This window comes from Bos indicus, chromosome 12, assembly GCF_029378745.1.
Source record: "Bos indicus isolate NIAB-ARS_2022 breed Sahiwal x Tharparkar chromosome 12, NIAB-ARS_B.indTharparkar_mat_pri_1.0, whole genome shotgun sequence".
Lineage (NCBI taxonomy): Eukaryota > Metazoa > Chordata > Mammalia > Artiodactyla > Bovidae > Bos > Bos indicus.
In genome coordinates, this window is record NC_091771.1 from 80,768,077 (window position 1) to 81,837,178 (window position 1,069,102).

General features: G+C 41.6%; 4 protein-coding genes, 1 long non-coding RNA gene, 1 other non-coding gene and 1 pseudogene across 17 annotated transcripts; 4 read left to right on the plus strand and 3 right to left on the minus strand.

Moving 5' to 3' along the window:
- Nucleotides 1-13,614: 13,614 nt before the first annotated feature.
- On the plus strand, nt 13,615-249,641 carry ITGBL1 (integrin subunit beta like 1). 2 transcript variants are annotated; one of them, XM_070800449.1, is made up of 11 exons: nt 13,615-13,951; nt 14,908-15,128; nt 121,465-121,611; nt 127,950-128,072; nt 132,988-133,128; nt 135,696-135,836; nt 144,097-144,243; nt 220,781-220,897; nt 241,520-241,666; nt 247,641-247,754; nt 248,751-249,641. In XM_070800449.1, exons 1-11 carry the CDS (start codon nt 13,851-13,853, stop codon nt 248,840-248,842), a joined length of 1,491 nt encoding a protein of 496 aa, XP_070656550.1. In that variant the 5' UTR covers nt 13,615-13,850; the 3' UTR covers nt 248,843-249,641. The 2 variants fall into 2 exon arrangements, with proteins under 2 accessions (XP_070656550.1, XP_070656551.1); XM_070800450.1 differs by lacking the exons at nt 13,615-13,951; nt 14,908-15,128 and adding an exon at nt 64,686-64,707.
- Nucleotides 226,405-226,523, plus strand: LOC139186292 (5S ribosomal RNA; annotated as a pseudogene).
- A 4,237-nt stretch (nt 249,642-253,878) lies between the features above and the next one.
- Nucleotides 253,879-888,095, minus strand: FGF14 (fibroblast growth factor 14). 3 transcript variants are annotated; one of them, XM_070800451.1, is made up of 5 exons: nt 887,102-888,095; nt 367,881-367,991; nt 360,369-360,472; nt 257,155-257,353; nt 253,879-255,960 (listed from the first exon to the last, which is right to left on the minus strand). In XM_070800451.1, the coding sequence occupies exons 1-5, from the start codon at nt 887,307-887,309 to the stop codon at nt 255,824-255,826; spliced, it is 759 nt and encodes a 252-aa protein (XP_070656552.1). In that variant the 5' UTR covers nt 887,310-888,095; the 3' UTR covers nt 253,879-255,823. The 3 variants fall into 3 exon arrangements, with proteins under 3 accessions (XP_070656552.1, XP_070656553.1, XP_070656554.1); XM_070800452.1 differs by lacking the exon at nt 887,102-888,095 and adding an exon at nt 415,396-415,855; XM_070800453.1 differs by lacking the exon at nt 887,102-888,095 and adding an exon at nt 405,911-406,109.
- LOC109566936 (uncharacterized) lies at nt 415,007-418,324 on the plus strand. Of its 4 annotated transcripts, XR_011569808.1 has the most exons (4): nt 416,301-417,093; nt 417,298-417,374; nt 417,488-417,703; nt 418,021-418,324. It is a non-coding gene; the product is annotated as an uncharacterized lncRNA (long non-coding RNA). The 4 variants fall into 4 exon arrangements; XR_011569807.1 differs by lacking the exons at nt 416,301-417,093; nt 418,021-418,324 and adding an exon at nt 415,007-415,459 and having other exon boundaries at nt 417,488-417,792; XR_011569806.1 differs by lacking the exons at nt 416,301-417,093; nt 418,021-418,324 and adding an exon at nt 415,892-416,114 and having other exon boundaries at nt 417,488-417,792.
- Nucleotides 888,096-949,513: 61,418 nt separating the features above from the next.
- TRNAC-GCA (transfer RNA cysteine (anticodon GCA)) lies at nt 949,514-949,586 on the minus strand. The gene has a single exon. It is a non-coding gene; the product is annotated as a tRNA-Cys (tRNA).
- Nucleotides 949,587-979,718: 30,132 nt separating this feature from the next.
- TPP2 (tripeptidyl peptidase 2) lies at nt 979,719-1,039,051 on the plus strand. Of its 6 annotated transcripts, XM_070800454.1 has the most exons (31): nt 979,719-979,983; nt 987,211-987,339; nt 992,996-993,091; nt 994,654-994,758; nt 995,743-995,799; nt 997,721-997,845; nt 998,539-998,702; nt 1,000,413-1,000,567; nt 1,001,225-1,001,301; nt 1,004,579-1,004,706; nt 1,007,126-1,007,225; nt 1,007,497-1,007,645; nt 1,009,326-1,009,441; nt 1,009,958-1,010,126; nt 1,010,832-1,010,989; nt 1,011,276-1,011,352; nt 1,013,281-1,013,387; nt 1,014,100-1,014,254; nt 1,017,233-1,017,349; nt 1,017,588-1,017,688; nt 1,018,263-1,018,359; nt 1,019,198-1,019,335; nt 1,020,651-1,020,895; nt 1,021,152-1,021,230; nt 1,023,099-1,023,137; nt 1,028,181-1,028,332; nt 1,029,412-1,029,508; nt 1,030,430-1,030,560; nt 1,033,752-1,033,959; nt 1,035,685-1,035,804; nt 1,038,112-1,039,051. In XM_070800454.1, exons 1-31 carry the CDS (start codon nt 979,819-979,821, stop codon nt 1,038,199-1,038,201), a joined length of 3,846 nt encoding a protein of 1,281 aa, XP_070656555.1. In that variant the 5' UTR covers nt 979,719-979,818; the 3' UTR covers nt 1,038,202-1,039,051. The 6 variants fall into 6 exon arrangements, 5 of the variants coding, with proteins under 5 accessions (XP_070656555.1, XP_070656557.1, XP_070656556.1 ...); XR_011569810.1 differs by lacking the exon at nt 1,038,112-1,039,051 and having other exon boundaries at nt 1,030,430-1,030,571; XM_070800455.1 differs by lacking the exon at nt 1,023,099-1,023,137 and having other exon boundaries at nt 979,720-979,983.
- Nucleotides 1,039,052-1,041,015: 1,964 nt separating this feature from the next.
- Nucleotides 1,041,016-1,052,404, minus strand: METTL21C (methyltransferase 21C, AARS1 lysine). The gene is made up of 4 exons (XM_019971683.2): nt 1,052,074-1,052,404; nt 1,048,035-1,048,186; nt 1,045,665-1,045,782; nt 1,041,016-1,044,089 (listed from the first exon to the last, which is right to left on the minus strand). The coding sequence occupies exons 1-4, from the start codon at nt 1,052,180-1,052,182 to the stop codon at nt 1,043,695-1,043,697; spliced, it is 774 nt and encodes a 257-aa protein (XP_019827242.1). The 5' UTR covers nt 1,052,183-1,052,404; the 3' UTR covers nt 1,041,016-1,043,694.
- Nucleotides 1,052,405-1,069,102: the final 16,698 nt, after the last annotated feature.

Genomic DNA, 1,069,102 nt, shown 5'->3' on the forward strand with positions numbered 1-1,069,102 from the left:
TGTCGTCACCTCACTAATTCTCCTCTTATGCATTGCAAGAAATTGGGACCAACCAGGATTCGAGCACAACCATGCCTGCATGGAATAAACGCAATGTGAGAAGCAGGTAGATCTGAGTAGCCAGGAGAGGCAAGGGGTGGATGGCATTGGGTTCTGTTGAAGCCACACCCAGAGCCTCTTTGACCAGGTCAAGGCACCCATCCCCAGCTGCCATGAGGAATGGTGCTAACTTCTCAGCGCTGTCCCCGTTCTGCAGAGAATGGCCCTCGTTAGAAGATAGGACCTGTTCCCGACCCTGAGGGCAATCAGAACCCAATGATGAATAGGCATGTATGTACAGAAAACTGACCCCCTAACTCAAAATGGATCAACTCTCCCTTTCTCCTGAAGGTACTTGAATAAATCATGTGTCCCTAAATCCCTGTTTCAGACCCTGCTTCTAGGAAGCTAATTGAGGATGACTTCCAATTCTAAAGGCTATTTTAATAAGAGTTAGTAAATTGCACTCTCTTCCTAGTTGTTTTTTGAGCCCAGAAATCTTGCAATACTTTAGTCCTGAAAATTCCAAAAATTTAATGTAGCTGTTTTTTTAAAAGATTTTCTACACGCAAAATTATTTTGTCTCTGGAAAGTGACTGTTTTTCTTCCCTTTCCAAATTTATATATTTTATTTCTTTTCCTGCTTTCTGTGCTGGTCACCTTGAAGATATTGGACACAGAGGTTATTTTGCATCTCAAAGGGACAGCTTTCATTGACTTGATTAAGCAGTATGTAGGATATTTTCTATGTGTTTTTTGGTTGATAACATTTTAGGTAAGGTTATTTCTATTCTTAGTTTACTAAAAGTTTTTTTTTTTTTTTTTTTACCTTGAATGACTTTTGTTCTCTTAAAAAAAACTTATTCCACATCTATTGAGTTAAACATATATTTTTCCTTCAATCTGTTATTGCTATGAATGACAAATTCAAAAGATCTTTAATGTTATCTTACATTATGATCTCCAATGAAAGCACAAACAAAAAATGAGAGCAAACAGACAATTAGGAAAAAGAGTTTTATTTACAATCACCAGCTACTTTGTATCTGGACCAAATCAAGATGCTACATCTTTTCTCATTGGTGTCAACTCCTTTGGTTAGAGGATGGTGATAATTACCTATCATCAGGTAAAATAATGTCTGACACATGTCTTCATACTTGTGGAAAACATTTAAAACTACACAGTTGTCTTCTGCATCACTTTCCAGCCACCATGTCATTACAGCTTAAAATCGATACTTTACAGAAACCTGGAATCTCCATCACAGAATATGCAATAATACAATATTGTCAAGTCAAGTACCATAGTAGCAAGGCTTCTTATGAAAGTTTATTGATTTTGTGCGTTTGTGCTAAGTTGATTCAGTCGTGTCTGACTCTTTGCAACCCTATGGGCTATAGCCCACCGGCCTTCTCTGTCCCTGGGGTTCTCCAAGCAAGAATACTGGGGTGGGTTACCATGCTCTCCTCCAGGGCATCTTCACGACCCAGGGATTGAACCCACGACTCTTATGTCTCCTGCATTGGCAGGTGGGTTCTTTACCACTAGTGCCACATGGGAAACCCTCTTTGATTTCACATCACATTATTTCTGCAGATATTACAATATATGCACCTATTTGGGCCAAAAAAATAAACATATTATCTAATATATTAAATATTATAAATTATAAAATATACATATGGGCTATATATATATATATAATATATATATATAAATATATACACATATAATTTGGGCTTCCCAGATGGCACTAGTGGTAAAGAACCTGCCAGACAATGCAGGAGACAGAAGAGATGTGGGTTTGATCCCTGGGTCAGGAAGATTCCCTGGAGAAGGAAATGACAACCCACTCCTGTATGCTTGCCTGGAGAATCCCATGGACAGTGGAGCCTGGTGGGCTACAGTCCGTAGGGTCACAAAGAGTTCGTCATGATTGAAGCCACTTAGCATGCATGCATATATAATTTAAGAAGATATAGTCAGATTTATTCTACTTTATAAAGTTAATGAATCTTGTGCTAACAGGTTTTTTTTTTAATTCAATAGCATTTCTGTTCATGGAAGACATCTATAGAGAGAAAAGAGAAATGAGAAAATATACTATCGAGGAGGGGAAAAAGGAAGCTCTTTGGACAATTATCAAGTGAATAAAAGGACTCTTTAAGAAATATGCATTGTGGTTTCTCTCCAAAATTATTCAACCTCATTAACTCCGGTGGTAACCTGCAAAGTTGATTTTGAGGTGTTTTCAGCTGGAATCTATCAAAACATATCTATTTCTTAAAGAATACAAGTATTTGAGGGAAATTTCTAAAAGATGTGAGAAATAAATTCACTTTCTGTATTATTTTACATTAACAGTCTCCAGTGGATAGATTTGTCCTATTCTTGCTTTCATACTGTCTTTTATGGTAATAATTATTTATGAAGATGTGTCTGCTTATTCAGACTCTAACCCAACCTTATAAGTCTTTGCATCCCAATTTTGCTTTGTCTAGTACTTTTTTTTTTTTAATCCAGGGAGGTGCTCAATCAATATTTGTTTAATGAATTAACTAAATACCAATTGGTCCACAAATTTAATTGCTTGAGATTAAGTGCTTTGTGCAAATAATTTTCCCTTTGATGCAATAGGTATTTTTAGTGAGGCCGTCAAATATTTTTATATTAGGAATGGAAAATTTTCCATTCCCCGACCAGAAAGCAATCTCAAAACACAGCCGTGATAATGTCTAATTACTAAACCACCAGGGAACGGAAGCTCCCTACTTTAGTGTGAAAATAAAATAGAGGCTGATGTCCTCATTAGTCTTTGAAACATCCTCACACTGTAAGACTGGAAGCGCCTTCAGAGGCCATTGGATTCATCCTAGGCAGGATGATAACTCAATTATGCAAAAAATATTGTTGCCTCTCTTACATAAGAATCTTCAGTGAAAAAACTTAGAAAATTGTTTAAGTGATAAGTTTTCATGACACTACATAACAAGATAAAAATTATAGACATGACCTGGCTGTTATGTTTATATATCATTAAGCCGTTGAATGTAATGGGTCTTTTTAACTAAAATTGTTCACTCCAGAAATTATTTTCTTGTTATTAAAACCCTTCCAGTGACCAAGAGTATATTTATTTTCCAAACAGTCACCGGAAATCTGCTTCTTTGATTTAAGCCTATTGCCTGCTCTTGGCACATTATTCATGAATATATTAATAAAATGGTTGCTTATTGCAAATTCTATCAGGTATTTGTGTATATACTTACATGCTGTTGCTATTATTATTATACGAATTTTTTAAAATTCACAGAGACAATGGCTAAATCTAGCCTAATCTTTTTCTCCAAATTAAGTAATCAATTACCTCTTGATCGGTCATTCAATATTGAGCCATAACTATTAGATCACTAGAAATGATCAACTTTATTGTCATAAACAGTTGATAGCAACAGTTGCTTATGGATTAAACTAAGATATCCCATATAACATCAGGTGTTACATGTAGTACACAGAAGATAGATGTTTGTTATCTTAATTTGAGTTTCCTAGAAGCAGACATTGGGATGAATACGTGCATGTTAAGCTGCTTCAGTCGTGTCCAGCTCTTTGCATCCCTATGCACTGTAGCCCGCCAGGCTCGCCTGTGCATGGGATTTTCCAGGCAAGAATACTGGAGTGGGTTGCTGTGCCCTCCTCAAGGGCTCTTCCAGATCCGGGGATCAAACCTGCATCTCCTGCATTGCAGGCAGATTCTTTACTGCTGAGCAATCAGGGAAGCCCATTATAATGAATGTGTGTGCAATTATTTTTAAAAGAAGTGCTCCCAAGGAAGATCAAGACGGAAGCAAGACAGGGAGAGGAAAAAGCAGTGATCTGAGGCATAAGACCCACTCACAGAGAGTAGGATTTATCGTGGCTAGTAGTACTCTTGCCTGGAAAATCCCATAGATGGAGGAGCCTGGTAGGCTGCAGTCCATGGGGTCGCTAAGAGTCGGACACGACTGAGCGACTTCACTTTCACTTTTCACTCTCATGCATTGGAGAAGGAAATGGCAACCCACTCCAGTGTTCTTGCCTGGAGAATCCCAGGGATGGGGGCGCCTCGTGGGCTGCCGTCTCTGGGGTCACACAGAGTCGGACACGACTGAAGCGACTTAGCAGCAGTAGGGGAATGCTAGATTATAACTGACATCTCAGAGATGTCTAAAGCCAGACAAATCTGCTGGGCTTTCAACAGTTATTGCTTGGTGGCTTCAGGAAGGTAAGTGAGGGAGGGTAAGGGTATAAAAAGAAACACCCAGGCACTTCTGACTCTGCAATTACTGACAAAGTGGCCCCACAGCCTGAAGGCAGTGCCCGGAAGATCTGTGGTGCTGGCCTTTGAAAGTAGGTCAAAAGGGTACGACCTACACCAAACTTGTGAATCTGAGGTGGCCTGGGCAGGGAACCAACAATGTCTGCCACCTCCAGTTGGTGCCTTCACGGTGCTGAGAAAATGCAACTAGCACATTTAAGGGCTGATGTAGTACAGTGCAGGGATTAGTAAAAGAACTATCACTGTAAATCCAACATAAGCTGAGGCTGTCAAACTTATCCACATCGGCTGGAGGGGGGCTGAAGAGACTTGTGAAAGGCTTTGAACTAAAGTCAGCCTCTAAAACATGGAAGACTTAATTGCATGGAAGAGAAGAGAGGACATTTTAAGTGGATGCAAAAGCAAAATGTTGTAGACTGGGAAGCAAACGTGGAGAAGGATTTAGGACTGCAGAAGATTTGGGAGGAATAATGCCTGGGGCAGAAGATTTGGGAGGAATAATGCCTGGGGAAGGGAAAGGAGGAAGCAGGATTGGGGAGGGGGAGCCATGGACTCCTCTGCCAGCTGACATGGCCCGGGGTCAGCCCCGAGGACTCTCCCTTAGTGACACCACATTGAGCACAAAGGGCTGGACTCTCACTACCGCCTTATCCAGTCAGTGATGAGTCATTCCAAGAAGAGTCGTGCCCTTGGCTGGAAAGCTGAGGTAGTCTCTAGAAGGATAATTGATTTCACCTCGGCTTTCTCTTTGATTTATAAACTAGAAAGATATGATGAAAAATAAATGTAAATAAGCATAAAAGAGCTCTTTCAGTCAGTATGAAATAAAACATATACCGGAGAAGAATACATCACAGTGTAGTTGGCCATATTTTCTCTTTCTCAACGGTGCATAAAACAATATTGAATCTTACATTGGATGAAATATGCCACAGAACCTGGCTGACACATCACAGGTTCTCAATGAAAGTGAATGGACTTGATTTTTCAATTATTTGTAAAGTTGTCAATCTTAAAGGACTTAGGCATTTAAGTCATTCCAGTAATGCTTTGGAAAATGAACACAATGGAAAGTAAAAACTAATCATTTAATTACTATCTTTTTAATGTATTTAGAGTTTTATCATTGACTGGAAGAAGTAAATGTCATCTCTCTTTCTAACCACGCTTATATCCAATCAGTTGTAATAGTCCTAGGAAGAGAGTTAATTAAAAATATGACAATAACAAAACAATGAACTCAATTTTCCCATTGTTTCAAATATCTTCTCAGCACACCAGGACAATCTTAAAGATATTTAAGTTTTCAAGAATTGTTGAGATTGAAGCTTCACTTGTATCTGAAATGCCAAAGCAACTGATTTAGGAGCAGAATTAACTAAAAGAGTGAATTGTTTGACCATTTCAGCCAGAGCTCGAAAGGCAAGTACAATTTATGGTGTCTCCATGGTCAAGAGAAAAGCAGAAGAAATCAACTGAGTTACTCAAAGATAAGACCATGAGCTTCTGTCTCCTCCAAAACTGCCTTTATCATCCCAGCTCTTTCTCAGCTCCTCTGTTATTCTTCTTTGGGGTTATTGGCCTCATTTCATCCCTCTCCTTTTTCCTAAATCAATTTAATTTTCACCCCATTTGCAGTAATTTATATAGACTGATTATCAGGCTTCTAGCAAATGAAATTTCTGTAAAACTGAATTTCGTCATTATTCATGCATATATGAAAGTTGCTAACAATTTTCCTCACAATAAGAAAGTGCTTATGAGCTGCTGAGTCACGCATACTACATCAAAATTCATATAATTTTTTTCATACTTGTGATTTCAGTTTGTAAGTTGCATATTATTATGGGAAAATGTTCATCTCTGATATGGTCTTTTATACACTGTTATTATTATTTTTCCCCAAATGCTTATCAATGGGTCAGACAATGCATTCAGTACCCCAGACTCAGAGCTAGTAGGCAACGTGCGGAGAATCTGTCTTAACTTACGCAGAATGCCTTCAGGCTTCACAGGTGGCCCTAGTGGTAAAGAACCTGCCTGCTGATCCAGAAGACACAAGAGACGACAGGGGTTCCATCCCTGGGTCGGGAAGATTCCCTGGAGGAGGGCACGGTAACTCACTCCAGTATTCTTGCCTGGAGAATCCCCATGGACAGAGGAGCCTGGCAGGCTACAGTCCATGGGGTCCCAAAGAGTTGGATGTGCCTGAAGCAACTTAGAATGCAGGCAATGTGCCTTTAGTTTGCTTATTTTTTTCTGATTTATGTAGAATGGATCCTATTCTTGTTGGAATAATATTGAAAATAATGGAAACAGTAGTATACATAAAAGCTTTGAAACATACACCAGTGTATGGTGTGGTAGTAGTAAGGTAGCATTAGTCACTCAGTTGTGTCCAACTCTTTGTGACCCTGTGGACTGGAGCTTGCTAGACTCCTCTGTCCATGGGATTCCCCAGGCACGAATACTGGAGTGGACTTTCTCCAAGTGATCTTCCCTACCTAAGGATCGAACCTGGGTCTCCTGCACTGCAGGCAGAGTAAAAATCCTAGCAATGATGACGAAGAGAGAGCTGAGGGGCCGAGTCACTGACCAGCCTGCACAGTGAGAAAGGCAACAACCAGTCAGGAGTCCGAACATGAGTTTGAACAAACTCTAGGATATGGTGAAGGGCAAGTTAAGTCTGGCGTGCTGAGTCCATGGGGTGGCAGGGAGTTTGACACGACTAAGTGACTGAACAAGAAGGACAGATTTCAAATAAAAATGCATATAAATTAAATATATTTTTAACTTCTGGAAATATATGTTACATAATCTAGCTCCATATAAATGCCCATCACCAGAAGACTAAATGCGAGTTTCCATCATTTCCATCTCTAATAGATGTGTGCATGTAAGTGAATATGTATATTCGTTTATATTCACTTGCAAGAATATATATTCCTATTCCCTCTTTGTTACTGGAAGACTTTGAACAAATATATAAAGAAAATATAATCACAGAAATTCAGAATTGGGGAAAACCAACATTCTCTTCACCTGTGCCATTTGGGAAACTGAAATTCCTCAGGTTAAAGAAACCCGCCAAGACCTGGCAGTTGGTGGATGGCAAAGCCAGCGTCAGAAACCCTTTTCTGAACAAACAGTTCAGTGTTCTCTCCACTGGCCGGCTCCTGGTTTTATCCCCTCATTGCTTATTCATTTGATCAACAGTCGAGTGTGACTTTAAGAATTAAGAGTCGGGATAACATAATATTAAAGTGATAAGTCTTTTTCCCCTGAAGTCAATGAAAACAGCCTCCATATATTTCGCTTTTCCTAAAATTTCCCTCCTGCATCAACCAGAACTGTGAAAATACTCAGAAGACTGGAAGATTATTTCTTATCCCTGAAGCGCCTAATATTTCCAGGTGTTTTCACTATGTGGGAGGAAAAAAAAAGCTCCTGGTTTTGCTCTGATGTCTGGAAAAGATGTTAACTAGACACCTTTTTATTCCACAGCTCTGGCCCAGATGAAAAGTTCTTTTTCTTGGAAATTGAAGCTTATTTTTTATTGCTGCCCGGGAATACTGAAGCTTCCTGAAAGCTTCGGAGTACCTTTAACTTTTTGGAAACCCAGATGCCTCCTTTCTGCTGAAATTATTACCCCAGTGGATTTTGAGTGAAATTGAGATTTTTAAAAAAAAACTTCAAACTTGATGCTAAGTGATTGAACAATTAGTGTGGCTCATATATGTGGACAGATGAGTAAGAGCTGTTGATTATCTGACTCTAGATTAGCTTTCTGGATTTTTTTTTTTTGGTGAAACATATTTTCTTGCTGATTTTTATATTTTAATGGCCTTAATGTAGCACATAATGGTGTGTTAATTCTTTCCTTCCATTAAACCTGAAATACCATACTTTGGGCTTCTCAGGCGGCAGCGCTAGTGATTAAAAACCTGCCTGCCTATGCAGGAGACATAAGAGATGGGGGTTCAATCCGTGGGTTGGGAAGATCCCCTGGAAGAGGGCATGGCAACCGCTCCAGTATTTTTACCTGGAGAATACCATGGACAGAGGAGTCTAGTGGGCTATGATCCATAGGGTCACAAAGAGTCCGATAGGACTGAAGCAACTTAGCATGCGTGCGCCATACTTTAGTTCAAACTGTTGAATCTAATCAAACTGCCAAAAAGGCATTCATTTATTCATTCATTTAATCATTCTCTAGGCAAATATTTGCTGAAATATTACTATTCTGTGCCAGGCACTGGAGTGACAGTAAGGAATGATCAAGCAGAAGTCCCTGCATTCATGGAACCTGCATTTAACTGGGAAGAGGTAGATAATACACAGTAGGTGAACAAAAGATGTGAAACCCTGGGCAAGGCTTCAAAAAAAAAAAAAAAGCCAGAAGAAAAGGTTCTTGGTCTGGGAGGCAGATTTAGACAGAGCAAAGAAGGAGGGGGAGCAGAAAGGGGAGAAAGATGAGATGGAAGGAGGAAGGGAATAGTAAATTAACAAATAAATGAGGCTTCTCTGATGGCTCAGCAGAAAAATCAGGCTTCTCTGATGGCTCAGGAAAACAATCTGCCTACAATGCGGGAGACACAGGAGACTAGGTTTGATCCCTGGCTTGGGAAGATCCCCTGGAAGAGGAAAAGGCAACCCACTCCAGTAATCTTGCCTGGGAAACCCCACGGACAGAGGAGCCTGGTGGGCTACAGTCCATGGGGTCGTAAAGAGTCTGAAGCGACTGAGCCCACATGCACAAGCGAATAAATACTTCTGAAAAATCTTGCTCAGCCTCACATCTCACACATCTAGTTATCTTCAGTTTTTGAGTCTTTCCTGCCTTGTCAACATGAATCACAGTGATGGACCTGCCCGTCTCTACAATTTCTATATGGGAGGGGCATCAGGAGGTCTATAATGTTTCAAATGGGCATTAGGGAGGGCCATCTGGGATCTGAGCAGTCAGCCCTGGGAGAGGCTGTTCCCAAGGCACAGGGCAATGTCCATCGAGGGATGCAGCTGTGAGCCATCAGCCATCAGGCAAGGGATGGGTACAGGAGCCTTGATGAGGGGATCTGGATGAGCACCCACCATCGAGACCAACATAAAGTGTCTTTCATGAAATGACAGAGTATTGAGCTTTATGCAATCAACAGTGTACAGAGCTACAATAGGGAGTGAATGTGCTGAAAACCGTAGGTTAGAAAGAACTCCCCGGGGAGCAGGATAAGGACAGAGACAAAAGTCAGAGGCTGGATACAGTGGGGCCAGTTTGGAGGCTGTGGCAGTGGTGGGCAAAATAGAAGTAAAAGATGTTGAAGAGGGATGCTGGATTACTAAATGGTGGAATCAACCTGATTCAGTGACTTACTGGACAATCCAGGTAAACTGTAGAGAGGAATAAAAGATAGCTCTCAGAAAAGGGGCTATTGAATTCAGTAAAATGATATACTTAATTGTTGTTGTTCAGACGCTAAGTCCTATCTGACTCTTTGCGACCCCATGGACTGCAGCAGCCAGGCTTCCCTGTCCTTCACCATCTCCTAGAGCTTGCTCAAACTCATGTCCATTGAGTCGGTGATGCCATCCAACCATCTCATCCTCTGTCACCCCCTTCTCCTCCCGCCCTCAATCTTTCCCAGCAGTTCAGGGTCTTTTCCAATGGATCAGCTCTTCACATCAGGGGGCCAAATTATTGGAGCTTCAGCTTCAGCGCTTTTAAAATATTTCTTGAACCCCAGATTCTATGATTTTGTGACCTGATGACTCAGAACTATGTTTAAGGACTGAGATGCTTTTCAGTCCCTTTGAGTTTGGTTTCAGGCACTAGGGAGACTAGGCCTTTCTCTCAGAGCTGTCAGGGGGTCTTTGGGGTCAGTGAGAAGCTCAGAACCTTCCACACAGCAACTGGGTCCTTCCTACCTCTGCTCTCAAGAGGTGATGTCCTTGTGTTTTCTGCAAACTGGGAGAGGGAAGAAAGTAGGTCGTTCCAGGCATTTAGTACTTTGGCAGGAAAAAAAAAGTATATCAAAGTTTGCTAAAAAGAGAAAATGTTATTTTCTTTTATTTTGACAGAGTTTGTGTGGAGGATCTAAGACTTTCTACTGAGTCACCAACTCAGCCGCAATATAACTATTTCAGCTTCCTGGGAATACTATTTCTGAATCACAGTGATATAATGATCTGAACATTTCAATGCTTTCAGGAACCTAGAACATACCATCTTTGCTTCACAGCTGCACATGGTCCTTATGGTAATATTCGTCATTGCATGGTGCCCTATATGAAAATACCACAGAATAAAAGAAATGTTTTAATTCCTGAAAGAAATGTTCAAACAGCAATCCCCTATTCCACAAGTCTCTTTTTCCCTCAGAAAATATGCAAAAAGCAATACATGAGTCATTTGTTAAAAGTTCCATGTTTTCATTGCAAATTCCTAGTCAGGCTTTGGAATTGATGCTTCTCTTCTACGATTCCCATATTCTCTGAGTCACCAAAGTTTTTGGATGTTGGCAGGAGAGTCTGTTCCTACAATGTCCTCACAGAGTTATACGTGGCCAGGAAGGAGCAGGGTGCCAGGATTTGAACTAGGAGTGAGGGTGGGTATCATTCTTCCATCCAGGCATCCATGACCCCAGTCCTGGGCGCTGTGGTTCCCAAAGCTTCCCCCTATGATGTGCAAATAGAACTCTCAGCAATACTGTTAAAGTGTAGCCAGTGATTCCATAGGTCTGGGGCCGGCGAGCTGAGAACTTGCATTTGTAACAAGTCCCCAGGTGCTGAGGATGCCTGTTCAGGAAATGACTGGTTTAGGGATTCCCTCTGTCTCTCCTCCAGATATGCCCTACTTGCACAGGATGATCACGTGATCCAGGGCATCTAGTAACATGAGATTTGGCTGCTGCTGCTAAGTCGCTTCAGTCGTGTCTGACTCTGTGCGACCCCATAGATGGCAGCCCACCAGGCTCCCCTGTCCCTGGGATTCTCCAGGCAAGAACACTGGAGTAGGTTGCCATTTCCTTCTCCAATGCATGAGAGTGAAAAGTGAAAATGAAGTCGCTCAGTCGCGTCCGACTCTTCGAGACCCCATGGACTGCAGCCTACCAGGCTCCTCTGTCCATGGGATTTTCCAGGCAAGAGTAAGGCTTCTTCTAAACCACACTGTGGCTACCCAGGACTCTGGAATTTCCCGCCCAGACAGCTCCCTGTTGTGTACACACATCTCCCCAATCTGTCCTTCCCCCGGCCCCTCCCACCACCAGTGCGAACATGGCGTGGTTCAGTAGGGGTTGGCAAAGGGTCAGCCTTTGGAGAAGAGAGAGAGAAGCGGGTGGCCCTCTGTTCAGGGACCTCCATTTGCCTTTTTGCCCCAGCAGGTAAATGTTAGAGGTGGTCTTTTTTTTTTTTTTAACTTTTTATTTTGTATTGTACTATAACCAATTGATGAACAATGCTGTGATGGTTTCAGGTGAACAGCAACGGGACTCAGTCACACACACACATATATCCATTCTCCAAACTCCCCTCCCATCCAGGCTGCCGCATAACACTGAGAAGAGCTCCCCATGCTCTATAGTAGGTCCTTGTTGGTGATCCACTTTAAATACAGCCGCGTGCACCTGTCCATCCCACACTTCCTAACTATCCCTTCCCCCTATGCTTCCTCCTACCAATCCTAAGTTCCTTCTCAAGATTTTTTGATGTGGACCATCTTTAAAGTCTGTATTGAATTTGTAACAACATTTCTTCTGTTCTCCCATTTAGGTTTTTTGGCCGCTATCTTAGCTCCCCAACCAGGGATCGAATCCGAACCCGCGCTGCATTGGAAGGCAAGGTTTTAGGACCAATCCCTGGGCGTGGTCTTACATGTGTTCGCGTGAATGACAGGAAGAGATTCCATCCGGAAATGTTTTCCCTGATTTTAAAGCCAGGGCACAGTTTGGATGGTTCTGTTTCATGAGAACCTACTGCCTCTAAAGGTCTTCTTAGAACAGTGGGAGAATGTTTCTTCCCTTCCATAGAAGGGTCCACACCTTTCCCAGGTGACTGTGCCATGTAGGGGACAGTGCCGGCTTTGGGAGCTCATAGCTTTCAGCTGAAGTCCAACTTCCTGTGTGAATTTGAGTAAGTCCATCACTTTTGAGCAGGAAGGCATGCTTTGGTCTCAGTTTCTTGATCTTTATAATGGGAATACTACCCTACTCTCTGCCACATCTTCCCCATTTCCAGCCAACTTCCCTTCATCCTTTGGCCTTTAGCTCAAATGCCATCATTTTTTTTTTCCATTGAGAACATTTTTATTGAAATATATTTGACGTATAATATTGTGTGAGTTCCACATGGGCAACACGTCAATTTGATACTTTTTTATATTGGAGCGTCTTAACTAGATCAGATGCTTGGAGCTAAGATGGGAGTAACTGGCAGCCTTTCCTCTTTTCATGCTCCTGAGTTTGCTTTATGTCTGCTAGCCCAGTGGATTCCTAGAGCAGGGATCATGTCTCCTTAATTGTCTGCTGCGTCTTCTTTACTGGCACAGAGCCTGACACCTAATGGATGCTCAACCTGTGTTTGCTAAATGAGGAAATGAATGTGTGGCTATTGCTACAATTGCAGAGAGAATTTCCTAAGTGACTGGCACTGAGTAGGTGCTTTGCAAGTGATACCCATGATTTTTCAGTGCCGTTGACACTGGAATCACATGTTGTATCTTCTCATACTCAATCCATGCGGGAGAACGGGGTGAACTTGGAACAACTACAGTCTGAACTGTCCAAGTCAAGAAAAAAATGTGGTGTGATAAACTACTGGCCCGAACAACTAGAAGCATGACACACTTTTTAAAGGCTTAAGGAAACGAGAGATCCATAATTTAAAACGCAGGATCAAAAGTGCAAAAAAGCGGTCCTTAACTCATTTTGCTTGCCCCTCACAACTCACACCACAGGCAGTCCAAGAGCACACATTCTTGAAGAGCAAGGGGTGAAAAGGAATTCCCTCCTGACATCACCTAACTCCCCCCTTCCTCTCCTCATCTCTGGGGATTATCTTATCTGTCCCTTTAATGTCAGCCAGCCCAAATAGCCTCTTGTCAAATATTTCTGGGGCCTGTACTTGAAGAAAGGAACAATTCTCTCAAATCTTTGAACAGGACATTTTTCTTTCTTTCTTTTTTTTTTTTTTATGTCAAAATAAACCATCTGCTTGTACAACTGTTTCTAATTACTTCCCTGCCTAGACTCTCCACTTGAGGGGTTTGGTACCAGCACCCCGCCCAGAGTGCTGCCGCCCAAACCCTCGCAGGCAGCTCATCCACGCCCTCGCAGCTCCGGGTAGAGCCCGGGTCCTGCACGCCTGGGTGTTTGCGGGTCCCTCTGCCCGGTCGTCTGCTGGGGGCACGTCTCTCCCCTCGGTCTCCCCGCCCCCCTGCCCCCGGGAGCCCCACCTCGCAGCCACGCTCCTTGCTTCTGCAGCCTGGAAACTCAGCATGCGTCCCGCAGGCTTGGCGAGCGTCTTGCTGCTGGTGTCCTCCCTTCTCCTGCCGGGGGGGCTGTCAGCTGTTCCACAGAGCTTTTCGCCGTCTCTGAGGTAAGTCTGGTTTGTTTTTCTTGAAGACAGACCTGCCCTGCCTTGCGTGCGGGACTCAAAGCTCCGGGATGGCTGCCCCAAGCCAAGGGCAGTTAGGAAGTTGGACGCCAAATCAACTGTTTTTCAACCTGTTCCGATGATTCTTCTTCCATCTACACTGTGTATTACCTTACCCCTGTTCATTTGCCCTTCCTTGGGAAAAATACAATCATTGAATACATTTATCATTTCCTCCTACTCCAATACGTATCAGGAAGAATTTTCTGCCATGCCAGGTGTACCTTTGTGCTCTCACCACGTAGAAGGCAGAGCTATTGCGTGGGGCTCGCATTAACATTTTGCATGACATTTTCAAAGAGGATTGGAGGCACATCGCGATAACTAAACTTGTATGCTTTGAAAGTATAGTTTCTAAGTATCGCTTCTTGCAACTTGAAAAAGCCTTATGTCTTCTGTTATCATAACCTGTATGGTTCTTTCTATATAATCATCTCTCCTTTTTCATAAAACAACTGCTCCTGACCATCAGCTAGCAACAGGACTTTTGAAAGAGAACTGAAAAGTCAGCCAAGAGTCAGACTTTGGATTAATTTGCATTTAATCTAAATGCGCTGTGTAAGGTTCAGTGGCGGAACTCCAAGGGGCAGGCCCGGATCCTCCAGTTCACCTGGAAGACGGTCCTCTTCTTCGGTGGGGCAGGTCACCACTTAGACATCTGTGGTCATTTCTCCGGTGATGACCAGTGGATAGCATCAGCTTGGTTCTCGGAGAAACGGGGGAGGAGGGGGTGCCCAGGCTAACGATCCCCAGGGGGTTGGCGTTCGGTCTCCAGTTCGGGATCTGGGTGGACCCTGGGAGGCCGCGGCGGCGGGGCGGGTTGGGGGCGGGTGCTCGGAGCAGAAGGAGCAGTGCCTGGACGTGATCGTGGCCCCCGCTGTGGTCTGTCGCCCCTGCAGGAGCGGCCCGGGCGCCGCCGCGTGCAGGCTGTCCCGGGCCGAGTCGGAGCGCAGGTGCCGCGCGCCCGGGCAGCCCCCAGGGGGCGCTCTGTGCCACGGCCGCGGCCGCTGCGATTGCGGGGTGTGCATCTGTCACGTGAGCGAGCCCGGCGTGTACTTCGGGCCCCTGTGCGAGTGCCACGAGTGGGTGTGCGAGACCTACGACGGCAGCACCTGTGCAGGTAAGGGGGCGCGGCGCCAGGCCCTCCGCACGCGCTCCCCAGGGGGCTTCGGCCCCTTGGGGGAAGCGGAGGCTGGGGACCATCCCATCAGCATCCTAGAAGCCACCACGGGGAGCGGGCGACGGGGGGAGGGCCCTGCCTTCCGCCAGTGGGTTCTGGAATCACCTCTCTTAACCCCGACCTCTGCCCTAGGGCCCAGACTTCAGTGGAAATAATATTTGCTAAGGTTCCCTCGCTCGATTACAAATCTCAGCTTCTACTGTTGCTTCCTCATTACAGACCAATCCTCCCCACTTCCCCGTAAATGGAGTTATTTCGCTGGGCTCTCCACCCTGATCACGCATGTTAATCATCATATTTGCAGAGTGGAAGCCCCTCCACCCTGGTCACGCATGTTAATCATCATATTTGCAGAGTGGAAGCCCCTATTTGTTTTATGTCTTAATTGAAGGGTAGCTGATCGACAGTGTGGCTTTAGTTTCTGACCCCTGTTTTCTTTCTTTACCAAGGAAGTACAGGAGAATGTGATTTTCCTAAATTCCAGGGAAGCCCACTGTGTTTTTGAATGTGGATTTGCCCTCTCGTAGGTAGCATGTAGTTGACACGTAGTGGCCTATATCAGAAAACCGTACACCAACACGAGCAGGCCCCTGTTTTCTTGGGAGCGATGGCTTTTGTATTGTTTTTGCTGCTCCCGTTTTTTGGCTTCAATGCAGCTTGGTGTTTTGTAAGGGTGGAGTGAAAATACATTCATTTCCTTTGCACATTTTAAAGGAGTGATTTGGGTTCTCATACTGGAAGGGGTCAAGCTATTTCTTCGAAGAGAACACCCCTCACGTCTATAACCAGTTTCTCATAACAGCACCATTTGCTTGGAGCCAAGAACCTCAATCAGGTCATTGTGAATGATCCAGGCCCTCGGTCAGTAAAAGTGCATCCTCAGTGCACTTTTGTGGGAATACACACAGTGCGTTCCCACCAGTGTTTGGCAGACTCGTAGGAAAAAAAAAAAATCCACTTATTTTACCCACAGTGTACTGAGAATAAGAGTCCAACACTAACAGAGAGATCAAGCATGAGTTTATAGAAAAATGTTTTTTTTTTTTCTCCTGTGGCATTTGGGCCTAGAAGCACAGGGAGGGTACGTAATATGTGGGCTGTTTGACAATGAAAAAAAAAAGTCATATAAGTAATTTGGAGGGCCACAGGTGCTCCTGTGTGTTTGTGTAGCCTTGGAGGCTGCGGTTCAACCCTTTAAAAGTATTGAATGCCACAACTTATTTTAGCTTGTCAGTCCCACATGCTTCAGCGCTATTAAGGGCAGCCCTTTGGAATGAAAGCTAAGTATTGTCTAATATTTCTCTCCAAATTCAACTGTTACCTGGCTTCTCTGGCTTTGATTGCCTCTGGCAAGGCCTCCTCAATATCGTGAGTTCTGGACACATTTTTCAGGGCATTTTGCATTGTTCTTGGATTGGAAACATCAGAAGCAGAATGCAGTTTTTTAGCCAGTAAGCTAGTTCTGGTTACCAGTAGCTTGAACTCCCCTTTTAAAGAAGCTGATCGGTTTCCTTTCTGTTAGTTAAAGGGTAGCTGTGGTATGTATATGTACTCTGATTATCTCCCATGGAAAATGACTTTTTGTTTCATCCTGACATCTTTGTCACTACATTCCTTCCATCCTGGTGCAAAATGCAGCCCTGAGTCATGCATGGTTTTGTTTGCTTGTGTGTACATTCCTGCTTCTCTATATTTAAGACCGAATGAAAGAACTGCGTTTGTTTCCAGTCCTCATCTTTCTGACTGTTGCCCATTGATGCCGGCTCGCTGGGCCTGGTGTAGAATCTGCGCCTGCAAATGCACTGGCTACATTTGCCAGGTCAGTGAGGACAGCCTTACACACAGTCTATCTGGTTATCTTGCCAGCTTGCCCGCTTATTCTGTGCTTCAAGTTTAGCTACTCCATTCTGTCTGCAAGAAATAATTCCTATATTATGGCCAGTAAGATAGAAACATGGGCTTCCCCAGTGGCTCAGCAGTAAAAAGAATCTGCCTGCAATACAGGAGACACAGGGGACATGGGTTCGATCCCTGGGTCAGGAAGATCCCCTGGAGAAGGAAATGGCAACCCACTCCGGTATTCTTGCCTGGGAAATCTCATGGACAGAGGAGCCTCCTGGGCTACAGTCCATGGGGTTGCAAAGAGTCGAACACAACTGAGCACTCACTCAAGATAGAAACAGCAGGTTGTCTTTTATGTTTTATGTGCTTCTGGGCCTTGGTCTCTGTGATGAGCTCCTATAGATGATTTTCAAAAATAGAGTAACTTCCAGAGACTTTCCCCACCTCTGTGAAGAAAACACAGTTCTGCTCTGGCAGGGTATCATAGAGTGGTTAAGACTGTGGGCTCTGGGAGAAGTTTTCCAGGATTTGAATCCTACACTTAACATCTGTCTGAACTTGGGCAGTTACTTAACATTCCTGAGCCTTGATTTCTTCTTCTGTAAAATGGGAATAATAAAGTAGCTATCTTATGGGATTTTTGTGAGGTTTAACAGATGCAGGAGACTTAGAATAGTGTTTTGCATAAAGTCAGTACTCAGTACAGATGAATATGCTTGTATATGTCTATATAACATTATTTTGGGATGCGCAAAAGGTGAGCTAGGATGAATGGATAGAAAGAGATAGACAGATAAAGAGCCTGGCTTTGTGTTTGTTAGTCAGTTGATATTGTGAAAGCAATTTAGTTTCATTAATGTCTTGGGGGTGGGGGGGACCTGTTATTGATCCAAAGTTCAAAAGGTCAAGCCAGGACAGCAATTTTGGCTCAACGGGAGAGCAGCTGTAGGAGATACACTGTGCTCTTTTCAAGTTAAGTCCACTGGGATTCTTACACCGTGACTCATAGGAGACATACTTACTTTAGATGAGCTGGTTGAAAGTGATGACGTTTACACACGATCACAAGTGGTCTCTCTCTCCCAGTCTCCACTGGCTCCTGGCACATGGATCTTCCTCCAAATTCTATAGCATAAAGATCTGACCCAGCGATTATTCATGTGGATGTGATGGTCTAATGAGGAGGAAACTCATTTTAGTGAAATATTTCTTTAAGAACAGTCAAATGTTTGATTCTATAAAAACAAATATTTGGTTTGGAATTCAGGATATCCTGAATAACCCCCTGGGTACCTGTGATTACACTTAAAGTATTGGTTTCTTAAACATTTTTCCAATCACTTTTTGAAATACATCACTTAAAAGAGTTTCAGTTTTAGGAACTTGGAAAAGCTAATTGAATCCACTGTAGCCAGTTCTCTAAAGTGCTATTGGAGAAGGGAATGGCAACCCACTCCAGTGTTCTTGCCTGGAGAATTCCATGGACAGAGGAACTTGGCAAGCTACATACAGTCCATGGGGTCACAAAGAGTCAGACACGACTGAGCAACTAACACACACACACATACACACACACACACATACATAAAGTGCTATATGGCCTTCCCTGATGGCTCATTGGGTACAGAATATGCCTGCAGTGTGGGAGATGAAGGAGACTTGGGTTTGATCCCCGGGTCAAGAAGATCCAGGGATCAAACCCATGAATCACATGGGCAGAGGAGCCTAGAGGGTTACAATCCAAAGGGCTGCAAAGAGTTGGACACGACTGAGTGACTAAGCACTCACACTTGCACACACTAAGTGCTGTATATTTGCTAGACTCTGTTTACTGTTAAAGATGTTGTGCTATTAAAGATGTGGTGTAGTTGCTTAGTCATGTCTGACTCTTTGCAACCCCATGGACTGTAGTTCACCAGGCTCCTCTGTCCCTGGGATTTCCCAGGCAAAAATACTGGAGTGGGTTGCCATTTCATTCTCCAGAGGATCTTTCTGACCCAGGGATTAAACCTGTGTCTCCTGCGTCGGTGGGCGGATTCTTTACCACTGAGCCACCAGGGAAGCCCCGTAAGATGTTGTAAACACATGCATATGTATAACTGAATCACTTTGCTGTATACCTGGAACTAATTCGACATTTTCATCAACTGTATTCCCATATAAAAGGAAAAGTTAAAAAATAATAAAATGAAGGTCAGTTAACTCCAGTAATCCCACTGCTGGGCATACACACTGAGGAAACCAGAAGGGAAAGAGACACATGTACCCCAATGTTCATCGCAGCACTGTTTATAATAGCCAGGACATGGAAGCAACCTAGATGCCCATCAGCAGATGAATGGATAAGAAAGCTGTGGTACATATACCCAATGGAGTATTACTCAGCCATTAAAAAGAATACATTTGAATCAGTTCTAATGAGATGGATGAAACTGGAACCTATTATACAGAGTGAAGTAAGCCAGAAAGAAAAACACCAATACAGTATACTAACACATATATATGGAATTTAGAAAGATGGTAACAATAACCCTGTGTACGAGACAGCAAAAGAGACACTGATGTATAGATCAGTCTTATGGACTCAGTGGGAGAGGGAGAGGGTGGGGAGATTTGGGAGAATGGCATTGAAACATGTATAATATCATGTAAGAAATGAGTCGCCAGTCCAGGTTCGATGCACGATACTGGATGCTTGGGGCTGGTGCACTGGGACGACCCAGAGGGATGGTATGAGGAGGGAGGTGGGAGGAGGGTTCAGGATGGGGAACACAGGTATACCTGTGGCAGATTCATTTCGGTATTTGGCAAAACTAATACAATATTGTAAAGTTTAAAAATAAAATAAAATACAGGTGCTACAAAAGATGAGGAATACATGACAGGTTCCCGCTGAGTAGGGAGGTTCAGAGAAATACCAAATGCCTATAAGGCAAAGAAGAATATAATTTCTATGTATTTCTATGAGGGTTCCATTAAGGTAGGAATTAAATATTGTGATGTAAATTCTGGAAAAATTGTAGCATTTGACATAAGTCTTTTAGTATAAGGAGGTTTTTATTCCAAAGGGTGGACAGTTGGAATTCTGAGTGAAGAAAAATGGAAGAAATGGTTTAGAGGCAGAAAAACATGTGGGTGTGTTTGGAGAAGAGTGAAGGGTTCTGGGGCTGGCTTCACTGGAAATTAGGGCTGTGGGAAGCCTAGTGGAAGATATGTTGAGAGCTGCAGCTCTCATCTGGCAGAGAGCTCTGAACCTCAAGGTGAAAGTGAAAAGTGAAAGTCGCTCAGTCGTGTCTAACTCTTTCTCGACCCCATGGACTACACAATCCATGGAATTCTCCAGGCCAGAATGCTGGAGTGGGTAGCCCTTCCCTTCTCCAGGGGATCTTCCCAACCCAGGGATCGAACCCAGGTCTCCTGCAGAAGAACTGCAGGCAGATTCTTTACCAGCTGAGCCACAAGGGAAGCACGCTGAATGTGAAGCCTGTGCTCAGTTAAACAGTATATAGGAACCATGAAGCAGTTTGAACATGGGAGTTTGAACATAATTGATGGTCAGTGATTCATGGAAATAATATGGTGCCTGGGGGCCCAGCAGGTTGGGATTGACACTTGATGGGGAGGAACTCAGGTTAGATCATGTTTAAATACTAGTTCCCAGGGAAGCGAATAAGGATAGAATTATGAGGCATTTTAAAGACTGCTGGAAGATAGAATCATATGCTTCAGTACTCAGGGATGAGTAAGATGGTGTCAGTGATAGAACTGATGGAAGAAAGTCAGGAGAAAGAATCAGAAAACTCATCAATGGTGAGAAGGCCCTGCTAAATTAAAAACTCTTATTTTTATCTGGAATTGCTGTGAAATGAAGAATGATCGCTTATAGAATGAGTCTGGACTTTATGGCACTTCTGGGCTTAGATAGGAATCTTGTCTGAATTGTTAACTGGAGTTAACTTGTTTCTGTCATTCATCCCTGAGACAGTCATTTGATTTCTCTGAAAGTTAGTTTCTTTTTCTGGAACATCTTTATGGATATAAAGAACTTGACATTCTTCAGGATATTATTCAGAATAATTTTTATGTATAAATACATTTAATATGTATATAATTTAAAGATTAATTTATTCAGTTCAGTCGCTTAGTCATGTCCAACTCTTTGTGACCCCATGGACTGCAGCACTCCAGGCCTCCCTGTCCATCACCAACTCCTGGAGTTTACTCAAACTCATGACCATTGAGTCGGTGATGGCATCCGGTGATCTCATCCTCTGTCGTCCCCTTCTCCTCCTGCCCTTAATCTTTCCCAGCATCAGGGTCTTTTCAAATGAGTCAGCTCTTTGCATCAGGTGGCCAAAGTATTGGAGTTTCAGCTTCAACATCAGTCCCTCCAATGAACACCCAGGACTGATTTCCTTTAGGATGGACTGGTTGGTTCTCCTTGCAGTCCAAGGGACTCTCAAAAGTCTTCTCCAACACCACAGTTCAAAAGCATCAATTCTTTGACGCTCAGCTTTCTTTATAGACCAACTCTCACATCCATACATGACTACCGGAAAAACCACAGCCTTGACTAGATGGACCTTTGTTGGCAAAGTAATGTTCCTGTTTTTTAATATGCTATCTAGGTTGGTCATAACTTTCTTTCCAAGGAGCAATCATCTTTTAATTTCGTGGCTGCAATCACCATTTGCAGTGATTTTGGAGCCCAAAAAAGATTAATAGATTTAATTTATTCAGACTATGAAACATCCTTATAAGCATTGATTTAAACACACATGGTATGAAAATACTTAAAATACATGGAAATACCCCTAATATGGAAGTATTGGTAATTTTTTTTCTGGCAGCTATTTCTGACATCTACACTGTTAAGTAGTATGAGAACTGTGTATGATTATTCATGAGAGCTGGATTTTCTGAATCCTTATAGTCTGTCCTAGAACTGTTGGACCTACTTGCTCCTCACAGTTGCATTTTACTTAAAATTTTTTTCAAAACTGGAGTATAGTTGTTTTACAATGTTTCTACTTTACAGCACTGTGAAGTAGCTATGGTGTGCATATATCCCCTCCCTCTTGGACCTCCCTTCCATCCTCCCATCTCACCCCTCCAGGCCGTCACAGAGCGCCGAGTTGAGCTCTCTGTTATACAGCTGCTTCCTACTAGCTATCTGTCTAACATGTGGTAGTGTATACATGTCCGTGCTACTTTCTCAATTCATCTCCCTCATCTCACATGCCTCCACCCCATGTTCACAGGTCCATTCCCTACGCCTGCGTCTCTGTCTCTGCCCTGAAGATAGGTTCATCAGGACCATTTTCCTAGATTCCACATACATGCATTAATATACAGTCTCTCTTTTTCTGTTTCTGACCTATTCACTGTGTATGACAGATTCTAGATTTGTCCACATCTCTACAAATGACCCAATTTTGTTCCTTTTTATGGCTGAATAATATTCCATTGTATATTTGCATTACATCTTTATCCACTCCTCTGCTGACGGACGTTTAAGTTGCGTTCATGTCCTGGCTACTGTAAAGAACGCTGTGATGAACACTGGGGTACATGTGTCTTTGGAATTAGGTTGCATTTTTCTTTGAATAACTGTCTCCAAACCTATTTTGTGGAATCACTCGTCAGTTTTTCTTTCTTAGTGGTCTTCTGTTTTCCACCTTGCCCCCCCACACCTCCCTTAGCTGCAGTTCTGTATCCAAAGATTCAACCTACCTTGGATCATGGAGTACTGGGGTACATGTTTATTGTAACACATCCACATTGTAAGTGGCATTGTGCAGTTCAAACCTGTGTAGTTCAAAGGTCAGCTGATTTAGTGAAACATTAGTACAGGTCCTAGAGACATCAGGGGTGGGCTTGTTTAATCACAGGAATGTAAACCAACTTAAGACTGAATAGTAATCATTCTAGTTCTTGAAACTCTCTGATTTCCAGTCCTGTACTTGAGTCCTCTCCCTGCTCTCCAAACTTTTCTTTCTCTCACTATTCATCATGTTTACTTCATTTCCAAATTCTGCTCATTTGGGGCAAGGAGTTCAGCTATTATTTCTATTATCTTGTTTCTTGGTCATCCACAGTCTTTGAAGTCTTGGTGTCTATTCTAAGAGTTGATGTCTTTAGGTATTAATGTTATATATATATTCACTTTTTTCAAATCTTGCTTTATCATGTATGCTACTGCTCTAAGTCGCTTCAGTCATGTCCGACTCTGTGCGACCCCATAGATGGCAGCCCACCAGGCTCCCCCGTCCCTGGGATTCTCCAGGCAAGAACACTGGAGTAGGTTGCCATTTCCTTCTCCAATGCATGAAGATGAAAAGTGAAAGTGAAGTCGCTCAGTCGTGTCTGATCCTCAGCGACCGCATGGACTGCAGCCCTCCAGACTCCTCTGTCCATGGGATTTTCCAGGCAAGAGTACTGGAGTTGGCTGCCATTGCCTTCTCCGTTATCATGTATATGTACTTATAAATAATATAAATACCAAGGCCTGGGGAAGTTCTCTTTATGCATATATATTCTGGTTGCCAGTTAAAGCATATATGCTGCTGCTGCTGCTGCTAAGTCACTTCAGTCCTGTCCGACTCTGTGCGACCCCATAGATGGCAGCCCACCAGGCTCCCCCGTCCCTGGGATTCTCCAGGCAAGAACACTGGAGTGGGTTGCCATTTCCTTCTCCAATGCGTGAAAGTGAAAAGTGAAAGTGAAGTCGAGCAGTCGTGTATGACTCTTCTCAACCCCATGGACTACAGCCTACCAGGCTCCTCTGTCCATGGGATTTTCCAGGAAAGAGTACTGGAGTGGGGTGCCATTGCCTTCTCCGTAAAGCATATATATGTGTATGCAAATATGTATTTGCTACCTTAAATTTATACACATATGTTATATACATCTGAATACATAAATATGTCTTCAGACATATGTTTGCATGTATATGTGTTTATGGCATGTATGTGGGTATTAATATATGAGTATATGCACAATTGCATTTACCTATGTGTGTTTAGGTATGTGTGTAAATCTATATGTACCACAAAGACACACCCAGGTAACCCCTCTTTCTGAAAGACTGCTGTCTGCAGAGGGGAGTCCATTCCATTTTCAAATCTTTGCAATGCTAATACTTCTGATACAAAAGGCACCTTGGGTTGTTATCACATTTGTAAACCTACTACAAACCAACAGCTTATTGGGGAATACTTTGGGTGATTGCCTCTTCAAAACATCTCATGAAGACAGTGGGAAGTTACTTGGTTGGCTCCTAATTTGGTTGTCTTTTTCACTGTTCAGTCAATTAGGCTGCTGAAGTCACATTTGAATTACGATTCGTATTTGGTAAGAATGAATGAATGAAAGTTGCTCAGTAGTGTCTGACTCTTTTTGACCTCATGGGCTGTAGCCCACCAGGCTCATCTGGCCATGGGATTCTCCAGGCAAGAGTACTGAAGTGGGTTGCCATTCTCTCCTCCATAGGATCTTCCCAACCCAGGGACTGAACCTGGGTCTCCTGCACTGCAGGCAGATTCGTTATTGATGGAGCCACCAGAGAAGCCCCATATTTGGTAAAGAAGTTCTCTAATTCTAATACTAAAACTTTGTTCATAGACAGGAATGAAAAATGACTCCCTTTCCTACTTTTTAAGTGAAAAATAGTACTGCTTTTGTCACTAACATATTTTTATTCTGCATACATTTTATGGAGAATCTGAAAATTCCTTAAGGCCCCCTGTTCCATGCTGAAGCTTTGAATCCAGGGTTAGATGCAAAATCACTGAGGATTCTTCTTACAGCTCGCAGTCCTAAAACTATAAACCAAATCATAAATTTTCTCTATCCTCAAGGCAATAATATTTTCTTGTCTGGTTTTGCCTATAACAATAAATTCTACTATTACAGAAATTTGATTTCCTGGTTAGTTCATCTGAATTTTCTAATCATACCTCAGCAGGGAGAAAAAAGGAAATAAGTAAAATGAGATAAATCAACTTTTATGTCTAACTGGACTGGGCTTCCTGGATGGCTCAACAGTAAAGAATCTTACCTGTAACAGGAGACACAGGAGATGTGGGTTTAGTCCCTGGGTTGGGAAGATCCCCTGGAGGAGGAAATGGCAACCCTCTCCAGTATTCCTGCCTGGGAAATCCCATGGACAGAGGAGCCTGGCGGACTACAGGGATCACAGAGTCAGACATGACTGAGCACAGGCGCGAACTTCAGGAGAAGACAACTGGATTAGGAGACAGAAGAAACAGTTGGAGGTGTGGTGGGGGACTGAAAGGGAGCTATCTTGTAGGAGGAATTTGGTTGAGCTTTCTACCTTTCTTTCTGCCTAGAATGTATGTGGAGTTCCAGAAGTCTGTCTTTAAAATTGAAGTGTAGTTAATTTACGACATTGTGTTCATTTCAGGCATGCAGCACAGTGGCGTTCAGATGTCAGTGTGTGTGTGTGTGTGTGCGCACGTGCATGTGTGAGTGTATGTTTTTTTTTTCTGTTCTTTTCCATGGTAGGTTAATCTAAGTTATTGAATATACCTCCCTGTTTCGTACAGTAGGACCTTGCTCTTTATTTGATATATAGTAGTCTGTATCTGTTAATCCTATACTCCTGTTTTATCTTTCCCCTTTGGTAACCATAACTTTGTTTTCTATGTCTGTGGATCTATTTCTGTCTTGTAAATAAATTTGTTTGTGTTATTTTTAGTTTGCGCATGTAAGTGAGATGTAATATTTGTCTTTCTCTGTCTGACTTACTTCACTCCATAGGATAATGTCTAGGTCCATTCACGTTGCTGCAAATGGCATTATTTCATTCCTTTTTATAGCAGATATTTCATGTTGTGTGTGTATATTTATATATTATTGCACCTCCTTTGGGCTTCCATTATAGCTCAGTCGATAAAGAATCCACCTGCAATGCAGGAGGCCCAGTTCAATTCCTGGGTCGGGAAAATCCACTGGAGAAGGGATAGACTACCCACTCCAGTATTCTTGGGCTTCCCCTGTGGCTCAGCTGGTAAAGAATCCACCTGCAATGTGGGAGACTGGGTTCGATCCCTGGGTTGGGAAGATCCTCTGGAGAAGGGAAGGGCTATGAACTGTAAAGTCCATGGAGTCACAAAGACTCGGACACGCCTGAGTGAGTTGCACTCACTTACTACCTCCTTTTATTGACATATATACCTTAAGTGCCTCAGCACATAGAATGAAATTCAAGTAAGTTAAATATGTATGTGCTGTGTCTCCCCTTCAGTCTTATTGTTAATTAAGGCCTCTTATTAATGTTAAATTTAGGGTGTATACATCCCTCTTTTCCCATGATTATATAAATATGTGTTATGAACACATATAGATAGGTTGTTTCCATTCATTTTTCTTGCTTTTTTTCTTTAAGAATAGATCATGGCCCACAGTCTAGTTTTTACATATATGATTAAGAATTTTCATAAGTATATGATGTGCTATAGTATGAATGTATTACGTCGTTAGACTGTCTGCCTATTAGTGAACACTCTGGTTGTTTGAAGTTTTTGTTATTTTTGTGTTTTTTGATATAGAGACTTTAAAGAGCATTCGATTTAAAATTGCTCACACATGCTCACACTCATACACTCACACAGCTCTCTAGCACTCTGGCTCTTGCACAAGCAAGTACACACTAGAGTGAGTTGGGTTCTGAGACACTTAAGAGGGCATCTCCAGGCAACAGAAGTGTGAATAAAAGTGTCTTCCTGTGTTGAGAATCTTGGCAAACGGAAACTTCAAACAGGGTGGAACCGGGAGATATGAAGCTTTTGTCCTTTGGGAAATTTTGATTCCAAGCCTGATCTGGGATTCAAGGTCGTGAGTCACATCTGAGAAGGAGGAGGAGTATAGTACTGCTGGGTAGAGAGGACCACAGGGGATGGGCCAGGGCATTCTCAGAGCCCCACATGGGTAAATTCTCAAGCTATTTCCCATTAACTCTTAAATTGATAAAGATTGAGAGCTGCAAGAAGGTTGCAAATCTCATTTTCTTTGGAAAAGAGTGCTTTGTCTTTTCAAGGATCACATTTCCTGGCAAATAAGAAACTCTATTTGGTAATAGAACTCATTCTTCTGTCTACTCTAAATCATCTTATTTAAGGCTGGCTAGAATGATGGCTTTGTAAAGGGAAAAGAAAAATAAGACCTTGATAAGAGTGCTCACTGGTCTGACCTTGTGTCACCTCAGTCTTAATTTATGTGGTGGGACAGGCTTCTGTGCCAAAGTGCCTATCCTCCTAATTGTACGTGATCGCTTGTTCGAACATCAAATTGTTCCAAGTCAATAGTGACCCACTCCAGTTTCCTGATTTATTATTTCATCTGGATATTTCCTAGGAAAAGGCGGGCTAAATTTTTTTCTGAAAAGAGGCCAGTGAGTTAGGTATTGCTTAGAAGCTTCTCTTACAGCAATGCATGAATGTAAATTTGTGATTTAGCCAATGAGAACAAGGAAGCCCAAATCAAGAAATCAAAAAGCACGGTCAATGTATTTCCTAATTGGTCATTACTGCTCTTTCAAAGCTGTCATTTTCTGCTGTGCACAACAGTTAGACAAAACTAGTTATTTCTCTAAACAAAATGACTTGGCCATTTAATTAAACCCTTTCTTCTCCAAAATACAGAAGACAAGTTATAAACTTTTTTTTTCTTTCTTGATCAACACCATTATTTGTATAAGTTCTAAAAGCAGTATTGATGTGAAAATAACTCATCTTTAAGAAAGAAAGGACATTTTTAAGAAACTAAGAAAACATTTTTTTGAGAAAGAAAGCAAATAATTGATTTGTTAGCTGTGTACTGGATAGACTTCTTTAGATTCCTTCCTTGGGCTTCCCTGGTGGCTCAGATGGTAAAGCATCTGCCTGCAGTGCAGGAGACCCGGGTTCAATCCCTGGGTTGGGAAGATCCCCTGGAGAAGGAAATGGCAACCCACTCCAGTACTCTTGCCTGGAAAATTCCATGGACTGAGTAGCCTGGTAGGCTACAGTCCATGGGATTGCAAAGAGTCAGACATGACTGAGCAACTTCAGTTTGAATAGACTTGAGCCCTAAAATTAGTGTTGTGTTAGTAATACAAAAGAATAATAGAAAAATATCTACTTACTTTTGAGCATGCTTTGATGGAAAATATTTTCATACGTATGAATTCATTCACTTTGCTGACAAAAGTCTGTATAGTCAAAGCTATGGTTTTTTCCAGTAGTCATGTGCAGATATGAGAGTTGGACGATAAAGAAGGCTGAGTGCTGAAAAATTGATGCTTTTGAATTGTGGTGCTGGAGAAGACTCTTCAGAGTCCCTTGGACTGCAAGGAGATCAAACCAGTCCATCCTAAAGGAGATCAACCCTGAATATTCATTGGAAGGACTGATGCTGAAGCTCAAATACTTTGGCCACTTGATGTGAAGAGCTGACCCATTTAAAAATACCCTAATGCTGGGGAAGACTGAGGATAGGAGGAGAAGGGGGTGACAGAGAGTGAGATGGTTGGATGGCACCACTGGCTCAATGGACATGAATTTGAGCAAACTTTGGGAGATAGTGAAGGACAGGGAAGCCTGGCTTGCTACAGTCCATGGGGTCGCAGAGTCAGATATGACTGAAAGATTGAACAACAATGAATTCATTCACTTCTTCTATAACTTGAAAGAGGTGGTCAAAATTATTCTTCAGGGACTTCCCTGGTGGTCCAGTGGTTAAGACTCTGTGCTTCCAATGCAGGGGGTACAGGTTCAACCCCTGACTGAGGAGCTAACATCCCACATGCAACACTGCACAGTCAAAAAGTTATATATATATATCAGAGAAGGCAATGGCACCCCACTCCAGTACTCTTGCCTGGAAAATCCCATGGATGGAGGAGCCTGGTAGGCTGCAGTCCATGGGGTCGCTAAGAGTTGGACACAACTGAGCGACTTCACTTTCACTTTTCACTCTCACGCATTGGAGAAGGAAATGGCAACCCACTCCAATGTTCTTGCCTGGAGAATCCCAGGGATGGGGGAGCCTGGTGGGCTGCCGTCTATGGGGTCTCACAGAATTGGACATGACTGAAGCGACTTAGCAGCATATATATATATATATATATACACATATATATATAAAACATTTATATATATATACATATATATATATAAAACATTTATATATATATAAAATTCTCTATCATACTGAGTAACCCAAGAAGAAATACGTCCCCCAAATCAATAGGTAGCTTCTCTTCAAGCATATTAAAATTATCCTGAGACAACATATTTAGGGGAAATTGTTCAGTTGCTGAGTCTTGTCCAACTCTTTGCAACCCCATGGACTACAGCACTCCAGGCCTCCCTGTCCATTACCAACTTCCAGAGCTTGCTCAAACTCATGTCCATCGAGTCGGTGATGCCATCCAACCATCTTATTCTCTGTCATCCCCTTCTCCTGCCTTCAGTCTTTCACAGCATCGGGGTCTTTTCTAATGAGTCAGTTATTTCCAACAAGTGGCCAAAGTATTGGAGCTTCAGCTTCAGCATCAGTCCTTCCAATGAATAGTCAGGGTTGACTTCCTTTAGGATGGACTGGTTGGATATCCTTGCTGTCCAAGGGACTCTCAAGTCTTCTCCAGCACCACAGTTCAAAAATATCAATTCTTGGGCACTCAGCCTTCTTTATGTTATAATATTTAGGGGAAATATTTTCATGAGTTTGGAGTCTTGAAATGAGAACCTCATTATTCAGGAGCCTCATTTTTCCATTGAAAATATATCTTGATTTTTTTCCTTTTTTTGTGGAGAAGCAGATTGTGCCTCTCCTTTCTGTCGTATGTCAGAGATAGTGCACATAATAGCTCAAATATTGGGCAGGAGAAAGAACACCTCATTCATTAACATCAAAAGAAGTCCAGGTAACAGAAATCACTGAGGCTAAATTACTCGTACCAACAAAGAGCTTTTCTCTCAGCTGTAACTGAAATTCTTAGAGTGATTGCATTTAGCACTAAATAAGGATTCACTGGAGTCAGCAATAGGGGAAACTCTTTCACAACCTTTGGTTTTCCTTTTCCATAAAATCAAAAGAAAACGTAGGTAGGAGAGTTGAATACATATTTCTTATTTTCATGGACGTGAACTAGTATTATTTTGTGTATTACCCATTTTGGATAGTATGACTAAATCAACTTAGATATTATTTTTGCTCTTATAAAATTAAAGTGTTTATAATATAAAATCCAGAAGTTCAAATACACGCGCTTAAAAATGTATGTATGGCGTTTTTTAGAACAAAGAGATGTGAATTGATGGCAGTGCACCAGGAAAGAAGAAAAGTGTGCAGAGAAAACTGAACAATTTTGATTAGGTCATCATGAGCGTTACCTTTGTGCCCTGAAGGTGGGCATGTCAACCTTTGCATCTTGATATTCGGGTTCTGGGGACATGCTACATCTATCACTCATCCATCTGCCTGGCATGTAACGTTTTTGAATGCTTCTATCTCAGACAGCCCTGCTTAAATGCTGCTGCTGCTAAGTCGCTTCAGTCGTGTCCGACTCTGTGCAACCCCATAGACGGCAGCCCACCAGGCTCCCCTGTCCCTGGGATTCTCCAGGCAAGAACACTGGAGTGGGTTGCCATTGCCTTCTCCAATCCATGAAAGTGAAAAGTGAAAGTGAAGTAGCTCAGTTGTGTCAGACTCTTAGCGACCCCATCGACTGCAGCTTACCAAGCTCCTCCATCCATGGGATTTTCTAGGCAAGAGTACTGGAGTGGGATGCCGTTGCCTTCTCCATGCTTAAATGCTAGATGAAGAATTTTAAGGCTTTTGAGGGATAGCACACTGATTTGTTATTCATAAAGCCTTTCTGTGCGTGCATATACATGCGTGCTCAGTCATGTCTGACTCTTTGCCCGCCAGGCTCCTCTGTTCATGGGATTTCCCAGGCAAGAATACTAGAATGGGTTGCCATTTCCTTTTTCAGGGGATCTTCCTGACCCAAGGATTGAACCTGAGTCTCCTGAGTCTCCTGCGTTGGTAAGAGGATTCTTTACCACTGCGCCACCTGGGAATCCCAATAAAGCCTTCATTGAATTTAATAATCTGCCCTTTAGGAGAGCTGAGTGAGAATGTTTGGACAGGATGGAAATGCAGAGGCAGACTGCTCTAGAAAATGCCTGGGAATTGGAATTAAAAAAACAAAGCAAGCTCCTTGTTCTTTCTCCAATATTGTTGTTCACTGTGTGTCCTTGTGAAAGTCACTTAACTTCTCTGAGCCTCAGTGAAATTAACTTTCACAAGCATTTGTTAAATATCTCCACAAGAATGTCTAGAGAGGTCGCTCTGCTCTTTCTTCGAGGTGGGTAGGTAGGTGGGAGTTGAGGAGCTGAGGGCAATTATTTTCTCAGCCATAGGATTTAACATAAATATTTGAATACAGTGGTTCCTCAGTGGAATTAATGGATTGATGTGATTGTGACAATCTGATATTTAGATCTAATTTGGGGGTCATTATGTTTCCTTTTGAGGTGTAACCGTGTTAAGTTGATTACATCGAAGATTATATTGGCATCTTGAGGATTTTTATGAAGGGATGAGAAAATTTTTAAGGAAAAGCAAAAATGTGTCTAGAAACTAATAGTCAAGAAGGGATTCATATCATTTTCGTAAAAAGGAATTCCTTAATTGTAAACATAATTTTTCTGTGTGTCAGAGGGGAAGAGTTCCTTTCCACTGTACTTAAATATATAAAATCTGTTGTTTTATGGCATCTTCCAGCTGATCTTTGTATAAATGCATGCTCCAAAGGCCATGGTGGTGGTGGTTTAGTCGCTAAGTCACGTCTGAACCTTGTGACCCCTGGACTGTAGCCCGCCAGGCTCCTCTGTCCATAAGATTTCCCAAGCAAGAGTAGTGGAGTGGGGTGCCATTTCCTTCTCCAGGGGACCTTCCCATCCTAGGGATTAAACCCTCATCTCCTGCATTGCAGGTGAATTCTTTACCACTGAGCCACCAGGGAAGCCCCCTGACGCCGTAAAATACAGCAATTTAATGAAAACCAAACTATTGACCCATGTCACCACATAAGCAAATAGGCTCAGTGGCTGGCTGTTTCCATGCGCGTGTTCAGTAAGCCATTTATCTACTTTTAAATTAAATTACTGTCTTTAATTTTCATACCTGTTCTGCCTTAGAAGAGTATTTTATGTAGCATGATGTGTTTGGTTTTTGGATGAGCTCTTTTGGGACTTTCTTTTATGTCCTGAGAACTTCTAAAAAGCATTGTAATAAGTCTGTGTGTTTGGTATTATCCAGATTTCTGTTCTTCAGATTTTAAACAATGGAGCTCAATTTGTTTAAGAGGAAGAAGAGTGTAAACAGTTGTAAATTGTGTGAGAGGTCAGTGCCCCCAGTGGCTGGCCAGTGAACCATTGTAAAGTCATTGGCACCACTGTTACGCATGTAGCTCAGTAATTTAATGCAGAATGTATTTCTTGTTTCTAGTGAAGAACTGTAGGTCCTTTAGGGACTAATTTCTCCATGAAGTTTGATTGATTCTGAAATGCAAAATACTTACAGTTTTATTGGAAGTCAGTATGAGTATAAATATTTTTGACAAAAATGTGTGTAATTAGTATTTCTAATAAGTGAGTTGGTATAAATTAGTCACCAACATTAAAAGCTGAAACTGAAAATGGACCACTTTTTCATATTTAAAAAGGAGAAGGCAATGGCAACCCACTCCAGTATTCTTGCCTGGAAAATCCCATGGATGGAGGAGCCTGGCAGGCTGTAGTCCATGGGGTCACAAAGAGTCAGACACGACTGAGTGACTTCACTCACTTTTCATATTTAAAGACTTATACAGATATAAAATTTAGAGATACTGTAATCACTATGCCATTTATTGGTTCAGTTACCAGCTATTTATGGAGAACTATGTGGTTAGTTGGTGGTGTTTTTTTTCAGTCCCTTGGTCGTGTCCAACTGTTTGTGACCCCATGGACTGCAGCACGCCAGGCTTCCCTGTCCTTCACTATCTCCTGGAATTTGCTCAAACTCATGTCCATTGAGTCAGTGATGTCTTCCAACCATCTTGTCCTCTGTCGTCCCCTTCTCCTCCTGCCTTCAATTTTTCCCAGCATCAGGGTCTTTTCCAATGAGTCAGTTCTTCGCATCAGGTGGCCAAAGTATTGGAGCTTCAGCTTCAGCATCAGTCCTTCCAATGAATACTTAGGACTGATTTCCTTTGATTGACTGGTTTGATCTCCTTGCCATCCAAGGGACTCTTAAGAGTCTTCTCAACACCGTAGTTCAAAAGCGTCAGTTCTTCGGCACTCAACTTCTTTATGGTCCAACCCTCACCTCCATACATGACTACTGTAAAAACCGTAGGTTTGACTAGATGGACCTTTGTTGGCAAAGTAATGTCTCTGCTTTTTAATGTGTTGTCTAGGTTTGTCATAGCTTTTCTTCCAAGGAGCAAGTGTCTTTTAATTTCATGGCTGCAGCGATTTTGAAGCCCAAGAAAATAAAATCTGTCACTGTTTCCATTGCTTCCCCATCTCTTTGCCATGAAGTGACATGACCAAATGCCATGATCTTCGTTTTTTGAATATTGAGTTTTAAGCCAGCTTTTTCTCTTTCCTCTTTCACCTTCATCAAGAGGCTCTTTAGTTCCTCTTCAGTTTCTGCCATAAGGGTGGTGTCATCTCTGTATCTGAGGCTATTGATATTTCTCCTGCCAATCTTGATTCCAGCTTGTGCTTCGTCCAGCCCGGCATTTCTCATGATGTTCTCTGAATAAAAGTTAAATAAGCAAGGTGACAGTATACAGACTTGACTTACTCCTTTCCCAATTTTGAACCAGTCCATTGTTCCATGTCTGGTTCTGTTGCTTCTTGACCTGCATACAGGTTTCTCAGGAGGCAGGTAAGGTGGTTTGGTATTCCCATCTCTTTAAGAATTTTCCACAGTTTGTTATTATCCATACAGTCAAAGGCTTTAGTGTAGTCAATGAAGCAGAATTAGATGTTTTTCTGGATTGCCAGTTTATTATCTGATGGATTGTGTTAGGAGCCAGAAGACTGAACAGTTATACTCTTGAGCTCAACTCATTTTCTCTACAATATTGCATCCAGAGAAGCTTCTAGTTATTGAAACGTGTATTTTGATTTGTGTTTATACTCTTTAAATACAGGTTACCATTTCATTAGGATTGTGAAAGATGAATGAGAAATAAAATGATAGGTTGTATGTTAAACAAATGCTAGTTACAAATCTTGTTATTTTTACTATATTCAAAGTAAAATAAGATCTTTCTTTTTCATTATATTCCTTATGTACACATAATTTCCATTTAAATTAATCAAAAATAATATTCCACATGAAAATATCATGAACTTCCTATTATAAGAAAAAGAAATCTAAGTATTAAATAATTTTTGAGTGTACCTCCAATATTTGATTATAAGATGTGATGAAATTTAATTGTAGCACAGTATGATGTAGGAATAAACCCTGAATATACTATGAAATCAGTGTTGTTCTGTATAATAATTTCTTCATGACTTCCCTTCATATATTTTTCAGTGTATGAATACTTAAATAAGATGGAATAATTCAGGCTTGTATGGAGTGAAGGGGATGTCTTTCAGATGTACTGTTGTGTCTGACTCTTTGGGATCCCATGGATTGTAGCCCGCCAGGTTCTTCTGTGCATAGAAATCTCCAGGCAAGAATACTGGAGTGGGTTTCTATTCCCTTCTGTAGAGGATCTTCCCGACCCAGGGATCAAACCCTGGTCTCCTGCGTCACCTGAATTGACAGGTGGATTCTTTACCACTAGCGCTACCTGGGAAGCCTGTCATTCAGATACTCATTGGTTTATAAGATCGAACAGTTTTCTTGGGTCCAAATAATAGAAAACCCAACTCAAATATGCTTAAGGAAAAAAAAAAAGTTTGCTGGCCTACTTAATTGAAATATTTAGGAAATGGTTCTCAAAGTGTGGTTCAACTGGGAACTTGTTAGAAATGCAGATTCTGAGGCCCCTCCCCAGATTTACCTGCTCAAAAGCTCTCACTGTGGGGCTTGGCCATCTGCTTAAACAAGGTCATCATGTTGTCCTGATAACATAGTAAAATTTGAGAGCCACTGGTCCAGGATGGAATCTGTCTTCAGGTGCAACTCAATTTCTTGCTCAAGGGATTGTACTAGGATCTAAATGTGGGTTGTGGACCCCAGGGACAGCCCCATCTCCAAGCTTCACATGGTAGCCAGTGGCAGCTTAAGATACCAGTCTTCATAGCGTGTCATCCAGTGGACAAGAGAAATGATTTTACCTTCACAGTCTTCAGTACCAGATGGAAACCTGTGTCCACTTGAAGAATGAAGAGAACTAGAAATGGAAACTGTATAGATCAACATATGCAATATGTTTTTCCTTTATGTAAGTCTCTTTAAAAGAAGAGAGTCAGAGGGAGAAAATATGACTGCAATAAAGACAAAAAGATGAGCTACTGGAGAAACAACAGGAGATGAGGTGGCTGGGGATATGAAGGCTATTTGAGGAATCGGAGGAAATGGTAAATAATATAAATCTGCAACATGGGGTTCATATTTTAGAAGTCTAGACCCCTTGCAGCTTTAAAACTTCATAAGCTATTCAAGTGTCATGTTTAATATTGTAAAATAATGATAATTTTAATCATTCATGCCACTGCTATTCTCAGTGGCTACATTACTATTCATTTATTCAGTCAATGCATGTTTAGCACTCTGAGGGCAGTAAACACACAGCCAGCATTGTTCACTTTACTTAGGTTAGTTTTACACAAAAATATGACTATACTGTACCTGTCAAGTGTCACCTTTTTAAAAAATGTTTTCTAAGTTGCATCAACCAACTGGTAAAACAAAATCTAAAAATATGTAAAGAACTACTAAAACACACTCTTAGGGTCAATACTTTATAATAAAACTTTCTTTATTATATTTCTTCATAAACCTCGAGTTTGTTTTATGGCTTCTAGGTTTTTCCAGTGATTTTGATGACCTGTCTTATTTTTTTGTTTGTATATCTTCCTTAGATGAGAACAAATCAGATTTAGCATATTACTCAAGCGCATTAAATTTCACAAGAGAAATGTGTGGTTATAGCTGTAAGGCAGGTGTTATGATCCTGTCAAATTGCTCGTGCTAATTTCGAGCCATGTCAGGGAGGTTGCTGGGAGACGTAAGAGGAGCACAGGAAATTACAGGGAGCCTGTTGATAACAACATGTCCTTGTACCGTCACCTAAGATAATCCCTAACCTGTCACATTACCAATGCTCTGGTTAAAACAGAAGGCCTCTATTGCAGGTTTGAAACTTCCCAGGTGGCGCTAGTGGTAAAGAACCCACCCGCCAATGCAGGAGACACAAGGGACTTGGATTCAACCCCTGGGTCAGGAAGATTCCCTGGACGTGGGAATAGCAACCCAGTCCAGTATTCTTGCCTGGAGAGTCCCATGGACAGAGGAGCCTGGTGGGCTATGATCCACAGGGTCCCAAAGAGTTGGACTTGACTGAAATGACTTGGCATGCATGCATGTGTTGGAGGTTTACACCAATATCACTGAGAAAAGAAAATTAGGACGATTCTGAAAATATGGTTGTTATTATTGAAAGTTTAGCAGTGAAAATATGGATAAAATTGGCATTTTTAATTGTGATGGCAAAAAAACATTATTTTTAAAATAAATATATTTGATTATAGTTAAATTACTTTGGTTGTGTTTTGTCAACTTGGTGACCATAAGAATTCAGTTCAGTTCAGTTGCTTAGTTGTGTCTGACTCTGAGATCCTATGGACTGCAGCATGCCAGGCTTCCCTGTCCATCACCAGCTCTCAGAGCTTGCTCAAACTCATGTCCATCAAGTTGGTGATGCTATCTGACAATCTCATCCTCTGTCATTGCCTTCTCCTCCTCCCTTTAATCCTTCCCAGCATCAGGGTCTTTTCCAGTGTTCTTTGTATCAGGTGGCCAAAGTATTGGAGATTTAGCTTCAGCATCAGTCCTTCCAATGAATATTCAGGACTGATTTCCTTTAGGATGGACTGGTTGGATCTCCTTGCAGTCCAAGGGACTCTCAAGAGTCTTCTCCAAAACCACGGTTCAAAAGCATCAGTTCTTCAGCTCTCAACTTTCTTTATGGTCCAACTCTCACATCCATTCAAGACTACTGGAAAAACCATAGCTTTGACTTAGATGGACTTTTGCTTGCCAAGTAATGTCTCTGTTTTTTAATATGTTGTCTAGGTTGGTCATAGCTTTTCTTCCAAGGAGCAAGCATCTTTTAAGCATCTGCAGCATCTGCAGTCACTATCTGCAGAATTAGCTGTGATGTTTTCTGTCATTGGCTTCCTAAGGCCGTCTTCTAGGGAAATGCATTTTCTAGGTGTGTGTCTTTAATCAGTGCCCTGGGTAATTATCAAGCTCAGATATATTGGCAAAGTGCTGGCCTAAAGTAAGAGTTTCATTTACTTTTCAAGAAAAGGAATACAGGGAGCTCGTAGACATATATCCAGTCTCAGCTTGTGAATTTTATTTTGTTGCTGATCATTCAGTGTCAGAAAGAAGGTTTAACCTCCCTCCCTCACCCGGTGCCGAGGAAGACAGGTGAAAGGTTAACCAGGTGTGTGTTCGGTGTGTGGTTGGCACAGAAGGAGAGGAGCATAGAGCCATGCAGAAAGGTTGGCGCCCAGGAGGTGGTAATGAAAGAAATCTTGGGATTCAAAGGAGGAGACCAAGGGGATCTTCACTGTGATGGGAGAGGGGTCACAGAGGAGGAAATTGGGGCCCCAGTAAGTGGAGATACTGATGTCTGTGTTTCCCAAAAGATGTTTAGATGAAGCAAGTCTTGCCTCTCAACCCAAGGAACCAGCCCTTGGACTGGCATTCGGGGGAGTATAAGGCTGTAGACACATGCACAGTGGCTTGTCTAGTTGGAAGACGTGGTCTTTTCAGAACAATCTGCTCACCCTGTATTTTCTTTTTAAAGGTAGTGTTTATGTTGTTGTTGTTCCGTCACTCAGTCGTGTCTGACTCTTTGCAACCCCAAGGACTGCAGCACAGCAGGCTTCCTTGTCCCTCACTATCTCCCAGAGTTTGCTCAGATGCATGTCTATTGAGTCAATGATGCTATCTAACCTCTCAACCTCTGCCGACCCCTTTTCCTCTTGTCTTCAATCTTTTCATCATCAGGGTCTGTTTTTAGCTTGACATATACATTGAATTGATTCTATATCTTGACTTAAAAGAGTGACATTTCAGAGTTCATTCCTTTACTTTTAAGTAAGTAAAGGACATATGGCTGCTTCGTTTTCCCCCCACTGGTTGTAGAACTGGGAGGGATGGCTTTAGGAATGGACATGGGAGGAGATTCCAGGTCACAGGCTGGTATTCTTGAGCTGTGGAGAAGGCAATGGCAAGCCACTCCAGTACTCTTGCCTAGAAAATCCCATGGATGGAGGAGCCTGGTAGGCTGCAGTCCATGGGGTCGCTACGAGTCGGACACGACTGAGCGACTTCACTTTCATTTTTCACTTTCACTTTTAACTGTCACACAATGGAGAAGGCAATGGCAATCCACTCCAGTGTTCTTGCCTGGAGAATCCCAGGGACGGCAGAGCCTGGTGGGCTGCCGTCTATGGGGTCTCACAGAGTCGGACACGACTGAAGCGACTTAGCAGCAGCAGCAGCAGCGGCATTCTTGAGCTGACTCTTAACTCTGCCTTGTGTGAGCTGTGTCAGGATGTGAACGCTGCTAAACCTGTCCAATAACTTTCTTGTCTGTGACCTGAAGAATAGGACAGCTTGATAGAGAGTACTACTCACTCAGCATAAACTGTGTGCCCAGGCACTGTGCTAGGTATCCTATATATTATTCATGGGATTCTCAGTTCAACTTTGTGAGAATAGCACTGTTGTGTTCTGACAACAGCAATAACTATTAATCTGCCTTACAGGATTTTGAGAGGGTAATCAATGAGGTTAGAGACATTCAACAAGCAAAAATCATATTCCAAAGTATGGATAAAATTCTGCTTCTTTTGAGACATAAACTATATACAGCTTTGCAAGATAGTTTCTGCACCCCCCCTCCACAACTCCTACCCATTAAATTTTTATGGAACCCCTCATCTGTTTGCACATGGCATATAGGGAGTACAAATAGGTGGCACTAGAAGTCAAGAACCTGCCTGCCAATGCAGGAGACATAAGAGATGCGGGTTCAATCCCTGGGTCGGGAAGATCCCCTGGAATAGGGCATGGTAACCCACTTCGCTATTCTTGCCTGGAGAATCCCGTGGATAGAGGAGCCTGGTGGGCTACAGGCCACAGGCTCACAGAGAGTTGGACATGATTGAAGCAACTTAACACGGCAATATATTTTGGTTTCCCATCTGTGCTTTGAAAAACCAGATAATATAGATGAATATGTATGGAATTCAGGGTTAAAAATATTGGCCAGATAGAATCTTGTCTGTCTTGATTTGGCTGTGTGACACCTAACAGGTTATTTCACTTCTTCTGAGTCTATTTCATTGGAAGAGTGAGAATCATCTCTCTTATGAAGCTTAAATGAGACCATGGAAGATGACCTATTGCAGGGATTGACAAAAATTGGATCACATTTAAATGAAGTGTCATGGTTGAATGAGAGTTTGCAGAATAATTCTTTATAAATGCAAGTCAACGCCATCAAATCTAATGACAGAATGATTCTTGTCTGAAAAGTGTGAAGGTAAATAATGTTAGAGTAACATTTGGTAAGATCGCTTCAGAAGGAAGAGAGTTAGTAAACTTGTATTCTCTCTTGCGCCAGAGGAAAAAGCCTAAATATACTGCCAGAGATGAGGTCGCTGACATCAAAGGACGCCTGAGTACGGATGCATGCTGATAAAATGGCTTCAGTTTGTCTGACTCACTGGTGAAAAAATAGAAACCATTGAGAGGTGGACTAAAGGTCCTGGTGTGAGGATTGCTAGCTTTCAGAATAAGTGAAAAACAAAATGCTCTTCATCTTGGACTTTGTTTCAAGCTTACTTGCAGCGATGGAAACATTCAATAAGGGTAACAGAACTTTGTGATGGACTGAAAGTTTGTGCGTCCTCCCCCCGCCCCCATCACGTGTTGAAGCCCTCCCTGCCTCTCATATGGTGTGTATTAGGAAGCAGGACCTTTGGGAAGTGACTCGGTTTTTTCCAGTAGTCATGTACCGATGGGATGGTTAGACCATAAAGAAGGCAGAGCGCCAAAGAATTGATGTTTTCTAATTATGGTGCTGGAGAAGACTCTTGAAAGTCCCTTGGACAGCAAGGAGATCAAACCAGTCAATCCTAAAGGAAATCAACCCTGAATATTCATTGAAAGGACTGATGCTGAAGCTGAAACTCCAATCCTTTGGCCACCTGATGCAAAGAGCCGACTGATGGGAAAAGACCCTGATGCTGGGAAAGATTGCAGGCAGGAGAGGGGAACAATGGAGGGTGAGATGGTTGGATGGCACCACGGACTCAATGAACATGAATTTGAGCAAACTCCGGGAGATAGTGAAGGACAGAGGAGCCTGTCATGCCGTGGTCCGTGGTGTTGCAAAGAGTCAGACACGACTGAGCGTCTGAACAGCAACAACATAGGTTTAGATGAGGTCATGGCAAGTTCCCCCATGATAGGATTAGTGCTCTTATAAGAAGAGGAAGAGACAGCAGAGCTCTTGTCTTTCTCCACCATGCGAGAATGTAGTGAGAAGGCAGCAGTTTGCAAGCCAGGAGGAGGAGCCTCCCTAAGAAACAAATATCCCAGCACCTTGATCTTGGACTTCCCAGCCTCCAGAACTATGAGAAATCACAGTGTCATTTGAGGCTCCTGGTATATGGTGTTGTGTTATAGCCACCTGCGCTAAGACACTCTTAATGGGCAGCTATTACTTAAGCACAGGGTTCTCTTAGGCAAAAATGAATAGTCCAACCCTGAAACCAGTGAAACCAAGACTGGTTAAAATAATGTAAACACAGTGTGAGAAGCCTTGAATTCTGCCTGGGATTGTCACTTGGGAAGTACCCTTTGAGCAGGGCCTGGAAGAAGGAGAGGGATTTGTATCCTTGGGGTATGATAGCATCAGAGAGGTGAGACATTCATCGCAAATGAGCACAGAGAAGAGGCTGAACTGCAAATCACTGTGTTGACAAAATATGCCAAGTCTGACAAATGGAGGCCAAGTCAAAAGTGGCAGCCTTGGGTCTGTTCATCTTCTCTCTTCAGAGTTTAGTCTGACAGATTTGCAGAGAGAGGGAGCAGAGTTTCTTGGTCATTAGAGAAATCATCACCGAAGGATGCACTTTTCTGTTGATGAACTAGGAGCCCCTTAGTATTCCCCGCATCAGAGTTGCCCCAAAGCCAGACATTTACTGACATTTAGTAAAGACCTCTCAGATTTCTTCTTCGCGCTGGCTCCATGTTAATAAGTGGTATACTGGAGTGTTGCACACCTGAGATCTCTCTGCTTCTGGGCAAACTGTTTGCCTGAAAATTCTATAAAGTGAGTTTTTGAAGGTCTGTTGACTTTTCTACTCTTTCAAATGCTTCTGTACCTCCAACTTCTTATTCTGGAAATCACGGTGAGTTAAGTGTGTCTGAATTTTGTCATTAAGGAAATGGCCTGGTTCTCTGTCTCTGATGAAAGATGGAGGAATCAAGTGTGTGGGGCTCCTTTTCAGCATTTTTCTCCTCTCCCAGGTCAGCAGATGGCAGAGCTGGTTGGGGCCAAGGTCTCCTTCTGACCGCCCTCTTAAATCATCTTCGCATCCTGGTCATGGCAACCATTTGTCTTATAAAGCTCACAGCATCCAAATTAACCCACTTTGGGGATTTCTCATAAAGAGAAGGTTTATATAAACAGGGATAAGCTGTGCAGTTGAATTTGGATTGTTACTGTTGGAAGGGATTGTGAGATCAGGTGGCAGGGGGTTCATGTCTCCAGACAGATTCTGACAACTTTTTCTCCATTATCCGTGTGCCATTTTCTTCTGCTGCACGTCCCTTTGAGGATTTTAAATATTCTTCTTGGTTTTCAGCTGAATCAGAGGATGGTGAAGTCTTGAGTCCCCTGGATGAACATTTTCTTACGCGAGAATCTGGATTGTGAACAGCACCTTCTTTGTCAAGTTTAGCGGCTTCAGATACTGAGCTGTATTTGTGGTCATGCTTGACTGTTATTCAGTTAGGAGGTGATTTTGCTATTTTGGGAGATGAGGGAAATGGAAATAAATGGGGTTGCTTTTTGAGTCCAGAAATCCATTTGGCGCAATGGAGCTGACACACTTTATTGCCATTTTTAGGGTCTCCTTCTAATTTGCAGTGGATACCGATTCCCTGCTTAGATTTCCTAAGGCCACTTCTGTTAGTCAGAAAGGAGACTGGGGTAGCCAGAATTCCCTGTACAGATCTCTCTCCTCTGCTTTCTTTTCTCTGATCCCTCCTTTATTTTTCTTTCCCCAGAATCCCTTAGAGCTTGGTGAGCTTTTCCTTTCCTTCCCCTTCTGTGCTCCTAGGAAATCCATTTTGTAAAGCACCCAGATTTAATTCAGCAGCCCCAGAGGGTGATAGGTTCAAATGTAGCCACCACAGGAATTTTGAAAATCTCTTCAAAGAGCCCGGCTTTTGAGTGTATTGTCTTGTGGTACAATCCTCTTTTGAATTTCAGAAGCCTGATGTTGATTCTTCCTTTCTCTTTGCATTGCTTTTCTAAAAATTCTTAAATTCCCCACTCCCCTTCATCCTCCAAAGTCAAATGGAGATGGGTCAAGCTACCTAGGGTATAAATGCATTGAACAGCATTATTTAACAATAATCTCTCTAGGTAGGCATTTGCTAGGAGTGAATCCCAAGGTTTCTGAGATTACTTAGCACATAGTAGATGCACAAATAAGTAAATAAATAAGTAGGTGAATGGATGGCAGGGAGATGGAAATGACAGATTTTGTTGAATGAGCAGATTTCATGTCATCCTCAGTTCAGTTCAGTTCAGTTGCTCAGTCGTGTCCGACTCTTTGCGACCCCATGAATCACAGCACGCCAGGCCTCCCTGTCCATCACCAACTCCTGGAGTTCATTCAGACTCACGTCCATCGAGTCAGTGATGCCATCCAGCCATCTCATCCTCTGTCATCCCCTTCTCCTCCTGCCCCCAATCCCTCCCAGCATCAGAGTCTTTTCCAATGAGTCAACTCTTCCATGAGGTGGCCAAAGTACTGGAGTTTCAGCTTTAGCACCATTCCTTCCGAAGAAATCCCAGGACTGATCTCCTTCAGAATGGACTGGTTGGATTTCCTTGCAGTCCAAGGGACTCTCAAGAGTCTTCTCCAACAGGCGCTCAGCCTTCTTCACAGTCCAACTCTCACATCCATACATGACCACAGGAAAAACCATAGCCTGGACTAGACGAAACTTTGTGGGCAAAGTAATGTCTCTGCTTTTGAATATGCTATCTAGGTTGGTCATAACTTTCCTTCCAAGGAGTAAGCGTCTTTTAATTTCATGGCTGCAATCACCATCTGCAGTGATTTTGGAGCCCCCCAAAATAAAGTCTGACACTGTTTCCACTGTTTCCCCATCTATTTCCCATGAAGTGATGGGACCAGATGCCATAATCTTCATGTCATCCTAAGCGTCTTCAAAATTTGGCTCATTGGAGGTGCCATCTAGAGCTAAGAAAGCCTCTTGTTGTTGTTCAGCCCCTTAGTCGTGTCTGACTCTTCTCAACCCCATGGACTGTAGCCCACCAGGCTCCTCTGTCCATGGCATTCTCCAGGCAAGAATACTGGGGTGGGTTGCCATTTCCTTCTCCAGGGGATCTTCCCGATCCAGGGATCGAACCCACGTCTCCTGCATTGGCAAGTGAATTCTTTACTGCTGAGCCACCAGGAAAGCCAAGAAAGCCTCTAGTAGTTTGAAGGAAAAGGCTGTTTTAATTTTCTGGCTTCCTTCCTTAGCAAGAACGGAACTCTTGCCTTTTGAGCTTTTACCCTCCCTCCCCATGAAGGATGGGGAGGATAATGAAGGTTGATGATCCTGATGAAGGCTTTCTTTAACAAGACACTGACTTTTTGAAAAACAAACAAACCAACATGAGGCTGCAGTATTTCCCATTAAATCACTTTAATATGCCCGGTGTCCTGTCCTGTTTATTATGATTCTCAGTGTTGCCAGTAAATTGTGTCCTGAATGTCCTTGATTGAAATGTACATTCCGCATTTGGGTATGTGGACCAGTGTGACTCCTTTCTGTGGGTGTGAAATGACATCTGCGTTCCGGACAGGCTTCAACCACCCGACAACTGTTCTCCCGAGTGATCTGTGAGCTGGGCCTTCGTCACCTGTTCAGTTTGCCAATATATTTTCCACATCTGTCCTCCCAGTCGCCCCAAGATTTATTTTGCTTGCCTGACGGCAAAATGTCCTTGTACCTGAGGGACTGAGGCCAGGGAAACATCGATCTCTTCTTTCTTTGACACGAGTCCATTAGCTTCATCTGTCTTGAGGACAAACCCGGCTAAGAGCCTATCTGATTTTTCTTCTTTGGGGACCTTTCAGAGTTTCAAGGTTACAGAGAAATTGGCTTTGTGCAAAGCCTGTTGCCATCTGTTGCTGGTTTCTAACCTCAGAGCCATTTAAGAGATGTGCCACGTTAGATTCACGCAGACATTTTAACTAATTATATGTCCTCGTACTTAACCCAAGAGCAAATATTAAGGTTTGTCCTATCTGGCCATTTATCTAAATATCCCCCTATTCAGCCTGTTTTTGGCTTTTTTTGACATAGTGTTTATCTGTGATAAGATGTCATCTTCAGCGGCAGCGTGTGTATTCTGGATGATCATAAAATAATAATGCATGTGAATGGAGAGCCAAAAAGCAAGCAGGGGATTTGGAGATTCCTGTTTTGTTTTAATTGAGAAAACTGAAACCCAGAGAGCTTATGTGGCTTTCTGTCAAAGTCTCAAAATTAGCTCATGTTTCAGGTGAAATTTGCTTTTGGATTTTAAACAGATGATAACACTGAACTTTTGGTGACTGTTTGCTTATTTCTCAGTGTTCTTAGATTTCTTAACTAAGAAATGACTATTTTTTAAGGTATAAATATTATTTTCTAGTAAAAATTTGGAAGGGGCTAAAAAGTAGAAGCTTCAGTCAGAATATGCAACTATACAGCTCTTTCTCTCTATATATACACATATATATGGGCTTCCCTGGTGGCTCAGTTGGTAAAGAATCTGCCTGCAATGCAGGAGACCTGGGTTCAATCCCTGGGTTGGGAAAATGCCCTGGAGGAGGGCATGGCAACCCATGCCAGTATTCTGGCCTGGAGAATCCCATGGACAGAGGAGCCTGGCGGGCTGCAGTCCATGGGGTCACAAGGAGTAGGACACAGTTGATCGACTATGCACAGCATATATATATATATATACACACACTTCTATACAAATAAATATGATAATTATATTAATATTTTATGCTAGATTTTCTTTTATTATATTACATATGCCTCATATTCACTTCCTCACATATAAAGTTCTAATCTTAGAGCTTTTTTAAGGAAACGTGTGCTAAGGAAATAAGGAGAGGAAGGAATATGCTATATGCATGAAGATGCATTTTGCACTGATGCCTATAAAAGCAAAAAGTCATCGGCAGATTGTTTATCCAATAGTAGAAACTGCATCATAGCACAGTAAATTAACATGATAATTTGCAGTCATTGGAATGATAAGTACGAAGATTTTGTCTGTGGACATAGGTTGTAAAATCAGATTTTAAAAACCACAACTACTGTTGTTCTGCCTCCTCTACTATCAGTTGTGGGAAGGGTATGTACGCATACAGACAAATATGAAAAATTCTGTGAAAAGCTAACTGGTGTTGGTGTGATTGTCACTGCTTTTTTTTCCTTTGCTTTAAAGTTCTTCTGTGGTTTCATATGGGTTCATACAGCGTGATTACAATCGTGTGATATGTTATGTCAGGAAACGGAAACGCACTAGGTGAAAAGGATGGCAGTGACATGACAAGTACTGAACGTCGTGTGTAAATGTGACAGATATTTCCAATTGGCCAGGGAGGGTTTTGAATGCTCAGTTGTGCCTTGGGAACCATAAATTGAATAAGACCATATGAAAGGTGCTGGTTATTTCCAATTCCCAGCCCTATATTTCCAATAAATTAATGTTTTAGAAAGACCATTGGCTTCAAAAGGCTCCAAAATATGTAAGTAGCAGGAATGAAGACTGAGCCCCAAATCCCTGGTGTCCATTCTTTACAAATGTGTGATACCGAAGTGGTGAGGATATTAGGGACTGAGCTTGCTCTTGGCATAACCTTGAAATAGTCCACCTTTGTTTCCGGCTGCCACAAGGATGACGCCCCATCTCTCTCCCAACTGACATGAGCATGGATCCCTCTTCCCCAGGCTTGATTTTCTTTTCCCATCCCAGAGTCTCTCGTCCACCTGCCACCCTCTCAAGGATGCTCAGGACTTAGTCTGGTTTTGGAGTGCTGCTTCCTCCATGGTGCTGTGTATAGGGGTCTTCTGGGAGCAGAAATTAACAGAGGGTAAATTGTTTTTTCGAGCTGATAGTGTTTGGTACTTCTCAAACCATACTGTAGGAGGGGCCTGCCTCACGTAGGGTGAGTCCAAGTCAGGGAGGCAGAAGAGGGTTGAAAAGATCTTGACTCAGAGCTACTGGGGAGATGTAGGGGGTGTCCTGGCATCTGTCTGGGACATTCCCCAGTGGCTCAGAGGTAAAGAATCAACCTTCAATGCAGGAGCCACAGGAGACTCAGGTTTGATGCTTGTTTTGGGAAGATCCTCTGGAAAAGGGCATGACAACCCACACTAGTGTTCTTGCCTGGAGAATCCCATGGAAAGAGGAGCCTGGTGGGCTACAATCCTTGGGGTCACAAAGAGTCAGACATGAGTAAGGCAATTTAACATGTTAGCATGTCTGGGACATAATTAGGAAGGAGATTTTCTATTTAAGGTAGGGGGTGGTGGTGGTGTAAACTTACATGGTTCACATAACCTGCATAGCTTCCCTTTATCTTGAGACAAGGATTCTAGTAAAAGGATTCATTGAGCTAAAAATTAACATCTTATAGCTTACAGTGTGTATTTCATAATTTCTTGTTGTTTAGTCTGACTCTTGGCAACCCCATGGACAGCAGCACGCCAGGCTTCTCTGTCCTTCACTATCTCTTGGAATTTGCTCAAACTCACGTCCATTGAGTCGGTGATGCCATCCAACCATCTCATCCTCTGCTGCCCCCTTCTCCTCCTGTCCTCAATCTTTCCTGCATCAGGATCTTTTCCAATGAGTTGGCTCTTCACATCAGGTAGCCAAAGTATTGGAACTTCAGCATCAGTCTTTCCAATGAATATTCAGGGTTGTTTTCCTTTATGATTGACTAGTTTGATTTCCTTGCAGTCCAAGGAAATCTCAAGAGTCTTCTCCAACATCACAGTTCCAAAGCATCAATTCTTTAGCGTTCAGCCTTCTTTATGGTACAACTCTCACATCCATACATGACTACTGGAAAAACCATAGCTTTGACTATACAGACCTTTGTCAGCAAAGTGATATCTCTCTTCTTAATATGCTGTCTAGGTTTGTCATAGCTTTTCTTCCAAGGAGCAAGCATCTTTTAATTTCATGGCTGCAGTCACCATCCACAGTGATTTGGGAGCCCAAGGAAATAAAGTCTGTCACTGTTCCCATTGTTTCCCCATCTATTTGCCATGACGTGATGGGACCAGATGCCATGATCTTTGTTTTTTGATTGTTGAGTTTTAAGCCAGCTTTTTCACTCTCCTCTTTCACTTTCATCAGAGGCTCTTTAGTTACTTTTCACTTTCTGCATTAAGAAAGGATGGGGTATTTTCAAAAGCTTTATTGTCCTATGTTGATTTTCTTAATACTCTTTAATTTCCCCACCAGCCTGTTCCCACAACTTGTTTACATGCTGACCCTCCCCTTCAATCTATATTTCCTGTCTGTATTACTCCAGGGTCACTATTTTTTCATAGAATATTTCTACTTGAGTGATTTACTGATATCTGAAAATTAACATATTGAAGCCAAGGTTCAAAATCATTTCCTGTTGCAAGACAACAGATAGTACTCAGTATCGAATTTCTCACTGTAATCAAATTCCACTTACTCCAAAGGTAGATAAGCTCCCAGGGAGGCCGGGGGGCCAGCAGGGATCAAGTCCAAGGCTGGGAACCAGGAAACTGGGGCTGAGCTTCCTTCTGTCAGTGCACAGCTCTGTGATCATGTAAATCATTTAACTTCTCCCACTTCACACCAGGGGTGGCTTGACCTACTTAATCTGCAGAGCTTCTTCAGCCTTAAAAAATTCTTGTTCTCTTCCCTGATTTTAATATTTAATGATATGCATAGTTGTCCTTTTGCTGCATGAGAATTAGGCATGAATGATAAATGGCTCACAATGAATGGCTCTAATTAGTTATAACCTAGAGAAAACACATCCATTTTTAAGTCTTTCCTCTTCTCATTTTATTGGGTTTTCCAGTGTCAGTAGTTAGTATCAGTGGCATTTCATTTTCCCTGGGAACCTTGCATCCTTTTATTATTGCATCCTCAACCTCTTCTCTCTGTTGTTTTCATCACAGTGGCTGTGGACACATACGTTAAAGACTATTGTAATGTGTCCTCAGTCGCTCAGTCGTGTCCAGCTCTTTCTGATCCCATGGACTGTAGCCCATTAGTCTCCTCTGTCCATGGACTTTTTAAGGCAAGAATTCTGGAGTGGGTTGCCATTTCCTTCTCCAGGAGATCTTCCTGATCTAACCCAGGTCTCCTGCATTACAGGCAGGTTCTTTACCACTAGTGCCAACCGGGGAACCCAAAGACTGTTAAGCTGGATATTATTTCCCAAATCACTAGTTGCTCCCTGTTGTAATTCTATGGTACTGTGTTTCTTTCCTCTGTCATTCCCTCTCATCCAGGGAAGATCCTTTGTTGGCAGCTTCTTGCCTATCCTGAACAAAGGTTAAAAACCTAGAGATGAGCATGGAGAAATTAAGAAACAGGGTCTATGCTACAAGAGTTAACAGTCTAGGGAGTTGAATTATTGAGCTGCTTGATCACCTTGGGTAGGGTCTGGAGAACCAAGGCAGCTGAAGGAACATGGCATAGGGCAACACCCACCATGGGAAAGACCCTGGAGCTCACCTTCCCAGCTGGTGGGGGTCTGACATGGTGAGAGAAGAAAGAGGGGGACTTGACATTACAGGATGCAGGGAGCTAGAATGGAGGCTGTCTGATAAAGTGGTCTTCTAGGCTCTGTAAGTTAACTTTACCTGATAAACATCATATTCATTATTATAACTATATTAATTGACCACTGTGAATGGGTTTCCCTAGTGGCTCAGATGGTTAAGGATCTGCCTGAGGTGCAGAAGACCTGGGTTCGATTCCTGGGTGGGGAAGATCCCCTGGAGAAAAAAATGGCAACCCAGTCCAATATTCCTGCCTGGAGAATCCCCATGGACAAAGGAACCTGGCAGGCTACAGTCCGTTGGGTCACAAAGAGTCGGACACAACTGAGTGACTAACACTACATGAATGTAAAAGGCACTATGATAAATCCTATAAGAGTGCCATTTTATTCCTCACATTATCCCTTTCAGGTACATGCTTTTTTAAATTTTTTATTTATTTTATCTTTATTATTATTATTTTTGATATGGACCATTGATAAGTCTTTACTGAATTTATTACAGTATCGTTTCTGTTTTATCTTTTGGGCTTTTGGCTACAAGGCATGTGGAAGCTTAATTCCCAGACCAGGGATGGAACCCACACCCCTGCATTGGATAAATCATGGGTCAGGAGTCTAAAGCATAGCAATCTGGGGAAGCTTGGGTTCAGTCACGTGGGTAGCAGTTGCTGGAGCCAGCTTCTGGAATGTCTTTTTAAGGCATGAGGAGAAGACATTTGCTTTCCCCTTATGCTTACCTGACATGACATCCCCAAAGCATGTAATTGCCGTATCTGTGTTTTCCTGTTGAGATGGACCCAGACACTTAAACCAGGAAGGCATCAAGACTCTGAAAGTTCTATGTCATTGAGCAAGCTAGTCATAAAATGAAGCTGGAAAGGAAAGAAAACCTTTGATTCCCTTGGTATCTTCTAATCGAAATTGGCCACATGGAAGTCCTGAGCAAAGATGCTCTTGACCCAAGCGGCCTGGTACTTCTCTTCCTGAGCTGGAAGCACATCACGTCCCTGGCCCCATGTGGCCCTGTAGCACCTCTTAAGGGCTGTTCCTTTGGACGACAGCCAAGTGGTCTCTAGAGAAATTATCTGGAAATTGATTCTGATGCTAAGGAGTCCTTGAGAGAAATAGCATCTGTCTCTTGTTTCAGAGTAATTCAGCCGATAGATATTTTCTTTTTAGGCAGGTACAAAATTCCATGCTGCTCAAAGATGAGTGTTCCTTATGTAGGCTTTAATACTTGGACAGTTCCAGTAGAGGTGGGGGAGATTTTGATGCCAATCTCTGATTGGAATGTTTTTCCAGTAGTAGCATGTGGTTCTGTGGTAGGATTTCAGTCAAGTTTTCCGCTCAGTCATATGATTTGGTGCTTCTGGTATTTATGTTCTCATTTAGTATAGATGACCCGTCACTGAACATTTTTGTCGTGCCTTTTTTCCTTTTAATTTAATAGCAAAAAAATAAAAAGAAGAGTTCTCTGTGTGAGACCTCATATGACTTCCATTGGGAGCTGTGTCCACTTTCAACTTCCATTTCCTTTTAAATTCCGCTGGCTGGCCTTAGTTTCCACATGTGCAGCTGGGAAGGCTCTTGTGTGAAGCCTGGTCATCATATTTCCTTTGCAGATCTGAGTGCTTTTTTTTTTTTAATTTCTCAAATATGATGCAAAATCAAGACTGTTGAAATAATTTGTAATGGTGTGGCCAAAGGTGGAAATATGAGGCATACATTTCTATAGAGATATATATTATAATCATCCTTTTGTATATCATTTCATACCTGTGAAACACCTTTATGAATTGTTATGCTTCCTCAGGTCATTTGGGAAGGGCTGGTGTTTGCACTGACTTATGTCTAGAGATCTACAGTGAGATGTTTAGTGAGATTCATTTAGGGTTTTACAGAAATAAAAGAATCAAGCAATTTTGACTCATCAAGCCTTTAGGATTTTACAAAAATAAAGGAGTTATAGTGATTGTAAAATTCCTAGAAGAAAGCATAGGCGAAACATTCTCTTAGGTCAGTCTCTCCAGTTAATGGAAATAAAAATGAAAATAAATAAATGGGACCTAATCAAACTCATAAGCTTTTGCAATGCAAAGTAAATATAAAAAAATGAAAAGACAACCTGTGGAATGGGAGAAATTATTTACAGATGATGCCACAAACAAGGGCTTAATCTCCAAAATACAGAAACAGATCATACCACTCAACAGCCAGAAAACAAACAACCCAATTGAAAAATGAGCAGAAGACCTTAATAGACCTTTCTCCAAAGAAGACATACAGATGGCCAGTGAGCACATGAAAATATGCTCAACATCACAAATTATTAGAAACACGCAAATCAAAACAACAGTGAGGTCCCACCTCATAACTGTCAGAATGGCCATCATTAAAAGTCTCCAAATAACAGATGCTGGAGAGAGTGTGGAGAAAAGGGTCCCCTCTGACACTCTTGGTGGGACTGTAAGTTGGTGCAGCCTATGGACATCAGTGTGGAGGATCCTCAAGAAAACTAAACAGAACTCCCACATGATCCAGCAATCCCACTCCTGGGCATATAACCAGATGAAACTATAATTCAAAAAGATACATCACCCCTATGCTCATAGCAGCACTGTTCTCAATAACCAAGACAAGGAAGCAACCTAAATGTCCATTGACAGGTGAATGGATAAAGAAGATATGGTACATATATACAACAGAATACTACTTAGCCATAAAAACAACAAAATAATGCCATTTGCAGCAGCATGGATGCAACCAGAGATTATCATACTAAGTAAATTAGAAGGAGAAAGGCAAATACTGTATGATATCACTGATATGTGAAATCTAAAATAGGGCACAAATGAAGTTATCTGCAAAACAGAAGCAGACTTACAGACATGGAGAACTGACTTGTGGTTGCCAAGGGCAATGGGGACAGGGAGAGGCTTGAACTGGTAATTTAGGCTTGGTAGATACAAACTGTTATATATAATGGGTGAACAACAAAGTCCTACTGTATAGCACAGGCAGCTATATCCAATATCCTGGGATAAACCATAATGGAAAAAAACTAGTTGTGTAAAACTGAGTCACTTTGCTGTCAGCAGAGATTGGCGAAACGTTGTAAATCAACCCTGCTTCAATAAAACAAAAAGTTATGATGGCTGAAAACTAGAGTTTTGGTGATGATCACACTGCAGTGTATACAGAAGTTGAATTATAATGTTGTACACTTGAAATGTATCTAATGTTATAAACAAATGTTCCTGCAGTTGAAAAAAGGGATTAGTTTACAAGATGGGAAATGTCTTTGAATTTAAAATATATACAGATGGTCCCAATCATTTGTTCAGATGGATATTTGCATGCACGGTTGTGGTATACCTGGCAGCTGATTAACCTGCCAGTGGGGCCGCCTCCAGCCTACTAGTGTAAATGGCCTCCTGGTTCCCAAATGTTCATTATCAGAACAGTCTTGCTTTGTTTTTGCATTGTGTCTTTAATCACATACTGAGAAAAGAAAGAAAAGTGCTTCCCTCATAGCTCAGTCAGTAAAGAATCTGCCCACAGTGCAGAACACCTGGGTTCAATCCCTGGGTTGGGAAGATCCCCTGGAGAAGGAAATGGCAACCCACTCCAATATCCTTGCCTGGAGAATCCCATGGACAGAGGATCCTAGTGGGCTGCAGTCCATGGGGTCGCAAAGAGTTGGGCATGACAGTCTTGCTTTGTTTTTGCATTGTGACTTTAATCACATACTAGTCATATCCTGCTTATTTGCAAAAAAGAATTTCAGACTTCATCTGTGTTTACTCCATATCCTTTTGTTATACTGTATGACTTCTACACGACATATTGGTTCTTACTTTAATTCCTATTAACTCTATCAACTCCTACCTCAGATCTTTGCATGTAGAATTACACAGAGGTACTTGTCACAAAATTTGTTGAATCAACAGTGTAGAAGGCTACAGTAATTTGCTTTACCATGGAAGGTTATACAGGTTTTAACGGATTTATCTGGAGAAAGAAAGCAGACCGTTTTCTCACAAGAAAATGTTCTTTTCTTTATGTTCTTTGTGTTCGTATTTTCTCTGTGACTTTCACTGTAAAATGCCCTCCCTCAGTTTTGAAATTAGATCAGCAAGAACAAGGACAGTGGTCAAAAGTTGCCGCTTCTGGCTCGGACAAGAAATTTCGCATGTTGCTTCCATCCTCTTAATGTGAATTGCCTGTAAATAGACTTTAGCAATTGATTTTACTTTTTGTAATCAGCTGCCCCCAGAGGGATCATAATGGATGGCCTTGAAAAAAGGAAGAAATTTCTATGTGTTTGACATGCTTTCATTACAGTAATTGGGGAAAAAGAGAAGAAACAGGATGTGACTCAGGGCTTGGGGGTCTCTGTGCCCTAGTTTGCTTCTCAGATGGAACTCAGTGCCTGAAACACATTCCTGCCTTCTGCTGCTGGCTCCGCTTGGCTTTCCGTGTGGCCATCAGCTGACCTTGGTCTCCCTGTCCCTGCTCCGTCCCCTGAGGCCATCCCCTGCTGCCCCTGTGGGCCACAGGTGTCTCCCACCATGCCATCCCACCTACCAAATGTAGTCCCCTAGGTACGCCCATTCTAGGTGCTCTCTCAGGATAAAGCCATCAGGATGAAGATTGAATTCAAGATCGCCTTTATTTGGTTGATCATGGTTAGAATCGTCTTTGATCATTGCCTGCAAGCTTCAACGCACTAGCAGAGAGAGTCCAATAAAATGTATCATGCAGTATCTCTTTATAAATTGTTTTCTTTAAGAGGTATGAACAGGACTTCCCTGGTGGTCCAGTGATAAAGAATCCTCCTGCCGATGCAGGGGACACGGGTTTGATCCCTGGTCTGGGAAGATACTACATGCTGTGGAGTAACTAAGTCCTTTACCACAACCACCAAGCCCGTGTGCCTGGAGTCTATGCTCCACGGCAAGAGAAGTCACCATGATGGGAAACCCAAGCACCACAATGAAAAGTAGCCCCCACTCACTGCAATGAGAGAAAAGCCTGCACAACAACAACAAAAGTTAAACAAAAAGCAAGAACTAAAGAGCCTCTTGATGAAAGTAAAAGTGGAGAGTGAAAAAGTTGGCTTAAAGCTCAACATTCAGAAAACTAAGATCATGGCATCTGGTCCCATCACTTCATGGCAAATAGATGGGGAAACAGTGGAAATAGTGGCTGACTTTATTTTTCTGAGCTCCAAAATCACTGCAGGTGAGGATTGCAGCCATGCAATTAAAAGATGCTTACTCCTTGGAAGGAAAGTTATGACCAACCTAGACAGCATATTCAAAAGCGGAGACATTACTTTGTCAACAAAGGTCTGTCTAGTCAAGGTTATGGTTTGTCCAGTGGTCATGTATGGATGTGAGAGTTGGTCTATAAAGAAAGCTGAGCGCTGAAGAATTGATGCTTTTGAACTGTGGTATTGGAGAAGACTCCTGAGAGTCCCTTGGACTGCAAGGAGATCCAACCAGTCCATCGTAAAGGAGATCAGTCCCATGTGTTCATTGGAAGGACTGATGTTGAAGCTGAAATTCCAATACTTTGGCCACCTGATGAGAAGAGCTGACTCATTTGAAAAGACCCTGAAGCTGGGAAAGATTGAGAGCGGGTGGAGAAGGGGACGACAGAGGATGAGATCACTGGATGGCATCACAGACTCAATGGACGTGAGTTTGGGTAAACTCAGGACTTGGTGATAGACAGGGAGGCCTGGCGTGCTGCGGTTCATGGGGTCACAAAGAGTCAGACACGACTGAGAGACTGAATTGAACTGAAACAAAAAATAGTTACGAACAGAGCCCACAAGGTTCCTCTTTATAACAATGAGTTTAATATAGTGATATTCCTGCTGACCGATCTTGGAAATGAAAGTTTCATTCACAAGGATGAAATTAAAGCACTATCAAGTTTAAAATGTCACGCAGGTCTTTGTCAGTGAGGTTCATTATGCTGTATTATTATATTCGTACAATTTCTGTCTTCTAAGGAGCTTAATGTTCTCACTGAATGTTAAACAACTGCCACAAAATTCTTGTGAGATTATTATTTTTCCCAATGACATAAAATTTCAAAATTATTTACTAATTAATCCTTTTGAATTTCTCCAAAGTAGGGCAAATTCGAACAGTCAGGAGCCCCCTCCTCTCCAAAGCTGGGTTGGTTATTGCATCTCCCATCCTTCACTTTCACGTAAATGATCCTTAGATGCACAAGAGGCATTCTTCTGGGAAATGACATTTTGTAGCCTTTCAAACAGCTTCTTTAAAACAAAAGAGAATAAAAACTGGACACATGTGTAAATCTTCTGGGAACCCTGTGTCTAGAAGAGGAATTTGAGTCAACTCCAATATCCAGTCTGGAAGTGCCTTGGAGTTTTCCAGGACAAAAGCAAATACAACTTGGAATCCTACCCAGTCTGTTACCAGTTGAAGTCACTCACAGTTTGTCTAACCCTAGTTGTTCTTGCTCCTTCCTCTTGACAGTAAATAGAATAATAACTAAAAGTTATTTGTTTTAGACATAGGAAGCAAACTTATGCTTACCAAATGGGAAAGGGGAGGAGGAGGGATAAATCAGGAGTATGGGATTAATAGATACCCACCACTATGTTTTGGGACTTCCCAGGTGATGCAGTGGTTGAAGAATCCGCCTGCCCATAAAGGAGACACAAGAGATGCAGGTTCAATCCCTGGGTGGGGAAGATCCCCTGGAGGAGAAAACGGCAACCTGCCCCAGTATTCTTGCCTGGGAAATTCCATGGACAGAGGAGCCTGGTAGACTACAGTCTGTCTGTCTGTCTTTTCCCATGGGGTTGGAAAGAGTCAGACATGACTATGCGCATGCATACACACACAATGTATAAAATAGATAAACAGCAAGGGTTTACTGTATATATGGCACGTGGACCATATTCAGTATCTTGCAGTAACCTATAATGGAAAAGAATCTGAAGCTGTGCGCCTGCAACGAACACAGTGTTATAAATCCACTACAGTTTAATAAACATTTTTACAGTTACTTTTAAACAGCACAGTGGTATAGATCTCAATAGTTGTTATTCTGATTATTAATTTTATTGTGCACCTCCTGTTCGGTTTTGTGGTGGAGGTGGCGTTTGGCTTGACTGAGACTCACCTCTTGGCTCTTGCTGTTTGCCTTGATGACTTTGGCTTGTGTTGCCTGGCCTGTATTGTAGGTTCTGGAATCTGTTCTAGGGAGAACTCAAGTGGCTTGGATCTGATTCTTAGGAGGAAAAAGGGATAGGCAGGAAGGTGGTAGGAAGTCCTTTCCTAATTCCAGTCTTTCCGTGACAGCCCAACCTTCTGGAAACGTCTGAGTTATACTCCTCTGCTGGACACTCGCAGCCATGGTTGACCCCGGCATGGGGAGCTGTCCGAGGTTCCAGCCACCGGCAGCAGGTGCCACCAGCCCATCCTCTCGTTCTCAGAGTCTAGATGGGGTGTGGCTCTTGTGTGTGCGGGCCTTGTCACTCTTGCAGTGGTTCAGTTTCCAGGCAAAAGCAAGGAAGAGCTTTCCCATAGAGGGTCCAGCTATCTAACACTGATATCCTCACTTGAAATACAACAATTGGGGGAGTTTCCTGGTGGTCCCGTGGTTAAGACTTCAGCTTCCAGCACAAGGGGTTCAGGTTCAACCCCTGTTGTTGTTCAGTCGCTCCATTGTGTCCGACTCTTTGCAACCCCGTGGACTGTCCCTTTTCCCTGTCCTTCTCTGTCTCCCAGAGTTTGCTCAAACTCATGTCCATTGAGTGGGTGATGCCATCCAACTATCTCATCCTCTGTCACTCTCTTCTCCTCCTGCCTTCAATCTTTCCCAGCATCAGGATCTTTTCCAATGAATCAGTTCTTCACATCAGGTGGCCAAAGTATTGGAGCTTCAGCTTCAGCATCAGTCCTTCTAATGTATATTCGGGGTTGATTTCCTTTAGGATGGACTGGTGTGATCCCTGGTCAGGGAGTGAAGATCCCACATGCCTTGTGGGCCAAAATCCAAAACGTAAAACAGAAGCAATATGGTAACAGATTCAAGAAAGACTTTAAAAATGGTCCACATTAAAAAAAAATCTTTAGAAAAATACATTGATTGCAGGAGACCAGAAAGAAATCTTATGAAAAGGCAAGTTACTTTTAGATATTATCCAGCAGGAAAGCAGAGTGTTCCAGAGAATCAGAACGCCCTCCAGTAACCCTTAATTTCACTCCCCACTTAGGATATGTGATTGAAAGATCTGTAAATGCTGTGTGACCTTAAGCTCTACCCTTCAGTGGGGTCAGTCTCTTCTTGTACTGCTTATTGTTGGACTCCCATGAAGCCAAGTTTTCTCCAAGGTGTATTCCATGGATACACTTTTGGACGAGTGATGAGCAAACTATAGTCTGGGGTTTGGGGTGGGGCTCACACACTGCCTAATGTGCTTGCTGAAGTCCCTTATGATCTAATGTTTGGGAATCCCTCATCACAAAGATGGAGGATGTGAGGACTGGAGGATGCAGTGTAAGCCAGCTGCATCCTGCTTCCTCTGCAGTCCTTTTCCCCACGGGCTCCAGTGGTGTGCCTGACCTCCAATGGATGGGTTAGATTAACCCCATTCGCGGAAGCAAAGGGATGCAGGCAAAACAAAGTGAGAATTTACACTGCCCCAAGGGAAATACCCTCATTTAAAGGTGGAGGGGATTTCATAGGCTTAAGTGCACACTTAGAACACCAAAACGGATTCTCTTAAATAGGTGCCCTTCTGAGAGTGAGAGAAACACATTAAGCACTTAACAGTCTTTAATTTTTATGTAAATCGGTATTTTTATTCTCCAATTTAAAAAGTGTGGTGTTAAATAAAACACAGATGAAGAAAACCACACACAACCATGCATAGCTTAAGAAAACATTAGACGATTGAATTCTCAGGACAAGTAATTGAAATCTGCAGTCATGCCAGAAGCCACGTGTCCCATCCCAAGTTTGACCTGACTCTCTGCCTTCGAAAGTGACCACTGACCGGGGCCCGGGTCCTTTACTCATTTATTCACTATCTGATAGGCATTGATAGAGTATGAGGCACTTACATCAGCCTTTCCTCTTCCATCTGAAGCATTTAGAATGACATGTCAGATATCTAAGACATAGTTCTAAATAAACCTGATTCTCCTGATCAGACATGGTTTGATCCCTGGGTTGGGAGGATCCCTGGAGAAGGGCATGGCAACCCACTCTAGTGTTCTTGCCTGGAGAATCCCATGGACAGAGGAGCCTGACCAGCTACAGTCCATGGGCTTGCAAAAATTCAGACACGGCTGAGCACACACACAGAATTTAAGATTCAGCACCTTGTTGGTAATGATGAGAGAAACAGATATGATTAAGTCACAATTTTGTTTGTTTCTATAGGACTTAAACTCTAAGAGCAGCAGACATTGCAAAGGAAATATTAGTAGTCAAAATGTCAGTGACTTTTTCCCCCTAAGTTCTCATATGCCTGGTTATAGTTTTTGAGATGGGAGGAAAGAGAAAAATGCATTTAGAATGTTTGTTTTCTCCACCAGTCTTTTCCTGGGAGAGAAGAAAGAATGAGGCAAAATGAATTCTCTTTCCCCATTTATCTCTCCATCTAGAGATTCCATCCTCTAACAGTTTCCTTCCTCTGATTTAAATGCGATGCTCCTGGAACATGTTTTACGTAGACCCAATAAAACAGGATTAGTCTGATAGCGGTGTGTTCAAATTGGCACAAAATTTGGAGCAAGTGCTATTTCCTACCTGCCAGATGTTGTATCTGGTCAAAGAAACGTGGGATAATCTATGTTACAATCTCCTGGGCCTTGGTATATTGTGAAATTTAGGGAAGGAACAAAATCAGGATTCAGGCAGAAGGATCTAGAACATGAGAAGAAAGGAAATTGTGTGCTTACCCGTGGGGCTTCCCAGGTGGGACCGGTGGTAAAGAACCTGCCTGCCTGTGCAGGAGATCTAAGAGATGGGGGCTCAATCCCTGGATTGGGAAGATTCTCCTGGAGGAGGGGATGGCTACCCACTCCAGCATTCTTGCCTAAAGAATCCCATGGACAGACAAGCCTGGTAAGCTTCAGTCCATAGGGTTGCAGAAGAGTTGGACACAATTGAAGTGACTTAACATGCACACACACAGCTGCTTACCTACGTGTACATTTTTCTAAATATGTGAACCCACTATTTTAAGGCTACTTTTAGTCAGGATCGGGGTGAGGTTCTCAGGGGCATGACTGCTTCAGACAGTGGGATATCGCAGGGTTTCACTCTCCAGAAGGAACTGCTGGACCTGTGAGGAAATGGTGATAGGAGTTTGAACTGATCATCAAGCCTTAGAGGATGGAAAGTACTATCCTGAAATAATGAAGGAAAACACAGCACGTTCCTTCCATGGTGGCTAGGATCAAGGAAAGAGCTCCAGGAGTGTCCAGAATTCACCCCTTTGCTGCATGGATGCAGTGTCTTTGTTCATGATTAGCAGAGAGCATGCCTTTGCATGTGACACTGCTGGGTGGCTCTGAAATGACCTCCCACATGGCCCCTGGAGGATGCCCTTGAAATTTTTCAAAAAAGCAAGAAACCATAGAAATTCAAAGAACTTATCTTCTTTGGGGAGGGGTTCATTCCTGGAGGGGGTCATTTCCCCCTTGGCCTCACCATGTAAAACCATGGGGAGGTAACAAGTACCAGTGCTGAGAACTGAGACTGCCTTCTTTTGCTGTTAAAGATGACAGAGTCGAGCTTTGGGACATCAGGACATCCGAGCAAACAGTAACTAAACAAGCAGCACATCCTGTACCGTGATGAACAGTCATGTTGAAGAGCAGGAGTATTCAAGACTGGGTGTCCATAAATCCTGAAGTCACTACTCTAACCTTGATGGTCATCTTAGGCTAATGTGACTTGGTAAGGAAAAGCTGACTCACTGGAAAAGACCCTGCTGCTGGGAAAGATTGAGGGCAGCAGGAGAAGAGGGTGACAGAGGATGAGATGGTTGGATGGCATCACCAACTCAATAGACATGAGTTTGAGCAAACTCTGGGAGACAGTGAAGGACAAGGAAGCCTGGTGTGCTCCCGTCCGTGGGGTCAGAAAGAGTCAGACATGACTTAGCGAGTGAACAAGAACAAAGTGAGGATTATGTGAAAAATTCAGAGTGTAGCTGAAATATGGGCATATCTTTCAATCTGCAAAGACAAAAGACAATTAAAAAAACACCTGATTTTAAAAGTAAACATTTTTTTCTGAATGTTGAAATAATTATTGAAAATATTTTGCATTTTGTGAAGTTTATAAAGATGTATTCCCAGGGGAGCTGTCAAAAGTACCATGGTTAGGATAGATCCATTTTAGAAAATTGAAATATTTTTGTTATAAAACTGCTCATTCCTTAGTAGTTGATGTCTCCATCAAGCAGTTGGTTTCCAGGTGGATACAAAAGTAGATGGAAGGGAATGGAGTCCTCTGATAAAGTCAATCCAGTGAGAATTTGGACATGACAATATGATTGCCACGCCCAGTAACTTAGTTGCTATTTATACTACATTTGAGATTTGTTTTGAAGGTTAAATAAAATAATAAGAGTGCTTTGTAACAATATATGCAAGCAAAATGCCACTACTAAAGCAAGTGTTCTGTGTATGTCTTTAAATATCTCTTTCTAAGTAATCATCAAGAACATAAAAATGCTACCATCCTTACATTGCATTCACTATTCTGACAAATTCATTCTAGTTATGCAAATCTAAATATGTCCTGTGTATACATTTTCCATGAGAGGAGATATTAAAAACTAAATACTGAATGCAGAAATGTTGCATGAACATTTCACCTTCGCACCTATTTTGCAGGAAAATAGTTTAAAGAAGCCACAGTAGCATGAGCCAAATGACTGCCAACTGGCTGATTCCTTGCTTTAACTTGCTCTGATAGCTGCTGCTCCTGCCTTGAATGTGTTTAAGGGGAACATTTTACCTGGCAAATTTCTCTACTGTGCATTCCACTGTGCTTGGAGAAAACGACATCTTCACATCATGTCAGAGAAAAAACAGCATCCCGCAACCTATTTGTACAATTAGGGATAATTCTATGTAAGTGGAAGCCGATGAGGGCAGAATAGAGTGGTCAGCAGGTCATCTCTCCATGCAGTGTTAATACGGAGACATTCTGGGTGTCCATGCTGTGTTTTAAGCTCTTACCAACTCTCAAGCTTGCCTACTTATTTATTATAAACATTAAAAGCAGAGACCTTCACAAAAGGGCAAAATTAACAGTGAGTGCATTCACACAAAGAAAATGTATTTGAATGAGGTGTCTCTGCTGTTACAGGGATTGTCAGTGGGGTTGTCTCAAAGGGTGTTTGTGCTTTTCTCTAAATGGTTTGACTTTGACAATCAAGAGCATGTAGATTACCTGTACCAGGAGTATGCACATAAGTGGCATTTTTTTTTTGTTGTTTTAATTTTTACCAATTCCATGAATACTTTTTTTGAGTGCCTACTATGTACTGGGGCTTCTCTGGTAGCTCAATTGGTAAAGAATCTGCCTGCAACGCAGGATACCAGGGTTCAACTTCTGTGTTGGGAAGATCCTCTGGAGAAGGAAATAGCAACCCACTCCAGTATTCTTGACTGGAAAATCTCATGGACAGAGAGAGGAGCCTGGCAGGCTACAGTCCGTGAGGTCACAAGGATTGTACATGACTTAGCAACAAAGCCACTCCTATATACTAGATGTGAATGTCTTTGAAGGACTCAGAGTCTAGCAGAAGATATAAATAAATGAATAACTAGAAATGCTGTATTTGGTGCTGGGAATACACTGGTGGCAAAACATATCAGTGTCAAGAACAGAAAGGATCTGAGACCCTTACTCTCTTTGCGAGCTAACAGGTTAGCCTGGCGATGTCATGAATGGTACCAGAAGACAAAAAATTCTGGTTCAGAGACAAAGGACTATATTTGTTACTCATATCAGGACAGAGAGCATAAATCTCATGTTCATATCAGTTCTTCTTGCTCTCCAAATCTTATGGGAAATTGCAGTGAATGTCCACATGAACACCATGTACACAATAGTGAATTTATAGTTTCTACTTCATGAGTGAATCTTACTAATCTATACTTTGTCTCAAAATCACTTATTATTAATACATTCAAATTTTCAAATGTATTACTATTTATGTTTGTATTACCATTTATCATTGCAATGATAATGACAGTTATCATATAACTCTGTATTATTAGTGGAAAAAATTTTTAACTTTTATTTATGTATTTATAGCTGGGCTGGGTCTTTGTTGCTGTGTGGCTTTTCTCTAGGTGTGGCGAGCAGGGGCTAGCCCTCATTGCAGTGCTGGGGCTTCTCACTGCAGTGGCTTCTCTTGTTATGGAGGATGGGCTCTGGGGCCCACGGGCTCAGTAGCTGTGGCTCCCGGGCTCTGGAGCACAGGCTCAACAGTTGTGATGAATGGGCTTAGTTGCTCTGCGGCCTGTGGAGACTTCCTGGACCAGGGATCGAACCCGTGTCTCCTACATTGGCAGTTGAATTCTTTACCACTGAGCAACCAGGGAAGCCCAGTGGAAAATGTTTTAATCTGTATTTACTTTTTATTTTCAACAAGAATTTTCTTATTTCATATGACCTTCGATTTTTTTTTTCTTGATAAATATCTGAGCTTTACCTTTCCTTTTGTTGGATTTTAAATACCTAATAGAATTCAAATAACTTCTTGATCAATTTTACTAATTTTTATCACTTTATTTACTATATATTTATGTATTCTTCCTCTGCTGTTATTAAGGCTTTGTGTTATTCTTTTTAATTCTTTCTAAATTTAGCACTTATTTTCTGTACTTTTGCTTTTAACTTGTAATTGCTTAACACTGTGGATCTCATCATATACTGATCTGTTACAGTGTGTATAGTAGGTCACAAGGGGTGTATGGAGTACATGGCAGACACCTATGTACTCAAACAGAATTTACACCTTCCCGTACCTACGATGACATTTCTCTCCTGCTCTTTGCTGTGAGGAGTTGACTTTTGTGATCAGGGAAATGACCTACTTCTTTGCACTTTACTGATTCTCATTAAAAGATGATAAAAAAGAGTATAATAATACATTGAAAAAAATATGGTGCATGAAATATTTTTATTCTTTTATTTAAAAAATTGCAACACTAATGTGTGTGTGTGTGCTCAGTCGTGTCTGACTCTTTGTGACCCTGTGGACTGTAGCCCTCCAGGCTCCTCCATCCGTGGGGTTCTCCAGGCACGAATACTGGAGTGGGTTGCCATTTCCTGCCCTGGGGGATCTTCCTGATTCAGGGATCGAGCCCGAGTCTCCTGTATTGGGAGTTAGATTCTTTACCACTGCGCCACCTAGAGCGCCCCACAACACTAATAGATCATTCTTATAAAGTAGAAATGCAGTAGAATATAAAGGAAAAAACAAAAAGAACTGAGTGTCTCCCTGTCCCCTCATTGACAATACTAAACTGTATGTTTTAAGAGAATTATTTATTTTTTTAATTAAAAGTATGTTTTAAACTTTTTATTTTCTATTGGGGTATAGCCGATTAACAATGCTGTGATAGTTTCAGGTGAACAGTGAAGGGACTCAGCCCTACATATGCATGTATCCATTCTCCCCCAAACTCGCCTCCCATCCAGGCTGCCACAGAACATGGAGCAGAGTTCCCTGAGCTGTATGGTAGGTCCTTGCTGGTGATCCATTTCAAATAGAGCAGTGCGTACCTGTCCCTCCCACACTCCCTAATTATCCCTTCCTCCCATCTTTTCTTTCCCCCCAGCAATCCTAAGTTTGTTCCCTAAGCACATGTATCTCTTTCTGGTAAACCATGTTCTTAATTCCCTGTCCCCTCCCGTGACCTTCTGTGATTTGGACAAGAGGTCCTACCTCAGGGCTTTTTCTCAACCTGAAGGACGATCCGTAACTGACTTTCCCGTCCTCTTTCTGCTTGCTAACACCCACAGAAGCAATTATACCAAGGCTTTACCCAAGCACTGAACAAGGGCAGCTTGGGGCGGCAGCTTTCCAGGTCTTCAGAAACTTGTCAAGCTAACAACAGAAAAGAGACTGGCCGTGCTGGATCCAGGTCTGTAGATCTGAGAGTTGTTTGGGCAGCAGAACGCCCACATCTGTTCTCTTTCCTGGCTCTGTGTCAGTCCTGGGATGGCCGTGCAGTAGTGACGTTAGGGGGTGCTTTGCCCAGAGGCCCCGCTGCTTTTGAAAGGTGGGTTTTCCTACCAAGTGAATATTCTTTTGGTGGTGGGTCAACTGCGACATGCAGTGAACTAACCCGAGGACATTTGAGTGAACTTCAGATGTCCTAAACTGTGATCATGTCCTGCTGAGCAAAATAAGACGATGGGGTGTGTTTTCCTCTTCAGTTTGATTCGGGACGAATTACCAGGGGGCATAACTTTCTACTTTTATGTAGCACCTGTGACATTGCAGATAGAAGACATTTGCACTTTTTGATTGTGAAAGACAAAACCACAACCCTGTAGTTTCTTCATCATGTTTCTTTGGGGATACACTTCCTGTGTCATGTGTCAGGAGAGCAATGGTGTTTTGACGAGAGGCATTGGGCTTCCATTGTGTGGCGCAGCTGGTAAAGAGTCCGCCTGCAATGCGGGAGACCTGAGTTCAATCCCTGGGTTGGGAAGATCCCCTGGAGAAGGGAAAGGCTACCCACTCCAGTATTCTGGCCTGGAGAATTCCACGGGCTGTATAATCAGTCCGTGGGGTCGCAAATTGTCAGACACGACTGAGCAACTTTCACTTTCATCATTGTCCATAGCAACCATAAAGAGCACGTTATCAGGTTGTTAAGATACTTTAGAGATGAGCCAGGTATTGAAGGTGAAGTAACAGGTGCATAAAAGGGGAAGCAGGGAGGGCTTGTTGGCAGTGCTGGGCATGGAGTGGCTCCATCTTCATGCCATCTGCCTGCCCTCTGCATTCACCCAGTGGCTCCAGACCTGGAGGCATTCGCAACTCAACAGGAAACACAAGAGACTCATTAACTGAGATAAAATCGTCTTCAGGTTTCGTGTCTCCTTTGTTGTGGGCTCTGATTTGCATGTGATTTCTGATTTCCTTTGACTTGTGTGACATGTCGGAGTCTTGTCTCCTGAGATCTCTCTCTTGACTCTGAACTGATTACCCAGGGTGACATTGAAAACATGAGAGGCTTCCAGTTTCTAAGGATTGTGGATTTTAAAGACAGGCATTTGTTTGTTCAGTAGAGATGGTGGTCTTGAAGGTGTAATTGGGAGAACTAAGGCTTTTTGTACAAGGAAAGAAAAAATAGAGACACTGGGGAAGATCTGGGGGAGGGGGGCGTTGCTGGGTTTGGGGAAGAGGAAGTAAAGGAAATCTGGTAGCTAAAGGGTGTATCTGAAGAGTATTTCCTCTCTGAGCCCCAGTAGGGGACTTCCTTGGTGGCTCAGTGGTAAAGAATCTGCCTGCCAGTGCAAGAGGCATGGGTTCAACTCCTGGGTCAGAAAGATCCCCTGGAGAAGGCAACCCACTCCAGTATTCCTGCCTGGAGAATTCTGTGGACAGAGCTGCCTGCTGGACTACAGTCCATGGAATCGCAAAGAGTTGGACACGACTGAGTGACTAAACAACAAATGCTCCGGTTGGCATCCCACGATAATACAGTAGCCCTTCATGTCCACGGGTTCTGCACCCATGAATTCAGAACCCACAGATACGGAGTGCCACAGTCCTGCACCATTTAATATTAATTACTTAGGCACTGCAGATGTTGGTATCCGTGGGGTCTTCTGGAACCAATCCCCTGCAGATATTCAGCGACCACTGTATGCAGCGTAAACCCTTTTCCTTCTATCCTCGTGCAAAAATTTCTGAAGACATTGCTTTCTCATGGGTCTGTGCTGTGTGTGGGTGCTCAGTCGCTTCAATCATGTCCAACTCTTCGTGACTGCATGGAGTGTAGCCCACCAGGCTCCTCTGTCCAGGGATTCTCCAGGCAGGAATACTGGAGTGGGTTGCCATGCCCTCCTCCAGGAGATCTTCCCAGCCCGGGGGTGGAACCCGAGTCTCTTGTATCTCCTGCACTGGCAGGTGGACTCTTTACTGTTTAACCACCAGGAAAGCCCCCATTTGTCTGTGGTGAAGTCAGATCTGTTTATTTTCTGCATTTTCCACCAGAAGTTCCATAAGGGAAGAAGGACAGCCTTTTCTGTTCTTGGCTTCAGCTCCAACAGCAAGGACAAGTGCTTGGTACAGAGTGCTCCAGTACTTACTGAACAAATGACATTTATTTAGAAATAAATTATTATTTTTATGATTGTATTGACAGATAAATGATTTTTTCCTTATTTTTCATCCCACTTCAAATGCTATCTATTTCTAGCATATGTGGTTTTTAATTTTTTTTCTTATGATAAAAAAATATAATTTCCTTAATGTTTTTAAAATACAGAAAAATGTGGGGCAGGGAAAGCACAATTTCATCTGCCATAGGAAACCATTAGCTCTTTTACATTCTTCTAGTCATCTTGTGTGTTTTTATATAGCTGAAGTTAACTATAGCATCATTCTGATAATTAATTCTAGCTTATGTTTTAAGGAAACACAGATATAGCAAGCTCATAGAACCACGACACAACTAAGCTTTTGGAAATAATATCCCATTGATCCTATTTTCTTTCCACATCTGCTTGATGAAACTTAGAGCTTGGGGAGGCATTGCTTGCAAGGGAGTCTGGGGAATGGAGTTGTAGCACACCAGACTTATTCTTGAGTATTATTTCTTATATTTTTATTTCCTTTATCTAGAATGCTTTTCTTGCTGCTGTTCACAAAAGTGATCCATTGACATATTTTAAGTTGCAATTCAAAAGTCACCTCTGCAAAGAAACCTCACCTGCTCAGTGACCCCCACATGGCCCTTTCTGAGTAAAACCCACCAGGCAGTTCATTTCCTCTGTAGTGTTTCTGACCATCTGTAATTACTGTGTCTCTTGACTCTCTAATCCCCTAGAATATAAGCTCCAGGAGGGCAGGAACTTTGTTTTATTCTGTACTGTATCCAGGACCTAGCATTTGGCCAGGACTTTACATATTTTATCCACATTTGTTTCTGATGGATTCACCAAGATTGTAACTTTAGACTTTTTCCAGCTTACCACCTTAAGAACTGCAGCAATGGGCATCTTTGCACAAAACTGTCTACGTTTCTGACAGTTTTCTTGGTTTAAGAAAAGATGAGCTATTGGATAATCAGGTTGGGAACATTTGCATTTGCAGAACTGTTTTATAAGAATACTGTTTCAGTTCAGTTTCCTGCCAGCAATGTGTGAAAGCTTCCATCTTATCTCATCACCACTGGAACTGAATATTTTCATGTTTAAATTCTTGCTAATTTTTTTTCTCATGGAAGTGCAGAGGTTTTTTTTTATAATTATAAACATTTTTCAAGTTTTAGAATATTATGAATATTCATTCTTGGTCATATTTTTAAAAACAAAATTTACATCGTTTTGTTTTATGCTAGAAGTTTTCAACGCCTATGTAGTCAAAGCCATTGATTCTTTCCTTTGTGACTTCTTTTATTGAAAGAAAGTTTTATCCAGACAGCAGGAGAATATTCAGTCTTTAATTCTTTGATGTTTTCAATATTTCAGTTCTTTGAGATACTTTCTGTATCAAATTTATATTCATGAATTATATTTTAGGGGCTTTTAAAGTTATCTTCTTTATCAAATTTGAAACTGGCTTATATTAGTAGGAAATGAAAAAACATCGGTTTAGAAAGTAAACAGAACACAGACAAAAAGGAAAGACCATAAAACTAAAATGTTTTTATATCTTACGTATTTGTCTGTTCTTGTTCCAGCATCGAGCAAGTCTGAAAATCACATTTGAACACTCCCCCCACATTTTAACTGTATTTGCAACATAAATTATTATAATGTTCATGCTCTAAGTGGAATAATGCCAGCAAACCTGGTTTGCTTAGCACAATGTTGTGATTACCTCAGTATCAATTTATTGGATAATATTATTGTTATCCAGTACTCTTGCCTGGAAAATCTCATGGATGGAGGAGCCTGGTAGGCTGCAGTCCATGGGGTCGTGAAGAGTCGGACACAACTGAGCGACTTCACTTTCACTTTTCACTTTCATGCATTGGAGAAGGAAATGGCAACCCACTCCAGTGTTCTTGCCTGGAGAATCCCAGGGACGGGGGAGCCTGGTGGGCTGCCGTCTATGGGGTCCCACAGAGTTGGACACGACTGAAGCGACTTAGCAGCAGCAGCAGCATTATTGTTATTGGAGGGTGAGGTTGGAACATGGACCTAACTGCATCCTTGAAACTGATCACAGTGACTTCCAATAATTGAGGAGGAATGCGGGGAGGAATTTGATTTTAGCCATACAGCATGCCAGTCATCCTTAATGCCTGACTCTAGAGTGAATGGAAATAATATGCCCTCCTGTGAGTCCTTTAAGTGCTAACGTATCAGCTGAAACCCTTAGACGAATCTCTTTGAAAAGCAGTGTTCTCCAATTTCCTGTTGCTGCCTTCAGGTTGAAATTAAAATCACCAATATTTTATAACTGTGAATAGTTACTGTAATAATTGATTTAATTTAATTTAACAATGTGCCTGCTAAGGCATAGATTATGCAGTGACCTTGAAAGAATGAAGAATATTAGAGGAATTAAATATGCCCTATGCTGATTTCTTAGTTTTCCTAATTTATTGGCTTTTCTTGGAATAGTCATTCTCTTCTCCTCTATTTTGGAAAAAAACAGAGCCCCAGGAATAGAATAGAAGATGATTTTAATTTGAAGAAACTATGGGTTTATCTGTTTAGGTATTATACATGAGAACTGTGAAAGGAAGTTCAGAATTGAGCATGCAGAGAAAGTAATTGAGTGTCTGATTGTGTGGCAGACAAAACCCTAAGGTCACATCCTTGGATAGTCCGTTCCCTATTGAGTGGAACCTGTGAGTTGCCTGTAACCAGTAGAATATGGCAAAAGTGATGAATCTTACGGACAGAGGAGCCTGCCAGGCTACAGTGCGTGGGGCTGCAAAGAGTTGGACACATCTGAGTGACTGAACACTGTTTCTTATGGGTTACTGGAAAAGGGAGATTATACTAAGACCTTGTCAAGTCCTTGAAAGGAAGATTCAGGCCTTCTCTGAAGTTAGAGAGTCAAAGCATCAGATCTTCCCCACTCCCCCACATTCCCCATGGCTTTGAAGAAGCAGGATGTCATAAATCTTACAGCCACCAGGAAAGGAATTTTACCAATAACCAGAGGGAGCTGGCAGGTGGACCTTTCCCTATTTGAGCCACCAGATGAGAACACAGCCAAACCTACACCTTCATGACAGCCTTCTGAAGCTCTGATCAGAAAGCCTAGCTAAGCTGCATCCAGAATTCTGATCTGCAGAAGCTGTGAGATAAGGAATGGGATAGGCTTTCAGTTCGTGGTCATTTGTTGTGCTGTCAGAGATAATTAAAACAAGCAATCCCCAGGATGGCATCAGCTAAGGCAGGGAGAATTCACTTCTCTGACACAAGATGTGAAGTTCCTTTCACTCTCAGTTTGCAGATTAATTTGAATGGTGTTGTTCTAATTTGAAATTATGCTCATGTCTAAAGAATGATCCGGTCTGATACTCCTTCTATTTCTTTCCTTGTGAACATTTTTTTTTTTTTTTTTTTTTGAGGATTATGTTTTGTTTGATGGAAGTTACTGAAGGCTTAAGCCTGGACAACAGTCTCTTAAGATAGCTCTCCTGTGGACAATTTTTATTAAGAGAGACTGATAAAGATATCAAAAGGATTATTCTTGAAAGAATACCCCCTCTGACTAATAGTTGTACTTACTTCTCTGAGTTTTGAACTTCTTTACGATTCTACTACTCTTTTACTTTTTGTCTATTCTCATTTAAGCCATTTTGCCTCCGAGCTCAAGCTTTCCAGTTGTCTTTGTGTTTGGCGACCTGATCTCCTTTTCCCCTTGTCATTTGTCCCTGGTCTTTGCTGGATGATGCTGAGTTTCCCCTTCAAGTCTACGTGCTCAGGGTGCTTATTTCAGTTTGTATCCTCTTTCCATTCTCGTTCTGGGTTCACTCTTAACCCTGCCTCGTTGCGTCTTCCCCATGCCACTCAGCATTCGAGAAATTTCTGTCTCCTTCCCTCTTTAAAATTTATCTCCACTGTAGAATTTCATTTTCTGCTTGGCAAAGTTCAAATTTAGATATGTGGAGCTTAGGCCTGTTCCTTTGTGGGATTCAAGTTTTGTGTTTACTCTCTTCAAGAAGTGAACAAATCGATATGCAGCTTTGAGTGAGCACAGGATTTCTCATCATCATTGGATGGAAGATCACATATGAGCATCTCACCTGAGCTCTAGGATTGTGGACAGTGAATTATAGATTGTAAGTGAGCATGAAGACCATTCCCAGTATAGGTATGGTCCTTTGGAATCAGAAGCATTGCAGGGGAACTTGGTTTTTCTTTGATCAGAGGACATCTGCTATAGATTAAATATTTGTGTCCCCCTTCCCCCAGATTCACATTTTGAAATCCTAATCCCCCAGGTGATAGTACTAGGAGGTGGTGCCTTTGGAGGTGATAGATCAGGAGGGTGGACCCCTCATGAATAGGATTAGTGCCCTTATAAAAGAGGCCCTAGAGCAAACATGCTCCTCTCACCACATATTGTTGTGTTCAACTCCTTGTGACCCCATGCCAGGCTTCCCTGTCCTTTACTAACTCCCAGGGTTTGCTTAAACTCATGTTCTTTGATTCAGTGATGCTATCTAACCATCTCATGCTCTGCTGCACTCTTCTCCCTTTGCCTTCAATCTTTCCTGACATCAGGGTCTCTTTCCAGTGAGTTGGCTTTTCACATCAGGTGGCCAAAGTATTGGAGCTTCAGCCTCAGCATCAGTCCTTCCAATGAATATTCAGAACTGATTTCCTTTAGGATGGACTGATTGGATCTCCTTGCAGTCCAAGGGACTCTCAAGAGTCTTCTCCAGCACCACAATTCCAAAGCAGCAATTCTTTGGTGCTCAGCCTCCTTTATGGCCCAACTCTCACATCTGTACATGACTACTGGAAAAACATAGGTTTGACTAGATGGACCTTTGTCGGCAAAGTGATGTTTCTGCTTTTTAAGATGCTGTCTAGGTTTGTCACAGCTTTACTTCCAAAAAGCAAGCATCCAAATCTGTCGACATCATGATCTTCGAATATCCAACTGGCAGAACTATAGGAAATACATTTTTATTCTTTGTAAGCCACTCAATCTGTAGTTTTCTGTTACAGCAGCCTGAACTGATAAGACAGTCTTCTTTCTGGAGTCTGTTTCTCCTCTATGATTACCTTCCCTTCAGTCCCTCTGTGTGCCAAGGTCTCCTCTAGTTCTTGCATCTGTGCTTCATCCTCCAAATCTGGGACTCGGAATATATTATAATAGACATTATAAGAATTGCTTGGGTGTTTCCTGTACCAGGACATAGCGGTGGCTTGGTGTCCTGCCCATTTGTGGGGCAGGAAATACTTTTATTTGTGCTGGTGAATTCATTTTGTCTGGGTTGTCTTTCTTTACTAAAAATCTTGCATTCTTTTTCATAACAAACATTTAGTGACTAATTATGTTTTTCCAGGCAGTTTACAGAGGGCTGTGGAGAGTTTAAAGATGAATAAGAGTTGCCTTTCTCCTCCCAGATGTAGTAAATGTGAGACCTACTGGGAAGGTGACATTGATGTTTGGTGGGTACACATCTGCTGTGGCATAAGGTCAGTACTTGGCTAGACATACTAAAAATGAGAATTTTGGGCTTTCGAGCTTGAGACACAAAAAAGACTTGTGTGTGATTCTTGTGCAAAAGAAAAGTTTAATGAAATTATTACTTGGTGACAAAATAACATTATTGTTATCATGATGATAAAGATAAGATGTAACACCAGAAATTCTCCCAATTTCTTGTTATGTCTTTGCTGCTGCTAAGTCACTTCAGTCGTGTCCGACTCTGTGCAACCCCAGAGACGGCAGCCCACCAGGCTCCCCCATCCCTGGGATTCTCCAGGCAAGAACACTGGAGTGGGTTGCCACTGCCTTCTCCAATTCATGAAAGTGAAAAGTGAAAGTGAAGTCGCTCAGTTGTGTCCAACCTTTAGCGACCCCATGGACTGCAGCCTACCAGGCTCCTCTATCCTTGGGATTTTCCAGGCAAGAGTACTGGAGTGGGGTGCCATTGCCTTCTCCGGTTATATCTTTAAGAGAGTATTATAATTTTAAAAGAAGAGAGTATTTTAATTTTAAAAGAGAAATCATATGCTCTTTAAAATTATTTTCATTAATCAAAAAATTAGTATCTGTTTTAAGATTAGAATTCTTGTGCTTTTGTAATTCTCTCATACTTGTAAGTCTGAAGCTTTTAATATGGTCTTTCATAATTATACTTGAGATTAATTGAGAACCATTGACCCAGTGAAATCAAGTTCTGAAATTGACTTACCAGTAATGAATTCTTGATAAGGATGTATTATTCATATCTGCGGTAATTATTTTGGACTAACGATATTCTAGATTAAATTGATCTTGGAAAATACCTTACATGCAATACTTCCTGATCTCAAGACACAACTCAGTAATGAGTAATATAGAGTAAATTTTATATTCTTGCAATAACTGGGAATGAGGTGCTGCCCTGAGTGTGTATAGAAATACATATACAGCATTCATTTGTCTAATATTTGAATTTATTTGTATGTAATTAGTACCCTAAATTGTAATACCTTCTGCATTGCTAACCATTATTTTGTGTCATGAGATTTTAAACATATCTCATGTTTAACATACGTTCTTTGTTTTCATGTGATGATGGGTAAGTGAGGACACATTCTAAAATAGCAAAAGCAAAATAGCTTATATGGAAATATTCCATTCTGTGCATCCCCATCTTTTTGCATGGTATAAAGTGTATTGATTGGTTTATGGAAACTTTATAACTAAATATATATTTATTGCTGGATTAAAGATAAAAGTGGTCAAGATGTTGGCCTCTGTTAAAAACCTGCTAATTTTCATCATTGGAATTATTATGACTTTATATCCTTCAGTAAATAGAATAAAAGTCTCCCTTGGAAAAAATAAGTTACTCAAAGCAAATTAATTCTTCCTGGTCAGCAAGGTGCTATTCCATGAATCCTGTCTAATTAGTTTAATTTTTTTAGTTAGGAATCATTTTTAGGAGTTCATTTTCTGAAAGTGTCTCATTTCTCTTTTTTATATCATTTGTGTAGTGAGAGGAATATATTTATAAGTGATGATAAATGTTAAAACAGATTACTTATCTCTAGTAATACACCTGTTAATATATGAAATTTTAATTTTCCTTCTAACTGTTCAAAATCACTTGCATTTAACATCTGAATTTCAATTCCTTTTATATCCCTTTTATGTGAAAGTGTAACCTTGAATCTAAAACGACCACTGAAAACACCGCCTTAAAAACTCAAGAACTTGAAGATACGTGGCTGTGGCGTGTGCACACCCTCACGTACCTGAACTTGGGTGACTTTAGTTCCTTCCATCTTTGCCTCTGATGCCCCTGGCCTAGAGGAGCCTGAACTCATATTATCAGGCGCTTTAACACTGGCCGCCAGAGGGCTCCCATATTCCTTCCATCTTAGTATAAAAATACAAAGTGCAACAGCTCATGAAATTCTCCATCAAACAAAAAGTGTTGTAGTATTTATGATAAAGTTATCTTTGGGAGGAAAATGTTCCAAACTCACTGTGTTCTTACAAAATGACTTCAAGGAACAAACTTGAGAAATTCACATTTTCATGAAAGCAAAGCGATGATTTTGTGTGGTTGGTTTTGTTTTTGTTTTTGGAGACCGTGGAACAGACTGACAATTCTAAAGACAGTACTCAGCAACTCCATTGAAAAAAATATTGACATTAGCTATTATGTGCATAAAACCGTTATATATTTATAAATGATATAAAATATGATTCTAGTCATTGGAGTACAGTACAAGTAGACTTGTAGATTATCCTGAAATGGAACTCTGGGTATTTTTGTTAGCCTAGCTTTTGGTATTTCATGCAAGGGTGGGATTTCTTTGGGTGGTCGTTGTGGTAAGAGGAATAATGTCACAAGTAATGTATGTTTCAACTGGAGAGGAAGGAAAGGGTTGCTTTCTTTGTGGCTCTTTCCTCTGGTTCTTTCTGTGCTAACTGAAAACCAGTCCCTGGGGCTGAGACTTTGCCAGATAACTCAAAGGGTTTCTAAAAAGCAGCTAATGCATTTGTCATTCTCCTGTTTTCTTTAAATTGAGATTTAATTTATTTTTATTTGTTATTAATTTTTAATTTAATTTTTTGGCCATTGGGCTTCCCAGGTGGCACTAGTGGTAAAGAAGCCGCCTGCCAATGCATGAGACATAAGAGACTAGGGTTTGATCCCTGGGTTGGGAAGATCCCCTGAAGGAGGAAATGCAACCCGCTCCAGTATTCTTGCCTGGAGAGTCCAATGGACAGAGGAGCCTGGCTGGCTACAGTCCATGGGGTTGCAAAGAGTCAGACACCCCTGAAGCGACTTGGCATACACAAAGCCTGTGGGATCTTAGTTACCCGACCAGGGATAGAACCCACCCCTTCCTGCATTGAAAGCCCAGAGTCTTAACCACTGGACCACCAGGGAAGTCCCCTATTTTTTTTTTTTTTTTTGCGATCACTTGTCTGCCTCTGACAATCCAGGCGCTATCCCCAGAGTTTATGTCTGCAGGCATATTTCTGCCATGAGGTGGACAGTAGGGTTAGCATTTAAAGGGAAGGTTGTAATTCACAGCAAAACAAACTTTGAAAACAAGAATGTAAAGAAATTCTTTGAATTCAGGTGAAACACTTCAAATGAGTCTCTAGATTGATCTTATTCCGTGATGTTTTTAAACTTCAATTTATCATCAGTCACTGAAAATGTGATCTAACTATTCTACCTCTTTCAATTACTTTTCTCGAATACATCAGTCATTATTTCTGCACTTAAATGTGCATCAAGGAGAATAACAACATGGAGGGCCTGCATAGCTCAATTATACACCCACACCTCCATGCGTCTTTTCGACTGTGAGACTGCAATATTGTCTTACAGAAGAAAATAAAACAATCTGTTCCCCCTTTCATCCATTATGTTCTTCTGGTCTAAGGATTATTTTGTGTTTTCTCTAGAGAAAGATAATTTAAAAATAGAGCTAATTTTGTTTTATCTTGTACTTATCAAAATCGTTTTAAAGCAGCATTATGAATTCTGTTTTAATCTGTGCTTTTGAAATGATATTTCACGATGCACACTTTTTCTGAAGCCTCGTCTGTTCCAATGGTTCCCGTCTGCCCATAAGATGAAAGGAAAAGTGAAAGTTGCTCAGTCTTACCTGACTCTCTGTGACCCCATGGACTATACAGTCCATGGAATTCTCTAGGCCAGAATACTGGAGTGGGTCGCCTTTCGCTTCTCCACGGGATCTTCTGAACACAGGGATTGAACCCAGGTCTCCTGCTTTGCAGGTGGATTCTTAACTGGCTGAGCCCCCAGGGAAGCCCTCTCCGCACGATATTGGTGATTGAAAAACACCACAGTCCTTAGGCTTAGATTACCACATCTCCTTGAAAGGTGCTTAGAAATGATCAGAGGGTAAAATTTAGTTTGGAAGTTCAGGTAGAGTCAGTTATGGTTACAACCAGGTAGTAGCCAATCTAGAGCCGCTCAGCCCGGTGATTCACTGGCTTGTGTTTGGTGCCACTCTTGCTCAAGGAAACCCAAACTGTTGCAAGTGGTAATTAACTGCATTTGAAACCATTGTTTATCTCTAGCTCAAAATATGTGTCAGCAAAAGAAAAGATAAAAAAGATTGATAGCAACTACATATCGCTCGAGCCCACAAATTATTAAAATTCTCTTGTGCTTTATATTCCCTGTGGAAGCCTTTGAATTAAAAATGAAGGACAGTCTTTTTAGTGAGATAGGTTTTGCTTAGCCAAGTCTGCTCCTTGTCCTACCATTTCTAAGTTCCTCTTATTTAGAAATGAAAATACCTGGAAGTGTTTTCATTAATATAGCCAAGCAGTTTTACATAAAGCAATTGGTTCCTGCCTTTCCTGAATCATTACTTCAGTTCTGAAATTCAGTATGTTTCGATGCTGCTCCAGATGTATGTATTTACCATTTAGAAAAGAAAGTGTGTCCCTCTCTAGACTCCATGAAATCAAATTGGCATGAAATGAACTTTGGCTCCAAAGCTTCTGCTGACATTTATTTGCAAAGGTTTCTGTGGCCAATATTCCTGCTGCCGAGGTGACATTAAACCTGGCTGGTCACCAGGGAGAACTGTGGCTTTTCTCTTCACTCATTCCGGGTGTGAGAAAAAAGGAACTACTTCAGGATATGCCAACCTTGTTTGATTTGGCTTTTTCTGCCCCAAGCAATCCTTGATATTTACATTTCAGCAAAAGACCAAAAAAACTAAAATAAAATAAAAAACTGAATTCCCAGCACCAGGGAGACAATAATCAGGGGGAGAACTTAACACTGCCTGGCTTTTTCTTAAAATGTATGTTAAGTCCCTCTTCCTAAAGCCTCTGATGGTACATAGATACCTTGTGTGCTGGGGCTGTTGATGTCGATCATTTTTATCCCTGGATTTGGGGTATCTTTAACATAAACTATAAACATTTATCTTAGAATTCTGGTTCCCAATCTTGACTGGGAATGCTTTTTAATTCCTAATGCTCAGGCTGCATCACAGACCAGCTGATCAAAATGTCTGTGGTTGGAACCAGGAGTCCAGTTTTTTAAACCTCCTAGGTGCCTACAGTATGGAGCCAAGTTCAAGAGTCACTGTCTCATAAACCCACATCCCCAAGTGATGTCATCCGTCTTAATGTGTGTAGCAGATGAGGACCCTAGGCTACAGGTCTAGATGTTCTGGAAATGCATGGTGTTTTCTTATAACTTGATTTAATCTTAATAACAAGTTGCACACTCCAACCTGTGTAATTCGGCCACTGTGGGGGGAAGTTGATCTTAGCTAATTTAGGTTTCTTTCTTTCCCTAGGATTGCAAGTGAGTTTCAAGGGAATTGAAACTAGCTGGAGAGGGTGCTAGTCCAGGCTGCTTCTTAACCCCTTGAGCTGGCCTTAGCCAAAAGGACATCAGTGTATCTGTCCAGCGATGGGTCTGTGGTCCACCGGGTCTCCTAAGCACTTCCCCTCCGCCTTGCTCCATCCCACATGAAGGGCTCTCTTTCTCCCATGCCGGGTGGTGTGTGAGGCATTGAGGTGAACTGGCTGAATCTGCCCTGAAGCCCCATCCAACATTTTTCTCTTCCGCATCTTCTCCACACTTGCAAAGTGGCTCCCACGAGGTTTGCTGTTTCAGACAGAATGAGAGAGATATTGAATGAAAATATTAAGAAAGGAACCAGAATTAAACTGGAGCTTCTGGTTAGCAAAACCAGAGTCTCCTCTTCGTCTTTAGACAAAAGCTGTACATTCCTTTTTAGTTGAAAAGAAACCATAAAAAGAAGCCTCTTGTCTTGAAGCAGTTTTTTCACATGGGAATGTTTGATTGAAAATTATCATTGATAAGTATATTACTATCAAAGTTCAACTTCACATTTTTTGCTGCTGCTGCTGCTGCTAAGTCGCTTCAGTCGTGTCCGACTCTGTGTGACCCCATAGACGGCAGCCCACCAGGCTCCCTCGTCCCTGGGATTCTCCAGGCAAGAACACTGGAGTGGGTTGCCATTTCCTCCTCCACGTTTTTTTGCTAGACACGTCTAATTTGTCTCTGTTTCCTCAGGTACCTTTGTCATTTGTCTGCACAAGATGAATCACCTTTAAAACTGTATCAACTGGTGCCACCTCCACTGGATCAGGCAGACTTGTGTTAATCCCATTGGTGCTTCCTCTCTTGTCATTGAGAAATTCTCCCTAATTATTGATGTGGATGAATTACTTCATTTTAGAGAATGTTTGAAGCTGATTTATTGATGATTTCTTAATTAGTATCTTTACTGAGTACGCCTCAGCTTGTCTAACTCAGTTCTGCATAACCTTGGCCTTCAGAAAATATGATTCTCCCTTACAAAGTCCAAGTTAAATATGCATAGCTTTTATGTTTCTATTGTTGTAACCACAATATCCACTAATCATGTGCCTGTTATGTACCAGACACCATGTTCCTACCTTATAAAGATTGTCTTGTTTAGTTTGACAGTCTCCATTTTACTGTCAGATGAGGAAACTGCTCAAAACACTTGTCCAGGTTTATTCAGCTTGATAATCACAGTTAGGACCTGCTTCACACTCTTAACTATTAGACTTAGACATACAAATTAAGGCAGTTCTTGATGTTTGAAATGTTATTGTACACATATGCATGTGTGTGTGTGTGTGTGTGTGTGTGTGTGTTCAGTCATGTCCGACTCTTTGTGACCCCATGGACTGCAACACACCAGTTTCCTCTGTCCTTCACTGCTCCCAGAGTTTGTTCAAATTCATGTCCATTGAGTTGGTGATGTCATCCAACCATCTCATCCTCTGTCACCACCTTCTCCTCCTGCCTGCAGTCCTTCCCAGTATCAGGGTCTTTTCCAATGAGTCAGCTCTTCGCATCAGGTTCTAAAAATTAAATATGTTCAAATTCATAATGGAATTTCAAGAGAAGCTTGGAAATGTTTTGGAAATAAACCCTTTGGAGGTAATGTGATCGGTACTATCGAGACTTCCACAGAAAGTGTCTTGATCCTGTGTCTGATATGGGGGATTGTGCTTAGGGCACCTTGGTCTAACCCAGAGCTGCCCGATGGAACAGGAAGCTTGATGGAGCCTTCTTTCTCTGCACTGACCAGCATGGTACCCTCTTTGCCTCTTTTCTTTTCTGTTGGCCGCTCTGCATGTGGAATCTTAGTTCCCCAGCCTCTACTGCAGGAGGATGGAACCCAACTCTCCTGCAGTGGAACCTTGGAGTCTTAACTACTGGACCACCAGGAGAGTCCCATATTTTCTTCTTCTCTTCTTTTCTTTTTTCTTATCATTTTTCTTCCTTTTCCTCTTTTTGTTGAATAAAGCAAATAAACACAAGCTTTGGCATCAGACAATGTTTAATTCCTAATAATAATAATCTGAGTAAATAACTGAGTTTTTCCTTTCTAAATGCAAGTAAATAGTAGCACCTACTTGTATGGTTATTTTTAGGATTAATGGGATGATCCTGTAGAGTTACTGCTATACATCATCTGTTCATGGTGATTTGATCGTGGTGATGGTCCTACTTCCCCAGTGCAATGGTAAAGAATCCACCTGCAATGCAGGAGACACAGGAGATGTGGGTTCAATACCCGGGTTGGCAAGATTCCCTGGAGAAGAGAATGGCAACCTACTCCAGTATTCTTGCCTGGAGAATCCCATGGACGTAGAAGCCTGGCCAGCTACGGTGCATAGGGTCGTAAAGAGTTGGACATGACTGAAGCAACTTAGCATGCCTGTATGCTTGCACTAGTGGTAACATTAAAAACTGGTAAGAGAAAGGTTTGCTACAGATTTCAAAGAACTTGTACTCAAATTCCCATCTTCTGTTTTCATTTGCTTTTCTTTCTGCACTATCGTTTTGCATCCTAAAAATAAATAAAAGGCTCCAATTATAAATGTGGGGCTTCATTAATAAAACTTCCCACTACAAAAGAAAACAATAACATACCAGAATCAGTGATTTAGTATGACCAAAATTCCAGAAATTGATTTTTCAGTAGTCTGCTCTGTTTTGTTTTTTTTTTTTTAAACAGACCCTTAGCAGTGCTTTTTAGAGGGCAGCATTTGTTTTGTGTTATCTGCAATTGGAAAGTTTCAGCCCAAGCCCCAGAAACGAGTGCAGAAGGGGCGAGTGATAGAGGAAACCTGGTATTGTTTAGGGAACATAAACTAAAGCAGTCATCTCTTGGCCAGGACACATGCCAAGTCACGAATCAACTTCCACCTTCCACTGTGTCAAAGCTCCGTGGAGGAGATGGCATCTAGTCACACTCCCAAAAAATAATCATCACTGTGTTCAGGGTGTCCTGCTGACTCCACGGGGCTGGTGGCAGGATGCTAGAGACATTGCAAAGCTGACTCACTGCAACCAAGGGACTTAGCACATGGCAGGAAAGGAGAGCAAGTTTAAGCTGAGAGTACACGTGATTTGCTAAGATTCCAAAGCAAGAAGAGTGGAACCAGAGCGTTGCTGGGCACATCACTCGTCTGTGGGGCTAGAGAAGGAATACAGGATACCAGCAGCCAAGACGGGCTTCCAGGCAAACAGGTTGGTGTCTCGGTCTTGAGAAGGAGATGGAAACGAACAACAGTCAGGCTGAAAAAGTGGCCAACTCACTGCCTTCTGTCTGCTCTGGTACAGTCCTTTTGGATCTGACTCCTGTCTTAAATAAAAATGCTACTCGAGAGATACGATTTTGGTAGAAATTAAAGAAGAAAGGACTACCAAATGAAGGAATGATAAGAAATTCTGCAGTGGAAGAATATTTACAAACTCTGGGTGGACCCAGACCAACAGACCTTTGCTAATATGGGAGCCGTGTTTGGTGACATATGGCTTGGGGTAATATTGGAAAGTTATTCCATATTCATTAGTTCATTCGAGGCTTCCATGGTGGCTCAGCGGGTAAAGCATCCACCTGCGATACAGGAGATGCAGGAGATGTGGGTTCAGTCCTTGGGTCAGGAAGATCCCCCGGGGGAGGAAATGACAACCTACTCCAGTATTCTTGCCTGGGAAAGTCTATGAACAGAGGAGCTTGGTGGGCTACTGTCTGTAAGATTGCAGAGATTTGGACACGATGGAGCACGCATGCATGTTATCTAAGAGTACTAAAAAGAAAAAAAGCTCATCAACTCATTAGTTCATTTGTTCTTGTACTTACTCATTTTTTAGGCACTGTGGTAGAAGTGGGAGACCTAGCAGGAAATAAAACTGGGTAAAATTCTCTGCTCATTTTTAGCTTTCATTGTAATATGGGAAACAGACCGTAAGCTAGAAAATAAGCAAAAATAAAGTATGTTAGATGGTGATAAATCCTACAGAAAATTGAACAGGCAGGGGGATTAGGGATTGATGGGCTGAGGAGGACCGTGGTGTTACATAGGGTGGCCAGGAAGGACTGACAGTTGCCAATGACCTTCCTTTGTATTCAAGGACAAGAAGGCGGCAGTGTGGCTGGGATGCAGGGAATGAGGGGCAGGGGCTGGAGCTGATGTTGGAGGAGCAGTGGGTGGGGCCAGGGACACGGTAGAGTCTGATGGAGACACAGCAGAGACCTGGACCTGGATGAGGGCCCTGGCAACTATGAAAGAAAGTGAAAGTGAAGGTCACTCAGTCATGTCCGGCTCTTTGTGACCCCATGGACTGTAACCTTCTAGGCCCCTCTGTCCATGGGGATTCTCCAGGCCAGAAGTCTGGAGGGGGTGGCCATTCCCTTCTCCAGGGGATCTTCGCAACCTAGGGATTGAACCCAGGTCTCCCGAGTTGCAGGCAGATTCTTTCTCTCTCAGCCACCAGGGGAGCCTGAAGGCATCGACAAAGTCTTCATGCCCTCAGGGATGCTGAAGGGCTTCCCGGCCCCCTTTCCTGACAGATTATTCATCTACAATGAGCTCAAGTAAAATCGTGATCAAAACTCTATGCTGATTATGTCTGTCCCTCTAGCCTAGTTATTTTTCATCTGGAAAACTACACTAAAAAAAAAATGTAAAAGATGAGACTCCTATTATTCCATCCAGTTTTTACTTCTATTGTCCTAGCCCTGGAGCTTATGATTTCTGTGACTCATAAGGCATATCATGGAGGAATCTGAGTCCAACTGGAGACGCCAATAAAGTGCTCTCAAAAGTGACATATATATACTACCACGTGAGAAATGGGCTTCCACTGTGGCTCAGTGGTAAAGAACCTGCCTGCCACGGAGACATAAGAGACATGGGTTCAATCCCTGGGACAGGAAGATTCCCTGGAGGCGGGCACAGCAAAGCACTCCAGTATTCTTGCCTGGAGAATCCCAAGGACAGAGGGGCCTGGTGGGCTACCGTCCATGGGGTCGCAAAGAGTCGGACATGACTGAAGAAACTTAGCACACACACACGTGTGTGGAAAATAGATAGCTCATGGGAAGCATCTGTAGAGCACAGGGATCTCAGCTCAGTCCTCTGTGAGGACCTAGAGGGGTTCGATGGGAGAGTGGGAGCAGGGCTCAGGAGGGAGGTCATACATGTATTCTTACAGCTGATTCACATTGTTGTACAGCAGAAACTAACACAACTTTGTAAAGCAACTCTATTCCAATTAAAAAATATTGAAAAGAGATAAAACTTCCCTAGAAGCATGGTTTTCGAAGAATGATATGGATGACTGCCTTGTGGGAGGCATGGAGGTTAGGAGTGAGAGACCAGTTGACCAGCCTTTCCACTGATGGAAGAAAAATGTGGTGAGGTTCGTAAGTGCAATGCTGAGGGAGGTTCATCCACTCAGCAGAATTTATTGAGCATCTACTGTGTTCTAAAATGTCCCATGTATAGGGTTCTGGGCTTCCCAGAAGCTTCCCAGAATTCTTTAGTGGTAAAGAATCTGCCTGCCACTGTAGGAGATGCAAGAAACATGAGTTCCATCCCTGGGTCGGGAAGATCCCCTGGAGAAGGGAATGGCAACCCACTCCAGTATTTGTGCCTGGAGAATCCCATGGACAGAGGAAACTGGCAGACCACAGTCCACAGGGTCGAAAAGAGTTGGACACGACTGAGTGACTGAGCATAGGGTTCTAGGTACTAGAACAAGTCAGGGCTCCTTGCACTCATGATATTTACCTTCAATGAAAATAAAGAAAAGTCAGATTTGAGGAGCCTTAAACCAGACACTGGAGAAGGAAATGGCAACCCATTCCAATATTCTTGCCTGGAAAATCCCATAGACAAAGCAACTTGGCAGGCTAATTGTTCATGCGGTCACAAAGAGTTGGGCACGACTAAAGCGATTTAGCACAAACCCAGACACAGGAACACATTTTATTAATCCAGGCAGAAAAAAAGCAAAGAACACGAACAAAGATTAGCAATTGCATACAGCCTTAGAGTTAGGAAGATGAAGCCGCGTCTTCAAAGGAAAAGAGACTGGTTGATCCAGCTGCAGGCGAAATAGTGCTGGTGGACACAATACAGGTTCATTGCTCAGCCAAAGACCTCATCTCAGGTCAGGCAGGGATTGCTTTCCTTTTGTGTAAATTCAAAATGTAAACTAAATGGAAATAATGCTCCCGCTCAGTCGTGTCTGACTCTTTGTGACCCTATGGTTTGTACTCTGCCAGGCTCCTCTGTCCATGGGATTCTTCAGGCAAGAATACTGGAGTGGGTAACTGTTCCCTTCTCTAGGGGCTCTTCCCGAGCCAGGGATCAAACCCAAGTTTCCTGCATTCCAGGCAGATTCTTTACCATGTGAGCCGCCACTCTTTAGCTCCCTTTCCTGGAGCTTATCTGTTCTATCAGACAAAAATGATCGCCTATCTGAGATGAAATAAATATGGTGCCAGATCCAAGATTTCTTAGAAAATAAATTGATTGCTGGAAGTGTTTCCGCAGTCTGTGAATGACCCTACATTAACTGTTGACAAGAGAAGTGGGGTTGGGTGTAAACAGTTGCCTTCCGTTCTTCAAACGATTTCCCCTTCAAGCCTCTTTGTGAGAACCCAGCGCTCTGCCTTTCCGGCCAGCAGAGTTGGCTTAGAATACATTCTGGAGTGTGTAGGTTACCACTCGGCGTATTGGAAACCGGAAGTGTTTTTGCTAACTAAATGTCGAATAGATGAAACTTTACTCTCGAGACAGAATATTTTGACAAAAACACCATGTACCTTTATTGACAGGGTGCCTTCTGCTTTGGATTCATGCTCATCTAAGGCTGTTTGTTTCTCGTGTCAGACATCCATTGACTTGTGATGAATGCAGGTGACTTCCAAATGTCAAAGCCTGAACACTTTGCTTGTTCACTCAAGGAGCATGTGTTGTTCAAATTCAGGGTCGCATCTTGTTTTTCTCTTGACAACACTTTGATCTTAAAATCTGGAAATGCATCGGACCCTTGATAGCGTGTCTGTGGCTGTGAAAAGAAAATAAACCCATGTGCTCCTGAGGGGCTCCATCCTAGTAATCTTCAGTCCTTCCAGAAACAGCATGCATCACTTCCAGTGATTCAGGGCCAGCTTGTGGGAGTGACAGCCACTCCACACTGCCATGAGCAGTCGCTGCATGGACCATGATGACTTGCCCCAGAGCTTTATTTCTCAGACCAGGTCTGTTGTGGTAGGGGTGAAATGTGATGGTTGAGAATTATGGATTGTGGCCAACTGAGTTGTCACTCTTTGGTCTAATGTGGGTGAGAAAGAGAAGGTGACAGAACCATTTTTTACTGCAGTTAAGTGTGATTAATCTTTGTCTTCCTAACGCAATTAAAAGAAAAAAAAAAAAAAAAAACCCAGTATTTTTTTTCTTTTTTCACCACCTCTCCTCTACACTGCAAGTTAAAGTATTCTATACAAGTGAACAGGAGGGAACAATTGCTGCCTTGCTGGAAATTCTCCCAGTTAAAAGCATGAAAGTGTTAGTCGCTCAATTGTGTCCAACTCTTTGTGACCCCGTGGACTGTAGCCCACCAGGCTCCTCTGTCCACGGAATTCTCCAGGCAACAGTATTAGCCATGCCCTCCTCCAGAGGATCTTCCTGACCCAGGGATTGAACCCAGGTCTCCCACATTGCAGGCAGATTCTTTACCATCTGAGCCACCAGCAAAGCCCAATTAGAGCCTGTCTTTATTTCTTTTTTCTCTTTTTTATTTTTTTAAATTCTGAAAACGTGAAAACATATTTAGAGGAAACTTGGAAAATACAGAACAAAGTTACATATAGTTCCATTATATATTATACAATCATTTTTAAGTAGATAAGTGAAGATTTTTAGTTGGAGTTTCAATATCAAACTCAAAAATTAATAGAATGAATATACAGAGAAATAGAAAGATGTAGTAGACCTGAAAAACACTATTAACTAAATTGATGTAATTAAGCTTTATACAGTTTTCACATAACGGTATGATACAAATTCTATTCAAGTTCTCATAGACTCTAAACCAGTAGACACTGGAACATATCCAGGGACATAAGACCAGGTGCAAAAATTTCATGGTCTAAAGGTATTGAAATCATACAGAGTCTGTTCTCTTATCATATATCTCTTATGATAGCCTGTCTTTGAAAAACAAAAACAATGAATATGGTTGATGATACACTTCAGAGTATATATAAGCTGCTCACGTTGTCCAGGTTGTGGTTTATTTTATAGAGGAAATAGTTCAGTACTTTTTATTAGTGAAAGATAGATTGGAAAGCTCAATCTTTCTCATTCATTCTTTTTGCCATTATTCATAAATCAAAAGTTAAAATATGACACTTGATTTCTAAAGTAGGGGATATTAAAAAAAAAAGTGAATCCATCTAAGTTTGGGAAGGATTTAGATGGTCATTAGGTTGAGTTATTTTAATAGCTTTCTCCACTGATGTGATTTTATATGTGTTTGTGTGATTATTTGAGCTGTCTCCTGTGCTAGAGTCTAAGGCGTATGGAGGCAGGGGCTCAGTGTGTGGGCTGACCGCTCCCCGCAGAGAACCAGTCATGGACCATGACCTGGAGTCAATCAGCTCTAGCTGGAATGTTTATTGATATAAAGACTGAGTGATTGAACTACCTACCTATAACTAGTGTTTTGTGCAGTTTCTGTTTAAGGGGGTTGTCTAAAATTTTTTTGAATACTTCTATCAAAGAGGAAGTAAAGTTCCATATAATTTACATGTTTACATGTTTGAAAGTTGTTGTTCAGTTGCAAAGTCATGTCTGACTTTTTGCGACCCCATGGACAGCAGTACTCCAGGCTTCCCTGTCCTTCAACATCTTCTAGAGTTTGCTCAAACTCATGTTCATTGAATCAGTGATGCCATCTCATTCTATTGTTCCCTTCTTCTCCCACCTTCAATTTTTCCCATCATCAAGGTCTCTTCTAATGAGTTGGTTCTGTGCATTAGGTGGCCAAAGTATTGGAGCTTCAGCTTCAGCATCAGTCCTCAGTACTGAACTGATTTCCTTTAGGATGGACTTGTTTGATCTCCTTGCAGTCCAAGGGACTCTCAAGAGTCTTATCCAACACCACAGATCAAAAGCATCCATCTGCTTTATGGTCCAACTCTCACATCCATACATGACTACTGGAAAAACCATAGCCTTGACTATATGAACCTTTGTTGGCAAGGTGATGTCTTTACTTTTTAATATGCTGTCTCAGTCTTAAAGTACCTTGAGCCTTTTTTTTTTTTTTTTTTAAGTAGTGGGACTGTTAGAACTGTTCCAGTTCATTTTAGGAAGATATCTTACAAGACAATCCTGTTGACTTTGAAAACCTTTGGAGGTGTGTGAGACAAACTTTAAATGATGGCTGAGTTCATAAAGTTCAACTAAAGTATTTAAACTATAAGCTTTAATTGTTATTTTTGAAACTATTATGCTAGTTGGTTCAAATCAGAGGTCTTCAGTATTATTTCATGTAATTAAAATGTGACTAAAAAGTCACTAAGTATTAATAGGAATCATTAAGAGTTCCTTACAAGATCAGATGGTAGGACTCTCATGGTTCCACCATCACTGCACTGAAATTCTTTCTTGTAGCTTCAAGTTTCTCTTCAAGCTTTTTGTTATCATTAGCATTTATTCACTTATTCAGGTGTTAAGTACTAATTCATGTCCTACTATTTTCCCTGGCTTAGATATCATGCTTTTTTAAAGCAATAAAAGGAATAAAATTAGGCATTAAAGGGATCAGATCAGATCAGTCGCTCAGTCGTGTCCGACTCTTTGCGACCCCATGAATCACAGCACGCCAGGCCTCCCTGTCCATCACCAACTCCCGGAGTTCACCCAGACTCATGTCCATCGAGTCAGTGATGCCATCCAGCCATATCATCCTCTGTCGTCCCCTTCTCCTCTTGCCTCCAATCCCTCCCAGCATCAGAGTCTTTTCCAGTGAGTCAACTCTTCGCATGAGGTGGTCAAAGTACTGGAGTTTCAGGACAAACAAAATGTTGTATATACACACAAAAAAATAAGAGTCAAAAAAAGGAGTGGACATAGGTGAAACATACCATGCACATTTCATAGATTTTCATGCCATTTTCATAGATTTTCATTCCATGCACATTTCATAGGCAAAGGGATAAAATTTAGCAATTAGATATTTCATATAAGTGGAGAAAAATATTTCTCCTTTTGTGTTTAGTTCATTTGGCATAATGTTTTCATTACAATCTATGAAATGTGCCTATGAAATGTGCATGGAATGAAAATCTATGAAAATGGCATGAAAATCTATGAAATGTGCATGGTATGTTTCACCTATGTCCACTCCTTTTTTTGACTCTTATTTTTTTGTGCATATATACAACATTTTGTTTGTCCATTCATCTGTTGATGGACATTGTTTCTGCCCTTTGGCTGTTGTGGATGGTGCTGCAAAGAACATTGGCGTACACTTTAAAAAACAAGAATACAATAGTTTTTGAAGTCAAGTTCATTGGGAAGGTTTTCACGAATTTGAAAGAGTGACAGATACTGGAAAGATGTCATGTCCACTTGCTTCATGCTTTTGTTGAGAATCTACCTTATCCATTAAGTAATTTAGGTAATTTATTGGTGATTTTGTGCTTTTCTTGAAGGTTTCATACTTTTTAATTTGCTCTCCAAGAGTCAAGATAAATGTGTACATCTTAAAATAAACATACACCCTATTTAAAGAACGAATCTTTCCAAATGATTCCTTAGAAGGAAACTGTTTATTTGAAGAGACATTAATTTAAAAAAAAAAGTGATTTGGGTACTACTAAGTGCATTTTAAAAAACAAAAAGTAGCTCAGGATGGCCAGAGGAATAGGGCATTGGGGAAAATTTCTCAAAACCTGGGTTTAAGGAATCCTGTTTCCTGAATCCCCAGAAGAATGAGGATCCACAGTCTAAAATAGGTTTCTTTGTGCAAAATAAAAACTCACTCTTATTTTTTTAACTTCTTAAAAATAAAAAATAAAAAACAAAAAGTAAATATGCACTAAAATCATTTGCAGTATTTTTCTACTTATCTAAGAAGCTAATTTCTATTTTAAGAGCATATCTAGAGAGGATCAATATTCAGTACATTATCTAACAAGCAGTGTGGTTGTTCATCTCAAATTAAAAATCAAGTTCATAGGGCAACAGTGGAGAAACAGACATAGAGAATCGACTTATGGACAAGGGGAGAGGGCAGGAGAGGGTGAGATGTATGGAGGGAGTAACATGGAAACTTATATTACCATATGTAAAATAGATAGCCAATGGGAATTTGCTGTATGGCTCAGGAAATTCAAACGGGCTCTGTACCAACCTAGAGGGGTGGGATGGGGAGGGAGATGGGAGGGAGTTTCAAAAGGGAGGGGATAAAAAAATCAAGTTCCCAATTGTTCTGCTTAATAGATGCTTAAGTATATTTTAGCAGAGTCAAAATATAAATGACTGTATTTTTAGAATTCAGTATCAGTGTATTTAGATGCCAGTTGCATGTTAATCGGTCTTCCTGTCAAAATCTAAGCTCCATAGATCATAAACAGCATCTTTATAGCAGATTTTCTAAACATTGTGTCACCTGATAAAGTCCTCTTCACTTCCTAGCACTTAAGATTAAGATGAGGGAAGGAAAGCTATTGAAATATGAAATTCTTCTTTGAATATGAAATTATAAAGTGAGAATGTACAAATGCAGAATAGCTTTAAACTGTTACCTTGCAAAATGTTTTGTTTTCCATAACACTAGCGTGATAAAGTAAAAAAAGATTGATCAAAATAATGAGTCTAAATAATAGCCTTTCACTATCATGAAGATGATTATAGTTATCAGTAGACGCCTAGAAGCACTATGTCCCAACTCCTAACATTAGGTCCAGTTTTTATTGCATGGTTACTTAAAGCCATGTAATTAAACTAACCGAGGGTTATTTAGAATAGAAAAATTTTAAAATCCTGTTTAAGCGATATTAACAATAGATAATTAAGGTACCTTCTTCCCAATGGCTGGATGTTAATATCAACATTCAACTGAATTTAAGCCAGTGCTGAATACCATCATCTAGAGCAAACTTCTAGAACGACAAGAATATATCTGAAGATTGACTACTCATTTCATGCTTATTCATTTTATCATTGAAAGGTTTTGTGGTCACATTTCAAAAGACATGCTGGCTAGACTAACCCAGTTGGAACTTTTATTATTTTCATTCAAAGTATCTTTGAATCCCTCTAAAAATCATGAATGGAGAAATTTCTCTAAACTTCCTCTGATTTGCTGGAATCTAGACTGCCTTGGCAGAGAAGGCAATGGCACCCCACTCCAGTACTCTTGCCTGGAAAATCCCATGGATGGAGGAGCCTGGAAGGCTGCAGTCCATGGGGTTGCTGAGGGTCGGACACGACTGAGCAACTTCATTTTCACTTTTCACTTTCATGCATTGGAGAAGGAAATGGCACCCCACTCCAGTGTTCTGGCCTGGAGAGTCCCAGGGACGGGGGAGCCTGGTGGGCTGCTGTCAATGGGGTTGTGCAGAGTCGGACACGACCAAAGCGACTTAGCAGCAGACTGCCTTGGTGCATGTTTCTGTGGAAAAGTAAGCTTTTGGTCCAGAGTCATTTCTTAAGGATAAGTTGAGGGTTTGCCCAAGAATCTGAGATCAATCTAGAAGTGAAAACAAGTTGACACAAATTGTCATTATCTTCACAAACAACCACAAAAAATGTCCCAAGCTGTCTTTAAGCTCTCAGAAGAAAATTTCATTCCTAAAAACGTTGATGGAGAGAGTTACCAAAACATTTTGCTTGCAAGATTTGCCAATTCAAAGACTTTGTTCATCATCATTTTCTACGGAAAGTTCCAGCTGAACATTTCTCGTGTTACCCTGAGGAACTGTATCAAACATTGACAACAAGCTTAATTTTTGTTATAAAGAAGTTTAGAAAATATATTTCCTATGGCTCTCTAGTTTAGCTTCTTGACATACATTTTGTATTCGATCCTTAGTTTATTTTATTTTCTTGTTCTTAAATATGGGTGCCTGGGGAAGGTTGGTGGTCCTATAGTTAAAAGGACTCTGCCTGGCAAATAATCAGAAGACAAGGCTATACTTATTTCTTCCAAGAGCAAAACTAACTGCCTTTCTCTCCCCCAAATCAGGCTTACTGCTAGAACAATGTTGCATTTTTTTAATTTCTAGAAGCATTTAGTTTCCAGAAGAGAAAATACATAAGACAGCATCCACTTTCTCTAGCATCAGATCAGATCAGATCAGATCAGTCACTCAGTCGTGTCCGACTCTCTGTGACCCCATGAATCACAGCACACCAGGCCTCCCTGTCCATCACCAATTCCCGGAGTTCACTCAAACTCATGTCCATCGAGTCAGTGATGCCATCCAGCCATCTCATCCTCTGTCGTCCCCTTCTCCTCCTGCCCACAATCCCTCCCAGCATCAGAGTCTTTTCCAATGAGTCAACTCTTCCAATGAGGTGGCCAAAGTACTGGAGTTTCAGCTTTAGCATCATTCCTTCCAAAGAAATCCCAGGGCTGATCTCCTTCAGAATGGACTGGTTGGATCTCCTTGCAGTCCAAGGGACTCTCAAGAGTCTTCTCCAACACCACAGTTCAAAAGCATCAATTCTTCAGCACTCAGCCTTCTTCACAGTCCAACTCTCACATCCATACATGACCACTGGAAAAACCATAGCCTTGACTAGACGGACCTTTGTTGGCAAAGTAATGTTTCTGCTTTTGAATATGCTATCTAGGTTGGTCATAACTTTCCTTCCAAGGAGTAAGCTTTTAATTTGATGGCTGCAGTCACTAGCTGCAGGGATTTTGGAGCCCAAAAAAATAGTCTGACACTGTTTCCACTGTTTCCCCATCTATTTCCCATGAAGTGATGGGACCGGATGCCATGATCTGCATTTTCTGAATGTTGAGCTTTAAGCCAACTTTTTCACTCTCTGCTTTAACTTTCATCAAGAGACTTTTTAGTTTCTCTTCACTTTCTGCCATAAGGGTGGTGTCATCTGCATATCTGAGGTTATTGATATTTCTCCTGGCAATCTTGATTCCAGCTTGTGTTTCTTCCAGTCCAGCATTTCTCATGATGTACTCTGCATATAAGTTAAATAAACAGGGTGACAATATACAGCCTTGACATACTCCTTTTCCTATTTGGAACCAGTCTGTTGTTCCATGTCCAGTTCTAACTGTTGCTTCCTGACCTGCATACAAATTTCTCAAGAGACAGATCAGGGGGAGGAGCCAAGATGGCAGAGGAGTAGGATGGGGAGAACACTTTCTCCCCCACAAATTCATCAAAAGAGCATTTAAACGTCGAGTAAATTCCACAAAACAACTTCTGAATGCCAGCAGAGGACATCAGGCACCCAGAAAAGCAACCCAAGTCTTCGAAAGGAGGTAGGAAAAAATATAAAAGACAAAAAAAGAGACAAAAGAGGGAGGGACGGAGTTCCGTCCCGGGAAGGGAGTCTTAAAAAGTGAGAAGTTTCCAAACACCAGGAAACCTTCTCACTGCCAAATCTGTGCCAAGCTTTGGAAGCACAGAGGGCAACATACCAGGGAGAAAAAATAAATAAACAATTAAAACCCGCAGATTGCGAGCCCTACGGTAACTCCCCCAGCGGAGAAGCAGCACAGATGCCTGGACACGCCATTAGCAAGCGGGGGCTGGGCAGGGAGGCGCGGCGCGGGCTGCATCGCTTAGAGTAAGAACCTGGCCTGAATACCCTGAGCACTATCTGAGCGAAATAATTTGGGCTAGCAAACCAGACTGTGGGATATCTACCACGCGAAAAGCCAGCCCTAACCTATGACACCGCCAGGCCCACGCACGGAACAAAGGACTGAACAGAGATAGCCGGCTGCAGACCTTCCCCCTCTGGTGACAGGCAGCCAGAGCCGGAAGGGGGCAATTGCAGTCCCAGAGAGACATTATCTATAAAACTGTAAGCAGGCGTCTTTGCTAACTAAAACTTCTTGGTCTGGACGGTCAACATCTGCCTGAGAAGGTGCGCCGGTTGTACACCCAGAAAACCGAGTGGCGGGGTGCATGAACCTGAGCTGCTTGGACCTGGGAGGTGCATGCAGCTCAGGGCCAGCCTCGGATGGTTCCCGGTGGAACAACCTAGAGCCCGAGCAGTGTGGGCAGGGAGGCTACACGCACCGTGAGCGGGGGCAGACCCAGTGTGGCTGAGGCACTGTGAGCGCACGCCAGTATTATTTGTTTGCAGCATCCCTCCCTCCTTCCCCACAGTGCGACTGAACAAGTGAGACTAAAAAAAAAAAAAAAGTGTCCTCCACCGTTCCCTTTGGGTCCGGACGGAAACCAGACACTGAAGAGACCAGCAAACAGAAGAAGCTATAACAGAGGGAAACGCCTTGGAAGCTACAGGCAATAGATTAAAACCCTGTGGTTACTACGGACTACATGGGAAGGGGCCTATAGATCTTGAGAAATATAAGTTGGACCAAGGAACTAGCCAAAAATGAACTGAACCCACAATACTCACAACAAAACCAGAGAAAGTCCTAGATATATTTTTACTATTTTTATGATCATTCTTTCTTTCTTTTTTAATTAAAAAAAAATTAAGTCATCTATTGTTCCTCTAATTTTCACTTTTATAACCTATTACTTTGCAAAAAAGAAAAAAAAAAGACCCTATTTTTTTCTTCTTCAGTAAACTTCATAAATATATTTTTTATAATTTTTTGACCTTGTTTTTTTTTTTCTTCTTCGTTTCTTTAACATTGTATTTTTGAAATTCCAAACTCTACTCTAGATTTTTAATTTTAGCTTTTTGGTATATGTTATCAATTTTGTACCTATAGTTTTTTTTTTATAATTTCTGTGACTTTTTTTCCCCCCTCTGTTTCTTTCTCTTCTTCTTTTATATAATATTCTATATCTGAAATCCCAAACTCTACTCTAGATTTTTAACTTTTGCTTTTTGGTATTAGTTATCAATTTTGTACCTATATTTTCTTTATAATTTTCGTGACCTTGTTTGTTTTTGTTTGTTCGTTTTTTCTCTCTTTCTTTTCCTTCTTTTCTTTAACATCGTATTTTTGAAATTCCAAACTCTACTCTAGATTTTTAATTTTTGCTTTTATGTATTTGTTACCAATTTTGTACCTTTAAGAACTCAATCTTCAGTACCCATTTTTCACTAGGGAGTGAGATTACTGGCTTGACTGTTGTCTCTCCCTTTGGACTCTCCTTTTTCTCCACCAGGTCGCCTGTGTCTCCTCCCTAACCCCTCTGTACTCTACCCAACTCTGTGAATTTCTGTGTGTTCCAGAGGGTGGAGAACACTTAAGGAACTGATTACTGGCTGGATCTGTCTCCCTCCTTTTCATTTCCCCCTTTTATCCTTCTGGCCACCTCTGTCTTCTTCCTCCTTCTTCTCTTCTCTGTATAACTCCGTGAACATCTCTGAGCGGTCCAGTTGTGGAGTGCACATAAGGAAGTGATTACTGGCTAGCCCACTCTCCCCACTATTGATTCCACCTCATCTCATTTGGGTCACCTCTAACTCCCTCCTCCCTCTTCTCTTCTCCATGTAACGCTGTGAACCTCTCTGAGTGACCCTCATGGTAGAGAAACTTTTCATCTTTAACGTAGATGTTTTATCAGTGGTGCAGTATAGAAGGAGAAGTTTTGAAACTACTGTAAAAATAAGACCAATAACTGGAAGCAGGAGGCTTAAGTCCAAACCCCAACTCCAGGGAACTCCTGACTCCAAGGAACATTAATTGACAGGAGCTCATCAAACACCTCCATACCGACACTGAAACCAAGCACCACCCAAGGGCCAACAAGTTCCAGGGCAAGACATACCAAGCAAATTCTCCAGCAACAAAGGAACACAGCCCTGAGCTTCAAGACACAGGCTGCCCAAAGTCACCCCAAAACCATAGACATCTCATAACTCATTACTGGACATTTCAGTGCACTCCAGAGAGAAGAAATACAGCTCCACCCACCAGAACACCAACACAAGCTTCCCTAACCAGGAAACCTTGACAAGCCACCTGTACAAACCCACACACAGTGAGGAAATGCCACAATAAAGAGAACTCCACGAACTGCCAGAATACAGAAAGGACACCCCAAACTCAGCAATTTAAACAAGATGAAGAGACAGAGGAATACTCAGCAGATAAAGGAACAGGATAAATGCCCACCAAACCAAACCAAAGAGGAAGAGATAGGGAATCTACCTGATAAAGAATTCCGAATAATGATAGTGAAATTGATCCAAAATCTTGAAATTAAAATGGAATCACAGATAAATAGCCTGGAGACAAGGATTGAGAAGATGCAAGAAAGGTTTAACAAGGACCTAAAAGAAATAAAAAAGAGTCAATATATAATGAATAATGTAATAAATGAAATTAAAAACACTCTGGAGGCAACAAATAGTAGAATAACAGAGGCAGAAGATAGGATTAGTGAATTAGAAGATAGAATGGTAGAAATAAATGAATCAGAGAGGATAAAAGAAAAACGAATTAAAAGAAATGAGGACAATCTCAGAGACCTCCAGGACAATATTAAATGCTACAACATTCGAATCATAGGGGTCCCAGAAGAAGAAGACAGAAAAACCATGAGAAAATACTTGAGGAGATAATAATTGAAAACTTCCCTAAAATGGGGAAGGAAATAATCACCCAAGTCCAAGAACCCAGAGAATCCCAAACAGGATAAACCCAAGGCGAAACACCCCAAGACACATATTAATCAAATTAACAAAGATCAAACACAAAGAACAAATATTAAAAGCAGCAAGGGAAAAACAACAAATAACACACAAGGGAATTCCCATAAGGATAACAGCTGATCTTTTAATAGAAACTCTTCAAGCCAGGAGGGAATGGCAAGACATACTTAAAATGATGAAAGAAAATAACCTACAGCCCAGATTATTGTATCCAGCAAGGATCTCATTCAAGTATGAAGGAGAAATCAAAAGCTTTTCAGACAAGCAAAAGCTGAGAGAATTCTGCACCACCAAACCAGCTCTCCAACAAATACTAAAGGATATTCTCTAGACAGGAAACACAAAAACGGTGTATAAACTCGAACCCAAAACAATAAAGTAAATGGCAATGGGATCATACTTATCAGTAATTACCTTAAATGTAAATGGGTTGAATGCCCGAACCAAAAGACAAAGACTGGCTGAATGGATACAAAAACAAGACCCCTACATATGCTGTCTACAAGAGACCCACCTCAAAACAGGGGACACATACAGACTGAAAGTGAAGGGCTGGAAAAAGATTTTCCATGCAAATAGGGACCAAAAGAAAGCAGGAGTAGCAATACCCATATCAGATAAAATAGACTTTAAAACAAAGGCTGTGAAAAGAGACAAAGAAGGTCACTACATAATGATCAAAGGATCAATCCAAGAAGAAGATATAACAATTATAAATATATACGCACCCAACACGGGAGCACCGCAGTATGTAAGAAAAATGCTAACAAGTATGAAAGGAGAAATTAACAATAACACAATAATAGTGGGAGACTTTAATACCCCACTCACACCTATGGATAGATCAACTAAACAGAAAATTAACAAGGAAACACAAACTTTAAATGATACAATAGACCAGTTAGACCTAATTGATATCTATAGGACATTTCATCCCAAAACAATGAATTTCACCTTTTTCTCAAGCGCACATGGAACCCTCTCCAGGATAGATCACATCCTGGGCCATAAAGCTAGCCTTGGTAAATTCACAAAAATAGAAATCATTCCAAGAATGTTTTCTGACCACAATGCAGTAAAATTAGATCTCAATTACAGGAGAAAAACTATTAAAAATTCCAACATCTGGAGGCTGAACAACACGCTGCTGAATAACCAACAAATCACAGAAGAAATCAAAAAAGAAATCAAAATTTGCATAGAAACGAATGAAAATGAAAACACAACAACCCAAAACCTGTGGGACATGGTAAAAGCAGTCCTAAGGGGAAAGTTCATAGCAATACAGGCATACCTCAAGAAACAAGAAAAAAGTCAAATAAATAACCTAACTCTACACCTAAAGCAACTAGAAAAGGAAGAAATGAAGAACCCCAGGGTTAGTAGAAGGAAATAAATCTGAAAAATTAGAGCAGAAATAAATGCAAAAGAAACAAAAGAGACCATAGCAAAAATCAACAAAGCCAAAAGCTGGTTCTTTGAAAAGATAAATAAAATTGACAAACCATTAGCCAGACTCATCAAGAAACAAAGGGAGAAAAATCAAATCAATAAAATTAGAAATGAAAATGGAGAGATCACAACAGACAACACAGAAATACAAAGGATCATAAGAGACTACTATCAACAATTATATGCCAATAAAATGGACAACGTGGAAGAAATGGACAAATTCTTAGAAAAGTACAACTTTCCAAAACTGGACCAGGAAGAAATAGAAAATCTTAACAGACCCATCACAAGCACGGAAATTCAAACTGTAATCAAAAATCTTCCAGCAAACAAAAGCCCAGGTCCAGATGGCTTCACAGCTGAACTCTACCAAAAACTTAGAGAAGAGCTAACACCTATCCTGCTCAAACTCTTCCAGCAAATGAAGCAACTGACAAACAACTAATCTCAAAAATATACAAGCAACTCCTACAGCTCAAATTGCAGAGGAAGGTAAACTTCCAAACTCATTCTATGAGGCCACCATCACCCTAATACCAAAACCTGACAAAGATCCCACAAAAAAAGAAAACTACAGGCCAATATCACTGATGAACATAGATGCAAAAATCCTTAACAAAATTCTAGCAATCAGAATCCAACAACACATTAAAAAGATCATACACCATGACCAAGTGGGCTTTATCCCAGGGATGCAAGGGTTCCTCAATATCCACAAATCAATCAATGTAATACACCACATTAACAAATTGAAAAATAAAAACCATATGATTATCTCAATAGATGCAGAGAAAGCCTTTGACAAAATTCAACATCCATTTATGATAAAAACTCTCCAGAAAGCAGGACTAGAAGGAACATACCTCAACATAATAAAAGCTATATATGACAAACCCACAGCACACATTATCCTCAATGGTGAAAAATTGAAAGCATTTCCTCTAAAGTCAGGAACAAGACAAGGGTGCCCACTTTCACCATTACTATTCAACATAGTTTTGGCCACAGCAATCAGAGCAGAAAAAGAAATAAAAGGAATCCAAATTGGAAAAGAAGAAGTAAAACTCTCACTATTTGCAGATGACATGATCCTCTACATAGAAAACCCTAATGACTCCACCGGAAAATTACTAGAACTAATCAATGACTATAGTAAAGTTGCAGTATATAAAATCAACACACAGAAATCCCTTGCATTCCTATACACTAATAATGAGAAAACAGAAAGAGAAATTAAGGAAACAATTCCATTCACCATTGCAACGGAAAGAATAAAATACTTAGGAATATATCTACCTAAAGAAACTAAAGACCTATATATAGAAAACCATAAAACACTGGTGAAAGAAATCAAAGAGGACACTAATAGATGGAGAAATATACCATGTTCATGGATTGGAAGAATCAATATAGTGAAAATGAGTATACTACCCAAAGCAATTTATAGATTCAATGCAATCCCTATCAAGCTACAAATGGTATTCTTCACAGAGCTAGAACAAATAATTTCACAATTTGTATGGAAAAACAAAAAACCTCAAATAGCCAAGTGATCTTGAGAACGAAGAATGGAACTGGAGGAATCAACCTACCTGACTTCAGGCTCTACTACAAAGCCACAGTTATCAAGACAGTATGGTACTGGCACAAAGAGAGAAATATAGATCAATGGAACAAAATAGAAAGCCCAGAGATAAATCCACGCACATATGGACACCTTATCTTTGACAAAGGAGGCAAGAATATACAATGGATTAAAGACAATCTCTTTAACAAGTGGTGCTGGGAAATCTGGTCAACCACTTGTAAAAGAATGAAACTAGAACACTTTCTAACACCATACACAAAAATAAACTCAAAATGGATTAAAGATCTAAACGTAAGACCAGAAACTATAAAACTCCTAGAGGAGAACATAGGCAAAACACTCTCTGACATACATCACAGCAGGATCCTCTATGACCCACCTCCCAGAATATTGGAAATAAAAACAAAAATAAACAAATGGGACCTAATTAACCTTAAAAGCTTCTGCACATCAAAGGAAACTATTAGCAAGGTGAAAAGACAGCCTTCAGAATGGGAGAAAATAATAGCAAATGAAGCAACTGACAAACAACTAATCTCAAAAATATACAAGCAACTCCTACAGCTCAACTCCAGAAAAATAAATGACCCAATCAAAAAATGGGCCAAAGAACTAAATAGACATTTCTCCAAAGAAGACATACAGATGGCTAACAAACACATGAAAAGATGCTCAACATCACTCATTATCAGAGAAATGCAAATCAAAACCACTATGAGGTACCATTTCACACCAGTCAGAATGGCTGCGATCCAAAAGTCTACAAGCAATAAATGTTGGAGAGGGTGTGGAGAAAAGGGAACCCTCTTACACTGTTGGTGGGAATGCAAACTAGTACAGCCACTATGGAGAACAGTCTGGAGATTCCTGAAAAAACTGGAAATAGAACTGCCTTATGATCCAGCAATCCCACTGCTGGGCATATACACTGAGGAAACAGAAGGGAAAGAGACACGTGTACCCCAATGTTCATTGCAGCACTGTTTATAATATCCAGGACATGGAAGCAACCTAGATGTCCATCAGCAGATGAATGGATAAGCAAGCTGTGGTACATATACACAATGGAGTATTACTCAGCCATTAAAAAGAATACATTTGAATCAGTTCTAATGAGGTGGATGAAACTGGAGCCTATTATACAGAGTGAAGTAAGCCAGAAAGAAAAACACCAATACAGTATACTAACACATATATATGGAATTTAGAAAGATGGTAACAATAACCCTGTGTACGAGAGAGCAAAAGAGACACTGATGTATAGAACAGTCTTATGGACTCAGTGGGAGAGGGAGAGGGTGGGGAGATTTGGGAGAATGGCATTGAAACATGTAAAATATCATGTATGAAACAAGTTGCCAGTCCAGGTTCAATGCATGATACTGGATGCTTGGGGCTAATGCACTAGGACGACACAGAGGGATGGTATGGGGAGGGAGGAGGGAGGAGGGTTCAGGATGGGGAACACATGTATACCTGTGGTGGATTCATTTTGATACTTGGCAAAACTAATACAATTTTGTAAAGTTTAAAAAAAAAAAAAAGAGGCAGATCAGATGGTCTGGTATTCCCATGTCTTTCAGAATTTTCCACAGTTTATTGTGATCCACACAGTCAAAGGCTTTGGCATAGTCAATAAAGCAGAAATAGATGTTTTTCTGGAACTCTCTTGCTTTTTCGATGATCCAGCAGATGTTGGCAATTTGATCTCTGGTTCCTCTGCCTTTTTGAAAACCAGCTTGAACATCAGGAAGTTCATGGTTCACATATTGCTGAAGCCTGGCTTGGAGAATTTTGAGCATTACTTTACTAGCATGTGAGATGAGTGCAATTGTGCAGTAGTTTGAGCATTCTCTGGCATTGCCTTTCTTTGGGATTGGAATGAAAACTGACTTTTTCCAGTCCTGTGGCCACTGCTGAGTTTTCCAAATTTGCTGGCATATTGAGTGCAGCACTTTCACAGCATCATCTTTCAGGATTTGAAAAGCTCAACTGGAATTCCATCACCTCCACTAGCTTTGTTCGTAGTGATGCTTTCTAAGGCCCACTTGACTTCACATTCCAGGATGTCTGGCTCTAGGTCAGTGATCACACCATCGTGATTATCTGGGTCGTGAAGCTCTTTTTTGTACAGTTCTTCTATGTATTCTTGTGATCTCTTCTTAATATCTTCTGCTTCTGTTAGGTCCATACCATTTCTGTCCTTTATCGAGCCCATCTTTGCACGAAATGTTCCTTTGGTATCTCTGATTTTCTTGAAGAGATCTCTAGTCTTTCCCATTCTGTTGTTTTCCTCTGTTTCTTTGCATTGATCACTGAAGAAGTCTTTCTTATCTCTTCTTGCTCTTCTTTGGAACTCTGCATTCAGATGTTTATATCTTTCTTTTTCTCCTTTGCTTTTCTCTTCTCTTCTTTTCACAGCTATTTCTCTAGCATAATCGATCTAAATAAGATTATATAACATGCTTTCTTAAGTCATTATTCTAAAATACTGAACCATGGAGCCAGGTGTGTTCCTGAAAGTTACGTTGGAAGTAGGAAAAATTGAGAGTGAGAGTTGAAACTGAGAAGTGAGGTGGGAAACACAAGTTCATGGGTACTGGATTTGAATCAGATTTTATGATTTGAGACAAGCCAGTTGCTCTCTCTGGGCCTACATGTTGACTTTCTGATTCTAAACTCATAAGGGTTTGGTCAATAACCTACTGCTAATGAACATAAAGTACCCAGCATAGGATCTAACATAAGTACTCAGTGAAAGTTAATTTCTTCCTTTCTTACTCTCATTTTTACTTTATCTTAATGAAAGTTTTTGAGTCAGTTGGTGCAAAACCTCTATTAATTTTCCTGTGATCACCTCAATAGCAAATATTGCCTTATCACAGAGGATGATTTCTGGTCAGATTAACTTATTTTAATCACATGTTAATAATTGGTCCCTCAGAAAATACTGAGGGCCAATGATACTTGTGCATATTCAAGAAACCAATGGTATTTAGGTATTGAAGCCAATGGCATTTAATAAACGTTTACTACATAGTCTTTCTTTGCTTATCTCTGTATTGAAGTAGACCCTTTTTTATTTCTATGGTGAACATGATCTACATTGTGAATAAATTATTTCCTAGACCTCTTCTGGCATCCAGTGTTCCTCTCCCTCATTGTGATCACACATTTTATAAGAACCGTGAGCATATAGAGACGACCATGTTAAAGTGATACATCCTGCTGCATTCCATGATGAGTCTATTGAAATATGTGAATTCATAATATTTTAATCAAGTTGATTATTACAGCCCTGACTACAGAAAAATTATATCAGCTCTGACTGCCAGAAAGTACGTCTTGGTAATCAGAGGATTGCATCTCCAGGACCTTCTCTCTCTCTCTCTCTTTTTTTTTTTTGATGACCACCCAGGACTAAAACAAGTTTTGGCCTAGTAATTTAGACAGTATTTAAAATAGGATATATATCTTAAGTGAGTAAAATCGATTAATATAATTTCATATACAATTTAGTCTTTAGAGATACAGATCATTTCAAAGAAAGGCTTTTTTTTCCCAAAGATTTTTTTTTTTAAGAGGACCATTTTTAAAGCCTTTATTGAATTTGTTACAATATTTTCTGGTTTTTGTTTATGTTCTTTTTCTTGGCTTTGAGTCATGTGGAATCTTAATTCCCTGACCAAGGATCAAACCCACATCCCTTGCATTGGAAGGCAAAATCTTCACCACTGGGCCAACAGGGAAGTCCCCAAAGAAGGGCTTCAAGTTCAACCATTCAGACTGAAAAAATGTGGCAGTTTGAGGATGCTGTTGCCTGTGGTGTTGCTTTGGCAAAAGTTAAGTTGAAAGTATAAATTTTGACAACTGGGCAATTAATTTTATTAACATACAGCACAATGGTAATCACAGTGAATTTCCTAGATTTAAGAATCCTAATTAAATAAAATTATTCATTTAAAAACATACACATTTTTCACATAAAACAAAAATGTTCCTCTCCTCTCTTAGCTAGATAATTAAAGTTGTCTTATGGATCAAACCTATTAAATTACTATAATCCACTCCCAGGTATTTTCACCTCAGAATGGACTCTAAATATTGTCTATATCTTATCTGAAAAAGAAGAGATTCTCTAAGAGTGTTTGCATTAGAAGCAGTTGAGTTTTAGTCATAATTATCTGTAGTTGGTTAGTTGCAGCTTAATCAAAAAAAGAATTACACAATGAGGGTTTATTAATCCTATGTCAAACTTTGGTTACATAGATGGAAACTATATTTGAACCAAGCTTTAAAATCTCATATGAATTAAAGCTTATTATTAATGTCTGTGCAAACCATACACCATAATTTTGCCAGTATTAGAATGAATAAGAGTCATTTGCAAGTCATTTGAAGGATAATTATAATTCCAAATATATAAAACAGGTTTTTGACCTAGGCTTGAGTCCTTTAATTTATATTCATGTAAATGTGGAAATTTATACAAATGTATGAAAAATATGATTTGCAGGAAGAAAATGCTGGATTCATCACTACTTTTATTATTTACCAGTAGTGTGCCCCTGGACAGTAATTTTATGCCTTCTTCATCATCTATGTATGCATCAAACTTTTTTTTTTTGGCAATTACTGTGTGCCAGAAAATTGGATAGGAACCAAGGATATAAAATTAAGATGGCACATAGCCTAAAGAAGGTAACCGTTTAATAGAGAAGAAAGCCATATCAAGAGATAATTATGGGTTAGTGAAGTAATAGATATGTACATAGTATTATGGAGCCTGGAAAAGATTTCTTTTCCAGTTGAGTGTGGGAGGGCATTTCAAGAAGAAGAGAAAACATTAACAATGAACTGACTTACAGTCCTCGGTGGAAATGAAAGTCATTTACAGCCATTTTAGAAAACATTATGGACATATCTATTAAACTTACATATTCATATAACATTTAATTCATCAACTTTACCTTCAGAAATTAATAATAAACTATTTGCATGTATGGGCAAACCAATATTCATGGAGAAGTTCACTTATCTGATTCCTTTCCACAATATCCTTTCAAAAATAATTGTCCCAGGAAAAAAAAATCCCTCTCTTCAGTGATTAATAATAAATAAGAAATTAGTATGAGACCTGTAAAAGTAATATAAGAAATACAGAACATAAATAATAATCAAAACTCAGATAATAAGTCAACATCTGAAAGACTGTACTGTGAAGCTAAAAATAAATTATGAATGACTTATGTTATGAAATTAAAAAGAAAGGATTATTTTTAATAGATAAATTGCTTCTCAGCAATGAACTTAAAAAGAAGATGCAGGTACTCAAGGAGAAAATTATACAAGACAGAAAAAAATTTTAAGGATTTAATAAATACTTACATAATGGTTATTATGTGACAGTCACTATCTTAAGCACTTTACAATTGTCATCTGACTTAATCCTTATAATAACTATAATACAAATACTACTGTTGTTCCCATTTTACAGACATGAATTCTGGGATATATAGAAAGATTAAATAACTTGCTGAAGTTCACACAGCAAAGATATATGGTGAGGGTACTTATAAATTAAAAAAAATTCCTCTTAAAATTCTTGCAAAAGAAAAATAAACCCAAACTGCAGCCTACCAAATATGATGTCATAAAAATTTGCAATATAATGACAGAAAAGAGACTAAATCCTTTAACTTCTAAAATCCACTGCTCATAAAAATCATGAAAATGTCCAACAACCAATAGAAAAGTTGGCAAAATATATAAGCAGAAAATTGTAAGGAAATGAGACAAAGAATGATTTTGTTTATAAAATAAAAATGATTTATAAACCAAAGAAAACATGTTGAATCTCATCCATAGTTGACACATGTCAGCAAAATGATCCAATGTAATTTTTGATGCTCAGATCAACTCAGTTTCCTTGGTGATATTCCATGTTATGTGTTGGCAAGTGAATCCTCACACGTTGTTGGTGAGAGTGTACTTAGTATCATTTTGGAAAAAAATCTTTTATGATGTGTATGCCCTTTTATCCCTAAACTTCCCTTGTAATAATTTACCCCACAGATCTTTTCAGACTTTTGCTTAAAGATGCCTGTTTAAGGAAGAACCCCTATGACAACACTGTTTGCAGTGGTAAAAGATTAAAACTAGTTAAGTGAAATCATTAAAAGGGGTGGCTACATGGTTGTGGTGTATAGACAGTGGAATATTATGCCTCTGTTAGAGTGAGTAAAGCAGATCTCTATAGGCTAAGATGTTGACATGAATAGGGGTTGGGAGACAATTCTCCATGGGTCTCTTATGTTTCTGTCCTTTTTTTCATCACATGCACTGATTGCTTTCATTCCAGAATATCATTTCATGTATGTTTGTACAGTCTTGCAAGACACAGCCAGTGTCTCTTTCTGAAGCAAGGAGGGTCTATTTATAACCTAGTGTAATAAAATAGCACACTCTTCTTTGGCACAGATTCTGGCATGCTTTGTTATTATTCAGTCGCTCAGTTGTGTCTGATTCTTTGTGACCCCATGGACTGTAGCATGGCAGCCTTTCCTATCCTCCACTCCCTCCCGGAGTTTGCTCACAGATTCATGTCCATTGAGTCGGTGATGCTACCCAGCCATCTCATCCTCTGCTGCCCTCTTCTGCTTTTAACTTCAGTCTTTCCCAGCATTAGCGTCTTTTCCAACGAGTTGGCTCTTCACATCAGGTGGCCAAAGTACTGGGGCTTCAGCTTCAGCATCAGTCCTTCCAGTGAATGTTCAGGGTTGATTTCCTTTAGGATGGATTGGTTGGATCTCCTTGTAGTCCTGGGGACTCTCAACAGGCATGCTTACTCCACATATATTATAAGAAACAGGATCCCCACCCAGGAGATTTCTCTCCCATAAACCTGCCACATGTGTAGGAATCACCCGCTCCTCCTTGTGTTGTTCTGTGGGGACTGGAGCTTGGGTTACTGACAGAAATCAAGATTTCAGTTACTGCTATTGATGTGAGTAATACAGTCCTTAGACTCTGAACCCAGAGTCTCATGTCTTCTGCCAGAGTCCATGAAATGGTGCAGGCTTATTTGTTCTTACTAGTTTCAAATAGAGGAAAATCAAATCTCAGCCCTTTCTTTGTATTTTTTCTTTACTTGTCATGTTATAAACATACAGAATACCTAATATTACAGTGTCTTGAAATTAAGCATGCTTTTGTTGAACAAATATTAAAAGCATAGGTGATCATCTTCTGTTTTTAGGTATATCCATTTTGTGTGACACAGAAGCAAGGGTATTACTTTCTTTATGATTTCTCTACTTGTTAACAGTAGGACGAAGAATGGTGTTCAGTTTGAAAGCCAGTGTTTTCAGAAACAGAATTTGAGTATAAATACACATGGTAAAGTAATTAGCCTCCAATTAAAATTAATTAATTTAAAAAATACATGTGGTGGTTGTTTCAGATGTGCTCCTGTACCTGTAACTCATCTGTTTGTGAAAACTTTTTTTTTTTTAATTATTAACTTTTATTGGAGTATAGTTGCTTTACAATGCTGTGGTAGTTTCTACTGTGCAGCAAACTGAATCAGATATAGCCCCTCTTTTTTGGACTTTCTTCCTATTTAGAGTACTGAATAGCGTTCCCTGTGCCATACAGTAGGTATAATTATTTTATACACAGTATCAGTAGTGTGTGTGTGTACACACACACACACACACACACACACACACACACACACACATATCAGTTCCAGTTCTTCTCACCCCCCTTCCCCTTTGGTACTCATATGTTCTCTGTGTCTCTATTTCTGCTTTGCAAATAAGATCATCTATACTGTTTGTCTAGATTCCACAGATATGCGTTAATATACGCCTTCACAGTTCTTTACAAAATCTCTCCAAGATATATTTTAGGTAGAAAAATAACATCAAAGCTAAGAACAAAGTCTGTTGCTAATTTTAAGAAAACTGATAAGTGAGTATATGTGAGGATTTAACTTTATTTAACTTGAAGCTTGCATATTTGGCTAAGCAAAGGAAATACTGCTTTTAATTCCTTTTCAAATTTTCTCTGATACTTGCTGTGAGTTTTCCTCTTATTTTCCAACTGTTCACTGAATGCCAGTGAAAAAAGTAAAATAATTAAACATGACTTAGTTCAAGCTTGCTTAAAACTTAGTGTGATTCAGTGGTGTAATGATGAGCTTAGGTTTAATTAACTCTCTTCAGAATAAATATTCCAGTCTCTTTTTATTCCTTTTACTTTCCTTAGATTGTCTAAGATACACTGGGAAATATGGATTTTACTGATGCTATGTGTTCAGGCAGGATGGAGGAGGGTGAGGAGGCAGAGAAGGACAAATGGCAGGGTGGGAGAAAGAGGGGAAGGTGCCAAAGGATTGAGAAACAACTGATAAGATAAGGACTTAAATGTCAATTGAATTAAGGAATAAAAAGCATATTAAATTTTCTAATGTCAGTAGAATGGTGGGACTGAAATCGGAATGTAGATAAAAGGTGAGACTGGGAGTGGAACACTACCTACCTGGAGCTTTAAATAAGGAATGGAGCATTGATTTGGAATAGAGACTAAGAATAGGGACTTGGGTTTAATAGAGGGGGTGTTGATTACCTTTAGTAGAGACCAGGAGATGATGAATTTCACGGTGTAAGAGAAAGGTGCTAACAACAAAGCTGAGGTTGAATCACAGGAGAAAGAAGAAGCAGGGTTTCCAAAAAACCATATGGCAAAGAAATCCTTGAAAAGAATGGACCTCGACACAGCCTCTGGGGCTCAGGAAGGAGGCAACGTGGATGAGGGTTCCTTAAGAGGGAGAAAGGATAGAAAGCTGGGGGATTTCATTCCTGGTCACCCTTGTGGGTACCCAAGCTGAGTAGGAGACTGGACAGCTTCGTTGAAAGTTTAGAGGAATTGTTTAAAGGCATTAACTGAGAATTTTCGCTTCAGTAGGTGAGGATGGTAATACTGGTTTTCTGTTTTTTCATGTCATTTTGATAACCAAATAATACGAATTAAAGTGATTTGTAATTCAGAATTTTAATATGTTTTTTTATTTTTCGGTGTTCTATTATGGTTTGGTCAGAGAAGGCAATGGCACCCCACTCCAGTACTCTTGCCTGGAAAATCCCATGGGCAGAGGAGCCTGGTAGGCTGCAGTCCATGGGGTTGCTAGGAGTTGGACACGACTGAGCAACTTCACTTTCACTTTTCACTTTCATGCATTGGAGAAGGAAATGGCAACCCACTCCAGTGTTCTTGCCTGGAAAATCCCAGGGACGGGGGAGCCTGGTGGGCTGCCGTCTATGGGGTTGCACAGAGTCGGACACGACTGAAGTGACTTAGCAGTAGCAGCAGCGTATGGTTTGGTAAAGCTATTTTCCAGAGTAAATATCTCTATACCAATGTAAAAAGAAATGGAAGATACATTATCTAGAATGATTAAAAAGGGATATTTTGAAATTGAATGGTAGGTGAAACTTATCTATCATGGATTATGATGATAACTATAACTTTTCAGAGACATAACTCATGACTCAGTCACAGAGAGTGCATCCTGGGGGTTGGTAAGTTTAGAATTGTTTGTATTTTTTGTTTTAACTTTCTTTTCTTTTTTTTTTTTCTAATTTTATTTTATTTTTAAACTTTACATAATTGTATTAGTTTTGCCAAATATCAAAATGAATCCGCCACAGGTATACATGTGTTCCCCATCCCGAACCCTCCTCCCTCCTCCCTCCCCATACCATCCCTCTGGGCCGTCCCAGTGCACCAGCCCCAAGCATCCAGCATCGTGCATCGAACCTGGACTGGCAACTCGTTTCCTACATGATATTTTACATGTTTCATTGCCATTCTCCCAAATCTTCCCACCCTCTCCTTCTCCCACAGAGTCCATAAGACTGTTCTATACATCAGTGTCTCTTTTGCTGTCTCGTATATAGAGTTATTGTTACCATCTTTCTAAATTCCATATATATGCGTTAGTATACTGTATTTATGTTTTTCCTTCTGGCTTACTTCACTCTGTATAATAGGCTCCAGTTTCATCCACTGCCGGGGACCAGCCCCGGCTGATCCAGGGTATTCAAAGCGGGGACGGCGTCGGCGAGGATCAGGAAACAACTGCTTAATTAAACGTTAATTAAGGATATAAAGAGTAATAGAATAAGGATAGCTCAGTGAGGAAATTCAGTGGAGAAAAGAGGCTGAATAATTCAGCCAGAAGGTAAGAGAAAGAACGACATGGTGAGACCAAGTTTCGGTGAACAAGGCCCGCACTTTATTTTCCAAAGTAGTTTTTGTACCTTAAGTTATGCATAGAGGATAATGGGGGAAGGGGTAGAGTCATGCAGTAAGCCAGGCTTTCTTCCTGCAAACTTATCATATGCAAAAGCTTAGGTGATTTGCATCATCTTCTGGCCCGCAGGCCTGTTAACATTTTAAGACCTTTTCTTCAGAAAACTTATTTTTCTCTAAAGGTGATTGGTCAGGAGCCACCCTCCAAAAGCATTAGATAAAGTTGCATTCCTACAGAGCAAAGGTGTGGTGGGCTATAACAAGAAAAAGAATTAACTCAAGGGTCCCAGGTTACAAACATTAAAGCTACTATTTACACCAACTATATTAATCAATACACTGCCAGGGACACAGCAGGTAAGGGATATGGAAACTTAGCAGCAAACACTGGCCCAACAAGTGAAAATCCCTTCACCAATGCAATTTCTAATCAATCTTTTAACTACTCAAAAGAATCTGTGTTTACACAGTTTAGAACATCTCCTGCCTCTCACAGTTGGGAGGCTCTGAACAATCACATGTGGCCGGAAAAATTTATTCAGGCAGGCTAGAGGATTTCCAAAGGAGTTTGTAGGTTAAACACTGTCACACCCAGGAATTATTAACTGGAACTGTAAGCTAACTCTTTTTTCAGAGAGGTAGTGGGGGACAGCCCCCCCGTAAAGTCAGAGGTGTAGGTGAAAGCACAAAGCAGAAAGTAGGCAGACTCTGGTTTTGGGGGTAGATTGCTTGAGAATTTCCAGGGAGACTCCTGAGGCTTGATCCCGCCTTTGCGTATGCCAAGCCTCCTTCCTCATGACCTTTGCCAGGGGCGGAGCTCGCTCCCCGCAATCCACCTCATTAGAACTGATTCAAATGTATTCTTTTTAATGGCTGAGTAATACTCCATTGTGTATATGTACCACAGCTTTCTTATCCATTCATCTGCTGATGGACATCTAGGTTGCTTCCATGTCTTGGCTATTATAAACAGTGCTGCGATGAACATTGGGGTACACGTGTCTCTTTCCCTTCTGGTTTCCTCAGTGTGTATGCCCAGCAGTGGGATTGCTGGATCATAAGGCAGCACATAGGCAAAACACTCTCCGACATACATCACAGCAGGATCCTCTATGACCCACCTCCCAGCATATTGGAAATAAAAGCAAAAATAAACAAATGGGACCTAATTAACCTTAAAAGCTTCTGCACATCAAAGGAAACTATTAGCAAGGTGAAAAGACAGCCTTCAGAATGGGAGAAAATAATAGCAAATGAAGCAACCGACAAACAACTAATCTCAAAAATATACAAGCAACTCCTACAGCTCAACTCCAGAAAAATAAATGACCCAATAAAAAATGGGCCAAAGAACTAAATAGACATTTCTCCAAAGAAGACATACAGATGGCTAACAAACACATGAAAAGATGCTCAACATCACTCATTATCAGAGAAATGCAAATCAAAACCACTATGAGGTACCATTTCACACCAGTCAGAATGGCTGCGATCCAAAAGTCTACAAATAATAAATGCTGGAGAGGGTGTGGACAAAAGGGAACCCTCTTACACTGTTGGTGGGAATGCAAACTAGTACAGCCACTATGGAGAACAGTGTGGAGATTCCTTAAAAAACTGGAAATAGAACTGCCTTACCTTTCATGTATTTATTCATTATTTTTGGCTGTGCTGGGTCTCATTGCTGTGCAGGCTTTTCTCTAGTTGTGGCGAGTGGGAGCTGTTCTCTAGTCGTGGTGCACAGACTTCCCATTGCAGTGGATTCTCTTGCTGCAAAGCATGGGCTCTAGGGCACTCGAGCTTCGGTAGTTGCAGCTCACGGGCCCCGTAGTTGTGACTCCCAGGCTCTTGAGCACCAGGCCCAATACTTGTGGGGCAAGGGCTTAGTTGCTCCAAGCCAGGTGGGATCTTCCCAGATCAGGGATCAAACCCATGTCTCCTGCATTGGCGGGAGGATTCTCTACCACCGAGGAAGCTCCCAAACTGTTTATATTTTCATATGAAGATATTCCTTCTCTTTGGAGCTCAGGCTAATACCACTGTTGTCATACTCTTTTCCTATTCTCAAAACACCTTGAGTTTAATGGCTTCAAAACAAGCGAGCATGCTGGCTATTATGGCAAACTTTCCTTTCTTTCTTTCTGTTTTTCTTTTTTTTTTTTTTTTTAAACTTCAAACAGCAATAGTTTATTTGTGCTCACATGTCCATGGTTTGAGTGGGAGGGTGTGCTCAGTTGTGCTTGACTCTTTGCAACCCCGTGGACGGTAGCCCACCAGGTTCTTGGTCCATGGGATTTGCTAGGCAGAATACTAGAGCGGATTGCTATTCCCTTCTCCAGGAGATCTTTCCCCACACAGGGATTGAACCTGCTTCACCTGCAATGCCTGCATCAGCAGATGAATTCTTTACCACTGAGCCACCTGGGAAACCTTTGGGTGGGAGTTGGTTGACATAAACTAGTCACACGTTTGGTTCAGATCTGCTCCACAAGTCTTGTCAATTGATGATAAAAGAGAAGAAGTCAAGCCCCAGCTGTACAAAGCATATTTCAAGCCTCTGCATAAAGATCCACTAGCATCCCATAGACCAAGTGAGTTGTGTGTCCAAGCCAATTTCCTTTCCTTTCAATCCTCTAAACATACTGCTCAGTTAAGTTTGCCTCTCCTCTTCCAATATATATGGTTTCTATAAGAACTACTTGTGAATGAACTGTGTGTAGTTTTTATTTCTCCTGAAATGAGTAGGGATGTCAGAATAATGTAACAGTATTATATCCTAAAAAGCAACTTTGCCCTCTGATTTTATTTCCAATTTAATTTTTCTGTCTACTGATCTAGATTTTAATTTTTTAAAAAGGGAGCCAACAGTGACAACTTATTTAAAAAATTTTTACCTTGTCCATGAGTTGCTTTCTTTCTAATTTTCTAAATGACTTCTTGAGTTCCTAAAAAGTTTTAAAAATGAATACTAATGAGCTCAATTTAGTCTCCATGCCAACTACTGATAAGTATTTTTTTTCTGCTGACTGATCTTTGTATTGTAGAAAATGTCTTGACTTAAAGTGCTTTACTTGCTTTCAAGAGAGTAGTTTCATTTTTTTCCAATCAAGTGAACCAAACTGTCAACAACTTTTATTCAGTACCTGCTTTTATGAACAGCTTAGAGAAGAGGTACCTTAGGGGGTTATTGAATTAATAGAAAAGTCCTTGCTATTAGAAGATTTACATTAAAGTTGGACTGAACATATAAATGTTTATTAATTTTTGAAGTAAGTGAGAAGGAAATAAAATAATAAATTGCTACCATCTGCTCCTTTTTAGTTGGTTGAGGATAAAATACCTCAAGAATCTCTTGATCGTAATGCTTGAAGACCTTGAGGTGATCATAGCTTTGTTTTAGTCATTGCACAGACTTCTTTAAGGAGCAATAGGAGAGGTCTCTCTTAAAAAATAGATTTTTTTAAAAGGTAGATTATTAAAAGTCCATGTTTTTGGTAGTGTCCACTTCTGGGCATATTAGAAGCTCTGTATGGGGAAACTTTCCACAGCCCACTGGAATTTAGGAGTTGCAACAGGGCCAACAGGAAAGGCCCGGTATTTTTTTCAAACAAATAAAGTGGTTTTATTTTCTAGAAAATAGGGTTTGGGGAATGGAGGCGTCCTAGGCAGAATGACTAGAAAGATAAGTCATGGAGAATCATTTTATCTGTTTCCCAATGACTGCCCAGGCAGTGTGCTTTGTTATACGGGGGATTTCTATTGGATTTTTTTCCTACTGACTTTTTAAGATTTGTTTTTATTGGCATGCAGTTGATTTACAATGTTGCATTAGTTTCTGCTGTACAGCAAAGTGAGTCAGTTATGCATGAGTGAGCTACCCAAGAGTGTATATATAGACATATATAAACATGTATGTATGTACATATATGTGGCCTTTGTCATGTGCTTGCCCGTTCACAGCTGTTTCACCTATATATACATATATACGTATATGTATCTCCATTGAGGCCCATATATACATATCTCCATTGACCCGATTCCTTGACACATATGTTTATCTAAATGAGAAGGAGGTGGGTGATGGTAAGCATGGAGCTTCATTTTGTTCCTAGTAAAACTAGGGAGATGTCACTCATTCCCGGTTTCCTAGTCTGGTTACAGTGTTCTGAGATTCTTAGATTCCAGTTTGACTAAGTTCATTTCCATCAACTAAGAAATACTGTTGGTGGATAGTGAGAAATGGCAACCCACTCCAGTATTCTTGCCTGGAAAATTCCACGGACAGAGGAGCCTGGCGGGCTACAGTCCATGGGGTTGCAAAGAGCAGGACCCGACTGGGCGACTTTCACAAGACTTGAGTGGCTTCTATCATTTGGAGTATTTGAGATGAAGAGACGCTCTTGAATAAAATACCCCTACACAGAACAACAAGCCAAGGAAGAAACTAAAGGAGCTGAGGGTACATTTTATTTTTTTTAATTACAGAAGAAAATGAGGGAATCTTGGTAAAGGTTTCTGATGAAAAACCTCTTAGAACTGGAGCTAGAGGAACAGAGAACTGAAAGTTTCTATCATCTGGTCCAGTAATCTTTCTTTCTCTTTCCCTTCTCAAGACACCTGAGAAATACAGTACATCCTCTAATGATGGGGTAGGGTGGGAACACCAGCTTCTTGATAAACGTGGATAAAACAGAGCAGGGAAAACAATTCTAATACTTCCCCGTTAAAGACACTTGGGCTTCTCTGTTGGCTCAACTGAAACTGCCTGCAATGCAGGAGACCCTGGTTCGGTTCCTGGGCTGGGAAGATCCCCTGGAGAAGGGATAGGCTACCCACTCCAGTATTCTTGGGCTTCCCTGGTGGCTCAGCTGGTAAGAAATCCACCTGCAATGCAGGAGACCTGGATTTGATCCCTGGGTTGGAAAGATCCCCTGGAGAAGGGAACAACTACCCACTCCAGTATTCTGGCCTGGAGAATCCCACGGACTGTATTGTCTATGGGTCACAAAGAGTCAGACACGACTGGACTGAGCGACTTTCACTCTAAAGACACATGCCCTGCATCCCTTGAGAAATACTGTATCTATGTACGTGTTTAAGTTGTCAGACCAAAAAGAACAAATGATTCCTGAAATGTTAGAATATTAACTCACCTGGTGAGGATCAGAAGACCAACTATGGCAGAATATATACGAGCACCTGGATTTCCCGAATTTCCAAGCTAGGGCTTGTGTCTGAGTGTCTTGTATAATTTTTGACTATGATGTATAATTATATGTTTGTGAAATTTACTACTCAAGATTCAGCCAAAACATTGTGTATTGTTTGCTATAGTTTATATTTTATGTTTTACAATTTGTAATTATTTCAGGTTACCAGAATTCTAATGTTAAATCCCTGAATCTTAGCAGTATTCAACCCAAACCCACTTTAAAAATGAACCTATCAGGATAATGTACAGTATTCTAGTGGGTGCTTTGAGTAACAAGTAGGATTTTGTTTCATGATATTGTCAGTAGCAAATAGATTTGGTAACAATATCCACCACCACCCCCCTGATTTAATATGTTGAATGTGCTGTTTGAAGGGACTACCTTGGTTTATTGTACAAAAACAAGATAACTGAGGCTGTAGTATGGAGTTTTCAAGGTGAAAGGAAGCTTGGGGGTGATTCAGTCCAATCTCTTAACTTTGCAGATCAGCACAGTGACGTCTAGAGAAATCAGATAACTAGACTCCTGAATTCTTTAATCCTCCAACTTTAGCATTATTTAATTTTCAATAGTAAAGTCTGATGATTTTGCTGTTAGGATTCTTTCAACAAGTATTGAGTAATCCACTTCTGAGCATGTGAGTAACAAAAGGAAACATAAAAAGCTAAACTGGTGTCATCAAGCCGCCAGTCTTCACTGACACCACTTTTCCTGGAGCAAAAAGGTGCTCTCGTGTTTGTTGCTGTTCTGTTGCTCAGTCACGTCTGACTGTGACTCCATGAACTGCAGCACGCCAGGCTTCCCTGTCCTTCACTATCTCCCTGAGTTTGCTCAAACTCCTGTCCAGTGAGTCAGTGTTGCCATGCAACCACCTCATCCTCTGAGCCCCCTTCTCCTCTTGCCCTCAGTCTTCCCCAGCATCAGAGTCTTTTACAGTGAGTCAGTTCTTCGCATCAGGTGGTCAAAGTCTTGGCATTTCAGCTTCAGCACCGGTCCTTCCAATGAGTAATCAGAGTTGATTTCCTTTAGGATTGACTGGTTTGACCTCTCATGTTTACCGCATTGCAACTAAATGGATAATGTTGATTGTAATAGGAAAAACACAACTTTTCAGCTAAGTGAGCTAATTATACTTTGTTCCTCTTATTTGTAAAACAAGGAAACAAAATCTATCTCACTGGCTCCTTACGGAAGCCAAAGAGACTTGCCTGCATAGAGTACTTATCACTCTACCCGGCAACCAATACTTATTAGTTTTCCTTTCCTCTCCTCTTTTCCACTTTCCTGATCCAGGTCACATGTGGATTAGTGTCCAGGCAAGACCAGAGAGCAGATCTTTCCATTTCTGGGCCAAAATTCCCTTCTGCACAGAATCCTTCCATCCTTCACATAAAAGTGGGAAGTAACTATCTAAGAAGTCTTTTTTTAAAATAAAGAAACAGGGAGGGACTGGTGCCCCTGTCTTAAAAATAGTCATTTCTATTACAAACCATGAAATAATTGTCAAATTAGCCAAGGGGTCCTCTTCTTAGAATTTAGATGTGACATTGTTCTTTTGTTTCTCATACCTAGAGAGGCTGGGAGAACTATAGTGGCTTAGAAAGAACAGGAGAAAAATTGAGTGTGTCCATTATTAAATGAGCTTGTTTGAATCCATCGGACATTAGGATACAATGCTGGTCTTGGAAGTTTACCTTTTTGACCAAAGCAAGTAGATCTGTGGGCTTCCCAGGTGGCTCAGTATAGAGAGTCTGCCTGCCAATGCAGGAGATGACAGGTCGATCCCTGGGTTGAGAAGATCTCCTGGAGAAGGAAATGGCAACCTACTCCAGTATTCTTGCCTGGGAAATCCCATGGACAGAGGAACCTAGTGGGCTATGGTCCATGAGGTTGCAAAGAGTCAGACACAACTTGGCAACTAAGCAACAAGAAGTTAGATTTGCAGGGCCAACTGAGTTCTCAGATTAAAACCATCGATTTCAAGGTCACTGGGTGGCTTTAACAGTGTATCTGACATGCACAGACAATAATTTTTTAACATCTATCCTCCTATAGATGAAAAATTATTTTCAGTGGTAATGATGGGGTAGTAATTAATAATCAAGATTTATTTCCAGCTTTATTAAGATACAGTTGACATGGCATTATGTAAGCTTAAGGTGTGCAGCATAATAATTTACATATAAATAATAGCCGCAATAACTTTGGTTAACATCTGTCATCTCATAGAAATACAAAGAAAGAAGAGAATGTTGTTTTCTCTTTGTCATGAGAACTCTTAGGATTGACTTCCTTAACTTTTGAATATACTGTACTTCAGGGTCCCCAACCTCCAGAATTTAATGCTTGATAATCTTAAGTTGACCTGATGTAATAATAATAGAAATAAAGTGCACAATAAATGTAATAATCTTGAATTATCCTGAAAACACTCCCTGCCCTGGTCAGTGGAAAAATTGTCTTCCACAAAATTGGTACCTAGTGCCAGAAAGGTTGAGGACCACTGCTTCATTGCGTGTGTGTGTGTGCACACGCTTAGTCACTCAGTCGTGTCCGACTCTTTGCAACCCCGTGGACTGTAGCCACCAGGCTCCTCTGTCCATGGGGATTCTCTAGGCAAGAATACTGGAGGGGGTTTCCGTTCCCTTCTCCAGGGGATCTTCACAACCCAGGGATTGAACCTGGGTCTCCTGCACTGGAGGCAGATTCTTTACCATCTGAGCCACCAGGGAAGCCCAGTGTATATTAACTATGGTCATCGTGTTGTATGTGACACACTGGTGCTTATTCATCATACAACTGGAAGTCTGTACCTTTTGGCCACCTTCATCCAATTCTCTGTCCCTGCCCTGTTAAGTACAAACCTCTTTTTTTATGAGTTTGGTTTTTGGCTTGTTTGTTTGCTTGGCTGGTTATTTTCAGGTTCCATGTGTAAGTGAAATTATGCACTATTTCTCTTTCTCCATCTGACTTATTTCACTTTGCATTTTGCCCTCAGGTCCCTTCATGTTGTTCCAAATGCCAGGATCACCTTCTTTCTCATGGCTGAGTAGTAGTCCATTCCACCACTGCCCCCTAGCCCAAGGAGACTGGGACCTGGCCCTGCTATCACAAAGATCTTCACATGGCTTCCAGAGCCTGCTGTGGCTTTCCGCCCAGTCTGGGGTGGTGCAGATGTCCTGGGACTGGGGGTGATCAGGGACCTCGACTGTGGGAGGAGTGGGGGAGAAGAGGGGCTAGCAGAGCTGTGGAAGCGCATGTGGACCTGGGCCAGGCGGTCGGTGGGAATTCTCAGGCCCTCCTAGTGTAGCACAGAAATGGGGACGGGGGAGCTGCTCTCGGCTCTAGCCATTTATTTTCATATCTAAGAGGGAATAAAAAGACCACATCTTATGTGTGAATATTTTTCCCAGTATCAGGATCTTTTCCAGTGAGTCAGTTCTTTGCATCAGGTGGTCAAACTATTGGAGCTTCAGCTTCAGCACCAGTCCTTCCAATGAATATTCAGGGCTAATTTCTGTTAGGATTTATGGTTTGATCTCCTTGCAGTCCAAGGGACTCTCAAGAGTCTTCTCCAGCACCACGGTTTGAAAGATAAACTCTTTTGCACTCAGCCTTCTTTATGGTCCAACTCTCACAACCTTATGTGACTATTACAGAAACCATAGCTTTAACTTTATGGACCTTTACTGGCAAAGTGATGTCTCTGCTTTTAAATATTCCATCTAGGTAGGAAAGAGGGTAATCAGGATCTATTACTTGCAGCTCTTGAGGATTAAATTATGCCCCACTAAAGGATGGGTGAAATCCCTCCATCCGGTGCCTTGAATGTGACATTTGGGAAGACAGTCTTTGAAGATGTAATTAAGATGTGGTCCTCCAGAAGTCTGAGGGACTCTAAATCCAGTGACCTGTGCACTTATAAGGAGAAAGATTTGAAGACACAGACACACAGAGGAAAAACCACATGAAGACAGAAGCAGAGCAAGGAAAGCTTGCTCAGACAAGGAGCACCAGGACGGCAGGCAGCCACCAGTAGATGGGAGACAGGAATGGGAGCATGTCTCTGGCAGATCCTCTAGAAGGATTCAGACCGTTGGCATCTTGATGTCAGTTTGGGGGCACTAGAGCTGGGAGTGAGGAAATTTTTGTTGTTTTAAGCCTTTCAGTTTATGGTACTTTGGATGACAGCTGCAGCAAACTAGTACACAGTGGATAAAGTGTTTTGCCAAACGGGATGTTCGGCAAAGCCACGTTGTTGACACTACAGTGGCGATGACCTTGCTTCGATAATACAGCAGCCTCATTCCCTGAGGTTGGCCAAAGTTCTTTGTAACCTTGGGTAAAGAGGATCTTCCCTGGTGGCTCAGACGGTGAAGAATCTGCCTGCAACACAGGAGACCCAGGTTTGATTCCTGGGTCGGGAAGATCCCCCGGAGAAGGAAATGGTTACCCACTTCAGTATTCTTGCCTGGAGAACTCCAGGGACAGAGAGCCTACTGGGCTACAGTCCAAGGGGTCGGAAAGAGTCGGACATGACTGAGTGACACTTTCCCTTTCAAAGAGTAGGACTTATTTAAAGATTCTTTTCTTTCTAAAAACATTGTGTACTTATCTCCTGATAAAGTTATATAGGCTATTCCTTGGTAATTTTTGACAGTAAAAAAAAGTCTACTCCCATGTGCTTTCCTAAATGGAGGAAAGAGAATCAAGAAGACCCTACCGGGCATGAAGTTTAGATAAAAAATAAAAGCAGATGACCCTATCCTACCTTGGCTGTCATCTTTGCCTGCAGTCAGATGCTTAAGGAAAAGCTGAAAACACATTACCTGGCAGCGTGTGCCTAAGATGTTAACATAAGATGTGAGGAAAAGGGGCCTCCTAATAAAAAAAATTGTGTATTCTAAATAAAGTTAAATAGCTTTTTCTTGAAAGGACTGCTGGTGGGCTTCAGTGTGCTGGTATATATCATGACTCGCTAAGAGAAGAATACAGCATGTCTCTTTCCATGTTTACTTTATCATAGAGCCTTTTATGGAAGAAGTTTCTGAAACTGCACCTCCATGTACTAATAACTCTGGGGTATAAGCACCTAAAATATAGCTTCTACTGATGCTTTATGGAGTCATTGTGAGATGAATGAGCCTTTTAGTATCATCTGTACATTGTGCTTATTTTTCCTCTATTTTTCCAAATCTCCATTTTAAAAAGTCTGTAACCTTTGACCCACAAACCATTACCCACCTCTGTATATATACCTTAGTTTGGAGTTTAAGATCTTCCATCCAATATAAGAGATGTATTCTTTTTCTAGATACTTCCTTGTCTCCTAAATCATTCTTATTTTCTTCATAGTTGATATTGGGCTTTCGTTATTGGGATGAACCATAAGAAATAGCTGGCATTTAACTTATAGAAGTGGCTGTTTCTTTGCTGTATGACACAGGGAGCTCAAACCTGTTGCTCTGTGACAACCTAGAGGGGTGGGATGGGGTGAGAGGGAGATTCTAGAGAGAGGGGATGTATGTTTACCTATGACTGATCCATGTTGGTATACGGCAGAAAGCAACACAATATTGTAAAGCATTTATCTGTCAATTAAAAATAAATAAATTTATTTTAAAAGTGGCTATTTCACATTGTTTAACCTAATACACTAATATTATTAAAGAATCATTACAGTGACCGATATTCTTAATTCACCAAAAGAGGTTTAGCCACTTTAAGAATTTGGCTCAATACGTTCATAAATAGACTGGCAGGAGAGATCACTTATGCTTGTCAGTGATACCCAGCTGGCTGAGATTGACAGGATCGTGTAGGACCAGACAGGGATGCAAGATGATACGATCAGTTTGACAAAGTAACATGCTCTGGATAAAATGAATTGCAATTAGGGTGCAGGCAAGGTGTTGTTGTTTGTGAAACAGAATAATTAATTCAAAAAATTCAACAGGAATAGAAACCCTTATGTGGACTGGGCCACATGCAGAGGAGTTTTAAAGTCAGAGCCGATCAGAGACCCAGGCTCTGCCCGACATGCCCGCGTGGCATGCCTTTGAGCCATCCACTCGGACCGACCATCTGGACCTCATCGTGTGGATTTTGGCCTCCACCTCGAATGACTGTTGGCCCCAGATCAATGATTCCGCTTCATTGTGGCCTATGAGAAATTCATAGTGCCTGAAATAGGCACTAAGACATGGCATTGTCATCTTGAATAATATACGAATACTCTCTCCCTGGTGGCTCAGATGGTAAAGAGTCTGCCTGCAGTGCAGGAGACCAGGGTTCGATCCCTGGGTCAGGAAGATCCCCTGGAGAAGGAAATGGCAACCCACTTCAGCATTCTTGCCTGAAGAATTCCATGGACAGAGGAGCCTGGTGGGCTACAGTCCATGGGGTCACAAAGAGTTGGACAAGACTGAGTGACTAGCACCTTCTTCTTCATTCTCCCTGCAACCCATTCAAACTCTGCTCACCTTTCAAAGCCCAGTTAAAGGTCAAAGAAGTCCAGAAAATCTTTCTCCTCTTCTGTAGGTTGTAGACTACATCCTTCAACTTCATACAACATACAACAAATGGTTCTGGCTGAACATAACACAATCCTCTTTGCATATTAGCCTTGACTTTGCAGTTTGTAAATCCCTTGAGGACAAAGACCAAGGATTGTATGTGTTTTGCACTTCTGTCTAATATGCAATCAATGAAGACATTAGCTGGCTTCTTCAAACAAGACTTGATAAAATTAATGACCGCAAAAATAAAAACAGCAAAATGTTGATTTGAGAAAATGAAAGGTTGAGAAACTTTTGTGAAGGTGGATGGCTATGACTCTTATCCTTTTGACTCCTGAACCAAATTTTCCCATCAGGAAACAAAATGTATACTTATTTTTCATGTTAATCTTATCCCAAAGTGGGAAAATTATAAATATATAGAGATATATATTTAATATATCTATACAATTTATTGCATATGAAATTCAAATAAACATAAGGCCAATGTTTAGTAGAATTTTATCTAAGATTCCTTACTTAGAGTTTGTGATCTTATGTGTTATAAAATGCAGCTAAATGGAAACAATTTTTATTGGGTTTTGGTGTCTTAAATGTGCAAGTGCCTGGCGGACTTTTTTAGTGCTAAATTTTCTGATCATGTGTTTTTTAGACCTCTGGTTAATTATCTAGCCTAATGTCTCTATGAGTTAATGTTTTTAGCATGAGTTATCAAAGGTGATTTTGGAAATAAAGCCCACATAGTCCATTGTATGGAGTATAAATAGTGCCCCCCCACCCCGCCAGCTGCTGCCATATACTTGTGTTTGAATTTATTATGGTTCATTCCTGAGCCAGCATCAGTCTTAAGATTCTTTGAAGAACAATCTAAGTCTAACTGGATGTTGTTAAATTCTCAGGCCACGGTAAGTGTGACTGTGGCAGATGCAAATGTGATGAAGGATGGTTTGGTGACGCTTGCCAGTACCCAACCAACTGTGACCTGACCAAGAAAAAGAGTAACCAAATGTGCAAGAATTCTCAAGACATCATCTGCTCTAATGCAGGTAAGAATTCTGTCCCCAAAGCATCCTCAAATGAAATAATCAAAGTTGGGTTCTTAATGGAAATATGTAGGCATTGAGAAATGTTGAACCTCGGAGTGAGACTGCTTTTGAGTGTATTTTTTTTTTTTAATGAAATTCAGATAAATCAATTGGGGAAAATGTCATCTTGCTGAGACTGGCAAGTCTGATGCTCTCCAGCTGTTCCACATGCCTCCTTCAAGCAGGATATTTTCTGGAATAAAAACCCCTGACAGCATTTTATGTCAACTGTGAGCCATGTTTTCAAATGCTGGATTAATTCTCTTAAAAAGGATTTGTATGAACTGAATTAATTGTTCTCTGTTACAGATCAAGGGGGCTTTGAATTCATATGTTACCATCATATAGAATTAAACTTTTCAAATTTGACAGAGGTTTCAGGTGCCCTGGATGTGAAACCCATTGAAGAAGATAGTGACAGCAAGAGTTTTATTTAACTGAAATATTTTTCTATCTTGTAGATTTCATTTAAAATTATTTTCTTAGAAATGTACAGAGGAGCTGTTAAAATTAATTACCCAAATCATATAAAATGCAACAACTATGGTTTGGGTTTTAATGGTGTTTAGCCAATATTACTATACTTAAATATTCTTTTGACAGTTGAGCACACAGAAGCTCAAAGTCAGTTTATATTCTCAACCCCGGTTGAAACTGGGAATGCTCCTGTCCTCACTGGAGGCTCTGATTTCATTGCTTTGGTGTCTGATATGAACTGTAGTGGGTTTTTAAAGTTCTCTGGGTAGTTCTTCAGCACAGTGGTCCCTAATCTTTTTGTCACCATGTACCAGTTTCATGGAAAAATTTTTCCAAGGACTGAGAGTGGGATGGATGGTTTAGGGATGATTCAAGGGCATTGCATTTATTGTGCATTTTATTTCTATTATTATTACATCAGCTGCATCTCAGATCATCAGACATTAGATCCTGGAGATTGGGCACCGCCTTGTTAAGTAGATCTGGGGGTATGAGTTTTTGCTTTGTGTGCTCCAGGCCAGGGTTTGACGACACATGAATACCTGCCCTCCTGAAGTTCCTGTGGTTGGGGGACTCCTTTTACAATCAGAGCTGGGACCTTTCCATAGCCTTTGAGAGGAATTGCTCTGTGAAGATTCAGAGCAGTAGGCTATTTTGTTAGTAGTAATCGGGGCTATTTCCAAGGCAAGTTGTGACTGGTGCAACCTGGAACCATGATGGAAGTCCTGACAGTCAGATGTTAACTGTCACTCTCCTGGCTTCTCTCCAGCACTTCCTTCTTTTCTTTCTTCTTAGTAAAATCTTTCTACTTCTGGTTCACAATACCCACCCTCCAAACACATACGTGCACACACACACACACGCACACACACTCTCCCTCTCTCTCAACTTCATGCTTTCTAAACTTCTTTCAGTAATAAGTTTTGAAATCGATTTCAGTTCTGTTTCTTTGTAGTCTATTTTTGGATTGATTGATTTTCAAATCCAGTTTTTCTTTCTTTTTAATAATAATAATACATTTAATAATTATTAAAAATTTAATAATACGTTTTAACCACCTAAGAATTAGTTTAACTGTGTCTTTTAACTAAGAATTATTTAGCTATTTAATACTTTAAAATGTATAACTATCATGGAATCTAAACGTGTGATTCACTACATCATCATCTCAACACGTCCAAAAGGAGGAAATTTACAGAATTGTTTTAGTAGATGATGAAACACGTAGGATAAGGTATAAGATGCATTTCTAAGATATTTTTACCTCTATTTTTTAACATGGATGTAGTATTTTTATGTAATCTACTGTGCCTATTCCAGCTTTGCCAACAATGCCTTTTATAGCATCGCCCCCACCTCTGTTCCAGTCTAGGGGCAGTGTTACGTCTGGTTGTCATAAATCTTCAGACTCCTTTAATGTGTCTTTAGACAATTTTCACAGACAACACAATCTTTTTTACTCTCCTCTCAGTTTCTTAGCCTTTCAAGTTTACTTTGGGGATCTTGTCCTCACATGTCTTTCTTTAATGCCTACTTCTCCCAGCCTAGTTCAGGCCCACTGCCCACATGTTGTGTTAGTCTGAGTCCCTTGGACAACAAGGAGATCACACAAGTCAATTGTAGAGGAAATAAACCCTGACTATTCATTGGAAGGACTGATGCTGAAGCTGAAGCTCTAATACTTTGGCCACCTGATGGGAAGAGCTAACTCATTGGAAAAGACCCCGATGCTGGGAAAGGTTGAAGGCAAAAGGAAAAGGGAGCAGCAGAGGATGAGATGGTTGGATGGCATCACTGACTCAATGGACTTGAATTTGAGTAAATGCTGGGAAATAGTGAAGAACAGAAGAGCCTGGTGTGCTGCAGTCTATGGTGTGCTACAGTCCATTGGGGTTGCAAAGAGTTGGACACGACTGAGTGACTGAACTGAACTGAAGATGTTGCTAAGAGTAGGATACGACTTAGCAACAGACAACAGCAACAACTGAGTTGTTATTACTGATCTTTCCCCTTCATACAGCAGTGTGGTTTTCAGGAAGCAGCTTGGAGCAGAAAGCGAAGAGGAGCTGTATGGAGTGGGGAAGAAGACCAAAGGGCAGGGGGAGAGGGAGATGGAGCTGGGGACCAAAGGAGTCCCAGAAGGTGGCTCCAGAGGGGCACAGAATGGCCAGGCATAGTCTGCAGAGCTGAGTCAGAGCAAAGCGAGTCTCCTGCACCATCGCATCAAGGATATAGGCCGGTGTTCAAGACAGGGAGTCATCCTAGAAAGAGCCAGCTATATTAGGCAGAACGAAAAGTCAGAACTAAAATAATCCAGCAGGAGACAGAAGACCAATTCTAGAGACTGAGCTAATTGGCAACCAAGAAAGAGCCACGGTTTGACACAGCATGAACGCGCGAGTCTGGCGCGTCTGCTGGGGCTTCCATATGCTGTTTCTTGGAGCCTCAGTTGTGAATTCCACTTGATGAGTAAGACAGGAAGGCTCTGAACTGTTGTAAACTTCCCGCGTCACCCAGGGATGGTTCAGATGTGTGGATTGCAGGGAGCCAGCCTGTGGGGGACGTCAGGGAGGAGTTGTAGAATTGAGAGCAGAGACTATGCCTTCTCATCTTCCCTGAAAACAATGATGGCGTCATAATCCTCATGATGGTACACCTCTCTCCCTAACCGGGAAGTGCTCCTGGTATTCCAACAGATACATTCTAAAATCCTTGACCAATATTCTGGATCCCGTACTTTCTGCCTGCAGCAGACACTTTTCTCCAAACTCAAGTCAGAGTCTTCACTGTTGTTTAATTCTTCATCCTTATTCGTTAGCTCAGACTCTGTCTTCAGCATCACAAGGCTTTTCTCCATCTCCTTTTCTTGAAATTCTATCTGTATACCAAGTGCCAACTCAAAACTTACTCCTTTGCTGTGCATTTCCTCCTTCACAGAGCCAGCCTGAGGTTCATGCTATCTTTATAGCTTTTGTCACAAATCTGTTGCAAATGCCTTTGTGGCATCTGGTTTCATATCTCCATTGTGTACTAAGTATCAATCATCCAGCACATTCTTCTTGATCTATAATTTACTTGGTTTTAATTTTATTCCTCTTATTATCTCCTATAGCACCTACAACTTCACCAGTGATATAATAAGCAACGAGAAAATGTAATGAATAGAGATGTGACTGGTTGAAAGACAACATAAATAAATGTGAAAATGAAAAAGATGGGTGATAATTAGGGGAAAAAAAAGAGATGAGGCAATCCCATGAATCGTAGCATAGATTCAAAATGAACTTTTATAAATCAAAATAGTTTCCAGGGGAAAAAAAAAAAACAAGAAAATGAAATGTAATAAAAGTAAAATTCACACAGGCATTCTCAAGGAAGAAAAATAACAAGCTCAGGTTCTGTGAAATCACCATTTATTTGTGACTGTGAGAGAAAGAAGTGACCCATGTAACAGAATCACACAGAGGGTTGGAAATCAGGAAACAGTGGGATCCATAAATATAAAATGTGTCTGGAGAAAATATTTGGGAATATGACTAATGTACTCGAAGTCTTAATGGGAGAAGACAAGGAACCCAGCATTTTCTGGAAGTCTATAATGTGCTAGATACAATAGAGTTTTTAGAAAGATGACAGGGTGATATATTTATCACTTGTTCTTCAGAGTAGCTCTATGAAGTAGACATTATTTGCAGATCAGGAATTTGAGAGTTAGAGATAAAAAACAATGACCTCAAAAGTGTACAGCTAGAGGGGATTAAGACCTGGATTTAGCTTCAGAGCTTCCTTAGTCCTAAATCCATACTCTGTCTGGTTCAACACATAGAGGATTTCCAATATTCAGTAGCTCAATTCAAATTTCAATATCTTTAGTTCTTTTCCATCCTTTACCTCTCAAAACCAGTCACTGAGTCATCTTTTCTTTCTCCTGAAAATATCCCCATGTGTATTTCCTTTTTTCTAAACTCATGACCGTAACGCGGGTCAGCCTCTATCTTCTTTCCTGCAGACTAATGAACCAACATTCCTTCAAATCCACTTTGCCTCATTTCAATGCATTCGCCATGTGACAACCAGAATAACCTGGTGGAAGTAAATGCCTGATCACATGACTCCCTTGTTGAAATATTTCAGTGGCTTCTCGTTATTCTTGGATGAAAGTTGGAAATCTTTAATGTGACCTCTTTGTTGTTGTTCAGTTGCTAAATCGTGTCTGACTCCTCGCAACCCCATGGACTGCAGCAGACTAGGCTCCCCTGTCCTTCACTATCTCCTGGAGTTGGCTCAAATTCATGTCCATTGAGTTGGTGACAGTATCTAACCATCTCATCCTCTGCCACCCCCTTCTCCTTTTGCTTTCAGTCTTTCCTGCATCAGGGTCTTTTCCAATGAGTCGGCTCTTCCCATCAGGTGGCCAAAGTATTGGAGCTTCAGTATCAGTCCTTCCAATGAACACTCAGAGTTGATTTCCTTTAGGATTGACTGATTTGATCTCCTTGCAGTCTAAGGGACTCTCAAGAGTCTTCTCCAGTACCACAGTTTGAAAGCATCAATTCTTCAGTGCTCAGCCTTTTAGATTTCCATAAACTTCACCATTAGTTGCCTTTTTTTCCTTTCATGACACCCTCGGCTTTATTTTCCACTGTACACCAGCTATTTTCCCCTCTTATTTCCTCTTTTACTGCAGAGCGTTTGCTTGGTCTCTTGCTGGAAGTGGGCTTCTTCACCATCTCACTTCTCTTTGCTGTTATTTTTTCTTGGCTTTCAGTTCTCAGTTTAAGAGCCATTCCCCATTCCCCAGCCATTCCTCTTTGACCACCAGGTCTCAGATAAATCCCTTTACTGTGTGTTTCTGCAACATTGTGCACTTCTCCATTTATTTTATCACTTTGGTTTTTACTCCTATAAAACTTTAAGAGGAGGTTATGGCTGAATTGATCACCTGTTGCATTTCCAGAGTCTAGGATGAGATCTAGCGAATGCCAAAGTCTCAGTTACTCTGTGGTGATGGATGTGATGATCAATTAAAGATTAAAAAATAAGCATTAAAAAGGAAGCTACTCAAATGGACAATCTACTTCTCAGTATCTTTTGAATGCTGTTTTATTGTCAGTGAACTCACTCTCAGGGGTTGTAGTCAAATCCTTTTACACTTGACAGGGTATGTGGAGAGCAGTAGACCAGATGGCTGTGGTGCCTCTGTTTCACTCTGAGCTGCCCTGAGAGTCTGGTGAGGTTCTAGGACTCCATGCATAAGGAAAACCCACTCTGGGCCCTTTGTCACAGGGACATGGGTATCACTTTAACACTACAGATATGAAGTTTTTAGGAACATTTGAGTTTTTCATTTATTTAAATTTGATAATGAAGCCACAAATATTTATTATATAAATAATAAGCTCAAATATTGCACAAAGCATTGAATAAATAGCTGGTGAGGAAGATAAGCAAGGTTACTTTTCTCACAAAGCTTAGCATTTTCTGCTTTAGTTCACTCAGACCCAGGTGTAATCAGAAGATATTCATTCATGCATTGATTGGATGGACATTTATAATGTAACTCTGCTCTTGGGGAGTTCAGATTTACATTCATGAAACTATTAGAGGTCAATCATAATAGCTGTGTGCTATAAAATGTAACTAATGGGCTACAATAATCTCAAAAAAAGAATGTCATTATCCATCTCATCATACCCAGTAAAACCTAATTGGAACATAAAATTGATTGGAATTGTCTTTATCCATGAAAGAGAGGTTAAAATTCATTAATTATGATTTATATGCATTTAATAAATAATTTTTGCTTTGTTTTAATGGTTTAGGTACATGTCACTGTGGCAGGTGTAAATGTGATAATTCAGATGGAAATGGACTTGTCTATGGTAAATTTTGTGAGTGTGATGACAGAGAATGCATAGATGATGAAACAGAAGAAATATGTGGAGGTATGTATATTAACTTTGCAGAAAACAACATAAGTACTTGATTTTGTCACCTGTTTCATTGAACTTCTATCTCTATGAGTTTATATACTGGGTTTACTCATTTAAGCTGAACCTATGTTTATTTGGAAAATACTTCATATAAGGAGATATAGACTAAGGCATTCAGAGCAGATTAATAAACCTTTGTTGTTGTCGTTCAGTCACTCAGTTGTGTCTGACTCTTTGCAACCCCATGGACTGCAGCATGCCAGGCTTCCCTGTCCTTCACCATCTCCTGGAGTTTGCTCAAACTCATGTCCATTGAGTCGGTGATGCCATCCAACCATCTCATCCTCTGTCATCCCCTTCTCCTCCTGCCTTGAATCTTTCCAGGCATCAGGGTCTTTTCCAGTGAAAAATTGTTTATACTTTTTATTTTGTAACCATTTTATTGAAGTATTATTTACAGTGTTGTGTTAGTTTTAAGCGTACAGCATAGTGATTCAGATGATATATTTGTGCATATATGTATATTCTTTTTCAGATTCTTTTCCATTATAGGTTATTATAAGATATTGAATATAGTTTCCTGTCTTATGCAGTAGGTCCTTGTTGTTTATTTTATATAGAGTAGTGTGTATCTGTTAATCCTAAACTCCAAATTTATCCTAATTTATCCCTAACCCCGGTATCCCCTTTGGTAACAGTGTGTGTTTTCTATGTCTGTGCATCTATTTCTGTTTTGTAAATAAATTCATTTGTATCATTTTTTTAGATTCCATTTACAAGTGATATCATATGATACTTAGAGCAGACTAGTATTTTTTGAGTTTTTCTCTTTAATTTTTTATTATTTTTTAATTGAAGGATAATTGCTTTACAGAATTTTGTTGTTGTTTTCTAGTACTTTTTAAATGCAGAATCACATTGTTCCCAGAGAAGAGCCCGATCATTATGGCAACAGGCCAGTTGCCTGGTTCTGAAGTAGTCCTAGTTGGACTCTATCTTCTTTGCTCAGCTTTTATTTTGCCTCTTTTCTCCCAGTCTCTCTATTGCATGTTTTAATTTCATTTTCTTTCCCATTTTGAACCATAACCCTGTAAATACTCTCATGTGCTATTGGGGACATTGAAGACCAATTGGATTATTAGCCTGGAATCTATCCCTCCCCACACACTTAGATAACTTTTTTCATGATTGTTTCTATGGACAACCATTACTCAATCATTTTTCTGTTGTATCAATTATTGCAGGCTTGCTAATGTCAAGAGCTGCAATGAGTACTTCTTATTCAATAGGTAACTTACCAGGATCCGAAATGACTTGGCAGGGTTAAATGGAATTTAGACTCCTGTCTATCTCATGCCTGGCTTCCCTGATGGCTCAGTGGGTAAAGAACCTGCCTCAATGCAGGAGATGCAGGTTTGATCCCTGGGTCAGGAAGATCCCCTAGAGCAGAAAATGGCAACCCACTCCAGTATTCTTGCCTGAAAAATCCCATGGACAGAGGAGCCTGGAAGGCTACAGCCCAAAGGGTTGCAAAGAGTTGGACACGACTGAGTGACTATGCACACACACGTACTGTCTGATGCCAAAGACTGTGCTATTGATTGCTCCCCATAGAGACCTGCCCTGGAGTTTGGAGCTCCACAAGGAAAGCCCTTCTTACCACTTGTACTATATTAATAGTTCCCTTCTCTTCTGCTTCCCTCTCTGCAACTCTGTGCCCAGGGTTTCAACCAAGACTGGCACAGGGCAGGAAAGTAAACAGCAGTGAGAATCACTTCAGTTTGGGAACACTCTTCTCTGCTGTTATGAAACATTTTAACCTGCTTACCTCTGGCCTAATCTCTCTATCCATAAGTAATTAATTCTTTCATTGAAATCTGAAGAGACTCTGTCCACAGAATCCTATCCTGCATACCAAATGGGTGATTTCAGAGGAGTATTTGCCCTGAAAGGATCAGGAGCCAGCGGGGTGGGGAGGAACCAGAAGGCCATCAAGTGTCACTAAGCTGCTGCTTTGCTTACAAAACAAATTGAGGCTTCAATTCCTGCGGTCATCCAGATGCTCTTGTTTTAGGTCAGCTCGGAGCTCTCTCTCTGGTGTCCTAGCTGTTCCACCAACCAGGATAAAACAGAAAGAGAAGAACCTTCATTTTTTCCTCCCAGTGACCGAAGCTCGATGCTGCTCAGACAGTTCTGCTAAAGGGCTTGTTCCAAAATGATTAGAAATTAGATAAAGCTACCCACACATGTGATGTGTTTGTCTTCCTGGTATTTCATTTGCAGTTATCACAGATCAAAAAACAGGAAGGGAACGTGTGGAGCCAGTGTTTTCTGATACACACTGCCAAAGCAAAGTCTATTTGCGTGTGTAAATATAAACATTGACCTGGAAAGAACAGGAAATGTTTAATGCTCAACCTTTCCACTCATTATTGCTGTTGGTTTGAGGCTAAAGCAATTTCATGGTGCAAACTCTCTGACCACAGATAACCAACATTCCCGTAAAATCCTCTGGCGATGGCACTGTGTAGGATTCTAGATTTTTCCATGTATCATTCACATGAAAACAGTCTGTTGAGAGGTGATTCTACAGCCCAATAGGGAAGCAATTCAAAAAGAGATTTTCTTACTCCATCAGTTTGCACAAAGCCAAGAATGATGTTCATTGCCTGGGCTGTGTATTGTCCTAAGGCTTATATTTTATCTCGGTTATCCAACTATGTCTTATTACAGTACTTTCACTTGAATTATGAAGATATCTGCTTAATTTTCCATATCTGCATATGGTATAGCTTTACATGATTTATTCTAATAATCCTGTTCACCTCTATCTCAATGATTTTTTAGTATAACCTTATCAGTACTGAATTTTATAAGCATACAAAGAATTTGGGTGTGAGGAATGAAGATTTATGATCATTTATTAATCTCATGGTAAGCCTTACATGAGATTAACGAACTGCTGCATGTTACATAAATTTCTTATAATGACAGAGGAAATAAACTTTGAAGATTTCTGAGATTATACTACTTTAAGTATAATCTACTTAAAGGAAATTCTACTTTAAGAAGTTAATCAAGCCTTTAAAAAAAAAAAAAAAACTGACTCCTAGGAAAAGGAAAATTGCTTTTAGTAAGCAATTGTCTTGTTTTCTTTCAGTGTAACCCTCAGGTTCCTGAGGCTTGTGATATAACACTGGCTCATGATATTTTTGTGTGCATACATATAGAGATAGTTTTAAGTCCATGAATAAAATGTATAGCTTTTATATTTTACTACTGATGAAATCATTTGATGGTCTTTATGTCAGCTTAAGTGAAAAAGTTAAAATTTGCTGTAGAAATGATCCTTGTCTATTAGCTTATGTGCTTAGTCACTCAATCGTGTCCTACTCTTTGCAACCTCATGGACTGTAGCCTGCCAGGCTCCTCTGTCTATGGGATTCTCCAGGCAAGAATACTGGAGTGGGTAGCCATTCCCTTTTCCAGGGGATCTTCCTAACCCAGGGATCGAACCCAGGTCTCCTGCATTGCAGCTGGCTTCTTTACCATCTGAGCCACTAGGGAAGCCCCATCTCCAGCTTAAGAAGAGATTTTCTGTAGATACTCCAATTGCAGCTCATTTAGACAGAAAACATGACATTATACACTGGGTCCTTGTCTTTTTCTCTATATTTCACTCTAGCACTTTCTCTTCATCTCTGACTCTCTCTGTCTCTCTGATACATATCTACATGAAGGAAGTCTCATCTGAGAGGCAAAAATAGCATGAGACCAGCATATTTTATCGTATTTTCCCCTTCATATGTGTGTGTACCAGGCCCTACTGACACTCCCGCTGTTGGCCAGAAATGCCAGAATGTGTTTAGAAAGAAAAATAGCCTTGCTATTAGTTTCCCATGGAGGCTCTGGGATGATGGCTGATGGAGAAGAGAGAGGCAAGAGCAGACTTTAGCCATAGACTGATAAAGCATAAATTCATGTACAGCAGAAAGAATAGACTAAAAACGAAAATGGTGCTGTTTTTCATCATAGGTGCAAGAACACACGTTCATGGTTGTTGACATAACTACAGAAAAAAAGAGGATATACAAGGAGATTTGGGGCGAAAAAGACTTGTCATCTTTTGGGAATTTGTAGGGTTGCTGGACATGGGCACAGAAAGTGATGAGGTGACATCATTACAGATTGCATGGACATAAGTATGAACAAGCAGAGTAATAGTTTATGGAGCAATGGGAGCTGCAGTGGTGTGGGGGCAGCTAGAGACAAAATGATGGGCTGTCCTTACCCAGCACTTGTATCCTCTTGACAGATAGGAAGGGGATTTGACTTTAATACCAAGGGTCCATGCTGTTTTATTTGTAGTTAGTAGTTTAAGTACTACTAAAAGTTGATTTAGCTGAAACCCTCTGCCACATGGTAAAACACAATAGCTTGTTGGATACTGTTGAATGAAAAGATAAAATGTTTCCTCTGGCTAAAGAAATGGCTCAGTCATTAATACTGTGCATCCAAGGAAGTATGCACCATTGGTTTCTCATGGTTAATTTCAAATGACTCAAGAAATGCTCTCAGAGTGAATGCTTATATACATTTGAGTTTGATGTACACATTTGTGACTGGAGGCCTGGTAGACTTTCTCTGTCTTTCATGCAGTTTCTTGAACACTCTGTCATTTTCCTCAGCCATCTGGCTAGGACAAATCAGAGGACACCTTGACTTGCTTTATGTGTGTGATGATGTAGATGTGGGCACACCTATGATGTTTTGGTGGCACGCTATATAATTTGATTATTTTAAGCAAGAACCATGGAGCAGGTTGATTATTTCCAAAGGCAGAAGTGATCACCAAGAGGTAGAAAGTTAATTCTGCTTTTGAAAGCTGCTTTTTTTCCTCACTGTGTAAAATTCATTTTGGGTAAAGGCCACGGAAAGTGTTACTGTGGAAACTGTTACTGCCAGGCTGGTTGGCATGGAGATAAATGCGAATTCCAGTGTGACATCACCCCCTGGGAGAGCAAGCGAAGATGTACATCTCCAGATGGCAAAGTCTGCAGCAACAGAGGTGTGTCTTTCATATTCATTACCACGTAATTGGGGAAAAAACAAAGCTCTTTAATTATTACTTCACCTTTCCTGTGTATTTCCTTCCATTTGGAAGTCATCTTTTATAGGCTTTGACTTTAATGTAAATCAACATTTCCCATACCAACAAGCGTCCCTTTCTTATTTTTTTTTTTTACTGGGCAGAAGGCAGAAAGATAAGAAAGTTGCTGTCATACTTGCAGCTTCACTGAACAAATAGTTAACTCAGGGCCTGTAATTTCTTTGGCAGCCCTCCAGAAATGACATGGTAGAGCAAAAAGGCGATTCTGGTAGATACTTCTGTTAAATGTCTCTTGACTAACAGAACCAGCTACAGCGTGACCATCTCATTATTCAGAGGGTATTCCAGAAAAAACTTGTCTTAATTAAGTCAATCAAAGGCTTGGTTACAATACTGAATTGATATGGAGTCATTTAACTTTGATACACAACAATAAAAATATGATAGTGAATAAAATATAGCCATGTGAGATTGAGATTGACCTTAGGCAGGAATTTAAAAAATATATTAGTATTGCTATCGTGTAATTTAAAGTGAGTTAACTAAGTGTTGATATCAAATCAACTAGTATTAAACACTTGGAAGAAAATTCTTGAAAATACGTGTTCTTTTTCCCTTTGTCAGCTGTCCTGGTAGATAAATAGCCATGTTGGGCTTTTCTGACTACTTGAAGTTATCAGTAAGTAGTCAGTTTCCTTCTATAAACAAGTTAAAATCTAGAAAGCTGGAAAATTATTTTTTTGCATTTCTATAAATGAATGACACATTTTAATAGGTAATGCTTACATGGAAAGCCTAAACACACTACCAGTTTTATCTTTTTAAAGGTTGACACAGAAAAGTAAAATATGCCCAATTTCTGTACATAGAGAAAGGGAAGCAAAAGGCCTGAACTTGGGACAAAAATTATAAGGAAAAGTCCTCTCTTTAATTTATGCAGAGCAGGTCTGATTATTTATCATACTCACTCACTTATATTTTCATTTATTATATAAGCTATGTAGGAAGCATCGCTTCACGAATGCCCTATTGATGGACATTTAAATCACCAGTGGTTTTTCAATGACATGATACCACCATATTTAATGTTCCTATACATGTGCTTTTCAGTTCTTTTCCTTGCCTCTACATACGTGAATTGAAGTGAGCTGTTATACGTAACATACATCTAAAGAGTCTATGTTGGGAAACTGCCATCTGGAAAGTTGTGCATTTTATACTCTGCACCTGCACAAACTCTTGATCCTAAAACAATCTTCTTTTTCATTTCTGTCTATCTGATGTCTGAAATAATTCTAACTCGCTGTTGTTTAAAGTTCTCTTAACCCTTAATCATTACAGGTTGAGTGGTAAGCATTTTTTACATTTATGTATCGTCATTATTTCTCTCGACAAAACTTCCAATTAGTGTCCTTTGTCTATTTTTCTGTAGGCATATTTGTCCTTGGATAATTCATTCATAAGAATTGCTTATGTTTGTGAAAGTAGCTTTGTCTTTTAAATACATATGACTACATGTTTCAGCTGTTTTTATCTTTTAGTTCGTTTTTGGTGTCTTGCCCTCAGCCAGAATTTTAGATTTTTATGTCGTTAATTCTTTTATTTTTTTTTTCTTTAAATAATTTGCTTTGACGTTTTTGAATAAAAATGAGTTTTATTTTACATTTTATGGTTTTATATCCTTAAATCTTTAGCTGGAATTGACTTTGATGTAAGAGGTAAGAAAGGGATTTAACTTTGTTCCTTTCACAAATGATCTAAAGATCCTTGCCCTAAAGATGATTATTAATAGTTCACACAGAATTATATGATTTACAACTTAACACTTCTCTATATGAATCTCCAAAAAGCCAGAGTCCTCGCTCTCTGCCTATGCCAGTGTCGTCTATAGCCTGGGCTCGTCTGACCCAGCCATGCCTGCTTTTCAGTCTTTCTGGATATGCTCCTTCTGCTCCAGTAGGTCAGGTCTGCTGAGGATCCCATGTCCATCCCCACCTTCCTTGGCTCACTCTTGCTTTCTTGACCTCCCTTGAATTGTTCTACCTCCAGACCTCCTAAAACATTTCCCCTTCTCTCTTCTTATCCAGACCATCTACCTTAATTACTTCTGCTCACATTGACTTCCACTTGCCCAACTTTTAGAGTATTTATGTCCTTGTTTACAAAATGTTAGTGCTTCACGTGCTAGTTTTTTTATTAGCCTTTTTTTTTTTTTTTGGTCAAATAAATTGTAAACCTCTTGAGAGCAAGGGTGACATTTTTTGTTAATTGTGTTGGTATTATCTCTGAGTCCTACCAGCACGGTGTTCCTGACACATCCTGGAATCCCACAGAAGTATCGGCATGGATAATAACTTTTGTTTATGAAGGATCTCTGCTGTCCACTCTAGATGGTGTTTCATAATTCCCAAACACATATATTTTCCAAATATAAAGTGAACAACAGAAGAAAGAGCAATGTGTAAGATGCTTTCTTTCATGATTTTTCTTCATTCGACCCATACAAAATTATTTTTCCCCTCTAGGGATTTGTGTGTGTGGTGAATGTTCTTGCCACGATGTGGACCCCACTGGAGACTGGGGGGATATTCATGGGGACACCTGTGAGTGTGACGAGAGGGACTGCCGGGCTGTCTATGACAGATATTCTGATGACTTCTGTTCTGGTAAGTGCTTTTCTAACTCCTGTTTTTATTTTTTTTATTATTATTATTCTTTTAAAAAAAGATTTATTTATTTCTTTTATTTGGTGGTGTTGGGTCTTAGCTGTGGCCTATAGGATCTACTTCCCTGATCAGGGATCGAACCTGAGCCCCCTGCACTGGGAACTCAGAGTCTTTACCACTGGACCAGCAGGGAGGTCCCTAATTCCTGTTTTTAAATAAGAAAGTGTTCATTTCCCTCTTTTCAAGATTTATTCTGCTTCTCCAAGAAACTGTGAAAGAACTGAATGTGCCTTCTGAAGAATTTGAGACCCATTGAGACTCCTAATATCAACCCGAAAACCCTTTAGAGAATTTGCCACAATGGGCAAAGATTGGAGATGCAAACACACCCACTCTCTGAAAAGCAGTCTAGTCTTTCACCAAAAAGAACTATTACCTCCACGTATCTAATACTTAGCAGTGAGAACACGAAGCTAGCAGACCTGACCATGAACAGGAGAGGTACCGTTAAGGCAACTGTTATTAACACAGCACAAAACGAAAGACAATGTGGTTCTCGTAGGAATTTATTGCATTGCTTCTTCGGTATAATTTATATACTAAAAGTTGTTCTGCATTAAGTCTACAATTGAATATCAATTAGTAGATTCAAAAATTCTATGTGGACCAGCTACTCTTTGCCAGCATCTGTGCTGCATCCGGGCCACTGGTTCCAGCAACGAAGGAGACAAAGATAATCCTTGACAGGGAGCCTGTAGTCTAAATGCAAGGGGCTTCCCTGGTAGCTCAGCTGGTAAAGAATCCGCCTGCATTGCAGGAGACCCTGGTTCCATTCCTGGATTGGGAAGATCCCCTGGAGAAGGGATAGGCTACCCAGACCAGTATTCTTGGGCTTCCCTGGTGGCTCAGTCTGTAAAGAATCCGCCTGCAACATGGGAGACCTGAGTTTGATCCCTGGGTTGGGAAGATCCCCTGGAGGAGGGTATGACAACCCACTCCAGTATTCTTGCCTGGAGAATCCCATGGACAGAGGAGCCTGGCGGGCTTCAGTCCATGGGGTCGCAAAGAGTCGGACATGACTGAGCGACTAAGCACACACAATCTAAATGAAAGGGAAAAAAAAAAAAAAAAAAAAACACCCTGCCAGAATTTCTAATAGTGCAAAGGAAAACAATAAGCAGTCAGATTTATCTTAAAAAATGTCACTCAACAAAAATGAAGTAATAGATTTTATTACATGGGACAATCCAGGAGGCATAGACACATCTTCATGCTTGATTGCTTGGTTTGTGTAAGGAAATAGATGGGGAACTCTGTCTCCAGAAAAAGTTTGCCAGCAAAGGCAGATAAAAGAGCTACCCTTTTTAATTACGATGATGCAACTGCAAAGACTTCTCTGGCCTGGCCCAGGGGAGCTGGCTCCTGTAGCTTCCCCCTGCAGAAGAATTGCCCTGTTCTGATGATCCCTCGGGCTTGGGAGAATTTCCTGAATGGGCTCACAGAGGTGATGGGGTCATAGGCTGAGATTTGAACAATAAGACATCAGGCTGTGATTGTGATTTTATTATTCCTTTGTTGAAGTGAGCTGAATGTGGCCAGTTCTCCACAGTCTGCCTCCCACACCTAACATGAGAAATATAAGCAAGAGGAATCTCATTATCAGAGATCCTACGCTGAGAGATACCTGTCAAGTTCGTTCACACACCTCATTCCATTTTATGTTCGCACTGACTCAGACAGGGATACATTATCATCTACGTGTAAGAGGGAATGTTCAAAGAAATTAGCGACTTGACAAGTTCACACCGCCCTTAAATGTCACCTGAAAACAACTTTAGCTGAAGTGCTCATGTCATTTAATCTCCAAATGATGCACAGAAGATGCTTCAATTTTACTTTGTTTTGGTAAGGAAGAGATGTCCTTTGAATGCTTAAAATTCTTATAAAACTAAGCTTCTCTGAACATTGTTTTGATCTGGGGTGGGCATCAATGTCTGGAGTATTTCTTCATGCTTATTAAATCTTTAGAATTCTATATACAGTGCTTAGCAAATTACTAGTCTTCACAATTTTCCCAATTGCCCAGAGTTGCACCATGAGAAGGGAGCCATGCAATTGACTATTGAGTGTGGAAGTACCTTAGTGTTAGGAGATAGAATATCCACATCCACCCCAAGGACGTGGATATTCTCTAGTGATGTATGCCAGGCTGGAGTGGAATAAGACTCAGATAAAATGAAGCTTTATTTTTAGCTCCCATTCCAGCCACCCTGAGAGTTTTGAGCTTATTTAAGTCCAAGAGAAATCTCTCATTGGATTATAGTTGGCTCATCTAATTGACCTTCTAATTTTATTTATTTATTCCCACTCTTTCCATTCATGTATTCAATAATGCACTTAAATGTAAATATTTTGTGCCTGATCCATCATGGGTACAGGAGACATGATACAAATTTTAAAATATGATCCCTGCTCCCAAATAAATCAGTTGTATTTATTTGTTCTTTCACTCCTAAAGTGTATTTATCACTTCTTTCACACTTCTTTCACTCCTGTTCACTGATACATGAATTCATCCATATACAAATATGACTCATGTACCCACAAAGATACACACGCATGTTCATGCCTCAAAGAGGATACTCTAGACAAATTTTGAGTGTGACTGAAATGACAAGGGCATGACCAGCCATCCTGAAGTATATCAGCTGCTCTGTTATTCCAGTTCTATGAACTGCTCCCCTGAACTGACTTTCTGATTCTGAAATAACTCCTTTCTTCCTGATGACTGCTTACCAATCTGATCCATTTTGCCAAATTCCCAAATAGGAAAAAATATGCTGCAGTGTGACTTTCCACTTTTTCAGCTTGCTCCTGCCTAGCAAAATGATGAAAATATAAGGTTAGTTTTGGCCTGGAGTTCCCTTAGTTTGGAAAGTAGACTCATTTGGTAGAACCGTATTATGGGAGGAAACTTGTCTTTGTGGATTAACAAAGAGTTAAGGGAAGAAATGGAAGGAAATGGTTACATACATTCAGTTTACATTGTCTTGAAAGGGAAAAATAATATATTAAATGACAACTGCTAGTTAGATTGAATTCATTTCCCCCAATGTTTTCTCTCCATGGTCTTCATATTTCCTTGTGAGAAGCAACTTGTAAATATCAGATTCCAGTTCATGAGCATTTTTTTGTTCATTTTCAAGGAAAGAAATAGCCTCTGTGGAAGAAGAGCATTCTGGAATGGATGGAATTACATATGTCCTGGATTGATGTTTCTGAGGTTAGATAGCTTAACACAAAAGAGTGCAATGATCACACACACAAAAAAGCTTTGGTGTCAGCAACCTCTTCTATAATTTCTTGAGAGCCTTTAAAGCTCAGTGTTTTGATTTTTTAAGTAAGTTTTTTTTTTAAAGAATGTTTTTGGCTGTGCTGGGTCTTTGTCGCTGAGCGGGCTGGGCAGGGACTACTCTCCCTTTGAGTGCGTGGGCTTGTCACCGCGAGGTCTTCCCTTATTTAGGAGCACGGGCTCTAGGGCGCTCAGACTTCAGTAGATGTGGCGCATGGCCCCAGTAATTGCAGCTTCTGGACTCTAGGATGCATGGGCTTCAGCAGTTGTGGTTCCCAGGCTCTGGAGCACAGGTTCAGCAGTTGCAGTGCACGGGCTTAGTTGCTCCAGAGCTTATGGGTCTTCCTGGACCAGGGATCGAACACACGTCTCTTGCCCTGGCAGGTGGATTCTTCACCACCGAGCCATTAGGGAAGCCCCTAACGCTCAGCGTTGCCATGATGCTCTTTGATGATGTCTCTTGCTGCCAGCTCCCCACCCTGTGATGCAGTTCTGGCTGTGATCCTGTTTACATGCCAACATTAGACACTGTTGTTTTCCCCTTGTCATGAATGTGTGTGTGTGTGTGTGTCTAAGGAGTGTTCATAGGTCTTTGAAAGCAATTCTCTAATGTACATTCCATGTATTTAATATCTGCGATAAAACAATACATTCTATATCTTTCATCTCTATTTTGTTGATTCCCTTGTCTACAGAGTTTAAAAGAATCTTTGTTAGAATCAATGAAATGAACTTCTGAAGGCCAAATATATGTGGATACATACACACCTAGATTTGACACACTAGCATTGAAACATGATGTTTCAGATCAGGGTGGTAGAATTCACTTCTTCTAGTTCTCTCATTTTAAAGATAAAGTGAGATGGAGCCCAGAAAGGTGAACCAGTGACTCATTTAGATGGAGGACACAGATCTCCTAACTTCTTCACTTTTCCTTTTTTCTCTATTTGTTTTTGAAAGACTCTGATATAGTATGTTATGACAGTCTAAAGGATTTTCATGATAAATAGATCTTATCATTTCTAAACTTATAAATCAAAAGCAAGCATTTTCATCATCTTCATTTTATCGCTATAAAATTGAGAAATAGTAACCTCAGAAGAGAAATTGCAATTTCAAGTTTTGATTTCCTGTCTTTTCTGAAAAGCTAAATACCTGCTTCAGAATCTGGTATTGATACCTTGCATTTCTAACTGGTTTCCTAAACCCACTGATGAAATACCATAAAGAATTTTAGTAGAAAAAGGTACAGTTTCCTTTAGAATGGAATCCATAACTTATTTTTGGCTGCATGTGACTTTAAGTTATTGAAGAATATATAATATAACTTTTACAACTGTGAAAGTGTAGTTTTGTTTATTTTTTCACTCGTCAAGTTCATCTCTGGTCAACATTTAGGTTAGCATTACCACTGTCAATACTATTCTTCACGCTGCTAGACTAGAGTTACATTCAAGCCTTTTCTCTATTACTTTTACATTTGCTTCTTCTGTGATATTCATCGGGGTATTGGATTTAGGTATACCTACTTTTCCCCAAACAATGAAACCTTCAGAAACATTCTGTATGCCACTATTTCCTCATTTAAACTGGTTGCCATATACTCACTGACTCTCAGGAATTACTTTCACTGTGAACGTTTTACTCAAGTCATTCATTTTTTTCATAACCCTTCTTCCCCCAGCGTGAACTTGTTCACTGGATGTTGGCTTCTGGTGGCAAAGTGTAGAGGGCACAGCCATGGATGATTTGAGGAGGCCAGGGCCCATCCTGAACTAGGCAGTGTTCTCCCACTTTGATCCTTTCCTAGTTAGAGGCCAGACCTTTCAGCCCGGCCAGTCGCAGCAATGACAGCATCCCATCAGTTCTTTCCAGTGCGTACACAATCGACCACAGCTGTTTCTGAGAGTGCCTTTTGCTCAGCTGAGGCAGGGGCTGGGTCCAAGCCTGAGGCCACACACAGAAGCTTAAGGATCATCACACATACCGTTTTTGTTTGGAGTTGGCGATGCCTAGAGATGACGCATAAACTCAGAGTAGTAATCCTTGAGAAGGTCCATGATGCTGCATTAAATGCACAGGAAATAGAGGTGAAGACCTTATGGACCACGTTTCCTCTAGAACTTGTAGAAATGCTCAGAAATAGCAGAAGGACAGAAAAGTGAAGCCGCATAACATTAGGGGGAGAAGCACAGAGAGTAAGGACTCAGCGAGGCAAATAGAACAAAAACAGAAGGGAGTGGATATGAGGGCAACAAGGGGAAGACTTGCAGAGATTTCTTCTAGGTCTAGTGCATCTGTACATTTTTTTAACATTTGTTAAAGCACCCACAATTAATCTGACTTCTTAAGATACTAACTAGACCAGATTTTAATTTCAAGAATCTCTATTGTCTGTCCATCTTCATGAATTTGTTTTATGCTACTGAAATTTTTTTTTTAATGTTGACATGTGAATGAACCTCAGACAGAAAGTAATGGCTATTCTTTTTTAAAAAAATGGTTACTTATTTTAAAATTACTTATTATTAATTTATTGATTTATTAATTTATCATTTATTTGCATTCACTGGCTCTTATTTGCCATGCCTAGGATCTTCGTGGTGGCGTGCTGTAGGATCCTTAGTTGCAACATGTGGGATCTAGTTCCCTGACGAGGAATCCAACCTGGGCCATTGCATTGGGAGCCTGGAGTCTTAGCCACTGACCACCAGGGAAGTCCCTGTAATGGCTGCTCTTAAGCCAACTATGGAACTTCAGAGTATCCTCCCATCAGTCCCCATCTTCTTCCACACAGACTCTGACTTTATTCCACGTGCCAAGGGATCAGGATGCTCACTGCCCATGAATTCCAAGCACCTGCAGTAGTAGGTGGCCTTCTCCTGAGTACTTAGGAATTCCCTGGCCTCCTCACCTACTGGATGCTTTGTTCTAACTTCCACAGCTATTTTAAACTTTCAAGAGGAAAGCTTTTTTTCCCCCCTTTCAATCTAACTGTGTTTTTCAGTTTTATTGTTGAAGTGTCAGCTCGTCTTCCGCAAATGGCAGCATGTTCTGTACTTTGTCCAGCATCCTCCTGGCACATTCAAGTGCCCTACAAATGATGCTGCTTGTCTCCCAGAATTTCAAAGTCACTGGCTCTCATAGAACAGCAGAATTGATTGTACTTTAAATGTTAAAGATTTTGTTTTAAAATCTGTTTTTTATCTATGCATTTGCAATACAGCTCTGTTTGCAAATTTTGCTCTAAAAATTATATGAGGACAGGGAAGATGGGGAGGAACTTTGTAAGCTAGGATAAATGGCTAGAATCTAGGGAACCCAATAACCTCAGAGCTATAAGTGTTAGTAAGTTAAATTTTTATAATAAAAATTCCTGTGTTTGAAGGTCTAAATGATCATAGTCACATGTCGTATGTATCTATTAGTAATCAAAAATTTTTCCTTTAAAATTATGAGCTCTAAGACAAAGTGTTAGTATCAATAGCAATTTGTTCCATAGATTCTGTTACATAGCAGGTGCTCAATAAACTTGTTGAATGGAATTTAGTGTAAATGAGAGATTTGGGTTCCGTAGTCCCTAATAGCTCATCCTATTCTGACTGTGATTTTATGACTTATTCCATGAAGAAGCCTGTTTATGATGAAAAGCTTCCTGATAGACGGATGCTTCAAACTTGACAGATGGACATCTGCCCACAGACCTCATGAGATACTGATAAAACAGGCCAGTCTTCACTGAAGGCCAGTTTTCATACTCTGTGATATATATTAATATCAATGGACATGAGTTTGAGTAAGCTCTGGGAGTTGATGATGGACAGGGAAGCCTGGCCTGCTGCAGTCCATGGGGTCACAAAGAGTTGGATACGACTAAGCAACTGAACTGAACTGAATACAAAATAGCATGGATTTTTAATCCATTAGCAACATACTTGATTTACTTAAGGAAAGTATGATTCCACTTCCTTTAAAATCCTTCATGCATTTTTGGAGGAATTATTGAAATCTACTTTACTTTGCATTTGTAATAATGAGTTTCAGAACGGTTATGAAGAGTTAGAAAAACTCAGCTAAGTTATTCATTCCTTTTGGTTCCTACTTGGTTAGATGTGTGGGCTCAAATGAATAAAAATAACAATAGCTCATTTTTATGTAGCATTTTAAGATACATTATATACTTCTTGATAAATGTGGATAGATAATGCGGTTTAGAATGAAGAACCTAAATGTCAAAGAGGGTGTCATTTGACCAGCTGTATTCTGTAGGGAGCAGGGTCAGGATTTGAACCTACTTATGTGATTGATAACCTGGTCTATTTTCTGCTATACCATATCACCACTTATCACAGTTTTTTGAAGGCTCTGTGTCCATGTGTAAATAAATTAATTTCTTTCCTGACCTCTTTTGTGTGTATGAAATTAGTCTTCAAGGGTTGTGGGTAGTAAAAAGGTCATGAAAATAAAGTCTGGGAGACTCCAGGAGCTGAGACCCTGTTTCAAAAACAAATTGCTTTCCATTTCCTATGGCTCTCCTCCATATGAATTAATCTCCAGACCCATTAAACCCTCCATTTGGGCCCCAGCAGGCTAATTCAATCTCATGCACTTGGATTTTGAAAGATTCAAGTTGATAGCCCTCCAAACCTGTTTATCTGATCTGGAGTTGTTGCTTTTCTTTACTCTTCACGATCAATCAATACAGCTCGGGTATTTAAGAACGTTGTTGAAAAATGGACTTTTGCCTTAATGTTTTCTATGAGATCCTGAGTTCTTTGTCACACTCACTGTTTGGAAACTAATTCTGACTTCAGTATGTTTTTCTCATATACATGTGTATGTGTATATATATATAATACATTTTTACATACACTAATATACATGTATACTCTTACTCTCATTGTGAAGGTCACGGGCAGTGTAACTGTGGCCGATGTGACTGCAAAGTAGGCTGGTATGGGAAGAAGTGTGAACACCCACGTTCCTGCCCGCTGTCAACGGAGGAGAGCATCAGAAAGTGCCAGGGAAGTGCCACTCTGCCATGCTCAGGAAGGGGTAAGTGAGGGTCTCAGGCCTTGCCACCCCCCACTTCTAACCCTGTGAGTCTAGTGAATTCACTTTACACGTATCTTATTTAAAAGGTAGCTGAGATTCCTGAATGAGGAACAATTTGCCTTTTCAGAATAATGACTCCAGTATCCACGAGTGAAAATACGGAGAACTATAATCTCTCTCTTTCTTCCTCTCTGTCATAACCGCCCCCACACACACTCACTCACTCACTCAGTCTACTTTAGCTCTGAGATTTGTTCAATTTCCATCTATTTCAATGCTGCATTAAAAGAAGAAAAGAAAAAGTTTGAATATTTGCTCAGAGCTTTGTCAATAAAACCATCTAATTGTCCACTGACATTTCTGAAACTTAATAACATCCTACTGAATTGTAGTGTTGGCTTTTGAGAAAGCATCGTATAAACAGCTTGGAATAAGCTTTCCTGGTCTTGGATGGCATGTAGCCTCAGGTGTATTCTTGGTACCAGATCAGTACACACAGGAGGAGAAGGAAGGATTCATCTAGGGGAAAGCTGGTTTCATTGTTTTTGATTTATCAAAATAAGAAATACAATTTCACCTTTCATGCGAAAAATGGTAAAGTTAAGGCGAAATATGCTTTTGGAGGAACTGGTAATTGAAGTTATTACAAATTTTATTCATGAAAAAGGAAAATGAGAAAGATTTCCCTTATGTGAATGTTAGATCAGAACCACCACAATATTGTAAAGTAATTAGCCTTCAATTAAATAAATTTAAAAAATTAATTTTATGTTGCAGGGCTTTTTATTTTCTTTTTGAAAAATGAATTTTTGAGATTGAATTCAAGTGTCATAAAATTTGTGCTTATAAAGTATACAACTTAGAGGGTTTTTTTGTTTTACTTTTTACTGTATTCATAGAATTATCTGACCTTCACCACTGACTTGTTCCAGAACATTTTCATCACCACAAAAAGAAACTTGGTACCCCTTCCTGGTCACTCTCCATATTCTCCCCACTCAGCCCCTGGAAACCATTAATCTTCTTCCTGTCTCTGTACTTTTGCCTGATCTGGATATTGCATCTAAATAGGAACTGTGTTCTTTTGCGTCTGGCTTTTCTCACTTAGCTTAATGTTTTCAACATTGTAATGTGTCAGTACCTCGTTTTATGGCTGCATAATATTCATCTGTATGGATATACCACGTTTGTTCATCCACCCATCTGTCAATCAACATTTGAGTTGTTTATTCTTTTTGGCCATTATGAATACTGTTCTATGAATATTTATTTACAAGTTTTGTGCAGAGAATTTTTTTTTTTTCATTTCTCTTAGATATCTGCCCATGAGTTGGAATCGCTGTGTCATATGGAGTTCTATGGTTAGGTTCTTGACATACCGTAACACTGGCTTTAAAGTGACTGTACTATTTTAGTTTTCCTTCAGAAGTGTATGAAGCTTCCAATTTCTCCACATCCCCACTGTTATTTATTATCATATGTCATCTTTTCTCTATTATTATTTTTTTGAGGGGTGGGTAGAAAACCCTCCCAAGTCTCCAAGATTATTTGTAACATACTGTTTTCCTGTACTCTGGTATTTATCCCTAATGATTATAAGAAAGAGGATAAAATATGGATAGAAGGAATTTTTAATTTCAGAAGCATTTCGGATTTGCCCCATCCTTCACTAATAACCCCAGACAGGAACCACTGTTATACCAGCATTAGTAAAATATTGTGATTCTAGTGCTTCAGCAAGCCTATTATGCTCTTAAAATAACAAAGACTAAAAAATCAGTTTTTCTTGGACTATTGTTATTTATTGCTAAGAATAGCAAGCTATATAATAGAAAAATAAGAAAAGCATATAAAATATCTTAAACATAGAAAATGACTTTAAGTATGTGTGTATATATATATATCTGCCAAAGTTTTCCATTTGTCTTGAATTTTTATATGATGTTAGTGCAAGAGAATTATTTATGGACTTCATATATCAATGTTTAATAAACTCTGACAAACATATTTGTCTCCTACCTTTATGAATAATCTTTATTTAGTTCCTATTTTTCAGGACTAGAGTATATTTAAAGTTTATTGTACCAAAAAGGTGTTAATATGTAGAGAATTATACTTTTTATTTTTTTTGAAATTCATTCAAGCCTTTTGATGCTCTTTACCAATTGTAAGCTTCTCTAGTTTCCTCACAAGGAAACAGAGATATTGATGAGTGAAGAGGTTTTCCAGGGAACTGTAACAAAATGTAAGAATTTTGAGAATGAAGACCAAGGATTTATGACAGGCAGGCCAGTGCTCGGACCAATGGTCAGAGACTTCGTTTTTCATAGGGCTACATCTGCAAACTCATGAGCACTGGAGGTTTTAAAGCAAATGGCCAAGATGGAAACTTCCAAAGGATTAGTTTTGCGGTTTATGAATGACAACTGCAGCTGTGGTTACATGAGTGAAGAAAGCAATTACAAGGCCCATCGGTTCTCCAGCCGGAGAGCCTCAGCAGCTCACCAGCTGGGGCCAAGGGGAAAAAAAAAAAGCAATTCTCCTGGTAGAATTAAATTAGATTACTTGCTTGTGCCAGTGATGACTATGTGTGATCATTATGTCTTAAAGGCAGGGGAATAATTTAGAGGATGTCTTAAATTCTTGGTTAATCCTGTAATTCCTTGATTTCTATTCCTTCATTTAGTTAGATGATTCTCCTGGAGCCAGTGTGGATATCCAGTGATTCATCCTAATTTCTGCTCCTGGGGTTGGGGGGTGGGGTGCAACTTTCTCGACTTTCCTATCAGTGTTCCGCTCTAAGGGCAAAAGAGCCGGACACGACCGAGCACACAGACACGGGCAATGTCTACACATTGGTTTTCAACTCTTCTTGGTTAAAAATACACTTTTATTGTTATTGAGGTTCTCCTGGGTACGTGGTCTGGCTTTGGCCAGAAAATATGAGCAAAAGGGATGTTATCACTTCCAAGTGGAGGATGCGGAGGCAGTGAGAGATTGTTGTGCTGTCGTGTTCCCTGGCATGGGGATTTGCAGTGTTTAAGATGGTAACTGATCTAAATAAGGAGATGTCTGCTGACCCACCAAAGGTCTATAACACAAGTGAGAAATAAACCTTTGTTGTTTCAAGTGGCTGAGACATTGGGGTTGTTTGTTATGGCCACAGAACTCCTGATCATACTCTCTTCTGCATGCAGAATTAGGGAACACAGCCAAAGCAACACAACCAAGCTAGCAAATGCAGCAAAAATCACACTTAAATCCAAAGAGGTAGGTATAAAAAAGTTGAGGTTTATTATTGTATATATATTGAATGTATCATATCAGCATGGGTATCTAAATCAGCATAAATAGGGACTTCAATGGCAGTCCAGTGGTTAGAAATCCATGCTTCTGCTGCAAGAGACATGGGTTCAATCTCTGGTCGGGGAACTAAGATGCCATATGCTCCATGATATGGCAAAATCAAACATAAATATATGTATATTTTATAAGTGATATATTTATATTATTCTGTTAATATCAGTAGCATTTATGGGCACAATAAAATGCTAAGAGCATTAAATGCATTACCTTTTTTAATATTCCCAAAACACAATGAGGTAGGAAGAAATATAATTCTTCTACTTTTCACAAAAGAAGAAACTGGAACAATCTGTCATCTTACCTGGTAGGTGCAGGAGGTACAAGTTTTCATAGAAATTTTAATCCAGGCCCTTCAATGCAACAGCTGTCATTTAAGATAATTTACTAACATTCTAATTTGTTAATGTGTTCTTATAACAATTTTCTGAACAACTTGCAGTGAATATATTTTCGTATTATAAGTATTCTTCTGAAAAATTATTGATATGGCTACATAGCATTCCATAATATGGTTGTATCCATAGCAAAATAATTTAATCAACCCTCTTTTATTAGAAATCTAAATTGTCTCTTATTTTATTCAAGTGCAAATGTCATACTTTATACTCTTATAGAAGAACATTTGCATAAACCCTAAGTATTATTCTTAGCTGTGGATTTGTTGTTGTTCAGTGGCTCAGTCATATCTGACTCTTTGCAATCCTATGGACAGCAGCAGGCCAGATTCCTCTGTCCTCCACTATCTCCCGGAGCTTTCTCAAACTCATATCCTTTGAGTCCATGATGCTATCTAACCATCTCATCCTCTGCTGCCCCCTTCTCCTTTTGCCTTCAATCTTTCCCAGATCCAGGGTCTTTTCCAGTAATTTGGCTCTCTGCATCAGGTGGCCAAAATATTGGAGTTTCAGCTTCAGCATCATTCCTTTCAATGTATATTCAGAGTTGATTTCCTTTAGGATTGACTGGTTAGATCTTGCTGTCCAGGGGACTCTTGAGAGTCTTCTCCAGCATCACAGTTGAAAAGCATCAGTTCTTTGGCTCTCAGCCTTCTTTATGGTCCAACTCTCACACCCATCCATACACAATAGCTTTGACTCTGTGGACCTATTCAGCAAAGTGATTTTTCTGCTTTTTAATATGCCGTCTAGGTTTGTCACAGCTTTCCTTCCAAGGAGCAAGGATCTTTTAACTTCATGGCTGTGGTCACTGTCCGCAGTGGTTTGGGAGCCCAAGAAAATAAAATAGGTCACTGATTCCGCTTTTTCCCTTTCTATTTGCCATGAAGTGATGGGACTAGATACCATGATCTTTGTTTTTCAAATGTTGAGTTTCAAGCCAGCTTTTCACTCTCCTCTTTCACCTTCTTCAACGGACTCTTTAGTTCCTCTTCACTTTCTGCCATTACAGTGGTATCATCTGCATGTCTGAGGTTGTTGATATTTCTCTCAGCAGTCTTGATTCCAGCTTGTGATTCATCTAGCCCAGCATTTCTCATGATGTTCTTTGTATATAAGTTAAATAAGCAGGGTGACAATTTACAGTCTTGTCTTACTCCTTTCCTGATTTGGAACCAGTCCATTGTTCCATGTCTGGTTCTACCTGTTGCTTCTTTGATCCACATATACAGGTTTCTCAGGACACAGGTAAGATGGTCAGGTATTCCCATATCTTTAAGAATTTTCCACAGTTTGTTGTGATCAACACAGTCAAAGGCTTTAGCATAGTCAATGAAGAAGAAGTAGATGTTTTTGTAGAATTTTCTAGCTTTCTCCATGTTCCAAGCAGTGCTGGCAATTTGATCTCTGATTCCGCTGCCTTTTTAAAAGCCAGCTTGTACATCTGGAAGTTCTTGGTTCACAGTACTACTGAAGCTTAGCTTGAAGGATTTTGAGCATAACCTTGCTAGCATGTGAAATGAGTGCAATTGTATGGTAGTTTGAACGTTCCTTGGTGTTGCCCTTCTTTGAGATTGGAATGAATACTGACCTTTTCCAGTCCTGTGACTACTGTTGAGTTTTCCAAATTTGCTGACATATTGAGTGCAACATTTTAACAGCATCATATTTTAGGATTTAAAATAGCTCAGCTGGAGTTCTGTCACCTGCACTAGCTTTGTTCATAATAAGGCTTCCTCAGGCCCACTTGACTTCATACTCCAGGATGTCTGACTTTAGGTGAGTAGCCATACCATTGTGATTCCAGGTCGTTAAGACCTGTTTTGTATAGTTCTTCTGTGTATTCTTGCCACCTTTTCTTAATCTCTTCTGCTTGCTTTCCTTGTGGTTCAGCTGGTAAAGAATCCACCTGCAATGTGGGAGACCTGGGTTTGATCCCTAGGTTGGGAAGATCTCCTGGAAAAGGGTACAGCTACCCACTCGAGTGTTCTGGCTTGGAGAATTCCATGGACTATACAGTCCATGGGGTCTCAAAGAGTTGGATATGACTGAGCCACTTTCATTTTCACTTTTTCTGTTAGGTCCTTACCATTTCTGACCTTATCATGCCCATTCAAGGGCATGAAATATACCCTTGAAACCTCCAATTTTCTTGAAGAGATCTCTAGTCTTTCCCATTCTATTGTTTTCCTCTATTTCTTTGCACTGTTCTTTTAAGATGGCCTTCTTATCTCTCCTTCCTATTCTCTGGAACTCACTTGGGTGTATCTTTCCCTTTTTGCTTCCCTTCTTCCTCATCTTTTTGTAAGGCCTCCTCAGACAACCACTTTGTTTTCTTGCATTTCTTTTTCTTGGAGGTGGTGTTGGTCACTGACTCCTATGCAGTGTTATAGATCTCTGTCCATAGTTCTTCAGGTACTCTATCAGATCTGATCTCTTGAATCTATTTATCACTTCCACTTTTTAATCATAAGGTATTTGATTTAGGTCATGCCTGAATGGTCTAGTGATTTTTCTTACTTTTTTCAATTTAAGCCTGAATTTTGCAATAAGGAGCTCATGATTGAAGCCACAGTCAACTCTAGGCTTTGTTTTTGCTGAAAGTATAGAACTTCTCCTTCTTCAACTGCAAAGAATACAATCAGTCTGATTTTTATATCACCCATCTGCTGATGTCCATGTGTAGAGTCATCTCCTGGGTTGTTGGAAAAAGATGTTTGTTATGACGACCATGTTCTCTTGACGGAACTATGTTAGCCTCTGCCCTGCTTCATTTTGTACTCTAAGGCCCAAACTTGCCTGTTATTCTGAGTATCTCTTGACTTCCTACTTTTGCATTCCAATCCCCTATGATGCAAAGTACATCTTTTGAAACAAACCGAGATCATTCAGTCATTTTTGAAACTGCACCCAAGTACTGCATTTCAGATTCTTCTGTTGACTTTGAGGACTACTCCATTTATTCTAAGGGATTCTTGCCCACAGTAGTAAATATAATGGTCATCTGAATCAAATCTGCCCGTTCCTGTCCATTTTAGCTCATTGATTCCTAAGATGTCAATGTTCAATCTTGCCATCTCCTGCTTGATCACATCCAATTTGCCTTGATTAATGGACCTAACATTCCAGACTTTTAGGCAGTATCATTCTTTATAGATGGAACTTTACTTTCACCACCAGACATATACATAACTGAGTGTTGCTTCTGCTTTGGCCCAGCCTCTTCATTCTTTCTGGAGCTATTATTGCCTTCTGCTCTTCCACAGTAGCATATTGGACACCTTCTGACCTGGAGGGCTGAACTTCTGCTTTCATATCTTCTGCCTTTTCATACTGTTCATGGGATTCTCGAGGCAAGAATACTGGTGTGGGTTCCATTTCATCCTCCAGTGGGCCATAGAACTCGTCAGTATGACTGGTCCATCTTGGGTGACCCTGAATGGTGTGGCTCATAGATTCCTTGAGTTACACAGCCCACTTTGTCATGATAAGGCTGTGATCCATGAAGGAGTGGATGTGGATTGAAAACATTTAAATGCATAAAAATATAACTTCTTAATAAATGTTCCCAAACAATTTATATTCTCTAGAATAATTGTATCGGGGTGGAAGAGGGTTTCCCTCTGCCTACCAGTAGTGATAATTTAAATAATTCGCTTTCCATGGGGTGGTTTCTGTTTGTGTTGAAACTTTTACCATTTATCAAACTCCTTTCACTGACTTCTGTAATCATCAAAACGAACAGTTTATCTGCAGGCATTAGTACTCAGCAGCTCGTGTTTGCAGCGTTTGCCCTCTTTGGTCATCATTCGTCCTTGTGTCTAAGTCGTTGCCTTGTTTGGTGCCGCAGTCCCGTGTTTGTTGTCTGTCCCCTGTTCCCTTTAGGTTTCTTTGATCAGACTTGTTGCACATACTTGTTGCACGTGTTTTGGCCCTTCAACACACATACCCATACACCCCCACAAGGGGAGGCGTGAGGTGGGAGGAGAATGACAAATGGAAGCTAATTATTGAATATCATAGCTTCTAGAAAATAGGAACTGTGTCCTCATTTTTATCAATTAGTATGCCTTAATTAATGAATTAAGCAAGTTGGTTCAGTTTCCTCACCTAGGAACATAATTTGAAAGAAGGATAGCATGCCAAATTTGCACCAGGTGGAGATTTTTCCATTTAAATGATCATTTATCTCTTCTTTTTATTGGCAAAGCACACCTTTTCTCGTTTTGATCAACCAGAGAAGCTTTTTGTGATGCATGCATTTTTTTAAACCTGTTTTTTTACTCTACGTAATTATTTTATAACTGTAATTTTTCTTATTTATATATAGAGAGATACAATTGTTATTTGAAATAGAAAAAAAAATTTTGTTTTAAGTCCTCTAAAAAATTATTGTCAATTTTTGTGGGTAGGAGGGTCTTTTAATTTTTTAATAAAATTTTTATCAGCTTTATTGAGATATAGATGTAAAAAAAAATTGCACACATTTAATGTATATAATTTGATTAGTTTGGACGTGTGCATATACCTGTGATGCCATCAGCACAGTCAGGATGATAAACAGATCCGTTACATGTCCCTGTGTCCTTTTCCTGTGTGTGTGTATGTAGTAATGCTTAGCACAAGCAAACATTGACTATCTAACATAGTCAAACTAACAGAAGCAGAAAATAGAATGGTGGTCACCAGTGGAGCGGGGAGGAGGAAAGGGGGGAGGTTTTTTCCAGTGGGTATAAGTTTTATTTATACAAGGTAAATAAGGTCTGGAGATCTCCTATACAACATAGAGTGGATAGCTAACAATTTTAACTTTTTTGTGTGGTTTTGTGAACTGAAAAGAATTGTTAAGAGGATAGTTCTCCAAACATTTTAAGTACTGCCCCACCTACTGTGATTTTGATTGTATTTTTAAAATTCCCAGAGGCTTAATTAGATATCTTATTGTTAGTGAAGTGGGAAATGTATAGACAAGAGAACCCAGTATTTCCTTTGAGTAGTACTTTGAGTACACTTTGTCGACAAAGGTCTGTAGAGTCAAAGCTATGGTTTTTCCAGTAGTTATGTATGGATGTGAGAGTTGGATCATAAAGAAGGCTGAGGGCTGAAAAACCAATGCTTCCAAATTGTGGTGCTGGAGAAGACTTTTGTGAGTCCCTTGGATAACAAGGACTGTTATCCAATCAATCCTAAAGGAAATCAACTCTGAATACTCATTGGAAGGACTGATACTGAAGTTGAAACTTTGGTCACCTGATACGAAGAGCCGACTTACTGGAAAAGGCCCTGATTCTAGGAAAGACTGAAGGCAAAGGAGAAGGGGGCAGCAGGAATGAGATGGTTAGAGACGAACAAGATGGCAGAGGAGTAGGTGAACGTGGAGGACATCTCTCTCTACGAGTACATCAGGAATACACCTTCAGACACAGAAGTGCGTTCAGAATGCCAGCTGAGAGTGGGCAGGAGTACCTGACCACTGGAAAAGAATATATAGAACCACGTAAAACTCGGTAGGCCGAAGGAACTAGGGGAGAAACAGGAGTGTTAGGACTGGACCTGCCCTCAGCAGGTGGGGGCACTGAAGCAGGGGTCCAATCCCCACCTCGGGGCAATTGTTTGGGTCAGAGGAGATGGTTAGATAGCATCACTGACGCAATGGGCGTGGATTTGAGCAAACTCCAGAAGTTAGTGGAGGACAGGGGATCCTGGTGTGCTGTAGTCCACGGGGCTGAAAAGAGCTGGACGTGACTTAGGGACTTAACAACAGCAACAACTTAGAGAAGGAGAGTGGGATTCAGATTTTCTCTTTACTAAGTATTCAGTTTGATCGATCCCCTGCGTCTCTCAGAGCTTGGGAACTCTGGAACAGTCATACACTGAATTATGACCTTTCAGACGTAGTTGCTGAGCACCCCAGCCAAAGAAGATGCAGAAATGATCCTGTCAGATAAGCTTCTTTACTCTTCCTTTTCCAAAAGGAATCATCCTACTTTCAGTGATGCACCAAATGGGGATAATATCAGTGAATTGGGAAATCATGCCAGAAGCAGAAGTCTATATTTTGTCCTATTTATAGACATTAAATGATGAGACATCAGTCTTTGGATCCCCAGGGTGTCTCCCACGGATCTCTGAGCACACCTTAAATTTTCAGTGTCTCTTTTATGGCTTTTAAGTATTCTCTAAAATCATGGAATGACCCAGAGTAGAAAAATAGTATCTAGGAAGAGAAAAAGCCTCTTTGTTATTTGCTTCCTTTGTACTCAGAAAATACGTATTAGAATGTCTTAAACTGTAGAACATTTCACAAAACCTCGACAATGTGAATGCTATTTATTATGACTTTGTTAGGGCTGCCAGGGTGGCACAGTGGCAAAGAATCCACCTGCTGATGCAGGAGACGCAAGAGACACGGGTTCGATCCCTGGATCGGGAGGATCCTCTGGACGTATTCTTGCCTGGGAAATCCCATGGACAGAGAAGCCTGGCGGGCTACAGTCCATGGGGTCACAAAGAGTTGGATCTGACTGTATGTGCATGCACACACACACAACTTATTTAAAAAATAATATGGGGAGAAAAAGATTGGGATCATGGAAGAACGAAATATAGCGCCTCCATCACTCTTCACGGTTTCATGATGTGCTGGGACATTTTCTACCCTCATGAGGGACCGAAGGTGCAGGTGCCTGTACAGCTGCAGACTGGTGTTTTTCTGGCCAGTCTGTATTAAATCTGATATTTAATCTCTCGATTCTATGAAGAAGCAGCGTTTACTAAACTACAGGCATAATTTGTGTACATTGAAGGAAATTGCTAAATATAATGGAAGCAAGCCAAGAAAAGAAGATCTCATGTAAGATGACGCGGTAGGAATTCTCCTTTCCAGCAGGCAAATAATTATCTCTGTTCCTCTTCTTTATTTCACTGTGCCTTTCCTCTTGCTATTTTAATATTCAGCAGAGCAGAAAGGAAAAAAAAATTCAGAAGCTGAATTTAGTAATTTTTGTCTAATCTTTTAGAAAAGATGGTACAAAGTAACTCAATGGAAAATAATAAATGTAATATTTTTTTCAGATAACCTGAGGATTTTCTGATCCATAGTCCAGAAAACTGTATCACTCCCCAGACAAAGTGAATATTTTGTGTGTGTGTTCCAGTCAGCGATCTTGCTTAAATGGTTTGTCTCCGGCAACAGAACATTTTGTGTCAAAGATAGAAATCAATCCAAATAAATGGACAATTTTTATTACATTTTGCATAACTTTTATGGAGTAAATTGAAAACTGGCAAAATTTTCTGGCTAAGAAAGTTCCCAGTAAAGACTGCAACAAATATTGTCAAAATCTATTTGAAATGAAAATAGAATATTGGGCATGAATTCAATCCTGATTTCTCTAAGTGACCCTAAAATGAAATGTGTGACAACCATGACAGTTTTGTTACTATAATTATTTATTTCTATTAAAACATTAAGCCCACTGTGTAGGATATAGTGTGGGGCTCTAATGGTTATCTACCTGCTTTTATTCAACATAAACAAGCAAACCAGATACATTTCATGGGGAACAGTCTCTTCTGGTTATCAGCAGTAATCTTCACAGAACTACACATTCTATACACTTTGTTTTTAATAGAAAAATCCATGAGGCAGAGTATCATTATCATGTCTAGATTTTAGGGTCATGTAGATGATCAAAACTCTATAATTCCTTTCTTGGATACATAAGATGTCATTAACAATTATATGGCTTGTCGTTATGTTAAATGTCCATGATAGATACATACGCAAATATTATATTGTTCAGTTGCTCAGTCGCGTGACTCTTTGCAACCCATGGACTGCAGCACACCAGGTTTCCCTGTTCTTCACCATCTCCTGGGGCTTACTCAAACTCATGTCTGTTGAGTCATTGATGCCATCCAACCATCTCGTCCTCTTCTCCTCCTGCCTTCAGTCTTTCCCAGCATCAGGGTCTTTTCCAATGTGTTGTCTCTTCACATGCAAATATTATATTCAACAGAAAGTAGTATGTTCAAGGTATAACCATACTAGAGCATATTGACATCTTATGCATCATATTTTCATTAGTGATGTTGCTTATCAAATTTAATAAATCTAATATTCATTGATCATTTTACCAGGTATAGGGCTTCCCCCCTGCCCCCGATGGCTCAGGGGTAAAGAATCACCTGCAGTGAAGGAGATGCATGTTCGATCCTCAGGTAGGGATGATCTCCTGAAGGAGGAAATGGCAACCCATTCCAGGATTCTTGCCTGGAGAATCCCACAGTCAGAGCAGCTGGTGGGTTACAGTCCATGAGGTCGCAAAGAGTCGGACATGACTGAGCACACACACACTTCAATGTTGCCATAGAAATGCTGGGTTAACCTTCCTCAGTGCCTACTGCAATGCATCCTTGCTAAAATACTAAGTTAAATGTAACTAAAGTGACCAAGATATAGCCTTCTTATACCTGAGGCAAGTATGTTAGCATCCTTTCATGTGGTTTCCTCTTTCCTTTGCCTCCAATCATGTTTACTTATCTAATGGAATAGGGGAAGACACAATTCTACAGTGACTGTTTTATTAAGAGGCATTCATATTAGCAAAGCAGTGAAATAACAACAGTTTAGTGGTTGGACTGGTATTTTGAGGGCCCCATTGTCTATACTGGGTATATGTACATATACCTGCCTATTTTAAATGGCAAAAGGACACAGCATTGCAGCGAGGCAAGGAAGTGGGCTTATGTGTTTGGGCTGAAAGACTCTAGACTGAATCTGGGTTCTCACTGGGGCTACCTTACTGGTGACTTTGAACTTCACTGCTCCAGGCTGCTTTTCCTCTCCTTCACTTCTCTCTGCAGCAAGTGCCCTTGATTCTATATTCTGACTCATTTGGATCCTTAGATTCTACGTGCTCTCATGGGTCCCATGGGTTTCATTTATGACTCACCTTCTTCACAGACTTTCTCTGGTTTTGCATCACTAACCTGACAGCTGAGTACTCTTCAGAAGAATCAAGTGACTCGCTATGCTGTTTTCTAGACTCTGCTTTCTCCCAAGTGACTGCTTTGGATACAGACTCATATTCTTCAGTTAAGACGTCCTTTCATTTGGACTGCAACAGTTAAGATGGATGAGATTTTGGCTCTTCATAAATATTTATTTCTCATGTGATGCCTTTTATTTGGATAAAGGAAGAAAGACAAGATTCTTTGGCTTCCTATTTAAGTTTCTAAATAGTCTTGGCCTCTTTGCTGCTCAAAATATCCATGCCATGTGGATGTTGTAAATAGCACCAAATGGTCTGGCATAGCACTGTCATGAGCTGCTTAAAGTTTGAATGGTCCCAAGAATGAAACTGTAGATATTTGAGGTCACATGTAACGTTCTTTACAAGGACATCAAATCATTTTCCAACGTTTCTTTCTCTGGAGTTTTTCCTGTGGCCCTATATTGCACAATAGTTCACAGAAGGAGCTTAAAAGAAATGTAAAAAAAAAAAAAAACTGTCAGCAGATAATGGAGTCTACAGTGACTAGAAAGTTCTCTTACACAGCTTCACTTGATGAATTTGCTAGAAGTTTGCATATCATGAATTATATGGAGCTATAGCCACAATGGTTTGCCTTGGAAATGAACAGAGATCATTCTGTCGTTTTTGAGATTGCATCCAAGTACTGCATTTCGGACTCTTATGTTGACCATGATGGGTACTCCATTTCTTCTGAGGGATTCCTGCCCACAGTAGTAGATATAATGGTCATCAGAGTTAAATTCACCCATTCCAGTCCATTTCAGTTTGCTGATTCCTGGAATGTCGACATTCCCTCTTGCCATCTCTTGTTTGACCACTTCCAATTTGCCTTGATTCATGGATCTGACATTCCAGGTTCCTATGCAATATTGCTCTTTACAGCATCGGACCTTGCTTCTATCACCAGTCACATCCACAGCTGGGTGTTGTTTTTACTTTGGCTCCATCCCTTCCTTTTTTCTGGAGTCATTTCTCCACTGATCTCCAGTAGCATATTGGGCACCTACTGACCTGGGGAGTTCCTCTTTCAGTATCCTATCATTTTGCCTTTTCATACTGTTCATGGGGTTCTCAAGGCAAGAATACTGAAGTGGTTTGCCATTCCCTTCTCCAGTGGACCACATTCTGTCAGCATTGTCACCCTGCTTAAACTTATATGCAGAGCACATCATGAGAAATGCTGGACTGGAAGAAACACAAGCTGGAATCAAGATTGCCGGGAGAAATATCAATAACCTCAGATATGCAGATGACACCACCCTTATGGCAGAAAGTGAAGAGGAACTAAAAAGCCTCTTGATGAAAGTGAAAGAGGAGAGTGAAAAAGTTGGCTTAAAGCTCAACATTCAGAAAACGAAGATCATGGCATCTGGTCCCATCACTTCATGGGAAATAGATGGGGAAACAGTGGAAACAGTGTCAGACTTTATTTTTTTGGGCTCCAAAATCACTGCAGATGGTGACTGCAGCCATGAAATTAAAAGAGGCTTACTCCTTGGAAGGAAAGTTATGACCAGCCTAGATAGCATATTGAAAATCAGAGACATTACTTTGCCAACAAAGGTTCATCTAGTCAAGGCTATGGTTTTTCCACTGGTCATGTATGGATGTGAGAGTTGGGCTGTGAAGAAGGCTGAGCGCCGAAGAATTGATGCTTTTGAACTGTGGTGTTGGAGAGGACTCTTGAGAGTCCCTTGGACTGCAAGGAGATCCAACCAGTCCATTCTGAAGGAGATCAGCCCTGGGATTTCTTTGGAAGGAATGATGCTAAAGCTGAAACTCCAGTACTTTGGCCACCTCACACGAAGAGTTGACTCATTGGAAAAGACTCTGATGCTGGGAGGGATTGGGGGCAGGAAGAGAAGGGGATGACAGAGGATGAGATGGCTGGATGGCATCACTGACTCGATGGACGTGAGTCTCAGTGAACTCTGGGAGTTTGTGATGGACGAGGAGGCCTGGCGTGCTGTGATTCATGGGGTCGCAAAGAGTCGGACATGACTGAGCAACTGAACTGAACTGAACTGATAGCCACAATATGCCAGCAAATTTGGAAAACTCAGCATTGGCCACAGGACTGGAAAATGTCAGTTTTCATTGCAATCCCAAAGTATGGCAACGCCAAAGAATGTTCAGACTACCGCGCAATTTCACTTATCTCACATACTAGCAAAGTAATGCTGAAAATTCTCAAGCTAGGCTTCAACAGTACATGAATCAAGAACTTCCAGATGTTCAATCTGGATTTAGAAAAGGCAGAGAAACCAGAGATGAAATTGCCAACATCTGTTTTAGCATAGAAAAAGCAAGAGAATTCCAGAAAAACATCTACTTCTGCTTCATTGATTACACCAAAACCTTTAACTGTATAGATCAAAACAAGCTGTGGAAAATTCTTAAAAAGATGGGAATATCAGACCACCCAGCTGCCTCCTGAGAAATCCGTATGCAGGTCAAGAAGCAACAGTTAGAACCAGACATGGAACAATGGACTGGTTACAAATTTAGAAAGGTGTACGTCAAGGCTGTACATTGTCACCTTGCTTATTTAACTTATATGCAGAGTGCATCATGTGAAATGCTGGACTGGATGAAGCACAAGCTGGAATCAAGATTGTCTGGAGAAATATCAATAATCTCAGATAGGCAGATGACAGTACCCTTATGGCAGAAAGTGAAGAGGAACTAAAGAATCTCTTGATGAAAGTGAAAGAGGAGAATGAAAAAGGTGGTTTAAAACTCAACATTCAAAAAACTAAGATCATGGCATCCAGTCCCATCACTTCATGGCAAATAGTTGGGGAAACAATGGAAACAGTGAGGTACTTTATTTTTTTAGGGTCCAAAATCACTGCAGATGCTGACTGCAGCCATGAAATTAAAAGACACTTGCTCCTTGGAAGAAAAGCTATGACAAATCTAGACAACATATTAAAAAGCAGGGGCATTACTTTACTGACAAAGGTCAGTATAGTCAAAGCTATGGTTTTTCCAGTAGTCATGTGTGGATGTGAGAGTCGAATTATAAAGAAAGCTGAGCCTTGAGGAATTAATGCAGTCCCTTGGACTGCAAGGACTGCAATCAATCCTAAAGAATTAGAAGGACTGACGCTGAAGCTGAAACTCCAATACTTTGGCCACCTGATGCAAAGAGCTGACTCCTTTGAAAAGACCCTGATGCTGGGAGAGATTGAAGGCAGGAGGAGAAGGGGGTGACAGAGGATGAGATGGTTGGATGGCATCACTGACCCGATGGACATGAGTTTGAGTAAGCTCCAGGAGTTGGTGATGAACGGGGAAGCCTGGCTTGCTGCACTCCATGGAGTTGCAAAGAGTCAGACGTGACTGAGCAACTGAATGGAAGTGATAGTCCCAATGGGCTGTCCCAGATAGTACAGGCTGTACAGGTACAATCTGGCTGTCCTAGATGGTGGCTCAGATGGTAAAGGATCTGCCTGCAATGCAGGAGACCCTGGTTTGATTCCTGGATTGGGAAGATCCCCTGGAGGAGGAAATGGCTACCCACTTCAATATTCTTGTCTGGAGAAGTCCATGGACAGAGGAGCCTGAGGACAGGCTACGGTCCGTGAGTCACAGAGTTGGACACGACTGAGCGACTGACTCTTTCAGGATCATTGTCCTGATAAGATGATGGCAAAACTTACACACTTGAGTATACTTTACTGTAATTATAAAGAGGCAAAACCCAAGGAGTGTAATTCATGCGTGACTCTAAATCTGGATGATTCTGTTGCATAAAGAGAGAAACCTGGAAGGACCATAGTGGTAGAGAGTCCTGGGTGTGGTCAGAGGCCTAAAGTCTTGTGGCTGCACGAAGGCGTGGCAGGGCTGGAACATACTGACCTTATGTAACCCTTTCCCGAGTGTCCCTCCCACTACTTGTGTGATCCCTGGGAAAACCCTTGGCAGGCATCGACCTCCTGTTTGGGTTGAGGTGCCCATACACGGTGCTACAGCTCTGTGCTTCCTCTCAGCATCTGTAGCCTCATCCCGTCAGCCACTTTGCAATCCTGGGGCCACGTGCCTCTGCAAAGGCAGGAATTCCAGACATGGCCACACGGCCTATGAGAACCTCACAGCGTGCTTGTGCTCATCCCGTTCATTGTTTGTGTGGCCCTGGGAAGTTTCATTTCACTTTACAGACTGTCAGTTTTATCTCTGAAAACTGTATTATAATGGCCGTTTCCTCTAAAATGTTGTGAGGGATGATTAAGATGGTGCATAAGAAATTGTCTTGTTAACTGGAAAACCAACCTGCAGTTGTGAGGGATTACTGGGGTTTAAGCAGATGATGCGACAGGTGAACTCAAGGCCATAGAATGTTAGAGAGAAAATAAGATCAATATTCATTCACCTCATTCATTAATTAATTCGCACATTCGACTTATATTTATTGGGGTCCTACTGTGTGCCTAGAACTGGTCTAGGTGCATAGGATAAAATAATAAATAGGCAGCTAGTGTCAGGCCTCTCAGACAGCTTGTGGTCAGTTTGGTTGGAGAAGTGAAGTGAAGTGAAGTTGCTCAATTGTGTCTGACTCTTTGTGACCCCATGGACTGTAGCCTACCAGGCTCCTCCCTCCATCCATGGGATTTTCCAGACAAGAGTACTGGAGTGGGTTGCCATTTCCTTCTCCAGGGGGATCTTCCCGACCCAGGGATCGAACCCAGGTCTCCCACATTGTAGGTAGACGCTTTTACCATCTGAGCCACCAGGGAAGTCTAAAGAAGAAAATAAATAATTTTTCTTAGCATTAGGAGATGAAAGTCAAGATAAAATGGCCAAGGTGGGTTATGCAGCCAGCTCCAGATAAGGGAGTCAGGGACCCTCTCTGAGGATTTCTTCTTGGCCAGATCTAAGTGTTGAAATGGGGCCAGAAGAGGGAAGATGGTCAGAAAACAGAAAAAAAAAAAAAGATTTATACCATACTTCAGACTCATGAAGGTTTTCTGGAAGAGATCAAAGTTGGGTGGGCTTTGTTCTTTGAGAATCCAGAGAGGAGACTTAGAATTTGTTGAAGAAGTATTTTAAAAATACCAACATGAGCTCCCACCTGACTTAATCTATCTGTGAGATGGCCTGGGCATCAGGGATTTTAAAAGCTCACTGGTGACTTCGCTGTGTGGCCACATTTAGAATCAATGCTCTGCAGAGTTGTGTAATGGGCAGAGTCCTGCCACAGAAGGACGGACACTTTTGTTTTTGTCCTGCTTCCCACAGAGCAAATGGGCCTTCGGGAGTGCTTAAGAGTTGCAGAAAAATTACTGTCCTATGGGGTCTTTGCCGGATGGTCTGTTGAAAAGGTGGAAAAGCAGTGAGGCAGTGGGGGGTGAGGGCATGGGAAAATTATGCTCTTAGTGAAAAGGATAAAGAGTTTTCAAAACAGGAAGTCCCATCAGGAGGTACAGAAATATAAAAGAGTATGCTATATTTGTTCAGGGAATTGCTCCATCCACATTTTTGTATATCTGAGGTGGCAGTGAGAATCTGTATTTTAGAATAGATCCAGTGTAATTATGAAGCTTTTGGGTGTGAATGCTGGGGCTGAACCTCTTTCACAGTATTATCCTTCCCTGGTCCTCAGTTGCCCAGAGCCCTTAGTCTGACTTTCAGCCTTCACGGGTTGCTTTCTGAGAACTAATCTGTGATGGGTTTTCCAACCAAAATTAATTTATATTATAATGAAAGATTCTTAGACTTCTATATCCCAGGATTCTTAACCTGAAATTCACACAATTCTGGCAGTTTATGGTCGGGTGTCAGGGCAATAAGTAACTCATATAATAGTGGAAATGAACTGTACATACCTTTTTATATTTTTATAAAGATGGGGCCTACGGTTTCTTTTACTGGGTTCTCAAAGAACTGCAAGATAGCAACAAAAGGTGTGATATTAAAACCACTGCATAAAACCAAAACACTTTTACAGAGAGGTCAGAGCAGATTATTAAGAAACATATTTTGCATTAGATGTGCCTTAACTATACATTGTGTGGTTTAATAGTTAAACTAGTCAATTATCCAAATAGTAATCAAATGTAGAAATACTTGGTGATATCCAGTTGTATTTGTAACTTATGAAGTGACTTCTTTTTCTCTTTATTGAAGTTTAGTTGATGTGCAATATTTGTGTAAGTTTCACGTGTCTGACATAGTGATTTACCATTCTTAAAGGTTATTCCATTCATATTCCATTTACTGTAAAATGCTGGCTAAATCCCCTGTATTGTACTGTATGTCCTTGTAGCTTGTTTATTTTATAGTTTGTAGTTTGTACCTCTTAATCTCCCACCCCATCCTGTTCCTCGCTCCTCCCCTCTCCCCGCTGGTAACCACTGGTTTGTGCTCTATATCTGTGAGTCTGTTTCTTTTTTTGTTATCAGATCAGATCAGATAAGATCAGTCGCTCAGTCGTGTCCGACTCTTTGCGACCCCATGAATCACAGCATGCCAGGCCTCCCTGTCCATCACCAGCTCCCGGAGTTCACTCAGACTCACGTCCATCGAGTCAGTGATGCCATCCAGCCATCTCATCCTCTGTCGTCCCCTTCTCCTCCTGCCCCCAATCCCTCCCAGCATCAGAGTCTTTTCCAATGAGTCAGCTCTTTGCATGAGGTGGCCAAAGTACTGGAGTTTCAGCTTTAGCATCGTTCCTTCCAAAGAAATCCCAGGGCTGATCTTCAGAATGGACTGGTTGGATCTCCTTGCAGTCCAAGGGACTCTCAAGAGTCTTCTGCAACACCACAGTTCAAAAGCATTTTTGTTATACTCACTAGTTAGTTTTGGCTTTAGGTTCCACATATAAATAACATTAATAGTATTTGTCTTTCTCTAACTTGTTTCACTTAGAATAATATTGTCCAAGTCCATCCTTGTTGTTGCAAATGTCAAAATTTCATTTTTTTTATTTTATGGCTTGAGTAGTATTCTATTCTAGGTATGCATACATACATATATATATATATATATGCACACACACATGCCCATAAACACACACACACATCTTCTTCATCTGTTCTTCTGTTGATGGAGTCTTAGGTAGCATCCATATCTTGGCAACTGTAAATAATGCTGCTGTGAAAATTGGGGTTCACGAATCTCTTTGAATTAGTGTTTTTGCTTTCTTTAGGATTAAATACCCAGCAGTGGAATTGCTAGGTCGTATGATAGTTCTATTTTTAGTTTTTTGAGAAACCTCCAGACTGTTTTCCATGGTCACTGTACAAATGTACATTCCCACCAACAGTGTATGAGGCTCTCTTTGCTTTCTTGCCAACATTGATTATTTGTGGTCCTTTTCAATGATAGCTCTTCTGACTGATGTGAGGTGATATCTAAGTGTGGTTGTAGTTTGTATTTCTCTGATGATTAATGATTAATGATGTGGAATATCTTTTCCTGTGCTTGTTGGCCATCTGTAAGTATTCTTTGGGAAACTGTCTATTTAGATCTTCTGTCCTTTTCTTAACTGGACTGTTTGCCTTTTGATGTTGAGTTGTTGTTGAGTTGATGTATGAGTTGTTTATATATTGGGGATATTAACCCCTTATTGGTGTTATCATTTGCAAGTATTTTCTCCCATTTAGTAGGTTGTCTTGGCTTTTTTTTTTTTTTAATGTGTTCACAAGATTTGAGTTTGGAATGAAATGATGGACCAAACTCAAAACCATTTTCTTCTGAAGCATGAGAATTTATCACTGAATTTTCTTATTAGGATAATTAGAAACATAGATAAAATTTCAAGGAGGGGGGGACAATTCCATTCCTGTGTTTCCATTTGAACAGAGTGACATTTCTTCTCTAATGCTCTGGGTTTTATTCTCTACTCATGACAGGTGTACATTCTGATTAATAAATGTTGCAGTCCTGAATGCTCAGAAGAGTGTAACCTGCCATTCTAGAAATAACAGGAGTATAGGAACAAGAACAGAAGGAAATTTAACTTGTATGCTAATAAAGTTCTTTTTGAATTTTATTAATATATATAAAAATGTAATAAAGAAACATAATTGGTGTTTTGCAATTCCTCCATGGCTCCAAACTAAGGTTTAGCTAGTCTATAAACTTCTTTCCAATCAACATTCAGTCATGTTATTATTGTTTTAACTTTAGCTAGATTTGTCCATATGAATCCTGGAATTATGAGGGACAGGGATAAATTATCAAAGAAAATTTCAAGCAGTGTGTCACAGCACATAACCCGAGGAAATAGTAAAGTAGATAGACAAATAGGTCATGCAGCAGCAATAACTCCTGTGATTATTAATCTTGAGTGAACCAAGCTCTACCTTCCTGGGCTTGAAATTGTTTATCATACATGTATCCATTCATGTATTCATTCCTTTATTCAATGCAATTAATTCCGTTGGCAATATAAAGTGACAAGTAGACTCTTCTTAATGGTTACCTTAATGGAATGATTTGCATGGCTGTTTTTTGAACTTTGATGTTGCTGCTAGATTCTGGTTCAATCCAGAATCATAGAAATGACACCATGGCATAAACTGGCCTGAGAGGAACGCTGTGAGTGAGAGTAATGGCTTTTATTTGTTCAGTGTAGGCGATAAATATGCAAAGTGTTCATAAGACCGTGGCTGATGCTTACTCGAGATCACAGACTCCCAGTAACAGAAAGGTACGGCATTACTGCTGCTGGATCATGCTGAAGAGCCATCCCCAGTTTGGGACATATTACAAGTTGGATTTTATGTCCTGAAAAAGTCTAGCTTTCTTGATTATGTATTTCATTCCTTTGCCATTAGGTACAGTGCTAAGGATATAGCAATATTACACAACATCCATGTCAACTGAGTCTTTTAGAGGTAGATGGTATAATCCTAGTTCAACCAGAAACAAAGGAGTTATGTGCTTACATAACCTTGAAGGTCAGGGGTGAAGATGAGCTTTAGAACTAATGGAAAAACCTTTATATGTGTCTCTCTCTTTCTTACATGTAGGCACATGCACACACACACACACACACACACGCACACACGCACACTTACACACATAGATGCAGGCACATGACCACACAAAGCTGCCCCCAGCACATGCATTTCTGCTGTGTTAGAACTTTATCTTAATCTTGCCTACTGTAGATGAATTATTCTCCATGCAGAAGGGTCATGGGTTCTAGCCACCTAAGGTTATATGTTTCTTTGCCCTCACAAAGGAAAATGAGGGCGTGGAGAAAACTCCCCTGCAGTTCCAGGCAGAAACAATAGCTGGTGCATCACCTTAACTTGGAACCATAATCAATTTTGAACCAGTTCTTATGTCCAAGGGCTTCCTAGCTGGTGGCAGTAATAAAGAATCCACAGGCCAATGCAGGAGATGCAAGAGATGAGGGTTCAATCCCTGGGTCAGAAAGATCGCTTGGAGTAGGAAATGGCAACCCAGTTCAGTGTTCTTGCCTGGAAAATTCCATGCACAGAGGAGCCTGATGGACTACAGTCCCTGGGGTTGCAAAGAGTTGGATGCGACTGAACATACACGTATGTCCAAAGAGAGAATTGATGGAGTATTGAACTCGGCTCACCCCAGGAGCAGTGCAAGGGTGGTGATAAGTAACAGTTTAAGACTTCAAAGAAGGATTTCCCTGACAGTCTAGTGGCTAAGACTCCGAGGGTTCCATTCCTGGTTGGGGAACTAAAATCCCACAGGCCCCATGGTGCGATTGAAAAAAAAAAATTTCAAAGAGCCCTTCTGGGCAAACGAAACAACATTTACTGGCTACAACCACATTTCAAGCTGTATTGATCTTGAGAACCTTTGATTACATGTAGCACCATCTTCCCATAGCAAGATTGATACGTAGCATATTTTTCAGATTCATAGTATAAGGACACCATGACCTGATTAGGCAATTCATGAATAACTGTGGTAGGAGAATAATAATCCCCAGAGACAGTCATGTCCTGATCCCTAGAACCTGTGATTATGCCAGATTATGTGGGAAGGAGGAAAAAGTCACACATGAAATTAAGATTGCTAAGGGGCTTCTCGGGTGGTGCAGTGGTAAAGAACCCTCTTGCCAAAACAGGAGTTGCAAGAGACCCATGTTTGATCCCTGAGTCAGGAAGATACCCTGGAGAAGGAAATGGCAGCCCACTGCAGTATTCTGGCCTGGTAAATCCCATGGACAGAGGAGACTGGTGGGCTACAGCCCAGGGTGTCGCAAAGAGCTAGACACAGTTGAGTGACTGAGCACACACGCATGTACACACAGTCAAGAGAGTGTAGTGAATCATCTGGGTTGGCCCAGTGTAATTACAAGGGTCCTCACAAGGTGAAGAGGAGACAGAAGACTTAGAATCAGAAGGAGGTGACGTGGGGATTGACTTTTCGTTGTTGACTTGGATGATGGAGGAATGGGACCCGGAGCCAAGGAATGTGATTGGCCTCCCGAAATTCGAAAAGGCAAGGGATTATTTGACCGTAGAGTTCCAGAGGACTCAGTTCTGCTGACGCCTTTATTTTTAGCCTACTGAAATCCATTTAGACTTCTGATCCCTGGAACTATAAGGTAGTACATTTTGTGTCACGTTTAGCCACCGAGTTTGTGGAAATTTGTTATAGCAGCAATAGAAAATTAGTACAGGGACTTCCTTGGTGGGCCCAATGGTTAAGACTTCGTACTCCCAATTCAGGGGTGTGGGTTCAATCCCTGGTCATCAGGGAGCTAAAATCCCACATGCCTGGTGGCCAAAAAGTACAACATAAACAGCAGAAGCAATACTGTAACAAATTCAGTAAAGAGTTTAAAAATGGTGTTGTGTTAGTCACTGAGTTGTGTCCAACTCTTTGGGACTCCGCGGACTGTAGCCCTCGAGGCTCCTCTGTCATGGAATTCTCCAGGCAAGAATGCTGGAATGTGTTGCCGTTTCCTTCTCTAGGGTAAACTCCCAACTCAGGGGCTGAAGCCAGGTCTCCTGCATTACAGGCAGATTCTTTACCAATCTGAGCCACCAGGGAAGTGGTAGACATCAAAAAAATCTTAGAAAGAAAGAAAGAAAGAAAACCAGTACAGTGTCACAAGGAAATATTCTTTGGCATAGACACTAGGATATAAATCAATAAATCAGAATCTTTTTCTGAGTGACTTACGTAGGCCCGTGAATTTCTTTAGACTTTTACAATCTGTAAAAGAAGAATACTTAGAAGGTATTTCTTTTACTGCTAGTACTTCACCTACCAGTATAAACCTAAAAAGCTGACTAGTGTATAATTTCCATATTGATTTTCCTTTGCATTATTTTAAAATAATGGAAATTAGTTTTTAAACATAACTTTATATCCTGCTTTTTGCAATTATATGAGATCTTATAGTTTATCCCACTTTGTAATATGGTCTGGATATGTTGGTTTTAATGGCTGTATACTGTATTAAGAGATTTTGACCACATGTAACATTCATCTTTATTTCCTCATTTAATCCATTTCTCTACTTAAATGGCTCATGAACACAATTATATGATTTTCATATTATGGTCTGAATTTTTTTCCGGTTTCGACATTTAACAATGCACATTTGGGTGTGCATTGTTACCTGGAGTAAGTGAGTAGATCTAAGTTTTCCTGGGCCTACATTTTGGGAGTCTCTTTTAATAAAATGAATTTAAAAGTACAGGTACAAAATTAGTTAAGATGCATTTTTATTTAGGATGAAAAGGGAAATCAGCATACTTGTTTCCATCTTATTTATTGTATGTACTTTTGGCTGTGCTGGGTCTTCGCTGCTGCGTGCAGGCTTTCTCTGATTGTGACAAGCAGGGTCTACTCTCCAGCTGCAGTGCACTGGCTTCTCACTGCTGTGGCTTCTCTTATTGCAGAGCACAGGCTGGGCGTCCAGGCTTCATTGGTTGTGGCACACAGGCCCAGTTGCCCCCGGGCTTGTGAAATCTTCCTAGACCAGGGATTGAACCTGTGTCCTCACCTCTGGCAGGTATATTCTTAACCATGGCATCACCAGGGAAGTCCAACATACTTTTTTAAAGCAGAGAGACACCACAAACATCACAAAATCCAGAGTACGATGGAATTACAATTTTTATGATTTGGCTGTAAGTGACTCTGTATATATACATCAAGACTTGTTTCTTCCCAACTTTCCAAAGTTTGCAAATGAGGGTTGGGCCTTACAGAATACGTTCACTGTTATGACTTGATCTCTGGCCTGAAGGCTCAATATTTCCATTTTTGTTTCTTTTTCATTCAGGTTGCCTGAACCCCTTATAGACCTCAAGATCTTCCAGCAAAATATAATCATGACCTGGAGTCTTGGTTTCACAGTTCATAAAAAGCTAGATTTTTAGGTAATAGAAATTCAGAGTTACAACCGTTCTGACTTATTTCACCTCACTTGAAAAGAGATAAGGAAGCTGATCAAGGCCAGATTGAAGCTAAGCCTAAAATGAGCTGTGCCTACTCGTTGAAAAATGTTCCCACACTCTAGAGACTTTATTTTACCTTTAAAATGCTCTTGTCCATCTCTTCACAAGACTTTGGAGACTGGAGATTTTCAGAGTCTTAACGTGTTGATGTGAAGATAATACGAAAAGAAAGCTTTTTTCAAAACTTTTTTACCCTTAACAGCTTCTCTGGGGGAGGAAAAAGAGGATTTTATCTCAGTCAAAAGGGAATAAAACTGTTGGCCCTGACAAATTAGGGTTGGAGGGGATCATTGAAATCAGGAAGTGGGAAAGTTGGGGGATTATCCCTAAAGCCTGGATCAGACAAGGAAATCAGCTGGAGGCAGTGCAGATTTAAGTGAAGATGGGCACGCTTGGGTCAAGGGCCCGGGCTGATTGGAGCAAACAGATAGAACAAGAAGAAATGGGAGGAAATGTTTTAATGGATTGAAGACAGGGTGGATATGAGTGGAAAATCTTTATTTCAATGAATACAGGGCCTTCTTCCATGGATTTAGTTCTACATTCCTGACACTGATCTAAAAGGGAAAAGAAAAATTGAATCTAGAGTGAGGTTGGTATGTGTGTATATATTTTCCTGTACCTGTGACTTAATTCTAGAGTCAATTAGCAATAATATGGGAATTTTCCATTATTTATGCTCTTTTCTCTAATAGAGTAGATTCTGTTTTGCAGACAGATGAACAAAATTTGAATTCATTAATAATAGGTAATTTCTGTCACTGTGGTTAACATTATTAATATGGATTTTATTCTGCATTTAACATGTATGTTTTAATCTTTTCTATTAAAAATAACATCATAAATTTGAAGAAAACTTTAAAAGTTGATACAATAATGTAATCTGTAGTTTATTCATTTAACTTGACCCTGTGATAGGGTGATCTAATATTTAGTGTATGATCAACAATCTGTAAGAAATTTGTAGAGATTACCTCTTAAGTAATCCTCTTCTAGGATGATGAATACTTGTTTTTTCCTAAAAGTCTAAAAACGTTTGTTTAATGAATTATCTCATATTTTCTTGTACTGAAATTGTTTTCTTATTTCCGTCCTAATACCTAATGCAGAATTCTATTTTATTTCTCATCCCACATGCAGAAGCACTGTGTCATCATTTTAAAGTGTAAATGCATTTAGTTGCTCTCTTCTGCATGGTTTCCATATAGATTCCTGACTAGATATCCTGTAAAATTATAAAACTCAGGTCTCCTGTTGATTTTTATCTGAGGATGGGTAATGAGTTTAGCTTTGAGTCATTGTAGTTAAAAGCTGTAAAGAAAATCATTGCAATCACACTTAACCTTCACATTGCGTGGATCCAAGGCACGACGAGATTATAAACTGGACAACTGACGTGAGAACTCTCTTCTTCATGTTGGAGGAGATCATCAGGGTAGTCTACTGAATAATCTGCACATACAACATTTTACTTATTTATTTATATTTTTATTGAAGAATAGTTGATTTACAATGTTGTGTTAATTTCTGCTATACAGCAAAATGATTGTTTTTTATATATATATATATATATATATATATATATATATACTATATATTAACACAATCTATATATATATTTTTTTCTTTTAAAATATTTCCTTCCATTATGTTTATCAGAGGGTACTGAATATAGTTCCCTGTGCTATACAATCGGAACCGATGTTTATCCATTCTGTGTATAACAGCTTACATCCACTAACCCCAGCCTCCCTCTCCATGCCCTTCACCTCTCCTGTCCCTTCGCAACCATAAGTCTGTTCTCTTTGTCTGGGAGTCTGTTTCTGTTTCATAGATAGGTTCATTTCTGTCATATTTTAGGTCCCACAGTAAATGATATCATATAGTATTTGTCTTTCTCTTTCTGACTGGCTTCACTTAAGACGATGATCTCTACTTCCCTCCATGTTGCTGCAAATGGCATTGTTTCATTCTTTTTATGGCTGAGTAGCAGTCCGTTGTGCATATATACCACATCTTCCTTATCCATTATCTGCTGATGAACATTTAGGTTGCTTCCATGTCTTGGCTTTTGTAAATAGTGCTGCTATGACCATAAGGGTGCTTGTATCTTTTTGAATGATCGTTTTCTCTGGATGTGTGCCCAGGAGTAGGATTCGTGGCTCATTGGTAATTCTGGGCTTCCCAGATGGCGCTAGTGGTAAAGAATCAGCCTGCCAATGCAGGAGATGTAAGAGATGCCAGTCTGATCCCTTAGTCGGGAAGATCCCCTGGAAGAGGGCATGGCAACCCACTCCAGTATCCTTGTCTGGAGAATCCCATGGACAGAGGAGCCTGCAGGCTATAGTCCATAAGGTCGCAAAGAGTCAGACACGGCTGAAGCAACTTAGCACAGCACAGCACAGCACATGGCAATTCTATTTTTAATTCTTTGAGGAATCACCATACTGTTTTCCATAGCAGCTGCTCCAGCTTAAGAATATAGAACATCTTAAAGAAATGAAATCTTACTTTTTTGCATATATACTATAGCCTTTTGAGTCTGTTTTACATTTCATTCAAAATACCTTATTGAATAAAACAATTAAAGTAACCAATTTAATAAATATTCCATTAGGCTGATTAAGCATGTCCCTCTGAAGTGTATTGAAAATAGCAATATATACAGGGTCTTGTATTCATTTAGAGCAGTCATGGGTACAGGGTGACCCAGAGCCCCCAGGGTTCCTAGAGGTATTCTGGAGATATCCTGGAGGGATCCTAGAAAGGATACTTTGGAGAGAGAAAAATCTGGATTTGTTGCTATTCCATTACCCCTATCTCTTGCTTCTTCCAGGTAAATTTCACTTACATATGTATTATTTAGTAAGGATCTATTAATAATTTCATTTGGAAAAAAATGTTTCTGCTGATTTCTTGTTGCTGTTGCTGTTCAAACGTGAAAACCTTTGCTTTAGTGAAAGCAAACACTGTTTCTTTCCGAATTTATCTCCAGTTTAGGCAAACATTTATATTCTATGCTCTAATAACTACAGTGCATTTCATTTTCCCTGTTCAGAGCCTTTAAGTGTTCACCTGAAATGATTTAAAAATAAACTGTCACTCCAAAAGGAAAAAGAAGCGTCTGTGGATGGCAGGCTCAGGATTGTAGGCACACCTAGGGTTGGTCACAGACTGAAACCCAAATGTTGAGAAAGAATAAAATCAAAAGAATAACTGTGTCCAGTGCTGCCATGGGGCTTGAACCGCTCTGCATTTTATTTCTCTTAAATCTGTGACTTTCCTGAGAGTTAGACAGGAGGGCCCAGCATCAAGGATTTGACCTCCCTTCAAATCCTGGGCGCTGCAATCCGCTGGAGCCACCCGCAGATTCTTTTGTTGATAAGTGATTCAGGAAGAGACGAGGAACCCTCCCCACCAGCAGGCTGCAAATGAACTGAACTGCAGCCTGGTTCACGACGTGCGTGGCTAACAGTTACTTTCGTTTTTTTGTAGAGGGTGGCAAAGGCATTTTTTTATAGTAATAAGGTGCAATCTGTGAATCCTGCCATATACCAGATTAAAAGAGCTGCTGCTACATCCGTGCAGAGAGTAGAGGCAGGTAATTATTCAGAGATAATGCTTCCGGGACAGAACGTTTTCATCCATAATGGTCCCCTGCTGAGAGATAAATGGAGAGGCTGAGGCAGCCTACTTATTTTTTGAAGCCAGAGATGTTTTTTCAGTGACACAATTGCAGCTCTCATGATTACCTTTCCTGTTTTACCAAATGAAAGGTTGTAGATTTTAATCATCATGTCTGATGGAGGGCGGATGTCATAAAGTGACAGAAGGTGACAATGGCCTGCAGTGTGCAGACTGATTTAGTACACAATCCTGGTGCAGGATCGGGAGAACCACTTCCTTATAAATAGGTAGACTGTTGGCTTATGCATCTTCTCAAATTCTAAATTAGTTCTGTTCCTACCAGGTAAGACTTCGTCTGTCTTTGCTTTGACAATGAAAATTCAGCTGGGAAGTGACCTCTGAGATGACAGATTTCATTTGATTTCGGGGATGACTCGGTTTCATCTGTAGCTTGAGGGTTACCTGTAGGACTAGATGGCTCTATAACTGTGTTCTTTGAATGGAGACAGTCCCTTTCTCTGATCTTGTATTTATTAAATAAAGGACTTCATCATTGTGTGAAGTGGACAGAAATAATATTCTGCCTAACTTGAAATGTCTGAGCTGGCTGCTAACTAATGGAACAGAAACCACTTGGTAGATGGTTCAGGAGAAGTTTGATGTGGTTTGTTCCCTTGCAGTCTATTTGCCTTGATCCTTTTGTAACTGTTAATAACTGGTTTTGATTGTCTGAGCATCACCAGTTTTCCTTGATTTTATGAGAAGTTGCCTTGCCTCCTGTGATTTTTATCCTATCTCATCAAAATCCTTTTCTTTGTATATTTTAAAGGCATAGAATATTTGCAACTAAAGGTTTTTTCTTGTACGAAACCAAAAAAAAGTTCACCTGGCCCCACTCTGTGTTTGTATTTGGATCCTACGCTCAGTCATTCTGACTCTTTGTGACCCTGTGGATGGATTCTCAGTCCTCCAGACTCCTCTGTCCATGGGATTCTCCAGGCAAGAATACTGGAGTGGGTTGCCGTGCCCTCCTTCAGGGAAACTTCTGGATCCAGGGATCCAACCCTCATCTCTTATGTCTCCTGCATTGGCAGGTGAGTTTGTTGTTGTTGTGTACAACTAGCACCACCTGAGCGGTCCATGTCCTGCCATAGTAATCATTAACTTTTCCTGAGCATTTGCTTCTGTTCTAAGGGCATCACATAAATTTATCATGAATTATATAATGTTTTAAAAAATACTCAGTAGGTGTTTTCACTCTACCCAGAAAGAAATTGCACTCAGGGCGATGACTTGTGAAGGTTCTCATAGCTGAAAAATGGGGGGATTTGACTCTGTTGAGTTGAATGCCAATGCCCAGTCTCAAGCAAGGTACAAGGTGCTTTACTGTTCAAAGTGTGGTCCTTGTATCCACAATAGCAGCATTACGTCATCTTGGAACTCATCAGAAAGGCAGAATTTCAGACCCCACCCCAGACCCACTTAATCAGAATCTGCATTGTTAACACCATCCCTGGGTGATTGGTATTCACCAGGAGGATTAGTAAGAGCCGCACTGTTCCTTTGTTACAGGTCTGCAAACCTGTTTTGCCTCTGTTTAGGACAGGAAGGGTTTAGAGAGGATGTCAGGGTGAGTGATGATGCCTGCTTTGGAGAACTTGTGAAAAATTATAGCAATGTCTCAATGTTGAGACTTTTTTCTTAGCACAGTGGGAAAATGATTCTTCTGGTTTCAATGACGACAGGCAAAAGAGTGCCCTGGGAAATATCCCTATGAAATCCTAAAAGAAAATAATGATAATAAATTCAGAAAGACTTATTGAGGTATCCGAGCGTGTTTTTAAAATCCTTTTCTGTCCTAGCACCACATCTTTTAATTCTGGATCATTCTACTTCATGTCTTGGCACTGTACTTCTGCCCACTGGAAACACATTTATCAGGTTATTATGAGGGCCTGCCTTTCGGCCTTGATGGAGACAAATTAACGACTAAGGTGTGCTGGCCTCTTCCAAGCTGGATGGTAAATTTGTAGAGGAAATTGAAATCTGTAACTTAAATACACTAGGAATGTACTTAACCTTTAGACTCTGAAATGCTTTCTCAACATGCAACACAGGAAGGTTGATATTTAAGCATTTGACAAATTAAGGTTTAAGAAGGAAGTTCCTTTTTTTATTTTGAAAGATTGTGTTAATTATTGACGAGGCCAGGAAATATACTTTACATGGTTTTTCTTCATGGGGTAGTATTTCAATTCAGTGTTTTGAACAGGCCCTAGAAGTAACATTTAAAAATCGGAAACTAAAAGTGATATATGCACCTCCTGAAAGAGAAGCCTAATTATTTTCATCATTTTTCATAATATTATATTTGTTGTTAACTTTAATTATTCGAACACTCAGTAGAAATGAAACTGATATTTCAGGCTCTGTGATGATTAAAGCTTCTGTCAGCTTTAATCTCACTATCCTAATAGAATAAATTTGAGTTGGTGTGTTCAGTGAAATAACCACAAATTGAAACTTCAGAAACAGGTAGCAGTGGATGAATGTCCATTTCTTTTCTCTTGACAGCTCTGTAGAAAGGGATAATGACGGTCCAGAAAAAAATGTTTACAGCCTGATATAACCAGCATAGCCTATTTCCTAGATTTAAGACATTCAGTGTTGAAGCAGACCAATGATTTTGTTGCTGTTCAGTCGCCAAGATGTGTTTGACTATTTGCAACCCCACAGACCAATGATTGGCAGTAAGTAAATAACAGTGTTGGGAGTAGAAATGTTACATAAAATGCCCACTTTGAGAAAAAATTAAAATTAGCAAATATTTATTAATTTTATTATCCATAACAAATCTAAGTCTTTTTCATAAACAGTGCTGCAAATTCTTCATAATTTCTTTTGCTATTTTAAAATAGGCATCATCATAACCCATAAATGTTCAGACCCTTTCCCATACTCCTTGATCTGTGAAGCATTTTGAAAATGGCACTCTAATTTCATGGTGCAAAAAAGAATAACAGATTTGTGGGCATTTCAATGTTTTAAAAAGGAATTGTAAGTGAATAACAACTTTCCTCAAGACAAGCAGCTGACCTTAAACGTTAGTCGCTGATTGGCCTTTGTACATGAATGATGGGCCTTCTAAAGAATCAGTCACATCTCTTTCACCTAGTTTTAAAAGTACTGTCTACTCCAGGAAACCTAGCAATTTCTAAATGCCTTGATTTTTGCTTTTCTTGTGGAAGTTTCTTTTTATTGCACACACAATGGCTTCCTTGTATTTCAGTGCTTTGTAAAGGTTTTTTAAAATACACATGAAGGATTTGAATTTAAATTAAAATCCAGCTGCACACATTCTTATTAAAATTAATTCAATTGTGGAGAAAAGCTAATCAGATATTTTCTTGTGTTGTTAATTTGCCTCTCCTCAGGCAATGAAAGTACATCATTTTTAAAAGAAATCATTTCAAGATTCATCCTAATTTCAAAAAACTGAAAAAGTCTTAGAACCCAGAGATTGGCTAATTAAATACTTTTTGATGATGATCTTCGTTTACTCAACAGAGAGCCAATGGGGTATCTTGAAAATTTACCTGAAATAGAAGACGAGATCTGAATGGAAGTCCTGGTTTGGACACTTTCATGCTGTCACTAACCAGAGGTCATGTAACCTTTCTGATTCTCCTTTATCTTGTCTTCGAGTAAAGATAAGACTCTTGTTAGGATTAAATGAGGATTAATTGTGCAGTTTTCTGTTTCACTAATTTCTGTAATAGGTTTTGTGGTTTACTTTCATTTTCACTGCTTTTCAAAGTGTAGTCTGCATTGAAGAATTTCACTTTCACTTACCTTTTTTCCCTGGGGATTTTATTTCTTTCTAGCTTTATGGCATTGTGATTGTGATCATATAACATAAATAAAGAAATCACGTTTTAGAATATTTGAGTGATTTTTATGTGAACTAGTATATCATATGGAGGCTTCCCAGGTGGCTCACGTGGTAAAGAATCTGCCTGCCAATGTAGGAGATGCAGTCAGGAAGCCTGGGTTCGATCCCTGGGTCGGAAGATCCTCTGCAGGAGGAAATGGCAATCCACTCCAGTATTCTTGCCTAGAAAATTCCATGGACAGAGGAGCCTGGTGGGCTCTAGTTCATGGGGTCTCAAAGGATCGGACACGATCAAGCACACACACACATGCGTGTGAGGTATAAAGTCAATTTTGGTAAATGTTCTATGGGTGAAAGTGAAAGTCACATCTGACCCTTTGCGACCCCACACACTGTATAGTCCATGGAATTCTCCAAGCCAGAATACTGGAATGGGTAGCCTTCCCTTCTCCAGGGGATCTTCCCAACCCAGGGATTGAACCCACGTCTTCTGAATTGCATGCGAATTCTTTACCAGCTTCGCCACAGGGGAAGCTCAAGAACACTGTAGTGGGTAACCTATCCTTCTCCAGGGGATTTTCCCCACCCAAGAATCAAACTGAGGTCTCCTGCATCGCAGGTCGATTCTTTAACAACTGAGCTGTCAGGGAACCCCTTTGGGTAGTTTAAAGAAATTAGCCCTAGTAATGATTTTGTCCAGATCCTAAATGATCCTGTTTAGATTTGATCTATCCAGGACGGAAAAGTGTTGGTCGCTCAGTGGTGTCTGACTCTTTGTGACCGCATGGTCTGTAGCCTGCCAGGCTCCTCTGTCCAGGGGAAATCTCCAGGTAAGAATGGTGGAATTGGTTGCCATTCTCTTCCCTAGATGGTAGAAAGGAGAGTACTAAATTTCCCATGACAATAATCAATTTCTCATTTTGTTTCTAGTAGTTTTTTTATATCATATGTATTGATGAGACATGATATGGACAAAAAATTCATGACTTTATGTATTGATTAACATTCAAATTATAAAAGAACAAACTCATATGACATTGTTTGTTTAGTTTTTTTATATTAAGTTCTGCTAGGTCTGAAATTTATGCTACTGTTTCTTCATACTATACACTTGATAAATCTTCACCAACAGTTTTACTTTTATTCATTTTCTTGAGTCAGATTTATCTTTTATGGGCATCACATATTTGAATATTTGATTTTTAAAAATTTTTATTGAATCTGTGAATCTTTTAAGAGGGTAGGGATTAAAGTATTTGAGTTTATTATCCTGATATATTTTGTTTTACTCCTGCCAACTTCTTTTATCCTTTTTCATGCCATTTTTTATTTTCTGAATTTTGCTTCAATGCCAGTATGAAACACATTGTATAGGTTTTAATCTCCAATGCTTTGCAAATAAATATATCTCTTTTTATGTTTCTGATTCTCTTATAATATTTTAAAAACATTGTCAGTATAAATTTTTGTAATTATCAAGGTCTTCAGTTGAACAATGTCATTTGTCTTTCATGAAAGATTATCTTCATTTCATTTTCCCCTCATCTTTACTCACTGAAAATTATTATTATAACTTTAGATTTTTAGAATTCACTAAATAAAATTAAATTATGACTCTTTCATAATGCTTCTGTTTCAAATAGTATTTTTGACATTTTCATTGAACTGTTTAACCCTATTTATAATAGTTATTCAGAGAAGGCAATGGCACCCCACTCCAATACTCTTGCCTGGAAAATCCCATGGACGGAGGAGCCTGGTAGGCTGCAGTCCATGGGGTCGCTAAGAGTTGGACACAACTGAGCGACTTCCCTTTCACTTTTCACTTTTCTGCACTGGAGAAGGAAATGGCAACCCACTCCAGTGTTCTTGCCTGGAGAATCCCAGGGATGGGGGAGCCTGGTGGGCTGCCGTCTGTAGGGTCACACAGAGTCGGACACGACTGAAGCGACTTAGCAGCATAATAGCTATTAACCCCAACTACTGTAAGTAGTGATTACAGTGCTTATAATTGGTCCTATTTTCCACGTTTCCTGTGTTTTTGATGCCTTTTATTCACATTTCTCTGTTCTTAAAAGAATTTTCTCTGTGTAGTTTACCTTGAATATCTAAAATTATTTTTCTGTTTTCTCCAAACCTTAACGTCACGTTCCCTTTAGAAATCTTTATTTTGAGTGATAACATTTTATCTAAATGTTCCATTTCCTTCTGGTATTTTAATTATAATAAATCTGATCCTTTGTAGGTGATCCACATTTATTTGCCATCTTTATATTTAATTTCTATCATGATGTGAATCTCTTTCAATTGCATTCTTTCCCTGGAGCATGGTAAATCATTTGTAGCTTGATTTTGGGTTCAGGATTTCAAATAGGGTTCAAATTTCAAAATTTCAGGATTTGTGGACCTGATTTTGGGTTCAAAATGCTTTGGTCAATGATTTTTCAGTGTCCTTTTGTACTGTTATGCCTGATTCTTCCTAGGACGACCCGTGATTTGTAGATCAGATAGACCTACAGCCAGCATCATCTGCCAATAATTTTGTCTTTGTTCATTTCTTCTGCATTTTTGAAATTATTGTCATTTTTATTCAAAATCACTGATGAGACTGATTTCCACCCCCTTGTGAGTCTGCCCTTTATTTTTTTCTCCATAGAGACTTTAATGTTACAAATGTGCTTGATTTTTTATGTTCTTTTTCCCTTCTCACCCAGCTCTCTTATCTCAAATAGCTCTTCCACATGACTTTTTTTTTCATTGAACCTATATCTCTTATTGCAATCAACAAAGAAAAAAAAGATCTTGTAGGGCTAAAAAACTTTTTAGAAGCATGTGTATTTTCTTAACTTGACTTGTCACTGTGCTTGTTCTGTAGTTCTTGCCATCTCTGGGTGGTTTACTCTATTCTCTTTAGAAATATGCAGCGACCATCAGTTTGCTAAAGGCAAAGGTACCTCCTACAGTAAGGACATTCCTGAACTGTCTCCAACCCAATATGTTTGAAAATTTTAATTGATCCTAGAATGTTTACAAAAATATTTACTTATTTATTTGGCTGCATCTGCTCTGAGTTGCAACACATGGAATGTTTCGTTGCAGTGCGGGAGCTTCACTCTGGTTGTGGAGCGTGGGCTTAGTTGACCTGCGTCATGTGGGATCTTAGTTCCCCAACCAGAGACTGACCCTGTGTCCTCTGCATTGGAAGGTAGATTCTTAACCACTGGACCACCAGGGAAGTCCCTGATCCTAGAACTTTTCTCAAAAAAGTGCACAAAGCATCTCACAGAGCCTATGTTTCATGGAATTATATTTGACCACAAATGGCTAAAGATATATCATTTTATAAGCTGTAAATATTATGAGAAATCCTTTGCTGTAATTATCCGCTAGTATTCATTTTCACTTTAAAGCCAATTTGCTATGATTTTATATTTAGATAGAGCTTCTTTACAAATGAGAATAGTGATGAAGAATTTCCCAGTGTTTTTCCGTGTTTTGTAAAAGTAGATATAGATGTTCAGTATATATATATATATATATATATATATATATATATATATATATGTATGTATAATAGTTCCTCAGATGAGGAAAATCATTTAATGAGGCTTTTATAAATACATTTTGGACACCCACATAGAGAAACTGCAGAAGAAATTGCAAACATTTTTCACACACATCATACTATCTTAGATTACACTGAAACATTGCAAGAGTGCTAAAAGATGTCAAAGTAACTAATTGCAGCACGTGAACTTGTGTTTTTTGCCTAAATTTGTCAATTGAAGAACTTCGTATTTTGGGGGGAAACATTGTAGTGTCAGTACCTCACTTTTTGGGTATCAAAAAATTATGCTCCATTATTTTATAGTGACAGAATATGATAGAATACGAAAGATGTTTATACAAAACTATATAAAAAACAAAAATGAAGAGAGTTCCCACGGGTATAGTTGGTCATCAAGACAAGCCTTTCAACAAATGTTGCTTACAGTTCAGTTCAGTTACTCAGTCGTGTCTGACTCTGCGACCCCAAGGACTGTAGCATGCCAGGCTTCCTCCATTACCAACTTCTGGAGCTTGCTCAAACTCAGGTCCATCCAGTTGGTGATGCCATCCAACCATCTCATCCTTTGTCATCCCTTTCTCCTCCCACCTTCAATCTTTCCCAGCATCAGGGTCTTTTGAAATGAGTCAGTTCTTCACATCAGGTGGCCAAAGTATTGGAGCTTCAGCTTCAGCATCAGTCCTTCTGATGAATACTCAGGACTGATTTCCTTTAGGATTAACTGGATCTCCTTGCAGTCCAAGGGACTCTCAAGAGTCTTCTTCAACACCACAGTTCAAAAGCATTAATTCTTTGGTGCTCAGCTTTCTTTATAGTACAACTCTCACATACATATGTGACTACTGGAAAAACCATAGCTTTGACAAGATGGACCTTTGTTGGCAAAGTAATGTCTCTGCTTTTTAATATGCTGTCTAGGTTGGTCATAGCTTTTCTTCCACAGAGCAAGCATCTTTTAATTTCATGGCTGCAGTCACCATCTGCAGTGATTTTGGAACCCAAAAAATAAAGTCTCTCACTGTTTCCATTGTTTCCCCATCTATTTGCCATGATGGGACCACACGCCATGATCTTCGTTTTCTGAATGTTGAGTTTTAAGCCAACTTTTTTACTTCTCTTCTTTCACCTTTATTAAGAGGCTCTTTAGTTCTTCTTCGCTTTCTGTTGTAAGGGTTGTGTCATCTGCATATCTGAGGTTATTGATATTTCTCCCAGCAATCTTGATTCCAGCTTGTGCTTCATCCAGCCTGGCATTTCACATGATGTACTCTGCATATAAGTTAAATAAGCAGGGTGACAATGTACAGCCTTGACGTTCTCCTTTTCCTACTTGGAACCAGTCTGTTGTTCCATGTCCAATTCTAACTGTTGCTTCTTGACCTAAATACAGACTTCTTTCACCTTCATCAAGAGGCAGGTCAGGTGGTCTGGTATTCCCATCTCTTTAAGTACTTTCCACGGTTTGTTGTGATCCACACAGTCAAAGGATTTGGCATAGTCAATAAAGCAGAAGTAGATGTTTTTATGGAACTCTCTTGCTTTTTCTATGATCCAATGTGTGTTGGCAATTTGATCTCTGGTTCCTCTGCCTTTTCTAAATCCAGCTTGAACCTCTGCACTACATATAAAAGAGACAACTAATGGGAACCTACTATATAGCACAGGGAACTCTACTCAATGCTCTGCAGTGACCTAAATGGGAAGGAAATCCAAAAAAGAGGGGATATATGTATATAGCTGATTCACTGTGCTACAACAGAAACTAACATCACATTGTGAAGCAACTATACTCCAATAAATTTTTTTAAAGTAATGGTTAGAATTTAAAAAAATGATGCTGAAGTGATGAAATAAATGTATGAAAAAGAATGAATGGACACCATAAATAACCGAATGTCAAAGCTAAAATTACCAGTTTCTAGAAGAAAACATGAGACAATATTTTAGCAACCTTGGGTTAGGTGGAGATTTTTGTAGGAAATGAAAGAACACAAACCATAAAATAAAAATTGATAAATTGAACTGCCTCATAGTAAAAAGTCAACTTCTAGTTATCAAGATACTGGTTCAGTCAGTTCAGTTCAGTCATTCAGTCGTGTCTGACTCTTTGCAACCCCATGGACTGCAGCACTTCTGGCCTCCCTGTCCATCACCAACTCCCGGAGTTTACTCAAACTGATGTCCATTGAGTCGGGGATGCCATCCAATCATCTCATCCTTTGTCATCCCCTTCTCCTCCCGCCTTCAATCTTTCCCAGCAACAGGGTCTTTTCAAATGAGTCAGTTCTTCACATCAGGTGGACAAAGTATTGGGGTTTCAGCTTCAACATCAGTCCTTCCAGTGAACACTCAGGACTGACCTTCTTTAGGATGGACTGGTTGGATCTCCTTGCAGTCTGAGGGACTCTCAAGAGTCTTCTCCAACACCACAATTCAAAAGCATCAATTCTTTGGCGCTCACCTTTCTTTATAGTCCAACTCTCACATACATATGTGACTACTGGAAAAGCCATAGCCTTGACTAGACAGACCTTTGTTGGCAAAGTAATGTCTCTGCTTTTTAATATGCTGAGAGTCCCTTGGACTGTAAGGAGATCCAACGAGTCCATCCTAGAGGAGATCAGTTCTGGGTGTTCATTGGAAGGACTGATATTGAAGCTAAAACTCCAATACTTTGGCCACCTGATGCAAAGAGCTGACTCATTTGAAAAAATCCTGATGCTGGGAAAGATTGAAGGCAGGAGGAGAAGGGGATGACAGAGGATGAATGGTTAGATGCCATCACCAACTCAATGGACATGAGTTTAGGTAAACTCCGGGAGTTGGTGATGGACAGGGAGGCCTGGCCTGCTGCGGTTCATGGGGTCGCAAAGAGTCAGACATGACTGAGCGACTGAACTGAGGTGTAGGTGCTGGTAATAAAATGAAAAAGAAAATCACACGTAGGATAGCTTATTCTCAATACATATGTCTAACAATTACTTGTACTTAAAATGTATAAGCAACTTTTACTACTCAGTAATAAAAGATAAAGAACTCAATTACATGGGGAAAAGACTTGATTAGACTTCACAAAAGAAGACATATGCTTGGCAAAACCATATGGGAAAGTATTCAGCATCATTATCAGGGAACTATCCATGAAAATCTCAGTCAGTTATCCACCCCTGTATAACCATTAGATGGATAAAATCAAAGACACTAAAAACACCAGATGTTGGTGAAGATGTGAAGCCCAGAATTCTCATATTTTGCTGTTAGGAGTATAAAATGGAACACCTATAACTTGGAAAAAATATACTCTGTGCCACTTAGATGTTAACCCAATGTAAGTGATGAATGTCTGCAAAAAAAAAAAAAAAAGAAAGAAAAGAAAATAATGGATACGTAAATGGTGACAATTCATAAAATGAAATATTTCTCAACAATAAAAAGTAATACACACTACACATAATCATATGGGTTCTCTGGATGATATACACAATAATATGGATCTATTTATACAACTTTTATCCTCATTCAAAAAATAATTTGTGGAGGAAAATGCATTCTTTTCTGTCTTGACCTTAGTTTTTTTGAAAACAGATGGTCAGGTTTTCAATTTTGGAAGTAAAAATGCTGCTTTTCTGAAATATTGATTCAGAAAAGGGAAACTTCTAAGTCACAGACTAAGTTCAGCCATAATAAGCCATAAGTTCATCTGGTAATACTGTTTTTATCTCTGATGATTGCTGTCAAAGACAAAGCAGTAGTTCTCAAACTTTAAGGTACATCAGAATCTCCAGGAGTTTCAGATCGGCAGATCTGGGGTGGAGCCTGAAATTTTTCATTTCTGACAAGTTCCCAGAAGAATACCTCTGGTCCAGAACAGAGGAATGCTGTTGGATAATGGGCTTTCATGGTACTGGTTGAAGAGCTCAGAATAACAGTTAACTGTCCAGTTTGTATTTCAAGGAGTGCATGAATATCAGAGTATGGTGAGAGCAGCTGCTGAGTCTTGAATTTCAAGGTAGATCACTGATCTGACCTTTGTTTGAGTTCTGGTAAACCACTGTGAAGAAAGCTGAGCACCAAAGAATTGATGCTTTTGAACTGTGATGTTGCAGAAGACTCTTGAGAGTCCGTTGGACTGCAAGGAGATCCAACCAGTCCATTCTGAAGGAGATCAGCCCTGGGATTTCTTTGGAAGGAATGATGCTAAAGCTGAAACTCCAGTACTTTGGCCACCTCCTGTGAAGAGTTGACTCATTGGAAAAGACTCTGATGCTGGGAGGGGTGGGGGCAGGAGGAGAAGGGGATGATAGAGGATGAGATGGCTGGATGGCATCACTGACTCGATGGACGTGAGTCTGAGTGAATTCCGGGAGTTGGTGATGGACAGGGAAGTCTGGTGTGCTGTGATTCATGGGGTCGCAAAGAGTCGGACACGACCGAGTGACTGAACTGAACTGAACTGACTGAAACCACTATAAGGCATACTCATAATGAATATCTACTTCTGGACAAAATTTTCTGTTTCTATATCCACCTGGCCTCTGAAGAGCAATTGTGAGCTGTTATTAAGCCGTGTCACTGGTTTATTTAACGGGGTGGGATGGTGTGGTAGATTTTATTACTGTGTCCAGTTCTTTCCATGTCGGCTGCCTTGTGACTTATATGGCTGTCTTGGGGTGGGGAAAGGGAAAGGATATTTACTCATTGGACAACAAGCTTAGTCATGTGACTTGTCTTGGCCAATGATAAGTGAGTAGGATGTACAGTTCTAAGGAGAAGCTCTAAAAGCCCTCTTCTGCTTTTTCAATTGTTTTTCTCCTTTGCTGTAAAGAGTGGTATTTCACAGACAGTGGCCATTCCATTGACCAGAATGAGAAAAATATGTGCAGAAAAGTTGCAGCCCACACGTAACCTGAGCAAGAAATAAACATTTGATCTTCTATGTCAGTGAAATTTGGTGGCTGTTATTGCAGCAAAATCTAGAGAAAATTATTGAAATATCCCATACCTTGTAGTTTATGCCAGATATCAGACTAGGCTGATTATGTATATTACTTTGCTTTTAGTTACCATAATAATCCTGTTAATTAGATATTTTTCCTTCAAATTATAGGAGAGAAAATAAGATTTACAGAGTTAACCACATTAATTCTGGTAAGAGATTTCTTTCAATTATACAACAGTGTGGTAATACATAAAATGTTAAGCTATAAATAAATAAGATTATGTGGGCAGACGACCAAGTTTATCAAGAAATATTGTCAGAAGAGCCGACTCATTAGAAAAGACCCCGCTGCTGGGAAAGATTGAGGGCAGGAGGAGAAGGGGGCAACAGAGGATGAGATGGTTGGATGGCATCACTGACTCAATGAATATGAATTTGAGCAAATTGCAGGAGATGGTGAAGAACAGGGAAGCCTGGTGAGCTATAGTACATGGCGATCACAAAGAGCTGGACACTAGTTAGCAACTGAACAGCAACAGTTGTTCGTTGAACCTGGGCTTCCCCAGTGGTGCTATTGATAAAGGACCTACCTGCCATGCCGGAGACATAAGAGAAGCGGGTTCAATCCCTGGGTCAGGAAGATCCCCTGTAGGAGGGGATGGCAACCTACTCCAGTGTTCTTGCTTGGAGAATCCCATGGACAGAGGAGCCTGGCGGGCTACAGTCTGTGGGGTTGCAAAGAGTTGGACACGACTGAAGAGACAGCAAATCCCAGTATCTTAATCAATGGGCAACTACAGAAAGTAAAACCTTCTCTACCAGAATTGGTGTTTCCATTAAAAGTTAATTAAATAAAATTTTACCACTCAGTGCAAAAACCTCCAGTTAAAAATGTTCACTCTTTAAAACTCTGAATATTATTTACTTGGGATTTTTTTGGAGTAAATGGGCTAGGATTTTGACGTTTGAAAGTTGAAACTAGGTCCCAGTAAGATGAATGAATGGGGAAACATTATTAGCCGATTTTAGAAGCTTTTAGTTGAGTAAATAAACATGTTAAACTTGACAGATAATTGAAGGTTTGATTGTTAGTGAGGCAGTAAATGAGGAATTCAAAGTAGAGGCGGTAAAAGGTCTGGAATCCAAGGTCTGTGCTTAGGAGATCTGTGTTGATGAGTAAACCTGGGGTATTCAAGGTGAAGTACTTTCCCATTAAGATGGGAAAGATTCCAATAAAGATGTTTTATGAGGAAAGATTAGCGCATCTATTGGGCAAGGCATTTGGGACTAGCTTTCTCAAAAGCTTTATTTTTAAAATAAATGTTATGGTGCATCTGCTCTCTGCCAAGTGTTCTCGGTGTGAGTCGTACGCAGTAAACAGGAAATATATCTGCGCTCACAAATCTCTTACATTCCAGTGGGAGAAACAAACCAACAGAAGGGACGAGCTTCTGAAATCCTAAATACAATGAAGAGACTGATAAGAGAGGACTGAGTGTGACCGTGGGGAGCGAGTGGTATTTGCAGGAAGAAGGGGGAAGAAGGGATCAGCAGAAAAGGCCATGGATGAAAACCTGATGTTTGAGCTGAGCTCCAAATGAACTTGAGAGTCGCTTGGATTAAAAGGAGATCAGTCGAGACAATCCTGAAGGAAATTCACCCTGAATATTCATTGGTTGCTTAAGCTGAGCTCAAATACTTTGGCCACCTGATGTGAAGGTCAACTGATTTGAAAAGACCCTGACACTGGGAGAGGTTGAGGGCAAAAGGAGAAGCGGGTGGCAGAGGATGAGATGGTTGGATGGCATCATCGACTCGATGGACATGAGTTAGAGCAAACTCTGGGAGATAGCAGAGGACAGGGGAGCCTGGCGGGCTATAGTCCATGGGGTCACTAACAGTTCACAGGAGTTAGCAACTGAACAATAACAAGTGAATGAACTAAGAAAACAAGCTGGGGAAAGGCTGGAGGGAAGAGTGATCCTGGCACCCCAGCGAGGGAAAATGCTTTAAGGCAGCAGTGAGGTTCTCACGTTCTGTGATATCACCAAGGCCAATGCTTCCCACATTTAGAAAAAATATATAGATCCTTTTGAAAATAAGGGTGTGTGTGTGTGTTTCCAATGTCGGGCTCCTTTTAAAGAATTCATTTTATAGGCAAGTAGACTCAATTTCTATTTTTATTTGTCTTTTGTAGCTTCATGGGTATGTCTTATCTGTAACAGCTGTATTGGGAACATGTAAATTACATATTATATAGTCAAAAAGAAAATGAGAATGCACAATTATCTGGGAAGTTTCCTATCATTCATGCATACTTTAAAAAAAATAATTTTGGTTGCCTAAATGATCTGTGCAACCTCAGCAAATAAGAGTTTCTCAAGCTTTTGTAGCCCAAAATATTATATGAAGCAAAAGATTTAGTCAGTGGCCTATCCCCACCCCTGACCCCCCTTTCCCCAAAACCTCAAACCAAAGAAAATTAAACACATGTTAAATATCTGGATAAATAAACCAAATAAAAAAAACCAAAATAATATATATATTTTAATAGAATGAATAGAAATATTATCTCTTTGAAATAAACTCCACTTTAATCATAAGCAAATTACTTATGTTAATTACAACATTATGTCATGTCATATAGTTATATGCAGTAAAAAAAAAAAAAAACTCTCAAAGTTTATTTTAAAGAGAGTATAATTATGTTGGTCTTCCCTGGTGGCTCAGTGGTAAAGAATTGCCTGCCAGTGCAGGAGACATGGGTTCAGTCTCTGAGCTGGAGAGATCCCCTGGAGAAGGAAATGGCAACCAACTCCAGTATTCTTGCCTCAGGAATCCATGGACAGAGGCACCTGGAAGGCTGCAGTCCATGGGGTTGCAAAGAGTTGGACATGACGTAGCGACTGAAAACATGATTGTGTTATATTCTCAGAGGTTAGAAATACTTAAAATGTGGCTCCATTTCAATTCTTGCTGTTGTATAAATACTTCATTAGTATAGATGGTAGGGACAGAAAAAACATCTCTTAATCTGAAAGCACTCAAGTAAAGAAGATTAAATCCATAGCTTCTTATATATTTGGATTAGCTCCAATAATATAAACCTGAACAGTATATACAAGTTATTGATTATATATGAATAAAGATCCAAAATCACTGTGGAAAGACTCTTGAAAGTCCCTTGGACTCAGGAGATCCAGCCAGTGCATCCTAAAGGAAATCAACCCTGAATATTCACTGGGAGGACTGACGCTGAAGCTGAAGCTCCAATCCTTTGGCCACCTGATGCGAAGAGTCAACTCAGTGGAAAAGACCCTGATGCTGGGAAAGACTGAAGGTGGGAGGTAAAGGGGACGACAGAGGATGAAATGGTTGGATGACATCACCAACTCAATGGACATGAGTTTGAGTAAACTCCTGGAGATGGTGAAGGACAGGGAAGCCTGGCATGCTGCAGTCCAGGGGGTCACAAAGAGCTGGACATGACTGAGCGACTGAACAGCAATGAATAAAGATGCACATATCAAGCCTTTTCTAATACTCTAAACACTCGCTGTGTTGATTTTCTACTTTTCTATGAGAATCTGTAGAAAATCCATCCTAAAAATGCTTCACTATTTATATTCATCATAGTTTAATTTTGGCCTAGTTTGACCAGTATCGAAATAAAAAGTGGAGGAAACCATTACTGTTTGTCTAACCATCAACACCCAACCACATATCTACTCTAAGTGACATAGTTTCCAATGAACTATTGCAAAATACAGAGCCTATAGGACTCTAGGAATTACTAGTCAGTTTACTCAGTGATGAGATTGAATGTGCTTTTCCCAGGGTAAGAGACCCACTCCAGTACTCCTGCCTGGAAAGTCCCATGGACGGAGGAGCCTGGTTGGCTGCAGTCCATGGGGTCGCTGAGTCGGACACGACTGAAGTGACTTAGCAGCAGCAGCAGCAAGAGACCACATTTTGACAGTTTCCCTTCCATTTTACTGTTTTACACGATACATTGAAAAAATGCAGAATGTGTTTCCTTTTCAGTTTGTTCCTAATGTTAGCCAATTGATTCCCAATGGCAATTCAGAATAGAACATTTAAATCTGGAAATATACTTTGGGGAATCAGAAACCTTCACAGAGGCTTTTTTGTCGGGGAGAACAGTGACTCTCTCATTAGGCAGTGCCAAGTGCACCTGTGCTTCTAATCATCAAACATGTATCTGCTTAGGGCAAAAGTTACCTTAGTTTACTGTCATTTAATCTTATGATTCATTTCCAAGCTGAATGAGTCAGAAGCCTGCACGACCTCTTGTTTAATGAAGGGCTACTGGGGAGAATGTCGGGCTCCCCATAAATGCAGATTCTGCCTATTTGATTGGAACTCTGTTCAAACATTTGTAGATTATAGGCTTGTGATATCCTACTTATATTTTCACCGATTTAAAAATTAATTGGAACCTTTTCTTTGACTTTCTTTAGAGACACTGAGTTCTAGCGCTAGGTAAGCAGGGTATTTTTACGTGCCTTGAATCACTTAAAAATAGCTTCAGTGTGTGCTCTGCAGAGATGGGAAGGAGATGTTATAACATATCATGATTCCTCACATCCTCTGTGTAATAAACTGGTCATGATTTTTAATACTTCAGTGTGTTCCAGTGTTTCCGAATTGATATTGCCACATCTTGTGCTGGGAACAGCGTTCATGGTATTTGTTTGAGTGCCAAAGATTCCGTTTGCTGCCTTGTTAATTTTTGTTCTAGCTGATACCATCAAATATGTTTTATGAAGAAATTTAATTAGAGTCATTTTGTATATGATATAATTAAATAATCACATCCAACTTAATTCTGAAATTAACTGTTCTTGGAGGCTGATATTTGAATCTACTAAATCTAGACACTTGCACGGGTACCAGTTAAAATTTTTTCTTTTTATAGTCATAAAGAGTTTTATGTTTTGATCACCAAAGTGACAAAACGGGAGCATACATCAGGAGTTGTTTAGAGCAGGCTTTGCTGAACCTGAATTTTCAGTACATGCTGGCCTTTTCAGTGACTTCCATGTGATAGTATTTTCAAATAAAAGTATTTAAAAATATTTCAATTCGATCTGTGCTGTATATATCCATAAAGATGTGAATATATGTGAGCATATGTGTATGTGCATGGATTGGCTTTGAAATCAAATCGATGATGGGGGAAGCAAAGTCAAAATGATTGAACAATAATTTTAAGGCCATCAATCATTGTTTCATCATTGGCTTCATCACACAAATAGAAATGTGCCCATTACTATATGCCAAGTACCTCTTTTACTCTTGGTTTTCATGGGAATTCCATATGTGCATAAAAAGTACACTTCCTGGGAATCGGTACTATATTTTCCCATTGTTCAACATTGCCAGCTCTCAAATTAATCTGATGTAATTTATCTGCTCATGACTCTGTTGATTTTGTGCAGGAACTTAGTTCTGTAACAAAAACTAATTCTCACTACTTGTGTTGCACCATTTAATTATTACTGAATGAACACTGATTAAAATAAAAGAAAGCCCTTTATTAAAGGAATGTTCCTAGTACACAACAAACTATGTTGTGTGTGCTCAGTTGCTTCATTTGAGTCCGACTCTTTGCAACCCTGTGGACTGTAGCCCATCCATAGTGACCCTATGGACTGTAGGCTCTGTCAATGGGATTCTCCAGGCAGGAATACTGAAGTGGGTTGCCATGCCCTTCCTCAGGGGATCTTCTTGATTCAGGGATCCAACCAGTGTCTCCTGCATTGCAGGTGGATTCTTTACCAATGAGCCACCAGGGAAGCCCCATAAATTATATTACCAAATATTAATGTAAGGTCCGTAAAGTCAAAGCCATGGTTTTTCCATTAGTCATGTATGGATGTGAAAGTTGGACCAAAAAGAAGGCTGAGCACTGAAGAATTGACACTTTTGAATTGTGGTGTTGGAGAAGACTCTTGAGAGTCCCTTGGACAGCAAGGAGGTCAAACCAATCAATCCTAAAGGAAATCAGTCCTGAGTGTTCATTGGAAGGACTGATGCTAAAGCTGAAATTCCAATACTTTGGCCACCTAAAGCAAAGATCCCACTCATTGGAAAAGACCCTGACGCTGGGAAAGATTGAAGGCGGGAGGAGAAGGGGACGACAGCGGATGAGATGGTTAGATGCCATCACGGACTCAATGGACATGAGCTTGAGCAAGCTCCAGGAGGTGGTGAAGCACAGGGAAGCCTGGGATGCTGCAGTCCATGGGGTCACAAAGAGTCAGACATGACTTAGCAACTGAACAATAGCAACGTAAGGATAGAAGAAAGGAAGGATCTGTAATGAAAAAATATATCAAAAAATATTTTCACTTGTCATTCATTGGACATAATTTTAAGGTGTGTTGAGGGGTCATTATTGGAAGCTAAACTCCCCTTTTCAAAGAAAGTCAGTGACATTATTGTGTAGACAGTTTGGTAGGAATGAAATGTACTTTGCATGCTCAGTAGCTCAGTCGTGTCCAACTTTTTGTGACCCCATGGACTACAGGCCACCAGGCCTCTCTGTCCATGGAATTTTGTCCATGGCAAAAATATTGGAGTGGGGTGCTATTTCCTGCTCCAGGGGATCTTCCAGACCCAGGGATTGAACCTGTGTCTCTTTTGTCTCCTTCATTGACAGGCAGATTTTTTACCTCTGTGCCACTTAGGAAGCCTCCATACTACAGTTGATCTTAGCCAAAAAGCGGAGAAGCAAAATGTACTTTAATTCCATATAAAAGTAAAAACATCATATTTGTCATTGCTACACAGTGTGTATATTAGAAACTGCTGATGCCCTTAAGGGATAGCATTTGAAGAACAAAGGGAAGAGAATATGGTGTCACGTGTATGAGTTGAGAATAAAACGAATTAGCATTTGGCTTCTGATGTTCATTTATTTTCTTACTCAAAAAAAATCAGGCATTGCATTCTTTTTGGGTAATTATGAAATGCAAAATGAGATAGAACTGGAAATCTTTCACAGTAATTTCTTTTGGAGTTTTGGCCAGTATTCCCCCATGATAGAATTTTCTTTTGTTCTGAGATACACGGGATGAAATTGCTTGAACAAGTGATATTTGAAGATACCGATGATTGTTTCATAAGAAGCACAAATACTCATATTTCCTTGTCACTGGGAGTTAGGTGAGTCATCTTCAAATTGCTTCATATGAAATATGATCAAGTCAATTATTTAAAACACAACCTATAGATATTCCTGAAATTGTTATCCTTTTTGAAAGAAATTAAATATTTACTTTCAATATGTTTTCTAAAACAAACTGTTTCAGAACAGTGAATAGGTACAAGATTTCAATTTGAGTTTTTAGGTATAAGGAAGGCTTATTCTTCCTGGCTTTTTAGTTTTCATTTTACTTAAGTTGATGTTATTCTTCTGCATTTCATGCACCGTCTTTGTGCCTTTCTGACTACCTCATTTCATTGGATGCTTTCAACTTTTTCCAGCATCTTTTTTGTTGTTGTTGTTGTTTTTGAAATATTTTGCACTTGCCTCCTCTCTAAAATGCATTAACGCAGTTTCGTTTAAACTTCAGATCATCCAATTATTAGAATAGCACTGTGTAGACAACACATGAAGAAATGAATCATTCATCCATTTCCCGTCTTTTGTCTCCTTTCCTGATTGAAGGGTTCAATAAATTGCTTCAACTCATAATGACTAAGAGAGTTAAATACTATTTTTACCCATTCAGCTGGGTTTTAAATACAGCATGTGGACCCGTCATTCTGTCATGGGCAGGAACTCTGGAAATTCTTGACAGCTTATAATCTTTCCTACTTATATTCACAAGGAAAAATGATTATACTTAAAAGCAGGAACTTTACACACTAATTTTTAAATCAACTTTCAGAAAGGCAAGAACCCCATGAAAATCAGTGTCCTCCTTTCTTTTGCGAAAGTTCTTATCTCAGAGAACAAAGCGGTCAGCATTTAAGGATTTAATGTATTAAATGTGTTACTTTGTCATTTAAATAGAATATAAGAAGTCTATTTGTGATAACACTTGATTTACTTATATGTAGATGTTCTAAGATTTAAATCCATATGTATTTAAATCCAAATTTGAATCCATATGGAAGTCTGTATGGTAGAAAATATTATTTCCGTGTAAGGAAAAAAGTATAACATTGTGACCCGTCAATTTATTTTTGTAGTTAATTTATTTTTAGCTGTGCTGGGTCTTGGTTGCTGTACAAAGGCTTTCTCTAGTTGTGGCGAGCAGGGGCTGCTAGGGAGCATGGGCTTCTCGTTTTGTCGGCTTCTCTTGTTGCGGAGCAGAGGCTCTGGGCTTTTGGGCTCCATAGATGGGCATGCGGGCTCAGTAGTCGTAGCACCCAGGCTTAGTCACCCCACAGCCTGTGGGATCTTCCCAGAGCAGGGCTCAAACCTGTGTCCCCTGCATTGGCAGGTGGATTCTTAACCACTGGGCCTCTAGGGAAGTCCTGGCCCTTCAGTTTAATCTAAATCAAACCAAGCCCTCTCACTGTTTATCATACCCTGATATGTATTTTTTTCATAGCACTTTTTATTACCTGAAAGCATATATATGTATATTTTTTTGCTTTACTTCTAAAACTCGATTTTAGCCATTAGAATAGAAACTACAGAACAGGGCACAAGTTTCTTATTTAGACCTAGACGAGTAATGACACATCAGGGACTATGGTGTTACTGTGATGTCCCAATGAATAGCTGATAACTGACTCACTGACTAAATGAATTGCAAAAATCCACTACTTATTTAGTTGTTGTTGTTCAGTTGCTCAGTCATGTCCAACTCTTTATGACTCCATGCCAGGCTTCCCTGTCCTTCATCATCTCCCGGAGTTTGCTCAAACTCATGTCCATTAAGTCGGTGATGCCATCCAACCATCTCATCCTCTGTTGTCCCCTTCTCTTGCCTTCAGTCTTTCCCAGCATCAGGATCTTTTCCAGTGAGTCAGCTCTTCGCATCAGATGGCCAAAGTATTGAAGCTTCAGCATCAGTCCTTCCAGTGAATATTCAGTTTACTTAGTATGAGTATACATTTTGCTACTGAGTACTTTCCATACCTGGCATTTATGGCTAAAGGTATTGAAATTGAAATAGTCACTGAAGGATATTACCATGGACTTTGGTGTTAGTCAATGCATTTTCTTTTTAAACAAATGTATTTATACATTTTTGATGTGGATCATTTTTATAGTAAAGACTTAATTTGTTTGTAGTATTGCTGAATTTGTTATAGTATTGCTTCTGTTTTGTGTTTTGGTTTTATGGTGAGAAGCACTGTAACTTCTTAATCAACATCAAGTTTTTTCTCCTCTTCCTGGGTTGTTACCTAGTGAGCCTTTAGATTAGCCCCCAGGGTGTTGGCTCCATTTCTACAATAGAATCGACATCTAGATTTCTAGAAACTCTTGGAAAAGCAGTTGTGGTTCCGTTGACCCAGATCCCTGACGGCTGCACGACTGCAGCATTGTTCTCTGCCTAATCAAAGCAGCTAATAATGATTAATGCCAACGAGTGTGTGCTCAGTGGGAAGAACGGAACTTCTGGATGTCGTTCTTAACTGTCCTCTAGATCGATGTGTTTCCATTGGCATAATTTTCCATTTTTTTTTTTATATCCACAAAGGTGTGGACTTTAAGCACCATCTGGAGAAAAAAAAATTTGTTGTTTGGCACTAATTTAGGGTATATTCTACCACTCCACTGAATTTCTCAATGAATAAAGCCCTGCCATGGTAGCTGGTATAATTACTTTCCCTAGTTGGCGTTCAGTAGTGAAAAAGATTATTTCTAATATGAAAAAGCTTAAATATTATAGGAAAAATACAAATATGCTAAAAAGAATCATCAAAGGATTTAAACAGTTTTCTCAAAGGAAATAAAATAATGAAAAATGTATACATAAAAGTTCCTTTGAAATGGAAATTTAAACTTTGTAAATTGGAAGGATTTTCTTCATGCAATTCAGTGTTGAGATAAGGATTCACTATAAGTAACCAGCTGTGACTTAGTTTCTTAGGGTAATTTACAGTGTAAATTATGAATATTCCTGACTCAATACTTTTATTTCAAAGAAGCTACCTAAACAAAAACCACAGAGATGCAAATATTTCTATATATAAAAATACTTCACAGTTTTCTTCCAATAGTAGGAAAATGAAGACAATTTAAATATCTAATAATAGAATTAAATGGCTAAATGCAAAAGAATGAACAGCCCACACTAAAAGTTTTCAAAGGATAAATGAAAGATATGAACAATGATCATGATATATGCAGAATAAACTGGTTTTAAAATATATCCACAAATTTTCAAATATATCCACAAGTAGCTCAAATGGTAAAGAATCTGCCTGCAATGCAGGAGACCAGGGGTCTATCTCTGGGTTGGGAAGATCCTCTGGAAAAGGGAATGGCAATCAATTCCAGAATTCTTGCCTGGAAAATCCCATGGACAGAGGAGACTGGCAGGCTACAGTCCCTGGGGTTGAAATGAGTTGGACACGACTTAGCGACTAACACACGGAACACACACAAACCTATCGAGTTTTATATTATATATATTGCATATAATCTCTTTAAAAGAAAGAATAGAAACAAATAAGCCAAAAATGTATAAGTGGCAATCTCTGAGTGATAATATATAAATTATTTTTTTTAATTTTCTAAGTTTATATTCATTCAGTCACTAAAATGTGATGAAATATCTTGGTTCTTGTTGTTCGGTCACTAAGCTGTGTCTGAATCTTTGGACCCCATGGACAGTGGCCCTCTAGGCTTCTCTGTCATCCTTCACTATTTCCCAGGGTTTGCTCAAATTCAAATATCTTTTGAATCAGTGATGCCATCCAACCATCCCATCCTCTATCATCCCCTTCTCCTGCCTTCAATCTTTCCCAGCATCATGATCTTTTCCAATGAGATAGCTCTTTGAATCAAGTGCCCAAAGTATTAGAGCTTAAGCATCAGTCCTTCCAATGAATAATTCAGGGTTGATTTCCTTTAGGACTGACTGGTTTGATCTCCTTGCAGTCCAAGGGACTCTCAAGATTCTTCTCCAACACCACCAAACACATCTTGGTTAGTATGCTTATTATTGTTTCTTGCTCAGCATGCTTATTAGCAGTTTCCCTGGTGGCTCAATGGTAGAGAATCTGCCTCCGGTGCAGGAGACATAGGAGACTAGAGTTCCATTTCTGGGTCAGAAAGATCTCCTGGAGGAGGAAATGGCAACCCCCTTCAGTATTCTTGCCTGGAAAATTCCATGAACAGAGGAGCCTGATGGGCTAGGGTCCATGGGGTCTTAAAGAGTCAGACACGACTAAGCACAACAATATTTACATTTAGCATGCTTATTATACACTGAACTATTTAGAAGGCAGTTTCTAAGACAGATTATATACAAAATACCACAGGATTATGAGAACAGTCTTTTAGATTTCTATTTGCCAAAATTCTATTTGCCAAAACTATTTTTGCCAAAATATAGAAATCAATCATGTTAAGCAGGTGATTTAGTAGTAATAGAAATAGTTACCTACATTAATATTTTCTATTTTCAAAATCCTCTGTGATGAAAACTAAATTTGTCTGAAATTAATTTGTAATAAAATACAAAATTTTGTGTGGCAAAAATTCACTATAAACATTTTATAAATTACTAAATTATTCTGTCTCTCACTATGATTAAATGTTTTTTTTTTAAAAATATTAATTAATTTAGCTGCATTGGGTCATTATTGTAAAATGAGGAGCTTTGATGGTAAAAAATTTGCCTGCAATGTAGGAAATCTGGGTTCAATCCCTGGGTCAGGAAGATCCCCTGGAGAAGGAACTGGCAACCCACTCCAGTATTCATGGCATCCCATGGACAGAGGAGCCTGAGCAGGGCTACTGTTCATGGAGTCACAAAAAGTCAAATATAACTGAGCACTAACACACTCACATGGTGAAGGGTCTTCAGTTTTGGCATGCCAAGTTTAGTTGTGATGTTTGGGATCTGGTTCCCTGACCAGGGATTAAACCTGGGCCACCTGCATTGCCTGGAGGAGGGCATGGCACCCACTCCAGTATTCTTGCCTGGAGAATCCCTAAGGACCTGGGATTCTTAGGGGCCCGGTGGGCTGCAGTCCCTAGGGTTGCAAAGAGTCAGACACAGCTGAGCAACTAAGCATAGCACAGCACAGAACCTGCACTGAGAGCACAGACTCTTAGCCACTGGACCATCAGGAAAGTCCCTAAATAGTTTTAATAGACCAATGCAGTGGCCAAAGATAAAGCGAAAAGCTGCATCAGTTTACAAATATCTATTTGAAGGAGTTGGAATGCTGTTAAAATAGCCAGGGCTCGAGAAGCCAAGATCTCATAGAAAATAGAAGAAATATGCTGTGAACCCGTTATCCTATGCAATGCTTTCCCCTCAGATTATTTGCTAATTTTCACCTTGTGCAGGGAAAGAGGGGGAGAAGCCAACAGAGGGCTTGGCTATAAGGAGAGAAGACATTTGAACTTTCTAGAATCTTAAAGGGATGGAAACTAAATAAGGTTGAAGCTGCCAAGACTGGCAGGGCTTGTAGGATCATGATCTTGGACGTGCAGAAAAGGGAATCAAATACTACACCCTAATTTGTCTCCAGGGGCTTCCCTGGTGGCTCAGATGGTAAAAGAATCTGCCTGCAATGTGGGACACCTGAGTTTGACCCCAAAGTCCTTTAAGATCCCCTGTCACTCCAAGGCATTTGCTCATTCATGAGCAGTGAAAGATTAAAGACCAAGAAGCCAAGAACATAATGACTAACAAACTGATTAGAACTTCAGAGAGTTGTGTGGTGTTCAGGAAACAAACACTGAATTTCAGGGCCCACTGAGAGCATGGATCGTAAACATCTACAGAGGTGTTGGAGAAATCAGACCTAACAAAGGCTGCAACGTAAGTCAGCTCAGCCCTTGATTGGACTGGGGAGAGCCAGCTCTGATTTGGGCATGTGCTAGAAAATAAGACAAATAATCTCAGGAGAAGTATTTCACAAGAGTTTCTTCAGTGTCCTGCAGTTAATTAAAATGTGTCAAAGCAAACCAAACCAAGAAACAACCAACTAGGACCATTTGGAAAACAGACAACAGAAACAGACCCAGAAATACTACTGGAAATTAGATATACATGACCTGTGTTTAAGAAAAGAGCCTGAGATTAGGAGCAAGATAAGGGTGCCAAACACAGTTTAGCACAATTTGGTGAACCTAGTCAGTACATAAAGACAACAAAATTATAAAAAGACATAAGAAATGAGAAGGAAGAAAACTATCATTATTCACCAATGACATGAATATCTGCTTATCTAGATATTCAAAAGAATTTCAGGCTAATTAAAAGTAATAATATTTCAAAAATTCCTAGAAAGCAAGAATCTAAGAAAATACAAGTTTTATAACTTTATCCCAGCAACAATGCTAGACACAACAGAGTATATTCTATGTGATTCCATTTACATAAATTTCAAAAAAAGTATGTCTAATATAGTAGTGATAAAAGTTAGATAGATAGTTTTGTCTAGGGATTGTTGAGGGGGACAAAAGAGGAACATCTGGAGGTTTAGAGAATGGTATATGTCTCCATTTGTGTTTTGCATGAGTCTGTTCACTTTATGAAAATTAATTAAGTCATAGGTCCATGACTGGGCAATTTTCTGTACATTTATATAAAATGACTTAAAAATTAATACACTAAAGTATGAGACACCTACATAAGATTTTAAATATTGAAAAGAAAGGCCACAATTAAAATTATGATTAATGCATTTTTCCTCTTAATAAAGAAGAGTATACATATGAATCAAGAAACACATAATTTTAGTTTTAGAATCTTGTTGACTTTCGAGCATCTGTTCACTTTCATTCTTCACAGGTTTTAAATTTTTATTGAAATTTAGACCTGAAAACACATCTATGTCTCTGATTCATATTTTTATGGTAAACTCTGAAGTGAGACAATTGTTGTGAACCCAGGAAATTATTCAGAGTGCAAGAGATGTGTCTTCATATTATTTATGGGGAAGAAATAGCCAATAAAGTCCTAAAATCATCAACTTGCATTGCCACCTTGTTTACATGATAATTCATGTTAAATATTTACGTTTTTACTTGTATATTTCAATCATTTTCAATCAGAGTATTATAAGACCCGTGTGAGTAAGGTACCTAAGTAAATGATTGAAAAAATGAAAACAGGAATAGCTAGGTTATCTTTTGAATTAGAAATAGATTTTTTAAAGTATTTTAAATATTTTTATTTTAAGATATTGGCCCTGTGGATATTTCTCATGGGAATTTTATACGTTTGTAGACACCTTCCTTTTCAGTCAAATGAAGCAATGTCAGATGCTCTGCACACCTCTGCCAACCCGTCACCCAGATCATTGGCTCCAAGAACTCTCAGCTGGTTTTCCATCGTGTGTCTTGTGCACTCTCATTCAGGTTTTCTCCATACTGCTGTCAGGATGATCTATCTAAAATCCAAATTGGATTTTCTAATTTTCCAGCTTAAGGGGTGGCTCAGTGATAAAGATTTTGCCTACTAAGCAGGAGACATGAGTTCCATCCCTGTGCTGGGAAGATCCTCTGGAGAACCCTCTCCAGTATTCTTCCCTGGGAAACCCCATGGACAGAGGAGCCTGGGGGGCTACAGTCCATGGGGTCACAAAAGAGTTGGACATGACTTAGCAGCTATCAAGCTTAATGCATTTTAAACCTTTAGGAAGAATCCAGACTCCTTTCTTCTTCCACATCCACTTAGGCTAACTATAGATCTCAATCATGTGTTACTTTTTCTGAGAAGCTGCCTGGATGTCCATGTTCCCCCAGCTATTTTTTAAAATGTATTTATTCATTTGGCTGCACCAGGTCTTAGCTGCGGCAAACAGGGTCTAAGTTGCAGCATATGGGATCTTAAGTTGTGCCATGTGGACTCTTAGTTGCAGCTTGTGGGATCTAGTTCCCTGACTAGGGATCGAACCTTTGGAATCTTAGCCACTGGACCCCCAGGGAAGTCCCAGCTACTTTGGTCACATTCTTAGCGTACTGTGCTTTAACATGTAGGCATCTTTGTCTGATTTGTTCAATAAAATATTGGATCACAATAAACTGTGGAAAATTCTTCAAGAGATGGGAATCCAAGACCACCTGACCTGCCTCTTGAGAAACCTGTATGCAGGTCAGGAAGCAACAGTTAGAACTGAACATGGAACAACAGACTGGTTCCAAATAGGAAAAGGAGTACATCAAGGCTGTATATTGTCACCCTGCTTATTTAACTTCTATGCCGAGTACATTGTGAGAAATGCTGGGCTGGAAGAAGCACAAGCTGGAATCAAGATTGCTGGGAGAAATGTCAATAACCTCAGATATGCAGATGACACCACCCTTATGGCAGAAAGTGAAGAGGAACTAAAAAGCCTCTTGATGAAAGTGAAAGAGGAGAGTGAAAAAGTTGGCTTAAAGCTCAACATTCAGAAAATGAAGATCATGGCATCTGGTCCCATCACTTCATGGGAAATAGATGGAGAAACAGTGGAAACAGTGTCAGACTTTGTTTTTTTGGGCTCCAAAATCACTGCAGATGGTGACTGCAGCCATGAAATTAAAAGACGCTTACTCCTTGGAAGAAAAGTTATAACCAACCCAGATAGCATATTAAAAAGCAGAGATATTACATTGCCAACAAAGGTCCATCTAGTCAAGGCTATGGTTTTTCCAATGGTCATGTATGGATGTGAGAGTTGGACTGTGAAGAAGGCTGAGCACCGAAGAATTGATGCTTTTGAAGTGTGGTGTTGGAGAAGACTCTTGAGAGTCCCTTGGACTGCAAGGAGATCCAACCAGTCCATCCTAAAGGAGACCAGTCCTGGGTGTTCATTGGAAGGACTGACGCTGAAGCTGAAAGTCCAATACTTTGGCCACCTCATGTGAAGGGTTGACTCATTGGAAAAGACCCTGATGCTGGGAGGGATTGGGGGCAGGAGGAGAAGGGGACGGCAGAGGATGAGATGGCAGGATGGCACCACTGACTCGATAGACGTGAGTTTGAGTGACGTCCGGGAGTTGGTGATGGACAGGGAGGCCTGTCGTGCTGCGATTCATGGGGATACAAACAGTCGGACATGACTGAGCAACTGAACTGAACTGAAGGAGTGATGAGGGCCAGAATGAGAGAAAGGGAGAGACAGAGACTGAGAGACAGAGTTGGTTGTTTTCCTAAAAATGCATGGGTCTCTTAAGTTCACAGTGCCATTGAATCTCAGTTTTCTCATCAGGTCTTCAAACCCCAAGAGATTTTTGAATAAGGTAAATATAACTGATGCCACATACCATGGTTTTATATTTTGTCAGATATATACTAACAGCATTAGAAGATGTGCCTTATTTTCTTTCTTTTAAGAAGAAAAAATACGTTTGTTTTCGAAATGAACAAACTGGTTTGCAAATATGTTTTGTAAGGAGATGGTACATATTTTTGTCCCTCTGTTGGTGTTGTTATTATTGTCTTCTTCCCTCATAGGTCAGTTGGTAAAGAATCTGCCTGCAGTGTGGGAGACCTGGGTTCAATCTCTGGATCAGGAAGATCTCCTGGGGAAGGAAATGGCAACCCACTCCAGTATGCTTGCCTGGAGTATCCCATGGGCAGAGGAGCCTGGCAGGCTACAGTCCATGGGTTCACAAGAGTCAGACACGACTTAGCGATTAAACACACTGTTGTTGTTTTTCAGTCACTAAATCGTGTCTGACTCTTTGCAACCCCATGGACTGCAGCACACCAGGCTTCCCTGTCCTTCACTATCTCAGGAAGTTTGCTCAGATTCATGTCCGTTAAGTCAGTGATGCCATCCAACCATCTTTTCCCTCTATGCTTGATATTATTAGATACTTAGACGTTTCAATTAGACATTTCCCTAGGACTTCCTCTTGCATTTAGAGTAATTTTAATATCATGACTCTTATTTCATTCTGAAAAGCAAGACGTATATTACATTATATTCTGATAGTGTTAATTACTTGTGGCATTTGTCCAAAATTAAGAATAGGTATAACTTAGTCATTTAAATTTATATTTATGAGTTAGTAGATACTGGATTGAATCTTGGCCCCACTATTCACTGACTGTGTGACTTTCACTTAAGTACTTAAACCCTGTAAATCCATGTGCCTTGTCTGCAAAACAGGGATTAAATCAGGACCTTCTTCCAAGGGGTCATGTTGGAGAAGAAATCAAACAGTGGACAGGGAGTATTTAGTACAACACCAGGAAGTGAGTTGCAGGGCCACAGTCACCCCACTGTCTCAGGGTAGGTCTGTTTCCTTGCTGACAGGACATTGTCAGGAATTCCATCCCAAGACCAACCAAGATGTGGAAAATCCAAATTCACGGCCTGAAGACAATGAAGGTCTCAGTGAATGTCTAATCCCCTGCAAGTGCTTTGTTATAATTATTTAAATGTATCAACTGCTAGATGGGAAAAAGTGGGAGAATGTTCAGGAATGTTCATAGAATGCAGGAGAAGGAAACGGACACTCCAGAATTACCACTTTGATTGATGGTGTAGAATAGGTGTTTGGTTTATCTTCTCTGTTGTCGTGTGTGGGGGAAAGTGGACATATTGCAAAAAGCAATTGTTAGACATGCATATTTAAATGTAGGAAGAGAAGTGGTAGAGAGATATATTTAGTCAAATTAATGCACTAATAATTTATCCTCAGAAAATGCAAATCCCTGTTGTAGTTCTCTTCCTGCATGAAATTAAAGCATTCTTAGTGCAGGGACACTGCAGAACTTGAGATCATCTTGGTGTATGAGCGAAGAAGCAACTTGGTGTATATAATGTTGTGTTGACAATGTTATTTTGAGTTTCTTCTCTGCTTCTTTTTTTTTTTAAAGATTTTTTTATGTGGACCATTTTTTTTAAAGTCTTTATTTAATTTGTTACAATATCATTTCTGTTATACATTTTGGTTTTTCTGCCAACAAGGTATGTGGGATCTTAACTCTCCCACTGGTGATTGAACTTGCATTGAAAGTCAAAGTCCTAACCAGTGGGCGGTCAGGGAAGTCCTTCTCCTTTGTTTCTTAATTAGGACTTCTAAATCTGTAAACCCAGTTTTTGCTTCCCCTTTATGTGATACTACAGAAGAACTGTACAAAAAAGATCTTCACGACCCAGATAATCATGATGGTGTGATCACTCACCTAGAGCCAGACATCCTGGAATGTGAAGTCAAGTGGGCCTTAGAAAGCATCACTACGAACAAAGATAGTGGAGGTGATGGAATTCCAGTGGAGCTATTTCAAATCCTGGAAGATGATGCTGTGAAAGTGCTGCACTCAATATGCCAGCAAATTTGGAAAACTCAGCAGTGGCCACAGGACTGGAAAAGGTCAGTTTTCATTCCAATCCCAAAGAAAGGCAATGCCAAAGAATGCTCAAACTACTGCACAATTGCACTCATCTCACACGCTAGTAAAGTAATGCTCAAAATTCTCCAAGCCAGGCTTCAGCAATACATGAACCGTGAACTTCCTGATGTTCAAGTTGGTTTTAGAAAAGGCAGAGGAACCAGAGATCAAATTGCCAACATCCACTGGATCATCAAAAAAGCCAAGAGAGTTCCAGAAAAACATCTATTTCTGCTTTATTGACTATGCCAAAGCCTTTGACTGTGTGGATCACAATAAACTGTGGAAAATTCTTCAAGAGGTGGGAATCCAAGACCACCTGACCTGCCTCTTGAGAAACCTATATGCAGGTCAGGAAGCAACAGTTAGAACTGAACATGGAACAACAGACTGGTTCCAAATAGGAAAAGGAGTACATCAAGGCTGTATATTGTCACCCTGCTTATTTAACTTCTATGCAGAGTACATCGTGAGAAACGCTGGGCTGGAGGAAGCACAAGCTGGAATCAAGATTGCTGGGAGAAATATCAATAACCTCAGATATGCAGATGACACCACCCTTATGGCAGAAAGTGAAGAGGAACTAAAAAGCCTCTTGATGAAAGTGAAAGAGGAGAGTGAAAAAGTTGGCTTAAAGCTCAACATTCAGAAAACGAAGGTCGTGGCATCCGGTCCCATCACTTCATGGGAAATAGATGGAGAAACAGTGGAAACAGTGTCAGACTTTATTTTTGGGGGCTCCAAAATCACTGCAGATGGTGACTGCAGCCATGAAATTAAAAGACGCTTACTCCTTGGAAGGAAAGTTATGACCAACCTAGATAGCATGTTCAAAAGCAGAGACATTACTTTGCCAACAAAGGGTCGTCTAGTCAAGGCTATGGTTTTTCCAGTGGTCATGTATGGATGTGAGAGTTGGACTGTGAAGAAAGCTGAGTGCCGAAGAATTGATGCTTTTGAACTGTGGTGTTGGAGAAGACTCTTGAGAGTCCCTTGGACTGCAAAGAGATCCAACCAGTCCATCCTAAAGGAGACCAGTCCTGGGTGTTCATTGGAAGGACTGACGCTGAAGCTGAAACTCCAATACTTTGGCCACCTCATGCTCATTGGAAAAGACCCTGATGCTGGGAGGGATTGGGGGCAGGAGGAGAAGGGGATGACAGAGGATGAGATGGCTGGATGGCATCACCGACTCAATGGACATGAGTTTGGGTAAACTCAGGGAGTTGGTGATGGACAGGGTGGCCTGGCATCTGCAATTCATGGGGTTGCAAAGAGTGAGACATGACTGAGCGACTGAACTGAACTGAACTGAATCTATCAGTCTTATCTCTGCCTGCATTTAAAGCAAACATCCACTATTACCTCTAAAATTCATTTGCTTCTCTGTTACAACCTCCCACTGACATGTCATGTTCAGGTGCATGAGCTGACTGGTTGTTGGCAGTTCTTGTAACACTGGGCATACCTTTCCCCATTGATTGCTGCCATTGATAATTGCCCTTCAGAGAAGCAACTGGAAGCCTTAATATCCAGATAATATGATGTATATTCACAGAGGAACTTATGTCATCAACATACTACTCTGTTTTCAAAATGCACTCACATTTTAACTTGTTTGTAATAGTTGGCTATACTTCCCTTTTCTTTCTGGATTACTAAAAGGCATCCTTATTAAATATGTTTCTAGGGAGTAATTTAATTGTTTTTTTGTTTTTGTTTTTTTTGAAGCTCCATGTATCGTTATTGTCATTGTTTAGTCATTAAGTTCTGCCTCACTCTTTTGTGACCCCATGGATGCTAACCCACCATACTGCTCTGTCCATGGGATTCCCCAGGCAGGAATACTGGAGTGGGTTGCCATTTCCTTCTCCAAGGATCTTCCCGATGCAGGGATCGAACTGGCATCTCTACCTGCCAATTTTTTGGTCAATAAAATACATCTTAGATATATATTCAGGGTCCTCTGTTGCTCAAATAGTGTTGATTAAGTTGATTAAACTGTGTTCCCAGTATTGCTTCTGATAGAAAACTACTCCAAAGGCAGAAAAGAAAGTACCTTGACTTAGCCTTAAACATAATGAAGCTGATATGGTGTGTGAGGGTTTAAGATTTGAAAACAAATGTAATTGTTAGCATTTAAGTTCAGTGAGCTTTAAAGTTATGCTTAGCCCAGTGTACTTTGGTTTTAATTCAGCTTGCATAAAATTTATCATTTACTGTTTAAATAAATTATTTCTTTGAACATTTCTTGTAATTCATTATTTTAAGTCTTAAACATGCCACCTCTCTGATGATATGCTAATCATGGTAAATGGTCTAATCTAACACATACACCAAATTGCAAACCCCAATGATATAATTTTAACTTCCTCCTCACCTGCCCATCACACATTAATATAAAACTTTAAAAAAATGCATCTTGTGATGCATTCTTATCCCCATTTTGCATGTTACTATGGGCCACTTTCTTTCATCTTGACTTACTTTATTTTGTATGACTCCTCTTACCTATTAGCTAAACCTGCCCAAAGCACAATAGTGGTTTTCTTTATACTTACAAAATATGTTGAGGTCAGTTTTCATTCTGTGGAAATTGGAATTCGTATTGGAGGGTAACGTTTTCTTCCTTGGGACCATCAATCTTAATAGTCTCATCTGTTTGATTTAGGTTTTAGACACTCTCCCTCTAAGTTCCGTATTAGCACCTAGAATGCTGTCTACATGGTGGAATATTAATGATCGTCTCTACAGATGATGAAGCAGAGAACGAACGGTTCTCTGTTGATTAATCTGCACTAGAGTAATCCTGAATGGAGGGAGCAAAGGAAAGACTTTCCTGAGTTTCCTGTCCCTTCTTATCTCGTGGCTGGCACTCATGATAAAGAAGCTCATTTGTAAGAGTTCATGAACAGTTTCAAAAAAGTAGTGTAAAAAGATGAATTTCTTCTTCCAGAGATGGCCTACTTACTGATTTAGGTGAATAAATTAGCATTCTGTCTCCACCCAGAGTGAATGGCCAATTAGTCGGGCTTTAAGTAAATTAATCTACACCTGAAATTCTGACAGCAGGCACAGCTCGAATGTGTGCAGCAGAGGTTTTGGCTGGTACCAGATATATCTGCTCTTTAAAAAATATAAGAGCATAGTGTGGGATGAAATGCAGCTACAGGTTAGGTCATGAGAAAGGCTACTGGAAGAATGATCTTAATTAAAGTGAATCCTTTCAAAGTGCTCTTAGCTAGAATATTTATGTTACAATTTGAGATGAAATTACATTGCCTTGTTTACTCATGTAGGTAGAAATAGGTGTAGATAAAAGGCTAGAATTCACTACAAAGTTAACAGTAATTGTCCCTGGAGCTGAGTGTAATGGGGAATTTACGGCCTTATATGTATGTACTTTATTTTTATTTACATTGATCCTGTGTTGATTTATGGTCATGAATTACTTTGAAAATAACACATTTAAATCAGCCCAATCATAGTTTTAAATGCAAAAGGCACTTAGTATTTTCATGCATGTGTGTGTGTCCGTGTATGTAATATTTTAAGATCTACTTGCAATTAGGAACGTGATTTTTAACAGGGGTTATGGGGATATACATTAAAAAATATAGTAAGTGCATGTCTTAGGTCATGGTATGAAGTTTTAATGTCTTGCATAAACACTGAATACAAGATGCAAATGAGAAGCCTAGATTAAAAGGTATCAAACAGACTTCAGCATCATGGAGCACATTTTAGATCCATCAATATCTATATAGATCGATCAGTATCCATGAGTATCAGGCTGGAGTACCGCCAAGGTTCTATTTTCAACATCATAGTGATACCTAATCGAGCCTTCAGTGGTGGTTGTGCATGGGGGCTGGACAAGTGGCAGACCACTTCCTAGAGGATGGGACAGTGGTCAGTCTTAAAGGAGGAAGTGTAAACTTGGGTGAGCTGATTTTCATGTGAGCATGCATATGTGCACATGTATGTGTGTGTGTGTGTGTGTGTGTGTGAGTGCAGAGGCCTCTGTATTTGGACCTCTTGAGAAGGGGAGAGGAAAACAAGGAATAAATGCAACTCAGCCTCAGCTGAGCTCTTCTTTATTTGAATTAAGGTGATCTTCCCTCACCTGTCTTAGAGTTTCTCAATAGCAGCACAATTAATATTTTCAGCTAGCTAATTCTTTGTTGTGGGGCTGTCCTCTGCTTTGTAGGGTGTTCAGCAGTGTTTCTGTTTGTTACTAGACACCAGGGAAGCCTGCAACCCATCATTACACTCAAAAATATCTCCGGACATTACCAAATGCCCCTGGGGAGCACGATTTCCCCAGGATGAGAGTCACTGCTCTCTCTGCTTGTAAGAAGTCCAGGACTTCCCTGGTGGTCCAGTGGTTAAGACTCTGTGCTCCCAGTGCACAGGGCAGGGGTTCCTGGTCCAGGAAATAAGATCCCATGTGCTGTGCAGCAAAAGAAAAAAAAAATAAGTGACTTATTTCTGGTTAAGGGACTGTAATCCAGAGACCCTGTACTCTTTTCCTACACAATTTCTGACAGTCAGAGAAATAACAAATAGGACCAAGAAGACCACAACAGACTATAGAAACAGATGTGTAAATGACCTGGTTATTGGTATTATCACGTAACAAACATCAGGGTTCAGTTCAGTTCAGTTGCTCAGTTGTGTCCGACTCTTTGCGATCCCATGAACTGCAGCACGCCAGGACTCCCTGTCCATCACCACCAACTCCTGGAGTCCACACAAACCCATGTCCATTAAGTCGGTGATGCCATCCAACCATCTCATCCTCTATTGTCCCCTTATCCTCCTGCCCTCAATCTTTCCCAGCATCAGGGTCTTTTCAAATGAGTCAGCTCTTCACATCAGGTGGCCAAAGTATTGGAGTTTCAGCTTCAAAATCAGTCCTTCCAATGAACACCCAAGACTGATCTCCTTTAAGATGGACTGGTTGGATCTCCTTGCAGTCCAAGGGACCCTCAAGAACCTTCTCCAACATCACAGTTCAAAAGCATCAATTCTTTTGTGCTCAGCTTTCTTTATAGTCCAACTCTCACATCCATACATGACCACTGGACAAACCATAGCCTTGACTAGATGGACCTTTGTTGACAAAGTAATGTCTCTGCTTTTAAATATGCTATCTAGGTTGGTCATAACTTTCCTTCCAATGAGTAAGCATCTTTTAATCTCATGGCTGTAGTCACCATCTGCAGTGATTTTGGAGCCTAGAAAAATAAACTCAGCCACTGATTCCACTGTTTCCCATCTATTTGCCATGAAGTGATGGGACCAGATGCCATGATCTTCGTTTTCTGAATGTTGAGCTTTAAGCCAACTTTTTCACTCTCCTCTTTCACTTTCATCAAGAGGCTTTTTAGTTCCTCTTCACTTTCTGCCATAAGGGTGGTGTCATCTGCATATCTGAGGTTATTGATATTTCTCCCAGCAATCTTGATTCCAGCTTGTGCTTCCTCCAGCCCAGCGTTTCTCACGATGTACTCTGCATAGAAGTTAAATAAGCAGGGTGACAATATACAGCCTTGACGTACTCCTTTTCTTATTTGGAACCATTCTGTAGCAAATATATTTAAGAAAAAATGGCAAGACAGGTATTTAGACAACATCCAGTCCATGTGTGCCTAGTCGCTCCATCTTGTTCAGTAAAAACTACTATCTTTACTGACTGTCACTGATGGTGGTTTATGTATACATTTGTTGGTCTTCAGTTGGGAGCTTGTGTGTGTGTGTTAATTGCTCGGTCATGTCCGGCTTTCTGTGACCCCATAGATTGTAGCCCACCAGACTCCTCCATCCGTGGGGTTTTTCCAGGTAAGAATACTGGAGTGGGTTGCCCTGCCCTCCTCCAGGGGATCTTCCTGACCCAGGGATCGAACCTGGGTTTCCCTCATTGCAGGCAGATTGAGTCAACAGGGAAGCCTTATACATGGTTTATTCTAAGCTCTGGAACATTTTGAAGCCTAATTTCAGGATACTTGTCTTCATCAAGGTCTTGTGTTAGATTCTCCCAAGGAAATGACTGATCTTGGATCTCTTTAGCTTTCTTTCCAGTTTACTCAAGGAATCCCAGACTCACCTTTTCTGCTTTGTTGCTTGAAGTGCTGCTGTGGGCTTTGACCCTCAGGACCTCTTTCATATGAGCTGATGCTAATTGCTCTTATTCCAGCTCACAGTTTTGGTTTTGAGTTTCTTGAAGAATTACATGACTTCCCATAAGCACAGCTATGGAATAAGCATTGTAAGTCCAGTATATTTCTATTCTTTTTATTACCAGAAGCTAACGCCCACATACTATGTACTTCATTGTAATATATCTTTTGTAACACTAATTCAAAAAGTGAAAATTAATAAGAACTGATTTAAAATCACATCTCACACACACACACACACACACACACAAAAATAAGTAGGGGATAAACAAGAAACTTATATTTGGAAGAGAATGCATTTAGAATGTTTATTAATTATACTTTCCATAAAGCATTTATCATTTCCTAGCCAAAAAAAGAAAATAAATATATGAATTAAAATCCCCAGTGGAATTAGTGCAAGTTCTCATTACATAATACATCATGGACTTCCCTGGTGGCTCATATGGTAAAGCATCTTGCTTGCAATGCAGGAGACCTGGGTTCGATCCCTGGATCAGGAAGATCCTCTGGAGAAGGAAATGGCAACCTACTCCAGTACTCTTGCCTGGAAAATCCCATGGACAGAGAAGCATGGTGGGCTACAGTCCACTGGATCCCAAAGAGTTGGACATGACTGAGCGACTTCACTTTCACTTTCATGGCCAAGCAGTCAATCCTTTGGACTCTCAGGCAATCAGATGTATTTAAGCCAAAGATATCTCAAAAGTGAAAAGTGAAAAGTGAAAGTGAAGTCGCTCAGTCGTGTCTGACTCTTTGGGACCCAGTGGACTGAGGCCCACCATGCTCCTCTGTCCATGGGATTTTCCAGGCAAGAGCACAGGAGTGGGTTGCCATTTCCTTCTTCAGAGGATCTTCCTGACCCAGGGATCGAACCCAGGTCTCCCGCATTGTAAGCAAGACGCTTTACTGTCTGAGCCACCAGGGAAGTCCTGATTAATCAGGATTCCTCTGATACTGCTTTTTGTGCGATGCAAACTTCATCATTGTTTCAAGCATCTAATCTCTTATCCTTTCTTTGTTTTCTTTTATTACCTAATTTCATTGGCTGAATAGCTTTTGCAGCAGCGATGTTGACTATTATTGCTAGGATTGATTGACTAGCCTTCCTCTTTGGCTAGATTAGCTGAGAGCAGAAGTCATCTCCCTGAAAAACTGATATTGCAATTTCCTGTTCCTTCAAAGAATACATTGCTTTTCAAACAGTGGCACAAATGTTTTTGACAATTAGCAATTCCATGTGATTTGTTTTTTATTAGTTTGTATTCACTTTGATTTTATCCAAGACTTGAGTAAGAGACACATAAGCAGAGTTTAACTCATAATATGAAGGGACCCAGGGTAAAATTAGGTTTTATTCCAAACAAACGACTATTTAACCTATGTATGAAAGTGTTAGTCGCTCAGTCTTGTCCAAATCTTTGCAACTCCATGGACTGTAGCCTGCCAGGTTCTTCTGTCCATGGAATTCTCCAAGCAAGAACACTGGAGTGGGTAGTCATTCCCTTCTCCAGGGGATATTTTCCTGTAGTCAGGGAGATACAAAGGCTTGCATGCTGCTGCTGCTAAGTCACTTCAGTCATGTCTGACTCTGTGTGACCCCATAGAAGGCTTGCATGAAGGACTTGCGTTTCAAATACCTTTATTTTCTGACAGTTTTTCCATTACCAGTACAAGCAGCTAATTGCATGTGTTTGAGAGTTCTTTCTCTTGCAACATCATCCTTCTTTTTCTCTTCCCCTTATTTGGAAGCATATTTCTCTTTCTTCCTCCATCTCTATGCTACTTTTAATATTCTTATCAAAGAATATTCTTTATCTTATCAGAGAATATTGAATATTCTTATCAAAGTCAATATCCTTATGAAATGTTTGCTCTTATCAGGTAGTGTCCAAGGAACAGGGAATGCCTCATCTGCTTGGTCCTCGTTCAGTTTTTCTAGGTAGCTAAGATTAGTCATTTGCCTTTCTGCACAGTAAACTTGAACTCCGGGAGATGGTGCGGGACAGGGAAGCCTGGCATGCTGTAGTCCATGGGGTCGAGTAGAGTCAGAGACGACTTGGCGACTGAACAAGATTAGCCATGGAAATATTGATGTTCTCTGCTCAGTATTACATTGTATTGAAATAGTCATTCTGTCCTGTCTCTTGAAACACCTGTTCTTTTGCCATTGAGTATGAATATCATTTAATAAAATTGGTAAAATTTTGTGAATGATGTCATCTTCCTTGAAGAGATAATTTACTTTTTGTCTGGAAGATGTATGTACAAAGGCAGATAACTTCAATCCAATCAGGTATTAGCATGACTTCTAAAGTGAAAACCTGGAATGTTTATGTTCTGTTCATCAATGCCCTCCTTCTCAAAGGTCCCTGAGTTCCAAGTACTACCTTGCCAGCCAGATGAAAAAGCCAAAATCTCCATCTAGTTTATTCCTCTTTTAGATGTTGCTTCCTGCTTAATGCTTTATCCTCTTGCCCTAAAAAGTTCAGGCTTGACAAATGTATGAAGGGGATTATTTGTGTATCAAGGAGAACTCACTATCCTATGGTTCCATTTTCTCTAGAATCTTGGCCACTTAAGTCCAGGCTGCCTTAGGAGGCTTTGACTTAATCTCATATATTGAACTTCTTGCTAGTTAAAAATTGTTTCTGGGGCTAAAGAAAAAATGGAAATAGGACTTCCAGGTGTCATAGGAGTTTGTTGAAAAATAACATCAGAATAAAATACCTTTTAAAGAATTAGCATATTTAGTCTAGAAACCATAAGTTATCTGAAATATGTTGTTGGTAAAAATAAAAAAGGAAGTGGACATTCATATAACAGAAAAATGGATTAGCTGTGAAAATGATATATTACTTCCCATTATATAAAATTATATTGATAATTGTTGTTGTTTAGTGACTAAGTCTTGTCTGACTCTTTCGGACCCCATGGACTAAGGCCTGCAAGGGTTCTCTGTCCACAGGATATCAACCTACTCAAGAATACTGAGTAGGTTGCCATTTCCTTCTCCAGGGGATCTTCTCAACCCAGGGATCAAACCCTTGTCTGCTGCATTGCAGGCAGATTTTTTTACCACTGAGTTGCCAAGGAAGCCAATTTTGATAATTATGTGATTCTATTTGTGGGGACTTCCCTGGTGGCTCAGATGGTAAAAGCATCTGACTACAATGTGGGAGACCTGGGTTCGATCCCTGGGTTGGGAAGATCCCCTGGAGAAGGAAATGGCAACCCATCCCAGTATTCTTGCCTGGAAAATTCCATGGACGGAGGAGCCTGGCAGGCTATAGTCCATGGGGTTGCAAAGAGTCAGACAAGACTAATGACTTCACTTCACTTTGCTTCACTTTTACTCTTTAGGTTATACATTTTTTTTTTTTTAAGTTTAAACACTGTACCACAAGCAAATATCACAGTGGTGCTTAGAAAATCCAAAGGGCAATATTTAAAAAAATATATATTTCTGTTTTTGTCCCTTTAAAGTTATTTATTAAGTGCATTCATGCTCAGTTGCTGAGTTGTGTTCTGATTCTTTGTGACCCCATGGACGAGGTAGCCCATCAGGCTTCTTCTTCCATGGGATTTTTCAGGCAAGAATGCTGGAGTGGGTTGCCATTTCCTCCTCCAAGGGATTGCCTAATTAAGTAGGTATTCCCAATTTAGTAAATTTTAAATGGAAAGTTTATTTATTTCCTAAGATTATAGAATGTGTAAGTGATAGATATTAAATTCTATCTTAGGTCTTTCTGAACCCAGAGCACAAATTCTTAACTTTTATCAGAGACTGCCTTATTGACTTTAGTTCCTTTAGTGATGAAAGCTTACTCCTTACCATGGCAGTACGTTCCATCAGAGTGAACTACTCTGATGTGTGTAATATTATTTATTACAGTATATTAAACTGTTTCCCTGTACCTCTTGCCTATTAATTCTGATTATGTCAACTGTGCTATAAAATGGCAAAGTTAAAGCAAGTTTGCTATATCCTTAAATTGTAAGATTATTGAGTTTCTGACATTTTTGGCTGTGTAATTCCCAGGCTCTGCATATTTTTGACACTGCTTTATTGAGAAAAAAATGTCTTAAGACCTGAATATGTTTTCCAAAAGTGAATGTAAAATGTATGGCTAAAAGTACACCTAATTATCGATAGGGCTTTATTTTTTACGAAACATTTAGTTACATAGATAAATTATGTTTAGGATTTTACTTGTATATTTTTTTAATTTAAAATATTTTTATTTTAATATACTTTTGATGTTAGAAGACTTAAGAATAGTACAAACTGTCTTTGTTTTTTTTTGCAAGAACAGTTTGAGGAAAAGTTGCTCACATGGTATTAACAATAGCTTCAAATTTAAATATACATGTACACATATATCCTCATATATGGATACTCTTACGTATATACTCAATGTTCTTTCTAATGTTTCATCATTTGGAAAAATTAATATTGGCAGATTCAGAAATAAAGAATAATTAAGAAATAAGTAGAAAATATTGCTTTATAGTTTATTTTTTCTTCACTGTAAAAGGTTAGCTCATTGATAGAAATGTATTGTTTATTGTTACATGGATTCATTATTCAATTTGTAAAATAAATTTTCTAATTATCTCTGGTGTGGAAAGAGAGTCCACACTTGTTTCAAATCAATTTAATTAGCACTCTTGAACTATGAAGGAAGTGATATATTCACTCACACTTTTGAATTTTTTAAAGTGACAAAACCAAGCAAGAATTTAAAAGTGATGAGGATTTGATTCCACGTTTTCCCTCTTTGCCCAAATATAGTTTATCTTCGAGAAACTTCCTATAGAAATGTTTCTCCGATTGTATCAGCTCTTTCTCTGGTAAATAGCATTTGTTGCTTTGTCTATCCTTTGACATTTATCTCATAGAGTATTTCCTGGTGAATTACAATTGCTTGTGCTTAGGACCTAGAATGGAGTCATTAATTCAGTACCAAACAAGTATATGCCTGGATGTAATAGGATTTTTTTTTGTAATTTTTAATTGGAGGATGATTACTTTACAATGTTGTATTGGTTTCTGCTATACAACAACAGGAATCAGCTGTAAGTATACATATATCCCCTCCCTCTTGAACCTGCCAAGTACCATCCCATCCCCCCACCTCCCCAGGTCATCACAAAGCACCAGGCTGAGCTCCCTGAGTTATACAGCAGCTTCCCACTGCTGCTGCTGCTGCTAAGTCGCTTCAGTCGTGTCCGACTCTGCGACCCCATAGACAGCAGCCCACCAGGCTCCCCCGTCCCTGGGATTCTCCAGGCAAGAACACTGGAGTGGGTTGCCATGTCCTTCTCCAATACAGGAAAGTGAAAAGTGAAAGTGAAGTCGCTCAGTTGTGTCCAACTCTTAGCGACCCCATGGACTGCAGCCTACCAGGCTCGTCCGTCCATGGATTTTCCAGGCAAGAGTACTGGAGTGGGGTGCCGTCGCCTTCTCCGGCAGCTTCCCACGAGCCAACTGTTTTACACATGGTAGTGTATGAACAGCAACACTACTCTCTCAACTCGTCCCACCCTCTCCTTCCCTACCTTGTGTCCACAAGTCTATTCTGTACATCTGTGTCACTATTCCTGTCCTGCAAATGGGTTCATCAGTAGCATTTTTCTAGATTCCCCCGTATGTGTTAATATGTGATATTTGTTTTTCCCTTTCTAATTTACTTCACTCCGTATGACAGACTCCAGGTTCATCCAACCTCACTATAACTGAGTGAGTTTTTCTTTCTTTTTATGGCTGATTTTTGTTTGCAGAATCCCTAAACTTTGTGAAGCAAGGTGCCACCCACTATCTGGCCAATAGATTTACCAGCTAGGAAGATGGAGATTTCTTTTCTCCTTTATATTGCCTCATTTGGGATTGACCACATTGATTAATTACGTAAGCTCCACATTTCCAAACCCATTCATTCTCTGTTGTTGTTGTTTAACCTTAAAACTATTGCTTAGTTTCTGAGTTATACTGGTAAGTGAGTGTGATAATGGCTACCTACTTTAGAAAATTTTTGTTAGAAATAAGTGAGTTGAGTAATGTTAGTCATTATAGAAACTAATCTTAAGGGTGAAATAATGAGATCATCTTACTTCGAGGTCTAATAGACTTCCTCTGTGATATTCTCCGCAAGACCTTGGGAAAGCTCTACAGAAAAGTGAGCTCTGCTGCTGCCATATCGCAATTTCAATTTTAGACAGACAACAGAAAATGATATAAGTGCGCCATTTGTTCAAATGCCTTTCGTGCATGCTCGGTCACTAAGTTGTGTCCAACTCTTTGAGACCCCCATGGACTATAGCCCGCCAGACTCCTCTGTCCATGGAACTTCCCAGACAAGAATACTGGAGCGGCTTGCCATTTTCTCCTCCGTGTGATCTTCCCGACCCAGGGATCGAACCCTCAACTGTTGAGTCTCCTGCATTGGGAAGCAGATTCTTTACCTTCGGCCCAAAGGTCTGTGATTGATTACTTCAATCCTTGTATACTAAGAAAACATGAAAGGAAGGATTGACATTTATCCTCGTTTTTAAAAAGTCACCAGCATCTCTTCCTTGACTAGCTGAAGTAGCATCAGTGTAGCTTGAATTATAAGACATCCTCCTGCTCACTTTGAAGCAGTAGGTGAAGGTGCCTCTTCCCTTTAAATTTGTCTGATGGAAGATGACTTTATTCTCACACACGAAATATTTGTACTTAGATGAAATGGTACAGAATATTATAGTTCTCGAGTGTTTAATTCCTCCTTGTGGAAATTTCAAGGGAACTTCAGATGCATTTGGCAGGAGCTTTTCCTGGTGCAATCAGGTTGCTATGGTAAACCTATTATTTTAGGCGAAGGACGACTGTGTTAGTGAAGTGCTAATCTCTTTTCTGTTTTATGTGAGCCCCTAATTACTCTCCCACTGTTGAGCCTGTATGCAAGTGTGGTTTTGCCGTTTTAAAAAGTAGAAGAAAATAAGGTTGTAGAGAGTGTAACTGCTGCTCCCAAGCTGGCAGGTGCCTTTGATGATGTTGCTCTTCTTAAATCATCTCATTCTGGATCAGAAAATATAGTTAATTTTTTTTTGGAGAAATAGAAAGAAATGGATTTTATGTGAGTTATTGAAATTACAGCTTCTCAACATGTTTTTAAATTAAATATGTAAATACTAATATCTATCACAGATATTATACAGTTACAGATCCCACCTACAGTTCAGTTCAGTTGCTTAGTCGTGTCTGACTCTCCTCGACCCCATGGACTCCAGCAGGCAGGCTTCCCTGTCCTTCACCGTCTTCCAGTGTTTGCTCAAACTCATTTCCGTTGAGTGAGTGATGCCACCCGACTATCTCATCCTTTGTCATCCCCTTCTCCTTCTACCTTCAATCTTTCCCAGCATCAGGGTCTTTTCTAAGGAGTTTGCTCTTCGCATCAAGTGGCCAGAGTACTGGAGCGTCAGCTGCAGCATCAGTCCTTCCAATATTCAGAGTTGATTTCCTTTAGGATTGACAGCTTTGATCTTCTTGCTGTCCAAGGGACTCTCAACAGTTTTCTCCAGCACCACAATTTGAAGCATCAATTCTTCAGCTTTCAGCCTTCTTTATGGTCCAACTCCAATGTCTGTACATGACTCCTGGAAAAACCATAGCTTTGACTATGCAGACCTTATTCAGCAAAGTGATGTCTCTGCTTTTTAATATGCTGTCTAGACTGGTTATAGCTTTTCTTCCAAGAAGCAGGTATCTTCTAATTTCGTGGTTGTAGTCACCATCTACAGTGATTTTGGAGCCCAAGAAAATAAAGTCTGTCAGTGCATGAATCCACCCACAGCCTGAAACAAAGAGATCACTACTTAGAGTAGGGCTCAGGCATGTATTTAGTAAAAAGCTTGCATTTAGTGATCTACTAATGGTGTGGACTAAGTACTGTGGGATTAGATAGAACACTGCATTCTGACAGGTGACTAAACTAATCAGGGAGGACAAGGGAGGGTTTATGGAGAGATTAAATTTAAATAGGCTAGTGAACACTAGGTTGAATTTTATAGAGAAAGTTGTAGAATATACGGCCAGTGAAGTGTAGAAATTTAAAGCCCTATGGGGAGTTCCCTGATGGTTCCACGGTTAGGACTCCGAGCTCTCACTGCGAAGGGCTGAGGTTCAATCCCTGGGTGGGGAACTAAAATCCCACATGTTGTGAGGAGCAACCAAAAAAAGTTTTTAAAACCTCACATGCTATAATATTCTGTTTTGTTTATATACCATAATTTTATTAATGAGTCTGGATCTGATAGATATTTGTGTTCAATCTTTTGAACTATGACTAAGTAATAGATATTGAGTAAATTAATTAATTCTTCCTCAAGTGAAAAATAAAATAAACACATATGCCAGTAGTGTGTTCATGGTTGTCAAAGAAACCAGTAATACGTAGTCAGGAATTAAATGGTCACCATAAACACATGTACCCTCAAACTTAAGAACTGATGCTGCCCTGGTAACCGGGAGTGGATTATGTCTCAGGAATGGTGTGACTGGTGTTTCCCACGTCTGTCTGCTGTGGACTCGTCAACTACGCTCACTGCTGCTGTATGTAGTTTGCCTCTGTCCACAGCCTGGATCATAGTTGTCATTCACGCATCTACCCATGAGAGGGCCAGTGTGTTCATGCAGAGCAGGCAATATTATGCACAGCTCAGAAAATCTGGGTTCTAACACCAACACGGCTACATGGCTAATGTCTACTTTGCTAACCTTCAGCAAGTCATTTAGCCTCAGTGTACTTGAGTTTCCTCGTCTCTTAAATAAATTGTAGAGACTCATGGATCCTTATGACATTTTACAAAAAAATAAATGCATGCTGGTATGTATTTTTCCAGGGACAGATCCGGGGTCTACCAGTTAGAGTTCTTGATTGCTAATAAAGGTCACCAACTTCATTCACTGAGATGAAAAAATATTTTATTCCAAGGGCTTAGGCTCAGAGTGGACAGCTCGCTCACACAACAAGCCAGGGAAGCAAGGCACTGCCACGAACCAGCCATCACTTTGGAGCGTCAGCCTCCACGCCCCTGGAGGCTCGTGGCTCTGCTGTCACACTTGCCACTCTGCCACAGTCCCCGTGCCTTGCTCTCACCCTCAAGAATCCAAGCCCTGGCCAAGGGTGTCTGGTGTGTCCCTGCTCGGTCCACCAGTCCCCTGGAAGAGGGGTATCATTGCGGGAGGGGGAGGGCTCTGTCTCCTGCTGAACTCAGCTCTGCCTCCAAGTAGAAAGACGGGTTGAAGGGAGGCCAGAAGAGCACTATCTATTGCTGTATCTTTCATCAGATTCTCAAAGGGACCATGACCCTGACACTTCTGCCAGAAAAGATTATGAATCACTGTGTTAGACTATCTTTAATTACAACGCTGAAGTGATACGACTCTAAATACTAATTTTTCTTTTTCCTATCGTATCCCAGCTCAGAATTTCTTTAGCATGACACAAATGCAGTAACAGAATGACTAACAGCATTGCAGGGTCAGCCCTGAAGTATCTTATGATCATTTCAGTGGGTGTGTAATTATGATGGTTGGGATAACGACAGGGAGCTAACAGATGTCTTGGAGTAGTCACTCGGCTGAATTTCTGGCAAACCAGTCCCAATTCCTCAGAAAAAAAGAACTGTGCTTTCTCATACAGCCTCCTGGAGCTCTGTGATGATATATTAAGACACAATATGGCCGAATGTTTAGAGGCAAACTTGAAGCATGATGGGAATAGATATAAATTTGGAATCTATCCCTTGAGAGCTGGTTCAGCAGAGAAAGTTACTTGGCCTCAATATGTCTCCATCTCCTGTTTAGTAAAATGATAGTCATAATGTTAGTGCATGTGTGGTATCATGAACACAAAAGGATGGAGTTGAAGAAATTATAGTGTTTGAGGCATAGTTATAGCTCAGGAAATAATGATGAAAGTCATAAGGAAAATAATTAAGAAATTCCCAAACTGTGAACCAAACTCAATTCCAAAACAAGTTTCTACTTTTAAACTTTAAGTCAAGGTTAATAAGGATATTTAGGACATGAACTCTCACCCACGTCCCATGTTAAGATGAATTCTGTGAACTCAAAAACTCACACCAAATCAGCACTAAAATATCATGTTGAAATGTATCCATGAGAATTTTTTTTTGCTTATGTGGCAGACAGACCCAAATTAAAAATATTTTTAATGACTATATTAGTTCAAATTGTGTCAGAATAAATAAAGTTGATTCAGTTATGTTAAATGGTCTCCTCATAGTGGAATATGAAACATCCAGGGAGTTTCATCACTGAATGAGTCTTCAAAAAGGAATGAAACAGAACATGGAAAGTAGAAAACAGGAGTCACCTACGAGCCAGGAGTTGTCGCTTCAGCTCCAGCTCAACCTCCTAGGCATTTATGCTTGACTTTCAGCTTGAGCTTAGGGATGTAGGAGAAGGTATTTGCTGAATTGTTAGCAGACAAAGACTAGATACCGATCCAGGAGGTCTGGTCTAATCAGGTGCTTGTTTTCCTGAAAAGTCTTCCTGATTCTGTGAGTCTCCTAATGAGCGTGTTTTCCCTGTGTGTTTTGCAGGTAAGTGTGAATGTGGCAAGTGCACTTGCTACCCGCCGGGAGACAGCAAGGTGTATGGCAAGACATGTGAATGTGACGATCGTCGCTGTGAAGACTTGGACGGCGTGGTCTGTGGAGGTGAGCAATTCTCACAGCTCTCTGCCTGCAACCTGCGTTATCTGCTTTTCTTATTCTGCTTCTCCTTTAAAAAAAAAATTCTGTTAAAAAGAAGATATACAAAAAGCCATATACAGTTAGCATATGGTAGTGGTGATGGTGGTTTAGTCGCTCAGTCGTGTCCGACTCGTGCGACCCCATGGACTGTAGCCCACCAGGCTCCTCTGTCCGTGGGATTCTCCAGGCAAGAACACTGAGTGGGTTGGCATTTCCTTCTCCACAATTAGCATATACATATATGCATATACATACACAATTAGACCTATACAATTAGTCATATACAACTGGGTTGGTAATGACCACGTACTCTGAATTTATTCCGTGTGTATGTACGTGAAAGGACACAGCATCCTATCAGTAAAAGAAGACAGACACTAAACCAGATTCTCTGAAGACGGAAACGGTTTGCTTCAACCAAGCAGTTTCCAGCTTTTATTCCTCTACTGATAAAAATTGATCCGGGAAGAATCACCTGAGACTTGAAAAGAGAAAAAAAGTAAAATACACTCCAAGTTAATTACACAGTAACAAGAGATACACGCTCTGTTTTCATAGTGAATCTGAGACCCAGACACAAGCTTGTTACTGTTAGTTGCTCAGTCATGTCCAGCTCTTCGCAACCCCATGGACTCCTCTGTCCATGGGATTCTCCAGGCAAGAATACTGCAGTGGGTTGTCATTCCCTTCTCCAGGAGATCTTCTGACCCAGGGATCAAACTTGCGTCTCCTGCATTGCAGGCAGATTTCTTACCGTCTGAGCCACCAGGAATAAGCAACATAGAGGAAGAATGAGGCAGATAGGGGGTCATTACAAAGGTAATACTGCAAAAAGGAGAGTCACAGGGATAGAATGTTGCCAGTGTCCACATGAGCTTCATCCAGGGGAGGGGATGAGGGTCAGCATGGTTCCATTTCAGTCTTGCAAAGATCCATATTGTAGAAGGTGCGTGCTGATTATGGCCCCTCCCAGGTTTCTAGGACAATTGAGGTGAACCGAACCTAGAATCACACAAACAGAATATAATTCTATCTCTTTAAGATAATTCAGTTCAGTTCAGTCGCTCAGTCGTATCTGACTCTTTGTGACCCCATGAATTACAGCACGCCAGGCCTCCTTGTCCAACACCAACTCCCGGAGTTCACTCAGACTCACGTCCATCGAGTCAGTGATGTCATCCAGCCTCTCATCCTCTATTGTCCTCTTCTCCTCCTGCCCCCAATCCCTCCCAGCATCAGAGTCTTTTCCAATGAGTCCTCTTTCAGTATCCTGTCATTTTACCTTTTCATACTGTTCATGGGGTTCTCAAGGCAAGAACCCTGAAGTGGTTTGCCATTCCCTTCTCCAGTGGACCACATTCTGTCAGACCTCTCCACCATGACCCGCCCATCTTGGGTGGCCCCACGGGCATGGCTTAGTTTCATTGAATTAGACAAGGCTGTGGTCCTAGTGTGATTAGATTGATAATTACCATAATGAATTGGGTATTGTTATTGGGGGGAAAGCCCCCACAGGCACATATAAGTGAGGAGAGCTGACCATCCATCTCTGTCATCTCTCTGACCACCACGTATGGCTGTCTAGCAACTCTCTCTCTAACCAACTATAAAACACTTGGAATTTCACCAAAAGTATTTTCCTCTTTCCTTTTTCTGTGAACCAAGGGAAAAGGCCCTTTTTAATAACTGTTGGGCCGGGTGTTTTCTCTCCCGGTTCCCATGACAGCCATCCTCAGAGATTGTTCCTCCTACCCTAGTCTCACAAACGGAAAAGTGAGTGAGGTTTGAGGCGTTAATGTCCCATCTCTGCAAAGTGCCAGACCCACGGTAGGAGCTGTGCAGTTTAGTTCACAGATCTCTTGCTAAACCACAGTTTTCCCGAGAGTGACATACAACTGTGTGTACTTTATGTCAATATTACTTTTAGTTTAGATTTTCCCTTTACTTCTAGTAGTCATCAGAAATATCTAAACAGACTATAGTCCCTTTTATTGTTGTCATTAAGTACCTGATATAGTACAGACCTGTTACATGTGCATACCCATAAAATAATGAATCCCCCTCCCCCCAGTGAATCTCTCTTTCTCTCCAGCTTTGGGGAGGAAATCAAGATAAAACGAATCTATATATCTTCTTGTTAGATGAGATCAAATGTTTACTAGGTAAATGAGAAAACATCTCACAGTGATAGCTTTTTAATTTTTGACTCTCCGTGTCTCCACTTGGTCCATCTACCCAGAGTTATCTGTGCCCTGGGGGTGGGGTGGGGGGTACTGACTCCCATTAGCCAAACCCGTAAATGTACAAACTAAACATCAATGACTTGAGGCTATACAATCAGAAATGTAATTGCCCTAGAGACTAGAATTTTTGTAAAAAAAACGATGAGAAGTCAGAATCTGAGATTAAGATTTGAATGCAAGTCATCTATTGGAAGGGGATTCCCAGGTGGATTCCCAGGAAGGGAATCCCAGGATTCCCTCCTGCCAATGCAGGAGGCACAGGAGATATGGGTTCCATCACTGGGTTGGGAAGATCCCCTGGAGGAAGAAATAGCAACCTGCTCCAGTATTCTTGCCAGGAAAATCCAAGGAACAGAAGAGCCTGGCAGGCTGCAGTCCATGGGGTCACAAAGAGTTAGACATGACTGAGCATGTGTGAGCATGAGAGATTATTGGAAAAGGAAATGAGTTACCGGTAGGAAAGTGGGAAGACGTGACAATGGAGAGGGCAGCCAATGAAGACCATGCTATCAACCCAATTACTGCTTCGGTCAATTGGAGCTTAATCCCAGTTCAGAGGAGGAAACTCTAGAGGTCCGAGTAAAGCACACAATTCTATCATCAGTCATGGGTTGAGGATTGCTTCTAGGAGGCGTTAATTCCCAGGCCACATCCAGCTTGTCCCACAGGTACCTGATCAGAGCAGGCTTCGGTGGCTGGAGTAAACCTCTGGGCAGAGAACCTCAGGGGGTGCTGAGTGAAAGTCATCTTAACAAGAAGGATGGTGCTGCTGGGACACCCCCGCAGAAGGGCCCCCAACTCTCCTGCCAGGTGGTCTGTCCTTTCTGAAGTGCAGATTCTCATTCTTTGACATGGTCTACATGTTGCTGATCATCCAATCCACCCCCTCTCTGGTTGTATGCAGGATGAAGCACAGTAGATTAGGCAGTAGCTGGAGATGTGTTGATCTATTAATAATCTTTATTCTCCTGGTAGAACCTTGGCTATGATTTTCAAGATCCTTCCTCTCATATTTAGAGATTAATTCCTAGGTGGTCGATCTTCCCCAATATAGATGATATCGGAACGTAATTACCCGAGGATGAATGTGTTTCAGGGTTGGGGAAAACACTGCTGCTACCTCTGTGTGCCCTGCCGCGTGTGTACTCGTTCAGTCATGTCCCACTCTTTTGCGACCCCATGGCCTGTAGCCCGCCAGGCTCCTCTGTCCATGGGAGTTTTCAGGCAAAAATACTGGAATGGGTTGCCATTTCCTCCTCCAGGGGATCTTCCCATCCCAGGGATCAAACCCGAGTCCCTGACATCTCCTACATTGGCAGGCGGATTCTATACCACTGGGTGTGTCTGCTAGCACCTGACACACACTAATCAGATAAGCATAGCATCTTTGACCTGTATAACTGGATGGATTCTATCAGTGCTTTTTCTTAAATGGTAGCAACCCGCTCTGCAAAATCACCTGTGCATTTAATTTCATGTTTTACTGACCAAAGGATCTCAGAACACTTTTCAAGTATGTAAAGGAAACACACCTTGGAAATTTCCCTTGAAAATATTTTATGTTGTTGTTCTTTTTTAAAAAAATATTTATTTATTTGGCTATATCAGGCCTTAGCTGTGGCGCACGGGCTTTCTAGTTATAGCACGTGGGCTCCAGAGCATGCAGGCTCCGTAGTTGTGACCTGGAGGCTTAGTTGCCTCACGACATGTGAGGTATTAGTTCCCGAACCAGGGATCAAACCCATGTCGCCCACATTGGAAGGTGGATTCTTGACCACTGGACAGCCAGGGAAGTCCCCGTGTGGTTGTTCTTAAATTTCACTTTGATATTCGAATAACGTCCTTGAGAGAATTGGGGTTAGGATGATACCGTTAATTTAAAAGGTGTCTGTGGATAACGACGCTCAATTTCACTTACCTTCTCCTGCTTTCTCCGAGCTCTGCACCCCAGGTGACAGCATGAATCCTTACATTCTGGCACAGATTTTGCACTGGAGCCAGTGCACACATCTGTACACATTCCAGTGGGTAGTGGTTTTGCTTTCCTTTTCGTTCACTTGTGAATCTTCACTATGATGGTGGCTCAATCCTACTGCTTGGAGGAGGTTAGTTCCAGGAGAAGGGGAGATGTCCGCATCAGCGGTCAGCTCATGTGTATCCATAGTGACTTCTAGCTAGAAATGCTGCACATCATTTCCAGTCCACACTGATGCTCTGGAAGTGTTCCCCAACAAGATAAGTCTAGTCTTGGTATTCCTGGTGCCTATGGTCTATAAAGGGGCTTCCATAGTGGCTTAGATGGTAAAGGATCTGCCTGCAATGGAGACCCAGGTTCGGTGCCTGGGTTGTGAAGATTCCCTAGAGAAGGGAATGGCAACCCACTCCAGTATGCTTGCCTGGAGAATTCCATAGAGGAGGCTGGTGGCTACAGTCCAGGGGATCGCAAAGAGTCAGACATGACTGAGCAGCTAACACACACATGGTTTATAAAGGTGCCATGCACAGGGAGTTGGCAAATACTGACTCTTGAGGGAAATATGGGGCTAGCTAGGATCCCACCTCTGCTCCTGGCATTTTCAAAAACCAATCAGTACATAACCTTTTTCATGTGTGTTTCTATGTGAAGACATACTGGGTCACATGTAGTTGATTCACTGACATGGAGCTCATGGCCAGCAGCCCTGTAACTCATGCCTGAACGAAGATGCTTTGGCTCACAGGTTTCTCCCTAAGGTAGGACCTCACAGCCTTTTTGCACTTAGGAACACTGGCTAGCACTTCAGCACTGTACTTGGAAGCCATCAAAAACATCAAGATCACCAACGGAAGGTGCAAAAATGCGAAGAGTCTAGCACCTCCTATACTGGGAAAAGCACACTGGTCTTCAGTGTAAGAACTGAGCCAAGAAGGCAGAACGTGACCTTCTTTGACCTTCGCTGGGAGTGTGAACCTTGCACACCTCCATTTTTCACCATTTGCCCTGTGTTCTCAAATGCCCTGGAAAGCTTTTTGAGTGTTGATTTTCAGGAATACAAATAAATTTTAGGGAGTAGGCAAGTTCTCAAATATGAATCTTCAAATAATGAGGATCAAGTGTAATTCATATTCTCACTGGAAACATCACTTCCCATGTGAGTTTTGCACTTGGCCTTAAATTATGATTTCTTTAAGACAGTTGTGGAAGGAATTGTTTGAGCCTTGACTGTTATAGGGGTTCCTTGGTAGCTCAGCGATGGCAATACCACCCTGAACACACCTGATCTCGTCTGATCTTGGAAGCTAAGCAGGGTTGGGCCTGATTAGGACTTGGATGGGAGCCTGCCTGGGAATATCAAGTGCTGTAGGCTTTGGGCTTCCCTGGTGGCTCAGATGGTAAAGAATCTGCCTGCAATGCAGGAGACCTGGGTTCTATCCCTGGGTTGGGAAGATCCCCTGGAGAAGGAAATGGCAACCCACTCCAGTATTCTTGCCTGGAGAATCCCATGGACAGAGAAGCCTGGCAGCCTATAGTCCATGGGACCGCAAAAAGTCAGACACAACTGAATGAGTAACACTGACTATTATAATCTTGAATTTAATTATTTATTTATTTATTTGGCTGCACCTGGCAGCATGTGGGATCTTAGTTCCCTGACCAGGGATCGAACCCATGTCCCCCTGCTTAGAAGCATGGAGTCTTAACCACTGGAACACCAGGGAAGTCCCTTGAATTTCATTTTTTTTTCTCTGCTGTTCTCTGGAAAGAAATTACAAGGGACATGCTGCTAATTAACAAGTTTGAACATACAGTAATTCCAGTATTAAAATATATGGCATACTAGACCCATTGATAAGGAGACCACAAGTTCCCTTCACAAACATTTATGTAAATGTAATTTGCTGTTTAGAAATATAAATGGCAAATTATAACATCAGTTAAGTCTACAGACATGAGGCTCTCTTGGTTCCAACCTTGGCCAGCCACTTATTCCCAATATAACCTGAGGCAATTTACGTATCCCATTTCTCTTACTTATAAAAGATGATTATATGTCTCTTGGAGGGTTATTGTGAGAGTGAATGAGTTAATGCATATAAAGCACTCAGGGTCGTATCCAGCACATGTGTCACAAGTAGATATAGATATTACTGCCATTAGTGTTGTGTGTGTGCTAAGTCACCTCCGTCGTGTCTGACTCTTTTCGACCCTATGGACTGAAGCCCACCAGGCTCCTCTGTCCATGACATTCTCTAGGCAAGAACACTAGAGTGGGTTGCCATGCCCTTCTCTGGGGATCTTCCCAGCCCAGGGACGAACCCACATCTCTTATGTCTCCTGCATTGGCAACCTGATTCTTTACCACGAGCGCCACCTGGGAAGCCCATCATTAGTGTTATATACACATATAAAAGATGAAAGAGCCAGTTCAGGTGGAGTTTATGCTGTGGATTACTGTAAACTATGGGACATAGACCAGAACTCATGTTTGCTTATTAATTCTGTTTTATAACAGTTTATTCAGAATGATAACTGTCTGCTTTTTTCTTTGCATAAAGCCGTCTTTATCCTCACACTTGACATTAAGCTACCAAATCAAAGTGGCCACATGCATCTCAGGAGTGTTTTTAGTGGCTCTTACTCAGCAGGGTACCTAGAGGGAAGCATCTCATGGGTTTGCAAGCGTGAAGTAACACAAATAAGATGACACTGGCCCTTAAGGTTCGAACCACCACATGCATCGCCAGTTTCTGTATTCCTGAAAATCCCCATTATCATAAGAAAAGATTATCTTATTTCATATTATCCCATCATGTATATAGCACATAACTAAGTCAGCAAATACTCATTGCATACTTGTTCATGTAATGAGCGTCACTGCCTCTCAGACACAAGCATGCCTGTAATTTCTCCTAGACACCTTTACCTCTGACCTGTCTGGTTGCATTCCTCTTGGTTCAGTCTTTTTTTTTTTTTTTTTAAACATTTTTGTTTGAAACTGACTTTTAAGCAGAACACTTAGTTTACTTTTAAAAATGTATATTCATTCATTTGGCTGCAGCAGGACTTGGTTGTGAAGTGTGGGGTCTTTCCTGGAGGCACACAGGTCCCCTCGTTGTGGCGCCCGCTCTCCAGAGCGCTCAGGCTTTGGTAGTTGTAACCCGCAGGCTCGGTTATTCCATGGCACATGGGATCTTAGTTCCCCGACCCGGGATCGAACCTGTGTCCCCTGCGTAGCCTGGTGGATTCTTAACCACTGGACCACCAGGGAAGTCCCATCTTGATTTAATCTTTAACCCATGGAAACTTGCTCTGTCTCCCACTATTCTGCCTAACTGACTCTCTGGGATTATTCATAGTTCCCAGTTGCCCAAATCTGAGGTGCCATGCAGTTCTCATTCTGCGTGGCCACTTTTTAGCATAGGGTCGTGGTTACTCTGCTTTCGATTCCTCTTGACATGGTCTTCTCCCTGGGTCTCAGAAGCACCTTACCCCGTTTCTTCTCTCTCTTCTCTTGTAATCACTTTATCTTATCTCTCAGAGGCAGAAGGAAGCTGTTGGTTTTTTTCAGTTGCTAAGTAATGTCCAATTCTTTTGTGACCCCATGACGGTAGCCTTCCAGGCTCCTGTGTCCATGGGATTTCCCAGGCAAGAATACTGGAGTGAGTTGCCATTCCCTTCTCCAGGGGATCTTCCCAACCCAGGAATCGAACCCACATCTCCTGCTTGGCAGGCAGATTCTTTATCAGCCACTGGGGGAAGCTCTCAGAGCCTGCCAATAAATCTTAGCATTTCCCTATAAATTGCATTTGGATGTCTTTTCTGCTGACTGTTTGCTGCCCTTGCATAACCTCAGCTTCTTCCTGTTTTCTCTTAAGGTCAGTGTCTCCCAAGATGATTTCTTAGCATCGTTCCCTCCTGGCTTCATACTCTTCAAATTCAAATTACTTATTTCCAATATGGAAATTCCTCCATATTCTGCATGGTTGAAACTGACATAATCATTTATTTTTTCTTTAATTCAGGAAATATTGTTGAGCCCCCACTGTTAACCAGCACTGGGGATTTCATGATGAATCTATTAGAGTTGATGGTCACACTTGAAGGGTGGCATTGACAAAGAAAGGACAGTGAGGCGGATGGTCTGAAAGGAGAAGCACTAATTCACTGAAAAGATACATGATAGGGGATTTGGCATAGACTGGAGGCTACAGACACCTTCGCGAATGTCTTAATATCTGGTCAAAACTATACGATGCCTAATATGTGCTTGTGTGTGCGTGTTAGTTGCTCAGTCATGTCTGACTCTTTGCGACCCCATGGACTGTATGTAGCCTGCCAGCCTCCTCTGTCCACGGAATTCTCTAGGCAAGAATACTGGAGTGGGTAGCCATTCCCTTCCCAGGGATCTTCCCAACCCAGAGATTTAACTCGGGTCTCCTGTGTTGCAGGCAGATTCTTTACAGTCTGAGCCACCAGAGAGGGGAACTAATATGTGCTTGAAATGTATTAATCAGCTAAACATCGTGACCACCACATTTGGTAATCAGGTCATAATATTTAGCCAGATGAGGGGAGGTGGATTGACCCAGGAGTCACAGAACAAAGTGTGCTTAGGCATATGGCAGAAAGAGAGGATGACACGGTCAAGGAATTTTTGAGAACCAAAGAGAAGCTCTGTGTGATAGATGATAAGATAGCAAAGAGGACAGAATATGATAGATTTTGTAAACACGTTCTTGATTTGAAAGCCTTTACTGTGGCTTAGCTGGTAGAGAATCCGCCTGTAATGTGGGAGACCTGGGTTCGATCCCCTGGTTAGGAAGACCCCCATGGAGAAGGGAAAGGCTACCCACTCCAGTATTCTGGCCTGGAGAATTCCATGGACTGTATAGTCCATGGGGTCACAGAGTCAGACACGACTGAGTGACTTTCACTCTCACTGAAAGACTGATCGGAAACCATAGAAGCGTTTAAACAAGACAATAGCACAATCACTCTGTTTACCAAGTACCCCTGGCTGCCAGGCGAGGTCTGGATTGCTGGGAGGAGTGTGTGTGTGTAGGGTTGCTGGGTAAATGTGATTTTAGGAGATGAGTCCTGGTGAGAGATGCAGGCAGGTTAGCTAGATTTAGGACAGTAAGGATGGAAAACCTGTGATGTATTGGATAACATACTAGAGACAACATGACGACAGGCTCCTGAAACCTTCGACTCACTGCAGGGGACTCGGCCCTCTGTTAGACCCCTCCTCCAGCTCCCCAGAAACAGATGAGTATGGTGGATGCCAACCAGGCCACGTGGCTCATGGCAATGTGACCTATGGCTGATAAATTTCAACTAGATTGGGAGGGATTAAGAATGAACTGTGAAAGTCTTATGGGAAGGCCATGCTTTTCTGTGAGTGTTGTGTCTCAGCCAATAGGCATGTCTCTTGAGAATTTCCTGGAAGCTGTGCTTAAGGAATCATTGGAAGAGATTTTGGGCTCCTATGGGGCATAAGACTTCTAAGCCAGAGAAGCCTCAATATCTGTGCAATGTGGAGTTCATCTCCAGGCATCTGAACTGCATTAACCTGAAGTAAAGGTTATCCCCAGACCGCAGTATAAAGCTGTTATCCTCATGAACTGCTGTAAGGATGCCCATGGAGAGGAAAGCTGACAGGATGTGGTTCCTGTCCCATCCCACATACCTCCAAGGAGACCAGTGTCAATTGTCGATCTAAATGTTTAGTTGAACCTGACAAGAGTGCCCCCCACCCCACCGGGAGTAAAATTCCTGTTTATGGATATTCATGATTGAAAGACATGAGTGAGGGGCAGGGTGACTTGTGGGGTGACTCACAAGTTTCTGGTTTGAGCAGTCAGATGCGTGGAGGAGACTATGTTTTTTTTGTCTTGTTGTCTCCATTTATTGAAAAAAAGAACGCTTTCTTCACAGAGGGCATTGGGAGTATAGAGTCTTAGCCACTAGACCACCAAGGAAGTCCCAAATACATCTGTTTTAGATTTCTTGAAGCACCAACTACAGAATGTTTAGGAAGTTGATGTCATATAAACCAGCAGTTCTGTGCCTAGAGGAAAGAGTGGCAGTTACTTTGTTCAAAGAATTTAGTTTCCACATCCTGTGGCCAGTCCTAAAGGAAATCAACTCCGAATACCCACTGGAAGGACTGATGCTGAAGCTGAAGCTCCAGTACTTGGGCCATCTGATGTGAAGAGCTGATTCATTGGAAAAGACCCTGTTGCTGGAAAAGACTGAGGGCTGGAGGAGAAGGGGACAACAGAGGATGAGATGGTTAGATGGCATCACCCACTCAGTGGACGTGGATTTGAACAAATTTCAAGAGATACTGAAGGACCGGGGAGCGTGGCATGCTACAGTCCATAGGGTCGCAAAGAGTTGCACGTGACTTAGCGACTGAACAACAACATCACGAGGCAGCCCATGGAGAACAAATCCTACCGTGAGGCACTCGTGAAGCTCACTAGCATCATCCCTCTGGTATGGCTTCAAAAAGCAAAATTGACATCGCTAATCTGGGTAATTTTCTCAGTTCACTGCCAGACCCTGAGTCATAGTATCTCTGACCTTGCATCTGGAGGGCTGGACAAGAAGCCCAGATATCTAATGTGTGTGTGGCCAGAGATCAAAATTCAGATCCCTGACTCCAAAGCTGGGACTCCCTGAGCATTTCTGCAAACAAGTAAAACCCCAAATAATGTAAACCTACTTAGTTAGGGGGCACGTGAGAACTAACAGGCAATGATGTCCATCCACCTTTCCAACAAAAATAGGACTTCCCGGAAGGCTCAGCACGGGAAGAATCTGCCTGCAATGCAGGAGACACAGGAAATGTGAGTTCGATCCTTGGGTTGGGAAGATCCCCTGGAGAAGGAAATGGCAACCCACTCCAGTGTTCTTCCCTGGGAAATCCCATGGACAGAGGAGCCCTGCAGGCTGTGGCCAAATGAGTCACAAAGAGTCAGAAACAACTGGATGGCTAAGCACCGACAAGTACCAACATTAACGCTGCAAGTGATTAAACCAATTCTGGTAGGCTGGGATCAGTTAGCAAGCATTCCTGAAGGTGAATGTAAGCAATTGCATAATTTTAAGCAGTTCAGTTTGGATTACACCAAAATTACAACCTGAAAATGAGGGTCATGAGAGTGACTGGCACAGAGAGAGTCAGCACGAAGACTATGCCTCGCTTAATCAACTTAAACTGGTGAGCAAAGTGATGGTTCAGTGGTAAAGAATCCACCTGCCAAATTCGATCCCTTAGTCAGGAAGATCCCCTGGAGAAGGAAATGGCAACCCACTCCAGTGTTCTTGCCTGGAAAATCCCATGGACAGAGGAGCCTGGCGAGCTATATAGTCCATGGAGTCGCAAAAGAGTTGCACAAGACTTAGTGACTGAATGGCAACAAGCAGTGTTCAGTGATCGTAGACTGATGTGGACCTTCTCAATTCTCTATTAATGACAAAAATATTATGTGATCTACACATGCATGGATTTTTTTTTTATCAGATCTCACTACTGAGAAAAAAAGCTTTGGCTGGAGTGATAGTCCCTGGGATGTATTTGTATTTTAGTGACACTAGACTTTAAGATTTCATAAGGAAAATGTATCTATGTGTTGGCTCTTATATGTTTAATTGTTCCTCGTGGCTCAGACAGTAAAGAATCTACCTGTAATGCAGAAGCCCCGGGTTCGATCCCTGAGTCAGCAAGATCCCCTGGAGAAGGGAATGGCTACCCACTCCAGTATTCTTGCCTGGAGAATTCCACGGACAGAGGAGGCTGGTGGGCTACTGTCCATGGAGTTGCAAAGAGTCAGACATGACTGAGGGACTCACACTTTCACTTTCAAGCTTAACCGGAGAACTCCCTCTGGTACTCCGTATATCCAGGATGAGAAGAAGAAGTGGACTGCTTACTGCTTTCCTTTTTCCTCTCAGCTCCTGGAATGAGCCTATGAGTCCAATTTAAGGAACAAGAAAGGATAATGAAGAGCCACCTCTTAATTACACAATCAGTTCACATTTCTTCTAGGAATTCTTTGGTTCGTAGCTGCAATTTGAAGATGATCAGGCAGCCTGAGAGTATGACTGCAGTAACACCTCCGCCGCCCGCCCCCAGGCACTCCTGGACTTATGTTGACGGTCCAGACCACTGACTCAGGCCACGCCTTTCTTAGCTGGATGATCTGAGTGGCATCGTGATTGTCTCCTTGTCTCTGAATTACATCTTAAAACCGCAAACCCCTTTCCTGAGCTTGTACATGTGCCAGTGTTGGGAGGCACCCTGCCGGCCCGTAGGCCTTGTAATTGCCCAGCCTGGAGACAGTGGCAGAGACATCAGTGGATTATTGGACAAGGAGTTGTTTTTTATATGTTTATTTGTCTATTTTTGACTGTGTTGGGTCTTAGTTGCGGCTGACGGGATCGTCTGACGTGTCCCGGGCTCAGTAGTAGCAATGAGCTGGCTTAGTTGCCCTGCAGCATGTAGAATCTTAGTTCCTTGGTCAGGGATCAAACCTGAGTCTCCTGCATTGCAAGGTGGATTCTTAACCCCTGGACCATCAGGGTAGCCCCTGGACAAGAGAATCTTGCAAGTCCACAACAAAAGTTCCTGGAGCAACACCCCACCCATCATATGGCAGGTGGCAGGACATGGCAGCAATCTTTGGTATTCCGGGGAGGAGGAGCTTAACATTTACAGGGGGAATTGAGATCATGCTGGCTCATCATTACCGGAGAGACCAGTGGCTGGGGCAAGAGGCAAGCACATAAACCGTTACTGATTCAGTGTATAATTAAGAGGATTGGATGGTCATATGAGTGAAGCAGAGACTGGTTGAGCAGGGAATGTGCAGAGAGCAAGGGAACAGCCATCTTGAGTGGCCTGACTATATAGCCAGTTAGGACTGTGTTCAGCGATAAGTAATGACACAAATAAGCCTGCCGGTTGTCACTTCGGGGTTGGATGGATGGCAGGGTGACTGCCTAAGAGCCATCAACGTCCCACACACCTTCTCTCTTCCCTCCCACTCTGCCCTTTCATGCCCATTGAAAACCTCCTGTTGTGCCATCTTTTAGGAAAGAAGAAAGGGAAAAGAATAGGACAAAGGGCAAAGGATATGCGCTAGCTGAGTCTGTCTCATTTTCTTTAGATGACAATAGCTTTCCTGGAAACTTTACCCAAGGGATTTTCTTTTTTATCTCACTTAATAGAGTTAAGTCCTAAGGGCAACTCTAGGTCAAAAGGAGCCTGAGTAATCAAATATTTTCCAGATGAACATATCAGCATCTCCATGAAAAAAATGAGGGTCCTCCTATTATTAACAAGGTGAAAAGAATATTGGGCAGACAGTATGTATTAATAGTAGCTGATGCAATTAGATCCATTCACGTGGGCCAGTTACTTAATTGAGCACCATCTTTACAGTGTATTAAGAAAATGTGTCTCAGAGCCAATGGATTCATTGGAAATGTCATTGTCTAGAACATCACCGCTCAGGAGTATTTTCAAAGATAATGGGAATGTTCCATATCTGTCTTTTTCAACACAGTAGCCGCTGGCCATGTATGGCTGTTAAACACTTGAAATACGACTAGCGCGGCTGAGAAACTGAATTGTAAATTTCATTGAACTTTAATAAATAGTCACGCTGATTAGTGATCACTACATTGGACAACACACATCCAGAACGTTCTTGGTGAATATTTTGGTGTAGGCGAAGGGAAGAGAATAGAAAGAAAAATCATGGTTGTGGGGTTGGGGGGAGGGTCTGCCAGATGCCAGGAGAGGGTGAATGGCCTTGGAAATGAAAATCAAATGGAAAGTTGCTCACCTGTATGAAGACTTGGGAAGCCAAGTGAAGGCAGATTTAGTAGACTTCAAATGTTTCATTAGGCTGGTTCTCCCTACAGGTTCTAGAATGATCTATTACACGCTTATTACATAGATAGGGCTTCCCTGGTGCCTCAGTGGTTAAAGAACCCACATGCCAATACAGGAGATACAGGTTCGATCCCTGGATCCGGAAGATCCCCTGGAGTAGGAAATGGTACACACTTCAGTATACTTGCCTGGGAAATCCCATGAACAGAGGAACCTGGAGGGCTGCAGTCAATGGGGTTGCAAAGAGTCGGACACGACTAGGGGACTGAGCATGCATGTACAAATCACAGATAACATCACTGTGAATTCTACCCCCAAGGAGAGATGCCGTTCTCCCTGAATGTGAATAGATTATTCTCCCAGTTCTGCCACCCCTGGGTGTTCCACACATTGGCCTGGGTCAACAGAATAGGGCAGATCTGGCAAAAGTTGACTGAAACTACTCTTGTGCTTTTTATCATCTTTTTTTTTTTTTTAACTCTGACTTTCAGTATGATTCCACTCAGTAGGTCTCCTTTATGAAATATTCTCCTTGTTATTTTACAAGACAACATAATCATATTTTTCTCCTTCTTTCCTGGATAATCCTACTTGTCTGGCTTCTCCCTTCTACCCTACCATAAATATCAGATTTTCTCAAGATTTACTTCTTCCTAAGTGGGCTCATTGACTTCCAAAGCTTTAAATGCCATCTCCTTTGGGAGACTGCAGCATGGACAGCCCTAGTGCCAACTGTCCTCGAATGCCAGATCTGTGTCAGTTGCTTATTGACCTCTCCTTGGTTGTCTTAAGAGCATCTCAGCCACACAAGGTTCAAAATGGAGCTGATGTTCTGCTCTCAGCTCTCCCTCCTGCAGTTCTGTTGTCTATTAGGCTGCATTGTTAGAGAACCCGGTCTTTCTCTCCCTCACCTGCCATGTATAATCCAGCAGCAAGTGCCATAGGCACCCCCATCAAAGGAGATCTCAGCCAGCTCTCCCTATCGGCATTGGCATCAGCCTTGTTGAAGCCTGCATCACCCTTCGCCTGGGCTCTGCAACACCCTCTCACTTTCCCCATCCTCACCGCTTCCCAACACACCAGAATCTCTCTCACCCAGTTGCCAAAATGTATTTGCAAACTGTAAATTATAACACATCACTCTCTTGCATAACACCTGTCTATGATTTCCCCTTCCTCTTAGAATAAAATCTAAATGCCTTACCAAGGATGAATACTTTGCTATGTTCTGATTCCTAAATATTTCTCCAACTTTATTGTTTTTTTTTTCCATTTTTCTTCCTCATTAGTCTTCAAATACACTGCCTTTTTTCCCCCCACTGCCTATAACATGCCAGCTCTTTCTTATTCTGAGAATTTTCATTCGTTTTTCCAGAACATTGACTGTCTAGCTCCTTCTCAGCCCATGGGTGTCAGAGAGCTGATTCCTCCAGTTAATAATGTTCTCTCTGCCATATATACCACCACCCTCTTTAATTCTTCCATTGCTCAAGTGTATTTGTTCCCACGTTGTTATTTGTTTTCTTCCCAGCAGACTGTAAGCCCCTAAGAGTGGAGCTGGTACAATACCTGGTGCACAAGAAAAAAGTTTTTGAATGGATGACCAAATTATTAGTTTAGAAAGAAGATAGTATTAAAAGCTTTAAAATTTTTTTGAATAAAGAGAAGTCATGTAAATGGCAAAACGTTTAAATACCGTTGGGCTTCCCTTGTAGCTCAGTTGGTAAAGAATCCGCCTGCAATGTGAGAGACCTGGGTTTGATCTCTGGGTGGGGAAGATCCTTTGGAGAAGGGAAAGGCTACCCACTCCAGTAATCTGGCCTGGAGAGCTCCATGGACTGTAGAGTCCATGGGATCACAGAGTCAGACACGACTGAGCGACTTTCACTTTTAAATCCCAATGCATTTTGACCATTGTCTGGGCAAGATGCCAACCTGACTATATGGAAGGGTGTGATAAATAAGCTAATAAATGAAAAACGATCTCCTATTTCCTTGCATGTAAATTATATATTAAATTACTTGTGGTGAGGAGCCATTTATTCATTCTCAATAATATCCTAAATCAAGAGCAGAGTGTCTTTTTCTGGCATAGAGATTAAATTATTCCATTTATGTGAAATGATGGTAATGCTTACTCACCCAGAGTCAGTAAGAAACATAAACATTTGAAAAGTCCAGAGCTTCATGAGATTGATACTAAAAGCTCTTTCTTGTCCTCCTCCTCCTCCTTCTTCTCACCACACGTTATCTACCTTCAAAGGTGCTTCCCTGGTGGCTCAGATCATAAAGAGTCTGCCTGCAATTCGAAAGACCTGGGTTCCATTCCTGGGTTGGGAAGATCCCCTAGAGAAGGAAATGGCAACCCACTCCAGTATTGTGGCCTGGAGAATCCCATGGATGGAGGAGCCTGGCAGGCTACAGTCCATGGGGTCACAAAGAATCAGACACGACTGAGCAGCTTTCACATACATACACATTAAAGGTGGATAACTTGTTCTGAGCTTCTAAAGTAGACTTCACTTTAAGTAGACTTTTGTTTTATTGGGGAAGTCAAGATGGAATCAGTTCCATAACTGTTACTTGAGTATGTAACTGTTACACAGATTTGCTAACTTCATTCCACTCTACAGGATGTAGATAAAACAGAGCCATCTAAGAGCTGTCTGTTGACTTTGAACAACCAGTTATTAACCAGATGACCTGCAAACATGTCCTGGATTCGGTTTATGATTGTCAGTTGGAATTTGTGGGAAAAAGATAAGAGAATTTTGTTGAAAGAAACCTCACTCTACAAGTGTTTTTGGAGGATCCCCTGTGTATAAGGCAGAGTACTTGGTACTCTGAAGACTACAGTAATTTATCAGAAGTGATTCCTTCTGTCAAAGAGTTCTGTCAGGTAACAGGTTTATCTGATACATAACTGCATATCACAAGGTGGAAGAAAAAAAGTTGCACTGTAGAGTTGAAAAATAAGATGGTGTAGAAATTCAGAGAAGATGAATTTCACTTGGGGATATTAGAAAAATCTTCCAGAGGCAGTCATTGCCCCTGTGCTTTGAAGATTCAGCAGGATCTGGTTGTATAGAGTAGATAACTATCTTGGCAAAGTCATGAAGTCAGGAAAACCCCAGAACTACATAGGGAAGGATGAGTGGATCAGAAAGTGTATGGAGGGGACAGGAAGTAAGGTTGGAGAAGCAGCTGGGGCTCTATTTTAGGAACCTAAGACACAGAAGGTTAGACTGGGTGAACTTCTTCCCATTAGCATTAGGGAGTCACATAGTCCTATATCTCAAAGCTATGTCGTGAGTAGAGTTGTTTTATAGGAAGCTGGGAGCCAGAACACTGGAGGAAGACATGATCTAAGGTTTCTCAAAGGTTTCTGATGATGATGCATGTACCTGCTAAGTTGCTCAGTCATGTCCGTCTCTTTGCACCCCTAGGGACTATAGCCCTCCAGGCTCCTCTGTCCATGGGGATTCTCCAGGCAAGAATACCAGAGTGGGTTGTCCTGCCCTCCTCCAGGGGATCTTCCTGACCCAGGGATTGAACCAGCATCTCTTACGTTGCCTGCATTGGCAGACGGGTTCTTTACTACAAGCGCCACCTGGGAAGCCCTCTGATAGTGATAGGAGTGCAGATTTCAGGGGTTGTTTCAACAGAATCTGGCAACTTCTTAGATGAGGCGAGTGAGAGAGATCGAAATATGATCCAAAACATTTTGAACTGGTTGACCAGCAGAGTTGGTCTGCTTGAACGGGTGAGCTACATAGAAAAATAGCTTTTAGAAAGAAAATTATGTCTCCAGGTCTCCAGGTAGCTTTTGGATGTTAGTAGAACACAATGTGTGAAATCCCAAGTGCGGAACTTAGGAGAGATTTAAGGGCTGGATCGCTGTGGTTAGCTAAAATCCTATGATTTGATGAATTTTTCAAGAGAAGATGATTAAGGCTGGACAGTCAGGGGATTCCTACATTGATCCGGTCAGGCAAAAAGTAGAGGAATAAATAGACAAGGGAGGAGTGTTGAAAGGATAAGGCAAGTTCAATGTCATGAAAACCAACTTAGGAGAGACTTTTTAAAAGGAAAGTACCCACGAATGTCAAATGTATACCTTACAACTATGCAGCTATTTAAAAAGACAGGGATTAAGAAAAGTCTCTTAGATGTCTCAAATTGATAGTCATTGTCTGTTGGCTTTTTAAGAGTTACACTCTATTTTTTAAAAAATCTTTATTTCCTTAGTGGCTGTGCTGGGTCTTTGTTGCTGCCCAGGCTTTCTCTAGTTGTGACGAGTAGGAGCTATTCTCGAGTTGGACTGTACCAGCTTCTCACTGTGCTGGCTTCTCTTGTTGCTGAGCTTGGACTCTGGAGCACAGGCTTAGTAGTTGTGGTGCTCAGCCTTAGGTGCACGTCGAATCTTCTCAGATCAGGGATAGAACCCGTGTCCCCTGCATTGGCAGGCGTATTCTTAACCCCTGGACCACCAGGGAAGTCTAGTAGTCAGGGTTTATTTTCCATAATGAAAGGTATAGGCATTGTGACATGTGGAAAATGAGGAAACGCTGAAATTAAGGAAAACTGGAGTCAGGTTCTAATCCTGTATGGTTCTGTGATTTGAGGCAAAATTATTTAATCATGTATGGATATGAGAGTTGGACTATAAAGAAAGCTGAGAACTAAAGAATTGATGCTTTTGAACTGTGGTGATGGAGAAGACTCTTGAGAGTCCCTTGGACTGTAAGAGATCCAACCAGTCCATCCTAAAGGAGATCAGTCCTGGGTGTTCATAGGAAGGACTGATGTTGAAGCCGAAACTCCAATACTTTGGCCACCTGATACGAAGAGCTGACTCATTTGAAAAAACCCTTTTCAAAAGACCCTTCCCAAATGGTGGGAAAGATTGAAGGCGGGAGGAGAAGGGGATGACAGAGGATGAGATGGTTGGATAGCATCACCGACTCAATGGACCTGAGTTTGAGTAAACTCCAGGAGTTATTGATGGACAGGGAGGCCTGGCATGCTGCAGTCCATGGGGTCGCAGAGTTGGACATCACTGAGTGACTGAACTGAACTGAACTGAACTATTTAATCTCTCCAAGCCTTAGGTTCTTGACTATAAAATGGTGATAATGCTTGACTCAATGGGCTATGGTGAGATGCAGTTCAATAAATTAGTGTATGGACAAGAAATAGGCCTGTTAATCCAGGTCTCTCTCAAATTTTCCTCCCAGTTGCTTTTGATTCACTTCCAGATAGTCATGTGTTATGGGGAGCCATCACCTGCATTCATGGGTAGTTAGGTTCTATAAGTCTTAATAATTAATTGCAAGCAATTAAATATTGGCCACCAATCCCTCCTTGGGCAGACCTGAGTGTAGGAGGAGGCAGATGGAATATGTTTTGGGGATCCTGCCAGAGCGAATGGTCAAGGCAGAATGGTCTCAAGAGATCAGAGGGCCTGACCAGTTTGGATGATGATTTGATATGTCCCTGGAATGTAGGGCAGGGACCACCATGATTTTTCATTAGATTTTTTTTTTTTTTTTTTTGCATTTTCACATTTGATTTTGCATTCCCTGGTGCTAGCAAAATGCTCTGTATATAATCATTAGGAAGAAGTTGCCAAACAAATAGCTGTTTTGTTTGTTTCTTTGGAGAGATCTGGCCATCCGATATGCACATCGAGGTAAAAAGAACAGAGCATTGATTGGAAAAAAGAGAAACGAACGTGGAAGATGGTGCAATCACGTGGGGTGTTGGTGGCCAGCGATTGGCCCGATGTATATGCCGGTGATTAACGGTCACAGATATCATGTTGCATCTACACCAAAGATAAACATCCCCAAACCAGGAACCAGTGACACAAACAAAAGGGGAAAAAAAATATGAGTCTAAGCCTGGTGCTGTTTTTAAGTTCTGTTCAACAATCGGAAGACACCATTACTTACACTTATATCTGTTGTTATTAGCAAACAGAGGGGCACAGGGAGAGAGGTGTACAATCCTGGATGCCATTCGTATGGAAGTTAACCTTCAGTTTTTATTTGGAAATAAGAGAGGGATCAAGAAATGTGGCAGGCAGTGGACCGGTCTGGGTATCAGGGTGTGCACAGTGAGGACAAGCAGGGGGACCCATCCTGGTGACGAAGCAAACGGGCCCTACTGTGTATCCAGAAAGGATGATCACCTTGCATTTTAATTTGTTCCAAGCTTTCTTTCTCTCCGGAGTCCGTCTCTGATGCGACATTCAAGAGGACTGTGTTCAGCTAGAACTTGGGTGTGAAGTTCTTTTAAAGGCTCACATGCCAGATCGACTGTGGTTAAGGAGAGTGTGTTTGTTCGATAGGAAACGAGATTTCCCTGGTTGACATATGTCTCCTTTAAAGAGTGTGACTCACGGCCTGTGTACCCGTCTCCTCCTCTCGCCCCACCCCGTGACTGCCTCGCAGGCCATGGGATGTGTTCCTGCGGTCGCTGTGTTTGTGAGAAAGGATGGTTCGGGACGCTCTGCCAGCATCCGAGGAAGTGTAACCTGACAGAGGAACAGAGCAATAGTCTGTGTGAATCGGCAGATGGCATATTGTGCTCGGGAAAGGGTGAGTATCTGCTGGAGCTTGGACGGGTTCCCTGTTCTTCCGTGTGGTTTGTATTGTACAGCAGCATGGTCCGTACAGCCGGCTTATCCAGGCTGAATGGAAACCATGCTGTCCTCTGCTCCGACCAGACTTTGAGCTTGAATTTCTCCCATTCATACGATCATGGAAAGTATTATCAGAAGGAAAGTCTCAAATTTACCTGTATGCTGCTTTCTTTAGTCGTAAATGAATTAGCGATAAAAACATGTGTGTGCTAAGTGGCTTCAGTTGTGTCCAACTCTTTGCAAACCTATGGACTGTAGCCCGCCAGGCTCCTCTGTCCAGGGGATTGTCCAGGCAAGAATACTGGAGCGGGTTGCCATGCCCCCTCTCCAGGGGACCTTCCCGACCCAGGGATCGAACCCACGTCTCCCGTGTCTCCTGCATTGGCAGATGGGTTCTTTACCACTAGTGCCAACTAGACATGTGTAACCTAATATCCAAAAAAAAAAAAAAAAAAAAAAAAAATGAAGCCTTCAAAGTGGTTACAGTCTTCAAGTTGATGGAATAGGAACAAATAAATTCAAGAAGAAAAGCAACCCCACCCAGTGCCCCTCCCCCACCCCCAAAGGGCACTTTTTTTTTTTTTTTCTGAGTAGGGAAAGAATACTAATTAATAGACTGAGTTTTAGATTTTTTTTTGCAAAGTGAGGTTTTTTGTAATTGATTATTTTTAATTTTTATTGTTTTTGGCCACACATGGCATGTGAGATCTTAGTTCCCTGACCAGGAATTGAACCCATGCATTTGAAAGTGTGCAGCCCTAAGCACTGGACTGCCAGGGAAGTCCTGAATTTTAGGTAGCTTGATATTGACGTTTTTGTATAAATTTTCCAAGAGACTTTAAAATCCTGCTCTCGGTGCATGTGGGCCTATCTAAAGGCTGTCACATTCCTCTTTGCTATTGGCTAGGAAGCAAAGCTTCCTTGGTGGCTCAGACGGTAAAGAATCTGCCTGCAATGCAGGAGACCTGGGTTCAGTCCCTGAGTTCGGAAGATCCTCTGGAGGAGGGAATAGCAACCCACTCCAGGATTCTTGCCTGAAGAATCCTATGGACAGAGGAGCCTGGCGGGTCCATGAGGTCGCAGAGTCAGACACGATGGAGCGACTAAGCCTTGAGTGGCTGGAAAACACCTAGAAATTCTGGAAATGTGTGTGTTCTCACTGAATGTTCAAGAGCTGCTCTGCATGGAACTAGATGCCTGGGGGCTTCCCAGCTCACTAGGCTCCTTTCAGAATGGATGATCCCCACTTCCCAACGTGGAGCTGAAGCTGAAGCTGCATTTACCCTCAGACACCTACCCTGGGGACAGGATTAGCAGGTAAATACCTTTCTGAAGAAGACACAGGGAAGAAAGAGAATTGCCTAATAGCCAAGGAGGCGTCCTCAGAAGTAGAATAAATATTCTGATTAGAGTCATTACATTCTGAAGACAGAGACTCATTTTTTAAGCATCATTAATGTAGAAAAAATATATAAAAAAATAGATTGACTAAACATTAGCCCAAAGGAATTTCCTTAAAATGAAACAGGATGAGAAAATCTCTCTAGTTAACGCCTTTTCAAATTGTTTGCTTTGGGTGGTGGAAATCTATTCAGGTATCAATGAAGAGTTGAAAGCATATTTGTCTAAACTATCTGTTTGCCCTTCAACGGGTAGAGAGTTTTAAACCTGGAAGGAATGTAAAAGTGTGATCAGTATCAGGACCTCTTATAGCCTCAAGGATGTTCGTTTTGAGGTCCGTGTTAGTGATGAAGCTGGCATGCCTGGTTGGCAGTGGCTGGCTGTGGACTCCTCTGTTTCTTCCTGTTCTGGAAGAATCCTTGCTGAATTGTAGAGCAAAAAAGGCGTTACACATGAGATCATGGAATTGTATTCTGTCAGTGAACAGTGGGGATGCAGAAATTATCCTTGTCAGCATGGAGGAACCTGCACCCCAAGAACCACAAGAAAAGAATCATGAAACGGATTAAGGGTCTTCAACATGATGGCTGAGAAGAGACACCCCCTTCTGAGTTATTTAAACGGGGCCATCTCTTTCTGGATTCATCTCATGGACTTGCCATATTGCCGTGTACTTTACCCCCGAATTTGTACATGAAAACCCCTCACCCTGGCTTTCGCAAAGGAAATAAGTCTTTTTCTTTCTCCCGTGATGGGGCAGATGTGAGCAGAGGGTCCTGAGATCCCCAGGGCACAGCAGTTTAGCAGCCCAGACCCAGCTGAGTGTTTCCAGCAGAAAAACGAACCTGCAACACGGGCTTCCCTGGAGCTGGGAATAAAGCTGCCACCTCAGGAGACGATGAAGAAATAGCGTTTTATTTCTTTACAAATTGATAGCCAAGACAATAAATCACTCCATAGAAAAATTTAAAACAAGATACATTGTTGTGACCTTCATAACAGATGGAGGAGTTAGAACAGTAGTGAAGTCTGCCTGCTGGGATGTTGGGTTGCAGCATTTTGTCAGGCTTGATGGATGAAAAAGAAAGTCCGACTCTGTCAATGGAGCAGCAAACAGAGAGGTGCCTTGCCCTGACACACAATGGGCTTTTGTAAATAACTGGAGATGAACGCAGGGCCAGGTCTCCCCTAAACTTAGCTACCTTTGACGGATGCATGATACAATTCATAGGATGTTTGGGGATTTACTCCTCTGGATCCAAGAACACACACTAACCTTCTTGTAACTTCCACCTCGATATAGGTCATGCCCTCTAATATCCTTAAAGATGCTGTTGTGTGACAGTTCTTAATTGTGTGTCATTCAATGACCCCTTACACTCTTACATTGGTACTTGTCATCCAGATTAAGTCCATGGTACACCCCCCCCCCACCCCGCCCCATCCCTCATCCCTGGCCCAACCCAGCCTGTTCTTCATGCCTGGAAAAGAGAAAGGGTGAAAAATCATGTTTCAAAAGCCACCCTTTGCTCTGTGTTCTGGTTGCCTCACTCAATGGCTGTCTGGACAGAATCTATAGGATGCACAAATCATTTTTGAAACTGCATGGAAGTCTTCCTCCCCCTCCCCCTGGGAGAAGCATCACAGATAGATGCAAGAGTAGACTGAATCAGATTGGAATCTTAGGTTAACTGATGTACTTCCATTTTCTCATCTTCGAAGGCAGAAGAGTTTCATTTCTTTCCCCTTCTTACATACTAAGGATGCTCTGAAGACAGATGAGAAAAGGTGGTTGATTGCTCAGGAATGGAAGCCAGTAAGCAGCACGGAAGGAAGATCAGAGCGCTCTTTAGGGTCCTTACACTAAGACAGACAATAAAGGAGTTAGGTGATGTGGTCATGAAGTTACTACCCTAGAGATCCTGCCAAGACGGGCCAGCTGCCTCCTTCAGCTGGACTGGGTCTCATGAGTGTAAGTGGGGCCCGACCAGTGGAGCTGAATAGTCGATCCCCTCTTGGCAGTCCTGTGGCCTGTGTTTGTCTGTGTCTGTCTGAGAATCCTTTGCCTAAGTGGTTCCCTTTCTACGCACGTGCAGTTTGAGCCCTGACTACTGATAAAAACAAGTCAGAGCACTCTACAACAAAGGCGTGGCTCTCAGAGGTCCTGATACCGGTCACACTGTGTTAGTATTACATGCTATGCTAATCCTAATTATACAAGCAGAAAAAGTTCCTACCTCTGAGAGGCACAAATAGAAAGAAAAACACAGCTGGGGAAAATGCTGACTGAGAAAAGCTACTTTTTCATCACATATACAAAAATCAATCCCCATTTTTCACTTGAAGTAGTTCAGTGTCTAGTAGACTTTTGGAACTGGAGTTTACTTGTCAAATGGTCCATCCAAGATACCATATTAACTTTAGCTGAGCTTAACCAGTTTTAGGAAAATACTTTGTTATAGCCTGAAGCTAAACATTCCAGAAGCAAGAGCAGTAATTAGAATAGTTTCAGGGCTAGGGGGTAAGTTTAAAAATGAAACGTGAGATCTTTTCATGAGTTGTGACAAAAAAGATATCCTAGGCATAATTGTGAATATCATGAACATAGAAAGTCATTTACTTCTGCTGCTTTGTAGAAATAATTTTGAAATGTAAAGGGGACAACTGTTTTACAAACAACTAAAAACAATCAGATTCTTCCAATAATCATGGAATTAAAGAATGAAATATGGTATTTTCTGAAGCAGTTACCATGAAAAGTCAATGAAATGCCCCAAGTCTTTTTTGTTTGCACTCAGATCGCTAACCATTTACTAAATGAGCTTATGGTAAACACTTCCATGCCTAGAAATTGGAAAGAAAGTTTTTAAAAGTACGACAAATACATTTCTAAAATAAGGTAACACCGTACCTGAATGAGACCAAGAAGAAGCCAGCATCCTTCACAGACTTTAGCCAGAAGGTCTCTGCTCATTGGTTCCTAAGCAACCACCAGGCTGTCAGTCACTCATCAGAACTGAAAATTGTCTAGAATTTGCTTAAGGAAATGCAAATCAACGAGACCCTCAGGAAAGTAAGACAAGACTATATGAAATTATGCTATGGTTAAGCAAAGACTTCACAAATGTAAACCCAGCTCTCAACTCATAACTAGTTCTGACTACTCCCTTACCTTCTTCTTTAGGAGCATGGCAAGGAATGTGGAAAGTTTAACTTGGCTCTTGGGGATTTTTGCAGCTAAAATACAGATAGTCATTTCCATGATATGAAATACCACATAGTGCTTAATGTGTGAGATGTGTTTATACGGATCCTTTCCGGATTCTGTGATGTCAGGAAATCCCTCTCCCTCAACCACTTGGCTCACTCAGTTTCTTAATTCATTTTTCAAGCACTGTGTTTCCTAGAAGCACTAATGACGGATTGCTGCTCATCTTCCAATATATTTGTTTTCTACTTCACCATCTCTTAAGGTGATTTTTGACCAGAACAATTTAGTGATAAGCATCTTTTAGTAAAAGGAAAACCATGTTTGGAAAAAATAATCCATCCAAGGAAATAAAAGGAAGGGTAAGTCCTTCTTAAGTGTTTTCTTTAAATTTTAAAGTTTTCTTTACTCTTGTTGTAGCCGAAATTTTGCCACATGAGGATCTCATAGCCCATCAGGTGAAAACATTTAGACTGAGAGACCCTCCTTTTGTGACACCATTTAACTCATACATTTTCTTTTAAATATATTTAAGTAACTAATAAAATTATTTCTGGGCAAACCAAAATGTTCTTAATAACCAAAGAGGAGGTTTTTAATTAATAACATTAATTAAATAATTAATTGAAAAGAGGAGAAATGAGTAAGTAATGCAAAAGATACTTTGACCAAGACCCTGAAAAGATGAACATTTTGAGTGATTAGAGCCTTTCTTGATTATGGCAACAAATTCTAAGAATGAGATCTGATAAGGCAAATATACATGAGTTACTGTGTATTTTTGGCACTTTAAAGAGCTACCCAATATGCAGGCGTGTCCCTATTTAAAGAAAATCCCGTAAACAAAAATCCAGAATTGTAAGCACAATAATTTAGTAGTTCTTTTCGTTATAAAATGCATCCCCACCTAATAGAACTTGCTATTCAATTCCTAAAAAAACCAAAAAAACAAAGCACCTTTAAGGCACAATTGAATTCAGGAAGAAAAAAGAAAAAAGGAACATCTATTTTTGAACACCTTTTCTGAAGGCCATCCATAAGAATCAGCCACATTCTGCCCTCATTGACATTTCAACCAGGCGGACCATGGAACATTTGCTCAAGGCTAATTGCAACTGTCTAGATCTGTAATGAAGCCTTTCCTGGATAACCTTTATGAATTACAGTAAGTCAGGCTCCCCTCTGAGTGACTGGCTAGTCAATAAACTTCTCCCTTTGATAGGTTATTAAACATCCACTGTCGTTGCATTGATGATATTCTGTTCTCAACCGAAACCTTTAGTTAAGTGATGACGGCAAGTAGTGCCCTTTCTGATTCCAGGCTCCTGCCACTGTGGAAAGTGCCTTTGTTCTGCTGAAGAATGGTACATTTCAGGAGAATTCTGCGACTGTGATGACAGGGACTGCGACAAACATGATGGGCTCATTTGCACAGGTGCCGTATCAACCAACCCTAATCGCTCTTTGTCATAGTAGGCAGTGGAGACCACACTCACTGTGCCCTGCCGCAGATGGCAGGGCAGGAGAGCCTCCTTGCAATCAAGACCTACTGTTCATTGAAAGTCACTACAGAAGGGGAGGGGCATTGATTCCCAAATCCAGAGGAATGCACAAGAATAAAGCCAAATTATATGGCTGTTGGGAAACTTCCACAAAGTAACCCCTCTCCCCTATTTACGCAGAAAAGAGAAAACAATGGTCTTGAGAACCATTTTACTTTGAGCCAGATGTAGGCAATGGAATATTACTTTAAACAGGTCCCAGGTGCCTCTTCCAAAGACCATTGGTTGATGTGTTGGTTGTGTGCGAGGAATGGGGTGTGTGTTGAGGGGATGGGAGCAATGAGAACACTTAGCAGTGTAATAGCTATTGCTTTCTCGAGTTATTGAATCCCGATAATCAGTTACGTCAATAAAATACATCCCCTTGAATAAGCTACAGGGAAAAGAGACATATATATCTGCTCTCCTTACTTCCAGTGGCAGGTAAAAGATGAAAGCTTCCATGTCATTAAGCTAGACCTTCACTTTCAGTCCACCCCTATGAAACAAGGCTCCTCTTCTGATTCCTCAGCTTACCTCATTCTATGTCAAGGGACTTGGTAGTTTTCCACATTTATTCATAAGTCAGACATAACTTGCTGTCTACAGGAAAACGAAATTATGACTTGGAAGCCACCTGGAGTGACACAGGATGGTCACTCTTAGATGCTACGCACAGGGTGGCATCAAGCAGCTGCCATTAATTGTGTGAAAAATTAGATTTCCCATAGCTGCTAAATGAGATAAGATGGTTACAGAATAGAATCAGAAAATTTGCAGAGGATGAATGAAATGGTCTTGCTGATGAACAGCTACAGTTTGGAATGACATATTTTATAATGTGGTGCCTTTCTATCATGATGATGACTGCCCTGTGTACTCTGCTGCAGGGAATGGGATCTGTAGCTGTGGAAACTGTGAATGCTGGGACGGATGGAATGGAAATGCCTGTGAAATCTGGCTCGGCACGGAATACCCTTAACGATTACGTGGCAGGGAACCGGGTTCTTTCTTCTCGGCCCTCAGAACGTATAAATGCAGAGGAAACCATGTATAATCACCACTACAACAGGTCGAACAAGACTATTGTATGTTTTTCTCTTTCTGAATGCCTGAATGAAATCTGGGTACCCATTAAAAATGAGTTAAGCAAATTCTGATGAAAATAGCATCAGAAAAAACTTTTCCTACCTTCATTTACATCAGTGGTTCTCAACAAGGGCAAACTTTACCACCCAGAAAACGCTTGACAATAATGTTTTCAGGTAATTTTGATGGTCACCCTGGGTGGCGTGGAAGGCATGTTAGGGGTGGATACCCAGTGGGTGGGCACCAGGGATGCTGTGAGCGTCCTCTGGGGCACAGGACAGCCCCCACAGCAAAGAATGACCTGACTTCACATGTCAAGGGTGCCTGAGCTGAGAAACATTGAATTACATGGTTGTTAGAAATGTACAACCCTATACAAGAAAGACCATATTTGTGTCTAAGGAAAAAATACAGCCTCACATAAATCCATTGACCATATTTTGCCAGGATTCCATATCACTCATCATTTCCATGGAGACATAGGGAATCCAGACACCCATAGGACAAGGGGCAGAAACTACATCATCAGTGCTTTTGAAAAAAAGAAATAAACCTGGTCATTTTAGCCATTAAAGTCATTTGTCTTATCCCCCTTTAGACTCACACAAAAACAGACTCTCTTAAAATGAAGGAAGATATTATGAAAAATGTACAATTCAACATTTTAAATAAATAGTGACATAACTTGCTTATATTCTGTGTCAGTATATATTTACCTACTGAGGATTAACTCCCCCAAATGAATTTTTATTCAGGGGTATCTATTTTCTATTTCTAGAACATTTTTTAATATTGGGCAGGGGTTACATGTATAAGAATTCTGATTTTTTACTGTTTAAACTACTCCATGGTAACTTGCCTTTTAAAAAGACAGCATATAGTTAGATGTATGATGGGCCTGAAATATACATTCACCTCCCTTAAAAACCATTTGTAAGGATACATTACTTATTGGAAAAGTAGGCTCATGCAAAGAAATCAAGAAATTATATTAAGATTAAAAGTCTCAAAAGCTCAGAGGGTTTAAAAAAAAAATCCAGAAATGCCTGAAATAGAAATTACAAGTATTCAGTCAATAATAAGAACAAAATGTTTATTTTCTTAATGGTGAAATTCTGCTCTGTATGAAATTCACATTGAATTATGAAAATGTACAATAATTCAGACTTCCCTTACATATTTACAGTTAAATCTACTTATACACATTAGTTAGGCAACCCTTAATTATTTAGAGCTAATAAAAACCCCACTTTTTTTTTTCTAAAGGTGATTTCTATCTTGTAAAATCCTAGAATAATGTAACAAAATCATTTCCATATTAAGATGAAAAGTTTTACTTGGAAATTTTCCTTGATGATGTAAATATTCTAGAGTTGTGGCTTGGACTTTTCTAAGTCACATCACCAAAAATAAGGAAAATATGCATCTGCTGAGTTACTGAAAATTTTAATATTGAAAATTATTTAAGATAAAATTTAACTGATGCTGATTTTGATAGTACTAATAGTGTTCTCGTACTTTAAGAGATTTATAAAATTGTCATTTCTATCCTGAGATTAAGGAGTGCAACCATGTGATTGTATCTCTAGTCTCAAGTTATCAATCAATATATCAGTTTTTGTAAATGAGGGAAATAGGAGCTGTGAAGAAACAATACAAATTATACTCTTTCCTCTTCTCTATCTAAACACTTTAACCCTCAAACAAAGCTGTTATTGTTCAGTTGCAGTTCTGATGCCTTATGTGATGCTGCACAGACACTGAACTTCATTACCTTATCCAGCCATCATAATTTGCACAAAAGACCTTCAGGTTCCTTTCTTGTAGAACTTTGGTTTCTATAAAGGACCAGATGGTAAATAGTTTAGACTTTGTGGGTCACATACATCTCTGTTACAAATTCTTGTTTGTTTTCATTTAATATTTTAAAGCTGAAAAAACAAATTCATTCTGAGCTCCTGGACTGTAAGAAACATTGGGAGATGGATTTGGCTTGTACCCAAGCAGGAGTTTGCCAGCCTCTGCTCTACTGAAACTGCTCTTAGCTTCCTCTCTTGTCGCATAACCCTCGATGTGTCTTCTTTTTCTTATCATTCTCTACATCTCTTACCCCTTTTCATTAACAGCACCTACAACGAAAGTGCTGTTCTTTTATTTTCATTTAACAAAAATGTCCTTGGCATTCATTTTTTTTAAGAAAAAGTTAAAATATGGAGATATTAGTGTATTATAAAGTTCAAAATGTGATTGGTCCAAATTTTTTGACAAAGCTGAAAATATAATTCAGCTCTATTCTGGGGTTCATTTAGCTCAGAATTATTGAACCAAAAGGAAATTATGGCATTAAGTCACATGGTACCTACACGCTAATGAATATTTTTCTTCTAAAACAAAAATATTTTCATTTTACCACTTTCTGTCTGCTGCAACAGTTCTTGTGTGTGTTTATGTATGATTTTGGGTATCTAGCAATGCAGACATCAATAGATCTATGAAGAAGTGATTTAACTTACATGTTTAAGTTGGAGAAAAATAAACATAGTTATGTACAAGACATAAATTTCTACCCTTCTTAGATGTGATTTTGTATTTTGATTTTTGATTCCATTGCTTAGATAGAAACTCCCTCTTCAAAAAAAAAAAAAATGGCAGGGCAAGAATAAACTTATAACAGTTGGAGGGAAATTTCATTGGCTTATTCAAGTTGGTCAGTAGTTATAGTGGAAATACGTCAATTGGGAAGGATACATGTTTGCCAATGGTGTTAGCACCAACCCAGTTTGCTTGGCAAACCATCACTGAGGAGTTCCTCCATAAAGGACTTTTGAATAAGAGTCTACAAACATCCTGAGACCTAGGAGAATCACCCTGGACTCTGAGCCAATCTGGATTCTCACCATGCATTGGAAGGAATGGCCTCCACCACCTCAAATGCAAACACAACATGGGGATTAGACCAAATGAGAGAGAAAACCAAGAGAAAACAAAAACAAGACATAACTCAACCTTTGCAGACTCACTATCAAAGATGTTGAAACCCCACTCAGTATTGAGTCAACAGGCCACTTTGTAAGCAAACAAAGCTACTCTAAAAAGTGTATTTTACTCCAGAGTAACACAGTTCACATCTGGAGTCTGAGATGCCTGCTTAGCTCAACAGCTATCCCTGGATATAGTCTCCTTCTAAAATGTTCATACTCCCTCTAATATTAGGGAGATAACTTTAAATGAAGTGGTACATGTTTATCTTTTAAGTCGAAATGTATTTTTTTCTTGTATTTTAAAAAAGAGCCAAATCTAGTATTGGTCATCCTGAAAACAGCTGACGGTTTTAGTGCTTTAAGCATTCATTAAGCAACTGGCCAGATATGATAAAGAAACTCCTCTTGCACTCCAAGAGGCAAATAATTAGATGGACCATGGCAGGAGTCTTGTGGGTTCATCATGGCACTTTTGAAGCCAGTCCTTAACCGAAAACACTCAGGGCAAAGGAACATTTAGAGCAAGAACCTCTAAATTCTCCAAGATTTGTAATGGAATGATGCTCAATTCCATTGTACTCTTTATATAGGTTGGACCATTTGCCTCTCTTCTATAATTTTTTCAGGTTAAGTTGTAGCAAAATATTTTAGCAAACATAAGAAAATAAAATTATATCACTTGAAATATGAAAACAATAAACATTCCAGAGCATTGTTGAGGAATGAGTGAAGCAACAGCTCCCATAACAGATGAGCAGACATAACCCTTCCACACCAGACACGAATGCAAAAGGCATGTGATACTGGAAAGACTCGATAAAATCAACATACACACATGCAGGTACAGATCACATGGTGGTCTCCAAATACAAATGAATTCCATCAGATTTACTGTACAGAACATCAATGGTGACAGATTGCACTTAAAACGGCAAACTTAGTTTTTGAGGGGGGAAAAATGGTGGAGACTTATCCTGGAAAAATAGCAAAAGAGGTATCATCAAAGAGCTAAAATCTTCTTTGGCATGGTAAAGGGGGAGACTGAGTTTACTAAACTTATTTACATGACATTTCTCTATATCTGTGGGTGATCCAATGCCATTTTGTTACATAAAGTTGTTCAATGTTCTGGAATATGCCTTCATATAAATATTTTATTCAATGTGTTGTATTTATGAATACAACAAATGATATTAAACACAGAAACTGTACAATGCAGACAAACTCTTTGTATGTAGATGAGCAATACACACCAATGGCTCTTGAAACACAGGTCCTACAACATGCAGTTCATCAGTGCTGTCCTCGTTCCATGCAACAGGTCAGACCAGACACAGAGGAAGTGATCTAACTAAATCACAACTAACAAGGAGCCCTCTGCAGTACGTCTAAACATATATTAGAAGAAAGTATTTGACATCCATTCATAGGGAAAAATGCCCTTATAGGTAACTCATGTAAAAAACAAAACAGAGGTACACATTTACTGAAATCTCATTCATTTACAAAAATAAATCTTGTCATAATTTTAACCAATAAACAAGCTTGCAGGAGAGAAAAAGAAACCAGCAAGTAGGGCTGATTACCAAAAACATATAGGTGGGGTTTTTTGATGTGTGTGTGTGTGTGTGTGCACCTGTGCACACATGCACATAGTAGGGTCAGTCCATCTAATTGGAATTTCAAGTTGTTATTCAGTTTGTCACATACTATGGATTATATGTCTTCCCTAAAAATTGATTAATGTAATTCATCTAATGTATTTTAACTTAGCCTATTAAAAATAATAGGCTTTGAAACGGTGTAATAAGAAATCAAGAGAGGTCAAAAGAATCATTATGTTGTATTTGTACTTTAGCATTATCAACAATAAATCTACTCAGATGTTATGCTAACTTTTTATTTATTAAAGAGGAATTCAATATGAAAATGAAATAAGCATAAACAGTTAAATTGATAGTAAATCTTTAATCAGCTAAGCAGGCCAAAATTTTTAAAGGCTGGGCAAAGGCTGTCATGGAGACTTAGGAAAGCAGTGACAAAATAATTCCCCAGTAAATACAGTGCGGATGGGAGAAAATGGCGACTGGGTCATCCTTCCACATAGAAAATAACAAGAGGCCAGTACATGGATCCCACATATAGCTTTCTATAAATGAGGTTTAGTTTGGTCTCAATTAACTGTTCAGAGGAGAAAAACATTGAAATTTATTAAGTATATACAGTTAACAAATATATTTCCAAACAGTTTAGTATCAAACATTTTGAAACACTTTAGAGCCAATGGTGAACATTTTGCATGGTTTCTTCACTGTGGAGTCAACTATTCCTGGACTTTCTCAGTTGCTGTCTTCCCTAAGCTCAGAATTCAGCAGTTGGAAATCCCAAAGGAAGTTAAGAAAGCAAAATCAAACAAAAGCAAGGAAAAAAAAAATACATATATATATATATTGGATGGACTGAAAACTTGATATTTGAACGTGTTGGTTTGCCTTTATTTTTAATGTAGAATAATTCAACAGACTGCATTCTGAGATCATGGCAAGGCACCTCTAACTCAGCTACAGGGCCACACGGACCCCAGAAGCTGAGTCAGAGGTATGGACCGGTGAAATACACAGTACCTGACTCAGCATGCTGAGCTAAAAAAAATACTTTTTTTTCCCCCTAATGTGTCCGGTTTAAAAACTTGTCATTAAACACCAAAAATATTAAAGTCTAATTTATAACTAACATTTGCATTGCTGCTGCAGGAAAGAACACAACAGCCGCCTTGCCCATGCTCTGCCGAGTATGAGTGGAACGCAGCCCAGATCGGGGATGGTGTTAAGTCTGGTTCATTAAAAACAGAAAGGATTCTCTATCTGAAATGGATTTAGGTAGCGCAATTCTTGTAGGTTGTTAATCATTGATTTTTTTTCCTTTTTTCCCAAATAATGAGGATTCATAGATGAAAAATGAACCTTAATCAGGCCTACAAGGCCTACAGAGTTCTTCTGACCCACTTTCTCAAAAACCAGTGGGTCTTGCTCGCTGGGCAAGGCAAATGTTACCATTACCAGTAAGCTTGTGATATGTATAAAACACACACACACACACACACAAAGAAACTAAGGGGCATGTCAAACCCAGATCATAGAGCGCTTCCCATGACCGCGTTTGACCCCGTTTCTCAGCCCAGCCGCGTGGGCCTCGGGAGCACAGTATCTGCTACTGGACGGGGGGTATATGTGTGTTTCATCAGTAGTGTGAGCCGGAGATCACAGTCCTAATCTTTATAGATGCAATTTGTCATAATAGGTTTAGAAGGCTTTCCGTTTCCCTGATCGCTTCCCAACTAAGCCAACCACGACAGTTAAGATTGGGAGGAACACCATCCCTACAAAAGGTCACAGACAGTAGAGCCAGCAGCCCTGGGAAAAATAAATGGGAAGAAGAGAACTCCAGAATAGCACAGGTTTACAGCATCTAACTAGAAATTTACTCAAGAGTATCTGTGTGCTACAAAAATCGAACTGAAACACATGGATTTCGCCGAAACGGGACTCAAAAAGGAATATGGGTAGCTGTCAGCAGGCAAGGTGTCGAGTGGACTCGTGAAGGAGGTCATTCACATGAAGTGTCACAGTCACAGAAAAGATATTAAAAAGGCATTCCATATCTGGTAGGGCATTCCATGGTCTGAGTTGAGCTGGTTGTCCAGGTGTCTTCTTCTTGTGGGGGGGTGCGACGCGTTGAGATTTATCCACTTGCAACCAAGGAGTTCGGGCCAGCGGGGAGCAGCCTACCCCCAGCGGCTCCTGGGCCCCCGGAGGAAGCGGGAGGGTCTGGCCGGGATAAATGGCTCAACGGCGCTCGGGGGCGAGTCAGTCACAACACCCGTGAGGGTCTGGCTATGTCGTCTTACTTTTGTTGACTGGTTTGCCTCCATTCATGATGGCCGACGCGCTCGTGCTTTTACTCGGCGTCACCCCGGCCTTCGGGACCGTTTCTCCGACGTCATGCAAAGATGGTTCTCGGTACATGGCAACTAGTGGTGGGGACAGGGGAGGAGGGCAGAAAAGGAGACGTTACCTGGTTAGGCTCACGCACAGACCTCCGCTGGAGGCCCAGTCTTTTTTCCCGGAAGTCGAGTAACCCCATCTAGAGGGAATTCCTGTTTTAAAAGCAGTAAAAACCAGCCCCTGAACAGAAAGTATGACTTCCTTTTCCATTTTCCGGTTTTGTGTCTCCAAACCGTGCACGTCGGTGTGCCTGGATTTTTGTCGAGGAGAGAAGGTTTAAATGGGGGCTATAGACACACACACACACACACACACACACACACACACAGGCCACAGGAAGTATATGAGAATGGCAAGCATTTAATCCAATTCTCTTTGTTCAGCGAGAAAAAGCCAGACCCTCCTCCCACTACATGCTGTCAACACAAGGACACTCATTCCCACTCATCTTCTCCAGTCTAGGTCTTTAGGTCATTAAATTCAAACTCTCAAGTGATTAAAAAGCAACATGATAACACTATGTCAGCTTCGAAGCCATACAAAGCAACAGGCAAAGCCAGAACCTTCTGGAGCTCATTGTTTGAATTTTCTCTCCCGCCAGTCGTGCACAGACCCCCTTAAATAACTGAAGGCAAGTGTGAAACGTTCTATATTTTTATGCCTCATTTTCAAATGTAATCCTGAAAATCTGTAATTGATATCCTATAAGGCAGAAGTGCCGAATGGCAAGAGGATTACTGGGACTGACATCCGAGGAGGCTCCAAGGAATTGAGTAGTATCTGGTGACATCACTGATTCCAATAGTTCATGTGGTTTTGTTAGAAAAGGATCCTAGGGAATCCTGGGAAAGGAACTTCCAGACTTACTGGTGCTTGGGGAAAATGAGCTGACTTAAAATCTTCTGCCATCAGAAACACACGTGAATTAGAGCTGCCCAACCTGCTTTTAGGGTTTCGAAAGCTGATATTTTATGAAGATACCTTATGTTTCATTAGGATGAACCACCATATGCATATATACACACATACACATATATACAGTAACGTATACCAATCTTAAATGCACAATATAAGTAGACACCTGTGGGACCACCACCCAGAGCAAGGTAAGAGACATTTCCAGCCTTCCATGAGGTTCCCTTGTGGCCATGGCAGAGTCATGGATGTGGGAGATAAACATGTAATACATCTGATCAGGATACTGCACACACAACACTCACCTTCCAATGGCTTGGGTAGAAAATGAGCTGCTGGTTTGGTTTTCTTTACTCTGTTTCCTTTCATAACTTGCCCTTCTTTATTCAATCCCAAAAACCAGGCTCTGCCAGATTCCTGTTGTCTGTACAGCATAGATGAGTAGATTACATAATAGTTTTCAAAAACAGATTCTTTAAACTTGCACTCAGGGGTAAAAAGTTCCTGTTGAGAGAAAAGGAAGAAGTGAAGGTTAGAGGAAGGGGTGGGAGCTTCCTTGTATTTATTTCCTCTTCCTTCTTGCAAAAACTCGTCTAGGATGGCCGGCCAGGCAGCACTCGGGCATGGATGACCAGATGTTCCTCTTCCTACAGGTGTTAACTTTTATCAACATACAATATGTTGAGAAGAAGCTGCTACTTTGGGGGAAAATATATATATATATATATACACGTATGTATGGGGCTTCCCAGGTGGTGCTAGTGGTAGAAAACCTGCTGCCAATGCCAATGCAGGAGAAGTAAGAAACGTAGGTTCGATCCCTGGGTTGGGTAGATCCCATGGAGAAGGAAATGGCAACCCACTCCGGTATTCTTTCCTGGAGAATCCCATGGACAGAGGAGCCTGGTTGGCTATAGGCCATAGGGTCGCAAAGAGTCGGGCACGACTGAACTGACTTAGCACACATTCATGTATGTATGTATGTATGTATATAGGCAAAATTATGGATGTCCTCTAATTAGAAAATAGAAGACAGGAGCAATAGTATTTGGTTGAACAGGATACAATTCAAGCAGGGTATAACCAGAAACAGCACGATAAAGTATCACCCTGTGCATGCCTTTGTGCTAAGCTGCTTCAATCATGTCCAACTATGTAGGGCCCCACGGACTGTAGCCTGCCAGGCTCCTCTGTCCCTGGAATTCTCCAGGCAAGATTACTGGAGTGGGTTGCCACGCCCTCCTCCAGGTGGTCTTCCAGACCCAGGGGACAAACCAATATCTCCTTTGTCTCCTGCATTTTCAGGCGGGTTCTTTACCACGAGTGCCACCTAGGAAGTCCAGCACCCTGTATTCACAATAAATTTAAATAATAATAATGATAATATTGGGTTGGTCAAGAGGTTACTTTAGGTTTTTCTGTAACATCATATGGAAAAACCCAAATGAACTGTTTGGCTAAACCTCTATAAGATATATTGAAGGTATTTGCTAACCTATTTTCAATATTTCTGTAAGAATTATTATTACATGATAATCTAACAGTTTCCAGTTGTTCACTGGATCACTGATATTACAGGATGACATGTTTTACCTACAAAGAGACAAACTGACACCTCAAACCAAACCCCTGACAATCAGTTGGCACACAAGCTAGCCCCTGAAGCTGAGGCCAGGGGTCATGTTAGCTGGTCATAGAGACGGGAGCTGAAAACCACAACCTAAGCCATGGTCTGGAGCCCCCCTGGAACTCTTCAAGAGAACCATCAATGGCTGTTATGCCTAAGTTCCACTCCACATATTTTGAAACAGCACAATGAGTTAACATGACTTTCAACACCATAATCTACATCAACTGATGAATAACACACAGTTGCTACTTTAAAGTTATTATTAATATTACAAATATTCATAGATGAGTTTTACATACTTCTAGAAGTTAACCTACAAAAGCATTTCTGATAGACTTCGTTGAAAAATAATTTAAAAATTCCACCTTCCTAGTTGCATATCATGGAAGTCACTTAACTAGCTTTTGTGGCTATTTTATATAGGCTCAATACTGTGCTATTCCATATTTATGAAATACAGATGCAAAATAGACCTTTATTGTCATTATCTTTTTGAAAATATCACGTACTTAAATTTTTTTTCACCTTAATAGATTTTTATGACTGCTGAAAAATGGTAACTTTGTTTTCTTTTAAAGAAGTTATTTTCTAGGGAGGGGGGTTCAGGATTGGGAACACATGTACGCTCGTGGCGGATTCATGTTGACGTATGGCAAAACCAATACAATATTGTAAAGTAATTACCCTCTAATTAAAATAAATAAATTTAAATTAAAAAAAGAAGTTATTTTCTATACACATTCAGAAAAACACATCATTTAGGATCTAAAAAAATAAAAGCTTTAAGAGTTAAAATTATGCTAACCATAATAAGGGGCATGACATTGTTTCCTGTAGAAATGGTCTTTAAGTATTTCCCATGAGAGTGTTAATTATCAAGTGGTGTCTCTTGCAGGATACAATTTATTCAGAGTGTGCCATAACTTTAATTCAATGAAAGTTAAATTGTTTTCCAAGGGGAACAGGTTTTGTTAATGGCAGATGCTTCTCATGACAAAGATGACAGTTCCAGTGATTAATTTGATGAGATTAAAATAGCAGAAAGATAGGTTTAGCCCCTCCCAAAGGAATTTATGTAGCCCTCATTTGAATAAGGTACCATCTGAATAAATGTTCTGGTCTTCCACTAAGTTTTATTTCTCCAAATATCCTATTAGTTCTCTCACTAATAAATGATAGCCTTGGTAAGTCAATCTCCAGGCCCTGAACAGAAGAAAGACTAATAAAAGGGTCCGAGTTCACACATTTGTGGTGAGGTAAGGAAAATAAACAGCGCAGGAGCAGCCACCCCAGTCCAAGGTCAGGGTGGGCGGCCGGGAGGAGCTGCCCCATGTCCAAGGAGCAGTGGCTGTGCGGGAGCAGGAGGGCCAAGAGGAGCTACTCCACATTCAAGGTCAGGAGGGGCGGCGGTGAGGAGATACCCCTCGTCCAAGGTAAGGAGCAGCGGCTGCGCTTTGCTAGAGCAGCCGTGAAGAGATACCCCACGTCCAAGGTAAGAGAAACCCAAGTAAGATGGTAGGTGTTGCGAGAAGGCATCAGAGGGCAGACACATGAAACTATACTCACAGAAAACTAGTCAATCTAATCACACTAGGACCACAGCCTTGTCTAACTCAACGAAACTAAGCCATGCCCTGTGGGGCCACCCAAGATGGTGGGTCATGGTGGAGAGGTCTGACAGTATGTGGTCCACTGGAGAAGGGAATGGCAAACCACGTCAGTATTCTGGATCATTGAAAAAGCAAGAGAGTTCCAGAAAAACATCTATTTCTTCTTTATTGACTATGCCAAAGCCTTTGACTGTGTGGATCACAATAAACCGTGGAAAATTCCGAAAGAGATGGGAATACCAGACCATCTGACCTGCCTCTTGAGAAACCTATATGCAGGTCAGGAAGCAACAGTTAGAACTGGATATAGAACAACAGACTGATTCCAAATAGGAAAAGGAGTACATCAAGGCTGTATACTGTCACCCTGCTTATTTAACTTAAATGCAGAGTACATTATTAAAAACGCTGGGCTGGAAGAAGCACAAGTTAGAATCAAGATGGCTGGGAGAAATATCAATAACCTCAGATATACAGATGACACCACTCTTATGGCAGAAAGTGAAGAGGAACTAAAAAGCCTCTTGATGAAAGTGAAAGAGGAGAGTGAAAAAGTTGGCTTAAAGCTCAACATTCAGAAAACGAAGATCATGGCACCTGATCTCATCACTTCATGGGAAATAGATGGGGAAAGAGTGGAAATGGTGGCTGACTTAATTTTTTTGGGCTCCAAAATCACTGCAGATGGTGATTGCAGCCATGAAATTAAAAGACTCTTACTCCTTGGAAGGAAAATTATGACCAACCTAGATAGCATATTCAAAAGCAGAGACATTACTTTGCCCACAAAGGTCTGTCTAGTCAAGGCTATGGTTTTTCCAGTGGTCATGTATGGATGTGAGAGTTCGACTGTGAAGAAAGTTGAGCAACAAAGAATTGATACTTTTGAACTGTGGTGTTGGAGAAGACTCTTGAGAGTCCCTTGGACTGCAAGGAGATCCAACCACTCCATTCTAAAGGAGATCAGCCCTGGGATTTCTTTGGAAGGAATGATGCTAAAGCTGAAACTCCAGTACTTTGGCCACGTCATGCATAGAGTTGACTCATTGGAAAAGACTCTGATGCTGGGAGGGATTGGGGGCAGGAGGAAAAGGGGACGACAGAGGATGAGATGCCTGGATGGCATCACCGACTCGATGGACATGAGTTTGAATGAACTCAGAGAGTTGGTGATGGACAGGGAGGCCTGGTGTGCTGCAATTCATGGGGTTGCAAAGAGTCAGACACGACTGAGCAACTGAACTGAACTGAACTGAAGGAAAATAAAATGGAATGCTCTAAATCTGGCTTATCCTCAAAAGATTAATAAATATAATATTGGTTGAACATGGATCTTCTGGGACAAACAGATTAGAATTTGGCATGTCCTTTGTCATTTTACTGAGACAGGCCAAGGCATCCAAAGGGCTTCCCTGGTGACTCAGAGGGTAAAGAATCTACCTGTAATGCAGGAGACCCAGGTTCGATCCCCAGATCAGGAAGATTGCCTGGAGAAGGGAAGGGCAACCCACTCCAGTATTCTTGCCTGGAGAATTCCATCATGGACTACAGTCCATGGAGTTGCAAAGAGTTGGACATGACTGAGTGACTAACTCTTTCACTTCACTTTCAAGGCATCCAAACATAGAAATAAAACCTAAAGCAGGTTTTATTGTTAAAAATCTGTCTTAGAATCAGCTGGGAGTGGGTTTGGTAAAGGCTGACTCAGTTGACCATTCAGGCGGAGAGAGGAGCTGGAACCTGCTGCCTAAGATATTGGGTCTCTACCCAGAGCCTTCCCTTATTAAGAGGATCATAGAAGACTGATCTTAAAGACTGACCTCTAGCTTTGAAAACGCAGGTCCACAGAGTAGTCAATCTTTCCTTACACGGATCCGGTCCCAACTGCTGTGATGTATGAAATGTGGAGGATGCTGCTTGCCTTGCATTGGCAATTAGAAATGTATTGTTTATACTCTAAACTGAGGAAGTTGAATATGAAAGATAGTGAAGACCCTTGACTCAGAAGAAGTCGTTTATTCTCAGAGTGTACCTCAGTATGGTGGTGCTAGTGGTAAAGAACCCGCCTGCCAATGCAGGAGACACAGGAGACATGGGTTCAACTCCTAGGTTGGGAAGATCCCCTGGAGGAGGGCACCACAGCCTACTCTAGTATTCTTACCTGGGGAATCCCATGGACAGAGGAGCCTACTGGGCTACAGTCCATAGGGTCATGCGATTAAAGTGACTTAGCACGCACCTTAGTATACCTCTGACACTAAGTCTTTTTAGATACAATGTTTGCATCTTAGGACTCCGAGGAAGTCAATAACACCTCCTTTCTGCAAGCTGTGGCAGTGACTTCACAGGGAGGTGATTCAGTCTTCTACATTAGAGCCAAAGCTTTCAGGCAGTTGTACTGGTGGAGACTGGTTGGTACTTTTTCACCCTTCTTTATTCTCGGTTAAATAATTACTGCATATACACATACTCACATGCACACACACACTACATTTAAGGCTACTATTGTCTAATGCTCTTTGCTAGACTTTTAGAGAATTTAATCTGCTCATGAAATACTGGAGTTGAAAACAATCCCTTCATTCTCAGGAGGACTGGTAGGATTAATAGAAACTGCAATTGGTAACTACTTGTAAGGGACAAATATACTTTTAATTTGCAAATGGGAGACAGAGTAACGGTGAACAACATCTGTGGATCCAGACTGCCTGGCGTCAACCTTGACCCTACTCTTTCCTTGCTGGGTGTCCTTGGGAAAATTACTTAATCTCTGGGCTTCAGTATTCTCATCTCTAAAATGGGAACAAAAATCACAGGATAAGGAACTTCCCTGATGGCCCAGTGATTAAGAACCTGCCAATGCAGGGGACACAGGTTCTATCCCTGGTCCAGGAAGATCCCACATGGCGTAGAGCAAGCAAGCCCACGCACCACAATTACTGCAGCTGAAGCGCCTAAAGCCTGAGCTCCAGAACAAGAGAAGCCGCCTCAATGAGAAGGCCACGCGCCCGCAACAAAGAGTAGCCCTCACTCGCAGCAACTAGGGAAAGTCCATGTAGCAACGAAGACCCAGCACAGCCCAAAATAAATAATAAATAACTAAATAAACAATCATAGAATAACAGGCTGGTTGGAGGAACTGAGTGACACCATTGCTGACTCTGGACTCTTTCTTAGATCTTGAAGCTGAGCAAGTACACCACTTGCAGGCTTGCTGGGTGCAGCCCAGCAGAGCACATGTGAGGATAAATGCCCCTCACTTAGTCTCGGAGTTGAGCAGACAGACGGAGTGGCAGAAAAGGTGACGGTTCTCATGGGAAAACAAAAGCCTTAGACCTTTAGTGATCTGGTTTTTCAAGGAATAAAAATACCCGGATTTCTAGATAAAAATCTCCTGTGTGTGTTGGCAACTATTTGTTTGTTCCCGCTTTTGTTTTTCAATATAGTGTGTATCAAGGATCTGAGATGGCCCCCTGAACACATCAGTTTGAGACCCCCAGCGTGGACCAGCAAGAGAAGAACTAAGGAAGGAAGGAACCCCAGGAGGCTTGTCAATACAGCCCTAACCTGATAGATGGTTTTTAAACGATTGAGCAATACCAAGATTGTGCCAGTGAGACATTCTACAGCTGGCAATGATAGTATGAGAAGACGTATTTAAGTCTAAGCTCAGCTATAAACTCTTTGAAACTGCCAAAATGAAATAGATAAGGAGTTTGGTATGTCTTTTTCTCGTCCTTCCAGACTATATTTAGAGCCACCAACACTGCCACAGCAAAAATCAGCAGCGATAGAGTCCCAGCAGAAGCTTAAATATTAACCTGTAACTTTGCCAAACGAAATCATCAAATCACAGAAGAGAAAAAAACACAACAATGAAACAAAAATTTCATATCTCCTTTTCTGTTGTGGTTGTTTTGAAAGGAAAGCACCATCTGTGGTGTACTTATTATCTTAACAGTAGCAGCAGAATTCCTCTTTGGAGGGAAACGTCTTTGTTTAGGAAAATACCGCGATGGGCCATTTGCATGCAGCAAGCTAGGCTTCTCCGATCAGAATGAGAGAAGGGGGTGGGGGGAAATAGAGGACCCAGGTTCCACAATTTGTAACCAATGAATAAGCCATAAACCCAGATAACTCAGCATAATCAAAACCTAATAGCTAACAGTAACCTTGAGAATCTGACTCAGTGGTTGGCAAATTACAGTCCATGGGCCAAATTCATGCTACAAAGTTCAGAGGAGAGCTGAGATTGCATGGCCTGCAAAAACTGCAGTATTTACTGTACAGTCCTTTGCTAAAAAATTTTGCCAACTCTCATCTAAAGATAAATTTCAAGGACTTTCCAACCTAGGGAATTGGGGGAGGGGTCGTTAAGCTAGTTGCGAATATTTCCAAATGAAGTCTGGATTGCACTTATTTTCATATATACAAATGCAGACCATTTGAATCAATATTTTCATCAGTGTTTCAGCCCTGGAAAAGCCTTAATGGTATGTTTTGGGTCTGGGCTTCCTGTGAAAGTGCTGGGCTAACTCACAATCCATTGAGTTACTACATCTCTTTTGTTTTTATCTCTGACTATATTAAAAATTGTTGTTTTGTTGCTTAGTCACTAAGTTATGTCTGACTCTTTCCAACTCTGTGGACTGTAGCCCACCAGGCTCCTCTGTCCATGGGATTCACCAAGTAAGAATACTGGCTGCTGCTGCTGCTGCTGCTGCTGCTAAGTCGCTTCAGTCGAGTCCGACTCTTAGCGACCCCATGGACTGCAGCCTACAAGGCTCCTCTGTCCATGGGATTTTCCAGGCAAGAGTACTGGAGTGGGTTGCTATTTCCTTCTCCTGGGGATCTTCCCGACCCAGGGATCAAATCCAAGTCTCCTGCATTGGCAGGCAAATTTTTTACCACTGAGCCACCAGGGGAGCCCTCCTGTTACTATACAGAACAAATTAATAAATGATCATGAAATTTTAGTAAATATTGATTCAGTTCAGTCAGTTCAGTCGCTCAGTCGTTTCTGACTCTTTGTGACCCCATGAACCGCAGCACGCCAGGCCTCCTTGTCCATAACCAACTCCCGAGTCCACCCAAACCCATGTCTATCGAGTCGGTGATGCCATCCAACCATCTCATCCTCTGTTGTCCCCTTCTTCTCCTGCCCTCAGTCTTTAAATTGGCATTATTCATAAGCTTGCTATTATTTTTATGATTAGAATAAAAATTTATTAAAGCAAGAAAATGGAAACAAATATATTTACAATGTATCTTTAAATAAGAAGCTTTAAGATTATAATTAAAATATGTGGGAACTGGTTCTATAATGTTAAATCTGTTTTCTCCATAATATAGACATGAATAAATTCCTAAAATAATAATGCTTGCAACATGAACAGATGGTATCAGTGCTATAAATATTAGCAAAACTACCACAAAATAAATATGTTTGAAGAAGTATTAACCCAACCATATACCATTCTCACAATTTGTTATGGCTTAACAATGGATACCTAATAATACTACTAACAATATCATTATTGTGTTAGTAACACAGGGCTTCCCAGTTGGTGCTAGTGGTAAAGAATCTGCCTGCAATGCAGGAGACACAGGTTTGATCCCTGGGTCAGGAAGATCCCCTGGAGAAGGAAATAGCAACCCAGTCCAGTATTCTTGCCTGGAGAATTCCATGGACAGAGGAGTCTGACGGGCTACCGTCCATAGGGTCACAAACAGTCAGACACGACTGAGAGACAGTACACATAATTACAGATAACACTTAAATTGTGTATAATTCTGTACCAAGGACTGTTCTGTACATTTACCTACTCAACTAACTATTCCACACTATAATCTATGAGATTGGTACTATTAGTACCCTCATTTTGGAAATGAGAAACGGAGCCCAGAGGGGTTAAGCAATTTGCCCAAGAACATTTATTTTCATCAAGATGACTCATTTAGCTATTCCTATCCATTTATCATTCAACTGAAGAGAGGTATTTCATTTTCAAGTTTAATCATGTTTTTAATTTTATTTTTTTTAATTTATAGTTTGCTTTTAATTGTAGGATAATTACTTTATAATAGTGTGATGGTTTTTGCCATACATCAATGTGATCAGCTGCAAAAATGGGCTGAATTCTTCACCCTCCCCTGAATCAAAGGTCTTCAGCATGTCATTTGACTTGTCTTCTCACTGTGAGCTAAGGGGGAGAGGGCAGAGGCTTGTCAGGCACGTGTTCAGTTGGGTTTGCCCTCTCAAGCTCTCCACTGCCCCGAGAGCACGCCTGGGCTAGCCTGCTGGAGGAGGGACACGTGGAACATAGCCAAGTTGCCCAACTTAAAGTAGCCTGTTTCCAGACAAGTGATCAAGTCCTACCAACATCGACAGAGCCACCTAGCCCAGCTCCATATGACTCTGGATGCACAAGCATTACACATTCAATTGTTCTATCCTACTTCAGCAGTCATTGTTGCCTACCTGGTATCATTAAGGAATTGATAAGCCATACAAATCAGTATTTACTCAGTGAGAACACAGGAAATATGTACCTTAGGGCTTTCTTGCTGGCTCAGTGGTAAAGAATTCACCTGCTGATGTAGGAGACATGGGTTCGATCCCCGGTCCAGGAAGATCCCACATGCCTCGGAGCAACGAAGTCCATGCACCACAATGGAGCCAGTGTTGTGGTGTTGAGCCAGTGTTTTAGAGGCCAGGACCGCAACTACTGAAGCCCGAGCGCCCTAGAGCCCATGCTCCTCAAGAGTAACCACCGAAGTGAGAAGCCCAAACACCGCAACCAGAGAGTAGTCCCCACTCAACGCAACTAGAGGAAAACCCACACGGCAATGAAGATCAGGCACAGTCAAAAAGAAATACACAAGATTATTTTTAAAATGTACCTTTTACAGCTACTCTTTATCTACATCTAACTACGGGTGAAAACAAATATAAATGGAAAATAGTAATAACTGATATATGCTATCACCTTGGCAGAAGTGTCACATGTCTTAGGATATAATTGTTAAGGGGGAAAAAATAGAATAAAAGAGTTAAAAAAAAAAGAACAAGAATACATAGGAATACTTAAAATGAATCTCTTCTTCTCTTCACCCAAGGCACACACACCTTCCCCAGCCACTGAATGATGGAAAAAACATTTGTACATGCCTCTACAAGCTTTTTCTACTTTCTTTCCTTTAAGCTCCACTTTAAGTTAGACCTTTCCATAAAACTTTTTGTGTGTGTTGGCATTGTGTATTTTTCCTAATAAAAATGCTCAGTCAAAAACCACTTGCATAAATAAAAACCAAACCACACCAATAATCAAAAGTATCCATTCATCCAACCTACAAAATACAAGCTTCCATAGAAAAATGAACTAGAAGTAGGTTCTGAAATACTCCTAAAATGTCATATTTGTTGAAAAATATTAACCTATATTGAGCTTTATGATTTTTAGAGCCCACCCACATATATTTCGTTTGATTCAACAGTGCAGTTAAAAATGCTTTGAGAAGAATAGCATGATCCCATGTCAGAGATGATGATTTTAAGACTCTGAGGGCTTAGGTCCTCATAAGCAATGGATTAAGATGTTTTCATGTATATTTGTGTGATATATTGTGTACATACTGCTGCTACTGAGCAATATTTATTAATAACAACAATGTTGAAAGTATGAGCCAAAGGTAAGGGGTTTCCCCCGCACTCAGAATATCAAATAAATCATCTCACTGGAATAAAAGAGGTCAGTAATAAAAAATTACCAACACTAACAAAAAGGAAAAAAGGAAAAAGAATCATCATCACCATGAATGTGTGGAATACGAGGAAGCTCACGTGGTGCTGAAATGAAAACCCAAGGATTGTTTTCCTTTGCTTTTATTTTATTAGCCAGAAACACACTGGCCATGAGTCCCCAGATTCTGGTTGCAAATTGTTTGATAATTCCAAAGGTTACACAAAAGGGCATACACAGACCACTGAAGAGAAAGGTCAGGAAAGTCAGAAAAGAGGCAACAGCCACACTTCGTGGGACGAAGAGTGACCAGCGAGAGGAGAATGTCAACCTGTGGCTAAACGTCCTTACCCGGATGAAGGCAACACCGTGAAGCTCAGTCCTGCTGTGGATTTAGTTATATAATTAGCACTGAATTATTTTCATGTTATATTATGAATTTTACAGGCAAAAATAAATTGTTTTACTTTCCAGGTTGTTGGTTGAGAGTATGACACTAGGAAATGGGAATAATTATATTATTTAAAATTGATCAAAATGTGTATATATATATATATATACACACATACACATATATGAAAAGTGAAAGGGTTAGTCAGTCATGTCCGACTCTGTACAAGTGCTAAACTTTCTGTCCTAGATATTACATAATAAATTTGAAATTTTAAATACTGTGAACACACATGGTAACAAGTTTCCATTATTCTGCACTTAATAATGTCTAAATCCATTGTTAACTGGATAAATAAATGCATGAAATTTAGGCATTATATTATGGCCAGTCACTGTTCTTGACCTAGAGATACAATTATGAGCAAAAATGATATAATGGGTAGTCTTAAGGCATGACGGTCTAGCAGAGGAAACAGTTACACTATTGATCATATCGTTACAAAATAAGACAAATTCTTACAAGAAAAGCAGTTATTTCTGTGAGAACACATAATAAACAAGTCTGACCTCGCCTGAATGGGTAAGGAAAAAACATTGACCTCCGAGCTAAGTGAGTTAGCTAGGCTTAGAGCAGGATAAGGGCTTTCCTGGTGGCTCAGTGGGAAAGAATCTGCCTGCATTCAGGAGACTTGGGTTCAATCCCTGGGTGGGGAAGATCCCTTGGAGAAGGAAATAGCAACCCACTCCAGTATTCTTGTCTGGGAAATCCCATGGACAGAGGAGCCTTAAGGGCTACAGTCCATGGGGTTGCAAGAGTTGGCTATGACTTAATGACAAAGACATAACAACAACAGAGCAGGATAAAGAATATTCCTGGAGGGACTTCCCTGGTGGTCCAGTGGTTAAGACCTCACCTTCCAATGCAGGGAATGAAAGTTCAATCCCTGGTTGGGGAGCTGAGATCACACATGCCTCGTGGCCAGAAAACCAAAACATAAAACAGCAGTAATAATGGAAAAAATTCAATAATGACTTTAAAAATGAATTAAAAAGTACATTTCTGGTAAGGGCGACATCATGTGCAAAGGGCCTGTGGCAGGAGCAGACAGATTTTAGAGGACAAAAAGGAAACTGAAATTGGAACGCAGAGTGTGAAAGAGACCGCAGTAAAGATCTGGGGTCTGGGTGTTAAACATGTGCCAAACTGGGAGGTCACATGAAGAGTTTGGGGCTTTCCCTAAAAACAATGAAACAGCAGTAAACGTTCCATTGCAGGGGCATATCAAAGGCAGGTGGGCATTTGGAAAGACCACTCCGGCAAAACTGTAAAGAATGGAGAAGAGAACCAGTTTGGATTCAAGGATGCTGGCTGTTCACTTCAGTACCAGGCGCAGATGTCGGCAGCGGAGACAGAGAGAAAAGGGCAGTTTGGGGAAATATTTAGGAGGTCAAATGGTCAGGACCCTGTGACTGTACATGGCGGCTAAGGGAGAAAGAATGTCAAGCACAACATGTAGGTTTTTTTGCTTATGGAACTGGATGACATTTGGTGTGTGTTCACTGCTGTTTTTGAAAGGTCAAATACTGTAGTTCTTGGGCAAAATAAAGCTTCTGTGTATAACACAAGTTTGCATGGTGCTTTCTGTCCTTTTATAGGATATTATTTCAAGTATTTAGAGAGTAACTTTCCACAGTGTTGTACTGAAATCAGTTACCTTAGGTACTAAGGACTTGTTGGTAGGTATGTCACAGTGTGTGTTTTCAAGAGTTTCACTTTCATATTAGTACAGCGGATCAATATTACATTAGCAATCACAAAACAGAGCTTCCTGTGTTGTGCTGAAGGCCTGAGAGGCAGAGTCTAGAAGCGGGCATGTCATTTGCAGTTGTTCAGTCATTTGCAACCCCGTTGCTGTTGCTATTTAGTCTAAGTCGTGTCTGACACTTTGCAACCCCATGGACTGCAGCACGCCAGGCTTCCCTGTCCTTCACTATCTCCCAGAGCTTGCTCAAACCCATGCCCATTGAGTCGGTGATGCCATCCAACCATCTCATCCTCTTTGGCCCCTTCTCTCTTGCCTTCAATCTTTGCAGCCCCATGGACTGCAGGAATAGCCAATCCTGCCTCAAAGAAGGGGATAAGCTTTTTAAATGTTATACTATTTAACTAGGTTTTGAAAGCTGAGTCAGAGTTTGTGAAAGTGAAGAAGAAAGATAAAAACAGCCGATTTGGAAGGAAAAGAACCGTATTTTAGAAATTATAAGAAGCTCTTTGAGGTAGGGGTCCTGGATGAGAGTGGCTGGAAGCTAAGCTCTGTGTGGAGAAGTGAAGCTGGAAGACAGAAAATCATATTGGCCACGCCGTGGGATTGTGACTTTCTATTAAGCAAAGATGAGCTCCAGAGATGTCCAAGAAAACAGATGATGTCCTGAGAATGTGTTTTCAAAAGATAACTGACCATGTGATCCAGCAACCATGTTCCTTGCTATCTTACCCAGATGAGCTGAAATTTGCATCCTCGAAGAGACCTGCCTAGGATGTTTATAGAGACTTTATTTGTAATTCCCAAATATTGGGAGCAACCAAGGTGGCTTTCGATAGGTGGATGTATAAGCAAACTGTGGTAAATCCACATGTCAACTATACATGGGCGCTTGCCAAGGGCATTTGCCATCTGCCTCTGCAGAGGCTGAATCCTGAGATGCTGCAGCTCTGACCTTCAACTTGTCCTGAAGGGAGTTCAGTGTGGAGAATGAGGCTCTTTGTGCTCCAGGAAAACTGGTGGAATAGGTCTTTAGATAGTTAAATATTTCCAGGAACTGATTTCATGAGCCCAATCCTTGCATTTTCTCATATTTAGAAGAACACTAAATGCCTTCATGGTGACATCAGCTCCTCGAAACTAGCAGAAAACCTTTTTGTAAGATAAGTGCTTGATTGCATGAACTCCCTCTTCATCCAAATCACATATAAATATGTCCTTCCCCGCTGCCTCTTTGGAGCAGTTCCTCAGAACTGTCTGAGATGCTGTCTCCTGGGCAGCAGTCCTCATTTTGCCCCCAAGTAAAACTGTGAAGAAGGCTGAGTACCGAAGAATTGATGCTTTTGAACTGTGGTGTTGGAGAAGACTCTTGAGCATCCCTTGGACTGCAGGGAGATTCAACCAGTCCATTCTAAAGGAGATCAGTCCTGGGTGTTCTTTGGAAGGAATGATGCTAAAGCTGAAACTCCAGTACTTTGGCCACCTCATGCGAAGAGCTGACTCATTGGAAAAGACTCTGATGCTGGGAGGGATTGGGGGCAGGAGGAGAAGGGGACAACAGAAGATGAGATGGCTGGATGGCATCACCAACTCGGTGGATGTGAGTCTGAGTGAACTCCGGGAGATGGTGATGGACAGGGAAGCCTGGCGTGCTGCGGTTCATAGGGTCGCAAAGAGTTGGACATGACTGAGCAAATGAACTGAACTGAACTGAAAACTTAACTTACAACTTTCATGTGGTACATCTTTTTTAGTCAACACACACAATGGAATCAGATAGATCAGATATTATTCAGCAATAAAAAGAAATGATCAAGTCATGAGGTATCTTAAATGCCTATTAGTAAATGAAAGAAGGCAATCTGCAAAGGATGCTTGATGTATGATTCCAACTCAATGACATTCCTGAAGAGGCAAAGTTATGGAGAGAGTAAAAAGATCACTGGCAGTGAAATTATCGATATGATAATGATACATTATCTAGATGACATTGTATATGTCCTATATTTACCAATATCCATAGAATGTACAACACAAAGAGTAAACTCCAATGTAAACTATGGGCTTTAGCTCATAGTGCTTACACGCTTGCATGCTCAGTTGTTCAGTTGTGTCCAACTCTTTTGCGGCCGCATTGAGTGTAACCCACCAGGCTCCTCTGTCCACGGGATTTCCCAGGCAAGACTGCCGGAGCAGGTTGCCATTTCCTCGTCCAGGGGATCTTCCCAACCCAGGAATCAAACCCACCTCTCCTGTGTCTCCTGCATTGACAGGCAGATTCTTTACCACTGAGTCACCTGGGAAGCCCTTAGTTTATAGTAGTATACCAATATCAGTTCATCAATTATAAAATATGTACTATAGTAATCTTAGATGCCAATAATAAGGGAAACTTTTTAGGGGTGGGGGTAACTTGGAACTCTACTTTCTGCTTACTTTTTCTATAAACCTAAAAGTCCTTAAAAAGAAAGATAACTCAGAATGGAGGAAGATTTTAGTCCAGGGGCAGAGATTTACAGGTTCTAAATAGGTTCTCCCTTTAATGTCTTAATAAATTCCACATTAGGAATCGCTTACAATTATGCATTGAAGATGCTATATTAACAGTTCTCAAGGACAGTGGTTGAATATCCAGATTGAAGAAGCAAAAATGGAATCTCTAGATCAGTGATGGGCAAACTGCAGTCCCCAGGCAAAGTTTTATTAGCACACAGCCAAGTCCACTAATTTGCTTATTGCTTTGACTATTTTTGAGCTACAATAGTAGCTGATTTGTAGCAAATGAGACAGTATGACCCACAAACCTAAGACATTCATCTGGCCCTTTACAGAATACGTTTGCCAGCTCCTGTGTTAGATTCTTATTGGGACTGGCTGAATATGTATGGCCTTCATGGGATTCCCTCATTTCAGAAGAAATCATATTGAGATACAAGAACCTTCTCAGAAAAAGAAAAAATCCATTTGCTGACAGATCCCTCTGAGAATATCTGAGATTTGGAGATATGATTCTGGAGAAAGTTTTCCAGCCAACAAACTTACGGCTACCAAACGGGAAGGTGAGGAGGGATAAATTAGGAGTCTGGGATTGGCAGATACAAGCTACTATATACAAAAGAGACAAACAACAAGGTCCGACTCTATACTATGGCTCAGGGAACAACACTTCATATCCGATAGGAATGGAAAGGAATATGGAAAGAAAAGAGAGATCAGTTTTTCTATAAGGTCGTAACCATAGCTCAGGGAACAACACTTCATATCCGATAGGAATGGAAAGGAATATGAAAAGAAAAGAGAAATCAGTTTTCTCTAAGGTCGTAACCATAGCTCAGGGAACAATACTTCATATCCAATAGGTAATGGAAAGGAATATGGAAAGAAAAGAGAGATCAGTTTTTCTATAAGGTCGTAACCATAGCTCAGGGAACAACACTTCATATCCGATAGGAATGGAAAGGAATATGAAAAGAAAAGAGAAATCAGTTTTCTCTAAGGTCGTAACCATAGCTCAGTGGTAAAGAATCTGCCTGCTAGTGCAGGAGATACAATTTCAATCCCTGTTGGGAAGATCCCCTGGAGGAGGAAATGGCAATCCACTCCAGTATTCTTGCCTGGGAAATCCCATGGACCGAGGAGCCTAGCGGGCTACAGTCGATGGGGTCACAAAGAGTCAATACATATATCACAGAATCACTTTGCTGTACATTAGAAACTAGCACAACATTGTAAATCAACTATACTTTATTTTTAAAAAGTCTCATTTTGAGGCTGAATGCTATGGTCATTCCACCTTAGAGATGAGTCATGTGTCTCTTAGGCTGTTTGCATCCCTGAGCTGCAGGGCTTTAAGAACCCAGGTCATGGCTTAGGCTCCCAGCAGGCAGGGGCTGGTCCAGAATGTTGCTTTCTGAAGAACCAGCATCTCAGGGCAGACGGCTGGTGAAATGGCAGGTGACTCAAGGGCCATCCGAATACTCTGCCTCCTCCTGCCTCAAGGTAACTATGGATCAGGTAAAACAAAGTATCCAGAAGAACCTTCTTTGTTGTCAAGAGTTCTGCCCAGAGGGTATATTTTTCCCTGCTGCCTTCTCTGTTTCAATGATTTTAATGCTTTTATACCATATAATTGGGGCAACCCACTCCAGTATTCTTGCCTGGAGAATCCCATGGACAGAGGAGCCTGGTGGGCTGCAGTCCATGGGGTCGAAAGAGTCAGACACGACTTAGCGACTCAACCACCACCAACAACCAGGTGGAGCTAGTGGTAAAGGACTTGCTTGCCAATGCAGGAGACATCAGAGACACAGGTTCGATCCCTGGGCTGGGAAGATCCCCTAGAGGAGGGAATGGTAAACCACCTCAGTATGCTTGCCTTGAGAACCACATGAACTGTATAAAAAAGACAAAAAGATAAAACTCCACACTACCCATCCTCTTAACCCTCGTATATTTCCTTCTAGCTAGCTTTTTTTTATGTCTATTGCCTCTTAAAATTTACCTTAAATAGGAAGAATCAAAACGGTTAGATAAAAATAAATACATGAAGTCTTCAACTTTCAAGGAATTCAGACAAACTTGGCCAATTGAATCTTAAACTGGGGAGAGAACTGAAGACTGTGATGAGTTGCTCTCATGCGCACGGGAGCTGTTAAATCTTAACAGGTGATAGACAAGTAGGCAAACTAGTCATATGGTTTAGTCACAGTTCACGACTGGAAGGCGAGTCTGAGTGGCACCATCACGAGGTGATTAAATCGTGTGTGCTTCCTCCAACTCCAATTTGCAAATGAGAGTTTAGGTCCATCATCTTTAGGCTTTGGTGGTGATAAGAGTGTATGTTTATACAACACTCCACAGAATTTTCAAGAATCCCTTCTATAGTTTTAAAGTGGGAGTTCTTTAATTCGTGGAGAAATACCTAATTTTAAACATAGGATGACTAATTTTAAACATAGGATGCCTGATTTTAAACATAAAATTATGCATGAACTTGCAATGCATGAGAACTACAAGAGCAGAGTAGTTCTTACCAATTGTATATAAAAACATATGCAATTAAAAGAGAGACACTGTTTTAGTATGAAGTCACAGCAGGCTTATTTTTCAGAGAAGAAAGCTTTCGCTTCAGGCTGTGTTCTCTTCTTTGGAGAGGATAAAAATTGATAAAAACCACCCCTCCTTCAAGGAAACACTTCTTCCAGAACAATCTCTTCTCATGAACTTAGATATAAGATAAAAACTGATTCAGATGAACTCATGCCACATAAAACCCTTTCTTTGTGTTTTAATCCTTTTAATTTTATAAAAGGCAGTGTTTTTCTGGTTTATAGAGGTGTATGAAAATTAAAATCATTTGTATGTCAGAACCCATGTTTAATTACTGTGGTCTTCTGCATGAGATTAATTGATTTATTGGTAGGATAGCTATCCTGGGCACTAGAAACATTCTTTAGAATAATTTGAGAAAAGAAGCAAATATCAGTAAAATCTACATATTTTAATAGACTTGGCATTATGCTATGCTAAGCTTTTCTTTTCTGTTAAAAATTATTAAAAATCAAGTTAGTATGTAAAACAGAATACATAAATGTTACTTGAATTCAGTGTTGCAAAAAGTTGAGTTTACTTTAAATGCAACAAAAAGATATTTACTAAAATGACTTTTCAAATAACCCTGAATTCTGATGTTTAATTGAAAGATTTTTAGTGGTTGTTAATCCCCGAGGACTACTATATGACGTCATGTATAGATCCAGTAGTCACGTATGGATGCGAGGGTTGGACCAAAAGAAAGCTGGGTGCTGAAGAATTGATGCTTTTGAACTGTGGCTGAAGAACACTCTTGAGAGTCCCTTAGACTGCAAGGAGATCCAACCAGTCCATCCTAAAGTCCTGAATATTCATTGGAAGGACTGATGTTGAAGCTGAAACGCCAGTACTTTGGCCACCTGATGCGAAGAGGTGACTCATTTGAAAAGACCCTGATGCTGGGAAAGATTGAACGGGACAACAGAGGATGAGATGGTTGGATGGCATCACTGACTCAATGGACATGAGTTTGAGTAAACTCAGGGAGTTGTTGATGGACAGGGAGACCTGGCGTGCTGCAGTCCATGGGGTCGCCAAGAGTCAGATACGACTGAACGACTAAGCACAGCACATTCTAATATTTACACATATTTTTGTTCTTAAATCTAAACTATGAAAGGGAAATCAAATCCAGTGTTCAATACTAATTTCTTAGGGTTTGATCTAAACTGACTCTCTGATCACAGTCTGAACATCTTGGTTGGGCTCTTCTGTGGTATCTGGAAAATCTGTTTGTCTTATTTTAAAATCATCAAATGGAACTTATAACAAAATCCCATTGGCCTTGGTTTTTTTTTTTTGTTTTTTTTTTTTACAAAACAGAGTTCTCTTTGTCATATTTTCAGTTGCCTTCTTTTTCATTTTTGGTGGGGTGGACATTTGAGAAGCAAAATTGAAACAGACAAAAATTTTTTAAAATTCAGACATGCACTTATTAAGAAGGAAATTTACACTAAAATAAAAACTGAGAATATGCAACAGCTCAGTTTAAATGTACCTGGTAGTCACTAGATCATTTAGAAACAGGTGGTTATTCAGGTCTGAGTCCAGCCTGAAGTGATGCCTTTGACCTAGCCATTCCCTTCTCCAGGGGATCTTCCTGACCCAGGAATCAAACCCAGGTCTTCCACATTGCAGGCAGATTCTTCACCTTCTGAACCACCAGGAATCCCCAAACAAATAACAGCACAACCTAATCTCAAGATGGCCACAGAAGATGCCCTTGGCTTATCTGCACCCTGACTCAAGATAAAGGTCACCCTCTAGTGGGGTTGACACGTATTTCAATCTCAGTCCCCATTGTTGGAGGAGAAGTGTCACTCACCATGCATTTAAGTTGCAAACTGATTCCATTTGAAAATCAAGTGCAAGCCCAGATTCAGACATTTTTATTTGTGTGTCAAGGATGAAGAGGTGAAGATTATTGTACTTTGCCCAAAGAAACTGGCCTCCTTCTGAGATTAACAAACTGAAACTCTCACTAAGCCTATTAATGCCATGTTAAACTCACCTGTGAATATGTCTTAACATGGCTTACAGTGACGATGGAAAAACAGTCTTGTCCTTACTTTTAAAATGAGGAATTAAAAAAAAAAAAACCCTTCATTTCCCTTCAGTACCACAATTTTGCAATATCTGGATGCCTTGTAACATGACTGCTTACATTATCAGCAACCAGTGGGTTCACTGGGACATTAGCAATGAGAAAACAGGAACAGTTTGAAAAAATTAAATATAGACTCAATGACATTCTTCACTATACATCAACACTTTCCCAGGGCCAAGTGCTTCTGTGTGCATTCACTTAGTTTTAGAACTATAATCCAAAATAACAGGAAGGATAACTATGAGGCATGAATTATTATTTTTATATCACAGGCAAGAAAACTTGGATCAGCACTCCTCAAACTTCAGCATGCATCAGAATCATCCAGCAAGGAGTTTATACATCATCTGGGGATAGATTAGGAGAGATTCTGCATTTCTAAGAAGTTCCCAGGTGATACTGAAGCTTCTTGCCTGAGGACCACTCTGAAAATCACTGTGTTAAAAGGTGTATGTGGCTTTTGCAGTGGAAATTCCTTCAGCTTAGCTAAGATGAATGCACAGTAGGAGCTTAATGTATTTCAGCTTTCTGCCCTTGCAGAGCATAAAGACACAGTAACTATAGACATAGTAACCATAAAGACAGTTACTAAATCATTTCAGGGGCCTTGAACACTTTCCCCCACTTTTGGATCTACTTGTAGAACTTTCTAGTTCTTTATGTGACTGGCAAAATGTCAGGAAAGTGAGCAAAAGAATGTAATGCCCTACAGGAACACAAATATTGGACCCTGAGTGTAGATCAATGGTTTTCAGAATTCAGTGTGCACCCTTATCTGGGTCCCATGGATTGGGGTCCAGCAGTTTTGGGTTGGGATAGGGTATCTGCTTTAAGAACCCAGATAGTTCTGATGCAGACAGTATTCCAACATGCTTTGAGAAACTCTGGCTTCTGGTTTAAGAGATGTCTGGTTGCTTTCTGATATGAGAAAAACAGTAACAATAACAATAACCACAAATATGCCTTTTCTGCAAGGACAGAGATTTTGAGCCACATCTCAGTTCAAGCTGCCTGACCATAAGTTACCCAGACCCTGTGACTGCTTTAGGACTCGAGTGTGAAACAGATCTATATGCAAAACTCTGCAGATCTATGCAGGGCATTGGTCATTTGACTCCTCCAAACCTGGGGAGAATCAACAGGGACAAGAGGCAGGGACCCACCTGCCTCCCCTCCTCTACTTCCCATCCCAGCCTGCGAGCCACTAGGGTACCACATAGGATCCAAAGTGGCCAGTGAGATGTTCCAGGTGGGAATCTGAATCTACAGGGGATGAGGCAGGTACTCAATGTATTAGGGAGTCTGGTGAAGTGGGGATTGTGGGGGCCGCTAAGGACCATAAGGACCTCATAGGGTGGTGGAAATGTTACCAGTTATACATCCTATGCAGATGGCTTTGGCCTGGACTGAGCTACTCTCGGTTCCAATCAGAGACTGGTTATCCAACATCTTCAGAGATTCTCTGGGTGCCCACTCCCACTGCACTGCTGACTGTTGTTAAGTCATGTGTTAGTCATAAGTCTTGTCTGTCTTTTTGCGACCCCATGGACTGTAGCCCACCATGCTCCTCTGTCTATGGGATTTCCCAGGCGAGAATAGTGAAGTGGGTTACCATTTCCTCCTCCAGGGCATCTTCCTAACCCAGATATTGAATCCACGTCTCCTGCTGGGCAGGCAGATTCTCTACCATCTGAGCCCCCAGGGAAGCATACATTTCTAAATTCTGCACCTCTGACCTCTACATTTGAAAGGCAGGTCCACATCACCTATTTCAATTTTACATAGGCTCTTTCTACCCATGTTATTTTGGGGGAAATAATCTTTGGGGTCTCGACTGTGAAGTTAAGAGGAAGGACCCAATGATCTCTAAGGCACTTCCCAGTCCTCATGATTTTACCCGTTAAGACTTAGAATAGATGCCCTTGAGAGGGAGCTACTCTAATAGAGGAAAGAGGACCAGATTTATCACCTGGCTCTTTTCTACAGAAGTAGAAATGGAGTTCAGATAAATGAGAGGATCAGTCTGGAATCTTCAGAGGCCGCTCCCATTTCTTCTTACAAGTTAAGTTTAGTGGCAGCTAAATAACCTCATAAACTATGAAGAAGAAACAGGATTTCCCAGCTGTCAGGGAAATCTTACATCTTTTTATCTAATACCAACCCCTGAGCCTACCAGAAATAGGGGAAATTCTGATGGTTCATTTCGTACAGACTACAGCATCAGCGACTAAAGGAAAATCTACTTTTTTAGTTAAAGTAAGTAAACAAAATGCCCTTAGATGAAACTACTTTTGACAGAGATACATCTGAGTGAAATATGAACCAGCATCTCAGAATGAAAGGCAAAACCCTTCCGACTATATTCCCTGGAACCATGAAGCTCCTGGAGTCTCAGAAATAGAATGTATCTATTTGGAGTTTACTGAATGTTCAGTACTTCTTGTCTAGCATGTACCCTATAGTAAAACAGCCTTTGTTTATAAAGACCTAGGTAGTCAGGTGACTTCATGTTTATCCTATCAAGACCTCTTGTCAAATGTTGCCTATTCATATAATTTTCAGAGTCACAAAGACTGTCACAGGGAGAATTAATGTGGTAACAAAATCTGTAAAAATATGCAAAAGTGCACTTTTACTATGGCCTTCCAAGAGTTCTTGCGGGCTCCTGAGTTCCTTTTTGGAACAAAGCCGAGGATGCATGGATGGATGGGTGTATGAATGGATAGAGGGAAAGAAGGAAGGAAGAAAGGGAGGAAGGAAGGAAGTAGACATAGGCTGGCTGATGGCACTTGTAAGGTAGGAAGGATTGATTAGCTTCTGGACTCCAGAAACTATATAGGGAAAAATAACTATTACATGGTACCTGCCCCAGGCCTCAACATAGCAAGTGTTCAATAAATACTAATACTTGTTGAATAAATGAAAAATAAAAATAATAAAATTGCCTTCCAATGATTCAGGTGCTCAAAGCACTCACTCGGTTCCCTTGATTCAGTTCAGTTTAGTTCAGTCGCTCAGTCACGACCAACTCTTTGTGACCCCATGAATCGCAGCACACCAGGCCTCTCTGTCCATCACCAACTCCCGGAGTCCGCCCAAACCCATGTCCATCGAGTCGATGATGCCATCCAGCCGTCTCATCCTATGTCGTCCACTTCTCCTCCTGCCCCCAATCCCTCTCAGCATCAGGGTCTTTTCCAATGAGTCAACCCTTAATTAAAAGCCATCAAGATATGGACGCAACCAAAGTGCCCATCAACAGACCAATGGATAAAGAAGATGTGGTATGTAGACCTGATGGAGTACTCCTAAACCATGAAAAGAATGAAATTCTGCCATTTGAAGCAACATGGATGGACCTCGAGAGTGCTGTGAAATGTCAGACAGAGAAAGACAAGTACTCTGTGTTACCACTTGTACGTGGAATTCAGAAAATAAACAGATGAACATAACAAAAAAATATGGGCCTCCCTGGTGGCTCAGTGGTAAAGAATCCACCTGCCAGTGGAGGAGACGTGGGTTCCATCTTTGGATCGGGAAGACCCCCTGGAGGAGGAAATGGCAACCCACTCCAGTATTCTTGCCTGGGAAGTCCCATGGGCGGAGGAGCCTGGCGGGCTGCAGTCCGCGGGGTCACAAAAGAGCCGTACACGGCTGAGCGACTGAGCACGCACGCAACGGGAGCTGAGCCCCAGGCCGCTTAGCGCTTCTCCGTCCGTCCCACAGACTCCCGCTGCAGGGTTTTGCGTGTGCTCTTTTTTCGACCAGGAATGCTCTTCCCTTCATATCCACAAGACCCCATTTCTTCCTCAGTCTCTTCATCTCTCTGCCTAAACACCCCCTGATTAGAGACACCCTCAGAACCAGCTCTTATAAAGCAGATCCCTTTCCTCACGCTGGACATGCCCTTTCTTGCTCACATTCCTCTATCTTTCTCTTGCCAATACGCACTGTGCTTTTTGTTTATTTATTAACTGTCTCCTTCTACTAAAATGTAAACTCCAAGAGAGCAGTGACTTGGACGTATTCACTGGAATCCCAGGCACCAAGAACAGTCCATTAGCATAAAATAAGCGTTCAAGGAGGATTTTGAGAATAAATTAAAAAGCGTTTTTTTTTTTAATTTCAAAGTCAGCATGCTTGATACTTTGTATAATGAATTACCATCTTGAAAGATAAAAAAAAAAAGACTATTCACTGAAACCCCTTATTAAGAATTCAGATCTTAGATAAAGTTCTAATACGGCAATCTTACTTTTCAGATCAAAATATAAATTAGGTACATTCCTTTTCCAGTGCTATTTATTAAGAAAAGTTAGAAAGACAAAGGCCTTAAATTAGGGACATTCATTATATGAAAACAAAATGATGCTGTGTGATTCTGTATCCAATATACACTAACAATAATTTTTGACTCAAATAATACACTTTGTGAATCTTCAGATAAATCATAGATCATGTAGGGGAAACCATAAAACAACCTCCCCGCTGTAATTTACATAATGCTTAAAAATGAGGAAACATAAGATAAAGACACATGGAGAGATATTTTCACCAGTTGAAAAACTCTAAGAAAACCTTATACCATAATGTCAGTTGTCCTGTGGAGTATTTGAAAGTCCAGAATGGCTAGTGTCTGTCACTTGGCCAGCCGAGGGAGAGATTAAAGCGTGGAACCCATCTGACCGTAAGTTCCCTCCATCAAGAGTCCTTTTAGCTTCAGGGCCCGGCCGGAAGGCCACTGAAAGACACACGCTCACTTAGGCGTCTTGGATAAGTTCACAGCCATGAAAAAGCCCTCTGTTCCTCACTGACAGCAAAGGGATGAGTAAATACTCAGTTCACAATCCAAAGGCTTAAAATCACAATGAAAGGCTCCCATCTCTGGGGAAATAAGCTAACAAGAGAGAGTCCCAGAGGGAGAAACTGGCAAGGAGCCAGAACTGGGCAGAAACGAGCCAAGTCCAGTCCTTTTACATCTGCTGGTTTCAGTTGACGTTTTGAGCACGAACAGGATGTACTGATGATCCATGTGAGACAAAGCATCAGGTGCTGTACTGTACCATAGGTTGCTGCATAGTAGGAAGGCTCAAATAAAGTTGATGAAGCCCAAAACCCTGACGGCAGGGTCATTTTGTCTAATTCCTAATTGTACTCTTTGACATGTTTGGAAAGGATTTATAGAGCTATGTGCTTATTTGAAGAGTGTTCAATCACAGATGGCTGCATTAAATCTCATGCAGTAATGCAATATTTTGAAACGGCATGCCCTGCTATGAAATTGATGATATTTGCCTTTAGCTGGGTAAACTTTTCAATGAACTCTTCTAACTCCATTTTGGAAAAGCCAGACTTTCAGACTGAATTTGAGATTTTGTCCAATAAACTCACTAATTTATTGTACCAAATGGCTTCTGTTGGGAGCATGACACTTTTCACTCTGTGCATTAAGCTAGCCATTGAAAGACTAAGAAGAAATATAACCTTAAGTAACACATAAATTTAATATCGATTCATGCCTACTATATGGCACAGGGACCTCTGCTCAATATTCTGTAATAACCTAAATGGGAAAAGAACTTGAAAAAGAATAGGTGCATAAATCACTGAATCACTTCGCGGTACATCTGAAACTAACACAGGATTGTAATCAACTATGCGTCAATATAAAATAAAAATTAAAGAAATATAAATACAGTACCAGTCCAGCAGAAATGTCACTTTGCTGACAAACGTCCAGCTATGTCAAAAGTTATGGTTAAAGCTATGGTTTAACCACAGTCAAAGCTATGATTCTTTCAGTAGTCACATACGGATGTGAGAGTTGGAGCATAAAGAAGGCTGAGCACCAAAGAATTGATGCTTCTGAACTGTGGTGCTGGAGAAGACTCTTGAGAGTGCTTTGGACAGTAAGATCAAACTCGTCAATCCAAAAGGAAATCAACCCTGAATATTTATTGGAAGGACTGATGCTGAAGTTGAAGCTCCAATACATTGGCCACCTGATGCGAAGAGCCAACTCATTGGAAAAGACCCTGATGCTGGAAAAGATTGCAGGCAGGAGGAGAAGGGGGTGACAGAGGATGAGATGGTTGGATGGCATCACTGACTCAATGGACCTAGAGTTTGAGCACACTCCAGGAGATGGTGAAGGACAGGGAGGTCTGGAGTGCTGCAGTCCATGGGGTCACAAAGAGTCGGATACGACTGAGCAACAGAACAGTAACAAACACCAATCCAGACGGCTTTTGTTCATCTGGGGCGTCCTAGGTGGCTCAGATGGTAAAAAATCTGCCTGCTAATGTAGAGCTGGGCGATTATACAGTGTGGGTGAAGAAGTTAGAAAATGACAAAATCAAAAGAGCTGGTCAAGCAGGCCCTGTTGGAAGGGTCCCCTAGTTATTAATAGGTGGAGAGAACCATAGTGCGGTCAACATAATTTTCACACTTTTCTTTACACTTCAATACATATACACTTTCTATATGCTGAAGTACCTGCTGGGAACCCGAAATACGCCGGTTTTCATTGAACTGTGAGGTATTAGCAATTGTCACATTTCATCTTCCCGAATCTGTATCAAGTCAAATCTTCCCTCCCTTGTCATGGTTTCCCTCTTGCCCCGAGAAACATCTTCATGCTAGTCAAGGAGTTGTATTTTGTCAGGGTGCTGACACAGCCGGGGGGAAACATCTTTGAGTGCTGCGCAAAACACACACCCCCACTCCAGCCTGCAGCCTCCCAGTCCACGGCGAACACGTCAGGGGCTATCTTTCAGACGACCAACTGCCAGTTTCCCTTTCATCAAAAAGAAAGTCAAGTGTAGGGCACTGCGTGTGCTGGAAGTTTTCAGAGGCACAGAAGTAAGAGCCTTTGGTCCAGGGAGTTTGGCGGAGTTGGAATTTGAGAGAAAATTACACAGCACAAGGACCCATGATTACGGGTATACCAGATTATTTTATCTGTGCAAAGTAAAAGACATAAAATTCCCTGGCCAGTTGTCCCCAGCAGTGGTAAGACCCGGAGAAAGGCAGGAGGAGCCTTCTAGATCACTGATTTGTATAATAAGTGGAGTTCTTCAGCTGGACTCAATTCACCAGTATTAATATGGAATCTGCCCAAACTATTTGGATTTAACAGTATTTTCAGGGCCTACTTCTTCTTTCCCTTGAAAGTTATAAGACTTCAGTTACAGTATTTGGATTGGGATGGTGACGGGGCCACGTGTATAGAGACCAGAGTTTTGGGATTCGATAGCATACCTATGCACTCGTGTTTCCTCTGATTTTAATTTGGAATAAAGGCACTGTTTCCCAGAACAGTGGAAGACTAGGGTGGCAGGGCTGGGCGAGGTCTGTCTCATGGGAAATAATGCTCATCACTGCCAGTGTTCAGAAGGGCAACACAGAGCAGTCAATTTCAGTTAGTCTCAGCATTATTTGTTCACGTTACTGATTGGGGGATCTTTACAGAATCTAGTACCTATGGCTGCTGGTGGTGTGGTTTAGTTGCTAAGTCGTGTCTGACTCTTGCGACCCCATGGCCTGTTGTCCACCAGGCTTCTCTGTCCATGGGGATTCTCCAGGCAAGAATACTGGAATGGGTTGCCATTTTCTTCTCCAGGGGATCCTCCCAACCCAGGAGTTGAACCCAGGTCCCCTGCATTGCAGGGAGATTCTTTACCAACTGAGCTACAAAGTGAGTGAAGTCACTCAGTCATGTCTGACCCTGTGACCCCATGGGCTGTAGCCTACCAGGCTCCTCCGTCCATGAAATTTTCCAGGCAAGAATACTGGAGTGGGTTGCCATTTCCTTCCCCAGGGGATCTTCCCAACCCAGGGATGGAAACCGGGTCTCCTGCATTGCAGGCAGATGCTTTACCTTCTGAGCCACCAGGGAAGCCTTAAATACCTATGGCTAGCTATTTGTTATGTAAGTGAATACTGAAATATGTTTGGATAAGAAAAGACGTATTAATATGTCTCCAGTCAATAAGTTGTTTATTGATTCTTTGCAGACAAGGCCACATTGCTGGAACCCAGGGACCTCTCCCATGGTCTGCACCTCCTCCCATCCATGGGTCTCTACGCTCTCAGCTTCAGTTTTCTGATCTTCGTGTGACAATTTCAGGACTTGCCCCCACTACCTCATAGAATTGTGAATATCACATGTGATAATGGGTTGAGAGAGTGTTGTGTAATTGTCAAGCAAATTGCAGCATTAAGCTCTTGGACGATCCTGAGGTGTGGAGCACATCGAATGTGCTGAGTAATTAAACCTCCCTGGTGATCACCTAACCCCATCTTTGCTCTGGTGTAGAAGGGTCCTCCAACCAACCGGTGCATTAACCATGAAATGAGATTGACCAGCTTGAGAGCCAACGTCTTCCTCTTCCTTGTCCTTGTTTATTCCAAAGCAGAGTCTTTCAACATGGGGACTACTGACATTTCCACCAGATAATTATTTGCTTTGGGCGGGTGGGGGAGATGCTGTCCTCTGTGATGCAAGATGTTTACCAGCATCCCTGACTTCCCAAGAGATGCTATCAGCACCGTCTCCTCAAACTGTGACAAACAGAAGTATTTCCAAACAGTGCCTGGGGAGGAGGGGCAAAGTCAGTCTGGGTAACTCACGGCTCTGAAGGAATGTCATGATTTAGAAGCAAAATGGGCACAAGGTGGAGGTCGTGAGGGAAGGAATCAGCAAATTTTCAAAGTATTTAATTATTTTCACATATCTTCAAATTTACCTTTCTAAGATAACCTATTCTGCATTTTAAACTGGTTATATGGCGGTTAACTGGAACTCGAATGAGAATTAGCATTTTAATAAATCACAAAGTGAGAGTGATACCACTGGGTTCAGTATAATCCCTGACAGACAGTTACTTCCTGCATCTGGATTCTCCATGCATCTGCTATAAAGTGACGCTTCACGCACACAGGATATAATTGGCATTTTGTGAGCCAACAGCTCTTATTGTTCCATTTCGGATTGGCTCCTCCACGCTACAACCTGTGTATGTGAGCGGTAGCAAGAGTGTCTTTGGTCGGTGCGACTAAGCAATAGACTACAGGATATCACTCTGCTTCTGAGGCTTACCCCCTCTTCTCTCAAGTCTATTATTTTCCTTCCTTGCTTCATATTTCAGTTGTAGGAAATCTGAGTTAATGAAAGCTGAATTAATCTTACAAAAAGAAAAACAGAAATAATTAAAAACCCCCTCTGTTGTCAATTAAGTGCAGACCCCTACTTGGTCAAAGTTGTAAATCCATGAAGTCTCTAAAGGGCAGGACCCGACAGCTGACAGTGTCGGTCTGGGGACCTCTGCCACAGATTAGGATAATGGTAATAAAAAGATGCTTTGCTTTCAACACAGTGATACCACTGGGTTCAGTATAATCCCTTACAGACAGTTGCTTCCTGTATCTGAATTCTCCATGTATCTGCTATAAAGTGATGCTTCATACACACAGGATATAATTGGCATTTTGTGAGCCAACAGCTCTTATTGTTCCATTTCGGATTGGCTCCTCCATGCTGCAACCTATGTGTGAGAGCGGTAGCAAGACTATCGACATACGTACTTCAGACTCTTCCATCGTGGTTTATTACAAGATTGTGAATATCGTTCCCTGCGCTACGTCGTAGATCCCTGTTGTTTACTTTACATATAGTAGCTTGTACCTGCTGATCTCAAGCTTGTTTCTCTTTCCCTTCATTTTTCCTCTCTGGTAACCACAAATTAGTTTTCTGTCTGTGAGCCTGTTTTTATTTCATAAATAAGTTCATTCACATCATTTTCTTAGACTCCACATATAAGCAGTAGGATACATTTGTTTTGACTTGGTTCACTTAGTGTGATAATCTCTAGGTCCGTCTTTGTTGCTGCAAATGGCATTATTTCGTTCTTTCTCGTGGCTAATATTCCATTGTATGTACGTCCTACATCATCTTTATCCTTTCATCTGTTGATGGACACCTAGGCTGCCTCCACGTCTTGCCTATTGTAAACAGTGCTGACACTTGGGTACAGGTGTATGAGTGTGTGTTCTTATTTGCTCAGTCATGTCCAACTCTTTGCAACCCCATGACTGCAGCCCGCCAGGCTCCTCTGTCCATGGGATTCTCCAGGCAAGAATACTGGAGTGGGTGGCCATTTCCTGCTCCAGGGGCTCTTCCCGACCCAGGGATCAAACCCACATCTCCAGCGCCCACGGCACTGGCAGGCGGATGCTTTACCACTGCACCACCTGGGGACCCATATGAGGTGCTCACAAACAGGCCTGAATAAACCACTCCCCTGCCCCCCAGGAGTTCACAGACTGTGGGAGAAACAGGTATGCAACAGACTTTTGCAATATGGTGTTGAGACATTTATGACAGAAGTAAGCGAAAGATGCCAAGGGTACGCAGAAGACTTGGGCTGGGGGCTGAGGCATTTGGCAAGAGTGTTGAATGACAGCCAAAGCTGCAGAGAGGTCCAGTAGCCACAAGGATTATACTGGGCTCAGTAGTGTCCTCCCCAGATTCACTTCCACCTGGAACTTCTTGTTGTGATTTGACTTGGAGGTAGAGTCTTGGCAGATATAATGAGTTAAGTGAAATTTAGGTCACCCTAGATTAGGGTGAGCCCTAAATACAATGACTGATGTCCTTATGTAAAAAGGTGCATGAAGACATAAGCACGGCAGAGGGGAGAAGGCCAGATGAAGCTGGAGGTGGAGACTGGGGTGCAGAATCCACAAGCCAAGGGATATGAAGGATTGCAGGCCACCAGCAGACGGTAGGAGAGCGTCGGGGCTCAGATGTGTCCTCAGAAGGTCTGGAAAGAGCCACCATGTGACACACAAGATTTAAGGTGTCTGCCTGCAGAACGGCGAGGGAACGCACTCCTGTTGTTTAAAGCCACCCCGTTTGTGGTCATATTTTACAGCAACTGGATGAGAATAACACGGTTTCCCAGGTGCCTCAGTGATAAAGAATCTGCCTGCCAATGCCAATGCAGGAGACACGGATTCCATCGCGAGATCAGAAAGACGCCCTGGAGAAGGAAATGGCAACCCATCCCAGTCTCCTTGCCAGGAAATTCCATGGACAGAGGAGCGTGGTGATGTCTATGGCGTCGCAAAGAGCTGGACACAACTGAGCAACTAAACAAAGAAACTAACACAGGGACCAAGATGAACTTTCCCTCTAGTCATCCCACAGCAAAGTATTCCAAATAAGAAGGAGAATTTTCCTACATTATATATGACAGTCCTTACTTCACTAAACTAGCGACACAATTTATCACTGTCCCAGAATTTTTGTCTGTTTGTCCTCAATTTATATCGACAGAAGATAATTAATATAAGAGCTTGCCTCAAGTAGCTTAAACTATTGCAGGTCTTTACTTCTCCCCTTTTTCCCAAAAATTTTCCTAGCACCTGTGTGATCACAAACTAATATAGACTATGATTCATATGTCTAAGGAAGCAGCTGGTCATTGTATGGAGCTACGGTTATTCACCATCATTACATTTGAGAATCCACGAGGGAGCTGTTTTAAATACTGATGCTAGAAGGCGGATCCTTGGAGATCCTGATTTAATTAGTCTGGTGTGATACTAGGTCATACTTTTTTTTTTAGGGCTCCCCAGAGTTTCAAAAATGCAGACTGGGTTGAAAATACAAAGCAAGGGTTTCCCAGATAGAAGCTGATACATTGCAGCCAAGTATGTTAAATGACTGTCTGATGGAACTAAATTGAGAGTACAAATAAAATCCAAGAATAAGCTCCACATGTGTGTTCACGTTTTACTAAATCTCTGTTACACACTCATGTAATATTTTATCCCAATATGATTTTGATAGAAACTGGGGAAAGTTTAAAAAAAAGGCATGTGACCTGAGCCAGAGAGATAGCAATATTATTAATCTGGGGGCAGTTGGGGGTAAAGCGGTCCTCCCAGAGATGCAGAAATAAGAGATGGAAATTTAAAAGCAGTAATAACCGTTACGGCCACGCTAGCCTTTTGGGACAAACCTCTCCAGAGTAAGCCATTAATTACACAGAAGAGAAAAACGGTCACTTTTGTTACCAAATGTGTTCTTCTAGAAATGACTATATTGCCTTTTTATATTTTTTAATGTGGATTTAAAATTTAAGTGTCTTATTACACGATGGGATACTTTTGAATACAGAATTGAGGATAGAAAATTGAATAAAAAAAATGACAGCCTAAAGTGTCTTTCTCATTTCCCTCTGTGATGCCCCCATTTATATTTTTAGTGTTTTTACAATTTTGAGGAACGCACTGCTGTTTCTGGGGCTTTTCATGTGGCACTAGTGGTAAAGAACCCACCTGCCAGTGCAGGAGATATAGGAGACATAGGTTCAGTCCCTGGGTGGGGACCATCCCCTGGAGGAGGCCATGGCTACCCACTCCAGTGTTCTTGCCTGAGAATCCCATGGACAGAGGAGCCTGGCAGGCTATAGTCCCTGGGGCTGCAGAGTCAGACGTGACTGAAGCCACTTAGCACGCTCTGTCGTTTCTAAAACAGACATCAACAGAAGCCGTAAAAGTCAACAACCTGTAGGCATTTGGTGTGAGCAGAGAAGTCTCTAGCTGCACAAAAGATAAAATGTCTGTTGTTTTTAAAATCATACATCCTAAAAAATTTTTACTCCAAAAAGAGTGAATCAAGAATTAAATATGTGCTAAAAAACCATACGAACTATTAGGAAGAAAAGGTCGTAGAAAACGTATATATGTCGAGGTTTTTAACTTCTCTGTTTTCCAAAATTCGTGATGGCAGAATAATTTAGAAATGGTTGAGTTTGACCATAAATTTTGTCCAAACCATTTGCTAGAGACTAATTAATGTTGATGTTCAAAATAAGTGATTGGTGATTTTCCCATCTTTGCTATATATTCATATCTCTATCTAATCACAGTACATGTTATTAAAATGCCATAAAGGTACTCAAATGTTTTAACTAGAATATTAGCTAGTGTTTATCAGTGGGACTTAAGCAAATATTTGAACAATACATGAAAGTTTAAATTTTATCCAATTACTAATAAAATAAGTATCTCATTAAAATATTAGCCTGAAATACTGATTTTACTCCTATTCTCTACCTCAGAGTTGTGCATAGTTAAATTATTAATGATACAAAACATCTCCCTCTAATTATTTTTTGGATGAAATTTCTGTATGGATAAATGATAACTTTGGAATTGCAGTCAAAAATACTAAGTAAGAAGCTTAAAAATACTGAAGTGACTCAATGTAATGGTTAGATATTAACCTGCTTTAAAACTTTTTTTTCCTGGTCTGGAGAACCCAGATAGAATATACTACATTTTAAAACAACCAAATCAATAGTATCAAAAGATACAGTCCAGTGTGCCAGAAACATTATTTAGAATCAAATAATGATAAAGAACCGACTATAAAGGAACTTACTGAGAAAATATACAACACAAAGGAGGAAACACACAGATTTAAAACTACTTGAAAATTAAACAGTACATCAAAAGTATTTTCAAACTGCCGATATGGTATTTGTTGAGTCTATGGAATTTAAGGGGGCTTCCCAGGTGGCGCAGTGGTAAAGAACCTGCCTGCCAGTGCAGAAGATGTAAAGAGATGTGGCTTTGATCCCTGGGTCAGGAAGATCCCCTGGAGAAGGGAATGGCAACCCACTCCAGTATTCTTGCCTGGAGAATCCATGGACAGAGGAGCCTGGCAGGCAACAGTCCATGGGGTCGCAATGAGTTGAACACGACTGAGCTCTGGCGTGTGCGCGCTCACACACACACACACACACACACACACAGAATTTTAGAAGATGCTTAGAAGTTCATAAACATCTCAATATACCTATAGTGAAAAAGGATGCATTGGAGAAGGAAATGGCAACCCACTCCAGTGTTCTTGCCTGGAGAATCCCAGGGACGGGGGAGCCTGGTGGGCTGCCATCTCTGGGGTTGCACAGAGTTGGATACAACTGAAGCGACTTAGCAGCAGCAGCAGCAGTGTAAATCAACATGACTCTTAATGTTGAAAGACTCAAAGCCTCCAAAGGTTTAACTTCCAAAGGTAGTATATTTCATTTGCATATATATTAATTGTACATTAGCATTCTATCTGTATAGACACAATGCACTTCAAGAAAGCCTCAGAAAATACACTGAAGCTAATAAGACACATGATGAGAGGTTAATTTAACATGTTACAAGGCTTTAATTATTTAATGTGATAGATGGCCCTTTTTTCCAAGTACTGACCTGAAGGAAAAGATTTCTCCCCAAGATGGTTAGGCTAAAAATCAACATAAAAGCATGAGTAGATAATTATCATCTACGTAAGTCTATTCATGCTACCAAAATGAAAACTTTGAACATGACACAGAGAAGTTCTTTGAAATTATATTGACCGAGAATTTTGGACTTTAGACAAATACGTATCCTGCTTTTTACTCAATCAGAGCTGTTGTAGTACTGAATATTTATTTGGTCCCCAACATACAACTAGCTCAGACGCTAAAGCAGCAGCCTGCAATGCAGGAGAAACGGGTTCGATCCTTGGCTCAGGAAGATCCCCTGGAGAAGGAAGTGGCAACTGAATCCAGTATGCTTGCCTAGAGAATTCCATGGACAGAGGAGCCTGGGGGGCTACAGTCCATGGGGTTGCAAAGAGTTGGACACAACGTGTAACAGATCTGAAATGTGAACTTAAGGAATGCGCTGACAGAACATTTTCACGCAGAACACTCAGAATCTCTTCAACTTGAGTTTTATGAAACTAGGGATTCTACATATTTGATTTTAACTTCTGTTTTCAAGACATTTTTTTTTTAATGGTTTTCAAACTAAGAATATACATTGTTTAAAGGGAACCAGCCTAACAAACAAAACCCACTCTTACATACAAGGTAAGCACTGCTACCACCCTGACTCTGGGCCCGCACTGATTACAAATTAATGCTATCGTACAGGTAGGACCTGATGCTTGCCTTCGAGACACTTCAATAAAACGTAGTAAGAAATAATAATTTGAATGAAGTCGCATCAACAGTCCCAAGGAAGGACAGACATTACTGTTATAGAGCAGGGATTACTGGATTGACAAGGACCCCGGGGACGCTCTCTAGACCAGAAACAGCCTGGATACATTATGAGAAGCCTTCAGGGAACTAAGTCACTGAAGAGTGGAAGAATTTTTTTAGCTGCACAGTCTAGCAGCCAATTCATTGTTATTGGCTAATTAGTCCTCCATGGTTTGATATAATTAACACAGAGTAATCTTTCAGAGGATAAAGAAAATATATCTCGTATTGCTTGACATAGTTGCACATTTGGAATTATTGTTGTTTAGTTGCTAAGTTGGGTCTGACTCTTTAGTGACTCCATGGACTGTAGCCCACCAAGCTCCTTCTGTCCATGGGATTTCCCAGGCAAGAATATTGGAGTGGTATTGGAGTGGGTTGCCATTTCCTTCTCCAGGCGATCTTCCTGACCCAGGGATCAAACCCAGGTCTCCTGAATTGGCAGGTGGATTCTTTGCTGCTGAGCCACCAGGGAAATTCCGAATAGTCTGTCTTTAAACCATGATACCAGGGCAGAACTTTCTACTTTGCAAAGATGACTCATTACATTTTGGGGTGGGTGCCCTCTTCATTTTCTCTCCTCTCAGGATAGAGAGGTTCTGGCTTCTGTAAGTACTTCCCATTTATCCCTGGCTGAAAGTTGTGAAACTTTCTATTAATTAATGTTTAATTCTCCCTAATTAGCAAGTTTAAAATAATGACAGGACTAAATTGTCACACGTACTGCAACCCAAATAGGGCTGATGTAAAACAGGTACACTACGTGACTTAATGAAGCAATATCAAGGCAAAAGAATCCACAAATTACTCAAGTTCAGAGACACAAATTCACTGTAGCATTAAAGTTAGGAAAGAGGAATTTCCTTTTATTAGACAGATTTTGGAAAAAAGCCTGTGAGGGGTATTGCTTGTAGAATCAAGGATAATTTTCCTACATAGAGGAGAAAAGGGGGGCTCACTGGAGACCCCAAATTACAGACTATTCTTGTGGTGGTGGTGCTTCCGTAATGTCCAACTCTTGCGACCCCAGGGACTGTAGCCCGACAGACTCCTCTGTCCTCGAGATTCTCCAGGCAAGAATACTGGAGTGGATTGTCATTTGCTTCTCCAAGGGACCTTCCCAACCCAGTGATTGAATCCAGGTCTCCTACACTGCAGGTGGATTCTTTACTGACTAAGCAATGAGGGAAGCCAACAGACTATCCTTAAATGATTATTAGTTTTTGTAATGTCTATTCATTGTTGGTTTCTAAATATTTTTAAAAATACACACCCAAAGAGACTATTAGGGGCTTCATGAAGCCATTGTCTTAGATTAAGGCAAGGTTTGACAAGTATTACAGTTTGGTCATTTTTGTATGGCTTTGGGGCCAGTATTTACTGGTTTACTCCCTTCCACTGGTGAAGAGGAGGGTGATATCCTTCAGTTTACATCACTGTATGTTCTGCATTTTCCTTTTTGCGCACCAGAAGAAAAGGATTTAAAACTCAGCATAATGCTTTCAAACATATTGGATCATAAAACGTTTAATACAGGGAAATCCTTCCGACATTCTCTGGCCCAGTTTCTTCATTTCACAGATGAGTAATCAGATGTTCTCAGAGAGGATGCTGTTTGCCCAAGGTCACTCGGCTGATAGGAAACCTAATTTGCAACTAAGGACAAATGTACGCTCTTCCACACAAGCACTTGTGGACTTTTTTTTTTTGGCCAGTGAAATAGGTAAACACAATTTCATAAAACCTGCAGATAAACAGAAACAGAGAGGAAGAACTAATATGTTGGAGAAGATCAAATAAAAGTTCAAAAGTATGCTGGCAACTTAGAGTGATGAGAAAAAAATGACAAAATTAGATTTAATAGAAAATCAGTGTAAAGTTCTCCTTCAAATTGATCATAGCTGTGCAGACCCCACCCAGTTCTACAGTTATAGAAAGGAGAGCATCAATCTCAAGAACAGTTCATGCCAAAAAGACTGGTGGTCAGACAGACTAGCTTAATTGAACCTCATTAATACAAACTAATGTCCACTTCAGTGAAGGCAGTAGTCCTACTGCATTTGTCTGGAGGCAGAAGACTTGTGCAAAAGGTCTAACTCTGCCCCAAATGGGACTTTTATCTTAGAGTCGTCTGTAGTGATTTTTTTAAATGTATGCCATCCCCACTAGATTATAAGACGTACAGAAGTGGCACCATATTTATTTTATCCTCTCATATATCCCAGGATTTTCTACTGTGCTTGGCATATAGTAGGGATTCAATAAATACTTGTGGAGTCGACTGTTAAGGTATGTGACTTATCCTTTCTGAGCCTTGGTTTCCTCACTTGTAAAATGAAGAACCTACAGTTGTTGCTGTGCATGTAAAATAAGAGAACATGTGGGTGTTTTAGAAGCTCCGAAGTGCTATAAATAAATAAGCGGTTACTACTACTATTGATCAGTTCAGTTCAGTCGCTTAGTTGTATCTGACTCTTTGCAACCCCATGAACTGCAGCACGCCAGGCTTCCCTGTCCATCACCAACTCCTGAAGCTTACTCAAACTCATGTCCATTGAGTCAGTGATGCCATCCAACCATCTCATCCTCTGTCATCCCCTTCTTCTCCCACCTCCAATCTTTCCCATCATCGGGGTCTTTTCCAATAAGTCAATTCTTTGCATCAGGTGGCCAAAGTATTGGAGTTTCAAATTCAGCATCTGACCTTCCAATGAATGTTCAGGACTGCTTTCCTTTAGGATTGACTGCTTTGATACATGTTACCAATGATGCTTAAAGAAGCAAACAATTTAGCCTGGAAAATTCAAGGTTAGTGAAATGGAATTGCTGCCTCCAAATAATTAATAAATATTAACAGGGCTTCCTAGGTGGCTCAGTGGTTAAGAATCCACCTGCAACTCAGGAGACACAGGTTCGATCCCCGGGCCAGGAAGACCCCACATGCTGCTGTGCAACTAAGCCGATGTGCCACAACTACTGGGCCTGCGCTCTGGAGCCCGTGAGCTGCACCTACTGAAGCTTGCATGCCCTGGAACCAAGAGAAGCCACTGCAATGAGAAGCCTGAACCCTGCAACTGAAGAATAGCCTCTGCTTGTCACAACTAGAGCAAGGCTGTGAGCAGCAACAAAAACCCAGCACAGCCATAGATAAACGAAAACAAACAAAATCTAAATGGTTAATTTTTTTAAAAAAGGGGTGGAGTGGCTTAGAGAATAGAGCAACCTGGTGGTAGACTGGGATAGGAGACTTCAAGAGACCCATGCTAAAAGCAAGTCCAATTCATCACCTAAGTGCAGTGTTTTGCTTGGCTTTTACACACATTTATTGTGGCCAAAGGGGCTGAAGAAGATTCTGTTGGTTCTGAAGCCTTGTCTACTCCTATCTCTGGCCACTCTCTGACACTACCATTGGTGGAAATGTTCAAACAGAGGTTAATATGGATGATAGAGTGATTCATACACTGGGCAAGAGAGTGCACTTTTGAACTCTAAGGTCACATACAGTTGTTCCTGGATATACTAAAAACGGGAGTATATTTTTAGTTGGAGAAACTAAAAAGTTTTAATTTGGTGATGCATGCATGAGCTTAAAAAGGACTGGAGAAAAGGGCTACAGAATCCTCTTTTTGCTTCCCTGTGACAGAGAAAATAAAATTTAAACAATGATTTATATTGGCTACACGTCCCACCTTCCAAGAAAAAAATCACTATATAAAATTCTATATAGGAGATAAATATAATGTTATATAAATCTATGAACATGACAGTTTGTATATATAATATACATACATGCAAACCACACATACATATAATACCATTATCTGATTCATATATTTCATCTTGGCACTTATGTGAACTTAGTGTTCAAGTGCATTAACCCCCAGAAAACTCTTAGCGAATTGATGAACCATGAATCCACTTAGAATCTGTCTTCTCCACCAGAAAAAGAAAAAAAAATGTGTTTTCAGAAAAACATTTGGCCCAAAGACGATATAAGGGAGAGCTTTTCCCATTTAAATAGCTCCTATTTTTATAAATGGAACCAAATCAACTTCTCCATAAGGAGAAAACACACTTGCGAGGAGCTGAGAAATTCTGGGAGGCTGGGGGGAGGGAAGGAGGAATGTGGAGTTGCCAAGGAGTTTCTCTTACATTTAAGCAACAAATCTTAGGGGGAAATAAGAGAGAGTCACTGAGACTTGTTTCCTTGCCTCTGTGTAGATTAGCATAGCAAGGGCAGAAGTCTTAAAGGAGGACAAAGATACTAGGGAAAATGTACAGTTTATGCCTAAAGGATTTCATGGAAGTCGTCAGGTAATGTAAAATGAAATTGGAGAGGTATAGAGGCTGTGTTCCCCTTGATGCTAGTATGTGCTTTCATTTGATATTAATAGTCTCCGAGCTGAGGGGGAAAAGCATCTTTACCTTTTGCAGTGACTCCTTGCCACCAACTTATGCACATGACTAGAATGCTCAGGTCACATACACAAGCCTCTCAAGTAGAAACACTGTATTCTAAAGATAATTATAACATACATGGCATGGCAGTATTTTTCAGGATGCTGGAAAGTTCACAAAAGCATTATGTAATTCCCTGAAATGAAAAACCAGCCCAATCAACAGGGACTGCCTCCTGACCTTCTGTTTTCTTATTGGCAAGACACGTTTGGCACTTCCATCAATATAGATGAAAATTAAGCCCAGGAATCCAGAAGAGACACCTCACACCTCAACGCTTTCCATCACTATCAGTGGGAATATCAGAAGGCAGTTTTCTTTCTGCAACATTTCTCTCTCTGAGTGAAAGCCAGTTATTTAACTGCATTTGTCGGTTAATCAGTCAGAACCTGAAGATATTACAATTTAGGATTGTGCTCAAGAAATATAGTTGTGCTGTGAAACACCAAAATGAAAATCGCTTGGTGTTATTCTGGCCGTCTTCGCTCGAAGCCATAATTATTAGGATGCTTTCTCAAGGGCAGAATCTGGGGAGCCCACAGGTCATCATCAGAGTTTATTTCCTCCTGAAGCTTGCCATTCAGGGACTTCATTTTCAGTTCAGAGATATTACAGTAAATCCCCTCCCGATTTATACAAATCAGTGTCTGATCTCAGCTGGCAAAAAAGCAGCTTTCAAGCTAAACTCTTCCAAATGTGCAGAAGGCCCAGCTGCAGTTATAGACACTGAACATTGAGAAGAGCTGAAGGAGAACCCAGTCCCTGAACAAACCCTGCACTTCTTCAAAGCACATCCTTGTGTCAAGTTACAGTCAAGGCAACATGTCCTAAAGCTATATGTCTGGGTGCCCTCCTGGCAGCTCCTGTGCTCTACCAGCCTCAAGACCTGCAACACTTCCCCCCCATGAAATACCTGGAATTAGATGCCAAAGAGCAAGGCTAGTGACTAAACAGCAGATTCCAACTTCTTCCCCAATCAGCTCAATGGCCAGGTCATTGCAAATATCTCAGATCATTCTCATAAGTCCAAATGCTACCAGAGGAAGTGTGAGAGAATGGACATGTCCTTTCCTATCTACAGACTGTCACAGAGAGTCAGCCACACTTGGAGGAAGAAAGTGATAAAAAAAAATATATGTTGGTTCAGAGACATCACTTTGCCAACAAAGATCCGTATGGTCAAAGCTATGATCTTTCTAGTAGTCAAGCATGGATGTAAGAATTGGACAATAAAAAAGGCTGAGCACTGAAAAATTGATGCCTTTGAACTATGGTGCTGGAGAAGACTCTTGAGAGTCCCTTGGACAGCAAGGAGATCAAACCAGTCAATCCTCTAGGAAATCAACCCTGAATATTCATTGGAAGGACTGATGTTAAAGCTGAACCTCCAATACTTTGGCCACCTAATGAAAAGAGCTGACTCATTGGAAAAGACCCTGATGCTGAGAAAGACTGAGGGCAAGAGGAGAAGGGGGCAAGAGAGAATGAGATGGTTGGATGGTATCACCAACTCAATGGACATGAGTCTGAGCAAACTTCAGGAGATGGTGAAGGACAGGAAAGCTTGGGGTGCTGCAGTCTATGGAGTTGCAAAGAGTTGGACATAACTGAATGACTGAACAACAACAAAGGTGTTCGTCCATGAGTCACCAAACTTCCACAATTACTTTAAATCAACAAGCTAGAGAGATGACTCCCTGGTCTACAGCAGAACAAGGCAAACAGCCTTCTCTCTGAAAAGAGAGTACTGATTGCAAACCTCATCCATCTCACACTTAGAAACCCAGCACTGCTCTTTTTTTTTTGGCCTCATGTTCTTTATCTTATCTCTTCATCCAACTTGTAGCTTCCCAGAGCAGAGCATCACTGTTGACAGTCCCTCTTCCACTGAGATTTCTCTAGATGAGAGCCCTTGGAAACCTGCTTTGTTACAAAAAGGATTTGTTCCACCCTAGTGAATGAAGGAAGCATAGTCATTAAGAGGGGTCATTTGCTCAAATGCCAGTCTTGGTTAGACAGTCGTCGTAATATCATAATTGGCAAGATTCAGAAACTGATGTGAGACCAGCGTAACCATGTTACACTCCAGGGCTGTCACCAAGGAGCCAGGCTGACATCTGAATTTAGCTGACACTGTTCGTTTGCTTTGAGGCTGCTTTTCCATTGTGTCCCTAACTGCAAAGGAGAATGACTCCCTGAGGGAAACCTTTGGGATATTGCAAGTGCGTAAACATCTGGGATTCAAATCCCTTTCAATTACATTCATGATCTACTATGTGCAGGAGGAAGTTTTGAGTCTAAAATAACATTAATTTAGTCTCAAGGTTAGAGAGAGAGATTTCAGACTTCCTCTCAACCCCAGATGCTCTTTAGAACCCCAGAGGGGAAAAATCTATATGCATTCTGTAATGAAACTGTGATTAGACATGTGAAGGGAACCGTATCCTTGAGCTGCTTGGTGAGAGTAGCTGATAAATCAAATGGCTATGATGCTTGCTTCCATAAACCAGGAAAGAAAGTTCAGGCGGTCAAATGATTGACTTCAGAAGTGGCTGTAAGATGTTATTCTACCTAAGAGCAACTGCCTGCCCACACTGACAGAACCATCAGATAGAGTTAAATTGGGTTGGTCCTTTACAATCTCGATTGTGTTTTTCCGACTTAAAACTCTCCATTGCTATTAGCTAAGCCAACCTTTCCTCCACTTCTTACCAGTACTACCCACATCATGTGAATATTACAGCCCCACTTCACTATGGTTCTCCTCGTGTGAACAATTCCCCAATCAGAAAGCCTAAGCCATCAGCAACTGGCCTAAGCTAGCAATGCTCTTTCATGCCATTCCTATAGGTAGCCTCTTCTAACAGGCAGGCTGACCTCTCTGCTGATCACTGACCTTAACTGATGATATACTCGTTGATATGTCTTGGCATCTACTTATGCTCTGCTAGAGCTTCTTTGTGGCTCAGCTGGCAAAGAATCCACCTGCAATGCTGGAGACCTGGGTTCGATCCCTGGGTTGGGAAGATCCTCTGGAGAAGGGAAAGGCTCCCCACTCCAGTATTCTGGCCTGGAGAATTCCATGGACTGTATAGGCCATGGGGTCACAAACAGTCTTACACGACTGAACGACTTTCACTTTCATTTTCACTGGTGGTTGGTGGTTTGGTGGTTTAGTCGCTAAGAGTGGTTTCCGACTCTTGAGATCCCACGGACTGTAGCCTGTCAGGCCCCTCTGTCCATGGGATTCTCCAGGCAAGAATACTGGAGTGGGTTTCCATTTCCTTCTCCAGGGGATCTTCCCAACCTAGGAATCAAACTCGGGTTTCCTGCATTGCAGGCAGATGATTTACCAACTGAGCTATGAGGGTACTACTCATCCCATTATCTTTATATATTATTAAAGAATCCTTTGAAAGGGCCAGAGACAGCAGTTGGGGCCTAAAGTCAGGCAGACAACAATGTCATTTGTACATATTAATAATAATAAAAGTTCCTTCCTAACTTAGAAATCAGGACATGGCTTCACTACAGTCAAAGAAAGAATAGCAGACCCAATACTCAAAGACTTAGAGAACTTCAGCTGTGTCATCTTTTTTCAGGGACTAATAAAACTTTCAAAGAAATAACAGTTCAGGGGAAAATGTGCCTCAACAATATTTTCAGATAAAAAATGGGCTTAAATTGATAATTCCATTTGAAATATGTTTCAAGTGTGTTTCATAAATGTAAAAAATGCTGAACATAAAAAGCATATAAATTAAGGAATTTGCAAGCTTCTAAAAAGAAGTTATAAATATTTCAGGGTTGAACTGTTGACCTGAATATTCCACAAAAAACACTTGTAATCATTGTGTTTAGTCACTAAGGTGTGTCTGACTCTTTGTGAACCCAGGACTGTAGCCCTGGTGCTGCTGTCCGTAGGATTTCCCAGGCAAGAATACTGGAGTGGGTTGCCATTTCCTCCTCCAGGAGATCTTCCCCACCGAAGGATCAAACTCATATCTCCTGCTTTGTGGGCAGGTTCTTTAGCACTGAGCCACTAAGGAAGCCCTCATAATCATTATTGTTGTCTTAATGTGCTAATTTTATGTCGGATGGTAATTTGGCTTATTTAAGGTGCTCCAATGGTCCATCCTAAAGGAGATCAGTCCTGGGTGTTTATTGGAAGGACTGCTGTTGAATCTTATACTCCAATACTTTGGCCACCTGTTGTGAAGAGCTGACTCATTGGAAAAGACCCTGATGCTGGGAAAGATTGAGGGCAGGAGGGGAAGGGGACGACAGAGGATGAGATGGTTGGATGGCACCACTGACTCAATGGACATGGGTTTGGGTGGACTCTGGGAGTTGGTGATGGACAGGGAGGCCTGGCATGCTGTGGTTCAGGGGGTTGCAGAGAGTCGGACACGACTGAGGAACTGAACTGAACTGAACTGAATGGTAATTTGATTTGACTATTATATTTACAAAAAGGAAAACTGGCATCGTCTTTTCTGTCAAACAATTATGTTCTGGAGGAGGAATAAGATAAATTATATGAGCTATGTATTTCGCTAATAAAGTATTTTTCAGCGAATAAAGTAGTATCTTTTTGTTTCCAGTAAGTGTATGCCCTGAACGACCTCCCACTCTGCTGTCCTGTGATAAAATATTAAGGACACAGACTTTGGAAGCCAATGGACTGGAGTTCAAGTGTTGGTACAACTTCTTATTAACGGAGTGGCACTGGGCTATTCCTTTACTACCCTGGAGCACTGGCTATGGTATCCGGAATGGACTGAGTGGTGGTGGTTCAAAACTTCGTACACAAAGTTAAGATGAAGCTGAAATAACTCATTACTAATAATTTGTCCCAGTCATTTGATGAGAGAATTACCATCACTAAGACCCGAGCTACGAAATACTACAAACTGTGTGTCATTATAAAGCCGCCCTGCGTTTCTTTGTTACCCTCCATCTTTTGGAAGCAGTTGTCATAAAATTGCCAGAAATATTGCTGCTGACTTTCTGGTTTTTCAGCAGCCACTTGTGAGGCAGCATATGTTCTAATTTTTTTTCTAAGAAATCCTTGCAACATTTCTGAATAAAAGCATTCATTGCGCGTACGCCAATCTCCAACTTAAAGTCTTTGCTCCTTTGTACTTAAACATGAAGTCAAAGTCTCCACCGTTAACTTATAATAACTGGTGTCTTTGTCTAAATAGTGAAATCATGTATAATGAGAGATACTGAGACTTCCTTTCCTTTGTGTGAAGTAGGGTAGGGGAAAAGAGTGGTGCCCCGGAAATTGGTTTCATCATTTCTTTTCTTTTCTTAATTCAAATCTTCCTAAACCCTGTAAAACTTTGCATTCCCCTCCTGCCCCGCCTCCCCTCAGACTTGGAAGGATCTTTGCTGCAGTTCATCGTGAGCAGGACTCAAAAGTATAGCACTGATACACAGGCCATGGGCTAGGGGAGAAAAGGAGAGTATTAAGAGAAGCACAAGGTTTAACAAGCATTTTTCTAATTGAATTGAGGAACTTGAATTTCCTCCAAAGCATATGATGTTACTGCCTTGCTCTAAAATCACCAATGACATCTCATTCCTCATAGGAGAAAAAAACAAACAAACAAGTAAATTCCTTATTCTACTTCAGAGGACCTACGTGATCATATCTTTGCCTGCAGTCCTGACCTCTGACCCTTACCCATGTCACACCAGGCACAACAGCTGTCTTCTCCCTGTTCCTCCCGTTGTCCACTCAGGGTCACCGTGTGTCCAGGCCCCAGCGATCTCTCTCCAGCAACCTCCCCATGCGGACGCTCGCTCCCTCACGTGCTGTCTCTCTGTCCTCCTCCCTCTCATTTCATCTAAGTCTGGTGTTCCTTGAGCGTCCCATGGAAAATGGAGCTGCTCCCACACAAACGTTGTCATTCTCTTCTGCTGCTTTATTTTACTTTCAAAGAGTTTTACACTGCCTGAAATTGCATGCATTTTCAGTTGGCCTATTTATTTTGCTTTCGTTCACTGGTCTATGAACCCCCAAGAAGACAAAACTTGGTCACGGTCTTTGATGTACCCTCAGCATAACGCAATCATGATAGAAACTTCAAGTTTAAATGAATGAATGAGTGTCATGCATGAACACTGAATAGGGGCCTTTAAAAAAATTTAAACTCCTTATTGAATTTGTTACAGTACTTATTTTGTTTTATGCTTTGTTTTCTGGGGCTACAAGGCATGTGGGATCTTCACTCCCTGACCAGGGATCAAACCCACAACCCCTGCACTGGAAGGGGGAGTCTTAACCACTAGACTGCCAGGGAAATCCCTATAGTGGCTTTTTAAGGTTGCATTACATTTCTAAGGAAATAGTGAAGAGTTGGGAACTAATACTTAGTTGCTTGGCATAGCCTCTTTATCAGCACATTTACTTATCTATCTAATAACATTGTAGAGTATCTGTCACCTTCACTTAATAGCTGAAGCCTCAGATTTTAGAATTTAAGGAATTTGCCCAAGGGCATATACTCAGCAAGAGACTGCCAGACCCTGAGACCTGGTTTTTAGCTTCCAAATTTGTTAATTTCATCCTGACACAGATGTGAAATAAAACTTACAGAACTTTTAAGAACTTAAAATACTTTGTCAGTTCTTAAGTAAGCGTTTATTATTATAAGGGAACTCTGATTCAGAAGCTGGGATGAGAGAAATAATTAAATAAATGTTTATATAAGCAGAGAATCAAACCACCATGTGAATTAATAAAACCTAATTATTTCTCATTCTTCTCTGGCTCTCCGTCTTTCCAATTTCCCTTGATTATGGGAGTCTCTTTAAAATTCAGTATGTGTTCTTTTCGATCCATAGTTTGTCCTTCAGAAAATTCATTCTTTTTTATGGCTTTGCAACTTAATTTTGCATTTCTAAAACCGATCTTGTGCTTGAACTCCAATCCTATCTCCTAATACATAGTGAATGCTATCATATTGTAATCTAGGCATCCTGTTCCTAAGCAAAGGCAATATTCCTCCAGGACCAACTGGCTCTTTGTCCTGAATTTTCTCTACCACTGACATCGTAGTCCAGTCATGAAGGAGTCACCATATTTAACTACTTAACCAAAAAGGAGTTATATTTCATCAGTTCTTATTTAAATCACATATATGACTTGCGTTTGTCTCATTTTCATCATTTTCACTGGCAATACCACATCTCAAATCTATGTGAAACCAACTCAGTTATTAGATGGCCTCTTGATTGATCTATTTTCCATGTTCTCCCTATTAGAATTCACCCTATACATCACTACACATTAGTATCACTTACAGTTTCTCAGAAATTTACTGCCTACAGTTTAGAGTTTGCACTGTGTCACTGGGAAGGAGCGATCTATAATGTAGTCCCATTACTTGTCATGCTAGCTCCTACTATTCCTTAATATCCTCCTGTTCACGGAACTCTGTTAAATATATACCCTACTCAATTCTGTCCTTAGGACTCTTCCACAGCCTCCCATTTCTTGGAACGCAGCCCCTTCTTTTCCCTTTTATTCAAATCCCTGGAGGCTCAGCTAATCACCTGCCCTCAGGAAGCCTTTCTTGACTGAGATGCCACATCGTCTCAAGTCCAGGAGACACCATGGACAGGCCTGTGCTCTGGGGAGTGTGTTTCCTTTGTACTCCTGGACACCAGTCTTTCTTCCTTTTTAAATCTTATGTGATGCTTAATGGATACCCTTCTGAGGATGCTTTAATCATTCTAATGCTTGAATTGTTCCACATCCTGAATATAATCTTCATGTTCCCTATCTATTTGCTCACTCCTATCTCACCCTATCTTGGTCTTGCTTGTCAATTTCTCTCTTAGGTCAATTTCCCTTTCAGCTTTGGGAGTCAGCATGTGTTTAATAAACACCTGCTGTTCATCTTGGATTGTTTGAGGCAATGAATATGGAGTGGGGAACAAATCAGACTGAGGTATGTGTCCCTCACACTGTGGCCCATCAGTGCATACAACCCACAGGACCAAGTGCTATGGGGGCAGCTACCGGGTGCTGGAGGGGCTGAGCAGTGGGCTGGTGGGGTGGTGAACGGTGTAGCCTGGGCCCCAGCCATCTATGTCATAAACAGCCCTCGCGATCATCTCTAGCTTTATCTGTAAAGAGGGAAGGGTGGGTACCACTTCTGCCAAAACACGCCCACTTCTTCCTCCTCCTGTCTCAGCACGCCTCTCTCTGTGAACGGGATGAGAAATGGAATCATTACTCCTCCACGTGAAACCACACCTCTCCCCCATAGACACACGCAGTGTGCACGCAGATATGTCACTGGCATGTCTGGAGTTTTCATCGTTGTTGAATTGCATATTTTGAACTACTCAAAGGCAGAGAGCATAGCTCCTCTCTGCTTGGACGTCACGGTCACAATAGGGGGTCAGCAATTTTAGTGGAGGACAACCGCCTCCACTCATATACTCACAGTCTCAAAGGTCAGCTTCACTCACAAGCTAAAAGGAAGAGGGGAAAATCAAAAAAAAAAAAAAAAAAAATACAAGGCAAATGTAAAGCAAAATGATACTATTTTTGAGTGCTGGGCAATTTGACCTATAGGTTTTTGCAAATTTAAACGCCATTTTAAGCCATGCTTGACAGTTTAATAACCAGACTCTGCAATTAAACATATCTATCTTTAAATTAAAATACATTTTATATTGATTGGTTTCCAGGTGGCTCAGGGGGTAAAGAATCCGCCTGCAATGCAGGAGATGAGGGTTTGACCCCTGGATTGGGAAGATCCCCTGGAGGAGAAAATGGCAACCCACTCTGGTATTCTTGCCTGAAAAATCTCATGAACAGAGTAGCCTGGTGGGTGATAGTCCAAAGGATTTCAAAGAATTGGACGCAACTGATCACATATATTGCTACTTTATTTCATACCCTACTCCATCATCAAGGTTCTTGACTTGACAGTAATTTGAGTTAAAGGACTTTTTCCTCTACTAACAAATTGTTTCTGAGTCTTTTCTAGGTGGTAGAAAGAACTCAGTGTTAAAGATTAAGTCAATTTATTGTTATTTTTTGGTTGTTTGCTTTGATTGGGCTTTTTAAAAAGTTATCAGCATGTTCCTGATATCCTAATAACACAGTGAGAGCACGACTGCCCAAACTCGAGAACACAACTAATCAAAAACATTTTTTTTCTCAAGTTTCATGATTACTTATCATAGAACTGTATTGGACTTAAAACTGCCCATTGATGTGAAAGCCCCTTCACTTTTGAGTCCCTGTCCAGGAGACCGGCTGGTACAGCAGGCACTGGATGTCACCCTGATTCTACACCAGCTGGACCAGACTGGCTGCTAATAATTCCCATCAACCAGCTCACCACTGCCCTGATATCCCAGCCTGAGGCACTGGCTCCTGGCTCACACCATGTATTTTATTCCCTTTCACAGAATTATGAGAGTACCAGTGTTCATTAAGCATCATAAACTGTCTATTCCTATTTGTGTTACCCATTTCTCTTTCCTGGTATCTCAGCTGGTAAAGAATCCGCCTGCAATGCAAGAGACACCAGTTCAGTCCCTGGGTTGGTCCACTGGAGAAGGGAAAGGCCATCTGCTCCAGTATTCTTGGGTTTTTCTGGTAGTTCAGCTGGTAAAAAAATCCGCCTGCAATGTAGGAGACCTGGGTTTTATCTTTGGAGTGGGAAGATCCCCTGGAGAAGGAAACGGCTCCCCACTCCAGTATTCTGGCCTGGAGAATTTCATGGACTGTATAGTCCATGGGGTCGCAAACAGCTGGACATGACTGAGCGTCTTTCACTTTCACTACAAGACAGGGATTTTTATTATGTAGGCAAACACTTAACTATTTGCATATAGAGTTCTATTGATTGTCACTATGAAAAGAAAATACTTTTGTATTCAATTGCTGCGGCCGCAATAACATAGATCAGAGACCAGTGGCTTACACTAGTGGAATTGAGTTCCTCAAGAATCTGGGGGCCTGAAGTCTGAAATCAAGGTGCTGGCAGGGCTGGCCCTCCGAAGCCTCTGTCCCTGGCTTATGGACGGCTGCCGTCTCAACTGGTCTTTCCTCCTGAGTCAGTGTGTGCCTTGTTGTTGTTGAGTCACTCCGTCGTGTCTGACTCTTTGTGACGCCATGGACTGTAGCCTGCCGGGCTCCTCTGTCCATGGGATTCTCCAGGCAAGAACACTGGAGTGGGGTGCCCTTCCCTTCTCCAGGGGATGTTCCGGACTTGGGGACTGAACCCGCGTCTCCTGAATCGCAGGTAGGCTCTTTACCACTGCGCATGTCCTCTTAGAAGAGCACCAGCCTTGTGAGATGAGGACTCGACTTAATGGTCTCATTTCAAATGAATTACTTCTTTGAAGGCCAGATTTCCAGATAAAACCACATTCTGAAGTAATAGAGGAGTCAAGACTTCAACATTTTAATTCTAATGGCACACAGTCCAGCCCATAACACTTTTCTTTTTCCAATTTGTCTGATTCTTGGGTTTCCTCCCATGGTTGCTGACTATTAAATCAAATCACATTTGTGTAGGCTGCTAGAAAGTCTATGGTGTCCCTTTTAAGAAACTTAAAAAGAAATCAGCTGTCTCAATGATGGATACACATGCAGGAAGGTCAACGCTAATAGCTCGAGCCATGTTGCTAGTTAATCCTGTCCCATCTGCAAATATGCAATCTGTTTTGTCTTCCCAAATGCACTGTTATGTACTATCTACAAGCCAGAATCCAAGGCTAGTTCTGCCTTTTCATCTCCAAGTGAATATTCAAATCACAAAATAAAAAATGTGGGAAAACCATGGACTATAATTTAGAAAATATGATATCACCCATGATACTAATTAATGGTGTATTCTTTAATACTTTGTTCAGGAGTATATTGTAAAGCTAAGCCAATAATATTTTTCCTTTCTATACTGTTCTAACAAAGACAGTGAGAATCTATATAGAATGTTCTTTGAAAGCCATAAGGCACTATGTAACTTACTGGGCTTCCCAGATGGCTCAATGGTAAAGAACCCACCTGCCAATGCAGGAGACATAAGAGACATGGGTTCAGTCCCTGGGCTGGGAAGATCCCCTGGGGAGGGCATGGCAACCCACTGCAGTATTCTTGTCTGGAGAATCCCCTGGACAGAGGAGCCTGGTGGGCCACAGTCTCAGAGACTTGGACGCGGCTGAAGTGACTTAGCATAGCACAGCATGACCTACTGGATAGCTGCTATTATCCATTTTTGTGATCATTATTGTATGAGTGAATGGAGGCTCCACTGTTTTCATACCTCAAGCTCTCTTAGTTGAGTCTCCTGTTTATTCCCACAATGCTCTCCACTTACTTTTATCACAGTATTCATTAGATGATATTTTAATTGTACAGGTATTCATCTCTTTTCCCACTGGAATTATAAATCCCTAAAGTAAAGGATCTCGTTTGCAAGCAGCTCTGCTTCTTCAAGGCATAACCTTGCACGGTTTTCAGTGGAAACTCTCCCGCCCTCTGCTTACTGACTGCATCTCCCAGGACACGTCAGCCTGATTTTCATTCTGGGGAGCTCGCAACCTGTCTTCTTTGCTTCCTCCTCTCCAGACGGCGCACAGCCTTTGTCCGTCGGCTGTGGGAGGCCCACTTCCAACGGTCTTAAACAGTCACCCCAGCGTGTGTGGGATCGTAGTTGGGTTTGGTGTTTGTTTTCACCCATCGCTCGCTTCTGCCCACTGAGCACATTAAATCACATAGAAACACCTGACCGTATCCAATTACCTCGTTCTTTTTTCTCTCTAAAATCACCAGAGCGGTTCCACTGGCATGCAGAACATGAGCAGAGCAGGCACACCACTGAAGAGAGCCTCTATGATTTGGGAAAACCACCCAGCTAATTCGAGTCTGCCTTCTGATTCCTTGTCCAGGTCACAGCCATCAGATTAGAGCAATTAACTGCTAATTAGGAGCCTGAAGGAGAAAATTAATTCGGGGGACGTAATCATCTTCCTCCCTCCAGGAAACCGACACACGTGCGTGAGCACTGAGGGATGTTCTGAAATATCTGCTAGTATAACAAAAAGCAGCAGTCTTGAGACGGAGTGCTTGGCTAAATTAACTGATTACGAACCCAAAGCCTGTAGTTATCAGAGACCCAATCAATTCCTTTAATGTGACTGGGACATCACGAGCATGCCTTCCTTTCTTACTTTGAATGTGATCGAATTAAAAAACAAATACAAGGGGGTAGAGACGGAGACAATGATTGGATTCTTCAGAGGACATTTTCCACGTAATTCCCTATTTTGTGTTTGTCTTATCAACCAGAAGGATTTGCTTTCAGTTCTAGCACTATTAAAAGCCTCACCTGTTTAGAATATTTCTTCACTTGTTTTTTTTTTTTTTCCTCCAGGATGCTTCCTGATTTAAGAGAAATCCTACTCCAAAACCACTGTGGACAGGTGACTGCAGCCGTGAAATTAAAAGATGCTTGCTCCAAGGAACGAAAGCCATGACAAGCCTAGACAGTGTATTTGAAAGGCAGAGACATCTCTTTGCCGACGAAGGTCTGTATAGTCAAAGCCATGGCTTTTTCAGTCATGTACGGATGAGAAAGTTGGATCATAAAGAAGATTGAACACTGAAGAATTGATGCTTCTGAACTGTGGTGCTGGAGAAGACTCTTGAGAGTCCCTTGGACAGCAAGGCGATCCAACCAGTCCATCCTAAAGGAATACTGAATACTCATTGGAAGGACTGATGCTGAAGCTCCAATACTTTGGCCACTTGATGCGAAGAGCCAACACATTGGAAAAGACCCTGATGCTGGGAAAGACTGAAGGCAGGAGGAGAAGGAGGGCAACAGAGGATGAGATGGTTGGATGGCATAATTGACACAATGGACACGAATTGGATCACACTCTGGGAGATAGCAAAGGACGGGGAGCCTGGCATGCTGCAGTCCATAGGGTCACGTAGAGTCGGACACGACTGAGCAACTGAACACCAACAACTCCTTTACTGTTCTTTGTGCCTTTTGGATTATATTCACTATGACTTCTTCTTCCCTCCTAGCAAAGGACCCATGATTTTCCCTGCCATTCCCTCCATACACACCCTCCTTTTAGGAGTTCATTTGCCACCACATTGAACTTGACCAGCTTGAACATCACCATGACTTAGAAATGTCTCTGACTTTACACCCCCCTTCTTCTCTTCCACTGTGCTTTAGTTGAACAGATCCAGGACTTTTTTCCATTCTAATATCTCAGTAGCTAGAATGAAGTGTGTCTGAAATGGAGCTCTCTTTCCTAAGAAAACACTTCTCCTAATTTTTATGCTTCCCCTTATTCACATTGCCCTTCTATGTCTCCAGGCTTGAATCTACTGGGAGTTCTTTCTTCCTACCTTGCTCCAGACCCTCAAAGGGCATCAAGTACTAATTTTTTTTTTTCAATTTCCGACATTATTAGTTTTTCAAAGTTTCACGTATATTGTCATGTCCCATCTCTGATCTCCACATCTTATAAGCTTCATCTTCCTTTCCCAGTCCAAATCACAGTTGGGGGATCACCTAGAAAACCAAGCTGTTTACTGTGCATCAGTGAAATCTTCTCTTCCTCAAATCTTTCAGATTCCTCAACCATAAGGAAGTTAGTTCATATTCTAAACTCTTTTCCCCTCATTAGGCTCACTTCAGAATTTAAAGCACAAACTACCATTTCCTTGAGACTCGTGTGTTCTCTAGTTATAGAAGATCTCTATAAAATTCTAAGGTTTGCAGGAACTTAAAGTATTATATAAAACTATGGTGAAGGACTAATTTTTGAAATGAACATATGAAAGTCCTTATAGACATCAATAGCTTCCTAGGATGGAAAAAGAGCGACTATATTAAATGAAGAAAATGCAAATTATACATATCAAAATGATGACCAAACTTTAAAGAGTTATCATCTTTGATCATCAGATAATTTTCAGAAGCTCCCTACCTCAATGCTTCAATAAACTACATTACTATTTTAGTTTTATTACAAACAGAACATCTTTTGAGGCTGCCCTCAACTGCTTTTGGCCTTCAGCCAGATGTTAAATGTCATTCTGATTTTATGAACCTTACATTCTATCTCCTGAGCTCCACCTACTCTTATAACTCTCTTAGCTTCCTCTCTAAATAAAGGTGTAATTCTAACATTTTCCTTTTGTTTTCCTTTGTGTGTATACTCAATTGCTCAGTCATGTCTGACTGTTTTCAACCCCATGGACTGTAGCCTGTAAGGCTCCTCTGTTCATGGGATTTTGCAGGCAAAAATCCTGGAGTGGGTTGCCATTTTGTTTTTCTTTAATTTTCCCCAAATCTCATTTTCACAGAGCTTTGCTTATTTATCGATTTTACAATAATTTTCCTTCAATGACTTCTAACTACTCTACCTCTCTTTTTCTCAATTTGCAATCCAGGAGTTTACTTCTTTTTCTAATAATAACCAATAGGTATTACCACTATAATCGTATGGGAACCAATCTGCTTCTAATTCCTGGAAAGTATCTTCAACTACAGTAGAGTGAGGGAAACTGGAATATGGGTAGTGTTATTGGCCAAATTTGTTTTCTTTAAATACATATCTATATTCCCTCCAAAATTAAGTGGAAATTCACCTGTAAGATATGAAATACCTAAACTCCATAAGTTAGCTGTATTTCCTGGATTTCAGCGTGCCTCACTTTTGGGAAAGTGTTTAAAGGCTTCCTCCTGGGTCCTATCCACCATCGAGATGTTGGTTAGTTTGGGGGCTTATGGTTGGGAATAAATATCTTAAATAAGGATCCCAAAGTGATTTTGCGGTAACCTCACCTTGGATAGTGTTATGATAAACTTAGATAAAGGATTAGAGGACAGCAGTTAGCTGTACATCTTCAGAGTATCAGTACTTTGTTGTATCTGTTTTCATTATAACAACTAGAATGTGAGTTCGATACTGACATTTGTGCCAGAGGACTCTTTACATTTGAAAACACTTGCTATTTTTTATTCTGCTCAAACAATAAGCCAAATGAAGGGAAGGATTGACAGTGTTGATCGAAAACATTTGCTGGGACAGGCACACAGGTAGCTCTTCCTGAGGGTGGCTATGAAGGAGCCCTGTGTGTGCAAGCAACTCCTGGGCTCCATCTCTGGCCCTTTCGCTTTCTATCTGGGTGGTCTTTGATGAATACATTTCTCAAATCTTGCTTCCCCTATGAGTATAATATGGGCATGTCATCCCTTCACTTCAAAGGGTTGCTGTGAGGATTAAGTGAGAAGCTGATACAAAGTTCTATGAGCAGGAAACACATATTTGACATTCATATTTTGGAATGAGAAGCATTGTGAGATTTAATATAGTATATGAGACCCTTTGGCCTTAAGTGAAGTTCCTCAGTCGTGTCCAACTCTTGGCAATCAATGGACTGTAGCCTACCAGGCTCCTCCATCCATGGAATTTTCCAGGCAAGAGTACAGGAGCTGACAATTTTACTCTCCTGTTTTCCTACAACCCCTATCCCCACCACCTGTAAATTATAATTTTTGTAAGTTCAGGACTCTCATATTACTCCTTGGGAACTGTACAACATTTAATGGTCTGTAGAGAACAGTGGTTCAATAAATGTTTCAAGTGAGTGATATTTACAAGCCCATCTACTCTTCAGTAATTATCTTCTTGCTGCTACTGCTACTGCTAAGTTGCTTCAGTCGTGTCTGACTCTGTGCAACCCCATAGATGGCAGCCCACCAGGCTCCACTGTTCCTGGGATTCTCCAGGCAAGAACACTGGAGTGGGTTGCCATTTCCTTCTTCAATGCATGAAAGTGAAAAGTGAAAGTGAAGTTGCTCAGTCATGTCCGACTCTTAGTGACCCAATGGACTGCAGCCTACCAGGCTCCTCGGTCCATGGGATTTGCCAGGCAAGAGTACTGGAGTGGGGTGCTATTGCCTTCTTCGATCTTCTTGCTAATATTATTATATCTTCAACTCCTTTTTCCCACCAGAAAGAGGATTTTTATTGGTGTGTCCACCAAGACCTTCTGCAGTAGCTCAAAGACAGTAGAATAGCATATTTCTAGAAGCTAGTCTCTGCTCAAGAGTTACCTTACCAGCATCTTTAGTTCAGTAGTGTCCAACTCTTGGTGACCCCAATGGTGACTGCAGCACGTCAGGCTTCCCGGTCTATCACCAACTCCCAGAGCTTGCTCAAACTCATGTCTATCGAGCTGGTGATGCCATCCGACCATCTCATTCTCTGTCTTCCCCTTCTCCTGCCTTCAATCTTTCCCAGCATCAGGGTCTTTTCCAGTGAGTCAGTCTTCGCATTAGGTGGCCAAAGTATTGGAGCTTCAGCTTTAATATCAGTCCTTCCAATGAATACTACCCTCTTACCTGATCTATTAGTATTAAAATGAACACTTCCATGGTCAATTTCAAGTAAAGTTTATAAATGTTCACTGAAACCTACAGTATAAAAAGGTCCTACAGATTTAGGATTTATGAACATTAAGGGCATGAAGCCACTGAGTCCAGTTCATCCATTTGGAAAGTAAAGTTCTCTGGATTTCAAATGAGAAGCTAGATATGTTATATATTGGCGTTTAAAGTCAAAATGAACACAGCATTACCTTTTCCTAGAGAATGAGTATAATGAATTATAGCACCTGATAAGGCTAAATAGAAGATATTATTGAAGCCTCATTTAGCCTTTATTTGTGACAAATGAGAAAGCAAATTGTAAATCAAAATGGGTACAGTAAAAAGATCTGTAATTCTCACAGGGAATATTAAGCCAGAAGTCATCTTACTAACAACACAGACTCTAAGAAGAATTCAGGCAGAATAGGTCAAAAGAAAAGAAACACAGAATTAGGGGAGGTAATAAAAAGATGACCATTTACAATGAACTATAAGCTATTTTCTTACGTCTGGTGAAACCCTTATATCAGAGGTAAAGAGCCCCGATTCAAACCTACACACCCTTTGGATCGCTGAAATAATAGGAAATAAAGCAAAGCGGTTTCTGGTACCAAATGACAGCTTTTCATTTTAGTGTCACTTGGGTTGACAATTGATATACAGGACACACGTCACAACTCATCGCTGCCTATCGTACAGATAGGCACCTTGGAAGTTTCCGGCAAAAAGTAAAAACTCTGAACAGCACAGTGAAGTCTTATTTCATGAGGAGAACTAAGATCAAGGTCATTTTTGTGAAGGAAAAAAAAATTAAAGAAAATATTGCTTTCTGCCCCAGACTGCCACTGCAAGAGGGCTATCAAAAATCAGGCTTGCTGTTAGTCATAATTCTAACATCATGAAACAAAGTCTGTGCACACATATTTTCTTTTTTCCCCCTTCATTTTTGTCTAGATAGCATATTCAAAAGACTCTGATGCTGGGAGGGATTGGAGGCAGGAGGAGAAGGGGATGACAGAGGATGAGATGGCTGGATGGCATCACTCACTCGATAGACGTGAGTCTCGGTGAACTCCGGGAGTTGATGATGGACAGGGAGGCCTGGCGTGCTGCGATTCATGGGGTCGCAAGGAGTTGGACACGACTGAGCAACTGATCTGATCTAATCTGAACCAATTGAACCCACATTTAAAAATCAGGAGGACTTATATAAAATTGAGATTTCTAGTCTTCTCTTGAAAAGGGGCTTCCCTAGAGGTTCAGATGGTAAAGAAACTGCCTGCAATGCAGGAGGCCCAGAATTAGATCCCTGGGTCGTGAAGATCCCCTGGAGAAGGAAATGGCAACTCACTGTAGTATTCTTGCCTGGGAAACTCTATGGACAGAGGAGCCTGGTGGGCTACAGTTTATGAAGTTACAAAGAGTTAGACATGACTGAGCGTGCACACACACTCACTGCTTTGAAAACAAATTATACGCCATTTCTTCAATTTTAAAATTTATGACCTGAATGAAAATGAAAGTTATCAACCTTAGGGATAAACTAAAACAATTGTTATGAATTGCTCTGTTTTGTGTGTTCAAACTCAATAAAAACATGGATGCTTAGTCAGTACAGTCTTTAAAAAAGCAATATTACCCTTTCATTGTCTTAAAGTTATTTCAAAAAGTCAGTTTTTTTATCCAGAGACAGAAAACTATAAGGAAAATATGGATTAACATGTATAATATCATATATGAAATGAATCGCCAGTCCAGGTTCGATGCATGATACTGGATGCTTGGGGCTGGTGCACTGGGACGACCCAGAGGGATGGTACGGGGAGGGAGGTGGGAGGGGGGGTTCAGGATGGGGAACACGTGTTTACCCGTGGCGGATTCATGTTGATGTATGGCAAAACCAATACAATATTGTACAGTAATTAACCTCCAATTAAAATAAATAAATTTATGTTAAAAAAAGAATATAGATAAATAAAAAATATACAAAAGTTAAAAAAAAAAAAGAAAGAAAGAAAATGTACATGGTTATCAGTAGATAGTAGAGCTCCCCTTGTGGCTCAGTGTAAAGAGTTCATCTGCCAGTGCAGGAGATATGGGTTAAATCCCTGGGTCGGAAAGATCCCCTGGAGAAGGAAATGGCAACTCACTCCAGTATTCTTGCCTGGAGAATCTCATGGACAGAGGAGCCTGGCGGGCTATAGTACATGGGGTTGCAAAAGAGTTGGGCACAACTTAGTGACTAAACAACAAAATATCAGTAGACAGTAAGATTTTATTTTTTTAATTATGAAAGTATTTGCTAAAGGCATTTTCTGTCCTTAGATACACGCTGGTCCAAAAATTTTTCCCTGTTATCTCCTCTCAGTGCTTTAGGAGGATTTTATTTTATCTATCTATCTATCTATTAATTTTCAGATTTGATTAAGGACATCTGCATTGTCATGCAAAACAATAAAACAAAACTTAACTCAAGTGTATCTTTTTTTCTAGTGGACGAAAATAAACAAATCTGATCTCCGTATATCTTACATATTTGCCCTAGAGTACTAATAAAGATAAAATAAATTAAGAGCAAATGGCACCCCACTCCAGTACTCTTGCCTGGAAAATCCCATGGACGGAGTAGCCTGGTGGGCTGTAGTCCATGGGGTCGAGAAGAGTCAGACATGACTGAATGACTTCACTTTCGCTTTTCACTTTCATGCACTGGAGAAGGAAATGGCAACCCACTCCAGTGTTCTTGCCTAGAGAATCCCAGGAATGGCGGAGCCTGGTGGGCTGCCATCTGTGGGGTCACACAGAGTCGGACACGACTGAAGCGACTTAGCAGCAGTGGACCATTAATTCCACACAAATACTTTGCTTTGATGCAAACCCAACAAATAAGGAGGGAAGGATTAGTTTTTAAATTAAGGATGAATGTTCTAGAAAAGCTTGGGGTAACTTTCTGGTTTTTATCTCAGCCTCTGATCTGAAAAGTATCCTATGATAAAATAATTTGACCTTAGAATAATTATTATGTTGATTCACAGGCAGCTGATTTTATTGAAATTGTAACTCATATGTCAAATTGTCCAGAAAATAATAGGTAAGAAAAAGAAATATAGACTGAAGTTTGAGCAATACTATTCCACATCTCAGATGTCTAATTGGTCTTTGGGGGAGGAAATGGTGATTAAAACTGAATATGCCTTGATCAACTGATGAGAGATTATGATGTCTTAGTTTTTTTTTTTCAAAGACATAACTGTTTTTCTCTCATCCAGGTCCTCACAATTATGCTTCAAAACAAATCAGAAATACAAAAGACTTCTCACACTCTCATACTAAAAAGAATCTTGAGATAAAATAGAAAAAAATGTGACAAAGCATTTCTTACAGAAGTTTCTTATAAGAAGTCATGGCATTCTTATTTGGACACAGGAATATATGTCTTATATATCTTTCTTTTTTCTCTTTAAACTTTTTTTTTTTTTTAATTTGTCATTGATAGATTTAAAACCATTCCTAAAGATTACATTTTGGTAAATTAAGCTACCATACTAGACATGAACATTACATCATATAGTTTAATACTTTGATCTCTAAAAACTTAAAGAGGTATCATATATTTGGCCTACAAAAACATAGCAGATGTGTTTTTCAATGTTATATTATCAAATATAATGGAAAAAATGAAAAAAATTCATGAAATATTAAACTGTTTATGTTTTAACCATGGGAAATGAAATTCAAATGGCATTATATGTGAGTCCCAGAGACATTTATAGACTTTAAAACTCAAAACATAGCCTTGGTCACATTCTCTAAGTATTACATTCCATTAAGGACAGAACTCATTCCCATTCATTCACTGACAATGGTAGTTGTCTAAATAGCAGTGAGGAAAATTTCACCAACACAGATGACTGAGCAATGGGATAGAGATCTTTGGGATTAAAATAAAAATTTCTTCTTAACAGAAATGCCTAAAGTGTATGTTAGTCTATTTTTATTTTATGATATATTTGCTTAAAAAACTCATTCTTTAAAAAATATATATAAATATGCCTGTGGGGCAATGAACAATTTTGCAATTAATAGACTAACACAAATTTTAAATCATATGCATCTTGTAAGTTGTCATTTTACATTTTGTGTGGGAAGATGAGTTGTGTTTTCCTGTGTCCATTGGAGGGCTGTTCAGATAAACAATTGCCTGTATAAGCGACTGAACTATGGTATCAGGTAGAGACGTGTGAGCGTGTTTGAGCATGTATGTGTGTGTGTGTTGGACTTATGATTGTGTGGGTTGGAGTAAGTAATGAGAAAGTCAGGATAACCAATGACCTTGGCATGACATTCGTAAAATTTTGAGGTCACTTCAATTTTGAACTATTATTTTCTAAAACCATTAGTAGTTATTGGATTCTACTATTAGGCAGAGGTATGTTTAATTAAAAGCATTAATCACTTGGCGATGAGCTGGTCTGAAGCAAAGACTATCTCATACAGATACAGTAAACATAAAATACTTGCTGCATATGAAAGATCTCTGGTGAATTTTTAATGCATCGTGGGTGTACAGAATTCATGCATATCTACTCGAATCTCAGTGTCACTTGATTTTTTTCTTTAACTCAAGTCCATTTGGGGATGGAAGGTTGGAGATACTTTTTTTTTTCCCTGTCTGATCTTTCTCATTTCACATTCAAAGCTGTTACCGCTGATATCCCTTTTGTCTTTCAAATCTGAAGTTTCTTAGGTTCCATGAGCCCAGAGGATAGAAAAGTCACATCAATGCCTGGGTGTGACATTGATGCCATGTTTCCTAAGCCTCCTTCACTCCTGCCCAAACTCAGCTGTTGTTCTCTTGATAAGCAGAGGGGTGCCTGCGAGCCGTAAGGGCAAAAGCAGTGCTTTTGCAGTGCAGAAGGGATTTGCTCTAGTGAAAGATCTCTTTTCATAGTTTGGTGCTGGAAAAAAAGATTTAGAGCCGAGAAACACGGCTTTACATCAATTTGAATAATGTATGGCGCTAACAGAAACACTGAGAAGTCAAATGTTGGGTGGGAGGGATTGAATAAGTAGATGGTGTGGTATTACTTTGCAATAGTCATTACTTTTTCTCACCATTTCAAATTCAGAATTTTGTTTCTATTCTACCTGGAAGACCACTTCCCATTCCCTTCCCAAAGTGAAATATTCTTAGGATATTAGGAAGACGACCCAAAGCAAGGAGAAAGACAAGAGGACAGGGATATAGTAAAAGATTAGACAAGAAAGACTTCATGAAAATGCTTAGAGAGAATAATTCAAAGAGAAGAGGACAGCTAAACATGGCCTTCAGTATTGTCAACTGTAACAATTTCACGGAAGTTCTGGTAGGAATGACATGATAACGGTTACAGAGGCAGGCACATGGGTCATAAGCTGGAATCAAGATTACTGGCAGATATATCAGCGACCTCAGAAATGCAGATGATACCCCTCTAATGGCAGAAGGCAAAGAGGAACTAAAGAGCCTCTTGATGAGGCTGAAAGAGGAGAGTGAAAAAGCTAGCTTGAAACTCAACATTCAAAAAAACTAAGATCATGACATCCAATCCCATCACTTCATGGCAAATAGATGGGTAAACAATGGACACAATGACAGACTTTATTTTCCTGGGCTCCAAAATCAAATGATTTTCCATATAAGTAATTACATGAGAACACCATTTACTGTAACATACACATATCTGAATCTACTGAATATCTTTCTGTCTGTCTTTATCTCTCATGCCTATTTCCTCTCTTCTCTTTCTCTTTTTTCGTTTCTTCCATATTTCTCTCTTTCTGTGCTTCTTATAACATTTATCTATTAATTAATCATTATTTAGCAACAAAGTGACTCTTTTTTAACCTAATAAAAATTTGTAATGACATATTTAATTTTACAAAGCTGTTAATTTAATACTTTCTATATATTAAACATTGCAATAAGAAATTCAGTTAAGATTCCTTAATAAAATATAAAAAATTATGTTTCCATTCCAAATCTAGAGTATGAGAAATCAGCTTTTGCTAGCAGAACCAGAACGAGCTATTAGTAATACAAATATGGTTGGAAGCTGCAATTTCACCTCACTCTCTTGTTGAAAGACATTACAACACCAAACAGCTTTTATTATCTGGAAATACCTACTGGTCTCCAAATAGATAAGATACTAAGCTAACTTGTCTTTTTAGAAATTTTTTCCAGGTAAAGGCTTTGAACATATATTGGATGAAGGTAGTGATGTCTGGATATCAAATAGAAAAATCCAAAGCTTATGTTATTTTTCAATACTTTACAATTAACGTAAGGAAAACATGCTCATAAAATATAGAAATTTAGTGCATGATATAATTTACAATTTCTTCTTTTCCTATATTATGTGAAAACTATATTTTGGTCCTTACTACAATTCTCAGATAAGAATTCTATGAATTCATCTTACACTCTTTCATTCTAATTAATTACCAGAAAGTAGACAAAATTTGAGAGTAATCTTTAAAGCCCTCTGGAGGCCCTGACTTCTGATAGATTGTAGAACTGATATAGTGCTACTTCATGTGCCTATATGTCTTATATTAAAAGTGTGACAGTGATGCCTATATTTTCAAAATTCAGGCAAATCTTTTCACTTATTGTATATGTTGTACAGTGAAACAATATGTCACAATGAATTAATGAAAGTGTGCATAGAAAAATACTTTACATAGAAAAAAGAGCTCAGTTTAGGTTCCAGGATTTTATTTCTGTTTTCAGAAAACATGATTTAAAATACTTAACCATCTAGCTTTTTACCATGACCAGTAGCCACCATAGCAGTCATTAGCTTCATGTCATATCTGTGACTGTCACCATACATGCACCAGGCTGTCCCAGATGCAGGCTCTGAAGAGCTTATCATAAAATCTAAAAGTAGTAAAAACTCATGATAGCGAAGAAAGGACTTCATATTTCTTCTCTAATTCACAATTTATCAATTATTCTACAAATGAGTACAGAGGGCTGTCACCAGTTGAGATGACTGGTGACATCTCTGGTGATGACCTAAACTAGCAAAGTCAAACAGGTAAGGGGACTTACAGCAAAGCGGTGACAGCTCAAAACAATTTTGCTCTCTGGATCTAGGGTAAAAATTTCATTCAAGATGCATGATAGACAAGGATTTTAATACAACAGAGAACGAAAGGTTCATCCTGAGTTCTGAGACTCTTGGACTAACTGAGATTAAGTGAAAGTGAAAGTGAAGTCACTCAGCCGTGTCCGACTCTTTGCGACCTGTAGACTGCAGCCTTCCAAGCTCCTCCTGGAGTGGGGTGCCATTTCCTAACTCTTGGCTAAATGGGCCATGGTGTTAGCTGTTGATCTTACAAACAGGGCCAGCTATCTAAGAAACAGATTCACTCCTCACAGCAATCCTATTAAGATGTTTTCATTAGGAGCCATGCTTTGTAGAGGAAGAAACGCCCTAAGACAACACAACTAGCGAGTGAATTGGCAGAGTCTGTATTTGAATCAAGAGTCTGACTTCTGAGCTACGTAGATTGCAAGCTTCTTGAAAAGTGAATCTACTTCTCAATCATTTTGGTATTCCCTATGAACTTCCCTGGTAGCTCAGATGGTAAAACGTCTGCCTACAATGCTGGAGGCCCGGTTTCGATCCCTGGGTCAGAGATCCCTTGGAGAAGGAAATGGCAACCCACTTCAGTACTCTTGCCTGGAAAATCCCATGGATGGAGTAGCCTGGTGGGCTATAGTCCATGGGGTTGCACAGAGTCGGACACGACTGAGCGACTTTACGTTCACTTTCATGGTATTTGTGGGCTTTCCAGATGGTGCTAGTGGTAAAGAACCCACCCGCCAATGAAGGAGACATAAGAGATGTGGGTAGGATCCCTGGGCTGGGTACATCCTCTGGAGGAGGGAATGGCAACCTAATCGAGTATTCTTGCCTGGAGAGTCCCATGGACAGAGGAGCCTGGTGGGCTCTGGCCCATAGGGTCACACAGTCGGATACAACTGAAGCAACTTAGCATGCACGCACGCATGGTATGTGTACACAACTGTACTAGGACATGATTTTTAAAATCCCACTTCATTACTTTTTTCCTAATGTACATATTATAATAATCACAGCTCTGTACTTCCGAAAATTCATTGCGAGTGAACAACACTGTAATTCACTTTACATGCATTAAAGTGAATAATAATAATGCAGTAATAAATGCAGTTCCTAGCATCAGGTCGGAGAAGGCAATGGCACCCCACTCCAGTACTCTTGCCTGGAGAATGCCATGGATGGAGGAGCTTGGAAGGCTGCAGTCCATGGGGTAGATGAGGGTCAGACAGGACTGAGTGACTTCACTTTCACTTTTCACTTTCATGCATCGGAGAAGGAAATGGCAACCCACTCTAGTGTTCTCGCCTGGAGAATCCCAGGGATGGGGCATCTTGGTGGGCTGCTGTCTATGGGGTTGCACAGAGTTGGACATGACTGAAGTGACTTAGCAGCAGCAGCAGCATCAGGTAGAGCATGCTTCCTGGCCTACCTAATACCCGAATGACGGCATCACTCCTGGGGTGCCATGAATCTCTTACTCACCCAGGCCAGACCCTTGTCTCCTTAGCGGGAGGCCACAGGACTTCAGCCCTACATCATCCTGGGTCTATTCATCTCTGCTTACAGCTTCCTCCTCACATTCCACTCACATAACTGCTCTGGCATTATGGGTATCACTAACCAACACCTAAGGGGGCTCTTTTATTTAGGCTGGTTCACAGTCCATTCATACAGACAAAGATGCTTATTTTATAGTTTCCAAAATATCTTATATATTTTTTTTTTATTTTCAGAGAAATCTCTGAATCTTGTATTTTTCATGATGAGGTACCAAAGGGCAAATGTGGAAGAGCCTGGACCATCTCAGTGTGACTTTGGGCAAGACACAACTTCTATAAGCCTCCCTTTTGCACCCCTAAAATGAAAGGATTGGCCTAAATATTTAAGCTTATCTTTTAGGTCTAAAGTTTGAAGGTCTCTAAGAAGTAATTCTGTTACTCTTTGAATTTTCCAGTGAAAGATGAAAAATAAACTTGTTATTTAATTTCCTAAATTGAAAGATGATAGGCAAAAGGGTCCCAGAGCATGTTATTAGATCTGGTACCAAGGGATTTATCACCAACTGGTTACATGACTGCTAAACCACTTCAATTCTATTGAAGCTCCCTTATCTACAATAAAAGTGATTGAAAAATACTTGACTTCCCCAGTTGGATTGCTCTCTGGAAAGTACATGATAGAATTATTAACAGTGTTACATGACTGGAAACTCTATATACTACTACTCAAATCATCATCAGTTAATTGGTAAGTTTTAGATCTTGGAGAGTTCCTAGGGAAGATGCTTTCACTCCTAAGAAGAGAGTGAACAGGATCCAGAAGCTTTGCAAACTAAAATAGGCAAGCACATACATTTATTTTCATGAGTCTTTTACTGAACTTTCACATTTTCTTCCACTGTGCACAAAAGCAGCAAGCCACAATGGTATTATCAATACCTAACATTTTGTTATTTATAGAAAGTAGAGGTATTTTAATTTTATAATTAGTTGCAGAGACCTCAAAGTATTTATGCTCATCACTATTTAGATTTGCCACTGCTGCTGCTGCTAAGTCGCTTCAGTCGTGTCCAACTCTGGGCGACCCCGTAGATGGCAGCCCGCCAGGCTCCCCCATCCCTGGGATTCTCCAGGCAAGAACACTGGAGTGGGTTGCCATTTCCTTCTCCAAAGATTTGCCACTAGATCTTACTTAACATGTTAATTAAAAATCTACATCATTATTTCATTTTTTTATATTTTGAAAAAATACATTTCAATGTAATTGCTTTCCTTAGCTATCATTTTGTACATTTCAAAATGCTTTTCTTAGAAGAGGCCCAAAGGATTGAACAGACTGCCAAAGGGGAGAAGTCCACGGGAAAACATTTCTAGTTGGCTGGTGAAGAAAGATGCAATACCAACCTCACCACAGTACACACAGGCAGCAGCCTCTGAGAGCAGTACCAGGCAACAACCTACATTTTAAAGATCAAAGGACCTAAACGCCAACACAGCTACAGAATTTAATCATCAAACAGGTCTTTTCCATATCATAAACCATTGGATGATAGGATGAGCATTTCTGCTTATTTGTAATGGAAGTCAAATAACTCTTGCTGCTGCTGCTGCTGCTGCTGCTGCTGCTGCTGCTGCTAAGTCGATTCAGTCGTGTCCGACTCTGTGCGACCCCATAGACCGGCAGCCCACCAGGCTCCCCCATCCCTGGGATTCTCCAGGCAAGAACACTGGAGTGGGTTGCCATTTCCTTCTCCAATGCATGAAAGTGAAAAGTGAAAGTGAAGTCGCTCAGTCGTGTCCGACTCTTAGCGACCCCATGGACTGCAGCCCACCAGGCTCCTCCATCCATGGGATTTTCCAGGCAAGAGTACTGGAGTGGGAGTATTTGCCTTCTCCACAAATAACTCTTACAAGCCAAAAAAGTGGAGAGACAGCTAGACACTTCCTCTAAAAGCATAGTCCCCAGACCAGAAACAGGCACCACCTGGGAGCTGGTAAATGCAGAAACTCTGGTCCCAGCCATGACCTAGAATTGCATTTTAGCAAGATTCCCGGGTGAGTTGTGCACACATTAAAGTTTAAGAAACACTGTCCAAAGAAGAGGAAGCTGAAAAATGTGTAAAATGGACCTACACAAGAGCGTAGTTTTGAGGATTTTAAAAAGTATATCTCCATCAATTTTTACATATTAAAGCAGAATTTATATTTTTTGCGGTTTAGTCGCTAAGCTGTATCCGACTCTTTGCAACTCCATGGACTATAGCCCACCAGGCTCCTCTTTCCATGGGAATACTGGAGTGGGTTGCCATTTCCTCTTTCTGACCCAGGGATCGAGCCTGCATCTCCTGCATTGGCAGGTGGATTCTTTACCACTGAGCCACCAGAATTCATATGCCATAAAATTTACCCATTAAGAGTGCAATTCAATGAATTTTAGTAAATGTTAACAATCATGCATTCATAACCATGACTGAAGACTTAAAACATTTCCAGCATCCTTATAAGTTCCTCAGGTCTTTTACAATCTGTCCTTTCTTTCACCTTTGCTCCTAGAAAACTATTTATCTGCTGTGGGAGGCTATGGTTTTATCTTTAGAAAAATCTCATATAAATGCAGCCACATGTTATTTAGGGGATTTTTTGGTCTGACTTCTTTCACTTAGCATGACGTTTTAGAGATTGACCTAAGGGAATCAGTATTATGCTTCTCTTTATTGTTGAATAACATTCCCTTGTCTGGATGTATAGTACTTTGTTCATCCATTTACCAGTTGCTGGATATTTGGGTTTTTTTTTTTTTTTCCAGCTTTGGACTTACTCTGAATAATAAGGTAATAAACCTTTGCAGATAAGTCTTCATGTCTCCAAAATAGTTTTGATTACTGTCAATCAACAATATGATGTATAATTAATGAGCAAGTAAAAAAAGAAGTAAGCAAATTTATTAGTCTCCTAGACAGTTATTCTTACAATAGCCATTTGTACCAACAAAGTGGGCATTTCTGAATGTGGGGAGAGAGCCCAGGATGTTAAGTAGAGGAAAGAATGGAGATGCTGTAAACTAGAGGAAGACTCAGAGAAGGCAATGGCACCCCACTCCAGTACTCTTGCCTGGAAAATCCCATGGATGGAGGAGCCTGGTAGGCTACAGTCCATGAGGTCGCTAAGAGTCAGACACAACTGAGCGACTTCACTTTCACTTTTCACTTTCATGCATAGGAGAAGGAAATGGCAACCCACTCCAGTGTTCTTTCCTGGAGAATCCCAGGGACGGGGGAGCCTGGTGGGCTGCCATCTATGGGGTCACACAGAGTCAGACAGGACTGTAGCGACTTAGCAGCAGCAGCAGAGGAAGACTGACTTCCCTACTAGCTCTCGATACCGATATTTGAGCTGGTGGGAAGTAGGCAAAAGTGGGAGTCTACATCACGTAACGATGTTTATGGGTAAATCCAGTAATAGCATTGTTGTGGCAAGAAGGTGACAGGGCACAGTAAATCGTTAAATTCGAGAAACACACGGCAGAGGTTTGTGCAAGGCAGTCGAGGAAAGGTACTCAGCAGTTCATTTTAAGATGAAAGCTTGGTTTATGAAGTGTGTCCAAGTCTCAGACCTTTAAAGAAGGCTCACTGAGCAACTTGGCACCCAGAGGGCTAATCATAGACAATGTCCATCAGCCCCTAGACGCCCACCTGGAATTCTTTTGTGATGCTGCAGCTACCAGGCTGTGAGGCTGCCCTTAACCTTATATTTTAAGAAGCACTCGAGACAAGGGAAGAGAGATTGAAGACACTTTGGCAAAAGCAGATGAATGAAACCAAATGAGGGCCATCGCATTGTTAATTCTGCCCTCCCCCCACAACTGACTTAAAAATGTTTTTGTCTGCCAGGCAGCTCACCCAAGATACTATGCAGTGGAAGCTGGAGGAAGAGGATGATGTAACTGTTGGGGTAATATTCCCTTATGTAGATTTCCCCAAAGCATTTTTCCAAGAAAAAACTAGGTGTGAGCTAGGTGTGAAGTGCTAGTCACTCGTGTCTGACTCTTTGCAACCCCATGGATTGTAGCCCGCCAGGCTCGTCTGTCCATGGAATTCTCCAGGCAAGAATACTGGGATGGGTTGTCATTCCTTTCTCCAGAGGATCTTCCCAACCCAGGGATCAAACCTGGGTCTCCTGCATTGCTGGCGGATTCTTTACTTTATCTGAGTCATGATGGGATGAAAAGTTTCCATGTACCTGAGTATGCAGAAGTCAAGGATGGTCTGAAAGGGAAATAAGGAGAGGAACATGGACAGGTGGGTGAGGGGTTATTAGCAAGAGCAGGGATGAGCTCTCTTAGCTTTTTAGGTTTAAAAGTTTTGTTCAATATTTAACGTCTTTGACTTTTGAAACTTCTTGCTCTCACACTTGTACGTAGCATGACAAAAGAAAGGGATTAAAAATCTACCTGTAAGTGATATGAATACAATTGTCTAACAAATAACACAATATTAATTTATTCCTTTACATATAATTACCTGGGTCACCATTTTGATATGTCATAAATAAAGGCAAAATTATGCAAAACGCTATAGCTACAGAGATTCAAAATAATTACTGAGCATAGATGATACTTCAGTTTGCCTGGATTAAAAATTCAGTGTATCTCAGCATGATTTTTACATATTTTAAAAATATGCTATTTTTTGTACTTGATTAACCTTCTTATGCCCTCAAGCATATGTTCTATTCTATTGTACAGATGTCTCATTACAAAACTCTTTCAGTTAAAACAGAAATCCCACATACTATTTATAATATTTATTTTCATCAGAAAATAAAAGTCATACATTCACATATAGAACACATGCTTTAAAATTATCTTTATTTCTGCAATGTAAAGATAATCACTGCTAACAATGAGAAATTTTTCTTTATTGCTATGTGAAGTATATTTGTTATTTTGCTAAACTCAACTTCTTTATCAATTCTGACTAAATGCGCAGGTTTCGAAAACCATGTAAAATAATTTTATTTTCTTTCAAAGAAACATGTTTAAGATCACATTGCTGCACCTGCTCTTTTTTCTCATCTTTAAAGAACTTTGTAAGAGGAAGAACAGAGCTTTCTTGCTCAATTATTCTAAGAACTCAAGTGGCTATTTCCAAACAGGTGCATGATTTAACCTACGGTTATAATCTCAGGATCACAGGCCTTTTTTTCTCAGTGGGCATCTGGAGTTCTGGCAATGTTCAGGCCACACTCACTTTATTTAATAATCACGTTTCTACCCCCTCTCTCCCCCTCACTTCATCTTTCTGGTTCCATCCTTTAATCAGTGGATGTGAAGTTTTTCTTTCAATTAATGGAATTAGCAAAAGAAGCTTTGAAGTGTCTGACACATAAATTAAAAAAAAAAACCTGAAATACAAAATTTTCTCCAAAGTGTAAACACTGATTAATTCTTTGGGACTTTTCTATGCTTAAAAAATGATACATTATTCAGAAGAGCAAGGCAGAGACAAGCTATGCTCTTTCCTCCTGTCCATTATGGCCCCAGGCACACACCCTCATTACTAATGCTATTACTTGGTTTGGCAGTGTCTTCTTTGAAGAAACACTTAATCTCTTATTTTTCATTTGAATTTATTTTTTCCCCTCTTACTAGCAAGGAACTGAAGAAATAAGAGGTTAAGTTTGCCCTCTGAAGTTCTGAGAAAGATGCTCTATTGAGTTACACCCCCTGACTTTCTTCCTATAACGTTAACCAGGACCCTGGATGTCATCCGGATCTAGCTGTGGCATCAGCATGAGTTGATGTACAATAGAGAAAACAGTAAAATTTACCAGTGAACATAATAGTCTGAGATATGTCTCTACTCTTCGGTCTCATAGAGGACTGTTGTGTGTGTGCTAAGTTGCTTCAGTGGTGTCTGACTCTGCGACTCCACGGACTGTAGCCTGCAAGGCTCCTCTATCCATGGGATTCTCCAGGCAAGAATACTGGAGTGGGTTGCCATGCCCTTCTCCAGGGGATCCTTTCCTACCTAGGGATTGAACCTGCGTCTCTTATGTCTCCCACATTGGCAGGCAGGTTCTTTACCACGAGCGCCACCTGGGAAGCCCAGAGGGCTGTCAGCAAACGTAATCATCTGAGAAACATCTTTACTCTTCGGTCTCATAGAGGACTGCCAGCTATGGTCTTGGTGATCAAAACAACACAAAGGAGAAAACCAGAGACTATAAGAAATCGTAGTGACTGTGCACAAAGGTATAGGACACAGATAATCTAAGCAAAGAGCAGATCATCCTCATCATTCTTCACTCACTTGCCCATTCAATCCCTCAGCCAAGATGCATTTACTGAGTGCCTATTATCCATTAGGAACTGAAGGCTCTCAGAAAATCAAGGTGACTAAGACGTGAACCCTGACTTCAGGATGCTCTCGTTTTCAGCTTCTGACCAAAGCCTTTGTCTTAGGAAAAAATATCCACTGACATATGAAACCTTCAAAAGCTCAACGAAGCCTGAATCCACAAAGAATATTCTGTGTCAGACTGTCAGCAGTGAAAGATTAGTTTTTGCCTCTTTTGTTATTTTCTTAAAACTTCTTTAGATGGAAATATTCCTGGACCAAACCCAAATGCTGCAACTGTGATAAAGAAATCATTCCCAAGCAAACTATGTATTTTCCCATCAGCTCTGGAGCCTCCAAAGGACTTGAGCTTGGATGCCTGCCCAAGAGGCTCCTCCGTCTGCTGTACAGGGTATTTTGGATAATACACTCCACCCTTATTTTTTTGTTAATCCTTCAGCTTTCTTATAATGGTGAAAGACCACTGAAAAAGATATATATGTATGTCATGTGTCAACTCAAGCAAGACTGTCACGATGTCCCTGTCACAGCCACAACATCCATTGAAATCCTCTTGGCTTCTTTTGAGGATCACAGCTGTACTCTTAAGTGTTTGCATGGTGGGGAGAGTTTTATCAGTATTTATGAAGAGATATCTTAGGCAGAATTGCAATGTACCAATACTATTTCCCAACAAATTATATTTCTAGCCATTCTAGAATAGTTTATAAGCTAAAACAGAATAACACAACTTAATTTGAAGAACAAACATCTATTTTACCAAAGAAAGTACAACATAAACCTGCAAAATAGAATTATCTTGGTGTAGAGCTAAGCCTACCTGATTTGTTTTTACTTAAAAGATTTCCAGTCTGTCTGTCCCAATCTCGGCTTGTCTAGCCATTGCCCATCTGTTACTCCAAGTTACAGGAATGGGTAACCTCTTTATCCTTTCTTCAGTCACTTCCTGTGAGGCCCATTTTCCAGGTCATCCTGAGTTGTTGCTGTTGTCTGGTCGCTCAGTTGTGTTTGACTCTTGTGACCCCATGGATTAGAGCCTGCCAGGCTCCTGTGTCCATGGGATTTCCCAGGCAAGAATACTGAAGTGGGCTGCCATTTCCTTTTCTAGGGGATCTTCCCAACCCAGGGATCGAACTCACATCTCTTGTGTCTCCTGCATCGCAGGCAGATCCTTTACCACTGAGACACCTGGGAAACTCCTTCTCTTGAGTAGACATCAATAAAAACACAACAAAACCATGATAGAGACCATTTTTGTGCACGTACCTTCTGCCAGGTGCTTTGTACCTATTTAAGCACTTTACACTACTTTCTTTTACTCCCCATAATAAGCCTCTAAGGCAGAGGTACTTATCTCAAACTGAGAGGAAAGGAAAGGAAAGCTCAGGGTTTAAGAAACTCATCCAGTACCCCAGAGCTCTTCTATTAATTGAGGTGTTAAATTAATTGGCAACAAATTAAATTGTTGAGAAGGGAGAGGTGGTAGGAAAACGACCAAGATCTCTCCTTTACAGTCAGTTATTTTTCTTAAGAAAAATCAAACAGAGTCAATTTGAAAGACCTAGAAGGTAACATGGAGAGTTCAGAGGTCCACTCTGAGAGCTGTGTGCAGCGGAGAGAAGGCTTACATCAAAACTGGGTCCAAGGACTTGGGGTAAAAAGGAGAGAAATCTATGTTTTAGTAAGGAAATCCTATCCTTATATTTAGCTATCAGTAACTTAAAAGTTAACCTATATTGCAGACAGATAGGAAAGTATATAATTCTGGTACTGTAGGTAAGAATGTGAAATTGAATTTTTCAGGTAAACTGCAAACCTAGTGATCTGCTTAATTTAAAATCCCACATTGGACATGACTCAGGTATCTACATCTTTTGTAGCACTGCCCCTTGTTCATGCCCCAACCTGTTGTAATACTGGATGTTTACATTTTTTGTGACGATACATAATAGATCAACCGCAGTCATAGTGAAAACACGCCTTTATGTCTTTCATGCTGGGACTTGAAATCCTTGCCTTATGGTCATGCATCTCTCCCTCAGACGTGGGGACCCTGCTTGCTGTGTATGACCGACAGCTACGCCAGTGCACAGGTGTATAATTAGGAAAAAAGAAAGTGCTTGAGACTCAAGTGCACACTCATTGCTTTTCTTGTCTACGATCGACGAACTTTGACAATTGAGCTTTCCATAACTGGTTCTTGGCTGACAGCAGGTGAAAACATTTAAGCTGAGAATTAATTACACTGATATAAAGCCACCAAGGGACATGCCAGTGGGAGATGCTCATTGACCCCAAAGGATATAAAATTTCAGAGAAGCAGCAGCTGCAATATATCAGTGGACAGATGTTTCTGATGCTTGGGAAAACACATTATGTCAATAAAAGTCATGATCTGTAATGAGCGTATATAAGAAAAAAAACCAGCACCACTTTTCAGCAGATAGACTGTTTAAAACAATATGGTTTCTTCGTGCATACCGATGACCAACAGATGACCAATAATGGTCTAATATTTTTGCTATTAAAAATTAGGGAAAATAAATTAAAGTAAGCACTGCTTAATAATATAATTGAAATTGTGAAATATGGCCAAAATTAATATTCCAAGGGGTGGGTGAAAACTCCATGTTCAGTTTCTGCTTCGGAGTTGAGATATCGTAGGAAAATCATAGTTTAGTTAACATTTTAGAAGAAAATCGGAATTTGAATTTTGAAAAAAACACTTAGTGTGCCATACCAAAGTTATCAAAATGCAGTCATGTCATATTTTTTTCCCATATAAGTGGAGAAAGAAGCACCCTTAAGTGTTCAGAGACACATAGGTGAATTTAAACAAATCACCTGCAAATTTGACTCTTAAAAAAAAAAGTGGCACTGTGGTAGGCTCACCCTAGGAAAGTAAAAATTAGAGACTTCACTCAGTGTCATGTCTGAATTATTATGAAATCTACTCCTTATTCTCCTGTCCCAAGTGTAACTCATTTAGATAAATCATTTGTACATTACAAATAAAACATTATGTACTGGGTTGGCCAAAATGTTCCTTCAGGTCTTTCCACATTTTACACACATATATTTATCTCATATATGTATAATATTATGAATATTTTCAAAAGATTAAAGCCATGGTGAGATGATCTGCAATTGTTGTAATATAGTAGTTGCACTATCTACTCGGGTCAATTTGTGAACTTCAGCAGGTCCAAAATGTGAGCTGTTTTGCTTCTCTGTGACTGATTCAAACACAGTACAGTAAGTCACTTCCAAAATTGAATATCCCCACTAGATCCTCCAAGCCATTTAAAAGGAACATATTCATCCTTGGTAACTGTTGTCACTGTGTGATACTCATCAACTGTTTAACAATTCCTAGAGCTACTTCAAAGACTTTAAAAATAAAACAGACCTTTATTTTTTGGCAAGGAGATGAGAGCAAGCATGCCTCGTAATAACTGCCTCTTAGTTTACTGGGTAATCAATGTTATCACGAGATTTCCAAATTAAAGACTGCAAAGAGGCCCAGTATCCTTATTCAGCACAGAGTCCAATCTCTATACAGCCACACAGCCAACCCTGGTTTTTAGATTAGATCCACAATAACCGTGCTATCCTGAACTGATGGGTTTAATCCATGGATCAATTCAATTCCTTACATGCTCTAATTTTATTCCAATCATGCTTGCTAGGTTGAGTTAAAAATATCTCTGGCTTAAAAAAGAAATAACACATTTTAAAGAAATCTCTACTGATTTGCTTTTTGTTGCATTTCATTCTACATACACCCTCAGGAAGGGAAGTCTAAGAGGGAAGCCCCACCCTAGTTCTATCATACCTTCCTGACTTCTCAGTAGAAAATCATTACCGGAGTCACACTGGACAATAGAAACTTCTGATGCCACCTAAATCAGGGTCAAAGAAGCTCATTTGTGGCCCTTGCCCTTCAGGATCTGAATTGTGTTCCTGGGGCTTTCAAGTTCAATTGTTCGCTATCTACCCTGGGCAGAGACCAGGTGTGCGGATGTACACCGACATCAGGAAGAAAAGTAATAAAAAGGAATTACGGAATAATATTCAGTTCAGTTCAGTAGCTCAGTTGTGTCTGATGCTTTGTGACCCCGTGGACTGCAGCACTCCAGGCTTCTCTGTCCATCACCAAATCCTGGAGCTTGCTCAAACTCATGTTCATCGAGTCAGTGAGGACATCCAACCGTCTCATCTCATCTCGTCCCCTTCTCCTCCACCTTCAATCTTTCCCAGCATCGGGGTCTTTACAAATGAGTCAGCTCTTCGCATCAGGTGGCCAAAGTATTGGAGTTTCAGCTTCAGCATCAGTCCTTCCAATGAATATTCAGGACTGATTTCCTTTATGACTGACTGGTTGGATGTCCTTGCAATCCAAGGGACTCTCAAGAGTCTTCTCTAACATCACAGTTCAAAAGCTTCAGTTCTGCTGTGCTCAGCTTTCTTTATCGTCCAACTCTCACATCCATGCATGACTACTGGAAAAACCATAGCTTTGACTGATCGGACCTTTGTGGGCAAAGTGATATCTCTGCTTTTTAATATGCTGCCTAGGTTAGTCATAGCTTTTCTTCCAAGGAGCAAGTGTCTTTTAATTTTAATAAAGGAATAATATTATTTCCATGCTATACTCTTTACAGGAAGCACAAATCGGTCACATTGGAAAAAGAACCAGACTGGTTATTATACATCCCTGTAAGTGAATCATCTTTTAAAATGTGATGACCTACAGGAGTGGGATAGTGAGATGGGAAGGAGCTCAAGAGGGAGGTGATACAAGTATCCATATAGCTGATTTACTTTGCTGTACAGCAGAAATTAACACAAAGTTATAAAGCAATTATACTTCAATAAAATAAATAAAATACAAAAATTAAATTAAGCTTTAAAAAGGCCAGTGTCAAACAGTAGAGAGATATCAATTTTGACTGAATCTGTGTGAAACCAGTTCCATGTAATATGACAAGGTATTATCATAGGGTTCTCCTCTGTTTGGGGCATCCCAGGTGGCTCAGTGGCAAAGAATCTGCCTGCCAATGCTGGAGAGATGGGTCTGATCCTTGGGTTGGGATCCCTTCATTGGCAAAGTAATGTCCCTAATAGGCATGGCATTAAAAGCTTATTTGTTTTTAAAATACAAATGAAATGTTGACTCTAAACTATTTGTATACAGAAGTACTTTTCAGAATGGGGAGCATTTGTGTGTTAAGCGCCCATAAAAACAGATGATTTATCAAGTCTGTTCTTTTATATATACTTTTCGTTTTAACTTGGGAGGGAAAAGAAGGATTCCCATATAAGAAACATTCTTAACTGTACTGGCTGAATAGCTTCTGTGGGCATAAATGGGATATAGAAATGAGAAAGCAGAGTTCTTGGTCTCCAGGAAAAAAAATATGGCATGTAAATTTAGTTAATTTATAGCTAGAAGGCCAAAAGACAGTCTTCAGAAAGTTGTTTAATTACATGAGACACTTGCATTTTAAGATGGTCTATATAGCATATGTAGGACTACTGATAAATGTACATCAATAGGGAAAACCACAGACTATTTGCTTTATGTTGGCTAGTCTGTACACAGTTGAAATCTGTAAGTAATTCATCATCTCCACTGGTTTAATTACAATTCAGCACCCTGCCAATTGCCATTACAATTCAAAGGCTGTTGTGTCTTGTTGCTTAATTGTAGACTTGAGGAAACCAAACTTATGCTGAATGCAAAACACCTAAGTTGATGAACGCACTTTGTTATATCCTGACATAAATCCAAGAAATTTAATGGGATATTCTATCCAAACAAGATCATATTTCTAATTCATACATGATGCTATTTGAGAGTTAACACTGTGGCTACTTTATTTCTCAAACCAATAATAGATATTTCCCTAGTGATCAAACAATTACCTCCAAGTGAGCGTACGACCCAGTTAGAAAGATGTGTTAATAAAATTTTAGAACTTGAACTGTAATGTGCTAAAGTGTTCCTGGAAAATTCCGATAGCACATCTTTATTGAGTATACAGTCTCTCTGATTTTGTATGAGGGTTCAGACCCTGGGTGGGGAAGATCCCCTGGAGGAGGGCAAGGCAACCCACTCCAGTATTCTTGCCTGGAGAACCCCATGGACAGAGGAGCCTTGCAGGCTGCAATCCGTAGGCCTGCACAGAGCAAGACACAACTGAATCGACTTAGCATGCACACACGCAGGACTCAGCAAAGAAAGGTGTGGTTCAAGAATTGAGTACTTTAACATCTTCGTTCTCAAAGGAACAACCACATCAGATTTAATTCTTTCTTTGCATTACAAACAACTCAAGACAAACAGGACTGGAAACGAATTGTAGAAAGCAGTTAGCTGCTTAAAACCTCCTAGATGTCAAGAAAAGTGAAAGTGAAGTCACTCAAACGTGTCCGACTCTTTGCAACCCCATGGACTGTAGCCTACCAGGCTCCTCCCTCTATGGGATTCTCCAGGCAAGAGTACTGGAGTGGGTTGCCATTTCCTTCTCCAGGGGATTTTCCCGACCCAGGGATAGAACCCTGGTCTCCCGGATTCCAGGCAGACGCTTTAACCTCTGAGCCACCAGGGAAGCCCAGATGTCAAGATGATAAGACACAAATAAATGTATAAGAATCAAAGTTCAAGATTTTCCAGCATAAGAGTCATATATGAGAAATGAGTTAGGGACCTAAATATGCTGTTTAAGATATGCTGGTACCACAACTTTCTTGCTAATATTGATCAAGGCAAAGTAAATTTTCTATAAATAGTGTCATTCACAGGCCACACATGCTCTAGACAGAAAATATTTGTGGCTGGTTCCATAGGAAGAATCAAAGTTTAACTACAATGGCACACAGATATTTGGAAGTAAAAGAAAGAATTAATGTTAATTGTGACAAAGAATTGTACTTTAAATCATTTCTAGTAAATTTATAATCACCTTCTCTTATTGCATCAAAATAAGAAAGCTTCATATTTACTGTTTAGATTGGCAAAAAGCTTTTCTTTAGATAAATAGTGTTGCTTCCACTCGTCCTTCCTAGAGGTGTGTGTGTATGAAATTTATTTCTTTCAATATATTCAATATTTAAACAAACTTCTAAATTAACCCAGCCAAGATCAATTTAGACAACAAACTTTTTGACTTCAGGAGAATCACAAAGCATTGAAAATCCAAATATGACTACACAGAGACATATTAAAGTTTTCTAAGCTTATTTTTTTTTTAAAGTTATAATTGGACAAAAACTGTGAAGATGACAAAGAGAAATGTACAACAGTCACGCAGCATGTCATAAACCAGTGGTGTTGGTGATAAACCTTATAACTTCAGCCGGATCTTCCCTTTGGGTTGGTATCTCCCCTTCCCTCAATGTGCACATGTTGATACACCTCTCTGGGAGTACCTAAGGGTCATGAGACAGTGACATATGCCTATTTTAGCCACAACTGTATCCTCAACACTATGAAGAGCGCCTGACACATAGGATAATAATTTCATAAATACCTAAAATATAAATAAATATTTGGTGAGTGAATGAAGGAACACTTTATTCTCTGCATAAAGTAAAAAATCTGAACATGCAGATTGCACCTTTTGATCTTCAGAAATACATGTTTCATTGCTGTTGACTCAATAAAAAAGACAAGAACTTATCCTCACTTGCTTAACTGCCTGTAACATAGAAGATATCTGAAAGCTTTATGGCTTACTTTTTTTTTTTTTGGTATACAGCTAATGAAACTGTTTTTTAAAACTATGTTCAAATGAATGTTTCATGTCTAAGCAATCATTTAGAAAGATAATGAAGTGAAATGAAGTGGAAGTCGCTAATTTTTTAGCTCCCCTGTTTCTCCAGGGGAGCTTCCCAATCCAGGGATCGAACCTAGGTCTCCCACCTTGCAGGTGGATTCTTTACCAGCTGAGCTACCAGGGAACACCCCCTCCCCACCAAAAAAAAAAAAAAAAAAAAAAATGCATAGCACTTTACAAATTACACAGTACTAACATGTATTATTACCTTATGCAAATCACACCTCTAAGAGACAGATATTAAAAACTACCATTTCTCATGTGCAGAAAGCTCAACTGAGAAACCTACCCAAGGCTAGACAGAGAGTAATTGTCAGAATGTGAAACATCCTGAGATAAGAGTCTAAGAAGCTTACCCCTAACACCTCAGTAGTTGATTAAACACTGCCAAGCAATTTTGTAGCATCTGTAAACACACAAACCACTTCCGCTCTATTATACTGCTGCTGCTGCTAAGTCACTTCAGTCCTGTCTGACTATCTCTGTCCTAATGGAGAAGTCAGTGGAAACAAGAATGCCTAGTATGTGCTTGAAGCCACACAAAGCAAATAACCGTAGGTGGTGGTTGAACAGGGAAACAAACAACGCATGCGTGCTCAGTCCTGTCTGGCTCTTTGCAGCCCCACCGACGGAGTCCACCAGGCTCCTCTGTCCCTGGTATTTTCCAGCAACAATACTGGAGTGGGTTGCCATTTTCTCCTCAAGGGGATCTTCCCACCCAAGGATCCAACCAGCTTTTCTGTGGCTCCTGCATTACAGGTGGATTTTTTTTTTTCTTTTAATCACTGAGCCACTAGAAAAGTCCAAGAAAAAAAATAATGTCATAAATGTTTACATCTAAAACACAAATCATGGAAGCAAGGACAAAATCACCATAGTAAAACCAGTGGTTATTAAACTTTAGTGTGTATATAGTATCATCTAAAGTGCTTCTTACAATGCAAACTACAAGATCCTACATACATCTGGAGACTTGGATTCAATCAGCTGAGTAAGATTTAAAGCAATGTTTCCTAAATTTTGCAGTATGTGAGAATTACCTGGGTTGTTGTTAAAAATCCTAAAGCCCAGGCTGCAAGCAGAGCAATTAAATCAGAATATTGTATGTCCAGTGGTAGGATAAATACAGCATCTTTTTTAGGCATTGTTTCCCTCACAGATTAACTCTAAATTGGTATTTAAATATCTTTGTTTTGAACAAAGATGAGAAAATTTATATAAAATTATACCAATATATTCTGAAATATATTTTAATTGTCTTCAGTAGGAATTTCATCTTAACCCTGCTCATATTTCAAATAAACACAGTCAACTCTGTAAGCCTGCAACTTTCTACAGATCTGGGGAGTTTTGTTCAATGATGTTCTACTTCTTCTAAGAGGAGACCGGGAACCAGAGGGCTCCCTGGTAATTCCTGTTCGCTCCTTTGGGTGCTCACCTCCATTTCTGACAAAGATTTTGCTACAAGCACAGTGATTCATCCTGAAGCCTGAAGCCAAAATATGCATAAAAATTACAATTCTCAGAAATTAAAATTTATATTTGAAAGGGAAATGCTGGTAAGACTAAGGCGTGCGTATGCAAAGAATTTCGGTTGCTTGGTAATCAGGTAACTTTCAAAAGAACACTTCGAAGGTAGAAGTACTTCCAAACATTCTGCTTTTATAAGGATATAAAGTAAATAAGCAAGAAGTCATGGTGCTGTGCAAAGTAAACCAAAAGTAAGGTGCTCTCATAAATGCACTTTTGCATAACATGAGCTTTAAACTAAGCAAGCAACTCCGTAAAAACATAGTTATTCAGAAAGAGAGGCTGCAGATACTACAAATGACTTTTAATAATACCTAATGACCACTCCCAACTAATGAGAAAGCTGATAAGTAAAGATATCCAGGCAAAAAGTTCAAGGGATGTAGATTATCAGCGGGGCAAGAATCTACATCTTCCAATTGCTCTCAAAGGATTTTGCTTGTTTTTTTTTCGCTGTTGTTGTCCGCTTTTTTGGCTTGGCTATGATTACAGCCATAGGCAGGTGAAACCTGAGATATCTATTAAAATTATCTAGGAAACTTTCAAAATGATCAACTCAAATGCATATACCCCTTCCCAGACCAATTATATCACACTCTAGGATAGTGCAGCCAGTCATGAATATTTTTTGAAGATTCCAATGTGTATCCAAGGCTAAAATCCACTGCTTCAGTGGATCTTTCATAATAAGAAAGATATGATAATGCTAATAATGGTGCACATCTAGTAACAAATAGGACCTAAACATTAACACTTCTCTGCTGCTCTGCACTGTGTAGTGTCTGATGAAATCTACAATTTTAATTTAGTATTGTAAAGGCATTAAATGAACTTTAAATTAAATGCAAAGTTAGGTTCTCTTTGGCTTTAATTTGTAGCCTATATTGTACAAATGCAGTCTTGAGAAGAGCCTTGGCTTTTGAATTTAAAGAAATTAAAAATTCAACATGAGAAAAGAATATTTAGAAATAAAGAGAAATGTAAAATTATGAGTCATAATAAAGGTAAACTTAAACTCAACTTTTAGCACTTCCAGCTAAATAAAGGCCACAACAAACTGAGAGATGATTCAGAATACTCTCGGTAAGCATAATTTGAATAACTTTTGTCTAATGTGTTTTTCTGACTGCTCTCTTTTGTTTAAACTGAATTATAGTTCATGGAATATTAAAGCAAGCCCCGGTAAATGACACGTGATTTAGAATATCACTCCACATGTATAGACTCAAAATGGAAAAAAAAGAAAGAAAGTTTGCTCTAAGCTTGTAAAACCGAACAGATAGTTCTTCCTAGCTCTAGAGACGTTTTGTCTAAATAAATAAGACAAGAACCTACCCTTCTGGACAGAGTTGGGAGCAAATGAAATCAATTCTTCAGCTGATATGTTTTAGTGTCCCCTTAACACTGGTAGTTTTATAAATGCTTGTGATTCAAAGTCCAATGAAGACATTATTGATGGAAAAACAAACCTCAAACTCTTCTTGGCAAATGAGAATTGTCCTGAACTGTGAAATATTAGTTCAAGTAAGTCCAAGGTAAAGTGGATTCTAGCTGACATTTTGAATCTGATTTTAAGAAGAAATATTGACTGTCTCTATTTAAAAAGGATTATAAATTTGTTTTTAAAATTGTGAAATGATTTACAGGTGCTCTAGTCTATTCTTCTCAATTCACAAAAATTAATGCAGTCATTATGTAATTATACATGTATTACATATACATAAATATGCATGTATAATTTAAAACACATTATGGAGAAGAAATTCTTAATTTCTTACACCTTATTTTATTTTTTGAAGCTGTGCATGTATGCTAAGTTACTTGAAGTGTCCAGTTCTTCATGACTCTTAAGGACTGTACCCTGCCAGGATACATGCATGCATGCCTTCAAACTATAAAATAAGATGTAAGAGATGAAGAATTTCATCTCCATTAAGTGTTTTAAATTATACATATATTTTCCTTTATTTCTCAGCTATTTAAAATATGCATCATAAGTGTCAATTATTTAATTTCCCTCACAATTTACAAATAATTATGAATATCTTTTCAGTAAGATGCAACTAATATAATGATACATTTTCTAGTAAGTTGACAGACTCATCATGTAAATAAGAACACACGTTTACAAACTGTTGGTTAAAAGATGTGTTGTGTTAGTTGCTTAGTTGTGTCTGACTCTTTGCAACCCCCATGGAGCCCTCAAAATTTCTGTCCACGAAATTTTCTAGGCAAGAATACTGGAGTGGGTTGCCATTCCCATCTCCAGGGGATCTTCCTGACCCAAGGATCAAACCCTGTTCTTTTGCAAACAGGAAGCTTCTTTAGTGCCTGAGCCACCAGAGAAAGATATTATTGAAATAATACTAAAAAAAACTCAGAGATTTAAGTCAAAGAATTTGCAATTTAAGCCTTTCATGGAACGTAGCAAATGCAGTGTTTTGTACGTGTATAGCAACCAAACATACACTGGCTTAAAAACATACAGGTAACCAATACAAAATAAAAGTTTCAAAAAAAAAATAAACCAACAATACCCAGGTAATTACATAGTTACACAACAATTTTCTCTAAAATGTCTTCCACAATTTTATTACTGTAACTTTAACTCTTCAGACCTATCTATATCTAAAGACAATCAAAGATATGTGCTTTTACGCTTTAATAAGTAGTCTAACCATAGTTCAATAGTTTTAAATGTTTATCTCTAGATAAAAAATGGGCTGATACAAACATATTATTAACAGAGCAACTATTATATGGATTTCCATGTAGTAAGGAGTCTATAACTTCAAGTGAGGGGCTATTTACGATTTCAAGTGTGGACCTCAATCAGGAAAGTCCTACAGGATAAACATCATGGTTAAATTATATCTTCCAGGACAGACACCATCAACTCAAGAAGTCCAAGGACTATGTAGAGACATGGCAACCCATTGATATTTTGTATCTTTTCTATTAGAAACAATTACCCTTTGATTTCTAAAGCAATCTTACAGGACTGATAATAATTAAAATGACAGCAGCGTTGCTTATTTTCCTACATTACTAATTTGCTATTTTACTATTTTGTCCATTTGCAGGATGCGGTCCACTCAGAATAGTGTGGGGATGGCCCAAGGGGATACTGGTTCACCAGGAAATGTTCCAAGGGGCATGGACTGAGCTAGTATGATCCCATATACTCTCCGACTAGTTTTGAGAAACCAAGAATATGTGTGGATTATTTTTTCCCATAATAAAAATTGCCTTCCAAGTCAAAGGAATTATGTTTGTGTGTCAAATGCTCTGTCGTGTCTGACTCTGCGAACCCATGGACTATAGCCCACCAGGCTCCTCTGTCCAGGGGATTCTCCAGGCAAGAGTACTGGAGTGGGTTGCCATTTCCCTCTCCAAAAGGAATTATGAGTTAGTCTATTTTAGGTTAGGTTTTAGCTCAGAGGTTTGTTTTCCAACATAATTTATTATTGAGCACACATGCTATTTGCTTTAAAGCATACACGATGCAAAATCCCATCATATTAAACTCAAACAAATTGAGTCTCTTCCCGTGAAATCACAAACATCAGGCGACAAATGGAAGCCATTAAAATAGAACTTTTTAAAACCATGGCAGATGAGTCAGAGAAAGATCCCTGCATTGCTGCCCATTATGGACAGTCACTAAAACTAGGAACGCCAGATACATAGAAAGCCTAGAGTCACTGGTGAATTCTGCCGTTATGTCACCCATACATAGACTCACTGTCCCAAAATGTCATGTTCACTTCACTCCTGTCCTCACTAAAAGACATCATTCCTTGAAACTGGCTTGAAGACCACGCACAAAAACATAACCTTCCAAAGAAACCATTTGGCTTTGGGGCTCTGATGAGTACATGACATGTACTTAAAGCTCATTTATCATTATAACTACAACTTTGTAAGCTCTAACCCTTTTATTCAACATATATCACAGTTCTTATCTCTTACCATATAGCTGAGTTATCTTTTTGTTTTATTCTTTGCTCTGAGGCTGATCTGAATTGCTCAGTTTATAAAACATGGTACTTTAGGCTTAGCATAGGTAGCACCATTATGCTTCTCCCCTTTAATAATTCTCAAACAGGAAGCGTTAAATTCTAGTCATTACCTAATTCTCAGTGCACATCCTGATTGACTTTCGTTTTAGGAAGAATATACTGGACAGAGGAGGCTGGCAGGCTACAGTCCATGGGATCACAAAGAGTCAGACACAACTGAGCAACTAACTACACACACACACACACACACACACACACACACACACACACACACTTTCCCTAAGTCATGTGCAGCTATTTGCTTGCAAGATACTCCCATGGAGGTACGTGTGCGTTCTTGAATATACCTTGGTGAACCCATAACAATTAACTCAGAGGACAGAGTTATGATGTTGGAAATCTAAATGATTGTATGGCAAGTGCCAGAGACCAACATTCCCACTGCCTGTGATATGTGGAAATACACATATATGAATTCAGATCAAGAAAATCTTTACTTTGGGCTGATTCTCTCTAGGATTGGTAGAAAGATGGGAAAATCCCCAACATCAGGTTAAAATGGGAACTCCCAGCCTGGAAAGACTTGTGTTTTGAGGTCCTCGTCACATACGTCTGTTGGTCCTTTGTAAATGTCATGATTTGGGAGCAATGCCGAAGGCAAAAAAAAATCATAAATTCCTTATGCAGCAGTAAATATGATATTTTAGGGTTTAGTGGTTTTTGTTAAATGTCTGGGATAAGAAAAATTGCTGTGGAACCTGTAACACAACCTTAATTGGTAAAAGCAGAATGTCTTTAAAAGTGTAACATCAGTGGAAATTTAGATATGTGCTGGATTTTTTCAACAGTCATCACAACAGCTTTCACAAACTGCTGTATGTTGAAATCACCTCTAACCTAAGTGATCTGCTTAATAAGTCTTGATATGCCCGTAACTCATAAAACAGCAAACAATAGGTCTAATCCCCAAGAAAACTTGGGGAGCGATTCCTCTAATTCTAACAGCTAAGTGGGGAGAATTGCTGCTGGCATGGAAAAGAACAGACTCTAAAGTGGTTATTTACGAAGATTACATCCAAAGGTGAATGATTAATTTGAAACTATCCAGTGGCAGAAACTAAGTATGATCTGGGGGTAGTGGTAAGGGTCACAGGATGAGACAGGGAAACAGAGAAACGACATTGCAGGCGTGCTGAGAGAGACAGAAGCGAAATCAAGAGGAGAAAGAAAGTGACTTTTCAAAAAGGTAACTTGAGAACATCTTTTTCTCCAAGCAAAACAAAAATGGGATCAGAGCCATTAGTGAAGCACAAGTAACACACGGTGAGTATTTCAAGAAGAGAGTAGATGTCTTCTTCTTTGGGAACGTGCTGAGGGTAGAGGCAATGGACCTCTAGAAAGGCTTTAGATTCGAGGTTGGCAGAAAGCTTTGAACTCCAGGGGAAAGAGCCCTGGCTGTCCCTCGTGTGGCAGAGGTCAGTGCATAATCATACACTAGCATGGATGATGGGCATATCTGGTCAGCATGCCAACAATCTGGTCACCGGGCAACCGTGAGCATCTTTCATCGTTTCTCTATAGTGCTCTGCGCTGAGCCTTAGTAATCCTGTTGACAGCAGCTTGATCTAGTAGGAGCTGTGTCTAATTTATTTGCCAGGTGTACACAGTTTATTACTGGTGCTATCAATACCCAAGTAAAAGATTTTTTTTAAAAAAAGGATACTAAAAATAAAATATATAGTCCAAGAAGAAAGATATAAGCATATATAATCCGAAGTAATGCCTTATTTCACCTATGAATATTAAAACTATTTTTAAAATGTATCAGCATTTGGAAAATCAATCACGAAGCATATAAAAGTGGAAATCTGCACAGACTAAGCATCTGACCGGCAACCTCATCAAGGGTCCTAGCAGGAAGGAAAATGAACTGAAATACTATTATCTGGGTTGTCTCGTTGTTTAGTTGCTAAGTGGTGTCTGATACTTTTGACCCCATGGACTGAAGCCCCTCAGGCTCCTTTGCTCGTGAGATTTCCCAAGCAAGGATACTGGAGTGGGCTGCCATTTCCTTCTCCAGGGCTTCTTCCCAACCCAGGGATCAAACTTGCATCTTCTGCATTGGCAGGCGGATTCTTTACCACCGAAACACTAGGGAAGCCCCATCGTCCAGGTACCCTCCCTTTAAACTTGAGAGGAGAAAAGCTGAACTAAGGGTGTCTTCTTCCTCTTTTAAGTATCTTTTACAAGGGAAACATAAGCATTTCATCCTGGCAATTTGGATACCCAGAAATTTCCCTGGTTGTTACATATACATTAAATAAAATAATCATATACTTCTTCAATATGGCAGGATAACAAATGCTAAATGGAAAATAAACCAAAACCTAAATATGGATGAAATACTTTTCTCCTAATATACACATCAGAACCTTGAATGCTAGTCTTTTCCTTGCAATGGGGTGATTTCTCTGATACAAATTTGAATAGAAGTATGATTACCTTTTTAACAGTTAGGAAACCCAGTTAGGGGACTCACTTTTAGGAGACCCAGAAATGCATCACAATGAAATAAATTACATCTTCAAAATCAACAATGTGATAAAAATACAGGTGGCTTTCCATGAAGTGCTTTTTCCAAATAAAGTGACAAAATGGCCCTCTTAAGGATATGACATAGGATACATATTACTGCAGTTGAAACAAAAATTTCATTTTAAAATACTGACCAAAATGAAATTACATTCTGTGTTTAAAAACCATAAAACCCACAGAATGAATGAATTTAGTTTTCCTGGAAATCAATTTAAAAAGCAGTAAAAGTTCCCCTTTAGAATCATGCATAAACTTTTTGATAATATATTTATTTATACTATATTGATTTTTGTCTAGTTTCAGGACATCAAAAGATGCCACGGAAATGTTCTTTTATGGGATCAGCTTTCATGGGATTGTTTTTAGGTCATTTCAATGAAACAGTGAAAGCAATGTGACATTAAGAAAAGACAGTAATGACAGTTGTAGGCATGAGAAAGAAACCCTGAGGTCTACCAATGAAGTGAACTGAGTTGTAAAGCTTAAAAGACAGAAAAGAAAATATTTTTTACCCCAAAGCTCCAGATTTTTCTTTCCTATGAACGTATTGCTTTCATAATTGGAAAAGGATCTCAGAAAGGTTATTTCCTTTGTCTTTGAAACTCATTAGACTTTATGAAACTTAGAAAGGCATTATGTTTGCAGATCTCTTACATGCATGGACAATGTGTGAGTGCTAATCTGAAGAACGGTACCTAAGTGTGATCTTTACTTGAGATGACAAGTATGTAAACACACTGATGGATAAATATAAATGCCCTTTGTGGATAATCATAACTTCCGTCTTTTTAAAAATCTGAAGCGAGATCCTGGGGCAGATGAGAGGAGGAGAGGAGGAGGGCCCCTCTCTCCCTGCCAACCTGGTGTTTCCACTCTGGGATCTCTCTGGCACGTCCTCCGTGCCAGAGAGAGGACCTGCTGCTGACACCATGCCCACCAGGCCGACCGCACAGCTGGGGAAGTTCTGACTTGTTCATGATGTGTCTGTGATAGGTTTGGCGGTGTTTGCTGACCTTATGTAATGAGTTGCCGTCATTCAGCCAGAACATAATCCCAAGATCTGAAGATCAAAGAAAACATGATTGGGCGTTCCATCCATTTCTTGGAAAGCATTTCAAATGTCATCATCATGTTATAAAAAGTCATTCAGAATTCTCAAGGTCACGCAAAGGGCCCAAATGCTTCAGTTTGTGCTGGTCGCCTCACCTGCTATGGTGAGTCTTCTGAGCTAGCTATTTTCTCCTCCTATGATACAAGTCCACCTACCAATCCCGCTCTATAGTTCATCTAAGAAATGAGTTGTAGAAGAATGAATTCTCTAAAGAAATTTGTTAATTAAAAATCTTATGTTGTTGCTGTTTAGCTGCTAAGTCACATCTGGCTCTTTTGCGACACCATGGATTGTAGCCCACCAGGCTCCTCTGGCCATGGGATTCTCTAGGCAAGAATGCTGGAGTGGGTTTCCGTTTCCTTCTTTAGGGGATCTTCCTGACCCGGGGATCGAACCTGCATCTCCTGCATTGCCAGGCAAATGTCTTTACTGCTGAGCCACCAGGGAAGCCACATAAATCCTATACACTATCCCAAATACTTCATGATGTGTGTTCAGAAGAAGGTCTAGATAAGTAGGAAGAGAAAATGCCCACATTTACATATCAGAATCCTAATTTCTGTGTGTGTACTCTTTTCATTGTGTAGGAAAAGAGATGTCTTCTCGATGGTGGGTTATGGTTATAGAACATCTAAACACACACACACACACCACAGTCACCCCTGAAGATTACTGAGTTAGTTATCCTTTAAAAACTCACTTTGAAGTGGAGTTACCAAGATTAGTTCATGAATACATAATACTTTGGGACTCTGCAGTCTGTATATTCCTGGGACTTGGGTATGATATTTCTACATCTTTATCTTGCTAGTCTCACCATCGACATCTCAAATGTAAAATCACTTCAGGTAACGGATAATGCAGTTCTACCACTTTTTTTCAGAGTGAAAAATTATTTTAAAGCATGAAGGGCTTGTTGGTAGAACACTGACATCAATAGGAAATGCAATTAAGTATTGAGCAGAATGGTTAAGGTAATTTTAACATGCTATTATTGAATCAATTAGTACACAGTAATTTGCCAGATATTCAGTGTTTCAGCAGACCCTTGGGCGACTCTCTCGTTAAGCAAATGATTTGAATATTGAATAAATGAAATTAAGTGCAATGGTGTACCATATTCCATAGTTTTCCGTAGTCATGGTAGGAACATAATGTCTAATGAAGCTATTATTCATTAAAAATTTAAACAACATGATATTTTAGTACTGGTAGTTAACATTTTGACAAGTCTGAGGAATTTCTAAGAAGTCCCAAAGACTGGCCATCAGGAATAAATAATAAAATCAGGACTGGTTTTCAGGACCCATAGAAGCAAAGTCAGACTTTGGCTTAAGCAATCGCATATTGCTGATATGGTTTCTTTCCCCTCTTTTGGTTATTGTTATTGCATAAATGATGTGTAAAAATTAATAAGAACCTTGTGTGCATTCAAATTCCTACAAGGTGCTGATTTTTTTTTTAGATAAACACAGGGGAACTATTGCCCAAGGCATTTCTTCTGTCTACCCATTTCAATGTACAAGCACTCTCACGAAATGTAACGTTAAATTAAATAAACGGTCACTGCTATTTCTCCTGGGTATACATTTGGCCTTGCTAAGTCTATAAAAACAACCTTTTAAAGGACTGAAACTGCATTAGATAAATAGTTAACCCATTTATGGTACCTGTGGAACAATTTCTTAATAATTTCCTTCTTTATTTTAATATGATATTTCATGTTACAGTTTATTTCTCCATGGATACTAAGAAAATGCCTCTTACCTCACCTCTAGATAAAAGGTGCCTAGAGAATTTTGAATAGTTTGAAAGTTGTTTTTTCTGTTATTAATATTTCTAGAAATACAGATTTATGATTGAAATTTGTGAACATTTAACATGCCTTCTAATAAAAGCAGTTATTTCTAATACCACAATAAACATACAACTCTGTTAGGTATGTGGTAGGTAGAGTTACCTATACTGCAAACTCTTTTTTTTAATATAACTTTTTATTGTATATTGGGGTATTAAAAGATGCCTACTCCTTTGAAGGAAAGCTATGACAAACCTAGACAGTGTATTAAAAAACAGAGACGTCACTTTGTCGATAAAAGTCCGCGTAGTCAAAACTATGGTTTTCCCAGGATCTATGGATGTGAGAGTCAGATAATAAAGAAGGTTGAGCACAGGATTGATGCCTTTGAACTGTGGTGCTGTAGAAGACTTTTGAGAGTCCCTCGGACTGCAAGGAGGTCAAAACAGTCAATCCTAAAGGAAATCAACACCGAATATTCATTGGAAGGACTGATGCTGAAGCTCCAATACTTTGGCCACCTAATGAGAAGAGCTGACTCACTGGAAAAAGACCCTGATGTGGGAAAGCTTGAAAGCAAAAGGAGAAGAGGTCGACAGAAGATGAGATGGTTAGATAGCATCACTGACTCAACGGACATTAATTTGATCAAACTCTGGGAGATAGTAAAGGACAGGGAAGCCTGGTGTGCTGCAGTCCTTGGGGCCGCAAAAAGTCAGACACAATTTAGTGGCTGAACAAAAATGATAGCCAATTAGCAATGCTGTGATAGTTTCAAGTAGATAGCAAAGGGACTCAGCCATACATACACATCAGCGCATTCTCCCCAAAACTCCCCTCCCATCCAGACTTCCACGTAACATCGAGCGTAGTTCCCTATGCTATACAGTAGGTTCTGGTTGCTTATCCACTTTAAATATAGCAGAGTGTGGGATCTTAGTTCCCTGATCCAGGATCAACCCCAGGCCCCCTGCATTGGGAGTGCAAAGTCTTAACTGCTAAACCACCAGAGATGTCTCCTACACTGCCAATTCTTAATACAAAACATTTTTTCATTGCTTCTATTGATAACATTAATTGACGATTGCAGGATAGAAGCAAAATGATAAATGGCAATATTGGAATAATTAACAATGCAGTAGATGCTCAGTCGTGTCTGATTCTTTGCAACTCCATGGACTATAGCCCACCAGGCTCCTCTGTCCATGGAATTCTCCAGGCCAGAATACTGGAGTGGGTTGCCGTTCCCTTCTCCAGAGGATCTTCCCCAACCCAGGGATCGAACCCAGGTCTCCCACATTGCAGGCAGATTCTTTACCGTCTGAGTCACCAGGGAAGCCTTAACTGGAAAAGTTAACACAAATGGGGAGTCAGTGAAGGTCAACCCTTTGTCATTATGCCCTTGTGAAGGGCATTCACAGATAATCTCTTACATGACATGGGTATAAGCTTCTCCATTTGTCAGACTAGCACCTTTAGGTACTACTTGGACCAGCATGAGAGTACAGTAGAGTGAGATTTCCTCTTTGTCCGTGTAACTATTTCTACTAAATGGTGACCTGGATTAATAACCAAATAAAAATCTCCATCTTGTCAGAAATGCAGCAATTCTAAAGCCTCATAAAAATATCTTGCTCCCATTCAGTGTCTGTCTTTACTGGGACAGCAAATAACTACCAATTAGGATGCCTCTGCATAGACTGAGATGTACCTATTAACAAGTGACTCATCTCCTCACTTTATATAGTTGTCAGATCTTAAAACCAATATCTAACTCTAAATAAAACTCTCAAGAAATCTCCTCTGTCTTTACTCAGAAGAACATTATGTACCTTTTCATGAACTTGCAATCCAAATTGAATGCATTTCCTTAAGACAACCAACCAGAGTGAAACCGTATGTAGCTCAGAGCACAAAACACCCTTCTATAACACAGAGAAATAATTCAAAGTTAAAATTTACTGTGTATGGAGTTCACATATATGGAAACAATAAGTTCCATGAGGCCAGGGGCCATGTCTGTCTTTTTCATTATTATTTCTCCAGGTTCTAGTATGTGTTGGATCAATATTGATTGACAGGTAATGTTAGAAAGAAGATGTGACCAATAATTTTAGATGAGTAAATAGTCATTATTCTTTCAATAATACCATAGCTCTAAAATCAGTGGAAACAAATAGCATAAAGAAGAAGAAACAAGGAAAATCATCATAAAAGGAACAGCTTTGCCAATTTTAGTAAATAACGTGATATAAAAAAGCTAATTTGGTTTTTGAAAAATGGTTGCTAGAGTAGTTTTTCTGAAGGAAAAAACAGTCATATTTTTATGATTTATTTTATAAATTATTTTTGTTAATTCCCAAGTATCTAAGAAGTGGAATATAAATTACCAAGAAATGAGTTGCACTGAGGAAACTTAGAGAAATACCCAACTTCTATTCAGAGCCCACCATGAACTCATGGTTCTTAGGTTCTCAGAGTAGCTTACATACAACCCCATTCCCAGAAATAAAAAGAATTCTCTAAAAGTAAAATATGGAATCAGAAAGAAAAACCTTTGATTTTACTTGAATGGATGGTGAATGCAATTTCAGTAAGGAGGCCTCCCACATACATAAACAACTTTTAAATATCATAATTTCCCCCCAATTTTAGTAGTATTAATTATGCTTTAATGTTAGAGCTGATTTATCATTCCTTATATAGTATACCCACTCCAGTGTTCTTGCCTGGAGAATCCCAGGGACGGGGGAGCCTGGTGGGCTGCCGTCTATGGGGTCGCACAGAGTCGTACATGACTGAAGCGACTTAGCAGCAGCATATAGTATATCTGGAAAAGGAAATGGCACCCACTTCAGTATTCTTGCTGGGAAAATTCCATGGACCAAGAAGCCTGGAGGACTACATACATGGGCTCACAAAGAGCCGGAAATGACTGAGTGACTGGGCATGCATGCATACGGTATATCAACCTTCTTAGCATTTATGGAGTTTTTTGCAGTTTTTTTCATGGTGTGGAGAATGAAAACATTCTCAAATATTATCCTTTGATTTAGGATTCAATTTTTCAGGTAGTCCTCAAAATTCCTTACATATAAAAATTCCTTTCACCATCTACCATCCATCCTCTACAAACACAGATTTTTTAAATGGAAACATTTAGATATAACTTAAATTTTGTTGCTATCTACAGTACTTTATATTGATATTTTTCACTCTAGAGTAAAATAGGATAGAATTGCAAACTGTGATGATTTTTTTCTCACTATATCATTACAAACATATGGAAATAATAAAATCCTTTCTGCATCGTTATTCTAATTACCATTATTCATGCTCTTGCTTTAAATTGTTCAAGTTTAAGTGGTAGCGACATTTACTAGAAGTCAAGGCTTACTTTTTTGCTTGAGATTCTTTTTTTTTTTTTTTCAGGGGAATGCAGCATCACCACTCAACTCATTAATGCAAATATGACCATGTTAGAGGCAGACATTGCATAACTGAGTTCTGCCTCTGTGGGATTATCATGCCCTTTCAGAAAAGGAAATGTGTAAATAACTGCTTTTCTGCAATTCCAACTCAAGAAATAAACACACTCATCTCCTCTCTGCTGATGTTTAATGTTTTTCGTGGGGAAATGATAAGTGGCATGCATAATAAATATCATGCATAAGGAAGGCACTCAAGGAGCAGATTAATAAAATCTGCTGGTGAAACTGATTCCACCTGAACAATGAGCAATCAAGAACTACAGGCTGAAGACTTCCTATGTATCCATCGCTATCGAAGGAATGATAAGAAATGTACAAATAGAATCACGGAATTACAGATTCGGCGAAAAGATAGGAGAAAAGAGTCTTAGAATTATTCATCTAGTCAAGATGTCCTCTGAATGGTTTCCTCCTATCTATTTCACTTTAGAGGGTTTGTTTGTCTGTTTTTAAATCAGGAATTTTTCACACATCTTTGAAGCCCCAGTGCATACAACACACAATAGCTGTCAATGGGAGGCGTGGGATAATGTGGGTTGATCTGAATGAGCAAATAACTGAATTTATGATTATACAAATCTCTGCAGAGTTCTTGGCTCTTCAGCCTACATTTAAATGTTGAGTAATTATACTGAGCAGCAATAATATTCTATATATTTCTTACATACTTTTTTCATATCAGACCTGTGTTTAATTTTTGTGAGTCTTTGGAATAGTTAAAATATGTGTATATATATATATATGTATGTGTGCATGTGTGTGTGTGTGTGTGTGTGTGTGTGTGTGTGTGTGTGTATAAAATGATGGGCCCACATGGGATCAATCCACTCTACTCAAGACCCAGAAAAGATGCTCAAAACCCCAGGAACATGCTGACCATCTAAGGCAGGAGGGAACCTCCTTTGTTTCAGGAATGGGACTTGTGTAGGAGGGTCCTGCAGAGAGAAAACCAAACTAGTCTCAGAGGAAGCACAGGCTTAGGAAAAAATAAACAACAGATAGATTTATTTCATTAGTAATTTAAAAAAATCTCAAAAGAGTTCGCTTCTGAAGCAACACAGATTCGCTGTCACTGGAAACCTGCTCTTTACAGGATGCGCTTGTTTTGAACCACCCTTCAGGCCAGGAGGTGCCCACCAGCTCCAGGCCCATCATCTCAGGGAGACCCCTTGAGCTTTACAGGAGGGAGACGTCTCTCTTCCAGGATTGAAAACCAGCTGTTATTAGTTGGACATTCAATGTCTTTCTTTCTGTTTCTCTTACTTTATTTTCTTAAGTTTCAGCAAGATTCCTGTCTTTCCCTATTTTATCTTGATGCTCCAGGTCACATTTCTTGTCCTATTCTTTCGAGATTGAACGGAGTGATCACAGCTGGGATTTTTCTCTGTGCATTTCCTCAAAGGCCAACTTACCTGGTCAGTGGGAAAGGTGAGCATTTTTACCCGTCATGTCATTCTGCTTATTTCATCAGGCTTGCCCGGTGGCTCAGTGATAAAGAATCCACCTGCCAATGCAGGAGATTTGAGTTTGATCTCTCAGTTGGGAAGGTCCCGTGGAGAAAGAAATGGCAACCCACTCCAGTATTCTTGCCTGGGAAATCCCATGGACAGAGGAGCCTGGAGGGCTACAGTTCATGGGTTCATGAAAGAGTGGGACATGACTGAGAGGCTGAACACACAACACACTCTGCTTACTTCATGGGGGCTTGAAGTGGACTATGAATTTGTAAATAACAACAACAATGATAATAATAAAGCAATGATAAATATAAAATCATTTGCATTTTATATAATGATGCAGTGATGCAGACCCTTGTTTATCAAGGGTGCTCCTTCAGGCACGTGTGTTAGAAATGCATATTCAAAGTTCTGAATTGGTGTTTAATTAACCTTTTAGGTGAATGTCCTGGAGTCTGGATATTTACAATGCTATCTGAGGAAGTCGTATGTATAATGAGGATTGGGAATTTTTGTAAGAATATCCAAAGGTCTGATATATTATCATGTTATTAGCATCATTTTTATAAAGGTACAAGATATGAATGTACTCAGCAAGTCCTCTGCTTTATTACCTAGTATCCAAAATTGCTCCTATTGATTCTGTATATTTACAAATCAGGCAAAATATATTAGAAAGCTTTTTGAAGAATTCATGCTATTTAATAAGGTTCTTTCTAACATCTAACTTCCTCCCTACAGATGCTGTTGACCCAACTTCTTCAGCTCTGTCTGATATTCTGGAGGAAAAGGAAAACACCATCATCCATCACAGAACAATTGTTTCTCCACCTGCAAACCATTCTTAAGACAGCCTCAGATGGATTCTTCCAGGACACACGAGCTTCCGCATCATCCAGTCGTCATTTAGTGGGGTTATTAACCCACCTGGATATCCTGGTCCAGCTGAAGGCAGTATCTTCATCCACCCCAGCTCCCTCCTCCTTTTGGGTTTTATTTTCTTTGAGGGAAGCATCATAACTCACCAGGTTCTGACTTAATCATATCAGAGTGAGCCTTGATTCTGTTGCCTCCCATACCCAGGCAACCTCAGACTTCTTTCCATAACTTCTTCCTTTATTTATGCATTTTTGGCTATGCTGAGTCTTCATTGCTGCATGGGCTTTTCTCTAGTTTCAAAGAGCGTGGCTACTCCAGTTGTGGTATGCAGGTTTCTCATTGTGGTAGCTTCTCTTGTGGTGGGGCGTGGACCCTAGGGCTAAAGGGCTTCAGTAGTTGTGGCATCACGGCTCATCAGTTGTGGCTCCGGGGTTCTAGAGCACAGGCTTAACAGTTTGGCACATGGGCTTAGTGGCGCAACTTCATGTGGGGGTCTTCCCAGACCAGGGATTGAACCCATGTCTTCTGCATTGGCAGGCAGAGGCTTTACCACTGAGCCACCAGGGAAGCCCTCCATAACATCTCAAGAACCATCTTCAAATATCTCTCCACCCTTTCAGTTCAGTTCAGTCGCTCAGTCGTGTCCGACTCTTTACGACCCCATGAATCGCAGCACACCAGGCCTCCCTGTCCATCACCATCTCCTGGAGTTCACTCAAACTCATGTCCATCAAGTCAGTGATGCCATCCAGCCATCTCATCCTCTGTCGTCCCCTTCTCCTCCTGCCCCCAATGCCTCCCAGCATCAGAGTCTTTTCCAATGAGTCAACTCTTCACATGAGGTGGCCAAAGTACTGGAGTTTCAGCTTCAGTATCATTCCCTCCAAAGAAATCCCAGGACTGATCTCCTTAAGAATGGACTGGTTGGATCTCCTTGCAGTCCAAGGGACTCTCAAGAGTCTTCTCCAACACCACAGTTCAAAAGCATCAATTCTTCGGTGCTCAGCTTTCTTCACAGTCCAACTCTCACATCCATACATGACTACAGGAAAAACCATAGCCTTGACTAGACGAAACTTTGTTGGCAAAGTAATGTCTCTGCTTTTGAATATGCTATCTAGGTTGGTCATAACTTTTCTTCTAAGGAGTAAGCATCTTTTAATTTCATGGCTGCAGTCACCATCTGCAGTGATTTTGGAGCCCAGAAAAATAAAGTCTGACACTGTTGCCCCATCTATTTCCCATGAAGTGATGGGACCGGATGCCATGATCTTCATTTTCTGAATGTTGAGCTTTAAGTCAACTTTTTTCACTCTCCTCTTTCACTTTCATCAAGAGGCTTTTCAGTTCCTCTTCACTTTCTGCCATAACAGTGGTGTCATCTGCATATCTGAGGTTATTGATATTTCTCCCGGCAATCTTGATTCCAGCTTGTGCTTCTTCCAGCCCAGCGTTTCTCATGATGTACTCTGCATATAAGTTAAAGAAGCAGGGTGACAATATACAGCCCTGACGTACTCCTTTTCCTATTTGGAACCAGTCTGTTGTTCCATGTCCAGTTCTAACTATTGCTTCCTGACCTGCATATAGGTTTTTGAAGAGGCAGGTCAGGTGCTCTGGTATTCCTATCTCTTTCAGAATTTTCCACAGTTTATTGTGATCCACACAGTCAAAGGCTTTGGCATAGTCAATAAAGCAGAAGTGGCTCCACCCTTTCCAGTCCCTTAGTTCCCGAGTTGCCAACACCAGTGTCTCTTGGCCCAGAAACAAAGCTAACATGTGTCTAGAAACTAAGTTACTGTGTGTGGCGTGTCTTCCTTTATTCAGTCAAGGAGCTGTTGTCACTGTGGCCACACCGATTACAGGCTTCATGTCATCCACTGCCTGGTACATAAAGTAAAACAGGAAGTGGGAGGCATGGGTGGGCAGCCCGCCAGCAGTCAGGTAAACAGCAAGCAGTTTCCCGAGGATGGGTGTCCGGAGACGTCATTCAGAGACAAGACGGGTATCTTCTGACACACAAGAACTCACACAAGAGTTCATGGGCACAGAAATACAGGGGAGGGATCGTGTATGCCTGTGGACGAGAAACTTCCAGGCAAGAAGAGAAAGCGCTGGAGGAAGTTAGATACCGCACTGCAACATAACAAAGGGGCTCCATCTTTATGCCCAAACCTGAGCCATGAACAGAGGGCCAAACGTCAAGAAGGAAAGAACACTGTTCCATCTGGTTTTGCTAGAGCTGTGGACTGGGCGGAAAGATGTAGCGCTGATGGTAGGAGGTGGCCGGGAGGTCCGAGACTTGCCTGTCTGGGTGTTCTTATTAAGTGGAGGATAGACAACCACACAAATAAAGAAGAGCAAGTGAGAGACGCCCACCAGCACAGAGCAGGACAGTGGGGCCCCCTTTATAGAGAGGGTCATGAAACTGTTTCTGAAAGAGACAACTATAGTATCAGAAAAACCATCTCAGACCAACTAGATAAGACTTTGAGGTCCCTGAAAATACTTTTCTTCAGAATACATAGCATTTAGCTTTCCTCCTCCTTAATTATAGACTACTTCACTACCCCACTGCCCCATGCCAGCACACACAATCAGCGTGCATGTATACTTTCAGCGTCCAGATACCCCAGGGCTTGAGCGAAGAAGCGTGCAGCTCTGCTTCAGATTTCTACAAAGTTCAACTTAGCGGCAGATGAAGTTAGGAAAATCAAATATTTTATTCCACCCAGTGTTAATTTCTGGGCCTGGGTCGTCTGCCTACCAATTTTCACCAAATCTACTCTCACCATTTTGGTCTAAAGCTACCATCAACGCCCCTATCAGCTGTGGAAACAATGCTTGTTGCGTGGAGGTTGGTCATTGGGCTACCAGCTTTAGAATCACCCACCAGTGAAGGAGGGATTCTTATTAAACTGTGGATTCCTGGGCCTCCCCTCAGACATATTGGATTGAAATATCTAGAGGTTCACCCACGGAATCTTTATTTTTCCCATTTGTCCATGTGACTCTTACGAGTCCTGATATTTACAATGCTTTTTCTTGATTTGTTTTTAAAATCTACATGGAAAGGAATTGTCTTCCTCTCCACTTGCATCTCTTGGTTAAGAGACTCAGATGAAATACAGATTTCAGGAGAACACCAGGGCTCACTGTTTCTCTAGATGCCTGCATTGGGGTAACAGAAACATTTACAGCCCCACTTTGGGGTGGGGACATATATTCACATAAATGTCAGCCTGTGATAAGACAATGAAAATGAATCTTTATACACTTTATGTACATTTTTTTTTACCTCATCATTGAGAAGTCAACCAGATTGAAACTAGAATTTTAACACCCCAAATTATTAAAGCATCCAAGGAACATGTTTTCCTGACTTAGATCCAAGATCCTGGGTTTTATCCATTTTATCATCAGTCTCCTTTCTCTCCTTCCCCCACAACCCCTCACTTTCTTATATCAGAAACACCCTTTGGCTTCCACTATTCTCTATTTCTGCCCAGCTGATGAATGCTATTTTTCTTTCATCCCAAGTTTTCTTGAGTGTTTGGAATTTACATTCGAACCTTAACTTTCTATGGAGGATTAACTTAGTTTTTCAAAGTTGTAGGTTGTTTGGAAGGGAGAAAACAAGCAACCAAACAAAGGAACAAAAAGAAACCCACCCTTGACTGTTCCTCACAGCACTATAAATAGTCTGGAGTTGGTCAACATGCATTTTGTTCCCTAAACATTATTTTAAACTAATTCTTTTAAAAAATATTTCCTTGTCAGCTTCTGTTCTGTGACCTTACAGCCTGTGTTCTACCTTCAAGCAAACTGCATCTGACATCAAATCTCTTAGGAGGCCTCTTCAAGTAACATATTAGAATCGTTATGACCACAAAAGGAATGACTATTGTCATGTTGATGAAAAGATTCCACAGGGAGCAAGTGCCTTCAGCATCGGAAATGTGATTGTTTACATCTCAGTCAAGATTCCTTCTTTCATCCCCCTGAGGTGAAATTATCTGACAAATTAAATATCTTTATTTGGATGGCAAGGGATTATGAGAGTTTCAAGTCAGATTCCAAGAGTGACTTTCAGTTAATGGAACTCACTTTGAGAGATCTCAGTATTTTATTGCCTACATTCCAAATCTATAGATTCTCAGTAAAACTGATCTCATGTCAGACACTAGTCTAATTTGATCTTTTAAAAGTGAGCACAAAACAGACTCCTTCATTTCTCAGACTTCAATCTTTATATCAAATTTTTTCTTTAAATCATAGCCTGGGTGGAGTTTTCCTTTTAAAAAAGTTACTCAGCTTAGTTCAAAACTTCTTGGTTAGGTTAACCCATGTTAGCTTTAAAGTTTAAGCTCAAACGTTACATGGAATACATTTTAAGAATATGAAACACCCAGTATATAGTAGCGATATGTACTTCCCAGGGGATGTTAATATCAGTATACACTTCCAGGTGGTTCAGTGGTGAAGAATCCGCCTGCCAATGCTAGAGAAGCATGAGATTCTGGTTCAGTCCCTGGGTCCTGAAGATCCCCTGGAGGAGGAAATGGCTAGCCACTCCAGTATTCTTGCCTGGAAAGTTCCACTGACAGAGGAGCCTGGCAGGCTACAGTCCACGGGGTCGCAAAGAGCCAGACACGACTGAATGAGCACGCACACATGTGATATCCAACCTTCCCCCGGACAAACATTTTCTGATTTTCTTTTACTTGAGATTCCCCAAAAGAAACAGATTATGTTTCAAATGATACTTCTTAATGTTTGAAATTAACAATTCCCTAGGTAACAACTCCCTAAAGGTTTGTATGACATCATCTTGTGTATATAACTTCTCGCTAGAATAGGTGCCAGACCATATTATGAAAAATGTCTGGTGCATGAAAGCCCTATGGTGCGACAATTAAAAGTGATCTGATGAGTCTGACTAATAAGGCTCAAATCCTATCTTCTCTTTTTACTGGTGACTGACGACTTTTTAGGCTCTCTGTGTATCCCTAAGATAATTTTAATGGTATTTGCTTAATTGGCTGGAAGGATTAAATGAGCTAAGACTGCAACGCACTTAGAACAGTACTAGGGAGAGTGCACTAGGTAAATATTAACCATTGTTATCATTATATATTATAGTAACTGTGATGTTATCTTGTGCTAGATTCTCATTTTACTAGGTTCTCAAAAACTAATTACGGAATAAAGGACTGAATGTGGGGAAACATTCCTTTCTCCTGAAGTATTGAAGTTCAAATTCCATTACCTTGAAATAAACAGAGCACTTTCACTAGATAATATTAGTCAAAACTGGAAATCACACTTAATTTGAGTCTAAATCCTTTTTCTATAAGATGCTGAGGATTCTAAGGGCCTGGCCTGGGCAGGCGTAAGCTGGGTGAATAGAGTGCTCCTTCCTACGTCCTGCGTTCAGAGCAGAGAGTCAAATATGAGAAGAAGAGAAAATCCAAGTCCTGCAAATCAGAAACTCAACGACCTCAACTGGAAGGCCCCAAACCAAATAATTGGAGAAACTGGGAGGTGACGGCAGAAAACAGCAGGTCGGATGAAAAGCCTGACGTTCTTCCCGGGACAAATCCTGGTGCGTGCTGCTCCCCCAAGATGTGCTTCTTGGGTAGAAGGACCTTATTCAAGGTGTTGAGGACTGAACCAGGCAGCTGGCTCTGTCCTCATTCTATTCTTGTCCCACCACTTACACTGCACCAAACATAACCAGGACTTGGATTTTAAGCTAAGACCCAGACGCACTCTGATATTCTCTACCTTTAAAAAAAAATGCCATCCAGGTGCAACCCCATCACAAGAAAACAGCATCTCAGAAGCAAAAGAGATCAAACAAACATTTACACTTCCCCTGACATCAATGCCTACGCTAGAGCAGGAAGACATGATAAAATCATCCGTAGAATCAGAACTAGAGGCGACGGCAGAAACTGCATCTGATCACTTTTAGGTATCTCAGAGATGACTGGGGGAGACGAAGAAACAAAAATAAGAGCACACACGTCAAATCAATGAAACTGACTTCATTTGAGATAAGGCATCTCTAGGAAATGATCTTTATCTGAGTAGAGCTTTTCTAAAGGGGAGATAGGGAATTCCAGCTTCCTCTGGCTCCCAATATGTTGAATATTCATCTTGGGCAACCGAATGCAATTTGCATAATACGGGGCCCAGGTCTGCAGCAAGAATGGCCTTCAGGGAATGAGAAAGAAGTTTTCAGAAAGACTAGAGCATGTCTCAGCTCAACAGGAAGGGAATCCACGGCTCACATTTTATTTTCCTTGACAGGATTTTCCCAGATTTTGCTGAAGAAAATGTATCACGTTTCATAGGAGTCCCCAGAGAACCCTTCTGCTCTGCTTAAGTTTTAGTGGTGTGTGTGTGTGTGTGTGTGTGTGTGTGTGTGTGTAAAATGTATGTATGTATACATTTTTTCTGACAATATTTAACAACAGAGTTTTAAAGAATTCATAGGAAGATGACAGGAAAACCCAAATAAGAGAATCTCCTCTGAGGCTCCATGACTTTAATCTGTCAGTTTTTGCTCAAGGGATAATGGAAAGAAGTATTTCCATCTTAAGTCTCTATTGCTTGGACCTCTGGCAGATGCGAATTCTAACTGCATTATAATATATATACACAGCACATCTGAATGCAAATCACTTGTAAACAGTAAATATTGCAGAAGAGAATGGAAAGGTGCTCAGATGGTAATACACATTAATACAAAACCAAGATTTGCTTACATTTAAATGCGATATACATTTTGATGTTAGAAATATTTTCCCAGTAAAACACTTAACTCAATCTCAATTCTTGTTTTTTAAAAGAACTACTCTCTCCTAAATTTTCTCTTCTAGAATTACATTTACTCTGTTTCTTTTTGCAAAATAATCTTTTATAAGAAACTCCCTAAGAAAAGTACATTTCTAAATAATAATAGAAAAGGATTACATTAATATCAATCCTTTCTAATAGCAATTAGGTAATAAAATTTCATTTGGGTTTGAAAGTGGACAGATATTACTGCATTTTTCTTAGCCTATAAAGTATCAGCCTATTGTGTTCTTTGCCTTACATTTAAAAAGAAGGAAAGAAAACAATCTGCTTATATAACATCAACCACTTAACAGAAAACTTAAAATTTGGAATATTTGAATAAAGTGGATAAGATCTCTTAAAAAAAAGTCAATCCCTTCAAAATTTCTCAATTTTCGATGAACTGGGACATATAAAAATATGCAAACACACAACTTTAAGAGGTAATGTTCCTCTTCTGCTTGATACACTGATACATTACCAAACATTGCTGAATCATGAATTAACAGCTCCTAGGCATTGTCATAAAGGTCAGACACTAAAGCCAAACTGAAAGCATTCTCCTTTTTGTGGTGGCTGCATCGCTGTGTTGATGGCCAATACCTTGGATGTGTTACTTACTGATGGGTAGAGGTAACCTTCTCCATTCATGGCTACGTACAACCCCGTCTTCACTCCCTGGATTGCAACGACGCGCAGTCCCACTGGTATGAGGTTGAACAGTGCTGCGAAGAGAAAGACGGTCTGTCACCAACGGGCAGGGGAAGCAGAGCACCTCCCCCCATCACTTTTCTGTTTCATTTATTCTATTTGAGAGATATTATGTCCGTTATAACCTTCTGAGAGGCTCCCAATTCATTACCTTCTATCTCTCTATTTAAGAAGTTTCTGTTATGAGTAAAGATAGCACTTGAGCTCTGATTTGTAGATCTTAGCAGGCTCCCTATAGCATTCTGAAGAATGGTGGGATAATAAACAGAATCAGGCCTGTAATCACGACTCCAGCATCACAGTCTCCGACACCATTTGATACCAGAAAAAATCAGCTAGGAAGACTCTCAAAGAGCAGAGTTTTATTTTAAAGATTTTTGTTTTTTTTTTAATGTGGACCGTTTTTATAGTCTTTATTGAATTTGTTACAATATGGTTTCTGTTTTATGTTTTGGTTTTTTGCTCACAAGGCGTGTGTGATCTTAGCTTCCTGACCAACCAGCAATCACATCCGTACTCCCTGAATTGGAAAGTCTTAACCACTGGACCACCAGGGAGTCACCCTAAAAGAGGAGAATTTTAAAAGCCCAAATTGAGTGTTTATCTGGTCTTTTAGGTGGAAGGTTTGCTTCATTACTGCAATGTTGTACAGGCAAGAAGTTAAAAAGGTAATTCCAAAGCTAAATTACTCTTGCAGAACCAACACGACATGCCAGCAGAGCCCAGAAAAGATGTGCACCTGCCCAAGTGCTAAATTTAGAAAGAACTAATCACACCGAACGGCGTACGAATTTCAGAGAGGGAATCTTCTTCATTAATATTTCATAAAATTATGAGTGAACACGAAAACAAAGAGGGAAGAGTGTTCAATTTTACCCCCTGAAGAGATAAGAATGTTTCCATGTTCTATTTCTTCCTTTATTGACCAAAAATGTATTCGTATGTAAGTTTCACATTGCAGATAGCAATGTTATCATGATTTTTTTTAAAGTCCTAATTAACATCCTTAATAATGCATTTCCTTGCCAGGGTTATATATGACTGTGTAGTGAGCATTTTAGCATCATTCCTAGTTTTCCCTTTGGCCACATGGCATGTAGGATCTCAGTTCCCAGATCAGGGATTGAACCCTCACCCCTTGCAATTAAGTGCAAGAGTCTTAACCACTGAATCTCCTAGGAACTGTCTAATATCATTCTTGGTGATGACTGCTTGAAGATTTTATTATAGACACATTTATAAGATTATCATTAATTATGAGAGGTTATCTGCTCCTATTTGCATTCTTAATTCAAGTCTAGAATTAAGAGAACCATCCCAGAAGAGGCAATGAAAGCACTAAAATGTTGAAGTAAATGTACAAGGAAAATATCTTAGGTTTAGGCTCTTGCTTGTATTCCACGAAGAATAAATAATTTGAAAGATGTGGGCAATTTTGACTTAAATCTGTGGGTCTACTCAGTACATAATTTTAAATGGACTTTCTACATTGTGTTCTATTTAATTCCGAGGCACATGGTTTCTCTGATCGAGTTGGGGGAGATTACACCTTCTCTTCCGGTTACTATATGTTACTGATCTTGGGATCTCAAGATGTCTGTGCTACTCAGATGATGAAATGAGAATGGCTGGCCATGACCCTTGAGAATTATCCCTACAAGAACATTCAGGGGCATCAGGTTTTGTGGGTATTCACTTTCAGGATGCAAACTAGCATTGAACTGTCTTCTGTAGGATTCTAGGGGCTTATAATACCCTTATGGAGGAATGAGGCTTCTGTTTGCTTATTTCTATTATATTATTTAATGTTAAACATGAATGTGGAGTGATTGAATACTTGTGGCATGGCAACTTTCAGTATTTCTTCTTTTTTAATTTTTTGGCTGCGCTATGCAGCAGGTGAGATGTCAGTCACCCAACCAGGGATTGAACTCACACCCTCTGAATTGGAAGTGCAGACTCTTAACCACTGGACCACCAGGGATGTCTGCTCAGTATTCCTTCCTCGTGGAAGAAAGTCATTGGATATTTTTACTCTCTTCTATATCACCTGAACTGTCCCATCTTGCTAATATTTTGAAAGGATTGGCACCATAGGATAATTCCTGATTTATTTGCAAAAGTTTTTAGGGAAAACCATAATTGTGCATCTGCCCATGCAAACTTTTCTATCTGAACCTATTCAAATGTATTTATTCTAACCTTCATATATGTTGGAGAAGGAAATGGCAACCCACTCCAGTATTCGTGCTTGGAAAATCCCATGGACAGAGGAGCCTGGTAGACTACAGTCCATGGGGTTGCAAAGAGTTGGACACGACTGAGTGACTTCACTTTCACTTCACTTCACTTTCATATATGTCTGGTGGTGTTGTGTGCGTGCTCAGTCATGTCCGACTCTTTGCAACCCCATGGACTATACAGTCCATGAAAATCTCCAGGCCAGAATACTGGAGTGGGTAGCCTTTACCTTCTCTTGGGGATTTTCCCAACCCAGGGATCAAACCTGGGTCACCCACATTGCAGGTGGATTCTTTACCAGCTGAGCCACAAGGGAAGCCCTGCACTATATTTAAAAAAAAAAAAAAAAATATATATATATATATATATATACTTTTCCCCTCCACAGGGTTTTGACTGAGACCTGAATTATAATAGTTATTATCATTTATAGGAAGAAAACAGAAAGTGAATCCATAGAACCACTGTAATGCGGAAACCCACTCAGAGCTGACCATGACGGATCCATGGTGCTTGTCATAACAACAGATACTCACAGTAATTGAAACATTATTATGGGTTTTCAGCCTTTTTATGTCTAACACAATTATAAAGCAATCCCACAAGGCCTGGGGGATGTTCATGCTACTTTGTCCATTCTGTGGAACACTCCAGTCTCCATATGATAGTGAATTTCATTCAACCCTGGCTGCACTTTAAAACTAGCTGTATTCATAAGACAGGATGAAAGAAAGTGAAAACTGAAAGTAAACTTGGTCAGTCATGTCCGACTCTTTGCAACCCCATGGACTATAGGCTCCACTGTCCCTGGGATTTTCCAGGCAAGAGTACCGGAGTGGGTTGCCATTTCCTTCTCCAGGGCATCTTCCCGACCCAGGGATCAAACCTGGGTCTCCAGCATTGCAGGCAGACGCTTTACTGTCTGAGCCACCAGAGAAGCCTTATAAGACAGGATGGCTATGCCCAACTCCAGAGCAATGAAATTAAATCAGAACCTCTGGGAGTGGGTTTAGGGCATCAGGAACTTTTCTTTCTTTCTTTCTTTTTTTTTTTTAAAAAAAAAAAGCTCCTCAAACGATCCTAGCCTACAGACAAGGTGAGAACCACCTTCCTGAGGCCTGTTGAATAGTGGGCATTGTGAGGGAACAGCTGGTTTTATACATCAGGTTACCAGGTTGGGAATCTCTCAGGTAAGAGGGATTGGTTTGGATGGGGCTTTAATCTAGCAATAAAGACTGACACATGAATATTTCTATAGCCCTCTTCTGCTTTCAGTATCTCGTAGTGGGAACAGTGACCTTTAAGAGCACAGGAAAATCCCAAGCTTTTGGCCACTTGCCAAAAGTAAACTGAAGAAAAAAATCATTCTGTAATCAAATACCATAGTCATGGTAATGCTTATCTCTGGTGCATAGAAGGGAAGCTCTAAGAATTTCAGAGCAACACACTCTGTAAAATGAGTGTGATGATAAAGTACCCCAGGATTTCACTTCTGTTTGTGAAAGATGTTTCCAGGGCACTGGAAGCCTGGGTAAGCAGGTGAGTTGCTTCAGAATCTCTCAGTTAGGACCAATTATCCACCCTTCCCCATTTTCTTGCCCAAAAAGCTGTAGATCTCACCCGGTGATCCGGGGAGGGCACTAGCGTCAGGGCGATAGGTTTGCCTGCCACCCTTTCTCCCTTTGAAGGTGTTTAAATTTTTTGACAAAGAAAGCTTAGCAGGGTGGTTCTGACTTTGCCTAGTTCTGTGCTATGCTGTCACATCCAACTCTTTGCGACCCTATGGACTATAGCCCGCAAGGTTCCTCGGTCCATGGGATTCTCCAGGCAAGAATACTGGAGCGGTTGCCATGCCCTCCTCCAGTCCTGACCCAGGGATCGAACCCAGGTCTCCTGCATTGTAGGTGGATTCTTTACCAGCTGAGACACCAGGGAAGCCCTTACCTAGTTCTAAGTAATCTCGTATTTACTAGTGGGCTAGCAATGAGCTCCAGTCATGCAGGTTCAAGCCTCAGTTCTCTCATTTGGTGACTTTCGGGGTGCCATCAGGGTGACTTTTAGGTTATTCCTCTTTATTTTTCCTACCAATGGGTGACTGATCTTTGTTTTGTATTCAGAGAAATAGCAAAAAATTGGAATGTTTGTGAATAATTACATTACACTCTCAAGCAAAATGGAGAAGGAAATGGCAACCCACTCCAGTATTCTTGCCTGGAGAATCCCATGGACAGAGGAGCCTGGTGAGCTACAGTCTTTGGGGTTACAAGAGTCTGACATGATTGAAGTGACTTAGCTTAAGCAAAGAGGGCAGTGCTCCACTGAGGACTTGTCTGTCTGTCAGCATCTCTGACGCTCTCACCTTCATTTCTAAAGATCACTTTTCAGGGCTAATGATTTTCCCAGAACATATGAGACTACTGTGATGAACCAGAGAAAAGAAGATGCATTAAAATTTATCCTATAAGCTTGTGTTTTTCAGTTAAGATGGTGATAGTATGAAAAAGTTGAGTTAATTAGTAATTCCCATTGCTTTTACAAAGCTGCTATAATCCTGCAATGTTTTATAAATTTTGCAGTCATGCAGTTTTCATAACCTTTTGAGGAGGGAACATCTATCTCAACCTGTTTTATTCTGTTCTGCCTTGTCTTTGCAAATGTTAAAACAGTAAGAAACTAACCTAACTGACTTAAAGGGCACAGAAAACACAGTGGTTAACTTGTAAGAAAAGAAGCTGTGGGCTAGATCTTTGCAGAGGAATGGAAGCCCTTGCAGCCTGGTCACTATGATTTGGTTCTGATTTGCTTGTCCACTGGGGTTCCCATTCCTGCCTGGTTCCCAGAACTGCTCCTCAGCAGCATTGAGGGGGATTAGAAAGGATTTCAAGAGCCACACAAAGATTCTCTTCCAGGGGAAAAGCCTCATACATTTACTGAACAGAAGGCCCAGTATTTTTTAGTATCTCAGCTTCCCGGTCCAGTGTTTAATACCATGCAGATAACCAGATATAATCATGTGTGTGTGTAATTTCTACATCTGCACTTTCATAATTTAGAAAATATTGTGCTGCTTATTCAATTGTGATGTAATACACTGTAAAAAAAAACAAAACACAGTGTCTACTGATACTTCTTAACTTGATATTGATTCCATCATGAAAAAACCAACTTGTTTGATGCTACAAAAACAAAAGGAGAGGTAGGGAAAAAACTCATAAAACATTTGCTTGAAGGAAGCTATTTTTTCAGGAAGTCCAGCTAAGCAGCATTTTCGTATAGCTATAATTTTTTTTTCTTTCTTTGAAATTGTTTGTCTGATGGATGACATCAGCCTCTAGTCTGATAAATCAGAGTGTCATAGGTCTTATCGTGATCAGACTTACAGAAAATGTGCTTTCATGCTCTACTAGACTCTGGCCAAAGAAAATCAGAGACACTGAAGACATGAGAACTTAGGAATCTAAAGTCCATGACCCTCACGACTCTGACATACAAAAAAAAGAGAATGCCTTTTGTCAAAGAGTGGGTGAGGAGTTTAAAGTCGGGAAAGGAAAATTAGCAGATGTATATATTCATACATATATGTAATATATATTAACATGAATCAAAAGAAACTAACATCTTCTGTAGGTCAGAGATGGTTAAGTGCTGACGATTTTGAGAGTTCAACCTAATATCAAAATCCCAACAGGTAAACAATGTTTGATGCCAACCTTATGAATAAAAACGTCTTCTATTTCTTCCCTTTGCCTGAATTACTTTACTTTCTCTTTTTCTAAATCAAGAGGAAATAAAGCAAACAAAAATCAATGAACAAATATGACAGGGAAAAGTCTAAAGTACAAAAGGATGACATAATAGAAACAAGGAGATGAAAAGATTAAAAACTGAATAGGAGGAAAATATAGATAAAGAAAATATTTGAAGTTGAAAGAAAAATTTTTAAATGAAGTAATGTCCAAAGTCTAAAACACAAACACAATGTTTGGGAAAATAATGATATTTCACTTAGCAACACCAAATGCAAAAATAGCCTACTTTATATTATTAGCTTCTCTCAGAATCAGTGTATCTGAACAGTTGATGACTAGACTTTAAAACAGGAACTGTCTATAATTTGGTTATATGTATTCAAAGCCTCCTTCTTCCCATGGAATAAAGTTCTGTATGTGAAGGATAAATGCTAAATCGATGAAAAGATTCATATCCACTAGTAAAATGTGATAAAATATTTCCAATAAAATTGATTTTTGCTTTTCACTCATTCTCCTGAGCAATGAAAAGTGTCTACTTTTGAACTGATGTGCTAAATTAAAGGGAATCAGAGGCCAGGATGCACAGAAAATAGGAAACAAAAACAGAGAAAATTGAAGAGAAGGAGTGCCAGAATAAAAATACAAAGAAAAGTTATATGTAAAGAAATCGTAAAATGAAGACAGATATGAAAACAATGGAAGGTAGGTGGCTTTTTTAATTTAAAAAAACAGCACAGATCCAATTTTATAAATAAATAATTCATACAATGTGTTAAAAAGTACACAGCCTTCATGTTCCCTCTATAAAGAAAAATATTATCTTGTTGAACACAAAGAATTTGAAAAATAACACTTCCATTATTTGAAACAACTAATCCTTATTGTTCTTGAAAACACAAGAACTAATCCTTATTGTTCTTAATGATAACACAGTTATCATTAAGAAGCTACACACATGTACACCCGTGGCTGATTCATGTGAATGTATGGCAAAAACCACTACAATATTGTAAAGTAATTAGCCTCCATTTAAAATAAATAAGTTAATTTACAAAAAAAAAAAAAAGAAGCTACAGGTCTCACAAAAATAAAACTTCCAAAGTAAATAGGTAATCAACTTTCATCTGAATGCATTAGTGCAATTACTTTGATGATAATGAGATTCAAGTAACAATAACACTGGATATGACAACTGCTTGGGGAAAAAACTGAAAAGATGAATAATTCTCTTAAAATGACAGGTGTCTTTAGTGGCTCTGTGAGTATTTCTATCCAGGTGGTCCAAAGAGAATTGTCAATGGCATTCTAGGGTATAACATTTGTAAAAATGAACGCACGTAACCCAATATTTACAACTGTACTTGGAAAGTCACGTAAGCAGCAGCGTCTCCAGCGATTGTGTGAGCCGGTGGCCTGGGGGGTCACTTACTAGAATTAGTGCTGTCCTCCTTGGTCCCGTCGAGAGCTCCATCGGGGTGCATTTGCAAGTAGTAGCCTTGCCTGCAATATAACCTGGTCACTATACCCTTGAGCTGGGGATCTGAAAGGCAAACACAGAGGTCATAAGCCTCACAACGCGTCACAGTGGAGTTTCTTTTTTCTTCCCTGCTTCTTTTCTTTCTTTCCCAGAAGTAAGAGGGTATTTTATAGAAACATTTTATAGAAGCACCTTTTATTTTATGTTTCCCAGAAATGTCTCTGCATTTCTCAAACCTGGAAGATGCTGATCACAGGAGGTGAAGAAAATGCCGTCGTAAACTTATTTTTCGTAAAGTTGTAAAGCCAGAAACTTTAGATAACAGGTCATTAAAAAAAACTGACATGTATGTATTTAAATAATTAGTTAAAATGATTAAACTACTTAATCTATTTAGCTATGAGCTAAGTCCTAAACTAACTAGCTTAATAGTTTAAACTAATATCATTCAGGATGGTGGGACAAGAATTTTGCAAACTCCTGGCTTTAAGAAACCATATCAAAGGCTTTTTAAGAGAATTTTTTTTTTTCACTTAACTTGACAAGTAATCCCCAAATGTGAAAAACTTCTATTAAAAAAAAAAAAAAGCCATACTAACATTTGGTACACATTCTCAGAAAAAGCCCTGATATGGAGGCTGTTTCCTTGCTGCTTAAACAGTCACCCTAACTTGCACAGAAGTATTGTGTACTTAGAGGTGATCCACAGTAAAATGTGAAAACCAACTTCTGAATTCAGGGCGAGACACAGTAACAAACCTAAGCTCTCTGGCCATCAGTCAGTCAGTTCAGTCGCTCAGTTGTATCTGACTCTTTGCAACCCCGTGGACTGCAGCACGTCAGGCTTCCCTGTCTGTCACCAACTCCCAGAGTTTACTCAAACTCATGTCCATCAAGTCAATGATGGCATCCAACCACCTCATTCTCTGTCATCCCCTTCTCCTCCTGCCTTCAATCTTTCCCAGCATCAGGGTCTTTTCCAGTGAGTCAGTTCTTTGCATCAGGTGGCCAAAGTATTAGAGTTATACTGCATTCAGTATTGCATTCAGCTTCAGCTGAATCTCCAATAATCTCTGGCCATAATCCAGACCAATTAGATGAATTAGACAGATAATCCTATATAATTTATATAACCACAAGGGATAGTAAAATTATACACTATGGATTTTTATTCTTGTCTCAAATGGCTTAAGCTCAAGGACAGTGGAAGTTTATTAAAACTAAAAGGAAAAATACACAGTAACAGACTTCTCATTAGATGATTCATAGAAGAGATAGCCGGTCTAGTGATCCGGTGCTTCACAAAGAGCCAACTGTACCTTCAAAAATAAATATTTGCATGTAGCTTTTCAAAGGTCACCACCATCTCATGACTCAATTTGATGGGAGACATCAGAATCCTCCCCATGGCAACTAACATGTCTCCACAACCCCTGAATGAGACATGCAAATGTGATCATGCTGTCAAAACAGGCAGTTGTTACAGAATGATGAAACCGAGCATGTTGTAATTGATCAAAAAATGATGGATGGCAAACAGGTGAACACACACAAAAAAATGTGCAAAAACAAACCAAAAAAGCTGTTCAAAACAGAATATCCTCAGCCTTTTGTCTAGTTCTCAAGAAATTAAAAAGAATGACAGCATCTGTTTCTATGTACATCTGATGTATCTGATCATTTGAGAAATGCCCCCATGGCACTGTGATATTGAAGAATCTGGAAAATAATGCATGAAAACCACAGCATGGCAGCATTCATGTAATCAAGCATGTCAGAATACAGGTGTTCTTGGAGGAGTAGGATTTTAGAAAGAAACACCTAAGTGATTATTAAGTAGTAAAGACTCTGCCTGCAATGCAGGAGACCCGGGTTCCATCCCTGGGTTGGGAAGGTCCCCTGAAGAAGAGAATGGCAATCCACTCCAATATTCTTGCCTGGAGAATCCCATGGACAGATCATGGGGTCACAAAGAGTCGGACATGACTGGGTGACCAACACTTACACTAAAAGTGACTATTACAATTGTGTCATGCATGTTCCTTGTGTGTGTGTGTTCAGTCGCTTCAGTTGTGTCTGACCCTATGGACTGTGGCTCACCAGAATGTTCTGTCTATGGGATTCTCCAGGCAGGGATACTTAAGTGGGTTGCCATGCCCTTTTCCAGGGTATCTTCCTGAGCCAGGGATCAAACCCACGTCTCTTATGTCTACCTGCACTGGCAGGTGGGTTCTTTACCACTAGTGCCACATGGGAAGCCCCGTATGTTCCTTACTCTGTAGTATATAACTTAAAAAATCACATAATTCTAACATGTGCCTAAGTGAACCTTACTCTGCTCATCACCCAATAAGTACTACTGAACCTTTAAGTACTGAGGATTTTTCCTAGTTTTGCTGTATCATATTTATGCTTGTCACTGGAAGTAGGTAGCCCAGAAAAAGAAGGGAACAAAAGTGAAAAGGTGAGATAGGGGTGGCAATGCTTAGTTGCCATGAAAACATACAGAGCATTTCAGAGACAGAAAATTTTTTCTGCAAAAGCTTTATGTTCTGGATCACTTACTTTTAGTAATCCTATATTTTAGCTATGATATCTTCTGGACTTGAATTAAGTATACCAGGCAAGAAAGTGAGAAGACAGGTGACCCTCACAAGTCCCTTCACACTTACAGAGAGGCCCCTTCTCCTTTGTTTCTTCTATTAAAAAGATAGCACAAGCACTGGAGACAAAGTGGAGAAAAGCGAACCCTTGTGCATGGTTGGTGGGGTGTAAACGGGTGCGGTCACTGCGGGAAACAGCATGGAGGTTACTCACGCTGATGAGTGAAACTGACCAGCATGAAAACTGAGCCACAGGCTCCAGAGATCCCACTTACGGGTATATATACAAAGGAAATGGAATCAGGATCTCAAAGAGCTATCTGCACCCCCGTGTTCACTGCAGCATCATTCGCCACAACCAAGACGTGGAAACGACCCGTGTCCATCAGCAGATGAATGGACACAGAAATGCGCGGTGTAGATGCACAGTGGAATATTATTCAGTCATAAGAAAGGAAACCCTGCTATTCGTGATAACAGGACTGAACCTGGAGGACATTAGGCTAAGGAGCTAATTTGTAACCCCACCTCATGCCTGCCAAGAAATTACAAGTAAAAGACAAAACTGTATTTTTGAGTTCTTATTTAATTTCAAGAAAAGAAAACCAAACTGATTTCTATTTATCTGCTTTCACAGTATTTGTTTTTTCTTTTTCTTTTTCTTTTTAGAAACCATAGTAATATTGACTGTTCTTCTCAGGTGCCACAATTCACTCACTGAATTTTCACCACAGTTTACTTACAAAATGGGAAACCCATTTTGATAATGAGAAAGTAAAGACACAGCACAATGAGGTAATTCGACAAACAGCACATGACTAATAAGTGCAAAGCTGGATTGACGTGATCCTGCCCACTTAACCACTAAATTATGTAGCCTGTAAAAATTGAACAATCAGACTAAACTATCTTAAACAACTGAAAATGAAATGCAAACATCTATTCTTTAAAACTAGATTCTCAAAGGTTATTTTGGGCTGTGTCTAACCCCGCTAATCCTGCAGAGTTGGAGCTGAATCTATAATGTAAAGCCATAACATAAAGTTAGAGATGACCAAATTTCCTGAAAATCTCTTCTAAGATCTTTCCCACTTTTCCATTGACCACATTTCCAATAAATCTCCACGCATGAAATCCTCATCAAAATCATAAATATAAGACTAAGTTTAAACTTCCTACAGTATCATTTTCACTTTAATTCCTCCATCTCCATCAACTTCAGTCAAAGATCTACTCTGACTTGACCACTGATGTTAATTGTTAACCCCCTCAGATTAACACCATGTTTGCCTTTTATATTCCATCCAATGAGTTGCCCAGTTCCTATAGACACTGTCTTCAAAATCTCTCTCACTGTTTTCCCTTTCTCTGTTTTCACTGCCAGCAAGTGTTCAGCCCCTCATGGCCTCTCCCAGGCCATGCAGAGTGCTGTTCTTGTCCATCAGATCAGGAAATAAGCAGCAACTCTCCAACACCCACCAAATGTCTCACTCTGCAGCAGCAGGGGCCCACCTACCTGCCTGAACTTGGTTTCTACTGTTCCCCTGCCATCTTCAGCATGTAGCCCACCCTGGGTCACTGGGTTGTTCTGACTCTTTGCAATCCCATGGACTACAGCACATGTGGGCTGCCTACAAACATCCCATGGTCTCCCACATTGATTCCGTTCCCGCAACCTTACTTGTCTCAAATACGCCCACTTGTGTAGAGACGTGAGACTCTGGACTGGGAGTTTCACGAGGAAAAGTGAAATGTACAGTATTGCTCACCATGGCATCTCCTGGGTCTAGATAAATGAGAGCCTTGCACTATTTCTTTTGTGAATGAATACTAACAAAGATGTAATTTTTCCAGTAAGTTCATATTGCAGGTAAGAGTAAAAACTGGAACAACATGAAAACCAAAACGGCAATCATAGTAAAGGCTTAAAAATGTCCACAATTTTTGACTAGGTAATTTGACTTTTTGGAATTCCAAGTTAAAAATAAGTCCTTAGTGTTTTACAGTTTTGTGTAATAACTTGTGTGTATAACTTGAGCATGGCTATGTAAAACTACTATTCATAGGAAAAATGAGAGACAATATGCCAAAATGTTAAATGTAACTGTACTTTGATGGTTATCAGAATATTTATTTTTCAATATTAATTATTTGTAAAATGTCCAATCATGATGGCATGTTAACTTTATAATGTTAATGCAGAAACTATAGTAAATCTATGAATGCCTTTGGGAAAGAATGAGTTAAAATAGCATTTTGTACCTACTTGCAAAGAAGATCGCATATGTATATGCAAATCAACTGAACACCTATTACTGCTGTAGATTAACTGGTTGCCCCAAATTTTCAAGAATTCCACTTAGTATTTTCTCATCGTACATAATCACATGTTCATAAAAGCTTTACTGTGATACTCATTTATACAATTGTTCAATGTAGCCCTGTATAGCTTAAAGTCAGTCTTTCAAATAATTAAAACAAACCCTTTCTCCCTAAGCCTAGAATGAAAATATGCAACCAAAAATCACAGCAAAAACAAACAAAACAACAATTTTACTGAGAAAATCACGACATCAGTATGTGCAGTCAGACAAAGGTAAGACCAACCTTCTAGATCTCTGTGCAAGAAGGCTCTAAGCCTTCATTTTCTTACTTTACTTCCAGTACAAGTCTCAGCTTCCATCTATAATAATACATGCTGAACCCATCTTGACTCTTTGAGAGAACAGTTAACAAAAAAAGAAACACAAAAATCCCACATAACTGCAGGAATGGCCAGGATCCAGAATTTGCAAATATTTAAAGCAAACAGCATCCAAAGTGGGGCGGGGGTGGGGAGGTGCTTCTCCCCTTGCAAGGTTTTGCAAGATCGCACGACCCAGTGGTAGAACTTACTGTTGTTATTACCTCCAAAAATGACAAGGAACTTAAGCATGGATTGACATTGGTATCTTCAAAGTCACATGTCACATGCTACATTAGATCCTTGAAGTATGTGGGACACGTGGGCCATCCCATAATACTGAGGGGCTGGCCCAGTGACCCTGCCTCTCAGCCACTGTTTCCAATGAATGCTTTGCATAGGTTGAAATTCACGTGTTCCTGGTTAAGTGGCTTATAAATTATATTATCTAGTTTAAATAAAATTAGGATAGTCGAGGGGAAAAAAAAAATCCCAGAGATAATATGGGTCAGAGGTGAAATTAAAAAATAAGAAAAACAAGCTAAAGCTTAACATCAAGAAAAAAAGGAAGATGATGTATATTCTATGTGGATTATGTGGCTAAAAGAAAGGATGAAAATAAGAAATCAAAACAATGATGATCTATTTAGATCTCACATGAGCTCAGCCAAAGGATTTTAAAGGTGTTTAGAAGACAATGTAAAATGCATCTACTATAATAAAAATGGAGTGTCATCCTAAATAAGTGTTATGACTTGAGACATAAAAGAGTGGAAGTATTGCTTGTATGAAATAAACTTATATTGAGGTGCCTGCTCACTTTTTTCATTAAACTAATGGGACAAGAAGATTTGATGATGAAGTACAAAAAAATAATTATTTTGTTTTCAATAATGATATAGCCCAAACTCCTATAACTTGGACTCTCAATTAATAATTGAAAGATGAATCAATATCTGAAGTCCTACACCTATATTTTAGTTAGCCATATAAAAATGCAAAATATTTTCCAACTCAAAAAACTGTTAAGGATCTTTATTCTCTTTTAAAATACTTATGTATCCACAGCATCTTATTCTGCTCAAGAAAATATGAAAACTTAGCCCGTATTAATTATGTTTTTTGTTCTGTCTTTTCTATTTGCTGTGCCTGGACATTTCACTGAAAATGTCCTGAGGATACTCCTTGTCTGAAATTCTAGACTAACTATGTTCTCTGATATTAATTAAAATAGAAATAATGAAAACTAATACACATGTATATGAAGAGGAAAAAAAGGTATTTCATAATATATTAGCCTCAACACTTAGAACTGAAAGAAACTCAAGTCAGTCCAACTGCCTTTAGGTGCAAGGAAATATCTAACATTTTTAATTAAAACAATCATTTTATCAGAAGTAGGTTCATCTAAATAAATCACTGTCACAAATTATTTTCACAAAATGTTCTGACTGACAGAAGAGAAATCAGAATAACTCTTAAGATGATGAATACATTTTAAATCATTTAAACTAATAAATGTACAGTATGGCATGGATTTTTATGTGGCAAATATATAAATGGATATACACATGTACTACATTTGTTTACTCATAAACCTTGGTACTAGTTACAATATAGGTTCTTCAGCGTCATTCCTCTATAGCTATGGAAAATCATATTTTTTAACAGGGTAAAAGGCAATTTTGGGAATATACATTTTTGTGGTAGATCTAATTAGATTTTGGCACTCCTAGCAGCAGAAAATAGTATTGTGAATAATTTATCCAAATCCATAAATTATCATATACTCCAATCATAAAAATAAAACATGCCCAGGAACTCTTCCAAAGGGCTGGAAAAAAAAAAAGGTGAGAGCACTAAGGAAAATGATAAAGAAAACTGAAGGTGGGAAAATCTGCTATATCTTTCTGTTAATTTCTGAGACTGGTACTCACGTTCCTCTTGGAACTGACCCCATGCCACCCTGAGAGCCTCGCTCCCCTGGGAACCTTGTTTCAGCTATTTCAGAATTGTTACTCAACCCACCAACCCAATCCAATGCATTATCATGTCTGCTGAATTTTAACTGCTGATTCTATAGTCTACAGTATCTTCTTCACCTCTGCCTACCAGAATCCTTTGCCTGATGGTATTAGGGATACAATCTTGCCTGAAAATACAGTTCTTGGGCTCAGCGAGCTTGCTGTCTATTGAAAGGAGAAGAGGCGAACTCGTAATACAAATTTACATCAATTAATCATGCGTTAAATTATTGGATTTACATGTCTGTCTGCCCAGCAAATACATTATACATCTTTTAATAATTTGCATCATGTATTATTCAAAGTAGCCTGTCACTATGCTTTGGACAGAACAGCTGCCCAACAAATATATATTGAACTGAATTTATTTTCTGTTGGTTTTTTCAGATTGATAAGTTCTAAATGGAATTCAAGACAAAATGCATTTTTCTATATCTTATTTAAGACTTAGAGGAGTAGAGTATACTTGAGATGAAGGCAAAAGTAAATGTGGGTTCTTAAAGGGAAACACCACAACATTTTAAGCAGTTATTTTTTTCCAAAAATTATTTTGGCCCAAAAATTCCCTCTATGTAAAATATACTAAAAAAACGATAGTAGGTAAAGCCTTTCTTGGGGAAATGTCTGAGAAGATCATTAAAAGGAAGGCAAGCAGTAAAGATCCTGCTTAATATTTGACCCTAAGCTCTGAGAAGCAGATGGACCTTGAGCAGACCTAGGTATCTAGGGATTCCTGGTACAATGTTGACCTTTTCGAATATTCAGGGTCTATAAGTTCCAGAAAGAAGCACATCTTTCAAGCTCAGTTAGAAAAGCACCCTATTCCAATGCCATTCAAAATCTTAGCAATATAATTTCAGTAAGGACATATTACTAAATATATTGTTACTAGAACATTCCATATTTGCTCAGCCAGTCCCTAAATATTTAATAACAACCTCTTTTCTATTTCTTTATGATGGGATTATTTTCAATTAAGAAAACCACCATGGGAAAAATTGCTGCAAACCTCCTTTGGAATGATGGATTAAGGCAATGGCACCCCACTCCAGTACTCTTGCCTGGAAAATCCCATGGATGGAGGAGCCTGGTGGGCTGCAGTCCATGGGGTCGCTACAAGTCAGACATGACTGAGCGACTTCACTTTCATTCTTCACTTTCATGCATTGGAGAAGGAGGTGGCAACCCACTCCAGAATTCTTGCCTGGAGAATCCCAGGGACGGGGGAGCCTGGTGGGCTGCCGTCTATGGGGTCACACAGAGTCGGACGCGACTGAAGTGACTTAGCAGCAGCAGCATCTTGAAACACTCCCAAGTTCTGTGTTTAACTTATGATACCTTGGCACAATAAACACACACATGCACACACACACACACACACACACACACACACACACACCCCAAACAGCACAGAGTGAAGAAGTTTTCACTTCGCCATATATGTGGCCAAAATCTCATTATTTTTAATGGACAATCCTTTCACTTTCTACTGCTCAACACAAAAGCCATTTTATGCTTATTATAATACAAAATATAATTGCATATTATTAATCAGGCCTCTTACTGTGTTCTTCATAAAGTTTGAGACTAATCAGATGTAACTGAATGGCTTAAGGAACAAAGGCCCAAGAGTATTATTAGCATTTGCTAATATTTTGTAGTCAAACACCATAATGAGCAAATTTCAATGCTGGAAATATGACTGAAAAAGAATGTGAATGCTATATGAGCTATACACCACAATCTGAGAGAGCTTAATAATTATGCAGAATTTCTTTAAAAGTCAAAATGACTTCTATTTCTGACCAAGAAAGAATAATGAGGACCAGACGTACTCTCTAATATGAAACAACAAAAAAGGACAAATTGAATTTTGCAAGACACTGGATACCAGGAAATGAAGGACAGAGGTTTCCGGGAGATGGAAAAGAAATAAGGTGAGCTCTTTTCTTCCCGGATTTTAAAGGCTTAGAGATGTTCCAGGACCTGGTGAAGGAAGGGGAGCCCGGTGGACTCTCTAAGTTGAGATGGAGTTGAGTCCAGGGAAAGGAGAGGGTTGCAGAGGGATAGAATTTCTGGAATCTACATAGGGTCTCTTTCGGTCTTCAGCTGAGTACTAATGGACAACTGCACATGAGGAGACCACTCAAGGCTGGGCAAAGTCATCCGAGAGGAATAGAGGCAACAGTGCCTCAAACACACACAAGACCGGAAACAATGCCTATTCCCACTAGCCAGACTGGAAAAACTCATAATTCATGGGGCAATGAGCAGAGTATAAATAAGAGGCTTGCCTCTGTAGGAGGGGAATTAGCTTAGTCTGAGCAATGCTTCAGTCTCCCCTAACAAATTCTGAAAGCAAGAGCATACTGTTTCTGAGTAACTTAACTGCATCCCAGAATAAGTTCAAGAACATTTGTAGGAATACAAAAATATCTAACATTCAGGGAAGCAAAATTAAAAGTATTTGGAATCCAATAAGAAAATGCAATAAAGCATGCAAAGAAGCAGGGGATCTGACCCATAACAAAACGGAGAATCAGTAAATCAAAACTGACCCAGAGCTGCCCCAGATGTCGGAATATCAGACAGGGACATGCAAACAGTCTTTACAACTCTATACCTTCCACACATCCCAAAAGTTAAATACAGATACAGACAGCCCAGAACAAACTTTGATGGGTGAAAGCTGCATTTCATGAAATGAAGAAAAAAATTCGGGGAATGGCATTAATGGCAGATTAAACTAATCACAGAAAAAGTGGTGAACTTGGAGACACAGTAATAGAAATGATTGCAAATGAAACCCACGAGAAAACAGAATTCTAAAAAGAAATTAACAGAGCTGTCAGATAACTTTAAATGATTGGAGATATGTCTAATTGGAGATTCCAGGGAAAAGTACCAAGAGGGCAAGAAAGAAAGATATTTGAAGAAATAATGGCTGGAAATTTCCAAATTGATGAAAACAATAAAGCCAAAAATCCAAACTGCTTAACACATTCCAAAGACAGGAAACATGAAGAATACAATACAAAGACACATCGTATTGAAAGTGCTTAAAACCAGTGATAAAGAGCTCATCGCTTCTTTCCCCAAGATCTGTGACTACTTGGAGACTGGTGAAGAGACTGGGAGGAGCAGGGGTCAGGAGTACAAAGGGGCATAAGGAAACCTCTGTGGTGACAGACATATTTATAACCTTGAGTATGATGATGACGTCACATGTTAAAACTTATAAAATTATACACTTTTAAATACAGATAATTTTTATGACCATTATACCTTAGCAGAGTTATTAACAATCAAAGTAAAAGGATAGAAAACAGTATGCCATGCTGGGAATAATCAGACTATTAATCAAGGACAAAATAGATTTCAAGGCAAAGAATCTTACAATACATAAGGAAGGATCATTTCCTAATGATAAATAAGTCAATTTAGGAAGAATGCATAACAATCCTGAATGTTTTTGCATCTACTAACAGTGTTTCAAATACATGAAGTAGAAACCAATAGGATTTGAGGGAGAAATAGAAAAATCTGATTTGAAAGTCAGAAATTTCAACTGTATTCTCAAAAAGAGAGAAAAAGTAGGAAAAAAAAAAACCCCTAAGGCTTAGAGTATTATGTTAAATTTAACACGCTCAGTTAATCACTAGAAAGTATGATTCACTTCTTTGAGAAACTAGAAATGGAATTCTCTAAATGTAAGGAATCTGAAAAGCAACAACTATTTGACTCACTCAAAGACTTTTTATAGCAGGCCATACAGATTTGCGCTCCAGCCATCATTACATTATCAGAAGTTGAGAATTAGTGTAACAAAAAGGAAGATATTAAAGAATCCAAGGTCATCTGTTGAAATTAAAGTGCACTCTTGTTTAATAGAGTCTTCCCAGGTGGCTCAGTGGTAGAGACCTGCCTGCCAATGCAGGAGACGCAGGAGACGCTGGTTTGACCCTGAGTTGAGAAGATCCCCTGGAGAAGGAAATAGCAACCCACTCCAGTATTCTTGCCTGGAATATCCCATGGAGAGCCTGGTGGGCTATACAGTCCATGGGGTCGCAGAGTCAGACATAGCATACATTGTTTAATAAAATTCAGCATGCAAAGCCTTTAGTGAAAATTATATTGGATTAGGATATGCCATATTCATATGAACTATGAATACAGGAATTAGAGCAGAAGTATAGTTTTATTAGCTTTCTTATGAGAAGGCATAGAGCAGTAAACTGGGAATTTCACATGAAAAAAAATGGTGTTTTCCATTTTTTAGCACACATTTGCTTTACAGCCAGGAAGCATTTCCCTAAATGTGTTATGCCAAGAAAATAATCAGGACAGGGGGAAAGTTTTTAAAAGTAACTGTAGGTAACAAGGACTGATCAATACATTCTCCAGAGTCGAGGTTCACACTTCAGTGTTTCAGAGCAGATATTTAAAACCCACTTTGCCTGTTTACACCTAGAACTACAGAGGCAACTCCGTCTAATGGGCAGAGTTGTAAGAATAGATGGAAACAGTACCAGTAAATACTTGGTTTACTTCTATTTAAGGAAGATGCAAATAGCTGAGGTGTGCTTCCTTCTAAAATTTCTGTTTCAGACTTTGTCTCCCAGCTACTTCTCAGAGAAGATGAAAGTTGTAAAAACCCTTCTGTTAACAATGTCAGTCCTCCTGGAAACTCCAGAGCAGCAGGGTCACAGGCAGGAAGGAGAAGGCATTCGGGGTACTTATTCATCATGTAAAGTCACATTGTCACCTTTAACTAGAGAGGGAAAACACTGAAGCCAGTGGTTATGAAAATAAATGAAAACACACAGACACAGTCTCTGAGAAATCAAGGTGGAAGTTCCATGAACAATGATGTAGAATTTGGTCTTGAATTTAGAGTTAAGCTGTAGACAACCCAGGTGTATTTTAAAATTAAAATGTAGTTCATTCACAATGTTTTGATAGTTTCAGGTGTACAGCAAAGTGATTCAGTTACCTATATACACATATGTGTGTGTGTGTGTGTGTATGTATATATATATATATATATATAATGATTGCTCCTTGGAAGAAAAAGTATGACAAACCAAGACAGCATATTAAAAAGCACGTGAGAGTTGGACCATAAAGAAGGCTGAGTGCTAAAGAATTGATGCCTCTGAACTGTGGAGATGGAGAAAACTCGTGAGAGTCCCTTGGACTGCAAGGAGAACAAACTAGTCAATCCTAAAGGAAATCAATTCTGAATATTCATTGGAAAGACTGATGCTGCAACTGAAGCTTCAGTACTTTGGCCACCTGACGCAAAGAGCTGACTCATTGGAAAAGCCCCCGATGCTGGGAAAGATTGAAGGCAGGAGAAGAAGGGGATGACAGAGGATGAGATGGGTTGGATGGCATCACTGACTCAATGGACATGAGTTTGAGCAAGCTCTGGGAGATGGTGAAGGACAGGAAGCCTGGCGTGCTGCAGTTCATGGGGTCACAAAGAGTCAGACACGACAGCAACTGAACAACAACATATGTATATATACACATATATATTAGGTTCTTTTTCATTATAGGTTATTACAAGTTATTAAATGTGTGCTGTGCTCTACAGTGTAAGTGAAAGTCACTCAGTCGTGTCCAATTCACTGCTATCCCATGGACTATACAGTCCATGGAATTCTCCCTGGCCAGAATACTGGAGTGGGTAGCCTTTCCCATCTCCAGGGGATCTTTGCGACCCAGGAATCGAACCCAGGTCTCTCGCGTTTCAGGCAGATTCTTTACCAGCTGAGCCACAAGGGAAGTCCTACCGTAGGTCCCTGTTGTTTATCAAGCCAGGCACATTTTAAAGGGAGTTTCATCCACTCAAGTCTGAGAGCAAGTTTGCACGGACTTACACTTTTTATTCTTTTTTTTTTTTTTTGTATTTCCATTTTCTTTTGGTTCTACTTCAACTTCACAGAGTTATAGAGTCATAGTATGCTAATTTAATAAGCAATGTTGCAGTTTGGACATGTTTTCAGGGTGCCGAGTGGGCAGGAGGAAGAGAAGTCTGTGAGAAGTTGGTTGAGAGTCAGCCTCCTTCCGCCCTCCCCCACCCTTCCAAATGCACGCTTGAGTCTTAAGTCCTGATTTCCTCTGCTTAAATTGGATTTGTGGTTTGTGGCTTTGGCATCACATTCATACTTTTAATTTCTATAAAAAGAAGAGGGAAAAAAAACCCCACTGGGAAAGGCATTACTCAGAGAGCGCATTTTGGCACAAGTCCTTTAGAGATGGGACAGAGAACTACTTCTCGCCCGTCCCCACTGGTTCTGTGCACTCACATCCACTCTTTTGCTTTCTTCAAGACACAAAGTTCTTCTTCACCCCAAAGAGTTTCTGACCTATAACTGATTTGCTCTGCCCCCTGGGAAAAAAAAAGAAACAAAACAAAACGTAGTGTCCTGGAGAAGAACCAGACAAGTCGAGGAGCCTGAAGCCACAGAGGAGAACACGATCCACAGTCTGCAGTCACTGCTTAGCGATCCTGGTCGCAGGTGACAAAGAGCAGCACAACCAAGACCAAGAGCTGAGCTTGAAATCACTACACTCAGAAACACCGCTTAAGCATGTGCTTTTTTTTTTTTTTTCTAAGATCATTTCACACAGCCTAGAAATTCCAACATTTTTACCAGTTTTAAAAACCGGCTTCAGTCCTTCAGCCCACCGATACGGAAACAAATGGAAAACTCTTCATTCCATTCCAATTCTGTGTGAAAGACAATGTGAGAACCCAAATTTACTAGGGAGTTTAAGGCACTTCCTTCCTGATAGAATTTACAGTGTTATGTGGATTTCAAGGTAGATTAGACAGCAAAACTGAAGTGAAAGTTGCTCAGTCGAGTCTGACTCTCGGCAACCCCAGGGACTACACAGTCCATGGAATTCTCCAGGCCAGAACACTGGAGTGGTTGGCTTTTCCTTCTCCAGAGATTAGACAGCAAACAGCTCAACAATAATAAAAGACTTAATAGTCATTTATGAAAGCCACTGGACAAAGAAGATGGCCATTCTTGATTGACTAGCTGAAGAATGTGGGCTAGAGACACACATACTACCTACTAAGAGCTGTCCTTCTAAACCAACGTGGTTAGTGGAAGACTTCAGAGAGAAAGTGAGGTGTGGGCTAATCAGAGATGGACAGGATGTGGGGATGGAAAGAGACATGGACTTCTCAAGTCAGGAGAAGGTCATGATGGTACAAGTTTGTGAAGACCTTTTGACTGACAGGCTGGGTTTGGGGGATGTAGGGCTGGTGGCAGGTAAGGCTGCTTGCAGTCTGCAGGCAGCTTTGGGCATCCAGAAACTCAAGGTGAGCAGCAGGCACATTCATCAGTGGAGAGAGTCAGCATGCTCTGGGTTTTATTTTTGTTATTTTGTTTTTCTTAGTTGAAAAGTGATCTGATGTTGTAACATTTTAGAGAATGCTATCAACTGCAGACTTTTACTCTATGCACAATCAAAGCTTGGGGAAATAAATTTTAAAAAATTTAATCTGATAAATTAATTTGGCTCTGTTTCTAGATCCTAAAGGAAATCAGTCCTGTATATTCACTAGAAGGACTGATACTGAAGCTGAAACTCCTATACTTTGGCCACCTGATCCGAAGAACTGACTCCTTGGAAAAGACCCTGATGCTGGGAAAGGGATTGAAGGTGGGAGGAGAAGGGGACAACAGAGGATGAGATGGTTGGATGGCATCACCAACTCGATGGACATGAATTTGAGAAAGCTCCAGGAGTTGGTGATGGACAGGAAAGCCTGGCGTGCTGCAGTCCATGGGGTTGAAAAGAGTCGGACACGACTGAGCAACTGAACTGAACTGTGTTTCTAAATTTCCATATACAAAATTGTAAGCTTTGCTGTAGCACATGTTAGCAAGTTAGCTGTGTGTGTGTGTGTAATGAAATTTAAAGGCTGTTGTAGTCTAGTAATGGAAGACTTTTTTTAAACATTTTATTTTGTGTTAAAGCAAAGCCAATTAACAATGTTGTGATAGTTTTAGGTGGGCAGCAAAAGGACTTATCCAAACGTATACATGTATCCATTCTCCCCCAAACTCCCCTCCATCCAGGCTGCCACATAACACTGAGCAACGTTCCCTGTACTATATACAGTAGGTCTTTTTAAATGCTGTGACTTTACGTCACTCAAGATCATTCCTACTGACATTTCACAGGGGATTCATTTAAATAATATTTTAGGCAAGCTTACTCTATTGTTTCATGAAGGAGGGAAATGTAATAAAATCATTAATAAAAAAATGTCTAAATCCTTACCAATATTTTTCTGAAATGTGTTAATATAAATAAGCTAAATATATTAGTATCTCCCTGGTCAACTGAAAGGCAGACAACTTTAAAATGCCATGTTTTCTTTTGGATATTACTTTTGCATGGGAAACAGCCAAAAAATACATCTTAAGAGATCTATTTCTACTCACATATGTACAATAACAGGAAAGCCTCACAGAGAATATCAAATAAAAAATAAAGTTTAACTGTCATGAATATTGGAGGAGGACATGGCAACCCACTCCAGTGTTCTTTCCTGGAGAATCTCATGGACAGAGGACCCTGGCAGGCTACAGTCCATAGGGTCTCAAAGAGCTGGACACAACTGAAGTGACTTGGCACGCACGCACATATGCGTATTTGACCTAGAAACTTCAGTGCGTATTATTTAATTAAATCTTTAGCCTAACCCATATAATACACAAAGAAAACTTGAATCTGTGAACACACAGCATTTGCCTACTCTTGCCCAGTTGGTGAGAGACGAAGTTGATTCTAAATCCTAAAACGTTTTGGGATCTGAAAATGTCTTTGTCTTCTGTCGCCACTTCAGTTACATATACAGGTATTTATCATCTACATCGTTATCCAAACTACTTCCTCTTCCTCCACATCTGTCAAAACACTGCCCTACATCAAGGCCTTGATGTTTAGAAACATCCCCCTGTTTCTAAAATGGTCTCTTACTTTCTCTGTGGGGAACAGTCTTTGTTTCCTTGATTTGCATATTTTACTAAATCATCTTTGTTGAGTTTTATTTTTTTTAATTTTTATTTTATATTGGAGCATAGTTGATTAACAAAGCTGTGTTAAGTTTCAGGAATACAGCCAAGCGATTCAGTTACACATATACATGTATCTATTCTATTTCAAATTCTTTTCCCATTTGGGTTATTACAGAATATTGAGCAGAGTTCCCTGTGCTGTACATAGGTCTTTGTTGGTGATCTACTGATATTTTAAATATAGTCGCTTCTTACATTTTAATGCTCAATTTATTTAGATAACACAAGGCAAGTGCCGATATGTGGGATTCAGAGCTTTTCTGGGCAGAGGGTACGGGGCATTCTTGTATGACGGCTTCTTTCTATCCTCGTCACTCTACATCTGTGGGATCCCAGTATCTTCCATTCAAAAAAGCATTTCCTGGCATGCCTGAGAAAACACTGACCTTGTAAAATGAATGAGTGCTGACTTCCAGGGCTCCTGTATGAAACCTTTCCATCTGTTTTGCTCTGCTCTGTGCCAGGGAGATTCATTTGGTCACTGTTGCTCATTAAGCCCCTCGACTAAAATAGGATCCATAGTTCAGAAGGTCATTGCAGAAAGGCAAAGCTTTAAATACAATTGGAACTAAAAAAACCAAAATCCTCAAATCTCTGAGAGGACAGCATACAAAAAGTTATAACAATATGACTTGTAACAACAAAGCTCTACACCCACACAAGCTATAGGCTGGCACAAAATGTTTCCCAGAGAAGTTTCCTATTCTGCACATTCATGACCGCAGACCTATCCACGGGGACCTCGTCTGATTGGCGAGCAGGATAAGCACCTCACCTTCCAGAGTGTTTTCTCGTCCATAAGAACACACGTGGAATAATGTCAAACCACCAAGGTGAGGCCACCAATGAGATCAGATGTAAATCTGGCACTCAGGAGAGGCCAGGCAGAGGTTAAATTTTCCTTCTCCTCCACTATTTATTTCTTCTGCTCCTTTTATTAGAATTAAATTAGAATCCCCAATCTCCGCTTTTTGTAGTTGTTGTTCAGTTGGTAAGTTGTGTCCAACTCTGTGCGACCCCATGGACAACTCAGTAGGCTTCCCTGTCCTCCACTATCTCTCAGAATTTGCTCAAACTCATGTCCTTTGAGTCACTGATGCCATCCAACCATCTCATCCTCTGTCACCCCCTTCTCCTTTTGCCTTCAATCTTTTCCAGCATCAAGGTCTTTTCCAATGAGTTAGTTGGCTCTTTGCATCAGGTGACCAGAGTATTGGAGCTTCAGCTTCAACATCTGTCCTTCCAATGAATATTCAGTACTGATCTCCTTTAGGATTGACTAGTTTTCTCCTTGTAGTCAAGGGACTCTCAAGAGTCTTCTCCAGCACCACAGTTCAAAAGCATCAGTTCTTCGTCTCTCAGCCTTCTTTACGGTTCAACCCTCACGTCTGTACAAGACTACTTGAAAAACCATAGTTTGGACTATACGGATCTTTGTCAGCAAAGTGACGTCTCTGCCAGATTTGGTGAAACTAGAAGCAGCAATGCAGCAAGATGGGGAAATACTCTACCCTTTTCTCTGTGCCTCTTCTTTCACAAGGGCCTCTCCAATCACACACCCCAGACGCCTAGACCCTCACAATACCCTCACCCGCCCCTCTCCCCAGCTGTATAGAAAATAACCCAATTCCAGATGGAGCCCCTTGACTCCCAGTGTTCAGATGGGAGCATCCCAGGGGAATGTTTCGTAGCGGCCTCCTTTCCAAAAGCACCCGCACGCCTAGAAATGCCAGAACGCATCCTTCCTTCTCCTCACCTCTCTCTGTTTCACAGAGACAATGGTCCTCCTCTTCTGCTGCAGTCCATGGGGTCACAAAGAGTCAGACATGACTGAGCATGCATGCATGCACAGTATAATGGTTAATAATATCAGTGGTTAACTTGTAAGGTGTTTAGACTTTGCACAGTAGGGAAAAGAAAATAAGGAAATAAACAACTCACAGTCACTACAAAGATACAAAATAAATACTTTCTTTTCTACATTTATTCACTGTTTTTAAAAAGCTGTCCCTTATTCAAACTCATAATTTTCCCCTAAGGAAAAGCGCCAGAGAATGATTGGCCAAAAAGTTCATCTGAGCTTTCTGTAAGATGTTACAGAAAAACCTGAATGAACTTTTAGGTCAGTCCACAATATTACATAAAGGATTTTAATATGAAGATTTCCATATGAGTTCTCTTTACATATTCTTTTAAAAAAAAGTGTTGTAGGAGCAAAAGAAAATTATCCTCACCCTAACTGTTTACCATTTAGCCACATATATTATTTGGGCATCAGAAAAGCTAATTAGAATCAAGACTTTCTTAACTTGATAATTCTTTTAACAGCAGAGAGGAAGTGTCTATACTTTGCAATTATGTGGGCCATTGAACATGTAAAGTGAAAGGAATTAAACTTGCTATGACTCACTACCATGCCCCCAAAATACCCCAGTCCTAGTATTATCTGGTTTAAGTGGAAACGAATTTGCAGAAAACAGTGAGGCGTTTTGGCTCTGAATACATGAGCCCTCCAGGAGCAGACTGTACACTTGGACAGTGGGGGTGAGGAGGGTCAGGCACTTATTAGCTGTGTGGTTTGAATTAAACCATAGCCTCCCAAATCTCTCTACATAGTGCATAGAAAAGCTCTTGGCCAACCAATGTCAGAGGATGCTATAAGAACCTCAGACAGCATCTTAAATTGGTAGTTTAGTCACTAAACCATGTCTGACTCTTTTGTGACCCCATGGACTTTAGCCTGCCAGGCTCCTCTGTCCATGGGATTTCCCAGGCAAGCATACTGGCGTGGGTTGCCAGTTCCTTCTCCAGGGCATCTTCCCAACCCAGGGATCAAATCTGTGTTTCCCGCATTGCAGGCAGATTCTTTACCAACCAAGCCATCAGGGAAGCCTTATCTTAAAGTAGTGAAGAGAAATATCAAGAAATGATAGGTAAGTGTTCCTGATTAATTGTGTAAAAAAATGAATTTTAGCCTGAGAATATGCCAGGTCATATTCAGAGGATGAGATGGTTAGATGGCATCACTGATTCAATGGACATAAGTTTGAGCAAGCTCTAGGAGTTGGTGATGGACAGGGAAGCCTGGCATGCTGCAGTCCACGGGGTCACAAAGAATTGGACATGACTGAGTGACTGAACTGACTGATGGCAAGTCAGGAAATTAAAACAGGCAAGTGACAAAATCCTGTGGAGATATTTAAAGGATGGCTCTCCAGGACTTCCCTGACAGTCCAGTGGTTAAGACTTTACCTTTCGATGCAGGGGATAAAGGTTCAGTTCCTATTCAGGGAGCTAGGATCCCACATGCCTCGAAGCCAAAACACCAAAACATAAAACAGAAGCAATATTGTAACAAATTTGATAAAGACTCTAAAATGGTCCGCATTAAAAAAACCTTTAAAAAATAAAAAAAGGATTGCTCTGGTCACTGGACTGATTGTCAGATACATATGATGTGTGTGTGTGTGTGTGTGTGTGTGTGTGTATGAGTTGCCCAGTTGTGTCTGGCTCTTTGCAACCCCATGGACTGTAGCCCGCCAGGCTCCTGTCTCCATGGGATTTCCCAGGCAAGAATGCTGGAGTGGGTTGCCATTCCTTCTCCAGGGGATCTTCCCAACCCAGGAATCAACCCAGGTCTTCTGCATTGAAGGCAGATTTTTTTACCATTGCAGCCACCAGGGAAGTCCATATGATGTGTGGAGTTAAAATATTATCCCTGTGGCTGTACTATAGATGGCCCAGCCTTTCTCTGAGGTGGGATCAGAGGGATGGTGAGAATGCATCCAAGTGAGAGCCATATAGGAGGTAGAAATGATGGGCTATTTCAACAATGGCTTGCACTCTTTATTGGCTACTGGCTTTCTAATGGCAGCCTCTGCATTTTTTCAAATGGCTGTTTCCTACTCATCTCACCATCGTGTCCCTACCCAGTACCACCTTTCCCAGGACCTCCCTACACCCACAGCTGCATGAAGTTAGCTTGCAAGGTGCTCTCATAATACGTTATGGCCAAGTGCTGCTGTTTCTTTGATTGTGTTACTTGTGATTAGTTCATGGCATTGCCTTGTTGTGGTCAACAAAATATGGTTCCCCAAAGATGTTCACATTCCATTTCCTGAAATCTATGAATGTGCGTGCTAAGTCACTTCAGTTGTATCCGACTCTTTGCGACCCTATTGACTGTAGCCCACCAGGCTCCTCTATCCATGGGATTCTGCGGGCAAGAATACTAGATTGGGTTGCCATGCCCTCCTCCAGGGGATTTTTCCAACCCAGGGCTCAAACCTGCATATCTTACATTAGCTGGCACTGGCAAGTGGGTTCTTTACCACTAGGAAGAATCAAAATCTATGACTATGATACCTTTGCATATAAGGTTAAGCTAAGGACCGTGTGAGATTATACTGAATTATCTGGGTGGGTCCAGTGTAACCACAAGCATCCTTAAAAAGAAAGTGGAGGTGGGATGTAGTGATGGAATAATTATAAGACAGATGCAACATTGCTGATTTTGAGGATGGAGAAACAGCCTCATGCCAAGGAATCCAGATGGCCTCTAGAGTTTGGGAAAGGCAGATAAGTGGATTCTCCTCTAGAGCTCCCAGAAAGGAATGCAGTCCTACTGACACCTTGATTTAGTGCAGTGAGACCCATGTTAGAGTTCTAAGCCTATAGAACTCTTAAGATAATAAATCTGTACTGTTTTAAACCACCAAACTTGTGGTCATTTGCTAGAGCAGCAATGTGAATCCCCAGTGGCTCAGTGGTAAAGAATCTGCTTTGTCAATGCAGGAGATTCGGGTTTGATCCCTGGGTCGGGAAGATCCCCTGGAGGAAGAAATGACAACCCACTCCAGTAATCTTGCCTGGGAAATCCCATGGACAGAGGAGCCTGGTGGGCTACAGTCCAAGTGGTCGCAAAAGAGTCAGACATGACTTAGTGACATAACAACAAAGAACAGCACTTGTACTAGGGTGTTAGCATTTCAACAGGAGGGACTGTACCTGTGACCCCCTGAGAGGCATCATATGGTTAGCCCTCTGCATCTGTGCAAGTATTTTCACTGAATAACACAGTTTTTTCCAACCCTTCCTGTCCTGTTCTTAAAGAACTATCCCCTTGTAGCGATGGGGTGAGATGTTTGACAAAGAATCTGAAGAGCAACAGGCTCCCTTTGCCTTTGGAATGGCCCTTTAGAGTTTTGAAGGCTTCTCATGCACCTTCATTCAGTTGAGATCCACTAACTCCAGCTACAATCGGATTGGATCTATATTACAACAAAATAAAGTACAAATATGGAAGAGAGTATAGAAACATGAAGATGGTTGGCAGGAGTGGTAAAACAATAATCACACTGTGAGATCACTGTGTTCACACTCTGTTTTGTTTGCTGTCACTAAGTGAACACTCACCTCCCACATAAGGCCACTGTCCTGGTAGACAGTATCTTAGGGAGTGCTAGGAACCCAGCAATTCTCAGAGGACCTAATGAGACTCCTCCCTGCCTAGAGTACAAGGAAGCCCGCTGAGAGCTGATGTCCCGCTCCACGCCCCAGTGCTGCTCTGAAGTGAGTGAGGATGTCCGCTCTCCTCCACTATCTGTACCGAGGTGCTCTTTGTCACCCTTACCCTTACCATATAACTGCTGGTGGGCTCTGTTATTAATTGAGCTGAGTGGGTATCAATTGGGAAATTGAGCTTCTCAAGTTTCCTAGAATGGTTTTGGATATGTAGTGAGTTTCTCTTTAAAAGTAGAAGGAAGGAATATGAAGAGGCATTCTACTCAGTAACAATGTCAGTAATCAAGTCTGTCAAATATATTTGCACTTCTTTATTCTAATACCAGTCATCTTCTAAATTTGCACTGCAGCACAATTTGCATTATTAACAACCTAGTATGGAAAAAAGAAAAATACATTAATTCTACGTAAGACAACAAAGTCAAGTAGATGATAAAATATTTCCCCATTTAGGGGTCACATATGATGATGCTATGAAAGTGCTGCACTCAATATACCATCAAATTTGGAAAACTCAGCAATGGGCACCAGACTGGAAAACGTCAGTTTTCATTCCAATCCCAAAGAAAGGCAATGCCAAAGAATGCTCAAACTACCGCACAATTGCACTCATCTCACATGCTAGCAAGGTAATGCTCAAAATTCTCCAAGCCAGGCTTCAACAGTATGTGAATCATGAACTTTGAGATGTTCAAGCTGGATTTAGAAAAGGCAGAGGAACCAGAGATCAAATTGCCAACATCCATTGGATCATCAAAAGAGCAAGAGAGTTTCAGAAAAATATCTATTTCTGCTTTACTGACTATGGCAAAGCCTTTGATTGTGTGGACCACAATAAACTCTGGAAAATTCTTAAAGAGTTGGGAATACCGGACCACCTGACCTGCCTCCTGAGATATTTGCATCCTTATGGCTCAGCTGGTGAAGAATCTGCCTGCAATGTGGGAGACCTGGGTTCGATCCCTGGGTTGGTAAGATCCCCTGGAGAAGGGAAAGGCTACCCATTCCAGTATTCTGGCCTGTAGCTCTCCTACCAAAAGCATTTCACTCTCACAGGAAGCAACAGTTAGAACTGGACATGGAACAACAGACTGGTTCCAAATAGGAAAAGGAGTACGTCAAGGCTGTATATTGTCACCCTGCTTCTTTAACTTATATGCAGAGGACATCATGAGAACGCTGGGCTGGATGAAGCACAAGCTGGAATCAAGATTGCTGGGAGAAATATCAATAACCTCAGATATGCAGATGACACCATCCTTATGGTAGAAAGTAAAGAAGAACTAAAGAGCCTATTGATGAAAGTGAAAGAGGAGAGTGAAAAAGTTGGCTTAAAACTCAACATTCAGAAAACTAAGATCATGGCATCTTGTCCCATCACTTCATGGCAAATAAATGGGGAAACAGTGGAAACAGTGACAGACTTTATTTTTGGGGGCTCCAAAATCACTGCAGATGGTGACTGCAGCCATGAAATTAAAAGATGCTTACTCCTTGGAAGAAAAGTTATGACCAACCTAGACAACATATTCAAAAGCAGAGACATTACTTTGCCAACAAAGGTCCATCTAGTCAAAGCTATGGTTTTTCCAGTAGTCATGTATGGATATGAGAGTTGGACTATAAAGAAAGCTGAGCACTGAAGAATTGATGCTTTTGAACTGTGGTGCTGGAGAAGACTCTTGAGAGTTCCTCAGACTGCAAGGAGATCCAACCAGTCCATCCTAAAGGAGATCAGTCCCGAATATTCATTGGAAGGACTGATACTGAAGCTGAAACTCCAATTCTTTGGCCACCTGATGCTAAGAACTGACTCATTTGAAAAGACCCTGATGCTGGGAAATACTGAAGGCAGGAGAAGAAGGAGATGACAAAGAATGAGATGGTTAGATGGCATCACTGACTCAATGGACATGAGTTTGAGTAAATTTCGGGAGTTGATATTGGACAGGGAGGCCTGACATGCTGCAGTTCATGGAGTTGCAAAGAGTGGGACACGACTGAGTGACTGAACTGAACTGAGGGGTCACAGTTAATATTAACATCTCTCTCTGAGTTTCCTCAAATTAAGGTCTAAATATATTCCTTTTGTCATAATTTTAGTGTGGGCATGGGACTCAGAGATCTTACAAGCCATTAATCTCCTAATGACTACTTGAGAAAGATCTTTTTACTTTCTCCAAAGTACATATTTTTAAAGAAGCCATTAGATTTTCAACAATTTTTGAAGTCTGATAATTTAATATCCTTTCAAATGCTTTGAGTCCTTTACAAAGTGCAGGCATCAATTTCAGTGCAGAATTCTGTCAGGTGAGTCACTTTATGCATTTCTTCTCCATTGCTTCCTTTATTTCCTCCCCCACGTGTTCATTCAAAGTTGGCTTTACACAGTAAAAATGCTTCCTTTTTATCCTGGATGTGAATATCACATGTTCTTTCATGTTAGGCAAATTTGTGAAATCTTTGAAAGCCAGATGAAAAATAATTACTCTCATTAGAAGGGCCATGAGGTACAAACACAGCTGCCCAAGAGAGGAAGTTTGGCAAATTAAAATGTAGGAGGACAATTACATCAATTTGAAAAGAATCAACCATCTATACTTTGCACTAGGAATTATTACTAGAAAAGGCAACATCTGATATTATTCTGCCAACAAAGGTCCATATAGTCAAAGGTATGGGTGTTTCAGTAATCATGTATGCACGTGAGAGCTGAACCATAAAGAAAGCTGAGCGCTGAAGAATTGATGCTTTTGAACTGTGGTGTTGGAGAAGACTCTTGAGAGTCCCCTGGACTGCAAGGAGATCCAACCAGTCCATCCTCAAGGAAGTTAACCCTGAATATTCATTGGAAGGAGTGATGCTGAAGCTCCAGTACTTTGGCCACCTGATGTGAAGAACTGACTCACTGGAAAAGACTCTGATGTTGGACAAGACTGGAGGCCAGAGGAGAAGGGGATGACAGAGGATGAACAAGATGGTTGGATGGCATCGCCAACTCCATGGACATGAGTTTGAGCAAGCTCTGCGGGATGGTGAAGGACAGCAAAGCCTGGCATGCTGTAGTCCGTGGGGTCGCAAAGAGTTGGACACGACTGAGAGACTGAAAAACAGCAACAACATCTGATATTTGGCATTCAGAAGGTCTGAAAGTGAAAGGAAAGGTTTGTGGGAGCTATAAAAAGTGACTACATATTGAACAACACACATGCTCCAGTGCTTCTCAAACATTTTACTTAAGCACTTTTAAGAGCAGAGCAAAGTAAGTTGTCATATTTACTGGTGGGTCTGAGGAAAGAAGCCTCAAATAGTACCCAGTAAGCAGGAGTTTCTTTGGAATCGTGTATTTTACTGAAAAATTTGAAATATGTATTCCATTCTATAATCTGGCTTTGGTTGATATAAATATTTTTAAATGCTTCACTAAAATTATGCTACAGGCTCAGTTGCTCAGTTGTGTCTGACTCTTTGTGACCCTGTGGACTGTAGCCTGCCAGACGACTCTTCTGTCCATGGGATTCTCCAGGCAAGAACATTGGAGTGGGTTGGCATTTCCTCCTTCAGGGAATCTTCTCAACCCAGGGAGCAAATCTGTGTCTCCTGCATTAGCAGGCAGATTCTTTACCACTGAGCCACCAGGGAAGCCCCAGTTATTCTTAATCACTAACTACAACTGATGCTGCACAAAGATATACCTCTGGGCTCTCATACCCCCGTGTACTGTTCTGTCCCCCAAGAGTATCCACACCCCTTTGCAAAACATGGTGGTGAGCAGAAAACACTTTGCCTGCGATCGAGGCAGAACAACAACAGTCCCTGAGTGTTATGTCACCAAGTCGATCTCAGCTAAATATTTTGCCTTTTTATTTTCAAATCGATCTTCCCCACAGCCTGGAGGACAACATGTAAAGCTCTGACACACACTCAGGTGCTGTGTCTTTTCTTTCTCTCCTTGACTACGTTCCAGAGCCTCCTTCTCCACTTTCACCCCCTGCGAGGATTTTACTTCTGCATAAATCGCTTTTTTTACTTCTGCATAAATTGCATTACTCTCCAGCCATCACACTGTTCTTCAAGAACTTTATGGGTCCTGTTCACAGACTTTGGGCTCTAGTAGTCAGATGTTCTCACAGTGTGACTCCAAGGTAGAAAAAAAGATGCCGGTTGAGAGGCAGTGAAAGATTCCAAGAGGAACAACTAATGCCTGGAAATAGGTGTATCTGAATGGAAAGGAAATCTACTTTGGAATGAAGGAAGAGGTGTGAAATGAAGTCAGATCCTTCCACGCAGCCTATGGAAAGTTATTTTTCTTCCTGTGTGTATATGTGTGCACATACACAGACGTGTGTATCTGTGTGTATCTGAAATGGTGAAATGCTACGTCATACTCAGAGCACACCAAGAAAACAAATCAAGAGAACCATTTCTTATCTGGCTCTGGCAGGGCCTAACCATGAGACCATCGTAGGAATCCCTACGTATTTGGGCTTTATATTTGTAGGTTACCTTATCTACACAATGAGATGATTGAACTGGAAGGTTTTCTAAATTCCTTCTAGGAAAGACATGGGCTTCCCAGATGGCACAGTGGTAGAGAATCCACCTGCCAATGCAAGAGACGTAGGTTTGACCCCTGAATTGGGAAGATCCCTTGGAGTAGGAAATGGCAGCTCACTTCAGTATTTTTGCCTGGGAAAATCCCATGGACAGAGGAGCCTGGCAGGTTACAGTCCATGGCAAAGAGTTGGAAACGACTGAGTGACTGAGCATGACAAAGGAAAGATGTAGGAAAATATACTACAGCACAAATAAAGATAAGAAATGCAAAACTTAGTAACCAATAACTTTACGTTTTCCTCCCAGTCTAGATTTCCAAAAAGAATTTATGTTAATGTTCCTGGGAATTAAATTAGAGACAGAATGTGCTGGGAGATACGTTGTTATATATTAAAGGAGGAGTGACCTGATCAATAGATGTTCTGAACGGTTTTATCCAGGCCTAGGGCTGGCCCCCCATTGTATGCATATAGAGTTTGGGAGTTTACAAAGCACTTTCACATGTATTATCTCATTTGAGTCTTACTTATGAGATAAGCAAAATAGATATTATAATAACTTAATTCACAAATAAAAATACTGAATATTAGAACAACTGAATCAATGATTCAAAAATACACTGCCTTAATCTGACACAGCTCTGCAAAATCAAGGCAGTTCAGGGTGGGTCCAAGCTAGCATGAGCATTGTAGCACACCATAGGATTCAAGCCAGAATATTTGGACTTCTTGTCAAGTGGACTCCAGTCTTTTAAAGTTGTTTGTAAATAAGAATAAAACTGTTTCCCAGAGTTATAGCAACCTGGAGCATGGGCTATGCCATTTCATCTTTCTTGTAAACTTTAAGGACTCAGCCAAAATTAGAACACATGCAAATTTTTATATTACTCTTTGCAAGTCCACAAATTTATAACATTCTGGAAGCCAATTTGATAAACTACATCCTTGTCACTGTTAGCAACTGCCAGGGAATGGATTTGGAAAATGAAAAAACAACCCAATTTTTATAATAGAACAAAAAGCCTTAAAATACTTACAGCTGGCAATACACACAGTATAATAGCATGACAAGTAATATGCAAAAGATTTACATCCAGAAACAGTTATTGACAAAAATAATCATTGCTCCAGATTTTACTAGAAATTAGAACTGAAAATACATTTAGCCAGTAGGTAATGTTCCAAAAGAGGAAACAAACCAAAAAGATTGTCAAGAATTTGTCTTACAACAAAACCAATCAACTTATAAGAAAACTTGTAATTGAACTGTTGATCATACCTCTGTATCCCAACAACAGTCAACTTTCATCAAGATACTGATATTCTTACTATATTCAGGAAATGCGGACCAGAAAGCAAAATTCATTTTTGTTGTTTAGCTGCTAAGTCATGTCCGACTCTTTTGTGACCCCGTGGACTGTAGCCCACCAGGCTCCTCTGTCCATGGAATTTCCTAGGCAAGAACACTGGAGTGGGTTGCCATTTCCTTCTCCAGGGGATCTGTCCAATCTAGCGATGGAATCCATATCTCCTGCATTGGCAGGTGGATTCTTTTCTGCTGCTAAGCCCCCAGGGAAGCCAAGAAAGCAAAATAGTATTTCCTAACTGCCAGTTTCTCTGTGAGTTAGGATTAAAAAGAGGAAACCAATTTCACTGCTAGTTACAACTGAGTAAACAGCACAGGACCAAATTTATCATATACGAAAGCCAGATAATTCTAAAAGGAAAGAAAAGAGGAAGAAGGAAAGAAAAGAAGTTTGTTTGAAGGCCCTGGAGAGCATCCCAGGCAACCAGAACTGGAGGGGCCAACATCCCAGAAGGAAACATGGAGACGAGCACGGTATTGCCCTTCATTTGTTCTCTAAGAATTGTTCTGCTGTTCAGAAGCAGAGGAAGGAAAAAGACCGAAAATCAGAGCAGAGCTTTTGGTAGTCCACAAGACTAAAGAGACAGAAATTGGAGCTCAGGGCTTACTAAGGAGTAGCGGCCTTGGTAAACATCCAGGCTTTCAGCTGGAACCCCTAAAAAGTTCTCTTCTGCCAAAACACTATCTACAAACAGACAAGCTAACACATACACACACATACAGTTGAAAACCAACTTTGAATGCAATTCTCACTAGAATAATTAGGGGTTTCCTGCCCTTACTCTGTGCATGCACGTATGCTCAGTCACTCAGTCCTGTCCAACTCTTCACGACCCCATGGATTGTAGCCCATCAGGCTCTTCTGTCCATGGGATTCTCCAGGCAAGAATACTGGAGTGGGTTGCCATTTCCTTCTCCAGGGGACCTTCCTGACCCACAGATCAAACCTGAGTCTCTTGCATCTCCTGCATTGGCAGTCCTTACTCTAATTACCTGCAAAAAGGAAAAAATATATATCCTCTCCAGGGGAGATAAAATCATAGGCAGTCTGTAAGGTTCTCTACCTAAAATGTTCAAGGCTCAGTAAAAACTGCCAAATTATCAAAGAAAATATGACAAAGTACAAGAGAGAAACAGAAGATAAACACACACTGTTAGGTGTTCCAGATATTAGAGTTAACAGACACAGACTTTAAAATAACTAATTGATATGTTTAAGAAAACAGAAGAAATGATCATCTACCCAGAGAACTGAAATAATCAATGAAATTTCTAAAATTGAAAAATATATAGTAATGGAAAGAAAAATATCAATAGATTTTTGTTTAGCAGAAAGAGAAGAGATGATTAAATAACTGGAAAAAAACTCTTGAAAATTTGCAAACTAAAGTAGAGAGCATAAAAATGTGCAAAATCTGGAAAAAGGAGTAAGAACGTGTAAGACATAATGAAAAGCAATAACATAGAGGTAACTGAAGTCCTAGAAAGATGAAAGTGAGAGAATGGTTATATTTGAATAAAATGTTTACAAATTCTGAAGCTGACCTAAAACCTTATACCCCAGGTTCAAAATGTGCTGCAAACCTCATGCAAGAGAAATACAAATAAAACTATACCTAGGCATGATAAACTTGCTGAAATAAAAGAGAAGGGGAAAAAGGCAAGAAAAAAATCTTTTTGAAAAGCTTGAGAAAAATGAATGCATATTCTTTTCTAATGAGTGACAATTAGGTGACACTTGAATTTTCTAGAGGAAATAATGGAAACTGGAAGACAATCAGATCAGATCAGATCATCGCTCAGTCGTGTCCGACTCTGCAACCCCATGAATCGCAGCACGCCAGGCCTCCCTGTCCATCACCAACTCCCGGAGTTCACTCAGACTCAAGTCCATCAAGTCAGTGATGCCATCCAGCCATCTCATCCTCTGTCGTCCCCTTCTCCTCCTGCCCCCAATGCCTCCCAGCATCAGAGTCTTTTCCAATGAGTCAACTCTTCGCATGAGGTGGCCAAAGTACTGGAGTTTCAGCTTTAGCATCATTCCTTCCAAAGAAATCCCAGGGCTGATCTCCTTCAGAATGGACTGGTTGGATCTCCTTGCAGTCCAAGGGACTCTCAAGAGTCTTCTCCAATACCACAGTTCAAAAGCATCAATTCTTCAGCTCTCAGCCTTCTTCACAGTCCAACCCTCACATCCATACATGACCACTGGAAAAACCATAGCCTTGACTAGATGGACCTTTGTTGGCAAAGTAATGTCTCTGCTTTTGAATATGCTATCTAGGCTGGTCATAACTTTCCTTCCAAGGAGTCAGTGTCTTTTAATTTCATGGCTGCAGTCACCATCTGTAGTGATTTTGGAGCCCAGAAAAATAAAGTCTGACACTGTTTCCACATAGAATGCCATTATTAAAGTGATGATAGAAAATAACTTCCAGGGACTTCCTTGGGGGTCCAGTGGTTAAGACTGTGCCTTCTGATGCAGGGTGTGCAGGTTTGATCCCTGGTCAGACAGCTAAGATCCTACATGCCTCGAAGCCAAAACCAAAACATAAAACAAAACAGAAGCAATACTGTAACAAATTCAATAAAGAATTTTAAAAGGGTCCACATCAAAATAATAAATGTAAATAAATAAAACAAAAAATCCACCAAGAAAACAAACAAAAATAACTTCAAATCTAGAATTCTATGATCAGTAAAAACACTGTCTAAAATAAAAGGCAAAATAAATTTGCACACAAAGAAAATGGAGAGCATTCAAAACCAATAGACTACACTAAAATAGTACTACTACAAAGTTGTTTAGGCAAAAGGAAAAAAAAATTCCCAGATGGAAACACAAAAATGTAGGAAGCAATAAAGAGCAGGGAAAAACACAATTATCTAAACAAATATTGAGTGTACCAAATAATAAAAACAATTTCTTGTAAGTTTTATGCATATATATAAATCAAAGCATGACAATAGAAAAGAAAAAAACTAGAGATTATGTGGTAAAGTATAATAAAGTTCTAATATTGTATTAAAAGTGGAAAGGATTCAAATTTATATATTAAAATCTCTTAACTCAACATTAAATGTGATATTATCCAGGACAATCACTAAAATATTTGTAATGGATGTATAAACCTCAGGCTAATAATGGGGGGAAATGGAATAGAAAATATTCTTAACACATTAAAAGAACACAAGGAAATAATAATAAAAGGAATATTGAATAGGTTGGACAAAGAGAAAACAAATGTTAATATGGTGCAATTAAATTCAACTATATCAGTAATTTCATTAAATGCAAATAGACCAAATATATTCCCATTAAAAGTCAGAGATTGACAGTGTATTTAAAACAAAAACTAAAGTAAAACAAAATAAAGTTACATTTTAAATGTCATGGTTAAGTATTAGGATATATAAACATTAAAAATATGAAGAATAATCACCATGGAAATACTAAAGCAAAGAAAGCTGGCATAGTTATCCTAATAGCCAACAAAATATACATTAAAGCAAGAAAAAAATAAGATATTATGATAAAAGTGTATATCTACCAGTAAGATATAATAATTTTGTATTAACCTATAAAGAACAAAGGCAAAATCTGATGGAGCTAAGGAATACAGAAAAATCTACAGTCATATATGGGAGATTTTTAACATAGCTGTCTCTGTAACGGACAAAAGTAAAGAAAAAAATAAATTCTTAACAGAAAAAGTTTGAACTATATAATTAACCAACTTGATATAATTGATACAGATAAAATGTTCTACTTGCCAACCGAAAAATATAAATATTTTGCTTTCAATCTGCATCTTTCATTTGTTTTCTGATTACAGTGGATTTGACCTAGAAATTTAGCAAATAATTATAAAAAAACTGGATAATCCCTAAATGTTTGAAAATCAAACAAGCACCTCTAAATAACCATAGGTAAAAGAAGAAATTACAATGGGAATTAGAAAATGTTTTACTGAAAGGAAAATGAATATATAACATAGCATAACTTGTGTAACATACCCAAAGGTAAATGCTCACAAGCCCATGTTTTCAGATAAATTTATAACTTAAATGTGTTTAAATTCCCTAATGACTTAAATTAATGAACTTCTACTTTATACTCTCAAGAAGTTAAAACAGCAAATTTAATCTTTAGAAAACAGAAGGATTTAAGGTTAAGAACAGAAGCTTTTGAAACAAAAAATATACGATAAAAAAATCAACTAATCCCAAAGTGTCTTCTTTTTTTTCCCCAAAGTGTCTTCTTTTAAAAAGACCAATAAAATATAGTACATATAAATAAAATGGGTATTTTGTATGTGCAAGTCATATGTATTTGAGAAAAAGGAGAAAAGGCACAAACTATCCTTATCACAACAAAGGGAGACATTGCTACAGATGCTATGAATGACTCCCAGTGATTATAACAATAGATCTCCAAATATAACGTGAAGGAAAATGAGGCAGACTCAAAAAGCACATGCTGTTTGTGTTTTTATGTTTTGAAACAGGGAAAGCTATTATATTGTGTTAGAAGTCAACACAGCGCCTATGTTTAGGGTTTACTAACAGGAAAGGCATGTGTGTGGAATTTCAAGGGCATTGCTTTATTCTCGATCCAAGTGATCTTTATACAAGAGTATTCATCTTGTGAAAATTCATTAAGTTGTATGCTATTTGTGCACTTTTCAATGTGTATATTATACTTTCATAAAATACTGATTCTAAAGTTGAGATATGCTTTAAACGTAAAAACTGCCATAAAACTTATAAAATAGAATTAGATGACATACATTTCAATCTAAAGTTCATTTAATAAGCCTTTGGAAGTGTTTAACGCCAGGAGTTTTTAATGTCTTCTACTCTACTGTTATATGAGAAATACTGAGGGGATTTCTTAATCAGTAGAAAAACAAATGCCTTTTTGTAAAAGCAAAAGCTTAAGATGGACAAAAGCACAAGGCACACCATTTCCCAAAAGTTGGGGAAGAGCGTTTATTCGGTTGGGTTGTCACCTGGATTTTACTGTCTTGCAAAATTTATGAAGCAATGAAAGAAAATCTTTCTGAAAAAAAAAAATGGAGTTGGAATCGCCCATAATTAAATAGAAGCATGGAAGAGAAATAAAAGATGGGAGAAGATGAAGTAAAGCCATAATTCTTAGCATCATCCCCTGTTCACATCCCAGTGGGTAAATTCCAACCCTGGTTAGGAAGAATGTTCTGAAACTTGCAAGTATTCCCTAATTGGAAAGAATGTCCTGTGTACATTGTTCTTAATCATTATCAAGAAACTTTGGGGGGAAAGATAGCTATATGATAAAAGAGCAGACCTTACAGTAGAAATCCAAAACTATAGGGTTTTAATCCTACTGCTCCTATAGTATAGACTATATAACCCAGGAAAAATGACTAATATCCATACATTTCCATTTTTTAACTTAAAATTAGACATAATGTGGTCTACAAGTTTCTATGATTTTAATGTAGATAATGGTAAAGTTTGGTAAGTTAAGATACTGGTTGCTTTATACTTACTTGCAACAATTGGGGTATCTCAGATTTATTATTTCAGCAACACCCTTAAATTACTCAAGGCAACAAATGCTTAAAGAGGACCAGACACAAAGAGCCACTTTGCCAGGAGAATACATGTAAGTGCATACAAGTCTCAGCCTTAAGGACTCTGCTTGATGATTGTACCTTCTACATTCAGAGGGTTTTCTCTCTCTATTATCTTTTCTGTCCTTTTTCATTCTGTCCTCACTTTTAGCTTTCTGATGGTAAATGTTTACATTTAAGACTTTCTTTATCATATACAGGCATATTTTGAATTAATAGAACTTACATATTTCTCAAACATAAACCCAGAAGACAAGTATTACAAGACAAGTAGTTCCTTAGCTGCAACTTGAAATCCAGTAGCAGGATATGCATGAACAGGATGTCGCATCCAGTATTGATACAGTAGCTATTAAACCAGTGTGTTTAATCAAGCCACTCATGGATAAAGCACTCTTTAAATGGAATCACCTTGGATACAAGCTCTAATAACCAGCTCCCTGAAGCACAAAGGAATCCTCTTGACTTATAATTACTTTCTTCACTAGGAAAATTACTATTTACTGAGATTTTTACCAAAGACTGTTTATCCTGTTCCAAACTCTGTCATGGTTTTTGAGAATCTTGAAGTTTCCCTGGCTGATTGCTAATCAGAAATACATGAGTCTACGCTACTTTCAAAACCAGCACTTTTGATACAAATCCATTAGCTTTAGTCCTGTGTTTGACTAATTCAGCTTCTTAAAATTGAGAATTTCACTGACTTAGTGTTTCTCCCTCTCCTCCAAAGAAGGAGGTGCTGCAGTCAATTCCAACTGGCTACAATCCAATGGTCTTGTTTTTTTCTATTCCAACCAATGCTGCCATGTAGATTACTTTTTCCAATTTTCTGTTTGTCTTTCCTCACTCTCTCACAGTTGCTATTTAGGGGCCAGGTATGCTGCTCTTGACAAATGTGTGCAATTTTATATAATGAACTTAAAACTGAAGATTGAAATTCCCTGCTGCTGCTGCTAAGTCGCTTCAGTCGTGTCCGACTCTGTGCGACCCCATAGACGGCAGCCCACCAGGCTCCCCCGTCCCTGGGGTTCTCCAGGCAAGAACACTGGAGTGGGTTGCCATGAAATTCCCTATGGGCACCATAACAATCCATTTAAGTTGCAGAACATGGTTGTGAGATGGGTGTGAGTGAGTGTGTGTGTGTGTGTGTGTGTGTGTGTGTGTGTGTGTGTGTGTGAATTCATTTCAGTTACATGTATCACTTACAGGCTTGTCACTGCTTCGAAATTTCTTCATTGCAACTTTATTCCTTTCAAATGGATTTTGTCTTAGTACCTACTGGGTCTTATTAAAGCTTTGAATAAAAAAAAATTCTATGCAAATATCAATCCCAGAAAAATATAATGAGGTTGGTTATGGAAAAACAAAAAAGATGTTTGAAAAATTGAGTTCTAGAAGTACTGGGAGGCATTAAACTAACTTTTAGTAGAGACTTAAGCAGGTTTCTCTTTTATTTTGTCTCCATATTCACATGTGTAAGCACATCGAATTTAAGTGTGTATATATATATATTTGGAATTGAACACACTTAGTACTTTGTTTTTATACCTCATGTGATATCTGTATCACATAGCAAGCTTCACATTAATCTTTTAATTTACACATAAACACACTCATACATGTGACATATTTTCTCTGTCTTTCACAATTGGACACAAAGAGAAAGGGAAGGAGGAGCTGATAAAAGTGCCCTTAGCTACAACTTGTCTCAAACTTGAAGCTAAAAGGTACTCTTCCAAAGACAAATATGGGGAAGAGTCAGGGGAGGGATAGCTTGGGAGTTTGGGATGGACATGCACACACTGCTATATTTAAAATAGATAACCAACAAGGACTTACTGTATAGCACAGGGGACTCTGCTCAATGTTCTGGAATAACCCAAACAGGACAAGAATGTGGAAAATAACAGATACATGTATATGTAAAAAAAGCTTTTAATAAAAAAAAAAAGGTATCCACAGACTCTGAAGTTCATAGCAGCAGTATTTACAATAGCCAGGCTATGGAAGCAACATAAATATCCATCAACAGAGGAATGGATAAAGAAGTTGTGGTACGTATATGCAAAGGAACATTACTCAGCCATAGAAAAGGACCAAATAATGCTATTTGCAGCTACATGGATGGACTAAGAGATTGTCATACTGAGTAAAGTAAGTCAGACACAGAAAGTCAAATATCAAATGATACAATCTACATGTAGACTCAAAAAAAAGCAGGGTACAAATGAACAGAAATAAATTCATGTGTGTAGAAAGAAATTATGGTTACTAGGTGATAAGAGGGATAAGTTGAGAGATGGGGACTGACATATGCACACTACCATATATAAAATAGGTAACTAATAAGAACCTGCTGTATAGCACAGAGATCACCAATTCAATGGACATGAACATGGGTGAACTCCAGGAGACGGTGAGAGACAGGGAAGCCTGTGTCTCAGGGTCCGTGGGGTTGCAAAGAGTCAGACACAACTTTTTGGCTGAACAGCAACAGCACAGAGAAGTCTACTCAATAGTCAGTAATGGCCTTTATGGGAAAAGTGAAAGTTCAAGTCACTTAGTCATGTCCCACTCTTTGTGACCCCGTAGACTGTAGCCCACCAGGCTCCTTTGTCCACAGAATTCTCCAGGCAAGAATACTAGAGTGGATTGCCATTTCCTTCTCCACTATATGGGGAAAGAATCTAAAAAAAGAGTATAGACTGATTCCCTTTGCTGTACACCAGAAAGAAACACCACATTGCAAATCAACTATACTCCAATAAAAGGTATTCTCCCAAGTCAACTTGCCGGGCCTGCTCCTTGCATAGAGGTCTCTGTATATCGACAGAGTTTGCTCAGCCAGAAGAGGTATAGTGAAGCCCCAAGGCCCAGGGTCTGAGTCCACACGCTCTCCATCACCAACCACACCATGGAGGGCAGTGTGATGTGTGGAGCTCGGGGCTGTGTATGGCTGGTGGCTGGATGCGTATGGGGCAAAAGAAAAACCCATGCAGATATGAGAAGTTTAAGTGAAAAAAAAGTGAAAGTGTTGGTTGCTCACCCATGTCCGACTCTTTCTGACCCCATGGACTATAGCCCACCAGGCTCCTCTGTCCAGGGGATTCTCCAGGCAAGAATACTGAAGTGGGTTGCTATTCCCTTCTCCAGGGGACCCAGGGATCAAACCTGGGTCTCCCACACTGCAGGCAGATTCTTTACCATCTGAGCCATCAATGTTTACCTCTAGACTAAGTTGTTAGTGTAAAGATGCTGCCAAAAAGCACTTACTATTATCCTCAAAGTCTGTTTCATTTCACCCTACAACCATGAACAATCCAGAAAGTAAAATGGTTACATTCATGGGAGAAAAATTGCATCAGCCCAGCAGCAGTAGCAGGGGAAGAGGAAATGTTTGCTTATTAACCACATATTCTTGACACTTCAACAACTTTTATTACTTTTATAACTTTCCAAACTGCAAAGTTCTGGGGATGAAGTATATAAAAGTCTGACATATGTAAAATACTCCAAACCTTCCAGGAAAACGTTTATATCACCACACTAGCTAGGAGGTGTGTGTGTTAGGTTAGTCGTCTCCAACTCTTTGAGACTTCACGAACTCTAGCTTGCCAGGCTCCTCTGTCTATGGGATTTTCCAGGAAAGCATTCTGAAGTGGGTAGCCATTCCCCTCTCCAGGGGCTCTTCCTGACCCAGGGATTGAACCCAGGTCTCCTGCACTGCAGGCAGGTTCTTTACCATCTGAACTGCCAGGGAATGGCTGCCTCTAAAAGGGAAGTCTAAAGGATTATGGAATGAACCCATCCAGGCTCTGCCTTTCTGTTCAGCTTGGTGCCCAGTGTCCCAAGCATTGGACAGAAACGTGGAGATATATATATATACACACACACACACACACACACACACTACTATATATAAAATAGGTAACTAATAAGAACCTGCTGTATAGCACAGAGATCACCAATTCAATGGACATGAACATGGGTGAACTCCAGGAGACGGTGAGAGACAGGGAAGCCTGTGTGCTATAGTCCATGGGGTTGCAAAGACCCCATGTGTCAGGGCTTGGGACACACTTCTGAGGGAGGGGGTTACCCTGTTGCAACACTGTTGGTTGCAGTGTGGCTGGAACCCCCAGGAGAGAACATGGGGAACCAGTAAGAGTGGAGCGAACCTTGTGCTCGATGTTCTAGCTCAGCCTGAGGATGGATCTAGTAAGATACTGGAATATAGTGAAGATTCTACGATTATTTGAGGTCCACTGAGTTCATTTTAAAAATGTACACCCTGTATCAGTCAGATCAGCATGCAAATATTTGGGTTGTCCAAAAAGCTTATTCGGGATTTTTTTTCCCCCATAAGATGTTAATCCTTCTGCCAAGTAGAAGTCCCCGGAAAAAATTACCTCACTTTCTCTCATCAATGAAGATAAAAATAATGCTCCTTATATCCTGAGGTTGGGAGAAATAAGAGATGGGATGTACAACACTCTTACCTCCAGCAGGTTCAGTAAAAAGGTTTGATTAGTTTCCTTATGTTTTCCTTTAATATGTCCAGTAGGAAGCCAAGACAGATCCTTCTACCTTGCACAGATCTGTTCAGTCTCTCCATCCTTCCATTCAAGTCTGAGCCCATTCCCAGAGAGAAGGGAGACAGCAGATGTGTTCAGTGCGCTCTATGGCAAGGTTGGCCTCGGCATGAAATTTTCTTCATGCAAACGGCAGTGATCTGATTTACTGGAATAAGGATGAGGTAATCAGTGAACAATTGAAGGTACAGAAACGATTAAGCTGCTGGTGGCATTTACTTATGCAGAAAGATTAACAGAGTTAAACAATTGTAAGCTGGCCAAATGGTAAGGAGGATAAAAAGCCATGAACAAATATTTAAAGGGCATAATGTAGCCCAGGCTAGGCAGGAATTATTTACAGAAATCTAAAGAGCTACCATGAAGCATGTGCTGGAATAAAAAGACATTAAGCAATGAGATTCTACTTTCAAGATCCTTTCAAAAGGGAGAAAATTGTTGGATTCTGAAGAAAACATCTGTCCATCAAACAGTCAAGAGTTTCCTGAGAAAAGATACTATATTCACGTAACCACTGAACCCAGTGGTTACATAGCCCTTGGAGAAACTAACCAGAAGATATAAGAGAACTCTATAAATTTATTCCTGAATTCTTAATAGATAAAACTTTTACCATTTCCCCTATCTTAGAAGTCCTTTGTCATACTAACAGGATATTTAAAAAATTCAAAAATACAAATGTAAAAAAAGTTACCTTAAGTTTTGCCAATAAAAGATAGTTGGTTTAATAGCAAGAGAGGAATGTATGATCAACAGGAGATTAAATTCTAAGATAAACTATATTGTAGTATATTTACATGCTGATGAGAATCGTACAGTAGGATATAGAAATTACATGATGCAGAAGAGAGAGGAAAATATTGGATTTTTGTCCCTAAGTAGGGGAAAGGTTCCGTTCCTCGATTTGTGGAGGTCTTGACCTTAAATAGGAACACTGAGAGTTCATTCCCAAGTTCAGCAGGAAAAGGGGGAAAGTGGGTAGATCAGCAGATAGATCTGTAAAAGCATCTGTGGAGTATATGGAAATTTATTTTCAATTATTTCTATTTTCTCAGAAAAATAGAAGTAAGAACACAGTTGATGGAGAGGATACGAGAGGAGGTCTAAGATGTTTGAAGAGAAAGAAGATAAGAAATATAATCTATTGAAGTGTAAATAGATTTTTTAAAATGTACCAAGAGCTCACTTGATATTACTGACTATGAACTTAAAGCAGAACCAACGCATGCATATGCGTGTTTCTCTTCAGCCAAAATCAGACGTGTAGGCGCAGGCACAAAGTAGGTGGGCAGTTGGGTTAACCACGTAGTTTTGCCATGTAACAAGCAAGATAACAAGAAAAGAAGAGTCAGATAATATGTCAATAAAAGTATCTAAATAACATAACTAGACTTGCGAAGGCTGTGGTGGTGATGGTGGTTTAGTCGCTAAGTTGTGTCTGTTTCTTGCGACCTCATAGATCTTAGCCTGCCAGGCTCCTCTGTCCATGGGATTCTCCAGGCAAGAATGCTGGAGTGGGTTTCCATTTCCTTCTCCAGGGAGACTTGCAAGGCAGTACCAGATTTAAATATTCACATGTGTGCAATCGTTATAAAGCCCATAATACAATTTACAAACAATTTTTAGCCTTGACTCCATTACATTTTTCTGGTATTGGTATTAGGAAGAAGATCTAAGAACTCATTAGAAAAGGACAATGAACCAGTGTTACTAACAGTCTGAAATTTTCATGATTAATTTGTGACTCTATAACCTTGGTGGTTTGCTTCAGTTTATCATGGAATATAACTTAACAGACACAAGAAATATTAAAAAATATATTATCTGAGACAATGAAAAGTTAATGAAAGACCTCACATTAAAGTCATTACATGCTAGTGAAAGCCCTCCTAATTAATCCTTTTCAGAATTTCAGGTCAATGTGGCAATTCATTAAGAAGATAACACCAACTTATGTCACTTCCAAAGACTTGCTGGAAAAACCAAAGCTGCATTCCTATATCAAAAATGGCTTGGTAAAACATGGCTTTTTTTTTTTTTTTTTTGTCTCTTTCCCCAAATCCCACAAATAAATCTCTGCTTCCAGGCAAACTTTCCTGCACCCTCAGTTTTAAAAAGTTAATAACACATTAGTACATGCATTTAGGGCTTCCCTCCTGGCTGAGCTGGTCAAGAATCTGCCTGCAATGTGGGAGACCTGGGTTCGATCCCTGGGTTGGAAAGATCTCATGGAGAAGGGAAAAGCTACCCACTCCAGTATTCTGGCCTGGAGAATTCCATGGACTGTATAGTCCATGGGGTCGCAAAGAGCTGGACACGACTGAGTGACATTCACTTCCCTTCACTTCACATGCATCCACTCAACAGATACATATGATACACATCTACTACGTGCCTTGAAATAATGTCTGCCATTAATGCTAATGCCATAGAGAACTGAAAGAGTGGAAAGTGGTGAGAAGGATGGAGTATTGAAGGACAAATTTGCTTTTGAATTTTGGTTGTGTCACTTGCTACCTGTAAGTCTTTTGGCAAAACACAAATTCTTTGAGCCTTGGTTTCCGTTGAGATGGTGATGAATCTCAACTAATTGAAGTAATGAAATCAAATATGTGACAACTGATATTCAGATCAGATCAGATCAGATCAGTCACTCAGTCATGTCCGACTCTTTGCGACCCCATGAATCGCAGCACGCCAGGCCTCCCTGTCCATCACCAACTCCCAGAGTTCACTCAGACTCATGTCCATCGAGTCAGTGATGCCATCCAGCCATCTCATCCTCTGTCGTCCCCTTCTCCTCCTGCCCCCAATCCCTCCCAGCATCAGAGTCTTTTACAACTGATATTGGGCACTGGTTAATAGAGGGGACCGTGGAGCCACCCTGGAACCTAGGTTTTAATCCAAGCTCCATATCTTAACGTTATGTGAACCCGGACAACTTACTCATCCTTTTCTTTGGTTTCAGATACCTTATTTGTAAAATGGGTGGTTGGGTAATATTTTAGTGTGTCATCAAATAATGGATAACATAGCGTGCCTACTACATCTGCTTGTTGCAAGGATAGGGGGTACTCAGGGGCAGTGCCTGACATTGTGAGTGTCATATAGGTGGTTGGTGACGCGTTAATAAGTTTCCAGTCAATTACAGCCATTGCCATGTGCTCACTGATCTCAACGGCCACTCTATGCCACTGCTACTCATAAATTCTGAGAAATACAGGATTTTTCATTCATTCATTAAATGCTGTGGAGTGTTAGCTATATGTCAGGCACCGGTGGGACACTGCCTTTTGAGTGGTTGCTGCCCGTCATCATAGCATACGGATCCCTATTAAACCTGATGTCAAAGAGGTATAAAAACATAGGGTGAAACCCATATTCCATAAAAAAATATTTTACACAATATAGCTTTATGAAAAGAATCTTTTTTCCTGAACAACAAAGTGGTAACATAAAATGATTTTTATAAAAGGTGTCTAGATGCCTACTACCATGCCTTACAGCTAGCCTTTCAGCCCTAGGAAACAGGGAATGGTACCATATTCATTTAAATAAAATTATTAAATCATAGCTATTTCTTAAGTTGAACGTTGGAATCATTGTAGATAAAACGATTAAATTAGTTTTCTAGTCATGTCAACATAGTGTGGTTGACTTTCAATTGCATCAAACTCCCTAAAATGGTCTCTTATATTTTTGAATCTACCATTATTATGTTTTTAGCCTTTGAGTGCTAAAATGACTATATTTACAATATCATATACAATCTGTACTATCTAAATATCATAGTTCTTTTTGACTAAAATTCCTGACCATTTGGAGAGAAATTAATATAAACTATATCTAGAAAGAAACCTAGATTTCAGAACAAAGTGATAAATCAGATTGAAATATAATTCATTTACAACTCCCTTTCAATGTCTGCCATGATTTAAAAGTAAGGAAATAAAATTTAGAAGATATCCTTTCTACATTGAAGAGAGGGGAGGTTCATGTCTATTTTAAAATGACTTTCTTATAGGAACATTGTATAGACTAAAATTGCTAACAGAAAAAACCAGAATTTAGGAGCTAAATGTAGAACAGCTGCACTAGTGATTCTACTAATCTGAAATATAAACTGAAATCTGTAGCTGATAATGGTAACCTAGTCAGGGGAGTGGAGGAGAATTGGTGCTTCTGAAATCCTGTATTTGAAGATATGTCAAAGGATTTCTTTATCAGTTAATAGTACTATTTTCTCAATATATGTAAACTCAACTCAAGCAATGAATCTAACCTAACCCAAAGGAAACCATCTTACTTACTTAACCTAACGTGCATCTTACCTGGCCTACTCTGCTATCTTATACTTTATATATTACAACACTAATTTTTTGCACCACAGTGGTATTAATCTTTTTTCAGAAGCTTTCAGCAAATGTAGAATGTCTGAAATCATAACAAGTCACAGAAAATATACATAAGGAAGTAAGGTCAATTAAAAAAAATAATCTTTCAAATTGTTTTATGTACCAATTCACTAATATCCCCATAATATCTCTCACGTAGAAACCCTGCATTTGACAGAATAGCCCTCATTAAAGATAGAAAATGTATAATTTTTGTCTAGCCTTAATAAAACTAAGAAGTAATAAAACTCTGCTTATCAAAGTTAGCAACAGGTATTATCAAAAGATAGATAGGAAGACTCCCACAGACATCATTCTAGAAAAGTAAAAAAAAATATACTTTCAAAAGTAAAACAGGATGATCTTTTGGGAGAAAAATACTCCTTCCTTATTTTGACCTAAAGAGCCCAAATAAGTAGGCTGTCTTTTTCTTTTCAATGGTGATGGCTCAGAAGCAGTAAGACGCGATGGTGGACTTCTGCTGAAACAACTCTTTTCTGTTGATTTTTTTCTGAAAGGGTGTGTTTGGCTTTCCTTACACAGTACCGTGTAAGAAGAAAGACCACTTCTCTTTTGTTAGGATAGCTGATGGGTTTCATTATCACAGTGTCGCAAAGAAATGTATATATAGGTGTGTATATATATGACAGAATACGTTGAAAACAAATTTTCAGTAGCTCATTTTTCATTCCTTGTTTCTTATGATATCCTGTAATTTATGTTAGGTAAAATCTGTTAGTGAGAAACCCACATAATTACTGATTAAACATATAAATACATTACACATGATATCATTGCTCCTATGAAAACAGCCAAAAAATGAAATATAGAAGATTTCAAAACACAATTGCATTAGCTATACCAAAGATTTTGAAAAGTTATTATCCTACAAAAATGAAAGTTCTTCTTTGGTTTAAAAACTGATAACAAAAATGTAACACTTTTAGAATATAATGTTCATATATATCATCACAGGTAGGTTCTATTTCAGTTTTCCTTTTTTTTGTTTTTGAGATTCCAAATAATAAAACTAGATGCAAATTGTTGGTTTCCTTGTGCCTTCTTTTTTTAGCTGTCAACAGATATTCTAAGTATCTATTTTCATAAACTAATTAAGCCTTAAAGTGAGGTTGGTTATTTTCTTGCATTCTTGAGAATAACTTGCAAATATGTAATCACACTCCAATCCCTTAAAAAAAAGATAGACTATATGTGTACTCTTAGGGAAAGTAAAAAAAAAAAAAAAGATATAAAATTTTGAAAAGTATATTTACTTCTAAAATAGTCTAGTTAGAGTACCGTGGTCCAAAAACACTTTTTCAGCTTTGGACATATTGACATTCCCCATTTCAATTCAATTTAAGGGCAGTGACAAGTACCCAGGGCATGGCAGACACACTGCCAAGATTTGAAAGTCCAGGAATACAAAAAACAGAGACACTGCTCCCTACTACAAGCTACTGAATATGTGTGCTGGATTAATTATTATTGGGCATAAACAACAATCATGAGGTATAAAATGAGTTCTTTTTACTTCTCAGCAATGAGGGAAGACTTCTTAGGGAAGTTGGCATTTTTTCCAAGCTTTAAGAAAGGGGCATCATTTCAACAGGTGAAGGGAGAGATTCTGTGCCGAGTGAAGCACAAACTAAAGTGCAGAGATTTGAAACCATGTGGTTGAACCATGAATGATGTTTGGAGTCCAAAGAGTTAAGGGTGGAGGGAGATGAGCCTGGAAGATAAGATAGAGTGTGGTGCCCACCATGACCACTAAGCCATCTAGCAAATTTCCATCCTTTACAGGAGCAACTCAACTGGTGAAAAAACCATCTTCTATGGGGTCAGGAGGTGATCAGAGTTGGGGGGTAAGGCTTGACCCAAAAGGGGTAAAATAATAATGTGTCATACTTTTTATATTAAATAAATTACTACTTAAAGGAGGATTAAAAAGAAGAAAAAAATCTACATCTAAGATACGTATATTACTTTTCCCCAAAAGACAAAATATCAAGCTGTTCTTTATTTGTTGGCAAACATGTCAAATGTATTTGCATTTCTGCGTCAAAAAGCAAACTGCAGACAAAATAGATGTAATGTGAAATGGCAGTATACCTGAAGTTTCTACACCTTCTCTCCTTCTCCCAACAGGCTAAGATTATCCCCACTTCAGGGGCTTCACACACATTGTTCTTTAGACCTCTGCACCCTTTCTCAGATGGTAGCCTTCAACCTGTAGCTCTCAGTGTCTCCCACCCTGTCTCTTGGCTCTGACTAGGGCCCCCTTCCCCCTACCCTTGCCCCGTGGTTCTCTGCTTCAGCCCTCTTTGTGCATTTCAGGACCTCGAGTTTTGTAATTTCTTATTAACTTGTTCCTTGCTACCTTGCAGTGACTTTTTCTCTCACGTCTATAAGCTCTATGATACAAGAAGAATCGTCTGCTCTTTTCAACACTACACAAGTCCTAGAACAGGACTTGACGCATTATAAAGATTCAATGACCATTCACCAAATTAAGAATTTTCAAATAAAATGATAAATTGTCACACATTAAAGTTATATCTTTAAATCAAGAAATCAGAATTTTAAAATTTCCTTGGGTCAGTTCCTATGCAAAGAATGAGTACAGGAGGAAAAGGTAAACATGCTTAAAAATATTTCCTAAAGAAATATTTAATTAAATAAGAATTGTGTATAGTTATATTTAGTAGTATATAACCATGTAATTATATATTAATATACAATTTACACAATATAGTTTCAACATTTATTTTGCTTAAATTAAAAATGATTCCTTTCTAATACTCAAAGGGTTTATCTACATTTTCTTCACTAAAGAATATATGTCTTTATATAGAAAATATATAAGGATAAAAGAAAAGGTCCTGATGAACCTTCCTTCTATTCTATTTCTTTTCCATTCTTCCATCAAAAATAAGGTAGCAAAAGTGCCCTCAAATATATTTTTCTTGCAGATCACTGAGGCTTGCATATCACTGCAAACTCACGAATGTCAAGGGAGCATCCAGGGTTGCAAATGTTGAAATAGACAGCTCAGATGTCTTTTTCACTGGTAAAAAGTTTACCCCCATCCTAACATTCACAAGTGTAAAGCAAACCTTTCTTCATGACTCATATGATTCAGAACATTTATTGTTCATATTTATAAAATAATCCACTGGTTTACATTTAAAGAAAACACACTAAGTTTTCATCATCGTTCATATCAAAATAATCCTATCTAGAAGAACTGTGCTTATTTACTCAAATAGATGGCAGAATTGGAGCTCTAGAGCTGGTTAAAACTGGGTTCTAAAAGATATTCAGATGAAATTAGGGGAGAAGCAAACAGGTTAAATCATGATAACGTGACCTTCCATGGAACAACAAGGTTCAAAACAATCCAGTTGGTCTTATAATACCCAGGTTTGCTGGGCAGTTGTTGCTAAGTCACTTCAGTCGTGTCTGGCTGGACAGGGCTCTAGGCTAAAGTGAAAAATTAAAGTCCATTTTCTTAAACAGCTTCAACACTGGTCTGAAAACATCATTGTCCCCAAACTCCTCATCAGGAAGTCTCTTCTCTTATAGTTCTATAATTTATCTACCTTAGAACTTCCTCTCTGATCCTGCTCAGAAATTTGCCTTCTTGATTCTAAGAGCCGGTAACTTCAATTTCTATCTGTGACAAGGAGTGGCTTAAAAAAAATACAGTTCTAGCTTTTGTTTAAAGAAGCATTGAAACTTTTGGTCATAAATCTGCAAATGTGTGGGATACACACACCCTCACATAGATACACACCTAAAACACATGCTTCTCTTACCCGTCTTTGGAACAACAGGGAACTTAAAATAAATACAGCTGGGCACCGGGAATATAATGTGCTGGACAAACATATACTCCTATTAACGTAAATATATTCTTCAGTGTTTCCTGCCGAGCCCACTTAGTGATGAAAAGCAAGCCATCTCCATTTCTCCCACGGAAACATCCCACATGCTCGCCAAACAACCTCCCCTAGCAACTGGATGCCCAGCCGACTAGCAGAAGGAACAAAAGCCTCTGGGCTTCAGCTCAGGGGTAAGTCCCTTCTGAGACTCCGGTCATTTTAAAGGCAGCACCAGAAGGTCTTGCTGGGCACTAGTTATTTCCCGAAAAATATGTCCAATGAGGCAACTATTCTCGTCATCTGACTATAGTAACTGCCTCTTTTGCCTCGTGTAATTCTTGAGTCCTTGAATCAAGACTACCACGTATGGGGTTGTCTGCCAACCCCCCTACTCCCATGCGTTCTTCCTACTCTGCGCCCTTCTCCTCGTCCCAAGAGGCGATCCCTAGACTTCAAAGTGACCAGTGCTGCCCGCTAAGCAGCTTTCTGGTAAATCTCAACCCAGCTGGCTCCCAAGGCAAACACACCCCCACTCACTTCTCTCGCACCAGCCCCCCGCCGAGCGCCTGGCGGAGATCACCACCCTCCGCCAAGGTCTGAGAGCCCAGCGGGTTTCCAAGAGCCCTGGAAACCCAGAGAGGCCAGACCCAGAAATTCCCGGCATCTCCAAGCGGACTGGAAGCAGCCGGCGCGACCCCGAGGTGTTAAGGGAGGTCCCCCCTCCATCCCCCGTCCACCGCCCCAACATTCCGGAGTCAGACTCTACGCCCCGGGCGGGGAAGAAGCCCAGAGAGAGTAGAGATTCTCCCTGGGGGGTCAGCCCACATCCGCCTGGAGAGCTAGAGGCAGCGGTGGGAACGGGCCACCCTGCGGGCTTCTGGCCGGTGGAGTTTTCAGGGGCTACAGGTTGCCAGAGAGCCGGTTCCCAGCTCCCGGGGGCTGAAGGCGCTCGGAGCGCTCGGAAGGGAGACTTGTCTGGGAGGGGAGCGAAGTGGGGGTGCGGGGGTGAGATGAGAGATCGAGGGCGGGAGGGGGGCCCGAAAAGGCCCCACACAGGCGAGGAGATGGGAGAGGGCCGAGAACGCGCCTCCCGACCGGGACCCCCCGCACAGACCTTGGCGCCGCAACCTGCGCTTCTTGAGGCCGAAGATGCGAACTTTGGAGAAGATGTCCACCAGGTTACCGTTGCAGAGCCCGCGGTTCTTGCTGGGGCTGCTCCGCCTCCTGCTGGCGGACGGCCGGTCCCAGTGTTGCTCCCGCGCCTGCCGCTTCTGGCGGATCAAGCCGCTGGCGATGGCCGCGGCCATGGTGGCCCCGGCCCGGGTCCGGAGGAGGGAGGCACGGAGGGAAGGGAGCCGAGGGACCCCGGAGAGGGACGGGGAGACGCAGGCGGCGGCTTGCCCTCGGGGAGGCGGAGAGGAGGGCTGGGGAGAGGGCGCAGGGGCGCTCAGTCCCCACTAGGACCCATCGCCCTCTCCGCGGAGCGCGGGGCCCGGCGCGCAAATGCGCCTGGGGCGCGGCGGGAGCCCGAGGTGGCGGCCGCGTCGGAGCCGGGAGTGGGGCCCGGGCTGCGGGCGCCGCCGGTCACCCCGCGTGCCGCCCGAGCCCTCTCTCCGACGGGCAGGCGCCGCCACTCGCGCGGCCTCGCTGTCCGGCCCGCCTCCCGGACGCGAGAGCGAGCTGGCCGCCTTCTTCCAGGGCAAGGAGTGGAGGAGCGGCGCCCGCAGGGTCTCCGCGTCGGTGCGTCCAGGGCGCGCCGGGCAGGACTCAGCGCCTGACTCGAGCTGCCCCCCGGCCGGTGCCGCCGCCGCTGCCCGCTCGCGGATTCTGCCGGTGATTGTCAAGTGCTTTGGAAATCAGCATCTGGAGAGAGCAATCTTCTCCCAGGAGATCTCTAATCAGAGCGCTTCGTTCCCACCCAACTCCACTCCCCTCCCGTCCCCCCCTCCCCTCCTAGGTCAGTCTTCAGGGAAAAAAAAAAAAAAGGAAAAATGGGGGAGATACAAGGATGACTTTAAAAATATTAATAATCATATAAAAGAAAGCCCAAAATGGGTGGCAGGGGGGTGGGGTTCTAAGAGGCTGAACCAAAGCAGGTGGAATTGAAGGAATGATCAGCGCGCTTTTTCTTGGATGAAAACTCGCAGGTGTCTGAGGCTCCCCGGGCTTAGCGAGGGTTTCTGGATCTTAACGTGCCTCCTGGTCCACGGAAACTCGCGGGCGCGGCTGGAACGCGAGGTGGTTTCCACCCTCCTGCCTAATCCCTCCAGCTCCGGAGCCTCTCCACCCCGGGAAGGAGGAGAGGGGAGGAGGGAGCTTGGGAGGGAAGCGAGTGGGTCCTGAGAAGGGAGGCGTCTCCACTCCCTACCTAATCCACCCAGACTCGCCGGACTATTCCTTCGTCTAGCTGCCCGGAGAAGTAGGCTTGCCATCCTGAAACCGTAGCAGAGCAAGAAGGAGGGAGGAGGGGAGGGGAGAAGACCCCACCTCACCCCCCACCCCGCCCCGCCTTCCCAGATTTACTCTGTAGCACTCGGAGGAAGAGATGGCTGCAGCTGTAGCTGCTACAGAACAGCAGCGGGGACGGAACATTGAAGAAGTCACTACAGAATATTAAGGGCGGGGAGAGTGACACAGTATTCCAGTAACAAGAGAAAGCAGCCAGACTGAGGGACACTCCAATTAGAGCTGGTGTCCCTGGGTAGAGAGCCAGGGAGCAAAGCGGATGAACTGTGTCTGACATTCAAACACAACAGCTGCTGCCTAGTCTCCCTGATTTCCTGTCTGTGTCCCAACAGCAGTTCCGTGTTGGGTGAGCGAAAATATGAAGGCCCAGGAGGAGGGGAGCAAGTGGAGGGCGCCCTAGAAAAGGAGGTTGGGAGAGAAACAATTCACGCCTGGGTGAACGCAGATCCATGGTTTCTAGGATACACTCGGAGCGTCAGAACTAGGAGTAGCTTGTGCTCCTGTGGTTTCTCACCTTTCCCTCTTTCCTTTATACTGCTTGTCATTCCAGGAAGGCAAAGAAAAGAAATGGGCGAACTAGACATCTCACAATCGGGTGTGAAGAATGGAGGAAAGAAAACTCATTTGGTAATTGCTGCTTGTAACAATCGCTTCTCTGGTAACTGCTTTAGAGCTGGGAAGAGGACAGCAAGCAGCCTGGGAGCAGTTCTGAACCAACACACACTTTGTCTTTGTCTCAGGAATAGGCGGCAAAGTACCACGCAGACCTGCAACCAGGCAAGTGGGAGAAGTTCAGACAAGGGCTGATGACAAGGATGCTAGACACCTTTTGTTCTATGGAAGAACTTACCCACAGCCTCACCACGGAAGCAATTACTGCTCAGCTGTTCTTCGTTGTATTTACAACATATTTACTAACAAGTCTCTTTGGAGGAAGAGAATTTAATCTAAAAGGAGTATGTAGATTTCAGTCCAATGCAGATCAAATTGGTTTTAGGATAATGTACATAATGTTTAACATTAAAGAACATATTCTGCAAGCTGACTTTCCCTGCCTTATTGTGTTTTATGCACCTACGAAATCTGTCTATCTAATAGCCATGATTATTAACAGGAATATGCATGAAGAATTCTTCCAGAGATTTGCAATCCTTAACCAGCTATGAGATAGGAAAAGTAAAGGAAGAGGGTGTGTTGACTGTTTTACTCTATGCCTACCTTTTCCTCCCTGTGTACATGTCTTTGTTCTTATCTTTTTACACTATGTGTTTAGTGTTGCCATGTTCCTGCTGCAAAAGGAAAGGTCATCGGCAGAGATGGATACACCTAATAAAAGGCTATTAAAAACGCACTGAAATAAGTCGTGTTGAACAGAAGAAGTAGCTTCTCCTGCCTTCCATTATTGAAGAGTGGCTATTTGGACATTTCAGACATTACAGATTGCAATTTCCTAGTGACTTTACAATTAAAGCAAACATATTTACTTATAGTAATGAGTTTTTCAAAGAAGCAAAATGTTAAGTATAGTAACCTTTTAAATATAGTACAATTGCCCCAAACAACATAACCCAGTTTGCTTTGAAAGTTTTTTTTTTAATCCTTGTAATAAATGTGTCTAGTATAATAACTTGAACAGATTAAAGCTTCTTATTATTAGAGCTGTGTTAATTATTTTCTTTCCAGGCATTTTCTTATAATTCAGTCTTCTCTACAAGTCTCTGGATTGTATAATCCATAGGAAGGTTGGTGTTTTGGTTTCTTTAGACCCCCTCCCTTCAACGTCAGCCACCTCCAGACAAGGGTGCGATTCAGCACCGCGGACAGAGATTCTGCCCAGCCTTAGCGCTGAGCGAGGAAGCAAGTTCCCTGAGCGTGGGAGCGCCTCTGATGCTCTACCTTAAAAGCAGCTTTCCACTCCCCACGCCATCCAAGGCGGGAAGGAAATTAATCCTCACTGCTTCCACTGGCATTAATAACCCACCTTGGAGCTCAAAGCCTTTCAGCTTTTTGATAACCGAGAAATACTATTTTATTCCTGATGCATTCCGACCCCTGGCGCAGTGGACTCCTCAGTCTCAGCGCATCTACGCAGGACTGTGAATTTCACAAGCCTTAAACGGGGTCATTTCTATCTTGTGTGGTTTCCTGTCTTAGCGGAGCATGGGTTGAGGGCAGCATTGGGAGAATCCCGGTCTTTTCGCTTAATCCATGCGTTTTCCTTTTCACCTCCCCAAAACACTGTTTAGTTGTTTACAGATGGAGGTAATGAAAAAAAACGCAAGAGAGCCATCTGCTGTCTTAAACTGTGATAAAAGCATGTGCAAAAAAAAAAAAACAGACCGGGTGAAAACCGTTCAGGACAGGTGAACACAAATCCATACCTTGCTGTGATTCAGAAAATAATTTCACACTCATGAGGACCTCCTTGGTGTCACTAATTTCACATTTGACTTTACAAAAGCAAACAATGAAGTACTGCCGAGACAGCAATGCCTCCTGACCAACCTGTCAGGAGTCTGAACTCTCATTTCAGACAGCCTCGTGCGTTCATTTCTTGCCTCTGCTCCATCCTGCCTGTATAAAGATCTCCAGTGAATTGCTTTAGTCTCCTTCAGCCTCAGTTTCCTTATCTCTAAACCTGAGATGATAATGAAATCTCCTTTTCAGTTCTTGTGAGATTAAAATTAATAAACAATTGTAAAGATCCTTGTCCAGTGTCTGGTAACATCCTCAGTGCTTAAAAATGATAGCTATTATTTTCATTGTCTTTCAGATCACTTACTTCTATCTTGGAAATTATGTTTCAATTTCCATGGCTTTTTGGTATCAAAATATGTGTAACCTCATGTATATTTCTCCACCTTCTAAATAGGTACACAAAAATGTTTTAAGTACTCAGAAATGTAAAAATTATTCTAAGTTTTGGAAAAAGAAGTTCAAGGTCAAACCTTAGTTCACAATTGACCAAATTTGTGAACTTAGCTCTGTAAGCCTCTTTCCCCACTCATTGAATAGTGATAATAAAAACATTTCCCTGCCTCACAGATTTTCTGTGCCTGTAAGAAAACAATTCTAACACTGCAAAGTATCACACAAGCATTAGTTCATTGGAAGCTGATTACCAACTACTTCCCTGTGCTCGCAACTCTCCAGAAGATGCCAGGTTCCCTTTGGCCCTTCTAGTTTGCATATGTTGTTCCTGGTTGCAATTGTTACAGATGCAATGTTCCTGGAACATTTTTATTGCCTCTTGCCCACACTCCCCTTGGCAATATAAAACAGTAGCTAAAATTACAATTGGAGTAAAGCAAACAAAGACTCTACTCTGCACCCTTGAGCAATTCATCTAAACCTAAGTTTCAATCTCCTTTGCTGTAAAATAGTCATAATAGTGCAATAAGGTCACTATGAGGATTAAAGGAGAACATGTGTATAAAATACAGCAGTGCACACTCAATGTGCAACTCCACATAGTGCAAACTCAATGTGCTCAGTCGTTCAATCATGTCTGACTCTTTGTGACCCCATGGACAGCAGCCCACCAGGCTCCTCTGTCCATGGGATTCTCCAGGAAAGAACACTGGAGATCTTCCCAAATTAAATGCATGATAGCTCTTGGTAATTCCTTAAATCCTCATTACTCAGGTCTTCATTTCCTCAATGACCAAGTCCTACCTTGAAATTTCTATGAAGGTGTCTGGTAGGCATCTCAGACTTAACTTGGCCAAGATTACACTCTCACTTTCCTTTCTCTAACGTGCTTTACAATGTCCCCCATCTCTGCAATGACATCTGCCTTCTGCTTGTTCTTCTGGCCCAAAGCTTGGGCATTGTACTAAGCTCATTTCTTTCTTCAGTACCTTTACGCAATTCCTCAGCAAAATGCATTCACCCTGTCATCAAAATAGATCTACAATACAATCACTTCCCACTGTCTATGTTGCTACCTGTTACCATCATCTATTGAACTGTTACAGTAGCAACCTGATTGGTCCCTTGGGATTCACCCTTGATCTTTAACATGCCCTCAACACTGTGGCCAAAGTGTTAAAGGTATAAATCCTATTATTTTATGCCTCAGTTCACAATCCTACACCTACACTTTGTGAAACCAAAGTCATCACAGTGTCTACAATGCTCCAGATGATTTGTATCCCTCATCTACCTTTGTTTGCTATCTGCTGTCATCTCTGCTTCTCTCTTCATTCACCAGTGGCTGTTCCTCAACCCACCTGGCATGCTGCTATGGAAGGGTTTCCATGCTGGCTCTTCCATGTGATTTGCTCACCCCCTTCAAAATTTTGCTTACTGATTATCATCCCAGTTGAGATCTTCTCTTGGGGCTAAAATACCAACTGCCACCCAGTCAATCCTTTCTTCCTTCTACAGAGCACTTACAACTTTAAAAAATTCTATGCATTGTTATATATGTATTTTAATATGTATCTTATTTATTTGGACTATCTTGCTGTCTTCAAACACAAATATAAGAGGGGATGTATTTTGTGCCTCATTTGTCAACTGTCACATGTCCACTGCTTAAAATGGCACAAGGCAAAGTGGGTGCTTAAAGAATTAAGAAGTTGGATACATAGACAGCCAAACAGTTAATACCAAATAAGAGGAACGGAAAATCTCACTTAGCCCAGTCTGTCAAGGATAAATTACCCCAGGATGCTTGATCTGTTTAAGCACCAAGAAATCTAAAATTCCATTTGGAATATACACAACCTCAACCTCATAAATAGGATACACAGAGACGTCTTTATACTTTGCTATATCACTTAGGCTTAACTTAACATGACACGCAGTTTGAGTTGTAAATTCCAGCAGTGATTCCCAGGGCTTACTGAAGGGAATGAGACAGATTCCGCTCGGATTGGAGAGGACAATGCTACTGATCTCCGTGGCTCATCCTCGCCCCCAACACCCTGTCTTCTCCTTTGCTTTCAGGTTGTAGATTAGCTGCTCTGTCCTCTGACTCTTTGCAACCCAGCTCCGGGAACTGCAGCTCGCCAGGCTCCTCAATCCATGGGATGTCCCAGGCAAGAACACTGGAGTGGGTTGTCATTTCCTTCTCCAGGGGATCTTCCAGACCCAGGGATGGAACCCGACCCTCCTGCTTGGTAGGTGGGCTCTTTACTACCGAGCCACCTGGGAAGTCCTGCGTTCCATTTGCCAATTGACAATATGCCCCATTTTCAAACTTGTTACATCAAATCAATCATTGGAAGCTAGATGAAATATAAGTTAGAATCATCTATAAATATAAAACTAAATAAAGTCTAAGGGAGGAGAGTACATAAAAAATGAACAGCTTTATTGACACTGATTTCATTATTAAAAAAGCCTTTCCCCCCCTTGCCTTCAGAGTTTTTGTTATATTCTAGGTTATTTTGTTGATTAGGTTGTTTAAATATATGTTTTTGTACAGTTTACTAAAAACAAGTATATTATCTCAACTTCAAATAAACAAAAAAGTCTAAAAATATATTTTGTGATACTGATTTCACTATTGAATGCAAATCCTTCTTATTTTCACTAACTGATAATCTGCCTATGTTTTATTCATATATGCCACAGCCACAGACATCATTTCTATGTGACCAAATTCATCAGATCTAAGAAATTATTGACTTTAAGAAGCATCGTTTAAGTACAAAGAAAAAAATATGTTTTATTAAACCATATCATGTCATAAATCACAAGGTGTATATCAATTTCAGAGATGTTTATACAAAAATTATTTGCATGGTAGAATCAACGGAATAGGATATAATGGCACTATGCAAGGCTATGAATGGGAGTTCTACCTTTATTAACTGTGTCGTGCTCTGTATTTTGCTTAGAAACATCTTACATCTTTTGATTAAAAAAGATTTTAAGTGCTTCAGGGAACCTGTGTTCAGAAATATCTTTAGTTTCATTATTGTCATTGTTATCTTAATTCCTTTGTCTCCCAGTGGGTCTGAATTGGAAGGCTAGTTAGGGTGGAAACAAATATTCCTCAAATATTCACTGCTTACTTATTTGATCATCTCCACCCAATAATTGACTCACTCCATTTTGTCACATGGTTTGCTTTGAATGTCAATCACTTGTGAACCATTTAAAGTTAAGGATAAAATATGAGGGCCCAAGATTGTTTCACAAATAAATTATCATAAATTAATTTCGGGTGAGCTTGGGTAGGTCATAAAGGATATATCGGCATTTATGTTTTTATTCTTTATTCTGGATTAAATAGGTTCTGTTTGAAAATGTGTGAGATAATTCTGAGAATTTAGTCAACACTAATGACCCTTTTTGATTTTTACTCATTTGGAAGAACATCAAAAAGTAATGTTAAGATGTACTTGGGACACAATTTCAGGTAGTTAATTAAGAACGGTGTGTATCCATTCATTACAGTTCAAGTTCTAAGTCTTATTTTTTCTGTGATAGTATTATTGATCTTTATTTTAGATTTAAAAAAAATCTAAATGAATGTTAAAGTGTTTTAAATTAGATTTTCAAGGAGTAATTGATTACATTAATGTTATAATAGCCTCCTTGATTATTTTTTCTGGATATATTTATTTCTAGTAGGGAACAGATTTCCATCTATTAAAAAACCTGGAAGGCATTTTATTGTTGCTTAATATTTTGACTCAATAAAGAAAAAGTGGAAACTATTGGTACTGAAAACTTGTGAACATTCTTCACTATAGAAGCAATACCAGATTGATATGAGCAGATGGCTTAGCTTTATAAATCTAATGTATTTTTTAAATCTGACTAATACGCTGTAAAAATAGTCTCAGTGCTTTCCAGTCTCCTTATATTAAAATGAACCTGAAACATACATAGCATTCATTTCAGAACTGAAAGTATTGACTTATGCTTCCTCACTCTAATAACATCAATTTAACCATTAACCAGTGAACTGGGTTTTTGAAAAGACTATTAAATATTTCAACAGAAAAAAATATTATTCAGTTTTCAACAAAATGAGAAATGAACTTGAATTTATATTCTCAGCACAAAGAGTCTGTGTGCACATATGATATAACCTTATCAGAGTATCACATTGTAACCAATTTCTATTCAACGATTACTACAATGGTCTCTTCCATTGCTGTGAAAGGTTCTAGGTTAATTATGTTCTTTGTATGTAGTAATAAATGTGAGTGAAAGTCATTCAGTCGTGTCTGACTTTTTGTGATCCCATGGACTATACAGTCCATGGAATTCTCCAGGCCAGAATAGTGGAGTGGGTAGCTGTTCTCTTTTCCAGGGGATATTCCCGACTCAGTGATTGAACCCAGGTCTCCTGCGTTGCAGGCGGATTCTTTACCAGCTGAGCCACCAGGGAAACCCAGTCATATATGAGCACAGATGCACATGTTTGTATTTGTGTTTAGTAATATACGGGCTAAACACAAACATGAACATGTGCACCTGTACACATGTGCACACGCATGCCCACGCATGCATGTGCCAAAGCACATGACTGAACTCCTGGTGCTGGTAAAGGTCATCAGAAAGCACCAGTGATTTCTGAACACAAGTGATTGCAAACTCCCCATTTAAGAATCTCAAAACACTATTTTCATCACTACCCCAAGAGTGTAGACCATAGCTATGTAATTTCAGTTTTGAAATTTTTTTTCAATAACAGTGAAATAGAAATTAGGAATAAATTAGAGTGTAGGTTTAGGTCATAATTCTTTGAACACAAATTGAGAGTATGTCTCTCTCAATACACCCAAGTAATATTTGTGTAATAGTCTGTGAAGAACTTTTACATGTACTGAAGTGGGTGTCGTGATCTCTGTTTAGGGGAAATGTTAAGCCTCACAGATGATAAATGACTGTTATGTTTACAGTGCTAGAAAGAAAGAAACAGATCTTAAGTATATCCTTTTCCTACAAAGCTACCTCCATCCATCTACTTAAAATGTGACCGCTGTCACAGCACCAAGTCTAGGATGGGAAAACTTAAATGGGATTTGAGGACTTTCAGCAGTTTTGTGGATGGATTTGGATTATCTGTGATTCCCCATGAATTTTGTACTAAAGGGAAAAGAATGTGGGCATGTGCATTTTGGGGGTGGCTTCCCAGGTGACTCAGGGGGTAAAGAATCCATCTGCAATGTGGGAGACCTGGATTTGATCCCTGAGTGGGGAAGATCCCCTGGAGGAGGGCATGGCAACCCACTCCAGCATTTTTGTCCGGAGAATTCCATGGACAGAGGAGCCTGGTGCACTCCATGGGGTCCATGGGGTCGCAAAGAGTCAGATATGACTGACTAAGCATACACATGTGCATTTTTAAGGAACCTGGGTTCACAGATGAACAGAATTCATCCAATTCTCAAAGTGACTTGTATTCAAAGCAGGAATAAAAAATCACAACTGTAGAGGGAGACAGAGAAGGAATGAGCACACAGCATCCAATACTACATTGCTGACTATGAAAGTAATACGTACTCATTAAAAAATTGGAATATAAAAACAAATGATAAATAAAATCACCTCTAATCTTGACATGAAAACCTGGGTGTATTTCTTCTGGTTAAAAAAAAAAAAAATCACTTTACAGCAAAATTTGCTCTCATTTTTTGGCCACAGTTTAGTGACTGAGAAGATGCAACTGATGCAAAAGCCAGTGTATCAAACTTCATACACTTTCACTACATGACCTGGAAGTCCATCAGAAACTAGTATATTCTACATGTCTCTAGAAACTCTTTAAACTCAAGAGATCAGTTCAGTTCAGTCACTCAGCCGTGCCCTAGTGATGACCTCGGGCTCCCCCAGATAACCCGGGATCATCTCCCATTTCAACAACTTTAACTTAATCATATCTGCTAAGTCTCTTTTACCATGTAAACATATTCATAGTTAGAGATTAGCGATAAGGACTCAGACATCTTTGAGGAGTGTATTATTCAGCCTACCACGACTTGTTATCGTCGTTTAGTTGCTAAGTGGTGTTTGACTCTGCAACTCCGTCGACAGCAGGCAGCTCTGTCCTTCACTATTGGCTGGAGTTTGCTCAAACTCATGTCCATTGAGTCGCTGATGCTATCTAACCATCTCATCCTCTGCTGCCCCCTTGTCCTTTTGCCTTCAACTTTTCCCGGCATCTGGGTCTTTTCCAACGAGTTGGCTCTTCACATCATGTCGCCATGCCTACACGCCATCTAAAGCACGTGAAAACAGATCCCTGCCTACCATTTGACAATCACACCCCAACCTCACAGCTATGGACAAGATAGCTGCTCCAGAATGCCAGTTTTTAAATGAGAGCGCTGTTTCGTACAAATGAAATTTTTTAAAAAAACACCAGCGGTTTACTTGATTGAATATGACTAGCACTGGCTTCTGCAGTCCTGTTGCTTTAGTCCCTGTTCAGAAAGATGTCTTGTTATTTGCTGGGCTTCTCTGATACCACCTACTTACCTGAATGTCTTATGACTTTAATTACTGCATCTCTCAGGAAAAAAAAAAAAAAAAAAGCATAGCAATTCTCAGACGTTGCAGACATAGAGCCATTTTGTTCCCCTGTGGGTTGTGAGGATGCATTTTCCAAGTCCCATATAAATCCATGAAGAATTAAATTTCTTGAGTTTACAACATGCCTTTCATTGAGATTTAGGACCATAGAAAGGAGCTGAATAAAACTAAAGCTAGACGTGTGATGCAGTGCAAGATGAGATTTAGGGCCTGAGGCTATCATCAAATGAAGGAAATAGATTCAGAAAATCTTTTTTTTTTTTCCTTTTCTCCATTCCATTTTCATTTTTATTTAGCTGTAGGGGTAGTAGATAATTGCTATTTCCTTTTAGAAATGTAGACTAGCTCCTTAGGTAAGAATTTGTGTTCCCTGGGGATTTGACACTGACCGCAAATGAAGGGTATCATTCAAGTCAAAGATTTTTAAAGGAACTCGGAAATTTTTCAGTGAGTTTGATGTGCACAAAGGAAGGAATTTCAGAGAAAAAGAGTAACTTCAGGCAGAACATCATGGAGAGTTTTAAATTGACAAATTCTGTTCTCCTATTCTCTAAATGCCTCTTAGCTCAATCTTGTGCCCTTTCCCTCCTTTTCATGTTGTCACTCACTTTATTTTCCTCTGAGTCCCTACAGAGACGTGAAGCTAGTTTCCAGAGATGAGAGTACCCAATGCTTGCAAGAAATCTTTAGCTATCAGTCTGGAATAAGGGCCATTCTACTTTGCAGACAAATATATATAATTTTGAAACACTGACGCATATCAACACATGGATCTCTTCCCAATGAACAGAGATAAAGGGTCCAGGCAGAACTATTCCTTCCCCAGATGCTTAGCTGGTGCAGCCACCTGGGCTAAAGAGGAGAGAACTCTGGCCACGCTCACCGACCTCTGTGCATCTCCCCCTGGGCTACGTCGCTCAGTTTTGTCCTACTCTTTGTGACCCTATGGACTGTAGCCCACCAGGCTCCTCTGTCCATGGGATTCTCCAGGCAAGAATAATGGAGTGGGTTGCCATGCCCTCCTCCAGGGGATCTTCCCAACTCAGGGATCAAACCCATGTCTCTTACGTCTCCTGCATTGGCAGGCGGGTTCTTTACCACTAGTGCCGCCTGTTCAGTACAGTTCAGTCACTCAGTCATGTCCCACTCTTTGCAACCCCATGGACTGCAGCACACCAGGCCTCCCTGTCCATCACCAACTCCCAGAGCTTACTCAAACTCATGTACATTGAGTCAGTGATTCCATACAACATCTCATCTTCTGTCGTCCCCTTCTCCTCCCACCTTCAATCTTTCCCAGCATCAGGGTCTTTTCTAATGAGTCAGTTCTTTGCATCAGGTGGCCAAAGTATTGGAGTTTCAGCTTCAGCATCAGTCCTTCCAATGAATATTCATGACTGATCTCCTTTAGGATGGACTGGTTGGATCTCCTTGCAGTCCAAGGGACTCTCAAGAGTCTTCTCCAACACCACACTTCAAAAGCATCAATTCTTAGGCACTCAGCTTTCTTTATACCAACCACATCTGTACATGACTACTGGAAAAACCATAGCCTTGACTAGTCGGACCTTTGTTGGCAAAGTAATGTCTCTGCTTTTTAATATGCTGTCTAGGTTGCTCATAACTTTTCTTCCAAGGAGCAAGTGTCTTTTAACTTCATGGCTGAAGTCACCATCTGCAGTGATTTTGGAGCCCCAAAAGATAGTCTGTCACTGTTTCCATTGTTTCGCCATCTATTTGCCATGAAGTGATGGGACCAGATGCCATGATCTTAGTTTTCTGAATGTTGAGCGCCACCTGGGAAGCCCATAAAATGGGCTTAGTGGGCCTCTCCAGAGATTTAGTTCTAACAGGACACGTCTCAGATGTGTTCATCTCAGGGATTTTTGAGTATAAACTGGCGACAACAATTTGACGTGACTTTACACTATGAGGTTCCGGTTTTAGCCCCTGAGGCCCTGCTACAGGAGTGAGAGCAGACACTCAGGTGCTGCCTTCTGCTTTTCATGTCGCCGAGGCAATGATACACCAGGAGTCCTATTCCAGGACCTTTGTTGTAACTTCTTCACTGCCTCCCATGGGGGCACTGTACCCTCCACTTCTGGAAACTCACTTCCACCGACTCAGCTTCTGGGGATGATCTCTGCCTCCCAAGCACCCAACCACCCCAATGCAGGGCTCCGGACCTCAGGGCATTGCCTTCCAAGAGCCTGACACATGTCAACAATTTTTTTGTTGTTGTGTTTTGAAGACATACACACTACACTGACTCAATGTACATGAATTTGAGCAAACTCCAGGAGGTGGTGAAGGACAGGGAAGCTTGGCATGCTATAGTCCGTGGGGTCCCGAGAGTCAAATATGACTCAGCAACTGAACAGCAACAATGCTATTACTTAGATAATCTGAGTTGTCTACGAATCGCTTCATCTGACATTGGCAAGGTCAGCTCCCTTCAGTTAAGATTTTCATTAAAAAAATTTTTTTAGACATAAAGGCATATGTCTTCATTTATATTATCAGCCTTCATTCATTCATTCATTCATCCACTCAATAAACATATCTACTGAGCACTAACTCTCCATCACTAAGCTTGACCCAGTATTTAGATATTAATAAAAAGCAATTTTACCCTCAAGCAGCTCAGACTATAGGGGAAGATGGCATATACATAAGTGGGACTGAGTGTTAGACAGTCAGAGTGTGAAGCTTGCACAAGGAGAGTGGAAAGAGAGTGAGTCTATCTGGTGTGGGTCAGGAAGTGTCTCCTGGAAACAGCCACGTGGCAAGCTGAGATTTAAAAGCAGGTGTTCTACCAGGTACACAAGAGGGGCTTGGGGACTCCAGCAGGGAAGTGTTAAAGGAGAGAAACCCCAAGTTAAGACACAGCTTAACATGTGAATTCAGTGAAAATGGTTTTGTACACCAAAAGTCCCCAGTTTGTGTTGGTGGCAAGAGTATGAAGAATCTTAGCTGGCGATCACGTTAGGAGTCATTGGGGAACTTGCACCAGCTTTAGAATCAGCTGAGCATATAAACAATATGTAATGATTCATGGAGTATTGTCTTTCCATGTATGTTTGCAATATGAACCACTCGCTTCCTGGAGTATTTGCACGTCATCTCACAATTCTCACCTGCTCTTTATCCACACTTCTCTATTAACCTGAGAGCCAGGGTCACTGGAGTTAAACTGTATACAAAATAGGATATGTGTGATATATGTCATTAAACATACACACACACACACACACACACTCACACACACACACATGTATCTGCTGTTGTTCAGTCAGTAAGCCATGTCCAACTCTTTGTGACTCCATGGACTGTAGCCAGACAGGCTCCTTGGTCCATGGGGTTCTCCAGGTAGGAATACTGGGGCGAGTTACCATTTCCTTCTTCAAAGAATCTTCCCGACCCAAGGATAAAACCCTCATCTCCTCCATTGGCACGTGGATTCTTTATCACTGAGCCATCTAGGAAGAACTATATGTATATATAAACTGAAGGGCAATATTAACTGTTTATCAGTGGATGGTGGGGTACACTTTTTATATTTTATTCTTTGTACTTTCCCCCCAATATTTTACAAGGAACATGCACTAACTTCCTAACCATAAAAGGTTGCTTTAAAAACAAAACAAAACAAAACAGAGATGTTGACTTTAGAAGGAGGAGGAGGACATCACATATACCAAGGGGAAAGAAAGTCTCACGTTTAGCGGGGGATATCATTATCCTAGCTGTAGATGTCATTAGCTGATTAGATTGTTCTTCCTTCTAAATTGCAATTAGTCTTATTACTCCTTTTAAGGTGAGAGCATATTCTATTTATATGTAGCAAAAGCCTTGTGTTCAGAATTCTTAAACATCAACATCTTTCCCTTTCTTCTTTGTTATAAAATTTTTCTGTTCTCACAATCACTCTAAGAACACAAATAAAACCATGAAAAGAGTGACATCTTTGTCCTTGAAAAATCAAGTTGCAATCTCTAAGACAACCTCCACTCAGGGTTTAGAGTGTTTACCAAATCTGACGTCATAAAGAGCAAAATTAATTTCCTGTGATAAACTATTGGTCTTTTTATGACCTTGCCTTGGCTCCTAGATGAACAGGTCCAATTTTAATTACAACACACTTATGTCCCCATATTCCAGTATTAATGCTGTGCTGGTAAACACAGAAATGCAACTTGGTCACTGGGATATCTGGTTTTCATGATGCTCTCTCTGTATTGTGATTCAATCATTCAGTCATTTTCTTTTTACCTTACAGGGTATCGTGTGCATGTATGCTCAGTCACTTCTGTCATTTCTGACTCTTTGTGACCCTATGGATGCTCCTCTGTCTACAGGCTTCTCCAGGCAAGAGTACTAGAGTGAGCTGCCATGCCTTCCTCCAGGGGATCTTCCAGACCCAGGGATCGAACCTGCATTTCCTGCATCTCCTGCATGGCAGGCAGATTCTTTACTGCTGAGCCACCACCCTTCTGCTCAAAATTCCCATAAAGAGGCTTTAAATCACCTAGTCCTGTTTTATCTAATAACACTGCCCAGAGGATACCTGGTTTCCATGGGCACCCTCCAGGGACTGAGGACCCAACAGGCCCAGAGTCACCCTCTCCTTTCCAGGTGGCTTGAAATTTGGAAGGTCTTTCTCGGTATTGGGCCTGAAGCCTGATCGAGTACAGCTCACTGGAATAAAACATGTTTCCCTTTTCCACGTAACCCTCTTTGAGTATTTTATTACAATGCAGGCCCTCACAGTTGATTTCTGTCCCTCTAGTTTTCATGCTTTTAATGACATTGACACACCCATGAGAGCTGTCGCCAAGGTCACACAAAACTTGCAGGGTTTTTTCTGCTCATCTGTTGACTTTTTCTGCTTGCTTCTGGAACTCAAGTGAACCCTTCCCCTCTTGACATCTCTGCTTCTCGCCCGCGGCTCCCTAAGTCCTATATCCACCCTCACGTTCTTTCAGTGCCAAGCCTGAACACCCATGTTTTCTCTTCGCCTTCCATTGGCAACTCAGTTAGTAGTCAACACTCACTGTCCTTGGCACTTCTTCTGAGAATAGGTTTTGATGTTCTCTTTAGTTGCGAACACTGAGACTTCTAAACAAAGCTGTGTTTATCTAAATTCTCTTAAATCCTTTGGACTGTCTGCTCACCTCTCCACTCCTCCACTGTGTGTGAACAATGAGGGAGATTTTTTCAGCTTCACTAAGTCAGGACCTTGTCTGCCTTGCCCACTGCTCATGTCTGATGCTCCCAGAGCCTGCCATCATGCTTGGCCCCAGAAGGGATTCAGGGATGAGTTGTCCCATAACTTTGGAAGATAAATTTGCTCTGAGCGAGCTGGACAGAGTGCTAATGGCCATGTTAAACCTTCGGATCAGAAATGCACACTGTAGAGACATGTGGAGCCCAGATCTCAGGGTCTGTGTCCTTCACTGGGGTGGGGGGGGGGGGGCGGGTCCCATGTGGCACTAGTGGTAAAATAACTGCCCGCAAGTGCAGGAGACATAAGAGACCTGGGTTTGATCCCTGGATTAGCAATATCCCCTGGGGGAAGGCATGGCAACCCCCTCCAGTATTCTTGCCTGGAGAACCCCATAGACAGAGGAGCCTGGCGGGCTAAGTCCATAGGGTTGCAAAGAGTTGGACATGAATGAAGTGACTTAGCATGCATGCATGCAACCTTCGCTGAGCGGAGGGTCAGAAGAACAAGGTTGATCCAGCCTGACTTTCCCTTTAGACCCTATGTCTTCTTCACATTATTTCCTATATAAATTAGATTGCTATTTTAGCCCAGTGGATCTCCGTAGTTGCTGTTCATGGAATCACAGAGGAAACTTTTAAAAAATATCTCTGGGGGGTGGGGGTAAGTCCTGAGTACAAGAACCTTCTCTAAAGCTCTCCAAAATCCACTACAAATATGGTATTATATAAATGATCAGAACAATCCATTACAATTAATAGTGTATCTTTTCAAAGATTTTTCTGGAAGCATATTATTTGTTTCATTTGTCAACTTATAACCTTGCTTGCAATTTTTCTCTTAGTGTATGGGGGAAAAAAAGTCCTTTAATGGAAGACAGTCTGGCCTTTATTTTGAGCCCATTGGAAAAGAGGCAGTTGTTCTTTCCATGATTTTTAAGAAGGAAATCATAAGTGCATAAATAAGCCATATCATCCCAGAGGAAAATTTGGTTCTTGGATCTCTAGTAACTACCAGCTGAGTTAAAGCAAGCTACAGGCAAGTTTTCTGAAAGAAAAGAGTTATTTGTGTTGTTGTTTCTGTAATTGAAGTTATTAGTCAGTCAGTTGCCCTTAGCCACTTTTGTTAAGCTGCTGCTGCTGCTTTTTTTTTTTTTTTAATTACAATAAAATAAATTTGAAAAATCACCTAAGAAGAATTCTAAGGGCAAAAATCAGATTCTAAAATTCTAGTTGAAACATTTTTATTCAGTGTTTAACATAGGGGGCAAATTTAGAAGGAAGAAAAAACTGCAACCAAGTGATTTTGGGGTCAGCGTTACCGAGGAAGAAAAGAGAAGTAGAGGGAAGGGGGAACAGCTAACTGCCTCTCATGACCCTGGAGTCCTGGTTTCCCTCTTCTGTTTCTCTTTCCTTTTTTTTCAAGTTCTTTTTAGCCTTAATTTTTCACTGTATCCACCTCCATCTTTCTTAATTAAGGAAAATAACTAAATGATCATGAATAATATTGGTGATATTTTACATGTTTTCTTATTTTCATTCTAAAAGCTGAGTCATTTCTATTTCTCAAAACGTTCAAACAGATACATTAAAACTAACCAAAACTAACCCCAACTCCTTCTTTTCCTTAAAACATGGTTTGTATGTGTCTGTGGTCAGAACCCACTCTCTGCACACCTCTAACTTCCCATTGTGAATAGAGCAAATGCTTTAATAGGCATAAATCAGAAATTGACTAATATAAGATTTTCAGATTGCCTCGCAAGTATGTTTGTTGAATCAGATTGAACTAATGTTACTAATTATACATTGGTGTATTTGCCTAATTAGTTTGTGATTGTAGTTTCACATATTATTTTAATCTTTGCAATTTAAGTAACTGAATACTAGTCTATGTATTATTATGGCTTTTATGTACATAAGTATGCATACCAGCATACAACATACACACTTTTTCTTTTGGTTTTTACAACTATGACTCAGAGTAGAGAATATATTTTAATTTCACAAGTAATATACTTTGGATTCTATTTCTTGGCAGAGCATGAAGCTATAAACGTCCATATCTAACTTGGTCAATATTTCCAAGTGATAACTTTTCTAGTCGCAAAAGGGAGGAGAAGCATTTTAAGTACTTGCTAGTTTCAAACTTTTAATTTGCTTCATCACCAAGGCAAGGAAGTAGACCTTGAATAAATCAGTAATTCACTTCAAAGACGGAAGCCTTGAGTTGATAAATAAATGCAGTCAATGCAACAGCAGAAAGCGGCCTCCACTCCGCAGTGGTACGTGACGGCGGCTGATTCGCCAACACACGGCAAAAGGAGACAACCCAAACGCCCTCCAACAGGAGAATGGAGAACAAACCGCATGAGGTTTATTCACACACACCCCACAGGACCCCTCCCCAGTCACAAAGAAACCTCAACAACATGATGCTGAACAGTTAAAGAAGCCAGACGCAGACAAGTGCAACCGTGACTCCATTGAAAAAGTGGAAAACGTCCTCTCTAGACATCTGAAGAGTCTGTCTCTGAGGTGAGGGGTTGACTGGAAAGGAAAGAGGGAACTTTCTGGGGTGATTGAGATGCTCTTTGCTTTGATCTGAGTAATGACTGTAGGGATGTGTACATTTGCCCAAATTCACTGAGCTGAAACGCCTGCAGTTACTTTGTGTATGTTATATACTTCAGTAAAATTCTACTAGAAGAAAACAAGTAACAACAGCAAAAACCCTTCTCAAAGGAGTGTGGGGCTTCCCGAGCGATGCTAGTGATAAAGAACCCACCTGCCAACGAAGGAGACACAAGAGAAGCGTGTTCTATCTCTGGGTTGGGAAGATCCACTGGAGGAAGTCAAGCAACCCACTCCAGTGTTCTCGCCCGGAGAATCCCAAGGACAGAGGAGCCTGGCGAGGCTACAGTCCCTGGAGTCCCAAAGAGTCGGACACGACCTTGAAGCCACTTAGCACACAAGGTAGCCTGGTGGCAGCTCTACGAACAACCACAGCTGATGGAGAGTGTCTGGAAGGCCGCACTGCCCACCCTCTCTGCCGTTCTCGGTTCTCTCCGAGACCTGTGACAGCGGGTGGAGACTGGAATGCCAGGCCCTCCTGCAGCAGGCTGTCTGGGGCTGGGCCGTCCCACGGTCCAAACTGTGATGAAGGAAATCCAGCTCCAGCTTTTGTGTTAGGCTCAGGGAGATACAAAATGCCTTATGGAGATACAGACACACTTCACTGAAGTCAACGAGGAGACAAAAAAAGGCACTTATTCCCAAAGTACATTTTAATAAAACATTTCCTGCTAAAGTTGAAATGATAATGGGAAGCTCACAGCCCATCACTGCATATAATTAGGTTTAGGCAAATTGTGACTCAATTGATATGAGACCAGCATCTTCCTTTCCACCCCTTCAGACTCACTTCGAGCAGCCACTTGGCCCCCAGATACCCTGTAACAAAAGTGAAAGTGAGTGTTAGTCACGCAGTCGTGTCTGACCCTTTGGGACCCCTCGGACTTCTGCCCATGGAATTCTCCAGGCAAGAATATTGGAGTGGGTTGCCATTCCCCTCTCCAAGGGATCTTCTCCACCCAGGGATCGAACCCAGGTCTCCTGCAATGCAGGCAGATTCTTTACTGTCTGTGCCATCAGAGAACCCACCTATGCTCTAATAAATACTTACTAGCGAGGCAACTCTATCAGCACACCTTCTCAGTGCTTCTTGGTCCTGATATCCAAGCTGCCCACCCCCTACACACACACAGCTACATGAAACCTCAAAGACACATAGATGACCAGAAAATTCTCTCTTCCCCACCTGACTTCCAAGTTGTTGTCCAGCTACTGTCACCAATCAGTCTTAAAAACCATTCAATGTATTCCTTTTTCCCACTCAGGTAAGAAGCTTGAATTCTTATGAAAAGATTTTTAACCATATTGCGTCATCTCAGAAGAATAAGACACTTATAGTTCCTGCAGCAGGTCAGTGAAGGGAAGTTGCTGGAGGCTGGATGGTGGTGGTGGAAGGTCTCTCAGGATCTCAAATGTCCTGCCTAAATGAACATTTCCTGAGTGCCAGGCTTAGTCATTGTTTTTGAGTCACTAAGTCATGTCTGACTCTTTGCAACCCCATGGACCATAGCCCTCCAGGCTCCTCTTGTCCATGGTATGCTCCAGGCAAGAATACTGGAGTGGGTTGCCATTTCCTTCTCCAGGGGATCTTCCCCACCTAGGGACTGAACCCATGTCTCCTGCATTGGCAGGCAGATTCTTTACCACTGAGCCACCCCAACAGCTCATCAGGCTTAGTAGCAGGCCCTTAACATACATTATCTCTTAATCCTGAGACATCCTGACCAAGGAGAGACCCTCACTCCCATGCCCCAGTTGGCAAAACGAGTATGCTGCAGGATGACAGTGTCTGAGTCTCCTGAGACCAGCTCAAAGCAGCTCCTTAGTATCCACATCATGAAGGTTATGAAAATTTACAAGGTAAAGGAATGAATAGAACTTCAGGGTAATTGGAAGGTCACCATTCTCACATGACCAGAGACCGACCACTTTTAGCAACTTGCTGAATGCACAGCCAAGAAATTCACTGGCCCAGAGACAGGCCACCATGCATATGCACAAGGAATGACTTCCTTTCATTAAGCACTGTTAAAATTAGTTATGATGAACATCTGGCGAAGAATGTCTTCATGAAATTAATGTTTATAATTATTCCCTCTGCTCTTACCTCTTGGGTTAGTATTAAATATGAACATGGGAATAATATTCATTTAATTCCTAATAAAAGTTGGTATTAAAATAACAGAGTTGGACCATAAAGAGCACCGAAGAATTGATGCTGTTGATTTGTGGTGTTGGAGAAGACTCTTGAGACTCTCTTGGACTCCAAGGAGATCAAACCAGTCAATCCTAAAGGAAATCAACTCTGAATATTCATTGGAAGGACTGATGCTGAAGCTGAAGCTCCAATACTTTGGCCACCTGATGGGAAGAACTGACTCATTGGAAAAGACCCTGATGCTAGGAAAGATGAAGGGCAGGAGGAGAAGGGAGTGACAGAGGATGAGATGCTGGGATGGTATCATTGACTCAGTGGACAAGAGTTTGAGAATACTTCAGGAGATGGTGATGACAGGGAAGCCTGACGGGCTGCAGACCATAGCGTCACAAAGACTCGGACACAACTTAGTGACTGAATAACAACAACAAATAACAAGATGTTATACTTCTAACAATATCCAGGCCAGAAAGAAAACCTCATTCAAATAAAACTAGTATTTATTTTTTTCTTTCATCTGTCAATAAGAATTCATCCCCTTGGAATCTCAAAGCTAAATATATGATTTAAATATAATTGCTATCTTCAGCCTAGATTTCTGGATTAACTTTTCTTCCACATCATTGTATTTTACCTTCAGCCATTAAACTAACAAATACAGCAACCTATGGCTTTTTCCCATAAACGTATTCAAATCCTTCTCTAGAATTAAACAGGACATGAATAATAAGTAAGAATCATCCTTTGGAGAAAAAGGAATGCCTTTATCCAGGAGCCAGTGATTTTCCACTGGGAATATTTTGCCCCCCACGTTTTATATGGCAAAACCTAGAGACATTTTTAGTTGTCAAAACTCGGAGTGATGGGACTTCGAGCATCTAGTGGGCCGAGGTCTGGAGTGCTGCTAAGCATGCATATTACTTCCCACAGCAACAAGTTATCTGCCAAAAACGTAAATAGAGCCAAGGTTGAGCAAGCCTGCCTCAGAGCTGGTACATTTGCAAGAATTAGGAGAGCCAGGTAAGACTGTGATTGAACATTGACCATTGATGAATTAACGAAGTTTGGTAAGTTTCGGATTCTCCATCCATCTCTAACTTTTCCAAGTGATACTTTCTAGTTCCAGTGACATAATATTCAGTACAATTCTGTGCAATTCATAGACTTCTGACCTTGACTTCTCTCTGTGTGTTGGTGGCAGGGCTTCTCCAGCCCTCCTGGGAAAGGCTTTAGGGTTATTAACGGCACCATTTCACAAGCTCATTGAATGATGATTAGTAAAGACTCAAAGCTGTAGCCAGCTTCCACAGCCCTCTCAGTCCCTCCCCTCCTTTATTTTTGTCTGATCTTCCATGATCCCAGGAGTGAAAACACATTCCTTCTGTACATTATCCTTTACTGTAAGCCCAGCTCTGACCTTTAGGATGGTTGAGTGAAGCAGATAGAATTCAGCCAGGAAGGCCCCCAGAAGTAACTCAGACACTTAAATATAATACACCGCCCTGGCTGGCTTTACATATTGAGTAACAAAGCTTTGTAAAAATCTTCCCGCGTGCTGATCAGCGTTCCATCTTTATTTTGGATTCATAGACTCAAATGCCAGTCATTCTCCTATAACGGCATTGTCCACCTTAAATAGCCTGAGTGTGAAGAGAATTCAAAGCATGGAGAGCCTTATTGTTTGTGTTCACTACATTTAAATGGGGGAAAAGCTATTGGGTCCAAAGGCTACCAAATGCTCCTGTTAAACGGCAGTGGGGCCAAGAACTGGCATGCTTTGGAAAGAAATAGTATGAAGGCAAGAGTCAGAAAGCAAAAGAATCGTGAGATCCAAGAGGAGGGGGTGAAAGTTGGTGGGAGGGGGCAGACGGAACATTGCAGAGGGCACCAGGCAGAACAAGCGAACGCAAAGAGCTCTGGAAGGCAAGGCAGAACGCCTGGACTCTTTTCCTCCTTAAATTGTCCAAATGGCCTTGTCCAAGTCACTCAGGCTCCGTGGGACTACAGAACAGAGGACTTAACTTGAATGATCTCAATTCAGGTCCTTGCAGGCAGTAAACGTCTAGCTCCATCTGTGCCTTGGGTGGGCTAAGCTAGAAAGAAACTCAACAATCAGCGCGCCTAGATAAACAGGCTTTCACACGCAGGGTTTAAAGTGCGCAAGAGTGAGGCAGAAGGGTGACTGGGAGGGTTAAACCAGGTCTCCTCTCCCTCTGTGAGTGTGCTGTTATGCAGTCAGGAAGTCATGTCCAACTCTTTGCGACCCCATGGGCTGCAGCATGCCAGGCTGCCAGGCTTCCCTTTCCTTCATTATCTCCTGGAGCTTGTTCAAACTCACGTCCATTGAGCTGGTGATGCCATCCAACCGTCTCATCCTCTGTCGCCCCCTTCCCCTCCTGCTGTCACTCTTTCCCATATCAGGGCCTTTTCCAGTGAGTCAGCTCTTCGCATCAGGGGGCCAAAGTGTCGGAGCTTCAGCCCCTACCAACTTTGAATGATCTCTGTTCAAGTCCTTCCGACCAGTAAATATCTGGCTCTCTCTGTGCCTTGGGTGGGCTAGCTAGCAAGGAATTCAACAATTAGCATGCCTAGATAAGCAGTCTTTAACATACAGCATTTAAACTGCAGAAAAGCGATGTTAAAGTGTGATTGGGAGGGTGGAACCCGGTCTGCTCTTTCTCTGGGAGAGTGGAGGGAGGCACAGGCACTCAAGGGAGCCATGATTCTTCCGGGGTAGATGAATGAAAAGCCTCCTCTGTGCTCCCCTGTCCTTTTCAAGGGGAACTGGAAAGCAGCGGAGGGAGAGTGAGCGGCCTACTTTCTGTTCTCCCAATGCACAAAGCTTGAGACTATGGAATCAAGTGCCTTTTTCTACCTGAAATCCTTGGTAGGGCCTGACCTTTCTTGTCATCTGGGTTTTCACCCCTGTATCACCTGTGCAGAGAGCTCTTTCTGCTCGCCCAGTCTACAGTAACTGCCCCTCTCAAGTACGACCTGCGCTCTTTAGATCTCATCCAATTTCATCTACAGAGATTTTTTTTTTCCCTCAATGTCACAGCTCGTCTTGATTTTTATCTTTACGCGCTTGAGACGTGCTTCCCTCCTCGGGAGCAGAGCCCTCGTAGGTCTTGTTCATTACTGCTCTGTTCCACCTGACACCAGGGTCAAACTCAAAAATGATTTGTTGAAAGAATCAATGAATCAATGCACATGAAATAATGTGGATAAAATTTGCACGTGGGAGAATCTGGGAAACAGAGAATGGAGACAGAACATGGGAAGAATAGTTTACATCCTTGGGAAGATAAGACCCCCAGGAGATGCCACCCGAAAGACTCAGAAAGGGACAGACTTGATCCTGCAGGTCGAGTGAGACCTGGAGGATCACGAGAGATGACCTTGTGAGCTGGAAGTAGCAAAAGCGTGGAGAGATAGAGGTTATCAGTCTACCTGATATCAGCCTACCAGGTTATCAGTCCTGATGCCCAGAGGCCTACAGCTTCAAATCTCAAAAACCAGACTCATCACAAAGCAGGGGAAAGGAGTGCAGCATTTCCACATAATTTAACATTTTCATCAATATGCAGAGTTGTCTTGATGGGTGTATACTCCCTGTGATAGCTGTGGTTATCTGATCTCAAAGCTAATAAACATTGAAATTCTACTCTTTTCTACCCAAGCTAAATTTCTTCCATTAGAATAAATTGCTATGTGTTGATTTCCATAAATTCCACCAAAATGATAAGACCATTTTATCTATGCATCTTAATGCTTTTTTCCTTGTAGCAAAAATAAATAAATAAATCTCCTCGCTTTGATCCTATACTAATACAAATTTTAAGGAGAAATACAAAAGAGGAGCAAAAAAAGCCTGTCTTTGGTTTCAACACATCTCAGGGTTACAATTCACTGGGCCCTCTGCTGCCTGCTTTTGGCACTGAAATCCAAGAAGCCTTTCTAAAGTGCACAGAAAACTTGGAAAAGAGACCATTTCTAGTCAGGCTTTTATCCAACTGTCTATTTAAAGAAATTAAATTCTTAGATTACATGTTGCATTTCAAAGGTTTAACAAACTGAGTTGTCTTTGAATATTTTGAATAAATTAAAAAAAAACCTCTCATTCCAATAATCTTCTATGATTCCTCTTCCAAACCTATGAAGAATGTCCAGAAGACAATAAACTCAGGCAAATCTCTCATGAATTATTGCTTGAAATTATCAAGAAAATTCAGTTGCATCACTAGCAAATAACTGACTTTACTTGATATCACTAAGTACAATTTGCTTGGTGAAAGTTATATTTCCTACTTTTTTTAATATATTAAGTCTTTCTTAAAAAAAAAAAACAAAGGATCTATTACTAGGTGATAGTCTTAGGCAAATTTTTGTATCCTTAGATTGATAGTGGTCAATCATAAATTGATGTTTGGCCTAGTAGAAAACTAACATTTTTTTTTTAAGCTACAGTAGTATCCATTCTGCATCCTCGTGAAGGTTACATGTTATTCCTCACATGGAGTAAGTAGCTCTATGAAAAAATACAGTGCAATTATCTGATTTGCCAGCAGTGGACACTGTTACTCTAGTTATCATCACACAAGGACTAGGAGAAAAGCCTGCTCAATATCTCCGGAAATGCTTGCTCTGTATTCCCTTGAATAGCCACACAGACAATTCTTTTGGAAAAGTAATAAATTTTGGGGAAAAAAAAAGAAAAACCACAGTGTTATTCTTAGAAACCCAAAGATTATTAAGAAATAAATATTTACATTTTAGATGGTTCTCATTTGATTTTGTGTTATTAATTTATGGAACTTATCTATTAGCTGCAGAATAACCAATCATCATCAGGTTTAAGTATATCCTATGCATCTACAAAAGCTCAGTCTCCAGAAAGATGTTGCCAATCAGTGTGAGACACACACAGAACTCTTTGGAAGGTTCCCTGCTTCCAGCCCTGGCTTCCCACAAAGCAGCTCTGCCCCCCTAGACCAACCACCAGCCCTCTCTGATCTTTGTCATCTGTCTGGAAAGGAGCTACCTAAATTCACAAATCACCAAAAATGCCTATTCTGATGTTTGTATTTCTAGGACTCTCTCAGGACAGACAAGAGCAAAAAGGCTTTGTGATGCTTGTGTAATCAGGCAAGGTGTTATTTAATCTCCATCCAAAAGCTCCCTTATAAAACAGCTATTCCTTCTGTGATGAGGCCAGAAACAGAAGCTCCAGCACTCAGGGCAAGCATAATGGATCCGCCTTCAAAGCTAATGGAAATAAGGCTTTCGAAGTGGGCTCATAATAGAAAGCCTCTTACTCTCTACTTTCTTCTTTGCCTAGCAGAGGAGAACAACTTGCCCCAATCAGGGTGTTTACTGTGTGCCAGGTAGGTATTATTATCATTCTCATTTTATCGATGAGAAAACTGAAGCACAGAGAATTAATAAACAGTCTACGGGTGCATGCATGCTCAGTCGTGTGTGACTCTTTGTGACCCCATGGACTGCAGCATGCAGGACTCCCTGTTCTTCACTATTTCCTGGAGTTTGCTCAGATTTGTGTCCATTGAGTCAGCGACACCATCTAACCATCTCATCTTCTGCCATCTTCTTCTCCTTCAGTCTTTCCCAGCATCAGGGGCTTTTCCACTGACTCTCAACATGATGCTCTCTACCTTGTCTGCTGCCATCTACTAGATTGTGAATTGCTTTGGGGTAGAAAATATTCAGGACTTCCCCAGTGGCTAAGTGGAAAAGAATCTGCCTGCAATGCAGGAGATGCGGGAGACGCAGTTCAATCTCTGGGTCAGGAAGATCCCCTGGAGAAGGAAATGGCAAACCCAGCCGGGAAAATCCTATGGGCAGAGGAGCCTGGCAGGCTGCAGTCCATAGGCTCAAAAAGAGTCAGACACAACTGAAGAGACTAAGCAAATGAAGTAATGCAAAAATCCTCTTAAACTCTCCAACATACAACATATCCTTAAAAGTGATTCTTTCCACTCTTCAAAGTATATGCTTATTATTTCTTGTGTGACTAGTATGTAAAACCCACTCACAAACTACATTCCTTCTTTCCCAAAGCAAATCCAGTTTTGTTCAGATGTCTACCCTAACTCAGGCAGCCAAGCGCCTTGGGAAATGACCCCATCCTCCAAATTCAGAAATGAGACTCTATTAAGCTGATCCAAGGTCAATCCAGTGTACCGCATAAGTGATAAATTTAGCATCAGTCATGTGACCTAGTTCTGGCCAATAAATTCAGGGGAACTTTGCAGAAAGAGGTTTTCATTCCTAAGTAGTCCCTGGCAGAGACAATCGCATTTTTCCTTTGGAAGTATTTCTTTTTTGTCTGTGGTTCCAGGAACTGCTGTAGTCACTTTGCTACCAGCCTCAGGAGGAAACCCACCCCAGGGATTGCAGAACAGGGACATAGGCAGTTCTGAATGATGTAGCTGGAGGTCATGGCTGAAATGAGTCAGCCATGTGAACCGCAGTCCCTTTGGACTTACTGCAATATGTAAGAATAAATTTTCTTATTGCTTAAGCCAATTTGATGCAGAGTTTCTTTTACCTTCAGTCAAAACACATTCAAACGGTTATAAGCAGAGCCTGGGATCCCACTTCTGTGTCACAGTCTCCTGACACCATCACCATGGTATAAGGTTCACTCAATCTCCTGTAATAGTTATATGTGGGCAACCAGTCTAATGGGCTTCTCTGGTGGCTCAGCGGTAAGGAATCTGCCTGCCGATGTAAGAGATGCGGGTTTGATCCCCGGGTTGGGAAGATCCCCTGGAGAAGGAAATGGCAATCCACTCTAGTATTCTTGCCTGGAGAATTTCATGGACAGAGGAGCCTGGTGGGCTGCAGTCCATGGGGTTGCAAAGAGTCAAACACAACTTAGCGGCTAAACAACTGCAACAACAGGGTCTACTGGCCATTGTCAAGTGGAACTGGACTACAGCAATAGCAAAGAGCTTTTTGCTCAATCATTTTTTTGTTTGTTTGTTTTAAATTGTGGTAAAATATGCATAACATAAAAATTACCACTGAAACCACATCTAAGCCTATTAGCATTAAGTACTTTCACGTTGTAATCCAAAGACCACCACCACCCACTTCTAGAACCTTTTCACGTTATAACACTGAAACTTTGTACCATTAAACAATAACCCCCATCTCCCTCTCCTCTCAGACCCTGGCAACCGCCACTCTACACTCTACGAACTCGACTACCCTTGGGTGCCTCATCTAAGTGGAACCAGACTGCATTTACTCTTTTGTGACTGGCTTATTTTGCTTAGCATAATGTCCTCAAGGGCCATCCATTCCATCCATGTTGTAGCATGTATCAGGACTTCTTTCCTTTTTAAGATGGAATAATAGTCCAATGTACGTTTACACCACATTTTGTTTATCCATGGATGCTTGAGTTTCGTCTACTTTTTGGCTAGTATGAAAAAATGCTGCATGGTTGTAAATAGCAAGTTTTAATACGGCAATCAAATGCATATTTAACCGTCTAAATCATGGACTAACAAATTGTGACCCTTATGCCAAATCTAGCCTGATGTCTATTTTTATAAATAAAGTTTTATTAGAACACAGCCATGCCCATCTGTTTATATGTTGTCAAAGGTTGCTTTCACACTGCAGCACAGCCTGGGAGTGTTACAAAGAGACCACAGGGACCACAAAGCTTAACCTATTTACTCTGGCCTTTTACACAAAACTTTTGCTGACTTTTGGTCTAAAGGATGCTTAATGATCAGATCAGATCAGATCAGTCGCTCAATCGTGTCTGACTCTTTGCGACCCCATGAATCGCAGCACGGCAGGCCTCCCTGTCCATCACCAACTCCCGGAGTTCACTCAGACTCAAGTCCATCGAGTCAGTGATGCCATCCAGCCATCTCATCCTCTGTCGTCCCCTTCTCCTCTTGCCCCCAATGCCTCCCAGCATCAGAGTCTTTTCCAATGAGTCAACTCTTTGCATGAGGTGGCCAAAGTACTGGAGTTTCAGCTTTAGCATCATTCCTTCCAAAGAGATCCCAGGGCTGATCTTCAGAATGGACTGGTTGGATCTCCTTGCAGTCCAAGGGACTCTCAAGAGTCTTCTCCAACACCACAGTTCAAAAGCATCAATTCTTTGGCGCTCAGCCTTCTTCACAGTCCAACTCTCACATCCATACATGACCACTGGAAAAACCATAACCTTGACTAGACGAACCTTTGTTGGCAAAGTAATGTCTCTGCTTTTGAATATGCTCTCTAGGTTGGTCATAACTTTCCTTCCAAGGAGTAAGCGTCTTTTAATTTCATGGCTGCAGTCACCATCTGCAGTGATTTTGGAGCCCAGAAAAATAAAGTCTGACACCGTTTCCACTGTTTCCCCATCTATTTCCCATGAAGTGATGGGACTGGATGCCATGATCTTCGTTTTCTGAATGTTGAGCTTTAAGCCAACTTTTTCACTCTCCACTTTCACTTTCATCAAGAGGCTTTTCAGTTCTTCTTCACTTTCTGCCATAAGGGTGGTGTCATCTGCATATCTGAGGTTACTGATATTTCTCCCGGCAATCTTGATTCCAGCTAGTGTTTCTTCCAGTCCAGCATTTCTCATGCTTAATGAACTAGACTCCAAACCAGTCTCTTCCATCTCTTATTGACCACCTATCCTTCCTGCCTCCAGCTCATCATCTATAAGACTGAAAGATTTTCTGAAATGCAAGCTCTACTCCAATAAGCTGCTTTCAGAACTTCAATAGTTCCACTCTCTCCCAAAGATGGCACCATGGCTCCCTGGAACCATCCATAACATCCATGATCCATCCCCTCCCATCCCCTCCCCTTCTCCCTCTTCAAGCCCCAGTGGCCCTTCACTCAATCTCAATTTCCCTTTGAGAAAGCATTCCTTAACTCTCAAGAACTTTGCAAACACAAACTAGTTGTGCAGCCAAGTGAGTAAATGAACGAATGAACTTTTTAACCACATCACAGCTACCCCTTGAGGAGGTTAATTTTTTGTTCTTACCTCTTTGTCACGTAAGCATTTGGATGATTTTCTAAGCCTGCTGAAGGTGCCAGACAGAAAGTGCATGAAAATAACCGGCAACTGCTGATGAATCTTATCAGCCTTGGGACCCTAAATTCAGAGTGGTCACTTAGAATGAATTTTTAGAGATGGTTGGATGATGCAGTCTTGGTAATTAGCTTACATTTTAATTTTTGTGTTTTAAAGTTGCACATTTTCAATAAAAGTAATAAGTATCACACAAAATGTTCATTCTGAATTCCATTCATTGTTCTAAAAAGCAAAATTTTGTATAATGTTAGAAATGGTGGAGGAATGATGGCTATTAGGAATTCCTATTCTATCGTGTCAACACACTGCTGTTGTTCAGTTGCTAAGTCACGTCTAACTCTTTGCGACCCCATGAACTGCACCACACCGCGCTCGCCAGTCCTTCCCTACCTCCTGGAGTTTGTGAAAATGCATGTCCATTGAGTGGGTGATGCCATCCAACCATCTCATCCTCTGCTGCCCTCTTCTCCTTTTGCCTTCAATCTTCCCAGCATCAGGGTCTTTTCCAATGAGTTGGCTCTTCATAACAGGTGGCCAAAGTGTCGGAGCTTCAGTATCAGCCCTTCCAAGGAATATTCTGGGTTGGTTTCCTTTAGGATTAACTGGTTTGATCTCCTTGATGTCCAAGGGACTCTCAAGAGTCTTTTCCAGCACCAGAATTCAAGGCCATTGATTCTTTGGCGCTCAGTTGTCCTTATGGTCCAATTCGCACATCCATACATGACCACTGGAAAAACCATAGCCTTGACTTTATGGACCTATAAGTGTCAACATGGCTGCACTCTTATGAAAGACAGATCTGATTTAAAAAAAAAAACAAAACAACTATTCTATATATGTGTGTGTGTGTGCTCGGTTGTGGCCAACTATTTGCAACCCCATGGGCTGTAGCCCACAAGGCTTCTCTGTCCATAGAATTTTCCAGGCAAGAATACTGGAGCGGGTAGCTGTTTCCTCCTCAAGGGGATCTTCCCAACCCAGGGATTGAGCCCAGGTCTCCTGCATAGCAGAAGTACAATTCTATATATAACTTTCCATAAAGAGCATAATGTTGTCATTGATGATCAACAAAATACTACCATATTATCTAGAGAGCTTGCTTTTACAGATAAAGTTCTGTATTGACATAGTGAGACTATGATATATCTAGAGGAAGAATTCTTTAGTTCTCATAGTTTTTATTAATCACTTAATGCTGAGATTTTCCAATAAAGTAATCCTGGAAATAAACCTTTCTTTAAAATGAGTTGTTCCCCCCAAACAAAAGTATTATGTAAAAGGCAATAATTTGGCAGTTTAATGGTAGAAAATAGACTTTCTGAAATAGGACAATTCTTCCAGGGAAATTAATGGATATTAATTCAAACTATAAAGCTTCACTTTTAAAGAGAGGGAAACTTTCTTGAGAGGCAGTGATGTCCAGATAGACCTTGAATATGCATTTCCAATGCAATTTTATCTTTTGTCAGCTTTGAGAGTCGTACTCAAGAGGTCTTTTTAAATATGCTAAACTTTACCGATGATGTATAGGAAGCAAAGTATTTTATCTTTGGAGGGGTATATGATATATTACTATTGGAATTTATTTTTATCATCAGTACTTATTAGTCATGAAAATAAATTTAAAAGTATGTTGGTTTCATTACCCAATATACAGAATGCCAAATACATGCTGAAAATTAGTGCTGTTAAACAATTCAATAGGATTGACCGAGAAAGAGAAAGAATGTTGTGAATGTGTGTGTGTGTCTGTGTGTGTATGAGAGAGAAAGAGAGACAGAGAAAACAGAAGCGGTTGATAGAACTTCATAAGGTTTTCACTGTCAAAAGGACAGACTTCTAGACTTCTTTAATGATGTCAGCTTAATCAAAAATACATATATAAAATAAGCTCGTTAGTAATAACAGTAAATGAGTTCCCAATGCACAAGCTTCATTAGTGACAAAGAAGCAAAAATAAGAGGGTTTTTCTCTTTTTAAAAAATGTAGAAATAAGAGAGAAGTTTGACACAATTTTCACATCTGCAAAAGTCCTTATAATTAACATAGTCATCAAACATCTCTGGCATATACCAGAACATATACCAGGACATATACCAGTTCTAATGTGCTGCCATGGAATTTTTAACCTTCCTCCAACTTTACAACAGGCTTTTTTTTTGGACTCAATATTCTATCCATTTCCAATTCAAGTGACTAGGATGGTCTCAGTTGGCACAATTTGAAGAGACATGAAAGAGACAAGATAGATTTCCTTTTCCTTTTGTGTGTGTTTTGGGGTTTGGGGGTTTTGTTACAGAAATTATACTTTATACGAAGGACACAAGACTGGCATTTTCCTACCTCATCAGGGTTTCACTGTCTTACATTAGATGACTATTTCTGTGCCTCAGCTTTCCCCTCTGAAATGGCCCATGGCTCTCATATTGAGACTGAATTCTATCCGTAACTGAGAAGATGCCCCAACACTTTCCTCTTCCAGGAAACTTTTCTCGTAACCAGATCTCTGAGCTATTGCCTGTTGTCATCACTGCCCAATATGAGCTTCTGTGATGACACACTTCAATGAGTACTAGCTGGCAGCTCTATGTATCTGCAAATTTTCTTTGCTACTCTTCCCCCATGCCAGTCTGCTCCCCAGTGGCTCAGTGCTAAAGAATCTGCCTGCAATGCAGGAGACATGGGTTTGATCCCTGGGTTGGGAAGATCCCCACAAAGAGAAAATGGCTACCCATTCCAGTATTTTTGCCTGGAAAATCCCCATGGACAGAGGAGCCTGGTAGGCTACAATCCATGGTGGCAAAGAGGCAGACATGACTGAGCACACTCACACACACACACACACACACACACACAGCTCCTCAATTGCACGTCAGCAGAAACTGGAGGGACTGTAGACATTAGCAGCTCTTTGGGGCCACTGATGCTATTTAGCAAGTGAATGCTATTTTTAAACACTCAATTTGGTAAGTGCTAAAAAGCAAAACTGTGGTGTTGGAGAAGACTCTTGAGAGTCCCTTGGACTGCAAGGAGATCCAACCAGTCCATTCTGAAGGAGATCAGCCCTGGGATCTCTTTGGAAGGAATGATGCTGAAGCTGAAACTCCAGTACTTTGGCCACCTCATGCAAAGAGTTGACCTATTGGAAAAGACTCTGATGCGAGGAAGGATTGGGGGCAGGAGGAAAAGGGGACGACAGAGGATGAGATGGCTGGATGGCATCACTGACTCGATGGATGTGAGTTTGAGTGAACTCTGGGAGTTGGTGATGGACAGAGAGGCCTGGTGTGCTGCGATTCATGGGGTCACAAAGAGTCGGACATGACTGAGCAAGTGAACTGAACTGAACTGAAAAAGTAAAAAGAAAGGAAATTCAGTAAGGCACATGTGTGCCTGCTAAGTCGCTTCAGTAGGGTCCGACTCTTTGCAACCCTATGGACTTAGCCCACCAGGCTCCTCTGGCCATGGGGATTCTCCAGGCGAGAATACTAGAGGGGGTTGCCATGCCCTCCTCCAAGGGATCTTTCCAGCCCAGGGTCTGATCCCATGTCTCATGTCTCCTGCATTGGCAGGAGGGCTCTTTAGCGCCCCCTAGGAGGCCGAGTAAAGGCACACTGGTGTTTAACAATGCCTGCCCTTTAGTGACTGTGCCACGGAGATTTTAAAAAGCTCATGCAATTCCCCAAACGCCTAAAATTGCACTCAGAAAGATGTTTAAGTATCTCAAAGAACCTAGAGAAGAGTTAGCAAAAGATTTTTAATTGCTTGGTGTGGGAAATAGTAAGTTCTCACCAGATGGCATCCCACCCATTTTTGTCAAATAAATCCTGACGGTGTTCACCATGGTGACCTGCTCCACCCCAAAGAGTGAATCACAGTTGCTCTGAACCAACTGTGACTAGACCACGTGCTTTTTTTTTTTTTAATTAACTTTTATTTCTGTACAGTGGCTTTACAACATTGTGTTAGTTTCTGCTGTACAGCAAAGTGAGTCACCTATACATATACATATGTCCCCTCTTTTTTGGATTTCCTTCCCATTTTGGTCTCCACAGAGCACTGAGTAGAGTTCCCCGAGCCATGCAATTGGTTCTCATTAGTTACCTATTTTATACATAGTACATCAATAGTGTCTATATGTCAATCTCGATCTCTCAATTCATTCCAAGCCCTTGTCCCCCGCTTGGTGTTCACACATTCGTTCTCCACATCTGTGACTCTATTTCTGCATCTGTTTTCTAGAAACTCATTTCCCCAGATTTCCTTGGAGAAGTGCAGCTGTGATACCAGTTCCTGGCCCATGAGCTGTAAAGGGAAGTCTTCTTGTGGGGAGGAAGGGGTGTGGTGTGAGAGGTGCTAAGGCAGATTTTTGTGTTTTCCTACCCATTTGGCCTGGCCCCTTCCTTTCTCTTTGGGACTTTGGTATAAGACAGAGATTCCTGCAGCTCTGGGCTTCCCTTGTAGCTCATTTGGTAAAGAATCTGCCTGCAGTGCAGGAGACCCAGGTTTGATTCATGGATTGGGAAGATGCCCTGGAGAAGGAAATGGAACCCACTCCAGTATTCTTGCCTGGAGAACCCCATGGACAGAGGAGCCTGGTGGGCTACAGTCCATGGGCCGCAAGAGTCGGACACGACTTAGCAACTAAACCACCGCCTGCAGCTCTAGAAGTCATCTTGTGTCTACGAGGCATTCAAGAAGGGCAGGAAAAGCTGAGTTTCTAAGTCACTGATGAAGCCACTAAACAAGCCTATAGTTTGATCTCCCTTCAGACATTCCAATTATTTTTTTTTAAAGTCACATCCTCATTAAGTTACTTATAGTGGAATACATCTTGACATACTTAGGTATTTTCTAGGCATAGCAACATTATATTATTATATATACCATAACATAATATTGGAGAAGGACATGGCAACCCACCAGTATTCCTGCCTGGGAAATCCCACGGACAGAGGAGCCTGGAGGGTTACAGCCCGTGAAGTCACAAAAGAGCTGGACACGACTAAGTGACCAAACAACAATAAATATAACATAACACTGTAGTTTAGTCACTGCTTCTTGCTCAGTTCTTTTGTGACCTCACTGACTGTAGCCCGCCAGGCGCCTCAGTCCACAGGATTTCCCAGGCAAGAATACTGGAGTGGGTTGCCATTTCCTCCTCCAGGGGATCTTCCTGACCTAGGGATTGAATCTGCATCTCCTGCATTGGCAGGCAGATTCTTTGCCACTGAGTCACCAAGGAAGCCCAAATATTATATAATAATTATTATAATGTCATCTAGCTGTCCTTAGAGAAACTTAAGTTGGGAACTCTAGGAACAGGAATATTGTAGTAACTGGTGTTGATCTGTGCCATTTTCATCTTCTCTGTTAGTGGAGTTCTTAGTGATCAAAAGCATGTCCTTTACTGATTTTAAAGTCTTATCTGTAAACTCTACACCTAGAGTGAGGTGCTTGAGAAATACTCAATTAAAATTTGAATAACTGTTAACCCAGTAACGTCAAGAAACTTAGGATCACAGGACTCAGCCTCTTAGTAATATCTCTTTATTCAGCCACAACCTCAAAATACCCTGTAGTTCAAAAGGAAAAGCTAGTTAAGCAATGTCTTTGTTCTCAGCAGGCTTTGTTTTTGAATGTCCAATTCAACCTTTAAAAAGTGTTCGATTATGAGATTAACTAGACATAGTTCTTGCTGTAAGGAGTTTTTAAGCTAATGGGAGAATAGATCTGCATAGCAAAAAGAAAATGGTGGCTTACATGGCATGATAGCAGGAAGAGAAAGGGGTTATTCCTGACTGGAATGTTCACAGATGCTACATAGGAGACAGAAGTTGAGCTCCACTTTGAAAGCTGAGCAAATTTTCAATATGTAAAACATATCTATCCAAGACATACAGATGGTCCACAGGCACATGAAAAAATGTTCAAAATCACAATTATTAGAGAAACACAAATCAAAACTACAATAAGGTACCTCCTTACTTTGGTCAGAATGGCCATCATTAAAAAATATACACATAACAAATCCCCAAGAGGGGGTGGAGAGAGGAGAACCCTCCGACTATACACATAACAAATCCCCAAGAGGGGGTGGAGAGAGGAGAACCCTCCGACATCGTTGGTGGGAATGTAAAGTGGCATCACCCCTTTGGAGAAATGAATATGGAGTTTCCTCAAAACACTCAAAATCGAGTTTCCATAGGATCCAGCACTGAACCACTGAACCACTTTGCTGGACGGCAGAAACTAACACAACATTGTAAATCAACTACACTTCAGTAAAACAATACAGTTAAAATGAGAGTGAAGAATGAAGATTCCATCTAAAGAGAATAGCTGGAGCAACAGCATAGGTTTTTGACAAAAAGAAAAGGAAAAGAAAACGTGATGCAAAGAAAAGAGTATAGTAGGCTAATCAGATTTAAGATCGTATTACAGAAGACTTTATAGTTAAGGCTCAGACCATTACTCTTCATTAAGAAAAAATGCAAAACTGTCCAAGGTTTGTGGCCAAATAATCATGTTACTATAATCAGAGGCATGCTGTAGAACATAGTTAGACTAGTAAAGAGGTCTTCTTACAGTACAAGTTAAGACATTTGACAGCCTAAGAAGAGACTGAGGGATGTCTAAGTACAGACTATGGTAGTGTAACAGGAAGAGAAAAAAATGTAATTCCATTTTTCTCAGTCTTCCCAGTACCCAATTATAATCTCCAAATTGAACAGTGTCAGTAATTATGTTGATAAGCAAATCACTGCCTGTATCTATTCAACAGGATCTAGGAAACTGTAAACATTAAGGAATGGAGGAGAAGAATCAGACTCAATTTATATCTCCCAAGAAGATGAGTATATCCTGTTTGTTCAAAGAGATGAATTTCAGCATTTAATCATCTTTTTATGAATGCTCAAGCTTGTTGGATTTCCACCCCATCTATATCAAGCCTCCAGATTTCACCAATATGTAATTTGACAATCCTCAAATAATAACAAAGATTTTAATAAGACTTTCAATTTGGAATTCAGCTGCTAAGTATGTGACCTGCCCTTACAGCTGTAAGGTATAACATCACCTCAATTCATTTATTACTATTGTTGTCAATAATAGCCTTAATCATCCAGACTATACTCATCCTCTCTGGTTCCTCTTTACATTTCTTAACACCAGAAAGAGAATAATATTAACATGTCATATTAAATTTCTTTGAGTCACCTATTAAGTATTTGACAATGACCAATATATCATCTACTACAGTTTTATTATATTAATAAAACTGCTCCACTTTGTCCAATAGCTTGTGCTTCATGAATTTGATACAGTGTATTTAATTAAATCCCATCAACGTTTATGAGGTACCTACTATGTTAAACACGGGATGATATTTTATGCATTAAACATTTTTATCTTTAAAATAGGCATGCAAACCGTATATTATTATGCTACTGCATAGATAAAGGAAATTAAGAATGAGAAAATAAGTTGTCCATAATCTAGTAACAGTCATTGGTAGAGCTGCTCAGATGCTCCCAGTGAAGGAGAAAAAAAGAGATAAAATATTTTTCCTATGGTCTTGTTCCTTGTTCCTTTTCTCTTTCCTTCCCTTCTCTCTCTCTTATATATTTTATTATCTCATTTTAGATGTTGAAAATTAAACTCTTGCTACAGTGACACATTTAATTGTGAGACTAATGAGACCATAGCTAAATGTAATCAATATAGTCAAGATAATCAAGATAACATGTAGGAATATAATCAAGAATCTGCTTCATGAGCACAGATGGTTTCCAAGCTACAAAGAAGATACTGAACCCCAAGGAGGGCCCTCATTCCCAGTGTTTCCTTCCAGGGACTTAAATTTGCATTTAGAGATGAAGTTGTGATGCAAAACAAAATCTCAACAAAGGAGCTATGAATCAATATCCCCTGGATACTGTGTCTAGCTTGTCTCATTTCAAAATTAGTTTTGCTTTTTGTAAATGAGGTACAAAAGTAAATGGATAACTAGTTCTCCTTTTTGGGCAAAGAAAGCAAGAGGTGAAGCAGAAGTTGTTAAGAAAGTAGACCTTTTCTTTCCCCCAGGTTTATTGAGGTGTGATTGATCATTAAAACTGTCAGATATGGGGCTTCCCTGGTGGTCAGTGGTTAAGGATCTGCCTGTCAATGAAGGTGGCAGATCCTTAGTCTGGGAAGATCCCACACGCTGTGGCGCTTACAAAGCCCCTGCCACAACTGCGGAGCCAGCGCTCTAGAGCCCGGGGGCCACAACACTGAGGTCCGCACGCCTAGAGCCTGTGCTCCGCAACAAGAGACGGAGTGAAAAGTCTCTTTTCACGGTGAAGAGCCTGTGCACCGCAATGAGGACTAGCCCTTATAGACACCTAGAGAAATGCAGTGCAATGGAGATCCAGTAGAACCAAAAATAAATAAATACATCTTGAAAAAAATGTAAGATATTTAAAGCCCACAACTCGGTGATTTGGCATATGTATACACAGTGAATGTTCATTGGAAGGACTGATGCTGAAGCTGAACCTCCAATACTGTGGCCACCTGATGTGAAGACCCTGATGCTAGGAAAGATTTAAGGCAGGAGGAGAAGGGGACGACAGAGGATGAGACAGTTGGATGGCATCACTGACTCGATGGACATGAGTCTGAGTGAACTCCGGGAGTTGGTGATGGACAGGGAGGCCTGGCGTGCTGCGATTCATGGGGTTGCAGAGTCGGACACGACTGAGCGACTGAACTGAACTGCCTGAACTGATACACTGTGAAAGGACTTCTCTTCACTGAGTTAATGAAACACAATCATCACCTCACATTTGCCCTTTTATTTTTTTTGGTGAGAATATTTAAGTTTTATTCTCCTAATAAATTTCAATTATATAGTACAGTGTTATCTACTCTAGTCATCATATTTATAAATTAGGTCCTCGGATCTTATTCTTTTTTTTTTAATCATTGAAAGTTTGTACCCCTTTGCCAACCTCTCTGTATTTAACACCCTCCACTCCAGCCCTTGGCAACTATTTTCCTACTCTCTGTGTCTATGACTTGGACTTTGTTTTTAGGATTTTTTTTGGTTTGTTTTTAGATTTCACATGTAAGTGATTCTATGCAGTGTTTGTCTTTCTGCTTACGCCCCTTCGCAGAATGCCCTCCAGGTTCATCTATGCTGTCATAAGTGGCAGGAGTTCCTTCTTCATAAGGCTGAATAATATTCCACTGTGGATACAGACCCTCTATTTTTATCCATTTATCGATCCACAGTCTTGTGTTGTTTCTATAGCTCCAGTGTGGTGAATAATGCTGCAGGGAACATGGGAGGATAGGCATTGCTTTGAGAGAATCCTTTCATTTCCTATGGACGCATTTCCAGAAGTGGGATTGCTGGAGCAGGAGAATAGATCTTAAAGCTTACCACCCCACCACGCCCCACCCCCAACACACAAACAACGGCAATTATGTCAGGTGAGGGTGGCATTAACCAACCTTACTGTAGTAATCATTTTGTAACACACATGCGCACCAAATCATTAGCTTGTATGCCTTAAAATGACATATATTACGTGTTTATAACAAAGCTGGAAAGAGAAAACTTATTAAATATAACTTTAAATAATATACATTTTTTTTAATTTAAAAAATATAAAAGAGAAAAGAAGCTTAAAGCAATGCTTGAGAAAATTACTTCTTCTAGAAATGTAAGAGTTTGGTTAGTCTGCTTAAACTCGAATTAATAGCTAACTAACCCAGTCTCTGATTAAGAACACCAAGCGTCAACACAATGCTATCTGTAATGCTTAGTTCTTTGAAAGGAGCACACATCTAGCACTTATGTAACATTCATTAGGTATTTTCTCTAACAGAGCATCTCTGTGTGTGGCCCTGGGCTTCCTGAGTCAAAGTCACACAGCACAAACCTTAAGCTCATGTCTTCTGTGTTCACCTCAGACCTACTGAATCACCCAGTGTCTGAGGATGGAGCAGCCTCTTCTGTTGCATTGGAATGTCTAAACGGATATATTTGTAAAATTAACATTCTGTTTATTTATTCTAAATTACTCATTAACTTATTTTAAATTTATTTTTGGCTGTGCTGGGTCCCTGCTGCCATGCCCAGGTCTTCCTCAGTTGCGGTAAGTGGGCGGCCACCCCTCATGGGTTTCTCTTTGTTGGGGAGCACAGGCTCGATAATCATGGGGCACAGGTTTAGTTGCTCCACAGCATGTGGGGTCTTCCCTGGCTAAGGATCGAACCCATGTCCCCTGCATTGACATGGAGATTCTTAACCACTGGAGGACCAGGGACATCCCAAACGCATTGTTAATTACTCAGTTAAACCTCAAACACATCACGTTTGAGAGTCCCTGCTCTATGTTTTCCTTGCCTATTTTCATAATGCTTCCCCTCTGACTACGTTAAGGTTTAACTGTGTGCCAGTATCAGTTTCTGCAGTACAGGCAAAGCATCATCATTTCAAGGTCATGTGGTGTGAACTTTTATGTTGTGTGGGAGGAACTTACTCTTTCTTGTGAATAATGCACACAGCAAGGAAAACAATGGAAACGCTAGAAGTCACTAAGTAAGCAAATCTGTTCTTTAGATGCTCTCCTTTCATAGCTTCTTCTAAATTAAGGTTGTTCCTTTGAAGACCCTGGGCATGGAATTGTTATGCATCTGTGTTCAGCTTCTTGTTATGCCACCTTTGGGGTGATACCACTTCTTGTTGATGACGTCTTTGTAGCGCTTTTGAATTCTCTACAGAATCTATCACATGCCTTAGATACAGGAAGGGCCAAATAGATACCTGCTGCCTGTTTAGAAGAAGAAGCTGATAAATTAATACTCTTGGGATAAGATGGGGTGAGGCCTGAGCACACTGGTGACAGGAGAGAACCATTTTTTCTGAATTTGGAGCTCACCTACGATTAGAGGCTGAGATGGTTGGATGGCATCAGCACCTCAATGGACATGAGTTTGAGCAAACTCTGGGAGATAGTGAAGGTCAGGGGAGCCTGGCGTGCTGCAGTCCATGGGGTTACAAAGAGTCGGACACGACTGAGCAACTGAACAGCAACTATGATTGTGCTGTAGATGAGTCACTGCATCAATGACCAGACTAAGAGTTTGTGACTCGGGGCCAACATGTTAAGATATTTTTTAAAACGACTGTCTACCTTTTACTAGTTAAGATTGATGACTTGGAGGGGAAACTCTAATTGATTACATATTACAACCAATTTCAAACAAGTGAAAGTGCAGCAATAAATAGATAAATGTTGTTTATCTTCAGAAATGAGTTATAAGTGAATAAAGGTGAAGTTATGATGTAATGGCTATCCCTAATTTATGAGGAGGGTTGTCATAAATCTGACAAGAAGTCTGAAAAATATCTCTTCAAATATTTTTCCCAATCTACCAAACTAGAATATAATATTTTAACTGTTGGATGTACAAAATACTGTTTTATTCTAACAGCTATTGCACACATTTTTATTTTAAAGATCTACAAGGAAAATATTGATGAAGTCCCCATAGCTTAAGAGGTCTAGTCCTTTATGTTTAAAAATGCCCTAAAGATTCCCTGGTGGCTCAGACAGTAAAGCGTCTGTCTGCCTGCAATTCAGGAGATCCGGGTTCGATCCCTGGGTTGGGAAGATCTCCTGGAGAAGAAAATGGCAACCCACTCCAGTACTCTTGCCTAGAAAATTCCATGGAGGAGCCTGGTGGGCTACAGTCCATAGGGTCGCAAAGAGTCGGACATGACTGAGCGACTTTACTTTCACTTTTTCAAAGTTAGAAAGTCAGAGCATGGAGCTGTGAAATGAAGTTCCCCCTGTTCCTTCTTCTCTTATCTCATTCATTCTTTAACCATTCATTCATTCTTTTATTCATTCATCCAATTAGCAGACTGTTTATGATGTGAGCACTGTTTGAGCCGAACAGAGCTGGGCATTTGAAAGCAGTGGCGGGGAGGTACTTTCAGGAAATGGATTTCTAACGGCTCGTTGCTGCCCATCCATACTTTAAACGGAGGATAACTTTGGTCAAGAAAAAAGAGGAGGACATACCCAGTTATCATAGAACTCACCAGCTGACAGGGGTAAGAACTGTTGATGAAAGAGAGGATGGGGGACATTTGGCCAATAGGCTCCATGTTTGGGGACATTCGTGGATCCTCCTTCATAAACAGATGGATCGTGTAGGCCTTTTTAAACTACCTTTATCCAATACTCAGCTCCTAGGTTGCACTTATAAAGTATTGGTAAATTAATAAATAACACATTTATCTGACCCTGTGACTGACTGAAGGATAAGCAATGGTACTGTCAGTGTTTCTGGCTGCCCTCATTTAGTCAGACCACTGCCTCGGATGGTCTCTGGCGCTTTGTGAATATCCTTTGCCAGCAAAGGAACAGGAGTTCAGATGGGTCCTTTGGAGATCCTATGCAATCGGCTGGTGGGACCCCCTCTTCCTTACTTATGCCATTGCACAAAGTCCCCATGGCTTTTTATGACTATTTTTCACCCTCAATTAAACTCAAAACTGGCATATGTCCATCTATTTTAAATTTTGCTTTATGTTAGTTTTTATATGAAGGATTTTCTGCCCAGAGGAACAAAGCCGCATCTAATTAGGTAATAGGAGAAAAAGGCGGAGAGTTGTGATGACTGGGGGTGAAGCAGGGGGTTTCCAGGAAGGCCGTTCCTTTGTCCTAGCACAAAACCCCCACATCCTGACAGAGTGACCTCAAAGGGCCAAGACGGAACGTTCTTTTTTTTTTTCATTATTCATCATGTTATTAATACAGTCATTGTTATGGGTGCTCTTTCTTCCGGTTTTATTATTTGCCTCATGACAATCTCTGAATCTCCCTTGACTGTCTTTTGTTCTAGTCAAAATAAGTACTATATAACAGCTTTTTCTAATTGGCTCCACTGGCTATCAGTCCTCAGGGGGCCAGATTTGGATCTCGTATTTTCAAGTCCAGTGGAGGCTCCCAAAAAAGATACTATTTGTCAGCTCTCACAGGAACCATACTTGGGAGATGTAGACCTTGAACTCAAGTGCTTTCTTTCTGTCTCTATCTTCAGCACATTCAGGAAACATTTCATCAAGGCAACATGTTCCCAGGATATTTTTGAAAGTAACCCCCCCGCTTACACCCCGCATCTCTCACTTTGCATATGGCCCTTAGTGCAAAGACATTTTTGAGGTATTCCTGTGATTCTATCTGCCAAGAGGACCCTCTAAGTGACATTTAAAGACTGGGGATCAATCACATATGCAGATACTAGAATCCTAGATGAGAAAAATCACAGGACCATGATTTTATACTTTTCTCAGTGATGTCTCCAGGTACTTAATGGGGCACATAGAAATTCTCTAGGCAAAATCAAATTCTGGTTCAGTCAAGTGTTTTTAGAGCTACACAGCACTTTTAGGCTGGGAGGAGTGATGTTTTGCTGAGAGGGTCTAACAAGAAAGTTATTTTCTGGTATAAAGTGGCTTCTCCTATGAAACCAAGTCAGTGATGTATACTGCAGCAGATACATTAACATTTGAAACAGTTTAGTGCATCAGATACATTCAAGTGTGCATTCTATGTAGCAGGGCATGCCCTCACATTTTCCATGGAGCTAGGGGTCCCAAATGGGAATTTAATACAGAGTAACCCAAGGGACGGGAAAGAGAAGAGCTCTCCTCTATCAATGTTATTTTAAGCTTCCAGTATAAATCCCTGATGAATCAGACCGAACACAATATCAGGTGAATATAAGATTATATGCTTCCAATAAAAGCCTGCTTTCCATGGGGATCTGAGTGTTCGTCTGTGAGCACAGCATTTGGATTTCTTCCATCTTTCTTCCACCTGCACCCTCAACATCAAAGGAACTTGTTGACTCAACAGTAGATATTGATGAGGCTCCCTGAACAGTGAACAGCTACCAGACTTAGTCTGTTTCAAAGCCATCGAAACTATTAGAGCAGCTGGAAATATTAAAACAAATGCAGAGGGCTTGCTGTTTAGTTATGTGAAAACAGGCAACTAATTTCAGGGCTCTTTTTGCCCTAGGCAGCGATATTTCAGCAGAAGAAAGGCAGAACTCAGAAACCACAGTGTACTCTCTTTATCTACAGCATTGACTCCCTTCAAATTCTTCTCTAAATTCAAAATGAAAGTGATAGTCGTTCAGTCATGCCTGACTCTTTGTGACCCCAAGGACTACAGCCCACCAGGCTTCTCTGTCCCTGAAATTTTCCAGGCAAGCACACTGGAGTGGTTGCCATGCCCTCCTCCAGGGGATCCTCCCACCCAGAGATCAAACCAAGCCCTCCTGTACTGCAGGAAGACTGTTCACTGTCTGAGCCACCATTCAAAATATTTAGGAGTAAAAGTGCCCTGAGAGGTCATGTAATCTGGCTTTCTCTTTTCCACACTTCTAGAAGAAAAAGAAATTCTTTCACCCTCATTACTCATTGCAATCTTATTGAGAAAGTCTTTCTTTCAAAGATTTTTGGAGTGTTTTACTTTGAGGGAAGTAAACCAAATGCAAGAATAATGGCATAGGGATTCTTTTGCTTGAGGAAATATTCAACTCTATGGAGAAACAGCAGCTTTGGTGCGTAAGCTTTGCTACAGAAAACTGTGAACTGGAGATCTGATACGTATTATCAGAAATGTTGATTTGCGAGGTGGGTTGGGCAAATGACCCTTAGCACTGTAGTTTCTCTGCCTTTAAAACTATCTTCACCTTTCATGGACATACGATCTCTAGCTGATGGGATACATCCCACAAGTGTACTTAATTTTACTTTCTTTACTTCTGTTTTTAAAGTTCTTGAGAAAGCATTTGACCAGCTGGTTTGGTACATAATGTGAACTGAATAATACACATGCATGTTTAAAAAAAGTTATCCTCTTCCTCCAGAGGTCGTAGTCATGGAAACCTTCTAATACTTTTAAGTAAAATATAGCCATTTTTTCAAAGGAAATGTTAACATCATTCACAAAGATACTTCTCTATGAAATAATGTAGATTGGCATCGAGATAGTCTCCTTTGCTGCGGTAGTTATCTTACTCTCTCTTTTATAGTTGATACAGAAGTCTTGATTTTGTGGTGGCCGCTATTCAATTCATTTGCTAATTACTGCACACTTAACTTTCTCACCTATCCCTTTAAAGGTCTGAAATTTTATTTTTATCAATATTTTTAAAAACTCAATCAATATCATTTATTATAATCATTGAATGCTATTGACAACCCTACAGGCTGGTTAAGAAATTATGTGTCTTATTAATCCATCTTGATTTGTTGTAGATTCTGCTATTTAGCCACAAGACAATAACATTTATCCTTAGACAAAGGGAATAGATATAAATAAGTTAATGCCTGTCCAGTTCTCAGAGTAGCAGAATAGTTACCAATTGAACGTTCACTCTTTGGGCCCACCCTTGGGACTCATAGATAGTTCCTCATCTTCACAAGAACTTTCAGAGTTAGGCATTCCTTTTCAAAGATTTTTTTTTTTTTTAAGAGTTAGGTATTCTTTTCTCTAGCTTGATGATGAGGCTCTTGAGGCTCAGAAAGGTAAAGTAACTTGCTTAAGGTCACACAGCTAGCCAGTGGTAGAGCCAGAACTCCCCACAAACATCTGACTCTAAAGTTGCCTGTGCAGCATACTTCTCCTATGAGATTGCAATTGAACACACCAGTCATTTGAAGTTCATGAACATAAACTAGTTTTAATGACTGGGGAGTCCACATATGACACTGCAGTGCTGCCTGACAATATTTTAAACTATCCATTACCTGAAAATGATATCCCTTATCTATCTGAAAGAGTTGCAACATGGCACAACTCCAGGGGGCACTGAAAATGAAAGTTGCTCATTTGTGTCTGACTCTCTGTGACCCCATGGAACTGTATAGTCCATGGAATTCTCCAGGCCAGAATACTGGAGTGGGTAGCTGTTCCCTCCTCCAGGGGATCTTCCCAACCCAGGGATGGAACCCAGGTCTCCTGCACTGCAGGTGGATTCTTTACCAACTGAGCTATCAGGGAAGCCCAAGAATACTGGAGTGGGTAGCCTATCCCTTGTCCAGCGGATCTTCCTGACCCAGGAATCAAACCAGGGTATCCTGCATTGCAGGTGGATTTTTTACCCACTGAGCTGTGAGGGGGGCATAATTCCCATCATCTTCTATGAGAATAACCCCTCCTGGAGTCATGCATTTCAGACCCTGAACTGCCATCCAGGGCAGCCCTGATAATAAACTCGTTCTGACTCAGTAGTTAAAAAACAATCCCGTGGGTAGTGGAAAAAAAAAAAAAAAACAGTAAATAAAACCACAAACACATTTGTCATTTATAATTCTCAAGCCAGGTGGCACTGGTGGTAAAGAATCTGCCTGCCACTGCAGGAGACATAAGAGATGCAGGTTCAATCCCTGGGTCGGGGAAGATCCCCTGGAGGAGGGCATGGCAAGCCACTCCAGTACTCTTGCCTGGAGAATCCCATGGACAGAGGAGTCTGTTGGGCTACAGTCCCTGGGGCTGCACAGAGTTGGATACAACCGAAATGACTCAGGATACAAGCCAGAAACCCAAGCAATATACTATAAAGTATTTAACATGTTTCTGTTGACTGAATGTACATCCAGGCCCAAAAGAGGAATAATAGATTTCTCACTGAGTGTCAGTGCATGCGTGGGTGTGTGCTCAGTCACTCAATCGTGTCCGACTCTTTCCTTTTTTTAATGTGACACTTTCTCTGTTTCAACTGGACAAGGAAGTAGGTGATTTCAGGAATGTGGACATCAATCCTGCAAGTGTAAACTGAACTAGCCTTGGGACAGAACCAACATCACAGAAGGCAGATTGGAGAAAACATACAAACAAAAATCACAAAACAATATATGTCCCACAGTTCACCATAGGGTCACCGAGTCACAGCCGCACTTTATGTAAACTAATAAATTCCAATTTTGTATAAGCCAATTTGAGCTTTCTTCAACTTATATACTTATCAGTTCGTAAGATTGGCTAAATATCAGCTGGCTGGAAACTTCAGTCATGTAAAACAACCCCGTTCCCAATGTGGAAAAACTAGAATCTCATTTTCCTGACAGAAAAGAAAATGCTAGCGAACTAAAATCTCCATTTGAAAGACCAATCAGCTAAGGCAGTTTTTGCTATAATTACATTATATTTCTGGGGCTCCATCGCTAACCCTCCACTCACTCCTCCTGCAAAAGAGGGAGACTCAAACATGTTAACCAAAATGGGGGTGCTTTCTCATGGGTTTACATTAGTCTGTTGGGTGAAAATTTCTATTTGCAATAGACAAATCTCCTCTTTTAATAGACATGTATTTTCAAAGCAAAACCCCCTCACTGTCCTTATCTGGCTAATGAAGTTCCTGCTTACAGATAATCTTACATTACCTGTAATCTGTATAGAACAAGGATATTTGATGTGGCATTTTCTTGACATTTCTATCCTACTATAATCACACTCTTTAATTGTCTCTGCCTCATCTGCATAGTAGAACTGAAGTCCCAACCTAGTTTCTGATTTTAATCAGAATTCATGGAGCCAGAAGTATCACTAAACATCATTCAGAAAACATTGCTATCAAAGACATTTTCCCAATGTTTTAAAAGGCAAAAGCAAACTATATTTTTCTTTGAAAAAAAAATGAGGTCATTTGCATATGTGGCAAAAAAACAAAGGGATGTTTTTAAAACTAAATTTAAAAAAACTGAAAGCCCAAATGGACTTTTTAAGCCTTAATATAGGAGAAGTACAAAACCTGATTAGGATGTACCTCTTAAATTATTAGGCTGATAACACCATCTGAACTCATTAGGCATTTGCAAAAAGCAATGATGATTCTAGTGAAATGTCAGATCTACTTTCAGAGGATCTCTGTTGAATAAATTACCTCTGTCAGGTCACTAAGGGCTCCTGCAGTTCCAGAAGCAAGCCAGTACCCCTAATGGAGGAGTCCTCCCTTGAAGGTGATAATTCACTCCCCCTCGCCCCCCAAAGGCCAGCTTCAGCTACACATCATATCACCCCTGCCACAAAGTCCTGTAGAGACTTTCCTGGAGGGATGGCCAGTGTGTGTTGGAATCTATACAGAAGCAGCAGAGCAGAGAATAAAGAGGACCAGGAGCCAAAGTAGCAACCATGGGCCAACTTCCTTTAAGGAAACTTGTCACCATAAACCCTATTGTTTGAGCAGAGAATAAAGAGAAGGCATGGCCAGAAATTAGGGGTATGGTCACGACCACAGCCTCCTTGGTCAGGCCTCCCAGTGCAAATCCCGTGAGAACAATGACTAGCTGTATGGCCCTCAGTGAGATGGGTAACTGCTCTGTGGTTCAGTTTCCTTGAGCATAAAAATGGGGAAAAAAACAAGACCTATTTCTTGAGGTAGTTATGAGAATTAAAAGAATATGCGTAAAGTGCTTATAGCACTTAACTAAGCACCACACGGATTTGGTAAAGAAATTAATTAGAAAATAGGACTAACATTTACGGAGACTGTTTACTGCAATTTCACTCTTTTCTTGATTCCACAAAGGGGAAGGAGTGAAACTGTATTGAATTTACTTAGTAAGACAGATCTTATAGCTCATCTATCTCCCTGCTGCTATTGCTAAGTCGCTTCAGTCATGTCCGACTCTGTGCGACCCCATAGACGGCAGCCCACCAGGCTCCCCTGTCCCTGGGATTCTCCAGGCAAGAACAGTGGAGTGGGTTGCCATGTCCTTCTCCAATGCATGAAAGTGAAAAGTGAAAGTTAAGTCGCTCAGTCGTGTCCAACTCTTAGCGACCCCATGGACTGCAGCCTACCAGGCTCCTCCGTCCATAGGATTTTCCAGGCAAGAGTACTGGAGTGGGGTGCCATTGCCTTCTCCAATCTATCTCCCTGGATTCCGTTAAAAAAAAATTTCAAAATAGGCATTATTAGCTCTAACTTACAGAAGAGAAAAATGAGCACAGAGAGTTTAAGTAATTATCCCCAGCGCTCTGTGATTTGCATCCAGTTCTCTGTGGATCCAAAATCGAAACTGTTTTTCCCATCTCACAACCTTGTAAGCTAAAGGTTAGAGTATGATGGGAAGGCTTGAAATTGACATAGAAAGAGGAAAAACAAAAGGAATCAGATAAAGACAAATATGAAATAGGTTGAAGGCTAAGGGGAGGGTCTCTCATTTCTATTGTCACAATTAAAGTTAGTGCATCCCATGGAATAAAAAAGAATATAGCTTTACACAAAACTGGTTAATGATAACTTGCATGTGAGCTCAGTCACTTCAGTCGTGTCCGATTCTGCGCAACCCCATGGACTGTAGCCTGCCAGGCTCCTCTGTCCATGGGATTCTCCAGTCAAGAATACTGGAGTGGGTTGTCATGCCCTCTTCCAGGGGATCTTCCCGATCTGAGAACTGAACCCATGTCTCTTATGTCTGTCTGCACTGCAGGCGAGTTCTTTAGCACTAGCGCCACCTGGGAAGCCCCAGTGATGAACAGGAGATACCAAAAAAGAAAAGGAAAGAACATTATGGAAACCCACTCGGATGACAATGCAGAGCCATTTCCTGCAAGCAGAGGGCAAAGTGGAACTAGAATAAGCATTGGAAGAAGCATAGAGACTTCCATATTCCCATCTCAGCTATCAGTCAACATTTAATTGTTGGCTGCAGAGAAAGCAGCTGCCCATCGTCAGTCCTAAGTCAAGCAATAGACTTTATGTTAGATAGAAGCGCCAAGACTCAACAGTGTTATTGCTACTATTTATAAAGAATGAAAGGATTAATTATCTGCAAGTAACGCCAGCTCATTACTTCTGGCATTCTCCAGGGGAAAAAAACAACCTGTCGTTCCTAAACAGATAAATATGCAATGAAGTCTGGTTAATTAACTAAAATTGCAAAAAGGCAAGGTAATTGTTTCTAATACTTCAAGTTACCGAAGGAAAACATATACATAAAGACTATTATATTTATTTTGACTTCTGTGGATTTAAGGGTTAGTTTTATATTACTCATTAGAACAAAAATGACAAAAAAAAAAAAAACAACAGAGCTCAAAGACATGCAAAGGTTTTCTATTATAGGAGTCCTGTTGAAAATCCCTGCTTCTGTGAGAATGTAAAAGGAGTCTATTAAAAGTGGAGAAAATGATAAAATTTAAACTGGAACATCATAATGATTTTAATAAAATTGCTATTGGAAAGCAGTGGGTAAGGGAATAATTTCCACATGTGAGTTCATATTTGATTTGTCTAGAAATTTCAGAGCTTTGGAAGAAGTGACTATTTTCTCAAAAACATCCATATGGATTCCAAAATATTCAAATACATGTGTTGCAATGGATCAAGTCATTGTGTGCAGAAAACTCCTCTGTCAGCGCCAGCCTGCCAGCAGTGGGGTAAAACGCATCAACATGTAAACCTTAATGTTACATCTGAGTTTCACAGCACAGGGCAAGATTAAGAAGAAATGAGGTGGACAAAAATGGTTTGGAAACAAACCTATTCAGGACAAGTGACAGAGATGGAGAATTCAGCTGGGGTCTAATCAATACTGTAGTAAAGTGAGGACTGTAGGTTTTAGAAAAATCAGAGGATGAAAACCATAGGAGAGAACACTGCTATACAATGAAAAAGGTAAACTCAAAGTTATGCTAGGTTGGCAAGAGGGGATATGATCCACTGATTCTTAAGATTATTTCAAGGTAGGGTGTTTAGGGGTCCATTGAAAATTAGGAAGCTCCTTAAAAGAAAGACAAAGTCCTCTGACTCTTGGCCAAGTATGCCAAGAAGAACAGAGAAACTGGCCTTTCCATTAGCAACAGTAGCAAGAAGGGGGCTGGTGAAAGGCATCAGGCCAAGTTAGTAATGCCAACCTTTGGAGGAATCCACCTTGAGTTCCCAAGACTTAGCTACCATAGTTAGTTCTACATGTTAGTTGGGGAATCTCAGGAAAGAAAAGGTGGTTGGGAAGGAGACAGAATGGCCTCAGGTATAGACAAGCCTTCTTAGTGTCCAGTGTGTGTGTGTGTGTGTGTGTGTGAGTAAGTGAAGTTGTATCCAACTCTTTTGTGACCCCATGGACTGTAACCCACCAGGCTCCTCTGTCCAGAAGATTCTCCTGGCAAGAATACTGGAATGGGTTGCCATTTCCTTCTCCAGGGGATTTTCCCAGTCCAGGGATCGAACCTGTGTCTCCTGCATTGGCAGGCAGATTCTTTACCTCTGAGCCAACTAGGAAGCCCAAAGGATGGGTACTAAACACCATATTTCTCTAATTTTACCAATTAGTAGGGTGACCATAAAATTTGACATTCGAAGAGAACCCTTGTGAGAAGTGTTGCTAGCAATAATTGTGGTTAAAAAAAAAAACAGAAACAAATTAATCTAACAATTCTAATTCCAATTCTTATTTGATATAATTTTGCTCTATCACAGTTACAAAACACATCAAATATATATTTCTAATTAATACACAGATTCCAAATTGTATCTCCATTTTGCACAACAGGTTTTAATCTAAAAGGATTTGTTTTCAAAATTAAATTCATCCTCGAAATATTAAGGAAGGTTTGGCACTATGAAATCTTCAAAATTGTGCTACAGTGTAAGATAGCATTACAAAAGAAAATTTCCAACAAGACTTTGAATACTGCAATATGCTAAAATAAGAATGTATACATCTTGCTGTCCTGCAAAGTGATGAATCAAAAGGCAGCCTCTTTTATATGGATGTCTAACTTGTAGAATGTTCTCTAACAAATAGATCACAACAATTCATACATTATCTAAAAGTGAAATTTGCATTTTAAACATATTTGGGAGCTAGACATGCTACATCTCAGAGAAACCTAAGGAATGTGTTAGAGAGACAAAAAGCCCTATTACTCATGTTACTAGAGATACACTATGAATATAGATGAATATAGCTGGCCAGCTCTATCCCAGAGAACAGAAAGAAAAACTGGAAAAATTAAACCTTTCTTATTGCCTGATTTAACTATCCTATTTTGGGTAAATCTTCAGAAGGCTTTTAAACTGCTTTACCAAAGTCAGTCTTCTAGCAAGCAGATGGAACAAACTAGAAAGAATGTTTTCCTGTCCAAACTCATATTACCTAAGAGACGGGATATACCTGACTTGCTCAGATGCAATAATGTTACGTAGACACTTCTGTGTGAAATTTCTAACCTAAAAATTATGGATAGAAGCAATCTAGATGCAAACATGAAAGCATATTAACTGAGTCCCGCCAACATTTGATATGAGTAGTTGTGCAGTGGCTCTTTGGAGTGGTAAACAAATGACCAGGCAAAGAATCTTTGAGAACTAACTTGTTAGAATGTAGACAAACTTTTGTGCAGCTACGTTCTACCCAGAATCATTGGTATTCCCATATCCCTCTGGACCAGCACCATCATTTAGTATTCCTGTTAAAGCAATTAACCTATGCACCAGGGTTAATTCAATATGCATATACCAGAATTATAAAAGATTCCACTCAAAACTGAACTATCATTGCAACATCATTCTACAGCTAAAATATTTCCAATAATGTGTCATTATTTGTTTGAACTCTGGGCAGTTCTCAAACACTAACTGAAAACTACATTTAAATAGTTAGTAGTATGGAGAACAGTGGGCTTCCCTCATAGCTCAGCTGGCAAAGAATCTGCTTGCATTGCAGGAGACCCAGGTTCAATTCCTAAGTCGGGAAGATCTCCTGGAGAAGGAATAGGCTACCCACTCCAGTGTTCTTGGGTTTTCCTTGTGGCTCAGCTGGTAAAGAATCCACCTGCAATACAGGAGACCTGGGTTCGATCCTTCGGTTGGAAAGATCCCCTGGAGAAGGGAAAGGCTACCCACTCCAGTATTCTGGCCTGGAGAATTCCATGGACTGTATAATCCATGGGGTTGCAAAGAATCAGACATTACTGAGTGACTTTCACTTCACTATGGAGAACGGTATGGAGGTTTCTTAAAAAACTTAAAATAGGACTACCATATGATCCAGCAATTCTACTCCTGGGTATGTATCTGGAGAAAAACGTAATTCAAAAGGATATATGCACTCCAGTGTTCACTGCAGCACTATTTACAATAGCCAAGACACGGAAGTAACCTAAGTATCCATCCACAGAAGAATGGATAAAGAAGTTGTGGTACATATATACAGTGAAGTACTACTCAGCCATGAAAAAGAATGAAATAATGCCATTTGCAACAACATCGATAGACCTAGAGATAGTAATATTGAGTGAAGTAAGTTAGGCCAGTGAAGACAAATGCCATGTGATTATCACTCACATGTGGGATCTAATTTTAAAAAAAAGATACAAATGAATTCATTTACAAAACAGAAGCAGATTTATAGATAATGAAAACAAACTTGGTTACCAAAGGGGAAACATGGGGTGGAGAGGAGGAGGGATAAATCAGGAGTTTTGGATGAATACTATATAGAGGCTAAATAAGCAACAAGGATGTATAACATAGAGAACTCTACCCAATATTCTGTGGTAAGCTATATGAGAAAAGAACCTAAAAAGAGTGAATACATGTATATGTATAACTGAATCACTTTCACTAATAAAATTAAAGTATTAAAAGACAAAAAACATTTTAAATTAAGTATGATTCTTATTAGGAATGATGAGATAACACAATCAGTAGTGAATCCACCAACCCCCCCACAAAAGGGTAAGAAAACATTTTTGAGTCTTTGATTGTTAGCCCTGGATCCATCCCATAAAAGAGGAATAGCAGGCCCGATTAACTGTACTTTTCTGTGGTCAGTTTACAGTTTTCCTGCCAGCAGATTCCTCCTTTGCTGGAATACATTATCTTGAGGACCCAAGGGGCTGACCCTCGTGTTGTCTGCAGGTGTCCCTGAGGCAAAATTGATAGGAGAAATATTTCAAAAGATTCAAACCCAGACACATGCTAAAGTCATTTCTGGGCAGACATCAGTTACCCGAAAAATAAGACCAAGACTTGTGCTTGGATAAAAATTGAGCCTTGCCTTTATGCACCTGTTCCCCAAGGGTGTGCAAAGGCTCACCAGCTGGGTTCTCCATGAGACGAGAGCTTGATGGCAGGTGGCCGTGGAGGAGATGGCCTTTCCTGATGATCTGGGTTCACTGCTTGGTCACAGTGGGTCGTCTACACTCTGGAGTCAGAGACACCTGAATTCACTTATTATTGCCACTTCTTCTTCCCATGAACTCAGATAAATCACGTAGCTTCTCTTTTAGCCTGCCTATTCATCCATATAACAGAGATAATACATCCTCATGGGAATATACCCTCATGTCACAGGAATTCAACAGGATGATGCATGTAAAGTAACAGGCCCTCCAAACTACGGCTGCCCTGTATACTGATATCATAGAAGGCCTGGGAAATACATCCCAAGCTTGACTTTGTGATGCTTTCCAGCTTTGTGTCTTTCACATAAGTATTTCACACAGAAAAGGTGCAAAAGAAAATTGCATCTATAAGCCATTTTGCAGCCATAACTTTTCTAGGAACCAAGCTGAATTCAATCTATCATCTGTTGTCACCATTAACATTGAAAAATATAGATAAAGCAAGTTAAAAAAATTTTTTTCCATCTGTCTAGTTTAGGATTTCTACTGTCTTTGGTAACAAGGAGAAATCTCATGGGATTACTATTCTTTGAAAGTCATTGGGGCAAAAATGAATAAAATGGATTTTACTAAAACTCATTTCCAACTGCAATTTTTAAGAGTAGTTGAAAAGGGTTTATTTAATTCTACATTATTTAATTATTATTTAACTAAACCTAACCTACCTTATAAGTCTACCAGAATCACCAATTTCTGTAAAACGTAGCACTTTCACGAGAGGGGGCCTATGCAGGCCATCAAGATCTGTATTGCCCAAAAATACATACAGAAATTTTAGAACAAATTTGACAACTAAATTGCATAGAAGACATGTTAATAAAAATTTAAGAAAGGTTGTATTGTGTGGAAAAACATGCCCAAGTTGTGAAAATATTACATCTATGAAGACAGCATCATAAAATCTAGTAATCTATAATAAGAAAAGCACAAAAATATTTTTTAAATATAAATTTTTATAGGCCTCAGTTGACCTACGGATTAAAATCTTATTTTACTGATTGGGAAAGACAAATAATTAAAATGCAAATAAAATTTTAAAAAAACACCATCAATAAGTCATTCTACTTGTCATGAGCATATCAGAACTGAAGAATTGATCACAAATTCAAGGTTTGCAGCACAACAAAATCATTTCAGATATTTGCTTTAGAAAAGAGTTTTTCTAGTTTCTGTATAAGCAGATCATCAGGTTACTTCTATTATTTTCTAAAAGGATCAACCTTGAGTGGATGCTTAAGCTATGGAGGGATGTTCCAAAATACTAACAATTTTAAAGTTAGCTTTAAATTAAGGAAATTGATCAAATTCCCATGTGTGCATGTGATTAATATTTAGAAAAAGAAGAGTTATATTTATCTGTGTGCTGTATTCTTTTCACAGAACCCATTCTCATGTTAAATAACTTCTGGAAATAAAAAAAAAATTAACACACTCATAAAAATATCCCATGGACCATGTGTTACAATGATTGCATTTATAAAATGCCGAAAATCCCATTATTTCAGTATCTTGCTGTGTTTCACTGAGTCATCAGCATTAATCATAGATGACATATTGCTAATGCATTAGCGCTGTCCTTCATGGTGTGAGAATATCTACCAGGGAAATAGCTTTTCTTTGTTGAAAAAAATCCATGGCTCAGATAAAGAAACCTGAAAATACATGTTTTTCATCTTTATCTCTGGCCCCTTTTTTTGCAGCTGCAAATGACATCCTGTAAGATGCTGTGCATAGATTCTCAAACAAGTTATTACTGTTCAGTTCATAATAAAAAAAATTACTCAAACTATAAGCTGAAAAAGCACAGGGACTTGAATGCAGCTTACATATTTAAAAGTAGGATAAAATAGTATGCCAGCTTCCCATTTTCTCCAAAGTTTTGTCAAAACAGCTATTTATTCAGCTCTGCCATTTTTACCATTCCTGCAAAATCTGCAAGGAATCAGAAGACTCTCAACTCCAACTGAAGCCCAGGGTCACATCCGGAGTTCTTAGTGACTGATCCGTGTGCACACAGGAGACAGAGCAGAGAAAAATCCAATTTCAAGGTTAAGAAATTAATTTTGCAGCCGTGTCCCTGCCCCCACCTCCATCTGTTAGGAAATCATCGACTTTACCTTCATGACACGTCTAGGACTTAATCACTTCCCATCACTTCAACTGCCACAGCCTCAGTCCAAGGCATTATCACCTTCGGCTCAGATTACTGTAAAAATCCCTAGCTACGACCCTAACTCCAGGCTACAACCTGACCTCCACATACTATCTTCTTTCTTTGAAAACAAAATTCAGATGCTGTCACTCCTCTCTGAAAAATCCTGCAACAATCCCACTGAAGGTGAAAATGCCACAGTCTTGCCCTGACCACTACTGTGATCTCTTCTCCTGTGTGTGTTCATGAATAGTTCAGTCCTGTCTGACGCTTTGTGACCCCATGGACTGTAGCCCGCCAGGCTCCTCTGTCCACCGGATTTCCCAGGCAAGGTTACTGGAGTGGGTTGCCATTTCCTTCTCCAGGGGATCTTCCTGACTCAGGGGTTAAAGCTGGGTCTTCTGCATTGGAGGCAGATTCTTCACCATTTAAGCCACCAGGGAAGCCCAATCTCTTCTCCTAATAGCCTCCTAATCCCACCTCTGCTCCCAGCACACTGGTCTCCCTGCCTCCTCAAACACACCCAGGAGGCAATTACTCCAGGGACCTGCTGCTTCTTGCAACGTTCCTCCCCAGGATACCTGCATCTCTCACACCCTCACTTCCCTTAGGTCTCTGGGACGCTAGTCCTGACCACCGTGTATTTCAACCCTCTGTGTCATTCTCTTCTCTTTCCCCTGCTTTGATTCTTTTTCACAGCAACTTTTAGTGCTTAAATGTATTGATTCATCTTTTTATTAATTATTTTCCTTTTCCCTCTACCAGAATCTTAGCTCCAGGACAGCTTGATGTCACCTGCATTTTTGTCCTCGCTGTTATCTTTAGCACCCAGAACAATGCTTGCATGTGGATATTCAACAAATATTTGCTGCTTTGACCAACACAAAAATAATATTAAAGAATTGAAGAGGCTGTTAAATCTATTTTCCTTATAATTTTTAAGGTAAGTTTGCTGTAGACATTACCTGAGTCACTGGTTAAATGATCATCTCCTTCTGTGACAGCATAAAGTCCATAAGAATAGGAATGGATTGTGTCCCGTTTGCTGACCTACTGCTAGTGCCTGTGACCGATCATGGCACACTTGTTAAATGTTAAGTGGACAGCTGTGTTATTTTCATTCCCACTCTTGAACCACAAATGAAATGCATACAAAACAATATTTTGGAAATTAGAAGCCATAAGTAAATTTCTTATGGACACTTGAGATTGGGAAATACAGACATTCAGATTTGGGAAGCTAAGAAGGTTTCTAAGTCATTAGCAAAGACAGATGATGAGTAAGGGTCTTACGTGGTTGTAGCAGAGATGCAAACAAATGGTGATGATCAAATCATCAGAAGTTTGCCCTAGTGTTTTGCTGAAAATTTTCCAAAGAGTTGAATGTGCTTAAGAGGGTTAATGAGTTTTAAAATAATTGAGTAATTTTCTCCCCTCTCTGGAATATACTGTTACTTGTAAATCTCAGTGTAATAAATGCATAAAAAGTTGAAAAATTTAGATTATAATTATTAAAAGCTCCAGTTCACAAAATTGTCATGTGTATATTTGTCTTCCATGTCATCTTCTACCCATAAAACAATTATCCATTAGTTTTCATTTTTATGAAAGACTATAGGGAATTCTGTGTAGATTATAAAGAAGGAGATATATATTTGATTTAATATATCAAACATGTTTTCTTCCACTACACAAATACTGGACAATTCTTAGTATGATGAGCAAAATAACTAAGAAGACAAAGGTCATTTAGAATGGTGACCACAGTCAGGTAGACACACAGACAGGTCAGTAAGCTGGGCATGAGCTCATGGCCCGATTAGTCAAAATAGTTCAGAAGGAAGAAATGAAGACAGAATAACTAAATACTGCCATGAATAGTGCTCAACAAACATATTTTCCAGTGGTTCAATCCAACCCAAATAAATGCTTTTAATCTGCGGAGACAACTTCCACCCTGGAAGTTTCCAGGGCTTTGTCCCCTGAGAAGGAAATTTGATCTGAACGTTTCATGTTGAATCTGACTTCCCAATGTCAAGCAAACCTTGAATTTACTGATTGCTAGAAAAATGCCTCATAGATGACCTTATCAGTCCTCTTCAGCCTTTTGATTCCTCTGATAGTACACTGATTTAAAAAGAACCTTTGGATAATCACTTCAAAAAATTTTTCCAAAGAGCTGTATCTGCTTAAGAGGGTTAATAAGTTTTAAAATAATAGGTAAATTTCTTCCCTCTCTGGAATATGCTGTTACTTGTAAATCTCAGTGTATTAAATGTATAAAAAGTTGAAAATTTTAGTTTGTAATTATTGAAAAAAGCTCCAGCTCACAAAACGGCCACAGAACTTCTGTTTGTCTTCCGTGTTTGTCTTTCACCCACAAGACAATTATCCATTAGTTTTTGCTTTTATGAAAGATTATAGGGAATTCTGTGTAGATTATAAAGATGATGTACATTTGATTCTCTATACCAAAACATGTTTTCTTCCACTACATAAATAATGGACTATTCTTAGTCAAATTCACTGTGGCCATTTCCTAAATCCACACACGGGGGTAATTAACTGATTGATGAAATTCTATAGCTATTACATTAATAAAGAAAGCTTTCAGAGACCAAGTCACATATGAATGCATATGTATTTTTATGTGTGTGTGTGTGTGTGTATATATATATATATATATATATACACTGATTCTGGCACATTTATTAAATATTTAGTGACTATTTAGTGTGATAATATATGTGATAATATATCATATATAATTTAACAAATGTGTTTAATTAATAAATATGCTTTAAACTGTTTGGTAAACAAGTAAGCGAGCCTTAGAATTTTCCCCATGATAATAATTACCAGCTTTAAATGGGTTTTCAAGGATGGAGGTTCCTGTAAGTATTAATCAGGCATCTCATTGTACCTATTGTATTTTATCTTTTTGGATATCATCCTAAAGTTATTTCACAGCAGACATCTAACCATAAATCCTTGCCAAGTTCTCTCTATTACTCACTCCATCACAAGCAGATTTATTATGAGATTAACAAATTATCCCCTAAGAAAGCTCTGTCTCACAGTTTCTTCCAAATATTTTTTATCACCTTTTTATTTGAAAATAACTTTCCAAAATCACAAGAGCTGTGGTGCTCTTACTCATAAAATACTATGTCAGAACACAAACAAGAAATATTCAGTTGATGCCTACCTGCTGTTTCTGAGCTAGCACCTTGATTCGGAGCTTAGTGGTTATGGAAGGATGTGATATTCAACAATAATTTAGGATGGAGGTTATGAAGGCTGTTACATGTTTACTCCAGTTTCTGTTTTAATTAAATGCCCATTCACATCTACATCCAATTCTGTACTTACAACTGTACTGTCCGCCTCAAAGTTATTTGACTTCTAAGAGTGACTGTACTTCTAGGGTGATGTGACCGTGAGAACAAAAGGGTGACTCCCTCGGCACCGCATTAGTGTGGGCTCTGAGCACTGCACCAGGTTGGCTACATACTGGTCTCTGGGGATACTGACTTAGCAATCAAGATGGTAGGAAGGTGAGGGCGGCAGCATCACAATGAACTACAGATAACGTTATAACCAGAGAAAACAGTCACAAGCAATCTTAGCTCTTTAGGAACTGAAAATGAAGTGTTAGTCGCTCAGTCACGTCCAACTCTTTTGTGACCCCATGGACTATAGCCTGCCAGGCTACTCTGTCCATGGGATGTTCCAGGCCAGAATACTGGAGTGGTTAGCCATTCTGTTCTCCAGGGGATCTTCACAACACCCAGGTCTCCTGCATTGACAGGTGGATTCTTTACCACTGAGCTACCAGGGAAACCCTCAATGTCCTTTCTTAACTCAGCATAAAAAACTTTGTATTGCATATTTTAAAGAGGTTAATTTCTCAAGATTAATCATATATCATATATATATATTTTTTTTAATAACTTTGGGATACAATCCACATACCATAAAATTTACCCACTTAATGTATACAAATTAATGGTTATTAGTACTCTTGCCTAGAAAATCCCATGGATAGAGGAGCCTGGTAGGCTGCAGTCCATGGGGTCACTACAAGTCAGACGCGACTGAGCGACTTCACTTTCACTTTTCACTTTCACACAATGGAGAAAGCAATGGCAGCCCACTCCAGTGTTCTTGCCTGGAGAATCCCAGGGATGGCAGAGCCTGGTGGGCTGCCATCTATGGGGTCGCACAGAGTCGGACACGACTGAAGCGACACAGCAGCAGCAGCAGCAGTGATTCACAGAATTGTGCAACAGTCACCACCCAAAACCCAATATATTCTTGAATTTCTTACACAACATCATCAAAGGATGCGCCCTCCAAGGGGAAACAATCTAACAAAATGATCGTGTAAAGCTTCTATAATTCAACTGGCAATGACAATTTTAAAGAAATTTGAGCTCAGTTGAATGGTTTCCAGATTCAGGTGGCCACAGGGACAAAACAACCGATTGACATGTGTGGAACTTGACTGGTGTTAGAAAAGCTATGGGTTTCCTGTTTCTAATCTGATAAAGAAATTGAAAGTTGTCATTCCCATCTTGACACTAAGGAAAGCTAGACAAGTTGAAAATCAGTAACTTCTCTTAGTTCTGTCTGAGAACTGAGATCACAAGGCAAACTGCTTCCCTGAGACTGTAAAGACAGGTGGGCCCAGAGGATCACAGCATGTCAGGAGCGGAGACCCAGAGTCAGAAGATGTGATACATATGTATACACAACAGGATACTCTGCAGTCATAAGAAAGGGTGACATGATGTCATTTGTAGCAACACGGATGCAACTAGAGATGATCACACTAAGTGAAGCAAGTCAGAAAGAGAAAGACAAATGCCATATGATGCCACTTCTATATGGACTCTAAACGTCACACAAATGGACCTACCTATGACACAGAAACAGAATCTCAGACCTATACAACAGACGTGTGGTTACCCCAAGGGAGGGCTTTGGAGGAGGGATGGAATGAGAAGTAGGGGTTGGTAGACATACACTTTTATATATAGGATGGATACAAAAGATCCTACTATATAACACAGGGAACTATATTCAGTATCCTATGACAAACCATAATGGAAAAGAATTTTAAAAAATGAGGATGAGGAAAATGAAATTGTCCTCACCCTGAAACAAAAAGATCTTGATAAAAATCCTCATTGAACTTGTAAGGTGTCCTGGAAGAACCTCAAGACAGAAGCCTTACTGTCAATGAACTTCATGATTTCTGTTCTTTAAAAAATAACAAAGTCTTTGTGTAGGATGCTGTTTATTTTTATTCTTATTTCCAGAGAAATTGGTTTTGCCCACAAGAGGTAGCCAAATCATTAGCTACTGGTTACTTAAATCCATAAATCACAAATTGTGAAATTTTTATTTCATTTCCCAAGTAATATAATACAATTTTGTAATGAGAAGTAATTTGAGGTTTATAAGAACTGTAGGAAATAAATTAGTAGTATGTGAAATTTAAAATGAACGAATACACATTTTGGAGAAGGAAATGGCAGCCCACTCCAGGACTCTTGCCTGGAAAATCCCATGGACAGAGGAGCCTGGTAGGCTGCAGTCCATGGGGTCTCTAAGGGTCGGGCACGACTGAATGACTTCACTTTCACTTTTCACTTTCATGCATTGGAGAAGGAAATGGCAACCCATTCCAGTGCTCTTGCCTGGAGAATCCCAGGGACAGGGGAGCCTGGTGGACTGCCATCTATGGGGTCGCACAGAGTTAAACACGACTAAAGAGACTTAGCAGCAGCAGCAATATACGTTTTGCTAGATTTACAATGATATCGCATGCTACTCCTTATTGAAAAATGTGTTTCCCCCTTAGTCAATGTCCTAGTTATTTGAAATATGTACCATGATCTCACCATGATTAAAAGACCTGTTACAGTGCTATTAGGACTTGTGTTATGCAATTAGGCATGACACATTAACATATGGCTAATCGAACTACAAAACCTTTCTAAACATCTATCTTTCTACTTTAATTCTTTGTACTGTATCTTAACCACAAGATAAAAAATAATTATAGCAATCTGAAGAGAACATCTGTTGGTTAAAGTTAGGATCATAAAGACTGTTAGCAACTGTCATGTGTGAATGATCATAAAAATATCTGAAGGGCAGTAATTTTCTAAAAATTCATTGAAAGCTTCACTTACTGCTTTGCTTTTTCATCATCTTTTGAAAGAAATATATTTGCATGCTTGTGTTTTGTGTGTGTGTTACTTGATATAAGATGGATAAATGAGGAATTTCTCTACACAGCACAGCCCTGAGCCAAAAAAATCACATTTTAAGGGAAAAGAAGAAAGTTCTCAATAAGTAGAAATTCAGAAATATCAAGTAAACATAGTTTAGGAAGAAAAATTGTTTTCCAGGTTTGGTAAAACAGAAGTGTAACAGTAAGTCAAATGTTTTGCTTAAGGAAGAGCTAAGTCATGTTTTTATTTTATAATATATATCTTACCTATGTTGAATACTTAATTGAATTCAATTTAGCAAGTAATTACATGTATAACATTGTCCTAAGAATTGGAGAAAAATTAAAATGACTAAAACCTCACTCTAAAATAGATCACAATCAAACGAGAGAAAAAGGTCAACACATAACTGTAAAACAAGACAAAGTAGAAATATAACTAACTGCCATATCACAGGGAGGAGCAATCCCTCTGTAGCTGGAAAATCAGGGCAGCCTGCCTGCAGGAGCTGGCATTTGAGCTGTATCTAGAAGTGCAAAAGGGATTTTGAAAACTGGATTAGAGAACGCCAGCTTCTTTGGGTTTTGAGCTGTAATAAACAGGAGGGTATATGGGAAGTGAGAGTGGGAAAAAGCAGTTTGGGGCAGATTATGGAAGATCTTGATTTGGGGCCTGAATAGATTGGACTTGAGCACTGTGTCAATAGAGAAACTTTCTGAGGAGGGTTGTGACTAATGCCCATGTTTTTGTAATTCGTAAAATTATGGAGGATGAATTGGAGTGAATGGAGATTGGAACCAGGGATATTAGTTAGGGGCTGTGAGGATAATCCAGGTGAAAGCTGATGGAGGTAGTCACAGAAACCTTCAGGAGATGCAGTTGACAGATTCAGACTAGACTGCAGAGAAGGGGATAAAGAAGAAAGATGAGATCAAAGATAACCCAAGTCTCTGACTCAGTTGAAATCTTGCCCCGGCAGTGAAACAAAGAAAGGAGCAGACCCTAGAATAAAGAACTGAGCTTTATGAATCTGTCATAATCTCCCACTCCCCTCCAAATCTAGTTTGCAAATAGGTTAGAGGTTTGTGATCAACAAATTAAAGGTACACCTAACGCACCAGGCAATCTTCTCTTTAAGTCTCCTTTGTTCTTTCCAAACTTATGAGTGAGAGAAAGGACACTGGTTTACAAAACTACTACGTGGAACAATTTCTTCTCCCTCTGGAACACAGATCAGCAGAACCCACTAGATCCTAATTAGAGGCAATGCATTAATAGTAAATGTGTTGTCTGATGCTTAGCACATTCTTGACTTAAGACGCTTCCACCCACAGCTCCCTCTGCCTAGGAAGCTACCAGATTTCTGCACGGCTCTCCCAGTCCCTCCCTTTAAATGATCAGAGGGCTTTTGCAGCAGCTGAATAAGTAGCACGCCTCAGCATCTCCATCCTTTCAATCAGCTTCAGACCACCTCTCACCACTAATCATACAGAACAGAATACTCAAAATGGAAAACAGATTCCAACTGGTAATCTGTTCCCATTTGGAAAAATACAGAAAATTCCATGAGAGTAGGGATTTTGCTCACCCACATCTGTATCCTTAACTTCTAGAAGAGTTCCCATCAAGCAGCTGGTCCTACATAAAAGTCGACTGAATAAATGTTACTTTTATTTTGGCCTTAGAACTGTCAGACATCCTAGCTTTAAGAGTTCTCAAGATGATTAGTTACTACCTGTGAAATTCTCAATCACCTGCCTGTATCATAAGGCAGTTATGCCCTTTCTTATTTACTACATTTAAAGGTGATTTTGCTGTTTCTTGGGCTTCCCTCATGGCTCAGACGGTAAAGAATTTGCCTGTGATACAGGAGGCCCAGGTTCCACCCCTGGGTCTGGAAGATCCCCTGTAGAAGGGCGTGGCAACCCACTCCAGCATTCTTTCTTGGAGAATTCCATGGACTGAGGAACCTGGAGGGCCACAGTCCATGGGGTCACAAAGAGTCAGATATGACTGAGCAGCTAATATACACATGTCTTTTCTTATTTACTAAATTTAAATGAATTTTTTTATATGTGCAATACTACTATTTCACTCACAGTTGACTAGACAGTGGCTCGGGATAGCAGCTGTTCTTGGACCCAAGCATCCCTCTGAATCATTTGCTGAAGTGGGTTGTTGGCCTCAGTCCTGGAAATTCTGATTCAGTAGCTTTGAGGTGGGTCCAGTAAGCTCCCACGTTAAACTGGTATCGCTTCCCAGGGACCACACTTTGGGAACCACTGCATTTCCAATTATGACATAATTACAGCAGAAATAGGCTGCAGAGTCAGGGAACTGGGACGTTTCCCTGTCTTGGTGACAGAAGAGTGGGTCTCCAGGAGGACAGATCACTGCTCCTCTGTTTACAAGGCTTATGCTTCCTAACCTACTTTAAAAATACCTAGAAGACCTCTTTGCTTCCTTAACTGGATTAGGATTTTTACACTCGGTTTCATTCAGTTGTATTACACTGCTCAGAAGAACCAACTTCACAGTCAAAGAGTGTTGAAGACGTAATAGGAAGCAGGGAAAGCTACTATTACAAGGAGAGGGCACTGTATGACTCCCAGTTCCTGTCAAGACATCATGAGGACCACACCATAGGCTGTTGAGGACGTGTGGTTGCAAAAATGCACGAAAGGCCCTGGAGACTTTCTCTTTAATGAGATCTCTTGGCTTTTATAGATTCCTGACCTAAAACCATATTTATCTTCATTATTCAAGAGAAATATAAGGATCACATTATTTATTACACAAACCAGGACACTGCTGAGAGAGCAAGGGTTTCTATCAATTTCACCGGTTTATCTTATTAGTTGCTCATTCGTGTCCAACTCTTTGCAACCCCATGGATTGTAGCCCGCCAGGCTCCTCTGTCCATTGAATTCTCCAGGCAAGAAGACTGGAGTGGGTTGCCATTTCCTTCTCCAGGGGATCTTCTTGACCCAGGGAATGAACCTGGGCCTCCTGCACTGTAGGCAGATCCTTAACCATCTGAGCCACTGCTGCTGCTAAGTCACTTCAGTCGTGTATTAGGTGCAAATAGCTATCAAAGTGGAATGTCACAGGGCAGGCTATGGTTATCCTTGTGAAGTGAGGAAATTGTATTAAATGAAAATTGGGTCCTGACAGTTTGCTTGTTCTCCATTGGTTGGTTTTTGTTTCCTCATTCTTAAGGATTTCTGAAAATCACTTGCAGTTGCCTTGCCAGGCCTTCAGAAAGGCCTCTCCACCACCCTGGTGTGCTGCGGACCTTCATATGAGCATGTAAGCTGGGATTCCCATTGGTGTGTGCGTGTGATGGAGGAGTAACCGGCGAGCTTTGGAGCCAGGTGACATGCAGGTCACAGTCTGGCTTTGCTGTGAGGTCTTGGATCTCTCTGCGCCTCTGTTCCCTTATGGAGAAGTGATGGACAGTAATACTTATCCCATACAATTACCTACGAAGACAGCACAAACCACCTAGAGAAGGCCCGCTGTATAGTCCCTGCTTAGTAAACCTTCATTTTTTTTTTCTTTTTTTGCCAAAATGTACACAAGGCAAAAATTTAACCTTACTACTCTAAAAGATTCATGTAATTTATTAACTCCCATAAGTGATTTCGACTGTGCTTTTCAGACTATCAGAGAACAGGATGTGGGGGTAGGGAAAGGTAGATTGGAGGAGGATATGCAATTTAGAAATTACATATGCAAAAATGTAATGAGAAATGAGAAAACCTCAACTTTGTTGTATAAATAGCTGTGATATTCTTTATAGTTTGACATTTTGTTAAAGGAGAATGTAACTTTTACAATCTTCATCAAAGGTGACATGAGTTTACAAGCGATGAGCGAAACACTAACACAAATCAATAAATAATTAGCTGAGTTTCTGGATAGGTTTCAAAGGAAATGAAGAAAATCTGACGACGTGCAGAGACTCATTTAGAGGCCAGGGAGCCACAGGGTGGTAAGTGGGTGACCCAGTGTCACTTAACAGAAGTTAAGTGCTTCTTACAGCTTCTGCTTTTTGTAGATTCTTTATTTTATTCCCCTCTTAAACACATAGATTCTCTAAAAGTTCTAAACTAATTTTTCAAGTGCTTTTTCTTGGTGGAAGCAGCTGCTTGCCAAAATTGGGAGTATGGGGAGGACCACAGAATTCACTAATGGGTGAACTGGAATTACAAATTGGTACCTTGTAAAGAGGATAAATTTTATTCTCATTCCAGGAGCTTAGGCCCGAGTTCCATATTTCTGGGCTTCCATCAGAATCCCAAGCTACACAATTGACTATTCTTCATGCATTATCCTAAGTCATGCAGAATTTTTAAATGTCAGAGCTGAAAGGACCTGAGACTTAAACTAACCCAAGACCTCAATTATATAAATGAGGAAAAGCAGCCACCCAAAGTGTGCAGCAACTTACCCAGAGTCATAAAGATGGTAAGACATATATCCTGGAAACCCATTCATGGCCTGGAAACCCATTCCTGGCTCCTAGAACGATGCTCCTTCCAGTGGATTACATGTCCTCTTCTCTCCTTTAGTCATTAAAGATGGACCCAAAGGGGGTTTCTCCATGAATCCCTCAAATGGGTCCTTGGGTGTTGTTTTTTTTTTTAATATCTATTTATTTATTTGACTGTGTTGGGTCTTAGTTGCAACATATGGGATCTAGTTCCCCAACCTGGGATCAAACCTGGGCCCCCTGCATCAGGAGTGCAGAGTCTTAGCCACTGGACCACCACGGAAGTCTTGTCCTTGGGATTTTTAAAAGTTGCTCTTAAATTACCTGGACATCCAATAATAGGGGAATGCTAAATAGATTATATAAACCTATATGCTGAACCACAGTGTATCCATAAAATTCATACTCTAAGATATTTCAAAACACGTGAATATGTGAGATAGTCACACATACTGTTTAAAAAGCGGGTTATAAAGGTGATTATCTTATGACTTGTGAGTATTTGTAAATGTCAAAGGAAGGTTATGAAAGATTATACACCAAGATATTAACAACCACTAACTCTGGGTATTGATATTGCTGGTGGATGTGTAGTTTACTCTGATTTCCACATGCTCTTCAAAAGTATGTGTTATTTTTCTAGCTATAAAAGAGAGGGAAAAGAGCTGGATAGCAAGCAAATACTTCAGTAAGTAAACAATCTGAGCCTTTTCTGACCCTGTTCTTGGCTTTCTCCCTTTTGCCCTGACTCCACTTTTCCTCAAATTTTCTTCCAAGACTCCTTAAAACTGCTATCACTGTTTCTGAATAGAAATGTTCATTTCAGTCATCAGTCCAGCCCCAGACAGCACCTCTGGTCTCCATTATATTCACTTATGATTCAATAGTACTAGAACACTCTGGAACCAGCTGAAACTACAAGTGAGAAAGAAGACTGGCGGTGAAGGCTGAGGAGTCATCTACTTGCAGGGAACAGCAAAAACCAAGAGCATGGAAGCCAAGCAAGTCTTAGAGGGCTGAGACTAGGATGGCACTTCGAGGCTGGAATGTAGGGAGAGAGCCAACAGCTGGGGTCGGGATGAAGAAGGGCATCAGCGAACAAACAAGAGAGCACAGTCAAAAGTTGGATCGTGGAAACTGAGAAGAAAAATCAGTGTATGAAATGCTGCTTGTTTATGTGTAGGCGCAGAATCGGGTGGTAAAGAATCCGCTTGCCAATGCAGGAGACATAAGAGATGCAAGTTAGATCCCTGGGTTGGGAAGATCCCCTGGAGGAGGGCATGGCAACCCACTCCAGTATCCTTGTCTGGAGAATCCCGTGAACAGAGGAGCCTGGTGGTATAGTCCATGGGGTCGCAAAGAGTCAGACACAACCAAAGCGACTTAGCACACAGTATTGGGACAATTAAAGAATAAGCTGAAAACAGTTTAAATGAATGATAGCCAAAACATTATTTAGATCACTTAAGAACATGGAAGAGCAATTCTGGGAAAAGAGCACACTGAAAAATTTCCATGTGTTCTTTCATAATTAGAAATGAGGAACATCACCCTTAGCGTAATACCTGGTCTCAGAGGAAAGATAAAATCAGGAAAGAAATTTGTGTGTGATGGATACTCATCAAGGGAGCCTTGTGACAGAAGAACCAGGACACCTTTGGCTCAGAGAGACATCTGGAAGCCATATGTTAGATCACAGAGATGCTAATGCCAGACACTTCTTTGCAAAGAACAGCCTCAGGGGCAAGAGACGACTGGCTCCTCTCTAAGCCCCCAGGGAAGGGCTCCAAATAGTTGAAATTTACTCACAACATGGTATTGAGCTGTCACCGTTTATGACGAACCATGACCTTCTCCCAGCCTTTGGATCAGCTGAGCTCACAGCAAGTTCTTTACCTTTTTCTATTTGTGCCTTTCCCCTCTTTTTTCACCTTTCATAGCTTACCCTGATGATAATAGAATGGCTAATGATGGAAGATGGTCAAAGCATTTTTTTTCTATTAAGGTTGAGATGATTTTTTAAGAAATTAGGATTTAAAACAATTCAGGAATTTAAGACTGCTAATTGATTTTTTATTCTTTTTGCAATCATACTATAACTTGGTGCATGGAGAAGGGCTGTGTCTTGAAGACATGCATACAAAGATGACTTTCCTTGTGGCTCAGCTGGTAAAGAATCTGCCTGCAATGTGGGAGACATGGGTTCAATCCCTGGGTTGGGAAGATACCTCGAAGAAGGCAAAGGCTACCCACTCCAGTATTCTGGCCTGGAGAATCCCATGCACTATACAGTCCATGGGGTCACTAAGAGTCGGACATGGCTGAGCAACTTTCACTTTTTCATAGAAAGATGACTCTTGGGCCAGTATTACTATAAATCTAAGTTTCCACAAAAAAATACCTGGATCACAGGTGCCTGAAAGGCAGCCTTTACATAACAATCGTGACAAAGACCCGTGCTGCCATTAGGTGAATGTCAGGTGTTGTTTGAAACATCTTGCATACATTGACTCATTTAATTCTCACACAGCCTTAAAAGGTGGGCGCTGCTATTGTCTTCATTTGTAAAAACTGTGGTGGGGGGAAGTTCCCACAACCCACTCCGGAGCCCAGAGTCAATAACAGAAGAGTCTGAAGATTTTCATGCAGTCAGGCTTCAAACCATCACCCTATAAGCTGTCTGTACACAACAGCAGTTCATGTCCATTTCCCATACACAGGTAGGCTGCAACTATGAATTCACTTTTAGATCAAATCAGTCGATCCTAAAGGAAATCAACCCTGACTATTCTTTGCAAGGACTGGTGCTGAAGCTCCAGTACTTTGGCCACCTGATGCAAAGAGCTGACTCATTGGAAAAGACCCGGATGCTGGGAGATTGAAGGCAGGAGGAGAAGGGGACGACAGAGGATGAGATGGTTGGACGGCATCACTGACTCAATGGACATGAGTTTGAGCAAACTCTGTGAGACAGTGAATGACAGGGAAAACTTGCATGCTGCAGTCCACAGGGTTGCAAAGAGTCAGATACGACTGAGCGACTGAACAACAACAAAAGTCAGGGAAAGCATTCCCAGAATATCAACTGGTCATTAAATGGTTATGAGCATTCAGCTATTGTTTCTTCAACTTTCTCTATTCCTACTCACAGCCTGTGAGATAGGCTTGTGATGCTATGAATCAGAAAAGACTCAGTCTTCCTAGAATGAACTTTTTCTCACTCAGTAAATATTTATGAGATTCCTGTTATGGGTCTGTCAGGCACTGTACCTGGTTCTGGGAGACTGTGATGAAATAACCTGACATGGGTCCTACCATCAAAGACCTTATGGTCTATCATGGTGGTGATTCCCAAGTAGCTTCATACCCAGGCTCAAAGGAAAAAGTGACAGCATCTGTACTGGAGTAAAGAGCTGAGACTCTGTGTATCAGCACCTGACCCACTCCACTGCCCGACTCTGTGGAGTGTCCTGGGGCTGAGGGATCAACTATCCTGTACATATGATCCTTTCTAAACACATGGGTGTATCCACACCCATAAGAGAAACTTTGGAGGAGTGAATGTAAATAAATAAATATACTATTACATTGCGGGGACCAAAGTCCCATGCTGGGGGACATCACAAGGGATTATAGAACCACTTATAAGGGAAGCCTAACTCAGTGTAGGGCAGGTCAGGCAAGGAGTCCCAGGGAAGCAACATCTAAGTTAAAAACCAATGAATGGGTTGACCAGATGAATAAAGAAGAAAGGGAAGAATGGTCTAGGAAAATAAGAGAAAAGCAGGAACAATCAAATCGACTGGGTCACTGAACTCAATTGGACATGTGAGCTGGTGTGTGTCATGATGGGCAGGGAGTCTAAAGGATGAGCTGACTCATGAGCCACATACCTGTTTCTTTGGAAATACATGATGTAAGCTGGAAACGTTCACATTGTGAGACCGTGAGCCACCATGGAAGCTACATCAGGTACATCAAGGATGTCAAACTAAGTGTCTAGTTTTTGTTGCAAAGGGTTGGCTGGCTTTTGTTAACGTGGACATCTGAGCAATTCCCAGAGGACGTGACTGGGGGAGTAACATGTGCCTTTTCTTTGCCAGCTCTCCTCGGGTTTCAAAAACAGCAGCCTCCAGCAAGGACTAATGGATTTGTTCAGTGTTTCTTAATGCTCAAGTGTAGAGCCAAAAGAGACATTCAGCGTAACAAAGGAACTGAAGTCATCATCCTGTTAGAGATGAAGCAGAATACAGAGCTCAGCCTTTCAGCTCACTGCCTGGCGCTTCTGTGGTTGTCCCAAGCATCCCTTCTGCTTTCTCATTCCTCTCCCGAGAGAGTTAACCATGCCTGATCCCCACTTTTAGGAAAGCTGCCAAGCTGAATCAACTGCTGTGGCATCTCAGAATTCATCAGGGAGTTGGCAGCCCTGGCTTCTGCATGGACTGGCATTATTCAAACAGTCTTTGCTCATCACATTGGGAGATAAAGCATCCAGCACCTTCAGCAGAGAGGAAGGGAATTTCTAAGAGGCTTAGAGTTGAAAAGGGACTAGATTATCCCACACATTTTCTATCAGCCTGGTTATGCTTGGGGAGAGAAAAGAGATGAGTCACTTTAGAAGGCTATGCTTATGTGATTCAACACAGAAGTAGAAAAATAGATGTTTCATCAGATCAGACAGGAACCAAGTCCTGGCAGAAGCAGAAGTGTGACCTGGAGCCCGATTTTGGACCCTTCAACCCAACTATTCCTTAATCTCCACCTGAACACCTGTCAACTTGAGTGATGCTCTCCCTGTGTGACACCTGGTTATCTAGAGTTATGGCCCCTCCCAGTACAGCTTAGCCTGATTAACTACTGGACCCAAGGTTAGCACATCCATCAGTAATGGTCTTGGCTGATTTGTCTTTGAGAAACAAACATACATAGGGTGGCATCAGTTTCTTTCCAAAGAAGAGACTGCTTTACGAATGTCAGGCAATGAATGACGTTTTGGCATTTTGGACACTTGATTTAATTTATCCTTGGAATTTATTCTAAGGAAGCAATCCAAAATTTAATACAAATTGTTCAAGTTTTGCCTTACTATCTATTTTCCACAGACAAGGCTGTTTTTCGTTCTTATATCCATTTAGTGAGGCTGTTATAAAAATCCCCACATAGATACATAATCAAATGCAAATAAGCTCAAGAAATGTTGATTTTGCTCTTGAATTATAGCATTCTCTATGCAAATAGTAGCTTTTAAACTTGCTCAGAGCTTTCTCTGCTCAATGCCAGTGCCAGACAAAATATTTTACTGTGGCCTTGGCTTCAAGATTTTATTGCTTTCATCTTTACACATAGGAACAATATCAGTCCACAGGTCTTTCCAATATGCTCTGTGTGTTTTTCTGACTTGTTTTTGAAGGGCAGTACACCTTCAGGACAGGACCTAGCTAGCAGACTTGGGTAATGAGCATATTTACAAAGATGATTCTTAACTAAGAATTTCAAAGCCAGCTGAGAAAGGATGTTGGGTGATACCCCCTTTCGATGGCTTCTCATCACTAACCAAATTTGAAATAGCTTCTGTTGATGTGAGTTAATCTTATAAAACTAGCTCACAAAATACGTTATTCAGGTATAACATAATGAAATAAATGTCAGTGTTTCCTAAAACATGATTCCTATGATAACCTGCCATCAATTTAGAGAAATGGACCACATCTTATCTCTCTCAAAGTCTCAAGTACAACATTTGCAGAACTGAAGCCACCATTATAATCCCATAGAAAAGACACAGAAAATTTAAAATAAATGATAGCTTGTGCTGAACTTGCAATTACTTTGGGTGTTTGTATAGTATATTTACTAATTACAATAACTGCCCTTATTTATATATAAGATATAAATCAGATAAAATGTGTTTTTGCAATTGTTTATCTATCCTCAATGTATTAAGATCCAGTGAGTAAGTACTAGGTACATGAAAGGTTCTCAGTGCTATGAAGGGCTTTAGAGACAAAAGGGACATGTTCTTTGTCAGTAAAAAGTTTAAATTCTTACTGTGTAAAATGGAGATAGCTGGGAAAGCATACACAGAACCTTTCTTTACTGCCTTTGCCGCTTTTCTGTAAGTCTGAACTTCTTCCAAAATAAAAAGGTTATTAAGAAATTGTACTGGGAAAAGGGAACCCTCCTACACTGCTGGTGGAAATGTAAATTGGTGCATTTCCACCAATGGAAAAGAGTATGGAGGTTCCTTAAAAATCTAAAAATAGAACTACCATATGATCCTACAATCCTACTCCTGGGTGCATATCAGGAGAAACCGACAATTCAGAAAGATACATGCACCCCAATGTCCACTGCAGCACAGTTTACAGCAGCCAAGACTTGGAAGCGACCTAAATGTTCACTGCCTGATGAATGGATAAAGAAGATGTGGTACATATATACAATGGAATATGCTGCTAAGTCGCTTCAGTCGTGTCCGACTCTGTGCGACCCCATAGATGGAAGCCCACCAGGCTCCCCCTCCCTGGGATTCTCCAGGCGAGAACACTGGAGTGGGTTGCCATTTCCTTCTCCAATGCATGAAAGTGAAAAGTGAAAGGGAAGTTGCTCAGTTGTGTCCAACTCTTCGAGACCCCATGGACTGCAGCCCACCAGGCCCCTCCGTCCATGGGATTTTCCAGGCAAGAGTACTGGAGTGGGGTGCCATTGCCTTCTCCAACAATGGAATATTACTCAGCCATAAAAAAGAATATATAATGCCATTTATGGCATCATGAATGGACCTAGACATTATCATACTAGGTGAAGTAAGCCAGACATAGACAAAAATCATATAATATCACTAACAGGTGGAATCTAAAAAATGTTGATACAAATGAATTTATATACAAAACAGAAATAGATTCACAGACACAAAAAACAAACTTATGGTTACCAAAGGGGAAATTCCAGTTGAATTCCAGTTGAGCTATTTCAAATCCTAAAAGATGCTGCTGTGAAAACGCTACACTCAATATGCCAGTAAATTTGGAAAACTCAGCAGTGGCCACAGGACTGGAAAAAGTCACTTTTCATTCCAATGCCTAAGAAAGGCAATGCCAAAGAATGCTCAAACTTGCACTCATCTCACACACTAGTAAAATAATGCTCAAAGTTCTCCAAGCCAGGCTTCAACAGTACATGAACTGTAAAGTTACAGATGTTCAGGTTGGATTTAGAAAAGGCAGGGAACCAGAGATCAAATGGCCAACATCCACTGGATCATTGAAAAAGCAAGAGAGTTTCAGAAAGACATCTATTTCTGCTTTACTGACTATGCCAAAGCCTTTGACTGTGTGGGCAACAAACTGTGGAAAATTCTGAAAGAGATGGGAATACCAGACCACCTGACCTGTCTCCTATATGTAGGTCAGAAAGCAACAGTTAGAATTGGACATGGAACAACAGACTGGTTCCAAATAGGGAAAGGAGTATGTCAAGGCTGTGTATTGTTACCCTGCTTAATTAACTTATATTCAGGGTACATCATGAGAAATGCTGGGTTGGATGAAGCACAAGCTGGAATCAAGACTGCTGGGATAAATATCAATAACCTCAGATATGCAGATGACACCACCCTTATGGCAGAAAGTGAAGAAGAACTAAAGAGCCTCTTGATGAAAGTTAAAGAGGAGAGTGAAAAAGTTGGCTTAAAGCTCAACATTCAGAAAATGAAGATCATGGCATCTGGTCCCATCATTTCATGGCAAATAGATGGGGAAACAGTGGAAACAATGACAGACTTTATTTTTTGGGGGCTCCAAAATCACTGCAGATGGTGATTGCAGCCATGAAATTAAAAGACGCTTACTCCTTGGAAGAAAAGTTATGACCAATCTAGACAGCATACTAAAAAACAGAGACATTACTTTGACAACAAAGTTTCATCTAATCAAAGCTATGGTTTTTCCAGTAGTCATTTATGGATGTGAGAGTTGAACTATAAAGAAAGCTGAGCGCTAAAGAATTGATGCTTTGGAACTGTGGTGTTGGAGAAGACTCTTGAGAGTCCCTCAGACTGCAAGGAGATCAAACCAGTCCATCCTAAAGGAAACCAGTCCTGAATATTCATTGGAAGGACTGATGTTGAAGATGAACCTCCAATACTTTGGCCACCTGATGTGAAGAGCTGACTCATCTGAAAAGACCCTGATGCTGGGAAAGATTGAGGGCAGGAGGAAAAGGGGATGACAGAGGATGAGATGGTTGGATGGCATCACCAACTCAATGGACAGGAGTTTAAGTAAACGCTGGGAGTTGGTGATGGACAGGGAGGCCTGGTGTGCTGCAGTCCATGGAGTCTCAAAGAGTCAGACACGACTGAGCGACTGAATTGAACTGAACTGACTGAAGGGTGAAGTGGGAGAGGGATAAATTAGGAGTTTGAGATTAACAGTACATACTACTATATATATAATAAACAACAAGGACCTGCTGTATAGCACAGGGAACTATACTCAGTATTTTGTAATAAAGTATGTGTGTGTGTGTAACTGAATCACTTTGTTGTACACAATATTGTAAATGAACTATGTTTCAATAAAATTTTAAAAAATCTTATTAGGGAAATAAAATATATTTGTATGCAATTATAAAAAGATAGGACATAAAGACAGCTGAGAAAGGTTAACAGAGGTGCTTGTGCTTAATTGTTAAGCCAATTATATTAACAGTAAGTCCTAAAGAATCTTAGGGCAATCCAGCCATGAGGTGGTAGATTTTTATTTTAGAATAATATATATATATTTTTAATTTTTGAGTAATTTCAAATTTATAGAAAAGCTTCAAAGCTTCACTATTTGAGGCCAAATATTCTCAACCCATTATAATTAGGTCAGTGAAACTCTGAAGGAAAACTGATTTTACAGATACCACAAGTTAGCATAGAAAGTCTACAGACAGTTCGACCTTTTATAAAAGGTGGCTCTCCTTTATTCCGCCTGGGCACAGGAACGAAACCAGCCAAAAGTAGCCAAACTGAATGTTTTAATACACAGGCTTTTGTTACCTGAAATAAGCCTGAGTAAACAATCAAGAGCTTTGGAAAATGCCACAGTCTGAAATATGAATCATAAACTCTTACTTCTGAGAGGGGGACAAATACCAGTAGGTCAAAAAGAAATTAATTTCCTAGAAAACAACAGATGTGGCAATTAAACCCAAAGTCCTCAACCACAGTTCCTGGATTTGTTTGAGAGAAGGTAAACGGAGAGGAAAGCAAGCAGGTTCTCATGAAAAATGGGGGCCTCAGGGATCAGTCCCTCTGAATCACAGGACGGTCTAAATGAGATGCCATGTACAGTGGGTGGGGGGGTGCTCACACAAGTCTGAGGCAGCCTTATCAGCTCTCATGTAGAGCCGAACGAGTCCAGTGATCAAAGTGCCCTGAGCACTGGTACAATCCAGCGCAGATGTGAGAAACAGGATAAAAGGAAAAGTGGGCAAACTCTAGAACTGTGAGCGTGTTTCTGAACTAATAGTGAGTGAAGGACACTTATCAAGGGTGGATGGGGAGATGTGAGCTGCATCACTACTCTGACTCCATCCAGCAGGTAGTGACAGTCAGTGACTCCATGACTCTATTCTTTGTCTTCCAAGCTGTGTTCATCAGTCTCAGCTTGTCAAGCAAATCATGCTGTGGTGAAATGCCAAAAACCTCGTGTCTGTGAGAACACAGGCTAAGAAGGGGCTCCCTGTGAAAACTCTTGTGATATTGTGATTCTTTTCGAAACAACCACAGGTGGTTACTGAGCTTTCCTCTATACCGTTACATTCCAAAGACAGGACCTTCCTGGGGATGCATTTGAGTTAATCTAATAATGAAAAAAAAAGCTACAGTGAGGTCCCATTCTACTTCTAAGACATTTCATTATCTGTGAGAATAAACTGGAGAGGCAGAAGAAGAAAGAAATCAGGGAATTGGGGAGGGAAATAATGAGCCTTAGATGCCACTGAGGATCCAGGTAGGGAGGCAGCTAGACTGCAGGTCACAGGTGAGTCATGCAATCTCACAGTGTCTGTACTCGTAATTTATGCAGAAATTAGCCCAGAAATGCAGAATGTCAGTTTTCTAGAAGCTTAGACATCCTCCACTTGCATCATACTAGGCAACACTTTTATGATCACCAAGAGAAAATGAAAAGAAATCAGATCACTGCTTGCCATCTAATTGGTTTGTATGTGCCAGGCAGGCAGCAGCTTCCGGGGACTCCAGCATGGATCTTTCATACCTGAAAACTCATCTACCCGCCTTGAAAACATATTGATTCTTTCTTCATTGCCCACAGTTACAAAATTTCTTCTTCTTTTTTTAATTTAGAGTATAATTGCTTCACACTGTTGTGTTCGTTCTGCTGTCCAACGAAGTGAATCAGCTATCCGTATACATATATCCCCTCTCTCTCATACCTCCCTCCAACCCACCCCCATCCTAGCCCTCTAGGTCATCCCAGAACACCAAGCTAAGCTCCCTGTGCTTTGTAGCAGGTTCCCATTAGCTATTTTACACGTGGTGATGTATCTATGTCAATCCTAATCTCCCAATTCTATCTCACCCTCTCCTTCCCCCTCTGTATACACGTCTGTTCTCTACATCTGAGTCTCTATTCCTGCCGTGGATCCAAAGTAAGGGAAATCCTCTCCAAATCACTACACAGTTATTAAAATCGTTCTGCCCGAGGGTCCATTTGATGAACAGACCTCGGTACTGAATGGCTCTCTCCTGTGCTTCTTGAGGCATCTTCGTATTTGGGAGTTATCTATGTCTTGCCATTTTAAAGTGTGTATTGTAGGGCAGGTAGTAGAAGGACCTGGCATCTTACACTGGGAGCTACAACAAAGCTGATGCTTAACCAAGTAATAGCTTCCTGGATGACTCAGTGGGTAAAGAACCTGTCTGCAATGCAGGAGATGCAGGAGATGCAGGTTCCATCCCTGGAGGAGGAAAACAGCAACTCCTTCTGGTATTCTTGCCTGAAAAGTCACATGGACAGAGGAGTCTGGCAGGCTACGATACAAAGGGTTGCAGAGTCTGACATGTCTGAGCAACTAAGCATGCATACACAACCATGGAATAAATGTCCCGCTGCCTTTGGGTCACAGCTTTGGACAATTCACCACTCACTAGGACAGTAAACAGCAACATGGCTGATAACGCATCTCAGTTCTTTCCATGTGATGATCTGATTGCTGTTGAGCAAAGAAAGTATAAAAGTGGATGTAAATGAGAGTGTTTTGAACTTGTTACAGAAGCTGACCTGTTTAAGTCAGTTTTCAAGTTTCTATAGGGATATTTAAGACCACTGAAACCGATTTGCAATCACAACCTAATTCGGTTTTAGGTGGGAAAGACGGAGAGTCACTTGTCAGTCAGTTATCTCTGCTCTAGGATCTAAATTTCCAAATTCTGTATCTAAGTTATATCATCAATTCGTACCAAATATCTCCACCTTGATTTGCAGAAAAGTAACTGAAAATTTAGGTCAATTTGAATATTTGTCAGTTATGAAGAGGGAATTACAAAAATGTTCTCTTTTAATGTAAAAGTCATACTTGCTGTTTGAAATAAAAATATAAAAAGTAGATTAATGAGGAAAAACACAGTTCCATGTATATTACATTTTTAACATCTTGTATATTCTTTCATACCTTTTCCGTAGATACTTGTCAGTTTGGATAAGATCATATTGAATATATTTTGTAGCATCATTCTAAAAATAATACTATATTTTATATATAAAATACATAAACAAAGACCTACTGTATAGCACAGGGAACTATATTCAGTATCTTGTAATAGCCGATAATATAGTGGAAAATAGATTTCCATTTATATTATAATATAATGGGCTTTCCTTGTGGCTCAGCTGGTAAAGAATCTGCCTGCAATGCAGGAGACCTGGTTTCAATCCCTGGGTTGGGAAGATCCCCTGGAAAAGGAAAAGCTGCCCACTCCAGTATTCTGGCCAGGAGAATTCCATGGCCTGTATAGTCCATGGGGTCACAAAGAGTCAGACACGACTGAGTGACTTTCACTTTATAATGGAAAGGCATATGTATATATGTGTGTGTGTGTATATATATATGTGTGTATATATATCACTTTCTTGTACACCTGAAACTAACACAATACTGTAAATCAACTATACTTCTATAAAAATATAAGTATCTTTCCATGTAAATAGATTTGATAGAAGTAGATAGATAGAGAGATGATAGTTACAACATCATTTTTGTTGGCTAAATACTATTATATTCTATTGGTAACTTTTCTAACCAATTTCCTATTGTTGATTAGTTGAAATGTATTCTTTATGAGTTTGATGTTCATGAGTTTGTGGTTTCATTGGGCCTTGCAATAAACAAACTTAGCGTTTATAACTGTATATATGTTCCAAATTATTTTTTAGGATATGACTTTAGAAATAGAAAATTTGCATCAAAATAGATGTTCTTTTAAATATTTTTATAGAGATTTCAAAATTTTCCTTCAAAAAGTCTCCACCAATTTACACTAAACTACGAACGTTCGTTTTCATCAGGAAATGAACTTGAAAAACCTAGTTGTGTCTTTCTTCAACATTCCAATACATTAATAATCTTAATAAAAGATTCACCTTGTTTATAGTGAAGTGTACTATAGACTGATTCAGTTCAGTTCAGTCGCTCAGTCATGTCCAACTCTTTGTGACCCTATGAACCACAGCACGCCAAGCCTCCCTGTCCATCATCAACTTTCAGAGTTTACCCAAACCCATGTCCATTGAGTTGGTGATGCCGTCCAACCATCTCATCCTCTGTCGTCCCCTTTTCCTCCTGCCCTCAATCTTTCCCAGCATCAGGGTCTTTTCCAGTGAATCAGTTCTTCACATCAAGTGGCCAAAGTATTACCAGACTCTTAAAGGAAATAATGTAAAGAAGTCAAGTACCTCCTGTTTTTATTCTCTTCTTTTCCAGTATGGAAGGCAATGGTCCCACTTTAGTACTCTTGCCTGGAAAATCCCATGGATGGAGGAGCCTGGAAGGCTGCAGTCCATGGGGTCGCTGAGGGTCGGACACGACTGAGCGACTTCACTTTCGCTTTTCACTTTCATGCATTGGAGAAGGAAATGGCAACCCACTCCAGTGTTCTTGCCTGGAGAATCCCAGGGATGCGGGGAGCCTGGTGGGCTGCCGTCTATGGGGTCGCACAGAGTCGGACATGACTGAAGTGACTTAGCGATGCTAAGATATAGCTTATTAGCCAAGTTTCCCAAAGCCAAACAGAGAGCACACAAAAAGCCCCTATCCTTTCCAGTTCTTTACAGAAACTCTCACAAGGTTGACCAAGGAATTCCAAAAGTCCTTGGATTTTGAATAATGAAAAAGTACACCCAGACTAAAATGGAGGCAAGAGTCATGTTGTTCTAAAATTAAGAAATAAAGGAAAAGAAGATGGTGTGGCTGCTTCCTCACGGCCCTATTTAGCTACTTTCACACTTTAAATGAACCATCTCTCTTGACTAAGTACATGGTTGAAATAGCATAGCTCCTCACTTCAGTTTAGAAACAGAACATTCTCTCACAGTGGGTTTATGTTATATAACTGGTTTGAGATGGAAAATAAAATTGATGTGAAGCCATTAAAACAAACAGTTAAAATGGCAGCAGATGGCACCAGCCGTGAAGGCCGTGGCCATTCCTGCAAAGAGAGGGAAAGCCTTGAGGACAACTTCAACCTATTTTGATCCACATTTCAGAGTAGAGGGATGCCTGTATTCCGCAGAGTTAACAAGTGGGTCTAATCAGCAAGAGCTCTGTCCACAACCTACTTCCTGGTCTCAGGTGTAAACACAGAGGAGAAAAGGAAACTGTGTTTATCTTTTCTAAAGACAGGGGTTCACTCTTGTGTCTATTTACATGAAAAGCATCTGTTAAACATTTTTCCATTGCCAGTGTAGAATGAGATCCTGAGCTCAGTGTCTGGAAAATCTAGGGTTTTAAAACCAAGGAGACCTATGTCCAAACTCCGTTTTACCACTTACCAATCATAGTACTCGTCTATGTTAACTTCACTCAATTTCAACCTTCTCCTCTACAATATAAAGATGATAATAATAATAATACTCTCAGGATGACGGTGTTATAAATAATACATCCAAAACAAGGTAGAATTGATGGCATATCAAAGTGACAACCGCTTGCTCTATTTCAGTCATCAATCAGCAGAGATGAAGGATGAGAGGATGTGGAGAAAAGAACGTCAAAAAAATCAAAGTGGGCTTTTATTCTCTTGACATTGCATAAGTAAATGAGAACATGCAATCCATGGGGTCACAAAAAGTCAGACATGACTGGGTGACTGAACAACAATGCTAAATTTAAAAAGCAAGTAACTTAGACTAGGTTTTCTATTTTTAATAATGCCATTGTTCATTTTTGTGCATTATTTTAGTGATGTGCCCTTTAAGAGAAGCCAAGAGTCCCATCTCCATGGGAACAGGTTGAAAACCTTGAAGACAGTGTCTTTCTTACAGTGCATTCAATGGAGAATCCTTTAAAATGGCATTGTTATAAAAAATTTGATTAATCGCGTAATCATGTTTTATATTCTCCTAAATACTACTAATATATGGAGAGAATTACTATGGTAACATACCTTGATCTTTCCCTCAAAGAATTTCCAGTAAAATTCACTAAACATTAAAAAAAGCAACTTTCACCTATGATTCACACTTCTTCCCTTTTTCAAGATTCTCAATACCCAGGAAGAAGGCAAGACTTAAGTGTATTTTCCTTATGCTGAACAAGTATTTAGCTGAATCACGGAGCTTAAAGAACAGCCCAGACAAACACTACTCCAGGATGGCTTTTTGACGATGTTTTTTCATCCAGATAGCGGCAGTCCATATGAAAGTGTTTCTGGGAAGACCACAGAAAGGTAAAGTCTTTGGTTTCCCAGATTACGAGCACTCTCAGCCGTCACATTACTGAGGACACTAATTCTGCAAATACCAATCTCCAGATCATTTCTCTGCCAAGGAAATATTTTTTTCTGCACCTGAGGTAAAAGGAGAACTGTCTCACCAAAAAAAGGGGGAAAAAATGGATGAAGCAAATTATCTATCTTTAGCTGTCACTCACAACTTTATGAATAAATTTGTGGCCATATATTTATTTTTTTTCTTGATATCATATAAATTTTGTGTTTTGAGATTTTTTTTTCTAGGTTTAGCTTGGAGATCAAACCAGGAACAGGAGTAGAACTGTCATGATCCCTTACCCTGCCACAAGGAGAGGTATCACTGTAAGCCTTGAATAATCTCTAATTCTTTAAAGTAAATGAACTCATCAGTTTGCTTGTCTAGTGACTCAACAATGCCCTGTGGAACCAGATAGCAGGCAGGGATGCTGGATTATAGAAAAGACCATGGCCTGAGCCACATAGTGCCATGAATGTTATACAAATTAAAATTTGGCTATAACCTTATATCTCACTCTTCATAATTGGGTTTGGAAAGAAAAATGAGGTCTTTGATGTTAATGTGAAAGTAAGTACTCTCATAATAATTTAGATGCCTTCACAGGGCTCCCTGCTATGGGGGACTTTTCTCCGGATTATTTTGTCTGCACGAGAAGGGTTCAGAACCATGCTTCTGCCAAAGTTAGTGACCTGGAGAAGCAGCTGTAGTCCCTGGCAGGATATCGCGGGACAAGCCCAAAGTGGTTGATAAAACACAGGCAGGATACAACCTCAGGGTGTTTCACAGTAGATTGGTGTGTGCAGATGTAGATGTAGATTGGTGTAGCACAATGAAATAAAACAAGTTAAACAGGTTAAAAATAAAGTCACGTGGTAACATAATAGCCTGGGTTTTCAGAACTTGACGAAGTCAAGATGGTAAAAGAAAGAAGAGGAAGCACTCACTCCCAAGCTGGAGTTCGTGAGGACAGAGATGCTCGCCAGTGGTACCACCTTCCTCCCTGTCTCCAGCCTGTCCTCCAGGGCTCTGGCTCCGCCTCTGCTGGGTGCCCCATCCCCCTTATTAAGCCCTCTCTGCTTGTTCTTTCAAAGTGATGCCAAGTAACCAACTATTGATTTTCTATACAAATGAAGGAATGAATGAGTAATAATGGTGCGATGAAGCACTGGTTCAAAGTATCTTATCATTCCTTTCAGAAGAACACATATATTAAAACAATCACTGGAAGTTGTACCCACACAAAAACCTGCATGTGGATATATAGCAACTGCATTCGTAACTTCAAAAACCTGGAAGCCACTAGGATGTCGTTCAGAAGGCGAGTGGGTAAATAAACTGTGGAAGATCCAGCAATGGAATTTTATACAGTGCTAAAAGTAAATGAGCTATCAAGCCTTGAAAAGACATGGAGGAATCTTAAATGTATATCATTAAGTGAGAGAAAGAAAGAAGACTAAGTGCTGAAGAACTGATGCTTTTGAACTGTGGTGTTAGAGAAGAGTCTTGAGAGTCCCTTGCACTGCAAGGAGACCCAATCAGTCAATCCTAAAGGAAATCAGTCCTGAATATTCATTGGAAGGACTGATGCTGAAACCGAAGCTCCAATACTTTGGCCACCTAATGCAAAGAGCTGACTTGTTAGAAAAGACCAGGATGCTGGGAAAGATTGAGGGCAGGAAAAAGAAGGGGACAACAGAGGATGAGATGGTTGGATGGCATCACCCACTCAATGGGCATGAGTTTGAGTAGGCTCCCGGTGTTGGTGATGGATAGGGAGGCCTGGCGTGCTACAGTCCATGGGGTCAGTCACAAAGAGTCAGACACAGCTGAACAGCTGAACAACAACAACAAAGCGAGAGAAGTCAATCTGAAAAGGCTACATACTATTTGATTCTAACTATATGTCATGCTGGAAAAGACAAAACTAAGGAGACCGTGAAAAGATCAGTGCTTGCCAGGGGCTGAGGAAGAAGGGATGAATAAACGGAGCACAGAGGATTTGTAGGGCAGTGAAAAGTACTCTGTGTGATACCATAATGATGGATACACGCCATTACACATTTCTGCAAAGCTACAGAATGCATAGCACCAAGTGTGAACCCTCATGCAAACTGTGACTTTGGGTGATTGTGATGCATCCATGTGGGTTCAGTTGTAACTAATGAACCACTGTGGTGGGGAATGTTGATAACCCGGGAGGTTATGTGTGTGTGGAGGCAGGGGGTGTTTGGGAAATCTCTGTACCTTCAGCTGAATTTTGCTGTAAAACAAAGACTGCTCTGAAAACATAAATTCTTCACATGTGCAAGCTCAGTTGCTCAGTCATGTCTGACTCATGGTGGCCCTATGGACTGTAGTCAGCCAGGCTCTTGCCAGTCTCCTCTGCCCAGTAGAATTTTCAAGGCAGGAATACTTGGGTGGGGTACCACTGCCTACTTGAGGGCATCTTCCTGACCCAGGAATTGAACTTGCATCTCTTGCATCTCCTGCACTGACCAGCAGATTCTTTTCCACTAGCATCTCCTGAGAAAACATAAATTCTTCATAAAAACTTAAAAATTCATAAACAGGGAGAAGAAGGAAGAGGAGGAAAGTGGGAAGAAAGAAAAAGAGAAAAAGACAAAATTAAAACCACAATCAGCCTTTCATATTAGAATTTCCTCCTTAGTTTGTGCTAAACTTTGTTTTTTTAAAAATTGACTAACCACAAGGATTACTGAAAAAGCCATTCGAACAAATTTCAAGAACAAAGAGACTTCAAGAAATATTACTGACTGCAGGAATAACAGTTTTTCTAAGGGTCATCTTCCGGGGAAGGAAACACTCTCAGATGGCATTTGAAGTTTCTGTCACAAATTCTGAGAGATTCACAACCTATCTGCTGTCCTGCTAAGGGGTCCCTTGAAATTTTCCACTGAAGCATGAATTTATAAACAAATAGTTTCTTAAATTGAAAGGAATTATGCCTTCTTGAGTTACAGAACCCATCAAGTGCATGATTTGACAGCTGATATGCACTAATACAATTTCTTAGATTTAGCCAACTTCCCTCCTAATTGCACTGCATAAAACACAATAAATACCAAAAATTTATTTTCAATGTCTCTTTGTTTCGTAGCCCCCTACCACATACCAGGCACTGCCATTTATGCCATTTCATTGAATATTTTGTCCCTCGGACACCTGTGTCAGGTCAAGATGAGACCGGACTTGTTTGGAGCCTAACAGCTTAATCAGGTTTCGAGAAGAGGTGTTCTCCCAACAGCAAGGGCATAGAGAAAGATCAATAGCTAAGATCAATGTTTGTACATAAAATATCTCTATGTATCAGGTACTTTCAATGTCCGAATGAATTCAGTCTCCACAACAATTTTATTAAGCCTCTATAAAAGCTGCTTTGTAAACGTGAAGAACATGTGGCCCAGTAGTGAAGAAATGTTCAGTTGCTAAGTCGTGTCTGACTCTTTGCCACCCCGCGGGCCGCAGCACGCCACGGGGTTAAGAAACCTATCTAAATCTAGATGGTGGAAACAGGATTCAAACCCCCTGAATCACTGCACATCTGGCCTAAACATAGGCTGTGAGAAGAGGAGAACACATTCAGCAGTGAACATTTAAATACACGGTGGGGATCTCAAAATTCTCTGCATTTCTTCTCTGATTTTTTTTGACATAGATTTTTTTTTTTCTATATCCAGTTTATTATGGAATAGCTATCTCTACCTGACCATCAGTGCTCAAATGACACCAAATTATTAATTTAAAACATTTTAAATTAAATTTACATATGTGAAGAAAGTAACATGTCCATTGCCAAAAGCAACTTTTAGTTAATTTTTTAAATGAGACGTGTCTTTCCACCAGTTTAACAACTCTGTAACACTTAGTGTAGTTATAACATGTGTGTGTTGAGCAGAACCAAGCCTCTGTGCAATAGCATGTGTAAAAATCTGCAAGTCCTAGAGGACAGTGCTTTGTAGCAATGGAGTGGGGTCAGAAAAGAGTGGGGCTGTCATGGTCAGGGGCGAGGCAAGCTCTCTGTAACCATGTTTTGTGGGCTGGGAAGTGCTGGGTTCTACTATGAGTGCCTGGAGCTGTGCCCCGTTCACACCCCACATTCTCCTCCAAGCATGAGTGTTAAGGTTTACAACGTGGGGCCACAGGGTCACAAGGGGCTGTTCAGAGAACAAAATCCAACATCTATTCAAAGGCACTTGGAAAACCGTAATGTGCAGCTAAAACGTAAAATACTGTGGCAAGTATTAAGTTGGTCTCGTGCAATGTTATCAGTATTATTCTAGTGTTTTGTCCCTGGATGTGATATGCAGACTGATTATCACAGATTTCTATGCACACACCAATCCTGGATATGATGTATGTCCAAATGCAAACTTCCGGGGGGGTAGTTTTGCTTTTTTTTTTAATGGTATTTTAAGGTTGTACTAAACCCATGTGTGGGTGGATGGTGTGATAAGAGAACCATCACCTATTTCTGTGCTATTTTCCAAAGAACCTGAAGCAGAATTCTTTAACAAAATTAAAAGTTCAATGCATGCTGTTACCTGAATGTAAACAAATTTGACTAAGAAGCACAATTTGCATTTCCTCCCCAGTAGACTCTGAAAATAATCTAAGTTGAAGTTTATTTTTCCAACTTCAATAGCAATCTCAGCAAGCAATGTGCTTCTTTTCAAAAATACTCACTAAAACAAATGGAAATATTCTCTCATATTTGCCACCTCATTAGTCCTCAAAGCCAAGCTGTTGAAATATAGAACTATTAGTCTCTCATTCCAAACCTCCCTTTGGAAGAGAGTTATCTGGATATCAGTATAAATAACATGTTTTCTCAATAAAAGAAAATAAAATCCATTATTGTCATGAAAAACAACTAGCACTCGAGTGACCAATATAAGCAAAAGCATAATTTGAAGTATTTTAAGTGAATTATTAATTTAATCATTAAAATTATCCTATGAAGTAATTCAATTTTAATCTATATAGTTTTCATTTCACAACTGAGAAAAATTGAAATGGAAGAAGGTAAGGAAAACTCTATTCTCTCCATATTTTAATGTTTATCACTATTTCTAAAGTATAGGACTTTTAGCTAGCTTGCTATTGGAATAATATGAAAAAGTTTCAGCATTTTAATACAATGCAAAATGTACATTTTAAAATTAGCAAAATTGAAAAGGCCACGTAGGAGAAATAGGGAGCAATGTGGTAAGCTGAGATTAGTTAATTGCTTACAGATTATTTTGCTAGGAGTTTTCATTGTTGGGTCAAAATCTATACAAATCCATAGCATTAAATATAGCATAAGCTGCCCTGCACAGCCTTTGAAGCCAGATAACAGTGAATACTATTTTCAAATATGGTAGCTCTTTTAAAATGTGGTACATCTGAATCATTTGTGGAATTGACAGGATTACAGACTCCCAGGTGACATTCTGGATTTGCTTAATCAACATCTCCAAGTGTGGGGCTTGAACATGTACATCTCACAAATATCCACAATGAATTTCATGCTCAAAGTGGAAATGAGGAAAACTTTACCACACTTAAAACGCTTCCTTATGTATCGATCCAATAAAAACACAACCAATAGAAGAGCACGATGCTAAGAAAATGACTCAGCGAATACCTTTGGCAAGGCATTCAGACGATATGCTTAGCTTGGGGAGGAGCTCACCTGACACAGGGAAGGCAATGTTAAGAAGATGGTTAGTGGGTCAGACCCTCTGCTCACATCCTAGCCCCTCTCAGGTCTTCATCTTGAGGCCAAGTGAATTAGAGGGCACCCAACCTTCCTCAGAAGAGGACATCTGAGAAACTCTTGTCCTAACACCCAGTCCCTCCTAAAGGAGATCAGTCCTGGGTGTTCACTGGAAGGACTGATGCTGAAGCTGAAGCTCCAATACTTTGGCCACCTGATGTGAAGAGCTGACTCATTGGAAAAGACCCTGATGCTGGGAAAGATTGAGGGCAGGAGGAGAAGGGGACGACAGAGGATGAGATGGTTGGATGGAATCACTGACTCAATGGACATGAATTTGAGTAAACTCCGGGAGTTGGTGATGGACAGGAAGGCCTGGTGTGCTGCAGTCCATGGGGTTGAAAAGAGTCAGACACGACTGATAAATTATTTATCTGTCCCAGGACAGATAAACACCCCACTTTCCCCTGACAGCCCTGCGTCTCTCTTGGAGAAGTTATAAGCTGCTTAAATTCTCATAAGTAGTAAGTGATAGAGCAGGTATTCAAATTCAGGTCTGTGATTCTAAAGGTCATACTCTTTCTACTTCACAGCATACTGATTTAATGTTTCTCTCAAGAATGAGGTGTTTTTAAGCAAGCCTGTGGCAGGCGCTGACTCCTAGGACATTCATAATTAAATTTTCTCTACGTTGTACTTTGACAGCAGATAGGCTCTTTTGTTTATTTACCTAAGAACTGAAACACTTTAAATGTCAGAGCCTGGGGCAGCAAAACTGTCCTGCTATTGGAGGATAAGAGCTGAAGTTGTATTCTCGCCCACAAAGACAGTCATCCCATTTCAGCACAGGTGTGAACATTGCAGATCTCTTCAATTTAGTCGAATAAAGAAAGAAACGTTTTATCTCTGTCAAGTACTTCAGTTCAGCTCAGTTGCTCAGTCGTGCCCAACTCTTTGTGACCCCGTGAACCGCAGCACACCAGGCTTGTTTGGTCGGTCAAGTACTTGCTTGCACCCAAACAAAAGCAGGAGAGGCCGCATTATACAAAGAAATATTTAGGAAAAACATACATACTTGATCTTCTCAAGAACTTAGAGAAAGTGTCATCTGATGATGGTGATGTTGGTGATGATGGTGCAAGCATAGTAACGCCGTGTATGTGGGCACGCTCAGTCGCGTCTGACTCTTTGCGACCCCATGGACTGCAGCCCACCAGGTTCATCTGTCCATGGGATTTTCTAAGTGAGAATACTGGATTGGGTAGCCATTTCCTTCCCCAGGGAGCTTCCTGACCCAGGGACCGAACCTGCTACTGGTGTAATAGTGTTTCCAGAAAGGGGAGGAATCAGGAGGAAGTATGGTGTGAATGGCCTTATTGGAGGTGGGGTGTAGAAACAGGTACAGATACGGCTAGATGTGTAGATTCTGTAGTGGAAAATTGAGGGCATTTATTTTATTTTTTAATTTTCTCTGGGAAGAAGGAGCGTATGACTGAAAATTGCAGAAAGGTCAGGTATTTCAAGAGTAGAAAAGGAAGATGACTAGAGAAAAAGATCAGGACATGGGGAAGTGCTGAGGGCATAATAGAAGCGAAAGTGAAAGTCCCTCAGTTGTGTCCGACTCTTTGTGACCCCATGGACTATACAATCCATGGAATTCTCCAGGCCAGAATAATGTAGAGTGGGTAGCCTTTCCCTTCTCCAGGGGAATCTTCCCAACCTAGGAATCAAACTCAGGTCTCCTGCATTGCCGGCAGATTCTTTACCAGCTGAGCCATAAGGGAAGCTCATAATAGAGGTGGGTCACAGTGAATTCTGCTTCCCTAGCGTTCATAGCTTCCTCTAGTAGAATTAGCAACTCAAGTGCAGGAACACTTAACAAGGATATCTGGGGAACTCCAGAGTTGGAGCACGGCCTGACAAGAAGAGTGGGTTCTCAAAGTCAAGTGAGTTTAGGACGTGGGCATAAGGTTCAGTGAGACGGTGCACAGGAGGAGAATGGGAAATCGACCTGTCCAAGAACACAGGGGGTTTCCCCGGTAGCTCAGTGGTGAAGAGGAGCCAGATCAGGAGCTGCAGGAGACCCAGGTTTGGTCCCTGGGTTGGGAAGATCCCCTGGAGAAGGAAATGGCAACCTACTCCAGTATTCTTGCCTGGGAAATCCCATGGACAGAGGAGCTTGGTGGTCTATAGTCCATAGGGTTGCAAAGAATCAGACACGACTGGGCGCACACACACCCATGAACACAGGGGTTCAAACAAGGCTGAAGAACGGTCTCAGTGGGAGAAGACAGACAAAAGATGGAGGGAGAGTATTAGGGTCAGAACACATGATATTTATATGAGTGGTTTGGAAATAAACACCTCTCAATGATCACAACGCTTAGGGTATGACCCTTGGGTGTGTGTGTGGCTTAAGTTGAGTGGAGAAAGACACTGGAAATGAGGGAATCAAACATTCGATGGCCCAGGAGGATGGATTTGACATCATTAAAGATGAAACAAGGTTTAGAGTTGAGAAAGACTGCTAGCTGGGTGCCAAAGTCTTGGATAAGTGAAGGCTGAAAATAGTCTGTAGGTCTGAAAATAGGAAGGGAACACAGTGATGCACTTAAATAGCAACATCCTTGAAGGAGCAGAGGTTTTAAAAGAGGGTAAACAGTAATGGTCTGATGGCAGCGGGCTTCAAGTTGAATATGGACTCACCCTGTGAATCTGCGGAAGTGTGATAGGGGAGAAAGAGACCCTTGAGAGACCTGCATAGCGACCCAGCATTTCTAAATCCCCTCCTTTCCCAACTCAGTCCTATATGAGTAGCCCTTTCCTATTTCTCACTCAGCAGCAGTCCTGAATCACAAAACAGGGATGCCAGAAATGCCGTCAGTCTGATGCTAAGGGAAGGACAATCAACAGAATAGATGCAAAATCGGTTTGCCCTGGACCGCGCAGGGAAAACTGTTGATCCATTAAATTCAAGAGATATTTACCAGGAAATTACTTTGACTGAGAATCCACAGATGAGACAATTCTTATTAGCTGCTAGAAATGCCAAACTGCTTCCCAGAGCCCAGCATCCTCACAGCCTAATGAATCCATCTGAGACAGGAGGCAGTGTGTTTCTTTACATTCCACAAGGGAGGGGCCGGGAGCTGTGACTTCTATCTTTGGATTTTCTATTAACTGCCAGACCTTGAGCATCCTCTTACATTTCCCGAACCCCAGACTCCTCACCTACAAAGTGACTGATGATGGACTAGACAATAACGAGTGACCTTTTCCGCTCCGAGGAACAAAGACACCATCCGTGATTTACTGGGAATTCTGAGACAGACCGGCCCTGTCTGTTTGATTTCCGTCTTGGTAACTACCCTCCCCACATTCCATCCTACCTCAGGGTCCCTTCCCATAAACGTCAGGGTCCCACTGGGTGGGGCCTGCCTCACTCAGCGGTCTTGCTGCATCATCAAATAGAGCTTGCTTCATATGACAGAGGGGACCCCCTCTATTATTTAGGGGACACGGAGGGTGGCCACTCCTGGAATTCTAAAAAATGAAAAACAGCCATCACATCTCTCTAGTGCCAGAAAATTTTTTTTTTAAACAAATAGCAGAGGAAGGGGAGGGAAGTGAGAATGATTGGGGGTTTTTCTAATAAGCCTTTTTAAAAAGCCCACAAAGATAGGTGGTCTCTTCAGATCCAGTGCAAGGAGCCCCTCCAAAATGAGATGAGGAACTAACCTCTCCCAAACAGACAGTGATATCAACCTCTCTTTTTTGTTACTGTTTTTTTTTTTTTTTTGCCCCTGCCCCTCCCCACAACTCCATCTGCTCAGAGGAACCAAACCTTCCTGGATTGGCATGAAGATTGCCAGAGAATTAAAAATAAATGGGAAGGAACTTGGAGAAGATAAATAGATGCCACAGCCTCAGATAGCCAATAATATTATCCTGACTTGGTTTAATATTCAAACAAAAGCCAAGAGGTCTTTCATTTAATGTATTTTAAGTGCTACAAAATCCTAAGAAGCCGATTACACTAAAATAATACTCATATAAAATATATGTTAAGTTCCATTTTAAATTAGAAAAAAGAGGAAATCTTTGGATAAAGATTTGCATGTCAGTTTTGGATGCTATATTAAGGCTCCATACCACTCTTCACAAAGTACACTCAAAATTACCTGTTTCCATCATCACAGCATTTAAGCAAATTTCTCTATTAACAAATCAAAACAAGGCTTCATGTTGTGTAAAGCCCTGCACTGGGCTCCCTGGTGAATAAGAAAGAGCATGAGGCAGGACATCCGATCTAAAGTGATTGACAGTCTAGTAGGGAAACTGTGTTCATGTAGCAAAATGTTTTCAAACACGCACAGGTATTTACTCCTACACAAAACAAGTAACAGAATGACATCACCAGATAATGCTTAACTGGTGGGTGGACAAATACCAGTAAAAGCAAGAGCGGTATTTCAGAGATGGGATAGCTCAAACTGGCGGGAAAAGTTTTTAGAGGAAGATTTTAAATAATTATACCACTAACCATTCATCTTTTTAACCTTAGTAGGCACTACGTGAAGAATGAGTCCTTTCTATCTGGCAGGTACTTTTAATGTACTGGTGAATGTAATAATCCTCTCACCACGCTGTGCCAATAACCTAGCTTCTAATAATGGGAAGGACAAAACCATCAATAAACCATCCGTGTGTCTAATGTTCAGCTCAGGGTTTATCTTGGGATACCTCTCCCAAGATAAGGGAGAGGTATTATCAGGGTTTACGTCTCCCCTCATCTATGCCCAAGTCAAGACTGGACCTAGAGTCAGACTTCCAAATAAGAGCAATTGGTAAACCAACTTCCTAATTAGTAAGAATTCACTGACCTTGAGAACTAAAAAGAATACACAAATATATACATATATAGATTACTCCTTGAAAGAAAAGTTATGACCACCCTGGACAACATATTAAAAAGCAGAGACATTACTTTGCCAACAAAGATCTGTCTAGTCAAGGCTATGGTTTTCCCTGTAGTCACGTATGAATGTGAGAGTTGGACTATAAAGAAAGCTGAGTGCCGAAGAACTGGTGCTTTTGAACTGTGGTGTTGGAGAACACTCTTGAGAGTCCCTCTGACTGCAAGGAGATCCAACCAGTCCATCCTAAAGGAGATCAGTCCTGGGTTCATTGGAAGGACTGATGTTGAAGCTGAAACTCCAATACTTTGGCCACCTCATGCGAAGAGCTGACTCATTGGAAAAGACCCTGATGCTAGGAAAGATTGAGGGCAGGAGGAGAAGGGGATGACAGAAGATGAGATGGTTGGATGGCATCACCGACTCAATGGACATGAGTTTGAATAAACTCTAGGAGTTGGTGATTGACAGGGAGGCCTGGCATGCTGCAGTCCATGGGGTTGCAGAGTCAGACATGACTGAGCAACTGAAATGAACTGAACTGAGTATGCACACAAAAGCACACACATATAAAATAGCACAAGTATGACACACATTTATGATGGTCATTATAGTTCAGCAGAAGAATAGTTTTGCCCTTTCACACTTTAAATCACAAATATTCCTCTTCTTTCAGAAAAAGTAAAAATAAAAGCAGGCAAAAAGGGGATATTTAATCAAATTTCCTCTAATATGTGTCTGTTAACACCTTAAATAGCTGACAAGAAAGATAATTCTAATGATACTTTCTTTTTTAAATGAGATAATTTTTTTTTTTTTTAAGATTTGGTTTCGATGTGGACCAATTTTAAGTCTTTACTGAATTGTTACAATATTGCTTCTGTTCTATGTTCTGATTTTTTGGCTGTGAGGCATGCAGGATCTTCACTCCCGAATGACAGGCATGCAGGGATTGAACCTGTATCCACAACATTGGAAGGTAGAGTCCTAACCACTGGACCACCAGGGAAGTTCCTAATGATACTTTAAACACTCAGCATTTCCCGAGGGTTGCAACTATTTGAAATCCCTCAAATTTTCCCATGGTATACACACAAACAAAAAAAGCTAAAAAAAAAAAAAGAAAGAAAAAGAAAATGGCAGGTGTGTTTTCCTAAATCTGTGAAAAATGCCAACTCTATTATAAAAGTTTAGAAACATTTTGCGTATGGCTATCTTGTTTATTAAACCACCCAGCCTGTGCTTGACTTAGTACAATCCGATTTGCCAACTATACGCTTTAAGATTAAAGAAGAGTCCAGATGTAAATAGATCATTGGAATTCAGGGGTGTGTGTGTGCATGTGTGCGTGTGTATGTGTGTGTATATCTGACTTAAGCTATTGGTCATCACCCTCAAAATTTACATGCGTTTATTATAGGTCAGGCTATTGATATTTCTATTGCAAACATCTCACAATGATTTTCATTTTGGGGTCACTCCAGGTAACAATCTTAGGCACATTTTTGCTTTCAGTGGAGAAACCCAACAGAAGCAGTTCTGTTCTCCGATTATTCGTCACCCATTATTTGCAAAATAACACACAGGGTTTTGATTTGGTATCAGCTGACTCCAAATTTCTCTCCTCCCTATTCTCGAAGGCACAGCACAGCTCTGCCACCTGTCACTATTAAATCATCCCCTAAAGAGAAAGGAAGGCAAAGAAAAGGGAGGAAGAAAACTGAAGTGTGTATTTCCAAAGGCAGCTGCACCAATGCCGCTTCTGTCTTCCTTCCTCAAGCATTTACGAAATGCTTACTATGTAAAAGCAAGTGCTCCACGCGCTGAGGACACAGAAAATTAACCATTGCGCTGGCCCTTGAGTCTTCACTGCAGCTTTCTTTGTTTCCATTTTAAAGCTTTCAATAACAGAGGCCCTTCTGCTTTCAGAATAAATGAAAATTGAAGGATGAGAAATTCGAAAGTATAAACAAATTTCACCCAATGAATCACCTAATGCTCCCACCCCGACCATTAGTTCTGCGCCCAGTATCCCGGGCTTTGCGAGTCTCCCACTTTTCATGGCTGGCTCTGGGTTTTGTAAAACAGGAAGAAGCCGTCTCTGCCCACAGGAGAAGAAGCGCTCAGCTGGGGATAAGGCTCACAGAACATGGAAGCATGATAAGGCCCCGTGCACATGAAAAATCCACAGCTCATCAGTGCAGAAATCAAACATGCCTGATTTATATCCAAACAATGGTGACGTGATTGTCACAGCACACATGGTGACTTCACTGGCTTGGGAAATTATCCAAAAATCAGCTAACAAGCGCTTCAAAGAGGAGGGCAGAAGAGGACTCTCATATTGCCTGCCATGTGTGTCTTTCTTCAAAGTCAAGTGCCCAGATCTATGTGGAGCAGATGTTCTGAGGTCTGAAAAAGGCTGATTTGGTGAATTTACTGCTATTATGCATAATATCAAACTCTTTCCTTTTATAATAGTATAACTTAGAATCCTAAGACTTTCTCCATCTCATCCTCATTAAGCAAATACCATATCTACAAACTGCCCCTCTGGCTGTGTTCAATCCTTTGGGGATTAAATTGGTGAAGAGACACAAGGATTCATTCTGAGGTCTGATAGAGCTCAGTTGATTCCAGCACTGTCTGGATCCAGCAGATAAAGAGCTTTGTTACTATCTTGTAAAAAGCTCTGAGGTGTAGGAAGAGGCAGTTAGTTTAAAACATTCATCCCTCAGCCAGTCTTGCTGCTGCTGCTGCTAAGTTGCTTCAGTCATGTCCGATTCTGTGTGACCCCATAGACAGCAGCCCACCAGGCTCCCCACCACCACCCTGTCCCTGGGATTCTCCAGGCAAGAACACTGGAGTGGGTTGCCATTTCCTTCTCCAGTGCATGAAAGTGAAAAGTGAAAGTGAAGTCGCTCAGTCGTGTCCAATCTTAGATCACTGTGAATGTCTGGGAACAGAGCCTCTCTATTTTATTCATTCTGCAAAGTGAAGAAGAAACAATGCAAAAAGCAGGAAATTTTATTTACTCATCAAATAGTTACATGCCGTTTTATCTTATGCTAGATTTAATCAAGTGAACAAAATGTCTTGAAGTAAAGGCATTTGAGAAATGAAGTGACTTGAGCCACTGTTACACTGTGTATGTCGACTGACATGCGTTATGTCATCATGAACACCCAGAGCTCAAGCAGATTAAACTAGATCATGAATGCCTATTGTAGCTCTTCAGTTTATGATTTTAAAGCACCTAATCCAGAGTAGAAAGCTATGGAGATATTTGACTTAGATATTTTTACCAGAGAAAAAAATTGAAAATCTTTGGAAAGATATGATTGATGAAACAAAATTATTTTTTTCTCTTCAGTCCCATCATTTATCCATAAAGGACAATAACCAAAATAGAAGCAGAACTAACATGTTCTCTGGGAATCAGGACAACTATTTAATACTGACGAAGATTATTCAGTTCTTTAGATTATTTGCCACATGTTAAGTCTGCATTATGTCTTAGGCTCAATGATAAACACTAGAAATATAGATGTAAACAGAAGGGAAATGAATTTCTTGTCTTCATAGAGCTTATGATCTTGTGTGGGAGGGAGAAAGTAAGTGAGTTACTAAGCACACACATTATGAATGCTCCGTGTTGGAGGGTGAAAAAGAGGTATTATGTGTCAAGTACACATTATAAATTTCAGGAATACTAGGTCAACTATATGGGAGATTTCTATCCATACCACCATTATTTATAGAGCCCCAAAAATCCCTATGAAAAATAACATAATTTAATAAAAGGAATATATCTTTGTCTATAGATTTGTTTCCAGACAAACTTTTTAGAAGCCAAAGAAGAAAAAAATAGACATCTTGACCTTGTAAAGTCTACTGGAAGGTAAAAATTAATGGGCATATCAAATCACTAGGCCCCAGGTTGAGGAGACCAGGATTCTGGGGAGGACAGGCCACGCACATGGTTTCAAAAATGCAGCAAGGAGACCAAGGAGATAGATTGTGTAGACATGGTCTTGACCATGATCACTGTTAAATAGCTTAACCCAATCAATAAATTTTCAACAGCAAGAGTTGTCAAGGCACAGGGAGACCAGTTAGCCAGGAAAGGTCAGTGGGCAGTGAGAGGGGGCTGGATGGGATGTGTTAGGGGGAACTATTAACGTAAACTTTGTGGTTTCAGACCAGCTCCTTAAGATAGTCTCTGATCCTTTTCTTTGCAAAATATTGAATGAGAAGGAAGCCCAAAAGGAAGAGGATATATGTATACATATAGATGATGCTTTTTTCCAGTAGTCATGTACAGATGTGAGAGCTGAGCACTGAAGAACTGATGCTTTCAAACTGTGGTGCTGGAGAAGACTCTTGAGAGTCCCTTGGACTACAAGGAGATCCAGCCAGTCCATCCTAAAGGAAACCAACCCTGAATATTCATTGGAAGGACTGATGCTGGAACTGAATCTCTAATACGTTGGCCACCTGATGCAAAGAGCCGACTCACTGGAAAAGACCCTGATGCTGTGAAAATGGAAGGCAGGAGGAGAAAGGGACGACAGAGGATGAGACGATTGGATGGCATCATCAACTCAGTGGACATGAGTTTGAGTAAACTCAGGGAGATAGTGACGGACAGGGGAGCCTGGCGTGCTGCAGTCCATGGGGTTGTAAAGAGTTGGACACAACTGAGCAACTGAACAATAGCTGATTCACTTTGCTGTACAGCAGAAACTAACACAACATTGTAAAACAACTGTACTCCAATAAAAATTAAAGAAAAACTGAACAGGAAGAGTCCATTTCAAGGAAACCAACTTTACCAATGACTTCGGTTGATTCCTATTTCGCCAATGTCCCAGGTCAGTCTGAGTCTTGGACAGACCTTAGGGCAAGCCTGAAGGCAAGGTGTGGAGGCAGCCGCCTCTGCCTGCTTCCCTCTGGCTCTGTCTCCTATCCATTTCCCTTCCCTCCCAGGAAGTAGCTATGTTGCCTTTGTAGTCATAACTATCCAGGCTCCTGAGGTTATTCTCAATTGAAAATACAAGTGAATTCTCAGTGTGAATTTCAGTGAGCTCACATTGCAATTTCTGATATCACAGGGAAAAATTAAGATCCACATTACACAGAAACACTCTTGACAATACTATCTCCATGTGAAGCATGACTTAAGCAAGGGGTGTTTGGCAACAGCTTTAGAACATAAGTCAAAATAAAATTGGTTTCCATGCCACCCATACAGTTACATAAAAATCACAAGTAGCAAAAATGTTCTTGCTTTACATTTATGGCTTACCAAGCATTTGTACATTGTTGTATTATATAAGTACCCACAAAGAACACATAAGCTGGTTAACTTTTTTCCTTCTATATAACCAAAAGGAAATGGCAACCCACTCCAGGATTCTTGCCTGGAGAATCCCATGGACGGAGGAGCTTGGTGGGCTACAGTCCATGGGGTCAAAAAGAGTCGGACACGGCTGAGCGACTTCACTTTCACTTTCATATAGTCATTTATATCTTTTATAACTTGGAGCTTTATTGTGAAAAAGATCCAAGTTTAGAAAGTTTTCTGTAGGGATAGATGAAATTTAAATTGTGCTGTATTAGCATGAGATAGATGTGGATTTCACTTAACGATGTATTGTGTGTTAGTCGCTCAGTCGTGTCTGACTCTTTGCGACCCCATGGACTGTAGCCCGCTAGGCTCCCCTGTCCATGGAATGCTCCAGGCAAGAATACTGGAGTGGGTTGCCATTTCCTTCTCCGGGGGATCTTCCCACCCCAGGGACTGAACCTGGTCTTCTACATTGCAGGCAGATTCTTTCCATCTGAGCCACCAGGGAAGCCCTAGCAATGCATTAAACCTCATTTGTTTCTCACAGAAAGATAAATATCCTTATGAACTGATCATACTTGAGGCTCAGAAATGCTAAGTAATTGGCCCACGTTTGTGTAGTCAGATCTAGGATTAGAACTTAGATCTGAGTTACTATGAAGCCCATTCAACTCTTTTTATGAAATTAGAAATGCAAATATCTCTCCAGATGAGAAACTAGAAAATCTTTATTTTCTTATTTAATTGAATTTTGGCTACAGCCCATAAGATACAATGAAAGTGTATGTAGGATAGTAAAAAAAAAAAAAAAAAAAGTAAAACAATATTACCAGTCTTTATCTTGGAACTTTGAACAGCTCTGGTCCATTAGAGTCTCAAATGACCCTAGGAAATTTATTTCCTTGAGACTGAAAGAGCATATACATACAGCCCATGAAAATAACTATAGCTGAATCTCTGTAAAGAGAACATTTTGTAAAAGAATGAAACGTTAAAGAATCATGAAGATAAGGTTTCTATTCACTTACTTCTCAAAGCTTTTTAACGGTAACTATGAAATTATCGTATCTATTGTACATGTCTAAAATCACAAGTCTAATAAGTAGGTTCCTAGAAACAGAATCATGAAAATGATGGGGGTGGGGGGCAGGGCTTGAATTCATACCATTAATGTAGAGGTTATACACGTGCTACCCTTGATATTCTAAATAAATGATATACGCCTGGCTCCAAACCTCCTGCTGATGCACAGCTCCGTGTTCCCTTCACATCAGCTGCTGCCAGCACACGGACTCTGCCCACTGGAAGCTTCTATTTCTGGTGGAATAAAATGACTTAAGGGCAACTGTCTTCCCCTTCTCCTCATCCCTGCCTGCCAGATACGGTTTGCTTCACTTTATTCAGCCTCTTCCTTCTCCTCTCTTCTAAGGAGGGTCCTGCTTTGTCTGCCTGTTGCCAAGCTCAGTGATGAACAATCAGAAAGAAATACAAAGGAAAAGAGGATGCTAAGATAGGCCAAAGGCAGAGGACTGAGGGAATTTTACAGGGGGAAGAAAAAAAAAAAAAAAAAAACTTGGAAGAAAGGAGAGAGAGAAGCCACAGTACCTGAAGACAGTGGATGGGAGAGAAAATTAGTAAGACCTTAAGATATTTTGAGAAACGATGGTATTCATTTCCTTCATGCTATTGAGGTATTCCAGCAGAGACCTTGAGTTATTGTGACACATGATTTGTTCCACTGTGTTCCTTTACTCTTACACTCTCTAGGTCTGCACCCGGGGCTTGCCAATGTGTAAGTGTTGCACAGGTTGAGAGAGAAGGAGCCAGGGACGGGGAGATGCTGCACTACCATGCTGCCCCAGAGTTGCATTGTCACAGTTCTATCAGGACAGCGTCACCCAGGGGCAGACATCCATGAGAGAGAGTCCCAGGGGCAGATGTCAGGAATCCCAGGGCTGTCCTCCTCACCCCCTCCACCCACCGCCTCTCTTACCAGTCCAGATTTTATTCCCTGTAAGTGTCCTTTAGGAAATCTGCCTGAGACGGAGCAGCGACTGATCGCTCAGAGGCTAACTTTGGTCCAAGACTCTCCAAAAGAATAAACCTAATGAGATTTCTTCAACACTCAAGACCTCACTTGACCCCAACTATGTATTTGCTTCCTGGAATTTCCTCATGTGCTAGAAAATGGTTTGCAATAAAAACAAAAAAATAGTTCTTCAGTACTCTACATATAACCTTTAGAGATTGGAACTTCTTTCCATGAAAACTCATGCTAATTTTCATAGTATCTTCACGACCTTTGTTACTTTTTCATTGTCTTTCAAGCACGCTCTGATTTACAGAACATTTTGAATCGCATCTGATTGTAACAAATCCATGTAAAACCACAGTGTGCCAAAGAGAAGCAAGGTCAAAGAACAGCACAAATGAAATGAAATAAAATAGTTCTATGATAGGATCAGCATGAAGAAATGACTTGAACAAGAAAAGATTTGGAGGTTCGGGTTGGACTGAATCAGAGGAGAAAGAACTTTGCTATATTTAACATGGACGGGGAGCCTGGCGGGCTGCAGTCCAAGGGGTCGCAAAAAGCCAGACACAACCTAATGACTAAACAACAATATATAACAGAATACTCGGTTTAACAAACCCATCCCAATCAATATTTCAGCCTATACACATGCACGTGCACACACATACACACTCTTAAAGGGCTTATGTACTTAGGCTTGTCATCTCAGTGTCACCTTGATTTTTAAAGCCCCTTTCAGGTCAAGATCTGAGCTACTTGGACTTAAATAGACACTCAAGAAAGGGGAGGGCCTGTAACTAGACTGTATTAGGGCACAATGTCTATTTAGCAAGAACTCTCACTGGTTCTAAGGTATTTATGTCCCTTTGAAAGTTTATATGCAAAGAATCATTTGGTTTCAGCAAAACCAGACCCTGAATCAGTTCCACAATTGTAAATCCATGAACTCGAACCAGTGCTGCCTGTCAGCTGGCCTTCCCCCACCCGCTGGGCATGTACCCTCTGGGGAGGTGGAGCCTGTATGATTCAGGGTGTCAGTGTCACCCATCCACCTGAAAAGCAAAATGCTGCATCTCTGGAGAACAAGCCTAGACCAGCGAGGCTCTCGCACCAGAGGAAAAGGCGGGCTTTGTTTTCACCTTGATTCCAGCAGCTGTGCCTCCCTTCTTTCTGGGATCGATGCACTCTTATCTCTCACAGCAGGGGAGGAGGTGCTCGTGTAATGAAGCAGTAGGTATAAAAGCAGAGGATGTTAATGCAGAGTCTACAACTCAACATCCCTGGAGACTGTACCCTCCAGGAGCCCACGACTCCAGGGTCTGACAGAATGAGATGGAGCTGGCCCAACGGAGCGTGACAAGCCATCACATTACAAGTCGGCTGGAGTCTCTGATGGAGTGGCGGTGTCTTCTGTTTGTTGGGGAGGGAACAATGGATAAGAAGGCTCTTAAAGAGTTATAAGCATAGCTGGCGGGTGATTTGTACAGATGACTCCCTAGTGATGCGGGCTGTGCAGACAAATAGAGGATGCTCGTGGTGGCATAAGTCACCGCACCGAGACTTTCTATCTACAAAATAAGGAAAGCATTGCTCTCCCGTTTACCCACCCCCCTGACCACAGTGAGGTTGCCGCAAGGGATGCACTATCCTTGAGCACAGATTTTTAAAGCCGTGCCCCAAAATTCAGAATCAGGATAATATTCCAATACAACATATATAAATAAAAAACAATGCAGAAATATTCATGAAGAAAATATCACATTTTTAAAATTCAAATTGGTTGCATGCTAAATCACTTCAGTCATGTCCAACTCTTTGTGATCCTATGGACTGTAGCCCTCCAGGCTCCTCTGTCCAAGGGAGTCTCCAGGCAAGAACACTGGAGTGGGTTGCCATGTCCTCCTCCAGGGGATTGTCCCAACCCAGGGATCGAATCTGGTCTCCTGCATTGGCAGGCAGGTTCTTCACCACTAACGCCACTTGGGAAGTTTCTAAAATAGGGCTGGAGCCTGATTTTGAACCACACAACTCATGAGCCTTTTTACAGCCCTGCTTCGCTCTTCAGAGAGCTGTTGAGATCATTACATGATGGATACAATGGAAAACTCTACAAAGAAAGGATGTTATTGCCCCTGAGTGCCTACTAAGATCCATGCATGAACCCACAGGGTTCTTTAGAAACAGGATCCCATTTATCCTTGTAACTTTCTGAGTTCATCTTCATTTTCCATTGTGCAGATGATGGAAATAAGGTTCTCACAAGTGTCTGGGCCAGGACTTGAGCCCTGGGTGTCTACCTCCGTCTGCTGGGTTCTCATTACCCCTGTGGTGCTATTATCCATTAAAAATAAAACTTGTAAAAAAAATAAAAAATAAAACTTGTTCTCAAACTTCTTTGATGCATTCTAAATACTTGAAGTAATACGAAGAGGCCAGGTCGGGCTGTCGGATGCCTGAGTTGAGAGTGAGACAACCGGATGCTCCTCGAAGAGCCCCAAATCCCAGGAGACGACACTGTCAGAAAAATCCACATCAGAAAAATCCAGATCAGAATCATGCATCAAAGGAGACAATAGCGTGAACTCTGATCTGGATGCAGGAAGAGAACGTGGAGGTGAATGTATGGCTCCCTTAATTGTGGTTATTTCCATCTATGTTTCTCTTTGGCTGAAAGGAGTCTGGACAAAGAAACCAGGTTACTTTATTTATATGTGAAACTTGCAGGAAATGTCTCCTGTTCCCACCCCATCTGTCCTGTCCTGAAATACTTTCTAACAACCAGCAGCAACTTGCCGGCTAGGTCTCTCCTAGACTGGTTTTGGGCTCTAGGCTGCATGTGGCTGAAGCGGCCGTCCCAGCCCTGGAGCAGGTATGAGCGTGGGTACCCCTCAGGCTGCTGATTTTACAGCCAGTGTTTTCGGGGTCACTGTGCCACGCGCACTGGCTGACTCAGGGTGGTCAGTAAACCTAATCATCGCCTCTGGATCCGCACCTGACGTTTTCATATGTGCTGTCCTGCTGACTTTCATTTCTCACTGCCAGAGCTATTCTCAGTCCCTCCCAGTCTCATGGAAAACAAAGCTGGATTTTTATAATAACTTCTTCACATGTTTTAGCACACTATAATCACTTAGGTTCTTTCACTCCAGGATCTTTCTGTTGAGTCAGAGAATGAATATCCCACTCCTGACCTGTGCGATGGGTGTAAAGGCAGTTGCTGTACTTGTGGAAATTTGCATCATCGAGAGTCACCCTTAGTTCTGTGTCTGTTGTCTAGGAAGAGACACTAAGACTAAGAGACTGGAAGCAGAAATTGGAGCACATACAGGGGAGATGAATCAGAAAGAATGGCCTGGGGGAGAGGAGATCAAGTTCAGAGAAAAATACTGTGTATTTTATAAAGAAAGATTCCCTTTATATTTTTTAGAAAAAGCAATGGCAACCCACTCAAGTACTCTTGCCTGGAAAATCCCATGGATGGAGGATCCTGGTAGGCTGCAGTCCATGGGGTCACGAAGAGTCGGACATGACTGAGCAACTTCACTTTCACTTTTCATTTTCATGCATTGGAGGAGGAAATGGCAACCCACTCCAGTGTTCTTGCCTGGAGAATCCCAGGGACAGAGGAGCCTGGTGGGCTGCCATCTATGGGGTCGCACAGAGTCGGACACAACTGATGTGACTTAGCAGCAGCAGCAGCTTTTTTTTTAATTGGAGAATAATTGCTTTACAATGCTGTGATGGTTTCTGCCAGACAACAACGCAAGTCAGCCATAACTATACATATACCCCCTCCCTCTTGAGTCTCCCTCCCACCCCTCCCCATCCCACCCCTCTAGGTCATCACACAGCACCAAGCTTGGCTCCCTGGTTTATAGAGCAGCTTCCCATCAGCTCTCTATTTCACACATGGTACTGTGTATATGTCAGTGTTCCTCTCTCAGTGCATCCCACCCTCTCCCCCCGACCCCACTGTGTCCACAAAACCATCCTCTATGTCTAGAGCAGAAAGATTAATTTTTAACAGAAGCAGAAGAGGAACAGCTGCCAAGCTGTAACCAGGGTCAAGGTGCAGGGAGTAGGTAAATAGAGAGAGGGAGACTCTTCTAGATATTATAGACCCAATAGATGTGTTTCAGCAAGCCCTTTGGATGATTCTCATGCTCACTAGCGTGAGAACGACTGGGCAAAGCAGAGTGTCCATGCTTTTCAAAAATATTTTTGTTAAATGACCCATGTCAACACCAAAATGACTGAGGAGGAAGCAGGCAGCTCTAAGAGGAGGTGTGTGCGTTGTACGAGATCTTGGGAAATGAGGATTAATCTGCCAGCCTGCACACCCATTTCACACATGTCCCTTGGGAGGTGTGATAGTCTTCCTGCCCTTATAATGATAAGATGCTGAGCTATGGGTCTGTCCCAGATCTGTGACTCTGTAACCAAATGGTGGGACACACTTTACCTCTGACTGCTTGAGGGTTCTCCCCCTAAAGATGGGGGAAGGGAAACCACTCAGGCTCAGGCTGGGCTGGGCAGCGTGAGAAGCAGCAGCTTTGAAACTGACAGCTTAACTGGAGCTGTCTGATGCTGCAGGATAACTTACACAAGTGTATCACAAATTCCTGGAGAGCTAATGAGAGAAGAAGAAATTAAAAGTCTAGATCAAAGAGAGGAAAGAAAAGGGGGTGGGGGGACTAGGTCCTCATGATTCCATACTGAGCAAAAACAAGTATAAAAACCCATCATGTCTTGGATCAAAGTTAGGGACCGCTCTATTCAGTTTATGAGAAATGCGAAATTCTAGGTTCCGGACACATTTTGAGAGCAATGAAGAATACTAATGTGGAAAAAGAAAAAAAAAAGAATGCTAATGTTTGCTTTTCTGTTTTCATAAAATTGGAAAGCTAAGACTGAGGAAGGAAAGGAGACATCCTGACCTCTTAACAATCTCAAAATGAGAAACAGACCAGAGTGAAATGCACAGAAGAGCGAATTTCTAGAAGAATCTATGTCTGAATTCTAGACACTCTTCATTCGGTTGGGTGCCTAGGCGGATCCGGCAGCATTTGGGAAAAACCACCTCTTGGGTTCTTAAGAGTTTCTTAGTTTTTGTTTGTTCTGCAGCTGTGGCTTGTGAACTCTTAGTTGCCGCACGTGGGATCTAGTCCCACAATCAGGGATTGAAACTTGACCCCTGCCTTGGGGTGTGAAGTTTTAGCCACTGCACCACCAGGGAAGTCCCTTAAGAGTTTATTGGTGAGTAGCTATTATTGCCAGAGAAGACAATGGCACCCCACTCCAGTACTCTTGCCTGGAAAATCCCATGGACGGAGGAGCCTGGTGGCCTGAAGTCCATGTGGTCGATAAGAGTCGGGCACAACTGAGCGACTTCACTTTCACTTTTCACTTTCATGCATTGGAGGAGGAAATGGCAACCCACTCCAGTGTTCTTGCCTGGAGAATCCCAGGGACAGGGGAGCCTGGTGGGCTGACATCTATGGGGTCGCACAGAGTCGGACAGGACTGAAGCGACTTAGCAGCAGCAGCAGCAGCAGCTATTATTGCAGATCAAAACAAAGACTCTTTAACTCTTAACCAGTTTTCATTATTAAGTGAAATATCTATGCATTAGACATTACAGTCTTACTGTAATGTACAGACTTACTCTATTGTATTACAGTCTTAACTCTACTGTATTAATTTCCTGTTTTTGCTGTAACAAACTGCCACAAACTTAGTGGCTTAACACGAATATATTATCTCACAGTTCTCTAAGTCTAAAGTCTGGTAGGTCTCACTCGATGTAGGCACTGCTGGGTTGCTGCCCAAAGACTTGAGAAGAGAGTCTATTCCTTGTCCTTTCCATCTCTTGTGACCCTCAAGAGGTCTTCTTCCATCTTCAAAACCAGAAGCATCACATCTCTCCTTGCCTTTCTTCCAAAATCATGCCTCCCTCTCTGACCTCAGGCAGGAAAGGTTATCTGCTTGTAAAGACCCATGTGATTAGACTGAGCCACCTAGATAATCCAGGATAATCTCTCTTTATCCAAGACCCTCACTTAATTATGTCTGCAAAACTCCTTCTGCCATGAAAGGTGACAGGTGCACGTGTCCCCAGGTTCCAGGGATTAGGACATGGATGTCTGTGCAGGTGAAGGAGGCATATTATTATTCAGATGAGCCCTGAACCATGATAGATGAGATGTTTAGTTACATAAGAGTAAAAGGCTTTAAAATGCCATCCCCAAATAGTCAAAATTTCTAAAGAAATCTATCCTGAAATGAAAAACAGGAAGGGTGAAGGTGAAGAGAGACCATTCATCAAGAAAAGGGAGAAAATACTGGAAGGGAGGAAAGACCACGGTACAACTAGAAATCCTTTTTTTTTTTTTAGTATTCTTTTTTCTTAAATTGAAGTATAGTTGATTTACAATGTTTCAGGTGTGCAGAAAAGTGATTCAGTTACATACATGTGTTTATATGTGTGTGTGTGTGTGTATGTATATATTTCTTCAGATTCTTTTCCATTATAGGTAGTTAGAAGATACTGATTATAGTTCTCTGTGCTATACAGGAGGGTCTCAAATTACCACACAGTTGCACTCATCTCACAAGCTAGTAAAGTAATGCTCAAATTCTCCAAGCCAGGCTTCAGCAATACATGAACCATGAACTTGCAGATGTTCAAGCTGCTTTTAGAAAAGGCAGAGGAACCAGAGATCAAATTGCCAACATCCTCTGGATCATGGGAAAAGCAAGAGAGTTCCAGAAAAACATCTATTTCTGCTTTATTGACTATGCCAAAGCCTTTGACTGTGTGGATCACAATAAACTGTGGAAAATTCTGAAAGAGATGGGAATCCCAGACCACCTGACCTGCCTCTTGAGAAACATATATGCAGATCAGGAAGCAACAGTTAGAACTGGACATGGAACAACAGACTGGTTCCAAATAGGAAAAGGAGTATGTCAAGGCTGTATATTGTCACCCTGTTTATTTAATTTATATGCAGAGTACATCATGAGAAATGCTGGGGTGGAAGAAGCACAAGCTGGAATCAAGATTGCTGGGAGAAATATCAATAACCTCAGCTATGCAGATGACACCACCCTTATGGCAGAAAGTGAAGAGGAACTAAAAACCTCTTGATGAAAGTGAAAGAGGAGAGTGAAAAAGTTGGCTTAAAGCTCAACATTCAGAAAACGAAGATCATGGCATCCGGTCCCATCACTTAATGCGCAATAGATGGGGAAACAGTGGAAACAGTGTCAGACTTTAATTTTTTGGGCTCCAAAATCACTGCAGATGGTGACTGCAGCCATGAAATTAAAAGACGCTTACTCCTTGGAAGGAAAGTTATGACCAACCTAGATAGCATATTAAAAAACAGAGACATTACTTTGCCAACAAAGGGTCATCTAGTCAAGGCTATGGTTTTTCCAGTGGTCATGTATGGATTCGAGAGTTGGACTTTTGAACTGTGGTGTTGGAGAAGACTCTTGAGAGTCCCTTGGACTGCAAGGAGATCCAACCAGTCCATTTTGAAGGAGATCAGCCCTGGGATTTCTTTGGAAGGAATGATGCTAAAGCTAAAACTCCAGTACTTTGGCCACCTCATGCAAAGAGTTGACTCATTGGAAAAGACCCTGATGCTGGGAGGGATTGGGGGCAGGAGGAGAAGGGGACGACAGAGGATGAGATGGCTGGATGGCATCACTGACTCGATGGACATGAGTCTGGGTGAACTCTGGGGGTTGGTGATGGACAGGGAGGCCTGGCGTGCTGCAATTCATGGGGTCGCAAAGAGTTGGACATGACTGAGTGACTGAACTGAACTGTACTTCTTGTTTATCTGTTTTACATATAGCCACGTGTGTCTTTAATCTCAAATTCCTAATTTTGTTGTTTTTCAGTTGCTAAGTTGTGTCCAATTCTTTGCAACCCCATGGACTGTAGCATGCCAGACTTCCCTGTCCTTCATTGTCTTCTGAAATTTGCTCAAATTCATGTCCATTGAGTCAGTGTCTATTGAGAACCCTAAGTTTGTTTTCTATGTCAGGGAGTCTATTTCTGTTTTGTAAATGAGTTCATTTGTATCATGTTTTTGGATTCCACATACAAGTGATCTATTAGTCATAAAAAAAAGAGAATGAAATAATACCATTTTCAGCAACATGGCGTTTGTTCCAAAATGGCTACATAAAACCAACAAAAGACACGAAAATTAACTAAAGAAAATCAGTTGCACATCAGCCACATTACCTACAGATAGTCAATGAATTGAGCTTAGTAATGCATTCATCCGAGAAGGCAATGGCACCCCGCTCCAGTACTCTTGCCTGGAAAATCTCATGGATGGAGGAGCCTGGTAGGCTCCAGTCCATGGGGTCGCTAAGAGTCGGACACGACTGAGAGACTTCACTTTCACTTTTCACTTTCATGCATTGGGGAAGGAAATGGCAACCCGCTCCAGTGTTCTTGCCTGGAGAACCCCAGGGACGGTGGAGCCTGATGGGCTGCCGTCTATGGGGTGGCACAGAGTCAGACACGACTGAAGCGACTTAGCAGCAGCAGCAATGCATTCATGCCCTGTGTTTGAGTCACCCTCATGTTCTTCCACTGAAGAACAAGTAACTCCCTAACTCGTATAAAGATCTCTTCTTTCAGATCAAGCATTTATTGCTCTTCCATGTTATACCTGTAGTTTGAACAGACAACCAAGCAGGAAAAAAGATAGTAAAAATTATGCAAAAACATAAGTAAAACTGATTTTCTATACTGTGCAGTCTAAAAAGAGTAGGGTATGGAAGAATGTAGTTTAGAGCTAGGAAGAAGACTTAGAAGCCAATTAAAAATTTCCAGACTGGAGACCCACATTACACCTTCATAATTTTGCAAGAAAAAAAAAACAGAAAAGTTGCAATATTCATATACAGAAATGCCCGTGTTGAACTGTATGTTCAAAAATTTTTTCCAAAGTCAAATAAAAATAGGTTTGGGTCAATCACCATTGCAAGTTTCTTAAGTTCTTTTATTCCAAATGGAAAATAAATAATATTACTTAGGGTCGCAATTTGCTTCAGATTATATGTTTTAGTAAGCACAGCCATTTCAATAAGCCATTAAGTTGCTCTACACTATAATTATCCATACAAAAGTGGAGCAGATTGACTGAAGCCCTACTCCTAGGTCACGCAAAACTGGAAAAATCACTATGAAGGGCGTTTGCCTGTGGGCGGTTGAGAACAGTTGTATTAGCCATCTTTCCATATTCTAATTTCCTGAATGTTTTAAGGTCCTGAATACAACAATGTCAACCAAAATTTTCATTTCGTTCATCACAGATAATTTGTATTCAACAAATTGACTGAGTAAGGACTTGGTGTGTTGCCCGCATACAAGTAGTTTCTTCATAATTTGATTCACTCTTTAGCTTATTAATATTTAGTTGATTACATTTAGTATGTGCACTAGTTTGTGCCCTTGAATGGGAGTGACTGAAAGGCCTTATTATGTCATTTATAAAGCAAAGGCAACATATTTGAATCCAGTGTGAAGTTTTTAACATGATATCTCCAAATGATTAGGTGAAAAGTATATTTATTATAATTTATTATTGATACTTATTCTTAAGTTCCGTCTAGTCAAGGCTATGGTTTTTCCAGTGGTCATGTATGGATTTGAGAGTTGGACTGTGAAGAAAGCTGAGTGCTGAAGAATTGATGCTTTGGAACTGTGGTGTTGGAGAAGACTCTTGAGAGTCCCTTGGACTGCAAGGAGATCCAACCAGTCCATTCTGAAGGAGATCAGCCCTGGGTGTTCTTTGGAAGGAATGATGCTAAAGCTGAAACTCCAGTACTTTGGCCACCTCATGCGAAGAGTTGACTCATTGGAAAAGACTCTGATGCTGGGAAGGATTGGGGGCAGGAGGAGAAGGGGATGACAGAGGATGAGATGGCTGGATGGCATCACCGATTCGATGGACGTGAGTCTGAGTGAACTCCAGGAGATGGTGATGGACAGGGAGGCCTGGCGTGCTGCGATTCATGGGGTCGCAAAGGGTCAGACACAACTGAGCGACTGAACTGAACTGAACTGATTCTTAAGTGAAGTATTATGATAAAAACATTAAAAAAATCCTTTCAAAAAAAAAATCCTTTCACATGGAGAGAAGGGAACCTTCTTACACTGTTGATGGGAATGTAAACTGGTGCAGTCTCTATGGAAAACAGTATGGAGGTTCCTTAAAAAACTAAAATTAGAGTTACCATATGACCCTACAGTTCCACTCCTGGGCATATACTTGGAGAAAACTCTAGTTCTAAAAGACACGTTCACCCCAGTGTTCAGAGCAACACTACTCACAGTAGTCCAGACATGGAAACAACCTAAATGTTCATCGACGGCTAAATGAGCAAAGAAGATGTGGTACATATATACAATGGAATCTTAGTCATAAAAAGGTGAAATGATGCCATTTGCAGCAACGTGGATAGACCCAGGGCTTATCACACTAAGTGAAGTAAGGCAGACAGAGAAACACAAGTACCACACAGCATCACTTATATGTGGATCTAAAATACGATACAAAGGGACTCGTTTACAAAACAGAGACAGACTCACAGACATAGCAATCAGACTTCTCCTGATTACCAAAGGGGAGCAGGGATGGGGAGGATTAAATTAGGAGTTTGGGATTAGCATTTACAGCGACCACATATAAAGTGGACAAGCAATAAGGTCCTACTAGAGCACAGGGAACTATATTCAAGATCCTATAATAAACCACAGTGGAAAAGAGTATGAATTTTTTTCATATTGATATATACCAATCGACTTGTCTGCCCTCACAGAACTCAGTCAACTGGGAGTTTAAATTGTAATATTAGTGATATGCTTGCCAACACATGTTTTGTATATTCCTAGGAGAATACCAAAAGCAGAGAGAACTAACATTCTTTGTAGCTCAAGAGACACTTGATAAAAATTGTATTCAAACAAAAGCAGGTATCCCACCCTCAGCACAGCTGACACTTCGGGCTGGGTAACTGTTGCGCACAGGCGGCTGTCATGTATTGCACAGGCTTGACTGTCACCCCTCATCTCCACCCAGCAGATGTCAGAAGCGAATCTCCAGTGTGACAACCCAAAGTGTCTGAAGGCATCCCAAATGTTCCCCCAGAAGAGGATCACTGGTCTAAACAACGTGGGCTTGCCAGATGGAGGAAAGGAAGTGGCAACATCCTTTAGGTCCTGATGAGCTGTATGTATCTTTGCATTCTGGTAAATAGATTTGTGTTGATAAAAAGAAACAATAATTGCCTCCTACTTATATCATTCTTATGAAATGCATTCATGCACATGTGATCCTAATAGTCTTGTAGGAAAATAGGGTTGATATTTACTTCTGTTATAAAATGAAAATGCAGCCCAAGATAAGGGAAGTGATGTGCTGAAGGTCAGTTTGAGATTTTAGCACTTTCTGTGTTTTTCAGGCCTTTCCCTCAAGGATTATTATGTTTGAGCCATTCTAACCACTCACATCACTTATTCTTCCCATCTGTACCTGGCTAAATCAAATCAAAGTTGTTCAACAACGTTCGAGGAACAGATTTCATTGATTCATTTAACAAAGTGTCTGACATAAAGTAGACATTGTGTATTCCACTTTATTCCATTGTATTAGGCACTTTGCTAAATGCCAAGGCTTAAATTCTGAACAACAGTTTTTATTTTTTGATTTCTTCCCCAGGCAGCACGATTTTCAATTAATATACTTGTGTGTGGCCTGCAAGGACCAGGTCTACCTAACCTCTCCCTGGCAGAGGACAGGCAGCCCCTAGTCTGAAGTCAGCTGAACAGCAGGTTTCTTTTCCCTCAAAAAGAGTGAGGAGAAATGTCTTATAACTCTTAAAGTAGGTTTGGGGAAGAAATTGAAAAGAGAAGGAATGCATTGGCTTGCCAGGTAAAAAATCTGCCTGCAATGCAGGAGACACAGGAGATGTGGCTTTGATCCCTGGATCAGGAAGATTCCTTGGAGAGGGGCATGGCAACCCACTCCAGTATTCTTGTTTGGAGAATCCCATGGACAGAGGAGCCTGGTGGGCTACAGTCCATGGGGTCACAAAGAGTCGGACACAACTGAGCATGAACACATGCACTTTGGCACATGCCAACTGAGATGCTTCTACAAAAAGGAGCAGAGAAGAACACAAGTGAAGAGCAATCGAGAATGGCCTGTATGCGAAGTGCGACACTGATGAGGAACTCAAAAGCCTAACTTCTCTTCCAGAGGTTCTTTTTGAATGGTTGACCTTGAGCATCTTGTTTCATCTGTTTGGGTCTCACTTCAGATTATCTCAGATGCAAAAGGCAGCTTAACTGACATGCTTTGGTGATGCTACAGAAGTTCCCAGATGTCAAGCAGCTGCTAGGCTGTTGTCCACTGACGCTGTGTTGTCGTGGTGTGTGTCAATCAGAAGGATCTCCAGGTTTACAGTTTCAAGTTCTGTAAAGCTTTGACCCTGGGGTACTGTGAGTGAATTGTGTAGATGGAAGAGTCTAAATTGTGTAGATGGAAGAGTCTAAATTCAAGGCCAAGGGGGCTCCAGCCAGCTGTGTTAATGGGTCTTGAAACCTATTTGCACAGAAGATATTTGCAGAGCAGTTGTGCCCCCACTAAGCTTCTCCTGGGTTGGGACCAGGCTGCACCCCTGACATCTCCCGTGACTCTTTAGGAAGCTGTAATTGAAGGCACTTCCTAATCAGATTCTCCACTTTCAGGGGTACCCTCCTCTTCCTGATCGACTCTACCCTAATTGTTAATTATTCAGGAGAAGATCTCTCTCTTTGTGTTTCTCCTCCCAACTGCCAATAAAGATCGAAACTATGAAAGCTACTTTGTTAAGTAAATTAAATGGGTGCTGTATTTGGGGGGGACGAAGGAAATATGTCAAAGAATTTATAACAATTCATGAAAACCTGAGCTACACCTTCATCATCCGGTGGCAGTTATTTTTCAGATCAGTGGTCCTGTTGAGAAAGGAATGAAAGCAAAGACTCCTCTTGCTTTTAAAAAAATGCACACGCATCCAATTTTGTGTCCCTTTCAGGTGACGTGAGATGCTTTAAAGCACTGAGTTAAACCCAGTTTGGAAAGAGCTGCCCTGAAAAGACTACAGCATTAATCATTTGCAAACCCATGATCCCTCAAAGCTACATCACGGTGGTATAGGCACTTTTAGGAGGAGATTGTAAACTCACCACCATCCAAGAGGAGGAAGGAAATATAATGTTAGACCCTACACCTCTATCCAACCCCACTGCTGCTGCTGATAAGTCATTTCAGTCGTGTCCGACTCTGTGCAACCCCATAGATGGCAGTCCACCAGGCTCCCCTGTCCCTGGGATTCTCCAGGCAAGAACACTGGAGTGGGTTGCCATTTCCTTCTCCAATGCATCAAAGTAAAAAGTGAAAGTGAAGTCCCCACACTAAATCCCAAACATATTATCTGATCAGATGTATGCAGACCATGAATAGTTGAATGAAAATACTGATGAAAGACATCAAACAAAATATCTCCCATCTATTGGAGAAACAGTGGAGAAGGAAATGGCATCCCACTCCAGTACTCTTGCCTGGAAAATTCCATGGATGGAGGAGCCTGGTAGGCTACAGTCCATGGGGTCACAAAGAGTTGGACACGACTGAGCGACTTGACTTTTTTTCTTTCTATATAGTTCCTTTTGGAGAAGGAAATGGCAACCCACTCCAGTGTTCTTGCCTGGAGAATCCCGTGGACTGAGAGACCTGGCAGGCTATGGGGTTGCAAAGAGTCAGACACGACTAAGCAACTAACACACACATTGGAGAAACGTGAGTTATGTGCCCTGACTCCCCAACATGGCCTACAAATGGGACATCTTTCTCTCATCATGCTTGCTCCAGGAGAGAACCGCAGGAGGCCCAAAAATAAGTGGCTGAACCCTCGCTGACTTTCCACATCCGTGTTGGTTAAGCCATCCTCAGAGTCTGAGGTTGTCTGTTGGCTTTCGCTCATCTGATAATTCTGATGACCCTTTGTGTTGTCACAATGGACACTGGAGGATGAAGGTCCAAGAATCATCTCAGCTGCGCACAGTCAAGCGCTTGAGTGAGCACAGGTAGACGGAAGACGTTGCAACAACAGCGAAATAGACATCCTGGAGGAGTGATTCAGGGAAAAACAGCTGTACAGAGGAGAGAAAGGTGTAAACCAGATCTAAATACACGTCCATACTCACAGGAGTTTCCGTTCTCACAGGATGCTGGAAACAGGAATGCCTGATCTCTTCCACACACACTGAAGTTTTCAAATTCTGTAAAGAGTGGCAAAAATCTGCAGGATGGCACAAGAGGCTGGGATACGAGGACTTGGTTGAGATACAAACAACCTATGAGCACAAATCAGTTTTCGGATGTTGATCTACACAGAGCTGTGGTGCATCTGTCTTGAAATTTTCTTAACCATCTAGAAAGGGATGGAAAGGAGCCTGCAGAGAGAGGGTGATGGGGACATAGAACACATAACGTTGTTCCTAGGGACCCCCTGAGAGAAGGAACCTCGAAGCTGTGTGTCTGAAAAGTTCTCATCCTGATCCCTGATGCAATTTAGAGAAGAGAAATGGGTACATATCCCCCCCACCAACCCCTGCCTTGATTCTGGTGTGTGTTTTAAATTTTGCACAGTTGCATGACTCCAACATCTCAATTTGGTCTGTAAAGTTCTTCTCCTTGAACTATAGGCTGGCTTTCCTGGTGGCTACCTAGACACTCCTATAGCATGAAGAGAGTCATTCATGAAGAAGGAATTCGAGACTGAAAATCAATATTAAGGGCAAGATGGGCAAGATGATGAGCATAGCAGTCCCTCTCCAATGTGCCCTCCCAAGAGTGATCACCAAGTCATCACCCACTAACCACGGTCTTCCCTTCCCACCAAGGGTCACTGTTCACCTGTCGATGTCATCTCTCTAACTCCCACTCCACTCATGAGGGAAAAAAAAAAGAGAGATGTCTTTTATCTTTGCCCCAGTCAAGACACTCTGGTTGTCCAGTCATCCAACTACTAACTCCGTCTTCCACAGCCTGTCTCTAGTCTCTAGATCATTTCCAAAAAGATATTCAGAATAAGGTTATTAATGGGCAAGAAGATATTTAGATATAAAAGAATTATTGACACAAATGGTTGGGGTTTAGATGTACCCACATACAAATACTTTACTATAAATTTGCCCAGAGTGCCTGGGAAAAAATTAATGTGTATTTCCAGGAAATAATTTTGAGTTTTATTAATATAAAGAAGACCAGCATAACAGCTCAGACAAGTTCTTTTATAGCCACATGAATTAAACATGAAGAAGCACAAAGAGCAGATATGATAATGCAGCAAAGATGACAAGTGAGCATAGGTGCTCTGACTGACATTTGAGGTTTTAGTCACCTAGTTTTATTAGACAATTTGGCTCACTGTTGTGTTAAATTACCGTACTGTTTTCCCTGGTTCCCCCACAAATGGCGCATTGAACAAATTGCAAGTGCTGTTTTTGATATCAAATAAAAGGTGAACCATCTTGAAAAGGATTCTTAAAATGACTTTATCTCATCTTCAGCTAATCATCATTGTAAAGCACAAGAATGTGTTGATAGACCAAAAGCCTAAGTGTCTACTATCGGAAGGTGAGAATTAAAAAACAAAATATAAGTGCATAGATTTGCTAGACTGAAAGTATGATTCACACATCCATAAGTTAGTTCAGAATAAACATGGCCACCCAACCAGTTTAGGTCTCTCCACTGACATATTTAATTTTAAAAATATGTTAGTTGGGCCATAAAACCATCAGATATGTCTTTTGGGGAGGTGTCTGGTTAGTGCTACATTAGCATAATAGTATTAAGAGTGTGTTATTTTTAGCATTCAAAGAACCAAACACACACAACTCTAGAAATGAATTAAAGAACTATATTTAAAATGCAAAACTCACACATCAAAACAAGTAAATATTATATATTCTTGTTTGTAGCCTAAATAAGAAGAGAATGACCAGATATTGAAATGAGAAATTTTTGAAATAAAATACACCTACATCTCATAAAAGATCATCTAGAGTTTATTTTTGCTTTACTAAATAAAATTAATCAGTTCATACACCCCCTACTCCCCTTCCTGCTATAGGCATACACCTTGCTTGGCATCTCAAATATTTGGTTTATTTTAGGAATAAATCAGATGACAATGCAAGCCTGAAAGATTCTTTATCATAATCAGTTCATCTCTTGAGAGATATTTAGAGATGCTCATTTAAAAAAAAAAAATTGTTAGCCTGTTAAGCATAGGATAAGGATTGAAATATTTTAAACATCTTCCTCTTTACATATGTCAGCAAAAAACATATTTTCGTTTAAGAAAGAGTATGGGTCTCTTTAGTGGATCCAGTGCACATTCCTTTGAAGTGAGACTTTTTTAAGCCTGGTTTATCATCTTGGCTGTTAAAAGAGAAAGCAGCTGGCACAGAGTTTTTCTTTTTAAACACACTTTACAGCAAAAGGCTTAAGGGAGTTTCAGGTCCCTGAAATGGTTTACTCTGGGCTCATATAATCAGATTTTTGTTTCTTTTTTTCTGCAGAATGACCCAGTACACATTGTTTAATGGTGCAAGAGTGGGGAAAAGTCAAGCTGTTATGTCATACTCTCCCTTTGCCACTTACAAGCTGTTGTTTTCTTAGGGAAAATATTCTATCTCATTTTTCTCCTCTAACAAAAGGAGGAATAATAAATACCTATGCTGAGCAGCTATTGTGAAAATCTCGTGGGATAATAGGCGTGTGTGAAACAATTAGCAGAGCACTGGCTACACTCCAGATTGTGTGTGCGTAAGGGGTCGCGAGAGTCGGACACGACTTAGCGACTAAACCACCTCCACCACGTGTGCTCAGTCGCGTCCAGCTCTGGGACCCCATGGACTGCAGCCCACCAGGCTCCTCTGTCCATGGAATTTTCCAGGCAAGAATACTAGAGTGTGTTACCATTTCCTTCTCCGGGGGATATTCCTGACCCAGGGGTCCAACCCATGTTTCTTGCATCTCCTACATTGGCAGGCAGATTCTTTACCACTGCACCACTTGGGAACAGTAACTATAAGACCACTGTTTGGTTGTATCTTCCATATGCTTTCCCAGGTTTTACACTCACACCATTACTCTGAGATCAGTTACCGTCTCCATGTCATAGCTGAGTCATCTACAGCTTAGAGTTACGTTGACTTTCCTGTTGTCACATAGAACTTCTCTGCAGGTCGTCTGATTCCAAATCCAGAGCACGCTTACCCTGATTTCTCACCTATACCAGGTAGGGGGCAGTCAGGGAACAGTGTGTGGTGAGCATCTGGGTAAGCATCTGGGTGTCCGTGGCCATTTGGCAGCTCATCCAACAAGAAGAGATGGCCAGGGATGAGTGATGTCAGCCATGGAAGCCCATAGTAGCCAGACCTCAAGTTCAAAGGTAGAACCCAGGTTGTCTAGACTGAAGGCACATTTGTAATATTAATCGGTCTTTGCTTTATTGGCTCTGGAGGAGAAGCAGGTTTTTCTTATTCAGTCCTCTGGATTTCAACTCTTATTCTTCAGATACTGTCACATTCATTATTTAAATCTGAAAAACTTCCTGCCCTAAAGCAGCAGTCTTTGACATTGCCGCCTTTCAGCTGAAAATGGGGAAGATGTTGGATTCAAAGAAAAGGCAAAGATTATGAAAGAAAATGAAACACTCCTGAGAAAACAATGAACTGCCAAAGGAAGCCCAGTCAACCTCATGAAAGAAACAAGTTTGAAGAAAAATGAAATCCATACAAATTTGAGACAATGTTCATCTTGAACATGCTGGAAAATCCTCACAGGCCATATATAATTTATAATAAAAGGCACAAACTTCGTCTTGCACAATCCAATGCCCTTTCTGTTACCTCCACATTTTTGAGCAGAACGAATCAATAAATGTGCTCTTTCTCCATCTAAATGAATGAGAAAATCCAATTTCTTATTGACTCTAAAATCATTGTTGCAGGACAGAGCACCCAAGCTGCACACACTTTCAGGAAACCTCACTTCACCGTGAACCATTCTGTCTCTTTTGGATGGGTTTAATAATCCTGAGTCTTCTAAGAGTTTGTTAGATGCCAAACAAAAAGTTAGTGAAAGTGAAAGCATTGGTCACTCAGTCATGTCCAACTCTTTGCTACCCCATGGACTATAGCCCACCAGGCTCCTCTGTCCATGGAATTAATTCTCTAGGCAAGAATACTGGAGTGAGTTGCCATTCCTTTCTCAAGGAGATCTTCCTGAACCAGAGATTGAACCTGGGTCTCCTGCATTGCAGGTGGATTCTTTACCATCTGAGCCACTAGGGAAGCCCCATTAGAACATGCAAATATTTTTTTTTAGTTCCAAACCATAAATATCCATTATTTGCCTGCCTGAGTGTTATGGTTTGCATTGGGTCCTGTGTCCTCCCCCCAACCCCCCACCCCCAGGATTTGCAAGTTATGGTCCTAATCCACACCACTTCAGAAGGTGACCTTAGGTGGAAATCAAGTTGTTGTCAGTGGCATTATTTAAGATGAAGTCATGCAGAGGAGGGCTGGCTCCTGGTCCAGTATAACTGAAGTCCTTACAGAAGCTAGAAATTTGCATACAGATAAACACGTAGGAAAAACACCTTGTGAGCCTGCAAGGAGATACGGGGAGAGGCATCTGTGAATCAAGGAAACACTGAAGGTGCACAGCAGACTATCAGAAGCAGGGGGAGAGGCACAGGAAAGATTCTCCCTTAGCTTGAACTCCCAACCTCCGGAACTGGGAGACAATAGATTTCTATTGTTTAAGGCCCCCAGCTCATTTTACTGTGTTATATCAGTCCTCCTAGCAAAGTAATACTCTGAGGCTGTCTCAATTATGGGCTCTGAGGACTTGGTGTTCAGTTTTCCAGTTTTAAAAGCTATGTAAATAAATGGAAATATCAAAGCAAAGTCTCAGAGAGTTTATTTCCTTTCAAGGTTAAGTGTGAATGATGTAAAGATGTTAAGAGGAAAATAAAAGAGAAACACCTGACACATGCCTATTCTTCCTTTGCTTCAGGAGCCAGTGTACGTCAACAGTTTAATAAATTCATAAAACTAAAGACTTTCTAGATCTTATGCATCAGAATACCTTGGAAGTTGAGAGAAAAATCTGATTAGCAAAGAAACAAAACCATGGAGTTTAGGAACGGCACTTCATGGTCTTTATATTCTCAATCACAATAACCACTAATTTTTACAGATCACTGTAGAACTTGCAGAAATTGTAGCTACGCCTCACATAGTATAGACACTGAGTAACTGACAGCCATCAGTATATACCCATACCTGTCTTAGAAAATAAGCTGATGTTTTGACTGGGGATTGGGAAATCAGATGAGTCAATAAATGCATCTCTATCTATTCCCTCATTTTCAGATCCAGTGCACTGATTGGGAAGTTAAATGAAAATGAATAAATCTGTAACCAAGTATCATTACAATATTTTTTCCAAAATGTATTATACTAAATGGTCATGTATGGATGTGAGAGTTGGACTGTGAAGAAAGCTGAGCACCGAAGAACTGATGCTTTTGAACTGTGGTGTTGGAGAAGACTCTTGAGAGTCCCTTGGACTGCAAGGAGATCCAACCAGTCCATTCTGAAGGAGATCAGCCCTGGGATTTCTTTGGAAGGAATGATGCTAAAGCAGAAACTCCAGTACTTTGGCCACCTCATGCGAAGAGTTGACTCATTGGAAAAGACTCTGATGCTGGGAGGGATTGGGGGCAGGAGGAAAAGGGGACGACAGAGGATGAGATGGCTGGATGGCATCACCGACTCGATGGATGTGAGTCTCAGTGAACTCCAGGAGTTGGTGATGGACAGGGAGGCCTGGCGTGCTGCGATTCATGGAGTCGCAAAGAGTCGGACACAACTGAGCGACTGAACTGAAATGAAATGCTCCTCTTAAAGGTTCATTTCAGAATAATTTGCAAACTTTTAAAATCAAAACCTGGTTAAAGTCCTTTATCAATAGATAGGGCTTCCCTGGTGGCTCAGACATCAAGAATCTGCCTGTAATGCAGGAGACCTGGGTTTGATTCCTGGGTCAGAAAGATCCCCTGGACAAGGAAATGGCTACCCACTCCAGCATTTTTGCCTGGAGAATTACACTGGCAGAGGAGCCTGGCGGGCTACAACCTGTGGGTCACAAAGAACAGGACATGACTGAGCAACTAACACTTTCACTTTTTTTTTCACCAGTTCTCTTAAAAGTGGCTGATTATTTAAGAACTAATTTAGTTAGCAGAAAATGAAGCCCTATATTGTAGTCTCCACAGCAATATTTTAGATAACAGATCATCCCGCAACCTGTGAAACTATTTTCAAGCCTCTCTCACTTTGACTGACAATATTTTCAAGGAATTCTAGCCTTTTGATACTTGGTTTTTTTTTGTTTTGTTTTGTTTTGTTTGTTTTTTTACTTTCTATTAAATTATTTGGATGGAAAAACTCTGGTCTCGTGTTAGAAATCTTAACCTCTTTGACTTTATACAACAGAAAACTATACAAAAAATAACTTCTGAAACATATATTTGCAGAAAGTTTTTGTGATACATACATATGCAAACACCAGAATGATACAGATCACCCTATATCTTTCCAGAAGATTCAAATTCCCGTATCAACCATCAAAACCCTAAAATGTCTGAAAACCAAAAGTTCATAACACGTTTAGCAGTAAAATCCAACCTGATCAGATGTGAGGATCTTTGCAGCTCTTGCTTATCCTACTTAGTATGAACAATCACAGTTTTCCTGCAGATATGAAAGTGCTGGTCTACTGCACAGATCCCATGGGTTATGGACAGTGCATGATACATGATATTCCCATATATACTATTTATAGATATAATATTAACATAGATATCTAAAATGTTTAAATCTTCATTTTGTAATATATCTTCCTGTCCCAAGGATTTAGATAAGGAATTATGAATTTTATGCTTTTTCAATACATTCTAAAAAAGGCAAAAAAAGAGTTGTGTCCAACTCTTTGTGATCCCATGGACTGCAGCCCACCAGGCTCTTCTGTCCATGTAATTCTCCAGGCAAGAATACTAGAGTGGGCTGCCATTTCCTTCTCTAGGGGATCTTCCCGACCCAGGGATCGAACCCTGATCTCCCACATTGCAGGCAGATTCTTTACCATCTTAGCTACCAGGGAAGCCCCTTAATACATTCTACATCACACCAATAAATGAAATTCATCAACAAATTCTTATTAGATATCGATCTTGTACTAGATTTTACAAATAAGAGAGTCTTCACTCATTAACAATTTGTAATCTAATTGAGCTAATGAAAACATACATCCACTAAAAGAAAAACGATTCTATAACAAATGTCACAGATTTTGGTGACATTTGTTACAAAAGTTAACTACCAAATCAGAGACCTCAGAACCCCCATTTTTCTATTCTTTACCCAAGGAGGAGTCATTCTTTCCCTCTGAGGAAGAGATGGCCTGAAAACACCCCTCATCCAGACAATCCCACTTGGGACATCAGAAGACATTACCTCTCAGGCAAATAAACCTGAAAAATAATGGTCTTCAACTCAAAACACAGCACATTAGGTTGAGCTAAGTTGACCAGAGACCCATGAAGACCCTGCAGGGCTTAGTGCAAGCTTCCCCACCCCCTTTCTCTCCCCTGATGAACCGATATTTATTCCTGCACTTGCTAAGTGTCAGATACAAGCTCAGTGCTACAAATGTTACATCATTTAATTTTCATACAAGCCCAGGAGGAGACATAAATCATATTCATTCCCCAGAGGAAAAACTTCAGAGAAGTGATACATACAAATGGCCTGGGACTTCTAATTTGCAGATTTGGGACTTGGAAATGGATTGCTATATCTGACTTGAAAGTTTATAACAGGGACTCCCCTGGCAGCCCAGTGGTTAAGGCTTTGTCTTCCAGTGGGGGGGTGCAGCTTTGATCCCTGGTTGGGGAGCTAAGATCCCCCATACTTTGTGGCCGAAAACCCAAAACATAAAACAGAAACAATATTGCAGCAAATTCAATAAAGACTTTAAAAACAGTTCACATCAAGAGAAAGAAAATCTTAAAAAAAGGTTATACTCTATCAATTTTCCTTATAGGCAATGGTCAGTATATTACAGGGAAAAAGACTGAAATGATCCACTGAAAATAGCTGGGAATTCTGACCTTAGTCACCCCACTTTGTAGATTCTCCTGAACTGTGACTTCGGTGATGATATCATTTCATACAAAAGTAAATAGAATTTCAGTTCTTTTTTTTTTTTTTTCATCTCATCTCCTTTGTTTTTACTAGATTGTCAGTCACAGAAGAACAGAGGCTCAACCTTTTTTTCCCCAACACTTAACACAGTCCTGGAAGATAGAACTCACTCAACAAGTTTTACAGGAATGAATGAAGCTCTCAGTACTCAAAGGCCTAGCAGGTACATGGGCAACCTTTATCTAATGGCTGGTACGTGTGTCTCCACAGTTATAGGCATTTCCTCGTGGTTTCTGCAGCATCCTGGGGAACAAGGCAAGACATAATGGACTAAATTTAAAGAAGGAAAAGCTAATCTATTGTCACTTATGCAAGAGACTACTAAGTTTTCTCTTAAAAAAAAATGAAACTTCTCAGAGACCTCCAGGACAATATTAAACGCTACAACATTAGAATCATAGGGGTCCCAGAAGAAGACAAAAAGAAAGACCATGAGAAAATACCTGAGGAGATAATAGTTGAAAACTTCCCTAAAATGGGGAAGGAAATAATCACTCAAGTCCAAGAAACCCAGAGAGTCCTAAACAGGATAAACCCAAGGCGAAATACCCCAAGACATATATTAATCAAATTAACAAAGATCAAACACAAAGAACAAATATTAAAAGCAGCAAGGGAAAAACAACAAATAACACACAAGGGGATTCCCATAAGGATAACAGCTGATCTTTGAATGGCAAGACATACTTAAAGTGATGAAAGAAAATAACCTACAGCCCAGATTATTGTACCCAGCAAGGATCTCATTCAAATATGAAGGAGAAATCAAAAGCTTTACAGACAAGCAAAAGCTGAGAGAATTCAGCACCACCAAACCAGCTCTCCAACAAATACTAAAGGATATTCTTTAGACAGGAAACACAAAAACGGTGTATAAATTCGAACCCAAAACAATAAAATAAATGGCAATGGGAGCATACTTATCAGTAATTACCTTAAATGTAAATGGGTTGAATGCCCCAACCAAAAGACAAAGACTGGCTGAATGGATACAAAAACAAGACCCCTACATATGTTGTCTACAAGAGACCCACCTCAAAACAGGGGACACATACAGACTGAAAGTGAAGGGCTAAAAAAAGATTTTCCATGCAAATAGGGACCAAATGAAAGCAGGAGTAGCAATACTCATATCAGATAAAATAGACTTTAAAACAAAGGCTGTGAAAAGAGACAAAGACGGTCACTACATAATGATCAAAGGATCAATCCAAGAAGAAGATATAACAATTATAAATATATATGCACCCAACACGGGAGCACCACAATATGTAAAAAAAATGCTAACAAGTATGAAAGGAGAAATTAACAATAACACAATAATAGTGGGAGACTTTAATACCCCACTCACACCTATGGATAGATCAACCAAACAGAAAATTAACAAGGAAACACAAACTTTAAATGATACAATAGACCAGTTAGACCTAATTGATATCTATAGGGCATTTCATCCCAAAACAATGAATTTCACCTTTTTCTCAAGTGCACATGGAACCTTCTCCAGGATAGATCACATCCTGGGCCATAAATCTAGCCTCGGTAAATTCAAAAAAATTGAAATCATTCCAAGCATCTTTTCTGACCACAATGCAGTAAGATTAGATCTCAATTACAGGAGAAAAACTATTAAAAATTCCAACATATGGAGGCTGAACAACACGTTGCTGAATAACCAACAAATCACAGAAGAAATCAAAAAAGAAATCAAAATTTGCATAGAAACGAATGAAAATGAAAACACAACAACCCAAAACCTGTGGGACACTGTAAAAGCAGTCCTAAGGGGAAAATTCATAGCAATACAGGCATACCTCAAGAAACAAGAAAAAAGTCAAATAAATAACCTAACTCTACACCTAAAGCAACTAGAAAAGGAAGAAATGAAGAACCCCAGGGTTAGTAGAAGGAAAGAAATCTTAAAAATTAGGGCAGAAATAAATGCAAAAGAAACAAAAGAGACCATAGCAGAAATCAACAAAGCCAAAAGCTGATTCTTTGAAAGGATAAATAAAATTGACAAACCATCAGCCAGACTCATCAAGAAACAAAGGGAGAAAAATCAAATCAATAAAATTAGAAATGAAAATGGAGAGATCACAACAGACAACACAGAAATGCAAAGGATCATAAGAGACTACTATCAACAATTATATGCCAATAAAATGGACAACGTGGAAGAAATGGACAAATTCTTAGAAAAGTACAACTTTCCAAAACTCGACCAGGAAGAAATAGAAAATCTTAACAGACCCATCACAAGCACAGAATTGAAACTGTAATCAAAAATCTTCCAGCAAACAAAAGCCCAGGTCCAGACGGCTTCACAGCTGAATTCTACCAAAAATTGAGGGAAGAGCTAACACCTGTCCTACTCAAACTCTTCCAGAAAATTGCAGAGGAAGGTAAACTTCCAAACTCATTCTATGAGGCCACCATCACCCTAATACCAAAACCTGACAAAGATCCCACAAAAAAAGAAAACTACAGGCCAATATCACTGATGAACATAGATGCAAAAATCCTTAACAAAATTCTAGCAATCAGAATCCAACAACACATTAAAAAGATCATACACCATGACCAAGTGGGCTTTATCCCAGGGATGCAAGGATTCTTCAATATCTGCAAATCAATCAATGTAATACACCACATTAACAAATTGAAAAATAAAAACCATATGATTATCTCAATAGATGCAGAGAAAGCCTTTGACAAAATGCAACATCATTTATGATAAAAACTCTCCAGAAAGCAGGAATAGAAGGAACATACCTCAGCATAATAAAAGCTATATATGACAAACCCACAGCAAACATTATCCTCAATGGTGAAAAACTGAAAGCGTTTCCTCTAAAGTCAGGAACAAAACAAGGGTGCCCACTTTCACCATTACTATTCAACATAGTTTTGGAAATTTTGGCCACAGCAATCAGAGCAGAAAAAGAAATGAAAGGAATCCAAACTGGAAAAGAAGAAATAAAACTCTCACTATTTGCAGATGACATGATCCTCTACATAGAAAACCCTAAAGACTCCACCAGAAAATTACTAGAACTAATCAATGATTATAGTAAAGTAGCAGGATATAAAATCAACACACAGAAATCCCTTGCATTCCTACACACTAATAATGAGAAAACAGAAAGATAAATTAAGGAAACAATTCCATTCACCATTGCAATGGAAAGAATAAAATACTTAGGAATATATCTACCTAAAGAAACTAAAGACCTATATATAGAAAACTATAAAACACTGGTGAAAGAAATCAAAGAGGACACTAATAGATGGAGAAATATACCACGTTCATGGATTGGAAGAATCAATATAGTGAAATGAGTATACTACCCAAAGCAATTTATAGATTCAATGAAATCCCTATCAAGCTACCAACGGTATTCTTCACAGAGCTAGAACAAATAATTTCACAATTTGTATGGAAATACAAAAAACCTCGATTAGCCAAAGCTATCTTGAGAAAGAAGAATGGAACTGGAGGAATCAACCTGCCTGACTTCAGGCTCTACTACAAAGTCACAGTCATCAAGACAGTATTGTACTGGCACAAAGACAGAAATATAGATCAATGGAACAAAATAGAAAGCCCAGAGATAAATCCACACACATATGGACACCTTATCTTTGACAAAGGAGGCAAGAATATACAATGGAGAAGAGACAATCTCTTTAACAAGTGGTGCTGGGAAAACTGGTCAACCACTTGTAAAAGAATGAAACTAGAACACTTTCTAACACCATACACAAAAATAAACTCAAAATGGATTAAAGATCTAAATGTAAGACCAGAAACTATAAAACTCCTAGAGAACATAGGCAAAACACTCTCCGACACACATCACAGCAGGATCCTCTATGACCCACCTCCCAGAATATTGGAAATAAAAGCAAAAATAAACAAATGGGACCTAATTAAACTTAAAAGCTTCTGCACAACAAAGGAAACTATTAGCAAGGTGAAAAGACAGCCTTCAGAATGGGAGAAAATAATAGCAAATGAAGCAACTGACAAACAACTAATCTCAAAAATATACAAGCAACTCCTACAGCTCAACTCCAGAAAAATAAATGACCCAATCAAAAAATGGGCCAAAGAACTAAATAGACATTTCTCCAAAGAAGACATACAGATGGCTAACAAACACATGAAAAGATGCTCAACATCACTCATTATCAGAGAAATGCAAATCAAAACCACTATGAGGTACCATTTCACGCCAGTCAGAATGGCTGCGATCCAAAAGTCTACAAGCAATAAATGCTGGAGAGGGTGTGGAGAAAAGGGAACTCTCTTACACTGTTCGTGGGAATGCAAACTAGTACAGCCACTATGGAGAACAGTGTGGAGATTCCTTAAAAAACTGGAAATAGAACTGCCTTATGATCCAGCAATCCCACTGCTGGGCATACACACTGAGGAAACCAGAAGGGAAAGAGACACGTGTACCCCAGTGTTCATCGCAGCACTGTTTATAATAGCCAGGACATGGAAGCAACCTAGATGTCCATCAGCAGATGAATGGATAAGAAAGCCGTGGTACATATACACAATGGAGTATTACTCAGCCATTAAAAAGAATACATTTGAATCAGTTCTAATGAGATGGATTAAACTGGAGCCTATTATACAGAGTGAAGTAAGCCAGAAAGAAAAACACCAATACAGTATACTAACACATATATATGGAATTTAGAAAGATGGTAACAATAACCCTGTATATGAGACAGCAAAAGAGACACTGATGTATAGAACAGTCTTATGGACTCTGTGGGAGAGGGAGAGGGTGGGAAGATTTGGGAGAATGGCATTGAAACATGTATACTATCATGTATGAAACGAGTCGCCAGTCCAGGTTCCATGCACGATACTGGATGCTTGGGGCTGGTGCACTGGGACGACCCAGAGGGATGGTATGGGGAGGGAGGAGGGAGGAGGGTTCAGGATGGGGAACACATGTATACCTGTGGTGGATTCATTTTGATATTTGGCAAAACCAATACAATATTGTAAAGTTTAAAAAAAAATTTAAAAATTAAAAATAAAATAAACCAGGAAAAAAAAATGAAACTTAAAAGTAAGGTTGGATTTTGAGAAACCAAAGTTAACCATGATATTAAAAGGCTGAAACTTCTGAAACTACTTTCTTGTAGGAGATTTATTGGTGTATTTAGAGATTGTCTCTCCTGATGGTTTAGCACCCTTTTTATAATGGACATCATCTAGAGACTTTGTGTTTAAATGACATGTAGCTGAACACAAGCCATTTTGTAAGGTGATGGAGGGATTCATACACTTCAGCATGGCCAGCTCCCCTGTAAGAGAAATGGACAAAGCATACTGAGCTGGAGAATTGCTTTCAGGATTAGAAAGCGTCCATTTCCTTAATCTCCTGCTCCTACACTTCCCCTTAGAGGTCAGGGTTAATCAGATATCCTTTGTCTTCTTCTTGGTCTTCAGACTTTTCCTTGGGTTTTCTCAGCTTCTTTGATGGCATCAGCTGCTATGATTCTCTGCTGACACCCAAATATTTCAACATCCCTCATCTTCAGCATCCTGATAGACTTCACACTGAATGTCCCAACCCAGGTTCTCCTTGGGCTACCTTGGTGGGTGGCTCAGTTGTAAAGAACCAGCCTGCCAAAGCAGGATACCAGGGTTTGATCCCTGGGTTGGGAGGATCCCCTGGAGAAGGAAATGGCAACCCACTCCAGTATTCTTGCCTGGGAAATCCCATGGACAGAGGAGCCTGGTGGGTTACAGCCCCTGGGGTCACAAAAGAGTCAGACACGACTTAGCAGCTAAACAACAACAAAACAGGTTCTACTTCTGTGTCCAAACCATAAGTCACCCTGTTTCTCCCCTCCTTTTCTACCCCTCCTTCCATCACAAAACGAGGTGTCTCTCCTCCTACAGTCCCTAGGTCATCATCAGAGTCACCCCTCCTTTTAACTTATCCCCACCTAATGCCAGTTACTGATTCCCATTAGTGTTAACTCCCGAGTATCTTCTGAAACCAGCTTCCCTGCCTGTCCCCATAGTCCAGCTTTCATTTTCAGTTCTCATTACCTACTTGGATTACCGCACAGGCAGGTGACAGGTCCCCCAACTCCAGTCCAATATCTACACCACAGTCCCAGTTTCCTACCCCAAAATAAAATCTGACGCTACCCACCTCAGACTTGGCCAGTTCCATATTTGTCTCTCCCGGTTCAATGCCCCATTTGCAGCACACAAGGATCCAACCCAGTTTTTCAGTCCTATCTCTGCCTCACGCACATATTTTTCCCATCACTGGGATTTTTTTCCATCATCTCCCGTATATGCTGAGTCCTTTGTACATCTCTGATTTTGCACACACCATTTCCCTGTGCCTGATTAGTCTTTCCCTGCCTTGATGTCGGGCAAAACTCAACTCATCTTTTGCGACCCAGATCCAGTGTCGTCTGCTCTGTGAAGCATTTATTGATTTCCTCTGCAAGGACTAATCTCTATCTCTTTTTTTTTTTCTTTTTTTCTGAAAACAAAATGAACTTCTTATGCTGTCTTGAATCAGCTCCATTAGCACTGGACAGTGGGCTTCTTTCCTGAACCCCAGGCTTAAGCGCACCAAATACACACCCATGATTCACTTATTAATGTGCATGTGGGTGCCTTTGTCGCTTACCACTTGCATCTGGACTTCAGTGATGGTGTGGCCCTTTACTGGGGGTCAGAGGGAGGAGGTGCAGCAAACCGTACAGTTCAATGCCCGGATCCAGCCTGCCTGTTGCTATTAATAAAGCTTTATTGGAACACAGCCACAGCCATTCATTTATTTGTTGTCTAAAGCTGTTTTCCTACCACAATCATAGCACTGGGTAACTGTTTCAAATTGTATGGCCTGAAAAGTCAAAAATGTTTGGCACTTTACAGAAAAATTCACCAGTCCCTGAAACAGTCTGCAACCCGGAGCTTCTGCCATTGTCAGCACCTACTTCAGGCCCAAAGAAGCATTTCCCAAGGTCTGTTTACCTTTCTTCTCAAAAGGAAGGCTACTTTACATCCCAATGATATAAAGGTATGTAGGTTGTGTCATCAGTATCAAAGACTGACATTTCTGGGAGTTCCCTGGTGGCCGGGGGTTAAGATTCCAGGCTTTCTCTGCTGGGGCCCCAGTTCAATTCCTGGTCGGGAAGCTAAGATCCCACTAGTCATGCGGCAGACAAACAACAAAAAGACTGACATTTCTTTGGGAGCAAGAGAGGAGCTGAGTGCTTTAGCTGTAAGAAGACACAGTATATACCCTGTCATATCCTTCCTCTAAGAGAATATGGATGTAGTAGACACCTATGTAATAAAATGTTTCCCCAAAATGCTAAGTGTCCATTTTCTTACTTCTCTTCATATTCTTATTTGTGGTTCCAGAGACACTCACAATTCATCACAATATATGCAATTGTCCTACATGGCATTTCAGAAACATTTTGTAATGGTAAAACATTCATTTTTGTCTTAAATTTAAGTTGATCTAGACGTAAAATGCATGAAATGTGAGCCTAACTCTACACTCACAAATATGCAATATCGGCAATAAATATTTATAATATATAATATGGACATATATAAATACCAGCAATAAATATTTATAATATATAATATGGACATATATAAAACTAAAATGGACATAATTTTAAATTTATGTGGAATATAATTAAACATTTAAAATAAATTTTACATGCATGTATTATAATTCATATTTCCATTTTATTATTATATGCAGTTTTGAATATAATTATTTTAGGAAATATATGCAAATGGTTTTCAACTTTTAAAAATTTTTCCTTGACTTGCATTCTTGGTGACATTTAAATTTTGTACACTTTGAACACAGTTACATGTTGTTTTTTAATTCTTTAGAACATTGCTGCCAATAAAATATGCTACAGACCTTTTTTAAAATTTAAGCTTAATTAGTGATTTTGCTAAAATGAAATCAAGAAAAATAAAATCTAAGGAGTAATGATATCATTGTTTCTATAAATTACAAATGTGTTTCTTAAGAATACTAAATCACTGGCCCATTGACAGAACATCCAAAAATAAGCAATAATAATGAAATTCTGTCATCTTGCATTGTTTGCTTACACTTACTCACGCAAATCTTATAGATTGATGGGTATTTTAAAATCTTGTCTTTATGAAGACATATTTGCTTCCCTTGTGGCTCAGACAGTAAAGAATCTGCCTGCAATGCAGGAGACCTGGGTTTGACCCCTGGGTCAGGACAATTCCCTGGAGAAGAGAATGACAACCCACTCCAGATTCTTGGCTGGGAAATCCCATAGGCAGGGGAGACTGGCAGGCTACATAGTCAGTGGGCTCACAAAGAGTCAGACATGACTGGTGACTAACACTTCACTCCTTTGTCAGGATAGAAGAGAGAGATGTAGTCCCTTTCAGTCAAGGTAGTCCAATGAGCTTGACGTCTGAGGTTAGGGGATTAGACTGTGGCGTGTGGGTCTCCATTTTCCCTCCTTCCTGTGCCCTACAGCTGGGGGGAGGGGCTGTTTCCTGGGGGTCACTCTGTAGCCCCTGCTTCCTGGGTTCCTGCCTCACTCCTAGACACTCTCCTCAGGAACATTTGCACCTGTGTTCTCTCTATGGTGGGTACAGAGATTCCTGAGCTCAGATTTGATTGATATTCCGACCCCAGGTTAAGTCAGCTCAGCTTTCGGTACCAACAATGTAAGCAGATTTCCCAGATTCCTTATCACGCCAGTTGTCTTGTTTCCACATAACATTCATGGCAACCAAATATCTCTTAATTCATTTGTTAATTTAATATCTGACTCATCCAAATGGACTATAATTGGTATTTGAACAGGGATCGTATCTTTTAACATTGTATTCACAGTAACTAATACACTATTTGAAATATAGGAGGCACACAATAAATGTTCATTGAGTATGTACCTATTTATAGCATGAATAATGCAATTTCCATGGCCAGGAAGTTCTCTTAGGTGTTAACAAGTTCTTAATGCATAATTCAGTGTAGACTCAAAATTACTTCTTGAATGAAGGAAGGAGTAAATAAATGGATAAATGGTTGAACCAGTTCAACACCTGCAAGGAGTATGGGGTTCAGTCACTAAGTCATGTCCGACTCTTTTGCAACCCCATCGACTGTAGCCTACCAGGCTCCTCTGGCCAAGAGATCTCCCAGACAAGAATACTGCAATGGGTTGCCATTTCCCCCTCCAGGGGATCTTCCCATTCCAGGGATCAAACCTGCATTTCCTGCATTGCAGGTGGATTCTTTACCCACTGAGCCACTGGGGAATTTAAATAACTGGAGTATTTTTGATCTGGAGTTAATTCTTTCAGTACCTTAGTTTCTCCATGTGCTGAATATTGGAGTTGCTGTCTTCCATCACAAGTGAAATTCTTATGTTTATTTGTGTAAGCCCATGAAACTCCTCTGGTGAGAATCCTGTAACTTTATTATTGTTATGTCTCGGCCACCAGCTCAGTACATGTCATTTGCCAAGAACATGTTCAAAGCAGATGGACATGAAGTCTGTGAAGCTTTCATTATTTTTATTATCACTTGTTCTAAAGGACATGAGCCTGTAATCAAACATTGCTACAGAGAAGCTGCAGTTCCTGGACAGCTGCAGCCCCTGAAACAGCAATCGTGCTTCGGGGAGTTTGATTGATATGAACATAGAGACTTCAGTCAAGTGCAGTAAAAAAAACAAGGGACTATTTTATTAACAACTTCTGGGCTATCTAAGAACCTCCTTGACACATATTTGAAAACAGAATAACATGATAATGCAATCTAGACATACTCCTTTCAGAAGACATCTGCATTGATTTTCTCACTCATTTTTTTAATCACATAACAGACCCAAAGTTAGTCTGCATGTCCTTCTTCCTCCTTAGAAGAAAATTAGCTGCTTCATTTTTTATCAAGGGATTTTATACTGGCCCATGAAGTTAAGAAAGGCTATAGTCCTTTGTTTTAAAAAATAAAATTGATATCTTATTATTTAAAAAGTATACATGGGGACTTCCCTGACAGCTCAGGGGTTAAGTCTTCACCTTCCAAGGATTCGATCCTTTATCAGGGAGCTAAGATCACACAAGCCTTGAAGCCAAAAAACCAAAACAGGGAATGGAAGCAGTATTGTAACAAATTCAATAAAGACTTTAAAAATAGTCCACATCAAAAAATATTTTAACAAATAATGCAATAAATAAAAAGTAGCACATGTGCATTGTAGAAAGCAGGCACAGATACATAGGAAAGGTAGAAAATAAAACAATCACCTCTCCAATTAAGAGTTTGCCGCCACCACATCTCAGGGTATCACTGCCAACAAACACACACACGTGTATGCATTTCTTCAAAGTAAGATATACAATAATAGATTTTGAAATTTTTTAAATTAAGGATATCTATACCTCCTTTTGAATAAATTCTCATGTCATCTAATACCCAGTCCTAGTCAAATGTTCAATTAGCCTCCAAATTTCTATTACTGATGATTTGTTTGAGTTGGAATTCAATACAGGACCACTCGTTGTTTCCAGCTGCCATGCCTCCTAAGTGCTTTTCAATCGGGCCGAGTTACATTTCTTAGGATATTGAGTTGCTGGGGAGACCAGAAATTTCTTATTTCTTAACTCAAAAGTAAACAGAGGTTCATGGAGATAAATAGCTATGTGACCACAGGTATATAACTCCATACCACCAAATTCCTGATGAAATAACCAACAGGATACCCCAAAATGAGGATGACAGCTCTATATGTTCTAGAAATTTAATGACACATGCTACTTTACATGTCGGAACCAAATGTCTTCTAGACATAGGGTGGATTGAATGGGATTGAAGGAAGGCAATTTCCTCTGAAAGCCTAAGATGTCTAAGAGGTAAATAGAAGACAGTGAGGTTCCATAACGGGAGTCATACATGGGGGAAGTGCTCAGCACAGCAGAGGCACCCAGCTGGGCATCTGTGTTGCCTCTGTAGACCAGTATGTTTTAGAGTGCATCAGTCACTCTAGAAGACTAAGGACTCCTGCCATGAGTGTGCACACCAAGCAGAGGGCACGACATGAATCTCTGAAGGAAAAATATTGGGATTGAAAGGCTACACAAAAGCCTGGTTGGTGTACAGGAGTGTAGACAACATTTGAGGAAAGCAAGGACTTAGAAAACGCACCATCTACAAAGGCCTCCTAAGCAACCCAACTGATGATCTGCGCCAGAATAACAGAAAATGAAGCAAGACCACTAAAAGAAGGATGAAGAAATAAAGTTATCCAGGGAGCATGGAATCAGTCAAATAAGACAAATAAATTTTGACATTTAGTCTAAACAGCACTGCAAAGTTAATGCCTCAGAATATTTTGATAGAGATTATCTATTCCTGAAAAGAAGTTTTATCACTTTAAATGAATAAGAAAAAAGAAACGAGCAAGACAAATCAGCAAAAATCTCCAATTCCAAAAGAATCATGGTCACTAGAAATAGTGATTTTGAAGAATTTTTAGGCTTTATCATTTAAGTAAAAACAAAAGAAAAAGATTAGAAAACTATAGTTGCTGTAACTACAAATTTCCAAATGCAATTTTTAAAATCAAAGGAAATAAAAATTAACAGTGATCTCTAGTTCATGAAGCTATTGCTGATTTTAATTTTATTCTTCATGCTTTTCTGTATTCCTCACATTTTCTAAAAGGAGCATACATTATCACTATAATCGTATTTTTATTTTATTTTTATTGGTATAATATGTTAATTTGGCCTTTTATTATCTCCAACAACCGACTTTAAATGTAGTTGAGTCTATGGGTCCTTCCTTGATGTCATAATTTCTCACTGTATGGGCTAGATGGCCTTTTTCAAAGCCATAACTTCAAATGTGATCTGTGTACTGATGACACGCCCAAATACACTAACTACTTATTAAAAAATGGAAACCATTCTTCTTCAACAAGTCATTCCTCTTTTCTAGTGTTAACTATTTCATCAAAGACACCTAATTTACCCAGCTGCCCAGACGAGCTTTCCTGGTGGCTCAGATGGTATAGAATCCAACTGCAATGTGGGAGACCTGGGTTTGATCCCTCGGTTGGGAAGATCCCCTGGAGAAGGGAATGGCAACCCACTCCAGTATTCTTGCCTGGAGAATCCCATGGACAGAGAAGCCTGGCGGGCTACAGTCCATGGGGTCACAAAGAGTCAGACACAACTGAGCAACTGAACACAGCACGTTACCAGAGTAGCAGAAGGTGCTGAAGAATCATAGTATTTGAATGAATGACGGTTTTATGAAAGAAATGACATATGAGATGGGTCTCAAAAAATTTCTAAGGTACCACCAAGCATATAACTAGGACGTGATTTGCTAATGAAAGACCACCATGTCTTATCAGAGTAAAACCTGCAGGCATGAAAATAAAGCACTTTTAGATATCTAAAAACTTAGATAAGTTCCTGCTTAAAATAGACTAAGCTGATCACAAACATAGTTGAAAAATTATTGTTCGTGCTTTTGAGAAACAAAGTACAAAATAAGCCTCTACTTATAGTGGTCTAGATAAATACTGGCTTCACCCTTTCTTTCAGAAGGCTGAAGATATGTTTCATGCATGTACTTAGAAGTGGTTTATACTTTTCTTAAAATTTCTCTTTGAAATTTTAAGAAAAGAGTCACAAAGAGTCGGACACAACTGAGTGATTGAACAACAAAAACAAAATTTCAAAGCTTATGTATTGCTTAGGTTAATTCCAAGAACATCATATACATGAACACCTGAATTTTGATAACACACAATGCTCATTTATATTGCATAATCTTGTATCATATTTAATACAAATTGATGACCCTCTTCAAGACAGTTTTAAATAGTCCAAAAAAAGAAAACTTCATCACCTCTATTGTGCAAATTTTAAAAATCAAACTGGTATATGTAAAATTTAATCTAAACATATGTTATATTTATGGAGGAAAAATGAAAATAAAAGATAGCTTTAAAAATCAAGGCATTTATATAAATACACAATTCAAATATGTATAATTGTTTCTTTTAACAAGCTATAGTGCATAAAAAGAAAGTTGAATGCTAATTAACATTATTATAGATAAATGATATTATAATGTCACTCTTTTTCAAAACTAAAATATTTCCATGAAAAACAATTCCAAAAGTTTCAACATTGTTTAACTAAATATCATTATTATTGAAATAATTGATTAGTTTCAGCCCATATTCCAGATTCACGAACATCTATTTGGTCAGGATGAATCAACATCATAAGGAGGAGAAAAGAGATTGGACTTGTAGAAGTTTTCAGTATAGAAATACCTCTTTCTTCAGGGATATATACAATCACTGCAAATGTTTACAGCCTCTAACTTGTGGCTCAAGGTAAATCATTCCTATATGATCTACTAGGCTCTTTTGCTAGGAATCAAGGTCAAATGGAGCCTAGTACTGTTGGCTCCTTGGCTGATAATTTACAGCAAAGCTCGGAGTTCTGGATATGTAGCGACAAAGCTTAAAACACCCCTTCAAAACATTTCTCCTAAATTAGCTTCTCTACAATTTTGAAAACGTGTCCTGGGAGTATAAGAAAGATAACATTGCTTATTTTAAAATACATGAAAGGGCAGTTAAAAAAAAAACACACATGCTTGGAAAAAACAATACATACAATAGAAAGGCAACTGTCATTTGACTAGGATTTTACCAAATCATCAGGTAAATTCATGACGAATAAACTATCGATCATTTTAATCACTATATATGGCTATTTAATGCTGAAGCTGAAACTCCAATACTTTGGCCACCTGATGCGAAGAGCTGACTCATTTGAAAAGACCCTGATGCTGGGAAAAATTGAGGGCAGGAGGAGAAGGGGACGACAGAGGATGAGATGGTTGGATGGCATCACCGACTCGATGGACATGAGTTTGGGTAAACTCGGGGAGTTGGTGAGGGACAGGGAGGCCTGGCGTGCTGTGGTTCATGGGGTTGCAAAGAGTCGGACACGACTAAGCGACTGAACTAAACTGAACCTAGTAAAAGAGTATTCAAGCAATTCTGTTTTCAACATATTAAAAGGCATTTTCATGATGTAGATTTTGAGTAGAGGAATGTAGCTCTAGGCTCTACTTAAGCATATTTCAGATGTAAGTAATTAAGAAAGCCAGCACACCAGGGTACACTTAAGCAATACATTAATAATAACATTCGGTTTAAAATATACCCTGATTTTAAGCAGGGGATTATTAATGTATTATGAATCCACACTAATTATCACAGTAGAATGCCCAGAATTTTAAATGAGAAACTAATTCATAATAGTAATTTCTATTTTCAAAAAAATCAAGCTTAGTTCGATGTCTAATTAGTACCTTATGACTTGCCCAAACTTCTTTATCATTGTTACTGTAGCATGTGATTTGAGAACATCTTAAAAAGCTATTACTTTTTCTGACATCTAATTTGCATCAGGTTCTTAATTTTCAACTGAAAATCAATTAGGCACTCAAAAATAGAAGAACCAGTGAAATTACGTTATCAATAACAGTGCTATTTTACCAAAACCAGTGAACGGTAAAGACAATGCCAGGCTGGAGTTTTTCACTATCAAACGTATTTTGCTCTTTAAAGACATGTTTATAAAGCTCCCATCAAAATGATTCCAGATGACACATTCAAACAATGTTTCTCAAGTTTCTAGAAGGAAATATTCCTCTTCACACACATTTCTCCCTTTATTCTTATGAGTCCTAAGTCCCAAGTGTCTTTCTCTAATTATGGCGGAATTATTGTTGAATCCTTTTCATGCCTCCATGAAATCTCTCTTGGATCTGCAGAATACCTGCCACCTCTTAGCCGAAGCATTTATCACTTTGGACCCAGACTGTTGCAGGTACCTCCAGGCCTCCAGTTCAGTTTTATTCCTCCCCATCCACACCCCTGGAATAGGATATGGCAAACCACTCCAGTCCTCTTGCCTGGAAAATTTCATGGACAGAGGCGCCTGGCGGGCTACAGTCCATGGGGTCACAAAGAGCAGGACACCGCTGAGCACACAGCATATCCAAACCATCCCTGGTTCATGTCTGTATCATGAAATATACATCTTGAAAGCATGGGACACCATGGCTTGCAGAAAAAAAAAAAAAAAAATATATATATATATATTTATATACTCGAAATTTTCCACCGTCTGACATTAACTTATTCACTTACCATTTCTCCCATTGTTTCTCAATTAAAAGTTCCTGTCCCCCACTTCACGCCTTGGAACCATGCCTCCAGAGCCCACATTGGCTTACTTAGAAGCCCTATGTTTCCCAAGACCTCCAACAGAAGTGTGCACAGAACAAGTAACATGTACAGGAAAGCTTGACTTATTTCAAGTCACGAGATCACCATATTATCCTGCTGAAAAGGCCGTCTGAAATCATGTGGTTCGGTCCTCTCATTTTATAAACATGACTCTTGTGTTGTGGTGAAAGATAATGACCTGACTTGTGTATAGCCACCCAGCTGGATTTTTAAAAATCAAAACAGGAATTCTGCCTCCCAGAGAACTACCATTTTTTGTTATTTTGTATCATGCAAATAATTTAGAAACATCACTAATGGTGATGAATAAGGTGCAATGACATGCTTTCATTGTCCACTGAAAAACTGCTGAGACCTTGTTCTCTCAAAAACCAACTCCTATTTTTGAGCTATTACATAGAAAGTGCTTCCATTTACACTGTATGATCAATTTTTGACAAAGGAATTGAATTATACCAGTGAGTTTTTCATGGTCTATGAGACAACTATGAGATACCTATTTAAAGAAAATATGTTGTTTTTTTTTTAAACAAGATTTAATTTTTCCTCTGTGGACTATAATATAAAGAATTATTTTCATATCCTGTCTTCATGAGTAATGCCAGGAAGTCAAACCACATACATATGTTTACTGCATCGGTAAGTGGTTCTCGAAGGACTGCAATGTTATTCGGCAGAAAAGACGAACCTATTCACAGGGCAGCAGTGGAGACTCAGCCGTAGAGAACAGACTCATGGACACCGTAGAGGAAGGAGAGGGTGGGATGATTTGAGAGAACAGCACGGGAACGTACAGACCACCATGTGTAAAATAGATAGCCAGTGGGAACTCGCTGTATGACACAGGGGGCTCAACCGGTGCTCTGTGACAACCTAGACAGGTGCAAAGGAGATTCAGGAGGGAGGGGACATATGTATACCTATGGCTGACTCATGGTGATATATGGCAGGAGCCAACACAATACTGTAAAGCAATTATCCTCCAATTAACAACAAATAAATTAATTTTCTTTTCTATGCAAACCTGAGGAGAAAAGCAAATGTGATGAAGTAACTTACAACTTTAAGTAACAGCTTATACTACCAACAAATCTGTTGGCCTAGCTCCTCCCTAAATCATAGGTAAGCATCACAGGAGGGGGAAAGCAAAACAAACCCGAGTTATTTCCTGTCCTTGGAAGCTCTGCTGTGTAGACAGTAGGTGGCAACACAACAGGGGGATAGAGAACAGAACCAAGATTGTAAGGGAAGTTTAAAAATAGTGTCTCTGTAGATAAGCAGAGAGAAAACTACCCAGCCAGTGATATCCACGGAAATCATAGTAAAATGTGTGTTTCTGGGAGGTTCGGGGTTGACAATCTGACACTCCAGCTGTCTTCAGGGAATATTTAGTTTTAAACTAAAGTCAGTAATCTAGCTGATACATTACTTGCCTTCTTTTTACTTTCTACCAGTCTCCCTCTGTTTACTATTTGTTCCATGGTTCCTTCATCTTCTTTAATAACTTTTAATAACCATCATGTCAAGACAATACCCACCCCCAGAAGTGCAACAGTAAACTGAGCTTCGTCGCTGTCTTTATTGTATAGATATAATATGTATGAGCAATTTTCTCAAACGCAACAGAAAGAGATCAATTTATTTTCCCCACGTCTGCATCCCATCTTTGTAAACAAGTGGTAGATAACTTGACAGATAAACCTCCAGTCTTTCTCTAGTCTTCATCTAGTCTGCCTAGGAAGACACCTACTGGGTAATAGTATAGCGGCAACACTTTCCAATTTTTATCACTGAAGCGAAACTTGAATGCAGGAAATCTAGGTGATAGCAATAGGAGGAAGTCCAATTACAGTCCCAAAATAAAATGCACGTGAGGACCTGCTTTGGGGAGGGTGGGGGTGGGCACTGCATGCTTGTAAACAGACTCGCTACCACACGCATGCTCAGTCACATCCAACTTTTTGCAACCCCATGCACTGTAATCTTCCAGGTTCCTTGGCCCACGGAATTCCCCAGGCAAGAATACTGGAGTGGGCTGCCATTTCCTCCTCTAGAGGGTCTTCCCGACCCAGGGACTGAACCAGAGTCCCCTGCGTCTCTGGCATTGGCAGGCTGATTCTTCAGCACAAGCACCACCTTGGAAGTCCCACTGATGGAAGAGTGAATCACTACCCAGAAAAAAAGTGTGTGTGTGGGGGGGCTAGGACCACCCCACAAATGCACAAAATGGAAATGAGAAATATAATACCATGGTCTCCATGCAAAATAAGAAAAAATCATGAAAACAGAGGAGCAGAGCTCACTTCTGTGATGGAGCCATATCAGTTCAGTTCAGTCAATCAGTCGTGTCTGACTCTTTGTGACCCCATGGACTGCAGCACACCAGACCTCCCTGTCCATCACCAACTCTTAGAGTTTACTCAGACTCATATCCATTGAGTTGGTGATGCCATCCATTTCATCCAATGTCATCCCCTTCTCCTCCTGCCTTCAATCTTTCCCAGCATCAGGGTCTTTTCAAATGAGTCAGTTCTTCACATCAGTTGGCCAAAGTATTGGAGGTTCAGCTTCAGCATCAGTCCTTCCAATAAATATTCAGGACTGATTTCCTTTAGGATGGACTGGTTGGATCTCCTTGCAGTCCAAGGGACTCTCAAGTCTTCTCTTGAAAGTATCATGCAAAATACCATTCAAAAGCATCAATTCTTCGGCGCTCAGCTTTCTTTAGAGTCCAACTCTCACACCCATATGTGACTACTGGAAAAACCATAGCTTTAACTAGATGGACCTTAATTGGCAAAGCAATGTCTCTGCTTTTTAATATGCTATCTAGGTTGGTTATAACTTTGCTTCCAAGGAGTAAGCGTCTTAATTTCATGGCTGCAATCACCATCTGCAGTGATTTTGGAGCCCAGAAAGATAAAGTCATCCACTGTTTCCACTGTTTCCCCATCTATTTGCCATGAAGCAATGGGACCAGATGCCATGATCTTAGTTTTCTGAATGTAGAACTTTAAGCCAACTTTTTTACTCTCCTCTTTCACTCTCATCCAGAGGCTCTTTAGTTCTTCTTCACTTTCTGCCATAAGGGTGGTGTCATCTGCATATCTGAGGTTATTGATATTTCTCCCGGCAGTCTTGATGTCAGCTTGTGCTTCCTCCAGCCCAGCGTTTCTCATGATGTACTCTGCATAGAAGTTAAATAAGCAGGGTGACAATATACAGTCTTGACATATCCTGTTCCTATTTGGAACCAGTCTATTGTTCCATGTCCAGTTCTAACCGTTGCTTCCTGACCTGCATACAGATTTCTCAAGAGGCAGGTCAGGTGGTCTGGTATTCCCATCTCTTTCAAAATTTTCCACAGTTTGTGATGATCCATGCAGTCAAAGGCTTTGGCATAGTCAATAAAGCAGAAATAGCTGTTTCATAAGGATGAAAATACATAGCCTTTGTGACAGAAGAAGAGAAGGCCATAGCGCAGGAAAGGTGGTAGACAAACATCTTATCACTAGATGTGAAAAGAGGGTTGAACTTCAGGACACGGAATTGCTGTTCTCACTGATGGCGGCAAAGAGTAGCATTGATTCAGGGGGCCAAACTGAATCACTGATATAAGGACAACCTACAGAAGAATTTCTAGAAGTTACAGGAAAACAAAACCCAACTTGCAGACAGTAAGATAGAAGAGGCTCAAGAAATAAAGGAGGGAGGGCAAAATAGCTTCTCAGAATTAATGGATCCCTGAGGAATCATCAAGAACAGAAGAAATAATTAAAAACCCAATGAAAGAAACATTTCCTAACTAACAAAAGTATTAGTAACTTGTATTTCTGGTTTTTTTTTTCAGATATATACCCTGGAATGGAATTGCTGGGTCATAAGAGCTACCAAGTATTCATCAAGAGATGAACAGATAAAGAAGATGTGATATGTTTCAATCTATGCAATGGAATACTACTCAGTCATAAAAAGGAGGAAAACATTTTGCCACTTTCAGCAGCATGGATGAATTTGAAGAGCGTTTGCTAAGTGAAGTAAGTCAGGCAGAGAAAGACAAATACTGTATAATATCATTTATATGTTAAATTTCAAAAAACTCATGATTTTGTAAAAAGGTGGCAAATAATATATCAACTAGATTACTGTCTTAATTTAAAACTTGTAAGAAAGAAAGAAGCAGACTCACCAAGAGAACAAACTAGTGGTTGCCAGTGGGGGGAGCGGAAATTAGGGCTGGGGGAGCTGAAGGTACAAGCTACTGGTGTAAGACAGGCTGCTGCTGCTGCTAAGTCGCTTCAGTCGTGTCCGACTCTGTGCAACCCCATAGATGGCAGCCCACGAGGCTCCGCCATTCCTGGGATTCTCCAGGCAAGAACACTGGAGTGGGTTGCCATTTCCTTCTCCAATGCATGAAAGTGAAAAGTGAAAGTGAAGTCGCTCAGTCGTGTCCGACTCCTAGCAACCCCATGGACTGCAGCCTACCAGGCTCCCCTGTCCATGGGATTTTCCAGGCAAGAGTACTGGAATGGGGTGCCATTGCCTTTTCCGGTAAGATAGGCTACAAGGAGGTATATACAACATGGGGAATAGAGCCAATATTCTGTAGTCACTGTAAATGGAGTGCAACCTTAAAATTGTATAAAAAATTTTAAGGACGTTTTAAAGTCATTTGTGTGCAGGGCTTTACAAGTTTTAAACGAAATTAATAACAATCCCTTCCTCAAATCCTGCCAGCATTGTCAACTGAGGAATATAGAACAATGGAGGGATATATGTACAGAGTTTGGAGGCCAAGCTCTTACAAATGACTAATATTATTTCCAGCTGACTCACTTCACTGCGTGAGGAAACAAGAAAGATTATTTCAGATAAGCAAGACCTGGACAACATATCACTCATTGACACTTCTACAAAAAATTGCCTGAAAGCTCACTCAAATGAAAGAAAAATAGAGGCAAAGAACTTGGGCAACAGCGAAGTAAAGTTGTAAATTGAGGTCTCAAAAGCAAAGGCCTTACCAGAGGAAAACTAGTAATATAAATGTGCAGACTGGTTGATGCAAAGCCACAGAAGTGGGGATATTGTGGCAAACTTGAAAAATTCACACGCTGTCCACCACTGACATGCAAATGCTGAAAATGCGTCCACTCTTTCCATCCAGCCCAGAGAGGCAGCAAAGCTTGATCTCTGCTGTGAAAGCACACTAGGACTTCCCGTTCACGGGTTCCCATCCCGACAGAGCTGCGAACTTGGACATCAGGAAATTGTGAAACCACGAGCAACCTTGACCTTGCGGGGTGACCCGAGTTCGTGCCTAACTCACTCCTTTTACTGCACCACTGGGCATGCATCATGCCGCATCCTTTACCAGATAGCTCCTGAGGAATTGAGTACCACTTTTGATGATGGCTAAAATAACTACAAGTTTTGTTCTATTCCAGGGCTAACTAATAGAGCCTAACATTTGTACACGATTGAAACAATGTGCCAAGAAACCTAAATTTACCCAGCAAAACATATTCCCCCTTTCTAAAGTTACATAGAGAAAAACTTGCCAATTTCATTGCGAGATATCTTTGCAATACATTTAAAATCAGTGTTTAACTGGTTCCTTAAATTTTACAATAATTGGTGAAGTCTTTTATGCTAATCAGGAAGAAGCAGCACCTACCAAGTGGACGAAATCTCTGCTGCACAGAATTCTATATCAAAGGCCTGATTATACTTGCATTAATTATGTTAAAAATTCATATTAACTGTTGAACTTAAACTAAGTAAAAATTAATAGAAAAGAGAGATAACCAACAAGGACCTACTGTATAGCACAGGGCACTGTACTAAATATTCTGGGATAACCTATATGAGAAAAGAATCCAAAAAAAGAATGAATCCATGTAAATATATAACCAAGTCACTGTGATGCACACTGAAACTAACACATTATAAATCAACTATACTCCAATAAAATTAAAATTTTAAAAATTAAGAAAATAGAGCAAAATATCTATTTTGTAAAATTCTGGATTATTTTCTGTCTTAAAATTTATATGTTCAAAATTTTCTACATACGTAGTTTTTATAGATAAGCCAGTTGGTAATTTTAAGTATCACTCTAAAATTTGGGCAATGGATACGGATGAGCTTAAAATGAGAAATTATCTTTCAATAATTTATTTATAACAATGCATCATAAAGGATAATAAAAGAAATAAAGTTATAATCTGATCATTTGAAATGCAGATACATCATTTTCTCAGAATAGCTTGATTGGAATTAATGGTACAGTTGTTCATACATTCTGAATATCCAAAACTCTAATTACCAGTCAATGTGTGAAACACATTTCATTTGAGCCTTTTTTTCTGAAAGGACACCAGTGAAAAAGAAAGTTAAGATGAGACCTTTCCTCAAGACTTTTGCAAAAAATAAATTCTAAATTATTAAAAAGGTGAATATTAATGTCAATAAGAAAGAAGAAAAGGTGTATCATTAAATATATGTGTGACTATGTTGCACATTCCAAATGTAAACAAAGGGAAAAGGATATAGATCCAAAATACCAATAGACGAAACTATAGATACGAAGATTTTTGCTAGCATTGTTAGGTAAAATCTTGAATGATCGATAAGATGCCCATCTCAATAGAAAAACATGCAAAGGACATAAAAATAAATTCATAGATGCACCAATTCAAACCTCAAATTAAACATCAGCACAATGACTCTTTTTTATTTTTAATGTTTTTGTCTAGAAAATTGACAGATTTTTTTAAAAATGTTAATATCTTATTCTGGTATGTATGCAGGGAGTTTGATCAGTGTCTACTCTGCTGATAAGAGCAAATTGCTATTTCTATGAAAGCAACTAGTCACTACAAGTCTCAGGTTTTATTTCATAGCTTTGGTTTAGTAATTTCACATTAAGGAACTCCTACTAAGGATATAATCAGATCTATGTCTGTGTATCTATGTATATAGTTAACAACATTTTCATTGTGGTCTCATACCTGGTTTATAGAGCTGCTGCTGCTGCTGCTGCTGCTGCTAAGTCGCTTCAGTCGTGTCTGACTCTGTGCGACCCCATAGACGGCAGCCCACCAGGCTCCCCCATACCTGGGATTCTCCAGCAAGAATACTGGAGTGGGTTGCCATTTCCTTCTCCAATGCATGAAAGAGAAAAGTGAAGGTGAAGTCGCTCAGTTGTGTCCGACTCTTGGCGACCCCATGGACTGCAGCCTACCAGGCTTCTCCATCCATAGATTTTCCAGGCAAGAGTACTGGAGTGGGGTGCCATTGCCTTCTCCAGTTTATAAAGCTATCACTTATCAATAGAATAACTAAATTCATTTTTGTAGTCCATATATTAAAATAGTAAATAGCCATCAAAATGTTTTCAAAAATAGTTGAATAGTGGGAAAATCCTCATAATAAAATGCCAAGAGGAAAAAACTATATGTACAGCATGATTTTAATTACATAAATAAATACTCCAAAATCTCCATCATGGTTATCTCTCAGTCATGATTTTCTGGGACGTTTTTATTCTACATTTTTTTGTGTATTCTTATTCTATGATGAATATATCCAAATTCCATAATTATAGGCTATTTTTGTTTTGCAGGTTAGACTTTTTGCTCATTCATTCATTCACTTTGCAAATACTCACTGAGTACCTAATATGGGTAGAGTTGGTATTTAACATCAAGTTCTAGGTAATAAAGTTCATTACTCTGTCTGTAAATTAAATATCACTAAATCGACAGTCTTAATTATGACATAACTAGTCCAAATTAAAAAACATCAAACCTTTTCAATGATAATATATTCACACCATCAAAAACCACTTAGTAATAAGAGAAAGTACATAAGCCATGGATATACATGTAACTACATGGATGAACCTAGTTCTGTATATTTTTAACATTTACTTCAAACAAAATTATTCTACTGACAGTAACATCAACAGCATAAAAATGTACTGTTTGGAAGGACTTCGTTTTTTTAAAAAATAATAATGGAATGCCAGAATTCTAAGTAGTCTTGCACATTTTAAATCTGTCCTTGGCCATGGATGATACTTCCTAACATAACTTGCAGGGTCGAAAAACAATGACCAAGAAAAACCACTTTCAAGCATCTGGACAGTGATGGATGCTATAGTTGGAAGTACCGCAGAGGGGTGAGAACCTCCTTGTCAGACGCAATCTGCATGCTTGCCTTGGTGAGCTCTCATGAGAGGACGTGGGGGAACGCCTTAGCTTGGTCCTGCTCTTGGTCCTGGTGTGCTGGCCCAGATGCAGGCTTTTAAAGTAAACAGACAGTGATGGGCGCATGGGAAGGCAGAAGGTTAACTTTGGGGCCACTTCCAGAGTGTGAACTTCCTGAGACATAAATAATTTAAGACACTTTAATAGATACTTTAATTTAAAGATACAAATTAAGATACTTTAATTTAAGATACAAAATAGATATATTATAAAGTATAAATCAAAATCCAGGCATATTCCGTGAGTAGAATGTAAGTTTTCAGGTAGTTATTAATACTTGGACTCCCTATCCCAGTGCCTGAAAAATGATTATTTTTTTTCCTTTTCATCAGCCACTGGGGAATCTTCACAGAAAAGATGTGGATCACACTCTGTAAGAGGGACCCCAAAGTCCAAACCACATGTGATGTCCCAGATGGGGTGGAAGGTTACTCTGGGGAAGCTTCATGGAGCTGGGCACCCGTGGCTTGGGTTGGAGTTCTCACAATGGAGGGGCTGAGAAATGGACACGTCAGTAAATGCTCTGATGAAGGATCCATAAACTTCACTGAAAGAACCAAGAACCAAACAAAGGTAAGAGTAAAGAGTCAAGGGTGATGCCCAGTGTTGGCGCTGCCATCATCTGAGACAAGCCTTGTAGACAAGTCTATGGGAACCATCCTCAGTTCTTCTAAACATGACTCCTCACCCTCTGAATGCTGGTGCCCCTATGGGCCAGTTTCTTCTCTTTCAAGACTGGAAAATGTACACATCACTCTCTTAATTCTCTACCCCATCTCCTTCCCCAAATCAACCATCTCCATTCCAAATGTGTACAATGTTTGGGAAGACTAAGCTATTTTTAAAAGTGTTGTAAGTGATTAAGAACTAAAAGCATAAATGTTGGCATTGTGTCTGCCTGGCCTCTTTTCCTCCCTCCAGAACTAATTCTCAGTATAAAGACAACAGAATGGGGAATGAGCTGGCTTGCAGAAGAGTTCATCTTATTCTTTAGGTAATGATCTAATTTGCCTGCAATTTTTAAAAGTTCACTTACTAGATACATCATATTGTACCATCAATTTGAAGACCAAATAAGACTTGCTTCTCAGCGGACATGTAATCAAGCTGAGAGCACCAGGGACTACCCAGGGGAGATCACTAGGCAACTGAGATCAGAGGAGACCTGAGTGTCCTTGCGGCTCCAAGGTCCATTTCTTTGGATGAGGATGCTCTGATGAATTCATTCTGCCTGAAACCTTCTCTTCATTTTCCAGGACCATTAAAAACATTTTAAAGAGACAACTGAAGAGCAGGAGGGAAAATGGAAGCTCTTGTAAAAGAACATTAAAAACTGAAGTAATGTTTATGAGGATAAAAGAGGCACCCCAAGCTATTCGGCGAAAGTTGAGCCATTCCTTCTCTTTCCCATCACTCAGTCAAAGTGTCAGCCTTAAACCAGGCAAAGATAAAATTGCTTCATCTTGCTTTCCAGGACCTTCAGAGCAGGAGTCCCCAACGTCCAGGATCTAATGCCTGATGATCCGAGGTGTAGCTGATGTAATATTAATAGAAATAAAATGCACAATAAATGCAATGCACTTGAATAATCCCCAAAGCATCCTCTCATCTGTGGAAAATTTGTCTTCCAAAAAACTGGCCCCTGGTGTCAAAAAGTTTGGGGATCGCTGCTTTAGAGGACCACAGATTCCTTGAAGCTCTTAGTAGATACCTAGCATGTTTAAGTATATCTACCAAAAAGACTTTGGGTAAAGCGATACAACTCTGATGACAGAGTTTAGGCATCAATCAATGAGGAAGAACTGGAGGGGACACGTTTGCCTTCACTGAGGATGTGATGGTTTGCTCATTTCAGTTCCACATTTTCAGCTCTATGTGATTGCTCATCCCAAGAATCTCACTGACATTGGTTGAAATAGTCTCAGCAATATTTTCTACCTTCTTTTATGATCTTCAACCAAATGCAACTTTTCATTCTTTTGCTCCTTCATTGTAAACTAATTATTATTTTGAGTAGATACGCATGATCCAATACTTAAGATCGTGACGTTGTCACATAGCTATAAGTATTTTATAGATTTTTAGTTATTTATATGCCTATGAATACATGCCTTTGCCTTCTATGTGAAATCAAAAACTTCTTATTTCTAAGGATAACCTGGTAAAATGTGCCAAAATTCTGACACAGTGTGATAAAGACTTATGTATTAACTGCAAACATGATTGGTAAAATCCGTGAAAGCAACACTAAATGAGCTTCCAAGCATAAAATTATAATGTTTCCGTTTTAGTATCTACAAATGGAATCTTATGTATACAGCAGTATATTATTTCAACTGTAATCCTGAAAGTAACAACTGTTTTTTAAATTAGCTATAACTGTTTAAGCAACCAAAACAAATAGAGAAATCAAAAGTCACATGGAAAGTGAAAGTCGCTCAGTCGTGTCTGACTCTTTGCAACCCCATGTACTGTAGCCCACTAGGCTCCTCTGTCCATGGGATTTCCCAGGCAAGAATACAGGAGTAGGTAGCCATTCCAGTTTCCAGGAGATCCCCAGAGGTCAAACCTGGGTCTCCCACATTGCAGGTAGATTCTTTACCATCTGAAACACCAGAGAAGTCCATAAAAATTTCCATATCAAGATACTCAACTTACCCATTCTAACTATACCGTGACTATACTTAAAATTACAAAGAGATTTAAAGGATGACTCCAAAATGGAAAAGGAAGAAACCAAATTAAGACCATAACATTTTGTCAACAGCATTCAAAAGAGATCACAATGCAAATAAATTGGAAAAATTATTGTGAAATGCTTTTATATCATAGAATGAACTTAAAAGGAAAAAGCCATAGAGTAGACTTTAGCTCATTTAGAATTCAGCAAGCCTTCCTACAAAGCTATTCCTCAGTCTTATTTAAAATAAAACCTGAAGCTATGTCTTTGCTTGTTAGCTTGTGTTCCTTATAGAAGAGAAAGCCATGATAAGAGACAGAATAGAAGTGGCATTTGCCAAACGACTCTAATCCATCTTCCCAAAGACTAAGTTCTCATTAATTTCAAGAACTGGAGTCACAACCAGAAAACCAACAACAGCAACAAAAATGGCTAAATGGCTACTTAAATGATGGGCTTTGACCCTGTTCAATCTAAAAGTCAGAGCAATGGTAAAACGTTTTTAAAAAAGGTCAACATTCAATATGAAAATAGATGCATAGATTCGTGTGCCTTGAATAAGTAACATATTCTAAACTCAAATTTCTCATTAATTTCTTAGAATATACCACAGCAACTTGTGCCAGAGTTGAAATAAACCCATTTTCCTATAAAATCATTTGACTTGGTGCATTTATTCAGTTTCAGTAACCTTCCATCTGTTGAAGAAACTTGGATTCATCCTTGAGGCGTTTCCATCTCTCAGCGCGACACCTAATTCATTAGCAAATGTTGTCTAATCTTTACCTTTTATGTTAGGGCTGCTTGGCATCACCCTTCCATCATCTTTCATCTGGATTACTTAACAAAAAAAAAAGCTTCTTATTTCCAACTGTTCTCCGTTAGTCTATTCTCAATCCTGCAGCCTTTTAACAGTTATCGAGACTGTCATTCCTCTGCTCAAAGCCATGAAATAGATGAAGTAGCTTTTCATGTCAGTCCAGGTAGAAGCCAGTTCCTCTAACACCTTGAGATCAGTCTCTCTTACCTCTCAGATCATCCCCTGCTTTTCCATCCCTCTCTCCTGCAGTGACTCGCCTTATGTTTCATGAAATCCATGCCCCAACTTGGAACCTTTGCTGAGGGCGTCCTTTCATTCTGGAATGCTCTTTCCTCCTGCCCACATGGTGACCTCGCTTATGATCTCCCAATGTTTACCCAAATATCATCCGACCCATGAGGCTGACCCTACTGAAAACTGTCACTATCCCCACACATTATATCCCTGGGCTACATTTCTCTCCTTTGCACTCATTGTCTTTTAACACACTCTATACTCATTTATGCAATTCTTCTTGGTCCACTACAGTATAAACTCCATGTCGATAGGATGTTCTGGTCTGTTTTGATTCACAGATATATTCCTAGCATCGAGAATTAGTTGTCAGTCTCACACACACAGAAAACAAACTTCTGCTTACTGAAGGGGAAACAGGGGGAGGGATAAATTGGGAATTTGTGATTAGCAGATACACACTGCTACATGAAAAATGGATAAAGAACAGGGACCTGCTGTATGGCCCAGGGAACTACCATCAGTATCCTGTATTAATAATAACCTATCACGGAAAAGAATCTGAAAAATAATAGATATAGATACATAAATGTATAACCAAGTCACTTTGCTGTCTCCCTGAAATATTGTATATCTTTACTTCAGTAAAAATACATGTTTGTTGAAAAAAATTAATGAATAAGCACTTCTTTTTCTTTCTCCCATTTAGCTTTCCTACAAAAAAAAGCACTTTTAGTTACATATTTTCTTTTCATTTGCTAACAGGCATTCAAAGAGGGAAATACATAGACCAGTAATTAAAACGACTTGTATTATTTGCTGACAATTTCAAAATAAGGCATAGAATGAAGGCTGGTTCTGATAGAGGCAGATATCATTATAATAATGGTAGGAGTTATAAATAGTCAAAGGAAGCAGGAAGTTTTTAGAGCAATCACATTAGAAAAATGGCAACAGCAAGGGCTTTGAAGATGTATTCCCCAGACAACTTACAGTCAAAATCAGCACAAGAGAAAACATTTTGAAGTGGGGGGGGGGGGCACCTCCTCATCCAGGTGTGAATTTCCTCATTAACATGTTGGATGGATCGCTTTTTAAGTGAAATGATGTTGATAGTCCCAACCACAAAGAGCTACACAGGCAGAAATGGCTGCCCAAAACACTCATTAATATTGATTCCCAATGCCTCCTACTACCACCATTTCTGGTCTTTATTCTTTAAGTGGAAAGTTCCTACAAAATCCCCAAGAGTTATCCATTGACTGTACTTGAAATTCTCATAGGGAGTACCACTGACCAAACTAACAAAGTTAAACAAAGGAAGTTAGAAATTAGTATAGTAGGCCTTAGCCCTTATCATCTTTTCTCTGCACACCCTGCCATGCACTTTTTATATACATTTTTACTCAAGACAACTCTATTTTAATTAAAGCTAAGTTTCTCTCTTTTTCTTTTTCTTTCCCCCGACTCCTGTGTGTGTCTCTCTGTGTGTGGCATATGTTCCAGTGAGGTAGAATGATTTATTAACCTCCCTGTATGTACCAAGCACCATACTTAACCCCAATTCATTTCATCTGAAAATAATCCTTAAATGAAAGTTCATTTGCCCATAATCCTTCAGCTGATAAGTGCTGGAGAAATTATTTGATCTAAGTTTGGCAACTTAACAATCTTATGTTATTTTTCTAAACTACCTGTTAGAAACAATGGGAGTGATGACACTCCATTTTCTGAGTAATTATTAAGAGAAGAACTCTGATGTAATAAACAGTGACTACGACATGGTTTAGGAATGTAAGACAAAAGCAAGTCCCTGACTTGATATCCGAAACAATAAAACTGAGTTCCCTGGTTTCTCAGAGAATAATATAACCCTGGGGAATTTGTAATTTATGTTGATTCAGGTGAGAATGAATGTCCTCTGGTAGGATGAAAAGATTGGGTACCCAGAGACCTCGGCAGTAAAACCCATCACCCTACTTTCTCTTTGGTATTGGAAGATCAGACATGCTAAAACAGAATTTCCTTAACTGAACCTTAAGGTATTCATAAGTTGCAGAGTCGAACACAACTTAATGACTGAACACACATACACACACAAGTTGAAAATATTAAAAGGAAAATAATTCTACCTCATGCATAAAGGAAATGATGAAGACAAGCTTAAAAAAGAGATAAGAAACCATCTTTAGTATCAACTCTTAAAATTTTGTTTTAGTAGCTGCCTTGACAATAAAACTTCCCAGCTCTATTAAATTGTAGCTAAACATAAATTGTTGTTTTGTATGTATTTACTTCCCTGGCTCAGACAGTAAAGAATCTGCCTGCAATGTCAGAGGCCCGGATTTGATCCCTGGGTCAGGAAGATCCCCTGGAGAAGGAAATGGCAACCCACACCAGAATTCTTTCCTGGAAAATCCCGTGGACAGAGGAGCCTGGCAGGCTATAGTCCATAGGGTCCCAAAAGTCAGACACGACTGAGCAACTAACAGTTTTTTTAACTTTTCATGTATTTACTATCCAAGGTCCCTGAAGCAGGCAAAAGGGCAGGCTACCATTTTGAAACATTGATCAATATAGAGATTAATCAATAGTTAGAAGGACTCTGAATGTAAAGTTGTGATGAATGACAAGTCTTGATTAAAAACTAAAGCCAATTCTTTTCTTAAACCAAATTTTCATACAAGTGGTTGATCTCAACTTTAAATGCTATTTGCTAGCTAATTTCAATTCAAATTAAATGTAGACTCTTAGAATTGAGTGGTACCTCAGACCTAATTTCATCGCATCGCTACATTTTACACATGAGAACGTAAGTGACTTTCTCAAGAAAATTAAAAATCATCAACAACAAAAAGAAAGAACACAAGGAAATGCATATATTTATTTTTTTAAATCTCAGAATTCACATACGCTAAGATGGCTGTATGTGCATGAAAGCTAAGTCACTTCAGTCGTGTCTGACTCTTTGAGACCCCCTGGACTGTAGCCCGCCAGGCTCCTCTGTCCATGGGATTCTCCAGGCAAGAATACTGGAATAGGTTGCCATGCCCTCCTCCAGGGGATCTTCCTGACCTAGAGATTGAAACCCCATCTCTTTCCTCTCCTGTATTGGCAGGTGGGCTCTTTACCAGTAGTGCCACCTGTATATTAGTTAGTAAATTGGTTTTTTTCCTCTCCTCTCATTCTCATTCCAGGCTCAAATAATCTACCTAGCTTGACTGAATTCAGCACATGCATTTGTAAATACCTTTGAAGGTAAGTAAACACATATGAAGTTGGCATTAAGCTTTCAAAACTTTCCAGAGTTCACCGGGGGAGAAAAGGCAGCTTAGACAGCAGGTGGTCTCATGAGGTGAGGTGAGTTAGAAACCATGATACTCCCCAAAGGCTCCCATGCTTGACCTTCGGTGTCATCTGAAAGTTCTTCCCTGACTTGCAGGATCTGAAGCCAAAGGAACCAGGCTTTAGAAGGCAAATATGTCACCTGTCAGGACAAGCACACAGTTCCAAAAGGAGCCCTGCCATAATTTAGTTCATCAGATTCATTGGCTTATGAAATCGGACACAGGACTGGTTCAAACTGATGGGATTGGAGTTGGAAAGCACCATTGTACATTTCTGGAAATGATATATACACTGGTGGGCCCTCCATTGTGAAAAATCTGTGTAACCAGAAATAGCATGCAGGGCCATATAGGTGAAATATTAAAGGAAGAGAAGAATTAATGCAATTTAAGGGCTTCTTAACAGTGCGTGCATGTACGCTCTGTCGCTCAGTCATGTCTGACTCTTTGCAACCCCATGGACTGTAGCCCATCAGGCTCCCCTCTCCACGGGATTTCCCAGGCAAGAAGACTGGAACAGGTAGCCAGTCCCTTCTCTAGGGGGTCTTCCCAACCCAGAGATTGAACTCGTGTCTCCTGCATCTCCTGCACTGGCAGGTGGTTTCTTTACCACTCAGTCATCTGGGAAGCCCCTCCTAACAGTGTGACCTAAGCTAACAGAGTGACTTGAGCTAAGTGTTCTCATGACTACCTTGCCTGGACCCAGTGAGAAGTAGAGATTGTAGCTCTGAACACAGGATCTAGCACAAAGCCGGTAATGGGACAAAAATGGTGTTAGGAGTGGTCGCTTTCTGCACTGCCCTGCACCTTCTCTATGTCAGACACTACACACATGTAGCGTTTTGCACACAACTCCTCTAATACACCAACCATCTTTCTGAGATGTCAATTTCAGAAACAGAGAAGACGGTATTTATACAGATGTTTGATTTCAAAGCCCATGACTTTGCTACTTCTCCGTATGTGTGTAAAAGTACTGTGGAGAATCAACTTACACTGAGCCCTCACCTGGTGTTAGATCTCACAATATTCACGTGCACCTGAGCCCTCACTTGGTGTTAGATCTCACAATATTCACGTGCACCTGAGCCCTCACGTGGTGTTAGATCTCACAATATTCACGTGCACCTGAGCCCTCACGTGGTGTTAGATCTCACAATATTCACGTGCACCTTTTGAATTTGAAGCTATTAGTCCCATTTTACATTCCAAGGAACTAAAGTACAGAAAAAATGGGTCACGTGCCCAGAGTTCTAGTACTTTAGTTAGTGGGTTAGCTTTCCATTCTTGTGTGAGTTCATTTCTCCAAAACATGTAGCCAACAGAGAGTAAATTATATATATATAACAGCTTGACCTAACTGTCAACCTGAAAAGAGCCAGAGACTAGGTTTCTCTTGATGTTTTGTCAAGTTTGGGCTCCAACAATTGCCAAGTTAAGAGAAACAACAAAATGGTAAATTTGATAATCAGACAGAATTCTTTATTTCCTATTAATGAAAATGGGCCTCAAAGTGTAGCAAATATACCTATACCATAGATTCAAATCAAGTTGATGTTAAAATGTACAATTTGCATAACTTAGAAATGTACTGAAATTAATTAAACCAAGTGGAATATTTGTTTATGCCTCAAAGTCTGAAATAATATTTAGATTTAAAATGTGGCCTATTTCCAAGTCCTCTGGTAAACATACCTTAATGTTTTCTTCTTGAGAAAGCAAAGTCAGTCCACAAGGTATCTGACATAGACAATTGGAAAACATAAATATGTCACTGGAAATGTATAGATTTGAAATTCTATAATCTAACAATTAGAAACATATCCTAATTAAAATAATTTTTCAAAATCGTCTAAATTTGAACATTTCATACTAAAAGAGGAAATGGCAACTCACTCCAGTATTCTTGCCTGAAACATCCCATGGACAGAGGAGCCTGGGGGGATACAGTCCTTAGGACAGGGGAACCTGGGGGAATACAGTCCATAGGACAGAGGAGCCTGGAGGGATACAGTCCATAGGACAGAGGAGCCTGGGGGAATACAGTCCATAGGATAGAGGAGCCTGGGGGGATGCAGTCCATAGGACAGAGGAGCATGGGGGGATACAGTCCATAGGACAGAGGAGCCTGGGGGGGGATGCAGTCCATAGGGCTGCAAAGAGTAGGACATGACTGAGTGACTGAGCACACACACTCTTATTAAAAGACACTTGTTTTGTCATAAAGCTCTTATCATAGCAGATATTGTAGGGAATACCATAGGTCCATGGTTTTATACTTGAAAGCTTACAAAGATAAGTGCTTCACGCATAAGCTCATTTAATTTCCACAATTATCAAATGAAGTGGTGTATGTGTATATATTTTTATTTATAGCTCCAGCTTAGGAAATTGAAACTCTAGCCAGAATTTGGACCCAAGTCACAAAAATGTCAGAGTTTCCCTGGTCACTCAATTAGTAAAGAATCTAACTGTAATGCAGGAGACCTGGTTCAACTCCCAGGTCAGGAAAATCTGCTGGAGAAGGGATAGGCTACCCACCGCAGTATTTTCAGGCTTCCCTTGTGGCTCAGCTGGTAAAGAATCCGTCCGCAATGCGGGAGACCTGGGTTTGATCCCTGGGTTGGGAAGATTCCCTGGAGAAGGGAATGGCTACCCCCTCCAGTATTCTGGCCTGGAGAATTCCATGGACTATATAGTCCATGGGGGTCACAAAGAGCTGGACACAACTGAGTGACTTTTACTTTCACAATAATGTCAAGATTTTGCCTCCATAAAAGGGTAATGGTCACACCTCTTTCAACTCTAACTATTGAAGATATTTGTGAAAGCTATTTATCTACCTAAATAGATACAGAATTCAGAATACAATCTTAATTTTAGAGTGATGTTTTCAAGACTATAGGGAAAACAAATTGAGTACCAAGGTAACAGATTTTAAATATTTGTTCATATTCACTGGACTATAGTCCATATAGTATATCCTTTATGTTCACAACAAAACCAAATTATATTCTATTATCATTTGTTTCCCTTCTCAACTGAAAGAGAAATTGTCTGGCCCATATGTCAAAAAAGATAGATAATTTCTATAAATATATTATATTTTATCCAGAAGAGGGCAGTGGCAGACATTCAACCTAATGTCTCATATTTTGGTCAGAAGAAAGCCAAGCTCAAATAAAATAAATGCCTATTTCAGCAAGTTGCACTTCCTTCCATGGCCTGCAATGCGACGAGAAGGAGCATTAACACATCTGGATAAAATGTTTTGAAAACTGACACTAGTATTTTAGCGGTTAGCTCATTTTACCAGCCAGCGGAAGAATGTGATGCTGTGTGATTCTGGTCAGTGTTACTGCCTAAAGGGTCCACACTTTCCCCAAGCTTGAATTTGAAGGAAGTTTACATTTGGCATTCAGGTACAAAAGTCCTCTCTATGTACAACTATGCTCAGTTATTATGTAAGGTGCCTACAGACAAAATTTTCATCATGATATCAAGTCTTCAAAAATGATTCTGCTTCATCAAAAGCTTAAAAGCCAGAGAAATAGGAAACAACGGTAGTTTTGATAAGCCTGATTTCCTGAGTGGCTGAGACAAGTGATTTATGAATCACGTACCTGCTTCCGCTCATTTTAATTGCTAGCTTTGTCTTCTAAGCAATTCTTTTCAGCACTATACAGATATGAAAGTACCCTTTATTTGGGGTCCATGGTTTTATACTTGAAAACTCTTTGAGAATAACTGCCATTCTTAGGGCTTTGTCTCTTTCTCTTGTGTTTTGAAATTCCGTTTGCCTATAGCTCAAATGACAGGAGATTCTGTTAAAAGAAAAATCATTTTCTAGTATTTAGTAATTAGCTTTACTGTGTACATCTGATCTTTTTAGAAAAACTGGATAGATGGGGTACTTAGCGAGGTCAAAATGGAGCAACTTGAATGTTATCATTACAACAAACATTTTTATCAATATACTCCCATAAATTCCACAGATACTTGTGAGGCTCTATCTGTATCAAGCATTTATATTATGAATTTATTCATTCTTTCAGGTAATTACTGTCAATTATCTGTTGACTAACTGTGCTGTTTGCAAAAATAACCCCTCACAAAAAAGGAGTTTGTGTTATGAATTGCTACAGGGAAACAGAGTGAAAAGAAGTTATAAGTTGTAGAAAACATATAGAATGGAGCTGGGTTGTCTTAGTTAAGTCCCACAGTCTCTGCCTCAGTTACCACATCCATAAAATGGGGATATAATATTTACTCCTGGGAAACTGCTGTGGGTCAGTAGATTGTGTTTATAACCTCTACCCGAGTGCTCAACTGCCCCAGAGGCTCAACAACTGTAACCATTGTTTTGGAATATAACTTCCATATAAAGCCCAGCTTTGACTGCAACGGGCAATCAGAATTCTGCTACTGACCAAGATGGCAGCACTAGAGAATGCCACTTCCCAGTGTCCTTCCCAACCATTAAAAATGGCCCTAAAAATCTGGGGACAACCAGAATGATGGCTGGAACTCACATCCCCATCCGTGCATGCCCATTCCAAAAAGACATCCATGGATGCCAACTCTGAGAGGATGCTTTCAGTGTGGTCAGAACCTAAAAGTACACGAGGTCCTTTTCCATGTATTAGCCTTCTAGCTGAGAGCAGATGGCACAGTCACTCTGAGCTGGCAAGAAGCTGAGAGTCTAAAGTCCAAATGGATATTATACCATCTAAACCCAGACAGGGAAGCTTAATAATAGGAGCTTCAATACCCACTTTTTATAACAAATATTTTATAATGTCTCGTTGGCTAGTCCAAAATGAAATTATTTCCTTCTAAACACAATTTAAATCAATGTAATATGATTATGTAATAAAAAGAATAGGAAACAAATACATACATTATATGTACTTGTATTTTACATTATTGCATGTTATAATATGCATATCTGCATTTCTATTTCAATGTTTGTGAGTGCCAAGTCGCTTCAGTGGTGTCCGACTCTTTGCGACCCTCTGGAAGCCCTATAGCCCGCCAGGCTCCTCTGTCCATGGGATTCTCCAGGCAAGAATACTGGAGTGGGTTGCCATGCCCCCCTCCAAGGGATCTTCCTGACCTAGGGATCGACCCGGATCACTTATGTATCCTGTATTGGCAGGCGGATTCTTTACCACTAGCACCACCTAGGATGCCCCTAGATATGTTTAATGTAGTATCATACTCAAATGCCTAGGTCCAGCTGTACTAGATGACATGGTATAATGAGTAGGTTTGGGTTCAGGAGATACAAGACAATCACCGAGTTTATAGGTTACTAATTCATTTGTTTCTCAGCTCCCCAGTTCCACCTTGTAGGGCTGGGCATGGCACCCCCAAACCTCATTTCTGCTTTGTCGAGTTTCTCCCCATTAGGCTCTGCCTCTGGGGGCCCTGGAGACGTCACAGCTGGAGCAGGAAGGGGAAAGTTGCAGAAGGAAGTTGCTCCTTCCATCTCTAGCCGAGGAGCCTCCTGGCAGCCTAGAACTCCCAGGAGCCTCACCCTGCCATCTGTCATCAGCTGCAGAGCCTTTCCTGGGAGGCACCTGAACACAGCTTGTGGTTCTGTCCGCAGCCTCGCGACCCAACTTCCCTTAGATGCCAGCCAGCCCTTATTCCCCCGTCAGAGGTCTGGATCCCAAGTTCACGGCCCCTTGCTCTGAATCAGATACACAAGCCCAGCTGCCCTCCTCCCTAGAGATCTGAGTTTGAGCTTCACGGGGTCTAGCCTCCACGTTTCTGTGTCTTCCCTTTGTTCCCTATTGGTGGTGGCAGTGGTTGTCAGTTCTCAGTCATGTCTGACTCTTTGCAACCCAGCGGCCTGCAGCACACCAGGCTTCCCTGTGCTTCACTACCTCCCACAGCTTGCTCAAACTCACAGCCATCGAGTCGGTGATGCCACCCAACCATCTCATCCTCTGTCGCCCCCTTCTCCTCCTGCCTTCAATCTTTCCCAGCACCAAGGTCTTTTCCAATGATTTGGCTCTAAGCATCAGGCAGCCAAAGTACTGGAGCTTCAGCTTCAGCATCAGTCTAGTGGTGGTAGCTGCTTCTTGAAGCTGCCTTTTCCAGGATACCTTAACCTTTTAAGTTACCAGTTGACAGCGTATTCGTAAGAATTCTTTAAATTTCTCTGTTCAACTAACTTGACATTTCTCTCTCCTGACCAGACTCTGCTACACCTACTGAAGACTGCTAAAGTGATTTCTTTTTTATTTGAACATTTAAAGTAAGGACTAAAGGCATGTTTCTATATGCACATAAAATGGTCATAAATGCAATCGCTATGGATACTGACTGAGCCGAGGCGGACACACTGGGGCACAGCAGTGCCTTTGACGATGCCGCTTTCAGAGATGGTGAGCAGCGCTTTACAACATGCTGAGCAAAACCGACTGCCCCTCCTCTGATTTACAGTCTCATCCCTGGAAAACTCAGCACATGTCTTAAAATGCTGGAAAAAAAAAAAAAAAAAAGAACGCTTTGTGTTTCTACATAAAATACAGTCATGGGAGACATGGAAGAAGACTCGTACAGGGCAGTCAGGCATTGCTGGACATCTAAAGACGCTGACTCTGAAACTCAGCCCCAGAGCTGCCCAGAACCTTCCCAGATGCCTCCAGGAGTAAAGCCACATCTATTGAGAATCAAAAAAGCCAATACAGGCATACTTCATTTTATTGCACATCACTTTATCAGGCTTTGCAGTTATTGAGTTTGGGGGGCTTTTTTTGCTTGCTTTCTTCCCCCCAACAACTTGAAGTCTTATGGCAACCCTACCTTGAGCAAGGCTGATAGTGAAAGTGATAGTTGCTGAGTCGTGTCTGACTCTATGCAACCATACGGACTGCAGCCCACCAGGCTTCCCTGTCCATGTAATTCTCCAGACAAGAATACTAGAGTGGGTTGACATTCCCTTGTCCAGGGGATCTTCCCAACCCAGGGATCGAACCCCAGGTCTCCTGCATTGCAGGCGGATTCTCTACTGTCTGAGCCACCAAGGAAGCCCCTTGAGCAAGTCTATCAGCATCTTTTTCCCATCTGTGAGTTTATTTACCCATTAAAACAACCACACAAGGAGGTGATTTCCTGATTTACTGCTGACATCTTTGAGGTACATCTCAAAGAAGGTATGTGACTTCTCCAAGGACATGCAGCATCCAGCTGTCAGTGGTCAAATTCGAACCCACAGCTTTGGATTCCCGATGCCACTCACCACCTGTCTCTGGACTCTTCTTTCTGAGTGGAGGATGGGCAGGTACAGAAGACAATGAGCTAGGAAATGCAGAATTCTTGGACAGCCAGGAGGAAAGAAACCAGACTAGGCACAGGCCAGGACCTTGTTTGAACAATGAGAAATTTTACCAATGAAGAAATCACCCACAAGATATCTGTGAAGCTGAACTAATTTATATCCACTGCCAGCACCTAGGCTTGCCCTTTTTTATAGGTAGTTGCCTATGAGTGCATAGAGTCTGTTCTCATACAAACCCGACACTTATAATAAAATAGCTCTGACTGCCTCAGCAAACAATTGGAGGGCATAATCTTTTCACTGATTGTGGGATTCGGTTATAAGACCAAAAAAGCTGTGTTCTTACAAAGATGCCTCCCAGGTAGAACTCCAAAATCCTGAAGAATTGCCCCCGGAATGCCTAAGACAAACATTTGCTGCTTTGCAATTCTGACTATGTTCAATCTGTAGGTGGTCAGCATGTTCCTTTCAAAACATAGCCACGTGCAACTCATTCTAAAATGGCTAAGGCCTTTAGAACAGAAAGATTCAGAATGGAGCATTTTCCTGCTTCTGTAGATGGTCAGAGCCAGTGTCAGAAATCTGCTATCACCTGGTGAATCTATCTAGGATGACTAGTTTCCTAGCATCAATTCAGTTTAGTCGTTTAGTCATATCTGACTCTTTGCAACCCCATGGACTTCAGCACGCCAGGCTTCCCTGTCCATCACCAGCTCCTGGAGCTTGCTCAAACTCATGTCCATACAGTCAGTGATGGCATCCAACCAAGTGTCCCAACTTGCTTCTCGACGAATTAATAGTGACCTTAATAAATTCTTTTGTCTACTTGAGCACAGTGCTAACTCAGATCTATTTATCACATCCTTTTTCAGGGAGCAGCAAAAGAGACTGGGCTGACACCCGGCCACGTTCTATGTGACCCAAGTTGTTAAGACTCCGATGTCTTAGACCAACTCAACAGCACACAGAGGTACAGAGGCATCTTTGGATCTGAAGGCCAAACTCTTGACATCAGAAACTCTCCGTGGGATGGAAAATGATTGACAGGGTCTACCATCTTCCCAAATTGTCCCCCTTTCCTCCACCATGGGAGCATGTTTTTGTCCTATAGCGCATCTGTCAAACAATACTCCTAGGAGCATTTAAAGCCACACAGTATGAACAGAACAGAGGTAACAGGAGAATAAAACTGCCTCATGTGTAAAGTTCACAGCCGACTGAGATCTGGGTCCAAACTGTGAGCCCAGAGCCCTGCGTCCACTTATCATGACAAGCAGTCCACCAAAGGAAAACCGCAGCCCTGGGGCCCCAGTCTGGAGGAGCAGCCACTTACTGGAATGCACTGGAGCTCCCAGGGTAGCCCGAATCGCATCTTTAGAGTCATGCTGAATTGGAGCAGAACCCTATGGTCCTTGCCCACCCACACCCCACGTCCTCTGCCTGCCTTTGTCTCTGGAAAAACTTTAGCCAAAGAGTAAGTTTAGTCAGAGGACTGAGAACATGCAGAAAGAAAGAAAAACAGTCGCAGGAGCTCAAATAATAACAATGTAATCATGAGCACAGTCATGGATCTTTAGTTCCTTCTCAAGACCATAGCGGAGAAGGCAATGGCACTCCACTCCAGTGTTCTTGCCTGGAGAATCCCAGGGACGGAGGAGCCTGGTGGGCTGCCGTCTGTGGGGTCGCACAGAGTTGGACACGACTGAAGCGACTTAGCAGCAGCAGCAAGACCATAGGTAATATTCCCAGCCATATTCTGTGAGCTGTTTTGTAGATATTGAAACCCCTACCAAATGGAGAAGTTAACTACATGATGACCGGACTGTAGCCACATGACATCAGCTGCCCCAATTCCAAGAACTGGCCTCAAAGAAATGAAAACAAACGGACCCTGGAACTGAAAATTAACTGTACCTAAAACAAGGATGACGCTGGTCAGCCCCTGATGACCAATTTCAAGTTGACTGTCAGAGCTGACTGTGCTGTTTCTGCATATAGCCCCCTCCCTCTGTCTATAAAAGCTCTTGCCTCTGATTGTCAGTGCAGTGGAGGGGGCAGGGGAGGAGTTGCTTTTGGACCGACATCCACTCTCCTTGCCCCTCCAGTTGCCAGCATTCAAAATAAAGCAAGCTTTTCCACCAACCTGGCCTCTTGACTGGCTTTTGAGCAGCAAGCAGCGGGACCCCACTTTCTCTTACAACATGCTGCCCTCTCCCCCGTGATGCTGGCCCATCTCCAGCTTCACCTGAGTTTCTGTAAGTGAACCTGCCCTAAGTCTGCACATGCGATACAATTGCCTTAACACCCCCCCCCAGCCCTAGCTCTGTGCATCCTCACTGGTAACAGACAAGGGTTTCATTTCCACCCCATGCACCCTGAGTCTCTATACAGAAAACCAGCGGACAGTCCGTCGCCAATTTGCTTTTCTGTTTAATAACCTGTTTCCAGAAAGGCATGTCCCTGGATATTCACACTTAAAATGATCATACGGCTGATATACCCAGATATAACACCAAGACTGTCTTCTAAGATTTTTCTCTTACAAACAGGGCATCTATGGGCTTTTCCTGAGCAAATGCTGCAGAATTATGTGTGGGGGGGGGGGGGAGGGGCTTTTTTTCAGCAATTTACAGATAAGGTTCATGTTTTGATGCCCAGGCACTAGGTGATCTCAGAGATACTTAGCATTTATAGCAAGTCATGATGTACTACTGCTACATTCTATTGAAATATTTCTACAAATACACTGTGCATGATAATTAGCTTGATGAGATTTAGACACTGAACCATGAAACAAGAATATGCTCAGAAAGCAAGAGATGTTAAAAATGTTGCTGCTATGAAAAATGACTAAGACTAGAGGAAGTCAGACAGGATATGAGCTGAACCCCGAGATCTAGGGGCTCTGGGCATGCCCCTCACCCCTTTAAGATATACAGTCTGTGCCTTAAAGATGAACAGCCCTCAGCTGAGAAAGGCCCAAAGACACAGAGCTCACCTTCTACTTTGGTAATAGATGATCTTTCATGTCACTTCTGCTTAGTCTCTGGCCTTCCAACAATGACCTTTTATCCAGAGAGGGGTTACTTGTAAACAAGAAAAGTAAATAAACCAGGAAATCAGTCCTGAATATTCACTGGAAGGACTGATGCTGAAGCTGAAACTCCAATACTTCGGCCACCTGATGCGAAGAGCTGACTCATTGGAAAAGACCCTGATGCTGGGAGGGATTGGGGGCAGGAGGAGAAGGGGATGACAGAGGATGAGATGGTTGGATGGCATCGCAGACTCAATAGACATGAGTCTGAGTAAACTCAGGGAGTTGGTGATGGACAGGGAGGCCTGGCGTGCTGCAGTCTGTGGGATCACAAAGGGTTGAACATGACTGAGCGGCTGTTGGGACTGTATTTGGTCCTTTCCCTATAATTATATAACATGATAGGGTAAACTATTTCCTCTGAATGCTGAGAAATCCAAACGTAAAATAAGCAGACACCTCCTCGACACACCTGACAAAATGGAAAGTGGCCTAAATTCACAATTTAAGTCATTTTTTAGTTGTTTGTCAAACATAAGAAGCATGAACAGTCTTCAAAAGGCCTTAAAAAACTGGAAATAGAACTGCCATATGACCCAGCCATCCCACTGCTGGGCATACACACCGAGGAAACCAGAATTGAAAGAGACACGTGTACCCCAATGTTCATCGCAGCACTGTTTATAATAGCCAGGACATGGAAGCAACCTAGATGTCCATCAGCAGATGAATGCATAAGAAAGCTGTGGTACATATACACAATGGAGTATTACTCAGCCATTAAAAAGAATACATTTGAATCAGTTCTAATGAGGTGGATGAAACTGGAGCCTATTATACAGAGTGAAGTAAGCCAGAAAGAAAAACACCAATACAGTATACTAACGCATATATATGGAATTTAGAAAGATGGTAACTATAATACTGTATACAAGACAGCAAAAGAGACACAGATGTATAGAACAGTCTTTTGGACTCTGTGGGAGAGGGTGAGGGTGGGATGGTTTGGGAGAATGGCATTGAAACATGTATATTATCATATGTGAAACAGATCGCCAGTCCAGGTTTGATGCAGGATACAGGGTGCTCGGAGCTGGTGCGCTGGGATGACCCAGAGGGAAGGGATGGGGAGGGAGGTGGGAAGGGATTCAGGATGGGGAACACATGTACACCCATGATGGATTCATGTCAATGTATGGCAAAATCAATACAATATTGTAAAGTAATTAGCCTTCAATAAATAAATAAATAAATAAAATTCACAATTAAAAAATAAATATCTTCAAAAAATTTTAAAAAGGCAATACAGCATGTCCATTTTTAATCTCAAATATACTTTGTGTTTTTTTCTAAAGCAAAGTGCATTTTCAGAGCCTATAAAAATTTGTAGATGAATGAAACTCAGGTGTACAACTTACGTGCCTTAGGAGTAGTAACTGTCCACATTCTTTCCATGCTTTTGTGTGTGTGTGTGTGTATGTGTGTGTGACAGACAACCCCCAAGAAAGTCTCCAAATCCTTATTTTATAGAATATCCTTTCAAGGGACAGAAGACAAACCTTACTAAAAACTAATCTAATAAATTTGGGCATCAGCGATTTATTTTGTGCAAATAGTGTTAAGTATCAGCTATTTCCTCAGTGCTCCCAGTTAAACCATTTTAAAAGAACTCTAAACCAGAAGTAGCAAGAACAAAATGTAAGAAGAAATAGCACTGAAAGGTATTTTGTTGCTAAAAAGCCACCCAAACATTTCACAGGGTTAGAAGTTGATTCCTTAGCATTCTGGATGGCTGTTGAGTCCAGGCCTGACAAAACACTTGGGCAGTTCTAACAAGCAATGCTAATGAACATTCTCTTGGTGGGCTATTCTTACCTTGAGCTGAAACTGGGAAAACTCTGCGCTAATTTGTTGTAAGCATCATGGAAAACCTTGAGGGGCAGAAGAGCCCTGTTTTGCCATTGACATCATCATTCTTGATGATCAATTAAGATCATCTGGAACTCTGCTGGGCCACTGAATCTTAAAATAATTCAGAGAAGCCAGTGAGGGATGGAATCTCCAGGCAACACAAATACTACTCATAATTAATTTATACACATGCTAATGACTGACCTTCGCGTGCATTTTTCATGGTATCCTTCTAACCCTGGTGCAAGTAAGACAGGCATTTTTTACCCCGTTATCACTGGTGGGGTAGCTGATACTTGGAGAGTCACAGAGTAGCAGAGAAGTACCTTATATCCAGGTCTCCTCCTACTTCCCCAGCCCCCATCTAGAGCTCCTCCCAGGAAACCCGCTCTGGGCAATCTCAGAGAGAGCAACCGTTCTCCCTGCAGTGTCCTCAGGGACTGGGGATGCAGGCCAGCCCCCAAGCCTGCAAGTCCTCATCCTAGTGTGCTGAGGAAGGAGAGGAAAAGAACTGCCACAAAAGATCCAAACCACAAGGGAGCCACTGTGAAGTCTGACTGGCAAAATATTATTTCTCCAAGAACTTAGCTTTTCAAAGATGACACTGAAGGTCTATTTGCCATCCTTAAAAATCTGATGAAAGTTGCCAAGTAGGAGATGGCAAAAATAAGAAGAGATTAACAGGAAAAATAGGTAACGATCCCTGATTGAACTCTCTGTAAATCCCCCAAGCAAGAGAATGAATACCAGTGGTATTGCATGAGCTCACGGCTCAAGAACTGCAAAAAAAAAAAAAAAAAAAAATCTCTCTGCTCTGGAAAAAGGAGAAGGCAATGGCAACCCCACTCCAGTACTCTCGCCTGGAGAATCCCATGGACGGAGGAGCCTGGCGAGCTGCAGTCCATGGGGTCGCTAAGAGACACAACTGAGCGACTTCACTTTCACTTTTCCTTTCATACATTGGAGAAGGAAATGGCAACCCACTCCAGTGTTCTTGCCTAGAGAATCCCAGGGACTGGGGAGCCTGGTGGGCTGCCGTCTATGGGGTTGCACAGAGTCGGACATGACTGAAGCGACTTAGCAGCAGCAGCTCTGGAAAAAAATGAAAACTCTAGACGCAGAGAAACATCCACTTTCTCAGGGGGTAAAATCGCCACATAATTCTAGATCACAAGTCTTTCAGAGCAGAAGGAATAGGCTTACCTTCAGATGGACTCTAGCATTTTGACTAATTTCAGGAGATGAAGATGCAGTGGTACTCAGATACACTGTGAGGTCGTTACTCAGATTTTGCTATTGAATCCATGCTCTTTGTCTAAAGGTTCAAAGAGCTTCAGGGTATGAGTAAAAGCATTATCTCCTTCCAGACTTGATTTGCTTCTTTTAACAACAATAACAAAAAAGTCAGTGTTCTAAGGTATGGCCACTCCATTCAAAGTGTGGTCCTCACATAGGCAGCATCAGCAACACCTGGAAACTTGCTAGAAATGCAAATCAGGAAGAGGAAGGTCACAGAAGGAAGTTGCTCCCTCCACCTCCCACTGAGGAGCCTCAGACTCCAACTCAGACCTGCTCACAGAGTCTGCATTTTAACAAAGGTGTCCAGGGGTTCTATGTGTACTTTAAGTTGGAGAAGCACTGTTTAGGGTCCTCGATCTGAGCATGCAATAAACAATAAATGCTGGAGAGAATGTGGAGTAAAGGGAAGGCTTTTACAGCTTCCCTGGTGGCTCAGTGGTAAAGAAAGTGCCTACTATGCAGGAGACCCAGGTTTGACCCCTGGGTCAGGAAGATCCCCTGGAGAAGGAAATTCTCCTGTTGTTGGGAATGTAAATTGATACAGCCACTATGGAGAACAGTATGGAGGTTCCTTAAAAACTAGAACTACCTTATGAGCCAGCAATTCTGCTCCTGGGCATATACCCAGAGAAAACCGTAATTCATAAAGATGAGTGCACCCCAGTGTTCATTGCAGCACTATTTAAAATAGCCAAGCCATGGAAGGAAACTAAATGTCCATAAACAGAAGAATGGATGAAGAGGACGTAGTACCTAGATACAATGGATTATTACTCAGCCATAAAAAGGAAAAACATTCTACCATTTGCAGAAACATGGTTGGACTGTCATATAGTGAAGTCAAAAAAAGAAAAATAAATATGGTATATTAACGCATATATTTGAAATCTAGAAAAATGGTACAAGTGAGTGAAAGTCGCTCAGTCATGTCCGACTTTTTGTGACCCCCCTATACAGTCCATGGGATTGCAAAGAGTCAGACACGACTGAAGCAACTGAGCACACATGTACTATACAGTCTGTGGAATTCTCCAGACCAGAATCCTGGAGTGGGTAGCCTTTCCCTTCTCCAAGGGATCTCCCAACCCAGGTCTCCCACATTGCAGGTGGAGCCTTTACCAGCTGAGCCACAGGAGAAGCCCAGAAAAATGGTATAGATGATCTTATATGCAAAGCAGAAATAGAAACACTGATGTAGAGAACATATGTATGGATACTGTAATCGGGAAGGGTTAATTTTGAATTTATGCTGGATCTGCCTCTGTGACTTTAACCCTCATCCTGCCACTTGTTTTGTTACTGTGCTGCTGCTGCTGCTAAGTCGCCTCAGTCGTGTGCGACTCTGTGCGACCCCATAGACCAGGCTCCCCCGTCCCTGGGATTCTCCAGGCAAGAACACTGGAGTGGGCTGCCATTTCCTTCTGCAGTGCATGAAAGTGAAAAGTGAAAGTGAAGTCTCTCAGTCGCTTCCGACTCTTTGTCATTGTAGGCGCCCATAATGGCCTGCCTCGGGGAGATAACCTGAGCTGCCCACCTGTGCGGGAGTGTAAGGAAGTGAGACTAACGCATTCCCCTGCCCAAGGCTTGCCATTCTAGGCGACATTTGCAAGGACTGAAGAGTCTTTTTACTTTGTTTCCTCACCTCCCCCCATCTCTGCTCTGATCCAACAAAGAACCTGGCAACCAGGCCGCACCAAGAAGGTTATTTTGAGGCGCTAGCCTGCCATATTCTTGATCAGCAGGCTCCCAAATCAAAGTCCCTTCCAACACTCCATCTTATTTACATTCATTGACTTATTGTGCCAGGAGCAGAGCAAGCCTGGACTCTGTAAAGGTAAAAACAGCAAGCGGGAAAGGGAGGGGAGGATGAATAGGGAGATTGGGATGACATCTATATACTATTGATACTATGTATAAAATACAAAACTAATAGGAATCTACTTTATAGCACAGGGAATTCTACTCAATGCTCTGTGATGACCTGAATGGGAAGGAAATCCAAACAAGGGGAGATAAATGTAAACATATAGCTGATTCACTTTGCTGTACAGCAGAAACATGCACACCATTGTAAGGCAATTACACTCCAATAAAAAAAAAAAAGAGAGAGAGAGAGAAAGGTTAAACTGTCAACAGCCAGAGCAGGAGAGCCTTCTTTTGCCCCGAAGTCACAAACCCGGCATCAGTGTCCTGTTTACAAACGCGAAGGGACCTTTAGTGATTAAATCAAGAGTAAAACACATTTCCAGAATTCAAATTAGGTTACAGCAAGGATCGGATCCAAAACCTAAGTGAAGAATGTGTGGCGAGATGCATCTCATGCAAAGAAAAGTATCGATTTTTTTTTTAATGTAAGGAGATTCTGTTTCACCAAACTGTTGCTGTGCTATTTTGATTAAAAGGACATTTGCTGAAGAACTTAGAAAAATGAGGCTGGTTGGCTCATTTCAAAATGTCAGTAAACTAATGATTGTGATTAAGATCTGCTGCTGGAGGTTAGAATTCCACATTTTAACTGAAAAAGAAGTATTTTGCCACTGTTTCAGGCAAAGTCTTTGCATTTTTGTTTTTTTTTTTTCCAAGAGAAAAGGAGAAGATTGCTGCCAGTATTAAGTAGGTCTAGAAGAATAATTAGATATTTTCCCCTGATCATTTAATTGACCATGGTTGACCTCTATTGGAGCCAATTAAATTTTTTTTCATAAGGAACCACTGACCTATTTTATTCCATTTTCATGTCTCTCAATATTTGACAAGATGGTGAAAAAAAAAATCTAGTTTGATTGTAACTGTTTTTGAATCCCTAATGGCTAGAAATTCTAAAACATCTCCAGGTATTTTTATCACCGATAATCAGTAGCTTTGATGCAGAGCTTTTATGTATGATTGGAGAGTAGATTTCTAAAAGTGTGAAATACTACAGTGTTAAATATAGCTAACTGGGACATGAAGCCTATTCCACTTATTTTGTTTTTCCAACAGGGCTTGACTGACATATTGGTTCTTGCAATACCTTCAGTCATCCAGAACCAGGAGTCTTTTAAGTGGAAGAAATTAAATGAGAACTGCCTGTCATTTTGTAAACCCAATTTTCATAGCATTTCAGTGCACTCAGCCAAATGACTTAGGCAGTCAGAATATCACAGATACTGGATTCAATACAGAAGGTATTTAATTTGAAATGGTAATGTCATCATCTATTAATCACTTTAAGTGTCTGTATATACTGACACACACTACAATCAATAGTCTGCATCTTCAGTAAACAATTATTGAAGATGATGATAGATTCCGGATAGTAGTAAACACATTGATTACAGGGTCTCCATGTATAGAATTTTATATTCAAACAGATCAGTAGATTTGACACTGGATCACAGGATTACTACAGAGAAGCAGCTCCAAAATGGTTGAGGTTCAAAAATTTTTTCCAGAGAAATAGGATTTACTTTACTAAAAAATACTTAACTTGAATATGTCTATATTCAGTAAGCCAACTTAATGCTGAGTGATTCATGCCAAGATACACAAACCCATTTGCTTAAAGGATCCAAAGTTAAATCAGTCTTAATTACTGAAAAAGCTTTAGGCCAAAGAACATGGTGCGAGGTAAACAGTTGTATGCTAACATATCCATTTGTGTTTATAGTAGCTTCCAATATTTCCCACGGGGCTGATGTAAGAGAAAATATGTTTACATGCTTTTTTAAAATCATAGGGATAATATTTATTGGGCTTTCCTGATAGCTCAGTTGGTAAAGAATCCACCTGCAATCCAGGAGACCCCGGTTCAATTCCTGGGTCAGGAAGATCTGCTGGAGAAGGGATTGGCTACCCACTCCAGTATTCTTGGGCTTCCCTTATGGCTCAGCTGGTAAAGAATCCTCCTGCAATGTGGGAGACCTGGGTTCAATTGCTGGGTTGGAAAGAGCCCCTGTAGAAGGGAAAGGCTGCCCACTCCAGCATTCTGGCCTGGAAAGTTCCATGGACTGTATAGTCCATGGGGTCACAAACAGTCGGACACGACTGAGCGACTTTCACTTTCAGTTCACTTTCAGGGACAATATTTATGACATTGAGTTAGTAAATAGTTATCTGTATATTCATTTCATCCTTATTTATGCTAAAAGATCATGTTCATTAAAGTCAAGAATTTGAGTACGGAAAATGAAACAGGTGGCCTACCCCTGTACTGAGGATAATCGGAAAAGTTCATAGAAACCTTTTAAGAAATTCATCTATAGTGTGGACTGTTGCAGAATTTAAGCAACACACATTTATGTCCTGATGATTTTCTCTCTTCCTTAGGCTCTAGCACACCTTGTAACCCATCACTTGGAAACTTGAGCAGGTTTTCTCCACTTGTGAACTTCAATTTGATGAGTACTCATATTTTATGTAAGAGACAGTTTAGGAACAACTTTCATAATGAAACAGAGGTGGGTACAGAAATTTAGCAAACTGGCCTGTATGCTGACCGCTTTGAGATCTGGGTTCCATGACTGTCAGCAAATTGGCATGGAATGTGAGTGGTAGAATATTTAAAGCTCAAGTCAGAACTGATAAAAATGTATTGAAGTGGCAGGCCTGGAACGACATCTGTAAAGTTTATTTTGTTTTGATTTGCCCAATTTTGACACTCTTTTATAGTGAGTAAAATTCAACTCAATTCAATACATATTTTCAGCACTTTGAGGTGTTCAAAGATGAGGAAAATAAAGCAGCTAGCCACAGAGGAAGAGAATAAAAATAGGGAGCTGCATTTGAGCATTTACTATGCCCTAGACACGTCTGAGCACTTGTTATGATTTAATGCATAAAGGGAGATATAATTGTTAATGTGCATTTGTGAATAGTTGTTGCAAGAAAGAGAAGTAGTTATATCTTAATGCAGAGCTTAACATAGTAGCTGGCATTTAGACTTTAAAGATGGAGCTTAATTTCAGAAGTAGAAGAAAAAGATGGCATTTCAGGAAGATGGAGCTTCCTAAGGCAAGGCCCATATGCAGCAGCGATTATAAGACATGATCAGAAAACAGTCTTACAGTTTGCATCACAGGCCTGTGGGGCAAAGGGGAAATGTTTGCTTTCTTAGAATTAAATACAGAGTTCCCTTGTGCAGTTTATCAGAAAGACATCTAATCTCATTTGGGAATTCAGTACATATAAAATATTCTTAATGACTTTAATGGAGTATATAAATATATTTTTAAAGCATTTATTCAGGACATTTATAAATTATTTAGACTAAATAATGGCATTAAATTGAATTACATTAAATAGTAATCATTAAATATTCATTAAATATGAACTCATTAAATATGAATTACATAGCATATGTGATGTTTTTCACTCTGAAAATGATCATATTTTTGTGCTCTAGATTGATTTTTAAATTTCATCTATTGCATCAATTTGGGGTAAATCAGTGCAGTAGTTTTATTTTCTTTCCACATCATAAATTTGTGTTACACATGTAACTATTTTTATTTGTAAACCATCCCAATTTTTCTGCTTATTACAACAGGCAATATGGCACCGTATCTGGAAGATACAGAGCCATGTAGTAGTAGACAGTGGCAAAGAATTAGAAATACTTGCTGTATTGGAAATATTTGCTAAGAAGAGATTAATGTTCAAAAAGTGAAACCTAGTCTCAAATTGGATATCTCTTAACAATGCTAAGAAATTTTATCAGCAATTTGTAAAGACAGGTTCTATGTTTTCATTTCCCCCATTGTTAGGTATATATTTAAACCAGTATGTATATATAGGTGAAAATGCACAGGTGAATAGGGTGTGTGTGTGTGTGTGTGTGTGTGTATGTAAATTTACATGCATACAAGGAAATTTGCACATTACTTGTATAACTCTCGTTCACAGATGTGGGGTCTTCCATTCTTAGAGGGACAATTTCATTTTTCCTATAATCTGCCTGATTTGACAAGAAACAAATGGGCCAGTTTTCAAGTACTATCCAGGACTGCTTTCCTGGTTCAACTGCAGAGGAGAGTAGTTGCACTGCGACCATATGGCCTCCAGCTGAATTTACCCATCCCTGACCTAGGACTGGGGGCAGGAGGAGAAGGGGACGACAGAGGATGAGATGGCTGGATGGCATCACTGACTCGATGGACGTGAGTCTGAGCGAACTCCGGGAGTTGGTGATGGACAGGGAGGCCTGGCGTGCTGCGATTCATGGGGTCAAAAAGAGTCGGACACGACTGAGCGACTGAACTGAACTGAACTGACCGAGGCAGCCACGGACCCCTCAATGTCCGCCATTGAGCCTTGTCACTCTGAGCCTCTGCTTGTCCGCACTGTGGCCACGGTGTCCTGGTGAGGAAACCATGCTGGTCTCTGCCTTCCTCCCTTCACTGCCAGCTCAGTTCCCCTTCACCCAGGTTTGGATTTGTTACAACAGCCTCTGTGTTTTTGCTACGCCCATCCTACTTCTTCCCTCATTAAAATAATAATTTACCTTTCCTGAAATACCATTACCTGATGTTATTGTTTCATTGCCAAGTGAACGAAACACTTTTGCTACCTGACTCTTTTGCTACCCCATAGACTGTAATCTATGGGGTAGATTACAGTCTATGGGGTAGCCGCCAGGCTCCTCTGTCCATTGGGATTTCCCAGGCAAGAATACTGAAGTGGGTTGCCATTTCCTTCTCCAGGGGATCTTTATGACCCAGGGATTGAACCCACATCTCCTGCACTGCAGGAGACTCTTGTACCACTGAGCAACCAGGGAAGTGCACCATTATCTGATACTCCCCTAATAAACTGATGAAGTTTCCTTTAGCCTCAAAAATTTTTTTTAGAATCTTTATCCCAACATGGAAGACTTGACAAATGAGCAAATCAGATCCTGGTTCATAAACTCCTCTTACAGGCAGCCCTCTGACCTTCCACCCATTTATTTCTCTTGTCTTCTGAGCCCTACCTACCCTTGCTGTCCATTCCCCAGTGAGTCCCCACATTTAAGAAGGCCTTCCATGAGCTTCTGACTCTCCAGCAATCTCTGTTTTCTCCATGTCCCTCAGCTACTACTAGGTCTTGACATATTAGAACTGGACACACACATTCATTTCTGGAGCTGGGTTTGGGGTTCCAATTCTCTATCTTCTCTGGATTTAAATCCATCACAGCAGGAACCATGCCTCAAGTCCTCTGACACCTCAAAACTTAGCACAGTGCTTTGGGCAGAGGAACATGTGAAATGTGGGCTCCCAGGTGGCACCGGTGGTAAAGAACCACCCGGCCAACACAGGAGACACAGCAGATGCGGGCTTAATCCCTGGGTTGGGAAGATCTCCTGGAGGAGGGCATGGCAACCCACCCCAGTATTCTTGCCTGGAGAATCCCATGGACAGAGGAGCCTGGAGGGCTATGGTCCATAGGGCCGCCAAGAGTCTGATACAACTGAAGCAACTTAGCACACACACAGATGTAAAATGTACTCTTACTTGTGCTGAATAATAACAACAATAATAGCAATTACTGAATACTTATTATATACCAAGACTGTGTCATGTTTAAAGGAGTTCATTAATCTAACAGAAAATAATTAAAATAAAAGAGAAACAAACAAGAATCCTCCAGAAGCTTATAATCAGTTTATTTAGAACATAAGAAAGTAAGTGTGAAAGATTCTCAGTCGTGTCCGACTCTTTGCAACCCCATTGACTATACAGTCCATGGAATTCTCCAGCAGGTAGCCTTTCCTTTCTCCAGGGATTGCCTTTCCTTTCTCTGAACCCAGGATTTAAACCCATGTCTCCCACATTGCAGGTGGATTCTTTCCAGCTGAGCCACAAGGGAAGCCCAAGAATACTGGAGTGGGTAATGTATCCCTTCTCCAGAGGATCTTCCCGACCTAGGAATCAAACTGGGGTCTCCTGCATTGTAGATGGATTCTTTACCAACTGAGTTATAGGGAAACCCTTTAGAATATAAAAATAACCACAAGTTAAAATGAAACCAATTGAAGAAATATATCACCAACCACAGAATGCTTAGGGCTTTGTGTGTCGAGTTAAAAGAATGAGTTACCAGGGTGAGATACATTTAGTTAGCAAAGATTTTGGTGGAGGAAGTGAAATGGGGGATGATCATAGATTTGGGAGAAATGAAGTGGAAGAAAGTATTTGTAGTGGAAATGGAGGGGAGTGAGGATTCTAATAACTCCTAAAACCAGAAGGGATTGTTCAATTGCTCATTGCATTACTCAGGACACCCTTCCCCAATAACCTCTGCTGCTGCTGCTAAGTCACTTCAGTCGTGTCCGACTCTGTGTGACCCCATAGACAGCAGCCCACCAGGCGCCCCTGTCCCTGGGATTCTCCAGGCAAGAACACTGGAGTGGGTTGCCATTTCCTTCTCCAATGCATGAAAGTGAAAAGTGAAAGTGAAGTCGCTCAGTCATGTCTGACTCTTAGCGGCCCCATGGACTGCTGCCTACCAGGCTCTTCCATCCAGGGGATTTTCCAGGCAAGAGTACTGGAGTAGGGTGCCATTGCCTTCTCCACAATAACCTCTACATACACCAAAACTCTTGAAATGCCAATGTATTAAACATATAAAGTACTTAACCATGGTCTAAACTTGGATCCAATCTTAGGAACGCTTCTATAGATCTTATTTTCAAAATATTTATAAACTGTCTGGTGGGAATATAACATATTAGAATATTATATATATGATATATATATATATAGGTTCTTCATTCTTGGTCATTTTTTAGATACTTTTTTAGATATACTGAGGACTCTTGAGAGTCCCATGGACAGCAAGGAGATCCAATCAGTCCATCCTAAAGGAAATCAGTCCTGAATATTCATTGAAAGGACTGATGCTGAAGCTGAAACTCCAATACTTTGGCCAGCTGATTCGAAGAACTGACTCATTGGAAGAGACCCTGAGACTGGGAAAGATTGAAGGCAGGAAGAGAAGGGGACCACAGAGGATGAGATGGTTGGATGGCATCATCAACTCAATGGACATGAGTTTGAGTAAACTCTGGGAGTTGCTGATGCACAGGGAGGCATGGCGTGCTGTAGTCCATGGGGTCGAAAAGAGTTAGACACAACTGAGAGACTGAACTGAACTGAGGATCTTTTAAATATAATTCAAAACTAATTCTAAGCATGTCTGCACTGAACACATTAAAACACAAATCAATTATACTTCAATGCTGTCTAAAATTGCTTGGATTGAGTAAGGCTGAAATTGTGAAAAAGCCCCACATAATCTTTATGCAAATAGAGAATCTTCCCTTGGTGTGTCACACTTAAATGTCACAGGAGCAGGTTGGAGGCATATCCTCCAGACTGGAACTCTTGCTTTATTTCAAGCTACACAACCAAGGCAGAGACTCCAATAACCTCGTTTTAGAAGCACCGTCTTACAGCAGACTTTTAAAATATGGCGGCAGTTACCTTTGAAAATATTTATTACATATTTGATTGCTTTCTAGCAAAACCCCTTCCTCCTCCTACTTTTGCTCTCTTATGCCTTTCTGGCTTTTAACCACTGAATATCTTTGCTGTTTTTGTTGTTTAGTCACTTTGTTGTCGTTTAGTCGCTAAGTCTTGTAGGACCCTTTTGTGACCCCATGGACTGTAGCCCACCAGGCTCCTCTGTCCTTGGGATTTCCCAGGCAAGAATACCGGAGTGGGTTGCTATTTCCTTCTCCAGAGGATCCTTCCAGCCCAGAGACTGAATCTTCTCCTCCTGCATCGGCAGGCAGGTTCTTTACCACCGAATAACTCCAAATTTTTAGCAGAAATTCTTCTTTGTACAGCAGTAAGTGCTTTTCTGCCTTGTTTTACTAATAGCATTTCGGTTTCTGGTTTAATTGTTTATCTGGGTAATCAATTCCTACCCCTCTTCCATCCTGTTTAGTATCAAACAAATGAGTAACATCTTTCTTCCAGATTGTGTTATAAACTGAACCAAAGCAGAGGTATGGTTGTTCCCACAATTTACGCCTGGGAAGCATAAAGAATTCTAGGTGTAGTTAATTCATATAATGATTGCTATTAAATACAGTATATTTAAAACCCCATACTTAAATAGAATATGGAAGCGTTTTGAAAGAAATTGTGTTTTATTCAATTGTAAAGATCTTAGATTTTTTTCAATGTGTTAATACTTTTTCAAGATGTGCTAAGCTACTTCAGTTGAGTCTGACTCTTTGCAATCCTATGGACTGTAGACTGCCAGGCTCCTCTGTCCATGGGATTCTCCAGGCAAGAATACTGGAGTGGGTTGCCATGCTCTCCTCCAGGAGATCTTTCCCACGCAGGGATTGAACCCATGTCTCTTGCGTCTCCTGTATTGGCAGGCAGATTACCACTAGCACCATCTGGGAAGCCCTTTTCAAGATACTGATAGTAAATTTTCTCTCTGCTTTCCACCAATGGCTGGGCATTTTCTCCAAATAATTGGATTTCAGAAAGATGATAGTTCATTTTAGGAATTTATGTTCATACTCATGAAAAAAGTTTTCAAATGAAATCCAAGTAACTTTAGATTCTGCGTTTTTTAACTAGAATGAACTTGGTATGGCAAAAGCAGTACAGGCTTCCAAGTTTCAGATTTTGTTCTTTATTTATGCAAAAGATAGTCAACGTCTCCAAAGCTCTCTTTCAAGTACCTGCCCAATTTGAGGTGACCATTTCCTATTTTATAGGTCACCCTGGGCATGAAATGACACACGTATGTAATATACCTGGCACAGGATAAAGGTGAGTCCCCCTCCCTATCATTAGACAGATAATCACAGCCTGACTTGACTCTTAGTAATTTTGCATCTTATTATCTCATGTGTCGAGCAAAAACTAAAAATTTCTTTAGAAATATTCCTTACACTTTAAAAGATTAAGTTTGTATGTTCTCTATTTAATTCTCATGTTATCCTCAGCTCTGTAGTTTAGGCAATACATTTAGCCCATTGCACAAACAAAATCTAATATGAGGCATACCCAATTTGTGGAAAGAATCGCTGCCCTTTACTGAGCACTTATTGTGAATTAATATTGTTCTAGTACTTTATAGGCTTCCCTGGTGGCTTAGATTTTAAAGAATCTGCCTGCAATGCAGGAGACCCAGGCTTAGGTCAGGAAGATTCCCCTGGAGATGGAAGTGGCAACCCACTCCAGTATTCTTGCCTGGAGAATTCCTTCGACAGAGGAGCCCTTCATGTCTAATTTAATCCTCCACAGCCCTGGGGAAGGTGTTACTATTATTATTCCCTTTTTAGAGATGAGGAAACTGAGAAACAGAAGGCGACTCACAGTGACTGGCCCAGACAGTAGGTAAAGAGGCCAGGTTTCAAGCCACGTGGTCAGGCTCCTGAGTGCAGACCAGTAGAGGTGAATCTAAGTGGCAGGGGCAGTGGCAAGGAACTGTGGCTCTCCCTTCTCACTCCTGCCACCCGCTAGTCCCACCAGCTCAGTGTTAGAAACCTGGAAGCCCGCTGGGAGCCACATCTCACGAGTGGAATTCCTATACATCACCTGCAAGCTTTCTACTGACCCCTTTTTCAGAAGATTATTAGGTCATTTGAAAAGTATATTTACTCCATTTCAAAGTCTAGGTCTTGAAATAAACATTCATTCATTTAGTCATTCAATCAACATGTGGTCCATTCTGCTCTAGGCATGGGGAATAAAGAAAGAAGTTGCTCAAATTATCTTTGGGAATGATATGATTAAATAGGCATGGTTCTGGGTTATTTTAAAAACAACGTGGATAATAAAAGTAATGAATTAATTTGCTAAATTATTTTATTTTAAAACCCATGCAGTCAGCACTTTGTAGTATCTGCATGTTACACTTTCATTTCTGGTCCTCATATAAACCTATCAGGTAAGTAGATATATTCCTCACTTTTAGAAGAGAAAACAGATTTATCTAACTTGAGCAGTTTGGGCATAGTCCTCTCACTGAGGTCTTCCACGTTCAAGTCCAGAATTCCAGAGACTTGGAACACAAGGCGCTAGAAGATGTAGTTCTCACAGGCTTACATAGTAGATCACAATTTTACAGAAAGAGACATTTAGCTATACCTTCACTGACACCTATTTAGAGCAGGATGTAACATTCTATGGGCTTCCCCAGTGGCTCAGCAGTGAAGAATATGCCTACAATGCAGGAGATGCAGGTTCCATCCCCGGGTCGGGAAGATCCCCTGGAGGAAGGCATGGCAACCCAATCTAATATTCTTGCCTGGAGAATCCCATGGACAGAGGAGCCTGGCAGGCAATAGTCCATGGAGTCAGACACTACTGAAGCAACTTGAGCATGCACACACATGACATTCTATGGCATAAAATTATTTTGATTGACTTTCATGCACAAGTTCAATTAGCAGCATGAACAGATCCAAAGACAAATATTTTTCATTTACTAATTGCAAGAATCCAAGTCACATTTACAAGCCATGGCTCTCCACTGAGTGCTGGACAATATATTGTAAAAAGTGGATTTGCTGGTATAATGGAAATGGAAGACAGGATGTTCCTGTCTGGTCTGGGTACCATGTTCATCAGGAAACTAGACCAGGGTTTCTCTTCCTCCCTCTCCCCTCACTTGCCCCTTGGTGGCATGGGCACATGCTTCAAGGGTAGGACACTGGCAGCTTTGTCCTAGAAGAGGTGGAGAAGAACATGAACCCCTCCTCAAGTCACAAAGACCCCTGGAGATTATTTACTGTCCAACACGCGTGTTAAGTTGCTTCAGTCGTGTCCGACTGTTTGCGACCCCACAGGCTGTAGCCCAGCAGGCTCTTCTGTCCATGGGATTCCTCAGGCAAGAATACCGGACTAGGTTGCCATTTCCTACTCTAAGGGATCTTCCCAACCCAGGGATCGAACCCGTGTCTCATGTCTCCAGCGTTGGCAAGCAAGTTCTTTACCACCAGCGCCACCTGGGAAGCCCCCCACCCCACTAGAGTATCATAATTAGAATTCAACTGTGGAGGTATCACTAGTCTATGCTAGTCTCCCTAAAGTTTTAAGTCAGAATTTCCTGTGGCGCTTTTTCAGAATATGCATATCTAGATCCATTCCCAGCCCTACTGATTCAATTGTGTATGCATACCATAACTTCTTAATCCATTCATCTGCCAATGGACATAGAGACAACACTGTAAAGCAATTATCTTCTAATTAAAAAAAAACAAAAACACCCAATGGCTAGTACCAATTTGCAGCCATGTTTGAGAGCCACTGACAGAAGTGGCTCAAGACCAGGAGGCAAGGGTCCTGACCCACGCACCCCATCTCCTCAGAGGCAGACACAGAAGATGACGATGTTAAAGTTAAGACCGAGGTCACAGAGAATAAAAATATTTTACATCAAATGTCTTCCAAATGCATAAGCAGTAAAAAGAATAAGATGGGAAATGGTTACTACCTAGGCTACCTCACTGCAAGAAATAGACGCTGAAGAAAAGACCGGGAAATGTCCCTGACAATACAGCTGCCATGCTGCAGTTCTCCTGCCTGTGGGAACAGCTATTTTTTTTTAATTGGAGGATAATTATTTACAATGTTGTGTTGGTTTCTGCCATACATCAACCTGAATGAGTCATAGGTGGTGCATATGTCCGCTCCTTCTTGAACCTCCTTCCCATCTCCCTTCCCACCTCACCCTCTAGGTGGTCACAGAGCAGCACTTTTGAGCTCCCTGTTGCACAGCAAATTTTACACATAGTAATGTATATATTTCAGTGCTACTCTCTCCATTCGTCCCACCCTCTCCTTCCCGCACTCTGCCCACAGGTCTGTTCTCTGTGTCTGCATCTCTGCTGCTTCCCTGTAAACAGGCTCATCAGTACCACTTTTCTAGATTCCATACATATGCGTTAATGTACGATATTTGTTTTTCTCTTTATGACTTCACTTGTGGATGTATCACTACACTGAGTCTCCCTAAAGTTTTAAGTCAGGATTATTTGTGGAGCTTTTTCAGAATACGCATATCTAGATCCATTCCCAGCCCTACTGATCCACAGTCGTATAACCGGCTCTAGGCTCTTTTACCTTGATCTGAGAGAGAAACCTGGTCCATGCCAAACAGAACACTGAAACTTCAACCATCAACTAGCAAAAAAAAAAAAAAAAAAATCACGATTTGGGATTGAAAATTAGATTGATCTTAAAGGGAATAAAGATGATGCATTTGCATCATTTTTTAATTTACAAGACAGAAACAGATTCACAAATTTAGAGAACAAATCGTTGGTTACCAGCGAAGAAAGGTGAAGGGAGGGATGGTTAGGGAGTTTGGGATGCACATGTACACACTGCTATATTTAAAATGGATAACCCACAAGGACCTACTGTATAGCACAGGGAACTCTGCTCAATATTATGTAACAATCTAATCAGGAAGCGAATTTGGAAAAAGAAAAAACAAAGAGACACGTGTATACGTACAAGTGCATCACTGTGTTGTACTCCTGAAACTAACACAAATTGTCAGTCAGCCGTGTGTGTGTGTGTGTTCAGTCGCTAAGTCATGTCAGACGCTCTGTGGCCCCGTGGACTGTAGCCCGCCAGGCTCCTCTGTCCATGGGAATTCCCCACGCAAGAATACTGGAGTGGCTTGCCATTTTCTTCTCCAGGGATCTTTCCAACCTAGGAACTGAACCCTCATCTCTTGTGTCTCCTGAATTGGTATGTGTGGGTCAATCAACTATACACCAATAAATTTTTTTAATAAAATAAAAATAAATTAGGGAATGTGTTCCCCAGAGCATAATGTCAGCACTTTCGAAGGTATTCAGGCATTGGTGGTTTAAAAGAATCAGATTCCAAATCCTCAGCCTCCATGGGAACTCTTTTCTAAAATTCTTCTGCCTCAGACGTCTGTCTGGGAGGTCTCATGCCCACGCTAAGGTGCTTGTCCACCACCCCCTCCCACAGATGGGCTTCACCCACTTCATGAAGAGAAAACAAACCTTTCACAGACCTAGAACGTTACTGTGATGCATTGCCCAGTGATGGAAAATCTGGTCATGGGACAATCCAAACTACTGGTGTTGGCAAAGTCTCCTTTTGCTCCACATCCCTTCACCAGTCTCCCCCGACAATCCTTCTCAGGAAGATATGAATACCTAACAAATTTATTTCTATTTACCAGAAAATTCTCTCTGCCAGTAATTACCTCTTTTTTTTTTTCCAAAAAAAAAAAGGCCCTATTTTGATTCGTTATTTGCTACTAATAATGATAAATCAGTACAGAAAAAAATGTTAATCCTTAGAACCTTATTTCCCAAGAACGTTTTTAAAATTCGGTTTTCATTTGTAATCATATTTTGTTGCTGCAACTATAGAGTGTTGAGTATGCAGGTAGAAACTTATCTTAATTAATACATCCTTGCATTTTACCCTGAACATATTCTTAAATGTATAAATTGTACATACTCAAATACTTCCATAAGGTTGGAGAGGATGTCTTTGAATTCAGACTGAGAATGTAATGGAATCACTTTCGCTTTATCGGGTGGGTTCAGAACACAGCTAATAGAGTGTGAATATCATCAAGCTCCTAATCTTTTTGAGTTTAAAGGCACTGAAACATCAAATTCTTGATGTCTAATACAAACAGAATTATCCTAGCTTGTCTTAGAGGGTCTAATAAAACTGTGTTTTGCCAAGGGAATCTTTTTTGGCATTTAAAAGTCATGTTTCAATCAAATACAATCAAATGTAACTTGACCAAAACAAAATGAGAAGTCACTAATGACTGAAATATTGTTTATAATCGCTACCAATCCTCAGGCTGTATTAGAGTCACGAGTTCTGTTCTCGTGGGCTGTTTTTGCTTTTAAAAGAAACCAATTAAAAAGCAACTTAATTTATTCACAAGCTCACCCAAGCAAAATGTCATCCAATACACTGATGACTTCTGCATATTTCGGAATTTTCTAGTTTCCCAGTTGTATGTCAGGCTGTTATTTTTATATCCAATCCACATATTGGTAGCAGGACTACTGGTCTTCGTTGCCATTCTCTCCTCCTCCCCATTATAGCTCTTCCAACTTCATTCTCTTGAAACTCTTATCACCTTCCAACCCTGCCCCAACCCTCAGGCTTTCAGCTTGTACCTTAACCCCTCATCCCATACTTTCCTGACAACAACCCCCTAAATCTCATTTGCCTTCATGCACTTTTTCCTTTGTTACAGATGATGATGATAATAGGAGTATCTCACTGTATATGTGTGTGAGAAAGACATATATATGTCTTTCCACATGTTCACTGGGAAAAGTCCTCTTTACCTCTTAAGAGACTTCCCTATAAGATTCCTAGTTTCCACCTTACCACTAAACTCTTGGATATTCTTCAGTCCTTATGAGTCTTGATTATTTGGTTGCATTTTATTCTGCTGGGCTTCCCTGATGGCTCAGTAGGTAAAGAATCCACCTGCAATGCAGGAGACGCAGAGACCTGGGTTCAATCCCTGGGTCAGAAAGAGTCCCAGGAGTAGGAAATGGTAACCCACTCCAGTATTCTTGCCTGGAGAGTCCCATGGACAGAGGAGCCTGGTGGGCGGCGGTCCAAAGAAAGGGTCACAAAGAGTTAGACACGATTGAGAGACAAACCACACACTACACACTGCCTTATATTGCTGAAAATCAAAACACAACTTTTTATAAGCATTTTGATGAACTAGAAAGATCTAGCTAGATCCCCTCGATTGGAAATACTCTGGCAGGCTAGTGAACTTTTTGGGTTTTTTTTTTTTTTGAAAGATTATTAAAATTACTTTTGAAATAAATATTTTCAATAACAATGGCAAATATTGGTTAAAGACTTAAATGTTCCAAGTTCTCTTTTAAATGTTTCATATTTATTAATGCATTTAACCCCTCAAATAACCCTGAGAGTCATTGCAATGTCACAGGAGCTAAGAAGAAAGTTTAAATGGCTCAAGTTCATAGAGGTGGCATATGTTTGAACTTAGGCTGCCTGACTGTGAAGCTCATCCTCCTGTTCATCAAATGATGCTGACTCACCCAGTAAATTACTTACCCAGAATGCCTCATGCCCCAAGTAATCAAATTAATTGTGATTTGGGTCTAAGGAATATAGCACTTACAGAAAATTATATATAGAGATGATGATGAAGAAGAAGGAAGAGGAGAATGAGGAGGAGGAGGAAAAGATGATAGACAGCTACACAGATAGATGATAGATAGCTGGATAGCTGTAGACAGACAGAGCCTGGTGAGAATGAACTAATTAAGATGACACCTCCGTTTCAAGTAGCTTATCAGTAGCAATGCTGAAACCAATGCAGAAAAAGATTAAAGAACTTGTTGAAGGTCATAAAATCAGGTTCTGCCACAGAACTTTCTAGGTCATATGCAGCCGACCATGTCTGCAACTAGATTGAGAAGAAGCTACCTTTTTTCTTAAGCATTTTGCTGAGTAAAATGACAAAGATGGTGGGAGGAAAAATGCAAAGTTAATCAATAATTGAATGAAGCTACAAAATGAACTTGTGGTTAAGAATAAGACATTAGGGAAAAGCATTAGCACGATGAATATAAATGCATATGATGTTGCTTATATAGGAACTTAGCCCAGGGGGAAAGATTAAATAAAAATTGATTTTTCTCAAGAGACACTATCATTCAGAACATCAAGTGGTGGACACAATAGATATGGTAATAAACAAAAATTTTAATACCCAGATGATCAAAGCTTTGCTTGATTTTCCAAATTAAAATAATATGAAGCTTCCAAAGTCCCTAGATAGGGCCCATGATCCCCATTACTTTTCTATTTTCATATTGCTCTACATCTTTAAAAGAGGTTTTTTTGGCATTATATGTAGCTTATGTCATCTGTTTTTAAGGGATTTTTGCCAAGTCTTAGTCCACCAGCACATATTTTAAATTCTTCATATGGTGAGGCTTGCAGTGTTTATTTTTTTTTAATTCCTACAAACTTACACATGTAATAAGCATGAAACAAAAATAAAAATAATTTGTGTGAATTAAATATTTTAAAGTGGAAGTGCTTTGGACCTAGAAATACACAACAAGTGAACTTAGTTAATGAAAATACTGCCACAGAAGAAAATTCAAGACTTCTCCAGAATGCAAGATGCAGATTTACTTGTTGATAAAAGGCACTCTGGGCTTCCCTTGTGGCTCAGATGGTAATCTGCCCGCAATGCAGGAGACCTGGGCTCGATCTCTGGATAGGAAAGATCCCCTGGAGAAGGAAATGGCTAACCACTTCAGTATATTCGTGCCTGGATGATTCCATGGATTGAGGAGCCTAATGATCCATGGATTCCCAGACAGTCAGACACAGTTGAGTGATTAACACAAAAGGCACCCTCCAGCCACATTCTGCACAATCCAGGATGAGCCTTGGGGCAGGAATAAGAAAGAATGGCGACATGAAAATGGCAAGAAATAGAACTGTTTGGCCTCAGATAAGTTCTAGGGAACAAGGCATGCGTTATAAAGGGACAGAAGAATAGACAGTAATATTAATTAAAAATCACTAAAAATTAAAAAGCTGTCCCATTTGAAAGTACTAACTAGGTTGCTAGCAGAAACCTTGAAAAATGACCATGGACTATGAAGTGTGGATCTGGGACAAAAGATAGTATAGGAAAATGTAATTTATAGAAGGGAAAATGGTTTTATTTTAAAGAACATTAATTTTGACCACCAAAATGGAGATAATTATACTCTCAAGAAAGGAGGAATGTTGAGTGTTACCATATTGCGGTTGTGTTACAGAAAAAGTAAGATTATGGAACTTAGCTATTAAATTAGAGAAGAAAAGGCCAACTTTCTATACTAAAAGCTTTTTTTTTTTGGCACTTGCTGAAGTTAGAGATTTAAAACAAAAGGGAAAGCAGAATTCCTCTTATGCTTAGAATACACCAGCGGGGAATCAGATCTAGAAGCATTTTGTAGCAGTCATCTGTTCAATTCTCTGGACAGATTTTTTTTTTCTCTCTTCTCTTACATGAGCTGGAGAGCTAGCTCACATCTTGCTTTTACCAATTTGAGATTTCCAGTATTTTTCCTTTTATCGTTTTCTACCATCGCTAGCTTTCTCTTGAGCCCGTTTGTTTTTGCTCCATTGTCTGTGTTTTTAAGAGAAAACAAAAATTCTTTGGCATTCAAGGGAAGTTCAAGAGGGAGGGGACATATGTGTAGCTGTGGTGATGCTGATGAATGGCATAAAGTAGCACAATATTGTAAAGCAGTTATCCTCTAGTGAAAAGTGTTTTAAAAGCTTATGGTAGTAAATATCAATGTTATTTTTAGCCTCTTTTTCCTTCATACTCAAAAATAGTCATTCTTTTACCTTTTGCTCTTAGAAATACTATTTAATTACTTCAGTATTTAGAACATGCTTCAGTTTCTCCAGGTTAAGTTTATAAAGTTCAGCAAACTACATGAAATTCCCATAATACAAAATAGAATATAATAATGTATTTCCATGAGATATTACTACTGTTTTGTCACTTTTTAACAAAATTAAACTATTGACTCCTTCTTTCAGTAAATTAAGCCCTCAGATATAATTGATTGATGTGTAAACTTGATCAAACTATCCCCATTTTGTTACTAACAGAAACCTAGAAATTTTATTCTTAATAATAACTTATTTTGCTAAGGTTGTCAAATCAGTTCTCCAAGTCATTAGCCAATTAGGCTTTTTTTTTTTTTTTGCCTAATTGGAAATCTATTGACTTTTCTTAGTATGTATATATTTAAATTACAAAAATAATTTGTACTCCTAGTAAAAAATATTAGACAACTTGGAAAACTATAAGAAAATCATTCATAATTCCTCAACCTACAGAGAGTCATTGTCAACATTCTGCTATGCATTAATATTTATAATCATAGCAGTACATCCCAAAGAGTAATAAAGCACTTTAGAGATGTGTGAAAACTAGTCCTCTAATTAGTAGAGTTAGAAAGAAAATGCTGGTGCATGGTAACTGTTTATGTCTGTGTGTATCCATCAGCCAATGGACACTAGCCATTCTGGCTTTGTGAATCTTCTCTCCAGAAGACCGCTGGATGTCAGGACAAGAAAGCTGGCCCTTTTACCCAATAAAAGCAGTGTGCGTGTGTGTGTGTGTGTGTGTGTGTGCGTGCGCACGCGTGTGCTCAGTCGTGTCCAACTCTTTGAGACCCCACGGATGTAGCCTCCCAGGCTCTGCTGTCCATGGGATTTTTCAGGCCAGAATGCTAGAGTGGGTTGCCATGCCTTCCTCCAGGAGTTCGTCCCAACACAGGGATCGAATCCACATCTCTTGAGTCTCCTGCATTGGCAGGCAGATTCTTTACCACTCATGCCATCTGGGAAGCCCCAATGCAGGCAATAAACATTTGAAAGACTATTTTCTTGTTTAGTCTTACTTTCTAGGGCAGAAAATTATAAAATGGATCTGAACTGCTTCTTTGTAGAACAGATTTTGCATAGTACAGTATAGTTTAATCCATGTAACAGTATTTCAATAAATATTTATAGTCTAATTTTTCTTTTCAACAACCTGATGTCGTAGCATGGAAGGTGAAACAGGTTAATATAAAACCTCTAGGAAACTGATCAAGATGGCACGGTAGGAGAATTCAGAATTCACTCCCCTCCATGAGCACATCAAAAATATATCTGCACGTGGGGCCGTTCTCACTGAAAAGGAACTGGAGACTGGCAGAAAGACTCCTGAACACCTGAGGCTTTAAACAAGATCCACAAGTAGTCAGGGAGGAGGGGAGGAAAATCCATCAGGTCGGAATCTATGGTTCTGGGAGAGGAATCAGAGGGAAAGGAAGGTTACCTGGGCAGAGACCTGCCCTCGGGAGCGAGCAGTTCCAGCCGCAGTTGGGGTATCCCAGTCCTGGGATCCTACAGAGAAGATGAGTCCCCGGATTGGCTTGGGGGTGGCTGGACTACGAGGGGGTCTGGGGAAACCTGGAGTGGCATCTGGGTGGGGCAGAAGCGGCCACCACTGACACTTACACAAGGAGCACATCGGGGAAGTCCAGGACCCTGACGGCAGCCAGCCCACACCGTCCACCGAGCCAAGAGTCCACGCGGCCCCAAGTGCTCCACAGCGGGGCAGAGGACGCAGAGGCTTGTGAGGGGGTGGGCAGTGACCAGCTCCGAGAGACAAGGGAGACCTGGACCTGAGGTTGTGTCCCATGAGAGAGGGTCACGATTGCTGGCACCTGACAGGCAGTGTGGAGGAGACAGCTCAAACCTCCGTCTGCAGCTGACACCAGCAAAGGCCCCCCCTTGCTTCAGCATCACCCCCCGCCCCCACTCTGGGGGAAGCACCCCAGGGCTGGGACAGGGGAAGCACTCACTTTAAGGGGAATGGGGTCAGGTCCGTCCCGACCCTACGGGCTTCTGCTCCAGCACCTTGGGACAGACTCTGCCCCGGCAGAGCAGGGATGGCTCCTGAACAGGGGGGAGACCCCACCTCACACTGGCTCCAGTTCAGGCCCCTCTGTCTGTAGCCCCACCTCCTACCAAGATGATAGTGGCCAGCATATCCTTAAGAAAGATGTGACTGGGGTCCAGATCAAATCCAGCCCTCCCGCAAAGACACGGGCCACACATAGTCTGCGGAGGAATGCTCCCATATAAGGACATACCTTCAAGATTGCAACAGGAAATCGTGTTACCTAAACTTAGGAAGGCAGATAAAGTTTGATAGGGTCCACATGGGGTCTCATTAATAAGGTGGCTCGCTATGTCGACCTTGCAAACAAAGAATAAAATCACAGTAATCTGTGAGATTGACCAAATTGCCCAAATGGCATCCTGTTATCTCACTGGCGCTTATCTTCTCAAAGCTGCAAGACCACCAGATTCCAGACCCCGGGCTACGTGACCATCCCTCCAGCGAATTTTTCATTGGCGGGGTATAAGAAGGACTCTGTCAGAAAGGGAGAACATTGGTTCTCCTTAAGGGCCAGTCACCCTCCCTTTTCCCTCTAATAAATTTCCTCTTCTTCCCTGACTACCTGGCTCGCTCGCTTTTTCTCTGCACTCGCCTTATAAAGTTGAGCAAAATGATATGGCAGAGGAACTGCTCTCAGTTGAAGAGCAAGAGAAAAACCCCTAAACCAATAAATAATGAAGTAAGGAATCCAAAGCATTAGTTATAAGAGTGTTAACTGAATTAGGGAAACAGATAGATGTACTTTCCTTTCTTTTATCCCGACACATCTGTCTCAAGCGTCCACTTTGTATCTTTATATCACACCCACTCTTCTCTCTGGGAATATCTGGGCTCTGTGCTGGAGCCCCGACTGTCTCTCACGCAAGATCCCTCACTGCTGCTGGACTTGCCTCATTCATGTTTTACAGTAAAGTCTCCAGAACCTGATTCTACAACCTGTCCCCACTCCTGTCATATGCCTGTGGCTTACCGCTAGACATTCCCTCTTCATTCACTGCTCTGTTCAAGATCAATTCCAAACGCCTTAGTGAGCTACTGCAGACCTTTCACTGCCTGATCTCCAGGCGTTTCCACCCCTTTCCTTTCTCCACCCCCTAACCTTGCACTTTGGGCTTCCCTGGTGGCTCAGATGGTAAAGAACGCGCCTGCAATGCAGGAGACCCAGGTTCCATCCCTGCATCGGGAAGATCCTCTGGAGAAGGAAATGGCAACTCACTGCAGTATTCTTGCTTTGGAAATCCCATGGACAGAGGAGCCTGGAAGGCTATAGTCCATGGGGTTGCAAAAGAGTCGAACACAACCGTGCAACTAAGCTAAATGAACAAACCTTGAACTTTCTGCTCTAGCTACATCATGAGTGTCAGTCCCGGAAGCACAGGCTCCTGTTCCTGCTGTAACTTCTGCCTCAAGCATTGTCTTTCCTCACACCCTCTCTCCCCATGTCCTCTTTGCTTTGCTAATTCTCTGTCCTCCTCGAGGTCTGCATTTAGGCATCCCTTCCTCTGGGAAGGCTGGTCTGACCCCTCTTGCCTGCCTTGTCTCCACCACTGTCTGCCAGGCCATCTTCTCCCAAGACCGAAGCTCCTTGAGAATGGACTGAGATTTTGTTCCTCTGAGTCTTTTCACCCACAAAGTGTTTAATAAATAAAATTATGACATTTCTATCCGACTTTCATTATTAGCCAGGATCGCAATCCCCTGATTAATCAAAAGAAGGCATTTCAGTGGAATGCAAGAGATGTGTCTTTTCACTGTCCCCAGTCTGGTCCCCTCACCTTCCCAGACATATGCTCAACTCACTCTCACCCTCTCGATCTCACTCACCTGGCCTGTAATCTCAAAACCATTATAATATCTAGATCCTACTTTCTACAGGAAGCCTCAAATATTACAACACAGATTAATCTCATTCTCCAAAGTCCTATAGTATTTAAGGCCATAGATCGCAACTTTGTTACTATATTATGTTTATGATCTTCAAACATGTTGTCAGATCAGATCAGATCAGTCGCTCAGTCGTGTCCGACTCTTTGCGAGCCCGTGAATCACAGCACGCCAGGCCTCCCTGTCCATCACCAACTCCTGGAGTTCACTCAGACTCACGTCCATCGAGTCAGTGATGCCATCCAGCCATCTCATCCTCTGTCATTCCCTTCTCCTCTTGCCCCCAATCCCTCCCAGCATCAGAGTCTTTTCCAGTGAGTCAACTCTTCGCATGAGGTGGCCAAAGTACTGGAGTTTCAGCTTTAGCATCATTCCTTCCAAAGAGATCCCAGGGCTGATCTCCTTCAGAATGGACTGGTTGGATCTCCTTGCAGTCCAAGGGACTCTCAAGAGTCTTCTCCAACACCACAGTTCAAAAGCATCAATTCTTCGGCACTCAGCCTTCTTCACAGTCCAACTCTCACATCCAGACATGACCACAGGAAAAACCAGAGCCTTGACTAGACGAAACTTTGTTGGCAAAGTAATGTCTCTGCTTTTGAATATACTATCTAGGTTGGCCATAACTTTCCTTCCAAGGAGTAAGCGTCTTTTAATTTCATGGCTGCAGTCACCATCTGTAGTGAGCCCAGAAGAATAAAGTCTGACACTGTTTCCAGTGTCAACAACTGAATGTTGAGCTTTAAGCCAACTTTTTCACTCTCCACTTTCACTTTCATCAAGAGCCTTTTTAGCTCCTCTTCACTTTCTGCCATAAGGGTGGTGTTATCTGCATATCTGAGGTTATTGATATTTCTCCCGGCAATCTTGATTCCAGCTTGTGTTTCTTCCAGTCCAGCGTTTTTCATGATGTACTCTGCATATAAGTTAAACAAACAGGGTGACAATATACAGCCTTGACGAACTCCTTTTCCTATTTGGAACCAGTCTGTTGTTCCATGTCCAGTTCTAACTGTTGCTTCCTGACCTGCATACAAATTTCTCAAGAGGCAGATCAGGTGGTCTGGTATTCCCATCTCTTTCAGAGTTTTCCACAGTTCATTGTGATCCACACAGTCAAAGGCTTTGGCATAGTCAATAAAGCAGAAATAGATGCTTTTCTGGAACTCTCTTGCTTTTTCCATGATCCAGCAGATGTTGGCAATTAAGCTCAGTTAAATTACATCCCGCATCTTGTATTTCTCCCAATACTGAGGATAGAGCTAAATGCTCAAGCTCACTAGTAATCACAGAAACACAATTTACAGCAATGGAAAGTAATGAAACAATGCGTGAGATCCATCAAAATGATAGAATTTGGAAACACTGATATTATCAACTGTTAGTAAAGCTATCAGAAGTCAAGAACTCATATGTATGTGTGGACATAACATGGTGTAGCCACTCAGGATTCAGACTGGCAGGATTTGTGAAATTAAGAATTTGTTTGCCTTAAGACACCGCAAGCTCCCTCCTAAATATATATCCCAGAGATATTCTCAAAAATCTCATCAGGGACACAGATGAAAACGCTTTCCCTGACCTTTTAAGTGACAACGGGGAGTTGGAATTCGCCCCCAGGGTCCTGTTCTCAAAATTGATACAATGGTAGGGGCTGAATAGTAGAATATACCTGAAGCCCATTTTAGAATAGTACTCAGAAGAGAGACAACATGGCAAGACAGAAAACACATAACACTCAAAGGAAAAAAAAAAATCTATCGCACAGTAACTAGTCTTGTAAATTTAAAATATAAACACACAAAACACTACATACTGGTGTATTTAAGGACATTTAGTGTATATACTCGGAGAAGGCAATGGCATCCCACTCCAGTACTCTTGCCTGGAAAATCCCGTGGACGGCAGAGCCTGGTAGGCTGCAGTCCATGGGGTCGCTAAGAGTCGGACATGACTGAGCAACTTCCCTTTCACTTTTCACTTTCACGCATTGGAGAAGGAAATGGCAACCCACTCCAGTGTTCTTGCCTGGAGAATCCCAGGGAGGGGGGAGCCTGGTGGGCTGCCGTCTATGGGGTTGCACAGAGTCGGACACGACTGAAGCGACTTAGCAGCAGCAGCAGCAGCAGTGTATATACTAGGAGAAAAATAACAGTAAATAGATTAGATAAATTGGACAGATGATACATCGATGCATGTGATAGATGATGATACATTAGATAGAGAAATGGAAAGAGGAAGGACCTTGCTAAGACAGTTTTTTCACATACAGATGTTAAAAGTCAAGGTGTGATTATTTCAATCTGAGGTCCCAATTAAAGAAGCAGATGACAGACAGACAGATGTCAATGCACAGATTCTAGGAGTTCATTATTTAAAAGTCATAAGTAGTTTCCTGCCTCCTAAGAGGGTTTATTTTGGGCTACAGGTCACATTACTTACCCTTTATTTACACCTAAAAGTGACCAATGAAGCATTTGGGAGAACTGTTAAAAAGACTTTCAGGTGTTCTGTTGACCTAAATGCATTTCCATTTGAGCAGTTGCATTTATCCCTGAAAACACAGCCAGCAGGGAGCTCTGAAACATCTGCTATCAAAACCATAAAAACAGAAGGCCTTTCTATCCCATCTCCTACAATTACATTGAAATGAATCACTGACCATTATTTTACACCCTCGACACAGTTATTTTTCATCAACAATTTCCCACTAGTGCAGCACTATAATATTTTAATGGAAGTGTGATTTTAAAATAATTATTTTTTTATTTGCCCTTCTATGTCTGTAGTGCTTTTAATCTGACAGACCATTCCAAATAGTTCTTTATTCATAGTTACTATACAAGATTTAGAATAATATGGCTAGTTTGGGATTGCTTCTCCTAATTAAACAAATTTGTATAGAAATATATATGTGTGTGTGTGCATATGTACATATATATTGTTGTTTATACTTTAAGGAATAATAATCACTTTTATGAAAGTCTTATTAAATGGACTATAATTTAGATCATGCCAATAAATTTTCTATAATATTTGTATATATGTATCCTTGTGTGCATGTTTCATAGAAATATATATATTATGGGAATATATATATGTACTCACATATACTCTAGAAGATTAAATATATGATAAAAGACTAGTGTAGAGAATAATATATAAACTAAGAAAGTTATATATAACCAGGAATTGAGAAGATAGAATTTCCAAAAGAGAAGAACATTCATGCTAATCTATATATCATGATTCTCTAGATTGAGAATCTAGTTAAAACAGTCCCACCATCTTTAATCTACTAATTATTAGCTGACAATGGACATAAATGCAGCAGGATTAATTAGTTAACAGTCTCCTTTGGACTCATTAGAAGCATGTTTTTAACTTCTGTCATAGAGCAGCATCAGCCTCTGGTTTCAGCAGGAAGAGGTTCCTACCCACATCACGAGCACAGGCCAGCCTTGCCCACATACAGGGGAATGGACTGTTTACATGTTTCCTTACTGTCTACTATGGAAAAACATACACTCTGCTTCCCTTGGTCTCTTTCTGAAACACACACATAGTAAGCAAATGTCTGAAGTGTCAAAAACCAAAACCAAAAAATTTTGGTTTGAACAAAAATTCCATTTACGTTGTCATCTTTCCTCTCCTGATGCAGTGTTTATTACATTTAAGCACATGTGTTGTCTGTAGGTCCTGAACAAGGTACCGGGCTAGACCTTGAGTATCAAACACAGACAGGTAAGACACAGACCTGCCTGCAGGAAGACAAACATCTCATCCAAGAAATGCAGGTGCTTTGCGTTATCAAGAAGTCCTGCTGTGAGCTTTCCCTGAGCATGCTCAGAGAGTGACAGAGCATGTGTCTGCCACCTCCCTCCGTCATCAGGTCCAGTGGATGGAAAAGCAGTGCCTAAGATCGGCGTCTTCTCACAGGCACAGGCTCTGGAGGAGGATGTGGCAACCCACTCCCATATTCTTGCTAGGAAAATCCCACGGACAGAGAGGCCTGGCCGGAGTACAGTCCAGGGGGTCACAAACTGTTGGACATGACTGAGTGATTCAGCGCACATGCATTGGCACAGGTATATACTCCCATGGAACTCCATAATTAAAGTAATTATGGGCCTCAAGTATTATTTAACCTGTCTTAGGACTTATGCCTTTGCACATGTCAGAGTTAATAGTCTTCATCACTTGTGTAGCAGTTGTGGGAACCCAGTCACAGCACAACCCTGCAAAGAGCTTTCCTCTCCAGTGACAAGGTGGGCTAATCGATGGTGGCTGCTGGAGGCGCCATGCTGAAACTCAGCAACGTGAAGTCATGAATGCTCCTTCCTAATGATGGAAACGGCATCTGAGATGGAGGGACGCAAAATTAATGCTTTGTATTATCTTCTTACAGAGTTGCTTGAGTTAAGAATTTTAACGTTAAATGAAAGAAAAAAATCTCTGTTGGCACCAATGTCTCCTGGGCATATTAAGTTCAACTCAAACCTCTTCAGTGTCCCCTCAGGTCAAGTGTCTCTGAATGAGAAAATCACGGAAGAAAATTCCTAGAAACTGTTTCCATGCACACTAGAAAAATGTGACAATTGTCTCTTCGTAGAATCTTTGCTTTCATCTGACCCAACTGAGATCTGTTGTCAAGTTATATCCAACAGGAAGTCCAGGGACTTCCCTGGCAGCCCAGGGGGTAAGACTGTGCTTCCACTGCAAGGCAATGTGTTCAATTCCTGGTCAGGGAACTAAGATCTCGCATGCTTCAAGATGCAGCCAAAAACTAAATAAGTTTTAAAAGTAAAATAAAAATAAAATGAAGTCCGCTTGCACAGTGAAAAAGCTCAACATTTTGTTCTACATGCTATATGGACAAATACTGCATTGCAAGAAATCAATGACATGGGGACTTTTCTCTGAGCTATATTCTGAATTTTCTCTACAATTCCTTTAACTGGCTGTTCTTATTACAAGCACTGTGGAAGAGTTAAAAATGAATAAGATACTAGGACTTTGGAGGGCAGCTCTATAACAGAGTCTATGACATTTGGAAAACTGCCTGTGAATAGTACTATCCTACATGTGGGTTTCAAACCTCAATTCCAGGGGATCTTTAAATAAGACTTTGGCTGTAATTCTTTTCTCTTATTTTACATGTGTCAATGCATTTGCTTTGCAGAATTGTGTTCTCCAAAAGAACCAAGATCTCAAAAGTGAAATATATCATAATATGACCCAGAATTTTTTATCCAATGATAGTTTTTAAAATTAAACGCTTTATAGTATTTTGCATCCTAATAAAAATATTATTCATATCTGGAATGCAAATGCTAATAACTGGTATTTCTCAGACTTCAGATACTATATTAACCACTGTATGTGCTTTAGGTTATGCAATGCTCCCAGCAACCCTAGGAAGTAGATACTATTATTATCATTATTGTGCTCAGTCGCTCAGTCAGGTCCAGCTCTTTACAACTCCATGGACTGTAGCCCAGGTTCCTCTGTCCATGGACTTTTCCATGCAAGAATAGTGGAGTGGGTTGCCATTGCCTACTCCAGTTATTATCATTATTATCCCTATTTTACAGATGAGAAAATTGAGGCACAGAAAGTTCAAGTAACAGGTCCAAGGTCACACTGAGAGCTGAAGGCTGAACTCAGGTAGCTTCATTACGAGTTTGAGCTCGTGGCTGTTGCACTAATCTGCCTCCCATATTAACAACAACAAAATCTGTAGAAAATAATCAGCTCCAATACACCCACAGCCTTGCTTTGAAAATGGGTCGTCTTATTCAAAAAGCTTTAATTGCAAAAAGCACTATAGCAACCAGAATGGTCCTGCTGGAAGAATTAGTTTTCCTAGGATCAACATAGGCAGCAAGCCTAGCTATAAAGCAGCCCACAGATGAAATAAATAAATTTTGAGAAAAAAAGAGCTCAGAATGACAAAGTGAGTCCACAGGCTTGAACACATGAAACAATCCAAAGTAACAATGACCGATATTAATAAGAAAACTTACTCTGTCCTGTTAGCCAAAATACAAAAATCTGGGTAAAAAAAAAAAAAGAGTAACATCTCCTCTCCATGGTTGTTATTTTAATTAACTCATTTGCATTTGGCTTATTCTGTATAAAAGTAAATTAATGCTTCCAAACCACTCCCTTCCTGCCTCCCATACTTGGCTAAGGGACCAGCCCTAGAGACTTGATCGAGGTGAGGATAAAAGCTGAGATGTTAGATTTCTCAGGCAAACAGCCACAAAATTTGCCACAATGATAAGAGTCTGAAACTAGGCCACTCTGCCTGTTATAAATGGCTACTCTGCCCATTATATTTTAGAAATGGCAATGAGGTCAGTTTAAACCTTGCAAAGTTTTGGGGCGGTCTTGTGGAGTCCCTGGTTCACTGTGCACTTACACAGCTACATAGTCATTCCTCGGACACCTGCTGTCTATCTGGGGCTCTTTAATAAACTTGATTTTTCCAGCATACACAATGTATTTATGCTGAAGCGACTTCTTCTCAGGCATCCATCTATCTTGTCAGTTAAATCAAGACAATTGACGAAGGCTAAAATCCAAAAGTGAAAGTATTAGTCACTCAGTCATGTCCAGCTCTTTGCGACCCCATGGGCTGTGGCCTGCCAGCCTCCTCTGTCCATGGGATTCTCCAGGCAAGAATACTGGAATGGGTTGCCATTTCCTTCTCCAGAGGATCTTCCAGACTCAGGGATCAAACATGGGTCTTCTGCATTGCAGGCAGGTTCTTTACTGTCTGAGCCACCAGTGAAACCCCAAATCCAAAAGTAATGACCAAATAGTGCTTTCTGCTTTTATGAATTATCTGCAGTATTATCCTCTACAGACATATTCTGTATAAACAAAAAAAAAATTATTTGAGCAAGAAAATCTGGAGACACCATATAGTTGTCTAGATCGTGGATTGCTTCATCATAAAAAATAATATGCAACCAAAGTTGATGTGCATATGTGTGATGTGTCTGGATAAGACTGGGCTCCAGTATTTGTAAATAGTAAATGAGTTTGGGGGAACGAATGGACTGAAGTTTGGTGAACCCCACTTGTAGTGGACTGTCAACATCCCAAATTTGTAGGGTGATGTGTGGCCCAGCTGGTAAAGAATCCACCCGCAATGCGGGAGACCTGGGTTCAATCTTTGAGTTGGGAAGATCCCCTGGAGAAGGGAACGGCTACCCACTCCAGTAATCTGGCCTAGGGAATTCCATGGACTGTATAGTCTGTGGGGTCACAAAGAGTTGGATATGACTGAGCGACTTTCACTTCACTTCTGTATACATCCCATTTTTTGTGTACTGTCCTGGAATAGTGAATAATAGCCTCATTTCACTCTGAAAATGTCTTGATTTGGGGGAATGAATAGTACAGTCATCACATATCAGTATCCTTCAAATCTGGTAAGCATGGCTTATCTTTCAAGAGTATCTAATCTAATTCACATAATCGTTTCACTCTATTGTAACTGTCTCATTTTAACTTAGTGGAGTGAAATTTTCACAGAAATCTTATTATATACATGTCTTAAAGCAACATCAACTTTATTGTGACAGCTTTAGGTCAAACTCCCCAAGACCCGTCTAAAACTGATCACTCAGCCACACTTGGTGCTTTGGAGGAAAACAGGGTAGAAATATCTGGAACCAGAGCTGGGAAAACTCTCCAACATTGCTCGTTTATAGTGGAGGTATTAATGGAGACCTGGAAATGTTACCGTAAAAATTAAAGCTTAATACAAATAAAATGATTCCCCAGCATCTGGCAAGTAATACTCAATAAATACTGCTCTATAGTTCACCAAAACTTATCAGTGTTCTTCTCGGTACTAGACACGAAGTTGGGTGTTGGGTCATTTCAAAATCAAAGCAGTATGGCCTCAGCTCACCAATAAGTTTCCATACTTTACATAATCTGTTTTCAAAAATTACTTCAAACCAAGACAAACTTTATCTTTCCTTTATCTAAGAAATAAAGGCTGAAAAATTACCTGGAAGAGGTAACACTTTGCTATGAAAGGACTCGAGTCTGCCTGTAATTTAGTATTATGTAGTCTTGGTAAGGGAGAGTAAAAAAGTAGGAATACAGTATGTATTTTAAAAGGAGATAGACTGCCTCTAATTAAGGGTGATGGAGTAGAAACTAGACTTGATAAACCCCCATAGTGAATAAGCAAAAGGGCACAATTTTCTGCCACTTTCACAGAAACTCAATTCCCTTCTCAATGCCCCCTGTATAAATTAGGTTATAAGAAAGCTTGAACATAACAATTGACAGTATAGCCTATATACCTGTAGCATTATCATATTACTCTGGTGAAAAGTGATAGAAACTACACTTAAAATCAGATTTACCTAAGTGAAATAAGAGTTGATTGTATTACAAAAATCCAAGGATGGATTAAACAACATTAAAAAAAAAAAAAACAGAACAATACAACAACACGCAGAGTTATAGGGAAGGCAGATGGCTGGATCTCAGAACAAGTGGAAACCAGGAGCAGAAATGTCAGCAAGACTTATTTTTTCTGTCTTTGACTCATCTTCTGTACTGAAATCTAGCAATAAACACAGTCACCAACATTTTCCCTATGTGGTAGGCCCTTCTGTACTAGAAACAGACTTAGCCTCTTTCTCAAGTTCTGAAGGATTCTAGTCAGCTAGGTTTGCATAAAGAGTCCATTCCTGGACCAATCAACTTTGATCATATAAGAAAATGGATGTTTCAAATGGAGGCATGGAGTTTCAGGAAGAGGAAAAAGAACTAGGCATCCATCCAGTAGAAGTCCGGTGGAGCTCTCAGGCCAGGATCTAGTTCTTGGTGGGTATTTTCTAACAGGGTCAATTCTTGCCACATTAAACAAGACAGTTTCCTTTTTTGTGCAGCTCTTTAAGGATACTCATCAATTAAAAAAAAAAAAAAGAAGAAGAAGAAACAGGTTATGGATTAATGCAGCAATTTAGAAGAGTTTTCGTAAAGTGGATTCTAAAAAGAGAAAATGCATTTGTGGAAAATGTCCTTACTACTCAAAAAATCACGGCATTTGCTGAACAAATGGACCATAAAAATTATGAGGAAATAGACTTGTGATCTAAGAATTTTCTCTAGCTAGATAAATGGTGGATTTATTTTTCCCATATGTAACTTTGATGCATTTTGAAAATACATCAAACACAGTCACATGAGATTTTTCTCTGTGTGTGGATCATCGCTATTACTTAGTTATGCAGATGCTGAATCATTATACACTGAAAGAAAAATAAGTCAGTTTTCCCTGACTTATTCCAAAAAACTGTGTGCATCTACCGCTAGAGGGCACAAATAAGACTTTCTGTGGGGGGAAAAAAAGGTCTTGAAAATGACAAAATAGCACATTTGGAATCAGACTGAATTAAGATATGTAGATAGTGCGTGTTTTCCTTAAATCTAGGAAGAAAAATCAAAACATACTCACATTTTGCCATGGACCATTTTGTTATGTTTTCTCCCTATCTTTTTCTCTCCCAAAAAAAAAAAAAAGAATTCATATATGAGGAATATACAAACTATCAGTGATTCATAAAAATTTAGACATATGCAAAATTACTGAAGTTAAATGACTATCAGTGAATAAGGTAACATAAAAACACTGCTACAGCAACATGGTAAAAATGTCACAAGTTGGTAAAACTATTCATAGTTGCCTGGGCTTCCCCAGGGGCTCAGAAGGTAAAGAATCCGCCTGCAACATGCAAAACGTGGGTTCAATCTCTGGTTGGGAAGATCCCCTGGAGAAGGGAAAGGCTACCCACTCCAGTATTCTGGCCTGGAGAATTCCATGGATTGTATAGTCCATGGGGTCACAAAAAGTCGGACACAACTGAGCGACTTTCACTTTCAAGCCACATTTAGGATGTTTGAGGTAATTCTCTCCTGAAATCATCAAGCACAATACAGTTCACAAAACTGATTCTAAATCTTGTAACTATCAGATATACATTGCATCTCTCCTAAATCTTGTAAGTATCAGATATACATTGCATCTCTTCTTAGCTAATGAGGCACTGGGGTAAAAATAGGATATGATTTGGTTGCTATCTTCACACAAGAATGTGCTTGAGTCATGCCTGCAGAATCTCTCCGTCTTCAACAGCTGTTTTACTCTTAAAGAAAAAAGAGAGAAAAAAATAACCCAGCTTCTCCAGAAAAAGGAAACACTCCTTAATCTTGTCACTGTGGATGTTTGACAAGTACCGATAACTATGGCAAGGTGTGATGTCTCCCTTGATTTGTTTTCGGGTTTGTTTGTTTTTTCCTAAGGGAGAGGGCTTTTCTAGAATCAGTGCTTCCACCGGAAATAAAAACAAGAACAAAGTCTGCTGCTATGCTTTGAAGGTAAAGAAAAGTAGTCAGGTGGTGATGGCATACTGATTTGACTTTGTGATGAGTGAAAGCACCACCGTGAACTGGATATGCCTTTTACATCTTAATCTTTCCTCCCATATGTTTCAAGCCACTACTTTGCAGGTAGCATCAAGAATGTATTAAAATACAGGTTGCTTTCATTTTGTTGAAATTTCCTTGCAACACAAATTTTAAAAGTTGTAAACAATGAGTTCTAGAGTTTCATAGAATCGCTCAGCTTAGCCCTTTCTAATGCTGCTCTTTGAAAAAAAGGCCTATTTTTACAAATCTGATACCTTCCAAAAATGTTTCCTTGTATTCAATTTCTGTTTCCTGTCTTGCTTCAGATTTTGTTCCTTTCCTCCTGATTCCACTATGGTTCATCCCCATAACCTGGACAGGTCCATAGGAAACAGCAATTACGACATGACCCACATTTATCCTCCCACTGATGGACATCCATGGAGCAATGAGTAGGTATCCCTTTTTTTTGAAACAGCTTGTCTGCAGATCTGAGCCCCAAGATGGTTTCCTCCACCAAATGCTTTTGGATGCTTTTTCCTGTGGGATTTCATATCATGGTTTTCGGAGATATGGGATGGGGGGGCACAGCTGCTCCCATAGAAGGACTACTGCCCCCCTACACAGCCTCTTTCACTTGCGTCATATGTGTGTGTTAGTCAGTCAGTCGTGTTCGACTCTGCAGTCCTAGGCACTGTAGCCTGCCAGGCTCCTTGGTCCATGGGATTCTTCAGCAAAAATACTGGAGTGGGCTGCCATTCTCTTCTCCAGGGGATCCTCCCGATCCAGGAATCAAACTCGGGTCTTCCTTGCATCACAGGCAGGCTCTTCACCACCGAGCCACCAGGGAGGCCTGTTTATGGCACTATTCTGTCCATGCTATTTTCTTAGAGAAGCCCTAGCAAGCAAATACATTCATAAACCCAGAAGATAAACACCCAAAGCCTTTAATATGCTCATAGCCACCTACATGATAATAATTTAACGGAACATGCATAGGCTATGTCACACACTGCCTAGGCCTTTCTGGCATTCAGTTAAGCCAGACTTCCATGTACTGTGGGCTTCTCTGGTAGCTCAGTGGTAAGGAAATCCCCTGCCAATGCAGGAGACACTGGTTCGATCCCTGGGTCAGGAAGATATTCTGGAGAAGGAAATGGCAACCCACTCCAGTATTCTCGCCTGGAAAATCCCATGGACAGAGGAGCCTGGCGGGCTACGTCCATGAGGTCACAAAAGAGTCAGACACTACTTAGTGACTAAAACAACATAGATGGTAGTACCAATTGTGCCATTTTATGCACTTGTGCATAATGTCCTTGATAAAGGACAGAAATGGTGTGGACCTCACAGAAGCAGAAGACATTAAGAAGAGGTGGCAGAAGACACAGATGAATTGCACAAAAAAGATCTTCATGATCCAGATAATCACGATGGTGTGATCACTCACCTAGAGCCAAACATCCTGGAATGTGAAGTCATGAGGGCCTTATAAAGCATCACTACGAACAAAGCTAGTGGAAGTGATGGAATTCCAGTTGAGCTATTCCAAATCCTGAAAGATGATGCTGTGAAAGTGCTGCACTCAATATGCCAACAAATTTGGAAAACTCAGCAGTGGCCACAGGACTGGAAAAGGTTAGTTTTCATTCCAATCCCAAAGAAAGGCAATGCCAAGAATGCTCAAACTACTGCACAATTGCACTCATCTCACATGCAAGTAAAGTAATGCTCAAAATTCTCCAAGCCAGGCTTCAGCAATACGTGAACCGTGAACTTCCTGATGTTCAAGCTGGTTTTAGAAAAAGGCAGAGGAACCAGAGATCAAATTGCCAACATCTGCTGGATCATGGAAAAAGCAATAAAGTTCCAGAAAAACACCTACTTCTGCTTTATTGACTATGCCAAAGCCTTTGACTGTGTGGATCACAATAAACTGTGGAAAATTCTGAAAAAGATGGGAATCCCAGACCACCTGACCTGCCTCTTGAGAAACCTATATGCAGACCAGGAAGCAACAGTTAGAACTGGACATGGAACAACAGACTGGTTCCAAATAGGAAAAGGAGTATGTCAAGGCTGTATATTGTCACCCTGCTTATTTAACTTATATGCAGAGTACATCATGAGAAAGGCTGGGCTGGAAGAAGCACAAGCTGGAATCAAGATTGCCAGGAGAAATATCAATAACTTCAGATATGCAGATGACACCACCCTTATGGCAGAAAGTGAAGAAGAACTAAAAAGCCTCTTGATGAAAGTGAAAGAGGAGAGTGAAAAAGTTGGCTCAAAGCTCATCATTCAGAAAACGAAGATCATGGCATCTGGTCCCATCACTTCATGGGAAATAGATGGTGAAACAGTGGAAACAGTGTCAGACTGTATTTTTTGGGGATCCAAAATCACTGCAGATGGTGATTGCAGCCATGAAATTAAAAGACGCTTACTCCTTGGAAGGAAAGTTATGACCAACCTAGATAGCATATTCAAAAGCAGAGACATTACTTTGCCAACAAAGGTCTGTCTAGTCAAGGCTATGGTTTTTCCTGTGGTCATGTATGGATGTGAGAGTTGAATTGTGAAGAAAGCTGAGTGCCGAAGAATTAATGCTTTTGAACTGTGGTGTTGGAGAAGACTCTTGAGAGTCCCTTGGAGATCTGACCAGTCCATTCTAAAGGAGATCAGTCCTGGGTGTTCACTGGAAGGATTGATGCTAAAGCTGAAACTCCAGTACTTTGGCCACCTCATGCAAAGAATTGACTCATTGGAAAAGACTCTGATGCTGGGAGGGATTGGGGGCAGGAGGAGAAGGGGACGACAGGATGAGATGGCTGGATGGCATCACTGACTTGATGGACATGAGTTTGAGTGAACTCCGGGAGTTGGTGATGGACAGGGAAGCCTGGCGTGCTGCAGTTCATGGGGTCACGAAGAGTCAGACACAACTGAGTGACTGAACTGAACTGATGCACATGTGCAAGCCAAAATTAAAAAGAATGAGCTAGTGTAGAGTTACAACTTTTGTCATTAATAACAGCTTATAATAAAATCAATTATGTATTGTTATGCCTGAAGTCTTTTACTAAAAGATTTTTCCCCTGAAATAATTTAACTCACAGCACAAGTTGATGGTCTTGAACATATTAAAACTGTACATATGACACATTTGTGTGATAATTACCATAGTTTTCAATGAATTTTAAAGATATGCTTTGAAATTAAGTTCAAAAACAGTGTTAGCAGAATCTCAGAAGCTTCTCCTCAGAATTGTATTATTTCTTGAAGCACACATTGAAAACATCTAAGTGAGATTATAAATACTGCCTTTTATGGTCAGTGGACGGTCAACATGAATGATACCAATTTCCACTTCCACTATTCTCTGTCCACCTAAGCACCCTAACGGAGGCACGTGTATTCCTAAGTTCCACATTCATCAGTAAGTCAGTGAGATTCTCGACCCAGCACATTTTGTTCTCTATTCTTGATATTATGCAGCTCAATGCTTAAGTAACAAACATCAAAAGTACATGTGCTTCAAATGGTTTTCATCTGAATAAACATCACACAAACATAAAAGGAAAAATAATTCTAAAAATATGATCTAAATAGAAAAGTTACATCATTTTAACAATGAGCCTCTCTAAGTCAAGAAAACATATGACAACCAAGTAATTTCCCAGTAATGTATGACACAAAAATTCCAAAAAATAAACATTCCCAGATTTTGTTCGGTTATTTGACAAGCATGACAGATGATCTTGTTGCCGACAGCCATTATCTCCTTTTTTTCAGTTCTAAAAGAACCTCAATTTTGTTCAAGGTGTTGTGAGTAGGAGTATGAATCGTGCTGCTGAAGGAGACGAAGCCCTCACAAGTGCTACTCTGTGAATACCGATTAAGTGAAGGCAATCAGGATCATCACTTGTCAGTGACTCATTTAGGAATGAGCATGAGACCCAGTGCTGGCCAGGGAGCTCTGTGAAAAGTTCTGCTGGGGATGGGCGTGCTTCAGACATCGTCAGGTGCCTTCTGAATCTCTGCCCCCATCTTGCAATCAGGGAAGTAGAGGTCAATCCCCCCATGGTGGCAGGGTGAGAGGATGCAAATCTGGATCCCAAATGAATGTCATTAAACTTCTGGATTAACCAGCTCTAGAACTTCCCTGACTTCAGCCTTCTTAATTGCATTTAAACCAATTTTAATTGGGTATTCTAATGTTTCCTTCTGAAAATATGTTAAATCCTATGACCCAAATTTCTACATATGAAATTTCCTTCAGTGGATCAGTTATAGCTATAAATGTCTTTATGCTCCAAAGCCTCTGAGTGTTGAACAGTTGAAGTAATAGCCCTTCTCCATAGAGCTACATAGAGCCCCCAAACCACCCCAGGAATTATTGGTGCATTAATAAAATTCTTGGTTGCCCTAATGCATTTTTGGAACAGGAAATCCTGCCAAAATGGAGAGTGTTTAGAGAAGTATATTAACATTATTTTATTTGAGTACAAGAGAAATGAAATTCATTTATAGTAAAAGAAACAAACTAGAAAACAGCCACACAAAATAACTCCTATTTATTTTTCAATAATGTTCTACTTAGACACCAAAGGAAAAAATGGTGAGTATGGCATAAAACAGCAAGTCTAATCCAGCACTCTGATAAGCAAAGCACATTATTGAATTCAATGACTCAAGAATTTTTTTTATCCTGCTAGTCTTGTTCCTGTGAGTCATAAAACTCTTCCTGGTTGCTTGTCCAAAGTCACTTCATACTGACTATCAATGCCAGTGGGGAAAAGAGTCTTGCCCTGTTTGTGTTCTCACCATTTACAGTGTAATGCACAATATACATGCATGAAAAGCATGGAGGTTTAGACTCATTCTAGTAGCTGTGGGTAGGGCCCTAAAGAATTAACTGACTAAGGAAAGTGAGTGTTGATTTTTGTGGTTCCTAAGGCATTTTATGAGATGAACACCAAAGTCATATGATCTCTAACATAATCATAAACATGGTATAACAGTATTTTCACATTAGCACATTAAGATAGATGGCCCTTTTCCTATGTTTGATGTCTGCTAGAGAACCCATACAGAGAAGGCAATGGCACCCCACTCCAGTACTCTTGCCTGGAAAATCCCATGGATGGAGGAGCCCGGTGGGCTGCACTCCATGGGGTCGCTAAGAGTCGGACACGACTGAGCGACTTCACTTTCACTTTTCACTTTCATGCATTGGAGAAGGAAATGGCAACCCACTCCAGTGTTCTTGCCTGGAGAGTCCCAGGGACAGGGGAGCCTGGTGGGCTGCCATCTATGGGGTCGCACAGAGTCGGACACAACTGAAGCGACTTAGAAGCAGCAGCACCAGAGAACCAGATTCAGCAATATTTCATTAATTCCCTAATTCATTCATCAGATACTCTAGACACTGCCTCTGTGACACGGTTATTGAGGAATAAGTGTTGTCACTAGAAAACACTCTTTTCCAAGACCTTTATAAGTGAAAAGATGGAGGCCCAATAACGTGATGCAATTTACATCAGTGTATCTATTTAGTGACAACATCGTAACTCAATTCTAAATGCCTTACCTCCCAGGCCACTGCTCTGTCAGCCATAGCATGCTGTCTGGACAACAATAATAATCCTCCAAATGACTGCCTATGTTCAACTTCACCAAGCAAAAGCATGAGCTTCAGATGCAAAGAATAAAATATTCTTTCAAACCAGTCTTAATTTTCTGACTCACTTATGAGGAATATTAATGAAAATGAATTGCCTAAAAGGCAAGGGAGACTATCACATCAAGTAACAGTAGCCAGGGGGAAAAGAACAAAGTTCAAAGAACTGATGGGAACTTAATGACCAAGCCTTGGTTCCATTTCAGCTTCTGCCAGTGGGCTGTGGTTTAAACTCTGACACCATGGGGCAGGGATAAGTCAGGAGCTTGAGACTGGAAGATACAAATAAAATAGACAAACAACTATATACTTATATATAAAACCAAATCACTTTGCTATACAGCAGAAATTAGCACATTACAAATCAACTATACTTCAATAAAACAATTTTTAAAGGAATATATATATGTGTATGTATAACTGAATCACTTTTCTGTACAACAGAAATTAACACATTGCAAATCAACTATATTTCAATAAAAATTTTAAATAAATATACTCCAACACAAAGAGTTACCAGTGATGAGCACTGACCAAATCTGAGTTGGTTGATAAATAGCACCCACCAGCAAACCCCTAAAATGAACGAATGATGGTATGATTTAGTGGCTATAAAGTATGTTGCTGAATTATTTTAGATCACACTCGGACAAATATTTATTGAAAATACTTAGATACATATGTATTTAAAAGTACCTTGTTCATATCTAGGCAAGACACTGTATTATCCAGGTGAGAAAAATGAGATTCAAAGTGAAGCAACTGACCCAAAATGAGCCAGGAAATAACTGAGAGCATTCAAATCTGGGTCTTCTGAACTTTAGGTCACATTTTCTTCTGCCCTGTGTTTGACCAGCCAAGATTCACGGCTTTGTTGGGATGGCAGTTCAGGCCTTATGAATATACGGTGTATATGTTTACACTGCAAGTCAGGTATTCAGCATCTCTGTGTGCCAGACACTGGTTAGAGGGTATGACATCAAGATGAATAGGCAGGGCCTACTTTCAAGGAGCAAATGTGACCCAAAGGGAGACACATCCGTACACAGACAAGCCATCAATACGTGGTCAATACCACTGCAGTGGAGTGCTTTCCAAGTTTACCCAAAGGGCATCTTTTACATACCCCCTCTCCTGGTGGCTCAGATGGTAAAGAGTCTGCCGACAATGCAGGAAACCTGGGTTCGATCCCTGGGTCAGGAAGATCCCCTAGAGAAAGGAATGGCTACCCAGTCTAGTATTTTTGTCTGGAGAATTCCAAGGACAGAGGAACCTGGAGGGCTATACTCCATGGGCTCGCGAAGAGTCAGACACGATTGAGCAACTAACATACACACTCCTGTATACGTCAAAAATATCATCATCAAAAATGTCATTCTTTCATACTAATCATTGGTCTATCCATCTAAGCTTTTGAAAATGCAAATATTTCAGCACAGAAACCCAGCGTACTTAGGGCCCAAGGTGGCTGGTCTGCCTGGTTCTCTGAGAGGGGAGGGGTTAGAAAGAGGCTGAAAGGAGTCAAGTCAAACTTCCCTTAATTTCCATTTCTGTTACCAATCTGGTGTTTGCTCTACTGAGAAGCTTTCACCAGCCAAAAATGATTTTCTTGTTAATTTTCAGGAACAAACGTGTGCCGTTTTAGTCCATCCTGTATGCTAGGCCATGTTTTTCGGGAACTGCTGCACACACGCAGTGTAAATAATAAGTGCTCTTCAAAATTTGGCAAATGCCCAAAATGCAGCAATTCTCCCATACCTAGGAGGTATGTAATTTTTAGCAAAACTTTTATTAAATAAATTTGAATTAAAATGTTTTCTAAGCATAGCACCTCCAAGGCTCTAATATATAATGTGTCAACAGTCCTTGCATGGAAAATGAAAGTTTTACTGTCTGTAAAATATTCACTTTTGTTCTGTCCAGTTGCTTTCTAAAGTCCCATACTCGGGTGTCCTGCAGGGTAGTCCCCTCTCCATGCACAGTTTTATATATTTTAGAATGCAGAAAATGGATTATAGAGATACAGAAAACTGGGTTTTTTTTTTTTTTTTTTACACTAATAATTGCTCACGTTTATTGAGAACCTATTATGTGCCAGGCTATGTGCTCAGGGCTTTACTTGGACTACCTTACCACTTAAAAGAATGCAATTTAGTCAAAATAGAAATGTCTATGGCAGCATGTCATTAATTAAAATAAGTGATTCCCAAATAAGTATTTGCAACATGTATTGATACAAAATCAATTCTTCATGCTTTTGAACTGTGGTGTTGGAGAAGACTCTTGAGAGTCCCTTGGACTGCAAGGAGATCCAACCAGTTCATCCTAAAGGAAATCGGTCCTGAATATTCATTGGAAGGACTGATGCTGAAGCTGAAACTCCAATACTTTGGCCATCTGATGCAAAGAACTGACTCATTAGAAAAGATCCTAATGCTGGGAAAGATTGAAGGTGAGAGGGGAAGGGGATGACAGAGGATGAGATGGTTGGATGGCATCACCGACTCAATCAGTTTGAGTAAACTCCAGCAGTTGGTGATGGACAGGGAGGCCTGGTGTGCTGCAGTCCATGGGGTCGCAAAGAGTCAGACACGCCTGACTGAAATGAACTGATTGATATAAAATGATGTTTCCCATGGAGATTTTAAGAAACACTAGTTTTTTTTTCAATACTAATAGGTATTACATTTTAAAAAAATCTTGTGCTGGTTAGTATTATGTGTCAACTGGACTAGGTTAGGAGATACCCAGATAGCCGGTAAACCTTTATTGCTGGGTGGGTGTGCGAGGATGTTTCTGGAAGATTAGCATTTGAGTCAATAGACTAAGTGTTGCCTTCCTCCTGACCAACGTGGGCATCGTCCAATCCACAGGAGGCCTTGAAGAGAACTAAAGTGTATAGAGAGGGAAAGTTCTCTCTCTCTTACTGAGTTGGGACATCCTTCTTCTCCTGGACACGAGTTCCTGATTCTCAGACCTTCAGACTCCAGGACTTAGACCTGGAGCCACCGAACCTACACTCCCTGGCCCACACCATTGGCTCCCCTAATTCTTAGATCTTTAGACTCAGGCTGAGTGATACCACCAGCCTTCCTGGTTCTCTGACTTGCAGACGACACATGGTTGAATTTCTCAGCCTCAATATCCACCTAAATCAACTCCCATAATGTCTCCTCTTATATCTCTATACACGCCCTAATGATTCTGTGCCTCTGGAGAACGCTGACTAATAGGGATGGCAAATACGTTTAAGAGAGGATAAGCTAAAGCAGTCAAAGACATCTCTATGCCATAACTCTGCTTAAAGCCTTTATTACACAACCATGTATAACCTCTGTGAGAGAGCGCGATTGCAGACAGACATGCACATTCACGTCAAGGCACACACCACATCAGAGGGCATCTCTCCAACCTGGTGTTCCACAGAGCACAGTTTGGGAAACGCTAATACAGAAACTCAAAATACAACAATATGTTGGTATCAGGTGGGAAGGACATACTCCAGGGGCAGATTCAATGTGAAATGTGTTTGAAAGGAGACTTTCCTTTGATTGATGGAGGGAAGAGGGTAAAGAGTTGGAGGGGATGAAAACAACAAAGGCACAAGATAGATGGAGACAAGATGGCAAAAGCAGACCCCGTCAGACCTGGGAAGACCTTGTCAACCACATCAAGCAATGGGGTAACAAAGGCAGCCCTAGTCTGATAAGCTTGCTCTTCTTTTCTGCACTGAGCATAACAGAAAATCACAGGCCCCTGTCCTACAGCCTCGACTTAGTCCTGACAAAAGTGTAGGACTTTTCACTGAGAAGTTTAAAACCAAATCAGATACAAAAATCATCATATGTAGACATGACAGAGAACCAGCCTCATTAAGATGTATGCACTGGAGTATCTCCCAATATTCTTAATTGAAGGGAAAATGTGGCTCTTGTTTAAGCAGCAGCAGATGTTGGAAAGAGCACTGACCAGAGAAGGGAGAGATTTATTCTGGTCCTGGTTCAATAATCTGGGTGCCTGGAAACAAGTCCCATAGACCCTCCTAGGGCTCATTGGTGAATGCAAACAAGTGGCTGGATGGTCTATAGTCTTAGGATGTCCTAAATAGTCTATGCTTTCAAACTGTGGTGTTGGAGAAGACTCCTGAGAATCCCTTGGACAGCAAGAAGATCAGACCAGTGGATCCTAAAGGAAATTAACCCTGAATATTTACTGGAGGCACTGATGCTGAAGCTAAAGCTCTGACACTTTGGCCACCTGATGCAAATAGTGGACTCATTAGAAAAAAGACCCTGATGCTGGGAAAGATTGAGGGCAGGAGGAGAAGGGGACAACAGAGGATGAGATGGTTGGCTCGCATCATTGACTCAATGGACATGAGTCTGAGCAAGCTCTGGGAGATGGTGAAGGACAGGGAAGCCTGGCGTGCTGCAGTTGATGGGGTCTCAAAGAGTCAGACACGACTGAGCACCTGAAAAACAACAATAGACTATGCTCTCCAGAGCATGTTTGGTTTGATTGCCTTTCAAAGAGCAGCAGTAAATATTGTGCTATGAAGTGGGGAAGGTTAATACCCACCTGGAAGAAGTGCTCCAAGGATTTCATGTAAAGACTAACGACATGGTGGAAATCGTTCCCTTACTTCTCTAAGACACTGGGCTTCCCCACGGGGAGCCCCCATTCTCACAGAGTTCTTCCAAGTCAGCACTCTCCCTCCATGCTATAGTCATCCGTGCTCCCCATTTTTCTTGCCTCCTTACTGTGACGAGTCCAAGAGTAAGGCAATAAAGAACACTGACAGCAGTGACTGAGGGTGGGGGACTGAAGGGCAGATGGACTTGGCTCTCATCCTGGCCCCAGCCTGCGCATCTCCTTCTCACATTGTTCTCTGAGACCCCGCCAGCATCATTCCCCTGATCTAGACCAAAGGTCCTCAGATACAGGCACTGTTTTCCCCTGAACATTTGGTGATGTCTGAAGACATTTTTGGCTGTCACACATCGGAGTGGGGACTTGCCACGGTTGGCCCCTGGTAGGTAGAGGCCAGGGACACTGTTAAACCTCCTGCAAAGCACGGAACAGCTCTTCTGCCTACCCCCCCGCACCAGTAAATCAAGTGTATAGCCCCAAACATCAGGAGTGTGGAGAGTGGGAAACGGCCTAGCTGAAGTTTTCAGTTTAGCCCAAGAAAGACTCTTTCTTAAGAATTTATGGGGAAAGGGTACCTTAAAAGGGTAGGTTAACAGAATTGCAGGGATCATACTTTCATATAAGTTGAGTCCTTTTGCATTTTAAAATATTTTTTGATAAACTTATTTTAAAATGTTTCCTACTATGTGGTGAGGCTGAGAAGGGAGCGCTATTGAAGAACTCCATGACTTTTGAGGTTTCATTATGATACAGCACAGACAGACAGGTCACTATGAGGCCAATTGCCAGGCTCTTTGATTCTTTGCCCCTGGCATGAGCTATAAACTCACGGATCAATCTCTGAACGCAAATAAAAGTGACTGCTGTGGGCCATGCTGATGCTGGGATCCCAGCTCATCCAGAGTGAGGCTGTAAAGCGCATTTTATCTCACCTTTCTGGGGACGCTTTCATCATCTTATTTTCATATTTATCTATTTATTTGTATTTGGCTGCATCGTGTCTTAGCTGCAGCATATAGGCTCAGTAGGTGTGGAGCGTGGGCTTGGTTACCCCATGGCATGTAGGATCTTAGTCCCCCAACCAGGGATCAAACCTGGGTCCCCTGCATTGGAAGTCAGATTCTTAACCACTGGCCCACCTGGGAATCCCTCCATCATCTTCTTAAACCTCATTTAAAAAAAAAAATCAAAGAAAAGATGAGGGAATTTAGCAGCCATACTAAATGTTCAATCACATGCTGAAGAGGAACTGAGCGTCTTCATTCAACTCAAGGGTCCACGTGAAATAATGACTCACGTTATTATGTAACAGTTTCATTTATATAACTCTTATCCTTTACATGGGCAGAGTTTCACAGCCATTAGCTAACTTATTTCTCACAAAAATCTTATGACATATTAATCAGCCTATTTTACTAATGAGAAAACATCCAGGAAGTCCATACAGCTCACGGGGTCTTTAAGCAAATTCAGATTCCCCAGCGGCTTCTTTCTCACACCGCCCAACACACAGCATGAAAGAGCAGACATTGCAATACACTCTGATACTCTACATTTCAGGACACAAATGCTGGATTTCTACCCGTAAAAATAAAAATGGTGGTTTTCTTCACCCAAGCGAGGTTAGGGCTACCGCTGATAACATTTCACTTCATTGAAAATTTAAGATGTGGCAAACTCCTAAGCCCTGCTCACTAGTTATCTTAGTTTTCTAGGACTGCCATACGAAGTACCATGGGCTTAAAAGACAGAAGTTTATTTTTTTCCAATAAGAGGCTAGAAGCCAAGATCAAGGTGTCAGCAGGAGTGGTTTCCTCTGAGCCTCTCTCCTGGCTTGTACGTGGCCACCTTCTCCCTCTGTCTTCACACTGTCTCCCCTCTGTGTGTTGGTTTCATCTCCTCCTCTTAATAATGACAACATGCATGCATGTACTAAGTCGCTTCAGTTGTGTCGGACTCTTGGCGACTCTGTGAACTGTAGCCCACCAGGCTCCTCAGTCCTTGGGATTCTCCAGGCAAGAATACCGGAGTGGGTTGCCATGCCCTCCTCCAGGGGATCTTCCTGATCCAGGGATCGAACCCGTGTCTCTTATGTCTCCTGCACCGGCAGGTGGGGTCTTTACCACTAATGCAACCCACTCACACTGAATTCAGGCCCACCCTAAGGGCCTTATTTTAACTTCATTTTCTTTCTAAGGAAATTTCCTCCAAATACAATTGTATTCTAAGGCACTGGAATTTAGGAACTCAACATATGAATTGGGGCCAACACAACTCAGCCCAAAACACTGATGTCAGGAAATTTTTTAGAGCACAGATCTGAGTTCCATGAAAAGCTAAAACTCAATTCCAAAATATATCCTTTTAGAGTTATGAGGTTCTGCTTTCACCTATAATTTTTTTCACCTGTTAAAATATACCTAAAGAGTGCATTTTATTCTTAGAGCTTAGCTTTGTGCAGTGATGTGGAAAACATATTGACATGTTAATCTACTAATGTTTCAAGTTCTGCTGAACATTTAATTTTAAAAGATGTGAGGGGGTTGTTCACGAGGTCTGTTTAGGGCTGCTGAGGAAACCACTTTTTGATTTTCCAGGTGATTCACCTTCCTCCAGCACAGCAGCCCCAGGTCCCTGGCAACATCAGCTGGTCCATAGCTTCAGCGGAAGCTGCTCTGAGCAGACAGGTCCCTACTGGCCCTGTCTCCAGGTCCATTAATCTGAGGTTCTCCCAAACAATAAGTGATTAACTGAATTTAGAATCATCTCAAATAAGACGAAGCCTTTTCAAACATACCTGACATTTTCTCAAACTTTGACAGAGGCTGGAAATGGGGAAAAGAGCCTCAGAGAGAAAGGAACTGCCCAGGGCAGGCCTGTTCTGTTGGTGGAGAATGAAAAAGAACTAGAATTTCATAGGTAGATCCTTGGGTTATAAAGTCTGGATTATATTCCCCAATCTTCCATTTGTTTCTTGCATGCTTTAGGGCAAATTGCCATCTTTTGGAGGTTGACTTTTCCTGTACAACCAGTGGTTAACAATCTCAACCTGCCTGTTTTACAGGTTTCCTATGGGCCAAATGAAGCACAGCATGAGACATGGTAATGTAAACTGTCACCCTTTGGAGAAGAATTTTGGTTGGTTCTGTATTTCTGAAACAGGCAAATTTATATTCTACAGTGTTCTACTCATTTTCTTGAAGATAAATGGTCTTAAGTTGTTAAACATATACAGGCAGATTTTAAGTATTAGCCCAACTCCCAGTGTAGGCTAAAATTTGAATGAAGCTCGTGTTTTCTAGAACAGAATGCCAGGAGTGATCAGTGTTCTTTAAGGATCACAGTTACCTCTCTGTAGGCTAGGGTTTGCAATCTCCTAGTAGCTTCCATTTTCCTTCTCCGTCAAGGGCACTGGGAATGTGTGGGGAAGGGCAGGAACGCAAGTTCCCACACCTGTGAATCTAGTTCTTCTTCCTTTAGTTGGAAATCCTTCTAATCTCAGAGGATGAGAGAGGGGGAGGAATCATCAGATCAGATCAGATCAGTCGCTCAGTCATGTCCAACTCTTTGCGACCCCATGAATCACAGCACGCCAGGCCTCCCTATCCATCACCAACTCCGGAGTTCACTGAGACTCACATCCATCGAGTCAGTGATGCCATCCAGCCATCTCATCCTCTGTTGTCCCCTTCTCTTCCTGCCCCCAATCCCTCCAAGCATCAGAGTCTTTTCCAGTGAGTCAACTCTTTGCATGAGGTGGCCAAAGTACTGGAGTTTCAGCTTTAGCATCATTCCTTCCAAAGAAATCCCAGGGCTGATCTCCTTCAGAATGGACTGGTTAGATCTCCTTGCAGTCCAAGGGACTCTCAAGAGTCTTCTCCAATACCACAGTTCAAAAGCATCAATTCTTCGGCACTCAGCTTTCTTCACAGTCCAACTCTCACATCCATACACGACCACAGGAAAAACAATAGCCTTGACTAGACAGACCTTTGTTGGCAAAGTACTGTCTCTGCTTTTGAATATGCTATCTAGGTTGGTCATAACTTTCCTTCCAAGGAGTAAGCGTCTTTTAATTTCATGGCTGCAGTCACCATCTGTAGTGATTTTGGAGCCCAGAAAAATAAAGTCTGACACTGTTTCCACTGTTTCATCATCTATTTCCCATGAAATGATGGGACCAGATGCCATGATCTTTGTTTTCTGAATGTTGAGCTTTAAGCCAACTTTTTCACTCTCCACTTTCATTTTCATCAAGAGGCTTTTGAGTTCCTCTTCACTTTCTGCCATAAGGGTGGTGTCATCTGCATATCTGAGGTTATTGATATTTCTCCCAGCAATCTTGATTCCAGTTTGTGTTTCTTCCAGTCCAGCATTTCTCATGATGTACTCTGCATAGAGGTTAAATAAACAGGGTGACAATATACAGCCTTGACGAACTCCTTTTCCTATTTGGAACCAGTCTGTTGTTCCATGTCCAGTTCTAACTGTTGCTTCCTGACCTGCATACAAATTTCTCAAGAGGCAGATCAGGTGGTCTGGTATTCCCATCTCTTTCAGAATTGTCCACAGTTTATTGTGATCCACACAGTTAAAGGCTTTGGCATAGTCAATAAAGCAGAAATAGATGCTTTTTTGGAACTCTCTTGCTTTTTCCATGATCCAGCGGATGCTGGCAATTTGATCTCTGGTTCCTCTGCCTTTTCTAAAACCAGCTTGAACATCAGGAGTTCACGGTTCACATATTGCTGAAGCCTGGCTTGGAGAATTTTGAGCATTACTTTACTAGAGTGTGAGATGAGTGCAATTGTGTAGTAGTTTGAGCATTCTTTGGCATTGCCTTTCTTTGGGATTGGAATGAAAACTGACCTTTTCCAGTCCTGTGGCCACTGCTGAGTTTTCCAAATTTGCTGGCATATTGAGTGCAGCACTTTCACAGCATCATCTTTCAGGATTTGGAATAGCTCAACTGGAATTCCATCACCTCCACTAGCTTTGTTCGTAGTGATGCTTTCTTTCTTTTTTTTTTTTTTTTGTAGTGATGCTTTCTAAGGCCCACTTGACTTCACATTCCAGGATGTCTGGCTCTAGGTCAGTGATCACACCGTCGTGATTATCTGGGTTGTGAAGATCTTTTTTGTACAGTTCTTCTGTGTATTCTTGCCATCTCTTCTTAATATCTTCTGCTTCTGTTAGGTCCATACCATTTCTGTCCTTTATCGAGCCCATCTTTGCATGAAATGTTCCTTTGGTATCTCTGATTTTCTTGAAGAGATCCCTAGTCTTTCCCATTCTGTTGTTTTCCTCTATTTCTTTGCATTGATCACTGAAGAAGGCTTTCTTATCTCTCCTTGCTATTCTATGGAACTCTGCATTCAGATGTTTATATCTTTCCTTTTCTCCTTTGCTTTTCGCTTCTCTTCTTTTCACAGACAGCCATTTTGCTTTTTTGCATTTCTTTTCCATGGGGATGGTCTTGATCCCTATCTCCTGTACAATGTCACAAACCTCATTCCATAGTTCATCAGGCCCTCTATCAGATCTAGGCCCTTAAATCTATTTCTCACTTCCACTGTATAATCATAAGGGATTTTTCATACATAGTATTAAAAGGAATTATAAAAACTCCTATCCTGATGCTGGGAAAGATGGAAGGTAAAAGGAAAAGGGGATGACAGAGGAGGAGATGGTTAGATAGCATCACCGACTCAATGAACATGAGTTTGAGCAAACTCTGGAAGATAGTGGAGGACAGAGGAGCCTGGTGTGCTGCAGTCCATGGGGTCGCAAAGGAGTCAGACATGACTTAGCAACTGGACAACAACAACTACTTAATAACCTCTTACAATGTCCCAGCACTGTTTTAAGGAGGTATAAGCTCTGCCTTGCCCAGTCCTCCCAACAGTCCTTTGAGGTAGGCATTGTTCTTCTCACTATTCTAGTTCTGAGGAAATGAGACCAATGTCTAAAGAGGTAACAGGCAGGGCAGGATCCATACAACCTCAGTATCTCTGCTCTGGGTCCTGTGATACATGGCGTCCATGAAACAACAAGAATGTAAACATAGTTAAACCTTTGAGATTAAACACTGACTCTGCTTTAAGGATTCCGAGTTGAAATTGGGGATTTCCAAATTGATTCAGAACTCGTACACCGTGAGTCAGTCATTAGCCTGGGGAAACTACTGAAAGCCATTGAATATCAGTCAAAATTGTAGTGTTTCCCACTAGCAAAATATAAGGAGTTGCAAATATGGTCTTACGCACATAGGCAAGACTAGCCGTAACAGATTATGGCAAATGGAGTAACTAGTGATACAAACAAATACTGCAAAGGGAAAACACAGGGATGAACTGAATCTGACACCATCAAGGCAGGCTTCATGATTTTGGCATTTTAGCCAGGGCTCAGAGAAGTAGGCTTTCTTCAAATGAGGTGAATGGGGTAGCAGAAAAAATATGACATCAGTAGACAGTAAAGAATTGAGGGATGGATGGTATAATTCTTCACTAATTGTAGCTTAAATAGTTCCTAGAGGAAAATTATAACTCTTTTCCCTTATTCTCCATTAAACCAAATGGATTTTCAGAAAAACATGCCTACAATGACATCTTAGAGCTTCAGAAGCCATGTCAATAATGAAATGAGAGATGTGGCTAACTGTTCACTTCTCTGTTACAGAACTCATCAAACTGTAGCAGAATTATGTGCTTATTGCTCTATGAGATCCTCCCCTTTTTATCTCTGTACACCGAACACTCTTCCTGCTGCCTGAACCACAGTATAGCTTAACACACATTTGATTTAAGTACAAGTTGCAACATCCAGTCAATATTGACTGCATTTCCATTAAGGCTTTATTTCTCCTTTCAAATTTTACAACTAAAAGTTTTCTCTGTCAGGTACCTAGAAAATTAGAACCTATTTACTTAAAACCAGTTTATTGAAGTGACTCATCTCAGTGAGATAAACACTTGAAACAGTTTTATATTTTCCTAATCAATATGAGAGTCCCTTGGACTGCAAGGAGTATGTCAAGGCTGTATACTGTCACCCTGCTTATTTAACTTCTATGCAGAGTGCATCATGAGACATGCTGGACTGTAAGAAGCACAAGCTGGAATCAAGATTGCCGGGAGAAATATCAATAACCTCAGATATGCAGATGGCACCACCCTTGTGGCAGAAAGTGTAGAGGAACTAAAGTGACTTACTTTGGCCACCTCATGCGAAGAGTTGACTCATTGGAAAAGACTCTGATGCTGGGAGGGATTGGGGGCAGGAGGAGAAGGGGACAACAGAGGATGGGATGGCTGGATGGCATCACTGATTCGATGGACACGAGTCTGAGTGAACTCCAGGAGTTGGTAATGGACAGGGAGCCCTGGCGTGCTGCGATTCATGGGTCGCAAAGAGTTGGACACGTTAACTGAACTGAACTGAATCAATATGACTCATATGCTACCTCAAATCCTCTTTTCCTGCTAGGTGGAATATCTGGTCATTAAAACTTAGTCCAGAGCTTCCCTAGTGGCTCAGTGATAAAGAATTCTCTTACCAATGCAGGAGACATGGATTCAATACCTGGGTCAGGAAGATCCCTTGGAGTAGGAAAAGGCAGTGCGCTCCAGTATTCTTGCCTGGGAAATCCCATGGACAGAGGAGCCTGGCGGGCTACACTCCATGGGGTCACAAAGAGTTGGATTTGACCGAGCTACTGAGCACGTGCACACACACACAGCTTGGAGAAGAAGCCTAGATGCTGAAAGGCAGGGTAGATTCCTGGAGTGTTCACCACTGGGTAGGCAAGGATGCGATTTGGGGTGTGTGAACACTGCAGTGCGGTCTACACTGAGTGGGGAAAGTGGCCTAAGGTGGTAAAACAGCTGGTAGAGATCGTCTTCCAACCAAAGGGCATTGAATCACGACTCAGCAGAGACACTTAAAACCAAACATCAGTGCTTCAGTTGGGCAGTCTGCAAAACCACATCAAATCATGTATGTGTTTCTGCTTGGAAGATATGAAAAGGGATACTATAGTTAAGATCAACATAGAGAAAAATAAAAGAGGGAAATCATCAGAGGGTAGCTCCTAAGAGAAAGAAGAGGATGAAGGAAGGGAGAAGAAAAACTCTTCTTCAGAAATCCCAATGGATAACTAGGTCCAAATGTCTTCTACAGCTTATTAGGCATCAAATAAATGTTTTGAAGGAATGAATGGATGAGTAAAAGAAAAAAAGAAAACTAAATGAAGAGGGAAGAAAGGAGAAAAGGAAGGGCAGCAACCAGAACTCCGTGTTCGTATTTTGTGGTGGTTTCCCTGTTCTGAACAAGGGATTCCTGCCATTCTCGATGGGAAATCAAGCTTGCTGTTCCATTGCCGCTCACGTAACGGTGCCTTTCTCATCTCCACTGTATTTTGGTGTCCATTTGGCTAAAGGGACAGGAAAGCAGCAGGTATGCCCTTCTGGGGAGCACATCTTACTCAGGACAGACAACAGTTAAACAGTTGACATAATCTTGTCTTCGCAAATGGAGGGAAATAGTTGAGGGGAGCTTCTTAGGAACACTTTTTATTTCATAATATTTTCATTGTAAATATCAATATTCAATGCCACCAACTTTCCACTAATTATTATCCCAAGAAAAAGAATACAGATAATAGAAACTTAAGAATTCCTCAATCAAGGCTGAAGGGAAATTGGAAATGACCACTAATGGATACAGTTTCTTTTGAGGGTGACGAAAATGCCCTAAAAATTGATTATGGTAAAATGGTTTGTACAACTGCATGAATATGCTAAAAATCTTTGAATTGTATAAGTTAGTGAACTGTATCATATGTGAATTATATCTCATTGAGGCTGTTAAAAAGTCATTTGTAGAAATCAATCAATGTGAAAAGAAAGAACTCCTCAGTCAGACTCTAAGCTCTGTGAGGCCTTTAATTAATCACTATATTCCCAGCATAGTGCTCTTAGAAGATAATTTAAAAATGTTTTTAGAATAAATGAATGAATGAATTGAATGAATGTTATTGCTCATTCTGGACATTGATTTTCATCTCCTTATCAAGAAAAATAATAATATTGTGTTGGGAGCTGGCGTGAGGACCTCCACCCATGGCAAAGGTCATAAGGAAGGAGGCTTGACATACACAAAGGCAGGATCGAGCCTCAGGAGTCCCCCTGGAAATCCTCGAGCATCTACCCCCATAACCAGAGCCTGCCTACTTTACTACTTTGTGCTCTCACCAACACCTCTGACTTTATGGGGGGCTGTCCCCCACCACCTCTTTCGGAGAAGGAGTTAACTTAGAGCTCCAGTTAATAAAAACTGGGCATGACAAGAGTGTTTTAACCTACAAGCTCCTCTGAAGGTTCTCTAGCCTGCCTGACAGGCTTGTCCAGCCACATGTGATTGCTCACAGCCTCCCAACTGTGAGAGGCACGAGATGCTTTAAACCTTCTAAAAACAGGTTCCTTAGAAAAGTTAGAAAACCATTAGTATAAGTATAGTGGGCTGATTAGAAATTGTATTGGTGAAGGGTTTTTCATTTGTTGAGCCAATGTTTGTTGCTAAGTCTCCATATCCCCTGCCCTTACACACATTAATGAATATATAGAAGAAATAAGTATTAACCTTTGATATTAATCATGTTAGACCTTAGGCTAAGTAAATTCTTTCCTTAATTAAAACCCACTACACCCTCACCCTATAGGAATGTAACTTTATCTGGTACCTTCGGAAGGTGGAGTCTTTTTTAAAAATAATCACCCCTGGAGAAATAAGTGTCCTGGTTGACTGACCACTGTCACAAGGAGAGGGTCATAAATTGTCAGCAGGCCCCCTGGCCAGAAGATGATGTAACACCCCTAAGACCTCTGTATACATTTGTATGAAGCACCTGACTTTGATAAAAGTCAGGACTGCTGACCCCGCGTGACTTTTGCATAACATCTCAGTGTATAAAAGTAGACCATGGAAAACAAAGAATTGGGATCAGTTCCTCGAAATACTGGTCTCCCCATGTCGTTCTCTCTTTCAGACTCTGGCTGAGTTTCCATCTGGAACGCGGAGCCCGCCATGCTTACTAATTATGCCTGGGCTTCTAAGATCCGACAGGGGAGGCCTCAGTGTCTCCTCTCCTTCAGGAGAACGGAAAGACACCTGCGGCCTGCGTAAGTGGTGCAAACTTCTTGTCTTGAAGTTTTATTGGTTTCCCGTGTAAATCAAGCTACTCGGCCTCTTTCCTCCACTGAATTTTCCTACTGAGCTATCCTCATTCTATTACTCTTTACATCTCTAATTAATATCTAATTGAAGCTATTGTATCCTGATCCTCGCCGACACCCTCCCCGCTTCAAACTCCCTGGATCAGCTGGGGCTGGACCTCGGCAATATTGCCTTTGTCCTTTATCTTAAAGGTAACATATGGTGGATGGTGGTTTAAGAATCTCTATGAATAATTTCTGATCTATTAATACGATGCTATAACTTAGGATCTAAATGTAAAAGCTAATAGAACAATGAAAATCTGAACCATGTAAGACATCTTAGTTTCAAGTATTTTTAGATATGTTATCTCTTGGTTTGGGTTTTTTTTAAGATTTTTTTAATATGGACCATTTCTAAAGTCTTTATTAAATTTGTTACAATATTTCTTCTGTATTATGTTTTGGCTTTTTGGCCATGAGACAGGTGGGATCTTAGCTCTCTGACCAAGGATCGAACTTGCATTCCCTGCATTGGAAGGCAAAGTCTTAACCACTAGACCACCAGGAAAGTCCCTATCTCTTGGTGTTTAAGAAATACTAAGAAAAGGAACTAGAGCCAGTTGCAGGTGTCCTGGACTGGAGCTATGTGAAAGCTAGTTGCTGGCACATTTCAGCTTTTTCAACAAGTGCTGTTTTAAATGGCAACTGAAGTTTCAGCAAACGCAGAAGCTCTTGGTCAGGGGTTGAACAAAGCTTGCTATTCTAGGCATATTGTGATAAATTATAAGAATGGATCACAGGAATACATTTACTGGAAAGCAATTGAAGGGAAAGCTTTTAGAAAAACAGATTTTTGGCGAAAGCAGCCATTGAGCTATTCTGGTCTTTGGCATTATGAAACCAGAGAGCAAATTTCCAAAGCAATTATTATAAACCAACATCACATTAAAATCAACTCTTTTATATCAAATGCCAGGAGATGGAGATTAACATCTTGTCTTACAAACAAGCACTTTGCATCATTGAAAGCAGCACAAAGGCTTAAACCAGAAGAGTTGATCAAGTTTGTGGTATTAGTAATACTGCATACCTTCCCAGACAGAAGACTTGATCTTTGAACATCATAAAGTTTCTAGCATCTCCCCATGTAACATGTAACTCTGTTAACTGAGAGTGAACTTGGATTGAAAAATGGAGCTAATGGAGACATTAAATTACCTGGGGAGCCACAGCTATGATTCCTAGGTTTCTCTTGTGGCTAGAAAACACGTTAACAATGTGACCTTGCATGACCTCTGTTTGTGCTCCAGACTTGTGTGTACGAAACTGCCCAGCTTCTCGCTATTGTACGTTCAGTCGGTACTTTTTTGGGACGATGGTATAAGCCTGGGTAAATATTTTCCTCTGGTCAGTAGCAATGATTGGCAGTGTCTCTCATTTAGATGTAAGCTAGTGGTAAAGGCACAAGGATAAAATAAAGGATATTTCTAATTCTCAGAGGAACATTTTGAAAATGCTTCTAAATAAATATCTGTGCTGTCAACATACATCCACCTATTTCATATGGAAGGATTCATAAAATTTCCTCCCATGTATGAAACATTTTTCTTTTTATAAAAAGCTCATCAAGTGCCAAACACACAGTCACAAGTCACAGTAAATGTAAATCCTCTGAAATGTTCTCTGCCCAATTCCACAAAAATACTTCTCATAGATAAATTCTATCTTTGATGATAAATCAGAGCATCTGGGTAGTTTATGGGTATTAAACTCATTCTATTTTAATTGTATAAATTGCCCTGTAGCAAGGAGATAAACATAACAAGTACAATATGACACTTTGTGTAATATGCATGTTTAACCAGATAAGAAATTTTGTTTTTTGTCTCTGGCTTAGATGGTAAAAAATCTGCTTGTAATGCAGAAGACCTGGGTTTGATCTCTCGGGTGGGAAGATCTTTTGGAGCAGGGCATGGCAACCCACTCTAGTATTCTGGTCTGGAGAATCCCATGGATAGAGGAGCCTGGCGGGCTACAGTCCATGGGGTTGAAAAGAGTCAGACATGACTGAGCAACTAACACTTTCACTTTTTTTTCTCATACAGGAAGGATATTTATACTAAGCACCTGCTTGTATAAATGTGACAGACAGACACTATACTAGGCATCAAGTTTATACATATGAGTAAAGCAGTATAAACAATATTTCATAGGAACCTGGAATGTCAGGTCCATGAATCAAGGCAAATTGGAAGTGGTCAAACAAGAGATGGCAAGAATGAATGTCGACATTCTAGGAATCAGCGAACTGAAATGGACTAGAATGGGTGAATTTAACTCAGATGACCGTTATATCTACTACTGCAGGCAGGAATCCCTCAGAAGAAATGGAGTGGCCATCATGGTCAACAAAAGAGTCTGAAATGCAGGACTTGGATGCAATCTCAAAAATGACAGAAGGATCTCTGTTCGTTTCCAAGGCAAACCATTCAATATCACAGTAATCCAAGTCTATGCCCCAACCAGTAACACTGAAGAAGCTGAAGTTGAACGGTTCTATGAAGACCTACAAGACCTTTTAGAACTAACACCCAAAAAAGATGTCCTTTTCATTATAGGGGACTGGAATACAAAAGTAGGAAGTCAAGAAACACCTGGAGTAACAGGCAAATTTGGCCTTGGAATACAGAATGAAGCAGGGCAAAGACTAATAGAGTTTTGCCAAGGAAAGGCACTGGTCATAACAAACACCCTCTTCCAAAAACACAAGAGAAGACTCTATACATGGACATCACCAGATGGTCAACACCGAAATCAGATTGATTATATTCTTTGCAGCCAAAGAAGGAGAAGCTCTATACAGTCAGCAAAAACAAGACCAGGAGCTGACTGTGGCTCAGATCATGAACTCCTTATTGCCAAATTCAGACTTAAATTGAAGGAAGTAGGGAAAACCACTAGACCATTCAGGTATGACCTAAGTCAAATCCCTGATGATTATACAGTGGAAGTGAGAAATATATTTAAGGGCCTAGATCTGATAGATAGAGTGCCTGATGAGCTATGGAATGATGTTCGTGACATTGTATAGGAGACAGGGATCAAGACCATTCCCATAGAAAAGAAATGCAAAAAAGCAAAATGGCTGTCTGGGGAGGCCTTACAAATAGCTGTGAAAAGAAGAGAAGTGAAAAGCAAAGGAGAAAAGGAAAGATATAAGCATCTGAATGCAGAGTTCCAAAGAATAGCAAGGAGAGATAAGAAAGCCTTCTTCAGTGATCAATGCAAAGAAATAGAGGAAAACAACAGAATGGGAAAGACTAGGGATCTCTTCAAGAAAATCAGAGATACCAAAGGAACATTTCATGCAAAGATGGGCTCGATAAAGGACAGAAATGGTATGGACCTAACAGAAGCAGAAGATATTAAGAAGAGATGGCAGAACACACAGAAAAACTGTACAAAAAAGATCTTCACGACCCAGATAATCACGATGGTGTGATCACTGACCTAGAGCCAGACATCCTGGAATGTGAAGTCAAGTGGGCCTTAGAAAGCATCACTACAAACAAAGCTAGTGGAGGTGATAGAATTCCAGTTGAGCTATTCCAAATCCTGAAAGATGATGCTGTGAAAGTGCTGCACTCAATATGCCAGCAAATTTGGAAAACTCAGCAGTGGCCACAGGACTGGAAAAGGTCAGTTTTCATTCCAATCCCAAAGAAAGGCAATGCCAAAGAATGCTCAAACTACTGCACAATTGCACTCATCTCACCTGCTAGTAAAGTAATGCTCAAAATTCTCCAAGCCAGGCTTCAGCAATATGTGAACCGTGAACTTTCTGATGTTCAAGCTGGTTTTAGAAAAGGCAGAGGAACCAGAGATCAAATTGCCAACATCCGCTGGATCATAGAAAAAGCAAGAGAGTTCCAGAAAAACATCTATTTCTGCTTTATTGACTATGCCAAAGCCTTTGACTGTGTGGATCACAATAAACTGTGGAAAATTCTGAAAGAGATGGGAATACCAGACCACCTGATCTGCCTCTTGAGAAATTTGTATGCAGGTCAGGAAGCAACAGTTAGAACTGGACATGGAACAACAGACTGATTCCAAATAGGAAAAGGAGTTCGTCAAGGCTGTATATTGTCACCCTGCTTATTTAACTTCTATGCAGAGTACATCATGAGAAACTCTGGACTGGAAGAAACACAAGCTGGAATCAAGATTGCCGGGAGAAATATCAATCACCTCAGATATGCAGATGACACCACCCTTATGGCAGAAAGTGAAGAGGAACTCAAAAGCCTCTTGATGAAAGTGAAAGTGGAGAGTGAAAAAAGCCAACATTCAGAAAACAAAGATCATGGCATCCAGTCCCACCACTTCATGGGAAATAGATGATGAAACAGTGGAAACAGTGTCAGACTTTATTTTTCTGGACTCCAAAATCACTACAGATGGTGACTGCAGCCATGAAACTAAAAGGCGCTTACTCCTTGGAAGGAAAGTTATGACCAACCTAAATAGCATATTCAAAAGCAGAGACATTACTTTGCCAACAAAGTTTCGTCTAGTCAAGGCTCTGGTTTTTCCTGTGGTCATGTATGGATGTGAGAGTTGGACTGTGAAGAAGGCTGAGTGCCGAAGAATTGATGCTTTTGAACTGTGGTGTTGGAGAAGACTCTTGAGAGTCCCTTGGACTGCAAGGAGATCCAACCAGTCCATTCTGAAGGAGATCAGCCCTGGGATTTCTTTGGAAGGAATGATGCTTAAGCTGAAACTCCAGTACTTTGGCTACCTCATGCAAAGAGTTGACTCATTGGAAAAGACTCTGATGCTGGGAGGGATTGGGGGCAGGAGGAGAAGGGGATGACAGAGGATGAGATGGCTGGATGGCATCACTGACTCGATGGATGTGAGTCTGAGTGAACTCCAGGAGTTGGTGATGGACAGGGAGGCCTGGTGTGCTGCGATTCATGGGGTCGCAAAGAGTTGGACATGACTGAGCGATTGATCTGATCTGAAAGCAGTATCAGGACTCTATGATTAAGGGACTTTTGGTACATACGAGAGGACAACTGGTAAACCCTTGATGTTTCAGTTTAGGAAATGCTGTCTAACCAGAGGTGTGTCCTGTGTCTCACAGAAACACCAATGAGGGTGTGAATCTCTCAGCAGGGTTGCTGGTGATGATTCTCCGAAGTAATTTTGTGCTGGGTCTCTACAGGATGGTCATCATGGATATGTCTTCTAGTAGGTGATCTGGCTATTTACAAAGACCAGCAATTCAGGGGCACAACAGCATAGGGTAGTTAATGAGAATGTGACCCAGAGAAGGCTAGACTGTGAAGATTCACAAATACTATGCGTAGGAATTGGGGACTTTCATAAGCAAAATGAGGAGCCTTCGAAGGCTGTTGTGCAGGGTGATGAAATGACATCTGCAACCCTGGAAAACATTCTGGATGCTCCTTAAAGGAGCGTCTGCAACAGGGAGAGATGGAGGGAAGTGGGTTGGTAAAGCCATTCCAAAAACAGAAGGCAAGGGGCGGAAACCTAACCGAGACATGTGATCCCTGTTGTAGATGACATGACTTTTCACCAACTGTCTTGATGTCCTCCATGCTAGAGGGTCATGCATGCCCTCCCATTGACCCCAGCAGCAGCCAGGCGATTTGCTTTGGCCAATAGAATGTTGCAGGTTACTAACTAGCAGAAGTTTTAAGATTCTGATCAGTTAGAAGAGACCCTGTATAGAGCCATAGTCATGTTACATGGATAGAGCCACAGTCATGTTACAAGGGACATGGGATGTAAACGAGAAACACATCTCTGTCTCTATAGGCTAAAGAGATCTGGGCATTTTTTTGTTTCAAGCCTAACCTTGTAGAAGCCTAACTTCTACAATCCCCTTAGAGTATATACATTTTATGTCTCTTACTGTCTTGTGCTGCAAACCCTGCTGACGATTGATCCATAGGTATTTATGGGACATCTGCTTGAATGACAGACACTCTGTTTTTGTGAACCAGTTTTCACTCACCTGTCCAAGACTTGGTGATGGACAGGGAAGCCTGGTGTGCTGCAGTCCATGGGGTCCCAAAGAGGCAGACACAACTGAGCGACTGAACTGAACTGAGCTTTCACCCACAGAGACTTTGTGGTTATGTTCTCGAAAGACATGACATTAAATAAAACAGTATCTTTAGCAAGTCAAAAAGCACAGAAATCCCTTCTTCCCTCTGGCTGGGGTGGGTCATGGATGGTTTCCCGCAGGGTGGATGATGAAAAGGGAAAGCTGAAGAGGGTAGGAAATAAAGGTCAGGTTGGGAAACAGAAAGAGGGAGAAGTTATACAGGCAAAAGCAAGAAAGAGGAAATCTGTAAATCACCTTTCCTAGCGAGCTGACCACTCTTAATAAGCAGCTGCTGTCTGCGTTGTGCAGTACATTGGTTGGAGCCTGAGTCCAACTAGCAATAACACTTTAGCAGTTCCTCAGTCACATTAGCTGTGTTTTGAGCACTCAGTGGTCTCATGTGCTAATTTGGTGCAGACATAGGGTCGCAAAGAGTCAGACACAACTGAGTGACTGATCTGAACTGAACTGACCTTATAGAACATTTTCATCACTGAAGAACATCGTATTGGACAATACTGGTCTAGGAGAAATGAGATAGAAAATGAAAAATATGTATATAACGAGAAAGTCCTTGAACGCCCGGACAATATTTTATTTCATTCATTGAGAAAGGTGTTAACAATAACAAAGAAATTGAAAAGATCAATCAAGAAAGAAGAATAAATAGAAGACAAGGCTTGGAGAAAACTAAGATTGAGGGGTTTTGCAGCAACCCAGAATTCACTGACCTAGATCAGAGTGGTGACGGTAGAAACAGAAAAATAGGAATACTTGGACTCTCAGCATTTGCAGAGTCTGTGTTTGCAAGTTCACCCACTCACTAAAATATATCCGTAACCCCCCCCAAATTAATATTGTCTGTGCCTTCGCAGTCATTCACAGATATGTGCTGAGTGGAGAAAATTTAAGGCACCGATGGCTGTGCCCGCTCTCATCTGAGGTTTCAGCTGATGCTGTAAGGGTCCTTTTTGCAGTCTGCTGAGTGCCACGTTTTCCACGCATTTGTGCTGTTTGTTGGTGATTTCCCTGTTTAAGTGGCCTCCTGATGTACAGTTGAAGTGCTGTCTGGTTTCTCTAAGCGCAAGAGGGCTGCAATGTGCCTTAGAGATAAGCCCTGCTCAGGCACGAGTTGAGTGCTGGTAGCTGGGAGTTGCAGTATCATGCATGGTGCATACTCGGTCATGTCTGACTCTTTGCGACCCTATGGACTGTAGCCTGCCAGTCTCCGCTGCCCATGGACTTTTCCAGGCAAGGGTACTGGAGTGGGTGGCCATGCCTGCCTCCAGCGGGTCTTCCTGACCCAGGGATTGAACCTGTGTCTCCTGGATTAGCAAGCTTATTCTTTAGCACTGAGCCACCTGGGAGTGCAATTTTAAGGAGTACATATTAAATAGTGTCTCTAATCAGAAATGCACAGAAAACAAAGCTCTGAATTGATCATTTGGTCCAAATGGTGTGAGCAGAGGCTCACAGGAATCTAGCCCTGCATCCTAGGCACAATGGCACAGGATTCCCTAATGCAGTGCTGGAAGCAACGAGACAGGGCATCGCTGCAGCGCCTGTGCAGAGGCAACTGTGGGGAGGAGGTCTTGCAAAGGAGACACGACATAGGCAGGAGACCCCATTAACGATCCTTCAGGCTGCACCTATTGAAACAATGTGCACCACACCCCAATCCAGAAGTTTCCGTTAATTAAAATATAGGGTTTGCTTGGGCTTCCCTCGTACTCAGTCAGCAAAGAATCTGCCTGCAATGCAGGAGGCCTGGATTTGAACCCTGAGTTGGGAAGATCCCCTGGAGAAGGAAATGGCAACCCACTCCAGTATTCTTGCCTGGAGACTCCTGTGCACAGAGGAGCCTGGCAGGCCACAATCCATGGGGTTGCAAGGGTCAAACACGACTTAGCTACTAAAGCACCACCACCATGATCACTGGAAAGAAGCCATCCATAAGGGATGGAATTTTTAGCATGCTAACTCAGATTTTTTTTTATCTACTATTATTGAAAATCCATGCAATACCTTTCATAATTTACCTTTTAACTGAGGAAGAAGAAAAAAGAAACAACACTGGATCTGGGAGTTTTAATTTCTATGTCTCTATGTGAATCAGTCAGCCTGGATTAGTTTCTATCCTATTTCTCAATCTGAATAATAAGTAAATGGGAAGTCTGAAAAATAAGTGATACATTGAGCCCACTGATTTAACAACTAAGAGCATGTGAGACTTTAGTTGAAAAAGCCATGAACTTTGAAAAATCTGTTAGAGTTCCTCATTAAAATGTTAGAAACTGAAATGCCAGATCTTTTTTGTTTTTGTTTTTTCAAAATACGGTTTGGAGGATGCTGAACATATTTCAGGGAGGAATCAATTTGCAAGAGAATAAAAGGTCATGAATTGTAATCCTTCAGATGAAAGATCAATAAAATTAAAAAAATAAAAGGGCCAGGTTATTATGTACCCCTCCAAAATCTGTTATTTAACCATCTCGCCTTTTTGTTGTGGCTTCTTAGTATATGTGAGCTTCCTTGGTGGCTCAGTGATAAAGAATCTGCCTGACAACGCAGGAGACACAGAAGACATGGGTTCGATCCTTGGGTTGGGAAGATCCCCTGGAGAAGGAAATGGCAACCCACTCCAGTATTCTTGCCTGGGAAATCCCATGGACAGAGGAGCCTGGGGTCCATGGGGTTGCAGAGAGTCAGACAGGACTTAGCAACTGAGCACATTTTCCACAGGTATCCATTGAATTCCTTTCAATAAAGTTACAGCTTCAAAAACCCTGAACCAAAATTTTTAATTTAGACCACAAGTTAAAATATGAAGCAAATCACCAGGAGTCTATCCTTAAAACCCCACTGTCTGTCATTAAACATTACAGATTATGTTTGCGCAGTGTTGCTGATCCTAGTATCGATAGAAAATATTCACTCCTACAATGTAAACAAGACTCTGATGCTGGGAAAGACTGTGGCAGGAAGAGAAGGAGGCAACAGAGGATGAAATGGTTGGACGGCATCATCAACTCAATGGACATGAATTTGAGCAAACTCTGGGAGATGATGAAGGACAGGGAAGCCTGGCCTGCTGCAGTCCGTGGGATCGCAGAGTCAGACCGGACTTAGTGACTGAACAGAAACAACAATGTAAACAATTTTTGGAGAATGAAGAAAAACATGTACATTTTGGGGACATGGGGTGAAGACTTAAAACCTTCAGTGTCTCATCAAGTTGTACTCATTCTTCAATATGTGTCCAACCCAGCACCATGTTGACCGGTCTATTACCATGTCTTTTGTAGCTCCCTGGGATCACCCATAGCTTCCTGGGATCACCTTCCTGGGATCAAGGGATCCCTGTGAAATTCTACAGTCGCGCACCTTTTAAATTATCAACTCTCTCCCTAGAGGACTGTCCGGGGAACTGTTTGCCCACCACTGCCTTCTGGGTGCCTAGCACAGAGTCTGCACACAGTAGATGCTCATTCAGGGAAACAGTTGTTGGATGAGTGAACGGGTCAGTGAACCAAGGAATCCGTCCTTCTCTAAAGCTGAAGGTCCGCCACTCTCATTTAAGCTCTTGGGCAGAAATAGAACGCCACACAAAGATAGCGCACGCCTCTTATGATCAGACTTAAAGTTCTAAAAGCAGGGCTTGCATGTGCACAGGTCTTTAAGAAGGTGTGAGGACATTCATATTTATAATAGCTGTTTCCTGGGGATTTTGTAGAACCTCCACTATCAAAAATGCCCTGACTTTATGAATGTAGCTTCCGTCTCTGGAATCCAAGAGTAGGTTTCCTAGCTAAAGCTTGCTTTTTTTCCCCTAAAAAGAAAATATGGTCTTTAATTCCTGGGGAGGCTTGAGCAAACTAGTGTAGTGAACAATTGAAAGGATGATACATGGTAATCACTTAAAGCTAAGAGACTTGTTCCTCCGTGCCAAGCTGGGAGGACTCGAGATTCAAATTTAGGTCTCAACAAAGATCCAGGTCACCATATATCCTGGAACTTAGAGAATTGTTGAACGTATTAGTCACTCAGTCATGTCTGACTCTTTGTGATCCCATGGACTGTAGCTTGTCAGGCTCCTCTGTCCGTGGGATTCTCCAGGCAGGAATACTGGAGTGGTAGCCATTCCCTTCTCCAGGGATTAAACCTGGGTCTCCAACTTTGCAGGCAGATTCTTTACCATCTGAACCACCAGGAAGCCCTGGAATTTGGAGGTCACGATCAAAATGCATGGTAGTCACAAATTCAATTCCTTAGACGCCAAGGGTTTTCTCTATACATACTTAAAAGAAAAATTATCCGTCCCTTGTTGTACGAGTGGTCTGATGTTCATGATGTAAGCCACATTTCCAGTGCACAGGATCTGGTAATTTACAATAAAAATATTACTGACCTCTAACTTAGCCACTCACATTGACAATGATGGTTATGCTGGTTGTCTTCTCCCTCATTCGTGGTTCTCAGGAAACTGCCATTCAAGTGTCCTTACCCTTGACATTACTGCTAATTCTGACACAATTTGGATGTGCTGTGAGCAGAGATACGGCTTCTTTCCTTTTTTTAATGTGACCCAATTTGCTACCGCACACGATTTTCCCTTTTGTGGAAACCGTGCCTTTAAATGTTGAATTAGAGGCTTCAACCCTCATGGTCAATGTTGTTTTCTCCCAGGGGAATACAGCTGCCAAAGAAGGACTCTGCACCCAGGGGAACTTGTACAAAATAAATCCTGAGAATCTGACTGTTTCATCTGGCTGCAGAAACACTCGTAACTGAAAATCAGCCTGAATAATAAACGGTTATCATCCTACTGCTGAACTAAGATAGGTCAGATGAGTGACAGAGGAAAAGGAACATGAGATATATTTGCTTTCATGGAAAAAAAAAAAGCAGCTGCCTTCTTTATCATGCTAAAATAAAAGAACGAACGAAAGCAAAAAGCAGGGGGGGTGGGAACTGTGTAAAAGGGAGCCAGAGACTGCTTTCATTTTATTATTTTTAGAAGCAATGAGCACATGTTTGATAAGCCCTCCAAAGTGTGGGGGGAAGCATGGCGTGAGCGCAATGAATCCTTCTCTCGGGGCCACATCAGGACAGGGATGGAGGTTAAACAGTGAGTTTTAGAGCTGCCCTGGATTGATGTGGTGAAACAGCCTGTAGGAACTGAAATTTACTTTGAGAAAGCCTTGTTTAGTCGCTAAATCGTGTCGACCCTTTAATGACCACATGGACTGTAGCCTACCAGGCTCCTCTGTCCGTGGGATTTCCTAGGCAGGAATACTAGAGTGGGTTGCCATTTCCTTCTCCAGGGGATCTTTCCAGCCCAGGGATCGAGCCCGTATCTCCTGCATTGGCAGGCAGATTCTTTACCACTGAGCCACCTGGGAAGCCCTTGAGAAAGCCTTGTTTGAATGCAACGCACATAGCATGATAAGAGCTGGACTTTTTACTGTGACCTTCTTATAAACCTTATAAATGGTGCACAAACACCATTTCTTTAAAAACAAATTAGTATTTTATGGCTGGGAAAATCTGCCTTAAAATTCACAGAGGCAGGATCTTATCACCCTCTGTTTATTTTTCCCAGACGACAACAATGTTCCTCAGAGGGAGAGTCAGTCTAGCAATTTTTAAAATAAAAGAACCCAGAGAAGAGGATGGAAATCTTAAGTTCCTTTTCTCTTGAGCCGGTGATTCTGTTTACCCTCTCTTGACTTCTGATGAAGGCCGAGGGCATCAACAAGATCACATAAGATGCTGAAGGCAGACCCTTGCTCTTCACAGCTGGGCCACCAGAGCGGGGTTCTACATGAACAAAGAGACCAATGAAGCCCCATGAATACACTGCCGAGAGCCTTGGGAAAGACACAGAGGCGATTCCTGGGACAGAATAGCCCCCAGACAAAGGTCTGCTCCCTTCCTGAACTGTTTGTCAACAAACACACGCTGAAAATTGACCCTGTGCCAAGGAAGATCCATGACAGTGTGATCTGCTGCTGATTCTGGAGTTGAAGATACTGAAATATAGTTGCGAGAGTCAGATGGAGCAGTAAAGACAGTTAGATGTGACACTGTATCTGCAACAACACAGAGAGAAGGAAGAAAAACTCCATACTCACAGTTTCCAGTCTGTCATTCATCCCAAATCCTATCTTTGGATGCAAGAAAGGTATAGATGGTGCTAGTTAAGAATCCACCTCCCAGTGCAGGAGATGCAAGAGACAGGGGTTCGATCCTGGGTTGGGAAGGTGCACTGGAGGAGGAAATGGCAACCTACTCCAGCATTCTTGCTTGGAGAATTCCAGGCCAGAGGAGCCTGGGGGTCTATAGTCCATAGGGTCACAATGATTGGACACGATTAAAGTGACTACACATGCATTATCCATCATCTTTAGACAACCTGATGATGCTGAAGGGTCTGCGCCTTTAAGCCAGGGAGCTTGTTCCCATTCACAGGTTGGGCTCTTTCACACCCTCTCCTGTGGAACTGTTTTGCCCTCAGTTTTGCTTCCCACGTTTCCCTGACATCCTCAGTCTAAGAGCTCTCACTTCCTACTCTGTTTCCAGCCTCCCACTCACCCCTCCCACCCAACACCTGGTCACCCCTCCAAGCCTCCCTGAGACACCTGTCCTTGGTTTGGCAGCCAGCTTCTTGCAGGCCCCTGAAGACAGGACTGGGACCAGATCATGAGATCAAATTTTTCATGTTTCTTTGCTCAGATCATAAAGGATCCACCTGCAATGTAGGAGAACCAGGTTTGATCCCTGAGTCAGAAAGATTCCCTGGAGAAGGGAATGGCAACCCACTCCAGTGTTCTTGCCTGGAGAATCCCATGGACAGAGGAGCCTGGCTGGTTACAGACCATGGGATTGCAAAGGGTCAGACAGGACTGAGAGACTAACACTTACCTGTACCAAGTGCAACAGAAATCATAAACCCCAAATGAAAAGTTGCAAAAGAAGAGCAATCATCAGCCCTCACTAAGCAACAGCCCATCAGACATTCCAGAAAGCAAAAGTGGCAACAGAAGCCCACTGCCGAGAAGAGAAATAGTTCCCTTCTGCAGGGTTATATGATCAAATGTGCAAATTCACACTGCTGCTCAAGAGGCTCAAATAAAAAAATAATATTTTTGTGTCCTTTAAATAATTGATTTATTGTTGTTCACTGTTCAGTCACTAAACTGTGTCCAACTCTTTGTGACCCCATGGACTGCAGCACTCCAGACTTCCCTGTCCTTCACTATCTCCCGGAGTTTGCTCAAACTCACATCCATTGAGTCAGTGATGCCATCCAACCATCTCATCCTCTGTCACCCCCTTCTCTTCCTGCCCTCAATCTTTCCCAGCATCAGGGTCTCTTAATGAGTCAACTCTGTATATCAGGTGGTCAAAGTATTGGAGCTTCAGTTTCAGCATCAGTCCTTCCAGTGAATATTCAGTGTTGATTTCCTTTAAGATTGACTGGTTTGATCTCCTTGTAGTCCAAGGGACTGTTAAGAGTCTTCTCCAGCACTGCAATCGGAAAGCATCGATTCTTCGGTGCTCAGCTTTCTTTATGGTGATCTAATTCTGCTGAAAAGCCCTAATCAAAAGTCATCTAACTGGGTAAACTTAATCCCAGCCCATGGGAGGAAGTTCTTTCAGGAAACCAGCTTCCCCGTGGGAAGAGCAGTACCATCCAGTAGAATCTTCTGTGATGGTGGGAATGTTCCAGAGCCACACAGTCCAACAGGGTGACCACCGGCCACACATGGCCATGGAACACTTGAAGGGTGGCCAGTGAGACTGAAGAGCTGAATGTTTAAAATTAATTTAAAATGTAAATGTGTATAGCCACATATGGTTAGTGGCTGCCAAACTGAAGCGCCACTGGCTAACTCAGAACTCACTAGTCCTCAACTATAGAACACAGCTGCCCCTTTTGAGTGTGTTACTGACACCACATCATGGGAGGGTAGGGGGTCCTTGTCCACATTCATTTTAGAATAGAGGTTGGGCCACAAGTAAGTGGTGAGGGCTCCCCATTCCTTCTCTGGCTTCTCCTCTTCTATCGCTGGGCGGTCAGTATAACACCAGGATACTGTCAGCTCCCGGTTAAAGGAGAAGGGAAGGGTGTTAAGATCATAATTTTCTCTTTTGATAAATTACGGCTTTCATGTCTATGATGTCGATGAAGACACAGAAATCCTATGTAGAAAATATCAGCTCTCTTTCTCTTCCTCTTCTTCTCCCTGCTGTTGTCTTTCTCCTCTTCTTCTTCTCTTCTTTCTCCTCCTTCTCCTCTCCCTGCTTCTCCTCCTCTCCCTGCTCCTCCTCCTTTTTCAGCAAGGTTACCACTCTGTCTTGCACCCAAGCAGATGGCTGTCCTGGTCTACCAGACAGAGAAAGCCATTTACAGACAAATGCAGGAGCGGCAGCCAGGGTGATATTTCTAAACACATCTCCCATCACAAAAGCATTTATCTTAGCATCAGTTCAGCACTGCAGTTCAGGGAAAGATTTACAGCGCCCAAGAACATAGGGCATCTTTTGTTATCCCAAAATGATAGGCTGGCCAAGATGTTCTTCAGTAATCATTTTAAAAAACAAAACAAAAACCCTTCTGTGAAATTTACCTACCCAGGATTATATTCTTCCAGACCTTGCAAACCAAAGGTAAGCCTTTGTAACATCAGGAAGTGAGGACTGTTTTCCTGCTATACTCTTTAGAGTTAATCCATACCTGCATCTTTTAATATGTCATTTGATATAACTTCTGGATTCTTTCATCTCCACTTTAACCCCTTTTCTTGCAAAAGTCTTCCTGTGAATAACTCACAAAGCATCGTAAATTAAAAAAAAAAAAAACAAAAAAACACCACACACACATTGTTTTAAAATCATTAACAATGGAAGTTTTTTTTTTTTTTAATGCAAACAAGAATTTTAAATGTGGTCGGTTTTCTTAAAGTTATTTTAATCAAAATGAAACTACAGGATGGTAGCAATTGAAAACATGCTATAGCTTGAAAATAAGCATAAACTGAGGATATAAATTGGAGTAAGAAATGGCAATCCACTCCAGTGTTCGTGCCCGAAAAATTCCATCGACAGAAGAGCCTGGTGGGCTACAGTCCATGGGGTTGCAAAGAGTCGGCCACGACTGAGCAATTGAGCACATCAGGATATAAATGTAAAATATTTGAGACAATGTGGACAGAGACACTTTAAATAAACTTGCACAAAGTTGTTATGCGTTGACTCCTCGTTTTCAGATGAGTGTCTACTTGTGCTGTTCCTATGTCAGTTTTTACAAAGAAAGAATCAGTTGTGAGCAAGACACTCACCAGTCTCCAGAACACTGACGGAACAGTGACCGAACTGATGAATGAATGCTTGTACGGTGACGTATTCAAGAAAGAGCTTTGTTAATTAACAGTGTCTTCAAGAAATTCAGACAATGAAGCACTTAAACTCATCAGAAATCCTTGACAAATGCTAAGGGAGCTTCTAACAACAGACTCTTCATCTGGGTTTATAGCCAGGGAGGAAGTTTCTTCTTTCAAATTAAGTTTTTACTTTAGAAAATCTTTCCAGAGGCTAAAAGCCTAACCTTAATTTTTAGCATATGAATAAACATAAGAAAATAAAAACAAAAAACCTTCATGTCTTTTATTCCTCATCTTAACTTTGCTGGAAAATCATTATTTATGCAAAAAATGAAGAAAATTAAGCAACAAGCAGTTTTTCAAACGAAAGTTCTTTCCTGTCTGCTAAAAATAATTATATGTGTTGTTGAATTTAATATATCCAGACTGGAAAAGATTTTTGTTGCCAGTCAGTAAAACACGTTTAATGCCAGTTTTTATAAGAGTGGCTATTTTCTTAAGCAGCACCACAAGATACTGCCACATTTTGCTGACTGGACACTGCCCACCTCCAGCAACTCTTCAGTAAATGAAAACACAAAAATCTTGCAGTTCTGTCTTTTCCCTGCACTATATATTTTTAAAAGAGATTTCAAGATAAATTTTGCAAAAAAGCATAAACTATTTACTTTCTAAACTGAAAACTTTTGTGTTTCTAAGACATTGCCATAAAATACTTGCATCAAATTTCAGGAAGAAAAGAATGTACATATGAAATCAATTCTTACCAATGGTTTAAAACAAACCTATTCTACTCAGATAACCCAGCCTCTCCCCAGTTTTGCTTGGAATGGTCTTCCCTCAAAACTGTTTTTTTAGAGTTTCCAGGATTATAAATTCTCAGAAGGTTGTTCGAGGGCAAGGGGGCAGGCACAAGAACAAAAAGACAGGATTTAAGAGAGAGAATTGGGGTGTTTTGCTGGAGAAAGGCAGGAGGCTTAAGGCCTAGAATCCAGTTCAATAATATGGTGACACACACATACAATCCCTGGCTCCTGAACATGAATCGGCTAGAGAACTTTGGTCAGTCTTTCTGGAAATATGTTCTGAAGCCTCCTAATATGTCTTTGCTTAGTCCCTGGAACACACTCTCCCCTTGAATTATCTCCTGTGTTAAGAACACCCTCAGCTCAGCTCCTCTGCACACCTCTCTCCCATGTGTTTAAGCCACAAATGAAGAGCATCAGTTAACACAAGACAGACACTTCCTCCTTCAATACACTCAAGAACTAGAGGTCATCTTGTTGATATGGGGCAAAATTAGTGAGGCTCTGAAACCCAAGGGAATACGTGGGTACCCTAGCACATAATCTGGAAGTATCATTAGGTAATTTCTTAGCTTTTTGTCAGTTAGTTACCAAGCATGGGAGATGATGTTTAATAACAAGTAGACATGGAAACCCGTCAGATCTTCTGCTGGCTGTGAAATACCAGGACGATCAAAGCAGGGCATATCAGCCGTATCCCAGCGTTGGACAATGATTTATGAACTTAGATCTACTTAAGCCAAAGCATTTGGGAGCTCAGACATAAGCAAAAACTGGGAATAAAAACATATGTTATTTGAAGGAGTATGTACATGACTATTTTAAAATATTTGCACATGTTTATAATATATTAATGGTCCCCTCATTTTTCGTGCTTTCTATGTTCTGTTTCTCTGCCAGTCTTATGACAAGAAAAGCGACCTGTGAGCAAAGCACTCGCTGCTTCATAACAACAGCAATGAATGATGACTTGATGAATTAATGCCCACATGGTGAAGTGTGCATGGGGTCTATTTAGCATACAGATCCAAATCCAAAGCGTACCCAATGATTCTTACAAAAGATTGGTCCAGTGGGAAAAATGTCTTTACAGAGCTTCAATTTCAATATTAAACTACTTTGAAAGACTCAGATTTTCTAGAAAGTATATGTTTTTCCCATTAATTCATAAGGTAGAGAAAACCTTGAGTCTAGATTGTAGACCCCTCAGGAGTCATGTCATGTCTTACAGGAACCAGGCTGAACTCGAATAATGTCAGTGTTCTCAGTCTTAGTGTGCGTTCCACTGGTTCTTGGTGGATGGGTCATTCTCTAAATTGCAGACTCCTCATTTTAGGGGAAGAAAAATGTAGTGATCTTTTCCTTTTCTCAAGGAAAATCACTAACTTTTTCAATTGATGTGTGCCAGTGACTACTACTTTTCAGAAATGCCACTCCTTTCTGTATGGTCTCTCTGATCTAGCATCTTCTCATGTCTGTGCACCAGATATATCCTAAACTGTTTCATCAGCAAGTTCTTCACAGAGTAAAAAGCCAAACCTTCACAGTCTGCCTGGGTGTTTTCTCGGGGACCTTATGGCTCATTGAAACCCTACCTTCACTCAAAGAGGAGTCTATTCCCAAGAGCTATTCAAGCACAGAGGAAATGATAAAGAAAAAAGATCCCATCTCAAAAAAAAAAAAAAGGCCCTTCACGTCATAATTTTTACATAAAAGTTGATATCACTATACTCCTTTACATCTGTTATTAAAGAAAATAGACAACATTTAATCATATCCCAACAAGCACATTTAAAGTATCACCAACCATGATACTGATCCATCACTTTCAGTACCCAGCTCATGCCCTAGGCCTCTCGTGATCACAGCACACATCACAACTCACATGGATGGCCTAAATGAGCAATCCCCCCGCATCACATAAGTACAGGGCCAAAGCCTCCATGATCAGCTTCCCTGGCTTCACTGGTATCTTCAATGATCCATCTGCTTGGTAAGTCCAGCGTGTTGACTTTGAGAATGCCCAAAGCCCAGTGAGTGCCCTTCAGTAGCTTGACAGGAGTAAAGTGAGGACTGAGGAATGGAAAAGTCCAGCCAATGGGGATTATAGAAGCTTGGAAAACCAAAACTCTATAAACAGACTCCTAATCCTCCCACTGTGTAGACCATTGCTCCCAAGGCCACTGAAAACCAACTTTGGGGATGTAATCCACCAATTTCACTCCAACTCCCCTAGCTTTCCAATACAACTACTTCATACTCACCCATGAGCTATTTTAACTTTAAGGTTGTATCTACCATTATCATTTGAACCCAAATGCAAAGATTTTATCTGTCTCACCTTTTGTACTCAAGGAGCTATGTATCCCTTGGGAATTTGATATTGTGGAGACAGTAAGCAGTCATGAGGAAGAGATACTGAAGGGAACCATGTTAGGAAAGGAAAATTTTAAAAAAAGAAGGAATGAAGGTTAAAAGCAGAATGGGAATCGGTAACATAACCTGCAGCCATAGTGTAACCACAGATCAAACAGCACAGAAGTGGGTTTGTGACATAAAGCCCCCACTATCTCAGACTTCCTGCAGCAAATGATAAAGAAATAGGAATACTAAGGAGAAATACCATTAAGCATAAAATTAAGTAGCTGAGAAACCCTGGCTTATCCTCAAAACACTTGAACCAGAACTGAAGGAAGTCTACTGGGCAAGGAGATCAGAGCTGGCACTAGTGGTAAGAACCCACCTGCCAATGCAGGAGACATAAGAGACTCAGGTTCAATCCCCAGGTCGGGAAGATTCCCTGGAGGAGGGCATGGTAACCCACTCCAGTATTCTTGCCCAGAGAATCCCCATGGACAGAAGGGCCTGGGGGACTACAGTCCATGGGGTCGCAAAGAGTCAGACACGACTGAAGCAACTGAGCACTCACTGCGTTGAGAAATACCCAGTTTGCCCCAAGAATCAGCCCCATCCCAGTAGCTGCAGAGAATGGCCCGTCTCTGTCTCCACTACCCGCGTGCTCCTGGTCCCTGGGTTGATCCCTGTAGCAACGGTCTGATCTCCTTCACCAGTAGATTCCTTCAGCCCTGGTCCAAGTGTTTCCAGGATAAGCCAGTGTTTCTCAGCTACCTAAGTTTATGCTTGGGGACGACAGCATCTTCTACTAGTCCTCGGCTTCCGCAGTGCTTAACAGATATGTTCACTAGTACATGGAATCTTACTGCTGCCACCACCATCAACACTACTACTGCTATTGATAATAATAAACAAATAGCACTAATATAATGTTCATTTCTTGCCAGAAACTCCCCTGAACATGTTATACTTAGGTACCGGCTTTATACCCATTTCGTGGAGAAGTAAATCAAAATTTAAAGACATCAAGTGACCAACTTGGCAGAGTACATCTGAAATTTAAACCCACACTGTCTGGCTCCAGAGACCACGTTATTTATCTCTATTCTATGATAATTCTCAAGAGTGAAACCTAATAATGAGTCCAAATAAATAACTAAAATTGTGAAGAATATAATTCCTCCCTTAAGAAAGCCCTTTGCATGGACCATTGATCATATATCCCCTTTCAAAATACCTTTATGCTTGGTGTATTTCTTAATAGCATATGGATTCTAAAATAGATCTGTCAGTGAAACTCGATCGGATTTATAAATATGATCACTCCTCACCCCTACTTAACATTTCCAATCCAAATTACCTCCTTAACTTCACATTTTACTACTGATACAAAAAAAAAAAAAGTGTGTTTCTGGCAAAAGGTTATAAACTTTCATGGAAATCTTTTGAGAGAAAGTTTATTTAGCATTTTTTTAGCATTATTTACCCCAAGGCAGGACCATGGGGTAGCCAGTTGAATGCCAACAGATGTAATTTCCTTATTTGAAAGATAAATTGTTTGAAATTGATGATGCTTTTCTGTTGACAGTATGTATGTCAATCATTATGACTATTTACTATCATTTCCATGAGGTAACTCTGCTCAGATATGGAAGCTTGTTGATAACAATTAAGATGAGTCATTTTATAAAAGAAATATGCTTTACTGGTTAGTGTTTTCCTAAATTAGAAGCCTGATCATATTATCCTGCTTATTAGTAACTGCCCAAGAAGAATACATGTAGTATATGAAATTCATTGCTGGGTTATATCTATCTATCTAGTAGCCTAAAGAAATATAAACAGGCAGTAGGATACCAGCATTCCTTTGAAATAAATCAATGATAAATATTAAGCAGCTTAAACCTGGAAACTTTGTTCAAACTTCCCCAAAGGTCCATTTATCATGTGAGTCACTCCCATGTATGTATTCCATATTGTCTAGGACTATAATTTCAAATGTATTTTTCAAATCATATTTATCATTACACTAAATGGTTTTTTTTGTACCATGCTGATGCTGAAGTTGAAGCTCCAATACTTTGGCCACCGTGAAGAACTGACTCATTAGAAAAGACCTTGATGCTAGGAAAAATTGAAGGCAGAGGAGAAGGGGACAACAGAGAATGAGATGGTTGGATGGCATCACCAACTCGATGGACATGAGTTTGAGCAAGCTCCAGGAGTTGATGATGGACAGGGAAGCCTGGCATGCTGCAGTCCATGGGGCTGTAAAGAGTCTGACATGACTGAGTGACTGAACCGAACTGAACTGAAATGGTACTTTAGTAACACTCAGTAGCTTTTAACTTAAATGCTGTTTTGTTTAAAGGAAGAGTCAGCAAAGTGCAGCCTGTAGGCCAAAACTAACTCCCTACCTGCTTCTGTGTGACTCACACTCAAAGGGATTTTTCCAGATTTGCAATCAACTTGATGACAGGGAATGCTAATTTTGAATCCCAATTAAACCAAATGTTATCTCAAAAAATATAATGTTCTTATTAGTAAATGTAGTTGACAGAATAATGGTTCCCAAAGATGTTCACACCCTCATTCCCAGAACCTATGAAAATGTTTCCTTACTTGGTAGAAGGGATTTGGCAGATGTTATTAAGGTTATGAGCTGTTTGAATCATGTCCCCAGAAAGGTGCGTGCGTGTGTGTGTGTATCTGTGTGTGTGTGTTAGTTGTTCAGTCGAGTCCAACTCTTTGTGATCCCGTGGACTGTAGCACGCTAGGCCAGACAAGAATACCGGAGTGGGTTGCCATTTCCTCTCCAGGGGATCTTCCCAACCCAGGAAGCAGACCCTTGTCTCCTGCATGGCAGGTGAGTTGTTTACCATTGAGCCACCAGGGGAGCCCCCCAAGGGTTGATGGCCACCACCAGAAGCCAAAGGGAGACAAGGAAGGATTCTGCTGTGACTCTCAGAGGGAGCATGGCCCTGCTGACACATTGCTTTGGGACTTTGAGCCTCTAGAACTGTGAAAAAATAAATTTTGGCTGTTTTAAGCCACCCACTTTGCAGTAATTCATTACCATAGCTCTAGGAAACTAACTCGTGGACACTGAGATGGAAGATCATCCTGAATTATCCAAATGGTCCAGAGAGAAACACAAGGAACCTTCAAAGTGAACAACCGGTCTGGGTTGTGGTGAGAGAAAAAAAAACTGTGAGGCTGGAAGCAGGATGAGAAAGAAGCCATTTGCTGGCCTTGAAGACAGAGGAAGGTAGACATAACCCCAGGAACACAGGCAACCTCTATACTGGAAAAGAAAGGATGCTCCTTTTTCAGTGGAGCCTCTAGAAGGCACACCTTGGTTTCAGCCCAGTGAGATCTGTAATGTATTTCTGAACTCCAAAATAGTGGGATAAAAAATTTACATTGCTTAAGCCACCAACTTTGTGATAATTTGCTATGATTACAATAGAAAAGTAATATAACAGGCCAATAAAGTTGTACTCAATTATAATTATTATTGTTATCATATGACTGTTATCAAATTTTATGAAAATTGCTTATTTTTCCCTTGTACCTACAAAATATCTTTGATTTTTTAATCTCAGATCACAAAGCCTAGATGTTCTCTATCTGAAACTTCACAAACAATGTTTGCTAACACCTAGTTTTGAGCTTAACAAGTTTCAAGTTCATCAAAAGGAAAATACAGACGGTCCTGATTTATGATGGTTTGACTTAGAATTTTTTGACTTCGCGATGGTGTGAAAGCAATATACAGTCAATAGAAACTACTTCTAATTTTGAATTTTGATCTTTCTCTGGGTGAGTGACAGGCAATATGATCCTCTCTCATGATGCTGGCCAGAGCCAGTGAGCCCTGGGTTCCTGGCAGCCACATGATCACTAGGGTCAGAAACCGATACACTTCCAGTCGTTCTGAACACAAACAACCATTCTGGTTCTAACTTTCAGCAAACAGACCAATAAAGTAGACAAAACACTCAATGCTTTCTTATAAAGTAGGCTTTAAGTTAGATGATTTGTCCCACTGTAGGCTGAGGTAAGTGTTCTGAGCATGTCTAAGAGGCTCAGCTATGATGGTCATCACGTTAGATGTATCAGATGCATCTTTGATCCAGAATATTTTCAACTTAGGATAGGCTGATCAGGACATAATTCCACTGTGAGTTGAGAAAGGTCTATACTTAAAATGCAGATCTCTCATTTCTCAATATTTCTTGTTGAATAGTTTATTGAGGTTCAGAACCTTAATTAAACAGTTAATTGAGGTTCAAATTAGAGAAGCAGATCTACTGTCTAATTGTAGCTCTCAAAAGGAATTTTAAAATAGTCACTCTATGACTATATTTGCTCATCTTTAAAGTCCATTTGGGCAGTTTGGGGATGTGACACCATAGTGCACAGCAGACACGTGAGTCAAGAGTCAGAAGGAGATGTTAGACAACATGGAACAAAGGCAAGTCCTGACCTCTATTTCCAGAAGCATATGCAAGCCCGCTGGTCCCAGAGAGATGGATAACACACCATTCCTACCAGCAGGTGGGCTGTAGCCTTAAGTCAATGTCACATGTTTGCTGGGAATGTCCAAGACTGGACTGTCCAAGTATATTACTATTTGAAACATGACACTCACCTATTAGTAAAATATGTTTAGAGTCCATCCCTTTATGAATTTCTTCAGAATTCAGAAATTCCAAATTAGGTCACCAATAAAATTAAATAAAACACTCTTCTTCTTTGCTAGTCATTTGTTCAAAGAGATCAAAACTTATTCATCTTAATAACACCATTCGGAGCTTGGTAGCCTCATTTTGAGGAACTGATGGTTAAGAAGACGTAAATGGATTGCTGAAGACAGGCTGAGTCAGGAAGAAAGGGGGTAAGCATTAGCAGGTTGTGCCTACTCTACAGACTAGTTAACCCTGCTTTTATTTGTGGGAAGATGGGAGCTTAAAGTAAAGCATCTTTCATTCAAGAATCACCAGTAGGTGTTGAGTGTCTTACCATGTTCTGGGAACAGAAAACCCAGACTTGCCCCTGCTCCTCAATGAGCTCAGTGGTTCACAGTCAGAATAGGAGGTGGCTTTGACTTTTTCTTCCTCCCTCCTCACTGCACCCCACCCCACTCAGTCTCGTCCCACAAGAGCTGGCGCATGTGCCCTTGAGCAGAGAGCTGGCACAAGCAGGGATCCCCTCACCCACCACCAGAGAGACCAAGAAATAGAGCAGAGAAGTCAGGCCTGGCCTTCAGAATCCGTCAGACGGAGGTTCAAATCTACTCCCCTCAGTAGCTACGTGATGGCGGGAAAATAGTGTGACAGAGGTGGCCCGGTTCTCTAGAGCTCAGATCCCAAACCACGAGCACAGCTGTCCTTTGGGGGCTGCTGGGAGGGCTGAGAAGGCACACAAACGCTTAGCAGTTCCTTGCACAGTTCTGGAGGACTCCTGTTCACCAGAGAGGCTTCTGTCCAAAGGCAGCTCAGTAAAGGAGCTCGTGTTATAGGTGTAGGCATCTTGAAGGCACCCATGGTGGAACTGTCCCAGGATGATGGAGACGTGCGAGAGGACAGCATGAGACACCAGACAGCCTGGGACAAAGGCCAAGTTGTGGCTGTTGTTGTTCAGTCGCTCAGTTGTGTCTCATTCTTTGTGACCCTGAGGACTGTAGCCCGCCTAGGCTCCTCTGTCCGTGGGATTGCCCAGGCAAGAATATACCGGAGCGGATGGCCATTTCCTCCTCCAGGGGATCTTCCCAACTCAGGGATTGAACCGGAGTCTCTCATATTGGCAGGTGAATTCTTTACCGCTGAGTCACCAGAGAAGCCCACACAGAGCTTACTAACCCTGGTTTAGTACAAGGATGTCGACAACTTTAAATTGAGGGGTGAATAAAATGGTGAGAAAAGATGTGTGGAAGAAAAGAGAAAAAGTGAAGGGGAGAGGGGGCAATAAAGACAGGCAGGAGGCACAGAGACGTGTGTCACTAATTATCCAAAGCTTGTCGTCAGGCCATCCAGACTCACATGCAGGGAGCAGCTGGGCCATTCTACTCGCAGCTCTAAATCTCTAAGATTGAAATGATTCTGTTTTTTTTTTTTTTTTTTTTTGAGGTAGAGTGGTGATAGATGATAAATGAGGTAAGAAGATGCTTTAGACAGTTTTCAAAAGAAGATGATAAATGGCTAGTAAATATGAGCAAAACAAATGGCCCATCATTTGTTAATAGCACAAATTAAATCAGTATGATGCAATGTTTGCCTATGAAAGGAACAGAGGCTTAAAAAGGAGAATCTCCATGTGGTTAAAGACACAGTGAGTAGATACATTCAGACATCGCCGACAGAAACATACATTGGGATAAGAGTTTGAAAGGCCATTTGGTGATATTTATAAAATTAGACTGTGCCTATCTTTTGACTTATTAACCCTCTTTAGAAACTCTCATAAGGTAGCTAATTATTAATAAAAGACGATACACCAAAAGGCCCACAAAAAAAGTGTTGGACAGAAGTGTAGTACTACAGCGAGAAATTGGAAGCCCCCCAGCTGTTCAATATTAGCAGGGTGTTTTAAAAAGACAGGGTATATCCATATGGTGGAATACTTTGTAGCCATTAAAAATGAAGGGTTTTCAATAACATGGGGAAGTTTAATAACATTAAAAATGTCAACCAAAGAAAGCATATGTTCTCACAAAAGCTAAGATTTTATTGAGAAAAATACACTGAGATTACTATTGCTGGAATTATGAACGCACATTTCCTGATTCTTCCTATTTTTCCAAATTTTCTAAGCGCACACCCATTCTTTAAGCTCAGAAAGGACTTAAAGCTAGTAATTACCATAATAAGGAAAACAAAGGATGAAAGGGAGCAGTGGTTCTCTGTTTCCTTTCATGGTTCTGAGATACTATGTCTCTGAGAAGAAAATGTGCGGTGGAAAAGTAATTTTATTAATTGATTTCAGAAAGGCCATGAGATGTAGGGAGAGAATTTAAGAGGTAGCAACAAATTCTTGAAGATGGATCTATATCTAGGAGAAGAAAACTTTCTAAACCTCTCTTCAAACTCTATGCTTCTTAATGTGGAATTTTTCATTTTCATTTTGCAGGCCTATTTTAACTGAATAGTTACTTAACAGAACTAAAGCTTTAGAATACACCCAGGCTATGCTTACTTTCAAGATGCTTCTTAAACTCATTCCACCTGTAATAAATTTTTTTAGAATTTAGGGACAGAAAAGATTTTCTCTCTGTAAAAGTCTTCGGGGTTTCATTGCATTTGACTATAAAAAGTTTGTTGTCAACTTCCAGGAAGTTAAGAACAAAATTTTATACTGTGGTCCTTTAACATTTTCAGCAGAGACCTTTCAAAAATTTTATTTTCTCCTTATCTTCTTTCTCTATTACTTGAATTTTGTATTTTTACATGAGTTAAAGGATCCATTATATAGTACTGTGTTTTATCTGAATCCTCTTTGGTAGTCAGCAGGAATACATACATTCAGTTTTATATGTATTAATAGACATGTATATTTATGTCAGTCATATATATAGATTCAGTTATATATTGTTGTTTTTCAGTCGCTAAGTTGTATCTGACTCTTTGCGACCCCATGAACTGCCTTCACTACCTCCTGGAGTTTGCTCAAATTCATGTCCATTGAGTTTGTGGTGCTCTAACCATCTCATCCTCTGTCGCCCCCTTCTTCTCTTGCCCTCAGTTTTTCCCAGCATCAGGGTCTTTTCCAGTGAGTTGGCTCTTCGCATCAGGTGGCCAAAGTATTGGAGTTTCAGCTTCAGCATCAGTCCTTCCAATGAATATATATATGTATATACTTTTTCAGATTCCTTTCCATTATAGGTTATGACAAGATTTTGAATACCATTCCCTGTGCTATACAGTAGGTCTTTGCTATTTACCTATTTTACATATAGCAGAGTATATATGCCAACTCCAATTTTCTAATTTATCTCCCCCCGGCCACTATCCCCTTTGGTAATCAAATATTTTCTATGTTTGTGAATCTATTTCTGTTTTGTAAATACATGCATTTGTATCGTTTTTTAGACTTTACGTATAAGTGCCATCATGTGATATTTATCTTTCTCTGACGTCACCTAGTGTGATAATCTCTAGGTCCAAGCGTGTTACTGCAAATGGCATTATTTCATTCTTTTTCATGGCTGAGTAGTATTCCACAACATTATATGTATTTTAAAATAAAATAATAACAGTACAGTAACTAGAGCAATAATAATGATGTTAACTAGATGTACTGTAATAATCATTTCACAATATGTTCATATATAAACATAATGTTATACACCAGAATCTAATATAATGTCATGTCAATTACATCTCAGTAAAAATGCATATGTAGCAATAATAAGAATGATTTTGATAATGAAAAACCATACCCAATGTAGAGTAAGACATTTAAAGATTTCCTTACGAGTTAATATATTAATATCTTTCCTAGATAATTCAATTTTTATCCAAAAATGAGTTTAAATTTTATTTAGTGAAAGGCACTTGAGGTCTGAAAGCAGAGCACTTGCAATCAGAGCTGGATCTCCCAAGTTCATGAAAGGAACAAGTCACTCCACTCCTGTCATCTATTGCATGGAAATGATACGGTCCCTGGCATCTTATCCTGACAATATGAGATAATATACATAGAAGTGAATATAGGTTGTGAAGCTATTATTTTAATTCTTTCACAATAAAGGAGGGGAAAAACTTTGGCAGGGTTTCTTCACTCGATAAACATGCTGTATTTTCTCAAATGAAGGAAAGATTAAAAGTAAACTTTGACGACCCACTCTGGAAAATTCTTAGCCTGGACACATTATGTTGAATACAGCCTCAAGAATTTACCAGTTTTAACATGAGGTGACACAGTGGTAAAGGATCCACCTACCATGCAAAAGATGCCAGAAATGCAGGTTTGCCCCCTGGGTCAGGAAGATCCCCTGAAGAAGGGAATGGCAACCCACTCCACTATTCTTGCCTGGGAAATCCCTTGGATAGAGGAACCTGGTGGGATAGAGGAACCTGGCAGGCTACAGTCCATGGGGTTGCAGAGAGCTGTACACGACTGAGCATGCATGCATGCATGCAATTCTTTTCTAGGTAAAAGAAAATGTGATTCAGGAAGCACAGCTGATAGTTTAGAAAACAGAGACATCACAGCTACTGTACCAGTAAATGGGACATTGCCATTAATAAGCTTAAAATATCCCTGAGTAATGTAAACGTTATTTTGCCTAAACAACTCACTGGGGACAACAGGTTAGAACATCTATGCACTTCAGTACAGAATGGTACAGCGTTTTGCAGACTTAAGTATAAAGTGTGTGTTAGTTGCTCAGTCATGTCCAACTCTTTGCAACCCTGTGGACTTAGCCCAACAGGCTCCTCTGTCCGTGGGATTCTCCAGGCAAGAATACTGGAGTGGGTAGCCATTTCCTTCTCCATAGGATCTTTCCGACTCAGGGGCTGAACCCAGGTCTCTTGCACTGCAGGTGTATTCTTTCCCATCTGAACTACCAGGGAAGCCCTGTAAGTAAAGAAGAAGATCCTCTCATTAACTGTAAAATGTTAGCAAATTGTTTTAGAACAATATTAGTATATAAAACTATGTATAATGTGCCTGCTGTATCCTAATGGCTTGTTTACAACTGTGAAGCTAAAATTAATTTATAAGTTACAAGCAAAGAAAACTACCAAAATAGTATGAAAAATAGTAAGATTAATGTGAAGGACTACATCGTTCACTGAAACAACGGCTCCCAGTATGAATGTGATGGTTCAAGTCAGTCACTCAGTTGTGTCCGACTCTTTGCGACCCCATGAATCACAGCACGCCAGGCCTCCCTGTCCATCACCAGCTCCTAGAGTTCACTCAGACTCATGTCCATCGAGTCAGTGATGCCATCCAGCCATCTCATCCTCTGTTGTCCCCTTCTCCTCCTGCCCCCAATCCCTCCCAGCATCAGAGTCTTTTCCAATGAGTCAACTCTTCGCATGAGGTGGCCAAAGTACTGGAGTCTCAGCTTTAGCATCATTCCTTCCAAAGAAATCCCAGGGCTGATCTCCTTCAGAAAGGACTGGTTGGATCTCCTTGCAGTCCAAGGGACTCTCAAGAGTACCCATGCGCAAAGTCTGACATGTTCAGAAACACAATCTTCTTAATGTTTTTCTCTACTCAAAATTCTATGAAATCCGCACTGGTATGGTGCATGCCTGAGTTATACATGCGGTGCACACACAGGCACATACAGTCCATGTGTGTGTACACACAGATCACATGCAGCACACACTGCAGTCATATATGTAGTACACACGGAACACACGCAGATACAAGCCTGGCTGACGTGTGGAGGACAACTTGAGTCTTTCCCATTAAATCTTGGACACATAAACAGCACCCCTCACGCTAATCATGATCAATCCAATAGAAAGTATAGGGACAGAAACTGCATGACCGAAAGGAGCCCCAGAAAATCTGGAACATGCTTATCTCATCTTCTCTAGACCAACAGACATGAGTCTGAGCAAGCTCCAGGAGTTGGTGATGGACAGGGAAGCCTGGCGTGCTGCAGTCCATGGGGTCACAAAGAGTCAGACATGACTGAGCAACTGAACAGCAACAACAATAAAAATGGAATTACAAAACTGATCATTTTCTTGAGGAACACACAGACACTGGGAAAATGTTTATACAACCCCGTTTGAGAAACTCTGGCATCTACGTCATGTCCTTAGCTGCTCAGTCCTGTCTGACTCTTTGTGACCCCATGGGCTGTAGCCTGCCACACCTCTGTCCATGGGATACTCCAGGCCAGAATACTGGAGTGGGTTGCCATGCCCTCCTTCAGGGGATCTTCCCAACCCAGGGATCGAACCCAGGTATCCCGCAATGCAGGCGGATTCTTCACCATCTAAGCCACCATGAATTAAGTCTAAATACTTTGCAAAGTTTTTTATGAAATAGAATTCTAGAATTCCTGATTTGAATAGAACTGTCAGGGGGCCAGGTCCAGCCATATCTGACAAATTGATTTTGTTGCTGGCTCAGGCCAACAACATCAGCAACAACACTCCTGGCATCTGATTTAGTCTAGTCTCCATTCTCATCCATTATCCTCTTCTCTTTCCTACCTTCTTTTCTCCTCTTTTCCACCTTCATGCCCAGTCCTTGATCTTAAATACCACCCTCACTGGGGCCAGGTAAGACAGACATACCAGTGAAGAAGATTTGCTTTCGTCTCGAAAACCCGTAAAACAGCTTCTCTGTGGAAGGAAAGCCTCAGTTACAGTTGTTTACAGGGCTAGAAATTCCAAACTCCTGGCAAATATTTAAGACTGAGGCCTTTTCCTTTGTTGTTGGTAGTTTCGTCACCAAGTCGTGTGTGACTCTTGGCAACCCCATGGACTGTAGCCAACCAGGCTCCTCTTGTCCATGGGATTTCCCAGGCAAGAATACTGGAGTGGGTTGCCATGCCCTCCTTCAGGGGATCTCCCTGACTCAGGGATCGAACCTGGGTCTCCTGCATTGCAGGCAGATTCTTTGCCATTTGAGCCACCACAGAAGCCCTTTGTTAACACAAAACAAATAGATTTCCAGGCCTAGTTACCTGCACAAAAATGTAGAAGTTAATGAACATTTCACATATATGAGGTAGATGCCTTAGGCACTTGCTCTTATATACAAAGCTACAGTCTGCATAAAGGAAGCACAAAGAGTAATAGACCCCCAAAAAGCTGATATATTCCATTTTTAGGAATTCATCCAATTTAACAAATAGTTATTAAGTGCCTATTATCTGAAAAATACTGCACACTTTTGATTTTTCTCTTTACATCAATAATGAAATAAAAGACCAAGATACTTATGTTCCCGGTTTTATTTATCCATCTCCTTTTTGCAGAATATCTATTGGCCATCTATGATGATGTACTAGAAATTGTGTTGGGTTCAGTAAGAGGTTAGAGAGGGGAAAGATTGTTTTTCAGTTGAAAGAATGGAACATGTGTTATGCATGAACTGGCATATAAATTTAGACTAGAAAACATCAGAATTGCAACTTAGAGAAAGGAGAGGGAGAATGAAAAGGATCAAAGATAAAACAATACAGTTCTGCAGTGATGAACATGGCCAATTTGAAAAGATACAAGTTTCAGGTGCAATTTTTTTCTATTAATATCTTTGTGAACTTGGGAAATTATTTAACCTCTCCAAGCTATAATTTCCTTTATGTGTCAGAAGGTTTTAAATAGAAACAGTCATAGATTGCTTCATTTCTGTTTTGTTTTGGAGAATTAAATGAGATAAAATATAGTGTCTGGCACAGGGTTAGTGCTCAATTGAATCAATAAAGGCTACATATTTTCATTATTTTTTCAATCATTTTCCAGTCATTATTCATCAATGATTACTTTTAATATTCTAGTGTCAAACATAGCATGAGAGTATTCACAGAGAGAGAAAATCTAGAACCAGCTCTGGGAATGGTGAGCATTCTAATTTGATTAGTTTAGATCTCAGAAGAAAAGTGAAAGCTGATAGGTTTGAAAAGTTGATTCTAGTCAAGCTGAAAAACAGGCTGAGATACCGGGTTTAACATGGAGATAGGAAGGAAACCTCAGAACAGCGGGTGGTGATAAAATCCGAGGTGTGCTTTGGAAAGATAGCCAACAGGATGAGCTGAGTGGAGGGATGTAAAAAGAGAGAGGACACTTCTGGAAAAGTGTTTCAATTAATCAATTGAGATTTAAGAGACAAAATGGAAACTAGAGAGCTGAAGTGCTATGAAAAGGAGGGATTGGATTTGACAGAGAGACTATGGTGGCTACCATCCCTTAAAACTTTCTGTAACATCTTTAAGTTCAGGAATCTTAGCTTCAGGAGTTCTCATGAGGAAAGCAAATGCCATGGCATAGGCCAAATTTGTATCTTAAAAGTCTAAGTATCTGTTACTTACAAGGGACCCACTGTGTATAAGACCATTTTAGCTTCATGTTAAAGCTGAACACCTAGTGGATTTTATAGTCTCACACAAGGCCCAGCTAAGGAGAAAGAAGAAAACTTTTCCTCCAGCTGTTTCTGGCAACCTTCTCTCATATCCCCTTTTCTTGAATTGGTTACACCTTCATTCTTGAAGCACTCATTGTGATCATGGAATTTCCATGTGTTTTAGGACTTTAAACCTTGTTCGCCTGAATTGACTTTTGTGCCTAAAAGCATGAGACTCTATTAATATGGTTAGAACAGTGTTCTCAACCAGAGGCAATTTTTCCCTGCAGGAGACATTTGGCAGTGTCTGGACAATTTTGTGTTTGTCACAGCTGGAAGGGTGTTACTGGCATCTAGTGGGTAGAATAAAGGGATGTTGTTAAATATTCTACAAAGCATAGCACAGCCCCCTACAACTCAATTATTGAGCCTGAAATGTCAACAGTATCAAGGCCAAGAATTCTGGATTAGAACCATCAGGGATTACCTCTGAATCCAAGGGTGGGACCAGCTCCAAAACCAATTTCACCTTCACAGAGAAATGTAAAATCAGTGTTAGGAAGACAACCACAAAGTACATTTAATTCATATGTGGAGGAAAATGTTGCCTGCTGTCAGTAAACAAATGATGCTACATCCATCAAGTCATCAGCAAGGCAACTGTCCCTGACTGCATGCTGAGGGGATTCAGGATGGACAAAAACAGGATGCTGGACCTCGATGGATAAGGTGCATATCAAAGAAATGATTTAAAGGAACCCAGACTTACATCTTCCCCTACATAGAGAAGTGCTAAATTCTTTAACTTGAAATGTCTGGTTTTCTTCAATTGATAGTAATATTTCGATGTTCCACTGTTTGGTTTTTGCTGCAAAAACTTCAATATGTTCCTCCCTTACTTCTTTAGCGCAGTCCCTTAGAACTATCTGAGAGGCTGCCTCCTGGGTTTACCTCCTCAGCAAGTCTGCTGAATAAAACATAATTCTCAGGCATTCCCTGGCTGTCCAGTGGTTAGGACTCAGAGCTTTCACTGTTGTGGCCAGGGTTCAACCTCTGGTCTGGGAACTAAGATCCCACAAGCAATGTGGTGCAGCAAAAATAAATAAATAATTCTCAACTTTAAGGCTGTGTATTTTTTTTTTCAGTTGACAATATACTCATTAAAAATTAACTGGGTGGGGGAGCACTGAGGAAATGTAGTAAAGATCTCCAAAGATATTTTTTTCCATAAGAGCAATAAAGAAACTAACCATAATGTCAAAATCAACTTATTGATAGCTCTGGAAATTAGCCAACAGGGGAATCCAAGGAATGTTTATTTTTAAAAAATCAGCTGAATCTCAATAAGAACAGTGCCCTATTTAACCTGCCCTATTCCCATTCCTTCCACTAGCTTTGTTCATAGTGATGCTTTCTAAGGCCCACTTGACTTCACATTCCAGGATGTCTGGCTCTAGGTCAGTGATCGTACCATCATGATTATCTTGGTCATGAAGATCTTTTTTGTACAGTTCTTCTGTGTATTCTTGCCACCTCTTCTTAATGTCTTCTGCTTCTGTTAGGTCCATACCATTTCTCTCCTTTATTGAGCCCATCTTTGCACGAAATGTTCCCTTGGTATCTCTAATGTTCTTGAAGAGATCTCTAGTCTTTCCCATTCTGTTGTTTTCCTCTATTTCTTTGCATTGATCATTGTGGAAGGCTTTCTTATCTCTCCTTGCTATTCTTTGGAACTATGCATTCAGATGCTTATATCTTTCCTTTTCTCTTTTGCTTTTCACTTCTCTTCTTTTCACAGCTATTTGTAAGGCCTCCCCAGACAGCCATTTTGCTTTTTTTCATTTCTTTTCCATGGGGATGGTCTTGATCCCTGTCTCCTGTACAATGTCATGAACCTCCGTCCATAGTTCATCAGGCACTCTATCCATCAGATCTAGTCCCTTAAATCTATTTCTCATTTCCACTGTATAAAGTGGAAAATTCTGAAAGAGATAGGAATACCAGACCACCTGACCTGCCTCTTGAGAAACCTATATGCAGGTCAGGAAGCAACAGTTAGAACTGGACATGGAACAACAGACTGTTTCCAAATAGGAAAAGGAGTACATCAAGGCTGTATATTGTCACCCTGCTTATTTAACTTATATGCAGAGTACATCATGAGAAATGCTGGGCTGGAAGAAACACAAGCTGGAATCAAGATTGCTGGGAGAAATATCAATAACCTCAGATATGCAGATGACACCACCCTTATGGCAGAAAGTGAAGAGGAGCTAAAAAGGCTCTTGATGAAAGTGAAAGAGGCGAGTGAAAAAGGTGGCTTAAAGCTCAACATTTAGAAAATGAAGATCATGGCATCTGGTCCCATCACTTCATGGGAAATAGATGGGGAAACAGTGTCAGACTGTATTTTTTTGGGCTCCAAAATCACTGCAGATGGTGACTGCAGCCATGAAATTAAAAGATCCTTACTCCTTGGAAGAAAAGTTATGACCAACCTAGATAGCATATTCAAAAGCAGAAACATTACTTTGCCAACAAAGGTCCGTCTAGTCAAGGCTACGGTTTTCCCAGTGGTCATGTATGGATGTGAGAGTTGGACTGTGAAGAAAGCTGAGTGCTGAAGAATTGTTGCTTTTGAACTGTGGTGTTGGAGAAGACTCTTGAGAGTCCCTTGGACTGCAAGGAGATCTGACCAGTCCATCCTAAAGGAAATCAGTCCTGAATGTTCATTGGAAGGACTGATGCTAAAGCTCAAACTCCAGTACTTCAGCCACCTCATGTGAAGAGTTGACTCATTGGAAAAGACTCTGATGCTGGGAGGGATTGGGGGCAGGAGGAGAAGGGGACGACAGAGGATGAGATGGCTGGATGGCATCACTGACTCGATGGACGTGAGTCTGAGTGAACTCTGGGAGCTGGTGATGGACAGGGAGGCCTGGCGTGCTGTGATTCATGGGGTCGCAAAGAGTCGGACATGACTGAGCGACTGAACTGAACTGATTCCCATTCCTTTTCCCTGGCTCCACAGCAGCCTTGAAAAACAATAGATTTGCACTCACCATAAATGTGAAAATCAGCAACCTACCCACCACTGGAGAGAGCAGAAAAGGTTCAGAGCTCTGCCCAAAGCACCATTAGTAGATGTTATTATATTACTTGTTTAGTTTCCTGGAAACCTCCGCAACCAGGGGTTGCCTTTATTTGGCCTGACTCAGAGATGATTCATTTTAAACAATCTTCCCTCAGGGCCTTTGTCCAAATCAATCAGGGATAATTGTTTAGCATCAGAGCTACCTCAGAGAGTTGGGGCAAACAAGAAGCTGACCAAAAACTTAAGGAAATATCTGGTAAATGAGTCATTCATAGGGACATGTCTCAGACTGCAATTAAAAAAAAAAAAAATACCACTGGAATATTCCCCAAGGTAAAATAGTCTTGATAAATTTAAAAAGATTAAAATCATCTGAAGTGTGTTATCTGACCACACAAAATGAAGTTAGAAATTACTAACAGCAGAAATATGAGAAATTCACAAACATGTACAAATTTAAAAACATATTACTAAATAACCAATGGATCTAAGAAAGTTTAAGGGACATTAGCAAATAATTTAAGACAATGAAAATGAAAACAAAACATACCAAAACTTATGAGAGTTAGCTAAATGAATCCTTAGATTGAAATTTATGCCTGTAAATGCCTACATTAAAAAGAAGAAAGATTGCAGATCAAAAAACATAACCTCCCACCTTAGAATCTAGAAAAAGAAGAGCAAACTAAATCTAAACCATGCAGAAAAAAAGTAATAAATGTCAGGCTTGAAATAAATAAAACAGAGAGCAGAAAAAAAAAAAAAAGAGAAAATCAAGAAAAATCAAGTTGGTTCTTTGAGAAACCATTAGACTGACCAAGAAGAGAGAAAACTGTATTATTAAAATCATTAGTGAAAAAAGGGAAATACTACTGACCTTACAGAAATAAAAAACATTATAAGGGAACATTCTGAACAATTGTATGCCAACAAATTACACTAATCCAGATGAAATAGGCAAATCCTAGAAAAATACAAACCAATGAAACTGACTCAAGAAGACACAGAAAATCTGAATAGACCTATAACAAATAAGGAGAGTGTGCTAGTAATCAAAAAACTTTCCACAGAGAATCCCAGGCTCAGATGGTTTCCCCAATGAATTCCGTCATATCTTTAAGAAGAACATGAATCCTTCACACAAAATTTCAAAAAAAAAAAAAGAATAGAACAGAATATGTCCCATTCATCCTTTATGACAAGTGTTACTGATAACAAAACAAAAAAAGACCTCCCCATCCAAAAACTTGCAACCATATACCTTATGAATTATAAGGTAAATTATAAAATAAATGAAACTTTGTCAACCTAATAAAGAACACAAAAACCCACAACCAACATCATAGTTTCGGTGAAACACTGAAAAGTTCTCCTGTAAGACAAGGAAGAAGAAAAGCATATCCACTCTCACCACCTCTACTCAACACTGTACTGGAGGCTCCAGATAGTGCAACTAGGCAAGAAAAAAGATTGGAAAGGAAGAAGGAAAACTATTTACATTCAGATATGACATGATCTTGTATTCAAGGAATCCACTAAAAAAATCTATTAAAATGGATAAACAAGTTCATCAAGGTTACAGGATACAAAATACAAATGAAAAGTCAGATCTGTTTCTACGCACTAGCAAGGAACATTACAGAAACTGAATTTAACAATAGAATTCCATTTATAATAGCACAAAAAGGATAAAATACCGTATGAATACAGTTAACAAAAAGACATGTTCACTAAAATTCATGAAACATCATTGCTGAAATTAAAGAAGGTGTAAATATATGGAAAGGCATTCACTTTCAAGAGTCAGAAGACATATTATTATCAAGATTGTAACATTTCCCAAACTGATCTACAGACTTGACACAATCCCTATCAAAATCCCACCTCGGTTTCCTTGTAGAATTTGACAACCTGATCCTAAAATTCATATGGAAATGCAAAGGACCCAAAGTAGTCGAAACAATCTTGAAAAAGGTGAAAACAATTGGAGGACTCACCTTTATAGACTTCAAAATGTACTAGAAAGCTACAATAATCATGACAGAGTGTTACTGGCATAAGGAAAGACATAGAGACCAGTGGAGTAGAACTGAAAGTGTAGAAATAAATCCTAACATTTACAATCAATTAATTTGGACAAGCATACCAAGACAAGGGATGAGTTTTCAATATATGAGAAAAAGAACTCTTTTCAATTACATGTTCCTTGGCCAACTGACTTCCACCTGCAAAATAATGAAGTCAGACCTCTACCTCACACCGCATTCAAAAATAATTCAGTGCATCAAAAACCCAAATGCCAGAGCTAAAAATATGAATCTATTAAAAGAAAATACAGAGGCAGTTCTTCTTGACCTTAGACTGGGCAATGGTTTCTTAGGTATGACGGCAAAGCACTAGCAACAAGGGAAAAACTGATAAGCTGAACTTCATTGAAATTTAAGAGCTATCTTTGTGCTTCAAAGAACACAATAATAAAAGTGAAAAGACATTTCTTCCACAGAATAGGAGAAAATATTTGTAAATTTTATATCTAATGATCTCATATCAAGAATATGTGAAGAACTCTTACAACTCACAATAAAAAGACAAATGACCTAAGTACCAAAAAAAAAAAAAAAAAAAAATCAGCAAATGACTTAAATAGACATTTCTCCAAGGAAGATATAGAGAACTGACCAGCAAGCACATGAAAAGACAATCAAATCATTGGGCATCAGGGGATGACAAACCAAAAAAAAAAAGACACCACTAGGATATCTATAATCAAAACACAGATAGTAACAACTATTCGTGAGGATGTGGAAAAACAGAAATCCGCATACACTGCTGCCGCTGCTGCTGCTGCCAAGTCGCTTCAGTCGTGTCCGACTCTGTGCAACCCCATAGACGGCAGCCCACCAGGCTCCCCTGTCCCTGGGACTCTCCAGGCAAGAACACTGGAGTAGGTTGCCATTTCCTCCTCCAATGCATGAAAGTGAAAACTGAAAGTAAAGCCGCTCAGTCGTGTCTGACTCTTAGCGACCCCATAGACTGCAGCCCACCAGGCTCCTCCATCCATGGGATTCTCCAGGCAAGAGTACTGGAGTGGGGTGCCAGTGCCTTCTCCATACACTGCTAGTGGGAAAATAAAATGGGGCAGCTACTTTAGAAAACAGTTTAGCAATTCCTCTAAAATCTTAACATAGTTTATGATTCTATGACTCAGCAATCACAATCCAAATTTATATCCAATATAATTAAAAACACATCCTCACAAAAACTTATAAATAACTGTTCAGAGCAGCATTATTCATAATTGATAAAAAGTAGAGGAAACTCAAATGTCCATCAACTGATGAATGAATAACACTAGTATATCCATCTGATGGAATACCGCTGCTGCTGCTGCCGCCAAGTCGCTTCAGTCGAGTCCGACTCTGTGCGACCCCATAGACGGCAGCCCACCAGGCTCCCCCATCCCTGGGATTCTCCAGGCAAGAATACTCACCCATAAAAAAAGAATGAAATGTTTATACAAACCTCAACAGGGATGAACCTTGAAAACATCGTGTTCAGGTAAAGAAGTCACACAAAAAAGACATGTTGCATGATTTCATTCTATGCAATGTCCACTGTAGGCAAATCCAGAAATAAAGTTGATCCATGGTTGCCAGCGGCTGGGAAATGAATGGGGGAATAATGACTGCTAATGGGGAAACCCTTTTTTGAAGAGGGGATGATAAAAATTTTCTGAAATTACTATGTTTGCACAACTTTGTGAATATAGTAATTGCCACTGAATTATACACTTTTGAAAGGGTGAATTTTATGGTAATAAATTATATCTTAGTTTTTAAAAAAGACACTGAGAAGAACTGAAAGGCTAAGAAGAGAAACATTAAAGTAATTTTATTTAATTGAAAAAGTGTGTGCTTTATAATGAAAATAGGGCTATGAATATGACAATGATGATGATAGTTAAAATTACTAACTTTTACAAAAATTCTATGAAACAGGTATTATTTTTATCCCCAGTTTTCAGATGAAGAAAATCAAGTTTAAGGAGACAAGGCAACAGGCTAAAAGTTACACAGTTAGAAAGAAAAAGTAGCAAAAATAGAATTCAAAATCAGGTCCTTTAATTTCTTTAGACACTGGCAGTGATAATGTCCCCGCTCTTGAGATCGCATTTTACTTATAGAAAAAGACAAGTAGAGAAATAATAGTCATCAGGTAAAAGAAGTTTATAACAGAGAGCTGTGTGCAAAGTGCTTTGGTCGAAAAGCAAGCAACACAAAAGATGACTCCATGTTCCCCAGGAAGAAAGGGCAGGAACATCCTTCGTAGATAACTAGAGTAGCTGAGGACCTGCAACCAGGATTTTAGACATTTTCCTGATGCCTTGTAGCGTCTCTCTCCTTACTTCCTAGGTACCCCCTACACACACTTGCGAGTGAAATTTAGTCTTGTCCAACTCTTTTGAGACCCCACAGACTGTAGCTTGCCGGGCTTCTCTGTTCAAGTCATTTTTTTGTTGTTCAAGGGATTTCCAAGGCTACAGTGGGTGGGTTGCCCCTGGAGTGGATTGCCATTTCCTTCTCCAGGGGATCTTCCCGACCCAAAGATCGAACCTGTGTCTCCTGCATTGGCAGGCAGATTCTTTTCCACTGAGCCACCATGGAAGCCACCATTTAGATATGAACTGAGCTTCTAACTACACAGTTGGCTGCCCCACACTTTCTAAGGTGTATTGGTTTCTCATATTGTTTTGAAGTCTGTGCTTATATACTTTGTGGACAAGCCTTTAGGTACAGAGACCTACCTCCTGAGTATTTTGAACTCTTATGGGTTCTTCTTTGAAGAGAGTTCATTTAAACTCATTTTTTGCATGCAGTTATTAGTAACCTATTCAACGAACTACAAACCCTATTCTGAACAAAATATATGTAAGCAGCTGTTAATCACGAAGGAACTGCACCAAGCATCTACAGAGGAAAAGAGTCACTGTTTCAAACACGGAAGGAACAACATCACATCTGGATAATGGTTTTTCTGATTAAATTTGTTGCAGACAGACAGAAGGCAGAATTAGATCAGTAGTGAGTTTATGGAGTAGCATTAGCAAGAGAAAGGAAGTGAATCCACAAATGTCACTTTGGAGAGAGCAAGCAGGATGTATTCGCCATCTCCTAATAGATTAATTAGGATAAACTAAACAGCATGTTCAGAAAGTTTATAGGATTGGCAAATAATGTTTTGGTAAGGTCATTATAAGCCATTCAGTGGCCATTATGATGGTAATTTACAGCCGTGACAATTGTCTAGACGAGAGAATTAAGACGTTACTGGTTCCAATTTTAATTTGAAACAAAGCTAACTTCATTATATTAAGTATCCTGGTCTTGTGGCCTCCAGCCACTGGCTGCAAATGTTAAACTCATTTGCTGTTTTTCCCAGAACAGATAACAGGAGTGGGCAGGGGCGGGAGAAAGAAATGAGTCAATAGTGAAGCAATTTGGATTCAAGCAAAAAGACTCAGGGAAGGAAAAAGATCCTTCTTTGCACAGCAACGTTATCCGAACAGCAGGGTCCTCAGATTGCCTGGCAGTGGGAGACATCCCATAAACTGCCTCAGGTAAAGCGAGGGGTTTATCTTTGAAAAGAGTCTACAGCTGAGCATAGACTCTGTTTGTCCTGCCCTTACAAGCATAACCTTGAAGCAAGGCTTAAAGCAAGACAGGGGCTGAAAATGCAAGTCGCTCAGTCATGTACAACTCTTGGCAACCCCGTGGAATGTAGCCCACCAGGCTCCTCTGCCCATGGGATTCTCCAGGCAAGAATACTGGAGTGGGTTGCCATGCCCTCCTCCAGGGGATCTTTCCCAGCCAGGGATCAAACACAGGTCTCCCGCACTGCAGGCAGATTCTTTACCATCTGAGCCACCAGGGAAGCCCCAGGCAGGAACTAGTGGTCTCAGTGAACAGGAAAGAAAGTAGGAGGGAGAGACCCTCCTTCTCCTGTGCATGGGACCCTCTAGGCTGATTTCTCAGGAGCACCGTGATGTAGGACCATGCATTCATTTGTATTTGAAGCAAATTAACCTTGTGTGGTTTTCCTATTGAAGTTTTATTTATGCCCTCTAGGCCAGTTGTGTGTGTGCTACATACTCAGTCGTGTCTGACTCTTGTGACCCCATGGACTGTAGCCCACCAGGCTCCTCTGTCCACGGGATTTCCCAGGCAAGAATACTGGAGTGGGTTGCTATTCTCTTCTCCAGGGGATCTTCCCGACCCATGGATTGAACCCACGACTCCTGTGTTTCCTGCGATGCAGGCAGATTCTTTACTGCTGAAGCCAACTGAAAGCCAGGCCAGTTACTTCTTAACATGTCTCAATTTGGTCCTTCTTCAATGGATATCAAGTCAGAGTTAGAGGAGGAACATCTCAGAATCGCCCTTAGGGGACATAGCCAAGACCCCCAGCCCCCTCCTTCCACCAGCACCAGGAACCCCTGCTGTAGACTCAGGGGCGTGTGGTGGGCATCCCAGTTTGGAAAGAGTGACGTAAGTTTTAGGTATAGTTCTGCCTTTTCCTATGACCTGGGCCAAGTCACTCTACCCTCACACCCTCAGTTTCTTTATCTGTAAAAAGAGGAAAATAAACTTGTACCTTTAAAATTCTGTGATTTTAGGTGCCCATCCCATATGCAGTAAATGCCCCACTTCCTTTAAAATAAGTGAATATATAATATGTAAATATATATTTATCTATAAACATATTGTATAGGTAATAAAATAATATGTATTATGTGTCTATATATAATAAAATAAATAATCTCCATCCATATGTAATCACACATATATAGCAGGCTTCCCAGATGGTGCTCCTGGTAAAGAACTCACCTGCCAATGCAGGGGATGTAAGAAACATGGGTTCCATCCCTGGGTCCGGAAGATCCCCTAGAGGAAGACATGGCAATCCACTCCAGTATTCTTGCCTGGGAAATCCCAGTGACAGAGAAGCCTGGCAAGCTACAGTCTATGGGGTCACAAAGAGTCAGATATGACTAAAGCAACTTAGCACACATGCATACATATATAGCGTATTGCACACACAGATTTATACTCCATAACCAACATAGACTACAGAAGCGCATCTTCAGTCTCCAGACATCCCTTCCAAAGTATTTTCAGGTCAGTATAAGATTAGTTTAGGTCTCAGAATCAGAAGACAGAAAGCCTCAGGGCTCACAGTAGCCCGCTCCTGAGTGAAGGTGGTCCTTATAAACGTGAAACCTCTAAATGGCTAGAAGCCAACACCCTGAATCATTTGTGTTGGGAGAAAGGGCCTCCGACACTCGGACATCACGGCGAAGTCGACAACTTTTATTGCTCCTCTTCCTCGCCGGCACCAGCTCCTCCCAGCTTTCTCCTCCACCCACACGCCCTGATTCACAGTTGGCATCTTCTTTTCAATCACACCCCCTTCCAGTGAGGTTTTTCTGAAACTCGCCCATTCAAGGTAGACCATGGCAACGACGGCAGCAAACCGCAGGGCTTTCTTCAGGCACCAACAAGACGCAAGTCTCAGTGACAGACAAGAATCAGAGCAATGAAGACCATCTTCCAAGGCTAAGGAAGGGCTGGAAGAGGCAGGTAGACCACAGTGGTGTCTTCCAAGTACAAAACCCCAGGACAGATCCATTCATACCAGCATAAAGTATCATACATGAATTTCTTCTAGAGAGGATGGTCCAGCCACTGTTAGTGATTCCAAGAGTGGATATTTCAGGCACATGGGCCTTTCCTCTTCCACCAACATTATATTCTACTGGCAGGAACCCATTCCTCAAATCATGTAGTCATGTATGGACGTGAGAGTTGGACTATAAAGATAGCTGAGCACCAAAGAACCAATGCTTTTGAAGTGTGGTGTTGGAGAAAACTCTTGAGAGTCCCTTGGACTGCAAGGAGATCAAACCAATCAATCCTAAAGGAAATCAGTCCCGAATGTTCATTGGAAGGATGGATGCTGAGGCTGAAACTCCAATACTTTGGCCACCTGATGCAAAGAACTGACTCCTTGGAAAAGACCCTGATGCTGGGAAAGACTGAAGGCAGGAGGAGAAGGGGATGACAGAGGATGAGATGGTTGGATGGCATCACCGACTAGATGGACCTGAGTTTGAGCAAGCTCCGGAGTTGGTGATGGACAGGGAAGCCTGGTGTGGTATAGTCCATGGGGTTGCAAAGATTTGTACATAACTGAGCAACTGAACCAAACTGATTCCTCAAATCGCCCCTAGGAAGAAGCCATAGGAGAAAGAACTACAAAGCGTAGCCGGGCTGAAATTCGTGCTGAAATTGAACACAGCCTCCTTCTGAGTGGGGAAATGGGAATGTGATCATTCTAGTTCCTCCTTCTGAAGACCAGAGAAAAGATTTCTGCTCTGCCTGACAAATTCCATATCCTTTTGGACTTTTAAAATAGTGTTCCCGAAATTGACTGCTACTTAAATATGGAGAGGAAAATCTGCCAAAGTGATTCAATTATTCAAATGCTTCAAAGAACCATTAAAATACAGGCTCTGGGGGATGAGAGGAGCTGGCCCGCCCTCTCTGGACGCCTTCCCCTCACAGCCTCTGACACAGCTAACGGACTTCCAGAGGCTCTCCCCAGCGCTTCAGGGTTTAAGCTCACTGAGCAATGGAAGGCATTAGTTCCCACTCTTTGCTACGTCTCCTCAGTGAAGCCCCTAAAATACCCTCCTACATCTAAATGTCCCAACCACGACAGAGGTCCTGAAATATATCAGCAACTGGCTCAGTAACATGAAACTTCGTTATTCCACAACTTCATACCTGTTAAGGTTTGTAAAATGTGTAGGTGATTCTCTTACTATCTTTGTCAAGTCACTAAGATTGCATCAGCTAGAAACTCTTCATCCAAATTAAAATAAATCTTGTCCACAGAGAAGGCAGGCATGGATTGCTTATTAGTGAAAACGATCTAGTGCCTTGATTTCTTGTTGATGTTGTTTATTGGCTTACTCGTGTCTGACTTTTGGATTGTAGCCCACCAGGCTCCTCTGTCAATGGGATTTCCCAGGCAAGACTAGTGGAGTGGGTTGGCATTTCCTCCTCCAGGGGATCTTCCCAACCCAGGGATTGAACCCATATCTCCTGATTGGCAGGCAGATTCTTGAAAGCTCCAGTGTCTTGGTTTAATAGAGCTTTATTCCTTCCAGGAATTAAAATGCTTGGGATAATATGCCATCCTTTTAAATCTCAGCTCTTGCAACTTTACCTCCAATAATAGTTTAAAATACAAATCTCATGTATGTTTAAATAGTGTGTTCTAAATGCTGGGTACTGGGTTAGGATTAACTTGACGTGGATTGGTTCATCTAGCCTCAAAACAACCAGATGAAGCAGGAGCTCTTATGACTTGTCTGGGTCACAGAGCCAGTTAAGAGTGGAGCTAGAATCCCAGTCCTTAACACTAAACTAGCTGATATATTGGGCTTCCCAGATGCAGTGGTAAAAAAAAATCCACCGGCCACTGCAGGAGCGGCCAGAGACACAGTTTCGACCCCTGGTCGGCAAGATCCCCTGGAGGATGAAATGGCAACCCACTCCAGCATTCTCGCCTGGAGAATTCCAGGGACAGAGGAGCCTGGTGGACTACGGTCCATGGGGTCACAAAGAGTCAGACATGACTGAGAGACTTCATGATGGAGCACACATTCATAGCTGATTACCAAATCCTTCAAAAGGGTTCTTACTATCCAGCCTTATTTATTTTTTGCCTTTCACCGTTGCTGCCGAGTTCCTATTACTCATGTCTCTGATTCCAGGCTGTCACCTAGTCCACAGAGGGCCCCCCTCAAACTTCCTTAAGTGCTTTTCATCCTGTACTGTGTTGCATTCGCTCCAAATCTTCAGAAAAAAATCCAATCTCACACCTCCTCCACATTCAGACCCCAAGGGCCAGAACAAGAGATCCCACTATTTCCATTTAAAAACACGGAGGTTCTTTCTCCTTCTCCTTCAATATGTCGCATTCCAAACTCTCCCTGTCCTTTTCTTCTGCAGGTCCAAGGTTCTCAAGCTCTGCTCTCTCCAAGCAAGCCTTCTGCAGCATTTCCCAGTTATATTATGCACTGGGGACTCATTCTTACACTAGTTTAAGAATTTATGCTTCAGTAGAAACACCACAGGGTTTAGAATCCAGAGACCCATACTGAAATTCAAGTTTTACTTACAAGGTCACTTAATATCATGTGGCCTTAGGGTTTTCATTTATGATGTGGAGTCATTAACAATGCTATAAGGATGAAATGAAATTATAAATGCATACACAAGTATGTAGAAATACAAACAAATATATGTAGCCCACCAGGCTTCCCTGTCTGTGGAGTTCTCCAAGCCAGAATACTGGAGTGGGTAGCCATTTCCTTCTCCAGGGGACCATCCCGACCCAGGAACCAAACCCAAGTTTCCTGCATTGCAAGTGATTCTTTATAGTCTGAGCCAGCAGGGAAGCCCTATGTATTTGTCTACATAAATAAAATTTCATAAAGTATATTTTATTTAATCTTTACACAATATTTATACATGAGTATACATATACACATGCCTTCCCTGATGGCTCTGATGGTAAAGAATCTGCCTGCAATACAGGAGACCCATGTCAGGAAGATGCCCTGGAGAAGGGAATGGCTATCCACCCCAGTATTCTTGCCTGGAGAATTCCATGGACAGAGGAGCCTGGCAGGCTACAGTCCATGGGGTCACAAAGAGCTGGACACAGAGCTGAGCAACTAACACTTTTACTTTATACATATATATATATATATATATGTATAAAATCTAGTATACAAATATAATAGATTGGAAAACTATAAAATGCTCTAAAGAGATAAAAAATCATTACAGTTTCTTAACTGGTAAATAGAAGGATAGAGATAGACATAGAGACACAGATAAAGAAAGACAGACACTAGATTCCCAGAGGGTAGCAATCTTTTTTGTTGATATCCTTCTTAGGTTCTAGCATAATGATACACACAATAAATAATGCTCAAAAATACTTGAATACGAATTTTTCAGGACCACTAGGGAAAAATCATCGTTCCCATGTTATCCACTGGAAAAACATACAGACTAGGGAGATATATCAGTGACCAGGCAACTATTCCAGGGCAAATGCAGATCTCCAGATTCTCACTTGAGACTTTTATCAACCAAGCTGCTCTGTTAGCTTTTTCCTTGATGAATCGGACTTCATTTTTCCTAATAACATCCAGAGAATGTACTCACTGTTTGTAGATAGCACCGAGTGGGTGGAGTGTCAGCTACACTTGGAGGGTGTCACTGCAACTCAAAACATTGCTGACAACTTGAAGATGTGGGAAGATACAAACAAGAGCATTGAAAGGACCATGCGTTTAAAAAAAAAAAAAGGACTAATGCCGTCTTTATCACGAGTCTCCTTAGAAAAGTTTAAAATGCAAATGCTAAAACTTTTGACCTAGTAGGTAATCTCTCCATCATAGTAAATGGTACCTTTACTATGGTACCACTCACCAGGTACCCTGGAATCCATCTTCACTTGAAGATCCCCTAGCTGGACAAGCATAGTGGATATGGAGATGGCTGGGAGAGAATAAATAAACATACCTAAATGGATGAATAAACTGTATTAGTGAGTATATACAGTTCACAGGGAAAGAAGAGACGACTAATGGAACATACTCACAGACACGCACAGAGCAGCCACCATCTTCTTCATATCCCCCCAAAAAGATTTATATCCCTTCAAAAGATTTACCCTATTCCTTAAGAATAGGGTTTGGATGCAAAACAATCTCTGAAGTGTAAGACCAGGAACTTACATTCTCTCTTCTTTTGTATTACTGAACATCCTTTCCCGGGCAGATATTGAAGTGTCTTGAACACACGCATCTGATTCTTTGGCAAGAGTTTAGATAGTCTCAATCTCGGATAGTCTCTGATAGTTCATATAGTCTCAATCTCGGATAGTCTCAATCTTGGATAGTCCAGAACTCCAGTGATGAGCAACTGAGCAGGATTCTTATGATAAAGTGGAGAAGAGAGTGGGGAAAGTGTTTGAACAAATATTAACCTGGCACAGTTGTGATCCTGAAGTGGTAGAGAATAGTGAGAGACAAAAAGTGCGGCAGGGGTTTGAGTTACTGGAGAGGAACACTGCTGTGTCTGTCAACTGATGACACATAATATGACCAGCTGTGCTCCTCTAAGCCAAAGCACCAGGAAAAGTTACCATGGTCCCTACAATACACAGCTGGTCCAAAAAGCCTGTCAGCGTGCCGACACTGACCAGCAGGGGAAGGAAGATGATAGCATTTGTTCTCATTCAGCTACAAGGAAAGGAGTCTCATTCGCAAGAGGCTAGGTTATGATGCTTCACAGAAGAGTCTGGGAACGTGATGAGTGGGAGAGGTGGCCAGGAAGCAGAAGGAGAAATCGCAAGCGTTCATGCACCCCACTGGTCTGTAGTTAATATTACCTGAAAAACACTTTTTACACCAGGCGATATTCTACTGCATTGGGAAAAAATCCTTTTTAGCTCTTTCCCAGAATTAAACTTTCTCATCCAAGCAGTACGGCTGCTGCTGACACGACAGGCTTCTTGGAGAGGGCAAGCTCGGCTTAGAAAAGGTCTGACCTTGTTGTTTTAGAGTTACTGTTTTCCACTTCTAATTGCAGACCTTCCAAAACATTTGCAGAGAAGCAAGAGCCTTAAGCAGTAGACATTTCGGCCACATTTGCATTTCTAAACGCGTGGCTTTACTCTGACCACCAGCCGCAAAAAGGGCTCAGAGTCAGGATACCTCAAAGCTGATCATTTTTTTTTTCAAGCTCTTTCCCAAATTCTCTGAGATATGGAGACTGCAGAAAGGGGTTAACAGGCCTCTTTATCAGAACTTTGGGGGCAGTACTGACCCAAACATTACGGCAGGCCCCCAGTGAAATCCCTTCAGTCTCACTCTGGATAACTAACAACTTAAGCATCTCCTTAAAGGTGTGCAAGACTGAGCTGGAGCCCCCATTTCAAGACGGTTATGATGACCTGCAACCAAAGTGATCCAGAGCCTGGGGTGAATCCTACTTCGCTTTGACATTGTGAAAGGCCTTGTGTTTTCCCTTTGTTCTGATAACACTATATTTGCTTATGGAATTATGTTTTGCTTAAACAAAAACCACAACAAATAGGTTTGCATTTCCCAAAATGATTGTTGTATGGATCAACACCTAACGAGGTGACGCAGCTCCCCAGAAGGGCAGGGTGGTGATGAAAGAGGACCTGCTTCTTAAAGTCATGTTTGCAAATCTCAAGTCGGATGATGCACGTGCAAATTGGAGGCAGAATTTTCAGAAGAATAAAACAAAATCTTGAATTACTCTAGGAAAATAAAGCAGTTAGGTCATTGCCTCTGGAGAGAAGCGTTGGATGGCTCTCTCTTCCCACATGCTTTTTACAGTTTAGTATCAACAGTATGTATCTATTATCTCTTTGAAAATAGATGAGATAATTCATCGATTTTAATAAAAAATGAGACCAATGAGAGGATAGGAGTGGAATTAAATCATATGTATTATAATTGAAATCCAAAAAAATCTCAAAACTATGATACTTATATTATTTTAATAAAATCTTTTGAACAGTTCATTTTAAACACTTTTCTGCCTTGCTTTTAAGTATATTTCATGGAGTCTAATTTTTTCTTGTGGAGCTGGGTTGCAATGCCTTATTTTTCTTCCCCCAATTAACACAAGTATTGACACCAATTTGCATGGGGGCAAACACAGTTTAGCTCAATGAGCCCATTTGCCCCTCCCCCCATTAAAGGTTAACTGTACAACTGGAAACAACTGCTAATTAAAGCTTAATTGTTACCTACCCTGCACTTCTCACTTTATTAGACAAGTGGCTACTGTTGGAACAACTAGCTTGACTACGCTCAGTGGAAAAGACTAGCAACCAGGTCCCTTCAGTGGGTGAGGTCTCCACTCTGGCAGAACGTGGACTTGCACTGTGGCTCCAATTACAACTTTCAGTTAGAACAAACTGATTCCGCAGCAATAATACCAACAGAGTGACACATTCCATCACGTTCATAGGGTGAGGGAAGGTTGGGAGGTGGGTAGTCTGACTCGCTTCTGCCCAGCTTATCTCACGACCTTAAGGTTGTCCCAAACAGCTTTTTATTAACCCACTTAGCTGCGTCTCCCTAGGAGGCACGCACCCTCCCCTCCTGCCTCCCCTCCCCTCACAGACATCTCAGGTAAAATTTGGGCTGGATGAAGCGAACACTGTCCCCTCTTACCACCTCCCTGGACCACACTTCACTGGTCAGGAAAGCATTGGAATAGAGTAGGTCGATTTTGCCCTTCAGGGAAAGGATGGATGCAAATCAGATTGGAAGTACTGTCTTCTCCACAGACAGACACACAGCCCCATCCTGAAGATGGTAACAGGATGGCTTCCTTCCCTTCTGCTTATGAAGCAGCAGAAACTGAGGGAAGAAGGGCTCTGTCGTGGGGCAGTGGTGTTTGTGTATGTGTGTGCACACACGTGCATATGCGTTAACTCAAGCGAGTTATTTAATCTCTATGAGCCTTAGTGTTTCCATCTGTAAAATGAGGATGATTTCTCAGAGTGACCTTACAGAACGGATGGAAGGAATAAATGAGGTGATGCCTGTGACATGCTTAATAGAAAACAAGGCACAAAAAATAAAAACCCTCCATAGTAACTATCACTGTTGTTCATGAAAAGTACTAGACGTTTGGCACACAGAATTTAGACATTGTATATGTGAAGTACATTGTGCTTTGGGCGATACAAGGTATACTGTATGATCTCTGATCTCAGGATGCCTTCCAAAACCAGAGGGGAAGAAATTTTGGGCACAGGAAGAAACTGGTGACCTGGACTTCATATGAAAGGGTCCCCCAGAGTTGGGGACCTGGATTAGAAAGGGTACAAAATGTCCAGAAAGGGAGAGAGACATGGCAACATACCCCCACCTCCCAAGTTAGGGTGGAGAGACCAAAGGGAACCTTCTGGAAGAAACTGCCTAAATTTCTATTGTAATTCGGTGGATCTTCAAAAGGCTGAAGGAGAACATCTGGGATGGGAAGTGGGAAGTGTGTCCACGGCCAGCAGTGACTAGTACACTCAGGTTCGAGGCAGGGAGGATTATCATCCACCCAGCTGCCCCACTGGACATACAAGGACCTTGCCCTTGGACTTTGCTTCCACCAGAAAGCAACTGAGAATCTACCAGTGGCTGCTACAAGGGTCACAGTGTAAACATTTGGTGTTGGAATGAAACTCTAGAGCATTCAACTAATTCACCCCAGATAAACGTCAACACCCACACACTCCTACACATGAACAGAGGGTACTTCATTTTTCAAAAAGGATGTTGCTAAGTCTAAAGAATTGTTAGTATTTGCTATAATTTGGGTAAATATGGAAGAACTATTTGGGCCACTGTCTTATCTCAAATCACACAACTACCTACCTGTCAGAGATTCATGACAAGCTGTATCTGATAGAATGCTCAGGCATAGCTCTTCCCCCAACACCTTAGATTTCACATTTTCTCAATTTTGTTAACGTGAACGCTTCTAAGAAGCCCTCTGATGCCTCTAAGTCTCTAACTCAGGAAAACTGTCAGAAGACAGTCATCAAAGAAAGCCAGATTTGAAAGTAAGCAACTGACCTCTTTCCAGATTAACAGGTTATCCCCACAATGGTGGAAAGCAGGCTCCAAATTGTTTTAACAACTCCTCCAACAAAAGAGAGAGAAGAACAGAGAGAGAAAGGGAGGGAGAAACCAAAATGTCTGAGAAGAATTTAGATGGGAAAAATAGCAAAGCATTTAAACAATGTTTGCATCATATCTTAAGAGAGAAAGGAGAATCAGTTTTTATAAAACTTAAATAGTGTTTATGGACTTAGAGCCCATAATGAATATTTTGATGGTGAAAATCAAGTAGATATAAGACTCGTAAAAATGATTGTGCTGAAAGAATGTGTGAAATCACCTAGCCCAGACCATGCATTTCTCTAATTACAATGGTGAAGTTCAGAGAGGTTGAATGACCTGCCTGTAGCCACCTCGTCAATTGGCCATTGTTCTTACCCAGTGATAGGAGCTGGTTCTTCTGTCAGGAGGACTTTCTGCCCAACTATGGTAACTCAGAAAATCTGCAGATTATAGAGTTAACAAAATTTCCTTGGTGGGATTGTGCCTTTCGGTTTACAGAGAAGAAAATGTGCTTTTCTGCTGCTTTCCCTAGGAACTCTTGCTTCATTAAAACATTCATTCCCAAGATAAGTTTCAAGGTTAAGTCGGCATTCAAAACACACAAAGGTCATCCCTCCTGGTGCAACCGAGTCAACATGCAGCCATAGAGAAGCGGTCTGAGTGACAAGTCAGCAGGGAAAATATGGAATCGTGGCGCTCACACCCATTCTCCTTCTGAGCCATCTAAGGTGCAACCAGAAAGAGTGCTGGCAGTGCTAGGAGCCCCTGGAATGTGATAAGACACAAATCAAATGTCACCCATTAAAACAAATGTCTGGCTGTTCCAAAGTGTCTGCGTGGTTTGTGTTGCTGTTTTATTTCCTAATCCTCATCTCCTTGGAGTTAGAGTACATGGCACCATTCTTCCATAAAAACAGTAATTAAAGACTTTTTTTTAAAAAATATACATATTAGCAGCATACACACACTATCAGTTTATCTTGTGACTTATCAAAAATATTGTGCACACAACAGATGGAAATGGCATGAACAACAAAGTTTTGCATTATTCATAAACTACGCGGTTAGCTCTTCCCCAGGCTCCACACTACTGAGGATTATGTGTATATATTTATATGTTCTCTGTTAGAAACCAAGTTTTTAACAACAACATGGTTCTTAACGGAAGCATTTTAATTGGGGGGTTATCAAATTCTTAAATTTGAGTATCCTGCACACTCGAGTTTATCCTCTCAAACCAGAATGAAAACAGCTAATCCAAAAGACAAAATATTTGGGGCTCATTAGGAAAACATCAAGGGAGTATTTACTAAGGATGGATCATATGCGCCTGCAATGAAGGAGACCACCTGCAATACGAGAGACCCAGGTTCCATCCCTGGGTCGGGAAGATCCCCTGGAGGAGGAAATGGCAGCCCACTCCAGCATTCTTCCCTGGAGAACCCCATGGACAGAGGAGCCTGATGGGCTACAGTCCGTGGAGCTGCCAAGAGTCAGACACGATTTAGTAACTAAGTCGTGCACCACCTAGCACCGTCTTAGTCGTGCACAGACTTAGCAACCACAGCAACATATTTTCAGCAGAGGTCCTTGTGTTGAACACAAATATTTCATACGAGAAACACCAAAAAGAGATAGCATCAAAAATAACCACAAGTGGAATAAGCCCACTGTATCATTTCCACCCAAAACAGAGTGATTTTTAAGCTGTCTTCTGCAGAACCACACTCTTGAAGTGCAAGTTGATGAATAGGTGTTTCACAGTGTTTCCTGAGAACAGTCTCGAGAGTCAAATGGTGCTTGAGAGGTGCTCCCAGGAATATACCTCCAACGATGTGAGAAAGGCAGGATCAAGCAGAACAAAAAGTGAGCTCTCGGAACCTCAGGGAGCTCTGGGGCTGGGATGACCCTGAAGATCTGTCCCGAGCTGAAAGCAGACTTTGTATCTCTGTATCACTGGTGGCACAGTGGTAAAGAATCTGCCTTCAACGCAGGAGACCGGGGTTTTATCCCTGGGTCAGGAAGATCTCCTGGAGAAGGGAAGGGCTACCCACTCCAGTATTCTTGCCTGGAGAATTCCACGGACAGAGGAGCCTGGCTGGCTACAGTCCATGGGTGGCAAAGAGTCAGACAACTGTGTGACTAACACTTTCACTTTCAATCTCTGCACCAGCCGGTCACTGGCGGTAGCTTGGCAGGCAGTTCCTGGCAGCCACAGTTCCCCATGAACCATAAGCCATCGATGGTCCATGTTGCCAGCATGGGGGACGGCACTTCTGATTTGAAGGATCTAGGACGAACAGTACAGTATTGCCTTCAAAAGGGATTTTTCATTGTAGGAAGCACCTCCAAGTCAGATTTCAAACCATAGAAACCTTGATTTGGACTTTTAAGACCTCAAATACTCTGGAAGGGTGCCTAGGCAATGAAAAAGAAGCATCTACTAAACAAGAAAGAATTAAAATTTAAAAAAAATTCACCACGGGGAAGAGAAGAATGAAGAGATCTTTCTACCAGCTTATTCATTTGAACAAGTATTCTCAGCACTTAAAGCTATAAAAATTAAAATAGTGTTGACTCTGGAGCTTTTCTCATTCTAGCAATAAATAATACTCACCCCAGATACAAGATCTAACAGATTTTTTTTAAAGCTCCATCCATTTCATTGGCATGCATGCATGCTAAGTCGCTTCAGTCGTGTCCAACTGTTTATTATCCTACGGACTGTAGCACTCCAGTCTCCTCTATCCAGGAGATTCTCCAGGCAAGAATACTGGAGTGATGCCATGCCCTCCTCCAGGGGATCTTCCCAACACAGGGACTGAACCCACATCTCTTATGTCTCCTGCATTGGCAGGCGGGTTCTTTACCTCTAGTGCCACCTAGGAAAACATCAGTGGCATGCATTCTAACATAATTTTAGTTTTTATGTTTATTAAGCATAAAATTATAAATTACATTGCTTTGAACAATGATTCTAATAAAAATTCAATTTAGAAAATAATATTTTTAAAGTCATATAAGTATTTTTATTACAGAGATATGAAAGAATGATTAACAAAAGGTTTTGAGGAATAAACCTATTACTTTAAGTTCTGCAAGGGAAGTTTAAGTGAAAATACAAGTTCATTGAGGAAAGGAAATGATGGAAATTTTCCAAACATCAAAGAAGAGCTTGCTTATGTACTTTCCAAATGGAAAATGCGGGGACTTTCCTGGTGGCCCAGTGGTTAAGGCTCCACCTGGCAATGCAGGTTTGATCCCTGGTCAGGGAACTAAGATCCCACATGCCTTGGGGAAGCTGAGCCTGAGTGCCACAACTGCTGAGCCCAGGCACCACAATAAAAAGATCCCCTACGATCCAACAAAAATCCCATCACAGACAAATAGTAAATAAATAAATATTTTAAAAAGAAAAACTTAAAAAATTAAAATCTAAAATGGAAAACAGTGATTAACAAATGATTGTACTTTCCAGATGTGACTGTGACTCAAAAGAGAGATGTTATACTTCGATTTTTAAAATACTGAAAATACACTAAAAATTACATACTCTGCAACAACGATGTAAAATTTAGGCTTCATTGTGAAATGTGCAAGGAACAGATAGTTTCCAAGCTTTCTGGGGGTGAGAGTAAGCAGGCAAAAGAGTTTAAAGAGCCTGTATTTGAAAGTCTCTCCCAACACTTAACTACTCATAATTATAAACTGTGAGCCAAAACTGTTGCCCTTGTAGCACCTCAGAACCACCAACAGAAACATGTTTCATTAAATGTCAAGGAAGCATTTTAAGAGTTTCCTATTCAGCACAGCAAAGGCGACCACATCCAAACCAGTCTAGGAGAGATTGTCACTGGATAATGAGGCTTTGCACGGGAGAGAAAACTCCAACTGAGGGAAATTGAGGGCCAAAATGGTACCCTGTATTGAGTCTATTGGTACCCTATTATATACCCTGTATAATAGGTAACTGTATTACCTGTAACTGTAACCCTGTATACCCTGTAACTGTAACCCTGTATAATAGGTAACTCTTGCCTTAGGAAGGGGACAATGTCTTGGGACAGAGGCCAGACCCCCGAGTGATATCACCAGGAGGAAATGCAGCCACCTCAGCACCGCCTTTATTTTTTCTTACTGTCTTACTCCCTTCATCTTTTCCTTCTTCTTCCATCTCCTCCTCCTCTGCCTCCTTCTCTTCCTCCCTTCCTCTCTCTTTGTCTCTTTGTCTCTCTCTCTCTCAAGAGTCCTATATCAGCAAAAAAAAAAAGAGGAAGGTTTATGATTATAATGAAAAAACAAGCAACATAAAAACCATTCATTATTTTGCCAAGATGAAAGACAGAATGGTCAACACAGCTTTATAGGAAAAAAGGGTAAGTGAACAAAACTCTGATAAGGTTCCCAGGGCCTTATAGCTAACTATTCCCCCCAACTATTCATTACATATAAACATTATGTGCGATTTATCCCAGCCTTATCTAATAAAACATTTTAAAGACTGTCTAGCTCTATTGCCTTTGAAGAATTGATGCTTTTGAACTGTGGTGTTGGAGAAGACTCTTGAGAGTCCTTTGGAGTACAAGGAGATCCAACCAGTCCGTCTAAAGGAAATCAGTCCTGAATATTCATTGGAAGGACTGATGCTAAAACTGAAGCTCCAGTCCTTTGGCCACCTGATGGGATGAACTGACTCATTGGAAGACCCTGATGCTGGGAAAGATTGAAGGTGGGAAGGGAAGGTAACGACAGAGGATGATATGGTTGGATGGCATCACCAACCTGATGGACATGAGTTTGAGCAAGCTTTGGGAATTGGTGATGGACAGGGAACTCTGGCGTGCTGCAGCCCATGGGGTCTCAAAGAGTCAGACACGACAGAGAGACTGAACTGAACTGAGCCCTATTGTAAATCTGTGTGTTCCCCTCATTCTAATCAATATTTACATAATATGACTCCTTTGAAATATCTTTCAAGGTTATTTTGGTGTCTACCATTTTAGCTTGAAACTAATCAGACTTTTGGTTCAATCACTTGCAAACTTCTTGGAAGGTGGAAATAGAAAAACACAAAGATACACATGCAAGCTTAACATCTCTCTTGCCACTTAGATGCAATAAATCTATGCTGGATCCCTGTGTGCTAGGTACCTGCTAGGCTCAGAGGAAGCATGGCTTGCAAGTCTACTTTTTAGATTATTTTTCACAGACTTTTCTTAAAAGTGGGCCACTTTTAAAGTCCTACTGCATTTCTTACAATATTGCTTCTGTTTTACATTTTGGTGTTTTGACCAAGAGGCATGTGGAACATCAGTTCCCCGACCAGGGATCAAACCAGAATCCCCTGCATTGGAAAGCAAAGTTTTAACCCCTGGATCACCAGTTGCAAATTGCAGACTCGCCTTTGCAAGTCTCCTTTAAAACTGATTTTTTGTTTACTAGTTTTTCAGCAAAATTCGGTTGCTCTTTTAAACTCAAATACCAAGAATTATAAGATTGATGATGTTACACAGGACTCTTGTTCAGTTTACCCAGCAGAGCCCAGGGGCTGGAAGGAAGTGTCTTAGGTAGCTAGCAGCCAAGGGTGCATTTTGGACTGGTTTTCATAAAATCGGCTTCCATTTTGAGACTTATTTTTGTCATGAGTGCTTCTTGTTCATTTTGATGAGCATGTAATTTTGCCCTAGCTTTTCCATTTCAGTCCTCAATTCCTGTTCAACCAAACACTCTGATTTTACTTAAATTTTCCTTGCACGATTGCACGGATGTTTTCTGAGAGAATAGTTAGGGCCCCTTCATTTACAGGGTTTCTCTTAGTAGAGTCTAGCAGGAAGTGATCAGATGGCCCCAATTCCAGTCCCCTAACTGGCTCCACAACGCGCCTCCCCAGAGGCAGCCTCTGTGCTGTGAGTTCACACCAGCTTCTGCTGACTTTCTTCTCAGCAGTTTTAGGCTTCCTCCAAAACTCTTGTTGTTGCTGTTTATTTAATATCGTGCATTTTTGTTAAACCACTAAGGCAGTTCAACCTGTCTCCCAAGCCAGAAGCAAATGGAGAGAGAGTCTCTAGTTGTTGTTCAGATGCTAAGTCATGTCCAACTCTCTGAGACCCCATGGACTGCAGCACGCCAGGCTCTTCCTGGTCCTTCACTTAGTCCCAGTTTATGTCCACTGAATCGGTGATGCATCCAATCATCTCATCCTCTGCTGCCGTCTTCTCCTTTTGCTTTATATCTTTCCCAACATCAGGGTCTTTTCCAATGTGTCATTTCTTCTCATCAGGTGGCCAAACTATTGGAGCTTCAGCTTCAGCATCAGTCCTTCCAATGAGTATTCAAGGTTGATTTCCTTTAGGATTAATTGGCTTGATCTCCTTGCTGTCCAAGGGATTCTCAAGGGTCTTCTCCAGCACCACAATTTGAAAGTATCAATTATTCAGTTTTCAGCCTTCTTTATGATCCAACTTCAGCCATGAAATTAGTAGACACTTGCTTCTTGGAAAAACAGCTATGACAAACCTAGACAGAGTATTAAAAGGCAGAGACATCACTTCACCGACTAAGATCTGTATAGTGAAAGCTATGGTCTTTCCAGTCGTCATGTACGGATGCGAGAGAGTTGGACTAGAGTTGTAAAGACAGTTGGACTAGAGAGTTGGACTAGAGTTGAGAGTTGGACTAGAAAGTTGGACTATTAGAGTTGTAAAGAGTCTCTAGACCAGCACACAGATGCCTTGAATGGTCAAGTCTAAGTGCAATAGCCCAGAACTTGCCAAAGGAGCTCAAAGCACCACTGCTCCTGAATCCCCTGGACCCTGCTCAGAACCATCATGATGCTACCTTCACTCAGCAGTGCTCCCCATCTGATCCATGTCGGGGTTAATCCATCACGTGCCTTCCTCTACCACCAGACCTTTAAGCTTCTTGAGGTCATAGACTATATCATTTTTCTCTTTCTCTTGACTACTTTCAGTTCAGTTCAGTTCCTCAGTCGTGTCCAACTTTTTGCGACCCCAGGGACTGCAGCACACCAGGCCTCCTTGTCCATCACCAACCCCCAGAGTTTACTCAAACTCAGGTCCATCAAGTCGGTGATGCCATCCAATCATCTCATCCTCTGTCATCCCCTTCTCTTCTTGCCTTCAATCTTTCCCAGCATCAGGGTCTTTTCAAATGAGTCAGTTCTTTGCATCAGGTGGCCAAATTATTGGAGTTTAAGGTTCAGCATCAGTCCTTCCAATGAATATTCAGGACTGATTTCCAACTATTTTATAGGTTGCTTAGTTGCTTTAGTCGTGTCTGACTCTTGCAAGCCCGTGGACTGTAGTCTGCCAGTCTCCTCGGTCCATGGGATTTTCCAGGCAAGAATACTGGAGTGGGTTGCCATTTACAAATGATTCATTCTAGGCACAGCAATGAGAATATGCATTGAATGAATTAAACAGGGAATTATGATTCTGACTTTATTATCAAATTAACAGGAACTACTTACAATACTGACCATTAGGGGGAGAAAAAACTACTAATATCTTTATCTTCAAAACGAACAGCAAAGATATATTGGTGTAGTGGAAGCAAGGTGGCCTGGCATCCAAGCTTTGCAGAAAGCTTTGCTCAGGCAGGAGTCTTCTTTCTAACCAGGCAGCATGCTTCCATTAAATCCAAATAAACTCCAGCTCCACATCCCCCTCATGGGGCAAAACACTCTCAGGCTTTGACTAAAGGACAGAAAAATAAACTGAAGGATGCCAGCTGTCAGGTTTTTAACATATTGTTGCAATTGCCAGTTTTAAAATTATTCAACACCTAGAAGAAAATAGTGACAAAGATGGAGATTTCTTAGAAAAGAGCTTAGAACCCTCTAAGCAGGCAATCCATGTCTGCAGCCAGGGTTCTCCCAGCCTGCTTTGCGATTTAAGGATCAGTGTACATTGAATGAAAATGCAGTGCTCGGGAAATTCGATCATTACCTTTTTTTTTTTACAAACATTATAAACGTTAACAGAGCTTTACTTCTCTTCCATTAAGGAATACTATATGTTAATACAGTAACTCACACCGGGGCGGGGGGGGGGGGGGGGTGCGGAATGCAAATGAAAGGGTTTAGAAATCTTTGCTTAGAGAATAACCACATCCTCCTGGAATGTTCCTTTCACTTGTGGATCTCACTGTACTTCAGCTAGTGGCAGGGCTAGGGATCAGATCAGAATATTTTTCAAATGGTAGGTGAACATCCTACTCCGGGAAAAAACATCCCGGAGTAAATATGTCAAGCTGATCTTTAGGGGTCCATGAACAGATTCATCAAGCGACTAAAGTTAAGAATCTGTTGGAGTAACTGCCAATAAATCAAGAACCAAAAGAAATTTTCTGGAAACCTTGACCTATTGTAGATATTTAATCATTACTGTTGCTGTCACTGTTAATTAAAAAAACAATAAATCAGAAGGGTGGCACTGAAGAGTAAGAAGAAATAGACTTGACTAAAGAATTACTCTTCATTCCCTTTCCCCAACAAGCACCCTCAAGAGTATCTGCTTCTGCCTGCCAGATGGCCAGTCTGACTTAGAGAACGTGCCTCTCTGTGCTCCAGGCGCCAAATAAATGTGCAGGTAGCCCAGCTTCTCTAGATGGTGCTAGTGAAGAAAAACTTATAGTCTACCCGTTTCCAATAAATAGATGGCATTACCATACTTCAGAAGGTCTCAGTAGTCTTTGTTTAGAATGCCCCAGCATCAGGAAAGGGGAAAGATGCTGCCTTTCATCTGAGAAAGCCTGAAGGTGAGAACTCGGATCATTATTCAAATCAGGTCCTATAGACAAGATGCCCCTCTCCTGAAATGGCTGGAAAACTAGGAAACGAGCTGGGACTCTAACACCGGAATGCCTTAGCCCTGACCTAACTTTTGACTTCCCAGTCTTGAGTTGCACGGTCTGACTTCTGGATGTTGACTTAGTTGTACTCAGCAGGATTAACAATACTGCCCATCGTGGTCTCCTGGGGGAGACCCTCCTACTTTCTCCACTTGCTCATTGATTCCCTTCTTTTGCCATTGTTTACAACCAATGTTCACTGGAAGGACTGATGCTGAAGCTGAAGCTCCAATACTTTGGCCACCAGATGTGAAAAGCCGATTCATTGGAAAAGACTCTGATGCTAGGAAAGATTGAGGGCAGGAGGACAAGGGGGTGACAGAGGATGAGATGGTTGGATGATATCACCAACTCAATGGACATGAGTTTGCTCAAACTCAGGGAGATGGGGAAGGACAGGGAAGATTGGTGTGCTGCAGTCCATGAGGTTGAAAAGAGTTGGACAGGACTGAGTCACTGAACAACAACAATTTACAACCAAATCACGAAAAGGTCCTGTTTGTTTTGAAGCCATGATTGAGAGTCATTTCATTGTCTCTTATTCTTAATATGAGTATATGGCCCACCATTTAAGATGCAGAAACTTTTTTAAAGAGAGAGAGAGGTTTTCTTTCCAAGGGATCTTGGATAGCTCCAAGGTGGGTGCACAGTCTTCAATGGAATTAGGAAAGCACATTGGTCATCACCCTGTAAACATGACTAAAACACATAATGTGCTCAGTTCATCATTCACACTCTCTGAATGCCACTCTGAACCCTCAGCACTCCTCACAGAAGTCTGAGAGCCATCTGGAACAATCTGCTCCCACTAATCATTACCCAGGTCATCATTTGTCATGTATAATTCTAGACCGGGCATGCGTGCGCACTCAGTCCCTAAGTCGTGTCCGACTCTTTGCAACCCCATGGACTGTAGCCCACCAGGCTCCTCTGTCCACGGAATTCCCCAGGCAAGAATACTGGAGTGGGTTGCCATCTCCTTCTCCAGGGGATCTTCTCAACCCAGGGATTGAACCTGGGTCTCCTGCCCTGGTAGGCAGATTCTTTACACTGAGCCACCAGGGAAGCCCTATAATTCTGGATCCGGAGTTCTCAACTAGCAGTGTCTCTGCTCACTGCTCCCCAGGGGATATTTCGCTGCTACTGGAGACTCTTTAATCATCACAACTCGGGGACAGCTACCATCTTCCAGCAGGTAGAGGCCAGGAACGCTGCTCAACATCTTACAGCTCTCAGAAAAGCCCCAAAGAATTATCAAGCCCCAAGTGACTGTAGTGTCAAGGCTGAAAAAGCCTGGTCCAGATACTCTCTCTTGCATGCCTCGTTGGTATACAACGAGGCATATTTGGTGCGGAAAGCCTCTTTTTACTCCTCAGCCTGAAGAACTCCCATAAACCCTGAAAGGATGACTCACCTATAAATAAAGGAGGGGAAAAACAGCTATACTTTTTTGGTGGGAACTGAATGTCACCACCCACATTCTGTGAAGGAGAGGCAGATCACTATTCACTCTTCTAGGAACATTAAGTTGAAAATTTCACAATTTACTTCTTTTCACTTCACATGCAAATTACAAGGCACTAAAAATGGGAGATGCTGACAGGTTAATTGCTCCCACTCCTCTGGTCCAACTGCACTGAGCTGAGGCGGAGGAATCACAGAGCAGGAAAAAGGCATCCGAGAGGGTCAGCCTGCTCCGTGAAGCTGGGTGCATCAGCACCCTTTGAGTGTTGAATTACAGTGACAGCTAATACAAGATGTACTTAACATTTGCTGGTTCGATGCCAGCTTTTTAAAATAGTCTTTTAAGAAGAAATTGGCACTTCTTTTACTCCTTTATTATTTTTTTTCCCTTGTACTTCTTAAAAATAAGATATAAACGCAACATATGTTTCAGGCACATTGGCTCAGAACTCCGACAAGGTAAAAAAGAACTCTCCTAGACAGCCAGAACTCTCAAATAAAGATCATCTCCAGGTCCCAGGCCTTTCTAGTGACACAGTTTTTGGCCCCAATAGTCAGGTTAAATGACTGCACATTTATCTTCATCCTGAGTCCCTTCCCTGTGACCAGCAACCTTCCCGCTACCCTTTGTGTGTGTATATGTATGTTTAGGCTATTTATACAACTCCCATTAGAACATTTTGCATCCTTCTTGAGATGATGAACTTTTCAAAAGCAAACTGTGAGTCTCTGAATCATCTCAAACTGCTTTTTCCAGCACAGGGTTATATATACAATACTCAGCTCATGTTAGTTGATCATTTTTATTTCTGAGTGGAAAGGGAGTCGGGATGCTATGTACATTATTTTAACCATATGCCTCCTCTTCTGAGAGCACTGTTCTTATTCATGGTTGAGTTTGAGCTGATGTTGTACTGTTCAAGCTCTTAGAGCAGTCAGAAAGAGAAATGTAAAAGTCAGAGATGAAGGTTGAGGTTCCAGATAGAGACATACATGTGAACTGAAGGCACAAGAGCAGATGAGCTGGGCAGAGGAATATTTACAGAGAGGAGCCAGGAGATGAAATGGAGCAGAAGAAAAGTGACAGGAAGGAGAGAAACCATAAAAACCAATGCAATCTGGGCAAGAGAAAGAAAAGTGATCACGTGGCATGGAGATCCCCAAGGTCTCTCAGCATGGAACCCAGATCTATCATGGGCCTCATCCTAGACTCTCAGCACAGCTTGGCAGGAAGGCAGGAGGAAGCTGAGGAAAACGTTAGCCAGACCAGACAGAACAGACGTCAGTGGTTGCACCCCCTGCTGGCCGGATGACCTCAGACAAGCAACTTAAAACCCCAAATTCCATGTCCTCATCTTCAAGATGGAGACCATCAGGATGACATATCAGGGTTGAGGTGATGTGTGTAATGAATCGGGTACATTGCCCAATGCTATGTGAGTGCTTTCTCATAACATCATCCAGTTCTCTAATTTCTGGAGACAAAACATATGAGTAACAGCAAAAGCAAAACGGTATTATAAGCATGCTTAATCCGCTTAAAACTTCATGGGCTAACCACTAACTCCCAGGGGAGAAAGCATCGTGTTCTCTTGGGAGACTTTAAAGCACAGAAACTACACATAAAATTGGGGGGGGGGGGAACTGTTTTCCTGCTATTTCCTTCCAGGGGAGCAAAAAACAAGGCATTCTTAAAACCTTCATCACAAGACATTTCTGTTCTGAAGGAAACAGGAATTTTTTACAGAAATCTCCAGTCCGACATCAGTGTTATCATCCACTGTACAGAGAATTCCTCAATGTATTACTAGCCCCCCAAAATAAATTTGTATGACTTAAGAAGTCATTTGCTAAAAATGAGAAAAGTAAGACATTTCACGCTCAGGAAATAGTATTTCATTTTATCAACAGGTAACAAATCAAAGCCTACTCTGTATGTTGATATTAGAATTTAAGTTCCCAGAACAGTGGCAGCCATGAAATTCAGGGCATGAAAAATATTGACCCAGAAAAATAAAGGTAATTCATCAGTCAGTCAAAAGTCACCCCCCTCCCAGCCCGTCTTACTCCGAAAAAGCAGCATGCAGCCAGCATCAGCAAAGTCAGCATCCTACTGACAGAGCCATGCAGGCTTGGATGGCCAAAGATGAAGAGCCCTGGTGGAGCCTGTGGGGGACGGATGGAGAGCCAAGCTCGTCAGAGGCAGGAGGACTGGAGATCGTGACCAGGCCCAGCTCAACCCAACTGCCACTGCAAGAGCAAGTCAACATTGTAGGAAAACAAAAAATGTTTAAAAATTAGCACTTAAAATGGCTTAGGAAAATTTTCCGCAGAGGCGGAATTCTGCTCCTGTTTCAAGAAAAGAGTCGTCTCTACTGCTCACGTGTTCCGGTTTCAGGAGCACAGTCTGCCTTTGGACCCTCATCAACTTCAGCTTTGCCTAACTCTGCAAATGCAGTATTGATTTCCAGAGGCCCAGCCTGAAGAGCTTTCATCAAATCCCCATTTTTCTCCTCGATGCCAGAGCTCTACTTGAATAAAAAGCATGGTCTGCCAAGCAAGAGTTTCTTTCCACGTTATTTGTTCAGCAGACAGGACTGAGAGCTTAGATTCCTGATCACATCAGGATGGCCCTTGACCAAGGTGACAAGAGACACATCAGGCCTAAGCCTGACCTGCAGTGCTTGGTAGGCAATATCTGGGCATTTGAAATGCAGATCAGAGGTGAGTGTGGACTTTCTGGGTTGGAAATTGCAACTAGAACAACTAGAATCTCCAGCTGAATTATAAGGAGCTCAGAATCTTATAGGAAGTGCAAACGAAAATATTGTAAAGTGAAGGAAGTATTATACGTTAAAGGGAAAAAAAATCAAATCCCTCAGAGTTTAGGTTTATTTTGTGTTAAAAGGCAGCAAGTTAAGCTAGAGTGCTAATGGCCCTGGCTCTTCCTCTTTCCTCTGGACTCACACCTCCCACAATCTCCCCTCATTACACCCCAAATGAGTATCTTGGTGTGTTTTCACCCACACTTTTATACTTGCTGATAAGACAATATGCTAAGATATAGGAATATGCATTGGAGGACGGTATGGCAACCCACTCCCGTGTTCTTGCCTGGAGAATCCCTGTGAACAGAGGAGCCTGCAGTCCATGGGGTCACAAAGAGTCAGACACGACAGAATGACTAAGCACAGCACAGCACGTGAGTATGTACATGAGTATGTAAAATACAAACACGTAGAATTTTTTCTTTTATGAACTTGAGATTATAAACTGATCGTTTCAATTAGGAGCAAAGTCATGATTCACTCATTATGTGTCACGTCTGCGTAATACTCCCATTGCTCTTTTTCAAATTCTCCCCTACTTCGAAGGAGCTAGACTGGTTAGATCAAAGACCATTTTTTCTCTATTGCGCTTGTTGTAAAGTGATGCTGTATACCCTGCCTATCCCCAGCACGTCTAGGCTCTTCCCGCTGTAATTTACACGGAGGCAGTCTCCCTCATGGAAACTCCCCAGGGCCGCTCCCCTGTGCGATGGGCACCCCAGAGGCAGAGAAAGGAATTCTTAGGACCTGGTTAAACTGTACCCTCCAGGGTTTATACTGTCAAGTGAGAATTCTCCATTTCAATCCTTGCCAAAATTGCTTGTAGAGTTGAACCTTCTGAACTTACTGTGGAGTTTGGTTTAGAGCTTGTGTAACAGGGTGTTCTCAATCATGAAAAAAAAAAAAAAAAAAGGAATATACATCAGAGAAGAATTTATAATGTTTACTTTTAACTTCCTCCTAGAACTGGAAGGCTGGATTACCATTTTGATGGATGGGGTTCAGCTGTTGAAACTGGTATTAAAATGCTCTCAATTTATGTATCTCAAGCCCCAACTCACAACTTACAGCTCTGGATTCTACGAAATATCTCTAGCACAAGAGTCAATACAGCAATTAAAAAGCAAAAGGTTTCCTTTTAGTTAAATTTGGGCCATGTTCAGACCTTCTCAAGAAATATTTATTCAGTAAACCTAAGCCTGGGACACTACTGATACTGTATAACTTGGATATAGTTTAAAGTTGTTAACAGTATTACTAACATAATCATATGAAAACTATAAATGTATGGCTTTGGGCAAGTGACTTTACATTTCTGGCTTTTTAAAATTTTCAATTGTATAAAATCTAAAAGTTGGATGAGAATCAAATTTCTAAAGTTTCTATTTGGTCTTTTTGAGTTCTAAACTTCTAAGATTGAATGACTCAGCACTACATAAAGAAAGATGTTTTTACCTGAGGAGTAATAATATTAATTCTCCTTACAAAAATATGTGGCTACACTTATCATTTCAGAAGATAAATAAAAGTGCTACACAAACAATTCAGAATCCAGATTGATTCTAAAAGGGAGAAAAACCTCTGAATAGATCTCACCTTAGGTTGTCAGCAGGAAAAACTCTTAATCTACACATAAAATCCAAAATGTGATTTTTTTTTTTAGTCATTACTAAAAACAAATGCAGAAATTTAAGGAAGAGAGCTAAATATCTAGAAGTTTCAAGACGTTAAATGCATTTTTCCTCATGATACTTGGAAAATACAACGCAGGTTGCTTGAGATGATTCATATATTGCTATATAACTCCTGTTCACCCATCCTTGACTAACGCACTAGAGTAAAACATTGGGTCCCCTCCTTGCTCTGAAACACAGCAGAAGTTTTCAAGGTACAATGTACATTTTTCAAAAGCACATTTTGTAGGTTGCTGTGACTTGGCACCAAGAGGCACGTCACACAATGTTCACAGCTACCCTTGACTAATGGGTTTCCCCACTGAGTTCACGCTATGTGGACATTCCACAGCATGAGGATTATCAATACATGTTAGCGGTATGGTTTGTGCAAGGAAGAAGAGAGAGCCCCGAGCTGAAGTTTGCATGCTGATCTCAGCTCGGCCCTTCTTCAAGCCATATAGACAAACCCTTAAACCCCCCAATGTTCTTCTCTTTCTCTGAAAAATAAGGAAATGCACTGCACACGCATGCTGAGCTAACAGCTGTAAAAGTGAAGACCGTTCACTCTGTAAACGCCTTATGACCACGTTGACATTCACCATGCTGAAAGGACAAACATACAGTGGTTTCTAGAAAGAATTCTTCCTGAGTCCTTTTTCATATCTAACATGTCCAATGAACTTTAGATACCCCAACACTGCAAAAAATTAAAGAACAGAATTTTTAAAAATGTGTGCATGTGATTCTAATCAAACTGTGTTATGGAGGCAATTATTATCAGAAGAGAATTAGATTTGGAGATAAAATGATTTTTTTCAGATGGAAATTTTATGAAATAAACCAGAACTCCCAATCCCCTACTGAACCCAAACCCACAAATAAAGGAAGGATGTTAAACTCGTAAAAATGTAGCTCTCTCTCAAGAGAACTGAGTAAAAGAACAACAAAGTTTAAGACGCTAACTCTAAACCTGAGGAGAAGAACTGACTCATTAGAAAAGACCCTGATTCTGGGAAAGATTGAAGGAAGGAGGAGAAGGGGGTGACAGAGGATGAGATGGTTAGATGGCATCACCGACTCAGTGGACATGAGTATGAGCAGGCTCCGGGAGTTGGTGATGGACAGGGAGGCCTGGCATGCTGCAGTCCATGGAGTGGCCAAGAGTCAGATACGACTGAGCAACTTAAATGACTGACTGTCTGAACTCTAAACCTATTGCCTATCACTGCTCTGAGCACTGAAGAAATCCCAAAGAAAAAGGCTAGATCCTTGTCCTCCAAGAGCTGAGAATGCAGGAGTGATAAGAGATGAAGGTTTGATTCCTGGGTGGGGAAGATCCCCTGGAGAAGGGCATGGCAACCCACTCTAGTATTCCTGCCTGGAGATTCGATAGACAGAGGAGTCTGGTGGGTTACAGTCCACAGGGTCACACAGAATCAGACACGACTGAAGCAACTTAGCTCACACACACCCACCCAAGAAATTCTGACCAGTGGTTTGCCAGCCCCAGCCTGAATTCCTTTAGTAGCCATGACTTCCTGAGACAGCTCTGGTTGTTACAGAGAGGAACGGCCCTGGTTGTCAGAGAATTCTCATCTGAGCTGAAATCCCTCTCCGTATGCCTCCTGCCTAACGGTTCTAACCCTTCATGGAGAGAAAGACTGAATAGCTTGTTCTACTATGCCTAGAGGATGTTCGTTTGAAATGCAAGTCAGCAAGTTTGTCTCATTCAGGACATTTCTTCCTCAAGGTAAGGGTCCCGTTTTCCTTGAGTGGTCCTTGCGGTATGTGATCTCTGCATCAAAGAACGTCTTGGTCATTCTCCCAAATACTCCTCAAATCTATGCCCTTCTGGAAACACAGATCGGAAAGGAACACAGCCCTCTTAAGGGTACCGACTGAATACCACAGTTTAGGCACAATTTCTCCATTAAGGCAGCATAAAACGCTACACAGGAGAAAAACGGACGGAATAGATTTAAAGGATATTTGAGGGGGCTTCTTAGCACTCAGCTTTCATTAGCCATCTTTCATCATCTATTGGAATCCTATCTGGGTCAGTTAAACTATCCTAGAATATGCTAGTTTTCACTTTAAAACCTCATTTCCTACAGTTCCAAATATAGGTTTCAAATTATCTAGAGAAAAATCAGCCTAGAAAAATGGTAAAGCCACACACATTTGCACATTTACCAAAATCCGCTATGAGGGGGAATAAGGGTGCAGGCAAGACCCTTTGTCAGAACGTGTGGTTGGTGACTCAGTGTAGACATTAGTGACTAGATACAGATACGGGTATATGGCTGGGGGCAGAGGGCAATGCATGGTGATAGGAGACCATCAATGCCAGCGCGACAATTTTTATGGCTACTGGAGATCCAGAAAGGGACCAGAATTATCAGCCTGGAGAAGAGAATGGCTACCCACTCCAGTATTCTTGGCCGGAGAACTCCATGGACAGAGGAGCCTGGCAGGCTATAGTCCATGGGGTCACAAAGAGTCAGACATGACTGAGCATCTAACATACAAACACATATATGCAATATATCTATCAAATACAAGACATGATTCAACTTACGCAAACACAAACTTAAGTTTTATCCCTTTGAGTAAGGACAATTTTAATGATCAATGATTATGGCGATCCTAAATGATGCTTTGAAAAGGAAAGGTTTTAGCTTAATCTTGGCACATCCTCCATCTTCTAGTGACTATTTTTATGCAGTTCTGTGTCTTCAGAGACTGATAATCAATCATTTATAGCTTCCATTGCTTTCTCTTCTCCCAGCGTCCACAAAGAAAAGGAAAAAAGAAATTTCAACATGTTCTCGTTGACATTGGCGCTTCAGAGCTGCAACTTGGCACTTCATGCTGAACAGAAAAAAAAACATTTCACTCTGATTGATTCCTCTCTGCACAGAAATGTTCCAAATCTCTTCCAGCTCCCAAGTCCAAATTCCCCCTCCCAATTCCCAAAGTGGTAGCACACTTTGCACTCTCTCAATCTGCCTTCCTTCTTGACTCCGAAAGCCTGCCTCAACCCATGAACAAGCCCTTCCATCTCAGAGCATCTTCCTGCAACCCTGGCTTCCTCGGATGTTCCAAGACTACAGTATACGTCTCTTCAGTGTTACAATCCTAAGCTCAGTAACTAATGCCTCCATCCTGGACCAGCCCATAATATCCAGCCCTTTATTTTACAGTCTCCAAAAGAGACAGTTTTCTATTAATGTAAACTGCATGTTTCTCTGTCAGTTCAAAACATGAGCTTTATTTCTGCTACTAAACCTGTGCTACTCTTAACTAATTTAGACTTGCCTTTCACTTGACACTTTTCCAATCACCTCTAATAGATGATATTAGTCTCTCTGAGGCCATACTAAAGATAAGAGCAAATTACAGATTAAGGACAAAATTCAAAAAGCTTATAATTTTTTGTTTTTACTTTCTGATCAGCAAAATCTATCTTCCCTTTGGTTTTCTCCTGCTGTTTTACAAACCAGACTGCTTCTTGGAGGGATATTAAAGAAATTCACATTTATGTAATAAGGTAAATAGTATTTTCCTTGAAAATAACATCCTGCCATTCACTGGCTTCCCTGGTGGCTCAGATGGTAAAGAATTGGTCTACACTGTGGGAGACCTGGGTTCGATCCCTGAATCGGGACAATTCCCTGGAGGAGGGCATGGCAACCCACGCCAGTATTTTTGCCTGGACAATCCCATGAAGAGTCTGGTGGGCCACAGTCCACGGGGTTGCAAAGAGTCCGACACGACTGAGCAACTAAGCACTTTCATTTGTTTGACTAGTCAGAATTCAAACCTTTTTAAATGTATTTATTTATAAAAAACTATCTGATATCAGGCATAGATCTGCTTCTAACTCAAAAGTTTTACTAAGCTTTTTTTATTTACTAAGTTATATTATTTAGATTTTTCCTTCCCAGAAAGACTTACTACCGCCTAGAATAACAGATACAAGTAACAGAGAAACATTAAGTATCAAAAGAAAAAAAAAAAGAGTCGTCAATGAGAGGGTTGTGAAAGTCGAGGACTCTTCCCATGGTGTGCTGAGAGTAGCAGGTGGGTGCTTCCTTGTCTTGGGTGTCTTTCAATCAAGCATACACACCATCTGGCAACTTGTCTGCAGAGCTACGTAGACCACGCGTCTTTGTTTCACATCATATATTGCACGCACCACATCTTTGACTCACAGACACTTCCAGATTTATTTGAAATACGCTCACAAAGGGAAGCTCACATATGACACCCTCCATTGCTGACTAAGTAAGAGCCAGCTTTCCTTGTTGAGAGTTGATGTTGACCAACATTTCCCTTCATGTTTATTAACTGTAAAATGACTAAATGGAAACATACTTTCTTTGCTGCTTCCTCACAGCAGAGTTTCCTATTCCCAAGATTTTTTTTCATGGAAAATGACATTACCTATATCCTATTACATTCTCAGGAATGTTGGACAGTTCTACTTCTTTACCAACACAAATGTAGGCGAACCTAAAAATTAAGATTCATTAACATGTGGCGGGCGTGCCACTTAAGAAACGGTGAAGATGAAATAAACAGAATTCTAAGCCACTCAAAGTCTCAATATCTTCCTTTCTGACACCAATGATGGTTTAGCTTTCTCAGAGTATTAACTGAATAACTTATGTGATTAAGGAATGTTAAGATTAGAATTAATACTTAATATCTATTTTTCCTAGGATTGAAAACAGGATCTATCTATTAATCTATCCATCTATCACATTCTATCATCCTACAATATCTGGCTGATATTTTTCCTATTGATCCTTTCCCATGCCCCAGGCCCTCTGCAAAGTTTTTTTCTAATATTACACAATTTCATCCTTAAATAACCCAGGGAGTTAGCTCTTATATCTCCCATTTGACAGATAAGAAAACTGATGCTTAGAAAAGTAAAGAAAGCTCACACAGTAAATATGTCCTAGCGCTGGGATTCTTATCGTGGGTTTTACTGGCTCCAAAAGTGTGCTCTTAACAGCTCGACTCTGCTGCCTTCTAAACATAGCACACCTTTGTCGTCTGCAAGCTGAATATTAAAATATAAAACCGCCCCCTCAGTCATTAAGTGTCTTTTTAAGAACATGCATTTGGGGTTGATTTAAAAATAATACTCTCAAGACTACTGGCTTTGAACTTCTTTCCTTTGCTGACTCCCTGCTCGAGTCCCTGTTTCCTACCCTGACTCCTCTTGGTCACCTTGAATGGTTGTTCAGCCCAGGTGAGAGCTGGCCCAGTCTGACCAGTCCTGCAGCCTGGAAGATTGAGGAGCAGGTGCTTCTTGGACGTTCTCACTCCCGGGAGGTTCTTTGTTAAAGACAAAAACTCTTACACAGTGATATCTAGTTATATTTTGCTAATTTCATTTGGATCACACCACCACCAACAGTATTAGCAACTAGTGCCTCTTCAGCACTGACAATTCACGGGGCTCCATGCAGGGAAGTCCGAAGTGAAAGTCGTGTCTGACTCTTTGCAACCCCATGGACTATACAGTCCATGCAATTCTCCAGGCCAGAATACTGGAGTGGGGAGCCTTTCCCTTCTCCAGCAGAATCTTCTCAACCCAGGGATGGAACCCAGGTCTCCCACATTGCAGGTGAATTCTTTACCACCTGAGCCACAAGGGAAGCCCACCTGACTTTTACAACTTCATCCCCAGGATAAGCTAATGGCTTAGGAAGGACTCCATCCCCACTTCACGGATGAAGTGAGACCAATGATGATGTAAAGAGGCCAAGAAGTGGTACTTTGTGCTCGTGCCTGCTACTCTTTCCCCTCATTACCTCTTGCTGCTGGTAATGGTGGGTGCAAAAGAAGGCACAGTGATGATGATGGCACAGTCACCATCTACTGACCTGCCACTCTCTTTTCCTGAAAACACCCTGCCCACTCGGCTTGGGAGACTCCACTCCTCCAGTTTTCCTCCTCTGTTTCCAGTGGTTCCTTCTCAGGCTCCTTTTCTGGAATCTCTTTCTTTATCCCAACTCAGGGCTCCTCAGGATGTGGTCACAGTGTAATAGAATAGGCCCTACCCTTCCCACACCTACATGTGTGGTTGCTAATGGCCAGAGTAAAGCCAGATTTTATAAATATCTCACTAATATTCCAACCCCATGGGGGTGAAGAGGTATCCCTCTTCACCTGGTGAAGAAAGAAACTTTAAGAGTTAAAGTGACTTATTCAAGGTCTTAGAGGAATTAACTGGTTAGAATCTGACCTTGAGTATATTAACCTAAAATATATTCTTTCCCCTAAATTATTCTCCTTCTTCTTTTCTTTTGAAATAGTATATTTTGATGTCTGCCAACCTGGTGAACCAAGTTGCCACCAAATGCATTTTTTTTCTTTCTCCCTGTCTCAGAAACCGGTTTAATATGTTGTGGAATATATGAAATCATTCTTTAAAAGTCTTCCATTGTAAATCGATGGGGGCAAAGTGGCAGATTGCAAATCAACAGCTTATCACAGGCACATAAAATAAGCACCCTACTTTGCATTTTTATGTTTATTTCTTTTAAAAGTAATCTTCCCTGCCTTTCTGGCCCACCGTGAACCTAGAAAAATATCCTTCATGAACAGCAGTGTCAAGAGGTGAGCTGGTTACAAGGATGAACTAGAAATATTTAGAAATGAGAGGCACGAATTTAAAGCCAGAGCAGAAGGCAGAGTTGGGGTTGGTAGGGGAGGCAACACCGTAGATAGAGGTAAAGAACTGTAAGATGCAATGTTGAAAATTTATAACCTGGATACTCTAATTATGCTGCTTTAGAGTTATGTTGTTTCTTAAGTATTCACTAACTGAAAATCCAGCAAAGAAAGGTCCTTCTCCCCCCTAGGATCTGTCCAATGGCTATTTCATACTCAAGAGAACCTATTAAAGAATAAGCGAATAGTAAGATACCCTCCATCCAGGGAGGGTAAGAGGACAGACAGAATTCAGATTCCCATCTCCATTTCCTTCTGGCTGTAAGTCTCTGGGTAAATTACCTAAGCAGCACCTAGCTCTGTTTCCCCATCTGCAAACAGTATGACAGTGGTTCTTCTCCTGAAGGCACCACACTCATTCTCGGGACCAACTCCCAGCCGCCTATCTCTACCTGGACATCTAAGAGGTCAACCATTTCAAACAAACTCTGCACATCCCCTCTTGTGCCAGCTCTCCCGAAGTTTCTTACCTGAGAGTGTGACAGCTCCACCCTTCCAGGTTCTCAGGTCAAACACTGCAAACTCAGCCTTCTCATCTTTAGGCAAATCCTGTTGTTTCCACCTTCAAACCATGGTTGGCTACCTCTATCACGACCATCTTGGTCCAAGCTACTCAATATAAATCAACTGCATTTGCACAACACTCTCTTTACCATCACTCTTACTTCTGCTCACAACCCCTTCACAGTCAGAGTGCCTCTTCCAAAACATGTCATATCAAGTCACTGCTCCAGCTAAAAGCCCTTTAGATGCCCCCATCTCATTCTGAGCAATAGTCAAAGTCCGTATCATTGATTACAAGGTCTCCTCTGCTCCAGTCTTCTGCTAGCTCTCCAGCCTCATCACATCCCAGTCTTCCCCTCGCTCCCAACTCTGGCCACAACCCCATCCTTTCTGTTCCTCAATTGTACCAGGCAACTCCCACGCTGGGTTTCCCATCTGTGGGAGACACGCACACAGCCCATGTCTCTCTCCCTCTGAGTTCCACCTTTCCTGATCCTACCTTACACTCTCCCGTCTCCTTTCCTGCCTCATATCTTAACAAAGCATTCCTCCCCACTGAATATGTAATATCATTTTCATATTGAGCTTACTTTTTTGTCTAGCTTCCCCCAATCAAGTGAAAGCTCCAGGAGGCAGGAACCCTCTTTCTGCAGCTGTACTCACAGTACTACAACAGCGGCCAGCCAAAGGAAGAGCTCAGATTCCTGAGCAAAGGATGAACTTGGAAGATCATCCCTGGTTCAGCCCCCCAAGACTGTCAATGAAATATATCCGAGCTCCTCTTAGCTGAAAAGACAGTCAGACGTGAGAGTCTTCTCTGATCTCATTCTGCCTCCATGATTTAGTAGAAAGTCTAGCAACCCTATACTCAGTGGTGAAGGTCAAAGTGTTAGTTGCTCAGTCGTATACTATTCTTTGAGACCCCAAGGGATTCTCCCAACCCAGGGGTTGAACCCGGGTCTCCTGCATTACAGGCGGATTCTTTACCAATAATACCACCTAAGAAACTCATGCTCAATGGTGTAAACACACAAAAGAAGGAAGTCCTTGAGAAACTGGGCTCTTGCAAGCTTGCCTTTGCATCATGCTGACTTAAATGTACTTCTGACTGGTTTCCTGGTTTATGTTTTTAAACAGCTGCAACCATTAGACTATACTTCCATATTTGACTACAAAATAGTAGATAATTTTCCACTAGGTACCTGGAAGAATCAAATTCACAGAGACAGAAGGTAGAACAGCAGTGACCAGGGGCTAGGAGGAGGGGAAGTGGGGAGTTGCTTAATGAGGACAGAGCTTCTGTCTGCAAGATGGAAAGAGGTCTGGAAATGGATAGTGGACAGTGGTGTTGATGGATGCACACAATGTGACTGAGGTTAATCCTGGGACACCACACATAAAAATGGCTCAGATGAAACATTTTATGTTATGGGTAGCTCAACACAACTAAAAATCTGAGAATTAAAGGAAGAAAACACTAGGTGATATTCAACTGTTTTTTCTGAAATGGCTACGTATATTAATCATCTTCAAAGGTTCACAATTATTCTCTGAAGTTATTTATTGCTATATACACACATATGTATGTCAGACACATTATAAATGCATATTATTCATAAATTATATCTGATGCAAAAGCTGAAGTTCCAGTACTTTGGCCATCTGATGCACAGAGCCCACTCATTGGAAGAGACCCTGATGCTGGGAAAGATTGAGGGGAGCAGGAGAAGGGGATGACAGAGGATGAGATGGTTGGATGGCATCACCGACTCAATGGACATGAACTTGAGCAAACTCTGGGAGATGGTGAGGGACAGGGAGGACCAGCATGCTGCAGTCCATGGGGTCTCAAAGAGTCAGACACGACTTAGGGACTGAATAAAAACAACGTATCTGAGCTTATAGAAGTTAAAGGTTTGACACCTTCCCAGTGGTGTACAGTGGGATTGGGAATCACATTTACTGTAGTCAAACAGTATGCAGGAAAGACTCTAAGAGTTAGGAAAGCTTTAAAACACTGAGTGGGAGAAGTCAAAACTTTTGCTTCTCAGAGGAGCATGAATTCTGTTTACTATGTATTTCTGGCTAAGATTACTCATAGCAGACACCGTCCACACATATACTGAAAGATCTTCAGAGAGCAGGCTTTTTCATCTGGTCAAGGCAGTGTATCTTTTGATAATCATCTGATTGATAAATTTGTTTTACTGACCAATTCTATGGCATATATTTCCACTGAATTTCTGAAACAGAAATCCAAAACCAAAAAATCGTTTGGCAGCATTTATTCCTTTGGAAATTATATTTGAAGATTTATTTATATTTTTCTGCAATGTTTAATCATGCCAAATAATAAGATTTATTAATTATGTAGACTACATTAGAATTCCAGCATGTCATTAAAGTTTTACAAATGAATAAATTAAAATCCATGAATAATTCAAAAATCTAATCTCCACTGAGCTAGCAATATAACCCAATAAAATTATTCACTGTAAACTCTCCATGTCATTGTCACCCAAAGTTTGGTCTATAGGCCAACAGCATCCACAGGAGAAATTCTCAGATGTGAAAAATCTAAGACCTCCCCCAGACCTTGTTTAACATAAATGACTCAAGATTTGTGTGCCCTTTAAGAAGGACAGCCCTAAGGATCTATAAAGATATATAGTAATTTTTTTCAACTGGTCTCCTTTCCAAATTTAGGATCATCAGGGACCTGAATCAAGGAAGAACATTCATTTATTTTTCTGATCTCCTGAGCCCTTAGTTCTTAGCTGGTGAAACACACTTTCTAGAGAAAAGTGTATCTCTTTGGGAGATGTGTTGATAGAGGATCCCTGTCTTTAATCTTTGGGATCACCAGGTCATAGAAGTCTGAAAATTACAGGCTTCTCCAGAAAGGAAAAGCTTCAAGAGCCTCAGGAAAGAATTCTGCACACAGTAAATAACCCATGGGTGCTGGCCCACCAAACGAACAGTTAGACCGAGAACTGTCCCGGTAAACAATGTCTTTGCCCATCCTTGTACTGACTGTATAAAAGCCTGACCCTATTAGTTAAAAGGAGTAACAATTCGTGGCAAAAATACAACAAAGTACATGGTCCTGGGATGTCACCAGTACGCTCAGAACTTTAAAGCTATCATGGGAATTTGCTGTATGACTCGGGGAGCTCAAACCTGGTGCTCTGTGACAACCTAGAGGGGTGGGGTGGGGAGGGAGGTGGGAGGGAATTTCCAGAGGGGGGGCATATATGTATATAGCTGTGGCTGATTCATGTCAGTGTATGGGAAAAACCAACACAATATTGTAAAGTAATTATCCTCCAATTAACAATAAATAAATTTATTAATATTTTTTTAAAAGAACTTTAAAGCTATCCCAGGAGGTGGAAAGAATAGCCTCTTTTCTGGATGGTGCCTGCCCTCCTCCATCAGCATGTACCCCACGACCATGTCACTGGCCTTAGCCCAGGGCTGTTCACCCTCTAAGCAAGAAAGGCTGTGATTAAGAGTTTAAAATGTCCCTGGGTTCAGAGGTTGTATGCTCAGCAAAAAAATTGGAAAGACAAAAGGTACGAGCATTTTCTTGTTCAGCTATCAGTGTTGTTCAGTCACTAGGCATGTCTGACTCTTTGAGACACCAACTATGGAATTCTCCAAGCCAGAATATTGGAATGGGTAGCCTTTCCCTTCTCCAGGGCATCTTCCCAACCCAGAGATCAAACCCAGGTCTCCTGGATTGCAGGTGGATTTTTAACCAGCTGAGCCACAAGGGAAGCCCAGAAATACTGGAGTGGGTAGCTTATCCCTTCTCCAGGGGATCTTCTCAACCCAGGAATGGAACCCAGGTCTCCTGCATTGCAAGGGGATTCTTTAACAACTAAGCTATCAGGGAAGCCCTCACTATCTCCCAGAGTTTGCTCAAAGTCATGTCCATTAAATCAGTGAGGCTAAATTCACAGGCTATGGAGCCCGTCTGTGCAGCTCCCATCTGGAGCTGGCCATGGAGATCCCCTCCTCTCTGCTGACCCAAGTCCATCAGAGAGACCAAGAAAAAACTGGGCTGGTGGGTGGGAGCCGAGTGCTCAGAGGGTCCCACCACTCCTGGAAAGATGCGGGGGCGGGGAGGGGCACCAGGACACAGGGCCGGGGATACCGCAGAGCCAGGAGTGGGGGACCGGGGGCCCGGAATCGGGCTCCCAGGTTTGCTCCGTGACTGGGCATCTCCCTCCTGACCTGGCCTGCAGGCCTCCTCCCAGTCTAGGGCTGGAGGAAGGGGGACTGCCGCTGCTCCCTTCCTGCTGTGGGCTCCATCCATTACGAACATGGAAACTTTTCTGCCAGCTTCATCTCATGCGCATTTGCTCGCCTGAGACCTTCCCACACTTATTCCCCCGCAATCGGCAACCCTAGAGACTCACTCTGTTCTTTATCTGTGCACATCAGAAAAAAAAGAAAAAAAAAAAAAAAACACGGGACGAACTCCTGACACAGGCAGACCTGGGTTCCTGCGAAGGGCTTAGATCCCACATGCCTTTCTCCAGCTCTGGAAAAGCCCTGGAGAGACATGCAAGAGAAGCAGTCAAGGGAATAGTGACCCATCCTCAGCTACTGCAGCAGACGCCCTGCTCTGCCGTCCTCTAAGAAGTAGTAAATGTCACAACGAATACTTAAAGGGAGGGACAACAGCTGGCACAAACTGTATTTCAGCAGAACCAGTGTTTGCACCTAGCTTCTAAACCACCTGGGAACCTTTTTCCCCACAGAAAGAAAGCGTTCCAAACCCAATGCCAATCAAGAAAAAAAATATTTTTTTAATGTTATAATAATGTTCAAGTTACCTAAGCCATAAATTAAATACATCTTAAACATTATCTTCAGGCTTTCACAGTAGAAGTTTCATAGTACAGAACTAACAAAACTCTAATCTGCAAATTAACAAACAATAATTACAAATCTAAAATAACAAATGTCTTAAAAGTAAAATGTTGAATTCAATAACAGTGATTTGATTTATAATCAGTTCAGTTTAGTTCAGTCACTCAGTCATGTCCAACTCTTTGCGACCCCATGGACTGCAGCACGCCAGGCCTCCCTGTCCATCACCAGCTCCCATAGCTTACTCAAACTCACGTTCATCTAGTTGGTGATGTCATCCAACCATCTCATCCTCTGGCATCCCCTTCTCTTCCTGCCCTCAATCTTCCCCAGCATCAGGGTCTTTTCAAATGAGTTAGTTCTTTGCATCAGGTGGTCAAAGTATTAGAGTTTCAGCTTTAGCATGAGTCCTTCCAATGTACACCCAGGACTGATTTCCTTTAGGATGGACTGGCTGGATCTCCTTGCAGTTCAAGGGACTCTCAGGAGTCTTCTCCAAAACCACAGTTCAAAAGCATCAATTTTTCGGTGTTCAGCTTTAAGTTCAACTCTCACATCCATACATGACTACTGGAAAAATCATAGCTTTGTTTGACTAGACAGACCTTTGTTGGTTGTTAATTTATAATAGATTCATATGCAGATTTTTGAACCACATATCTAGAGAAATCAAGGTTGGCATCCACTCTGAACTGATATTAGGGATGCATATACCTAAAAAATCATGTTTTTAAAATCTACTTATATTTAATTATGCAGCTCTTTGTACCCCCGCAAACCTCATTAATTACCATTTATGTGCTCAACTTGCACATAATGGGCAACATTTTCTTTTTCATCATTAAATTTGTCTCTTGACTAAATTGACATGTTTACTAAATGAAATAATTGGGACATAAGATATTTGTATTGTGAAAACTGCACCAAGTCAAAATATTCTGAAATATACTGAAGAGACTGTTTAACAAGAAAATAAAAGGTGACATTTTAAGAGAATGAGACAAAGATTAATCGGATGCCACAATGCAAGATAAAACAGGTTGCAGGCAGTTTTCCAGAGAACATTAAAAATGTATAGAATACAATGAACTTTTCCATCTTATGTACTGTCTTGTATATATCCTGTCTTTCTACCTCCACTTAAGTCATAGAGATACTTTCTTTCTATCACACTTTTCTAAATTACAAAAGATACACATTCCATCAGCATGCCTGGCACTGTCTTTTTCAGTGAAAATTCATTTCCATATGTCATATCTAAGTCAGACAGTATTTCAGAGAGAAGCTGAAACTCCCTTTGCCTTTAAGATATATTTATGGACATAGTTCCTACTAATGTAAAACGTGTAAATTTGTCAGTGAGTCAGAGCATCATATCTTCATTAGAAATGTCCTCATATTGTTACAGCCAGGGAGTCAGGTTAGAAAGAGACAAGGATGAGAGAGTCAGGGTCATTGATTCGTTTTTATAGAAAACTGGGAGAATATTTAATTGGAAATTTAGTAATGTAAATTAAACTATTAAAATAACCTAATAGTTTAAATACAGATGTCCCCTTACCTCTAACTCATTTATATGTCTGTGTGTATGGTTTATGTTTCTGCCTTTAGAGAGGCAGTACATAAAGAATGAAATTAAGTCATTGAAATGAATGACCTGACTGAATATAATTATGCAGCCCCTGAACTATTTTGCTTATCAGCCTGACATAGTGGAAAACACAGCACAAGTACAGTGGAACTGAGGGTCAGCATGCTGCATTTCAGCTGAGAGTAGAGAACTTGTGCAATGATTTTCTGGTAAGGAAACTGGTAAATCACAAAACCAGGATTCCAGCCCCGGTCTGCCAGACTGCAAAGCCCTAAGGGAGCTATTGCACTGAATAAATTTCCATTTCCCGTTTAAAGTAGATTTTTTTCCTTCTCATCATACTCTGGCCAAGCTGGGCTATTTCTTCCGTTCAAAGACATATCTGATGTACTATTTTTCAAAAGAGTTAAAGATAATAAGATCCAAGTGATGTTTAGTTGATCGGTGCTACAGAACAGTGATTCTCAAACGTTAATATCCTTTAAAGAAACGCAGGTTCTGATTCACAAGGTCTGGGTGGGGGCCCTCCTAGCAAGCTCCAGGGTGCTGCTGCTGCTGCTGGTCCAAGGGCCACACAGAACAGCAAGGCTTGGGGAAGGCTATGATCGATTTTCTGCTTCGGGGTTTGAATGAGGTTGACTGAACTGCTAAATCGGGTGTCTACACTTAGAGCATTAGCTGTCCATCTGACACAGTGATCACCTACATGCTGAAAAAACAAACAAACAAAAAAAAAGGTAAAGATATGAAACAAGCTTCTTATCAAAAAGGGATTTATATGGTTTCTGGAACTCCTCCAAACCAATGGAGCCCCCGTGACCAAGAAAATCTGGACACAGTTTTACTATGTTCTGTAATTTAGGATTTACTTGTCTTACTGCAGTCCCTCTAGCATTTTCTTTAATTAGTTTTGATTCTTCACCCACTTAGAATAGGATATCTCAGAGCAAAAGAAACCCCTCTCCTCCAACATAAAGTTGAAGGCAACACACCTTTAACCTACTGTATAGAACAAGGAACTATACTCGACATTTTGTAATAAACTTTAAGGGAAAAGAATCTGACAAAGAATAGATACAGATAGACAGACATATAACTGAGTTACTGTGCTGTATTCCTGAAACTAACACACTATTGTAAATCAACAATAATCCAATAAATAAATAAGGAAATACACCTCCTAAAATGTCAGTGGAATCAAGAAAATCTTCCAAAAGCACAGCATTAGGATTGAAAACTCTAGAATTTAATCTTATCAGGAAAATGCAAAAGGCATATTAGTATTTCACTCTAATTAGGCAAAGCCTCTTTTTCCCCCGAAGAACCCTTCCCAGTTGTGCTGTTTCACAGTGGAGCTTTAACAGCATGCATTTCTCACTTCACATCACAGCCTGTCTCAGGGATGTTACCAGGAACGCTGGTTGTCCCCTTGCTCCTGAATTATTATTTTTTTTATCATCATTGTGAGGAAGAAAATCCCTCTTACAGATAACATGCCTAACTCTCAGCAAGATTACAAACCAGCTCTCGGAGGTTACAGATAAAATATTTCTATGTATAGCGATCTTAATCCAAGACAGAAGAGAAAGCATATGGCCAACCAAATGCAGGCATTCTGGTATCTCTGCGTCTCCCTGCTCCATGAAATCATGCTTCCTCAGCTCACAGGTTACATAACTTGAAGGACTTGTCTTCACTTGAAAAGCACGCTCTCCCTTCCTACCTTCCCTGCCACACTGAGCAACTAAAATCAGTTTTTTCAGCAAAGTTGAGAGTGGATATTTGCCTCTTTTAAAAATAACAGGCCAATTTTCTGTGTTTTGCCCTCTTCCCCTTCCTGCACTGAGCAGCATCAGAGAAAACGCACAACTGTCGAGTCTGCAGCCGCAGCCCCAGATCTCCCCGTCTAGGGACCACTCTTTAAGTGCTGCTGCAGGGACCATTCTGGAGTGTTGCTATGGAGGAAGCAGAAGAAGAAGGAAGGTTAGCTATACCCCAGAATAATGTCTGTAAATTCCAGAAAGACTGAAGAATCAAACATCAATTGGGGAAAGAAGTAGCATTGGGAGAAACCACACACGAGAACGACTTTTACCCTCTTCCCGGGGAAATTTTCTCAAATACATAGTAGTGACATGGCCAAGGTGTGTAACAGGAAAAGCATTTCCACAAATCCCAACAGAAAGGTGAGCGACGTATAAAAATAGACATGTGTGCTCAGTTGTTACGTTGCGACTGACTCTCTAAGACCCCCTGAAATGTAGCCCGCCAGGCTTCTCTGTCCATGGGATTCTCCAGGCTAGAATACTGGAGTAGGTTGCCATTTCCTTCCTCAATAAAAATGGACACGGGTTCTGAAAAGATTATTCCCAGGGGAAAAAGGAAATGCCAAGTTCCAGTGAACATGAGGAAAGATTTTCAGTCTCACCAGTAATCAGGAGAATATAAATTAAAATAATTGGATTCTCTACTTCCCATCAGATTGTGTAATAGCCTGTGGTTGTAGGGCTGTGGTTGGAAGGTTGTGATTGGAGGGCTATGGTTGGAGGGCTGTGATAGGAGGGCTGTGGTTGGAGGTCTGTGGTTGGAGGTCTATGGTTGGAGGGCTGTGATAGGAGGGCTGTGGTTGGAGGGCTGCGGTTGGAGGGCTGCAGTTGGAGGGCTGCGGTTGGAGGGTTGTGGTTGGAGTGCTGTGACTGGAGGGCTGCGATTGGAGGGTTGCAGAGGAAGGGACCCTTTTACACGTCCTTCTGGAAGACTCTATCTCTCAGGTAACACAGTGCTTTCCCCCACGCCTCGCTCCATGCAGAGAGAGGACAGACTACACATGCGTGAGCTACTCCTCAAAAAGGAGGCATAATTTCAGATTCTGTGTTCCTCTACCCCAGTCCACAGGAAGTCACAGGAATCACGATACTTCACTCTCCCAGGGCTGTCCTGGATTGTACCCTATACCACCCATGTGTGCATGCTCAGTCACACAGTCGTGTCCAACGCTTTGTGACCCCATGGAATATAACCCTCCAGGCTCCTCTGTCCATGGAATTTTCCAGGCAAGAATACTGGAGCTGGTTGCCATTTACTACAACAGGGGATCTCCCCAACCCAGGGATTGAACCTGCGTCTCTTGCATCTCCTGAATTGGCAGGTAGATTCTTTACCACTAGTGCCACCTGAGAAGCACACCCTATATCATCCATGCAGCCAAACATGGCAGCCAGATTCTTTCCCCGCCATAAAAAAAGACTCTTTAGAAGAAACAACAATCGAGTCAAAAGATGCAGATTTCCTTGCTGAGGATCCGTCAAAAGGAACTGGGACAACTAACAAAAGCAGCTCAGACTCCTGCTGCAGTTACATGGAGAAAATATCATTTGTCCACCTGCTTTTGCTAATTTCAGCTCGAGAAAGTCAATATAGAGATAGTCTATTTTTTTCCATTATTAAAAAAATCCTTTCCATGAGTAGCAGCCAACCTGTCCTCCCATTACCTACAGAACAATCCACTTAATGAAGAGGGAAAGTATTTGTTTAGAGCACAATGAGGCTAGATGAACCACGGGAGACAAGGTTCTGCCAATGAGAAGCCCTAAAGCTCTGATCCAATAAACAGCTCCTGCCAGGAAGTCTTATTTTTAGTTAGGAAGTGATTTTCTACAAGCCCTGCAAGTTTTGCTTGCTTTGTATATAAGATTTAAAGAATCTTTGCTCCTGGCAGCCTGAAAATGGAAAATAAACTAAATGCTCTCTTCAGGTTCTAAGACCCCAGAGTGGGGAAATGAGAGATACGCTGGCTTCTGGTGACAGGAAACCAAACCCCTGCTCCTTCCATTCACTAGCCTGAATCTCAAATCTAAAGCATGTGTACAATGGGCATGATCAGAATAACCTAGTTTTGGAGACTGAAATAAAATAAGAAGCACGGAGATTTGTAAACTGCAGAATTAAGTTTTGAGCCCACAGAGGTCCTAACCAGTCCTCCCCACACCTCTTCTTTCTCTAGTATTTCTCAGGAAATAGAAAAAAAAAACATTACATGGAAGTGAAATACTTAAATTTTATATCTAAATTGGTTCAATCTCTCAGTAGTGTCTGACTCTTTGCAACCCCATGGACTGCAGCATGCCAGGCTTCCCGGTCCTTCACAATCTCCTGGAGTTTGCTCAAACTCATGTCCATTGAGTCAGTGATGCCATCCAACCATCTCATCCTCTGTCATCCCCTTCTCCTCCTGCCTCCAATCTTTCCCAGCATCAGGGTTTTTTCTAATGAGATGGCCCTTTGCATCAGGCAGCTAAAGTTATTGGAACTTCAGCTTCAGCACCAGTCCTTCCAATGAATATTCAGGATTGATCTCCTTTAGGATTGACTGGTTGGATCTCCTTGCAGTCCAAGGGACTCTTAAGAGTCTTCAACACCACAGTTCAAAAGCATCAATTCTTCGGCACTCAGCCTTCTCTATGGTCCAACTCTCACATCCATACATGACTACTGGAAAATGTATTAAATATCTAAATATATGTGAATCTGTAATTTTGAAAAAAAAAAAAAAAAAGGCAGAGCCAAGCCCTGGACGTACCATGAAGTGACAGGGAGGTGTAAATATCCACTTTGCCTATTTAACCTTTATCCTCTCAGTGTTTTGCTTGGAAACTATTCATTCAACCAATCCTATCTCTTTAGAGTACAATTCCATCCAGTGTGTGGCAGACTGTTAGGTTTCCCTCCAAATCACTTCTCAGTTGGTAAAGAATCTGCCTGCAATGCAGGAGACCCCAGTTCGATTCCTGGGTTGGGAAGATCCCCTGGAGAAGAGAAAGGCTACCCCCTCCAGTATTCTGGCCTGGAGAATTCCATGGACTGTATGGGGTTGCAAAGAATTGGACACAACTGAGCGATCTTCACTTTCCCTTTCACTCTTGCCCTAGAGCAGAGGGTTATACAGCTAGAGACTATATTTCCCAGCCTCCTTGGCTCTTTGACATGTTGTGACTAAGTTCCTGTCTGCAGAAGGGATTCTTGGTCATTGAAGTTGGTCATGCACTCTACCATTCTTTCTCCCATTTCTTACAAGCTAGAACAGGGATATATTTAACAGTGACTCAGCTACAGCCATGAAGATGAGGACAAAGCCCAGAGGACACAGAGCAACAATGTGAAAAGAACCTGGGTCTCTGAATGACCTCTCAAAGCAGAGCTAAGCTGTCAAATTGAACTGGTTAGGCTATTACATAAGAAAAAATAAAGCTCTATCTTCTTTAAGTGACAGAAAAAAAGGGGGGGATCTGTTTGTCATAGCAGCTTAATCATTACCTTAATAAATGAAAAAGAAACCAATTGTTCAACCAAATTCTGCATTTACTTTTCCAGCAGAAACTACATTTTGGTATGGACTTCCAGCAAGTCAGAAAAGTTTTAAAATCCAAAATATATGATCTAAGTTTTATAAATCCAAGTCACTGGTGAAAAATAATTGTCTAGGACTGACATTTATAACAACAACTAGTTGAATTATTTAACTAAAACTAATTAAGGAGGTTGTGTGTGTGTTTGTGCTTAGTCATGTACAACTCTTTGTAACCCTAGGGACTATAGACCACCAGACTCTTCTGTCCATGGAAATAAGGAAGGAAAAGGGCCAACTTCTAATTATTTCTGTGACATAAGTTGGGGGTATCAGTGTGGAAAAATGGAAAGAAAGCAGGCAGACCACTGTTTCAATACAAGACTGCACAAATACTAGGCCTGTTAGTTAATTTCTCTGAGTCTCGGTGTGATGTAATGTAATGAAATACATGTAATATGGGGATAAGACAATCCAGCAAGTGATGTTACAATAAATGTCTAGTCAGGAAATGGCAAATAGTAAGCTGCAGCAAGAGTGTAGTTACTACCAGTAGTCCTTTCATTAATAAGCATATTTACATACAAAGCTGTAAAGAACAGCGCGTCTCACTGAAATAATAAAATTCTTCAACAACCATGTTGATGAGACCTCTTTCAAATCCATTCTCTTTTCCTCTTTTGGGATTGTCTAGATGCAGTGGATGCCCTTGCGTGCCTCTCCTGGATCTTATCCCATACTTTCTGCACTGAGAAATTTTCTTACTTCTAGAAGCCCCACATCATTATATTTAGGAGGTGGTCATCTTTTATCTACAAGTGCTTCAAAGTTTTCTTTAAATTCTAAGTGTTTAACAAGAGCACTGCTAAGGAGGCTTGCATCCTTCGTGTATTCTGTAAAAGCTAAGCTGGTACTTATTATGCGGGGATGGAATTTCCATGTAATTTGTGCAGCGATGCAGATCTGCACTGGCTCAGAATTTGTCTGCATTTTGGGTTCTGTACTTGGTCCTGAGTTGTTCTTTAACTGAAAAAGCGTGACTTGCTGGATGGGTGTGAGGTGACTTCCTTCTTTCCAATGCACAGGAAGAGGGAGGCAATGGCTCTCTCTAGGCAGCACCTACATCCTCTCTGTTTTCTCAGAATTCTGCTCTTTGACCAATTCACATGCACCATAGGGTGGGCTTAAAAAACGGAAAAGAGAAACCCAAACATGGCACTTTAAGTGAAATAAAAATTCTCCTTCAAAATTACATTATTGAGCCTTAAAATTGAGCCGTCAATAAAATTACACTATCGAACCCTCACGCTAAACTACAGATGAGATGGCTGACTGTAAAACTATCAGATGAATCCGTATAAATTATCCTGAGTCCTTTTAGACTGTTCAAGCTGTGGCATGCAACACTCTGAATCCTTTAAACCAGCTACAGATTAGGGTGTCACGTGGTTACTCATTGATTGCTTGGGTTCAGCTGGTCTGTGAAGCAAGTATATTTTCTTCTCAAATAAAGAGCACTGAAAATAACAAAGAAATGTGCCTCAGAGAAGGGGTCTATTCTCCAAGTGTACCATTCCCTTATTGTGAATATCCTTGGACTCTTTTCAAAGAAGAAACTCATATGTTTCTGTGAACACACTTAAGTACACAAGGCAAAAAAGATTCAATGTATCTGAAGCAGGCAATGAAACAATTTCACAATGATAGCCCTTCAAAATTGTGGAAGAAGACCCACCAATCTGCTCCTATTATATAAAATGTAGAAACTACCAACTGTTTCTAATCAATGTCAAGGAAAGAAAAGGAAAGCTGTTGCCCCCTGCTTAGCAAATGGCAGCAGAGATACTTATTTCATCTTCCCTGTGGAAATTCCAACCAGTAGAGAAATCAGCCTTGCATGCATGTGTGTGTGTGTACGTGTGTACGTGTGTGTGTGTGTGTGTCTTCTCTAAATGATCACTAATGCCTTCTACTGGCTGCCTAAGCTTGGGTGAGTTATTAAATCACATCTAAAAGTAGACATGATGCTACCTGAACCACCTCTCTTAAAGGTTACTCTAAGAACTGCTCCAAAAAGAGTCAAGTAGGCATGTCTTGTCAACCTTACAGCAATATGTAAAGGTAAACTCTTCTCTTATAATCTGTTAGAACATAGTCATCTTGCTTACGTGAAACTGTATGCCTGTTAATTAGCAAGAAGAATAAGCTCTAGAGATCTGCTCCACAACACGGTCCTCATAGTCAACAATAAGTATTTTATACTTAAAAATACATTAAGAGGGGAGATCTTGTGTTTAGTGTTCAGGGCACAACAGAATAGAAATCTGAAAAAGAATCATCCAGAAAACTTAAAGAACAATTATTGGAACTTTCTTTAAATTATTTCAGGTGATTCTTTACAAAATGTAGACTTAGTTTCACCAGGGAAGGGATCATGTCAGTTTTATCAATAGTTGGATGGCAAGGATTCATCAAAATCTGAATGCCTGGCATATAGTAGGCATTCAGTAGAATGGCTACTAAATGAAGAACTGAATTAAATAAGTAATAACATCACAAAATTATTAAAAAAACTCCCATAATTGCTAACTCAACTATCATTAATATATATTTTGATACAGATTTTTCTAGCTTTTACTGCTACAAGGCCCTCATGAAAACTGATTTGTATAAAATGATAGTAATAGCTAAGGTTTATTGACAACCTACTGATTGTAGGTTTACTGACAACCTATTGAAAACCTATTCGCTAGACTACATGAACACCTAACAGCATTATCTCATTTAATAAATATAACTGCATGTGTTAGGATTAGGAACCTCTTTCATTCTCAGAAAAGAAATATGAGATTTGAGATATGGATTTAAAGTGTCATTTGATGGCCACATTTGGTTTCTGTTCAATATTCAGGGACAAACCTATGTGTGCAAGAGATCTATTGTATAAAGTTTAAATGTGTAGTAAGGAAAACATTAATTTATCAGCTTACAGTCAATTGAAACAGTATGTCATCATCTTTCCTACTTACTTCTTAAAAAACTTCACATGCAATTGAATATAGTGTGTGCTGCTGCTGCTGCTAAGTTGCTTCAGTCATGTCCGACTCTGTGCGACCCCATAGACGGCAGCCCACCAGACTCCCGGGTCCCTGGGATTCTCCAGGCAAGAACACTGGAGTGGGTTGCCATTTCCTTCTCCAATGCATGAAAGTGAAAAGTGAAAGTGAAGTCGCTCAGTCTCGTGTCCAACTCTTCTCGACGCCATGGACTGCAGCCCACCAGGCTCCTCCGTCCATGGGGTTTTCCAGGCAAGAGTACTGGAGTGGGGTGCCACTGCCTTATCTGGAACATAGTGTGTAAAACATAAATATTTTGTTTTATTCCTTTCTCTTTCAAAACAAATTATGTAACAGATGGACATTATCGCTTTTGTCTTAGAAAATAACTGAAGCACAGAAAGGTGAGGTAGCCTGGCCAAAATATGCAGTAGGCTAAAGAGAGATTCATTTTCAGAATTCATCTCTCCTTAATCTCTAAACTACTACTTTTGCTACATGTCCTCCCCCCAAAAAAGTTAATGATGCTCACACTAAAAGTGAGAATTGAAAAAGGCAAAGAACCATCCACAGTTAAAACTGTTACGCTACCTTGCAGTTATGGCAGCGTTGTTAAGATTTTCAAACATCAATTAGTCCTCAAATGTTGAACTAACAAAGGAAAGCAAACAATGCTCTCACAAATGCAACTGTGTCAACGTTTTAAAATCAAGATGAGTTGGCAAACACATGTTAATCCACACTGTGCAAAGGTACTTGAAAGAGATGGCGTTGGCCCTGGCAGAAAAACCAAAGCAAATCTGGACACAGGAAAAGACAAATCGCAGTTATAGATAGGGGAAAGTGAGGAACTGTCATTTCCAAGTTTGTTCGACAATTTATGACACTCCTATGTTTCAGTCAGTCCGTGTTCAGGTCTATGTGCTCCATTTGCAGGTGGACTGTATTCAGCATCGTTGTTGCTGTTTTTCAATTGCTAAGTGCCTGACTCTCTGTGACCCCATGGACTGCAGCACACCAGTCTTCCGTGTCCTTCACCATCTCCTGGAGTTGGCTCAAACTCATGTCCACTGCGTCAGTTATGCCATCCAACCAACTCATCCTCTGTTGCCCCCGTCTCCTCTTGCCCTCAATCTTTCCCAGCATCAGGGTCTTTTCCAGTGAGTCAGCTCTTCCCATCAAGTAGCCAAAGTACTACAGCTTCAGCATTATGGGAGGTATAAAGAAGTAGAAGTCTCTGCCTTCTAGACACTTAGAAATTATTAACATGTACTTCTTTACCAACTCAAGTAAAATCAGGGAACAAATAAAATGAGAAAATATAGATGTGTATTGTCACAGAAGTTTATGGAACATATATACTCTTTAAGATTTGCAAGGCTCAAACAAGAGGAGAGGGTTGGGAAACAAACAATAAATTCAGTACAAAATCATGCATGTTGAGGTTTCCCAGAAAACAACAAAATTCTGTAAAGCAATTAACCTTCAGTTAAATAAATAAATAAACATACAGGCCAATGTGACTCACACCCAGGGCTTATGTAGAGGACTCAACCGAGGCTAGATTGACAGAGGAAGGTTGAGGCCAAATACACAAAGCTTTGGATTCCAGATTAGATTTGAACTTAATTTGTCAGGAAATTGTGAGCTTATTTTGAACTAAGAATTAATATAATCAAAGCTGTGTTTCAGAGTGGTTTCAGGTGAAACATACAAAACAAATTGTGTGCAAAAACAATGGAAGCCAAGAAAAAATGTGCAGCTACATGTCCATCGACAGATGAATGGATAAAGAAGCTGTGAGACATATACCCAATGGAATATTATGCAGCCATAAAAGGAAAGAATCTGAGTCAGTTTTAGTGAGGGGGATGAACCTAGAGCCTGTAGCACAGAGTGGAGTAGGTCAGAAAGAGAACAAATGTCATATATTAAGGCATATGAATAGAATCTAGAAAAATAGTACAGATCACTCTATTTCCAGAGAAGAAATAGAGGTGCAGACAGAGAGAATGGACTTGTGGACATAGCGAGGGAAGGAGAGACTGGGACACACTGAGAAAGTAGCATTGACATATATATACACTGTCGCGTGTAAAATAGGTAACTAGAGTGAAGCCGCTATGTAACACAGGGAACTCCATCTGCCACTCTGTAACAACTTAGAGGGCGGGAGTGGTTGGGGGAGAGAGGCCAAAGAGGGAAGGGCCATACATATAATCATGACTGATTCTCACTGACGTATGGCAGTGCCAAGCAATTATCTGCCAGTAAAAAGATAAATTAGAAGAAAAATGTGCAGACCAGTGTCTCATGATATTAAAAAAAAAAAAAAAAGACTGAACAAGATGAGTAGTGGGGAGAAAAGAGAGAGCAGCATTAAAGGAAAGACCTGTTGAGATTGGCGGCTGATCACATAGAAAACAAAGGAGCAGGTGGCATCTAAACAGCAAGCTTTGGAGCCTGGATGGTGCAGAGGAAATGATGACATTGCTCCAACAGGGACAGGCCAGGAGGGAGCATCCCAAGAAAAAGAGCTGAGCTCTAGGGAAGAGTTCAAGGATCAGCACACCTCTGCACTGCCCCTGGGACACGGAGGGCAGGAGCCGTGGAGACGGAGGCCAGAAGGCGGGTCAAGGCCTGAAGCTGGAGATTTTAGAGCATTGATTAGAGTGCGTGGGCTTCCCGGGTGGTACTGGTGGTAAAGAACACACCTGCCAATGCAGGAGATGCAAGAGACGTGAGTTTGATCCCCAGGTTGGGAAGATCCCCTGGAGGAGGGCATGGCAACCCACTCTAGTATTCTTGCCTGGAGAATCCCATGGACAGAGGAGCCTGGTGGGCTATGGTCCATGGGGTCCCACAGAGTTGGACACGACTGAGTGACTGAGCACACTCTCAGTGAGTAAGATCTTCAAGAAGGGGAATTACTAGCAATGGACTGAGAGTTTATCTTCATATTATCCCTTCCTTGGGAGCAAGGGAAAAAGAGACAGTGGGGGAGGAATGTTTACAAAGGTAAAGAGAACCCTGACAGTAGACTGCTATTTAGCATAAAAGAAAGAAAGTGAAGTCACTCAGTTGTGTCTGACTCTTTGCAACCCCATGGACTATTGCCTATCAGGCTCTTCTGTCCATGGGATTTTCCAGGCAAGAAAACTGGAGTGGGTTGCCATTTCCTTCACGGAGTGAGAAAATTTTGAGCCAGTCAGAGAGCATGAGACCTGGAGCAAGACAAATGGATTGCCCAGCCAGAAACAAAGTGGTGATCTTGCAGATGGCAGCTGTGCAGGATGATGGTGACAAGAGCTGAAGATCAAGGGTAAGACAGACAGCAGAGAATGGAGGCCAAGTGGGAAATATCACCAAGTACTCAGAAGGGTACAGAACAGTACTGAGAACAGTATGTGTGTGTGTCTGTGTGTGCATCTGTGTGTGTCTGTGTATGTGTGTGTGTATGTGTGTTAGGGGGTATCTTCCATGGTAAAAAAAGAAAAGAATGACATCAGGTGTTATACAGGACTTTGTCTGAGTCCATTTCAAGCGAGTTGCCAAGCTGGAGGTGTTCACACAGCCAAGGGAGGAAGAGGATGAGAGAGCCCCCTACCCTGGCCCCCAATTCTTAAGCAGGATTTCAGAAGAGAATGGCTGGGGAAGCTCTTCCATGTCTCTTGAACTCCTTGGAGAGATAGAGATCCAAAGAGGATTTCTTCAGTGTTAGAGCGCCATAACACATCTCCTGTCTCCTCCTCATGAGAAACCTGAATTGGATCCCAGGACCCATGACTGTGGATGAGCTAAGAGAACTGACCATCCTCCCCATCGAAGGCAGACCCAGGGTGATTCGAGCGCCCAGGAGCCTCCAGGCAGGGATGTGTGAGTGCTCGCAGACCAGGTAGGAGCCAGGCAGGATGGAGAGTCGGCCTCGGCCTGTTCCTGTAAACCTCCTGGCAGAAGAGGAGACTCCGGCAGAACAGAGTGGGGACCATCATGGTCCAGGGACTGGGAGGAGACCACCTCCAGGTAGGAAGAGGCATGTGCTCTGTGTCAGTGTAAGTGCAGGAGGGGAAGCCTATAAAAGCACCACCTGGAGAGAAGGATGAACGTGACCCGGGGCGGAGACCAGGGAGAACTGGCAGAGCTGGGCCACACCTACTGCACCCCTTTTCCTGAATTTCCACCCTGCCAGGGAACTAAGTAGTTGTTGCTCAGTCATGTCCAGCTCTGTGCGACCCCATGGACTGGTAGCCCGACAGGCTCCTCTGTCCGTGGGATTCTCCAGGCAAGAGTCCTGGAGTGGGTTGCCATGCCCTCCTCCAGGGCATCTTCCTGACCCAGGGATTGAACCTGCATCTCCAGCTTGGTAGGTAGATTCTCGACTACTGAGCCACCAGGGATGCCCAGGGACTTAAGTGGCAGCTGCCAAGGGGAGGAGCCAAGCAAGGAGGCATCAGTCACCACTTCCTGGGACACAAGCGTCCAACTGAACCACACCTGACCTGGGAGAAGTCCAAGAGCGAGCTAATGTACCTGTTTAGAGCCATAATTACTCCCATTATGTTGTGCATATGCTTTTTGAATGGCCTGTTTTCATAGCAAAAGGAATGTTAATCACCTGAGAGTGATCAAACATCATGGTATCATCCACATCTCAGGCAAGGAGACCTCCACCCAACGTGTAACCAACAGCAGGCAGAGTGGAGTTAAGTTTCAGTCATGAGTTTATGCATGAGCGTGACACTGGTTGCATATTATATTAATGCACTTTACCATGTTGAAACTCCTGAAAAATGCTGCAATGGAGAAGTGTGTTTACTTCATTAATCTTCATGTTTCCCAAATGTATTTATCCAAGGGGTATTTTTTTCAGAGAACTCCAATTAACATCCCCATAATCTAATATTTCATTGAATTTTTTAGTTTTAGTTTTCAGTTTTACAAACATCATTCTAGACATTTAGCATATTACAGAATCTCTACCTTCAAAATATTTTTGGAATATTTCATTGTTTAATGGCTCCTTCTAAAGAATGAGCTGTACAATGTTATTCCCTTATTTACAAATCGTTATGACAAAATAATTGTTACAGTAACTTTACTTTGCAGTTCTCTAACTAACCTCATTGAGAAATTAATCACCCTACATAAGTGAATTTTCATGATAACTGGAGCTCAGTCCTATACATTTTAACATTTAAAATGTCAAGCTATTAAAAATAAAGCCTCCAAAAACAACATCTTATTACTCGGGGTGGCTGTTATAAACAGGAAAGTTACCTAGAGTCATTACTCATTTGGTAGAGGGTCTGGGCCCTTGGAGACTATGTGGGTGGGGGCACTAGGTTCCCTCCGGGATGGTGACTTTTGGTGGCTTGGGTGCCTGTTGTAAATTTCCTTCTGTTGCCTCTCTTACAACCCATCTGTCAGCTGTCAGTCATAGTTGGCAAGCTCTGAGTGAGAGCTCTAAGAGCCTGGCCTTTGTAAAAAGCTTTTCTTTTCAGGTCCCCCAAGAACCTTACCAGTTGGAGTGTTGATTTTGTTTTATTCTTTTCTGGATTCAATCTTTTAAAATGTCAGGAGGTGGGATTTCATGATGAAACAGTATTTCCGTAGTCCTCAGGGCTGCTGCCTACAGTGAACAACTTGTGCACAGCATTCAGGACCAAGGACAGAGGTGAGCGTGGCTAAAATCCAGTGGGGGTGCCAGGCATGCAGTCACGAGCCTGCGGGACTTTGCCAGCCAAGCTCCGCACCCCCAGGCCTGCCCTACCAGAGCGGGTACCTTGACTAAAGCTCCCAGGAGCACCCTGCAGGCAGGGTCACTATAGGCTGCAGGGCTGGTCACCCCCAAAGCCCTGGTGCTTCAGCCTGCATGAGGTGCCACTCGCCTTCAGGCGTTTCAGCTTTCTCTTCCAGCATCCTCCAAATAATCCGGCCAATTCTGTCCTTCTGCCAAGCCTCTTTTAACCACCAAACAAGATTTCCTTTATTGGTAACGGTGCACCATTATCGAAATATCACTGATAAATTAGAACTGAAACATACCCACCCACAAAACTCATTCCCCTTGTTCTTCTGCCTCTCAGCCTACACAAGCTGTAACCCACAAATGGATAAAATTAAGTCAACCTAATACTGCACTGGCCCAGTCATCACTCATTACTGACCCCAGACACCTAAATATCCCAAAATATATATCTATGAAGCTAATCCAATCTGTCCGGATCGTGTTGGGAAGGAAAGACGGGAACTAGGAAAAGCATTATGCACATATAAAATCAAATAGAAAAAAATAAATCAGCCATTTGCCAGAGGTAGGTGGCACTGAGGAGAGTGAGAGCAGGCAGGAGATAATAGAAAATATGCGTTGGTCTCTGCCCCCAGTTCCTTGCACAGACCTCCTAAAAGCCTTGTACGCTCCAAATGATAAAAGCACTCGGAGCATCTTTTATTTTAATGTGGCAACTCTGGCTGGGCTCCCGGATGGCTCTTGGCTGTCGGCTGCTCACCAGAACACCCAAGCCATGGTTGTTGTTGTTCCGTGGCTAAGTCATGTCCGACTCTTTTCAACCCCATGGATTGCAGCATGCCAGTCTTCCCTGTCCTTCACAATCTCCCAGAGTTTGCTCAAAGTCATGTCCATTGAGTCACTGATGCTATCTAACCATCGGCTTCAGCTTCAGCGTCAGAGGGTGATATATACATCCCATTTTTTGTTTACTGTCCTGGAATAGTTAATAAAAGCCTTCATTTCACTCTCAAAGTGTCTCGATTTGGGGAATGAATTGTACGGTCAACACATACCAGTTCCCTTCAAATCTGGTGAGCATGGCTTTACCTAAGTATCTAATCTGCATCATAGTTTTGTTGGTAAAGCTCAGGGTTTCTCAATGCAGCACTACTGATACTGGGGGCCAGATGATTCTCTGGGCGGGGGCAGGGGGGGAGTTCCCAGGTGCACTGATCAGCACCCTGACCCCTACCCACTAGATAGATGCCTGGAGCGCTTGCCCTCAATTACGACAACTTAAAGTGCCTCAAAAGTTGTCAAATGTGCCCTGCAGAGCAAAATGACTCCTAGCTGAGGCCTACTGGTGCAGCTGAAGTCCCAGAGAAAATGTAGTAGAGACTGCATGCTACTGACCAACTTGCTTTCTTTTACAATCCATGATTAACTGACTGTTTCACCAAATAGCTGGGTGACACCTCTAAAATCATTGATCATCTGAGATAGTTCCATGTAAATCTACCTGATGGTTATTGCTTTGGAAGAAAAATTCAAATTCTAACCCCTTTTTTCTAACTCCTTGTTCTCAGGGCTGTTTCTATCAATTAAAACTGAACCACACTGTCCTTGTCAATCAGAAAGACAGTGGAGGCCACCTCAGAATTCCTCTGTAGTTGCTGCCTTCCTGAGAAGGCAAATGATTCTCCTGTAATCTGTAACTCCTCTGGCCATTTATTCTGATCAAAGTTGAGCAAAATTGGAGCTTTAAAGGGACTGAATGAAAAACCCAGGACCAAGAGCAAATATGAGTGTCCAACCACCTTTGGTGACTCAGTCAGTGCATCTGCCTGCAATGTGGGAGGCCTGGGTTCGATGCCTGGGTGGGGAAGATTCCCTGGAGGAGGGCATGGCAACCCACTCCAGTATTCTCGACTGGAGAATCCCCATGGACAGAGGAGCCTGGTGGGCTGCAGTACATGGGGTCGCAAAGAATTGGACACGATTGAGCTACTAAGTACAGCACACAGCACAACCATTTTGGGGTATTAAATACAGTGATAGGGAAATTTTACTGAGCTACATTCAGTCAGTTAAACACAACACAGATACGCACACATAACAAAGAACAGGAAATAAAGCAGAGTTGGAAGGACGGTAATCCATTTAACGAAGTAAATTAGAATTCTAAAACAGGCAAGAAAACAGGCGGTCAGGTACAGTCAGGTGTCTTCCTAACCCATAGACAGAGCCATCATCAGAAAGGCTTGTGATGGAAGATTTACCCTGGCTTGTAAATGAGGCAAGATTACAAAGTAATGTAATTTCCTGGATAAGGTGTAAGTAAGTAATTATCTCATCAAGGAATTCTGCTTCTGGTGGGCAATTAGAGGGAAAAAAGAAAAAAAGACAGAAACAGAGCCTTTCCTCTGTCTCAGAAACTTCTGCTGGGATATCAAAGGCTATTACTCAAAAAAAAAAAAAAAAAAACAAAGGCTATTACTCCTTGATGTAGAATGTGTCTACTTGGGTTAAAACCACAAGTCTGCAGAGAGAAAAACAACTGTTACCACCTAGCTTCTGAAAGGCTAATCTTGTGACTATGTAAACTCATCTAGCTCTTAGTACATCAGCGCAAGCTTCCTCTAAGCTTTCCCACGTCAGGATATCTACAAGGCATACTTGATGTGGGACAGACTGGTAGAGAACGTAGGTTTTAGGAGATGAAATGTGAAGCTGACAATTTTAATAAAATACTTCTACTGATTGGATAAGGCTCTGAGACCATTTGATTGCCACCTGGGAACTCAGTTTGGGTGCAGCACCCAACCAAATTCCAAATTATTACTGAGCGGTATTTTAATTTAAGAATTATAAAAGGATGGTATAGTTGATGGAAGGGGGAGGGGGGAATGAAAAGAAGGTTAAGAACCCAGATGATCACACACATCCACAAGGTCTTTTAAGAGTAACCATAGGAAAAACAAAACAGGGCACCCAGAAACTCATCAAATTTTATTGGAATGTTTCCAAAAGTTTTCTTGGAAACTATTGCTGCTGCTGCTGCTAAGTCGCTTCAGTCGTGTCTGACCCCATAGACGGCAGCCCACCAGGCTCCCCCGTCCCTGGGATTCTCCAGGCAAGAACCCTGGAGTGGGTTGCCATTTCCTTCTCCAATGCATGAAAGTGAAAAGTGAAAGTGAAGTCGCTCAGTCATGTCCGACTCTTAGAGACCCCATGGACTGCAGCCCACCAGGCTTCTCCATCCATGGGATTCTCCAGGAAAGAGTACTGGAGTGGGGTGCCATTGCCTTCTCCTGGAAACTACTGAATTACTCTAAAGAGATCTTCTAGAATTTTCCACACCTTAAGCAAAACTTACTTTCTCTGTAAGATGTAGTCTAAATTAATATATCACCTACTAGCAATTGCTCATGCTAAAGCATAAGGTAAGCTTAGCAAGTGGGTGGCATTTCTTGATTTAAAATTAAGACACTGCTGAAAATACAATAAAATCAGTTTACACAGAACATTGTTTAACTTTAAATTTGTGCTATAAATTAAATTTCAGTAGCTTGGAATAAGGGAGAAGGCAATGGCACCTCACTCCAGTACTCTTTCCTGGAAAATCCCATGGACAGAAGAGCCTGGTAGGCTGCTGTCTACGGGGTCGCACAGAGTTGGACACGACTGAGCGACTTCACTTTCACTTTTCACTTTCATGCATTGGAGAAGGAAATGGCAACCCACACCAGTGTTCTTGCCTAGAGAATCCCAGGGACAGGGGAGCCTGGTGGGCTGCCATCTCAGGAGTCGCACAGAGTCAGACATGACTGAAGCGACTTAGCAGCAGCTTGGAATAAAACAGTAAAAATGAACCAAAAATCTGTCGAAAAGAAAAATGGTATTTTCTCCTGTGAAATAACATTCATTTGCCTTCACTTTTTAAATGAGATTAACATCCTTCTATCTAAACTGAGTAGTTTGTTTCAAATTCATTTCCTGGTAGATAAGGAAAAGGGAGGTCTGGCCTGCATAGTAATCATAATAATTGGCATAATAGAAACAGTAAGATTATTGCAAAATTAAGTGTTGGCTGGCTTAAACTGACATTTTTCTGATGACAGTGGCATTAGAGTAAATAATGGTGAATATATACAAGTTACTCATTAGAAAAAGATACCCATCACCAGAAGAAAACTCATTACACCCAAGAATAAGTCTTCAGAATACTATTTTTCTGGAAGTAGATTCTTTCGATAGTTATTAGACACAAATGATTTCAACAGTCTACTGATGGTTTGGATGGCATCTTGGTTTTTTCTGTTTCCTCTTCACGTGCATGTACATTTCTAATGAATAAAGTCCATGTGATAAAAGTCCATTTATCTTGTGACAAATGTGTATTTTTTCCACCTCTACTTTCAGTTTTCACAGTTGCTTCCACCAGCCCACGAGGAAAGGACAGAGCTGCAGCAAGAAATAAAGGATGCTGACAAGGTTGCTGGTGTGCAGTGTTTCTGAGGAGACCAACTTTAGTCTCCTTCCTTCCCTTCCGCCCAGCTCTTCAAGCTGAGTTAACAGGGGGCCTGTCCTGTGCTTTCCCGATAGCTCAGCTGGTAATGAATATGCCTGCAATGCAGGAGACCCTGGTTTGATTTCTAGGTCAGGAAGATCCCCTGGAGAAGGGATAGGCTACCCACCCCAGGTATTTTTGGGCTTCCCTGGTGGCTCAGTCAGTAAAGAATCCACCTGCAATGCAGGAGACCTGAGTTCAATCCCTGGGTTGGGAAGATCCCCTGGAGAAGGGCACAGCAACCCACTCCAGTATTCTTGCTGGGAAAATCCCCATGGACAGAGGAGTCTGGCGGGCTACAGTCCGTGGGATCGAGAAGAGTCGGACACGGCTAAGCACGGGGCACAGCACAGTCCTGCTCCAGATCCTCAGAGAGTTTTGCCTACTTCTGGGGGTGCAGCCGGGACCTTGGCCCCTGCATGGGGCAGGGGTGCTAATCCATCGCTCCTGGACCCACCCCAGAGGGGGCAGCCGGAAGTGGGGCAGACATGGATCCCACTTGCCTCTCCCCGCCCCTGATTGCCTGGTCTGCTGACTTTTTTCTTCATGCCCTCACAGTGCTCAGTTACTTTGCTCCCTCCTTAGGTCTAAACACTGGCCTGCCTACCTCGGACCCTAACAGCTTGCCCATCACTTGCCAAATCCCTATTTCAATGGCCATCCCCTGTCCTCCTATACCTTCAGTCTGAGGACTGGGAGCATATGGGGAGAATGTGGCAGCGTATGGTAGCACTCTGATGACTCCAGGAGCTCTGAGCCCCCAGAGTGACAGCTGTCTCTGTGAATTATTTATTCCACCTAGTTGATGCCATGGATTATGTCAGAGGGACCCCACTTGAACACGCACGAGATGTACTCTTGGTTTCGTTTACTGAATGTAGGATATGAACGATAACGTGAAAATTTCAGGATTAGTTAAACAGCTTTGGGACAAATCGCAAGGATGTAAAGCTAATAAGAACAAATACACAGTGTTAGTGTGTTATCCACTCTGATCCTGGTTGTTCTTCAGGGGGTCTCTCCACCTGCTGTAACTATAGAGATGTAGATTTACCTGTGGATGCATTGTTCTGCAGGTAATTTTAATGTTCTCCAAACAGAATGTGATCTGAAAAAGTTAGAAACCAGTCTCTTCATTCAGCCGCTCCTTTTATAAATGTTGCTTCCAAGGCACAAAGAGATCATCCTGAATTTTTGAGAACATTCTAGTGGCCCCCACCACCACCACTCTCCAGATAAGATCGAAAGCATGACAGACCCAAAGCCAACACTTTTTTTTTCCTCTCTACACTCCCTAGTCTTAGTCACATTAAATGATTTTTTTCTTTAAGTCCAGAACTGATGATTACACAACAAACAACTCAGTTGGTGGCTCAGAGGTTAAAGCATCTGCCTGCAATGTGGGAGACCTGAGTTCAATCCCTGGGTCGAGAAGATCCCCTGGAGAAGGAAATAGCAACCCATTCCAGTATTCTTGCCTGGAGAATCCCATGGACGGAGGAGCCTGGTGGGCTACAGTCCATGGGGTTGCAGAGTCGGACACGACTGAGAGACTTCACTTCACTTCACTTCACCTCACTTCACTTCACTTCAGAGGGATTATATAACAACAATGTATCCTGCTTGAGGACAGCTTCTCCTTCCTGAAAACCTTCTGACTAATCCTGATATTTTAGAATGTAAATTATGGGAGTGGGTCTGGTAGGATCTTTCTGTTGTTAAGTTCTAATCCTGTTATCCTAAAACCTAAATTATGGGTGTGGGTCTGGTAAAATTTTCACAAACTTGAGATGTTCTTTTGATGTATTGTAAGAACTAACTTAAAAAGTATATCATTTCCTTGCCAAAGACTAGGGAGTGGGCACTCTCCACCCGCTTCTGATGTCTCTGTCAGAAGCTTTTTCTGTCCCTTTGCACTGTAATAAAACTTCTGCCACACACACACACAAAAAAAAGCCAACACATGGGTATCTAATCGCAGCCTGGCTGCCCAGATTCAGCCCAGCCCTGATCAGCGCACACAGCTACTGCAGACAGACTGAGTGCCCATAGCGCCTGAGGGCACCGACCTCCTCTTTGTCAGCAAGATCTCCCACCTCCACCTAGACACAGTCACAGGCTAATCTAGCATCCGATCCTTTATTAAAAAAAAAAAAAAAAATGTCCCTGACCACAGCACCAGAGCTCCAGTCTCCATCAGCTAAAATCATCTTTGTTCTTTTGCAACTTGTGAACACCTCTCTCACGGCACATATACCCTCCCCTTATCAATGTATATTTGCTTTGGGTTCATCACTCTCAGGGAAGCCCGCCTCCCACACAGCTCTTTGAAGGTAAAACTCTTCTGCCTTCATAACCCTCAGCCCTAAAACAGCTCCCCAAACCTTCTAGGTTCTCCCACAAATGTTTGCTCTATGAGTGAACAAGTGAAGGAAGGAAACCTGAATGATAGAATACTAGGAGAAAAGCACTGAATATCTTCTATAGTCGAATATTATATTTTATAGCTAAAGCAGTTAATGCCTGATTCCATACAGCTGGTTTGTGACAGGGGCCAGGACTAAGAGCCTCCTTCTGATTCCAGGGGTATCTCTCACACACCCCAGCGCTTTATGTCTTTGCCCTGAAACAAACAAACAAAAAAGCATCAGGAACACTTTTTTCTTTGCAAAGTATGAAGTAACCGGTGCCTTCATAGTGGTTTTGAGCGGCGCGAGCGGCCTGTCACCTTTCCTACAAGGTTAACTCTGCCCGACAGCTTTTCAAGGGATCTGTAACTGGCAGATTTGGTAAGACGGAGGGCATCACCAGAGAAGCCCTTCATGTTTAACGCAGAGAGAGAGAAGGGAGGGAGGGAGGGAAGGAGGAAAAAGAGAAAAGGGAGGAGAAAGAGAAGGCAGATGAAGCAGAAAGAAGTGAACAAGAGAGGAGGGTAGAGGAGGAAACAGGAGAAGAGAGGAAGGAGGAGGTGAGAGTAATTTTAAGCAAATTTTTAAAGACATCAGTTGAAGCCTAATTACCTTGTATATACATAAATGATACTCAACTCCTCAGCTGTTTATATCTTCAGTAAAAACTCAGTCTCAAGTACAGATACATTGGGTCCCCCATGACTGTGGTAACCCTGGCACACGTTCTGGAAACCAGGAAGTTTGTTTTCACACCCAGTGAAGACTGAGCCAGCGAAGAGCAAAGTGATACCCTGCACGCACAGTGGTGGCCGCGTGCCAGTCTGCAGGCTGTCTGGAGCTACTCTGCATTCTCTTTCTGGACAGTTCCAAGGGGAGGATCCGAGTACTGCTCTGTTTTCATTTCCTCTGCAAGCCTGCAGTTGCTTCTCTTCTCCGATTCACCACAACATACTGAAGATAACCATGTTTTCCCCTCCATCGCAGAACGAGTGTCCATTGCCCCAAAAGAGCCAAGAAATAGAATGGACACCAGGCTTGACAGGAAAACAGCCGGCCATCTTCTAAGCCATTCTGTAAAGAGGTCGGATCCTACACAGCCCCTTGCAGTGTCCCAAGGCCAGCCTGTCCTTTCTCATCTCCTGGGGTTAGACGTGGGACCCCTCTGCTTCCGGGGCTCCCTGCCCTGTGCCCCTTGTCTGAATGCCACTTCTTTCACCTCATGGCTCAGCAGAGAAGGTACTCCCCCAGGAAGCCCTTCCAACTCCTGCAGAGAAGGGAGCGGCCCCTTCTGGGGCTCCCATGGTGCCTGCATTGTAACCTTCCCTGTCTCTCTCCAGTACACTGCCCTGAACCATTCCTAGGAGACACTTAAAGTATCTGGCGGGGGGGCGGGGGGGGGGGGGGAATGGATAATTTAGACTGCTTTAGAAATAAAATGCATGTAATTTTAGTGTGGGCTTCCCTGGTGACTCAGACCATAAATAATCTGCCCGCAATTCAGGAGACCCGGGTTTGATTCCTGGGTCAGGAAGATTCCCTGGAGAAGGAAATGGCTACACCCTCCAGTAGTCTCTCCCTTAGACCAGCATCTAGGGAAAATGGAAAGGGCTGAGGGTACCTGGTAAGATCCATCGGGGCTGTCCTACTTCAACTAAGCACCAAGAACAAAGCAGAAGTTCTATAAGAGGCAATTACAGGATTTTGAGTAACATTTAAGGAGCATTACCCTTAGCTTCTTGGCTGGTATACCAAGTTTTAAATCAGTCTTGGCTGCAGGTTGTAGAGAAAAATCTTTGCACTATTTAAACCAATCACTGTGCTCTCAGTTATAAAGAAATGAGAAAAAACAAAAGTAAATGAAAACCAATATGAATGTAGCATCTTTAGAGAATAATAAATTAGCTGGAACCAGCAATCAAATAGCAGTTCCCAAGATGGCACTCTGTAATTATAGCTCATCAGAGTATGTCTTGCATATTCCAAAATAACCTGTTACCCTACCCGCTGTCTTCCAAACTGGGAAAGTAAAGATGGCAGCAGGCCTCAAAAATAATGACTAACTGGTTCCCAACTAACAAGGGTGGCTATCAGCTTTGGAAGTCCAGAATTTTCTATAAATACATCATGCAGAAAGAAATCTGAAAGTGTATTCCTAGAATTTGAATTACCCTTAGTCTATTTTCAGGGATTTTCATAACACTTTAGAGACAAAATGATTTTCTTTTCTTGAATTTCAAATAAAGGGGAGATTATTACCGTACAAATGGTGGGTAACCAACAGGTTGGGCTGGGCTGAGTAGATGGAGGAGTCTTTCTGCTCATAGTCTCTGAGATCTCATCATCCAAGATGACTCACAGATGACATAAATGGCTTCATTAGAGAGTGGTACCAGGAGCTGGGGCTGGCAGGGTGGGGTGGTGTCTTAGCTCAGTCCATGGGGTTCGGATGCATAAAACGCAGGCTCATGCATTCAGCCCATATCAGCTGTGTGTGCTAAGTCGCTTCAGTCATGTCTGACTCTTTATGACCCCATGGACTGTAGCCCCGCACCAGGCTCCTCTGTCCATGGGATTCTCCAGGCAAGAATACCGGAGTGGGTTGCCATGCCCTCCTCCAGGGATCTTCCAGACCCAGGGATCAAAAACATGTCTCTTCCTTCTTGTGCATTGGCATACAGACTCTTTTCCACCAACACCACCTGGGAAGCCCAGTATCAGCATCACAGTATCAGCACAGCATCAGCGGAGGACTGGGTAAATTTCACTGGACAAAGGATTTGAATATTACAAAGCACAGGCTGATCTTCAGTATGATGTAGTTGGGGAGAACTGCCCTTCATGGAGAGTGCAATAAATAACCTGCACTGTTTTTAATATGTTTAATGCTCAAGATAGAACACTTTAAGGTTCATACATCAGAAATAAACATTTTAAATTAAATACTTAGGTTAAATGATCTAAAACTTTTCAGAAGCAATAACTTACCATCTAAAGTGGAAACAAAACTTCAAAATGGTTAATTTTCTACCAATTATTGCTTGAACCTCCATTGCCAGTGATGAAAGGCAAAAAGTTTTACTTTGTATTCCAGGCTGATTCTGTCCCTGTGAGGAACTATAATTAGGGAAAATGATGCTACAATCAGTCCCCACTGCTGAGATTCTTTCAGCATTACTGATTCCTAAATAGGCAGTTGTTTATTTTAGGTGGTCTTTCTAAAATTCCTAGCAAAGAAGAGTACTTGGGCCAGTTTTTTATATAAACGTAGAAGGCAATGGCACCCCACTCCAGTACTCTTGCTGGAAAATCCCATGGACGGAGGACCCTGGTAGGCTGCAGTCCATGGGGTCACTAAGAGTGAGATACAACTGAGCGACTTGACTTTCACTTTTCAGTTTCATGCATTGGAGAAGGAAATGGCAACCAACTCTAGTGTTCTTGCCTGGAGAATCCCAGGGATGGGGGAGACTGGTGGGCTGCTGCCTATGGGATCACACAGAGTCAGACATGACTGAAGCAACTCAGCAGCAGCAGCAGTTCTAAGAAAACCTCGACTGCATTTATTACATCATGTAATAAGTGAAAGTCACTCAGTTGTGTCTGCCTCTTTGCAACCCCAGGACCATAGCCTGCCAGGCTCCGCTGTTCATGGGGATTTTCCAGGCAAGAATACTGGAGTGGGTTGGCATGCCCTCTTCCAGGGGATCTTCCCAACCTAGGGATCAAACCCAGGTCTCCTGCAATGCAGGCAGATTCTTTACCATCTGAGCCAACAGGGAAGCCCAAATCATGTAACAGTGATCCAATATAGCCAGTTATAGAGCTTCTCAGGTGGCTCAGTGGTTAAGAACGCACCAGTCAATGCAGGAGATGGGTTCAATCCGTGGGTCCAGAAGATCCCCAAAAGGTGGAAATGGCAACCCACTCCAATATTCTTGCCAGGATAATCCCATGGACAGAGGATCCTGAAGGACTGTAGTCCATAGAGTTGCAACTGAGCAACTAACCACACATAGCAAATCATAGCCAAAGTTTAGCAAATTATAGCCAAAGTTTAGCACTTACTAAGAGGTAGGCACGTGGTAGGCAGTACAACTAAGTGGCTGAGCAACTAAGACACATAGCCAATTGTAGCCAAAGTTTAGCAAATTACAGCCAAAATTTACAGTCAGCAAAAACAAGACCAGGAGCTGACTGTGGCTCAGATCATGAACTCCTTATTGCCAAATTCAGACTTAAATTGAAGAAAGTAGGGAAAACCACTTGACCATTCAGGTATGACCTAAATCAAATCCCTGATTACACAGTGGAAGTGAGAAATAGATTTAAGGGCCTAGATCTGATAGAAAGAGTGCCTGATGAACTATGGAATGAGGTTCGTGACATTGTACAGGAGACAGGGATCAAGACCATTCCCATAGAAAAGAAATGCAAAAAAAGCAAAATGGCTGTCTGGGGAGGCCTTACAAATAGCTGTGAAATGAAGAGAAGCGAAAAGCAAAGGAGAAAAGGAAAGATATAAACATCTGAATGCAGAGTTCCAAAGAATAGCAAGAAGAGATAAGAAAGCCTTCCTCAGGGATCACTGCAAAGAAATAGAGGAAAACAACAGAATGGGAAAGTTTAGAGATCTCTTCAAGGAAATTAGAGATCCCAAGGGAACATTTCATGCAAAGATGAGCTCGATAAAGGACAGAAATGGTATGGACCTAACAGAAACAGAAGATATTAAGAAGAGGTGGCAACAATACACAGAAGAACTGTACAAAAAAGATCTTCACGACCCAGATAATCACAATGGTGTGATCGCTCACCTAGAGCCAGACATCCTGGAATGGGAAGTCAAGTGGGCCTTCGAAAGCATCACTACAAACAAAGCTAGTGGAGGTGATGGAATTCCAGTTGAGCTATTTCAAATCCTGAAAGACGATGCTGTGAAAGTGTTGCACTCTATATGCCAGCAAATTTGGAAAACTCAGCAGTGGCCACAGGACTGGAAAAGGTCAGTTTTCATTCCAACCCCAAAGAAAGGCAATGCCAAAGAATGCTCAAAGTACTGCACAATTGCACTCATCTCACACGCTAGTAAAGTAATGCTCAAAATTCTCCAAGCCAGGCTTCAGCAATATGTGAACCGTGAACTTCCTGATGTTCAAGCTGGTTTTAGAAAAGGCAGAGGAACCAGAGATCAAAGCGCCAACATCCACTGGATCATGGAAAAAGCAAGAGAGTTCCAGAAAAACATCTATTTCTGCTTTATTGACTATGCCAAAGCCTTTGACTGTGTGGATCACAATAAACTGTGGAAAATTCTGAAAGAGATCGGAATACCAGACCACCTGACCTGCCTCTTGATAAACCTGTATGTAGGTCAGGAAGCAACAGTTAGAACTGGACATGGAACAACAGACTGGTACCAAATAGGAAAAGGAGTACGTCAAGGCTGTATATTGTCACCCTGCTTATTTAACTTCTATGCAGAGTACATCATGAGAAATGCTGGGCTGGAAGAAGCACAAGCTGGAATCAAGATTGCCAGGAGAAATGTCAATAACCTCAGATATGCAGATGACACCACCCTTATGGCAGAAAGTGAAGAGGAACTCAAAAGCCTCTTGACGAAAGTGAAAGTGGAGAGTGAAAAAGTTGGCTTAAAGCTCAACATTCAGAAAATGAAGATCATGGCATCCGGTCCCATCACTTCATGGGAAATAGATGAGGAAACAGTGGAAACAGTGTCAGACTTTATTTTTTGGGGATCCAAAATCACTGCAGATGGTGACTGCAGTCATGAAATTAAAAGACGCTTAGTTCTTGGAAGGAAAGTTATGACCAACCTAGATAGCATATTCAAAAGAAGAGACATTACTTTGCCAACAAAGGTCCGTCTAGTCAAGGCTATGGTTTTTCCTGTGGTCATGTATGGATGCGAGAGTTGGACTGTGAAGAAAGCTGAGCACCAAAAAATTTATGTTTTTGAACTGTGGTGTTGGAGAAGATTCTTGAGAGTCCCTTGGACTGTAAGGAGATCCAACCAGTCCATTCTGAAGGAGATCAGCCCTGGGATTTCTTTGGAAGGAATGATGCTAAAGCTGAAACTCCAGTACTTTGGCCACCTTATGCGAAGAGTTGACTCATTGGAAAAGACTCTAATCCTGGGAGGGATTGGGGGCAGGAGGAGAAGGGGACAACAGAGGATGAGATGGCTGGATGGCACCACTGACTCAATGGACATGAGTCTGAGTGAACTCTGGGAGTTGGTGATGGACAGGGAGGCCTGGCATGCTGTGATTCATAGGATCACAAAGAGTCGGACACGACTGAGCGACTGAACTGAACTGAACTAAACTGAAGATGTAGGCACGTGGTAGGCAGTGCACACACAGAAGCAACACATTTTCACACGGTATTTAGACTTTCTAGGGATCCCCTCCAAAATAGTTCATTTTTACCCGTATTTAATTGACATTTTCATTACACATCCTCTTAGGAATCAGTGATTCATTTTTTTTTTTTAAAAGAGATTTGATAAATAGTTTTTTGGTGTTAAGGAAAGAAGACCTTTCATTTTAAAGGTAAGGAACTATAACATAGGCAGTGAAAAATTACACGGTATTAGGATTTCAGAATATAAGAAAAATTCACCCCTAGGTATTAAGGGTTTATACACTATCATGTATTCTTCACTCTTCAAAAAACTTCAGAGATACAGTGAAGATAATATCTGTTATGCGTGAATATTAGGGTTTATGAGATTAATAAATGCCAATACTCTCATTTTATGCCAACTTTTATTAAATCATATACCTAACAGCTTGTTTTGTACTTTATCAGTGTTGATAGTTTAGATCCAATATGTTTTCATGGACCCTGGAATAATATTCTGTTTTTAGATACTAAATATTAGTAAAGATAAAATATCTCTAGCACAGCGCTTCAGGACATAAAGTTGGCTTTAATTCATGAACTATTATTAAAATTCAGATTAAAAAAAAAAAAGCAGCCTAGAAGGAAAGCCACAGTAAACACTGTTACACAGTTTAATGACTTAAACTCTGGCACAAGGCCCTGTTTCAGGTAATAGCAGAAAGTCCAAGAATCAGAAAAGGTAATATTGTCAATTAAGAGCTCCTCTTGACCATAGGATTTCCCAGGCACAAATACTGGGGTGGGTTGCCATTTCCTCCTCCAGGGGATCTTCCCTACCCAGCATCCGAACCCAGGTCTCCTGCATTGGCAGGAGGACTTTTTACCACTGGCACCATCTGGGAAGTCCATTTACGACCAGAACGCATCAGAAGCTTAAACTCAGTGTTTCCAAGTCTGACATGATTGGAATCACCAGGTAGGGATGGGCGGGGCTAATAAAAAGAAATCCACAGGTGGCACCCTTCTAGAGAGACATTTTTTCAGCTACTCTGGGGTAGTCCCAGCAATCTGGATTTTTCGAAGAGCTCCCTATATACTTCTGAGGTTAGCTGGTTTGGGACCCAAGTTTGATGGAGTAAGATAGAGTTTGCATCATAGCTCTACCATTTACCATTCTTGGGACACTGGGCAATTTAAGACAGTCTAACTTTGATGACAGTCTAACCTTCAGAGATCAAACTGCCAACATCCATTGGCTCATCAAAAAAGCAAGAGAGTTCCAGAAAAATATCTACTTCTGCTTTATTGACTATACCAAAGCCTTTGACTGTGTGGATCACAACAAACTGTGGAAAATTCTTAAAGAGATGGGAATACAAGACCACCTGACCTGTGTCCTGAGAAATCTGTATGCAGGTCAGGAAGCAACAGTTAGAACTGGACATGGAACAACAGACTGGTTCTAAATCAGGAAAGGAGTATGTCAAGGCTGTATATTGTCACTCTGCTTATTTAACTTATATGCAGAATACATCATGAGAAATGCTGGGCTGGATGAAGCACAAGCTGGAATCAAGATTGCCAGGAAAAATATCAATAACTTCAGATATGCAGATGACACCACCGTTATGGCAGAAAGCGAAGAACTAAAGAGCCTCTTGATAAAAGTGAAAGAGGAGAGTGAAAAAGCTGGCTTAAGACTCAACATTCAGAAACCTAAGATCATGGCATCTGGTCCCATCACTTCATGGCAAATAGATGGGGAAACAGTGGAAACAGGGACAGACTTTATTTTGGGGGGCTCCAAAATCACTGCAGATGGTGACTAAAACCATGAAATTAAAAGACACTTACTCCTTGGAAGAAAAATTATGAGCAACCTAGACAGTATATTAAAAAGCAGAGACATCACTTTGCCAACAAAGGTCCATCTAGTCAAAGCTATGGTTTTTCCAGTGGTCATGTATGATGTGAGAGTTGGACTATAATGAAAGCTGAGCACTGAAGAATTGATGCTTTTGAACTGTGGTGTTGGAGAAGACTTGAGAGTCCCTTGGACTGCAAGGAGATCCAACCAGTCCACCCTAAAGGAAATCTGTCCTGAATATTCTTTGGAAGGACTGATGCTGAAGCTGAAACTCCAAAACTTTGGCCACCTGATGCGAAGAACTGACTCATTTGAAAAGTCCCTGATGCTGGGAAAGATTGAAGGAGGGAGGAGAAGGGGATGACAGAGGATGAGATGGTTCGATGGCATCACTGACTCGATGGACGTGAGTCTGAGTGAACTCCGGGAGTTGGTGATGGATAGGGAGGCCTAGCATGCTGTGGTTCATGGGGTTGCAAAGAGTCGGACGTGACTGAGCAACCGAAGTGAACTGAACTGAACCTTCATGACACTCATCTATAAAGGGGAGGAAAAGATACATTTCTTTGGAGAGTCTTACTTGGGTTCCATAGTATAATAAGATGTTGAGCACTGACACTAATACAAAATCAATGCTGGGGCGGTGGGGGGTGGGGGGGGGCGGATACATTGGGAGATTGGGACTGACATACACACACTCAGTTCAGTTCAAATAGGTAACTAATAAGGACGTACTATAGAGGACAGGGAACTCATCTCTATACTCTGTAACGACATATATGGGAAGAGAATCTAAAACAGAGTGGATATATGTATACGTATTACTGATTCACTTTGCTGTATACCTGAAACTAACACAACATTGTTAATCAACTATACTCCAACAAAAAATGATTTGTAAAAAAATTAAAACGGAAGTGGTTATAGTGTTTCTGCTCAGTAGACTATCCTCTGATGAAGAAGATGTAGAAGTATCTTACATCATACTGATAGGCTAACGCTTTTTTTTTTTTAGAGGAAAATTGATTTTATTAACAAATACATCTGTATTAAATAAAGATAGGACTGCCTATCTCCTTCTCTTAAAAAAAAAAAATCCATGCTCAAAAATGGTTTGTACTCAGCCATAAAAAAAAATGAATTTGAGTCAGTTCTAGTGAGGTAGATGAACCAAAAGTCTGTTACATAGAGCGAAGTAAGTAAGAAAGAGAGAAACAGGTATTATGTATTGTAGCTCAGTCGGTAAAGAATCTGCCTGCAGTGCAGGAGACCCGGGTTCGTTCCCTGGGTTGGGAAGATGCCCTGGAGAAGGAAATGGCAAACCACTCTAGTATCCTTGCCTGGAAAATCTCATGGACACAGGAGCCTGGTGGGCTGCAGTCCATGGGGTCGCAAAGAGTCAGGCACGACTGAGCGACCAACACTTACTTACTTACTCACTTGTATGGAATCTAGAAAAATGGTACTGATGAACTTATTTGCAGGGCAGCAGCAGGGATGCAGACACAGTAGGGGTAGGGGAAGGAGAGGGAGAGACGGAACGAGAGAGTAGCACTGCAACATACACATTACCATATGCAAAACAGATAGCCAGTGGGAATTTGTTAAATGACCAGGGAGCTCCACATGGTGTTCTGTGATAACCTAGAGGGGTGGGATGGAGTGGGAGGTGGAAGGGAAGTTCAGGAGGGATGAGACATATGCATACCTATGGCTGATTCATCTTGATTTAGGGCAGAAACCAACACAACATTGTAAAGAAATTATCCTCCAATTTAAAAATAAATTTTTAAAAAATAGCAAAAAAAAAACCCAGTTTGCATCCTTTCCTCTCTTTCCCTAAAATTAGCATCTACTAATGACATTGAGGCATACTTGCTGTTCTCCAACTTGGTGAAGTAATATTATGTAGGCTTCCATTTAAAGCATGAAAGTTGGCCAAAAATAAATGTCCTCTCCATTTCAGCCGATTGAGCTGTATGGCCACCAGGCCATCTGTGTTTGTTCTAGGGGAATTCCAGAGACTATAAAAATACTTATATATGCCAAGTGAGTCCAAGGGCCTACCGTGGCATCATTCAGGCTTTCAGCAGAAAGAAGAAGGCTTCAACTGGATAATTGGAGAAGTGGGTTTATAGAGGAATTGTATGTAAGAGACTGGGCAGAGCATATAGAAACTGCAAGGGATTGCAAAAGGACCCTGAACTTAAGATGGGGGCCAGGGGGTTCCAACCATATCTGAGCCAAAGGGGTAAGCAGCAAGTGATTATTCAAGCCTGGGAGCCGGAGGACCCCCCCCCCCTCACAGGAGCTGTGAACTTTGGTCAAGGGACTCAGTGGCCCACAGTGACCCTTCAGATGACAGTATGAGGAAGAAGTCCCCAACCTCACTTCCTGCTAGTTGCTTGCTAACGCTCCCCATTGGTCAAAGGTCAAGATCAGTCTTCTGGGTGGGACGAGGAAGAGTTGAGAGGAGACTGGAGTTAGTTCAGGTGGAATTTTTTACTCACCCAAAAGGACGAAAAAGAATACAGTTAACTGAAAATAGATCAGAAGGGAACTCATGAAAACAATAAATGTAAATGGAACAAAATCAATTTTTAAAAAGAAAAACGTTGCAGAAACCTACACAACATTGTAAAACAATTATCCTCCAATTAAAACTAAATAAATGAAAAGGGAGGAAAATGTTGCAAGAGTGAAAAATTGCAAGTGATATAAGTGTCTACACTATGAGCACAAACTCTGTGCACCCTGAGGACAGAAGTCTGAGCTGTGCTGTTTACTGCAACCCCATCAGCCAATGTAGGTCAGGGCATTGCAGGAGCCACTACTGACTCATTCCTTAAGGGCCGGTGGAGTAATTCACAACAACCCATGCAAAGATGTAATATGCAACTGTGAAAACAGTTTAAAAAAGATTGAAAAATGGCAAATGGGAAGATTTGCATGATTAAGTGAAAAGAGGACACTGCAGAATAAAGATCTCATTTGTCTGAAAACAAGATAGGTAGATATTATAAATAAAAGTAATACAGTTTCACTGCCAACGATTCTGTTGAATAATGTAATGGTGGATCCGTATCATCACAACCTTGTCCAAACCCACAGAATGTACAACACCAGCTGGAAGCGGTAATGTGAATTATGCACTTTGAGTGATTATGATGTGTTAGCGTGGGCTCATCAGTTATAACATATGTACCACTGCAGCAGAGGATGTTGATAATGGAGGAGGTTATGCATTTCTGGGGGCAGGGAGTATATGCGAAATCTCGCTACCTGCAGCTTAATTTTGCTGTGCCTATAAGTGTTCAAAAAATAAAAAGTCTTTTTAAAAAAGTAAGATAAGTAATACTACATCATATACACATGTAATGTTATTTATACAGAAAAATGCCTAAAATTATAAATACAACTCTATATGAAATCTCAGTAGAAGTTCTAATGAAGTGAAAAATGGGAAAAGGAGAAGAATTTTAGTCTTCATTTATGACCCGTTGTATCAACCTTTTATAATGAACATGCTAATTTTATAATTTAAACCATTTAGATTAAAAACAAATAAAAATTACCAAGGCCATCTGGAAATTTCTAGCATTAACCATTAGGTCACTAAAATATACAGGGAAAAACACACCATATCCAGTTTAATTGCTTCTATAACAAGATGGGTTTAACAGGTCACCAAGAAGGTAGAAGTGTCAGTTAGATAAGCTTTAGATTTTTATACTTTGGAGAGTGAAAGTGCTAGTCACTCAGTCATGTCCTCCTCTTTGCAACTCCAAGGACTGTAGCCCACCAGGCTCCTCTGTCCATGGGATTCTCCAGGCAAGAATCCTGGAGTGGGTGCCATTTCCTTCTCCAGGGGATCTTCCTGACCCAGAAATTGAACCCAGGTCTCCTGCACTGCAGGCAGACTCTTTACCAACTGAGCCACCATCGAAACCCTTTTTATACTTTACCACCTAGGAGAAGGGGGCCACAGAGGATGAGATGGTTGGATGGCATCACTGACTCAATGGACATGCTGCTGCTAAGTCACTTCAGTCGTGTCCGACTCTGTGTGACCCCATAGACGGCAGCCCACCAGGCTCCCCTGTCCCTGGGATTCTCCAGGCAAGAAAACTGGAGTGGGTTGCCATTTCCTTCTCCAATGGATGAAAGTGAAAAGTGAAAGGTAAGTCGCACAGTTGTGTCCGACTCTCAGCAACCCCATGGACTGCAGCCTACCAGGCTCCTCAGTCCACGGGATTTTCCAGGCAAGAGTACTGGAGTGGGGTGCCATCGCCTTCTCCGTCAATGGACATGAGTCTGAGTAAACTCCAGGAGACAGTGAAGGACAGGGAAGCCTGGCTCGCTGGAACCCCGTGAGGTCGCAAAGAGTCAGACAAGACTTAACGATTGAACAACAACAGCGCCTGTTTAGAAGCCCAAGGTTCCAATGATGGCAAAATCATCAGAAAGATTTTTATCTCCTCGTTTTAAATCTATTTTGAATTAATTAAAAACCGTATCTGATGAGTTGAAAGAAGAACACTTTTAAAAATAAAGCAGATTGAAATCATATGTTAAGACCTGTCAGGAGATAAACAAAAAGCAGTGACAGGAGAGCTAAATCCAACGCCTACCCTCAGGAAAAGGCAAAGATTTTCTCTCTCTTTAGCTGAGGGCAATGCATGGGACCTAGCTGCACTGAAGTCTCTTTACGAAAGAGCAGCAACACTGGACATATGGTGTGGTTCAAACCCTGCTGAGGAACTTTTGGACAGGGACACTAAAAGATGCACCTAACCTGGTTACTAATAGCAAACCACTGATCCGTCAGCTAATGGTGTTCCTAGGAAATAGAATTCGTGAGAAGAAGAAATAGCAGCATGAGACAGAATTAATCCACAACAGGTAATTTCCTTCTCTGTGCACAGCCCTCACCAAGAGGAAATCCGAAGATGTACCACCTGTTCAGCTGTGTCTTTCATGAGATTTAGAGTGACCTACCACCAGAATTCCAGGTTCCTATGCAATATTGCTCTTTACAGCATCAGATCTTGCTTCTATCACCAGTCACATCCACAACTGGGTATTGTTTTTGCTTTGGCTCCATCCCTTCATTCTTTCTGGAGTTATTTCTCCACTGATCTCCAGTAGCATATTGGGCACCTACTGACCTGGGGAGTTCCTCTTTCAGTATCCTATCATTTTGCTTTTTCATACTTTTCATGAGGTTCTTAAGGCAAGAATACTGAAGTGGTTTGCCATTCCCTTCTCCAGAATATGAAATAACTCCAGAAAGAATGAAGGGATGGAGCCAAGCAAACACAATACCCAGGTGTGAATGTGATTGGTGATAGAAGCAAGGTCCGATGCTGTAAAGAGCAATATTGCATAGGAACCTGGAATGTCAGATCCATGAATGAAGGCAAATTGGAAGTGGTCAAACAGGTGATGGCAAGAGTGAACGTCAACATTCTAGGAATCAGCGAACTAAAATGGACTGGAATGGGTGAATTTAACTTAGATGACCATTATATCTACTACTGCGGGCAGGAATCCCTTAGAAGAAATGGAGTAGCCATCATGGTAAACAAGAGAGTCCAGAATGCAGTACTTGGATGCAATCTCAAAAACGACAGAAGGATCTCTGATCGTTTCCGAGGCAAACCATTCACTATCACAGCAATCCAACTCTATGCCCCAACCAGCAACGCTGAAGAAGCTGAAGTTGAACGGTTCTATGAAGACCTACAAGACCTTTTAGAACTAACACCCCAAAAAGATGTCCTTTTCATTATAGGGGATTGGAATGCAAAAGGAGGAAGTCAAGAAACACCTGGAGTAACAGGCAAATCTGGCCTTGGAATATGGAATGAAGCAGGGCAAAGACGAATAGAGTTTTGCCAAGAAAATGCACTGGTCATAGCAAACACCCTCTTCCAACAACACAAGAGAAGACTCTACACATGGACATCACCAGATGGTCAACACTGAAATCAGACTGATTATATTCTTTGCAGCCAAAGATGGAGACGCTCTATACAGTCAACAAAAACAAGACCAGGAGCTGACTGTGGCTCAGATCCTGATCTCCTTATTGCCAAATTCAGACTTAAATCGAAGAAAGTAGGGAAAACCACTAGACCATTCAGGTATGACCTAAATCAAATCCCTTATGATTATACAGTGGAAGTGAGAAATAGATTTAAGGCCCTAGATCTGATGGATAGAGTGCCTGACAAACTATGGACAGAGGTTCGTGACATTGTACAGGAGACAGGGATCAAGACTATCCCCATGGAAAAGAAATGCAAAAAAGCAAAATGGCTGTCTGAGGAGGCCTTACAAATAGCTGTGAAAAGAAGAGAAGCGAAAAGCAAAGGAGAAAAGGAAAGATATAAACATCTGAATGCAGAGTTCCAAAGAATAGCAAGAAGAGATAAGAAAGCCTTCCCCAGGGATCAATGCAAAGAAGTAGAGGAAAACAACAGAATGGGAAAGACTAGATATCTCTTCAAGAAAATTAGAGATACCAAGGGAACATTTCATGCAAAGATGGGCTTGATAAAGGACAGAAATGGTATGGACCTAACAGAAGCAGAAGATATTAAGAAGAGGTGGCAAGAACACACAGAAGAACTGTACAAAAAAAATCTTCATGACCAAGATAATCAAGATGGTGTGATCACTCACCTAGAGCCAGACATCCTGGAATGGGAAGTCAAGTGGGCCTTAGAAAGCATCACTACAAACAAAGCTAGTGGAGGTGATGGAATTCCAGTTGAGGTATTTCAAATCCTGAAAGATGGTGCTGTGAAAGTGCTGCATTCAATATGCCAGCAAATTTGGAAATCTCAGCAGTGGCCACAGGTCTGGAAAAGGTCAGTTTTCATTCCAATCTCAAAGAAAGGCAATGCCAAAGAATGCTCAAAGTACTGCACAATTGCACTCATCTCACACGCTAGTAAAGTAATGCTCAAAATTCTCCAAGCCAGGCTTCAGCAATACATGAACCGTGAACTTCCTGATGTTCAAGCCGGTTTTAGAAAAGGCACAGGAACAAGAGATCAAATTGCCAACATCCACTGGATCATGGAAAAAGCAAGAGAGTTCTGGAAAAACATCTATTTCTGCTTTATTGACTATGCCAAAGCCTTTGACTGTGTGGATCACAATAAACTGTGGAAAACTCTGAAAGAGATGGGAATACCAGAGCACCTGACCTGCCTCTTGAGGAACCTATATGCAGGTCAGGAAGCAACAGTTAGAACTGGACATGGAACAACAGACTGGTTCCAAATAGGAAAAGGAGTACATCAAGGCTGTATATTGTCACCCTGCTTATTTAACTTCTATGCAGAGTACATCATGAGAAACACTGGGCTGGAAGAAGCACAAGCTGGAATCAAGATTGCCAGGAGAAATATCAATAACCTCAGATATGCAGATGACACCACCCTTATGGCAGAAAGTGAAGAGGAACTCAAAAGCCTCTTGATGAAAGTGAAAGTGGAGAGTGAAAAAGTTGGCTTAAAGCTCAACATTCAGAAAATGAAGATCATGGCATCTGGTCCCATCACTTCATGGGAAATAGATGGGGAAACAGTGGAAACAGTGGCAGACTTTATTTTTGGGCTCCAAAATCACTACAGATGGTGACTACAGCCATGAAATTAAAAGATGCTTACTTCTTGGAAGGAAAGTTATGACCAATCTAGATAGCATATTGAAAAGCAGAGACGTTACTTTGCCAACAAAGGTCCGTCTAGTCAAGGCTATGGTTTTTCCAGTGGTCACGTATGGATGTGAGAGTTGGACTGTGAAGAAAGCTGAGCGCTGAAGAATTGATGCTTTTGAACTGTGGTGTTGGAGAAGACTCTTGGGAGTCCCTTGGACTGCAAGGAGATCCAACCAGTCCATTCTGAAGGAGATCAGCCCTGGGATTTCTTTGGAAGGAATGATGCTAAAGCTGAAACTCCAGTACTTTGGCCACCTCATGTGAAGAGTTGACTTCCAACAAGAGTTGGAAAAGACTCTGATGCTGGGAGGGATTGGGGGCAGGAGGAGAAGGGGATGACAGAGGATGAGATGGCTGGATGGCATCACTGACTTGATGGACGTGAGTCTGAGTGAACTCCGGGAGTTTGTGATGGACAGGGAGGCCTGGCGTGCTGCGATTCATGGGGTCACAAAGAGTTGGACATAACTGAGCAACTGAACTGAACTGAACTGACCACCAGAATGATCAAAGGCATTTGCTCATTTATACCACATGATGAAATCAAACATTGCATTGGCCTAGAGTTAAATTTTGTGATAAGAAAGAAAGGGGTAACAACAAAAAAGTTACATTCTTCATTCTTAATCTCTTCATTTTAGTAACAATATTTTGCCTGTACTGATTTAAAACACCTGAAATTTAATGCACAAAGAATAGTGATTTTTTATGTTTGCATATAGTCAATCCATATTCCTAGGTCACGGGAAATGCTTTCCTCATCTTAAAAATATTCACCTTTCATTTTGTACAAGTCAAGCTTTAATATCCTTTTCAGTACACACACACACACTCACACACTCACACTAAAAGGAGCTGAAGGTGGAGGAAACGTGGAAAACCACTGCTTTAAACCATATCCTGGTTCTGTCTGATTTGGCGTATCTCATCTTTGATCCTCAGCTACGAAGTTCAGGAAACATGCCTATATATTTTATTCCCAATGCAGACATTTTGCTTTGTTTTCACTCATCATTATTTAATAAATTATTCACATAATGGTAATGACAGCATTCAACTCATAAATATGTGTGAAATCCACAAGAAGTAAATGTATGCTGATTTTATGTGAACAAGATTTTATGTTGCCTGTAAGAGAATCTCAGCATATATTTGAAGCGTTTTCTCCCGAGCACTTGCAGGCACGTCCTTCTGCCTTCACATTAAATGACACAGGTTGACTGCTTTCTCTGTGATGTGGCTTCTCTGTAACACATGCACAAGTAGCTCCTCTGGCCCTTGACATCTCTCTTTTTTTTTTCACTCTAAAATTATAAATGATTTGTCTTTGGTATTTTTAACAGATTAAAAGCACACTGTCCAATGAAGAATTAAAATCATGATGTTTGGACTAGGAGTTATTACGGTCTCATTTTTTACAATCTGTGAAAAGTTTTCATTAAAACTGGAGCGATCCCTCTACTAATCCTCAAATTAAAAATAACGTTGGGAATATTCAGAAAGTAAAGGAGGTAAAAATGAATTTGAGACTAATGAGCTGACCTCTCAGACGGACAGGCCCTCCCCTGGGAAATAACCCGGCCATCATCCCAGGGCCTCACAGGGCTCCTTGCAAAGAACAGCAGACCCAGAACTTGGGTCTCAGGCTTCTGTGACTGACGAACTCCTAGATGTCAGCACAAATATGATACTTCTGAAGTCCTGTCCCATGACATGAGTCCAAATTCCAGAACCTCATAGGCGATTTCTCTTCCCAATGTCCACCTCTGCCTAATTAGCCCAATAAACTCTTCTGCGTCTAACACAACACCCTCTAAAATCTTCCCAAGCCTAGCGAAAAAGGAACAATTATTTAAAGTGATTTTTTTGTATATTAACTTTCAAGTGATGTAAATCCACTGTGCAAAATGAACTGGACAGATAGGATCCCTGGTGTGTATCCGTCTCAATCTAACACAGATACTAATGAACTCGACTGTGATAGGAATGTTGACAGATGAGATGGCTGATGGCTGATTGGTCATGCATAAAAGCAACACCTTCTCAAGCTGGGTTTAAGAGCAATAAGCAGCAAAATGAACAAAACTTGAATCACACACTTCTTGGGCGAGCATCTTACTACTGTGCAAATATCATTACTATTCATATGACTTACCGATATGAACGTGGAATGGACATACTATTATTAAGAAGCACTGTGGGATATGAAATGACCATGACTCATGCACTGATGGAATGGTTTTCTGCAAATTACCCAATCTGAGATTTTGGCTAGTAACACATTGTCCTGAGGAGGACTGCATGGGATGATAGAAGTTAACGCCGTTGCATGGTTGAGGTCTCAATAATCGTGCTTTTAGCTTTAACTTCTGACTTAGACTAATTAAGGTTTTCTGGAAATTTCTGTCTGCCTCAGATGATAAAGATTCCTCCTGCGACCCAGGAGACCTAGGTTCGAGCCCTGGGTTGGGAAGATGCCCTGGAGGAGGGTATGGCAACCCACTCCAGTCTTCTTGCCTGGGGAATCCCATGGACAGAGGAGCCCAGCGGGCTGCGCTCCACTGGGTCACAGAGTCGGACGTGACCGAGCAACTAAGCAAACCACAGTTTGGAAACATACACATATATAATACTGTATATAATTATTTTATGATTGCTATATCAGAAGCACATAGGCAAAGATCACTCAGAATCTTCTCCAAACTACAGACATGTTTAGACGATGGAGTCTTTCTTACAGTTTATTGCATTCACTGCATGCCATCAAACAAAAACTGTGCAGCTCTGAAAAGACTGTTCACTGCCAGTTCAAAGAATTCTTTTTCCTTTTAAGAAGAGTTGTAAAGCCTTGGGTGCAGTATTCAAGTTGCCTAAAAAACACGGAACTGTCATAGCATACGTAGTCTTCTTTTCAAAACACTACAAAGGGATGTATGCATCTGACCTTTAATTTTTCAGAGAACTTTTTTCTATTCAGGCAGTATCTTACATAAGCAACTGCAAAGACATGAATGATGTGCTTAGCTGTGAACATGACATTTTAAAGTTGACAGTAAATGATGCAAAGAATTCGAGGTGGCAAGGTCTTAGAGTTGCCATTAATAATGGAAGAACGTGACTTTGACTAATTTGGTGGCGTGTTTCTGGGAGCTGTGCTGGTGAGCGTCCTTTTCAAATTAGTGGAGGCCAAAGAGCACAGATAATGAAGCCACGATGCTTGCTAAAGCATGTCAACCTAGAAAGATGATGCAACGGCTAACACTTGGCCTGACTTTTTTTTTCACTTTAATTATTTTATCTGTTCAGGTATTTCTGTAGCTTTTAATTTTATCAACTGCCACATTACCAGAATATGGCCAATTTTATCAACCTTATTTTTAAACAGATGCTAGACAACAGGGTTTGTGGTTGATGAAGTTCTATTTTAGAATGACTGTCAAGAAAATCTATTTTAGAAATCATTATTGACTTTATATTCCTATTTTAAACAACCGCGGTGTCGCTTTGCCTTAAATGTATGCATTCCTGTTTAATTCCCAAGTTGTGCTTAAGCTGATTTTCAGAATTTAGAAAAGCCACACTAACGGTCTTCTAGGAGAGACAGTCCTAGCATCAACTTTCACTGTCAGTCTGTCCCCATCCTACGCAGAATGCCCTGTGGCCTTGAGACCCTCCAGCCAGTACACACTCTTTGCGTTGGTTCCCTGCCATGCAAACTGGGATTATGTAGAAGGTTCCTCGTAATCATAACTCATCAGCCCTCTTGTAGCTGCAGGCTTTCTCTTCCATCCCCAGGGAGAGGGAGCGGGAAGTGTTCCAGGCAGAGACCAGCCCCAGGCTCTGCTCTGTCGCCTTCTATTATCCTGCTGGAGAGCATCCCGTGCAGGGAAGGAGCAAATCCTCAGTCGTGGACTGGACCTCACCAAGGGGAGGGGGAAAGAGCCGAATGCTGAACACCCTTTTCCCACTACTGGTGGGTATTCGGTCTTTGAAGAGCCCCTTTAAGAACTGTAGTCAAGATGGGAACCCACCCATTGTTTTGCTTAAAGGGCTCTCCTACCAGTTTCCACAACTGAACTCTTGAGAAATAACATGAATAATGCTTAAGTCTCTTTGATATCCTACTAACGTCTGAGCCCATTAAAAGAGGCTCCCTGGTCACAGGCTAAGGGTCTAAAGAGTCCCTTTTTTCACAGATGAAGAAACAGAGTCTTGTAGGGTGAAATGGTTGGAGAAGAAAGATGGAGCTAACTATAGCTATCTCCCAAGGCTCAAAAGTTTGCCCATTGGAGAATGAGCAGTGGACACACTTAAATTTCTAGAAGGGTAGCTTCTAAGATAAGAGTGAACAAAACAGCAATATATTTTGACATCAGCTCTGAGCCATTCCTAAAGTCATTCTTTTATAAACTAATGCATTTAATCAGCAGACTGGGTAGGTGAAACAGGGGGTGGCTGAGCATAGGTTCAAAATGTATCACTCTTTGGAAAACAAAATCAAGATACTCTCAAACGCAGGATTTTAGACATGTAACCCCTAAAAGCTTCACTCTACATATATTTTAGGTACAAAAAAATTTTTCATTAAGCTCCAAGGTACGAACCACTCTGCAAAATTCTTCCCCGCTGCTCTCATGATGTTCATTCATTTACTTTTAAGCTGAATGATTGAAAGTAAATGACTGTAAAGAGGGAATCACGTTTAACCAGTGTGGTGCCATCTGCTCCAGGTATGATGACGGCGCCCACTGTGAGGCCACAGATAAACACAGGGCGGGTCTGAAGACCCTCCTTCAGGGGCTTTGCACAGTGTCTAGGAAAGAAAGATGATGCTTTCTGATGATACTTTATATAGAGTATATATTTTGTGGCTTATATACCACCTAGGTTCATTTTTATTTTATTCTATTTCAGTGGCATTGTATGACTACAAAGTATTGGGAACTTGTGGAAGGAAAATGGAGAGGGGAAATCACCGGTAATCACTTATTGAAAGATTACTGTTTCTCACATACTGTTGTATTTCCTTCCAGTCCTTTACATGTGTATGTAGATAGATAAATAGATGTAGATTAATTAACTACAATGTCTTGATCCTTTTCCATGTAGTACATTTATGTGGAAAGCACGATATTTTGGTAGTTACCACTGTTGTATGCCACAGAGCACAGTCAGTAAAGAACCTGCCTGCAATGCTGGAGACCTGGGTTCAATTCCTGGGTCGGGAAGGTCCCCGGGAGAAGGAAATGGCAACCCACTCCAGTATTCTTGCTTGGAAAGACCCCATGGACAGAGAGCCTTGAAGGCTACAGTCCATAGTTATCAAAGTCGGGCACAACTTAGAACTATCTTTCTTTCTTTATTGTATATAAGCTTATATGTTTAACTATTTCTCTATTGTTGGAAGTGAAGTGAAGTGAAGTCGCTCAGTCATGTCTGACTCTTTGCAACCCCATGGACTGTAGCCTGCCAGGCTCCTCTGTCCATGGGATCTCCAGGCAAGAATACTGGAGTGGGTTACCATTTCCTTCTCCAGGGGATCTTCCCGACCCAGGGATCGAACCCGGGTCTCCCACATTGGAGGCAGGTGCTTTAAACTCTGAGCCACCAGGGAAGCCCATTTCTCTATTGTTGGAGGTTCAGGTTATGTCTACCCCTGGGCTATCAAAAGAACACTACCACTAGCACTAGCTTAACAAAGTGTACATGTTATATGGAAGCATATGCACCCCCATGTGTGACGTAGATAACCAATGGGAACTTGCTGTACGACTCAGGGAACTCAAACCGGGGCTCTGTGATCACCTAGGAGAGAGGAAGGGGTGGGAAAGGGGAGGGAGGTTCAAGAGCGAGGGACACATGTCAACTTTTGACTGACTCATGTTGATGTATGGCAGAAGCCAACACAAAATTGTGAAGCAATTATCCTCCAATTAAAAATAAATATATTTTTTTAAATGTACATGTTATATTTAATGAATTCAGTTGCTGGAGTTTTCTTCTTAATAACTGTGAGCTACATAGGGCTTCCCCTGTGGCTCAGCTGGTAAAGAATCCGCCTGCAATGCAGGAGACCTGGGTTCGATCCCTGGGTTGGGAAGATCCCCTGGAGAAGGGAAAGGCTACCCACTCCAGTCTTCTGGCCTGGAGAATCCCATGGAGAAATCCATGGGGTCACAAAGAGTCGGACACGACTGAGTGACTTTCACTTCACTTTTCATGTGCTCAGTTGCTCACTCCTGTCCGACTCTTTGAGGCCCCATGGACTGAGGCCTCCAGGTTCCTCTGCCTGTGGGATTCTCCAGGCAAGAATACTGGAGTGCAGTGCCATTTCTGACTCCAGAAGATCTTCCCAAGATGTCTCCTGCATTGGCAGGAAGATTCTTTACCACGAGCCCTAGCTAGGAAGCCCTTTATGAATGTCTTTATCATTCCTCATCAACTTACAGTGCTAACAAACTTACTGATCCCTTACTATGTACCAACACTCTTTCAAGGACTTTCTATATATTTGCACATCTTAAACTTTACCAGCACTACAAGATCATTCTTACCTTTTATCATCTTTAAGGAGGAAAGGAAACTAAGCTACGGAGAAAATGCTCTAATTTCTCTCTAAGGCCACAGGGCTGACACAGAATGGATCAAGTGTTCAAACCCAGAATCCTTGAGCCTGGCTCTGAATCGGGTCAGTTATACTACCTCCCTAAAGAACGAGTTCGTGGGTTTATTAAGCATGCTATTTTAATATTTTCTGCATTTTTAAAAACATCACTTTCAAACAGGAATGTTAATGTATTTGGATAAGGAACAGTTTTAGAGAAAAAAAAAAAAAAAACATACAGAGGAAAGCAGACCCAGTGACTCAACTCCTTTGCTGAAACAGCTCTATCCTCCCCACAAATGACATGTGTCTTACTCCTCCTCTTGTAGAATTACACAGTGTCATGCTCACAATTTTTTGAGAGAAAGAATAGGAATACAAAGTCATAAGTTCAAGAGGTGAGAAGTGGAGACCTGTGATTTCCATGTACTGAACTATGGTGGTGAGTTGGCCCTGAGTCAAATCCTAACCCTACTCTTTTCTTCTAGACGCAGCCGTAGGAGAGGTACTCACCTCCCTAAGTGCCCCCTTTCTAATCTGAAAATAGGGATGTTAACACCTTCTCTTGCAGAGTTACTGTGAGAATGAAATAAAAAACCGTCACACAGCCGCTGGCACCAAAGCGAATGCATTATGTCATTGTTTTCTCTCCCCTGGCTGGCTTCCCTCAAAAAATTCATGGAGACGTATGGCAAAAACCACCACAATATTGTGAAGTAATTAGCCTCCAATTAAAATAAATAAATTACATTTGTTTCTAAAAAAAAGCACATAAATAAAACCCTTCTCAGAAACAACATAGCTTAAAAGTCTAACCTTTTATAATATAACTATTAACATCTTCTTTGGAATAAAGATCCTTTAGGAACTCCGTTTGAAATCCTTTGGGCTTTCCCCTGGAAAATATCCAGCCATCCTTTCTCCTACTAAATGCACAGGATGCCTTCAGAGTCTGCTCCTGAATTTATGCTGATTGCTGGAGTTTCTATCTCCAGAGTTTATAATCTTACTGGAAACAGAGTGACTTGTAGACACAGAGCCCAGGGCCCAGGCCTCGAGTGTAATGATTTAATATATCAGGGAGGAGGTTCTCCAGATGGCAAATAACAATTACCAGCATCATTTGAGTATATTGTAGATGCAGGTCTGTACGTATTAAATTATTATTATTATTTCGTTCATTCACTCTGTTCAAATAACAGTCCCTATGTAGACATGCTGCAGGGAAAATAGGCAATTATTTCAGCAGTATCCAGACACATCAGCCACTGAAGAATAAATAACATATTTATCTTTTTAAAATTATGTAGCAGGTTGAAAAAAAAAATGTCATTTTAACAGCTGGCACCAGAGTTCTCCTAAAGGAAGGCACTGTCTTTGCTTAGGAAAAATACCTAGACAGACTGCTTTAAGCAGGCAAGTGTGACCCAAGGGGAATGCTTTATGTGAAAACAGCAAAAGCAAGTGATAGCTTGACTGCTCCGTGAAATGTTAACAGAATTTGGAGGGTGGAGGAGGCATCTAGAGAGGCAAGAAGACCAGCCATCAGTGAGAGTGAATGGGGCGTGTGTGTGTGTGTGTGTGTGTGTGTTAGTCACTCAGTCGTGTCCGACTCTTTGCAACCCCAGGAACTGTAGCCTACCAGGCTCCTCTGTCCATGGGATTTTTCAGGCCAGAATGCTGGAGTAGGTAGCCATTCCCTTCTCCAGGGCATCTTCTTGACCCAGGGGTCAAACCCTAGCCTCCTGTGTCTCCTGCACTGCAGGCAGATTTTTTTTTTACCCGCTGAGCCATGAATAGGGTAAGAGACAGTAACTTAACAGAAGGTCTGATCAGGCAAAAAAGGAGGTCGGTTAAAAAAATTCCAAATGGCAGGGAAGGCAAGGCATTGAGTTATTAACCGAGTCAGAGTCTGGTTCTTTGGGGTAAACGGGCTTAATTACTGCAAACCTTTAGTAAAGCCATTACACACCAATCCCTTTCTTGAATGGTGGGTTTGGCTTCACTTTTGAGAATACATGGACAGAGAAATACGAGTGGCTCCAGGAGCTGAGATAAAAGTGAGATTTAGAGTCAGCAGAAACACAAAAACAGCTCTGGGGTGGAAATAAGAACGTGAGCCCCAGGGAAAAAAACAGAAATTGTCAGGAGGTTGTTGAGCTTCCTGCAGAAAGTGGACTTGGGAGTTTGAATCAACTGTCTGTAAATTTCAAAGGGACGTAACACCAGGGTGCCGTTCGTGAAGAGAAGCAATCTCTGGTCAACAGTCACAAAAGGGACAGAATCAAGAAGTGCGTTCCCAGGTGCTTGGGGAAGTGAGTTCGGATTTCATCTACTTCTGCTTTGGATTTCTATTTGTTTTCCAAATGCTTGAGCTCTTTGAAGAGTGATATTTTCACAAAGGTAATAAAAATAATTTTCAATGCATTCTAAATGAAATCAAGTCATTGTTTTGATGAAAAGCCATTCCTTTTACAGGTTATCGAGTAGCATCAGGACCGAGTTACCTGGATGCAGGCTCTGAGCGTGCTCAGAAGACAGGAAGGCCACCCAATGGCCTGTACTGCTGCTGTTCTTGAAGCTTTTATGACCCTAGAATGTCCAATGAAGAGGAAGCAAGAGCGACCCTCCCCATGAAAAATCTGCTCAGCAGACTAGCAAAGTAACATGTGTCCTGTCTACCTTCTAGCACATTCTGGCCTCCTTTCCTCTTCCTCTCACAGCCATTCTTTTCTCAAAGCAGAGCAACCAAATCCCCACCCCTCCCACCAGAACAACCCTACCATGGTCACTAACAACCTCCTGATGATCCCAACTAACAATCTGCCCTTGTTGGAATCCCTGATTCTGTTTTTCTTATTCATCCCATTATTATTGTTGTTCAGTCGCTAAGTCTTATCTGACTGTGGCCCATGGAGTGCAGCACACCAGGCTCCCCTGTCCCTCATTATCTCCCAGAGTTTGCTCAGATTCATGTTCTTTGAGACGGTGATGCTATCAAACTGTCTCATCCCCTTCCTCCCCCTTCTCTTCCTGCCTTCAATCTTTCCCAGTATCAGGGTCTTTTCCAATGAGTTGGCTCTTGCATCAGGTGGCCAAAGTTTTAGAACTTCAGCATCAGTCCTTCCATTGAATATTCAGGATTGATTTCCTTTAGAGTGGACTGGTTTGATCTCCTTGAAGCACAAGGGACTCTCAAGAGTCTTCTCCAGCACCATAATTGGAAAGCATCAATTCTTTGAAACTCAGCCTTCTTTACGGTCCAACTCTCACATTTGTACATGACTATTGGAAAAGCCATAGGTTGGACTTTACAGACCTTTGTTTGCAAAGTGATGTCTCTGCTTTTTAGCACATTGCCCCATTATTATCTTGATCCAAATTCCTCAGTCATTCTACTGCTCTCCTTCCTCCACCAGTGCCTTAAATCGTCTGTTTCCCAAATCCTATCCTGGGTTTTGTCTTTTAATTCCACATACATTCTGTGCTTCGACTGTCACTGAAAATGACTCCCAAATCAACTTCTCTAAGACTTCTCATCTCCAGCCTTAAACCTCTACTCCTGAAAGCATGCTGCACACATCCACCCAGATATCTCACCAAGCATCTCACTGTCTGTATGCCCCAACAAGTGGAGGCCACAAGGGATGACCTTGCCAGGATCTACCCTTTGTCCACCAGGTACCTCTCCCGACTACACCAAAGAAACAGAATCACACATTTGCACTGTGAGCACTGTACCTTTTTCTAGCCATATAATGACCAATAAGTTCCACATATATAAATTCAGAGGACATCAGGGATATCAGTCTTGCTCCTGCTCATAAGCCTATCTCCTTATAGGTATCACATAAGCAACACCAGCCACGTCTTATTTAGACATCATTTCATTCTGTCTTAACATCATAGTTATCTGAGTGCTTATAATAATAACTTGTTTATTTTTCTTTCTAAAAGAATGTTTCTTTCTGCACAACAATTAATATTCCCTAGTGGTATGCTGATTGAATGGCTCCCCAGGCCAACACTTCCTTGTGCCTATTTCTACCCTCAATGTACCACCTTCAACGTTTATCTTAAGCTTAGCTACAAAGAGCTTTCTAAAGCTGCAGGTCTCAAAATGCAGTCCACACACATAAGTCCATAGGATTCCCCACTCAAAAATGATCTTCATAATTAGAAATGATGCATATCCCCTCTTAGAGATTCACCCCTAACACTCATCCAATAAGAGCTCTGAAAAGTCCTACAACTAAAAACGCTTTCTAGCTTTAGGTAAATTTTTGTCTTTGGATATTTCTCTTTCAAGTCCTACTTATTAATATCCGAAAAAGTTAGGGGACAATTTGTCAATACAAATGTGTGCAGTGGCTGCAATAAGATAGAAGTTACTCTCTTTCTCTGAGCCAGAGAAGCAGTCAGTGCAAAGCAGATCTGGTGGTTCCAAGATGAGAGGGGCCAGGCTCCTTCTACAATGCTGCCCAGGGGTCGTCAACAGGCACTGCTTCATATTCTACGATGACTCCACCAGTTCCTACTCACATTCATATTCCATTCAATGGAGAAAAGAAAGGTGAACACACTACATCTTCTATTTTAAGCAATTCCCTGGAAATTGTTCACACTATTTTCACCCCTATTCTCTTGGGTATGACTTGATCACGTGAGCACAACTGCCTGCAAAGGAGGCCGGGAGATAGTCTTTAAAGACGTGACCAAGTGCTTAGCTAGAATGTCTATTGCTATAAAAGAGGAGGAGCATGGAGAGACGAGAAGAACTAGCCATCTCTGCTACAACATCCATAAACCCCACGCGGGGACGAGAGACTCATCAATGTGAACGAGAGACTTGACGAATGTGAATGAAATTACAGGGGACGCATATTAAGCAAACTAGAAGAAAGCGTTCACGGGCATTATCCAAAAGTTCAACTGAAAGCAGCAGCTTGCCATCAGCTTATTTTCCCACATTCTAGCCATTCTTTTGAAATAAAAGTTTTTTCAAAGATGTACATTGAAATAGTTTTCAGAACTCATCGTTCAGTTCAACCATTCTTCAATGAAAAGATGTAACAGAATTATGTTTCTCTAATATACAAGTTCATAGGGAGACATTAAGGGACATTAAGTCATCACTTTTATTACCTAATCCTTAATTTCAAGAATGTTACTCACTGACAGTGTCACCTTGGGTGGGTCAGTAAACATTCTCAAGTCTCAGTTTTTTTCCGCTGTAAATTGAAGATAATAAATGCACACTGCAGTATTGTTTAAATGGTTTACATAGAATAATAATACATATAAAACACCAGAACAATTTTACATGCTAAAAATGGGTGTAACTAGATGATCTTTAATATTCTGTTTCTATGACCAAAAAACTGTGAAGGGTAAAGAGGTGTTGCAGAAACAATCCTGGCATGGGAACTTCAGGAAACGCTGGAGTCAACCTGTGCTTTGTCCTTTCCCAACGACAGAGCAGTACCTGGACACAAGATGATGTCCTGTAGCCTCTCGAACTCTAGGAAACAGCTCTTGAACACACACAAGTATATTTCTGGTAGCCCACCAAAGCTTAACTCTTTTACAAAGAACATTCACAAAACTTTCTAAGACCGTTTTGATCTACTCATCACCTCCCTGAAGGAGTCTATAGAATGCAAATCCTCAATAAAATTTGTGGTTTAAGGAAATAATTGAAGTTCTAGATAAAGGAAGAACTTACTAAGGATAAATATGGCAAAACCCTAAGGGAGAAAAAAAAAGAACCTCTTTAGCAATTCTATACTTTGGCTAACTTCTTACCTTTCATAACATGAACAATCAGAATAAACAGTGCATCCAGCTCTCACTACAATTTCTTATTTTAAAAATGGAATTAGACCAGAGACTCTGTACGGTATTTTCCTGCTTTGAAATTCTAAGAAATTGTTTCTACGTTAATTTTACTGTGAATGTTTTTAAAATTAGATGCAGATGTGCACACTGATTACAAGTATAGGACCCTGTGTGAGTTTGTGCATCTACTATAAAATAATAGAAACATAAAACTAGAGCCTTTCAATGGAGATTTTAAACCCAGGTGCTTATTCGTGGTTTAAATGCAAGCAATTCTACTTAAAATTTTGAACAATATTTCTTACTAACTGCTGAGTGTGGAAGACCCTAAATAATCAACAGAACCACAGTTTCTATCGCAAACAATGTTTATAGGTCTTTAGCTATCTGTGTGTATGTGTGTGTGACCACTCTGTCTGAACTGTATAAATCACATATTTTGCAAAAAGGCAATGAGAATCACCAAAGGCATAAAAGAAAGAAAAAAGAAATCTTGCAGGACCATAAAATTAAACATTTTTATTCACTTAAAAATTACTGCAGACTTGTACCTTCCTGACGGCAGATGAAATTTTTCATAGAGCAAAGGAAAGATTCATAACTCCATAATAACCCCTCTGGTGATCTGAAGAATGTCCTCGGCATGCAGATTAAAACTACGCTTTTGGTTGTGAACACAGCTTCAAGGGCTGTGTGTCACTGCTTCGTTAAGAACTTTCACACTGCATTTGGGTGTGTTATATGAAATATATGCATGGTAGCTCTTTTCTAAAGATAAAAAGTCTAGAAAAATAACCTCCTTGGAGTTATTTACATACATACATTTATAGAAAGAGAATGAACAAAGGATGGGTGGGATAAATGCTAGCTGACACTTTTATCACATCAAAAAGAAACCCAGTTCCTAATAACCCGGAAGGTACACCAAGAATTAATACCACCTGATCTTGGCCCTGAGTTTTTCTCTGTTTTCTTCCTAGATGCTTCGAGAGTACACCACATTCCAGCATTGCTGGTGACTTTCTTCACAAACTCTCCACTCTTTTAGATGTGTATTTAGTCGGGGAATGGACAAGCCAGATCTTTGTAAACAAGCCCAAGTAACACTTGGATAGTTTTTTTGTGCTTTTATCGCGCTTAGTAAGTTCCAAGCACTGTTCTAAATGTTCTCAGTGCAGAAGTTCCAATGAGGTAGCAACTATTTTTATCCCAGTTTACAAATGATAAAATGGAGGAAAAGAAAGGGTAAGCAATTTGCCCAGGGTAACAACAGCCAGTTGCACACAGCATGAAGCCAACGCAGACACTTCAAGACAAACAGAGGAGCCACGGCAGAACTGTGATACAAGGCAGGGTCGGTAACAAGCACCGAGGAGAGCATGTTCATCCCGGAACGGGGTTCACAGCGACACGGCTGCAGAAGGAAGGAAAGCGACCTGAATCCTTGGTTCTCAGAACACACTCTGACTGAGGGCAAAATTGGTCTCATTGTGTAGGGCAGCTCCGACCCTACAGATGGAGTTGAGTGACCTAATCGACAGATGTTTTCTGTAAGCGCCCAGAATCCAAGGCAATCACTGACACTTTACCAGGTTTGCCCACATCCTCTAGCCTGAAGATTCCCTGCACTGACTCCCCGGCACCATCTCTGCTCATGCCATTCTGCCTACCACTACTCACCCACCTTTCCTTGAAAGAAATGTCCTGCCTCTCAAAGCTTCCCAATAACAGAGGAGCTGGTCAAGCTCCCCTTCTTCCTGGCCTTTTCCTAAGGCTTAACGAGCCACAGTATCTGTCATCAGTCATCCATTCGCTGAAACGTTTTGGTTTCTGTATAACATCTTAACCTCTGTGGCCAAAGACCATGGAGTGCAGCATCATTTGTCTCTCATGGCTCATGATGCTCGCTGGTGTGATTTGCTCGTACAAAATGCTTAATGGACATTCGTTCAATGAAGATGCTAATGAATATCATAATTTATGTGCTAGCCTACTTCTTCCACTAGGCCATCCATTTGTGGAGCTCAACAAGTGCTCAATAAATCTTTATTGATTAATTACTTCTCTACTGAGTCAGAAACCATTTGCAGTGTTATGAAAAAACGATTATGAACACAATCTAGCAGCTGTTTTTAAATAAATGGTATTTAATAATATGAACCTAAGGTACTTTGTGTAATTCCATAAAAGCCACACTATGAACACAACCTCTGGGATTCGTTTCGAGAGAAGGCACACATTTTTCTTCCTTCCTTCAAGTGAGGATGAATGGCATACCTTCTGGACCTGAGGAGTTCTCCTCCTTTTAGAAACACAGTTGAGAAATTTGAGCTTTCACAGTAATAGCAATCAAGAAGAAGGCTTCTGAGTCAAGGTTACCAAGTTCCTCTCATAAATATATTTCGCTTTTGTTCAGACCTTTGTGAAAACGTTGCATATGCATGCAGCACGTGTGTATGTGTCCTGTCTGGTATTAGGCTAAGAGTTTGAAGTTAAATATGATGGATCCTTGGTTTATAACATTATCTGGGATATGACAACTATTAACATCTCTATTTTAAAAGGTGTGTGTGTGTTTAGTAGATCAGTCGTGTCTGACTCTTTGGGACCCCATGGACTGTAGCCTACCAGGCTCCTCTATCCATGGGATTTCCCAGGCAAGAATACTGGAGTGGGCTGCCATGCCCTCCTCCAAGGAATCTTCCCAACTCAGGGATCGAACCCAGGTTTCCCGCATGGCAAGCAGATTCTTTACCATCTGAGCCACCAGGGAAGCCCATTTTAAAAGTTAGACATGCAAATCTTTTATAGTAATTTTTATGGAAAAAAATTTTTATGTATATATGGCCCCTCCCTCACAAATGTTTTCTACTAGTATTTATTTAAATTTCAGACCAGAACTCTAGAGCAGATCATATAACTTATATCTCTGTAACAAGAAAATATTTCATCTGACTAAATATCTAATACTGAATGTTTGTTAAAATTTTCTGGGTCTTAGAGATCAATGCAAAGAAACAGAGGAAAACAACAGAATGGGAAAGATTAGAGATCTCTTCAAGAAAATTAGAGATCCCAAGGGAACATGCCATGCAAAGATGGGCTCGATAAAGGACAGAAATGGTATGGACCTAACAGAAGCAGAAGATATTAAGAAGAGGTGGCAAGAACACACAGAAGAACTGTACAAAAAAGACCTTCACAACCAAGATAATCACAATGGTGTGATCGCTCACCTAGAGCAAGACATCCTAGAATGTGAAGTCAAGTGGGCCTTAGAAAGCATCACTATGAACAAAGCTAGTGGAGGTGATGGAATTCCAGTTGAGCTATTTCAAATCCTGAAAGATGATGCTGTGAAAATGATGCATTCAATATGCCAGCAAATTTGGAAAACTCAGCAGTGGCCACAGGTCTGGAAAAGGTCAGTTTTCATTCCAATCTCAAAGAAAGGCAATGCCAGAGAATGCTCAAACTACCACACAATTGCACTCATCTCACATGCTAGTAAAGTAATGCTCAAAATTCTCCAAGCCAGGCTTCAGCAATAAGTGAACCATGAACTTCCAGATGTTCAAGCTGGTTTTAGAAAAGGCACAGGAACCAGAGATCAAATTGCTAACATCTGCTGGATCATGGAAAAAGCAAGAGAGTTCCAGAAAAACATCTACTTCTGCTTTATTGACTATGCCAAAGCCTTTGACTGTGTGGATCACAAAAAACTATGGAAAATTCTGAAAGAGATGGGAATCCCAGACCACCTAACCTGCCTCTTGAGAAACCTGTATGCAGGTCAGGAAGCAACAGTTAGAACTGGACATTGAACAACAGACTGGTTCCAAATAGGAAAAGGAGTACGTCAGGGTTGTATATTGTCACCCTGCTTATTTAACTTCTATGCAGAGTACATCATGAGAAATGCTGGGCTTGAAGAAGCACAAGCTGGAATCAAGATTGCTGGGAGAAATATCAATAACCTCAGATATTCAGATGACACCACCCTTATGGCAGGAAATTGAAGAGGAACTAAAAAGCCTCTTGATGAAAGTGAAAGTGGAGAGTGAAAAAATTGGCTTAAATCTCAACATTCAGAAAATGAAGATCATGGCATCTGGTCCCATCACTTCATGGGAAATAGATGGGGAAACAGTGGAAACAGTGTCAGACTTTATTTTGTTGGGCTCCAAAATCACTGCAGATGGTGACTTGCAGCCATGAAATTAAAAGACGCTTACTCCTTGGAAGGAAAGTTATGACCAACCTAGATGGCATATTCAAAAGCAGAGATATTACTTTGCCAACAAATGTCCGTCTAGTCAAGGCTATGGTTTTTCCTGTGGTCATGTATGGATGTGAGAGTTGGACTGTGAAGAAAGCTGAGCGCCGAAGAATTGATGCTTTTAAACTGTGGTGTTGGAGAAGACTCTTGAGAGTCCCTTGGACTGCAAGGAGATCCAATCAGTCCATTCTAAAGGAGATCAGTCCTGGATATTCATTGGAAGGACTGATGCTAAAGCTGAAACTCCAATACTTTGGCCACCTCAGGCGAAGAGCTGACTCATTGGTAAAGACCCTGATGCTGGGAGGGATTGAGGGCAGGAGGAAAAGGGGACAACAGAGAATGAGATGGCTGGAGGGCATCACTGACTCGATGGACATGAGTTTGGGTGAACTCCAGGAGTTGGTGATGGACAGGGAGGCCTGGCATGCTGCAATTCAAGGGGTTGCAGAGTCGGACACGACTAAGCGACTGAACTGAACTGAACTGAACATAAATGGCCCTAGAAGACATAGGAAACAACATCAAATGAAATTTTTAAAATAATAGACATAAAATTATTAGTATGCAAAGTATTACTCGTTTCACTTCCCCCAGTAAACCACTTGTGTGCTATGCTGTGTGCTTAGCTGCTCAGCCATGTCCAGCTTTTTGTGACCCCAAGGACTGTAGCCCACCAGGCTCCTCTGTTCATGGATTTCTCCAGGCAAGAATTCTGGAGCAGGTTGCCATTTCTTTCTCCAGGGGATCTTCCCAAACCAGGGATCAAACCTGTGTCTCCTTCATTGCAGGAGGATTGCAAAAGATTCTCTACCCACTGAGCCACTGGGGAAGCCCACCCATTACAAAAATTTATCTTTGGGTGGATTAATCCTCAGCCACTGGAGTTCCACTTTCACCTTTGTCTTTGCCCCACGTGAGCAGGCTTTGAACTCGCTTTAGTCACCCTGCTATTTCCTGCACGTCAGGCACAATGCCTGGCATGCTGTGGGCACTTGATAATTGTTTGATTAAAGAATAAATGAGAATCTCTTAAAGCCACACAGATGAAATAAAATCTTTTGAAGACGGATGACAAAAAAATTGCTTCGGAGAATAAAGTAATCTTTGAAGCTGAATCCAAGAATCTAATAATTCAAAACCTTTTCTACATTACCCTGGCAATTTCCTTTTATATCAACACCACTTTGAAACAATGAGTTTACTTTATCAAGTTTTTTATTTCTCTCTGTTGTGATCAGAAAAGACTGATAAGGTGGTTTGTGTTCAAAGATGCCTGCAAACCAAAGCCTATTGCAGACTCATGAAAACCATCTGCCAAAATTGGAGGAACCGCCTTACTCTCACTTGTCCCCAAATTCTCAGTAAATAACAGGAAAACCAATTCAAAGTTCAAAGCTGAATTAAAATTGATTCAGCTTTACATTCATTCTAAATGCAGACTAAGATATTTATTTAGGTTTGTGTTGTGTACTCTTCTATAATACTATTAAGGGAATTAAAACAAAAGTACTCTGAATCCTTCAGAAGAAAAGCATTATTCTCATAAACTTTAAATAGTCACCCCACTCAGTCAGTAAAGAATCCACCTGCAGTGCAGGAGACGTGGGTTCGATCCCTGAGTTGGAAAGATCCACTAGAGAAAGAAATGCCAGCCCACTGCAGGATTCTTGTCTGGGAAATCCCATGGACAGGGGAGCCTGGTGGGCTAAAGTCCATGGCGTTGCAGGAGTCCAACACGATTTAGTGACTAAACCACCAGCAACACAAAGATAAGCACCTTTCACTCATTTATAGAGAACAATATATTTCTATCACTTCATGTACCTGAAGAGGTGCTGTCTTTTCTCATTTTTAAAAGTGTCTATCTTTTCACATTTTTCTCAATCTACTGTGAATTTATCAGTTTCCTTTTCCAGTGCTGGTTAAGTGCCAAGGGTAAGAAATGAAGGCCTGGGAATTAGAGGCTGTTATTAAACTTATTGGGCTTCCCACGTGGCACTAGTGGTAAAGAATCCACCTGTCAACGCAGGAGACTCAAGAGACGTGGGCTTCATCTTTGGGTCCAAAGATTCCCTCGAAGTAGGAAATGGCAACCCACTCCAGTATATTCTTGCCTGGGAAATCCCATGGACAGAGGAGCCTGGCAGGCTACAGTCAGTCCATGGGGCCGCAAAAAGTCAGACATAACTAAGCGACTGAGCACACACACATTAAACTTATTTCTGGCCCTTTTGCCTTACAAACCATCAGCACCAGATTGGAAGGGATTCAGTCAGAAATCCCTAAACACTTAGTATTACTCGAATCATGTTACCAATTACAATTTGTTTATCACTCCTTGAGTGTGGTCCCTTGTGAGCCCTGCAAAGAATTAAACACGATGAAGGTATTAAGGCCACTGCTTGTCTGCTTTACTATGGTTACATCTCTAGGTCCATTATACAAGTTCATAGATTTATACACCTTTCCTGTCCAGCACGGACCCCATGCATTGATGTGATAATCTGATGAATGTCTTTCTATCCCACTAGAAAACCCAACGACAAGTTTCTTTGTCAAAGAGTCAGATACTAAATATCTTGGGCTTCATGGACCAAGAGCTGTCTAATTGCTCAGGCTGGCCATCATAATCTGAAAACAGGGTACTCAATACATGCTTATTAAATGATTCACACTGAATAATTTATGGTTCTCACAACACCATGATTAACTTATTTATAATGAGAGACTGTGTTGGAACCTTTTTCACCCTCTCTCTCTATCAAGACTCTAGTGAGGCCAAAATATGGGACCCTTACAAAGGTAAGTCATTTCCATTGATGTTGTTCAGTCACTAAGTCGTGTCTGATTCTTTGCGACCCCATAGACGGCAGCATGCGAGGCTTCCCTGTCCTCCATTATCTCCTGGAGTTTGCTCAAATTCATGTCCATTGATTCTATGATGCCATCCAATCATCTCATCCTCTGTCACCCCCTGGTCACCCTGCCCAGCATCAGTGTCTTTTCCAACAAGTTGGCTCTTTGCATCAGATGGCCAAAATACTGGAGCTTCAGCTTTAGTATATTCCAATATACTTCAGTATATTCCAATATTCCAGTGAATATTCAGGACTGATTTCCTTTAGGATGGACTGTTTTGATCTCCTTGCCGTCCAAGGGACTTTCAAGAGTCTTCTCCAGCACCACAGTTTGAAAGCATCAATTTCCATTAAGTTGAAGATATTTAGAAAGGGACTGACTGAGTCATCAAAATAAACCTTGGTTAAGTAAGTGGAATGGTGATTAGCCATGCAGAACATTATTAACTGTCACAGCCGTTCCCCGTCCAGGCCAGCCTCTCAATGTAGTAGTCACTCACCTCCGAGGTTCAGAGGAACCACCCATCTTAGGCTCTTGGACTTGATCTACTTCATGCTGGTGCCAACTACAAATCTCTCCATTAAATTCTAGTACTGTGCCTGAGCCCAGCCTCAGTGTGGCATTGGGTCTCTCTGCATACACAGGACTTGGCTGTAGCCTTGAACTTCTCTCTAGAGTGAGTGATGGGGACAATCCTAAGTGGGTCTAAGGCCGCTGTCACCCTTGCCTAGCGGTCTTACTGCCTTGTCCCTCCACACCCTACCTTTAAATCACATAGTTTTCATCCTACGCAGTCAACACCAGTCCTCGCTGGGGCCACTGAGCCCTAGAGAGGACGAATCAGCAGCAGAGGACCACCCTATCTTAGTGAAACCTGCTCTACGCACCCATGCAAACCTATATAGTGTATTAGTTTCCCTCAGAAGAACATAGAATGTTGCAGAAATCAAAGTTATATAACCACTCACATTTTGAAAAATAACATTATTGTTTTCCACTTTGTATCACTTTCACAAAGAAATGTAATAATCAAAATAAAGAGCACATTAATATTGAGCAATTGCAATTTTTTTAGTAAGCAGCATGTTTTACTGTACATGACTCTGAAAGTATTAAAAACATGCATGCATGCTTAGTCACTCAGTCATGTCCAACTCTCTGCAACCCCATGGACTGCAGCCTGCCAGGATCCTCTGTCCATGGGGATTCTCCAGGCAAGAATACTGGAGTGGGCTGCCATTGCCCTTCTCCAGGGGATCCTCCCAACTCAAGGATCGGACCCATGTCTCTTGAGCCTCCTGCACTGCGGGTGGATTCTTTTCCATCTGAACCACCAGAGAAGCCCATTAAAAAGATGCTTTTGCTAAAGAGTAATTTAATTATCAAATAACGCAAAATAACATTATCTTCATTCCTATGTAAACGATCATTTAAATGTTAAAATTAAGCATTTTCTTCTTTTGAAACTGACAGATTTCAAATATCACCCTGGGCATTTTATACACTGGACTTGATCCTTGCCTTTAGAGCAGGGAAACTATATTTAGAGACCTCAGTGGAGCACAGAGAGGAGAACTTGCTAGTGTGCTCAGAAGGCTTGGGAGGGGGAAACAGTAGGGAAGATTTCACGGTGGTACTAACAGAAGCCTGGCGGAGCTCACCTCTTCCCTGTCTGAAGAATTTTTATCTATCCACCAAAGGAAATAAATTCACAAACATGTAATCGATGGAGGGATCAAGTGTTTTAGAACCAAGTAATTATCCACCGAGCTAAGGGTCCTCCATGCTCTCAAGCACTCTTGGGCAAGAATGTCAGAAATTTCTCCTAGGCAAGAAACTGAGCAAGAATGTCAAGGACTTAATCTGAATAAGGCGAGGTCCTAAGAATGAGGCTGGCAAAGAAGACAGAGCTCAGAAACCAGCAGCCACAGTGCACCTGGATGGATTCAACAGGTGGCCTTCCCTGCTCTGGTTCTGACCACCAGGAACAGGACTGGAAGACCCCAAGCCACCCCTCCTGCTTGCCCATATGATGCCCATCCAGCCTTCTCTCCACACACAATGTGGAAGTGCCTACAAGAGGAGAGAAAAGCTCCCATCGCTGCAATGACTCAGCACCCCAATGCTGACTCTCCACTTGCCTGAGTTAGAGCCAGCCTGGCTGGTGACTCGGGTGCCCTTCGGCCCAATCGCAACAGCTGCAGGAGGGCTGGCTAACCAGAGCCGGTGCAAATCCCTTCTCCTGACGTGCACTTAATTCTCTAACGTGAATCAGTGGTCAATCCTGAACTAGCCTTCCCATTTGGAAGTCTGTCGTCACAACTTGAACGTGCCGAGAAGTTTTTGAAAATGGCTTGATCATATTCCACTTACGAAAGCCTAACTTTTGGGGGGCTTTGTTACAGTTATTAATAACAGGGCTCCTTTTACAAATTTAAATGAAGTGGCAAAAACTCATGGGGTTTACTAGAAGTCAAGTCTTATCTGTCAAATATTTCATAATATATACACTGCAGAGCAAATAAATATGGAAATTTCTGAGCATTTTCAAAGCGGGAGATTTAAGTGTGTCACTTCTTGAGGGTAAGTCTTTCATGTTATTATCTGCCAGAATTTCAAATGCAATAGGAAAACGTGAAATCAGTATCCTACACCGTTTCCACAGACGTTAAGTGTTAGTCACTCAGTTGTGTCCGACTCTTTGCAACCCCAGGGACTGTAGCCCTCCAGGTTCCTCTGTCCATGGAATCATCCAGGCAAGAATACTGGAGTGGGTTGCCATTCCCTTTTCCAGGGGATCTTCCAGACTCAGGGACTGAACCTAGGTCTCCTGCATTGCAGGCAGATTCTTTACAATCTGAGCCACCAGGGAAGTCCTCTTACCTGTTTCCACAGATAAGAGATTATTTTTTTTTTTAAGACAGCACATCAGCTTGTTCTGGGCTTTCACATATATAAAGTATTTACTCTATCAGACACTTACTAAGTGCTCAGCAAACATGAAATCTTAGCTTTTTCTTTAAGGCTTTGGTAAGACTTGGTAATTTCCAAGCCAAAAGTTAACAAAACCAGACAGAAGAAATCACTTCACCTAAAACACTGAGCCTGAGATGCAACAAAATATGAAGCATCTATACATGAATACATTTTGAAAAATCTGGAGTCAGGGAGCTTCCCAGGTGGTCTGGTGGATAAGGCTCCCAGTGTAGGGCTCCCAGGTTCGATCCCTGGTCAGATAACTAGATTCTACATGCTGCGGCAAAGCCCGGGGAAGACAGATAAATAAAATAAAAATTAAAGAAAAACAAAAAAATATGGAGTCAACCTATGGAAAAAACAGCAGAGCAGAAGACAGCACTGAGAGCCAAGAGGCAGTTTGGGCATCTCTTCTGAACGCAGTAGACCCCAGCAACAGGCCTGGATTCCTTCCACTGGCGGGGGTGGCTCTGGGCCCGCTCTGCTGGAGACTGTGCAGGAACCAGGGATTTGCAGAGCACTTGATACCTATTCATCCAGATGACATGAAAACTCCCCTCGTCCTCTTCCACAGCCCTCTGCTCAGTCTCTCTGGAGTCAGTGAAGGTGGGAGGGAAAGTGATGAACCCCAAGTTTTTCAGGCAGCAGGAAGACAGCGTCCACAGATTGCTGTCCCCTCGCCAAGCCCACGTTTCCACCTCTGGTATCCCCTTCACCCACCAGTCAGTAGGCTCCGAGGTTCTTCCTCCAGAAAACGGTGACAGACGGAGGTCAGGTGTCTGGAAAGCCACTGAAGGCCCTCTCTTCTCCACCATGGCAGCCTCTGGTGTCTTATCAGTTGGCCACCAAGTCTCAGCATTGACTTTGCAAAATGAATTCATGTATGAGAAATCCACTGAGAGCTGCAGGCTCAGCACTCCCCATATGAGGAAGTGACAAACCTTACTTATTGACTTTGTTTTTTAATGGCCCTTCTTTAGAGAAGAAAGCCTTCTGACTCTTCCATTGCCTTGGTTCCCCCTGATGGTCCCGACCCACGTGTTAACACACAGGGACCACATCTGGGGCAAAGGTTGGCTCCACGCCTCATTTCCTGGTTCTCTGCTGAGGGTGTTGCTTACTTCCAGACATCTAAATGGCTTGCACTTTAATGTAATCAAAGACTGCAAAAAAAAAACCAACAAAAAACCGCCACTTGAAAACCTTTGGGGAAAAAAGAAAGGAAGGAGAACAGGCCTCCAAGACAGTGCCTCTAAAGCAGCACAAGTCTCACGACCTTCACGAACAAGGACTCGAATGTTTTACAACATTTTCCCAAGGCATTATTTTCTAATAAATCTCCCCTGGTTTTGCATTCTTTTTGCCGTATAATATGCAAAGAAGAAAAGAACAATGACTGGAAATTAGGCGGCTGTGATTTGAAGGGCTCTCACTTGCATGCTGAGAAGTGTTATAAATGAATATTTCTGGCATCAGCTGCTGATAACAGCTTGGTACTAGCAGTGCTTGATTCAAGATGTCATATAATACAATAATACACAAATTGAACACACAGAGGGGGGAAGTAATCACGCAACCTGTCATAGGTGTGGTAGTTTTTCGTGAGCATTCAGGGAGGGAAAGGCAGAAGTAGAAACCTGAAGTATGAAATAAACAAATGAACAACATCTACCATACCAGGAAAAAGCATTACTGACAAATGGGGCACATGATTCTTATGTTGTTGTAACACGAGTGGTTTCTTTAATCAAAACCTTAGAGCATAAATTTATGAATGATCTGGTCCAACTAAAGTACTAAAGCCAATGAGAGTTTATTTACCCAATGTGATCACATGCTTTTCCTATTAATACTTAAAAATTAATTTTCTTAAGAATAGCCCTTTCCTCCACTACTTAACCTTTGTATCCCATTGGTCCTTCAGAGTCAGACTTAAAAAAAAAATATCTATCTATATATCTATATCTATATCTATATATATATCCTGAATGTGATTAGGATAATTTTAGAACAGTGAAGTCACTCAGTCGTGTCCGACTCTTTGCGACCATGGACTGTAGCCTACCAGGCTTCTCCGTCAATGGGATTTTCCAGGCAAGAGCACTGGAGTGGGTTGCCATTTCCTTCTCCAGAGGATCTTCCCGACCCAGGGATTGAACCTGGATCTCCCGCATTGTAGGCAGATGCTTTACTGTCTGAGCCACCAGGGAAGTCCTAACTTTAGAATGGCCTTATCTAAAAAATGTTTAAAGATTAGCCATCAATTATCTAAGATCAAAAGCAAATACATTCCCAACATTAATTTCCATGATGTTTCCTTTCACACTGAGGCATTCTCTTGTCTTGTACACTGTCCTTTGTCTTTGAACATTTGAGTAGATACTGGTTCTGAATTTGTCAGCCCCTCTTCCTTTCTAAATTTCTTTTCCCAGTTGCCAAAGGAGCTATTTTGTCCCCTGAGTCTATTAGTGACAGCTTTCCAATTTCAATTTTAATATTTGTAGTTCAATGGCCCCTGTACAAGTCCTGGCTCCCCAAAACCAGCTACACGACCCCCATCAAATCATCCCCTCTCTCCGTGCCTTGCTTTCCCCATCTACCTCATCAGGTTGCCAGGAGCACTACAGAGTTAGGGTGGTGATGGGAACAGTATTTGGCTCACAGTCAGCTCTCTGTTAACGTGCTCCTCTTGAAAGCTGATGCTATTTAGACGTGAATGCCTATTACTCAAAATGTTTTAAAATACTCCTTTTTATTTGTTTTCCCCATTGGTCTATGGATTACTCCAACTTAAGTAATTGGCTTGATTATTGCAAGTTGGCCATCCATGCATTTTTTTTCCTTAGTATAACTGCTTTACAATGTTGTGTTAGTTTCTGCTGTACAACAAAGTGAACCAGCGATACCTAGACATATGCCCCCTCCCTCTGGAAACTCCCTGCCACACTCGCCAGTCCACCTGTTTGCCATCACAGAGCACCGAGCTGAGCTCCGTGCGGCACAGCAGGTTCCCACTAGTTCTCTGTTGCACACGTGGTCGTGTGTACATTCAGTCCTTCCCTGCCTCCCCTTCCCGCTCTGTGTCCACTTGTTGGTTCCCTACGTCTGCGTCTCTAGCCCTGCCCTGCAACAGGCTCATCCGTACCATAATTCCAGATTCCATACATGTGTGTTAATATATGATATTTGTTTTTCTCTTTCTGACTTACTTCACACTGTATGACAGACTCTAGATCCAGCCACATCATCAGTGGGATTTTAAAACAAGAATAACCTTTCAAGTTCTGTTGTCCAGCTTCCATTTCTGTAGTGGATTCTCAATTACCATGATTATTATTATCAGACTTTCATTCAACAACTAACTGCACTTCTCACAGTTCTGATGCCGCTGAAGAATAGTTGTCATCCAAACTTTAGGCCTGGAGATGTTCTCAGCACTGTGGATAAAGTCACTATCTTCTCTGTCCCTTGGGTCCACTTTTTTTTTATTTTTTAACAGCAGGGATCTTCTCCACACCCTGCACAGTGATTCCTAACAGCAGTGTAGGCAGAAAGGGCTCCTGTAAACTTTTCCTTCCCTTTAGCAGATTCCCATTCTTTCTTTTCCTGTGACTTTTCAGCACTGTGTGGTTTATAATGCATTTGCACAATTAGCATGCATGGAATCCCTAAAACCACCTTCCTAAAGATAAGGAAGGCAATTATAACTGTCCCCTCAAATTCTCCCAGGCAACGCAGAGTCAAAGGTTAAGATTTTTAAATCCTAGAATTAGAAGAGTCAGAGGAAGCTGTAAAACCCAGGTCTCAGGAGTTCCCTCCCAAAGCTGTGTTCACAGTGCCATGCTGGTTCTTGAAATTCTGAACCATAGTGCAGAAGCACAAATGTGCAGCCTCAGTGTTCTCTTTTCTTTCCAAATCATTGCCAAAAAAAAACATATTTGGAGACTGTGTTTCCTTCAGTTAGATACTAGAGCTCAAGAAACATGAGACAAGACAGCAAAACTGGAGTTCAGTAGGAGGGCTAAGACGACATTAAGTGCGTTTCAGCTATTGACAAAACCCTCACAAAGAGGCCACAGGAGCTAATTCTACCATGAAGACAACCCAGTTGAAAGAACTGCCCACCAAAAATCAAAATCACACAAAATTAAAATGAAAATTTGCGAGAATCAAAGTCACTCAAATGCAGCAGAGGAGATACTTGACGGCACGACCTGAGCCAGGGGATCACGGTCAGCGTCAACAGTGATAAGTCAGATTGATTGTATTGACAAGTGCCCCTGCGTATGAAGTGATGAGACTGGGCACTTTACCTCTGGGATCCTCCCCATAAAACCCGTAAGCCCAAGCTACATGTGAGGAAAAGGTCAGGAAAATCCAAACTGAGGAACAAAACACTTGACCACTGCTCCCCAAAGGTGTCAAGGCCATCAAAAAACAGGGAAAGTTTGCAAAACAGTCACCGCCCAGGGAAGCCTAAGGAGACATAACCACTCAATGTCATGAGGTATCCTGGACGAAACCCCAGACAGAAAAACAACATTAAGTAAAAACTAATGAAATCATGCGAAGAGTTGACTCATTGGAAAAGACCCTGATGCTGGAAGGGATTGGGGGCAGGAGGAGAAGGGGACGACAGAGGATGAGATGGCTGGATGGCATCACTGACTCGATGGACATGAGTTTGAGTGAACTCCAGGAGCTGGTGACGGACAGGGAGGCCTGGCGTGCTGCGATTCATGGGGTCGCAAAGAGTCGGACATGACTGAGCGACTGAACTGAACTGGATGAAATCTTGAGCATGAGTGCCAAGTCACTTCAGTTGTGTCCAACTTTTTTGCAACCCTATGGACTATAGCCCGCCAGCCTCCTCTGTCTATGGGATTCTCTGGGCAAGAATACTTGACTGGGTTGCCATGACCTCCTCCAGATGATCTTCCCAACTGATGGATGGAATTCTGTCTCTTCTGTCTCCTGCATTGGCAGGCGGGTTCTTTACCACTAATGCCACCGGGAAAACTTGCATTAATAACAATGCATCAATATTAGTTCATTCATTGTAACACATGTACCACGCTAGGATGCTAAGTAGGAGAAAACTGGGTGTAGGGTACATGAGAACTCTATGTGCTACTATCTTTGAAACTCTTCTGTAAACCTAAAACTTCTGAAACAAAAGTTTTCTTAAAAATAAAAAATAAAAAAAAGTTGGGACTTCTCTGGCAGTCCAGTGGTTTCACTGCAGAGGGTGTGGATCTGATTCCTGGTCGAGGAACTAAGATCCTACATGCCGTGAGGCCAAAAGGTAAAAAATAAAAGAAAAATAAATAAATAAAATAGGGCAATATATTTTTAAAACTACTAAATACATTTTTGCAATTCATTCCTTTTATTTTACTGATATCTATGGATCCAAAGACAGTGGAGACATCACTTTGCCCCCAAAGGTCTGTACAGTCAAAGCTATGCTTTTTCCAGTAGTCATGTGCGATGTAAGAGCTGGACCATAGAGAAGGCTGAGTGCCAAAGAATTGATGCTTTCAAACTGTGGTGTTGGGGAAGACTCTTGAGAGTCCTTTAAACAGCAAGGAGATCAAACCAGTCAATCCTAAAGGAAATCAATCCTGAATATTCATTAGAAAGACTGACACTAAAGCTGAAGCTCTAATACTTTGGCCACCTGATGCAAAGATCCAATTCACTGGCAAAGACCCTGATGCTGGGCAAGATTGAGGGCAGGAGGAGAAGGGGGCAACAGAGGATGAAATGGTTGGATGGTATCACCGACTCAATGGACTTTAGTGTGAGCAAACTCCAGGAGATGGTGAAAGACTGGGAAGCCTGGCGTGCTGCAATCCATGGGGTCACAAAGAGTTTGACATGACTTAGCAACAACAACAACAATGGATCTAAATAACTGAATTAACCAACTATTGTTTATTTCTTCTGTTTCACAGAAGAGGAACGTGATGGATCCCAGGGGAATCTGACCACATGGCTGGGCTGCCCTCATAGACCGTCCTTGCAGTGGGGCTCTGTTCCTACTAACACATGCCCCCAATCTTGTTTATACCAGATGTATTTGTTATTTTAATTATGTAATTTAATTAGTTTGAAATCACAAGTATAATTGCAAAAGAGTCGTTATTTCTTTGAAAAAAAAAAATAGACTGAATGGTTTGAAAAAACTTGATAAAGGCAAATAGCTAAAAATACTCCTTTGAAGATATATATTTTTGTACCATAAAAGATCGGGAGAAAAAGTCATGAAAGTCAGGGAGAGTTCTGTACTCAGATTGTTCACATCCTTCAAATTTTGCTCTACTTAAAGACACCAAAATTAGAAATCATAGATTGTGGGTGTTATTTCTGCGGGAATCCAAGTCATTTCAACCACAATCAAAGAAAACGCCATGGTGCTATCTCAAAGGACTGTTGAGTGCACATTTATATATTTAATATAAAATAAACTGCTTAAGACATGTGTATCCTTTTTAATAATATCCCTGCTTTACTGCTTTTTCATTATCTTTTCAATGAACCAATTACCACTGATCCCAAATAACTAACCAAGGCATTCTATATATTGGAGACGATTTTTATTTTCATTTTTCATGCAATAATTTATAGTCCATTTTTGGCTGCTTTTCATTTTACTGGTAAATTCATGTTTTTATTCTGCACTGTTTTATAATGAGCCCCTCCATGCAATTCTGTCACCTTTTCCCACCAGTGGACTCTAGATACAAGAGCGATTGCCTAATTGTTCTGTGCTGCTCATAAGAAATAAATGCATCTTTTCAAATTCCTAAGGACCAAAAGTTTCCTTCTTAGATGAACAACTGTAAAGCATCCCGTGACGGGGAGGAGAAATCCCTGAGAACAAAGGAATGCAAAAATGTTTGTCTGTCTGTCTGTTTTAGATTCAGTGTCTGGGGAAACAATATCATTTCCTCAAAATGAAGTGAGTCTCTTTTTGAAGAACTCTAAGTAGGAGAAAGGATGAAAACTGAATAAATGCAAGACGATGACACCGGATATGAATTTGTTTCTTCGATCACACTGAAAGCAAGATCACGAAGACATACTTTACCCTTCCCAAGAGAATCTCTCTTTCTTGATGATGGTGACAAAGCTGTTTCTTTCTCCATTGCTAGTAAACTCACTCTGATCAAAGCTGAAGTGTAACAAACTGTTAGAATTTTCTAAGCAAAATGAACTGCAAAATGCCCTAAGGATACAACAAATGGAATTAAATGGTTATACAAATTCAGCTGTTCACCCTCAAAAAAAAAGGGTCCTTGGAAAATTAGTGTGGTTTTTGTGTGGGATATGCTTTGGAGGAATAATTTTTTAAATAGGGCATTTATTAAAAACACACTTGGGAGACAAACAGAGAGCTGAAATGGATATCAGCTATCCACTGAGAACATAAAGCAGTACAGAGGATCCAGCATCATGCTTCCCCAGAGTAAGCAAGATGAAAGTTTAAAGGTGAGGCTTTGCAGCCTGCACTTAGGCTTGGATGCACTTACGACGGTTCCATTATGAGCAGACTATTACCAGAAATGCGAGTAGGCAGGAGACCAAGAGGAAAATCAAACAGGGAGAGGATTGTTGGGGCTGCGGGCTTCTACCCACAACCCGCACCCCTCAGACACCACCCCCCCCATCTCCCCCAGCTCAGGGGAGGAGACGATGGAGGATGGGAGGTGAGAAAGAAAGGTGGGAAGTGAGTGAAGACGGGATGTCCAGGAGCAAAGTCTCTGGAAGGAAAAGCTTCCTCTTTTTTCCCCTCCCGTGCTCCACACAGGCTTCCCAGGCGGTGCTAGTGGTAAAGAACCCGCCTGCCAATGCAGGATTCATAAGAGATGCGGGTTCAAGCTCTGGTTCAGGAAGTCCCCCTGGAGGAGGGCATGGAACCCACTCCAGCATTCTTGCCTGGAGAATCTCATGGACAGAGGAGCCTGGCGGGCTACAGCCCATAGGGTCGCAAAGAGTCGGACACGACTGGAGTGACTAGCATGTGTGCATGCTTTCCACAAGAATTAACCTTGACACTAAAAGTGCCACATAAAAAGGAAAGAGGCAAACAGGACGGTCTGAGCTGCATAGCACACATTCCCTAGGTCTGAGCAAGGTCAGATTTTGAGAGTACATCAACTTGGCTAACAAAACGTGAGTATCCCCCAGTAATATTTTAGGGACGACAGGGAGAAAAGCAAATACATAAACCAAATACCGAAATGCAGTGACGCTTTGAAAGCTTGTTCATCTTAGTCCTGGGCAAACTTCTGTTTGTATATATATTTCATCTTTCCAGTGTTTGAAATGAAATTTGACTTAACTGATATTATTAGGGCTAGTTCTTCTACCTTTAGAACCTACTGCTATTTCCTGGTACATTCCCATGTAATTTCAAATCTACTGTGTGGGAAAAATACAAACCTCACATTCAAAAACTAAGATTACACACAGTATACCAGCACTGATTGTGTTAATGGAGGCAGGAACAATCAGCATTCTTCTCTTTACAGCCTGGCTCAGAACTCATCACTCGCACCGTTTCTCATATCTTCCCTTCCCTCCGCCCAGAAACCGCAGCAGTTCCATTTGTGTGTGTTCTGCCTTCTCATATAATTCCCACCGGACATTTCCATCCACAAGTCCGTGTGGACCTTCTAGCTAACCTTGCATCATCAGAGTCAGCGTGTTTCCCAGACACTACAGTCCTCTCAACATAAGTTACACCACCATCTTCTCAGGATTGAACTTCTGTGTGATCAGCTACAGCCCTCTCTTCCTAACCCCCCACATTTCGTCAGTTATCCAAATTTTCCCACTCTGTCTCCACAAGGATTCTAACTTATAGCCCCATTGGATTTTGAACCCCATGATAGTATGAATCTTATCTTGCTGTTCATCTGTTTTAATTACTGTGGCCCCAACACCTAGCACAGCATCACGCGCAAGAAGATACACAAAACACACTTGTTGATGAAAGTCACACATTGCTAACTTCAAAAGTATACTTGTGGCTGTTCATCTTTAATATAAGGCAGGCACACACAAGAGGACTACTTTTAGAAACCCTTTGCCAACCATTGACCTCTGACCTAACTTTTTTTGTATTCCATGTTCTCTTCCTGGCCCCATCAACCCCCTATCAACACACACACACACACACACACACACACACACAACACACACACAGCTACCTAGCTTTAATAAAATTTTTAATTTATAATCATTATAAAAATATTATTTTCAAAAGAAAAAAAAAAGATGGTTGCCTTTTTTTTTATCTTCTAGACTTTCCTCAAAATAAAACGGAAAATTGGCAAGAGTTAGGTCAATTTGATTAAATGTACACAGGTCAATTTAAATAGTTCAAGCCAAATGCTTTACTGAAATATTTCTTTTTCTCCATCTACTTAATCGACAAAATTGACCATATCGTCAAAAGCTCAGTCTACCTCATCTGTTCCAATACACAATCAAAAGTAGCATTTTGGTGCAGAATAGTTCTTTATACATATTTATACGGAGCTGACTTTTTTTGGAGCTGACTTTTTTAAAGTGTTTTCAATAAAATTTCACATAATGTGACTGATGTATAAGACTAAGAAAAATATGAAAGCACAATCCAAGTGACAGTTATGAATTTCCTACTTGGGAGAAAAAAAACTGCCACAGACCATGTTGGGAACATCAAAGAGTGAGACACAGGCTTATAAGCAACTGAGAACGTAGAGACAAATTATTAATAATCAATGGCAAGATGGAAATACAGATGGTTCTGATTGCTAAGCTTTCCTGGCCCTCCTCGGCCCTCTCACCTTGCCTTACCCATGTGGATTGCACAGGGCATCATGATTACCACCCCCACCCCACCCTCCTCACTTTGACCTACCAGTCAAACTCTGGTCCACACTGTGCCAAGCAGCTGAACAGGACTGGAGAAAACCACCCAGCTTCCCTGGCACTCTCCTTAAAATCACAACTGCTAGGGCTTCCCTGGTGGCTCCGTGAGGAAGAATCTGCCTGCCGGTGCCGGAGACATGGGTCCAATTCCTGATCTGGGAGGATCCCACACACGGCAGAGCAGCTGAGCCCCTGCACCATGGCCAAGAGCCTGTGGTCTAGAGCCGGGTGGCCGCAACTACTGAGCCCCCATGTCACAGCTACTGAAGCCTCTGCGCCCTGGAGCCCATGCTCTGCAAGAAGAGAAGCCCTGCGATGAGAAGCCCCGACAGCACAACTAGGGAGCACCCACACACCACAACTAGGAAGCACCCCCACACCACAACTAGGGAGCACCCACACACCACAACTAGGGAGCACCCACACACCACAACTAGGGAACAGCCACACACCGTGAGGGAGCACCCCACACACAACTAGGGAGCACTCACACACCACAACTAGGGAGCACTCACACACAACTAGGGAGCACCCCACACACAACTAGGGAGCACCCCACACACAACTAGGGAGCACCCCACACACCACAACTAGGGGGCAGCCCCTGCTCACTGCAACTAGAGAAAGCATGAACAGCAATGAAGACCCAGCACAGCCAAAAGTAAATAAACAAAAAAAATTTTTTTAGATCATGACTGCTAGTCTCTACCGAGTGGTTTGTAATGGAAGGCAAGCCTACAATATCCCAAGGAAATTATTTGATATTTCCTTTTTCTTCTAAACTCCAGCACTCTCCCCTGCTTCCACACGTTCCCCCCATGATCCTCCAACCGCCCACACGTGCCCCCAGGCGGGCTGTGTCCCTTCCTGTGGCTTTTCTTGACACGTCCAGACTCTGATATAAAGCCCCCTCCACCTGGGGAGCAGACCCTCCTCACACTGCCTGTCCAAGAGCACTGCTATGGCAAGAGGTTCTCTCCCTAAGGATTCTTTGCTTCCTTGCCAGTTCGTGGAGAATTCGAAAAAAAAAAGTTTTAAAATACAATATCCAGCTTTTTTCATTGTTTTCTCCAGAAGGTCAAATGGAACGCCTAGTTTGCCATGTTGTTGGTTAATCTTCTGTCCTCATCTCATTTGCTGTATCAGCAGCAATGAATATAATTGATCTCTCTTTCTTTCACGTGGTATCAGGAAGCCTGCTTTCCTAGCCCTCCTTCGTATCAGGGGTTCCTGTATGTTCTGTAGACTTCAGTTCATCATCACACCACTCCTCTTCCCCATCTACACTGATTCCTCAGCTGTGGATTCAATCAGTTACCCACAACTCCCAAATGGAAGTTTACAGTCCCTACCCTATCCCCTGAATTCCAGACTTAGAGATCCAATTCTATTGACTATCACCACTGAAGTGTCTCTAAGAAACTTCTGAAACCTAGCACATCTTAACCCAGACTCTTGATCCTGGCTCCCAGACATCCTCCCACAAACTTCCCATCCCCACAAGCAACCCCATCTGTCCACTTGCTCATCCTCCAAATCCTGGAGTTCTCCTTGACTCCTGTCAACTCTCCTTTTGATCTAGAGTCTGTCCAGAGTCTGACCTCTTTTCCCTCCACTGAAATCTGCCTGGTTCGAGCAGCCACTCTTTTGTTCCTGAATCATTTCAACAGTTTCTTTTAACTCTCGCCCCTGCAGTTGATTCCAACACAGTAGCTAGAGTGGTCCCTATAAAATGTAAGTCACATCACGTTACTCCTTTGTTTGAAATTCTTCAGTGTCTTCCTATCCCTCTAGTAGTTAAAGACAAACTCTTCACTATGACTTTCAGAACCCTCAATGACCTGAATACCCACTGCCTCTCTGATGCCATCTGCTACCACCCCCTACCCCCTCTGCTCCACTTGAGGTGGACTCCTTGGCATTTATCAGCATGCCAAGCATTCCATCAAGGCTTCTCAGGTGGCTCAGTGGTAAAGAATCCACCTGCCAACACAGGAGACATGGGTTTGATCCCTGGGTCAGGAAGATCCCCTGGAGAAGGAAATGGCAACCCACTCCAGTCTTTATAGCCTGAGAAGTCCCATGGACAGAGGAGCCTGGTGGGCTACAGTCCACGAGGTCTCATGCCACCCCTCAGGACCTTTGCACCCACTGTTCCCTTTGCCCAGAAGGTCTTCCCAGGTACCTTTGTAACTCTTTTCTTCACTTCTTCCAGTTCTCTGCACATATGTCGTTGAGTATTTCCTTGATGATCCTCTATAAAATAGCATCTGCCTCCAAAATTCAGCACTTGCTCTCATCCTTCTCTGTTTCGTGTTTTTATGTATCATTATCTTACACACTTTATGCTCCGTGGCTTGCTTTATCGCTATCAATACCACACCATGAGGACAGGGATCCTGGACACTTTATTCAAGTCTGTTTCCCAAAACCCAAAAATATGCCTGGCAGATAAAAAGAAATCAGAAAGTAATTGTTGAATAAAGGAATTAACTGCAATTGGAGAAGGGACATTTCTATGAATACTGACATAACACTTACTGAGTGCTCCCTATCAGGCGCACTGAGTGCTCTGCACGTTTTGTCTTTCTAAACCTTCACAACAAACTCTGAGGTAAGCACTTGCTGATCCCTAATTGTACAGATGAAGAAATTATAGCTGGGGGAAGTCAGATAACCCACTCACCTCCCAGGGCCACCGGGCAGTGGGCTTGAGGCTGATACTGCCAGCTGCTTCTCTCCACAGTCCATTGTTTTCCTGTCGACTCCACACATCTCTCAGCTGTGTCGCTGGGATGAACCTTGAGAGTAACCTTAGTGTGCAGTGAGCACTCAGTACACATCAGCAGTTAGTGATTAAAAAATTAAACTCCACACACAGTAGGTACAATACTAAATGGTAACTTAACAGATTCACAAAGCTACATAAAAACAAATTCATGGTAACCAAAGCGGGAAGGGGTGTGGGAGGGTTAAATTAGGAGGATGGGACTAGCACATACAAAGTACTATGTATAAAATAGACAAACAACAAGAATCTACTGTAGAGCACAGGGAAATATATTCAATATCCTGTAATAAACCACAATGGCAAATTTTGTTAAAGCCATGTAGATTTCTAGACGCAACATTCTGCAGCAGAGATCTGGTGTAACGTCACTGTCTTGCTAAATGGATACCACCACTGTAAGTGTGGACTTTTCATATCTTCAGTTTTGTTCCCCAAAGCTACCTGCTCTCTGTGGATGCTGAGGTTCAGGTTGTTAAGACTTGATTACTTGCCAGGGTGATGCTGAACCCAATTCAGCATCCCCACAGGCACACATCAGAAAAACCCATTCGATGAAACATCCTCTCTGAGGATAAACAGCTAGGGGTGCCTCTTGCCCAGCTCTCTGGGACCCACTCTCCATAGTCCTGTCTTCCTACGTAACCCCACAAATCCTCCTAATCAAGGGGGGTAGCTGCCCTGAAATGTGCTTGGTTAGACATCTTCTCTTCTCTGCATTTGTCTTCCTGACCCAGAATCCTGCAGCTACTGATTCTGAATCCAACCCTCCCATTTCCAACACTGTTATCTTATGTTCTAGCTCCTGAGGCTTACCAGACACGGGTTCTCTAGTCAAGCCTGTGCCTGCATGCACACGTGCTCAGTTACTTCAGTCATGTTCAACTCTGAGACCCCATGGACCATAGCCCCCCAGGTTCCTCTGTCCATGGGATTCTCCAGGCAAGAATACTGGAGTGGGTTGCCATGCCCTCCTCCAGGAGATTCTTCCGACCAAGGGATCAAACCCAGTCTCCTGTGTCTCCTACTGAGCCACCTGGGAAGCTCCAGTCAAGCTTAAGTAAATTTAAATCATATTTTCTAAGTAGGCAGCATCAGCAGTTACACAGCCAGACAGGCTTAAGGAAAAAGGAAGAGGAACAGGTGTGTGATAGCCTGCTGTCACAGGACTCCAGTGCTTCTCATATCTTGCATTCAGTTTTTATAGCCCCCTCTGACATGGAACAGGAAAGATCTGTGTGGCTAAGGCTAGGTCCTAAAGACCTTGTGGGGTCTTCCTTGCACTCTTGGCCCATTCGCTCTGGAGGATGTCAGCAATCACGCCTGGAGGACACTACAGCAGCCCCAGGAAGAAGTACAGATAGGATGGAACTGAGGCCTCCAGCCAACAGCCAGCACCAAGTTGCTATCCACATACGTGAGCCAACCAAGAAGAGGATTCTCCACGCTGGTCGGCCTTCAGATGACTGAGTCCTCAGCCAACATCTTAAACGCAACTCTGTGAAAGACCCTGAGCTAGAACTACCCCTCAACTCCTCTCCTTGACAAACTGGGTGAGAGACAAAATGTTTCTTCTTCTTTGAAGCCACTGTGATTTAGAGCAATTTATTATGCAGCCAAAGATAGCTAAGAAAATGTGCATTCAGAATCCATTTATAAGTAAACCTAGAATGTCATGAGCCCTGTAACAAGAAAAATTGTAGATAAATATAACTCAACATTCAAAATACATGAGGAATATAAGAGAGATGAAATAAGGGGCATCTTTTTATAAAACTCAAAGTTCTGATTGTGTTTGTGTGTGTGTTTAGTTGCTCAGGCATATCTGACTCTTTGTGACCCGCTGGACTGTAGCCTGCCAGGCTCCTCTGTCCATGGGACTTTCCAGGCAAGGATACTAGAGTGGGTTGCCATACCCTCCTTAAGGAGATCTTCCTGACCCAGGGATCGAAGCCAAATCTCTTGCATCTCCTGCACTGGCAGGTGGGTTTCTTACCACTTTACCACTGGGCAGCCCCTCCCAGATGGTGCTAGTGGTATAAAATCCCCCTGCCAATGCAGGAGACAGGGGCTTGATCCCTGGGTTGAGAAGATCCTCTGGAGAAGGAAATGGTTACCTACTCCAGTATTCTTGCCTGGGAAATTCCATGGACAGAGGAGCTTGGTGGGCTACAGTCCATCATGTCACAAAGAGTCAGACACAACTGAGTGACTAAGTGTGTGCACACACACAGAGACACAGAGACACTCACACAGGTTTGATCTCTGGCTGGGGCACTAAGATCCCACATGCTGCATGTCTTGGCCAAAAAAAAAAAAACAAAGACCACTGTTTAAGATCCAGAAAAGCTCTCAGGGATACCACTTATTTTTATGGATCATTTCTTCTAAAAGGGAGGAAAGAATAAATAATAAGAAAGGCTACTATTTAATGAGTAAACATCACTGAGTAGGTTTTGCATTAATGGCTGTACATAGCAATAGTAATTGCTGATTTTTTTTTAAGTTAGTCAGTGAGAGGCATTGTCCAGAGCACTTTACACATATTGATTCATTTAATCTTCACAACTACTTTATGACTCGAATTCCAGTATTGTCCCCATTTTACAGATGAGGTAACTGAGATACAAAGAATGTAAGGAATGTACCAAGGTCACACAGATAGAAACCACTGAATCCCCACAGCAGCACTCTGACAGACACAAGCCCTTCTTAGGAGCATAAAGTGTTCCAGGTTCAAGGCCAAGCTCTTCCATGCTTTTGCACATGACAGCCCCAGGGCACCTATTTCACACATAAGGGACCTTGGAAATTCACTCAGTGTCTTACAACAAACAAACAGCTCAGGTTGGAACTGACCCCAGAACAGACCCTCTTACCCATTCAGCTGTCTAGAGAAGCCCAGTTGGGCTTGGCCAGTGGCATAAATGTACAGCTACTTGAGGAGGTCTTCTCCTGGACAGTTGCCAGAGGAGCATTTTAGTTAAAAGCTTTCCAAATGCTTGAATCATGCCAGCTCTCTCCCAAAGGACACTGGAGATCTTCTCTGTTGGCAGAGGGAGGATTTTACCGATGCCAAGTCAACGATTGGTAATATTTGTATTTAACAACAACAACAAGCTTTAGACACCTTCCCACTTTTCATCTCATCCTGATTACAAAACTGATTCAACATTTACTGAATACCAACCAAGGGCCATATAATCAAAGCTATGGTTTTTCCTGTGGTCGTGTATGGATGTGACAGTTGGACCATAAAGAAGGTTGAGTGCCACAGAATTGATTGTGGTGTTGGAGAAGACTCCTGAGAGTCCCTTGGACTGCAAGGAGATCCAACCAGTCAATCCTAAAGGAAATTAGTCCTGAATATTCATTGGAAGGACTGATGCTGAAGCTTCAATACTTTGGCCATCTGATGTGACAAGCCAACTCACTGAAAAAGACTCCGATGCTGGGAAAGATGAAGGGCAGGAGGAGAAGGGGGCAGAGAAGATGAGATGGTTGGATGGCATCATCAACTCAATGGACATGAGCTTGAACAAACTCTGGGAGATACTGAAGGACAGGGAAGCCTGGCGTGTTGCAGTCCATGTGTTGGCAAAGAGTCAGACACGACTGAGCATCTGAACAATAACTGATGCAAATCAGTATGATGATCATTAAGGAACATCCAGTTACATATAATTTACCTGAGTATATTGATTCCGAACTTACAACTCTTAAGAGAAGTTAAAAGAGCTTCAGTGATCTGTGGGATAACAGCCATGGCACTAAAGAAACTTACAGGACACACAGGGGGAAATTCAACCTCTGCATCATCTAGAAAAATTCAATACAACTATTTCAGAAAAAATAAATTAGACTAAAGGTCAGTAGACTCACCCGAATGACTTTGAACAAGTCATTTCATTTGTGCATTTCCATGTCTTCATTTGTAAAACAAAAAGATTGGTCTACAAAACAGCAAATCTCTTCCTAGTGCTGACTTCTGTCCTTGCACAATTAGAATGTCTAGATTCAGACAACGTGCAAGACAGCAGGACTGAGGTGGGGCTTGGTACATGGAGTGGTGTCAGGGACAGAAGATGGTAAATATCCAAACCCCAGAGCCACTCATACATGAATTAGTAAGACTTTATATATATATATATATGGCTTCCTAGGTGACTTAGTGGTAAAGAATTCACCTGCCAATTCAGGAGCCGCTGGAGCTGTGGGTTCCATTCCTGGATGAGGAAGATCCCCTGGAGGAGGCAATGGCAACCAACTCCACTATTCTTGCCTAGACAATTCCATGGATGTAGGAGACTTGTGGGTTATCATCCATAAGATTGCAAAAGAATTGGACATGACTGAGCATGCATGTGACACAATGCATATATATATATATATATGCACACATATATATAAAGACCCAGGGAAAAGAGCATTCCAAAGTATCAGCAAAAATGTACTGAATTTTCCAAGCCTTGAATAAAACTGGGACACCAGAAATAGTAACCTTGCTAAGTAAGTAATGGCAGATGTACTTGACACTTGGTTAATGGGATCTAAAGAAAAGTAAACACGAGCCCACACAAATGCATACATGCATATACTGCACACACACACACTCAATCCCTCGCACAGAAGTGAGGGAGGCTTCCCACTCTCAGTGGAGCACAGAGCCTGGGCAGGCGTCAACATGAGGCTCTTACCCAGTTTCGCTGCACTGCGCCAAAGCCAAGGAACGCGCAGTACGCCTGCGCACACCACACGCTTTCCTGCGAGCGCAAAGGAGGCCCGGGAGCTCTTCCCGACTGGGACGCTTTCACCAGGCAGGTAAAGGCGCTCATTGAACCAGTGGAAAGGACTAGAAGCCTGAACTCTGACTTCCTTGTTAAGGCAGCTTTACACCCGACTCTGCAGTACCAGGCAGGAAAGTATATTCTGTCCGGATCCTGCTGGGAACGAAAGAAAGGATGAAGAAAGTTGCTTTTTGGTGCCTACGAGTGCCTTTTCTTGCTCAGAAGGATCTTCCACTTTGGGCACAGAACATTGCAAAGTAAATTCAAGAGTAAATGGCAGAAGGGCACTGAAGTGTTCAGCAAACAGGAGGCCAAAACGGCTGTCGTCTGTTGCAAAACTGCAAACAATGCTCCGTGGTCATCCACTAAAGGGATGCGAACAAAAATTCTACAGAATTAAATGGTAACAATCTTTCAATTCCCTGCTCTGCTGCGCATAAGATGTCAGGTCCTCTCCAGATCGTCATCATGCATTTGGTTTAGTCTGCGAATCTCAGTTACTCTTGAATCAGTTAAATTTTAATTTAATATTTGGTGGAAACCACTGATAAGTTCTCCATGACCTTTCATTTTTCACCCACGCATAGATCTCACTCACAAGATAGTCAAGGTGCTCACTGCCCACGATGACGTGACCCTAAGTCATCCCTTCACTGCCAATTAGAAAATGATTTAATTTAGGGCTCATTTTGTTTCCCTCAAAAATAAGGACTTTCTTTCTAGCTCCATGATTCTGACATCAGCTTTTATTGGGAAAACCTTGGAAGGGCTTTAACAAGTCCAAATGATGGAAAGAAGGGGAAATGCCCCTTTATTCTTGCCCCCTTTAATCTTGTTAAGGTGAAACACACACATTCTCTGTCTCTGTCTCTCTCATACATCCTTCCCCTTCTCCACTTTCCTTACTTGAGAGTCTTTGGGGGATTTTTTTCCCCTACTCTTTATTTGGTTATTAACTACTTAAAGTGAGGAATCCTGGCAGACAGAATCCTAAAATTTTAAAAATAGAAATGACCTTGAAGAGTATATGGAATGAATGAAGCTGATAAATATTAAAAGAGAGTTAGTTTTTTAAACTATTAAGAGAATAGAGCCTTTTCTCTTGAATGTCAACTGCACTTCATGTGTATCTCTGTTGCGTCTGTCCTCAGGATTCGTGCCCACAGGGGACAGAGGAAAGCAAGGAACAAAACCTCCTTTCTTTCTGATTTATTTTTTTTTTATCCAGCTGCCGTACAACGCCCTCTTCCTGTGTCTGTGGAGTGACAAGCCCTGAGCTCTCGGGGAGGGAAGCCTGGCCTCCGCCAGCTCTGAGTTTCCTTCTCTCCAGAGTTAACCCATCATTTGGGGCCAGGTGCCAGGCCAGATTGTTCTCCCTTGGGGGTGGGAAGTGACGGCCAGGGTCTCATCTTCAGGAGCTCAGAACTGCATCCAGGGCATGACCTAATTCAAGCTTGTGTCCTTCTACCGTGCCAGCATTACCTCTGCTGATATTACCAGCTGTGGCCCATATGGCCCACGTCCGTTCATTTACACACACACACACACACACACACACACTTCGGAAAGGTCTGGTCAGCCATTTAAATAGGCTCGAGGCTCTGACTGTATCTCCATTCAGTGTCCTTCCATTCATTACACCCGGCGTGGTCCAGGAGAAGAGGTTATTTCTGAAGGGTGTGAGGAGAGATGCATTTGAAAGTGTGTTCCTCAGGGAGAACTGAGCTGTTCTTTTCTAAGAAGGTCATGAACAGATCACATTGCATTAGGAGTCTCTCTTGCCCTGGTTTCTGGGCCCTGGAGGGTTGAGCTTTATGATCTACCAGGTGCAATTATCAGATCAGTGCTGAAGAAACATGTTTTTCTGTGTGAAGCTTTCAAAGCAAAACTAAGTTTTATCAATGATTTTCCCCAGAAAAGATGAGTGTCTTTAATTTGAGCTCCAATGCTCCTGCTGGCAAGCATCCAGACTTTCCCATAGCTGAACTGGGCTGATTTAAAAGTCACCTTGTGAATTGGGGACAGGATGCAAGTATGGAAAAACACTACCATCACTACTCAGAAGTACTGTCATATTAGCAATAACCAAAAAGAAAACTGTAGAAAGGAGAAGGGAGGGGGGAGGGGTAAGTTGAGGAGATTAAGGGTCAGCGCCAGGTGGTACGGCAGTAAAGAACCCACCTGCCAATGAAGGAGACACAAGAGACACAGGTTCCATCCTTGTGTCAGGAAGATCCCCTGGAGGAGGGCATGGAAACCCACTCCAGTATTCATGCCTGGAGAATCCCATGGACAGAGGAGCCTGGCTGGCTACAGTCAACAGGGTAACAAAGAGTCAGACGTGACTGATGCTACTTAACACACATGCATGAAGGAAAATACCTTTTTTTAAGGTGTATAACACAGGATATTTAAAATGACAAAGAACTGAGCTATTCTAAAGCACAACTGCAGAGGCTATGCTTCAACCTCTGATATCTGTGATCACATTTGAGAACAGATCACGTTGCCCCCTTCTCTTCCTACTCCTTGGAAATACAGAAGACATATCACAGCGTCTACCAAATAAAGCATAAGAATGTAAGTAGAAAACATACTGATGCACTTAAATGTTTCTTTCATATCCAAACCAGACAGAAACGAGTATTTGAATATTATTAGGGACTCATATTTTCCAACACTTGTTTACTATAGCTCACAGTGGGGATCTTTCATGGGAAAAAAAAAGGAGAGAGGGAGATTGTCGTTCCCATTTTCCAAAGTATCAACTACACTGTACTCTACTTCATACTTATGGGTCAGTAAATTTGAATTTAAGAACCAAGGGACCCGAGTTTCAGTTTAGCTGTGCTGCCAAGGACTCTTTGGCTTTTCCTGAAAAACTCTGAGTTTCAGTTCCCCCTCTGCTAAATAAAGGGCTCCATTCTCTTTGAGGTTGCCGGAGATTTACGGAATTACCATTGTCCCCTTTAGTATCAACACTCCTCGCGTTTCCATCGTGTGACATGATGAACAACGCTCAAAGCCTAGGAGAAAGGTAAGTCTGACTTGTTCCTTTTGATGAAAGTAGGGAAGAAAAGGTCTGAAGTGGGAGAGAACTGACAGTAGCACCTACATCTGGACACGACTCATGTTCTGTTTCCTAAGAGGCTCCATGGACAGAGTCTCATTCAAGTCTCACAACAGACCTTGGAGGCTAACATTCATGGGTGAATTGAATGTGGAAATTGAAGGGTTATCCCAGGACACTGAAAAATATCTTTATGTCCATAAGATGTGCATGACTCATGCACACGAGGCATTCCATGCGCATGACATGGAATTTGGACCAAAAGGTGGGAAATGTCTGTATATTCCATCACAATCAAATCTACCAAAAGACGTATTTTCCACAGACACTTGCTGCCAGCATCATGTCATTTCCCTCTTCATCCCAGTACTGTTTTGGTGTTCCAACCACTTCCTGGAAACCTTGAACTGATAAAGACACTCGGCGCCAGCCCGAGGAGCACTCTCACAGCGGCTGTTTATACTTGAAGGTGTATTTTCCTTTTTTAGGGCACAAGTCAGAAAGCTGCCTACAGCAGAAAGCTACTGCCAATTATTTTGGTCCCAATCCTGTCCTCAGACACAGAGAGAGGGAAAAACAAAGGAACCAGCCCTCTGGCCACGGCTCCCCCAGGCTGTGTGAGAAGGAAGTAGGTGGGTAGAGGAGACCAAACCCAAGAAAGACAGCGGAGTTGCGGCTCCTCCTCCGTGGGACGCGGGCCCGTGTGACGTAAGCACCCTCTCCTCCTCCATGGGACGCGGGCCCGCGTGACGTAAGCACGTGTGCTCTGTATGACGCCACGCACACCCGCCTGCCTCTGCCTGGGCCATAGCCCCTGGAGCAAGTTTACATTTAGTTCAAGGACACTGGAGCCCACTTAGAACATTGAGAGCGTTACAGTGCTGCAGGGGTAAAGGAAGCTCCAAGCAAGGCTCCATAGCAAGGTTCTGTTGATCTAACCAACAGGAAGTTTAAGGATGTATTAAACCTGAACTGTGAACAGAGCGCTCTGCCTTGAAGGTACAACTCAGCATAAGACTGTCTTGAATTTGAAAGAACTCACAGGCAGTGAAGGCTGGTGTATAAATAGTCAAATTACACCAAAGTGCTTGGTCTTTTTTATAAATTACAGCAGAATCAGAGAACTCAAATTGTCTGAGAACTAGAAGGTAACAGGGCAGGCTCAGTTGGTAAAGAATCTGCCTGCAATGCCTGAGACAAAGGTTCTATCCCTGGGTTGGGAAGATCCCCTGCAGAAGGAAATGGCAACCTGCTCCAGTATTCTTGCCTAGGAAACCCCATGGACAGAGGAGCCTGGTGGGCTAGGCTCCATGGGGTTGACTGAGTGTCAGAACACTATAGATGGTAGCATTTGAGCTTAATCATGAAAGAGGAATAAGAGTTTATCATCAGAGCTGCAGGAAGGGTATGCCACTCACAGGGAAGAGCCTGGATTCTACAGGAAATAGTGAGAAGTTTAGTGTGGGCTTTGTTGTGAGAGGACCAAACAAGAGATTCTTTGGGAGTTACCTCAAAAAGGCAAAGGGAAGGAGGAGTCAAAACACTTTTATTTCTTGGATTTATTTATTTTTTTGGCCACACCGCACAGTATCCTTTAGAGGGTCTTAGTTCCCCTACCAGGATTGAATCCATGTCCCCTGCAGTGGAAGTATAGAGTCTTAAACACTGGACGACCAGGGAAGTCCTAATTTATTTTTAGATTAATAAAACAATTATATTTGAAAGGTATATTTCCACCTTCAACCCAAGTGAAACTGAAAGTCACTCAGTCGTGTCCAACTCTGCGACCCCATGATCCAGAAGGCTCTTCTGCTCATAGGATTCTCCAGGCCAGAACACTGGAGTGGGTAGCCGTTCCCTTCTCCAGGGGATCTTCCCAACCCAGGGATCGAACTCAGGTCTCCCGCATTGCAGGCAGATTCTCTACCATCTGAACCACCAGAAAAGCTCAACCCAAAGAGACATTTTTATTTTCTTTTAGTTAAAGAAGATATTCACCACAACCTTAAATTCTATGGAAAATTGCCTCTAATCATTCATTAGTCTGTACGATTTCAACAGTCCAAATTGGAGAGTAACAACATGACCCAAAAACAAAATAACAAATCCCTCCACAAAATAACGCATGGCTGTTTAAGACAAAGAAATAAAGTAAGTTTTAAAAGTCCATAGTTAAACAACAAGGACTTATTGAATAGCAATTCTCTACTTTGAAACCACCACACCTGTTTTTCATCATCACTCACAGGAAAGGCAGCAATGAGGTAAGAGCTCTGCCAGCTTGAGGCAGAAAGACACAGCCAACAGACACACACCAAGATGTTCCCTGCAGCTAAGAAAATGCCCCTTGTGCCACACAAGCCACAGTCACGAGGTATTACATATTGAAAAGAAATGGTGGCTCATAAGCTGAGATGTCAGTGGGGGCGGGGGAAGAGTGAGATTTCTGCTGCTGCTTGTTAAAATAGAAAATCTATCTTGTGCCAAAGCAATTAGCAGCATTGTGGTTTCCCTGACAGGTGATCACACAAAATGAAGTTATCAATAAAGTTACCAACATCTCCATGTAGGTACCATCATGTCTTAGTCAAACGGAATGATTGTTCTTTCCACAGATTTTCCAAAGCAGCTCTCATATGCACTTACCCTTTACTGAAGCCCCATCCCTTTATGGCAAATAGATGAGGGAAAAGTGGAAACACTGACAGATTTTATTTTCTTGGGCTCCAAAATCACTGCAGACGGTTACTGCAGTCATGAAATTAAAAGACACTTGCTCCTTGGAAGGAAAGCTATGGCAAACCTAGACAGAATATTAAAAAGCAGAGACATCACTTTGCTGACAAGGGTCCGTGTATTCAAAGCTATGGTTTTTCCAGTAGTCATGTTAGAATGTGAGAGTTGGACCATAAAGAAGGCTGAGTGCTGAAAAACGGATGCTTTTGAATAGTGGTGTTGGAGAAGACTCTTGAGAATCCCTTGGATGGCAAGGAGGTTAAGCCAACCATCCTAAAGGAAATCAACCTGAATATTCATTGGAAGGACTGATGCTGAAGCTCCAGAGCCAACTCATTGGAAAAGACCTTGATGCTGGGAAAGATAGAAGGGAGAAAGAGATGGGGGCGACAGAGGATAAGACAGTTGGATGGCATCACCGACTCAATGGACTTGAATTTGAGCAAACTCCCTGGGGGATAATGAAGGACAGGGAAGCCTGGCATGCTGCAGTCCACGGCATCACAAAAAGTTGGACACAACTGAACAACTGAACACCACCATACTAGTTTCTGATGACTGTGTCCTCAAGTGCCACATCCACTTCCTGAAGTGAAGGGGCCAAGTCCATACGTTCTCTCGTACAGGTCACTTCAACCAACCAAGCGTATCTTGAGTTTTCCATGTGTTGTACCAGGTACAAGGATTGAACAACTAGTGAGAAAGCATTCCCTTCCCCATGAGAGTTGGCAGTCTCATCTCATCATCACAGGAACTCACAAAGCAAGTGTTCAAGCTAAGCATTCACGAAATACGGGGCGAATAAACAGGTGGATAGACAGGCAAGTAAAGAAATGCCAACTGCTATTTCAGAAATGTTCAAGACGAGAGTGGCAGCTTTTAATCTGAAAGTTCATTTCTTCTCTCAGAAAGGAAATCCTCTCCTGTATTTCGACTGTTAGACATTTCCCACTAGGCTCCAAACCAAGCACTTGACCATATCTGCCAGGAGGGTTCATCCTATTAGGAACCAGGTAGAATGTGTTATTTATCTCACTTCTATCTGCTTTAGCTTCAAAATTATTCATATATATATAATACTTATGTTAATATAACATAATATCCAAATAATATTGTATTTTTATAAACACATATATATACACACACATACATACACCCACATGCTTTCCCTAATAAATAGGTCAAAGAAATCAGTGGTAAAGAAAAGGTATTATGAAGCCTGCTATTCTCTCCTTTTACGAAATGTCATTACCTTTTCACAAAGAAACACACATTGCTCTAAAAGTCAGCCACACGTCCACACACATGAGGCCCACTGCCAAGGTGCCTTGTAGACTCCATCCTGACTGGGCAGAGAAGGCCAGAACTGAAGTCCAGTTCAAGGACGATGACGTCCATGCACTCCCTCCTGCAAGCCACACCTGGAACGTGCCACCGCCTCCTTTGCAGGTCTGTTCTACTTGACTAAGCTCCCTGAGGGCTGGCACTGTGACCCTTTCTTCTTTAAACACCAGGTACTCAGCACAGTCCGGCTCAGACCCCACAGCTTCAAGAAAGCGGACTCAAAGGCATATATCAGTTTGCTAAAGTAAATACGAAATGCATTTCCTTTTGAGATATTTTGTCATCCTCCCTAAAATCGCTGAGGATCCCCTATCATATCACAAAATCAGAGTTGGAAATTTCTGTCCCAAATAGCATGCCTCTAAAATATATTAGCTTGAGTCCTGTGTACCTTAGGGAGAACCCCAGGCCTGAAATAAACTAGGTAAGACCTCAAACACAGCAAGGCAGTGACTCTAACACAGATTTATTAAAGCCTTAACTCCTTCTTCTTGCCTTTATAGCCAATTACTCCCCTTTACAATATCCCAGGATATTAAAAAAAAATGTATATTACATTACACTCTTTCATGAGTATAACAGCGCTGTGAACGAGTAGAAACGACATAACTACTTTGATGCATAGTAAGTGCATACTTTGGCCACCTCATGCGAAGAGTTGACTCATTGGAAAAGACCCTGATGCTGGGAGGGATTGGGGGCAGGAGGAGAAGGGGACGACAGAGGATGAGATGGCTGGATGGCATCACTGACTGGATGGACCTGAGTCTCAGTGAACTCCAGGAGTTGGTGATGGACAGGGAGGCCTGGCGTGCTGCGATTCATGAGGTCGCAAAGAGTCGGACACGACTGAGCGACTGATCTGATCTGATCCGATCTGAAGTGCATACTGCGTGGTCCCATAGCTGCATTGTTCAGGGAAGAATAAGCATTTGGCCAGTGCCATCTAGTTAAGGGGAAGTATGCCCTGCTAGGACATAAAGGTCTAAACCAGAAGACTGTACGGAGTCTGATATTAATCCCAGGGTGGGGGCAGTACACCAGAAGTTGAAAGCAGGTTGAGCTTTGTGCCTGGAGAAAATGCAACACTCTTAAATCCTAAATTCCTCACTTTTCAGCTACCGTAGTCAACCAAGTTGCAATGACATCCTATTATGTTACAATCAGTTGTGGGTCTGTCAAAAGTAATCCTACCCATAATAGCTAAAATATTATATTTTAAAGCAATATATTTTCGATAAATTAAAGCAGATTCAGAATTAACTCCCCAACATCATTACTGTCAGCTGCGTGCCCAGTAGGTTTTCTTGAGTGTGCGAGGGGAATAGACGCCCACAAGCACGTCAAGGACTGAACATTCAAAAGAAAAGGCCATGTGCCATGCAAGTTGAACACATAAAACTTGGAGGAAGGCTGAGGATGGGATGGTTGGAAGGCATCACCAACTCGATGGACATGAGTTTGAGCAAGCTCTGGGAGTCGGCGATGGACCGGGAAGCCTTGTGTGCTGCAGTCCATGGGATCACAGAGTCAGACACAACCGAGGGACTGAACTGAACTGAAGGAAAATCTAAACAAACTGTATTTACAGATTGCATGAACTAGCGCTCTTGAACTCTGTGTGTGTGTTTGCATATAAAATGTTACAAAAGTTGACACCTTGTTTCTCAGCCATAATATTATAGAACTTGATTTTTTTTTGTTCAGATATCCCAAGTAGACCTCTTTAAGAATCAGAATTTTAATTTTAAATGCTTTTTTATAAAGCTGATCCTAAAAGCTCTGAGACATATGAAAGATTACAGTAAAAATAACATAATCCTCACTCAGAGTATCTCTTGTGATCATCACCATTAGACATTGACTTCCTCCGGGATGACTGAGGTGTGACAGGCACGTGCCTGCCCACAGTGGGTCATAGCATCACACTTCCTTAGGTTGTACTGTTACTGAGTCCAAGCTCGTTCAGCTTGCCACATGACAGGCCAATAAATCCGAGATGAGGATTGAGGCAGGAAAGAAGCCGGCTGACAGAGAAGATGGCAGGCTAGCGCCTTAAAATAACCATCTTATTGGAGTCTGGATTTCAGACTCTTATAGATAAGGGATTGGGGGGAGGGGGGGAGTTGAGGAAGCAAAGTAAAAAGGCCATTAATCTTGCAGACATCTAGAATGGCAAGCCTCAGGCAGGGGATGTGTAAATTCCTTCCTGCCTGCCATTAGCAGGTGGACAGGGGTCTGAACAAAGGCACTTTTACTTTAAATCAGGCAGAGGGGCAGGGTTCTCTGCTGGGCCATTCTGTATGGTTATAATAACAAAAGTAACGAAATGCAAGTTGAAGCAACAGTTACAACAGGGTGTCAGAATTGGCTTCTTCTCTGAAAGTGAAAGAGGTGAGTGAAAAGTTAGCTTAAAGCTCAACATTCAGAAAATGAAGATCATGGCATCTGGTCCCATCACTTCATGGGAAATAGATGGGGAAACAGTGGAAACAGTGGCAGACTTTATTTTGGGGGGTTCCAAAATCACTGCAGATGGTGACTGCAGCCATGAAATTAAAAGATGCTTACTCCTTGGGAGGAAAGTTATGACCAACCTAGATAGTATATTGAAAAGCAGAGACATTACTTTGCCAACAAAGGTCTGTCTAATCAAGGCTATGGTTTTTCCAGTGGTCATGTATGTATGTGAGAGTTGGACTGTGAAGAAAGCTGAGCGCCGAAGAATTGATGCTTTTGAACTGTGGTGTTGGAGAAGACTCTTGAGAGTCCCTTGGACTGCAAGGAGATCCAACCAGTCCATTCTGAAGGAGATCAGCCCTGGGATTTCTTTGGAGGGAATGATGCTAAAGCTGAAACTCCAGTACTTTGGCCAGCTCATGTGAAGAGTTGACTCATTGGAAAAGACTCTGATGCTGGGAGGGATTGGGGGCAGGAGGAGAACGGGACGACAGAGGATGAGATGGCTGGATGGCATCAATGACTCAATGGACATGAGTCTGAGTGAACTCCGGGAGTTGGTGATGGACAGGGAGGCCTGGCGTGCTGCGATTCATGGGGTCGCAAAGAGTCGGACACGACTAAGCGACTGAACTAACTGAACTGAACTGCAACAGTATCGGAGAAGGCAATGGCACCCACTCCAGTACTCTTGCTGGAAAATCCCATGGACGGAGGAGCCTGGTGGGCTGCAGTCCATGGGGTCTCTAAGAGTCGGACACAACTGAGCGACTTCACTTTCACTTTTCACTTTCATGCATTGGAGAAGGAAATGGCAGCCCACTCCAGTGTTCTTGCCTGGAGAATCCCAGGGATGGGAGAGCATGGTGGGCTGCCGTCTATGGAGTCGCACAGGGTCGGACATGACTGAAAGGACATAGCAGCAGCAGCAGCTACAACAGTATGCCTGCTTTCTGTTGCTTTTGTGGGTCGTGCCACATTTGTTCATTCAGTTCAGGCAGTCATTTAACTCTTCAGACACATGGTGTAAAGAGGACACCTCACTAAGGTCAGTATATCTACCTGTGGTAAGGATGCATTTTACTCAATAGGAGTGAGAATCTTTATTGCTCTCTGGATTGGAGATGTGCTGGTTTCAAAACCTCATTTGTTTTACACCCTTCCCCAAATGTAGGACCACATTCTCGGGGTGCTCGGAGGCTGGAGCAAGCACAGGAGGCATGAGAGCCTCGCTTGACCTCCGTCGTCGTTCCCCACTGGGGAGGAAGCATCTGGCCCCATCTGACCAGCCCAGAACACCAAGACCTGTCTGACTGGCCCTCTGCCCGCCCCAGATCTCTGACCCACTCTCAGGCTCTCACACTCTGCCTGAGGGGCAGCTGGTGGAGTTTGATCAAGAGGAAACCAGTTTGATCAAGAGGAAACCCTTGCTTAGTTCCTGCCAGGTCCCTCCAATAAATCATCCTATTTACAGTATATTTCCTCAACCCAGATAAACCCTCCCCTGCCCCAGTCTAGCCTCCTACAAAAACTGCAATATCATAAACTCCCACAAGGTGAAAGTTTGAAGCTATCACGGGCATTGGCCTTCACTCTACATCTTTGGAAATCAAAACTGACCCCAATGCCATACTTTATTTCTTCTTCAGGGTTGCTTAGGTTAGAGTTTACCCATTATTTTCCCCTCGTGCCACACATAAAAACTGATAACAGCATTGGCATTCTCCATAACTGGGAGCGGCTGGAGGCTCCAGCCACCTTGAGTCCCTCCAGTCCCCTTGAAGACTGAGAAGATAAACAGGTCAGCATGGCCATAGGACATTCAAGGCACAGAGGTGAGGAAGATGTTAACCACTGGAAGATTCAGTTGAGACTCTGTCCACAGAAGGAGCTCCCTAGATGCTGTGTGAGCTGACCAAACTTCAGAAGGTCCTGCCTGCGTGCTAAGTCACTTCAGTCATGTACAACTCTTTGCAACCCTATGGACCATAACCCACCAGGCTCCTCTGTCCATGGGATTCTCCAGGGAAGCATCCTGAAGTGGGTTGCCATGCCCTCCAGGAGATCTGCCCAGGCCAGGGATTGAACCTTCGCCTCTGGCATCTCCTGTATTGCCAGGCATGTTCTTTACCACTAGCACCACCTTGGAAGCCCCAGAATGTCCTATCCAACCCCACCTGGGTTCACAGCTGTATTAGGCTCCTGGGACTGCCATAACAATGTATCACAAAGTGGGGCCGGGGAGGAGAGGGGGTGGTACTTCACCAACAGGAACATATTGTCTCACAGTCTGGAGGCCAAAGTCCAAGATCAAGGTGACTGCTGCAGGGTTGGTTCCTTCTGTGGGTTATGAAGCAGAATCTATTGCGTGCTTCTCCTTTTGCTTCTGGGGGTGACTGGCCATCTTTGGCATTCCTTGGCTTGTAGTAGCCTCACTCCAGTCTGATATATGCCTTCATTTTCATGTGGCATCTGCCTGTGGGCATGTCTGTGTCCAAATGTCCCCCTCTGTATGAGGACACCAGTCCTGGTGGATTAAAGGCCCACCCTACTGCAGTGTGACCTCATCGTAGCTAATTACAGCTGTAGTGACCCTGTTTCCACATAATTTCTCATCCTGGGGTTCTCAGGGTGGGATTAAGCATCAACATGTGAATTTGAAGGGAATACAGTGCTACCCGTGACCCAGGGGTGGTACTGATCACTGTCTGTGCATCAGCTGACACAGCAGCTGGCCCACAGCAGGTCGGCATTCAACACGAGGACTAAATAAATGAGCGGGTGCGTGCACAGCCCTTGCTGAGGGTCACTCATCTGGTCTGGGGTGATGTGGTTTTCCTGATCCTATTGAACTCTGTACACTCTGGAGAGAAGCTGCTGCTGTGAAAAAGTTTCTGAGACTGTTGCCTGAAAAAGTGAGGCCCTCTGAGCTGTCTGATCACAACAGAAGGCTCTGAAGTTGGAGTCCTATAAATAGCAGGCAGTCTTAGCCTTCCAAATATCATAGGTACTTATAAAAAAAAAAGATTTTAGTGTCAGATAAGAGTTTTTGAATGATTTGATTTTTAAGAAGAGGAGACCAGGGAGAACTAACTATAGTTTAATTAATCACTTATGAAAATGGTGCACTACATATAGATTCACCATGATGTATCTAATCACACTCGCAGAAGGTGGGAAATCGCGAGCATGGACCCAGGAGTGTGCCCCTCTCTCCACTCCGGTGCTTGGATGCCCCTCTCAGGACCATTCAGGCTCTGGATACTGAAAAGGAAACCTGAGAACCTGGTCCTGGAGGAGCCCACCTTCCACCTCTGGATCCATGGTGTCATCACTCAGTCTCTGGGACTTGCCCCAGGGCGGGGTTCTGGGGAGGGCGGGGAGCCAAGTCCAAGCTGGTGTCAGTGATCACCTACACGTGCTACTTAAATGCGAGCCTTGTCAGGAAAGTCTTTCTGAGTTCACGAGAGCTTTCCAGGCACTCAAGCCAGAGTGACACGTTGCCTGTGTCTTCCCATCAGCTCTGAAGCAGTGGGTTCTACAAGCTGATGCCCATGACTGCTGAGCCATGGAAACGGGAGATGTCAGCTAAGGATGGTGATTGACATATAGACATAAATATACATGTGCTAAGCACTGTGTGTGTGTGTGTGTGTGTGCATGCGTGTGTGTACAGAGAGAGACACTGATGAAAGCCACTTTGCTAATATCCCCAAATAGATTTCACGTTTACCAAGCAAATTGCAGCTGCTTTTCCTGAAACTACCTACAAAAGTGTATTGTGGACAGATACACATCTGTATGGTGTCTAATGCAAAATGCATGCATATGCCTGTGTGCGTGTGTGTGTGTCCTCCCAAAGCAGCTGTAGGTACTGCAAAGAGTAATAGTTTGGGTGTTATTCGGGAATCCAGAACTTGGGTTCCAGTCTTGACACTGGTGAAAAGGGGAAATAATGATTTCTACTGCCCAGTCTGTGAGCACGAAATGAAAGAGCTGATGTGAAAGCGGCTTATGAACCACGAGAAGGACAACACTCGTGAGTCTCGCAGGTTGAGGAAGGGAAGATAAGAAGCATGTGGGGAAAGTTTCAGGCGAACTTGTGGTCTAGATGGAGACGTGGGGGACCCTTCCCCATGTGGATTCAGTCGATGCTGGCCTAGAGCCGCCATGTAATCTCCTCCTGGACCTCTGCTGTAGGACTGGGGTTATCCGGGGGCAAGTTTCTCTTCATGTTTATGCTTAGCCTTTCCACGCCCATTCCCTCCTTTTAGAGACTAATCCCCTCATGCAATCTGAGAGGGAAGGAATAGGTTCTGCTCATTCATCACAAAAGGCTGAATCAAGGAGGTGCCCCCACTTGGAACAGGTGCTCTTTGAAAGGGGACGGGTTAGGACAAGCCTGGGAACACGAGGAAGCATGCTGACCGCATCTGTCTTGTCACTCACACGCCCCACACCTGCGGAACCATGGCCCCTCGAATGGGTCTGAAACCTGGAAAACGGCCACACGAGATACGAGGAGGCCGTGGTGTGTGTTTCTGATGAACCCCTTAGGGAATGAGGCCTCATTTCCTGTGCCCTTTGCTCCCCCCACTAAACTCTTGGCCATCTCGACATATAAACGAGACTCCCTGTGGAGCCAATATGGCTGTTCTCGGAAGCGAGAACACAGGCTCAACTTGTAACCAGCCCAGGTGGCTGGTGCAGTTCAAACACAGAAAAACTTGAGGCTGTTCAAAAAGCATTCAATTGTCTAATGTCTGCTTGACATTCTGCAGAGACAGAGACACCAGTCTGTAAGGTACATGGCAAGACTACAACTTCTCCTTGGCTGCCAAGCAGCTGTATGGTTTTGGAAAAACTCCTTCATTCCTATGGATTGCATTTTCTCATCAGTAAAATGACTATATGTGTGTGTGTGTGGGTGGGTGTGTGTGTGTAGCTTGTTCAGTCATTAAGCCATGTCCAACTCGTTGAGACCCCATGGACTGCAGCACACCAAGCTCCCCTGTCCTTCACTATCTCCTGCAGTTTGCTCAAACTCATGTCAGTGATCCTATCTAACCACCTCATCCTCTTCTGCCCCCTTCAACTTTTCCTTCTCCAGGGGATCTTCCTGACCCAGGAATTGAACCTGTATCTCCTGCATTAGCAGGTGGATTCTTTACCACCAAGCCACCAGGGAAGTCTGTGTGTGTGTGTGTGTGTGTGTCTGTGTGTGTGTGTGTGTATGTATATATATATATATATATATATATATATAGCTAGAAATTCAAATTATACTGATTATTTTAATTTCCATAATATAGATGAATGAGATGGTATGCATGGTATGATATCTTGGTTAACAAGGAGTTGCCATATAATGAATTCTCAATTTTCAAAGTACCATAGTATAAAAAAAAAGTATTTAACAACTACCCAGAGTATAATTTTTAAATGAATTTGAAATGGAATACCTCTCAGAGTCATTATAGATACACATTTTCATTTAGTAGTAAATATTGAAGTGCTCGTTAATGGAAATTTTTGGTCAATTCTTGTTATTAGACTTTTCCATACTTTATTTTTACAAGTATATGTGTGCATGAGATTTTTATAGGTGAAGACAACTGAACATTTGGACTACTGCCAAAATGTGCTTGTATTTCATTGATTTTGCTTGGGCCTCAACGTGTATTCTAAATTTGAACAGGGCACACTAAATACAACGAAATTAGATCCCACATCTGGTTCATAACCAGTAACTTTCCAGTAGCTTTTGATTCTATAACTAATAAAGCAAATCATGGCTCCTCCTTATTAATTGATTTGGATTAATTTGCACCCCTCTCCCCACCTTACATTTCGACTGTCTTCAAACCCAGAAGTTCAAAATGACCTTTAATTTCTAAAAATCTTTTCAGCCCAGACTACACCAGAACAGACCAAATTCCCTCAGGCAGACCCAGGCCAAGAGTAGTCTGACTCAGACACAGCCTGGCTCAGGTGAGACTGAGCCCAGGAACACAAGGACCAGGCGGAGGACAGAGCTCTGGACACAGGTGGGCTCTCCGAGCGCTTTCCCCTGTAGCATCCACAGGAATGAAAAGCTAATGGGCTGGAGAGATGCCTTCTAGGGAGAGAGGAAGCAATACTTTCCTAAACACACCTACATATTGCTTCTAAACATCACACCGAGATGCACAGAGTCCTGCCGTGAACACCTTGAGCGGTTAACTGAATGGCTTAATGCTTGCAGTTTAAACTGTAATTTCCTGAAACGAGCTTTACCACCAAGACGGAGACCTCACCGTGGTAATGGAGGAAATCAATAAAACATCCCCTGGTGTGGAGAACAGGGACATATTTATTACAAGTGGGGAAGACCGATTAGGCCTGTCTGTCATGATGCCGATACACAATGGGTCCTGGCGGTTTCGGGGATCCCGTAACTGTCCTGACTTAATGGTGGTGAGTCGTGGGCCCTGATGAACATGAAGAACTTCAAGAACTACCCACTGGACTCTCTATAGCAGTGCACACACTCTTAAAAAAATTATCCCAAACTTTGCTTAGAATGATAAGTCTTCTCATGTTGATAAAAAAGATTTGGTTCAATATTTCCTTCCCTGCCTACTACATGGTTTCCCTGTGGTAAAACCATCTATTTTTTTTTTTAGCTGTGTCACACGGCTTGTGGGATCTTAGTTCCCAGACCAGGGATCAAACCTGGCCCACAGCAGTGCGAGCGCGGAGACCTAGCCACTGGACCACCAGGGAATTCCCCAAATCATAGTTATTAGCTTTGCAAAATAACATGACACAAAAGCCCACATAGAATTTTTAAAATTTCAAAAGATCGTTGTTTATTGCTTCATATTAAAATGTGTATAGATCATTCCTAAAACAGATAATGTAACGTGTTCTAGTCTCACCCATCTTTTAAGAAATATACATTTGTTCCCTTTATGTCTAATCTCTACCTCTTCCCAGCTTATCTTCAAATCGAAAAAAGAGAAAGAAAGAAAAGAAGGAAAGGAAATAAAATTCACTACGTGATACTAAAAACAACAAAATAAAAACTAGAGAAATGTTCTATTTTGACCTCTCCAGCCCTTGCTTTTCTCAAAAACTGATCCTTATGCCAGCATTTCTTAAACTGGAAAATAGCACAAAGGAGAAATGGAAGGTCTGTGGTTTCTGCTTATAACACAAATTTGGTTAGCATTGATTCCAATGATTTTTTTTTCCTTCTGTCCAAGTGTAAGATTAAAAAAAGTTCCCGCAATGTCAATTTATGAGTTATTGTAATTGTAATTAATACTGTGTCAGCATTCGACACACTTCAGTATATAAGAAATACTGAGAAAAAATTGCTACATGTCAGTTTGAGAACTTTTAAGCTACATTAGTCACAAATTTCTCTAAGAATACTTGGAATTCTGGGTCTTCAAAGGCAGGATCACATGTACCTATGGATTTATAAGACCACTTTTTCTGTTAGCTCATTAACCTGCTCCTTTGTATTTTGTTTCCTGTCTTTATCATCAATGAAGCAAGCTAACTGAGTACCATTAAAGAGTCTGATTCATAATTTTCTTTTGAGTTATCTAACAAAAAAACACAAAACCTGATGATATTCAAAAGGTATTGATATGACATTGGTAAGAATAAAACCCTATCTCTGAGTCAGATTGAAATCACATTATTTATATAGCAATCCAGATTAAATTTAGCAAAAATGTTTTCTTTTAAAAAACTTTACTGGCTCCTTTGTGAATATAACCTATAAAGTCTAATCACACTCCCCTTGATTCTCTTTACCTTTTGAGAATTTAAAAAGATATGTGACCTACAATAACCAATAATCAGTCATTGAGGGAAAAAAGATTGGAGTAAAATTAACTTCCTAGTAGCAATAAAACATATTACCTGTTGACATTGTTGTTCAGTTGCTAAGTCATGTCTGAGCATGCCAGACTTCTCTGTCCTCCATTATCTCCCAGAGTTTGCTCAAACTCATGTCCACTGAGTCAGTGATGCCATCCAACCATCTCAGCCTCTGTCTCCCCCTTCTCCTCTTGCCCTCAATCTTTCCCAGCATCATATTATCTGGGGGGTGGGGATTTAAATCCAGGTTCTGAGTTTCATTTGCTGCTCTCCAGTTTGTTACATACAATGATTAAATTAACAAATTTAGTCCAGATCAGTGATTATTTCACTGCAGCTAAAGTACTGCTCAAGGAAACTTAAGAGTTGTGAAGCCTAGGACTGCTCCAAGGGTCCCAGTGTGCAGCGTGCGTTTGTTACATACAATAATTAAATTAACAAATTTAGTCCAGATCAGTGATTATTTCACTGCAGCTAAAGTACTGCTCAAGGAAACTTAAGAGTTGTGAAGCCTAGGACTGCTCCAAGGGTCCCAGTGTGCAGCGTGCGTGTGTGTGTTCTGAGCCTGTGCTGCTGTTTGTGAGCACACGCACGTGTTTGGAGGCGTTGCCACGTCCACCTTGGCTGACGTTATAGGGGGAAGACAGACAGACATCAAGACGTGACAGTAATTTTGTATCCAAGGACAATAATCGCAGCTATGAAACTCAGTGTGCCTATTACATGATCCCATTCTATGATCAAAGTGGAAAGGAAGGGCTGCAGACTCTAAAGAATGGAGGGAGAGTTGAGCTCTCTCTTGCCCAATACACACACTTACAAGAGCCTTCTGGTGTCCACGACAGCTTGGGCTCGGCCCGGGTCCAAAGTCCGGCTCCACCATTTACAACAAACACCAAACCATACAGATGAGGCGTCTTCCCTTGTGGAGGTGCACAGCCTGGGTGCAGTGACCCTGGCTGCAAAGCCTTTACATTCAGACTGCAACAGAGCGACCCTCAGTGAATGTTGGGTAACAGGGTTTTTGTTCTTACTGGGCACCAGACATCATGTGAGGCACGGATGGTTATGAAACCAACTGCAAAAAAACCCACGTATGAACCCTCTTTTACTTGTGAGGTACTGAGGTTAAATGAGGTGAAGTCACTTGCCCATTTACAGTTCTTTCTTTCCTTTATTAAAGACAGACACTACACTTTCATATGCGAAATTCTGTGTTCTAAGCCGCATTACAAATATTAACACATTTAAGCAGTTCATTAAAACTCACAGTTTTTTCCCACATTCTCTGCTAACCATTAACTGATATCTGTTGTTATTTCTGCTAATAATTTTAGAAACATTAAAGGCAAATTTTTTAAAACTTTACTGTGATTCTCAATTCAATATCATAAACACACATAGTGCAGTCATAAGACTTTTTTTTAAAAAAGGAAGGTATTTTTGAAATCATAGTACATCAAAGAGAAAATGCTCAAAGGAAATGAAAGGAGCCTAAAGAGATGGGGCAAGATTTCCACAAACAGCTCTCAAATATCACCCTACAGAAACAAAGAAGAAAGGATGCCAAGGAAAGATGAAAAGATTGGACTGGTTTTTTAATTATACCTGGCATTACTCTTTTTTCCAAAGAATTTTAAAAAGGAGTGGAGAGTATTCAATCAGATTAAGGCTATCAACAAAAGGAAAAGGAAGCTTTTAGAAAAATGCTACTATGAGATTATCTTTCTCTTTTGTTTACTAGAAAGAATAGCCCCGGTCCTTCCAACAGCACCGTGGGCCATCCCAGAAGGACCATCCCCTCTGATGAGTATCTCCCTCCGGTCTTGTCTCCTTCACATCCCATCGGGTTCCGATCACCCAGCCCTTCTGGCCACCTTGGTATGATCTCAACGTGCAGTAGACATTCCCGGGTCTTTCCCTCTGCCTGGAACTCTGTTTTTCCAGATAGCGTCATGGTTAATGCCCTCATCTCCTTGAAGAGACCTGCCCTTACCTTGCTATTTAAAATTCAAATTTGCAACCTCACCCCCACCCCAGCATTCCTAATCCTACCTACCTGATAGCATTTTTTCATAACGCTACCATCCTCTATCACCCAATATACCACGACGCTTGCTTTTTATTTTGTCTAGTCCCTTGGTCACCCTCTACCTCTTCAATGGAATATAAGCTCAATGAAGGCACAGATTTTGTTCTGCTTTGTTTTTATCCATCTTTTCACTGATATACCCTAAGTGTATATAAACAGTGCCTAATATAAACAAAGAAAAAGTGTTTGTTCAATAAACTTAAAATGTGATTTTTTTTTCACACTTGTTCAGATGGACATACGCATGCTAAGCTGTTTCAGTCGTGTCTGACTCTTTGAGACCCCATGGACTGTAGCCCGCTGGGCTCCTCTGTTCATGGAGATTCTGCAGGCAAGAGTACTGGAGTGGGTTGCCATGCCCTCCTCCAGGGGATCTTCCCCACCCAGGGATCGAACACACATCTCTTGCATCTCCTGCATGGCCAGGCAGGTTCTTTACCATTAGCGCCACCTGGGAAGCCCATCCAATAGACACAGTTTGCTTTTGATGCTTAAAAACAAAAAAATCAGTCCCTGTGCATATGATTTGAGTGTTCCTGAGAGAAAAGGAAAACTTATACTCCCTATTATTTATGGAGTTGAAATGTGAGATGAATCATAATCATTCTGATGTTAATTCAAGTTTTAAATCATAACCTCAAATAACAAACTAATTGCAAAATGTAAAGAATAATCCCCCAAAGCCTAAGAACAATCACCAAATATCAAATGCAAATGACTAGAGAAAGTAAATTTCTCTGCTGAAAACATGGCAGCCAATTTCTTTTTTCAAAAATGTTGCTTAATATGCTAAAAGGCACAAACAGCACAATGCCAAATCAAACTGGTGATATAATTAGGTCAAACTTAGTAGAGAATTATCCTATAGTCTAAGTTCAATTTAAATAAATGAAAACCAGAAGAAGAATGCTGACTCCCTTCTTAAGATTTCCTTAGCCTTGTGAATTATTTTCCTGAGACAAATTAATACCTAGTAAACAGACAAGGGACAGCATATTTAGCACCATTTCCTCAACACGCTTAGGAGGAAAAAGTACTCATCTATTATCATGTCGCTTAGGAAATAGGGTGGGGTAACAGGAGGAACAGGCATACAAGAAAATGGCTCAAAATGATTATAAAGCCTTTTAAAATCTGATATCTTAAATCCTACATTTTAAAATAAATTTAAAAGGGGGTAAAAAAAAAAGGACTCCCAAAAATGCATGTGAGGAAATGAATCTCAGTGTCCCGGAGCTTGTGGCTGAAAAAGAAAGTCCATAAAAGACCAAAATAGATAAACGATTGAAAATGAACAGAACAAAAAGTCAAGGCAATAGTTCCACTTATTCCTCCACAGAAGGCGGACTTACAGAGAAGGTTCTGTCCAGCTCATGTGTTAGACCGGAATAATAGTTCAATCTAGTAAAGGAGAAACCCAGCAAAGATCCAGAGGCCCAAATTGAAAAAAAAAAAAAAAAAGTTAAATGAATAATTAGCTTCCAGCAACTGGGCTTATATCTCCATGTTCTTCATCTAAATAAAGTGGAAGAATGTCAGGTTATCACATCCACCTAGGAATGGCTCTCTGGTCCTCCAAAATTGCACAAACTATATCAACACCTATTTCTTTGCTTTCAGTACCATTAATGATAATTTTTAAAAAATCATACATGCAGTCCCTCACATTTGGCTGCCCTGTGATACATCTGTTAGGATCCAACAGTTCAGACGACTTGGGAGGGAGCAGGGCAGGGGGAGGAGGGGAACCAGCACAGAACAACATGAAATCACTTAAAAATCACCAGTGATAATTATGGCTCTCTCATGTGAGCTCTTGTTTCAATCTACAATGCAGAGCAAAGTAGCCATTAAGTGACTGAAAGGTACCTACAACTCCAGATAATTCTTTTAATTCAAATAAATACGTTCAGGTGGCCAAATCACTTCTGTAAATCTCTTTTATCTGATAGAAGACAACTGTATTAATAGCCTCAAAACAGAAGAGATACAGATTGGACTCATTTCTTAAAAAAAAAAAAAAAAAAAAACGTCATAGGCAAAAGACAGCATTAAGGGAAATGGAGAGATCAACATAAAAGACTTCGAGCAAATACTAGAATGTGACCTCAGAATCTGTGACCCAGGAGGACTCCTCTTCTCCTTCCTGGGGAAAATAGGAAGAGAGGGGGCTGCATTTCATGAGCTTTTGTTTTTCTATTGTCTCCAGTGAGAGCACAGACGGTCTCCTCGCCTCCATTCTCCCGTCTGAGCTTCAAGGCAATGCAGTCCAACTGCTTCACTTTGTCCTTGAGTTTTAACATAAACAAGCAAGGCTTACAACTAATTCAAGTCAATCATCTGGAAGGCTAAAGTCCTCCATAAGTGCATGTATTATTTATCCAGCTACCCATTCAATTATTGATCAAAGATATTTGAACACATACTATATATATAAATATTGTGCTAAGAACTACATAACTTCCCAGAAATCAAGTTCTTGGCAGGGGGGCTGTAAAATTCTGTTAATAATCTGATGAAAATGGGTGAAATGTGTCCTCTAGATAGAATGTTCTGTCATCTCCATTTCTAGGATAACTGACGTTTAAACATGTCCCTATCTCCTCCGTCCCCCCGTATATATGTTAGTTTTCTCTTGCTACCTGTCAGTACACTTGTCCAAACTCCTCAAAGAAGGACTCTCTCCATCCATGGACCTCCCACCTCCCCGCATACTTGAAGCACAAACAGCCATGTCTGGCACATGGTGGAAACAGGATGCAGGAGCAGTGGCATGGATGGCTAACGGGGGAAAATCTGCAGTTCCACGGCTGACTGTTCTCACAGATGAAGAAGAAAATGAGTTCCTCAGCATAAATATCTAGTAGGAAACAAGCCTGTGCCCTAACACTGCTCGCGTTCTAGGAATCAGAAGAGCCTTCCAGACATCCTGGTGCTCAAAGTGAAACTTATACTCTACACCATCATTTTCAGGAAGAGGAGAATCGCAAGACCCCCATATGCTCTTGATCAACCTCTCTTTCTCTTCTCCAGTGTCAGCACTACTCTCTGCCCAGCCACCAGCAGGGCTCACTTGATTTTGCCCTTTTAAGTAGCCCAGACATTCTGGTTCATTCCTTCTCTGTCTGCCATCCAGTCCAGCTCCCGACATCCTCTTCGCTGGCCCTGCGCCCCGTGCCCAACGCTTCAAGTTCTTACCCTGTGTCCACCACAGCTCAGCATCACCAGCGCAGGTCTGCCTTGCCCCACCCCCTCTGACTCCCTCCTCCAGCTTCTTGCCAAGACACGGTTCTCCCCCGAGAATCAGCTTCTTCTCAGCCCTGTGAGAGGAGGCTGCCTTCTCTTCCACACCCCCAGGGTGATGCAAGGTTGGTTTCCTCCTTCTGCTCACCAGGAGATCCCCCCTGCGCTCCCCGCTCCCGAAAAACACATGGCTTCTCCATCCTACTGGCGAGCAGTGCTCACTCTGATCAGGCTTTTCTCCCTTCAAACCCATCCATGACCTCCTCCTTCCTGCAGCCACTGCTGACCTCTGGCTGTGACCACTCCCCTGCCAGACCTCGTTCATTTCAGCTCATCACCCATCTCTAGAAGAACCCCGAAACAATGCTTGGTGATTTCCCTTTCCAGTTAACCATGATCTTTCAGATACTGCCCCTCCCTTCCGACGGTCTAGTCCTCCGCCCCTCCTCAGCTGCTCAGACCTGTGGTTGTAACCAAGAAGACTTCATCCACCAAGAGGAGCTCGTTACCAAGCACTGCACTGTCAGACCTGCCCCCCTGTTTCCACCTCAGTCCCTTGCTCTTGGGCCCTTCCAGGGCTCATATCCATGGATCTCATCACGTGTTCATGTGTCCATGTTCCCCAACCTCCACGGCCTCACTTCCTGCCTTTCCAGTTTAAATTTCAGTTATTATTTCCTCATCATGCTCTTCTGTAAACCCTTTCCACCTCCTCTGTGCATCCCAACCTGGTTTGGGAAGCATGCTCGCTCCCCAGAAACTGAGCCCACAGTCACATTGAAGATTCTCAATCTGAACACATGGCCACTAACCCCAAGTGGACCCTTAATGCTGGCAGACCATGAAACTGTGCAGATATATCCCAGCCATTCTGTTACTCTTCCAGTGGAAAATTCTGTGCTGTTCCTTCCTCAGATTTCCAACACAGCTTCCCCTCATCTGCTCCTTCAGTCTGAGGTCTGATTTTGCTTTATCAATGAGGAAATAGGAGCAATCTGAAGAGGATGCCCTCAACTCCCACAGGTTCATCTCCCCACCCACCAGCACTGTTCACCTTCCCTCTGCCGTCTCTCCTACCTTTATGAACCAGGATCCATGCCCAGAAGATCCACCCCTCCACTCCTGCACTGGGTCCCCTCCATCTCACCTGCTCTGGAGTATTCTGGTATGACTCTCATGTCCCTCTCATGTTCCTCTCATGCATCATCGATCAATTTTCCATCTCCACTAGACCCTTAGCATTTAGCATATAACCATGCAATGAAACCTTAAACCTTTAAAAACTAAAAGATCCCATACTCTCTGATCCAGGATCAGTTTTTGATACATGACTTCAGAGTTATCTTTCTTCTTTCTCTCTCCAGCTCCTGTCTCTCTCCCCAGTTTCTCTTGAGCCCTTTCCAATATGTTTCAATCTCACTGCAATTATGCATTTCGCTCATGACTTTGTTCCAGTGTGACCTTCTCAGCAAGGCCTCCCTGACCACCTTACTCAAAGCTGCAAGCCCAGGACCCTTGCTCAACTCTCCCTACTCCTTTCTCTGCTTTATTGTTCTCCAGAGCTCCCATTTCTGTATGACGTCCTATACATTTTACCCATTTCTTCACTTACTTTCTTGCCTATAAGAATGACATTTGCATGAGATCAAGATTATTTGTATATTTTATTTTCCATTCTCCTGGCATCCAAAAGAGTGATATGCCAATTAAAAAAAAAACGTGGTCAATGATTGAGTGGTTTGGGGAAAACCATAGTGTAGTGATTAAGAGTAAGGCTTTGGAATTGGACAGTCCTCCTCTGGAATGGGCAGTAAGAAAACACTTCTCGTGAAAAGAAAAGTAATGTCCCTTGAACAAATCCCCCACAGCAGAGACAGGCAGGCAGCATCATAGAAGAAAAAGGGCACAGAAATAGCAACCAGCGCAGCACCCAGCACCAGACATCTTTGTGCAAGCTCTGAATTACGAGAGAGATGAGTTATTTCACCTCTTTGGTCTCATTTTTCTCAACTTCATACTCACATCACAGTCAATATTTTCCACTAATCTGAGGGCTTGTTAGGTGGTTGACTGTAAGTTGGAAGGGTAGGGAAAAGAAGAGAAGCTTTAAATTTGAAGTGTTTTCGTGGTAAGACTCATGGTGCTTCCCTGGAACACAGGGGCCTAAAGGTAACATTCTATTTCATACATTTGAACACAAGGGTGAGAATGAAACAATCGGTAGCTGACTGCCCACTTCCCCAGAGAAAATGCATAAGTGAAGCAAATGAAGTAAAATAGTCATTATTATAAGATGCCATTATATGTTAATATTTTGAAATATATCTTTAAGATATAATTTTTAATTATCACAGATTTTATTGACTCTACATGTGTGTGAAACATTAAAGAGAATCCAAAAATGCAAAATAATGAGGATCCCTTCTGCCACATTTGTAAAGCTGAGGGAAGATTCCATTTTCCCAGAATTTAAGGCTGCAATCCATGACTTCTCCAGAGAGAGCTTTACCAACATCTTTTTTAAAAAATTCAACTGCTTTGCAGACTGTCCTGAAATACATCATCCACAGAGGATGACTAACTCGCAGCAGACCTGTCTCCTCTAGAGGGCTGGTTGAAACGTTGCCATCCTTCCTGACAGTTTTAAGTATTTCAGTCATTAATAATTTTTATATCTATCTTCACATTTATAAGGAACCCCCTCCAAAGCCTTGCAAGTTGGACAGCTTTATTTTGCATATATATATTTTAAGCATCAGTGAAGAGACATGATAAGTGTATTTTTCAAGAAATAGTTCAGTTAGAAACCAAATCGAAAGAAGACCAGAAGTCCCACTTTAAATGCTCTGACCTGACTGGCTCACAATGCTTCTAAGCTAACTAGTGACACAACTTGAAGCAGATCACAAAGTAAAGGTCTTATGAAGCTATTTCTATTTATGGTATTTCTAGAAACATTACCAGTTCTATGTGTCAAGCTATGTAAAACTTGGGAACAAGATTATCATACCACACTAAGTAAGTCGGGATATCCAACATGCCACCCACAGGCCAGATGAAGCTTTCAAAATTGAAAAGCCTCATACATATATATACATATATATGTGTATGATTCAGTCCCAAAAGTAAAACTTCCCTTCTACCTTAAGCCAACAGAGCTCTCACATATGTGCATATGTGAAATGTTTATTGTTTGAAAACACATCAACGTTTATGATTTACAACTAGAAAATCAGTTTGCATTTGGGAGAATATGATTCATAGGTTTACAAGCAAGGTGGGGGAGGGGGCGCATCTTTTCCAAATAAAGGGAAACTGGGTCATAACACAGTTTAATACAAGGTCAACTTGTTAATACACTAATGATTAGCAATTTAATCATACTTTAAATCTTAAAAAATAAAGATTCTACACTCTCCTGATCCAGAGCCAAATTTTTCTGTGACAGGTGACTCCAAAATGTTGGCTGGCTCAGGGTCCACTTGTGAATACCAAAGAATAAAGCAGAGTTAAAGCTTGTGGCATTGGTCTTACTTAAACTGAGTCTCTTGCCAGACAGTGTCCTTGGGACTCAGCAAGATGTCAGAAATATACACGTGACCTCAGACGAGGCCCCTCAGCCTTCAGTACAGTGGGAACACAAAGGCTCTGCCAGAGAGATTCAGCGTGATTCCTGTGTGTGATTTCCTGTGTTCTGAGGATGGGGGATGTGAACAGTCACCAACCAGTCACCAAAAACACTGCTCACAAAGGACACACAGCTGCTGGCAGTGAGCAAACAACGCTCCTTCCAAACCTGCTGCTGCCCATTTGGTGCCAACCTTCGGTTCTGACAAAAAAACTCCCTTCAGAGGCACAAGTTGGCCATTTGTTTTGTTCATCTCCGGTGTGTGAAGGGCTCTTTCTATCAGAGAAATTCACCCAACAGCCACCACAGGATGTTTCTCATTTTTGATGACTGAAAGGTACATGCCGGGTCTGGAGGAGGGAGCCATTGATTTATTTTCACCACTTCTCTCTGGCTGACAGCTATTTAAGAGAGAAGGAACAAGCCAGATCACTCATCTGCCTGCTTGGCATGCCTGGTAGTCATGGGAGCCCAGATCGAGGCCATCTGTTCAGGTCCCAGCCTCTCCAAACACACACAGAAAGAGGATGTCTAAAGGGGTGTGCTCCCACCCTGCTCTGGAGGACTGTGAGGTAGACCAGAAGACCCAGTCCGAGCCACCCACCCACCCACCCACCCACTCTGCTGGACTTGGGCTGAAATAGTTATTTCTAAGTCGATTGGCCTAAATGAACGTTAAGTCGATTTGAACATCCCTGGCTCAGTCCTATCTTCCAGACACGTAGGCAGGTAAACCCAGTGAATCGATAGAAACGTGTGTTGCACACAACCTACAAAATGAAACCCGCCTAAGAGGACATCCTGCTCAGTGCCTGCCTGATGGTGCGTTACTGCGCCTTCAAACTCAGCTCTCAGATCCCCTAGATGACTGCAGCCAGAAAGGCTGTCTGCAGCAAAGCATACAGATGATGGCCACTCTTCAGAAACAGCAGAGTCATGTAGCTCCACTCAGTGAAATGAAACCAAATGAGATGTCCTCTGTCGCTTCAACATAGCCCTGTTGCGCCAAGATTCATGATCTATTATGAAGAACTGCCAATCAACACAGATGCGGTTCAGAGAAAAGAATGCATTAGTATAAGATTTCCGTGATTAGAATTCTAACCACGTTTCACATATGTTATAAACCATTTTGGAAATAATTTAGCTTTCTGAGACATTTTGAATTTTGCTTTTTGTACTCTAAAAGGGGCTATGCATTTCAGTTATCATTGAGGTAATCATGTGAAGGCTGCCCTGGATTTTCCAAATGAATCCACTATGATAACAAGGAAAATTCTGGAATCTAGGGCCATTTTGGCAATTGTGTTGGTGACACCTCTGCCCCCAAGAAAGCACCTGTTTTCAACTCATACCGACATCAAGGCTACCTGTCTGACTAGAAGCCACAATGTTAGATCCATGTCCTTTTTCTCTTCTGCAGCCCCTTCCACCTCTAAACCTACTTTCCCATCAACACTCATCCACAACCCATTCCTTAGGGGCCTTCCCATATCTCAGTACAGGAAAATAATTCATGACCACATATCAATATTTTAGGTCTCTCAATTTATATACCTGCATTTCCAGTTAGGCTCCCTGTTTTACACAGCCCACTATAGGAAGTAAATGCAGAGAGAGCAAACAGCATCATCACAGTTACACTACAGTACCACAACGACAGCACTCGATTCTTACTTTGTGGGAGGCTTCCTGCTGAAATTTGTGCTGGTTAGATTTTGGACCGTGTGGACTTTCTAAATTACTTTTAGTTAAGTTATCTCTATATCTATATAGCAATATATTCCATGCATAATGTAAGTCCTCTCAAAAAGGCCAACCTTTTTTTATGATTTAGTAATTTTAGCAGACATACACCAAACCCAGTTCCCACCAAGAAATGAGATAGAGCCAAAAATGTTAGTAGAAATAAGGAAGGTGCCCTATCAAAGGAGGATACCAGCGAGATGCGCTTCAGTTTGCCCTTCAGAATCTGAGAATGCTTAGGAGTTGGAGGTACAGGTACAATGTAAGGGAAGAGTATATTGGACTAAGAAGCTTGAAAATATTAATGAGACTATTTTGAGAGCCTAGAAGGAGTACTAATTTTCCAGGATCCCCATCTCCAATGCAGTTATTATGAGATTACTCATCCCTCATTCCCATAGGAGTGTTGAGAAGTATTCTACAGAGAAATTGAGCCTGATAATATTAAGACTCAAGGATATCATGGAGAGTGGGGAGAGGGGAGATACCAATACACCCATCTCTCCTTTTCACCCAGCTCTAGGGTGTCAACAGCCAGGCTTATGCTTCCTTCAGAGGAGACCAGAGGATTTTGCTCTAGAGAAATGGGGGAAAAATGTATTTAGACTGACTTCTAGGGATTCTCAGGCAAGAATGATCTGGCTGGTCACAGAAGAGTGAAGAGTGAACGAACCCAACTTTCTCACAAAGCTTCTGAGCATGAAGATGGGTAGAAAAGCAAGAATTACCAAATCCTTGAGAAAAGCCTCCAACTGAAAGAGAATGAAATGGGAAAAAAGAAAAGAAAAGAAATGAAAATTTCAAATAATTGACAATGATAGCATCATAGATAAAAGACATTGCATCCACGAATTAAGAACAAAATGTCATACAAAGGATAATTAAAAATACCAAAAATAAGAGTTCTCTGAAATTAAAAGTATAAAAGTAAAAACAAAATTTAAATCCAATAAAAGAATAGGAAGATGAAAGCAAGGAATTAAGTCCCAAAGAGGAACAAAATGTCAAAGAAAGGGAAATAAACAACCACAAAAGGACTAGTTTAGAAAATCCACATGGTCCAAAATCTAACTGATAGAAATTTCAGCAGGAAAGATCAGTCTATATAGAAATTATAAAAAATAAAGAGTATTTTTCAGAACAGACTGATGTGGGTGTCCAAATCGAAAAGTCCTTGAGAATGTCGAGCCCAATCAATAAAGGTCCACCCCATATAGTTAGAAATTCTAGGGAATGAAGTGAGACAGAAGGTCACATACTAAGAATTAGGAAAAAGTGGTTATCAGATTCCCATTATTAACACTGCTGCTACTGCTACTGCTGCTGCTAAGTCGCTTCAGTCGTGTCCGACCCTGTGACCCCATAGACGGCAGCCCACTAGGCTCCTCTGTCCCTGGGATTCTCCAGGCAAGAACACTGGAGTGGGTTGCCATTTCCTTCTCCAATGCATGAAAGTGAAAAGTGAAAGTGAAGGCACTCAGTCATGCCCAACTCTTAGTGACCCCATGGACTGGAGCCTACCAGGCTCTTCCATCCTTGGGATTTTCCATGCGAGAGTACTGGAGTGGGGTGCCATCGCCTTCTCCAATTAGTAACACTAGAATCTAGAGAAAAAAAAAAAAAGAGAATGATGCCTTCAAAATTCTAGTGAAAAGTAATTTTCATCTAAAAGTCTAAACCTGGCAAAATGACCAGTTCAGCATGAGGATAAAATAAAGACAGTTTTAGACAAGTCTTTAATAAACATGCCATGTCACATGTTCCTCCTTTCTCAAGGAATCACCATAGTTAGGAATGATATGAGATTTGACAGAGAGAAGGTCCCACGTATAAAGAGGTTAAAGAAATTTCCAAAATGATAGCATGGACTACATAGCTCATAGCAAACAAGAATAAGGAAGGAACATGTCATATGAAGTGTGCTGGGCATCTGTCACAGGCGTTTTACATTTTTACTAGTTTGGTAGAAGGAACTGGAGGCGAGAGTGGAGGTTAATGACACACTGAAGGAGGAAGTTGTCTACTTGGGTTTGGATAAAAGGTTAATAGATTTTCAAAGGCACTTTGATAAGTTCAGCTAACTTAAAAATAATAATAAAGTAATGCTTAATATCTTCATATTTTTGGCAGACTTACAAAAACATCAACCAAATTCAGTTCAATTGCAATTCTGCCCAATGAAGTGTGACCCTGAATTTCTTTTCAGTTGTATTGTTTTTAGATTAAAATTGCCCCTTCCCCTGCCTTTCCCCCCGCCCCCCCCCCCCCACCAATTTTGGCAAATCTCTTAGAGGGGAATCATGTAGTTTGGAATTGGAAGCAATTGTATTTCACATCAAAAAGTACTTTTCTTTGAGAGAACTAAAAGAAAGAAGCATAATAATAACAAGAAGTTAAAACATTGATTCTCTTTCTAGTTAAATCTAGGATTATTATCAATCCTTTCCCTCTCATCCTTAGTAAGTAAGTGTTAATGGCTCAGTTGTGCCCGACTCTTTGCGACCCCATGGAATGTAGCCCACCAGGCTCCTATGTCCATGGGATTCTCCAGGCAAGGATACTGGAGTGGGTTGCCATTCCCTTCTCCAGGGGATCTTCCCAACCCAGGGATCAAACCCATGTCTCCTGAATTGCGGGCAGATTCTTTACCACTGAGCCACCAGGGAAGGCCCCTGGTGCAAAACACACACACACACTCCAAAGAAGAGTGTTAATCATTTCTAGATGGTCCACAAGGTAGGTAAGACTTTTACCACGAATTCTTTGTTGTGCATCCCAAGATGTCCTTTTAGTTTACAATCAGAGATTCTCTGGTATCTCATCACTCCTTTTGTCTATCGATCATGCTCTCCTAATTCTGAAATAATAACTCACAACTATGATGAAAAGGAATATGGTAAGGCGTCCAACAAACCAACCTTGAAATCGATATACGGATCTAGAAGACAGTAATAAAGATGCAAGGAAAATTCTTACCGTAATAGCTAAAGTTTCTACAAGAGGAAAAGGTAATCAATTAAATTACCATGATGAATGTACTTTTGTGGACATTTAGAGTCCTTAATAAATTAGCAACCAGATTTACTCAAAAGAGCAACTCCCTCATATTTCTATAATCGTTTAGTCAATTTAGAAGTGTGCATTAGTTACCTAATATGTGCTTGGCACTGAATTAGATATTGAGATTTTGTTAAAGTAAAATATAAGCTATTACTTTGCCTTATGTGATTGTTGTAAGAAAACTAAATAAGCAAATAAACGTCAAGTAGAAACAGGAGCAAAGTTGAATAACCAATGAGAAGCTTGACGGAGGAGGTGCGGTTGGAGCTGTGCTTAGTCACTCAGTCATGTCAGACTCTTTGCGGCCCCACGGGCTGTAGCCCGCCAAGCTCCTCTGTCCATGAGGATTCTCCAGGCAAAAATACTGGAGTGGGTTGCCATGCCCTCCTCCAGGGGATCTTCCCAACCTGGAGGCAAAATTAAGAAAAAAAGGATGGAGGAGAAGAAAGCCTCTCCAAGCCGGGGACTACAGAAGACTTTTGTTTGGGAGAATTGTCCACCCAAACCATCATAATTAGAGAAACCATTTATCAATTATGAGCAAGCACACAGTAACCGAATTTTAAAAACCACCTTGTCAGGGAGCATTACAGCTTCCGTCTTCCATGTGAGGATGGATGTGTGCGTGCACGCTCAGTCGCTCAGTCACGTCCCACTCTTTTGTAACCTCATGAACTGTAGCCCACCAGGCTCCTTTGTCCAGGGGATTTTCTGGGCAAGAATACTGGAGTGCATTGCTATTTCATTCTCTAGGGGGATCTTCCCTACCCAGGGACAGAACCCACATCTCCTGCATCTTCTGTGTCTCCTACATTGGCAGGCAGATTCTTTACCACTGGGCAAGCTGGAAAGCCTATGTGGGGATATTCATCCTCAAAGAGTTTGAGCCCACTTGCAGGAATTAAGGGGCTTCCCAGGTGGCTCAGTGGTAAAGAACACACCTGCCTACGCATGAGACATACGAGACTCAGTTTCGATCCCTGGGTCGGGAAGATCCCCTGGAGGAGGGCATGGCAACCCACTCCAGTATTCTTGCCTGAAGAATCCCATGGACAGAGGAGCCTGGCAGGCTACTGTCCATGGAGTCACAGCTGAGCGACTTAGCACTCAGGCACACAGGAATTAAGAAGTAACTGAGAGGGAAAGCAGCAGGTACCCACCATCCCTTTAAAGAGCTGAGTGTCAGACAAGAGAAAATGGTGTGGCGGAGTTGAGGCCTTCCAAATGTACAGACATTAGGAAAGCAAGAGAGATGATTAAGGGGTTGAGCCCCAAGGAAGTAAGATGGGAAATAATCCCCCCCAAAAGTGGACAGCTTTACAAAGAAGGCTTTTTTTTTTTCATATGAGACTAAATAAAAATAAGAGGATGGTTCTTTTATTTAAACAGGAAGAAAAAGTATTGCATTGTGAGGAGACAAATGTATTAATATTTTAGAGCTCCTATGTCATTCAAAATGACACAAAGTGGATGTAAAATATCCGTATCCATCTACCCATCCATCATCCATCCAATACACCCATTTACTCCTTCAGCGACCTCCTTAAGGTACAGACTATGTGTTTAGCACAATTGTGGGCTTTAAAGGATACCAGACAACATGGAGTTCCTCCCTTTAAAGCACTCCTGATGTTTAATTAAAGGCTGTTCTTTCCCCTCCCCCAACCCACCCACTGTCCCTGTTATCAGCTCAAAGCAAGAAGGCTGACAAAGCTGCTATTTGAAATATTTTTATGACTGAAAGGGCTACCTTCCTGCAAGGTTTCCAAGTCAGGGCATTTTGTCAAGAACTTTTTATGTTCTCTTACTATGAATAAAGGCGGAAAGCTGACACAAAGCTCTGGCATTACTTTTCCTTTTTAACTTGAAATTGCAAAATGATTAAAGCCACCTAGCCACAATAGTTGACCTATTAAGGAAGAGCCCCGGTCAGGTGCCAGGCAGGGAAGGGTGTGGAGATGGATTTATAAAGGACTCCCCAGACCGCGTGCATTTTCCTCTGGGGCTGTTCTCCCTTCCTCACCTCTCTTATTAGCTTGCCTGTAGCTTCACGAGGCCACCTGAACTGACCCTGCTCGACATGGAGTCTCGCAAGCCACAGGGAAGTAACAAGTACAGTGGTTAGGAGGAGTAATTATAATTTGAGATCTTCACTCACCAAAGTTGGCTAATTCAAGTAGAAAATCAGCTTTTTTCTTTTGACTGCACCATGCAGCATATGGCATCTTAGTTCCATGACCTGTGCCCTCTATATTAGAAGGGCAAAGTGTTAACCACTAGACCACCAGGGAAGTTCCACATTTTGTAAATCAGCATTTTGGATACTTCCTCAGTAGCTCAGTGGTAAAGAATCCACCTGCCATGCAGGAGATGCGGGTTCGATCCCTGGGTCAGGAAGATCCCCTGGAGGACAGCATGGCGACCCACTCCAGTATTCTTGCCGGGAGAACCCGATGGACAGAGAAGCCTGGCAGGCTACAGTCCACGGGGTCACAGAGTCCACACGACTGAAGTCACTTAGCACGCACCCACGCAGGTTATCACCTAAGAGTGCACAGCCACTTTGATAAGGCCAGTACTGACAAAGCAGCTTTGTGCTCCACATGTTGAGGACTAATTATTCACGTTGCAGTCTTCTACAAGGAGACAGTGAAAAAAATCACTGGAAAGCAAGCTACAGAGTGACTCCCAGCTCCACCCCTGGTACCTCCTGAATATTGTCTACCCGACACTGCCACTGAAATGATGTTCAAATCCATACGCAGGGGAGGCATTTCAGACATACTTTGCATAGGGCTTATTGCTTCTCTGAATTTGCCATGAAATCCTAGATAATCACTTCAGATTCTAGACTTCAGCCTTCTCCACTTTAAAAATAAAAGACCGACAAAACCAACCCAACGCTCTGTTACTCTACACAGAGATGTTGTCTTCTTCAGAATTTACTTTTAAGCCCACAGACAACAGCAGCAACTAATTCTGTAACTGTATAATACCCGACATGATCATCTCTGACTTTATAGAATTAAAATAACTCAGACATAACAGCAATCCAGCAGCCAGGATTACTGACAGTTCCAGGAACAAAACAACATAGAAATCGCTCCAAATGTTTAGGAATCCAGCTACAGATGGTGATGCCTTTCCCATGTTTGCTCTCCAGAATATCCTAAACCCATCCAGGACACCAGTGGAGGGCAAAGTGGATCAATGGGCAGACTTTGGAAGACACATTTCTATGGGGGAAAAAAGGTCAAAATTGAGCATTTTGCCGACTCTTCTGGTTCTCGTAACTGAAAGCATTTCTTCTTGTAGGAGCCTAAGTATTTGAATATGTAATTCAAAATTATAAACCAAAGCGACTGATCGCCAATGTTTTAAGCTACAACTTGAAAACAAAATCAGTAAGTATAATAATAAGAGCTCAGGAAAACACCCCAAGCTGGAGACCATTTATTTTGAAACTGTTGGCAAAACTCCCACGAAGGATATTGTTTTCAAGAGAGAGCAAGCACGTTCAGGTATGTGTGAATCCATTCATAAATATAGTCAACCAAGTGCCATGCAGAGATAATAAAAAACTTAGAGTCTAAGAGAGAAGGGTAACTGCATACACAGAATGTTAAGAGTGGTGAAAGGAGAGGGGTGTGGAGGTAACTTACGGGTGCAGAAGTGTGTGCAGGCACGCTAAGTCGCTTCAGTCGTGTCCAACTCTGTGCGACCCACAGACTGGAGCCCTGCCCCCACCAGGCTCCTCTGTCCATGGGATTCTCCAGGCAAGAATACTGGAGTGGGTTGCCATGCCCTCCTCCAGGGGATCCTCCCAACCCTGGGATCGAACCTGCATCTCTTAATGCCTCCTGTGTTGGCAGGCTAGTTACCACTAACACACCTGGGAAGCCCTGGGTGCAGAGACAGGGGTGATCAATTCCCCTGGGGGAATGGACAGAGAGTGCCCATTCCAGGCTGACAGAGATGGTAGCATTATAATAATAATAATAAAAATAAAGTAGTCGATGGCTGAGGCGTTCTGCATACTGGGAGTTGCTTCTTAGAGTTCAGGCACGATTTCAAGGGCAGTTATTTTCAAGACCCACTTACGGAGGACCTAGTCGGCCAACCTAATGAGTAAAAATTCTCCCACTAAAGGGCTTGCAACAGACGAATAGCATAATCAGATGTGCCTTTAGAAAGATAACTGCATGAAGAATGGATTGGAGGGGTGTGACAGAGTCACATGCCGGAGTGTTGGCTTTCAAACTAAATTTAAGTGACCCCTTTCTGCAAATTCTATGGGTCAAACCTTCTACTAAACATAGCTCTCATCTTCTCATATTGCCTCGTTAAGAAGCAGGGCAGAATCTAAACACATTTTTAATATCCTGTTAGATTTCCTTAGCTGGAAAAAGAAAAGCTACTTAAGGCTGACATTCAGGTACATTCCTTGAGCGGCTGAGCACTCTAACCCGATCTTTCTCTGACTGTACTATTGAATGTAACATCATTAAGTTTTGCAGGGAAGAAATTCTAATAACCATATTCTCTGCCTTGTGTGTTTCATACTCTGTCACAGAATGAATATGGAGTGCTTTTTAAGCTGATTATATAATTTACAGTGAGATCTGTTTCATTCTTAGTTATCAGGAAAATTATTAAGTTAGGAGCTGCAATCCACTTTTTTATACTTCTGCCAGAAAAGGAGGAATGAGATTTATCACATACAAAATGATCCTCCATGAATAAATTATCCTGTGGTTATAATATTTTAAAATTCCCTCATACCTATTAAAAACTAAATTAATCAAATCACTTGGATGTTAGGATGTTTTAAAAAGATAGATATTGTCAAAATGCTGCAATTTTTGGTAAAGATTTCTCCAACCACTTAGGGAACCTGAATGAAAATAGAACTGCTTCCTTAAAGAACCTTACTAAATCCATTAACTATTGATACATAACATGCTGCTTCTGGATAAAAAATCCTCATGGTTTGTCCACTTGGGCAAAACACTAATTTGATGTGTAACAATACAAACAGTGGCTATTAATAGAGTAATCATTTGAAAACTGAATTTTCAAAAATCAAACTAAATTTCTTTCTAAATAGAATACAGACCAAGGGCATTTGTTAACAAATTGATTTGGATTTATTCTCATATCCTATTTGGTACAGAAAATCTGTCAGTTTAGCCCACTTGAATAATGTTTGAGCACTCACTGTATGCCAAGTTCTGAGTGTGCAAAGAATCTATAGTACAGAAAAAGTACGTGCAGTAGTGCTCAGTCGTGTCCGACTCTTTGCAAACGCATGGACTGTAGCCTGCCAGGCTCCTCTGTCCATGGGATTTCCAGGCAAGAATACTGCAGCGGGTTGCCATTTCCACTCCAGGGGATCTTCCTGACCCAGAGACCAAACCCCCGTCTCCTGTGTCTCCTGCATTGGCAGGCAGATTCTTTCCCATGGAGCCACTTCAGGAGCGCCCCCTGCCATGAAGCACACCTAAAATGAGCATACTGGAAGATCCAGAGAGACAAGACTATCAATTCACGATGACTTACTGGAGTCAGCTAGTAAGTAGAATCAGGCCCAAGAAACCAGATGGTGCTAGAGGAAACAGTCTACCTTGACCCCAAACTGGAGTAAGAGTGAAGGTAGCAGAATATGCCATCCCAAAACATGCCGCCTTCAATTATTATTTTGAACTTATAGGCAGCAAATGCAGAGAGACGTTTTCTCTGAACTCCTCTTATCTGATTCAGCTTCAAGACAGATTTTTCAAAAGGAGCTTGGAACTCCCCCCAGAGTTACACCAACCAGAGAGGACTGGCCCTTCCCACCAAAGAGAAGACCAGAGGTCAACACTACACTCAGCCAAACTCTGTCACCCATCTGCTCCTCCATAGAGTCTTCTTAGGACCCATTTGTCTTTCCTAAAAACCATTTAATCTCTCCTCAAAGGCCTACATCCCTTCCCCCCTTTGCCTATTAAGATGGTTTTTAAGTCTGGATTCTGATCCACTTCTGGGAGTTATTCATTTTCCCTGACACAAACACACACAAATACGATTGCTTGTTTTCTCTTGTTGGTCTCTTTCATCACAGGGATCTCACCTAAGCACACAGAAGGGAAGAGGGACATTCTATATCCTCTCTTACAGAATCGTGTGATGCTATTTCCCATGGTCAGTGAGTTTGATATCAACATGCAGCAAAGGGAATGCATTTGTCAAAATATAAACAATGACGGTCTTCTGAGGACCAATCTATACCTATTAAAACATACAAAGCATTCTAACGACTAAGAGAGAACAGGATGTGGTGGTATCTCTGAGAATGCATATGACCCTAAGTAATCTTTCCTGGGTAATAAAATGCAATCTGATAGGGATATCTCATGAGGCTGTGTGAGTGGGCAGGAAATTCACAGATGAGCTTTGATGTGGGTAGGTGTAAAATTATACATTTATGCAAAATAATTCAAATGTCCCTTGTAGAAAGATGAGTTCCAAGAAATCACTTACAGCTTAGAAAAGGATCTAAAAGTCAGATATTTCCTTAAAATGTGTTACTACAGTCAAAACAGCGTATCAAATCCTGAGTGACTCCAGATTTTTGACAACTGTGGTGTATCTTCATAACACATTCTTACAGCACAGATGTCCCGAAAGATGGGCAACCTTGGGGATGGTACAGGAGGTAGCATGAGGGAAATTGAGTCTCGTTCAGATTTGAAGCGAAGGGAAAAACATGCCCAGTGAGAGAAGTAAAGGAAAGAGGAGACATTTTCCCTTCATCCTTCAGTGCAGAATGTGAATCAAGGAAGACAGAATTAAGAACCGTGGGAAGTAAACAATGCAAAGACGAGAAGAGCAAATGGTGAACAAGAGAATCTGAAGGTAGCAAGCCTGAGCTTGAAGGAAATCATAAAGGTAATCAAGAAAGAGCTAACGCCAGATAATGGCACAGAAGTGTATTATAGGAAATTGGTTCTCAAAATGTGGTCTCTGTGATACAATACTGTCATCTGGGAACTCATTGGAAATGTAAAATCTCTCGGGCCCTTGGATCTATTGAAATAGCAACTCCAGGGGCCCAGCAGTATGAGATTTAATAAATTCTCTAGGTGATTCTCATGCACACTCAAACCTGGGAACCACTACTCTGAAAGCTAATAGCTATGAAGGTACTATAGTCACCAGGTAGTTACCTGGGAAGTTGGGTTTATAGGTGGCTTCTTTGGTCAAAGGGCATTGGACATCGCTTTAGTGAAAAGGTACTTCTTCCTCAACAAACTCCTCTTACTGAAGCCTTGAACACAGGTTGCTATCCTAATTCAAAGCTTCCCACAGGGTTTATCTAGACCAGTGGTCCTCAACTTGGGCCATGTTGCTTCTCAGAGAATATATGGCAACGCGAGGGGCAATTTTGGTTGTCAAAACTGGGGAAATGGAATGGTACTACCATCATCTATTGGGTAAAGGCCAGGGGTGCTGCCAAATACATTACAACACACAAAACAGCTCCCCTTGGCAAATAAGTGTCCTTAGAGCTGCTGTTGAGAAACTGATGCTGATCAGTTGCCCTGGAAACTAAATTCACACCAAACGTCATCTATTGGCCCTTCCATTCCCCCAACCCAAATTAGTTCCACTAGAACAGACTCATTGGAAAAGACCCTGATGCCGGGAAAGATTGAAGGCAGGAGGAAAAGGGGACGAGAGAGGATGAGATGCTTGGATGGCATCACCGATGCAATGAACATGAGTTTGAGTAGGCTCTGGGAGTTGGTGATGGACAGGGAAGCCTGGCGTGCTGCAGTCCATGGGGTTGCAAAGAGTCGGACATGCCTGAGTGACAGAACTGAACTGCAAACTTGTGAAACACGGTTCCACTGATTCAGTCAATTTTCCCTTTATACACAAGCTTTTCCATGATCTGCCTTCCATTCCCTCATCTTAATTATATATGACTTTTCTCAGGTAACACAACCCTCTCAGCTACACCCTCCATGTCAGTGTTCAATCTACCATTGAAAAATCCTCAAAGAGAACTGAAGTCATATTTCCAGCACTTCGTCTTTCCTGACTTGAACATGTTGTATAAATACAGAAAGATAGTTTCCATCACGATGCCACTTGGTGGGGAGCCGTACAAATCTGTGAATTTTCATTCCACAAAGATAATACAAAATGTCTATCTACATAAACAGTTTTAATTTTTTTTCTTTTTATCAACAGAAATCTCAAAGCCAAGAAGCTGAGAGTTGATGTTTTTTCTAGGAATAAAGGTAAAAACCCTGCACACGTTTGGTTCCTTGTTTGTTGTTCTTCCATTGCTAAGTCATGTCCGACTCTTTGCAACCCCACGGACAGTAGCCCTCCAGTCTCCTCTATCTACAGGATTTCCCAGGCAGGAATACTGGAGTGGGTTGCCATATAATGTGTTATGAACCCATGGGTTTAGGTTAAATTAGGATAAATTCTGAGTACTCCATCGGAAATTTCAGTGCAGTAAACCTATAAAATATTTTAAAAACAGTGCTTCCATGTATCATCAGGTCCATAGAAGTGATGGACTGTTTTTCTCCTTCAGAGTGACTACTAAGCGATTCTAGGGAGACCTGTGTGTTCTGAACTCTGACACACTGTTTTCCAATACAAATCTGAAAAGGGAACAGAATGAATATGGACTATGGGTGACCTGTTACAAACTCATGCTTGTGAAAATATTCATCAGCAATGAGTTAATATGTATTTACCAAAGCCCTGTGTGATAGCATGTGGAAGGAAAATTAACTTGTCAGCAGTCATTTCCATCTGGGCACAGAGACTGCCCCCAAATGCCACCTGAAGCATCTATAAAAAATGTACTTCTCCAAAGGGCTTCAAGAAAGCAGCTTTGGGCATGACAGAAATTATCCTTTGACCTCACTTGGAGCCAGACAGATTCTTCTCTCCACATTTCCAGCCGGGGGAAGAAATTCTGACATCTCTCGTTTTGAGTAAGTTCTATTTCCTGTATCACATGGTTCCACATCTGCCTTGGCAAACTGCAGAACTTATTGGGAAAGAAAGGCCTCTCTTGTATGTGGCGAAAGTCATGCTGGCCTTTCTACAGGACACAAGCAGAGAGTCAGCCAGTTGACAAGAATTTACTGACAACAATCCAGGTATTCAGGTATAAAGCAATGACATGGGAATTCACAGGAAGTCGGGTAGGAATGATGAAGTTTGCACTGAAGTCAGAGGGGTGGGAGATCCACCAGATTTCATAAGCAAGGTTTCTGTATACAAATGGTCAGTGGCCACTGCCTCCCGCTCACCACCTTAAACTCAGGGTCCGTCCAGCTTAATTTGTCTCAGGGAGCAGCAAGTTCCCCTCGAATTAGAGGGGAAGTAACTGCAGCAGCGATGCAGCACCCTGGTGGCTCAGCTGGTAAAGAATCCGCCTGCAATGCAGGAGACCCCGGTTCAGATTCCTGGGTCGGGAAGTTCCCCTGGATAATGGATAGGCTATCCACTCCAGTATTCTTGGGTTTTCTTGGTGGCTCAGAAGGTAAAGAATCTGCCTGCAGTGCAGGAGACCTGGGTTTGATCCCTGGGTTGGGAAGAAGCCCTGGGGGGAGGGCATGGCAACCCACTCCAGTATTCTTGCCTGGAGAATCCCATGGACAGAGGAATCTGGCAGGCTACAGTCCATGGGGTCGCAAAGAGTCGGACATGACTGAGCAACTAAGCGACTAAGCACACGTGCATCTGCAGCAGGATCACCTTGTTCTTGTTCAAATACACTTACGTTCACTGTGTTTCCCATTCTTCCACTTCCCCTCACTCTCTGCCATGTGACTCCCTCTTCCTTCTCATTCTTCTCTTCAACACCCTCTTCCAACTCGTGCCCAGGAACACCATTCTTCTCTCACTTCTCAGTCTCTCATTATAATCCTGCACTATGCAAATCCAAAACACCCCATGATTATAATAAAATTTTGGAAAGTACAGCTGTAAGCACAAGTGGCAGTCTCTCAGTCATGTCCAACTCTTTGCAAACCCATGGACTGCAGCCTGCCAGGCTCCTCTATCCATAGAATTCTCCAGACAAGAATACCGGAGTGGGGAGCCATCCCCTTCTCTAGGGTATCTTCCCAACCCAGGGATCAAACCCAGGTCTCCTGTGTTGCAGGCAGATTCTTTACTGTCTGAGCCATGAGGGAAGCCCTTAAGTATAATACAATTATATGCAATTTAAAACTCTTAATGAGCTTCTGGAAGTCCCCAAAATTCCCCTTCAGAATCTTAAAGCAAAAATGTCCCAACTCCTTTCTCATTTTTCTCTAATTAGATTTGCTTCTCCCCACCAAAGTTATTCAGATCATATTCTTAATTCAATTCTACAATGTCTACTTTGCTTAGAAATCATATTTTTAAATAATATATCACGGGAAACCTTCAGAGTATTTCAGCTTATTAAAAAAAGATTTTGATGAGTCTATTAGTTATGTGTAACAAACTATTAGAAAATTCAGTGGCCAAAAACAACAAACGTTCATCATCTGATGGTTTCTGTGAGTCAGGAGTCCAGCAGCTGCTCAGCTAGGAGGTCCTGGCTCAGGGTCTCTCAGTTTCACTCAAGTTATCCACAAGGAGGACTGCTGTCTTCTCGAGACTTGATGGGAACTGGGAGGTCCGCTTCCAAGATGGCACACTCAGAGGCCGTCAGCAGGAAGCCTCCATTCCTCACCATGTGGAGGAATGACCCACCATGTGGGCCTTTCCAGAGGCTGCCTGGGTGTTTAGAGGCAAGTAATCCGGAAAAAAAGAAATCGGGCTACCTTTTCTAACCTGGTCTGAAGTAACACTCAGTCACTTCCATTTTTCTCCCCTGTGCCTTAGGAGTAAGTCATTAAAACCAGATCACATTCAAGGGAGAGGGGTTAGGTTCCAACATTTTAAGGAAGTTTCAAAGAATTTCTGGACACATTTCAAAGCACTTGAGTGGGCAAGGCTTGAAACCAAGGCCCACTCAGAGTGTTATTTCCATGAGGAAAACTCACGCTGTAATGTACCTGCAAGCATATGTTTAAATCAGAGATTTTTGTAAGGGGGACACACCCCATGATGTGTGAATACGGCTAAGGATGTTGCCAAATACTACAATGTGTTATTGAGACAAATTTGTTGAAAGCTACAAGTTCATAGCTTTTGCCAATATAAAATACTCGAGCAACCAGATTATCTACGTCTATATAAGCTGACCCCTGAATAACACAGGTATGGACTGCACAGGTCCACTACAATGGGTATTTTTTCAACAGTAAATTCAATAGCACTGTGGTTGGTTGAACGTGTGATTGAAGAACCCAGAATATGGTGGAAGCTGGGGTACAGGGGGCTGACTATAAAGTGTACTCTGATTTTCAATTGCAGGGAGAGTTGGCACCCCAATTCCTGTGCTATTCCAGGGTCAAATTGTATATACATACATCTCCAACACTTTAGTCCAGTAATTTAACCTGACAATTAAAATAACTACGGAACACCAATAGGGTTCTATAGAAAATAACGGATGACTCACAGATGAGAATATGGGGACACTTTTAACTACCAAGGAAACAAGTTGTTTTAATAGCTCATAAAAATGGTCTACATTTACTCATACATTAGGACACGTCCACTGTTAACTATCAGTGACCACATAATCTAGGTCATCTTTTAAGATACAGTTATGAAAAAGAACATTGTGTTTTTAGGAGATAAACATTTCCCTCTCAAAATATTCTCTCTTATAATTGATTGCTCTAATTCCCACCTCGTTCCCACTGCCTTTTCCTCTCTCTCCTGTCCTGGAAGAAAGGTGTCCTGGACCAGAAGAGTTTAGATTTACTTTTGTCCTCCTCCACATGAAAGTATGGTCCAAATCCTAACGTGTACTGTCAGAAATAATTGCAGTTCCATGTCTAGTTCACAAGGAATCAAAAACTACTATATCTAAAAATAAAAGCAGAATTTCCTGGTGGCCAGTGGCTGAGATTCAGTGCTTTCATTGCCACAGGTGCAGGTTCAAACCCTGGTTGGGGAACTAAGATCCCAAAAGCTGTGCCGTGAAACCAAAAAATAAATAAAAATAAAACCAGTATACCTAGTAAGAAGGCATATTTAACTCACCTGAACAAATATCAGACACAGCCCATGAAAGCATGAGCAATAATACATTTACATTGCTAATAAACTACTGCTTTTTCTGTGTCTTTCCATGTATTCTTTCTAAAGATCTTTGCTGGCTACTTCCCTATCCAGGTGTTCAATGTTGGTGTTACTTAAGATTCCTTTTCTTCTCATCTGAAGTGTTTTCCCTGGTGGGCTTGTCAACTTCTACGGCCTCGAAAACCAGCTAAATATCAGGATCACTCCCAGTAGTGAACTTCCAACCTAGGAATCAATCAACCACAGAACCTGCCCTACTTCAGTATTTACTACTGAAAAAAACCCAACTGTTAGTGACCTGCAGAGTTCAAACCCATGTTGTTCTAGGGTCAACTATATATACCACTGGCTGAAACTGAGAATTTTGATACAGTGGGAATACCTGCTTAAAGCAAATTTAAAGAGCCCCTCTTGTGTGAGACAGAAAGTGTGAATGTGTGAAATCCTAGTACCTGAATTAACACAATTTCCACATCCTCCCAAATTTAGACAAACCTGCATGTGCTATAGAAGGAATAGAATTTTAAGTAGTTCTACTCTCTAATGTCACAAAATTATTTATCGACAGAATATTCTCTATTGTAATTTACACCTTCAGCATCGGAAAATCTTATGCAGTACATTTGAAATAAAATGGATGTGAATATATTTATAACTCTTCCTTATAATTTTTATAAAAATTACAGAGAATGCTCATACCAATTCAACAAAATGCAATAATAAATTGTCCTAAAGAGCCTCTTGATGAAAGTGAAAGAGGAGAGTGAAAAAGTTGGCTTAAAGCTCAACATTCAGAAAACGAAGATCATGGCATCTGGTCCCATCACTTCATGGGAAATAGATGGGGAAACAGTGGAAACAGTGTCAGACTTTATTTTGGGGGGCTCCAAAATCACTGCAGATGGTGACTGCAGCCATGAAATTAAAAGACGCTTACTCCTTGGAAGGAAAGTTATGACCAACCTAGATAGCATACTCAAAAGCAGAGACGTTACTTTGCCAACAAAGGTCTGTCTAGTCAAGGCTATGGTTTTTCCTGTGGTCATGTGGCTATGGTTTTTCCTGTGGTCATGTACGGATGCGAGAGTTGGACTGTGAAGAAAGCTGAGTGCCAAACAATTGATGCTTTTGAACTGTGGTGTTGGAGAAGACTCTTGAGAGTTCCTTGCACTGCAAAGAGATCCAACCAGTCCATTCTAAAGGAGAACAGTCCTGGGTGTTCATTGGAGGGACTGATGCTAAAGCTGAAACTCCAGTACTTTGGCCACCTCATGTGAAGAGTTGACTCACTGGAAAAGACCCTGATACTGGGAGGGATTGGGGGCAGGAGGAGAAGGGGACGACAGAGGATGAGATGGCTGGATGGCATCACTGACTCGATGGACATGAGTTTAATTAAACTCTGGGAGTTGGTGATGGACAGGGAGGCCTGGCATGCTGCGATTCATGGGGTCTCAAAGAGTCAGACATGACTGAGTGACTGAACTGAACTGAACTGAACTGAAGACTAATTCAGTCCTAAGATTTTTGTTTCATCTCATTCCACTTTGCAGAGAGAGCAGGCAACAGCTGAGTTAGCACAGTGTTCCCATCCCTCACGGACATCAACTTTATTGCCACTTAGAAATCACTTGCTCAGGATAACTATTTTTGGAACTTTTCACAAAACAGTCTTACTGCCTGAAGTGAGGTCATACTAGATTTTTAAGTAGAGAATGGGAGAAGAAAGAGATAATATTTCAACAAAGGAAGAAGACTCTGAAGGAGTCCTCCGGGGAAGCCATTGAAACACCTCCTCCATCTCAGGTGAAGGTAAAACCAGACCCAGAAATACACCTCTTCCTTAATACAACTCTGCTCCTGACTACAAGCGGAGCCTTTTTAGACCCAACCCTGCAACTTTCAGTGAGACGGAGGAGTTCCTTCCAGGACAAGAATAACTGAAGCAGTTGGATAGAAACCTAGAACTTTAGGTTTGAAACCCTCGTATTTGCCTGATCTTTAAAAATACAATATTCAGAAAGCTAATACCTATGTCTTGCCTGACAAAAGGACATTGAGCCTTAATGAGTCAAACACGGAGAGTTCCTTAAGCTTCCACAGGGCTGTGTGTCACATAAAATCTGTCATTATTAATGAGAAACCTTGAAAATCTGATAGATGGATAAATACCCAAGAGGCAAGAAACGCACTAGACTCAACAACTGAAGGCAAGATCAGGTCCCTTCACCCTCAGGACCCACGTCCCCCTGTCAACTCACTCACTGAATCACACAACTGGGACAGAACTCAATTTCCATTAGTCAGAGATTTGTTACACAAAAAATTTTACTACTTTAAATGCTATTCATTTTATTTGCGGTAAATAGATCCATATAATAGGACATTCAGCAAATATTTTTTAAGATAAACCAATTCTCAATATGCTGACTTGGATTTCTGAAATTGAAAGAATTTATTAAGTGAAAAAAGAAAAAGAACAATATGTATGCAAAGTATAATGTTATTCTATAAAATGCAAATATGTATATGTTCATTATAAACTATACATAAAAAGAGAAGTAGATTCATTTCTATGGGTACTTATTAAATATCTGGAAAGTTTCATTTTAAACTGTTATAAGGTACTACCTCTGAAGTGGTTAAAAAAAAAAAGACAAAAAAAAGCAATAATCAACATTCATTTTGACATCATAAAACCTGAGTTGTTTCATTTTAACAAGCTTGGATATTTTTCAACATGGACTACTTTCATTATAATGTTTTCTTAAAAAGAAGTGTCCTTAAAATAGAAAACTAATAAGGAATTAGTACATGACGTGGAGAACTCTACTCAACACTCTACAATGACCTATATGGGAAGAGAATCTTAAAAGGAGTGGATATATATGTGTGCATAACTGAGTCACTTTGCTGCACACCTGAAATGAACACAACTTTGAAAATCAACTATACCTCACTAAAAAGAGTTTTAAATGTGTGCCGGCCCTTCCTCAGGGTCGATTCCTCACGCACCACGGAGGCCTCCAGCCCCCAGCACACCATGTGCGTCGTGCCTGTGGACATGTCATCCACAGCGTGCTTGGAAGACCTCCACAAGGTGGAGACGCACCTGCACACACCCACCCGGCCCTTCTGCAGTGGGGGGTGCGGGGGTTGCAGAGAGGGCCATTGCCTGCAGGAGGGAGCTGCCAAAATGATACACAGAAGGTCACTGGCAGCAAAGTCAAGGTCCAGAAAGAAAAGAAGACACTGTTGAATTCTGGAATGTTCATCCTCCCTTTAAAGAAGGCAACTCGACGTAGCAGTTAAAACAGCCTGCTCTACACACTGCTTAAAACTGAATCCTGAAGCCATATGTCATTAGCTGGGGAACTCAGAAAACTGCTTCTCTGTGCCTTATTTCACAATCTGTAAATTAGGGGTATTAACAGGGATATTATGAAGTTTAAGTGACTAAGTGCAGAAAAAGCTCTTAGAACAGTGCCTCAGACAAACATAATACGTATTCAACGCATGTCCCTTGGAGACAGTGTTCTTGTGTCTACACCAGTAAGTGGTCGGAAGAAGGGGTGATGGTGGAAGAGGTAGGTGGCAGAGAAGGTATTAAAACCGGGGCTCACTCGTTGTGCCACCTTCTAAACGTCTCCAACCAGTTAAGCTCAGACAGAACTGGGTATAAGCCCTCAAGATCTGACTTACTATTCTCTAGAGCTAGATGTACATACATAAATAAATAATAGTTAAATAGGCATAAATAAATAGTTAAATGATTACATGCCAAAGTACTGTATAAGCAGGGACGTTAGAATGGAAAGATTTTCACCAACTGCAACACTATTATTTCCATTTTGATAGAAGACCTCACATCAGGAAAATCTTATTTCTAATGGGCAAAACTTGAACTTTATACAATAAAAGAGAGTTGTTTGCCTTTGAAAAATGATCATTTAGTTTTTAAACTTTTGGTTTCTTCTAAATAGTGATTTCCCAAAAAACAGTTGAAATATGAATCAATAACAAAAATATATCCAACTGATACATGTTCAGTAGTACATCAATTATATGAAACAAAGAATTCCTGCATCATGACTGTCTATGGTCTTTACTGAGATTTGTTTTAAATTCATTTTTGATACTCAGTAGACACATCACCAAAATTAGAAGGATTTTCTAATATCAAGTGGGTATCCTAGTGAATGTATGAGGTTTCCTTACAAACAGGCTTTAACCATACACTGTTTTGTTAGGAGGCCTGATTGTCTGATGCTATCAGAAGTTCCAGGGCTGCGGTCAAGAGAGCACATGAGCTGTCGGGGCCCAGTTCAGCTTATGCTTTGAGCATTTACATGCTAACACGGTATCTGTGTGTGTGCACGCTTGCTCACGTGTATTCTTAACTCTCTACTTGAAAGTATGATAGGCATGTTTTGGTTCATGTTTGTTTTTACCTCCATGACACAAATCCATTCTCTTCATCACCACAAAAATACCTTTCTTAACATAAATTAGAGCTCCACAATGAAGGCATGGAAAAGAAGGACTCACATGACAAAATTTCCTTTTTCAAATGTTGTAAATGTTTACCTGAGATACAATTCTACAATGAATACCAGTTAAACCCTAGAAAATTTTTCATTCATCAATTCAGATAAAATTTATAACCACCTAATAAATGCCAGGCATAATACAAAAACATGCTTTCACATATTGCATCTTAATATTCCTCTCCATAGTCTCACTTTTAAGATATAAAGTTCTTTCCACATTTTGGTGATTTAATCCAAATACCATGGACTCCTGCATTCTATACATCTTGCTAGTTTTCACTTCTACATTTTTTTCCCCAATACCAACTAAAAGGCAGCTCTTCTATCACTCAGATTCCCTAAAGAAAAATGGATACAAGGAATTTTGAAGTTAGTGCATCTGAAAATGTACAGTGGTTTAAGTAAAGGTACAAGCTGCTTTTCCAAATAAAGTTTCATTTTTAGCCCTTCATATCTCAGCAAAATTCTCCTTGTACAGTAAACTTTTGAATTATATAAAGTTAAAAAAAAAAAACTCACGTCCTTTATGTGTTAACTTTCTGAAATTCTAAATAGAATTCCATTGGGAAACTACTTATAGCGGTTTAGAAAAGAAATTAACCAAAATTAACTTTATGTTAAAAAACAAGCAATCCTCAGGGAGAAAGATTTACTTTTCCACATTTACAACTTTTTCTGGTACCTAAAATACAATGAAAGAAAACATTACAGTATACAGAATATACATAGAGTGAGCAGACTGGATTTTCAATAAAAATATTATTTCAACCCAAAGTATGAGGATGATTTTAAAACAAAGCTGAAAAGCTATAAAGATTAGAAACTGCTATAAAACCTTTGAAGAATGAATTGATTATCCATTTTCACCTTCAGCCATCCTAACTTTGCTTTTACTTGGCAATAATTAATACCACAAAAAGCAGTATCTTAACATACACCCAAAAGGGGGTCCAGGGGGTATAAAAACCTGCTTTGAAGGAGGGGTCCAGATTATGTCTTTTGTCAGCTTGTTGTGATTTTTAAAACCATGGTGCATCATATTCTTGATTTCAAATTTATGAACCACATGTGGATACAATTACAAGAAGACATTATTGGGAAATCCTCCAATTTTGAAAACTAACCTATAAAATAATTAAACTACTTGCCCCAAAATGTATACTACTTGTACTTCTCTGCGGCAGATAAACCCAAGCATTTTAGCCTAGATGGAAATATCTTGATTGAAAATGTTGAATGTCATGAATGAGATGGAACAGGTTAAAAAGGAACGATGGAGCTTTTCCTCATCCTTTAAAATTAGGTACATTATTTTAAGCCAAAATGGTATTCCACACAGTGCTAGTTACTTAATGAGCTTAAACCTCAAGAGGTAATACAAGATGAAAATAAGTTCTCACTTCAAGTTTATGTAAATCATAGGTAGTATCTCCGCAGTAAATTGAGAAAAATTGCAAATAAGAGGGCAATCATCTTTGGAAGTCGATGTCAAGGAGGAAAATGACCACTCCCCCTAGCTAATCATTCACACCTGTCTCAAGTTGCCTTCGGTGGACTTTGCTCTCCTTTGAAACACTATTCTTCATGTTCTCCTGTCTTAGCCAAGCCAGTTCCCACTGTACATTCACCCTAAATGTTGCAAAATACCCACACACACAACTGCATCAGCAGCAGATACATTCATTCTGATGGTGCACAGAGCCGATCTGTTGAATAAGTGATGCAGAAAACAGGCCATGAACGCCAGGACGTAGGGTCTCCGCACCTAGGGCATAAACTACAAAGCAGAGAAGAGAGCAGATTGCTGCCTCGTTTGAAGGTAACTCTACAATATCTCCTAGTCAAATGCTATCACTTTCTTTTTTTTTTTTTAATTTTATTTTTAAACTTTACATAATTGTATTAGTTTTGCCAAATATCAAAATGAATCCGCCACATATGACTTTCTGATTCATAGAATTTGTAATGGAGACAAGGAGGGGGTGGGTTAAGACCTCCGCATTAAAATTCCAGAACAAATAATATCTCAGTGTCTTGATAATAAATTTAAGGAGTGAACTGTAAAATAGTGCAATGTTAACTGATACGCTCTTTTCAGAGCCCCTCATTTCAAGACAGTCAAATCAGAGTAGTCTCACAGTAAAATGTAAACATCCTCATCAACAGCATTTCAAATGCCCAGCTGTCATCCTGTAATTATCTATGGCCCAAGAGAAGCATTAGCGCAAACAGGACAGAATTTTTTAAATTTAAATAACAGTCCAATCCAGGGCTGATACAGCAGTATCATGGTGTCAGGAACCCAGGCTCCACCAGGCTTATCTCTTGAATTCACATCCTCCTCTCCACTCTCAAGGCCGCCATCTTAGTTCAGGACGCCATCTTCTCTTCCTTAGACTATCGTCATGGCCTTCCTTCTAGTGTCATTGTTTCTGGGCAGCTTCCTCATTACTCCCATAAACCAATGGGATCTGAGTGTTCTCAAGAAGATTCTAAATTAATTACCATGGGAGTCCAGGCCCTTCAAATTATGGCCTGGGTTTACAATTCCATCTGCATTTCCAGCCAATCCTCACACTCTGTTGCCATTTTCCAAACACTTCAAAAACTCTTGTTCTTTCCTGATTTTTGCTGTACTGGAACTTCCCTTCTCACCTCTACTCTGTCCTTTCTCAGCCTCATCACTCTTCAAGGCCCACCTTGGGTGTGATCTCATTTGCTAAGTGCTCTCTCCTTTCTGGGCTCTTCTGCCCACCAAAATGAGCTCAATAAATATTTAATGAGCATAAAGCAAAGTAAAGGACTAGAGATAGTGACATAAATAAGAGTGCTTCTGCCCAAAGTGGTTAAATATTTAGCAGATGAAATGGAAACTTTACTCATCAGAGTAAAACATTATCAACAGGATAATGGCAATATGATCAGACTGCTATGGGGGCACTTAATCTCGCCTCCAGACAAAATCGAAGGTTCTACAGCTATGTACAATACTACTTTCTTAATTTAGTACTTGTATGGTCAATAAATACACTTGTATCTTTCTTCCCTACCAAATTATGAGTTTGTGGGGAAGGGGGCCCAGGGCAGGCCACTCCAAGATATGCTTCAATAGAATATTGATTATTTTGAATTAAGGTTACTTAAGAAACAGCCAATTCAAGAGGTACACTTTGACCCTCCTTTGTCTCTCTGAAAGCAGGAAATAAATCTCCCATGGGAAGGGACCACTCCCTGCACCTGAAGGTAGAAGGAAAGAGAGAGTTCCAGGCCTGAGAAGCCTATATAAATAAACTTATCACTTCTTTATTAATTTACTACCCAAACTTTGCCTAAACTCCTTAATAATTAAGCACCCAACCTAAGTTTCTTTGTCCTGTCAATTCCTCTCAAATTTATTGTTTCTTTGTCTAAAAAACATAAAAATTGCTTGCACTAGCCTCTTTTTCGTCCTATTTCTGAGAGACTCCATGCTAACCAGTTAAACTTGTTTCTTTTTCCTCTATTTATCTGTCTTGCATCCATTTCAGGCATAAGAACTCAAGAGGAGTGGGTGAGGAGATTTCCCGCTCCCCAACACTACCCATACCACTATTTCATTTACTGCCAAAACAAATAAGAAGGATTTCATTTTGACACTTATTTGCGAAGTCCATACAAATACAGGAAAAAGAATTCAAGCTTTAAATAAATATATTGCAGCAAAAAAATTTAAAACCTGATTGAAATAATACTGAGTTATCTTTAGTCATATTATGAAGAATAAAAAAGACATGCTAACTAAATCCAAGTGGAAAAGATTACTTTTTTGAGGTACTGAAAAAGAAAAAGATTTACCTTCCATGGGAAAAAATTAATTATCAATAACAAGCCTATGTAGGTCAGGAAGCAACAGTTAGAACTGGACATAGAACAACAGACTGGTTCCAAATAGGAAAAGGAATATGTCAAGGCTGTATATTGTCACCCTGCTTATTTAACTTATATGCAGAGTACATCATGAGAAACGCTGGGCTGGAAGAAGCACAAGTTGGAATCAAGATTTCCAGGAGAAATATCAATAACCTCAGATATGCAGATGACACCACCCTTATGGCAGAAAGTGAAGAGGAACTAAAAAGCCTCTTGATAAAAGTGAAAGAGGAGAGTGAAAAAGGTGGCTTAAAGCTCATCATTCAGAAAACTAAGATCATGGCATCTGGTCCTATCACTTCATGGGAAATACATGGGGAAACAGTGGAAACAGTGGCTGACTTTATTCTTCTGGGCTCCAAAATCACTGCAGTTGGTGACTGCAGCCATGAAATTGCAGCCATGAAATTAAAAGATGCTTACTCCTTGGAAGGAAAGTTATGACCAACCTGGACAGCATATTAAAAAGCAGAGATATTACTTTGCCAACAAAGGTCTGTCTAATCAAGGCTATGGTTTTTCCAGTGGTCATGTATGGATGTGAGAGTTGGACTGTGAAGAAAGCTGAGCACCAAAGAATTGATGCTTTTGAACTGTGGTGTTGGAGAAGATTCTTGAGAGTCCCTTGGACTGCAAGGAGATCCAACCAGTCCATCCTAAAGGAGATCAGTCCTGGGTGTTCATTGGAAGGACTGATGAAGCTGAAACTCCAATACTTTGGCCACGTGATGCAAAGAGCTGACTCATTTGAAAAGACCCTGATGCTGGGAAAGATTGAGGGCAGGAGGAGAAGGGGACGACAGAGGATGAGATGGTTGGATGGCATCACTAACTTGATGGACATGGGTTTGGGTGGACTCCAGGAGTTGGTGATGGACAAGGAGGCCTGGCATGCTGCAGTTCATGGAGTCACAAAGAGTCGGACACAACTGAGTGACTGAACTGAACTGAAACCATTTAGGCATAGCTTTTGATTCTACTAAAGAGTGAGTTATCACATGAAACACAATAATACTTGGTTATTTTAAGAGATGTATACACATGAAAGAAAAACATTGAAATACCAGTGATACTGATATATAATTCTGCACCAAGCTCTTCTAATCATTAATTTGTAAATTTAATGCACTCCAAAACTCAAATTAAATAGTTAACTCAACTTAACATTTAGATCAGTTGATTCTGATCTTCAGGTATTGTGGTTGTTAACTTATTTATAGAGAAAACACACTCTTATTAATCTATTTGAAAAAAAGCCCAGTCATTTAGGATGGCACTAATTTCCTAATTTTGCAAAAAAAAAAAAAAAAAAAGTGAATCTGGGAGAGGTTTCGCAGTTTCTGCTTTTCACATGGTAGATCAGCTGGGAAATCAGAAATAGGACTCCAGCCTATTCAGTGAGATAATAAATGTTCAAAGAGCTTTGTAAACTGTAAAGAACTATAAAAATGTACGTTCCGTACAAGCTGGATTAGAACACTCTGTGCTCATAGAGACTTCAAGTAAATTCTGTGACAAAAGACTCCTTTTCCCAAGGCATGAGACTGCCATAAAGATGAATGTTTATTGTTATTCTGAAAGGAAAAACAAAAGGCATTTCCTTGAACTGAAGAAAATAAATAACATTTTATTTTTTAAATATGATGTCTCTATCAACGGTTTTCTGACAGCTGTGGGAAGCCCTTTGTCTTATTGCCATTTTGAGTAGCTTGAATGAGTTTCTCTCTATCCATCCCTGCCAATTTATAGCCAAGATTCTTTACCCTCATATTTAACATTAAACAGGGAGACATTTGAATTTTTCATACGATCTTGTCTGGAAGAAAAGTCTTTAACTGTGATTTAACTGCACTTGAAAAAATCTTAGCCCCAACACTTTCAAGTTTCTGGTCTCTACCTGAGAGAGAGGATGAGCCAGACCACTGGAGATCATTTGGATACCCTGGTTCATGGAGGTGGGTCTGAAGGTAATTGTTATTGCTACCTTTTTACTAGAGAGAACATGCTGTGAGTGCCACAGGACTTTGGTCTAAGCTTTTTAAACTAGTTGCCAACAGCACAAATGTGCACATTCATACTGATGTGCCAACATTGATCTCCTCAGTAAACACTCAAAGGATCAAGAACTGTTGTGTTGCAAAACGCTTCGGGGGCCACGCTTGAGGTTGTGAGCCATCAGCAATGCTTTACTCTGACATGACTTTCATGTCGATTTGTTCTGATGGTTTCCAAGTTTTTATAAAAGCCAAACCTCACAGTGGACACAGTTCAATTTCAGAAACTTGCTAGCATGTCCACAGTAACTCCTACCAAGTCCTCGTCTGCAGGCTATGTTCGTCCACGCAGTCTCAGACTCCAGCCTCACCACTTTAGTTCTTCCCTGTTTTCTGCTTAAGAATGTTTCCTGTTTACTACTGCTGAGGAGGGGGGAAAGAATTGTGGCAATTGGAGAACTTCTCCGTAGACATTTTCATATAGAGCCACTTCCACTTAACTAGTATGAAGTGGATACTAACAAGTGTTCCACTCATAGAGTATCAGTTCAGTTCAGTGAAGTCGCTCAGTCGTGTCCGACTCTTTGCGACCCCATGAATCGCAGCACGCCAGGCCTCCCTGTCCATCACCAACTCCCGGAGTTCACTCAAACTCACGTACATCGAATCGGTGATGCCATCCAGCCATCTCATCCTCTGTCATCCCCTTTTCAACAGACCTATTGGATGTTAGGTTATAAAATGGCAGAGAATGGCTCTTGATAACAAAATTTAAGCTTGTTTTACCAAAAGGCACCCACAGCGCCCTCACTGAAACTGTCCACAGCACCCCGCTGACGGTGGTCAGAAACCAGTCTCCCAGTTCCTCTGGGAGAGCCCAGTTCCTCTGCGGTTGGTCATCAGCCCACAGCAGAGTGAAGAACCTACTGTCTGTGGGAGGAAGGCCAGAAGGGACTAGAAACCCCACACATATATGGGTGAGCTCTAACCCTTTCACAGAGTCACGAAATCTGAGACCTAAGCTCTTGAGTCCAACCTGTTTCCCCAACTGGGATCCAGAGCCAGCTCCTTCCCAGGTAAAAAATTTCCTTTAAAAATTCACTGAATTCCACAGTCTTGCTCTTTTTTTTCCCTCTTTTTATTTGGAAGATAAATGCTTTACAGTATTGTGTTGGCTTCTGCCATACATCAACACGAATCAGCCACAGGTATACATACGGCCCCTCCCTCTTGAACCTCCCTCCCATCCCTCTGGGTTGTCCCAGAACACCGGGTTGAGCTCCCTGTGTCATATAGCAGATTCCCACTGGCTGTCTACTTCACACATGGTGATGTACATGTTTCCATGCTACTCTCTCCACTCGCCCCGCCCTCTCCTTTCCCTGCTGCATCCACAGTCTGTTCTCTGTGTCTGCGCTTCTATTCCTACCCTGCAAATAGATTCCTCAATACCATCTTTCTAGATTTCATGTTAGTATATAGTATTCGTTTTTCTCTTTCTGACTTACTCCATTCTGTATAACAGGCTCCAGGTTCATCCCATACTCAGGAGTCTTCTCACCATGAGGCACCTCCCTTCTGGGAGGGGGCTTTTCCACAATCCAGTTACTAGGTAGGGCTGCCCTTCCTACCTAATCATCCTTTCAGTCACATGGGCCAGACAGTAACCAAGGAGAAACCAAGTTCTTAAGTTCTTTTGAGACATGACCCCTTTGAGAATCTCCAAGTCTGAGTCCCCCGGTGAGGAAATTCAGACTATGCTCAAGCATACAACATTTTATCACCTTACGGGTCCCCAGAGAACTATCCAAGGACTGGACTGAGGAATCTCTGGGAATGGAAAGTTCTAAGCAGATCTGAAGACAGAACCCCCAGTTCAACTTTCAGTTTTGTTCCTTATTGACTATAAGACTTTAAGCAAGTCAATTAAAATTCTTCAAGTCTCTATTTTCTCATTCACAGGACAGTAATTCCTGCCATCACCACACCTCTGGGTTCTATCCATAAAAATCAAAATTTTGTAATTATATATCCCTATGAGGTTAAAGGCAATGGCAGCCCACTCCAGTACTCTTGCTGGAAAATCCCAAGGACGGAGGAGACTGGTAGGCTGCAGTCCATGGGGTCACGAAGAGTAGGACACAACTGAGCAACTTCAGTTTCACTTTTCACTTTCATGCATTGGAGAAGGAAATGGCAACCCACTCCAGCATTCTTGCCTGGAGAATCCCAGGGATTCTGGAGCCTGGTGGGCTGCCGTCTATGGGGTCGCATAGAGTCGGACACAACTGAAGTGACTTAGCAGCAGCAGCATGAGGTTAAAGTATGTCTTTTAATTAGAAACCTTGGAGTCATCTTTGAGTCTGTTTTTGTCTCTCATCTACTCACTCACCTTGGTCAGGTCCTTATGCCTGAACCCCAATCTCTGCTTCCCAGTTGTTATACATATGCATTGTTACATATGAGTAAGTAAACATAAATATACATATATAACTGGAGAAAGAAATGGCAACCCACTACAGTATTCTTGTCTGGAGAATCCCATGGAGAGAGGAGCCTACTGGGCTACAGTCCATGGGGTCACAAAGAGTCAGACACCACTGATCGACTAAGCACACACATATACACACACACACACACATACATATATAACGTCTATATCTACATTTGTGTATGTAAACATACAAAATTTTATATGTGAATACAATATATATTCATTTATCTCTCTGCCTTTGTTTGTTGCTATGAGACAGTCATGTTTCCAAAATGAATTATTGTTTGATCTAAATGATGTTCTTACTAATCACTTCTACAGTGGCATAAAGTTAGCCAAGATAGAGAATTTAGAGCATAGAGAGAGAGAAAGAGAATTTGCTGATGGGGAGGTAGGGAGAAATGGGCGCAAATAGGCAATGAATCAGCTTTCATTGAGGAAGTTTCTTCTCACTCAATAGAACAAAGATTTTGAAACAGATATTAGGAAGATGTGATGCAGAAGTATAGTATCCTGTTGGCTTACGGGTCTTCACAGACTCTGGTAGGAGCTGACTCATCTTAACCTTCCTTCCCCTGGAACCCTAGGAAACGCCAGGATCCCCAGTTGACAGGCCCATTTCTGAAAGACTGTACAACTTTCAAGAGTAAAATATGAGTGATTAAAAAACATAAAGGTACTAGATATTAATCAATGTCATACTGGTGTTCTGGATTATCATATTTCTGAAAATAATTAGATTTATAAATATCACATGCTCCTTGATTAATAGTCTAAGTATCAACAACATACCATCACATGAAAGTGACGAGTCATGGCATTAGGGAAGCGATGGAATCTGTGATCCACGTGTGGATTTGGTGAGCATTCTGGCTCATGGGTGGTGCCAGTCACACAAGCCTCACATGTGTGCCCGCCACTGCAGGATTCTGCCTTTTATAAACTCTGCCCACATTCTGCCTGGGCAGTACAGCACTGACTAAAACACTGAAAATACCCCTCCCTGCCAAGAAGCCAGCAGTCACTTCTATATTCTGTCTTCCTCCCTACAATAAACTCTTCATAAAAAATGTCCAAGCTTGTTCTCTCTCCAAACTTCACAATGTGATTTAAAACATAAAATAATCTCAAACACATAATATCTTAAAGAGGAAAAACACACATTTGTTGGGAAATAGGTTACAAAAATTCTCTTCTGCACAAGCCTAGTATATCATTTTTTAGTACAGACCTTTACACCAAATTTGCTTGGAACTACTAGATGTGACTACAACTTCCTTATGCACTATTGTGTGACAATCACTATGAAAACTACCACTTTACAATTCAGTTAGTTTTAAAACTCACTGTCATAAGCAAGAAGAATTCTAGAGTTGAAGGAAAAACACAAAGGAAGTAATCCAATAGCATTAGATGGCCTCAAAGGGAAAGAAAAAAACCACCCAGGAAAATACAGAATTCCCATGTATTGCTATCTTCTCTTTTTGCATAACAAATCACCCCACAACTTATCAACTTGAAACAGAAGCAAATATTTACCATCTCACAGTTTCTGTGGGACAAGAATTATCTGGGAGCATCTTAAGACATAACGTACATGACAGAATTGGTAACAGTTTTAGAGATTTATCAGTCCTGACAAGAATGCAATGACTGCATTTCAGAGTTACTCTACAGAAGTCACTATTTCCTCACACGTAAAGAAAATACAGTTCACCTGCTCGTTAATGTTGATATTAAAGGCCCACAGATGCCATCTTTCAGGGCCTTTGTCCCAACGAGAACTATGTAAGAAGTAACTAGACCTGCCTCACCCCTTGACTCAGTAACATAAAAAGCTAAGGTATAACTGGATCCTCTGGACCTAAATGAATAGGCATGTGTGCATGACAAGTCGCTTCAGTCATGTCGCACTCTTTGTGAACCCATAAACTGTAGCCCACCAGGCTCCTGTGTCCATGGGATTCTCCAGGCAACAATACTGGAGTGGGTTGCCATGCCCTCCTCCAGGGGATCTTCCCACCCAGGGTTTGAACCTGCATCTCCTGCAACTCCTGTGTCGCAGGCGTATTCTTCACCACTGAGGCACCGAGGAAGACCCCTAAATGGATAGCAGGAAGAGTCAATTAGGAGAAGACTTTTCTTTAAGAGAATCCAGCCATCACCACAGACATCACGCCGGTTCAGAGGATTTGTCCCCGAGAGAGTTTGTCAGGATGTACCGTGAGCTCCCAGTCAACAGACTAGTCAACTCATCGGTCACCTCGCTGAGGGAACGATCAAGTGTGTCTCTGTGACCTAAATCATGGGACCACTGGCCCACGTGTCACACATCCGGGTCACACAGCCAGACCCTAGAGCGCGGGGTGGGTGGAATGTGGGTTTTCAGCCTCACGGAGGCTCCGGCCACCTGGGTCTTCTTCTGTCACTGTCCTTCCCTGGAAGGCCCCCGCGGTGGCCACCACAGAGCCGCAGCACAGAGAAAGGAGCCTAGCACACAGCGGCTGCCCGCCCTCCCGTCTGCGGAAGCTGGACCGGAAACCGCCCCGGAGCATCCTGCTTTCTTCCGTCGTCAGAGGTACAGGGCCTGAGACGCGCTGGCGGGGATCCAGGTGCCCTGTGTCACCAACCACCATCTGACGGGTCAGCTCTGCTCCTTGGTGTGTTCCCCTGGCTGCAGAATCGATGGGTGAGTAGATTCTCAGCAGAATCGATGCTGAGTCATGGTGATACAGGATCTTGCTGCAGACCTTACTGAATGGGATATCATAAGGTCACACTCTCTCCTGAATCCATGGAGTTGGAAGTGGCTCTTTACCTGTTCGAGGTTAAGCGTTGCCACCTTACAGTCTGGGTGTTTGAGAACCTCGCTCAGGACCTCCTCAACTGGTGTGTGTCCCTGAATGCACCCATGTGAACCTACATTTACAATCCAATAGCATTAGATGGCCTCAAAAAGGGGGGGTGGGAGTGGGGGGCAGGGAATCACCCAGGAAAATAAAAAATTCCCATGTAATAATATTTAAATAGTGCATTGGCTATTTTTTGTATGAGGTAATACACTTCTTGGAACATGAAAGCCTTTCTATTAGCATCACTGCTTGTTGTTTCCTGGTCTCAGGATTTATGACTGAGCTACAGAACTACCACTGAGAATTCCAAGTTCAGGATTTGGTCTGTCTCAAACTGCCCTAGCAGAATTCTTCAGCTGCAAAATGGGAAGAACAATTCTATTGACACCCCAAATTAAAAGGATTATAGACAATTACATTTTAAAGGAAATGGTAACAATCAGAAGAGAGAACACATTATTAAATACAAAGATTAATTTTAATGAGATCGCTATGTTATCAGATACCCGGATTATTTTATTTAACCAAAGGTGGTGAAGAGTGAATTTTCTACTATGCATCCAGGATTATTCTTGTAATATCCCATAGATTTATCAAAATAATAAAGCATACATATACAAATACTCCAGATCTTATAATTTTATGTTTCTCACTCAAATGTAGTTATTTATTGAGTACGGTTTGATGCACTGTGGGTACCAAACAAGTGTTGGAAGTGGGTCCCTGCTGCTAATGACCTTTAGGCCTTGGGAAAACCACACACACACACACACACACACCAAAAAAAACTTAACCCTTTCTTTTATGTTCAAAACTCTTCCCTCATACAAAAAGCAAAACCAGCCAGAAAACTCATTCAAATCTCTTAACTCCTGCTATAATTACTCTATTCCTGTCATCGAGTTATCGGCCATAAACTTGCAACAACAACTAGCCACCTGGATTTCTATATTCCAGGTACATTCCTAAAACACAAGTAGGTCTCACGGACTCAAAACTTTATAAAATCAAAACTCATAACCGGATATAAAACACTCATCATGGACCCATCTTCAGTTCAGTTCAGTTCAGTCTTTCAGTTGTGTCCAACTCTTTGCAACCCCATAGACTGCAGCTCTTGCCTATCCTTAAATCTGATCACCAGTTCCGCAGGGTTCACTGTGTCCAGAGCACTCCCCACACCATGTCTTCTTACAAAGAGTTCTGCCAGGTGATCCATAGGCTGCTATGTTGGAGGGTTTTGTCTTTTCTCTCTCTCCTTAAAATGGCCTTAACTCTCCTCTTCTCCAACAAACTTTTATTCATCCTTGAAAACCCCAGTTTCAATGCAAACTACTTAACTATTTTAAGTTAATAGCCCCTAAAACCCAGGGGCTATGGTGAGACTTTATATGCATTATTACTATCAGTCCTCACCACACCCCTATAAGATATGTGTCATTATCTCTACTTTACAAACAGAGATATGAGACTGAGATACAATGATAATTTTTGCCTTAGGATACTTTTGAACTGTGGTGTTGGAGAAGACTCTTCAGAGTCCCTTGGACTGCAAGGCGATCAAACCAAACCTAAAGGAAATCAACCTTGAACATTATTGGAAAGACTGATGCTGAAGCTGAAGCTCCAGTACTTTGACCACCTGATGCGAAGACCTGATGCATTGGAAAAGACCCTGATGCTGGGGAAGATTGAAGGCAAAAGAAGAGGGTGACAAAGGATGAGATGGTATTGCCAACTCAGTGAACATGAGTTGGAGCAAACTCCAGGAGAGAGTGAAGGACAGGGACTTCTGACTTGCTGCCGTCCATGGCAAAGCGTCAGACACGACTTAGCGATGGAACAAGAATAAGAATGAGGAGATGTGGAGATAAGACTCAAATCCAGGTTTGTCTGACTCCAGAGCTACATGAATACTTAGTAATGATGTTACATACTGACTTTTAGCACGTAGATTCTTTTAAAGGTTCAAAGGGAATGCAAAAGTGCTCAAGTGAGTTGACATACAGATAAGCAGTCTCAGGACAGATAAGTTCCTAGGCACGAATGCAGGCGTGTAGGTATCTGTGTGTGGTCACATACAGCCTTCTCTAAAAATTCTCCTCCCAAATCAAAGAGCTGTACAAAAGCTCACCTTCCGGTATACCTCAAGTTTCCTAGATGGTACATTGCAGTCCTAAGAAACCAGCACATTTCCAAAAGGGTCTCCCTAACGGGTGCAGGCAGGTGAATACAAAAGCAATCTGCCCATTTCTTCTCTGTTTTCCCAGGTACAGGAAAGTGAAATGATCCTAATACTCTAAGAGCAGACTGTTCATCTGAGTCACACCAAGTAACTTGATTACTGCTAAAGTAGAATTTGAAAATGAGTAAAGTGGTTCTTTATGATCAGCCTTTTGGAAGTCATTCAAAAGTGCAGCAGTACTACTTCAAAGAGGATAACTCGAATTTAAATCTCACTCTCTCTTTAGCGTTGTTTATCAACAGCTCAGTATTTAATTGGGACTCTTGATTTATGTTATGTAATTTAACTAGTATATAATTTAAACATTCATAATTAAGTCACTATTGGAATAAATGGAATAAACACAAGATGAAGTTGGATAGTGAGGCGCTCATCACCAGAGGAGTTCGATCAGACAGGGAAGATACTTGATACTGAGTTTCCAGAACCATGGTTCTGAACCTGGAATGCACACTGCAACCACCCAAGGAGTTTTTTCCAAGATGGAGGCCCAGGTCCCACCCACAGAGATGCTTATAAAGCCGGAGTAGACGAAGCATGAAAACAGGTTTGTTTTTTTTACCTCAGGGCTTTTGAAGCTCAAGTCACTCAAATTGATGGCCAAGGTGGACAGCACTGCCACAGAAGGAACTCGGGCACTGGATGGAAGGTTGGAACAGGTGCCGTTTCAGGACCCTTCCAACCCTGAGAGTCCAAATGGTTTTTTTAATTGGAGGATAATTACAATATTGTGTTGGTTTCTGTCATAACTCAGCCATAGGTATATATATAGGTCCCCTCCCTCCCGCCTCCCACCCACATCCCACCACGCTAGGTTGTCACAGAGCACTGGGTTTGAGCTCCCTGTGTCATACGGCAAATTCTCACTGGCTATCTGTTTTATACATGGTAATGCATATGTCTCAAATGCTACTCTCTCAAATCATCCCACCCTTTCCTTCCCACACTGTGTCCAAAAGTCTGTTCGTTATGTCTCCGGTAAGTCTGATTGTGGATATGATCCATGCTACAACATGGTACTAGATTAGACCTGAAGTTTCTCTGGATGTGCAAATTCAGAATAAACTGTTGCAGTGATATTGTTTCCTGGGTGTAGCTTCCAAGTACAAAGAGGCCGCTACTATTCCTTACACCTCCTTCTTGTAGTATCCTATCTTCTGCAGATCACCAATTGAAGAGATATTAAAAGTGAATAATTCAATCAACTCAATGAGGAAATATCTACTGAGGATCGATTATCTGCAAAACACTCCTCTGGGCACTGAACATTCAATAACAAGTTATTGGTCTCACTGGAGTCTCAGATCTCACTGGAACTGACAATTTAACGGGCATGAATGGCTGCAATACAAAACTAAGGTGATAACTTTGAAGTTTAAGTGCATGATAGTCCATTTAAGAGAGTACACCCAGTTGGCGAAGAAAAGACTGATGCAGGCAGAAGTATGTTATCTTATTTTCGTAAGCCATGGTGCAAAATCCATACCTTATATGTTTTACTAAAGGGGAATATATATCAAAGGAAAATGTAGAAGTTGTAGGTCAGCCTTTAGGTATACCAACACGTACATATACCTCCCTAAACATCTACCGGAAGAAATTCTATTAAGCAAAACCTTCTAGAGACTTTTTTTTTAACCAAGGGCTAAAGTGAAATTTTCTAGAGTGACACAGATATATTGTTGGTTTATGCAATTTAACCAAATTCCCAATAACTTGAAACAATTGCCTAAAAACAGCCACCTTGCTAGTGAACCATGCTGATCCCACAGGATGAAGAATACTTGAGGGCTTCCCTGGAGGCTCAGTGTAAAGAATCCACCTGCCAATGCAGGAGACACAGGTTTAATCCCTGATCCAGGAAAACCCCACATGCTGGGGGGCAACCAAGCCCATGCGCCACAACTACTGAGCCTGTGCTCCAGAACCCAGGAGCCACAACTACTGAGCCTGTGCTCCAGAACCCAGGAGCCACACTACTGAGCCTGTGCTCCAGAACCCAGGAGCCACACTACTGAGCCTACGTGCCGTCACTACTGAGGCCTGAGCACCTAGAGCCCGTAGGCGACAAGAGAAGCCACTACAGTGAGAAGCCCGTGTGCCGCAACTAGAGGAGGCCCGGCACAGCCAAAAAGAAAGAAATAAATTAAATTTTAAAAAAGAAAGAACACTTGAGGGACTTCCCCGGTGGTCCAGTGGCTAAGACTCCGTGCGCCCAATGCAGGGGCCCAGGTTCAATCCCGGGTCGGGGAACTAGATGCCACAACCAAGACCCAGTGCAGCCAAATAAATAAATGAAATAAATATTCAAGAGGAAATAAAAAAGAATACTTGAGATATGAGAGAACATCAGCTAGCCGACATTTGCTGAACTCTATTTCAGAAAACTAAACTTCCACAAACAAGAATTCAGAGAGGCAGAGCTGGAGTCAAAGGAAGACATGGACTAAATCTATCATGTGTGTGTATTAGTCGCTCTCTTGTGTCCAACTAACTCTATGCGACCCCATGGATTATAGCCCGCCAGGCTCTTCTGTCGGTGGGATTCTTCAGGCAAGAATACTGGAGTGGGTTGCTGTTCCCTTCTCCAGGGGATCTTCCTGACCCAGGGATCAAACCCGGTCTCCTGCGTTGCAAGTGAACTCTCTCCATCTGAGCCGCCAGGGAAGCCCTACCTATCATAATAACCAGCCAGTCGCCTCTGGCTGACTCCACCTAACAGAACTGGAGCTGCAGAGGGTGCTAGAAAGGTCACTCGCTCTGATAAAAAGTAGCACCCCCGCTGCCACAGTCACACCCCGGAAACAAAATCCACGTTCATGTGTGTTCCTGTTAATCTTCACCACCAGACGCAGGGTCGAGCTAGACGCAGGAGCCTGGCAGTCACCAGGAGGAAGCTGTGTTCCGTATCCCTGATTCAGCCTGGGTACCAGTCACTGCTGTGCTCGAATCCGAGCCCTCAGACAGTGCATCCAGATAATAAAATGCTTTAGCTGAAGAGATAAGACTTGGGGGTAAACTAATGACTAGAAACTCAGCTCTTCGGCACAAACTATAATTCTTTCATGACAACAATATAGAAGACTTAGTAAAGTTTAATCTATTGTTTTTAAAGAATCAAGCATATCATATAAAATCTACCTTCTAAATAAAATAAAGACCCAACCTTTGGATGTTAAGACTATTTACATGGGAAGCTATATTTGGAAACATGAACTATAGTTTCTATTTTAAGACTGTGTCCTCCAGATTTCAGAAACGAAAAACACTCACCTGAATTCCTTTCCAGACAAGATAACTGCTTCTTAGTTTAAGAAAACCCAACCTCAACTCAGCAGATAAAGTGTCAATAAAAGTCCTCTGCCTCCTTTTTTAATATAATTTTTCAATCCCGCTTCTTAAAAAAGATCAACAGCAGATTAAAAACTGTATACATAAAACAGAACATCATAAGCAAAAGAACAGTGTGTCCTAATGTATCCTCCTCCTTTATTGAGTTCAAAGCTAACTGAAAGGAAAAAAGAAACCTATTAATTCAGAAGCTGTAGATTCTAGAGTCCATTTATTACATTGATTTTCGGATTCTAAGGAGTAAGCCAGCTAATTCTGCTTTCAATAAAGATGCCTGGCTGGCTTATTATTTTATTAAGCATTGGAGTCTGTGAGGACCCTGTCCTGGGCTGTCTTCTCCTTCCATGCCTTCTCTCCTCCGTCCTTCATTCATTCCTCAATTTTCATTTACCGGCCACATATGGAAGCCAGCATGTCTTTCTGTACCCCAGCCCTGTCTTCTGAGGAGTAGATATGCGTAACTACAGTCTACAGTGTTCTTAAAGTTATACGTTCCTCCTGCACAGCCTCTTCCAGAAAGAACTTCCACTAACACATAATTCTAAATAAAGTATATATCAAATGACACATCAAGTAACTTTTAGTGAAACCTCATTGCTTCTGGTGTCATATTAAATATACAATAGGAAACAATTTAATGATTGGTTGATTGACATTTTGAATCAGGTCAACTTCACTTGGGCTTCCCTGATGGCTCAGCAGTAAAGAATTTGCCTGCAATTCAGGAACTGCAGGTGATGCAGGTTCACTCCCTGGGGTCAGGAAGATGCCCTGGAGGAGGGCACGGCAACGCATTCCAGTATTGTTGACTGGAGAATCCCGTGGACAGAGGGGCCTGGTGGGCTACAGTCTTATGGGGTCCCAAAGAGTTGCTGTAGCCCACTAGGCTCCTCTGTCCATGGGATTCTCCAGGCAAGAATACTGGAGTGGGTCACTTGCTAGGTTCCCTAAGCTATCTTTTCCTAGCACATGAAAATTATGTATTGTCCAGTGGTACTGTCAAGAAAAAGAGAGTCAGTTATTGGGGGTCACTCCCATGTATTGACAGAGAAGGCAATGGCACCCCACTCCAGTACTCTTGCCTGGAAAATCCCATGGATGGAGAAGCCTGCTGGTAGGCTGCAGTCCATGGGGTCACTGAGAGTCGGACACAACTGAGCGACTTCACTTTCACTTCTCACTTTGACGCATTGGAGAAGGAAATGGCAACCCACTCCAGGGTTCTTGCCTGGAGAATCCCCCAGGGATGGGGGAGCCTGGTGGGCTGCCATCTATGGGGTCGCACAGAGTCAGAGGCAACTGAAGTGACTTAGCAGCAGCAGCCCACCTATTGATAATAAGTAATCACCACAAATCCAGTGGTGCCTGGTGTTAGAAACAGCCCCGGTCACCTGGGTCCTAGGGTGGGAAGTGTGCTCTTGGGGTCCAAGCTCCCTCCCAACAGATCAGAAGTCTCATTTACAAGCCTAGCAGTTCCTACAAGGCTCTTGAAAGAGGCAAATTCAAGCTAGACTTTAAATATCAGGTTATTTTTTTTCCTGAAGAAAATAAATGAGTGATAGAGCCTGAAGTAGCCAGGTAGAAACAAAGAAACGGGCTACAGTTTTCACGGATAATACAAAATTGGCAGGATAAGCTATTTACAGTTTTCAGGGTGTGAGCAGCAAGGCTAGTAGCAAAACTCAGACTTAAATACACAGTGTGAGCGGGGAGATGGGGTTTGGAAAGGAAGGAAAAGAAAGAAAAGCCCAGGAGCAAAACAGAGTTCGAAGTTGCAAATGAGATTTTTAAATTCAAAGAAGTAAAAAAAAAAATAATTGGGCAATGAATGATAGAAAAAGTTTGCTTTAAAATGTGCTTTCTTCACTTAGGTTGCTGTTATTTAGTTGCCACACTGTGTGTGATACTGCGACCCCAAGGTCTGCAGCACTCCAGGCTTCCCTGTCCTTCACCACTTCCCAGAGTTGCTTGAATTCACGGCTATTGAGTCAGTGATGCTATCTAACCATCTCACCCTCTGCCATCCCTTTCTCCTTTTGCCTTCAATCTTTCCCAGCATCGGGCTATTTTCCAATGAGTCAGTTCTTTGCATCAGGTGGCCAAAGTATTGGAGCTTCAGCTTCATCATCAGTCCTTGTAATGAATATTCAGGGTTGATTTCCTTTAAGATTGACTGGTTTATAACTTCATTTATAACTAAGGTAAAAATCCTCAGTGAGAATAACCTATAAAGTTTACCTCAAAATCGTGAGGTAATTATTATTAGATATTAGCAATCGAGGAAGATAATAATAAAAATAACGTAAAATATACTAATCAGAAAAGCCTATTAAATATTTTAATATTCATTTTGGCATATGTAGATGACTAAGGCTCAACTCAACAAGATATACAGGAAAAGCAGATAATATTGTAATATTCTAGCAGGTATGTGTGACAATGTTCTTTAGCTTCAGAACAATATATGAACTTCAAAACTGTTTCTTTGCAGCCAGTCCCACTTCAAGCAAAACACAAAATGTTCCAGTCTCCTTTGGCCCTGAAGGCTTGTGAGTAAAGAACTGGTTAGGCCCATAAAGTACAACAAGGGACTCAGGGAAAACATGGCTTCTACCGGGGTTGGCCAGGAAGTTCCTTTAGGTTTTTCTGTAACATCTTATCGGAGAAGGCAGTGGCACCCCACTCTAGTACTCTTGCCTGGAAAATCCATGGACGGAGGAGCCTGGTAGGCTGCAGTCCATGGGGTCGCTAAGAATTGGACATGACTGAGCAACTTCACTTTCACTTTTTACCCAAACAAACCTTTTGACCAACCCAATACCAGGCCTCTCAATCTGACTCCATTCAGCCTTTACTGGGGCATTTTAGTTAATACTATAGGATACACAAGTAAATTCTTAGGGTTTTGCTGGTGACTCAGCAGTAAAGAATCCACCTGCCAATGCAGGAGACATAAGAGATGCAGTTCGATCCCTGAGTTGGGAAGATCCCCTGGAGAAGGGAATAGCTACCCACTTCAGTATTCTTGCCTGGGGAATCCTATGGACAGAGAAGCCTGGCAGGTTACAGTCCATGAGGTCGTAAAAAGTCAGACACAATTGAGGAACTAAACAACAATAAAAGTATTAACTATAGGTAAAGCTTTAAAATTATATCAATTGATAATAATAATAATTTTAGCATAGATCACCCACTGGAAAATGTCGGAAAGAAAACTAAAATTGTTTCTGGAAAGGAAATGTGAAGGAAGGGGCTGATAAATAAATGTCCACATGCCGGGTGTTTCCGCAGGCACTTTACTTACATGTTCTCCTTCAGTCACTACAGACATTCAAAGGAAGTATGCTCTCTCTACTACCAAAAGCAAAATACGCCCAATAAACAGAAACAACTCTGAGCTAGAGAGGAATTACAGGTAGGATTCCAATCTTTAACTCCAAAGTTCACACAGAAAAAAAAAAAAAAAAAAAAAACCAGCAACCAAAATTGTTTTTTAGATACACAACTATTAATAGGAGTTGTCAAAGAAGACAATAAGGACACAGAGGCTCTGCGTGGCCTTTAGACAGGGGTCACAGAACTGGCCATCTCAAGCAATAGGGCTGGGGACATCTTGGCAAGCACAAGCCAAAAGAAGATAGAGAAGATCCTTCATGTAGAGGACGACATTAAAGACGGAGAGTTTTCTATGATTCCTGTTAAAGAAGTGAAGTGAATTCGCTCAGTCGTGTCCAAAACTCTGTGACCCATGGACTGTAGCTCACCAGGCTCCTCTGTCCATGGGATTTTCCAAGCAAGAGTCCTGGAGTAGGTTGCCATTTCCTTCTCCAGGGGATCTTCCCAACCAAGGGATTGAATCCGGGTCTCCCACATTGTAGGCAGACGCTTTACCATCTGAGCCACCAGGGACTTAGGGAAATACACAAATCAAAATTCAGATTTTTAAACATTTCGTTTTTTAACATGATAATAATAGCATCAAAAACCTCTGTGAAAGTGGTTATTTGTACTCAGAGCTCGATTCCCCAGTTTTAAATTGGAGATATCTAAAATTAAAAATATTAAGAAAAATATTATTTTCAAGTAAATCAAACCTATTCTGAACACATTCATTCAGCAAAGCCACCAGGCATCAGGAAGTAGTAAGTTTCTCACTGGACATAAGGAAATAGCCAAGACGTAGTCCTATATTTGATTCATTTGTATGTATCACATGTATCGTGTGTATCCTGAGGGAATGTGGAGCTAGATACACACCCATGTATATGCACATATACACATATGTACAGAATTCAATGGGTAAGCCTTTACTGTATGTTTCCGGATGTTAAATGTGCACACAGATTAAGGCAAAAGGATGCCAGCATGCTGTAAATAATTCCACCTTGTTCCCTTCCTTCAGCATTTTACTTGGCTGTGCTGGGTCTGGGTTGTGGCGTGTGGGATCTTTTGTCGCAGCACACAGACTCTCTAGTTGCAGAGAAAGGGCTCTGCAAGTTGCAGCGAGGGCTTACCTGCCCCTCAGCATGTGGGATCTTAGTTCCCCTATGACCACCAATCGAACCCACATCCCCTGCATTACAAGGCAGATTCTGAACTACTAGACCACCAGGGAAGTCCCTCCACCTTGTTCTTTTTTGGTTTTTTAATTTATTTATTTTTTAATTGAAGGGTAATTGCTTTACAGACTTTTGTTGCTTTCTGTCAAACCTCAACATGAATCAGCCATAGGTGTGCATATATCCCGGGTGGGGAGGGAGACCGGAGGGAGGCCCAAGAGGGAGGGGATATATGTACACCTGGTTCTTAAAGCTTAGAGGCCCACGTAAGCAAGTTAGGAAAGGGAAGTAAAAATCACCTCATAACTGCACTCTTCCCTGATGATGTAATTACAAATAAAATATCTTTGATGTCATAAAAAAAAAAAAAAGCTTTTATTTTTAAGCAAATAAAAACCATGATCTTTCAGTTTTCAAGCCAGGCCTTTTGGAGCTTTGGTCATGTATCCTGAGATGCACCTCCCCTGTGTGTGTCCCACTAGTGATGCCTGAAAGACAGAGAATAGTGGCACTGCTCTGAATTTACTACTCTGGTTCAAGCCTTCTCTTAATTCCCCATGCACAGCCAAGGGAAGGCTGCAATACTTAAGTATAAGGGAATTAAATACTTGGAAAGAACACAAAGAAATCAACATAGAATGCCATGGAACTGGACAGTCTAGCATACAGTTTAGCCATTTTCAGCTTGCAGTTCAGTACATGGATGGCTCCCTACTCAGCCTCCAACCTGCCAAAATACCTACTAACATCTAGCAGCCTAATACTCAAACCCAGGAGAAGTTGGGAGAGCATGACATTTCTTTTCCTAGGTGGTTAACTCCCACTCTTAGGGTTCAGGTTCATGTCTGAACTTTTCCACAGATGACTGGCCCTGAGACTGTCCACCTACTTTAGGAAAGTCTCTGCGCATTTATAGTGACAGGGCTTTGAAAAGTGAAAGTGTTAGTACCTCAGTCGTGTCCGACTCTTTTTGGCCCCATGAACTCTAGCCCTCCAGGTTTCTCTGTCCATGGGATTCTCCAGGCAAGAATACTGGATTGGGTTGCCATTTCCTCCTCCAGGGCATCTTCCTGACCCAGGGATCAAATCCAGGTCTCCTGCATTGCAGGCAGATTCTTTATCATCTTTACCCAACTGGAAAATATGGTGATTTTTTTAAACAAAGCTTAATATACCTAAATATATATTAAGGTATAACAGGAGGGGTTGTTCTCCTACAACTTCAGATGACATTCTTATCACGGAATATTTAAGTTTTACATGAGATATTTCTTGAAAAATCTGTGTGCAGGTCAGGAAGCAACAGTTAGAACTGGACATGGAACAACAGACTGGTTCCAAATAGGAAAAGGAGTATGTCAAGGCTGTATATTGTCACCCTGCTTATTTAACTTATATGCAGAGTACATCATGAGAAATGCTGGGCTGGATGAAGCACACACTGAAATCCAGTTTGCTGGGAAAAATATCAATAACCTCAGATATGCAGATGACACCACCCTTATGGCAGAAAGTGAACAGGAACTAAAAAGTCTCTTGATGAAAGTGAAAGAGGAGAGTGAAAAAGTTGGCTTAAAGCTCAACATTCAGAAGACGAAGATCATGGCATCCAGCCCCATCACTTCATGGCAAATAGATGGGGAAACAGTGGAAACAGTGGCTGACTTTTTCAGGGGACTTCAAAATCACTGCAGATGGTAACTGCAGCCATGAGACTAAAAGGTGCTTACTCCTTGGAAGAAAAGCTATGACCAACCTAGACAGCATATTGAAAAGCAGAGACATTACTTTGCCAACAAACTTCCATCTAGTCAAGGCTATGGTTTTTCCAGTAGTCATGTATGAATTTGAGAGTTGGACTGTAAAGAAAGTGGAGCGCCGAAGAATTGATGCTTTTGAACTGTGGTGTTGGAGAAGACTCTTGAGAGTCCCTTTGACTGCAAAGAGATCCAACCAGTCCATCCTAAAGGAGATCATCGTGGATATTCATTGGAAGGACGGACGTTGAAGCTGAAACTCCAATACTTTGGCCACCTGATGTGAAGAGCTGACTCATTGGAAAAGACCCTGATGCTGGGAAAGATTGAGGGCAGGAGGAGAAGGGGACGACAGAGGATGAGATGATTGGATGGCATCACTGACTCGATGGACATGAGTTTGGGTAAACTCCAGGAGTTGGTGATAGATAAGGAGGCCTGGCATGCTGCAGTCCATGGGGTCGCAAAGAGTCAGACACGACTGAGCAACTGAACTGAACTGAGATATTTAAGAAGTGAATTGGAATAAGTTTAAATAAAAGTATAATTTATATCTCAGTGAATTCTGAGCCTCATGGCATTAATATTAAAGCTAAGTAGGCAAAGTAAATATAAATACAGTTTTATTATTGTCAGTATATTAATGAAATGACTGTGCTTTGAACATTTTAGATAAACATCAATAAGTCAGAGAACTATTTTAATCAGAGATAAATATATAAAAATTGCTCTTTCCATATACCTATGAATAGTCTGTTTTATTTTCACAATGGTATTAATTTCCTTAAAGTCCTTGTAAGTTTTACAAGGGTATTAATTTTTTAAGTGCTTATAAGCTAAACTACAGTAAAGGTAGGCATTAGATAAGCATGCCCATGATAGCCAAGTAAATAAACTTAAAAGTACAAAAAAAAAAAAATGCACAAAGACCCCAAGGGCATTGCCAGTCGGTTTTGTGGAGCAATAAACCAGTTTCCAGTCATAACCTATTTTACAGTTATTGCTACTTTCACTGCATTTTTCAACTTGAACATGTACCAAATTTATCATGAAATACTACCTAAGGACAGCTATGGACTCCTCCATTCCACTTAGAATACTCCAAATCCATCCTTCATTTGGTCCAACAAGCAGAATCTCATGACATAAGTGGCAGTGGTAAAAGGAAAAAGAAATGAGAGAGCAAAGGGCAAAGGGGAAGGAAGATACATGAGTTTATGATAGAGTTTCAGTTCAGTTCAGTTCAGTTCAGTCGCTCAGTTGTGTCTGACTCTGCAACCCCATGAATCACAGCACGCCAGGCCTCCCTGTCCATCACCAACTCCCGGAGTTCACTCAAACTCATGTCCATCGACTCCGTGATGCCATCCAGCCATCTCATCCTCTGTCGTCCCCTTCTCCTCCTGCCCCCAATCCCTCCCAGCATCAGAGTCTTTTCCAATGAGTCAGCTCTTCACATCAGGTGGCCAAAGTATTGGAGTTTCAGCTTCAGCATCAATCCTTCCAATGAACACCCAGGACTGATCTCCTTTAGGATGGACTGGTTGGATCTCCTTGCAGTCCAAGGAACTCTCAAGAGTCTTCTCCAACAGCACACTTCAAAAGCACCAATTCTTCGACGCTCAGCTTTCTTCACAGTCCAACTCTCACGTCCAAACATGACTACTGGAAAAACCATAGCCTTGACTAGACAGACCTTTGTTGGCAAAGTAATTGCTCTGCTTTTCAATATGCTATCTAGGTTGGTCATAACTTTCCTTCCAAGGAGTAAGCGTCTTTTAATTTCATGGCTGCAGTCACCATCTGCAGTGATTTTGGAGCCTAAAAAAATAAAGTCAGACACTGTTTCCACTGTTTCCCCATCACCTCTGTCAATATTGCTTCTTTAGCTCCAGGACAGACCATCCCCAGCAACTCTTCCATCTGTATCTGACCTTCCAATCCTCTCCTCTCCCTGTATGAAGACTAAGATACCAGATATTTGGAGGTAACAGAGTGAACTTCTAAATTACCAAGGTGACCTACTTATTTGAGAGAAGTTTAAAGTGCTAGTTAGATTGTGGTGGTGGTCACTAAGTCCTGTCTGACTCTTGCAACCCTGTGGACTCTAGCTCTCCAGGTTCCCCTGTCCATGGGATCTTCTAGACAATAATACTGGAGTGTGTTGCCCTTTCCTTCTCCAGGGGATCTTCCCGATCCAGGGATCGAACCCATGTCTCCTGCACTGGCCCATAGCTAGATTGTACTAATCCGTAATTACCAATGCCAAGGTGCCTGCCTAATAAGCCTGATACAGGAAGTAAACACACTTTAAAATGTCCTGTTAAACCTATCCATCCTAAGCTGCACACCTAAGCATCTAATTTTACTTCTCTCTTTTTTTCTTGCTTCTAAAGGCATTTAATGAGACTAGTTTCCAAGTTTTACATCACTTGATAAGAGGAACCAGCACAGCAGAAAGGTTTCCCTGGTAGGTCCCGTGGGGCTCAGTGCTTAACAGAGAGGAAGAGACTTCCTTCTAGGCCCCTGCTGTGACCGGAGAGACAGCAATAGGATCTGTACGTGTACCCAGGACTATTTCTTGATCCACGAACCTGCCACCCTGAAGGACTTTGCCTTGTATCTGTTTCTTCATGTCTCAGCTGAACTGTGACAAGGATGGTGCTAGGTAAACTTAACACTGGTTGGTGTGGTCAGGTAGGTAGAGCACTGCTCCGAAGTAGATGTTCAGACATAGATGCCATTGCAGACACGTTGAACCATATCGTTTGTTAGTGCTCATCATGGCCCATGAGCCTGCAGTGGGTTTGAGCCAGGACCTTTAAAATAAGGACGTATTAGTGGTAGATTTCCTCATTCTAATTTACCATTACTTCCTTATTTTGGTGGTGATGGTGATAACCTACACACATGGACCCTATGTGTGTAGGATGTCTTTTGGTTCAAGTAACTGGAAAATGACTGAAGTTTCAGGGCAATAGAACAGCAGGTGGATGTTGGCATGAATGAAGAAGAAAGGCAGGTAGTCCTGGATGGTAGTGGGTAATACATCAAGAAACCAGATGCGAAATGGAGACAGCTGAGCTATGAGTTGAAGGTCTATGGATTCTTTGACTACTGTAGCTTGAGCACTTGGTAGTGCAAAAGAGAATTCTTTTAACTTTATTAAGTAATAAAAAAGAATTCACTCATTCCTCCCACTCCATATATATATGTATATATACACATACCACATCTTTCTTATCCATCCAACTATTGATGGATATTTAGGCTGCTTCATATCTTGGCTAGTGCTGCAATAATTATGAGGGTGCAATGTCTTTAGTTAGCATTTTCTTCAGATAGATACCCAGAAATGGAAGTGCTGGATCAGATGGTAGTTCTAGTTTAGATTTTCTGAGGAACCTCCATTGATTTCCAGAGTGACTGCACCAATTTACATTCCCACTGACAGGGCTCAAGGTCTCCCTTTTCTCCACATCGTCCCTACTGCTTGTTATTTCTTATCTTTTTGATAACAGATATTATAAAAGGTGTGAGGTGATAACCTTATTGCAATTCTGATTTACATTTCTCTGACAATTAGTGACTTTGAGTATCTTCTCACATACCTATTGTCCATCTGTACGTCTTGACGTGAGAATAGGTATATTCACATCCTCTGCTCATTTTTTAATCAGATCATTTGTTTTGTTATTGAGTTGCATGAGTTCTTTATATACTTTGGGGATTAGTCCTTATCGAATATATGATTTGCAAATATTTTCTTCCATTCAGTAGACATTGCTGAGCAGAAGCTTTTCAGTTTGATGTGTTCACACTTGTCTATTTTTGCTTTTACTGCTTTTGCTTTTGATGTCAGATTCAAAAAATCATCACCGAGACCTATGTCAGGAAGCTTGCTGTCTATGTTTTCTTCTAAGAGTTTAAAGGTTTCAGGTCTCACATTCCAGTCTTTAATCCATTTGTAGTTAATTTTTAGTGTATGATATAATACAGTGGTCCAGCTTTATTCTTTTGCATGTGCCTGTCCAATTTTCCCATTTATTGAGGAGACTGTCCTTTCCCCATTGTCTATTCTTGGCTCCTTTGATGTAAATGAATTGACCATACGGCATGGGTTCGTTTCCCGGCTCTGTATTCTGTCCCACTGACCTATGTGTGTGCATGTATGCCAGTACCACACTGTTTTAATTGCTACAGCTTTGTAATAGAGCTTGAAATCAGGGAGCATGTTGCCTCCACCTTTGCTGTTCTTCTCAAGATTCTTTTGGCAATCTAATTTCAATTGGCATCTAATTTTAAGTAAAAATGATCTCAACAAAAACTATTTGAAAGCCATGAAATGGACTGGTGTGGGTATAAAATATTCTGGTTTTTAATTTCAAAATCACAAGTTTAAAAACCCAAAATATGTAACTTATTCATTATTTTTGCATTGATCCCACTTCCAAGCTACTCATTTCTGCCTTCAAATTGCTGTTAACACAAACCCTTGCCCAGTGGCTGTCTTAGATGAAAGATTCTGTCCGTCTATAGATTAGGTGAGCACACAAGCATCCAGAATTTAGTCATGTCTAACATACTTCCAAGTCCATAAATACATTTAACATGCTTAGCGTTTGTCCCTCAAGTTGGAAAAATCCAAACCAAAATTTAGCTGAAAGAGTATTTCACTATTCAGCAACTTAAAATATGGATATTTTACCAAGATGTAATAATATGACAGTTAGGAAATAAATATAATGTATATTACCTGAAATTACTTTTAGGCAATTTTTTAAGTACTCTGTACCTGTTTTGCCATACTTGTTAGCAGTACCAACATCTATCATTTTCCTTAATTTTCTAGTAATTCTAAAGTGAAGAGAGAAAGAAGAGCTCCTCATAAAACATACAATAATATTTAAAAGTATTTCTACCAATTATAAATTTTATAGAATACAAGAAAGAAAGGGTCAAAGTTCCATCTTCTGTTAAAACTGTAACAGTGGGAGCTTCCCTGGTGGCTCAGATGGTAAAGAATGCACCTGCAATGCAGGAGACCTGGATTCGATCCCTGGGTCAGGAAGATCCCCTGGAGAAGGAAATGGCCACCCACTCCAGTATTCTTGCCTGGAGAGTTCCATGGATAGAGGAGCCTGGAGGGCTACATTCCATGGGGTTGCGAAGACTCAGACACAACTGAGCGACTAACACACACACAGACGTGTCAGTTCTGGGAGACAGGCATTTGCTTACCTGTATCCTCAGCAGCTAACACAGACCCTGGCCCATAGCAGATGCTCAATAAATTTTTTTTTTAAGTTGAAAGAAAAAAAAAAACAAAACCTGTAACAGTGAAAGAAAAGCATAGTCAAGCAAAAACTGTTACTAAGATTCACAGAGGTAACTGCTTCTGCTCTGGGCAATAAATGTAAGAGAGCAAGACTACGATTCACAAAAAGAGCTGATGACCCTCCTTTCCTTCCCTCGAGGCTTTCACAGACATGATAGCGGGCAGCAAAGACACTGGGCGAGGAAGTGCAAGTGTAACTGTGCCAGTCCTTAGGACATGGCCTGGACTGTGGCATCTTTATATGGCAGTTTATTTTTTTACTCAAGACTATGTTAATGCAACAACATTCAGAGCCTTTCCTTAACTCTGCACTAGTCAGACCGACCTTTTTTTTGCATTGTACAGTTGTCTACTGCCTTTACCCTAATTGGCACCAAAAAAAAAACCCACAAAAGTTTAATCATTTACTCACTCACTTCCCACTGAAATGACAGAATTCAGGGTTTTGCTGCCAATTTGCTCCTACCACAGTGTGTCTACAACTGTTATCACCACCTTTTTAAAATGAACCCCTTCCCCTTCTTATATGAATTATGCTGTGGCCCTGTAAATACCCATTTTATAAACTTATAACCTAGGATCTCTAAGAAGGATGCTAGTTCTAAATCGAAGAAATTGAAATTGCTTATTATAAGGCATTACTAGGTATGTATTTGTAAAGTTTAAATGGTCATTAATAACTAAATCTGTGCTCTTGTTTTAACAAGGGATCACCCTTAAAATATCATTTTATATATTTTGTGACATTCTGAAGCATTAAGATAACCAAGAAATAGATATTCACCCCCTCCCCAAACACAATTCAAATTTTATAAAAGAAAGGAGAAGAAAAGCAAAATACGTTTCCAAGACTTGTGCTTTTAGCAAACTGTTTCCTTAATGCATCTCTCCACTAAGCAACAGTCATCAGGGGTTACTCCAAAGCATAGCCAGAGTAATGTATTAGGATTCTTGTATAAGAAGTTGTGGCTCACGTTGCTGAAAAGTTCCCTGTAGCTCAATAGCCTGTGACATTTTCAGTCTGGTGATATTTCACCGGAAACATCATCTTGCTGGGAAGTTCGCTGCTGCCCCATGGACCTTAAGTGCTACAAACCAAGTTGTTCAGTCTTCCCATTCCAGAAACATTCTCTAGTTCACTAACTGTTACCACATCCAGTTTAGCTCCTCTGCCAGGCTTCTGGACTCCGAATTATGATTCTTCTCATCCTCCAAAGTAAAAAGAGTCCCTTAACATTACCCAAAGTCCCCAAACATGAACCTTTTGCTCAGCCTCTGACTTGCACTCACACTATACTCCCCTTGCCAAGAATATACTCATCTCTCCTGCCAAAAGACACACGCATTTAAAAGTCAGCTCAGGTCACACTTCTCAAAGAGATTTCCCTTTCTTCCCGGCTCATCCTTCCATGGGTCTCCTACAGCCTTCCCGTGGGCCTTTCATATCTCATTACCAGTGTTCTCTATATGTTGAGCTTCAGTACGTTGGGGCCAAAGACCAAATCTTTACAGAGTGTTTTAAATCTCTCCCAGTAACTAACATGGAACTTACCCCATACAGTTATTGTATAAATGCCAAAAGGAAGATGGAGACTCAAGGAAAATTTTGGAGGTGATGGATAGGTAATAAATATCTCATCTTTGTGGTGAGAGCACCAAAGTGTATTCATATGTCCAAACTCATCAAATCATACACATTAAACATTCAAGGTTTTTGTATATAAATTATAGCTCAGTAAGATGCTAAAAAATTTCTGCTCCAAGGCAACTAAAGGTCTCTTGGATCCAAAATAAATAATGGCATAAATTACTTTTTACAGCAACAAATGTCACTTTACAAAATTAAATAAATAAATGCTGACAGGTTTACCCAGATAGATTGTATAGTATCTGTCTTCTCAAAACCTCAGGATCATCTTTTCCATAATTTCCAAATAAGATGTTTCTCTACATTATGTGCATCTTCAGAACGACAGCCCTGAAGACACCAGAGAGGAAAGACAAGGTTGCTGTGTGGAAACAGACTTAAAGGACAACTTACCCAGGGGATTTCTGCCCTGTCTGCAAAAGAGCTTCTGCTTTAGACTGTCTTCAGGAGGATGTTTGCATTGCAGAGCGACCTTGGCATCTAAAGACTGCTTCCAGGTTGCTGCTGTTCAGTCGCTCAGTCATGCCCAACTCTTTGCAACCCTATGGACCTCAGCACGCCAGGCTTCTATGTCCTTCACTATCTCCCAGAGTTTGCTCAAACTCATGTCCACTGACTCTGTGATGCCATCCAACCATCTCATCCTCTGTCACCCTCTCCCCTTCTGTCCTCAATCTTTCCCATCATCAGGGTCTTTTCCAATGAGTTGACTCTTCACATCAGGTTGTTAAAGCATTGGAGCTTCAGCTTCAGCACCAGTCCTTCCAATGAACATTCAGGGTTGATTTGCTTTAGGATTGACTGGTGTGATCTATTTGCAGTCCAAGGGACTCTCAAGAGACTTCCCCCGCACCACAGTTCAAAAGCATCAATTCTTTGGTGCTTAGCTTCCAGGTTAGAGGGTGGATTTGTTTTCCATTCAGGATAATAAAGACCATGGTTCCCTGATGGGCAAAAACTGGGCATTTTTTCAAGAAGCTCCTTAAAAGAAGGCAGATTTCCTAAACTCAGAGGTCTTCAGCTCTAACACCAACCCACTGTGTGCAGGTGCCCACCTTGGCCACTCAGCACTGCCCCCTGGCAGACATGAGGACTCAGGAAACAAGAACCTGAAGCCTGTTGACCCTAAGTTGTTGCTGTTGTTTAGCTGGTAAGCCATGTCTGACTCTTTGACCCCATGGACTGTAGCCCACCAGTCTCCTCTGTCCGTGGGACTTTCCAGGCAAGGTTCCTGGAATGGGTTGCCATTTCCTTCTCCAGGGGATCTTCCTGACTCAGGGATGGAACCCACATCTCCTGCATTGACAGGCAGATTCTTTGCCACTGAGCCAGCTGGGAAGCCCGTGTCCTGAGTAATCCAGTCCTTCATCTCTGACCCAGGAGCCTCTGTCCTCAACCAGCATCCCTGTAACAGGGGAGGACCGGCTTGTTAGCCTGCATGTGCGGTTAGCTGGAGAACCCTTTGTAGTTTCGGACAACTGCTGGATGTTAGCCAAAAGTGAGTGTGTTCAGTTAGGAGTTTTTAGTTCACAAAAGAAAACAGAAGTTACCACATTGAGGTCTACACATCTCACATGCTATGGTACAGGCAAATCTCAAAGTCAACAAGTGAGAGGTCTATACATCTCACATGCGATGGTACAGGCAAACCTCAAAGTCAACAAGTGAAAAGCACAGGCTCAAGGGCACGAGGATTCCAGGATTTGATCACCTGAGGCTGTGTGTGTGTGTGTATGTGTGTGCGCACATGCCCACTCAATCGTTTCCGAGTCTTTGGGACCCCATGGACTGTAGCCCACCAGGCTCCTCTGTCCATAGAATTTTCCAGACAAGAATACTGGAGTGGGTTGCCATTTCCTTCTCCAGGGGATCTTCCCGATCCAGCGATCAAACTCCTATCTCTTATATCTCCTGCATCGGCAGGCAGGTTCTTTACCCACTGAACCACCGAGGGAAGCCATCTGAGGCTCTAGGCTAAGGTAAAGTCAGAGAGAGTAGATCGGGCTGCCTCTCACAGGAGGCATGGGTGGGAATAGAGAATGAGGTTTCTGGGGTGATGAGAACACTCTAGATCTTCAGTAGGGTGGTTGGCACAAAAATACACACAATAGTCAAAGATATCAAACTCTACTGTAAAGAGCTGTGCATTTTAATGTATGTAAATTATGCTCAATTTAAAAAAAAAAAAGCACTACAAATTCTAAATATCCAAACACTGAATATGTTGCATTCCCCTTTAGTTTCAAGATAGAATGATTCACAGAGACACGGAGACAATACCAGCCACTCTCATGTATACCCTTTGAACCTGCCTTTAATCGGTGGCTGCAATATAAGGATTTAAGACGACACCTCTAGAGAAAGACTGCTTGTGTTTCAACTGCTAGCTGAGCGCTGCTGCTGCTGCTACGTCTCTTCAGTTGTGACTGACTCTGTGCGACCCCATAGACGGCAGCCCACCAGGCTCCCCGTCCCTGGGATTCTCCAGGCAAGAACACTGGAGTGGGTTGCCGTTTCCTTCTCCAATGCATGAAAGTGAAAAGTGAAAGTGAAGTCGTTCAGTCGTGTCCGACTCTTAGCGACCCCATGGACTGCAGGCCACCAGGCTCCTCCATCCATGGGATTTTCCAGGCAAGAGTACTGGAGTGGAGTGCCATTGCCTTCTCCAGCTAGCTGAGTAGCATCAGATAAATTCCTTAAACTCTTCATGCCTGATCTTCACCCTTTATCAGATAAATGTAAGAAAAGTTCCTACCTATGGTTCTGAGGACTAAATTAGGTAATATAAATAAAATATCTAGTACAGAGAATGCACCCTATAAAGATTATTTTTATTATTACAGAGAGCACAAATATTAATACAGGATTCAGAGTAATTCAGGATATATCAGTTAAAATAAAAGAGTAATATGTTTTTTAAAAATCTAGTAAGTATAGACTATCATTATTGGAAATATTAGGTGTAATAATTATATTGATAATAATAATACTCCCAAATTGTTTAAGTATATAATCCATTAAAGCCACAGATACACATCACAGTTTTTTCTAACATGTTATTTGAAGCCCAGAAAGAAAAACATTATAGTCAAACAAGTGCTACTTTGGAAAAATATCTCAAGTTCAGACTGATGTGTCTCATTTACTGTCTGACAACTGTACTGTTGATATTTTTTGCCCTTTTTCCCCCTTATGGTAATATACGTCAAAGTTGAAAAGCCAGTTGTATAATATACTAATCCCAACCTTGCCTGAAGAGTTAAATTGACGACGAACCTTTTGAAAGACACAAGTAAAGGAAAGAAAGATGTGAGGACAAAATCTCGGGTATGCGGGTACAAATACTGGGAGAACGGGCGGGATCCTTGGTGATGGAAAAGCAGTTTACTGAAGCGACGGGGACAGAGCGGCCCGGGCTCCTGCTCTGCAGAGGAGAGCACGTTCAGCACCTTTCCAGGAAAAGGGCCATGCGCCATGGGGGGCCAGAAACCCCTATGCACGGTGTGGTTTAAGATCATTCCCAAGACCTTTAAAGGAAATATAATTCCAACTAAAAAATGATAAACAGCATCAACAAATATAAAAAATAAAAATTTAAAAGAAATATAATTAGGAAAGGTAAAATAAGTAAACAATCATGATCCCACAAATTTCTGTTTTAAAATTTATTTTTTAATGTGTTGCTATATCATGAAGGTATTTCTAACATTTAGAAGCCATTCTATTAAGAAGTATTTCCAATATTTTATATTTATTATTACATGTCTGATATATGAGGGATTTTGCGCCACTTAACTGGCATTTGGGTGGGAAGTTTAAATGTAAAAGAAAAGCTAATTAAGATGATGGAAAAAGTGAATTTCTAGGAAACAAGTCATTGGATAATAAAGGAGGAAAGAGCAGACTGGGTCAACTGTTTTCAAGCTGCCCCCTCCCCCAGGAAAATGTTGAGGCAGAGCCTTTGGTAACTACTGCCTGTTTAATTTAGAAAGTGACTCAGGCCTCCAGGCAAACAAAGCCCTTTCTTTGCTTTCAAATGGTAACACCTGGATTACAACAGAAACACAACCAAGAAAGATGAGTTTCAGACTTTCAAATAAGTGGCTATTTAAGAAAAAAACAAAAACCCTACAACTGTTTTAGCCTTAGAGCCTTCTTATTTTCGGAGCTGCCCTGATGGCCCAGCTGGTAAAAAATCCACTCACGTCTTCTTTTTTTAAAGTCTGTCATGTGCTCCACACAGGAAGTGGGAAAATCAGAGATTACAATCCCTCTCAAACTACACTTTATCTAAGAAAGAGGCAGCATTTCAGTAGAGGCTACCACACACTTCACTGATCCACTCTAATTGTGCAGACAACACAATTATGTTATGGGGCAAAAACAGACATTTTAATTACAACTACATTTCTATCCAAGATGCAGGTGCACAAACCTATGTATGTATATTCAGTGAAGTTCACTCTTCCTTTTTCTTGCCAGACCTGAATAATCTGGGAAATTGGCTTTTAACTATTATTTGACTCCCCAAATGGAACAAAGTATTGTGCACAAAAGCATCAACTATCAACAAAGAACTGTATAACATCTTTGAAAAAACAAAAACAAAAAAAAACCTTTGACTTATCTTTATTGTAAGGCATTATTTTTTCATCCCTATGGACTTTGGAGTCAAGAAAATGAACTCTTTAACCCAGAGCAACTCTCCCAAGAACTGCCCATTCAAACTATGATCTAGATGGGAAAACTTGTCAAAGTTTCCTACTTGCCATTGAAAGTTACCACAGCCTCTTGAATGTAAACAGTCTGGAGAGAGGCAAGTTTTGCTCTGTGTTTCAAGGAGACAGGGGTGTTTTATTGGCAAATGGTCAGTAGCTCAGAATCAAAAGGAATCGTCCAAACCATTTAAACCTTGGTCAGAACATCCTAGATGCCTCCCTCTTGTCCCTTCCCAAATTCAAACTGGCCACGGAGATTACATGGACTCCACTTCCTCTCCAGCCCCTGTGTCTGCCTTATTTTCGACTTCCCCGCTTCCTCTCTGGCAGTTCTTACCTTCAACCCAGCTCCACACAAAGATTTTTCCACAGTATTTCCAAAATTGTCAAGAGTCCAAAATAGCTTAATTGAAAGATTCACTGAAAATGGCTAATGAAAATCTAATGACACAAGAGGTACGTAAAACAGAAGACTGTAAGACCCTTTACTCCCCTCTATCCTCCACGTCAGTCCTCACCGTCTACCCATCCTCTATCTGAATTGCCTCTCCACTCTGAAGAAACGACAAAACCATAAACAAAACAAATTAGTGACCTTACACATGCCCCCACACATACCCTTGAAAGATGGCCCCCAAATGGGCCCCTCTCGGAACTAACAGGACTCCAAGGGCTTCTCCAGGAAACCAGTAAACCGATACTAGTTATTCCCTTGAGCAGCCTGTGGGAAACTCAAGTTAAAATTAATGAACAACCTCCACAAATTCATAGATACCAGACTTACACTCTGCTTTAAACCCCACTTGTTCTGGAGCCTGACAAAACTGGTAAGACTGCCGAAGAATTCTTACCACACTCAGTTCTCCTGGATCTCAGTGCCCGGTTGAGAAAGGAAGAGAAAATCTCACAGTTTCTTCCTCTCCAAGCCCCACTGGTTATTGATCCCTTCTCTTCCAGCAACAGCTATTGGCTTCTTGTTTGTCTCATTTCAGGTTCCGAGAACTCAGCCTGGGAACCATCAGACTGAGGGTCCTCAAAACATGGTCGGACAGAAATGTAGGTTGCACTCCATGTGCAACTCCACTCCAGGTGCAACTCCATTAACTCCACTTCAGTTAATGTCCTGATGACCGAGGCTTTCTTTGGCTGTCTTTGGATGTGGCTCCGGATCTTGGGAGGGTGGGACCTTTTGCACATTCTTTGGGGACACTTCTTAGAATCCAACAAGTTTTTCATTACTGCCAGGAATATTTACCATTTGTCTCAACTGAAACCTGACAAGATATTAGAAAAAATCTTTTTTTTTATTTAAAATAGCTCTACAGTGAGAAGTGGGCCAGACTGAAATCTGACATTCAGAGCCTGATAAGAACTTTTTCAAGGACTCCTCCCCCAAGTTAGGCTTCCCAGGTGGCTCAAGGGTAAAGAATCTGCCTGCCAATGAAGGAGACTCAGGAGACGTGGATTTGATCCCTGGGTCCAGAAGATCACTTGGAGGAGGAAATGGCAACCCACTCCAGTATTTGTGCCTGGAAAATTCCATGGACAGAGAAGCCTGGCAGGTGGGCTACGGTCCATGGAGTCGCAAAGAGTCAGACATAACCAAACATGGGCTTGCACGCGCATGTGCGCATGCACACACACACACTACTGCTACTACTACCACTACCCCTAAGCTAAGTGAAACTATGAACTCAGAAGGAAAGAAAGATCTTCTGAAACAGACAGCTCTAAGTCTAGTACACAGAAATCTTTTTATTTCCATGTTAGTTGAAGAGCTTCTCCCGGCTCCAAAGCAGCAAACAGAAGATAACGTAGTCCAATGAGTGATCAGCTCTTTGATGTCATAAAAGTTGTAACACAATTCTTTGAGGAATTCAAAACTATTCCTTGTTTCAGAAACTGAGTTCTTAAAAGAACAGAAATGCAGCCCATGAAGCAATTCAAAGTCCACCTATCCGTTTTAGCTATCCCCACATCTCCCCTACACTGGTAGGTATTACAAAATCCTGGATTTAGGAAACAAAAGTCCTTCTTGAAGGATCTTACATTCTTTCCCTGTGTCTTGAGATATAAATAGTCTACCCAGTTTTCTTGAGGAACTGATGACCAATTCTTTGAAAAGCAAACTTCAAGGAGGATATTATCATAAGATGGGAGAAAAAAGGTTAAAAGACTGGAAACTAGGCCAACAAATGTCTTTTAAAAGTGTAAAGCCATCTGAGCAGGGAACCTTAACCTACTCCATCTGCCAGAAACATAATTTGGGTCTAGCGTTCTTTTATAAAGCGGGGAGCCTGCCTTATCATACCCTCAAAATAGTCTTATTCAACTTTTAAATTTACAGTGAAGTTTTGTGTGTGTGTGTGTGTGTGTGTGTGTGTGTGTGTGTGTGTGTTTTAAGATTTGAAAATGCTTGAGATTTTTCCCAATAGTTCAGAATAACAGAAGGAAAAACAAGACAACGTAGGCCGAGTCCTCTCCAAAAAATGTTGAGACTGAAGGAAAAGACATCTGGGGAATACAATAGATATAAAGGAATGCCATCTGTTTGAGCACCAACCACACAAGTCTGTAAGATGCAAAAAGAGCTCTTGGTGGTGTCACCAGTGAAGTACAAAGCTTTTCTTCTTCCAAATATCAAAGCTGGGAGACGCGCTATCTCTACAACTCAAAACCGGCTCTTCCAACATGAGGGAGCCGCCACACCTCTAAAAGGTCAATCATGAGCCTGAAGGTGACCTTCCATCTCTGATCTCAAATTTAAACTACAACTTAAAATATACTCAACATAGACCAGGAGAGACAGGAGGAAGAGGGTAAAGTTCATTCAGAATCCGGATTGGGTGGAAAAATGACAAGAGGCTTGGCATGTGAGAACTGCAACTGACTTGAGACTATTTTAATCAGTGCCCAAGGATTGCAGGGGCAATATTCATTGGATATTCATTGAAAGCACTGACCCTGAAGCGCCAATCCTTTGGCCACCTGATGCAAAGAGCCAACTCACTGTAAAAGATCCTGATGCTGGGAAAGATTAGAGGCAGGAGGAGGTTGGGGCGTGACAGAGGATGAGATGGCTGGATGGCCTCACGGACTTAATGGACAAGAGTTTCAGTAAAGTCTGGGAGATGGTGAAGGAAGGACAGGGAAGCCTGATGTGCTGCAGTCCATGGGGCTGCAAAGAGTTGACCCGACTGAGCGACTCAACAACAGCATACACTGCAGGTGAGGAGACTGAGGACGGGAGAACTAAGGGAGCCAGCGGGTCTGCCCATGTCGAGTGGGGACTGGGCTCATCCTCTCCCACTCCTGAACTTGGGCGCCTCAGCCAGCAAGTTAGCTCCTTCCTGCCTCCCAGCCCTTTTTCCTCTGAACGCCCGGGCGCCTCGGGTGAAGGCGGCCACCTGTGCGCCGGGACCACACTCCCTCGCCGTCCTCCGGATCCGGGGGCGCACGGGGACGCGCGCGTGGTAGCCGATCCTGGGGTATCCCGCAAAGACACGCGCCGGCGTCAGACTGCCGGTCTGGCACGCGCGTCCAGTATCGCCCACACCGCCGCTTCCGGCCACGTGGTTTCCATAGCAACGGCTGCGCCGACCGCCAAGCCCTCCTCCCCCCAGAGACGCCCCAGGGTCGGAGGTCATCTCTGTGGCAACGGAAACGTCTCGCGGTACGGCGGCTCGGACGGGCCGCTTCCACCGCATTGCGTAGCCGAGCCCTGGGCGCTCTGAGGAAGCGCGCGCGCTGTGGCCGGCCCCCAGGGCTCTGGCTGCCCGCGGGTCGTGGTGGACTAAGGCCACGCGTCGCCTGCCTGCCCCTCCACTCTCTCCAGGGTTCCATGAGGCCGACTCCGACCCCGGTCCGGCCAGATACCCAAGGGGCTCGTCTCCTGGAGGCTGAGGTGGCCGGGTTGGCGGTGGCAGAGAACTCTTGGGGTCCACTCGCTGCTCTGGAGGCGGGAGCTCGGCCCAGTCGTGCCTTTGATGGTGGCTCCGGGGGGCGGAAGCCGAGTAGCTGAGTGTGGTTGTGGGGAAAACAGGAGTTTGCAGATGACGGCTTAAAAAACGGGAAAGAGCGAACCGGGTAGGGGCGCCTCCTTTCCCAGCAAGTGAAACTCGAGGCTGCTGGTTTAGGGACTGTCCCCTCAAGAACAAAAACGTGCCGCATGGGAGAGTGCCGTCTTCAGAGGAACCTCGGAAATGAAAAAGAGGATTCAAATTCACTCAACTGTTTTGCCGAATGCTTTGCTCTTTAAGGAGCATATTAAAGCTTAGAAAAGAAAATGAAGCGGGCTTCTACAGAGGGAACCAAAGGGTGCCCTAACACTTGTTATTTAAAGGCTGAGCGGGTCAGAACCGGTGTATGCCCGTCAATTCAGTTCAGTCGCTCAGTTCAGTTCGTGTCCAACTCTTTGCGACCCCATGGACTGCAGTATGCCAGGCCTCCCTGTCCATCACCAGCTCCCGGTGTCTACTCACACTCTTGTCCATTGAGTCCGTGATGCCATCCAACCATCCATCCTCTGTCGTCCCCATCTCCTCCTGCCCTCAATCGTTCCCAGCATCGGGATCTTTTCCAAAGAGTCAGTTCTTCGCATCAAATGGCCAAAGTATTGGAGTTTCAGCTTCAGCATCAGTCCTTCCAGTGAATGTTCAGGACTTAGCTCTTGGGCTTATGTGTTTAAGGAAGGTCTGAAGTTTTGAGATTTAGCATAAGGGCATGAGAAAATGTGGGCCCCGGGGAATATTGCAAACCATGTTTCAGGATGCCCTGGGATGAAGGGTCAGAAAGCCATTAACAGCTTTTTCCTTCCTTGTTTTATCATTTAGAGGCCAAATTCTTGGTTGGCACTTTTGGAAAGAAGTAAGCATCAAGTGAACTTAACCAAGTAAATTGTATGATACTGGCAGTTACAGTCCCACAGTTCACTTTCTCAAGGAACCCTGTTTTTCACTATTCATTTAAAATGTATTGAAAACCTGTGATCTGTCACAACGAGTTTTTGTCAGGGAACAATGATAAAGGCAGTAGTGCTTGACAGTTGTTAGGTGACTTTCTTAGATGGTGTTAGTAGGTTAGATAAAAACTTAAAGGTTCCCTGTAAAACTTGTCTGCAGCATACCTCCTTTTTGCTTTCATGTTTAGGAAGACCCTAAGAATTCCTCCGTTAAACTTCTCTACCCTTCATCATTCTTCCTTTTACTTCTGGCCAAAGCGAAAAAAGAAAAAAAAAAAAAAATGAGTTTGTACCAACTACAGAACTATACAGGGAAAACATCAAGACATACCTGGTCTTCAAAAGCAGAACAGCAGAAAAGTGCCTTTCTGGAGGCACACAAAGGAACTGAGAAATCTTGAGGCAATTCCCTGCCTTTCTGTCCTCAGGTTCAACTCTTATAACTAAATATAGCACATGGTACACAATCTAAAACCCCAAGAAACACAGCACAGACTATGGCATTAGGCAGCTAGACATGTCAGTAGGTATTTCCCTGACCCACTGTCCCTCCTGTAGGTAGTACTAAGTTGGGCTCAAAGGTTTTAAGAATATAGACACAATGCAATGTCTCATTTAAAACTTAATAGAAGAGCTTCAAATATACTGTTTAAACATCCCGACTGTTTCCCCTTAAGGCATAAGAAACTATTTTGAATAAAGGCTTCCATTTTGAGACATCTACATATTTAAAGAAAGCTTATGAGTCAATTGAGTGAGTTATGATGCCAGAATGTACAAAGGAGCAAAAACTTCAGTGATTGTCCTTGTTACCACATTTATAAAAATGCTTCACAAAAGTCCTCAATGTTTGTGTTGCTAAAATATGGAAGACTGGGTTTGAACGTTTTTAAAGGAGTGGTTCCGCGTGGGAAATGTGAAATATAGAATCAGCTTTCACACCTTCTGAGAGCAGTGCATCGTTTGAGGGAATGTGCTTGGTTATGGATGCTGCCTGTGTTGAGAACAGGCTGGATATAGGTACAGCTAAAGTGAGCTCCATTGTTAAAACCAAGTTCAGATGATCATGCGTTTGGTTTCACACTTGTTAACTTGGATAGAAATTAAAGCAAACATAATGCAAAAACACAACACTCCCAACAAGTCAATACTTGGAAGCCTAACAAACATTGAATCGTTGGTTCATGAAGTGCCACTGCCTGCAAAACTCATTTTGCTACTTCAGTAACTAAAGCTTCCTGGATGGAGCCCAAGGTCAACTGGTGTTATTGGGTTGGCCAAAAAGTTTGAAGTTTTTCCATAAGATCCTACCAAAAAAAAAACCCAAATGAAATTTTTGGGCAACCCAATCCATGGAATCCCACTCTGAAGGCAAGCATATGAGAAGGAGAAGGGCCTGACATCTGTTTGGTGTTCCAGCCATGCAGTCCGAATCTGCTGTCTCCATACTATATCTGCTCTGTGTTTAGAAATGCAGAGGTTATGGCCCATTAGTGGCTCACCCAGCTCTACGGGAACCTAGGATGAGTCGGCAGGTGCAGGAGAAGAAGTGAAAAATGCTCACTCTTTTTTTCTTCTCCCTCTTCTTATTTTCTCACTTCCCAAAGGCATGACCTCCCCAGATGTAAAGCAATTAGCTTTAAAAGACTAGCATATATTTACATGAGTAACAGTGGCACACCAGATGTTTTTGGCACCTAAAACAGCTTAGTAAATGGCAAAAGCAAAGCTGGAAGACACCCTTAAAAAGGAGGAAATAGAAAGTGACAATGACTTCTACCAAGCCCTGCTTGTTTCATCTCAAAGTTACACAGCAGAGAGAGTGAGTTTTGAAGAGGAAACTCAAGGCCACGAGTTTGTCAATTTTCTAAATGCGCTTTGCAGAACTAAATCTAGGGCACCCGCTTCATACCCTCCTTGCTGCTAGCACTGGCCCCTGATAAAATTACCTCTAGTTACAAATTTTTCTTAAAATCTGTGCTTTCCAAAATCCACCAAGCCATGGAAATTTGTGTGTGGGAGTAGCTATACATAAGTCCCCTGTATATGACCCTTCATGTTGCAAACTTTCTAAGATGCATTCCCATGTCCAGTCATGTTTGTTCGTGTGTCTGGTGGAGATAGTCATGTGCACGCACCCTCTACAATTGTTTGCGTTTTGTGTACTTAACTATACAGTACTGTACAGAGTACAATAGTACAGTATCTTTATTTCAAGCCCAGGTTGTACCCAGACATCACTGGATCATTTTTCTAAGAGGGTTGGCAGAATTGAATCCAGCAAGGAACCAGAACCTGTCTGTGCAGTTGCAGCTCGCCCTCTGTCTCCTCTCTGGGGTCTCAAAGAGTTGGAAACGACTCAGCAACTGAGCACATGTGCTCACTGCACACTCTGTCTCCTATGGCTGAAAATCCTTCAGCTCTACCATCTCTCGCCTCCTCTCCCTTCTCATATCAGTAACTCTTCTTACCTGTTCATTCACGCAATGCCAGCTCCTGTGTGCCAGCTGTTGTACTGTACTTTGTTTTTTATGTATTATTTCTGTGAAAAGTACTATAAACCTATTACAGACAATACTATATAGCTGATTGTGTTCTTGAGTACCTAGGCTAACTTTGTCAGACTTACGAACAAATTGGACTTACGAACAAATTCTTGGAAGTCATCCGTAGGTAGGGGATTTACTATATTTGCACATCTGTGGCTTCCTTTGCCTGGTGGACAGTATGTATCTGAATAGACATCCATGACATGACCTTCCTATTTCTCTTTATTGTGGACTTCTTTTTTCCAACTGTATTGATTTCCTTAGCAGCCATCGGTCAAAGTTTAGTGACCTAGATTATTTCCCAAACTGGCCTGGGATACACATTGGTCAGTCCAAACTATCAGTACGAGTTTAAACAAACAGATCAAGCCCTCCTCCAGGCAAAAAAAGTGCCTTGGACTCAGTATTCCCTACTTAATGATCTGCCTAAAATACAGTCACTTTGCATGACTCATGCAGTGAAAGTTGAAGCAGGTAACATCTATTCTAAACATATAGCTATTCCTCTCCTAGGAAAATAGGAGAAAGTAGGACATTTAAGCAGAGGCATGCACACCCACGTGTGTGTGACTGTGTGTGTCTGATAATAGCTATATTGTGAGATATTGGACGTCTTTATGTAGACAGTAAATTTACTTCCTATCCAATATCCAAGCTATTGCAATTTAATTTAAAGAGCATATATTGTACAAATGCATTCTTCATGCTCTCCTCCATTTAAGTTTTATATAAAAAACAACCACCAGTAAAAACCTATTTAATTATCACTTCTTATTTAAACACTAGTCAGTGACTTTTGGGTAGGTGAATAAAACGCCCTTAAGTCTATGACTCTATTATTTGCTTATTTCCACACCAACCTGGTTATATAGCAGTACTCTGACATTTCTCTCAGGAACCCCAGAGCAAACTCTGTACTTGTTGATAAAGCACTGGGAATAAGCAGTAAATTACTTTATAACTTGGAAAAATTAGAAAGAAAAAGATTCCTCTAATAACAAGTCTTGACAGCAAATTCGTGATCCTAGTACTGGTACTTGGAGGTATTCTGCTAAGCTTCTTAGTTTGAAACCAGTTAATTGTCCTCATTTGAGATGTAAGATAATATAATAGGTAGTAGTCAATCTGTTCTTTTTGGTTTTTAACAGTTAAGAAGGTTTTAGTCTTTGTTTTATTTTAATTACCCAATTAACTTCTTAGTTATACTGCTATCTTGGGATCAGAACCATTTTAGGCCTCGTGTTAATAGCAGAAGGAAAAGAGAATTTACCAGCTACCATCATGAAAGTGAATGGCTAGGCAAGGGTTTGATTCCATCTAGGAAGGCAAAACTTTAGAAGGTAGACAAATAGAGTGACACATCAAAGTCCCATTTTTAAAACGATTTACAAAATGCTGCAACTCCCAGGTTGGCGCTCTCACCCCTGACATTCTAAGACTTAAACTATCCTATTCAAGTAGTTGAGGCATTGTTAGACGCAGTTGGAGTTAACCCATCAACTCATACCCAAGTACTTTAGCATTCATAAGCTGCAAAATAAATTGCTCTAAAAATAACATCTTTTATTTGACACCTTCCAAAACGCCTCTGAAGCAAAGAAAAAAAAAAAAATCTACTTTATTCCAGAGAGATGAAAGTGGGTGGGGTGGGAGAGGTGTAATGAAAAGATCTTGAATCGTGTATGGGTGAAAATTAGTGTTTCCAGTAAAACTGTTTACCAAAAAAATAAAATAAAAATTTATAAAAGGCAGTAAGGAAACTTACTGTTCCCTGCTGAATTACTGCCCACTCTCAGCACTATGGAGAGACAGATTCTAGATCTCTATAACAAACGGCCAAGTCCAAAGAAATGCTTTTACAGTATTCCTTTCTCAGAGGGAGATAAATCTTTTCACTGGACACAAGGGTTTACAGACCACTGATTTGACTGTGTGAGGGAGTAACCCTTGCCTCAAGGGTCTTGGCGTGAACTTGGGAGAGGGTAGTGTTGCAGATTTGGGTATGACCAGGCCATCAGCAAGTGTTGGGCCTGATGCCGGCTTGGTCGGGGTACCCACAGCTCAACGCCCAATTGGAAATGCGGCTGGGGAGGTGACCACACTGCTTTCTCCTTGGGTGATGCTCAGGATGGTGGTACCATCTCAGAGTTGCTAAATACTGAGGAGTTAAGAGAGAGGAGGGTGGAAGGACAGGGCATGGAGCGGGTGGTGGAGAAAGAGGAGAGGGGGACGGAGAGAAAGCCGGTCAAGCTAAACAGAGCAGGGAGCTGAGAACTCCAGGTCGGAGGCAGGGAGCCACTGCAGCACCCCGCCGCCCAGAGCTTCTCTCAACTGCCACCCAAAGGTCCCGGCAGAAGGCAACTGCCAGGCGTCCTCCCCGCATCCGAGCACCTGCCCTCTGGACTGGCAGCACAGAGGGCAACAAGGGGGACCCAGCCTCCGCATCCACCCCTCCATCCTCGCCCACCCAGCCTTCCTCCCCCCTCCCCACCCCTCCTCCCCCCTCCTCCCCCCCTCCTCCCCTTCTACTCCCTCCTCCCCCTCCTCCCCCTCCCCCTCTTCTCGCGCCGCCCAGCTACGCTGCATCAGCCAGCACCGGAGGCAGGGAGGCGGCCTCCACTTGCCGCCCGGCCGGCGGGGCTCCGGGAGCCAGCGCGCCCCCGGCGGAGCTCGCAGTGTCAGGGTACCCGCGGGAAGCCATGATCTACTACACCGCAGTGCCGGCGTCAGGAGCCCCGGGCGCCCCGGGCTGCCGCGGCAGGACGGCCAGGGCCCCGCCCCCGCCCCCCAACACGGCCCCCAGACACAAACACCGGCCTCCCGCCCCCGGGTCCCTCCCCGACCTGGGCCGAACCGGGGGACACCGCGCTCCCCCCGCCCCACCGCCTTCAGCGCTCGCGCTCTCGGACCCGCCGCGCCCGCGCGCCGCCGCCACCACCACGCAGTCCTCCGGCATGGCCTCCCCAGGGCGGCTCGCCCACAGGTCCGCGGCCGCCCCCAAACGCCTCAGACTGAGATCCCGGGAAGTGAGCCCCGGGGACCCGACTCCCCCGAATCACCTGCATTTGCATTTCTTATGTAACGTACTGCAAGTGTCCCGGCTGGAGCCTTTTGGAAAGGGGGCGCACGATCGCCGCGAGGCTGAAGCAGGGACCCGGGGCAGGCGCATCCCACCCGGGGGACACAGACACGGGGCGAGGAGACTGCTTTATTACAGGGAGAGACCGGGCTCGTCGGCTCGGTGTGGGGTTCCCTCCCGACAGGAGCCCCGCTCAAGTGTCCCTAGTGACAGGAGGTGTCGGAGGCAGAAAACGGGAGAAGGAGTTAAAACTCCCGCACGGCGAGCTAGACGGGGGCGGGAGGCGGGGGCCGCGAGGGAGGGGGAGCCCCTTCTACTTTGGTAAAGGTGATGGGGTGGCGGATATTGTGCAAGCTAATCAGAAAGTCTCGAACAGGTTCTCGGAGCCGAGCTAGGTCTCCCCGAAGCCTGCAGCACGAGTCGGCGAAGCTCTCGGCTTCTTTTTCCTGGCAACGAACGAAGCTTCAGCTGCCTCGGGCCAAACCTTAAGCCATAAACCCTTCAATACTTCACCAAACATCGGCAACCAGATACATTAATTAAAAAAAAGTTTCCTCCTCCCTCCAAGTGACGGATTGTGTCACAGCCAAGGGATGCTGACACGGGTTTGGGGGCTCAGAGACGCGGATCCAGCTGTTCCTTGTTTATCCATGCAATAGCTCTATACACTACACTGTCCTGGTCCTTTGCTGTCTCCCCTGCCTTCCTGCATAGCAGAACTGCAGATCTAGCTCAGTGAGCAACAGACAGGTTATTAGGAGGAAAAACATAACATGATGCATGTTTTGCTTACCAGTTGGGTTCTTGTTTTTCTTAAGACTCTTGCCACAAAGACACTGCAGCATATGCGTTCCTTTGCTGAAAATGTTCCAAAGAAACCACATTGATTTGGGCGAAAAGCAATCCAGCAGCTTAGACACCCTGAGAAAGAAGAGATCCTTGTGGTTGCATAATAATAATTTGAAATCAGTTCTCCTGAAGAGGGGCACCGGTTTTACCATAGGAAAAACGATGATATTCCGGATCTTCTCCCAGTTTTTTCCCCTCACGTGGTGTATTTCTTTGAGACTTCTCAGTGATTGTTTTTTTTCGGCCAGGGTGAACGATTTTATCCCCCTTGATCACCACTGGATTATTACCAAAGGGTTGGCCAAAAAATCCTTTTTCAGCGTGAAGACAAACAAAAAAGCAAAGAAATCCCAACTGAGAGCAGAGTTAATCAAGGAGAACAGGAATGCACAAAAGATCCCCGAAGAGAAAACCATAGCCTTTTTACTTGATCGCTATGAGGATGAGTGAGTCTGCAGGAGGCTGAGCAGGATTCGTCTCACTGAGAGAAGACTGCCATTGTGTTGTCCCTAGGAGAGAAGATTAAAAAAAAAGAAAAAGGAAAGAAAGAAAGAAAAAAGAAAAAAAAAAAAGGAAAAGGAAAAGAAAAAACCACCACCAGCACACACACACACTGATACCACCTCCGAGTCTGACAGCCGAAGACACAGCCTCCCTTCTGTGTCGATTTTTTTTTTTTTTTTTTAAATAATCAATCGCCGGTGCTCAGTGGGATCGGATTAAACCTGCAGTTCTCAATCACCACGAAGAAAAGATGCAAATCGAGGTGCTTGGGCAGGCTGGTCGTAGTAGGTAGACAGCGCCACGGACCCCCTGGCTCCTGGCTCGCGCTCCGCCGGTTTCCAACAACGGTGAGCATGGGGAAAATCTCCCCTCCGGATTCCTCGCCCAGCCTCGGATGTGAGTTACAGGCATTAAAGGGAGGAGGAGTTGAAGTTTGCATTGAAAAGACTGGCTTTCCATGACGTAGCCACGTGCTTTCAGACCCGTCACCAGTGAGATGCTTGCACCCGCCCGGGGAGGGCAGTATCACTGCAGTCTCCCCGCCGGTTCCCCTCTCGAAGTACCCCCCACACCCCACCACCGGCACTCAGCCCCAGCCCCACCGTTCGACCCCCTCCCTCCTCTCCCGGCCTGATGAGGCTTGCTGCTTGCCCTCCGGCGCCAGCTAACAGAGCCTTCTCTTTCAAAGTGAATTCTGAAAAGGAGAATTGATGGTAATTAGCAAACCTTCAAAAATACATGGGATGGACCGGAGGCAGGGGTTTAAGCGGAAACAGCAGTTTAGGACCACTCGGGCAACATTAGTTGAACCTTACACTTTCCAAAAACAGCCTGGAAAGCATCTAAACCCTTAAGGAAAACTCAAGTTCCTTTAGTTCTTATTTGAATCCTACTTGAAGAGCTGTTGGAAAAATATAAACTAGACATATGACAAATATGTACTTGCAGATACTGCCTGTTAAAAGAGCAATCACTAAGATCAGAGTGAGGAGCTATACTTTGTTGAGGAGGGTCATATGTAAATGGGAATATTTATGCCTTTTCTAGACAACCCATGATCTTCAAATACTTTTTTTTGGTACAGAAAGCACTCTGCTTGATTCACACACTAATTCATTGCTTTTTTTTCTGCACTCATTAATTGAACTAACATTAAATGCATCCTTATTCTGTTATCTACGCTTGTCTACAAATTTGTCACCTGCCACCACCATTTAACCTAACAAAATGGCAAATTTTTTTTCTTTTATCAAGATGTAACCCAGTTTCCTAATTTCCCAGAAAAATGAAAAGATTTAGGGCAGCGTTTTTTATTTATTTTATCTCATTTGAGGAAAATATACAAGATAATACAAACTGTTACTAAGAATCATATAACAAATTCCAGTGTAGTTCTTAATCAGAATTAATAAATGTTAACATTTCATATTTGTGTGCTGAGCATTTTCAAAATGTAAAATTCACCACTTTCACTGTTGTTAGGCAAAGGACTTAAAGTTATGCCAGCTTATTAAGCTCTGTCTTAATTTCAAAAAATTTAAGCTATTACCTCTTCTGCATGGGATATCAAGCTATCTTATAAACAAATAGATGTAGATTTATGTTGTTGAAGACAAATAGAAACTGATTTAAAAAAAATTTAACTGCTTACTTATCAGTTACTAAAATAATAAACAACTTTCCATGCTAGTGTTTTCTAATATGTAAGAAGAGTTTTGAGGTGTCAAATTTGTATCCAGTATCCATAACCCTTTCGGGAAATGTCAGTTGATTTTTAAACATGGTAGAAGAGGAATTTAACTCCAGCAAATTTTAAGTTAAGAAGCTTGAAAGTTAAATGCTGATGTCCTCAACATACTTAAGGAATCATGTCATACAGTTTAAAGAATTTGCTTAAACAAAGTTGGAGAAAGCAAGGAAAGAGAGAATATATAAAAGTCTATGAATATAATGCCAAATGACTTATAAGCAGCCTGAAAAAAAACTGAATAGTGGAGTTCTTTTTTTGAAAGAGGGAAAATGAGACAGCATGGCCAAATAATTAGGACAGAATTTCTGATATCAATCAATCAGGGTCACACAGCACATGCTGCTTTTATAATGTGTCCTGTCAGGGGTTCCAGAATGTCCCAATGTATTACCACTGGACATAGGCCAGGTGCACAGCTGGATAAAAAATAGTCCTCATCAAGGTCTTCTGAACTCACACAGCTCAAAGTTTCTGTAAAAGCTTGCGGAGTTCCCTGGGGTATCCCACAATTAGAGTAAAATCTGGGGCCCTGTTTGCATCTTCTCATATGCTATTTGTGTGGAGAGAGTGTTTCTCAAAGCAGCTCTTCTTGCCTCTCCAAATTAGAATCTCTTCTACATTTTGTGACAGTGAACTTGATCCCTATTAACATAGAGAATGATTGAATGACTGCCAGAAAGTTATGGTTTGTCTTGTACTGGTGGAAAATGTATTAATTCTTTGTCCTGTGACCGAAGGAGCAACATAAAAGGTGATTAGTTGTGACTACTATTTACTGAGAATCTATTATGCCAGGCACTGTGTTGGTTGCTTCTCCTTTATTTTGCTGTTTAAAGCAAGGAGAAATCTTTTCTTACACTGAATGAAATTTCTATGGTTTTTTTTTTCTATATTTACCAACACATTATTCATTTACATTATATAGGCTATTAATCACATTATTAGGGCTTCCCAAGTGGCGCTAGTCATAAAGAACCCACCTGCCAATGCAGGAGACATAAGAGACTCAGGTTTGATCCCTGGGTCAGGAGGATCCCCTGAAGAAGGAAATGGCAACCCACTCCAGTATTATTGCCTGGAGAATCCCATGGACAGAGAAGCCTGTCAGGCTGTGGTCCAAAGGGTCATAAAGAGTCTGACACAATTTAAACAACTGAGTACACACGCATGCAATCTCATTATTAAACAAACAAAAAATACCAAATACTTTTGCCTGAAAAAGATGTCGTAACATTAATCCAGGTCACCTTTGGTCAAAGGGAGTTGCAATTTCTAACAAGCTTTGAGGAACCCTATATAATTATTCAACTAATATTTATTGAGCATTTATGCTGTGAAAGTAACTGTAGAAGTAACAGAAGTAACTGGCTGCAGCACGCCAGGCTTCCCTGTCCATCACCAACTCCCAGAGCTTGCTCAAACTCATGTCCATCAAGTTGGTGATGCCATCCAACTATTTCATCCTCTGTCGACCCCTTCTCTTCCTGCCTTCAATCTTTCCCAGCATCAGGGTCTTTTCAAATGAGTCAGTTCTTCACAGCAGGTGGCCAAAGTATTGGTGCTTCAGCTTCAGCATCAATCCTTCCAATGAATATTCAGGACTGATTTCCTTTAGGATGGACTGGTTGGATCTCCTTGCAGTCCAAGGGACTCTCAAGAGTCTTCTCCAACACCACAGTTCAAAAGCATCAATTCTTCAGCACTCAGCCTCCTTTATGGTCCAACTCTCACATCCATACATGACTACTAGAAAAACCATAGCTTTGGCTATATAGACCTTTGTCAGTAAAGTAATGTCTCTGCTTTTTAATATGCTGTCTTGGTTGGTCATAGCATTTCTTCCAAGAAGCATCTTTTAATTTCATGGCTGCAGTCATCATCTGCATTGGTTTTGGAGCCCAAGAAGATAAAGTCTGTCACTGTTTCCATTGTTTCCCCATCTAGTTGCCATGAAATGGTAGGACCAGATGCCATGACTTAGTTTTTTGAATGTTGAGTTTTAAGTTAGCTTTTTCACTCTCCTCTTTCACTTTAATCAAGAGGCTCTTTAGTTCCTCTTTGTTTTCCAGACTCCATGGTGCATGCTAATTCATGAAACTAAACCAGATTTCCAGTTATGCAATAAAGAAAACCAAGGGTGGTTTGCCTCCAGCTTAGAGATGATCCAAAGATACTCACACCCACCTGAGTTCAGACCCTTACTTAAGTTTTGTTTTGGAAGACATCAAAATATTTACTTACCCTTTGCCATGCTACATTCAAATCAATATTAGATGACAAAAATAGTAGCTATTAGAAAGTAAATGTAAGCTTTAGAGCTAAAGAAAATAAGGGAAATTTCATAGTAACTGTAAAACTGTCAGGAAAACCTTTAGTATATACAAATAGAAAAAAAAAAAAAGACTGTTATCACAAAGCTCAAGTAAAATAAACCCAGTTCTTATAATCAGGCTCACTCAAGAATTAATTTCACATTCAGCATATTATAGTAAGCAAACCTAAAAGTAAGTATAATGACCAGAACACAATAAAATATATTTTTTAATCTTAATATAGATTCTATAAACTTTCATGAGATTAGTTATCAAAAATCTTTGTAACTATCTTTTTATAATTGTTCCAGTTACTCTTCTACTTCATTCTTCCTTTTAGCTATAAAACCCCAACCCCACCACACTTTGGGGAGGGAACATGGGTATTCAAATAGAGAATATAATTCCCAGCTCCTTTGCAGTTAGGCAAGGTCATGTGACTAGATTCTGACCAATGAGATATGAGCAAAAGTGCCACATTCAACTTCCTAGCCACACTCGCCAAAGGAAGTTGCTTGTTTCCCACGTCTCTCTTTTCTTTCCTGTGAGCAGAAAGCAATGGTGTGAGCGGCTTTGAGAACAGAGATAGGAACACACACCAGGAATGAAATAACAATATAGAAGGACCTTGGACAGAGCAGCCACACTTTTCCAGGATTACCCTCCTGCCTCTGTTCAGATCAGTGACAGAAAAAGGAACTTTTATTTTTTGAGCCACTGTATTTTTGTGTGATTTTGTTCCAGCAGCTTATCCTCTCTACTATCTTATGGACTGGCCTGATGTGAATAGCAATACACCTATCTATTTGGGTTATTTACTTATATTAAAGCTGAGCACCAAAGAATTGATGCTTTTGAACTGTGGTGTTGGAGAAGACTCTTGAGAGTCCCTTGGACTGCAAGGAGATCCAACCAGTCCATCCTAAAGGAAATCAGTCCTGAATATTCATTGGAAGGACTGATGCTGAAGCTGAAATGCCAATACTTTGGCCACCTGCTTCGAAGAGCTGACTCATTTGAAAAGACCGTGATGCTGGGAAAGATAGAAGGCAGGAGGAGAAGGGGACAACAGAGGATGAGATGGTTGGATGGCATCAGCAACTCAATGGGCATGACTTTGAGTAAACTCTGGGAGTTGGTGATGGACAGGGAGGCCTGGTGTGCTGAAGTCCATGGGGTTGCAAAGAGTTGGACATGACTGAGCGACTGAACTGAACTGAACTTATATTAAAAGGATAGGCACTTCCCTGACTACTTTGCACTTCCAATGCAGGGGGCACCCAGGTTTGATCCCTGGTCAGGGAACTAGGATTCTGCATGCCGTGTGGCACAGCCCAGGAACAAATTTTTTTAAAAAGACAAAGAGCACAAGTACATCACATATAATCTATGGATTAATTCAGGCTGCCACTCTTCTTTCCAATCACTGTAGCACCTACATATCTCTTAGATGTTTCTTACAAGCCACTCTTGCTTACCCTCACCACCAGTGCAAATGTCTTATTGTTAGATCTTGCCTCCCCTTGCCTCCTCTGCCCTGCTCCCTGCCAGTCAGATGCAACCTATGACAGTTTAGACCTTATGACCACGACAGTAAAGGAGAAGAAAGACAGAGGGCAAAGCTATTGGAAGACGAGTTGGTCAGAAAAAGAAGACCTGTGTGTAGCCAAGGCCCTCAGTGTCTATATTTACTTTGCAAACCTTTTTTTGGAAAGCATGATGCATTTTGTGATTTGCACACTCATTCTTTCTCTTATCAATTATTTCTCAATCATTCTTTCTCTTATAATTATTATCGCTTTTTAAAGAATAACTCTCTTCTTCACATCACTGAACTAACTACTCCATTAGTAACTCTTTCTTCTTTTCCCCATATTCCTCCATTGACTCATAGCATAGATACCTCTGGTCATCTCTCCTGGAGCAAACAGTCTGGAAAAGGAACTGCAGTCCTTCTCTCTGCCACCTCCCAGCTTCTCAGTGAAGATGGAACGACTTGAGCAGCCCAGGGTTCTCTGTCCCCGTCTCTTGCTCTCTCTCTCTTTGGATCTGCTGGCCTTCAGAAAGCTTTCAGACCCCTCTGCTTCACTTTCTCTGCTCAGGAAGCACTGGACCAGCCTGGAAGCCCATAGTCCATCTTCTAGAAGTGGGCCTGGAGACCAATCTCTCTCTGAACTCTTTAAGGGGACTTGGAGCAGACTCCTTTCGCCCTTCCACATCAGTGTGCTCCAGATGGCTCTCATTTACCAGCATCTCCATCTCTAAACCTAAGGAATTTTGTCCAAACCACATAAGTCCCCTCTGCCTAGGCAATCCCAGAAGTAGCATACCGTAGGAGAGTTTCTCCACGACTCAACACCCAGCTCCCGGGCCCCTTGGGAGGGATAATGATAAAGCATGTGCTTATCCTTCTTTCCCAGAGTTTTCCTGTGGGAGGAAGACACAGTCTGCCACCAGGATAGTTGGCTTAACAGACAACTGGCCTTCTCCCCTTCCCCATGGAGCCGTGATCCACCGGTCCCTCATCTGCTACATTTGTTCCTAAAGAAACTACTTGTACTAGAATCTTCTTTCTCTGTGGAAACTCAAACCATGACCAGGCTTGCAGAGGGAAGGCAGGGTTTCTGGGGGAAAGTGTCTACTCTCCAGATTCAAACTCTGCCTTGAGCGGTCACTGCAACGCTCAGATGTGGAGGAAGCAGTTAGAGAAACCAACTCTTGTCCCCAGGTTAAATTTCATTCCCCAACACAAACCTTATCAGCAATCAAAGTTAATATATCTAAAGCCATCTTTCTAACTCATGTGGCCATATTTCTATATTGAATCTGAACTTCGAAGTGGAGTGAAGGGGGAGAATTAATTATCACATCTTAAGATGCCCTCCATACTAGAAAAATAATATAAGAAAAAAATCTTCCTCATTTTTCTTATTATGTTGGCAACTTTAATAATAAAACAGTGAAGAACTTGCCAAGAGATACAGGCCAAAGCAGGTGAAACCCTCTGAATCCTCAGTAATACGATCTTCTCTTGGCAAAATGCCATGAGGATTCATTTCTTACCTAAAGGAACTTTATCTCAGCCAATATATATATTTGTTGTTCAGTCACTAAGTTGTGTCCAACTCTTTGAGACTCCATAGACTGCAGCACGCCAGGCTCCTCTGTCCTTCTCTATCTCCCTGAGTTTGCCCAAATTCATATCCACCATACAGATATGTTGTTGTGTGTGTGTTAGTCACTCAGTTGTATCTGACTCTGCGAACCCATAGACTGTAGCCTTTGTCCTTGGAATTCTCCATGCAAGGATACTGGGGTGGTTTGCCATTCCCTTCTCAATGGTATCTTCCTGACCCAGGGATCAAATCCAGGACTCCTGCATTGCAGGCAGATTCTTTACCATCTGAGCCACCAGGGATATGCATGACAGTAAAGCCCTAGTGTCCTGTACAGCTTAGGAAGAGTCCAGAGGGCCCTTCTTCCCATCCTCTGAGGCAGATAGGAATTAACCTTATACAAGTGGAATGGATCCTAAACAATTTGAGAACCTGCACAGCATGGCCCATTGTATCAAGATCTCTGGACATTCATAACTCATGCTTTCCATTGATACACATGTTAAACCTTCTTTACTGTGATTTATGACAAATCTAGACAACATATTAAAAAATACAGACATCACTTTGCCAACCAAGGTTCATATAGTCAAAGCTATGGTTTTTTCCAGTAGTCATATATGGATGTGAGAGTTGGACCATAAAGAAGGCTGAGCGCTGAAGAATTGATGCTTTCAAACTATGGTTTGGAGAAGACTCTTGAGAGTCCCTTTGACTGCAAGGGACTCATACCAGTCAATCCTAAAGGAGATCACTCCTGAATATTCATTGGAAGGACTGACACTGAAGCTGAAGTTCCAATACTTTGGCCACCTGATGTGAAGAGCCAACTCATTGGAAAAGACCCTGATGCTGGGAAAGATTGAGGGCAGGAGGAGAAAGGGGTGACAGAGGATGAGGCAGTTGGATGGCATCACTGATTCAATGGACATGAGTTTGAACAAACTCCAGGAGATAGTGAAGGACAGGAAAGCCTGGCGTGCTGCAGTCCATGGGGTTGGAAAGACTCAGACATGACTTAGCCACTGAACAACAACAACAGTGTGATTTAAATTCAGTGTGAATTAAATATCATTACTAAAACCATATCAAACCAGTGGTAACTATACAACTACTTCAAACAGCACTCTACTTTCTCCCATTAACCCCGAATTTTGTTGCACCATATTCTGTGAAAGTATGGCCTCAGTTGAAAGATATTGTCATCCATGATTTGAGATGTTCTGAGGATTGCAAAGAGTCAGACATGACTGAAGTGACTTAGCATGCATGCAAGGGGGAACTACCTTGCCTGCACCTGGAAGCTGGCCCTTACTCGCTATCACCATTGAATAAGACCACTTTGAAGATATCATTTTACACTGGTAGGAGAAATTTATCCACTAAACTTTCTCAATTTGGGCAGAGATCTGTACTGTTTCAAAATTTAGAATATTATTTGCCCTGGACCAGCGTTCACTTTATAAAGTGAGAATAATTGCAGAACAAGGTTAACAGTATTGAATATGAGCCTGAAGAGAAGAGGAAAGTGCCTCATTCTCAGCTTTTCCATTAGTTTTAAGTCCCCAGTTCCCACATGAAAACACTTTGTAAGTGGAATATATCAGATGGCTTCAGTTTTCCTGCTTGATCTCAGATGGACACATTGTTCTCTCTGCCTAGATTCCAGTTGTTGCTATCCTTGCTTAGTTTTAGTTGCTAAATTATGTTGAACTGTAGACCTCTAGACTCTTCTGTCCATGCGATTTCCCAAGCAAAAGTACTGGAGCAGATTGCCATTCCCTTCTCAAGAGGAATCTTCCTGACCCAAGGATTGAACCCTGGTCTCCTGCATTGGCAGACAGATTCTTTATCACTGAGCCATCAGGGAAGCCCATAGATTCCAGAAACTTGATACCTTATTGATAAAGAATTCCCTTAGACCTTGTGATGGTAAACAATAATACCCCAAAATCCAGTGTTATAATACAACCTTCAACCCAATATATACGTGTTTTATTACACACTCTTAAACATGTAAACATATTTCCTCCCATAAATGTTTGCTGAGCACCCAACCCAACAGGCTACTTTTTAGAGAAAATCAAGTTGACTCCATAGCACATTTTACTCTGAATTGAATATTTGAAAATGACTTGGTTGGGCTTATCTCTCATATTTCCTCAAAAAAGTGGTTTAAAAAATCAAATTCAATGCTCATATAAGAAAATGTGAATTTTCTTATGTGTATGGAATTATTTTTCCCACAAACAAAAATTTCCTGTCCTTAAATTAACATGTGTCATTCATGCAATTCCAAAAAAAAAAAAAAAATGTGTCATATATTCTAACATTTTGGTTACAAAGTCAATGAAGAAAAATGCCCACTCAGAGAGAATTTACATTCCAAAAAATAAATGGCAGAAGTCTATTGGATCATAAATTTCCAGAGGTCAAAAATTAAGGCTATTTAACTCACTTTATATGGTACCCTAATAATCTTAAATGTATGTCTAGCTAATAGTTTGTGTCCTGAATTTCCACATAAACTTAGATTCTGAAGATAATGGGGAAAAAAGTCCCATTTCTTTGTTCATGTCAACCAACAGCTTCATGAAGATTTACAATATTGTAAATTTAAGTGCACATAATTGAATTCCTGTCCAAGAAGGTGTGAAAAATGTTTAAAATACTGTGTTTGAACACTGACTTGATTTAATGTATTGTTGGTCTCTGGACAACAATGCATTTTACTTTATCACTTGTTTGAATGAGATAAATAATAGAATGCACACACATGTATAAAGGCTCAAGATAATTACTACTTAACATTGACTTTGTTTTTTGTAAATAAACATTGTAATGAACAGTACGTAAGTAATTAGTCAAGCACATCATGGCCAGTATTTCAGATTATATTTAAGGAATTTACAATTAGGATAAAATCAGAATAAAAATCATATTGTAATTTCAATATTAACCACTTTCTCTTAGCAGATATTTCTCAAGCTCTGCTACACATTAGCATATTCTTGTTCATTTGTTTTTAACTTTTTAAATTAATTTACGTTTTAAATAGGCATTCCCAAGTGTTTGGATGTGTGTAAATTTCCATTAGTAAATTGAATCTGATATTATTCCATTAAGGCAACACTTTTAAGTAAGATTTTCAAATATGCTTAGGTAATAGACGGCAGGAAGTATGATATTGAATGCAGAGCCATATGAAATAGTGCTACAGTAAACTTCAAGTTACTAAACATGTTTTTCTGATAATAGACATAACATCTTTATAACAGTGTGAACATTAGCAACAGTGTTCAAAATCTCAAGTCAAGAAGCAAAATCTCAAGTCAAATCTGGGAGAAAAAACAAAATCAAAAAAAGAAAATCCTATCATGTTTTCATTTCATTTCCTACAACACAGAGGAAAAGACCACTGCTTGCAGCAAAACATTGTCATTTAATTTTTGAACACTGGAAACTCAAAGGCAGCTAACCAAGGCGGTTGTGAGTCAGGACTAAAAGGCAAGCTGGGTTCCATTTGTCAAGCCAGGACTCAAGGCATTAGCCAAGGACATCTTCTGATTAGTTCACCCTGAGAGGCTGCCTTTTTCTCATTTGTCCTCCAAAGGTGATGCCTTTTTCTAATTGGTCAGACTAGATGGTATGCTTTTTCTGACTGGTCAACCTAAAAAGGGTGCCTTTTTTCTGATTGGTCCATACAGAAGGGACTTTTTTTTTCTGACTTGCACAGATCTCTGAACGCCTGGCCTTCCTGCCAACATATCCACCAGACCAAAGAGACACTTGTTAAGTATCCATGACACCAGGGGGACCCACCTCTAGAGAAGGGAGGGTCGGAGAAGGCAATGGCAACCCACTCCAGTACTCTTGCCTGGAAAATCCCATGGATGGAGGGGCCTGGTGGGCTGCAGTCCATGGGGTCGCTAGGAGTCGGACATGACTGAGCGACTTCACTTTCACTTTTCACTTTCATACATTGGAGAAGGAAATGGCAACCCACTCCAGTGTTCTTGCCTGGAGAATCCCAGGGACGGGGGAGCCTCGTGGGCTGCCGTCTCTGGGGTCGCACAGAGTCGGACACGACTGAAGCAGCTTAGCAGCAGCAGCAGCAGACACATAAAGCTGATCAAAGAAGACAGACTTAGATTCAGAAGAAATGGTAAGTTTTGAATTCAATCCGAAGTATGAAATTCAGATAAATTGTGCCTTATTTTCTACCTTTTTCTAATTGGTGTGCACAGAGAATAATGTGTCTGGTGATATTCTAAACAAATCATTTGTCATTCCTTGAAACCTGAGCGCTGAACAAATATCTTTGTACCAGAGTCCCTTCTCACCACTTCTCTGCTCCTGCTGATAGTGGTTCCGTCATGTCCAGCTGTTTTGTGACCCCATGGACTGTAGCCCACCAGGCCCCTCTCTCTGTAGGATTTTTCAGGCAAGAATACTGGAGTGGGTTGCATTTCCTTCTTCAGGGGAATCTTCCCAATCCAGGGATGGAATTCACATCCCCTGTGTCTCCTGCATTGGCAGGCAGATTCTTTACCACCGTGCCACCTGGGAAGCCCTACCACATCTCTCCAACATATTAAATGTCAATTTCTGCAGCTGATGAATATTTATCTCAAACATACAAAAGTCAGAACGGTATTCAACCAAAAGCAGAGTGGACTGGTGGCCTGAATCTAATGTATTTGAGGATTACTAGTTCTATTTATTTAAAAAATATTTGCAAATCTATATCATGCATGCTTACTGACTTTTAACTCTGGCATTTAGCCAGCCAATTCATGAGAAATTTGGCCAGGTTCTAGGAGTATTCAAAAATCTAAGTCTCTAGAGAATTTCAGCTTTGTCTCTGTGAGACCAGCCATTGAAAGTTTGAAAATTCAGACCATCGGCCTTAATTTTCTCTCTCTGTCTCTCTCTGCCCTCTCCTATCCCTCTCTCTCTCTAATATGAAACTTGCATGAACACACACATATGCACAACTCTGTGAACTTAACTTTTCCTAAATTGACCATTCATTTTTGTCATATTTAAAAAAGAATAGAGAAACATGGTGCTACCTGCAAAGGGAGATTTTGCGGGTGTTTCTTTAAAAACACTGGCTTTAGGGACCTGAACACGTGGTCTAGGTTTGGAGCACTTCTGTAAAACCGGGCTGAGTAAATGCCATTATATCACTTTTGCAAGGCCAACACCTCCTCTTACCTCCTGTCCACCATCCCCATCCACATTGGAATTATGGAAAATGAGCAAGTTAACCAGAAAGCCATGAACAGAAGACTTCCTTAACCCTTCTCACTCCCCAGTATTATACTTGTGTAGTTAAAATTGGATTGATTTGTGAAATCATAATGTGTATTTTCATTTTAAGCTATTCTTCACAGTAACTTCCAAGTCCTGTCTTTTAATTATACATCTACAGTAATTTCTATCTTTTAAATTGTTCTTCTTTTATTCTTGTATTCTTTTCTTTTTATAATTATTCTCATTCAGAAGTGTTGTATTCTCAGAATATGGTGTGTTGAGCCTTCCATAGGGCCTGACACATGGTAAATTTTTATTCTTGGGTAATTCTTGAGATTTTCCTCTTTCTCTTTGGTGATCTGCAGTTTTCCCGTGGTGTGCTTATGAGTGGATTTATCTTTCCTGAGCCTGCATTCTATATGGTGGAGACTCTTCAAGTCCAAAATTCTCGATCATCACCTCTTCAGATATTTATTCCTTGCCATCCTTTCCATCGGAGAAGGCAGTGGCACCCCACTCCAGTACTCTCCTGGAAAATCCCATGGATGGAGGAGCCTGGTAGGCTGCAGTCCGTGGGGTTGCTAAAAGTCGGACAACTGAGCGACTTCACTTTCACTTTTCACTTTCATGCATTGGAGAAGGAAATGGCAACCCACTCCAGTGTTCTTCCCTGGAGAGTCCCAGGGACGGGGGAGCCTGGTGGGCTGCCGTCTATGGGGTCACACAGAGTCGGACACGACTGAAGCGACTTAGCAGCAGCAGCAGCAGCATCCTCTCCATTCTCTTTTCCTGGAAATTCTAACACAGAAATATCGATTCCTGTTCCTTTGTGTCTTGGGTCCATGATTTCTGGCTTATGGTTGACATGTACTGTGTTTTTGTTTCTCTGCTCAAGCATCTTAGCATGCATTAAAGTCTCTGTCAGATGGTTCTAGAAAGTAGATGTAATATGGATTGAATTTGCATTCCAATGGTTCATATTCTTAGTGGCATTCCTTAGCACATGATTCAAATGCATGTTGGAATTTTGGCTTTTAGGTGGTGAGCAGGAAGATTTCTGTCTATATTTTTGTTCTCCTCCTTCCTGTTCCCTTTCACTCTGTTCTAATGGTGCCTCCATCCTGCACTTCTCAGGATCACAGTTCATACCAGGATTGATGGCATTGCTGGTATTCACAAGCTCCAGTAGTACTCAGGACACCGCATCCAGTTCCCAAGGGAGTACTTGATCATGCCACCTGACCTTTATCATCTATTTTCCTAAGTTCATAACTTCCCACGTCCCTGGGGATAGCGAGAACAATGATGTTTGAGTCCTTTACAAGACAGGGAGTCCCATTCCAGCTCCTGGCCTCCAGATCCCATTACCCCTCAAGAACCAAACCGTCAAATTTTTATTCTTATTTCTGGTTCCTGAAAATAGCAATCTTGATTTTTGACCCAGATATGTAACTTTGGCTTCTGGTTTTTATAGCATAGTCATCATTGTCGAGTGATTGGAGTAGTAAGAGTAACTTACAATGTGAATTCACTTCACATGGTAAAGAATCTGCCTGCCGTGCAGGAGATGCAGGTTCATATCCTGGGCTGGGAAGATCACCTGGAGAACAGAATGACAACCCACTCCAGTGTTCTTGCCTGGAGAATCCCATAAACAGAGGAGCCTGGTGGGCTACAGTCCATGGCATCGCAAAGAGCTGGACACGACTGATCAATGCTTTCACCTTTTTTTATATATTAACTATGTAAATATTACCAACTTTAATCATAAGTGTTTATCAACAAAGATTACATGGAGGAAGCACTAAGGAGTGTGAATCTATTTTTTTTTTCTGATTACTGTGGAAAATAGTAGTTCTTACTTCTCTATTGGCCATTTTTTGGTAATCTCTATGACTTTATAAACTTTCCCTTACAGCCTAGCATAAATATTGGCTGATTACAGACTAGCCATCACAACTGAGCAGTTTCACATGGTCTGAAATATTTTTTTAAAGGGTTTTTTGGTTGCAAGTGACAGAAACACGTTAACTATTGACACCATTAAGTTCAAGAAGAGCAAAAATTTCACTGATTCTCAAGGCTGAAAGGAAAATGAGTTTTCCATTTGTTGTCTCTGTTCTCTCAGCAGGTCAGATTCATTCTATCAGAGGGGCTTCCTCTACCAATTCAGGAAAAAAATGATTCCTGAAGTCCCAAGGTTTCTGGAGCAGTGAAGGTTTGAAACTTGTCCTCCAGACCCAAGTTTAGAAATTCTAGGGAAATGTTCTGACTGATGCAGCTTGAGTCAGTTGATCACCTCTGGGCAAATTGAAAGTGATCGTGGATGTGGAGGGTATAATAACATGGTAGCACTCAACTCAAACCACGTGGATAAAATAGGATGGTGCTGATCATGGCAGACAAGAGAATAGATTTCCATTATGGCTTTTAAATAAACATAAAAGTAAAGATTATGTTTGAACTCTCAGGAGACAAAGATTGTCACAGTTAGTGTTTGATTCAGGAAGGAGACACCACTCTATATTACATTAAGGATGTAACAGAAGCAATTAGTGGAGAAGGAAATGGCAACCCACTCCAGTATTCTTGCCTGGGAAATCCCATAAACAGAGGAGCCTGGCGGGGCTACAGTCCACAGGATCGTAAAGAGTCAGAGGTGACTTAGTGTCTGAACAACAACAGAGGCAATTAGACATTTACAAAGTAATCGGAACCAAGGAAAGAACTGAAGACACAGAGGCTGGTACTGAACTAACTTTAGGGATAAAATAAGACGATGAATTGTAGAAGTGTTGGGCAATAATTGTTTTAACTACTGAGTCATTTCTTTAGGTAATACAAAGATGAAGAAAGCATCATCAGAAACTTTCTTATTTTCTCTTAAAAAATGATGAGGAAACAGGTGCAGTTGGGGAGTTATTCAAATAAACAAGATACTGAGTAATGAGCTGTATTTTACATGCCCCACTAATCTGTGTGATCTGGAAGCCTGCTCCCTGTGATAAAATAGACTCTCCATTTCTGTGTGTGCCCTGTGTTTTTTGAGAGTTATTTGTGTCTCTTTCTCCATTGCATGGAATAAAATCAACCTATTACAAGATACTTTCAAGAATATAGAACTATAAAATAAGTATAAAGTCAACCAAGGATCAATCTGATCAATGTGCCTATGTGTCAAATTTGAGTTTTGGGGGAGCTTGGGAAAAAGGAAAACATTATGAATTAGAAATATTTTATCACAGTAAATAAGAAGACTATCAGATCATCAAGAAAACAAATGTTGTCAGTACCTGGAAAATACAGTGAGTGTCTCCATGAGAAAGTAGAAAAATAGGGAAATAAAATTTACTTCAGCTAATAGTAATTGAAGACTAGATAAAACATTTATCTTGGAAAAGAAGGAAGGTTGAAATTTTAATAAGCAAACAGTCAACCACAAAAATTTAGTGAACGAAGAGCAAATTGCCCAAATAATGGGAAGGAAAAAAAGAAATCAGCAGAATGAATATTAAAATAAAGAAGATCAACAAAGCCTTGAAAAACTTGCAAAACTGAGAGCGGCTGCCTCCCAAAAAAATATATGAGGAAAGCACACATACACACTCACACACACACACACACACACACACACACGTTAGGCATGAAGAAAGGGGCTATCACTACGGATAGTGCAGATATTTAAAGGGGAGGAAGAGGAAATTATGAGCAACTTCATGTATGTTTTTAATGCTACTTACTTGATTGATGGTGACTGCAGCCATGAAATTAAAAGACGCTTACTCCTTGAAAGGAAAGTTATGACCAACCTAGATAGCATATTGAAAAGCAGAGACATTACTTTGCCAACAAAGGTCTGTCTACTCAAGACTATGGTTTTTCCAGTAGTCACGTATAGATGTGAGAGTTGGACTGTGAAGAAAGCTGGGCACCGAAGAATTGATGCTTTTGAACTGTGGTGTTGAAGAAGACTCTTGAGAGTCCCTTGGACTGCAAGGAGATCCAACCAGTCCATTCTGAAGGAGATCAGCCCTGGGATTTCTTTGGAAGGAATGATGCTAAAGCTGAAACTCCAGTACTTTGGCCACCTCATTCGAAGAGTTGACTCATTGGAAAAGACTCTGATGCTGGGAGGGATTGGGGGCAGGAGGAGAAGGGAAAGACAGAGGATGAGATGGCTGGATGGCATCACTGACTCGATGAACGTGAGTCTTAGTGAACTCTGGGAGTTGGTGATGGACAGGGAGGCCTGGCGTGCTGCAGTTCATGGGGTTGCAAAGAGTCGGACATGACTGAGCGACTGAACTGAACTTGATTGATACAGCTTTGTGAATTATTATGAGGTGCACAGTATTGCATCCACTTCACAGATCCAGGAAAAGAAGCAAACTAGACCCAGAGTAGCCCCCAGTATGTCCAGTCCCAGCCCCAGCTGTCTCCCTCCACAAGTAAGGACTCTCCTGCCCTTTAAGGCACTCGCTTGCTGGAGGAGGTTGCAGGAGAGGAGCTGGAGGAAAAGCTGCCAAACAGGGAGAAGGAAATCAGCAGGTGAAGTGTAACGAGACAGGACAAAAGAGGCGAATAGAGAAACCAAATGACGTGGAAGGAAGGGAAGTCAGAAGAGTGACTCGAGTCCCCTCTTGTGGGAGGCGCTGCAGAGTGGTCATATTCCTGGGGGCAAGGTCCAGCTGAAAAAGAGAGAGGTTACAGTCTGAGCGTGGAGAATTCATCACAGAGTGTGAGAAAGCTAAAAGAGTTAACCGTATATTAACCATGATTAACCATATATTAGTGTGACATCTAGAAAAATGGTATAGATGGCCTTATTTGCAAAACAGAAGTAGAAACACAGACAGAGAACAAACATATGGACGCCAAGGGGAGAAAGAGGGTGGTGGGATACATTGGGAGATTGAGATTAACACACACACGCTGCGCTTCCCAGGTGGCGCTAGGGGTAAATAACCTGCCTGCAAACACAGGAGACGTAAGTGAGGCGGGTTCTGTCCCTGGGTTTGGAAGATCCCCTGGAGGAGGGCATGGAGATCCACTCCAGTATTCTTGCCTGGAGAATCCCACAGACAAAGGAGTCTGGCGGGCTGCAGTCCATAGGGTCACAAAGAGTTGGACACGACTTCAGTTCAGTTCAGTTCAGTTGCTCAATCGTGTCCGACTCTCTGCGACACCATGAATCGCAGCACACCAGGCCTCCCTGTTTACATCGTCAACTCCCGGAGTTCACTGAGACTCACGTCCATCAAGTCAGCGATGCCATCCAGCCATCTCATCCTCTGTCCTCCCCTTCTCCTCGTGCCCCCAATCCCTCCCAGCATCAGAGTCTTTTCCAATGAGTCAACTCTTCGCATGAGGTGGCCAAAGTACTGGAGTTTCAGCTTTAGCATCATTCCTTCCAAAGAAATCCCAGGGCTGATCTCCTTCAGAATGGACTGGTTGGATCTCCTTGCAGTCCAAGGGACTCTCAAGAGCCTTCTCCAACACCACAGTTCAAAAGCATCAATTCTTTGGCGCTCAGCTCGACTTACCATGTACATAAAACAGACAACTAATGAGAATGCCCAGGGAATCCTATTGAGTGCTCTGTGGTGACCTAAATGGGGAGGAAATCCAAAAAAACAAGGGGATATATGTGTATGGCTGATTCATTCTGCTCTACAGCAGAAACTAACGCAACATTGTAAAGCTACTGTACACCAATAAAAATTAATTTAAAAAAAGAGATGATGCAGAACCTAAATGAAGTTTGGGACACATTGAATTTTTAGAAAATGCTCTCCCACCCTCTGGAGGGAAGAAATACGTGGGTTTTGATGCTGGTAGGTTTCTAGACTTGGAAGTGAACAGATGAAATTCTTAGCTGATGACTTCAATGTTTAAGTGAAAGAAGACTCAAAGTTAGGAGTAGGGATGAAAGTAGAGGGATGGAGTAGTTAGTGGAGAACAGAAATAGGACAAAAAATAGAGAGTGAGAAACTTATAAGACAAATCCAATCGAGTTGTCAGGCAGGGCTGGGTGCCCTCTTGGAGTTTGAGATGATTTATTTAAAGGAAAGCTAGGCTGCCTGTCTGCATTTCTCTCCTCCTGAAACATTCATCTGTCTGTGTGTAAGCACGGAAGTCATGGTCGGGTGGTTGAGTCATCAGAGACCGGAGTTTGACCAGGCAAAAATGACAGAAGAAAAGAGAAGAAGGTAAAGGAGATGGCAGGAGAGTGACAATGATGAAATAATGATAAGTCAAGGACTCTGCGTTGCAGAGGAAGAAAGTGAAGACACGTGTGCATGTCTGTGGGGCAAGGGTGTGAGATGGTGAGAAAGTGCTAGGGTAGGTTAACTGCAGAGCATTCACTGATGAGAGTTTTTGCCGTGAAATTATTTAAGCCCATGAGCGAGGAAAGGAGATGGTCAAAGAACTGGGGTAAGTTGAAGATTTCGAAGATGGTACAGTTTATCCACATGACAAGTTTCAGGTTGGACTGTGAGAGTGGAAGGCTGAGGGAGTGGGGGGAGGAGGAGAGGACGACTGTGGAAATAGGGGCCAAGGAACCAAGAGGCTGGCATCCCAGATGGGACATGCCCCAGAATGGTGAAATCCTTGGGAAAGACGGTGTGAGTCAGGGAGAAGGGGAAGGCTGGAGCCAGAAGGATTTGGGGAATGAAGCACAGAAGCCGTGGATGAAGTGGATGAAGCAGTGACGGAGAGAAAAGAGTGACTACGCTGGCTGCCATCTTTGTAACGCTGAGACTCCTGTGTGGGAAATCCTCACGGGTCCCCTTGCCCTCTGGTTTCTTGTTCCACCATTGGAGAGCCCTCTCAGGAGACTGGCGGCGGGGAGGCCTGAGTACTTCTCCCCCAGGGGGCACCCGGCTGACTGTGCCCCTCAGCTGAAGGTCACTAGTAGCTCAAGGCAGCCAACCCTACGTGAGTCTCTCGTCCTGGGTTTTGATAACAGTTCCCTCCTGCCTCCCTTGAGGCAACCAAGGTTACTAGCTCCCGGTTTCTGCCCCATTCCTGCGCTATTCCATGTGGCTTCTCTACACCCTATTTGTATCTTTGTAGAGGCTCCCTTTTTTAAAATCCTATTTGAATTTTCCTACTCTGAGGTGCCATCTGTTTCCTTGCTGAATCTCTGATACCACGATAGGATCCAATGGTGTGAGCATGAAGTTTAAAACGAAGGAAGGAAGGAGAGGGAAGAGAAGGAGAGGAAAGAGGGAGGCTGGGAGGGAGGGAGGAAAAGACCAAAAAAGACTGATAGTCCAGAAGGGGTGATGAGAATTAAGGAGGACGCCTACCCCACCAAGTGTCTTGGAACCTTGTGGTGTGTGAGAGAGAAAAACAATGCCTCCAATTGGGAACAATGTCCTCAAAAACCTGCCAGACATCTGTTAGAGGCCACAAGTGGGAAGAATGGCAAAAATAAAAATAAAAATACCCACAGCATTTGAGGATGGAGGGGAAGATGGGACAAATAAAGGAAGACGTCACATTTCTTCCATCCTGTATTGATCTGTTGAGGTGCGGGTGTACCCTGTTCTTCATGACAAGGCAAGAATGACACAGAAGGCAGTTCAGAAGTCACCAGGGCTGTCTCTTCTGCTTCAAAGAGTGAGGCCATCATCTCGGTTTCAACAGGCAAGATGGTGGTCACCTGGAGCCTTGGGAACAGGACGCTAGCCCTGCAAAGCAGCAGAGGCAGGACCTCCGCCTCAGGGGGTCTGGAAAACAGAACACTGAACCAGAGAGGATACTTCTTGAGACTTAAGAGCCAACGGTATTTAGCAAATGGTATTTTCTGAGGACACATCACCTTTTTTCTCATCCCAATTTCTCCTGTTTGGAATGGGAATGTCCATCCCATGCCTGTCCCACCAGGAAGTACATGAATTACCTGGGTTCACAGGTTCACAGCTGGAGAGGAATTTTCCTCGGAATGAATCGTTCTTCAAGTCTCACCCATTTCTGACTGAGATCATATTTAGACTTGGGGCTTTAGACTTTAGAATTGGTGCTGGAAGGGATTAAGACTTTGGAGCTATTTGGAAGGAATTAATATATTTCACATGAGAGGAGAATGTGAATTTCGGGGCCCAGGAACAGAATGTTATGGGTTAAATGTGTCCTTCCAAAATTCAGGTTGAAGTCCTAACCCCTAATCTGATGGTACACGGAGGCAGAGCCTTTGGGAAATAAACAGGTTTAGATGAGGTTATGAGGGGGGCTTCCCTGGTGGCTCAGCGGTAAAGAATCCACCTGCCAGTGCAGGAGACACAGGTTAAGATTCCTGGGCCAGGAAGATCCCGTGGAGAAAGAAATGGCAACCCCCACCCCAGCATTCTTGCCTAGAGAGTTCCATGAACAGAGGAGCCTGGTGGGCTACAGTCCCTGGAGTCGTAAAGGATCGCACATGACTGAGCACACATGCCCACCTCACAGACTGCAATTGGCAACTCGGGTCATAGCAGTTTTGTTTCGTTTTGTTTAGTCAGGAAACAGGGCAAAGCCATTCCTGTAGCCTTTGGTTAGTATTTAGCTACAGATAAGGAGCACTGCTCTCCAAATGCAGAGATTAGGGGGCGAGTCATAGAAAGCTTTTTTAAGATGGAAGGGACTGGGATGTGTTTAAAGGCTGATGGGAAAGGTATTAAGATAGAGCAAAGGTTGAAGGCTCAGAAGGAGAGACGGCGTAATCCAGGAGAGGAAGTCTCACAGGCAGCTAGCTCCTGAAGGTAGGGTGATGGGACTGGTCTCCCTCATTTTGATGGGAGATAGGAATTTCACTAAGAAGCCACAAGGATCTGTTGAGAATGGCATGTCGTGTACTCCACATATTAATCACTCACTCTGAATTAGTAATGACACATGGAGGTAGCAAGCTCTGGGCTGAACGAGTCTATACCCTCCTCGGTGTATTCCTTGTTCCCAGGTTGACCTGCCCCAGGATATCTGCATTTTTTTTTTTTTTTGCCTCCATGAGTGTCACCCGTGACAGGACTGCACGTCTCCCCTGTATCTGAACACTCACAGTTTAAAACAGGGATCTCTTTTCTGCCCTCTTTTGGTCCAGCAGAGACATTCTCCATGCTGTGAGGATGTTAAAGATCTTAGAGCTCCTATGATGAGAGGAGCCCTTTACTGCTTGGGGTCTAAACATTGTACGATGGTTCCTCTCATACAGCATCCTAAACGTGCTGAGTCTTTAGCAACCAGCGAGGGGAGTGGTTACGCTAGCCCCCACGAAGGTGGTCACCATGTTGCACATTGGGAACAGAGGCAGGAAGGTCACCATCAAAAGATCAGAAGGATGAATACAACGAAATAAGGGAAGCCGTGGTGTTTGCCTGAATGATCTGAACATCGGAAACCAGGTCCAAAGTCCAATAAATCCAGACAGATCCCAAATCCAAACCTCGGTTCCGAGGGAAACAGAGTTCAAGTCAGAGGGAATGTGGACTGAACAGGGAATCTATCTGTAATGTACAGGACAAGGTCAATGAAAGCATTTGAGTTTGTTACAGAGTGACTGTGATGTAAATAGGGAAGGAACCAGGGACGTTTTTTCAGCCAGTCTACTGCAGGAATTAGACCCATGAAGGGTAAAGAGAAACACTCTCAGATGGCCAGAGGAAAGGGGAAAGAAATACTAGTTTGGGAATGAAGCGTGGGGTTGGAGAGGTCACCAACTGAGAGCTTAGGAAAGTGCCTGGCACCCCCTCTTGGGCCCCAACCAGTGACTATTTCCAAACGATTTCTGGGACAGATGCTATTAACAGCCTGCCAGTGGCTCAAGGGAAACGTATTGAGTAGAGGCTTATTGCTGGGCTGCTGCTCCACAGGAATGGTCACATACCCACACAGTATGACCTGCGTACAAGAGATATATGTAGTAAAACTTTGATAGAACTCGCTTAATGTACATTACCAGGTCTCTATTTCTTCTGAAGAAAATATCTCCCACTCAGAAGACAGAAAGTGAAGCTGATCTGAGAGAGGAGAAAAGGTTTCTTCCACCCTTGAGACTCAGAGATGCTGAGATTGAAAGGATGGGACTCCGGTTCCCAGAGATGGTGAAACCAATCAGGCAGGGGGAAGGCTTGAACCTAGATGGGGGGTTGTATGCATGTGGTGATTCTACTGCATCTGCTCTGCACGCGGATGCAATCTCACATTACTTGAATGTCTCCCAGCTCAATTTAATATGGCTCAGCACCCAAACACCAGATTGACATGAAGTCAATCTTAACCCTTGAGGGTTCTCCCCGCTCTCTCTCGGATAGTCAAAGAAACTGAATACCCTGCGTGTCCCCAAGTTGTTGTTCAGTCGCTCAGTTGTGTCTGTTTGCAATCGCATGGACTGCAGCATGCCAAGCTTCCCTGTCCTTCACCATCTCTCAGAGTTTGCTCAAACTCATGTCCACTGAGTGGATGATGCCATCCAATCATCTCATCCTCTGCCATCCCCTTCTCATCCTTCCCTTGATCTTTCCCAGCATCAGGGTCTTCTCCAATGAGTCGGTTCTTCCCATCAGGTGGCCAAAGTATTAGAGCTTCAGCCTCAGCATCAGTCCTTCCACTGAATATTCAGGGTTGATTTCCTTTAGTCCATTTTTGTTCTAAAGAGTTCTCCCCAAACGTCCGTTTTTGTCCCAAAGAATTCTCCCCAAATGTCCACTCCTCAGAAAGGAAATGGACATTTCCTTCTCATTTAGGACTTCCAACTGGCCCTCCCGCATGTCAGCAAAACCCCAGCTGTCACCAGCTACAGGCTCAGGCCCATCAGGTCCTTTGAAAGCTGTGGTTGAGGTGTCAGGACCCAGGTGGCCCAGTGGCAGGACCTGGGCTTAGTGTTCAGGTTTGTTCACCAGCATTTCCCTGAGCCTGGACCACAGAGCAATGTGTCAGAACACATGTGTCCCGCCCACAATAAAGCCACGCCCACCTTCCCCTTTCCCCCGAGTTTGGGGATACCCATAGAGTCAAGGTGCTTTTCTTTTCCACCTCTGAAATATCAGCTCCTTCTCTCTGAAAGAAAAATGATTACCCAAAAGAAGCCCTGGGCTTTTGAGATAGAAAAGGAATCTTTTTCCTTTCTCTAAGAGAAAAACTTGGAGGTTAAAAGTGTAAAAGCATTTACGCCCCTTCTGAGCATATGTGCTTAGTCACTCAGTCGTGTCTGACTCTTGCGACCCCATAGACTGTAGCCTGCCGGGCTCCTCTGTCCATGGAATTCTCCAGGCAAGAAACTGGAGTGGGTTGCCATTTCCTTCTCCTCTGAGCATATAGAGTTTGGGTAAACTCCGGGAGATGGTGATGGACGGGAAGGCCTGGCATGCTGCTGTCCGTGGGGTTGCAAAGAGTCAGACACGACTGAGCAACTGAACTGAACTGAACTGAGCATATAGGGTAGAAAGAACACTCTCCACCCTCCCTCCTTCTAGTTGAGTAAACAGGCTCCCCTCAGTTCAGTTTAGTTCAGTCGCTCAGTTGTGTCCGACTCTTTGCAACCCCATGAATCACAGCACGCCAGGCCTCCCTGTCCATCACAAACTCCTGGAGTTCATTCAGACTCACGTCCATCGGGTCAGTGATGCCATCCAGCCATCTCATCCTCTGTCGTCCCCTTCTCCTCCTGCCCCCAATCCCTCTCAGCATCACCCAAAATCAAAACAGGAGTTGTTTTTTTTTTCTTGGCTGATGGGAGGGGTAAAAATGGGTAGACCTATTTTTATCAGCTCACCTCCGCTACATGTCTAAACTCAAGAAGCTGTGTGAGCCATGAGTGAAGCTGAACCTAGGTCACTGGTCTGGAAGGTCCGAGAGTCTGTGGGCTCCATTTGCACACCTGAGACAGGTAGCGAAAGCACCTGCGTGTTGTGGAGGAACATGGAATCCATGATGGTGACTCCGCCTGTGGAAAGAAGTGTCTGAGTTGGGGAGCAGCGCCAGACAGCAGCCAGAGATGACGTTAGACTTCCAGGCCACCAGACCATTTAGGGAGGGGACACCGAGGTTGGGGGGCCCTGGCCCAGTTCTGGGGACAAAGGAGATAGCTCTGGGGCAGCTGGCCGGCCTGTGTTTCAACAGTGACACCATGTGGCAGCAGGGCTATGGGGACAGCAGAGGACATGAGGCTTCTGGTTTTCTCTCTGACATCAATGACTAGTGACTCTCTGATCCCCTGGAGGAGGAAGGGGCAACCCACGCCAGGATTCTTTTTTTTTTTTTAAATTAATTTGTTTTTTTTAATTGAAGGGTAATTGCTTTACAGAATTCTGTTGTTTTCTGCATGAATCAGCCATAGATGTGCATAGGTCCCCTCCCTTTTGAACCTCCCTCTCTCCTCCCTCCCCACCCCTCTATGTTGATACAGAGCCCCCGTTTGAGTTCCCTGAGGCCTACAGCCAATTCCCGCTGGCTTTCCATTTTACATATAAGATGGTACTGAAGACTTTATTTGCAAGGCAGGAATGGAGAAACAGACATAGAGAACAGACTTATGGACACGGGGAGAAGGGAGGAGAGGGTGAGATGTATGGAGAGAGTAACCACTCCAGTATTCTTGCCTGGAGAATCCCACGGACAGAGGAGCCTGGCAGGCTACAGAGTCGGACAGGACTGAGCGACTAACACTTTCGCTTTCATGAGTAGCCCAAACAAAAAGGGTTGTCACCCCCTCCAGGCAACCCTGAGGGGTTCGTACACAGGGATTCAGGGCTCCTATTGTTCTGCCAAGATTCTCTGCATATGGTTCATTCAGGAACCTCAAAAGAGAGAGTAGCTCACCTAGGGCAGAAAGGTCCAGTCCTTCCTCCAGTCAAATGTCGTCTTGAGCTCAGCCCATTCATTGTCTGAAAAGACCTCCAGCGTTCGGGATGCGAAAGGGTATACTCACAGAAGGATCCATGCCCTCCCCTGCCCAGCCCAGCAGACAGCAGGAGGTGGAACAGAAGTACCAAAGACTTGGACTTCTTTCTAAATTCCGAGAGGAAGATTCTTTGCTGTGGGAGGACTTGCAAAAGACAGGACAGAATGTGCGTGAGTCCAGGCACCAGCACGTTGAAATCCAGCCTTCAAACCTGACAGATGGCCACAGCCAAGAGCCCTTGAGTGTGTGTGTTCGAAGCACACATTATGAGGAGCTCGGCAAAGAAAACGTTGCCTGCGCACTGACACTTCATGTATGACAACCCGTGTTTTCAGAGTCACTTGCTCCAGAGCGAGTAAGTGAACAAAAGTGGTGAAACAGTCTGTAACTCTCAGAATTTCACGGCAGAAAGGGGAGGGCAAGGGGAATGGAACTCCACTGGCTAGATTCAAAGGAGGATACGTTTTTTTAAAAAAAGAAAAGAGGTATAGGATTTGCAGAAATCAAAGAATTTCAGGGCCAAAAGAAACCCTACGTTTCTAATTCTATCCTCTCACTTCCAGGAAAGACTGTGGGTTTCTTTGTTTGTTTACCTTTTGGTGTTTTCCAGAAAAGACTCTTCTAGGTTTTTTGCAAATGTATCATAGCTCCTCTCACACACCACCAGTCACCTGGAGGGCTCAGAGGTTTTATCTTGGTTTGTATTCCTAATTGCATACATTTCTACATCAAAAGAAATCTTGCTTTTTGCCTGAAGTATAAACTTGGCTACTGAAGTGCACTCAGGAGATCACTGTAAATGTAAATCAGAACTGTTGATTATAAACAATAAATCCAAGGCTTTTGAAAAGCTTAGTTGAAATAGCACATGCGGTTAGTAGGAACTCCTTCCCCACGAACTAAAGCCGCAATTCCATTGCTCTCAAAAGGCGGAAAGGCAGTAAGTTAACACAGCATATTTAATATCTTCACTCCTTATGCAGTTTTGATATGTGGCGGTTACTTGGGGCTTTCCAGGTGACTCAGTTGGTAAAGAATCCTCCTGCCAAGCAGGAGACTTGGGTTTGATCCCTGGGTCAGGAAGATCCCCTGGAAAAGGAAATGGCACCCACTCCAGTCTTCTTGCCTGGGGAATCCCATGGACAGAGGAGCCTGGCAGGCCATGGTCCATAGGGTCACAAAGAGTCGGACACGACTGTGACAACTAGCCGTGCACGCAAATGTTGTTAATGTTTTGGTTCAAAGGAACAGCTTTATAACCTGGGTCTCATCCAGTAGCAATACAGAGGAACGACCAAAGCTTTGAAATTTTAGTCTTCTATTTGTATCTCTTTTTCTCCCATCTTTACGAAAGGTGAAGAGCAATAGGGAAGCACATTTTCCCTCTAAAATGCATTATTCTTCCGCAACAGCCATTATAAAAGCAGTCACTTTTGGTTTAGAATAACATTTTTCCTTCATTACATAGAAACTAAAACTGACACCACACAAGACAGAGGGAGGGGTTGCAGGGACGTTTACCCAGTCTAGATGCATTTTCGAGGATATCTCATATCTCTCATTTTCCTAAAGACGTGATACTCGGTAGTGTTCATTTGTCCATGTGGTAGACACTAGCCACATGTGGCTGCTTAAGTTTTCAATTTTCATTAATTAAAATTAAATAAAATTAAAAACTTGACACCAGCCACACTTCAAGTGCTCAATAGCCACGTGCAACTGGTGTCCACTCTACTGTCCACTCTATTGTGGGTGCTCAGTTGCTAAGTCGCATCTGACTCTTTGCTACCCAGTGGACTGTAGCCAGGCTCCTCTGTCCATGGATTGCCCAGGCAAGAATACTGGAGTGGTGTCATTTCCTGCTCCAGAGGGTCTTCCCAACCCAGGGACCATATCCACGTTTCTTGCATCTCCTGCATTGGCAGATGGATTCGTTACCACTGAGCCACCTGGAAGGTCCCATCAATTCTCTCAGGGCAGAATTATAGAACATTTCCTTCAATGCAGAAATCTCTATTGGACGGTGCCATTCTAGGTGGGAAAAAAAAATATGTACTTACTTTTGTTAACCTGTTACACAATTTTTAACACTTATCTAACCTGTGGTTAATCTTGTGGAAAACGTATTGAATATACCACAGTTGATGAGATCCGGGTTTTAAATCATGAGATACGTAGTGAACAAAGAACTATCTTTGAATTTTGAAGTGCCCACCAGCAAAATTTGATTTCTTCTCACTGCTTCTAGAACTTTCAAGGGAATGCTCACTGATGACTTTGTTAGCTAACATAAGAATGCTGATTAAAGTTGAGGGAAGTACAGGGCAACTCCATCGTAGTGACCAAGGACATTTAAAATGAGGAGATCAGACATTTACTGCTTAAGTCACCTCTTCACCTGAACCCTAGAATTCTCAGCCCACCAACTTCAGTTGGTGAAGTGTCAATCAAAAAATAGCACATTAGTGTTAGATTTTTATCCTCTGATCAAAGTAATTTCTAATGAGATAATTGAAAGAAAATATCATATGAGTCTCCAAAGAAATCTTAGGAGTTTTTCTATAATTTATTCATAGATTTTAATGCAAGGACCTTCCTATCAATTAGAAACAATCAGACATAAAAGCAAAACTGTAATTAATTAAAATAGATTTATTGGATTGGCCAAAAAGTACATTTAGATTTTCCCAAACTAATTTTTTGGGCTAACTCAATGCAATAATGCCTACATACATATGCATTGCACCATTTCATATATTATCTCATTAAAACTCTTAACAGTCTCCTGGTGCAGGTATCATGATTCCATTTTACACATGAGGGCATTGTAGGGAAGAGATTATTCTTAAAGACCACATACCCAGTAGGTGAAGAGCCATGTCCCCCAAATGTTCTTCACTCTACTTTAGAATGTCAAAGAGTTGGGCATTCAGGGAACGCATGGAAGTTCAACTCTTTGTTATTCATTGACTCTGAAGACCAAGTGACAGCAACCAACAAGGAGAGCCGTCAACCGCCTCCAATGTGCTGCTTAAGAGAAACAGGGTCCCATGAGCCCCAGGCTTGCCAGTGGTCACGCGTTTGACACTGGCATCCGCCAATGATAATAAGCAGCACATCATTCGTTTCTAAGCTCATTGTCATTAAAACACACCATTCATTCATTCAACAAATGTGTCCGGAGTTCTCTTTCAAGTCAGGACCTCTGCTAGGCACTGCGCTAGACAAAGGCTTGGATGTGCTCCCTGCATCCCAGCCTTAGTGGACTAGCGGCCCCTAAGACTGGTCTTCTCCCTGTGTGATGCTTTAAAAGATATTTGATTTTACTCAGTGCTACTCTCTCAGCTCGTCCCACCCTCTCATTCCCCACCTATGTCCACAAGTCTGCTCCCTACGTCCGTGTCTCCACTGCTGCCCTGCAGATAGGTTCACTGAAACATACACATTACCATATGTAAAATCGGATAGCCAGTGGAAATTCTCTACATAATGCTGGGACTAAAATCCGGTGCTCTGTGATAACCTGAAGGGGTGGGATGGGGTCGGGGGTGGAAGGGAGGTTCAAGGGTGAGTGAAGTGAAAGTTGCTCGGTTGTGTCCGACTCTTTGCAACCCCATGGACTATACAGTCCATGGAATTCTCCAGGCCAGAATACTGGAGTGGGTAGCCTTTCTCTTCTCCAGGGGATCTCCCCAACCCAGGGACTGAACCCAGCTCTCCCTCATAGCAGGCGGATTCTTTACCAGCTGAGCCACACAGGACGTAGATAGACCTGAGGCTGACCATGCTGATGTGTGGCAGAGACCAACACGATGTTGTAGAGCAAGCATCCTCTAATTAAAAATAAATAAATTAAAACATTGAGTGAAAAAAGAAGATATTGATTTAAAAGTCAATGGAAGTTTAATATTGACTGAGGTCTGTTGAACGTTAGGTGTTTAAAAATATACCTAATTAATCACCTCCCACCCATCCATTAGGATGGCTATTACTAAAAAAAAAAAAAAAAAAAACAGGAAACAACAGATGTTGTCAAGAATGGGGAGAGATTGGAATCCATTATAGGTGGGAATATAAAATCGTGCAGACACTATGGAAAACAATATTCCTCAAAACAGTAATAGAACTACCATATGATTGAGCAGTCTTATATCTGGATATATACCCCAAACTGTTACAACTAGTAGATGAATTCAGTAGTGTCAGGATACAAAATCAACATACAAAAATCAGTTGTGTTTCTTTACACGAACAATGAAGTATCTGAAAAAGAAATAAAGACAAAAGTCTAATCTATAATAGCATCAGAAAAAAATAAAATACTTAGGAATAAATTCAGCCAAGGAAATGAATGGAATAGAGAGAAGAGGACTGACAGAGAATATTGTTAGGAATCAGTGAAATGAGAAAGAAATGAGAAAAGTTAAACCTATACAAGGGTGTGGGGAAAAGAGGAGGAAAGATGGATTTAAAGGTGTTTGGAAAGTAGAATCAATGATGCTAAGTGGCAAACTGATGTGAAAAAGGAAATAGAAACCGTAATTGAATTCTTTTCTGGTGCTCTTTTGTTACTTCATAAATTGGACCTTATTGATGTTCATCTTTTCTTCCTTATGTGTATTAAAATTTAAGGATATGCATTTCCTATTAAGTATGGTGTCAACTGTATCACACGACTTTTTATATGTTCAGTTCAGTTCAGTTCAGTCGCTCAGTCATGTCCCATTCTTTGCAACCCCATGAATTGCAGCACACCAGGCCTCCCTGTCCATCACCAACTCCCGGTGTTCACTCAGACTCACGTCCATCGAGTCAGTGATGCCATCCAGCCATCTCATCCTCTGTCGTCCCCTTCTCCTCCTTCCCCCAATCCCTCCCAGCATCAGAGTCTTTTCCAATGAGTCAACTCTTCACATGAGGTGGCCAAAGTACTGGAGTTTCAGCTTTAGCATCATTCCTTCCAAAGAAATCCCAGGGCTGATCTCCTTCAGAATGGACTGGTTGGATCTCCTTGCAGTCCAAGGGACTCTTCAGGAGTCTTCTCCAACACCACAGTTCAAAAGCATCAATTCTTTGGTGCTCAGCTTTCTTCACAGTCCAACTCTCACATCCATACATGACCACTGGAAAAACCATAGCCTTGACTAGACGGACCTTTGTTGGCAAAGTAATGTCTCTGCTTTTGAGTATGCTATCTAGGTTGGTCATAACTTTCCTTCCAAGGAGTAAGCGTCTTTTAATTTCATGGCTGCAGTCACCATCTGCAGTGATTTTGGAGCCCAAAAAAATAAAGTCTGACACCATTTCCACTGTTTCCCCATCTGTTTCCCATTTATGTGTTGTATAGCTATTATCGGAGAAGGCAATGGCACTCCACTCCAGTACTCTTGCTTGGAAAATCCCATGGACGGAGGAGCCTGTTAGACTGCAATCCATGGGGTCGCTAAGAGTCGGACACAACTGAGCAACTTCACTTTCACTTTTCAGTTTCATGCATTGGAGAAGGAAATGGCAGTCCACTCCAGTGTTCTTGCCTGGAGAATCCCAGGGACGGGGGAGCCTGGTGGGCTGCCGTCTATGGGGTCGCATAGAGTCGGACACGACTGAAGTGACTTAGCATAGCATAGCTATTATCACTTGTAAGTGATTTCACATTTCCATTAACTTGTGGGAGAATGTGTTATTTAATAGGCACATTTATATTTTCAGCTACACAGTGCTTTTTAGTTATTTTTATTTCTTATTTTTTATTGAATTTCACTGGAGTAAGAGGACATATTCTGTATAATAATCCTTCTTAAGCTATATTGATACCTTGTGTACGGTGTGGTATGAAGTTCCTTTTTATAAACGTGCTGTGTGTGTTTGAAAAAAATATGCATTCTCTAGTTGTTCAGCACAGAGTTCTACATATGTCCATTGGATAAGATTGTTCACTGACTGCATTTTTTAAATATTCTATATCCCAATCATTTATTTTTCTTCATCTATCAATGAGAAGCATTTAAAATAGTCTATCAAAAGCAATTGTCTTGTGAATTTCTTGGTCCTCCTCATTTCCACTCGATGTATGTTGAGGCTGTATTATGGCTATAGTTTGGGACGGCTATACCTTTTTGGTGAACTGAAAATGTTATCATTATACTGGGCACCTCTTTATTTCTTAAAATCTGTTTCATTTGGTGTTTGAGTCTGTTTCTGTCTAATGTTTGCCTGATGCATCTTTTTTTATGTTTTTACTTTTCAAACTTTCAGAAATACAACTCCTGAAAATAACAAACACATAGATGAGTTTATTTTTAAATTTTGTGTGACACTCGTCTCTTCAACAGATTTTAAACAAAATTTTAAAATGGTTCCACCAAAATAAATTGCTCTGAAATTTGAATACTGAGAGAGAACTGTGTGGGTTCCCTAAACCCTTGTCAGTCTTTGCTCTGGAGTCACATGGTCCAATATGGTAGCCACCAGCCATATAGGCCTTGTGAGCACTTGGAATGTGACTACTTTGAATTAAGATGTACTATCAGTGTAAAATACACTCTAGATTTCAAAGCTTTCAGTTCAGTTCAGTTCAGTCACTCAGTCATGTCCGACTCTTTGCGACCCCACGAATCACAGCATGCCAGGCATCCCTGTCCACCACCAACTCCTGGAGTTCACTGAGATTCACGTCCATCGAGTCAGTGATGTGATGCCATCCAGCCATCTCATCCTCTGTCGTCCCCTTCTCCTCCTGCCCCCAATCCCTCCCAGCATCAGGGTCTTTTCCAATGAGTGAACTCTTCACATGAGGTGGCCAAAGTACTGGAGTTTCAGCTTTAGCATCATTCCTTCCAAAGAAATCCCAGGGCTGATCTCCTTCAGAATGGACTGGTTGGATCTCCTTGCTTTAGTACCCCCCAAAAAAAGAATACAAAATATCTTAATATTCCTGTGCTGATTACAAAATTAAAACATTTTTCATAGATTTGGTTAAGTAAAATATATTACTAAAATTAAATTCATCCGTTTCTTTTTTTTTCATGTGGCTGTTAGATTAAAATTACCACGTGTCGTACATTTGTGGTTCATGTGATGTTTCTATTGGACAGCATTATTCTAGATCTTCCTAATGTGCAACTGCATTCTTACCCTTGGGTCTAGATGATACCTTTGTTATTATTGTAACAAACCCCATCTTTCTTCCTTACTATGGTTCAAGTTGATTTGGGGCACTTGCTGGCAGAAGTCATAACTAATATACTAACTATAAAGACTTTCTTTTTGGCATATCATTTATTAGGGACTGAATTGTGCCCACCCAAAATTCACAAGCCAGGAAGAGAGTTATTAGGAAAGGAATCAGCCAACACCTTGCACTTGGCCTTCCCAGCCTCTAGAACAAGGAGAAACCAATTTCTGTTATATAAGTCAGCCAGTCTGTGGTACTTTTTATAGCAGCCTGGATGAATCAAGATATTATTTCATCATCCATTGATACCAAATTCTTACTGTACTGATCCTGAGATGTAAGTTTTCAAGAAGACACTGAGTCGTGCAAATAAAAGTAAGCTGAATGAAAATATCTGTTGCCAGAACATGGAGGACAACATTTTTTAAGTGATTCCATTAGCATGTAATTACTAACAACTTTCTCTCCTCCTAAATGTTCCACAGAAAAGAGGTTGAGAAATATTCTCTGTGATCCTGAGAATTGATACTCGATAACTCTAGCCCAGTTTTCATCCCTCTGGAGATTCACAGCAGGCATTATCACATTACAGATTTCGAATTGTTCTCAACTAAAGAAATCAGATTACCTTGGTTGCATTCCCCAAGTTTCTGAAATTCATTTGATCGTAGTTATGACCATGTCTCTGGCCAAATTTGACCATTATTTTCTCAGGAGACGGAGAAGGCAATGGTACCCCACTCCAGTACTCTTGCCTGGAAAATCCCATGGATGGAGGAGCCTGATAGGCTGTAGTCCATGGGGTCGCTAAGAGTAGGACACGACTGAGCGACTTCACTTTTCTCAGGAGAACAACCAAAATCTCAAATAAATTTGGAAAATGCTGCCCTGGTGTTTTAAAATGGTTTTGAAACTTCAATGATAAAGTTTTTTTTTAAGACTTTCTTCATTTTCTTTCCAATAAGTTACGTCAGATTTTTAATCAACAAATAATTCAGAGGCATATGCTCTCATTATTTTGTTGGCCCAAATTGTCAGGAAATCACTTAATCATATCAATGGTTGTTCAAGAGGTTTGTAGCAGAACTAATGAAAAAATTGAAGCGTTATCCTTCATGTAAGAAAGCATGGATAATAACTCACTATTAAGACAGCAAAAGTTGTTTTTCACCAGTCGTGATGGATACAAGCAAATCCATCTAGTCTCTCTTTTCCTCTCACTGTAAATGACAAACTTGTCTGTAACAGCTGGCAAAGTCTAGGGAAGGGGAAATTCACAGAAGCAGGATGTAAATAAAAGCATCACTTTTTGAACCATAGACTTTATCAATGCAGCCTCATAATAGAATTTTTTGGTTTAAAAAAAATTTTTTTTTTTTTTGCCATACCACACAGCATGTGGGATCTTAGTTCCTAGACCGAGGATGGAACTCGTGCCCCCTGCATTGGAAGGTGGAGTCTGAGCCCCTGGACTGACTCTCCAGGAAGTTCCTAGAATGTTTTTAAACATATCCCTGCCTCTTATTGTTTAGGGTGGTCCCCAGTTGGCCTACTTATTTCTTAATTTCTAATGCATCAATTTATAGCTTATCTACAGGACATTTCAAAAATCTTAATTATAATTAAGACCTAAATCCACATTTATATGTTCAACTGCTAATATTTCTCCTTTAGTTTTTCTTCCATTACCTTTTTTAAAATTCTGTTGCTGTTTATAGATCATTTAGATGTCTGCATATCTGATGACTGTTCCTAATTTAACACTCAATCCAGTTCAGTTCAGTTCAGTCGCTCAGTCGTGTCTGACTCTTTGCGACCCCATGAATCACAGCACACCAGGCCTCCCTGTCCATCACCAACTCCCGGAGTTCACTCAAACTCATGTCCATCGAGTCGGTGATGCCATCCAGCCATCTCATCCTCTGTTGTCCCCTCCTCCTCCTGCCCCCAATCCCTCCCAGCATGAGAGTCTTTTCCAATGAGTCAACTCTTCGCATGAGGTGGCCAAAGTACTGGAGTTCCAGCTTCAGCATCAGTCCTTCCAATGAACACCCAGGACTGATGTCCTCTGAAAGTCTTCGGTTAATTTGATGAGTGTTAAATTCTTTAAGATAGATTGGTATACTTATAGGATAACAAAGGATATTCACCAAATTACATCAAATGACCTTTCTCAGAGTTTTATCAGCCATTCTCACATTGCTTTCCTTCTCTAACATGGTAATTAGGAATGAGAGTTACCAGTTATAAAGAGCATGATTCAATTTATCTCCAATAATCTACAAAACCACATTATATGGTACTTACCGTCATTTCGATTCAGGTAACAAAACTGACTTAATCGTCAGCTTGTCAATGAGACATAATCAGTTCAGTTCAATTGCTCAGTAGTGTCTGACTCTTTGCAACCCCAAGGACTGCAGCACGCCAGGCTTCCCTGTCCATCACCAATTCCCAGAGTTTACTCAAACTCATGTCCATCCAGTCATTCATGCCATCCAACCATCTCATTCTCTGTCATTCACTTCTCCTCCTGCCTTCAATCTTTCCCAGCATCAAGGTCTTTTCCAATAAGTCAGTTCTTCACATCAGGTGGCCAAAGTATTGGAGTTTCAGCTTTAGCATCAATCCTTCCGAAGAATATTCAGGACTGATTTCCTTTAGGATGGACTGGTTGGATCTCCTTGCAGTCCAAAGGACTCTCAAGAGTCTTCTCCAACACCACAGTTCAAAACTGTAAATTCTTTGGCACTCAGCTTTCTTTATAGTCTAACTCTGACATCCATACATGATTACTGGAAAAACCATAGGTTTGACTAGATGGACCTTTGTTGGCAAAGTAATGTCTCTGCTTTTTAATAAGCTGTCTAGGTTGGTCATAGCTTTTCTTCCAAGGAGTAAGCGTCTTTTAATTTCATGGCTACAGTTACCATTTGCAGTGATTTTGGAGCCCAAGAAAATGAAGTCTGTCACTGTTTCCCCATCTATTTCCCATGAAATGATGGGACCAGATGACATGATCTTAGTTTTCTGAATGTTGAGCTCTAAGCCAACTTTTTCACTCTCCTCTTTCACTTTCATCAAGATGCTCTTTAGTTCCTCTTCACTTTCTGCCATAAGGGTGGTGTCATCTGCATGTCTGAGGTTATTGATATTTCTCCTGGTGATCTTGATTCCAGCTTGTGTTTCATCCAGCCCAGCATTTCACATGATGTACTCTGCATATAAGTTAAATAAGCAGGGTAACAATATACAGGTCTAACTCAATGAACTATGAGTCATACCATGTAGAGACATAACAGAGAGAGAACAAGTCAAGGTCAATTGCAAGTCTGTCTGCCTCAGCTTTCTCACTTGTGTGCCCTTAACATATTATTTCTGACGGATCTTGTATGTTGTACTCCACTTGACTTAACCAAACACTATGGGGCTTGCATCCTATTAAAACTTAACAACAAGTTTTCTATCACCTAAGGGTATAATTGTGAGGTCAATATCCAGGAGATGAGGAAAGTCCAAAGAGTTCATACCAGCGTTTGGACCAGTTCTCCTAGAGAGCATCTGACAGTTCTGGAAGTTGCAGATGAGAGTCTCAAAATTGAGCAGAGCCCTCAAGAGACTCGAAAGCCAAGGGGATCAGCTGCAATGAATGAGTGAAGAAAACAATTCCAGTAGCAATCATATCCAAAGGAATAAGATATCTAGTTATAAAAGTAACCAAGAGGGTCAAAGACTTATACACTGAAAGTCACAAAACATTACCAAACCACAGGCTCCTGTGGAATGGTCCAGCTGATCCCATGGACACACCCAGGGCTCCAAGGACATGACCTGAGCTTTCGTCCACAAGGTGACCCTTGGCAGGACATCCCAAGACAGGGAACAGGCTGCAGAGGGTGGAAAAGAATATTGGGGGAAACTGCTGCAAGTTTCATGTAGCTTATGAGTGTGTACTTTGAATTCCACTCAGGATAGTGGGTTGCTTTTTCACCAAGCTGCACAATCTCTCTGCCTCAGGGCTTCCCACTGTCTGAACCCCTTTCTCCCCCAGCTCAGCCCCACAAGCCCCTGCAGACCCAGGTGACAGACAGAGAGGGTGCTTACAAAGTGCTGGGAATGCTCCACTGTCTGAGCTTGCTCATGGTGACATGGTAACTCACCGAAGTATACTTTATGGTCTGTGTGTTTACCCTTATCTGTGTATGTTCTGTTTCAATTAAAAAGTACAGCAGAGACTTCCCAGGCCGTCCAGTGGTTAAGACTTCACCTTCCAGTGCAGAGCGTGCAGGTTCCACCCCTGATGGAGAAGCTAAGATCCCACGTCTCAAGGCCAAAACACCAAAACATAAAGCAGAAGCAATATTGTCAGAATGGTCTACAGAAGGCCTGCTTTTGTCATGGGTCTGATGACTTGCTGTATCTTCTTAATCTTTTTGTGTCCTTTTTTTTTTTTTCTAATGAGTAAAGTGTGGTGGGCACATGAGCCAAACTATCTCCAAGTGTTGTTACATGAGTTGATGGGTTTGGAAAGGTTTTGAATAGCATCATCTGTAAGGAATGACAGTAATGAATGCCTTAACATCCTTGAAAGTGAAAATGTTAGTTGCTCAGTCATCTCTGACTCATCTACAACCCCATGGGCAGTAGCCCGCCGGGCTCCTCTGTCTATGGGACTTCCCAAGCAAGAATACTGGAGTGGGTTGCCATTCCCTTCTCCAGGGGCTCTTCCCAACCCAGGGATCAAATCCAGGTCTCCTGCATTGCAGGCAGATTCTTTACCATCTGAGCTACCGGGGAAGCCTTAATCCACAATAAAATTCCCATTTGCCTTCAGGGAAGGTCTTGAAGGAAGCAGCATCCTATCTTGTCTGTACATATAATTTCAGTGGAACACTGAAGAGGAAAAATGATCCACATAAAAAAAAATCTTTAAAAAAAAAGTAAAACAAATCAAGTGAATAAAAAATTTAAACCTCTCTACCGAAGCCTAATCATGCCCTCCATACTGATTCCTGCTTCTCCCTGCTACATCCTATCATATTCCAGCATCTGCCAGTTAGCCTCTGATTTTACCTCCCGTGAAGAGGCCCGCTCCCATCTCTGGCTGCAGCTGTTTTCACCAGCCCTCAGCCCCCCTCCTGCTCCACTTTTAGCAGCCCCAGTAGGCCCAGACCCCTCAACCAGGTGAGACCCCATGACAAGCCTTTTCCTCGAGGTAGAAGCAGACACACTTACGTGGTCTATCTTACCTCCTTTGTACAGGTCTGACTCACCCAGGAGATCATAAACTCCCCATCTAAAGAAACTATTTTCCAAACCCATGGTTGCCATGTTGAAGGGATGGTTAAGGACTTAGGGCAGATCATGTCCACACTGCTATATTTAAAATGGATAACCAACAAAAACCTATTGTATAGCACATGGAACTCTTCTCAGTGTTATGTGCCAACCTGGATGGGGGGAGGTTGGGGGAGGATGGACACATGTATGTGTCTGGCTGAGTCCCTTCACCATTCGCCTGAAACCAGCACAACGTTGTTAATTGGCTATATCCCAACACAAAATGGTTTTGGTATTAAAAAATAAATAAATAAGTTAAAAAAAAAAAAAGAAACTGTTTTCTTCATGTGTCCATTCGGCAGAATATCTGGCATGGGCCTGGTGTGCAACAGACATTGAACAGATGAGGAATGGCGTTGCCTGGGCAATGTATTTGGTGAGCCACTCACCAGCATCAGAAGAACAGAAGGGGTGGTAGAGACCAGGGTGGGGGTAGGGGGCGGATGCTTTCATGCTTCTTGTTCTTAACAAAATGGATTTCATTGCATATATCTGAAAGAGTTTAATGTTTTGTTTTGTTTCCTTTGATTTTGCCCTACCCTTGAATCCAAATACCCCTCTGCAAAGCTCTAACCAGGGTACTCTTTACTACAATTACCTCACTACCAGAGAGATTAATAAGCCTTGTCAGCTTGACTCATAAGTCACAAATTTCTACAAGTAGGAGATTTTCAAATAAGAGGCAAAATCCCCTTGCTTAGTCACTCTGTTGTCTTCTTGAATCAGCTTAGAGTCTAACAGCACTTCATGTTCACAGGCATATACAGATATTGACTTTCTTGGGGAGAAATATTATGTTCTAATGACCAAGAGTGATGAATACTGTATTGAATGAAAATAAGAGTAACCCAATATCTCAAATGACTATAAATCTTCATGTTCTCCCAAGCAAAAACACATTCCTATTTCGTTACCAGGGAACAATTTGAAAGACTTGAACTACTAAAGAGACTAAGTAATATTATACTTGGTAAAAGAACTTGGGTCTTATTGAGTCGCAGAGAAGTTGACATTAAAGAAACATGGAGTAGGGATTAATTCACTTGATGAACCAAGTGAAGAAACTTTCAGGAGCTGCCCAGGCTGGGAAGTTCTAGTGAGGGTTCTAAGGACAGTAACCAAGGATTATTTAGCTGAGAAAGCAGGTGTTTGAAACACAGGAAGCAGTGGCTGGTGTTATTCAGTTAATTCTACTGTGTGAATTGTTTTTCAACAGACCAGGCCAAATGACAACTTAGCACCTCCCACCGGAACCATGGGAAGTTAAATCCAGCTGGGGACCCCCCACCTGTTTCCACCATAATGTCCTTCCCTACTCATACCTTTGGCATTACAGGTGGCTCAGTGGTAAAGAACCTGCCTTCCACTGCAGGAGATGAAGGTTTGATGCCTAGGTCGGAAAGATCCCCCTGGAGGAGGCCATGGCCGCCCACCGCAGTATGTTTGCCTGGGAAATCCCACGGACAGAGGAGCCTGGGGGGCTGCCTTCCACGGGGTCGCAAAGAGTTGGCCACGACTCACCGAGTGAATAACAACAAAGAAAAAAATCTGTAAGAATAGGCATTGGGATTCTCTGAACCAATCATTTCTCATTTCAGTGGGTGCCAACACAAGACCAACAGAGGAGAGCTTAGTCAATCCCCCCTACAATTCCCTTCAGAGACCTTTCAAACCTTACAGCTAAGAGCAGTGGTGAGAACACAGGGGTCTCAGGCGTTAGGAGGGTGGGGTTGTCTGAATTGGGCTGGTGGAGGGCAAAACGCGGTACAGACAGGGAAGTCTCTCAAGCAGGGAGGGTGGTAGGGAAAGGTTGAAATTGTGTTGCTGGGGAATCATGGTGTATGAGACCCTCTGTCACGATACCTGCCTGGGAATGGCCCAAAATGCCCCTATGTCTCTGTCTGACAGCCCTGTATTCCAGAACATGGAATTCTGTATTCCAGAAATGGAAACCTTAAAAAAAAAAATGTGCACCTGGACAGATGGCCTTGTATACGTTGTCTCCTGGGGGAGACTCTTACTCACTGGGTCAGCAGCCTGAGTCAGCCCTGAGGAAAACATGGCCCGAGGGAGTGAACAACAGATTGAGAATAATTGCTCCCCCGGGGCCCCAAGGAAATTTTCTCTTTTTTCAGAATGGCTAGAAGCCTATATACTTCTAACTTAGGGAAATAAGAAGAGTAGACAAAAAAGAAACCCCTGAAATTTCCCATTAAGAATGCTGATAAGGATCAGCTTCATTAATTTAGTTTTTAATTTTGAAACATTCTCAAAGAAAAAGTACAATTTTTTTTTCCTGTAGTATTTGGGAGGGGGTTGTTGACCCGATGTCCTATGACTGCTGTATATATTAGGGTTTATTTCCTATAAATAAGGACATTCTCTTACATAACCACAGTTCAATCAGGAAATTAACATTGATAGTTATTACTACTTTACTTTTTAGAGCAGTTTTAGGTTCTCAGCAAAATGGAGTGAATGCTACAAAGTTCCCATATACCTGCCTTGTTCCTGCTTCATGCACAGCCTTCCCTACTGACAGCACCTTGACATTTGTTATAATCCATAAACCCGCACAGACACGTCATTACTGCCCTAAGTCCACTGTTTACATTAAGGTCCATTCTTGGTGGTGCACAGTCTATGAGTTTTGACAAATGTAATGATATGTACCCACCACTGTAGTATCATACAGAGTAGTTCATTGCCCTAAAAAAGCCTTTTGACACCCCTGTTTATCCCTCCCATCAACCTAGAGATCACTGATCTTTTCACTGTTTCCATTGTTGTTGTTCAGTCACTCAGTCGTGACTCTTTGCAGCCCCATGGACTGCAGCACCCCAGGCCTCCCTGTCCATCACCAACTGCTGGGGTTTACTCAAACTCAGTGAGTCGGTGATGCCACCCAACCATCTCATCCTCTGTCACCCCCTTCTCCTCCTGCCTTCAATCTTTCCCAGGATCAGGGTCTTTTCTAACTCTAAAAGAGTTCTGGCTCTTTGCATCAGATGGCCAGAACTGTTTCCATGATTGGAATCATAGAATAGGGACTATTTCAAACTGGCTCCTCTCACTTAGTAATACAAATTTATGTCTGTTTCCTCCATGTATTTTCATAATTTGGTATTATTTAATGTTGAATAATATTCTATTACCAGACAATGGTACAACCATTTATTTATCCGTTCACCTATTGAGGGATGCTTGGTTACTTCCAAGTCTGGGAGATTATGAACAAAGCTACTATAAATGTATGTGCAGGTTTTTGTGTGGATGTAAGTTTTCAAATCTTTTGAGTAAATACCAAGGACAGTGATTGATGAGTCATATGCTAAGAGTATGTACAGTTTTTTAAGAAACACCAAACTTTCCGCTTACCCATGACCATTTATGTAGACTTCAATTTTTGATATTGCAAATAAAGCTGTAAAGAGAATTTTGACACACGAGAATGTCTTTAGACCATATTCTAAGAGTGGAATTGCTATCACACAGGTTTTGTGAATATTTGTTGGAATCAGATAGTACCTAATTGCATTCCTAAGTGACTGTAGTAATTTACATTTTTATATCAGTGCGCGCATGCTCAGTCACTGTGTCTGACCCTTCTGTGATGCTATGGACTGTAGCCCTCCAGGCTTCTCTGTCTGGGGGATTATCTGGCAAGAATGCTGGAGTGGGTTGCCATTTCCTCAGCAGTGTGTAAAAAATTGCCCATTACTCCACATGCTAACACATAGTAACAGGTTTCTTTGCTTTTTCCAATCTAGTGATATAAAATGGCATTGCATTTTTGTCTTAATTGGCATCTTCTGATTACTGATGAAATTGAGAATCGTTCCATAAGTTTATCGGACACTTGTATTTTCTTTTCTGTACACTGTCTGTCAATATGGGTTGCTAAGTTTTCTGCTGAGCTGACATCTTATTGGTTTGTAATGTTTACGTGGTCCGTATGGGTCACCATCATAGTCAAGACACAATTCTATCCATTCAAGAACCCCTCCTCTATCGTTTTACAGCTACAACAGCGTCCGTTTCTCCCGAATCTCCAATCCCTCTCTAACTCCTGGCGTCAGCTTATCTGGTCTCTCTAATGTTATCATGCCAGAAATGTTATCTGAGGGCTTAATGGTGGTTCAGCGGGAAAGAATCCACCTGACAATGCAGGAGACATGAGTTTCTACTATTGGTCCAGGAAGATCCCACATACTGCAGAGCAGCTACCCCATCACCACAACTGCTGAGCCTGCGCTCTGGAGCCTGGGAGCCGCAACGACTGAGCTCACAGCTGCAACTTCTGAAGCCCACGTGCCTGGAGCCCATCTCCGCAACAAGAGAAGCCGCCACAGTGAGAAGCCCAAGCACCACAGCTAGAGAGTAGACCCCCACTCATCACAACTAACCCTCTCACAGCAATGAAGGCCCAACGCAGACAAAAATAAATCAATCATATAAAATTATAATCGAAAGTTACCTGAATGCAATCATACACCATGGAAGCTTTAGGGGTTGGTTATTTGATGCAACATAATTTCCTTAAGCTCCAAACAAATGATTGAATGTATCAACAATTTCTTCCTTTTTATTGCTGAGAAGTATCTGTGATATGAGTATACATATGTTTAACCATTTACCCTTTGAAGGACATTTTAGTTGTTTTTGGTGTGGGGCTCATAACTTTATTCATAATAATGAATAAAGCTACTATAAACATCCAAACAAATGTTTTGTGTGAACAGGTTTTCGTTTCTCTGGAGTAATGCCCAAGAGTGCAATTGTTAGGCTGCATTGTAAGCACATGCTTGGCTTTAGAAGAAATAGCCAAACTGGTGTCCATGGTACGCCTGCTCCATTTCACTCTGTTTGTGAGATTAATCCAACTTGCTCATGTTATACTATCATGTTTATATATTACTGGTCATTTTTCATTAGCTTGATTATGTCACATTGATTTATTACTGGTCATTTGGGAGAATCTCTTCCAAATTTTTTAAAAAATTTCCCTTTTACTTTGTTAAACAGCTTCTAAATTGATACTGATACTCTGTATCTGATGATGCCAAAATCTGAAATGTTGGAGCCCTAACTCAATTTTGTTTTTTTCTGTTAAATTTCATTCATGGTGATTTATCTCCTTGTAGATTTAATGATTTTTTTTTTAGCTCTTTTTTTTTTTTTTTGGTTGATCTTAATCTGTGGGGGAAACAGAGGCCATAATTGAGGGTAGTTTCCTTGTAGAAGGATCTGTGTTTGTCTCTGCTGGGGGTCAGAGGAGGTACCACCTGCCTGGGACATTTTAACTCCTTTTCAGTGCCCCCAGTTTAATTTGGCTTCCCTAGTAGTTCAGATGATAAAGAATGTGCCTGCAACATGTCAGATTTGAGTTTGATATCCAGGTCGTGAAGATCCCCTGGAGAAGGGAATGGCAATCCACTCCAGTATTCTTGCCTGGAGAATTCCAAGGAGAGAGGAGCCTGGTGGGCTGCAGTTCAACACAGAGTTGAACATGACTGAGCCACTAACACTTTTCACTTTCAGTGTAATTTAGGACTCAAATTCCATTCCCCCCAAGTCACACTTATTTCACACCCTGGTATCCCAATTAAAAGCAGGTCTTAGATTTATAGGATAAAGGCAAGCAAGGAGAGGGAAGAATGGAACCAAGTGCTGAGTGGCTTGGGACCATGGCATTCCACAAACCAAGCACCCCACCTGGGTCCCCCAAAATGCACGCTGAGCCCTGCACAGGAAGAGGCAGAATAAGAAAATAAGTACGAGGATTCAGTGTGGAAAGGGTTCCCTAGGAATCAAATTGGGGATGAAATATTTCCAGGGGCAAACTAGGAAGTACTGTCTTTCAAGTTTTACCAAAGACCACCCCTGGAAAAAGCCCTTTTGGGCAGCTTTCAGATATATGAAAGTCTTTTTTCCAACCTTACTCAGAGCATTAAAATAATGAGAACTCGTATTGCTAGAATCCCAGCTCATGCAAACTGAGTCATGTCAGTTAAACAGTGACTTTAAGTGGGGAAGGCTGTAAGTGATGTTCACCAAGATCAGTGTGAACTAGAACACTCTCCATTTATGGGGTTTGTAGCCCAACTTTTGGATGAGGTCACAGTTACTTATCCTGAGCTAGGGGATATTTCCATGCACATGGAGTTAGCCAAACCTGGATGCTATATTAAGTGGCCTATTTCCGTGTCTATAACAATCCTTTTTGTTGCATAAGGATACTGAAACACAGACAAGAATGTAAGCTCTTAGTTATATATCCCTCACCAAGTGGCAGGAGGCTGAGTCTACCAGTGCTTGAATATTTCTATTCTGAATATTTTCAAACCTACCTAAAAGTAGAGAGAACAGCATAATAAACTCCCATAGATGCACCACTCAGAGTTAAAAATTTATCAAAATTTTTGTCATAATTAGTTTATCCTCTTTGAGATTCTTTTGTTTGTTGTGTCTTGTTCTTGTTTTGAAATGGGATGTTGTTTTGTTTTAGCTAAAAGATTTTAATGCCACTGATGTGATGTTGTTTCAACACTAAATCATTTAATATTTATTACTAATATTTTCAGACAATAAATTTCCCTCCCATAAGCACAATACCATTCATTGTTCAGTCACCAAGTCCTGTCCAACTCTTCACAACCCCACGGACTGCCGCACACCAGGCTTCCCTGTCCCTCCCCAGGGCAAGGAGAAGATGGTGACAGAGGATGAGATGGTCAGATGGCATCACCAATGCAATGGACATGAGTGGACGTGGGAAAACTCAGGCAGATGGTGAGAGACAATCCCATTATCACACCTAAAACCTTTAACACAATGCAGGCTGCGTAAGGATTTCTCATAATTTTTTCTGCTTGTCCTCTTTTGAGGATCATTTGGGATATTTCTGGGCTTTCCTGGTGGCGCAGAGAGTAAAGAATCTGCCTGCAGTGCAGGAGACCCAGGTTTGATCTCTGGGTCAGGAAGATCCCATGGAGAAGGAAATGGCAACTCACTCCAATATTCTTGCCTGGAGAATCCCATGGACAGAGGACCCTGGCAGGCTGCAGGCCATGGGGTCACAAAGAGGTGGACATGACTGAGTGACTTCACTTTCTTTTTCTTCGTTGGGCTATTTCTACTCTTTTGTTTTTGTAAGTAATTATCAGACCTTTCATGACTAAATAATTCCTAATAGAACATAGAAATTTAATTTGGCTTTGGAGCTCCTTTTCCCAATATATGCTTGTTTTTATACATTCAAGTCCCCCTACATGTGACCTGTTCTGGATTTCAGCAAGAAGAGTAGATGTGTTTACTGAGAGTGTTTCTTGCACTGTGCTAATTCGTTTTGGTTTCACTGGGTGAAGAGGACTGAAATCAATGGCAGACAGACAAACGTGGCCCAAAAGCATGTAATTTACAAATAAAAAGCAAACCCAGCCTCTGGTCACACTAAAAGAGAATGTAATTTGGACCCCACTGATTTTTAAAAGAACAAGTCTTGGAATTTCCTGAATTTTATTATAATCTAACATGTACTGGCCTCCATTTCCATGAGTTCTTTTTAATCAAATGAAGCTTTTAAATATCTGAGTCAGTGTGAGGTCAAGCAGCAGATTTTTGTATTCACCATTTGTTCACTGAAATGGAACATCGGCAAGACAGTCAATAAATCACTCTGTCATTTGAAAAGTGAGCTAGAAAGAAGATAATAAGAGTGGTAAGAAAAATTATAAAATGCCAAATATATTCATTGCCATTCATTCATAAAACAGAAGAAAACCAATTTCAATCTTTGAAGCATAATTCCAAGATAACCTTTCTTTTCTTTCAGTCAAGGAGCTCTGAGAACCAACCTCAGCTCAAACGTCTCTAAATATAGAAAATCAGTTTAACTTGGGAAATGGGACTGTAAAATGTTAGCAGCCTTTTTTTAAGCTTCTGAAGTCCCAGTTTTCGCATGCACACTCCATTTCTAGTATAAAGGATGAATAATGAATAACTAAGGTCCATCTTCAACTCTCATTTACCCTTCCCGCCCTGCTCTTCAAAAGAAGCCATCAGACTGCATATCAGCCTGTGGAAAAGCCCAAACTCTGGATTTGAGCTGAACAGCATTCTAGCCCTTGCTTTGACACTTACTGGCTGTGTGACTTTGTATAATAAGATTCCTGAATCTTACTTGCGCCATTATCTGTCACGAAGTCATGTCCATCTCTTTGCAACCCCCTGGACTGTAGCCCACCAGGTTCCTCTGTCCATGGGATTCTCCAGGCCAGGATGCTGGAGCGGGTTGCTATTCCCTTCTCCAGGGGCTCTTTCTGACCCAGAAATCCAACCCAAGTCTTCTGCACTGACAGGCAGATTCTTTACCACTAGCGCCACCTGGGAAACCCATGCCACTTATATAAATTTGGATTATAATACCTAGTTTCTAAGGTGCAGGAAGAATTAAATTGAGTGTTTCTCAAACTTGTTGGTAATTTTGTGTCACCTGGGAAGCTTTGAAAAACCCAGATGCTCAAACCTCACCTTTGACCAATATGATCAAAATCTGTGGGGGCCACTCAGGTCTCAGTATTCTCTGCTAAGTTGCCTGGCGGATGCCATTGTACAGTCACGTTCAAGAACCCCATGGCTCTGATATATACACGCATCTACTACACTCCAGCCCCTCAGCAGACTCTCCATCTGTGTTGGCTGTAACTGTCACGTCCTATCAAGTTTCAGAATGCCTTTTCTCTCACCATTCCGTCACCTGAGGTGTCTCCAGACTATTGACGTGAGTAAAATTTGACATTAGAGCTTCCTTGCCATCCACATCTCATGTTTATCCCTTTGAAAGCCCACTTTCATTTCTTTTTTAAAACTGATTTCTATTGGAGTAGAATTGCTTTGCAAGTCTGTTTAGTTTTGTAGATTCTACTTAGTTTTCCACAATTCTACTTAGTCTTGGTTTCTATTGTGCCACACAGTGAATCAGCCACGTGCACACACATATCCCCTCTTTCTCGGATTCTCTTCCCATCTATGTCTCCAGAGGACACTGAGTAGGGTTCCCTGAGCTCTACAGCAGCTTCTCATAAGTTATCTATTTTATATGAAGTATCAATAGTGTATACACATCAGTCTCAATTTTGCTGTCCATCTCACCCTCCCTTTCCACCCCTGGTGAGAATCCCCTTTCCTTTATTATCTCCCCATCTACTCACTCAATAGTATAGCCATCCAGGGAAATGTACTCAGTATCCTGTGATAGACCACAATGGAAAAGAAAATGGGGGGAAAAAGGTAGATATAACTGATTCAGCTGTGCAGTAGAAATGAGCACAACATTGTAAATGAAATATACTTCAATAAAATAAGTTTGTTTAAAAAAAGCCCCCAAAATAGCCAGCTTATATAACCAAAATTAAAGATGCCAGGCAAGGATAGAAAGTTACTCTTTCCAAGTAGAATTTCACACTGCCTGGACTCAGAAGGTGAGATTCAGATCAAGAGGTCATCTTAGTGACATCTCTGTGACAAACTTCATGACTGCTCACTGCTCTAGGGTAACCATGGGGTTGAAATTTATGATTCACCGCTTCCAACTCTACTCAGTGACACAGTGTGGCTGTTTGGGTTCCTTTGCCATCTGATTCCGTACTTTTATTCCAATTCTTCATGTCATGCAGTAATGATTGTCCTGGTTAATTTCACATCGCCATTGTCAACAGTGTCTTGGCACGTCGCCAGACAAACCCTGCAAGCATCTTATTTGAGACACATCCATTCCCAGGGTGGCCAGATTGTGATTTGTTTGCTTTTAACTGAAATGAAAATATGAGTTAATTAAGATGAGATGGTAAAGTGATGAGTCTCTCCTTAGTCAGAGAAGTATTGCTTCTAGAAAACAAGTTGGAGTATTGCTACATGCATGAGCCACCTCATTTTTATGCTGATATGCTTTACAAGCATGTGTCAACCATCCTCAATAGAGTTCTCACACAAAGATGAATAATTTTCTGCAAGACTTGTTAAATCAAGGTGATGATTGAAAATCAACAGATGAAAAATTGAACCTCCCAAGTAAGCCAAACATTGGAACCTAACAGTATGAAATTTCAATCTCTGCCTCTTTAACGTCTCCAAATTCTTCTATCAGTTTATAGCTCAGACTGATAACACTAATCGACAAAAACAGTTTCACCGTGGTTGAGCTATTTCTGAGTCCATGAAGATAAGGCTTTGAGGGAAGGTGTACAGCAGCATTTAGTGTCCATCTTTCCGAGTTTGTTGTCAACTACTTTAAGGAGTAGTTGACGTGTACACACTGCTATATTTTAAACAAATAACCAACAAGGACTTACTGTATAGCACAGGGAACTCTGCTCAATACTCTATACTAACCTTAATGGAAAAAGAATTAAAAAAAAATAGATATATGTGTAACTGAATCACTTTTCTGTATACCTGAAACTAACACAACATTGCTAATCAAATATGTGTGCATACTAAGTCGCTTCAGTCATGTCTGATTCTTTGCAACCCTGTGGACTTGGAACTATAGCCTGCCAGGCTCCTCTGTCCATAGGATTCTCCAGGCAAGAATACTGGAGTGGGTTGCCATGCGCTTCTCCAAGGGATCTTCCCGACCCAGGGATTGAACGTGCATCTCTTATGTCTTCTGCAGTGGCAGGTGGATTCTTTACCACTAGCGCATCCTGGGAAGCCCTAATCAACTGTACTCCAATACGAAAGTTAAACTTAAAAAATTAACATTGCAACATATCTTTAAAAAAAGAGTAGTTAACGTTCATATCACCCATTTCACTGCTCAACTTCCCGCAGTTAGTGGACGGATAATAAGAAACCAAGTTGGAACTCAGTGTCCAAGTACCTTTGTTTTGATGGCCATCTCTTGACTCCATTGGTGAGGGAGGGATTCTCACCCTGAGATTTCAGTCCAACCTGCAGCACCCCAGCTGGGCAGAACTAACAGGGGTTATGAGTCACAGGGACTCCCAGCCCAGGACAAAAGGACACCCTGCCATGCAGGGCCACCTGGTGGGGTGGGAGGTGTGCTCTGGAATAGGGTGGTCAACCACAGGCTGGCAGAGGCAGGTTTTGCAGTAACAAGGGAGTGGATGACCCTTGGTTCCTGGTGGGAGGATGTGATTGGCCTGTTTGAATAATTCCAGGGGCAGTCAGAAACCCACTCTTCAGGGGTGAACGGCCCTGTGCCTAGTACCCTCGATGAGTGAAGTTGTTTGCTGGGGGACCCCATCCTCAGGAGCAGAGTAGGGAAACTTAAACCATTCAAGGTTTTCCCACACGTCAAGGCACATGTAATACTGAGCTTTTAACTTAAGGTCATGTTCCCCAGCTTATACATTGAGGGCTCTCCAGTCACTTGACGGGTCAACGAGAGGGACAATGATAAGGCAAGAGAAGTGGTGGTTGGTATACTTAACAGGCACTTCCTCGTATAACTGTATTGTTATTCAGTTGCTAAGTCATGTCCAGCTCTTTGAGATCCCATGGACTGCAGCACGCCAGGCTTCCCTGTCCATCACTATCTCCCAGAGTTTGCTCAAACTCTGGCCACTGAGTCAGTGATGCCATCCAATCATCTCATCCTCTGTCATCCCCTTCTCCTCCCATCCTCAATCTTTCCCAGCATCAGGGTCTTATCCAGTGAGTCAGCTCTTCCCATCAGGTGGCCAAAGCTTTGAATCTTCAGCTTCAGCTTGAGTCCTTTCAATGAATATTCAAGGTTGATTTCCTTTAGGATGGACTGGTTGGATCTCCTTGCAGTCCAAGGGACTCTCAAGAGTCTTCTCCAGCACCACATTTCAAAAGCATCAGTTTTTCGACACTCAGCCTTCTTTATAGTCCAATTCTCACATCCGTGATTGACTATTGGAAATCTTTCCCATTAAGCTGGGATGAGGATGATCCACCTCATCTTGTGGATGAGGGCTGTGTCTCTCTCCTTTCCCACTCTAGTCCCAGCTCCACACAGAGCACATTCTTTAATTAGTTACTGTCTTCCTCAGCTTTCTCAGATCCTCTGCACTTAACCATTCTGTACTTCTGATTCAAGGATGCTAGTTCAGCTTCATGTTGACGGAGGAAAAAACATGATAGTAATTTCACCACCTTGTCATCTTCAATTTTGCAGCATCGCTTAATTGTGTCCTATTTTGTAGGGCTCTCAGGAAAACAAATACCAAATTTCAGTCTCAATACTGTTTCTAGACATGCTTGTTGAGAGTCTGAGGGCCACAAAAGTGTAACCTCTGCAGAAATGGAGATCAAAAAGAGCCTGTCTTTAGTCAGGGGAAGTGAGAGTGGTCATGCTGGCTGGTACTCACCAAGCATCCTTTCCTTCGGTGCTCGCTGCAAATGTCAGGAATGGTACACTCCTTTAGGCTGCTCTCTTCAACATGTATAATTCTGGAAAATGAGTCACCCTTTCGCCTCCCTTTCTCTGCCTCTTTAAAATTCAAAACCAAAGCCCAATCCCAAATACAGTTTATTAAGCGCTGGCTCAAGAACAAAACATACTGGGAGACCACTGTTTAAAGTTAGTTTAGCAGAACATATGTATGGATATCAAGGGGCAACGGGGAGGGAAGGAATTGGGATATTGACATTGACACACTATTGATACTAGGTATAACATAGATAACTAATGAGAACCTACCACATGGCACAGGGAAATCTACTTAATGTCCTGTGGTGACCTGAATGGGAAGGAAACCCAAAAGGGAGGGAATATATGTATCTGTATGGCTGATTCAGTTTGCTTTACCGCAGGAATTATCACAACATTGTAAAGCAACTATACTCCAATAAAAATTAATTTTAAAGTGTTTTAAAACTTTTTAATCAAAAAATTAAGTCAATTTAGCAAAAGCTGCCCAGAAAAGAAGTAAAATAACAAACACCAATATCCAGATGGCTTTTCTGATTAACAAATTGAATTAAACTCTGTCTCTGATCCATGAGCTTCCTTCTTATACAATTGCAATTTTTCATTATTTTGGCTTATTACAATTTCCAGTAATAAAGTGCACTCGACACAGCAGCCATTTGAAAGTGATTTCAGCAAGAAGAAAACTCTCTGTAATGAACTATTTCAACAGAGATTAGAATATATTTCATTCTTCACAATTTTCCCCCTGGTAATTAATCCTTAGTGGAAAGAAGTCTGAAGAGTTGAATCTCTATTTTATAAGCTATCTGGGCTTGGAGATCACTTAATCTCTCCAGGCTTCCATTTCCTCATCTGTGTAAAGTGGGGACAATAATACTTGTCTTGCCAAGTCATTTTGCAAAATCAATGAGACAGTACCCCTGAAAACGCTTTGCAAAGTACAAAATGTTATGTACAAATGTAAGATACTATCAGACCAAAAAGTTCTTTGGTATTTTCATTTCATGCTTTTTTTTTTCTCCCTGAATCCTCCAGCTATTTTTCTGTCAATGAAGGAAATGAAAACTAAAATGTTGCTCTTATTACTGAAGTTGATCTCTGTAATTTCACTGCTCTTCCATGGACAGCCCAAATACAATCTCAGACTCCAAACAGCTCACCTATGGAATACTAATTAGGAGCCTGGTCTCTAGACAAAGTGCCTGGATTAGATTCTTGTTCTGCTCTCTCAGGGCTGTGTAGCCTCTATGTGGGTGTGTGTTCAGTCTCAAAGTCATGTCCAATTCTTTGCAACCCCATGGACTGTGGCCCACCAGGTTTCTCTGTCCATAGAACTGTCTAGGTAAGAATGGGTTGTCATTTCCTCCTCCAGGAATCTTCCCAACCCAGGGATTGATCCTGAGTCTCTTGCCCACATCTCCTGTGTTGGCAGACAGATTCTTTACCTCTTGAGTCACCTATGAAACTGCTGTGTGGCCTAGAATACATCATCTAACCTCTCTGAGCCTCTCGGAGTTTCCTACCACAATACTGGAATAATAATAGCTTTTCCCTCATGGTTCTGATGAGTATTAAATGTGTCCATACAAGTTATGTATTTAGACAGTGCCAGACAGTACATTTTCAACAGACCTGGTTATATTTAATAGAATTACCTCCAGCCATTTTCTTTTCTCTTTTTTAAAAGACATTTTACTTTGTATTGGGGTATAGTTGATTAACAATATTGTAATAGATTCAAGTGAACAGCAAAGGGACTCAGTCAGGCATATACATGCATCTAATCTCCCCCAACTCCCCTCCCATCCAGACTGCCACAGAACATTGAGCAGAGTTCCCAGTGCTGTACAGTAGAGCTTTGTGGGTTATCCATTTTAAATATATCTGTGTGTACATGTTGATCCCACACTCCCTAACTATCCCTTCCCCCCATCCTTTCTCCCCACCCCCGGCAACCGTTCTCTAAGTCTGTGAGTCTCCATTCTATAAGTTCATTTGTATCGCTTCTTTTTAGATTCCACATATAAGGGATGTCATGAGATACTTTTCCTTCTCTGTCTGACTTACTTAACACAGTGTGATATTAGAGAGTGTCCTAAATCCATCCATGTTGCTGCAAATGGCATCATCTCATTCTTTTTACCAGCTGAGTAATATTCCATTGTGCATACGTACCAAATCTTTATCCACTCCCCTGCCTATGGACATTTAGGCTACTTCCACGTCTTGACTATTGTAAACAGTGATGCAGCGAGCACTGACAGCTTCTCTCTGCTTCTCCCCACCTGGCGCTCTGCTATCCAGCAGGTCACCTGTTTCCTCAGGGGTCTGATGGCCAGAACTTCCAATACTGCCAGCTTGCTGATGTCATTCCTTTATTCCTCGATTTTTAATCGATTTGCACTTCTTTCTCCTCTTTCTTGTTTTCTTTCCTTTTTCTTTTTTTTTTCTTGCTTTTTTCCCCCTTTTTTCCCCTGTCCCCTCTTGTCTAATCCATGTCACTTAGACCCATGTGTTTTTCAGTTTAACAAGCTTTATAAAGATACTCAGGTATTTGGGCCTCACAAAAATGGTGTTAGTCAAGGTCAAACAAGATTTATTTATTTATTTTTAATTGGAGGATAATTGCTTTACAAAGTTGTATCGGTTTCTGCCATACATCAACATGAATCAGACAAAGGTATACATCCGTCCCCTCCCTCTTGAAATTCTCTCCTACCTCCCACCCCATCCCACCTCTCTAGGTTGCCACCGAGCATAAGGTTGAGCTCCCTGTAAACAGGGCATAGTGGATATGAAATGAAGGTAGTCAAACTTAGAAAAAGAAACAACTCTTCCAGGGTGGTCTCTTAATATTAGAAGTCACTATTTAGCCAAACAGAATCTAAAATATGATACAAATGAACTTATTTACAAAACAGAAACAGATTCACAGACACAGGAAACAAATCTAAGGTTACTGAAGAAGAAAGAAGGTGGGCGAAGGATAAATTAGGACTTTGGGATTAGCAGATGCAAACTAAAATATGTAAAATAAACAGCAAGGTCCTACTGTATAGCATAGGAAAATATATTCAATATCTCACAAAAAGCCACGATGATAGGGAATATGAAAAAAGCATTTATTACTGAATGCTTAGCTGGATTCGGAAAGTAAAAGTTTTAATACTCTCAGTGTAGTTTATGGTTCTCCTGGAGAAGGAAATGGCAACCCACTCCAGGATTCTTGCCGAGGGTATTCCATGGACAGAGGAGCCCGGCGGGCTACAGTCCACGGGGTCACACAGTTGAGTGCCTAAACCACCATCATGTTATGGTTATGGTTTCATCCAGAGATGGGGCTGTGTAACCAGGATCCTCAGGACGGAGCACACTAATAATGACCCTGGAACCAGAAGCCGCTACATAGCCCATCAGCTCCAGGGCACATTGAAAGTGACGAGTCCCAGCTGGATCGGGGAATGGATCTCCCCTTCCCACCAGGCCCTCTGCGTCTCCCACAGCAGTCCACCGACCCTCAGGAACAGCAACCTCCCCATCGGTTCCTGCATCAGGAGGTGAGCAGTACCTGGAGGGCTATGGGCCAGAGCCCCTGGTGCTGCTGCTCCCTGCATCCAAGACTCCCTGGGCGTGGACAGACATCGTCCACCCAGGGCCACATCCAGGTCCCCAGGCAGGGAGAAAACAGTGGCCAAACAGGGCCTTCCTCCCAACCTCACCATCGGTTCATTGGATGAGGGTGGGCAGGGACAGTGCAGACACCAGGGAGCCAAGAACCCATCACGGGAAGTGGGAAGGAGGTGAAAGGAGGCAGAACCGTGTGTGAACCGGGCTTGAACCCCCCTGCACATGCCTACAGACTTCTTTACAAGTTCAAAGAAAAAGTATTAAGAATTTTAAGACTGCAATTACTGAACATTATACCCCAAACACAAAGTTCTTCTAACTGAGGAGGTCAGTGCAACCTCACTGGCCACTCTTTTCGTGGCTCAGCAGGTAAAGAACCCACCTGCAATGCAAGAGACAGAGGAGCCACAGGTTCGATCCCTGGGTTGGGAAGATGTCCTGGAGGAGGGCTTGGCAACCCACTCCAGTATTCTTGCCTGGAGAATCCCAAGGACAGAGGCGCCTGGCGGGCTACAGTCCACAGGGTCGCAAAGGGTCAGACACAACTGAGCGACTAACAAACATTTGTTCGCTGGTCACTCACCCGTGCAGCTGATCCTAAGACGTAGTCCTGTGTTAGCTCAGCCGAAGGAGTGCAGTTAAATGTCAACTGAAAAGGAAAACGAGCATATTATCCATCAAAGTTAAGGTTCTCACTACCAGCCATAAAAAGAATGAAATGTCATTTGCAGCAACATGAATGAATCTAGAGACTATCATGCTAAGCGAAGTAAGTCAGAGAAAAACAAATATAACATGATATCACTTATTTGTGGAACCTAAAATATGATACAAATGAACTTATTTACAAAATAGAAATAGTCATAAACATAGGAAACAAACTTAACAGTTACCAAAGAAAAAGGGGATGGGGGAAGGATAAATTAGGACCTTGGGATTAGCAGATACAAACTGAGGAGGGCATGACAACCCACTGCAGTATTCTTGCCTGGAGAATCCCAGGGACACAGAAGCCTGGCCGGCTGCAGTCCATCGGGTGGCACAGAATTGGACACAAGTGAAACGACTTAGCACACGCGCCCACAAACCACCATGTATAAAATAGATTAACCACAAGGTCTTACTGTACAGCACAGGAAACTATATTTGCTATCTCACAGTAAGCCATAATGGAAAAGAATATATATATATATATATTACTGAATCGCTTTGCTGTATCCCAGAAGTTAACACAACGTTGTAAGTCGGTTATGCTTCCATAAAAAATTAAAATAAAAACCCAAGCTTCTATCTCTATTCTTACCAGTCAGTAACTAGTGTTTGCTCAGTACCTACTGAGTCTTGTATTGGGATTAACTAAGGATGCTGCATTTTGGAAAAGATGGTATTCAGGTACATATTTAATTGCATGAAACAACCTCTCTTGGATAAAATTAGATTATTAGCATACTGATGATGAGAAAGAGGAGGAAGAAGAGGTGGAGAGAATATGGAGGGGGAGAAGGAGGAGGGGGAGAGAAGAAAGAGGAGGTGAAATGAGAGGAAGAAGAGTGGAGACTTCCCTGGTGGTTCAGAGGTTAAGAGTCTGCTTTGCAACGCAGGGGACGGGGTTCAATCCCCGCTTGGGAACTAAGATCCCACTGTGCTGCAGTGCAACTAACCCCACTCACCACAGCTAGAGAGCCCAGGCCACAGTCACAATCCTGGAGAGATCAAAGAGAGCTGTACTTCTAGTAAATCCAAACAATTACTACTAATTTCTTCTTGCTGGTAAAAAAAAAAAAAAAAAACAGTCAAATAATATGTCTGAGTTAGTCATGATTAGACAGAATTCAGCCAGAATAATGTCAACTGTTTATGTCAGTAGTCACGCAACTAGTTTAACTTGCTCTGAGTTTTCCCATTTTAAAGCAAATAGAACACAATTTACTCAAAGCCTCTTACTAGAATTTAAGAGCACCACAAGCTACTTCTTTTGTTTTCAGGGCATATACTTATGCAATTTTGCTTTCCTAGTGTGTATAGTTTGTCTTTTAAAAAATACTTACAATGATGTTTCTGCAAATGTTCTTATTTACTGGTTGAGCTGTAGTTATAAAAATTCATTTCGTTTGCATCTAACTGAATTTCAAAGTTTATAGAAAGACATTTATGTTAGTCAACCCTCCCAAAATAAGTTTTGTTTCAATGCTACTATTAATTATTAGCTCCAAGCAAGATAGAAAATCAAAGTTAACCTTTAAAAGCTACGAAAATGGAGTAGGAGTTGTTTTGGTTTTTGGCCGAGCCACGTGGATTGTGGATCTTCGTTCCCTGCCTATGGATTGAACCTGGGCCACCAGCAGTGGAAGTACAGAGTCCTGACCACTGGACTGCCAGGAAATTCAAAACAGATGTGTTTTTAATGATGTTCAAATTATATTTTACTTGTAAGTACCAGTCCAGTACCGGTCTGCTCTGCCTTTCCAGTTTCAGTTTTAACTTATGATACAAAAACACACTTTTAAAAGACGTTTTTTCCTTATCCTAGAAAGAACCATGACTGTTGGGTATATGGGATAAACTCTAATGACTATATACTGAATGCCGTGAGTATGCCGTATGGGCTTCCCAGTTCAGTTCAGTTCCGTTCAGTCACTCAGTCCTGTCCGACTCTTTGAGACCCCATGAATCGCAGCACGCCAGGCCTCCCCGTCCATCACCAACTCCCTGAGTTCACTCAGACTCACATCCATCGAGTCAATGATGCCATCCAGCCATCTCATCCTCTATTGTCCCCTTTTCCTCCTGCCCCCAATCCCTCCCAGTATCAGAGTCTTTTCCAATGAGTCAACTCTTCACATGAGGTGGAGTTTCAGTACTGGAGTTTCAGCTTTAGCATCATTCCTTCCAAAGAAATCCCAGGGCTGATCTCCTTCAGAATGGACTGGTTGGATCTCCTTGCAGTCCAAGGCACTCTCAAGAGTCTTCTCCAACACCACAGTTCAAAAGCATCAATTCTTCGGCGCTCAGCCTTCTTCACAGTCCAACTCTCACATCCATACATGACCACTGGAAAAACCATAGCCTTGACTAGATGGACCTTTGTTGGCAAAGTAATGTCTCTGCTTTTCAATATGCTATCTAGGTTGGTCATAACTTTCCTTCCAAGGAGTAAGCATCTTTTAATTTCATGGCTGCAATCACCATCTGCAGTGATTTTGGAGCCCAGAAAAATAAAGTCTGACACTGTTTTCATTGTTTCCCCATCTATTTCCCATGAAGTGATGGGACCGGATGCCATGATCTTCATTTTCTGAATGTTGAGCTTTAAGCCAACTTTTTCACTCTCCACTTTCACTTTCATCAAGAGGCTTTTGAGTTCCTCTTCACTTTCTGCCATAAGGGTGGTGTCATCTGCATATCTGAGGTTATTGATATTTCTCCCGGCAATCTGGATTCCAGCTTGTGCTACTTCCAGCCCAGCGTTTCTCATGATGTCCTCTGCATAGAAGTTAAATAAGCAGGGTGACAATATACAGCCTTGATGTACTCCTTTTCCTATTTGGAACCAGTCTGTTGTTCCATGTCCAGTTCTAACTGTTGCTTCCTGACCTGCATACAGGTTTCTCAAGAGGCAGGTCGGGTGGTCTGGTATTCCTATCTCTTTCAGAATTTTCCACAGTTTATTGTGATCCACACAGTCAAAGGCTTTGGCATAGTAAATAAAGCAGAAATAGATGTTTTTCTGGAACTCTCTTGCTTTTTCCATGATCCAGCGGATGTTGGTTTCCCAATTAGTACAGTGGTAAAGAACCTGCTTGCCAATGCAGGAGATGCAGGTTCAACCCCTGGGTCGGGAAGATCCCCTGGAGAAGGAAATGGCAACACACTCCAGTGTTCTTGCCTGGAGAATCCCACAGACAGAGGAGCCTGGCTGGCTACAATCCACAGGTTCATAAAGAATAAGACACAACTGAGCACGCACACACACACACACACACACATAACCTATATGTCTTCTAAATAGCATGCAATAATGACACTCACAAGAGCCATTTGATGTAAATACTACTAATCCCCATGTATTTCTGTTTATCTGATGAAGAAACCGAGGTTCAGCTTGAGTAAGCAATTTGACCAAGGACGATACAATCCCTCAGTGGATCTAATCTATTCCTGAACAACTTCAGAACTGCTGCTGTCTGAGAGGCTGCCTTCCTTCTCACAGTAGATAGCTTTACAATTCATCTTGTGAGGCAGTAGTCCTAAATTTTACTTTGAAAAGCAGTGAGGTATGGGTGGTGCTAGTGGTAAAGAACTCACCTGATGATGCAGGAGATGCAAGAGACACAGGTTCAATCTCTGGGTCAGGAAGATCCCTGGAGAAGGAAATGGCAACCCACTCCAGTATTCTCGCCTGGGAGATCCTATGGACAAAGGAGCCTGGTGGGCTACGATCCACGGGTTCACCAAGAGCTAGACACAACTGAGCAGGTGCACACACACGTACACACACACACACACACACACACACACTTGATAAGCCTCAATGTTTTCCGAAATAAGCCTCCTAACATCTCTGATTACATATGATATGTTTTGACATTTTTTTCATTGAGTTGAACTTAGAAACTCCAGTAATCAGTATCCTCAACTCCAAATCAACAGTATTTTAAGTGTTTAGTTTCTGACTTTGCTTTCACTTGAGTCACAGTGGGGCTGGAGTGAAGGAGGTGTTGGGCTAGGTCCATTGTCCAACCTGAACGGCTTGGACCCTGAGAAGGGGAAGGCTTCCTGGCAAATGTGAGTAACCTGCTTTACAGCAAAGGATCAGGGAGTATGTGCTGGCCTGGGTGGTGCCTGCTCCACTGTTACCACCAACAGAACATCGGGATCTTTCTCCTTGTTCCATAAGTGCCTGGGAGTGAGTCTTTAGACCTATCGTACTGAGGGACCCAGATAAAAGAGGAGCAAATTGGTGGTTTCTGATTCCCTTGGCTAATATAGGAGCCATCAGAGTAGGTGTGGTTTATTCACGTATAAATGAATGATTTGGACTATGGAGCCTTTTCATTTCCACCAGACTAGAATACAGGGCCTATTACAGTGCCTGATACACCAGGAACTCGAATTTTGAGCAACTAAACATCTGAGACTTTCAACGCTTTGAAACACACAAAGAAATTTTACTTCCCTCTGACTCCTTTTAAATGTCAGAATGGATCAGTATATTCTACAAATGTCTACTCTACTAAGAAACTCTCTTGGGGGGGAAAAATGTTTTTCAGAAAAATCACTTCTATAGTCTATGTATTAAGAAAACCTATTTTGAGGGGGAAAAATTGCCAGTCTTCCAGTCCTGGCAATGTAAGTGAGAGAACCAGGCAAATTACATCTACACTCTGACAAATTACATCCATCTCTGACAAATTTTTCAGAGATCTATGACGGTATTATTTAATACACTTAAATAACAAGGAATCTACCAGGAAATTGTGGAGTCAAAGATATGAAGTGTGTGAATTCAACCCCTGCCTGTTCTAGATGAAATCTTGAGCTATGAAACCCCAAGTCTTAACCTATGAAACATCGGTCACATGACAAGAACAGGCAGAGGTGCCATACCTGAAGGAAGAAAAGGATGAAAATGTCCAGAAAGACTTCTTTATGGTGTAAGTGCTCACTGCAATGCAGACTTTAGGGAAAGACACTCTTGTTTCAGTACCAAGAAAAACGCATTTTTTCTTAATTACAATAATCCCTGTTAACATTGTAAGGTGGGTCTCAAGGCATTTAAACACTGTCAATATATAAATGAAGGTGTATTATGTCTTTAATATAGGAAGTTATAATCTTTTTTGAATCACAGAGCCTTTGAGGTCTGGGTCTAATTTTCAGAAAATAATACATTCACACAAAATTGTGCCCCAGATTGCAGCTGATCCATGGACCTCAGATTAACAGTCATGTGTCTATGAATATCCAGGAGCTGCTCAGACCTTTGGACTTCCCAGGCGGCACTAGTGGTAAAGAACCCACCTGCCAACTTAAGAGACTTAAAAGACTCGGGCTTGACCCCTGGTTAGGAAGATTCTCCTGGAGGAGTGCATGGCAGCCCACTCCTGGGTTCTTGCCTGCAGAAGAATCCCATGGGCAGAGGAACCTGGTGGGCTACATACACTCCACGGGGTCACACAGAGTTGGACACAACTGAAGGGACTTTACACACACGCACTCAGCTCTTTAAATATATAGATATTTATTACATATTATTTCACATAATATTATACAATATATATTTATCTTCTGCCACAGAATAGTTTGAAACTACTTGCAAAAAGGAATCACATTATATCAGAATTTGTTACAAAATTAAACTTACAGGAAATAAAAATGATTTAAATTTTTATCTAAGTAGCAGGGTTTCAGGACTTCCCAGGTGATGCTAATGGTAAAGAATTTGCCTGCAAATGCAGGAGATGTAAGAGACTTGGGTTCGATCCCTGGGTCAGGAAGATCTCCTGGAGGAGGGCATGGCAACCCACTCGAGTACTCTTGCCTGGAGAATCCCACAGACAGAGGAGCCTGGTGGGCTACAGTCCATGAGGTCACAAAGGGTCAGACACGACTGAAGAGACTGAGTGTGCACGCACGTAGCAGGGTTTCACTAATCTCTGATGGATAATGTAATAATGAAATAAAAACCAGTCAACAAAGAGAAGATCATTTTTGTAATGAGCAAATTTGGAATATATTAAGATATGAAGAAACTTCTTTTCACTGGGCATAATAAATCAAATTACCATGAGAAAAGAGAATATAAATTTTTTTAATCCACTTAGCTTATTTTACCAAAAATGGTTTCAAGATGGTCACTAGTTTTCCCCCCTTTACTTGACTGTGACATTTGTCTAATTTTAGGGGCAAGGAAACTTGTATTTTCATTTCATTCATTCACTTTCTCAAAAACATCATCTTATCTCCCAGGAAAACATGGGCTGTCCAGGCTCAAAACTCTCTTCAAAAGCTCTATATTGAAAAATAATAATAATTTCCCTGGTGGTCTAGTGGCTAAGACTGTGCTCCCAATGCTGGGGCCCAGGTTTGATCCCTGGTTGGGGAACTAGATCCCGCATAGGACGTGGCGCAGCCAAATAAATAAATAAAAACAGCCTGCAGTGACCTTTGTGCCATGAACTGCTGCAGAATCACAATAATTCCTTCCAAAAGAAGCTTCCAGAAAGGAGGGCTGCCACATCTGACACGCTTGTGGGTGGAAATACAGGTTCTGAAAAGAGCAGGTTTATCTGATTCATCTTTCCGTCTTTCCCCCATGACAGCTCCTTGGTGACTCATTCAGCAAGGAGGCTGATCGGAGCCACAGACACACAGATTATAAGGTTCCAGAACTTCAGGCTTGCACACCACGAGCACTGTGTATAAGAGTCTACAGAAGCCACTGCTCCTCCTGCACAGAGCAGCTGCTCCATGTTTCTGCAGGGAAATGAAATTCTTTTCTTGTTGATTTCTTTTCCCCTGTGAGTTAGACGCAAACATTTGCCACCTGGACTCTTTCCGATCTTCAGCTTCTGTCTGATGCTAAAGCAAGCCTGGTAGGCCAGTGGATAAAAAGTAAGGCTTCAAAGAACCAAACTAGACATCAGAGTGAGGCTTGTTCATGTTTTCCTCAGATTACTGAAGCAAAGCCTCAGCCACATTACAGCTTTGTGACTTCTGCACCTGCCAGTCAAAAGCAATGAGGGTAGCCAATCCAGTTGCCTAATCCTGGATGCATATTTCTTTCTTTGAATTCTTCTAATAACTGCACATATCACACTTTAAAGTGAAAGAAAGTGAAAGTGAAGTCGCTTAGTTGTGTCCGACTCTTTGAGACCCCATGGACTATAACATATCAGGCTCCTCCGACCATGGGATTTTCCAGACAAGAGTACTGGAGTGGGTTGCCATTTCCTTCTGCAGGGGATCTTCCTGACCCAGGGATTGAACCCGGGTCTTCTGCATTGCAGGCAGACGCTCTACCATCTGAGCCACCAGGGAAGCCTGATAGCACTTTAAGGCACTCTATAACATGCGTGTTTTTGTAGTTGTATGACTTAATAACCAGATTGCATAACCCCTCTATGGTCATTATACACATCCTTCTTTCCTGCCTCATACATCCTAGGTCCTCAGTAATGTGTCCATCCTTTTGTTGAAATGAGCATCAAATATGTGGTTTGCTTTTCAGTCTATTTACAAACGGCATACAGATCAATGGCTTTAATTTCTTAAGTGGGTTAACCAGAATTAAAACTATACAGTTCTTCACGATGTGCTCACGAAGGACCACATAGGACACTCGAAACAGTGAGTGCAGGTGCCAGCAGGGCCTCGATCGTCACTATTTTTGTTGTTGTTGCTTAGTTGCTAAGTTGTAACTGACTCTTTAGTGACCCCATGGACTGTAGCCCCCATTCCCCCTGGCTCCTCTGTCCATGGCATCCTCCCAGGCAAGAATAATGGAGTGGGTTGCCATTCCCTTCTCCAGGGAATCTTCCCAACCCAGGGATCGAACCCACGTCTCCTGTGTCTCCTGCATTACTGCTTAGCCCCTGGGGAAGCCAATATTTTGGTTGTTATAGTTTTCTCATCAAGCTCAGAAATTTTTAAGTTACAAATATTTGGCTGGATAGATGAGTCAAAAGATGAAGAGAGCAGTATCCCAGCCTTGCAAACAGATTTTTTTTTTTTTTGAAAATAATTGCTTGGCATCAATAAATTAATGAATGACCAGTAAAGTTTTCTTGAGAGTTTTCCATATACTTTAGTATCACAAAAGAGATTTCTTTATGGACGTTACACTCTATTCTGGTGAAGTCGAAAGGTTTATACTAGTCCTGAAAGCTGCATGCCTTCTATTAATATAAACCAATAGACCAAGACCTACTCTTTACAGTTATTGATTAATACTGGTAGAAGGCCCAGGAGGAGTGACCAATGGAAGTATCACAGCTCATGACTCTCGAGGGGTCATAAGAAGATCATTCACCAAAGGTGAGATGACCTTAGGCCCCAGCTGACTAATTTCTCCAGCTGAAAAAAACCTCATTTTTCACACAAAAATACAAATTACTCCTATTTAATCATTTCAGTGTAATAATAAGTAAATATAGAACATAATAAGTATATGTTGCATGTATTATAAATAAATTTAAGTATAAGAATAAAGAAATATATGCAACCTGGGTTAATATAGGGTGTGAGTAGAGACCAAATAGTGGGTTGGGAGGACATTCCAAACTTCATTGCTATTATAATTAAATAGTGTTACTTTTATACTCAAGAAGGGCAAGCTTTTACCTCTTCTAAGGTATTAAAACAATATTGAGTAGGTCTCGCTGCCTAGAGGAAAAGATATTTTCATTTCACTACCATGAAGTGGTGAAGAATCTGCCTTCCAATGCAGGAGACATGGATTCGAACCCTGGGTCAGGAAGATCCGCTGGAGGAGGGCATGACAACCCACTCCAACATTCTTGCCTGGAGAATTCCATGGACGGAGGAGCCTGGAGGGCTACAGTCCATGGGTCACAAAGTGTCAGACTTGACTGAGCAACTAAACAACAAGCATATGAAATTACAGGTTGTTTTCCTTTATTCCTTGATATAGTCATTCAATCAATATTTACTGAGAGTCTGCTAGTTGATGAGAGGGTAACCACTCCATACGTGTACAGTTCTTATGTGCTGTAATTCTTGAATTTACAAGATCTTGTTTTACTGTGGGGACAGCTGTGTGGGCAGAAAGATGAACGGTATGTGAAAGGCAAAATTTCACAGCAAACAGTAAGTCATCCCTTTTGCCACTCATATGAGAAAGACATCTTTCTAAGCCCCCAAATCAGAAATGAACAGCAGGCTTTAGTTGGTCAGAAATCAATGTAAAATATTGTGCCTGGAAGACTAGAAAGGTCCCTTGCCTGAATATACTACAAGTCAATACAAAGGGAGACTTTACTTTCTTTGGATAAATTCTTTGGTTTTGATTCAACATAAGAAGGATTCAGAATAAACATCAGGGTCCTGTATTGTTTGTGCATTTTTCTCCTTCAAGACCTCGAATTATCACTAGATCATCAGTTAGTAGGAGACGAGAGGAGACAGCATCTTGCATACAGTTTGACTGGTAATACTTGGAATGTTGCCAGAAATCAGAGGCAAACTAAGTGATCCTCTGGTTTAGGTCAGCACGTCACTACTGAGCTGGGGTTTGAAGACTGAGCAGGGAAGGAAGGATGTTCCAGGAATCAGGAACAGCATCAGCAAAGGCACAAGGGTGTGGAAATAGTTCTTTCATTCGGGGACTGGAAGTGAGCAGTGTGCTATGGCCAGAAAACAAAAAGAGGTAAGTGATTAGCAAAAAAAAAAAAAAAATGTTAAAGCCCTTAGTGAGGGAAAAACACCTTAGAACATAAATTTTGATGCGGGACCTTAAACAAGCACCCCAACCGTCTTGGACCTCAACGACAATAGAAACAAAGGCAGGTAAATAATCTCCAAGACTCTTTTCTGGGTGAAAAACTCAATGATTTAAAAGCCATTCATGTAAAAAATATACCTGAGTATTGAGATCCAACCAGCCAATCCTAAAGGAAATCAGTCCTGAATATTCATTGGAAGGACTGATGCTGAAGCTGAAACACTAATACTTTGGCCACCTGGTGAGAAGAACTGACTCATTGGAAAAGACCCTGATGCTGGGAAAGATTGAAGGCAGGGGGAGAAGGGGACGGCAGAGGATGAGGTGGTTGGATGGCATCACCCACTCAATGGACCTGAGTTTGAGCAAGCTCTGGGAGTTGGTGATGGACAGGGAAGCCTGGCATGCTGCAGCCCATGGGGTCACACAGAGTTGGACATGACTGAGCAGCTGAACTGAACTGATAGCATACTTGAATATAGTGCAGACATTGGGTTGACCAAGAAGTGAATAACGTCTTATGGAAAAATCCAAACTAACTTTTTGGCCAACCCAGTATTTATTCAACGAGTTTGTATTACGTCATAATCTACACAGCACAAAGAATGAAACCAACACAGGATTTTTAAGGCCGTGCAAATGTTCTGTATGATCCCATCATGATGGATACAGGCCTTTTCGCATGTGTCCGAATCCACAGGACCTACAACACCGAGAGTGAGCCCCAGTATAAACGATGGACTATCAGGGCATAATCTCGTGTCCACATAGGCTCATCATCGTTCTTGGAGGGACCATTCTGCCATTTCGCTGAGTCACTGTCACTGTCTAGAGCCCTGAGTGGCCCCTTCTCAGGGTCCGTCTGCAGCAACTAGCATTCCAGCACCACTCGCGCTCCTGGAGTGGGGCCTACGAAACTGCCTTTTAAGCAAATGTCCCAGTTTACTCTGAGGAAATAGTCTGTGAGCCACACTGCAGAAAGGCATTTCAAACACAGAGACTTCAAGTCAGATCTGTCCCTTCGTTTTCGTGTTTTTGCTTGTTCGATAGTACCAAAATTCCCGAATTAAAGAGAAACACCAAATAACAAAACAACCCCTTATCTAAAATACATTAGGACAGGCTGTCTTTAGACTGCGTCCTCTGTCATTAAAAATGATTGCTAAAGTAGAGTGGCCTCAATTAGCTGAGAACAAGGCAAAGCTATTATCAGAACTAGATGGCTGAAGCTGTTAACATCCCTGGGACGAGGAAAGAGCAATAAATGGGTCTTTTCAGGCAAGGAATTAATAAGGGGAATGGATTCACTTGCCAAGAAAATAGAAACTATTCCTTATGTCAAGAGAGGCCTGGCAAAGAAGCTTGACGTCAAAGCTCGTCAGTGACAATTAGAAATGAGCAGTTCCCACCAGTGTCTCACAACAGAGCAGGTTTTCCGTAGCGTGGGCCCAGGGCAAGTCCAGCAGCATCGCCTGTTGTTGTTCAGTTGCTGAGCTGTGTCTGACTCTTTGTGACCCCGTGGACTGCAGCACACCAGGTCTCCCTGTCCCTCACTATCTTCTGGAGTTTGCTCAAGTTTATGTCCACTGAACCGGTGATGCTATCCAACCATCTCATCCTCTTATCCCAGCATTACCTGGGATTCTAGTAAAAAGAAGAAAAGTAACATCTTAAAACCCCTCCCAGTCCCAGCATGTAAGAAACTCTTAGAGATTAAGCCCAGTGACCTGCAGGTTAACAAGAGCCTTCTGGCTAAGACTGTGACAGCTGGTGAGGAAGTGGAGAAATTGGAACCTGTGGGCACTACTGGGAATATATAATGGTGAAGCCACTATGGAAAACAGTGTGGAGCTCACCCAGAAAATTAACACAGGATCCCGCAATCTCATAGCTGGGTATATTTCCAAAAACAGTGGAATCAGGATTTCGAAAAGTTATCAGCACGCTCATGTTCATTGCAGAATTATGCATAACAGCCAAGGTGTGGAAATAACCTAAATGCCCACAAGCAGATGAATGGATCAAGAAAATGTGGCATATACATACCATGGAATACCATTCAGTTTTTAAAAAGAAGGAAATCTTGCAACATGCAACACCATGACTGAAACTTGAGGGAATTATGCTCAGTGAAATAAGCCAGTCGAAGAAGGACAAATACTGCATGACTCCACTTACAGGAGGTATCTAAAGGAAGGAAAGTCATAGAAAGCAGAGAATAGAATGGTAGCTTCTGGGAGTTGGTGGGGGAGCAGAAATGTGAATTGCTAATCAATACGTATAATGTTTCAGTTCAGTAAAACATATAAACTCTGGAAATCTGTTGTACAACATTATACCACCTAGAGTCAACCATGTATGGAATTGCACACTTAAAATTTTGTTCAGAGTAGATCTCATTTCAAGTGTAATTACTAATATAAAGTAAGAATTCCCTGGTGATTCCAATGCAGGTAAAACTTTGAGAACCCGTAAACCTAGACAGTATATTAAAAAGGAGAGACATTACTTTGCTGATAAAGGTCCATCTAGCCAAAATTATGTTTTTTCCAGTAGTCCTGTATGGATGTGAGAGTTGGACCCAAGAAAGCTGAGCACCGAAGAATTGATGCTTTTGAACGTGGCGTTGGAGAAGATTCTTGAGAGTCCCTTGGACTGCAAGGAGATCCAACCAGTCCATCTTAAAGGAAATCAGTCCTGAATATTCTTTGGAAGGACTGATGCTGAAGCTGAAACTCCAATACTTTGGCCACCTGATGTGAAGAACTGACTCATTGGAAAAGACCCTGATGCTGGGAAAGATTGAAGGCAGGATGAAGAGGGGACAACAGAGGATGAGATGGTTGGATGGCATCACTGACTTGATGGACACGAGTTTGAGCAAACTCTGGGAGATTGTGAAGGACAGGGAAGCCTGGCATGTTGCAGTCCATGGGGTCGCAAAGAATCTAACACGACTGAGCAACTAAACTGAACTGAGCCATAGAGAGAAGTCAGGAGCCAGTTATTTCCTTATCATTCGATTGTTGTTGTTAATCAGTCACTCAGTCAAGTCTGACTCTTTGCAACCGCCTGGACTGCAACATGCCAGGCTTCCCTGTCCATCACCAACTCCCGGAGTTTACTGAAACTCATGTCCATTGATTCAGTGATGCCATCCAACCATCTCATCCTGTGTGGTCCTCTTCTCCTCCTGCCTTCAATCTTTCCCAGCATCAGGGTCTTTTCTACTGAGCCAGCTCTTCACATTGGCCAAAATATTGGAGTTTCAGCTTCAGCATCAGTCCTTCCAATGAATATTCAGAGTTGATTTCCTTTAGGGGTGACTGGTTTGATTTCCTTGCAACGACTAAGTGTGAAAAATAAAATGCAAAATTCAAGTAGTTATAGGAAAGGGTTAAGAAGCACAAAGGGAAAAAAAAGTCTCCAACACAAATCACATTTACACTAAGCAATCCGGCTATTTTCAGACAGCTGAATCAGATGCTTTAACCTTTTATAGCATCCTACGCCCACCTCAGGTCTGTGTCTTTCTCCCACTGGAAAAATTCTGCAGTTCATTTTAATTAGCATGACAGTTTACAAAGTGGGTTCATACACATTATCTCATTTGATCTTCGTAGTAATCCACACAAGAGGCAGGGATCATTCCCACTTTATAAGTGAGACAACTGAAACAGAGAGATAAAGAGACCAATGTGAAATTCAGTTCAGTTCAGTTGCTCAGTTGTGTCTGACTCTTTGTGGCCCCATGAACTGCAGCACGCCAGGCCTCCCGGTCCATCACCAACTCCTGGAGTCCACCCAAACTCATGTCCATTGAGTCAGTGATGCCATCCAACCATCTCATCCTCTGTCATCCCCTTCTCCTCCTGCCCTCAGTCTTTCCCAGCATCAGGGTCTTTTCAAATGAGTCAGCTCTTTGCATCAGGTGGCCAAAGTATTGGAGTTTCAGCTTCAGCATCAGTCCTTCCAATGGTTGGCTCTCCCTGCAGTCCAAGGGACTCTCTAGAGTCTTCTCCAACACCACAGTTCAAAAGCAATTCTTCTGCTCTCAGCTTTCTTTATAGTCCAACTCTCACATCCATACATGACCACTGGAAAAACCGTAGCCTTAACTAGAGGGACCATTGTTGACAAAGTAATGTCTCTGCTTTTTAATATGTAACGTGAAATTACACAACTCAATTAACAGGGTCAGAACCTGAATTCTAGACTTTGGCTCATTCCCTAATTCATTCTGCCTTTCTGTAGACTCAGGTTACTGACATTCAAGAAGTTCCTCCTAAAGGACTTAGTGCAGAGTTTCTCAGTCTCGACACTCTTGATGCTTTGGCCAGGTGAGTTCTGGGGTGCTGTTCATTGGCGCAGGGAGGACTGCCCCATACGTTGTAAGAAGTTGACCCACATTGCTGGCCTCTCACCACGAGATGGCAGTAGCACTCCTACCTCCAGTTCAGTTCAGTTGCTCAGTTGTGTCCGACTCTTTGCAACCGCATGGACAGCAGCACGCCAGGCCTCCCTGTCCATTGCCAACTCATCATCATCACCTCAAGTTGTGACAACCCAAAAGGTCACCAGACATAGCTAAATGTCTTAGGGACAGCTTGGCGAGTAAAACCATTGTTGTAGAGAATGCCTGATTTAGTTTAACTAAAACTCCATCAGAATCACCTGGAGTGCTTCTTAAACCTCAGATGGCACTACCCCAACCCCTGAGTTTCTGATTCAGTAGGTCTGATTCAAGACCTGAATATTTGCATCTCTAACAAGTTCTCCAATACTTTGGGCACCTGATGCAAAGAGCCAACTCATTGCAAAAGACTCTGATGCTGGAAAAGATTGAAGGGGACGACAGAGGATGAGATGGTTGGATGGCATCACTGTCTCGCTGGACATAAGTTTGAGCAAACTCCGAGAAATGGTGAGGGACAGTGGGGCCTGGAGTGCTGCAGTCTATTGGGTCAGTGACTAAGAGTCAGACACGACTGAGTGACTGAACAACAACAAGTTCCCAAGTGATGCTGCTGCTGGTGGTTCAGAGACCAGCCTTTGAAAAACCCCTGTCTAAACCACTTGTGAAGTCAAAAAGTATATCCCTAGAAAGGATGCTTGCTTTTTGAAAGATTTCTTTAGCAAACAATGAATAATGAAAACAAGCAAAGATTGCCTTGATCCACAGTGAAAGTGAAAGTCGCTCGGTCTCCTGTCTGACACTTTGCGACCCCATGGACTATACAGTCGGTGGAATTCTCCAGGCCAGAATACTGGAGCCTTTTCCTTCTCCAGGGGGTCTTCCCAACACAGGGATTGAACCCAGGTCTCCTGTATTTCCCGCAGGTAGATTCTGTACCAAGTGAGCCACCAGGGAAGCCCAAGAATACTGGAGTGGGTAGCTTATCCCTTCTCCAGCAGATCTTTCTGACCCAGGAATCGAACCGAGGTCTCCTGCATTGCAGGTGGATTCCTTACCAACTGAGCTATCAGGGATTGATCCACAGCCTGCAGCTCAATACGCAACATCTTCCTGGACACCCAAATGAGGTTTCCATTATTAACACATGGCCCTTGAATATTATTTTTAAAAAAAGCACTCACGCTGCAGACAGGAAAATACCTCTTACTTCTTCCCACGCTCTTTATGAAAGTTTAACATTTATTAGACCTTCAAATTCCTCTTATGATACAAGAAAGACGACACTCTAGCTTTTTTTTTTTTCTTGCCCACCACTACTAGAGTTAGCAGACCAGATCAAGAGATGGCCTGAATAACACTCTCCCTCTCAGAATTATGGAGAGGACCTTATTTTATAATGAATTTAAAGTGCTCTCCCTGCGAGAAAGAAATTCTGAAGTTCTGGGTGTAGAACTTTTCATAGATGTTTTCAAGAGATAAAGCAGGTCTGTTTCAGAATAAAAGTTCTTTTTTATTGCTTCCTACATTTTGTTATTGTTGTTTGGTCGCTAAGTCGTGTCCAACTCTTTGGCACCCCACAGACTGCAGCACGCCAGGCTTCCCTGTCCTTCACTATCTCCCAGAATTTGCTCAAATTCATGTCCATCGAGTCAGTGATGCCATCCAACCATCTCATCCTCTGTCACCCTCTTCTCCTCCTGCCTTCAATCTTTTCCACCATCAGTCTTTCCCAATGAGTCAGTTCTTCGCATCAGGTGGTCAAAGTATTGGAGCTTCAGCATCAGCATCAGTCCTTCCAATGTATATTCAGGATTGACTTCCTTTAGGATTGACTGGTTTGATCTCCTTGCAGTCCAAGGGACTCTCAAGAGTCTTCTCCAGCACCAAAATTAGAAAGCATCAATTCTTTGATGCTCAGCTTTCTTTATGGTCCAACTCTCACATTTGTACATGACTACTGGAAAAAACATAGCTTTGACTACTCGGACCCTTTGTTGGCAAACTAATGTTGAAGTTATTATGAGAATAATTGATGAAGGAACAGTTGCTAATTTCTTCCACCTTAACAGAGAAAAAAAAGTGATGTTTATGTAATGTGACCAGAAATTCTCTTACTGTAGTGGCGCTAATTGAAATACAACAAACACTTTTCTGTTGCATATCTTCCTTTTGAAATCTAAGTTAGCATTTTAAAAACGAAGCATTGACATTTTAACAGCCAATAATTACGTAATTATAGCCTGTATACTTTTAAATGATTGAAAGGGTAATGGCCCAGGAGAAATGTCTTATAATTAATTGGATGTTTTTATGTGAAAAATAGCAAAATGACTCAAGGGTGAAGCAGGGAAAATTTGCAAAATTATTTCTTTGAAATAAGCTCACTCTATATGCTATTTAACTAGGATGTACATGCACAATGGGTAATTCAATCAAATGGTAGCTTTGCAAAATAAATGCATTTTCACGGCAGTCTTTTTTTATGTTGGAATATAACTGCTTTACAATGTTGTGTTAGTCTCTGCTGTACAGCAAAGTGAATCAGCTATATGTACACATACATCCCCTGCCTCTTGGACTCCCCCCCTCCCCCCATGCCTCCCCTCTAGGTCATCGCAGAGCACAGCGCTGAGCTCCCTGATATACAGCGGCGTCCCACTGGCCATCTAGTTCCCACATGGTAGCGTGTGTACGTCAATGCCACTCTCTCAACTCATCACCCAAGAAAGGAAGTGCTTCAAGCCCCAGCCCCCTAGTTTTTCCTTCAGCAGTGCCCCCCACCACCACCCTACCCCCTGCCCCACCAGGCTGGGGCTGGTTCATACGGACCTGAGCCTCAAACCACTTTGAAGAGCCAAAGACATTCCTGAACGAACCCCTGCTATTAGGACACTCCTGATGATAGTGTGGGGACCAGTCTCACAACCCTTATAACCACTCAGTAGTTCAACTCCTCCTTCTCCTGAATTATCTACTGTAGGGGCTTTCCTGGTGGCTCAGACAGTAAAGAATCCACCTACAATGCAGGAGACCAGAGTTCAATCCCTGGGTCAGAAGGATCCTCTGGAGAAGGAAACGGCAACCCACTCTAGTATTCTTGCCTGGAGTATTCCATGGGCAGTAGCCTGGCAGGGTACAGTCCAGGGGGTCGTAAAAGAGTTGAACACAACTGAGCAACTAACACTTTCGCTTTCCTTTTTCTCCTGAAATATCTATTGTAGGTTCTCCCCTTATTGTTCTTCTGTTGAAAAATTGGTTTCATTATGACTATCATTTAGTCATAGGAAGGGAATCTAATCCCCTGAAACTTATCAATCAGGAAAGGAAACCTAAGACAATTATCTGAGTGACTCAAATAAACAACTGCTTCCGCTGTTTCAGCATAGGAAAGAAAAAACAGACTTGGCAATTATTTGGTAACAACAACAACAAAAAATCTGGCCATTGCAATACCTAAGGTGGATTTTATCTTAAATTGGCCATTTGTGCTGTCTTCAAGATGGTAAAGAGTCTGCCTGCGATGCGGGAGACCTGGGTTCAATCCCTGGGTTGGAAAGATCTGGAGATGGAAATGGCAACCCACTCCAGTATTCTTGCCTGGAAAACCCCACGGATGGAGAAACCTGGTGGACTACAGTCCATGGGTTTGCAAAGAGTCTGACACGACTGAACAACTTCACTTTCAACCTAAACTAAACAAATCATATTTTGTTTACATTTCTCCATGAGGTGAAGTAAAAGTTGCTCAGTTGTGTTCGACTCTTTGTGACCCCATGGATTGTGGAATTCTCCAGGCCAGAATACTGGAGTGGGTTGCCTTTCCCTTCTCCAGACGATCTTCCCAACCCAGGGATCGAACCCAGGTCTCCCACATTGCAGACAGATTCTTTACCAGCTGAGCCACAAGGGAAGCCCAAGAATACTGGAGTGGGTAGCCTATCCCTTCTCTAGGGGGTCTGCCTGACCCAGGAATCGAACTGAGGTCCCCTGCACTGCTGGCGGATTCTTTACCAACTGAGCTATCAGAGAAGCCCTATAACGTCTCCCCATAACAGCTTGAAATACTCAGACTCTATTGTCTGAATATCTGAGAGAAATATGTTTCTGTCTCAAACCATGCACACGTTTCCCTTGCTTGCCTACTTCCCACCAAGGTTGCAGACTGCCTGAGAGGCGCTGTGTGCCATCAACCAGTCTCTTGGCCAACACGGAAATTCAGCAAGAAGGAGGTACCCACATGCCTAGCACTAAAGTGACACGGAAATCCTGGTACTGTTTAACATGTAAATATTGGGTTGGCCAAAAAGCCTGTTCAGGTTTTTCCGTATTATAGTATGGAAAACCCAAATGAACATTTTGCCCAGCACAATATTTCAGTGACAACCGTGGAGATTTTTAAAAGGAAAACTGAGCTGGGAAAAAACATGTGATGCCCTCCTTGATTTTGTTTCCTCAGTACCATGTGTCTCAAACTGTTCATGATAATGGGCATGAAAGTTGAATCAGGTACAGTCTTTGTCTGCAAATATTTCACGCTCCATTACGAAACATAGACAGAAACATCACCAATCATTGTAGCTGTTGACTAGGACTATACACAAAAATGCCCCAAGAGCTTTAAGAATAGAGTTGAAGGCCCCGAAAATGGTGGAGGGGAGTTAGGTTTGAGTGGGGATGTGGGGGCCTGGAAGATGAGTGGCATAAGATAGAAACTGTGTCATTAACTTTGAGGCTTTCCCTGCAGTGATTACAAAGGGGAGTCACTTATGTATTGGCACAGCTAATTTATATTTTAAGAAGGGAAAGTACACCCAAGGTGATATAAAAACAGCCTAAAACCTGAGGCGTGTTTAAACGCCTTCATTTTACCCTTTTAATATTTAAAGCTCAAGTCAGCGCTTGTTACGTGTTAAGCTTCTGTGTTTATGAATCTCCCAAGGTGGTTTCTATTAAATGCCTTGTTCCTTAAGTAGCAGATATTCTCCTGTGTTTAGCCTCTCAGCCTCTCAAGAGCTCACTCTCTCTGCGCACTGTTTTCTCTACATTCCTCTGCTCCCTGAGGTTAATAATAATGAGTCAGTGTGAAACCTTCATAAAACACTTTAAATTGCCCCAGAAATGAAAATCTCAATTATTGTGATTAAGTAAGCCCTCTATGGAAAAATGGAGAATAATTGGGGACTGCTAACAAATTTAGGCAAAATAATATCCTGAAATATGACTTCCTTTTACATCTCTTCAGTTCCGTGTTAATGCTGCCTGGCCTTCTAGCACTATTTCTGGGTGAGATGTAGCCACCTCTTCCATCTCCTTTGATAATAAACAGGACAGCAAAGACCATAACAGCTTCAGGACAGAATCTAAAGGGAACCTTGGAGTAGAGGCGATTTTGAACCAGAAACAACAGAAGGAACAGTTCCAGAAATATTTACAAAGCAGAAAACTAACATCATCACGAGAGCTTTGTGAGAGAGTAAATTTTACCAGCACAAGAACACAGAGTCCTATTGACATTCTAATGGAGCTATATACATACATATACAAATATGAATATATTCTATAGATGAATGCGTGTGAAAGGGAAAGTTGCTCAGTTGTGTCCAACTCTTTGTGATCCCCTGGATTATATAGTCCACAAGGCTCCTCTGTCCGTGGAATTCTCCGGGCAAGAATACTGGAGTGGGTTGCCATTCCCTTCTCCAGAGAATCTTCCCAATCCAGGGACCCAGGTCTCCTGCATTGGCAGGCAGAATCTTTACTGTCTGAGCCCCCAGGGAAGCCCATACTCTATATATGAATACACAGATAATTATATATACATTTTTATACATACATACATAATATACATTTGTACAGATACCATATATAATACTTATATATAAAGATATCTACTTGTCTATGTATCCAAAGTATATATGTATTATATATCTTATATATATGTGTACATAATATGTATACACATATGTCTATAATGTAAAATACACATACACTGTGTGTATATATAGTATATGTAAATGTATATATTATATATAGTAGTCGTAATAGTTGTGCCTACTCAGTCCTGTCCAACTCTTCGAAACCCCACAGACTGTAGCTGCCAGGCTCCTCCGTCCATGGGATTTTCCAGGCAAAAATACTGGAGTGGGTTGCCATTTCCTCCTCCAGGGGATCTTCCCAACCCAGGGCTCAAACCCTTGTCTCCTGAGTCTCCTGCATTGCAGGCAGATTCTTTGCTGTTGAGCCACTGGGGAAGCCCTATTATGTATAGCATATATGTGTATACATGTGTGTGTGTATATCTATATCTAGTATATGTGTGTATATATATTATATATAGTATGTGTGTATATGTTTTATATATATATCATATATGAAAACATGTCAACAGTTGCACAGAGGAAATTTTCCAGATTTGTAAACTAAACAGTGAGGTTCTTTCATGCAATGACTATCAAAGCTTTGTGACACAGTAATAAGATATTGTCTCCATAAGCTCTTAGGTATTTTTAAATCACCTTCTCACAGGAAACTATCTACAGTATTGTTACTGTTGTTCAGTTGCTAAGTCACGTGTCCAACTCTGAGAGCCCATGGACTTCAGCATGCCAGACTCCTCTGTCCATGGAATTTTTCAGGCGAGAACACTGGAGTGGGTTGTCATTTTGCTTCTCCAGGGTACCTTCCTGACCCAGGGCTTGAACCTGCATCGCTTGTATCTCCTGCATTGGCAGGTGGATCCTTTTCCGCCGCACCACTTGGGAAGCCCCCGAAAATCTCAATATCTCGTTTCCATTGCGAACCATGTGTCTCTAGTTACCTACTCAGAACAAAGCACGGAGACTTAAGACACAAAGGTAAAGACGTGTGAGGTCCTTGGGAATGATGGGGGTTATATCTTATCTGTCTTTGTGTTCTAATTATCTAGCATTGTGCCTTTTCTAAAATGGACACAAATATCCATTAAAAGAATATAATTCAATTCAAGCCAATGGCGTTCTCACTGTTCACTGCCTATGTACATAGATTCATGAGTACCAGGCTAATTACAAAATAAATGGGAAAAAAATGGAACTGTCATTTGTAGCCCTTGATCTCACGGAGGTTACAATCAGCTATGGAAACAAACACATAAAACAATTCAAGAATAATAATCCAACTCTTTGGGTTGCTTAATGAGGTAAAGGTGAATTTTTCCCTGTAGATTTTCAGAAGGATGAAAATGAGCTAAATGAAACTGAAAGTCAATTTATCAACTGCTTCTTCATTGAACATGCAGATTTGTTCTATGTTCAGTTACAAAGACATCTGAATTTGATTCATAGGTTTACTATTTTAGTTAATGGAATGAGGCAGAAATTAACAGAGTGACATCATAACAAACTCGAATGGGAAAAACAAAACACATAAGCCAATGCTGATTCACTTGAAATTTAACATCATCTAATCTGGGGATATATCCTAAAGAACTGAGGGATTGCTGCCCCCAAGAGGTTAACCAAAAAACTCCAAAATTAAAAGGATGACTCATTTAAGCTCAGGAGTCAAACAACAGAGAAATGAAGACGTAGGGTTGGCCTTATTTTATAAGAAAGGGAGACCCAAGCCCACTAATTCTGGAAGGAAAAAAGAAAAGAAGGTTGTATGAAGCTTGTGAACAAGGAGAGGAGTTTGTAGCAAAGGAAAGCAAACAAGGTGAGTTTCGCTCCAATGAGCATCAGTGGCGACTTCTTCAGGGAGTCTTAGCAAAGTCTCAGTTTTTTCTCTTGTCACTTTTGCCCTTATTTCTCTGTAGATACTAGTGTTTAATAACCGTGAAGCATACCTAAGGGGCTCTGTCAGTTCAGTCGCTCAGTTGTGTCTGACTCTTTGTGACACCATGGACTGCAGCACGCCAGGCTTCCCTGTCTATCACCACCTCCTGGAGTGTGCTTACTCACATCCATCGAGTCAGTGATGCCATCCAACCATCTCATCCTCTGTCACCCCCTTCTCCTCCTGCCTTCAATCTTTCCCAGCATCAGGGTCTTTTCAATGAGTCAGTTCTTCACATCAGATGGCCAGAGTATTGGAGCTTCAGCTTCAGCATCAGTCCTTCCAATGAATATTCAGGATTGATTTCTTTTAGGATGGACTGGTTGGATCTCCTTGCATCCAAGGGACTCTGAAGAGTCTACTCCAACACCACAGTTCAAAAGCATCAATTCTTCAGCGATCAGCTTTCTTTATGGTCCAGCCCTCTATGCTCTATGCTTATTTCAATTATTTAAGAAAAGTATGGGGTCTTGTCTTACTCAACAATAGGCCAGAGGAGGGTAACCTCCATCAGAATTAACCCTTGGCATTTCCGTGGCAGTCCAGTAGTTACGACTGCCAATACAGGCGACACAGATTTGATCCTTGTTTGGGGAATTAAGATCCCACATGACCCCAAGATTTGGTCAAAGAAAAAAGAATTAACTCTTACATGTAGTAGAAGTGAAAGCCTGTAGACAAAATCTCTGCACCACGGAGCTCTTCTTAAAGTAACAGGCAGAAGGAAAGGAGTGTGGGGCCCAGAGTCTTCTTGTTATTCAGTTGCTACAAGTGTCCAACTCTTTGAGACCACATGGACTGCAACCCGCCATGCTCCTCTGTCCTTCAGCATCTCCCAGAATTTGCTCAGATTCATGTCCATTGAGTCGGTGATGCCATCCAACCATCTCATCTTCTGTCATCCCCTTCTCCTCCTGCCTTCAATCTTTCCCAGCATCAGGGTCTTTTCCAATGAGTCAGTTCTTCTCCTCAGATGGCCAAAGTATTAGAAGTTCAGCTTCAGCATCAGTCCTTCCAATGAATATTCAGGGTTAATTTCCTTTAGGATGGACTGTTTTGATTTCCTTGGAGTCCAAGGGATTCTCAAGAGTCTTCTCTGGCACCACAATTCCAAAGCATCATCTTAAAATATGAATAGTTTAATTACCAAAAGTCTCTAATAGCAAATTGTTATCTGTGTCAGTTTCAGGAACTCCTCGTATTAACTCAAACTTCTAACATTCAGTTAGAAAAGCATATGTAAATCAGGCGGGCAGAAAGAGGAGACAGTGGAGGCTGAAAACAACCTTCACCTCTGTCACTGGATGTATTTGGGATTTATGCTTAGAGATTCACATGCCCACCAACTTGAGAGCTTTGTTGTAAATGCTTTGCCCCTGAGTACCATTGACTTATGTCTCCCTGTGCCTGTCCTGACACCCACTTTGTAATCCCACACAGGGGGACTGGTCATGTAGACTCCTTTGCCAATTCACACATGTACTGATGCTCCTCCAGCCAAATCCACGTCATCCAAGATGAGGACTGCACCCTCCCTTGCACAAAGACAACATCCGCCAGCCAAGCGGAGTTACACGGAAACCGAATCTACCCCTACGAGGTGTCTTCTTTCCCTTAAGAGCTAGAAGAGGCTGGTCAAACTGGCAATGACAAGAGCCCTGCAATACCAGGGCTCTGAAAGCAGAAAGAGCTGCAGAAGGGAGAGGGGAGGAGATTAACAGCACACAGAGTGACGCTTGTGATGGAGACACAAAGATGGGATCCAAGGAGTCTGGAAGCGAAGGTAAATCAATTTTAGGACAGATGTCGGCTGGTAAGGATGGAGCCAAGACAGTCAGAAGCAACAGCTGAGGATTCTCTAGGCAAAAAGCCCAAAATGAGTTTGAGGGGAAATTAGCATGTTTAAAGGGGTAACTTAGAACTCACTAGTTCTAACATGGTTGCTGTTTGTTGTTGGTTAGTCATTAAGTCGTGTAGGATTTTTTGTGCCCCCATGGACGTAGCCCACCAGGCTCCTCTGTCCATGGGATTTCCCAGGCAAGAATACTGCAGTGGGCTGCTGTTTCCTTCTCCTGACCCAGAGATTGGACCTGCGCCTCCCGCTTGGCAGGTGGATTCTTTACCAAATAGTGTTTGGTCCTAAGTTCATCTTCATCAGGTGGATGGTACAAAGAGCATCGGATGTGTTCTTAGACTTACTTTAATTACTAAATTACCCCTGCTTCGTTGCATGAAGGATTTCATAGTGGCAGTGATGTAGGTATTGAGCAATGGAGAATTTTCTGCTATAGCAGTAAACAAGGGTGTCACAATCATCAGCCTTTGCAGCCCTCCACCTTGAGCCCTGAGGGAACTCAGGGCTGAAAAGAACACCTGCCTTCTAGCAGCCATCAGAGTGCAGGCACTCCCTGCTTTGAGCGTTAAGGAAACTCATGTGAAAACACAGGATACTGGCCCCGGAGAGTTGAGGTGCATATCAAAGGAAGGATCTCAGAGAGCCCTGGCTCTTGCCTCTTCTCAGAGAAAAGCCCTAAATCCCTGGACATATCCAGTTTCTTTAATTAGCTGTATCTTTTGATGTTCCCAAGTACTTGCCCTTTGTTGCAAAACTCCTACATTTCCTAGCTCCTCCCCTTGCAGAAACAGCTTGGAGCAATTTCTCAGAGCTCCCTGAAATGCTGTTTCATGGGCTGAAATAAAACTTAACTCTCGTCTCTGACATTAGGCCTTTTTTTTTTAATCAGCAGTATCCATGCCAAACAGGCATGTTGTCTTAAGCTCTGCCTTTCTGAGCTTCATACAGAGATTTGTAATATATCATCCATAGATGTTTATGAAAATGTCTGTAATCGCGGGGAAGCCTCATGCTCAGTTGTGTCTGACTCTTTGCGACCCCATGGACTGTAGCCTGCCAGGCTCCTCTGTCCGTGGGATTTTCCAGGCAGGAATACTGGAGTCGGTTACCATTTTCTTCTCCAGGGGATCTTCCCAACCCAGGGATCGAACCCGAACCCAAACCCGAGTATCCTGTATTGGTGTCTCCTGCAGGCAGATTATCCCTGGCCTTCAGTAAATGTTGTTTTTTGTAGTTGTTGTTATTGTTTTAGCTCAGACTAGAAGTTCAGATTATACACAAAAGTTAAAATCAGAAAGAACTTTCAATGTGGAGACACTTCTGAAGACCTAGGGGGAGTTGAATACAGATGAGGAAGCCATGGGGTTGTAGTGAACTCAAAGAGACGCCGCCAAGATCCCACTGCAGGAAGCACTGGGTCCCAGCTGCTGGCTGTGAGGTCACAGGCAGCCTCTGCATGTCAGCCCTATGAAATGGAGTCTTTCCTGCCACAGCAATAAACAAGGATGCCACAGCCATCAGCTGTTCTGGCCCTCCAAATGTGAATTTCTGAACCCACAGTGCGCCCAGGCAAAAAAAACAATGCCTGTGATCTGGTAGCTCTCAGTCTGCCACCACTCCCCACTATGAGGAGGAGTGAAGCATTCGAAAAATCAGATCACAGGATGCTGGTCCCAGATAGCTGAGATAATCATTAAACGAATGATTTCAGGAAGCCCAGATTCTTGCATCTTCCCATATATATATATAGCACAACAGGGCTATATATTCCTTAACTTGAGATTTCCTGGTTTTCTTTTGGTGTTCAGACTACCTGCCCCTTATTATAAGCTTCTATATACCCTGATTCCCCATCCCTCACCCCAACCTCCACCCTCCCACCCCACCCCCACTCCCCCGCCATTGTTTAGAAGTAAATTTTCAGCTTATTGTCAAAAACCAAGCTATGAAAAACCTCCTTTGGGGTTCAGCTTTGTTACACTCTTTTCTGACTTAGAGTGGAAAGTGATTTTTCTGCTGAGATAATATTTCCATGTGTCCGCATCAATTTTTATCTCAGGAGTAAATCTTTTCAGATATTTGGTGAAGAAATTCTCCTCTTTGATCATTTCACTCTGTAACTAAAACAGTGACTATTTTTAGCTAGCAAAAACAAGTCCTTACCTTGTATATAAAGACCCTGCATCCTCCAGAAATAGACGGTAAATGTGAAACACCTCACTAAAAAAGAAATGTAAGGAGCATCTCGTTTGGAGAGTACACGTTCCAAAAAAACTGATTCAATGACAAAGTGAGGACGTTTTTAGCATGCCTTCCCAGCTGAGACCAAGCAGATGCCTTCCCGTTTGAGGGGGTGCCACGGGGAATCGTCTGAGCAGTCGTCATGTACGTATGCTCAACAGGATTCAGCGTAAACAACGGGAAACTGCACTCTGGTAGGAAATTGACAATATTAGATTGTTTCCTCGGATAGAGTCATACTTAGAAATACAGGGATGGCTTGTTGTCTCAAAATTTTCATCTCTCTAGCCAGAATGGTGTGTTTCCCAGGTGGGGCAGTGGTAAAGAACCCACCTGCCAATGCAGGAGACGCAAGAGACCTGGGTTTGATCCCTAGGTCAGGAAGATCCGCTGGAGATCTGGACTACTGGAAATGGCAATCCATTCTAGTATACTTGCCTGGAAAATTCCAACGACAGAGGAGCCTGGCAGGCTGCAGTCCATGGGGTCTCAAAAGAGTCAGACACGACGGAGCACGCACAGGTACATGTAGACAGAATGGTGGGCTGCAAAGACGACATCCATAATGCCAGTCCTAGAAACCATTAATCCTAAATAGTTATGAGGTACCTATTGTGCATGAGACACATTGCTCAGAAAACCTAAGAGCCTATTGTATTAGACTTCTTGCAAGTGACCTAGCTCTTAATGCATGCAGTGCCTGGCTTTGCCTCACAGCCAGGAAGAGTCTGGCATACCACCTGCCCCCTCCAGTTTGGGTACCTCCCTCAATCCTCAACTAAGAAGGTTGTACATCCTGCGGAATCCACTGAAATGTCAAATCTGGGGGACAGGGAGGGTGGTCGCTCAGGAATGAAAGGCAGTAGAAGATGGAAATGACACAGGAACTGCGGATGGCAGTCCACAAAGGAGCACGTGCCAGAGATCTACACGCAAACGTCATGGCACAGTCGTCCTTCTGTGGTTCAAGGATGATTCCTCCAGCTGTTCCTGACACTGAGTGTCTCCCCTCTGCTCCAACTAAAAAAAAAAACACAAAAACAGTTCCATTACATCTTTCTAAAAGAGAAAGGGTCAATTAGAAGTAAAGGAGCATTCCAAGTTTACAAGGTTGGTTTTGTTTCCCTGGTAGCTCAGATGGTAAAGAATCCGCCTACAATGCAGGAAACCTGGGTTTGATTCCTGGGTCGGGAAAATCCCCTGGAGAAGGGAATGGAAACCCACTCCAGGATTCTTGCCTGAAAAATCCCATGGACAGAGGAGCCTGGTAGGCTACAATCCATGAGATAGCAAAGAGTCAGGACTGAGCAACTAACACTTTTAGTTTCTTTTGTTTATATACTTGACATAACTTCTTAGTTTTTGAAGCATCCCCTATGCTTTTTGTCCTCTAGCATCTATCAGACCAACATCTTCAGGGTGGTGCTCTGCTGAGATTGATTTACCAGAATTCACTCACTGGAACAGAATCACAAGTTACCCAGCAAGGTGGGACACCAGCCTGTAAAGGCCAATTCTAACCAGACAGTGGCACTGTTGCAAAGGCAAAGCTGAGTGAATAAACCTAAACGAACTGTCGGATAAGGAACGTTTCCCAGAATTGACACACACAGACACGGAAATAGAATTAAAGCTTGTATATGACATTTTTACCCCTTTAAGAATAATTATAACTGTAGAACTAAACACATATTTTAACCTTGTGACCACTGCAGCACGCTTTCCTACAATGTGTAGCTTTGCAGTTTACTTTCTTCTATCATCAGTTCTCAGTTGCAAATATCACAATCATTTAATCACTAAGAAACAATTGAAATGGTTAAAAATCGGGAATGTTTTTAAAAATTTGGTATATTCATGGGACTATATAAAGATCATGTATATAAATGTTTTAAACTCTGAAAATGAGAATAATGCAATGCTAGATGAAAAGTTTGCATATGAAATTCTAATCCATAGTAAAAGTCTAATTTTGGCTATTGGTCTCTATTTCAGAGCAGTGGAATGACAATGGTTTTAATTATAATCAAAGGTGCAATGAGGTATCACCTCACACCTGTCAGGCTATTATAAAAAATTTTAAAAAGAGAAGTGTTGGCAAGGATATGGCAAAATTGGAACCCTGGTACACTCTTGATGGGAATGTTAAATGATGCAGCTGCTATGAGAAACCGTTCGAAGGTCACTCAAAAAATTAAAAATAGAACTACCAGATGCTCCGGGAATCCCACTTCTGGGTATATATTCAAAGAATTGAAATCAGGATCTTGACGAGACATCTATAGTCCCATGATCTTTGCAGCATTATTCATAATAGCCAGGATATGGAAACAACCGAATGCTCATCAACAGACGAATGGATACAAGAAAAGTTAGTGAATATGTTGTCATGCTTCTAGTCGCTCAGTCATGTCTGACACTTTGTAATTCTTTGAGACTGGAGGTGTATGTAGTCAAAGCAAATTAATTTTTAAAATTCTTTTTTTTTAAATTTTATTTTATTTTTAAACTTTACAATATTTGTATTAGTTTTGCCAAATATCGAAATGAATCCGCCACAGATATACCCGCATTCCCCATCCTGAACCCTCCTCCCTCCTCCCTCCCCTACCCTCCCTCTGGGTCGTCCCAGTGCACCAGCCCCAAGCATCCAGTACCGTGCATCGAACCTGGACTGGCGACTCGTTTCATACATGATATTATACATGTTTCAATGCTATTCTCCCAAATCTCCCCACCCTCTCCCTCTCCCACAGAGTCCATAAGACTGATCTATACATCGGTGTCTCTTTTGCTGTCTCGTACACAGGGTTATTGTTACCATCTTTCTAAATTCCATATATATGTGTTAGTATACTGTATTGGTGTTTTTCTTTCTGGCTTACTTCACTCTGTATAATAGGTTCCAGTTTTATCCATCTCATTAGAACTGATTCAAATGTATTCTTTTTAATGGCTGAGTAATACTCCATTGTGTATATGTACCATAGCTTTCTTATCCATTCATCTGCTGATGGGCATCTAGGTTGCTTCCATGTCCTGGCTATTATAAACAGTGCTGCGATGAACATGGGGTACACGTGTCTCTTTCCCTTCTGGTTTCCTCAGTGTGTATGCCCAGCAGTGGGATTGCTGGATCATAAGGCAGTTCTATTTCCAGTTTTTTAAGGAATCTCCACACTGTTCTCCATAGTGGCTGTACTAGTTTGCATTCCCACGAACAGTGTAAGAGAGTTCCCTTTTCTCCACACCCTCTCCAGCATTTATAAGTAGTAAAAAAAAAAACTTATCTGTCCATGTTAAGTTTCACCAACAATGGAGCAAGCTGTCTGATCTATTCACCTCGAGAAAACAGGTGTTTAAGGTCTCTTTACTACATGCCTCGGTTGATTTTTTTTTTCTATTTAGTTATTTTCTTTCGGGCTGAGCTGGGTCTTCATTGCTGCGTGTGGGCTTTCTCTAGCTGCTGCTTCGTTTCAGTGCGCGGGCTTCTCTTTGCCGTGACTTTTCTTGCTTTTCTTTGATTCAGTGAGCATGGCGCTCCAGGCACGCGGGCTTCAGTAGCTCCATGGCACGTGGGATCTTCCCGGGCCAGGAATGGAAGCAGTGCCCCTTGCATTGCAAGGCAGACTCTTAAATCTTCCCTGCACCACCAGGGAAGCCCAGCCTCAGTTGATTTTTACAGATCATTTCTTACAAACTAAATAATCCTTTTTTAAAAAAACTGATTTGCCTGCTCTCTGGAAGTCTTACCTTTTGGTGGCAGGATGCCACATGATATGATTGGCCCCCACACACTGAGTCACTAGGGCATCCGAGCCAGCTGTAATAATAGTGATTATTTGATTATTTATTGTCTCTGTGGAAGGTACTTTTTCTCATTTAACCCTGATAAAACCTTCAGATTTGTAGTTGAGGATACTGAGGCCTTCTTAAAGGTCATGAAGCTAATCAGTGGCAGAGCCAGTCCCCCGAGGCAAGATCCCTTAGCTTCTAAGTGCTTTTGCTGGCAAATTCTTGGCCTCTCTCCATCGAGTCAGGAAACTTGGGCTCATAATTATGCTGTCTGTGCTTAGTCCTTCAGTCATGTCTGACTCTTTGTGACTCCATGGACTATAGCCCACCAGGCTTCTCTGTCCATAGGGATCGTCCAGGCAAGAATACTGGAGTGGGTTGCCATGCCCTCCTCCAGGGGATCTTCCCAACCCAGGGATCGAACTCAGGTCTCCTGCATTGCAGGAGGATTCTTTACCAGCTGAGCCACCAGGGAAGCCCTGGGACCATCATTAGGACTGGCCTTTAATTGGATACTGAAACTAACAAGTTTTCCTGGCACTCTGAGTTTGGGCAGATGGATGGGACTTCAGAAATCCCATACAGGTGTGCACATATCAAGAACTGCAGTGGTTGGGCTGGTCCGGCCTGTGCCTGCCCTGTCGAGAGAGACCCACTGCCTCCTGCAGTGACATCTCAGAGGGCAGGAATTGTCCTTGGGTAGCTCCTGCATTGCACAACTTAATTCATGTCTGTCCACGTAAGTGTGATTTACTGTCCTGGGATTCAGTGGGAGCAATGTGTTTGCTAACTGATACACATAACTAATAAGGGTGGAACAAAATAAATACCACATGCTCTCTTCTAGGTAAAGCTCTTTCAATTAAGTAAGACAAAATTCCAAAGACTATGAAATAAAAGTATTTAATATAAGGAGGGTGGTTCAGTGGTAGAGAATCCACCTGCCGATGCAGGAAATGAAGGTTTGATTGTTGGTCCAGGAAGATGCCCTGGAGAAGGAAGTGGCAACCATTCCAGTATTCTTGCCTGGGAAATCTCACGGACAGAGGAGCCTGGCGGGCTACAGTCCAGGGGATCACAGAGAGTTGGACAGGACTTAATGACTAAACAACAACTTGGGGGGATCACCATAATCAAACCAAAAGCAACAGCTCAGTGGGCTAGGGCTTTTCTGAGAATATGATAGTCCTGGATAATGGAGTGTTCTCAGCCCCCCAGCAGTGGGGCTCAAGAACCAACTTTCAAGAACCTCGCTCCAACCCTCCATCACACACTACATGCCGTCCGCTTCTTTCATCCGCCTGAGCACAGGACGACTCTTAGTCCCTTCAGCTACAGCCAGATAGAACATGGGGACATCCTTGCTGCCCACATAGCGGGGACCATGTGCCTTGTGTGAAGGGAAGCCTAAGCTCTCCCCATACTTCTTAAATCACGATCCATCTTAAATCCCCACCATCGCGATCTCCACAAATAATCAATCCCAAACCACTGCATGTATTTTGTGTGGCCATTAAGTCTACCGGCTCCAAATGTCCTCTGGAAGCCAATGGATTCGCTATTCTTCCCATTTTCTACTGATTCTGCAGAAGGAAGGGGTGGTCTCTGGTCCCAGGGACAGCTGGTCAGAGGGGTAAAGAGCAGCCTGGTCCCAGAAACGAGAGAAAAATGGAGAGAGACTTATGCTGTGGCGTGTGCTTGTTTGCTGCTGCTACTGCTGCTAAGTCACTTCAGTCGTGTCCGACTCTGTGTGACCCCAGAGACGGCAGCCCACCAGGCTCCCCCGTCCCTGGGATTCTCCAGGCAAGAACACTGGAGTGGGTTGCCATTTCCTTCTCCAATGCATAAAAGTGAAAAGGGAAAGTGAAGTCGCTCAGTCGTGTCCAACTCCTAGCAACTCCATGGACTGCAGCCCACCCGACCCCTCCGTCCTTGGGATTTTCCAGGCAAGAGTACTGGAGTGGGTTGCCATTGCCTTCTCCGGTGTGCTTGTTTACCTGCACTAAATATCTGCAGTTAAATGCATCTCATCTCTCCCAGTATTTATTTCCTTCCAAAGGCACCTCTCTCTCGTATGTGAAAAACTCACACTTGTCCTATTTATATAACACTGACTCTATTTCTCAGGAACTGACAACTCTAGCCTTAGTATGCTAAGAGCACATACCCTGGGGGACATGTTTAAACTTTCCTAGATTAACTGATAATAAAATGTACTGTTTTGAAATTGATTCAAAATCTCCCCACACTCCGCCCCCCACCTCCCGCCCCGGCTGTAACTACAAAGGAAGGGGGCTCCGTTAACTCTTTCCCATTCAAACGAGTAAACTGAAGTCCGGAGAGGTTCACTGTCTTGTTAAAATGACAAACCAATGAACTAGGACTAAAGGTCAGGTCTCCAGATTCCTAAAGCCAGCTCCCAGTTCAGTTCAGTCGCTCAGTTGTGTCTGACTCTTTGCGACCCCACGGACTGCCACATGCCAGGCTTCCCTGTCCTTCACCATCTCCCAGAGCTTGCTCAAACTCATGTCCATTGAGTCGGTGATGCCATTCAACCATCTCATCCTCTGTTGTCTCCTTCTCCTCCTGCCTTCAGTCTTTCCCAGCATCAGGGTCTTTTCCGATAAGTCAGCTCTTCGCCTCAGGTGGCCAGAGTATTGGAGTTTCAGCTTCAGCAGCTCACATCCACCTCCCAGTGCTAATTTCTGCGCGGGGGAGACATGAACGGCCCTCTGACATGGCCTACCCCACAGGCACATGATCTTCACCTTTTCAATTTTTCCAGGATTTTTCTCCCCACTTCCCTTTGCCCTGAAAGGCAAAACTGTACTAAATGTTCAGCTCCAGGCTCTGGGTTTATATCTACTCCAGAAATTCTTCACCCTACTGCTAGCCCTAGGAGGCCTACAAGCAAGTACTTTTCATATGTCGTCCAGATTTCCCTCAATATTCTCAGTAGGAGTCTTGATCCAAATTATCTAGTTTATTATTTCTCGTATTGAAGTTTCTTGGAGCTGGACCTGTGTTACATAGTTTAATTGAGTTCGGAAGTAGAAAGAACAGAAATAGAGAGGATGGCAAGTATCACTTAAAGTATTTAGACTCATATAAGTCTTAAGACTAAACGAATAGATATTATTTATATGTTGGTATAGTGAACGTTCGGTATGATGAACAAATCTTTTGAACTGAGGCATCTTTGGAACGGCCTTGCTATGGTTATAGAATTTCCCACATTATCAGTCCTGCCTGCCCATGCAAGAAGTCAGAACTTAATCTCCCAGCCTCCTTTACAGCTAAGCGCAGACCTGGGCCTTAAACTTAGAGGAGCACGTTGGTCCATCCGGCTGTGCCCAGGAGATTGTCCAGGCAGTGGGCCTGTTATGCGAGGCAAGGACGGCCTTTGCCTCCGGGGGGCGGCAGTGCTCAAGTCTGAAGCATCTGAATCACCTTTTCTCTGGTGTGAGCTGCTGTAATCCGCATCCTCCGAGAAGCAGATGCCAAGCCTGGCTTCAAGGAGCAAAGATGCTATCAGGGGAAATGCCTGCGCGAGGAAAAACGGTGAAGAGTCCACCAAAGCTTTGGGAGAGCCGTGAGGGTTTGCGAGCCCGACCCCTGAGTAAAGACGAGAACAGCCAGCGCTGGGTGCCCCGTAGCCTAGCGAAGGCTTGGCAAAGCCGCCGGGGGAGTCCTCCAGCCCCAGTCTGCTGTCAAGGAAGTTGCTCATCTTACAGGACCCGAGCGTCCCTCTCGTTCCTTCTCCCCCGCATCATCGCCCCGGGGGGGTCGCCCACGGGAGGAGGGGCCTCGCTGGCAAACGGCGCTGAATTGCCAAGCCCGGCATCTGGACACGTGGGATGCTTTCCCAATCTCGGCGCGGCCTGGGATGCGATCAAAGGATATTCTGTAAATAATACGGTGCCACAACAGTTACAAAGCAGGTGAGTCAGGGGAAGAGATTGCTCTTACCCGCGCCTCTGCCTTGGTACGCTGAACACCCCCCGCCCCGCCCCGCCCCGCAGGTGATGCGGAAGGGAGGTGGGCCTGGGGACACCTGGCTCAGGGCTTCCCGCTCCGACAGTGCTGCGTGGGAAGGTGCGGGCGTCCCGCCTGGCACTTCACTCCGGATACCAGGCCTTGCCCTCCTGACCCTGCCGCGTCCCGTCCTCCCCTTCCTCCTCCTCCCCATTCCTAAGCCCTCGTTACGTTTATCTGTATCTTCATTGTTTCCTTCGGAGAGCCAATGATGGATGAACCATTGAGCTGTTTGTCCGGTTGCGCAAACGGACTGAGCATTGAAAGAGTTGCCTTAGCTGGGAATGTCATTAAATCCAGAGAGCAGCCGGGGTCAAAACACAGAGTGAAGAATACTGGGGCTCCAAGACAAAGCATAAATGACTTCGTCCTGAGCTCAAGTGATTTCAGAGGTTTTAAAAAGCAGTGGTCTTCAAACTGTGGTACAAAGTCCTGGATAACTTCAGTCCGATCAGTTTCCAGAGGCTTAAATGTCCTATCTCCTCTTTTCCAAATTGACCTGCTTGAAGACGTGCCTGTGATGGAAGGACATACCGCCTTCCCACCTGTTTCACAGCTGGGTCTCCCGCTTTAAAGATAAAAAGGCATTTTACAATGGGGCATCTCCTGCAGGTGAAATAGCTTCTTGAACATCAAATAAATGGATGATTTGAAAAACCGTCAGCAAAATCTTTAATCACAGCCCCAAAGCATGCATCTCGTGCATCTTTTTAAGACCTGCATTTTCAATAAGAATTTTCTTTTTGTTCTGTAATTTTTATCTTAATCAAATAGTGAAGCTTAGGATGTATATTGTTTTGATCAACCTGCCAATAATTGAAAGGTAATCCAAAAGAAAAATATTAACATTTTGATCCCAGGAAAAATTTTAAAATATTAACATACATATTTTTGTTGCAGATAACAAATGATCAATAGGGCTTTCCATTATAAATATAAATTACATTAGGATAAAATTCTGTGTAGAATGATAAAATTTCAAGAAGGAAGAGAGATGTCAAATGTCTGACTGAATTTAAATGGATATGTTCAGGTATATAAACTACAATGCTAAGTGTCAAACAACAACAGAGTATCAAAGAGTAACATTCAACTAGCTATATTTAAAGAAGTTTAAAGAATGCCAATATTTACAAAATGTCAGATATTACATCCTTTATTTCTTGAGAGTATGATGACAAATTCTAAGTTATATTAAAACTATATAAGAGGGTACATAATCTTTCTAAAACATTTTTATGGGAAACATAAGCAGAAGAAATTTTTTAAACACTGTTACAGGAGTCTAAAAAAAAAGCCTGCCACTTTGGTTTCATAGTGAACAGTTCATTCCCCGTCCATTCATTGGGTGACACTCCAGCAGAGCTCAACTGGTGTGGTAGAGAAACATCAGAGACAGAATAGAGATCCAGCTTTTTCCTCGATTCGTTTTGTGATCTGTGGCAGTCAGTAACCCTGTCTCTTTGCTCCTCATCTGTAAAATGAAACGACTGGACAACAGTTGAGCCTGGAAGCTATGCCACTGGCACTGTATGTTTACTGAATGTCTTCTGGGTTTGTCCTTCTCTTTTCTTTCTCAATCACTGTAAGTCCTTTTTGAGGTAACATAAACACAGTTGGGAGTAGGAAGGAAAACTTTTAACTATCCTGTTTCCTCTTCACTAAAGAGAATGTGCTTCTCTAAGACTTACGGAGTAGAATGAACGGGCAAGTAATCAATTCAAAGGAACTGCACAGCCTTTACGGTAATTTCTGAGACTTCATGGAGAATCCCCCAATCCCGTGAAGTGCAAACTGGTGTACATGGGATTTCCCTTGACACCGTGCATTCATAATCTGGAGTCCATGATAGAATCTGAGGGGTTCAAAAACTTGAGTAGAAAAAGATAAATACAGCCTAACTTCCACTAACCTTTTAGTTAAGTATTTCCTTCAATTGTAGATGTAGGTAATAACCAGAATGGTATTAGCATTACTGTTTGTTCCTGTGTCACCCATAAAAAATCAGCTTCTTGTCATAGTACAGGTCTCAAAATATTTATGCTCATTACTATTGTGCAATTACAGGCACTTATTAGATTTGGCACTAGCTCCTGTTTTTATGCAAAGAAGCATATGTATAACTACATACACACATGTATAAAACTATTTCTGTATAACAAAGTTGGTTTTCATATTTTGATAGCTATTCCAACATAATTTCTTTTGTAATTCTCTATATTATATTTTATGAGTTTAAAATTGTTCTGAGAAGCTGACCTTAAGGCTGACCAGATTGCCAAAGACATCCATCCTTGGCACATCCTCACAAAGACTGAGATTACCCTGGCATGAATACAGACAGAAAAATCATTAAAGGGCCACTGGGCCAGCATGGAGCAATTGACAGCAGCCCCCCTTATCTGGAAATTGCCAATTATGGCTCTATCAGGGTTTCCCTGGTGGCTCAGATGGTAAAGAAATTGCCTTCAATGCAGGAGACCCAGATTCGATGCCTGGGTCGGGGAAGATACCCCCTGGAGAAGGGAATGGCAGCCCACTCCAATATTCTTGCCTGGAGAATTTCATGCCCAGAGGAGCCTGGCAGGCTACATCCAGTCCATGGTTCACAAAGAGTAAATAAGACTGAGTGACTTTCACTTTCAGCTGAGTGAAGAACCCTGAGGATCAACCAGGAACACCAACTTAAAGAGAGAGTCGGGGCGGGGGGGGGGGGGGGGGGGGGGGCAGAAAAAAGAAAAAAAAAAATGTTTTTCAGAAATCCCGGAAGCCCAGGGTAAGGCAGGAGGATAGGAGGGGCCCCTTTGCGATGCTACTTTGTTACTGGCTACAGAGGCCGATGGAATGGCCAGCAACCCGCTTCCTGTTGACTGCAGACTGCAGCCCTGGCCCGTGCCCACCACCACCACCACCATCCTTCAAAGGGACACACCTTCGAGATGGGAACACCAGCCCGATACCACTAAATCAAAGAGCTCCCAACCAGAAAAATCACTTCCACTCTCCCAAATCAAAAAATTGGTTTCCTGGCTTTTCGCCAATATCCGATACGCCTAAGGAGTTTAAGCGAGCTCGCGTGGGCTCCCTTTGCTCGGGGTCCACCCGGAGGGTTCCGCCGCAGCTGACCGCAGTTTCATTCATCCACCCCTGCACGTTCAGAAACCATCGACTGTCAGAAGGGGGCTTCCCGCTTCTCCAGAGGGCAAGCCCCCACTTCCTTCTCTGTCCCCCGCGGTGGGGCGGGGATACGCGGACCCTCTGCTTAAGAAGCCGGCCCGCCCCTTAAAAAAAACAAAAACAAAATCCCCGCCCTGCACTTCTCTCTGGTTTAAGGCCCCCCGGGGGCTCCAGCCCCCTAAGCCCTCCAGCCCTCTAAGCCCTCCGGCCACGCCTCAGGCTCCGCCCCCTTCTCTGCGGCCCCGGGTACCTCTCGGGCTCGGCTTCCGGAGAGCGGCGCCGTCGGCTCTGACGTAGCGGCGCGGGATTGGCCGGCCCTCCCTGGCGGCTCGGCTATTGGCCGGACGCTGGCCCCGCCCACCCCGACCGCACCTCCCCTCTTAGCCCAGGCCCGTGGCCGCCCGGGTTGTCCTCGCGCCGCCGCTTGTCCGCGCGCAGCCCGGCCGTTTGCCTCCCCGCCACCCTGCAGCCTACGTCCATGGCCACCGCCGCGACCGAGGAGCCCTTCCCCTTCCACGGCCTCCTCCCGAAGAAGGAGACCGGGGCCGCGGCCTTCCTGTGCCGCTACCCGGAGTATGACGGGCGAGGGGTGCTCATCGCCGTCCTGGACACGGGGGTCGACCCCGGGGCCCCGGGCATGCAGGTGCGGCTGCCGCCAAGGGCCCCAGCGCAGGGGTCGGGGGCGGCGAGGGGACGCGGGCCTCGGAGCCCTGCTGTGCGGCCGAGGGCGAGCCGGGTGCCGGGAGGAAATCTTGAGCTGGGAGGCGCGGGGCGCCGGGGCTGGGCCCCGATGCCGGCCCAGACAAAGCGGAGGGGCCCGGCGCGGTCGGACGGGGCGCCGATCGTCGACCCCCCCACCCCCGGGAAGTCCCTTCCAGTCTGGGCGCCGCCAGGCCCCGGGGCCCGCGGGCTCCCTCCTACCCAGCCCAGCGCCCTCCGCCGCCGCCGCGGCTGCCTCGTGGACCCGAGCGACCAGTGCCCGTTATTTACCATTTTATTATCCTCGGGAGGGTGGTGTGGTGCTGGTGGGGAGGCTACAGAGAAGGGGCAAATCAGAACTTTAAGTGGCTTTTTTTTTTCTCCTGTTTTTTCTCACTGTCGTTCGGGTGATTTGATTTGGGGTGGAATGGTTTGTTGTTTTTTTTTTAATCTCGAAACAACGAAAGCCGCCGGTTTCAAGAAGATAAGTCAACTTCCGGAATTGTTTCCTCCGGTAGTTTTCTGTGTGCTATTTTTAAACCCTCTTCTGCAGTGTACTTGTTTAGGGTCAGCTGAAACGCAGGGCTTATTAGGCTTTTACGTAAAGAAGAAGCCGATTGAGTTTTTTTTTTTTTTTTTTTTTTTTTGCGAACTCTTCCAGGGTGCATTCAATTATGCTTGCTTTTTTTTTTTTTTTTTTTTTAATTTTTCAACCTCAAAATGTAAGACCACGTACTTTGTGATTTTTTAAAAGACGATTTTGTTTGGCCTTCGGCACCTTTGGAATCGCTGAATCAAGGTACCCTTGTGAAAAAGGTAATTTTTTTAAAACGTCGTATCTCCGTTGAAAGCCTTCTGATTAAAGTTTTCAAAGTTTGGCTTTTGTAAATTTAGCCTTAGACTTGCAGGGAAACCCAGTAGTCAGCAGAACCTCACCGTTGCTCAAGGTCCCATCTCTGGGACGTCTAAAGTAGCTGGTTGCTGATCTCTTCCCCTGTGTCAGCCCTTCACCTGTATGTCTTAAAACCCTGAAGTTGAGGGATTCTCTTCCTCACCCATGCCTCCGCCCTCTCAAATCCTTGATTGTGTTTTCTTATAAGTGAGATAGCATTTGGCAAGTTAGGGTGTAATTCAAGGGAAAGAGGAAACAGGTCGGCTCTGTAGAGAATCCCCCCCGGGGGGGGGGGGGGTATCTTGCTTCCTCCCCTTAAAGCTCCTGGCCCTGTGGGCTGCTCTGGAGCCTCAAAAGAGAAGCAGGTGACGCCTTTCCTCCTGTGCTGGAGTGGTCCAGTTGTGTTAATAACTCAGGAGACTCACAGCAGTGACAGCCATCACCTCCTCGAGACTTTATTCCCGGGTAGTAATGGTTTCCATTCCGGGGTGGTGTGTGTGTTTCCTTTTTATAGGGATAAGTGGGAGGAGAACGGCTGGAGGACATGGTTCACTGGCTCTTGTGTCAGGATAATAAAGGGATCGGAAGAGTTTGGAGGAGTACTGTCTGGAGAAAAGACGCTTTTGTAGAATCTCCCAGACCTGCTCATCCCATCATTCCGTTCCTCCCTCTATAAAGTATAGGCAGTGACTCTCATCCCACCGCCCTGCTCTGAAAATTGAGACGATTAGTTACCTGTGACTGTTTAAAGAGCTCAAGAAAAGCCTTCAAGAAACTCATGCTTTTAAGCAAGGCTTAAATAACCTTGAGGGAGTTTATGCTGGATCTTAAATCACCAGCTCTCTGAGGGATAAATGTGCGTTCGATGTGTGTGTGCTCAGTTGCTTCAGTTTTGTCCAACTCTTTATGACCCCATGGACCATAGCCCGCCAGGCTCCTCCGTCCCTGGGATTCTCCAGCCAAGAATACTGGAGTGAGTTGCCATGCCCTCCTCCAGGAGATCTTCCTGACCCAGGGATTGAACCCTCATCTCTTACCTCTCCTGTTCTGGCAGGCAGGTTCTTTACCACTAGCACCACATGGGGAGCCCTTAGGTGTGTGCATGTAACAATAAATGTTTGCACGACAGTGTATTTGAAGGGAAATGAAAACTTAACTCTTACCTTCTAACAGCTTTGAGAGATTGGCCTAAACATGGCCATCCAAAAAGAATTCAATAAGGTGACTTGCAAACATGAGTGAATTTTTAAGGTTTTTTTTTTTTTACCCTCCTTACCTGTAACAAATGTGTTTTGTAGATCTGTGTATGCATCATTAAGGTAAGAAGGTAGATAGAAATAAAGTGGAAGGAGCCAGTGAAATAGGAAGAGGCTCTTGAACTGGACATTTGAAAAGCCAGTGAAGTCTGAGCAGAGGACTGGAGGTGCAAGGAGAACTCTGAGGAATATGGTGGAGAGTCCCGTTCTTTGGAGATAGCCTCGGGTTCAGTTCTTTTTTGTGACAGCGTGTAGGCTTGTTAAATGCAGAGGGTGGCAGGATGAGAGGAGTAATAATTAAATAAGTGGTTAAGTCTTTTCTGTAGCAGATATTCAGGCATCTACGGTTTTGCATTAAAAGATGCTGGAGTCGTGCAGACTGTAACTGTTAACAGAGATTGATCAGTGAGCCAACCAGAGTTCACGGAGGAGCGGCGGAGCTTGGACAGGACCTGGAATTCAGGGGCCTCCCGGCCACCACTGGTCATCCTCCACATTGCCAGAGTACCCTTCCTTAAAAACTAAGAAAAAACCCCGCCATCACACCCTTGCTTAATATCACAGTGACCCATTTGGGCCTCCCAGTTGTCTTTACATGAAAAGCCCCAGTCCTGAACTTTGCACTGGGCCATCGCCACCTGATTGCGGCTCCTTGCGTAACCTTGGTTCGCGTCTCAGCACTTCTGTCCCACGTCCCTGATCCTGGGCTTCCACCACCAACACTCCACCCCTTTCCCAGATCTTCCAGGTCTTTCCCCAGCGCATGCCACTACACGTGGGGTTTAATCTGCCCGCAGGCCTTCTACAGGCACCTGTAAAGGCCTATTGAATCCCGTAACCCCTGGCTGGGCCCTCACCTGTTACCTTTGGGGATATCTACTGATTTATTTCAGCCATCTCCCACCGCACGTATTGTGTATTTTTGTGTATATGCCAACCGCTGTGTCAGGACCTGGGACTTCAAAGAGGGATAGGGCCCAGTCCCTGCTCACAGTTCCTTTTCTCTCTTTGTTCTCATAGCGGTTTATTCATATCCTCCTGTAGCACTTAGCATTTCGTTTTAGTCTCTTGCTTTTCATACCTTTTTCCTGGTTAAGTTAAAATTCCTCAAAAGCACCTATCCAGATTCATTTTCTGTGAAATGTGCTTGTGTTGAATGGGGGGAAAAATGTATATGTGTGATAATATCTGTAATTTCCTCATGGGGGAAAAAATATAATTTGGGGACAGAGGTTACAAGTAGTCCTGTAAATGTCTTTTTAATTTTGTATTCACTAAAATGTAATAGAGGGGGCTTCCCTGGTGACTCAGTGGTGAAGAATCCACCTGCCAATGCAGCAGATCCGAGTTAGATCCCTGGGTCCTCCCCTGGAGGAGGAAATGGCAACTTACTTCAATATTCTTGCCTGGAGAAATCCATGGACAGAAGCCAGCGGGCTACCATGGGGTCATCAGACACCACTTAGCGACTCAACAGCAAGACAGAGCACAGGGAAGAAACTATCACAGATGTGTGCTTGGTTACTAATAGCAGTGCTGCCGGATTTAAGTTTGCCTCTCCTGATTTCCTCCGAGCTGGGTTGTGTGTTCTTATGTGCCTTCCTGGACACTGTCCTTCATCTTTATTATTCATTGTCCTACGTCACTGTTCTCTTGTCTCATTTGTCTTCCCAGCTGGATTGTAAGCTTTCCGAAAGCAAAGCCTGTCTTACTCATTTTATCACTGTGTTCTTAGAACAAGAGTCATTTCGTAGTGTTTGTTTGCAACATAACCATGCTTTGCTCACAGGAGTGTTTTCAGCGTTGTCCCTGAAATTTCAAGTGAGCGCTTGCTCCTTTACTGCAGTTTATGCAGAAAAATGGGCGAACTTCCCACTCTGATTCTGATCTTCTGTAAACCCTCGCCAACTTTGCCACAATAAGTGTTTCACTGGAGATAAAAAGTAGCTGAGGTTCTTGATGTTGGGGAAGAGCCTTTGGGCAAGTTCTGTTCTGTTCAGTCAGCATCGCCCAGGAAGCATCTCTCAGTCTCCCACTCCATTCCCAGGGCTTATCACCTTTGCTCTCGTCACAGTGGCTGTGTCTTCAGTCCCCCGTGACCATCCAGTCCTCACAGTAGAGGGACAGCGGTCTCAGGTTAGCAGTGTAGTTTCCTCTCCTCCTCCTCGAGCTCCTTGCAGAACTCTCAGCCGGTTTGCCTTTCTAAAACCTTCCTACCCTTAAATTCCCTCTTGCATCTTCTCTCTAGTGGAGTAGGTCCCTTCACCTAATGATGAAGGGAGAAGTACACAGATAGAAAACGGTACATATGAGAATTTTTCATGGGTAAGAGAGAGGTCCTATTGAGTAAAGCTGATCGCAGTAGCAGATGCAGAATAAAGCACGAAATCCCATCAGGCTCTCTTTCTTTGGTCTCACACTGATGAATGAGGTCTCTAATGAGAAGGATCCGTGTCGGACTTGTTAGCGATCTCTTACGATTCTTGATCTCAAGGCACTGATATTGTTTGCTTTTTTGAATGAGAAAATGAAGGCAAATGGTTTGTATTCTTAGTGCTATTATGCAGCTTTCAAATCACACACTTACTTGGAAAACGTTTTAAAATGGATTATTTGTGTATGGTCTTAACACATGATCTAGCTAGTTTTATAGGAGAGTTTATAGGAGAGTTTGCACTTCCTCCTAGTGGTTTCTGTTTTTATCTTGTTAGATTCTTCATTCCTATATTTTCATTTCATGTTTGAAGATACTTAGCCAGTCCCTTCAAAATCACTGTCTGATTTAAGTCTTATCATAATCTTGTCGGGGTTGGATGTGATTTCTGCCGTGACTTTTAATTATGATTTGGAGCCTTCTGAGTGTATTAGAATACTTATTCCTAATATAGATAGCCCCCGAGAAATAATCACCTAGTTTAAGAATTTTGTCACCTAAAAATAACAGCACTGCAGCCCCCGACAGAACTCTCAGCCCCTGGTTGGTCGATGATTGAAGTGAGATCTGAGATCCACCAGCCACCCCCTAATTTTCCCTTGTAAAGAAAAAAGCATGTGTGTTTCCTCCGTATAGCGAGCTCCCCGCTCCTCCTCTCCGGTGCACCGTAACTGCAGATTCTGAGGACCCTGCAGTGGTGGGTGTGTGTGTGGCGGCGGTGTGGCGGGAAAGACTCCAGGAATGGACCCTGCACTTCAGCTCAGCTCAAAGAGGGTGAATTCTCGGGTGCAGGGGGAATCTGCGGACTGGGCTCTTGGCACCCTGTAGGCATTTTTTTTTTTTACATTCCTGTTTCTCTCTTTTTTAATTAATTTGTTTTTAATTGGAGGTTAATTGCTTTCCAGTGTTGTGTTGGTGTCTGCCACGCATGAGCATGAGTCAGCCACGGGCACACGTGGGTCCCCTCCCTCTCTCACGTCCCTCCCACCTCCTACCCCTCGTGGGCACACAGCGCCGGCTTTGAGCTCCCTGCCTCGAGCTCCCTGCCTCATCCAGCAGATTCCCACTGGCTGTCTGTTCTTCTTTCTCTTGTGAGGGCAGGGGTCTTCTGTTTTCTATCTTTTTAAGGCCTCCGGACCTGATTCCCACTGCTCACTCAACACGTGTCTCTTGAATGTGACAAATCCCCTTGGCGAAGCTAGCCCAGAAAGAGCCCCAGCAGGGTCCCCCCCATAAGGGCAGTGGGGTGTTCAGTGTTACCGTGGGCTGCAGCAGTCGGAGGCCACCCTGCAGCTGAGGAAAATCCATCTTAACGCCGAGTAAGGAGTGTCAGGCTGTCCAACAAGCCAGGAGCCTCATGTACCTGACAGACGCTGCCAGGTTTGGAGTAATTTGGGGAATAAGACAGACACGGCCCTCCCCCCGGTGCAGCCTCGCTTCCACTAGTGCGAATCGGGGAAGAGTCCCAGCCGTGATTACGAAGTGAGTGGAGTTCTGCAAAGGCCCCACGGTACCGTGAAGAGGAATGATTGGGTTTAGGGTGACGAGCGCTTAGACCAGGCCAGCAGGGAGGTCTCTGTGAAGGGGCAGTGTTCTCTAGAAAACGGGGTCCCTGAGACGAGACCAGGACCCTGTGAACAACTGAAGGGACAGACAGTTCTTAGCAGAAGGCCCTGGTGCAGGAAGGTGGCGGCCATGGCCGACAAGTGGAAAGCAGGCCAAGTGGTCTGGGTCGGGAGGGTGCGCCTGTTGATCCTGGAGGGCCTCCCGGGGGTGGCATCCCGTTCGGAAGGCAGGAGGTGACGGTGGTGGAGAAGCTCAGGATGCCCGTGTGATCATCCAGAGAAGGTGGGTCTGAACCGCACTTCAGAGGTAGAATGAAGGACCTCGGGAAGCTGGCTGTGGGCACTAAACTAGAGAGGCTGAGAAGGCCTTCCTGCGTTTCTGGCTTGGGCACCCGAGTGGGTGTTGGCTTCCTGGGCTGGCAAGGCCTGGGGAGGGGGCAAGTGTGAGTGGTGAGTCTGAACCTGACTTAAGAAGTTTGAGTGCTAGTGTGGGCTCCAGTAATGAAATGTTAGTAAGCGTTTTTCCCTTCAAGCTTTGTACTCATCCAGCCCCAAACTCACCTTCTTCAGATCTCTCTTCAAAAATGTTAGCGTTCTCAACGAGACCTTTCTTGAGCAGCCTCGTTAGCTCTGAATGCCCCATACCACCTGTCTCCTTTCCCTGCTTGATTTTCTTGGTTGTAGTGATTACCGACTGACATGTTGTATATTTCTTGGTTTATTGAGTCCATATAACACAAAGTCTTTGAGGTCAAGAATTTTCTGTACTGTACACCTAGTGGAGTATGGCCTATGGTAAGTGCACAGGAAGTATTTACCTAAATATATGACTATGTTTTCTTGAGAGTATTTGTCAAGCTTTTGGCTTAAAACCATTCAGTTCCCTTTTTTAAATGAATGCAGGTTTTATAGGATATTTTATGTATTGGGACGTGTACACACACACACATTTGGGGGTTGGCATTGCTTTCAGAATAAAAACTGGATTCCATAATTCATATTTTAATGGTCTCTTAATCTTCAGGTTACAACTGATGGGAAACCGAAAATCATCGATATCATCGACACAACGGGAAGTGGCGACGTGAACACGGCCACGGTGGTGGAGCCAAAGGACGGTGAAATTGTTGGTCTTTCAGGAAGGGTACTCAAGGTTGGAGCCTTTATCTTTTCACTGATTTTTTCTCTTTATTTTTTTGTGCTGTCACCTCAAGGCATCTTATGTTTTTACCTTACGTTCCGTGGGGTAATGTTGGTTACCTGTTGCTGTGTCACAGATCACCCCGAGACGTCATGCTTTCAAGCCTCAAACGTTTACGGCTTCTGTGCGTCAGGAAAGCAACACAGTAAAGTCTTCACGTTTCTCTGACTTAGCTGTGCTCTGGTTAAATAACTTATATTCTAATTCTGCTTCTTCCAAATAGCACATAAACTGCCGATGGTTGATGTCTAATTCTTCCGCCAGTATAAGATCAGCTGCTGGTCAGGTGCTTTGAGGATGCTCGTCCTCTCATTCTCTAAGGATTCTATTATTGCTAAGCCGTCTTGAGTAACTGGTGGTCGGTTACTTAACGGCCAGTAGTAGTTAGGGGAACAGATAAGAGCAAAAAAGTGAATAGAAGCAAGACGCCTTTCATGATTAATTGTACAGGCAAAAAGAAAAGTGACAAGGCACATACGCACAGTTGAATGAGTAGTTTAAGTGAACACCGCTTTGCCTGCTATAGATAAGGCAGAGCCTTGCCTCAGGACTTCACTGTGTTCTCCAGATCACAACGGATTTCGGCTTTTGTGAAATCAGTTCTTTGCTTTCCTTTACGGCTTTACCACCTCTGTGCGGATTCATGGGATCTATTGTTAGTTTTGCCTGTTTGTGGGCTTTATATGAATGGCCTCACTTCCGTGTCATTTCGTGTCCTCTGTTCCTGGGTGTTTATGAGATTCATGAGATTGAGCCCTGATTCGCATGGGGCAGTGATGTGTTCGGTTTCATTGCTGTCTCTGGGACATGGTTGTACCACGGAGTGTCCCGTTGTGCTGGGAACAGTTGTTTCCGCTTTGGGACTGTCACAGTTCTTGAGAAAACGTTCTTGCAGACATACTCTGCGCACCCATGCGCAGGGAGCTCTAGGATGCATGCCTGGGAGTGGGATTGCTGAGTCATAGAGACACCTTTCCTGGGTGGTACACCTTCACCAGTTTTCCAGCTGGGTGTACTGAAATACGTCTCCACTAGCAATGTGGAGGCCTCTTAGTAGCTGCGCTGCTACCAGTTGATGTTTTCAGGCTTTTTAATTTTTGCGAATAGCTTAGAATTTAGCTGTATCACTTTGTAGTTTTAATTTGTGTTTCTCCGACGACTATTAAGATTGAGCCCCTTCTCATGTGTCACTTAGGCGTCTGGATCTTCTCTTTTGCGAAGTGCCCCTCCGCGTGCCTTTGCTGGTGGTTTTGAATCCTGAGTCATCCGTCACTTTCTTCCTCGTGTGTGGGGTGACCTGTCCTTGGGTCACATATGTTTCGAGTGTCTTTTCCCACTCTGTGCTCGTTTTCACCTTCCAGGCGATGTCTCTTCATGCGTAGGACATCAAATCTTTTGTAGTTGGAAATCAGCCCTTTGCCTTTCTGGTTAGGGCTTTTTGTGTCTTACGAAATCCTTCCTCCAGCTGACAATGAGTGAGAAGTACCAGCCCTTAACTTCACAGACCACAGGGAAACGAACACCCCCAAACCTGCCACCAGACCAGCCACAGATGAGAGTAGGGCCCTGGCCAGCACTTCAGTTGAACCCAAGTGGAGGATCCAGACCAGCTTCTGATTGACAGAATGTGTAAGACAGGAAATGTGTGTTCTTTTAAATCACAACATTTGTGGTAATTCGTAACACAGCAGTAACTAATAGACTCGGCAGAAGATGTACAAGCTGTAAAAAACACTCAGATGGATATTTTAGAACTGAAATATTTTTATGATAGGTGAAACTTTTTAAGACAACATCTTAAGACAACATCACTGGAAGGATGCAGTAGCAGAAAGCAGATGACAGAAGAGTCTGAGCGAACTTTAAAATCAACCAATAGAAAATAACCATTCCGAATAACAAAGAGAAACACTGGGAAGTAACGAACTTAGCTTGAGGAACTTGTGGGTCAGTAATGAATGGTCAGATATTTGCATCATTAGACCCTAAGAAAGATGGGAAAGGGGTGTGCTGCGGGAAAAAAAAATTGGGGGAGAGGTTCTCCCAAGTTTGGCAAAGATACCAACCTACTAATTCCAGAAGCTGAGTGAACCCCAAATAGGATAAACTGAAAGGGATTCATGCCCGGAAACATCCAATCAGATTGCCAAAAATAGCCGGGAAAAAGTGACCCACTATATAGATGGGAAGGATTGATTGACTTCGGCCTTCTCATCAGAATCCTAGGGTGTGGCGTGACATTTTTCCAGTGCAGAAAGAAAGGATCTGTCGATCCCAGATTCTATATGCACTGAAAATATGTTCAGGGGAAGAGGGTGAAATAAAGACATTCCCAGATAAAGTAAAAGTAAGAGTATTTATAGCCAGCAGATACACTTTTTAAAAATAGTTTAAAAAAAAAAAGACTTTTCAAAGGAAAACATGGGGCAGCAGAAATGAAGGACAAGCAAAAGAAACTGTAAAGGTCTTGAGTAAATATGATCACCTGCTTTCATTTTTTTTAAATTGTATTTGATAGCAAAGAAAAAAACCCTTCCTGACCTGAAATCAGGATATTCTCCCATTTTTATTTTCTAAAGGCATCCATCATTTTTCTTTTCTTGTTTGTTCTAGAATTCACCTGGAATTGATTTAACACTTTGTTTAAAATAGGAGTCCCTATATTCTTTTTTTCCATTTGAACACCCACTCGTCCCACCGCATGTGTTAAAAGTCCATGGTTTGCCCACCAATTTTCAGTGCCGGCTTTTACTTTGCAGCCTTCAAAACGTGACTTTTGGCTTCTAAAGCCTCATTTCCCATTCTTTGTCGTTAGGATTTTTGGTTTTTTCCTTTTCCTTATTCTACTTTTAGCAGCATTTGGAAGGAAGCACAGTGCCTTTTAAAGTTTTGCCTCATTTAACTTGAAGTCATTTTTCAAATCATCACTTTTTAGCCTAGTTTAGGCTAGTTCAGAGACCGTGAATGCCTCAGCCACACTTCACATCGAATTTAGGTGCAGTGACAGCTGAAGGGAGAGGGTCCCTGTGTCCACCCCGACCGTGAGGCTGACAAGTCTTAAGTACCATTTTGAGGCAAAAAACTCAACATAATTTTCTTGCATGGAATGTCAACAACTCACGGTGACAATTGTCTCATTGAGAAAACCTTTAGTTCATTAAACAGCCTTTCTTTAAAAGAGTCAGTAAAATGAGGTGTAATTAGTAATTAAAGAAATTCTGTTTCTTGTTTGAGAATCACTCTTATCACATTGTTAGTTACTATGTAATTAAAACTTTTAAAGAGAGCAGCTTAACATGGTAAAAAATAAATGAAATGCTTTGATTTTTAAGAGAGACCCAAAATAACTTCATTTGTATGGAATACTCAAATATGTAAAATAACATATTCTCCGATGGCCTCAGAGTAAAGGTAGCTGAGTACAGAAGAACTGATGCTTTTGGACTGTGGTGTTGGAGAAGATTCTTGAGAGTCCCTTGGTTTGCAAGGAAATCAAACCAGTCAATCCTAAAGGAAATCAACCCTGAATATTCACTGGAAGGATTGATGCTGAAACTGAAGCTCCAATACTTTGGCCACCTAATATGAAGAGCCCACTCATTTGAAAAGACCCTGATGCTGGGAAAGATTGAGGGCAGGAGGAAAGGGGATGACAGAAGACGAGGTGGTTGGATGGCATCGCTGACTCAATGGACATGAGTCTGAGCAAGCACCAGGAGATGGTGATGGACAGGGAGGCCTGGCGTGCTGCAGTCGATGGGGTCACAAAGAGTAGGACTCAACTGAGCAACTGAACAACAAGCAACAGAGCTAGCTTTAACATGGTGAAGGTTAACTAGTAGAACTGTGATTATGCATAATTTTTATTTTCTTATTTTTTTGTTGTAGTTACATTTTTGTAACTAACTAGTCCACATGTACTGTGAAGAAAATGCGTGGTAGCAGTTTGAGAAATACCTGGTTCGTGGTCCCTGCAGAATTTAGTCTTGCTTTACTTCAACACAAATTATGTCTACTCATTATTTTTATTGTATTACATACATAGTTTAAGTAATTGTGATTGTCTCAACACCTGATTATTTTGCAGTTACTTTGATCGGTTATTTCATTTAATCCGTTGGCATTTCACAGCTTTTCGTAATCTCTGCACAAAGGAGATGTCAGTAGCATATGGGAACAAAGCCACCTGGGTGGTGGGACACCTGTGATTAAACAGGCTTGTGGCTGCTCGCTCTTTTATTGTTGCAACACGTTATTATTGTGTGTCATGGGTGTTGCGAGAATAAGAATCTCTATTATCTAAAGAAGGCTGGTCAGTTTTGAATGAAAAGCGCTAATTTGTATGCCAGCATATTTAAAATTTCACAAACTCTAGATGTCGTTGGTTCAGAAATGATGACTGATGTGCAGACTTTTTAAAAAAATTTTTTTTAAATTGAAGGATAATTGCTTTACAGTATGTGCAGGCTTTTGAAGGTCAGTAGATCTTGGAAGTTCTGTGCACAATTGTCTTCCTCTCTTGAGTTGTGAGAAAATTTCCTCCACAGGCTTCCTGCCTGGGGAATAGTCTGATGAAAGAGGGACTTGAGGATCCGAGTCGAGTAGAGATCCTGCACAAGTGAGGACTGTGAGTCAGTCCACAGCTTCTGGTGGTCGTTAGTTCAGCTTCGTAACCTGTACACTTTAAAAGCTGTTTTTAGTGATCATGGGTCCTGAGATGATAGAATGTGAAGGGTCCCCATGGTCTTATTTGACAGTTAAAGTTGGTTGATGTTCACACAAATTCTTATTCATGGGACTTGTGAAGTAAAGATGATTTTCTTCCTTTTGCACATGAGGAAGTGGAAGCCCGTGGCTCCCGCCTGGTGAGGAGCAGAGTCTGGGCCGTAGCCAGGTTTGTCTGGCTTTAAATTCTGTATCCTTTACACCAGGTTTTTGTCTCTTGATAGAACTAGATTCCAGCTTTCTTTTCAACCCTCCTGTTTGGGCCAGAAGTTTAATTTCTCTTTGCCTGTTTGCTTTCTCCATTTGTAAACTGGGCATGCTCTTTGTATTTTATGTAAATTAAAAGCTTGAAGTGTTATTTTTAAATACTTTGAGAGAGCAGGAAAGACTATTATAAGATGTTGTATGTAATTATCATGATTTTATAGAGCTTTTTTCTTAAGAACACAAAGAGCTCTTTTTATAGGCTCTGGGCCCATCCCTATAGTATCTTGGAAGAGAGTGAAGTTCTTTTTCTTAGCGGGACATCCGAGGGCGGAGAGGTTCTGTAAGTTGCTTCCCTCCCCTGGTTGATGGGCAGTTGGGTGATGGGGGAGTGAGCTGTCCTGAGCGCTTGGGAACTGAATGTCTTAGCGGTTTAATGTGATGTTGATAGCCCTGCGTAAACTGTAAAGCATTGTGTAAATGAAAGTACTCTAGTTAAGCTATCTCACTGTTGAGACAAAAGGAGCCAGAGATATGTTAAATGGCAACTTAGAGTATTAAAGATATGCTCTAAGGCGGCCTGCTCGAAGTTGAGCCCCAAGGACAGATTTTCCCCCAGGACTGTACCATTGGAATTGGGAAGCATTGAGTGAGTGAGAAATGTTCTTTTTTCCCATAGATTCCTGTGACCTGGACAAATCCCTCAGGCAGATATCACATTGGCATAAAAAATGGCTACGATTTCTATCCAAAGGCTCTCAAGGAAAGAATTCAGGTAACGGACAATCTAGTATCGATGACTTCTTCAGATTCTATTCAGACTGAAGAAAGAGACTTCCTTAGCTCTCACTAACCTGATGATTATTAAGGGGATCTGGAGACTTTCAAATGATATCTGCTTCAAGAAAGATGGTATCCGGTGAAATGTTACCCATTTGTGTTTCCTAATCTGAGATACATGGATAAGTTTAGGGAATCTGAAAACCTTGAAATTTTATTCACATTTTGTGTATTTGTGTTTTTCTGGGAAGAGGGATATGCTTTCATTGGACAATCAATTTAAAGCCTAGACTGCCTTATTTATTCCTGTTCCTGTCATTTCTCTGGTAATTTTTCCCATTTTCCTAGTCTTTACCTTGCTTTCTTGATCCCAGTTAGTGATGATTCAGAACTAGGGAAGGAAGTAACTCAGACCTAATGCAGCTGAAGGACGGGAAACATAGTCTGTCTTTGGAGAGCTAAGAATTGTAAAACCAGTGAGATGGAGCCTGCTTTATGACAGCACAGTCGACCTTTCGGTAGTTACGGGAGCGTTTGAAATGTTCATTATCCATCCATTATAGGAGCCACGAGCCACAAATAGCTATTGAGAACTTGAAATGTGGTTAGTATGACTAAGGAAGTGAAGTTTTAATTTTATGTAAGATTTTAAAGTAGTAAAACAAGATGTGATCCTTGCAAGTTGGGCCTTCAGGGTGAGACCCATGGGCCATGTAGTCTAGGGTTGTGATTTGCTTCTCCATGGGTCAGTGAGCCAGTAAGAAGTTACTCAGTATTTTACATATAAATATTTACTTGGCAGATTCCAGTCATTCTGGAAAAAAAAAAAAAATCAGAAAACAAATGTCATGTAACTCAACTTCTATTAGATACTATTTTGTTTTAATATTTCAGGCTGAAATGCACAGTATTTTTATGCATTACATTAAATTTAATCAGCCACGTTCAGGTATGGATTAGGTTCAAGCAGATCCCCTTTTTTAGTCCAGTGGAGTTGATTCTTTTACTGGAGAGGCTTTCTTTAACTAGCTGACTTCCACTGGGAGGCACTGTGGTTCAAGACACTCGGGATGGCAGGAAGACCAGTTTCAGCAGCAAAGAACCATCAAGTCAACGAGGGTGGGAAAAAAGAACAGGCCAGGGAGGTGGGAGACAGGAAGTCCACCAGAGTGTAGCTGTGGGCTTACCCTGTCTTCTGCTTGCTCTTGGCTGAAGGCATTTCTTTTTCCTCAGATGATGGTATTTCAGGCTGTTACTTGACATGATATTATCTATTCTTGGAGAAGGATTTAAATGGGGGCCTATGATGTATAAAAATAACATCTGGTTGTGCCTTGGTAAACTTGGGCTTTTAGAGTCTAGGCATGGTGAATTAAGTAATCAAGCTTTTTATAACTGATCCGTTCATTGCTTTATCAACTTGATTATAAATGATTTTTTTTAACCTCTGTATGAGCATTGTATAGCATCACAGCTAATAGCAACTCTTAAGTTCCTATCTCAGTTTACCTGCATATTAGTCCACCTCATTGGAAGGCCATTTCTCTGTCTTTGCAGAAAGAACGGAAGGAAAAAATCTGGGACCCTGTCCACAGAGCAGCCCTCGCGGAGGCCTGTCGGAAGCAGGAAGAGTTTGACGTTGCCAACAACTGTCCTTCTCAAGTTGGTGCTAGTCGCTTTTATTTAAACATTAGCGTGTTCTTGGAGAATTAACAGTTCTTAGAGAATGCACAGACTTTTCCCCCAAGTTTGTTTTCTCCCCCATGTTTTAACTTGTCTAATTTTACTTATTTTCCTTTCCTCATTTGTCCTGAAATCAATTTATATATCGGTTGAATGTTTAGAAGTTTTTAATGAACATAGAGTGCCTGCACGGAAAAGTGCGCACACCTAGATGTGGTGTCATGAACCGTCACAGAGGGAGCACCCCGAGCGCCAGCACGCCGGCGCTGCTCGTGCCTCTGGCTGCTCACCGCCGCCTCACCCGGGAGCAGCCACTGTCCTTGATGGCTGACACCGTCAAGTGACCTCACCCGTATTGGATTTTGTAAAATGGAATCATACGGTGTCTGTCCTTTTACGCATCACCGCTTTCATCCGATGTTTTCCGTACGATCCTCCAGTGCGGGGTGTTGGAGTAGTTCACTCTCGTTACTCTGTGAGGGCTGGACCACAATGTATGTGTCCGTTCTGCAGATTGATCCTTGCTTTGTTTCCAGTTGTGGGCCAGGGTGAAAAAATCCTGTTTTGGAAGTTCTTGGGCCGGTCTTCTGGTGGGTTATAAAGTGACCGTACCAGTTGCATAGGAAGTGTACGAGAGTTCCCATTCTTCTACATTCTTGTGTTGCATGTTTTGTAAATCAGTCTATGAGATGAAAATAGCATCTCAGTTTAGTATGAAAGCTGTAAGTGCTATTGCAGAAACTGGAGCACCAGAGGTATGTAACGGTTAGCAGGTGAAAGTCTCTGGAAGGTCACCACCCAGGGATGCTAGCAGCAACTTGATGTTCGTCCTTCTGAATTTTTCTGTTAATGCATGCCACTTTTTAAATGAATTTTTTAATCAAAGTATAGTTGATATACAGTGTTTTAGGTGTACAGCAAAGTGATTCAGTTATACATACATATATATATATTCTTTTTCAGATTCTTTTCCATTATAGATTATTACAAGATATTGAATATAATTCCCTGTGCTATACAGTAGGTCTTTGTTTATCTATTTAATATGTAGTAGTGTGTATCTGTTTCGCTCACATTCCTAACTTACCCCTTCCCCTCCCTCCCCCCCTGGTAACCATAATGTGTTTTGTGTCTGTGGGTCTTTTCTGTCAGTCAGGAAGTTCATTTCTGTCATTCCTTTTTAGATTCCACATATAAGTGATGTCATGGTATTTGTCTTTCTGCTTCTGATTTAGTTCATGTAGTATGATTATATCCATCCGTGTTGCTGCAGATGACATTGTTTTGTTCTTTTTATGGCTGAGCAGTCCTCCATTGTGTGTGTGTGTATTTATATACGTGCCACGTTTTGTTTATCCAGCCACCTGTCGATGGACATGTAGGTTGCTTCCTGTTTGGCTGTTGTAAACAGTGCTGCTGTGTATACTGGGGTGCATGTTATCTTTCGAATTGGAGCTTTTCTCTTTTCCAAGTATATGCCCTGGAGTGGGATTGCTGGAGCATGTGGTAACTCTATTTTTAGTTTTCTGAGGAATCCCCAGACTGTTTCTGAAGCGTAGTGGCTGTACCATTTACCTTTCCCACCAACAGTGGTAGGTGGGTTCCCTTTCTCCATACCCTCTCCAGCATTTATTATTTGTAGACTTTTTGAGGATGGCCATTCTGACCAACATGAAGTGATGGCTTCATGGTAGTTTTGATTTGCATTTCTCTAATAATAAGTGACATTGAACATCTTTTCCTGTGCCTGTTGGCCACATGTGTGTCTTTTTGGAGGAAACGTCTACTTAGCCTTCTAGGGCGTGCATTTCTTAATCAGAAATGGGATTGTATTGGCGGTTCTGAACCCTGGCTCCCTGCTAGGATCACATGAGGAGCTTTAAAAATTCCATGTTTGTGTCCTAGAGAGGAAATAAATCAGAACCTTACAGAGGAGGCAGATATTTTAAAAACTTGTCAAGAGTTTTCATTAACATGCAGGTCGGGTCAATGCCCACCAGCCTATATAGATCTGCACACGCACACTTTAATTTACTTTATCTGTGTTCATTTTTAACAGCTGTATAATTTTTGGTTAGATCACTTTTGGTTCTTCAACCTCCTGTTGGAGACGTGAAATGTAGTATTTCAGGTACTACATATAGAGCACTAACTATAGAAGAGGGATCTGAATTTAATTAGCCATTTTATTTTGTATGCCAAAAATGTTTATATAATTGTCTTTTTCCTTGAGGAGGAGTAAACATTGAATATATTGAATAAGGAAAAAATGAAGCATAACTTAAGATTTTGGGAACATGTGAAATCTAAGTTTTTATTCACCTGGACTAGTCAGGCGAATGTAGGACCATCTCATACAGTACTTTTTTAAAAGTGCTTAGATTGAAGCATACAAATTTTCCATTTTTATAGCTCAGAATGGTTGAATAGCAGTTTATATGTACTTGGTCAAAAATACAGTATGTATTTAACTCAGCAAATTCAACAGAGGCGAGACTATTCATAATTCCTATTATTTATTTGGGTTCTTAAGAAACAGATTTGAAGTGGAAATGTTCCTGGCTGTAAAAATCTAAAGGTAGATGAACTGACGTGTAGCAGTTTTGGTGTTGCTTTTGGAACTGAATCATGCAGGTGCAGGCATGTGACTAATGCCCTTGGCCAAGTGAGGTCCCCGCCATGTAGCACCGTGTCTTCCCCAAAGCAGCTGTAGTGAGGGGCTGACTGTGATAGTGAGGGAAGGATTTTTTTTATTTAATATTTTAATTGATATCTGCCACTAAATTGAATTTCAAATTGTACAGATATAAAAGGAAAATCTTCTTCCATTTTTCCAGGGTAAAATGACTTTACTACTGGGTCACATTGTCTTTGGTTGTCTGTTACTGTCACTTGCCAAGAGCACAAAATGCTAACATTAGCACATGTTCTAATTGATTAGGCAAATAAATTAATCAAGGAGGAGCTTCACAGTCAAGTGGAATTGCTAAACTCTTTTGAGAAAAAGTACAGTGATCCTGGCCCTGTGTACGACTGCTTGGTGTGGTTTGATGGTGAGACCTGGAGGTAAGCCATGTGGATTTTATACATCTTCATTTAAACATGGTCTTGCCTGCTCTGAAGAACATTAAGCCCTCAAACTACCCAGAGATTTGGTTTACACGACATTAATATCTCTAAGCAAAGCTCCTTGAGAGCCGGGTTGGCTTTTGAGTAGTTTTGGATAAAGCCTCTTAAACTTCTTAGTATTTTAGGCATGAAAGCTGACTCTTACCTCTCTTAGAGAATCTTACCCCCTTAACCAGACAGCAGTCATTAAATATACAACAGCAGGTTGATCATAGAAATCTTCCTGATTGAAGCTGGGCAGTTTGTAAAGTAAGTGCAGGAGGGTCTGGCAAGAGTATCTACTATAAATGTTTTAAGGGCAGAGGAGGAAAATGGCATAAAGATTTACCACCAGAGACCTAGACGCTAAGTTGGTCTGATTCCTTAAGCAGGTGGGTGGTTTTCTTCCTGGGGGTCTGTGAAGGACGGTTCCTAGAGACCCTTGTGCGTGACTTCATTTAAGGGCTGGTTGCTTAAATCACTTTACCCAGTCTTTACTGAGGCCTCTGTGACAGAGGAAGCTGCCACATTTGTGCTGGTAAACAGAGATAGTGTGGTAAGAAGATCCTCGAGAAACAGTATTGTGTGATTTTTAGAAAGGTAGAAAAAGAAGATAAATTGCATTACCTGCTCTTAATTCTCCTTTTCCAGAGCCTGCATTGATTCGAGTGAAGATGGGGATCTGAGTAAATCGACTGTTCTGAGAAACTACAAAGAGGCTCAGGAGTATGGCTCCTTCGGTGCTGCCGAGATGCTGAACTACTCTGTCAACATATACGACGACGGGAACCTGCTCTCCATAGTGACCAGTGGAGGTATTCTGTCTTAGGTTTGCTAACTAGAGATGAACGTGCAAAGTACCGGGAGGATAAATTCCTCTACCCAAAAACAGCCCGAAGGAGAATTGACCGATCCCTACGACAGAACTAGGTCTGGAGTCACGGATGTGATTTGATTTCCTGGAAAGGTATTGTTTTTTTTTAAGGCCGAAACCATGTAGGATCCATTCCAGGAGTGTGAGCATGGTCCAGCTACAAAAAATAATGTAAACATAGTTCATTCTATGAACAATAATTTCACCTCCAAATACTAACTCTTGAAAATTCACCCATGAGTGTGAAGGATCAGGTAAAAGGATCCTTAACACAGCTTTCTGTGTAATTTCAAAAAAGTTATAAACTTTCTTGAAATTTGTGTGTTTTTTTATAAATTATGTTATTCATCCTGTGGAATATGTTATATAGTAATCATAATTAATACATCTGCATATAACTATATGTATAAATCTCAGATATATAAATTTTACTGAAAAAAATATATTGATATTAAAAACATTTGTGTGAAAATTGTTTATGGGTGTGTTTGGTAAAAATATAAAAGTATAGGTGTGAAGACGGTGTGCACCAGCTGCAGGGCAGTGCTTGCTTCTGGGAGGGAGTGAGGAGGGTGAAGTGGGGTACCCAGCTCCCCCCGCCCATAGAGGCACAGCTCAGGTACAGGAAACTGCACACACTACACACTCATAATGTGGTGAGTTCTGATGTGTGCACACACCCGGGAAACCATCCCCACAACCAAAATAACATCTCCATCACCACCACCCTCAAAGGCTGGCTTATTCTTCCTACAATCCAGTTGTCTCCACTCACATCCTCTGGTAGCCGCTGAATGGCTTTCTGTCCACCCTTGATTACTGTACATTTGATAGAATTTTATATAAATGGAATTTAAAAAATGAAGTTTGTTTTTGCCTGCCCATTGCAGCATGTTGGGCTGAATCCGTGCTGTGATTATAAGTGGCTTGTTCCTTATTGTGGAGCAGTGTTTCACCGTGTGTGTCCACCATGGTTTATTTATCCATTCACCTCCTGATACACACTTGGGTTGTTTGAACAACTGTGTACAGGTCTGTGTAGAAGTTGGTTTTTGTTTTAATTGGAACCCATGTCTGGGAGAGCTGGTGGGGTGTGGTAGGGCCATACAGTATTGAAGACCCTCCGAGCTCCCCTCGGCAGTAGCAGAGGCGTGTCGCACCCGCCGCAGCGGAGAGTGCACGTCCCCGCCCACAGCGGCCACCCTCAGCCTCAGCTCTTCAGCAAGGGGTGGCTCTGCGTGGCCTTCCTCTGCGTCTCCCAGGTGACTCGCCTTTTCATACGTTTATTTGCCATTTGGTCATCCTCTTGGGAAATGTTTTTCAAACGCTCTTTACCCATTTTTGGGGGGGGTTCTTTTTTTTTTTTTTTGAAAGATTATGTTCTAGATATAAGCACTTTGTCAGTTACATGTGTGCGAATACTTTCTCACCTTTGTGACTTAACAGCGTAGAATCCAGGATGGCAGAATAGCGTATGTAAATCACAGTCACTTTTTGTGAATTATTGTTAAGAGACGGAAGAAACAATACCCCCTTACACGTTAAGATAACCGTGTTTTTATTCTGATTATTACTACGCAGATTGAATCTCGTGGTTAAAACTTTTAGCCTCTGAGGGTGTTTCCTCGTTTTCTCCCCTTTTTGCCTCTAGGAGCCCACGGAACACACGTAGCTAGTATAGCTGCTGGGCATTTTCCTGAAGAACCTGAGCGGAATGGCGTAGCTCCTGGTGCTCAGATTCTTTCCATCAAGATTGGAGACACGAGACTCAGCACGATGGAGACAGGCACAGGCCTCATCAGAGCTGTGAGTGCTCCTGAGCTGCTGGTGTCCAGGACTGATGGTTCACGGTCGTGGATACTTGGATTAGCAAGCTGCTCTTGCCTTATCAAAAATACGTGGCACTGTATTCAGTGTATAGGACTTTGTTTGCAAAAGCCCAAAATGCTTAACTCATTTAAAAATATTTTTATTAGAAATTATTTGGGTTAAAGAGATTTGGGGAAACATGAAAACATTGTTTACATTATACCTCTCACTTGTAGTAAATCCCTTAGCAAACTATTTTGAGATACTTTTAAAAGCATGAAAAAAGACAGGAAGACATCTCAGCCAGCCTGCTCCATCAGTGTAAGAATTTATTCTTCATTTGACTTTAACATATGAATTCTATTTCACTTGAGTGAATTTAGACTTTAAAGAGACCTCCCTCATTTCTCCAACTTAATTCTGCAGATGCTGGTTTGTTTTTTATTGACTACTTCCTGTGCCGTGTATCAACACCACCCCCAAACACACACACACCTTTTTTTAAGTTCGTCAGCCATATGTCTGGCAGTAACTTATGAATTTAGGTATGAGTTGGAATATGATTGGTTACAGAACTGTGGGATGCCTTTTTTGTGCTGGCTTTTCTGTTTTTATAAATGGCTGTCTAAGCTGGACTGTTTCTCTTTTTAATAGATGATAGAGGTTATAAATCATAAATGTGATCTTGTCAACTACAGCTACGGAGAAGCGACTCACTGGCCAAATTCCGGGTGAGTGTTCTTTGCCACTCGTCAGCCGTGGGGGCGTAGCTGGTAAGAGCAGTGAGCGCTTCTGTGTAACTGGAGCGAACGTCACAACTGACGAGGAGCAGACTTGGGCAGATCCTGTGCGGCCCCGAGGCCCTTGGTCCACAGTCATGTCTTTGACGCTGGTGTCCCCTTCTGGCCGGTGGACCCGACGGCCCCTCGGACCCCCGTCCACAGGCAGCCAGACCTCGGGTGTGCACCGCGGGCCCTGCGGTGACGGCGCCCCTCAGCTGCCGGCTCTGCGGAGGCCACCCTGGCGGCATGCTCGGGGGCCATGAGCCTTGGGTGTGCGGTCAGCTCTGTCTCTGGTCACAGTGCGTGCCCTTCCCTCTGGGACGGCCGTTGCACACCTTTTCCTGGGGACTCTCGGCGACCTCCCCGTCAGTCCTCAGCTGGCGTCCTTGCTGCTTTCTTTCCCAGAGCAGATGAAAGCGCTCAGAGGGGACTCCGGGCCCTCCTGTGACCCGCCTGACCCCACCAGCTGCCGTCCCTTCTTCTCTCATGGAGTGTGCCTGGGATGAAGAGCGGCTCTGGTCCCCTCCGCCCTCAGAGATGCCTTCCAGCATCGACTCGCTCCTTTCCTGGCTCTCTTTACTGTTAGACAGACCTGCTCAAGTATCCACTAGCTTTAAAACTAACTAATAACAAGCCTCCTCATCTCCCATGGCCTTTGCTTTTCCAGCAAAACTGAGACAGGTGTGTTCACCATTGTCCATCGCCGGGTCTCCCTGTCCTGCTCCCCTCCCTGTGCTATAAGGGTCTTCCAGCCTCTGGCTTAGCGTGACCTCATGTTGCCTCAGCCTTTCTGTCTTCATAGCGCTAACTTGGCAGTGACCCTATCTGGAGAGTTTCCTCCCACCACCCCATCCAGATACACCCATTGTGCATTTTCTGCAGCTCTGTGACAGAGCTCTGCCGAAACGCAAATGTCACCAAACTAGAGCCTGTAGTTGGCTGTCGTCAGTGATCGAGTTTTCATGGGTGCATCATAAATGCTTTTGCTAGATGAAAAGAGCCATTTCAGTGGCTGTGTGTCTCAGGATTGTGTTTAGGTGACATGAACAGTGACAGGGCTCCAGAATGATCCGTGAGCACCTGGGAAGGGGCCCTGTACCTGCAGATGGCCCGATAACCCCGGGAGATGGCTTAATGCGGCGCTGGAACCATTCCTGTACTTAACGGTGGGGGTCTCACTATCTGTACATATGTGCAGTCTCAGAACTACGCACCGAAGAGAAGGTCGGTTCTACCACATGTTGATTTAAGAAATAAAAAAGTTAAAACCCGTAATTTCCTCAGCTGACGGGTACACGGTTCCTTGTGAGGCAATTGCTCATTTCCAGACCTGGAAGCGAGCACGCTGTCCGCGTCAGTTGTGAACGTAACCTCGCAGGAGGGAGAAGGAAGGATCTGCTTCCGTGTCTGCATTATCGCGGTGTATATCTTTCTCTCCTGGGACCTTCCTTCTTCGGCAGTCTTCTTACTCTAATGTGCTTTTTCCTTCACTTTTATGATTTTGGAGTATCCCTGGCCCTTAACCTTTTTTACATCGACCTCATTTTTTTTCCCTGTGGTCTAACTTTACCTCCTGTAATGACTACCAGTGTATTTTTCTTCCTTGCTGTCAAGCTCTAACCAGATCTCTTACACGTTAAATCTCTCTCCCTAGCGCCTTATTTCCCCATTCACCTTTGCTGCTTGTGACAGCTGTGTGAGGAGTTGGTTCTCCATACTTCATGTCGGGGGGGAGTGGACCCCCTGTGGCCCCTGACCCAGTCTCATGTCGGCGGGGAGTGGACCCCCTGTGGCCCCTGACCCAGTCTCATGTCGGGGGGGAGTGGACCCCCTGTGGCCCCTGACCCAGTCTCATGTCGGCGGGGAGTGGACCCCCTGTGGCCCCTGACCCAGTCTCATGTCGGGGGGGAGTGGACCCCCTGTGGCCCCTGACCCAGTCTCATGTCGGGGGGGAGTGGACCCCCTGTGGCCCCTGACCCAGTCTCATGTCAGGGGGAGTGGACCCCCTGTGGCCCCTGACCCAGTCTCATGTCGGGGGGGAGTGGACCCCCTGTGGCCCCTGACCCAGTCTCATGTCGGCGGGGAGTGGACCCCCTGTGGCCCCTGACCCAGTCTCATGTCGGCGGGGAGTGGACCCCCTGTGGCCCCTGACCCAGTCTCATGTCGGGGGGGAGTGGACCCCCTGTGGCCCCTGACCCAGTCTCATGTCGGGGGGGAGTGGACCCCCTGTGGCCCCTGACCCAGTCTCATGTCGGGGGGAGTGGACCCCCTGTGGCCCCTGACCCAGTCTCATGTCGGGGGGAGTGGACCCCCTGTGGCCCCTGACCCAGTCTCATGTCGGGGGGAGTGGACCCCCTGTGGCCCCTGACCCAGTCTCATGTCGGGGGGGAGTGGACCCCGTGTGGCCCCTGACCCAGTCTCATGTCGGGGGGGAGTGGACCCCCTGTGGCCCCTGACCCAGTCTCATGTCGGGGGGAGTGGACCCCCTGTGGCCCCTGACCCAGTCTCATGTCGGGGGGAGTGGACCCCCTGTGGCCCCTGACCCAGTCTCATGTCGGGGGGAGTGGACCCCCTGTGGCCCCTGACCCAGTCTCATGTCGGGGGGAGTGGACCCCCTGTGGCCCCTGACCCAGTCTCATGTCGGGGGGAGTGGACCCCCTGTGGCCCCTGACCCAGTCTCATGTCGGGGGGAGTGGACCCCCTGTGGCCCCTGACCCAGTCTCATGTCGGGGGGGAGTGGACCCCGTGTGGCCCCTGACCCAGTCTCTGCTAACGTTGCAGTCTTTGCCGTTGGCCCCTTGGCAGTTTCTTTTCCCCACATATATACAGTTTTGTTTTTAGCACATTCCCCACTAAAAACGGGGCCTCCTAACTCCCTCCACTGAAACCCGACTGGGGTATGTCTCTGGGCATGGCTCTGTCGTGCTCTGCTAATGGCACATGTGCCGGAATTTACCTGACCTCGCGTTTGAATGTATTTTAGTTTTATAAACACTTTGTGAGTAGAAGCAAGGCACTTGCAGTGTGAGAATGTCCCTGAGTGATTCTGAGCACCCCTCCTGACCTGTGACCGCCATTCTATTGCTGCTGCTACTCGCAACCCATGTTTTGTTTTGTTTTTTTTTTTTCATATAAACCATGTTTGAAAATATTTTCACATTACAGTAATCCATTTCCTGAAAAGTGGACAGTTCGTGTGTTCAACTGAATCCTCTCCCTCTTTCAGGAGAATATGTGAAGTAATCAATGAAGCTGTGTGGAAGCACAATATAATTTATGTCTCAAGTGCTGGGAATAACGGCCCCTGCCTGTCTACAGTCGGGTGTCCGGGAGGAACCACGTCCAGTGTGATAGGTGAGTTTGTAGTGTTAGAAATAAACTTAAAAACAAGCAGACAAAAAGATTTAGTCCATCCAGTGTTAATCGTATCTCTCCCACACACAGGACACTGTGAGCCTATAATAGACCTCAGGAAAGTGAACTCTAGTAGGGACCCACTGATGTAGAATTTCATTTCCAGCAGACTGGAGTAAGTGTGGAGGTACAGATCACGGGTAGCAGAAGTATAGATCAGGCCTGTTGTTGTTTAGTTGCTAAGTCATGTCCAATTCTTTGTGACCCCATGGACTGCACCATGCCAGGCTTCCCTGTCCTTCACTGTCTCCCAGAGCTTGCTCCAACTCATTGAGTCGGTGATGCCATCCAACCATCTCATCCTCTGTCGCCCACTTTACCTCCTGCCTTCTGTCTTTCCCATCATCAGGGCCTTTTCCGATGAGTCAGTTCTTCACATCAGATGGCCAAAGTCCTGGCACTTCAGCTTCAGCATAAGTCCTTCCAATGAATATTCAGGGTTGATTTCCTTTAGGATGTACTGGTTGGATCTCCTTGCAGTCCCAGATCAGGCTGTGGGATCACAAAAGTGCTGTTCCCTCTGATTTGAGGATCTGGGCAAGGCTTTCTGGAAGAAGTGTGAGAACAAGGATTTCAAGTAGGTAGACAGAAGCAGGAGAAGGGCTTTCCAGGCTAAGTGAGCAGCATAAATGAAGACACTTGCTTCACTTTTTATTTATAGTGTCCGGCTGTGTATTTATAGCAGAGTTCCCTCCTTTAGTTTCTCTTGGAGCATGCAGGAAGACCTAGAGGTAGAGGAAGGGAGCTTCCTTACTGAGAAAAGCAGTTGAAACACGTTTACTGTGTGCCTGTGGCCTTCCCCACCCTTTGTCTTCAGGATCGGATACGGTATTGTCTGCTTCACTGGAATCCAACAGGAAACAATAATGCCTGTCAACGAAAGTTGTAAGAGATCGAATTATTTGCAGTCATAATATGAAAATAATAAAATTAGCTTCTATTATACGACAGTAGCTGCCATCTTGTGCAAAAAACAAAACCCCACAAAACATGAAATCCACCCCTTGGTTTTTTTAATGTGAGGCATGAATGAGGAACGGTGAATTGAGATCCCTTAAGTAGTAAATGAGACCTGAAGATTTTTGGTTTATTTTTAAATGTGGGCTCAAAACACTTAATGTTTGTGACTGAACATGTGACCATAAAAGCTGGTCCCAAGCAGTTTTCCTGGTGTATCCACCATTAACTGCACAATACGTACGTATCATAGGAGTTACTATAGTTGCGTAGGTATTAGAGATTTTATAGATACACAGCAATATTTGGGCATTAAAGGTTAGAGTAGAAACTGGTCCTTTTAAAAATATTTTTGTTTTAAAATATCAGTGATCTTATATTTATGGGACATGCTTGTATTCGTGGCTTGTAAATTTTAAGCATGGTGTCGCTTGCTTTCAGTAACCTAAAATCTCTTGATAAAGTAATTCTGTTAAATCATATGTTAAGACAGCAGTGCCTGCCAGTGATTCATGCATCGTGTGTTCCAGATCTCTGGATACTTTTAAGGACACAAAATGAAACAAAATAATCCTGAGAGGTACCTAGTGATAAAAATGCACTGCTCCGCTACAGCGCTCAGCATTTTGTCATTTTCTTATCCCCACATTGGCAGAACACTTTAACCTAAATTCTACAAAATGACTACAGTTTCATGTGGCAGCACTGTTGACCTAAGTCCTCTTAATTCACTCATTCTGTCCAGCCTTCTACCCAGGAGATGTGTGTGTTGTGAAGGAGAATGAGGAGCTGATAGTCTTGGATTCTGAGTCTTGTCTCTGCCGGTCATTATCTTCAGTACATTTTTTTAACCCCTCTCTGCCCTGTTTGCACATCCCTGGAATGAAGGACCTGACTTTGATCTCTGAGTTCTGTGATTTCAGAGTCTTAACTAGTTTCATCTGCACGTTTATCTAGGAGACCGTAGCATGTTACTGCAGCCACTTTGCAGGGGAGGCTACTGCCAATTTCACGGGTAGAATTTTCTATACCATGGCCATTTAAAAACGAAGATCAATCAACTAATTCCTTTATTTTTCTGAAGTTATATTTTTACAGTTTAAAACACATTTCTCTTTCTCTTTCACGCATACACACACTTTTAGTTACATTATCCTGTTTAGTCCACATAATAGTCCTGGTAGGTATTTTTATATATAAAAGCACAGCACCTTGTGTAGTGTCTGTTATGTAGTGACCTTGCCTGGGTCGTTAAGTTTTTTCACCTTTCCATCTTGTGAGAGAGAACGGTGGTGTCCAGAGAACAGGGGCTTCGCCGGGATCCCATGGCTGGGGGAGCAGTGGGGTTCGAGTCGCGACCCCTGATCCTTCTGTCAGTGACCACATTCCCCGCCCCCCGCAGGTGTCGGCGCCTACGTTTCTCCTGATATGATGGTTGCCGAGTACTCTCTGAGAGAGAAGTTACCTGCAAATCAGTACACGTGGTCTTCTCGAGGCCCCAGGTAGGTCGCGCGTGGAAGTGGAGTGGAGTGAAAGCCGCTCAGTCGTGTCCGCCTCTTTGCGACCCCATGGACTGCACAGTCTGTGGAATTCTCCAGGCCAGAACACTGGCGTGGGTAGCCCTTCCCTTCTCCAGGGGTCTTCCCAACGTGGGATTGTCACAGCCATTCTGTCCGACTGCCTGGGGGGAGGCGCAGGGCTTTGCCCTGAGTTCATTTGCCCGTTGGCCCAGTGCCCACCTCCCTAAGCAGACTCTGCCTTGCTCTCCTTCAGCGCTGACGGGGCCCTCGGAGTGAGCGTCAGCGCCCCGGGCGGCGCCATCGCCTCCGTCCCCAACTGGACGCTGCGGGGCACCCAGCTCATGAACGGGACGTCCATGTCGTCTCCCAACGCCTGCGGGGGCATCGCCCTGGTCCTGTCAGGTGAGGAGCGCCTCCCCGCGGCCCAGCTAACCCCGCCGCAGAGTCTCCTGCTGGAGCTGCGAGTCGTCGGCTCTTCCACATGTTTCTGTCAGTTTAAGTACTCTTAATGAGATAGAAGTGACACGGAGAAACGGATTTTCAAAGTATCATTTTACACTTCGCCTTGCTGTTATTCAGTCACGGTGGTGTCTGTCTTTGAGCCCATGGACTGCAGCGTGCCAGGATCCTCTGTCCTTCCTGTGCTTCACCTCAGTCCTAGCTCTAAAATCCACTGCTTACTTGTTTATAAGCTTGCTTAAGGAGGTGTGAAGTGTCTAGACAGTTTCATAAAATAAATTTGATGGCATAAAATAAAGACAAATTGTAGCCATAAAAAGTAATTGAGTACCTTTCTCTTCTTGCAGACAGATATTTTTGTTCTCTAAAGTTCTCAGGGCAAGAAAACGTGGTTGAATTGGTAATGACCTGGCCCACAGTAAAGTGGTGGAGAATCATTTATGGGATCTTAATGGTTTGAACGTGCATTCACTCAGCAAGCATATTTATTGGCTGTTACTGACTATTAAGCTTTATTTTGGCCTGGGGCTAAAGTAGGGAACAAAACATCAAAAAGACCTGCCTGTGTGAAGTTGATATTAAAGTTGGAGGAGGAACAGACTATGAACAAAGTAAAAAATCGCTTCCATGACATAGTAGAGGGTAGGAAGCGTTGCCATGGAGCCGGTGAACCGGACCATGGGGAGGCGGGACTTTCTAGGTTGATGGGCAGGCGGCTGCATGCTTGACGTGGAGGATGGGGCCATCGGCACTGACTGGGCTCCACTCTCGCTCTACTGTGCAGCCTCTCCAAGCATCTCGGGCTCGCTGGTGCCTCTTGTCTGTGGCACACTATTCTGTCTGCCTGGAATTCCTTTCCCGCCGAGTCTTGGCCCTGTGAACGCCCGTGTATTCCCTGAGAGCCGACACAGTATCTGTTCTGATGGGAGCATCGCCTCTCCAGATCCTGACAAAATCGTTTGCGTTTTCGGTTGACTCTTAAAGTGCCGTCATGTTCCCATGTTTTTTGGTTCACGTTCTACATTCCTCATGAGTATTTGCATGTTTAGTTCTGGAGAGGACAGGCGTGCTGTCTTACTCGCTTCCACCTCAAAACAGTCAACGTCAGAAGGTGGGCGGCTGGGTGGCCTCCGCGTCATGTAGACAGTCACCCGCAGCCTCATTGTCCCTGTTGTCGACCAGGAGGCTTGTCAGCAGCCTCCTGGGATCCGGTCTCCAAGGTGCTGATTGGTTGCGTGGGGCCTGAGCATCTTGCTGGCTTGTTTCGTACCCCTGGTGCACATCCTGTGTGCCCTGGTTGAGACCTTCTGCCAGTGACCATGCTGATTGACCAGCACTGTCTTAAGGAAAACATGATTGGAATGCCTTTTGGTCCCTGTGCCGAGCCCACCTTCATGCTGCGTCACAGTGGGCATGCGGAAGTTTTCATTGAATGAAGTCGTTGTGTTATGAGTCATACTGTAAAAAAAAAAAGATTAAAAAATGAGTGTTGAGACACAAAAACATTAAAAGCAGAAAACGTACACATTATCCATACTAGGGCAGGGGGAGGCTGGGGAAGCGTTTCCAGTAACTGTCTTCTGTAATAAACACTAGTTTCTTGATTTCATCTTTTGATTTTAGGTCTGAAAGCTAATGATGTTAACTACACAGTTCATTCGGTCAGAAGAGCTCTTGAAAACACTGCAGTGAAGGCTGACAACATAGAAGTATTTGCCCAAGGACACGGTATTATTCAGGTATTGTCGTGTGAGAAGCAGGCTGTAGATCAATAGGATAATATTTTAGCTGTTATTGGATAATATCCCTACTATAGTGATTGAGTTTTTCTAATTGTTGACTATATGGCCAGAGTAGTTCTCTGAACCATAAACGAAGAAGGTATGAAAAGAGACTTTATAGTTGAATTTGTGGTGGTAAGATAGAGAAATGTAATTGATGTAAGACATATAGAGAGATGGCAGAGGGCAGCAGGTAAAAGCTGACCAGGCATAATGGCACGTGGAGGATTCCTAGCATCATCACTTGGGAGTAAGAGGGTGAAGTGGAAGGTGAGTCCCGTGGCTGGACCAGGGTTTTGTCCAGTGAGGTAGAACTGTCCTCCTGATGGGCTTTGTCATGTAGTTCAGAGAGGAGAATGTTGAAGCTGACTCTTGCTTGTACTTTGCTATAACTGAAATGAAATGGGTGATTTGCAACAGAAGGTTTTTTTGACCCAACTATGTGTATCTTACTGTTTGTATCCTTTTAATTAGGTTGATAAAGCCTATGACTACCTCGTTCAGAACACATCGTTCGCTAATAAATTAGGTTTCACTGTTACTGTGGGAACTAACCGTGGCATCTACCTCCGAGATCCTGTTCAGGTGGCCGCACCTTCGGATCATGGCGTTGGCATTGAACCTGTATTTCCAGAAAATACTGGTGGGTGATAGCCAGAGAGTAAGCTCACCTGTTCACATTTTTGGTTTGAATTGTACTGTAATAGAGAGGTGCTGTTTAGGCTGATGTTTTAAAGAGGAGATAGGAATGAACAATGTTAATATTACTGTGCATTTCAGAGCAAAGGGAAACTGATGGCAACTGGGGACCCTGATACAGTGGCAGTTGAGTTAGCAGTGTGACTACAAGAAAATAGTAGAATGGACCTTCAGTCACCTAGAGCTCTTAATTAAATTGTGGATCATAAAGCGTCAGATGCCTTTTCTTTCCCACCTTTACTGCTTGAGTGTAAGAGCCAGATTTTGGTTGCAGAGTGGGAAAATCAGAAGCAACCAGGGAGAAGCCCAGCTCAGTGAATGTAAACAAGACTGTCGTGCCTGTAAATTAGGAGTCTCTTAGATTCTGTTGACTGCACGCAGTATGAGAAAACAGCACTAAACACCTTATGTTAAGGTTGTGGCCGTGCTGGGTGGGCGTGTGGATGGACCCCAAGCGTGCTGAAACACGTGTGAGGGAGGCTGTGTGACTGGTGTGTGTGGGCTGTGCTTGGGGAGCCTGTGCCTCCTACATTTTATAGCCAACGGTGCTTTCCTGCTGCTGAATGTTCTTGAGAGACTAGAGAACGTTTTAAAATGGAAGAAGAGGAAAACAGAGCTAATCTTCACTTTTTGTTTTTTTTAATGCCAGAAAACTCTGAGAAGATATCCCTCCAGCTTCATTTAGCCTTAACTTCGAATTCGTCGTGGGTTCAGTGTCCCAGCCACTTGGAGCTCATGAACCAGTGCAGACACGTAAACATCCGCGTGGACCCCAGGGGCTTACGGGAAGGACTGCATTACACGGAGGTACGGCCTGCGCGCCTTTGCTCTGCCTTCTTTGCACTGTGCAGAGTGTTTGTGTGGCAGACCGTTCACCCATTAGTCTGAGTTAGTCAAGGCTTGGCCTGCATGTAGTTGTTCAGGCCTCTTGCCATTGATACGTGCTGTGACATCAGAAAATTGATGCTTTTACTTAGGACGTTTCACCTTTAATATGAGATTAATTTATTCTGTGAGTAGGTCCACCTTCTTTCATTCTCTCCTTTTAAAGAAGCTTCGTTTGTGGATACTGACACTTAACTCTTTTCTCAAGGTATGTGGCTATGACATAGCGTCGCCCAACGCAGGTCCTCTGTTCAGAGTCCCCATCACCGCGGTCATCGCAGCAAAGTAAGTGCCCAGTCACCACCAGTGTGCCGTTCGTTTAAGTGTGAGGTGGCTGTTCATGGAAACAGGCTGAGCTTGTAAAGGATCCGCAGGCCAGAACCAAGGAACTGGATTTTAGTTCTGCTCTTGCTCAGCATCCAAGATGGCACGTGGTCGGTCAGCTGCTCCTGTTCACAGGGAGGAGGATTAATGGCGTCTGCCGCCTGCCCTCCACCAGGGTGACGGCGCCCTCCCGACCGCCCAGGCTGGAGGCCTGAAGCCTCTGCAGTGTCCTGACAGTGATTTTGTCCCCTCCCACCCCGACCTTGCCACCGCTACCCCCATCTCTGGAATCATATTGTCCCCTGGTTCTTCCGCATTTCTAGTCCCCTCTGTTTCCAGGCTCTTCCCTTCCCATCTTGCCTTCCACCCCAGACTGAAGGGTCAGGTCTGATCATACTGCTTCCGTATAAGGTCCTTTATCATCTCGCCCGAGGATCCTGCTCTGCAGATGGCCAGCGGTGGTCCTGCAGAGCCCGTGTCTCCTGCGGCTCCATCACCACTTTGTATATTCCCACGAGCTCACCAGAGCTGACCTTTCCGCTGTCTCCAGGACGGGCCTGTTTGCACAGCTGATTCTTTGCGTTAGGCCCCTGTCTCCTAACCCAGCGACCAGGCAGGTTCCCGGTCATCCCCAGCTGAAGGGAGTCCTTCCTTTCTGCTGCTTCTCGCTTTTACACACCCGTGGTTTAGGCTTGAGCTAGTGTGCTGTCATTTTTAATTGACCCCATTTGACTGTGAGCCCACAGAAGACTCAGGGCCTGCATCTTATGTAATCCCACATGGAGCCCACTGTACAGAACAGACACAAAAAATGGTCCAGTACATGAAGGGGAAGACCGAGATGGGAGTTCTGGAAACTGGGAAACGCGAGTTAGCCCTTTCTTTTGACTTAGTTGCATAGTAATATTTAACATGCAGTAGGTCTCAGCCTGTATGAGGCATAGAATGAAACGGAGATAACTAGTGACACAGGTGAGGAAATGCAGAACGGCTAAATTCTCAGCCGCGTTTTCCCTGCAAGTCCGACAGGAACTTACTAGACGAGGTAACGTGTAAGATTCAGGAATCGGCCAAGACCTCTTCTCCTGATGGAAGCTGTCTGGGACCACTCCGCACAGATGAAGCACTTGGCATCTTTTCCACCAGCACTCCCCGCCTCCCAGAGCATGCTGCGTTCAGCATCTCTGCTGGGCGCTCTGTCCCACGGGACTGGCCGAGGAAAAGGAAAACAGAACATTCACTGCTGCGCCTGTAGCTTCTAGTAGCCGTGCCCCCGACGGAGTAGGCCCTCACTAAATGTTCGTCACACTGAGTAGAGTTAGTCCTTAGTGTCTACTTTAGCTTTCCAGTGTGGATAAGTAAACATTTGACTTTGGGGTTTCCCTGATCCTTTTTAAAAATCCTATGAAAGTAGTTTCCTTCATACTGTGTCATTTCTGGCATGGGTGCATTTTGAAGCTACAAAAGGGATTAAATTTAATAGCAGTTTCAGAGGATAAGACAGTATCAGAGTCACAAAACATTGCCTTTGATTTTAGCATTTTAGACTCAAAACAGTCCAGATTCTGGTTTTTGGAAAATTATGTGGATGTTGTAGAATTCCGTTAACAACAGCAACAAAAAAGAACTGTGTGTCTGGGTGTATTATAGACAAATTATAAAACGAGTAAAAAGCAGAAAAATCATCTACACTGGGCTCCCCCCAGTTCTCTCTGCTGAAGTGTTGCAAAGATGAGATGATACTGTGCATACCGTTTTGTTCCCAGCCTTTAACTTCCTGTGTTCATTTCTCAGGAGCTGTTGAAATCTAGAGTGCCAGTTGGTTTACAATATGAAGCCCTTTTTAATGAGAGTATCATGTTTAATCATTAATTTTTATTAATTTTTAGAGTAAATGAATCAACACATTATGACCTAGCCTTGACAGATGTACATTTTAAACCTGGTCAGATTCGAAGGCATTTTATTGAAGTTCCTGAGGGTGCAACATGGGCTGGTAAGTAAAATTAAAGTCTGTCTTGCCCATTTGTCTTTTTTTGTTTTTTGTTTTTCTTTTTTTTTTGCTTTTTTCTTTAACTGGAGGATAATTGCATTACAATGTTGTGTTGGGTTCTGCCATACAACAGCGTGAATCAGTCAGGACACATGTCCCCTCCCTCTTGAAACTCCCTCCCACCACCTGCCCCCCCATCTGTATGTGGATTCTGAAGGCCAGAGCAGATAAACCAAGGGGGAGAGATTAGGAAAACTTATCAGTGAAGTTGAATAGAGGGAAACTAATGGAACTTTGGCATGGTAACAAACAGAGGTTTCTAAAAGTAAAGTCCTCTTTATCAGGGACTGATTGGCTTTTAGCTAAAGTAAGAGAAAAGGCTGAACTTAGCAACAGAGGAGGAAGAGATTTTTAAAATACCCCAGCTAGGATAATTGTGTGTCCATCTGTGGACCGCTTCTGTTTCATGTTCTTTGTAGCATAGCGGTTGCTCACTTAAATCCTGATTTGTTTATTTTCCATAGCTAACTTTCCTACCCTCTCATCTTAATTAATATTCTGTCAATTCATTGTTTTTAAGGAAATACGCAGGTTTCACTTGAATGTATCGTTTTATTCTTGATAGCTGATTCCCCTAATGTAGGCGTAGGCCTTACGGAATTTGTGTCCATTTGAAACCTGAGTGACAGTGTTGCCTCTTGCCTTCTCGCCTCAGAGGTCACCGTGTGCTCCTGTTCTTCTGAGGTGTCTGCCAAGTTCGTCCTCCACGCAGTGCAGCTTGTGAAGCAGAGAGCGTACAGAAGTCACGAATTCTACAAATTTTGTTCCCTTCCAGAGAAGGGAACGCTCACTGAAGCTTTTCCAGTCTTAGTAAGTTTTAATTAACAGTCTGAAATTCTAAAACTGTTTTCCATTTGTCTTTCGTGTGAGCTGTTGTTACTTAGTCGCTAAGTCGTGTCCAATTCTTTGTGACTGCAAGGACTGTAGCCCAGCAGGCTCCTATATCAATGGGATTTCCCAGGCAAGAATACTGGAGTGGGTTGCCACACCCTCCTCCAGGGCCTCTTCCCAACCCAGGGATTGAACCCAAGTCTCCTCCTTGGCAGACAAGCAGGATTCTTGACCACTGAGCCACCTGAAAGCCCTTGGTGTGACCTAAGACTTAAGTATTTTGATTTGATTTGGTAGTTTGCATTCAGAGCACTCTGGGCCTGTGTGTTTTATTAATGCTGAGTAATGTCAGAAGATAGGTCATCTTACTAAGGCACTTAAGACCAAGTGAGGTAAATACTAATCTCTCTGACTCTTAAATAATTTAGTCAAAAGAAAGTTCTGGTATGCTAGATGCTGGCACTTGACAAAGTGGACCCTGGTTGAGATTGTTTTCTCATTGTATGGTAGACTATTTCCATATTTAAGACTTTTTTATTTACCTTAGTCATTTTATTACTGCCCTGTTGTTAAGAATCCATGAGGTTAATTTGCTCTATAGGTGAAAACTGCCACTCCTTCCTACAAATTACTTCAGTGTTGCAGATTTCCACACTTAACCTATAGTGTGAGAAATGGGGGCTTCCTTCTAGAAGGGGAATACACTGGTGACCTTCTTCAAACTTGCTACCTAGTGTTTTGAGTTGGATCCCTTATCTTTATCTCTTCTCAGAAGATAAGTGATGAGAAGATAAACTTTCACTTGTGTTCTTGTATGTGTTCACTTTAGTTGCACAGTCGTGTCTGACTCTTTGCAACCCCATAAATTGCAGCATGCCAGGCCTCCCTGTCCATCACCAACTCAGTAATATGATTCATCTTTAAACTTTCTAGTGCAAAGAATGTTCAAACTACCACACAATCGCACTCATCTAACATTGCTAGCAAAGTAATGCTCAAAATTCTCCAAGCCAGGCTTCAACAGTATGTGAACCACGAACTTCCAGATGCTCAAACTGGATTTAGAAAAGGCAGAGAAACCAGAGATCAAATTGCCAATATCTGTTGGATCATGGAAAAAGCAAGAGAGTTCCAGAAAAACATCTATTTCTGCTTTATTGACTACACCAAAGCCTTTGACTGTGTGGATCACAACAAACTGGAAAATTCTTCAAGAGATGGGAATACCAGACCACCCTACCTGCCTCTTGAGAAATCTGTATGCAGGTCAAGAAGCAACAGTTAGAACCAGACATGGAACAACAGACTGGTTCCAAATTGGGAACGGAGTACGTCAAGGCTGTATATTGTCACCCTGCTTATTTAACTTATATGCAGAGTACATCATGAGAAACACTGGGCTGGAGGAAGCACAAGCTGGAATCAAGATTGCCGGGAGGAATATCAATAACCTCAGATATGCAGATGACACCACCCTTATGGCAGAAAGCAAAGCAGAACTAAAGAGTGTCTTGATGAACATGAAAGAGGAGAGTGAAACGGTTGGCTTAAAACTCAACATTCAGAAAACTAAGATCATGGCATCTGGTCCAGTCACTTCATGGCAAATGGGAAACAATGGAAACAGTGAGACTTTATTTTCTTGGGCTCCAGAATCATTGCAGATGATGACTGCAGCCATGAAATTAAAAGACGCTCGCTCCTTGGAAGAAAAGCTTTGATCAACCTAGACAGCATATTAAAAAGCAGAAACATAACTTTGCCAACAAAGATTCATCTAGTCAAAGCTATGGTTTTTCCAGCAGTCATGTATGGATGTGAGAGTCGGACCATAAAGAAAGCTGAGCGCCGAAGAATTGATGCTTTTGAACTGTGGTGTTGGAGAAGACTCTTTAGAGTCCCTTGGACTGCAAGGAGATCCAACCAGTCAATCCTAAAGGAAATCAACCTGAATATTCATTGAAAGGACTGATGCTGAAGCTGAAACTCCAATACTTTGGCCACCTGATGTGAAGAACTGACTCACTGGAAAAGACCCTGATGCTGGGAAAAATTGAGGGCAGGAGGAGAAGGGGACAACAGAGGATGAGATGGTTGGATGGCATCACTGACTCGATGGACTTGAGTTTGAGCAAGCTCAGGGAGTTGGTGATAAACAGGGAAGCCTGGTGTGCTGCAGTCCATGGGGTCACAAAGAGTCAGACATGACTGAGAGACTGAACTGAGTACACTGATTACTAGAAAATTGAAAACTCAGTATCCAAGGAACAGCTTTTGTTTCTGATTTTTTTAATAAAAAGAAAGAAGGGAGGGACCATAATTTCATTTGACCATGGTTGCCAGGCAGCTCTGAGCCCAAGACTACTACCTGTGACTACTGAAAATTCCTACACAGCTGTCATACCCCTTCTCTTGCCATCGTTCTTAATGATTTTTCCTTTGGTCCTGTTTTTATTCTGGTTGTTTTCACTGTTAATTTATTATATGTACTTGGAAACCGTCTCAGATCTCTTACAACAAGCAGTTTAGGATTATGGGTAAATAACTGTGTATTTAAATACCTGTGCTCTGTCTCTGCAGCTGATTTGGGTAACTCCAGGCGTAGCTAAAATCCCATGGACGGAGGAGCCTGGTAGGCTGCAGTCCATGGGGGCGCTGCAGTCCATGGGGTCGCTACAGTCGACTGGACACGACTGAGCGACTTCACTTTCACTTTTCACTTTCATTCACTGAAGGAAATGGCAACCCACTCCAGTGTTCTTGCCTGAAGAATCCCAGGGACGGGAAGCCTGGTGGGCTGCCGTCTATGGGGTTGCACAGAGTTGGACATGACTGAAGCGACTTAGCAGCAGCAGCAGGCGTAGCTAATAACAAGATTCTTGGAGTTTTCTCTCTGTGCAAATCTGTTTGTATTTTGTGATTCACACATTTACAGTATGTTTCATTTTTCTCTGTAGGGTGGGAAAGCAATCGAGTTTTGCATTGCTCGCTGGTGGGCAAGTCTCAGCGATGTCAACATTGACTACACTGTTTCTTTCCATGGGATTGTATGTACTGCTCCACAGTTAAACATTGTAAGTTCACCTTTCCATCATTTTCAAGGTCAGTTATGCATGTCACTGTGAAATAATGTCGATGGTTAGATTTAAATTTTAATGGGGACATTACCTATGTTCAGGAAATAGCAATAGTCTTTTTTAATGGGTGCTTACAAACTTTGTATTTGACACATTTATTTGAGGTTTAAGTATTTTAAAATGTAGTTCATTTTCAGTAAGTTGGAGAAACTAATTTGATAAATATCCTTTGTAGCATGCATCAGAAGGAATCAACCGTTTTGACGTGCAGTCCTCCTTGAAGTATGAAGACCTGGCTCCCTGCATAACTCTGAAGAGCTGGGTGCAAACACTGCGGTATCTTACATGCTTCAGGGCGACAGTGTTGGGTTTCAAGGGGGTGGGAGGGCCCTCTGCGCTCCTTGGAAAGGGTCTTTTTTTTCCTTAAGTCACATGAAGGCTGGAGATGAAAATTCACTGCATGACTTTCCAGCCTAGAAAACTGGACAGGTCTCTGGGGAGACCTTACGTGACATGCACCTGGAGCCCTCGGGGGCACCTGACAGGACCCACCCTGTGACGAGGGCAGGACTGTCTGCGTTCAGACCTGTCCTTCAGCCCCATTAAGGATCATCACGCTAGTACCAGGATCTGATTACATTAGGACTCTTAGTTGGTAGTTGAAAATGTTTTTATCATGAAAAGGGTGTTACCTTTTTAATGCTGCAGAGTTTTAACTTTGTGTGTTTCTGTGGTTTGGTCAATAAAGAATTATGTAAGTTAATGATTAAAGTGTTATAAAATACACTGGGAAGGATAGTGTCCAGGAATGCTCATTTATCAGTTATTGTGATTTGCCATAGTTTTCGCTGCTTATAGTTTTTTCTCATTGAAATGAACCTTTGACTCTTATGCAATTGTCTGATTACAGCCCACTGAGTGCAAAAACAAAACCTTTAGGATCGAGAGATGTTTTGCCAAATAATCGTCAACTTTATGAGATGATCCTGACTTACAACTTTCATCAAGTAAGTGTTTGTGTAATCAGGTATACCCTTGCAACAAATTTCTGTGTTTTTATAAATCATAAAAAAGGAAAGGACAGTGTGTTCAATGGGGGTGTGTGTGTATACATACATATATATGAAATAGAATCAAATAAATAACACTGGCTAGTTTAGAGTTATTCTTTGGGAAATTATGATATATAATGATGTAAGCACCATTCAGATCTGAAGTCACAACTTCTTACTTCGTGGCGACCTGACCTTTGAGTCTTAGTTGTCGTCACTGACATCTGTCCTCCGGTACCTGTCCTCTGGTTCAGTGTCTTGTCGAAGCCAGCTGCCTTCTGATTAGGAAACTGGGCCTCTTTGCTCTCTGTGTTGACACAGTGAGACGTCAGAATGGCTCCTTGGTTGAATGGGTGGTAAAGGTAGTTGAGATGAGCATAAATGTCAGATCGAAGTTTATGGAGAATCAGTAAGATTTTAGTAAAACTCTTATTGAAGCATAATATGAGCTACCGCTGGGGAGAGGTTTGATACTGGTGGATTGTCTAATTTCAACCTTATAAATATATTTGTTTTATTAAAAACCAATGAATTAAGCATCCTAAAGAATACATATTGCTTTATAAATGAATGCAGTTACCTAGGTTTGTGTTTTTTAAACCTTGTAAAGGAGAAATACGTTTTTTTAGTTCCTAAATACTGAGTGTTCTGCATTTTTAAGATTGGTTACCTCAATAAAATGTGTTTAATACTTTTAATGTAAGTTTCATCGATAACAGTATTACAGATCTGATAGAAATCGTATAAACCATTTCAAGTAATCATTCTTTTTTTTTTTTTTTTTTTTTTACAGCCCAAAAGCGGGGAAGTGACCCCCAGCTGCCCGCTGCTCTGTGAGTTATTGTATGAGTCGGAATTCGACAGTCAGCTCTGGATCATATTTGACCAGAACAAGAGACAGATGGGCTCCGGCGACGCGTATCCTCATCAGGTAGGAAGTGGGCAGTGATTTTTAGAATTCACAGAAGCCGTTTCCTGAGCCAGTGAAGCCCGGATTCTTGCTCTGGTGATGTCCCTGCTTTGTGATGCGTGTTCAGTGCTTGACACGAGGCTGGCAGCTCCTCTGTCTGCTGCAGCTGCACAGCTGCACCTTTGGGCTCCGTCTGGCTTTGGGTCAAGAGGGGCCCAGAAGGACGCTCACGGACACCGGCTGGCAGAGCCTTTCATTATTCTCCTTCCGACCCTGTGCTCACTGCCATCTGAATGCTGAGAGCAAACCATCAGGATACGTGAGCACTGAAAAGTGGTCCCAGGTCTGAACTGGATCTGAGCACCTGTCCTCAGGTTATTAGAACTCTGAGATGTGTTCCTTGTCGGCGGGCTGAGTACTGATCACTGACTGTCCGCCAGGTGCTGTGCCTGGCACTGTCGTTTGGAAGGAAAACAGTCTCTTAATCCTAGCATTTATAAGAATTTTATCCCTGATTGAAATGTTATGACCAAGAAATTACATACTTCCTGTAACATTAATAATTCAGTGCTAAATAGTAAAAATAATCTCTGTAGGGTTTCAGTCACTTAAGGAATGGTTTCCATTCTCATCACGGTGAGGCCAGGCACGTGTCCCGAGTGCGGACGGGTTACTATTGCAGCCGCTCCTGCGGTTGCTTTAGTCTCAGAAGAACCTGTTGGTACAGAGAGGACAGTGTTCCATCCTCTTGAGCAGCTTGACTGGATGGAGCACAGTGCTGAGTAGATTCATATTCTTTCATGTCCACGGGCTCCCGTTTCTGCTGTCTGCAGTAAGCGGGGTGGCGTGTTGGATGTAATCCAAAGGTTACCAGTCGTGTGTATGGAAACAAGCGTCTCTGTCTGTCTGCGATATTACACAGCACCCCAGTTTCGCTCATTCTCGTGTTGTTTTATACGTGCCTATGAAGACCCATGAACAGGGAGGTCATTGCCTTTGAGTGGAGACGGAGTCAGCTGAGAGCGTAGGAGTAGCCTGTTGTTGTAGGAGGCACAGGGCTCCAGAGCCAGAGCCGCCTTCAGCTCCCTGATTCTCTACTCTGCACGTGACCCGGCCAGGTCACGTGACCCGGCCAGGTCACGTGACGACTCTGGCCCTCACCCTTGCTCACCTGCACAGTCGGGATGTTGTGCCCGTGTAAATGGGTGCGTCGTAACGTGCCCTGTGCGTCGCACACTGAGCGCTGTGTAAGGGGGCGTCTACTGTCAGTCCCCTAGGTGATGGCTTTCGTTCATGTGGCTCAACTTCACTCTTCCCAAATACTTTTCTTTTTCAGTATTCCTTGAAACTGGAGAAAGGAGATTACACAATTCGACTGCAGATCCGTCACGAGCAAATCAGTGATCTGGAACGCCTGAAAGATCTCCCATTCATTGTTTCTCATAGGTTGTCTAATACCCTGAGCTTAGATATCCATGAGAATCATAGCCTTGCACTTCTAGGAAAGAAGAAATCAAGTAACTTGACGTTACCCCCCAAATACAACCAGCCGTTCTTTGTCACTTCCTTACCCGATGACAAGTAAGTGATAACATGACTTGCTTTCAGTGTCTGTCTGATTCTCTGTGGTCTTTAAAGTGCTAGTTTATTGCCTGAGGCTACACTTAGACTGCGTTGTCATGCCCCTTTAGAGATAAGTTATTTCTCCCTTTGGCTTTTGAAATCTTAGCTAAGGGAATCATTTCAGGATGCAGTTGTTGTGATGTTTTTCCCCCTAATTACCCTTGTGAAACTTTCTCTTTTGTTCCTTTTCTCCTCTTTTGAATCTTCTGATTAGAATACCTAAAGGGGCCGGACCTGGGTGCTACCTCACAGGATCCTTAACGTTGTCAAAGACTGAACTTGGAAAGAAAGCTGTAAGTAGTTTTTTTGTTTTTTTGTTTTTTTTTAAATTGAAATTGCCTGTTCTAAAATTTCCTTTTCTTTAAAAATGGAAATTAATTCCACATTACAATAAAAGAGAAGATCTCTCTGGAAAATGAAATTTAATAGTTTTTTTTCCCAAGTTATTAGTAAAGGTTAATTAATGTTTGGTTGTATTTTTATATATTTAGTATTCTTTTTTCCCAAGTCTAAGTTCTTGGGCCTTGAACCTGTCCTGTCTTGCACGGTTACTGTACTTGAACTTCCCATGAAATACATAGATCCAGATTAAACTTGTCTTAAGTGAATGGGATGTTTAAAATTAGAGAATTTATTGAGTTTTAAGAATGTAGTATTGTGGATACAGGGAAAAAATCAGATCTTCTTGGGTGACTTCTAAAAACCAGTCAGAACAATTATTGCTCATAAGCAGTAATTTTCACTTACACAGACCTTTCTCTTATGGGAATTTTGTGTAATTGTAGAGATAACTGCAAGATGCTTCTTTTGGTGTTGTAGTTTCAAAATTGCGCCTCTTGTTAAAAACATATCTGGTGGTTATATTTTAGAGGTAAATGTTGGGTTTGATGGTATCTGTTTTGCTTTCCATCTGTTTTCATTACAGATTTATTGTGAGAACAGTGTTTATTATATGGGTATATTTCCTTTTGTCCTAAAGTCATTTCATCTCCATGCCAATAAAAGTTGTCGTTGTTAACAATTTTACATTTCTCTTCAGCTTTAGTTCTTACAAAGTAAATCTACCACTTAATTCTGGAATTTATGAGTGCTGTTATCAAAATGAATAGATCTCAAACATCTTAACAAGTATGCTCATTCATTTTTTAACCACTGTTGAACCAAAGATGGTTTATTTGCTAACAGAGAAGTGTCATCAGTTGTGACTTTTGTCCTTAGGAGTTGTTTTCCCTAACATTCCTTGAGTCTTACTTCAGTTCATACTATTTGCTTATGTGTACTTTAGTGTAAGTTATAAACATTCAGTGTAATGTGCAGTGAATCCGTAGTTTCTGGAATTCATAGATGCACTGATTTTGAGAAGTCCTAGTAGTCTTTTTTAGGGAGATTTCATTTTCCGGTAAGGGAAACATTGCTGCCTCTGCTCTGGGGCCTCACCAGCGAGGCTTCTCATCCAGACAACTCTTCTGAAGTGTCCGCTGCCTATAATGAGTAAGGCAGAAGAGTATTGTGATCGTGGAAGTTCGCTTTTAGCCGCTCAGAGCTCTGCTTCCTGGCTGTATTCTTTAAGAGGCCATTGTGAAATTAAATTGTAAGCAGACGGGATTGGCTGTAGTTATTACTTACCAGGGTAGATTTTCTTGAGGAATCCTAAAGCCATAGAGTTAATTGTCATTCGCAGCACATTGTTTATGTCATCTGACCTCAGTCTGGGGCTGCGTTTTTTAAGCTTTGGGCGGTGGCGAAGGTAACTGTGGTCCGTGTTGCTCCTCGCTGATGCTCCCAGTCACCTCGGATGATGCTGTCCTAGCGCCTGGACGTGTGTGCTTGCTGTGATGTCCTTGAAAATCCGGCTCTGAACCGTCAGCTAACTTTTAATGTCTTCAAAACTGTTGTGATAACTGATGGGATTTTGCTTTACAAATTGTTGCAGTACATTGACCCTTAGGAATAACATTTTTGAGTGCACTTTTATTCCCAAAAAACACAATTCAAGTGGCGGGATTGCTTTCTTTAAAAGCCTGCCATTTTGGTGACAGACCTGACCCTTCTAAGACACATCCAGGTAGAACGGAAGCTGGACGAGAATTAGGCAGAGGTGGTGTCACCATCCTGTGTAGATTTTGCATGTTTTCTTACAGAATGTCCTTCTAACTCCCAGGGGCAGTCTGCAGCAAAACGACAAGGAAAATTTAAAAAGGTACTGATTGTCAGTTCTTTACAAAGATGTCTTAAAGCCTTATTTGCATATTAGTTAAACTTCTTTTTCTGTCACTATTATCTTTTTAAAAAAATCTCTCCCTTAGTTTCCTTTCTTTGAGTTCTGCAGTATAATGCTTTTAGCTTATCAATGTTGACATACTGCTCTCTGAAATGTTGTTTCCTGCCATACATTTCTTGAAGACCCCTGGTTTATTTGTGTATAGAGAAAATTCTAATACTGTTCATTTCGTACTCTACGTATGACCAAGGAATAATACTTGAACTTTTGAATTTCTAAAATCATATAGAGAGATGAATGTGTTGTGTTTTTTTTTTTTTAGCTATATATGACAAAGTTATTTTTAAAGTCTAAAGACATTTCTTAAGTGGGATGATTTGATTAATAAAATATTATTAAAATATTTAAAGTGAAGTGTATTTCCTGCCCTTGCGTCTTCTTAGTTCTAGAAAGGCAGAGACAAAAAGAGCAGCGGGTGTAGCAGGAACAGGAGTTAAGAACTGTTGGCCCCAAATTAAAACTTACACTGAGCACGAGCAGACCTTAAGACCATAACTAGTAAGTGACCTGACCTGCTCCCCTGCTGCTTTTTAAGAGTCTCTGACTGGCTGCTGGAGCGAAATTTAACTTGAAAAACTCTTCTTCAAGTCTACTTTAGAGAAGAGGACCTGCTGACATCATGCATTGTTGTAGAGATGTATGGCTCAGGCAGTAAGTACTGCAGGGTGAGAGTTAGTGCTTTGAGATAGAAACAAAAGATAATGCTGTTTCTAGTGATCTAGAAAATTCATAGTGATCTGAAAATGGCGATCACCATTTTATAAAAGATCAATTGTCTTTATTAAAATGACTTCTGAAATTCTGTATTACTATGTAACGGTAAAGACTGTTCAAACAAAATGCACCACAGGGGGATAAAGGAACATTGTCTTCTCTGAAGACCACATTCCTCAGCTGAGCATCTTGACCCATTGGAAGGCCGTGCGGATTCATCCAGTGGAACTTAACCAGCGTTAAAACAAAAACAGAATGAAATAAAGTGTCAGTTCATCAGGCTCACAAAACTGTAATTTCATTTTGTGTGTAGCTGATCTTTGATTCATTTTGAAAACATCCTGAATCCTGAAAGCCACTGCTTCAGAGAATGAGCGCAGGCATTCTCTGCCTACTCAAAAGACGGTGCACGTCTCAAAGGCAGAGCGGGTGTTTTCTTCCTGTTGTGTAGTCTGGTTGGTCTTTGGGAGTTTTGGTGAATTTTGTTAGTATTAGATTACTTGAGATAAGAAACTATCATATGAATAGAAACCTTATTCCTGTGGTTAGGAAGCTTCTAGAGCTGATAGTTGGAGTCACCGCCTCCATTTCTCCCACGTCTTCATGGGACACTCTTATTTTAAAAATAATCATTTTTATAGTTTCCTAATCGCATTACAATGATAAAATTATATATATAATTACATAATATAAATTTATATAAATTATAATTTCATATTATATATTTTATATAAATATATAGTTTATATTTTAATTATATATTATAAAATTTTATATATATATAATTTATCACCTGAACAAAATACCAACTTTTTGTACATAATCTTCAGTGGATTTGTCCTCTGGGTCTCAGTGACTTTTGATTTGATAATGTATGCTATCCATTTTTAAGTTCATTGTAATGTGAAAGAATATAGTTAACATCATAAATAGCACTCAAATATGATATTAGTTTTTAAAATAGCTATTTTACTTCGTGTGAAGATTTAAAAATTTTGAATTTATATTTTTTAAATAATTTAAGAGATAAAGGTATTATGTTTTGAACCAGAATTTAAATGGTGGTGTGTTTTATTGTCCAAAGAATAGTTACTGATTTGGCAGATAGGTTTGATTTTCTAACTGTTGATAAATTCAAACACTGCTGAAATTCTTTGTGAATAGCTGGAGTGATTTTTTTTCTTTAAAAAAAGGCTTACTATTGTCTGCTGTAGAGAAACTTCTAGCATTTCTGCTCTGAATAGTCTTTTTTGACTGTCTTTTTAAATCATAATCAAGATTTCTTTTGATTTAATGGTATAAAATTATTTGTTAAATTGACCCTATACTAAGCCCTTTAGAAGTTGAGTTGTAAAAATATGTTTTGACAAAAAGAACAGATGACCATGATAAAATAAATAAAAAATAACTTTTTTTTTTTGGTTGGGGATTAAAACTGCCATGTCCATAATATTTAATAATAAAAATAGTGCTTGTCTTGAACTTTTGTTATGGGACAGTATTAACATTTATAATTACTAATTTGTTATATATTTAATGTATATAATGCTGATTACCTAATCAAGATCCTTCATCATTAACTTCCCCCGTCTCTTGCATTTTCAGTGTAGTTTATGGTTGCTATTATATATGGTTTTTCTCTATCTATATATAGATCTTTGTTAGAGTTCATTGTTAATCATCAGTTCTGTTTAATGGATTGTTCATTTTAAATTCAACTGTTTTCTCTCTTTACTAAAACATCTTAGCCAATGCCTTACCTGTGGGTCTCAGAGGAGGCATTGCCTCACAACAGAGAGGCTTCCCCTCCTGAAGTTTGTCCCTCTCCCTGCTCAGGCGAGGAGGCGGGGTCCCCAGGGGGACGCACATTCGGTCAGAGGGAGTGCTGGTTGCCCAGTGCCCTCCCCTGGGCAAGTCCAGCACCGCACAGGAGCGTGACTCCAAGGGAGTGGGGCAGAGGTTGGAGTCACTTCCCCCTCGAAGTCTTAGGTGTGCGGCCTCTGCTACACAGATGACACAAAGTGTCTGTCCCTTTAAGAACTTGGTGACGAATCATCGACTCCAGGGTGCCAGCACTTCTGACCTGGCTCCAGCGCAGGCCAGCGCCCACCCAGGACAGTGAACCTGGAGGGGTGAGCAGGGTGGTGGCAGGGACCCTCTCCTCTCCCCGGGCTCACATGTCTCTGGAGGCCTTTGTCCACGGGCTCTGGCCCCCTGACCTCAGAGGTTGCGTGGCGCCAGAATGGCCAAGAGTGGATTTCTTAGATTGCTCCCCGCCCGTGGGTTTCTGCGCTTGGAGTGAGTCCTCCTGAAACAGCAGTTGTTGTTTTCTTAGCACTGCTACCCAGTGGCTCCCGTGCTTCCTGTTACAGTACCCCCAGGTAAAGTTTAATTGTGGAAGCTGTCAGAATGGACGTATTTTATGTAGCATTCACACCTCAGAAGCCTGTTTTAGCAAAGATGAAGCCAGTACTGTTTTGTGGCTCAACCCGTGCAGAGTTTTTTCCTGAAATTACGTGATTGGGGCCTTAAAAACATCAGAAGTGCCATTTGTTTCAATTGCAGCAGCTCCGTTAATGAAAACACATACAAGATTTTAGCATAGCACCACTTTTACTATAAACCTGAAGATAGAATTTTAGAAGTTGTCTTAATAATGATGTAATTAGGGCCGCTTAGTTATTGGGTCAAAAACAGCAAGTATAACATGGGCTGTCATTGCCCAGACACCGCGTTAACTTTTCTCAAGAGCAGATGTACACGTTGATGAAATAGATGCAGATCGAGGTAGTTACATGGGCTCTCGTCAAAGCAGAACTTCTCAGAACCATCTCTACCTGTTTACTTCCCCTTCTCTCCTCGACTCCCTCTCACTCGGCCTTCACTGCCGACCCCCTGCCCGCCTCCCCTGCAGCCACTCCCCCGTCAGTGCCCATGGCCACTGTGCAGCCAGGTTGACAGTTCCCTCTCCCGTCTGATGCCACCTCTCAGGTGGCCTCAGACGGTCCCCCCGCGATGGAGCGCTGTGGCCCACACCAGGGCCCACTCTCTTCCCTCTCTCTACCCCTGCTGGTCTCGTCCAGCCCCTCATCTTAAGCACCCCAGCAGACACCATCGGCCCTGCACTCACGGGGCATCCCCGGTCTGTTCATTTCTTCTCTCAGCCGTTCTTCCTTTCCAAGCTGTGTCAGGAAACCCGGGCTTCTTGCCAACTTGTTCCGCTCTCTCTCCACTTTTGCCCTCTTGTCATCCAGTCTCCAAATATCGTATCAAAGAGTTCTTAAGCGCCAACCAGAATGGTTCATCCATCCAGGATCCAGTGTTAGTCAGCCAAGAGCACAGATCTTTGATCATGCCACTGCCTTGCGCCCGGCTCCTCCTGTTGGGCTCGGAATAACCCCCGTCCTCTCTAACCGTGTCCTGTCAGCTCAGCTCCCTGTGCCACCGCCCGAGTCTCAGCAGCTCGCCCTGCGCTTGCCGCCCCCGCTCAAGTTTCTGCCCTTGCTCGTCTTGTCCCTGCAAGTGCTCCTTCCCCGCCTCGTTTTGGTTCTTTAGGTTCATTGCAGTTCTCTCATTTAGGTCACTGAGGCTCCATGAGCTCAGACATCAGCTCCTTAGACTGTCTCTGTTAACAACTTTGTCTACACAGGCTCACCACCAGCCCCCCTTACCCAGCTGTCACACCGTGCCCTCACCCTGGTCTGTTCTCCTGATACTCTGTGTCGTTACCCAAGTTGTTTATTTACTCACCCGTTACCCCATTTGTTGGCTGTCTTCCCGCAGCGCTGAAGGCCCTTGTCTGCTTTGTTTTAGAGCAATTACCTTGCACGTCTTGGGGTCTCAGTTGAATAAAGAAAGAAATTTCTCTTTAAATTTACTTAGAAAAGAGGATCTTTCCTTTTTTCAATTCTAATTAATTTCCCTCCTCAGAAATAAAATGTGATCGCTCAGTACTTTTTTGTAGTTAACCTTTCACAGAAAACCAAGAATACCAAATACACATACATGGGGGAAAATTTGTCCTTATTTCCTTTGTTTTAAAGGAGATATAGAAGCATCATCTCCCTAAAGTTTGGGAGAAAATGACTTTGATCACAGATTGGAACTTGAGATGCATTGTGGCCCTTAGAATCCAAAGTGCAATGTAGTACCGCTCAGGGGCAGCCCGTGTTAACGTGCTGTTCAGCTAGTGAAGATTTCTAAGTATGCAAAATAATCACGCGTGTTAATTTAAGACTCTCTCCGCAGGATGTAATCCCTGTTCATTATTACCTGATATCTCCTCCAACAAAGACTAAGAACGGCAGCAAGGACAAGGAAAAAGACTCGGAAAAAGAGAAAGATCTGAAAGAAGAGTTCACTGAAGCATTACGAGATCTTAAAATTCAATGGATGACAAAGTAAGTTCTAAATGGCTTTGAATCTTCCAAGTGTTTACTTCTCTTTTCCCAGCTGCAACAGCCCTTAGTAAATATGCAAAGACTGTATTCAGAAATGTCAACAGTGAATAGGATTGCAGGTGCTTCTAAATTTTTCCTGTAATTCTGTTTATTTTTGAATTCCCCTTTGTAATGAGAGTTTTTATTTTAATCCTATCCTCATTTGCTCTTGGAAGGGAACTTTATTGGAAGGTGCAAAGAAAACCTGTCACCGTTTGCCCACTCTGCGGAGATCATCAGTGTCCCGTTGTTACCTGTCTCTGTGTTTATACACGTAGCAGGTGGGCGGATCCTGGTTTTCCAGTTACAGTTTGGTTATGAGCAAATTTAAAACCACCTTTTCAGGCATCTGGAAATGATGCAGGGAACACGCAGACAATGGAGGAACAGCATTTGCTGAGGCCAAGTCCTGGGTGAATTTGGTTGAGAGGCAGGGACTCCCTCCTGCTCAGCCTCTGCTTTTGAAGCAGAGGGTCTGCCCGGCCGGGCACCGCTGAGACCCCGAGGCCCTGCCCGCTCTGGGAAGCAGTGACATCACACCCAGTGTGGCAAACCCCAACCTCAGCTGCTGTTCCTCCCAACATATAATCAGCAAGAATATAGTTTACTCAGCTTCCCTAGCCAGGAACATGCAACATTTGTCTCTGTACTCATTCAAGACTTCAGATTTTTCAAGAAAGTGTAAATTTTCCTTCTTTGTAGATCTTAGACCTTTCTAGATCTTTTCATCTTAACTCTTTCTGAATTTTTCCTGCTTCCTTTTAATAAATTGAGTTGTAGCTGGTATGTAGGAAAGCTGTTGATGCTTATTTTTATCCAGCCATCTTATTGAACTCATAATTGAAATAATTTTCAGTTTTATTCTTTTGGTTTTCTAGAGACATGGATTTATACTACCTGTAAATCTTTGTCAATAATTATATTTCAGATCGATGCATTAGGATATTGACTGGAGCTTCAAAACAGTATTAAATAGGAGTGACAGATCTTTTTCTTTCTAAAAGAACTAAATAATGACTGTTTCTTTCTTATTTCCATAGGCTGGATTCTAGTGACATTTATAATGAATTGAAGGAAACGTACCCTAATTACCTTCCTTTGTACGTTGCACGACTTCATCAGTTGGATGCTGAAAAGGTTGGGCATGCTTATTTTTTACTATGAGTGTATTACTTTGCTTGCAGTATTATATAATGTTTGCATTTGAAATAAAGATCCAGTCCTGATCATCTCTTCCTGGTGACTGAAAACATGTTTCCTCACCTTGAATGATCTGTTGAGCTATTTTCCTAAAGCTCTGGACTTGGCCATTACTATATCATTTGGTTGAACGAATATTCTTAGCTGGTCTTGTTCGGTCAATGGGAGAAAGAGGAGATAGGAAACCCTAAGGATTGCTCTGTTGACCTTGACCTGAAAACAGCTGGAAGCAGAAGGCAGTGGTCCTGGCCTCCTGGAAGCCTGAGCAGCTGCAGCAGAAGCAGAGTGATCCTCCTGTGTATTTAACGATTGTCCTAGCTCCCAGCTGTCTTGACTGGACCGGCTCCCGCTGGGAGCCGTGGCTGTAGACGGTGCTTATAGCCCTGATCAGCTCAGAGTCCTGAAGGGTTGAGCGTGAGCCAGAAGGTACCGATGGGAGCAGATTCCTGGGGCCACCACACTGCAGTCCTCAAAGTGAGACTCATCAGCTAGTGCTTTTCTTACTCCTGTTTGCGTGTGGTGTGCAACCAGGGTAACATAGCCAATCACATTTCTTAAGTCTTGATAAGATACCCGGGAAAGGGGTTGCCTTGGAGAAAACACTTTACGTCTCTATGAGCTTGGTCTCTGGCTGAGTCTTACTGTTCATTGCTGGCAGGGAGTGTAGGGGCAGGTATTTTCCCGTCTGCGCTCAGGTTCTCTAGAGGTGCTGGTGGTCATGAAGGTCACTCTGGGAGGTGGCACCCGGCCCTGGCCTGCAGCCCGCCTGCTCTTGCACCACCGCGGTTGTCACTCCTCAGAGTCCGGCTGCTCAGAGATACTTCCTTTTTCTTATTTATTCTTCTCTTTCCTCCTCAGGAACGAATGAAAAGACTGAACGAAATTGTTGAAGCTGCAAATGCTGTAATTTCTCACATAGATCAAACAGCCCTAGCAGTTTATATTGCGATGAAGACTGACCCCAGGCCTGATGCAGCTATTATAAAAAAGTACCTAACCAGTAAATACTCTTTCTTGCATCTCATTTCTTGGTGACTTTTTTTGGTTATTGAAAATATCCTCCTTTTCTGGTATTTGTTTATATCCTTATCGTTGGGAGTTATCAGGTTGGGGATACTCCATCCTTAAATATTTGGTGGTAGTTTTCTCTAGTCGTTTAAGAAAAAGCAAAGTCATTGGCTTTCTCCACCATCAGGTGCTGTCGTGGTGGAGAGATTAGAGTGACTGTCATCACACAGTCCAGCCATTTGGGGGTTTGTGTGAACTGGACATACGGAGAAGCACATAGCAGCCTGTAAAACTAATTTTTCAACCTTTTATTGACGAATAATATAGCATGACATACTCCAAATTTAGCTTGTAACGCTTAATAAAATGAAAAGAAAATTAGCTTAAAACTATTATCTAGCAACCTCAGTTTTATGAAACTGGTTGACAGAAATACTTGAGAAGGGGGATTATAGTCTAGCCGTAATAAACCCTAGTGTGATATGTAAAACTAGTGAAGCCAGATTTGTGCGTTTATTAGTTTCCTTCCATGTGGGAGTGTTTCCACGTGCTGCTGTGACGGTCTACCCTTCGTGAGCTCCTGCCTTCATCTCCTGATGGATTGTCCAGGATCACTTCTTCCTCTGTCGCCTGGGTTTGTTTCCAACCCCAGGGTCCTTAACTGACAAGGGTAGAAAGTCCCACCTTCTCTTAGAGTTGCTATAAACTAATAAACAGAAACTGTTCAGACTGCCTGAAAGGACGGTCATTTCCTTTCGAGATTCCGCCTGCTGCAGTCAGGATTTTTTTTTAAATACAAAATGCTTGATGGTAAACTGCTGGAACTCTTGGCATTACATCATTCATACTGCTGATAAAGGTCTTATGAATCTTACAAGCAGCAGTTTTCAAGCAGAATAAAATGTTTGCAAAATAGGTGGTTGGCCATTGTCAGCATCCTTCCACGGAGCCTTCTTGAAACATTGCTATGTTCTTGTTACTAATGATAGTGGAATTGACTTATATCCCAATACAAAATGTTTTGGGTGTTTAAAAAAATAATAATAGTGGACAGTGTAGCTGCCAGTTATGTACAAGGGATTCCTAGGAGCATTAATTTCTCATTTCCATGCAAAACTGCTTTTTCACTTAAGTCTCTTGTGTCAACAATTGTAAGACAGCCATTTTGTAATCTTAAAAATTCTAATTTTTTTAGGTGATCTAATACTAAGTTTTAATTACATTTAAACTACAATTTACTCTGGCCACTAAAGTGTCTGATTGAAGTTGCTTCCTCAAATGTATCTGTTGCCACCTTCATCAGTCCCTAACTAAATTTGATTCAGAGGTGTTTATTGAGCAAACACTGCTTGGGACACCCTTGAGAGGAATGTTAAAAAAAGAAGAAGAACCTGACAGTCTCTACTCTTAGAAAATGTACTGTCTAATATGGAAGTTGAAATGGTGAGATAGAATGTGACTGAGAGAAGAAGTATTTTAAATTGTGAACGCTTATGGGAAGGAGAGCTGACTTTTTTTTTTCAAGGAAGGAAAAACCTCATGGAATGATAGGTATTTAATCTGAGCAGGTCAGTTCTCGGAAGAGGGGAGGAAAAGAATATTCCAGATATATGGAATCTGAACTGTTGGATCAGAAAATGTGGATCAGGGCATCCACATAAAAGCAGGGCATCTTACAGGTGACCTAATCCAGGCCCGGCTTGTCCGGCACAGCCTCCCCCCAGCCTGGCCTCCACCCTCTGCGTCCTCCAGCCCTTCTGGGGCAGCAGGCACAGTCAGTCAGGATGCCATGGGTGACCAGATGTCCAGACCTCGCCATGCTTGCCCCTTCCTGTTTCACGGCCCTGCTTCTTCACAGAGTGGGCACCGTGCCTGTGCCTGACTCCTGGAGTTACTGTGAGCACAAGTGAAATACTCCTGAGACGTTCCAGATGCTGCCCAGCATCTACAAGGTTGGGGGTGAGGGGACCCCATTAAACAAAAAGCTGCATAGTTGCCCCAAGCCCATCCGTCCTTCTGTTCTCAAGTCCAGAGTGACCAAGCGCGTCAGGTCCCCGGAAACGTCTCCATGAAAAGATGTAAGAGTGGGCTCTTTTAAAACTTTGAAACTCTTTGCTGATAAACTCTTAGGCATCTTTTCGGCATAATTTCATCTGCATTGCAAATGTATCAAGGTGGGTAGCTTAGGTTGTAGCAGGTTACTGCGTTGTTTGGGGGTTTTTTCCCTTCTCGTTTTAGTTGTCTATTGTACTGATTACTGTTGACTTGGTAGTCCCTGTGGATCTCATATGGGGCATGTCTCACTCTGCATCCTTCAGAATCCTCCTTATCATTAGACAGCCTGTCCGTCCTGTGTTTGAGTGCCTTCTGGTCGTCATCTCAGCACTTAGGTCCTTGTTTGCACACGAGTTGGACAGGGTGCCTCAAGTAAGCAAGCTTTCTGAAGCGCACGCTGTTCCCCAGAGTGTAGGCAGTTACTGCATTTCATTCTTCAATGGTTTATTGAGTGTTCTGTGCCAGGCATTATTCTGGGCACTTGGAATACATCCAAAAACAGAGACGCCTGCCTAGAAAGCAGGGGGCCTCGGGAATGGGAGCAGCAGTGGCGGGACCAACCGCGGAGCTGACTCCTGGCCCTGCCACTTCCTGGCTGGGGCCTTGAACAGATGGCCTGATCATGTGCCTCAGTTTCCTCCTGTGGAAAATGGGGGGCCATTGGTGGTCGCTTACTCACAGAATTATTCTGAGTATAGATGAGTTAATACGTTAGAATACTGAGAACACTTGGTGGCACATGCAGAGTAAGCGTTGCATTTCTGCGCATGTACAGAAGTTCACAACTACAGAAATATGTAATAAGTGATATTTACGAGAAGCCTAAACACTTAGAAGATGCTGTTCTAAGACTTCTGTAGCCAACAGAATTTAGAACCCAGCACTCTCCCCTCTGTTGCCTATGGCTGCTTCAACCAAGTACAGCGACCCCACTCATGTAATCCGTGCGTGTGAATACATGGCTTATGTTGTCACACCAGCAAACATCTATCCAGGGCTGTACGATATTGCTGTGTTGTAAAGCTCAGGCGAAAGGTGCATGAGTTTAATCTCAGATAAGGCTGTGTTCTTAATGCTGTGTTACTGACCTGTGGACTGTTCTGGGCTTGGTGTGCAGTGACATGGACAAGCAGAAGTCGACGCTGGTAGATGCGCTCTGCCGGAAAGGCTGCGCCCTGGCTGACCACCTTCTCCAGGCCCAGGATCAAGATGGTGCCGTGTCGAGCGACTCAGAGGGGCGAGAGGAGGAAGGAGAGAGCACCCTGGACTCTCTGACGGAGACCTTCTGGGAGACGACTAAATGGACCGATCTTTTTGACAATAAGGTACCCTTTCTGCTTTTTGTTTGGGCCCAGCTCTTGAGGATGTGTCCCAGGCCTCTCTTGGGCCCGGCAGGCTGACCAGAGAGGACAGAGTACATGGATGGAAGCTGAGCTGGGCTCTGAAGAAGCCATGGTCCTAGCAAGGTGTCCCCCTGGCTTCCCGGCTTTGAAAACCACTTGACCGTTGTTCTGTCTGTGTGCGTGGTTACCAGTGGCCACGCTAGTTTGGAAAGAGTTGGAGAGTATATATGGAGCTGGAGGCTCGGGTCACGCTGTTTACGTAGGAGCCCAAACTGAGGCACCTGGGAGCTGTCTTCTGCCTCCCACACCTGTCCACATGCTCGCTTGTCAGGGTTGGAGGCGAGGGTATTCTGGTTAGTTCCGGTGTGTGTTATTTCCCTCCAGGCTCTAACTGCTGAGGAGATACCACCTCGATTTATAGCTGACCAGTTTTTAAAACCTAGTTTTAGAAAAAGCAACCTGGATGAGCTTTTTGGATTTTCATTATAGAAGCATTTTAAATCCCTTCTGGCGCTCAGCCATAATTCTTAGGGTAGAGATTATGTAACTGCAGGAGCGGTCAGCCTGTCTTTTTCCTGGACATAAAGGAAATGAAGTCAGTGGAATGCTTCTTACCCAGCACAGACTCTTGGGTGTGTTGTTGATTTTTGTTTGTTTGTTTTAAGCAGACAGATGCTTGTTTTCAAGAACAGCTATGGTAATTAGTAGTAACGACCTCTGGATGGAAGTAGGAGGAAATTCTTCCTGTCCACCAGGGTTTTCCACCTGAGGACAGAAGTGTGGTTAGAGAAGGAACTCAGTTGCGTTCTGGAGACTGAAGGAGTCAGCCCCAGAGGTTAAGAATTTAGATATGAAATCAGCGCCTGGAGCTTGAGCCAGGCCTGCCCCTGCAGCGCTGACCGTGCGGGCCAAGGCGGGTGGCTGGCTTCTGATGTGGGCTGTGGGCTCCCGCAGGCTCTCAGGAGTGAGTGTTGAGAGCCCGGATGGGCATCAGCAATACTCACTGTTACTGCAGCAGCTACCACATGTCTGCCGTGTGCCAGACACGGCACTTGCTGCTGGGAAAAGATGAGTAAGAACCTGGCTAAACACTTGAGCGTCACGGTAAAATTGTTACAGTAATTCTCTTCTTGCCATAGTGCTTCTGTCATTCAGGGCCGCTTCTGCATTTTATTACCTATCTGTTTACTGTGTTTGTAGCAACGGGTGTTGAACCCTTTGCTTGACTCTAGAGTACATATAAATGGGAGTGGGTTCCTTTCTTTGAGGACATTCTCCACATTCTAAAAGTAGAGACTATTGCATATAAACCCCTTTCATGGATGACAGCCTTGTGCTGAAGGGGCTTGTGTCATTGAATGAAGCCATCAGCCATGCCATGCAGGGCCACCCAAGATGGATGGGTCATAGTGAAGGGTCTTGACAAAACATGGTCTACTGAGGCAGGAAAAAATAAATGGTTACAAGTAACTGCTAATGATTTATCATAATAGCTTTATTCCCCCAATCAATTATCTGTTCTTTGCAATACTCCGGTCTTTTAAAGACACCAATTGTTCTTTTAAAAAGTTTCAAAAATTGGCTTGATGTGATATGTTCATTTGAAAAATTACACTTCTGTTAATGCTTCAGTTCTTTCATTATTAAAGCAATAGCTTAAATTGTAAACTATTTTGTAGATAAGCTGTATCTTGTTTTATATCCTAGGTTTTGACATTTGCATACAAACATGCATTAGTGAATAAAATGTATGGGAGAGGCCTTAAATTTGCAACCAAACTTGTAGAAGAAAAACCAACAAAAGAAAACTGGAAAAACTGTATTCAAGTAAGTGACTTGTACTCAGTACTTAAATCAGCAATGTGGAGTGTCATTTCAGTGTCGTTAGTGGCAAGACAGAAGCCTCGTGGTGACAGGATAACACCAGCTTCATCGTGACTTTTAATTATTAGTCTAATTAACGTGATGGGAAATACACTATAAATGCATGAAAGATAGTAAGCTGTTTACTTTTTTTTTTAACATTTTTCACTCCTGTCTAGAAAACCTATATTTAGCCTCTAGTGTTTTCAACACAGGCAAAATGTGTTGCAAATATTGTGTAGTTAGAAGATAGGTTTCCTTTACGAAGGAAACAAATAATTCTCTTTAAATACATGTTGGCTCAGAGCCAAAATGGTTGAGCTTTTAGAGTCTGTTTGATTTGCTTTGTCATTTAAAAGGATAGGCCATTTTTTATTTTACCATGTGTTTATATGCAAGCAAGTTCTGTGCCTGAGCTTTCTGCACAAGTTAAATGTCAAGTGTAGAAACTTGGTGAATTCTGAAGAAATTGTTTCAGCCTCATCTTGTCTTTGGACCAACATGATTAGTTTATGCCAAAAAGGTAGATGACAGTTGAGAGCTGGTCACGCCAAGGCGGCCAGGGGCCTGGTCTTCATATTTCAGGTGGCAGTAAAAACTCACCTGTGGCCGTTTTTGGTAAACTATAGCTTACCTTTTCTCTTGGACCTCTTCTGTGTATCTTTACCAAGTCAGTTCAGATTATAAAACATTTAAAATTTTTGTTTTATCAAAAAATGTTTTTATTACCTTGGGAATCTTCATTGCTGTGTGGGCTGTTGTTGAGTTGCCGTGATTGAGGGCTCCTCTGTGGTTGCGCTGAGCGGGCTTCTCATCGTGGTGGCGTCTCTTGTCGCAGAGCAGGGGCTCCAGGGCGCACAGGCCTCAGCAGTTGCAGTTCCCAGGCTCTGGGGCACAGGCCTTGGTGGTTGTGGCGCACATCAGCTTAGCTGCTGCGAGGCAGGTGGGGTCCTCCCAGATCGGGAATCCGTCCCTCGTCTCCCGCGTTGGCAGGCGGATTGTGTACCTCTGAGCCACCAGGGAAGCCCTGTTAGATCTCAGTTCACGTGTGCAGAGCTTCGAGGAGGTGGAGGGAGCTCTTCCTGGAACCAGCTAGTACTATCGTCCTGTCACGGACTCTGTAAACCCAGCGCTTGTACTTGTGAAGCCAGCCGTCTACCCAGACTCGCTCAGCAGGGCACATTGCACACCTTGTCTCTGTCCGCTCACCGGCTGTCTGTTCTCCACACAGCAGCTGGAAAGGACAGCTTCATACCCTCGGGCTGAAGCTCCGTCACATTCAGAGTACTATCCACATCCCCCGTGGCTCATGAGGCCCAGGGGGTCCTGCTGCTGCCATTCTCCCCCGCCCAGCTCACCGATGTCTCACGTCTCATTCTCATGTCGCTCACGTCCGCCCTCTGCTTCCCCTGTCTGTGTGACTGACACCCACCCCCTCCCAATCTGCATTAACAGCAAATTTTATTTTTACTATATACCGGATATATTCTTAATTATTTACTTATTTATTCATCTGTTCAATAGCTTTTTACTTTCCTGAACAGAACATAAGTTTCTTGCAAGTGGGAAGTGACTTTGTTGAATGCTTTTTCCTAACACCTAGAGCAGGGAAGCTAGGATGGGAAGGAAGAAAGGAGCAGGTCAAGTCATGTTGATGGGGAAGAAGACGGGAGGGAAGCAGGAAAGTCTCCCTGGATGGTGATAATCACCAGGGAGGTTGGTTGGTGGGCTTCCCTGGCAGCTCAGTTGGTAAAGAATCCACCTGCAATGCAGGAGACCCCGGTTCTATTCCTGGGTCAGGAAGATCCCCTGGAGAAGGGATAGGCTACCCACTCCAGTATTCTTGGGCTTCCCTAGTGGCTCAGATGGTAAAGAATCCGCCTGCAATGTGAGAGACCTGGGTTCGATCCCTGGGTTGGGAAGATCCCCTGGAGAAGGGAAAGGCTGCCCACTCCAGTATTCTGGCCTGGAGAAGTCCATGGACTATATAGTCCATGGGGTTGCAAAGAGTCGGAGATGACTGAGCAACTTTCACTTTCAGGTTGGTTGGTAGGAAAGTTGGTAGACTAGTTGGTCATGAAGAACACTGGTTGGTAGGAAGGAAGGTGGGTGGGTGGGTTGATGGTGGGTTGGATGGAAGGAAAGTTCTACCTGCTACTTCTTTATTATTGCTACGTATTTAACACAGAATTTACCCTTAATTCTGAGCTTGGAACATCTATTTTTTAATAGTATTTTTGTATGTTTTATTATTTTCATGTTTTATTACAGCTGATGAAGCTGCTTGGATGGACCCATTGTGCGTCTTTTACTGAAAACTGGCTCCCCATCATGTATCCTCCTGATTATTGTGTATTCTAAGATAGGAACCAAGACTTTACATTTTAAAAAAGAAGGTTTTATAGTGAATGGATATAAAAGCAAATCTGTGGCATTTTTAGTCTAATGCATGTTTTCATCCGCTATCAAATACTGATTATTAAAATGATGTGTATTTATCAGAGAATTTGCTGGCGTGTGGCTTAATACATGTAAATCTAGACCTCTGACATCATGGTGTTTTCTTAATGCCTCACATTGCTGGCAGCGGGCTGTGCCCTGGGTGCCAGCACCAAGGACTTTCAGTTGGGTTGCAGCTCTTACATGCATGAGAGGATTTGAACAGTAACTTTTAACTGCAAACCTGTAAAATTCTATTTTTTATTTTATAAATGAACAGGGTTTTAACATGGTTGACTTAATTTTTTTGAATGGTATGAAGGCCTTAAAAAAGCTACATTAAGCGTAGCTAAATTATTTATTGGACTAAAAAGTAACAGAACTTCATTTCCAGATTTTTTTTCTTTTTTTTGGCAAACGTTTACATTCAATTAAGGGGAAAAAATAAAACCGGCACAAATAAATGCGTGGCTATTGCTGGAGCAGATAACTGCTTCAATCACTCTTCATCTGGGAGTTCTTTCAGGCCAATCATTCTTAGTATCTCTTGACGTGCAGAGCATCAGAATGAACCAAAATACATGTATAAGTGCCAGACAGCTTAAATCTGTATCAGGTATTGTAAAGATACCCTATGGTTTGTTTATTACAGTTGAAATAATGTAAACAACGTGAATAAATGTGCAAAACCAAGATCGCAGCACACCATATGCACTCTGATACCTTAATTTTTTTTTATAAATAATAAAGGTGAATATTGAAGCTTCTTAAAGTTGGTCTTAATTTTTCATGAATAAAATTTGGGGTTAGAACAGAAATAATATATTAAACCTACAGATAAAAAATTCAATATGAAGTAATCTAATTTATACTGTTTATTATAGGCTTGCAATTATTTGAATATATTTCCGCATCTTTTATGTGATTAACTTGTGTATGTTTAATTTTATTATTCTTATCTTTCTGGCTACTATCCTTCTTTCATCTTTCTTCTGTAAAATAAACACACATAGACAATATTAAGAGGCCTCTACTCACTTATAGCAAATACATGTGTATGCGTGTGTATGTATGTATGTGGCTTCTAAATCTTCTTTCCTTAGAATTCACTACTGTAAAAGGCCTACCAGAGATCTGGTCTTATTAATCATTCATAACTATTTTTGAGTAATTGACTCCTGTATCTGATGAAATCAGATGAAAAAGTGCAAATATGCATGCAGACATTTGTAGTTTCTGAGCCGTCTTTGTTCATCTCAAGTCCATCCATGAACAGCCACATTCGTGTTCTCTCACACACACATACTTTGACCTAAACATATGGGCGCCCACATACACAGCTTCAATCCAGTCAGAAAGTTGAGACGTTCAGGAGGGGTAGGGTGGCTCCCCAAGGTCGTGCTGCTGGCTGACTACTAATTAGAGAAGGTGTTGTACAACGAGTTTTTCATTTCCGAAAGAACTTCCTGCCGCACAGAGCCTCAGGCTCAGCCATGGGTAAGTGCCCAGGTTTTCCGTGAGGATGCGTTCAGCCCCGCGACATGTGTGGCTGACGTCCAGGAATATGACAGCTTTCAGAGCCCCTCTGAGCATCTCATTTCCCTTTAAGCTTTTGAATTAGTCCCAACAGTTGTCCGTCATCTCAGGCAGCCACAGAATTATACAGTTGCTTGTAATTATCTCAACAAACACCCCCGGGAAAAGGCTTCTTGGTCCATGAGAGAGCGGAGTCCTGTCCAGGACTGCCTTGCGTGTGGTGTTTTCTGGGAAATGACTGAGTTTTAAAAAAGTTGCTTCTGAGAATTTTTGTCAGTTTTCTCTTAACCTGATGGAGGAGAGAATTTTCAGAGGTGCTCTTTCATTGACACCATTTCATTGAAATCACACCTTTTTTTTTTTTTTTCAAGAACATGACTTTAGTGTCCAATTTTAATGTAATTTTAAGATTAGAAACTTCTAGTAACAGATTTTGAAGATTTTACTACCTTCTGAATTGTCTCAGGATATAGTGAATCCTTCAAATAATTTTTTATGTAAAATCACCATTGTTACAGAGTTCCCTGATTTCTCACTTTATTATTCAGGTTTTCGTCTTTTTGCTGTATTTTTTAACGTGGAAGGAAAAATTAAGCCCGTGGAGAGTTTTGGATACGCTCTTTAAAGAAAACTTGGAGTTCCGAGTGCAGTGAACCGCCGGGCCCTCATGGCAGGCCAGGCCCACAGGAGCCTGGTCCTCTGGTGCCGTCAAGGTCCTGATGTAGTGCGAGGCAATCAGGTGGGGTGCCAGTCTGCAGAGAGAGCTGGTGATTGACAGTGCTTCTTAATAGAATGTGTGATACAGCATGAATGTATTTATGATAACACCATAAAATTCATACACAGATGAATTTTTTTTTCTTTTTAATATGAGTCATGTCTGGCTGTCTTGTACCAAGGACTTTTGTATCCAAATACTTCTTTCAATGAGATATAAGTCTTTCTCAGATAATTTTAAGCTCACTGTGGAAGTTAGAGATAGGTCCACAGGCTGGCAGAATCTGCTGTGAACTGTTTATCCTAGGAAGACCAGTCCCTCAGTTCTATCCACAGGCAGTGACACGAAGCTGCCTTGTTGGCCCCTCTCTACTGAGATCACTCGGTGCCTGCATGCTGACAGCCAGACCCTAATGCATCCTGGAAGAAGGCACTCTTCGCAAAACTTACATTTCTATGAGATTGAAACCTGAGGAAAAGTGATAACCTTCTTAAAAATTTTTATTTAAGTTCAGTTATACACATACATACATTCTTTCTTTACACTCTTTTCCATTATGGTTATCACAGGAAAATGGGGATTTTTTTGTTTTGTTTTTATCATGCCACATGGCTTATTGAGATCTTAGACCCTACCAGGGATCAAATCCACACCCTCATCAGTGAAAGGGCAGAATTCTAACCACCAGACCACCAGAGAATTCCCAAAATGGTAGTCTAATGGTGTGCACATTTATTTTTTATACATACTTACTTCAAAAAAAAAAGAATTACTAAATTAATTTGGAAAATGTACATCAACCTCAAAAAATGCTTTACAAGTTAACACATGATAAGTCTCATAAATACAGTATTCAGTGGAGAAGCATATCATAAAAGAATATACACAGTTAGATTTCATCTATGTAAAGTTTAGAAACAGAGAAACAGTCTTTAGTGATAACCATGATTATGACTGAAATTTTGTTAAGGATAACTTATCTCCTGAGGAGATAAATTGTTTCAGCAAATTGTTTGCTGGTTGTTTCAGAGACTGTCTTCGCCAATAATTTACTTAACAGAGGTTCATTGTGAGAGTTATGTTACAAGCCAACAGCATACAGGATATATCATCTCTTAATAAGCCAATAGAGAAATACTACAAAGCGGCTGATGGTTGATTCAAATGATGACACTAGCAAAATAGTACTATTAAAAACTTAGACAGTTTTCCTCTTTGAGGTGCTGCTGGCCAGTGTCTGCACCACACCATTGAAAACAGTGGAAAGAGCTGGATGCAGGTGAAACCTTCTGAAAGAAGCACCAGGGGCTGGTACACTGTGCTCAGCACTAGTTCGAGGCCTCGTCCCAGCACTGTTTCTGTATTTTTCAGTTTCAGCCAGTGTTAACGCCTATCAGTCATTTCAGTTCAGTCGCTCAGTCGTGTCCGACTCTTTGTAACCCCATGGACTGCAGCACGTCAGGCTCCCCTGTCCATCACCAACTCCTGGAGCTTACTCAAACTCATGTCCATCAAGTCAGTGATGCCATCCAACCATCTCATCCTCTGCCATCCCTTCTCCTCCTGCCCTCAATCTTTCCCAGCATCAGGGTCTTTTCCAATGAGTCACTTCTTCAAATCAGGTGACCAAAGTATTAGAGTTTCAGCTTCAGCATCAGTCCTTCCAATGAATATTCAGGGCTGATCTCCTTTAGGATGGACTGGTTTGATCTTGCAGTCCAAGGGACTCTCCAACACCACAGTTCAAAAGCATCGATTCTTCAGTACTCAGCTTTATATTCCATCTCTCACATCCATACATGATTACTGGAAAAACCATAGCCTTGACTATTTGGACCTTTGTCAGCAAAGTAATGTCTCTGCTTTTTAATATGCTGTCTAGGTTGGTCATAGATTTTCTTTAAAGGAGCAAGCATCTTTTTAATTCCATGGCTGCAATCACCATCTACAGTTATTTTGGAGCCCAAAAAAATAAAGTCTGTCACTGTTTGCATTGTTTCCCCATCTATGCCATGAAATGATGGGACTGGATGCTATGATCTTAGTTTTCTGAATGTTCAGTTTTAAGCCAACTTTTTCACTCTCCTCTTTCACTTTCATCAAGAGGCTCTTTAGTTCCTCTTGGCTTTCTGCCTTATATAAGGGTGGTATCATCCGCATATCTGAGGTTATTGATATTTCTCCCGGCAATCTTGATTCCAGCTTGTGCTTCATCCAGCCTGACATTTCACATGATATACTCCGCATATAACTTAAATAAGCAGGGTGACAATATACAGCCTTGATGTATTCCTTTCTCTGTTTGGAACCAGTCCGCTGTTCCACGTCCAGTTCTAACTCTTGCTTCTTGACCTGCATACAGATTTCTCAAGAGGCAGGTAAGGTGGTCTGGTATTCTCATCTCCTTTAAGAATTTTCCAGTTTGTTTTGATCCACACAGTCGAAGGCTTTGGTGTAGTTAATAAAACAGAAGCAGATATTTTTCTGGAACTCTTTTGCTTTTTCGATGATCCAGTGAATGTTGGCAATTTGATCTCTGGTTCCTCTGCCTTTTCTAAATCCAGCTTGAACATCTCTAAGTTCACATACTGTTGAAGCCTGGCTTGGAGAACTTTGAGCATTACTTTGTTAGCAAGTGAGATGAGTGCAATTGTGCAGTAGTTTGAACATTCTTTGGCATTGCCTTTCTTTGGGATTGGAATGAAAACACCTTTTCCAGTTCTGTGGCCACTGCTGAGTTTTCCAAAGTTGTAAGTTAAGCCTATAACTTTTCTATTACTCTGTACCCTCTCCTTTTGCTACAGATAAAATTTGTATGAAGTAGAGTCTGCTGACAAAAGTATATTGACAAGTTTAAGACCATGCTCTCCAGCAGAAATAACAAGGGGACATCCACTTGTTAATGTGTTCATGTAAAATTTATTAAACACTTAGTTGAGAACTCTAGGAAGCCAACAAAGCTAGTTTCATGTTTTCGTGCTGTGCCTGTGTATATTTCGATTAACCAGGTAATCCTAAATAGGTTATTTTAGAGAGTTGCTGTAACAATCAGGTTTATTCTAGGTAGACACGTTGATTCTACACACTACCTTCGCCGTCTTATAAAATTTCTAACACTGTTCAACAGACCCGCTAATGTTTTGAAAGGCATTTTGTTTCGTTCAGTCCCATTTTAGTATTCCTTTAAAGAGTTTGATCGATGACTCTTGAGATTCAGCCAAGAGCGTCGTGTCAAAAACTTGCTTGAATTTGTCTAAAAATTCGTAGTCGGTGCTGAATCTGAACTTGTTGGCCCAAAGCAGCACCGTCCCTGGCTGACAGAGGTACACCATGGTGGCGAGCAGCTTGTCCAGGAAGTAATGGTGGTAGACCACGTCGGAGGCCAGCACGTAATCGTAGTAAAGCGTGGACTTGGGGAAGCTCTGCTCCAGGCCCTCCCCCCACACCAGCTCCTTCACTTCCGGCAGATACGTGGTGCAGTTGAGTGTGTTCTTTAGGAGATTGTATTGTAGGTTCCCCAGCACATCAGGCAGATCTGTCGCCGTGACCTGAGCCCCTAAGAGAGAGAGAAAGCCTGTCTTAAGTACCTGGAAACACCGGGGCAGCCCAGTGGACACATACTCTCGGGGGGAGAATGGAGCTGGGTTTCCCACCTTGGCCCTGTGGACATCCGGGCTGGATTCTTTCTCGTGGGGTAGACCCCGCGCTGTGCCCTGTAAGACGTTCAGCAGCATCCCTGGTCCCCACCCACGAGATGCACAGCACCTCCCCACCCAACCCCCAGGCAGGATGCTCAGAAATGTCCCCTGACATTGCCAAATGTCCTTCAGGGGTCAGACTCCGCCTTTGGTTGAGAACCACTGAGATAGAATAACGGTTCCATCTTTTAAGAAACTGAAACCATGGCTGAAAGCGGGAACTCGGCTCAGTACTATGCAATAATCTAAATGGGAAATGAATCTGAAGCAGGATAGATACTGTATACATGTAACTGAATCATCTTTCTGTATACCTGAAAGTATCACAACATTGTTAATGATACTCCAACAAAATTAAAAGTTTTTTAAACTTTTAAAAAAACTAAAACAGTGTTTGGGGAGATTTCAGAATAATTAACATACCAAGGTTTGGAGCTTCCCTGGTGACTCAGACTGTAAGGAATTTGCCTGCAATGCAGGAGACCTGGGTTCGATCCCTGGGTCGCGAAGATTCCGCTGGAGGAGGGCATAGCTACCCAGTCCAGTATTCTTGCCTGGAGAATCCCTTGGACAAAGGAGCCCGGTCGCAGAGTCATGACTGAGTGACTAACACTTTCACTTCTATAATAATGCATGATGTTTTCCTTCTAAAACTGTGTTTATCTGAAGATTTTGGGTTTCTCGTCTGGAAGGTATCAGCACAAAGCTTTCCACAGGGGATGATCTATTTTGTATGATTCTCCCCCCTATTAAATGTACTAAATTAATTTTTAGGCATTTTAAAGAAAGTGATCAGTGTTCACAAAGTAGATGGCCGTATTTCCAGACTGATTTTGATAGATGTGTAATCACACAGGCAGAAGTAGACCAGACACAGCCACCTCTTACGCAGCGTCCAGGACGCACAGCTGGTGTTTGGGGTGTAAATCTGTTTTCATCTTGGATTCACTGACTTGGTTTCTTTTTTTTCTAAAACCTTAGTTATGATAGTTGCAATGAAAAGCAGGACACAGCATAACATAGCTGTTTACAACCGGAACTCGAGAGTCACCCCTTCAGGATGTCAACTTTCTCACATGCTAAGCACTGGGTTGGATGTTCCTGTCTCTGCTGCTGCTGCTAAGTCGCTTCAGTCGTGTCCAACTCTGTGCGACCCCATGGACTGCAGCCTACCAGGCTCCTCCGTCCATGGGGTTTTCCAGGCAAAAGTACTGGAGTGGGGAGGCATCGCCTTCTCCAGTGTCTCTAAGATGCCATTATCTTATCTCAGGGATAACAGGAGTGATTCTGGCCTGGACGTTTGCGGGGACTCAGTGAGGGCGATCACGGCCAAGCACCTAAACCACAGCCCATCATTCAGTCAACATGTATTACTACTGTTGTCCTGGTAAGCATCTTTTGAAACAAGGTCGAGAATAGACACACAGACACACCTAGAATACTGGCCACGATGGAAACGAGGCCTGGTCCAGCCCCGATTTCCAGGATCTTAGCACCTCGGAGATTGAGTTCCTCTGTGTGTTCTTCCAAATACTGGCACAACGCCATGGCCTGGGGAACATTCACACTTGTCACTGGGCACTGAAAACCAGAGACCCCTATTCCCACCGCCAGTGAACTGCTAGAAGGCATGTTCACAGTCCAGCTTACTGAGGGGTCCACAGGAATCAAAGCACACGTGCCACGGAGTGTTTTGACCTGTGGAATATGAAAGGAGCAACCAGGGACGGGGGAGCCTGGTGGGCTGCCGTCTATGGGGTCGCACAGAGTCGGACATGACTGAAGCGACTTAGCAGCAGCAGCAGCAGCAGCAACTTGCATCAGAGGAACTCGAGATGCCGACTTGCTAAAGGGCCTGTATCCGAAGACTCTTGATCAACCCCCAGGAGGAAGAGCAGCTCAGCTCTTCCAGAAGCAGGAGTTGAGGAGCTGCAGGACAGCAGCCCCTCACCCTGGGCAAGTCGCATCAGGCCCCCAACCTGCTGGAAGACCGCTGGGCTCTAAAATTCTCAACACCTCCCTCCGGAGCCCATCAGCAAGCGGGTCGCCCCGGACCTTGCCTGCTACACTGGACAGCGGGGCAGTCATTTTTCTTTTAAGTAGCTCATCTAATAAACACTCTGGGAGGACAGCGCTTCCCAGACTCTGGTGCATACTCGGATCACTGGGGAGCCTGGTTAAAGACGCCCCGCCGCGTGCAGTAGGTCTGATGGGGCTCAGGACTGCAACTCTTAACGAGTCTGCCTTTCTAATCAGCCAGCCCATGGACCACGCTTTGGGTGGTAGCAAAGAAATTGCATACTTTGCACAGTCAAAACAAAAACAACTCCGCCCAAAAGAACCAAGGTGAATACATTTAGATCCATTTTTACACAGAAAACCAAAGGTCCCTTTCCTTGTTTCTTCACTCCCTTCTGCCCGCCTCCTGTCTGTGAAGAGATAAAGGGAATTCGATGTGTGTGGATGTGGGAGGTGTTTTGTGTGAGCCAACGGGGGGGTGTGGGGTGGGGGCGGTCAGCTAGTGATGCCGGGGGGCCACAGAGACTAGGGGAGTGAGCGTGAGGGCGCGACCCGGGTTGGGAACGTGAGTCCTGAGCTGAAGAACCAGTGTGAAAGCTCAAGTGTGCACACACCTTTAGGCCTCGCCTTCTGACAGATGCTCGGGACTTGTCGTGACTCACTTTCTATTTGTAGCTAAGGCTGGAGTGGCAGGGGTGGGGGGTGGCCAGGATCATGTGAGACACGCCAGCCGCACTCACGGTGGCCTGCCCCAGGGCGGGTGGCATACCCAAGGCCGTGGGTCTGTCCATTTCATCCTTAGCTCCTCTCAAGGGGCTTGGAGGGGGCGGCCAGGAGTTGGGGGATGGAAACTGAAGCACAGGTACGAGGTGGCTCCAGCATCCAACCCATGGCATGAACTTGCAGGCTGGGAATGGACGTTTTGAAGAGAGGCGTCCTTTGGATCTTGAGAAAGGATCGTTATGCAGAGTGGGGGTTTCACCATTTGGAAGAGTGTCACCAGGGCCACCAAGACTCACTCACATGTGACTTGAGGGCTTCTGGAGCGGTGGCTTAGGTGCCCTTCCTGTGAGGTGTGCCCTGTGAGAAGCTGGTCCGGTGGGTGCCACCCGGGGATGGGTCTTCCCGAAGGAGCAGGTACATCTTTTAGCAAACCCTCCTCCACCTCCCCGGGGCTTCCCTGGTGGCTCAGACGGTAAAGAATCCACCTGCAATGCAGGAGACTCCAGTTTGATTCCTGGGTTGGGAAGATCCCCTGGAGAAGGAAATGGCAACCCACTCCAGTATTCTTGCCTGTGAAGTCCCATGGGTGGAGGAGCCTGGCGGGCTACAGTCCACACGGTCACAAAGAGTCAGACACGACTGAGGGACTAACGTTCACTTTCAGCCACACCGTGAAAGCGGGGGGACCCCCTGAGGGTTGTTGGACATGGCCCCAAAGATTTTGCCCACTGCAAAATCTAAACCCTAAAGGCTTCTGATTTTCTTTCTTAACAATTCATACGAATTTTTCATCCTACTTCCCAATATGCTCAAGTTTATGTTAATGTTAAAAAAGAGTGTTTCAAGAAACACAGCGTGGCAGAAATGGTTTCTAGGAGAGATGCTGTGTTCTTGCAGCTTCTAAGCACACCAGCCTCACCCTCAGGGCCAGCCAGGGACCCTCCATCTGAGAAGCACAGAACGTTAAAGCATTTGGCAAGGCGCCCAAGGCAACACAGTTGTACAAAAGTGCTGTTCCCATCCCCAGAAACCCGGACGCCCCGACGTCATGGCCCCCTCACCCCCGGCCACACCACCGCTCCGTAACTCTCGATGGATTCCTGAATGACAATCTTCTTGCCCACAAACCGATAGTACTCCTGGGTGTAGCTGGCGTAATTCGTAGGAACAAATTTCTGGAGGCTTCGAAGTGATGCTTCTATCTCATTAGAGTCTGTGGGACCAAAAATAACAGGCTTCATGATTTGTGAAAGTGAAAGTCATTCAGTCGTGTCCAACTCTTTGCGACCCCATGGACTATATAGTCCATGGAATTCTCCAGGCCAGAATACTGGAGTGGGTAGCGTTTCCCTTCTCCAGGGGATCTTCCCAACCCAGGGATCGAACTCAGGTCTCCCGCATTGCCAGAAGATTTTTTACCAACTGAGCCACAAGGGAAGCCCAAGAATATGGGAGTGGGTAGCCTTTCCCTTCTCCAGGGGATCTTCCCAACCTAGGGATCAAACCCAGGTCTCCCACATTGCAGGTGGATTCTTTACCAGCTAAGCCACAAGGGAAGGCCCCCATGATTTGTGGATCCACTGCAAATATACTAATTATAGGTACAGTTAGTCAAATGGGAAAAGATTGAGCCATCTTCTAGAAACAGAGAATGTTATTGGTGACAATGGTCACAAACTAGCTCAGACAGAATGTCATGGGGTGACTGGGACGGAACAGTCCGATGGGGATTTTTATCAGATGACATGACGCCTTGGGATGCCCCAGGCCCCTCCCTCAATTTCGGACAGAGATGGGTGTGGATCCGCCCCTCCCTCGGTTTGGGCGTGAGGAGGCAGCTCTACTACCAGGCAGGATGGCACGACTGAGCCGTCTGCAATAAGGAGGACCCGGGCAGGCACACACTGGACTATTTTTAGGCCTTGAAGTGAAGTAACATCCCACATGGTGGCTGGAACATGTTCCTTAAGTCCTTCTACAACCGCTCCTCAAAAGGTACAGGTCACCCAAAGACAAGCCAGCTGCACAGCCCTGGGGGAGGCTGTCATTTGAGCCCTGACTATTAAATTACTCTTCCTTTAAATACTCCTTTACACTCATGACCCACTCGAGCGGTGCTCAGATATCATATAAGATGAGAGGAAACGAGCACCTGATCAGGGATGATATCATGGAAGCCCAGAAGTCACAGGTTTCCCAGAGGGTTTCAGCATTTAATTAAAAAAAGAGTGAAAAGGTCAGAATGAGGATGCTAATCACATGGAGGGGTCATGTACAGAAGAGGGGGGCACTGCTGGTGTCCCCAGGGAGAGGCATGGGTAGCGAGGAGTTTGGGTGGGGGACGGTGCATGAGACCAGCCTTTGTTGCCTGAGCTGTGCCTGGGGAGAGGTAACCAGGGATGGAATAGCAGAAGGGAGCTGTCAGTGAGCTTGTGTAGGGCTCTAGTCAGAAATAAATGTTCAGGAAGGAAGATGAGGCTGAGTGCAGGGTGAAGGGTAGGGGGCCTTTGAAGAAGCCAAATCAGGGGTCCACCCCTCGGAGTTCACATTTCACTGAATTCCGCCTGCACTAGAGCAGTTCTCTGTTGCAGCTTTCTCTGCAAATCCCTGTAAGAGGGTCACAGTCAGAAGAGTCTAGACATGTGGAGTAAACACTTACAAACATTTACGAAAACTTGACCATGCCTATTGAATCTGATTATGAGAAACTGAAGCTTGTACTGGGTATTATGCCTTTGTACGTTTTTTCATCTTGTTTTTCCAGAAATTCATTTGTGTTGCATTTTATAAAAAAAGTGTTCAAATGGTCTTTGATTGTCGTGTGAGCCAAGTGCTGCTGCCGCTGCTAAGTCACTTCAGTTGTGTCCGACTCTGTGCGACCCCATAGACGGCAGCCCACCAGGCTCCCCCGTCCCTGGGATTCTCCAGGCAAGAACACTGGAGTGGCTTGCCATTTCTTTCTCTAATGCATGAACGTGAAAAGTGCAAGTGAAGTCGTTCAGTCGTGTCTGACGTGTAGCGACCCCAGGGACTGCAGCCTACCAGGCTCCTCCATCCATGGTATTTTCCAGGCAAGAGTACTGGAGTGGGGTGCCAGTGCCTTCTCTGTGAGCCAAGTGACCGGTTTGTGAATTAACAGAATGACACCTGTAGCTCTCAGCCGTGGGTTCTGATCTAGACTATTCCAGCCCCGGAAGGAGAATTCTCTGTCCTGACCACAAAGACAAGAAACGCAGACTTCACTGAAGCCTGTAAGAACCTTCTGAGGCACAGTGGCCAAGTCAGTCCTGAGACATCATCTTTTCCTGCCATGTGCCCTGGAGAGACCCTGGGGAGAGAAGGGGGCCTATGATTCTCACCAACTTCTTATAAGGGAAGCTATTGACATCTAACAACATGAACCTCAAATTTATCACACAGCAAAGAGGACCCATCTTCTCCCATAGGCTGAGCAGCTGACTCTGAGTTCTGGTTTCAGAGGCAGCAAGAAGGCAGAGGAACAGATCATGTGGTGCCCAGGAGCATGCAACAACCAGGCTGGGAGCATGAGGAACCACTGATTTGTAGGGTTTGGCCATCACCATGGTGACAATGCTCCCAACATGGCTGTCCCCCGGGAAGAGACGCAGCTGCTGAGTATCATGGGCGTTTCTACCACAGGTGCGACATCCACCAACAGCCTCAAGAGCACAGATCATCGTAAGATGTGGGAAGATAATTCATGATGAGACATGAGTATTTATTACCTAAGATTTTTCATATAACTTTCCCCTTTATGTAATCCATTTCATTGTATATTTATATGACTTAAATTTTAACAATGGCCATGTTTAAAAAAACAGCTTGCAAAAATTCCCAAAATGCAGGAGCTGGACCAGCCATTGGGTAAGAGGAGGGAGTCGTGGGCTGCCCTCCTTCCATCTGAGCCTCTGGTCACTGGAGCAGGCAGACCATCAGGGACCCAGGGCACTTCCTGCCAGTTTCCAGCCCTTCCACATTGGCCAGACCGGTCCTTCTTTCCTTCTTCTCACAGATCACCACATGGAAGCTAACTTTTCTCTCAAGACTGAAAGAAAAGTCGATGGGCTGCTCTACAAATGGCTCATCCTTTCATAGGATGACAAACAATAAGTTGATGGTCTTCCTTTCTGGGTCAACATTGTAAAGAAAATGGGCATAAAAATATCCCTCCTATAAGACCCCTTTCTTTGCTACAAAGATAAAGAAATTTGTGTTGACTGCGCATGATTTTCATTTATTGTATCTATGCTCACCTGTAGGAGCTTCCCTGGTGGCTCAGACCATAAAGAATCTGCCTGCAATGCGGGAGACCTGGCTCCGATCCCTGGGTCAGGAAGATCCCCTGGAGAAGGGAATGGCAACCCACTCCAGGATTCTTGCCTGGAGAATCCCATGGATGGAGGAGCCTGGTGGGCTATAGTCCATGGGGTTGCTAAGAGTTGGACACAACTGAGCGACTAACACACACACACACACACACACACACACACACACACACACATGCTCACTTGATAGTTTTAGAGAGGTCAGCTTTTGGAGATAGGCAGAGTCGCATTTTTATGTAAACAACTTAGTAAAAATAAATACCGTCCTGGTTTAGCAGAGTTGGAAGAGAATTTCCCAGGATCAACAACTGTACATGTTTTGAATGTTATAACTTGGCTCTTATGACATCATTTGTTATGTCTGTTACTTATTTCCTACTGATTCGCTGTCCAGAAATGCAAGCCTGACTGGTTATGTTGTCCTAATGGGAAAATGGCTTTACGAGGATTCACTGTAGACTGCGGCTGCCAGGAATACATTTTGGCCAAGAGCAGGAAGGAATCTAGATTTCATTTCTGTTTTAAAAGTTCTTGTTAACAAACATCTGACTCTCCTAGAATTTGGAGAAGACAAAGTTGTGGACGTAGGGATTATTACCATTACTGCCAGGCTTCTGCTGGCATAAGGGCATCCTACCGTTTCATGATCAGAAAAAGATCTAGAGTTCAAAGGAAATGGACTGTCTGGCCCCTGAGGTTCACTGGAAAATGCCATCCCCAAGTGAGAGCGTGGAGAGGTGAGGAAGGAGGTTACCTCCCGGGCGTTTGCTGGTGCCATCTGTGTGCAGAGCCTCGTTGTCCGGGGGGCTCGGGCCCTCGTCCAGGGGCCGGGGCTGCTGCTCGGAGCTCAGACACGCGTCCATCACGGGGCCACTGGGGAGGAGAGAGCCGGCCAGGTCCGAGTGCTCCGCCGGGTCTGAATTGCCCAGAGCCTCCGCAAGGTGCAGGTTATCGCCTTAGCATCTGCTGAGCCGGAAAGAACACCTGCTTTTCAGCTTAGTTCCTTGGACGAGGAACGCAGCCACCCCGAGCTGCCATCCTGGTGCTGCAGAGAAAAGTGGAAGGAGACGAGGAAGCATTGCTCCAACTTTCCTGTGCCTGGAGAAAGGCAGAAACAGAGCCTCTGGTAGCGAGACAGGCGCTGCCTCGCTGTGGTCTGAAGTGTATCTCTAAGAGCTTTGGGGACTGAATGTTGACAAAGAAAGCCTGACCCAGCGGTACGTATGGTTGAGAGTATCTTGTGGATCGAGGCTTGATGACATCATGCATTTGGCCCAAAGGCAAGACTCCTCCCTTTCCATCTGAGGCTTTAGCGCAAGATAGTAGAAAGCTCAGGGGCTGAGCGCCAGGAAGCTTGTCGGCTCCCTATTCTGACTCTTGGCGACTCACTTAATTCCCTCCATGCCATTTCCTCATCAGCAAAAAGGGAAAGATAATGATATCTGCCTACCTCCCAGAGCCGTGGTGAGAAACAGGAGAGCAAAAGTGAAAAGCAGCTCAGGAAAACCCTACCGATTCAGGGAGGGGAAAAAAAGGACCTAGCTGGGGGGACCACTGCTCAGCGTCCAAATAAGAACGCGTGGCATTCCTGCGGGACGCCGCGGGTTGCTGCCAAGCTCTGTTCTCGTGCTTTTAGCGTATCGATTCGTCTCATCCTCACAACAAACCTATGAAGCAGATGCTATTCTTACGCCTCTTCTCAGATGAGAGAAATTCGGGCACAGAGAGACTCGAAAGCAGCCCAGGATCACGCAGCTGGCCAGAGGCAGGGCTGAGAATTCGGTCCAGGAGGCCCAAGTGCAGGGGCCACGTTCTTGACCATGAGGTGGGACGCAGCCCGAGTTGTCTCACTTCAGCCATGGGTTTTCTGGCTGATTTTTTCCCTGAAGTGACTCATAACGCTTAGTTGTCACAGGGATGTTTTCTAGTCTTCCATTTTTTTTAAACAAAATGTAAATTATTTTCCTCATCTGCTTTTACACTCTGCAGTTGCCCCATCATATTTTTTTTCAGCCAACCTCGGACAGCAGCCAGCCACACTGGCCACACTGTTACTAAATTATTCTGTACCTGGAAGGGTTGTGTGCCCTGCCATCAATGTTTAGCAGGACTCAAACCATGGAGGCTGCTGTGAATGTAATTTAGCATTTTCACTTGCTCTAGAATCACTTTCGAACCATGGTGCTGGAGCAGACTCTTGAGAGTCCCTTGGACTGCAAGGAGATCCAACCAGTCCATCCTAAAGGAAATCAACCCTGAATATTCATTGGAAGGACTGATGCTGCAGCTGAACCTCCAATACTTTGGCCACCTGATGCAAAGAACTGATTCGTTGGAAAAGATTCTGCTGCTGGCAAAGATTAAAGGAGGGAGGAGAAGGGGACGACAGAGGATGAGATGGTTGGATGGCATCACTGACGCCATGGACATGAGTTTGAGCAAGCTCCAGGAGATGATGAAGGACAGGGAAGCCTGGTGCACTGGAGTCCCTGGGGTAGAAAAGAGCTGGACATGACTGAGGGACTGAACAGCAACAATAAAGAATCAAACAAATATTTACCCCAATTTGCTGACCCAAGAAATTTTTTTCTCTTGCAGATATTTACTTGCTTCATCTTTTCAACTTGTCCCCAACTCCAGGAAGTTAATTGTTCCCCTAAAAGACAGCTGACTGGTTGTTGGTGAGTACCTAGGGTATTTTCAGCACTCGGGGAGGGACCCCGCATTTGGATGTCGGCTCTGCCATGTAGTATCTTTGCTGAAAATGCAGATAAGGGTGATTCTGATCTCAGGTGATGGTTGTAGGAATTAATCAAGGTAATCTCTGCAAAACCTCTCACATATACAGTATTAGATGCTACTCTCATCTCCGAAGTCAGAGAATAATCAAGACAATGCTCTTTACAAGACACCCTCCCAGCACCATGGGACCCCGAGCATCAAATTTAAGACATTTCTTCATTTTGCATGCAAGGAAAGGAGATCTGTTTTCAGTTCAGTAACAAGTAATAATTTTCCTTGTGGAATGAGATGACTCCCTTCCCCATTATTGTAGTTGACATGAAAAATTAACTTTTCCTCCAAAAAGCAACCTTGAAAATAACTACAGTAGTCTACCTAGTGTTCATTATTAGCTCAATACACCATAGGCTCTATAACATAGGTTAATATTTAATAAAGAATTGGGAAGTTCTGAAAAGGACTTCTTGTTAGTACCTTCAAAATAATTTCAAACTGTTAGTTTAAACAGATCTTTACCTTATGTAGCAGAAGAGAGTTGAGATTTCTGTACAGCCTTGTATCCTCAATGTTTTATAGAGGTCTGCACCTGAGTGGATTAGCATTTTATGAACAAAAGCCAGCCAGTGGAAATCCAAGTTATTTAGGGTAGCATTATCCACCAGTACCCAGACATATTTTGCTAGAATTTTCTCCTTCTCTCTATGGCTTTCTCAATTTTCTATCTTACACACACACGCACACACAATTTTTTCAACATGAAAAGGAATCACTCTCAAAAGACACAGAAAATCACAGCAGCAGAATAGACCTTTTTCTCTATGGTATCCAGTGGCTGTGATGTGGACTGAAATGTAGACTTAACGTTTCACTTTGAAAAACAGTGGAGGGTGGACAGTTGGGGTTTCGTACAAACTTGCACTCTGGATGCTCATCAGCCCAGCTCCTGTGGGGGAATGAAAGGGCCTGTCTGGAGTGGTCTCTCTCCTAGACCCTGATTCCAGCAGCCAAAAATAGCAGAAGACTCTGCCCAGAGAGGGACTGGAGAACATCTATCCATAAGAAGGGGCTTGAGTGAAAGGCTTACAGTCGTATAAGGAGTAAAGTTAGCTGGGGCAGGAGTGAATGAGAAGTCAGAAAAGTCTTCCAAGAAAAAAGCAAGCTGTTGTCATTGATTTCAGTGAAATAAAGGGCAGTTTAAGAAGGAGGAAGATCGTGTGCTCATCAAGGTAGCCTGGAAACATTTAGAGTAGAAGATAGGGCTTGTAAACTAAAGCCTTGGGCAAATGGGAATTTAAATAGATCTTCACATATATGAGGCACCATGCTTACCCAATGAGCTGAGTGAATGATTGAATTTGAATAGATCTGAGCCTATTTTGTTACCCAAATTTGGAAGCCTTTCTTCTGCTGTCACTTTTTTCCCGCTAGTCCATTTCTGTTCACTTTGGGTCTTCATTTAGACATGCTCTGCTCCCGACTGTCTCCTCTCCTCCTCCCGTAAACGAAGGAGGTGACCTGCAGTCTTTTTCAAGTCTGGCATTCGGTTCGAAAGCTCTCTTATTCCCCAAATGGTCCAGTCCTCTGACTGCGGCTTGCACTTGCTGACTCCTTTCCACCAGGTATCATCATCCCTGGTAGAGACAGCAGTAAGAGGGCCATCATTACATGTCCATAGATAACTCTTCAAAACTGATTGCAAGTTATACACTACGTGGGTGTGTATGTTTACACGCACACACATTTATCCTGCATGCCTTACAATGAAGAAAAGGACAAAGGAAAAAAAAGATGTTTTGGATCTCTTTAATTCCAATATCTGGGAAAGGAAGCCTGGCCAATGTTTTTTAATGTCAACTTCTAGGCTTTTTTTTTTTTTGTATAAACCTTATAAAAGCTGTTTGACTAGAAATGAAACCAGATAGAAGTATGTGTGTCTTTGAGCTACTATGGAATATTCTATTAAGAGTTGCTTTTTTAATACTGCTTTCAGAATCGATCTTTTTGGTAGCTGCTTTTGGAAGCAAATCAGAAGTCTACTGCCCAGAGCTCGAGTAAGTTAGTCCAAGGTTCCTGAAGGCTGAACTGTGGATGGGGTACATTGGAACCACCTGGAGGCTTTACAGAACACAGACTCAGCTCCTGAGAATTCTTGGCAATTGGTCTAAGAAAGAGCCTAAGAGTTTGAACTCCCCACCGGACAACTGTTCCTAGCATGTCTGTAGCACCCGGCGGGCGATAGCTGTCCATCCACAGGGCAGGGGACAAGCGGGTTGTTTTCACATAGCTGAAGTGCCGCTGGTTGAGAGGGATTAGCCTTCTGCCTGGCTCTACGGGGCACACTGGTGAAGTAAGTTTCCAGGAGGCAGATTTGGGCACAGTCGGAAAGAATTCTGTAACAAGCCGAGCCCCGAAACAACTGATCATGGGGAACTAGCTTGATGGACAGTGGGCCAGGTTTAGAGCCAGAAGATGCAAGGTTGGATAAAAGTCTGTGTGTGTGTCAGTTGCTTCAGTCGTGTCCTGCCCTTTATGACCCCGGAGGCTGTCCCTTCCCAGGCTCCTCTGTCCATGGGATTCTCCAGACAAGAATACTGGAGCGGGTTGCTATTTCCTCCTCCAGGGGATCTTCCAGACCCAGGGATCCAACCCACGTCTCCCGAGTTGTGGGCAGATTCTTTACCAACTGAACCACCAGGGAAGCCCGGATAAAGGTTTACGCAGGCTCAGGGAGAAAGCTGCATATATGGGGCCACTCTGCCTTCCTGCATCAACATGGATCCCAAGGTACCACTGGGCTGTCTTCCAACTCTCTCGGCCAGTGGTCCTCGACCAAGGGGAGCCTTCCTTTCCTCCCAGAAAAGTTTGGCAACTTGGAGACCATCTGGCAATTTTGGCTTGTCACAGCTGGGAGAGGGGATACTGCCAGACGTTTTACGTCACTCAGGACATCCCCCGAACTCTCACCACCCCGCAAAGACCCATCCCACCAGAAAGGTCAGCAGGGTCCAGGTTGAGAACCCTAGTCTAGGTGATGGGTGGGAGTTGTCATGCAGAGTAAATTCTAATTGCCATCCTGCAAATACCATCTACCAGCAGGCTAAACCCTGCCTCCTCATGCTCAGGGTCTTCATCCATAAAATGGGTGCGTTTGCACTTACAGAGTGGCTAATACACGCTGGATTCTGAGCTACAGCCCCACAGAGACCCAGCACTGCAGCCCCTGGCTTTTTCTGGTTTCTCCCAGGACCAGACCTAGAGACAAGGATTTGAAAGAATTTTGAGGGGTGGTGGGGGGCGGGGCGGGACAAGGAAAGGAGAATAATCCAGAGAAGGATGTTTAGAAGTGGTATATATACCACAGAGGGGCTTCCCAGGTGGCTCAGCAGTAAAGAATCTGCCTGCCAATGCAGGAAACGCAAGAGATGCCAGTTCAGTCCCTGGGTTGGGAAGATCCCCTAGAGAAGGAAATGGCAACTCAGTACCATATTCTTGCTTGGAAAATCCCATGAACAGAGGAGCCTGGTGGGCTACGGTCCATGGGGTTGCAAAGAGTCAGACATGACTGAGCAGACAGGCACGCATGCATCTACCACAGGGGACAATTCAAACTTAATCACGTGGGAAAAGGCTTGGAAATGAGGCAAAACACAGCCCTCAGAACCATTCTACTCTATGTTTGGAGGGCTTCTGGGCCGTCTTTACGCCAAAAAGTCAGCATAGGTGCAGAGACAGAGGCTGCAGCGCTCAGATGTGTCCAAGGAATAGTGAGATGGTCTCAGTTCTCTGCCCACGGTAAGAAGTGAAATTTTATACACTGGAAAGAATCTGGCACAGCATCTGGTGGCCTAGAAGGTCATCAATAACACATCTTGTATTAAATTGTATGTTGTCTAAGTTGTGGGCTGGACTAGAATTTTGCTTGGAAGGGCTCTGGGTCATTCTCTGAATCAAATGAAAAAGCTGAGCATCAGGGCTTCAGAAATAACAGACCCAGGGCAGCTCTGGTCCTAGACGGCTCAGTAGCATCAGGCGTTCATGGCCTCCTCTTTGAACAGTGCCGTGGGGGCCTCAACCACAGTCACCTTCCACCTGTGCAACTGCAGATTCAGGACCTGGGGGACACGATTCTGACTGGTCTAACTTGGTCATAAGTTCTGCCTTCTAGACAGGGCTGGTCCGGGTGAGAGAAGCATCTGGCAGGATCACAAGGAGGAGGGCTGGCAACTCCAAGAGAGAAGCTGAGCCCCAAACAAGTAATTTTGTGTGTGGCCCTCCTCTCCTCCCGGCCATCCTGTACATGCCCACTTTCTTATTTTCATAAACACAATTTAAAAATGGGGACCCATCTTCTCAACAGTGGAAGATAACTTCATAGCTCAGTTGGTAAAGAATCTACCTGCAATGCAGGAGACCCCGGTTCAATTCCTCGATCGGGAAGATCCCCTGAAGAAGGGATAGGCTATCCACTCCAATATTCTTGGGCTTCCCTCGTGGCTCAGCTGGTAAAGAATCTGCCTGCAATGTGGGAGACCTGGGTTCAATCCCTAGGTCAGGAAGATCCCCTGGAGAAGCGAAAGGCTATCCACTCCAGTACAGTCCATGGGGTCGCAAAGAGTTGAACAGGACCGAGCGACTTTCACTTTACTTTTCATTGGCCACTGCATCCTGAGAGAACGGAGCTGTTCTTCAAGTTGAAACCTCTAGATGATGCCATTTTTTTCACTAGTTCCATGCTTCCCTCTCAATAGACAGACATTCCCAGGAGACCAAAGACAATAACTGTTTCATCACCACTTATCATGAGCCACTGGTCCCGACCCAGAATATGAACAAGAGACTCACTGCTTTTCACATAACCTTCCCCAAAAGTTCTGCCAAGGAAGAGTTGCTGATCAGACAAATATGTGTCCATTATCCTTACTTACAGCTTCTCTGGTGGCTCAGATGATAAAGAATCTGCCTACAATGTGGGAGGCCTGAGTTCAATCCCTGGGTCAGGAAGATACCCTGGAGAAGGGAATGGCAACCCACTCCAGTATTGTGGCCTGAAGAATTCCATGGACAGAGGAGCCTGGCGGGCGACAGTCCACAGGGTCACAAATAGTCAGATGTGACTGAGTGACTAACACACACCATCCTTACTTATAAGGGAGACTGTGGTGGGAATACGCTTCCAGGGAGATGAGAGTCTTGGTGGAGAACTAGATGTTCTCCTAAAGCCTGGTAACCACTAACATTTAAAAAGCGTGTGGCTTTTCAGTGTGTTATGCAGATAATATTTGGTCACAATTCCAGAATTTCTGACCCCTCAATAATTTGGAAATACAGTGCCTCAAAGTCTATGATACTCATGTCAAATACTGGGTTGGCCAACCAATTGGTTCATACTTTTCCACATCATCTTATAGAAAAATATGAACAAACTTTTTGACCAACCCAATAATCTAGGGCTGCAGCATACCCCTTCGCCTGCCAGACTTCTTGGGGAGTCCGTGAAGGTGCCAGGGGCAAGGGTTCACTGATGCTGCTAAGGGGAAATGTAAAGGTCTAGACCAGTCAGCACTGTGGAGAATCAGACATAGGAAACCTGCCCAGCAGGACCTTACAGTAGAATTCTTCTTGTCTTGGTTTGGCTGAAACATAAAGAAGATGGATGCCTTGTCTTGTTAAAGAGAGACTACCATCAGAAATGTTAAAGTCAGAGTTTAAAAAACATTCAGGTAACACTTAAATTTTGTCAGCCATGTGGACATAGAAGCATATGCTTCTGTTTCATTTGAAATACCCTTTGTATAATGACACACATTACCAGTGAGGAGAGAAGAAAGAATATGAGTGAAGCGATCCAATATGTTCGGAAAGAGCGAGTGACGTTCCAGTCTTTTCATTTTAAAAATAGCACAAGCCTGGTCCTAAGCATCTGAGTCCACACTCAATCACATGGAAAGGGCTGGCTCCCTGTCAGTTATCCTCCTTATCAAATGGCTCTGACAGGAAACCATAGTAGTCTTGAAGGAGTTCCATGCATTTTGGAGAAGAGATGTACTTGGTTGTTTGTTTCTATTTTCACTTTTTCCTCAAGCCAGTTCTTAAAGACAGATGTCCCCTCAAAGAAATGTCATCATTATTTTAGAAGAATCTTCGACTGTCACCATGTACAAATCACAATTGGTCATCGCCAAGGTTCATGTCATCGAAATAGCCAAGAGTGCTTTGGAGCTGAGCTATAAGCCTGTGATACTCATCACGTGGAGGAATGTCATACTTAGGAAATAGGTTACATAAGAAATCCTGACATGGAAATATCTATGAAACAAGAGTGAGCTTGCTAATTGTTGTTTAGTCTCTAAGTTGTGCGATCGCTTTTGCGATCCCATGGACTGTAGCCCACCAGGCTCAGTGTAGCCCACCGGGCTCCTCGCACTGTCCATGGAATTCCCCAGGCATGAAAACTGGAGTGGGTTGCCATTTCCTTCTCTGGGGGATCTTCCTGACCCAGGGATCAAACCCGCATCTCTTGCATTGACAGGCAAATGCTTTACCACTGAACTATCAGGGAAGCCTGGTTTGCTAGTAACATCGCTCTTAATTTAAAATTTAGTAAAGCGTAACTTTTTGATGTTTATCTTAATAGTAGGCTAGATGGAACCAAATGAATTTATTGGTCTGGAAAAAAAAAACAAACTCTCACAGTAAGTCAACTTTGAGAGTAAGTATGGGAGATGCTCCCTGGGTTCCAGGTTTATTGTCAGATCTAGGAAGCAGAAGTGACTGCAACAACCTCCCAGCTCCCTGCCAGGAGCGGATGCCTCCAATGCCATCTGTTCTTTCCGTATCGCCATCAGCGCCATCAGGCGCTTTTTAGAGGGGCTTAGCAGTAACTCATCATGCTCTGGTTTTAGCAACAGCAGTTGACCCGTCCGTGTTCAGAAAGATCATTTTTTCCCAACAGATTTTGCCTAGGAAAGAATGTTTACCTGGTGGGACTATTCTGGGATGAGCCGCCATGGAGCGTTCCTTTCATTCTTTCCCCTCATTCTCGGGCAGACTCAATTTGAGAAGCATGGATGCTCATCAAGGGCCGTGCGGTCGTCGGTTTGGGAAGATGTACTGAATGATTTCAGTATCGATCCAGGTGAAAGGCGTGAGACAGGCATGAAGCAGTAGAGAGGCGGTTCCCTCGGAGCCAGCCCTCCCTCTCGCCAGCTGTGTGTTCCCAGAGAAGTCACACCCATAGGCTCCCTTTCCTTCCTCTGTTAGAGATGATAACATCTCCTAAGTACTTCTCTGTAGGTCCTTTTAGGAGTCAAGGGAGACAAAGGATACAAACTGGCTACGAAAATTACAGGGCTTCTGTAAGCTTCGGGCTTCCCAGGTGGCGCTCGCAGTAAAGAACCTGCCTGCCAATGCAGGAGACACAAGAGACCTGGGGTTCGATCCCTGGGTCGGGAAGATCCCCTGGAGGAAGGCGTGGCAACCCACTCCGGTATTCTTGCCTGGGAAATCCCATGGACAGAGGAGCCTGGTGGGCTACAGTCCACGGAGTCACAGAGTCGGACACGACTAAGTGACTAACACTATTTTCAAAGATGCTTTAGAAATGCATATCCAAGAATGAAAGAAAAGAAAACCTCTACGTGCCATAAACGAAGAGGGAACTCAAAGCCACAGTAGTAAGTGAACGGATTCCTGCCACCACAGTCTGGGCTGTGTTAGACTTAGGTGCAGGCCTGGAATCCAGAATCCTTGGGGTTTTGATGCTTTTGGAAGCCAGAAGTTACGACCTTGGGAAGACAGGATGGTTCATCTGGGACCAGGGTGACTCCAGCTTTGGGGCAGGCTCTGATGTTTATGCAATCTGGGGGGAATATACTCTTTAAGAAAAAAAAATTAATTATGAATACAAACTCAGGTCCAAAAGTAATATTTATTTAAAATAAGAAAGCACCAAAATTAACAAAATCTTAAAAGGTGAAAAATAATATATTAACATTCATGATTTATTATATATAACAAATATAATTATTATAACTATATGATATAATATATAACAATAGAGTATAATTATTATATATGTAAAATCTAAAAAGTACAGCAAACTTGTGAATAAAAAAAGTAAGCATGCTCACAGATATAAAGTACAGACTAGTGGTTACCAGTGGGGAGAGGAAGAGGGGAGGGACCAGCCGGGGGTGGGGAGGGAGATTTATTATGGGATTATATAAACCATATATGTGAAGCTTTTGAAAACTGTAAAGCACTATAGAACTTAAAAAATCTTTCATTCAATAAAAAATTTTAATGAAAAATAGAATATTTTAAAAATAATGTATTAATAATCATGATTTACTACATATAATAAATAAAATGATAACTGTATAACACAGTATACAATTACAACTATACAATGTAATAATTGTGTATTTTGTAATAACTGTATTATGTAATATAACTATGTAAGAATATATTAAATTTTTGTATTAGTATAATGCAAAATTAACTTACTGCAATGTTTTAAAAATATTTCCTAAATTTTAGGCTGCCTACTTTTTGACTATTTTATATGGTACCAATACATTTCTTAGAAAAGATAAAACATTAATAAATTTTTTTTCTTCTGTCAAGGTTCATTTAAATTTATTTCAATTAAGATATATTGATAAAGTTTCTTTGGCTTGAAAACCCATTATTGGTAGTATCATGTGAATTTTTGGTGGTGGTTTAGTTGCTAAGTTGTGTCCAACTCTTGTGACCCCATGGACTGTAGCCCACCAGGCTCCTCTGTCCAAGGGATTTCCCAGGCAAGAATATTGGAGTGGGTTGCCATTTCCTTCTCCAGGCGATCTTCCCAACCCAGGGATCGAACCCGGGTCTCCTGCATTGCAGGCAGATTCTTTACTGACTGAGCTACAAGGGAAACCAATGTAAATTTTTAGGTTGTCAATTTTACTTCTTTCATACATGACTTGTAAGATTATGGGGCGCTTAAATTATTCTTATGAATAGACTGGCTATAAATATTCTTTGAATTGACACTACTTATTGACAAGATTGTGATCTATGCCCTTGTTTCTGTAGTGAAGTGTAAGCTTTATATTTATCTTCTCCAGTGTCAGTATTTCATATTAAGCACTAAGAAGTTTAATCTTTTTTCCCAATGTGTTCGTATTACTCCTTCCTCTTTATTAACTGGTAGGAGAATTATGCTTAAGTCCTTGAACTCCAGGCATCTGTGGGCTTGAACTCCAAGATGCAGACAGAGGAGAAATGAATGAACTTAAGTTAAGGGGACGTATCTGACAGAGAGAGAGAAGACACATATCTCACGCACACACACACATACACATACACTCACACACTCACCCACGCATAGACGGAGAGAGAGTAAAAATATTGGAAATGAAGATATTGTTAAAGAAAAGCCAAAATGGAGGCCCCAGCTTGAAGACAACCCTACACCAAATTCTGAGTCATGTGACCAAAGTTTAACCTGTCTTGATTTCCCCCAAATGCTGACTCTGACCTTCAACAAAACTCCCATTTCAGCGGGATAGAGGTAAGATGAGCTGTCATAAACCACCTCGTTAGGACGTCTGCCAATAAAGATCTTTCTTCTTACACTTGTTTCCTGGATGTTCAGCAAGAACACTCAAACTCAAACCACCCCGTGCGGGGTGACCTTCCAGCCTCCTGGCTGGCCAGCCTGGAACGAGCCGGCCTCTGAGGGCTCTGTCCTAGAAGGAGAGTGACTTTCCAGGAACCCAACACAACAGAGAGTGAGGTGCTTCCTTCTTCCGCTTTTCACCAGTCGTGAGAGCCCAACTCTTGCCCTTTGCTCTGTAAGTCTCCGGCTCTCAGAGTGGGTTTCTCATGAAATAATAGATCCCTAGCAAGCAAGGCACTCTGAACATTTTTTTTTGACAGATCTAAACTCTCTCTTTTTAAACTTTTTATTTTATATTGGAGTATAGCCAGTTAAATGGAAAATATAAATTTACATCCAGTTAAATGTTACAACTCTACATTCAGAAAACGAAGATCAAGGCATCCAGTCCCATCACTTCATGGCAAATAGATGGGGAAACAGTGGAAACAGTGACAGACTTTGTTTTGGGGGGTTCTAAAATCACTGCAGATGGTGACTGCAGCCATGAAATTAAAAGACGCTTGCTCCTTGGAAGAAAAGCTATGACCAACCTAGACAGCATATTAAAAAGCAGAGACATTGCTGACAAAGGTCCATCTAGTCAAAGCTATGGTTTTTCTAGTAGTCATGTATGGATGTGAGAGTTGGACCATAAAGAAGGATGCGCACCGATGGATTGATGCCTTTGAACTACGGTGTTGGAGAAGACTCTTGAGAGTCCCTTGGACTTCAAGGAGATCCAACCAGTCCATCCTAAAGGAGATCAGTCCTGAGTATTCATTGGAAGGACTAATGCTGAAGCTGAAACTCCAATACCTTGGCCACTTGATGCGAAGAGCTGACTCATTGGAAAAGACCCTGATGCTGGGAAAGATTGAAGGCAGGAGGAGAAGGGGACCACACAGGATGAGATGACCGGATGGCATCACCAACTCAATGTACATGAGTTTGAGTAAGCTCTGGGAGTTGGTGATGGACAGGGAGGCCTGGTGTGCTGCAGTCCATGGGGTTGCAAAGAGTTGGACACAACTGAGTGAGTGAACTGACAAGGAGGCGTTGGCAGCCCACTCCAGTATTCTTGCCTGGAGAATCCCATGGACAGTGGAGCCTGGGGGGTCACAAAGAGTTGGACACAACTGAAGCAACTGAGTACACACGCACGCACACAGAGCCGATTAACAGTGTCATGATAGTTTCAGGTGGACAGCAAAGGGACTCAGCCCTACATACACATGCATCCATCCTCCCCAAACGCCCCTCCCATCCAGGCCGCCACGTAACACTGAGCAGAGTTCCCTGTGCCCTACAGCAGGTCCTTGTGGGTTCTCCATTCTAAACATAGCAGTGTGTACAAGTACCTCCCAAACTCCCTGTCTAGCCCGCTCCCCCTGTCCTTCTCCCCTGGGAACCATAAGTTTGTTCACTGTGAGTCTGCTTTTGTTTTGTAAATAAGTTCATTTGTATCATGTCTTTTCAGATTCTGCACGTAAGGGATATCACACAGTATTTCTCTTTTTCTGTTTGACTTACGTCACTTACTGTGACAATCTCTAGGTTCATCCATGTTGCGGTGAATGGCATTATTTCATTCTTTTTTATGACTGAGTAATATTTCACTGGGCTTCCCCAGTGGCTCAGCGGTGAAGAATCCGTCTACAATGCAGGAGACTCAGGAGACATGGGTTTCATCCCTGGGTCAGGAAGATCCCCTGGAGGAGGGCATGGCAACAAACCACTCCACTATTCTTGCCTGGGAAACCCGATGGACAGAGGAGCCTGGTGGGCTGCAGTCTATGGGTCGGCAAAGAATCAAACACGACTGAAGTGACTGAGCACGCACGCCGAAGCAAGGGAACTTCATGAACCATGATAAAATGGATCCTCTGAGAGCCCTCAGCACCATGTACATTAAATGGAGGGAAATGACAAAGACAGGGAGGAAAGAAAGGTATCTGCGATCACTTTTCCTAGTCAGCCTTGTACTCCTGGTATGGACAGTACAATAAAAACGAGGAAATGAAACCAGAGGTATTGTGGTTAGAAAGGAGGAAAGAAATTTCACACAGAAGGATTTTCAATCTGGATTAATCTATACGTTCTATCAACAAACTGGTAGAACTAATGAAAGAGTTTAAGTTTGTACAAGACCATGTATAAAAACCATGTCATCTGCTGCTGCTGCCAAGTCGCTTCAGTCGTGTCCGACTCTGTGCGACCCCATAGACGGCAGCCCACCAGGCTCCCCCGTCCCTGGGATTCTCCAGGCAAGAACACTGGAGTGGGTTGCCATTTCCTTCTCCAATGCATGAAAGTGAAAAGTGAAAGTGAAGCTGCTCAGTCGTGTCCGACTCTTAGCGACCTCATGGACTGCAGCCCATCAGGCTCCTCCGTCCATGGGATTTGCCAGGCAAGAGGACTGGAGTGGGGTGCCATTGCCCTCTCCGTGTCATACGCTAACCCCCAAATTTTAGAAAGTGTAATTTTTTAAAATATGCCATTTACAATATAACAAAAATGATCAGGAACCAAGGAATAAACCTTTTGAAGATGTTCTGGGAAACTGTCTTTTCCAAGATCCTTCTGTAGAGTTAGTGGAAAACCAGTTCCAGATGAACACTCCCATTTAAGTGGCATAAAGACAGAAGAAGCTGTGGTAAGCCACCTCATTAGGACATTTGCCAATAATGACACTGCTCTTTCTACAGCTGTTGACTAGAATTTAAGCAAGAACACTCTGAAACTTTTGGAGCTTCACATATTCTCTATTTTCTTGTCTTCACTTATTCAGTTAAGGTGTACCACACTTTTCTTTGCTTATATCAAAATAAATGGAAAGAAAAATCCAGAAGCTGGAAATAAAAGTAAACTGGGAAAATCTTGCAAAATCACAAAGTAATTCTTGGTGCCTTCAGAGACAGAAGGCCCTGGAACAGACCCACTCTCTCTGTGGGAGGGTGAGCACTGACAACCTCTGGAATGAAAGATGACATTTGACTGTGTGCTCAGTCGTGTCTGACTCTTTGCAACCCAATGAACTGTAGCCCCCCAGGCTCCTCTGTCCATGGGATTCTCCAGGCAAGAATCCTTGATGGGTGGCCATTTCCTCCTCCAGGGGATCTTCCTAACCCAGGGATCGAACTCCCATCCTTTACATCTATCGCCTGCATTAGCAGGTGGATTCTTTACCACTAGCGCCACCCAGGAAGTATTTACTGACTCATTTCTTAGATTCCAAATGGTATTGTCAGTGGTAATAAGAACGCGATCTCTTTTTAATTGGTATCATGAATACAATCCATTGGCCAAAGGAAAACAAACGTGTTTGCTACCAAGAGACTAGTAATGCTGCCTGACACGGGCACACGTGATTTTCAGGTTTCAAAACCTACTCATACACATCACCTCATTTGCTGCTCATAGCAATGTTGTGAGATCCATAAAAATAGCATCGAAAACAGGGGATGGTAGCCTAGGAGGAATGTTTCTATTAAACATTTCTCCAAGGGCAGCAGCAAGCTTATAGGACAGCAACATTTTTCAGAGTAAAAAGCAAAACAATGGGTCCAATAAAAATAAACTTCCTCCATGAAAGAAAGAATTGATAAGCTGGACTTCATTCAGATTAAAACTTCCACTCTGCAAAGGGCAAATATATATCCAGAGAACAAGACAGGCCACAGATGGAGAGAAAATAATTGCAGAAGATATATCTAAAAAAGGTACATCTGACAAAGGACTGTTATCTAAACTGTACAAAGAACTCTTAAAATTCAACAGTAAGAAAATGAGCAACCTGATTTAAAATGGGCCAAAGCCCTTCGCAGACACTTCACCAAAGAAGATACACAAATGGCTAATAATCATATGAAAAGATGCTCCACATAGAACGTCATCAGGGAAATGCTAATTAGAACAACAACGAGATACCACTGCCCGCCTGTTAGAATGACCAAATTCCAGAACACTGGCACACCAAGTGCTGGTGGAAATGTGAAGCCACACGAATCCTCATTCACTGTTGGTGAGGATGCAAAATGGTACGGCCACTTTGAAAGACCGTTTGGTGCTTTCTTAGAGAACTAAGCATACTTTTACCATATGATCCAACAGCCTTGCTCTTTGGTTTACCCAAAGCAGTTGAAAATGTATGTCTACACACACAAAAGAAACTGCACATGGATGTTGATGGTTGCTTTACTCATAAATAAACTCTTAATTGCAGAACTTGGAAGCAATAGATGAATGGATAAAGAAATTGTGATCCACCCGGATAATGGAATATTCTTCAGTGCTAAAAAGAAATGAGCTAAAAAAAAAAAAAAAAAAGACATGGAGGAATCTGAAATGCGTATTACTAAGTGGATGAAGCCAATCTAAACAGTCTATGTACTGTATGAGTCCAACTATGTAGCCTTCTGGGAAAGGCAAAACTATAGTAAAAGATCAGTGGTTGTCGGGGGCTAAAGGAAAGGTAGGGATGAAAAAGAATTAAGCACACAGGGTGTTTCGGGCATAAAATTATTCTGTTGGATGCTATCATGGTGAGTACACACCATCACAGATTTGCCAAAATTGGTGGAATGCACAACTCTACGAATGAAGGTTAATGTATACTGTGAACTTTAGGTGAGGCTGGTGCTGTGGGGCAGGTTCACAGATCTGTCACAAAGGTACCATCCTGGTGGGAATGTTGATGGAGGCGGTGCCCAGGGTGGGGGGTATTCGGGAACTCTTTGTACTTACTCCTCAGATACGCTGTGAACCTAGAACGGCCCTAAACAATAAAATGATTGATTAAAAGCCCCAAATGGCAATGAAAAGCCTCAAGATTTAACATTTTAGTTAAGAGACTTAAGTGACAATACAGGGTGGGTTCCATTTCAGTTTTCTTCGAGAAAAAAATTTCACAAGTCGATCTTTTGCTAATCCCTTCTCACAATGTTTAATAGAAAACCCTGAGCAGAAATCAGAATTCAATCATCAAGTCAGTGCAAGTTGAAACCCCGAATTGCACGGCAGCTTAAGTGCTTTACACATGTGTCAAGAGATCAGCTGATTTGGTTACAGTCTTGGTCATCTGCCCAGCAAAGCAGTAAGGGTGGCATTATCAGTGGAACCGGTCCGGGATCATCTTTTCATTCCGGACATATGAATCACTCTAGGTCCTGGAACAACACAGTGACTGCTCCCAAAGGAAGGGGCTGCAGGATGCCTCAACACATAGACAATATGATCGGAAATACTCAATTACACATACGTGGAAAACAGCGATCTGATCTTTGAGAAGCCCGAGATAGACAGGAGAGAATATGCAAATGCTCTCTTTCACTTAGAAGATGAATGTGATAAAATGCACATTTCATGAAAGATGTATGTGTTAGCTGTCCCAGAATGT

Bases quoted from the DNA above. Each gene is read 5' to 3' on its own strand.
- ITGBL1 (XM_070800449.1), top strand. From the start codon at position 13,851: ATGCGTCCCGCAGGCTTGGCGAGCGTCTTGCTGCTGGTGTCCTCCCTT. The intron at 135,837-144,096 runs GTAAGTGCTTTT...CTCATTGTGAAG, and splicing joins TTCTGATGACTTCTGTTCTG to GTCACGGGCAGTGTAACTGT. The intron at 247,755-248,750 runs GTGCCGTATCAA...ACTCTGCTGCAG, and splicing joins TGATGGGCTCATTTGCACAG to GGAATGGGATCTGTAGCTGT.
- FGF14 (XM_070800451.1), bottom strand. From the start codon at position 887,309: ATGGTAAAACCGGTGCCCCTCTTCAGGAGAACTGATTTCAAATTATTA. The intron at 367,992-887,101 runs GTAAGCAAAACA...TTTGCCTTTCAG, and splicing joins GAAAAACAAGAACCCAACTG to ATCCCCAGCTCAAGGGTATA. The intron at 360,473-367,880 runs GTAAGTGACCCC...TTCTCTTCGCAG, and splicing joins GGAGGACAGCACTAATTCTA to CACTGTTCAACCTCATACCA.
- TPP2 (XM_070800454.1), top strand. From the start codon at position 979,819: ATGGCCACCGCCGCGACCGAGGAGCCCTTCCCCTTCCACGGCCTCCTC. The intron at 993,092-994,653 runs GTAACGGACAAT...CTGTCTTTGCAG, and splicing joins CTCTCAAGGAAAGAATTCAG to AAAGAACGGAAGGAAAAAAT. The intron at 1,018,360-1,019,197 runs GTAAGTGTTTGT...TTTTTTTTACAG, and splicing joins TGACTTACAACTTTCATCAA to CCCAAAAGCGGGGAAGTGAC.
- METTL21C (XM_019971683.2), bottom strand. From the start codon at position 1,052,182: ATGGACGCGTGTCTGAGCTCCGAGCAGCAGCCCCGGCCCCTGGACGAG. The intron at 1,045,783-1,048,034 runs GTGAGGGGGCCA...AATGTTCCCCAG, and splicing joins GAGCGGTGGTGTGGCCGGGG to GCCATGGCGTTGTGCCAGTA. The intron at 1,044,090-1,045,664 runs GTGTGTCTGTGT...TCTCTCTCTTAG, and splicing joins CATCGTGGCCAGTATTCTAG to GGGCTCAGGTCACGGCGACA.